The sequence below is a fragment of the Bombina bombina genome, chromosome 3 (genome assembly GCF_027579735.1).
Source record: "Bombina bombina isolate aBomBom1 chromosome 3, aBomBom1.pri, whole genome shotgun sequence".
In the NCBI taxonomy this organism is placed as follows: Eukaryota; Metazoa; Chordata; class Amphibia; order Anura; family Bombinatoridae; genus Bombina; species Bombina bombina.
In genome coordinates this window covers 846,202,741-847,356,173 of record NC_069501.1, presented here as the reverse complement: position 1 = coordinate 847,356,173, position 1,153,433 = coordinate 846,202,741, and the positions used below count along the sequence as shown (strand labels likewise).

Genomic DNA, 1,153,433 nt, shown 5'->3' with positions numbered 1-1,153,433 from the left:
TTATTGATTATCAGATGTTAACTGATCCCATTGATAAATATGAAAAACATAATACCCATGTAATTCCCAATCCAGGTGTCCATAAATGGCAGGGTTTATAACTGTAACAATCTTATTTTGAGCAGTCAGTTTACACATAGTGCTAAGGTTTAAAAATACAATATTAGATTTGCACTAAATTGACATTTTACATTTTTCATATCAGACACGCATTTAAGGATGGCATATTTTACCATCATGTAGCCTGGATGTTATTCAATAGGCCACCTTGCTTCTTTAGAAAGAGGAGGGAATAGGTACAAAATAATTTTTTAGAAAGAGGTAGAGCAGCTTAAAATATAGACATTGTATTGTTCTTATTAGTAAAGCATTAACAGAGGTGTTTCTAGAATTAATGGGGCCTTAGGCAAGGCAAAAATTTGAGGCCTCTCTGGAAACATGGAATAAAATTTGCAAAAATTAACCCAATATATTGTCTTATATACATGAAGACGAGGGCTTGTGGAAGAGAGCCGATGAAAAGAAGATGAGGAGCGGAGGTGGCGAAAGGGGCTGCCGAAGTCTGCCCCCGGCGCCAGGGGCCGAGATGAAGAGGGCTCGGCGTGGATGAAGATGCAGAACGTATGCTGCGTAATAGGCCAGTAAAGTCCACCTCTGCCACCTCAAATATAGGACCCTGGCACCAGAAATCAGGACGGAGAGGGCCCAACATCGGATCATGAGGAGCCAGATTTCCCAACGGTGAATACAACTTTTAGGGTTAGTTAAGGTTTTTTTTTGGGGGGGGGGGGGGGTTATTTTAAAGAATAGTTTTTTTTATTTTTACTTTTATTTTCTATGATAGTTTTTTAAGTAGATTTCGTTATTTTGGTGGTGGGGGGTTACTTGTATTGTAGAGGGGTTTTGTAATTGTTTTTCATTGTAAAAGAGCTGAATGACTTTAGGGCAAAGGCTCTTTTAAGAGCTATTCTAATTTAATTTAGTGTTGGGGGGGTTTGGGTGGGTTTTTTATTTTATGGGGCATGTTAGTGTTAGGTATAATGGTGTTTTTTATTTTGGATACAGTAATTTAATATTTCATGTAACTTAGATTTTTTATTGTAACCTAGGAGGTTTAGTTTAGAGAGGGGATTAGGTGCTAGTGTAGTTTCAGTTTGAGTTGGGAGGTGGCGGTTTAGGCTTTATTTCCAAAATACCCCCATACCTGTATGGTGGTTGATTAGGTGATTATTAATAGTTAGTAATTAGTAGGCCATAATCTCCTGACCACCCCCCTATGCCTTTATGGGGGTTGATTTATTAGACTTTAATCTCCTAACCACCCCCCATACCTGTATGGTGGTTGATTAGGTGATTATTGATGGTTGACATTTATTAGGCCATAATCTCCTAACCCCCCCCCCCTGGCCCTGCCTGTATGGGGGTTGATTAGGTGATTATTGATGTGATTAGGTCATGGCGTCTTAGTGGTAAATAGTGTATTTATCTACAATTTTTCAAATATTATGCATTCTTGTGTATGATGCATATTCTTTTAACTATTTTATATAAATGAATATGTATTTATTCTTGTTTTTTTATTGTAAACATAAATATATATTTTAAATTTTATATTTATGTTACAAAAGACATTAGTATTACAATTGTATTATTACATAACAGGCATGCAGTTATGTCATATTATAATTATAATGCAACTGTCTTTTATAAAAGAAATATCTGTTTTAAAAATATATTAATATTTGAAATAATAAATGCACTATTCAAGTCCGCCGCCATTTTAGCGCATCTCTGTGACACGTTATTTAAACATTGATTAGAATTTTAGTTACATAGCTTCATAGTTATAATAGGGAGGTTTATTATTTAGTATAGTTTTAGTAGACAGTATTAGGGACATAGCAGGCCCTTCCAGGGATGTGTAGGTTAGGCGCAATGTAGTTGTAGGTGGTTAGGGGGGAGTTAGCTGGGCAGTTCAGAGGGAGTGTAGGTTAGCTCTGACATAGGTGTAGGCGGTCGGTGGGAGGTAGCGAGGCAGAACAGGGGGAGTGTAAGTTAGGCGTGACATAGTTATAGGCATTTGGGGGTAGTTAGCGGGGCATGCTAATCGGAGTGGCATGCACTTTAATTCGGACACAACGACACAAGATCAATATGTTCAAATTAGCAAAGTGCAGGTTGTGGTAGCAGCCATGTTTGTCTCACCAGCTGCCAGCTGTTGAGACTATGAAGCCTATTTATCAAAGGTCTGTCAGACCTGATCCGACAGTGCGGATCAGATACGACAGACATCGCTGAATGCGGAGAGCAATACGCTCTCTGTATTCAGCATTGCACCAGCAGCTCTTGTGAGCTGCTGGTGCAACGTCGCCACCTGCAGACTTGTGGCCAATCGTCCGCCAGCAGGGGGTGTCAATCAACCCGATCGTACTTGATCGGGTTGAATTGTGGCGATCTCTGTCCGTCTCCTCAGAGCAGGCGGACAGGTTATGGAGCAGGGGTCTTTAGAGTCTGAAGGCTCACCAGAAACACGGGCCCTCAAGCTACAATCGGAGCTTGATAAATGGGCCTCTACATCACTGAAAGTAGTTGTGTAGGTGTAATTAAACTTCGGTCCCCACTGCAATATTAGGAGTGTGCCTACACAGAAACTAATTTTAGTATCAGTGAGCCCATTGTGTAGGGCCACTTCAAATAGGGCCCCCTCCGGGCTGCAGCAGTATGCTGATGAGCGGTGATGTGGGTGGTGATGTCATACTTCCATTGACTTCTATGGGAGATATATCACCGCTTGCCAGCATTGCTCAAACATGCCCTTTTTCTTTGAATATCTCGACAGACCGTTGGACTGGGAGGCAGTTTCTCAACGATTTGTCTGCCTCCTCTCAAATTTTAAATCTGATATTTTTTTAAAAAAAATAGGGAAAGAAAAAACATATAGGAAAGTAAGGCTGTTACATAGAATTTTAATGCAATAATACATGCCTTTAAGCATAACAAGTAAACCTAAATGCATTTATTCCACACAGCCATTAGCTGCACACTCCAGTGACCTATTTATAACTGTCCCTAATTGGCCACAGTATAGAAGGTAACCTAAGTTACAACATGGTAGCTCCCATTGTTTTATAGACACTAAGGGGCCGATTTATGATAGTGCGAGTGGATATGATACAATGTAGCGTATCATGTCTGCTGCACATCGATAAATGCTGACAACATATGCTGTTGGCATTTATCATCGCACAAGCAGTTATTGTGAACTGCTTGTGCAATGCCATCCCCTGCAGATTCGCGGCCAATCGACCGCTAGCAGGGGGTGTCAATCAGCCCGATCGTATAGGATCGGACAGATTGATGTCCGCAGCCTCAGAGCAGACGGACAAGTTATGGAGAAGCGGTTTTTAGACCGCTGCTTCATAACTGCTGTTTCAGAAACAGGGGCATCATTTGGAGCTTGATAATTCGGCCCCTAAAACTTTGCTCCTTTTTTGTCAATATAAACAGCTAATTAAACTTTAAAAAATACATCTACATTTTATTCTCAGTCTAATCTTTACTTTAAAAGCATCATTCTATCTAGTGTTTCTTTAGTGTTTAATGTCTCTTTAAAAATCAATTTGGAATCTGGAATAGTGACTGGAAAAGTGAGCCTGCATGTTCATACCTTTCTTCTGAGGTCAGGGGCATTACTAGACCTCTACACCCAGAGTCAAAGACTGTAGCAGGGCCCTCAATTTCAACACTGCTCTTTCTGGCTGCTTTCAAGCAGAAGCTGGGCCGGCAGCCACATGGAGGAACGAGGAGTTGCTTCTCTGTGAATGCAAGGCATTCTTTCCCATTGTTTAGTCTGTGCCAGAAGATATGCACAGCCTTCATGAACAAATATGGCGGTTGTTTTTCTGTACAGCAACACTGTGGCAGCCATCTCAGAAACTCTGCAACTATATTGTAAATGCAAATCTTTACACTTCTCTTATACTGCGAGCCTTGTTTTGCAGAGGAGCACACAAAGGGGACAGATATGTGATGCTACTACTGATAACAATGCCCTAATGAGCCTCCTACAGTTGTGGGCCTGGTCTCAATTGAGGTCTCTGAGACCCCTGTAGTTACACTCCTGCCAAGGTGTTAGGATGCAAAGTCGTATGTATAGAAATTAGACTTATGTCTAAACAGATGTCACTTTTTAATGAAGTTGGTATAGCATTCTTCCAAAAGACTATATCATGTAAGAGCACTGTGTGTGGCAGCATTTATCTATTCAATTAGCAGTTCTTGGTAATCAAGGTTAACTGTTCATATAATGCAAATCTCATAATCACCTAAGAACATATTAATGTGTATGTTAAGATTAACCTTGCACTTCTACTGCCCCAATAGTTAAATTATGGCTTTTCTGATAAGAAATGTATTGCTGACCAATTAATCCATTTTGACCAAACGCTACTAATGTCTGAAATTAGATGTTAGTTTTGAACAATATGATGTAGAAACCTTGACTTTGACAGTTAGCTAATTACTGTATCATGAAAATATAACCACATAGATTGTGTGTGCTGCATTGGAGTGGAAACTGCCACTGATCCAACAAAAGAAGGCATAGTAAGACTCAATAAAGATGAAAGAGAGAGTAGAAAAGTACATTAGGGGATACTAGTTTAAAGTATAATATGAATGTAACAAACCCCCATTCATTTTAGAGAAACTTTTATTGATATTATGAAAGTAAAAGTTAATAAAACTGAGGATCCAAATATTTATTCAAGGTTTTTAAAGAAGCTATGACTTGCAATAGCTGCACCATTAGCTGATTTTTTCATCTTTTTTAAAGGAGTTGTTTTGGAAGATTGGAGGATTGCTCTTTATTGAAAGGGCAGTGGGTAAAAGTGTAATAACTGTGTTACTTTTACTTTATTACTGGTAAAATGAATACAAATAATTTTGTATTCCATAAAGCCAAATAGCATACAGGAACAAAGCACTGTTTTTGCTGCCGGAAAAGTATATCAGACTAATTTAGTGGATTTCTTTGAGTGGAGCTGTAGGTGTAGATGTTTTCATTTTAGTAAATAATTTAACACTGCTTTAAACAAGACTGTCATTCATAAACAGCATTGCCTTGGATTATACTCAAGAAGTGGGTAGAGTATTGGCTTGATATAGACGGCAGAGTGTATTAATTAATGGAGTGTGTTCAAAGGAGAGGTATTTGGCAGTGGTGCAACTAAGGTTTCAGTATTTGCGTTTATGTGCTTAACATTCATTAGTGATATATTTCGCAGGCTTTAAAGAAATGTGTCTTTTTTTAAAGATGATACAAAAATTGGTAACAGATTTGTCAGGGGGTTTAATCTAATATGTAGTGATATTATAGAAAAATGAATCTATATATTGTACATTAATCTTACACAACGTTATATTGTATCTGTTAGCTCACATTTATTAGCTATTACATCCATTAAAGGTACATGAAACTCAATATTTATTACATGATTGAGAAAGAACATGCAATTTTAAACAACTTTCCAATTGACTTATATTATTACATTTACTTTATTCTCTTGGTAGCCTTGTTGAAGAAGCTGAAATGACCTGCTGGGAGCTATCTGAAATCACTCGATGAACCAATAACAAGAGGTATAAATGCACAGCCACCAATAAGCAACTAGCTCCCTCCCAGTAGTGCATTGCTGCTTCTGAGCCAATCTAGGTATCATTTTCAACAAATAATACCTAGAGAACAAAGCAAATGTGACAAGAAGTGCATTTGAAAGTTATTAACAACTGTATGCTCTACCTGAATCATGAAAGTTTCATTTTGACTTTACTGTCCTTTTAAGAGGCAATCGAGGATACATTATTATGCTAAATGTTTTTACTTGACACACTTGTTGACAGGATTTCTAACTGTGATTAAATCCCAAATGTCTTTCCTTGCTTGGAAAAATTATTTGCAGAAATGCATAGAAAATTCTAATGCCTTCTATAAAACTGACAGGGAGTCTGTGTAGTCTTCTGCTTACCTCTGACTTGGCCAGGTGCCCAATGTCTCTCACCTTTTCTCTTCCCCAAAGGGTAAGGAATGCATCATGTAACAAACACAAACATCACTGTGTCCACTTTTAATTTATTTAATCATTTTAAAAAGTTGTAACAAAGTAACAAAACAAAGGTACTATAGGGAGTGTGTTTTTTCATAACATAGTCCATGTTTAAACTCAACCTCAGAGATTTGACAATTAGCAAAGTGTTTGAGCATGTATATTAATCCAAAGCAAGGCTTACACCAGAACTTCCCTAGAATAGCTTTATTTACAATTCATGCTTACAAATGACAAATATGTGGTTACCCACAATAGCACTAAATTCTGACACATTTCAGCAGGGAAACATTACTTATATAAGTTGCTTTCCTTGAACTTCCTGATAACAACTTGCAAAAAACACAGAAGGCTAGAATAAAGATTTACTTTAGAATTGTTCAAATCTAAAATCTGTACATATATTTTTATAATATAGACTTATGCCTTTAGTAATTGCTTCATTGATTTTTAGACTTTAGGTTAAAATGTTACAATGTGTATTAACTTAACCAAAACAATTCCTTTTTGACCATGTCTCTCATATTTTCAGATGCCTTATTTTCTTATGATAACATTGTTAATGAGATATTCTATATCTGTCTATTGTTCACTGTCCAAAAAGCTATTTGATTTATGACATGCACTGATGATGTATCAGCAAGAAACAGATGTCTGGCTGGTGGAAATTACATTTTGTAATCCTATTTCTGAAATTTCACTAGCTGATGTGGATTCCTTAGAGATGCTATCCTTAGTTCCTTGTTGTAATAGCAAGTAACAATTTGTGATATATTTTAGTGATAAATGATGTTTTACACACATTGCTATGAAAGTCTGTACATTTTTAGGCTACAATGCCTGGTGTCTATTTTTGTGTGCATATAAGGTCTATGAACAAGATTTTTGTCATTAGGAAATATTAGTTCTGCAGTGACATTCAGATCAATTGCATTTTATTCACGTTGTCAGTGTGTCACAATGTATTGCAGCCTCCTGCAAGCTCTGTTGAGGGAGTTTATTTTTTAATTTATTTTCCTTATTGTTTATTTTTTTTACCTTTAACTTGAAGGATGAGTGTTTTTTTTTTTTTTTTCATTTTCAAAATATTTTATTGGAAGAAAAAAATCAGGACGATACAATGTTATGCAAAAGGTCATAAAACATTATCAACAGGTTAACAGTCTTATGAGAACAGTTCTTTGTGTTTCTTGTTATCCTTTTTGGTTGTTATAATGGTGATGGCTTCAAAATAGTCTGTTATCCGTATCTGGATTATCAAAGTCTCTGTTAATTACATCATCATCGGAAACACATGTGTATATCGTCCTAGTCATGCATATATATAAAACATCAAAAAGGTGGCAACTTAAGTTACCATAAATACAGAACAAACAATCAATGTTGCAGTTGAGTATCCCCGTAGAGGGGGACAGGGAGGGGAGTGAAGACCAATTAGGAAAAATATTTATATGGGTCGGGGGGTGGTGATAGTTTGGAGAATTTTATCTTTTTGATCTGATTCTATTGGTCTTTAGTGGCATTCCATCTCATAAGCATGTATTCATGAATTTCTATTTTACCTGATTTGAGAAATTGATATCTTTCCAGAGCGAGTAGAGTTTCCACTTCTTGTTTTCAAAGGTCCAGGGTTGGGATCTTGGTGATTTCCATCTCTGCGGTATAAGTAATTTGGCTTTCTTGTTCTTCTTTTTCCTTTTTATGAAATTAAGGTTTATTGAGCACACTTACAGATATAATAGTTGGTGTAAAATGGAAGTTGCTATGCTTGAAAGCAACAGTATTTGTAATCAAGTTGACGGGTTGGGGGGAGGAAGGTGGGAGGTGGGGTTTTTTTTCCCTTTTTTTTTTTTTAGCTCCTCCGCTTCTTCGCTCACTTGTTGCCCCGTTTAAATAAAATGTCTAGATTAAGGGTTATGTTGTGGAATGTGGGAGGTATTACCAGCCTGATTAAAAGAAAAAGAATTCTAACACATCTTAATAAATGCAAGGCTTACTTAATCCTTTTGCAAGAAACACATCTTTCAGAAATAGAGCACAAAAAATTGAAAGTTATCTGGGTTCAGGAAGTTATTTTTACTCCCTGTGCTTTTCGGAAACGGGGTGTTGCTATTTTAGTCAGAAAAGGACTAGATTACCAAATTATTTTACAGGAGTTAGATCCTGGAGAACGATATATTATCCTAAAAATAAAGTTGGGTCCACTTATTCTCACTGTCTGCAACGTGTATGGTCCAAACAACTTGGATGAGTCTTTTTGGGAAAAATTGAAGGTTAAATTGTTTGATCATGTGAATTCAGATTTGGTAGTGGCTGGTGATTTCAACATGGTCTTTAATAATATCGATAGACTCCAGACCACTAAACAAAAAATTATCAAAATCTCTCAAAAGGCATCAAGAATTCTTAAAACTTTTTGTAGCGCACTTAAGATCAGGGATATATGGCGGCATATCTACTCTAACACACGTGCATTTACATATGAATCTAAACAATACAGATTGTTTTCCCGCATTGATTTTTTTTTAGGCTCAGATAGATTATTTGGGACTGGTGTTAAAGCCCAGATAGTAGAGTTTACCATCTCACATCATGCCCCTATCTCATTGGAGCTCGGGCTGGGTAACAATAATTATGAGCCGGCCAGAGGTTACTCTTTTCCTCGTTACTTATTTAACAATATTGAATTTAGAAAACGCATTAGTGATATATGGCACGATTATGCTATACAAAATAACTCTTATAGCCACAAATCAGAGATCTTCTGGGAATCAGCCAAAGCTGTGATTAGAGGAGAAGTTAAAAAATACATGTGTAGACTTAGAACAAAATTGCGTTTTAGGGAAACTGAACTATCTAATTACCTTAGAAACACTTACAATACATATATAACGACACCTAACCAGACTAACTGGCAGAAATATATTAAAGCAAAACAGGAATGGGAAACCATCAGTTTACAGAAAGCCTCTATGCAGGAACTACGTTACAGAACTAGATATTACAGATTTGGCAATAAGATAGGTAAGCTCTTAGCTAACTGTGTGAATACGTACAAGGCTCACAAAAGTATAAAAGCTATTATCATAGACGGGAAAAGAGTAACTGATGCTGAGGCAATCAAAACAGACGAATTTTTTAAAAAAATATATGCTGCCCCGCAGATTGATATGCAAAACAAAGAGATGTTTTGGGAAAAAATCCTGCTTCCAAAATTGCCCTCATACGAGGATTACAAATTAAATCAACCCATTACAAGTGTAGAATTATTACAGGCTATTGATAAACTTGCCGCCGGCCCAGATTTGTTACCTGCTGAACTATATAAAATTCTCAGAGATGAGGTAAACTCACCGCTTGTGAATTTATTTAATGACTTTTTATGTAATGGCATAGTCCCCTCAGTTTATTTTGCTGCATCCAAAATTATTTTGATTCCAAAAAAGGGCAAAGATCCAGAAGTAATAGACTCATACCGCCCAATATCACTACTAAATTCAGACTACAAAATATTTACTTCTATTTTGGCACACAGACTTAAATTAATTCTTGGATCTCTGATCCATGAGGACCAGGTCGGCTTCATGCTACATAGGAACTCTGCTGCCAGTATTCGAAAAATCTTTCTGCTTTTAGATTTTTTTCGGTCCGATAAATCTAATTGTCAAGTTGACCCAGCTATTCTATCAGTCGACGCTCAAAAGGCGTTTGACTCGATTACCTGGGACCACTTATTCTACACTATGAACCAATTTGGCTTTAGAGGGCACTTTCTTAATTGTATCCGGGACATATATGCTAATGCATCTTCATCGTTATTGGTGAATGGTTCAGCTACAAAGCCTTTCCGTATTATGACTGGCACATGACAGGGCTGACCAATCTTACCTTTTCTTTTTAATCTTGCAATTGAACCTCTGGCGACAATGTTGAAATCACAGTTAAAAGGGATTCTGTTAGGAGATAAGTATCTCAAACTACTCTTATATGCGGATGACTTATTACTTTTTCTTAATAATCCACAATCCGAGATACCTACCATTCTAGAAAAAATTGATAAATTTGGGTCATTCTCGGGATATAAAATTAACATTAGCAAGTCAGACTTATTATGGTTGAGATCACCGACACATTCAGGTTATGTTCCTCCTTTTAAAGTTGCAGAACATATAACATATAACTATATAACTTATCTAGGTATCAAAATTAGCACAAATCCACTGGATTGGTACACCTTGAACTATTCTCTGCTTCTAAACAAAATAAAAGCAGATTTAAGAAATTGGGCTAGCCTACCTTTATCACTCACGGCAAAAATTAATCTGATTAAGATGACCATTTTACCTAAATTGTTGTATATAATGCAAAATATCCCCATCCTCTTAACAAAATTGGACCTTAAATCTCTGGATAGTTGTATTAGGATATTTATCTGGGGCACAGGTAAAAAACGTATTGCTCTACATAAACTAGCACAACTCAGACAATTTGGGGGTCTAGCACTCCCCATATTTTCCACATACAATAAAATATGCCTTGCAAAGGTAGCCATGGACTGGTTTACTGGCGGGAGCCATGTCGCCTCTTTAGAAGTGGAACAAAAATTAGTTTATCCTTTTTCTTTAAGTGCCCTATTGCATTGCCCTATCAAAGCTATACCGTGTAAGATTAAGAAAAATTTTTACAATATTTTATATTATCAAAGCTTGTCAGTTTATTCGGTTTAGCCTGAAAGATAATCCTCTGATCTCGGATCTAGTACCTATTACAAAGAATCCTTGTTTCACCCCTGGCATTAACAACAAACTATTTAATAGATAGCCTTCGCTGGGCCTTGCCTATTTATTCCAATTTAGAGATCCTGAAAGTATTCGGGTCCACACATTTGCATATCTTAGAGACCATTTTCAGCTTATAAACACAGACTTTTATGCATATTTACAAGTTCGGCACTGTTACAACAAAACAATCAAAGATTATGCTAGAGAATGGATACATCCAGGCATAAAAATGGGACTCGCCCTCTATAAGTTAGGTAAACACTCTATTAGTTATTGGTACAGGATGGTTCTAGCAGAATCTGGCGAATTTAATCTTTTGGATATCTGTTCAAAGTGGTCTAAAGATATTCAAACATTGGATATGTATAAAGTGAAACATAGTATACTAGCGGTCGAACATGCTACCTTATCCGCTTCATGGCGAGAGTCGCACTTTAAAGTTATAAAACGTGTATATATACCGCCTGCTAGTTTAAATAGATGGTTTTGTAACTCTTCAAATCTATGTCCACGTTGTAGTTTTCTTGATGCCGATCTGGTTCACATGTTTTGGAGTTGTCCGAAAATACAGCAATTTTGGCAACGTGTGCAATTCTGGATGAACAGGACCCTCACTTCCCAAATAGTACTCCAATTACAACACATTATTTTTTTACTAGATTCAAGAGATTATGTCCGTAATGTGGACTTTATTAACACAGCAATTTTGGGTGGTAGGTACCTTATTCTGAAAAATTGGAAATCTAAATGGGAACCAATGATTAATAACTTATCTTATTTACTACATTCACAATATATAATAGAACAGCTTGATAGTGCTAACAACGGAACTAACCAGCAATATAGATTTGCCTGTAAATGGCTGGATTTTATCAAAATATACAGAAATAATATACAAACTCAGCCTATTTTGTAAAAGGGAAGGGTCAAATTAGGAAGAGGAGTTGTGCGAAGAGGACCTCTGTTTTTTTTTTTCCTCCCCCCCTTCCCTCCCTCCAACCCGACACGTCTGTTTCTTTTCTTTTTTTTCTCTTCATACTAAACTAATAACTTTGCTCTTCAAGAGAATATGTTTATTATTAATTCATTTGACACTACGGTCAAATATACATGTAAGAGCAGGATATAATATGTTTTGACTGTTATTTAAAGATGGTACTAGATTGGTACAACATCCTACACATATATGGGAGTCTGTTTTGTTTCTTTGTTTGATTTAGCTTAATGATATCGAAGAGAAAGTTTATATTACTGTTTCTCTCGTATTACTTGTATTTTGATAAAATGAGGTTATTTTTCGGAATTTGCAAACTACCTTGTGATGTAACAGAATGATTGTGTCTGATTCACGCAAGATAATTGATATGATTTAGTGTTTTTCTCTCTCTTTTTTATGTATTATCAAACTATTTGAAGTATTGTTTTCTGTTACTGCATATCAAACCTCAATAAAAAAAGAGGGGGACAGGGAGGGAAGTGAAGACCAATTAGGAAAAATATTTATATGGGTCGGGCGGGGGGGGGTGATAGTTTGGAGAATTTTATCTGATTCTATTGGTCTTTAGTGGCATTCCATCTCATAAGCATGTATTCATGAATTTCTATTTTACCTGATTTGAGAAATTGATATAGTTTCAGAGCGAGTAGAGTTTCCACTTCTTGTTTCCAAAGGTCCAGGGTTGGGACCTTGGTGATTTCCATCTCTGCGGTATAAGTAATTTGGTGCTATTAATCAAAATGTATAAAAGTGAATTTTTGGCCTCTTCTTTAAAATTTGGTAGCTTATGAAAGAGCAGTATGTTTGGGCTCACAGGTATTTGTGAGGATAATGTTTTGTTTATATGTGTTATGATTTCTTGCCAGAAGCTCCCCAATTTGTCACAGTGCCACTAGATGTGTAATATTTCTGCTATTTCATTACAGCCTCTCCAACAGCAACTATTAGTGTGTAGATTTTTTGTATGCGTAGGGGTGTTAAGTACCATCATGACAAATATTTGTAGTGCATTTCTATACTTCTCGCAGACACAGATGCTTTTTTATAGTGAAGAAAGATTTTGAACCACTCTTTCTGTGAAATTTCAGTCCCTAATTCTTTGCTCCATTTATAACTGTAAGAGGGGAGGGTACCTACACCTGTGCCCGGTAGTAGTTTCTATAATATAGATATTGTATGTTGCGGCAGCTGTTGCATTGTACATAGGTTTTCAAATGTTGTTAAATAGCTGGTTATATTTTGTTTTTGTTTGTGAGATTGCATATAGTGTGTGAGTTGTCTATGCGTGAACCAGGAGACATTTGAAAATTCCTCTTTATCTGCTAATTTCTGCTGGGATACAGGTTTACCATTTTGTAGGGTGCTTTTCATTATATAATCTTTCGGTTGAAGGTTGTTTATTGTGTGGTGTACTCTACGTGGTAAAAATGGGGTTTCTGGATTATTGATAATTGGCATTAGTGGTTTTGAGGTTATACGTGTACTTGTGGCCCTCAGCTTGTCCCATTGTGTGAAGAGTTCTGTAAGGAGTGGGTAATTTTGAAGTGTAGCTGGTCTCTGTAAAGGGAGTAGTCATGCCAGCCATCCAATATTATCTGTCTGTAAAATTTCCCTATCCAACTAAACCCATTGTTTATTTTGAGAGTTATAGCTCCAGTCTACAATTCTCTGCAACAGTGTAGCAGTCCTATATTGGGTTATATTTGGGACTTCTAAACCACCTTTCTCCCTATTGAGGTATACTGTTTTTTTGGGACTCTAGGTTTAGTGTTGTTCCATATGAACTATTCTAGGGTGCTTTGAAGCTGATTAAGGTAATTTCTTGGTAGAGGGATGGGGACAGTTTGGAGGAAATACATTATGCGTGCTATTACATTTATTTTAATTACATGTATCACATGTATACCTACCCAAGACAAAGGTTTATTTTTCCACCCTGATAGGCCCTTTGCTATATATTTTTGCAGAGTACCAAAATTGGAGGCAAAAACATTTTGCGAGTCTTTTGTGAGTTGGATCCCCAAGTATTTTAGCTGTTTTTGTTGGATTTGTAGGGGGCATGAGTGACTTAATTTGTCTATTACTTGTGGTGGCATTGATATGTTCAATAATTCTGATTTAGATAGGTTAAGGTGAAAGTTGGATACTTTCCCGTACTCAGTCAGGGTGTCCAGTAATGCAGGTAATGAAGTCTCTATATCTGTAAGTGTAAGGAGAATGTCATCAGCGTACATCGCAAATTTGTATTCTGATGTTTGTGTGGATATTCCTTTTATGAGCATATTAGATCTAATTTTCTGTACTAGTACCTCAATGGTGAGAGCAAATATAATGGGTGAGAGTGGGCATCCTTGGTGGGTGCCATTTTTAATGTTAAAGGATTCTGATAATATTGTATTGGTTTTTGCTGTGGGTGTTGAGTACAGCGAAAACACTTTGTTGATGAAGAGTTGGCCTACATTCATTTTCTCCAGGGTGGCCCTGATAAAATCCCAGTCCTACCTCTCGAATGCCTTCTCGGCATCAGTGAATATGAGTACTTGGGGTATATTATTGATGTGTGAGTATGATGTAAGTTGTAGTATTTTAAGGGTGTTATCCCTTGCTTCACCTGGTCGGGGTTGATCAAATGTGGGAGTAACGGGTTTAACCTTTAAGGCATTACTTTGGCATATATTTTTATGTCCGTATTCAAAAGGGAAATGGGACAGAAATTTTCAGGTGAATTAGGGGGTTTGCCTGGTTTCGGCAGCACAGTTATGTGTGCCACTAGCATTGTTTTGGAAAATCCTTCAGTTGCATCTAATGATTTAAATAGAGCCTCTAGTTTGGGGACTATGATATGCATATATCTCTTATAATATTTTGCTCCGTAACCGTCCGGTCCTGGACTTTTCTCCCTGTGGATATGGGAGTGTCTAATTTTAGGGATTGCTCCTCGATTAGTTTTGGCATACTAATTCCTTCCATGTATTTGTGGATACTGTCTGTTTTGATGTTGTTAGTGGTGTGTGTAGGATAGTTTCCTTCAAGGTTATATAAAGTAGAGTAATATGTACAGAATACTCCTACAATGGAAATGCTGTCTGTTGCTTCTGTTTTTGAGCGTATAGTATGGATGTGTGTTTAAAGTTGCTTTCGTTTCAGGGCTCTAGGTAATAGTTTGCCCGCTTAATTCCCATGTTCATAATAATGTTGTTGTAATTGTAATGCTTTCCTTTCTGGTGTGAGTTAAGCGTTTTAAGTGTGTGTTGTTTTTGGGATCTGTCTTATGTGTTTGCTCTAGGAGTCTTATCTCTTTGAGGAGGGATTCTTATTTAGATCTTTTTTGCTTAGATAGGTTAGCTTTATGTTTAAGGAGCTCGCCGCCCCTAATGACACATTTATGTGCCTCCCATTGAATTGGAAATATTCCAGTAGTGTCTTTTCCATCTCGGCCCCCACAATGGGATGATCAATAAGGCTATCATCTAACCTCCACTGAAAAGGGGTCAGTGGATTTTCTGTCCACGTGAAGTGGTTTATTACAGGTGCGTGGCCTGACCAGGTTGTGGGAAGTATTTGTTCTTTTCCAGTAATTGAAAGTCCTAACAAGTCAGTCATAAGGTAGTTGATGCCGGAATATACCTTGTGAGTATGTGAAAAGAACATGTAGTCCTTAGTGATCTGATTGTGTGTTCGCCATAAGTCATTTAGAGTTAGTGAGCGGAGTTGTTTGTTTATGTTTCTTATGTTTTTTTTTTTTAAATGTGTGTGATGCCCCCAGATGTGTCAAGTTCAGGATTTAAGGGAATATTAAAGTCTCCTCCAACTATGAGTATGCCCTTTTGGCATTCAAGGATTTTATTTGTCATGTTTTTTGTGAATGCTATTTGATGCTTATTGGGGAAGTATGCGTTAACTATGGTTGTTGGGCATCTGTATAGAAGTCCTATTAGAATAAGAAGTCTGCCCTCTGTGTCTCGCTCAATTTGTAGCAATTGAAATGGAATATCTTGTCTAATGAGTATGCCTACTCCGTTCTTTTTTGTGAGTCCAGAGGAAAAAGAAGCATTGGGATATTTTTTATGCATCCATTTGGGTTATTTCCCTTTCTTAAAATGTCTTTGGGGTGTATTGAAGCCCTTAACATTAGCAGTTATGAGTGTGATGGGACATGATTTAGTATCTCTTTGCATTTTTATGTTATGAGGGTTGGTTCCTATTTTCAGGGTAGATGGCAGAAGTGTATGTGTGAATATTGTGGAAGCAGTGGTGTCCGCAGATAGGGTTAACCGTGGATTAGCCTATAGTATATATGGGGTGGAGGGTGAATAAAGTAGAATCCTCCTTGGAATTAAACTGGGGTAGGGTGGGGATCCTGAACCGCTTTGCGAAGATAAAAAAGAAATCAAAAGCAAATATATAATACAAAATAATGTGAAACTAGTCCTAGAATCACTCTAACTGACAGACGATATAACAATCAGATCTGTAACAAATTGTATTGGTGATCTCTAGAACTAAACAAAGGTAACAGCTGGGGAAAGAGATCCTACCGTGCCTTGGTAGAGTACATAGGGTTTTAATTATTTTAACAAGGATTGGCTCCTTTATACAAGGGGAGCTCTCTTGGGTGAAAATCTTGGCAATTTGGGGAAGCAGTGGGGTGGTGCGTATATAAAGTGAATATGTTTTAGTTGCAAGTACAAATCTGGGTTTTAGAAAAATGGTACAATGTTCAGATGGCACAAAAACAGACATCAGGACCTAATATGGGTAGCTGTATCAAAAATAATTAGGGTCATGGTTATTTATTGATATCATATCTAGGTATGCAGCATAGTTTTAAGGTTTCCCTGAGATTAAGTTGGTACACAGAATATTATAGTTTGGTATAGTGTGGGGGCTCAGATTTTGGGCACCTGTTATTGTTTGCTCCCAAATGGAGCCATCGCTATATTAGACATTCTAGACATTACATATATTCTAACAGTAACACATTCTATCTTCATCTTTATCTATGCCTCTATTAAAACATAGCATTTTCAAAAAAAAAAAGGAAAAAGAAAGAAAAAGCACATTGAGAAATTATTAGGCAATCTAAAGGCAGTTTATACTCATCTGTCCATAATAGTCAGTGCTGAGGGCCGCATCCTCAAGATATATCAGGAGGGTCCATGCTTTGCTCCTGATGTGTCATAATATCTTGCTGGTGCTGTGTGGAAGTAGACTCAACACTTGGCAGGGGATTTCGGTCTGGCAGATTCGATGTCTGGGTGTTTTTAAGTTCTAATTCCAGGGTGGAGTAGAAAGATTTCAGGTCTTCTTCATTCTTGTAGATGGCGGTTTTCCCATTATTACTGGCAATAATGCATATTGGAAATCCCCAATGATAAAGGATGTTTTTTTGGTGTAGGTTTTCAGTGATATGTTTTAGATCTCTGTGCTTTTGTAATGTTGCAGGTGATATGTCTGAGAATATCCGAATCAAGATTCCAGCATGTCTAACTGGGGCTTTGGCCCTTGCACATCTGGCTTTTTCTTCTTTATCAACATAGTTGAGAAAGCGGACAATGACGTTCTGTGGTGGGGCCTTAGCCGGGGGCCTAGGTCTCAGAGATCTATGAGCCCTCTCAAGTAGTATTTCAGGTGCTGAAGGTTTCCCTTTGATGGTTCTGAAGAGGTCCTGTAGGTATCCATTCAGAGATGTAGGGTTTATGGACTCAGGGATTACTCTAAGGCGGAGATTATTTCTCCAATTGTAAATTGTCAAGGTCCTTAATTTTATTCATAAGTGATGATATTGTTTCTGTTTGGTGAGATAAAAGTTGCGTGTTTTGTTCTACTTCAGCTTTATTTACTCTATTGGTGAGAAATGTTATATCATTCTTCAATTTGCCAAAAAGTCCTCTGATTTCAGTTAGTATTCCTTTTATGTCCTCTTTAGAAGATAATGACAAGATTTTTCTTAGTAATGATGTGATTAGTAGTGGGGTCTTAGTCCATCTCTGTTGTTTCAGCTTGTGAGTCGCAGCAGTTGCTTGCATTATGTGTTGCAGCTTTCATATACTGTGTCATAGTGGTGGTTTTAGTTTGCTTCTCCATTTTGGGAACTCTTTGCAGGGCATAACCGTCTATTAATGTGTATGCACAATAGGATATCAGGGGATAATATACTCACTACTGTGTGATATATTAATTAGATTTTTCTGTGATCGAAATCCCTGTTTCAATGCCCCCCCCAAATGGCTTACTCCTGTCTATGTAATATAATGGGCCAGCAGTATAATAATGCTCAAAGCATAGCGATAATATGTTACAAGATATGAGTCTATTCTGCCTTTGATATGAGTGGAACTTGTTTTGTTATTGGGTCACTGTAAGCTCACCAACACATAACCCTTTAAAGTGTTATTGCAGATGTGCATCCGTTTGTACATACCCAATCATAGGCCTAAGGTGGTTGTTAGTTTCACTGTTCGTCGGTAGTAATTTAGAAGCTTTTTATGCCACCAAGTCGATCGAATTCACATTTGCGCGTAGTAGTCTCACTCTGCGTGAGTGTAATGTGTGTTCCTTGCGGTCCGTGTGATCCGGCCGCTTGTGTTTAGGCCCTCTGTTGCTCTTATTCATCCCCTTATGTATTTAGGAGAATTTGCCCAAAGTTTGCAGGTTTTAAACTATTTAGGTAGCCTTCCTTTAATATGAGGCAGGTGGTAGGTCTTCAGAGCCATTTCAGTGTGCAGCCATTCTCCTGGGCTGCTAGGCTGCATCCCAAAGGATGAGTGTTTCTATACAAAAAAGTTGATATTTATTTTTTTACTAATGATATCTATGGAATAACATGGCAACTGGTCAGATGGATTAGTTGTAGTAGCTATAGCTATAGGAAAGTTAACGACCTGTAGTTTTTAGGTATCAGAAAGGTGGAGCCAGGTTGGAAAGGAGGAGATATTCAAAATTCCCTGGGACAATTGGAGATGAAGTGGATCCACATTATGGATACCCAACGTACTCAATAAGGACTTTACAAAACACAGGAATGGACCGCACTCACAGACTGGACTGGGTACACATCCTAAGCCACTGTTAACTCCACAGCCCTGAACCCTGACAGACAGCTGCAAAGTTCCCAGCAACCCAGGCAGTTAACCCCCGAGCAACCTGGGTGTCAGGTCCGCAGGGGAGCATTACAAACATTAACACAAGACACAAAAAACCCAGCACTCACTAGCAGATTCACAGCAATGTTTAAAAGCAAAACTGGGGGAAGTCAGTTACATTTGGCGCCAAAGGATCAAGCCCAGGACCACGACAAGGTCTCCCCCTTCCTGGGACCCTAACCAGCACCCACACAATGCATACTTCCAAACAAACCAACTGGGAACCTCCCAGGGTGACACAGGCTTTTGTAACCTCCCCTATGTAAATACAAAACACAGGAATGGACCGCACTCACAGACTGGTCTGGGTACACATCCTAAGCCACTGTTAACTCCACAGCCCTGAACCCTGATTGTGTGGGTGCTGGTTAGGGTCCCAGGAAGGGGGAGACCTTGTCGTGGTCCTGGGCTTGATCCTTTGGCGCCAAATGTAACTGACTTCCCCCAGTTTTGCTTTTAAACATTGCTGTGAATCTGCTAGTGAGTGCTGGGTTTTTTGTGTCTTGTGTCAATAAGGACTTTGAAATACATCATTTTCTGTAATACTTCGAAATAAATATTATAATAGGCTATTTGCGACTTAGTTTCTTTTGAAAGAATATTACTTACATTAATACACTCCATTATAGCAGAGGGGTTAGAACAGTATAATTAGACATATCTCGTGTACATATGTCACACTATAAACATTTAGTCATAATGCTGTATCTATGGGGTATGCCTTGTTACAGTATCCCAAGTATGTAGTTATTTCTGTAATAACAGAGTATGGCATACTGTTAGACATTTTTACGTTGTCTCATATATTGCCATTTCTATGTGTTATGTCTTTTTTGCTAATTTTGTATATATATGTTAACAATAACAAAATATGACATACTGCTAGACTTTCACGTTGTTTCATATGTGGCCATTTTTGGGTTTATATATGTTAACAATAATATCACATGGTATATGGTCAGAATGTTTTACATAACTGTCACCTTTATGTATATACATGCTAATAATAATAAGTTGAGATATTGCCAAAACTTCTCCTTAACCTCTATATTCATGCATATGTGACGAGAATATGGACAGTAATATCTATGGGATTGTCACACATTGCCGTTAGTGAAAATGACAGTTCATATCATTGGCGAGTATATGAACAGAGAACTCCATATTATCGTTAGATACTGCCCTTATCCAAAATGATAGACCTTGTATCCTCAGTTTCCGGTTTGAGGACAAGCTGAGGTATAAAAGAGACCATGGACATACGCACTTCATTCCTTGAAAAAGCTGATTAAGCGAAACGTACGTCGGAACTGTTTCTGCTAATCTCACCATCACATCTTTTCATCTGCCTATACACCTGGGGGAGGAGCCATGCCTACTGGTAACAAAGTGCGGACGGTTAGCGGTTAAGCTTCTGCTTTTCTATCCGCATCCATCCAGTGTTTGGGACTGCTCTTCTGAGTAATAACCTTTGTATTGTTGCTCACTAATCCTCTGTTAATGGTGTCAGTTGTGCATTTGTGACGCTTTTATATGTTTTTAATAAATACTATATTTTACAATATTTGCGTGAGAGAAACTGTTTACCTACCAGTATAAAGTAGGTGGGCGCATTACCCTGAGCTTGGATTGGCTCCATCAAATGTGAGTAATCACTCGTGAACAAGTGTATCAAATTTCCCTAAAGGTGGCTACAGAATTACGCTATGTTGTGTATTTTGTTTCTTTTCTTTTGAGAACGAGCTGAAGACTGCAAAGGGCTGGAAACTCTATGGAGAGTGAACATATCCTTCTAAACCAATCCATGAACTTTTAGTTTATTTATTCATTTATTATTTCATTGGTTTGTTATCAAATTTATTTCACTACTACATTGTTGTTGGGTGATTTTATAAATTTGTCAGGAACCGGTACTTACCTGGCCCCTGCTCCAATCCCGGGCCCCAGCTTCAACTTTGGCCATCTTCCTGCTTCTCCTTAGATGAGCTGAAATTCTGCTCTGAATTATAAAACGACCATGTCTATTGTTATAGGACCTCCCACCTAAGCGCTTTCAGGTGTGCGAGTTCCTATATAAACATACTGAGTCTATTAGTCTGGGCTGAGTGACTATAGGGGCAACTACCTCTGGCTTTGTATCCTGCCTTGTATACTGCCAGATATCTTACCAGATGGCCTACCTTGTATCCTACCAGATATCACACCTTGTATATTCTGCCATATTAAGTTGCCTGGTGTCCAATGCTCCACCTTTGTATGTACCTGTGCCCTGCTGTGGCCACCTATGCTTTTTCTGGGCTGATTACACATTACCTGACTTTGGGCCTGGCTTTCATAATGTTTCCTACCTAGGGCTAGATTACAGTTAGAGTGTAAAATAGCATTTATGCAAAGTCATAAATTGTGAGGAAAAGATATGCCTATCGCGAACCTTGTGCATGGTGTTTTGGCGTGGGATTACAAGTTGAAAGCAGAAGCATCGCTTGCTTGTGCCATTGATGTCTTAGCATATATTATCGTGAGGGGATTTTCTACGATAACATGTTCACGCTACACCCTTTATGCGCTCAAAGGCCTGCTTGGGCTGTGTTGTCATTAATTAAGGGGATAAGAACACATTTTGTTTACTCTTACATTTGCTATATAGCACCAAGAAGTGACCTCTGTGTAAATATGTTTTGTGTACTAGAATAATTGCACACATCCTACTATGGACTAGTTTACGAGTGGAGCACTATTTATTACTCCTACTTGGGTGTTAACTCCTCTAGAAGTAAGCTTTTTGCGCGCGTCAAGTAGCGCTCGTATTACAAGTTGAAAGTAAAACGTTTTGCTTGCGCACTTACCCGGCGCATGGAGAGTCGAACTTTAAATATCGTGACTACGTTAATGTATTTCCCCATAGACTTCAATGGAGCATGAAAAGTGTGTGTGGGGATATTTATGTATTAATGTGTTTTTATGTCTGTAAATAGATATATACATATATAAATACGTAAATACATATGTACACACATATAAACATATATATATATATATATATATATATATATACACATAGATACATCTTTAGTCATGTGTATGTATGTATCTCTGTGTTAAAGCCCTTTGCCTGCCCTTTGCCTACCTCATATCTTTGAGCCCTTATAACTTTTTTTGTGCAATATTTTTTTAAATAATTTTTATTAGATAGTGTTATTATGAGTGTAACTATACTTTGTAATGTATTTTTGGTGTATTTTGGGAGACTTTTTTGTTTCTTGTAACAGTTAACCAGAGCTCTGAGGTCGCAGTAATAATTCTAGTATTAATCGTGATTGTATTCAAGCAATCACATTTACTTTCAATCTGTAATACGAGCGATCCTTCCAATGCGCGCAAACAACGGTGATAAACCTGATTATAACAATTAGTGCATAACTCATAATCTGGTCCTATCTTTTTTTATTTAGTATTATTACATTTAATTGGATTATTTTAAATATTTAAACATTCTCATAGTGTTATGACTTACTAAAAATATTTTATTCAAATATATCCAAATATTTTTCTTGCATAAAATATTGATAAACACTGCATTAACCAGTGGTTTTATTTCACTATCTGCACCACATTAACATATTCCCTTTTCCACTAGTTCTTTTAATTTTAGTTAATGTCAATTCTATATGAAGGCGAATCTCATTATCTGGTTACCAAGTTGTTTTGTTCCTCTGTGAGCTTTTAGCATTCCCAGTTGTAATAAATTTACATCTGTGAGGCAATCGGTCTGTAACTTTAATTATTTCACCTCCATTTGCTGGAAGTTTACTAATTATTTTTTGCCTAGCGTGACTTTGCCTAAAAGAAAATTATTTGTCTTTTTGCCGAGAATACCCATTCAAGTATAAGAGCAATGAAAAAAGTGTAGTCCAGGAGAAATAAAAGGTAAATTTCTATAGCACTAATGCTTTTATACTTTGTAGTTAAATTGTAAAGATTTGCAAGGCGTAATAGAAAATCTATGTAAAACATACAGGAGACACGAAAAATAATATTTAATAGGATATTTTAAATAGATGCAAAGTGTTAATTGTTTATATAACATCTGCATTGATTTAAAGACATAACAGTAAATATACACGCTAATCTATATAAAAAAAAAATGCATCGGACATAACTTCAGTTAGAAAGAATAGTTTGTTCTTAAATTTTGAACCCTTTCAAGTTGTCCAACTTTTGTTAGGCATTTTATTAATTTTGGACAATTTTCATTAATAAACATTTGAAAACAAATGAAATGCCTAAGACAAATAAAAAAAAACCCTACCTACACTATTTAACCATTAAACCGCCACAACCCCAACTCTATGAACCCCTAAACCACCACAATCCCATTGCAAAAACCTGCTACACTATATTAACCTCTAAACTGACACAACTCCCACCACAAATACCTGCTACACTATCAGGGGCGTATTTAGGTTTTGTGCTGCCCTAGGCACTCAAAATTCTGCTGCCCCACCCCCACCCCACCCCAGGGTTAAGGCCTTTTTTAGACATAATGTTTTTTGGGGCAGGGTGTAAAAAATAAAAAAAATAATGTCTTTTTAAGTAGATGTTCACCAGGGCTTGCATTCACTCTGGTCACACACACACACATATATATATATATATATATATATATATATATATATATATATATACATTATTTTGCAAGTCAGATGATTAAAGTGTTTATATCAGAAAAACATATCCTTCACTGTATGATAGTTTGTCAGTAGGTAGTTGTTTAACCTTAAACATCTTCTTTGGTGATTGACAGTTATTTAAGCAAAATATCTGCTTGGATAAATATGTAATGAATATACAAACTGGCCTTTAAAAGTACTTAAAAAATAAAACAGTAGTTATGATAGGTTTAGAAATTGTATCCTAGGGGATAAAGTCACATGATACCATCATAATAAAGTATATACTTGTATTGTTTCTGAATGTATTAAATGCATACAACATATTTTCAGTTGTGTTTTAAGTCACATAGTTGTATAGATTCAGCAATAAATACTTATTCTTTGCTTGTATGACAGATAGACAAACAGTAAATGTACAAGTATTTAGTGACTAATCCGTTTAAGTATTTTAATGCCTTATGAAGATGTATTGAAGGGAGAAAGGCATATGCTGTTTCACAGTGGTCACGTTGTAGTGCACACTGAACTGTGTCGTCTGTGTGAGTCTCAATCACGCTGTGGAGCCAGGAAGAATACCGCATTCCCTCTCAGTCAAGGCCAGGCTGCGCAAGTGAGCTTTGCCTCCACTGTCATCACGTCATGCGCACCCACATACAATCCCATAGGATAGCAATAGCCGGGCCAGCCATTTAAGTCATTAGTAATTGGTTGATTTAGCCACCCGGCCCTGAGTTCAGTAGAGTGGCCCTAGGGACTCAAAATTCTGCTGCCCCTTAAAAATCTGCTGTCCTAGGCACCGGCCTTGTTGGCCTATGCCTTAATACGCCCCTGTACACTATATTAACCCCTAAGGCCTAAACCACCACAACCCCATCACAAAAACCCTACACTACTTATCTCCTAAACCGCCACAACCCCATTGCAATAAACCCTTACACTATTTAACCCCTAAACCACCACAAACCCCTCGCAAAAAAAAAACCTATACTATTAATCTCTAAACTGTCACTAACCACATTGCAATAAACCACCTACTCTATTAACTCCCTAGCTGCTAATCCCACAAGACCTCTAACCTACAACCCTATAAGTTAAAAAGAACACTCACAATAAAAAAAGCACATAAAAAAGAAAAAAGCCCTATACTCAAACTAAAAAAACCCCTTATACTAAAACTAAAGTACCCCCCAAAATAGCCCTATCTGAGTATTAAACAAAAAAAACTTATACTATAACTAAAGCCCCCCCCCCCCCCAATAAAAAAAACCTAACACTAGAATCCCAAATTGGGGTTATGGCGGTTTAGGCCTTAGGGGTTAATGTAATTTAGCTGGTTTTTGTGATGGGGTTGTAGTAGTTTAGGGGTTAATATAGTGTAGCAAGTTTTTGCAATGGGGTTGTAGGTTTAGGGGTAAAAAATGTAGGCCTATGTGGGTTTATTATAGCAAGCAGCAGCACTTCTCAAAATCCTTTAGAATCCATTTATTAACTCAATACATGGATTTTAAAGGATTTTGACAAGTGCTGCTGCTTATTGTTCTATTTTGATGGTTTGGAGTCTTTCCCTCCTGGCAGCCTGCACGGTCCATTTGATGTGCTGAACTCAGGATTTGTGCATACTGGTAGGTTTATTATATATATATATATATATATATATATTATATATATTATTATTATTATAGGTTTATTACAGCTGTTTTTTTTTAATTAAAAGAATAACTAACTATGGCTCAGATTACAAGTTTTGCGTTAGAGGCTATGCGGTGCTAACGAGCAGTTTTCACTCACTGCTCACTTACCTACAGCGCTGGTATTATTTTTCAGAAACCACAAGAAGTGAGCATTGAGCAAAATTTTGCTCATTACCGCACTCCAATTCCAGCGCTGCTTTAGTCAGCGGTGAGCTGGTCGTACGTGCTTGTGCACGATTTCCCCATAGGAATCAACGGGGAGAGCCGATGCGAAAAAGCAGCGTAAAAGACCTTAACACAGCCCCATTGATTCCTATGGGGAAATAAAAGTTATGTTTACACCTAACACCCTAACATGAACCCCGAGTCTAAACACCCCTAATCTTACACTTATTAACCCCTAATCTGCTGCCCTCGACATCGCCGACACCTACATTATAATTAAAGTTGTTAACCCCTAAACCTAAGTCTAACCATAAACCTAACACCCCCTAACTTAAATATAATTTAAATAAATCTAAATAAATATTACTATCATTAACTAAATAATTCCTATTTAAAACTAAATACTTACCTATAAAATAAACCCTAAGATGGCTAAAATATAACTAATAGTTACATTGTATCTAGTTTAGGATTTTTTTTTTTTACAGGCACGTTTGTATTTATTTTAACTAGGTAGAATAGTTATTAAATAGTTATTAACTATTTAATAACTACCTAGCTAAAATAAATACAAATTTACCTGTAAAATAAAACCTAACCTAAGTTACACTAACACCTAACACTACACTATAATTAAATAAATTAACTAAATTAAACACAATTACCTAAATTAAATACAATTACCTAAATTAAATTAAATTAGCTAAAGTACAACCCCCCCCACTAAATTACAGAAAATAATAAACAAATTACAGAAATTTAAACTAATTACATCTAATCTAATAGCCCTATTAAAATAAAAAAGCCCCCCCGAAATAAAAAAAAACCCTAGCCTAAACTAAACTACCAATATCCCTTAAAAGGGCCTTTTGCGGGGCATTGCCCCAAAGTAATCAGCTCTTATTCCTGTAAAAAAAAATACAAACAACCCCCCAACAGTAAAACCCACCACCCACACAACCAACCCCCCAAATAAAATACTAGCTAAAAGAAACCTAAGCTCCCCATTGCCCTGAAAAGGGCATTTGGATGGGCATTGCCCTTAAAAGGGCAGTTAGCTCTTTTGCCGCCCAAACCCTAATCTAAAAAATAAAACCCACCCAATACACCCTTAAAAAAACCTAACACTAACCCCCTGAAGATCGACTTACAGAGAGACGTCTTCATTCAAGCTGGGCGAAGTGGTCCTCCAGACGGGCAGAAGTCTTCATCCAAGCCAGGCAGAAGTGGTCCTCCAGACGGCATCTTCTATCTTCATCTATCCAGTGCGGAGCGGTCCATCTTCAAGACATCCGACGAGGAGCATCCTCTTCATCCGACGACTAAAACAGAATCAAGGTACCTTTAAGTGACATCATCCAAGATGGCCTCCATTAGATTCCAATTGGCTGATAGAATTCTATCAGCCAATCAGAATTAAGGTAGAAAAACTCCTATTGGCTGATGCAATCAGCCAATAGGATTGAAGTTCAATCCTATTGGCTGATCCAATCAGCCAAAAGGATTGAGCTTGCATTCTATTGGATGTTCCAATCAGCCAATAGAATGCAAGCTCAATACTATTGGCTGATTGCATCAGCCAATAGGATTTTTTCTACCTTAATTCCGATTGGCTGATTGAATTCTATCAGCCAATCAGAATCTAAGGGACGCCATCTTGGATGAAGTCACTTAGAGGTACCTTCATTCATCATTAGTCCATTGGCAGAAGAGGATGCTCCGCGTCGGATGTCTTGAAGATGGACCCGCGCCGGATGGATGAAGATAGAAGATGACGTCTGGATGAAGACTTCTGCCGTCTGGAGGACCACTTCTGCCCATCTTGGATGAAGACTTCTGCCCGTCTGGAGGATCGATTCGCCCGGCTTGGATGAAGACGTCTCCCGGTAAGTCGATCTTCAGGGGGTTAGTGTTAGGTTTTATTAAGGGTGTATTGGGTGGGTTTTATTTTTTAGATTAGGTTTTGGGCGGCAAAAGAGCTAACTGCCCTTTTAAGGGCAATGCCCATCCAAATGCCCTTTTCAGGGCAATGGGGAGCTTAGGTTTTTTAGTTAGTATTTTATTTGGGGGGTTGGTTGTGTGGGTGGTGGGTTTTACTGTTGGGAATGTTGTTTGTATATTTTTTTACAGGTAAAAGAGCTGATTACTTTGGGGCAATGCCCCACAAAAGGCCCTTTTAAGGGCTATTGGTAGTTTAGTTTAGGCTAGGGTTTTTAATAGTTAATAACTATTTAATAACTTTTCTACCTAGTTAAAATAAATACAAACTTGCCTGTAAAATAAAAATAAACCCTAAGCTAGATACAATGTAACTATTAGTTATATTGTAGCTATCTTAGGGTTTATTTTACAGGTAAGTATTTAGTTTTAAATAGGAATAATTTAGTTAATGATAGTAATATTTATTTAGATTTATTTAAATTATATTTAAGTTAGCGGGTGTTAGGTTTAGGGTTAGACTTAGGTTTAGGGGTTAATAACTTTAATATAGTGGCGGCGACGTTGGGGGCGGCAGATTAGGGGTTAATAAATGTAGGTAGGTGGCGGCGATGTTAGGGCCAGCAGATTAGGGGTTAATAATATTTAACTAATGTTTGCGAGGCGGGAGTGCAGCGGTTTAGGGATTAATATGTTTATTATAGTGGTGGCGATGTTGGGGGCGGCAGATTAGGGGTTAATAAGTGTAGGTAGGTGGGGGCGACATTGGGGGCAGCAGATTAGGGGATAATACATATAATGTAGGTGTCGGCGATGTTGGGGTCAGCAGATTAGGGGTTCATACATATAATGTATGTGGCGGCGGTGTCCGGAGCGGCAGATTAGGGGTTAAAATTTTTATTTTAGTATTTGTGATGCGGGAGGGCCTCGGTTTAGGGGTTAATACGTAGTTTATGGGTGTTAGTGTGCTTTTTAGCACTTTTGTTATGAGTTTTATGCTACAGTGTTGTACTATAAAACTCATAACTACTGACTTTTAAATGCGTTAGGACTCTTGACAGGGTAAGGTGTACCGCTCACTTTTTAGCCTCCCAGGACAGACTCGTAATATCAGCGCTATGGAAGTCCCATAGAAAAAAAGACTTTACGAAGTTTACATAAGTCGTTTTGCGGTAAGGCCAAAGAAGTGTGCGGTACTCCTAAACCTTCAAGACTCAAGACTGTGGTGTAAAAAAGCAGCGTTAGGACCTCTTAACGCTGCTTTTTTACCCTAACACACAACTCGTAATCTAGCCTTATGAATATAGTTAACATCTGAATACAAATGTATTAATCCGAATACAAATGCACATGTTTATTTTTCATTATACTTTTATAAATAATATTGCTACATTTAAAATATAATCCCCATTTCCAAGCTCTTGTATTATATGTACACTTTCTGCAAGGCTCTAAGAAAACAGGAGTCAATTGAGTTCATTAATATTTACCAATGTACGTTTACAGAACAAAATTTGACCAGTAAATGTACAAGAACTCATCCTACTCCCAAATCATAAGCAGCTCTCATTGAAATGACAATCATTTTATTACCAATTTTTTTAAACTATAGCAATTACAGTGTATTGAAAAAATACAGAAATGTATATATTTTATTTATAGATTACCTTTAATGTTAATTATTATATCACTGTAAGTGTTTAGAAAATATTCTTTATTTCAATGTAATATTGGGCAATGACATTCATTTTCAATAAACAATATGCTATAAAACAAAACAGAAGAGTGTATCCAATGTCTTATCCATATAATTAAAATCAGGTAGGCAGATAGGTGGAAAGCATTAACTTTGATTCTCTGCTCTAGATTTCCAGTGACTCATATTTAATATCTCCCTGGAATTCAGTCAGTGAAGAAGGTCACATCACTCACCCATGAGTCACTAAAACCAGTTAAGTTTCTTAAGCTAAGACTGATCACAACAATACATGTTTCAATTAACCTATTGCAACTGCAGCACAGGTTGTAGTAGTTTCTAATGGTTCTCACAAAACTTGTTTAGTTTGAGATTCGTAGAGAGCACCCTCTAGGTGGTAGTTCTTAACAAAAAAATAAAGATGTCATTTTTACCGATAATTTTTTGCCTGATTTTCCTTTAACCAAAAATATCTTCTAATTATCATACAAAGATAAACCTGCACATTTGTGTATCAATATTTAGATACAAATTTTAACACATTTCTGATTCTTTAAATCTTCCCTACTATTTTATACAATTAAACAATAGTCATGACTCTCTGTGGCCATGAGTGCTTTTGGCATGTCTGAAGATGCATTGATTGAGCAGACTGAGGACATGTCACATGTGTACTGTTATTTTGTTTCCTACAACATAAAACTGAAAATGCTTTGCATGCAACATTGTTAACAGTTAATATTAATATGATGTAATTGATCATGGTTTATCATTACTTTTAATGTAATTTGACGGTGACATTTGGTTTGTACAAAAGTTCTGGTTTGGAGTTTCCGATCGATTCTGGTTGTCAAAATTAGGTTTGTCTGAACATTTGGTTCAGACAAATATTTGGATAAGAATTTTATTAAATTTAATTTTTTCAATTACATTAAAGGGACAGTTTACACTTACAACAACCTTAATCCATCCGTTAGATAATGTTCCGATTTATTTTGCTCACCCCTGCAACCATATTGAGTCTTGTACACATCCCAAGTTATGCTCCATGAAAAGTTAAATTCTGACTGTTAGAAATGCCCACCCAATATGTCACCCACTCTCTTATTTTCGACTGTCCAATAGAAAATTGATCACTGATTAAAACACTGTGTCGCGCATTCAATGCTTCGCGCATGCGCAACGTCACTGGGAACCAAGTATCCGCAACCAAAGTTTAGCTCTATGTTTCTTTCGCTGTGAATTCTCAGAAGCACCAGTTATTATGTCATGTAAGTATTCGGACACTCTACGATCTCACAAGATTTGTAGATATTATTAAAATAACATGTTTGTATAAACTGATTAATTTTAATTTTATGAATAACATCAGCTTGTTAAACATTTTTCATTCCGTAAATGATAATATTGTGCTTATTCATCTATATGTCTGCAACGATTATCGCTAAATGTATGATTTGAATTGAATGCATATTTATTCCTACTATACAAAAAAATTGATAAATAAATAATCCTCATTCATAGTAATTGTGTGATATCTTATAAAATGTGCAACCATGTTGTATTTAACATAACATATAGCACAATAGTTTATAACATCAATGTTAAAAATATTTTTAAAACATTTAGCATTGATAAAAGAAATGTTACACAAAGTATTATATAAGTGAACTGCAGCTTCAATTTAGCAACAAGTAAGTTGGATAAACTAGCGATGTCCAGAAATGAGCGTAACTACAAATTTCTGGAGTCGCTAGTGACTCATGGCACTTTAGATACTGCGGGTGCCTAAGAAAAGTAAAGAAAATAACAAATCTCCCGTAAATGTCTAACCTGCCTCCCAAAAATAAGCCCGACACGTCAAAACACCTATATTTACAATCCCCCCTCTCACTACTAATAATAATAAATGTATTAACCCCTAGACCGACAACCCCCCCACAACGCAATAAGCCTAATTATTAACCCCTAAACCACCATAGCCCACAACGCAAGTAATAACTAAATTATTAACCCCTAAACCCCCATAGCCCAAAACGCAATTAACCTATTCAAGTATTAACCCCTAAACCACCATAGCCCACATAGCCTATTAAATGTATTAACCCCTAATCTACCGCCGCCGCCAACGTCGCCACCACTATAATAAAGTTATTAACCCCTAAACCTAAGTCTAACCCTAACCCTAACACCCCTAATTTAAATAATATTTAAATAAATCTAAATAATATTACTATTATTAACTAAATTATTCCTATTTAAAACTAAATACCTACCTATAAAATAAACCCTAAGATAGCTACAATATAATTAATAATTACATTGTAGCTATTTTAGGATTTATTTTTATTTTACAGGCAACTTTGTATTTATTTTAACTAGGTACAATAGCTATTAAATAGTTAATAACTATTTAATAGCTACCTAGTTAAAATAACTACAAATTTACCTGTAAAATAAATCCTAACCTAAGTTACAATTACACCTAACACTACACTATCATTAAATAAATTAAATGAATTAACTACAATTACCTAAAATTAAATGCAATTAAATAAAATAAACTATAGTACAAAGACCCCCCCACTAAATTACAGAAAATAAAAAAAAATACAAAAAGTTTAAACTAATTACACCTAATCTAAACCCCCTAATAAAATAAAAAAGCCCCCCAAAATAATAAAATTCCCTACCCTATACTAAATTACAAATAGCCCTTAAAAGGGCTTTTTGCGGGGCATTGCCTCAAAGTAATCAGCTCTTTTACCTGTAAAAAAAGAAATACTACCCCCCAACATTAAAACCCACCACCCACACACCCAACCTTACTCTAAAACCCACCCAATCCCCCCTTAAAAAAAAAACACTAACCCCTTTAAGACCACCCTACCTTGAGCCGTCTTCACCCAGCCGGGCAGAAGTCTTCATCCGATCCGGGCAGAAGAGATCCTCCAGCCGGGCAGAAGAGATCCTCCAGCCGGGCAGAAGTCTTCATCCAAGTGGCATCTTCTATCTTCTTCCATCCGATGAGAAGTGGCTCCATCTTGAAAACATCTGACGCGGAGCATCCTTCCTTGCCGACGACTAACCGACGAATAAAGGTTCCTTTAAATTACGTCATCCAATATGGCGTCCCTTCAATTCCGATTAGCTGATAGAATTCTATCAGCCAATCGGAATTAAGGTAGGAAAAATCCTATTGGCTGATGCAATCAGCCAATCGTATTGAAGTTCAATCCGATTGGCTGATCCAATCAGCCAATAGGATTGACCTCGCATTCTATTGGCTGTTCCAATCAGCCAATAGAATGCAAGCTCAATCCTATTGGCTGATTGGATCAGCCAATAGGATTTTTCCTACCTTAATTCCGATTGGCTGATAGAATCCTATCAGCCAATCGGAATTCAAGGGACGCCATCTTGGATGACGTCATTTAAAGGAACCTTCATTCTTTGCTTGGACTTCGTTTGAAGAGGATGGCTCCGTGTCGGCTGGATTGAAGATGGACCTGCTCCGCTCCGGATGGATGAAGATAGAAGATGCCACCTGGATGAAGACTTCTGTTGCTTGGAGGACCTCTTCTGCCCGGATCGGATGAAGACTTCTGCCCCTCTGGAGGTCCACTTGTGCCCGATTGGGTGAAGACGGCTCAAGGTAGGGTGTTCTTCGGGGGGGTAGTGTTTAGTTTTAAGGGGGGATTGGGTGGGTTTTAGAGTAGGGTTGGGTGTGTGGGTGGTGGGTTTTAATGTTGGGGGGTATTGTATTTTTTGTTACAGGTGAAAGAGCTGATTACTTTGGGTCAAAAGTAGGGAAATTTTATTATTTTGGTGGGCTTTTTTATTTTATTAGGGGATTAGAGTAGGTGTAATTAGTTTAAAAAAAATTGTAATAATTTTTTTATTTTCGGTAATTTAGTGTTTGTTGTTTTTCGTACTTTAGTTTATTTAATTGTAGCTAATTGTAGTTAGTTTATGTAATTAATTTAATGATAGTGTAGTGTTAGGTTTAATTATAACTTAGGTTAGGATTTTACTTAGCATCCGCTATAATTGTTATTCTGTTAGCTCTCTATTCTTTTGGCTTGTTTCTGAGTACAAGTGGTATATTTATGTTATGTTACTTACCTTGTGATAAGTCTGTAATGAAGTCCATTTGTTTTTAAATAAATCTTTAATGTTTTAATCACACTTTAAAGTTCCTGAATCCTTGGAAGCCATAGGGGCTTTATACCTAATTGCCTACAAACTAAGAGCTTAGTCATAGCTTATTGGAGTGTAAGTACCCATCTACCTGAAATGTTTTAACTTTTACTAAACAGAATTCACTATTATGTACTTTCTTTTCTTATGAAGTTAACACTGAGTTCCCCTCTTCCTAACATCTAATGCCAACTTACCTTACCTGGAAAGAATAATCTAGTTTAATACATATCCTGTTATTTTCCATAAGCTTATTTTGTTTTATATGTTTTGACTGGATTCGCCATGTAGCCAAGTTTTCAGAATATAATAATTAAGAAAAAGGGGAAAGGTTACAAAGTTATGTAACTAATATAGACAGTCAGGGATCTCTGTGAGTAAATCTGTAATTTTTCAGATGCCAAGTTAGTAAAATGTAAATATAAATATTTTTAGAGATATAGATTATATATTTATGATACACTTTTTAAGTTCATTAAATTTGCATGATCTCAAAGATAGCAGGTTCAGGAGTAATATGCAGAAGCACTTCTTCATATAAAGGGGAGTTGGTTCATTAAATATACTTCCATTAGAGATGGTAAAGACAAACACCGTGTCGGACTTCAAGAATGTCTACTTACTATTTAAACTTACACTTTATAAGAAATGTGGGCAGAATTGTTGAGCATATGGTTTTTATTCGTCGTTAAATCTGTTTCTTTGTATATATTTAATATAACTTATCTAACCCTCAAAATGCCCAAGACACATTGCAATGTATTATTCGAATGACCATGTTATCATTAGACACTGTATTTTAATAAACAATTTGATTAATTTGCTTCTCTAATGCCCATTAAAAAAATCCAGTTTTATAACATATTCACCTTTAATACAGAATATTATATTATTGAAAAGGCAGATTAGCCTTAACACAACATAATCTTATAGTTTTATATTCTTTCTAATACTTTTTTGGGGAAAAACATACTAGATTTTGTTCTAAACAAGCAAGTTTCATTTAGATATACTATGATTGCTCCCAGACTCTGAATTGGTTTTACTGTGAAACTGAAAATTGGATATGCTGGTTTCCATTGAATTCATGTTGAGATCTTTGGACTTCATTATTCCTGAAAAAATGAACTTCTCGACTACAAAACAAAAATACCAAAACATTTTATCTTTTGTAAAGATGACTGACCTAGATTTAATATTTCTATATTCTTTGTTATATTCATTGGTTTAATTAGATTTGAATAAAGGCAATTTGGACATCAAATTGGATTTTTCTGACTTGATAGTCTCTCCTACTTTACATTTTAAAATAATTAGTATTTCTATGGAATAGCACACACTTATGGTTGGTTTAAATGGCTGAACATGCTGTTAAAGCTACTGGAAACATCTATTAAAAATAATTAAAGCAACTTTTAGTTAACAGAGCATCATCAACCCCCCCCCCCCATTATTTTTTAAAGTCCTATGATTGCCCTTGTTTAATTTCTGCAATAAGAAATAGTTGTAACAAAAGCAAAATTCTCCTAAATTCTAGGGCTCATTTTAATAAATATATTTGAAAAATGAACACCCCCAATGTACCTAAAACCTAATCTTCTTTAAGAAAAAAATAGAATATGTTCAAATATACAGAGAAGGTTGCCATTTATTAACAATATTTTTTTATTTTTTTTATTTCTTTATTTATAATCCAACAGTGCAAATGGTAAACAGAAATGACATTTTGCTTCTCCAGCTCACCACATAGGGTGCATTGGAAGACATAGAGAAAATAATGATATCTGAAGACATAATCATAAAATATACAGAAACATTGAACATCAGACAATTTCCTATTTGAAAAGAATTATTACAATATAAATCAAGAGGTGTCTTATTTGGTCATCATATTGATTAGATAAAAAAGAAAAGACAATATATAAATAAAAAAGAAAACAGCAATATATTGAATAGGAATACACTGTTGGAGTGTTTTTAGATTACATACAGTATAACTAAGAACAAGGAAAGAAAAAGAAAAAGAAAAAAAGGGAGAGAAACCCCCCCCCACTTATCCATCCATTAGCACCATGACTGGGGGAACATATTTCCTAATGAAATTGTTTATTGAGATTAAATTGAATGTTCAGGGGACATGCCAAAATAATTTCCATCCATTTATCAAAAAAGCTTGGATCTGTTTAGGAGACGATATAGCAGTATTGTATTGTTCAAAAATAATTTGAGAGTAAATTGCATGTTTGAAGGTGCGTATTGTAGGTGCAACCTTTTTTTTCCAGTTCTGTAGTATTAAAATCTGACCAAGAATTATGGACATATTAAGTATTTTAAGTATTTTTATACTAGGCCATGGGAACAAAGAAAATATATGTAGGGGAACTGTTTTATTTTAGGACAAGACCACATACAATGGAGTAAATCTACTGAGGTTGTGCTACATTTTAGGCAGTTACTTGTTCCATTCTCTGCCATTTGGACAGTTTTTTAGGTTTTTTTTTAGGCGTCATTAATAAGTTAAGCATGTGATTCTTTCCAGGAACAGGAAATAGGAGCAGCTTTAACCCATTTAACACCCGAATGTATATGCTCTGATGTAATATCTTGGAAGTGAAACTTCCATTTTTTTTTTTAGTAATATCTCTAGAGTTAATTGACCTTGCTTAGCCATAAATATTTTGTAGAGCAATGAAATAGAGTGAATTCCAAATTTATATATATTGATATAATCACCTAACTTCCCAAATTGAGTTATTTCTAAAATTGTGCCTGCATATCCAGAAATATAATGTCTAAGTTGTAAATAGGCATAAAAATCTTTTTGGGGGATCTTATACTCCTGTGCTATGGATTCAAAGGTTCTTATATATACCTGCTTTCTAAGCATTGACTAATAAATATTAGGCCTTTTTGTTCCCAAAATTTAAATATCACAGAGTCTATACCAGGTAAAATGAGAGGACTACCTCATATGGGCAAAAAAGTAGAGAAGTGGAGATTTATGCCAAGCTCTGAGCAAACTTTTTGCGATTATAGTGTTACAAAAAATGAAAAAAATGCGTACTCTTGATGGGAGTTGTACAATAGGGCAATGTATAATCACTTTTAACGTGAATGGATAAATCATATTCTCTTCAATTTGTAAATTTGTAAGATAGTTCTTCCTCGTGATCCAATCACCTGCAGGTCGTGCTAATATTATAGTGTTATATGATTTTAGGACTGGGAGGGCAAAGCCTCCATATTTTCTTGTGGATCCATAAGATTTCAGATTTATTTAAATTAAGTTTGTAACCTGAGAATGAACTAAAAAGGTCAAGATTGTTTCATGCAATAAGGATATTTTCCTTAGTATTTTTAAGGAAGAGGAGAAGATCGTCCCCATACAAGGATAGGACTATATTTTGATTACCTAAATCTATTCCTTTTAACTCTTCTCTGAGTAGAATCTCTTCTATCGCCAAATTAAATAAAAGGGGGGAAAGGAGGCACCCCTGTCTTGCTCCTTGGTGTATGGAGAACATCGAAGTTAGGCTACCATTACCTAGCAAAGATGACATTGGGGAATTATATATAGATTTAAGGAAAGAGACAAAGTTTCCTGAAAAAACTAAATTGTTTAAGGAAGTGTATAGGTGGTCCCAGATTACTGAATCAAACGCTTTCTCCGCATCTAATGTTAAAAGGGCAAAATCTTGATTTATATTACGTTTATGTAGTCTATACAATAAATTTTCTAGGAGAGTTGTCACCCTGTGAATATTTTTAATTGAGGATCTGCCTTCCATGTAACCTGTTTGGTCCTCATGGATGATCTGGTTTAACCCTGGTTTAAGCCTATTGGAAATGATGGATGCAAGCATTTTATAGTCCATATTGATTAATGAAATGGGATTTGTAGGAACCCAGATCCAAGCCATCCTTGTTTTTTTTAAAATAAGCGTAATTACAGAGGTGGAGAAGTACTTAGACATAGAGGCCTATTTATCAAAGGGTCAACTGAAAATGCGCTTGAATTCCGTATTGTAGCTGTTGCGAGATTGATGCGCCGTAGTAATCAAAGCCTTAAGATCGGAATAATTTGAAATTTGTGATGTAACATACGATCCGACGGTCTCAATTCGACGCAGATCGATGCGAAAAGAAACCCGTTGAATTCAAGCGTAATTCTGTGTATTCGCCGTCCTATTTGACACAATTAGAAGCTGTCAAGAAGTTATCAAAAAATGAATAGTTAAGCTTGCGTCTTATCCGAAGCAGTGTACCTAGTTTTCAATCCGCCACCTTTGAGGTTGCGGATGATATAGAAGTCAATGGGAATTGGAAAACACTGAAATCTTATGTTCGATGCTGCGAGAGAGTCAAGCATATCACCTAATAAAACTCAATGTAAAACATTATTAAATATGTATACTCTTTTATAAATCAATCAATATTCTTGCTACACATTTAGTGCAGTATATAGAGAATTTTTTTTTAAATTGAAAATATATATATTGTTTTTATAACTCTTTTCACCATGATTATTACTGTTGTATACATTATATAGGCTTTTAAAGAATGTTAGCAACACAAAAAAGTTATTAAATAGCATTCCCTTTCTGTAATTCACTGTTCATCCAAAATATTTAACTAAGGATAGCAATTGAATGAAAACAGTGCACAGAAAATCAAAAGATTGTAAAAAGAAAATAAAATTCACACAAAGGATAGCAAGAGAATGAAAACAGTGCACAAAAATGCAACAGATTGTAAAAAGAAAATTGAATTCACACAAAGGATAGCAAGAGAATGAAAACTGCACAGAAATTCAAAAGATTGTAAATAGAAAATCAAATTCACACAAAGGATTGCAAGAGAATGAAAACAGTGCGCAGAAAATCAAAAGATTGTAAAAAGAAAATCCAATTCACTCAAAGGATAGCAAGAGAATGAAATCAGTACACAGAAATGCAACAGATTGTAAAAAGAAAATCCAATTCACATAAAGGATAGCAAGAGAATGAAAACAGTGCACAGAAATTCAAAAGATTGTAAAAAGAAAATCTAATTCACACAAAGGATAGCAAGAGAATGAAAACAGTGCACACAAATTCAAAAGATTGTAAAAAGAAAATCAAATTCACACAAAGGATTGCAAAAGAATAAAAATTGTGCACAGAAATTATGCTATCAATTAATTATGCACAACACCTGCGTGTTTATATAAGGATGAAATCTCTGATTTTCTGTTTTTATGGCAGCGTCATGGAGGCTTAAAAGGTCAGTCACTCATATTAGTTCTCAAAATCAATATTGTCAGGGGCGGACTGACAAATCGGGCAAATTGGCCCTGGCCCGAGGGCCCGACTTCGAAAAGGGGCCCGCCCCATGCATATAGTAGCTGGTTTTTTTTCTGTTTTAAAAAAAATGTATTATGATTTTTTTTTTTGCCTTATAATTTATTTTTTATTTTTTTACGTGGGGGGTGCCCTCGGCAGCGTGTCGTGACTTGACTTGTATGTATGTTTTAACTTAAGCAGGAGGCAGGAGCCGGTTAGCCTAGCGGAAACGTCACCGTGATGACAAGCAACTTAGTCCAAGTCTGACTCCTGACTCTGTGAATGGAAAAAAAGCCGGTACTGGACTCTGGTCCTGGAGCAGTGGAGCCTGTAAGTAAGGCGGGCAGCCTGCCCTGCAAATTAATATGTGGACCGGCCAGTGTCATCATGTCATGTGTATAATATCTGGTCCACATATTACACTCCCTGGCTCCCACCTCCTGCCCTGTGTCTGTCTGGCTGCTCAGCTCCGCCTCCACACGCCGTGCTCACACAATTTTAACTGCGCATTAGGCTAAAGCGCCAGGAGCTGCAGCAGATCGTGTGGCCATGTGATAGAGCCAGGCCCAATGAGGAGTACAGCCTTACAGGACACACTGAGTCAGGTCAGGATGGCAGAGGCGGCACGGCAAGCATTTACAACGACAGTTCAGTCGACTAAGCCGGGCAGCCCTAAGGTAAGTGAAGGAGCCGGTTGCTGCCAGAGGGGGGGCCTTCAGGGGGCTGTATATGTACTACTACTTACTTCAGTTATACTTACAATATACAGACAACTGAACTGCCTGGTAAGCTAAGTGGAAGCGGTGTTTCTCTCAGTAAGTGCACTACTTGCACAAGTTCAACCCACAGGCTATCAGATACTATTAAGTAAATATAGCCTGGGGTCTGGGAACTTTGCCTAACTGCAGAATGCAGACACATCACTTGAAGGTATTTCTTTCAATAGCCTTAGCTTCATGTAGGGTCTCTACTGGGTCTGGAAGTATTTAAATCCCACATCCCAGCGGTGAGCTGGTTGTACGTGCTCGTGCACGATTTCCCCATAGACATCAATGGGGAGACCTGGCTTAGAAAAAGTCTAACACCTGCAATAAAGCAGCGTAAAGCTCAATAACGCAGCCCCATTGATTCCTATGGGGAAACACATTTTATGTTTACACCTAACACCCTAACATGAACCCCGAGTCTAAACACCCCTAATCTTACACTTATTAACCCCTAATCTGCCACCCCTGACATTGCCTACACCTACATTATATTTATTAACCCCTAATCTGCCGCTCCATACATCGCCGACACCTACATTATACTTATTAACCCCTAATCTGCCGCCCCCAACGTCGACACCACTATAATAAACATATTAACCCCTAAACCGCCACACTCCCACCTCGCAAACACTAGTTAAATATTATTAACCCCTAATCTGACGTCCCCAACGTCACCGCCACTATATTAAATTTATTAACCCCTAAACCTAAGTCTAACCCTAACACCCCCTAACGAAAAATATAATTAAAATAAATATAAATAAAACTAATAGTTGCATTGTTGCATTAGGTTTTATTTTTATTTCACAGGCAAGTTTGTATTTATTTTAACTAGGTAGAATAGTTATTAAATAGTTATTAACTATTTAATAACTATCAAGCTAAAATAAATACAAATATACCTGTAAAATAAAACCTAACCTAAGTTACACTAACACCTAACACTACACTACAATTAAATAAATTACCTAAATTAAATACAATTAACTAAATTAAATACAATTACCTAAATTACAAAACAAAACAAAACACTAAATTACAAAAAATAAAAAATAAATTACAAGATATTTAAACTAATTACACCTAATCTAATAGCCCTAACAAAATAACCCCCCACAAAAAAATAATAAAAAAAAACCCTAGCCTAAACTAAACTACCAATAGCCCTTAAAAAAGCCTTTTGCGGGGCATTGTCCCAAATAAATCCGCTCTTTTACCTGAAAAAAAAAATACAAACAACCCCCCGACAGTAAAATCCTAACTAAAAAAACCTAAGCTCCCCATTGCCCTGAAAGGGGCATTTGTATGGGCATTGCCCTTAAAAGGGCACTTAGCTCTATTGCGGCCCAAACCCTAACCTAAAAATAAAACTCACCCAATAAACCCTTAAAAAACCTAACACTAACTCCTGAAGATCCACTTATAGTTTTGAAGACCGGACATCCATCCTCAATGACGCCGGGAGAAGTCCTCAACGAAGCGGCAAGAAGTCCTCAACAAAGCCGGAAGAAGTCTTCATCCAAGCCAGGAGAAGTGGTCCTCCAGACGGGCATAAATCTTCATCCAGACGGCATCTTCTATCTTCATCCAGACGTCATCTTCTATCTTCATCCATCCGGGGCGGAGCAGGTCCATCTTCAAGACATCCGATGCGGAGCATCCTCTTCTTTCTGACGACTAACGATGAATGAAGGTTCCTTTAAATGACATCATTCAAGATGGCGTCCCTTAGATTCCGATTGGCTGATATAATTCTATCAGCCAATCAGAATTAAGGTTAAAAAAATCCTATTGGCTGATACACTCAGCCAATAGAATTGAAATTCAATCCTATTGGCTGATACAATCAGCCAATAGGATTGAGCTTGCATTCTATTGACTGATTGGAACAGAATTCTATCAGCAAATCGGAATCTAAGGGTCGCCATCTTGGATGACATCATTTAAAGGAACCTTCATTCGTCGTTAGTCGTCGGAAAGAAGAGGATGCTCCGCGTCGGATGTCTTGAAGATGGATCCGCTCCGCGCCGGGTGGATGAAGATAGAAGATGCCGTCTTGCCGCTTCGTTGAGGACTTCTCCCGGCTTAGTTGAGGATGGAGGTCGGGTCTTCAAAACTGTAAGTGGATCTTCAGGGGTTAGTGTTAGGTTTTTTTAAGGGTTTATTGGGTGGGTTTTATTTTTAGGTTAGGTTTTATTTTTAGGTTAGGGCTTTGGCCAATAGAGCTAAATGCCCTTTTCAGGGCAATGGGGAGCTTAGGTTTTTTTAGTTAGGGTTTTATTTGGGGGGTTGTTTGTGTAGGTGGGGGGTTTTACTGTTGGGGGGTTGTTTCTATTTTCTTTTCAGGTAAAAGAGCTAATTTCTTTGGGGCAATGCCACACAAAAGGCCCTTTTAAGGGCTATTGGTAGTTTAGTTTAGGCTAGGTTTTTTTTTATTTTGGGGGGGCTTTTTTATTTTGATAGTGCTATTAGATTAGGTGTTATTAGTTAAAATATCTTGTAATTTGTTTTTTATTTTGTGTAATTTAGTGTTTTTGTTGTTTGTAATTTAGGTAATTATATTTAATTTATTTAATTGTATTTAATTTAGGTAATTTATTTAATTGTAGTGTAAGGTGTTAGTGTAACTTAGGTAAGGTTTTATTTTACAGGTAAATTTGTAGTTATTTTAGCTAGGTATTTATTAAATAGTTAATAACTATTTAGTAACTATTCTACCTAGTTAAAATAAATACAAACTTGCCTGTAAAATAAAAATAAACCCTAAGCTAGCTACAATGTAACTATTAGTTATATTGTAGCTATCTTAGGGTTTATTTTACAGGTAAGTATTTAGTTTTAAATAGGAATTATTTAGGTAATGATAGTAGGTTTTATTTAGATTTATTTTAATTATATTTAAGTTAGGGGGTGTTAGGGTTAGGGTTAGACTTAAGTTTAGGGGGTTAATAAATATAGTATAGTGGCGGCAACGTTTGGGGTGGCAGATTAGGGGTTAATAAGTGTAGGTAGGTGGCGGCGATGTTAGGGATAGCAGATTAGGGGTTAATAATATTTAACTAATAGTAATAGTCAAAGAATACCAATGGCACTACTTAAATAAAATAGACCTAAATACCCAATATCTCGCCACTTAGTATGGCAGGGTGTGGGTGCTGTGTATAACTAGCTTAAGTACATCAGAAAGAGGAAAATAATACACTTGTAGCACTCCTGGGTCAAATAATAATAATAAAGTCTGGATAAATATCACTAACTATTCACTAAGGAATAGGTGAGTTGAAGACAAGACAAGTTGAACTAATTAAAATATAACTTTTATTGGGGTCAAAAATAAAATAGGATAAAGAATTAAAAACACTCTTGGGTACCGACTGTAATACATATATACATATCTACGGTAATAATACCTATTGTATATTGCAAGAATACCGATCCGTGTCAGTGTAGTTATGTTATACAGATAGATTAGAAAAACTGCATCCAGTAGTAGGTGGTACAATGGATCCTAGTATGTGTGTGAGTGTGATTAATATTAGACAATATTGATAATTATTATAATGGTTCGTAAATATAATGACTATAGTATTACTCAGAATACCACTTGAATATTTATAACGTCCTCAAATCTATGAGATCCCAATGAATGAAAAACTATTGGGAACGGGTGTCCCTCCTGAGTGTAATTAGTCAATGATAATGAAAGTTAGCGAATAGTGATGTCGCAAACTTCCACAACTGTTAGCGAACGGGTGAACCGGGCGAACCGCCATAGACTTCAATAGGCAGGCAAATTTTAAAACCCACAGGGACTGTTTCGGGCCACAATAGTGATGGAAAAGTTGTTTCAAGGGTACTAACACCTGGACTGTGGCATGCCGGAGGGGGATCCATGGCAAAACTCCCATGGAAAATTACATAGTTGATGCAGAGTCTGGTTTTAATCCATAAAGGGCATAAATCACCTAACATTCCTAAATTGTTTGGAATAACGTGCTTTAAAACATCAGGTATGTACACTACTGTTACACCAGATATGAGTTGCACTGGAGTGACACTGTGCCCTGGCAGGCAGGCCCTGAAACGCACACGTGTGAAGGAAACTGACTGCTATTATTTAACCCAGTCAAAAAAGTGTTGTTTTTTTTAAATCTACACTACTGTTACACCAGATATGAGTTGCACTGGGGTGACACTGTGCCCTGGCAGGCAGGCACTTAAACGCACACGTGTGAAGGAAACTGACTGCTTTTATTTAACACAGTCAAAAAAGTGTGTTTTTTTTTTTTTAAATCTACACTACTGTTATTCCACATATGAGTTGCACTGGGGTGACACTGTGCCCTGGCAGGCAGGCCCTGAAACGCACACGTGTGAAGGAAACTGACTGCTATTATTTAGCACAGTCAAAAAAGTGTTGTTTTTTTTAAATCTACACTACTGTTACACCACATATGAGTTGCACTGGGGTGACACTGTGCCCTGGCAGGCAGGCCCTGAAATGCACACGTGTGAAGGAAACTGACTGCTATTATTTAACCCAGTCAAAAAAGTGTTTTTTTTTTTTAAATCTACACTACTGTTACACCAGATATGAGTTGCACTGGGGTGACACTGTGCCCTGGCAGGCAGGCACTTAAACGCACACGTGTGAAGGAAACTGACTGCTTTTATTTAACACAGTCAAAAAAGTGTGTTTTTTTTTTAAATCTACACTACTGTTATACCACATATGAGTTGCACTGGGGTGACACTGTGCCCTGGCAGGCAGGCCCTGAAACGCACATGTGTGAAGGAAACTGACTGCTATTATTTAGCACAGTCAAAAAAGTGGTTTTTTTTTAAATCTACACTACTGTTACACCAGATATGAGTTGCACTGGGGTGACACTGTGCCCTGGCAGGCATGCACTTAAACGCACACGTGTGAAGGAAACTGACTGCTTTTATTTAACACAGTCAAAAAAGTGTTGTTTTTTTTAAAACACCAGATATGAGTGGTGGCACTGGGCAAGTGGGCACAGTATACGCTGTGAGCCTGACACACACGCTGGCAGGCAGGCAACTTCAATTAGATTACACAGGGGAAAAAAGCAGCCCTAAAAAGGGCTTTTTGGGGTGCTGTCCTTACAGCAGAGATCAGATGAGTCCTTCAGGACTGTAGTGGACACTGAATACACTAGCCTAGCTATAGATTTCCCTACTAAATCAGCAGCAGCTACACTGTCCCTCCTCTCACTAACAATGCAGCTTCCGAATGAATCTAAAATGGATGCTGTCCAGGAGGTAGGAGGGTCTGGGAGGGAGGGTCTGCTGCTGATTGGCTGGAATGTGCCTGCTGACTGTGAGGTACAGGGTCAAAGTATTACTCAATGATGACGAATAGGGGGCAGATCAAACATCGCATATGTTCGCCCGCTGCTGCGAACGCGAACATGCTATGTTTGCCGGCGAACAATTCGCAACATCACTATTAGCGAATTATAATACTGCAAGATAATGTCTCAGAATGTGACAGTAGTTAATAAGGGCGATTTAGCTAAATATAGGGTATGCAGAATGATAAACCTTTGTATGTAGTATGCTAACACCTAAAAAATAGAGTATAGTAGATGAGTGGGCTTGTATAAAGCCTATTGGTCATGTGCTTGTTCACTTTATTATCAGTAAAACATCTATGCTTAAGAAAAGGCATTTGTGGTGAACTGGCCACCACTTATGAAAGAAAATACTAGCACATGGGGTGATTTAAATAACTTGCGGCTAGATTTGGAGTTTGGCGGTAAAAGGGCTGTTAACGCTCCGCGGGTTTTTTTCTGGCCGCACCATAAATTTAACTCTGGTATCGAGAGTTCAAACAAATGCTGCGTTAGGCTCCAAAAAAGGAGCGTAGAGCATTTTTACCGCAAATACAACTCTCGATACCAGAGTTGCTTACGGACGCGGCCGGCCTCAAAAACGTGCTCGTGCACGATTCTCCCATAGGAAACAATGGGGCTGTTTGAGCTGAAAAAAAACCTAACACCTGCAAAAAAGCAGCGTTCAGCTCCTAACGCAGCCCCATTGTTTCCTATGGGGAAACACTTCCTACGTCTGCACCTAACACTCTAACATGTACCCCGAGTCTAAACACCCCTAGCCTTACACTTATTAACCCCTAATCTGCCGCCCCCGCTATCGCTGACCCCTGCATTACACTTTTAACCCCTAATCTGCCGCTCCGTAAACCGCCGCCACCTACGTTATCCCTATGTACCCCTAATCTGCTGCCCTAACATCGCCGACCCCTATGTTATATTTATTAACCCCTAATCTGCCCCCCACAACGTCGCCGACACCTACCTACACTTATTAACCCCTAATCTGCCGACCGGACCTGAGCGCTACTATAATAAAGTTATTAACCCCTAATCCGCCTCACTAACCCTATCATAAATAGTATTAACCCCTAATCTGCCCTCCCTAACATCGCCGACACCTACCTTCAATTATTAACCCCTAATCTGCCGACCGGAGCTCACCGCTATTCTAATAAATGTATTAACCCCTAAAGCTAAGTCTAACCCTAACACTAACACCCTTCTAAGTTAAATATAATTTTTATCTAACGAAATAAATTAACTCTTATTAAATAAATGATTCCTATTTAAAGCTAAATACTTACCTGTAAAATAAATCCTAATATAGCTACAATATAAATTACATTTATATTATAGCTATTTTAGGATTAATATTTATTTTACAGGTAACTTTGTATTTATTTTAACCAGGTACAATAGCTATTAAATAGTTAAGAACTATTTAATAGTTACCTAGTTAAAATAATTACAAATTTACCTGTAAAATAAATCCTAACCTAAGTTATAATTAAACCTAACACTACCCTATCAATAAAATGATTAAATAAACTACCTACAATTAACCTAACACTACACTATCAATAAATTAATTAAACACAATTGCTACAAATAAATACAATTAAATAAACTATCTAAAGTACAAAAAATAAAAAAGAACTAAGTTACAGAAAATAAAAAAATATTTACAAACATAAGAAAAATATTACAACAATTTTAAACTAATTACACCTACTCTAAGCCCCCTAATAAAATAACAAAGACCCCCAAAATAAAAAATTCCCTACCCTATTCTAAAATACAAAAATTACAAGCTCTTTTACCTTACCAGCCCTGAACAGGGCCCTTTGCGGGGCATGCCCCAAGAATTTCAGCTCTTTTGCCTGTAAAAAAAAACATACAATACCCCCCCCCCAACATTACAACCCACCACCCACATACCCCTAATCTAACCCAAACCCCCCTTAAATAAACCTAACACTAAGCCCCTGATGATCTTCCTACCTTGTCTTCACCATGCCAGGTTCACCGATCCGTCCTGGCTCCAAGATCTTCATCCAACCCAAGCGGGGGTTGGCGATCCATAATCCGGTGCTCCAAAGTCTTCCTCCTATCCGGCAAGAAGAGGACATCCGGACCGGCAAACATCTTCTCCAAGCGGCATCTTCTATGTTCTTCCATCCGATGACGACCGGCTCCATCTTGAAGACCTCCAGCGCGGATCCATCCTCTTCTTCCGACGACTAGACGACGAATGACGGGTCCTTTAAGGGACGTCATCCAAGATGGCGTCCCTCGAATTCCGATTGGCTGATAGGATTCTATCAGCCAATCGGAATTAAGGTAGGAATTTTCTGATTGGCTGATGGAATCAGCCAATCAGAATCAAGTTCAATCCGATTGGCTGATCCAATCAGCCAATCAGATTGAGCTCGCATTGTATTGGCTGATCGGAACAGCCAATAGAATGCGAGCTCAATCTGATTGGCTGATTGGATCAGCCAATCGGATTGAACTTGATTCTGATTGGCTGATTCCATCAGCCAATCAGAAAATTCCTACCTTAATTCCGATTGGCTGATAGAATCCTATCAGCCAATCGGAATTCGAGGGACGCCATCTTGGATGACGTCCCTTAAAGGAACCGTCATTCGTCGTCTAGTCGTCGGAAGAAGAGGATGGATCCGCGCTGGAGGTCTTCAAGATGGAGCCGGTCGTCATCGGATGGAAGAACATAGAAGATGCCGCTTGGAGAAGATGTTTGCCGGTCCGGATGTCCTCTTCTTGCCGGATAGGAGGAAGACTTTGGAGCACCGGATTATGGATCGCCAACCCCCGCTTGGGTTGGATGAAGATCTTGGAGCCAGGACGGATCGGTGAACCTGGCATGGTGAAGACAAGGTAGGAAGATCATCAGGGGCTTAGTGTTAGGTTTATTTAAGGGGGGTTTGGGTTAGATTAGGGGTATGTGGGTGGTGGGTTGTAATGTTGGGGGGGGGGGTATTGTATGTTTTCTTTTACAGGCAAAAGAGCTGAACTTCTTGGGGCATGCCCCGCAAAGGGCCCTGTTCAGGGCTGGTAAGGTAAAAGAGCTTGTAACTTTTTAAATTTAGAATAGGGTAGGGAATTTTTTATTTTGGGGGTCTTTGTTATTTTATTAGGGGGCTTAGAGTAGGTGTAATTAGTTTAAAATTGTTGTAATATTTTTCTTATGTTTGTAAATATTTTTTTATTTTCTGTAACTTAGTTCTTTTTTATTTTTTGTACTTTAGATAGTTTATTTAATTGTATTTATTTGTAGCAATTGTGTTTAATTAATTTATTGATAGTGTAGTGTTAGGTTAATTGTAGGTAATTGTAGGTAGTTTATTTAATTATTTTATTGATAGGGTAGTGTTAGGTTTAATTATATCTTAGGTTAGGATTTATTTTACAGGTAAATTTGTAATTATTTTAACTAGGTAACTATTAAATAGTTCTTAACTATTTAATAGCTATTGTACCTGGTTAAAATAAATACAAAGTTACCTGTAAAATAAATATTAATCCTAAAATAGCTATAATATAAATGTAATTTATATTGTAGCTATATTAGGATTTATTTTACAGGTAAGTATTTAGCTTTAAATAGGAATCATTTATTTAATAAGAGTTAATTTATTTCGTTAGATAAAAATTATATTTAACTTAGGGGGGTGTTAGTGTTAGGGTTAGACTTAGCTTTAGGGGTTAATACATTTATTAGAATAGCGGTGAGCTCCGCTCGGCAGATTAGGGGTTAATAAGTGTAGGTAGGTGTCGGCGACGTTGTGGGGGGCAGATTAGGGGTTAATAAATATAACATAGGGGTCGGCGATGTTAGGGGCAGAAGATTAGGGGTACATAGGGATAACGTAGGTGGCGGCGATTTGCGGTCGGAAGATTAGGGGTTAATTATTTTAAGTAGCTTGCGGCGACGTTGTGTGGGGCAAGTTAGGGGTTAATAAATATAATATAGGGGTCGGCGGGGTTAGGGGCAGCAGATTAGGGGTACATAAGTATAACGTAGGTGGCGGTCGGCAGATTAGGGGTTAAAAATTTTAATCGAGTGGCGGCGATGTGGGGGGACCTCGGTTTAGGGGTACATAGGTAGTTTATGGGTGTTAGTGTAGTTTAGGGTACAGTAGTTAAGAGCTTTATGAACCGGCGTTAGCCAGAAAGCTCTTAACTCCTGCTTTTTTCAGGCGGCTGGAATCTTGTCGTTAGAGCTCTAACGCTCACTGCAGAAACGACTCTAAATACCAGCGTTAGAAAGATCCCATTGAAAAGATAGGCTACGCAAATGGCGTAGGGGGATCTGCGGTATGGAAAAGTCGCGGCTGTAAAGTGAGCGTTAGACCCTTTAATCACTGACTCCAAATACCAGCGGGCGGCCAAAACCAGCGTTAGGAGCCTCTAACGCTGGTTTTGACGGCTACCGCCGAACTCTAAATCTAGGCCTTGGAGAGGCAAAATGTAATAAGAGCAGGGTCACAAAACTCAAATATGTTAGCAATCGTGTAGGTGAAGTATATACTTTATAATAGTAACTACCTAATCATAGCAACTATATTGAAATCACCAGATTAAATTATAAAAGTTAAAGGGTATTATATGGATTTATACGTTTGAGTATTGTGCTGTACTAAAGCTGAGTTATTTATTTAGTTGCATGGTTTAAGAATACCAAAGCATAGATATAATTTGTAACAAATAAAGCCGGTTAAATTAACAGCTCAGTCACACCACTTGTAATTCATGTAATAGTACACTCTGTAGTAGACAGTAGTGGCTTATGATTGATGTATATATTTTATTATTTTACTGTGATAGAGACCGGACTGAATTACAGAATTGTAATAGCTTTAAAGTAATGTGTAAATTTCTGCTTTCAAATACCCTCCGAACCGAGGTTGAAAAGTATAATAATTTTCTTGCACGGCTTGTTAAATCAAGTTAGCTTAACAGCCCTGTCTCATGCAACTTGTTATTTTATTACGTATTCTCTCCGTAATGAACAGTAACACTTCTTGCTTAATAAATGTATTATACTGTTGCAGTTGCGATCTTATGCAGAATTTTTAGAGCATGTGTGGATTACTACTTTCAAACGCACTCCGAGCCGAGGCTGAATAGTAAAATAATTTTTTTCTTGCACGTCTTGTAAGTGCCAAGATTTAGTTGTGGTATACGGTAGTTAAATCAAATTAGATTAACAGCCCCCGTCTCATTCGACTTGTTATTTGATTACTTATTTTCTCCGTAATACACAGTAACACCCAGTGCTTAATATGTGTATTATACTCTGTTGCGATTGCGGTCTTATGCAGAGTTTTTAGAGTGTGTTGTCATTATTCATTATAAATGCAAACGTAGCCGAAATTTTTAGCAGGTTGCATACTCTTCATAACACTGCCGCCTCATTCAACCTTGCTCGTGGGAACAGATTCACACTTACACTAACAAAAGGGGTCAATCATGCATTGTGCTGGATCGGTAAATATGGGTTAAGTAAATTTATCTATTAGATAGTTTGACTACAGTAAATGTCGGTACCCTAAGGCTTTCTAAAAACACAGGAGCTCCTAGGACTCCTAACCATTGCCCTAACGTCCCTAACATGTTTCGCCACATACCATGGCTTTTTCAAAGGTCATATTTAACTAATGTTTGCAAGCTGGGAGTGCGGCGGTTTAGGGGTTAATATGTTTATTATAGTGGTGGCGATGTCGGGAGCGGCAGATTAGGGGTTAATAATTTTATTTTAATGTTTGCGATGTGGGAGGGCCTTGTTTAGGGGTTAATAGGTAGTTTATGGGTGTTAGTGTACTTTTTAGAACTTTAGCTATGAGTTTTATGCTACAGCTTTGTAGTGTAAAACTCATAACTACTGACTTTAGAATGCGTTACGAATCTTGTCGGATAGGCTGTACCGCTCACTTTTTGGCCTAAAAAAAAAGCTTGTAATACCGGCGCTATGGAAGTCCCATTGAAAATAGACTATACGCAAATTGCGTAAGTTGATTTGCGGTAAGGCCGAAAAAGTGTGCGGGACAGCTGTACAAGACTCGTAATAGCAATGGTAGTAAAAAAGCAGCGTTATGAGGCTTAACGCTGCTTTTTTACTCATAACGCAAGACTTGTAATCTAGCCGATAGGTAGCACTTGATGATTGGTGTTGAAATGTAGGAAAACAATCATCAGGCAATACACAGGTGATGATCTAAACCTGTGATTCCTTCTAAGTTTAAAGGGACATGAAACCAAAAAACATTCTTTCATGATTAAGCTATTATCTAATTTGTTTCATTCTCTCTGTATGCTTTGTTGAATGAGCAGCAATGCACTATTTATGATTTTAAAAATATATATACTGCATGTAAATATATATATATGTTATTTTAAATCGGTTATTTTCTTCATAGTAAATAAAGATTACATGCATTACAGCTGCAGATACATTACACAAAAGTATAAAAAAATAAAAAATATCACATGCAGTTGACATACAACTTTTATATTTTCACAGATCTCAGGCGGCCAAGAGAAAGAATCCTCCGGTACGTAAGGCCAGTGTCAATGATTACCCCTAGGAGCAACCGCTCTTCTCCACCCCTGCCATTGACACTGCTGGAGGGTCGTCATGAGGATGAGTCAGGGACAGATGTGGACGTCCTTGATATCCAAGGTAATTTTCAATTATAATACTATGTTTGCATTAATTTACATATTTGTTTTTTATATAAAGGTTCATTCAGGGTGCAGGTTAATGTAATGGATTGAATTTAAAAAAAATTAATGTTTGTACCAGTTTTTCCACAACAATTTTGTGTATAATATAGGCCTTGTCACATATTCCTCATACTAACAATGATATGTGTTTGTGCTTCATCTCTGACAGGCGACCAAGTACCGGGGGAGGATACAGCACCAGCCTTTATCTTATCTTCAATCAAAATTATGGTGTGCCTGTATTCATTTAAATATTATTTTGAAATGGCATGAAAACAAAATATATGTTGAATGATGTATAAATAGCATGCTATGAGACCTATTTATCAAATGTCTGTCTGACCTGATCCGACTGTGCGGATTATGTCGACAGACATCGCTGAATGCGGAGAGCAATATGCTCTCCGTAATCAGCATTGCACCGGCAGCTCTTGTGAGCTGCTGGCGCAACGCCGCCCCCGCCAGCAGGGGGGTGTCAATCAACCCGATCGTACTGCTGTTCCTGGCGCTTCTGAAGACTCGCCAGAAACACGGCCCTCAAGCTCGGAGCTTGATAAATGGGCCTCAATGTGTTAAATTATATATTTTTTATTATATTTATTTTGTATCTATATTTCATTTCTCTTCATCTTTTAAATAAACTTTGATGAAGAGCATATGCAGATAAACTATATAGCTGCTGATTGATGACTGCACATAAATGTCTCATATGATTGGCTTGCACATGTGCATTGCTATTTCTACTAAAAATGGATATCTGAGGATTAAAGTGAAACTGAACCTCAATTTTATCTTTCATGCTTCAGATAGCGAGTGTAATTTTAAGCAACTTTCTAATTTACTCCTATTATCAAAATGTATTCCTTCTATTTGTATCTTTATTTGAAATTCAAGAATGTAACGCCTAGATTTAGAGTTCTGTGTTAGCCGTCAAAACCAGCGTTAGGGGCTCCTAACGCTGGTTTTGGCCTACCGCTGGTATTTAGAGTCTTGTAGGTAAGGGTCTAACGCTCACTTTCCAGCCGCAACTTTTCCATACCGCAGATCCCCTTACGTCAATTGCGTATCCTATCTTTTCAATGGGATCTTTCTAACGCCGGTATTTAGAGTCTTTGCTGAAGTTAGCGTTAGAAATCTAACGACAAGACTCCAGCCGCAGAAAAAAGCCAGGAGTTAAGAGCTTTCTGGGCTAACGCCGGTTCATAAAGCTCTTAACTACTGTGCTCTAAAGTACACTAACACCCATACACTACCTATGTACCCCTAAACTGAGGCCCCCCACATCGCCGCCACTATAATAAAAATTTTTAACCCCTAATCTGCCGACCGCACACCGCCGCAACCTACATTATCCCTATGTACCCCTAATCTGCTGCCCCTAACACCGCCGACCCCAAAATAATATTTATTAACCCCTAATCTGCCTCCCCAACATCATCGCTACCTACCTACAATTATTAACCTCTAATTTGCCGACCGGACCTCACAGCTACTATAATAAATGTATTAACCCCTAAACCGCCGCACTCCCGCCTCAAAAACCCTATAATATATAGTATTAACCCCTAATCTGCCCTCCCTAACATCGCCGACACCTAACTTCAAGTATTAACCCCTAATCTGCCGACCGGACCTAACCGCTACTCTAATAAATGTATTAACCCTAAAGCTAAGTCTACCCCTAACCCTAACACCCCCCTAAATTTTATATAATTTAAATCTAACTAAATAAAATAAATCTTATTAAATAAATTAATCCTATTTAAATCTAAATACTTACCTGTAAAATAAACCCTAATATAGCTACAATATAAATAATAATTATATTGTAGCTATTTTAGGATTAATATTTATTTTACAGGCAACTTTGTATTTATTTTAACCAGGTACAACAGCTATTAAATAGTTAATAACTACTTAATAGTTACCTAGTTAAAATAATTACAAAATTACCTGTAAAATAAATCCTAACCTAAGTTACAAGTAAACCTAACACTACACTATCAATAAATTAATTAAATAAACTATCTACAATTATCTACAATTAAATCAACTAAACTAAATTACAAAAAAAACAAACACTAAATTACAAAAAATAAAAAAAGATTACAAGAATTTTTAACTAATTACACCTACTCTAATCCCCCCTAAAAAAATAACAAAGCCCCCAAAATAAAAAAATGCCCTACCCTATTCTAAAATAAAAATTTAACAGCTCTTTACCTTACCAGCCCTTAAAAGGGCCTTTGCGGGGCATGCCCCAAAGAAAACAGCTCTTTTGCATTTAAATAAACATACAATACCCCCCCCAACATTACAACCCACTACCCACAAACCCCTAATCTAACCCAAACCCCCCTTAAAAAACCTAACAACTAAGCCCCTGAAGATCTTCCTACCTTGTCTTCACAACGCCGGGTATCAACGATCCGTCCAGAAGAGGGTCCGAAGTCTTCATCCTATCCGGCAAGAAGAGGTCCAGAAGAGGGTCCGAAGTCTTCATCCTATGCGGCAAGAAGAGGAGATCCGGACCGGCAAACATCTTCATCCAAGCGGCATATTCTATCTTCTTCCATCCGGCGCAGAGCGGGACCATCTTGAAGCAGCCGACGCGGATCCATCCTCTTCTAACGACGTCCTAAGTCCGAATGAAGGTTCCTTTAAATGACATCATCCAAGATGGCGTCCCTCGAATTCCGATTGGCTGATAGGATTCTATCAGCCAATCGGAATTAAGGTAGGAAAAATCTGATTGGCTGATTGAATTTTTTGCAGGTGTTAGGTTTTTTTCAGCTCAAAATGCCCCATTGTTTCCTATGGGGGAATCGTGCACGAGCACGGTTTTTAAGCTGGCCGCGTCTGTAAGCAACGCTGGTATTGAGAGTTGCAGTGGCGGTAAATATGCCTGTACGCTCCCTTTTTGGAGCCTAACGCAGCCCTTCAGACAACTCTAAATACCAGCGTTGTTTAAAAGGTGTGGGGGAAAAAAACCACGCGTAGCTAATGCACCCCTTTGGCCGCAAAACTCTAAATCTAGGCGTATGTTGTAAGCAGGCCCATTTTTGAAGAACAACCTGGGTTGAATTTGCTGATTGAACAGCACCAATAAACATAGTGTCCAGTGTGGTTAAACTGAATTTGTCAGGCTCCTTAGCTTAGATGCCTTCTTTTTCAAATAAGATAACAATAGAACATATAAAAATTGATAATAGGAGTAATTTTGAAAGTTGATTTTAATTGAATATTCTATCTGAATCCTGAAAGTTAATAATTGTGCTTAGTGTCCCTTTAATAAAAGTTCAAGGGTTGTAATCTTGCTTTAGATGTTCTTCTATGATATTGGTGTCCCTTTAAGTTAGGAAATACAATTATTTTAAAAAAATAATAATACTACTACTAATAAATAAATATATATACATATATATCTTTACATAGATATATACATAAATACATCTATTATATTTACATTTATATAGATACATATGTACATACATACATATAAATATATCAAGGAATATATATATATATATATATATATATATATATATATATATATATATATATATACAGGTAGTGCAGAATTATTAGGCAAGTTGTATTTTTGAGGATTAATTTTATTATTGAACAACAACCATGTTCTCAATGAACCCAAAACACTCATTAATATCAAAGCTGAATAGTTTTGGAAGTAGTTTTTAGTTTGTTTTTAGTTATAGCTATTTTAGGGGGATATCTGTGTGTGCAGGTGACTATTACTGTGCATAATTATTAGGCAACTTAACAAAAAACAAATATATACCCATTTCAATTATTTATTTTTACCAGTGAAACCAATATAACATCTCAACATTCACAAATATACATTTCTGACATTCAAAAACAAAACAAAAACAATATAGCCACCTTTCTTTGCAAGGACACTTAAAAGCCTGCCATCCATGGATTCTGTCAGTGTTTTGATCTGTTCACCATCAACATTGCGTGCAGCAGCAACCACAGCCTCCCAGACACTGTTCAGAGAGGTGTACTGTTTTCTCTCCTTGTAAATCTCACATTTGATGATGGACCACAGGTTCTCAATGGGGTTCAGATCAGGTGAACAAGGAGGCCATGTCATTAGATTTTCTTCTTTTATACCCTTTCTTGCCAGCCACGCTGTGGAGTACTTGGACGCGTGTGATGGAGCATTGCCCTGCATGAAAATCATGTTTTTCTTGAAGGATGCAGACTTCTTCCTGTACCACTGCTTGAAGAAGGTGTCTTCCAGAAACTGGCAGTAGGACTGGGAGTTGAGCTTGACTCCATCCTCAACCCGAAAAGGCCCCACAAGCTCATCTTTGATGATACCAGCCCAAACCAGTACTCCACCTCCACCTTGCTGGCGTCTGAGTCGGACTGGAGCTCTCTGCCCTTTACCAATCCAGCCACAGGCCCATCCATCTGGCCCATCAAGACTCACTCTCATTTCATCAGTCCATAAAACCTTAGAAAAATCAGTCTTGAGATATTTCTTGGCCCAGTCTTGACGTTTCAGCTTGTGTGTCTTGTTCAGTGGTGGTCGTCTTTCAGCCTTTCTTACCTTGGCCATGTCTGTGAGTATTGCACACCTTGTGCTTTTGGGCACTCCAGTGATGTTGCAGCTCTGAAATATGGCCAAACTGGTGGCAAGTGGCATCTTGGCAGCTGCACGTTTGACTTTTCTCAGTTCATGGGCAGTTTTTTTGCGCCTTGGTTTTTCCACACGCTTCTTGCGACCCTGTTGACTATTTTGAATGAAACGCTTGATTGTTCGATGATCACGCTTCAGAAGCTTTGCAATTTTAAGAGTGCTGCATCCCTCTGCAAGATATCTCACTATTTTTGACTTTTCTGAGCCTGTCAAGTCCTTCTTTTGACCCATTTTGCCAAAGGAAAGGAAGTTGCCTAATAATTATGCACACCTGATATAGGGTGTTGATGTCATTAGACCACACCCCTTCTCATTACAGAGATGCACATCACCTAATATGCTTAATTGGTAGTAGGCTTTCGAGCCTATACAGCTTGGAGTAAGACAACATGCATAAAGAGGATGATGTGGTCAAAATATTCATTTGCCTAATAATTCTGCACTCCCTGTATATATATATATATATGTATATATATATACACACACATACATACTAAAATATGTATGCCCAATCTTCCAAAGAATTCTAATAATTGACTGTCCACTTTTTTGCACCAAATATGTCGCTACTTGCTATATTGGCAATTTTTCCTGCTCCGAAAAAAGAATACATTTCTACTATATACAATAATGTGCTAAAGAGAAATGTGCTTGTTCGTGGACAGTAATGAGATGACATAAATAAAGTTGGGAAAAACCTGAATAGACGCGAGATTGATGACTGCTAGTTAACAACAGTCTGATAAATCTCCCAACATACTTGACGCACATGTTTTTGATGGCTTTTTTCATAAATATGGAGATCGTATTGAGATCCGCGGCAGCAATGTTTGCCGATGTTTGGCGAGTGTATTGATGCCTGCGAATGCAACATAGTTGATGCTTTGATAAATATCCCCCTATACATTAAATCTATGTTAAATCTTGCTTAAAGTCTGCTTAATTAATTTTGGCTGCAAAATATACGCCTAGACTGTACATTAAGTATTACGCTTAAAATATATTATCATTAGTTTGCTACCACAATCATAGCAGTTTTCCACTAATCTAGGTTACAAGTACTGTTTCCGGACACTTGTTATTTCAACACGTTATCTATGAATAGAAGTGCACAATTTTGATTGAAATACAAAGTGGATTAACACCAAGGTGTGGGGTATATTAGTAGACCTATATAGAATTGTTTAATTTGTAATAATAAATAATACTAGATTACTAGTACTAATGTATGCTGAAGCTTTCTAGTCCAATCATCTACGTTATATCCCCCAATATCGGACAAATAGTATTAATATCTAATAGTGGCAACTCTGTATCCCATATTCGAAATATATATATACAGTATATCTCCTTTTAAATATAGAACCACATAATATTGTTCTATAATATCCGTCAGCAATCTTGACTGCTAAATGTGCGCCCAGACTGTAAATTCAGTATTGTATAATTAATATAATAATATTAAATGTACCGCTACTGAATTGTGGTGCACATAAGTACGTTTACGCTGAATAACTTAATACAATCTTTGAATATATTATCTTACAATAAATATATTATCTTACCAGATAACAGTGATGTGCAGTCACTAGAGGCAGGTGAGGCAGTGCTTCACCTCTCATATGGGCAAAAATATTTTTTTTTTATTGGCTTTAAAAAAAAAATTGTAATTTTTTTTTCCCAGCATTTTTTTTTCTCACAGCTATATGTTGTGTAATGAAGAGGCACAAGCAGGTCTGCCCACCATTACACAACATGCTGCGCCATCTACTGGATGCAAGTGGTTAAGATCATTGCATGGCCCATTAACTGCTTATTTGAGGCAGTCCTATTTGGGCTGAACCAATCCAGCGAGAGGCATTAGTAAGTGGAACATAGGGTTGGGGCTGGATGTTAAATCATATAAAACAAAACAAAAACGGAAAAAAACAACTTTCATATATTTTGTTGCTGTCCTGTGGAGCTGCCAGCTTTGCTAAAGTGAAAAAGAGAGTTCTGTTCTTCCCCTCTAAGTGCAGTGGAATGTGCCACTGTCACTTCCTGAATCCTTCCAGAGCAGGAGAGAGGCAGAGAGAGCAGTGTTTCACCCACATCTTATTAAAGTAAGATTTTACTGAAAGGGATTCTGTTAGTGTAAATGATAATTTAATGAATGTGGTTTAGTGTTTTTTTACTCTTTTACAGCAGGGTCGTTTTTGTATTTTGTTTACTCAAACTTTACACCCACTAACTTAGCAGCTTGCCTCTGTACTTCACACTAAATTATAGACTAATTTTCTGAACTCTCTGTAGCTCTGCTGTTTTATTACTTAAAATGCAGTGGTCCCCCCCCCCTTGTGTGTGTGTGTGTGTCTCTCTCTCTCTCTCTCTCTCTCTTCATCTCTCTTCTTATGTTTTGTTCTCCCCCATGGTCTCTTTCTCTCTCTGTCTCTCTTCCTCCCCCTCTGACTCTCATCCCTTATGTAATGAAAGAATCTATAAGCAAAATTTGCAGCATTAAAGTAAAAAGTATGTTTTAAATATATTTTAATGGGCATGGATTTCTAGATCTCATAATCAGAGCAAGCATTGTGTTATCTGGCAAGAGTTTCTGTTACAATCCTTTAAACTAAAATCAGATGTTTACTAAGTTGACCAGTTTTCCAAGACACCATTTAAAGGGACATGAAACCCATATGAAACCCATATGCAAATTTAAATAACTTTCCAATTTACATCTAATATCTAATTTTCTTCATTATTTTGATGTCCTTTGTTGAAAATCATATCTAAATATGCTCAGTAGCTGCTGATTGGTGGCTGCACATAGATACCTCATGTGATTGGCTCACCCATGTGCATTGCTATTTCTTCAACAAAGGATATCTAAAGAATGAAGGTGTATCCTGCCACTGCCTCACCAGCCTCTGACGTCACTGCACGTCACTGCCAGATAAAGGATACTAAAGTGCACTTAGTTTTTCATCTTACAGCTAATCAGATAAGGATACAAATGTGCGCTTAACTTTCAGCCCTTCTGACATTTAACATATCCCTTGATACTGGATAAATTACATTAACAACTAATAAGTGGCAACATTGTATCCGTTACTAGTACACTGATTTCTTTTTACCAGTGACTGTAAAATCTGTTACAATAGTGGTGCTTATTATATAAGGGAGATATCTCGATATATTATTTGCTATTACGATTTAGGGTGCACATATACACATATAAATATATATACACACTTCTCCAGGGAAACCATTTGGTTTTCTCACTTTAGATTTCCTGATGTACCAGCATCTTTATTCTTGATAGTGTTTGCTGATTATGCTATTAGGCACACTCTTGTCCTCTTTGTGGTTTTAATTAATATTTTTTACTTATTTTGGATCATTTAAAGTTATGTTTTAACACCTCCCCCTTTTTGTGGGGCTTGTTTCTATTCTTTTGTTCTACCTAGTACCATATTTAGTAGTGTTGGGAGTGCTAATTAGTACACTCTTTTGCAAGTATCTCTTACTTGTTTTTTTAATTCTATTTTTGTGTACAGCACCTTTCCCCCCAAAATAGCATATTATTAAATGTGTATATGATAACAATACATAAATAATCAATTAATATTGTGAAACAACACTGGTAGTGCCATCAGTTACTTTTTCCTCTACTTTGTTTAGAGAAGCACCATCTTTAAATGCTACTCATCTGTAGAGCAGGCTTCAAGGGACATGAAACCCAAAACATGTCTTCAATTATTCAGTTAGAGGATGTAATTTTAAACAAGTTTTCAGTTTACTTCTATTATCTGATTTGCATTGTTCTCTTGGTATAATGTACTACTGGGAACTAGCTGCTGATTGGTGGCTGCACATATATGCCTTTTTTAATTGTCTCACCCAATAGGGCCCATTTAACAAGCTCCGTAGGGAGCTTGTGGGCCCGTGTTTCTGGCGAGACTTCAGACTCGCCAGAAAAACAAGTTATGGAGCTGCGGTCTAAAGACCATAACCATAACCCTGTCCGCCTGCTCTGAGCAGGCGGACAGGAATCACCAGAAATCCACCCGATCGATTACGATCGGGTTGATTGACACCCTGTCAGGGTTTTTTTCCTGACTTGTTTGCCATGTGCTGCTGGCAGCCATTTTACTCACCTCTCTTGCTGACTTTGGTTCATTCTGGGAGATGTTGCTCACTTCCTGTACTTCCTTTTATGGCCAGACTGGTTTACATCATCCATGTGAGACAGGATGCAGTCTCAGAATTGTGATGTCATCACTTATTATTTAAAGGGCCTTTGTTCAGTATGCTTTGCCCTTGCGTTGTCTCAGACCTGTTTGTGAGAGCTACTGTGTATTACCTGGCTGTCTGACGTCCCTCCTGGTTCCTGCTGTTCTCCTTGTTCCTGATTCTGACTACTCGCTTTGGCTCCTGACTCGGCTTGTCTGACTACCAGCTCTAGTTTTGACTCCTGGCTTGTTATTTGACTTGTGAACTTTTTATTATTTTTTGCTATTAATAAAGGTGTGATTATTTTTGCACTTCTCGTCTCAGTCTGATTCCTGGCACCCTGACACCCCCCCTGCTGGCGGTCGATTGGCTGCGAGACTGCAGGGGGCGGCGTTGCACCAGCAGCTCTTGTGAGCTGCTGGTGCAATGCTGAATACAGAGAGCGTATTGCTCTCCGCATTCAGCGAGGTCTTGCAGACCGGATCCACAGTGTCGGATTAGGTCTGCAAGACCTTTCTTAAATAGGGGCCAATGTGTTCAGCTAGCTCTCAGTACAGAAATGCTGCTCCTTCAACAAAGGATACCAAGCAAATGAAGCAAATTTGATAATAGAATTAAATTAGAAAGCCGTTTAAAATTATATGTTCTATCTGAATCACAAAATAAAGACTTTGGGTTTCATGTCCCTTTCACAATCAGAGGTGTATTATGCCTGCTGGCTTATGCGTTCCTGGCTTTGTAAATTCTACAAGTTTGCAAATGTTGTGCTATCTGTGCCTTTAAAGTATTCACTCTTCAGTCAAATTTATACTGAGCCTGTCTATGTATGTGCCATTACTTTAACCAGTCCTGTACTCAAGTTTAAAAAAGTACTTGTTATTTATCCATATTTTAAATTGCTAATCTTCAATCAGTTTTATTCTGTGTATGTATGTGTGTGTGCATTATGTTCTACAATCAAATTTACTGCCAGAATTGCAGTGTGTTGCTCACCAACTTCCAGGGTTTGCCTTCTGTCTACTTTCAAATACAAGTGTATTTTTCCTGCCATGCGTTTGCAAGCTCACAGTCGTGGTTTTAGCACCCACCCATATTATTAGTTCAGCGCCAGTTAAAATGATCGCTTTGCGAGTTTTTTTTAAAGATTACGCATTCTATCTTTTCAATAAAACACAAAAAATGCTATTCTGCACTCGTATTGCTGGGTAATATGCATGCGGCCGAGAATTTCAAGACTTTTTAACAACAGCTCACACCTCTGGTTAAATAATTGGCCTTCTATATTTTAAATATGTTTTATCTGCGTACGTCACAAAAAAAGTGCATAAAACTGTAAAGGAAATAGTTCTTATGATGGTAGGTTTTGAACGATCCAAGTAATTCCACACTGTGGGGTATATTTATTGAAGCGTCAACTGACAATATGCTTGAATCCCACGTTGTATTTGACGTGAGATTGATCCGCCGTGGTTAACAAAGTGTTCAGATCGTCAAATGTTGAAATTTGTGATGTAATATACGCTCCCGTGATCTCAATTTGACACAGATCGATGCTTGTGTTATTCAAGTGGAAAACTGTGGTATTCAAGCGGAATTCTGATCATTCGCATATTGCATACTAATTATATTTCAATATGTTCAACATTGCATTCTCTTTCTAAGTCATGTTTGGCAATGTTAATACACCACATTGTTCTTTAATATGGGAGTCTAAAAAACCCCATAATCACTGACCTTTTAAGCCTCCACGACGCTGCCATCCAAAAACAGAAAACCATAGTAATGATTTTATCTATAGCTAAATACTCATGTGTTGTGCATAAGTAATTTAGTTAATTGCACAATCAATTTCAAGCATACACCTGCATTTACAGCTAGTGAACTCAACTGGATGGTGATTCCATACATATTACCTTCTAAACAAAAACTTTGTGCTCGTACAATGACGCATACATTTTTGTGCTCGTATAATGACGTGAAATACAGAAAACCTGTCATTAATTTGTATGTTATGTAATGTGTGGCGCATAAGTTATTCAATCAATTATTGCAATCATTTACAGCTGGAGAACTTGGCATTATAAAAAGGGGTTTCAATCCACACACTTAATTTTATTATTCTTTGGCAATGGAGATTGTGAACATGATACGGTTTGTCTTGCTATTATAGAGACACAGGGCAAGACGGGTGATGATAGCTGCGGAGCATCAACAAAAATGCCAGCGGGTGCTGAGGGTCTTCCTGCCTAGGGTTGGTCTCCATGCCCTCAGTGATCGAGAGGTGATCCATCGATAGGGCTTCTATTGAGAGGCTCTATGTCGAAATCAAGGACTTTCTCAAACCACTGACTGCAAGGACTAGGGCAATCCCTGGGATGGTAAAGTTACTATCGGTCCTCTATTTTTTGCCAACTGGATAATTCCAGGCTGTGACAGGTCTAGGCGTTGTTTCCAATGCTTGGATATCTTTGGCAGAGTTCTTAAGTACGCCCTCTTCAAAGTCTCTTTTATTTTTGTTATATTCTGTATGTTGCACAACATTGCCATTCAAATCCCTGATATAGATCTGGAGAGCTTGGATGTCCCCGAGTATGGTGATCATTTAGCTCTGTTAGAGGAAAATGATGCAAGGGGAGTCCAAGCTCGAGCAGACTATATTCAGGCGGTTTTTGCCAAATAATGTTGTCAGCGATGACAGTGTATCATACAGTATTTTTATTTCTGAAATATTATTTTACACTATTGTTTCTATTCCAAAATATGATATATTTTGGATATTTTGCAATTATTGTCATTTAAATATTGACTAGTACATGATATTTTATTTTATTGTCTTGCTATTGACCAAAAGTAGTTCATTTTGGCTATCTTGCAATTGTTCAATGCAAAGGTTTGTCATAACCGATCTTTAAATAAATATCTTCAAATAAAAATAAAAATGGGTGTACACTTGACTCTGTTTTTCTTTTTAATGTCTTTCTATGATTGTCAATATATTTTTGGAATAACTGTTTTTTTTTACATTAAACATTCTTTTTAACAAGGTTTTAAGCTCTCGTGTTTGGGAATGTTAAAGTGACAGCATAGTCACAGTTAAACCTTCATTAATCAGATAGGGCATGTAATTTGAAGCAACATTCCAATTTAAAATTATTGTATACCCTGTATTCTTCTTTCTTCTCTTTTTATTCTTATTTGAAAGATCAAACTAGGTAGGCTCATCTGATAATATCTAAGAACTTCAAGGTTACCTCTTATCACATTCAATATTTAGCTTTTAGCAAGAGGGGAGTGCTTTTTCATGTAAGCCTTATAGATAGCATTGTTCTCACGCACGTTGCTTGTTGCAGACACAGCACTAATTGGCTAATATGCAAGTCAAAAAATATTAAATGAAATATTATGGAATCAGAGGGCTGTCACGAGATGCTAAGATACAATGTAATAAGAGGTCAAATTTATAATAATCGGACATGAAACCAAAAATATGTTATTTAAGGATTTATGTAGAACATAAATAATTAAACAAGTTTACATTTCACTAATACAACAAAATTTAATTCATTCTGTTGGTATCATTTGTTGAAGGAGCAGCAATGCACTACATGTTTCTGAATGAATACATGTGTGAGCCAATGACAATATATATATATATATATATATATATATATATATATATATATATATGTGTGTGTGTGTGTGTATATGTATATATAAATATATATATAAGCAGATTGATCATATAGCTTATCCAATATGTCTAAGCTTAAGCTTGTCAAGTTAGCAAGTAAAGCAGTATAAGCAGTTAGTTATATTGTAGGCAGTAAAAACAATATTAAATGCATAAAGAGCATGAAATAAAATTAAAAGCAGGAGGATTTAAAACAGGAGGTTTTAAAATCAATAGAGTAACTCTATAAGTGCCCTGACGCGTTTCAAATGTTGACTGATATCCTTCTTCTTCAGACTGCTTATACTGCTTTACTTGCTAACTTGACAAGCTTAAGCTTAGACATATTGGATAAGCTATATGCTCAATCTGCTTTACTTGCTAACAAGCTTAAACATATTGGACTAACTACTGCTTGATTGCATATACTAAACAAACTGTCCCCACTGCTTTACCTACTGGCCTGACAAGCCTAATGTACTGGGTTTGACTCACTATACATTTTCTGACCAATCTGGGATATAACATCAGGGGAATCTGACAAGAGACCACCTCTAACCCTATGTGTTTTGAATATACCTCATAATACTTGAGGACAGAAAATGTGAGTGTAAGGTATGCTTATTTTATTGTTTTATTATAATAAAAACGGTATTACACTATCTATGCTTTTCTGTCTTTCTGGGTACACCAACGGATAAGAAAGTTCATACCAAGACCACAGATAGCAACTCCAAGAGGCAACAAGCATACCTACATAGGAAGTTTTGGGAGACCATCACAGAAGGATCTACATTTCCTTCTACTCCAAGAGGCAGACGAAAACAAAGGATACACTATTCAAGCTCTACTCATCATCTGATATACCCTCCTATGTGGCAAATTTTTGGTAAGGGTATTTTATTTATTTCCACTACACTTGGATCTACATTAACATACCTAAGGACATCTAAGGACTTATTATATTATTTCTCCATAAGAGACTCATACTTCTCAAATTTATAAGAATTGTAAGCGCTGTTTACTCTCTGTTCTACTATTTTCTTATAGTTAACTAGGTTCATTCTAGTTAAATATATGTCCCTAATAGCTGTCTTACACATTCTTTTTACATCTGACTAGCGCATTCATAGGAGTAACGCTTGTTTCTACTCAGGTACCCTGAGCAGTTACATTCTACTTATACCACTATATATATATATATATATATATATATATATATATATATATATATATATATCTATATAAATAAATATTTTTTCACATAGAGAGAGTCCAGCACTCACTTACAAGCTCTCAGCTAAGATTAAAAGCAAAAATAGAAAGGTTAGTTAACTGTGCACCCTTCACATGTTCCAAGTTTTTTTGATTGAGAGCTTGCATTGTGTGGCTGCTTTAGGGACCCAGGTTTTTGAAGGGACCTTGACGAGGTACCTGGGCTTGTCCATTTGGCCAAAAGCTGTAACTGACCCTTCCATTTTTGCTGTTAATCTTATCTTAGAGCTTGTAAGGGAGTGCTGGACTTTCTCTGTGTGTTGTTTTAATTTGTTTTTTATCTTTCCCTATGGACCTTGCACCCAGGCCTGTCTGAGGTTAACTGCATGTGACTCTGGGGACAGCGCAGCTTCCTGTGAGTGCCAGTGAGCACCCAGGGCTGAGCATGTTTCAGAGTCATAGGATGTGTGTCTAGTCTGAGAGTGCAGTCCCCTTCTGTGTTATATATATATATATATATATATATATATATATATATATATATATATATATATATTTTTATATATATATATATGTGTATAGATAGATAGATAGATAGATATACATAGAGAGAGAGAGAACAATGATCAGCAATCACTGTCACCTATATTCTTATATTCTCATGAGATTAATGGGATACTACAACCAAATATTTGCTATCATGAATCAGATAGAGCATGCATTTTTGATCAACCTTCTAATTTTCTCCTATCATCAATTTTTCATCATTCTCTTGCTATCTTTATTTGAAAATCAAAAATGTAATTTTTGAAGCCGTGCTATTTTTTATTCACAACCTGCGTTGCTCTTGCTGATTGGTGGATAAATGCATCCACCAATAAACAAGTGCTGCCCATCGTTATGAACCAAATATTTGCTGTCTCCTTAGCTTTTATGTCTAGCAAGAGAACGAATATAAATTGATAATATTAGTAAATTTGAAATTTTCTTTAAATCATAAAAGAAAATGTTTTTGTTCAGTGTCCCTTTAACTACAAGTTTTTCATAAAGGGATAGAAGAGAAGGAATCAATCTACATAATAGAATTCAATTAGAAAGTAGTTTACTATCACATGATATATATGATTCATGAAATAAATATTTTGGATTCATGTACCTTTTAGTAGAACTGAGTTGTTTATGCAAAAATCATGACTTATTAATGGTTAATCTATTTATTTTAAACAATAAAAACTCTTGTGTAGATTGACCCTTTAATAAACAGAGCAAAGTATATCTTACCCATGCATTGAATTTGAACAAGAATTTGTAACATTTGTATTATGTAAATAAAATAAAAACAAACAAATTTATTAAATAAGAATATCATTTATTGATATGATAATCTGAAAACAAGTAAAAAAATAAATAAAATTATTAGCATGCAGAAACCAAATTAAATTATTAATTATATATTTTTGAAAATTATATATATATATATATATATATATATATATATAAACTAAGCGTTCTAATCTTTTGAACGCTTAGAGGCAGTGGGAGATTGTGGAGGTGATCTCTCCCTTGATGACTGTAAATGAATAAGCATGAAGAGATTTCGGTTAAAATGCCGGTTGTCTTCGTCTGCCCTCTCCCTACGCTCCAATTCACCCTGCTCTATAGCTACCATGGCCCTGTCTACCGCTAACCTCTCTTTCCTTGATAAGGCCCTTGAGACGGGACAATTTGTCTGAGTAAGTCTGTGTAGGGTTAGTTTTATTTAACCGATCCGTTTCCCTGAGGTCACACATCAGTTTGCCTAGGGGTGCTCCCCGATCTCTTTTAATCTTTGCTAATGCAGAACCCTCGGATGTAGGCCTTGAATGCTGCCCATCTGGTTTGGTGGGAAGTAGATCCCTCTGGATTGTTCCAGAGGAAATCAATGGTAGTCTCTTGTAAAGACCCAAGGAATAAAGGATCAGCCCAGAGGGTTTGGGGGAATTTCCACCCGGGTCTGGAGGATAGCGACGTATTCCCTGGTAAAGTAATAGTAACCGCATCATGATCTGACCAAGGACAAGAGGATATTTTAGCAGTACGAATGCTATTTATAGTCCAGGAGTCAGTGAAGAAATAGTCTATGCGGGAATAAGGTCTATGGGTTGGGGATAAATACGAATAATCTTTGTCTGAGGGGTATAAAGAACACCAAATGTCAAAGAGTTGATACTGATACACCAAGTCCCGAAATTTTGGGGCAGATTAATTAATATATGCATCGCTAGAGTGTTTTATTTTTTCAACCAGATCTAATGTTTTTCCTAAGAAATTTCAGTTGACCTTGTTGGGAGCATAAATATTAACCAGTGTAAACAGGCAGTAATTCAATTTACACATTAGCATCAAATATCTCCCCTCTACATCTTGTTCAACATGTAAGCATTGGAAAGCGAGATTTTGATTGACCAGTATAGCAACCCCTCTGCTTTTACCAACATAGGAGGCCATATATACAATTGGGAAGAGTGGAGTTTTTAGTCTCAGCTCATCACCATCCACCCAATGGGTCTCTTGCAGAAATCCTATATCAGTTTTTTGAGTTAGCAGGTATTTCACCAATAAGCTCCTCTTTGTCGGGGAGTTTAGCCCCCTAGTGTTCAAAATGGTGAGGGTAATAGGTGGAGAGTATACTATAATTTAAATTCCTCCAAACAAGGACAGAGGAAGAGAGAGAAAAAAAAAGGCGGGGGGGGGAATATCTAGGAGGAGGTTGAAGAGTGGGAGGGAACTGGAGGTGGAGGTGCAGGCTTGAGGGCGAAAGGGGTAGGTGGGGCTAAGGTTAGGGTTGGAGAGGAGGCAGGGGATCTGGAACAACTACGTTACCAAAAGTGTATCGCAGTCAGTACCCGTGTACCAGTCAAGACCACCTCAAGTTGTAAAACAAATGGAACATTCAAACATACATGAAACACATAGATACATTTCCACAGGATATATTTTCCACTGCTTACGAAGTAAGCTCAAAGGTGTGCAGAATTGGGGTAAGGGATTCAGGGCAACTATCATACTGGTCGTTTATGAGAAACACTGGGGGGGACTAAGGGGATGAAGTGAAAGGGGGGGCGGAGCTTTTAAGGCTGTGTGAGTTTGGACTCAGTATATACAATAAAAGGAATGTGATAATATCCCTGAAAGGGATAATAGAGTGACAGCAATGTGGAACATGGGGGCCTATCCCCCCCGAGGGGCAAATATTTAAAAATTAAGCTAGGAAAAATGAGTGACGTCTCGTGGAGTTATTAAGAGTATTAGGGATCGTGTTTTGACTATTGGGGAGGGGGGATTGGGAACATTTCGCCTACTATTTGTCTTGAGTTATGACCTTGGGGTATCAAAGCATATGAAGAAAACAGATAAAACATATCACAATCAAGTAGCAATAACAATACGCTAGTTAATTATGAATAAACAAACATACTAAAGAAACATGTCCCCACAAAACAGTAGTAATATAATATCTGAAACTATATGGATGTCCTATAATAGGCTAAAACTAGTTATCTAAGGAGACATATGTCAGCTCTTCTACGTGTCCTAGAGTATGAGTCCATAAAGCATTGCTATCACCCTGAGTTAAGATATTCTGTTAGAGGGATACTTAAGACTAGGGCTGTGTACCCTAAATAACGGGACACCCATTGGGCCAGTAAGAATTCATATAACTGATCATCTCGGGAAGTCGACCTAGGTATAGGTTGTACATAGTCTAGGATGGTAGGGGTAGTGTGTCCTAAGTAGGGCTTCTGTAGTAAGTAGCAACTCGAGTCGTCTTAGACTAAATGTATGGGTGAACAGTTGTCCTATTGTGTCTTTAACTCCGGTTCTAAATCCGGGGTCTAGTGAGGGCGTATCCTGAAGTTTTGGGACTATATTAGGTGGAATGAGAGTTGAACCCATAGCAACCATGTAGAAGCATCCCTAAATAAGAAAATAAGTTAAACCATTAGAGTAAAGAAATAATGTGATTTAATAAAAACACACTTCAATGGTCTATACCCTCCTGTCTCAAATATGTATAGGGTATCATCTCAGGAAGTCAAATACATCTAGGTACTGTCAATTTAGGTTGAGAATAGGACCCAGACTATGTCATTTAATTGTTAGGTACTAGTGTAATCCTCATCATATTACCAGGTGCAAGAAATTTCCTACTGTAGTATAGCCCCTTCTGGAAGTATGGCATCACCTGGGGGTACATCCCACCTCTAGGGGACTCAAATGGGCCATAGTGGATCTCCCCCTGTTGTGGTTAGATAGCAAATAGCTCCTAACAAATAAACAGGATAACAACTAGAATAGGAAAACATTAGAATGAAATATAAATATACATTACTATTTGGCGTTCTTAGGTCTTCGTTATTGGTAGTTACAGGTTCTAAAAAACATAGCCAAGTCCACATTATCTCAGTCCAGAACAGAATCAAAGTCCTGATTTTGACACTTAGCATTCAGGGCATGTGATCTCTGTGGAAGAGGATTCCATTCCCTAGCCATAGGGTTAAATCTCTCAGACCTCTGGTGTCCTGGAGTTTGAAGATCCTGAGTCCCAGTAGGTCTAGCTGGCTTTAGGGCCAGTGGTCTTGAAACTCCTTGGGACCACCGATCTAGGAGTTCTCTGCCCCGAGAGGGGTCATCCAAAATGATTATGGAGCCATCTTTGTGTATAAGGAGCTTTGTTGGGTATCCCCAGCAGTATTTAATCCCCCTTTTTCTGAGAGTAGTTGTAATTTCCCGGAAAGAGGCCCTTTTCTTCATCGTATATTGTGATAGGTCAGGGAAGACCTGTATGTGCCTGACCCCTTCAGGCAGAGAGGAGGTGTTAAAGGCTGCTTTCAGTATTTGCTCTTTATATGTAAAGTAGTGGAAACGCACAATTGTATCTCTCGGTTTGTCGGCTGAAACATTCCGTCCTCTTGGGAGTCTGTGCGCTCTGTCGATAAGTGATTCAGATTCATTCGTAGATGGATTGAGGTGTTTACAATACTCTAGAATGAAATATCCTATTTCACTGGGCGACACATCTTCCGATATGCCTTGGAACCTGAGATTGTTCCGTCTCGAACGGTCTTCGAGATCTGCTACTTTTGCCTCAATAATATCCAGGTGATCCACTATATGTTGTGAGTGGGTAAGCAAATTAGCTTGTTCTATAGCAAGGTCTTCTTGCTTATGTTCCAGAGCTTCGGTGCGTTCACTAATAGCTCCAATGTCTCTCTGTAGTTCAGCCACTGATCGTTGGATTGTCTTGGTAAGAATTTCTTCAAGATTTTTCATTCTTTCTGTTAGAGTGTCAATTATAGCTGAAGCCGTTGTTCCATCCAAAGCTGCCAAAGGGGCTATCGGTGGTGGTGTGTTGTGAATCATGGTCTCAGAGTGGGGAATCACCCCAGGGCTCTGACTGTTGCTCTCAGAATGAGCAGCGGCCTTGAAGTGGTCTGCAAGGGATTTCTTTGGGAGTACAACTGAGTGTTTCCTTCTATTGCCCTGGGGCATGATAGTCTTACACTGTTCTGTATAAAGTTATATGAAGATCCAAGATTCTGAGGTGGCCCCTCGGGAAGATGTGGCCCAAGAAATTTAAGCCATGGTAGCACTTATTGGAGATCCAATAAAAAAAATAAAAAAAGTAAGTGGAGCTTGCTATGATATTATCCACAGAAGGCACCCAGTAACCTTATACCTTGTTCTAAGATGAGAGCGTGTCTCTCCCCAGGGGCTATGTCACCACTGGACACTGACGGAAAAGGATAGGGGATATGACCCGCTCGTGGCTTGGGAGCGGGAAAGGGTGAGGAGAGATACAGCTAACAGTCTTTATGGGTTTGTTTTTTTAGCAGATAATGGTATCCACTAGATACTGGGGATGTAGCTGAACCTTATTCACTAGGCAGATGGTTTGACACACCCCATAATTTGTATGGGAAGTAGGCCTACATACAGTCTCTTTTAAGTCTTCCCCAGTCTTGGAAAATAAAGGAGGAGAGAAATTGTTTCCGCTGGTTAGCGTGGTTGTTTGCTCTTTACTATAAGGCTTGTCTGCTTGTAGTACTACTCTGACCCAGGTAATTGCTCTGGTATACTGCTAAGGGCAATATGCCAGTATTTGCGTATGTGGCTTGGGGAATATACTGTATCTATATGGTAGTCAGAGCAACACTATTGGTTATTGGGGATGCCCTCAGTTTATGGTAGAAGTGAAGTCAGAGGGCTAAATGTTCCCTAGGGTACTGTCCTTAATTTGATAGTGTTCAAACCAACTGAGGTTTAGGTATAACAATGGGCCCGTTTGTAAAAAAGTCTCTTTAGCTTGTCAGAAATATCTCCTTATAAGCCACTGTAGCACCCAAGGTCTCACTGCCTAAGTATAAATGTCACTTGACTTAGCAGGCCTGGAGGGGTAAATAAAACATCTGTGTATCACACCAGCGTAACTGTCCCAACTTTATTGGAAAGAAAGAGCAGGCACCTATATGAAGCTGTTGTCTTATTAGGTAAGCTCAATAGGCCTCTAAACATTATCCCTGGCTGTGAATTCTCCTGATATAATAGCCACCTCTGTATAAAATCCCCTTTACACAGTAGGGAGCCGTGGTTTGCCCTTAGCCCAGAGAGACAATCCTGGGAGTATGGGTATGTGTGGGCTTGAGTCAGTAGCGTAGGGTCCGTACAATGTGGATTGTGTATCAGTGTGAGTGAATATTGATCCGGCGTCACACTTACAAATCCAAGATGGTGATTTGCGCCAAAAGCCTCCTTTATCCTCAGGCTACCCTTTGCTGTCTCCCTTCTCCACAAGGCCACCTCGTAAGTACCCAGAGACTGATAACTCCCTCCAGAGCTGAGCTGCCTGGCTATTCCTCTGGTGTAGCTGAGGCCGATGCGACCAGCTGCATTGGGGAGCGCTGGGAGTAGAACTGCTGGATGTTATCGAGCTCTGTGTGTTAAAGTAAGTCGGTCCCTGGGGGACAATGCAGACTACGGGATGCAGGATTTAATGTCTGTGCCTCCAACAGCTGACAGCTTAGCCTTCCCGTGCACAGGATGTAAAAGGGATGATTTTAGCTGCTCCGGCTGCCTGGTCAGTGCCTGGACTGGAACCGTTTGATATATATTTTATTTATCTTCATTATTTTTTCTATACTTTAATGAGGAGCATATTTACATAAAGTATATAGCTGCTGATTGATGTCTGCACATAGATGAATCATGTGGTTGGCTTACACTTATGCATTGCTATTTCTAATAAATAGGATATCTGAGGAATAATAGGAGTGAAAAGGATTAATGTTGCTTGAGATTGTCTTGTCTATCTGTATAATGAAATAACATATATGAGTTTGATGTCCCTTTAAGATCAGAACTAACATTCTTTGAAATTGAACAATTAATTGACTAATGCTTCATATTACATGTTATATTTTCAAATATTATTGATCTGATAAATAATATATTTAAAATATCTACAAATAGTCGTATGAATAAATACAGAGATATGAAAGACAACATTGCTTTATTCAAACATTACAACATTGAGGAACATGTAAACATTGACATAACACATATATATATACACACACATATATATATATATATATATTTTTTTTTTATTTTAAACATATATATATATATGTGTGTGTGTATATATATATATATATGTGTATATATATATATATATATATATATATACACATATATATATATATATATATATATATATATAATCCAAAAAATAATAGCGCTCAGAGTCAGGCACAAAAGACTTGCAGACTTCGCTTACAATATGAAAGTTCCAAGACAAAGGCTTGATAAAAAATATCCAAACTAGATGTATTTGTTTAAATTACTTTCCATAGAGTATCTTTTTAACTCTGGTAGCGCTCTATCATGAAGAGAGCATCTTTTCTCTTTAACTTTCACAATTATAGATATGTGATGATTAGCAATATTAGCGTTTTTTATAGAGAGCGCCTTTAAACCTACTCAGTAGATGCATATGTTTTTTATATATACTTTGGTTTTGATTAGAATGTATGTTCAATACGTAGGTGTTTTCAGTGTGCCATATAAGATGCCTTTTTAGCATTCACGTATTATGTGCTATGAATAAGTAATGATACTTACAAATGTGTTTATATAGATGGTACCTGTGTATTAGGATAGGGTGGACTTTAGTTAGATACTCATTAGACATGTACAAAATAATCAGTACACCAATATGCACTAAAATGATTGGGCATGTGTTCAATATATTCATATATGCTGCACAGTGTAAGCATACTATGTATTCCATCTAGATTTCTATGTGCACTTCTCAAGATCTGTATTTTTTTTTTTTTTATAAAACGTTTTTTATTGAGGACATAATGTTAACAGAGTACTTTTCTCAAGTAGAGGTATATATAACATCAAGAATCAGTAAAGCATAAAAAGTACATTTACATGTGCTAGGTTCAGTAACTATAGAATATCAATGACAATGTAAATTTCTCCCTGCAAGGGAGTCCTCGTTTTTACAGAGGTCACCTTTTGTACATATTGTATACTTTCATGAGTATACAATCGTATATCATCATTCTACAAAGGTGTTAACCTTAGAACAGCAATCCAGTCAATGGAAGTGATTAAGTAGTGTGGTTTTAACTGTCATGTTACTTCACAGTTTCCTATTGTTATGGAGGGGCCTTCCGACCCCTCTCCGCTCATTATCTGCTAGTGGGGATATTGGGCTTCTGTCTTGGTTTCTGGGAAGGTGTGGGGGAAAAGGGGCATATGAAGGGGTTGGAGGCTGAGGTAGCTAGAAGAGGCGTATTCCTATTTATCTTCCTATTTCTGAGTGTTCAAGTGGGGGTTAGGTGAGTCAGCATGGTTTCCCACGGTTCCCAAATCAGGCAGTAATTGTGTAATTGCCCTTGTTCCCTAGCCACATAATTTTCCATGTTTTTGATATAGTTCACTCCCTCAATTACACTCTGTATCCTGGGGGGTTGGCTCTTTTTCCAATTCCTAGCTATTAGTAATTTAGCAGAGATGAGGATATATATCAAAAGCTTTTGTTTGGATTTGGGGAGCTTGTCCACACCTAGGTGTAGTATGGCCAGGGCTGGGCTCAAGGTTGGCGCTAGCTCTAAGTCTGTACAGATCTTTTCGATTTTCTGCCAATAAGTCGTCAGTTTAGGACAGGTCCACCAGACGTGGATGGGGGACCCCGGCTCTCCGCACTCCCTCCAGCACTGCTGTGAGTGGTCAGGAAAAAGCTTCTGTAGCTTTGTGGGTACTAAGTGCCATCTGGTGATTATTTTGAAGTATAACTCATAGAGAGTGACACAATGGGTTGCTTTTTTCGTTAAGCTAATGGCCTTGTCCCAGGCATCTGGTGGAAATGTGGCCTGTAAATCCCTCTCCCATGCAGCCATATGAATTGTTTTTGGAATAGTCTCTTCTTCAATAAGACAGTGATAATGTACTGTGAGGGGTTTATGCTGTTGGGTATTGGTTGTAAAAAAAACCCAGGATTTCAACAATGTACGGAGTCTCAGTAAGTCAAATTGGTGTTTGGGAGTTAGCGTAGGGAGGCCCAGCATGTCTCTATGTGTTCTTAATTGTCTGTTGCAGTAAAAGTCACCCACTGTGTTTATACCCGTAGTAGCCCATGTGCTAGGATGTGTATTGAGTAGCCCCACCAGAAGGGCCCTTATTGGGTGTATTGGTGAGGGGTGCGGGGACACCAATTTGTTATGGCGCAGCTTATACCAAGCTTCTTGGCATCCTTTCACTATATTGTTAGCGACATGAACTTTGGCTTGCCAGTGTGGGGGTAGCCAGAGCAAATCTTCGAGATAGAGGTAAGCTGGTAATGAGGCCTGCTCTAAATCTCTCCACCTTGTTGGGGGGAGATCTTTACCCCACGCAGTAGCATGGGTTAGCATCGCCGCTTCATAATATTTCCGAATACTAGGGAGACCAAGGCCTCCTTTCTCTATCGGCATCTGCAGGATGTGTGCAGCTACTCTGGGTCTTTTATCCTGCCAAGTGTATGAATTAAAGAGGGTCTGAAACTTCCTAATCAATGTGTATGGGACTGGCATCGGAATGCAGTGGAACAGGTAAGTGATCTTTGGTAAGATCATCATTTTAAGAGCCGCTATTCTGCCCATCCAGGATATTTCACTATATCTTTTAGAGTGAAGCTCCAAAGTGATGGCTTTTAGCAGCTTTTCAAAGTTTTCCTTGATCACCACCGACTTTTTATGGGAGAGAAAAACTCCCAGGTGGCGAACTGCTTTGCAGGACCACTTGAAAGAGTAGGCAAGCTGGATCTCTTCCCGTTCATGCTGCGGAATATTAATGGAGTAGGCCTCCGTCTTGGTCACATTAAGTTTGTAATAGGAGATTTCTCCGAATTGTGCGAAAAGGGCCATTAACGGGGGGATAGAGTCAGTTGGGTCGGAAAGAAAGACCGTAAGATCGTCGGCAAATAGCGCGAGTTTCTGAGGGATGTCATGCATCTGTACGCCATGAATCTGTTTTGATTCTCTAATTGCGATCGCCAGGGGCTCAATAGCCAAAACAAACAGTAGAGGGGAGAGGGGGCATCCCTGTCTAGTTCGGTTACTAATTGTGATCTTAGGAGAGCAGAATCCTAATCCTCTAACAACTGCAGTGGGGGCCGAGTACAGCGCCTTGGTCGCTGTGATGAAGGAATCCGGTATTCCAAATGCTGATAGAGTTTGAAATAAGTAGTCCCATCTCACCCTGTCGAAGGCCTTTTCGGCATCAAATGACAGGGTGAGTTCCGGAAGTCCCATATCCGCGGCCTCTGAGAAGATATTTAAAAGGCGCCGAGTATTATCGGAACCCTGTCTTCCTTGTACGAAGCCCACCTGGTCTAGGTGTATGATTGTCTGCAGGTGCTTCCCTAGCCTATTAGCTAATATTTTAGCGTAGATTTTTGCATCTACATTGATGAGTGAGATGGGTCTGTAGCTAGAGCACAGTAGTGGGTCTTTACCTTCCTTATGAATTGTGGTAATGTTTGCTTCCAGGAATTCTGCTAGGAAGGCGCCTGTGGTTGCTACTTTTTGGAATAGTCGGAGCAGTATCGGTGTTATGATCGGGCTAAGTGTTCGATAGAACTTTGCCGTGAACCCATCTGGTCCAGGGGCCTTATGGGGTGCGAGGTCTTCTATGGCTGCTTTAACCTCTTCTAGTGTGAACTGTCGCTGCAATTCGGTTCTAGATTCCTCAGTTAGAGTGGGTATAGGTAGTGTTTCTAGGAATTTGAGGATGTCGCCATGGTCAGATCCACCAGTTGCTTCAGATTGCCCAAGATTGTATAGGGAAGAGTAATAACTAGCAAACGCAGTGCCTATTTCTTTAGGAGAATGTACCACACCACTGCACGTCGCTATGTGAGGTATCCTTTTCTGCAATGTGCGCATGCGTAGTTTGTTAGCTAGTAGCTTGTCTGCCCTATTCCCTTTGTGGTAATACAATTGTTTGAGATTACGTAGAGTCTCCTGGACCCGGGCTAAATCTCTCTTGGAGATTTCTTCCCTAATAAGTCCAATTTGACTGGCGACCTGAACACTAGGGCTCGTTTTGTTTGTCTGCTCAAGGGCGCGAAGCTCTCCATATAGCTTTGCTAATGGCTGGCTATTCTCTTTACGCAGTCGGGCCATTTTCTTAATAAAGTGACCCCGCAGGAATGCTTTAAGAGCGGCCCAAACCATGTCAATGTCAGTGGTTCCTGTGTCATTATGTGACAGAAACTCCTTCACAACCTCCTGGAGTGCTGGAAGTTCTATATCAGAGAGCCATTGCTCAGGAAGTCGCCATGGCGGCCTATTAGTCAGGGTTTGTAGCTGAGTGAAATCTAAGCAGACCATGTCATGGTCCGACCACGTACACGGTTTGATGGAAGGATTAGCAAGTTGGTCTAGAGACCACGAGTCACAGAATATATGATCAAGCCTGGAATATGAATTGTGGGCTTTTGAATAGTGTGTAAAGTCTTTCTCGGAAGGTGCTAAGCATCTCCAAGCGTCATAGAGGTTATGTTGGTATATGAGTTTCCGGAAAGCGTTGGAGGTAGAGGAGACATTCCTGTCGGAGTGTATCGTGATGGTGGATTGCTTGTCTTTGGCTGGGTCCCAGACCATATTGAAATCTCCCCCAATGATTAGGTGTCCTCGTTTGATCTGTTCTACGTGTGCTAATAGTTTACGGAGGAAGGGAACTTGTTTGGAGTTAGGTGCATATAATGAGACTAGTGTGAACAGTGTGTTATTAAGTGAACAGATAAGTATCAGGTACCTGCCCTCACTATCTCTTTCAATATACTCCATGGTATAGGACAAGTCTCTACTAATCAAGAGGGCAACTCCTTTAGTCTTGCCCTCAGAGTTGGAGGCAGTTTCACATACTGGGAAGTATCGGGAAATTCCAGAGAGTCGGGGTTCCCCCATCCAGTGTGTCTCCTGTAGGAACATGATATGTATTTTATGTGCTAGGAGATATTGCTGTAACAATTTCCTCTTAGTGGGGGAATTTAAGCCTTGCGCATTCAGCGTAGCTATACGTAGGGGGGCCATTTTGGGGGTGGCGGGGGGGTGCCCGGGTTACTTGGGGTGAAAAATCAGTCTAGCAGTCAAATGTGACGAATCAGCCCTATGCTGTGAGGGCTAGGAAAACGTGATATATATTAACTGAGAAGTATTTATAAAAGGAAATCACTATGACTAGATAAAAGTGATAAGTACACACTTTCGCAATGAGTGCACCAACCGGCCTTTGCCAGTGGGGCACAACTAATGTAGTGGGGGGGAGCTAAGCGGAGAGGGGTCCATGGCCCCGCCGACTTAAAATACGGGTTATAAATCTGTTGAATGAAAAAGCATATATATTGCATATGTACTTCATATAAAATAAAACATTCAATGCTGTAACTCTCATAATATAAACATTAACCTCAACATCAATAGGAGGGATCATGAACAGAACTAGGCGATACATCATAAAATGATTGGCGGCGTATCAACTTCCTTTCCTTTTCTAGGTATTACTTAACTCCCTGTACCTTGTATAGAGCCCTATTCATTACATACTCCTGCTCTCGTTAGGGACCTGATCTGCGCCTTATCGTAGCTGAACTAACTGAGGGGGGCATTAGGGTTGTAGCTCAGGGTCCTCTGCATGATAGACAGCTGGGTCATTAATCAATGAAGGTATTACTTAGGTTGGCGGCTTATGTCTAACGAGGGTGAATCACTAGAGGGCATAAAATTATCCCTAATCTTCTAGGGTACTAACTGTGGATCTATGTGTCATAGGAGTTAGGAACTTACAGCTAGGAGTATGGGTAAGGGCATGTTAGTCATCTGGTAAGATAGCCGCGTTTAAGTTAAGTTAAATTAGACGCCTCCATACTCCCAATGTAGGACAGGGCTTAGTAGGAGGCATTAAGATATGATATAGGTAGGGTGTATACCCTACTCATGAGTAAGGCCCTAGTATGGGGGGGGCCACGCACCGGTTAGGAGCACTCAGATGTAAGTTTTCTGCCTCCTCTCAGTGTCTCCTGCTACTAAGTGTTGAAGGGAGTAGTATAAATAAGCTTATGGGTGTTCAGTTGCCTAAGTATATGGAACTGTGTAATAATCTAACAATATGTATGTGACCAATAACTCAATACATCAAAACAATTGTTCAAATGCAAGCAAAGCAAGAAAACAAACATGTTTAAGGATTATGGCAATTGTCCATTACCTGGGCAAGCAAGCAAACAAACTATAATATATAATTGCTTAGGTCTCACCCATCTTCATCCTGCTTAGTCAGCATGGTAGTCCTTAAGTATTGTAGAGCAGTCCCTCCTATGATGAGTCATCTTCTTCTTTCAGAGGGTCCAGCAAATAGAGTGAACAAAGTAAGTAATACAAGTAGAGCAAGAAAAAAAAAAGCAGACAAGCTCTCTATTTGTCTGCATCTCGTTGTGGATCAGTAGAATCTCTGCGCTTCTTAAAGGCTTCATTGGATGTTCCAGGAGTACCAGAGGATCTTTGTGGTAGTGGCTTCCATGGCGGGGCTGATGCCCGCAGTCCATTGCCTATTTCCATGTCGGGAGATCGATCTTCTCTATCCGGAGGGAGCAAGTTCCACTTTTGTAGCAACTCACGTGCCTGTTGAGGGGTAGAGGCCATGTATTGGTGACTGTCCTTGGTGATGAAGAGCCTTACTGGGAACCCCCATCTGTACTTCAGATCTCTCTCTCTTAGTATTTTGGTATAGGGCTGAAAATGCCTGCGGATCTGTAGCGTGTGAGTAGAAAGATCTGGGTAAATTTGCAAACCTGTATATTCTTCAGGCAATTGCTTGTTTCTGGCTAAAGCTCTGACAATTTTTTCTCTGTAGGTATAGTAGTGGAGCCTCGCTATCACATCTCTTGGTTGTCCACCATCCGCTGTCCGTGCCCTAAGGGCTCTGTGTACTCTGTCTATGAGATTCTCATCTCCTGTCGCTGACCCCAGTATAGCTTCAAATAGGCCATGCAGATATTTCTCAAGGTCCTGTGGTAGAACTGATTCTGGCACGCCTTTGATGCGTATATTGTTGCGGCGCGACCTATCTTCTAGGTCTGCCAGCTTCAATTCCAAATCAGTAATCTGAATGGCCAGGGATTGGGAATAGCTAAGAAGGTTGGTGTGATCTATTGCTCCAGCGCATCAGTTCTCTCTCCTATAAGACCGATATCTCTCTTCAAGTTGGCATGAGATCTATCGAATCTCTTAGTCAAGGAATCATGATGTGAGGTTAACAGGGATTGGATGGTTTCTATCATATTGTTGTTAGTACTATTAGATATCTCCAGGGCCTGTGAGGCCTTTTGCTTTAAGGTTGAACCGGCCTGGGTGTCTGAGGCACTCCCCGTATCTGAGTATTCATCTTCTGATCTCACCTGGGCCATGTTAGAGCGGTGTTGAAAGTGATCCACCACAGTTCTTTTTGGCGTAGCTTGGGGCTTCTGCTTCCTCTTCTGGGCCTGCGACATCTCACAATAATGGGATGCAAGACTATCAAGTGATATATGTGAGCTACTGTTGAGAGCTTGCTTCTTTATTTTGCATATGCTATTATGAACCCATTTGGCGGCGGGGCCACGAACAGTTAGTGTTCAATTACATGCTGTTATGGTCTATTTCCTCCAGATGAAGAGGGCACTCTGGTGAAGGCAGTCTAATCTGGGAGTCCTTATATCTGGTGCCTTGGTTTACATGGACATGTATATTTCACTCATGCTAATGGGGGTACATTGGCCAGTGGGGTTATAGACACTTAGGGCCTAATCACATGTTGTCATGGGTTGATCCCCACAAAGAGAAAGAAATATTCAGGTAAGGACAGTTTATTCCTAAAGTCTTGGGGCCGAATATCTTATCTCCTGCAGGTGGTTAGAGAGATCGTGGGAGAAAGTCAGGCTACTCTCATGGAGTGTGAGCTCTTTGTAGGTTCAGTCTCTATTTCATAGGGCCTCACACGGAGCAACAGCAGTTTTCAGTGCCTGCCCCCCTCCCCAGGGGAAGTGTCTCCTGTTGACGAAGTGGGTAAAGGGAATGAGGATATGACCCACCTGTAGAGGCAGGTGGGAAATGGTAGGGAGAGGGGATGAGGTTCACAGTAGCTGGCGTAGTAGGGCTATTAATTCTTGGTTCAGTACAGTTCAAGATACGTGTGGGGTGGTGAGAGTGTACCTTGCTGGGATGCTGCCCTTGTAGCCACTATAATAGCCCGCCGTTGCAGGAAAGATAGACAGCCTAGAATGGCCCCAAATCTCCTATATGTAGCAGTTCCTGTGTGGCAGCTTGTTGTACTAGTTGTGTGGGGCTATACTCAATTCCCCCAGTTGTCAGGGGTTCAGTATTAGGCCAGATCCATCCCCCTTGGTAATTCTAGCGATGGTATCATAGGGGCAGTGATAGTGCATGTACTTGTGAGTATGGCTATCGAGAGTAATGGCAACAATAATAGCCGTAGTGTCCTCCCTCAGTGTCAAGATCTGTATTTTAATAGGTGTGTCAATTTTAGTGCTAGCAACCAATCAGGTTTTTAAAATTAGAAATCAAGGTACGGAACAGCCTTTAAAGGGTGTCTGAGCTGATCCTCATGTAAGCAGTGAACACATGCGCATGTGCACGAAACGCATCTGTTGGAGGATCTGTTCAGTTACCTGTTGGTAGTAGTCACTGCTGGTTATTTTACTTGGATATATTTTTATCGTTTTAAGCCGTGGAATAAAGTTTGGATACTTTTTTATCAAGCCTTTGTCTTGGAACTTTCATATTGTAAGCAAAGTCTGCAAGTCTTTTGTGCCTGACTCTGAGCGCTATTATTTTTTGGATTATTTACTGCACTCGTTGCTGTTTGGGGTGTGTCCGGCAGTTTGGCCTGTTGTAGCAGCCAGAGCATTGACCAAAGTAAGGGGGGGGTGTTCCCGCCCACTCTCCATAGTGCCGGTTCTACTTGTGTGCTCGGGACTTTTCAGGTGAGCGCTGTTTACAGCATTATGGGATATATATATATATATATATATACACATATACTGTATATATATCAATGAGGATATTATAAGATATATTTACAATGGTATGAATAAAGTTGCAATAAGAAGACTAAAATGTCTTCAATTGATAGATATTCAAGGTAAAGAACTAAATAGATAAAGATATACACGACACCGATGACTCTTGTTTATCAAAAGTCCGATGCTCAGTCCGATGATCATCGCGTCGGGCTTGACTCACATGTTTTCAACAGATTTTTTTCATAAATAAGGGTGTCGAATATAGGTTTGCAACAGTGATGTCTGTCGATGTCTGGCAAGCGCATTGACACAAAGTTGATGCTTTGATAAATATCCCCCTTTGTCTCCGGGGGGGGTGATATGTGAATGAAAGAGAGAGAAGCAATAGTACACTCTGTATATATATATATATGAAACTTCCAATTCAAGTCAGGTACTTACACTAATTAGAGCACAGGTTTTCAAACCTGTCCTCAGGCCTCCCCCTAACAGGTCACATTTTGAGTACCGTATATCTGAACTAGCGCAGGTGAAACAATCAGCTAATTAGTAAACATGGTTATTTTACCTGCTCTCATCCAAGGTAATCCATAAAACCTGGATTGTTGGGGAGGCCTGAGGACAGGTTTAAAAACCAGTGTATTAGAGCTATATCTCAGCTCTAAGTGTTATTGCATGTAGTTTTTAGCCCCTCGGCTTCCCAAGCAAGACAAGAACCGGTATTTGTTTAAAATAATAAAATACAGCTTTATTAAAATACACAGGACTAAGATTATACACTGTTACAAATATACAAATGCACAGAGAGATTGCTAAGCCCTCTAAACAGCGTATAATGGCATAGTGCTGTTAAGGCTATTATAACAATCAGAGTACATAAGTCCTTAGCAGCAATAACAGTCTATAATGATCCTTAAAAACAGTAAATCCAACAATTGTTTAGCCTTACTTCTAAGGCTTTATTAAGGATGTTAGTCTAATCTCATTTGTTGCCTTTTAAAGGGGGGCTATCTTCCTGCTTGGTCCATTTTCATGACATCACACATCTTGTGAGTCACGGGATATATCTTTATTCTAATAAAGAAAAAAGATAGTGTAGTGGGAGATTTATAGCTTTGGAACTTTTTTGAATGTATTGACGGGGTTTCAAATCCACTTTAAGCATGTTCAGAATTTTTTGTTTAATTTTGTTAAATTTGTTTTGTTTTGTACACTTGTCCTGATCTCAAGAGGCACTAATAGAATATTGGGGCATACCCAATGTGTGGGGGAAAATACACTGCACTCAAATTGCCTTGCGGCCACCGTGAACCAGCAAATGGCATATCGCAATCGCCAACACTTTTATTCTATTAATGTCCACTTTGTGTGCAATGGCAACATGCACATTATGAATGTGTTTGTGGAGTTTCCTGGATCTACTCACAACTACCATATCCTCAGGCACTCATCAGAAAAGGTATAGGGAACAGCCACCTTTGTTTGCAGTTTAGGCATGGAGTATAGGGTCAGCCATCCCCTCATGAACAAATAAACATGAAAGAGGTTACTCCGGCCTAGATTTGGTTTGTTAAATTTTTATTCCATGGTTCAAAGTACAAAAACAACGTTCCAGACCTGTATCCGGTCCTTAGTCATGTCTTAGACTAAATCCGCATTCACAAATAAAAATATAAATATATGTCTATATTTGTAAATACATTTATATTTTTATTTGTTAATGTTTGACATTTTACATTGCAAATAGTTAATCAAGTTACCTGAGGAATCAGATATCAGTATAGGGAAATCTGGCATTTCTGGCACAAATTAGGCTTGAAAATATTGCCATAATCTAGAGTGCCTGATATATAAGATAAACATTTTTTGTATTTTTGTAGCCAAACAATTTGAACATAATTTGACAATGGACATTTAAATTTTTTTTTACAGGATAGGAGAAGGACACAGAACCCACATGAAAGGGATGTGATAGGTCCTCAGAACAAATATTAATTTGTTGCGAAATGTCGCAAACTGGATTTTTCCGACATCAAAAGGTTCAGGAAATCTTTTCCATACTGTTTACATTTTGGTAGTCAAATTTTTCCAATCATGGGCGAGATTACATATGCAGCGCAATCTTCAGCGTAACTGCTAAAATCCACGCCGCCCGTAATTTCACGGGGAATCACATAAACCCAGCCGGCAGTTCATAAAGTGCCGTAAGTCGGTTAAACTAGCAATGTCTAGAAATGTGTTTAAATACAAATTTCTGGAGTCGCCAGTAAGAAACTGCCAACGCCTAAGAAAATAAAAAAAAAGTCAAATCTCCCTTAAAAGTCTAACCCGCTAAGACAGACACATAAAAACCTCTATATCCACAATCCCCCTACATCACAACTAATAATAAATGTATTAACCCTTAAACTGACAACGCAATATACCTAATAAAATTATTAACCCATAATCTGCCATTCACCCACAATGCAAGTACCCTAATTAACCTATTAACCCCTAATCTGCCAAACCCCCACAACGCAAGTACCCTAATTAACCTATTATTAACCCCTAATCCGCCAAACCCCCACAACACAAATAACTAATTTAATTACTAAGCCCCCTAACACCCTAACCTAACACCCACTAAATTAACCCCAAATTATATAAAATAATAAAATACTAAATTACAATTAAAATAAAAAAATCCTAACAGTACTATAAAAAATAAAACCTTAGATAATAAACCTAAGATTAAATTAAAATAAATTAATCTAAAATTACCAAAAATAAAAAAGTCTAACATTACAGAAAATAATAAACAAAATTATCCAAAATAAAAAAATTAAACCTAATCCCTATGAAAATATAAAAGCCCCCCAAAATAAAAACACCCCCTTATCTAATGCTAAACTACCAATAGCCCTTAAAATGGCTTTTTGTAATGCATTGCCCTAAGTTAAACAGCTCTTTTGCATTTAAATAAATTCTAAGTTCCTCCCTAACAGTAAAACCCACCACCCACCAACCCCCCAAAATAAATAAACCTAACACTAAAAAAACCTAAACTACCCATTGCCCCTAAAGGGGCATTTGTATGGACATTGCCCTTAAAAGGGCATTCAGCTCTTTTACTGCCCTTAAAAGGGGCATTCAGCTCTTTTACGATTGCCCATTAAAACCCTAATCTAAAAAAAGTCAAAACACCAAAAAATAAAAAAATCCAAACTCTAACCCCCAAATAGGTAGTCACCGTTCCTGAAGTCCGACGGAGAAGGTCCTGTTCCAGGCGGTGAAGTCTTCTTCCAAGTGGCCGACATCTTCTTCCAAGCGGGGACCTCTTCCTTCTTCATCCAGGACCAAGCCGGCACCGAGAGGAGATGAGCACGGAGCAGGACCGAAGACTGAAGACCGCGGAGTATGGAGGATCCTCTTCGTACGATCACCGCCGTAGACTCAATAGTGAATTCAAGGTACGCGTTTAAATATGGCGTACCTTGAATTCCTATTGGCTGAAAATTTTAAATCAGCCAATAGGATAAGAGCTACTCAAATCCTATTGGCTGATGAACATTTTAAAAATAAAAAAATTGGAGTGACTTCTTTATTCATTTGGGTGTCATTCACCACATTTTAATTTTACAAAAAGCCCTGTAATTTATGTTTTCTCTTGTGCTAGCTGTACATATGAGTCACTGGGTTGTTCAAGGCTACATTTACATTGTCACTATAATAATTTAAAAAAAGACCATATACCTTTTAGTTGTCCCAAAAGATGTTTTCCAAAGTTTGGGGAATTTTACCTTCTAGTTTACTTTGGAAATAATGGAACACAACTCTATTGTTTCTGAGTGGGCTCCATTAATGGAAAAGTACCCTAACATTTCTAAATGCATGTCACTCTTCAGTGTTCCCTCTAAGGCCAGATTTTGTGAGCAGCCCAGCAGTGAAACAGTTAGTAAGGTAACCATACCTTGCTGTCTTTATTGTGTAGTGTTTGCTAACTGCAGGGTGTGGTTCACTAATTAACTGTTTCACTGCTGGAATGCTCACAATATCTGGCCTTAGAGGGAACTTGTCATGAGGCATAACAACAATGCATGAGGTTATTATTATTAAGACAATTGAACAAAGTAGGAGGAAAAAGAACGATGAGTGTTTACACGAACTTATGACACAAGTAATAATCTGTCAAATGTGATGGTGTGTATAGGCAAAAAAGAGCACTTAATGTCCACCCCTTGATGCTCTTGCAATGGACAGTTCAAACTTAATCCTGCACAACAGGGTTCCTCCCTCCCTGGGTACAGGTGAATATAGACAGGGAATTGGGTCTAAAGTCACACTATTGTTGAATTGGTGACAAACAGATACCCCTTCGAAAAACACTAGGTGAATACCTTATCAGAAACTGCTCCAGCGGCTCTCTCCATATCTCACCGTCCTGCAGAGTTGATTGCCTAGGTTATAATAGGGGAGGCTGTTATCGACCCCTGGTCCCACGAGCTGTCCCTTGGTGGTCAAATGAATCAGCAGTTAGCGGCCAAACACCAGTGCTCACTCCGGCCTTGGGTACAAAGTGAAGCACATAAGAGAACACAGGAGCACCTGGGGATGGCTGTTGCACAATAGTTTAATAAAGAAACATGAACAGGGTACAGAAAGATATAGCAGAAAATATATTCAGGGAAACGGCTGTTCTGTCATTTAGCTCATTCTTTTTCATGCACTTTCATCTCTGTATTGGGTTTATTATCATTTTAAGAGGGACGTTTCCCTGAATATATTTTCTGCTATATCTTTCTGTACCCTGTTCATGTTTCTTTATTAAACTATTGTGCAACGGCCATCCCCAGGTGCTCCTGTGTTCTCTTATGTGCTTCACGTTATTATTATTAACCCTTAAAAAGAAAGTCAGAATTGCAATGTATAATAAGGAGAAATATTCGGCTAGATTATGAGTTTTGCGTTAGAGGCTATGCGGTGCTAACGAGAAGTTTTCTTTCACTGCTCACTTACCTGCAGCGCTGGTTTTACGGGTTTTTACAAACCCGTCGTTAAAATTCTATCAGCCAATCGGAATATAAGGGACGCCATCCTGGATGACATCACTTAAAGGTACCTTCATTCGTATTTAGTCGTCGGATGAAGAGGATGTTCCGCGTTGGATGTCTTGAAGATGGACCCGCTCCGCGTCGGATTGATGAAGATAGAAGATGCCGTCTGGATGAAGACTTCTGCCTGTCTGGAGGACCACTGCACCCGGCTTGGATGAAGACTTCTCCCGGCTTCGTTGAGGACTTCGGCCCGGTTGGATGAAGACTTCTGCTGCTTCCTTGAGAATGGATGTCCGGTCTTCAGAACTGTAAGTCGATCTTCAGGGGGTTAGTGTTAGGTTTTTTTAAAGGGTGTATTGGGTGGGTTTTATTTTTAGGTTAGGGTTTGGGCCTGCAAAAGAGCTAACTGCCCTTTTAAGGGTAATGCCCATCCAATATTAGGTTTATGGGCAGCTTAGGTTTTTTAAGATAGTATTTTGTTTGGAAAGTTGTTTGTGTGGGTGGTAGGTTTTACTGTTGGGGGGGTTGTTTCTATATTTTTTTTTCAAGGTAAAAGAGCTGATTACTTTGGGGCAATGTCCCGCAAAAGGCCCTTTTAAGGGCTATTGGTAGTTTAGTTTAGGCTAGGGTTTTTATTTATTTTGGGGGGGCTTTTTTATTTTGATAGGGCTATAAGATTAGGTGTAATTAGTTTAAATATCTGTAATTTGTTTATTATTTTATGTAATTTAGTGGGGTTTTTTTTGTACTTTAGCTAATTTAATTTAATTTAGGTAATTGTATTTAATTTAGTTAATTTATTTAATTATAGTATAGTGTTAGGTGTTATTGTAACTTAGGTTAGGTTTTATTTTACAGGTACTTTTGTATTTATTTTAACTAGGTAGTTATTAAATAGTTAATAACTATTTAATAACTATTCTACCTAGTTAAAATTAATACAAACTTGCCTGTAAAATAAAAATAAACCCTAAGCTAGCGACAATGTAACTATTAGTTATATTGTAGCTAGCTTAGGGTTTATTTTATAGGTAAGTATTTAGTTTTAAATAGGAATAATTTAGGTAATGATAGGAATTTTTATTTAGATTTATTGTAATTATATTTAAGTTAGGGGCTGTTAGGGTTAGACTTAGGTTTAGGGGTTAATAAATTTAGTATAGTGGCGGCGACGTTGGGGGCGGCAGATTAGGGGTTAATAAGTGTAGGTAGGTTGCGGCGACATTGGGGGCAGCAGATTAGGGGTTAATAAATATAATGTAGGTGGCGGCTATGTTGGGGGCAGCAGATTATGGGTTCATAAATATAATGTAGGTGGCGGCAGTGTCCGGAGCGGCAGATTAGGGGTTAAAAATTTAATTTTAGTGTTTGCGATGCGGGAGGGCCTCGGTTTAGGGGTTAACAGGTAGTCTATGGGTGTTAGTGTACTTTTTAGCACTTTAGTTATGAGTTTTATGCTACGGCGTTGTATCATAAAACTCTTAACTACTGACTTTTAAATGCGTTAGGACTCTTGACAGGGTAGGGTGTACCTCTTTTTTTTTTCAGCCTCCCAGGACAAACTCGTAATACCGGCGCTATGGAAGTCCCATAGAAAAAAGACTTTATGAAGTTTACGTAAGTTGTTTTGCGGTAAGGCCAAAGAAGTGTGCGGTGCCCCTAAACCTGCAAGACTCGTAATAGCAGCGATAGTGAAAAAGCAGCGTTAGGACCTCTTAACACTGCTTTTTTACCTTAACGCACAACTCGTAATCTAGCCGATAATTTGAAAACATCATAACATTTATCATTTCAGATAATCCTTCAAATTTAACTTTTTTTTTAGAAATTGTACAAATTAATAGATGAAGACCAACCTTTTGACAAGGCACAAGTGTCTGATGTGAAAGGTAATTTTAAAGACTATTAAAAGTCTTTAAAATTAATACCTATGTGATATTAACCAATTTTTTAACATTTGCAGATGTTGTGAAAAGGGATGAGATCCTAGACGTTGAAGCTGAGTCTACAAAATCTAATGCGTGTACAGAAACTGAGCCAAGTTTCACAGATATTCGATAAATATTTGTTGAGAACATGTACCACTTAAGGAAATGTGTGCATAATAATTTCAAAAGAATCCTTATAAAAAGTAGGCAAACTCACGGCTAGATTTAGAGTTTTGTCGGTAACGACCCGTGGAGCTAACGCTATTTTTTTTCCCCCCCGCACCTTTCAAATACCGCTGGTATTTAGAGTTCACAGAAGGGCTGCGTTAGGCTCCAAAAAGGGAGCGTATCGCATAATTTACCGCCACTGCAACTCTAAATACCAGCGGTGCTTACGGACGCGGCCAGCTTCAAAAACGCGCTCGTGCACGATTCCCCCATAGGAAACAATGGGGCAGTTTGAGTTGAAAAAAAAACCTAACACCTGCAAAAAAGCAGCGTTCAGCTCCTAACGTAGCCCCATTGTTTCCTATGGGGAAACACTTCCTATGTCTGCACCTAACACCCTAACATGTACCCCGAGTCTAAACACCCCTAACCTTACACTTATTAACCCCTAATCTGCCGCCCCCGCTATCGCTGACCCCTGCATATTATTATTAACCCCTAATCTGCCGCTCCATACACCGCCGCCACCTACGTTATCCCTATGTACCCCTAATCTGCTGCCCCTAACACCGCCGACCCCTATATTATATTTATTAACCCCTAATCTGCCCCCTCAACGTCGCCACCACCTACCTACACTTATTAACCCCTAATCTGCCGACCGGACCTCGCCGATACTATAATAAAGTTATTAACCCCTAATCCGCCTCACTCCCGCCTCAATAACCCTATAATAAATAGTATTAACCCCTAATCTGCCCTCCCCAACATCACCAACACCTAACTTCAAGTATTAACCCCTAATCTGCCGTCCGGACCTCGCCGCTACTCTAATAAATGTATTAACCCCTAAAGCTAAGTCTAACCCTAACACCCCCCTAAGTTAAATATAATTTTATTCTAACAAAATAAATTAACTCTTATTAAATAAATTATTCCTATTTAAAGCTAAATACTTACCTGTAAAATAAATCCTAATATAGCTACAATATAAATTATAATTATATTGTAGCTATTTTAGGATTAATATTTATTTTACAGGCAACTTTGTATTTATTTTAACCAGGTACAATAGCTATTAAATAGTTAAGAACTATTTAATAGTTACCTAGTTAAAATAATTACAAAATTACCTGTAAAATAAATCCTAACCTAAGTTACAATTAAACCTAACACTACACTATCAATAAATTAATTAAATAAAATACATACAATTAAATAAACTAACACTACACTATCAATAAATTAATTACATACAATACCTACAATTACATACAATTAAATAAACTAACTAAAGTACAAAAAATAAAAAAGAACTAAGTTACAAAAAATAAAAAAATATTTACAAACAATTTTAAACTAATTACACCTACTCTAAGCCCCCTAATAAAATAACAAAGCCCCCCAAAATAAAAAATTTCTCTACCCTATTCTAAAATTAAAATAGAAAAGCTCTTTTACCTTACCAGCCCTTAAAAGGGCCTTTTGCGGGGCATGCCCCAAAGAATTCAGCTCTTTTGCCTGGAGAAAAAAAACATACAATACCCCCCCCCAACATTACAACCCACCACCCACATACCCCTAATCTAACCCAAACCCCCCTTAAATAAACCTAACACTAAGCCCCTGAAGATCTTCCTACCTTATCTTCACCACACCGGGTATCACCGATCGGTCCAGGCTCCGATGTCTTGATCCAAGCCCAAGCGGGGGGCTGAAGACGTCCATCCTCCGGCTGAAGTCTTGATCCAAGCGGCGGCTGAAGAAGTCCATCTTTGGGCAGAAGTCTTCATCCTATCCGGGCAGAAGAGGAGATCCGGACCGGCAAACATCTTGATCCAAGCGGCATCTTCTATGTTCTTCCATCCGATGACGAGCAGCTCCATCTTCAAGACCTCCGGCGCGGATCTATCCTCTTCTTCCGACGACTAGACGACGAATGAAGGTTCCTTTAAGGGACGTCATCCAAGATGGCGTCCCTCGAATTCCGATTGGCTGATAGGATTCTATCAGCCAATCGGAATTAAGGTAGGAAAATTCTGATTGGCTGATGGAATCAGCCAATCAGATTCAAGTTCAATCCGATTGGCTGATCCAATCAGCCAATCAGATTGAGCTCGCATTCTATTGGCTGTTCCGATCAGCCAATAGAATGTGAGCTCAATCTGATTGGCTGATCCAATCAGCCAATCGGATTGAACTTGAATCTGATTGGCTGATTCCATCAGCCAATCAGAATTTTCCTACCTTAATAGTCGTCGGAAGAAGAGGATGGATCCGCGCCGGAGGTCTTGAAGATGGAGCCGCTCGTCGTCGGATGGAAGAACATAGAAGATGCCGCTTGGATCAAGATGTTTGCCGGTCCGGATCTCCTCTTCTGCCCGGATAGGATGAAGACTTCTGCCCGAAGATGGACTTCTTAAGCCGCCGCTTGGATCAAGACTTCAGCCGGAGGATGGACGTCTTCAGCCTCCCGCTTGGGCTTGGATCAAGACATCGGAGCCTGGACGGATCGGTGATACCCGGTGTGGTGAAGATAAGGTAGGATGATCTTCAGGGGCTTAGTGTTAGGTTTATTTAAGGGGGGTTTGGGTTAGATTAGGGGTATGTGGGTGGTGGGTTGTAATGTTGGGGGGGGTATTGTATGTTTTTTTTTCCAGGCAAAAGAGCTGAATTCTTTGGGGCATGCCCCGCAAAAGGCCCTTTTAAGGGCTGGTAAGGTAAAAGAGCTTTTCTATTTTAATTTTAGAATAGGGTAGGGATTTTTTTTATTTTGGGGGGCTTTGTTATTTTATTAGGGGGCTTAGAGTAGGTGTAATTAGTTTAAAATTGTTGTAATATTTTTCTAATGTTTGTAAATATTTTTTTATTTTTTGTAACTTAGTTCTTTTTTATTTTTTGTACTTTAGTTAGTTTATTTAATTGTATATAATTGTAGGTATTGTATTTAATTAATTTATTGATAGTGTAGTGTTAGGTTTAATTGTAACTTAGGTTAGGATTTATTTTACAGGTAATTTTTTAATTATTTTAACTAGGTAGCTATTAAATAGTTATTAACTATTTAATAGCTATTGTACCTGGTTAAAATAAATACAAAGTTGCCTGTAAAATAAATATTAATCCTAAAATAGCTACAATATAATTATTAGTTATATTGTAGCTATATTAGGGTTTATTTTACAGGTAAGTATTTAGCTTTAAATAGGAATAATTTATTTAATAAGAGTTAATTTATTTCGTTAGAATAAAATTATATTTAACTTAGGGGGGTGTTAGTGTTAGGGTTAGACTTAGCTTTAGGGGTTAATACATTTATTAGAGTAGCGGTGAGGTCCGGTCGGCAGATTAGGGGTTAATACTTGAAGTTAGGTGTCGGTGATGTTAGGGAGGGCAGATTAGGGGTTAATACTATTTATTATAGGGTTATTGAGGCGGGAGTGAGGCGGATTAGGGGTTAATACATTTATTAGAGTAGCGGTGAGGTCCGGTCGGCAGATTAGGGGTTAATAATTGTAGGTAGGTGGAGGCGACGTTGGGGGCGGCAGATTAGGGGTTAATAAATATAATATAGGGGTCGGCGGTGTTAGGGGCAGCAGATTAGGGGTACATAGGGGTAATGTAGGTTGCGGCGGTGTGCGGTCGGCAGATTAGGGGTTAAAAAAATTTAATAGAGTGGCGGCGATGTGGGGGGGCCTCGGTTTAGGGGTACATAGGTAGTTTATGGGTGTTAGTGTACTTTAGAGCACAGTAGTTAAGAGCTTTATGAACCGGCGTTAGCCCAAAAAGCTCTTAACTCCTGACTTTTTTCTGCGGCTGGAGTTTTGTCGTTAGATTTCTAACGCTCACTTCAGCCACGACTCTAAATACCGGCGTTAGAAAGATCCCATTGAAAAGATAGGATACGCAAATGGCGTAGGGGGATCTGCGGTATGGAAAAGTCGCGGCTGCAAAGTGAGCGTTAGACCCTTTCCTGACTGACTCTAAATACCAGCGGGCGGTAAAAATCAGCGTTAGGAGCCTCTAACGCTGGTTTTGACGGCTAACGCCAAACTCTAAATCTAGGCGTCAGTTTCTTCAACATGTATTGGATACTATGCAATCCTCATTGGGACTGATTAAAAAGGATATTTATGGGTGACTTCTAGTAGATTTCTTCCTTTAAGAAAACTTAAATCATGACGTGTTTATGTAGAATTATGAAATTTTTTTATACAAATATTTTTTTGTCATACTTCAAGCACTTTGGTTAAAAAAAAAAAGAATCATGCTTTCTTTGGAGTGACTTCTTTATTCGTTTGGGGGTCATTCACCACATTTTAATTTTACAAAAAGTCCTGTCATTTATGTTTTCTCTTGTGCTAGCTGTACATATGAGTCACTGGGTTGTGCAAGGCTACATTTACATTCTGTCATTATAATAATTTTAAAAAGTCCATATACCTTTTAGTTGTCCCAAAAGATGTTTTCCAAAGTTTATCCACATCAGCTTGATACGTCTCATTCAGTAATATGATATATTGCAGATTATCTCAGTGAATATCTTTCCATTAAAGGTTGACTTTAATTGAAAAGTAAGGCATGTACATGTAAAAATTAATGTATGACTAAATCTTCCAATACAAAGCACCAAGTCCATAAAATACTGAGCTCAATTACATTGTCCAAATGTCTGCCTCAGTCATGTCACTAACACAGTAGCATGCATGTTAAAGACATAATAGATTATGCTTACCCTCTAAAGGTTTTTGATTCCATGAAGATGAAGTCAACATTCTTTATGTTTGCCAATGTCAATGTCCTATGTTTGGAGTTTACCTGTGAAGATCTCGCCACAGTTGTTGCTGACCCTGCCACCTGCCTTCTGTGGTGTTGGTGATTGAGTACACTTTTGGCGTGCAGAGTGTTTAAATACCTCTCTTGTCTTGTCATGTATGGACTTTATTTGTCAGGGACTACAGAATCATGACTTGACAAGGAACATTTCAAAGATCAAATTATGCTTTGGTTGGCACATATTTAGTACACACATGTGTTTGAGTGCATTTAAAAGGGACCTCCAATCCTGTACTGTCCATCATAAATGTATGTATGCATGCTGTGCATTAGTACTAAATACTGATCCATACGTGATGCCACTTTGTGTCCTCCAACTGTGGAGTGCCTGATTATATGGTGGCATATCCACAAATACATTCATAATATGCACATGCAAAGTGGACATTGACAGAATAAAAGTGTTGGTGGATGCAATATGCCATTTGCTGGTTCTACTGTGGCCGCAGAGCAGTATGGTTGAAGTATATTTTACCCCACATGTTATGTATGCTCCCAATATTCTATTAGTCCCTCTTGAGATCAGGCCAAGGAATCCTATGACAGGATGACACTTGTTGAGGATGGCCTAAACTTCCTGATTATGACAGTGCAAGTGCCTTGAGTCATCTTTTATGACATGATATAAATGTATAATATGCTGCGTATAGATTATGCAGATGTCATAAATTTTAGCATCAGTGAGTGCACACACCCTGCACATGTGAGCAAGACGGCCGGCATGTATGATTGTGTTGAGACAGAGTTATTATGATCGTGTTGAGACAGAGTTATCTATATTTGCATAGTCAAATAGCGAAGTCAATTAGTCAATCACAAGAGCATTGCTACTCAATGGTGATCAAAAATGCAAGAAGGGCTTGATAGGCCAAGTTGGTCAACTGGGACATATTGGCTGTGATGTTTGTTTAATTTCTAGTAAACTATACCTATGTGAGCACCGTAGTAATGATTATTGTCCATGTACAGATGAAACGTATTGAAAATATAAAAGCCCAATTAATTAACCAGAGGTGGGAGCTGTGATTAAAAAGTCTTAATATTTTCTTGTTCATGTTACCTAGCAACTTGTAATACAAGTGCAGAAAAGTGTTTTTCGTGGTCCATTGAAAAGATAGAACACGTCATTTTTCAAATACTCACAAAGCTTAGATTGCGATAAATTAAACGCCTCTGAACTCGTAATATGGGTTAGTGCTAAAACTAAAACCGCAGGGTTGCAAACGTGTTCATAAATCTTGGGAAGTCGATAGCACTTCACTTGTAATCTAATGGGATGAGTATTTGTGATCTACAAAATTAGTACTTTTTCTGCTGTCCCTTGCTGTCCCTTCCCCAGTATCTGTTTCTTTGGCTACTATCTTCTATATTTAAATTAACAATGTGAAAATCGTTTTCTTTTTTCACGTAATAAAATCGAGAGGAAGGAAGCTTAATTAAATGACCTTTCTGATGTTTTATAATTTATGGCCTAATGGTGTAGCATTATACAGAATATATTTGGCTACATTACGAGTGGCGGTTGCTCTCCTGCAAGTTCAAGTGGAAAATTATTTGTAGTCAGCAGAAATACAGTGTGCAAAGACAACTTGTGGCAAAGCTAACTGACCCGCCAGCACCAAGAGTTTGAATACACGTCTGGGAGAAGTCACGCTCGTTAGAGGATCAACACGGACAATTTGCTGATGAAAGGGGAGGATCTGAACGGCTTCCTATGAACCACTCTGGTGTAAGTAGAAGTGTATACCTTATGTTTGGTTCCTCTTCTGTCTTTTGATTGGAATCTTTCTGTATTCCAGCCTCCGGGGTTTCCTTTGCCTGTGACATCAGCGTGGATTCCTTGGGTGTGCGATTATCTTCACCATCAGATTGTTGTCCAACTGTGCATTTATTTGGAAGAGTTTTAATTGTGATGTTATTTTAGGATACTGCACTTATCTTGCTCTATATATGCCTGATCAACGTATTAGATTGTGAGAAAACAACTGTGTGTTTTTTTTTTTATATACTTTTTATGTTTTAAATATATATTTTAATAATCGAGGTATCGTATCTGTCAATTCAGTTACTGGGGTATATTTATCATAGTGCGAGCTGACATGATATGATTTTGATTTAGCGTATCATGTCCGCTGCACATCGATAAATGCCGACAGCATACGCTGTCAACATTTATAATTGCACCAGAAGTTCTTGCAAACTGCTTGTGTAATTCCGCCCCCTGCAGATTCGTGGCTAATCGGCTGCTAGCAGGGGGTGTTAATTAACCCAATCGTATTTGATCTGATGGATTTCTGTCCGCCGCCTCAGAGCAGGCGTACAAGTTATGGAGCAGCGGTCTTTAGACTGCTGCTTCATAACTTCTGTTTCCCGCGAGCCTGAAGGCTCGAGGGGAAACAGGGGCATCAAGCTCCATACGGAGTATGATAAATCGGCCCCACTATATTTAGCTGAGTATTCAGCGCAGTGGTATTGTTCCCCCCCTTATTTTTTGTGAGGGGTAACTTTATTTGGTAAAGGTCTTTAACATACATACATACACACATACACATGTCTAAATATATATACTGTATGTATGTATGTATGTATATATGTGTTTACGTATGTATGTGTATATATGTACACTATTTGCAGACATATATACACATATTAACACATAAATACATATGTATACATATATAGACATATATATGTGCATTGGAGCCTTTTGCAGCCAAGTAGATGAAAACATGTACAAGCATATTTATGCAATAATCATATTAAATAAAGTGTTATAGTGAGTATTTATTTATATATAATTATATATAGGTATAGATATATACATATATATATATATATTTATATATATATATATATATATATATATATATATAAATATTTATTTATAAATAAATAGAACAGATTCTGCTATGTGAAGAACATTGGAATGTGAAATATTTACACTAAATACACAGTAGCAACAAAAACACCGGCAATCCTCAAGGCACTTGAGATAAAAAAGTAAATTTATTGGAGACAATAAATATAATAAAATAAGAAGCAGAGGTATGATCTCAGCGTGTAAAATGGCTAACGCATTTCGGAAATTACAGCCTTAATCATAGACATGTTAGTGCTGTATCAGCAGGAACTTAAATACCCCCTGACTTGTGCACTAATTAACACTTGCTGAGCAACTTAACGATACAGTAACCTGACAAAATACATTCCACCCTGGACATCTTGAGAAACACATCTAGCAGTATTTATAACTACATCTATACAATTAGTGTCCTTAGACTGTTAAATCGAAAAAAGTATACAGTACTAAATAATAAAGATAGACACAAGATGTATATACATATATAGTATTGTAAAGTTTAACCTAGACTCACACTGGTTTAAAGTATGTAAAAAAGCAAGCGAGGCAATAGGCCATCAAAAGAAATACCTTATAGTAATAGTGATGTCTAGGAGGGGGGGGGGAAGGAAATATCCTCTTTAAATAAACAGTATAAAACTTTATTAAACATGAATATTGCATAAATATGTTTCTACATGTTTTCATCTACTTAACTGCAAAGCGCTTCAATGCACTTATATATATATATATATATATATATATATACTGTATATATATATATATATATATATATATATATATATAAATATATAAAATACAAAAGAAAGTCTGGATTCTCAATGCAGTTTAAAACTCACAACTTTATTCGAAAAACCAAGTAAAAGCACAAATAGGACCTATTTAAGGATGATGAGCTGGGACACCTGTGAGCAGTGAACAAGTGCCTGTAGGCACGAAACATGTCTGCTGCAGATTGCCCAGCTGTCTATGCTACTATGTCAGTCTTGGCTTGATGAACTGTATCTGCTGATACACTGTGCTTTTACTTGGTTTTTCGAATAAAGTTGTGAGTTTTAAACTGCATTGATGATCCGGACTGTAATGTCCCTTTAAGACATTCCACTTCCACCTTTTCACCTGCCTATAAAACCTCACTTCCTGAGATCTACTTTGCTTGATTATTTTGTTTGTTCTGATTGGAATACTTCACAGAAATCAAGTCACTCCTGCTATCATCTCAAACTGAGTGATATTGAACTTTTGCTTATTTGAATTTAACCCTCAAAAAGGAACTTTCTAACTAATTGCTGCTTTCTACTAAAGACACTTAATCTGCACAGCCATCTGAATCCATTTCATAGATTGCCTGTCAGTCTCTCTCCTAAAGTGCAGCTCCACCACAGTATTACAGAGGATTTTCTCACATCTCCAGCTGCAGCTGATTCATTCACCTGCTTCGCTAGGACTTCAACTCACCTTCCTTCCGGAAGCTACAGAACAATCTCTCAGCCTGACCAGTACTGCAACTAGCCACTCAGCTCTCAGGAAGAACTCCAGTCTCACTCCGCCATTACAGCGTTCCATGCTGCAAGGGAAAGCCAAGCACAGGCTACCGCAAGTATAACTCTGCTAATCAGATTCTCTCAAGTTGTTTCTAGTTCATATTATCAACCGTACTTACTCAGTCTTTATATTAACAATTAATCTTATGCTAAAGAACTCTATTTTTGATCTAGCTATCCATATTTGCCTCTGTGAATTTATCAGACTTGCACACTTGTTTGTCTGAATAGAATCATATTTGTCTAGCAGCATTTCCTGTGAGTTCACTCTTAGCAAAACGCTTGAAGCATATTGCCAGGTTATAATTTGTATCTCTTGGCGTTTGCAACTAGCAACACACTACAATTCTAAAAGATACAATTTATCTTACATAATAATCAAGCCTTAAATATAATTATGGACTCCCAAGCCATAAAAACAGAGTTTGAAACCTTAAACCAAAAAGTTGATTATTTGGCAAGAGCGCTCACAGACTTACAAACTGAGAACACTGCTTTAAATAACTCCTAGAAATCTAGACCCTCCTGAACCACATATTAACCCTCCTGCAGTCTTTTCAGGAAAGAGGTCAGATTTCAGAGACTTCAAAAATTCTTGTTTGCTGCTTTTTTCTATGAAACCCCGCACCTATCATACAGAAAAAATAAAGGTGTGTACTGTTATTTCATACTTAACAGGGGAACCCAGGACCTGGGCTAACCGTTTTTTTTAATCCAGTGATGAGATTTTGAATTCACTTGATGCATTTTTTTCCTTAATGGCATCACTTTATGAAGATGCCAACACACAAATAAATGCAGAAACGAAACTTAGATCTCTCAGACAGGGAAAACGTCCTGTTGAGGATTATGTCACAGAATACCAGATGTGGGCCACAGATACATTGTGGAACGACATCACATTAAGAAATCAATTCAGGCTTGGGCTTAATGACATCTTAAAAGATGAAATCTCCAGAGTAGAGATGCCTGAGACCCTAACAGGACTTATTAAGCTGGCAATCACCTTAGACCGCAGGTTAAGGGAACGCCGCACTGAGAGACTGACTTCTGACTCCTCATTTAAAAGACCAACTGCTACCTATATCGACAGAAACACACCAGTAAGTGTCCCCATGGAGATTGGCATTATCAAGGCTCCCCTCACACCAGAGGAAAAAGCAAGGAGACGCACCTCTAACCTATGTCTTTATTGCGCTAGTAAAGATCATACAGTGGGTACTTGTCCCATTCTACAACGTACTAAGAAGGGTAAGCCATCCCATATCTATACTGTATCCCTGCAGAAACAGACTCATGCACTTACCGTTTTTCTATCTTTGCAGTGGGATCAACATCAGTTCAAGACTGAAGCTGTTATTGACTCTGGCGCATATGGTTGTTTTATGGATGCTTCCTTTGTCAGAAAAAATAAAATACCTATAATTTCAAAGCAAAACCCTCTTTTTATTAAGGTAATAGATGGATCTTTAATCCAGAAAGGACCGGTAACACACCACACCATCCCACTATTGTTACAGACAGAAGAGGGTCATGTTGAATTTCAAAGCTTTGACATCATACCCACAGCCATTCACACAGTCATCTTAGGTTTACCCTGGTTGGTAAAACACAATCCTAGTATCAACTGGGAAAAATGTAACATACATTTCACTTCTGAGTTCTGTAAAAACACATGCTTCCCACAACAGACTATAGCTACACTACAGACTACCATACCTCCTGAGTACCAGGACTTATCTGATGTGTTCAATATCAAAGAGGCTGAGACCTTACCATCCCATAGGACTTTTGATTGTCCGATTGATTTAGTTCCAGGTTCAGCTGCCCCCTTTGGTAAAATATACCCACTATCACAACAAGAGCTACAATATCTCAGAGACTACCTAGATGAAAACCTTAGAAAAGGCTTTATAGTACCTTCTGTATCTCCCGCAGCAGCGGGTATATTTTTTGTAAAGAACAAAGATCAAACATTAAGGCCAATTATAGATTATAGAGCTCTGAATGCAGTAACCATTAAAAACCGGTATCCACTTCCACTCATCCCTGAACTCCTTGAGCGCCTTAACGGTGCGTCTATATTTACTAAATTAGACCTCAAGGGGGCGTATAATTTGATCAGGATTAAAGATGGGGATGAGTGAAAGACTGCGTTCAGAACCCGCTACGGGCTATTTGAATACAGAGTCATGCCCTTTGGCCTGTGCAATGCCCCAGGTACTTTCCAATATTTCATAAATGAAATATTTAAAGATCTCATTGATATCTGCGTAATAATATACTTAGACGATATACTGATTTACTCCAGAACAACATCTGAACACATAAAACATGTTAGGTGGGTGTTGACACGTTTACGCGAACATAGATTGTTCGCTAAATTAGAGAAGAGTTTATTCCACGTGCATGAGATAAAGTTTCTTGGGTATATCATCACACCAGATAGGATTCAAATGGATCCAGAAAAATTATCTGCAATAAAAGATTGGCCACAACCTAAAACAGTGAGAGCTGTGCAACGCTTTTTGGATTTTGCCAACTTTTATCGCAAATTTATATTCAACTTCTCAGCTATTGTGAAACCTCTGACCAATCTAACAAAAACTAATACAAAGTTCTTTTGGTCAACAGAAGCCGATGCATCTTTTAAACTCTTGAAAGAGAAATTTTCATCAGCACCCATCTTGTCAATCCCTGATCATACTTGTGAATTTATAGTAGAAACAGATGCATCAGACATTGGCATAGGAGCAATCCTTTCCCAAAGAACTAGTACAGATACTACGCTTCATCCAGTTGCCTACTATTCAAGAGTTTTGCAACCTGCAAAACTAAATTATACGATTGGCGACAAGGAACTGTTGGCCATTAAGACTGCTTTAGAAGTCTGGAGACATATCTTAGAAGGTACTAACAGACCATTCACAATATACACTGATCATAAAAATCTTCAATATTTACGTCAGAGTAGAACCCTCTCGTCACGACAGGTCCGTTGGGCATTATTCCTTGACAGGTTTAACTTTGTAATAACATACAGACCAGGACCTTTAAATTCTAGAGCTGATGCTCTTTCACGTGTATATGAACAAAATCAAAAGACAGAACATAACATGTGTCTCATACCTCCAGACAAAATTATAGGTAACCTCACACCATTTGAAAACGATATCCTCAAAGCTCTTCAAACTGATGACATACCAGACATCCCACAACTACAAAAAGACAAAACAGGACTTTATACTTACCATGACAAGATCTATATACCTACATTACTTAGGACTTATATCTTGCAACAATTCCATGATAACCCCCTTTCTGGACACCAAGGTATATATAAGACTAAGGAAGCAATTCAGAGATATTTTTGGTGGCCTAAGATGGCAGATGCCATTCAACAGTACATAGTATCATGTACAGTCTGTGCTAGAAATAAAACTCAGAAACTAAAGCCCATTGGACTACTCACACCTTTACCAATTCCGGATATTCCTTGGACAATAATTTCAATGGATTTTATAGTGGAATTGCCAGTATCTCAAAACCATAACACCATTATGGTGGTGGTCGACCATCTCACAAAATTAGCACATTTTGTTCCCCTACCGTCTTTGCCATCTGCAACTGACACCGCAGACGCATTCATAAAACATATAGTACGTCTCCATGGAATCCCTCAATCCATCATAACAGACCGAGGGACTCAGTTCACTTCACATTTTTGGAAAGCTTTATGTTCAGTTCTACGTATACGACCTAGATTAACAACTTCTTACCATCCTCAGGCTAATGGTTTAACCGAACGAATTAACGGGATTTTAGAACAGTATCTTCGTTGCTATATAACACATTTGCAAGACAATTGGTACTCTCTTCTCCCTCTAGCTGAATATTCATACAATAACTCAATATCAGCCTCGACTAAAGTCAGTCCATTCTATGCTACCTATGGTTACCACCCACAAAGCATTCCACTTTCGCGTATAGGTTCTACTTCCCCAGCAGCCACTTCATATCTCATCAATCTCCAGGACTCTCTTATCTTACTAAAGGAACATCTACAGGTTGCCAAAGCCTCGCAGAAACATTACTACGATTTAAGACACAGAGATAGTCCGAATTACAAATTAGGTGATTTGGTATGGCTATCCACGAAATATCTGAAATTATCTGTTCCTTCAAGGAAGTTGGCTAACCAATACATTGGCCCCTTTCCTATAAAGAAAATACTCAATCCAACCTCTGTGACCCTACAACTGCCACCTAGATACAAGGTGCATCCCACGTTTCATGTGTCTTTGCTGAAACCATATACATCCAGCACCTTTAGGGGCAGGCCGAAAGAACCACCTCCGCCCATTCACTTGGATGACCATGACGAATTTGAGTTGGATTCTATACTCGACTCCCGTATGTACCGTGGTCATTTGGAGTACCTCATCCGTTGGAAGGGCTACGGTCCTGAGGAGGATTCCTGGGTACCCAGGTCTCATGTTCATGCTACCCGTCTCTTGGAGGCTTTCCATAGGCGTTATCCTGCTAAGCCTGCATCCTCGGAGCGGATGCTTTGAGGGGGGGGATCTGTAATGTCCCTTTAAGACATTCCACTTCCACCTTTTCACCTGCCTATAAAACCTCACTTCCTGAGATCTACTTTGCTTGATTATTTTGTTTGTTCTGATTGGAATACTTCACAGAAATCAAGTCACTCCTGCTATCATCTCAAACTGAGTGATATTGAACTTTTGCTTATTTGAATTTAACCCTCAAAAAGGAACTTTCTAACTAATTGCTGCTTTCTACTAAAGACACTTAATCTGCACAGCCATCTGAATCCATTTCATAGATTGCCTGTCAGTCTCTCTCCTAAAGTGCAGCTCCACCACAGTATTACAGAGGATTTTCTCACATCTCCAGCTGCAGCTGATTCATTCACCTGCTTCGCTAGGACTTCAACTCACCTTCCTTCCGGAAGCTACAGAACAATCTCTCAGCCTGACCAGTACTGCAACTAGCCACTCAGCTCTCAGGAAGAACTCCAGTCTCACTCCGCCATTACAGCGTTCCATGCTGCAAGGGAAAGCCAAGCACAGGCTACCGCAAGTATAACTCTGCTAATCAGATTCTCTCAAGTTGTTTCTAGTTCATATTATCAACCGTACTTACTCAGTCTTCATATTAACAATTAATCTTATGCTAAAGAACTCTATTTTTGATCTAGCTATCCATATTTGCCTCTGTGAATTTATCAGACTTGCACACTTGTTTGTCTGAATAGAATCATATTTGTCTAGCAGCATTTCCTGTGAGTTCACTCTTAGCAAAACGCTTGAAGCATATTGCCAGGTTATAATTTGTATATTATAAAAGATACAATTTATCTTACATGGACTTTCTTTTGTATTCTATGTTCACTTTCAGCGCTTTTGGATGAAGTAAGCGCTATAGCCTGGATACCTACTGCAGTCCGTCCATGAGTGACGTCATCCCACGCTCCATTGCGCCGTAGTAAGGAAGCAGGAAGTAACAGACGGGTAAGGCAGAGCGCGAGGCTTGTGTTTGTTTCATGTACATGTATTACTTCGTCTACTAGCTTCTGCTGCCTACTGTATACTCGTTTGCCTGCATAAAGAGACACACGGCTGATGAGGAGGTGGTGAGTACTTTGATTTATTTCTGCCATCCCTTCTTGTATTATGGATTGATGAACTACCGGTATATAGAGTTAAAGCACCTAGCAGTTACAGACCAGACTGACACGATTACAGACACTTTGTTTTGGGGCACTACATGTATAACATGGATACTGAAGAATCTAGTTATGTTTTGACCGACTTTGGGGAAGACTCTACAGAGCATGAAAATGAAGAGGACGTGGTTTATACTATTGGCAATTTATTCTTTGAAATAGACAACTTAAGAAAAAGGGACATTAAACTTGAACTTGATATTAAGTCCTTCCTACTATATAAGCACAATAAGCGTATACCTAGGGGATTAAGGATTAGAAAATTCCCCTCATTTAGAGTGCTGGAAGCTGATTTTATATCTAAATGGAACAATGTTTTGGACACATGTTCTTTTGCCCTTATTGAACTTTTGATAGAATATAAACAACAACAGAGAACTGATTTATTAGAGGAAATGAAAAATGTACAGGAACATCTGAGATCATTTCAAAGGGACCCACAATTCAGAACCTATGATAAACAATTTGAAAAAAATATGATAACTTTTCGACAAGAACTCTGGGAGTTTAAATCACGTAAGATGACTAGAGACAAACATGACTATGACCACCAAACAGTATACAGATGGGATAATAATGATAATTTTAGTCGTGAACCCAGAAACAATAGAAGAAGGTTCAGGAACCAACATAAGAAAGTTAAACAGGTCACCTTCTCTGATACGGAGTATGAGGTGGAGTCCTCAGAGGGAGAAATGACAAATGACTGTACGGAATCTCTAGTTCTAAAGTCCCTAGAAACCTCTACAATTAAGGCTTCAAAAAACGAGCAGGTAGAGACTTTACCAACAGGGAGAAAAAAACACAGGGGAAAAAGAGGCAAAGGAACAAAAACCAACATTCAGGGAAGATCAAGACAGTACATCACACCCCAAAAAAAAAAGAGTCAGATGAAGACTTACACCACCAGATCAGTAAAACAACAAAAGAAATATGCTTAAACAATAATGTGATTAATTTGTCTAATGTAATTTTTAATGATGTTGAAATAAAGGTATTATCCAAACTTCTGAGTTATGTTCCCTCACAGCATTTTAATTTGTTCAATACAGTTTTGGACGTGAATAAATTTGTTAGAAAGTTGGTATTGCGAAAACATTTCGCTGATGCTGAGAGAGAACATAGCAGAGTGACCTCTATTCAAGAGGTACAGGATAAGGAATTTTTTTCTTTTTCTGAACAATGTTCTATATATGACCTACAGGGTTTATTAAATGAGAACATACAAGAACCATCTAATATACTAACAACAGAAAAAGATATTGATTTGTCTAAATTTAAGAAAAACAGTAACTTTTACCCTGTACACTCTAGAACCCACCCTGTGGAGACTTTCCAGAAAGTGGTTGAGGAAAAGCTAAGAGAGCTTGACAAAAAAGAGAAAAAACAGAGACAGAACTTATCACCTAAAGAAAAAATGGCACTAAAAAAGATATCAGAAGAAAATAGGATTGTGGTGAGAGCCTCAGATAAGGGAGGAAATGTTATAATATTAAACAGGGAATCATATGTAAAAGAAGCAAGCAGACATTTAAGTGAAAAGGAAGTATATATAAGGCTAAGAGATAACCCCACTATACATTATAAAGAAATTTTGAAAGGTATAGTAAAGACTGCTAGGTACAATAATGTTATCAATCAAGTGATTGAGGATATGTTGATTCCAGAGAATCCAGTGACACCGGTATTTCATTACCTCCCCAAAACGCACAAAGATATGCTTAACCCACCGGGGCGCCCCATAATAGCTGGAATAAATTCATTAAATTAACCCCTTTCTGATCTTATTGATAGTTACTTACAGCCATTGGTGAAAGAACTTCCAAGTTTTATACAAGACACTACCTCCCTATTGGTAAAATTATGAAATATCATTATATACTGCTATTAATCATGAAAAAGGGCTACAAGCTGTGGAATATTTTTTAGAAACACACAGCAATTATGATGTAACTACTAAACAGTTCATTTTGACATCTATTGAATACCTGCTCACTCATAATTTTTTATGTTTGAGGGAGGTTTCTATCTCCAGAGGCGTGGAACCGCTATGGGGGCCAAGTTTGCCCCCTGTTACACCAATCTCTTTATGGGATGATGGGAGCGGTTCCACGTCTTTGGAGATGGAAACCCCCTCCGTAATAAGATTTTTTTTTTTTTTTTTTTTATAGTGTTAAATAAATTTTTTAATGCAAAATGAAGGTGTTATAGTCATTTATAAGAAAATCCCAATCGCGTTTCCCCCCCAAAAAAATCACATATATATATATGTATATACATACACACACACACACACATATATATATATATATATATATATATATATATATATATATATATATATATATATATATATAAATATATATATATATATATATATAAAGAAACATCCAAACTCAAGATAGATTATACAATTAGACACCTCATCAGAGCTAGTAACAAGAGAGTAATTTATCCAGTTTAAAGGGACAGCCTACACCAAAACTATTATTGTTTATAAAGATAGATAACGCATTTACTACCCATTCCCTAGCTTTAAACAACCAACTTTTTTTTTTTCCTTTTTTTTTTCTTTTTTTTTTTTTTTTAATTACGTTTTTTATTGAGGATAATACATATAATTTCAAGTTACATCATAAGCAGATTATACAATCATGTGAATAGTAAAATCATATTTGACAAACTTGCGTTTAGAGAGATTTAGTCCTCATTTTTATCCCCTGTGTTAAGATGGACGCTGTTGGTCCAATAATTATCAGTATGGGTGAGTGCTAGGGGCATATGTCCAACAAAATATGCCCAACAAGAACACACAGAACATAAAATTTTGCATCAAATAAAAAGTAAACAAAATAGTTGTTACACTAGCATAGCAAGTAAAACCATGATGAGAATCAAGATGCAAGATACAAGAACTAACTGTTTAAGCATAAAGTTTAAATTATAATAATACACAGATATAATAAAATATAATATAAGGTAATATATAGCCGCACCAATGATATACAAGTAAGTTGTTAAGAAGATTCACCTATAACAAACCGTCAGCAAACCAGTGACGCACCTTTGGGGTTTTATGTGACATGTCCCAATAATTATGCCAATAATTATGCCAAGCCATTAACTAAGTCTTAAGTCTAAGACCCATCCCCACGTGGTCCCGGCCGCAGAAAGCGCAGGGAAGGTCGGCAACTCAATTTCGAAGTATGCCATGTTTATTTAAGCTATAGATAGGATATTTGGAGGATTGCCACCATATTCAATTTTATATTATTTTATGGGTGGAAACTACTGGAAGTTTTATATCCTGCTGGTTAGTGATGTGGCCTTAATTTAATATCAAGTCTCTATCCTGTTATTACAGCGGATAACTGTGTGATTCAAGTTACTGTTATTTTGCAGGCAAAAGCATTTTAGAACATGGGCTTACCTGAGATTACAACATTTCCATATAGCAAACAAAAGCCCTTAACATATACCAAATAAGCATTTCAAATTATCTATGAAAACTGATAAAGAACATGCAATAAAGTCACAGCTAACTTCTGCCTAAGCAAACTATTTTATGAGATTGCAAAAGATTGTATACACACAATAACAACATATCTCAAAACCTGTTAAAGGAGGTAATAATAAATAATTGAGTTATGAAACCTTACTATTTTGTAAAATAAAACACTCCGGAGACTTCTACATAACTGATTGAAACTAACTGGTAGTTGCGGCATGCATTTGAGTACTTAGCCCCCTGAGAGGTTTCCGCAATATGGCATACAATCTGGGGTGGCATCCATAGGGTCATTAGAGACCAGAAGCTGAGTTGGAGCCAAGTTCACTGTACCCTGGATGCCCCCCACAGGATCCCGGGCCAGTCTCAGTCTCCCCCATCGTCCGTTTAAGTATTTAACTGAGCATGCTGTGTCAACGTCTCTGGGTTGCAGCGTATCGTAAAACGGACCCCAGTTGCTTTCCATATGAGTCGCATCAGCATATTGTACCCATAGGTAGTCTCCGGACCAGACCAGTGCAGGTCTTGATGTGTAGCAGGCAACGTGATGGGAGGTGCGTGGCTTCAGTTTGGATGCTCTCTCGCTTTTGAAAGGGACGATCGTTGATCTCTGCTGAGTCTGACAGCGTGGTAGAGGTACTTAGTTGTATGGCCGGCTGGTAAAAATTAGTATCTCGGACCCTGAGGAGGGGCAGAACCCCGAATGAGAATGCTGCGGAGGTGCCGGTACCTTTGGTTGTTCTGGCGCAACTCTGCTCATCAGTAGATAGAGATCTTGCTCCGTAGGCGCTTTGTCTAATAAAGGTTTGAAGATCATTTCCAGCCTAAGGAGCATTGGATCTTGTGAAGTAGATAGGTCCTCTTCCCACGTGTCCGCCATGAAGTCATCCATCTCTGTATTGCGCGGTATTATAGCTTGGTGGCTTAACTCCGATAGGGAAATAGTTTATCTTATAAGCTTCCAGAAATGGTGCTGCAATTCCTGGTGCGGCTTTGATGTAGAGTCAGTTCTTACCAAATACCCTGGGGATCCGGGGGGGAACGCTGCCTGTATAGTCGCCGCCGTGACAGGCCTCAAATGTCCTTTTCCTTCCCCTGGGTCATATATACAGCAAAATAAATTAATATGATATCTTGTGTCACTCAGAGGCTCATGAGCTACTGTAGTAGTGATATTTGCTGTAGTTATTTAACAATATTCAGCGGAATATTGTCTAATCTCCTGGAGCTTCAGAAAGATGCAACTTCACTAAACAATAAGAATATTTTTTATGCAAGATTTATAGACGATCTGATCTTTATAATTGACAGTGAGGAGCAGGAAATAGACAGGTTTTGTGTATATCTGAATAACAACAACAGTGGTATTAAATTGATAGGGGAACAGCATAAGAATACTATCTGTTTTTTGGATGTAATAATAAAAAGTAATGAGATACAGGAGACGATAGAAACAGATCTATATAGAAAAGCTTCATCAGGTAATACCATTCGTGTCATCCAAGGCATACCCTGAATGGCATCCCTAAGGGTCAGTACATAAGAGCTAAAAGAAACTGTACAACTAATGAAAGTTATGAAAATCAAGCCAATATAATTACAGAACGGTTATTGGAAAGAGGTTACACCCCCAATATCCTAGAAAAAGCAAGGAAGGATGTAAATTCTATACCAAGAGAGGATCTTTTAAAGTATCGTAGAAGACAGAGATATAATAAGGATGTACAGCATGAAATAAAACCTAAATTCATAACTACTTATAGTCTTGAGTTTAGGGAGGTCTGTAAAATAATAAAAGAATGTATTCCTATTTTATACACGGATCCAGCACTAAAGAAAATAATTCAAGAAGGATGTGACTTTATACCAAAGAGGGGAAAAACAATAGGAAACTATGTTTCTCCTTCTGACTGCTCCAGGAGTAGTTCTGCAACATGTTGGTTGAAAAAAACAGAAAGGATTTTTTAAGTGCAAAAGAAATATCTGCAAGACCTGTGATCATGTTTCAGAAGGTTCTTAAATTGTAACACCACACATGTAATATATCTATTGACCTGTAGGGGGTGCTATAAGCAGTATGTGGGGAAAAACTAAGAGGTCTCTAAAAGATAGATTCCTAGCCCACCTCAGATCAATAGATGATATTGAGTCCGATACCCCCATAGCAAGGCATTTTCGTGAGCACCATAACTCTGATGCCAGTTTATTAATGGTCCAAGCAATAGACCATGTACCCATGTGGAAGAGGGGAGGTGATAGAGAAGCTAAGCTAGATACTAGGGAAGTATTCTGGATTTTTACCCTGAATACCATTATTCTACAAGGATTAAATTTCAGAAGGGACTGTGTGTCTAGTTTAAATAGTGAAGGATATATTAGATGTAAATAATATGTATGGGAAATTATAATTATAATCCCCTATCTCTATTTTCTCTAAATATATCTGTGAAGTAGCCCCATTTTGTAACAAAGAGTTTTTAATACATTTGATGGCATGTAGTATCATGATTAAGAATAGTATTTAAATGTGATTAATATAGGCTTATTTTTTGTAGTTTATATTTGTATTTACAAGTGAGCGAATTCATGTGTAGATTTATGCATATAGACTATAAAATGTCTTTAAACTGTCTGTGAACTGTATATAAAATGTTTGCAATTAGTTATTAGCATAGACCTTAACTTGATAGTTTATTTCTAATATGTGTGTGTATACCTTTAAGAAAGACCTATTTAAGGATGATGAGCTGGGACACCTGTGAGCAGTGAACAAGTGCCTGTAGGCACGAAACATGTCTGCTGCAGATTGCCCAGCTGTCTATGCTACTATGTCAGTCTTGGCTTGATGAATTGTATCTGCTGATACACTGTGCTTTTACTTGGTTTTTCGAATAAAGTTGTGAGTTTTAAACTGCATTGAGGATCCGGACTTTCTTTTGTATTCTATGTTCACTTTCAGCGCTTTTGGATGAAGTAAGCGCTATAGCCTGGATACCTACTGCAGTCCGTCCACGAGTGACGTCATCCCACGCTCCATTGCGCCATAGTAAGGAAGCAGGAAGTAACAGACGGGTAAGGCAGAGCGCTAGGCTTGTGTTTCATATATATATATATATATATATATATATATATTATATATATAACTGCAAGCTCGGATGAAGGAGGTTCATCCTAGTCATATTCACACATGGTGTTATGCTCATGTTCTCAACCTGGTCATAGGAGATGTAAGCGCTGAGTGTGTTCCAACTATAAGTCTGTTTGAACTTCTCAGTAGCCTATCCACATTTTTTGGGCAGTCCTATAAAATAATGAAAATATGGGATAACCAAATGACAACAAAGACAGGAACTGCAAAACTTAAAAGACTTGTGAAAATTGGTAATACCAGATGTTCAAGTCGAGCCAGAGCACTTTGCAAGCTTTTTGGAAGCTATGAAGACCAATCAAACGAATTGTATTCAGACCTGATACTTATCCTTCAGGAAGTAAGTGATTCATCAGATTTTCGATACTCAGTTCGAGATGAAGCACTGAAGTTGAATCAAAATCTCTGTAAATTTGAAACCATCCTTACCGCTTTTACTTTTCTTAGAATATTTTCAATTACTACACCTGTTTCGGATTATTTGCAATCACCAAACCTTGATCTTATGCAAGCATGGCGAATGGTTGATGATGCTACAACTCGCTTGCAAAACATTTCAAGAGGCTTTTCAGATGTTTTCAATTCAACAACCACATTTGTTGATCAGATAAATGAAAAACTTGCTTGCGAGAACATTTTAATCCAAAAATCATTTTCAGAACTTAGATTGACAAGATGTGCAGAACTCCCTAATTTGAAGAAAAAAATTGAAGTGTCATGCCATAATGTTATCCTTGATATGGTTTTGTTAGCATGAAGACCAGGTTTGCTACCCATGGCAAACTTTACAAACAGATTGCATGCTTTGACCCAAATTGATTTGAGGAAATACTTGCTACCCCTGATAAAATACAACTGAACTTGATTTCTGCTGCAGTTCCTGAAATAGACTGCCTTGCATACTTGCCAACTGTCCAGTTTTTGCCGGGACAGTCCCGGAATTTGGGACCCTGTCACGGCCATTTAAATGTCCCGAACTGTCCCGGCAAGTTAGTAGCAGGCTGCAGCTTTGCTAGCTTGCGCGATCATGTGTGCCACTCCTGAGTCTCCTCCTCCTTAAATGTATCATCTATCTCGACTATTGCGTTTCAGGCAGCCAAGTCAGCACCTCCTCGACGTCACCATCACGTGACCACCCTGCTTTGCCGCTCACCACTGCAGTGCACACGCGGCAGCAGGAGTTAAAGTTTCTCAGAACTTAAGAGCCGATCTCATCAGTCACATCAGACGTGGGACCAGCAGGCAGAGGTGAGTCACTCAGCCCTAACTAAACTGGCAGGCTCCGGAGTCCTGCAATAAAATATGACTGTGCTGCTCTGCTCACTATGTTTTGAAGCGGTGACCGTGAATCACCAATGATTATTTAAAAAAAAAAATGCAGCTAGCTGTGACTCTGACTTGTCACTCAGTGAAGTGAAATCATACAAATATTAGTCGTTAAAGGTGGATTGCATGATTACCCCATTAGCTTGTTGCCCTCAGTGATACATATAGTGCATGGTGGTTCTTTATAGACTTGATATGCCTGAATATAAGATAAAGAAATTTGCACTGCAGCAAACTGTCACCACAACACCTTCAGACAACTCCGTAAATAGGAACTATTATTTCTAGCAAAAAACTCTACTTTCCAGTGCATTATGAGATTTGTAGTTTTTAAAGCATTTGATGTGTAACAGTCTTTCCTCAATTAAATACAGTTCCCATCATGCTACTGAAGGGATGTTTTATTAGTAACAGGAAGTGTGTCTGCTCAGTGCTTTGTTTTCTATATGAATCAGTGAGTGTAGCCCCATAAGAAACATGGCCGAGCAGCAAGAACACATGACTTAAGGTTTGTACAGCTGTATATAGACCTGTGTTGTTGTTGTTGTCTCATTGTGTAACTTTGTGTGCCAAAAAGTGTGTGTCACACTTAGTGTGTTTACATTGTGTGTTACTGAGTGTTTGTGTTATTTTGTGCATGTGCCACTGTTTGTTATTGTGTGTGGTGACTGTCAAACATCATAGTACTCTATGTAATTTTTACTTTGTGTGTGTCATTGTGTTTGTGTTATTTTGTGTGTCTATAAGTCTTACTGTGTGTTGCACTGAGTGTTTTGTGTGTGTATGTCACTGTGTGTTGCACCAAGTATTATTGTTTATGTCACTTTGTGTTACTGTGTGTTGTAACAAGTGTTATTGTGTATGTCACTGTGTGTTATTGTGTATGTCACTGTGTGTAACAGTGTGTTGTACCAGGTGTTATTGTGCATGTCACTGTGTGTTGCACCAAGTGTTACTGTGTGTGTCATTGTGTGTTTGTGTTACTTTTTGTGCCAATAAGTCTTAACACAAAGTGTTATTGTGTGTGTCATTGTGTGTTACTGTGTTTTGTGGTGAGAGGGCTTTGTGTGTAAGGCAGAGGGGACCTCTCTATAATATTAAATATATACTGATTAATAAGTTACTGGGGAGGGGCTCTGTGAGTGAGGCAGAGGGCACCTCATTATAATATTTTATATATCTGTATATAAGGTACAGGTGAGGGGCTATCTGATGAAGGCAGAGGGAACCTCTCTATAATATTAAATATGTATTGATTTATAAGTTACTGGGGAGGGACTATGTAAGTGATGCAGAGGGATCCTCTCTATAATATTACATTTTTGTATATATGGTAATGAGAGGGGATGGGTGTGTGAGGCATCTTCCGTTTTGCTCCCATTTCTTTCATTAATTCCATTCTGTATGTGTATATATATATATATATATATATATATATATATAAAAATCATCTGCACCATAATAAATAGGCGGAGCTAAATTATGCTAATTATGTGGGTTTGGCAAAGTGGGCGGAACTTTAGGGCAGGGGGTGTGGTAAAATGTTTCCTGCAGGTAATTGATAGCTGCAAAGTGTCCCTGGAAATTTTTTTCAAATGTTGGCAACTATGGCCTTGCTCTTCACAAAGAATTAAAATCATTCGCATCTAGCTACAAAAACATCAGAAGAGAACTGTTAGATGACAGTGATGAAGTGAGTGATTCAGAGTCAGACCTAGAAGAAGAGTTGGACACCCCTGACACTGAGTCATCAACAACCTGTAAGGCATCTCTCAAGAAGCTTACTTGCAAAAATTGCACATCTTGTGCATTTAAATTGAACTTTCAGTACATACTGTATTCATCAACTTATGAGAATCTTTACTTGGCATACAAGTATTTGATTACTCTGAGCACTACACAATGCACCTGTGAAAGATGCTTCTCAAAGTTAAAAAATTTAAAGTCCAGGCTTAGATTATCACTCACTCAGCAAAATTTGGAAACACTGATGCTGATAGCAATCAAAAAAGATATTGCACTGAGAGTAAAGTCTGACAAAGAGAAACTCATAGGTCGCTTTGGAAAAACGTCTGCTGAGCTTCGGTCTTTGCTTATCTTTTAAATTTCAGACATGTTGTGTTTTTTGTTTTTGGGGTTCAACCGTAAAATAACATCATTGTAAAAGTTTTACATATTCAGCAATTTTAGCTTAAGTTAAAAGTACACTTAACTAAGTAAATGCCACCAGTTATATTTATTTATACATTTGAACTTGATTTTTCTATTTAAAATATTCTATTAAAAATGTTGTGTGCTATTTTTTTTTATAAGTTATAATTCTGTTTGACTAGCAGTGTTGTTACTTTGTTTATGACTTGCATTGCACTTTGTTTATGACTTGTATTGCACTTTGTTTATAATTGTGTGTATGATTCGCAAAGCACTTTGTTTACAATTCTTTGTATGACTCAAATTGCACTTTATAATTCTGTGTATGATTTAAAAAAAATAAAAATATTTTTTTTAGCACAATGCAGCACTTGTTAATTCATAAAATATTTAAGGTAACAAAATGTCTCTTTATATTGCAATTAAAAACATGGTAGGGGATGGGCATATGAGATGGGAGGAGCACAGGAGGTGGGAGGGGCATTATGGTGTGGGCCTATGAGGTGGGAAGAGCACAATAGGTGGGAGGGGCATTAGGGTGGGGGAGGGGCAGATGAGGTAGATTGGTGGGGGGCCCTGCCACACTTTTGCCCGGGGGCCCTGGTTGGTCTCAGTCCGCCCCTTGTCTTGATGAGCTGTTATGCGATGGGTCTGCAGGTGAGCAGTGATGATCAGAAAGACACAGAAAGTTTGCAAATGCAATCCTGATGGTATTTAAGTCTCTGGTAGCGAGTATAATTCACAATGTGAAGAAGTTAGAGCTGAAAATAGGTCCTACTAATAAAAGTTAGTTTAACCCAAAAACACAGAGCAATACTTAGAGAGATAAACTTTCTTCAATAATCAGGCAATACTAGTAAGAGGGAGGCGGCAATTAATACCTGTGAATCAGTAATGGGTGGAGAGTTCTCCAAAAGGTATGCAAGATTTAAAGGTATATTACATCTGGGGTGCAGCCCTCTGGGATTAATGGAGCTTGACCGTGGAGGAGTGGCAACAAAGAAACAGGGACCCAGGGCTGCTGGATCCCTATCAGCAGTCTGGCTCCAAGCTTATCGTCTTGGACCAGGGAGCCACTCCAGCAGAAGCGCTGGCAACAGGGCAAAAAGCCACCGGCTTCTGCCCAGCACCTGCAACAGCTCCAGGAAACCAGGGAGCGGAGGTCACCGACCTCTCTCCCCACCCACATAACCCCTTCCAGGGAGAGGAGACAGTCGGTTTCCCTCCCCAGTGGCAGAACCAGGAGCAGGGAGAGGAGACAGTTGGTTTCTCTCCCCAGCAATAGAGCCATCCCCTGGGAGCAGAGGTCGTCCTCCCTCCCCGTAAGCAGAACCCCTTCCTGAGAGAAGAGACAGTCGGTCTCTCTCCCCAATGGCAGAGCCAGGAGCAGGGAGAGGAGACAGTTGGTCTCTCTCCCCAGTGGCAGAGCCATCCCCTGGGAGCGGAGGTAGTCGTCCTCCCACCCCTTACACAGAACCCCTTCCTGGGAGAGGAGACAGTCGGTCTCTCTCCCCAGTGGCAGAGCCAGGAGCAGGGAGAGGAGACAGTCGGTCTCTCTCTCCAGCAGCAAAATACATCCCCTGGGAGGAGAGGTAGTCGTTCTCCCTCCTTTTACACAGAACCCCTTGCAGGAAGAAATGGATATTGATATCTCTCCCCAGTGGCAGAAACCCTTCCTGGGAGAGGAGATGGTTGGTCTCTCTCCCCAGCTGCAGAACCCCTTGCAGGGAGAGGAGACAGGAGGTCTTTCTCCCCAGCTGCAGAACCCCTTGCAGGGAGAGGAGATAGGAGGTCTCTCTCTCCCCAGCGGCAGAACCCCTTGCAGGGAGAGGAGACAGGAGGTCTCTCTCCCCAGAGGCAGAATGCCTTTCTGGGAGAGAAGACAGTTGGTCCCTCTCCCCAGCGGCAGAACCCCTTGCAGAGAGAGGAGACAGCTGGTCTCCCTCCCCCGCGGCACCACGGCTTCCAGGGAGTGGAGCCAGTCGGTCTCCATCCCCAGCAGCAGCACCCCTTCCAGGGAGCAGAGACAGCCAGTCTCCTTACCCAACAGCAGCACCCCTTTCAGGGAGCGGAGACAGCCGGTCTCCCTCCCCATTGGCAGCACAGTTTCTCAGGGAGCGGAGGTAGCCGGCCTCTCTCCCCAGCAGCAGATCCTCTTCCCTTCCTCGGTAGCTGGGCATGATCTCTACCCTTTTTCCGTCCAGGAGGATTTCTCACCGGGGGCAGGCATTACATTGGGCAAGGAGGATATAAGGTCATGCAGTTGGTGCCACACGATGGTCACTGAGGATTACTATGTAGCAACATAAGGAAACGCGTCTGACCTAATTTGTTCCCTATCCTGCTGCCTGTCTTTTGCTGTCATTTTCTTACGTGTTGGAGTATTTTGCTATTTGGCATTTTTGGCTTGATTAGCCTTTTTTCCACATGTTCATAATAAACAGGTAACTACTTGGCATTTATTTCTTGTTGAGTCTCATTTGCTGCCGGGTGCACTGGACTTTGCTGATCCGGTGCCACACGACACCCTGGAAGTGCCGCCGCTCCCCCGGGATCACTCTGAAACCGCCACCCCTGGGTCCTGGGATTCTGTGGGACTGGGGCTGCTATGGAGGCGCCGGTCTGTCTGGAGGGGCAGGAATGGCAGGAAAATTGTGGGATTGTCCAGTGTCTTATCAAGATGAGCTGTGTGTATAAAAGGAGTGTGTGTTCCCCAATAAGATCTGTTCCTGTTTCACCTCAATGCTAGTATGTCTAGTTATTTGGGTGGGCACCTGCTAAAATCATTTTCCTGGGCTACATAGCAACCTTTTTCCTGCCAGAGGAAGGACCCTCTGGCAGAGCTACCTAGTCTGGGTAGCCGGAGTCTGCCACAGGGTAGGACCCTGAATACAGGTGCTGTTGGGCATCAGGGGTGGCTACAGGCTGATGGTCACTTGCCAGCTACATAGCTGCAGTCAGCAGGGAGGAAGCAGGACCCATTTTGCGGAGTTATCCAGTCAGGGTAGCCGGGGTATCCATCATAGTACACATTTTGTATTATCAAATGACAATGTAGAAAGCTTTTGGCTAAAATCACCAGTGTCTTTAATGAAAGAGGTTATTCTTTTAAGTAGGGTTGCACCGATACCATTTTTTTAAGACCGAGTACAAATACCGATACTTGTTTCAAATACTCGCCGATACCAATTACCGATACTTTTTTTTATGTCATGTGACAGTTTACCAAGCACAATACAGACTAATTATTTAAGATTCCTTCTTTATAATTATGAAAGACTGTAGCTCAAAAGACATTATGAAATAATAAAACAGGTTTTATTTGTCACAAAGTTCACAGAACATGTTTAGAAATAAAAATATTACAATAAAATATATTAACAACAACAATAAATAACAAATATAAAATCACAACCAACCTAAAGTGCCATACAGTAAAAAATAGATCAGAATACTGTTTAATCATGGTGAACAACACTATGGGCTAGATTACTTTTGACTGGTAAGCTTTATCAATGCTCTCATTACACGTCCTACTCCATTAACGTCTATGGAGTTGGAAATGTGAACAGAGCATTGATAAAGCTTACCAATCAAATGTAATCTAAATCTAGTCCTATAATTGCAGGATGAGTGTTCATTGGGATTAACTTCATTTTTCCTATCAGTACTCTTCCTGCAATTATATAAGCTAAGATGTTCCTCAGAGTACAGTATGTTTTGAACATAATTGTGCAAGATGAGAACTAGCAGTATAAAAGGCAATCTAGCAATTAGAATAAGTTTTCAAAAGTTAGTGGCAAGTTCTTTTTAAGGAACAGAACAGAAGAATCTCTGCATGTTCAGCTATAAGTCTGTTTTTGCTATCAGTAAGGAGGTTCAACTTTCCACACTACTGCATGGGGCAGAAAGATATTTTTGGGCCATTTTAGCCAGAGCTGGAAATCTCAGTTTATTAACTGCCCAGTACTTCAGGGGTTTGTCTGAACGCAGTACAGTGATCTCTCCTACAATAATACAATTTGTATTGGCAGAACAGTAGTAAACAATTTTTAGTTTAGTCTCCACTCCAGCTTTAGATTAAATTGGAACATGCAGTTTGAAAAAAAACACCACAAGATAGCATATGGGTAGTAAGTGGAGGTATCGGTTTAAGTATCGGTGCATTTGTACGAGTACAAGTACTCATGCAAGTACTTGGTATCGGTACAGATACCGATACTAGTATCGGTATCGGTGCAACCCTACTTTTAACATAAGGTTTTAATACCCTATCTAAGAATTTGGCTATGTTAGTGAATGCTGATTCTACATTAGACATGATAGGGTGCCCTGGTGGATTTTGTAGGATTTTATGTACTTTAGAGACCGTATAAAATACAGGTGTTCTAGGATATTCACTATTCACTCTTGTCGTTGGAGCTGTAATATGGTGTCTGTAAAATCTAAATGAGCAGTGGAAAATATTATTAGGGTGAATTATGCCTATATGTAAAAAGATGTATGAGGAACTTAGATAATATGCCAAGTTCAGGCTAGGTGTACAGCTAAGTCATGTCTACAGCTTCACCCATGATAACTGTAGCATAGGATGTGACAAAAGAAAGGTACTTATCTAACTAAACAAAGAACAGCAGCAGCATGGAGATTAAGAAGGTGCGACTAAACGCCTAATAACTTTAGCGTAGTAGTTTCTTTCAATAAGGTGCTCTTCTAACTAGTATAAGAACAGTAACAGTATGACAATCAACCAGGTAGGACTAAATGCCTAATAACTTTAGTGTACCATTTGTCACCAGCAAGGTCCTCCTAATATGCAAACAGCAGCAGTATAAGATTCAGTAAGGTACTACTAAACCCCTAATAGCTTTAGCGTAGCGGCTAACACCAGTAAGGTGCTCTTACAACTGATATAGAAACAGTAACAGTATGAAAATCAATAGGGTAAAACTGATCCCCTAAAAGCTTAAACCTAACCTTTACTACCAGCAAGGTACTCTGCTATTTGATATAAGAACAGGAACAGTGTGAACAAGGAGGGAACTTATTAGGACGCTGTCAATGTCTCGCATACTACCTTCTTCCGTATCGGATCTTTAATGTAAGTGTCCTTAAAAAACAAACAAAACAAAAAAAACCCAGAGTATTAAATATAAAGCTTAAATGTAGGTCCCAATGTATGGTCTCAGATCTAAACAGTCCGCTGAGATATGCACTTCACTGAAAGTACCGCTAGCCGACTCCTCTTCTGGAGCAGATGGGAGGCTTGTGTTGATAGGGATATGTCTCTCGACAAGACACAGTGAACTGGGAGATCCTAAGCCCCTTGAGCCGTGGATAGACTGCACAAGCAGTAGATGGAAGCCAAATTTCAGTGTCCGATACTTGTCCTGGTCTCAGGTGCGATTTAGGCGGAGTATGCTGTCGGGTAGTTTTGAGAGAAAGAAACTTGCCCTGTTCCTCGCTAATCCATCTGCTGCCGATACTATCTAGCCAGCCCGAGTGGATACCATAGGATATTGAGGGGTCTCGGCAGTGACCTTTGCTGTAATTACGGGCTGGGATCTGATTTTCCATGGCGCCGTCAGAAGAGTGCTTTTCAGTAATCAGCAATCTACTCTCCTCCCCTAAGGCTAGCCGCATCCTCCGGGTCAGGTAAAGGAGAGCCAACAGGAGAGTTTTGCAATTGTATCAGGTCATGAGTAGGGGCACTATTCTTAAGTTGTGCAGAACTTTCAGCAAACTTCTTTGATTCTACCATGTTTGGAGTAGGTCTATCCTCTTGTTCAGAGCGTAGCATAGTGTGGAGGCTATGAAATTGATGTGCCATCTTTGTTTCAAGGGCTGTTAAGAGGGCCAATACTGCATTGTCAAAGTCCTCCATAGTTGTGGTAGATAACGTGTCTGGAGATGATAGTATGATCTCTGTGAGTTTATTTGCCTGGAAAGGAGTTAGAAAGCAGCAATGCATGGAGAGGACTAGCCGTCCGGCTCAGAGGCTCCCAAAAATACAATATAAGTGTCTTTCGATGCAGAAAAATGAACCTAGTAAAATACGGTATTAACCGACATTGGATGGTGTGGGATAAGTTAGATTTTTTAACGGATTGTAGCCCTTAAGTGTAGAGCTCTCATAAAAGTGGCCATCTTAGATGCTGGTCCAGACACGCCCCTGTCATCTGTCAATGTTTTGAATATCAGTGCTTTAGTCTGAACTTCAAATGAGTAGTAGATTCCAAAGTTATGTCTATTTCCACTCCCCATGTATCAAATGACAGCCATCAGCCATTCACAAATGCATATACATATATTCTGTAAATGTTTGCACATGCTCAGTAGGAGCTGGTGACTCAAAAAGTGTAAATATTGTTAAAACATTTTTTAATTGAGTGTTCATTTAAGCAATAGATTGTGGTTGACCCCAAAGTTATGCATTGGCGCAAACACTGCTGCCTTACAGTACTCATGTCATGTGTACACTACTTAAAGAGACAGTAAACACCTTGCAATTAAAAGACATTTATGTTGTCTTGCTATAGAATAACATACTAGCCAAGTTTTAATGTTTTTAAAACAAATGAACATGCCGTTTACTGCAAATAGCCAAACGCCACCCACCATTTGCCTTTTTGGAAGAGCCAGTATGTGCTTTAGTCAGCTTTAGTCCTCAGACAATAAGGCTAGCCAGTATCATAAAGTTAATCAAAATTACATTGTTTTGACAGATGTACACTCCCTTGCAAGACCTGGGACTAGCATCCTGATTGGCTGCTTAAAGCCCCTTTACAATGGGATGTGGCTACTGAGGACATTTTGACAATGGGCATTTCATACATCCTTCTAGTTGTCTAACTTTTTTACACTTCATACTTCCTGATAGCACCGAAGACAAACAGGATTATTTTAGAGACAATCCAGGAGTCATTTGATGGTCATCAAACTACTTTAGAAGTAATTTGCACATAATCGGACAACATCAGGCTTGTAAAGTGATCAGCTAAGGTTAAAATAATCTGGGTGATGGCTTCAGAGTGATTACCAACATTACCTTACTGATTACTTCATAAGCACGAACAGCCAGTAGATGCCTCTAAAGTCATCTCATATAAATATTATGGCCTGTGGGCATACTTCAAGATGGTATCTGATATTTAGCCTGGAGTCATTGATTACTTCAGCATAACTCCAGAAATATCATCCTTTTTGACTAGGGCATTTAGAAAGGCTGGCTTAGAGGGAGGCAACTCGAAATTTTGAAGATATTATTGCCTTAAATTGTATCTTCTTTGGGCATTTTGAGATCTTTCTTTTATTTTTTCTTTAAATTGCAATAATAATCATAATAATATGGTGCATGGAGTGTATTCTTTGGCTCATAATGACAAGTGCCATCGATGGAAGGTGATAATCATCCTAAACATTAAAAAAAAAGAATAACAAAAAAATTTTAAAAATTAAATTTCTATATCTTGGCTCCTAGAACTGGACATTGCTCATGAGTGAGACCACTCCCCATAAAAAAGGGACCGAACAGACCATTCTTATATGTAAAGATATAAATATGACCACATACCAATCTGTCTTTCTACTCTCAGTTATGTCCAGAATGGTGGACAATAGTATGAGGAAGCCTGTCCAATACTTACAAATGAGATAACTACAAGCAGTGTAGAAAACATGGGTTGGAGAAAATAATCAAGACAGACTTGAATATGATGGAATATATACGTTTATTTAAGAATTCACAGAAGACAGGACTTTCAGGCAAAATTAGACTGGGCATCATCCATATGATAATGAGAATTAAAAAACATAAGTTAAGTTCAACACACACTATGACATCACACTATGACATTCCACTGACTGCACTTTATGATGACATCCCATTGTAATGCATTGTTATAAATACAGTAACATTTCATAAACAATCATTTTACTCTTCTTCTCTTGAACGAAGACGTCTCTTTGTAGTTTGTGAGTCAAACTTAAACATTATTCAGCTGGATAATATTAGCGCCAGGTTCGCAATGATGAAGATTATCCTATTCTGTCTCCTGTTTATGAACATCACATCAGGTAACTAAAAGGGCATAGCCACTTATAACCAATGTAGTAAATTTAAATTTATGACATTTTAGACATAGCTTTTTTTATTAATTATCTTTATTTACATGATATCATAAGAAAGCTTGCTGTCTATACAGGTTTTTGTGCAATTTCGCCAAGAAAACACAGGAAAACAAACTATTTAAGGGTTTTGAGCTTTTGAGGTTGAGCTTTAACTTTAAGTTTAATTGTATATTTGGGAACTGTATGTATTTCTCCCTAAGGTTCATTATACAGTATATGTATGTAAATGTAGCACTTTGTTTTTTGTGTATGAAAATGTGTTTACATCTATTTCACATCACTGTAACAGATTTTGTAAGGCTGTATGTTTTTCAAACTGTTATTTACAGTTTAGCATTGAGAATTGAGAAATTAAAAAAAATGCTGTATATATGTATTTGTACATACACACACCCCACACACACATATACACACACATACACACACACACAGGTACACACATATACACACACACGTACACACACACATACACACACACATACACACACACGTACACACACACACACACACATACACACACATATACACACACTTACAAACACACACATACACACACACACGCACACATACACACACATATACACACAATCGTTTTAATAGACAAATAATGAACAGGGGATTGATGTCTGAGTAAATGAATAATGTAAATGTTTTAGAGAGTAGAAACCCTGAGGCATTTTTATGAAACTATGCATTAGCTATTATGATACACACATATTGCATATACAGATACGCACTCGCATGTCACACACTGTATGCATGAAAGAAAGAGAAACCCATATTTTATTCTTATACATTTCTTAATCTTATTATCAAGGGGAAGATATTTCTGAGAAATATTTATAAGCTTTAACATAAGGAGTAATGGCATTTTTCCTTCTTCTAGCACTGAAGATACAAACTGTTATCCTGCCAGTGACTGAGATTGAGGTCTATGTTGGGTCCCCTGTAATCATCCCTTGTACCTTCTACACGGACAACCCGTTTCAGAAGCTGAGACATCTGATTCTTGAGTGGGTGTTTACTCCTGAGGGGAATGACACCTATAGACCTATTCTAAAGTTATTTGACAACATATCTGAGCAGCTGGATACCTCTAATGCAAGAGCTGGGGCATTTGTATCACTTCTCCCTGGTGGAAACTGCTCACTGGCTATCAACCCTACCAGCACCAAAGATTCGGGCACGTATAAAGTGTACCTGAATGTTAATGGGGCACCTTATGTCAACTCACCAGCAATCAGTCTCAAAGTCTTTAACGAAGGTAAGATCTAGAAAGTCTACTTCTACTTTTATTTGTGATAAAAAAAATACAAATATAACAATTTTCTAATATAAACTGAGGGAATCATAGGAATAGATTTACACTGTACATTTATAGGAAATCATAATAAATTAAACTATATGAAATAACAGTTTTTAAATTTCATTTTTCCCCCTGAAAAATGTGATTTAAAGCTATTTAAAATTAAAATCAAATTACCACAGCAGTAACAAAGGAGTTCTTTCTTCTAATGCTTAATTACTGATAGGTGCCATAAGCATTCACTCCTATTGACCAATAAGCCTTAGTAGGAAGTGCCTATCATCCAATGGGTATTAGCAGGAAGTATCTATCATCCAATGGGTATTAGCAGGAAGTATCTATCATCCAATGGGTATTAGCAGGAAGTATCTATCATCCAATGGGTATTAGTAGGAAGTGCCTATCATCCGATGGGTATTAGCAGGAAGTATCTATCATCCAATGGGTATTAGTAGGAAGTGCCTATCATCCAATGGGTATTAGCAGGAAGTATCTATCATACAACAAGTACTAGTAGGATCTACACTACTGATACTGCTGTTTAAATTTCAGTTTAAATCTAATTAGCTTTTAATTTACTGTTTTACAAGACAGATACTACATATTTAAATGCTTTTTTTTCATTTGTGTGTACAGTTTCCCATTTATGGTTCAAGTCACCTTTATATTTAGTAATATTTTATGGCAGCCAATAGCCATCTTCCATCTATATAACTGTTGCTTCCGTTTATATAACTGTGCTTTTTCATAGAAATAACAACAGAAGAACAAAATAATAATTAACGTTTAATTTATCTATCATTTTTATTTCAGATCCAGATGTAGTTTCACTGATCCGTATTTACCAGCGTCTAAAAGCCAGTGGAATGATGACCATCATACTGATCGCTGGAGGAGTTGTACTTTGTTTGTTGATAAGCGGATGTTTGGCCGGATTACATTTTCAGTAAGTTTCTTTATGAACTAAAAAAAAAACAATGAAAACAAACAGCTCAAAGTATTATTTGAAATCTTCAACTTAATGATACCAATAATTGCTATCAGAGTATTTGCATTACAGTGTTTCTTATCATTAACAACATCCAGTATACATTTATAAGATTTGTATTACTACTCTACAATGCACTTGTTAATACAGTGAGAAGAGGAAATTAGCTAGAACAGGTTTTACTAAAGCTGGAAGCTCTAAACCAGTGATGGCTAAACCTTAGCACCCCTGATGTTTTGGGAACATTTCCTTTGAGGCTCAACTACACTGCAGAGTACCTAAGCATCATGGGAAGTGTAGTTTCAAAACATCTGGGGTGCCAATGTTAGCCATCACTGCTCTAAACAGTATTCAACAAAACGAGTATTTCCTGATATTGTTAGCAGCATAACTAGAACCGTAGGCCCCTGAGCAAAATATAACCTATACCTAAGCATTTTTATCTTAGCAAGTTACCCATAAGTGACCATCTACTAACAAACTGACATTTTCTCTTCAGGGGTCGATATTATAAATTAATTGGACCATCCCAACCATCTGAAGATGAAAGGCAAAAGGACCCTATGGTCCGAATGGAGGAAGGGTTCTCAAGCAGCAGTGAAACAGAATCTGACAGCCACTGATGCTACAGTAGAGATTTCATTTCCATCAGAAAACTCTGCTCACCCTTGTTCGCTATATTAATAAAATATGTTTGTCATAATTTTATTTGGTTTGTGTCTATGATGTTCAACCAACCTTCTTTATCTTACAATGCTTGCACCAGATATACTTTTTTACAGCATATAAGATTTGCACTTATATAAGGCTCACTAAATTTGCAAAAGGAACTTGATCAATTTCACTATGGTCAAGTGAAAAAGCAAAAAGGGTAAAAAAAAGAGAAATGTATTGTCAGCAAACTCACGCAAAGACATTTTTTATAGTATACATTTAAAACATAATATATAAAAGAAAGAAAATACAAAAGTGATTATTAAATATATTAAATCACAGATAGCAGCACATTTACCCCACATAGGGATCCGTAGTGCTGAAAACAGAGCCAGAGGATTAGGTGAGGTGGATAATAGCCGAGTTGCTATGCAGACGCAATTTATCATAAAGGGCCAGTATACAGATGTAGGCCATAACCTGCATAATCGTCACACACATGGCTAAACAAGGCAATTCAACAAGCAGGATGAAACACATTTAGTCCTCATGTTTGGAGGGTCTCAAGTTATTATATTTGTGTTAAGCAACATACTTTTCTGAAAAGCCTCATCTTGCCACATGGACTGAGAGAACTAGATCTCATGACCCCGGTAGCAGCATTAAAACAGCCCAACCTCTTTATAGACATACGCCATCACAAAATTTCTTCTGATACAGAGAGGAGTGGAGAGGGTACAGACTTTAAGTTTGGCCACATGATATTAGAATAGAATATGCTTTAATTACACAGGACTTTGTCGATAATCAGGGCTGAGCTGCGGCCTAGAAAACTAACGTAGTATACAAATACTGCGCACTGGAGATTCTGAATCTTCACTATTAATTTAGGCCCAGGCATGTCTCCTAAAAAAACGACTAAAAGGGGTAATGGCCCTAAACAGAAAAGCCACAAAACACCATCTGTGAATAATTTCTTTAAAACACAAGAAGCTAAATCAGTAGCTATAAATGTTGCAGAGGAACAGGATTTTGCTGAGGCCTCTTCATCCTCTGAATCTGATGCAGAAACTATGGGAGACACCATCACTGTCCCTAAAGCCCTATTTGAATCATTGCCATCAAAAAAGGACTTCACTAACTTACGCCTAGATTACGAGTTTTTGTCGGTAAGGCTTGCGTTGCTAACAAGCCTTTTTGTCCCCACCGCTCCCTTAAGACAACGCTGGTATTACAGGTTTTTTTAAACCTGGCGTTAGCCGCAAAAAGGTGAGCGTAGAGCAGAATTTAGCTCCACATCTCAACTCAATACCAGCGCTGCTTACGGTAGCGGTAAGCTGGAAAAACGTGCTTGTGCACGATTTCCCCATAGGAAACAATGGGGCTGAGCTGGCTGAAAAAAAGCAGCATTAAGCTCCTAATGCAGCCCCATTGTTTCCTATCGGGAAATGAATTTTATGTCTGCACCTAACACCCTAACATGAACCCAGAGTTTAAACACCCCTAATATTACGCTTATTAACCCCTAATCTGCCGCCCCCGCTATCGCTGACACCTACATTATATTATTAACCCCTAATCTGCTGCTCCAGACACCTCCGCCACCTACATTATACTTATGAACCCATAATCTACTGCCCCCAACATCGCCGACACCTACATTATATTTATTAACCCCTAATCTGCCCCCCCACGTCACCACAACTATATTAAATTTAATAACCCCTAAACCTACGTCTAACCCTAACCCTAACACCACCCTAACTTAAATATAATTTAAATTAAATTAAATAAATTTACTAAAATTAAATAAATTATTCCTATTTAAAACTAAATACTTAACTATAAAATAAACTCTAAGCTAGCTACAATATAACTAATAGTTACATTGTATCTAGTTTAGGATTTTTATTTATTTTACAGGCAACTTTGTATTTATTTTAACTAGGTACAATAGTTATTAAATAGTTATTAACTATTTAATAACGTCCTAGTTAAAATAAGTACAAAAGTACCTGTAAAATAAACCCTAACCTAAATTACAATGACACCTAACACTACACTATAATTAAACTAATTACCTAAACTACCTACAATTAATTACAATTAAATAAACTAAATTACAAAAAAAAAACACACTAAATTACAGAAAAAAAAAGAATTACAAGAATTTTAAACTAATTACACCTAATCTAATCCCCCTGATAAAATAAAAAATCCCCCCAAAATAATAAAAAGCCCTACCCTATACTAAATTACAAACAGCCCTTAAAAGGGCCTTTTGCAGGCCATTGCCCCAAAGTAATCAGCTCTTTCACCTGTAAAATAAAAGACAATACCCCCCACATTAAAACCCACCACCCACACACCCAACCCTACTCTAAAACCCACCCAATCCCCCCTTAAAAAAACCTAACACTACCCCCCTGAAGATCTCCCTACCTTGAGCTGTTTTCACCCAGCCGGGCACAAGTGGACCTCCAGAGGGGCAGAAGTCTTCATCTGATCCGGGCAGAAGAGGTCCTCCAAGCGGCAGAAGTCTTCATCCAGACGGCATCTTCTATCTTCATCCATCCGGAGCGGGTCCATCTTCAATCCAGTCGACGCGGAGCCATCCTCTTCAAACGAAGTCCAAGCAAAGAATGAAGGTTCCTTTAAATGATGTCATCCAAGATGGCGTCCCTTGAATTCCGATTGGCTGATAGGATTCTATCAGCCAATCGGAATTAAGGTAGGAAAAATCCTATTGGCTCATCCAATCAGCCAATAGGATTGAAGTTCAATCCTATTGGCTGATTGGATCAGCCAATAGGCTTGAGCTTGCATTCTATTGGCTGTTCTATTGGACGCTCCGGATGGATGAAGATAGAAGATGCCGCCTGGATGAAGACATCTGCTGCTTTGAGGACCTCTTCTGCCCGGATCGGATGAAGACTTCTGCCCCTCTGGATGTCCACTTGTACCCGGCTGGGTGAAGACGGCTCAAGGTAGGGAGATCTTCAGGGGGGTAGTGTTAGGTTTTTTAAGGAGGGATTGGGTGGGTTTTAGAGTAGGGTTGGGTGTGTGGGTGGTGGGTTTTAATATTGGGGGGTATTGTATTTTTTTACAGGTGAAAGAGCTGATTACTTTGGGGCAATGACCCACAAAAGGCCCTTTTAAGGGCTATTTGTAATTTAGTATAGGGTAGGGAATTTTATTATTTTGGGGGGCTTTTTTATTCTATTAGGGGGATTAGATTAGGTGTAATTAGTTTAAAATTCTTGTATTTCTTTTTTTTCTGTAATTTAGTGTTTTTTTTTCTCGTAATTTAGTTTATTTAATTTAATTGTAATTAATTGTAGGTCGTTTAGGTAATTAGTTTAATTATAGTGTAGTGTTAGGTGTAATTATAATTTAGGTTAGGGTTTATTTTACAGGTACTTTTGTACTTATTTTAACTAGAAAGTTATTAAATAGTTAATAACTATTTAATAACTATTGTACCTAGTTAAAATAAATACAACGTTGCCTGTAAAATAAATATAAACCCTAAGATAGATACAAATGTAACTATTAGTTATATTGTAGCTAGCTTAGGGTTTATTTTATAGGTAAGTATTTAGTTATAAATAGGATTAATTTATTTAATTGAAGTAATTTTATTTAGATTATTTTAAATTATATTTAAGTTAGGGGGGGTTAGGGTTAGGTTTAGACTTAGGTTTAGGGGTTAATACCTTTAATATAGTAGCAGCAACGTTGGGGGTGGCAGATTAGGGGTTAATAAATGTAGGTAGGTGTCAGCGATGTTAGGGACGGCAGATTAGGTGTTAATAAAATTTAACTAGTGTTTGCGAGGCGGGAGTGCGGCAGTTTAGGGGTTAATATATTTATTAAAGTGGCGGCGATGTCCGGTCGGCAGATTAGGGGTTAATATATTTATTAAAGTGTTTCTGACATGGGGGGGGGGGGCTCAGTTTAGGGGTTAATAGGTAGTTTATGGGTGTTAGTGTATTTTTTAGCACTTTAGTTAAGAGTTTTATGTTACGGCGTTAGCCCATAAAACTCTTAACTACTGACTTTTAAATGCGGTAGGAGTCTTGCCAGGAGAGGGTCTACCGCTCACTTCTTCCAAGACTCGTAATACCGGCGTTAGGCAAGTCCCATTAAAAAGATAGGATACGCAATTGACGTAAAGGGATTTGCGGTATGCTCGAGTCGCGGAAGAAAAGTGTGCGGTACATCTGTACCTGCCAGACAATACCAGCGGGCGTTAAAAAGCAGCATTGGGAGCTCTCAACGCTGCTTTTTAACCCTAACGCAAGACTCATAATCTAGCCATTAATTTGTTAAGTTAAAGAATGCATTAAGGAAGAGATTAGTGACCTGAAAAAAGAAATGGCGGATATAGGTCACAGAGTGGAAGCTGTAGAAAACACACAGGATACACACTCTTCAGCTATTGTAGACTTGCATAACATCATCCATGTACAAAATACCACAATTCATGATCTAGAGGAGAAGATGAACGATGCAGAAAATAGATCAAGAAGGCATAATATTAGAATTAGGTGGGTTCCTGAGACCATTATTACACCTGACCTGGAACAGTACTTACAAGATCTATTTAATTTACTTAAAAAGACTGAAGCACCAATTAAAATAGATATTGACAGGGCTCACAGAGCCCTCCGCCCAAAGCCAGCTGACTCACAACCCCCCAGAGATGTTATTGTTCGCATCACAAACTATCAAATCAAGGAAGATATCATGAAGCTTGCCAGGGAACAACAACCCATCAAATTTGAAAACGCAGACCTTTAGTTTGGGAGGTCAAGGTCATCTATCCACGGATTTGTCACAAAGAACCCTCACTAAAAGAAGAGAACTCAGGCCTCTAACTACACTATTGCAAAAGTTGAACATCCCATATCGTTGGGGTTTTCCTTTCCAGTTAATAATCCTGTGGAAGGGTAGACGTCTTCTCTGTTCATCACCAAGTGACATTGCTAAGGTTTGTAAAGAACTAGATATCCCAACTCCAGATATGGAAGAGAACTAAACTGCCTTGAAATGACAGATCTCAGGGCCGGGAGGCGTCCCCTTACCACAGAGGAAGGAATAGCAACAGGTACAACAAAGGAAGACACAAAGAAATGCACCGAGCAGCCAGGCCATACTGTCTGAGAAGGGGTGATTGGGCTCACTCTCATCCTATTCTTCCTTTCTGGAAGATTTGTTTGAAGATTCTACCTAAGAGCCACATATATACATATGGTTTGTGTGTTAGTTTCATTGCAATTTTGTTGAGCAGCTAGTCATAAGACTTTTTACTTAAAAATGCTGTTAATGTTAAAAAGTTACCAAGTTGGTTTATGAGTCTCTGAAGTTAGACATCGATATCCTCTCTTTTGATGTTTTTTTTTTATGTTAGCATCTAGTTTAAATTTCTAATTGCTAATATGTTCTTAGCCAGTTAGGAGAATTTTTCTCTTTTGATGTATGTTATAATGTTTTTCCTCCCTTCATTTGAGGGGATCAGAAAATGTTTGTTTTATTATTTTCTTTTTATATTTTTGTGTATTTACAGGTTCTTGTACTTAATGTGTGTATCAGGGAGATGCAGATGCTGAGGTAGATATGTAGAAGTGTATATATGATTAAATAAAGCAGTTAAGTGAGGTGTTATCCTAGCAGATATCATTTTATAAAATTCATTAGGAAGTGCATCTGGACCAGATGCTTTGTTATGAGGTGACTTCTGAATTGTATTAGCCACTTCTAAGTCAGTTATAGGAGAATACAACTCTTCAAGTGTAGCAGAGGGCAGTGAAGGATATGAGATTTTACTCCAAAAATCCTTTTGTTCCATGATATTGGAGATTCCAGGGGAATATATATTAGTATAGTAATCGAAGAAAGCTTGGACAAGGTCTTCGGATGACCTAACTTTTTGACCTTCAACATTTAAGGAATCTATCATCTGAGTACCTTTCTCCTGCTTAAGAAGTTTTGCTAAGAGTTTCCCTGTTTTATTCCCGTGCCTATAGAGTTTTGCTGAGAGTCTGATCTCTTTTTTTTTTTTGCCTTGTATAAAAACAACCAGTCCCTCTCACGAAGCGCTGCAATATATTTGGCCCAATTCTGCTGTGTATTTTCAATTAAATACGAATTATAAGCATTTGTAACTGCACGTAGGAGTTCATTCTCCCGTCTTTTGAACTTCTTGGTTTGCCTGATAGTATATGCCAAGATATACCCCCTTAAGACTGCCTTAGCAGTTTCCCAGAAAAGAGCAGGTTGGTTTAAAGCTTCAGAATTAAATGATGTGAATTCCCTAAACTTGACTTCAAGCCAATTTTTGAACTTAGCATCAGAGGCTAGGTATGTGGGAAAGAAAAAGAACTTATTCCTATGGGAAAATACATCTGTTTGGAACTCGAGACAAATAGGGGCGTGATCAGACATAACAATGGGTAAAATTTGAGCTGTGATTTTCATTTTACATAGCCGTTCGTCCAGCAAAAATAGATCGATCCGTGAAAGTGATTTATGTGCTTTTGATAAGCATGTATAGTCACGTGTGTCAGGATTTTGTAATCTCTATATATATCATGAACTTTACGATTGTTGAACATCCTTAAGAAAAGTTTTGCCTCTAAGTTATCCCTTTTCGTCTTTTTGAGAGCAGAATTTTGCCTCAATCTATCCATTGGATATTGTGGAGCCATATTAAAGTCTCCGCCCATTATTAAAAAACCTTCTGCACACTCCATGATCCTGGCTTGCAGCATCTCCCAAAAATGTAGATTAAAAACATTCGGAGCATATACATTACATAGTGTATAAAGAGTATTAGCAATTCTAATTTTTAATAAAAGATATCTCCCTTCTTGATCTGATTCAGTGCTCACTATTTGATATTTAAGCCTTTTACCTAGAAGAATAGCAACTCCACCTTTACGGCTCACACTTGGGGAGAAGAGAACTTCTTTTACCCATGAAAATTTTAATTTGAGAACCTCTTCGGCTTTTAAATGAGTCTCCTGCAAAAAGGCAATGGATGTGTTAATTTTCTTGAGGTGTGATATTATCATTTTCCTTTTAATGGGAGACGTAAGGCCACCAATGTTCCAAGAAATAATTTTAACTCTAGCTGCCATATAGCTTATTTATGTATGGAGAAGAGAGAAGAAGAAGGAGCGACAAAAAAGGGAAGGGAGAGAAAAGAAGAGCGAAGGAAAAGAGAAAAAGGAGAGAAAGAAGATAAATAAATTTAAAAAAAATGGAAGGGGGTGGAAAATAAGAAAATGATAGAGAGCTATACCACCTAAGCCCTCTGACACCCCAAGCTAAAGGGGCCCAACCAGGAAGAAAGAAAGAGAAATTAAGAGAAAAGAAAAAAAGAAAAAAGTAATAAACATCAATATCCAATATCAATGTCATTACTTATTCTGAAGACCGTTATTTACAAAAAAAAATTCTGCTTCAAGAGCTGTATCACAGAAATGTATGTTGTTGTCAAAAACCAGTCTGAGTCTAGTCGGGTGTAATATGGTTGCGCGTAACCCTTGGTGTATAAATTTTGTACACTATGGAGCTAGCTCCCTTCTTTTCGCAGCTGTCTCTGCGGCATAATCCTGAAAAAGGAAAATTTTGGTGTCCCCTAGAAAAACAGGTTGGTATTTACGATAGAATTGAAGAAAAGTTATTTTGTCTTGATAATTCAAGAATTTTGCTATTATAGGTCTTGGTCTTACGTTACTTTTAATCGAGGTTGAGAGCCCTATCCTGTGGGCTCGTTCTATAATTATTTTAGAATAACTTTCAGGAATCTGTAAAACTTGTGGCAATGTGATTGTGAGAAATTTATTCAAGTCCTCAAACTGTTTTTCCTCGGGGACACCAATTATCCATATGTTGTTCTTTCTTGCCCGGTTCTCCAGGTCTTCAACTTTATTTTGTAATTTAGAGAAAGCAGAGGTAGTTACTTCAAGCTTATCATTCTGATTCAAGATAAAATCCTCAAGATCGGATACTCTCTGTTCTACTTCAGAGAGCCTTCCGGCAAATTGTTTGACTTCAGTAGCTAGGTGTGCAATATCCTGCTTAATCTCATTTTTAAGAGCATCTAGCTTAGGTGAAAGAGCTTCGGAAATATTGCTGACTAGGGACTGCAAATTAGTGCAGTCCTGTGTAAGCAACATATTACGAGAAGGTGTGTGTACTTCTACGGGGGCCTCATTAATAATTTTTTTTTTTTTTTGTCCCTTTGTCTAGCCGCCATGACTGAAGGTGAGGATTTGGAGTGCAAGTGAAGAAATTTATCCATAGACTGTGCAGTTTGAGGAGAAAAAAATATATATTTTTTTAAAAGAAAACAAAGAAAAATTGCCTAGTGAAGTGAGAGGTGGGGGGGACGAGCCCCCTATAGGGGAATTGGGAGGAGGAGTTAAGTGATAAGGTGAGGAAGGTAGTACTGGTTGGTGTGAAACAAAAAAGAAAAAAAAAAAAGAGGGCCCTCCTAAATAACGGGGTGAATTAGTGATAAACGACAGTCATGGGGGAAAGCAAAAGAGAATATTTCTCGTGCTTCAATTGAAGCCGCAATTAGGTTGCTATACTATAACTAGAGTAGCAAAATTCAAATAACAAATAATACTTAATACCTCATATCACTAATTTGTTTCTACCAATTTATTCAATAGTTCAAATATACTCAATAGAATTCAAAATTCTTTGATCTCTGGCACGATGTGGACTAGCCTAAAGCACACCTGTAGATAGAAAACTCCACAACCTACAAGTCTAATACCTTTAGACAATCTATTTTAGACTAAAAAGAAACAATATGAATTTTAGATGATTTGATGTTATTGATGCCTCACAAAGACAGCTCTAAGATAGTTAATTATGTGAATTGAAAAGCCTCCTAGAAAGATTTAAGTTATAACACGCATGTTACATATTCCTGTATAGAGGAAAAATAATTCAGATTATGCCCATATACATATACTTTGAGTAATTTTAAGCAATTAGTCAAGGACTTGAAGAAATGGAAATGAGTTCAAATAGCTGACAAGTTAGATACTAAAACTTATGCTCTTCAAGTTGTCTGTATTTGCCCCAGTAAGTTAACTTCTTAGTCCATCCTCTCATATACTGTTCTTAGGTATGATATTTAGATAGAACAGAGGTCTAGGGACCCAGTATAAGTCTAGTTGCGTTTAACCCAAACCATTTTAATATAACACAGAAGACAATTTGTTATTACCAAGCGTTGGTATTATGTAGCTGGGGTTTTTTTTTGGGGGGGGGGGGGCAAAGATGGGTATAAAACAGCTTATCAGGCAAATTTTAAGTACTTTACCAGTTCTTCTTTGAGAAAAAGACAGAGGAAGTCCACTCAAAAGAGCAAGCCCCCCTCACGCAGCACTGGTGGGACGGGGGGTGCTATGTCAGCAGGTAGTGCTAAGGAGTGCTGTGCGCCTCTTGTAAATCAAGCCCGGTATGGGTGATGATGCAAAGCAGCAACCTGAAACCAATGAACCCGCCCGGCGGATACCACTGCTCTAAGTCCCTCACGCAGCATTGGTGGGAGGGGACATCAGGACCGGGAGGAGAGTATAGCCCCGGGATCTGCTCCGCTTCTTTTTTCCTCTCCCTCATCGTCAAGATCGAAGTGAACAATGAGCAGCCGATGGCTGCGTTGTATCTGTCCAGTCAGAGGAGAGACAGAGAGACTCCGGCTATGGGCGGGATAGCACTCAAAGTGAAACAGCCGAGCAGAGCCAGCTAAGCTCCCCCCACAGTGCCGACAGAAACAACAAGTCCGAAGACAGGAGTAGCCACCGGCCTCCAACAAGCCCCTGATGTCAAGCAAACCTCAGCTCTCAGCAAATCATCTGGTAGGTGAAATGTCTTAAATCAGTGCAATCAAATTTCCATGCAATAGGAATATGTAAATTGATTGTTGTGCTGGATAATGTGCTAAACAGGGTTTATCCTTCAATACCTTTTTTCTTTAAAGTAAATCCATTTTGCAAGTTGTTATATGTATGGTTTGAACCAGGTTGGCGTCCTTAAAGCTGCTGCGCAGTGCATTGGTGAGGCACTGTGTGAGTTTCCAGTAGCTATGAAATTAGCTATGCAAGCCGCCCAGGGTCTAGGGGTTGAAGCACGAATTACTCGCTAAAAAGCTTGCAGGGGAGAAAGAATCAGAGCAGGTGCTACACCTGACCGCACACCTGAGCTCCTCCTCCGGAAACCCCAAAAATATATTTATAATTATATTTACAATTATAAAACAAGAGGGGGGATTTTCAATACATAGAGGCTGATTAGTTAAAAACATAGGCTTAATTGAAAAGATAAAAAACTTCAATATCAGCATTGAGACCCTGTGGATATATGCAATTTATATAAAAAATCAATTTAGCCTCAGCTTGTAGCAATCTTTTGCCATAGTCTCCCCCTCTCCATTGTTTTGGTACTTTACAAAAGGCCATACATTTGAGATGTGTTTTTGCCTCCATGTTTATTTTGAAAATGTTTATATAATGGGACATCATCTCTATTGTGTTTAATGGCTAATAGGTGCTCTCTGATTCTGTCTTTGACACTACGTGTGGTCTGTCCAACATATTGGAGACCACAACAACACTCAATCATTCAAATCACCCCTTTATCTTGGCAACGGATAACATCATTTATCTTAAAATGTCTTTACTATTATTAGATCTGAATGTATCACTTTTAACCTCATGTTGGCACGCCTTACACCATCCACAGGGGAAGAAGTCTTTTAGTCTCTCCCCCTTGATGTTAGTCTCTAACAATTTCTTTCCTGTTTTTAGTAAGCTTGGTGCCAGCATTGTTTTAAGGCTTTCAGATTTTTGATAAATAAATCTAGGGACATTACTCATTTTTTCACCTAGGACATTGTCTTGTTTCAATAGATACCAATTATTTTTAACTATGCGTTCAATTAAATTGCGGTTTTCACTGTATTTTGTGATCAGTGGAACAACAATCTCATTTTTACTATCATTTTGTTTATCTTCATTTTTATTTTTGTAAACCAAAAGAGATTCTCTGTCAATCTTATTGACAACTTCAATAGTATTCTCCAATATATCCTCTGAATAACCTCTTTCCAGAAACCTATCCCTCAAAATACCTGACTGTTGCATCCACTTATCTGCCTTAGAGCAATTTCTCTTCACCCTTAATAGTTGTCCTTTTGGTATGTTGGATTTCCAAACATGGTGGTGGCAGCTTGATTGGTGGATGTAGTTATTACAGTTAACTTTTCTGAAAAAGGTAGAGGTCTTAATTTTACCGTTTTCTATCTCTATTACGAGATCTAAAAACATTATATGGGTATGGCTAAATTCATATGTAAACTCAAGGTTATGCTCATTTCTATTCATAACCTCAATCATAAATTTGAGATCTTCCTCAGTGCCCAGATCCATGCTATCTGGGCAAGAATCCCAAAATATGTTCTCCCACTTAGCCATATAAATATTTGCGTAGCTAGGCGAGAATCTGGTCCCCATCGCCGTATCGCATAATTGTTTATAAAATTTATTATGAAAGTTAAAATAATTGTGAGTTAAAATATATAAAATGCCTTCTATGATAAAATATTGCACAGTTTCTATCCCTTCTTTGTGGGGTATGCTTGTATAGAGGGACGTCACATCACAAATTACTAAAATATATTTTTCATCCCAAGTGACCTAATAATGGCAATAAGAGTCACCAATTTGATTAAGGGTAATGACCAAAATCAATGATATTACATAAGGGCATTTTCGAGCCCGGAAGTGACCTAATAATGACAATAAGAGTCACCATTTTGATTAAGGGCAATGACTGAAATCAATGATATACACAAGGGCATTTTTGAGGTGGGAAAAAGTATAGATTATGATTGGCCAATACAGTCTATTTAAGTCTTAACACTACTAGCAGTTGACATCTTGAAAAAGGCCCAGTTTGGGGCCGAAACGCGTCGATATAGACAGTCACTGCTCGAGTCTGAAAATAGGGTAAGCCTATTCCTAATAGTCTCAATTTATTTTATCAGTATTGCACTATGTAATTTTTGTTTTCACAGGTATAAATTATATTGGATATTATATTGGATTTTTGGAGCTTCACTTTTTGGTTCTATATTTTTCATTTTTTTAACTTCATTTTTTTTTTTTTAAATTAATTTTTTGGGAATACTGGATACAACCTAATAAGGATTCACCACACTAGGAGTCTCTATTTGGACACATTGGATATTCACAGAGGACACTCATCAAGGACACTTATATCCACTTTGGACACTTTATATATATATATATATATATATATATATATATATAATTAATTATTTTTTTGGACACTTATTTTTATACACAGCTATATTATTTACTCACAAGTTTGATGAAACTTGTCTTGAGGAATTGACCTACCCCTAATCAATTGATCATAATTGGTTTTAATTGTTTTTAATAGTTTTTATCTGTCATTCTGAATTGTGTATAGGGTAATAAATAAATTTTTAACTTTGATATTTAAGCATATGTAGATACTTTAGCCTTTTTTAGGCACTCCCTCCTTCTGTTCATATTTATTATCTTTGAGTTATTAGGAATCTCATTTTGGGAGCTTGTATCGTGTAATGTTGGCACTGTATACAAATTAATTTCATTAAAGCACTAAATTATTATTATTATTATTATCGGTTATTTGTAGAGCGCCAACAGATTCCGCAGCGCTATAAACAAATGGGGAGTACAACAAAACAATTATAGGGATCAAATGGGTAGAGGGCCCTGCCAAGAGTTGCACTGTTGTAGTCAGCTCTTAAGAAGGTGATCTACAAACAGCTGGACTCTTAGGCTTACATGCTAAGGGGGTTCAGGGGATAGCAATGGAGGAGAGGAACTAGTATTAGGAAAGGTTAGTGTAGTTTGTATGTATCCCTGAACAGCAGAGTCTTTAGGGAGCACTTGAAGCTTGTAAAACTAGAAGAGAGTCTTGTGGAGCGAGGCAGAGAGTTCCACAAGATGGGAGCCAGTCTGGAGAAGTCCTGTAAACGGGAGTGTGATGAGGTGACAAGAGAGGAGTAGAGTAGGAGGTCATGAGCGGACGAAGGGCGACGGGAGGGAGAGTATCTGGAGACAAGGTCTGAGATATAGGGGGATCAGTGCAGTTGAGGGCTTTGTATGTCAGAATGAGAATTTTGTGTTTGATCCTAGAGGCAAGAGGAAGCCAGTGAAGGAATTGGCAGAGAGGTGCAGCAGATGAAAAGTGACGTGTAAGGAAGATAAGTCTGGCAGAGGCATTCATTATGGATTGTAATGGAGCTAGGTGGCAGGTGGGGAGACCAGAGAGGACAGAGTTGCAGTAATCAAGGCGGGAAAGAATGAGAGAGTGGATTAAAATCTTAGTTGTGTCTTGTGTAAGGAAGTGTCTAATTTTAGAGATGTTTTTAAGGTGGAAGCGGCAGGCTTTAGCACTAAAGGCTGCAGACACCACCGTTTGTAACTGCGCAGTAAAGTCTGGTGATAAAAGGCCCCCTCCAGCTGGAGGATTAGGAGTGCTATGGGAAGCTGCATGTGTATTAGGAGATGACTGTAGGGTGTGCACCTCACGGGACGGAGGCTTCTCAGAGGTGGATGGCTGAGTGGTATCAAACATATTAACCTTCTTTGACATGATTACTTTATCAAGTCATGTAGAACATAGTTGAGTGGGCAGGTATACTGTGGCCTCCTCACAATATAGATAGGTATTAGACTTAGGTAAAAAGGGAGTACCCTCTAACGCATCAGAATCCTCCATAGCTTGCGCTTACAAAGCAGACTATTGATTAATAAGAAAAAAACTGCACCTTTATACCCCCAATGGTCAGGAAAGAGGAAATAAGTGTGACCACACCCGGTTACAGGGTGTAAAATGCAAGACCGCCCCTGCTATAATAGCATAAAAGCTCGCCAAGCATTTCAGGCTGCGCAGCTCACAAAACGAAAGTAAAAACCTGTACGTTCCAACATCTGCCTGAGCCCAAAAACCATCTCACACATGTCGCATAATCAAATAAACGTATATGATTAATCCCCACTGCTCAATAATCCCCCGCATGAGATATTAACCCTAGATTCCATACAGATAAAAGGAGCCACACTGTGACCCTGTCTTCTGGCGTTAACATATGTGTAAAATATGAAACGATCTTACCGGAATCTATGCAGTGGAACAGAAACACAGCCTCTCAAGTTTGACAGTCTTGTAGCATCACTCCTGACATGGATTTGAGTGATGGAAGCAGGCAGTGAAACTCGTCAACACTGATTGCTTAGGAGCTGTTAATAGGAGTCTGTATGGGTTTGCAGAAAGACTCTCCCTGCATCTTCAGTCTCTAATTTTCATCAATGCTCACACTGAGAGGCTGACAAGACTACTTAAAACTCCAGTCCAATTTCGAAGGGTAGCTACCCTTCATAAGGAACTACTCTGAATCTTCTGACACTTCTCTGTCAACCTCCTTTGATGAAAAGCATAGAATGACTGGGATATGAGGGAAGTAGGGGGAGTATTTAAGCCTTTGGCTGGAGTGTCTTTGCCTCCTCCTGGTGGCCAGGTTGTAAAGGTCTTACCTGGTTTGGAGTCATAGCAGAGATATGTGCTCACCCTTACAGGTATCACAGCCCAAAGTGATCAGGTAAGAAAACCATCTGGGCTGTGAATAGATGCCCGGGGGCTGCATGTAGAACAAATAGGGTGAACAAAAACAGTGCCCGCTTGGAGAGCTGGAGACCGAGGTGGGTGAATAGGGCAATTGGAGATGAAGAGCCCTCTTTCCCTGCAGTAAAAGCAAAGGCCATGGCTCCTCCTTCTGGCTCTTTCTTGGGGAGCCTGCCTATTCCGGATTACCCCTATCTCCATGGGCTCCTCAATGTCCTGGGAAGGAGTATACAATTCATGAGGAGCATCAAGGTTTGCAGGTGAGTACTGGTAAAAAGCATCCAGTCATGAGGAAACCGTGATCTGTGGGAACGTGGAACAGTCCTAGGAACCTTAGTTTGCCCTGTGGTAGTACACTAAGTGTCCATGGCTGTTATGAAAGTCCCCCAGTTGTCTAGGACAGGACTCTTAGCCAGGAGCATCTGTTGTGCCCATTTTTTTTATCTGCCCAGAAAGCAGGTTGATTGGTGAGTGGACCATGATGAAGTAAGTGTGAGGATTTATTATATGATTAATGTGAACCCAGTTGTATCTACTCCACTCAGTCTCACACCAAACCTAGGTACCTTGATAAACTAGGAACCTTATTCTGCTCATTGACTGAGGGTGACCTGTTTAGGTCAAAAGTAAATTACAACTAACTTTAGTTGCTGGAGATATGCACAACAATGTGAATGTGCTAATACTCTCCTAATTAATATAATAGTATTTGCTAAACAATAAATAATCTCTTTGGATATAGAATAAATTATAACTTTATGTAATTGAAGCTCTGTTAGTATCTCTTTAAATAGAATGTAGCTTATCACTCAGGTACAATGCTTGAATGTTCAGGTTAGTAAAGTTCATATGCAACCTTATTTATGAATGCAGCAGGATTGTTATGGCAATGTATTGTATGCAGAAATAACCAGGATATATGCAGAAGATGTTAAACATGCAAACTTTCCATTAGTAACGTATATGTATCAGCTTGAATTGTTAGTATATACAGTCTTTGGAACATATGAAATTAGCGTAACTTCAGCAATAACTTTATGTTTAGTACGATACCCAACACTTCATGACCAGCGTGTACTTGTGAAGACTTTGCTAGCTAGCAATAAGTTGTCCTGAGAAGCAGTGTAGAATCCGGCAACAGAGAGGAGCTGCGACACTGACTCCCGGAGTGCTGATGACGTCAGACGCCGAACTACTGCAGACACGCTGTATGTCAGTCAGCGTTTCAGAATGAAGTATGCTGTCCTGTGATTGAAAAGAACTTTGCAGATATAAAGTTAGTAAACAACTTGACGAAAATAGAGAGAGCTTCTTGAAAGTTGTGATCACTCCTCATGCGAATCAAATTACCAAGCATCGTTGAATTAGAGAGGAGGGCTTATAAAGGCATAACGGTCATGTGATATTATGTTTAAAGGGACAGTGAAACGTGGAAAACATGAAGTATAGAGATTGAGAATTACTGTGATATGACAGTCAGTGGCATACGTAAGAGGCTTTAAGGCAAACAACAGCTCACAATCTACCTTAAAGGACAAGAAAGAGGAACGACTACCATAGAATCTCTCAGGTAATAGTACAAAAAGTTCACGATACGCTGGTTCTGGGTGTACCGTACTTTTAAGAGCACAAAAGTCCCGCTGCAAATCCAGAACAGTCTGAGACACGTTGGATACTTGCTGGGTCAGGGCAGTGAGCATCCTGTTCATCTCTGTGGGCTCCATAATGGTCAGTTCTTATGTAAAGGTCTTACCTGGTTTGGAGTCGTAGCAGAGATATGTGCTCACCCGTACAGGTAACACAGCCCAAAGTGATCAGGTAAGAAAACCACGTGGGCTGTGAATAGATGCACATGGGCTGTGTGCAAAAACCAAGGAACTGTGTATGCTTTACAAACAAGGGTAAATGCAAGAGAGTAGTCAAGGTATTGCAGAGTTCAAAGGAAGCCAGAGGTGCAGGTAAACGATGAGCAAAGCCAGGGTCGCAAGCCAGGGTCAGTCTTGGGGATTCAGGAATAAAGACACCTAAACTAGAAACAGGAAACATGAAACAAAGAACTGACACTGAGCACAAGAAAAGGCAGGGTTATATAGCCAGATAATGAGCTGCTAATTGGTAGGAAGTCCCAGGTAAGCCTTACTGACAGGTTGTAAATGAGCACAGGTGATCCAGGCAAAGCAATATCCAGAGTCCAGCCCCAGTGCTGCAGGCAGGATAAGGAAAGGTAATTAAAGGCTTACATACACACACAAATAGAGATAAGCAGCCATGGCTTAGAGGTAAGAGAACAAGCCTAGGATAAAAGAGGACCCAGGTTCAAGTCCCTCGCTTGCCCCCAAAGGGGTAACCACGCCTGACTGTCTGCATGGAATGGTGGGAACCGTGACACATGTTCAGTATTTCCCAACAGTAAGGAATGATGCCGTGGACTCTCCTCTGTCAGGGTTTTTCCCTGTTGTCTTTGCCATGTGCGGCTGGCAGCCATTTTACTCACCTCTCTTCCTGACTGTGGTGCATTTTGGGGGATGCTGTTCATTTCCTGCACTTCCTTTTATGGTCAGACTGCTGTGCATCATCCATGTGAGACAGGATGCAGTCTCAGAATTGTGATCATCACTTATTATTTAAAGGGCCTCTGTTCAGTATGCTTTGCCTTTGCGTTGTCTCAGACCTGTTTGTGAGAGTTCCTGTGTATTACCTGGCTGCCTGACGTCCTTCCTGGTTCCTGATCCCTGGCTTGTTCCTGACTCTGCTGTTTTCCTTGTTCCTGATTCCGGCTCGTCTGACTATTCGCTTTGGCTCCTGACTCGGCTCGTCTGACTACCAGCACTGGTTTTAACTTCTGGCTTGTTATATGACTTGTGGACTTTTTATTATTTTTTGCTATTAATAAATGTGTGATTATTTTTGCATTTCTCGTCTCAGTCAGATTCCTGGCACCCTGACATTATGCAAAGGCCATGAATCCTGATGGTGCTAATAATCCACCTTTACCTGCCATCATTTCCAGGATGGATGAACAGGATCACCGCTTGGATCAATTTGCACTAGCCCTGCAAACCCTGCTGACTCGCACTGCACATTTGGACCAAAGTGTCCCGCGAGTTATGGCTGCTCCTGTTTCCGCTGCTGCACCTATGCCTACCAGGAGCATGTCCGGTTCTGCACCTCTACCTCAGCGATATGGAGGCGATCCTATTCAGTGCAGAGGGTTTTTGAACCAGGTGGGCATTTACTTTGAGATGTTACCTCAGGCGTTTCCCTCTGACAGAGCTAAGGTGGGATTTCTCATCTCGTTACTCTCTGACACAGCTCTTGCCTGGGCTAATCCCTTGTGGGAGACTAATAAACCTGTGATTTCAAATTACCCTGAATTTGTGGCCTCCTTTCGAAGGGTATTTGATGTTCCGGCTCGCTCCTCCTCTGCTGCTAAACGACTCATGTCCATTCAGCAAGGTACAAGATCTGTTGCTCAGTATGCTATTGAGTTCCGTACGCTTGCCGCAGAGGTAGGTTGGAACAATGAATCCCTTGTTGCCGCCTTCTTTCATGGGCTCTCTGATGCGATTAAAGACAAAGTTGCTGCCAGAGATTTACCAGAGGATCTCGAGGCATTGGTGTCTTTTTTGATCCTAATTGACATCAGCCTCAGAGAGAGGCCCTCTTTCAGTGATGTGCATTCATAGGAGGCAGGTGAGGCAGTGCCTCCCCTGGCCAATGTGGGAATTACAGGCTTTTTTATAAAAAATAATAATAAAAAAAATAAAATGCTTTTTTTTCCCATTTTTTTTTTCATATGAAAAGGTGACCCCCCCTACCCCCCCCCACCCCTCTATGTTATTGCAATTTTATTGTTTTTTAAAAAAACGTAATAAGTTACTACATTCATATTGCGCAAGAAGGTAGAGGCCAGCTATCCTTCCATTGCGCAATATGAATGTAATACTCTGTTATGTTATGGGCTGCTTTAGAGACTGCCACCCAGTGGTGAATAATAGCTAATGCAGCAGTCTCTATTGCAGCCCATAACTGCTCCCACCGGAGGCTTGACTCTTTTAGCCTCGGGAGCCCTCAGCCCTGCCTGCCCGCCCCTCAGCCAATCAGACATCAGTATGTCTGAGTCTCTAGTCTGAGTTGCCGGTCATGAAATAGTTGCACAGCCGCAATGGCGGTCAGGTGTTGTGCAGTTTCACGTGCGACCGGCGTCGTCAGAGCAGCAGAGCAGAGAGAAGATTGAAAACGACGGACGTGCTCTCAGAGTCAGTAGTCAGCAGACTCAGTGCACTGTGCGTCGACGGCGTGACCTGTGCTGTGTGTGAGGACAGCCTCAGTGAGGCGGTGACGGTCACGAGTCGGACTGTGTGGAGTCAACTGTCAGGAGTAAGACAGGACATCAGGAGGAGGACTAGGAGCCGGAGGAGTGTAGTAGCCAGAGAGGTGGGGTCAGGTCATACAACAGGTGAAGTCACAGTGAGTGCCTGAGTCATTCTATCTATTTTACATGTTAACCAACTTGTGGATACATTTTCAGGAGTATTATCAAGCATGTCTGTATTAACATTCAAGCTCCTTTAAGCGTCAATTTATATAATTTGTTCTTTGATTTGCAATGTCCTTGATTAAGTCACAAAAATCTCCCAGGGAGTGTGGAAAGTTTAACTTCAAAATATCACAGTTTTTGTGTATTTGAATAAGAACTTGAACTTTGGCATTGAATATTTTTTGCAAATGAACGTCCCAGTTTTTTGTTTTTTCCACAAATATTTTAGAGGGGTGTGATGTTTTTCTTATAAGTCATTTACAAGAATTTCTGAGTAATATTACAATTGCATTTTCAAAAATATTTTTGCTTGTTTCTTCTTAAGGATGGCTGTTTCCTATTTTAAAAAGCATGAAACAAAATGTATTCAATGTTGAGAGAACATATACTCCTAGCAGCAATAGTTGCATAAGATATACATTATGTTATTTAAACGTTTATCCATTGTGTTATTTAAAAAGTTTGATTATATAAAATTGCAGTTATTAGTTAAGTCATAATAATAAAAAAAATCTCAAACACAGAACTGTATATTGGCAGAATGCAAAAAATTAATACATTTTTCAATATCTGTCTTGTTATTATGAAAACTAATAATGCGGTGCAACTGCCATGAATTGCAGATGATCGGTTAAGGCATCAATTAAATGCTGGTCCCCTCACTGTAACTATCCCCCTGAACATCAGACCCCCTAACTTTAACTAAAGCTGTAAACATTGGATCCCTTCACCTCAACTAACTCCCTAACAGCCTGATCCTCAATGCTCTAACCCTGAACCCACCACCACAACTAACCCCCTAACAACAGCCCTCCCATCTCAACTAACCCCTAACCTCAAGTCCAGACCCTCCACAGCAACTAAACCCCTAACTATTAGACCCCCACCCATGGCATTTTACACCATAACCACAGGACTCCCAACCACAACTAATCCCCTAATCAACAGATTCTCCACCATAATTTACCCCCTAACAGCTAGACCCTATAGTTCTTAACCCCCCATACAACGGACCCCATGCCACAGCTAACCCCTGAACAACCAGACCTCCATAGTAACTAACCCCTTACATTGCCCCTTTAACTAGGCCTGTACTTAGGGGAGCATCACATTGTAAGGTCCAGTTCCATGGCACAACGTCTAACCTCTCTTAAGCTCTGTAATGTTTTAATTATTATTTGTATTACAAATCAGGGATCCATGGTTGTCTTATGGGTGTGCATGTTACCCTTCATAATCCCTGGTCTCTGGTTGTGAGAATCATATGAGGCAAATATGAGATAAAATTGTTTTGGGTAGGAGGTTCAGGGGAACAGAAACTAAATGCATCACAGTCTCAGCTTTATGCAATGGTAGATCCTAAAGGAGCATTAAATACAGTAGAACTGCATGATGAACAAATGCATGATAAGGAGTCAAAGCAATAACATATTCTCTGAATTTCAGTTGAGTAGTAGATTTTGTGTCTGAAAATTTTACTGACAGTCATCAGGGAATCATAAACTCATAATAAGTAGGGTGACCATATTGCAGCTTTAAAAAGGGACACATATGAAAAATACATATGTCAGGGCTTTTTAAAGAAATGTTTTGTATGTGAACCCTGACATGTGTATTTTTCATAAAGCCCTTTTTAAAGCAGCAATATGGTCACCCTAATAATAAGGTAATTGTAAGGATTCCAGGCCATCTTTTCCTCCTCTCCTCATTACCTGCACTTCCTACCTGCTTTTAAGTCGTCACCTGACTGCAAACAGGTGCTTAGTAATTACACTTGCAGCAGCTAGCAGCATCATTGCCACCTCGCTACTGTGATTCACCTTTAAGCCTAACTTTGGATTACAATATTTACTTGTTCGTTGTAACTTTTCTTGTCACCTTTCCCAGCAGTGGATTACAATTCTGAGCATCAGTTTTGCTTCTCTAAAGGACTTATGGTTACCTTCCAGTAACCTATCCTAATCTATCAGCCTGTATTTCCTCAGCTCTCCCCAAACTTATCAAAGCATCAAGTTTACTGTGCAACTACCTAACCTGAGATTCCAAGTACGCAGTCTTATTATCAACATCACTTTTATGGACTTTTTCTACTTACACACCAAGCAAAGTGACCACTTCACTAAAGAGACCCAGAGTTACAAACAGCGTGAGCCGCTGTCAGTCAAGAGCTCTGTTCCTCCCACTCCATCACAGAACCACGGAGATACACAGCATAAGCCGCTGTCAGTCAGGATCTCTGTTCCTCCCACTCCAGTATGCAGCTCCGCTCTGTAGCGGTCCCGGATTTCAGCTGCTTGTTGCTAGTGACAGCTCTCTACGCTACATATGCTGGTAAGAGTGAACGATCCTCTATAAGGTCACTGTCTCATAATTGTATCTCAGCTCTGTAGTTTATATAACACTGAGGCTCCAGTTTGTCCTGTATCTGGTATAGCCTCTCTCTGGACGAATGTTGTGAATTTTCCCTTCTATTTCATTACAACTGGCTCTAATATTTCTATCCACTCGACTGAAGATAAAGTCTGATTCTTCTACCTACATTCCTTTGTTGAAGTTACTTTGGAGGAAAATTATATTCTCCCATTTACTGTTAACTGACATTAACTTTATTTCACCTACAATACAAACAGTCTATGCTGATAAATAGCCTGTATATATTGGTGATACATTCCTATACCTCCTTAAGTCTGCACCTGTGATCCTTTTCTTCACCTTTCAGGGGAATCCGCCTCCCAGCCTTACAGTAATAAGGGATTTACTTTGTTAAAGGTCTGGAACCGGGCTTGCAGGAAATGTGTAACGGATGTCAGGAACAGGACAAGGTCATTGACAGATAAGCAGAACCAAGCGTCAGCACCCAGGGGTAATCCAGAAGAATACTCAGTGTCCTCTCCAAAGAGCAATAAAAGAGTGTCCCTCAGGAACCAAATGTCACAGCAGATAGAGGGCCAGATTACTAGCAGCGCGTTAACAGTTACACACAAGCAAAAATGGGTTTATCGTGGGTGTTTGCTCGTATCAGGTTTATCACTCATATTACAAGTTGAAAGTAAATGCAATTGCTTGAGAGCAATTGAATTTAAAGGGACATAATACTCATATGCTAAATCACTTGAAACTGATGCAGTATAACTGTAAAAAGCTGACAGGAAAATATCACCTGAGCATCTCTATGTAAAAAAGGAAGATATTTTACCTCACAATCTCCTCAGCTCCACAGCCCAAAGTGATCAGGTAAGAAAACCATCTGGGCTGTGAATAGATGCCCGGGGGCTGCATGTAGAACAAATAGGGTGAACAAAAACAGTGCCCGCTTGGAGAGCTGGAGACCGAGGTGGGTGAATAGGGCAATTGGAGATGAAGAGCCCTCTTTCCCTGCAGTAAAAGCAAAGGCCATGGCTCCTCCTTCTGGCTCTTTCTTGGGGAGCCTGCCTATTCCGGATTACCCCTATCTCCATGGGCTCCTCAATGTCCTGGGAAGGAGTATACAATTCATGAGGAGCATCAAGGTTTGCAGGTGAGTACTGGTAAAAAGCATCCAGTCATGAGGAAACCGTGATCTGTGGGAACGTGGAACAGTCCTAGGAACCTTAGTTTGCCCTGTGGTAGTACACTAAGTGTCCATGGCTGTTATGAAAGTCCCCCAGTTGTCTAGGACAGGACTCTTAGCCAGGAGCATCTGTTGTGCCCATTTTTTTTATCTGCCCAGAAAGCAGGTTGATTGGTGAGTGGACCATGATGAAGTAAGTGTGAGGATTTATTATATGATTAATGTGAACCCAGTTGTATCTACTCCACTCAGTCTCACACCAAACCTAGGTACCTTGATAAACTAGGAACCTTATTCTGCTCATTGACTGAGGGTGACCTGTTTAGGTCAAAAGTAAATTACAACTAACTTTAGTTGCTGGAGATATGCACAACAATGTGAATGTGCTAATACTCTCCTAATTAATATAATAGTATTTGCTAAACAATAAATAATCTCTTTGGATATAGAATAAATTATAACTTTATGTAATTGAAGCTCTGTTAGTATCTCTTTAAATAGAATGTAGCTTATCACTCAGGTACAATGCTTGAATGTTCAGGTTAGTAAAGTTCATATGCAACCTTATTTATGAATGCAGCAGGATTGTTATGGCAATGTATTGTATGCAGAAATAACCAGGATATATGCAGAAGATGTTAAACATGCAAACTTTCCATTAGTAACGTATATGTATCAGCTTGAATTGTTAGTATATACAGTCTTTGGAACATATGAAATTAGCGTAACTTCAGCAATAACTTTATGTTTAGTACGATACCCAACACTTCATGACCAGCGTGTACTTGTGAAGACTTTGCTAGCTAGCAATAAGTTGTCCTGAGAAGCAGTGTAGAATCCGGCAACAGAGAGGAGCTGCGACACTGACTCCCGGAGTGCTGATGACGTCAGACGCCGAACTACTGCAGACACGCTGTATGTCAGTCAGCGTTTCAGAATGAAGTATGCTGTCCTGTGATTGAAAAGAACTTTGCAGATATAAAGTTAGTAAACAACTTGACGAAAATAGAGAGAGCTTCTTGAAAGTTGTGATCACTCCTCATGCGAATCAAATTACCAAGCATCGTTGAATTAGAGAGGAGGGCTTATAAAGGCATAACGGTCATGTGATATTATGTTTAAAGGGACAGTGAAACGTGGAAAACATGAAGTATAGAGATTGAGAATTACTGTGATATGACAGTCAGTGGCATACGTAAGAGGCTTTAAGGCAAACAACAGCTCACAATCTACCTTAAAGGACAAGAAAGAGGAACGACTACCATAGAATCTCTCAGGTAATAGTACAAAAAGTTCACGATACGCTGGTTCTGGGTGTACCGTACTTTTAAGAGCACAAAAGTCCCGCTGCAAATCCAGAACAGTCTGAGACACGTTGGATACTTGCTGGGTCAGGGCAGTGAGCATCCTGTTCATCTCTGTGGGCTCCATAATGGTCAGTTCTTATGTAAAGGTCTTACCTGGTTTGGAGTCGTAGCAGAGATATGTGCTCACCCGTACAGGTAACACAGCCCAAAGTGATCAGGTAAGAAAACCACGTGGGCTGTGAATAGATGCACATGGGCTGTGTGCAAAAACCAAGGAACTGTGTATGCTTTACAAACAAGGGTAAATGCAAGAGAGTAGTCAAGGTATTGCAGAGTTCAAAGGAAGCCAGAGGTGCAGGTAAACGATGAGCAAAGCCAGGGTCGCAAGCCAGGGTCAGTCTTGGGGATTCAGGAATAAAGACACCTAAACTAGAAACAGGAAACATGAAACAAAGAACTGACACTGAGCACAAGAAAAGGCAGGGTTATATAGCCAGATAATGAGCTGCTAATTGGTAGGAAGTCCCAGGTAAGCCTTACTGACAGGTTGTAAATGAGCACAGGTGATCCAGGCAAAGCAATATCCAGAGTCCAGCCCCAGTGCTGCAGGCAGGATAAGGAAAGGTAATTAAAGGCTTACATACACACACAAATAGAGATAAGCAGCCATGGCTTAGAGGTAAGAGAACAAGCCTAGGATAAAAGAGGACCCAGGTTCAAGTCCCTCGCTTGCCCCCAAAGGGGTAACCACGCCTGACTGTCTGCATGGAATGGTGGGAACCGTGACACATGTTCAGTATTTCCCAACAGTAAGGAATGATGCCGTGGACTCTCCTCTGTCAGGGTTTTTCCCTGTTGTCTTTGCCATGTGCGGCTGGCAGCCATTTTACTCACCTCTCTTCCTGACTGTGGTGCATTTTGGGGGATGCTGTTCATTTCCTGCACTTCCTTTTATGGTCAGACTGCTGTGCATCATCCATGTGAGACAGGATGCAGTCTCAGAATTGTGATCATCACTTATTATTTAAAGGGCCTCTGTTCAGTATGCTTTGCCTTTGCGTTGTCTCAGACCTGTTTGTGAGAGTTCCTGTGTATTACCTGGCTGCCTGACGTCCTTCCTGGTTCCTGATCCCTGGCTTGTTCCTGACTCTGCTGTTTTCCTTGTTCCTGATTCCGGCTCGTCTGACTATTCGCTTTGGCTCCTGACTCGGCTCGTCTGACTACCAGCACTGGTTTTAACTTCTGGCTTGTTATATGACTTGTGGACTTTTTATTATTTTTTGCTATTAATAAATGTGTGATTATTTTTGCATTTCTCGTCTCAGTCAGATTCCTGGCACCCTGACATTATGCAAAGGCCATGAATCCTGATGGTGCTAATAATCCACCTTTACCTGCCATCATTTCCAGGATGGATGAACAGGATCACCGCTTGGATCAATTTGCACTAGCCCTGCAAACCCTGCTGACTCGCACTGCACATTTGGACCAAAGTGTCCCGCGAGTTATGGCTGCTCCTGTTTCCGCTGCTGCACCTATGCCTACCAGGAGCATGTCCGGTTCTGCACCTCTACCTCAGCGATATGGAGGCGATCCTATTCAGTGCAGAGGGTTTTTGAACCAGGTGGGCATTTACTTTGAGATGTTACCTCAGGCGTTTCCCTCTGACAGAGCTAAGGTGGGATTTCTCATCTCGTTACTCTCTGACACAGCTCTTGCCTGGGCTAATCCCTTGTGGGAGACTAATAAACCTGTGATTTCAAATTACCCTGAATTTGTGGCCTCCTTTCGAAGGGTATTTGATGTTCCGGCTCGCTCCTCCTCTGCTGCTAAACGACTCATGTCCATTCAGCAAGGTACAAGATCTGTTGCTCAGTATGCTATTGAGTTCCGTACGCTTGCCGCAGAGGTAGGTTGGAACAATGAATCCCTTGTTGCCGCCTTCTTTCATGGGCTCTCTGATGCGATTAAAGACAAAGTTGCTGCCAGAGATTTACCAGAGGATCTCGAGGCATTGGTGTCTTTTTTGATCCTAATTGACATCAGCCTCAGAGAGAGGCCCTCTTTCAGTGATGTGCATTCATAGGAGGCAGGTGAGGCAGTGCCTCCCCTGGCCAATGTGGGAATTACAGGCTTTTTTATAAAAAATAATAATAAAAAAAATAAAATGCTTTTTTTTCCCATTTTTTTTTTCATATGAAAAGGTGACCCCCCCTACCCCCCCCCACCCCTCTATGTTATTGCAATTTTATTGTTTTTTAAAAAAACGTAATAAGTTACTACATTCATATTGCGCAAGAAGGTAGAGGCCAGCTATCCTTCCATTGCGCAATATGAATGTAATACTCTGTTATGTTATGGGCTGCTTTAGAGACTGCCACCCAGTGGTGAATAATAGCTAATGCAGCAGTCTCTATTGCAGCCCATAACTGCTCCCACCGGAGGCTTGACTCTTTTAGCCTCGGGAGCCCTCAGCCCTGCCTGCCCGCCCCTCAGCCAATCAGACATCAGTATGTCTGAGTCTCTAGTCTGAGTTGCCGGTCATGAAATAGTTGCACAGCCGCAATGGCGGTCAGGTGTTGTGCAGTTTCACGTGCGACCGGCGTCGTCAGAGCAGCAGAGCAGAGAGAAGATTGAAAACGACGGACGTGCTCTCAGAGTCAGTAGTCAGCAGACTCAGTGCACTGTGCGTCGACGGCGTGACCTGTGCTGTGTGTGAGGACAGCCTCAGTGAGGCGGTGACGGTCACGAGTCGGACTGTGTGGAGTCAACTGTCAGGAGTAAGACAGGACATCAGGAGGAGGACTAGGAGCCGGAGGAGTGTAGTAGCCAGAGAGGTGGGGTCAGGTCATACAACAGGTGAAGTCACAGTGAGTGCCTGAGTCATTCTATCTATTTTACATGTTAACCAACTTGTGGATACATTTTCAGGAGTATTATCAAGCATGTCTGTATTAACATTCAAGCTCCTTTAAGCGTCAATTTATATAATTTGTTCTTTGATTTGCAATGTCCTTGATTAAGTCACAAAAATCTCCCAGGGAGTGTGGAAAGTTTAACTTCAAAATATCACAGTTTTTGTGTATTTGAATAAGAACTTGAACTTTGGCATTGAATATTTTTTGCAAATGAACGTCCCAGTTTTTTGTTTTTTCCACAAATATTTTAGAGGGGTGTGATGTTTTTCTTATAAGTCATTTACAAGAATTTCTGAGTAATATTACAATTGCATTTTCAAAAATATTTTTGCTTGTTTCTTCTTAAGGATGGCTGTTTCCTATTTTAAAAAGCATGAAACAAAATGTATTCAATGTTGAGAGAACATATACTCCTAGCAGCAATAGTTGCATAAGATATACATTATGTTATTTAAACGTTTATCCATTGTGTTATTTAAAAAGTTTGATTATATAAAATTGCAGTTATTAGTTAAGTCATAATAATAAAAAAAATCTCAAACACAGAACTGTATATTGGCAGAATGCAAAAAATTAATACATTTTTCAATATCTGTCTTGTTATTATGAAAACTAATAATGCGGTGCAACTGCCATGAATTGCAGATGATCGGTTAAGGCATCAATTAAATGCTGGTCCCCTCACTGTAACTATCCCCCTGAACATCAGACCCCCTAACTTTAACTAAAGCTGTAAACATTGGATCCCTTCACCTCAACTAACTCCCTAACAGCCTGATCCTCAATGCTCTAACCCTGAACCCACCACCACAACTAACCCCCTAACAACAGCCCTCCCATCTCAACTAACCCCTAACCTCAAGTCCAGACCCTCCACAGCAACTAAACCCCTAACTATTAGACCCCCACCCATGGCATTTTACACCATAACCACAGGACTCCCAACCACAACTAATCCCCTAATCAACAGATTCTCCACCATAATTTACCCCCTAACAGCTAGACCCTATAGTTCTTAACCCCCCATACAACGGACCCCATGCCACAGCTAACCCCTGAACAACCAGACCTCCATAGTAACTAACCCCTTACATTGCCCCTTTAACTAGGCCTGTACTTAGGGGAGCATCACATTGTAAGGTCCAGTTCCATGGCACAACGTCTAACCTCTCTTAAGCTCTGTAATGTTTTAATTATTATTTGTATTACAAATCAGGGATCCATGGTTGTCTTATGGGTGTGCATGTTACCCTTCATAATCCCTGGTCTCTGGTTGTGAGAATCATATGAGGCAAATATGAGATAAAATTGTTTTGGGTAGGAGGTTCAGGGGAACAGAAACTAAATGCATCACAGTCTCAGCTTTATGCAATGGTAGATCCTAAAGGAGCATTAAATACAGTAGAACTGCATGATGAACAAATGCATGATAAGGAGTCAAAGCAATAACATATTCTCTGAATTTCAGTTGAGTAGTAGATTTTGTGTCTGAAAATTTTACTGACAGTCATCAGGGAATCATAAACTCATAATAAGTAGGGTGACCATATTGCAGCTTTAAAAAGGGACACATATGAAAAATACATATGTCAGGGCTTTTTAAAGAAATGTTTTGTATGTGAACCCTGACATGTGTATTTTTCATAAAGCCCTTTTTAAAGCAGCAATATGGTCACCCTAATAATAAGGTAATTGTAAGGATTCCAGGCCATCTTTTCCTCCTCTCCTCATTACCTGCACTTCCTACCTGCTTTTAAGTCGTCACCTGACTGCAAACAGGTGCTTAGTAATTACACTTGCAGCAGCTAGCAGCATCATTGCCACCTCGCTACTGTGATTCACCTTTAAGCCTAACTTTGGATTACAATATTTACTTGTTCGTTGTAACTTTTCTTGTCACCTTTCCCAGCAGTGGATTACAATTCTGAGCATCAGTTTTGCTTCTCTAAAGGACTTATGGTTACCTTCCAGTAACCTATCCTAATCTATCAGCCTGTATTTCCTCAGCTCTCCCCAAACTTATCAAAGCATCAAGTTTACTGTGCAACTACCTAACCTGAGATTCCAAGTACGCAGTCTTATTATCAACATCACTTTTATGGACTTTTTCTACTTACACACCAAGCAAAGTGACCACTTCACTAAAGAGACCCAGAGTTACAAACAGCGTGAGCCGCTGTCAGTCAAGAGCTCTGTTCCTCCCACTCCATCACAGAACCACGGAGATACACAGCATAAGCCGCTGTCAGTCAGGATCTCTGTTCCTCCCACTCCAGTATGCAGCTCCGCTCTGTAGCGGTCCCGGATTTCAGCTGCTTGTTGCTAGTGACAGCTCTCTACGCTACATATGCTGGTAAGAGTGAACGATCCTCTATAAGGTCACTGTCTCATAATTGTATCTCAGCTCTGTAGTTTATATAACACTGAGGCTCCAGTTTGTCCTGTATCTGGTATAGCCTCTCTCTGGACGAATGTTGTGAATTTTCCCTTCTATTTCATTACAACTGGCTCTAATATTTCTATCCACTCGACTGAAGATAAAGTCTGATTCTTCTACCTACATTCCTTTGTTGAAGTTACTTTGGAGGAAAATTATATTCTCCCATTTACTGTTAACTGACATTAACTTTATTTCACCTACAATACAAACAGTCTATGCTGATAAATAGCCTGTATATATTGGTGATACATTCCTATACCTCCTTAAGTCTGCACCTGTGATCCTTTTCTTCACCTTTCAGGGGAATCCGCCTCCCAGCCTTACAGTAATAAGGGATTTACTTTGTTAAAGGTCTGGAACCGGGCTTGCAGGAAATGTGTAACGGATGTCAGGAACAGGACAAGGTCATTGACAGATAAGCAGAACCAAGCGTCAGCACCCAGGGGTAATCCAGAAGAATACTCAGTGTCCTCTCCAAAGAGCAATAAAAGAGTGTCCCTCAGGAACCAAATGTCACAGCAGATAGAGGGCCAGATTACTAGCAGCGCGTTAACAGTTACACACAAGCAAAAATGGGTTTATCGTGGGTGTTTGCTCGTATCAGGTTTATCACTCATATTACAAGTTGAAAGTAAATGCAATTGCTTGAGAGCAATTGAATTTAAAGGGACATAATACTCATATGCTAAATCACTTGAAACTGATGCAGTATAACTGTAAAAAGCTGACAGGAAAATATCACCTGAGCATCTCTATGTAAAAAAGGAAGATATTTTACCTCACAATCTCCTCAGCTCAGCAGAGTAAGTTCTGTGTAAAAAGTTATACTTCACTTGTTCCCAGCTGCAGGTAAAAAAAAATAAAAAAAATGAAGAAATGAACAGCAGCCAATCAGCATCAGCAGTGCTGAGGTCATGAACTCTTACTGTGATCTCATGAGATTTGACTTAACTCTCATGAGATTTCATAGTAAGCTTCCTTTACCTGATTGGTGAAATAATATGAGAGTTCACGAGGCTCATCCTTTCAGCTGTCCCAGGACAGACATACTAAAATGCTGCTTAGAAATCCTTTACAATGGGAGGTGGCTACTGAGGAACTTTTGAGGTAAAATATCTTTCTTTTTTACATAGAGATGTTCAGGAGATATGTTCTAGTCAGCTTTTTACAGCTATGCTGCATCACTTTCAAGTGTTTAAACATTTGGGTATTATGGCCCTTTAAAGGGCCATGATACCCACATTTTGTCTTTCATGATTTAGAGAATGCATTTTTAAACATCTTTCTAATTTACTTCTATTATCTAATTTGTTTTATTCTCTTGATATTCATTGCTGAAAAGCATATCTAGATATGCTCAGTAGCTGCTGATTGGTTGCTGCACATAGAAACCTCATGTGATTGGCTCACCCATGTGCATTGCTTTTTCTTCAAATAAGGATATCTAAAAAATGAAGCAAAATAAATAATAGAAGTAAATTGTAATGTTGTTTAAATTTGTATGGTCTATCCGAATCATGAAAGAAAGATTTTGGGTTTAGTGGCCCTTTAAATTGTGTCGGGATAGTGCATCCTCAGAGCTCTGGTTAACTGTTTTGCTATACAAAAAAGAGTTACAAAACACATTAAAATGCATTACAAAACACAGTTACATTCATAATAACACTAATAAAAATTATTAAAAAAAATATTGCTCAAAAAAGTTATAAAGGATAAATGATATGAGGTTTCAGTTGTAAGAAACAAAAAAGGCTGGCATAGAGGTACATACATATACATGTCTAAATATAAATATATATATATATATATATATATATATATGTGTGTGTGTGTGTGTGTGTGTGTACATATGTATTTATGTATTTATATGTGTTTTTATGCAGTTACAGACATATTTACACATATAAATGCATACGTATATATGTATACACATATATAAGTGCATCGGAGCCCTTTGCAGTTAAAGGGACTGGAAACACAATTTTTTTCTTTCATGATTTAGAAAGAGCATGCAATTTTAAACAACTTTCTAATTTACTTCGATTATCTAATTTGCTTCATTGTCTCGATATCCTTTGCTGTAAATCATATCTAGATAGGCTCAGAAGAAGCTGATTGGTGGCTGCATAGATGCCTCATGTGATTGGCTTACCTATGTGCACTGCTATTTCTTTTACAAATGATACCTAATAAATGAAGCAAATTATATAATAGAAGTAAATTGGAATGTTGTTTAAAAATGTATCCTCTATCTGAATCATGACATTTTTTTTTGCGCTTAATGTCCCTATAAGTAGATGAAAACATATAAAAGCATATTTATGCAATATTTAATAAAGTGTTATATTGTGTATTTACTGTACATATTTCACAATCGAATGTTCTGCACATAGCATAATAATATATTTTTAAATAGATATTCCTTTTTATATCTGTATATATCTATACCTATATATAATCATGTATATATATATATATATATATATATATATATATATATATATATATATATAGGTATATATATATATATATATATATATATATTGTACCAAAATACCATCATATATGTGTGCATCTGTATGAGTGTGTGCTCGCATCTGTATGAGTGTGTGTGCATCTGTATGAGTGTGTGTGTGCGCATCTGTATGAGTGTGTGTGCATCTGTATGAGAATGAGAGTGTTTATGTGTCTGTATGAGTGTCTGTGTGCATCTGTATGAGTGTGTGCATCTGTATGAGAGTGAGAGTGTGTGTGCATCTGTATGAGTGTGTGTGTGCATCTGTATGAGAGTGAGAGTGTGAGTGTGTGTGTGCATCTGTATGACAGTGAGAGTGTTTATGTATCTGTATGAGTGTCTGTGTGCATCTGTATGAGTGTGTGTGTGCGCATCTGTATGAGTGTGTGTGCATCTGTATGAGAATGAGAGTGTTTATGTGTCTGTATGAGTGTCTGTGTGCATCTGTATGAGTGTGTGCATCTGTATGAGAGTGAGAGTGTGTGTGCATCTGTATGAGTGTGTGTGTGCATCTGTATGAGAGTGAGAGTGTGAGTGTGTGTGTGCATCTGTATGACAGTGAGAGTGTGTGTGCATCTGTATGAGTGTGTGTGTGCATCTGTATGAGAGTGAGAGTGTGTGTGCATCTCTATGAGTGTGTGTGTGCATCTGTATGAGTGTGTGTGTGCATCTGTATGAGTGTGTGTGTGCATCTGTATGAGAGTGAGAGTGTGTGTGCATTTTTAGGTAGGCTAAAGAGCAGAAATGCACTACTGGGAGCAGCTGATGATTGGTGGTTGCACATATATGCCTCTTGTCATTGGCTCATTTAATATGCTCAGTTAGCACGCAGTTGTGCATTGCTACATATCCTTCAACAAAGGATAACAAGAGCATGAAGCAAATATATTAATAGCAATAAATTGGACCTGCAACCTGCCAATTTTATTGAAAATTAAAGATGCCTCTGTCAGGTTCATATATGTGTTTCTCGAGTGTATCATACCCAATGCCTCACCAGCTTCTGACATTATCGCACGTCACTGCTGGACTGCAAGCTCGGATGAAGGAGGTTCATCCTAGTCATATTCACACATGGTGTTATGCTCATGTTCTCAACCTGGTCATAGGAGATGTAAGCGCTGTGTGTGTTCCAACTATAAGTCTGTTTGTACTTCTCAGTAGCCTATCCACATTTTTTGGGCAGTCCTATAAAATAATGAAAATATGGGATAACCAAATGACAACAAAGACAGGAACTGCAAAACTTAAAAGACTTGAGAAAATTGGTAATACTACATGTTCAAGTCGAGCCAGAGCACTTTGTAAGCTTTTTGGAAGCTATGAAGACCAATCAAACGAATTGTATTCAGACCTGATACTTATCCTTCAGGAAGTAAGTTATTCATCAGATTTTCGATACTCAGTTCGAGATGAAGCACTGAAGTTGAATCAAAATCTCTGTAAATTTGAAACCATCCTTACCGCTTTTACTTTTCTTAGAATATTTTCAATTACTACACCTGTTTCGGATTATTTGCAATCACCAAACCTTGATCTTATGCAAGCATGGCGAATGGTTGATGATGCTACAACTCGCTTGCAAAACATTTCAAGAGGCTTTTCAGATGTTTTCAATTCAACAACCACATTTGTTGATCAGATAAATGAAAAACTTGCTTGCGAGAACATTTTAATCCAAAAATCATTTTCAGAATTTAGATTGACAAGATGTGCAGAACTCCCTAATTTGAAGAAAAAAATTGAAGTGTCATGCCATAATGGTATCCTTGATATGGTTTTGTTAGCATGAAGACCAGGTTTGCTACCCATGGCAAACTTTACAAACAGATTGCATGCTTTGACCCAAATCGATTTGAGGAAATACTTGCTACCCCTGATAAAATACAACTGAACTTGATTTCTGCTGCAGTTCCTGAAATAGATTGCCTTGCTCTTCACAAAGAATTAAAATCATTTGCATCTAGCTACAAAAACATCAGAAGAGGACTGTTAGATGACAGTGATGAAGTGAGTGATTCAGAGTCAGACCTAGAAGAAGAGTTGGACACCCCTGACACTGAGTCATCAACAACCTGTAAGGCATCTCTCAAGAAGCTTACTTGCAAAAATTGCACATCTTGTGCATTTAAATTGATCTTTCAGTACAGACTGTATTCATCAACTTATGAGAATCTTTACTTGGCATACAAGTATTTGATTACTCTGAGCACTACACAATGCACCTGTGAAAGATGCTTCTCAAAGTTAAAAAATTTAAAGTCCAGGCTTAGATTATCACTCACTCAGCAAAATTTGGAAACACTGATGCTGATAGCAATCAAAAAAGATATTGCACTGAGAGTAAAGTCTGACAAAGAGAAACTCATAGGTCGCTTTGGAAAAACGTCTGCTGAGCTTCGCTCTTTGCTTATCTTTTAAATTTCAGACATGTTGTGTTTTTTGTTTTTGGGGTTCAACCGTAAAATAACATCATTGGAAAAGTTTTACATATTAATCTTTACATTTCAGCAATTTTAGCTTAAGTTAAAAGTACACTTAACTAAGTAAATGCCACCAGTTATATTTATTTGAACTTGATTTTTCTATTTAAAATATTCTATTAAAAATGTTGTGTGCTATTTGTTTTTATAAGTTATAATTCTGTTTGACTAGCAGTGTTGTTACTTTGTTTATGACTTGCATTGCACTTTGTTTATGACTTGCATTGCACTTTGTTTATAATTGTGTGTATGATTCGCAAAGCACTTTGTTTACAATTCTTTGTATGACTCAAATTGCACTTTATAATTCTGTGTATGATTTAAAAAAAATAAAAATATTTTTTTTAGCACAATGCAGCACTTGTTAATTCATAAAATATTTAAGGTAAAAAAATGTCTCTTTATATTGCAATTAAAAACATGGTAGGGGATGGGCATATGAGATGGGAGGAGCACAGGAGGTGGGAGGGGCATTATGTTGTGGGCCTATGAGGTGGGAGGAGCACAATAGGTGGGAGGGGCATTAGGGTGGGGGAGGGGCAGATGAGGTAGGTGGGTGGGGGGCCCTGCCACACTTTTGCCCGGGGCCCTGGTTGGTCTCAGTCCGCCCCTTGTCTTGATGAGCTGTTATGCGATGAGTCTGCAGGTGAACAGTGATGATCAGAAAGACACAGAAAGTTTGCAAATGCAATCCTGATGGTATTTAAGTCTCTGGTAGCGAGTATAATTCACAATGTGAAGAAGTTAGAGCTGAAAATAGGTCCTACTAATAAAAGTTAGTTTAACCCAAAAACACAGAGCAATACTTAGAGAGATAAACTTTCTTCAATAATCAGGCAATACTAGTAAGAGGGAGGCGGCAATAAATACCTGTGAATCAGTAATGGGTGGAGAGTTCTCCAAAAGGTATGCAAGATTTAAAGGTATATTACATCTGGGGTGCACCCCTCTGGGATTAATGTAGCTCGACCGTGGAGGAGTGGCAACAAAGAAAGAGGGACCCAGGGCTGCTGGATCCCTATCAGCAGTTTGGCTCCAATCTTATGGTCTTGGACCAGGGAGCCACTCCAGCAGAAGCGCTGGCAACAGGGCAAAAAGCCACCGGCTTCTGCCCAGCACCTGCAACAGCTCCAGGAAACCAGGGAACGGAGGTCGCCGACCTCTCTCCCCACCCACATAACCCCTTCCAGGGAGAGGAGACAGTCGGTCTCCCTCCCAGCGGCAGAACCAGGAGCAGGGAGAGGAGACAGTTGGTTTCTCTCCCCAGCAATAGAGCCATCCCCTGGGAGCAGAGGTCATCCTCCCTCCCCGTAAGCAGAACCCCTTCCTGAGAGAAGAGACAGTCGGTCTCTCTCCCCAACGGCAGAGCCAGGAGCAGGGAGAGGGGACAGTTGGTCTCTCTCCCCAGTGGCAGAGCCATCCCCTGGGAGCGGAGGTAGTCGTCCTCCCTCCCCTTACACAGAACCCCTTCCTGGGAGAGGAGACAGTCTGTCTCTCTCCCCAGTGGCAGAGCCAGGAGCAGGGAGAGGAGACAGTCGGTCTCTCTCTCCAGCAGCAGATCCATCCCCTGGGAGGAGAGGTAGTCGTTCTCCCTCCTTTTACACAGATCCCCTTGCAGGAAGAAATGAATATTGATATCTCTCCCCAGTGGCAGAACCCCTTCCTCGGAGAGGAGATGGTTGGTCTCTCTCCCCATCTGCAGAACCCCTTGCAGGGAGAGGAGACAGGAGGTCTCTCTCCCCAGCTGCAGAACCCCTTACAGGGAGAGGAGACAGGAGGTCTCTCTCCCCAGCGGCAGAACCCCTTGCAGGGAGAGGAGACAGGAGGTCTCTCTCCCCAGCGGCAGAATGCCTTTCTGGGAGAGAAGACAGTTGGTCTCTCTCCCCAGCGGCAGAACCCCTTACAGAGAGAGGAGACAGCTGGTCTCCCTCCCCAGCAGTACCACCCCTTCCAGGGAGTGGAGACAGTCGGTCTCCATCCCCAGCAGCAGCACCCCTTCCAGGGAGCAGAGACAGCCGGTCTCCTTACCCAACAGCAGCACCCCTTCCAGGGAGCTGAGACAGCCGGTCTCCCTCCCCATTGGCAGCACAGTTTCACAGGGAGCGGAGGTAGCCGGCCTCTCTCCCCAGCGGCAGATCCCCTTCCCAGGAGGAGAGACAGCCCATCTCTCCCCTCAGTAGCTGGGCATGATCTCTACCCTTTGTCCGTCCAGGAGGATTTCTCACCGGGGGCAGGCATTACATTTGGCAAGGAGGATATAAGGTCATGCAGTTGGTGCCACACGACACCCTAGAAGTGCCGCCGCTCCCCTGGGATCACTCCGAAACCGCCACCCCTGGGTCCTGGGAGTCTGTGGGACTGGGGCTGCTATGGAGGCGCCGGTCAGTCTGGAGGGGCAGGAATGGCAGGAAAATTGTGGGATTGTCCAGTGTCTTATCAAGATGAGCTGTGTGTATAAAAAGAGTGTGTGTTTCCCAATAAAATCTGTTCCTGTTTCACCTCAATGCTAGTATGTCTAGTTATTTGGGTGGGCACCTGCTAAAATCATTTTCCTGGGCTACATAGCAACCTTTTTCCTGCCAGAGGAAGGACCCTCTGGCAGAGCTACCTAGTCTGGGTAGCTGGAGTCTGCCACAGGGTGGGACCCTGAATACTGGTGCTGTTGGGCATCAGGGGTGGCTACAGGCTGATGGTCACTTGCCAGCTACATAGCTGCAGTCAGCAGGGAGGAAGCAGGACCCATTTTGCGGAGTTACCCAGTCAGGGTAGCCGGGGTATCCATCACAGTACACATTTTGTATTATCAAATGGCAATGTAGAAAGCTTTTGGCTAAAATCACCAGTGTCTTTAATGAAAGAGGTTATATTTTAACTAGGGTTGCACCGATACCATTTTTTTAAGACCGAGTACAAGTACCGATACTTGTTTCAAGTACTCGCCGATACCAATTACCGATACTTTTTTTTTATGTCATGTGACAGTTTACCAAGCACAATACAGACTAATTTTTTAAGATTCCTTCTTTATAATTATGAAGGACTGTAGCTCAAAAGACATTATGAAATAATAAAACGGGTTTTATTTGTCACAAAGTTCACAGAACATGTTTAGAAATAAAAATATTATAATAAAATATATTAACAACAACAATAAATAACAAATATAAAATCAAAACCAACCAAAAGTGCCATACAGTAAAAAATAGAACAGAATACTGTTTAATCATGGTGAACAACACTATGGGCTAGATTACTTTTGACTGGTAAGCTTTATCTATGCTCTCATTACACGTCCTACTCCATTAAAGTCTATGGAGTTGGAAATGTGAACAGAGGATTGATAAAGCTCACCAATCAAATGTAATCTAAATCTAGTCCTATAATTGCAGGATGAGTGTTCATTGGGATTAACTTAATTTTTCCTATGAGTACTCTTCCTGCAATTATATAAGCTAAGATGTTCCTCAGAGTACAGTATGTTTTGAACATAATTGTGCAAGATGAGAACTAGCAGTATAAAAGGCAATCTAGCAATTAGAATAATTTTTCAAAAGTTAGTGGCAAGTTCTTTTTAAGGAACAGAACAGAAGAATCTCTGCATGTTCAGCTATAAGTCTGTTTTTGCTATCAGTAAGGAGGTTCAACTTTCCACACTACTGCATGGGGCAGAAAGATATTTTTGGGCCATTTTAGCCAGAGCTGGAAATCTCAGTTTATTAACTGCCCAGTACTTCAGGGGTTTGTCTGAACGCAGTACAGTGATCTCTCCTACAATAATACAAATAAGAGCAATTTGTATTGGCAGAACAGTAGTAAACAATTTTTAGTTTAGTCTCCACTCCAGCTTTAGATTAAATTGGAACATGCAGTTTGAAAAAAACACCACAAGATAGCATATGGGTAGTAAGTGGAGGTATCGGTTTAAGTATCGGTGCATTTGCACGAGTACAAGTACTCATGCAAGTACTTGGTATCGGTACAGATACCGATACTAGTATCGGTATTGGTGCAACCCTACTTTTAACATAAGGTTTTAATACCCTATCTAAGAATTTGGCTATGTTAGTGAATGCTGATTCTACATTAGACATGATAGGGTGCCCTGGTGGATTTTGTAGGATTTGATGTACTTTAGAGACCGTATAAAATACAGGTGTTCTAGGATATTCACTATTCACTCTTGTCGTTGGAGCTGTAATATGGGGTCTGTAAAATCTAAATGAGCAGTGGAAAATATTATTAGGGTGAATTATGCCTATATGTAAAAAGATGTATGAGGAACTTAGATAATATGCCAAGTTCAGGCTAGGTTTACAGCTAAGTCATGTCTACAACTTCACTCCTGATAACTGTAGCATAGGATGTGACAAAAGAAAGGTACTTATCTAACTAAACAAAGAACAGCAGCAGCATGGAGATTAAGAAGGTGCGACTAAACCCCTAATAACTTTAGCATAGTAGTTTCCTTCAATAAGGTGCTCTTCTAACTAGTATAAGAACAGTAACAGTATAACAATCAACCAGGTAGGACTAAATCCCTAATAACTTTAGTGTACCATTTGTCACCAGCAAGGTCCTCCTAATATGCAAACAGCAGCAGTATAAGATTCAGTAAGGTACTACTAAACCCCTAATAGCTTTAGCGTAGCGGCTAACACCAGAAAAGGTGCTATTACAACTGATATAGAAACAGTAACAATATGAAAATCAATAGGGTAAAACTGATCCCCTAAAAGCTTAAACCTAACCTTTACTACCAGCAAGGTACTCTGCTATTTGATATAAGAACAGGAACAGTGTGAACAAGTAGGGGACTTATTAGGACGCTGTCAATGTCCCACATACTACCTTCTTCCGTATCGGATCTTTAATGTAAGTGTCCTTAAAAAACAAATAAACAAAAAAAAAAAACAGAGTATTAAATATAAAGCTTAAATGTAGGTCCCAATGTATGGTCTCAGATCTAAACAGTCCGCTGAGATATGCACTTGACTGAAAGTACCGCTAGCCGACTCCTCTTCTGGAGCAGATGGGAGGCTTGTGTTGATAGGGATCTGTCTCTTGACAAGACACAGTGAACAGGGAGATCCTAAGCCCCTTGAGCCGTGGATAGACTGCACAAGCAGTAGATGGAAACAAAATTTCAGTGTCCGATACTTGTGCTGGTCTCAGGTGCGATTTAGGCGGAGCATGCTGTCGGGTAGTTTTGAGAGAAAGAAACTTGCCCTGTTCCTCGCTAATCCATCCGCTGCCAATACTATCTAGCCAGCCCGAGTGGATACCATAGGATATTGAGGGGTCTCGGCAGTGGCCTTTGCTGTAATTACGGGCTGGGACCTGCTTTTCCATGGCGCCGTCAGAAGAGTGCTTTTCAGTAATCAGCAATCTACTTTCCTCCCCTAAGGACGGCCCCATCCTCCGGGTCAGGTAAAGGAGAGCCAACAGGAGAGTTTTGCAATTTTATCAGGTCATGAGTAGGGGCACTATTCTTAAGTTGTGCAGAACTTTCAGCAAACTTCTTTGATTCTGCCATGTTTGGAGTAGGTCTATCCTCTTGTTCAGAGCGTAGCATAGTGTGGAGGCTATGAAATTGATGCGCCATCTTTGTTTCAAGGGCTGTTAAGAGGGCCAATACTGCATTGTCAAAGTCCTCCATAGTTGTGGTAGATAACGTGTCTGGAGATGATAGTATGATCTCTGTGAGCTTATTTGCCTGGAAAGGAGTTAGAAAGCAGCCTGCGGCAATGCATGGAGAGGACTAGCCGTCCGGCTCAGAAGCTCCCAAAAATACAATATAGGTGTCTTTCGATGCAGAAAAATGAACCTAGTAATATACGGTATTAACCGACATTGGATGGTGTGGGATAAGTTAGATTTTTTAACGGATTGTAACCCTTAAGTGTAGAGCTCTCATAAAAGTGGCCATCTTAGATGCTGGTCCGGACACGCCCCTGTCATCTGTCAATGTTTTGAATATCAGTGCTTTAGTCTGAACTTCAAATGAGTAGTAGATTTCAAAGTTATGTCTATTTCCACTCCCCCTGTATCAAATGACATCCATCAGCCATTCACAAATGCATATACATATATTCTGTAAATGTTTGCACATGCTCAGTAGGAGCTGGTGACTCAAAAAGTGTAAATATTGTTAAAACATTTTTTAATTGAGTGTTCATTTAAGCTATAGATTGTGGTTGACCCCAAAGTTATGCATTGGCACAAACACTGCTGCCTTACAGTTCTCATGTCATGTGTACACTACTTAAAGAGACAGTAAACACCTTGCAATTAAAAGACATTTATGTTGTCTTGCTATAGAATAACATACTAGCCAAGTTTTAATGTTTTTAAAACAAATGAACATGCCGTTTACTGCAAATAGCCAAACGCCACCCACCATTTGCCTTTTTTGGAAGAGCCAGTATGTGCTTTAGTCAGCTTTAGTCCTCAGACAATAAGGCTAGCCAGTATCATAAAGTTAATAAAAATTACATTGTTTTGACAAATGTACACTCCCTTGCAAGACCTGGGACTAGCATCCTGATTGGCTGCTTAAAGCCCCTTTACAATGGGATGTGGCTACTGAGGACATTTTGACAATGGGCATTTCATACATCCTTCTAGTTGTCTAACTTTTTTACACTTCATACTTCCTGATACCACCGAAGACAAACAGGATTATTTTAGAGACCATCCAGGAGTCATTTGATGGTCATCAAACTACTTTAGAAGTAATTTTCACATAATCGGACAACATCAGGCTTGTAAAGTGATCAGCTAAGGTTAAAATAATCTGGGTGATGGCTTCAGAGTGATTACCAACATTACCTTACTGATTACTTCATAAGCACGAACAGCCAGTAGATGCCTCTAAAGTCATCTGATATAAATATTATGGCCTGTGGCCATACTTCAAGATGGTATCTGATAGTTAGCCTGGAGTCATTGATTACTTCAGCATAACTCCAGAAATATCATCCTTTTTGACTAGGGCATTTAGAAAGGCTGGCTTAGAGGAAGGCAACTCTAAATTTTGAAGATATTATTGCCTTAAATTGTATCTGCTTTGGGCATTTTGAGATCTTTCTTTTCTTTTTTCTTTAAACTGCAATAATAATCATAATAATATGGTGCATGGAGTGTATTCTTTGGATCATAATGACAAGTGCCATCGATGGAAGGTGATAATCATCCTAAACATTGAAAAAAAAGAATAACAAAAAAAATTTAAAAATTTAATTTCTATATCTTGGCTCCTAGAACTGGACATTGCTCATGAGTGAGACCACTCCCCAGAAAAAAGGGACCGAACAGACCATTCTTATATGTAAAGATATAAATATGACCACATACCAATCTGTCTTCCTACTCTCAGTTATGTCCAGAAAGGTGGACAATAGTAGGAGGAAACCTGCCCAATACTTACAAATGAGATAACTACAAGCAGTGTAGAAAACATGGGTTGGAGAAAATAATCAAGACAGACTTGAATATGATGGAATATATACGTTTATTTAAGAACGCACAGAAGACAGGACTTTCAGGCAAAATCAGACTGGGCATCATCCAGATGATAATGAGAATTGAAAACATAAGTTAAGTTCAACACACACTATGACATCACACTATGACATTCCACTGACTGCACTTTATGATGACATCCCATTGTAATGCATTGTTATAAATACAGTAACATTTCATAAACAATCATTTTACTCTTCTTCTCTTGAACGAAGACGTCTCTTTGTAGTTTGTGAGTCAAACTTAAACATTATTCAGCTGGATAATATTAGCGCCAGGTTCGCAATGATGAAGATTATCCTATTCTGTCTCCTGTTTATGAACATCACATCAGGTAACTAAAAGGGCATAGCCACTTATAACCAATGTAGTAAATTTAAATTTATGACATTTTAGACATAGCTTTTTTTATTAATTATCTTTATTTACATGATATCATAAGAAAGCTTGCTGTCTATACAGGTTTGTGTGCAATTTCGCCAAGAAAACACAGGAAACCAAACTATTTAAGGGTTTTGAGCTTTTGAGGTTGAGCTTTAACTTTAAGTTTAATTGTATATTTGGGAACTGTATGTATTTCTACCTAAGGTTCATTATACAGTATATGTATGTAAATGTAGCACTTTGTTTTTTGTGTATGAAAATGTGTTTACATCTATTTCACATCACTGTAGCAAAGATTTTGTAAGGCTGTATGTTTTTCAAACTTTTATTTACAGTTTAGCATTGAGAATTGAGAAATTAAAAAAAATGCTGTATATATGTATTTGTACATACACACACCCCACACACACATATACACACACATACACACACACACAGGTACACACACATACACACACACGTACACACACGTACACACACATATACACACATATACGCACACATATACACACAATTACATACACACACATACACACACACGCACACATACACACACATATACACACACATACACACACATATACACACACGTACACACACACATACACACACATATACACACACGTACACACACACATATACACACATATGCGCACACATATACACACACATACAAACACACACATACACACACACGCACACATACACACACATATACACACACGTACACACACACACATATACACACACGTACACACACACATACACACACATATACACACACACGCACACATACACACACATATACACACACATACACACATACACACACACATACACACACATATACACACACGTACACACACATATACACACATATACGCACACATATACACACAATTACAAACACACACATACACACACACGCACACATACACACACATATACACACACATACACACACATATACACACACGTACACACACACATACACACACATATACACACACGTACACACACACATATACACACATATACGCACACATATACACACATACAAACACACACATACACACACACGCACACATACACACACATATACACACACGTACACACACACATACACACAAATATACACACACACGCACACATACACACACATATACACACACATACACACACATATACACACACGTACACACACATACACACACATATACACACACGTACACACACACATGTACACACATATACGCACACATATACACACACTTACAAACACACACATACACACACACGCACACATACACACACATATACGCACACATATACACACATACACACACACGCACACATACACACACATACACACACGCACACATACACACACATATACACACACATATACGCACACATATACACACAATCGTTTTAATAGACAAATAATGAACAGGGGATTGATGTCTGAGTAAATGAATAATGTAAATGTTTTAGAGAGTAGAAACCCTGAGGCATTTTTATGAAACTATGCATTAGCTATTATGATACACACATATTGCATATACAGATACACACTCGCATGTCACACACTGTATGCATGAAAGAAAGAGAAACCCATATTTTATTCTTATACATTTCTTAATCTTATTATCAAGGGGAAGATATTTCTGAGAAATATTTATAAGCTTTAACATAAGGAGTAATGGCATTTTTCCTTCTTCTAGCACTGAAGATACAAACTGTTATCCTGCCAGTGACTGAGATTGAGGTCTATGTTGGGTCCCCTGTAATCATCCCTTGTACCTTCTACACGGACAACCCATTTCAGAAGCTGAGACATCTGATTCTTGAGTGGGTGTTTACTCCTGAGGGGAATGACACCTATAGACCTATTCTAAAGTTATTTGACAACATATCTGAGCAGCTGGATACCTCTAATGCAAGAGCTGGGGCATTTGTATCACTTCTCCCTGGTGGAAACTGCTCACTGGCTATCAACCCTACCAGCACCAAAGATTCGGGCACGTATAAAGTGTACCTGAATGTTAATGGGGCACCTTATGTCAACTCACCAGCAATCAGTCTCAAAGTCTTTAACGAAGGTAAGATCTAGAAAGTCTACTTCTACTTTTATTTTTGATAAAAAAAATACAAATATAGCAATTTTCTAATATAAACTGAGGGGATCATAGGAATAGATTTACACTGTACATTTATAGGAAATAATAATAAATTAAATTATATGAAATAACAGTTTTTAAATTTCGTTTTTCCCCCTGAAAAATGTGATTTAAAGCTATTTAAAATTAAAATCAAATTACCACAGCAGTAACAAAGGAGTTCTTCCTTCTAATGCTTAAATACTGATAGGTGCCATAAGCATTCACTCCTATTGACCAATAAGCCTTAGTAGGAAGTGCCTATCATCCAATGGGTATTAGCAGGAAGTATCTATCATCCAATGGGTATTAGCAGGAAGTATCTATCATCCAATGGGTATTAGCAGGAAGTATCTATCATCCAATGGGTATTAGTAGGTAGTGCCTATCATCCGATGGGTATTAGCAGGAAGTATCTATCATCCAATAGGTATTAGTAGGAAGTGCCTATGATCCAATGGGTATTAGCAGGAAGTATCTATCATACAACAAGTACTAGTAGGATCCACACTACTGATACTGCTGTTTAAATTTCAGTTTAAATCTAATTAGCTTTTAATTTACTGTTTTACAAGACAGATACTACATATTTAAATGCTGTTTTTTCATTTGTGTGTACAGTTTCCCATTTATGGTTCAAGTCACCTTTATATTTAGTAATATTTTATGGCAGCCAATAGCCATCTTCCATCTATATAACTGTTGCTTCCATTTATATAACTGTGCTTTTTCATAGAAATAACAGAAGAACAAAATAATAATTAACGTTTAATTTATCTATCATTTTTATTTCAGATCCAGATGTAGTTTCACTGATCCGTATTTACCAGCGTCTAAAAGCCAGTGGAATGATGACCATCATACTGATCGCTGGAGGAGTTGTACTTTGTTTGTTGATAAGCGGATGTTTGGCCGGATTACATTTTCAGTAAGTTTCTTTATGAACTAAAAAAAAAAACAATGAAAACAAACAGCTCAAAGTATTATTTGAAATCTTCAACTTAATGATACCAATAATTGCTATCAGAGTATTTGCATTACAGTGTTTCTTATCATTAACAACATCCAGTATACATTTATAAGATTTGTATTACTACTCTACAATGCACTTGTTAATACAGTGAGAAGAGGAAATTAGCTAAAACAGGTTTTACTAAAGCTGGAAGCTCTAAACCAGTGATGGCTAAACCTTAGCACCCTTGATGTTTTGGGAGCATTTCCTTTGAGGCTCAACTAAACTGCAGAGTACCTAAGCATCATGGGAAGTGTAGTTTCAAAACATCTGGGGTGCCAATGTTAGCCATCACTGCTCTAAACAGTATTCAACAAAACAAGTATTTCCTGATATTGTTAGCAGCATAACTAGAACCGTAGGCCCCTGAGCAAAATATAACCTATACCTAAGCATTTTTATCTTAGCAAGTTACCCATAAGTGACCATGTACTAACAAACTGACATTTTCTCTTCAGGGGTCGATATTATAAATTAATTAGACCATCCCAACCACCTGAAGATGAAAGGCAAAAGGACCCTATGGTCCGAATGGAGGAAGGGTTCTCAAGCAGCAGTGAAACAAAATCTGACAGCCACTGATGCTACAGTAGAGATTTCATTTCCATCAGAAAACTCTGCTCACCCTTGTTCTCTATATTAATAAAATATGTTTGTCATAATTTGATTTGGTTTGTGTCTATGATGTTCAACCAACCTTCTTTATCTTACAATCCTTGCACCAGATATACTTTTTTACAGCATATAAGATTTGCACTTATATAAGGCTCACTAAATTTGCAAAAGGAACTTGATCAATTTCACTATGGTCAAGTGAAAAAGCAAAAAGGGTAAAAAAAAGAAAAATGTATTGTCAGCAAACTCACGCAAAGACATTTTTTATAGTATACATTTAAAACATAATATATAAAAGAAAGAAAATACAAAAGTGATTATTAAATATATTAAATCACAGATAGCAGCACATTTACCCCACATAGGGATCCGTAGTGCTGAAAACAGAGCCGTAGGATTAGGTGAGGTGGATAATAGCCGAGTTGCTATGCAGACGCAATTTATCATAAAGGGCCAGTATACAGATGTAGGCCATAACCTGCATAATCGTCACACACATGGCTAAACAAGGCAATTCAACAAGCAGGATGAAACACATTTAGTCCTCATGTTTGGAGGGTCTCAAGTTATTATATTTGTGTTAAGCAACATACTTTTCTGAAAAGCCTCATCTTGCCACATGGACTGAGAGAACTAGATCTCATGACCCCGGTAGCAGCATTATAACAGCCCAACCTCTTTATAGACATACGCCATCACACAATTTCTTCTGATACAGAGAGGAGTGGAGAGGGTACAGACTTTAAGTTTGGCCACATGATATTAGAATAGAATATGCTTTAATTACACAGGACTTTGTCGATAATCAGGGCTGAGCTGCGGCCTAGAAAACTAACGTAGTATACAAATACTGCGCACTGGAGATTCTGAATCTTCACTATTAATTTAGGCCCAGGCATGTCTCCTAAAAAAAAGACTAAAAGGGGTAATGGCCCTAAACAGAAAAGCCACAAAACACCATCTGTGAATAATTTCTTTAAAACACAAGAAGCTAAATCAGTAGCTATAAATGTTGCAGAGGAACAGGATTTTGCTGAGGCCTCTTCATCCTCTGAATCTGATGCAGAAACTATGGGAGACACCATCACTGTCCCTAAAGCCCTATTTGAATCATTGCCATCAAAAAAAGGACTTCACTAACTTACGCCTAGATTACGAGTTTTTGTCGGTAAGGCTTGTGTTGCTAACAAGCCTTTTTTCCCCACCGCTCCCTTAAGACAATGCTGGCATTACAGGTTTTTTTAAACCTGGCGTTAGCCGCAAAAAGGTGAGCGTAGAGCAAAATTTAGCTCCACATCTCACCTCAATATTAGCGCTGCTTACGGTAGCGGTAAGCTGGAAAAACATGCTCGTGCACGATTTCCCCATAGAAAACAATGGGGCTGAGCTGGCTAAAAAAAAGCAGCATTAAGCTCCTAACGCAGCCCCATTGTTTCCTATGGGGAAATGAATTTTATGTCTGCACCTAACACCCTAACATGAACCCCGAGTTTAAACACCCCTAATATTACACTTATTAACTTCTAATCTGCTGCCCCCGCTATCGCTGACACCTACATTATATTATTAACCCCTAATCTGCTGCTCCGGACACCTCCGCCACCTACATTATACTTATGAACCCATAATCTACTGCCCTCAACATCGCCGACACCTACATTATATTTATTAACCAATAATCTGCCCCCCCAACATCACCACAACTATATTACATTTATTAACCCCTAATCTGCCGCCGCCAACGTCGCCGCCACTATTATAAATTTAATAACCCCTAAACCTACGTCTAACGCTAACCCTAACACCCCCTAACTTAAATATAATTTTAATTAAATTAAATAAATTTACTAAAATTAAATAAATTATTCCTATTTAAAACTAAATACTTACCTATAAAATAAACCCTAAGCTAGCTACAATATAACTAATAGTTACATTGTATCTATCTTAGAATTTATATTTATTTTACAGGCAACTTTGTATTTATTTTAACTAGGTACAATAGTTATTAAATAGTTATTAACTATTTAATAACTTCCTAGTTAAAATAAGTACAAAAGTACCTGTAAAATAAACCCTAACCTAAATTACAATTACACCTAACACTACACTATAATTAAACTAATTACCTAAACTACCTACAATTAATTACAATTAAATAAACTAAATTACGAAAAAAACAAAACACTAAATTACAGAAAAAAAAAGAATTACAAGAATTTTAAACTAATTACACCTAATCTAATCCCCCTGATAAAATAAAAAATCCCCCCAAAATAATAAAAAGCCCTACCCTATACTAAATTACAAATAGCCCTTAAAAGGGCCTTTTGCGGGGCATTGTCCCAAAGTAATCAGCTCTTTCACCTGTAAAATAAAAGACAATACCCCCCAACATTAAAACCCACCACCCACACACCCAACCCTACTCTAAAACACACCCAATCCCCCTTAAAAAAACCTAACACTACCCCCCTGAAGATCTCCCTACCTTGAGCCGTCTTCACCCAGCCGGGCACAAGTGGACCTCCAGAGGGGCAGAAGTCTTCATCCGATCCGGGCAGAAGAGGTCCTCCAAGCAGCAGAAGTCTTCATTCAGGCGGCATCTTCTATCTTCATCCATCCGGAGCGGGTCCATCTTCAATCCAGTCGACGCAGAGCCATCCTCTTCAAACGAAGTCCAAGCAAAGAATGAAGGTTCCTTTAAATGATGTCATCCAAGATGGCGTCCCTTGAATTCCGATTGGCTGATAGGATTCTATCAGACAATCGGAATTCAGGTAGGAAAAATCCTATTGGCTCATCCAATCAGCCAATAGGATTGAAGTTCAATCCTATTGGCTGATTGGATCAGCCAATAGGATTGAGCTTGCATTCTATTGGCTGTTCCAATCAGCCAATAGAATGCAAGCTCAATCCTATTGGCTGATCGGATCAGCCAATAGGATTTTTCCTACCTTAATTCCGATTGGCTGATAGAATCCTATAAGCCAATCGGAATTCAAGGGACGCCATCTTGGATGACGTCATTTAAAGGAACCTTCATTCTTCGCTTGGACTTTGTTTGAAGAGGATGGCTCCGCGTCGGCTGAATTGAAGATGGACCCGCTCCGCTCCGGATGGATGAAGATAGAAGATGCCGCCTGGATGAAGACATCTGCTGCTTGGAGGACCTCTTCTGCCCGGATCGGATGAATACTTCTGCCCCTCTGGATGTCCACTTGTGCCCGGCTGGGTGAAGACGGCTCAAGGTAGGGAGATCTTCAGGGGGGTAGTGTTAGGTTTTTTAAGGAGGGATTGGGTGGGTTTTAGAGTAGGGTTGGGTGTGTGGGTGGTGGGTTTTAATGTTGGGGGGTATTGTATTTTTTTACAGGTGAAAGAGCTGATTACTTTGGGGCAATGACCCACAAAAGGCCCTTTTAAGGGCTATTTGTAATTTAGTATAGGGTAGAGAATTTTATTATTTTGGGGGGCTTTTTTATTCTATTAGGGGGATTAGATTAGGTGTAATTAGTTTAAAATTCTTGTATTTCTTTTTTTTTTCTGTAATTTAGTTTATTTAATTTAATTGTAATTAATTGTAGGTAGTTTAGGTAATTAGTTTAATTATAGTGTAGTGTTAGGTGTAATTGTAATTTAGGTTAGGGTTTATTTTACAGGTACTTTTGTACTTATTTTAACTAGGAAGTTATTAAATAGTTAATAACTATTTAATAACTATTGTACCTAGTTAAAATAAATACAAAGTTGCCTGTAAAATAAATATAAACCCTAAGATAGATACAAATGTAACTATTAGTTATATTGTAGCTAGCTTAGGGTTTACTTTATAGGTAAGTATTTAGTTTTAAATATGATTAATTTATTTAATTGTAGTAATTTTATTTAGATTATTTTAAATTATATTTAAGTTAGGGGGGTTAGGGTTAGGTTTAGACTTAGGTTTAGGTGTTAATACCTTTAATATAGTAGCAGCGACGTTGGGGTGGCAGATTAGGGGTTAATAAATGTAGGTAGGTGTCGGCGATGTTAGGGACGGCAGATTAGGTGTTAATAAAATTTAACTAGTGTTTGCGAGGCGGGAGTGCGGCAGTTAAGGGGTTAATATATTTATTAAAGTGGCGGCGATGTCCGGTCGGCAGATTAGGGGTTAATATATTTATTAAAGTGTTTCTGACGTGGTGGGGGGGGCTCAGTTTAGGGGTTAATAGGTAGTTTATGGGTGTTAGTGTACTTTTTAGCACTTTAGTTAAGAGTTTTATGTTACGGCGTTAGCCCATAAAACTCTTAACTACTGACTTTTAAATGCGGTAGGAGTCTTGCCAGGAGAGGGTCTACCGCTCACTTCTTCCAAGACTCGTAATACCGGCGTTAGGCAAGTCCCATTAAAAAGATAGGATACGCAATTGACGTAAGGGGATTTGCGGTATGCTCGAGTCGCAGAAGAAAATTGAGCGGTACATCTGTACCTGCCAGACTTGTAATACCAGCGGGCGTTAAAAATCAGCATTGGGAGCTCTCAATGCTGCTTTTTAACCCTAACGCAAGACTCGTAATCTAGCCGTTAATTTCTCAAGTTAAAGAATGCATTAAGGAAGAGATTAGTGACCTGAAAAAAAAAATGGCGGATATAGGTCACAGAGTGGAAGCTGTAGAAAACACACAGGATACACACTCTTCAGCTATTGTAGACTTGCATAACATCATCCATGTACAAAATACCACAATTCATGATCTAGAGGAGAAGATGAACGATGCAGAAAATAGATCAAGAAGGCATAATATTAGAATTAGGTGGGTTCCTGAGACCATTATTACACCTGACCTGGAACAGTACTTACAAGATCTATTTAATTTACTTAAAAAGACTGAAGCACCAATTAAAATAGATATTGACAGGGCTCACAGAGCCCTCTGCCCAAAGCCAGCTGACTCACAACCCCCCAGAGATGTTATTGTTCGCATCACAAACTATCAAATCAAGGAAGATATCATGAAGCTTGCCAGGGAACAACAACCCATCAAATTTGAAAACGCAGACCTTTAGTTTGGGAGGTCAAGGTCATCTATCCGCAGATTTGTCACAAAGAACCCTCACTAAAAGAAGAGAACTCAGGCCTCTAACTACACTATTGTATAAAGTTGAACATCCCATATCGTTTGGGTTTTCCTTTCCAGTTAATAATCCTGCGGAAGGGTAGACGTCTTCTCTGTTCATCACCAAGTGACATTGCTAAGGTTTGTAAAGAACTAGATATCCCAACTCCAGATATGGAAGAGAACTAAACTGCCTTGAAATGACAGATCTCAGGGCCGGGAGGCGTCCCCTTACCACAGAGGAAGGAATGGCAACAGGTACAACAAAGGAAGACACAAAGAAATGCACCGAGCAGCCAGGCCATACTGTCTGAGAAGGGGTGATTGGGCTCACTCTCATCCTATTCTTCCTTTCTGGAAGATTTGTTTGAAGATTCTACCTAAGAGCCACATATATACATATGGTTTGTGTGTTAGTTTCATTGCAATTGTGTTGAGCAGCTAGTCATAAGACTTTTTACTTAAAAATGCTGTTAATGTTAAAAAGTTACCAAGTTGGCTTATGAGTCTCTGAAGTTAGACATCGATAGCCTCTCTTTTATGTTAGCATCTAGTTTAAATTTCTGATTGCTAATATGTTCTTAGCCAGTTAGGAGAATTTTTCTCTTTTGATGTATGTTATAATGTTTTTCCTCCCTTCATTTGAGGGGATCAGAAAATGTTTGTTTTATTATTTTCTTTTTATATTTTTGTGTACTGTCAAGGTATTTGAAATATTATTAAATAATATATAGAAATATATTTAACTTTATTTAATAAATCTGTGGATGTGAACATGGTCTGTAGGACAAAGGATTAGATCTCCCCCACTCCAATTGCACAGGAGACATTCTTGGCTGAAAGGAGAATAAAGGATTATCTCTGGGAGATCTCACACACTCAATATGTTAAATTATGCAATTGTATAATTTAACAAGGAACTAAAATATAACATAGTTTCAGGATACAGGCAAATATATGGAGACGAAATGTCTGAATTACCCTTTTGGAACTGATCAAAATCATAGAGAAACAACTTTTATGCACATGGGTGTTAATTATCAAATACACATCTGCACTGCTGGCTAAACAGGAAATATGCTGTTTTAAAGACTTTTACAACTCCTCATGGATTGACCCCATGTGGAGCAATAAAGGCCTTGGGAAACACAGACAAATGCTAAGGTGTGACTCTGGAAGTTCACGTAAGCAGACAGCAAATAAACATTTATTTTTTTCTCTCTCTGTTTAAATACATGCCCCAGAATGTATTAAATATAGAAATTTGGGAAATTGTCTAATTCTATATTATTATTACATGGGTATTTGCTAAGCTTGGGAGGTAACTGTTTTAGTCAGTCAAAAATGTGTAATAACCTCTGTTTTGCTTATATTTTTCAGACAGATAAATTCAGATATACATAGAAATGATATATATGTTTTGAAAACACAAAAGATCTTACTTAGCCTCTGTGTTTTTAAGAATATAAATAAATACTTATGGACCATACACATATTAATGCTTGGATCATCTCTAATAATTATTTCTATTTTTATTGCAGACAACCATTGGTCATGAGCATCAATCTTAGAAAGAGACGGAATGCCGCATGAAATGAATTAAGTCATATCATATAAACGTACAAATAAATGTTTATAAAGTTTCACATACATCTTTTAAAATATAGTGAGATGAAAATATGGAAGTTACTTTGATGTGATATGACTATGAGATATATATTTGATGTGATATAACTATGAAATATAAGTTATTTTAATATAATGTTAGATATGTGATGTTTCATATCAAAATGATCAGAAAATTCATTAAGATATAACTTATCCAAAACAAATATTATGAATAGTTGTCACAGTAAATTATGATAAAATTAATAACCATTTCATAGAAATACTGACTTAAGTTGTTTCAAATGTTGCTGTGTCTGTTTGTGCTGCCACCTGGTGTTATGTTGCGAGAACTACAGCCAGAAGGTTCTCTCTGGCTGTTAAAAATGAAATTTCCAAGGGCCAATCCGATTTAGACCTCCCAGATAACCAATGGGAAGGTCAGCTCCCGCAGGGCCACCCACAATTTACCAATGATGGAAAAACCAAATAAAAAGTGAATGCAATGGAGAGAAAGGGACAGATTTTCTGCTGAAGCTAAAACTTGTAACTGGTTCCCGCTGGGTGTGAGATACCACTTTACTTGAGCAAAGCTAATCTACCCTTCTCATTGATTGCGATATACACTTATTGGTGATCTGAGGTAAAATAATTCCTACCAAGGAATATCGGATATCGACTGCTTTTTACTTTGGTAACGTATTCAAGGTTTTGTAAGATAAGTTATATGCATAGTTAATTTGTATTTAATAGATTTAAAGAAGCAGTGTGTTTTTCTCAAGTTAGCATTTCACAGCCTATATACATATATTGTTTAAATCTGCGTCTGATTGACCAAGTAACTCATCTATGCAAGTTCTGATATTGTCAGTTAATTTTGTATTAGGATAAATTGCAGTTAAATAGCAGAATATATATATTATCCTATTGTTTTATAAACACTGTTTAGAATTGTATTGCTTAGATGTTAAAGGTTTTTAGTCCCATTGTGTTAAATAAATAAAAGGCTGAATTGTGAAGGTATATTTTTCTGGGTTTTGTAAGAAGGATAGCATATCTTAAGAGTTGGTTTTAACGCATATAAACTTTTATTTAGTTTCCTTTTATTGCAAATATAGTTCAATATGTTCATGGATATTAACTAAATAAAAGAATTCAGGTATTTATATTAATTGTATGGTCTAGTAGATGCATGGTTAATTAGGGTTTCTATTTTTTTTTTTTTATATTGTGTTTGTAACCCTGCCATAAACTGATTTATTATTTGGATAGCACTACTAAGATTCTTATAAATATACTGACATAATAATTGGAGGCACTTTTCTGAGATTTAATAATATCCATCATAATTGATATAATATATTTGTAAGTAAATAGAAATTATTATAAAAGAGAAAAAAAAAAAAAAATTAATTTTTTTTTCTCATATTTCGATATTAATATTTTGAAGATATAATTTCTTTGAAGAGTTGAAATATTAATTTTCAGATTTCGAGATTGACATTAATATCTTGAAATATTATTAAAGATTAATTTTGAAAAATTAATAAAAATATAAATTTTTCATATTTCAAAATTAATCAAAAAATATTAATTTTTCATACTTCGGATTATTAATTTTTCATATTTCAAAATTAATAATATTTTTTTTTTGAAATATAAAATTTTTCCTTCTCTCTTTTTATTGGCAAAAATTGTATTAGCGTTTTAGTTAAATAAATACTAAACCAATACAATAATGTCTGTAGCCAGAAGTGACTCATTTAATTCTATACATAGCAATGAAATTGGTCCCATAACCATACCTATTACTAAAGGTCAGGTCCTTAAGAAAGATATCTTAAGTTACCTTAAAGGGAAGTTTAATATTGCGGGTGAATTAAATGATTTTATGGATATGCTTGAAACTAGGGCTAAAAATATTACCGTTAATAATAATATGTGGAATGAAGAGAATGAATTCTTCCAGGAATTATTAATGATTAATCAATGCAAAGATCCCAAAAAGCGAGAAGAACTAATACTAAAATCTTGGCCCCTTTTAATATGCATAATTGACGAAATGTCGTTTTGTGTCACAGACAAACGATTGCAAATACAGGAGCTAGAAAATAGTATTCGTTCCTCGCGCAGACGCGAAGAGGGTTTAAAAACAGCCAAAAATAAAATGGATGAATTTGCCCAAAACCTAGCCACCTTAGATAAGCACAATATGGACTTAATCACGCAGATACAAGATTTAAATAAACAGCTTGCGCAAAGCCAGAGAGAATTAAGCGATTTAAAAAGGTCATATCGCCATAATGAAAACCCCTATATTAGCAATGAGAATAATACAGATAATGCTAACTCCTTTAGCGAACGCGTCAGGGACGAGGTACGAAAATATATAGAACAACATAGACAAATGACCCCTAACGGGTCAGAAATAGATTTCCCAAATAGACAATCCCCTCAGGATGTAAATCCAGAGGACAGCTGTAGCGCAGCTGATGCGGGGGAGGGAAACTCTAACAGAGAATCCCAAAATAAGTCTGATAAAGTCTATGATTCCCATAAAATAATCACCTTCGTACAACGCGCAGTACCTATATTCTCCAATAAGGGAACAACATCTGTAATTGATCATTTACAGGCTTTTGAAAATGCGTTAGCTATAATGAATGTTACAAGTGAGAAATTGAAAATTGAATTTCTGCCTTGGGTATTTGACAGTAAGCACCACAAATTCTTTGATTCACTAAAGGATATGAATATTCATTCCTGGAATGGGGTAAAACGACAATGCAGAAAAGAATTCGGGCAATATCGCACTAAAACTGCCGCGAAAATAGCGGTATATGGTTTAAAGTGTCGTGCGAATCAGAGTCCAATCGAATTCCTTTCTGTATTGAAAAATGCGTACAGTATGGCTGAAGATAATCCCAGATTTGATGGCTCAGAATTTGTAAATTTATTTTTTGAAGCATTGCCTACACCCATCAAAATCAACTTAGCTAGAGATTTTGATGAGGACTGCTCATTGGAATGGCTGATCAAAGAGAGTACGAAGTTATACTCTATTCAGCAGTCCAGTGAGCAGGGGGTTAAAAAGGAGTCAAAACCCAAAATTGTGACAGAAACTAGGGTGTCACCTAGCCCCCTCAATTTGGAGTCTAACAAGAGGACTTATGCAGAGGTGGCCAGTCAAAACAGGCCATCTCCACAGAGGTTTAATTCTGCCCCTCCCCCTACACAGGTTGAGGCGCAGGGAGACTATAACCAAAGTGGGGGACATAATTAGGTGAATAATTACTCACAAAGAGAATACTCACCAAATAATTGGTATCCGCGCAAGGGTAGATACAATAGACGGCGAAGATATTCTCAGGGTAACCAGACACCCCAGGTATATAATGCTCCCCAAAGTACTAATGCTGAACAAGCTGAACCCCAGGGGCAACCACGCCAGAATAGAAATAGTGGCCCTGATTCTGAGGGAACCCAATGGTCCAGGAATCAGTACAATGGGGCACCAAGAGATAGGCCCAGGGGTAGAGGTAACTTGTACAATCAGGTAGATATGCTGTTTACCCAATTAAATCTGTTGAGTGAACAAATCGCTAATATGAGTCAAAAATCTACAGCTCAGCAACCAAACAATACTTTTTTAGGGGTACAGCCAGTGGTCAGCAGTGGACCACAGGCACAGTCATAAATACTGCAGTATCACCTGAAGGGGAGGGGAGAGATATACAAAATGTAGTAATAAATATCAATGATACTAATCATGTTATCTCCCCACAGACCGGAAACGGACAAATTAGCTGTGACAATGAGCGACATCAGCTGGGAAAAATTAACCAAACTTTTCCTCTGCAGTGTTCTCTTAACATTATTTCCACAGATGCAGTACACAAGAACCCAGCTGACCTTGTCATAGGGGAAACAGGTAGGTATGAAATTTCCTCTGCATCGAATGACACAGCGGATACAGGTAAAACGTGGCGAAGCCCACAGATGTACAAGAATGCAAATTTTATGTGTGAAATGATAGAAACTGCAGGAAGATATTATGTACTAGTTGAGCTGCAAGATTCAGTATCCAACCCTATCAGGGGATTAATTGACACTGGGTCACAGGCAACTATCTTATCCCACAGGTACTACACACAGCTAAATGAGCTAACACCCCACAAACCTAAAATAAAAGAATTTGACGGTTCTCTAATAGGTGTTGGGGGTGACTCCCTAAAAGTTTACGGTACTGCCTGGTTAAAATTTAAATTGGGGAACAGGGTCATAAGACACCCTGTCATTATAGTGGATCTGCCAACTGATCGTTTAATTATTGGTAGTGATCTCCTGAAACGATTAAGCACCATAATTGATTGCATAAATAATGTAATTTGGTCACAAGTTAAACGGCCTATCAATTATGAAAAATCTGGTATATCTCGCACCCGACATAGCTGTCACGTGGTGGAAGAGAAACCAGATGCTGTGGAGATTCATTTCAGGAATAACTCTGTACCTGAAATCACTATTCTACAAATAGATGATCAAACTCCTTTTAGTGGCTCTGATGGTAATACTTTTAAAATTTCGCCCAGAAAAATAGCGAATATCTCCCTAGATGGCGATATATTAACCATATCACTCCACAAGGGGGATCCTAAAATCCCTAAAGGGGGAGACCATGCTCAATACCTCACAGGGATTGAGAGAGTTAAAGAGGATCTATTTATCCCTATACAAGTGCATGACCTTGGTAAAACCAAGTATGCTAAAATAAATTTAAAACAGGAAGCTAGCTATATAAGCGAAGGTTTATTAGCGCAAATAGCTGAACCTAAAGTGATTAAATATCTTTCTCCCCAAGACCACTGTGTCAACGGCCTGGATGACAGGTCTGAAAGCTATAACATCACAGCTAAGTGCTTATTATCTATCTCTATCGGTAATAAGTCAGTGAAGCACCTGTTTTTAGTTTTAAATACTCCCCATAATCAAATATACATTGGCAATGATATCTTACATAGATATGCCATATAAATAGATTTGATTAATTCTTGCCTCTGGAGCAGGTTAAAGGGGGACCCTGAAGTATTTCAGGATGAAAATGCAGCCCTGAAATCAAACCAGCAATTGCCATATGCTGTGAATATGCAGGTATCTAGCGATGTTATAATTCCTGCTGGGGCTGATAAATTTCTTTTACCCTTACAGGTAAAGAGAGGTCAGAAATTAAAAACTTCTGAAACACTGATTTGCCTCTCCCATAGAATACAAAATCTGGGTGTCACAGTGACTTACACTCCTATGGTGAATATTGGAACTATTCCAATACATATTATTGTACATAACATGACCCCACAGGATATAACCTTATCCAAGGGAACTACCATAGGATATGCACTGGAATCAAGTTATTACACTTTTGGATTCCAGAATAATGTAATTGGGCTAATACCTGAAGGATACCTAACTGAAGAACAATTAATAGAACAATCCTTTGCATCTATGCCAGAGGGTCTATTTAATGTTCAGTCTATTTATCCCTTCAGCTCAGAGGAAGGCATCTGTAAAATTGAAGAAGCCTCTCTAGTGTTTGATCAGCCAATCAAACAGCAAGATTACCCCAATCCCCAGAGTCATGGGAGCAATATAAATTATAATCAAGGGGATCTCACCTCTAGGTTGGAAGAAGCCTATGAAATAGGACAGCCGGAAATCTTTCCAGGATTTCAGCAAATAGTCGAAGAGCAAATATCCTTAGCCAATGGCTGTTCTAGCGATGATGAACGCCAACAGCTGCGAGATCTCCTGATGGAGTACAAGGATATTTTCGCTAAGGATTCTTATGACTGTGGTACCACAGACTTGCACATTGCAAGAATACAAACAGATCCTAATGCGCCACCTGTATTTGTCAAACAATACAGACTTCCCTTAGCCTCATATGATTCTCTTGCAGAAATCATAAGGAATTTGGAAGAAAGAGGTATTATCAGACAGGTGCACAGCTCTTATAATAATCCTATTCTAGGTGTCCTTAAGCCCAATGGACAATGGCGTTTGTGTGCTGACTTAAGACAGCTAAACAAACGAGTATACATGTCTGGCTGGCCTGTACCATACATTGACCAGTGCCTAGCACAAATGCAGGGATCCAAAATATTCACTGCCATTGATTGTGCACAGGGATATTGGACCATAAAGGTACATGAAGAGGACCAATATAAGCTAGCATTCTCCTTCCAAAAGGTCCAATATGCATTCCAGAGACTTCCATTTGGATACATAAATTCTGGACATGAATTTGCTGTATTCATGCATAAGGCTATGCCTGATGCACTGGAAAGGGGGACCTTATCTTATGTTGATGATGTTTTAATCAAAAGCACAGACTTTGAAAAACACATCGCGGAGCTTAAACACGTCCTCAGCCAACTTAAAAGGGCAGGTGTCAAATTATCCCTGCAAAAAGCTCAATGGTGCCGTACTCGTGTAAACTTCTTGGGACATGAAGTTACCTCTGACGGATTAAATCCCCAGAAGAAAAAGGTGGAAGCAATAGTGAATTCTAAAAACCCAACTAACTTAAAGGAATTGAGATCATTCCTGGGTATGACAAATTATTCTCGCAAATTCATTGATAATTATGCGGAATTAGCTAAACCACTACTACTTCTTCTAAAGAAAGAGGTGAAATGGCACTGGAGTGAGTCTCAAGAGACAGCCATCAGAGAGCTGAAGAGAAAACTCACTCAAGCACCTTGCTTAGCGTACCCTGAAGGTGGTAAACCTTTCTACTTAGAAACAGGGTACACAGATGTAAGCATGAGTGCTGTGTTATACCAAAAGCATGATAATTTGAACAAAGCCATTGCTTATGCGAGCAAAAATCTATCCCCAGTAGAAATAAAGTTTAACGATTGCGAAAAAGCCCTCTTATCTACTGTATGGGCTCTACAAAATTTCCGCAGCTATATACAGGGCGAGAAAATAATTGTAGAAACGGCCCACCTTTGCTCTATTTGCAAAGTGAGAGAATAAGAGATGGGAATTTGTCTAATAGCCGCATAACAGCGTGGACTCTTTCCTTACAAGGCTGGCCACTAGAAATCCGCTACAAGCAGAATAAAAAGAATCCAGTCGCACAAGGGCTTGCTGAGCTCCACGACTGTACTGCTAGAGATCCTGGGGAAGAATTATCAGAAGATGATTTTCTGGAGGAACAATTGCTTTCCCCATATAAAATATACAATGAGGACCATTGTCAAACACTACCTTGGGTGTATGTTGATGGTTGTTCTTACCATGCCACTATTGATAATGAGCGCAGATTAGTCGCTGGCATTGGTATAACGGGGGCAAATGGATTCCCAAATATATCTATAGGTTTCAACATTGGACCAAGATCCAGTCAAGTTGCTGAACTAACTGCTGTTTTCAAAACCATTGGAATGGCTATTGAACATGGTATTCATGAATTTGTGATCATAACTGACTCAAATTATGTGCGTGACAGTTTTGTTGAATACCTGCCAACTTGGAAAAGAAATGGCATGCAGAAAAGCAATAACAAACCAGTCAAGCATGGCAAGTTGTTCTGCGAGATTGATAATCTGGTAGTATCCAATGATTTAACCATACACTGGAAAAAGACCAGGGGTCATTCCAGAGTTTTAGATCCTGATAAGGAAGGCAATGACCTTGCGGATTCATTAGCCAAACAAGGAGCCATAACTGGAGAACTCCTTAATATTGACCATTTAATGGGTGCAATTCAGGTAGAAGCCATTACCAGAAACCAGGCAAAACAACAGAGTGAGCCTAACTTGGTACAATGGAGTCAGGATTCTCCTAGTGAGGACCTGATCACTAGTCAAAAAGAAGACCCCATTGTAGGCATCTTCTATAAACACATAGAAGATCCTGAAAGCAACCCCATCTCAAAAGATGATTGTATTGGCAAGGAAGATCTTAGAATCTTAATAAAATCTAAATCTCAATTCAAATTACAGGATGGTTTGTTAATTAGAACCTCCAAAACTGGCATCCAGCAGTGGGTAGTACCCACCAAGTTCCGAGGTCTAATGCTTCAACATGCCCATGATGCTCCCACATCTGGTCATCGTGGTGCCAAACTCACGTATGAAATATCGCGTGATTACGCTTTTTGGCCACACATGTTGAAAGATGTTCAAACCTACTGTCAAGGGTGTTTAATCTGTCCACAGTTCCAACCCACTGCACCAACGCGTAGAGCACCATTGCAGAAAAGGGGGATGGTAATGCCATGGTCAGATATACAAATTGATTTCATTGGCCCGGTAACAAGGTCATCAAGAGGTAACAAGTACATGTTAACAGTGACATGCCTGTTCACTAAATGGGTAGAGTGCATTAGTGCACCTAACAATAGTGCTGAAACATGTGCAGCGTTGCTCATCAACCATGTATTTTCCAGATTTGGTTTGCCCCAAAGAATCGAATCAGATCGGGGAACCCACTTCACTAGCGAAGTGATGACGAAAATGTGGAAAATACTAGGGGTTAAAAGAAAGCTCCATATTGCTTATAGAGCTGCCTCAAGTGGTGGTGTAGAGCGTTACAACCAGTCCATTGTTAAAATCCTCAAAAAGTTTGTGAGTGAAACAGGTAAAGACTGGGATGTAAAACTACCTCTAGTCTTAATGGCATTAAGAGCAACTCCAAGTAGTGCTACCAAGATGTCACCTTTTGAGCTGATGACTGGTAGAAGAATGGTTCTACCTCAGCATCTGCTGTACCGTACATCAGACCAAAATTTGATAGACGCTGCCAATACACATCAATATGTGGAAAACTTAAGAAAGCACCTGCAATATGCCTTTGCATTTGCTCAAAGGAATTTAGAAAGAGCCGCAACTGCCACTAAAACCTATTATGATCTCAAAACATCCAAAAAGGAATATGAAATAAATGATAAAGTTTATCTTTATAACTTTGGAAGAGATCAGGTTAGGGAGAAGAAATTTCTTCCCTCATGGAAAGGTCCTTTCGTCATTACTGACAAAATATCTCCAGTGGCCTATAAAATACGGATCCCCAAAAATGAAAGTTTCATAGATAAATGGGTCCATATCAATCAATTGCGAGCGTGTCATCCCAGATCCCAACTACAAGTCATAGAGGGAGAATGAAATGTCATATCCCCAAATGAACTAATGACATACTATAGTTTAAAGATGCCTAACTGATAAACATGAAGGTTCAAAATTGACAGACTATCTACATAGAAGACTGTCCATGATGTGTACGGTCAACATCCTCACCAAATACCACTAACTTTGATCCAATTCAAATACATGTGTCCTACATATTTTTGAATTGGAAAGGGGGATTTATGTCAAGGTATTTGAAATATTATTAAATAATATATAGAAATATATTTAACTTTATTTAATAAATCTGTGGATGTGAACATGGTCTGTAGGACAAAGGATTAGATCTCCCCCACTCCAATTGCACAGGAGACATTCTTGGCTGAAAGGAGAACAAAGGATTATCTCTGGGAGATCTCACACACTCAATATGTTAAATTATGCAATTGTATAATTTAACAAGGAACTAAAATATAACATAGTTTCAGGATACAGGCAAATATATGGAGACGAAATGTCTGAATTACCCTTTTGGAACTGATCAAAATCATAGAGAAACAACTTTTATGCACATGGGTGTTAATTATCAAATACACATCTGCACTGCTGGCTAAACAGGAAATATGCTGTTTTAAAGACTTTTACAACTCCTCATGGATTGACCCCATGTGGAGCAATAAAGGCCTTGGGAAACACAGACAAATGCTAAGGTGTGACTCTGGAAGTTCACGTAAGCAGACAGCAAATAAACATTTATTTTTTTCTCTCTCTGTTTAAATACATGCCCCAGAATGTATTAAATATAGAAATTTGGGAAATTGTCTAATTCTATATTATTATTACATGGGTATTTGCTAAGCTTGGGAGGTAACTGTTTTAGTCAGTCAAAAATGTGTAATAACCTCTGTTTTGCTTATATTTTTCAGACAGATAAATTCAGATATACATAGAAATGATATATATGTTTTGAAAACACAAAAGATCTTACTTAGCCTCTGTGTTTTTAAGAATATAAATAAATACTTATGGACCATACACATATTAATGCTTGGATCATCTCTAATAATTATTTCTATTTTTATTGCAGACAACCATTGGTCATGAGCATCAATCTTAGAAAGAGACGGAATGCCGCATGAAATGAATTAAGTCATATCATATAAACGTACAAATAAATGTTTATAAAGTTTCACATACATCTTTTAAAATATAGTGAGATGAAAATATGGAAGTTACTTTGATGTGATATGACTATGAGATATATATTTGATGTGATATAACTATGAAATATAAGTTATTTTAATATAATGTTAGATATGTGATGTTTCATATCAAAATGATCAGAAAATTCATTAAGATATAACTTATCCAAAACAAATATTATGAATAGTTGTCGCAGTAAATTATGATAAAATTAATAACCATTTCATAGAAATACTGACTTAAGTTGTTTCAAATGTTACTGTGTCTGTTTGTGCTGCCACCTGGTGTTATGTTGCGAGAACTACAGCCAGAAGGTTCTCTCTGGCTGTTAAAAATGAAATTTCCAAGGGCCAATCCGATTTAGACCTCCCAGATAACCAATGGGAAGGTCAGCTCCCGCAGGGCCACCCACAATTTACCAGTGATGGAAAAAACAAATAAAAAGTGAATGCAATGGAGAGAAAGGGACAGATTTTCTGCTGAAGCTAAAACTTGTAACTGGTTCCCGCTGGGTGTGAGATACCACTTTACTTGAGCAAAGCTAATCTACCCTTCTCATTGATTGCGATATACACTTATTGGTGATCTGAGGTAAAATAATTCCTACCAAGGAATATCGGATATCGACTGCTTTTTACTTTGGTAACGTATTCAAGGTTTTGTAAGATAAGTTATATGCATAGTTCATTTGTATTTAATAGATTTAAAGAAGCAGTGTGTTTTTCTCAAGTTAGCATTTCACAGCCTATATACATATATTGTTTAAATCTGCGTCTGATTGACCAAGTAACTCATCTATGCAAGTTCTGATATTGTCAGTTAATTTTGTATTAGGATAAATTGCAGTTAAATAGCAGAATATATATATTATCCTATTGTTTTATAAACACTGTTTAGAATTGTATTGCTTAGATGTTAAAGGTTTTTAGTCCCATTGTGTTAAATAAATAAAAGGCTGAATTGTGAAGGTATATTTTTCTGGGTTTTGTAAGAAGGATAGCATATCTTAAGAGTTGGTTTTAACGCATTTAAACTTTTATTTAGTTTCCTTTTATTGCAAATATAGTTCAATATGTTCATGGATATTAACTAAATAAAAGAATTCAGGTATTTATATTAATTGTATGGTCTAGTAGATGCATGGTTAATTAGGGTTTCTATTTTTTTTTTTTATATTGTGTTTGTAACCCTGCCATAAACTGATTTATTATTTGGATAGCACTACTAAGATTCTTATAAATATACTGACAGTACTTACAGGTTCTTGTACTTAATGTGTGTATCAGGGAGATGCAGATGCTGAGGTAGATATGTAGAAGTGTATATATATGATTAAATAAAGCAGTTAAGTGAGGTGTTATCCTAGCAGATATCATTTTATAAAATTCATTAGGAAGTGCATCTGGACCAGATGCTTTGTTATGAGGTGACTTCTGAATTGTATTAGCCACTTCTAAGTCAGTTATAGGAGAATACAACTCTTCAAGTGTAGCAGAGGGCAGTGAAGGATATGAGATTTTACTCCAAAAATCCTTTCGTTCCATGATATTGGAGATTCCAGGGGAATATATATTAGTATAGTAATCAAAGAAAGCTTGGACAAGGTCTTCGGATGACCTAACTTTTTGACCTTCAACATTTAAGGAATCTATCATCTGAGTACCTTTCTCCTGCTTAAGAAGTTTTGCTAAGAGTTTCCCTGTTTTATTCCCGTGCCTATAGAGTTTTGCTGAGAGTCTGATCTCTTTTTGCGTTGCCTTGTATAAAAACAACCAGTCCCTCTCACGAAGCGCCACAATATATTTGGCCCAATTCTGCTGTGTATTTTCAACTAAATACGAATTATAAGCATTTGTAACTGCACGTAGGAGTTCATTCTCCCGTCTTTTGAACTTCTTGGTTCGCCTGATAGTATATGCCAAGATATACCCCCTTAAGACTGCCTTAGCAGTTTCCCAGAAAAGAGCAGGTTGGTTTAAAGCTTCAGAATTAAATTATTTGAATTCCCTAAACTTGACTTCAAGACAGTTTTTGAACTTAGCATCAGAGGCTAGGTATGTGGGAAAGAAAAAGAACTTATTCCTATGGGAAAATACATCTGTTTGGAACTCGAGACAAATAGAGGCATGATCAGACATAACAATGGGTAAATTTGAGCTGTGATTTTCATTTTACATAGCCGTTCGTGCAGCAAAAATAGATCGATCCGTGAAAGTGATTTTTGTGCTTTTGATAAGCATGTATAGTCACGTGTGTCAGGATTTTGTAATCTCTATATATATCGTGAACTTTACGATTGTTGAACATCCTTAAGAAAAGTTTTACCTCTAAGTTATCCCTTTTCGTCTTTTTGAGAGCAGAATTTTGCCTCAATCTATCCATTGGATATTGTGGAGCCATATTAAAGTCTCCGTCCATTATTAAAAAACCTTCTGCACACTCCATGATCCTGGCTTGCAGCATCTCCCAAAAATGTAGATTAAAAACATTCAGAGCATATACATTACATAGTGTTTAAAGAGTATTAGCAATTTTAATTTTTAATAAAAGATATCTCCCTTCTTGATCTGATTCAGTGCTCACTATTTCATATTTAAGCCTTTTACCTAGAAGAATAGCAACTCCACCTTTACGGCTCACACTTGGGGAGAAGAGAACTTCTTTTACCCATGAGAATTTTAATTTGAGAACCTCTTCGGCTTTTAAATGAGTCTCCTGCAAAAAGGCAATGGATGTGTTAATTTTCTTGAGGTGTGATATTATCATTTTCCTTTTAATGGGAGACGTAAGGCCACCAATGTTCCAAGAAATAATTTTAACTCTAGCTGCCATATAGCTTATTTATGTATGGAGAAGAGAGAAGAAGAAGGAGCGACAAGAAAGTAAAGGGAGAGAAAAGAAGAGCGAAGGAAAAGAGGAAAAGGAGAGAGAGAAGATAAATAAATAAAAAAAAAAAGGAAGGGGGTGGAAAATAAGAAAATGATAGAGAGCTATACCACCTAAGCCCTCTGACACCCCAAGCTAAAGGGGCCCAACCAGGAAGAAAAAAAGAGAAATTAAGAGAAAAGAAAAAAAGAAAAAAGTAATAAACATCTATATCCTTATTTAACACATATGTCATTACTTATTCTGAAGGCCGTTATTTACAAAAAAAATTCTGCTTTAAGAGCTGTATCAAAGAAATGTATGTTGTTGTCAAACACCAGTCTGAGTCTAGTCGGGTGTAATATGGTTGCGCGTAACCCTTGGTGTATAAATTTTGTACACTATGGAGCTAGCTCCCTTCTTTTCGCAGCTGTCTCTGCGGCATAATCCTGAAAAAGGAAAATTTTGGTGTCCCCTAGAAAAACAGGTTGGTATTTACGATAGAATTGAAGAAAAGTTATTTTGTCTTGATAATTCAAGAATTTTGCTATTATAGGTCTTGGTCTTACGTTACTTTTAATCAAGGTTGCGGGCCCTATCCTGTGGGCTCGCTCTATAATTATTTTAGAATAACTTTCAGGAATCTGTAAAACTTGTGGCAATGTGATTGTAAGAAATTTATTCAAGTCCTCAAACTGGTTTTCCTCGGGGACACCAATTATCCATATATTGTTCCTTCTTGCACGGTTCTCCAGGTCTTCAACTTTATTTTGTAATTTAGAGAGAGCAGAGGTAGTTACTTCAAGCTTATCATTCTGATTCGAGATAAAATCCTCAAGATCGGATACTCTCTGTTCTACTTCAGAGAGCCTTCCGGCAAATTGTTTGACTTCAGTAGCTAGGTGTGCAATATCCTGCTTAATCTAATTTTTAAGAGCATCTAGCTTAGATGAAAGAGCTTCGGAAATATTGCTGACTAGGGACTGCAAATTAGTGCAGTTCTGTGTAAGCAACATATTACGAGAAGGTGTGTGTACTTCTACGGGGACCTCATTAATAATTTTATTTTTTTTGTCCCTTTGTGTAGCCGCCATGACTGAAGGTGAGGATTTGGAGTGCAAGTGAAGAAATGTATCCATAGACTGTGCAGTGTGAGGAGAAAAAAAATATTTTTTTTTAAAAGAAAACAAAGAAAAATTGCCTAGTGAAGTGAGAGATGGGGGGGACGAGCCCCCTATAGGGGAATTGGGAGGAGGAGTTAAGTGATAAGGTGAGGAAGGTAGTACTGGTTGGCGTGAAACAAAAAAAAAAAAAAAAAAAGAGGGCCCTCCTAAATAACGGGGTGAATTAGTGATAAACGACAGTCATTGGGGAAAGCAAAAGAGATTATTTCTCGTGCTTCAATTGAAGCCGCAATTAGGTTGCTATACTATAACTAGAGTAGCAAAATTCAAATAACAAATAATACTTAATACCGCATATCACTAATTTGTTTCTCCCAATTTATTCAATAGTTCAAATATACTCAATAGAATTCCAAATTCTTTGATCTCTGGCACGATGTGGACTAGCCTAAAGCACACCTGTAGATAGAGAACTCCACAACCTACAAGTCTAATACCTTTAGACAATCTATTTTAGACTAAAAAGAAACAATATGAATTTTAGATGATTTGATGTTATTGATGCCTCACAAAGACAGATCTAAGATAGTTAATTCTGTGAATTGAAAAGCCTCCTCGAAAGATTTAAGTTATAACAAGCATGTTACATATTCTTGTATAGAGGAAAAATAATTCAGATTATGCCCATATACATATACTTTGAGTAATTTTAAGCAATTAGTCAAGGACTTGAAGAAATGGAAATGAGTTCAAATAGCTGACAAGTTAGATACTAAAACATATGCTCTTCAAGTTGTCTGTATTTGCCCCAGTAAGTTAACTTCTTAGTCCATCCTCTCATATACTGTTCTTAGGTATGATATTTAGATAGAACAGAGGTCTAGGGACCCAGTATAAGTCTAGTTGTGTTTAACCCAAACCATTTTAATATAACACAGAAGACAGTTTGTTATTACCAAGCGTTGGTATTATGTAGCTGGGTTTTTTGTTTTTTTTTGGCGGGGGGGGGGGGAAGATGGGTATAAAACAGCTTATCAGGCAAATTTTAAGTACTTTACCAGTTCTTCTTTGAGAAAAAGACAGAGGAAGTCCACTCAAAAGAGCAAGCCCCCCTCACGCAGCACCGGTGGGAGGGGGGGTGCTATGTCAGCAGGTAGTGCTAAGGAGTGCTGTGCACCTCTTGTAAATCAAGCCCGGTATGGGTGATGATGCAAAGCAGCAACCTGAAACCAACGAACCCGCCCGGCGGATAGCACTGCTCTAAGTCCCTCACGCAGCATTGGTGGGAGGGGACATCAGGACCGGGAGGAGAGTATAGCCCCGGGATCTGCTCCGCTTCTTTTTTACCCTCCCTCGTCGTTGAGATCGAAGTGAACAACGAGCAGCCGACGGCTGCGTTGTATCTGTCCAGTCAGAGGAGAGACAGAGAGATTCCAGCTACGGGCGGGATAGCACTCAAAGTGAAACAGCCGAGCAGAGCCAGCTAAGCTCCCCCCACAGTGCCGACAGAAACAACAAGTCCGAAGACAGGAGTAGCCACCGGCCTCCAACAAGCCCCTGATGTCAAGCAAAGCTCAGCTCTCAGCAAATCATCTGGTAGGTGAAATGTCTTAAATCAGTGCAATCAAATTTCCATGCAATAGGAATATGTAAATTGATTGTTGTGCTGGATAATGTGCTAAACAGGGTTTATCCTTCAATACCTTTTTTCTTTAAAGTAAATCCATTTGCCAGTTTTTATATGTATGGTTTGAACCAGGTTGGCGTCCTTAAAGCTGCTGCCACCTGCAGCGCAGTGCATTGTTGAGGCACTGTGTGAGTTTCCAGTAGCTATGAAATTAGCTATGCAAGCCGCCCAGGGTCTAGGGGTTGAAGCACGAATTACTCGCTAAAAAGCTTGCAGGGGAGAAAGAATCAGAGCAGGTGCTACACCTGACCGCACACCTGAGCTCCTCATCCGGAAACCCCAAAAATATATTTATAATTATATTTATAATTATAAAACAGGAGGGGGGATTTTCAATACATAGAGGCTGATTAGTTAAAAACATAGGCTTAATTGAAAAGATAAAAAACTTCAATATCAGCATTGAGACCCTGTGGATATATGCAATTTATATAAGAAATCAATTTAGCCTCAGCTTGTAGCAATCTTTTGCCATAGTCTCCCCCTCTCCATTGTTTTGGTACTTTACAAATAGCCATATATTTGAGACGTGTTTTTGCCTCCATGTTTATTTTGAAAATGTTTATATAATGGGACATCATCTCTATTGTGTTTAATGGCTAATAGGTGCTCTCTGATTCTGTTTTTGACACTACGTGTGGTCTGTCCAACGTATTGGAGACCACAACAACACTAAATCATTCAAATCACCCCTTTATCTTGGCAACGGATAACATCATTTATCTTAAAATGTCTTTACTATTATTAGATCTGAATGTATCACTTTTAACCTCATGTTGGCACGCCTTACACCATCCACAGGGGAAGAAGTCTTTTAGTCTCTCCCCCTTGATGTTAGTCTCTAACAATTTCTTTCCTGTTTTTAGTAAGCTTGGTGCCAGCATTGTTTTAAGGCTTTCAGATTTTTGATAAATAAATCTAGGGACATTACTCATTTTTTCACCTAGGATATTGTCTTGTTTCAATAGATACCAATTATTTTTAACTATGCGTTCAATTAAAATGCGGTTTTCACTGTATTTTGTGATCAGTGGAACAACAATCTCATTTTTACTATCATTTTGTTTATTTTCATTTTTATTTTTGTAAACCAAAAGAGATTCTCTGTCAATCTTATTGACAGCTTCAATAGTATTCTCCAATATGTCCTCTGAATAACCTCTTTCCAGAAACCTATCCCTCAAAATACCTGACTGTTGCATCCACTTATCTGCCTTAGAGCAATTTCTCTTCACCCTTAATAGTTGTCCTTTTGGTATGTTGGATTTCCAAACATGGTGGTGGCAGCTTGATTGGTGGATGTAGTTATTACAGTTAACTTTTTTGAAAAAGGTAGAGGTCTTAATTTTACCGTTTTCTATCTCTATTACGAGATCTAAAAACATTATATGGGTATGGCTAAATTCATATGTAAACTCAAGGTTGTGCTCATTTCTATTCATAACCTCAATCATACATTTGAGATCTTCCTCAGTGCCCAGATCCATGCTAGCTGGGCAAGAATCCCAAAATATGGTCTCCCACTTACCCATATATAAATTTGCGTAGCTAGGCGCGAATCTGGTCCCCATCGCCGTATTGCATAATTGTTTATAAAATTTATTATCAAAGTTAAAATAATTGTGAGTTAAAATATATAAAATGCCTTCTATGATAAAATCTATTTGTTCCTCAGCCATTGTGTTATCTTTGTTAAGAAAATATTGCACAGTTTCTATCCCTTCTTTGTGGGGTATGCTTGTATAGAGGGACGTCACATCACAAATTACTAAAATATATTTTTCATCCCAAGTGACCTAATAATGACAATAAGAGTCACCAATTTGATTAAGGGTAATGACCGAAATCAATGATATTACATAAGGGCATTTTCGAGCCCGGAAGTGACCTAATAATGACAATAAGAGTCACCATTTTGATTAAGGGCAATGACTGAAATCAATGATATACACAAGGGCATTTTTGAGGCGGGAAAAAGTATAGATTATGATTGGCCAATACAGGCTATTTAAGTCTTAACACTACTAGCAGTTGACATCTTAAAAAAGGCCCAGTTTGGGGCCGAAACGCGTCGATATAGACAGTCACTGCTTGAGTCTGAAAATAGGGTAAGCCTATTCCTAATAGTCTCAATTTATTTTATCAGTATTGCACTATGTAATTTTTGTTTTCACAGGTATAAATTATATTGGATATTATATTGGATTTTTGGAGCTTCACTTTTTGGTTCTATATTTTTCATTTTTTTAACTTCATTTTTTTTTTTTTTTATTATTCATTTTTTGGGAATACTTGATACAACCTAATAAGGATTCACCACACTAGGAGTCTCCATTTGGACACATTGGATATTCACAGAGGACACTCATCAAGGACACATATCCACTTTGGACACAATTGTTTTTAATAGTTTTTATCTGTCATTCTGAATTGTGTATAGGGTACCCTACCGTATGTTAAGTTTGTAATAAATAAATTTTTAACTTTGATATTTTAGCATATGTAGATACTTTAGCCTTTTTTAGGCACTCCCTCCTTCTATTCATATCTATTATCTTTGAGTTTTTAGGAATCTCATTTTGGGAGCTTGTATCGTTTAATGTTGGCACTGTATACAAATTAATTTCATTAAAGCACTAAATTATTATTATTATTATTATTATCGGTTATTTGTAGAGCGCCAACAGATTCTGCAGTGCTATAAACAAATGGGGAGTACAACAAAACAATTATAGGGATCAAATGGGTAGAGGGCCCTGCCAAGAGTTGCACTGTTGTAGTCAGCTCTTAAGAAGGTGATCTACAAACAGCTGGACTCTTAGGCTTACATGCTAAGGGGGTTCAGGGGATAGCAATGGAGGAGAGGAACTGGTATTAGGAAAGGTTAGTGTAGGTTGTATGCATCCCTGAACAGCAGAGTCTTTAGGGAGCACTTGAAGCTTGTAAAACTAGAAGAGAGTCTTGTGGAGCGAGGCAGAGAGTTCCACAAGATGGGAGCCAGTCTAGAGAAGTCCTGTAAACGGGAGTGTGATGAGGTGACAAGAGAGGAGGAGAGTAGGAGGTCATGAGCGGACGAAGGGGACGGGAGGGAGAGTATCTGGAGACAAGGTCTGAGATATAGGGGGGAGCAGTGCAGTTGAGGGCTTTGTATGTCAGAATGAGAATTTTGTGTTTGATCCTAGAGGCAAGAGGAAGCCAGTGAAGGGATTGGCAGAGAGGTTCAGCAGATGAAAAGCGATGTGTAAGGAATATAAGTCTGGCAGAGGCATTCATTATGGATTGTAATGGAGCTAGGTAGCAGGTGGGGAGACCAGAGAGGACAGAGTTGCAGTAATCAAGGCGGGAAAGAATGAGAGAGTGGATTAAAATCTTAGTTGTGTCTTGTGTAAGGAAGTGTGAGGACAGCCTCAGTGAGGCGGTGACGGTCAGGAGTCGGACTGTGTGGAGTCAACTGTCAGGAGTAAGACAGGACGTCAGGAGGAGGACTAGGAGCCGGAGGAGCATAGTAGCCAGAGAGGTAGGTGACAGACGGTCACGGTGGGGTCAGGTCATACAACAGGTGAAGTCACAGTGAGTGCTTGAGTCATTCTATCTATTTGACATGTTAACCAACTTGTGGATGCATTTTCAGGAGTATTATCAAGCATGTCTGTATTAACATTCAAGCTCCTTTAAGCGTCAAGTGATATCATTTGTTCTTTGATTTGCAATGTCCTTAATTAAGTCACAAAAATCTCCCAGGGAGTGTGGAAAGTTTAACTTCAAAATATCACAGTTTTTGTGTATTTGAATAAGAACTTGAACTTTGGCATTGAATATTTTTTGCAAATGAACGTCCCAGTTTTTTGTTTTTTCCACAAATATTTTAGAGGGGTGTGATTTTTTTCTTATAAGTCATTTACAAGAATTTCTGAGTAATATTACAATTGCATTTTCAAAAATATTTTTGCCTGTTTCTTCTTATGGATGGCTGTTTCCTATTTTAAAAAGCATGAAACAAAATGTATTCAATGTTGAGAGAACATATACTCCTAGCAGCAATAGTTGCATAAGATATACATTATGTTATTTATGTTGAAAATATTTTATTCAAAAATTTTCATATATAAAATAAACAATAAACATTGGTCACAAATCTCAGCATTTAAAGGTCATTCGATACATTGAAAAAGCTCTACATTCCCATGTATATAGTTAACAGATTCTAAGGATGTCTCTACACCCCGAGGGGGTTAATGGTGTTGTTTCTGAAATGCTTTGCTCAGCCCGGTCCACTTCCGCCCCTCCTCCTCTCCTCATGGCTTCATAGTAATGTATAAAGGGTTCCCATTGTTGAAGGAATGGTTTTTTATCATCTAGATATTCTGCTGTGGAGCTCGCCATCTCGAAATGGAATATCATCTTTTGTTTTATCCTTTCAAAACTAGGGGGAGTTTCTTTCCAAAATTGGGCTATGCCTAGTCTAACAATTGTACATATCCACCTAGCTAACTTATTATTATACTTAGATATGCCAGGGATTGGAAAGTGGAGTAAAGCCTGTTCCATAGTCAAAATGATTGGTTTTTGGAAGATATCGCTCAGAAGAGCAGATGTATGGTTCCAGGTTTCTCTAACGCTACTGCATTCCCACCACATATGTGGGTATGTCCCAAGTTCGCCACAGCCTCTGTAACAGAGGTTGGATGATGGGTCTCCTCCATTTCCTGATCTAGTTGGGAATAGGTACCATCTGAAAGCTACCTTAAGGAAATTTTCCCTTAGGGTTGCGTTTTGCGAGAAAGATAAGCCATTAGCTAAGGTCTCTCTCCACGTCTTAACTGACCAAGTTTTCCCTGTGTCATTTTCCCATTTTAGCATTATAGGTGGTTTACTGTCTTGAGGTTCGCTGCTGAATAGAGTGTACAAGGTGGATATGCCCCCTCTGATTTGATGATCCGTTAGGCAGAGCCTCTCTAGTGTGGTGTTTGTTGGGACCCTCTCCCCCCCTAAGACTTGCTGTGCTCTAGATTTTAATTGTAGGTAGTGATACCAAATATTCTTGTCTTCGTGATCTAGAGCCTGATATTGTTCATATGTAATCATCCTACCTTCTTTATATATATCTGCAATTCTATAGAGTCCTCTATTACGCCATTTTTGTTGAGTGGTTTTATCAAAAGAGGTATTATTAGTTATCAAAGGGGTGATCATAGATCTCCTATTGAGTAAGGGGAATTTAGAGTTTAATGTTTTCCAAATGTGTAGGGTGTGTTGGATTGTGATATATTCGCATCTTTTGGTGGTAGATGTGGTGTCAGGTGTCCATAAGAGGTTAGATAATGGGATGGTATTCATAACACTTGATTCAATATTTACCTATTGTGAATTGTTGTTGATATTGAACCAGTGTAGGGTTTGGGCAGTGCGGGCTGAATAATAATACGATATTAGATTTGGGAGACCTATCCCCCCATCTCCCTTAGCAGTACACATAAGTTTCTTATTGATTCTCGCTCTTTTACCTTGCCACACAAATTTTAAGATGTCCTTCTGGAGTTTTTGCAGATCTGATAAGGGGAGAGATATGGGTAGGGAGCGGAATAAGTAGAGTAACTTAGGTAATAAGGACATCTTAGTCGAGATAATTCTTCCATAGAATGAGATTTTGAGTTTCATCCATTTTGTAATTAAAGCTCTAATGTTTTTAATCATAGGAAGGTAGTTTAGCTGGTATAGAGAGTGTATGTTATTAGATAAGTTGATTCCTAAGTATTTAATGGACTTCTTTGGCCATTTAAATGAAAAGTTAAGTTCCATTAATTTTTTAGTGTGGCTTGGGATACTGACTCCAAGGGCTTCGCATTTCTCGTCATTTATTTTATATCCCGAAAGGGATCCAAATTGTTGTATTAGTTTATAAACTGGAGGGAGGGAGAGTAAGGGTTTAGTCAATGTCAGGATTATATCGTCAGCAAATAGGGAGATCTTATGTTCTGTTTGGCCTACCTGTATACCAGAAATATCCTGGTTTTCCCTTATCTTGATAGCTAATGGTTCTATGCTTAAGGCGAATAAAAGCGGGGACAGTGGGCAGCCTTGTCTGGTTCCATTATTAACATGTATGGGGTTCGATTGGTAGCCTGACAATTTGACATAAGCTGTTGGGTGTGAGTATAATGTTTTGATGGCATCATAGAAGGGACCTGTGATACCTACTTTTTCTAAAACCGCAAACATATAGTCCCAGTTAATTCTATCGAATGCCTTCTCTGCATCCAATGAGAGGAACAGAGAAGGCACTCTTTCAATCGTGGCTATATTAATCAAATTGATAATTTTCCTCGTGTTATCTGGGGCTTCTCTTTGCGTGATAAAACCTACTTGGTCTGGGTGGATTAATTTAGTAAGAAGTGGGTTGAAGCGGTTTGCTAAAATTTTGGTAAATAGTTTAATGTCCTGATTGATAAGAGAGATGGGCCTGTAGTTTTGGCAATGTTGCTTGTTTTTGCCCGGTTTTGGGATCACTGTGATTCGAGCCATCAACATTTCTCTGGGGATTTCCTTACCTTGCACCATAGCATTAAAAACTATAACTAGTTGGGGTACTAAGATAGGGTGTAATATTTTGTAGAATATGGCAGGAAAGCCATCGGGTCCTGGGGCTTTGGATCGTTTGAGGTTCTGTATATTGAGTATTATCTCTTCTGGGGTTATGGGTTTATTTAGGGAGTCGAGTTCGTCTGTGGTGATGGTTTGTAGAGTGCTGTCTCCAAGAAAAGACAATAGATCAAGGGCTCTGTTTCTCTCTGTATGTGTTGTTGTTAAGTTATATAGTTTACTATAGTAGTCTGCGAATAAGTTCGCTATGTCTTGAGGGTCATTGGTAGTCTTATTATTTGGGGCTTGTATCTGTGGGACTGTCGTGGTTTTCACTATATCTTTTAGTTTGTTAGCTAGCATTCGGTCCGGCTTATTGCTGTAGATGTAATATTGGGTGTCTACTATTTTTATTGATCTAGCTGCCTCTTTGTTTAGAAGCGAGTCTAGCTCTGCATTTTTGGCTTTAAGCTGATTGACTAAAGATCGGGAGGGATTAAGTCCGAGTTGTGATCTCAGCCTGTTAGTTTCTGCTTTTAATTCTAGTGTTTTAGTTTCTCTGAACTTATTTTGTCTTCTGGTTTCGGCCATGAGTAAGCCTCGTGTGTAAGCCTTCAATGCTCCCCATTCGAGGGTAGGGTTTTGTGTGGAGTTATTGTTAATGGTAATGAATTCAACTATTTGCTGTTTTAACTTTTCTAGTTCCGGCCCTTCCCTGAGCAGAGATGCATTTAGGGTCCAAGATTTAGTCCTATGTGGATTAATCAATCCTGCTAGAGTGATTTCCATTATGGAGTGGTCGGACCAGGAGCAGTTTGTGATGGACGCGTCATTAAGCAATGGTACTAAAATTTGACTTACTAAGATATAGTCTATTCTGGACTGTGAAGAGTGCATAGGAGAATAGTATGTGTAGTCTCTAGCATCCCCATTCCGGGCTCGCCAACAATCTATTAAGTTGTGGTCTAATGTAAAGTCTAATAAGATTCTGCTCGGTTTTGTAGGTGTATTGTGAGATGTGTGTGCTTGTGAGGATCTGTCGATTTTGTCATTCATAGTGATATTGAAATCACCCCCTACTATAGTTTTATATCTTTTCCATAGAGTGAGGTGCTTGCTTAGTTTAGAGATAAAGTTAGCCTGTGATTCATTGGGGGCATATACGTTAACTAATAGGAGTGGGGTGTTTTGTATCAAGCCTTGTATTATTAGATATCTCCCTTCTTTGTCTCTTATTACCGATTCTTCTTGGAAATTTAGGGATGAGTGAATTAAAATGGAAACTCCGCATTTTTTTTTTGGGCCTATAGCATGATATTGCGTGGGGTATGCCTTATCCCAGTAAGTGGGTGTATAAGCTGATGTGAAATGTGTTTCCTGCAACATTATAATCTTAGCCCCCAGTGCCTTGTATTCCATGATTGCTTTTTTCCTTTTGATGTCAGAATTTAGCCCTCTGACGTTATGTGATATTATTTTTATGGGCATGTTGTAGTGTCGGGGAGGACTGCTTTAGAAAAGTACCTGTGAGTCTGTGAGAGGAGGATCGTGGTCTCTCTGAGTTGGAGGAGGGGTTTCATGGACCAGGCCGAGCTCAGCTTCAGTAGAGGAGTTGTAATCACGCCATAAAGAAGTGACCAAAGGACTAGTGACCAAAATTGAAACATAAATAAAATATAAATAAATGTTAGAGATAAAGACTTATGCATGACTTATCATATAAGTATTACATCTCATTCTACCTGATCAGATGCTTAATATGAGCGTGGGAAAGGGGGGGGTGGAGGGGGGAGACAAAAAAAGGGGGGGTCTGGGTGAGGGGGGGTATTGAACATATCCTAAGAGTATATATTATTTGTGTAACAGATGACATTGAACAGTAGAATCCAGTGTTTTAGTGAGGGTTAGAGGATATAAATCCCTGAGGTCCCTTTTGAGGTAGATTGGTAATTAGGGGTGAGAGGGGCCACTAATGACTCTTATCTAAAATTTTAGCGTAGGAGCCTCGTAGGGGCAGGACTTAGCTGTGGGAAGCGGGGAGCTGGAAAGGGGGCTTTACCTCACCTTAGCGAGTTATGCCTCAGGGACTTAACTTATGAACATTATAACCTAGAACTGGTTAATAAAAACAACTTGAACACAAAACCTAGTAACAATGAGTTTGACACAGAAAAACATTACCATGTAGGCCTTGTCCAAATTCAATGGGATAGGCCTTACATCTTGAGATTTAGTCCTGAGAGACTCACAGCTTCTTATATTAGCATTGGTCTCATGTTGGTGAGTCAGTAGCTTCGTCGGAATCTTCTTCCTCTAGATCCTTGTTAGGGGTAATCTTCTGTTTCTTTGCTTTTCCATTCCTCCCGACTGGTGTCCACTCTTTTTGAAAAGCTTTTCTAGGAGGAACTGAACTTGCGGGAGTAATAGTGATGTCATTTTGAATTTGTAGTCGGTCTAATAGAGCCTTTCCTTCCTCTAGGGTGGTACAGCTGTAATTCCCATTCTGGTGTGTGAAGGTTAATTTAAAGGGAAAGTTCCACCTGTATTTTAAATGTTCCTTTGTGAGAGCGGCAGTGATGGGTTTCAAATCCCTTCTTTTCCTGAGTGTAATTGGAGCAAGATCCGTGTAGATTTGGATATTATGTCCTTCAAATTCTATACATCTTTTGTCTCTTGCAGCTTTCAAAATCCGTTCTTTAACGTGATAGTAGTGTAGTTTTAAGATGACATCCCTGTTGGCATTTTGTTGTGGCCTTGTGAGAGCCCTATGGACCCTGTCCATCAGCAGCATGGTTGGTTCTATATCTGGAACTAATTGTACAAATAGCTCAGTAACTGTTTCCTCTAGATTACTATAAGTCTCTGGAAGATTTCGGATTCTTAGGTTAGATCTGCGTGATCTGTTTTCCAGATCTTCTATCTGCTCTTCGAGTCTACGGACATATGCAGAGTTATCTTGTATCGAGTTTCTGAGGATGGGGATTTCTTCGGTCACACTGTCCAGTTTTTCTTCCAAATCAGCAGTTCTCCCACCTATCTCTCTGAGGTCTTGTTTGATTTCAGCTAGGGCCATTTTAAATTCTTCTTGAAACAAAGACTTAATTTGGGATAGAAGCTCTTTGTTGGTTTCCTCTGTTCTAGGTTCCCCAGGTTTCTCAGTGCTCTGTGTTGGAGAGCTAGGTGCCACAGGGGAATTACCTTTATCTATACCTTTTTGTTTAGATTGGGATCTTGATAGGCATTCCTTTACTGTTTGTGACTTATTCTTCATTTTGGGGCGTTTGATAGAGGGTATCTCTTGTTTGGGGTTTTCGGTTGTGGGGAACCTAGGTGTTCAGTATGTCTTGCGCTTGTTTACTCTTAGGGTTTATAGGGACTATTGAGGGTTATACGCTCATGTTGATAGGAACCCTCTATTTACAGGGTACATGTGAATCCAATGTCAGGCAAAATAGATGTTAAGATTGCAGTCTCTATCACATTGTGCTTTTAAGGAGGTGAGGTAGATGTGTTAAGTGGTCTCTCTTGTCAGATGACTTAAAGGCTCCTGCAAATTCTCTATAAATATTCCCAAGCCGCTGCTACAGAGTTTCACAGCCCAGGTATAGAGTTTGGAGATAGGGAGCCTTGTAAGGAGACTGTCCATGTATAAAGAAGGTTGCTCTCACATTAGGTCTTGTTACAAAAAATGGCGACTTTTCCCGCCTGCTAGGTCTTCCTCTCTGCAGACCCCTTTACGCTCTTGAATATTTCCCAGCTGTCAGCGCTAACTGTGAGAGCTCTTATATGGAAGCTGATGCCTGCATAAATCGTTCTTTCCCAATAATGTCCTTAGTGCAATATCTTTCTGTTAGCCAAAGTGTATCGCAATGCCTTGTGCTGTAACGTGCAGGCCGCTATCTGAGATAGGTATTATCGGGTGTGTGAAGGAGTAAAATGTCTTACCCTCTCTCTGTGATTTGGTTACTTGGGTAGAGTCTTCTCTCTCATTCCGGTTACAACCGGATTGATATGCCACTGTTCTCTTAGACGATCCGTTCTTATGTTGTCTCAGATGCCGGTGTAGGCCGAAGCCCCCATACATTATGTTATTTAAATGTTTATCCATTGTGTTATTTAAAAAGTTTGATGATAAAAAATTGCAGTTATTATTTAAGTCATAATAATAAAAAAAATCACAAACACAGAACTAACTGTATATTGGCAGAATGCAAAAAATTAATACATTTTTCAATATCTGTCTTGTTATTATGAAAACTAATAATGCGGTGCAACTGCCATGAATTGCAGATGATGGATTAAGGCATCAATTAAATGCTGGTCCCCTCACTGTAACTATCCCCCTGAACATCAGACCCCCTAACTTTAACTAAAGCTGTAACCATTGGATCCCTTCACCTCAACTAACTCCCTAACAGCCTGATCCTCAATGCTCTAACCCTGAACCCACCACCACAACTAACCCCCTAACAACAGCCCTCCCACCTCAACTAACCCCTAACCTCAAGTCCAGACCTTCCACAGCAACTAAACCCCTAACTATTAGACCCCCACCCATGGCATTTTACACAATAACCACAGGACTCCCAACCACAACTAATCCCCTAATCAACAGATACTCCACCATAATCTACCCCCTAACAGCTAGACCCTATAGTTCTTAAACCCCCATACAACGGACCCCATGCCACAGCTAACCCCTGAGCAACCAGACCTCCATAGTAACTAACCCCTTACATTGCCCCTTTAACTAGGCCTGTACTTAGGGGAGCATTACATTGTAAGGTCCAGTTCCATGGCACAACGTCTAACCTCTCTTAAGCTCTGTAATGTTTTAATTATTATTTGTATTACAAATCAGGGATCCATGGTTGTCTTATGGGTGTGCATGTTACCCCTCATAATCCCTGGTCTCATATGAGGCAAATATGAGATAAAATTGTTTTGGGTAGGAGGTTCAGGGGAACAGAAACTAAATGCATCACAGTCTCAGCTTTATGCAATGGTAGATCCTAAAGGAGCATTAAATACAGAAGAACTGCATGATGCACAAATGCATGATAAGGAGTCAAAGCAATAACATATTCTCTGAATTTCAGTTGAGTAGTAGATTTTGTGTCTGAAAATTTTACTGACAGTCATCAGGGAATCATAAACTCATAATAAGTAGGGTGACCATATTGCAGCTTTAAAAAGGGACACATATGAAAAATACATAAGTCAGGGCTGTTTTCAGGGCTGTTTAAAGAAATGTTTTGTATGTGAACCCTGACATGTGTATTTTTCATATGTGTCCCTTTTTAAAGCAGCAATATGGTCACCCTAATAATAAGGTAATAAGGGATTTACTTTGTTAAAGGTCTGGAACCGGGCTTGCAGGAAATGTGTGTAACGGATGTCAGGAACAGGACAAGGTCATTGACAGATAAGCAGAACCAAGTGTCAGCACCCAGGGGTAATCCAGAAGAATACTCAGTGTCCTCTCCAAAGAGCAATAAAAGAGTATCCCTCAGGAACCAAATGTCACAGCAGATAGAGGGCCAGATTACTAGCAGCGCGTTAACAGTTACACACAAGCAAAAATGGGTTTATCATGGGTGTTTGCTCGCATCAGGTTTATCACTCATATTACAAGTTGAAAGTAAATGCAATTGCTTGAGAGCAATTGAATTTAAATTGCGTCGGGATAGTGCATCCTCAGAGCTCTGGTTAACTGTTTTGCTAAACAAAAAGAGTTACAAAACACATTAAAATGCATTACAAAACACAGTTACATTCATAATAACACTAATAAAAATTATTAAAAAAAATATTGCTCAAAAAAGTTATAAGGGCTAAATGATATGAGGTTTCCGTTGTAAGAAACAAAAAAGGCTGGCATAGAGGTACATACATATACATGTCTAAATATATATATATATATATATATATATATATACAGGGAGTGCAGAATTATTAGGCAAATGAGTATTTTGACCACATCATCCTCTTTATGCATGTTGTCTTACTCCAAGCTGTATAGGCTCGAACGCCTACTACCAATTAAGCATATTAGGTGATGTGCATCTCTGTAATGAGAAGGGGTGTGGTCTAATGACATCAACACCCTATATCAGGTGTTCATAATTATTAGGCAACTTCCTTTCCTTTGGCAAAATGGATCAAACGAAGGACTTGACAGGCTCAGAAAAGTAAAAAATAGTGAGATATCTTGCAGAGGGATGCAGCACTCTTAAAATTGCAAAGCTTCTGAAGCGTGATCATCGAACAATCAAGCGTTTCATTCAAAATAGTCAACAGGGTCGCAAGAAGCGCGTGGAAAAACCAAGGCGCAAAATAACTGCCCATGAACTGAGAAAAGTCAAGCGTGCAGCTGCCAAGATGCCACTTGCCACCAGTTTGGCCATATTTCAGAGCTGCAACATCACTGGAGTGCCCAAAAGCACAAGGTGTGCAATACTCAGAGACATGGCCAAGGTAAGAAAGACTGAATGATGACCACCACTGAACAAGACACACAAGCTGAAACGTCAAGACTGGGCCAAAAAATATCACAAGACTGATTTTTCTAAGGTTTTATGGACTGATGAAATGAGAGTGAGTCTTGATGGGCCAGATGGATGGGCCCGTGGCTGGATTGGTAAAGGGCAGAGAGCTCCAGTCCGACTCAGACGCCAGCAAGGTGGAGGTGGAGTACTGGTTTGGGCTGGTATCATCAAAGATGAGCTTGTGGGGCCTTTTCGGGTTGAGGATGGAGTCAAGCTCAACTCCCAGTCCTACTGCCAGTTTCTGGAAGACATCTTCTTCAAGCAGTGGTACAGGAAGAAGTCTGCATCCTTCAAGAAAAACATGATTTTCATGCAGGACAATGCTCCATCACACGCGTCCAAGTACTCCACAGCGTGGCTGGCAAGAAAGGGTATAAAAGAAGAAAATCTAATGACATGGCCTCCTTGTTCACCTTATCTGAACCCCATTGAGAACCTGTGGTCCATCATCAAATGTGAGATTTACAAGGAGGGAAAACAGTACACCTCTCTGAACAGTGTCTGGGAGGCTGTGGTTGCTGTTGCACGCAATGTTGATGGTGAACAGATCAAAACACTGACAGAATCCATGGATGGCAGGCTTTTGAGTGTCCTTGCAAAGAAAGGTGGCTATATTGGTCACTGATTTGTTTTTGTTTTGTTTTTGAATGTCAGAAATGTATATTTGTGAATGTTGAGATGTTATATTGGTTTCACTGGTAAAAATAAATTATTGAAATGGGTATATATTTATTTTTCTGCACACACAGATATCCCCCTAAAATAGCTATAACTAAAAACAAACTAAAAACTACTTCCAAAACTATTCAGCTTTGATATTAATGAGTTTTTTGGGTTCATTGAGAACATGGTTGTTGTTCAATAATAAAATTAATCCTCAAAAATACAACTTGCCTAATAATTCTGCACTCCCTGTATATATATATATGTGTGTGTGTGTGTGTACATATGTATTTATGTATTTATATGTGTTTTTATGCAGTTACAGACATATTTACACATATAAATGCATAAGTATATATGTATACACATATATAAGTGCATCGGAGCCCTTTGCAGTTAAAGGGACTGGAAACACAATTTTTTTCTTTCATGGTTTAGAAAGAGCATGCAATTTTAAACAACTTTCTAATTTACTTCGATTATCTAATTTGCTTCATTGTCTCGATATCCTTTGCTGTAAATCATATCTAGATAGGCTCAGAAGCTGCTGATTGGTGGCTGAATAGATGCCTCATGTGATTGGCTTACCTATGTACACTGCTATTTATTTTACAAATGATACCTAATAAATGAAGCAAATTATATAATAGAAGTAAATTGGAATGTTGTTTAAAATTGTATCCTCTATCTGAATCATGACATTTTTTTTTGCGCTTAATGTCCCTATAAGTAGATGAAAACATATAAAAGCATATTTATGCAATATTTAATAAAGTGTTATATTGTGTATTTACTGTACATATTTCACAATCGAATGTTCTGCACATAGCATAATATATTTTTAAATAGATATTCCTTTTTATATCTGTATATATCTATACCTATATATAATCATGCATATATATATATATATATATAGGTATATATATATATATATATATATATATATATATATATTGTACCAAAATACCATCATATATGTGTGCATCTGTATGAGTGTGTGTGCGCATCTGTATGAGTGTGTGTATGTGCATCTGTATGAGAGTGAGAGTGTTTATGTATCTGTATGAGTGTCTGTGTGCATCTGTATGTGTGTGTGTGTGCGCATCTGTATGAGTGTGTGTGCATCTGTATGAGAGTGAGAGTGTTTATGTGTCTGTATGAGTGTCTGTGTGCATCTGTATGAGTGTTTGCATCTGTATGAGAGTGAGAGTGTGTGTGCATCTGTATGAGTGTGTGTGTGCATCTGTATGACAGTGAGAGTATGTGTGCATCTGTATGAGTGTGTGTGTGCATCTTTTTGAGAGTGAGAGTGTGTGTGCATCTGTATGAGTGTGTGTGCATCTGTATTAGTGTGTGTGTGCATCTGTATGCGTGTGTGTGTGCATCTGTATGAGATTGAGAGTGTGTGTGCATCTTTAGGTAGGCTAAAGAGCAGCAATGCACTACTGGGAGCCGCTGATGATTGGTGGTTGCACATATATGCCTCTTGTCATTGGCTCATTTAATATGCTCAGTTAGCACGCAGTTGTGCATTGCTACATATCCTTCAACAAAGGATAACAAGAGCATGAAGCAAATATATTAATAGCAATAAATTGGACCTGCAACCTGCCAATTTTATTGTAAATTAAAGATGCCTCTGTCAGGTTCATATATGTGTTTCTCGAGTGTATCATACCCAATGCCTCACCAGCTTCTGACATCACCACACGTCACTGCTGGACTGCAAGCTCGGATGAAGGAGGTTCATCCTAGTCATATTCACACATGGTGTTATGCTCATGTTCTCAACCTGGTCATAGGAGATATAAGCGCTGTGTGTGTTCCAACTATAAGTCTGTTTGTACTTCTCAGTAGCTTATCCACATTTTTTGGGCAGTCCTATAAAATAATGAAAATATGGGATAACCAAATGACAACAAAGACAGGAACTGCAAAACTTAAAAGACTTGAGAAAATTGGTAATACCACACGTTCAAGTCGAGCCAGAGCACTTTGTAAGCTTTTTGGAAGCTATGAAGACCAATCAAACGAATTGTATTCAGACCTGATACTTATCCTTCAGGAAGTAAGTGATTCATCAGATTTTCTATACTCAGTTCGAGATGAAGCACTGAAGTTGAATCAAAATCTCTGTAAATTTGAAACCATCCTTACCGCTTTTACTTTTCTTAGAATATTTTCAATTACTTCACCTGTTTCGGATTATTTGCAATCACCAAACCTTGATCTTATGCAAGCATGGCGAATGGTTGATGATGCTACAACTCGCTTGCAAAACATTTCAAGAGACTTTTCAGATGTTTTCAATTCAACAACCACATTTGTTGATCAGATAAATGAAAAACTTGCTTGCGAGAACATTTTAATCCAAAAATCATTTTCAGAACTTAGATTGACAAGATGTGCAGAACTCCCTAATTTGAAGAAAAAAATTGAAGTGTCATGCCATAATGGTATCCTTGATATGGTTTTGTTAGCATGAAGACCAGGTTTGCTACCCATGGCAAACTTTACAAACAGATTTCATGCTTTGACCCAAATCGATTTGAGGAAATACTTGCTACCCCTGATAAAATACAACTGAACTTGATTTCTGCTGCAGTTCCTGAAATAGACTGCCTTGCTCTTCACAAAGAATTAAAATCATTTGCATCTAGCTACAAAAACATCAGAAGAGGACTGTTAGATGACAGTGATGAAGTGAGTGATTCAGATTCACTCCCTGACACTGAGTCATCAACAACCTGTAAGGCATCTCTCAAGAAGCTTACTTGAAAAAATTGCACATCTTGTGCATTTAAATTGATCTTTCAGTACAGACTGTATTCATCAACTTATGAGAATCTTTACTTGGCATACAAGTATTTGATTACTCTGAGCACTACACAATGCACCTGTGAAAGATGCTTCTCAAAGTTAAAAAATTTAAAGTCCAGGCTTAGATTATCACTCACTCAGCAAAATTTGGAAACCCTGATGCTGATAGCAATCAAAAAAGATATTGCACTGAGAGTAAAGTCTGACAAAGAGAAACTCATAGGTCGCTTTGGAAAAACGTCTGCTGAGCTTCGCTCTTTGCTTATCTTTTAAATTTTAGACATGTTGTATTTTTTGTTTTTGGGGTTCAACCGTAAAATAACATCATTGGAAAAGTTTTACATATTAATCTTTACATTTCAGCAATTTTAGCTTAAGTTAAAAGTACACTTAACTAAGTAAATGCCACCAGTTACATTTATTTATACATTTGAACTTGATTTTTCTATTTAAAATATTCTATTAAAAATGTTGTGTGCTATTTGTTTTTATAAGTTATAATTCTGTTTGACTAGCAGTGTTGTTACTTTGTTTATGACTTGCATTGCACTTTGTTTATGACTTGCATTGCACTTTGTTTATAATTGTGTGTATGATTCGCAAAGCACTTTGTTTACAATTCTTTGTATGACTCAATGGTGGGGGAGGGGCAGATTAGGTAGGTGGGTGGGGGGCCCTGCCACACTTTTGCCCGGGGGCCCTGGTTGGTCTCAGTCCGCCCCTTGTCTTGATGAGCTGTTATGCGATGAGTCTGCAGGTGAGCAGTGATGATCAGAAAGACACAGAAAGTTTGCAAATGCAATCCTGATGGTATTTAAGTCTCTGGTAGCGAGTATAATTCACAATGTGAAGAAGTTAGAGCTGAAAATAGGTCCTACTAATAAAAGTTATTTTAACCCAAAAACACAGAGCAATACTTAGAGAGATAAACTTTCTTCAATAATCAGGCAATACTAGTAAGAGGGAGGCGGCAATAAATACCTGTGAATCAGTAATGGGTGGAGAGTTCTCCAAAAGGTATGCAAGATTTAAAGGTATATTACATCTGGGGTACAGCCCTCTGGGATTAATGGAGTTCGACCGTGGAGGAGTGGCAACAAAGAAACAGGGACCCAGGGCTGCTGGATCCCTATCAGCAGTCTGGCTCCAAGCTTATGGTCTTGGACCAGGGAGCCACTCCAGCAGAAGCGCTGGCAACAGGGCAAAAAGCCACCGGCTTCTGCCCAGCACCTGCAACAGCTCCAGGAAACCAGGGAGCGGAGGTCGCCGACCTCTCTCCCCACCCACATAACCCCTTCCAGGGAGAGGAGACAGTCGGTCTCCCTCCCCAGCGGCAGAACCAGGAGCAGGGAGAGGAGACAGTTGGTTTCTCTCCCCAGCAATAGAGCCATCCCCTGGGAGCAGAGGTCGTCCTCCCTCCCCGTAAGCAGAACCCCTTCCTGAGAGAAGAAACAGTCGGTCTCTCTCCCCAGTGGCAGAGCCAGGAGCAGGGAGAGGAGACAGTTGGTCTCTCTCCCCAGTGGCAGAGCCATCCCCTGGTAGCGGAGGTAGTCGTCCTCCCTCCCCTTACACAGAACCCCTTCCAGGGAGAGGAGACAGTCGGTCTCTCTCCCCAGTGGCAGAGCCAGGAGCAGGGAGAGGAGACAGTCGGTGTCTCTCTCCAGCAGCAGATCCATCCCCTGGGAGGAGAGGTAGTCGTTCTCCCTCCTTTTACACAGAACCCCTTGCAGGAAGAAATGGATATTGATATCTCTCCCCAGTGGCAGAAACCCTTCCTGGGAGAGGAGATGGTTGGTCTCTCTCCCCAGCTGCAGAACCCCTTGCAGGGAGAGGAGACAGGAGGTCTCTCTCCCCAGCTGCAGAACCCCTTACAGGGAGAGGAGACAGGAGGTCTCTCTCCCCAGCAGCAGAACCCCTTGCAGGGAGAGGAGACAGGAGGTCTCTCTCCCCAGCGGCAGAATGCCTTTCTGGGAGAGAAGACAGTTGGTCTCTCTCCCCAGCGGCAGAACCCCTTGCAGAGAGAGGAGACAGCTGGTCTCCCTCCCCAACGGCACCACCCCTTCCAGGGAGTGGAGACAATCGGTCTCCATCCCCAGCAGCAGCACCCCTTCCAGGGAGCAGAGACAGCCGGTCTCCTTACCCAACAGCAGCACCCCTTCCAGGGAGCGGAGACAGCCGGTCTCCCTTCCCATTGGCAGCACAGTTTCTCAGGGATCGGAGGTAGCCGGCCTCTCTCCCCAGCAGCAGATCCCCTTTCCAGGAGGAGAGACAGCCCATCTCTCCCCTCAGTAGCTGGGCATGATCTCTAACCTTTTTCCGTCCAGGAGGATTTCTCACCGGGGGCAGGCATTACATTGGGCAAGGAGGATATAAGGTCATGCAGTTGGTGCCACACGACACCCTGGAAGTGCCGCCGCTCCCCCGTGATCACTCCGAAACCGCCACCCCTGGGTCCTGGGATTCTGTGGGACTGGGGCTGCTATGGAGGCGCCGGTCTGTCTGGAGGGGCAGGAATGGCAGGAAAATTGTGGGATTGTCCAGTGTCTTATCAAGATGAGCTGTGTGTATAAAAGGAGTGTGTGTTTCCCAATAAAATCTGTTCCTGTTTCACCTCAATGCTGGTATGTCTAGTTATTTGGGTGGGCACCTGCTAAAATCATTTTCCTGGGCTACATAGCAACCTTTTTCCTGCCAGAGGAAGGACCCTCTGGCAGAGCTACCTAGTCTGGGTAGCCGGAGTCTGCCACAGGGTGGGACCCTGAATACTGGTGCTGTTGGGCATCAGGGGTGGCTACAGGCTGATGGTCACTTGCCAGCTACATAGCTGCAGTCAGCAGGGAGGAAGCAGGACCCATTTTGCGGAGTTACCCAGTCAGGGTAGCCGGGGTATCCATCACAGTACACATTTTGTATTATCAAATGACAATGTAGAAAGCTTTTGGCTAAAATCACCAGTGTCTTTAATGAAATGCATACAAAGAGAGAAGCGCTCTACCAGGAACGAACAACAGCTCAGTTGCTTGTTCTATGGCGATTTAACACCCGGAAGCAGCCTCTTTTAGACCAGTGTGCTTTTCACAGAAGAAAACTTTCCTGAAGTATATCAGTCTGATCCCGCCAAGTAAGGTCAGTCCAGCCCCGAAATACCAGGCAATTCTCCTCTGAACAAGGAACATGACAACCCCAGACGATCGTTTCGGCCTCCTATGGGCCTCGTCAGTGAGGTGCAGCCACATTCCTCTAAGCACACTGGGCAAGGAGTCCACGTCTGGTTTCCCCCATCACCCATAGGGAGACTTCTCCAGGGTCATAATAATTTGCATACAAAGAGAGAAGCGCTCTACCAGGAACGAACAACAGCTCAGTGGCTTGTTCTATGGCGATTTACCACCCGGAAGCAGCCTCTTTTAGACCAGTGTGCTTTTCACAGAAGAAAACTTTCCTGAAGTATATCAGTCTGATCCCGCCAAGTAAGGTCAGTCCAGCCCCGAAATACCAGGCAATTCTCCTCTGAACAATTAACATGACAACCCCAGACAATCGTTTCGGCCTCCTATGGGCCTCGTCAGTGAGGTGCAGCCACATTCCTCTAAGCACCCTGGGCAAGGAGTCCACGTCTGGTTTCCCCCATCACCCATAGGGAGACTTCCCCAGGGTCATAATAATTTGCATACAAAGAGAGAAGCGCTCTACCAGGAACGAACAACAGCTCAGTGGCTTGTTCTATGGCGATTTACCACCCGGAAGCAGCCTCTTTTAGACCAGTGTGCTTTTCACAGAAGAAAACTTTCCTGAAGTATATCAGTCTGATCCCACCAAGTAAGGTCAGTCCAGCCCCGAAATACCAGGCAATTCTCCTCTGAACAAGGAACATGACAACCCCAGACGATCGTTTCGGCCTCCTAGGGGCCTCGTCAGTGAGGTGCAGCCACATTCCTCTAAGCACACTGGGCAAGGAGTCTATGTCTGGTTTCCCCCATCACCCATAGGGAGACTTCCCCAGGGTCATAATAATTTGCATACAAAGAGAGAAGCGCTCTACCAGGAACGAACAACAGCTCAGTGGCTTGTTCTATGGCGATTTACCACCCGGAAGCAGCCTCTTTTAAACCAGTGTGCTTTTCACAGTAGAAAACTTTCCTGAAGTATATCAGTCTGATCCCGCCAAGTAAGGTCAGTCCAGCCCCGAAATACCAGGCAATTCTCCTCTGAACAAGGAACATGACAACCCCAGACGATCGTTTCGGCCTCCTATGGGCCTCGTCAGTGAGGTGCAGCCACATTCCTCTAAGCACACTGGGCAAGGAGTCCACGTCTGGTTTCCCCCATCACCCATAGGGAGACTTCCCCAGGGTCATAATAATTTGCATACAAAGAGAGAAGCGCTCTACCAGGAACGAACAACAGCTCAGTGGCTTGTTCTATGGCGATTTACCACCCGGAAGCAGCCTCTTTTAGACCAGTGTGCTTTTCACAGAAGAAAACTTTCCTGAAGTATATCAGTCTGATCCCGCCAAGTAAGGTCAGTCCAGCCCCGAAATACCAGGCAATTCTCCTCTGAACAAGGAACTTGACAACCCCAGACGATCGTTTCGGCCTCCTATGGGCCTCGTCAGTGAGGTGCAGCCACATTCCTCTAAGCACACTGGGCAAGGAGTCCACCTCTGGTTTCCCCCATCACCCATAGGGAGACTTCCCCAGGGTCATAATAATTTGCATACAAAGAGAGAAGCGCTCTACCAGGAACGAACAACAGCTCAGTGGCTTGTTCTATGGCGATTTACCACCCGGAAGCAGCCTCTTTTAGACCAGTGTGCTTTTCACAGAAGAAAACTTTCCTGAAGTATATCAGTCTGATCCCGCCAAGTAAGGTCAGTCCAGCCTCGAAATACCAGGCAATTCTCCTCTGAACAAGGAACATGACAACCCCAGACGATCGTTTCGGCCTCCTATGGGCCTCGTCAGTGAGGTGCAGCCACATTCCTCTAAGCACCCTGGGCAAGGAGTCCATGTCTGGTTTCCCCCATCACCCATAGGGAGACTTCCCCAGGGTCATAATAATTTGCATACAAAGAGAGAAGCGCTCTACCAGGAACAAACAACAGCTCAGTGGCTTGTTCTATGGCGATTTACCACCCGGAAGCAGCCTCTTTTAGACCAGTGTGCTTTTCACAGAAGAAAACTTTCCTGAAGTATATCAATCTGATCCCGCCAAGTAAGGTCAGTCCAGCCCCGAAATACCAGGCAATTCTCCTCTGAACAAGGAACGAGGTTAGGAAAGGAAGGAAAGAGGTTATTCTTTTAACTAGGGTTGCACCGATACCATTTTTTTAAGACCGAGTACAAGTACCGATACTTGTTTCAAATACTCGCCGATACCAATTACCGATACTTTTTTTTTATGTCATGTGACAGTTTACCGAGCACAATACAGACTAATTATTTAAGATTCCTTCTTTATAATTATGAAGGACTGTAGCTCAAAAGGCATTATGAAATAATAAAACAGGTTTTATTTGTCACAAAGTTCACAGAACATGTTTAGAAATAAAAATATTACAATAAAATATATTAACAACAACAATAAATAACAAATATAAAATCACAACCAACCAAAAGTGCCATACAGTAAAAAATAGAACAGAATACTGTTTAATCATGGTGAACAACACTATGGGCTAGATTACTTTTGACTGGTTTATCAATGCTCTCATTACACGTCCTACTCCATTAAAGTCTATGGAGTTGGAAATGTGAACAGAGCATTGATAAAGCTTACCAATCAAATGTAATCTAAATCTAGTCCTATAATTGCAGGATGAGTGTTCATTGGGATTAACTTAATTTTTCCTATGAGTACTCTTCCTGCAATTATATAAGCTAAGATGTTCCTCAGAGTACAGTATGTTTTGAACATAATTGTGCAAGATGAGTATCTTTTTTGTCTGCTATGATGTTTCATCAATAAAGGAAGTTTTTCTGCATTAAGAAGGTGCTGCTGTTTTTCTGCTTTTCTGGGATTACATCAGGGACTATTGCAGGGTCCCTTCAGCGTGCATCTACTTGCTTGGATACAAGTGCTGGGCCTCTACACTGAATGTTACAAGATGAGAGCTAGCAGTATAAAAGGCAATCTAGCAATTAGAATAATTTTTCAAAAGTTAGTGGCAAGTTCTTTTTAAGGAACAGAACAGAAGAATCTCTGCATGTTCAGCTATAAATCTGTTTTTGCTATCAGTAAGGAGGTTTAACTTTCCACACTACTGCATGGGGCAGAAAGATATTTTTGGGCCATTTTAGCCAGAGCTGGAAATCTCAGTTTATTAACTGCCCAGTACTTCAGGGGTTTGTCTGAACGCAGTACAGTGATCTCTCCTACAATAATACAATTTGTATTGGCAGAACAGTAGTAAACAATTTTTAGTTTAGTCTCCACTCCAGCTTTAGATTAAATTGGAACATGCAGTTTGAAAAAAACACCACAAGATAGCATATGGGTAGTAAGTGGAGGTATCGGTTTAAGTATCGGTGCATTTGCACAAGTACAAGTACTTGGTATCGGTACAGATACCGATATTAGTATCGGTATCGGTGCAACCCTACTTTTAACATAAGATTTTAATAACCTATCTAAGAATGTGGCTATGTTAGTGAAAGCTGATTCTACATTAGACATGATAGGGTGCCCTGGTGGATTTTGTAGGATTTGATGTACTTTAGAGACCGTATAAAATACAGGTGTTCTAGGATATTCACTATTCACTCTTGTCGTTGGAGCTGTAATATGGGGTCTGTAAAATCTAAATGAGCAGTGGAAAATATTATTAGGGTGAATTATGCCTATATGTAAAAAGATGTATGAGAAACTTAGATAATATGCCAAGTTCAGGCTAGGTTTACAGCTAAGTCATGTCTACAGCTTCACCCATGATAACTGTAGCATAGGATGTGACAAAAGAAAGGTACTTATCTAACTAAACAAAGAACAGCAGCAGCATGGAGATTAAGAAGGTGCGACTAAACGCCTAATAACTTTAGCGTAGTAGTTTCTTTCAATAAGGTGCTCTTCTAACTAGTATAAGAACAGTAACAGTATGACAATCAACCAGGTAGGACTAAATCCCTAATAACTTTAGTGTACCATTTGTCACCAGCAAGGTCCTCCTAATATGCAAACAGCAGCAGTATAAGATTCAGTAAGGTACTACTAAACCCCTAATAGCTTTAGCGTAGCGGCTAACACCAGTAAGGTGCTCTTACAACTGATATAGAAACAGTAACAATATGAAAATCAATAGGGTAAAACTGATCCCCTAAAAGCTTAAACCTAACCTTTACTACCAGCAAGGTACTCTGCTATTTGATATAAGAACAGGAAGAGTGTGAACAAGGAGGGAACTTATTAGTACACTGTCAATGTCCCACATACTACCTTCTTCCGTATCGGATCTTTAATGTAAGTGTCCTTAAAAAACAAACAAACAATAAAAAAACCTGAGTATTAAATATAAAGCTTAAATGTAGGTCCCAATGTATGGTCTCAGATCTAAACAGTCCGCTGAGATATGCACTTGACTGAAAATACCGCTAGCCGACTCCTCTTCTGGAGCAGATGGGAGGCTTGTGTTGATAGGGATCTGTCTCTCGACAAGACACAGTGAACTGGGAAATCCTAAGCCCCTTGAGCCGTGGATAGACTGCACAAGCAGTAGATGGAAGCCAAATTTCAGTGTCCGATACTTGTGCTGGTCTCAGGTGCGATTTATGCGGAGTATGCTGTCGTGTAGTTTTGAGAGAAAGAAACCTGCCCTGTTCCTCGCTAATCCATCTGCTGCCAATACTATCTAGCCAGCCCGAGTGGATACCATAGGATATTGAGGGGTATCGGCAGTGACCTTTGCTGTAATTACGGGCTGGGACCTGCTTTTCCATGGCGCCGTCAGAAAAGTGCTTTTCAGTAATCAGCAATCTACTCTCCTCCCCTAAGGCCGGCCGCATCCTTCGGGTCAGGTAAAGGAGAGCCAACAGGAGAGTTTTGCAATTGTATCAGGTCATGAGTAGGGGCACTATTCTTAAGTTGTGCAGAACTTTCAGCAAACTTCTTTGATTCTGCCATGTTTGGAGTAGGTCTATCCTCTTGTTCAGAGCGTAGCATAGTGAGGAGGCTATGAAATTGATGCGCCATCTTTGTTTCAAGGGCTGTTAAGAGGGCCAAAACTGCATTGTCAAAGTCCTCCATAGTTGTGGTAGATAACGTGTCTGGAGATGATAGTATGATCTCTGTGAGCTTATTTGCCTGGAAAGGAGTTAGAAAGCAGCCTGCGGCAATGCATGGAGAGGACTAGCCGTCCGGCTCAGAGGCTCCCAAAAATACAATATAGGTGTCTTTCGATGCAGAAAAATGAACCTAGTAAAATACAGTATTAACCGACATTGGATGGTGTGGGATAAGTTAGATTTTTTAACGGATTGTAGCCCTTAAGTGTAGAGCTCTCATAAAAGTGGCCATCTTAGATGCTGGTCCGGAAACGCCCCTGTCATCTGTCAATGTTTTGAATATCAGTGCTTTAGTCTGAACTTCAAATGAGTAGTAGATTTCAAAGTTATGTCTATTTCCACTCCCCCTGTATCAAATGACAGCCATCAGCCATTCACAAATGCATATACATATATTCTATAAATGTTTGCACATGCTCAGTAGGAGCTGGTGACTCAAAAAGTGTAAATATTGTTAAAACATTTTTTAATTGAGTGTTCATTTAAGCAATAGATTGTGGTTGACCCCAAAGTTATGCATTGGCGCAAACACTGCTGCCTTACAGTTCTCATGTCATGTGTACACTACTTAAAGAGACAGTAAACACCTTGCAATTAAAATAAATTTATGTTGTCTTGCTATAGAATAACATACTAGCCAAGTTTTAATGTTTTTAAAACAAATGAACATGCCGTTTACTGCAAATAGCCAAACGCCACCCACCATTTGCCTTTTTGGAAGAGCCAGTATGTGCTTTAGTCAGCTTTAGTCCTCAGACAATAAGGCTAGCCAGTATTATAAAGTTAATAAAAATTACATTGTTTTGACAGATGTACACTCCCTTGCAAGACCTGGGACTAGCATCCTGATTGGCTGCTTAAAGCCCCTTTACAATGGGATGTGGCTACTGAGGACATTTTGACAATGGGCATTTCATACATCCTTCTAGTTGTCTAACTTTTTTACACTTCATACTTCCTGATACCACCGAAGACAAACAGGATTATTTTAGAGACCATCCAGGAGTCATTTGATGGTCATCAAACTACTTTAGAAGTAATTTGCACATAATCGGACAACATCAGGCTTGTAAAGTGATCAGCTAAGGTTAAAATAATCTGGGTGATGGCTTCAGAGTGATTACCAACATTACCTTACTGATTACTTCATAAGCACGAACAGCCAGTAGATGCCTCTAAAGTCATCTCATATAAATATTATGGCCTGTGGGCATACTTCAAGATGGTATCTGACGGTTAGCCTGGAGTCATTGATTACTTCAGCATAACTCCAGAAATATCATCCTTTTTGACTAGGGCATTTAGAAAGGCTGGCTTAGAGGGAGGCAACTCTAAATTTTGAAGCATTTTGAGATCTTTCTTTGGGCATTTTGAGATCTTTCTTTTCTTTTTTCTTTAAATTGCAATAATAATCATAATAATATGGTGCATGGAGTGTATTATTTGGCTCATAATGACAAGTGCCATCGATGGAAGGTGATAATCATCCTAAACATTAAAAAAAAAGAATAACAAAAAAAAATTAAAAAATAAAATTTCTATATCTTGGCTCCTAGAACTGGACATTGCTCATGAGTGAGACCACTCCCCATAAAAAAGGGACCGAACAGACCATTCTTATATGTAAAGATATAAATATGACCACATACCAATCTGTCTTCCTACTCTCAGTTATGTCCAGAAAGGTGGACAATAGTAGGAGGAAGCCTGTCCAATACTTACAAATGAGATAACTACAAGCAGTGTAGAAAACATGGGTTGGAGAAAATAATCAAGACATACTTGAATATGATGGAATATATACGTTTATTTAAGAACGCACAGAAGACAGGACTTTCAGGCAAAATCAGACTGGGCATCATCCAGATGATAATGAGAATTGAAAACATAAGTTAAGTTCAACACACACTATGACATCACACTATGACATTCCACTGACTGCACTTTATGATGACATCCCATTGTAATGCATTGTTATAAATACAGTAATATTTCATAAACAATCATTTTACTCTTCTTCTCTTGAACGAAGACTTCTCTTTGTAGTTTGTGAGTCAAACTTAAACATTATTTAGCTGGATAATATTAGCGCCAGGTTCGCAAAGATGAAGATTATCCTATTCTGTCTCCTGTTTATGAACATCACATCAGGTAACTAAAAGGGCATAGCCAATTATAACCAATGTAGTAAATTTTAATTTATGACATTTTAGACATTGCTTTTTTTTTATTAATTATCTTTATTTACATGATATCATAAGAAAGCTTGCTGTCTATACGGGTTTGTGTGCAATTTCGCCAAGAAAACACAGGAAAACAAACTATTTAAGGGTTTTGAGCTTTTGAGGTTGAGCTTTAACTTTAAGTTTAATTGTATATTTGGGAACTGTATGTATTTCTACCTAAGGTTCATTATACAGTATATGTATGTAAATGTAGCACTTTGTTTTTTGTGTATGAAAATGTGTTTACATCTATTTCACATCACTGTAGCAAAGATTTTGTAAGGCTGTATGTTTTTCAAACTGTTATTTACAGTTTAGCATTGAGAATTGAGAAATTAAAAAAAATGCTGTATATATATATATGTGTACATACACATACCCCACACACACATATACACACATATACACACACGTACACACACACATATACACATATATACGCACACATATACACACACTTACAAACACACACATACACACACACGCACACATACACACACATATACACACACATATACACACACGTACACACACACATACACACACATATACACACACACGCACACATACACACACATATACACACACATACACACACATATACACACACATATACACACACGTACACACGCACATACACACACATATACACACACGTACACACACACATACACACACATATACACACGCACACATACACACACATATACACACACATACACACATATATACACACACATATACACACACATACACACACATATACACACACGTACACACGCACATACACACACATATACACACACGTACACACACACATACACACACATATACACACGCACACATACACACACATATACACACATACACACACATATACACACACGTACACACACACATACACACACATATACACACACTTACAAACACACACATACACACACACACACATACACACATATATACACACACTTACAAACACACACATACACACACACGCACACATACACACACATATACACACACATATACGCACACATATACACACAATCGTTTTAATAGACAAATAATGATGTCTGAGTAAATGAATAATGTAAATGTTTTAGAGAGTAGAAACCCTGAGGCATTTTTATGAAACTATGCATTAGCTATTATGATACACACATATTGCATATACAGATACACACTCGCATGTCACACACTGTATGCATGAAAGAAAGAGAAACCCATATTTTATTCTTATACATTTCTTAATCTTATTATCAAGGGGAAGATATTTCTGAGAAATATTTATAAGCTTTAACATAAGGAGTAATGGCATTTTTCCTTCTTCTAGCACTGAAGATACAAACTGTTATCCTGCCAGTGACTGAGATTGAGGTCTATGTTGGGTCCCCTGTAATCATCCCTTGTACCTTCTACACGGACAACCCGTTTCAGAAGCTGAGACATCTGATTCTTGAGTGGGTGTTTACTCCTGAGGGGAATGACACCTATAGACCTATTCTAAAGTTATTTGACAACATATCTGAGCAGCTGGATACCTCTAATGCAAGAGCTGGGGCATTTGTATCACTTCTCCCTGGTGGAAACTGCTCACTGGCTATCAACCCTACCAGCACCAAAGATTCGGGCACGTATAAAGTGTACCTGAATGTTAATGGGGCACCTTATGTCAACTCACCAGCAATCAGTCTCAAAGTCTTTAACGAAGGTAAGATCTAGAAAGTCTACTTCTACTTTTATTTGTGATAAAAAAAATACAAATATAACAATTTTCTAATATAAACTGAGGGAATCATAGGAATAGATTTACACTGTACATTTATAGGAAATCATAATACATTAAACTATATGAAATAACAGTTTTTAAATTTCATTTTTCCCCCTGAAAAATGTGATTTAAAGCTATTTAAAATTAAAATCAAATTACCACAGCAGTAACAAAGGAGTTCTTCCTTCTAATGCTTAAATACTGATAGGTGCCATAAGCATTCACTCCTATTGACCAATAAGCCTTAGTAGGAAGTGCCTATCATCCAATGGGTATTAGCAGGAAGTATCTATCATCCAATGGGTATTAGCAGGAAGTATCTATCATCCAATGGGTATTAGCAGGAAGTATCTATCATCCAATGGGTATTAGCAGGAAGTATCTATCAGCCAATGGGTATTAGCAGGAAGTATCTATCAGCCAATGGGTATTAGTAGGAAGTGCCTATCATCCAATGGGTATTAGCAGGAAGTATCTATCATACAACAAGTACTAGTAGGATCTACACTACTGATACTGCTGTTTAAATTTCAGTTTAAATCTAATTAGCTTTTAATTTACTGTTTTACAAGACAGATACTACATATTTAAATGCTTTTTTTTCATTTGTGTTTACAGTTTCCCATTTATGGTTCAAGTCACCTTTATATTTAGTTGAAATAATTTTTTTATTGAGAGCATTACAACATGGGAAATAAAGGCAACCCCCCCCAGATATTACAACCGTACAAGCCACTACCGGCCCACCCATCAACGGGTGTTACATATCAGTAAAATTCTATTGACATATATAAAAGTCCCATCTTTCAGGTGGATCGACAGTGACCAGACCCAATGCACTCTTTCTTTATTTTTGGAAGAAAAAACAAAAAATGAATATATATAGAACAAAAAGAAAACAGTGGTGGACAACAACAATAACAATTCAGATCACTGTGTACTCAACTCCCTCCTCCTCTCCTGTGGCCCTCAATCCATGTCATAGGCTATTTTGAAAAAAAAAAAAAAAAAAAAAAACTCAAATATATAATCATCTCCTAATCCCTCCCTTACCAAAAGTTCAGTGTAGATCACCTCTGGATCCTCCCATAACCCAATAGAACCAAAGCTTACTGAAAGTGTCCATCTTATTTTGTAGATGGGCTGCTGTCTCATGCATGGCATACACATGTGAGATTTTATTAATGATCTCCGACCAATCTGGGACCCCCACCTTCCAGTGTTTGGCAATAGAGGTCCTAACTATTGTGAAGATAATTCTAAAAAAGGTGTTGATGTGGGTGTTATAATTCTTGTTTCTAATGTGTAGCAGTACCTGCGGGGCAGTGACTTCAATGTGGTCCTCTAGCAAGTTTGATAAGAGGTTTGAAGTCTGTCTCCATACAATTTGAACTTTGGGACACTCCCACCACATGTGTATATAGGTTCCCTTGGTTTTGCACCCTCTGAAACAAAAATTGGAGTCCCCCTTGGCGGAGTGCGCTAGTCTCTCAGGAGTCAGATACCAACGGAACACCGACTTTAAGCTATTCTCTCTAAGGTCTGCACTCAACAACCCTCTGCTTGCTTCATATGTTATACTATACCAATCTTCTCCTGTAAGCTCGATCCCTAAATCTCTTTCCCAGCTGCCAACTATGGGTGACTTACTCTTAATGTTAGCTGATTGGATGGCTTGATACATATGTGAGATGGCTTGTTTGGGCCTATTAATTGCGCTACATTGCCTCCCAAGTGTAGTTAGCTTGTTCTCCTTTCCTTTAAGTGTATATGAACGGATGACAGCAGAGATTTGCAGATATATGAACCAGTGTAGGGGGTCAGGACTAATCTTTTCTTGCAGTTGTATGAATGTGAGTATGGAGCCTCTCTGTATGAAATCTGCTACCCTGTATAGGCCTTTGTTCTCCCATTTGCCTATGTGTATGTAGCAATCTCCAGAGAGCAGATATTTTAGTGGTCTTATGAGAGTATGTTCTGAAACTAACTTGTGTGTATACATTGATTTACTCCACTGCTTATGAGAGATTAAAAGTGCTTGTGGTTTGAAGCCCTCTGGGGTCTTCCACATCCCCTTCTTCCAAAGTGTGTCGTCTGGGGAACTTAGTCCCCCCATGGACGCCTCCAAGGATGGCCATATAATATCGCACCCCCGCCTTCCCATTATAGAGGTCTGAGTCAACCTAGCCGCCTGATAATAATCCCATAGGTTTGGCAGGCCTATTCCCCCTAGTGTCCTATGTCTTGTGAGTAGTAGACCGGATATTCTCGCATGTTTCCCTCCTCTCAGATATGCAATTAGTTTAGATTGGATAGTATCTAAGTCTGTTTTGGGGACCTCGATCGGCAATGTCCTAAAGAGGTATAAGAGCCTAGGTAGAATATTAATTTTAACCGAGGAAAGTCTCCCATACCATGAAAAGCCATATTGTTGCCATTTCGCAATGTCTTGTTTTATAGTTTTGTATAATTGAAGATAATTAGCCTGATAAAGCTTACTAAAGTCTGGCATTAATTTAACTCCTAAATACTTTACGTGGTCGTGTACCCACTTAAAGTCGAAATTGACCTCAATTAGTTTGATAGTGGGTCTAGGTATTTCAATGGGGAGGGCTTCACATTTTTCAATATTAATTTTATAGCCTGAGATAGTTTAGAATTTATCCAGGACATTGTAGACGACGGGCAGGGAATTTAGTGGTCTAGTCAATGTCAGAAGGACATCGTCCGCAAATAATGTTATTTTGTAGGACTTACCCCCTATCTCTAGACCTTTAATCTCTTCCTCTCCTCGGATATATTCCGCAAGTGGTTCTATGCAAATTGCAAAAAGCAGGGGTGACAATGGGCACCCCTGCCGAGTGCCGTTGAGGATATCAAAAGTGCGAGATTGGTGACCGATCGCCCTGACAAATGCAGTGGGGGTGGAGTATAATGTGGTGATTGCTGAAATAAAAGGTCCCCTAAAACCCATCTCTTCCATAACTTCTAGCATATATCTCCAGTCCACTCTGTCGAATGCCTTCTCCGCGTCCAGGGAGAGGAGCAGAGAAGGCATTCCATGACTCTTAAGATAGTCCATCACTGACACCATCCTTCTTATATTGTCCGGGGCTTCCCTGTCTTTAATAAAGCCAACCTGATCTGGATGAATTATACTGGGGAGAATGTGTTTTAGTCTATTAGCCATAATTTTTGTAACTATTTTGATATCCTGATTTATCAGGGAGATCGGTCTATAGCTGGCGCGTTGCTTTGGGTTTTTCCCTGGCTTTGGGATGACCACTATTTTGGCTTGTAGTAGGTCTTTAGATAGCATCTTGCCCTCTAGAACATGATTCGCAAATTGCGTAAGATGTGGGGTTAACATGCCTGCAAACATCTTGTAGTATTCGCCCGGAAGACCGTCAGGACCGGGAGCCTTTCCCGACTTAAGGTCTTTAATGGCCTGTGCCACTTCTGTCATGGTGATTTTGGAGTTTAGCGAGTCTCTATCTGAATCTGTGATTTTCCTCAGATTTGCCTTAACGAGAAAATCTCTTAGTAGACCTTTAGTGGAGGTATTGTGAGACACCTTATTCCCATCATATAGTTCTTGATAAAAGGAGGCAAAGGCATCCACAATTTCTTGAGGATGGCTTGTCTCGCTACCATCTCCTCTACATATCGAGGGGATTGACATGGCCGAATAATTGTCCCTAATCTTTTTGGCTAGATATCTGTCAGGTTTGTTGGCGTATAAGAAATACTGTGTTTTCATTCTATGGGCATATTTTACCGATTGACTATTGAGGATCTCATTAAGCTGTTGTCTTTTTTGGTCTAATTGTCTTAAAATGGGGGTGGCCAGGGTTTGTTTATGTTTTTTCTCCAGCATCTCAATATCTCTAGTCAGTCCCTCCGTTATCTCCCGAGTTCTCTTTTTGAACATCGCTTTTTCTTTTATCAACATGCCCCTAACTACTGTCTTGTGAGCCGCCCATACTGAGACTGGACTATCTGTGGTGCCCTGATTGAAAGTCCAATATTCTTCCATTGCCCGTGTCAGTTTATTTTTTGTCTGTGCATTTTGAAGGCAAGATGGGTCAAATGTCCAGGTTTGGGTTCTGTTAGAATTGTGTATACCTTGGAGCGTCATCTGTGTGATGGAGTGATCTGACCATGTGCATGGATGTATTTTGGCTGATATTAAAAGTGGGTACAAAATTTGACTTATCATAATATAGTCTAGTTTAGAGTAGCTAATGTGCGCGGCGGAGAAATATGTTGTGTCCGCTGTAACCCCGTATAGAGATTTCCACGTATCGACCAGAGTATGTGGGGACAGTGAGTTTAAGACAGCATTAGCCACTACCCGTATGCGGGTTAGTTTTTTGGAGGGGCATAGTTGTTGTGTGTAGATGAGTGCTTGGAGGTCAATATTAAAGTCCCCCGCTAAAATTATCCTAATCTGTGACCAACCAGTTAATAAGCGCGTAATCTCCCTGAAAAACACGTCCTGCTTTTCATTTGGGGCATAGACATTGCAGAACAAGATTTCTACCCCCTGTAATTGGCCCAGAACCAGCAAATATCTACCCTCTTTGTCTGATATTGTGTTAGTATGTATAAAGTGTAGTGAGGAGTGTAACAATATTGATACTCCTCTTTTTTTCTCCCCAGCAGTGGAGTGATAATTTTGTTGGAAGCCTCTAGACCAGTATTTGGGGATTTGTGGCTTGGTGAGGTGGGTTTCTTGTAAAAAAAATTACATTCGCCTGTAGGTTACTATAGTGGTTAAATGCTGTGCGCCGCTTAACATCTGTGTTTAGCCCTCTCACATTGTGCGAGACTAAATTAATTGTTGGGAGAGCCATATATGTGTATGTGGGGTTTTGTGTCATGATCTTTACCTAGCCCCCATAATTTGTGCATAGCTAGGGAGGATTGTTGGTGAGACATGGAGAGGAGCCCGCAGGCAGCCCAGGAGGTGGGTGTACTCTCGTATTTGAGTATCATAATAGAAATGTCATTTCCACAGTTTCTGTTATTTACAAAAAAACAATTTGGCAGCAAACATAACAAAATCCTATATAGAACAATACTAACAATTTGGACACCTAAGTTTCTTGGCACCTTCATATGCCTAACTTAAAGAGAAGGACAAAAAAAAGGGGAAAAAACTGTGCAGTGTTTCTAAAATAAGCATTTTAGAACAGCTAGTAAATTAGCTAAACTAGTACAAGCATTTGTGAAATGGTCACATAATCAAATCCCATCCCCCTCAGGAGAACATATAGAAGTCACCTTTATATTTAGTAATATTTTATGGCAGCCAATAGCCATCTTCCATCTATATAACTGTTGCTTCCGTTTATATAACTGTGCTTTTTCATAGAAATAACAACAGAAGAACAAAATAATAATTAACGTTTAATTTATCTATCATTTTTATTTCAGATCCAGATGTAGTTTCACTGATCCGTTTTTACCAGCGTCTAAAAGCCAGTGGAATGATGACCATCATACTGATCGCTGGAGGAGTTGTACTTTGTTTGTTGATAAGCGGATGTTTGGCCGGATTACATTTTCAGTAAGTTTCTTTATGAACTAAAAAAAAAACATTGAAAACAAACAGCTCAAAGTATTATTTGAAATCTTCAACTTAATGATACCAATAATTGCTATCAGAGTATTTGCATTACAGTGTTTCTTATCATTAACAACATCCAGTATACATTTATAAGATTTGTATTACTACTCTACAATGCACTTGTTAATACAGTGAGAAGAGGAAATTAGCTAGAACAGGTTTTACTAAAGCTGGAAGCTCTAAACCAGTGATGGCTAAACCTTAGCACCCCTGATGTTTTGGGAACATTTCCTTTGAGGCTCAACTAAACTGCAGAGTACCTAAGCATCATGGGAAGTGTAGTTTCAAAACATCTGGGGTGCCAATGTTAGCCATCACTGCTCTAAACAGTATTCAACAAAACGAGTATTTCCTGATATTGTTAGCAGCATAACTAGAACCGTAGGCCCCTGAGCAAAATATAACCTATACCTAAGCATTTTTATCTTAGCAAGTTACCCATAAGTGACCATGTACTAACAAACTGACATTTTCTCTTCAGGGGTCGATATTATAAATTAATTGGACCATCCCAACCATCTGAAGATGAAAGGCAAAAGGACCCTATGGTCCGAATGGAGGAAGGGTTCTCAAGCAGCAGTGAAACAGAATCTGACAGCCACTGATGCTACAGTAGAGATTTCATTTCCATCAGAAAACTCTGCTCACCCTTGTTCTCTATATTAATAAAATATGTTTGTCATAATTTTATTTGGTTTGTGTCTATGATGTTCAATCAACCTTCTTTATCTTACAATCCTTGCACCGGATATACTTTTTTACAGCATATAAGATTTGCACTTATATAAGGCTCACTAAATTTGCAAAAGGAACTTGATCAATTTCACTATGGTCAAGTGAAAAAGCAAAAAGGGTAAAAAAAAGAGAAATGTATTGTCAGAAAACTCACGCAAAGACATTTTTTATAGTATACATTTAAAACATAATATATAAAAGAAAGAAAATACAAAAGTGATTATTAAATATATTAAATCACAGGTAGCAGCACATTTACCCCACATAGGGATCCGTAGTGCTGAAAACAGAGCCGGAGGATTAGGTGAGGTGGATAATAGCCGAGTTGCTATGCAGACGCAATTTATCATAAAGGGCCAGTATACAGATGTAGGCCATAACCTGCATAATCGTCACACACATGGCTAAACAAGGCAATTCAACAAGCAGGATGAAACACATTTAGTCCTCATGTTTGGAGGGTCTCAAGTTATTATATTTGTGTTAAGCAACATACTTTTCTGAAAAGCCTCATCTTGCCACATGGACTGAGAGAACTCGATCTCATGACCCCGGTAGCAGCATTAAAACAGCCCAACCTCTTTATAGACATACGCCATCACAAAATTTCTTCTGATACAGAGAGGAGTGGAGAGGGTACAGACTTTACGTTTGGCCACATGATATTAGAATAGAATATGCTTTAATTACACAGGACTTTGTCGATAATCAGGGCTGAGCTGCGGCCTAGAAAACTAACGTAGTATACAAATACTGCGCACTGGAGATTCTGAATCTTCACTATTAATTTAGGCCCAGGCATGTCTCCTAAAAAAACGACTAAAAGGGGTAATGGCCCTAAACAGAAAAGCCACAAAACACCATCTGTGAATAATTTCTTTAAAACACAAGAAGCTAAATCAGTAGCTATAAATGTTGCAGAGGAACAGGATTTTGCTGAGGCCTCTTCATCCTCTGAATCTGATGCAGAAACTATGGGAGACACCATCACTGTCCCTAAAGCCCTATTTGAATCATTGCCATCAAAAAAGGACTTCACTAACTTACGCCTAGATTACGAGTTTTTGTCGGTAAGGCTTGTGTTGCTAACAAGCCTTTTTCCCCACCGCTCCCTTAAGACAACGCTGGTATTACAGGTTTTTTTAAACCTGGCGTTAGCCGCAAAAAGGTGAGCGTAGAGCAGAATTTAGCTCCACATCTCACCTCAATACCAGCGCTGCTTACGGACATTGCTCATGAACTGGACATTGCTCATGAGTGAGACCACTCCCCATAAAAAAGGGACCGAACAGACCATTCTTATATGTAAAGATATAAATATGACCACATACCAATCTGTCTTCCTACTCTCAGTTATGTCCAAAAAGGTGGACAATAGTAGGAGGAAGCCTGTCCAATACTTACAAATGAGATAACTACAAGCAGTGTAGAAAACATGGGTTGGAGAAAATAATCAAGACATACTTGAATATGATGGAATATATACGTTTATTTAAGAACGCACAGAAGACAGGACTTTCAGGCAAAATCAGACTGGGCATCATCCAGATGATAATGAGAATTGAAAACATAAGTTAAGTTCAACACACACTATGACATCACACTATGACATTCCACTGACTGCACTTTATGATGACATCCCATTGTAATGCATTGTTATAAATACAGTAACATTTCATAAACAATCATTTTACTCTTCTTCTCTTGAACGAAGACGTCTCTTTGTAGTTTGTGAGTCAAACTTAAACATTATTCAGCTGGATAATATTAGCGCCAGGTTCGCAAAGATGAAGATTATCCTATTCTGTCTCCTGTTTATGAACATCACATCAGGTAACTAAAAGGGCATAGCCACTTATAACCAATGTAGTAAATTTAAATTTATGACATTTTAGACATAGCTTTTTTTTTATTAATTATCTTTATTTACATGATATCATAAGAAAGCTTGCTGTCTATACGGGTTTGTGTGCAATTTCGCCAAGAAAACAGGAAACCAAACTATTTAAGGGTTTTGAGCTTTTGAGGTTGAGCTTTAACTTTAAGTTTAATTGTATATTTGGAACTGTATGTATTTCTACCTAAGGTTCATTATACAGTATATGTCTGTAAATGTAGCACTTTGTTTTTTGTGTATGAAAATGTGTTTCACATCACTGTAGCAAAGATTTTGTAAGGCTGTATGTTTTTCAAACTGTTATTTACAGTTTAGCATTGAGAATTGAGAAATTAAAAAAAATGCTGTATATATGTATGTGTACATACACATACCCCACACACACATATACACACATATACACACACGTACACACACATACACACACACGTACACACACACATATACACATATATACGCACACATATACACACACTTACAAACACACACATACACACACACGCACACATACACACACATATACACACACATATACACACATACACACACACGCACACACACGCACACATACACACACATATACGCACAAATATACACACATACACACACACGCACACATACACACACATACACACACGCACACATACACACACATACACACACGCACACATACACACACATATACACACACATATACACACAATCGTTTTAATAGACAAATAATGAACAGGGGATTGATGTCTGAGTAAATGAATAATGTAAATGTTTTAGAGAGTAGAAACCCTGAGGCATTTTTATGAAACTATGCATTAGCTATTATGATACACACATATTGCATATACAGATACGCACTCGCATGTCACACACTGTATGCATGAAAGAAAGAGAAACCCATATTTTATTCTTATACATTTCTTAATCTTATTATCAAGGGGAAGATATTTCTGAGAAATATTTATAAGCTTTAACATAAGGAGTAATGGCATTTTTCCTTCTTCTAGCACTGAAGATACAAACTGTTATCCTGCCAGTGACTGAGATTGAGGTCTATGTTGGGTCCCCTGTAATCATCCCTTGTACCTTCTACACGGACAACCCGTTTCAGAAGCTGAGACATCTGATTCTTGAGTGGGTGTTTACTCCTGAGGGGAATGACACCTATAGACCTATTCTAAAGTTATTTGACAACATATCTGAGCAGCTGGATACCTCTAATGCAAGAGCTGGGGCATTTGTATCACTTCTCCCTGGTGGAAACTGCTCACTGGCTATCAACCCTACCAGCACCAAAGATTCGGGCACGTATAAAGTGTACCTGAATGTTAATGGGGCACCTTATGTCAACTCACCAGCAATCAGTCTCAAAGTCTTTAACGAAGGTAAGATCTAGAAAGTCTACTTCTACTTTTATTTGTGATAAAAAAATACAAATATAACAATTTTCTAATATAAACTGAGGGGATCATAGGAATAGATTTACACTGTACATTTATAGGAAATCATAATAAATTAAACTATATGAAATAACAGTTTTTAAATTTCATTTTTCCCCCTGAAAAATGTGATTTAAAGCTATTTAAAATTAAAATCAAATTACCACAGCAGTAACAAAGGAGTTCTTCCTTCTAATGCTTAAATACTGATAGGTGCCATAAGCATTCACTCCTATTGACCAATAAGCCTTAGTAGGAAGTGCCTATCATCCAATGGGTATTAGCAGGAAGTATCTATCATCCAATGGGTATTAGCAGGAAGTATCTATCATCCAATAGGTATTAGCAGGAAGTATCTATCATCCAATGGGTATTAGCAGGAAGTATCTATCATCCAATGGGTATTAGTAGGAAGTGCCTATCATCCAATGGGTATTAGCAGGAAGTATCTATCATACAACAAGTACTAGTAGGATCTACACTACTGATACTGCTGTTTAAATTTCAGTTTAAATCTAATTAGCTTTTAATTTACTGTTTTACAAGACAGATACTACATATTTAAATGCTTTTTTTTCATTTGTGTTTACAGTTTCCCATTTATGGTTCAAGTCACCTTTATATTTAGTTATATTTTATGGCAGCCAATAGCCATCTTCCATCTATATAACTCTTGCTTCCGTTTATATAACTGTGCTTTTTCATAGAAATAACAACAGAAGAACAAAATAATAATTAACGTTTAATTTATCTATCATTTTTATTTCAGATCCAGATGTAGTTTCACTGATCCGTATTTACCAGCGTCTAAAAGCCAGTGGAATGATGACCATCATACTGATCGCTGGAGGAGTTGTACTTTGTTTGTTGATAAGCGGATGTTTGGCCGGATTACATTTTCAGTAAGTTTCTTTATGAACTAAAAAAAAACATTGAAAACAAACAGCTCAAAGTATTATTTGAAATCTTCAACTTAATGATACCAATAATTGCTATCAGAGTATTTGCATTACAGTGTTTCTTATCATTAACAACATCCAGTATACATTTATAAGATTTGTATTACTACTCTACAATGCACTTGTTAATACAGTGAGAAGAGGAAATTAGCTAGAACAGGTTTTACTAAAGCTGGAAGCTCTAAACCAGTGATGGCTAAACCTTAGCACCCTTGATGTTTTGGGAACATTTCCTTTGAGGCTCAACTAAACTGCAGAGTACCTAAGCATCATGGGAAGTGTAGTTTCAAAACATCTGGGGTGCCAATGTTAGCCATCACTGCTCTAAACAGTATTCAACAAAACGAGTATTTCCTGATATTGTTAGCAGCATAACTAGAACCGTAGGCCCCTGAGCAAAATATAACCTATACCTAAGCATTTTTATCTTAGCAAGTTACCCATAAGTGACCATGTACTAACAAACTGACATTTTCTCTTCAGGGGTCGATATTATAAATTAATTGGACCATCCCAACCATCTGAAGATGAAAGGCAAAAGGACCCTATGGTCCGAATGGAGGAAGGGTTCTCAAGCAGCAGTGAAACAGAATCTGACAGCCACTGATGCTACAGTAGAGATTTCATTTCCATCAGAAAGCTCTGCTCACCCTTGTTCTCTATATTAATAAAATATGTTTGTCATAATTTTATTTGGTTTGTGTCTATGATGTTCAATCAACCTTCTTTATCTTACAATCCTTGCACCAGATATACTTTTTTACAGCATATAAGATTTGCACTTATATAAGGCTCACTAAATTTGCAAAAGGAACTTGATCAATTTCACTATGGTCAAGTGAAAAAGCAAAAAGGGTAAAAAAAAGAGAAATGTATTGTCAGCAAACTCACGCAAAGACATTTTTTATAGTATACATTTAAAACATAATATATAAAAGAAAGAAAATACAAAAGTGATTATTAAATATATTAAATAACAGATAGCAGCACATTTACCCCACATAGGGATCCGTAGTGCCGAAAACAGAGCGTAGGATTAGGTGAGGTGGATAATAGCCGAGTTGCTATGCAGACGCAATTTATCATAAAGGGCCAGTATACAGATGTAGGCCATAACCTGCATAATCGTCACACACATGGCTAAACAAGGCAATTCAACAAGCAGGATGAAACACATTTAGTCCTCATGTTTGGAGGGTCTCAAGTTATTATATTTGTGTTAAGCAACATACTTTTCTGAAAAGCCTCATCTTGCCACATGGACTGAGAGAACTAGATCTCATGACCCCGGTAACAGCATTATAACAGCCCAACCTCTTTATAGACATACGCCATCACAAAATTTCTTCTGATACAGAGAGGAGTGGAGAGGGTACAGACTTTACGTTTGGCCACATGATATTAGAATAGAATATGCTTTAATTACACAGGACTTTGTCGATAATCAGGGCTGAGCTGCGGCCTAGAAAACTAACGTAGTATACAAATACTGCGCACTGGAGATTCTGAATCTTCACTATTAATTTAGGCCCAGGCATGTCTCCTAAAAAAAAGACTAAAAGGGGTAATGGCCCTAAACAGAAAAGCCACAAAACACCATCTGTGAATAATTTCTTTAAAACACAAGAAGCTAAATCAGTAGCTATAAATGTTGCAGAGGAACAGGATTTTGCTGAGGCCTCTTCATCCTCTGAATCTGATGCAGAAACTATGGGAGACACCATCACTGTCCCTAAAGCCCTATTTGAATCATTGCCATCAAAAAAGGACTTCACTAACTTACGCCTAGATTACGAGTTTTTGTCGGTAAGGCTTGTGTTGCTAACAAGCCTTTTTTCCCCACCGCTCCCTTAAGACAACGCTGGTATTACAGGTTTTTTTAAACCTGGCGTTAGCCGCAAAAAGGTGAGCGTAGAGCAGAATTTAGCTCCACATCTCACCTCAATACCAGCGCTGCTTACGGTAGCGGTAAGCTGGAAAAACGTGCTTGTGCACGATTTCCCCATAGGAAACAATGGGGCTGAGCTGGCTGAAAAAAAGCAGCATTAAGCTCCTAACGCAGCCCCATTGTGGGGAAATTAATTTTATGTCTGCACCTAACACCCTAACATGAACCCCGAGTTTAAACACCCTTAATATTACACTTATTAACCCCTAATCTGCCGCCCCCGCTATCGCTGACACCTACATTATATTATTAACCCCTAATCTGCTGCTCCGGACACCTCCGCCACCTACATTATACTTATGAACCCATAATCTACTGCCCCCAACATCGCCGACACCTACATTATATTTATTAACCCCTAATCTGCCCCCCCCAACGTCACCACAACTATATTAAATTTATTAACCCCTAATCTGCCGCCGCCAACGTCGCCGCCACTATTATAAATTTAATAAAATAAATTTACTAAAATTAAATAAATTATTCCTATTTAAAACTAAATACTTACCTATAAAATAAACCCTAAGCTAGCTACAATATAACTAATAGTTACATTGTATCTAGCTTAGGATTTATATTTACACCCCCCAAGTTAAATATAATTTAAATCTAATGAAATAAAATAAATCTTATTAAATAAATTAATCCTATTTAACCCCTTAATGACCGAGGACGTGCAGGGTACGTCCTCAAAAAAAAGGCAGTTAATGCCTGAGAACGTACCCTGCACGTCCTCGGTGTGGAAAGCAGCTGGAAGCGATCCTGCTCGCTTCCAGCTGCTTTCCGGTTATTGCAGTGATGCCTCGATATGGAGGCATCCTGCAATAACCATGTATGGCCATCCGATGCAGAGAGAGCCACTCTGTGGCCCTCTCTGCACCGGACATCGATGGCCGGTATCGTTGGTGGGTGGGAGCCGACGTGGGAGGCGGGTGGCGGCCATCGATGGGCCCAGTGATGTGGAGGGGGGCGGGATCGTGGGTGGGGGTGACCGGGGGGCGCGCACGGGCGCACGCGCGTGCACGATAGGGAGGGGGCGGGCGCGTGCACGGGAGGGAGCGGGTGGGAACCGCTACACTACAGAAAAAGGTTTTGCTCATCAGGGTTCTAAAATGTAAAATTAAAAAAAATAAAAAGCGAAATCAGGGGGTGTTTGGTTAGTATGTGGGAGGGTGCTACACTACAGAAAAAAAAATGGGGAAAAATAAAAAAACAACAACATTTTTTTCTGCAAATTGGGTACTGGCAGATAGCTGCCAGTACCCAAGATGGCCCCCAAAAAGGCAAAGGGGGGTGGTTAGAGAGATGTTTGAGGGGGGATCAGGGAGGTTGGGGGCTAAGGGGGATCCTAAACAGCAGCATATGTAAATATGCTATACAATTTTTTAAAAAAAAAACAAAGATTCCCTTTATTTTTGTACTGGCAGACATTCTGCCAGTACTTAAGCTGGCGGGGAAAATTGTGGGGTGGGGGAGGGAAGGGAGCTGTTTGGGAGGGATCAGGGGGTGTGATGTGTCAGGTGGGAGGCTGATCTCTACACTAAAGCTAAAATTAACCCTGCAAGCTCCCTACAAGCTACCTAATTAACCCCTTCACTGCTAGACATAATACACGTGTGATGTGCAGCGGCATTTAGCGGCCTTCTAATTACCAAAAAGCAACGCCAAAGTCATATATGTCTGCTATTTCTGAACAAAGGGGATCCCAGAGAAGCATTTACAACCATTTGTGACATAATTGCTCAAGCTGCTTGTAAATGATTTCAGTGAGAAACCTAAAATTGTGAAAAATTTAACGTTTTTTTTAATTTGATCGCATCTGGCGGTGAAATGGTGGCATGAAATATACCAAAATGGGCCTAGATCAATACTTTGGGTTGTCTACTACACTACACTAAAGCTAAAATGAACCCTAGAAGCTCCCTACATGCTCCCTAATTAACCCCTTCACTGCTGGGCATAATACACTTGTGGTGCGCAGTGGCATTTAGCGTCCTTCTAATTACCAAAAAGCAACAACAAAAGCCATACATGTCTGCTATTTCTGAACAAAGGGGATCTCAGAGAATAATTTACAACCATTTATGCCATAATTGCACAAGTTGTTTGTAAATAATTTCAGTGAGAAACCTAAAGTTTGTCAAAAAAATTGTGAAAAAGTGAACGATTTTCTTTATTTGATTGCATTTGGCGGTGAAATGGTGGCATGAAATATACCAAAATGGGCCTAGATCAATACTTTGGGGTGTCTTCTAAAAAAAATATATACATGTTAAGGGATTTTCAGGGATTCCTGAAAGATATCAGTGTCCCAATGTAACTAGCGCTAATTTTGAAAAAAAGGGGTTTGGAAATAGCAAAGTGCTGCTTGTATTTATTGCCTTATAACTTACAAAAAAAGTGAAGAACATGTAAACATTGGGTATTTCTAAACTCAGGACAAAATTTAGAAACTATTTAGCATGGGTGTTTTTTGGTGGTTGTAGATGTGTAACAGATTTTGGGGGTCAAAGTTTGAAAAAGTGTGGTTTTTTTCCATTTTTTCCTCATATTATATAATTTTTTTTATAGTAAATTATAAGATATGATGAAAATAATGGTATCTTTAAAAAGTCCACTTAATGGCGAGAAAAACGGTATATAATATGTGTGGGTACAGTAAATGAGTAAGAGGAAAATTACAGCTAAACACAAACGCTGCAGAAATGTAAAAATAGCCTTGGTCCCAAACGGACAGAAAATGGAAAAGTGCTGCGGTCATTAAGGGGTTAAAGCTAAATACTTACCTGTAAAATAAACCCTAATATAGCTACAATATAAATAATAATTATATTGTAGCTATTTTAGGATTTATATTTATTTTACAGGCAACTTTGTATTTATTTTAACTAGGTACAATAGTTATTAAATAGTTATTAACTATTTAATAACTTCCTAATTAAAATAAGTACAAAAGTACCTGTAAAATAAACCCTAACCTAAATTACAATTACACCTAACACTACACTATAATTAAACTAATTACCTAAATTACCTACAATTAATTACAATTAAATAAACTAAATTACGAAAAAACAACAACACTAAATTACAGAAAAAGAATTACAAGAATTTTAAACTAATTACACCTAATCTAATCCCCCTGATAAAATAAAAAATCCCCCCAAAATAATAAAAAGCCCTACCCTATACTAAATTACAAATAGCCTTTAAAAGGGCCTTTTGCGGGGCATTGCCCCAAAGTAATTAGCTCTTTCACCTGTAAAATAAAAGACAATACCCCCCCAACATTAAAACCCACCACCCACACACCCAACCCTACTCTAAAACCCACCCAATCCCCCCTTAAAAAAAACTTACACTACCCCCCTGAAGATCTCCCTCTGGATGTCCACTTATGCCCGGCTGGGTGAAGACGGCTCAAGGTACTGAGATCTTCAGGGGGGTAGTGTAAGGTTTTTTTAAGGAGGGATTGGGTTGGTTTTAGAGTAGGGTTGGGTGTGTGGGTGGTGGGTTTTAATGTTGGGGGGGTATTGTATTTTTTTACAGGTGAAAGAGCTGATTACTTTGGGGCAATGACCCACAAAAGGCCCTTTTAAGGGCTATTTGTAATTTAGCATAGGGTAGGGAATTTTATTATTTTGGGGGGCTTTTTTATTCTATTAGCGGGATTAGATTAGGTGTAATTAGTTTAATATTCTTGTATTTCTTTTTTCCCCCTGTAATTTAGTGTTTTTTTTCCGTAATTTAGTTTATTTTATTTAATTGTAATTAATTGTAGGTAGTTTAGGTAATTAGTTTAATTATAGTGTAGTGTTAGATGTAATTGTAATTTAGGTTAGGGTTTATTTTACAGGTAATTTTGTACTTATTTTAACTAGGAAGTTATTAAATAGTTAATAACTATTTAATAACTATTGTACCTAGTTAAAATAAATACAAAGTTGCCTGTAAAATAAATATAAACCCTAAGATAGATACAAATGTAACTATTAGTTATATTGTAGCTAGTTTAGGGTTTATTTTATAGGTAAGTATTTAGTTTTAAATAGGATTAATTTATTTAATTGTAGTAATTTTATTTAGACTATTTTAAATTATATTTAAGTTAGGGGGGGTTAGGGTTAGGTTTAGACTTAGGTTTAGGGGTTAATAACTTTAATATAGTAGCAGCAACATTGGGGGTGGCAGATTAGGGGTTAATAAATGTAGGTAGGTGTCGGAGATGTTAGGGGCGGCAGATTAGGTGTTAATAAAATTTAACTAGTGATTGCGAGGCGGGAGTGCGGCGGTTTAGGGGTTAATATATTTATTAAAGTGGCGGCGAGGTCCGGTCGGCAGATTAGGGGTTAATATATTTATTAAAGTGTTTCTGACATGTGGGGGGGCTCAGTTTAGGGGTTAATAGGTACTTTATGGGTGTTAGTGTACTTTTTAGCACTTTAGTTAAGAGTTTTATGTTACGGCGTTAGCCCATAAAACTCTTAACTACTGACTTTTAAATGCGGTAGGAGTCTTGCCAGGAGAGGGTCTACCGCTCACTTCTTCCAAGACTCGTAATACCGGCATTAGGCAAGTCCCATTAAAAAGATAGGATACGCAATTGACGTAAGGGGATTTGCAGTATGCTCGAGTCGCGGAAGAAAAGTGAGCGGTACATCTGTACCTGCCAGACTCGTAATACCAGCGGGCGTTAAAAAGCAGCATTGGGAGCTCTCAACGCTGCTTTTTAACCCTAACGCAAGACTCGTAATCTAGCCGTTAATTTCTCAAGTTCAAGAATGCATTAAGGAAGAGATTAGTGACCTGAAAAAAGAAATGGCGGATATAGGTCACAGAGTGGAAGCTGTAGAAAACACACAGGATACACACTCTTCAGCTATTGTAGACTTGCATAACATCATCCATGTACAAAATACCACAATTCATGATCTAGAGGAGAAGATGGACGATGCAGAAAATAGATCAAGAAGGCATAATATTAGAATTAGGGGGGTTCCTGAGACCATTATTACACCTGACCTGGAACAGTACTTACAAGATCTCTTTAATTTACTTAAAAAGACTGAAGCACCAATTAAAATAGATATTGACAGGGCTCACAGAGTCCTCCGCCCAAAGCCAGCTGACTCACAACCCCCCAGAGATGTTATTGTTCGCATCACAAACTATCAAATCAAGGAAGATATCATGAAGCTTTCCAGGGAACAACAACCCATCAAATTTGAAAACGCAGACCTTTAGTTTGGGAGGTCAAGGTCATCTATCCGCGGATTTGTAACAAAGAACCCTCACTAAAAGAAGAGAACTCAGGCCTCTAACTACACTATTGCAAAAGTTGAACATCCCATATCGTTGGGGTTTTCCTTTCCAGTTGATAATCCTGTGGAAGGGTAGACGTCTTCTCTGTTCATCACCAAGTGACATTGCTAAGGTTTGTAAAGAACTAGATATCCCAACTCCAGATATGGAAGAGAACTAAACTGCCTTGAAACGACAGATCTCAGGGCCGGGAGGCGTCCCCTTACCACAGAGGAAGGAATGGCAACAGGTACAACAAAGGAAGACACAAAGAAATGCACCGAGCGGCCAGGCCATACTGTCTGAGAAGGGGTGATTGGGCTCACTCTCATCCTATTCTTCCTTTCTGGAAGATTTGTTTGAAGATTCTACCTAAGAGCCACATATATACATATGGTTTGTGTGTTAGGTTCATTGCAATTGTGTTGAGCAGCTAGTCATAAGACTTTTTACTTAAAAATGCTGTTAATGTTAAAAAGTTACCAAGTTGGGGGGGCGGAGCCTGACCATGCAGGAACATGGACGTGTTGATTCATAGCTCTGCAAAGACTACTCTCCATGCAGGCTGAGGATGCCTTGAAATGTGTTTATTTTGGAACTAATAACTCTCACGAACCCTGTGATTAAGAGATGATGTTGGTTCTTTAATCAGAAGACCTTATTTTAGCCGCTACTAAGCCCTAACTTACAGATGCCGTCAATCATTACAAGCGGATAACTAACTTTGATCATCTGACCTTTGGAACACCGATCTGCAATCTGGCCCTATGCACTATAAACCGGGCTGCATCTAACGATAAATGAATAGTGAGGTGGAGAGACACAGTTCTATATCGCTGTCTGGGATATACTGGCTTCACGGACCGCCGCCATCTTGCTGCACCTACGCACCACATCTTCAGCGGCCTTCAAGTGATCAGAGGAGGTTGCGGATACATCCGTAGTCACTGTGAGTACTTATAACGCTCAGCTCCCCTGCAGAGAGCAAGACATCATAATTTATATGCTCCGTTTAAATTAACAGCACCAGAGTAATTTTTATAAACAGCCACACGCTATTACCTGGCCTAGTTCCAACACATTCAGACCACAATGCAAAATTTGTCATCTAAAACTGATATAGCAGATTTGAAGACATTTATAAAGTCTGAACTCTTGGCTATTAAAAGAGAGATAAATGACCTAGGCTCTAGATTAGATGACCTAGAAGCAGGACAGGATACTCTTGGGAATATGGTGTCTTCAGCTGAAATGTGCCTATCACAACATGCTAAGACTATACAGTCCCTACAAGATAAAGTAGAAGACCTCGAGAATCGAGGGAGGCGTAATAACCTGAGGATAAGAGGTATTTCTGAAGAGGTGGATTCAAATAGCTTACTACCATACTTAATTGAATTTTTCAATGATATCACTCATACTACTCAAATATCAGAGATATCTATTGAGAGAGCTCATAGAGCTTTACGCCCTAGACCAGCTGCGTCGGCTCCCCCAAGAGATGTCATAGTAAAACTCTTACACTATAGGGACAGAGAACTGATATGGACTGCGGCCAGAACAACTCGCACAATCAGATTTCGAGATCAGGACCTTCAAATTTATCAAGATTTGTGTCCCACGACCATTGAAAAAAGGAAAGCAGCAAGATTCATCACTTCCACACTTCAAGAAAATAAGATTAAATACCGTTGGGGATTTCCTTTTAGCATCATTATCCCTCATGCAGGGAAACACATAATTTATAAGGACATCTCCGACTTGGAACCATTATCCAGAGCCCTCAATATAAGATTCCAACAACCACAACATGATTCTGATACAGATACTACTCCACAATCTTCATTACACTATAATGAACCCAAGGAAAGAAGACAACAATGGACGACAGTCCAAAGAAAGAAAATGCCCAGTCATCAGGTCAATAGCCCTTAAATTGAACACTGGTGCGAACACCCCACCTCTTACTTCACGACAGAAGCAGATAAGTATCTAAAGACTGTGATTGATATGCCTATTTCTTTTTGGAAAGTATGATGGAGGCAGTGAATCTACAAAGAACTTTAGGAGAAAATGTTATATACATTTATACTATGCTTCTCTTTTAGATCCTACTTTATTCTCCCCTTTCTTTGCGTATGTGTGGGAGGGAGCCATTAATCCCCTCCACACATTGGCAAACCCAACTATTAAGGTTTTTCTTTAATGTTATTGTTAATGTTTTTGCTGTTTTTATTGTTACTGTTCATGTTTTTGTTAGGTACTTTAATTCTCATTTTTATGGACAAAGTATTTGGTTACTGGAGCGCTCAGATAGAGGTAGGAGGTACGCAGAAATATTCTCCCATCTTAACTGGGAGCTGCTTTGTAGTTTTCACACTGTGCTCATACACCCGCCATGATTCCAAATAATACAGATAATTCCATGCATCTCTTATCAGTAAATGCTAAAGGTCTTAATTCACCTATAAAACGGAATGTCGCCCTTACAGAATTTAGAAGAATGAAGGGAGATCTCATACTTTTGCAGGAGACCCCTTTTTTGAAAGGTAGGGAACCCAAAACTTTTATGTATAAATTTGGTAAGTGTTATTACGCATCTCATCCAAAACGTAAGATACAGGGGGTGGGAATTTTACTTAAGGAGGGCCGGTACGTTATGGTTAATGGGCTATTATACGGTCGTCCTGTGACAATCATATCCCTCTACGCCCCGCCCATAAGGCAATATCAATTTTTTAATAAACTGACCGATGACATACTAGAATTCTCTACTGGTACTATAATATTAGGAGGAGACTTGAATATTGCATTACACCCACAATTAGATTGATCCTCGGAACATTCATCGACACCAACATCTGTTATACGAAAAATAAATGGCCTTCTCAAACTACTTACGTTAAAAGATATATTTAGAACATTATACCCAGAGACCCGAGACTATTCATTTTACTCCTACCCTCATAGCATCTACACCCGTATTGACTATGTTTTTACAGACATAACCAGTTTAACTATGTTTGGAACAGCTAAGATGTCCCCGGTAACATGGACTGACCACAACATAGTACAATGTTCGTTTAACTGGCCCTCCAAACCCATTAAAAATTATGTATGGAAATTGGACGAACATTTGTTAAACGACTTGGAATTCCAAACTAGTCTTACAGAAAAGATCACAGAGTATTTTCAGATTAATGATACACCTGACATCTCACCACAAAATCTTTGGGAGGCACATAAATCTGTCATAAGAGGGATCCTGATAGCTCAAAAAGCCCGTATAAACAAACTCAAAAGGGACTCTCTAAATCTTTTGATAAAATCTATAGAAGACATAGAGACACTACACAAAATAGATCCGTCCGACAGACAACTTTTAGAACAATTAACCGGGAAGAAAAGGGAACTAGCCACCTTTTTAAATAAAGAAGCCCACAGACATCAATTTCTCGTTAAACGACAAACATATGGACTATACAACAAGCCAGGCCGAGCCTTAGCCAGACTTATTAAGAAAAAATCTAAGGCTCGATACATTTTAATGATTAAGGACAAAAAGGGACAGTCCCACCACTCCTCCCATTCCATAGCTGCAACCTTTAGAGACTACTTCAAAGATTTATATAATTTATCTCCTAAGATTTCACATGATATTACTCAACGTAGAGATAATATAGACCACTACCTCTCGCAATTACACTTACCAAAACTCACATCAGATCAAAAAACACAACTAGAGGAACCTATCACTATAGAGGAGGTGGTGGACTCTATTAAAAACCTCCCAACGGGCAGAGCACTGGGCCCAGATGGTTTTTCTTATTCTTATTATACTAAATTTAAAGATATACTAATCCCCCACCTCTTATCATATTATACCTCTATAGATGAGACCCACTCATTCTCCAGAACAGCGTTAGAAACTCATATTATAATGATCCCTAAACCAGGGAGGACAACAGAAAGCCCATCTAACTACCGTCCCAGAATATTAGCGAACAGAATCAATAAGTATATTACGGATCTAATCAATCCAGATCAGGTAGGGTTCATCCCTTGCAGGGAGGCGAAAGACGGCACGGTCAGAACCTTTAATCTTATTCATTATGCAAATGAAACCAATACCCCATTGGTCATACTGTCTACAGACGTGGACAAGGCTTTTGACCGTGTCGCCTGGGACTTTCTACACCTCACATTACAACACTTAGGTTTCGGGGATAATATGTTACACCGAATATTTGCCTTATATACCCAACCAAATGCCAGAATATGCCTAAACGGAATACTGTCAGACTCCTTCAACATGACAAATGGCACAAGACAAGGGTGCCCACTGTCACCGCTTTTATTCGCATGCATGATTGAAACTATAGCCGCTAAGTTTCGTAACAATATACATATTGAAGGTATTCAAATTAAAGAACATAAGTATTTGATTTCCCTATACGCTGACGATATTCTTTTTACCCTGACTAACCCAGATTGTGCAATACCTATCATAATTGAGGAACTGCAGACTTTCCATACCCTGTCTAATTTTTTAATAAATCTACCCAAATCCGAGATCTTAAACATAACGCTAGCAGACAATCTTCTAACTAAAGTCCAAAAAATTAACCCATTTAAATGGTGCTCCCACTCACTTAAATATCTAGGCACTAATTTGACCCCCAGAACTAGCTCATTATTTGAATATAACTTTGTACCATTAAAAATGAGAATAATAAACGACCTCTCCAGATGGAGAAATAAACACATTTCATGGTTAGGAAGAAGTGATCTAATAAAGATAAATATATTTCCCCGTATTCTCTATTTATTACAAACCCTACCTGTCCCAATCCCAAAAATATATATCACATCCTTGCAAAATGCTTTCAGCAAATTCACTTGGAACAGGAAACATCCGAGGATTAACAAAGAAATTATGATGATACACAAAGGACAGGGGGGGTTGGGTATGCCCAATTTACAAGCATATAGAACAACTATTTACCTACAGAGAGTTTTAGACTTGTATATAAATTCTTCGAAAAAAAGGTGGGTAAACATCGAGCTAGCACATCTTGATAACCATCGAGTCAGCGAGTTGTGCTGGTCATTTAACAAGGCTGGGATTACCACAATTACCACAAACCCGATCTTAATTGAAACCTTTCAGGTATGGCACGAGACACTTATACGATATCCTTATGTCTCTTCCATACCATCACCTCTGATGTCTTTAATGACTGATGGAGACTTCGATATTGCCCCATCTGGCATACAGCATATAGTATACGAAAAATTACAAGATCTACCTATACACTACCTCACAGGCGATGAGAAAGTTTTGGATCGGGAGACCCTGGTGTCTCAGGGTTTCTCCTGCTTTAAAAATTGGTACACCTACTATCGAGTTCACAACTTCCTCACTAGACACGCGGGATCTAGAAACATGATCAGACCACTTACTAACTTTGAGGCTTTGTTCATTCAGGACCCAACCCCAAGACACACCATTTCAAAAATATATAAAATACTGACTTACACACAACCCGGACAGATATTGGGATATATGGTGGCTTGGGAGAGGGATTTGGGTAAAATAATTCTACCTCAGACTTGCCAACAAATATTCCACCATACAATGAAAACCTCAATATCCTCTGATATTGTTGAACTGAACCTTAAAATCTTACATAGATGGTACTACACACCTCGTAGACTTCACAAATTATTCCACAAATCAAGCAATAAATGTTGGAGATGTGGACATGTGGGCAGTGATATGGCACATATGTGGTGGTGGTGCTCGGCGTTCCAAACATTTTGGAGACAGATTATCACAGAAATTGAACATATCTTAGAATTACAATTCCCACTAGACCCTCTAATCTGGCTTTTGAATAAACCACCTCCAATAAAATATAAGCCCAACTGGAAATTATTCACTATAATGACGAATAGCGTAAAAATTTTAATAGCCAAAAACTGGAAGAGTAAAGATATCCCCCACAAACACATGTGGATACAAAAGACTTCAGAATTACTAGCATTAGAGGAAAGTCAATATTTAATCCAAAACACTATGCATATTTATGCAGAAATGTCTGCTATGTGGGAGTATTATGTGGATAAAGAGGGAAAAGACAGGGAGGGACAATCTCCACACACAATTAATTGAGATGCATGGGAATTAGTAACCCGACGCTCCAGACAACTCTTAATTCTTAATGGAATAAGTAACAAGGATCTGAGTCCATTGCAGACAGGTTTATAAAATGTTAGTACAGTTTGTTGTTTGAAAGTTTGTTTGTTTGTTTTTCTTTTAAACCAAAGTTATATGGATAATTCCGCTCACACGCAAAAGACAACTTATGGACAATTCAATATTTCGAAATGTGGTGAGAATATACAACTGCAGTTTAATTTTTCTTTTTATCTTTTCTCTCTCTTTTTTTTTCCTTCCTTTTACAAAATGTAATCAGCCTATGTCAATATTATTGGAGCTGTGTCTCCTACCATTGTATCCGAATTTTTCAAATAAAGCTGATTTATAAAAAAAAAAAAAAAAGTTACCAAGTTGGTTTATGAGTCTCTGAAGTTAGACATCAATAGCCTCTCTTTTGATGTTTTTTTTTTTATGTTAGCATCTAGTTTAAATTTCTGATTGCTAATATGTTCTTTCTTTTGATGTATGTTATAATGTTTTTCCTCCCTTCATTTGAGGGGATCAGAAAATGTTTGTTTTATTATTTTCTTTTTATATTTTTGTGTACTTACAGGTTCTTGTACTTAATGTGTGTATCAGGGAGATGCAGATGCTGAGGTAGATATGTAGAAGTGTATATATATGATTAAATAAAGCAGTTAAGTGAGGTGTTATCCTAGCAGATATCATTTTATAAAATTCATTAGGAAGTGCATCTGGACCAGATGCTTTGTTATGAGGTGACTTCTGAATTGTATTAGCCACTTCTAAGTCAGTTATAGGAGAATACAACTCTTCAAGTGTAGCAGAGGGCAGTGAAGGATATGAGATTTTACTCCAATAATCCTCTCGTTCCATGATATTGGAGATTCCAGGGGAATATATATTAGTATAGTACTTGAAGAAAGCTTGGACAAGGTCTTCGGATGACCTAACTTTTTGACCTTCAACATTTAAGGAATCTATCATCTGAGTACCTTTCTCCTGCTTAAGAAGTTTTGCTAAGAGTTTCCCTGTTTTATTCCCGTACCTATAGAGTTTTGCTGAGAGTCTGATCTCTTTTTGCATTGCCTTGTATAAAAACAACCAGTCCCTCTCACGAAGTGCCACAATATATTTGGCCCAATTCTGCATTTTCAATTAAATACGAATTATAAGCATTTGTAACTGCATGTAGGAGTTCATTCTCCTGTCTTTTGAACTTCTTGGTTCGCCTGATAGTATATGCCAAGATATACCCCCTTAAGACTGCCTTAGCAGTTTCCCAGAAAAGAGCAGGTTGGTTTAAAGCTTCAGAATTAAATGATGTGAATTCCCTAAACTTGACTTCAAGCCAATTTTTGAACTTAGCATCAGAGGCTAGGTATGTGGGAAAGAAAAAGAACTTATTCCTATGGGAAAATACATCTGTTTGGAACTCGAGACAAATAGGGGCGTGATCAGACATAACAATGGGTAAAATTTGAGCTGTGATTTTCATTTTACATAGACGTTCGTCCAGCAAAAATAGATCGATCTGTGAAAGTGATTTATGTGCTTTTGATAAGCATGTATAGTCACGTGTGTCAGGATTTTGTAATCTCTTTATATATTGTGAACTTTACGATTGTTGAACATCCTTAAGAAAAGTTTTGCCTCTAAGTTATCCCTTTTCGTCTTTTTGAGAGCAGAATTTTGCCTCAATCTATCCATTGGATATTGTGGAGCCATATTAAAGTCTCCGCCCATTATTAAAAAACCTTCTGCACACTCCATGATCCTGGCTTGCAGCATCTCCCAAAAATGTAGATTAAAAACATTCGGAGCATATACATTACATAGTGTATAAAGAGTATTAGCAATTCTAATTTTTAATAAAAGATATCTCCCTTCTTGATCTGATTCAGTGCTCACTATTTGATATTTAAGCCTTTTACCTAGAAGAATAGCAACTCCACCTTTACGGCTCACACTTGGGGAGAAGAGAACTTCTTTTACCCATGAGAATTTTAATTTGAGAACCTCTTCGGCTTTTAAATGAGTCTCCTGCAAAAAGGCAATGGATGTGTTAATTTTCTTGAGGTGTGATATTATAATTTTCCTTTTAATGGGAGACGTAAGGCCACCAATATTCCAAGAAATTTTTTTAACTCTAGCTGCCATATAGCTTATTTATGTATGGAGAAGAGAGAAGAAGAAGGAGCGACAAGAAAGGGAAGGGAGAGAAAAGAAGAGCGAAGGAAAAGAGGAAAAGGAGAGAGAAAAGATAAATAAAAAAAAAAAAAAGGAAGGGGGTGGAAAATAAGAAAATAATAGAGAGCTATACCACCTAAGCCCTCTGACACCCCAACTAAAGGGGCCCAACCAGGAAGAAAAAAAGAGAAATTAAGAGAAAAGAAAAAAAGAAAAAAGTAATAAACATCTATATCCTTATATAACACATATGTCATTACTTATTCTAAAGGCCATTATTTACAAAAAAAATCTGCTTCAAGAGCTGTATCAAAGAAATGTATGTTGTTGTCAAACACCAGTCTGAGTCTAGTCGGGTGTAATATGGTTGCGCGTAACCCTTGGTGTATAAATTTTGTACACTAAGGAGCTAGCTCCCTTCTTTTCACAGCTGTCTCTGCGGCATAATCCTGAAAAAGGAAAATTTTGGTGTCCCCTAGAAAAACAGGTTGGTATTTACGATAGAATTGAAGAAAAGTTATTTTGTCTTGATAATTCAACAATTTTGCTATTATAGGTCTTGGTCTTACGTTACTTTTAATCGAGGTTGCGGGCCCTATCCTGTGGGCTCGCTCTATAATTATTTTCGAATAACTTTCAGGAATCTGTAAAACTTGTGGCAATGTGATTGTGAGAAATTTATTTAAGTCCTCAAACTGTTTTTCCTCGGGGACACCAATTATCCATATATTGTTCCTTCTTGCCCGGTTCTCCAGGTCTTCAACTTTATTTTGTAATTTAGAGAGAGCAGAGGTAGTTACTTCAAGCTTATCATTCTGATTCGAGATAAAATCCTCAAGATCGGATACTCTCTGTTCTACTTCAGAGAGCCTTCCGGCAAATTGTTTGACTTCAGTAGCTAGGTGTGCAATATCCTGCTTAATCTCATTTTTAAGAGCATCTAGCTTAGGTGAAAGAGCTTCGGAAATATTGCTGACTAGGGACTGCAAATCAGTGAAGTCCTGTGTAAGCAACATATTACGAGAAGGTGTGTGTACTTCTACGGTGAAGGTGAGGATTTGGAGTGCAAGTGAAGAAATTTATCCATAGACTGTGCAGTGTGAGGAGAAAAAATTTTTTTTTTTAAAAAGAAAACAAAGAAAAATTGCCTAGTGAAGTGAGAGGTGGGGGGGACGAGCCCCCTATAGGGGAATTGGGAGGAGGAGTTAAGTGATAAGGTGAGGAAGGTAGTACTGGTTGGCGTGAAAAAAAAAAAAGAGGGCCCTCCTAAATAACGGGGTGAATTAGTGATAAACGACAGTCATGGGGGAAAGCAAAAGAGATTATTTCTCGTGCTTCAATTGAAGCCGCAATTAGGTTGCTATACTATAACTAGAGTAGCAAAATTCAAATAACAAATAATACTTAATACCTCATATCACTAATTTGTTTCTCCCAATTTATTCAATAGTTCAAATATACTCAATAGAATTCAAAATTCTTTGATCTCTGGCACGATGTGGCCTAGCCTAAAGCACACCTGTAGATAGAGAACTCCACAACCTACAAGTCTAATACCTTTAGACAATCTATTTTAGACTAAAAACAAACAATATGAATTTTAGATGATTTGATGTTATTGATGCCTCACAAAGACAGATCTAAGATAGTTAATTCTGTGAATTGAAAAGCCTCCTAGAAAGATTTAAGTTATAACAAGCATGTTACATATTCCTGTATAGAGGAAAAATAATTCAGATTATGCCCATATACATATACTTTGAGTAATTTTAAGCAATTAGTCAAGGACTTAAAGAAATGGAAATGAGTTCAAATAGCTGACAAGTTAGATACTAAAACTTATGCTCTTCAAGTTGTCTGTATTTTCCCCAGTAAGTTAACTTCTTAGTCCATCCTCTCATATACTGTTCTTAGGTATGATATTTAGATAGAACAGAGGTCTAGGGACCCAGTATAAGTCTAGTTGCGTTTAACCCAAACCATTTTAATATAACACAGAAGACAATTTGTTATTACCAAGCGTTGGTATTATGTAGCTGGGTTTTTTTTTTGGGGGGGGGGCAAAGATGGGTATAAAACAGCTTATCAGGCAAATTTTAAGTACTTTACCAGTTCTTCTTTGAGATAAAGACAGAGGAAGTCCACTCAAAAGAGCAAGTCCCCCTCACGCAGCACCGGTGGGAGGGGGGGGTGCTATGTCAGCAGGTAGTGCTAAGGAGTGCTATGCGCCTCTTGTAAATCAAGCCCGGTATGGGTGATGATGCAAAGCAGCAACCTGAAACCAATGAACCCGCCCGGCGGATAGCACTGCTCTAAGTCCCTCACGCAGCATTGGTGGGAGGGGACATTAGGACCGGGGGGAGAGTATAGCCCCGGGATCTGCTCCGCTTCTTTTTTCCCCTCCCTCGTCGTTGAGATCGAAGTGAACAACGAGCAGCCGACGGCTGCGTTGTATCTGTCCAGTCAGAGGAGAGACAGAGAGACTCCGGCTACGGGCGGGATAGCACTCAAAGTGAAACAGCCGAGCAGAGCCAGCTAAGCTCCCCCCACAGTGCCGACAGAAACAACAAGTCCGAAGACAGGAGTAGCCACCGGCCTCCAACAAGCCCCTGATGTCAAGCAAACCTCAGTTCTCAGCAAATCATCTGGTAGGTGAAATGTCTTAAAGCAGTGCAATCAAATTTCCATGCAATAGGAATATGTAAATTGATTGTTGTGCTGGATAATGTGCTAAACAGGGTTTATCCTTCAATACCTTTTTTCTTTAAAGTAAATCCATTTTGCAAGTTGTTATATGTATGGTTTGAACCAGGTTGGCGTCCTTAAAGCTGCTGCCACCTGCAGCGCAGTGCATTGGTGAGGCACTGTGTGAGTTTCCAGTAGCTATGAAATTAGCTATGCAAGCCGCCCAGGGTCTAGGGGTTGAAGCACGAATTACTCGCTAAAAAGCTTGCAGGGAAAAAAGAATGAGAGCAGGTGCTACACCTGACCACACACCTGAGCTCCTCCTCCGGGAAACCCCAAAAATATATTTATAATTATATTTATAATTATAAAACAGGAGGGGGGATTTTCAATACATAGAGGCTGATTAGTTAAAAACATAGGCTTAATTGAAAAGATAAAAAAACTTCAATATCAGCATTGAGACCCAGTGGATATATGCAATTTATGTAAAAAATCAATTTAGCCTCAGCTTGTAGCAATCTTTTGCCATAGTCTCCCCCTCTCCATTGCTTTGGTACTTTACAAATAGCCATATATTTGAGACGTGTTTTTGCCTCCATGTTTATTTTGAAAATGTTTATATAATGGGTCATCTCTATTGTGTTTAATGGCTAATAGGTGCTCTCTGATTCTGTCTTTGACACTACGTGTGGTCTGTCCAACGTATTGGAGACCACAACAACAATCAATCATTCAAATCACCCCTTTATCTTGGCAACGGATAACATAATTTATCTTAAAATGTCTTTACTATTATTAGATCTGAATATATCACTTTTAACCTCATGTTGGCACGCCTTACACCATCCACAGGGGAAGAAGTCTTTTAGTCTCTCCCCCTTGATGTTAGTCTCTAACAATTTCTTTCCTGTTTTTAGTAAGCTTAGTGCCAGCATTGTTTTAAGGCTTTCAGATTTTTGATAAATAAATCTAGGGACATTACTCATTTTTTCACCTAGGACATTGTCTTGTTTCAATAGATACCAATTATTTTTAACTATGCGTTCAATTAAAATGCGGTTTTCACTGTATTTTGTGATCAGTGGAACAACAATCTCATTTTTACTATCATTTTGTTTATTTTCATTTTTATTTTTGTAAACGAAAAGAGATTCTCTGTCAATCTTATTGACAGCTTCAATAGTATTCTCCAATATATCCTCTGAATAACCTCTTTCCAGAAACCTATCCCTCAAAATACCTGACTGTTGCATCCACTTATCTGCCTTAGAGCAATTTCTCTTCACCCTTAATAGTTGTCCTTTTGGTATGTTGGATTTCCAAACATGGTGGTGGCAGCTTGATTGGTGGATGTAGTTATTACAGTTAACTTTTTTGAAAAAGGTAGAGGTCTTAATTTTACCATTTTCTATCTCTATTACGAGATCTAAAAACATTATATGGGTATGGCTAAATTCATATGTAAACTCAAGGTTGTGCTCATTTCTATTCATAACCTCAATCATAAATTTGAGATTTTTCTCAGTGCCCAGATCCATGCTAGCTGGGCAAGAATCCCAAAATATGGTCTCCCACTTACCCATATATAAATTTGCGTAGCTAGGCGCGAATCTGGTCCCCATCGACGTATCGCATAATTGTTTATAAAATTTATTATCAAAGTTAAAATAATTGTGAGTTAAAAGATATAAAATGCCTTCTATGATAAAATCTATTTGTTCCTCAGCCATTGTGTTATCTTTATTAAGAAAATATTGCACAGTTTCTATCCCTTCTTTGTGGGGTATGCTTGTATAGAGGGACGTCACATCACAAATTACTAAAATATATTTTTCATCCCAAGTGACCTAATAATGGCAATAAGAGTCACCAATTTCATTAAGGGTAATGACCGAAATCAATGATATTACATAAGGGCATTTTCGAGCCCGGAAGTGACCTAATAATGACAATAAGAGTCACCATTTTGATTAAGGGCAATGACTGAAATCAATGATATACACAAGGGCATTTTTGAGGTGGGAAAAAGTATAGATTATGATTGGCCAATACAGGCTATTTAAGTCTTAACACTACTAGCAGTTGACATCTTGAAAAAGACCCAGTTTGGGGCCGAAACGCGTCGATATAGACAGTCACTGCTCGAGTCTGAAAATAGGGTAAGCCTATTCCTAATAGTCTCAATTTATTTTATCAGTATTGCACTATGCAATTTTTGTTTTCACAGGTATAAATTATATTGGATATTATATTGGATTTTTGGAGCTTCACTTTTTGGTTCTATATTTTTCATTTTTTTAACTTCATTTTTTTTTTTTTTAATTAATTTTTTGGGAATACTGGATACAACCTAATAAGGATTCACCACACTAGGAGTCTCCATTTGGACACATTGGATATTCACAGAGGACACTCATCAAGGACACATATCCACTTTGGACAATTTATATATATATATATATATATATATATATATATATATATATTTTTTTTTTTTATTTTTTTTTTTATTTTTTTTTTTTGGACACTTATTTTTATACACAGCTATATTATTTACTCACAAGTTTGATGAAACTTGTCTTGAGGAATTGACCTACCCCTAATCAATTGATCATAATTGGTTTTAATTGTTTTTAATAGTTTTTATCTGTCATTCTGAATTGTGTATAGGGTATCCTACCGTATGTTAAGTTTGTAATAAATACATTTTTAACTTTGATATTTTAGCATATGTAGATACTTTAGCCTTTTTTAGGCACTCCCTCCTTCTATTCATATCTATTATCTTTGAGTTTTTAGGAATCTCATCTTGGGAGCTTGTATCGTGTAATGTTGGCACTGTATACAAATTAATTTCATTAAAGCACTAAATTATTATTATTATTATTATTGGTTATTTGTCGAGTGCCAACAGATTCCGCAGCGCTATACACAAATGGGGAGTACAACAAAACAATTATAGGGATCAAATGGGTAGAGGGCCCTGCCAAGAGTTGCACTGTTGTAGTCAGCTCTTAAGAAGGTGATCTACAAACAGCTGGACTCTTAGGCTTACATGCTAAGGGGGTTCAGGGGATAGCAATGGAGGAGAGGAACTGGTATTAGGAAAGGTTAGTGTAGGCTGTATGCATCCCTGAACAGCAGAGTCTTTAGGGAGCACTTGAAGCTTGTAAAACTAGAAGATAGTCTTGTGGAGCGAGGCAGAGAGTTCCACAAGATGGGAGCCAGTCTGGAGAAGTCCTGTAAACGGGAGTGTGATGAGGTGACAAGAGAGGAGGAGAGTAGGAGGTCATGAGCGGACGAAGGGGATGGGAGGGAGAGTATCTGGAGACAAGGTCTGAGATATAGGGGGGAGCAGTGCAGTTGAGGGCTTTGTATGTCAGAATGAGAATTTTGTGTTTGATCTTAGAGGCAAGAGGAAGCCAGTGAAGGGATTGGCAGAGAGGTGCAGCAGATGAAAAGCGACGTGTAAGGAAGATAAGTCTGGCAGAGGCATTCATTATGGATTGTAATGGAACTAGGTGGCAGGTGGGGAGACCAGAGAGGACAGAGTTGCAGTAATCAAGGCAGGAAAGAATGAGAGAGTGGATTAAAATCTTAGTTGTGTCTTGTGTAAGGAAGTGTCTAATTTTAGAGATGTTTTTAAGGTGGAAGCGGCAGGCTTTAGCACTAAAGGCTGTAGACACCACCGTTTGTAACTGCGCAGTAAAGTCTGGTGGTAAAAGGCCCCCTCCAGATGGAGGATTAGGAGTGCTATGGGAAGCTGCATGTGTATTAGGAGATGACTGTAGGGTGCGCACCTCACAGGACGGAGACTTCTCAGAGGTGGATGGCTGAGTGGTATCAAACATATTAACCTTCTTTGACATGATTACTTTATCAAGTCATGTAGAACATAGTTGAGTGGGCAGGTATACCGTGGCCTCCTCACAATATAGATAGGTATTAGACTTAGGTAAAAAGGGAGTACCCTCTAACGCATCAGAATCCTCCATAGCTTGCGCTTACAAAGCAGACTATTGATTAATAAGAAAAAAACTGCACCTTTATACCCCCAATGGTCAGGAAAGAGGAAATAAGTGTGACCACACCCGGTTACAGGGTGTAAAATGCAGGACCGCCCCTGCTATAATAGCAAAAAAGCTCGCCAAGCATTTCAGGCTGCGCAGCTCACAAAACGAAAGTAAAAACCTATACGTTCCAACATCTGCCTGAGGTCAAAAACCATCTCACACATGTTGCATAATCAAATAAACTTATATGATTAATCCCCACTGCTCAATAATCCCCCGCATGAGATATTAACCCTAGATTCCATACAGATAAAAGGAGCCACACTGTGACCCTGTCTTCTGGCGTTATCATATGTGTAAAAAATGAAACGATCTTACCGGAATCTATGCAGTAGAACAGAAACACAGCCTCTCACGTTTGACAGTCTTGTAGCATCACTCCTGACATGGACTTGAGTGATGGAAGCAGGCAGTGAAACTCGTCAACACTGATTGCTTAGGAGCTGTTAATAGGAGTCTGTATGGGCTTGCAGAAAGACTCTCCCTTCATCTTCAGTCTCTAACTTTCATCAATGCTCACACTGAGAGGCTGACAAGACTACTTAAAACTCCAGTCCAATTTCGAAGGGTAGCTACCCTTCATAAGGAACTACTCTGAATCTTCTGACACTTCTCTGTCAACCTCCTGTGATGAAAAGCATAGAATGACTGGGATATGAGGGAAGTAGGGGGAGTATTTAAGCCTTTGGCTGGAGTGTCTTTTCCTCCTCCTGGTGGCCAGGTTGTAAAGGTCTTACCTGGTTTGGAGTCGTAGCAGAGATATGTGCTCACCCTTACAGGTATCACAGCCCAAAGTGATCAGGTAAGAAAACCATCTGGGCTGTGAATAGATGCACGGGGGCTGCATGTAGAACAAATAGGGTGAACAAAAACAGTGCCCGTTTGGAGAGCTGGAGACCAAGGTGGGTGAATAGGGCAATTGGAGATGAAGAGCCCTCTTTCCCTGCAGTAAAAGCAAAGGCCATGGCTCCTCCTTCTAGTTCTTTCTTGGGGAGCCTGCCTATTCCGGACTACCCCTATCTCCATGGGCTCCTCAATGTCCTGGGAAGGAGTATACAATTCATGAGGAGCATCAAGGTTTGCAAGTGAGTACTGGTAAAAAGCATCCAGTCATGAGGAAACCGTGATCTGTGGGAACGTGGAAGAGTCCTAGGAACCTTAGTTTGCCCTGTGGTAGTACACTGAGTGTCCATGGCTGTTATGAAAGTCCCCCAGTTGTCTAGGACAGGACTCTTAGCCAGGAGCATCTGATGTGCCCATTTTTTTTATCTGCCCAGAAAGCAGGTTGATTGCTGAGCGGACCATGATGAAGTCAGTGGCATACGTAAGAGGCTTTAAGGCAAACAACAGCTCACAATCTACCTTAAAGGACAAGAACGACTACCATCGAATCTCTAAGGTAATAGTACAAAAGGTTCACGATACGCTGGTTCTGGGTGTACCGTACTTTTAAGAGCACAAAAGTCCCGCTGCAAATCCAGAACAGTCTGAGACATGTTGGATACTTGCTGGGTCAGGGCAGTGAGCATCCTGTTCATCTCTGCGGGCTCCATAATGGTCAGTTCTTATGTAAAGGTCTTACCTGGTTTGGAGTCGTAGCAGAGATATGTGCTCACCCGTACAGGTATCACAGCCCAAAGTGATCAGGTAAGAAAACCACGTGGGCTGTGAATAGATGCACATGGGCTGTGTGCAAAAACCAAGGAACTGTGTATGCTGTACAAACAAGGGTAAATCCAAGAGAGTAGTCAAGGTATTGCAGAGTTCAAAGGAAGCCAGAGGTGCAGGTAAACGATGAGCAAATCCAGGGTCACAAGCCAGGGTCAGTCTTGGGGATTCAGGAATAAAGACACCTAAACTAGAAACAGGAAACATGAAACAAAGAACTGAAACTGAGCACAAGAAAAGGCAGGGTTATATAGCCAGATAATGAGCTGCTAATTGGTAGGAAGTCCCAGGTAAGCCTTACTGACAGGTTGTAAATGAGCACAGGGGATCCAGGCAAAGCAATATCCAGAGTCCAGCCCAAGTGCTGCAGGCAGGATAAGGAAAGGTAATTAAAGGCTTACATACACACACAAATAGAGATAAGCAGCCATGGCTTAGAGGTAAGAGAACAAGCCTAGGATAAAAGAGGACCCAGGTTCAAGTCCCTCGCTTGCCCCCAAAGGGGTAACCATGCCTGACTGTCTGCATGGAATGGTGGGAACCGTGACACAGGTTCAGTATTTCCCAACAGTAAGGAATGATGCAGTGGACTCTCCTCTGTCAGGGTTTTTCCCTGTTGTTTTTGCCATGTGCGGCTGGCAGCCATTTTACTCACCTCTCTTCCTGACTGTGGTGCATTGTGGGTGATGCTGCTCATTTCCTGCACTTCCTTTTATGGTCAGACTGCTGTGCATCATCCATGTGAGACAGGATGCAGTCTCAGAATTGTGATCATCACTTATTATTTAAAGGGCCTCTGTTCAGTATGCTTTGCCTTTGCGTTGTCTCAGACCTGTTTGTGAGAGTTCCTGTGTATTACCTGGCTGCCTGACGTCCTTCCTGGTTCCTGATCCCTGGCTTGTTCCTGACTCTGCTGTTTTCCTTGTTCCTGATTCCGGCTCATCTGACTATTCGCTTTGGCTCCTGACTCGGCTTGTCTGACTACCAGCTCTGGTTTTAACTTCTGGCTTGTTATTTGACTTGTGGACTTTTTATTATTTTTTGCTATTAATAAAGGTGTGATTATTTTTGCATTTCTCGTCTCAGTCAGATTCCTGGCACCCTGACATTACGCAAAGGCCATGAATCCTGATGGTGCTAATAATCCACCTTTACCTGCCATCATTTCCAGGATGGATGAACAGGATCACAGCTTGGATCAATTTGCACTAGCCCTGCAAACCCTGCTGACTCGCACTGCACATTTGGACCAAAGTGTCCCCCGAGTTATGGCTGCTCCTGTTTCTGCTGCTGCACCTATGCCTACCAGGAGCATGTCCGGTTCCGCACCTCTACCTCAGCGATATGGAGGCGATCCTATTCAGTGCAGAGGGTTTTTGAACCAGGTGGGCATTTACTTTGAGATGTTACCTCAGACGTTTCCCTCTGACAGAGCTAAGGTGGAATTTCTCATCTCGTTACTCTCTGACACAGCTCTTGCCTGGGCTAATCCCTTGTGGGAGACTAATAAACCTGTGATTTCAAATAACCCTGAATTTGTGGCCTCCTTTCGAAGGGTATTTGATGTCCCGGCTCGCTCCTCCTCTGCTGCTTAACGACTCATGTCCATTCAGCAAGGTACAAGATCTGTTGCTCAGTATGCTATTGAGTTCCATACGCTTGCCGCAGAGGTAGGTTGGAACAATGAATCCCTTGTTGCCGCCTTCTTTCATGGGCTCTCTAATGTGATTAAAGACGAAGTTGCTGCCAGAGATTTACCAGAGGATCTCGAGGCATTGGTGTCTTTTTTGATCCTAATTGACATCAGACTCAGAGAGAGGCCCTCTGTATGTGTGTATGTCTTTGTGCATGGATGTCTGTATGCATGTATGTAGGACTATGTGTATGTATTTGTGTATGTATGTATATCTATTTGCATATATGTCTGTATGCATGTATTTATGTGTGCATGTATGTATGAATGTATGTATGTATGTCTGTATGTATGCATGTCTATGTACATGGATGTCTGTATGCATGTATGTATGTCTATGACTCCATGTGTATGTATTTGTGTATGTATGTATGTATGTCTATGTGCATGTATGTGTGTATGTATGTATTTCTATTTGCATGTATGCCTGTATTGATGTATTTATGTGTGCATGTTGGTGCTTGAAAGTTATAAATGGGTGCATTTAAACTTAAGTATGTACTCATGAATGTGTTTTAAATTACTAGTAAATGTGTGATATGATATGATATGAGTGAGTGTCTGTGTTCATACCTGTGCAGTTATGTGGATGATTAAGGTATTTGCATGATGATGCAGCTACACCTCACAACATGAAAATGTATGCTTTCAGGACCAAAATCAGATTATGTAGTGAACAATTTTTTATAACTTAATTTAAACAAGTCATGTTTCTGTGTAAGGAAAAACTGACATCAGTGCTTTTTGAGAATGCTGGCTTGTATGCGTTATTGTGAAAGTGCAAATACATGATCCAGTATGTATGAATTCTGTATTTAACCATGATGTTTTCAATTGTACTGAAGGTCAGGGTATGTTGATTTCCAAGATCAATTTTTTTAAAGTATTATCACAGGACCCCAAGTTTGTCAGAACAAAGAGCCGCATCATGAGCCACTGAGATAGTTTTTCTTTTATATCATAAATCCTGGTTAAAAAGGTTTAATCTTCATATAAAGTACAAACAGCAACCTTAAAGAAAAAAATACTTAGCAACTTGCTCTTAGTAATGGTACTTAGCTTAAAGGTGTCTATATGGTTTTCCTGCTCCGATTTACAACACTCAGGTTGCCTCCTTGCCTCTATAGTGGAACCACCACCAATATTATGGAAAACATCAGTGTAGAGATAATCCAGGATCTAGTGGTAAACAGGCTGCATCCACTACCGTTCAACTCCTTTCAACCCCCCACGTCCTGCCACCTTCCCAGTGGGTCAAGATCCATCAGCAAGGGTGTAAAAACAGAACTACTAAGGAAATTCTCACCACTGCTAAGTATAACTTACAGCAGTGGGCTCCACATTGCAGAGTTCTCCACTATGATCACATCACTTGGCTTAGACACTCAGCCAATTCCTCTCCACTCATAATCTTTGAGCGGCTTTATCTGCAGTTTCCCTTTTAGGCCTGGTTAGCCCTGATGTCACAGCCCTGGCCAGCCTGATAACCACAGGCCTAGTGTTTATAGTCACTGTGTAGGCTTGGTGGAGTGCTCACCGTTCATGTCACACATCAGCTCCACCTGAGTATATGAGTGAGTGTCAAAACTTGCATGTTACTATGTAGATGTGTACTTCTAGATGAGATATGGTGTAATTTTTTTATGTGACTTAAAAAATTAAATTAGTACTAGCACTGTTCTAAAAGTTTATTTTTATTTTTAATAAAAATTAGACATCACCACTATTTCTTGGTATGTTATGCAGGGTATGTAGTTTATTGGGGAGGTTAGGGCGGCAACATTTATCCTCACCTGTGTAGCCAAAAATCCTTGCACTGGTCATGGGAACAATATTTTTGTTTCCAGGACACTTTACAATTTTGTTTTTAAAACATGGTAGACTTCTCTAATTGCAAGGTTAATTCCTTAAAATCACTGCATTTAAAGCACCAATTTAGTCTCCAAGACCATTAAGAACATTTGACTGCTTATTATACTCTAAGATCTTGAAACAAGCAGTGGAACTGAGCTGGTTTTAAATTGACCCTTACAGGTCTTACAATTCTTACCTAATGACTTATTTGAAGATAGGGGATTTAACAACTGCTGAGAGTTGAACATTTACTATGTTTTTTTTCTAATTTGCTGTAGTTGTTTAATGAGGTGAATATCCTTCAATACAGCAATACTCTGAGATCCCTGTCTGCAGATAGCTGATGCTTTATGTGATTTAGGTATTAGCATTTTTTTCTTTTCATATAATGATGCATTGAACAGAAATTCCTACTAATAAAAAGCTAGTGTATGTATTTGATCAAATAATGTTAGCATTTCCCTTAGCCATTTAATCACATAGCACAGTTTGTGCTAATTTTTTATGCTATGAATCAGAGAATACTGGAGCAGGACTCCATGTTTGAGTGGCTGAATGATAGTCCAACAATTGTTTTTAAAGAGACATACAAATAATGCTTTTGTTTTTGCATCTAAACAGATACATAAAAAAAGTGTCGTTATTAGCCAGTGAACAATTTGTCGCTGTGGTTAATTGGAGCAGTGAGGGCAGTTCCCTTCCAAATCTATGGACAAAAGATTTCCCCTCTATAACCCTGGAGGATGTCAAAACAAGTGTTGGGTTGGTAAATAGGTAATCTTTTATGGTGACATGGAGAGAGAATCACATTGCAGGCTAATAAATAGGATTTATATAACGCCAGCACAATTAGGTAAATGGTCACCAAAAAATATATCAAACTGGGCTAGATGTAGCGCTGCAATGGCAGATTTACGACATTGTTTTTGTCTTTGCCCAAAAATTAGGCAAGTTTGGCATAAAATCAATTTCTGGCTAAATAGGGCCCTGGAAAGTAATCTCTCTCTTGACATGAAAATCGTATTCTTTTTGTGTCCCATAGAAAGACATAGAAACTACAAGTTGATTAATGTATCAATTTTGGTGGGATGGAATCTTATTCTAGCCAATTGGAAAGCCAAACATGCCCCACCTTTCTCAATATTTTAAGCAAAATTACAAATGTTATAAATTATAAACTTAGAAAGTCAAATCTATTTCTCTTGTGGTGTCAAAATGGGAAATTGCCAAGGATATGGGCAGACCCTGGGCTTCATTGAACATAGGGTATCGGACTGTAGTGGCAAAGTGGAAGTAGGAGAGGAGATTCTGAATTGCTTTTTTTTTTTTCTTTCTCCCTTTTTATGTTGGTATGGTTCTTTGTACCCAGCTTGATAAAGGGAGCTGGCTAAATTTGATATTATAGTATTAGATAGAGGTGAGTGATTAAGAAAGTCAGGGCGAATAGTTAGGGGGCGACCACTGAGCGATATCCGATAATGGATAAATCATACAGGCCTAACTTTGTAATCCAATATTTTCCTCATATTAAATATCTAAATATGTCAAATTGAAAATATATTTATCGAGAGGAATAATTTGGTCAATATAAACCCAGGCCTAATGGCTTTTAGCTCAAGTTATAGAGGATAGTCTTTCTTTTGTTAAAATGTTAAATTGTTAGTTCAATTGTTTAACCAAGCCGCGAAGATGCCTACAAGCGCCTAGGTTACATAATATGCCTTTTTTGCAGATTGTTTTATTTGTGTTATTTCAAAAGAAGATATATTGTGTTTAGGTTATAGAGAATGTTTTGGCTGTGTATTAATTTTGGAAATTTATATTGTAATGACAATATGAATTGATTTTCCTGTATTTCCCTGTATAACCTCAATAAAAACAGATATAACAAAAAAAAGTGTGTTGAAATCCAGATATTCCTGTGATAAAAAATAAAATACATTTTTGCTTTAACAGCATTCCATGATCCACCAATAGAGCTGTAAAATGTGCCCTTATTAGCCAGTGAACAATTTGTCGCTAGCTGTGGTGGCTGGTCAATTGGGACAGAGAGGTCAGTCACCTTCCAAAACTATTATTATTATTACTACTATGTGTTTCTGAATTTTATTTTTCAGTCTCTATGAAATTTTGATGAATTGTTATTTAGGTAATGCATTTTCAATTTAAAGGGACAGTCTACTAGAGAAACCCTTTATTACCTATTCCCCAGTTTTGCATAACCAACACAGTTATATTACTATACTGTTTACGTCTGTTATTACCTATATCCAAGCCTCTGCAGACTGCTCACTTATTTCAGTTCTTTTGACAGACTTGCAAATCAGTGCTGACTTCTAAGTCACTCCACGGGTGTGATCATATTGTTATCTCTATGGCACACACAAACAAAAAATGTCAAAATGCACTGAGATAAGAGGCGGCCTTCAATGGCTTTGAAATTAGTATATGAGCCTACCAATCTTGAGCTTTCATCAAAGAATACCAATAGAACAAAGCAAATTTGATGATAAAAGTACATTGAAAGATTTTTTTTTTAAATTGCATGCCCTATCTGAATCATGAAAGTTTAATTTTGACAAGACTTCCCCTTTAATGTTTGTGATTTTTTAAATGTAATCATGCATTCTTGAAATACCAAAAAGACACCTCTTATTTCCCTTATTTTTTTCCCTTCCACCTTTAAGGGCAATTTTTAAACTGCCCCAGTGCAGCAATGTAGTTTGTAGACCCTCCTCTTCCTGTCCCTTTAATGTAAACTGTCATTAAGACAAGGGCATCTGATGTCTTCAGCCCTAGATAAAACAGGAGAACATAACGTCTACCAGTTTAAAATAGTAGAAGTCTGCCAATTATATCTCAGGTCAGCTCCCACTATCAAGTAATTTCCTCAGCCCTGCACAGTGAAATGGAATATCCTTTTGAGGACACAGGTTAGTCAAGTGTTCTCCATTTATTCTTCTAATGATTTATTCAAGATATAAAGTTGAATAAACAGTCAACGTCAGTAATTGCATACATGTTAGGTAAAGAGGTTATCAAATCTAGTACAAATGCTCTGAAAACTTCTGAATGCTTCAGATTATTACATCAAATCAAATATAACTCTTGATTTCCTTTCAAATCTGTAACTTTATATGTCCAAATGCATCTTAACCTATTAGAAATCAGAGAGGACTGCAATTCATTGCTATGCAAAGTGTTACAGCATTTTGTACATTTATTAGGGTGCATTAAAAAACTGTTGCGATTTAACAGTTTTGAAAATAGTTTCTTTTGTGGGGTGGGAAAAGTATGCATTTTAAAATATAAAAAAATGGGGGATCCTAAGCCTACCCCAAATGAATACTTAATGATTTTGGATAAGTGCTTGTGGTAGCCCACTTTAAATAAGCTGAATGTGGTGAAAATACGCCTGCTGTATTTCTCTGTATATTTTGTACTTAAAGGGACACTCAGGCTTTATTAAATGTTCATGATTCAGATCGTGCATGTAATTTTAAACAACTTTCCAATTTACTTCCATTAAAAGAAATGTGCACAGTCTTTTATATTTACACTTTTTTTGAGTCACCAGCTCCTACTGAGCATGTGCAAGAACTCAGACTATACGTATATGCATTTGTGATTGGCTGATTGCTATCACATGGTACAGGGGGAGTGGAAATATACATAAGTTTAAAATGTGTTAGAAAAGAATCTACTACCTATTTGAAATTCAGAGTAAATGCTATTGTATTGTCTTGTTATCTTGCATTTGTTGATTATGCAAATCTGCTGTGTTTACTGGTCCTTTAAAATGATTTCTATGTAGAGATTAAATTTTCCCTTGTAAACTGTTCTCTATAAATATAAAAAATGTCTTATTATTATTATCATTATTATTTTCAAAGTGTCCTTAACACAGATAGTTTACTCAAAATTGAGCCATCTTAGTAAATAGTATTAAAGGGCCACTGTAAGTAAATATTTTCTATGCCTGTTACTAACTAACTACCCCAAATACGCTTTTTATCAATAGCATTTCATTAACATATCTCTACCGTATATCAGAAATCTTGTCTGCAAATTTAATTGTTTTCCAAACCCACTCCGTGGGTATCCTTTGCTCTGTACCAATCCGTTTACAATACCTAGGTTTCAAAATGGCGCTTTAAACACAAAGTTATTGGTTTAAGTATTTTGAACACACAGTGCTGAAAATAGTGGGCAGGATAACGTGACATCATCGGTGAATAAAAGATATAACTTTTAGAACGTTATGAAACTTCGTTTTGGAGAAAATATAGGTCAGTAGGTTTTAATTAATGTTTATTAACTTTAATATGTTAGTTGTTTAGCTTAAAAAATATAACAAAAAGTAATCCTTTAACAAAAGAAAACAGTTTTAGTTCATTCACACCTAGATTACGAGTTTTGCGCTAAACAGGGTGCAAAACGAACGCAACAAAAGTTGTGTTATTTTACCCTCCATAGCGCTGCCATTACGAGTTTCTGAAAAGCCTCCTTGTGCGTGTGATATGGTGGCGTTAAGCTCCATACCGCACAAAAGCCAAGGGCTGCTTTGACGTGCTCGTGCACGCTTTCCCTTATAGACATCAATGGGGAGAGAGTGTTAGAAAACAACTTTACACCTGAAGTGCGGAATTATGATCGCCGTAACGCAACCCCATTGATGTCTATTGGGAAAAGAAAGTTACATTTAAACCTAACACCCTAACATAAACCCCAAGTCTAAACACCCCTAATCTGCTGCCCCCGACATCACCGCCACTATAATAAAGTTATTAACCCCTAATCTGCTGCCCTCTACATCGCCGACTCTGATAAAAGTTATTAACCCCTATTCCGCCACTCCCAACATCGCCGACACTATAATAAAGTTATTAACCCCTGTTCCGCCGCTCCCCAATATCGCTGCCCCTATAATAAAGTTATTAACCCCTAATCTGCCGTCCCCGACATAGCCGCCACTAATAAAAGCTATTAACCCCTATTCCGCTGTTCCCCGACAATACCGCCACTAAATAAAGTTATTATTTAACTTTATTAAACATCCCACTAAATAAACCTATTCACCCCTAAACCGCCGACCCCCCACATCGCAAAACACTAAATTAAACTATTAACCCCTAAACCTAACACCCCCCTAACTTTAAATTAAAATTACAATATAACTCTATTTAAATAAATAAAAACTTACCTGTGAAATAAATATAAACCTAACATTAAACTATAAATTAACCTAATATAACTATTCTAATAAAATAAAAAACTACCAATTAAAATATCTAAATTACAAATAAAAAAAAAAACTAAAACTACGAAAAAAATAAAAAAATCTAAATTACAACAAAAAAAACAAATCCTAAGAAAAATTTAAAAAATATAAGTTTACCAAAAATAATAAACGCTAAAATCACGAAAAATAAAAAAACACTAACGAAGTTATCAAAAATTAAAACAATTACACCTAATCTAATAGCCCTATAAAAATATTAAAGTCCCCCCAAAATAAAAAAAACCCTAGCCTACAATAAACTACCAATAGCCCTTAAAAGGGCCATTTGTAGGACATTGTCCTAAAGAAATAAGCTCTTTTACCTGTAAAAAAATACAAAGTCCCCTCACAGTAAAACCCACCACCCAACCAACTCCTCAAAATAAAAAACCTAACTCTAAAAAAAAGCCTAAGCTACCGATTGCCCCTAAAGGGGCATTTGTATGGGCATTAAAAGTGCACTTAGCTCTATTGCATTGCCCTTAAAAGGGCATTCAGCTCTTTTTCAAAGCCCAAAGCCCTATTCTAAAAAAAAAAAAACCACCAAAAGAAAATAAAAATAAAAAAAATAAAAAAAAATAACACTAACCCCGGAAGATTTACTAGCGGTTTCTGAAGTCCGGATATCCATCTCCATCCAGGCGGCGAGGTCTTCATCTATCCCGGGGGCGTCTTCTATCTTCATTCTGGCAGCGATGTTGGGGTGCGGGGGAATAGGGGTTAATATATTTAAATAGTTTTGGCAATGTGGGTGGGCGGCAGATTAGGGTTTAATAACTTTATTGTATAGTCGCGATGTGGGTGGGCGGCAGATTAGGGGTTAATAGGTTTAATTTAGTGTTTGCGATGCGGGGATGGCGGTTTAAGGGTTAATAGGTCATTTATGGGTGTTAGTGTACTTTGTAACAGTTTAGTTATGAGTTTTGTGAAACTTTTTTGTTACACAAAATCCATAACTACTGCTCTCGGATGGCGGCATGGATCGTGTCGGTATAGGCTGTAACACAAGCATTTTAGCCTCACTGCACAACCTGTAATACCGGCGCTATGGAAATCCCACGCAAAACGTTATTTTTTTGAGTGCGGGATTGACATTGCGTTACAGGCTAAAATATAGCTATAACGACACGACTCCCAGTAGTGCGTTACTGCTTTTACGCTGGATTTGCCTTTTTTTCAGCGTTAAAAGCCGCAACGCAAAACTCGTAATCTAGGTGTCAGTGATTTATTTTTGATTAAAAATCATGAAGGGGATCTTTAATATGATGATGTCAACTGTGTTTTAGCTAAATTCTAATGCAAATGGACATGTTACTGATTAATTGTCTTCTTACTTTATTAAAACAATTAAAATCAATCACTTTATAAAGGGAATTAAACCCAATTTTTTTTCATTCATGAGTCAGATAGAAAATGCAATTTTAAACAACTTTTTAATTTACTTCTATTCTCAAAGTTTCTTTCTTCTTTTGGTATTTTTTGTTAAAAATCAGGGACATAAGCTCAGCAGCATGCACGTGTCTGGAGTTGCAGTTTTGGAAGATTGATATCCATTTTTAAGACCACTAGATGGCAGCACTATTCCCTGCTCCGGGGACCTACCTTGGTATCTTTTCAAACAAAGAATAACATGGGAACAAAATTTGATAATAGTAAAAATTGGAAATGTTTTTGAAATTGTATGCTTTAGCTAAATCACAAATGAAAAAATGTGGGTTTCATATCTTTTTAAGGTTATGGAGATTACAGAATTTTCTACCCCAACAACTTCATTCTTCATCAGCTGCAACTGATCCCTAAGGATGTGTTACCTTGCCTTTTTCATGCAAAAAATATTTTAACATGTTCTTTCATATGTTCATTATTATATTATTATATATTATATATATATATTCAAAGGAATAATAAGGTTGACTAAATGTTTCTAACTGTTCAGTATTATTTATTTTAATAAACAATGGCAAAACTAAAAATCTTAAACCTTTCTGAATGTGGCTGTATGACAAAAGTTTAGGGGGTTGATCCGATAAAAATCGTCGCCCGCAAAAGCTGGCGACGCCAATATTTGTGCGGGTTTGGTATCCTATATACGGCGTAACCTAGAAGTTACGCGCGTATATTTCTGCCGTCGCCCGTAGTTTTTTGGGCCATAGGCAGGTATACCAAACCCGCGCAGTTTGGTATCCAATATACAGCGTAAGGACTTACGTGGCGAAAATGGAGAAATCTTACTCCATTTTCAACTCGCCACAAAAAGCAGCCGTAAGAAGCCTTACGCTGACTATTGGAGCCCCGTAACTCCCTAAACTGGCTGCTAAAATAAACCTAACACCTAACGCATGCGCAATGTCTATCTCCCTGTCAACCGCGATCCCCCGCCGCAATCCCTAATAAAGTATTTAACCCCTAAACCGTCGCCATCTACATAAACTAACCCCCTACTGTGAGCCCCTAAAACCGCCACCATCTAACTGATCTATCCCCTAATGTGAACCCCTTACACCGCCGCCATCTATATTAACCCTAAGTATATTATAGTTAATATAGTTATTACATTATATATATTAACTATATTAACCCTAATTATATTAGGGTTAATATAGTTAATATAGTTACTATAGTATTTATATAAACTATATTAACTCTATCTAACCCTAACACCCCTAACTAAATTCTTATTAAATAAATCTAATTCATATTATAAACTAAAATATTCCTATTTAAATCTAAATACTTACCTATAAAATAAACCCTAAGATAGCTACAATATAATTAATAATTACATTGTAGCTATGTTAGGGTTTATATTTATTTTACAGGTAAATTGTTAATTATTTTAACTAGGTATAATAGCTATTAAATAGTTATTACCTATTTAATAGCTACCTAGTTAAAATAATTACCCAATTACCTGTAAAATAAATCCTAACTTAAGTTACAAATACACCTACACTATCAATAAATTAAATAAACTACAAATATCTATCTAAAAATACAATTAAATAAACTAAACTAAATTGCAAAAACAAACAATCCCTAAATTACAAAAAATAAAAAAAAGATTACAAAATTTTTAAGCTAATTACACCTATTCTAAGCCCCCTAATAAAATAATAAACCCCCAAAATAAAAAAAATTCCCTACCCTATTCTAAATTAAAAATAGTTCAAAGCTCTTTTACCTTACCAGCCCTTAAAAGGGCCTTTTGTGGGTGCATGCCCCAAAGAAAACTGCTCTTTTGCCTGAAAAAAACCCACAATACCACCCCCCAACATTACAACCCACAACCCACATACCCCTAATCTAACCCAAACCCCCCTTAAATAAACCTAACACTACCCCCCCTGAAGATCTCCCTACCTTGTATTCACCCCGCCGGGCAGAACTCCTCATCCGATCCGGGCAATGTGTTCCATCAAGCGGCAGTGAAGTCTTCTTCCATCCGGGCGATGTCTTGAAGCAAGCGGCAGAGAGTCTTCTTCCATCGGCGATGTCTTCAAGCAAATCGGCATCTTCAATCTTCTTTCTTCGCTCCTCCGCCGCGGAGCATCCATCCGGCATGACGACTTCCCGACGAATGAGGTTCCTTTAAATTATGTCATTCAAGATGGCGTCCGTTGAATTCCGATTGGCTGATAGGATTCTATCAGCCAATCGGAATTAAGGTAGAAAAATCTGATTGGCTGATTGAATCAGCCAATCAGATTCAAGTTCAATCCGATTGGCTGAACCAATCACCCAATCCGATTGAACTTGAATCTGATTGGCTGATTCAATCAGCCAATCAGATTTTTCTACCTTAATTCCGATTGGCTGATAGAATCCTATCAGCCAATCGGAATTCGACGGACGCCATCTTGGATGACGTCATTTAAAGGAACCTCATTCGTCGGGAAGTCGTCGTGCCGGATGGATGCTCCGCGGCGGAGGAGCGAAGAAAGAAGATTGAAGATGCCGATTTGCTTGAAGACATCGCCGATGGAAGAAGACTCTCTGCCGCTTGCTTCAAGACATCGCCCGGATGGAAGAAGACTTCACTGCCGCTTGCTGGAAGACATCGCCCGGATCGGATGAGGAGTTCTGCCCAGCGGGGTGAATACAAGGTAGGGAGATCTTCAGGGGGGGTAGTGTTAGGTTTATTTAAGGGGGGTTTGGGTTAGATTAGGGGTATGTGGGTGGTGGGTTGTAATGTTGGGGGGTGGTATTGTGGGTTTTTTTCAGACAAAAGAGCAGTTTTCTTTGGGGCATGCCCCCACAAAAGGCCCTTTTAAGGGCTGGTAAGGTAAAAGAGCTTTGAACTATTTTTAATTTAGAATAGGGTAGGGAATTTTTTTTTATTTTGGGGGTTTATTATTTTATTAGGGGGCTTAGAATAGGTGTAATTAGCTTAAAAATCTTGTAATCTTTTTTTTATTTTTTGTAATTTAGTGTTTGTTTGTTTTTGTAATTTAGTTTAGTTTATTTAATTGTATTTTTAGATAGATATTTGTAGTTTATTTAATTTATTGATAGTGTAGGTGTATTTGTTACTTAGGTTAGGATTTATTTTACAGGTAATTGGGTAATTATTTTAACTAGGTAGCTATTAAATAGGTAATAACTATTTAATAGCTATTATACCTAGTTAAAATAATTAACAATTTACCTGTAAAATAAATATAAACCCTAACATAGCTACAATGTAATTATTAATTATATTGTAGCTATCTTAGGGTTTATTTTATAGGTAAGTATTTAGATTTAAATAGGAATATTTTAATTAATAATATTAATATTAGATTTATTTTAATAAGAGTTTAGTTAGGGATGTTAGAGTTAGATAGGGTTATTATACTTTATATATATATAATATAATAACTATATTAACTATATTAACCCTAATATAATTAGGGTTAATATAGTTAATATATATAATATAATAACTATATTAACTATATTATTAATATAGTTAATATAGCTGGCGGCGGTGTAGGGGGATTAGATTAGGGGTTAATACATTTATTGTAGCTGGCGGCGGTGTAGGGGGATTAGATTAGGGGTTAATACATTTATTATAGGTGGCCGCGGTGTAGGGGATGTAGATTGTAGGCAAAAGAGCAGTTTACTTTGTGACAAAGCCCCGTCAAAAGCCCTTTTAAGGGCTGGCAAAAGAGCTGAATTCTTTGGGGCATGCCCCGCAAAAAGCCCTGTTAAGGGCTGGCAAAAGAGCTGTTACTTTGGGGCAATGCCACGCAAAAAGCCCTTTTCAGGGCTATTTGTAGGGTTAGACTTAGGTTTAGTGGTAGGGATAGTTTAGTATTTTAGGGGTTAAATAATTTAATATAGATGGCGGCGGGGTAGGGGGATTAGATTAGGGGTTAATAATTTTAAAATAGATAGCGGCGGGGTAGGGGCTCACTTTAGGGGTAGGTAAGGTAGATGGCGGTGGTGTTAGGGGCTCACTTTAGGGGGTTATAGATTTAATATAGCTGGCGGCGGTTTAGGGGTTAATAACTTTATTAGGTAGCGGCGGTTTAGGGGTTAATACATAGTTATTGTTAGGATAGTGAGGGGGGATAGCGGATAGAGGGTTAGACATGTCGGGCTATGTTAGGGAGGCGTGTTAGACAGTGCAGGTGATTTAGACTTTAGTCAGGTTTTGTAGGCGCTGGCAGTTTCTAACGTGCCGCAAGTCACTGGCGACGCCAGAAATTTGTACTTGCGCAGATTTCTGGACATTGCTGGTTTATCTGATTTACGGCACTTTAGCATCTGACGGCGCAGTATATGGGATAGCTCGAGTTGCGAGCTGAAACTGCGGGCGACGCGGGTTCCCTCGCTTGCGCCGCAAACTACGATCTATATCGGATCGCGCCCTAGATATCTAGAAGGAAAAAGGAAAAAAGAGAGGCGCTTGTGTGTACCAGTCAAAACAGAACAGAGGTTGAGTTTAGCCAAAAGGGTACTCACATTTTTCAATAGCACTCATACAGTGCTATCAGACGCATACTGGGTAATCACAGCAACCCAGCTTGCTGGAATTCCAACTTGTGCAGGAACACTTGTACTTTAAATCCTTGGAACAGGATCACAGGAACCACTCCAGCAGCAAAAGGCCAAAGGGCCAACAAATCCAATCCCCAATAGGAAATAGGTGATAGGTGGTGGGGGTATATAAAGATAAGTCCAGGTTCCAATAAAATTAAAAGTAAAATTTATTTAAAATAATAAAAACAGGAACCAACAGGCAGGGCATATGAGAACCCTCCTTGTACACATGCAACACGTTTCTCAGCACCAACGCCGTTTCATCAGGCATATAGTTCATACTGATCATAGCTCTTATATATATATATATACATATACACCTCACCAACCTTAACAATGTGATCAATTAAACAATTAGAGAAAATGCAAATACACCTGACAGTCTCCCTCTCAAGGGCCGACTCCCAGCAAATTAACCCTTCATTTGCGTTACATGCTTCACATTTGATTAAACGTGTAAATAAACAACAACATTTATCATACATTATCCCAATCCTTAAAATGTATACCTTAAATGCCTGGGGTCTCTAAATATATAATCTCTAAATTATATACTTTGTATACACTTGAGATGACTCAATCTTATTAGGGTAGTTTCTAGTATGTTAATGTGCTGGGACATGATTTCATGTTTATATAGTCAATCTAATATAATAATGTGCTAGGACATGATTCATGTTTATATGGCCAGTCATTGTCATGAAAAATACATCTACCAAGACGTCTCCATATTCAATTATTCATACCTACTTGGTTAATGAAAGAGACCTAAGTTTACTGATTTATAAAGCAAGTTGATGTAATGATCAAAATAAACAAACATGAGTGGACGTCTCTGTATTATTTGCACGGGGCACCAAGATTTGCTAGAATGTTTAAGTGACCGATCAATGTAATGATCGTATAGTACAAATATATAGAGGTATATCCACAATCGTACCTACTTTATTTAATTAAAAGGCCACATTTTTTCAGGGGTAAAGGGAATGAATAACTTTGTTGAATAACTTGTTTATTTTGACCCGTGCAAATAATACAGCACATTATTATATTAGATTGACTATATAAACATGAAATCATAGAAAGTAGAAAGAGGGCACCACAATAGCGTGATACCGTCTGGATATGTAGGTATAGATATAAGTAAGTATTATGCTTACCAGATGGTGTGACACTGTACTGTGACCAGTGCAAGAAAGCAGTCTAGCACTTATCAGTGGCTAGTACACTGTGGAAGCCAAGCTCCAAAGGCACTTGTCCTAGTTGAAACTCTGAGTGTGTCTCCTGTTGGCTGGACTTCAGGTGCTGCAAAGGTGTAATCTTTTGTGTGTTGTTCAGTTGGTATTGATAGACCACAACACAGACAACTTCAAATAAAATGGCTTTTAATACTTATGACGCGTTTCTCAACCTCAAACAGGTTGTTTCATCAGATAAAAAAGTTTTTATGAAGCAACCTGTTTGAGGTTGCTTCTAAGGGTCAAACTATTCCTAAGTGAGAGGTGAAGTGTGGAGTGTGCAGGTGCGTTCACAGGTAGGGAGAGTCGTTGTCAGTTGGTAGGTTTAAGATTGTGGCGTTTTCCGCCTTTTGTTCTGCTTTTTAAAGTGAAATTACGCTAGTAGTCGGTTATAGTGAAGGTACTGCCTGCAAAAGTAGCTGAGCGAGAGCGCGGGGGCCGACAAGGGCCACCGCCCTCAGGGAGTCAGACCTAAGTTCAGCCATCTTTGCACTGTCATGGGCTAAAGCACCCCCTCAGGGGGGGGAGGAAGTATTCTTTAGGGAGCTGTAATGTGGATTAGGTGGGGAGGGGAAAGGGAGGGGAAGGGCCCATGGAATGGAGGGGAAGGGGGGGGTGGAGGGGAGCGCAGAGATTGTCCTGGTCCCGTATCAGGGGCCAGTGACACTGAGGGGCAGAGAATCCTAACGTTTAGTTCTGAGGCTCTGTAAGTAAGCTTCCCAGGGTTCCCAGATAAGACAGAAAGTTTCCGACTGGCGCCGGACTCTGTAGACAAAGTCTTCCATGGACTTGACATAATTTAGGTACTCTACTACACTCTGCCATTTCGGAGGGTGCACTCTTTTCCAGTTCCTGGCAATTGTCATTTTAACCGAGGTAAGTATGCATATAAGGAGGGTTCTCTTGTGCGAGGGCACTTTCTCCAAACCCAAGTGCAGGAGAGCCATTCCAGGATCCACTATCTCTGGAAGACCCATCAAGCAACAGACCCTGTGGCCTTACTCCAGAGTGACTTTAGATTGGGGCAAGTCCACCACGTGTGTAGTGGGGCGCCAATGCCACCACAGTTTCTCCAACAAGAGGGAGAGTGATTAGGATAGAGGGTCTGCAGTCTGGTCGGGACCAGGTGCCACCTGGTAAGCATCTTAAAGTAAAGCTCATACATCGTGGTGCAATGTAGAGCAGCCTTGGTCTTGGCGATGGCCAATGTCCATTTCTTAGGGGAGTATGTCGTTTTTAGATCCGCCTCCCAGGAGAGCATATGCCTCGTCTTTGGAATTGTAGGGGGAACCAGTAGGCATCTATAGTGTACCGTGAGGGGTTTATGGGTCTGGAGGCCTGTTTTCCATCTAGATTGCCAAGTCGTAGGGGACCGCGGGGTATCTCCCAGGAACCCCCACGCCTTTAGCAGAGATCTTAATCTGAGGAGTTCGAATTCCAAATGCCACGGGACCTCAAAGTTCGCCACCATCTCGCCTTGCGTTAGAAGACGGTCTCCTACATAAAAGTCACCTACTGTCAAAATCTCCACCTGACGCCACCAGTTCAGTCTCATGTTAGGGAGGGTCTGAAGTATGGGGAGTATGGGCTGGATAGGAGAAGGATGGGGGGCGATCTGGACGTGGTGTCGCAATTTATACCATAGTATTTGGCATCCTCTCACTATTGGGTTAGAGATAGTGTGTGCGGTGGCAAGATGCGGGGGGAACCACAACAAATCGGATAGATCAATATAAGCAGGTAGTGACGCCTGTTCCAGTTCCCTCCATCTCGTGGGAGGGAGGTCTCGTCCCCAGGCTGAAACGTGAGAGATCATTGCCGCATCATAGTACATCTTCACGCTTGGCAAGCCTAGCCCTCCCTGATCCAGGGGGGACTGTAAGATTGTAGCAGCGACTCTAGGTCTCTTATTATTCCAGACATACCCATTGAAAAAGGTCTGGAAGTTTTTCAGCAGCTTTTCTGGAACTGGGAGGGGAATACATCGCATAATGTACGTTAGCTTGGGTAACAGCATCATCTTCAGGGCTGCAATTCTACCCATCCAAGAGAGTTCGTCGTATTTCTTGGCTCTCAGGTGTTTGTCAACTTCCTTCAGCAAGGTCTGATAGTTCTCCTGGAGGACCTTCTCCTTGTCGTGAGACAAGAAGACCCCAAGGTGCCGGATACCTCTAGTAGACCATTTGAAGGAGTATTGCTGTCGCAAAGTTCTCTGTTGTAGGTGGTCAAGATGGATCATGTATGCCTCCGTCTTGGTTACATTTATTTTGTAATTAGAGAGTTTACCGAATCTTTCAATGAGAGCCATCAACGGCGGGAGCGATAGGGTCGGTTCAACAATGAAAAGTGTAAGGTCATCAGCGAATAGCGCCACCTTTTGCACTGAGTCATGTAACAACAGGCCCTGGATTTGGGTGTCTTTCCTAATGGCCTCTGCTAATGGTTCCATTACCATCGCAAAGAGGAGCGGCGACAGGGGACATCCCTGCCTCGCTCCATTCCGTATGTGTATCCTAGGGGAGAAAAAACCCAGCCCTTTAACCACTGCTGTGGGGAGGGTATATAGGGCCTCCACTGCTTTACAAAATGAGTGCGGGATCCCAAATGTTCTCAAAGCTTCAAACATATACTCCCATCTCACCCTGTCGAACGCCTTTTCGGCATCTAATGACAGGGTGAGAAGGGGCAAGCCCATATCATGCGATTCTGCGAAGATGTTCAACAGTCTACGGGTATTGTCAGTACCCTGTCTGCCTTGGACAAACCCAACTTGGTCTAGGTGGATTATAGAAGGGAGGTGCTTCCCTAGTCTTGTCGCAAGAACTTTAGAATATATCTTGATGTACACATTGATAAGGGAGATAGGTCTATAGCTCCCACATTCCTTGGGGTCTTTCCCTTCTTTAGGGATGGTCATAATGTTGGCCTCCAAGAATTCCTTTAACATCTTGCCTACTTTAGCCACATTGTTAAACAGTCGGAGTAGGAGAGGAGAAAGGAGAGAGGCGAAAGTTCTGTAAAAGAGAGAGGAGAAGCCATCCGGACCAGGGGCCTTGTGAGGCTTAAGGGACAAAATGGCCGCCTTCACTTCCTCCAAGGAAAATGGTCTGTCAAGGTCTTCAGCAGACTCCTCGCTCAACTTTGGTAAACGCAACTTAGTTAAGAACTGCCCCAACTCCGTACCACTCGGCGATGGGTCGTTAGACCCGCTGTCTAGATCATAAAGGGCAGCGTAATAGTCTGAGAAAGCTCTACCGATCTCCCTGGGGGAGTGGACTATGCCACGGGCAGAGTTAATGGCCGGAATCCTACTGGCAACCGCCCAGTTTCGAAGTTTGCGGGCCAAGAGCCTATCGGCTTTGTTCCCTTTGCTATAGTATATTTGTTTTAGTTTAAATAGGTTGGTTTGTACTCTTAGAAGCTCTCGTTTGTTGATCTCAGACCTTATTATACCCACCTGGGTGGCAAGAGCAGGGTCCGGGGCATTTTTGTTGGCCATCTCTAGGGGTCTCAGTTCAGCGTACAATTTCGATAAGGGAATCTTATGAGCCGCTTTCCATTGGGCCTTTTTCTTTATGAAATGACCCCTCAGGTATGCTTTGAGGGCGGCCCATACCATTTCAAGGCTCGTGTCCCCAGTGTCGTTATGCGCCAAGAAATCTAGGATGATTTCATTTAGGCGCGGAATCTCTATTCCCGCGAGACACTGGTCTGGGAGTTTCCAGGACGGCCTACAGTCAGGGGATTGTAGGGTTGAGAGATGGGCACTAACCATATCATGGTCTGACCACGGACAGGGCTTGATCTTTGACATAGCAAATTTATCTAGTGTCCATGAATCACAGAGCAGATAATCCAACCGCGAGTATGAATTGTGAGGTACCGAATGGTGTGTGTAGTCTAGTTCAGTCGGGGCTAAGCACCTCCAAACATCAAACAGTCCAAATTGATACATTAGCCTACGGAAGGCCAGTGACAGTGAGATTAGATTGCGGTCAGTTGGGTGGCTTATGTTCTTTTTCTTGTCAAGCACTGGGTCCCAGACCAAGACATGTCCTCTTTTGATGAGATCTAACTTGTTTAAAAAGTTTTGAAGAAAGGGGACCTGTCCCTTATTCAGGGGGATAAATGGATGCCAATGTATAGAGGGCCCCATTTAGGGCACAAACTAGGATAAGGAATCTACCTTCAGGGTCTCATTCAATATGGTCTATCCTACAACTGACATCTCGGTGAATCACTATGGCTACTGCTCTCTTCTTTTTCGTATAAGAGGCTGTTTCACAGATCGGGTACAGGGGGGAACTCCTGGGCTGCTTAGAGCCCCTTTCCCAGTGGGTCTCCTGCAGAAACATTAAGTGTATTTTGTGGGTGAATAAGTAGTTATACAGAAGACTCCTTTTAGTAGGCGAGTTAAGCCCCTGGACGTTCAGGGTGGCAGCCGAAACGGGAGCCATGTTGTGAGCGGATGCCTTCTAGGTAACAGATGAGGATCTCAGTTACGGGCAAGGACATAGACTTTAGGAAGAGTGGTGCGGGTAAGCAGGGATAAGGGGATATGGGTGGGGAAAGGAGGGAGGCGGTTTTTGGGAGCACTTCAGTCCACAAACAGAATGTCTTGAGTTTCAGACGTTACTAGCGTATGTCGATGTGTATATATACACTATCACAATGAGTGATCTCACAACTAACAGTAGGAGAGCACAACTATATATGTGTGGGGGGGGGAGAGGCCAGCAGAAATAGCCGAGCCCCAGTCAGCTAGTTTAGATCATGCAAAATAAAAAAAAAGAGAGAGAAAGAAAAATAAATAAAATCTCTTCCCTTTTTTCTCTTGCTTTTAGTCCTTATTTTAATTTTTTCGTTTTAAGTGAGAGTCTTATATTATATTACTGTAATGCACTCGTACTGTTATCTCTGGCTTAAGGCTAAGACAAAAATTGGGGTAAGGAAAGTCTAATCTCGAAGGTCAAGGGAGAAAGAGAGAGACTCGTGTGTTGGTCTGTAATTAAGTTTCCCTGTCAATGGTATCCCTCCGAGGGTAGTTGTATGCATATAAGGTATTCTTGGAGGGCGAGGTATCCCAAGCCCTATATTCCTGCAGTTGTAAACATAGACATTAGAATGGACAGCCCAAAACAGCAAAAAAGAAAAACAACCGTAAACAACAACAACATCCTAAGTAACAAACAATATATGATGACTACCATCAATTTGCAAGGGCTAAGCTAGGGAGGGATGTCGTCCTTGGACCTCAGGGCTATTTTCTCATGGAAATCTGATGACCGTCAGGTTGACAACTAATCTAATTCCTGATTGGTCAGGTATAAGCAGGGATGGCTGTTAATATAAGTGGAACATAATGGGATAAGATTTTTCAGCCGTTCATAAGGTCATCTTAACCAAGGGGGCATATACCTGAAGGCTATAGTGAAAAGCTATAAATGGTGTACTTAACATTGGGGTTATTGGTCGCAAGTGGGAGTTGAAGTGTGCGCAACTCCGGATGGTAGTCATCTAAACATTGGGCGAAAGCATAGTAAACCACAGGCTATAGCATCTCTTGCAAATTATTGGTTCCTGTACATCTTATAAACCCTGAGTTATATACATAAACATTAGTGAGAATAGCAAAAAAGTAAACAGTAACAACATGAATAAGAATAACAACACACAATGATGACCATCAGCCCAAAAGGACAAACTGGGGGATTGTATAATTCTGGGACCTCAAGGCTGCTTTTTCATGGGATTCAATTTTATGTAGCACTTTTTAATTCTAAGGGGTATGTAACCTAGGGCAAAAGTGTAGAGCTATTCACGGCGCACAGTACTTCTTAGTTATTTCTCTTAAATGGAGATTAAGGCAAGCGCAGCTCTGGATAGTGCCCCTCTAAGTATTGGGGCAAAGAGGGGTAGGGGTTTACTATTTTTCGCAGCACTCATTAGTCCAAAAGGAGTATGCAGTCTAGAGTAGGAGTGTAGAGTTATTGTTAATGCGTTTTTCTACCCTGGGATTTCTATTTAGTGCAACCAGGGCATGCTCCTCTCTAGGCAGTGGTCATCTAGGTAATGTGTTAGAACATAGCAAGTCACAAGCTGTAACATCTCTTAACTGTCGTTGATAAGCTTGATAAATACAGTTACAAATAATCATAGGCACAAAGAGGTAGGGCGAGAAAAGAAGGGGAGGAGGGAAGAGGGGAGAAAAGTAGTGTAGAGAAGTGCAGAAAGGAAAGAAAAAAGAAACAGGGAGGGAGTGGAGGGGAGACAAGGAGGAGAGACAGCCAAAAAACACAAATGTAGAAAACATCCATTATGTCATAGCAGCCTCACCAATCTTTGTGTACCCTCGGTACACACGAGTCAGTCTCTGTAGTAGTAAAGAGTCTCTCAATTATAAGTCCCCAGTTTGGAGAGATAACAATCTGCATATCAGAGCAGTGACCAGAATGAAAAGTCTCATGTGGGAGCGTCTCTAGTTCTGGATATTGAGGTATTCCTCTGGCCACTGCTGGGTCTCTGCGGAAGGGAGCCCCACTCAGGGGCGGATGCTCTCAAACCTCTACCTGGTACAATTGCTTGGGGAGGCATAGGTGGGTCTTGTGGTAGTAGACCCCATCTTTGGAGTAACTCTCTTGCCTGCTGAGGTGAGGAGGCCGCATATTGCTGTCCATCTTTATTGATGTAGAGCTTAACAGGGAAGCCCCACATGTATTTAATGGCTTTGTCCCTCAAGATTTTAGTGTAGGGTTGATAGTGTCTTCTTATCTGGAGGGTGTGGGGAGAGAGATCTTGGAATACCTGGATATCAGCATACTGCTCCGGGAGCGACTTGTCACCTGCCAGGGTTCTCAGGAGTTTCTCTCGAAAAGTGTAATAATGCAGACGGGCAACAACATCCCTGGGCTTATCGCCTTCAGCCGTCCTCGGCCTCAGGGCTCTATGGGCTCTGTCAAGGAGCATCTCTTTCTCGATCCCAGCACCAAGGACTGCCACAAAAAAATATTGCAGGAATTTTTCAAGCTCCTGTAGGGGCACAGATTCAGGAATACCCTTCACCCTAATATTGTTACGGCGAGTCCTGTCCTCGAGGTCTGCAAGTTTGAGCTCCAGGTCAGTGATCTGTTCTGCTAGACCCTGCGAGTAATCTAAGAGGTTGACGTGATCTACCCTGAGATCTTCCTGCTTGCGTTCCAGCGCATCTGTTCTTTCTCCTATAAGGGCTATGTCCCTTTTCAGATCAGCATGACCCTTATCAAACTTCTTAGAGAGGGAGTCGTGATGCGAAGCCAGAAGCGACCTGATAGAGTCCATAATATTGTTATCAGTATCAGCATCTTGATGTTGAAGACGGCCTGTGGCCTGGGTTAGTGTTGTTCTGATGCGAGCATCGTTAAGGCTGCTTGTGTCCGAGGCATCATCTTCCGAGCCAGATTGCTGTCTAGGTGTATGCTGGCTAAAATGGTCGTCGACTGTTCTCTTCGGAGTGTTGTGGGACTTTTGTTTTCTTTTAAAGGATTGCGGCATCTTGTGCTTCTGCAATTGTAGTGGCATAAGGTATAGAAGGCAAATAATAAGAAAAAGAAAAGACTGTTTTGCACTATGAAGATATCTATTATAAGGCTGACTGGGGCTATGGCATCAGTGTGCAGAGCTATTACATTGTCTTCAGAATTCCTGGCATCTCACAGTAATTGAAACTGAGCTAGCTAAGAACTGTGCCTTGAGGCCTGAGAGCAGATATAGGTTTCACTAAGGCGTATAGTCTCTCCCCTGGGGGGGTTGTCTCCTTAGGACGATGTGGGGTAAGGTATGGGGGTATGACCTGCGGGCAATCAGGGCCGGCGGGAAAGGGAGGGGAGAGTCCGGTGAGGGAACTGTGGTTAGTAGGTAGAGTCTATATCTTAACTGGCTTCCTGGGGTGTTAACACAGCGGTAGGTTTGGTCTGAGGGTGCAGGTGTTTGTTCAGTAGGTTACAGTGTGTTATCAGATACAGTAATCTATGGTAGCTGGGTTGTATCATCAGCTTCTAGGCCTTTCTGGCCTGTTGTTGCTCACTTATCCTGGACTGACTAACCCACAGTTGACACGTTTCAGGGTCTCAGTCTCTTGTATTATATTGTAGATAGTGCGTATAAATGGGTTTTATTATGATGTTGTTTTCACCCTTCCCTTATAATCCCTTCAGATCACTTATTCAGTTTTAGGAAGCAGGCTGCAGCTTTTAGTGCACAAGAAAGTTGCGATGATGGCCTCTCTATATGTCCCTATTTCTTCAGATGTTGTGTGGGTATAAATGGGACTGTTTGTGAAGATAGAACTGACACAAAGCGGCGAGGCCTCAGCCAGAAATAGCAGGCAGAAGGGTAGTACTGTGCACTTGCCAGTGACGGCTTGTCTGGAGATTGTGCTGTGGACTGCTAGGCCCTAGATGCCACGCGGGGTATGAGTTAACGGCTGTGCTTGTTTTCAGGTAATGAGATGCGAGTATTGGGTGTCTTACCAGCGTGCTAAGCAGCAAGCATATCAAAGGCTCTCCTCTGCAACCGCTTTATATCCTCTCTGTGACCTGGCATGTGCTTCTGTCAGGGGAGCGGTATCCAAGATGGCGGGCTTTCGCGCCCTAGGTACGTTGATAAAAATGGGCCCAGTGCTGTTATGTCTCCTTACTGAGTGTGTCCCCTTGGTATCGGGGCTTCGGAATGTAAATCCCCTGTGTATTGTGGGCACAAGCGCCCTGTAGTCCTCTCTTGTTGCTCCTGTATCCGTTAACTCCCGCTGCCGCACCCCTTACGATGGTGCCCTGTTGTAGGATACACTCATGGGCTAAAAACCCCTGGGCAGTGCACCGCAATACTCCGGAGCGGATCCCCGACCCTCCGGAGTACAATAGGCTGGTGGTTTGGAGTTCTGGTGCTGGGGTTTAGGTCCCGGACTGATGCGGCCACAGTGTTCCTGGGCTGGTGGTCCTTAGTGCTGTACAGGGTCAACCGAATGTGCAGAATTCACTGCTTTAGTAGCCCCAAGTCAATCAGGGATCTTCTCCCAGGGATATCAAGGTCCAAATTTGGGATAAAGTTGATATAATTTCAATTTTTAAGATAAATCTGTGAAGAGCTCTGTTAGTGCACGTCCTCTCTGCTTGGCAGCTAACTCCGCCCCCCAGAGTTAGATACTTTTATCTTGCAATCGGCTAGATTATGAGTTTCGCGTTATGGCTGTGTGCAAATCCCGCATGTGTTATGTTTATTGCACACTTTTCATTGCATAGGTATTACAAGTCTGGAAAAAACGTTGTTATGCATCGCGTTAACACGACTACCACATTTATTTCACTTGCGTATTCATGACCGCGTAATGGATTCCCCCACTGAGATCAATGGAAACAGAAAAATAAACAGATTTTTCATCTAAAACTCGATATCGCCAACTACACATTGCTCTGTCACATTACCCATACAACTTAATGGACAGAAAGAATAATCATGTCAAATGATCAAAAAACAATCGCTCACACAACATAGCAGATTCACATTCAACAATCACAATTATTTACAACAAATACTACATAACATTTACACAAAACGAGGATTTAACAAATACGTTTGGATCTGCATCACGGAAGAAAAAAAGAAGAACAAATTACACACTTATACACAACTAAACATTTGCATTGGCTATTAGAAAAGATTTTAAAAAAAATATTTAGAACAGTTAACAAATATGAAACAATAAAAAATTATAATTGGGATTTTGCAATACTAAATTATGATAATGTTCTGCAAACGATCACTATGACATCATCACAATATACACATTTTATTAACCGTAAAAGTAAAGGTGCTGTATATTGCATACAGTGGGTATTGAAAAGAATCGCCCCCTTGAAAATAATCACATTTTGTTGCTTTGCACCCTGAAATAAAGACAGACACATTTTTTGTATATCCAGTTGTAATTACTCAGTGTAACTTATAACATCCAACTGAAAGATATAACACCAACATGTCAGGCAAAAATAAAGACAATTCAAAAACAGAATCACTGAGTTGCAAAAAAGGATCACCCCCTTGTGTCAGTATTTTGTTGAACCACCTTTTGCTTTTATTACAGCCTTTATAGTCTGCTGGGATATGTCTCGACTAACGTTGCACAACTAGACTGTGCATTATTTGCCCACTCTTCTTTGCAGAACTGCTCCAGTTCCCGTTACATTTGATGATGATCATTTGTGGATTGCAGTCTCCAAGTCATGCCACAGATATCCAATGGGGTTTAAGCCGGGGCTATAACTAGGCCATTCACCTTTTTCTCCTTCAATCAGTGTGTGGTCATTTTTGCTGTCTGCTTTGGGTCATTGTCATGTTGGAAGGTAAACCTTCTTCCCATTGACAACTTCCTAGCATAGGGCAGCAGATTTTCCTCAAGAATGTGACGGTATTTTGCCCCATACATTATTCCTTCTATACTGACAAGTGCTCCAGAGCCTGCTGCAGTGAAACACTCCCCTAACAGGATATTACCACCTCGATGCTTTACTGTAGGTATGGTGTTATGTGGATGGTGAGCTGTATTGGATTTCCTCCAGACATAACATTTGGTGTTGAGGCCAAATAATTCAATTTTAATCTCATCTGACTATAACACATTTTTTCATGTGGCCTCAGAATCTCCTAGGTGTGTTATGGCAAAGCTCAGTAGTGACTGCATGTGGCCTTTCTTAAGGAGTGTATTTTTTCTTTCAACCCTCCCATACAAGCCACATTTGTGGAGAATTTGTGATATTGTTGTGGCATGCACACAATGACCACTTTTTGTAATAAATTCCTGCAACTGCTTCAGAGTTGCTGTGGGCCACTTGGTAGCCTCTCTGACCAGTTTCCTCCTGGTTCTTTCATCCAGTTTGCAGTGACGTCCTGATCCAGATAGGGTCTGTGTTATATGGACAAACAAGCCATTAAATAGGAAATTAATACTGAAAAATGTGGGAAATGGGGAAAAAAAAAGCTTTTTTTCCCCAGTTTTCACTATAACAATTTCTACAAAACTATTGTAGCTAACAAAAGATACCACCAAATGGATTTATTATGTTGTGCTGATTTTAGGAATACCCCATACAGTATGTCTAAGTAATTTATATAGGCCAAATACTACAAAGATGGAATTATAGGTTTAACTCTAAAATTTGCTATGCTTGGACTGTAAGCTAAATAGTGGTCACCCATTTAAAAACTGCTACACAAAAATATACATTTGTAGAATTTAGACTCCCCAAGGTATTTATCTAGAGGTATTTTTTGCACTCGTCCAGTAGTGCTCGTATTATGAGTTGAAAGTAAACTATGCGCATGCTAACCTGACAAGCACAAAAAGCCGAAGTTAGAACATCGGGTGCGCATTATTGTATTTCCTACGCTACTCGTGCACAAACATGATCACATAGGCCTAGATTTAGAGTTGAGCGGTAGCCGTCAAAACCAGCGTTAGAGGCTCCTAACGCTGGTTTTTACAGGCAAAAGAGCTGAATTCTTTGGGGCATGCCCCGCAAAGGGCCCTGTTCAGGGCTGGTAAGGTAAAAGAGCTTTGAACTTTTTTAATTTAGAATAGGGTAGGGCATTTTTTTATTTTGGGGGTCTTTGTTATTTTATTAGGGGGCTTAGAGTAGGTGTAATTAGTTTAAAATTGTTGTAATATTTTTCTAATGTTTGTAAATATTTTTTTATTTTTTGTAACTTAGTTCTTTTTTATTTTTCGTACTTTAGTTAGTTTATTTAATTGTAGTTATTTGTAGGTATTGTATTTAATTCATTTATTGATAGTGTAGTGTTAGGTTTAATTGTAGGTAATTGTAGGTATTTTATTTAATTTATTTATTGATAGTGTAGTGTTAGGTTTAATTGTAGGTTAGGATTTATTTTACAGGTAAATTTGTAATTATTTTAACTATTTTAGCTATTAAATAGTTGTTAACTATTTAATAGCTATTGTACCTGGTTAAAATAAATACAAAGTTACCAGTAAAATAAATATAAATCCTAAAATAGCTATAATATAATTATAATTTATATTGTAGCTATATTAGGATTTATTTTACAGGTAAGTATTTAGCTTTAAATAGGTATAATTTATTTAATAAGAGTTAATTTATTTCGTTAGATTTAAATTATATTTAACTTAGGGGGGTGTTAGGGTTAGACTTAGCTTTAGGGGTTAATACATTTATTAGAATAGCGGTGAGCTCCAGTCGGCAGATTAGGGGTTACAAAGCGGATGGCATTTCCCTGACAGCCAAATTAAGGAAAAGCTGCTAACCACCTCATATTACCTATTGATAAGTAAGGTCCAAGTATTAAGGATATAGCCCGGTGGTTATTTAATACTGGAACTGGACTGTGTCATACCGAGGGAATACCTGGGGTGTGAAAACTAGCTAACCACTAAGCCAGCACGCAACACGTAGGAGGTGTGTCAGGGGCGCACACATAAGGGAGGATTTTGACGAACAAGATTAGCTGATCTCTGGGTCTTGAAAAAGTCCTGATAGGCAGGACGAAACGCGTAGACGGAAGAGCAGCCCGTCATTGGTCATCACTACTTTCTGTAGCAACATTGGAAATCAGAACAAGCCGAACAAGCCGAGACAAGCCGGGAGAAACAGCCCGCTAATAACAAACTTGTGGTATCGAGTATGAACAGTGTATCCGGCTGATAAGTACTACAATAACTGAGTTCATTGAACTTACTGGTTGGAGTGTTTTGTTTAAGGCGTCACTTTTTAATACTTCTTGTAAGTGCAACATATGAATTGCTTGGAATAAATTGTTTTTTGATTTACCTTGAGTCGTGGATGCACTCTGTGCTTTTTTCGTTCCAGTTAAATATGCTATACGCTCCTTTTTTGGAGCCTAACGCAGCCATTCTGTGAACTCTAAATACCAGCGGTATTTAAAAGGTGCGGCCAGAAAAAAGCCAGCGTAGCTAACGCACCCCTTTGGCCGCAGAACTCTAAATCTAGGCGATAGTCTTGTGGAACAAGACATGAAAACATGAATATTTCACATTTTAATGTTGTTCACATAGAAGAATATGTTCTATTTGTTCATATATACAGTATATATATGATGGTATTTTAGTATCTCCCATAGTGCTGATATTCAATAGCCCAAGATAGTCATACTGACATTTCTTATAGAACTTTGATTTATACATAGTGCATTTGATACTAGTGGCCCTCATATACATTTTAACATTTGTGACCTTTTGTTAACATGTAAATTTGATGATGATTTATTTTTATTTTTTATTATTTTTTATGTTTATTTTAATGTTTATTTTTTGTGTTTATTATAGAATACTTGCTACAGTAGATTGTTATGTACTATGATTAAAATAATGATGGTACTGAATATATTGATAGCCATATAACATAGTGATTTGAATATTTATTCTATTCACATTTATCCAGTATCATATTGCCTGTTACAATTGTTCTTTCAGAATTATTGATGTAGATATAATGTCTTAGAGGCTCCATTCCTCTTTCATATACCATTAAATCTTCAGCCTACCCCTTGACAACCCACCATTTTCCCCAATCTTGCCCTTATGGCGACACCTGAAATAATCACACTGACACCAGAATTTGGCTAAATATGGAAAGGTCATGTTTAATAATTTAATTAAATTTCTTATTGGGTAATAACATACCCTAAATCAAACTCAACAACCAAAATGCACCAGCATTTGCAACACCAGAACTTGGATCCCACGTGTCAGGGGGGGAGACCACAAAACCTCCCCTGTGGCAGAGCAGGAGGGGGAGGAGAGAACCTGCAGCATATACCAGCCATTAGCTAGACCACCGAATCACAACTTAGGCTGGATATGCTACAGGATCCCCTCCGCCCCTCGCATGCCCCGCCTACGTGTCAGATCCCTATTTCACCGCAACACCTACTACATTTTTTTTTTAATATATAGCTGCCTGTTTTATCTTATCGCCATCCGCTAGCGTAGACCACTTGAGTAACCTACTAGCGTCCAGCTGAAGCTTCTTTCTTTCCCTTTATTAGGGAGCACGGGCGGTCTTACTGCGATCCAACTAAGTAGCTGACATCCTGCCCATAACCGTGCCAAATTAATTCTGTATTTCTTGTTGTGACCTCTCCAAGTAGTTGGCTCTACTTGCTTATTCAATTCTAGGGAGGGTGGGAGGGAAACAAAAAAGGTTAGTAATACTGTACTTCCTGTTTTCCTAACTATATATACCTCTTCCCCACCCCCTACCTGCTATAACTGTAAGCCCTCCTCTGACCCTTATCTATGTCTCTCTCCCTATTCCCCCTCTAACTTCCTACCCCCCTTTCTCCTCCCCCACTATTCCAGCTTGGAGCCCAGCCCCTATGCCGCTCCTGTCATAGCCATTCCTTCTGCTTATTTAAGGTATTAGAGGCTCCATTCCTCTTTCATATACCATTAAATCTTCAGCCTACCCCTTGACAACCCACCATTTGCCCCAATCTTGCCCTTATGGTGACACCTGAAATAATCACACTGACACCAGATTTTGGCTAAATATGGAAAGGTCACGATTAATAATTAAATTAAATTTCTTATTGTGTAATAACATACCATAAATCAAACTCAACAACCAAAATGCACCAGCATTTGCAACACCAGAACTTGGATCCCACGTGTCAGGGGGGGAGACCACAAAAAAACCCCTGTGGCAGAGCAACCTGCAGCATATACCAGCCTTTAGCTAGACCCACAGAGGCTGGGTATGCTACAGGATCCCCTCAGCCCCTTGCATGCCCCACCTACGCGCCAGATCCCAATTTCACCGCCAATAAAGAATACGCTTTCCGACAATCACCACTTAGCCTTTCCAGTGACCTTTCCTTACCTTTATCATATCCTCCAGCATCCTCCTGATGTCTTCCAGGAACTGGTTATTACCCGCCTCATTCAGGTGAACTCCATCTTGCCTGAATATCTCCTCCCTTTTTGCTGCTATTAACGGATGCTCCTGTACTAGGCCTCCTATGTCCCTCACTGCCTTGGCCGCTACCAGATTATTCTTTCTCCTGGATCTATAGCCCGCCCTTTGTGTGTCCGTATTCCTCCAAACCAATCTTGATATTATGTTTGACCATACTATTCTTACTCCTCGCCATGCTATTGCCAGCCAACCCATTTCTCCTTTTATTTTCTCCTCCAATTCTCTTAGTGGGTATGATCCAATATCGTTCCCACCTAAATGTATAATCAATACATCCGGGCACCCCCATCTTTGCCTTGCCTGCTGTATGGTGCCTACTAACTCTTCCCACTTCATTCCCCACCCATCCATCTAACACTGGCCTCAGTGTGTTTAAAACCTAAGTGCGCCCCTTTTGCCAATGATGCAGCCCTAACGTGTGCCCAGTATACGTACGAGTGTCCCACCACCCATATCCTCAAAGCTCCTCCTGTAACAAGATGGAGAAAAACAATTTCATTCAGGTTGGCTCAATATTACAAGATGAATTCTTTCTTCTAAACGCAATTATAGCCCCCATTCAGCCTGATGTAAGACTTGTATGCCGCTGATTTCCACCTCCCCATCTTTTTAATCTACTCGGCCGAGCACCCGCTGCTTGCCACGCTATTTGCTGCCCCTATTCTAAATGAATATGGGGCGTAGTATGCGTTTGTCCAACCTAGTTTCCTCACCACCCTTTCCAGCACCTTCCGAAATTGAAAAATTGTGACGCTGGTCCCGTCCATATGTCTAACAAAATGCGGGCCTCCTGCCCTCTCTGCTAACATATACTCCTTTACTGCTGCTACTAGGCAGGACACACCTCCTGCTGTTCCCATTGACACCCATACCCCTCTACCAGCCGTATCCGTCTTCGATTTCCTGATCAGAACTAGCACTGCCCTCGCACCCCATCTCACATCCACTTGTCTGAGACCACTGTCTGAGTCTTTTTTATTCCTAGCCAGCAACTTCCCTATACGCAATGCTCCGTGAAAAGCCAGTGAAAACACCACCCTGAATACCAGTGCCTCATCCTTATCAAACATACTTCTTTAAGCATTGCTATCATTTCCGCAAGTCTATCCTCTGTTATCGGTTCCCTTCTATCTTTTTGCTTCCTTTCTCCTGCGCCCCATCCCCTTAATACATTCTTCACCACAAATCTCTTTGTTACATCCTTCTTCTCGTATAGCTGCGTAAAATACAACATTCCTGCTATTACTGTGCCTAACTGCCCTTTCTTCATACCTCCCTGTTTTAATACCCATAGCCATTCTAGAAAACTGGTTTCTTCCTTCTGACCTACAGTCCTGTTAAATTCGCACCACCGTTCCCAATATTTCTTGTATACTGCCCACGTTTTTGGTGCCACGGACTTCTCTACCATTTCCCTGATTCCGTCTATTCGCTGCCAATCTGCCAAAGAAAACCAGGGCAGTAATCAACTTTATTTCTTGCTCCAGGAGCAACTTTTCTAAATATTTCCCATTTAAAACGTGAAAGTGCGTCCGCCACAATATTTCTATACCCTGGTATATGCTGAGCCTTGAAACAAATATTATGCTTAAGGCACTTCGAGACAAAATACCTCAAATATTTAATTACCGGGCCAGATGATGATGACAAATTATTAATTACGTCAACTACCGCTTTGTTATCAGACCAGCATATTATTCTTTGGTTTTCCAATATATGGCTCCATAGCTCTATTGCCACTATAATGGGAAATAATTCTAGCAGAGTCATATTCCTTACCCATCCTTTCTCCTTCCAATCAGGAGGCCATTCGCCTGCACGCCATCTACCCTGAAAGTATGCCCCAAAACCCGCACCATCTGCTGCATCCGTAAACAACTCCAATTCCTCCACTGACTTAACCTCCTCCCATATCATGACTCCATTAAATTTGTCTCTTTCATTTCCCTATTCACGCAAACCATATGCTTGGGCAGCTTGGCCCCTTTTGTTCCCATCTCCAACCTTCTTTTAAATAACCTACCTACTGGTATCACTCTGCACGCAAAATTTAAGACCCCCAGCAGTCTCTGCATCTCCCTGAGTGTCACTTTATTTCTTTTCAACATTATTTTAATCATATGTTTCACCTTATCAATCTTATCCGCAGGAAGCTTGCATTGGCCTCTCTCCGAATCTATCATGATTCCCAGGAAAACAAGCCTTGTACCTGGTCCTTCCAACTTTTCTGTTGCTACTGGCACCCCCAATCTTTGAACATGACTTCCAGCTCCTCTTTCCAGATTCTACATTCATCTGTTTACTTCCTGCCTACAACCAGAAAATCATCTAAGTAGTGAGCCATACTCTTACATCCCATCTTTTCCGTAAACAGCCAATGTAAAAATGAACTAAACTTTTCAAAAATTGAACAAGAAACTGAACACCCCATGGGCAAATACTTAGCTATATAGTAACAACCATCGAACTTACAAACCATCAAATTAAAACTACCTGGATTCAAAGGTAACAACCTAAAAGCAGATTCCACATCAATCTTTGCCATCAATGCTCCCTTCCCTAGCCGTTTCACTATATTCACCGCCCTATCAAAGGATTGATATTGCACTGAAGAATCCAATTTATCAACTGCGTCATTGACTGAATTCCCTCTGGGGTAGGAATGTGCTGTATCATCCTGTATTTTCCTTTCTATTTTTTAGGTACTACCCCAAGGGGAGACACAATCAAATCCACACAAGGCCTCTCCTTAAATGGCCCTGCCATTCTACCCAGTTTAACCTCCTCCTCCAACTTCTCTGCTAACACCTAGGGAAATTCTGCTGCAGATTTCAGGTTTCTAGCCTGCATTGCCCCTTTGACCTCTGTTTTAACTGGAACAATAAAACCTTTGCACAAACCATTTGTTAATATATTTCTTTCCTCTCTCGGCAGATATGCCGCTAATTCCTTAATAATTCTATCGGCTCTCAGTGGTGTTTTGGCCATTTCCCGCCACTCCTGTCCCGTTACTGTTGCTCCCGTGCCCTCTAAAGGAAAATGTATTGCTGGCACCAGCATTACCCCTTCTACAGTCTACGCCTGGGTGAGTGCCCGCGCAGTATCTACATGTGTGCTTGTATTTACATGCGTTCCCCCTATTGCATCTTCTGTCCTAACTGCTTTCGCCTGCCCCATTGTTTTACTACTCTGCACATCAGGTACCTTCATTAACCTTGTCCACATATCGAGTATTTTAACTCCAATATCCTTTCTCCCTTTCCCTCCTAATTGTAAATTACCCTTCCTGAATTCCCTATCGTAATCCTTCCATGCAAAACCGCCGTATGTAGTATAGCATTCGGCTATTAAATGGATGTACCGCAGTACCCCCTTCGCTTTATCAGGGTAGCAGTTATAAAGCATTCTGCATAGATTACTATTCCCTTCACCCATTCTGGAAATGTTTGCCTTGCCTTCCTCCCCTTGCCTTCATCTCTCCTGGACAGCTGCCAGCTAACCCCTAGTCATCTCAAAAACATCCACATATCTTCCCCTCTGCACTTTCCTGACCACATTTGCTTTCAAATGCGTGGGAAGGGGTAAAAGTTTGGTCCCTGCTACTTCATCATCCAGGTTCACCTCATTATCGCTGCTATCTATGCCCTCTGCTACCACTCTCCATGCCCCCTTTTTCCCCTGCTTTGCATATATCCTTCTCACAATTTTCAATATTTTTCAATGCCCGCTACCATTGCGCTTGTCATCCTCAGAATCAAATTCGCTGGAACTCTCAGATGACTCTGATTCACTACTCACACAATAATGCATTTTCTTACTGTGCTTCATCTGCTGCCCAGGAAACTCGTTCTGTCCTTCATTGCCCGCTGTTGCCGCTCCTTGCAATGCTGCATCTTTTCCACCTTCCTCTTTGTCCTTTGCTCCTTTATGCGCTGCCAGCCCTCTATCCCCTTTCTGAAAAATATCGACATTCGCATTAGTCCTATTACCCCTCTTATAGCTGTTATGTCCCCCAGATCTCTGACCAGCTCTTGTGCTGCTGTGGTCTTTCACATTTAAAGTCATAGCCTCTCCTCCCCTTTCCCCAGCATCCACCATTATATATGTATTGCCCTCTACATCCCTGATTGTCCTGGGGTGCTCTGCCCTAAACCCCTCCTGCCTCACTCTTTTCCTGGGCCGTTCTCCCTCTGACTCCCTGCTATAAACCTCCATATATCCCTGAGGCCCCTTGCACACTCTCCTTCTCTCCTTTACTGCCTCCCTCCCTGCTCCTATCGTGCCAGCACGGCTTGGACCGCCGGATCCACAACCGGGCCCCTCCTCCCTTGATCGAGCCCAGCCTGTTTGGGCCCTTTCCCCCCTCTCATCAGATATTGCCTCCAGCGGTCTTGCCCCCATTCCCGCTCCTATTAACGTTATCCGTACAGTGTGCCAGGCCTCCCTTAGGACCTTCCACTGCCGAGCCTGGTTGGGACCTCTCCCCCCTCCTATCCGCTATAGACTCTGGCATAATTGCGCCCCCCCCTCCCGCTCCTATTAACATTCCCCGGCCATTGGGCTGGACCTCCCATGGGCGCATCCACTGGTGCTTGCAGAGTGACGTCATATGTCCATTGACACCCTTCGGAAGTGCGCACGCATGCTGAGGATTTGCGGCCAGGTGAAGGTGGGAAAATGCTACAGCTACTGCTACACCCAAAAACATGGAGAGTGACCCCCGCACCGGATCATATGCGACTCCTGGCTATATGCCTGTTGCGCCCCCTGCCACCTATTCTGCCCTTACTCACAGGCCACTTGTTAGCTGAAGCGCGGCCCTCCCTCCCAGCTGGGGATCTAGCGCCATGCAGGGTGGCCCGCCCGGTACGCTCCCTAGGAGCCCCTGTTTCATTTTCTGTTGGGCCCTCTCTTTCTCCCTTCCCTAGGGGAATTCTGGGGCTAGTTGAGCGCTCGGGATCACTAAAGAGCAAAAGCTCCCCCATACTTACATTGGATGTTTCCCACATGGCCCCCACGTACTCATCCAACACCCTATTAATACTCATGGCTCCTTCTCCTAAGCTTGCTCTCCCAGGGTTTGTTACCGCTTCAACTCCAACTGGAACCTCCAACTTCTGCTTCTGACTCTCCTTCTGCTTCTGGGTCTCATCATCGGTGAGGAAACGCCTGGTGATCTTCCTGCTTCTAGTAGACATCTTCAAACACCTTTTCTGAAACAAAAAAGGTTAGTAATACTGTACTTCCTGTTTTCCTAACTATATATACCTCTTCCCCACCCCATACCTGCTATCCCTGTAAGCCCTCCTCTGACCCTTATCTATGTCTCTCTCCCTATTCCCCCTCTAACTTCCTACCCCCCTTTCTCCTCCCCCACTATTCCAGCTAGGAGCCCATTCCTTCTGCTTATTTCAAGGTTCAGCCAAGCCTGCAAACGTTATCAATACTGTGAATATCACACTGGAGTCCCTCCACACTGGGTATTGGCCAACATATACACTTATAACATTAGCTGTAAGTCACTACTAATTGAAATCACCCTGTACAATAGCTAACTGCTTGTCATAGATCTGAAATATATGAAATATATCCTTAAGAATGTTATGTACAAGATGGGCGGTCACTTAGCTTGACAGGTATAATTTGGTAACGTCATTGATGACGCTAGGAATAGATCTCAGTATACGCCCACACACACTCACATACGCTTATGCATTCATGCTTGCGACTTTAATTACTTACACACTTAGGTAATAGTAGAGATTATACCTGTTACTTATTAACACAATTGCTGGTTACAATGCATCCATGCTAGATTGTTTTTTTTATCTCATATGTGACCTGGTAATGATGTCGGATTACTTTGAACATTATCAGCCCCTGGAGATCGCGTATCAACTAAACGGCTGAAACCGGCCAACTTGCATATAGTGTTTAATAAATTAGCATGTTTTTAAGATGCAGTATGCTCCCCTTTGATATGGCCAGTAATGAATCATATAATACATTGAACAACTAGGAAATGTTTATGGTGTATATAGTCCCTGATGTACAATTCACTTTCATCACACATGGAGGAGTGTATTAAGATACACTTTTTGTAATAGTGATATTTTGTTTGACACTATGTTGCTGACTTTATATTTGTTTATCAAACACTATTGGGGTTGCTATGGTAACCCTGTTGACTTTTTTTCACATAGGGGGTGGAGTCTAATGCTCTATATATGAAATGTTAGTTTGCTTCACTTGTTGGTCTGATGAAGGGGTGGATGCCCCGAAACGTCACTTTGCAATAAATAAGAAGTGCCTTCCCATTTAAATCCAGTGAGTGCAGATTTTTTGCTCATGATACTAAATTTGCTCTGGCACCCTGGTTTTTTTAAATTGTCGTTTGTGGGAGTGCACTATATATATATATATATATATATATATATAAAAAAAATTCATAGAGCATATTCTGCTATGTGCAGAACATTGGAATGTAAAATGTTTACAGTAAATACATAGTTAAAACCTTTAGATTATGAATATTTAATAAATATGCTTTTACTTGTTTTCATCTACTTAAATGCAAAGGACCCCAATACACATTAAGATGGAGATAGCAGCAACAACCAGCCTGAAATTCTGGATGCAGTCCGGACTCTACAATACTAAATTAATCTGGAGATACTGAGCAAGGAAACAATAGTACTGGTAAAGTATACAATCCGGTGTAGTACAGGTAACATTCACAAGGGGTCAGGCTTAAGCGAGGTTGAGGACAATCCAGGTTAGCAGCAGAAAGGCAAACAATCCATTGAGGTACAAGGGGTTAAAGCAAAGCATAGTCAGAGTCCAGTTCTGAGATCAAAGTAAACAGTAAAACTAAGGAAGTACTAAGGGGCAGAGAATAAGAGTCCAGATTTAAAATCAAAGTCTGTAACAAAGCACAATCCAAATAGTAATGCACAGCACACCCTGAGTAGTAACCCAATAAACAACCAATGACTGCTGGAAGAGCTGGGTTTATATAATCAGAGAGTAATTGCCAATTACCAGCAGGTGGAGCCAAAGTGCAGGAAAACAAAAAGCCAACTAGGCAAAGAAACAGGCTTCAGTCCAAATGCAAGGACAGCACAGAGCAAAAGCAATAACCCAAGATGCTGAGGTCCCAGGGTATGTCTGTAAATATATAAATACATACAGTATGTACATACATTTACATCTTATACAAGTAGGTATCTCTATGTAAAAGCCCTTTACCCGAGACCTCATATCTGTGAGCCCTAATAACTTTTTTGTCCAATATTTTTTTTTTAAATAATTTTTATTAGATGGTTTTATTGTTATAGTGTTTTGTGGCACTTTTTTGTTTTGCAAAATAGTTAAAGGGACATAAAATGCAACATTTTTCTTTCATGATTGAAATAGAGTAGACAATTTGAAATAACCCTCCAGTCATTGTTGTGCCCCCTGCCGCCTATTCCCCCTCTAACTTCCTACCCCCCTTTCTCCTCCCCCACTATTCCAGCTAGGAGCCCATTCCTTCTGCTTATTTCATGGTTCAGCCAAGCCTGCAAACGTTATCAATACTGTGAATATCACACTGGAGTCCCTCTACACTGGGTATTGGCCAACATATACACTTATAACATTAGCTGTAAGTCACTACTAATTGAAATCACCCTGTACAGATAGCTAACTGCTTGTCATAGATCTGAAATATATGAAATATATCCTTAAGAATGTTATGTACAAGATGGGCGGTCACTTAGCTTGACAGGTATATTTTGGTCACGTCATTGATGACGCTAGGAATAGATCTCAGTATACGCCCACACACGCTCACATACGCTTATGCATTTATGCTTGCGACTTTAATTACTTACACACTAAGGTAATAGTAGAGATTATACCTGTTACTTATTAACACAATTGCAGGTTACAATGCATCCATGCTAGATTGTTTTTTTATCTCATATGTGACCTGGTAATGATGTCGGATTACTTTGAACATTATCAACCCCTGGAGATCGCGTATCAACTAAACAGCTGAAACCGGCCAACTTGCATATAGTGTTTAATAAATTAGCATGTTTTTAAGATGCAGTATGCTCCCCTTTGATATGGCCAGTAATGAATCATATAATACATTGAACAACTAGGAAATGTTTATGGTGTATATAGTCCCTGATGTACAATTCACTTTCATCACACATGGAGGAGTGTATTAAGATACACTTTTTGTAATAGTGATATTTTGTTTGACACTATGTTGCTGACTTTATATTTGTTTATCAAACAATATTGGGGTTGCTATGGTAACCCTGTTGGCTTTTTTTTCACATAGGGGGTGTGGTCTAATGCTCTATATATGAAATGTTAGTTTGCTTCACTTGTTGGTCTGATGAAGGGGTGGATGCCCCGAAACGTCACTTTGCAATAAATAAGAAGTGCCTTCCCATTTAAATCCAGTGAGTGCAGATTTTTTGCTCGTGATACTAAATTTGCTCTGGCACCCTGGTTTTTTGAACTGTCGTTTGTGGGAGTGGACTATATATATATATATATATATATATATTTATATATATATATATATATATATATATATATATATATATATATATATATATAAATTCATAGAGCATATTCTGCTATGTGCAGAACATTGGAATGTAAAATGTTTACAGTAAATACATCGTTAAAACCTTTAGATTATGAATATTTAATAAATATGCTTTTACTTGTTTTTTTCTACTTAAATGCAAAGGACCCCAATACACATTAAGGTGGAGATAGCAGCAACAACCAGCCTGAAATTCTGGATGCAGTCTGGACTCTACAGTACTAAATAAATCTGGAGATACTGAGCAAGGAAACAATAGTACTGGTAAAGTATACAATCCGGTGTAGTACAGGTAACATTCACAAGGGGTCAGGCTTGTGCGAGGTTGAGGACAATCCAGGTTAGCAGCAGAAAGGCAAACAATCCATTGAGGTACAAGGGGTTAAAGCAAATCGTAGTCAGAGTCCAGTTCTGAGAACAAAGTAAACAGTAAAACTAAGGAAGTACCAAGGGGCAGAGAATAAGAGTCCAGATTTAAAATCAAAGTCTGTAACAAAGCACAATCCAAATAGTAATGCACAGCACACCCTGAGTAGTAACCCAATAAACAACCAATGACTGCTGGAAGAGCTGGGTTTATATAATCAGAGAGTAATTGCCAATTACCTGCAGGTGGAGCCAAAGTGCAGTTAAACAAAAAGCAAACTAGGCAAAGAAACAGGCTTCAGTCCAAATGCAAGGACAGCACAGAGCAAAAGCAATAACCCAAGATGCTGAGGTCCCAGGGTATGTCTGTAAATATATAAATACATACAGTTACATCTTATACAAGTAGGTATCTCTAGGTAAAAGCCCTTTACCTGAGACCTCATATCTGTGAGCCCTAATAACTTTTTTGTGCAATATTTTTTTAAAATAATTTTTATTAGATGGTTTTATTGTTATAGTGTTTTGTGGCACTTTTTTGTTTTGCAAAACAGTTAAAGGGGCATAAAATGCAACATTTCTCTTTCATTATTGAAATAGAGTAGACAATTTGAAACAACCCTCCAGTCATTGTAAAAATACGAGACGTTAATGTTGAACTAGTTTAAAAAATGATTATAATATATTTTCGCTAGAGTGTGGTATACTCTTAGTATCTCTAGCAGTGGCGACACTGTTAATGTTGTTACTGTGTTGAGCGTAAGCAATAGAACAAAGCTGATAATATAAGCTGAGCTATAGATCAAAAGTACTTAAAGACACAGTACCCGTTGGTGTTATAAAAATATATCAGTCTCCTCTCTCTAGCACTATTATTTAATTAATACTTGCTTCAACATAAGTTACTATTTACCTTATATATTTACACTTTTTTGCTGCTTTTTAAAAAATTTAAATCTAATTAAAAGTTACATTTTAATATATCTTGATTCAAGTATTTACTGAATCTTTTTTGAGCATACCCATTCTTTTGTGGTCTCTGCTCATATTTTCTTGAATCTTATCATTTTTGTTTGTGCCAGTTAGGGACAGGTACAGTATGTACCAGGCATAGGTTTGGGAAGTCTGTAGTGTGCACATCCAATTCTAAGAATCGGGAAAACCAACCAATTTTCAGATTTAAATTACAAGAAAAAAATGACAAAATAAATAATGAAAACATATTGCTTTTTTTATCATGCATAATTCTGATGTAGGTCTAATTTAGACATGTGGATGTCAGAAAGGCTACAAGACCAGGATCTGATATACTATCTCTCCATTGCGTCTGTTCAATTATCTGCATACCTGAGGGAGGAGCAACCTACGCTGGTCACAAGGTGGACGGTATTGCGGTTAAGCTTCTGCTTTCCTTTCCACTGACTCACAGCATTGGGCTTCGCTCATTAGAGCAATAATAAGACATTTTGTTGCTTTATTCTCCTATGTACGGTGTATATGCAGTTCTTGTGACGCTTTTATATATATGTTTTAATAAATCCTTTTTACTTTATTATCTTGTGAGAGTACTGTTTACCAACCAGTATAAAGTGGGTGTGCCCTTTTTCCCTGAGCTTGGCTATAGCTCCAACCCATGTGAGTTACCATTCGTATACAAGTGTTCTTTATCTCCTGAATAGTGTTACAGAGTTACACTATGTGGTACATTTTTGTTTCCTTTTCATGAGGATGAAATAAGCTACATTGGAGGAGCGGAGATTTTAAAGAAGATCACACATATCCTTATATGAACTTTTTGTACTCATTTTTTCATCACATTTATTTCACACATTTTTTGTTTTGTGATATTTTGGTATTTTATGTTATGTCTGGTGAAGTCATGTGGATGAAAGGAAATTGTTTTGGTCTGAAGGGGCATTAGTGTAAGAGGTATTTCAGAACATCACTATCTGATGGGTGGATTTGGCTGAGAGGTGCTGTAGAAACTCAGTGTCTGTTTTTAGATTTGATGTAGATGGCTGAAGAGCCAGTGTTCTAATCTGTTATGTGACTGGAGAATGTGGCTGAGAGGAGTTGCAGGATCTTGGAGTTTGATGTGACTGACGAGGGCTATGTGACTTTGAGGCGTGATACCCTTATTGTACTGTACTGTACATTCTTATAGAGAATCAGTGGGTGTAGCATGCTAGGGCAGAAACTGGACCTGCCCTTTCAATGTAGATATTAAAGATGGCAAGTTGACGTTGGCAGTGTAAAAGGGTTTTTGTTAAGTGTGTATAAGGGGTTCACACTTTTTTGTACTTTAGAACCTGTTTCAGGATTTTGGCAGTGTGCTTTGGATCATTATCTGCTAGAATATTCCTCTTCTGCCAAGCTTCTGGAGATCAGGAGTCATCTTGTCCGAGAGTATTTTGGTATTTCTACAGGCATTCATGGTGCCATCCACAAATGTCACCTCCCTAACACATTTTGCACTCATGCAGCTCCATATCATCACACTCCCACCTCCATGCTTCACTGTTGGGATTATCCATTCACTGTAATAATTCTGGCCAGGTTCATGCTAGACACCATCTGAGCCAAATTTTTTTATCTTGCTCACAATATTCATCAGGCTTTTTTTCATGCTATTTAGCAAAGTTTAATCTTGCAGTTTTGTGCAGAAGACCAAGCAATTTTTTTTTTTGGATGCCATCAATAGAGGTTGACGTTATTCAATGACCTTCTCACTGTCTGAGCTGTCACAGACACTCCAATTTCCATTGATAACCCCTGAGCCAAGTCTGAAGCACAGTCCACAGTAATATTCGGGTAGGACAGCCAGTGATGATTAGTGGTTCTATGGCTCGTTCTATACCTCCTGATTACTGCTCCAACTGTGTTTCGACTGATTTTTAGTTGGTCACTGATCTTCCTGTATTCTTTTCTATCTTTGGGAAATCTCACAATCAGATTTTTTAATTCCTCTGGCTATTCTTTTCCATGTGGAGCCATGACGCAGATATGCAGATAGACAAAGCCCATAAGTCAAAAATTGAGAAAGTTCTGGTGTTGACAGTTTATTCTATAACCATGATCATGCAGTTATGCCAATTGGAAATAACAGGTGTACTCAATTTTGTTTCATTTATCTAACTTGTGTGCCAGTAATCACAGGTGTATTCACTTTTGCTGAATTGAGAATATCTCCAGTGAGTATTTTCTATGTAATGCACAAATGGGGTTTAAAATTTGCTATGGCAATAAAAAGGATCTCTCTATTCAAGTTATTCTTTCAGAATTTGAAGTATAGATATTTATGTGTGATTTTCATTGTTTGCAAGCATCCCTAGAAGAATTCTGCACCCCTTTGGAAGTGAAGGGTTAATAGCAATTATGGAGAGAATATAGAAAGCTGCAGCTGTCCTCAAGAGAAGGAAAAACCATGTTAAATTGTTTCTTTTAATTTGGTCATTTTGTATTTTCAGTTTGGTTACTATGATGGTTTGTTATATTTTATGCATATATCAGGCAATCATTTTTGCTGTTAACACAGTGGTGTGGAAGCATAATAGCAGTAATACACTTGAAAGTGTTTAATCATGTTGTCTAAAAACTGTTTTTACCTTAATTATAATATATATATATATAAATCTTCATTGGAGAATTGTGTGGTATTATGGGGTTTGACTGCCCTGTCCAGGTGCTTTCAGACTTATATACTGCAGGAAAGTTGTTTTCTGTGAAAGGCACATATTGGGCAAAAAGAGACTGCACCCTGGGTAGTTACCATCCCATAGGGCAGGCTATTAAGCACTGTCTGTTGAGAGCTTCTCTCTGTATTTTAGTTTTTCTCTCCATGTGTTTCCCATCCTTATATTTTCTATACATGGGAGATAACATAAAAAGAGGAAGCCCATACCACAAGGGAGTTGAGGCATTTGCAGGATAACTTCAGTTACGTACAAGGGAATGTACATATCCATGAAAAGAAAATTAAAAATGAAGACTGGATAACTAAAGGATTCCTCTCTCATACAGACAATGCCCTTACTTCATATATGACTGAGGCCATTGCTTGAAAGTACAAAAGAACTTTAAATTTCAAATGAGTAGTAGATTTTTTTCTGACAAATGTCAAAGTTAGTTACATTTTCCTTCCCAGTGTATCATGTGACAGCCACAAGCCAATAATAAAATGCATATATGTATAGTCTGTGAATTCTTGCACATGCTCAGTAGGAGCTGATGCCTCAGAAAGTATAAAATATAAAAAGACTGTGCAAATTTAAATAATGGAAGTGAATTGTAAAGTTGTTTAAAATTGTGTGCTCTATCTGAATCATGAAAGTTTAATTTTGACTTTACTGTCACTTTCACGATCCTTAGAGGCCTATTTATCAAAGCATCAACTGAAAATATGCTGGAATTCCACATCGTAATTGTCGTGGGATTGATCCGCTGTAGTTATCAAAGTGTCAAGATTGGCAAATGTTGAAATTTGTGACATAAAATACGATCCCGCGATCTCAATCCGACGCAGATCGATTTAAGTTGAAAACCTGTGGTATTTGAGCGGAATTGTGTTCATTCACCCTCCTAATCGACACAATTTGAAGCTCTCACTAAGTTATCAAAAATTTAACATTTACGCTCGCATCTTTTCCGACTCAGCGTACCCTTGAGGTCTCAATGGGAGTCTGAAAACACAGAAAGCTTATGTTCGATGCTGTAAGAGAATGAAGTATATTACACAATAAAAGTAAATTATAAACTCTATTAAAATTGTATACCCTTTCTAAATCAAACAATATTATTGCTACACATTTGGTGCACTAGTAGATATAGGGATAAAAATTAAAAATACATTACTACTTATGGATTATACTACAAATTTGTCTCTCATTACAAAGCAAAGGGACAATATTATTTCTACATATTTGGTGCAAAGTTTTGCCCCAAACTTGTTGCACTAATAGATATAGAGATAACAATGAAATACATTTTTCTACTACTTTTGATTTGAATATGCATAATCACATGATTTATGACATCAGCCAATCTGATTCAAATAAACATTATAAACTATCACTAACGAATCAAATTGCTCAATACTTGTGTCATTGATCACTCATCAGAACTTGTAAGTGCCATTTGTTACATTGTGTATTATACTTTGAAAGTATGTATATGTGAAATTAGTATTAAAGATAATCATTGATGCTGACATTAGGACATACAGTGTAATATTTTAGACAATGATTTTAAAATTCAAATTGATGTTTGATTCAATATAATCTTAAGCTGATAGCTCAAAGGGATAGCCCACCTAACTTTAAACTGTCATGATTCAGATACAGCATCAATTAAAATCACCTCTTTACTTGCATGCTATTTTCAGTGTATTTCTTCCTTCTCTTGAATTTCTTTTTTAGTTAGAAATGTAATCTTATATGCCAGCCCATTTTATAGCACCTGTGAAGGGGTGGTTTTTAAACATAGATTGCAATCAGGAGGGGTTAGACAGGTGCAGAGAGAAAACTGTCCCAGCTCTTAATGGGACAGGAAACCCCAAAATATTTTTTCATGATTTGTATAGAACATACAATTTTAAACAACTTTCCAATTTACTTCTATTCTCAAATTTGCTTAATTCTCTTGTTATCCTTTGCTGAAGGAACAGCATTGCACTACTGGCAGCTAGCTGAACACATCTATTTAGCCAATCACAAGAGACAAATGTGTGCAGGCACCAATTAGCAGACAGCTCCCACTAGTGTAGGATATGTGCATATTCTTTTCCAACAAGGGATACCAAAAGAACAAAGCACATTTGAAAATAAAAGTGAATTTGAAAGTGTTTTAAAATGACATGCTCTATTTGAATCATGCAACTTATATTTTTACTTTCCTATCCTTTTAAAATATCCATTGATTAAAAATAAATACATATGATACTCTGATTACATGTTATATTCACAATTATTCCTGCTCAGAATAATAATACATTTACAATATATACATAGAGTGGTATAAATAAACACAGAGATATGACAGACAACATTGTTTAGAACAAAAAAAGGAACTTAGGGACATGTAAATACATAGAAATACAAATACACATTAATTTCTGTGAAAGTATCATATAACAAATCAATATAAAAATAACTTTCTATGAGATATTGTTTGTTGAGGTATAAATCAATCTATTTCTTAGACATTAACAGATGAAAAATAAAAGATTAGCTTTAGAGAAATGTGCTTGTTCATGGACAGTAATGAAATGGTATAAATAAAGTTGGGAAAAACCCGAATAACCTCGACATTAATGACTGTTAGTTAACACCAGTCCGATGCTCTTCGCATTGTACTTGATGCGCATGTTTTTGACAGCTTTTTTGATAAATAAGAAAATCGTATTCAGGTCCACATCAGCGATGTCTGACGATATCTGTCGAGCGTATTGTCGCCGGCGAATGCAACATAGTTGACGCTTTGATAAATAGGCCCCTTGGCCTTGATCTACTGTAGCACCATTTTTATGACCCTAACCAGACATGTTATCACATTTAGTGAAAGTTTAGGGATGTGGTCCTTTCATATTCAAGTTTCTTGTTTTTCTTATTTGTTCAAACATATTGTTTTAAACAATTATTTAAATCCTGGTTTCCAGTGGATGGATTCTCTTGTAGTCACAGTGGAGCAGCATATGTGCCTAGTAATCATGCATAGGTATTTTAGAAGAAGAGATTTGTGCCCTAACGAGTATGTTCTTGGAAGACATACTCTCTTAGGCTAAGCTCTCTTTTTTTCTTTTATTTTATGTTTGAATAATTTTTATTAACAGTTTGAAGTAATAAAACAGTTACAGATATACCTTCTTCTACATGTTTCTCCAGCTTCTTGGAAATTAGAAAGCAGTTGTACAGTATAACAATTCTATAAAACGCTTAAGTTAGCTGACAGATTAACTATTACAGTGCTCATCTCGCTTCCAGTGATTTTTAGATGTCCTTTTGGGTTTTTCACTGAAAGATAAATACTAACGCTCAGAAATCATCTATTTCTGATGATAATTTGTCCATGAGTCGTCCTTGGTGTTGAGCAGTTCCTTTTAAGGGGTGGAATAGTCATCATATCTAGCTTCCATATTAATCTTTTGTTGAGGTATTTAAACATTTCTATGGAATCTGAGGATAACCGTGCTGTCTCAACAAAACTTAAGTTTGGAGAATACAATACCTTGAGAAGGTAAGGTTATATCAGTTAGGGTAGAAGAGGGGAAGGGGGAAAGGGGGGGGTAGTGACGACACAGCTCATTTTAGTGATTATAGTGTGTACCGTAATAAGTGAAAATTTTTACAACTGAATTATCAGTGTCTATATCTCTTGTTTTTCTGACGTGACTAGGTTTCATTTAGCTATCCAATAAAACCATATTGCTAGGACTGTCTCTTTATTGTCTAGAGTGTGTGATGCCAACTCGTACATGTTGTACGTATGTTGAATTTTATTGTAGATCTCTGTCCAGGTCGGACTACCAGTTTTCCAATGTCTGGCTATGCATGTCCTCGTAACTGTACATAGTATCCTAATAAATGTGTTGATATGTTTGTTAAATCAATTTATATGTAGATGTAGGAGGGCATGTTGGATTGTGAGGTCTATATTTTCGTTCAGTATGTGGCTGAGAAAAGAGGAGAGTTGTTTCCATATCTCTGTAATTTCTCTACAATCCCACTACATATGCTTATATGTTCCTATCTCTCCACATCCTCTATAGCATTGGGAACTTCCCTGCGTGTGCATATGAGCCGTTCTCGTGGGTGTTAGATACCATCGGTGTATAGTTTTAATTGTATTTTCCTTAAGATCTACACTTATGAGCCCTTTTTCAGCATTCTGAAATATTGTTTCCCACTCTTTAATGTCTCTAGAGATGTGTAGTTCTCTTTCCCACGCCACCATACTGGAGGTTTTTATATTGATCTGCGAGGCCTGTATGCTTATATAAAGAGTAGAAATAGTGTGTTTATCACAGTCCTCTGATTTACATAAGTGTTCTAGTGGTGTGGTTTTCTTTCCTCTCGGATGTTTCAAATATGTCTGGGTGGCTGAGTGTATCTGTAGGTATAGGTACCATCGCAATTTCAGGGGGAGCAATTTTTCCTGAAGTTGGTTAAATGTAAGTGTAGTTCCACCCTCTATGAAGTCTGCCACTCTATATAGACCCTTATTCTCCCATTTCTGAAGCTGACCCCAGAGTTCACTGGGCAAAATATATTTTATCGGGATGTATAAGGAATATTGTGGTATGAGGTCGTATTTGATTTTCGCTTTCTTCCAGGTGGTTATTGTAAGATCTGCAGTGTAAGGTCTATGAGACTCTTGTGTAGTTTGTGTTCTCCCAGGATCCCAAATAATTGTATCCATTTCACCCCATCCACCTAGTGATTTTTCTAAGGTAGGCCAAATAATCTCTCTGTTTCTTTTTAACAGTAGACTGTCCTGTGCCAATCTGGCAGCGTGGTAGTATTCCATCAAATTAGGGGCCCCAACACCTCCCAATTTCTTATGTCTGGTCAGAATTGATTTAGCTATCCTATTCGTTTTGTCCCCTCTAATGTAGATTAGTATTTCTTTTTGTAATGAGTCTATATCTGTTTTCACAATTTGGATAGGTAGTGTTCTAAAAAGATATAGGATCCTCGGCAAGGCAGTCATTTTAACCGCGGCCACTCTACCTAGCCAGGAAAATTTATATGTTTTCCATTTTGATAAATCCTTTCTAACCTGTTTGAACAGTGGGATATAGTTTGCTTTATATAACTGTGAGGGGCAGGTAGTAAGGTGGATTCCCAGGTATTTTAGGGAATGTTTCATCCATTTAAAATTGAAATTGGATTCCAATATCGTCTGAGTCTGTCGGGGAAGCGCAACGGGTAGGGCTTCGCACTTTTCTGCATTTATTTTAAATCCCGAAATGACAGAGAAGGTCTCTAAAGTTTGGTAAAGATTGGGTAACGATACCAAGGGGTTAGTTACAGTCAACAGAATATCGTCTGCAAACAAAGCTAATTTATGTTCCACCTTATCCATCTTAACTCCCGAGATATCCGGATGCAAGCGGATTTTGGCGGCCAGTGGCTCTAATCATAGGGCAAAAAGCAACGGAGACAAAGGGCACCCCTGCCTGGTTCCATTACGGATTGGGAAGGGTTGTGATTTGTATCCTGCAGATGAAACCTGCGCTCCTGGTACAGAGTAAATAGCTTTTAATGCTTTCATGACTGCACCCTCAAACCCCATCTTATGTAATACTAAAAACATATAATCCCAGTCGATTCTATCAAACGCCTTCTCCGTGTCCAACGATAAGAGCAGAGAAGGCGTTCGTGTCTCTTTTAGGAACTGGATTAGGTTGGTGACTTTGCGGATATTATCTGGGGCTTCCCTACCTTTAATAAAACCCACCTGATCTGGGTGGACCATGTGTGGTGTAATATGTTTAAATCTGTTTGCTAATATCTTCGTGAATATCTCGAGATCCTGGTTAATTAGGAATATTGGACGGTAATTTTGACACTTTTTGTGGTCCCTCCCCGGTTTGGGGATCACAACTATTTTTGCAGCCAGGAGCTCAGGTGGAATGACCCCTCCCTCCATGATGTAGTTACACAGTTTGACAAGGTGTGGAATCAATGTTACTTTAAATAATTTGTAATATTCACCAGGAAAGCCATCGGGGCGCCTTTCCCGGTTTAAGATCTTTGATAGCCCCTAGTACCTCCATAGTGGATATGGATGAATTTAAAGACTCTCTCTGTTCCTTAGAAATGGTTTGCAATAAGCTGTGATTGAAAAATGTTGAGATAAGTGTCTCTGTTTCAGAGTTGTGTAAAACCTTTCTCCCATCGTAAAGGTCCCCATAATATGCTGCAAAAGTGTCCACTATTGTTTGTGGCTGTGAGGTTACTGTGTTGTCAGGTGTCTCAATCGAGGAGATCACTGAGGCTCTACAACGTTCCCGAATTTTGTGTGCCATGTATCTATCGGGTTTGTTTGCGAATATGAAGTATTGTGCCTGTTGGTGCAGAATTGTTCTAGTAGCTTGTGAGTGAAGGAGTGCAGCTAGTGCCGTTTTTTTCGAGTGGAGATCTTTTTGAATAGCTTTTGTCTTAGTGTGCTTGTGTCGTCTTTCCAATTCCTCGATTTCTGTGTAAAAGTGTTTTAATTGTTGTCTGTATTTTCTGATCTGTATAGTTTTTTCTTTGATAAGTATCCCCCTTAAGACCGCTTTGTGAGCCGCCCATGTGATCCCTGAGTTAGTTGCTGTATCTGTATTTATATGCCAATATTCGGTTAATAGCTTAAGTATATTGTCATGTGTTTGGGGGTTTCTGATGCATGTCTTATCAAAGGTCCATGTTTTACTTCTGTTTGGGTCGCATAATCCCTCCACCTGTACAGGGAGTGCAGAATTATTAGGCAAATTAGTATTTTGACCACATCATCCTCTTTATGCATGTTGTCTTACTCCAAGCTGTATAGGCTCGAAAGCCTACTACCAATTAAGCATATTAGGTGATGTGCATCTCTGTAATGAGAAGGGGTGTGGTCTAATGACATCAACGCCCTATATCAGGTGTGCATAATTATTAGGCAACTTCCTTTCCTTTGGCAAAATGGGTCAAAAGAAGGACTTGACAGGCTCAGAAAAGTCAAAAATAGTGAGATATCTTGCAGAGGGATGCAGCACTCTTAAAATTGCAAAGCTTCTGAAGCGTGATCATCGAACAATCAAGCGTTTCATTCAAATTAGTCAACAGGGTCGCAAGAAGCGTGTTTAAAAACCAAGGCGCAAAATAACTGCCCATGAACTGAGAAAAGTCAAGCGTGCAGCTGCCAAGATGCCACTTGCCACCAGTTTGGCCATATTTCAGAGCTGCAACATCACTGGAGTGCCCAAAAGCACAAGGTGTGCAATACTCAGAGACATGGCGAAGATAAGAAAGGCTGAAAGACGACCACCACTGAACAAGACACACAAGCTGAAACGTCAAGACTGGGCCAAGAAATATCTCAAGACTGATTTTTCTAAGGTTTTATGGACTGATGAAATGAGAGTGAGTCTTGATTGGCCAGATGGATGGGCCCGTGGCTGGATTGGTAAAGGGCAGAGAGCTCCAGTCCGACTCAGACGCCAGCAAGGTGGAGGTGGAGTACTGGTTTGGGCTGGTATCATCAAAGATGAGCTTGTGGGGCCTTTTCAGGTTGAGGATGGAGTCAAGCTCAACTCCCAGTCCTACTGCCAGTTTCTGGAAGACACCTTCTTCAAGCAGTGGTACAGGAAGAAGTCTGCATCCTTCAAGAAAAACATGATTTTCATGCAGGACAATGCTCCATCACACACGTCCAAGTACTCCACAGCGTGGCTGGCAAGAAAGGGTATAAAAGAAGAAAATCTAATGACATGGCCTCCTTGTTCACCTGATCTGAACCCCATTGAGAACCTGTGGTCCATCATCAAATGTGAGATTTACAAGGAGGGAAAACAGTACACCTCTCTGAACAGTGTCTGGGAGGCTGTGGTTGCTGCTGCACGCAATGTTGATGGTGAACAGATCAAAACACTGACAGAATCCATGGATGGCAGGCTTTTGAGTGTCCTTGCAAAGAAAGGTGGCTATATTGGTCATTGATTTGTTTTTGTTTTGTTTTTGAATGTCAGAAATGTATATTTGTGAATGTTGAGATGTTATATTGGTTTTACTGGTAAAAATAAATAATTGAAATGGGTATATATTTGTTTTTTTGTTAAGTTGCCTAATAATTATGCACAGTAATAGTCACCTGCACACACAGATATCCCCCTAAAATAGCTATAACTAAAAACAAACTAAAAACTACTTCCAAAACTATTCAGCTTTGATATTAATGAGTCTTTTGGGTTCATTGAGAACATGGTTGTTGTTCAATAATAAAATTAATCCTCAAAAATACAACTTGCCTAATAATTCTGCACTCCCTGTAGAGTGATGATCGAGTGATCAGACCATACGCATGCATGTATCTGAGAGTTATGTAATAGAGGTTGTAATATCTGACTTACATATATATAGTCTAATCTAATATAGGATTTATGTGCTGCTGAGTAAAACGTAGTGTCATTGGTCAAGCCATATAATGTTGTCCATGATTCTATTAGGGAGTGGGGTAATAGATGTTCCTGAATTGATTTGACTATACGATTGTGTCTAGCTTGCTTATTGGTTAAGGGCTTGGATTCAGTTGGACTGATAGGCCTCATGGTAATATTAAAATCTCCTGCTATAATTATTTTCGTATAGGACCATTGCGTGAGCAAGTGTGAAATGTGTTGAAAAAAGCTGTGTTGATTGTCGTTTGGTGCACAGACGTTGCATAGGGTGATCTCCGATTCTGAAATTCTACCTTTTACTATTATATACCTCCCTTCAGTATCTGCCATTATATCCTCTTGTTTGAAATCGAGTGAGGAATGTATGAGGATGGATGTGCCCCTTTTTTTAGATGTTGCTGTCGAGTGGAAGTGGGTATTGAAATTCTTTGCCCAATATTTTGGAATATTGTCTTTAAGCAAATGAGTCTCCTGGAGAAATAAAATGTTGGCGTGTAAGGAGGTATATTGAGTCATCGCCATTCGTCTTTTTACATTAGTGTTTAATCCCCTTACATTATGAGATAATAATTTTATTTTAGGGATCATATTAGTGTGTCTGTTTTAGATTGGTGCAAAAGGAGTTTTGTTACCTGTGAACCTCCGGACTGCAAACCTAGTGTTACCGGTTGTAGGCATTCTGATGTATAGTTGATGGGTTGTGCTGTGTGGTCACTGGGGATGGGAGGGGATCTAGGAAAAAAATACATAGTTAATAACATAATAAACAACATTTCGGGGTCCTCAACATTAGGACCTCTAGAAGGTAAGCTATTATGCATCGTTAGAGTAAGTGAGAATTTATATTAAACTAAATTGTCTTGGGGGAAATTATAGTCCCATAACCTCTTATAACTTTCATAACTAGAACTTAGTAGGAGCCTCTAAGTAGAGGCAACAGTTAGCAAGTTCAGTGTCAGGTCAGAGACCGGAGACCTATAATTTCAGATGTTTTAAAGGTGATCTGGCATCATCTCTGACTGTTGTTCTTTTCTCCGATCTTACTGACTCTCAGGTTCCAAACGAAATAGGTTCTGTACTAGTGTAAATCTTTGAAATGAACAGGATATAGTCTAGGAGATTTTCCCTCTTGTTTCCTTTATTTTTTGTTTTTTTTGTGGCCAATAGTCTGCCATTTAACAGAATCTGAATGTCTGTCTGGGTTTCTGCTTTTTTCTTGATTTGGTGCCGTGTTTGGGACATTGGGTGTCTCTAGTGATAGAATTTTGCAGATCTCAGGTATATCCTCTGAATCTTTAAGTGTGATTGTTTTGGAGTCTTTTATGATGTGCAAGGCGAACGAGAACCCCCATTTATAAGGGATCTGGTGTTTTCTTAGTAAAGTAGTGAGAGGGCGTAGGGATCCTCTCCTTTGCAGGGTCCTGACGCTAAGGTCCTGGTAGAATTGTATTATGTTGCCTTGATGTTTATAAGTTGGGTGTTTTCTCGCTGCCTGTAGAATTTTTTCTTTGTCCGGGAAGAAAGTTAGTTTAATTATAATGTCTCTTGGGGGCAGGCCTGGTTTAGGTTTAGCCTTTAGTGCCCTATGTGCTCTCTCTAGGTGGAAAACATAGTCAGCTGGAGAGTTTGTAATTTGAGTGAAGAGTTGCGCAAGATAACTTGGGATTTCTGCAGGACTCACTTCCTCTGGAACTCCTTTGAGGCGTATGTTATTCCTCCTGCTCCTATTTTCCAGATCCTCCATTTTATCCTGAAATTCTTCAAGTATATGTTGTTGTGAAGACATGGTTTGAGATATTTCATCCATTTGGTCTACCATGGAGTCCTTCTGGTCTTCTAATGTTTCAATCCTATTACCCATCTCCTGTAGATCAGACTTGATTTCAGAGAGGCTATTGGTCACAGATGAGTGTATAGAATCTATTTTTTCCCATAATCTGTCAAAATTATCTGCAATGTCCTGCTTGGATACTAAATTTCTAAGATCAGCTTTAGTCAGCGGACTTTTGTCTTGTGGTGAGTGTTGATGATCAGTTTCCAGTTCTTCTTCCGCTTCTGTGTCTGTCAAATTTTTAGCTGCCTGAGAAGGTTTGAAAAACGCAGATACAGCTGTTGCTTTTATTGTTTTATCTCCTTTGGTGTGTCTTTTAGAGGCCATCTTGACGTGAAGTAGGTATAGCTGAAAGAAATGTAATATTTTATAGAAAGGGGTTAGTTTTGCTGTCCCCTGGCGTAGCTGTTTTCTGTTGGACGGGTTGTGTAGGATATGTGCTTATATAGTGATTCTGGTAACCTAAATTTGATTTTGGTTGTTTTTCTTAGGCTGGCAGCTCATTTAGGAAAACAAGAGGAGTATTTGTTATTTTTTAGTACATGATGTGGTTCATAGTGATGTTATTCTCATTATACTGGATAGCTTTTGGTTCCCCCAATAAGAAATCAGAGTGTTGCTTACATTCTATTTCTCATGTAACCCCAGGTTATGCTGTTCTGTATGTATTCCAGGGGGTGGGCTAATGTCAGTAGGTTATTGGGGTATGCTGCAAGATATATTCACCAGCTCTTAGTGAGTTGCTTGTAGGTCACTTTTTCTAGTTACTGTATAGTTTTGAGGTCGGTTTTATATTAGTTTAGGAGGCAGACCCCTCTACAATATGGTTGTTGTATTATCACCTGTTGCTGATAGAGGTGTTTGATTTATTTCTTAGTGAAAGGAGCAGCTGCTAAGATAGAGATTTGGAAGGATTACAGTGATTTTGGGCTATTTGTAAAGCGTCACAGTGAGGGTTCTTGTGTGGTGTTAGGTGGATGTATGGTTCTGTACTTTCTTTATTATGCGCTGATGTTTTTGGTGTCACTGTAGATAGTGAAGTGAAGGGATTTATGTGTAGCCTCTTCGGTGCCCAACTATCTCACTGTGAAGTTCACTAGCTACCCACTAGGCCCCAGACCAGCTGCACTATCTGAATGCTTGCTTGCAGCTCTTTAAGACCCAGACAGTGCTAGTCACAGGCTATTTAGAGCCCTCTGTCTCCTGTATTAGCCTGTTACTGCTTGTAAGTAATTAGGGGCTGGTGGCCACTGTTAACGCTAGGGAGAATTTGTTTTGACTTATGTGCTGTAGTTCTAGGGCACTTCCCCTTTCACTGTCGGTGTCTCTCTGTGACGTCACAGAGTAATGGCGCTTGTTCGCACTTCTTTCACTGCCGGTGGTATCGGGTTTAGTCAGCAGGGAGCCTGTACTTTTGTGTTTCCACAACTCACCCGCTCCTCACTGTGACACCGCTTCGCCCCTATTCCGATTAGGACCGTTGGTAAGCAGATTCAGTGGGTTCCGGCTGGTCTGATATGCTGCTGTTGAGGTGTAATCAATAGTTCCCTCCGTGGGAAGAGCAGGGTAAAAATCTCACAGTCCTTTGTTGTAACCCTCTGGATACCTTCCTAATAGGTGTAAAATCTCTTTAAAATTTTATCATCGATCACTTTATAGCAATAATATCACCAACTTTATGGAGGAGCTCAGTCTCAACACGTCCGTTCTCCACAAAGGCTAGCTCCGCCCCAGTTTTTCTTTTATTTTAAAGGGACACAACCCAACATATTTTTTTTATTTTATTTTTATTTTTTTGTGATTCAGATAGAGCATGCAATTTTAAGCAACTTTCTAACTTACTCCTATTATCAAATTTTCTTCATTCTCTTGCTATATTTATTTGAAAAAGAAGGCATCTAAGCTTTTTTTGTTCAGAACTCTGGACAGCACTTTTTTATTGGTGGATGAATTTATCCACCAATCAGCAAGAACAACCCAGGTTGTTCACCAAAAATGGGCCGGCATCTAACCTTACATTCTTGCATTTTAAATAAAGATAGCAAGAGAATGAAGAAAATGTGATAATAGGAGTAAATTAGAAAGTTGCTTAAAATTTCATGCTCTATCTGAATCACAAAAGAAAAAAATTGGGTTCAGTGTCCCTTTAAGTGACAAGCAACCCTGGGTAGAATTGGATTATTTATCATTGAAGTTTAGGGACTCTAAGATGTTAAAGTCGTATTGCTTTAGTTTTATCACCTTTTTCCCATTTAGTTTTTTTGTATTTATTTGCACCATTTATTATACCTACCAGGCAGGTGAGGGAGAAATTGCGAAAGGGTGTTCAATTTGGACCCACTCATCATTCGAAAAGGGGTACAGTTCTATATAGCTGTATGTCATGTACTCCTAGCATTTCATATCCTTTGGATGATACAAAGTGGCCAAAATTAAAAGTGGAGCACTATTAATAGCGCTGGGTGTGCTATCAATTTAATTGGACCTCTCAAAAATTACAGCACAAATTGATATTCCATGGTAAAACGGAATAACCAGAGAAGGTTTAATGTGGCCAACATCCCTTTAGCGCACCCTTTACTTTCAATGGATATTGTGACCGTACTAAACAGGGCTCATATTACAAGTTGAAGGTTATGGGCAACCCAAAATATAGCTAGAAGAATTAGTGCGACTTGAGACCTGAAACAATGTGTTAGGGCCAGAATATTCATTGCACAAAACACACGTAGAACATATTGAAAAAAAAACATATTAAAAAAAAATATTACACTCATATAAAGACATACATAAAATTTAATATACTGTAAGTTTATTATTAAAATAATTGTTTTAAAAAGGGATATGGTGTATGTCAAGGTGTTTGACTGGGAAGGCCTAAAAAAAGTGAGTGTATATATATATATATATATATATATATATATATATATATATATATACTTATATAAAATCAGGAATAAAATCAGATAAAAAACAGTAAATTGTTGTATATAAGCCCTAACATCTACAGGATACAATGTATTCTAATATCACAAAGATATATTTTAATATCACAAAGATATAAGTGAAAAAAGTATATTCCAAACTTAGGCCTAGATTTGGAGTTCTGTCGGTAACGACCCGAAAAACTAACGCCGGCTTTTTTCTAGCCGCACCATAAAAATAACTCTGGTATTGAGAGTCCACATAAAGGCTGCTTTAGGCTCCAAAAAAGGAGCGTAGAGCATTTTTAACGCAGCTTCAACTCTCGATACCAGAGTTGCTTACGGACGCGGCCAGCCTCAAAAACGTGCTCGTGCACGATTCCCCCATAGGAAACAATGGGGCTGTTTGAGCTGAAAAAAAACCAAACACCTGCAAAAAAGCCGCGTTCAGCTCCTAACGCAGCCCCATTTTTTGCTATGCGGTAACCCTTCCTACGTCTGCACTTAACACTCTAACATGTACCCCGAGTCTAAACACCCCTAACCTTACACTTATTAACCCCTAATCTGCCGACCGGACCTGAGCGCTACTATAATAAAGTTATTAACCCCTTATCCGCATCACTAACCCTATCATAAATAGTATTAACCCCTAATCTGCCCTCCCTAACATCGCCGACACCTAACTTCAATTATTAACCCCTAATCTGCCGACCGAATCTCGCCGCTATTCTAATAAATGTATTAACCCCTAAAGCTAATTCTAACCCTAATACTAACACCCCCCTAAGTTAAATATAATTTAAATCTAACGAAATTAATTAACTCTTATTAAATAAATTATTCCTATTTAAAGCTAAATACTTACCTGTAAAATAAATCCTAATATAGCTACAATATAAATTATAATTATATTATAGCTATTTTAGGATTTATATTTATTTTACAGGTAACTTTGTATTTATTTTAACCATGTACAATAGCTATTAAATAGTTAAGAACTATTTAATAGCTAAAATAGTTAAAATAATTACAAATTTACCTGTAAAAGAAATCCTAACCTAAGTTACAAATAAACCTAACACTAGACTATCAATAAATTAATTAAATAAACTACCTACAATTACCTACAATTAACCTAACACTACACTATCAATAAATTAATTAAATACAATTGCTACAAATAAATACAATTAAATAAACTAGCTAAAGTACAAAAAATAAAAAAGAACTAAGTTACAAAAAATAAAAAAATATTTACAAACATAAGAAAAATATTACAACAATTTTAAACTAATTACACCTACTCTAAGCCCCCTAATAAAATAACAAAGCCCCCCAAAATAAAAAAATGCCCTACCCTATTCTAAATTACTAAAGTTCAAAGCTCTTTTACCTTACCAGCCCTGAACAGGGCCCTTTGCGGGGCATGCCCCAAGAAATACAGCTCTTTTGCCTGTAAAAAAAAAACATACAATACCCCCCCCCAACATTACAACCCACCACCCACATACCCCTAATCTAACCCAAACCCTCCTTAAATAAACCTAACACTAAGCCCCTGAAGATCTTCCTACCTTATCTTCACCATACCAGGTTCACCGATCCGTCCTGAAGAGCTCCTCCGATGTCCTGATCCAAGCCCAAGCGGGGGGCTGAAGAGGTCCATGATCCGGCTGAAGTCTTCATCCAAGCGGGGCAGAAGAGGTCTTCCATCCGATTGAAGTCTTCATCCAAGCAGCATCCATCCGGAGCGAAGCGGCAGCATCCTGAAGACCTCCACCGCAGAACATCCATCCTGGCCGACGACTGAACGACGAATGACGGTTCTTTTAAATGACGTCATCCAAGATGGCGTCCCTCGAATTCCGATTGGCTGATAGGATTCTATCAGCCAATCGGAATTAAGGTAGGAATATTCTGATTGGCTGATGGAATCAGCCAATCAGAATCAAGTTCAATCCGATTGGCTGATCCAATCAGCCAATCAGATTGAGCTTGCATTCTATTGGCTGATCGGAACAGCCAATAGAATGTGAGCTCAATCTGACAAGAGTATCTTGTTTACAGTACAAGAACATAAAATATATAAAAGTTTATTCACAGCACATATGTATAAAAATGTCTACCTAGACAGGAGTTTCATTAGATAGCCTTTCTAGACAAGCAATATAAAATCCAATAAATGTGACAAATATAGAATTGCTTAAAAGTTCAATGTATAAAAGTTCCTATAGGTCACTTGTAAGGGTTCCACAATAGTGTTAAGTACTGGACTACTAAGTAGCAGTTGAATGGCAAAGCAAATAAGTAATCGCCAGCTGATTAAAAGTATTGTTTTATAAACAACTGAAGTCCTGCTTGGAACTTGGTTTGAAGATTCGCCTTGAAATAGTTCTCTCGCTGATAGTGGTTAACCAGTACTAAGCATACAGACTTAGACTCCTCTTAATGTGCCTACCTTCATTTAGAAACGGCTCCTTTTTCATATCCAGCAACTTACTGTTTTAGCCGCGCTTCAGAGCCATGGCACAGGTGTCTGTAATGCCCTGTCTGCTTGCTGGTCTGTCACCGCATTCGTTTCTATCATGTGACTCCAAGTGCCAATCTTGGAGTAGTGGTCGTGGTTATGTTTCTCTAGATCTGTACTCTGCGCAGAGATTTTAAGAAAAGTAGTCCTTATGCAATCCTAAGTAATCCTCGGTTAGGTTTGAAATAAGAAAGAAAATAATCACCATCAACGCATTTCGCCATTACCACGGCTTTGTTAAGATGGTTATTAGAAGTCTTTGGTGTCCTTTTATACACACCTCCTTACAGGTGATTGGATGAATACTTAATAGTGCACCTCTTAAGGTGGAATTACTTATTGTGAAACTTATTCAGAATATTGCTTAGCGTATTTAGGTTTCTAGTGTATACAGATGAATCATAACATAAATATAACGGTCAAATATAGAAAATAAAAACAATATTTCAAACATTATTTAAAACAATATAGAAACAACGTGTCACTGTACATATCTATATTAATATCTGTTTATTATTAGTTTGTCTAATATAATTGACAGTCCATAAATTAGTCACTATAATTAGCGATAAACCGTTAATGATACTGTATTTTATATTTTCTTACAGATAAAAATCTGTTACGTACATTTCTTAAAGAGTCTATAGTTAAATCATTGTTAATCCAGAATAAAGGGATTCAGGTCTAGTTATGAATTCAGACCTAGAGGGAATAAAGTCCTTATGTCATAAATCATTTCTGCTTCTTTAAGTAGCAATAATTTATCGAAGTCTCCCCCTCGCCAGGGTTTTTTTACCTTACAAATACCCCAGTATCTAAGGTCTTTGGTGTTATTATTGTACACACTTCTAAAATGTTTGTACAATCTAGTGTCCTGATCACCTTTTTCAATACGGTTCAGGTGTTATCTTATTCTTGTTCATAAAGTCCTTGAGGTCTCACCTAAATATTGTTTTTTACAAGTACATTGGATAAATCACTCCTTTATCGCTACACCTGATGGTATCTTTAATTTTGTATTTTTTATTTGTATTAGTGGAGGTGTAACATTTCAATTTAGTGCTGTGCTGACATGCCTTAAAGCTATAACAAAGGTAATACCCACTAAGTTTATCCCCCAGGATATCTCTGTCTCTAGTTACTTTTGACTTTTTTTAAAAATCAATAGGAGCTAGGATGTTTCTCATATTTTTGGCCTTTTTATATATCACTATAGGTCTTTCTGTCATCAAATGACCTATAACAGGGTCAGACTTAATAAGGTGTCAATATTTGTTTAGTATTTTTACCAGAGACCCAATAGAGACTACCAGAGATCTAGTGAGAATCAACATATTACAAATACATATGGATACAGATCCAGAAACTTTGAGCAGACTAGAGGAGAAGAAAGACAATATCATAATTTGGGTACACCAAGATATACTGATAGTAACAGAACGCAGAAGTATAATGATTTTAGTAGATATGAAAATAGAGACATTGATTATAATTACTACAATTTAAATAGAAACACTGATTACAACTACCACAATTCATATAATCGTCAGAATGACTATAACAATCATTATTATAATGAATATACACCCCGACAACCCAAGAAAAAAGAATGGACCGTTCCACTAAGAAATAGATTTAACCCACTTGAAAAACATAATGAACAAATTGAAGATGTACATAGCGAGAATGAGACCACTAGACCAAGCACATCTTGGGATTTTTTAGAGGAGTGCACCCAATTAGATCAAAGAACATTAAGAAAAAGAGTGTTAGAGGAACCAGAGGAAGGAGGAAACAAAACCCAATCCAAAAAGAAATGGAGATAAAAAAAGACTGGAATTTTCAATTTCAGCCAAAAAACAAATGATGAAAACAGAGTGTTACAATTAGGATTAACTTTTGCCCCTACCGCCAAATTAAACAAGTTTAAGACACATACATATCAAACAATTTGTTAGGAAACTCACACTTAAAAGGCATTTTATGAAAAACCCTTTAGAAAAATTAATAAATACAGAACAAAGTACATCCAAAGGAATTACATACACAGATCTTAAATCTAAGTCTAAGTTCTATCCAGTGTATAACAAAGGGCGCAATATAGAAGTCTTTGAGAGACTAGTATCACAAGATATAGCTAAAATCAATACAGACGATGATAAAAACATGAAATACAATATGACCATAAAAGAAAGACATACCCTTAACACCTTACAGAAAGATGATGCTATCACCATTAAGCCGGCTGACAAAGGCGGTAGCATAGTAATAATGGACACAGACAAATATATACAGAAAGCCAATTGCCTTTTAAATGTTGCAGATACCTATAAAAAACTTAAACTGAATCCAATGAACAAAATGAATAACAAACTACACAATATGCTAATTAAAGCAAAAGGAGAAGGCATAATTAACAATAAAGAATACAGTTACATATATCAAAAATTTCAAAAAATGGCAATGTTTTATTTTCTACCAAAAGTGCATAAAAGTATAATAAATCCACCAGGGCATCCCATTATTTTAGGGATTTCATATATAAGTTCAAACCTATCTCAATACGTCGATAGACAATTGCAGACATATGTCCAAAGTTTACCTTCATACCTTAAAGATGCAACAGAGGTACTGAAAATTATACAATTATCCAATGGAGGGAAGACTATATTTTAGCTACTAGTGATGTTAGCTCACTTTATACAAGTATAATGCATGATAAAGGTTTGGAAGCTGTTAAATGGCACCTCAAGGGAGACAGCATGATACAACATAAACATAATCTTTTCATTTTGGACTGTATTGAGTATATTTTAACTAATAATGTATTTGCTTTCAACCAAAATCTCTATTTACAAACCAGAGGTACAGCGATGGGTACAAGGTTTGCACCAAGCTATGCCAATTTGCTCATGGGTAAATGGGAACAACAATTTATCCAGGGACATAGCATGGGTGCAAACCTCATACTCTTTAAACGCTATATAGATGACATCATAATCATCTAGAAGGGGGATGAGAACAGTTTAGTTTACTTCTTTAACAATAAGAATAACAACTATTTAAATCTACAATTTATATATACTATAAGTAAAGAAACCATCACTTTTTTGGACTTAAATATTTTCTAGAAAAAGGGGAGCTTAACACTAAGAACCATTTTAAGGCTGTAGATGCCAACAACTATGTGCATGCTAATAGTTGCCCCTTAGATCGTTGGATTAGAAAATATTCCCAAAGGGCAATGATTTAGAGTTAGACGCAATTGCTCCAGACATTGATTATGACACACAAATAGAAATACTAGAAAAAAGGTTTTTGGGAAAGGGCTATAATGCAGATGATATAAAATCAACAATATATATAGTTAGGGATACAGAGAGAAATGATACCCTAAAAAGAAAAACTCACATTGTAACTAAGGAAGACCAAGAAACTATCAAAGTGCCTTTTGTCACAAATTATAACTGTCAACATAAACAAGTGGTAAAAATACTAAACAAATATTGTCACAAGTCTGACCCCGTTATAGGTCATTTGATGACAGAAAGACATATAGTGATATATAAAAAAGTAAAAAATATGAGAAGCATCCTAGCTCCTAGTGATTTTTTTTAAAAAGTCAAAAGATACTAGAGAAAGAGATATCCTAGGGAATAAACTTAGTGGGTATTACCCTTGTTATACCTGTAAGGCATGTCAGCACAGCACTAAATTGAAATGTTACACCTCTACTAATACAAATAAAGAATACAAAATTAAAGATACCATCAGGTGTAGCGATAAAGGAGTGATTTATCTCACCCAATGTACTTGTAAAAAACAATATTTAGGTGAGACCTCAAAGACTTTACAAACAACAATAAGAGAACACCTGAACCATATTGAAAAAGGTGATCAGGACACTAGACTGTGCGAACATTTTAGAAGTGTGCACAATAATAACACCAAAGACCTTAGATATTGGGGTATTTTTTAAGGTAAAAAACCCTGGTGAGGGGGAGACCGATAAATTATTGCTACTTAAAGAAGTAGAAATGATTTATGACATGGGGATTCTATTCCCACTAGGTCTGAATTCAGAACTAGACCTGAATCCCTTTATTCTAGATTAACAATGATTTAACTATAGGCCCTTTAAGAAATGTACATAACAGATTTTTATCTGTAAGAAAATATAAAATACAGTATCATTAATGGTTTATCGCTAATAATAGTGACTAATTTATGGACTGTCAATTATATTAGACAAACTAATAATAGACAGATATTAATATAGATATGTACAGTGACACGTTGTTTCTATATTGGTTTAAATAATATTTTAAATATTGCTTTTATTTTCTATATTTGACCGTTATATTTATGTTATATACTAGGAACCTAATTACGCTAAGCAATATTCTGAATTTGTTCCACAATAAGTAATTCCACCTTAAGAGGTGCACTATTAAGTATTCATCTAATCACCTGTAAGGAGGTGTGTATATAAGGACACCAAAGACTTTTAATAACCATCTTGATAAAGCCGTGGTAATGGTGAAACACGTTGATGGTGATATTTTTCTTTCCTATTTCAAACATAACCAAGGATTACTTACAGGGACAGTCTACACCAAAAATGTTCTTATATAAAAAGATAGATAATCCCTTTATTACCCATTCCCCGTTTTTGCATAACCAACACAGTTATATTAATATACTTTTTACCTTTGTGATTACCTTGTATCTAAGCCTCTTCTGACAGCCTCCTTATCTAAGTGCCTTTGACAGACATGCAGTGTAGTCAATCAGTGAAGACTCCTAAATAACCTTACGGGAGTGAGCCCAATGTTATCTATATGACACATGTGAACTAGCACAGTCTAACTGTGAAAAACTTTCAAAATGCTCTGAGCTAGGAGGCGGTTTTCAACTGTTTAGAAATCAGTTTGAGCCCAGCTAGGTTTAGCTTTTCAAAAATACCACCAAGGGAACAAAGCAAATGTGATGATAAAAGTAAATTGGAAAGTTGTTTAAAATTGCATGCCCTCTCTGAATCATGAAAGTTTAGTTTTGACTTTACTGTCCCTTTAAGATTGCATAAGGACTACTTTTTCTAAAGTAAGGGTCTAGAAAAACATAACTGCGACCACTACTCCAGGATTGGCCACTTGGAGTCACATGATAGACACGAATGCAGTGACGGACCAACAAGCAGACAGGGCATTACAGACACCTGTGCCACGGCTCTAAAGTGCAGCTAAAACAGTAAGTTGCTGGATATGAAAATGGAGCCGTTTCTAAACTGATGTAGGCACATTAAGAGGTGTATAAGTCTGTATGCTTAATACTGGTTAACCGCTATCAGTGAGAGCCCTATTTCAAGACTAATCATCAAACCAAGTTCCAAGCAGGACTTCAGTTGTTTATATAACAATACTTTTAATCAGCTGGCGAATACTTATTTGCTTTGCCATTCAACTGCTACTTAGTAGTCCAGTACTTAACACTATTGTGGAACCCTTACAAGTGACCAATAGGAACTTTTATACATTGAACTTTTAAGTATTTCTATATTTGTCAAATTTTTTGGATTTTATATTGTTTGTCTAGAAAGGCTATCTAATTAAACTCCTGTCTAGGTAGACATTTTTATTCATGACGGGTCATATGTGCTATGAATAAACTTTTGTATATTTTATGTTCTTGTACTGTAAACAAGATAGTCTATAAATTTCTACATTTGGAATATACTTATATCTTTGTGATATTTGAATATATCTTTGTGATATTAGAATACATCATACCCTGTAGCTGTTAGCGCTCATATACAACTATTTACTGTTTTTAAACTCTAAACTAAAGCTTAGCTGATAATGATGTTGCAAACTTGAACTTCCGCAACTGTTCGCGAACGGGCGAACCGGGCGAACGGCCATTGACTTCAATAGGCAGGCGAATTTTAAAACTCACAGGGACTCTTTCTGGCCACAATAGTGATGGAAAAGTTGTTTCAAGGGGACTAACACCTGGACTGTGGCATGCCGGAGGGGGATTCATGGCAAAACTCCCATGGAAAATTACATAGTTGATGCAGAGTCTGTTTTTAAGCCATAAAGGGCATAAATCACCTAACATTCCTAAATTGTTTGGAATAACGTGCTTTAAAACATCAGGTATGATGTTGTATCAATCAGGTAGTGTAAGGGTTACGCCCGCTTCACAGTGACAGACCAAACTCCCCGTTTAAAGGGACAGTCTACACCAGAAATTTTATTGTTTTAAAAGATAGATAATCCCTTTATTAGCCATTTCAAAGTTTTGCATAACTAACACATTTATAATAATATACTTTTAACCTCTGTGATTATCTTGTATCTAAGCCTCTGCAAACTGCCCCTTTTTTCAGTTCTTTTGACAGACTTGCAGTCTAGCCAATCAGTGCCTGCTCCCAGATAACTTCTTGTGCACGAGCACAGTGTTATCTATATGAAATATGTGAACTAACACCCTCTAGTGGTGAAAAACTGTTAAAATGCAATCTGAAAGAGGTGGGCTTCAAGGTCTTAGAAATTAGCATATGAACCTCCTAGGTTAAGCTTTTAACTAAGAATACCAAGAGAACAAAGCAAAATTGGTGATAAAAGTAAATTGGAAAATTGTTTAAAATTACATGCTCTATCTGAATCATGAAAGTTTATTTTGGCCTAGACTGTCCCTTTAACGCACCGCAAACAACCGCAAACAGTCCATTTGCACAACTGCAAACTCCCCATTTGCACAAGGTTGGATACCAAGCTAGCCATGTCCCGTTCCTTGTCCTCACTGATGTCATTGAAGGTCTCTTCCTCCACCCAGCCACGTACAACACCAAGGGTCCCCGAAAGGTGACAACAAGCCCCCTGGGATGCCTGCTGTGTTTGGTCTTCCACCTCCTCAAAGCCACCTTCCTCCTCTGACTCCTCTTCTTCAAACTCCTCTCTGTCTGTTGCCTCTTTCTGCGTTATTATAAGGTGTGTTAAGTAGTACTATTCATATCAGTTTAATCCCTGTTACGTCCCCTATCAGGGGACGTGTATATGGCATGGATTTTAGGAACCGGGAGATGGAAAAAGATGCTTGGTCGGTCCTCCTACTTCAAATTTGGGGCACTGCGCGTGTAATCTACTGTGCCACCAGATATGAGTGGTGTGTTAAGTAGTACTATTCTGATCAGTTTAATCCCTGTTACGTACCCTATCAGGGGACGTGTATATGGCATGGATTTTAGGAACTGGGATATGGAAAAAGATGCTTGGTCGGTCCTCCTACTTCAAATTTGGGGCACTGCGCGTGCAATCTACTGTGCCACCAGATAGGAGTGGTGTGTCAAGTAGTACTATTCTGATCAGTTTAATCCCTGTTACGTCCCCTATCATGGGACGTGTATATGGCATGGATTTTAGGAACCGGGAGATGGAAAGAGATGCTTGGTCGGTCCTCCTACTTCAAATTTGGGGCACTGCGCGTGCAATCTACTGTGCCACTAGATAGGAGTGGTGTGTTAAGTAGTACTATTCTGATCAGTTTAATTCCTGTTACGTCCCCTATCAGGGGACGTGTATATGGCATGGATTTTAGGAACCGGGAGATGGAAAAAGATGCTTGGTCGGTCCTCCTACTTCAAATTTGGGGCACTGCGCGTGCAATCTACTGTGCCACCAGATAGGAGTGGTGTGTTAAGTAGTACTATTCTGATAAGTTTAATCCCTGTTACGTCCCCTATCAGGGGACGTGTATATGGCATGGATTTTAGGAACCGGGAGATGGAAAAAGATGCTTGGTCGGTCCTCCTACTTCAAATTTGGGGCACTGCGCGTGCAATCTAATGTGCCACCAGATAGGAGTGGTGTGTTAAGTAGTATTATTCCGATCAGTTTAATCCCTGTTACGTGCCTTTTTTTTGGTTTGGTTTTTGAAGCCACAGTGCAGCACCAGAGGCCAGAAAAATTTGGCATGTACACATGCCTGAAAAATTAGGTATTGTTGCAGCCGCTGCTGTAGCAGTGGCCAGAAAAATTGATGTTTGTTTCCCAGGCAGAAAGTGCCCTAAAACATTATGGCTTGAACCCTAGTTGGTGGCGAATAAGTCACGCAAGTCATCCGGCATTCGAAGATAAAATACAGCAGCGTGTGGACCATTTTTAGCCCAAGGCAGCTCATCTCATCAGGCCTTTTTTACTCGAATGTATCGCCCAATGTCAGTCCCTTCGGGATCCATCCCTCATTCATCTTAATAAAGGTGAGGTAATCTAGACTTTTTTGACCTAGGCGACTTCTCTTCTCAGTGACAATACCTCCTGCTGCACTGAAGGTCCTTTCTGACAGGACACTTGAAGCGGGGCAGGCCAGAAGTTCTATCGCAAATTGGGATAGCTCAGGCCACAGGTCAAGCCTGCACACCCAGTAGTCAAGGGGTTCATCGCTCCTCAGAGTGTCGAGATCTGCAGTTAAGGCGAGGTAGTCTGCTACCTGTCAGTCGAGTCATTCTCTGAGGGTGGACCCCGAAGGGCTGTGGCAATGCATAGGAGTTAAAAAGCTGCGCATGTCCTCCATCAACAACACGTCTGTAAAGCATCCTGTCCTTGCCGGCGTGGTCATGGGAGTCGGAGGATTACTTTCACCTCTTCCCCTGTTAGATTCCCGTTGTGCTGTGACATCACCCTTATACGCTGTGTAAAGCATACTTTTTAATTTCTTTTGGAACTGCTGCATCCTTTCCGACTTGCGGTAATTTGGTAACATTTCAGGCACTTTATGCTTATACCAGGGGTCTAGTAGCATGGACACCCAGTACAGGTCGTTCTCCTTCAGCTTTTTAATATGAGGGTCCCTCAACAGGCACAACGACATGAAAGACCCCATTTGAACAAGGTTGGATGCCGATCTACTCATGTCCCATTCCTCGTCCTCAGTGATCTCACTGAAGGTATCTTCTTCCCCCCAGCCACGTACAACACCATGGGTACCAGATAGGTGACAACGAGCACCCTGGGATGCCTGTTGTGGTTGGTCTTCCTCTTCCTCCTCAAAGCCACATTCCTCCTCTGACTCCTCTTCCTCACAATCCTCTTCCAGCGTTGCCGCTGGTCCAGCAAGCGATGCTGATAAGGCTGTTTCTGGTGGTGATGGTGACCACAACTCTTCCTCTTCACGCTCATCTACGGCCTGATCCAGCACTCTTCGCAGGGCATGCTCCAGGAAGAAAACAAATGGTATTTTGTCGCTGATGGTGCCTTCGGTGTGACTGACTAAGTTTGTCACCTCCTCAAAAGTACGCATGAGCCTACAGGCATTGCGCATGAGCGTCCAGTAACGTGGCAAAAAAATTCCCAGCTCCGCATAGGCTGTCCTAGCACCCCGGTGATACAAATACTCGTTAACGGCTTTTTCTTGTTGGATCAGGTGGTCGAACATTAGGAGTGTTGAATTCCAACGTGTCGGGCTGTCACAAATCAAGCACCTCACTGGCATGTTGTTTCGCCGCTGGATATCTGAAAAGTGCGCCATGGCCGTGTAGGAATGCCTGAAATGGCTACACACCTTCCTGGCCTGCTTCAGGACGTCCTGTAAGCTTGGGTACTTATGCACAAAGCGTTGTACGATCAGATTACACACATGTGCCATGCACGGCACATGTGTCAACTTGCCCAATTTCAATGCCGCCACCAAATTACTTCCATTGTCAGAAACCACTTTGCCGATCTCCAGTTGGTGCGGGGTCAGCCACTGATCCACCTGTGCGTTCAGGGCGGACAGGAGTGCTGGTCCGGTGTGACTCTCTGCTTTCAGGCAAGTCAACCCCAAGACGGCGTGACACTGCCGTCCGGGATGTGGAATAGTACCTGGGGAGCTGGGGGGGTGCCGTTGATGTGGAACAAGATGCAGCAGCAGAAGAGGACTCAGCCGAGGAGGTTATGGAAGAGGATGGAGTAGGAGGAGTAGAGGATGTGGCAGCAGGCCTGCCTGCAAGTCGTGGTGGTGTCACCAACTCCTCTGCAGAGCCACGCATTCCATGCTTGGCAGCCGTCAGCTGGTTTACCCAATGCACAGTGTATGTGATATACCTGCCCTGACCATGCTTTGCAGACCAGCTATCAGTGGTCAGATGGACCCTTGCCCCAACATTGTGTGCCAGACATGCCATTACTTCCTTTCGCACAATCGAATACAGGTTGGGGATTGCCTTTTGTGCAAAGAAATTTCGGCCGGGTACCTTCCACTGCGGTGTCCCAATAGCTACAAATTTTTGGAACGCCTCAGACTCTGGCGGGCTAAGAGTTCAGACAAGCCAGCTGTCAGACGCTGGGCAAGGGGGTGACTTTGTGACATTGGCTTCTTACGCTCAAACATGTCCTTGACAGACACCTGACTGTGAGCTGATGAGCAGGAACTGCTCAAGGCGAGAGACGGAGTGGCGGATGGTTGAGAGGGGGCAAGGAGGACAGCAGTGGTTGACGTGGCTTAAGATGCTGGACCAGGAGGAGGATGGCGGCTTTGAGTTTGTGTGCTGCTTGTACACATGTGTTGATCCCATAGGCGTTTGTGATGTGCGATCATGTGCCTTTGCAAAGCAGTTGTACCTAGGTGAGTGTTGGACTTCCCATGACTCAGTTTCTTTTGGCACAGGTTGCAAATGGCATCGCTGTTGTCAGAGGCAGACACACACAAAAAATGCCACACTGCTGAGCTCTGCAGAACGGCATTCTGATGGTGGCAACAGCATGCGTGATTGGTGTGCTGTCTGGCTGACCCCGGGTGCCGATGCATGCTGTCTGACTGTGCCACTAGCTCCTTGCGACGACCAGATATGAGTGGTGGCACTGGGCAAGTGGGCCTGGCACACACGCTGGCAGGCAGGCAACTGCAATTAGATTACAAAAGCAGACTGATGTTTCACAGTCAAAAAAGTTTTTTTGTTTTTGAAATTTACACTACTGTTACACCAGATATGAGTGGTGGCACTGGGCAAGTGGGCACAGTATACGCTGTGACCCTGGCACACATGCTGGCAGGCAGGCAACTGCAATTAGATTACACTAGCAGACTGATGTTTCACAGTCAAAAAAGTTTTTTTTTTTTTAATTTACACTACTGTTACACCAGATATGAGTGGTGGCACTGGGCAAGTGGGCACAATATACGCTGTGAGCCTGGCACACACACTGACAGGCAGGCAGGCAACTGCAATTAGATTACACTAATTTTTTTTTAAATTTACACTGCTGTTACACCAGATATGAGTGGTGGCACTGGGCAAGTGGGCCTGGCACACACGCTGGCAGGCAGGCAACTGCAATTAGATTACACAAGCAGACTGATGTTTCACAGTCAAAAAAGTTTTATTTTTAAATTTACACTACTGTTACACCAGTTTTGAGTGGTGGCACTGGGCAAGTGTGCCTGGCACACACGCTGGCAGGCAGGCAACTGCAATTAGATTACACAAGCAGACTGATGTTTCACAGTCAAAAAAGTTTTTTTTTTTTAATTTACACTACTGTTACACCAGATATGAGTGGTGGCACTGGGCAAGTGGGCACAGTATACGCTGTGAGCCTGGCACACACGCTGGCAGGCAGGCAACTGCAATTAGATTACACTAGCAGACTGATGTTTCACAGTCAAAAAAGATTTTTTTTAAATTTACACTACTGTTACACCAGATATGAGTGGTGGCACTGGGCAAGTGGGCCTGGCACACACGCTGGCAGGCAGGCAACTGCAATTAGATTACACAAGCAGACTGATGTTTCACAGTCAAAGATTTTTTTTTTTTAAATTTACACTACTGTTACACCAGATATGAGTGGTGGCACTGGGCAAGTGGGCACAGTATACGCTGTGAGCCTGGCACACATGCTGGCAGGCAGGCAACTGCAATTAGATTACACTAGCAGACTGATGTTTCACAGTCAAAAAAGTTTTTTTTTAAATGTAAACTATTGTTACACCAGATGTGAGTGGTGGCACTGGGCAAGTGGGCACAGTATACGCTGTGAGCCTGGCACACACGATGGCAGGCAGGCAGGCAACTGCAATTAGATTACACTAGCAGACTGATGTTTCACAGTCAAAAAAGTTTTTTTTTTTAAATTTACACTACTGTTACACCAGATATGAGTGGTGGCACTGGGCAAGTGGGCCTGGCACACACGCTGGCAGGCAGGCAACTGCAATTAGATTACACAAGCAGACTGATGTTTCACAGTCAAAAAAAGTTTTTTTTTCTAAATTTACACTACTGTTACACCAGATATGAGTGATGGCACTGGGCAAGTGGGCACAGTATACGCTGTGAGCCTGGCACACACGCTGGCAGGCAGGCAACTGCAATAAGATTACACTAGCAGACTAATGTTTCACAGTCAAAGAAGTTTTATTTTTTTATATTTACACTACTGTTACACCAGATATGAGTGGTGGCACTGGGCAAGTGGGCCTGGCACACACGCTGGCAGGCAGGCAACTGCAATTAGATTACACAAGCACACTGATGTTTCACAGTCAAAAAAGTTTTATTTTTTTATATTTACACTACTGTTACACCAGATATGAGTGGTGGCATTGGGCAAGTGGGCCTGGCACACACGCTGGCAGGCAGGCAACTGCAATTAGATTACACAAGCAGACTGATGTTTCACAGTCAAAAAAGTTTTTTTTTTAAATTTACACTACTGTTACACCAGATATGAGTGGTGGCACTGGGCAAGTGGGCACAGTATACACTGTGAGCCTGGCACACACGCTGGCAGGCAGGCAACTGCAATTAGATTACACTAGCAGACTGATGTTTCACAGTCAAAAAAGTTTTTTTTTTTAAATTTACACTACTGTTACACCAAATATGAGTGGTGGCACTGGGCAAGTGGGCCTGGCACACACGCTGTCAGGCAGGCAACTGCAATTAGATTACACAAGCAGACTGATGTTTCACAGTCAAAAAAGTTTTTTTTTTAAATTTACACTACTGTTACACCAGATATGAGTGGTGGCACTGGGCAAGGGGCTTGGCAGGCAGGCAACTGCAATTATATTACACAGAAAAAAAAACAGACTGATGTTCTAGCCCTAAAAAGGGCTTTTGGGGTGCTGTCCTTACAGCAGAGATCAGATGAGTCCTTCAGGACTGTAGTGGACACTAAATACACTAGCCTAGCTATCAATTTTCGTATTAAATCAGCAGCAGCTACACTGTCCCTCCTCTCACTAAGAATGCAGCTTCCAAATGAATCTAAAATGGCTGCTGTCCAGGAGCTGGGAGGGTCTGGGAGGGAGGGTCTGCTTCTAATTGGCTGGAATGTGTCTGCAGACTGTGAGATACAGGGTCAAAGTTTACTCAATGATGACGAGTAGGGGGCGGATCGAACATCGCATATGTTCGCCCGCCGTTGAGAACGCGAACAAGCTATGTTCACCAGGAACTATTCGCCCGCGAACAATTCGCGACATCACTATTAGCTGACTCCTCCGGTCTGGATCATCACTGAGAGAGTGTCACACACTGACTTACTGCAATGCCACAGTGCTACTGTCTCCTGCTCTCCTCTGTGATCTCAGGAGCTGCCGTGGCAGAACCACGGGGGGCAGAGCTGGCGGGGATATATGATGACGAGCTGAATCGACAGCATGTAAGCAACACACAACAACACACTGGCATGTGACTGTCTGACTGTCAAATATAATTGATTGCACGCCACGCCACAGGTTTACTGAGTCTGAGTCACTGTATTACATTATTGTGGACATAGTGATTATATCTACTCACATGTGGCTCTTTTAAAGGGACAGTAAACACCAACATTTTCGTTATTTAAAATAATAGATAATCCCTTTATTACCCATTCCCCAGTTTTGCATAACCAACACAGTTATAATAATATACTTTTTACCTCTGTGATTACATTGTATCTAAGACTCTGAAATCTGCCCCCTTATTTCAATTCTTTTGACAGACTTGCATTTTTAGCCAATCAGTGCTGACTCCTAGGAGCTTCATGTGCCTGAGCTCAATGTTATCTATGTGAAACACATGAACTAATGCCCTCTAGTGGTAAAAAACTGTCAAAATGCTTTTAGATTAGAGACGGCCTTCAAGGTCTAAGAAATTAGCATATGAGCCTTCTAGGTTTAGCTTTCAACTAAGAATACAAAGAGAACAAAGCAAAATTGATAATTAAAGTAAATTAGAAAGTTGTTTAAAATTACATGCCCTATTTAAATCATGTAAGTTTTGTTTTGACTTGACCGTCCCTTTAAGCTATACATTGTTTATAAATTTTGTACATTATTATCGCTGTCAGTTTGCAATTCCTAGGCTGAGCGCTTGTATTTTTTTAATGTGACTGGGGACACCCACTCTTTCTTTTTTTGTTTTAGTTTTTTTTCGTTTTCATGGGTAATATATTTTTCCTGATTAATAACTTATATTTTGAACTAGTAAAGTGATGATTATTTATGCAATTGATGCTCATAAATCACAAATGTGATTTTCCAAAAAATGTTATAGTTAACAAAGAAATTTACATATAAAATATATGTAAATTCAAGCAAACTTGCTGAATTGCAAACTGTTTTAAATTTCAGGAAAGGCTGTGAATAAAATTGAAATAAAACTTTATATGTAAGCCTATTGACATATTTTGAGCATTTTGCTGCACAAAAAAATATCTTCAAAAAGAGGTTCCTATTTGATGAAAGATTTTCAAAGTGTTTTCAGTATAGTTTCCAGCTGTTGTTTGCTGAGAACTGTAAAGGAAGTGCAACTGTTTTCGTGCTGTCACACTCATCAACAGCAGATAATCACAAACCTCATTAGGCACATCCTTATGTGGAGGATTATATGTCATGATGATAGAAGGGAAACGTTCTTTTTCATTAGTTTTGCGCAAACACTTGTTTGCCTAATAGTCATATTCAACTAAATCATTTTGCTTGTGGTTTGAATTTATATTGGTCTTTGAAAAGTCACAAGGGTTTTATGAGGTAAAGATTATCCTGAAATGCAAGTTGCCCTGAACATGGATATGTTTTTAAGGCCACAAGTGCTTAAATAACATACATTCTCTTTAATTGTATGTGCCCCATCTTCTGTTAATAACAATGTTTTGGAATTTTCATTGGCCATATTTTTTTAACACACACAAACTACAACTAATGGTGACAGTGTTGCTGCTATAGAGTGACTAACGCTTTCAGTTGAAGCTAAGTTATTCAGTAGGTCAATTTGTAAGTAATTATTATAAAAATAGCTGTAAAGAGTTGAGTCAGTAAGAAGGTTTTTAGTAGTTATGCAATACATAGTTGCAGTTGGATGATTAGAGTGAAAAGACAATGGGAAACATGTATGAGTGGTTACCTAATGTTTATTCTATTTTATTATCATTTTGCAATGGTACAATATTGTGCAGTGGTAGCTATACAAAATGCAAGTATACTTATTATGGTGTTTTACACACTAAGGGCTAGATTACAAGTGGTGGGCTAAATTTATCGCGTACATAACATAGCAATATTGCATTTGCATTAATTTGCATGTGTATTACATGTGTTCACTCAACCACAATCAAATTTAACGTGCGTCGGGTTAGCACAACTGAAGACCTTGAATAATGGGATAGGGATAAAATAAAAGTTGCACCAAACATAAATACATTAAAAAAAAAAAAACAGTTACACTCATATATGCACTATCTGATAAAAATTAGTAATAGAAACTTGAGACCTAGTGTAATGGGTTAAGGAAAAAATAAAAGTTGCACCAAACACAATATAAATATATATAAAAAAATAATATTAAAAAACAGTTACACTCATATATGTACTGATAAAAATGAGTCATAGAAATATTAATAAAAAATATTTATAAGGGTTCAAAGGTATATGGCCATGTATTTGACTGCAAAGGGCTATTATATATATATATATATATATATATATATATATATATATATATATATATATATATATCAGTGATGTGCAGTCACTAGAGGCAGGTGAGGCAGTGCTTCACCTATCATATGGGCAAAAATATATATATTTTTATTGGCTTTTAAAAAAAAATAAAAAATTGTTAAGATCAAGTGGTTAAGATCATTGCATGGCCCATTAACTGCTTATTGGAGGCAGTCCTATTAGGGCTGAACCAATCCAGCGAGAGGCATTAGTAAGTGGAACATAGGGTTGGGGCTGGATATTAAATCATATAAAACAAAACAAAAACGGAAAAAAACAACTTTCATATATTTTGTTGCTGTCCTGTGAACCTGCTAGCTTTGCTAAAGTGAAATAGAGAGTTCTGTTCTTCCCCTCTACATGCAGTGGAATGTGCCACTGTCACTTCCTGAATCCTTATACAGAGCAGGAAAAGAGGCACAGAGAGCAGTGTTTCAGCCACATCTTAATAAAGTAAGATTTTACTGAAAGGGATTCTGTTAGTGAAAATGATAATTTAATGAATGTGGTTATTTACTCTTTTACAGCAGGGTCGTTTTTGTATTTTGTTTACTCAAACTTTACACCCACTTGCCTCTGTACTTCACACTAAATTATAGACTCATTTTCTGAACTCTCTGTAGCTCTGCTGTTTTATTACTTATAAATGCAGTGGTCCCTCCCCCCCCCCCTTGTGTGTGTGTGTGTGTCTCTCTCTATCTATCCATCTCTCTCCTTATGTGTTGCTCTCCCCCATGGTCTCTTTCTCTCTCTCTTCCTCCCCCTCTGACTCTCATCCCTTATGTGTCTCTCTAACCCTCTGTGTGTGATCGTGTGTCTCTCTCTAACCCTCTGTGTGTGATTGTGTCTCTCCCTCTAACCCTCTGTGTGTGATTGTCTCTCTCTTTCTCTCTAACCTTCTGTGTATGATTGTGTCTCTCTCTCTTTCTCTCTCTCTAACCCTGTGTGTGATTGTGTCTCTCTCTCTCACCCTCTGTGTGTGATTGTGTCTCTCTCTCTCTCTCTCTCTCTCTCTCTCTCACCCTCTGTGTGTGATTGTGTCTCTCTCTTTCTCTCTCACCCTCTGTGTGTGATTGTGTCTCTCTCTCTCTCCCTCTAACCCTCTGTGTGTGATTGTGTCTCTCTCTCTAACCCTCTGTGTGTGATTGTGTCTCTCTCTCTCTTTCTCTCTCTCTCTAACCCTCTGTGTGTGATTGTGTCTCTCTCTTTCTCTAACCCTCTGTGTGTGATTGTGTGTCTCTCTCTCTTTCTCTCTATCCCTCTGTGTGTGATTGTGTCTCTCTCTTTCTCTCTCTCTCTCTAACCCTCTGTGTGTGATTGTGTCTCTCTCTCTCTCTCTCTAACCCTCTGTGTATGATTGTCTCGCTCTCTCTTTCTCTCTAACCCTCTGTGTGAGATTGTGTCTCTTTCTCTCTCTCTCTAACCCTCTGTGTATGATTGTGTCTCTCTCTATTTCTCTCTCTCTCTAACCCTCTGTGTGTGATTGTGTCTCTCTTTCTCTCTCTCTCTAACCCTCTGTGTGTGATTGTGTCTCTCTTTCTCTAACCCTCTGTATGTGATTGTGTCTCTTTCTCTCTAACCCTCTGTGTGTGATTGTGTCTCTCACTCTCTCTTTATTTCTCTCTCTCTAACCCTCTGTGTGTGATTGTCTCGCTCTCTCTTTCTCTCTAACCCTCTGTGTGTGATTGTGTGTCTCTCTCTCTTTCTCTCTAACCCTCTGTGTGTGATTGTGTCTCTCTCTTTCTCTCTCTCTCTAACCCTCTGTGTGTGATTGTGTCTCTCTCTAACCCTCTGTGTATGATTGTCTTGCTCTCTCTTTCTCTCTAACCCTCTGTATGTGATTGTGTCTCGCTTTCTCTCTAACCCTCTGTGTGTAATTGTGTCTCTCACTCTCTCTTTATTTCTCTCTCTCTAACCCTCTGTGTGTGATTGTGTCTCTCTCTCTTTCTCTCTCTCTAACCCTCTTTGTGTGATTGTGTCTCTCTTTCTCTCTCTCTAACCCTTTATGTGTGATTGTGTCTCTCTCTCTCTTTCTCTCTAACCCTCTGTGTCTCTCTCTCTCCCCGTCTCTCTCTCCCTTTCCCCCCAAGTGCTTTTCTGTGTTTCTGTCTACCTTTTATTTATTTAATTTATGAATTGGTAGTGCCATCTGATGGTGTGGCTTTATTTAAAGGGGTGGGGTCAAGCGTCCCACCATCTTTTAATTTCACCAGCCGCCACTGGATCAAGACATTTTTATATTTACTGAATAATGAAAGAATCTATAAGCATAATTTGCAGCATTAAAGTAAAAAGTATGTTTTAAACATATTTTAATGGGCATGGATTTCTAGATCTCATAATCAGAGCAAGCATTGTGTTATCTGGCAAGAGTTTCTGTTACAATCCTTTTAGACTAAAATCAGATGTCTACTAAGTTGACCAGTTTTCCAAGACACCATTTAAAGGGATATGAAACCCATATGCAAATATAAATAACTTTCCAATTTACATCTAATATCTAATTTTCTTCATTCTTTTGATATCCTTTGTTGAAAATCATATCTAAATATGCTCAGTAGCTGCTGATTGGTGGCTGCACATAGATACCTCATGTGATTGGCTCACCCATGTGCATTGCTATTTCTTCAACAAAGGATATCTAAAGAATGAAGGCGTATCCTAGCCACTGCCTCACCAGCATCTGACGTCACTGCACGTCACTGATATATATATATATATATATATATATATATGTATACTGTATGTGTGTGTGTGTTTAAATAATAATTATATTATAATATTAAATAATGTGTTTTACTGTGTAATTACCATAACTATTTCTCATTCTGATGTTCTTTATAAAGATTTAAAAATTGATATTCCTCTCTCTCTCTCTCTCTCTCTCTCTCTCTCTCTCTCTCTCTCTCTCTCTCTCTCTCTCTCTATATATATATATATATATATATATATATATATATATATATATATCTAACTTGTATATCTTTTCATGTAGATATATAGGTATAGCTATATATATATTTTACATTAACATTTTCATGTATATATATATATATATCAATATATCAATATATATTTAAAAATAAAAAGTAATTTTTTTCTATGTGAAATACATAGGAATGTAAAATATGGGTAACGCGTTTCAGATTGGACCCCTTTTGCTTCAGAACTGCCTTAATTCTTCATGGCATAGATTCAACAAGGTGTTGGAAACACTCCTCAGAACTTTTGGTCCATATTGACATGATAGCATCACACAGTTGCTGCAGATTTGTCAGCTGCACATCCATGATGCAAATCTCCTGTTCCACCACATCCCAAAGTTGCTCTATTGGATTGAGATCTGGTGACTGTGGAGGTCATTGGAGTACAGTAAACTCATTGTCATGTTCAAGAAACCAGTTTGAGATGATTTGAGCTTTGTGACATGGTGTATTATCCTGCTGGAAGTAGCCATCAGAAGATGGGTACTCTGTAGTCATAAAGGGATGGACATGGTCAGCAACAATACTCAGGTAGGCCATGGCATTTAAACAATGCTCAATTGGTACTAATGGGCCCAATGTGTGCCAAGAAAATATCCCCCACACCATTACACCACCACCAGCCTGAATTGTTGATACAAGGCAGGATTGATCTATGCTTTTATGTTGTTTACACCAAATTCTGACCTTACCATCTGAATGTCGCAGCTTAAATCGAGACACATCAAACCAGGCAACTTTTTTCCAAACTTCTATTGTCCAATTTGGTGAGCCTGTGCGAATTGTAGCCTCAGTTTCCTGTTCTTAGCTGTGACAGGAGTGGCACCCGGTGTGGTCTTCTGCTGCTGTAGCCCATCTGCTTCAAGGTTCAATGTGTTGTGCATTCAGAGATGGTATTCTGCATACCTTGGTTGTAATGAGTGGTTATTTGAGTTTCTGTTGTCTTTCTATCATATCAAACCAGTCTGCCCATTCTCCTCTGACATCAACAAGGCATTGTCGTCCACACAGCTGACGCTCACTGGATATTTTCTCTTTTTTAGACCATTCTCTGTAAACCCTAGAGATGGTTGTGCATCAAAATCCCAGTAGATCAGCAGTTTTTGAAATACTCAGACCAGTCCGTCTAGCACCAACAACTATGCCACGTTCAAAGTCACTTAAATCCCCTTTATTCCCCATTCTGATGCTTGGTTTGAACTTCAGCAAGCCGTCTTCTCCACATCTAGATGTGATTGGCTAATTAGTAATTTGTGTTTACCAAGCAACTGAACAGGTGTACCTAATAAAGTAGCTGGTGAGTATGTGTATATAAATATATATATATATATATATATATATATATATATTTTTTTTTTTTTTACAGTGTCTATCAGTTATTAATATTTATTATTAATATTTTATTCAATATTTTATATTTAATATTTACATAACACGCTTTAAGATTTCTTCATGTGCACTAACCTGACACCATTTTATACCTAAAGCGCACAAACCAAACTACGCATATTTTACGTTCCAATGTTCTTCACATAGATATAATTTACTTTTTATTTTTAAATATATATTTCTATATATATCTGATAATGTTAATGTAAAATATATAGCTATGCCTATATCTTTATGAATAGATATACAGGTTGTAACATTTATAGCTCATTGTCAGGTGCAGTGCTGTTGTTTAAGAATGAAACAAGCTGGAATCAAAGGCTGTGAGGCCCAACTCACCACAAGTCCTTAATAAGTCACTGGAAGTGAAAACTGTATTCAAACAAGGCCCAGGGGTAAGAGTGCAACGAGACAAAGATAGTAGCTTAACTCTCTCTATAACTTATAATCTATAATCAGCTCTTAGAAAACAAACAACAATTAAGTACTAGAAGGTAACTAAGGCCTAGATTTGGAGTTTGGCGTTAGCCGTGAAAACCAGCGTTAGAGGCTCCTAACGCTGGTTTTAGGCTACCTCCGGTATTTGGAGTCACTCAAAAAAGGGTCTAACGCTCACTTTTCAGCCGCAACTTTTCCATACCGCAGATCCCCTTACGTCAATTGCGTATCCTATCTTTTCAATGGGATTTTTCTAACTCCGGTATTTAGAGTCGTGTCTGAAGTGAGCGTTAGAAATCTAACGACAAAACTCCAGCCGCAGGAAAAAAGTCAGTAGTTAAGAGCTTTCTGGGCTAACGCCGGTTCATAAAGCTCTTAACTACTGTACTCTAAAGTACACTAACACCCATAAACTACCTATGTACCCCTAAACCGAGGTCCCCCCACATCGCCGCAACTCGATTAAATTTTTTTAACCCCTAATCTGCCAACCGCCAACTACGTTATCCTTATGTACCCCTAATCTGCTGCCCCTAACACCGCCGACCCCTATATTATATTTATTAACCCCTAATCTGCCCCCCACAACGTCGCCGCCAGCTACCTACACTTATTAACCCCTAATCTGCCGACCGCAAAGCGCCGCCACCTACGTTATCCTTATGTACCCCTAATCTGCTGCCCCTAACACCGCCGACCCCTATATTATATTTATTAACCCCTAATCTGCCCCCCTCAACGTCGCCTCCACCTGCCTACACTTATTAACCCCTAATCTGCTGAGCGGACCGCACCGCTACTATAATAAAGTTATTAACCCCTAATCCGCCTCACTAACCCTATAATAAATAGTATTAACCCCTAATCTGCCCTCCCTAACATCGCCGACACCTAACTTCAATTATTAACCCCTAATCTGCCGACCGGATCCTATCAGCCAATCGTAATTCGAGGGACGCCATCTTGGATGACGTAATTTAAAGGAACCGTCATTCGTCGTTCAGTTGTCGGCCAGGATGGATGTTCCGCGTCGGAGGTCTTCAGGATGCTGCCGCTCCGCTCCAGATGGATGTCGATAGAAGATGCCGCCTGGATGAAGACTTCAATCGGATGGAAGACCTCTTCTGCCCCGCTTGGATGAAGACTTCAATCGGATGGAAGACCTCTTCTGCCCCGCTTGGATGAAGACTTCTACCGGATCATGGACATCTTCAGCCCCCCGCTTGGGCTTGGATCAGGACATCGGAGGAGCTCTTCAGGACGGATCGGTGAACCTGGTATGGTGAAGACAAGGTAGGATGATCTTCAGGGGCTTAGTGTTAGGTTTATTTAAGGGGGGTTTGGGTTAGATTAGGGGTATGTGGGTGGTAGGTTGTAATGTTGGGGGGGTATTGTATGTTTTTTTTACAGGCAAAAGAGCTGAACTTCTTGGGGCATGCCCCGCAAAGGGCCCTGTTCAGGGCTGGTAAGGTAAAAGAGCTTTTAACTTTAGTAATTTAGAATAGGGTAGGGCATTTTTTATTTTGGGGGGCTTTGTTATTTTATTAGGGGGCTTAGAGTAGGTGTAATTAGTTTAAATTGTTGTAATATTTTTCTTATGTTTGTAAATATTTTTTTATTTTTTGTAACTTAGTTCTTTTTTATTTTTTGTACTTTAGTTAGTTTATTTCATTGTAGTTATTTGTAGATATTGTATTTAATTAATGTATTGATAGTGTAGTGTTAGGTTTAATTGTAGGTAATTGTAGGTATTTTATTTAATTAATTTAATGATAGTATAGTGTTAGGTTTAATTGTAACTTAGGTTAGGATTTATTTTACAGGTAATTTTGTAATTATTTTAACTAGGTAACTATTAAATAGTTCTTAACTATTTAATAGCTATTGTACCTGGTTAAAATAATTACAAAGTTGCCTGTAAAATAAATATTAATCCTAAAATAGCTACAATGTAATTATAATTTATATTGTAGCTATATTAGGATTTATTTTACAGGTAAGTATTTAGCTTTAAATAGGAATAATTTATTTAATAAGAGTTAATTAATTTCGTTAGATTAAAATTATATTTAATTTAGGGGGGTGTTAGTGTTAGGGTTAGACTTAGCTTTAGGGGTTAATACATTTATTAGAATAGCGGTGAGCTCCAGTCGGCAGATTAGGGGTTAATACTTGAAGTTAGGTGTCGGCGATGTTAGGGAGGGCAGATTAGGGGTTAATACTATTTATTATAGGGTTAGTGAGGCGGATTAGGGGGTAATAACTTTATTATAATAGCGCTCAGGTCCACTCGGCAGATTAGGGGTTAATAAGTGTAGGCAGGTGGAGGCGACGTTGTGGGGGGCAGATTAGGGGTTAATAAGTATAATATAGGGGTTGGCGATGTTAGGGCAGCAGATTAGGGGTACATAGGGATAATGTAAGTAGCGGCGGTTTACGGAGCGGCAGATTAGGGGTTAATAATAATATGCAGGGGTCAGCGATAGCGGGGGCGGCAGATTTGGGGTTAATAAGTGTAAGGTTAGGGGTGTTTAGACTCGGTGTACATGTTAGAGTGTTAGGTGCAGACGTAGGAAGTGTTTCCCCATAGCAAACAATGGGGCTGCGTTAGGAGCTGTACGCGGCTTTTTTGCAGGTGTTAGGTTTTTTTTCAGCTCAAACAGCCCCATTGTTTTCTATGGGGGAATCGTGCACGAGCACGTTTTTGAGGCTGGCCGCTTGCGTAAGCAACTCTGGTATCGAGAGTTGAAGCTGCGTTAAAAATGCTCTACGCTCCTTTTTTGGAGCCTAACGCAGCCTTTATGTGGACTCTCAATACCAGAGTTATTTTTATGGTGCGGCCAGAAAAAAGCCGGCGTTAGCTACGCGGGTCCTTACCGACAAAACTCTAAATCTAGCCGTAAGTTTGTAAATTCTAATATCAAAGAAAGACATACCTTTATAAAAGTTTTGTCTCCCTATCCAGACGAGTATAAACTTACATAGAATACTGAAATGTAGATCTTCTTTTAGCAGAGGAATCCACCATAAAGGAAATTTTAAGTCAGACAGTCCAGGTCAAGTCCTCACAGGAAAAAGCAGGGCAAAACACAAACAAGTCCACAAACAAGTTAAAGTCATATACCAAGTAAGTACAAACAAAAAGGGTAAACAGAAGCTTAGTCAGGGGAAGCAGAAGTCAAAACAGTATATTCAAAGAGTAGATGCCAGAGTAGAGGAATTAACTCAATACAGAACCAATCACATGCTGAAAACAGAGAGCTTATAAAGACTACTACAATTAGGGCCTAACTGATCTTCTAGGCCTCCTTAAAGGTACAATACGTGTTAATGCAGCAGGAACAGAAATCCTAACAAAGTGCCTGTTATGACACAGGTATAGATATACACACACTTTTATATATATATATATATATATATATATATATATATATATATATATACACATATATATATATATATATATATATATATATATAAATATCGATTTAAAAATCTACTCTTTAGGAAATTACACACATACACACACATTTATATATATATATATATATATATATATATATATATATATATATATATATTCATTATGGGGACTTGGGTTGAGTATGCTGAAATGAAAACAACATTTGATGTGTGTTGATACAGAAAAAAACACTAACATTGCATTTTAAATGCAATAAGTACAAAAGCCTAAAATGTCCTCAGCACAGGAACATAACCTGATTTAGCAATGAAATAGTTAAACACCTTCTTAGGGGTGTATTTTGGCCTAGTCAAACAAGGCACTTGCCTAGGGCAGCAGATTGGGAGGGGGCAGCACTTTTTGTGGCTATATTTTTAAGAAGCTTGCAGTTATTTTAGATGTATTATACAGGTATATAATAGGAGATTTTGCCCAAGGAGCTTACATTCAAGGGAGGGTAAAATAAGAGACTGCCCATGGAGCTTTGGATTTTAGAGGTTACTCTGAACCTTTTATTTATTTAGCTATCTATTGCCTTTAGTTCTGTTAGCTTTCAGCACTCAGTATTGTTTATATATATATATATGTATATATATATATATATATATATATATATATATATATATATATATATATATATAGCATCAATAGATATATAGATCTGTGTGTGTGACCATGTGTATAACTCTTCATGTGTATGTGTTTGTGACTATGCGTGTGTATGCAAGTGTTTTGCAAGTCCTGGTGAACATATACTTTGGCAATGGCATGATTTTTTTTTAAAATTACGTTACTCTATGAGCAAAAAAATATTATAACCAAAAAAAGGGGAGGGGGAAATTAGTGGCAGCAGACTTTTGAGTGCCTAGGGCAGCACAAAACCTAAATACGCCACTACACCTTCAATCTTATATAAAGGTTTAACATATATTGTGGTTGCTCATCTCAGCTTTATATGTGACAAATACACTTTGGTGATATAGTTATAAGTAGGCAAATTGTTTTTGGAAATAAAAATAGCAATTTTAAATTTTGTGCTGTTAAAACCTATGTCACTGGTTTGTCATAATTAGCTGAAAATCCAGCGCCACCAAACTCACAATTGAGGAAATGCATCTTACACCATTAGGTCAGGCTGACCTCTAGACAGGCAAAAATTAAGTGATCTGTCAATTTTTTTGTTTTATTTTCTATGAAAATTCGCATTGCATTCTAATTTATACTCATCAATCATTTTACAAATAATTTCAGTGAATATTACACAAGATTGAAGCATTGAATGAAATATTAGGTTTATATTTATATATTACATAATCATTTTAGAAATATTCCAGCTAATGAGCCATGCATTTCCCTCCCTATGCTTTATTTCAGGGAAAGTATTTTAGCAGGAATTAAAAAAGAAAACTATATTAAAGTACAAAAAAATACTGCCCAGTTTCACTGCATTACTCAGTCTTAAAATATTATTATATTCTAAATATAAACGTACATATTAAAATCCAGCTGAAAAATGTATTTTATAATAATTTGCCTGGTGCAGGTATTTCAGGAATGAAGTTGTCTGAGCAAGAAAAAAAAATCCATGAACAGGAGACTTTGTATGTCAAGAATAAAACATCTGGACGTACAACTGTTTCTAATTACTTGACTGACTAGACTGTAAACTTAAGGATTTGGCACAAGGACTTCAAAAGTGCTGCCCAAATCCTTCCAGGCAACTAATCAAAGGCACTTTGCAGGAGGATAGTTTCTTGAGCCGGTTTTGGCCAGCTTTGAACACTGCAGCCCCAGTGTGAGACACATTTTCAGAAAGAAGTACTGTAGGACAGTTTGTAGTCGGTGGCTAAACTTCTCGAACTGGATAGAAATATGCACTCTGGAATTTTTGTCAACTTTGTGTGGGCTTCTTCCCTCTTCAGTATCCTCGCAGCTGTTCCACAAAGCCCCTCTTTAAGCACGAAGTAAGTGATTTTGTTTTAGTGATTTAGTATTTATAAATCAATCTTTGTTGCATCCAAAGATGCAGGTGCTGTACTGAGTTAATGTGCTGTACTTACTTGTCATATATTATAGTAATTACAGAATTGCCTGTGCAAGTGTGACATAATAATACAGACTAGTGTTAACAGTGGTTTTGCATACCTTTATTTGTTACAGTCAGTTATAGGTAAACACTAATCGTTTTTGGATGCAGCAACAATGACTCATTTCCTTGCATCACCTATAACCTGAGTATTCTGTGCATTAGCTGCAGTTCCTTCCACTGTGCTAATATGTTTGTGAAATGCATATTTACTTTTTGGCACCAGATTAGCTACAGTTTAATATGTTATGCTCCTGTGCAGAGCATCTTCATTAATCAAATATTTGCATTTAAAGGGACACTGAACCCAAATTTTTTCTTTCATGATTCAGATAGAGCATGCAATTTTAAGCAATTTTCTAATTTCTCCTATTATCAATATTTCTTTGTTCACTTGCTATCTTTATTTGAAAAAGAAGGCATCTAAGCTTTTTTTTGGTTCAGTACTCTGGACAGCACACTTTTATTGGTGGATGAATTTATCCACCAATCAGCAAGAATAACCCAGGTTATTATCCAAAAATGGGCCGGCATCTAAACTTACATTTTTGCATTTCAAATAAAGATACCAAGAGAATGAAGAACATTTGATAATAGGAGTAAATTAGAAAGTTGCTTAAAATTGCATGCTCTGTCTGAATCACGATAGAAAAAATTTGGGTTCAGTGTCCCTTTAAGAACTTGCTATCAAATATATTTGTTATTTTATTGTTAACAGCAAGTGCACTTGATCCTATGAGTCAAAAACGTTTGATTTGCCTATTGCATCTTCGTTTTTAAATGTAAACTGAAGGAATACTGTAACTTCCAGAAAATATAAAAATGTAAATTTATTTTTATTATGTAATGCACCATGAATTTATCTACAGAGAACATGGTGAGCACATGCATTATGTTATACATTTATTTAATGTGCATTGTAACTGTACAGGTAATTTAAAAAAGCAGGGTCAGTTGTATTTTCCTAATTGAACTTACTGCACCTGAGAATGTCAGCTTTGATTTACACGTGAGGACAAGTTTGGACGAATAGGTGACGTCATCATGCAGTAGCTAGCTGAACAGGTGTGCGTACAGCAGAAGTAAGTTGGGCAATTAGTGATTAATCCTCCTTAAACCCCCATGTGAATGTGTTCTGTCTTTGACTGTGGATGATTTATTGTTGTATGAAGCTAAAGCATTAGCTCTGAGAGCATGGTGGAAGTGCTTAGGATCTGGAGAATAAGACTGTTTACAATCAAGTCAGCACCACATGGGCCGTGAGTGCCAGGAAAACTGGGATGGGGGTCAGAGTCAAATAAATTGTGCAGATGCTGTGGCTGTATTTTTTAAACTTGGGCAGTTTACTAATTTATGACGTTATTTTGTTTCTGTAATTTCTATAGACCTTTACCTTACGTCAGTGTTGTTGTCCTACCTTAGACTTGGGGGCAATTTTCCCCAGTTGCTGTTTATCTAACCCCACTCCTCAATTACCCTATTTGCACCATACAGTTTTTCTTTGCTGCAACTGCCCCATTATAGATACTCTTTTCTGCAACTGTCCCATTAATAAACTGTATATAGAGATCATTGGTACACATCCTGACAACCTGTTAATTTTAAGCTCTTTAATGCAAAAGCATATGTTTGATTTGGTTTAATGAATAAAATGAGTGTAGAGTGTTACATTTCCAGGACAGACCTTCAATTTAAAATTTAGACAGCAGTGCTATGTACAAACAATAAAACGGTTACTATAAAATATGTTGATAGGCTGCTGTAAAGAAAGAAAAAGATTAAATGCAATTTGTAGTGATGTAAATTGGAATGACTAAGGTGTGACACGTTAACTGTTCTTGTAAATGAAATACACTTGTTGGATTAGCATACAGAAGGCTATGCTGCGAGAACAGAATACAAACCAATGTCTGCCCAGATGCGGAACTGAGACTGAAGTGATAAAGGGACAATGACTGATGAGACTGGAAGATCATGCAGTTATTAAATAAACAGAATGACAAACATGCTGGGATGTCATATTTATTCCCCAGGGTGGCTAAAGTGCACCTTAGTCTACAAATTGTTGCACAAAACATTGAAATCTGATTATTTTTTATTTTATTTATATTTCTTTACACTTGCTTAAATTGCATAAGCAATTCTGCTGTGTGCTTTTTTAACTTCTTATGAAACTTAAATGTTTTATTAGTACTTATGATTTATGATAACTTGTTGAAAGCACTGGCATCATCTTTATTTGCCATGCTGACAATTTTGAACTATAAAGTTACAAATCTGACAGCTCTCTTTTCTCTAAAAAAAAAAAAAAGCTTTGTGTAATGTTTCAAAATCTGTTTCACTGCAATCTGACAAGAAAATAAAATGGATACTTGAAATGTGTTAGGAATGTATCAATTACACTTTTAAATACAAATGCTGTTAAAAAAAAAATGAAAAAAAAAATAAAAACAAAAAAAGAATGCATGTTTTAGTATTAATTAGCAAATACAAACTTGCAGTCCCCATTATGATTTCGTCATATTCCATTCTATGTTTCCATGGCAAATGATCTATTACATTGTAATAATGGCTCACAAAGATGATAACATGATTTATGTAAGAATTAACCTGATAAATTCATTTCTTTCATATTGGCAAGAGTCCATGCGCTAGTGACGTATGGGATATACATACGTAAATATATATGGGAGGGATAAAAATAAACAACAGCCATTTCTCGCTGAAAAATAATCCATAACCCAAAATATAAGTTATTCTCATAATGAAAAGAAAAACTTAAAACATCAGCAGAAGAATCAAACTGAAACAGCTGCCTGAAGAACTTTTCTACCAAAAACTGCTTCTGAAGAAGCAAATACATCAAAATGGTAGAATTTAGTAAATGTATGCAAAGAGGACCAAGTTGCTGCTTTGCAAATCTGATCAAATGAAGCTTCATTCTTAAAAGCCCACGAAGTGGAGACTGATCTAGTAGAATGAGCTGTAATTATCTGAGGCGGGGCCTGACCCGACTCCAAATAACCTTGATGAATCAAAAGCTTTAACCAAGAAGCCAAGAAAATAGCAGAGGCCTTCTGACCTTTCCTAGGACCAGAAAATATAACAAATAGACTAGAAGTCTTCCTGAAATCTTTAGTAGCTTCAACATAATATTTCAAAGCTCTCACCACATCCAAAGAATTTAAGGATCTTTCCAAAGAATTCCTAGGATTAGGGCACAAGGAAGGGACAACAATTTATCTACTAATGTTGTTAGAATTCACAACTTTAGGCAAAAATTGAAATGAAGTCCTCAAAACCGCCTTATCCTGATGAAAAATCAGAAAAGGAGATTCACAAGAAAGAGCAGATAGCTCAGAAACTCTTCTAGCAGAAGAGATGGCCAAAAGGAACAACACTTTCCAAGAAAGTAGTTTAATGTCCAAAGAATGCATAGGCTCAAACGGAGGGGCCTGTAACGCCAAATTAAGACTCCAAGGAGGAGAAATTGATTTAATGACGGGCTTAATATGAGTTAAAGCCTGTACAAAACAGTGAATATCAGGAAGTTTAGCAATATTTCTGTGAAATAAAACAGAAAGAGCAGAGATTTGTCCCTTCAAGGAACTTGCAGACAAATCCTTATCCAAACCATCCTGAAGGAACTGTAAAATTCTAGGAATTCTAAAAGAATGCCAAGAAAATTTATGAGAAGAACACCATGAAATGTAGGTCTTCCAAACTCGATAATAAATGTTTCTAGAGACAGATTTACGAGATTGTAACATAGTAGTAATCACTGAGTCAGAGAAACCTCTATGACTTAGTACTAAGCGTTCAATTTCCATACCTTCAAATTTAATGATTTGAGATCCTGATGGAAAAACGGACCTTGAGACAGTAGGTCCGGCCTTAACGGAAGTGGCCAAGGTTGGCAACTGGACATCCGAACAAGATCTGCATACCAAAACCTGTGTGGCCATGCTGGAGCCACCAGCAACACAAACAATTGTTCCATGATTATTTGGGGTATCACTCTTGGAAGAACTAGAGGCGGGAAAATGTAAGCAGGATGATAACACCAAGGAAGTGTCAGCGCATCCACTGCTTCCGCCTGAACATCCCTGGACCTGGACAGGTATCTGGGAAGTTTCTTGTTTAGATGAGAGGCCATGAGGTCTATCTCTGGAAGACCCCATATCTGAACAATCTGAGAAAACACATCTGGATGGAGAGACCACTCCCCTGGGTGTAAAGTCTGACAGCTGAGATAATCCGCCTCCCAATTGTCTACACCTGAGATATGCACCGCAGAGATTAGACAGGAGCTGGATTCCACCCAAGCAAGTATCCGAGATACTTCTTTCATAGCTTGGAGACTGTGAGTCCCACCCTGATGATTGACATATGCCACAGTTGTGATATTGTCTGTCTGAAAGCAAATGAACGGTTCTCTCTTCAACAGAGGCCAAAACTGAAGAGCTCTGAGTTCTAAAATATTGATTGGTAATCTTGCCTCTTGAGATTTCCAAACCCCTTGTGCTGTCAGAGATCCCCAAACAGCTCCCCAACCTGAAAGACGTGCGTCTGTAGTGATCACAGTCCAGGTTGGCCGAACAAAGGAAGGAACGCTGGTGATTTAACCACCATGTCAGAGAGTGTCGAACATTGGGATTTAAGGATATTAACTGTGATATCTTTGTATAATCCCTGTACCATTGATTCAGCATACAAAGCTGTAGAGGTCTCATGTGAAAACCAGCAAAAGGAATCGCGTCCGATGCTGCAGTCATGAGGCCTAAAACTTCCATGCACATAACCACTGAAGGGAATGACTGATACTGAAGGTGCTGACAGGCTGCAACCAATTTCAAACATCTCTTGTCTGTTAGAGACAGAGTCATGGACACTGAATCTATCTGGAAACCTAAAAAGGTGACCCTTGTCTGAGGAATCAAGAAACTTTTTGGTAAATTGATTCTCCAACCATGATTTTGAAGAAACAACACTAGTTGATTCGTGTGAGATTCTGCAGAACGTAAAGACTGAGCTAGTACCAAGATATTGTCCAAATAAGGAAACACTGCAATACCCTGCTCTCTGATTACAGAGAGTAGGGCACCTAGAACCTTTGAAAAGATTCTTGGAGCTGTTACTAGGCCAAATGGAAGAGCAACAAATTGGTAATGCTTGTCTAGAAAAGAGAATGTCAGGAACTGATATTGTTCTGGATGAATCGGAATATGAAGGTATGCATCCTGCAAGTCTATTGTAGACATATAATGTCCTTGCTGAACAAAAGGCAGAATAGTCCTTATAGTCACCATCTTGAAAGTTGGGACTCTTACATAACGATTTAAAATTTTCAGATCCAGAACTGGTCTGAATGAATTTTCCTTCTTTGGGACAATGAATAGATTTGAATAAAACCCCAGACCTTGTTCCTGAAAAGGAACCGGCATGATTATCCCTGAAGACTCCAGGTCTGAAACACACTTCAGGAAAGCCTGAGATTTTACTGGATTTGCTGGGATACGTGAGAGAAAAAATCTTCTCACAGGAGGTCTTACTCTGAATCCTATTCGCTACCCTTGAGAGACAATGCTCTGAATCCATTGATTTTGGACATAATTTATCCAAAAATCCTTGAACAACCTTAATCTGCCCCCTACCAGCTGAGCTGGAATGAGGGTTGCACCTTCATGCGGACTTAGGGGCTGATTTTGTTTTTTTAAAAGGCTTGGATTTATTCCAATTTGAGGAAGGCTTCCAATTGGAAATGGATTCCTTGGGGGAAGGATTAGATTTTTGTTCCTTATTTTGACGAAAGGAATGAAAACGGTTAGAAGTCTTAGATTTAACCTTAGGTTTTTTTTATCCTGAGGCAGAAAAACTCCCTTCCCCCAGTAACAGTTGAAATAATAGAATCAAACTGAGAACCAAATAAATTATTACATTGGAAAGAAAGAGATAATAATCTAGATTTAGATGTCATATCAGCATTCCAAGATTTAAGCCATAAAGCTCTTCTAGCTAAAATAGCTAAAGAGATGGATCTAACATCAATTTTGATAATATCAAAAATGGCATCACAAATAAAATGATTAGCATGTTGCAGTAAGCGAACAATGCTAGATATGTCAGAATCCAATTCTTGTTACGCTAAATTCTCCAACCAAAAAGTTGATGCAGCCGCAACATCAGCCAAAGAAATTGCAGGCCTGAGAAGATGACCTGAATATAAATAGGCTTTCCTTAGATAGGACTCAAGTTTCCTATCTAAAGGATCTTTAAAAGAAGTAGTATCCTCCATAGGAATAGTGGTACGTTTAGCAAGAGTAGAAATAGCCCCATCAACTTTAGGGATCTTTTCCCAAAACTCTATAGAAATTGCTGGTAAAGGATACAATTTTTTAAACCTTGAAGAAGGAATAAAAGGAGTACCTGGCTTATTCCATTCCTTAGAAATCATATCAGAAATAGCATCAGGAATAGGAAAAACCTCTGGAGTAACCACAGGAGGTTTAAAAACAGCATTTAAATGTTTACTAGTCTTAATGTCAAGAGGACTAGCTTCCTCAATATCCAAAGTAATTATCACTTCTTTTAACAAAGAACGAATATACTCTATTTTAAACAAATAGGTAGATTTGTCATTGTCAATATTTGAGGAGGGGTCTTCTGAATCAGATAGATCCTCATCAGAGGAGGATAAATCATTATGTTGTCGGTCATTTGAAATTTCATCAACTTTATGAGAAGTATTAAAAGACCTTTTACGTTTATTAGAAGGCGGAAATGCAGACAAAGCCTTCTGAATAGAATCAGTAACAAATTCTTTAAAATTCATAGGTATATCATGTACATTAGAAGTTGAAGGAACTGCAACTGGCAATGTAATATTACTGATGGATACATTCTCTGCATGTAAAAGTTTATCATGACAACTATTACAAATGACATTAGGAGATGGTAGAACCGATGGTAGAACCGATGTCAGGCAGCAAAGTTCCAACAGATACTTCTGAGGAAAGATCAGATTGAGACATCTTGCAGTATGTAAAAGAAAAAACAACATCCTTATGACAGTTTTAGAATTGGGAAAAAATGCAAACAGCATAGCCCTCTGACATAGAGAAAGGCAAGAGGCAAACAGCAATGGGGTATAAATTAATGAAAAATTAGGCGCCAAATATGACGCACAACGTAAGAGAAAAATTTTGTCGCCAACAATATCCGGAAATGACACACTTGCGTCACTAACGACGCAACCGTGTGTAAGGCTTCCACGTCAACTACGACGCCAGAAATGACGAACTTGCGTCAATGGACGTACTTTTCGCGCCAAAAAATTCTCTCACCAAGAATGACGCATTAAAGTCTAGCATTTAGCGCACCCGCGGGCCTAATGCTGCCCGCAATTTGTAAAGTAGTCAATTTGAAAAAAAGACTAAACCCCAGGTAAGAAAAAAATATTTCTTAATATGATTATTTCCCAAATATGAAACTGACAGTCTGCAGAAGGAAATACATGAACCTGACTCATGGCAAATATAAGTACAATACATATATATAGAACTTTAAATAAATGCAAGTGCCAGACCATAGCTGAGGTGTCTTAAGTAATAAAAAACATAGTTACCAAAAGACACCCATCCACATATAGCAGATAGCCAAACCAGTACTGAAACAGTTATCAGTAGAGGTAATGGTATATGAGAGTATATCGTCGATCTGAAAAGGGAGGTAGGAGATGAATCTCTACGACCGATAACACAGAACCTATGAAATAGACCCCCGTTAGGAAAATCATTGCATTCAATAGGTGATACTCTCTTCACATCCCTCTGACATTCGCTGTACTCTGAGAGGAATCAGGCTGAGAAGCGCATATCAACGTAGAAATCTTAGCACAAACTTACTTCACCACCTCCATAGGAGGCAAAGTTTGTAAAACTGAATTGTGGGTGTGGTGAGGGGTGTATTTATAGGCATTTTGAGGTTTGGGAAACTTTGCCCCTCCTGGTAGGATTGTATATCCCATACGTCACTAGCTCATGGACTCTTGCCAATTACATGAAAGAAATAAGCATTGCACTTTCATTTTGACCAGCTGCTTCATTGAAGCTTTTAAGTGATTATTTTCTTAAAGGGATAGTAAACCCAAAAACTTTTTAAATCTTTATTAAAACTTCATTATGTATGTGACATATTTCAAATAAGTACCTGTTAAATTTTTTCACTCGTTTTCTAGTTATTCTAAATCAAATATCTTTATATTGCCAAGCCCATTTTTATCACATTATGTGGACCCTATAATGATGTTCTACCTAGGTAGAAACATCATGGCGGTCCGCATGCGCATATAATTATTTTAAAAGTAACGCATGCGCATTTTGGCCCCTCAGTCCTAGCGTGACCGTCACTATTCTGGCACAGGAAGCAGGGCGGACTTCATGATAGTGACATCAACGTTGGTGGGCGTGGCGCACCAGAGCGCTGAAGATTCACGGAACACAAGCACATTGGGGAATCATCTGTTACTTTACTAGAGGTAAGTATAAGTACCCCTAGGCTAACGAGCAAGTTGATTTGATCTTAGTAAAAGGACGTTACCCTTAGACTATCATTTTTTAACCCCTAGAAAAACAAGCATGTTTTTTTCTTATAAGGCAGTGACTTATAAGAGTGACTAACCAGCAATTATTTTTAACCCCTAGACTAAAGAGCAAGTTGTTTTGTTCTTACAACACTCAGATTAATCGCAGGAGCTGCAAAGATTAAAAGCAATAGTAAATTCAGATGTTAATAATTAACTTTAGTCGCATCTGAATTTGCTATTGCTTTTAATCTTTGCAGCTCCTGCGATTAATCTGAGTGTTGTAAGAACAAAACAACTTGCTCGTTAGTCTAGGGGTTAAAAATAATTGCTGGTTAGTCACTCTTATAAGTCACTGCCTTATAAGAAAAAAACATGCTCATTTTTCTAGGGGTTAAAAAAATGATAGTCTAGGGGTAACGTCCTTTTACTAAGATCAAATCAACTTGTTCGTTAGCCTAGGGGTACTTATTATACTTACCTCTAGTAAAGTAACAGATGATTCCCCAATGTGCTTGTGTTCCGTGAATCTTCAGCGCTCTGGTGCGCCACGCCCACCAACGTTGATGTCACTATCATGAAGTCCGCCCTGCTTCCTGTGCCAGAATAGTGACGGTCACGCTAAGACTGAGGGGCCAAAATGCGCATGCGTTACTATTAAAGATCTTAGATGAAAAATAATTAGAAAACGAGTGAAAAAAATTTAACAGGTACTTATTTGAAATATGTCACATACATAATGAAGTTTTAATAAAGATTTAAAAAAAATTTGGGTTTACTATCCCTTTAAGTACTTCAGTTTATACAGGTGAATCAGATCAGCTAATGTTCAGCAGCGTCTATCTAGCACAACATGACCTCTGACTTGCTGTAAAAATGCTGGAGCTACATTTTCTAGTCTGTAATAATTTACTTACAATTTTAAAAAAGACCAGGTTCTTTGTTTTGATTTTTTTTTTCTTTATAAGCGTTATTACAGAAACTAGACGTGTGCATTTGGATCCTTCGTTAGGATCTGAATGCAGAAGAAGGTGGCCGGCCGCTCTTGGCATTCAGTACTTTTCAGAGCTGGAGTTATTCTTGTGAAAGTTCAACACACTAAGATCTGTGCAAATCCAGATCTTTAAGTACAATAAGTTTGAACCACAGTACTCACTGAAGCATCCAGATGAATTTATTAAAATATATCCACTTTATTGATTCTTCATTAAAATGAGTATTGCAACACAGTCCGAGGCTTAGCATCCAAAATGAAGCAAAAGAAAGAGGAGCGTAAATCGTATGCGTTTCATGCGAGATGCATTTCCTCAGGGATTCTGCTATATCGTGCCCACCCTCTTTTTAAAGTTAAAGGGACAGTCTAGGCCAAAATAAACTTTCATGATTCAGATAGAGCATGTTATTTTAAACTATTTTCCAATTTATTTTTATCACCAATTTTGCTTTGTTCTCTTGGTATTCTTAGTTGAAAGCTTAACCTAGGAGGATCATATGCTAATTTCTTAGACCTTGAAGGCCACCTCTTTTCAGAATGCATTTTAACAGTTTTTCACCACTAGAGGGTGTTAGTTCACGTATTTCATATAGATAACACTGTTTCTTGTGCACGTGAAGTTATCTGGGAGCAGACACTGATTGGCTAAACTACAAGTCTGTCAAAAGAACTGAAATAAAGGGGTAGTTTGCAGAGGCTTAGATGCAAGATAATCACAGAGGTTAAAAGTATATTAATATAAATGTGTTGGTTATGCAAAACTGGGGAATGGGTAATAAAGGGATTATCTATCTTTTAAAACAATAAAATTCTGGTGTAGACTGTCCCTTTAAAGGCGTTAACTCTTTCTGGTTATTATAGATAGGTATCCCATACAGTCACACACACACATATATATATATATATATATATATATATATATATAATCTGTAGTTCTATTATTTGCAACTCATATGAAAGTAGAAAGAAAATAATTAAATATAAAAATATATGTTGCAATTGAACCTTTAAGAACACCTTTTAAAATCATAGTTGTATACTCCTTATATGTTTAATATGACTCTTGTGTTAAATGGACATTAAACACTTTGAGATGGTAATATAAAATGATAAATCATATAAATAAAAAAACTTTGCAATATACTTTAATTATTTATTTTGTTCACTTTAATCCCATTCTGAAATTGTGATCTTTTCAGTTCCTGATAGAGATGGAAGTGCAGAACACTGTTATATTCCACACAGCCATTGGCTGCACACTCTGGTGACTTATTTATGATTTTATAAATAAAAAGTGAGAAGCGCTCAACCTGGGAACGAACAATAGCATAATAGCTTATTCTATGGCTAGTTACCACCCTAGAAGCAGCCTCTTTTTGCTCAATATGTGCCTTTCACAGAGAAGAACTTTCCTGTAGCATATCAGTCTGATCCTGACTTCACAGTACAGTCCAGCCCCGAAATACCAGGCAATCCCCCTCTGAACAAGAGAAACAGCAAAACCCCAGACGTACGTTTCGGCCTATTGTGGGCCTCGTCAGTGAGGTGCAGCCATATCCCTCTAGGCACACTGAGCAACGAGTCCACGTCTGGATTCCCGCATCACACTTAGGGAGACTTCCCCAAGTGTCATAATTTGCATAAATAAAAAGTGAGAAGCGCTCAACCTGGGAACGAACAATAGCATAATAGCTTATTCTATGGCTAGTTACCACCCTAGAAGCAGCCTCTTTTTGCTCAATATGTGCCTTTCACAGAGAAGAACTTTCCTGTAGCATATCAGTCTGATCCTGACTTCACAGTACAGTTCAGCCCCGAAATACCAGGCAATCCCCCTCTGAACAAGAGAAACAGCAAAACCCCAGACGTACGTTTCGGCCTATTGTGGGCCTCGTCAGTGAGGTGCAGCCATATCCCTCTAGGCACACTGAGCAACGGGTCCACGTCTGGATTCCCGCATCACACTTAGGGAGACTTCCCCAAGTGTCATAATTTGCATAAATAAAAAGTGAGAAGCGCTCAACCTGGGAACGAACAATAGAATAATAGCTTATTCTATGGCTAGTTACCACCCTAGAAGCAGCCTCTTTTTGCTCAATATGTGCCTTTCACAGAGAAGAACTTTCCTGTAGCATATCAGTCTGATCCTGACTTCACAGTACAGTCCAGCCCCGAAATACCAGGCAATCCCCCTCTGAACAAGAGAAACAGCAAAACCCCAGACGTACGTTTCGGCCTATTGTGGGCCTCGTCAGTGAGGTGCAGCCATATCCCTCTAGGCACACTGAGCAACGGGTCCACGTCTGGATTCCTGCATCACACTTAGGGAGACTTCCCCAAGTGTCATAATTTGCATAAATAAAAAGTGAGAAGCGCTCAACCTGGGAACGAACAATAGCATAATAGCTTATTCTATGGCTAGTTACCACCCTAGAAGCAGCCTCTTTTTGCTCAATATGTGCCTTTCACAGAGAAGAACTTTCCTGTAGCATATCAGTTTGATCCTGACTTCACAGTACAGTCCAGCCTCGAAATACCAGTTCTTCTCTGTGAAAGGCACATGTTGAGCAAAAAGAGGCTGCTTCTTGGGTGGTAACTAACCATAGAGCAAGCTATTATGCTATTGTTTGTTCCCAGGTTGAGCGCTTCTCTCTTTTTATTTATGCAAATGATGACATTTTGGAAAGTCTCCCTAAGTGTGATGCGGGAATCCAGACGTGGACCCGTTGCTCAGTGTGCCTAGAGGGATATGGCTGCACCTCACTGATGAGGCCCACAATAGGCCGAAACGTACGTCTGGGGTTTTGCTGTTTCTCTCGTTCAGAGAGGGATTGCCTGGTATTTCGGGGCTGGACTGTACTGTGAAGTCAGGATCAGACTGATATGCTTCAGGAAAGTTCTTCTCTGTGAAAGGCACATGTTGAGCAAAAAGAGGCTGCTTCTTGGGTGGTAACTAGCCATAGAGCAAGCTATTATGCTATTGTTCATTCCCAGGTTGTGCGCTTCTCTCTTTCTATTTATGATTGTCCCTAATTGGCCACAGCAGAGAAGGTAACCTAAGTTACAACATGGCAGCTCCCATTGTTTTATTAACACTAAAACTTTGTTAATATTTAAACAGCTAATGACACTTTAAAAAATACATCTACGTGTTATTCTCAGACTAATCTTTTCTTTAAATGCATCATTCTATCTAGCATTTATTTAAGGCTAGATTACAAGTTGAGCAGTATTTTGTGTTTTCACTATAGCGTACACTCCACTTGAATTAAGATTTTTGCGCTAGTCAGATTGTGCTGGTATTACAAGATAAAAAGAAACTTTTTTCTCTAGCGGTAACCTGAGTAGCACAAAAATCCAATTATAGAATATTGTGTGCATGTTCACGTATTCTACCATAGAAGTCAAGGGTGGAAAAAAAAAGTGGAAAAAAAACCCAGACTCTCGCGGCAAACACCATCACATATTCTCATTAGCGCTAAACTGACATGAAAATATGAATATTGAATATTCCAAAGTTATTTTTGTAACAAAATATTTTCTATTTATTTATAAATAAATATTTCTACATATATCTGATGTATATATATATATATATATATATATATATATATATATATATACACAGTATCTCACAAAAGTGAGTACACCCCCCACATTTTTGTAAATATTTTATTATATCTTTTCATGTGACAAAACTAAAGAAATAACACTTTGCTACAATGTCAAATTAGTGAATGTACAGCCAGTATAACAGTGTAAATTTGCTGTCCCCTCAAAATAACGCAACACTCAGCCATTAAGGTCCAAACCATTGGCAACAAAAGTGAGTACACCCCTAAGTGGAAATGTTCAAATTAGGCCCAAAGTGTCAATATTTTGTGTATCCATCATTATTATCCAGCACTGCCTTAACCCTCTTGGGCATGAAGTTCACCAGAGCTTCACAGGTTACCACTGGAGTCCTCTTCCACTCCTCCATGACGACATAACGGAGCTGGTGGATGTTAGAGACCTTACGCTCCATGCTCTGCTTCAGTGTGTCACAGTACATGTTGGCATTCATGGTTCCCTCAATGAACTGTAAGCAGCTCCCCAGTGCCGGCAGCACTCAAGCAGGCCCAGACCATGACACTCCCACCACCATGCTTGACTGTAGGCAAGACACACTTGTCCTTAGTCTGCTTGTCTTCAGCAATCTGTTTGCAGGCTTTCTTGTGCATCATTTTTAGAAGAGGCTTCCTTCTGGGACAACAGCCATGTAGACCAATTTGATGCAGTGTGCGGCATATGGTCTGGGCACTGACAGGCTGACCCCCCACCCCTTCAACCTCTGCAGCAATGCTGGCAGCACTCAGACATCTATTTCCCAAAGACAACCTATACGAAAACATGTTTGACCTGAAAACTTCCACTTCCCTCTGATTGGATAAACTATTGCTGTTTTTATGAGCTGACTTTGGAATAAAGACTATCTTTGATGTGACTTGGCGGAGTCTGGTGTGTCCTTTTCTTGGAGTGCCAGGAGAACACTGTTGATTGATTTGCTGTATTTTGGAAGCAAGGGTGAGGCTTTCCTATCTTCTTCTTAGTACTGGACTGGATGTGCTGGCTGTAAGTTCCTGGAGGAGTCCTTTCACTGAAGGACCAGGCACTGCATACCGGAAGTGACGTAGCGCAACGTGAAGATCATCGGAAAAGACACAGAGGAGAGGGGAGAGGATCATATCAGAGTGCTTGTCACTGTCTACTGGGGGATTCATCTTTATGTAGAGCAACAACTCTTTTTTTCAGATCCTCAGAGTTCTTTGCCATGAGGTGCCATGTTGAACTTCCAGTGACCAGTATGAGAGAGTGTGCGAGCGATAACACCAAATTTAACACACCTGCTCCCCATTCACACCTGAGAACTTGTAACACTAACAAGTCACATGACATCGGGGAGGAAAAATGGCTAATTTGGCCCGATTTGGACATTTCCACTTAGGGGTGTACTTACTTTTGTTGTCAACGGTTTAGATATTAATGGCTGTGTGATTTTTTTGAGGGGACAGCAAATTTACACTGTTATACAAGTTGTACACTCACTACTTTACATTGTAGCAAAGTGTAATTTCTACAATGTAACACATAAGTTCCAAAAATAGAGGCACTCTCCGTGTGCAAAAAGCGTGTTTAATCAAATTTTTACAGAGTTAACGTTTTCGGGCTGTGATGCCCGTCCTCAGACTCCTGAAAGAAAAAACACTGTGGACAGCGCTGCGGAATATGTTGGCGCTTCATAAATAAAATATAATAATGATAAATAATCTCTATGTTAAAGTCCTTTGGCGGCTTTTTTTTTCTTCTAACACCCGAGATCTCATATTTTTGAGCCCTTATAACGTTGGTGTGCAATATTTTTTTTAAAAATATTTTTTTATTAGACAGTGTTATTATGAGTGTAAGTGTACTTTGTTATGTATTTTTGATGTTTTGTGACACTTTTTGTTTCGCAAAACAGTTAACCACAGCTTCGAAATCGTGGTCAATCACGATTTAGCTCAACTTGTAATATCAGAGCAATTTAAACAAAGCTCAAACGATCGCTTAAACCCTTGCAAAATTATTTGCGCATCACTTGTAATCTAGCCCTTAGTGTTTAACGTGCCTCTTAAATTACATTTGTTATTTATTTCATTTGTATTTTCAGTCCAATTGGTTATAGATGTACTAATGAAGTTGTATGAAGAAAAGGTTAGTTAATAGGATCTTCAATAACTGATTAGTGTTTTTTTCTATTTGTTGTCACATTAGCCTTTTTCTTTGAAAATGTTTAAGAATTAAAGGGACATAAAACAGTATGAACTAACATAAGTTTCTAAACATATAATGCAGCCAAAGCTTACTTTCAAAAATGTTTATGTTTTAACTCCCATTAACACCTTTAATTCAGGCATAGTTTTGTTTGCAGCAAGCTTCCCCCCATGGGCATTTCCATATATGGAAGGTGCTATCTAGGCCAGAGCTTCTGCAGAATGCACTTGTGCAAATGGATGGTAGGAGTCAGAGTCATATGACACCTGACTAAAGCAGTGCACAATATAATGCTGAAGCTTTCACAAAGAAAGTGACATATCTGTGGAAACTAGCAAGCCTCTTTTCAACAAACAATAGCAGTTCCTGCTATCCCTCTTCAACCCCCCCTTGCTTTTTAGTAATTATCTTTACATGCACTCTTTGTTATATTATACCCCAAGGTTTAGAGTAGGACACTGATAAGGGGGGGGGGGGGTGAAGCAGGCTACACTTGGCAACACTAAAGTGTAAGTAATTTTGCAGATTTGTGGAAATTGTGTTAAAATACCTATAAGCTTTTTTTTTCCACTTTTTTCCCCACATGCTGTTTTACCTCAGTTGACCCTTTTATAATATGCACATAACTCAAAATGTTTTATGGCACTTTAAGTGCAAATTTTTCATTTATTTTAAAAAAGGAACTGATTGACCAAATAGCTTTTGCTAGTGCCAAGTTTACTACCTCGTGTCAATATTCAATTTGTAACTGTTTACTTAACTATTCTCATGTATTCCTGTTAACTTCATGATATTAGTTTCCTGTATATAATTTAAACCACTATTCCTATCTTTACAGTATCTAGTCGTGCGCCCTGTGTATTGATGTGCACAAAAGTTGCATGTTAGCGAATATACTATATACACACAATTGCATGTCCGATGGTATTGGATTTTATATGTTTTCCCTGTTACTTGATATAAATGTGTCTCCAGTTTGTAAATAGCTGCAACTTTTACATGACTCTGTGCCTCATTTGTAGGACCCTTTTAGTTTTTGTAGCCAACATTCTCTTGTTTTACTTCTATTTATAAAGTCCATCTTTATTAAATTGTTCCAAATTTTTGTCTTTTTCTATAATAGGTAGACTTTTTTTTTATAATATCACAAATAAGGTTATACAGTCTACTATATGTGGTAATTTTGTTTACCTCATGTCTTTTTACATCTTTAACCCCTTAACGACCACGGACGTGCAGTGCAGGGTACGTCCTAAAAAAACTGCTAGTTAGTGACCAAGGATGTACCCTGCACGTCCTCAATGTTTTCAAGCGCTGGAAGCGATTGTGTATCACTGCAATGCCCTTTTTAAGCAAACTCTGTGGCCCTCTCTGCATCGGCCAGCAATAGTGCTGATCATTGGTGGGTGGGAGCCATAGCAGGGAGGCGGTGGGCGGCCCATCGCTGGGTCAGTTCTGGCCAGCAGTTCTGGCACTGCGCGCAAATGTTGTGCACGTGCGTGAGGGGGTGTGAGGGGAACATTATTAAGTTATAACTGCTGGAGCCTCTGTAAGGGAAGGAGGGAGAGGGGCAATAATAAATTTAGTATCGGGAAAGGGATCTGAGAGGGGGTAGGGTATTGAGGGGGGACAGCAACACTACAGTAAAATGGGGTATATTGAGGAATTATTATTTTTTTTACCAAAATGGGTACTGGCAGACCAAGATGGCAGCAAATAGAGCGGGGAGGGCTGTTTGGGGGGAAAAAGGGGGGATCCAACATTGCATTATATGTATGTAAAAGGGGTTAGGGAGGGAACAGGGGATGGTATGTGTCAGATGAGAGACTGATCTCTACACTAAAGCTAAAATTAACACTACAAGCTACCTTATTAACCCCTTCACTGCTGGCCATAATACAAGTGTGATGTGCAGCGGCATTTAGCGGCCTTCTAATTACCAAAAAGCAATGCCAAAGCCATATATGTCTGCTATTTTTGAACAAAGGGGATCCCAATGAAGCATTTACAACTATTTGCGCCATAATTGCACAAGCTGCTTAACTTAACCTAAAGTTAGTGAAAAAGTAAACAATTTTTTTTCTATTTGATCGCATTTGGCGGTGAAATGGTGGCATGAAATATACCAAAATGGGCCTAGATCAATACTTTGGGTTGTCTACTACACTACACTAAAGCTAAAATTAACTCTACAAGCTCCCTACAAGCTACCTAATTAACCCCTTCACTGCTGGGCATAATACAAGTGTGGTGCGCAGCGGCATTTAACAGCCTTCTAATTACCAAAAAGTAATGCCAAAGCCATATATGTCTGCTATTTCTGATTAAAGGGGATCCCAGAGAAGCATTTACAACCATTTGTGCCATAATTGCATAAGTTGTTTGTAAATAATTTCAGTGAGAAACCTTAAAGGGACACTCAAATCAAAATTAAACTTCATGATTTTGATACAGCATGAAATTTTAAACAGCTTTCCAATTTACTTCCATTAACAAAATGTGCACAGTCTTTTTATATTTACACTTTTTGAGTCACCAACTCCTACTGAGCATGTGCAAGAATTCACAGCATATACGTATATGCATTTGTGATTGGCTGATTGCTGTCACCTGATACAGGGGGATTGGAAATAGACATAACTTTGCAATTTATTTAACAAAAATCTACTACTCATTTGAAGTTCAGACTAAGGGGCCCATTTATCAAGCTCCGAACGGAGCTTGTGGGCCCGTGTTTCTGGCGAATCTTGAGACTCGCCAGAAACACCAGTTATGAAGCAGCAGTCTAAAGACTGCTGCTCCATAACCCTGTCCGCCTGCTCTGATGAGGTGGACAGGAATTGTCAGAAATCAACACGATCGAGTACGATCGGGTTGATTGACACCTCCATGCTGGCGGCCGATTGGCCGCGAGTCACAAGGGGGCGGCGTTGCAGCAGCAGCTCTTGTGAGCTGCTGGTGCAATGTTAAATGCGGAGAGCGTATTTCTTTCCGCATTCAGCGAGGTCTTGCGGACCTGATCCACACTGTCGGATCAGGTCCGCAAGACCTTTGATAAATAGGCCTCTGTGTGAATTATAAAAGTTACAGTTTAACTTGTTTGTGTGCATGCTCAGTTGACATTGATGATCACAATCCTATTTTTATTTTTTTATTTTTATATAGGTCAAATCATACTTGTACACACATTAAAGGGACATGAAACACAAACATGTTCATTCATGCTTTAAATAGAGCATGCAATTTTACACAATTTATTTCTATTATCAATTGTGCTTTTTTCTACTAGTATCCTTTATTGAAGGAGAAGCAATGCACTTTTGTGATCTAGCTAAACACATCGGTAATCTAATGACAACAGACATATACAGTATGTGCACCATGGGTGAGACAATAACATAAGGCATGTGCAGTCACCAATCTGCAGCTACTGAGCCTATTTAGATATGCTTTTCAACAAAGGTATCAAGAGAAAGAAGCAAATTAGATAATAGAAGTAAAGAGGAAAGTTGTTTAGAAATGCATGCTCTATCTAAATCATGAAAGAAAAAAATTGTGTTTCATGTCCCTTTAAATGACTAATGGCTAGATTACGAGTTTTGCAGTATGAGTGAAAAAGCAGCATTAAGGCTCTTTTTCACTACCACTGGTATTACGAGTCTTGCAGGTATATCTGTCCCGCACACTTTTTTGGCCGTAACGCAACGTAACTACCGCAGCTTTCAAAATGTCCTTTTTCAATGAGACTTCCTTTGCGCCGGTATTACGAGTCTGCCTGGGAGGCCAAAAAGTGAGCGGTACAGCCAATACCGTCAAGATCCATACCGTAAACTGTCAGTAGTAATGAGTTTTACACTACAAAGCTGTACCATAAAACTCATAACTAATGTGTTACAAAGTACACTAACAGCCATAAACTAACTATTAACCCTAAACTGAGGCCCTCCCACATCGCAAACACTAAAATAATATTATTAACCCCTAATCTGCCACTCCAGACATCGCCACCACTATAATAAACATATTAACCCCTAAACCGCTGTACTCCCGCATCGCAAACACTAGTTAAATACTGTATTATTAACCCCAATCTGTCGCCCCTAACATCGCCGCCACCTACCTACATTTATTAACCCCTAATCTGCCACCCCCAACGTCGCCGCCACTATACTAAATTTATTAACCCCTAAACCTAATCCTAAATCTAACCCTAACACCCACTAACTTTAATGCATTTAAAATAAATCTAACTAAAACCTACTATTAATAACTAAATAATTCCTATTTAAAACTAAATACTTACCTATAAAATAAAACCTAACCTAGCTACAATATAACTAATAGTTACATTGTAGCTAGCTTAGGTTTTATTTTTATTTCACAGGCAAGTTTGTATTTATTTTAACTAGGTAGAATAGTTAGTAAATAGTTATTAATTATTTACTAACTAGCTAAAATAAATACAAATTTAATTTTACAAAACCTGTCTTACACTAACACCTAACCTTACACTACAATTAAATAAATTACATTAATTAAATACAATTCTAAATTACAAAAAAACAAACAAACACTAAATTATACAAAATAAAAAAAAGAAATTATCAGATATTTAAGCTAATTACACCTAATCTAATAACCCTATCAAAATAAAAAAGCCCCCCCAAAATAAAAAAAATCCTAAACTAAACTACCAATAGCCCTTAAAAGGGCCTTTTGCGGGGCATTGCCCCAAAGAAATCGACTCTTTTACCTGTAAAAAAAAATACAAACAACCACCTAACATTAAAACTCACCACCCACAAAACCAACCCCACAAATAAAATCCTAACTAATAAACCTAAGCTCTCCATTGCCCTGAAAAGGGCATTTGGATGGACATCTATTTGAGCTTGTTGGACATCCCATTCCAAAACCATGGGCTTTAAAGGGACAGTAAAGTCAAAATTAAAGTTACATGGATTGCATAGAGCATATGCATTTTAAACAACTTCTATTATCAATTTTGCTCAGTTCTCTTGATATCCTTTGTTAAAGGGTAATTATATGGGAGCAGTGTTTGCAATATTGTTTATGGCCATGTTATACATAGTTAAGAACACTGATGCCATAGACTTGCACACACTCCTGGGCTCCTATCAGCCTATCTAGATTTATTGTTCAACAAAAGATACCAAGAGAGCAAAGCTAATTTTGATAAAATAAGTCATTTGAAAAGGTGCTTAAAATTACATGCTCTATCTGAATTATTAATCTTTTATTTTGATTTTACTGTCCCTTTTAATATGTACTCACCCCCTTTGCAGCTAAACAACTGCTGCTTTTCTGGGGAGGCATTCCACAAGATTTTGGACTGTCTATGGGAGTTTGTTCCCATTAAACCAAAAGAGAATTTGTGAGGTCAGCCACACCCACTAATGTTGGACGAGAAGGTCAGGCTGAAAATTGGCGTTCCAATTCATCCCAAATGTCTTCAATAAGAATGAGGTCAGGGCTCTCTGCAGGGTACTTAAGTCCCTTAAGACCAAGCTCGCCAAACTATGTCTTCATGGACCTCACTTTGTGCACAGGGGCACGGTCATGCTGGAATTGGAAAAGAAGTTCCCCAAACTGTTGTAACAAAGTTGGAAACTACCAATTATCTAGAATGTCTTTGTATCCTGTAGCATTACAATGACCCCTTACTGGAACTAAGGGGCCTAGCCCAAACCCTAAAAATAGCCCTAGACCATTATCCTTCCTCCACCAGACTTTAGAGTAGGCACTATCCATTTTGGTAGGTAGCATTCTCTTGGCATCCTCCACACCCAGATTATTTACTCAGACTGCTAGATAGTGAAGCATGATTCATCACTCCAGAGAACACATTTCCACTGCTCCTGAATCCAGTGGCGGTGTGTTTTACACCACTCAAGCCAACTCTTGTGCATATAGATTTGAGGTTTGTGTAAAGCTGCACAGCTGTGGAAACCCATTTCACAGAGCTCCTTGTGCTGATGTTCCTTACAGAGACAGTTTGGAATTCTGAAGTGAGTGGTGCAACAGATGATAGGCGGTTTTTACATGCTACACACTCAGGCCATACAAACTCACAGTGCAGCAGTGACGTGCAGTGAGTTCAGAGACTGGTGAGGCAGTCGCTACGATACACCCGAGAAACATATATATGAACCCGATAAAGCCTTATACTGAGCAGCAAGGACTGTAATTGGCACTAATATTTATGCACCTCGGAACAGCTGAGCCTCTCACATTATAAAACACACTACTATATATGCTGGGCAGCAGCAAAGTCTGTAGTTGGCATTAATATAAGTACACCTGAATTTTCCCAATTAAAATACTGCTGTTTGGGCATTTTAGCGCTTACTTAAGGAAATGTGTTTATTATTATTATTATAAATATTTTTGTGTTTTTGTTTCTTTAAACCTTCCACTGTCATTAAGTAGTCTTATAACAGCCTTGTTACTTTCAACTTTCACTGTCACTAGACTAACTCTTAGCCTGTACATATTCATTTATTAAACTGTTTATTAAATTATTATATACAGAGTAGATTTAGAAAGGGTGACAGTGCACACAGTGAGCCGTTATAATTGATTTGCCTCATGATGGCAGGATTTAGCTCTGCAAATGTGGTGATTTCTAACTCTAATACCTTAAAATCCAACCTGCTGGCTGTTCAAGGCTAACCATGCTACATGACTGTCTTTAATTGTAGTTTCTGTAAATTCAAGCACATTAAAGACATCTATGTAGCAGAGTTATTCTTAAAAAAAGCCAGTAGAGTGGAATTCTGAGAGTTAGAATTTACTAAATGTGCAGAGGCAGAGCTAAATTACACATTAAGGGAGCTAAATAAATGTATTACTGTCAGACCTTAAAATACACTGTGCTGGCTTCTTCAAGGCTAATACTAATACATACATGTTTTTAATTATAGTTTGTGCTAATTAAAACAATTTAAAGTTAGTTATGTATCAGGGTTAGCCTTGAAAAAGCTGCAGTGTGCATTTTAAGGTCTAATAGTTAGAAATTACTGAATTTGCAGAGCTAAATTACATGCAAAGATATTTTCATTTTTTTATTTTGCTCCCTATGCATGTAATTTAGCCCAGAAATTATGTTTCCTACTCTCAGAAATTGCAATGCACCCCAGTGGCTTTTTCAGGGATAACCATGCTACATATATGTAGCAAATCAAAGACAGCTATATAGCTGGGTTAGCCTCAAAAAGCCAGCAGGTTGAATTTCAAGGTCAGAGAGATAGAAATTACTGAATTTAAAGATCTTAATTACATGAAAAGGAAGAACTCTCAAACCCTCCATCTGTCTCTCTCCTCCTCTCTCTTAGATTCTCCTACACTCTCTCACACTGTTTCTCTCCCCTTTTCCTCAACTTTCTAACACTCTCCCTCTCTCTCAGGTATTCCTTTTCCCTCTCTTTCATACAAAGTCTCTCACACACTCTCCCTCATGCAGTCTCTCACATTCTCTTTTCTCACACACTCACACTGACACAGACTCACATGCTGCCTCTATCACACAGTCTCTCACACACTCTCTCTCATGCAGTCTCTCACATTCTCTTTTCTCACACACTCACACTGACACAGACTCACATGCTGCCTCTCTCACACAAAGTCTCACACACACTCTCTCTCATGCAGTCTCTCACATTCTCTTTTCTCACACACTCACACTGACACAGACTCACATGCTGCCTCTATCACACAGTCTCTCACACACTCTCTCTTACGCAGTCTCTCACATTCTCTATTCTCACACACTCACACTGACACAGACTCACATGCTGCCTCTATCACACAGTCTCTCACACACTCTCTCTCATGCAGTCTCTCACATTCTCTTTTCTCACACACTCACACTGACACAGACTCACATGCTGCCTCTATCACACAGTCTCTCACACACTCTCTTGCATGCAGTCTCTCACATTCTCTTTTCTCACACACTCACACTGACACAGACTCACATGCTGCCTCTCTCACACAAAGTCTCACACACACTCTCTCTCCTCATGCAGTCTCTCACATTCTCTTTTCTCACACACTCACACTGACACAGACTCACATGCTGCCTCTATCACACAGTCTCTCACACACTCTCTCTCATGCAGTCTCTCACATTCTCTTTTCTCACACACTCACACTGACACAGACTCACATGCTGCCTCTATCACACAGTCTCTCACACACTCTCTCTCATGCAGTCTCTCACATTCTCTTTTCTCACACACTCACACTGACACAGACTCACATGCTGCCTCTATCACACAGTCTCTCACACACTCACTCTCATGCAGTCTCTCACATTCTCATTTCTCACACACTCACACTGACACAGACTCACATGCTGCCTCTATCACACAGTCTCACACACTCTCTCTCATGCAGTCTCTCACATTCTCTTTTCTCACACACTCACACTGACACAGACTCACATGCTGCCTCTCTCACACAGTCTCTCACACACTCTCTCTTACGCAGTCTCTCACATTCTCTTTTCTCACACACTCACACTGACACAGACTCACATGCTGCCTCTATCACACAGTCTCTCACACACTCTCTCATGCAGTCTCTCACATTCTCTTTTCTTACACACTCACACTGACACAGACTCACATGCTGCCTCTCTCACACAGTCTCTCACACACTCTCTCTTACGCAGTCTCTCACATTCTCTTTTCTCACACACTCACACTGACACAGACTCACATGCTGCCTCTCTCACACAAAGTCTCACACACACTCTCTCTCATGCAGTCTCTCACATTCTCTTTTCTCACACACTCACACTGACACAGACTCACATGCTGCCTCTATCACACAGTCTCTCACCACTCTCTCTCATGCAGTCTCTCACATTCTCTTTTCTCACACACTCACACTGACACAGACTCACATGCTGCCTCTATCACACAGTCTCTCACACACTCTCTCTCATGCAGTCTCTCACATTCTCTTTTCTCACACACTCACACTGACACAGACTCACATGCTGCCTCTATCACACAGTCTCTCACCACTCTCTCTCATGCAGTCTCTCACATTCTCTTTTCTCACACACTCACACTGACACAGACTCACATGCTGCCTCTATCACACAGTCTCTCACACACTCTCTCTCATGCAGTCTCTCACATTCTCTTTTCTCACACACTCACACTGACACAGACTCACATGCTGCCTCTATCACACAGTCTCTCACCACTCTCTCTCATGCAGTCTCTCACATTCTCTTTTCTCACACACTCACACTGACACAGACTCACATGCTGCCTCTATCACACAGTCTCTCACACACTCTCTCTCATGCAGTCTCTCACATTCTCTTTTCTCACACACTCACACTGACACAGACTCACATGCTGCCTCTCTCACACAAAGTCTCACACACACATTATATAATATAGAATTATTATAATACAATTGCTGTATAAAAAAGAAACTGTTGAGCTTCATACACAGACAGATTTCTTTCACATAGTATGTATTCATTTTTACTAAATCAAAAATACTCGCCTAGTTTCACTAATAATAAAGAGCTTTCCAGTTAGAAATAATTCCCATGCCATTTATTATATGGAGTTTATTTAATAGTTGGAAAACTCCCTCATGAGCAAACTAAGCACATATAACAATGTATATTAAACAGTCCCCATCATTCTCCTATTTATATACATTATATATTATATATATTTATATACATTTTGTTTATGCCAGTGAGACACCATTTGTGTACAACATACAAATGATGCCACTGACATTATATTTGGGACTTTTTAAGAAGAAACAAATCTGCAAATACCAATGGGATAGTTATCTCATATAAATTAATTACATGACAATGACTTAGTGATTAGCCAGTAAACATTAACTTTATTACTGGAAAAATGAAAACAGAACCAGTTACTACCACATTAGTCTAAAAAAGGGACTCAATTTGATTGGTAAAAACAGAAAAATAAAGTGTTAATGATGAAGAAAAACAGTGTATACCAGATGTGTTTTCTGTTATGGAAAAATAGGATATTCTGCCCCCCCCCTCCCTTCCACTTATCAGGGTAAATTTAAAATAATTCATTAAAATACAAACTTTAGAAACACTAATACTACTCATGCTAATACTAAACAGTAAGGCAAACTATTTCCTGATAACATATGGGGTATGAGACCAACTGTAATTAAGCTTATTGTACTGGGTGCTCACAACAGTTATTTCTAGCTCTGACTAAAATTAGTTATTCTAAACTAAGAAACTCACACAGTCTTTAAGTTCTAAAAGCCTTACATTTACTAACCTTGTAAGTTAGCTCACTTCTCAAGTCTGTTATGGAGGAGCCCTGGGAGAATGAGGGAGGAACTAACCTTTAACCTGCACTGCTATAAGTTATTTGTGGAAAGCAGGCAGCATAACGTTATTGCTATGAGAAAAGATAGCACTAAGACAGACAGATCATAGAAGCTGATCGTCTCTGTGTGCTACACTGTTTAGAGGAGAACGCTGGCAGCATAACACACAGAGCTGAGCTAGCCCTGCAACCTGCATACAATGCAAATATTGTTGCAGGATTCTCTATACTTTCAAGTTACAGAAGGCTGAAGGGAGATACTGTAGTGTATTTTGTGCCTATTGCAGCAGCTACACAATTACACACCCTCAGCTCAGCAGTCAGATTCAGCACGGCCACACACCTGCTCCTGCTGCAATACACTTTTTATTAGGATCATCATGATCTCTCCTCCTGGTCTGGGGCACTCCATGATTGTTAAGCAAGATGTGTTTACAATTTCATTCACTACAGTAAATTATGTGATGATCGTGATTTTTTCCTGATCAAAGGGACTGAAGGTGAAGAATCATTAGCGTTTCCATAGAGCAAGTAGTGTTAAACTTTAAAACTATTTGCTCTATTGGAAATGGCATGCAATTGATTCTTCACCCTAAGTCCCTTAGATCAGGAAAAAATCACGATCATCACATAATTTACTGAAGTGAATGAAATTGTAAACACATCTTGCTTAACAATCACGGAGTGCCCCAGACCAGGAGGAGAGATCATGATGATCCTAATAAAAAAGTGTATTGCAGCAGGAGCAGGTGTGTGGCCGTGCTGAATCTGACTGCTGAGCTGACCGGACCCACCATGACCATATGTCACTTACCTCAGTGGCTAGTGCACGCTCCTCTGTTCGGCTCCTAGTACTCTCCTGAGTCCTGACGTCCTGTCCACTGACTGACTCCACGTCCACTTCTACTCCTGGGCTGACAGTTGACTCACTCTGTGAGCAGAGCACTCACATGCGGCTGCGCATCTATTTCCCGCCCGGCAACTCAGCCTAGAGACTCAGACATACTGATGTCTGATTGGCTGAGGGGCAGGCAGGCAGGGCTCCCGAGGCTAGCCTCCGGTGGGAGCTGTTATGGGCTGCAATAGAGACTGCTGCATTAGCTATTATTCCCCACTGGGTGGCAGTCTCTAAAGCAGCCCATAACATAACAGAGAATTACATTCATATTGAGCAATGGAAGGATAGCTGGCCTCTACCTTCTTGCGCAATATGAATGTAGTAACTTAATATTATGTTATTTTTTTAAAACAATAAAATTGCAATAAATACTGAATTTGGTGCAGGGGTGGGGGGGTAGGGGTGGTCACCTTTTAATATGAAAAAAGGCTGTAATTCCAACATTGGCCAGGGGAGGCACTGCCTCACCTGCCTCTTATGAATGCACGTCACTGCATCTTGCTTAACAATCACGAAGTGCCCCAGACCAGGAGGAGAGATCATGATGATCCTAATAAAAAAGTGTATTGCAGCAGGAGCAGGTGTGTGGCCGTGCTGAATCTGACTGCTGAGCTGACCGGACCCACCATGACCATCTGTCACTTACCTCAGTGGCTAGTGCACGCTCCTCTGTTCGGCTCCTTGTCCTCTCCTGAGTCCTGACGTCCTGTCCACTGACTGACTCCACGTCCACTTCTACTCCTGGGCTGACAGTTGACTCACTCTGTGAGCAGAGCACTCACATGCGGCTGCGCATCTATTTCCCGCCCAGCAACTCAGCCTAGAGACTCAGACATACTGATGTCTGATTGGCTGAGGGGCGGGCAGGCAGGGCTCCCGAGGCTAGCCTCCGGTGGGAGCAGTTATGGGCTGCAATAGAGACTGCTGCATTAGCTATTATTCCCCACTGGGTGGCAGTCTCTAAAGCAGCCCATAACATAACAGAGAATTACATTCATATTGAGCAATGGAAGGATAGCTGGCCTATACCTTCTTGCGCAATATGAATGTAGTAACTTAATATTATGTTATTTTTTTAAAACAATAAAATTGCAATAAATACTGAATTTGGTGCAGGGGTGGGGGGGTAGGGGTGGTCACCTTTTAATATGAAAAAAGGCTGTAATTCCAACATTGGCCAGGGGAGGCACTGCCTCACCTGCCTCTTATGAATGCACGTCACTGCATCTTGCTTAACAATCACGAAGTGCCCCAGACCAGGAGGAGAGATCATGATGATCCTAATAAAAAAGTGTATTGCAGCAGGAGCAGGTGTGTGGCCGTGCTGAATCTGACTGCTGAGCTGACCGGACCCACCATGACCATCTGTCACTTACCTCAGTGGCTAGTGCACGCTCCTCTGTTCGGCTCCTTGTCCTCTCCTGAGTCCTGACGTCCTGTCCACTGACTGACTCCACGTCCACTTCTACTCCTGGGCTGACAGTTGACTCACTCTGTGAGCAGAGCACTCACATGCGGCTGCGCATCTATTTCCCGCCCAGCAACTCAGCCTAGAGACTCAGACATACTGATGTCTGATTGGCTGAGGGGCGGGCAGGCAGGGCTCCCGAGGCTAGCCTCCGGTGGGAGCAGTTATGGGCTGCAATAGAGACTGCTGCATTAGCTATTATTCCCCACTGGGTGGCAGTCTCTAAAGCAGCCCATAACATAACAGAGAATTACATTCATATTGAGCAATGGAAGGATAGCTGGCCTCTACCTTCTTGCGCAATATGAATGTAGTAACTTAATATTATGTTATTTTTTTAAAACAATAAAATTGCAATAAATACTGAATTTGGTGCAGGGGTGGGGGGGTAGGGGTGGTCACCTTTTAATATGAAAAAAGGCTGTAATTCCAACATTGGCCAGGGGAGGCACTGCCTCACCTGCCTCTTATGAATGCACGTCACTGCAGTGCAGGGCTGCTAAGTTTGGAGGGTTTACCGCTTCGTGGCTGGGCTGTTTTTGCTCCCAGATAATTCCACTTCACTTCACAGTAATAGCACTTACAGTTGACCGGGTTAAAGGGGCAGTAAACCTAGAAAATAATGTTATGTAATTCTGCACATAGTGCAGAATTATATAACATTATCTTAGCCAAACTTTATGCAACATAATATTGCTGGTGAAATTTGATTAAAAAAAGAGAGTTTTTCAGACTGCCGCTCTTGCTCTACTGAGCGGGTCTTGTTTTCCCCCTGGGCAGCTGTCTAGTCACGGGCCTGATCGCGCCATTACACTCAATGCAGCTTGCTCCCGCTATCAGACAGAGCAGGAGCGAGCTGCATTGAATGTAATGGCGCGATCAGGCCGGGCTGTGACTAGACAGCTGCCCAGATGCGCTCAGGGGGAAAACCAGACCCGCTCAGTAGAGCTAGAGCGGCGGTCTGAAAAACCCTCTTTTTTTAAATCAAATTTCAGAGGCAATATTATGTTGCATAAAGTTGGCTAAGATAATGTTATATAATTCTGCACATAGTGCAGAATTATATAACATTATTTTCTAGGTTTACTGCCCCTTTAAAGGGACAGTCAACCATAGAATTGTTATTGTTTTAAAAGATAGATAATCCCTTTATTACTCATTCCCCAGTTTTGCATAACCAACACAGTTATATTAATGTACTTTTTACCTTTGTGATTACCTTGTATCTAGGAACCTTCTTCCAGCCCCCTGATCACATGACTGTGACTGTTTATTATCTATTGTCTTAAATTTAGCATTGTATTGTGCTAGATCTTAAATAACTTTCTGTGCCTGAACACAGTGTTATCTATATAGCCCACGTGTACTTTCTGTCTCTTTGTGTTGAAAAGAGATTTAAAAAGCATGTGATAAGAGGCAGCCCTCAAAGGATTAGAAATTAGCATATGAGCCTACCTATGTTTAGTTTAAACTAAGAATACCAAGAGAAAAAAGCAAATTTGATGATAAAAGTAAATTGGAAAGTCAATTAAAATTAAAAGTCCTATCTGAATAATGAAAGTTTTATTTATACTTGACTGTCCCTTTAAGTATATTGAGACTTATGTAATAGTGCAAATAACAATTATGCTAAATGTCACATGTTCAAATTCCAGTGAAGGGTTTTTGTAGTATTCAGTTCATACTGAAATGTCCTAAATCTGCAATATTTTTCACAGCTCAAATATTGTAATCATTAACAGATTTGACTTATTTAGCAAGTTTGTTTTATTTAGTTTGAATACTGATGCATTCAAGTGTTTCAGCACCTCGCATATAGCTTAAAACACAAAAATGAAATTGTAATTGTAATGTAAATTCAAAAATGTATTTCTACTCTGCTCCTTAAACATTTTTAACTGTATTTGGTAAATTAAAGCTCCTTATATGGTGGCATCATTTTTCTCTAGCTGCATGCAAACTCTTAGGGTTAAGTGAAGAGTTTACATTTCTAGCAGTTTAATTCTGCTATGGCTGCATGATAGAACAAGTATCATTTAATTAAAGGGATATGAAGCCCAACATTTTTCTTTTGTGATTCAAACAGAGAATATGATTTAAAAAACAAGTTTCCACTTTACTTCTATTATCAAATTTGCTTCGTACCCATGAAATTCTGTGTTGAAGAGATACCTGGGTAGGCATCTAGAGCTATACATGGCTGGAACTAGTGCTGTCATCTAGTGCTCTTGCAAATGAATAACATTCTTGCAAAACTGCTGCTATATAGTGCTCCAGAAATGGGCCGGCTCCTAAGCATACATCCCTGCTTTTCAACAAAGACAAAAGACAAAGTAATTAGTAAATTAGAAAGTTGTTTAAAATGACATGCTTTTTCTTAGTAATGGTTAACCTTGACACCCCAGATGTTTTGTAACTACATTTCCCATGATGCTTAGGCACTCTAGTTAAGCATCATGGGAAATGTAGTTCCAAAATAGCAGTGGTTGACAAGGTTAGCCATCACTGCGCTATCTGAATAATGGAAGTATAATTTTGAGTTTCATTTCACTTTAAACCTACTCTCTTATTTTCGTGAATGGCCGTACAACTTTGGCTAAATCTCTTGTCTATTCTGAAATGTCCATCAATTTAAAATAAATCTGTTTAATATTATTATTATTTATTATACTTTTCTCATATTGCAATAACAGATATTTTAGACGGTCCTACAACCACAACTACTACAGTAAAAGTCATTTGGGAAATAGATTTATTAAGACAGATATTATTTACATGACATTAAATAGATCCACAAGTATAAAACTTCAAATTTGGGTTATAAGGATGCTGCTTGCACATGTGTATTATAACAGTTCATATGTTATAACTCACTATAACTAATTTAGGGCCAGATTATAAATGGAGCGTTATTTTAGCTGTCTAGTCACGGGCCTGATCGCGCCATTACAATCAATGCAGCTCGCTCCCGCTATCAGACAGAGCAGGAGCGAGCTGCATTGAATGTAATGGCGCGATCGGGCCGGGCTGTGACTAGACAGCTGCCCAGATGTGTTCAGGGGGAAAACTAGACCCGCTCAGCAGAGCTAGAGAGGCGGTCTGAAAAACCCTCTTTTTTTTAATCAAATTTCATAGGCAATATTATATTGCATAAAGTTGGCTAAGATAATTTTATATAATTCTGAACATAGTGCAGAATTATATAACATTATTTTCTAGGTTTACTGCCCCTTTAAGTATATTGAGTATATACAGTAAAAATCATTTGGGAAATAGATTTATTAAGACAGATATTTTTTTTTATATTTACATGACATTAAATAGATCCACAAGTATAAAACTTCAAATTTGGGTTATAAGGATGCTGCTTGCACATGTGTATTATAACAGTTCATATGTTATAACTCACTATAACTAATTTAGGGCCAGATTATAAATGGAGCGTTATTTTATGCTTCCGCTCGATCGTTGACTGTGCTAGAAGTAAACTTTTTGCACTTGTTGGGTTGCGCCCATATTAGGAGTTGAAATATATATATATATATATATATATATATATATATATATATATATATATATATAAATATATACATAATTATATACATAATTATATTATATTATATTATATTATATTATATTATATTATATTATATTATATATATATATATATATATATATATATATAAATATCTATTTATTTATTTATTTATAAATATATACCAAACTTTACTATGTGACGTTTCAAGGTTTTCACCCCTTCCTTAGACAAAAAAAATCAGTGAACAATAAGACAATATAAAGACATTCAAAAGCCCCTCCCCACAGTGCTCCACCAATAACATATTAATCAACAATAACATATTCATCAGCATAGCGTGTGCTATCATTAGTGTATAGTGCCATAACAATTCGATTCCAACTAATATTTATAGAGTTAAAAAGCATAATAAGCAGAAAATACAACAAAGTCAAATAAGTGTGTGCACAACTATTTATGAACCTATATATATACAAAAACGTACTAATAGTGTGTGTACATGCGTGGTTTAAAACGTGTGTCTGTGTTACCCATATGTATGCTCATATTGTGTTCATTATTCAAAGACCAGTGTGATGGACTAACTTATTCATCAGAATAGGGCACAATCATACCTCAAAATAGTTTTCCGTAGGGATGGCAGTTTATAAGACAGTACACCATCCATAGCGTGTCATTGCTGTAACACTCCAGCAGGCTAAAAGGGAGCGGGCTTAACAACGTAACACTTGGCTATGATGCCTCTTAGGATAGCCAATCACCAAGTGTCTAACAGATGATGTTTAAAAAGTTTGGTATATATTTATAAATCCAGAGAGTGCATTTTCTTCATTCTTATATATACACACACATATATATATATACACACACACACACACACACACACACACACACACATATACACCTTTTTAGAGATGTACACCTGAGACCTGATATCTTTTAGTCCTTATAACTATTGTGTGCAATATTTTTTTGTTATCATTTTTATTAGATAAGGTTATTATGAGTGTAAATATACTTTATGTATTTTTTATATGTTTTGTGACACATTTTTGTTTCGCAAAACAGTTAACCAGAGCTTTGAGGACATTCTAGCATATTGCGATCATGTTTACTTTCAACTTGTAATACGAGCGGAAACCCCTTAGCGCTCTGCTCTTAATCTGGCCCTTAATTTGGTTAAAAAATGAATAAAAAATAATTATAAATTTTAAATTTAAAAAGGGAAAGCTAGCCAAATGGAATTTTATTGCTAAAATTTCCACTTATGATTAAACCTTTTGGTTTTATATCCCTTTAAGGATAAACACAAGCACAAATGTATACCCTATAGGTAAATATAATAGGGCTACATATGCTGAGGAACACAGGAGAGGGCTTAATTTACATAAATGATTTACAATGCAATGGCAGCCTGTTTGACACTAAGGGGCCTAGTTATCAAGCCGTCAACCTCAAATACGCTGGAATTCCGCAGCGTATTTGTGGCGAGGCTGATACGCCTTACTTATCAAAGGCTCGAGACCGGCAAAAGTAGAATTTTGTAACGTAAGCTTCGATCCGCCGTACTCAGTCCGACACAGATCGATTCTTACGTCACTCCAGATGTTCCGCAGACAAGTGCGGCACATTCTCACTACTTTTGCACTTTTACGGCCCAGCGTACCTGGTTTTCAAACCGCCACCCCTGGAGGCGGCGGATCCCATAGGAATCAATGGGAGTCTGACCATAGCGAAAGTACAAGTTCGCTGCTGACAGACATCCCATTGATTTCTATGGGAGCTGTCTACACCTAACACCCTAACATGTACCCCGAGTCTAAACACCACTAATCTGTCCCCCCTACACCGCCGCAACTAAATAAAGTTATTACCCCCTAAACCGCCGCTCCCGGAGCCCACCGCAAGCTACTATATACATATTAACCCCTAAACCGCCGCTCCCGGAGCCCACCGCAACTATAATAAATGTATTAACCCCTAAACCACCGCTCCCTGAACCCGCCGCAACCTATATTAAATGTATTAACCCCTATCCTGCCCCCCCTACACCGTCGCCACCTATAATACATTTAATAACCCCTAATCTGCCCCCCCTACACCGTCGCCACCTATAATAAATTTATTAACCCCTATCCTGCCCCCCACTACACCGCCGCCACTGTAATAAAATTATTAACCCCTAAACCTAAGTCTAACCCTAACCCTAACGCCCCCCTAACTTAAATATTAATTAAATAAATCTAAATAAATTAACTCTTATTAACTAAATGAATCCTATTTAAAACTAAATACTTACCTTTAAAATAAACCCTAATATAGCTACAATATAAATAATAATTATATTCTAGCTATTTTAGGATTTATTTTTATTTTACAGGTACCTTTCAATTTATTTTAACTAGGTACAATAGCTATTAAATAGTTATTAACTGTTTAATAGCTATCTAGTAAAAATAAACTGAAATTTACCTGTAAAATAAATCCTAACCTAAGTTACAATTACACCTAACACTACACTATACTTTAATAAATTATTCCTATTTAAAAAAAAATACTTACCTGTAAAATAAACCCTAAGATAGCTACAATATAATTAATAATTATATTGTAGCTATCTTAGGATTTATATTTATTTTACAGGTAACTTTGTATTTATTTTAGCTAGTTAGAATAGTTATTAAATAGTTATTAACTATTTAATAACTACCTAGCTAAAAGAAATACAAAATTACCTGTAAAATAAATCCTAACTTAAGTTACAATTAAACCTAATACTACACTATCATTAAATTAATTAAATAAACTACCTACAAATAACTACAATTAAATACAGTTACATAAACTAACTAAAGAACAAAAAATAAAAAAAGCTAAGTTACAAAAAATAAAAAAATAAGTTACAAACATGTTAAAAATATTACAACAATTTTAAGCTACTTACACCTAATCTAAGCCCCCTAATAAAATAACAAACCCCCCCAAAATAAAAAAATGCCCTACCCTATTCTAAATTATATAAAGTTCAAAGCTCTTTTACCTTACCAGCCCTTAAAAGGGCCATTTGTGGGGAAAAAGAAAACAGCTCTTTTGCCTGTAAAAGAAAAATACAACCCCCCCCCAACATTAAAACCCACCACCCACATACCCCTAATCTAACCCAAACCCCCCTTACAAAAACCTAACACTAATCCCCTGAAGATCATCCTACCTTGTCTTCACTCAGCCGAGCAGCGATGGAACCGAAGTGGACATCCGGAGCGGAAGAAGTTAATCCTCCAAGCGGCGCTGAAGAAATCTTCCATCCGATGAAGTCATCATCCAGGCGGCGCTGAAGAAAAGTCTTCGATCCGGCCGATGTCATCTTCAAAGAGGCGCTGAAGAGGTCTTCTATCCAGGCGAAGTCATCTTCCAAGCCGGGTCTTGAATCTTCCTTCCGCCGATGCGGAACCTCCTTCTTCACCGACGGACTACGACGAATGAAGGCTCCTTTAAGGGACGTCATCCAAGATGGCGTCCCCTCAATTCCGATTGGCTGATAGGATTCTATCAGCCAATCGGAATTAAGGTAGGAAAATTCTGATTGGCTGATGGAATCAGCCAATCAGATTCAAGTTCAATCCGATTGGCTGATCCAATCAGCCAATCAGATTGAGTTCGCATTCTATTGGCTGATCGGAACAGCCAATAGAATGCGAGCTCAATCTGATTGGCTGATTCTATCAGCCAATCAGATTTTTCCTACCTTAATTCCGATTGGCTGATAGAATCCTATCAGCCAATCGGAATTGAGGGGACGCCATCTTGGATGACGTCCCTTAAAGGAGCCTTCATTCGTCGTAGTCCGTCGGTGAAGAAGGAGGTTCCGCGTCGGCGGAAGGAAGATTCAAGACCCGGCTTGGAAGATGACTTCGCCCGGATAGAAGACCTCTTCAGCGCCTCTTTGAAGATGACATCAGCCGGATCGAAGACTTTTCTTCAGCGCTGCCTGGATGATGACTTCATCGGATGGAAGATTTCTTCAGCGCCGCTTGGAGGATTAACTTCTTCCGCTCCGGATGTCCACTTCGGTTCCATCGCTGCTCGGCTGAGTGAAGACAAGGTAGGATGATCTTCAGGGGATTAGTGTTAGGTTTTTGTAAGGGGGGTTTGGGTTAGATTAGGGGTATGTGGGTGGTGGGTTTTAATGTTGGGGGGGTTGTATTTTTCTTTTACAGGCAAAAGAGCTGTTTTCTTTGGGGCATGCCCCCACAAATGGCCCTTTTAAGGGCTGGTAAGGTAAAAGAGCTTTGAACTTTATTTAATTTAGAATAGGGTAGGGCATTTTTTTATTTTGGGGGGGTTTGTTATTTTATTAGGGGGCTTAGATTAGGTGTAAGTAGCTTAAAATTGTTGTAATATTTTTAACATGTTTGTAACTTATTTTTTTATTTTTTTGTAACTTAGCTTTTTTTATTTTTTGTACTTTAGTTAGTTTATGTAATTGTATTTAATTGTAGTTATTTGTAGGTAGTTTATTTAATTAATGTAATGATAGTGCAGTATTAGGTTTAATTGTAACTTAGGTTAGGATTTATTTTACAGGTAATTTTGTATTTCTTTTAGCTAGGTAGTTATTAAATAGTTAATAACTATTTAATAACTATTCTAACTAGCTAAAATAAATACAAAGTTACCTGTAAAATAAATATAAATCCTAAGATAGCTACAATATAATTATTAATTATATTGTAGCTATCTTAGGGTTTATTTTACAGGTAAGTATTTATTTTTAAATAGGAATAATTTATTAAAGTATAGTGTAGTGTTAGGTGTAATTGTAACTTAGGTTAGTTTTTATTTTAAAGGTAAATTTCAGTTTATTTTAGCTAGGTAAGCTATTAAATAGTTAATAACTATTTAATAGCTATTGTACCTAGTTAAAATAAATTGAAAGGTACCTGTAAAATAAAAATAAATCCTAAGATAGCTAGAATATAATTATTATTTATATTGTAGCTATATTAGGGTTTATTTTATAGGTAAGTATTTAGTTTTAAATAGGATTCATTTACTTAATAATAAAAATATTATTTAGATTTATTTAATTAATATTTAAGTTAGGGGGGCGTTAGGGTTATGGTTAGACTTAGGTTTAGGGGTTAATAATTTTATTACAGTGGCGGCGGAGTAGTGGGGGGCAGGATAGGGGTTAATAAATTTATTATAGGGGGCGACGGTGTAGGGGAGGCAGATTAGGGGTTAATAAATTTATTATAGGTGACGACGGTGTAGGGGGGGCAGGATAGGGGTTAATCGGTTTAATATAGGTTGCGGCGGGTTCAGGGAGCGGCGGTTTAGGGGTTAAACTATTTATTTAGTTGCGGAGAGGTGCGGGATCAGCAGGATAGGGGTTAATAACTTTATAATAGAGGGCGACGGTGTAGGGGGGGCAGGATAGGGGTTACTAGGTATAATGTAGGTGGCAGCGGTGTCCGGGAGCGGCGGTTTAGGGGTTAATACATTTATAAGAGTTGCGGCGGTGTCTAGGAGCGGCGGTTTAGGGGTTAATACATTTATAAGAGTTGCGGCGGGGTCTAGGAGCGGCGGTTTAGGGGTTAGTAACTTTATTTAGTTGCGGGGGCTCCGGGGGCGCCGGTATAGGGATAGAACAGTGTAGTTTAGTGTGAGTGCTTAGTGACAGGCTAGCAATAAAGCTGGGAAAAAGCCGAAGGGCAGCGAGATCGGATGAGTGATAACTCTCACAGTCCGCTGCTCATCGCCCCGCGGCTTTTTGACAGCTTTATTTGATAACTTAGGCGTATTTTTTCAGGTCCGCGGCGGCGATGTGAGGCCAGCTTAGGCGGGCGTATTGGGCCGGCGAAGCAAGGAAAGTAGACGGCTTGATAACTACCCCCCTAAGCAGGGGAGGCAGTTGCAAGAAGTGTTAGATGGCACCAACCATATTCAGCTCTTCATCTGTGCAATGTATGTAATCCAACTCCACAGCAAATAAAAAATAAATACATGCGGGAAATCCGTTATGTGACGTACTGGAAATTCAGGAGTAAGTCGTTGCTCCTCCAAGGAAAAGACTGTGGTAAAATATATTTGAACGTTGTTGCACAAAGCACTTACCTTGCAAGATGCAATTCTTGCTTTTTTCTTTTTGCCTTTTTTCACCTACAAGTTTATAGGGAAAAAAGCTCAGGGCTTGTAGGTAGAAAGATCACAAACTTTATATAGTTTATCACCTGTATATATTGTGTATCTTCCCGTTTTGGTTGGGTGGGTGTGAGTTGTGTGGGAGCTGAATGAAAAACACTGGGGTTGTCTGCTTATTGCTTCTTTCATTACTCTGGACAAAGCAAAAGGGCAAACCTTAATTTAAAACAAAATTGGTAAATTCACCAGATTTTAGAAAACGGCGCAGAAGCTAGTTCTACAATTTCCAAAAGGAATCTGTTCCTATTTCTATGCCTCAAAACTAATGTGCATTTATTTAAATTAAAAAGATAATAGCCTTGGGATTTGTGTTTTTTTGTTTGTTTTTTATTGCAGAAGTCTTGTGTGTTTATACCTAAAAAATGTAGCGACGTTTTTTTCACCCATGATGTTCACAATATCCATTGTACCTGCTTCTCTATCGCAAATTTAGACATTTTACATTGTGATTTATTTCTGACTATGCAAAGTCCACGTTTATATTAAAGCTCCTTCTGTATATAAATATGTAATTTGTGTCCCGCATTTGGTGAAAATACGCCAGTTGCACTGTATTTCCTGTTCTCGGAGGGTTATGACAGCGCTGTCTCTGAATGGATCCTTATGAATCTGCCCTCATCGGCCTGACATGCTATTGGGCCTGAGAATTTTTTTTATTTAAAATGATTTTCCTTTTGCTTTCAGCATAGTTAAGACCAAATCGATGGGTGAAGCTTTTGTAACTGTTGAAAATCCTTATTTACAATGATAAAATTGTGTCCAAAGAATTTTTGTCCCCTGTCAACTTTGTCATCAGTTGTACATTTTATATTTCCCACAGTGACAGTTGTCTTTTGTCTGATCAAGCCTATCTGGTAACACTGCCACTTGTGACAAGACCTCTCTGGCATAATGCATTAATCCCCTGTCTGTTGTCATTTTATTTAGGGCACTAATGTGTTAATAGCAAATATGGGCACAAAAAATGTCTCGTTCTAGTTTTTGTTGTTGTTTTTTCTCTTTCCTTTTTTTTTAAATTATTTTTATTTCCCTTTCATCTGCATCATGAAAATATTTGTAGCTTATAGGAAATGTGGATGTAAAAATGAATAATAAAGCTGTAGTTGCTTGATTTGTAATGATGGAAATATATTCTGACATGTAATAAGAAAATAAACTTATTGGTGCAATCATTTTTCCTCAAACATTAAAAAAAAAATAAAAAAAAATAAATACATTAAAAATTAAGTCAAACTTTTTTGTGAAGCAGAGAAAATTACAAAGAGTCCCCCATGTCACGCTGTATATTGCTTCTTTCACACACAGTTTGATATTCTTTCTATTCACTTTTCTTCAGTCTTTACTATCTTCTCTTTATCAGGTTGTTATGTCTACTCTTGTACTCCCCAGGAGGCCGCGTGTCTTGTCGTGATCAGCACTACATGTTTGCTGTGTTATGTGACAGTTTACTTGCAGCATAGGTTATTATTATTCTTTCCTGTCTAGTTATCTGCACTTTTTATACAGCGGTTTGGTGTCTTCTATATCCTTCTGCAAATTTCCAAGTTTCATATTCTATTTATTTCCTCGCTCATCTTACTCCCATTTTTTTTAATTGTTTATTAAATGCCTAAATAAAAATATGGAAAAGGGGGATAGAAATAATTAAATAATATATAGAGTTGAATACAAATATACAGCCAATTTTGTCAAGTTGCTAATTAGGGATGTGCAAATATATACGGTTTCACTAACAAATGATTAAAATGGCCGGGGTCTGCTTCATTTGGTTAAAGGGACAGTCTACACCAAAATGTTTCTTATTTAAAAAGATAGATAATACCTTTATTACTCATTCCACGTTTTTGCATAACCAACACAGTTATATTAATATACTTTTAATCTCTGTGATTACCTTGTATCTAAGTCTTTGCAGACAGCCTCCTTATCTAAATGCCTTTGACAGACATGCAGTGTAGTCAATCAGTGAAGACTCCTAAATAACTTCATGGGAGTGAGCACAATGTTATCTATATGACACATGTGAACTAGCACAGTCTAACTGTGAAAAACTTTCAAAATGCTCTGAGCTAGGAGGCGGTTTTCAACTGTTTAGAAATCAGTTTGAGCCTAGCTAGGTTTAGCTTTTCAAAAATACCACCAAGGGAACAAAGCAAATTTAATGATAAAAGTAAATTGGAAAGTTGTTTAAAATTGCATGCCCTATCTGAATCATGAAAGTTTAGTTTTAACTTTACTGTCCCTTTAATTTAGGTGCCAGATTTTTTTGTGTGGGTAAAAGTACAAGACAGAAATATCTGGATTTGCACAGATATTTGTGAGTTGTACTTTAATAATCTGACACTGGCATATACCAAATTTACAGGCATAATGGATATTTCCTCATCTCTATTGTTAATAATCAACACATTATGAATATAATTTGATAATATGGAACTGAAATCTGTAATACATACTCCACATTCTACAGTGTTAATTTTACCTTCAGTAGGCAAGATATAGCATTATTTATTTTAATTCAAAAAACATAATTGGATGCCTGGTGCCACACAGTTTGTATTTCAATAGCATGAACTGTACTTGAATAAAGTATTGGCATTAATCGGTAAATAAATTGGCTTCCTTATAATGCAAAGGTTTAATTATCGCAGCTTAAATTAACATCAAATTTGACATACAATTTTATTTGCTTATTTAGAATACTGTAGTTAGTAAACTTACCAGTGATGTATTTACTGAATCTATAACAATCTAATCATATTGTTTTTTGATTTATTTCCTGTTCTTTGATTTATGTGCACTATTTAGAGACTCAAGGTATATATTTGCTGATATTAGGCAAAATTATTGCTGGCAACAACACTTCAAATTTAAATTAAAGCTATATTTTTAGAAAATGCATTTCATGCAAATACATTTGTTAGGACAAGACCATAAATGTTTTTTTCCATAGATGTGTAAAAGAAAAAAGTGCCCAAGATTGAAAAAATACATTGAAAGAATGAAATAAAATGAGTAAATTATATTTTAAATGCATATTCAAGAATTTAAAACATTGAATAATATTGAATCAATACCTCACAGGATCCCTTCTATTCTCTATAACCTCATCTATATCCTTTGGTCCAATGGTTTATCACCCAGAATGCCCTCCTGCTGTGCAACACGGTGCAAGGAACAACTGTAAATTATGCTCCTGAAGGCTTTGTGCTGCTGTTCTATGAGCCAGATTTTAATTATGCTTCTCTGGGCCATATATGATTAGCTTTACCATCTAAGCCACATCCTACATCCATACCATAAGTCACCTAGAATGCAGAAAAAAATAGATTGTTAGGATATCTGACCCATATACTATCTGGTGATAATACTTTGTCTGAAAATATTAAGAATAATTATATGATGTATTTATTAGTTTTGTAGTTAAACAAAGATTAGACCATTTGAAATTGTTATGGGTTGATAGTCTGTCTAGGAAAGGACCCTGAGGTTGGGAAGTGATTAAACACACACTGTCCCAGAATGGAAGGTAAAATCCAGGACATGACAAATCTAAGAAAAACTCTTAGTTAGTCAAAGTCAGATGTCAAACCAATCGGGCAGTAGAACATTACCAAATCACAATGCAGATGAGTAAACTTATCCAGGCTAAGGGTCAGAAACCTTTGGGTAGAAGCAGTACAGAATCAGGATCCAATAGGGTTAACAACGTCCAGGCAAAAGTCAGGCAGATTACAAAGCAAAATCAGAATCCAAAAAAAACAAACAAGCAAAGGTCAGCAGAAGGTAAAACAGAAGACGGTAACTAGTGCACCCAAGAATAGCCCTATACAAGAGTAAGGGCATGAGCTACTGGTCACCTTAAATAGCATGGGGAAGGCGTGCTAATTCATCATTAAAGTGACAGCCAGAATAGCCAAGACTGAAACCCATTGTGCACTAACCCTCTCCAGGCAACAAGATGAGCACTAACATACCGCCCCTTCAAGGGAACCATCTGGGAATCCCTTTGAGTATGATCAGGGTATCGTCAATGATAGGCAGAAATCAAAGTGGGCACTTATACATCTCAGGCTGCTACCCAAGTTCTCTGGGGTAGAGTAAGCGTTCCCCTCTGAGGAAGTGTAAAGTGAAACGCAACCACGTCAGGGGCATCTCTCTTATTTTAAAGAAAGAAGATTATATAGCAACCGCAATTAGATTGCTATATGGATAAACAGGGATTTCAGCACATCTTTTTTGGTTATAATTAGCTAAGCAAAATTCTTAGCTCCGCAAAATAGCGGTAAGTGAAGTCTAAACCTGTTCACCACATACCCATATGTCACCCAGAGATTATGAATGTCAAAGTTATCAATCAGTAAAGAGACACATGAACCAAAGGATCAGGAAACGTTGTTGGACAAATGCATTAGCACAGGATCCGCTGTGCAAATTTATTGTAAATCACACAGAGCAAAAACACGGTTGTATAACTAACTGAGCATATAAACTTGACATTTCAATCCGTCTTTTCGGATATCAGAGGATAACTTTGATGCACCATTTGTACACATGGCTCCAAGTAATGGGACAAAACTATAGATGTTATGGTGATCTATCTACACCGCTACCATAACAACTTGTGTGCAATCTTTTCATCTTGTGTATTTTATGCATCAAGTTTAATGGGCTAAATATGTTCCTGAGTTAACAATATCAGGTTATTTGCAACTGTAAAAGACCAAAAGATTGGCTTTGGGGTAGGTCTAACATAGATCCAGAAACAGTATATTCATGACACCTTATACCTTTATTATTGGTGGTGCCCGCTGAATACTGGAGTTGTTATTTCCTATCCCTATAGCTTTTTCTTGTCTTTAAATATATCACTGTATAAATTAGCAAATGTTTATTGCTCAATGTTATTTCTTCAGTTAGTCTGTATATTCTGGGGTTAAGAAACATAGATCCAGATATATTATTACATGACACCAGATACCTCTCACATTATTGGTGGTGCCCACTGTTACTGCAGTTGTTTTTCTGGCCCCCTACAGACTATACCGTTCTCTTCCAAATATATTGAGAAGGTTTATGCACAATTTGGCCAAATTTAGGTAATGTGCACATAATTTAAGAGATACATTTAACACTTTATCTAGCTCTTTAAGTGTCATCTGTTCTTTGCTCTAATTTATAAATGAGTTGTCTTGACATAGATCCTCAATGATCACTATGGTGGCGGATTTTACGCCTAGACGTAACCACCCGCTAGTGGAGGTGTTGTCAATGCAGAGAGCTCATATATGTTTACAGCTTTATTGTTTTGCTCTGTGTGATTTACAATAAATTTTCACAGCGGATCCTGTGCTAATGCATTTGTCCAACAACGTTTCCTGATCCTTTGGTTCATGTGTCTCTTTACTGATTGATAACTTTGACATTCATAATCTCTGGGTGACATATGGGTATGTGGTGAACGGGTTTAGACTTCACTTACCGCTATTTTGCGGAGCTAAGAATTTTGCTTAGCTAATTATAACCAAAAAAGATGTGCTGAAATCCCTGTCTATCCATATAGCAATCTAATTGCGGTTGCTATATAATCTTCCTTCTCTATATTGAATATTTAAATAGTTTAAGGGTCTGCACATTTGCAATTTTTTCCTTCATATAAGGTTTTATAACACCTGGGCTTTGCTGGCCTCCCTTTCCCTAACTTATCTCTCTTATTTTAAACTTGCACTTCGTTGTTTAAGACTATTATAATTGAACTTATGATTTAATTCAAATCCGTATTTATCTGTGCTAAAAGAATGGTGAAAAGGATGGGAAGGGGTTATTAACATTATCTGAACCCTTACTCTACCCCAATACAGGGGACACTGGGTATTCCCTAACATTAACATTAACGGAACGCTTACTCTACCCCAATACAGGGGACACTGGGTATTCCCAAAATAGAGGCTTTTCCTTAAATAATATGTTGAAATCTCATTTTACCTAAACCATTGATTAGATCCCTTTGCACCCACTTAGGGATTAGCTACATTGCCAATTTCGGAAATTTTTTAACTTAAACATTGTAATAAGTCCTTCACAACGGAGTTGTGTTTTTAATTTTTTTTTTCTGGCAAGCCAAAATAGTTTAATTACATTTGATTAATGCAGTTGTCATTTTATTTGTATCACTAGTAAAAGTTATATTTTAACCTCTTATGACTACTTAGTGCTAAAAGAGCATTATTTTGTTCCCTATTTCTCAAATAGGGTTTCTTTTTCAAGTGTATCCCCTCTTTGATGTGTATAAAGTTATAGGCCCTAACTGAGATCCAATTTGGTAAAAACCATTGCATCGTGAGTAGTAAAGAGTCCTTAATTGTGATTTGATTAAGAACCCTATAGTCAATGCAAGGAAGGAGACAACCAACTTTTTTTCTACAAAGAAAAATACAGTTGGGGAGTAAGAAGGTCTGAGGAAACCTCAACCTCAGTTTTCTTTTATATAGGAATCCAATGACTTCAGGTTGAAATGTTGGAAAGGTTTTCCCCTTGGGAATAGTAGCACCTGGAAATAAATTGATGGTACAATCAAATTACCAATAACAGGGCAATACCTCAGCTTTTTCCTTAGAAAAGGTGTCAAAATATATCAAGTTCACTGAGGGTATCTCTGGGGAGACTGATACTTTAGAGATGGTAAGTCTTTGGGTTTTAGACAAAAGAGAGCTATATTGCTACTGGGCCACCGAAAGAGATTTAAACTTAAAGGGACATAATACTCATATGCTAAATCACTTGAAACTGATGCAGTATAACTGTAAAAAGCTGACAGGAAAATATCACCTGAGCATCTCTATGTAAAAAAGAAAGATATTTTACCTCACAATTTCCTCAGCTCAGCAGAGTAAATTCTGTGTAAAAAGTTATACTCAGCTGCTGCCCAGCTGCAGGTAAAAAAAAAACAAATGAAGAAATGAACAGCAGCCAATAAGCATCAACAATGCTGAGGTCATGACCACTTTTACTGTGATCTCATGAGATTTGACTTAACTCTCATGAGATTTCATTGTAAACTTCCTTACACTGAATAGGGAAATAACATGAGAGTGCACGAGGCTCAATCCTTTGGCTGTCCCGGGACAGACATACTGATATGCTGCTTAGAAGTCCTTTACAATGGGATGTGGCTACTGAGGAATTTTTGAGGTAAAATATCTTTCTTTTTTACATAGAGATGTTCAGGTGATATTTTCTAGTCAGCTTTTTACAGCTATGCTGCAGCACTTTCAAGTGTTTAAACATTTGGGTATTATGGCCCTTTAATATACACTGTGTGCAGAATTATTAGGCAAATTAGTATTTTGACCACATCATCCTCTTTATGCATGTTGTCTTACTCCAAGCTGTATAGGCTCGAAAGCCTACTACCAATTAAGCATATTAGGTGATGTGCATCTCTGTAATGAGAAGGGGTGTGGTCTAATGACATCAACACCCTATATCAGGTGTGCATAATTATTAGGCAACTTCCTTTCCTTTGGCAAAATGGGTCAAAAGAAGGACTTGACAGGCTCAGAAAAGTCAAAAATAGTGAGATATCTTGCAGAGGGATGCAGCACTCTTAAAATTGCAAAGCTTCTGAAGCGTGATCATCGAACAATCAAGCGTTTCATTCAAAATAGTCAACAGGGTCGCAAGAAGAGTGTGGAAAAACCAAGGCGCAAAATAACTGCCCATGAACGGAGAAAAGTCAAGCGTGCAGCTGCCAAGATGCCACTTGCCACCAGTTTGGCCATATTTCAGAGCTGCAACATCACTGGAGTGCCCAAAAGCACAAGGTGTGCAATACTCAGAAACATGGCCAAGGTAAGAAAGGCTGAAAGACGACCACCACTGAACAAGACACACAAGCTGAAACGTCAAGACTGGGCCAAGAAATATCTCAAGACTGATTTTTCTAAGGTTTTATGGACTGATGAAATGAGAGTGAGTCTTGATGGGCCAGATGGATGGGCCCGTGGCTGGATTGGTAAAGGGCAGAGAGCTCCAGTCCGACTCAGACGCCAGCAAGGTGGAGGTGGAGTACTGGTTTGGGCTGGTATCATCAAAGATGAGCTTGTGGGGCCTTTTCGGGTTGAGGATGGAGTCAAGCTCAACTCCCAGTCCTACTGCCAGTTTCTGGAAGACACCTTCTTCAAGCAGTGGTACAGGAAGAAGTCTGCATCCTTCAAGAAAAACATGATTTTTATGCAGGACAATGCTCCATCACACGCGTTCAAGTACTCCACAGCGTGGCTGGTAAGAAAGGGTATAAAAGAAGAAAATCTAATGACATGGCCTCCTTGTTCACCTGATCTGAACCCCATTGAGAACCTGTAGTCCATCATCAAATGTGAGATTTACAAGGAGGGAAAACAGTACACCTCTCTGAACAGTGTCTGGGAGGCTGTGGTTGCTGTTGCACGCAATGTTGATGGTGAACAGATCAAAACACTGACAGAATCCATGGATGGCAGGCTTTTGAGTGTCCTTGCAAAGAAAGGTGGCTATATTGGTCACTGATTTGTTTTTGTTTTGTTTTTGAATGTCAGAAATGTATATTTGTGAATGTTGAGATGTTATATTGGTTTCACTGGTAAAAATAAATAATTGAAATGGGTATATATTTGTTTTTTGTTAAGTTGCCTAATAATTATGCACAGTAATAGTCACCTGCACACACAGATATCCCCCTAAAATAGCTATAACTAAAAACAAACTAAAAACTACTTCCAAAACTATTCAGCTTTGCTATTAATGAGTTTTTTGGGTTCATTGAGAACATGGTTGTTGTTCAATAATAAAATTAATCCTCAAAAATACAACTTGCCTAATAATTCTGCACTCCCTGTATATTCAGTATAGAAAAAGTGGATCCACAGAAGTCTTCACCCACATAACATTGTATAAAAGTCCATTTTATTGAGAAGAATTAAAACATAGATTACAGGAAACTGGAAAAAGAAAAATACTAAGTCCAGCCAAAAAAACACATCTGACCGGTTTCGGTCAAAAAGACTGTAGTCATAGACACACCAAAAAAGCACAGATGTGTGCTATCTAAAGCTAAATCACTAGTGAATGATTGGATAAGAACAATGGCTAGAGATTAACAACGATTTCTTAAAGGTACATATACTTGATCATTTTCAGGTAGAACATAAAATACAGAGATAAATATGACAATTACACAATAACTAGTTACACTTATAGGGTATCCAAAAATTATATATAGTATATAATCAAAACTAATACTGAATAGTGCAGCTAACAAATATTCGTGGAAACTAATTTCTAGTTTTGTCCGAACCAAATTTTTTGGGGCTGCACATGTCTAGTATTTACCAAGCCCTGTTGTAAAATACAACTCATATGTAACCTTAATTTTACAGCCTCATAATTTATAATTATTTGTGTCACATTATTGGAAACATGGGTTATCAACTGCAGTGGTGGCTGGTCCATTGGGAAAGTGAGGACAGTACCCCTCCAAATGTCCCAAAAATGTTGTTATTATTATCATTATTATTACTAAGGCTTTTTGTTTTAGTTTTCAGTCTCTTCTTCAGACTCCATCCTGTGAGGGAGTAACTTTATCTTCCCCTCATAGCATCCCCTTTACTGATTAGTTGAGGATCAGTCAGAATGACAGTGATATAACACTGCTATACCCGGTTTACCAGGGGGGGGTGAGACCTCTCCTAGAAAGGGCCGCTGCAGGCCTCAACCCTCCGGATCGGCAAGATGGTGCAGTTCCGCAATAAGTTTGGTATCATTAAGCTGTGCTCAGTCTCCGGAAGAACAAACCTATGATTTTAGAGAAAGTTTTATAGAAACGTTGCTGATAAATAGCGAATATTAACAGCAGCCTGCACGCAGCTTCCGATATTGCATCCATTTAAGGTGCTGCCCAGACCATTCTGAGTTATTTATTTTGGGTAGTGCAAATATATTTTAATTGTTGTACTTTTCAAATGGAAATCATTGGATCCTTAAAACACCTATTATTTACCTTTTTTCTTATGTTCACCTTTATGGGTGACTCAAACTATTCCTTGCAGCAATGTTATTTGTTAACCCTTTTCTTCCTTTGCCTTCAATGTAAACATGTCATTAAAACATGGGTAGCTGTAGTCCACAGCCCTAGATAATAAAGGAGGAGAGTACTACATCTATTAGCATGCAATAGTTGAAGCTGGCAAATTACATCTCAGGTAAGCTCTTACTATAAGTCATTTCTTCTGTCTCCAAATCTGAACACTTTGAAATGGAGATTCCTTTTGGAGACACAAATGCACAGGTTAGTCAAGTGCACTCCCTCTATTTGTCTAATGATTTGTTCAAGTTACACAATATTCAAAGTTTAATAAACAGTTTTCCAATGTCAGTCATTGCTAATATTATTTAAAAAGGATATATGGAAGTGAATAGGCTAAGAATTTATCAAGTCCAGTAAAAATGTTTTGAAAGGTCTGAATAGTTTTCAGAATGTTACAGCAAATCAAAATATAACTCCATTTCCTTTCAACATTTTCATGTTTATCTGAATATATTTTAACCCATTAGAAAACAGAGGAATGCAATGCCTTTAGCGGCAGACAAGAAGTTAAAGCAACATGTAAATTGCTAAACATTTTCTATAAACTTAAAAGGTTTTATTAAAAGAAACAGTCTGGATTTGAACAGTTTGAAAATAGATGCATTTGCAGCCTACTCTTAATGTGATGCATGTGGTGAAAATATATGTTGTCATTAAAATCTACTAAATGTGCTATATTCCTCAGTATATTTTATACTTTCAATTCTTTTAAATTCAGGGAAGAGTAAAATATTAATGTCAAACTTTTCTCTATAAACGTAAGCTAATATTGTTGTTGTTATTATATTTATTAAGGCCTAGATTTAGAGTTTGGCGGTAGCCGTGAAAAGCAGCGTTAGAGGCTCCTAACGCTGGTTTTAGGCTACCGCCGGTATTTGGAGTCAGTCAGGAAAGGATCTAACGCTCACTTTTCAGCCGCAACTTTTCCATACCGCAGATCCCCTTACTTCAATTGCGTATCCTATCTTTTCAATGGGATATTTCTAACTCTGGTATTTAGAGTCGTGGCTGAAGTGAGCGTTAGAAATCTAACGACAAAACTCCAGCCGCAGAAAAAAGTCAGTAGTTAAGAGCTTTCTGGGCTAACGCCGGTTCATAAAGCTCTTAACTACTGTGCTCTAAAGTACACTAACACCCATAAACTACCTATGTACCCCTAAACCGAGGTCCCCCCACATCGCCACCACTCGATTAAATTTTTTTAACCCCTAATCTGCCGACCGCCACCTACGTTATACTTATGTACCCCTAATCTGCTGCCCCTAACACCGCCGACCCCTATATTATATTTATTAACCCCTAATCTGCCGCCCCCGCTATCGCTGACCCCTGCATATTATTATTAACAAGGTTCAAGAAGGGAATAAAAGTCTGTTGACTCAAAGATGTTTTGCTGGAAAAACGTGTTTTATTGCGAGAATCCAAAACAAGTCAAGGTAAGCAAAGGTAAACAAAGTAAAGTACAAACGGGTCACAGTGAGGGACGCCTGACGCGTTTCGCGCATGCGTAGATGCGCTTCTTCAGAGGCTAATTAGTTTGTGGCCAATACAGCTTTTTAAACGATACAACCACCAATCCTAGGGTAGCTATAGAGGATGGCCAATGGGTGCAACATATCCAAGCAGCAGTGTGTTAACATATAATATGCAATCAAAGTATTTTCAGATGGTTGCTGTTTGGAAGGGGCACATCTAAATTCAAAATTCACTGTTAACAACTCTTCAATCAAATATAAAGCATGTAAATCAACAATATTCACTATGGAACTGAGCATTTTAAACAATACATATACATATAAACGAGATTATAAAATAAAATGTATGTACTAGAAATCAATAATTAAAAGTAATGAGTGAGAAATAAATAAAAATTGTATCATATAGTTTGCTATAAGTCCTAAAATAACATAGATGTAAATCTGGTATACGTAATCCCAAGAATGTCTCAATAGGGCATAATTAGGCAAGCTTAGGGGTAAACCAGAACGGGGTCTGGAAGGCAGGGCTGAAAACAAATAAAATTAATGTTATAAATAAGGCAAAAACTAATAAAACTGGAAAAGTATCTATATAATAATAGATAAAAGAATAGGGAAGGTATGTAAAATCTTTAACAAAATTGTCTACAGGGGTTACTAAACTGCAATCATAGTAAGGATTCCAAAGGAGGATGTATATATATCCATCTCCTATTTTTGTGGATATTGGAATTAGTGTTTATAGAGTCTACACTTATATAGATACTTTTGTTTCTTGTGTTGTATCTATGCATATGATATAGATCAATTAATTAGATAGCTAGTGTTCCTCAGACCCATGGGTGTTAACTTGCTAAGGTAAGATTGTTGAAAATTCTACTGGTTCCCACTGGTTTAATACTGGGATTTGGTAGGGTAGTAGTACCTATACATATAGGTCAACATCTAATCTTTTATTGATGCCATGGGGGTGTCTTGTGTTCAATTTTAGGATCCAATATACTTCTCTTTTTAGTAGCCTAGCTGTTCTATCTCCTCCTCTGGCATTTTGTACAATTCTCTCAATCCCCATAAAGGAGAAGAATGTGGTCCCTATGCCATGTTGGCGGAAATGTTTCGCCACTGGTGTTTTAGGGTCTTTTTCAGTTAGGGACAATAAGTGCTCTCTTATTCGGTCTTTTAAAGGACGTGTGGTGATTCCTGTGTATTGTTGGAAACAATATTGGCATGTAATCAGATAGATAACGTATTGCGATGTGCAATCTATTCTTTGTCTGATGGTGTATATTTCTTTAGTGTTGGTTGAAGTGAAAGTATAATTTTTTTCTGTGTAGTCACAGCTCTTGCAGGGTGTATGACCGCACCTAAAAGAGCCTGGGGTCAGACTTAGCCAGTTTGTCTGGGTTTGTGTTTTTTCTGAAAATTTTTTATTCATAAGATTATTTAATGAGGGGGCCTTTTTCGCTACAAATTTTATCCCTTTTGAGATAATTTGTTTCAATGTATTGTCATTGTTTAGTATTACAAGATTCTTCTTAATAATATTGCACACTTTGTAATATTGTGTGCTGTACTGTGTGGAGAAGACTATATTATCCTTATCGATCTCGGTGGTTTTCTTATTAAATAGTGTATTTCTGTTTAATTTTTGAACTTCTTTGTTGATACTGTGAAGTTTAAATTTATTATACCCTCTTTTAGTCAGTCTGTTTGTTAGTTCCTCAGCTTCTAATTTGTAGGTTTCTAGATTAGAACAGTTTCTACGCAATCTTAGGTACTGACCTTTGGGGATACCTTTTTTTAGGTGTGGTACATGGCATGAATCTGCTCTCAAGATGGTATTTTTTGATGTTGGTTTCCTATAAGTGGATGTGATGATACTCATATTAGTTGTATCTATTTGGAGTTTTAAGTCCAAATATTCAATCATAAAGTTATCACTTTTGTAAGTGAATGTTAAGTTATAATTATTGTTACTAATATGTGTCATGAAGTCATCAATAGTATGTACTTTGTGTGTTGTGTCCCATATGATAATAAGGTCATCTATAAAGCGACCGTATAATTTGATGTTATTTTTAAAGGGAAAATCTGTGGCAAATATATGGGTGAGTTCCATCATGCCCATATATATATTGGCGTATGCCGGGGCGAATTTAGCGCCCATGGCAGTGCCACGTTTTTGTAGGTAGTAATTGCCCTCATGTACAAAGTAATTATGTTTAAGTAGAAATTCTGTTGTTTCTACAACAAAGGTTATGAAGTTTATATCAAAATTGGTGTGTCTGAGCAACATTTTACTAAGGGCTTCAAGGCCTGTGGTATGGGGAATGTTCGAGTAGAGAGCGGCCACGTCTATAGTGAGCCAGACGTAGCCGCTGTCCCACTGGACATTGTCTAGTTGCTGGATGAGGTGGCCACTATCCCTTATATATCCTGGTAGGGTTTGGACTATTGGTTGGAGTATGTGATCCAGCCAGCCTCCCAATTTTTCACATAGGGAGCCCTGGCTGGCCACAATGGGTCTGCCCGGCGGTCTTGTGAGACTCTTGTGGATTTTGGGTCTTCTTTCTTCCGGAGCCATCATCTTCCAGCCAACGCGGAACATCCTCTTCTCCCGACGCCTACTCGCCGAATGACGGTTCCTTTAAATGACGTTATCCAAGATGGCGTCCGTCGAATTCCGATTGGCTGATAGGATTCTATCAGCCAATCGGAATTAAGGTAGGAAAATTTTGATTGGCTGATGGAATCAGCAAATCAGATTGAAGTTCAATCCAATTGGCTGATCCGATCAGCCAATCAGATTGAGCTTGCATTCTATTGGCTGTTCCGATCAGCCAATAGAATGCGAGCTCAATCTGATTGGCTGATTCCATCAGCCAATCAGAATTTTCCTACCTTAATTCCGATTGGCTGATAGAATCCTATCAGCCAATCGGAATTCGACGGACGCCATCTTTTATGACGTCATTTAAAGGAACCTTCATTCGGCGAGTAGGCGTCGGGAGAAGAGGATGTTCCGCGTCGGCTGGAAGATGATGGCTCCGGAAGAAAGAAGATTGAAGATGCCGTTGATAGAAGACTTCATCCGGATCATGGACCTCTTCAGCTCCCGCTTGGATGAAGACTTCAGCCGGATCATGGACATCTTCAGCCCCCCGCTTGGGCTTGGATCAAGACATCGGAGGAGCTCTTCTGGATCGATCGGTGAACCTGGTATGGTGAAGATAAGGTAGGAAGATCTTCAGGGGCTTAGTGTTAGGTTTATTTAAGGGGGGTTTGGATTAGATTAGGGGTATGTGGGTGGTGGGTTGTAATGTTGGGGGGGGGTATTGTATGTGTTTTTTTTACAGGCAAAAGAGCTGAATTCTTTGGGGCATGCCCCGCAAAGGGCCCTGTTCAGGGCTGGTAAGGTAAAAGAGCTTTGAACTTTTGTAATTTAGAATAGGGTAGGGCATTTTTTTATTTTGGGGGTCTTTCTTATTTTATTAGGGGGCTTAGAGTAGGTGTAATTAGTTTAAAATTGTTGTAATATTTTTCTAATGTTTGTAAATATTTTTTTATTTTTTGTAACTTAGTTCTTTTTTATTTTTTGTACTTTAGTTAGTTTATTTCATTGTATTTATTTGTAGATATTGTATTTAATTAATGTATTGATAGTGTAGTGTTAGGTTTAATTGTAGGTAATTGTAGGTATTTTATTTAATTAATTTATTGATAGTGTAGTGTTAGGTTTAATTGTAACTTAGGTTAGGATTTATTTTATAGGTAATTTTGTAATTATTTTAACTATTTTAGCTATTAAATAGTTCTTAACTATTTAATAGCTATTGTACCTGGTTAAAATAAATACAAAGTTACCTGTAAAATAAATATAAATCCTAAAATAGCTATAATATAATTATAATTTATATTGTAGCTATATTAGGATTTATTTTACAGGTAAGTATTTAGCTTTAAATAGGAATAATTTATTTAATAAGAGTTAATTTATTTCGTTAGATTTAAATTATATTTAACTTAGGGGGGTGTTAGTGTTAGGGTTAGACTTAGCTTTAGCGGTTAATACATTTATTAGAATAGCGGTGAGCTCCAGTCGGCAGATAGGGGTTAATGTTTGAAGTTAGGTGTCGGCGATGTTAGGGAGGGCAGATTAGGGGTTAATACTATTTATTATAGGTTTAGTGAGGCGGTTTAGGGGTTAATAACTTTATTATAATAGCGGTGCGGTCTGCTCGGCAGATTAGGGGTTAATAAGTGTGGGCAGGTGGAGGCGACGTTGTGGGGGGCAGATTAGGGGTTAATAAATATAATATAGGGGTCGGCGGTGTTAGGGGTACATAGGGATAATGTAAGTAGCGGCGGTGTCCGGAGCGGCAGATTAGGGGTTAATAATAATATGAAGGGGTCAGCGATAGCGGGGGCGGCAGATTAGGGGTTAATAAGTGTAAGGTTAGGGGTGTTTAGACTCGGGGTACATGTTAGAGTGTTTGGTGCAGACGTAGGAAGTGTTTCCCCATAGGAAACAATGGGGCTGCGTTAGGAGCTGAACGCGGCTTTTTTGTAGGTGTTAGTTTTTTTTTTAGCTCAAACAGCCCCATTGTTTTCTATGGGGGAATCGTGCACGAGCACGTTTTTGAAGCTGGCCGTGTCCGTAAGCAACTCTGGTATCGAGAGTTGCAGTGGCGTTAAATATGCCTGTACGCTCCCTTTTTGGAGCCTAACGCAGCCATTCTGTGAACTCTCAATACCAAAGGTGCGGCTAGAGAAAAGCCAGCGTTAGCTACGCGGGTCGTTACCGACAAAACTCTAAATCTAGCCGTAAGTGTCTAATACAGATAGTTTGCTCATAATGGAACCTTCTTTGTAAATAATAGTAAATATAGAAAAATAACATTTCTTTTTTGAGATACGATGAGTCCACGGATTTCATCCTTGTGGGATATCGCCTCCTGGCCAGCAGGAGGAGGCAAAGAGCACCACAGCAGACCTGTATATATAGCTCCTCCCTTCCCTCCCACTCCAGTCATTCTCTTTGCCTGTGTTAGTGATAGGAAGAGGTAAAGGCCTCTATTTATCAAAGTGTGCCGGACCTGATCCGACAGTGTGGATCAGGTCCTCCAGACCTCGCTGTATATGGAGAGCAATACGCTCTCCGTATTCAGCATTGCACCAGCAGCTCACAAGAGCTGCTGGTACAACGCCGCCCCCTGCAGAATCATGGCCAATTGGCCGCCAGCAGGGGGTGTCAATCAACCTGATCGTACACGATCGGGTTGATTTCCGGCGATGTCTGTCCGCCTGCTCAGAGCAGGCGGACAGGTTATGGAGCAACGGTCTTTGTGACCGCTTCTTCATAACTGCTGTTTCTGGTGAGTCTGAAGACTCGCCAGAAACACGGGCCTTCAAGCTCCTTTCGGAGCTTGATAGATAGGCCCCAAAGTGAGATTTTAGTTTAGATTCTTCAATCAAGAGTTTGTTATTTTTAAAATGGTACCAGTGAGTGCTATTTTATTTAGGGTGTGGCCGTATTCCTTGTCAGCCTCTAGAGTAGAGCTACAGGTGGCTTTAAAGCAATGGGAACTGGTGGGATTAAATTTTCACTGCGCCTCCCATACTGTGTGCTGCCCTTCAGATATTGGTTTTAGCAAATATTATCTAAGACCCCGTATGTCTGCAGGAGGATGAAGAACCTCTTGACATGTGGGACTGTTCATGCTGGGACATCCATTCCTCAGGCAAGGCTGTAATTGTTACCTATCAGTTAGTGGGGGAATTTACCTTTAATGGCAGGGCTACCCTTATCACTATGCACCACTCGGCTCAAGCATATGCAGTGGGTGTATGTCACAACTAGGGGCTATGATATAAGAGGGGCTCCGACTGTGACGAATTATGGTATTTCTCATGGTGCTGTGAGAAACATGCCGGCCGGGAGATTGCTATACTGATATAGCCCTAGCCGGTTGTTTTACTGGCCATTGTACTACTTAGTCCTTGAGGCGCTGTTTTTCCTCTCCCGGCGGTTTCATAAGAAGCATTGCCGACTGGGAGATTGCTGTACTGCCATCGCTTTAGGCGAGTGTGGTTTACATTTATTGACTCTTGTCATATTTAGTCTCTGGGGCACTTAACTCATCCCCTGGCGGTTACATAAGAAAGACTGGGAGATGAGTTTGTCTAAGTTTTTGGGTCTGTCTCGAAATAGTGCGCCATAGATCAATATGGCGACCGGGAGCAGTTTGTTTTTGTTACCACCCACAACGGACGGTCCTTAGAGGGGAGGTATTGCATTGTCGCGCCTTTTTTCCCCTTCTCTTCTGGAGCAGTTACTGGTCTCTATATGCAGACTCATTCTGTATGCGTGATGAGACCGGAGATTGGTTTTCCCTGTTGAGGATCATAAATGTGTTGCTCAGAGGGAGATCGTTTTCTGATCAGCTTTTTTATTATTGCTGAGGGGGTTTGATAACTTTCACAGTCTATTTAAGCTGTTCTGCCATGTTTATAATAAAAATAAAAGGTTACTCTTTTTAAAATTTAAAGTGACAGTACCGTTTTTTGTATGGGTACTGTTTTTCACTGATTAAAGTTTTTTTTTTTGAGAGCTCTTGTTTTCCCTTGTCAATGAAGTGTGGATCAAGAGGATAGGCAGAGAGTTATTATGTTACACAAAGTTTAACCTCCAACTCTTTGGCTAAGCCCTATGTATGTGAGGAATTTCTTTCTTAGGAATAGTGTTTTGTAATTACTTTTACATTTTAGAGACCGTATAATGCAGTGCCCTGCGGTTCCTTGCAATGGTCATGACAATGTTTATGAACAGCAATGTTGGCATACTAATTTTCTTGCTTGTGCGCACAGAAATCAGGAATTACTTTTTCATTTTAAAGAGACGGTCACATGCAGTGCCCTGCGGTTTCTTGCACTTTCCATCCGGAATTGCTACTCAAGACCTTGCTTATTTAATATCAGGACAATGTTTATGTACAGCAATGTTGACATACTACTTTACTTGATTCTGCACACAGAATTCAGAAATTACTTTTAAATTTTAAAGAGACAGTCACATGCATTGCCCTGCGGTTCCTTGCAATTCCCATCTGGGATTGTTGCACAAGACATTGCTTCTTTAATGTCTATAAACAGTTATATTGGCATACTACTTTAGCTTGCTTCTGCATACAGAAATAAGGAGTTACTTTTAAAATTTAAAGATTATTTTCTCTTTTTTTCTGAAATTACTCCTTCACAGGTGTTTGTTGTTTAGGAGTCTGTGGAAGCTCACATGCAGTGCCCTGCGCTTCCTCTCACACTCCACCCTGAGTTGCTCTGCATTTCATGCAATATATGTTTTTACCACATGGTAGACAACATTTCTAGAGGAATTATTTTCAATCATTTAGGGTGATTGGTTCCGTGGTGGATATTACGAATGGTGTAATCTATTCTTGTGTAATTTGATACAGTCACTGGTATGACGATATATTGGTTTAATACATTGTTTGATGATGCTAAGTCAGAAACTCTCCTGGATAAGCTCTAGGAGAGGATATACGCTTTCAAATTGGCTAATTCCTCTCTTTTCAATTCTTCCCTTCAAGTTATCGATCTGGGAGCATAGAGGCTCATAGAGCCTTATGGGTAGAATCTTGTTCTACAGATGTATGCTCTAAGTTTAAGCTTTTAGTGATTCCTTACAAGGGGAGGGTCTTGTTGGGACCTGGCTTGACGGAAATGATCTCTTTTGAGATTTAAAGAATTTCAATATATAAAAAAAAAAGAACAAATGATGCTCCAAATAGCCTGCTGTTGCATCAGCATGAAGGTCATGCCCCAATCCGGAATTGGATTTTGGAGGGCAGTTTTTTCGTCTTCGCTCAAACTTGGGTTCAAGATTCAAAGTAGAGTTCAAGAGTTCCTCCCAGAGGCAGTTTTCTGTTTTGAGATTATCTGCAGATCAGACGATGGAGAGGCATTCTTACGCTGTGTAAGAGACCTCTCCTCCATGGGAGTAATCTGTCCCATTCCAATTCAGGAACAGGGACAGGGGTTTTATTCAAATCTGTTTGTAGTTCCCAAAAAAGAGGGAGCCTTCAGTCCTCTCTTAGATCTCAAGAGTCTAAACAATTTTCTCAGGGTTCCATCCTTTAAGATGGAAACTATTCGTACCATTCTTCCATTGGTCCAGGAGGGTCAATTTATGTCAACGGTGGATCTAAAGGATGTTTATCCGCATTTTCCTATCCACAGAGATCATCTCAAGTTCCTGAGGTTTGCCTCTCTGGACAAACATTATCAGTTTGTGGCTATCCCTTTTGGTTTAGCCACAGTGCCCAGAATTTTCACAAAGGTTCTGGGGTCTTTATTGGCGGTTCTAAAGCTGCGGGGATATTCTGATTCAGGCGTCATCATTTCTTCTGGCAAGGTCCCATACCGACATTGTGTTTTCCTTCCTAAGGACTCACGGGTGGAAGGTAAACTTGGAAAAGAGTTAGTTAATTCCTCAGACAAGAGTTCCCTTTTTGGGAACTCTAATCAACTCTATTTCAATGAAGATTTTTCTGACAGAGGTCAGAAAGTTAAAGATTCTGAATACATGCCAAGCCATTCAGTCCAATCCTCGTCCGTCAGTGGATCAGTGCATGGAGGTAATTGGATTGATGGTGGCAGCAATGGACATCATTCCGTTTGCTTGTTTTCATCTCAGGCCTCTGCAATTAAGCATGCTCAGGCAGTGGAATGGAGATTATACAGATTTGTCTTTTTGAATAAATCTAGATAAGGAGACAATGGTGGTAGTCGCTAGATCATCTATCCCAGGGGATGTGCTTTCAAGATCCTAGAGTTTAGAGCAATATTCAATGAGCTCCAGGCTTGGCCTCAGTTGGTTTCGGCCCAATTTATCAGATTCCAGATGGACAACATAACAACAGTAGCTTACATCAATCATCAGGGAGGAACAAGGAGTTCCTTAGCGATGACAGAAGTAGTCAAGATAATACAGTGGGCGGAGTCTCACTCTTGCCACCTGTCAGCGATCTACATCCCAGGGATGGGAACTCCATCTGGAGGTATTTTCCGGCCTGATTCTCAGATGGGGCAGGCTGGAGTTGGATCTCATGGCATCTCGTCAGAATGCCAAGCTTCCAAGATACGGGTCAAGGTCCAGGGATCCCCAGGCGGAGCTGATAGATGCCTTGGCGGTGCCTTGGTCTTTCAGCCTAGCTTATGTATTCCTTCTGTTTGCTCTCCTTCCCCGGGTGATTGCTCGGATCAAACAGGAGAGGGCATCAGTGATCCTCTTCGCCCCTGCTTGGCCTCGCAGGATTTGGTATGCCGATCTGGTGGACATGTCGTCTCAGCCACCGTGGAAGCTCCCATTGAGGAGAGACCTTCTCATTTAGGGTCCCTTCCATCATCCAAATCTAGTTTCTCTGCAGCTGTCTGCTTGGAGATTGAACGCTTAATTTTATCTAAGCGAGGATTTTCTGATTCGGTCATAGATATTTTAATTCAGGCACGTAAGCCTGTTACTAGGAAAATTTACCATAAGATATGGCGTAAATATCTTTTTTGGTGTGAATCCAAGGGCTACTCATGGAGTAGGGTTAGGATTCCCAGGATTTTGTCTTTTCTCCAAGAGGGATTGGAGAAGGGGTTGTCAGCAAGTTCCTTGAAGGGACAGATTTCTGCTTTATCTATTTTGTTACACAAGCGTCTGGCAGATGTTCCAGATGTGCAATCTTTTTGTCAGGCTCTGACTAGAATCAGGCCTGTATTTAGACCAATTGCTCCTCCTTGGAGTTTAAATTTAGTTCTTAGAGTTCTTCAAGGGGTTCCGTTTGAACCTATGCATTCCATCATATCCAAAAAGAAATAAATTTATCAGGTAATCATACATTTTCTTTTTCAGTGCATGTGTAAAATTAACTTTTTGAGAGTTTTATTTCATGCAATTAATTTTACCATGATTTCTTAGTCAATTTTTTGCCTCCAGCAAAGAATGATGATACACTTGAAGTTCTGTTGTACATGTCATTGATATGGGTTCTCATACCAATGTGAGACCAATTATTCCCCCCAGGGAGCCGGGAATAGGACAGAGGGGTACAGGAGTACAACTGGCAGTTAAAGTAAATCTCCTTCTGGGAGTTTGTCACTAGCCTGCCTCACGTATCGCTGGAAATCCTCCTGCAGCCTTCTCCTATTGGTCTTGATGGTGTATCCTACTTCAGAACCAGTGTCAGTGCATACTACACAGAATGGCTCTTCTACTGGAAGCAGGTCTACTGCAGCTGGGTAAGTACGGTAGAGTACTGAAATGTAAATAGGTATTTGCACTCACATAGCCCACAGGCTATTAGCAAGAACATGTACACATGATTCACATAGCCTGGGGATATAGTTACATACAATACATAACTGTACATCATTTTTAGGCCCTTTTACACATATTACAGTAAAATTTAGGTACCATCTCTTTAACATTTCTTTAGTGTTTTCTTCTTCTTTTTTGTTAATAATAATCTAAAGATTTAGATAATTCTGTGGGGTATGATTGCATTAATGCAAAACAGAATGAGAAGCAGTCTGCCAGGAACGAACAGCAGCATCAATAGCTTGTTCTATGACCCGGTTGCCACCTGGTAGTAGCTTCTTTCTGCCCAATTGTGCTTTTTACAGAGGAAAACTTTCCTGTAGTATATCAGTCTGATCCCGCCGACATGGTCAGTCCAGCCCCGAAATACCAGGCAATTCTCCTCTGAACAAGGAACATGACAACCCCAGACGATCCTTTCGGCCTCCTTTGGGCCTCGTCAGTGAGGTGCAGCCATATCCCTCTAAGCACATTGGGCAAGCAGTCCACGTCTGGTTTCCCCCATCACCCTTAGGGAGACTATCCCAAGGGTCATATTTACATATGCAAAACAGAATGAGAAGCAGTCTGCCAGGAACGAACAGCAGCATCAATAGCTTGTTCTATGGCCCGGTTGCCACCTGGTAGTAGCTTCTTTCTGCCCAATTGTGCTTTTCACAGAGGAAAACTTTCCTGTAGTATATCAGTCTGATCCCGCCGACATGGTCAGTCCAGCCCCGAAATACCAGGCAATTCTCCTCTGAACAAGGAACATGACAGCCCCAGACGATCGTTTCGGCCTCCTTTGGGCTTCGTCAGTGAGGTGCAGCCATATCCCTCTAAGCACATTGGGCGAGGAGTCCACGTCTGGTTTCCCCCATCACCCTTAGGGAGACTATCCCAAGGGTCATATTTACATATGCAAAACAGAATGAGAAGCAGTCTGCCAGGAACTAGAAACTAGGATTGCATTAATGTTAGCATGGTGTTGAATTTCGTGTATAAATCTATCTAAATAGCATTTGACTTTTATACTGATAATTTTCACACTCATTTATCACTAATGCTGGCATTGATGCTTTCTTGCTACTATAGAATTTCTAAAATACATTATTAAAAACATTTTGTATTTATCCAGTGGTTAGCCAATATACTAACTTTGTATTAACATTACAGTATATCAATTTTAAGATAAGTTTGCACTTCAGTTGTTGAATAATATTATTTGTATTTATTTATTATTGTTTGAATTTATGTATCTTGACAGAAGCAATGAACTAGTTAAATTTAAAATACTACAGATTATTGTCTGCTGATTGGTTGAATATGCTGCTCCCTGTATGGATTTAACAGCTGCTAGTGACGCTTGTTTCCCAGCTCTGATGAACTGCCCTTGAGGCAGGAAACGTGTCAGCTGTGTCTTCTGCCTATCTGTGTCCTTTTTCGCTTTTAAACGTTATGCTAATTCAATTATCCGGCTGCAACTGTTGTTCTCTCCCGCACCAGTGCTATTTACCATTTTCTGCTATTAGGCTATGTTGTGCAATGGGTATTCCAGAAATAAAAGACCCCTGTAAATGGGTAAAAGACTAGGTTTTATGCTATTCACAAAGTGAAAAAGAAAAGAATACACATATAGCACTACAGGGTCATATTTTATAATAATAAACAAATGTGAGAGGTATCTTATCTCTAACTAAACGTTAGAGAATGGAAATGGGAGAGACAAAACACAAAATTAAAATATAACTTTTATTGGGGTCAAGTAAAATTAGGATATCTATATTAAAAACACACTTAGGTACCAAATGTAGTGAATAAATATGATTACCGGGTAATCAACGTAATGTCTGACGTTGCGTTCAAGGTACTAATAAGTATTTGCTACTGTGATGTAAATAACACCTGAATCTACCAGTCAATAGTGAGTGAAATTATTATGTAACTATTACACTCTAGAATAAGTGAAATTAATAGGTTGAAATTGAGTTGAACTTGGTAATACATGCAAGATACCAATAGGCTCAGGAAGGAAGTTTAGAGTACTGTCTCTTTAATTGCAAGTGTTAATATCACCTGTTGCTTAGCCGGTGTATCAATTAAACCGGCAATCTCTGCTTCCAAGTGTTGTGACACACTGAAGATATAAGATAATCTATAGTAAATTGCTCTTAATGTATGAGAGACGGAAATCAACAGTGTATTAAATATCAGTACTGTGATTGAAATATTGTAACAACACTGCCTTTTACCTTATGATAAAGTGTTAGGACTAGATAGCTATTGTCATGAATTTAACCGCACAAAAGCGGTTAAATAATAATTATCCTAATTTTACTTGACCCCAATAAAAGTTATATTTTAATTTTGTGTTTTGTCTCTCCCATTTCCATTCTCTAACATTTAGTTAGAGATATGATACCTCTCACATTTGTTTACTATTAGAAAATATGACCCTGGAGTGCTATAAGTGTATTCTTTTCTTTTTCGCTTTGTCAATTTAATTTGTACACAGCACCCATCTCTTGCCAGACCTGGTGGCTAAATTATAGAATAAGGGTCTTTCTAATTAAGTAGTGCCATTGGTATAAGCAATATACTATAGGTTTTATGCTATGTTTGGACAGAGCTAAGCCAGAACACGTCCTCTCACTTTCATTGGTAGCTCCGCCCCCCCAAAGTTGTTTAATATTTAACCCTTTTAGCAGTGGCGTCACTAGGGTTGGTGTCACCCGGTGCGGTAAGTCATGGTGTCACCCCCCCAGAAAGCAGACACACACAAAAACACAGGCAAACACACATACAAACACTCAGACACACTTAAAAACATACTCAGATGCACACACAAACACTCGGAAACACACTCAGACACACACACAAAAACACACACACAAAAACACTGAGACACACAAAAACTCAGACACACACATACAAAATATGTAAACTGCACTGAATTAATTATGAAGCTCATGCCTAGAGCTGCTCCCTGGCTCAGCAGAACATCAAATGAAAGATAAACAGAGCACTCTAAAATAAATCACTGAAGAAAAGGTTTAGGCACGCAAACTATGAAAGTCTGTCAGTGCACAGCCCTGGCCCGCACGTCATTGAGCAGTGAGCACAGATAGGCAGGCAGGTTTAGGTTAGCAGTGCAACTTTGAAAGCCCCACGGCACACCCACAACATTCATAGTGAAATTGGGCAGGGGAGGAGCAAAGTACAAACAAGCAAAAGCAGCCGGGAAAACTATTTGTTGAAATTGCAGCACTGGCTCAAGGGGCAAGAAAATTGTGTGTCTACAACTTCCCCAGTCCCACTAATGTTCACAAATGCCAGCCTCTAATAAAATAATCTATGCATCTCAACATTGTATTGACGCCACTGCCTTTTAGCAGCCTACCCAGTGAGCAGAACAGGAAATAAATTCAGAAAGCTTTGTGTATTTATATTTATTTTATAATTATTAACGCTGCATAATGTGTTAAGTAATATGTTTCAATTCAACTCTTGTGCAGGTCAACACTTACCCTATCTTGTCCCTTAAACTGAAATTGCTTTTGATATTATACATACGCAAATAAATCTATGTATATGTATGTATTTATGTGCATAGTGTATGTGTGTTATAGTGTATGTATGTATGTATGTATGTGTGCGTGTTTGTATGTTGTTTGGGTGTGGTATGTTTATTTGCAGGGCTAAATTATTGTATGGAGCTATTGTATCTGTAGCTCTAGGTCCATGCCCTTAGTAGGCCCATGGCCAGGGTTGCCACCCAGCCGAATTTGCAGGATGCTCATCAGTGCCAGAATGCACAAGCAGCTCACAGCTGCACGAATGATGTGAGCCCAACCCTTTCCTCTGATTATTTTTAATCTAAATCCAGCGAGTGCAGTCCCTCATTGCACTTATACAGATTATTTTGATTAAACACCATGGTTGTTGACCATTATGAAGTGGGAGTGCAAATACAGGAGGAGTGTAAATATATATATATATATATATATATATATGTGTGTGTGTGTGTGTTTGTGCTTTTGGGTGTGCACACCCTAATGCAATAGACAGGTGAATAAAGTAAAAATAAACTGCATGCTATTTCTTCCTTGTTAACAGGCAGTAGTATAAAATTTGATGTGAGTGACGTTCTACAACTGAACTAGCCATGTCAGCTTTGTGTCCCATTCACAGTGTGTAGAATGCAAAATAAATTAATTAGTTCAATACTGCAACAAGTTATGATAGTAGTAAATATACACAAATAACCTAAATATAATTACACAAAAGATGTACCACATTAATATGTGTGAAAGGTAGCATGTAAATTGTACACTAGATTTTTCTTTGCATAAATGTTTTGTAGATGATCCATTTATATTGCCCATCTGGTAGTTTTTTTTATAAAAATGTATAGTTTTGCTTATTTTTAAAGATCATTTAGCTGATTTTAAGACTCCTAACCAAGCCCCACAGTGCCAGATGTACTATACACGCGTTTACAGATCCCTGTAGGAGCCTGTTGTTGTCATCTGTTTTTTTCATACGCAGGGAAGGGGGAGAGGTGGGGAGTGTCTGCTCTTTTTGTTTACCCAGCCCCTTTCAGTGGATGTACCAGACTACCTCATCAACAATGCTAAACTGGTAGCTTCTAAGTAAGTTTTTAAAAGGTTTAATACTGTGTTTTCAGATCAGTATCTGTGCATAGTCTTCTTTATATTAGTGTCTATTACATGCATTTATGTGAAAATTGGTGTATACTGTCCCTTTAAGCTCTAAGACAACTGACTGAGGACGGCTAAAATGTCTGAGCAGGATGATTGACAATCTAAAGCATCCATGAATGCCCAAATTGCAAAGATGCCACTGTTTGAGATACATACAGAAATAACACAGTAAGTCTTTCAAATAAATACTTCTGAATATAGGAGATGGCAGTGCAACACAAAAAGCCCACCACACTTGAAGCCACTTAAAATAGACTAAAAAAGATTATCAGATATAGAATACAAAATAGATTTTTCATAGCACTCCTATAGGTCAGAAACATTGGCATTTTAAACATTCTTTTGAGCAATTGTATAATTTAAAATATATATTTTAATTAAAAAAGAAAATCCTATTAGTTTAGAATAGAAAAAAATAAATAAATGAACAGATAATTAAGAAGGCTAAAATATCAATTAAAGAGACACTGTGTCATAAAATTTAATGTGTTCCAAATGACTTATTATGCCTAATGCAGAGTGTTACATTTATTTGAAATTATTCCTTGATGTTTATTCCTGTATTTTAAATAGCATTTATTACTAATGCCCATAACAAAGGGGAGGAGTCCCCTTCAAGTATTTATTGGCAAAATTACAAGTTTTGCGGTACGGTTCTACAGCTGAAAAATTGGCCATTGCGAGCAGAATATGCAGGTTTTCCGCATTACAAGTCGCGACGGTAAAGCTATACCATAGCATTTCAACCTTTACACAACTCTCCATTCTGCACTCAAAAAATGACTTTTGAGTGCAGGATTTTCATTGCGCCTGTACTACAGGTTGTGTGGTCCGGCTATAATGCTAGCGTTATAGTCTATACCAAAGCGATCCTTTCTGCTATCTGAGACCAGTAGTTATGGATTTTGCAAAACAATAATATTTTACAAAACTCATAACTAAAATGTTACAAAGTACACTAACACCCATAAACTACTTATTAACCTTAAACCGCCACCCCTGCATCGCAAATACTATATTAAACCTATTAACCCCTAAACCGCCGACCCCCCACAAAGCCAACACTAAATAAACCTATTAACCCCTAAACTGCCAACCCCCCACATCACCAACACTAAATAAACCTATTATTAATAAGCCTTAAACCGCTGACCCCCACATCGCTACTACTAAAATAAACCTATTGACCCCTAAACCGCTGCCCCCCCCATTGCTACTACTATAATAAACCTATTAACTCCTAAACTGCCATCCCCCACAATGCAATAAATCTAATTACACAACCCCTAAACCGCCATCCCACCACAACACAAATAACTCATTTAATCACTAAGCCCCTTAACCTAACAACCCCTAAATTAACTCCAATTACATAAAATAAAAAATGTTAAATTAAAAATAAAAAATCCTAACATTACTTAAAAAAAACCAACCTGATTAAAATAAAATAAATAAATCTAAAATTACAAAAAATAAGACTAAAATTACAGAAAAAAATAAACCAAATTATCAAAAATATTTTTTTTAACCTAATCCTAATACCCCTATAAAAATAAAAACACCCCCTAATCTAACACTAAGATACCAATAGCCGCCATACTGTGGACATACGGTAGGTGTGTGCATCCTATTGCATTAGGGTGTGCACCCAAAAGCACAAACACACACAAATTAGTGTTAGATTAGGGGGTGTTTTTATTTTGGGGGGGCTTTTTAATAGGGGTATTAGATTAGATTTATTTTTTTTATTTTTTGATAATTTGGTTTATTTTCCTGTACTGTTAGACTTTTTTATTTTTTGTAATTTTAGATTTATTTAATTTAATCTTAGGGTTTTTTTAAGTAATGTTAGGGTTTTTTATTTTACTTAGTATTTTTTTTAGTAACTTAGAATTTTATGTAATTGGGGTTAATTTGGGGGGTGTTAGGTTAGATGGCTTAGTGATTAAATTAGTTATTTGCGATGTGGGGGGATGGCAGTTTTGAGGGTTTAATAGTTTAATTAGGTTTATTGCATTGTGGGGGATGGCGGTTTAGGGGGTTAATGGGTTTATTTTATTAGAAGCGATGTGAGGGGCTAGCGGTTTAGGGGTTAATAGGTTTATTATAGTAGTAGAGATGTGGGGGACGGCGTTTTAGAGGTTAATAGGTTTATTTAGGTGTTAGCGATGCAGGGGGCGGCGGTTTAGGGGTTAATCACTTTATTTAGTGTTGGCGATGTCGGGGGACGGCGGATTAGGGGTATTTAGACTGGGGTTTTATGTTCGGGTGTTAGGTTTTTACATAACTTTCTTTTCCCCAAAGACATCGATGGGGATTGTGTTACGGAGATCACCATTCCGCGATCGCAGGTGTTAGTTTTTTTTAACATTTTTTCTCCATTGATGTCTATGGGGGAAAACGTGCTCGAGCACATTAAGTCAGGCCTTGGGTTTTGTGCGATATGGAGCTTAACCCTTTAAGGACACAGCTTTCAGTTTGCTCAATTGTTTTATGGCGGAAAAATTCCGTTATATGTCCTTAAGAGGTTAATGCACCATACCGCACAACAAAAGAAGGTTTTTCAGTAACTTGTAATGGCAGTGATATGAGGAGTGTGATACCTCTCATTTTGCGTTATTTACGCACCCGGTTTAGCGCACAACTTGTAATCTTGGTGAATGTTAGGTGTTGAAATGCTAATTATGGCTGGGGATTGAATAAACACAAGCAGCTATTTTGCATACAAAATCTCTCTCTCCCTCGTACCCCCACTGGGAGATTAATCAATGCTATTGTCTCCTATTTACATAGCTTTTCTACAGAGAAAACATTGGTTACTTATATTTTCATGAAACTGTATTATGTAAAGTAGAAAGAAATATTATCTTGAAAACAGAACTAAAATTCATTATATGAATATAGAATGACATTACTCAATAAAGGAGCATGTAATATCTTTTTTACAGGTTAGCAGCTAATTTTTTAAACAATAAAACTACCATTGTTGATAACAAATCTGACTTATGAATAGAATTTGTTAATGATATGCAGATGTTTTTTTTAAATGATATATTTAAAAGTTATTGTTTTTTTCTGCTTTTATTTGACCTTACACTGGTTTTTGAATTTCACTTAAAATTTATTGGAATCACAAGTTATGGACTAATTATTATTATTTTTCCCTGTGCCCTCTGCAGGGGTTCATCGACATGCAAACTGAATCCTGCTGCATCAGAAAAACGTTGTAGGACACCAGACGGTTTAATATGCAGTGGCAGGGGCAAATGTGATTGTGGGATCTGTTTGTGTGAAGTAAAAGAACCTGGAAAGTACTACGGACCATTATGCGAGTGCCATGACTGGGTATGCCACACCTATGATGGACAAGTGTGTGCAGGTATAAGTTCTTAAATTACCGTCAATTTAACATGTTTCAGATTTATTAAACACATGTTGCTACATAGACCCAAATATCACTCAAACTGCTAAACTGTCTTGACTATTCAGCTACCGTTGATCAAACAAATAAGTAATGGATCAATTAAAAATACAGAGGACAGCTTTGGGTCATTCTGTTATGGGACAGGGCGGAACTGGGAATAAAAAGCAGCCCTGGAAAATTTATGTTAACTCTGCATAATGCGCACATCCCATTTTTCTCAAAGGGGATAACTGGGATACTCCTTTCCTCAATATTTTATATCAGAATTATATTAAAAAAAGTGCCAGATTGTTGTTATACACACTCTACTACCCAGTTGCATCTATTAATCACCCCTTTAAATTGTAGCTTTCCAGCCCCAGCTGCTGCAGCCCACCAGGAAATCTATTGGTATCCTGGTAGGCCAATCCCGCCTTGTACTCAGACTTTCCAAAAGTTAAGTGTTGTGGGTACAAAAACACGTAGGCCATTTCAAAAACATAATTTATGCTTACCTGATAAATTCCTTTCTTCTGTTGTGTGATCAGTCCACGGGTCATCATTACTTCTGGGATATAACTCCTCCCCAACAGGAAATGCAAGAGGATTCACCCAGCAGAGCTGCATATAGCTCCTCCCCTCTACGTCACCCCCAGTCATTCGACCAAGAATCAACGAGAAAGGAGAAACCAAGGGTGAAGTGGTGACTGGAGTATAATTTAAAAGGTATTTACCTGCCTTAAACAACAGGGCGGGCCGTGGACTGATCACACAACAGAAGAAAGGAATTTATCAGGTAAGCATAAATTATGTTTTCTTCTGTTATGTGTGATCAGTCCACGGGTCATCATTACTTCTGGGATACCAATACCAAAGTACACGGATGACGGGAGGGATAGGCAGGCTCATTATACAGAAGGAACCACTGCCTGAAGAACCTTTCTCCCAAAAATAGCCTCCGAAGAAGCAAAAGTGTCAAATTTGTAAAATTTGGAAAAAGTATGAAGCGAAGACCAAGTTGCAGCCTTGCAAATCTGTTCAACAGAGGCCTCATTCTTAAAGGCCCAAGTGGAAGCCACAGCTCTAGTAGAATGAGCTGTAATTCTTTCAGGAGGCTGCTGTCCAGCAGTCTCATAGGCTAAACGAATTATGCTACGAAGCCAGAAGGAGAGAGAGGTAGCCGAAGCCTTATGACCTCTCCTCTGACCAGAGTACACGACAAACAGGGAAGACGTTTGTCGAAAATCCTTAGTTGCCTGCAAGTAGAACTTGAGGGCACGAACTACATCCAGATTGTGTAGAAGACGTTCCTTCTTTGAAGAAGGATTCGGGCACAGGGAAGGCACCACGATCTCTTGATTGATGTTCCTGTTAGTGACTACCTTAGGTAAGAACCCAGGTTTTGTACGCAGAACTACCTTATCTGAATGAAAAATCAAATAAGGAGAATCACAATGTAAAGCTGATAACTCAGAGACTCTCCGAGCCGAAGAAATCGCCATCAAAAATAACACTTTCCAAGATAACAACTTTATATCAATGGAATGAAGGGGTTCAAACGGAACTCCTTGTAGAACGTTAAGAACAAGGTTTAGACTCCATGGCGGAGCAACAGTTTTAAACACAGGCTTGATCCTAGCTAAAGCCTGACAAAAGGCCTGGACGTCTGGATTTTCTGACAGACGCCTGTGTAACAAGATGGACAGAGCTGAGATCTGTCCCTTTAATGAGCTAGCCGATAAACCCTTTTCTAAACCTTCTTGTAGAAAGGACAATATCCTAGGAATCCTAACCTTACTCCAGGAGTAACCTTTGGATTCGCACCAGTATAGGTATTTACGCCATATCTTATGGTAAATCCTTCTGGTAACAGGTTTCCTAGCCTGTATCAGGGTATCAATAACCGACTCAGAAAAACCACGTTTTGATAAAATCAAGCGTTCAACTTCCAAGCAGTCAGCTTCAGAGAAGTTAGATTTTGATGTTTGAATGGACCCTGTATCAGAAGGTCCTGTCTTAGAGGTAGAGACCAAGGCGGACAGGATGACATGTCCACTAGATCTGCATACCAAGTCCTGCGTGGCCATGCAGGCGCTATTAGAATCACTGATGCTCTCTCCTGTTTGATTTTGGCAATCAATCGAGGAAGCAGCGGGAAGGGTGGAAACACATAAGCCATCCCGAAGATCCAAGGTGCTGTCAAAGCATCTATCAGAACCGCTCCCGGATCCCTGGATCTGGACCCGTAGCGAGGAAGTTTGGCGTTCTGGCGAGACGCCATGAGATCTATCTCTGGTTTGCCCCAACGTCGAAGTATTTGGGCAAAGACCTCCGGATGAAGTTCCCACTCCCCCGGATGAAAAGTCTGGCGACTCAAGAAATCCGCCTCCCAGTTCTCCACTCCCGGGATGTGGATTGCTGACAGGTGGCAAGAGTGAGACTCTGCCCAGCGAATTATCTTTGATACTTCCATCATTGCTAGGGAGCTTCTTGTCCCTCCTTGATGGTTGATGTAAGCTACAGTCGTGATGTTGTCCGACTGAAACCTGATGAACCCCCGAGTTTTTAACTGGGGCCAAGCCAGAAGGGCATTGAGAACTGCTCTCAATTCCAGAATGTTTATTGGCAGGAGACTTTCCTCCTGATTCCATTGTCCCTGAGCCTTCAGAGAATTCCAGACAGCGCCCCAACCTAGTAGGCTGGCGTCTGTTGTTACAATTGTCCAGTCCGGCCTGCTGAATGGCATCCCCCTGGACAGATGTGGCCGAGAAAGCCACCATAGAAGAGAGTTTCTGGTCTCTTGATCCAGATTCAGAGTAGGGGACAAGTCTGAGTAATCCCCATTCCACTGACTCAGCATGCACAATTGCAGCGGTCTGAGATGTAGGCGTGCAAAGGGTACTATGTCCATTGCTGCTACCATTAAGCCGATCACCTCCATGCATTGAGCTACTGACGGGAGTTGAATGGAATGAAGGACACGGCATGCATTTAGAAGCTTTGTTAATCTGTCTTCTGTCAGATAAATCTTCATTTCTACAGAATCTATAAGAGTCCCCAAGAATGGAACTCTTGTGAGAGGAAAGAGAGAACTCTTCTTTTCGTTCACTTTCCATCCATGCGACCTTAGAAATGCCAGAACTAACTCTGTATGAGACTTGGCAGTTTGAAAGCTTGAAGCTTGTATCAGAATGTCGTCTAGGTACGGAGCTACCGAAATTCCTCGCGGTCTTAGTACCGCCAGAAGGGCACCCAGAACCTTTGTGAAGATTCTTGGAGCCGTAGCCAATCCGAATGGAAGAGCTACAAACTGGTAATGCCTGTCTAAGAAGGCAAACCTTAGATACCGGTAATGATCTTTGTGAATCGGTATGTGAAGGTAAGCATCCTTTAAATCCACTGTGGTCATGTACTGACCCTTTTGGATCATGGGTAAGATTGTCCGAATAGTTTCCATTTTGAACGATGGAACTCTTAGGAATTTGTTTAGGATCTTTAAATCCAAGATTGGCCTGAAAGTTCCCTCTTTTTTGGGAACCACAAACAGGTTTGAGTAAAACCCCTGTCCTTGTTCCGACCGCAGAACCGGATGGATCACTCCCATTAATAACAGATCTTGTACACAGCGTAGAAACGCTTCTTTCTTTATCCGGTTTGTTGATAACCTTGACAGATGAAATCTCCCTCTTGGGGGAGAGAATTTGAAGTCTAGAAGGTATCCCTGAGATATGATCTCTAGCGCCCAGGGATCCTGAACATCTCTTGCCCAAGCCTGGGCGAAGAGAGAGAGTCTGCCCCCCACTAGATCCGGTCCCGGATCGGGGGCACTCGGTTCATGCTGTCTTTGGGGCAGCAGCAGGTTTCCTGGCCTGCTTGCCCTTGTTCCAGGACTGGTTAGGTTTCCAGCCTTGTCTGTAACGAGCAACAGCTCCTTCCTGTTTTGGTGCAGTGGAAGTTGGTGCTGCTCCTGCTTTGAAATTCCGAAAGGGACGAAAATTAGACTGTCTAGCCTTAGCTTTGGCTTTGTCTTGAGGAAGGGCGTGGCCCTTACCTCCTGTAATGTCAGCGATAATTTCTTTCAAACCGGGCCCAAATAAAGTTTGCCCCTTGAAAGGTATATTAAGTAATTTGGACTTAGAAGTTACATCAGCTGACCAGGATTTTAGCCACAGCGCCCTACGTGCCTGAATGGCGAATCCTGAGTTCTTAGCCGTAAGTTTGGTTAAATGTACTACGGCCTCTGAAATGAATGAATTAGCTAGTTTAAGGACTCTAAGCCTGTCCGTAATGTCGTCCAGCGTAGCTGAACTAAGGTTCTCTTCCAGAGACTCAATCCAAAATGCTGCCGCAGCCGTAATCGGCGCGATGCATGCAAGGGGTTGCAATATAAAACCTTGTTGAACAAACATTTTCTTAAGGTAACCCTCTAATTTTTTATCCATTGGATCTGAAAAAGCACAGCTATCCTCCACCGGGATAGTGGTACGCTTAGCTAAAGTAGAAACTGCTCCCTCCACCTTAGGGACCGTTTGCCATAAGTCCCGTGTGGTGGCGTCTATTGGAAACATCTTTCTAAATATTGGACGGGGTGAGAACGGCACACCGGGTCTATCCCACTCCTTAGTAACAATTTCAGTTAGTCTCTTAGGTATAGGAAAAACGTCAGTACTCGCCGGTACCGCAAAGTATTTATCCAACCTACACAATTTCTCTGGTATTGCAACAGTGTTACAATCATTAAGAGCCGCTAAAACCTCCCCTAGTAATACACGGAGGTTCTCCAATTTAAATTTAAAATTTGAAATATCTGAATCCAATCTGTTTGGATCAGAACCGTCACCCACAGAATGAAGCTCTCCGTCCTCATGCTCTGCAAGCTGTGACGCAGTATCAGACATGGCCCTAGTATTATCAGCGCACTCTGTTCTCACCCCAGAGTGATCACGCTTGCCTCTTAGTTCTGGTAATTTAGCCAAAACTTCAGTCATAACAGTAGCCATATCTTGTAATGTTATCTGTAATGGCCGCCCAGATGTACTAGGCGCCACAATATCACGCACCTCCCGGGCGGGAGATGTAGGTACTGACACGTGAGGCGAGTTAGTCGGCATAACTCTCCCCTCGCTGTTTGGTGAAATTTGTTCAATTTGTACAGATTGGCTTTTATTTAAAGTAGCATCAATACAGTTAGTACATAAATTTCTATTGGGCTCCACCTTGGCATTGGAACAAATGACACAGGTATCTTCCTCTGAATCAGACATGTTTAACACACTAGCAATAAACTTGCAACTTGGTTACAATCTTATTTAACAAAAACGTACTGTGCCTCAAAGAAGCACTAAACGATTAAATGACAGTTGAAATAATGAACTGAAAAACAGTTATAGCATCAATCCTTAAAAACAACACAACTTTTAGCAAAGGTTTGTTCCCATTAGTAAAGTAACAATAATTAAATTTGAAACATAAAAATTACAGAGCAACGTTTTTAATCACAGTCAATATATAAGTCTCACAGCTCTGCTGAGAGAATCTACCTCCCTCCAAAGAAGTTTGAAGACCCCTGAGTTCTGTTAGAGATGAACCGGATCATGCAGGAAATACAAGAGTAACTGACTGGAAATTTTTGATGCGTAGCAAAGAGCGCCAAAAACGGCCCCTCCCCCTCACACACAGCAGTGAGAGAGAAACGAAACTGTCACAATTAAAACAAGCAACTGCCAAGTGGAAAAATAATGCCCAAACATTTATTCACTCAGTACCTCAGAAAATGCAAACGATTCTACATTCCAGCAAAAACGTTTAACATAATAAATACCTATTAAAAGGTTTAATGTACTTTTAACAGAGTAATTCCAGTGAAATACCATCCCCAGAATACTGAAGTGTAGAGTATACATACATGTCATTATAACGGTATGGCAGGATTTTCTCATCAATTCCATTCAGAAAATAAAAACTGCTACATACCTCAATGCAGATTCATCTGCCCGCTGTCCCCTGATCTGAAGCTTTTACCTCCCTCAGATGGCCGAGAAACAGCAATATGATCTTAACTACTCCGGTTAAAATCATAGTAAAAACTCTGGTAGATTCTTCTTCAAACTCTGCCAGAGAGGCAATAACACGCTCCGGTGCTATTGTAAAATAACAAACTTTTGATTGAAGTTATAAAAACTAAGTATAATCACCATAGTCCTCTCACACATCCTATCTAGTCGTTGGGTGCAAGAGAATGACTGGGGGTGACGTAGAGGGGAGGAGCTATATGCAGCTCTGCTGGGTGAATCCTCTTGCATTTCCTGTTGGGGAGGAGTTATATCCCAGAAGTAATGATGACCCGTGGACTGATCACACATAACAGAAGAAAAGAACTAGAGAGTTTATAAAAGGTATTTTGAAACTATACTTTTCAGCCAGTTTTCAAAGATTCTTAATAGTAAATTGTACATACATCTTAGTAGGTCCATCTTTTACCTTCGCTATTACAAGGTTTTTAGCTGCAGAGGAATTAATTCATTCAAATTGGTACAATGAATGTTCTTAATTTGATTCTTTGCAGGCTACCAAAACTGATTTATGATATTTAGTTTTATGTATAGTTACATAACTATTGGGTTTATGTATATTTTTTCTTTTTTACGGAATGCAAATCTGCATAGACATCTTGTGTAGCTAAATTGTTGTCAGTTTTGGCCTTGCCTGACTTGTTATATGATGCCCAGCATTGGTTCTGATCACCCATACTTATATATGGTTAGGCATGGTTGTAGCATATTGTAAAAAATATAGTGTATGGCTTTAAGGCATATTTCAAGATTCAGTTTTTGTGTGTTCTGAATCATATAAGGTTGTGAGCATCTGCCTCATGTCTAAGCAGAATTCCTTTTTTTTTTATCAATGATCCATTGTGCAAAAAGTTTGATTGTGTGTTGTAGCATAAGCGCCCTTTTTGGCTTACTCACTGTTTATATATTTTATGATATGATAGAAACTGCATCTGCTATTGTGAAAATCTGTGTGTACTGACTTATTAAAGCAAATTAACCAATGTTGGTATAATTTGGAATAATCTAAATGTATTTGTACTACATCCATTGTATTTTTTTTACTGTTTTCTCTTCCCATTTTGAGTGAGTGTCTACATACCTTCCAGAGCAGTAGTAGGTAGTATTATACAATTTATTAAACATCCATTACAAATTGGATATATTTTTAATGGATGTTTAATAAATGGATGATTTTATTTTTCACACCAAGAGGCCCATTTATCAAGCTCCGTATGTGGGCCCGTGTCTTCAGACTCGCCAGAAACAGCAGTTATGAAGCAGCGGTCTAACCCTGTCCGCATACTCTGAGCAGGCGCACAGAAATCGCCACAATTCAACCCGATTGAGTACGATCGGGTTGATTGACACCTCCCTGCTGGCGGCTGATTGGCCGCGAGTCTGCAGGGGGCGGCGTTGCACCAGCAGCAAGACCTCCGCATTCAGCAAGGTCTTGCGGACCGGATCCGCACTGTCAGATCAGGTCTGCAGGACATTTGATGCATAGGCCACTTAGCAGTGCCTGCTTTTTCTTGCTCTTTTGGGATATTCTGCGGAGTGATCTGCCACAGCTACAGCACTACGGACTGTTTGAGTAGGATTGGGTGACCTTTAGCGCTGTACTTCTAGTATCAATAGTGATGCTTGCCGCACGCTGTGGGACTTGTTTGGTAGCATTATACTTTAGCCCAATTATCCCCCTATTCCTTTTTTTTCTAATGTTGAAAAGGAGGAGACGCATGAAGCCAAAACATTTAAAAATTACATTTTATTTCTCAGAGCATTTCATTGGCTAAATATAAATGATTACTTTCTGATCCCCTGCAGAATGCTCTAAAGGACAGTGTGCTCAGGCATGTAGTTAATAATTGTTAATTATATTCCAGCAGCCCCAGGAACTCCCACTGGAAGGTTGATTTCTAATGCTGCCACTTGCCAATGCCTACTTAGCTGTTGTTCAAAGAATGCTGCAGAATTCATAATATCAGTATAGGTGGTGGATTTAGTAGGAAAAAGTAGCTATTGCAAATATCAAAGTAAATGTAACATAACCATATTTAACAAGTTGAAATTTACTCCATCAGGTAATACAGATCAAAGGAAATACAAGGGGAGAATGCCCACTTTTCTGTAATTTTCTTGGCAATAGCTATTTGTTCAGTATTCTTTCAGATGTACTTGTGGCCTGTATTGCATATTACAGTTATCCTGATATTGTCTGTGTATAGAATGCTATAGTGATTCTTAAATTTCACATTATAAGAGCAGCCATTGATTGGCCACAGCAAGGGAAACCAAGAATGCAAATTACAAAATTGCTTTAGTTGATAAGCAGGTTTGTTTTTGCCCACACAGCATACTGCTAGTATAATTATAATTATAAAGAGATGCTTATATTGCTTTAGCTGAACATATAAAGGTAATTATAATTTTGCAGTGATAAACACTTAGCATTTATTAAAGTGACAGTGAACACATTGAGATTTTAATATAAAATGTTTTGTTATGCATAGTAACTTCGCATGATTTATTTTGCCCCTTTTCATTTAATATAGCCCTGAAATTTGTGGCTTTTCTACTTCCCAGAACTGAAAAGGCATACTGTAGACAAGGCTAACCCTGCTACATATCCCCTAATTGGCTTTGACTGATAACAACTGCAAACCAATGCACTCTATAGTAACAATATGACCCAAACTAGTCTTTTTGTATGCAGACTCAAGCATAGACTGGCTCCCCCAAATGAGGCAGGTAGTGGGTGGAGTATGGCTATAAAAAAACAATTACAGCAAACAAGATGTTAATTTGTTTACTCTTAATCTTGGCTTATATTTTAAATTATTTCTATCCCACAAGAACAATATTTACAGTAGTACACTCTGTGTTCACATGTATCCTGCAATTAGATCTACCAAGAAGTAAAATGTATAAATGTCACCAAAGCATGCAAACCTCCACAGGCGTGCATATTTGTGCTTGTATATACAAGGCAAAGCTTGTTAGGAAAATATTATAACTAGAGTTTTAAAAAGTTTATCTGTTGAGTTGAAAACTTCTGAAACTCTTTGTAGCTGTAAATGCCTAAAACTCTGTTGAATGTGTTATATTTTTTTATACACCCTCCAGAGAGAATCCCTTATAGTTGTCCAGGTAGTAAGATCTTTACCCAGGGGGAAGATTTTTTTGTAAGATGTTACAAGCAGATAAACAAATTGAATTAGTTTTCTTCACATAGAAGGTAAACTTTTCACCTCAGCTTTCCAGCGTGCAGCCTGAAAAAGTGTTATTAGTGCTGGAGGGGACGGTTATTATAGCTGTTCCAGAGGGTGGGTGGATGTGGAAAGAATTTTCATCTCTTCCCTAAAACAAGTTTTTAGGAGATGCGGGGGAAGGGAGCCCTAGGCATGTGGACTGAAAACTTCTAACCAATTTCACACCAACGTGTCCATTTTGGATGCCAAAAACCACAATTAGATCAGCCAGAATGTTACAGGAATTCTGTAAGGAAAGGGGCAACTAAAATACATTCCAGTATGGGGCTTGGTAGGAAAATAGCATTTTAGCAGAACTGGAGTCAAGGATACAGAACACTCATGACAAAAAAAAAAAAAAATCATTATCCAGTTTATACGCCTCATTTACTTTTTAAAATAAATATTTTCCCTTTAAGTATGAAAATAATTAATTGGTATGTTATATCAACAAGCTCACAGATAGAGATTTTATCTGTCTGTCTGTTTATCCTTTAATCGCCATGTTCTGGCTATATATTAAAGGCACATTGTATTGTAACATTTTCTCTTAATGATCCATTTTTCTGTCTGGAGTCTGTTAAACTGTTTACAACAGTCTCCTTTACATTGATTATGTTTTTGGGTTTTGTTTTTTTGTATTGTATTATGTTATTTGAAACAGGTGATTTTTGCCTGTTGAAATTACCACCTGTAATGAAAATTTAAATACTGTGCAACGCTTGTGTGTAAAAAGATATTTTTGTAACTAACTCAGAGGGGCATGTGTCTGGTGACATGATCCGCTGTAGCGATCATATCCACAAGACATCGATAAATGCCGATATTTATCATTGCACAAGCAGTTCTGGTGGACTGAATGTGCAATGCCGCCCTCTGCAGTATCGGCCGCTAGCAGGGGGTGTCAATCAACCCGATCGTATGCAATCAGGCAGATTGCTATCTGCCGCCTCAGAGGCGGCAGACGAGTTAAGGAGCGGCGGGCTACTGTGACCACCTTACTAAATTATCATCAAGGGTATCCACATGTTTAATAGGGGCCCATACAGGCTTTTGGGGGTTATAATATAGGTTAGAGAAGCTCCATTGTGCAAAACAAAAATAAAAACACTTGTTTTTTTCTTTACCATAGTGATCACCTGACTATACAAACAAAATTCATATATATATATATATATATATATATATATATATATATATATATATATATATATATATATATATATATATATATATATATGAAAAATAAGAAAGGCACTCTCCGTATATTTAGTATAATAGCTTTACTAAGATGAACGTTTTCGGGGTCACCCCCGTTTCAGACCTTACAAGACAAGTGATATAGTGAACTATTTAAGTGTTTACCTGGTTGCGATCCTGCCAGTGCCTGTGGCGTCCTCCTAGCGCAACTGCGCATGCGCAAGAGTATGTACAGAGGCCCTGGAGGTTCAAAAGAGTCACCAAGTCAAACAAAAAATGTGAAAATAAAAACAACAATTGTAACATAAATTTAAAAGCACAGAGCACAAAACCACTGCAATGGTTACTGATAGACAAAAATGTTACTGATGTGGTGTAGACTTAAATGTATTTGGTAGACTTTAAGGATATACAGATCTGGTGATGGACTGAAGACTACACTATACCAAAAACCCACGGATAGGAATTCAATCCTCCAAGGAACAAGTTGTCACCCACCATTTTTGTCACAGTTCAAGCGGGTAACACGAAATAATAGTGACCAAGAGAATAAATCATTACAACTTGAAGAGATGAGGATGAAATTTGAACAGCGAGGCTATAATAGACAACATCTGAACATGGCTTTTCTGGAAGCGAATACTATTTCACAGAACGAGGCTCTAAAGAAAATGGTACCTGAGGCACCACCTAGGGAACGGCTGATACTGACGACCACCTTCACTCCGGATAAGGTTTCTCTACCGAATATATTACGAGAGCATTGGGATATCATTGCAACTGATAAAAGACTACCTTGCGAGTCCATGGACTTACTGATTGTTGGTTATAGGAGGGCGGCCTCCTTAAGAGATCATCTGATGCGACCCGATAACAGACTGAGCTACAAATCTAAAACATGGTTAGACACCACCAAAAATGGGTGCTTTCGGTGTAGTGGATGCACCACATGCAGTGGGATGACCCAGAGTAAATTTTTCACACATCTGTGGACCAATAGAAAATTTACAATTAAACATAGAGTCACATGTACTACGAATTACATCATATACATGATCCACTGCCCATGTGACAAATTCTATGTCGGCAAGACACAGGATGATGCCCGCACCAGAATGGCCAACCATAGGTCGGCCATTAGGGCAGCAATGGAGAATGGCAAATCCGACCAACCGGTAGCCAGACACTTTCTGCAGGCGAAACACAAAAAGATCATGTCCCACCCCTTACAAGGGGTGGTGATAGAGGTAGGGTGCTACTACAGAGGGAGAGTCGATGGATTTTCACACTTGACACTCTGGTTCCTAAGGGGCTTAATGTTCATTTTGACCTGCAATGTTTTCTGTGAAATATGATATATTGAAGATGATTTGTGTATCCTTGGAAGCTCGGGGATATATGTCGGGATAGTGTCCAAACTGAAATCTAAATCTAATTGAATCTAAATATGGGATGGATTATACAACATCAGGCACATGTATGTATATAGGTGATCTAATATACAGTACATCATAGATTTATGAATTTGACTATAATATACTGTTCTATTGAATAAGGCTGGCACCTCTGATTGTTTCAGGTATGCAGTTTTGTACCTTTGATACAGTTTTGTACCTTCAATACAGTAGTGATATCAACAAGTTTTGATTATCCAGGATTGGATATGATTGTGATATAATTAAAAATTATGCTGATTGTTCTTTGATTGTAGTCTAGTCTAGGGATATTATTAAAAATTGGTGTGTTACTCAATCCCTGTTTGTATTTTTCTGATGGTGAGATGCGTGTTTTTTTCACTTTAATTTTAAACATCTTCTTTGTAGTACTGCTCCAAAAAAAGCAAGTGATTCTCTTTCAAATGAGGGGTAGCTGCTACGTTTCCTTGGAGCTACACTAAGCTTCCTGGTTCTGCCCTTATGTTGCGTAGTGATGTCACCGGCATTCCAATAATGTCTGGGAATGTCACTCACTAGACCACTAAAATCCCTGGCCTGTAGTGCAGTGGATTGATGAAAGCAGCATTTGATCGAAAATCTCCCTGCATGACGAAAAGGTCTCGTCATTCACGCACAGCCCGTGCATTGAAGTGGTTAAAAGGCACAACCTACAGCCTAGGTCGATTATTGACATATAGGGTACTTTGTCAGTGAAGTAGTGAATGCAGAGTCAGCTGTTTCAGTTTTAGTAGGTAACTTTAAACAAGTGGCGTGGTGACTTCTAATTAGGCTGTCACTTAAAAATTCCTCTTCACCATGCAAGATGAGTTAAGTCTTAATGAAAAAATTCTGCCTAAGAGGAAAGATTTATAGATTTATATTAAATGCTGCTCCGAGTAGATAAGATCCTGAAATTACCCAATTAAAGGGACATGACACAAAATGTTAAATTACTTGTAAGTGATGCAGCATATCTGTGTAAAGCTGACTAGATGAGTATATCACCTGAAAAGGTAAAAAAGCGACATATTTTTACCTCAGAATGTCCTCTGTAGCTACATCCCATCAGAAAGAGACTTTAAGCAGACAATCAGGATGCATGTCCCTGGACTTGCAAAGGAATGAACATCTGGCATGTGCAGGCACAGACACTTTTAATATGAAATCTCAAAAGATTTCAGTAAAATTCCATGAGATCACAGTAAAGCAAAGGTTGAATTCAGCTCTGATTAAGCTAATTGATTGATGTTGGGGTTTTTTAAGCCATGCAGATGACAGTAAAATGAGTAGCTTTCAATCACTAAGCACTTACTGTTGAGCTGACCAGAAGGAGGAAAACCAACTCCACACTACAAAGCTTTGAGCTTTCCTACTATCTTTTCCCACACCACAGAAAGTTTTTTATTTGCCTCCACAGATTGAGGTGAACTCTGATGTTTGATCTTCCTGTAGTTGATAGGGTTTTTCTAACTGATCTGATGCCCAACTTCCACCTTAAAGTGCCTTTGAAGGCTAAAGGGAATGACAAAAGTTCAGCCAGGCAGTAAGAATATTCTTCTAGTGTGGAGATGTCAAAGGCCTTCCAGGTGAAATGTGGATTTATTTGCCCATCACCTGGTCTACAGTGTGCTGCTCTTTGTGATATCCTTTGCAATGTGTTTGCATTGCCTTGGATGTACCCTGATACTGGATGCAGTCTCTTGCAGCTGTGGTAAGCATAGCAGAGGAAGGAAAATATATTACACCTTCCACGACCCACTGGCTATTATATTAAAAACTATATTGTAGGTTCACATAGCTTGGGGGCAGTGTTCCATCTAAGGTCAATTTTTTTAGTGACCCAGCAGTGAAACAGTTAATAAGGGAACCACACCTTGCAGTTTCCATTGTATAGTGTTTGCTGATTGCTCTAATTAACTGTTTCCCCACTGGGCCACTCACAAACCTGCCCTTAGAGGGAACACAGATTGGGGGTAACTATTGCTTTACAAACACCTTGGCACTATTTCTTGCAATTGTAAAGAACTGCCCCTTTATTTAACCCTGTTACCAGCATTGGCACATAGCAATGCATTCAGCTAATAACAGAAGGCAGCGTTAGACACTTGTCATCTCATTTCAATGTTTTTAGCTATAAATGCACGTGCAAACATTTAAGGAAAGCCTTTATGTGCAGACAGGGGTTAATTTAGCCTGGAAAAAAATGCATGATGAGTATTCCCTCCCCTTTTCCTCGGTGTGGTGGCCATCTTAGATACATTGCAGTTTGTTTCCCCTGGCTTTCCTAGAGGTGGTGAGAATGATATACACACATAAAAGCAACAACATTTATTTAAATAATAAATTATTTTCATTCCTGAGCTCTGTGCAATCCCTGTTGTAAAATTAAAATGTATTCTGAAGCATTCTGTGTGCTAGTGTGGGTTTGGTGACTTTGAGGGATGCTCTACTCAGTTTCTCTGTACTTTATTGTGCTATATTGTGTTTTTTACACTTTACCTCTTCCATTCCTGTTCTTTTTTCCTATCTTGGACTTAAGAAGGGCATCTTTAGGTCATGGAACCTTAGCTGAGGGGACTGACAGCAGATCTGTGGGCTGTGTTTGTTTTTGTTCTGAATGTATATATTATGTGCAAAATTGTCTATATATGTCCCCTGCTACTCAGCTGTGTGACACTTGTGTTGAGCATATTGCAGATTCTAGACAAGGGATGCCTACTTGTTCTGAGTGGTTTCATCTTTCAATCCTGCTAAATGTTCCTCTACTCTTACTTATTATATCCATTCTCCTTTCATAATTGGTGTGGCTATGCCTCCCCCACCGAACACAAGGGGTACCTGCTGCAGTAGGTAGCCCTATACGTTTTCCCAAGGATCTCCTATATTTATTGACCTGTATATTTCCTTGGCTCCTCAGAAAAAGACTCACTGTTTGATTCTCAAGAACTTCACTGCATGCTGCAGGGGAAGATGTGTCCAATAATTTCAAGCTGGAGCATATCCATGCATTCTTAAGGGAAGTACTGTGTACTTTGGAGATAACGGAGGACCCAATCCTCTCAAGGCTTTTGCCAACTTGACAGTTATTTCAAGCGTGCAGCAAAACAACCCACCTCCTTCCCTATTCCTGATATAATTGGGGATTTGTTCTGTAGCTAAATTACAAGCCGTGTATTCTTTACCCGCTGCTACCCTACAGGTCTGAGAGACCATATCAAAGGTGGACGGAGTCATCTCTATGCTAGTGAGCAATACCACTATTCCTCTAGAGTATAGTACCTCTTTCAAAGACCCCATGTTTAGGTAGCTTGCAGGCTTTAATAGGCAGTCATTCAGCTGATGGCCTACTTTTTAGTTTTGTCCAGCTGTCAGTGTAGATTGAGTTGCAGCTGCTATGTCAGTTTTGTTGTGAAAACCTATCTGACTAGAATGCAGGAGAGTTGTCTCTAGGGGACATCCAGGATTGCACCAGATTAATCAGGACTGCAAATAGATTCATTGAAATGGTTTGCTTCAATACAATCAAAATGGTTTGCCTTAGTTCTAAGAATGCTGCTATAGTGGTGTTATACAGACAAGCCTAAGACTGGGTCTACCTCTCCATTTTCTGGATAAGATATTATTTGGTCCAGGCCTGGATGCATTTATATCCATGGCTACTGGTGGAAAAAGAGGTTTTCTTCCATAGAGCAAATTAGCCTTACTTTGGGTTCTTTATACTGACTACCACCATCAGTTCAAGTCCTTAAAGAACAGTTCTGGCTCTAATGCAGCATTCTCCCAAATTTGCATGGCGTCCCAGTACTTCCTAGTACAAGCCTAAGCAGTTCAAAACGTCTTCCTGTGCTTCCAAGTTAGCATGAAGGTGCATCACCCATTTCAGACTCGGTTCCTATGGGGGGGAGGATTTAGACTTTATCAAGGAGATTCAGCAAACAAACTTTGCCAGATCCCTGGGTACAGGAAATACAACTTTATCAAGGTAAGTGCCTTACTGTTGTGTGGGTGATCTGGAAAACATTATTGTTCCTCTTGGAGAACAAAGAAAGGTGTTTTACTCAAGTTTGTTCCTAATTCTGAAGAAGGAGGGGCATTTTTGGCCTATTCTAGTTCTAAAAACAGGTTTCTTAAAACTCCAACCTTTGGAACTATTTGCCCATTACAGCAGTAGTACCAGTTCATGTCTATCATGGATTTGAAAGATGTTTAGTTTCACATCCCAATCCATCTGGCTCACGTGAACTTCCTATGTTTCACCTTTGTCGACAAATACTACAAATTTCTGTTGCAAGGCATTGTTGTAGTGTCATATCTATATGATATCCTGGTGCAGGCAAGTTCCTTACAGGAAACCTGAAGCATACTGTGCCATTGTTGCATCTCCTACACAGCCATTGGTGGTGTATAAATATTTCCAAGAGCTCTGGTTCCTCAGACTTGTGTCCTTTCTTGGATTCATCTTAGATTCCTACTGTAGTTCAGTACCTTAATGTGATAAGGATAATCGTTGTTTCCTTGGATGCGGTTCCCTTTGCCAGGTTTTACCTGAGACCTCTTGATCTGTCACTGCCTTATTAGTGGAACAACAATCATGAGGACCTGTCTCAGCAGATCTCTCTAGATCAGGAAACAGTCCCTATTTTGGTACCAGTCTCACCACTCCTTAGTACATGAAGCCTTATTCCGAGGGCTGCAGTGGGCTGTGATTAAGACAGTAGTTTAGAACAAAACAAATACTGAATTTTTGTTAAATATTTACATTTGTTTTCGTTACTTACTTTAATGTGCTCCGGAGAGCATGGAGAGCGTGCTAAGGTATGTATTAACCCCTTTGAAACAAATGAATACTGATGATTTTCATCAGTATTTTTCCATTTTCTTTTATTTTCATTGTGCATTCATTCGGGTATTCATTTTGTTAATTTCTTAATTCAGATGACTCTTACCATCCATTGTAGGAAAACAAAATGTTTGCTTACTTGATACATTTGTTTAATTCAGGATGGCAAGACTCCACAAGTCCACCGCCTTAGCTTTAATACAGCTGGTAGCAGGACTTCTTTGCCCTACTTTGTACTTTCCTGTTTCATCTTTGCATCTATCGCTCTGTACTTTGCCATATGGAAAACAATGACTGTCCATTGTATGAGAGGAGATAACAGGGAAGCTCAAAGTTCTGGAGTATGGGGTTGGTTTGGTGGCCAGGGTATAAATAGCCCACATGTGTTAATCATGTGAACTCTCACCACCTAAGGTAAACAAATTTATCAGGAAAACATACATTTAGTTTATTACAAAGAGATTTACAGGTAATATTTTATTGTCATCTTTTTACAGTTATGCTGCATCACTTTTCAAATGATTTAGTATAGGGGTATTATGTCCCTTTAAAGGGACAGTCTAGTCCAAAAAAAAAACTCATGATTCAGATAAAGAATGTAATTTTAAACAATTTTCCAATTTACTTTTATCACCAATGTGTCTTTGTTCTCTTGGTATTCTTAGTTGAAAGCTAAACCTAGGAGGTTCATATGCTAATTTCTTAGACCTTGAAGGCCGCCTCTTAAGAATGCATTTTAACAGGTTTTTCACCATTAGAGGGTGTTAGTTCACGTTTTTCATATAGATAACACTGTGCTCATGCACGTAAAGTTGCCTGGGAGCCATCACTGATTGGCTAAACTGCAGTCTGTCAAAAGAACTTAAATAAAGGGGTAGTTTTCAGAGGCTTATATACAAGATAATCACAGAGGTAAAAAGTATATAAATATAACTGTGTTGATTATGCAAAACTGGGGAATGGGTAAAAAAGGGATTATCTATCTTTTAAAACAATAACAATTCTGGTGTAGACTGTCCCTTTAACAGGTTAAAATGGTTTAGATGAATCCCCTGCAAAATTCACTTATTTTTCTTAATAGCACAAAGCTGGAAGAGTACTCATACACTATCCAAGCAGATATGGATATAGAGGATTAACTAGCTAATGTTCTTAAAATAATATAGCTATTTGAAACGTAATACTGTAAAATGTTATGAGAAGCAGTCACACCACATACAGGATGTGGGTGATTTGGAAGGCGAAGACTGAAATTGAAATAAATATTGATGTCCCTCCCTCCTGGTGGGCAGTTTGGCAATTGCAAATGCAAAAGGAGTTGGACGGACCTTCCAGTCCCTATTCCCCTTCCCCATTGCATTATTTATTTCTCTTTGTCCAATGTCATTTTTCAGGGAGAACTCCTTGAGGAATCTATTCTTGATTCTTCCCCTTTGCTTCTTCTTTACTTCTCCTAAGTGGTAATACCTTGAAGATAATTTATTTTCAGATTATTCATCCAGTGTTACATGGGACTATATGTCCCCCTCTGGGCATACTATGATAATTTATCTACCCAAAAAGAATATATCCTTAACAAGGCATGTTGTAAACCTGGTCTCCTGATGTTGAACTTTCAGCTTATTGAAAGACATCTGCTAACTTCAGGAATCCAGGAGCATGGACTGTTATCATTAAATCAGGGGATCAGAGACCGCACAACGGTTTCTAAGGTCAAAAAGATGTATAATTACACATTTCATCTACTGTTGTATTCAAGTGATAGCAGATACATATCTTCATTCTTCTTATGTCTAGTATGCTATTCATATGCTTATTATATATTTTTAATAATCTTTTATTGATGTTATACATAAAAAAATATATATCTTTTGATATAAATGACAACATTTTCATAGAATACATTACTATAAGTAAGAAACAAAATGATTGACAAACACCTCCATTTTGAAATTTTAGAGATTTTCATAAATGACTAATTAGCTGGTCTCTTATCAACCCTTTGATGTAGGAAAAACTGGTGGGTTGTGTTAGTCATATTAAATACCCTATTTGGGTCTAATGACACCTAGTAAAAATAAGAACACAATCTTAACAGTAATATTAAAATATTACATTTTCTTAGATTTAAGATAGTTTTTCAGCGGGTAAGCACTGCTTAAAGTAAGGTACTATATGTTTTAGTATATATAGCTAGGATTACCTAGCATATCTGGAGAATCTACTTTAGGGTCCTGTTATAAAGCAAGACCACCTTAAATATACAGCTTAAAGATGTTAAATTATATAAGGTAGGAGAAGGGGTAAATGTTAAGTGGGTCATGTTCTATATAAATTTGAGCGATGTGGGAGCAGATATTACTAGGATAAGAGAATATCATTAAGTATTGAGAACAGGCTGAGTGCAGTATAGGACTAAGCTTAGCTTGGGTATGAGTATGTATGATAATGAGTAGTTAGAGCATACTGTTGAGCATAGCGATAAGCGAAATGGTGCCTGGCACCACACTGTAATAAATAGTTCTAGCCTTAAGGGCTTGTCTGACTATCACATATATATGGAGATAATATCTGTGCAGATCTAGTCTTCACTCATATTAGTAATGCCAGTAACCACAATACCAATATATCTTTACAAAGTTCACATGTCATTTATAGATTCTAACTACTTAGCAAGTACACCTTTATAAAATCAGCAGCTACATCATAGCTGCACAAATATGCATATAATATCAAAGATGGTTATAGGTTTATGATTGGGATCCACGTCTCAAGTTATATTAGAGAAGCAGTCTCCTTTATTGATACATTGGACTTCCCATTAATAGCATATTAATACCTTTGTGAGACAAAACAACCCCTCACTAAGCTTAAAGATAAATTGTTATGAGCAGCACCATAGTAAACAGAAAAATCACTATACTATAGAAACCAGTTAATTAAGTACATATCGTCTCCAAATAAAGTAAACATAAAGAAACCATAAGAAATGCAGCTCTAATGTTAGAAGCAGTAATTGAGTCTTATCTTTAAAGTTATTCTCCTTATGGTCATTCCCATATCATGCTATATAGAGTAATTCATGCTGAGTTTTTCTCCCAATATGGCGGGGAGTCCCATATTAACCCAAGCCACACTCATCAAAGTTGTTCTGTGGTGATGGCACCTTCCCCATGTTCATAGGGCTCTGTATGTCCATGATGCAAGGCTGATATTCTTCTTTCTTGGGGATGCAACCTACTTGGGTCAGTGGAGGTCTGAAGGCGGCTCCAAAAGGTTGCTCCGGCACTGCAGAGTAATAGATGAATAGGTGCTGATGCTACTTTCATCCTTGCCTGGGAAACGTATATAGGTAATGAGCTGGTAATATCTAGTAGTTAACAACTGCTCAAATCCTTCTAACAGAGCTTTTAATGCGGTTAGGTCTTCCATTATGGTATCCAAGACTTGACGAAAAAAAACAGTGAGCCTCAAATTCAGGTAAAAGAAACCTTTATTAAGCCTTCATAGGAACAATATGTACAGTGTTAATACTGCACACCAACAGTGCTGTCAGCCATGCATCTGACGTGTTTCGGCTAGTATGCCTTAATCGTAGATGCCCAATCAGTGATCTTGCACTTTATATATAGTCACTGCAATTACAATTAATTGAAAATAAACTGTGGCTTAATTAACTACTTCAAACAGACTTGGCTGATTAATTATTACTTGTGCAACAGAGAAGCTAGGTTCAATTTGTTTGTCTGACATATTGGTTGTATTTAAATCTTAAATTTGTTGTATCTCTCCCAATACCAGTGTTACATAATTTATTGTATAAATTGGACAATATATTTAACATTTACATTCATAGCCACATATTGCTTGTTATGAAATGTTAATGCACCTTATAACCAATAAATTGCAACTCTTATCAGATTTACTTATTAAACTACCATTAGGACTCCACAAATTATATTTATTTCCAAAAGTTAATTATGTCTCCACTGATATTAAAACCTTGTGGTCTTCTGGTTCTAAGAAGAAATATCCAGAAGGCTTCCCTATAAAACATTTTGGCTGTCTTATCCCCACCTCTGGGACCATTTCGTATGTGCTCAATAACACACCAATTGAAAGTGGCAACATTCTTGTCATGCATCAGTATGAAATGGCGCACAAGGTCTGAACAATCTACTCCTTGCTCTATGTTATTAAGATGTTCCCTAATACGTGAGCGTGCCTCTCTTGAGGTACACCCCACATATTGTAGTTTACATTGGGAACATTCTGCAAGGTAGATTACAAACTTTGTGCGACAATTGGTACATTCACTTAAATCAAAGACTCTGAGTTACATATGATTGAAAATGTTTGGTTGGTCTCATGTGATTGCAGGCTATACATTGTGAAAAGTGGCACTTATAGTGACCTTTAGAAGTTAACCAACTACTTATTCTTGTTCTTTTGTTTTGTATCATGGAGGGAGATAAAATATTGCCCAGAGTAGTACCCCTCTTGGGAATGAAACTACAACCCCTTGACACATAATTTTTAAGGCTGTCCTATCCTGTTACAATTGGTGCTTATTAACTATTTTACAGATTTCATCAAACTGTGGGCTGAAAGTTGTTATAAAACAGGGTCTATCCTCCTGGGATCTGAATCTGACATTTTTCACTGAGCTTTGTAAAAGAACATCTCTGTCAAGTCTTTTAACCTCTAAAAAAGGCCCTATTCACTGTCTTCCTGGAATACCCTCTTTCAAGTAATTGATTCCTCAATACTTCTCCTTCACGCAAAAAGTCAGACTCTAAAGTACAATTACGCTTAAGTCTGATAAACTGGCCTTTGGCAACACCAAAGCCAGTGTGCTTTGGATGTGAAGACTTTGCATGAAGGATAGTATTTGAGGAGATGGGCTTCCTATATAGACTTGTAACCACTTTACATGTGGAAACTGAGCCTTTTAGTATCACATCCAAGTATGGAATCTGTTCCTTCCCTGTTTCAGCAGTAAATTTAAGGTTGACCTGATTATCATTGAGATAATTAATAAACTCTACCTTCTCATCATCTCCCCCTGTCCACATAAACAAGAGATCGTCTGTGAATCTCTTGTATGTCTTGATTTTGGATCTAAAAGGGTTCTGTTCCCCAAAGACATGGGACCGCTCCCACCAACCCATAAAAAGGTTGGCGTAAGCAGGGGCAAATTTAGCCCCCATGGCGGTCCCACGTCTCTGAAGGTAGAATCCATCTCCAAACTTGAAATAATTGTGATCTAGGAGAAACTTGATGACCCTGACCACAAATCCTTTAAGGTTCTCATCATAATGTGTGTACATATCAAGAGAGAACCTGATTGCCTCTAACCCATATTCATGGGGGATGGTGGAATATAGGCTGACTACATCCACTGTCAGCCATGTACATTCTTTGTCCCACATGATTTTGTCAACGCTGCAGAGGAGATGTGTAGTGTCCTTGAGATAGGATGGTTAAAGATAGACTATGGGCTGTAGTAGGGATTCGACCCAACCAGACAGGTTCTCAAATAGAGAACCAATACCTGACACTATCGGCCTTCCCCTCACCTCCTCCAAGGATTTATGAACCTTGGGGAGGTGATGGAAAATGGGGATGACCGGTAGTTGTACATTCAGAAAGTCAAAAGTTTCCTGATCTAGAATCCCTAACTCCAGCCCATCGTCTAACAAATCAACTAACCTAAGCTTAAAGTCTATGGAGGGATCCTTCCATTATGGTTCCTTACTCACAGTCCATTGGAATACATTTATATACAAAGAACACTATGAATATAGCTGATTCCCTATCCTATGGTTGTTTAGAGCTTTTTACTTAAGCAGATTCTTTCCTTCTGTTTTACCCGGGAAGCCGGGTCGGGAGATGTTGAAGTCTGCGTGGTAGGCCGCCACCTGAGGTTCACCGGTCCAGAATAAGTTGCTAGATTTGTAGTGTAATAAACCAAAGGTATATTCTTTCTGGGATTAGTTTCAATAAGTGAAATATATTATTTTTCTGGGTGGATTACAGAGAGAGTTTAGGATAATTGGCAGATTAGATTAGGATTTCTCGGAGCTTCAGTTTTTCCAGTCCGTCATGGCTGCCATCCGGACACGCCCCCCTCATATGCTTATTTGACTTGTAAAACATGCATCTTCATGAGTCTGAGAAGTATATATTTATGTGCTTGTAATGTTATGTTCTGGTAATGCATTTATTTACAGCTTGTTTTATTGAAAATCCTAAATAAAAAAAATAACGTTTGCCTCAATATATATTAATACATTTATCGTCTCTGTTTAGATAAGTGGACATAAGTGGTCTTTTATTTTGAGTTGATGGGAGAATGAGGCACTATTCCATTACTTCCATTGTCAAATTAAAATGCAATGATAGCAAAATAAACTTTCTACTGTTTACTTAAAAATGTGGCTGTTCATCTAGTGTATGATTTTATTCCTGCACACTCAACAGTGTGCATCTAATCAGAAGCTGAATCAGCCAGACATTTCAGACTTGTATTTGGTGTTTGCCGTCAAAAATGCTTTCATGTCTCAGTTGCCTGTGATTATAATAAAAACAACCACCTGGCATCAGTTCTTGGCTGCTTTTGTTGTTTCTGTTAGGGCTTACAGTTCTTGGTTTATCTACATAAATGCAAATGTATGGGTAGCATCTTAAATAAGTGAAATAGGAGAATATAAAAAGGTGGCATTTAATATGTGTAAAGGATGATCATTTTGTGTGTGTGTGTGTGTATTTACGTTTATTAAGTGGTAAGAGCATGCATATATTCTCAAAATATGATTCACTAATATATCTAATATTGTATTGTAAGTTATTTTATTTATACTTATTTGCTGCACAAAATGTGAAATGATATGAAGCTTGGCTAAAAAAAAATGATCTTAAATACTATTTTTCTTTCATTAAACATAGACGTAAAATGCCATTGTGTGATGTTTCACAAGGTGCTATATGCAAAACCCTTAAAGGGATATGAAACCCAAAAACATTTTTTGTTATTCAGACACAGCATACCATTTAAAAAAGTTTCCAATTCTATTATCAAATTTGTTTAGTTCCCATGACATTCTGTGTTGAAAAGACACCTAGGTAGGCATCTGGAGCACTACATGGCAGGAAATAGTGCTGTCATCTAGTGCTCTTGCAAATGGATAACATTGTTGCAAAACTGCTACCATATAGTGCTCTAGAAATGGGTTGGCTGGTTGCAAAATTTAGAGTAGTAGAGAGCAGGGTCGGGCTGGTAAATCAGACCGATCCTGGAAATGTCTGTAGACAGGCCTGTCCCCAGCCCCGATCATGCCCACAGTTATGCCCTTCCTCGCCATGGTTTTGTCTCCACCAAGCCTAGCCTACCCGCATCAAGGTAAAACGCCATATGTGCCAGCCCTGTGGCCTTCAACCCAATTCGGGCCTTACCGTGGGCTCCAGCCCAATCAGTCCCTCACTGTCTGACAGGCTTGGCAAGGCAAGGCAGGCAGTGTAGCAGCCGATCCCCCCAACCCCTGTCCTTAACTTACTAAGTTGAGTTGTGTATGTCATGCTCCTCCCTGTGCCGCACCGATAGTACTGGCCTGAGTGGCCTCCTGCTCGGCTCCCTCCTGTCACTTGGTGTGCTGTGCAGTCTCACATGATAATGTCCTCCGCCCGCCCTACCCACCTTCACCTCCCCGCTATGCAATACTAATGCCTATTGGAGCGCAACGGCCGCCTATGCAAGCTGGTAGTACTGGGCTCTCTCTGCCAGTGTGGCCCACCGGGATTTTTTCCGGTATCCTGGTGGCCCAATCCGGCTCTGGTAGAGAGTAACTTATGTACTGATGCCATTTCATATATATATATATATATATATATATATATATATCCAAAAAAGAGAGCACTCACCAGGACTTATACTTTAAAGCATTCACAGCTTTATTTTAACAAAGTGACGTTTCGAGGATTTTAACCTCGTCCTCAGACTTTACAATAGTGTACATACCTCAATTCTTTTAAACCCTCCACCGACTATCACCGCGATACCGGAAGTCACCCGGCGTCCTGTGCGCAAGACTGCGCATGTCAGAGCGTCGGCATGGCAACCGGCCGCGGTGTACACTAAAAACAAAAATGTGAATACAAATGGTTACAATACAGAGCTGTTCAATTGTTACAATATTCTCAATGCACTTAACCTTCTAACAATATCCATTATAAGAGCTAGATAGTTACAACACTTAACATCCCTACGATGCGTGTAGATTACTGTGTCAAATTTACCTAACTATTTCAAAAACTGGGGATTGGTATAGACATGATATTGTATCAAATCTACCACCACGTGTGGCTATACTGGCTATCATAATACAAATTATTGCTAACTTCAGGAAAATACTCCCTAGACTTATGGTATCACAAATAACAGTGCCAGTCCAGGTTGGTATTCAACCCACCGGGCACCAAAGTGCCCAGATTGAAGATCCACCTGGACTCGCACTGCAACAGGAGTCTATCTCTATCACCCCCTCTGGTTGGGGGTGGAATGTGATCTATGATCACATATCTCAGGTCAGCAACCGTATGGCCAGTCAGCGCAAAATGTCGTGCCACAGGTTGGTCTGACCCCTTGTTTTTTATCGCCAGTCGAATGGCTGCACGATGATTGGCCATACGGGTGCGCAAGTCGTCGATAGTCTTCCCGACATAGAATAACCCACACGGACAGTGTAATAAATATACTATATGTGTCGTCGTGCAGGTTACTCTATGTCGGATCGTGTATCTGCGATTGGTGGTAGGATGAACAAAGAATTTAGCGTTAGACAAACCACTACATGTAGTGCATCCCGCACACTTATAACATCCAGGTTTTTTAGTCTGTAGCCAGTTAGATTTTTCGTAGCACAGTACAGGGTCAACCTTCACCAGAATGTCCCGTAGAGAACGTGATCTTCTGAAGCCTACTTGTGGGTATCTGGAACCCCTAAATGGCAGATTTTTATCACTTTCCACGATATTCCAGTTCTTTTTTACCAATTTTTGTAGGTTCTGCTTGTCTGTGGTGTAAGTGGTCGTAAGTATCATCCTACTCTCTTTATCCCCTTTTGGCACAGTTCTTAAAGCTGTATCCTGATCCATGGAGGTAAATTTCTGGAAGTGTATATATATAATCCTCGTTTGCAAGAAGGCACTCACTGGTCTTTAATGAAAAAACAACTTTTAATTCATCTTAAAAAGCAAGTACATCCATAACGTTTCGATGTCGTTATGACATCTTTGTCAAATGTTCTGCCAATATCAACAATGTAGGACAATCATGTTCCCAAAGTAAAAAATCGCTAACATTATAATACTATTACCAACCTTATATACAAACTAATCCATAATTTCCCGCTCCGCAACTCCTCAATCTCTCCTCTGACGTCATCTCGCTCAGCCAAGGGCGTGAGCGTGAAGCGTCATTCGGAATCGATCGGTATAACAGCTTTAAGGGTAAAAGCATAATCCATATGAGGCACAACAGTGATCTTCAATAGAAAATCCATCCAGTGGTTTTATTATGATCGATACTATCTCCACACATCACAGCCCAAAAATAAGAGGACAATATTAATAGTGAGAAATAAAAACAATATAATTGTTTAGCAAATCTATCCTATGCTAACAATTTGCAACCGACCGTAATTCTCTGTTGGAAGCAAATAGCTTCCACCCAAGACACCAAAAAACAGGGCTAATAAAATCACAACTCACTAGGGTCATCCGTAATAACAGCGATGTACCCACCATGCTAAGACAACTGGATGAGATGGAAGCAAAGTTGATAAAGAGGGGTTACGATAGTAGAATGGTCCATGATATAAGAATGGAGTTATTGGATGGCACTGCCACACATGCGAATAAACCAAAAAACATTACCACAACTCAGCAGAACTTTATCAGTACCTATACTCCCATGAGTATGAAACTAGCCAGATCTGTACGTCAACACTGGTCTATCTTGGAAACTGATATGACGCTCCCTTTCTATGGTACTAGGCCACCACGTATGGTGCATAGGCGGGCTGATAACTTACGTGATCTGTTAGTGAAGACTGATCCAGTCAGCTGTTACCAGAAAGATACATGGTTGAAGCCCTCAAGTAAAGGCTGTTTTACCTGTGGTGGATGTACGACATGCAATGGCATGATAAGAGGGAAAACCTTTCAACATCCACACACAAACAAACGTTACACTATTCGTCATCGACTGACCTGCACCAGTACGCATGTCATCTACATGTTGATTTGCCCATGTTCCCTGTTATATATTGGGAAAACCGTCACGAGCTTCAGGGACAGGATGGCAAACCATCGGTGTGCCATCCGTGAAGCCTTAAAATCGGGTGATTCAGATCAGCCTGTAGCACGCCATTTTGCTCAACACAGACATAGTGTTTCGAGCATGAAAACAATGGTTATTGATCACATTCCACCATTACCCAGGGGTGGCAACAGAGCAAATCGATTGCTCCAGAGGGAGACAAAATGGATTCATATGCTGGACATGGTTATACCAAAGGGATTGAATACCAATCTGGACTTTGGACCATTCTACACTAAATAACCCATAGACTGACCATGGACATACACTCCAATTTACCACTGAAATATGTGAGAATATATTCCAGGATCCTACATGAATCTTCATTCTAGTGGGTACACGCTGGTTTCTATCTATTCCAAATAGGCATGAAGGAAGCGGTAATTTATGTATAACAAGTGTATATAGCAACAGAGTCAAGTGTATATACTAGGGATTACAAAATTGAGAAATAAAGTGTTAATAATGTCAGGTAGAGATTGCAAATTGTTAGCATAGGATAGATTTGCTAAACAATTATATTGTTTTTATTTCTCACTATTAATATTGTCCTTTTATTTTTGGGCTGTGATGTGTGGAGATAGTATCGATCATAATAAAACCACTGGATGGATTTTCTATTGAAGAGCACTGTTGTGCCTCATATGGATTATGCTTTTACCCTTAAAGCTGTTATACCAATCGATTCCTATTTTAACACATACGCCCTATATTAGGACTAATATAACAGGTTGGGGTTTATTTATTTCTTTCTGTTGTGGGTTTCCTTGACAACCGCCTGCTGACCAGCTCATACGGAGAGGTGGAAATCACGCTGTTACGTGATGATATCAGTAGGGGCGGATAAGAGTGATACACCGTAGTTTGTGTACACAAGGTTGCCATGGATACACACAGCCAATCGGAACCGAATGACGCTTCACGCTCACGCCCTTGGCTGAGCGAGATGACGTCAGAGGAGAGATTGAGGAGTTGCGGAGCGGGAAATTATGGATTAGTTTGTATATAAGGTTGGTAATAGTATTATAATGTTAGCGATTTTTTACTTTGGGAACATGATTGTCCTACATTGTTGATATTGGCAGAACATTTGACAAAGATGTCATAACGACATCGAAATGTTATGGATGTACTTGCTTTTTGAGATGAATTAAAAGTTGTTTTTTCATTAAAGACCAGTGAGTGCCTTCTTGCAAACGAGGATCATATACATTTTATGTGAAGTGCACCCTGGCAGTTGTGGTAATGTAAGACTGTGCTTATCTCTTTTTGGAGGATATATATATATATATATATATATATGTCGTTCCAATTCATGAATCTCTAGTGACAGTGTTATTGACTGACTTCCTTCCATGAAGATAGACAGCGGTCTGTCTCTCTTACATTTTTTTTAGATGACACACTGTACTATACCTATGTTGCTCTGTACTCAATCACATGAGGCTAGTGCTAAATTTAAATGCTTAATAGTAGAGAACAATAATTCCTATGTAATAAAAGCCACATTCTGTTGTTGCTACCTTTGCTTTAGGTTAGTCTATTCCAATCCTTAACCCCATTGGTTTCACTATCTGTCAAGGTTTGCTCTCAGATTCTGTGCAGACCTGCTTATAAGTTACTAACTTTGTCCACCTTAGCTAAACACTGTACATTCTTGTCTACAAGTTGCTGACCCATCAGTCCTGACATATAGCTTGTCCAGTTCTGCTTCATAACTCCTGAACTGGATCAGTAAAGACTATGATATTGCTAAATCAAGTTATGGTCCTATGTTGCCAACCTGTCCTGTTTCACATTACAAATACATTTGCAAATCCAGTTTTGCAGTTTTGCTTATCAGTTGCTGACCTGGTCCATTCTAGACTACCTGGTCTATTCCAGACTACAAAATTGTCAAGTCTAATTAAGATTGTCAAGTATTGGGCTTTTCATATGGACTCAGATCAAATCTGCAAATACTGGTAGACAGTACCTTATAATTATATGTGCCGCTGTTTGAATTGGTTAAGCCACCCACATTACAAATATGAAATCAGAACATGTGGCTTTCTTATACTAAGGGGCCGATTTATCAATGTTAAATGCTGTTGGCATTTAACATTGCACAAGCAGTTCTGGTGAACTGCTTGTGCAATGCTGCCCCCTGCAGATTTGCTGCCAATCGGCCGCTAGCAGAGGGTGTCAATCAACCCAATCGTACACGATCGGGCGGATTGATGTCCACCGCCTCAAAGGAGGTGTATGAGTTAAGGAGCAGCGGTCTTAAGACCACTTTTTCTTAACTCCTGTTTTCGGTGAACCTTAAGGCTTGCACGGAAACAGGGGTATTTGGCCCCATTCAGGCCATGATAAATCGGCCCCTTAGACTGGATAAGTTTTGTCAAAGCTATAAGGAAGCCGCTTTCTTGTGATTTTTACAGTTTTTTTTCTGCTCACCTAGATTAAAGCATGATATACTCCTTCAATATGAAAATAAAACATGATTAAAGGGACAGTCTAGACAAAATGAAACTTTCATGATTCGGATAGGGCAGCGGTCAGCAACCTTGGCTCTCCTGATGTTTTGGAACTACATTTCCCATGATGCTCAGACAGCTTAAAGAATGTCTTAGCGTCGTGGGAAATGTAGTTCCGAAACATCTGGAGAGCCAAGGTTGCTGACCCCTCAGATAGGGCATGCAGTTTTCACAACTTTCAAATTTAATTTTATCATTAAATTAACTTTGTTCTCTTGGTATTCTTTATTGAAATCTAAACCTAGGTAGGCTTATATGCTAATTTCTAAGCCATATAAGGCAGCCTCTTATCTCAGTGGGTTTTGGCAGTTTTCATAGCAAGACAGTGATAGTTTATGTGTGCTAAATAGATAACATTGTGCTGACTCTTGTGGAGTTATTTATATGGCTAAAATGCAAGTCTGTTAAAAGAACTGAGATAAGGGACAGTCTTCAGAGGCTTAGATACAAGATAATCATTGGTGTAAAAAGTATATGAATATAACAGTGTTGGTCATGCAAAACTGGGAAATTGGTAATAAAGGGATTATCTATCTTTTTTAAGATCATTTTCAAGTAGACTATCCCTTTAATTGATTCAATATTGATGGTTGACTTGTGTTCAAATTCATATTTTTTTCACTTAAAAGAACATCACATACCTCTTACTTTTGTGAAATAATTTACACCTAGATTATGAGTTTTGCGTTGCATCTTTTAACGCCGAAAAAAGGGCAATTTCAGTGTAATGGCCAGAAACGCATATTACGAGTCGTGTCGGTATAGCTATACTGCAAGCATTTTAGCCTGTAACGCAACGTCAATTCCGCACTCAAAAAAATTACGTTTTTGCGTGGGATTTCAATAGCGCCGTATTACAGGTTGTGCGTTCAGGCTTAAAAGCTTGCATTACAGCCTATACCGACATGATCCGTACCGCCATCTGAGAGCAGTAGTTATGGATTTTGTGTAACATAAATGTTTCACAAAACTCATAACTAAAGTGTTACAAAGTACACTAACACCCATGAACTACAAAAAAGAGTCCATAAAGCCTTGTAAATGAACATAAAATAAAAAGCAAACTTTATTGTGCATTTAATTTAAAGCACACAGGGGAGGATAAAAATTCCATTAGGCCAAACAGAAAACTGCTGACTGCTGACACCGTAATCATAGACATAAATTCTCTACATCTGTTGCAGACCTTTAAATTGTCTACCACACTTTGATAGGTTAAAACAGAAAGAAGGATTGGCCTAGGAATAACCTGGTAGCGAACAATTAAAGTATGACAAAACTAGAACCGCAAAATCAGCACCATAACAGTGTTAATAAGTACACTGGATGAACTAGTGGCATATTGTGATTGTTCAGTAGTAATAACTAAACATAGTAAAAAAGTAGGATAACTTAAGAGCAAAGAGAGGAGAAACATATAAGTAATGTAACCTTGATATTCTTTATACAATCAAATTAGGAACATTGCATTCCCCAAATGTATTAACACTTTCAGTATCCAACCTACAAGGGAGCAAAAGACATTGAATCAAACAGAAAAGATTTATATATGTACCAGTAAGATAACATTGATAACCAAAATTCAAATGTATTAGAGGTATATACAATAGCACTAAAAGTACATAAATACTAGGTTAAGATTTTTACTTATAAGAATGAATACATGATATAGTAAGAAAACTATTTAAACCATAAGGATTTATATTTGCCAAAAATTAATAATGTCAAATTCAGAATTGAAACCTATTGGAACCAAGCTATTTAGCTTGAAGATCCAATAGGTTTCCTTTCGACATAACAATGAGAGCTTGTCACCACCTCTGAGTGGTCTCTGTATCTGCTCAATTGATTTCCATTTAAATGTATCTACATTTTAATGACGAATCTCCAAAAAATGTCTGGAAAGAGCCGAGCAGGGTCTTTCACCTGAGATATAGGACAAGAATTCTCAAATTCAGGTACCCACCTCTCTCTAGTGGTTTTACCTACATATACCCTTTTATATTCAACGCATTCCACTAAGTAGATGACATACAGGCTCTTACAATTCACACAGCCTTTAGTTGGGAATTCTTCCCCTGTTTGATAAGATGTAAATGACTTTGAGACCTGTACATGGTCACAAGAAGTACAAGTTTTCCTGCCACATCTGTAGGTACCGGAACAGTGTAACCAGGAGTTCGCAGAGGACTTGTCCTTTAAAAGGCTAGGGAATAATATGCTCCACAATGTGAAATTCCTTTTTGCAGTAAAGGCACATCCTTTTTCTACATTCTTTCTCAATTTTTTATCTCCCATCAATATGGGCTGGGTTCTATTTATGAGCTTACAGATCTGATCATATTGATCCGAGAAACCCGTCACAAATATAGGTTGAGAATGATCAGTTGACAATTTCCTTTGCAAAGTCCTGGACACATCGGTGTAGGCTCTATCAACCACCCTTTTTGAATAGCCTCTATTTTTCAGTCTTTGACTGAGAACTTTACTCTCTCACTGAAAGGAATCATTGAGGCTACAGTTTCTTTTCAGCCTCATAAACTGCACCTTGGCTATGCCTCTAAATACATGCCCGGGATGGCTGCTACGTGCATGTAATAAACTGTTACCTGCAATGGGCTTCCTATAGAGAGTGGAGATCACCTTTCCTGTTGACCTCACATGTCTCAGAGACACGTCCAAAAAATGTATGCTTTCCCTTTGCCATTCATATGTAAATCGGATCCCCACAGTTTTTACATTGAGGTCGCTAACAAAACATTCTGCCTGGTCAAGGTCAGAGGACCATACAATTAATAAATCGTCAATTAACCTAAAATATTTAACAATATGTTCTGAGGGGACGCCAGTACCTCCATAGACGTGGCACCTCTCCCACCAACTCATGAACAGGTTGGCGTACGATGGGGCATATTTAGCCCCCATCGCTGTGCCACATCTCTGGAGGTAGAAGCGCACCTGGAACATAAAGAAATTGTGTTCCAACAAAAATTTAACAGCCCTGGTAAGGAAATCTTTCATCTCACAAGAGAGATCTGTATATAGGTCAAGAAAGTATCTAATGGCTATTACGCCATGTTGGTGGGGAATGGATGAGTACAGAGAGACAACATTTATTGTGACCCAACTGTACTCCTCCTTCCATTTGATACTCTCTACCACCTGTAAAGTTTGGGTAGTGTCTCTCACATAACTAGGCAATTTAGGCACAAGTGGCTGTAAAAAGGTGTCAACCCATTTGGACAAGGGCTCCATTAGGGACCCGATCCCAACCACTATTGGTCTGCCTTTAATGTTATTTATGCTCTTATGGATCTTTAAGAGAAAGTGGAAGATGGGAGTGATCGGATTGGTAACCATAATCTGATCTTCAGACTGGACATCAATCAAGCCATCCTTGTCAGGGTTTTTTCCCGGCCTTGTTTGTCATGTGCTGCTGGCAGGCATTTTACTCACCTTTCTTGCTGACTCTGGTGCATACTGTGTGATGCTGCTCACTTCCTGCACTTCCTTTTATGACCAGAGTGGTGTACATCATCCGTGTGAGACAGGATGCAGTCTCAGAATTGTGATGTCATCACTTATTATTTAAAGGGCCTCTGTTCAGTATGCTTTGCCCTTGCGTTGTCTCAGACCTGTTTGTGAGAGCTCCTGTGTATTACCTGGCTGTCTGACGTGCCTCCCAGTTCCTGATCTCTGGCTTGTTCCTGACTCTGCTGTTCTCCTTGTTCCTGATTCTGGCTCGCCTGACTACTCGCTTTGGCTCCAGATGTATACTGCTTGCGTGAAAGTTTTACAAACAAAGAGTTCGATTTGACAATTAATGTCTTTGCTAAGAATCCTTATGTGTTTCGGAGGTATTTACAATAATGCCTTCTTCATTAGAGGAAAAATTACCGTTTGTTTGTATAGTATGCTCCTTTTCTAATGTGACGGTGGCACACCCCCTTCATACAGCCTCACTGTGATACCTGAGAAATGCAGCTAGAGAACATTTTTCTGACTGGAATACCAATGTCAGATGATCCTTAAGCAAGATATAGGGGGCCTTTTTGGTAAAAGAATATAAATGAAAATAATTTGATAAATGGGTTATTGTGTAGTTTTGTTTATTTCTTTTAAATACTGGGAATCTCTGCTCCATCTTACCTCACAGTTAAAAATGTATGTGGGAATTGAGAATAGAGTAATATGAAGATTTCCCTTGCTCCTATCAGCAACAGCTTCCACTGAAGAAACTGTGGAGAAATATTATACTATAGTGATGGTTGAATAAAGATTGACGATATGCAAAATAGCTGAGAAAATTATCAGCATGATGAGTATCACAAATGTTGACTGTAGACAAGAAAAGAAAAGGTGAGTTATCAAGAGCTTCTGGCAAGAATTTGAAAGAACTGAAAGAATCTGACATCATGGATACACCACTTTGAACCTGAGTCAAAAGCATATTCCAAGCAATTTAAATACTATGCTTCTCCTCAGTAATTTCACATCCAACAAGTGCTGGGAAGGTTATGGTAGCCATGTTTTGGTATGCAGAGGGAATTGTGATGATTGATTTCCTGTAACATGGAGAACCCATAACAGGTGACTTCTACACCAAAGTAATCAAAGAAATTACAGTTTGGTTGTTTGTTTTGGACATGTTGTGGGATTTCTAGAATTTATCTTCAGAAATTAAAATATCTTTTGGAAATAAAATAGCAATTAATATATATGAGTAACTGAAATTTTAGTTGCTAAACCAAAAATGGGCTGACTCCTAAGCTTATATTCTTGCTTTTTGAAAGAGAGATACTAAGAGAACGAAGAAAAATTCATAATGGGTTGATTAGAAAGTTGCTTAACATTTCATGCTCTATCTGAATCATTAAAGAAAGATTTTGGGGTTATTATCCCTTTAACCCCTTAACGACCAAGGACGTGTCAGGCACATCCTACAAAAAGTGTCAGTTAATGACCAAGGACGTGCCTAACACGTCCTCTGGGGTTTGAAGCCCTGGAAGCGATCATGATTGCTTCCAGACACTTTCAGGGTATTGAAGTGATGCCTCTATATTAAGGCATCACTGCAATACCCTTTTTTACCCACCAATGCAGAGAGGGCCACTCTGTGGCTCTCCCTGCATTGGCCATCGATGGTGCCGATCTTTGCTGGGTGGGAGCCATAGCAGGGAGGCGGGTGGCTGGCCCATCATTGGTTAAGTTCCGGACCCTGTTTGACTAGAGTGCGCGGGGGGGGGGCAGGAGCACGCGGGGTGGGGGTTGCGCGTGCATGTGCGCCATATCATTTGCATTCAAAAGTATTAAATTGTATGAGAAGGAGGGAGTGGGAGGGGGGAAACAATGTTGGGCAAGGGATCTCGGAGGGGGAAGGGGTAGGGTATTAAGGGGTGCAGCTACACTACAGAAAATTGGGGTTTTATTTATTTATTAACAAAAAAGCATATTTTTTTAACAAACTGGGTACTGGCAGACAGCTGCCAGTACCCAAGATGGTGGCAACTAGGTAGAAGGGGGAGGGTTAAAGAGCTGTTTGGGGGGATCAGGGAGTTTGCGGGCTAAGGGGAGATATAACACTGCAGAATAACTATTAAAAAAAAAATGCCTTTTATTTTAGTACTGGCAGACTTTCTGCCAGTACTTAAGATGGCGTTGACAATTGTGAGGTGGGGAGAGAGCTGTTTGAGGGGGGGTCAGGGAGGGATCAGGGGGTGCGATGTGTCAGGTGGGAGGCTGATTTCTACACTAAAGCTAAAATTAACCCTACAAGCTACCTAATTAACCCCTTCACTGCTGGGCATAATACAAGTGTGGTGCACAGCGACATTTAGCAGCCTTCTAATTACCAAAAAGCAATGCCAAAGCCATATATGTCTGCTATTTCTGAACAAAGGGGATCCCAAACTAGCATTTACAACCATTTGTGCCATAATTGCACAAGCTGTTTGTAAATAATTTCAGTGAAAAACCTAAAGTTTGTGAAAAAGTGAACAATTTTTTTTATTTGATCGCATTTGGCGGTGAAATGGTGGCATAAAATATACCAAAATGGGCCTAGATCAATATTTTAGGTTGTCTACTACACTACAATAAAACTAAAAATAACCCCTTCACTGCTGAGCATAATACACATTTGGTGCGCAGCGGCATTTAGCGGCCTTCTAATTACCAAAAAGCAACACCAAAGCCATATAAGTCTGCTATTTCTGAACAAAGGGGATCCCAGAGAAGAATTTACAACCATTTGTGCTATAATCACACAAGCTGTTTGTAAATCATTTCAGTGAGAAACCTAAAGTTTGTGAAAAAGTGCTGCTTGTACTTATTGCCTTATAACTTGCAAAAAAAAAAAGCAAAGAACATGTAATTATTGGGTATTTCTAAACTCAGGATACAATTTAGAAACTATTTAGCATGGGTGTTTTTTGGTGGTTGTAGATGTGTAATAGATTTTGGGGGTCAAAGTTAGAAAAAGTGTGTTTTTTTTCCATTTTTTCATCATATTTTATAAAAAAAAAATTATAGTAAATTATATGATATGATGAAAATAATGGTATATTTAGAAAGTCCATTTAATGGCAAGAAAAATGGTATATAATATGTGTGGGTACAGTAAATGAGCAAGAGGAAAATTACAGCTAAACACAAACACTGCAAAAATGTAAAAATAGCCCTGGTCCTTTAGGGTAAGAAAATTGAAAAATAGTCCGGAAATTTGGTCAAATTGTTGGCCTTCTGAAGGCAAAAAATAAGTAGCATGTCAAGATTTCTGAAATTGTAGGTGTATCATGTCGTTCTGTAAAGAATATTAAGGAAAAAAATGGATTGTGGGGATGAATTCAACCCAAAACAGAAGGGGCTTGCGGCCGACATTGCGTTTTTACACCAGGAACTGACAGAAGAATTTGAGATATCTGCACTCAAAATAGTAAACTGCCTGTCAGAGTCTTGACTAAACACAATCAGGATGCAGATATCAAGGAATCCGAGAGAAGTGTTCAGCGACAATTAGCTGAAGAGGGCCTGTTAGCCAGAAACCCTGCTCGGACTCATTCCCACAATCCATTTATTTTCTTAATATTCTTTTCAGAGCTATGTGATACATCTACAGTTTCACCAATCTTATACTGCAACATGTTTTGAAAGGCCGCCAATTTGACCAAATTTCCTTAACAACAGATCACTTTCTTTACCCATCTGTAAAAACATATACATTTGTTCATTTACCAAATATTTTAGTAATATTGCATCAAATTACACGTAAATATATATTGCAGATATTGCCAATATAACATGGAATAAGTAATACAGTACATATATATAGTCACAGAATATGAAAAAAACGAGTGCGAATCACATTACTTGCTTAGCACAATTGAGATCCTGTGCCTATCCTGAATACAAGCATAGCCAATAACGAAGCCAAGGGTATACACAAACCTCCCAAATATCCGTTACATGCAGGGTTATAGGGTTATACACACTTCTTATTCTCAAACAGTAATGAGGCAAACTTAGCACCAGATGTGTGGTTTCTTACCCTACTCCTTGGACTGTCCGGCTTCCGAGAACGAGGGACCGCTTGTCTCACAGGCAGACTGCTCCTCGGTACCCTCCGCCTCCCTCGGCGTCTCCAGCCGGAAGTGCTCCAGGTAGCCCGGTGATTCCGGGTGACGTCAGCTTTAGTTGGGGGTTTTGCGGATTGGCTAGTTGTCAGGGCGTGCAGTGTACAGCAGCATCGGCAGTGGATTTCAGGATAGTGAGATAGGTCATCAAAAGAAGAATAATCCACGCCAACTTAAAACTTGACTTTTATTTGTCTTCAGTTAAAAAGAGTTACAAACAAAGGAGATCTTTGCAGCTTTAGCAGAGTGAGCGCAGCACTGGACTTACGCATTTCGGCAATTAAGCCGTAGTCATAGCCTATAGTGCTGTGTTCGCTCCTGCTATTTAAAAGGAGATACAAAATTCTAATTGGCTCAAATTTGATTGATAATTAAAAACACACAATTGCGCTACTCTATGCTTGTGGGCAGCTGGAACAAACATAAGGACATACTGACTGTTATAATATAAGTTAAATTACGGACCCTACATGTGCATTCTTAAATATATATATATATATATATATGCCACAGCAAATGAATAATTTCATCTAATAAAAATGTTTAAAAGAATACATTCATTGCTTCTTCATTAATAAATAAATCTTCAACTAAACAGTGGCAAAATAGGGCTATTCCTTATAAACAGTAAACAGTCACAAGAACCATGGTGTATCATAGGTTAATATTAGATATTTGATATTAGACAAAAGGAATCAATAGTTAATTTGTTTTCGAAGTTGGGTATTAGTTTTAATGTGGGTTTAAAAAGACCCTACATATATGTTCACTTTATTCATTTATTCAAAAACTCAGAGAATGTGTCTTGAACATTAAGAATGTGAAACAGTTCACAGGGGATACAACATTACTCAAATTAGACGGTGGCCTGTTTCTTAGGGGGGGGTTAAAGAAGATATTTATTAATGAAGAAGCAATGAATTTATTATTTTAAACATTTTTATTAGATGAAATTATTCATTTGCTGTGGCATATATATATATTTAAGAATGCACATGTTTTGTTATTTCATATGTAGATTTTTCATATGTTTTGTACCATGTTTTGTTACATCAACAAGAAATTAAACATTTTTACAACAACAACATGACACATTTTTTATTAATTATGTGAAACAAGTATAGAGTGAGTGCACCTAGTGAGTGAATAGATTAAGGATTTAGTATTTACCACGCTCTAAACCCTACAAAAATGACAGAAGTTCCTTCAAACGATTGTCTATGAGTAATATATAATAACCAGGGTGGGGGGGGGGGTGAGGGAGTGGTGTATAGTGATATATATCACAGTGTATCAAAAAATTAATTAATTTTGCAAATTTTCTTCAAATAAAAATGTATTTATTTTAAAACACTTTAAAACATTTCAAATGTTAGTATAGAGCTCTGATACTTTTAAAACATTTCAAAGAAACAGGCAATATACAATTTTATAAAAACAATGATAGAGGATATTTGGTAAAAACAATTGCTCTGATTAAGAGAGGACTTAAGATTAATTAATGCAGTTCCATGTTCTTTGTGCTCATATAAACCTTGTGTGATTTTTCTCTCTTTTAAATTTGAGTCATCTGGCTTATGGTATAAGGTTTATATGGTATTCGTGTACTCACGTTTTTGTCCTGAGAATTAAATATTCTCTAATTTGCTTTGCTTTTTGGTACAGTTTTAGTAAAACCATTGAGAAGGCAATGAAATGTGGAAAGTGATGACAGCCTTTTGTGGTAACAAGATACTTTTTAAGTATCCTGTGGCTTTGTTGACAACAAAAGGTATGAAGTTGTTCTCGTCTCTGGCGGTTTCTTGTGTTTTAGTTACAATGTTTTTAGGAAGGGTGATACAATGTATACCTCCTAATGGTGTGCTAAGGTTCCAACTTAGCCGATGTCCTGATGTTCGTTGGCTAGCTGAAGTTAAAAACCCTTTGAGGCTTGCAGGATTTTAGTGTGTATATCCGTTGGTCTCTGAGTAGTATGTTGCGTTGTAAGCAAGAAGGTAAAGTTCCCACAGTGTGGGCATTAGTGTGAATGAGGGTGCACACTCAGGAGGGCAGATCTACGTGTTTCGGCAGATGCCTTTATCAAGAGAGTGTTTGTGGTCTTATTTAAAAAGGGGTGAGTGTGTCCTGATTGGTTGGTTAGAAGTTCTTTGTTATCCAATCAGTGCATAGAGTTTTGAGCAATACATTACATTTTATTACATTTTTTAGCTTGCCTTCGATTTGTTAATGAAAAACATAAAGTTAAAAGAATTTATAGTTTTTTAGTTTATACAATTTATATAATGCAACTAGTGGTTTAAAATGAATAATCTGAAAAAAAATTTTGGTTATGTGTGCGCCCTTCATAAAACGTTGGTGAATAACATTGTGCTTGGGTGGTGTATCTATGAACTAAATTTGGGAGATAAGATTATGATTTATGTGATAGCTTGGTCGAAAAGAATCTTTCTATATTTTATTATATTATTATTATTTTGTATTTATTTTGTAAGTTTGAGAGTATGAAATACTATATATTCGTAGGGAAATCTTGTTTACATGTTTTTAATCTATTTTTACAGTAATGGGCTATAAGGTGTATATGTGGCTTTTTAATAACTGGTATTGTTGAAATATTTATAAATATTTATAAATACTGATGTAGAATATTGTATCTCACTAGTAGTGTGGATATAGAAGTTGTCATTATTGGTTGCAAGTATAGGTCACATAATTTAAATCAGAAAGTTTAAATCAAACTCCATATTTAATCCATGGGGATATAAGGTTTAAAAGGAGTGGATATATTCCGCTTCTTTTCTGAGTAGGAGATTTTCTAGATTACCCCCTCTTGGATTTAAGAATACTTTTTTGACTCCCCAGAATTTCATGTGGTGGATATTGCCGTTATGGCATTCTGTAAAATGTTTGCATAGGTTTGTATTAATTGATTTATGTTCGATATGGTGAAGATGCTCTCTTATACGGTCTCTGAGCATACGGCTAGTTTGGCCAAAGTATTGATGACCACATAAACATTGTATGCAATAAATGACATTTTTATCTGGCCATTTTCTCAAAGAGCTTTATATCTTCGCTTTTTTCATTTGTGGGATAGAATGACGAGGTAGCTTTTAGTTTTGTGCATTTAAATTTTTGTTCATTCTCTTTTAGGGTTTTGTTCTCTATGGGTTTTTTAATGAAATATATTTTAAAGTAAGTTTACGTATGTATTGGTTAATGTTTATAAGGGTTTCAAACTTATTTAATTTGCATGAAGGTGCAAAGGATAAACCTTTACTTAAATACATACATAACAAGAGCTGTCACCTAAATAAATGGAAAACAAACATTCCCAAAAATCAATTTACCAGAATCAGGAAAAACTGTTCAGATGTTAACCAATACTCTATACAATCTGAAACTTTAAAACAAAGGTTTATTGAAAAAAGATATAATATCCAATCTTTGGAAAAAACTCAATTAGAGGTAAAGAAATGGATAGAAATTTGATACTTGTACCAAAACAAAAATTAGAGCTTAACCAAAAAATACGATCAAACGATCCTTTGTTTATACCATTCATAACACAATTCAACTCACAACATCATGAAATTAAAAAGATTTTAAACAATTCAACTCACAACATCATGAAATTAAAAAGATTTTAAACAAACACTGGCACTATATAAAACAGGACCAAATTTTGGGTCATAGATTGAAAAATAAACCCAACATCATTTTTAAGAAAGCAAAAAATCTGAAAAACATACTATCACCTAGTGAATTCAAAAAGAAAGAAACTCATAATTCCAACACAATTGATCTCAAAAAAGAAAAAGTTGAAGGTTTTTTCCCTTGCATATCTTGCAAGTCTTGCAAACATAGTAGCAAGATTAAAACCATAAAATCAAATAATAACAATCAATATATTAACATCAAAGAAATCATACGCTGCTCAGATAAAAATGTCATTTATTGCATACAATGTTTATGTGGTCATCAATACTTTGGCCAAACTAGCCGTATGCTCAGAGACCGTATAAGAGAGCATCTTCACCATATCGAACATAAATCAATTAATACAAACCTATACAAACATTTTACAGAATGCCATAACGGCAATATCCACCACATGAAATTCTGGGGAGTCAAAAAAGTATTCTTAAATCCAAGAGGGGGTAATCTAGAAAATCTCCTACTCAGAAAAGAAGCGGAATATATCCACTCCTTTAAAACCTTATATCCCCATGGATTAATTATGTGACCTATACTTGCAACCAATAATGACAACTTCTATATCCACACTACTAGTGAGATACAATATTCTACATCAGTATTTATAAATATTTATAAATATTTCAACAATACCAGTTATTAAAAAGCCACACATACACCTTATAGCCCATTACTGTAAAAATAGATTAAAAACATGTAAACAAGATTTCCCTACGAATATATAGTATTTCATACTCTCAAACTTACAAAATAAATACAAAATAATAATAATATAATAAAATATAGAAAGATTCTTTTCGACCAAGCTATCACATAAATCATAATCTTATCTCCCAAATTTAGTTCATAGATACACCACCCAAGCACAATGTTATTCACCAACATTTTATGGAGGGCGCACACATAACCAAATTTTTTTTTCAGATTATTCATTTTAAACCACTAGTTGCATTATATAAATTGTATAAACTAAAAAACTAAAAATTCTTTTAACTTTATGTTTTTCATTAACAAATCGAAGGCAAGCTAAAAAATGTAATAAAATGTAATGTATTGCTCAAAACTCTATGCACTGATTGGATAACAAAGAACTTCTAACCAACCAATCAGGACACACTCACCCCTTTTTAAATAAGACCGCAAACACTCTCAGAGGCATCTTGATAAAGGCATCCGCCGAAACGCGTAGATCTGCCCTCCTGAGTGTGCACCCTATTTCACACTAATGCCCACACTGTGGGAACTTTACCTTCTTGCTTACAACGCAACATACTACTGTTAGCGCTTGGACTTCCTCAGCGCATCAGACAGAATATACTATTGAAGACACCTATAGACGGACAAAATCTACCTGTCTTCAAAATCAACCTGGCTTCTAAATTTGTTTAACGGACCACAGCCAGACCAACATATCACCACTCCAAGCCTTTTAGAGACTCCTGCAAACCCTGAAAGCTCACCAACATAACCAATAGGGTAAACAGTCTCAGAGACCAACGGATATACACACTAAAATCCTGCAAGCCTCGAAGGGTTTTTAACTTCAGCTAGCCAACGAACATCAGGACATCGGCTAAGTTGGAACCTTAGCACACCATTAGGAGGTATACATTGTATCACCCTTCCTAAAAACATTGTAACTAAAACACAAGAAACCGCTAGAGACAAGAACAACTTCATACCTTTTGTTGTCAACAAAGCCACAGGATACTTAAAAAGTATCTTGTTACCACAAAAGGCTGTCATCACTTTCCACATTTCATTGCCTTCTCAACGGTTTTACTAAAACGGTACCAAAAAGCAAAGCAAATTAGAGAATATTTAATTCTCAGGACAAAAACGTGAGTACACGAATACTATATAAACCTTATACCATAAGCCAGATGACTCAAATTTAAAAGAGAGAAAAATCACACAAGGTTTATATGAGCACAAAGAACACGGAACTGCATTAATTAATCTTAAGTCCTCTCTTAATCAGAGCAATTGTTTTTACCAAATATCCTCTGTCATTGTTTTTATAAAATTGTATATTACCTATTTCTTTGAAATGTTTTAAAAGTATCAGAGCTCTATACTAACATTTGAAATGTTTTAAAGTGTTTTAAAATAAATACATTTTTATTTGAAGAAAATTAGCAAAATTAATTCATTTTTTGATACACTGTGATATATATCACTATACACCACTCCCTCAGCTCCCCTCACCCTGGTTATTATACATTTTTTATTAATGAAACATTTTTATTTTTCAAAATTAAACCTTTTTATTTTTCATATGTGGATTTTTCATATGTTTTCTACCATGTTTTTTTTTTTACAACAAAAGGAATTTAAACATTTTTCTGTTATTGTGTCCTTGGACAGACCGGACTGTCTGTCACACGCATTCTGTCTGAGAAACTTTAAAAGCATATTGTGGAGGTAGGACCCATGGTTAGGTTCTGGAGCGTATCTGCCCTCGGCCGTTAATGCATGATCTGATTGGTCTGTGTCTCAGTGAGGTCACTGGATGCACAACCAATCAGATAAGATCATGCATTAATGGCCGAGGGCAGATATGCTCCAGAAAGTTCTGTTCTAATCAGAGCCTCGAGCACAGCAACCGTCTCTAGGAACCTAACTATGGATCCCACCCCCCACAACATGCTTTTAAAGGTTTTAGGATAGACCAGACTGTTATCTGACGGACATTTGCCTGTCATATTTTTATCTGTCGTATATGCATTCTGTCCAAGAACCTTTAAAAGCACGTCTTGGGGGGTGGGACCCATGGTTAGGTTCCCAGAGGCGGTTGCGACACCCAAGGCTCTGATTAGAACAGAACTCTCTGTAGCTTATCTGCCCTTGGCCGTTAATGCATGATCTTATCTGATTGGTTGTGCATCTAGTGACCTCACAGAGACACGGACCAATCAGATCATGCATTAACGGCCGAGGGCAGATACGCTCCTGAGAGTTCTGTTCTAATCAGAGCCTCGGGAGCCGCAACCACCTCTGGGAAAATAACCATGGGTCCCACCCCCGTGACGTGCTTTTAAAGTTTCTTGGACAGAATGCATGTGCGACAGACAGTCCGGTCTATCCAAGAACACAATGACACAAAAATGATTAATTTCCTGTTGTTGTAAAAAAAAACATGGTAGACAGCATATGAAAAATCCACATATGAAAAATAAAAATGTTTAAAGGGATAGTAAAGTCCAAATTAAACTTTAATGATTCAGATAGGGCATGTCATTTTAAACAACTTTATTATTTACTTTTTATCATCAAATTTGCTTTGTTCTCTTGTTATTCTTAATTGAAGGCTAATTCTAGGTAGGCTCATATGCTAATTTCTAAGCCCTTGAAGGCCCCTCTAATTTGAATGCATTTGACAGTTTTTTACAGCTAGAGGTTGTTAGTTCATGTGTTTCAAATAGATAACATTGTGCACATGCACATAAAGTTATTTAAGAGTCAGCACTAATTGCCTAAAATGCAAGTCTGTCAAAAGATCTGAGATAAGAAGCAGTCAGCAAAAGATTAGATACAAGTTAATTATAGAGGTAAAAAATATATTTCTATCACAGTGTTGGCTATGGGAAAACTGGGGAATGGTAAATATACTGTATATATATATATATATATATATATAAAAATAAAAAATGTATGTGTCTGTAAATATATATATATATATATATATATATATATACACACACACACACTCTCAGTGATTCTGTAATTTTAAGATGTTAAACAGACTTTCCAGAAGAAAAACAGTCTAAATTTTAAATAGCCTTTCAAATCCACTTTCTGACAGACCATTTTTCTATATCCTTTTCTTTATAAAAGTGCTCAAATCAATGTTGTGGTTTACAACATGAAATGATATGATGTCAACATTGATATTTGTTTAGGGGGTTCCAGTAATGTGTGTGTAAAAATAGATTTGGGTATTTTTGCTTCTTGCAAATAAGGAAAAGTACCTTTTTATTTACTGTTCTGTCATCATCTTTTATGTGAACATGTTGTGTTTATGTTATTTCCAAGTCATCAGAAGTAGAGGGAACACAACAGTTTCCCCTTTAGATGATGAAGGATGTCACATTTCAAAAGTCGTTGTGCCATCTGTCTCACAGGAGACACATTTATTTTAAATAAAAAATAGCGCAGAACATATTCATCTGTGACTTAAATAACATGAAATGAAATGTTTAATACAGTTTACATTTATTCTTTTACATACACTAAGTTTTTACAAGTAGACTGATATACTACATATTTTACTTACATTGATTGGAAAAGTACAACTATCACATATTAAAGATGCCTTTGATATACAATTGAGTAAAAATGTTTTAATAGTTGAAATGAATATTTGAAACATGATTTTAAATGTGACTTTCAAGTCATGTCCTTTTTAAGACTGATATAAATAATTGGATCTTAAAATATAAAGTTGTATAAATAATGTATTCCAACATCTGAATCTGGCAGTCTAAGAGGAAGGGGCTAGGGGGGATATTTATCAAAGCGTCAATCTCGGTGCATTCGCCGGCGTTAATACGCTCGCCAGACATCGCTGCCACAGATCTGCATACGATGCCCTTATTTATAACAAAAACAGTCAAAAACACGCGCGCCAAGGACGGCTTGATGAGCATCGGACTGTTGTTAACTAATAGTCATCGATGTCTCAGTTATTCTGTTTTTTCCCCAACTTTATTTATACCATTTAATTACTGTCCATGAACAAGCACATTTCTCTAAAGATAATCTTTTATTTTTCATCTGTTAATGTCCAAGAAATAGCTAGATTTATTCCTGAACAAACAATATCTCATAGAAAGTTATTTTTATATTTATTTGTTATACAACAAAATCTGTTATATGATACTTTCACATAAATTAATGTGCATTTGTATAGCTAGAAGTCATGATGTGCTTTTACCTCGTTTTTTTATAAATGATTATTAATACTAGAATTTGTACATATATCTTTGCATATACTTGTGTGTGTGTGTGTGTGTGTATATATATATATATATATATATATATGTGTGTGTGTGTGTGTGTGTGTGTGTTATGTCAGAAATCTTTTGCAAACATATTTATTTACATGTCTCTAACTTCCTTTTTCGTTCTAAACAATGTTGTCTTTCATATTTCATATCTCTGTTTTTTTTTATACCACTATATTTATATAGTGTAAATGTATTATTATTCTGAGCAGGAATAATTGTGTATATAACATGTAATCAGGGTATCATATGTATTTATTTGCAATCAATGGATCATCATTCAAATTTTAAAATCATTGCCTAAAATATTACACTGTGTGTCCTAATGTCAGCATCAATATTTATCTTTAATATGAATTTCACATATACATTCAGTACTTTCAAAGTATAATACACAATGTAACAAATGGCACTTACAAGTTCTGATGAGTGATCAATGACACAAGTATCGAGCAATTTGATTCGTAAGTGATAGTTTAAAATGTATATTTGAATCAGATTGTCTGATGTCATGAATCATGTGATTGTGCATATTCCAATCAAAAGTGGTTGACAAATTCCCTAGTGTGTGAGTTGTTTAGGAGTTTGCCTCATAATTGGTGCGAAAAAAAAAAAGTGTTGCGTCAAATTTGGTGCAAAATACCTTAGACATGATTCAAATAGATTTATAAAAAAAAATAAAAAGAAAGTTAGCTATATTATGTTGTGTATTTATTTCATTTTTTCTCTATATCTATTAGTGCAACAAGTTTGGGGCAAAACATTGCACCAAATTTGGAGAAATAATATTGTCCCCTTGCTTTGTAATGAGAGACAAAGTTGTAGTATAATCCATAAGTAGTATTGTATTTTTCATTTTTATCCCTATATCTACTAGTGCACCAAATGTGGAACAATAATATTATTTGATTTAGAAAGGGTATACAATTTTAATAAAGTTTCTAATTTACTTTTATTATGTAATATACTTCATTCTCTTGCAGCATCAAACATAAGCTTTCTGTGTTTTAAGACTCCCATTGATTTCTATGGTATCCACGGCCTCATGGGTGGTGGTTTGAAAACTAGGTACACTGCGTCAGAATAGACGTGAGCGTACCTGTTAAATGTTTGATAAATTGTGAGAAGGGTCAAATAGAGTGAATTTGAAACATCTGTAATGACGCAAGCATCGATCTGCGTCGGATTGAGATCACAGGAGCGTATATTTCGTCACACATTTAAACATTTAACAATCTTGACGCTTTGGTGGATCAATCTCGCGTCAAATACGACGCAGGATTCCTGCGTATTATCAGTTGACGCTTTGTTAAATATCCCCCATCCTGTTGATCCTGGGAGTGGGTCATCTAATTCTGGCACTATGCTGGGTAGCTAATTAAAAGCTCTGCGTTCTTATTGAAAACATTACAAGTTTGAAGCAAGGATATGAAACAATATAACTTTAATAAGAAATTATGTTGTAGAACCCCACTTAAGAGGTTGTATATATTTCAGTATTCCGGCTATAATCATTGACTTATATAAATCCTTATCTGGTCTGTATTTAAAGATATGTGCAACAGCCTTTATAGTTAGGGAAACACCTATTAACTCTTTACTCACTATACAATGAATTGATATTGTGTCCACACATAGGGGTAGATTTATTAAAGATCAAGCGGACATGATACGCTGTAGAGAATCATGTCCACTCGACCTCGCTAAATGCCGACAGCATACACTGTTGGCATTTAACATTGCACAAGCATTTCTTTTGAAAAGCTTGTGCACTGCTGCCCCCTGCTTACTAGCGCCAAATCGGCCGCTAGCAGGGGCCATCAGTCATCCTGATCAGATCGGATTGGGATGATTTCAGTCCACCACTTAAAAGGTGGCGGACAAGTTAAGGATTAGTGGTCGGACCTGAAACGATGGGGCTCCGAAGCAGCACCCGCTGCCTAATAAATGGAGCCCATAGTGATTTAGTGAAAAAGACACCTTTAGAGCTAATAATCCTTCCCATATTAGAGTTAACAAACATTATAAAGCGTTTAATACAAAGGCACTGAGGGTTGGGTCATAACAATGTGTTAGATATATTTCTAGAGTAATTGATGTGTACAATAATACCATCTTAACAAAACCTATATTCTCTCTCATATAATCCCACACATAGGCCTAGATTTGGAGTTCGGCGGTAAAAGGGCTGTTAACGCTCCGCGGGCTTTTTTCTGGCCGCACCATAAATTTAACTCTGGTATCGAGAGTTAAAACAAATGCTGCGTTAGGCTCCAAAAAAGGAGCGTAGAGCATTTTTACCGCAAAAGCAACTCTCGATACCAGAGTTGCTTACGGACGCGGCCGGCCTCAAAAACGTGCTCGTGCACGATTCTCCCATAGGAAACAATGGGACTGTTTGAGCTGAAAAAAAACCTAACACCTGCAAAAAAGCAGCGTTCAGCTCCTAACGCAGCCCCATTGATTCCTATGGGGAAACACTTCCTACGTCTGCACCTAACACCCTAACATGTACCCCGAGTCTAAACACCCCTAATCTTACACTTATTAACCCCTAATCTGCCGCCCCCGCTATCGCTGACCCCTGCATATTTTTTTAACCCCTAATCTGCCGCTCCGTAAAACGCCGCCACCTACGTTATCCCTATGTACCCCTAATCTGCTGCCCTAACATCGCCGACCCCTATGTTATATTTATTAACCCCTAATCTGCCCCCCACAACGTCGCCGACACCTACCTACACTTATTAACCCCTAATCTGCCGAGCGGACCTGAGCGCTACTATAATAAAGTTATTAACCCCTAATCCGCCTCACTAACCCTATCATAAATAGTATTAACCCCTAATCTGCCCTCCCTAACATCGCCGACACCTACCTTCAATTATTAACCCCTAAACTTCCGATCGGAGCTCACCGCTATTCTAATAAATGGATTAACCCCTAAAGCTAAGTCTAACCCTAACACTAACACCCCCCTAAGTTAAATATAATTTTTATCTAACGAAATAAATTAACTCTTATTAAATAACTTATTCCTATTTAAAGCTAAATACTTACCTGTAAAATAAATCCTAATATAGCTACAATATAAATTATAATTATATTATAGCTATTTTAGGATTAATATTTATTTTACAGGCAACTTGGTATTTATTTTAACCAGGTACAATAGCTATTAAATAGTTAAGAACTATTTAATAGCTACCTAGTTAAAATAATAACAAATTTACCTGTAAAATAAATCCTAACCTAAGTTATAATTAAACCTAACACTACCCTATCAATAAAATAATTAAATAAACTACCTACAATTACCTACAATTAACCTAACACTACACTATCAATAAATAAATTAAACACAATTGCTACAAATAAATACAATTAAATAAACTAGCTAAAGTACAAAAAATAAAAAAGAACTAAGTTACAGAAAATAAAAAAATATTTACAAACATAAGAAAAATATTACAACAATTTTAAACTAATTACACCTACTCTAAGCCCCCTAATAAAATAACAAAGCCCCCCAAAATAAAAAATTCCCTACCCTATTCTAAATTAAAAAAGTTACAAGCTCTTTTACCTTACCAGCCCTGAACAGGGCCCTTTGCGGGGCATGCCCCAAGAATTTCAGCTCTTTTGCCTGTAAAAGAATAAATACAATACCCCCCCCCCCAACATTACAACCCACCACCCACATACCCCTAATCTAACCCAAACCCCCCTTAAATAAACCTAACACTAAGCCCCTGAAGATCTTCCTACCTTGTCTTCACCATACCAGGTTCACCGATCCGTCCTGGCTCCAAGATCTTCATCCAACCCAAGCGGGGGTTGGCGATCCATAATCCGGTGCTCCAAAGTCTTCCTCCTATCCGGCAAGAAGAGGACATCCGGACCGGCAAACATCTTCTCCAAGCGGCATCTTCGATCTTCTTCCATCCGGTGCGGAGCGGGTCCATCTTGAAGCAGGCGACGCGGATCCATCCTCTTCTTCCGATGTCTCCCGACTAATGACGGTTCCTTTAAGGGACGTCATCCAAGATGGCGTCCCTCGAATTCCGATTGGCTGATAGGATTCTATCAGCCAATCGGAATTAAGGTAGGAATTTTCTGATTGGCTGATGGAATCAGCCAATCAGAATCAAGTTCAATCCGATTGGCCGATCCCATCAGCCAATCAGATTGAGCTCGCATTCTATTGGCTGATCGGAACAGCCAATAGAATGCGAGCTCAATCTGATTGGCTGATTGGATCAGCCAATCGGATTGAACTTGATTCTGATTGGCTGATTCCATCAGCCAATCAGAAAATTCCTACCTTAATTCCGATTGGCTGATAGAATCCTATCAGCCAATCGGAATTCGAGGGACGCCATCTTGGATGACGTCCCTTAAAGGAACCGTCATTAGTCGGGAGACATCGGAAGAAGAGGATGGATCCGCGTCGCCTGCTTCAAGATGGACCCGCTCCGCACCGGATGGAAGAAGATCGAAGATGCCGCTTGGAGAAGATGTTTGCCGGTCCGGATGTCCTCTTCTTGCCGGATAGGAGGAAGACTTTGGAGCACCGGATTATGGATCGCCAACCCCCGCTTGGGTTGGATGAAGATCTTGGAGCCAGGACGGATCGGTGAACCTGGTATGGTGAAGACAAGGTAGGAAGATCTTCAGGGGCTTAGTGTTAGGTTTATTTAAGGGGGGTTTGGGTTAGATTAGGGGTATGTGGGTGGTGGGTTGTAATGTTGGTGGGGGGGGTATTGTATTTATTCTTTTACAGGCAAAAGAGCTGAAATTCTTGGGGCATGCCCCGCAAAGGGCCCTGTTCAGGGCTGGTAAGGTAAAAGAGCTTGTAACTTTTTTAATTTAGAATAGGGTAGGGAATTTTTTATTTTGGGGGGCTTTGTTATTTTATTAGGGGGCTTAGAGTAGGTGTAATTAGTTTAAAATTGTTGTAATATTTTTCTTATGTTTGTAAATATTTTTTTATTTTCTGTAACTTAGTTCTTTTTTATTTTTTGTACTTTAGCTAGTTTATTTAATTGTATTTATTTGTAGCAATTGTGTTTAATTTATTTATTGATAGTGTAGTGTTAGGTTAATTGTAGGTAATTGTAGGTAGTTTATTTAATTATTTTATTGATAGGGTAGTGTTAGGTTTAATTATAACTTAGGTTAGGATTTATTTTACAGGTAAATTTGTTATTATTTTAACTAGGTAGCTATTAAATAGTTCTTAACTATTTAATAGCTATTGTACCTAGTTAAAATAAATACCAAGTTGCCTGTAAAATAAATATTAATCCTAAAATAGCTATAATATAATTATAATTTATATTGTAGCTATATTAGGATTTATTTTACAGGTAAGTATTTAGCTTTAAATAGGAATAAGTTATTTAATAAGAGTTAATTTATTTTGTTAGATAAAAATTATATTTAACTTAGGGGGGTGTTAGTGTTAGGGTTAGACTTAGCTTTAGGGGTTAATCCATTTATTAGAATAGCGGTGAGCTCCGGTCGTCAGATTAGGGGTTAATAATTGAAGTTAGGTGTCGGCGATGTTAGGGAGGGCAGATTAGGGGTTAATACTATTTATGATAGGGTTAGTGAGGCGGATTAGGGGTTAATAACTTTATTATAGTAGCGCTCAGGTCCGCTGGGCAGATTAGGGGTTAATAAGTGTAGGCAGGTGTCGGCGACGTTGAGGGGGGCAGATTAGGGGTTAATAAATATAATATAGGGGTCGGCGGTGTTAGGGGCAGCAGATTAGGGGTACATAGGGATAACGTAGGTGGCGGCGATTTGCGGTCGGAAGATTAGGGGTTAATTATTGTAAGTAGCTGGCGGCGACGTTGTGGGGGGCAGGTTAGGGGTGAATAAATATAATACAGGGGTCGGCGGGGTTAGGGGCAGCAGATTAGGGGTACATAAGTATAACGTAGGTGGCGGTCGGCAGATTAGGGGTTAAAAATTTTAATCGAGTGGCGGCGGTGTGGGGGGAGCTCGGTTTAGGGGTACATAGGTAGTTTATGGGTGTTAGTGTACTTTAGGGTACAGTAGTTAAGAGCTTTATAAACCGGCGTTAGCCAGAAAGCTCTTAACTCCTGCTATTTTCAGGCGGCTGGAATCTTGTCGTTAGAGCTCTAACGCTCACTGCAGAAACAACTCTAAATACCAGCGTTAGAAAGATCCCATTGAAAAGATAGGCTACGCAAATGGCGTAGGGGGATCTGCGGTATGGAAAAGTCGCGGCTGAAAAGTGAGCGTTAGACCCTTTAATCACTGACTCCAAATACCAGCGGGCGCCCAAAACCAGCGTTAGGAGCCTCTAACGCTGGTTTTGACGGCTACCGCCGAACTCCAAATCTAGGCCATAGAGATTACATTTTGTATCTCTCAGGCACCCTGTTCAGGATGAGGTACGATACCTGTAACAAGTGTTCTGCTCTGCACATTTTGGAGTCCCATATGCATCTTAAATAAATTATGAAAAATATGTTTTGTGGTATTTCGAACAAGATCACAGCAATGCATTTGCTATTGTGGATATAAATTTACAGTTATTGGTCCTTTTGGATTTTGGAAGTGTAGTGTATATGGGAAAAATATTTTGAAGACTCTATATTATTAACAAAACAAGATAATAATGTTCTCTCTCTGACCCTAATGAACGAAAGTGCCACAAGGTGGCAAGATATTCAAAAGGGTTCTGCTGCAATTCAAAAGGGCTGACAGTACTGTTAAAGGTAGCATCGCTGAGAGTCGTTTTACCATACATTTGCAGAGCTTGGTTCCAAGGATGAGTAAAACTACAGGGGTCTCAGAGGTCTCTGATGAATTTCCCTGACTCGGAATTTAGAGCAGTACATTTAAGCAGTACATACATTTGTGCGCCCTTTACGTGTATGGCAACTACACTTAATTAACATGCATTTGAAATAGGTGCAGGGAATCAACATTTTATTTTGTACTGAACATTGAAAACAAATAGAATATATATATATATTCTATGTATGGATACAGAGGTTAAAGTTGCGCCTAGACAAAACTTGGTGATTTGTTCACTATGAATAATCCCCTGACTGCTGCTATTATGGATTTCTCACTTTCTCCTGAGTGAGTGAAGGGTTGTAGTGTCTGGAAAAGGTTGTTATAACAGTGCCTTCAGAGTAGATATCCTCATGTGCATGTAAAGAAACGAATATGCCCCATAAATAAAACTGTGTGTGTTAACAAGATAGTAGCGATAATATACGCTCACCTGTATAGACCACATGGATAAGTAGTCAGCGATGTAGTATTTTTCTCCCAGCAAGTATTTTCCTCTTTCTATCTGTAGTATGAAAAGTTTTTTATTCCTAAAAGACTGTATTCTTGTTTAGGAATCCGCTCTAGAAAGAGATGTAGGATGCCCCCCTTGTACTACTCTGTATAATTGAACAGAGAATGATGTGAGGGGGTATTCCTATTTGATCTAGAACTGACTAGTGGCAATTTAAAATAAAAAAATCTTTAATAAAATTTAAAAAACTGAATAAGACTAAATATAAAACTAAAATAGTTCAGGTAGTAAGCCAAAAGCATGTAGATGGCGATGGGCGCTACTAAAATGCTTCTAAAAATGCCTGTTAAAAACAGCAAAGTAAAACCGCTGCCGGCTGGTGTGCCGAGCGATGTCACGATAAATCCGAAAGTGACGTCACAAATGAGCATCATGTGGCCTTGCGCGTTTCGTGAGCGTCTATGCTCACTTCATCATAGGATAGTATCCATTGCCATCTGTAGCAGACTTAAATAGTCTGTTAATTACTTAATTGCGAACTTAATTGAAACATTTATACCTAGTTGTGTAGACGTATATTTATATGCTGGGATGATCATTTGACTTTTGTGTATTGAAATTGATCTAAAACATTTAAGCACTTGAAGAGGAGTATTTGAATTTAAAGAATAAATAATATTGTTGATTTAGGATTTGCTATTATGATTTAAAAAAGCTGATTAATTATCACATCTTATTATATTATTAAGGTATTTATGAATCATAGTAACACTCGGCCCTATTGTGTTTAATAATAAATAATAAAAGGGGACAATAAAAGGGTAATTAATATATATAAATATATTGATAATATGTGTAAATTAGAATAAAATTGCATGCTTTATTGGAATCATTAAAGAAAAATCTGGGTTTCGTATTCCTTTAATTGCCTGTTTGTGGGCGTGCGATAATTTAGCACTCCACTTGTAATCTAACCCATTTTGTTTGCATTACATGTTCCTTTAAAGCTTTGTGTGCTTCCTATAGAGAGCTATACATCATTACACAATGCTTAAAGTGTAGCATTTTCATACTTTCATCACATTGTGTCTAACTTAAATGACAAAGGAGAAAACTGAGTTTAAATTTAGCATGGAGTAAATGTTTTTACCTGCTGAAAAAGAGAGAGCCCATGGGGCCTATCTATCAAGCTCCGAAAGGAGCTTGACGGCCGGTTTCTGGCGAGTCTTCAGACTCGCCAGAAACAGCAGTTATGAAGCAGCGGTCACAAAGACCGCTGCTCCATAACCTGTCCGCCTGCTCTGAGCAGGAGGACAGACATCGCCGGAAATCAACCCGATCGAGTACGATTGGGTTGATTGACACCCCCTGCTGGCGGTCCATTGGCCGCGAGTCTGCAGGGGGTGGCGTTGCACCAGCAGCTCTTGTGAGTTGCTGGTGCAATGCTGAATACGGAGAGCATATTGCTCTCCGTATTCAGCGAGGTCTGGCGGACCTGATCCGCACTGTCGGATCAGGTCCGCCAGACCTTGTTAAATAGAGGCCCCTGTTTTAACTTGGATGGACACCGAAAAAATAATAACAACAACGCAAGTTACACATTAAAAATAGTGATTTTAATAGACTTGTGCAGCTTCAAAAAATTTGTTTCGTTTCGGATCGATTCGAATTTCAGTTCGGATCTATTCGAATTCGGAAAAATTTGAATGAATTAGTTTAGGATTCATTCGGATTATTTCGGATTCGGAAAATTTTTTGGCTTGGTTCGGTTTGATTCGATTCGGTTCGAATCGATTCGGAAATTCGGAATTTCGGTAAGTGTTAGGTGGGATGTGCTGTGTATTACACTAGTATTATGTACTGTATATTAGGTTTAACCCATAGCAGAGTGATAAAACCTAATATACTGTACAATACTAGTGTAATACACGGCCATCCAAATCTACCGAATACATCCGAATCGATTTGGATGTATTCGAATCGATTCGGATGTATTCGATTCAATTCGGATTTATTCGGTAGATTCGGCAGTATTTTAATTCGGAAATTCAAATCGATCCGAATCTCTGAATTTTCTGAATTTTCCGAATTTCCGAATCGATCCGAAACGAATTGCACATGTCTAGTTTTTAAAACAGAGATAAAATACTCCCTGTTTGGCTGCAACCTTCCCCTCTTAATGGTTGTTGCACAAAATAGCAAGAACTAGAGGTGGCACAAGTCATCTAAAAATGAATAAAATGGTGCAGAAGTGTATAAAAAGTAGAAAACAAAATGGTTTATATATGAACTCATGTGGTATTTATGCAACAAAGACTCATAAAATATATAAACATTGTGTTTTCAGATCACTAGTACAAATGTATTGTGATGACCATGCAAAAAAGCAACCAGGTTTAGAAATCTTTTCAGATTTTTACTCATAAGAGAAAAAATAAAACCATACCTAGAGCAATACTACGTTAAAGGGACATTCAATAGCAGGAAAAAAAAATATTTTTTGTTAGAGCATTTTATTTTTAGCCATATTCACTTTAATTTAATGGGCTATATTGCAAGGGGAGCGCAGACAATAGCGCAGGGTATGTAATCTTTTGCACAACCTTGTGCTAAGAATAAGACACAATTAATGGCTCACCGTTCTTAGTGGAGCTGTAACAGGAGGGTGGAGGCTGGGCAGTCAGTGGGCGGAGAAACTGCAGTTGGTTGGCAGGATCAGGTGTTCTGTGGGTGGGGCCGGTGTGAAGCTGAGAGAACCAATCATAGTTGAGGGGGGTGCTAGTGGGCTAGCCATTATACTGAGGGGCTAGTGCCCCCAAGCATCACCACTGTGCACAGTCTGCTATTATTAGTGGATGGTTAAAGTACCATTAAATACAGTAGATTTGTATAATCAACAAATGCATGATAAACAGATACTGCAATAGCACTTAGTCTAAACTTCTTTTTTTCTGACAAATTTCAAAGTTATGTCTATTTCCACTCCCTCTGTATCATGTGACAGCCATTAGCCAATCACAAATGCATATTCTGTGAATTCTTGCACATGCTCAATAGGAGCTGGTGACTCAAAAAGTGTAAATATAAAACGACTGTGCATATTTTGCTAATGGAAGTAAATTGGAAAGTTGTTTAAAATTGCATGCTCTATATGAATCATGAAAGTTTAATTTTTTCTTGAGTGCCCTTTAAATATTTTTACCAAAGTATCTTAAAAATGTGCCCAAACCTTTTTAGTGCATCCTTTGTTTTTAATGGACAGTACAGGGATCTCTATTAGTGCACTCATTGGGGCCTATTTATGAAAGGCCTGTTGGACATGATCCGACATTGCGGATTATGTACAACAGACCACGCTGAATGCGGAAAGCAATACTCTCTCTGCATTCAGCATTGCAACAGCAGCTCTTGTGAACTGCTGGTGCAATGCCGCCCCCTGCAGATTTGCGGCCAATTGGCTGTTAGCAGGGGTTTTTTAATCAACCCGATCGGGTTGAATTATGGCGATGTCTGTCCTCAGAGCAGGCGGACAGGTTATTGAGCAGCGGTCTTTAGACCACTGCTTCATAACTGGTGTTTCTGGCGAAAAACGGGGCTTCAAGCTCCATACAGAGCTTGATAGATATGCCCCATTGCCTTTGTATTTAAAGTGGTGAGTTAATAGTTGCACAATCCTACCACTGTAAAATCTATTGCTTTTTGAGACTTGAAGTAAATCATTATTGCTTGATACTTTGCTTAACAAAACACATGAAAATGTTATGGAAATAAAGGTTTTAAATTATATGTAGCCTTAACACTTATGAAATAATATACTATATATATGTATGAAGTGTTTTATATTTAACTAAAATATTATAGCATAGAACTGCAACACAAAACTCCACTACTTGTGCACCATCAATTTAGGGCTTGAGCGTTTTCTGCCATAAATGTTACTGCACACCCTCATAAAAATCTATTATGTGAGGGGTGTAATACGCTTGCACTACCTTACAGGCAGATGTTAGTAAACCCTAGACCAGTGTTTCTTATAGGGATATGAAACTCATTTTTTGTTTCTTTCATGAGTCAGATTTAAGTAACTTTCTAATTTACTCCTATTATTAATTTTTCTTTGCTAGGTTCTTTGCTGTTCCCGAGCTTTCCTTGATAAACCTTTCAGCAAAGGATAACAAGAGAAGGAAGCAAATTAAATAATAGAAGTAAATTGGAAAGTTGTTTAAAATTGTATTCTCGATCTCAATCATGCAAGAAAAAAAAAGTTTCATGTCCCTTTAACTCTAGTCCTCAGGACCCTTAACAGGCCACATATTCATTATATCTTAACTAGAAGGGTGAGAGCAGGTAAGTAACCATGGTTACTGATCAGCTGATTATTTCACCTGTGCTCTAGTTAAAGGGACATTAAACACTTTGAGATGGTAATATAAAATGATAAATAAAATATGTATAAAAACGTCTGCAATATACTTTCATTATTTATTTTGTCCCCTTTTCCTGTCATTCCATTCTGAAATTGTGAGCTTTTTAGTCCCTGTTAGAAATGGAAGGGCATGACACTGTTATATTTTACACAGCCATTGGCTGCACACTCTAGTGACCTATTTATAACTGTCCCTAATTGGCCACAGCAGAGAAGGCAACCTAAGTTACAACTTGGCAGCTCCCATTGTTTTATAGGCACTAAAACTTTACACTTATTTTGCCAATATATATATATATATATATATTTTTAAATATAATTTTTATTCAGTTTCAAAAGTAAATAACAATTGGGGCCACGCAGGGCCCCTGCACCAGTAGACACAAACATGTGGATCGGACACGCAGGTCCGGTTAAGGTTATTGTCCAAACATTGATATGTCAAGTAACTCATTCTTAGTAAGGAAAGGGGGCTTTTAACCTACTCCCCCAATGTCAGACCAAAAATAAAGTCAAGATAGTCATATAAATAAATTAATTAAAATTATGCTGAAAGCATAAAAATAGGGTGCGCTAAAAATTATTATTAATGACCGAGAAATGGAATGTATATAAATAACAATAGTTATAAATATAAATATAATTATGATATTTGTGCAAATATCAATATCAATAGTGGAGATCAACCTAGCTATCTAATATACCATACAGCCAATTCGAGAAGGATTAGAATCAATTGCACACATTTGGAAACCTTTAACCAACAAAGTTGTATTATCTATGATAGATTTGTAGACAAGGGATACCTGAAAGATTTACTAGAACAATGTCTAAATAAAGCAAGACTCCTAGATAGAGACACACTTCTTGATAAGAATAGTTCCAAATATAACAAAAGCAAAACAACCAAGTTCCTATTGACCCTATGTTTATTACTCAATATAATAGCAATTACAAAAAAAATCTGCCACATCTTAAATAAACATTGGTATATTATCTTAAAAGATCCTGTTCTCAAGACTTTAGTAGGAGAACATCCTAAAATTGTTTATACCAGAGCTCCTACCCTTAGAAGTAAGCTAGCTCCCAGTAAGAAAGTTAAACATAAAAAATGAAACCATTTCACTACAAGTAAAAAAACAAAAACTTTTTTAGACCATGTAAGAATCTTCAAATGTGCTAAGAAAGGATGCAATGCATGCAAATGTATAATATCCGGTAAACAAAACATTTAAATCCTTCTCCACTGGAGAGATTTTTGATATTTCAAGATTCTTTAATTGCAACTCCAGCTTTGTCGTCTATGTTTTGGAATGTACAGTATTTGTGGGGTACAGTACGTGGGGCGTACCTGTAGAAAAATTAGGGTGCGTTGAGGTGAACACTGGCGCAATTGCAAAAATTGCAAAAAGAAAAATATCAAACACAGTGTACCTGAACATTGCCTGATCAAACATGATGGCAACCATGAAATTCTCAAATTTCATATCCCCCCTTCCACAGATTATAATAGGATTATCAAATTTAGGCAACATGAGACCTTTTGGATACACAAAATGAATACTTTGCTTCCATCAGGTCTCAATTCTAATTTGGATTTAGCCTGCCTTCAACTAATCTATTTTCTCTCCCCTTATCATTTCTTTATCATTATGCATGGTATCTCATCATGTGCTCTCTTTTTTCTTGTTTTTTTGGGAATCACCGATTCCTCATTTTTTGTATATAGCCATTTTTACACCAAGGCTGCCCATATTCTATGCATCACTCAATTCTCGCCATTATTTTAATTTTACATAAACAATGATACACACAGCTTTTGTAACATGTTCATCGTTTATTGTTTAGTATTTAATGTTTCCAGAATACAGTGACTGAAAAATTTCTCTTAGAATTTAGGTTTTTAATCGAACTGTCAGTTTCAAATATTTTGAAGCATTATTAAGTTCAGTTGCTATTTTGTGTCTTTTTTGATGTAGCATTATGCTACCAGCTTTCATAAGACTACTTATAGAACGATTTTTTAATGGATTGCTAGATCCATTTGTTTTTAACCCATTGTACATATTATGTCTTAGTAGTTACTATTGGCTAACGAATGTCCAATCATATCCGATGTATATATTTTTAAGCCTCACTGAAGTTACAATTTGTATACTACCTAATGAAACGGCCAAGAGCTTGCGGCCGAGAAACGCATTGTTTTAGCTCAAATAAACACCTTGTTTTTATCATACTCGGATTTTGGAACTCTTTCATAACCTTCTTATTTTGAAGCTAATTGCTACCAAGGAACAAACCACACCTTTTTCGCTATGCTACAGCGTTGTTAATCACCTTGCTTTCTGCAGGTGTATATCCCACGGACAGACAGAGTTTGAAATAATAATCCACCCAGCTGTGGATTCCAGCACTTTTTTCCTGTTATCTACAAGACTTCATCCCTCCAGTGTACTGACTACTGTTCAAAAGGTCAGCCTGCTCGTTTGCACTTTTTTTTACTAAGAGTGCCACTTCACTTGTGAGTACAATTTCACTTGTCCTTTTTCTACGTTGCACATTTGTGTATGATTACCACACCATTAGGCGCTTTCTTTCTGTTTCCACTTTGTAGTCATATAAATAGTAGGCATCAGATTGACTCATTTTTTTCTACGTCAAAGAAACCAATATAGATCTGACCATTGGGGAATTCCCACGTCTATAATACCATATTTTTGGGGAAGGGGCTCAAAAGGGCAGAATGGGTAAGAAGAGGGAATTTGTGGTGAAAATAATTCACCTAGATTGAACCCTGATGTGGGCTCTGAATATGGGAGGGGGTCACAAGATAGTCTTAAAACTGTACCGAGCACACACCGTACCTAGCACAAACAGTGCCTAGTGCATATTGTACCCAGCACGCAGAGTGCCTAGCACATCCGTTACCCAGGACACACAGCACCCAACACAAACACACAGCACCCAACACAAACACACAGCACACACATCACCCAACATGCACAGTACCTAGCACACACAGTGTCTAGCTCACACAGTGTCTAGCTTACACAGTGCCTAGCACACACAGTGTCCAGACCAGCACACACAGTGTCCAGTACACACAGTGTCCAGCACAAACAGTACCTAGCACAAACAGTACCTAGCACAAACAATACCTAGCATAAACAGTACCTAGCACATACAGTACCTAGCACAAACAGTACCTAGCCCAAACAGTACCTGGCACAGACAGTACCAAGCACAGACAGTGCCTAGCCCAGACAGTACCTAGCACATACGGTACCTATCACACATGACACCTAGCGCACATGGCTCCAAACACACACAGCACCTAGCACAAACCACACCTAGTGAACACAGCACCTAACACACACGGCACCCAATGCACACAGTAACTAGCACAAATAGTGCCAAGCACCCATAGCCCCTAGCACACACAGTGCCTAGCACATACGGCACCTAGCACACACGGCACCCTGCACAAACGGCACCAAACGCAAACATTGCCTAGGACAGACAGTACCTAGCACAAACAGTACCTAGCACAAACAGTACCTAGCACACACAGTACCTAGTACACGCAGTACCTAACACACTCAATACCTAGCTCACACAGCGCCTAGCACAGACAGTACCTAGCACAAACAGTACCTAGCACAAACAGTACCTAGCACACACAGTACCTAGTACACGCAGTACCTAACACACTCAATACCTAGCTCACACAGCGCCTAGCACAAACAGTGCCTAGCACAAGCGGTACCTAGCACAGTCCGTTCCTAGCACAAACAGTACCCAGCATAAACCGTACCAGGCACAGATAGTACCTAGCTCGAGCAGTACCTGATACAAATAGAACCTAGCACACACTGTACCTAGCACAATCAGTACCTAGCACAGTCAGTACATAGCACAATCAGTATCTAGCACAATAAGTCCCTAGAATAAACAGTACCTGGCACCATTTTCATGAAAAGTTAAAGTTGCCTATTCATCTGTTTCACTCCAGAGCCTCTCTATGAGAAAACAGACAAGTAGTGTAGAGAAGCAACACTAAAGAACTATATGTTCTAGTACACTTCTGGTAATATGTAGATATTTACATACTCCTACAGGGCGCTTTATACTGAGAATACAGTGTTGGTGTATCAACAGCATTATCTGCTTCACTATCTCTGTACATTTCTCCAGGGGCCACCCACCAACCTCGAAGACTGTTGACATGCAGAAGTGCTGGCAGCGTATTAAAGTGAAATAAAACCCTGCATTGGTTAATAAATATAATATTAAGGGAGCATGGTTCAGGCAATATAATAAATGACAGCCTGGACACTTATGTTTGATATCTGGGAGTGTAGGTTGTAATAATGCATTAGATATAGGGGTGATTGGGTCATAGGTAATTAAAAATGACTATGTCAGACGTTAAATGTGACGTAATGCTAGGTATTTGTGCTTTAACTAACTCTATACCAAGCATATAAAAAGCTATGTGGACACTTTGTAAAAATAGGAACATATAAAGTGTATATGCATATATATATATATGTCACATATATAATAGTTTCAATAATAATAATAGGAGAGGTGCGTCTGTCTGAATATGTGCCTTAGTCACTATGGAGATAAATAACAACTGTACACTCCACACAATATTGACTAACTAGTAATCGTAAGTCAACTGTACTGGGCTGTGTAAGAAGGAGCGTATCATATAATTAGTCCACCGACTTGGAAGAACATCTTTTGGATCCGGCTAATAGCCTTCACCTTCATACTGTTTAGGATGGTGGAGGGTAAGTTGAGATCAGCGACTCAATTTGTGCACAGTTCTTCAAGCAGGCTGTGGAGGCAAGGTCTGCTGTGATGAAAACAGTTAGCCTATTCCTCTTCTGCCTGTAGCAGGAGCGGGAGAGATACTAGAAGAAAGAGAGCCCTTAAAATTAAAGTTACGCCATTTAGTGGCTATAGGCAGTCTCTCCAGTCTGCTGCCACATCCATGTTCCCTGTCGCCCCCCTTAGGAGGCCAGGGTTGTCATTGTTCCTCTAATCTATTGCAGCGGGTGAACACCTAGAGATGTGGACTCCTCCAAGAGCTGCCACAGCATTGACTGTCACATGAGACGAGTTTTCCGACCCGTTATTGGGAATTAATCGGGTAAGTGCTGCGTTGTCCAGCTGCGTGAGCGTTGGATGGCAATTCTGTCTGGGCATATATCTCCGGTGTATTTGGGATGTCTGTGGTCTTAAGGTACCCAACCAAGATTTGGGTGTCAGCGATCACGTCACAAGGTTCTATAAAGTTCAGCGGTACATCTGCTCTATCTTGGGAGACATGCGATGTGGCAGATTTCTCAAACCACTGTGAAATTAGTGTATGTAGTCCAGATATGTGGTCCTTCAATATGTCACATACCTCTTGTTCAAACGCTGTTGTTGTTTGGTAAATAATTTTCCAGTCAGCCTGCTCATTAGTCCCAGTGTTTAGGGAGGAAGTATACAGCTTACGGCCTGTGCACTTCTAGTTGTCGCGTGCTGTAATCTAACATGATATGCTTAAATCGCAGTCTTGGAGTACTCAAGAGGTTTCTCTTAGGGTCCTTGTATATCTGTATCCCTTTACTAGCTTTAGTTTCCATTTTAGTAGGAAGAATCATGATTAAATTGGTGAAATCTATAGTAAGGTAGAGAGCTTCCTCGAGATGTGTCTTGCCGGCTCGGCTCCTAGCTCCACCCCCCTATTTTGCCAATATTTAAACAGCTAATAAAACTTTAAAAAGTACATCAGCATGTTATTCTCAGACTACTCTTTTCTTTGAATGCATCATTCTATATAGCATTTATTTAGTGTTTAGTGTCACTTTAAGATATAATGAATATCTGGCCTGTTAAGGGTCCTGAGAAACACTGGCTTAGACTATCTTTTGAGCACTAAAAAATAACTCTGGACTTATAATAATAATAATATTTGTGTAAAAATAGAAGCACTAGTGATTGCACTCTATCAATGTTAACGGACATAAAACCCAAAATTTTTCTTATATGATTTAGACAGAGCATATACAGTAATTTTAAACAACTTTCCAATTGACTTCTATTATCTAATTTGCTTAGTTCTCTTGGTATCCTTTGTTGAAAAGCATACCTAGGTAGGCTCAGGACTGGGAGCTTCCTTCTAATTGGTGGATGCACATATATGCCTCTTTTTATTGGCTTATCAGTGTGTTCAGCTAGCTCCCAATCCCTGTAGTGCATTGCTGATCTTCAATAAAGGACACCAAGGGAATGAAGCAAGATTCATAATAGATGTAAATTGGAAAGTTGTTTTAAAGTGTATGCTCTTTCTGAAACATACAAGAAAAATGTGGGCTTCATTACCCTTTAACACACAATAGAGCTTATATCTTCACTTTTACTTCACTTGTAATCTAGCCCTATGTGTTTAATCTCTGTAAATGGGCTACATACATAGTTACAATTGTACTGTATTGCTGTTTCAGATATGAATATGCCTGGTAACAATTAGAAACAGACATAGCTAGGAATGAGTCAGTCTCAGACTGTATCCATATCTAGAATGCCAAGTTTATGTATTTGATTTCTAGGAGTTAAATACACATTAAGATAAGGGAAATAACATGCAGATAACTTCCTAACAAAATACAGCGTTTTATTTTTACAATGTCCCATTTACAGCTGAATCCTCTAGAGGTATATATACTCAAACGATATAGAGAAGGTTACAATTATTTTATATAATCTTAAAGGGACACTGAACCCAAATTGTTTCTTTCGTGATTCAGATAGAGCATGCAATTTTAAGCAACTTTCTAATTTACTCCTATTAACAAATTTTCTTCGTTCTCTTTGTATCTTTATTTGAAAATAAAGAATGTAAGTTTAGATGCCGGCCCATTTTTAGTGAACAACCTGGGTTGTTCTTGTTGATTGGTGGATAAATTCACCCACCAATAAACAAGTTCTGTCCAGTGTACTGAACCAAAAATGTCTTTCTCCTTAGCTTAGATGCCTTCTTTTTCAAATAATGATAGCAAGTGAACGAAGAAAATTTGATCATAGGAGCAAATTAGAAAGTTGATCAAAATTGCATGCTCTATCTGAATCACGAAAGAAAAAAATTGGGTTCAGTGTCCCTTTAAAGTCATCTATTTGCACAGTAAGGGCCAGATTATGAGTGGAGAGTTAACAGTTAAGTAGGAATGATAAGCGGTTTATCGCGAGTGTTTTTGCTCATTGGGTTTACCTCTGGTATTACAAGTTGAAAGTAAGCGCAATTGCTTGTGTGTAGTCGCGATTTATGGTAGAATGCTTACTGCGTCCTCAGAGCTCTTAATTGTTTTGTGAAACAAATAAAGTGTCACAAATCAAATAAATAATACATTACAAAGTACAGTTACACTCATAATAACACCATCTAAAAAAAAATATTCAAAAAAGTATTGCCCGAAAAAGTTACAAGTGCTCAAAGATATCAGATATTAGGTGTTAGAAAAAAAAGATATACATATATATTGTACAAAAACAATCATATATATATATATATATATATATATATATATATATATATATAAATATTTATTTAAGAATACATAGAACATATTCTGCTATGTTAATAACATTGGAATGTGAAATATTCATATTTTCATGTTGGGTTAGAACACATGAAAATATACAAATGGGTCTGTATGTGAGTAGGGTGTTCGGTTTTTGTTCCACTTTATTTGCTCCATTGACTTGTATGGGGAGAATAAGTGAAGGTGCACACAATATTCTAAGTTCGGCTTTTTGTCCTCGTCGGGTTTACATTCAACTTAAAAAAAGAGCGCAACCTGTTGAGTGCAAAAAGCCAAACTTCTAGTGCAGTTAACGCAGTTAATATACACTCCTCAGTTAGTACATGACATTAAAATGAAAGTAAATTTGTCCATACCCCAAAATATTTATGTATTGTACAACAGGCATACATTACAGTCACTAACTTCATATTTTTCCAACTTGTCACGAAAATAAGAAATTTACTTCTTGGTTTTTAACTGTTAGACGTAATAGCAGTCCCACCCTCTCAATACGTCATTAGCCGTGCTTATTCTCGTAATCCCATTTGTTTGCGCATGCGCAATAATACGAGCTACGCTATGATACTAAACATTGTATCACTGGATTCATTGTTTAGTATTATAGCGGAGATCGTCTGAGCAGTTTCCACGCAGTGAATTCCCCTATGACTCTAATGAGCAATCTATAATCAGTAAGAAAAAAAAAATATACATCTATGAAATTCATTTATTTTAGATGTTTTGCCAAATATTGCTATTATCCTTCTTTACTCGATATCACTATTTATTAATTTATTAAACTATATAACACAAAATAAAACAAAGAAAAATTATAGTATTATATTTGTGTTAAAAATTTTGTTAAAACTGCATACAAATTCATTTTTATTAAAATATATATTATACTTTTTAAACATTTGGAGTATGATTAATATATTATAAAGTATGATGTTATATAAATTGGTAACATTGTAGAAAATCTAATTCCAGGAGAATAATGACATTTTATATTATCTATATTTAAAATAAATTTAAATATGAATTTATAAAATGATTTCTACGTTTAAAAATTACATTTTATTTCTAATATTAATTCTACCTTTTAAGACTTCTTATTAGAAAACAATCTAAAGTTTTTAAAACAGAATAATGAATGTTAGACCCACAGGGGAATATTTAACAATGTGTCAGCAGATATGATACGAAGTAGCGTATCATGTCCGCTACACATCGCTGCCCATCGATAAATGCCGACAGCATATTCATGTGAACTGCTGGTGCAATGTTGCCCCCTGCAGATTTGTGGCCAATCGGCCGCTAGCAGGGGGTGTCAATCAACCTGATCGAATTCGATCTGGTTGATTTCTGTCCGTCACCTCAGAGCAGGCAGAGAAGTTATGGAGCAGCGATCTTTAGACCCCTGCTTCATAACTTCTGTTTCCGGCGAGCCTTACTGAGCTTGATAAATATACCCCATAGAATTAAATGCATACAAAAGTGCATATTCATCCCTGATGTTTACAAATAATAAGCCCCATAAAATTACAGATACAATAGAAGAAAAGCCCCTCATTTACAATGTAACCAACATTATATCCTAATTAATTCATTTTATTTTTAAATGCTTTATAAATTTTGATAACTGTTTTAAAATAAATAATAAATATCATCTTGTTTAGAGGGATCTAATTCACTACTTTGGCGATTTGATGGCATACTAACTGATTACGATTGAAGTTGTATTGTCACTTTGCCCGGTCATCTTTGCTGATGACAGGATTTCCTTCAGCGGTTTAAATGCGCATGCGGCTATTGTGAACCGATAATGGATTAAAATTCTAGGGCCTAGATTTAGAGTTCGGCGGTAGCCGTCAAAACCAGCGTTAGAGGCTCCTAACGCTGGTTTTGGGCGCCCGCTGGTATTTGGAGTCAGTGATTAAAGGGTCTAACGCTCACTTTTCAGCCGCGACTTTTCCATACCGCAGATCCCCCTACGCCATTTGCGTAGCCTATCTTTTCAATGGGATCTTTCTAACGCTGGTATTTAGAGTCGTTTCTGCAGTGAGCGTTAGAGCTCTAACGACAAGATTCCAGCCGCCTGAAAAAAGCAGGAGTTAAGAGCTCTCTGGCTAACGCCGGTTTATAAAGCTCTTAACTACTGTACCCTAAAGTACACTAACACCCATAAACTACCTATGTACCCCTAAACCGAGGTCCCCCCACATCGCCGCCACTCGATTAAAATTTTTAACCCCTAATCTGCCGACCGCCACCTACGTTATACTTATGTACCCCTAATCTGCTGCCCCTAACCCCGCCGACCCCTATATTATATTTATTAACCCCTAACTTGCCCCCCACAACGTCGCCGCAAGCTACTTAAAATAATTAACCCCTAATCTTCCGACCGCAAATCGCCGCCACCTACGTTATCCCTATGTACCCCTAATCTGCTGCCCCTAACATCGCCGACCCCTATGTTATATTTATTAACCCCTAATCTGCCCCCCACAACGTCGCCGACACCTACCTACACTTATTAACCCCTAATCTGCCGAGCGGACCTGAGCGCTACTATAATAAAGTTATTAACCCGTAATCCTCCTCACTAACCCTATCATAAATAGTATTAACCCCTAATCTGCCCTCCCTAACATCGCCGACACCTACCTTCAATTATTAACCCCTAATCTGCCGACCGGAGCTCACCGCTATTCTAATAAATGTATTAACCCCTAAAGCTAAGTCTAACCCTAACACTAACACCCCCCTAAGTTAAATATAATTTTTATCTAACGAAATAAATTAACTCTTATTAAATAAATTATTCCTATTTAAAGCTAAATACTTACCTGTAAAATAAATCCTAATATAGCTACAATATAAATTATAATTATATTATAGCTATTTTAGGATTAATATTTATTTTACAGGCAACTTTGTAATTATTTTAACCAGGTACAATAGCTATTAAATAGTTAAGAACTATTTAATAGTTACCTAGTTAAAATAATTACAAATTTACCTGTAAAATAAATCCTAACCTAAGATATAATTAAACCTAACACTACCCTATCAATAAAATAATTAAATAAACTACCTACAATTACCTACAATTAACCTAACACTACACTATCAATAAATTAATTAAACACAATTGCTACAAATAAATACAATTAAATAAACTATCTAAAGTACAAAAAATAAAAAAGAACTAAGTTACAGAAAATAAAAAAATATTTACAAACATAAGAAAAATATTACAACAATTTTAAACTAATTACACCTACTCTAAGCCCCCTAATAAAATAACAAAGACCCCCAAAATAAAAAATTCCCTACCCTATTCTAAAATACAAAAATTACAAGCTCTTTTACCTTACCAGCCCTGAACAGGGCCCTTTGCGGGGCATGCCCCAAGAATTGCAGCTCTTTTGCCTGTAAAAAAAACATACAATACCCCCCCCCCAACATTACAACCCACCACCCACATACCCCTAATCTAACCCAAACCCCCTTAAATAAACCTAACACTAATCCCCTGAAGATCTTCCTACCTTGTCTTCACCATCCAGGTATCACCGATCCGTCCTGGCTCCAAGATCTTCATCCAACCCAAGCGGGGGTTGGCGATCCATAATCCGGTGCTCCAAAGTCTTCCTCCTATCCGGCAAGAAGAGGACATCCGGACCGGCAAACATCTTCTCCAAGCGGCATCTTCTATGTTCTTCCATCCGATGACGACCGGCTCCATCTTGAAGACCTCCAGCGCGGATCCATCCTCTTCTTCCGACGACTAGACGACGAATGACGGTTCCTTTAAGGGACGTCATCCAAGATGGCGTCCCTCGAATTCCGATTGGCTGATAGGATTCTATCAGCCAATCGGAATTAAGGTAGGAATATTCTGATTGGCTGATGGAATCAGCCAATCAGAATCAAGTTCAATCCGATTGGCTGATCCAATCAGCCAATCAGATTGAGCTCGCATTCTATTGGCTGATCGGAACAGCCAATAGAATGCGAGCTCAATCTGATTGGCTGATTGGATCAGCCAATCGGATTGAACTTGATTCTGATTGGCTGATTCCATCAGCCAATCAGAAAATTCCTACCTTAATTCCGATTGGCTGATAGAATCCTATCAGCCAATCGGAATTCGAGGGACGCCATCTTGGATGACGTCCCTTAAAGGAACCGTCATTCGTCGTCTAGTCGTCGGAAGAAGAGGATGGATCCGCGCTGGAGGTCTTCAAGATGGAGCCGGTCGTCATCGGATGGAAGAACATAGAAGATGCCGCTTGGAGAAGATGTTTGCCGGTCCGGATGTCCTCTTCTTGCCGGATAGGAGGAAGACTTTGGAGCACCGGATTATGGATCGCCAACCCCCGCTTGGGTTGGATGAAGATCTTGGAGCCAGGACGGATCGGTGATACCTGGATGGTGAAGACAAGGTAGGAAGATCTTCAGGGGATTAGTGTTAGGTTTATTTAAGGGGGTTTGGGTTAGATTAGGGGTATGTGGGTGGTGGGTTGTAATGTTGGGGGGGGGGTATTGTATGTTTTTTTTTACAGGCAAAAGAGCTGCAATTCTTGGGGCATGCCCCGCAAAGGGCCCTGTTCAGGGCTGGTAAGGTAAAAGAGCTTGTAATTTTTGTATTTTAGAATAGGGTAGGGAATTTTTTATTTTGGGGGTCTTTGTTATTTTATTAGGGGGCTTAGAGTAGGTGTAATTAGTTTAAAATTGTTGTAATATTTTTCTTATGTTTGTAAATATTTTTTTATTTTCTGTAACTTAGTTCTTTTTTATTTTTTGTACTTTAGATAGTTTATTTAATTGTATTTATTTGTAGCAATTGTGTTTAATTAATTTATTGATAGTGTAGTGTTAGGTTAATTGTAGGTAATTGTAGGTAGTTTATTTAATTATTTTATTGATAGGGTAGTGTTAGGTTTAATTATATCTTAGGTTAGGATTTATTTTACAGGTAAATTTGTAATTATTTTAACTAGGTAACTATTAAATAGTTCTTAACTATTTAATAGCTATTGTACCTGGTTAAAATAATTACAAAGTTGCCTGTAAAATAAATATTAATCCTAAAATAGCTATAATATAAATGTAATTTATATTGTAGCTATATTAGGATTTATTTTACAGGTAAGTATTTAGCTTTAAATAGGAATCATTTATTTAATAAGAGTTAATTTATTTCGTTAGATAAAAATTATATTTAACTTAGGGGGGTGTTAGTGTTAGGGTTAGACTTAGCTTTAGGGGTTAATACATTTATTAGAATAGCGGTGAGCTCCGGTCGGCAGATTAGGGGTTAATAATTGAAGGTAGGTGTCGGCGATGTTAGGGAGGGCAGATTAGGGGTTAATACTATTTATGATAGGGTTAGTGAGGCGGATTAGGGGTTAATAACTTTATTATAGTAGCGCTCAGGTCCGCTCGGCAGATTAGGGGTTAATAAGTGTAGGTAGGTGTCGGCGACGTTGTGGGGGGCAGATTAGGGGTTAATAAATATAACATAGGGGTCGGCGATGTTAGGGCAGCAGATTAGGGGTACATAGGGATAACGTAGGTGGCGGCGGTTTACGGAGCGGCAGATTAGGGGTTAAAAGTGTAATGCAGGGGTCAGCGATAGCGGGGGCGGCAGATTAGGGGTTAATAAGTGTAAGGTTAGGGGTGTTTAGACTCGGGGTACATGTTAGAGTGTTAGGTGCAGACGTAGGAAGTGTTTCCCCATAGGAAACAATGGGGCTGCGTTAGGAGCTGAACGCTGCTTTTTTGCAGGTGTTAGGTTTTTTTTCAGCTCAAACAGCCCCATTGTTTCCTATGGGAGAATCGTGCACGAGCACGTTTTTGAGGCCGGCCGCGTCCGTAAGCAACTCTGGTATCGAGAGTTGCATTTGCAGTAAAAATGCTCTACGCTCCTTTTTTGGAGCCTAACGCAGCATTTGTTTGAACTCTCGATACCAGAGTTAAATTTATGGTGCGGCCAGAAAAAAACCCGCGGAGCGTTAACAGCCCTTTTACCGCCGAACTCTAAATCTAGGCCTAGGTTAGCCGCATGCGCATAGGAACATGTGGACGTGAAAATAACACTTTGAGACGCCCACGGGGGACTAATTAGATGTATAGAATGCTTGCTCATCACGAATACCAAAAAAAAATTAGAATATGGGCGGAGAGTCGGCTAACCAGACGGACGGCTTTCATGAGCGAAAATATGTTTAGTATTCAATTTGCAAAAAATTCATGAATTATTATTATTATACTTTATTTATTAAGTGCCAACATATTCCGCAGCGCTGTCCATGGATACCATTCATTTAGATAAAACAATGATAAAAAAACTTGTAGGAGATAGGACAAAATTTACAAACACATACAGGAGGAATTGAAGGCCCTATTCCCGTGGGAACTTACAATCTAGAAGGGTAGGAGGTTGAGAAACGGGAGGTGAGGACTGCAAGATTGAGAAAGATGTTAATGCAGAGTTAGATGAGGTTGTTAGGTAAGTGAAATCAATTTATTATTGAGTTGCGTGGTATGCTTCTCTGAACAGAAAAGTCTTCAAGGATCATTTAAAGGAGGAAAGATTAGGGCATAGCCTGACAGCACGAGGGAGAGTGTTCCAGAGGGTCGGTGCTGCACTACAGAAGTCCTGCAGTCTAGCATGAGAAGAAGTGATAGTCGCAGATGCAAGGAGCAGGTCATTGTTGGATCTTAGTGGACGGGCTGGAGTATACTTGTTTATTAGAATTAAATTCTGCTGTGAATGGGGAGCCAATGAAGGGACTCGCAGAGAGGTGCAGCAAATACAGAGCAACAGGAAAGGTTGATCAGCCTGGCAGAGGCATTTAGAATGGATTGAAGGGGGGAGAGGTGGGAAAGAGGAAGGCCAGTAAATAGGTTATTTGAGTAGTCAAGTTGGGACATAACAAGGGAGTGGATTATTAGATTTGTGGTGTTAGCGCTCAGAAAAGGTTGAATCTTGGAAATATTGCGTAGATGGTTGCGGCAGGATGAAGCGGACTTGGGGAGATGGGGAAATGGTTATGCTGTCAACAGGGATAGAGAAGTCAGAAGTCGGCGTAGAGCTTGAGGGGGGGGGGGTAAGAAGGACCTCAGTCTTGAAGATGTTAATCTTTAGGTGGTGAGAAGCCATCCAGGAAGAAATACTAGATAAGCAGTTGCTGACCTGAGAAAGGACAGAGGGAGAGAGAGCAATGGTGGACAGGTAGATCTGGGTGTCATCAGCATAGAGGTGATATTTGAAGCCATAACTGTTGATAAGTTTACCCAGCAAAGAAGTATAAATAGAGAAGAGTAGAGGACCCAGAACAGATCCTTGAGGTACTCCAACAGACAGAGACATTGAAGAGGAGGAGTCACCGGCAAATGACACAGAAAAAAGACCTGTGAGAAAGATATGAGTGAATCCATGAAAGAGCAGTGTCACAGAGTCCAAAAGAGCTAAGGGTCTGTAGGAGAAGGGGGTGGTCAACTGTGTCAAAGGCAGCTGAGAGGTAAAGTAAGATGAGTATAGAGTAGTGGCCAATATTTTTAGCAGAGAAAAAATCGTTTGTAACCTTGGTAAGGGCAGTCTCAGTTGAGTGTTTGAGGCAGAATCTGGATTGCAGGGGGTCAAGCAAGGATTTGGTGGACAGGAAGTGGGTAAGGAGATTGTAAACTAGTTTTTCCAGTAGTTTTGATGTTAGTGGATGTTAGTGGAAGCAGTGATATGGGGCGATCGCTTTCAGGTGAATTAGGGTCGAGGGAGGGTTTTTTGAGTATGGGAGTGACTTTTGCGTGTTTGAAAGAAGATGGGATTGAGCCGGTAGAGAGAAATAGGTTGAAGATGTGGGTAAGAGTAGGAGTGAGGGTGGAAGATAGGGAGGGTATTAGATGGGAAGGGATAGGGTCGAGCAGACAGGTATTGAGGCGTGAGGAAGATAGTAAGGAAGAAATGTCATTCTCAGTGGCTGGATGGAAGATGCAGAGGGAGGCAGAGGGGGTAACTGGACCTGTTGTTGGAATATTGCAGGTTGGTGTTGGGATGTTGCTTCAGATAGTATGTGTTTTGTTTAAAACGTAGTCTGCCAGGTTTTTAGCACTAAAGACAGATGGGGGTGGAGCAGGTGGGTAGAGGTGAGAGTTAAAAGTGGAGAAGAGTTATTTAGGGTTTGAGGAAAGAGTAGATATGAGAGAAGAGAAGTAGGTTTGCTTGGCTAAGTGAAGGGCAGAAGTGTATGAATGAAGAATAAACTTATAGTGTATGAAATTCAGATTGATATTTCCTCCAGACACGCTCAGCAGTATGGGAGCATTTTTGTAAATAGCGTGTTTGCTAAGTGTGTCAGGGTTGTAACTGACGACGTGATGTTTTGCGCAGTTGGGGAGGGGCAAGTGTGTCTAGGGCAGAGGCGAGAGTTTTGTTATAGTGGGCTGTAGCAAGATCAGGACAGGTTATAGTAGAAGCGTGAAGGAGGAGATCTTGAATGATTTTTGAAAATTGGAGCGGATCCACAGCATGTAGATTTCTAAAGGATCGGGGGCGGGATGGAGAATTAGGTTTGGTTGTTGCATTAATATTATAGGTGACCAGGTGATGGTCTGAAATGGGAAAAGGGTGACAGGTGAGGTTAGATATAGAGCAGAGGTAGGAAAATACCAGGTTGATAGAGTGTCCCTCACGGTGAGTAGGGAATAGGGTGGATTGTGAGAGACCAAAGAAGGATGTGAGTTAAAGAAGTTTAGAGGCAGCAGGGGCAGATGGGTTGTCAATGGGAATGTTAAAGCAGGGCTGGATTGGGCAGCAGGGATACCGTGAAAAATCCCGGTGGGCCGCATCCCGGTGGGCTGCTGGCCAGTCGCTCAGCTGGCTGCTGCAGTAGAGAGAGCAGCAATTTGCAATAACTCTGGCAATGACATAAAGAACATGGAAATACAATTATAGGCCTGGATATAAATAAATGTGTGGCGGCAGCACGAATACAGTGTACTTGATTTTAACCTACAGTCGCAACGAGGAGGAAGGAGTTGCTGGCTGATGTAATATTTTTTGGGGAGGGGTTAACATTTGAGCATCGTGCACCGGCTAGAATAGGATTACCCTAGACACTGCCAGGCTACTACGTAAAGCGATCTAGCAGCAACATGAAGCATCGTGTCCCGTATCTGGCAGAGGATTGACTCAGACTAACCCCAGCACTGCACAAAGCAGATCCAGCCTGAGTGACTCAAAACCACATTTAATCTCACTCTCCCTGAGTCCCTAGAGTATCTGGCATTACAAGACGGCAATCTATCACAATTGATATAAACCAAAAGGTTATGTAATGCATTTATCGGTATCTCACCTACGCTGTAGCCTAATTTCTATTTTGAGTATTTTCCAGCTGCCAAATGTCACAATTAATTATATTCATGGAAGCATAGATATCTGTGCTTCTTTGTGAGATTCTTCCTAGGTGATGGTGAATTTGAAACAGCCTGTTCTTTTTTAATGCCTTGGTTACCAGAGTAGGCTGCAACGCATTGCAGAGCAATGGTTGGCAGTTCTTAGTCAATGGGGTTAAAGGTTAATAACAATACTCAATTTATACACTTTATTTTTTCTGTTACTTTCAAATAATTGGACTGGAGGGGGGGTGGGGGCTGGGCTGGTTTACACAAATTTTCAGGGCCGGTCTGATTTCCCAGTCCCGCCCTGTATTAAAGTCCCCAAGAATTAGGGTTGGTATATTTGTAGAGAGAAAGTGAGGAAGCCAGACTGCAAAGTTATCAAGGAATTGGGAGGTCGGTCCAGGAGGGCGATAGGTGACTGCCACTTTGAGGGAGAGAGGGGAGAACAGATGAATACAGCTGAATTAAAGTGATATTGATTTTAGAGGATTTATGTAAACATAGGTTGTGGGCTACTCAACTTTACTTTCACTTTAACTATCTTTCCATTTGAGGCTGTGCTTCCTACACATTTGTAATGTTTTTTGAGGTAGAAAAAGGATCTTGTACTTTCTGGTTATCGCTTGAACAGTTAATTTTGCCAGTCTGTGCTCATGTCCAAAGGAACATGGAAATCAAAATTTAATTTTAATGATTTGAATAGAGCATATAAAAAAATGAAAGTTTACTTCTATTATAACATTTACCTAAGGCAAACTCAGGCGGATTGTGCGTGTGATTTGAGCGCTATACGTATAGATTACAAGTGGTGTGCTAAAGTTAGCTTCAACGCATATTACAAGTTGAAAGTAAATGGTTGCGCTCAATGAATTAGCATGCCTAAAGTGTAAAGAATAAAAAAAAGTTGCACTAAGCACAAAAAAATATATATTAAAATAAAGTATTACACTCAGGAATACACATTCTGATAAAAAATATTTAATAAAAATATTAATATATATATACAGGGAGTGCAGAATTATTAGGCAAATGAGTATTTTGACCACATCATCATCTTTATGCATGTTGTCTTACTCCAAGCTGTATAGGCTTGAAAGCCTACTACCAATTAAGCATATTAGGTGATGTGCATCTCTGTAATGAGAAGGAGTGTGGTCTAATGACATCAACACCCTATATCAGGTGTGCATAATTATTAGTCAACTTCCTTTCCTTTGGCAAAATGGGTCAAAAGAAGGACTTGACAGGCTCAGAAAAGTCAAAAATAGTGAGATATCTTGCAGAGGGATGCAGCACTCTTAAAATTGCAAAGCTTCTGAAGCGTGATCATCGAACAATCAAGCGTTTCATTCAAAATAGTCAACAGGGTCGCAAGAAGCGTGTGGAAAAACCAAGGCGCAAAATAACTGCCCATGAACTGAGAAAAGTCAAGCGTGCAGCTGCCAAGATGCCACTTGCCACCAGTTTGGCCATATTTCAGAGCTGCAACATCACTGGAGTGCCCAAAAGCACAAGGTGTGCAATACTCAGAGACATGGCCAAGGTAAGAAAGGCTGAAAGACGACCACCACTGAACAAGACACACAAGCTGAAACGTCAAGACTGGGCCAAGAAATATCTCAAGACTGATTTTTCTAAGGTTTTATGGACTGATGAAATGAGAGTGAGTCTTGATGGGCCAGATGGATGGGCCCGTGGCTGGATTGGTAAAGGGCAGAGAGCTCCAGTCCGACTCAGACGCCAGCAAGGTGGAGGTGGAGTACTGGTTTGGGCTGGTATCATCAAAGATGAGCTTGTGGGGCCTTTTCGGGTTGAGGATGGAGTCAAGCTCAACTCCCAGTCCTACTGGCAGTTTCTGGAAGACACCTTCTTCAAGCAGTGGTACAGGAAGAAGTAATCATCCTTCAAGAAAAACATGATTTTCATGCAGGACAATGCTCCATCACACGCGTCCAAGTACTCCACAGCGTGGCTGGCAAGAAAGGGTATAAAAGAAGAAAATCTAATGACATGGCCTCCTTGTTCACTTGATCTGAACCCCATTGAGAACCTGTGGTCCATCATCAAATGTGAGATTTACAAGGAGGTAAAACAGTACACCTCTCTGAACAGTGTCTGGGAGGCTGTGGTTGCTGCTGCACGCAATGTTGATGGTGAACAGATCAAAACACTGACAGAATCCATGGATGGCAGGCTTTTGAGTGTCCTTGCAAAGAAAGGTGGCTATATTGGTCACTGATTTGTTTTTGTTTTGTTTTTGAATGTCAGAAATGTATATTTGTGAATGTTGAGATGTTATATTGGTTTCACTGGTAAAAATAAATAATTGAAATGGGTATATATTTGTTTTTTGTTAAGTTGCCTAATAATTATGCACAGTAATAGTCACCTGCACACACAGATATCCCCCTAAAATAGCTATAACTAAAAACAAACTAAAAACTTAGTTTTTTTGGGTTCATTGAGAACATGGTTGTTGTTCAATAATAAAATTAATCCTCAAAAATACAACTTGCCTAATAATTCTGCACTCCCTGTATATATATGTATGTGTGTGTATCTACATGTGTTTTTTGTTTTTATAGGGGTATATACATATGTATATACACAATGCGTGTTAGCGAGCTCCATTGAAGTCTATGCTGAGAAGAGGTTAACGTGGTTGTGATATCCGAAGTACTGAAGTTAGCTTGTATCAGGTTTTGCCTGCACACAAACTTTTTACTTTCAACTTGTAATACGCAGCTAACCCGCCGCATTAAACGTTTACTCATAAAAAATCAGATAGCGCGCAACTTGTACATTTACAAATATTGTGCAACCTCTGTTACCTTAAAGTTCTCAAGACGTGGCGCAGGCTAAGCCTAACTAGGTGCGTGAAAAGGAGATATGTTCTTAAAAAGTATACAGAGAGAGAAGTATATTTTATTATAAAAGTAAATTGAAAAGTATTTTAAAATTGTACCCCACTTATGTTAAATTATGACTCCCATGTCTTTTTATGATCTAACTAATTTTAATAAACAGACATTTAATAAGGTAGTGTGAATTATAAAGTACATACTATTGTAAACTTTTGTTTTCTTTATTTTGGAATTGTTAAATAATGTCGTGAAAGTCCTTCTTACTCCTTTGAACTTGAAATAAAAAAACAAGCCTTTAGGTAACCTGACTGTTTGTTACTTGCCCGTGGTTTACAAAAGGATTTTTGAATATACTGCCCAAGGTGCACAACATGGCCACGCTTTTTATTTGTCTGATCCGGTGCTGAATATTACAGCATTTATACATAGACTTCTTGCGCCCTGCATTGCTTATCAACAGTATGTGGTTGCTTTGTGTTACAGTGAAGCATTTGGCTGTAAGCCTACAGCTTTTTTCATTTACAAAACAAAGAGCTCCATCACTTGTGACTCATTCTGCAGCTGTGACCCAAAATATGAGTATTTGCCCCTTTGGAAACTTATTTTGTTCAGCTCATTGTAAGATTTCTACAAGTGTGTACTAATGAGAGATTATGGCAGAAAAATAATACATGAGAGATAAACAAAGGACTGTTTTTTTTCTTTTACCTGTCAGGGTCTGTTAAATAATAGTCAAAGCACCTGGTTATGCGATGGATCTTAGTACCAATATAAACAAACACAGTTGCAAGTTATTTAAATAAAACAAAATATGTTCATTTTCATTTCTAAGAATGTAGTTTTCTTGTTTGCAAGACATATACAGTATGAAAGAGATGGTTCTGAATGCAAATAATTACCATGTAAAGATTATCAGAACACAGTGTTCCCTTATTATCATTGCAAAATATGTGCTTAATAAAGTTAATGTAATAATAATAAAATAAGGGTTGAAACATGTTGCTGAATGGCACTATATATGCACAGTAGCAATAGTATACAGTTGTCAAAGGATAGTAAAGTTAATGTATTGAATGTTTCTGTGAAGGTTAGGTTTCCTGGTCCCCTTGTTGGTGTGGTATTGTAGGTTTCCTGATCTCCTGGTTGGTGTGACATTGTGTGTTTCCTTGTTCACGGATTGGTCTGACATTATACGTTCCCTGGTCTCCTGGTTGGTGTGGCATTGTAGGTTTCCTGATCTCCTGGTTGGCATGGCATTGTAGGTTTCCTGTCCCCTGGTTGGCATGTCATTATAGGTTTCCTGATCTCCTGGTTGGCATGGCATTGTAGGTTAATCCCAATTCCTTTTCCCACAGTCCTTTCTCCACTTGGCTGTCCTCCTTTTAAGTTACTGGGAACCACTGAGACAGCATCACAGTATATACATCTATTTTGTTTATAGCTGTTTTTTTGTTGGTCTATATATATATATACATAAGCATGGAAAACGTAATTCATTTTCCCTCAGAGCTATATCTGATTTGGATCAATCCAGACCATCTTTAAGTGAACTATTTTCCTGCAAATCACCAAAGGTTAGTATCACTGAAGTTTTTTTCTAAATTGGAAACTCTCCTCATTAAGGAGTACAAAACTTGGTGGGACATTAATTTCATGGAAAATTATCTGAGTATGGATATGATCCCCAGGGGTCTGAGAATAGTCAAATTTCCAACCTTCTTGGTTACTGACAAAATATTTATAGAGTGGTGGAATGCTGCGTTAACAGATTGCTCTGTGAAATTAATGAACATGCTTATTATACACAGAAAAAAGCAATTAGAGCAACTACACAGTGAAATCACCACACTTCAAGAAGACTTGAATCAGTTCTTGACCCATAAGGACGATACCAAATTTGACGACATTTTGAAGGGGACTGTTATCTCTGTAACATTGATGCTATGACATTCAAAAAATTTGACAGGGATCTTTTGGATTACAAAAATATGGTGTATCTCTGGTCAAATTTTAAAAAAAAGTCCAGGAGATTTAATAATAAGAAAAATAAAAAAACACGAGGGAAACAAGTTTCTTTTTCAGATACTGATGCTTCCTCTACAGAGGAAGAGAGTATTAAATCTACCATACTTCAACAGGTACCAGAAGATTATACTCAAGATAGGTATGTAGATTCTGCAGATACCAATTCAGAGGTACATGGTACTGTTACAATTATACCAGAAACCCCATACCCTCATATTCCATCAGATAATGTTAGCTATCCAAATAGGCCCAAACAGGTCAATATTAGACACATAGCACTAACATTTGAGATTACCCATGTGGACAGAGACACTACAGTTTCCACACATACATCAGATATAGTCAATTAAGCAGTTACCACATAGGTTTTTCCCAAGGAACAATGAACAAAAGGCATAGGCTTAGAAAAAGAAAAAGGAGGGGCAAACACATTTCAACAAACAGACAAGAAGTATGGACTGAGGGGGAACCATCAGAAAAAACTCCATGCTCAAGGCTATACTTCAATTTTAGTGGTAGTAGATCGCTTTTCTTAAATGGCCCCTTATTTTGCCACCAAAGGAGTATCCAATGCTGACCACACAGCTACCATCTGTGCTGCATGGTTTACCGAAAACCATAGTGTCTGATAGAGGTCCCCAATTTTCATCTAAATTTTGGACAGCTTTTTACAAATGACTGCACACCCAACAGGCTTTATCTATTGCTTTCCATCCCTAAACAGATGGCCTAACTGAGCTCGCAAATTAAACATTGGAGCAATACCTCAAATGTTATACTACCATTTTACAAGATGACTGAGCTCAGTATCTCAGAGGGAAACTGGAATACATTGGGTATTGAAAAGAATCACCCCCCCTTGAAAATAATCACATTTTTGTTTATCCAGTTGTAATTACTCAGTGCAACTTATAACATCCAATTGAAAGCTAGAACACCAACATGTCAGGCAAAAATAAAGACAATTCAAAAACAAAATCACTGATTTGGAAAAAGGATCAACCCCCTTGTGTCAGTATTTTGTTTAACCACCTTTTGCTTTAATTACAGCCTTTAGTCTTTTGAGATATGTCTCTACTAACTTTGCACATCTAGACTGTGCAATATGTGCCCATTCTTCTTTGCAGAACTGCTCCAGTTCCATCACATTTTATGGTGACCGTTTGTGGACTGCAGTCTTCAAGTCATGCCAGTGCCACAGATATTCAAAGGGGTTTAAGTCTGGGCTCTGACTAGGCCATGCAAGGACATTCAGCTTTTTCTTCTTCAAACACTGTGTGGTCATTTTTGCTGTGTACTTTGGGTCATTGTCATGTTGGAAGGTAAACCTTCTTCCCATTGACAACTTCCTGACAGAGGGCAGCAGATTTTTCTCAAGAATTTGACTGTATTTTGCCCCACCCATTATTCCTTCTATCCTGACAAGTGGTCTAGTGCCTGCTGCAGAGAAACATCCCCATAACAGGATATTACCACCTCCATGCTTTACTGTAGGTATGGTGTTTTTTGGATGGTGAGCTGTATTGGATTTCCTCCAGACATATCGTTTGGTATTGAGGCCAAATAATTCAATTTTACTCTCATCTGACCATAACACCTTTTTCCAATAGAACAAAAAGGTAACAAGGAGCAGCTAAAAGTAAGGCTAAGGTGATCGAATTGCCTAAAACCTAAAATTATAGATTATAAATTAATGAATGATATTAAAAATAATATCATTTAATCTACTCAAACATAAGAATAAAAATATAAAAAAAACATAAAAAATAATATATATATATATAGTAGACAGATCGACAATTCAATATATCAACATGGATTCATGTGACAGAATGAGCTCATTAGAATCACAGTTAAAAGCACATAATAAAATCCAGTCCAGACATATGAAGTGTAAGTCTATCCCTCTTAGTAAAATAATGAGGAATGTTATTTCCTTATAAAAGTTTTGTGTTAGATAGATAAATCCTTAGAAAGTAATATCCAATGAAAATGGGAAACTGAGACTCCCGTGAAACAACAAATCAACAAAAATAAATAAATAAATATGGAAAAAATAGTGGAAAAAATAGTGAAAAAATTCCTAGGTGAAAAAAAAATTAATTTATTATGAGTGCTAGAAAAAATATAAAAAATGTATTTGAAAAATGTAAAAAATGTAAAAAAAATGTGCGAGGAGTCCCTAATTATAGGGAGGTGGTGTGAGATTTAGTGGATCCTGGTGAGAAGTCCGGAGTTATTCAGAAAACTCTTTCCGTGTACTCTGTAATTCAACCTAAAAGCAAAAAGTATACAATAGTGCAATAATGCTATAGAACAATGTGTAATATTAGAAATAGGCTTACCATATACTGTCAACACGTTTCAGCCTTCTAATAGGCCTTTATCAAGACAAAATATGATGTGTACTGGTAGCCTTTTTATATGAAATGTGGTCATTGACCAGTTGATCTTTGCACCAAATTCTTGGAACGTGCTCTAATGACGTATTTCCTGTGAGACTCATTTACAGAAGGAAATCATGGCGACCAGAAGTGACATTGTCATAACACCTTCACTTCCGGTTTCATTATTGGCACATTCCTCCCCGTTATCTGTTTGATATGAGACTCGTTGGCAATGGGAGATCGTGAAGTGAAATTCTTTGTCTTTACACCGTGTGTACAAGCTTTACAGCTAGGGCAAGGGAAGAAGCCTCTGATGTTTTTTCCATATATGTCACTAATTCTAGGTTTTATTTGTTTGGGCATACTAGGTGATAGTGTGTTCTTCAGATTATTAGTCTTCCTGATTATAAATCTCAGTTTTAGAGTTAGCTTTTCACCTATGATATCATCATCCTTGAGTAATTGCCAATGTTTCTTAAAAATATTCTCAATAATGTATCTGCTTTCACTATATTCTGTGATGAATGGTATAGTTAATATGTGGTCATCTGAGTTATTGGTAGTTTTACGCTTATATTTCAAGAGTTCTTTTCGGTCAGTGTTCCTTACTTCCTCTATTCATATCCTATTTCTAAAAATCTATTTTTTAGGACTAGGGCTTGTTGGCTTGTTCCTCCCATTTGATGGGATTTGAGCAGTTCGTTTTTTTATCCTAAGAAGTTGGCCCTTTGGTATATTAGACTTCCAGTTTTGGTGGTGGCAACTATTCTGGTGGAGGTAATTGTTACAGTCCACTTCTTTGAAAAACGTTGATGTTTCTAATTTCCCATCTGTAACTTTGATTTTTAAGTCTAAAAAAGTGATCTCTTTTTTTGCTTTACTCATATGTAAATCTGAGATTTTGTGTGTTTGCATTCATTATACTTATTGTTATTCTAGATCTTCTAGTGATCCTTTCCATACCATAAGAATGTCATCAATATATCTATGGAATAGGACCAGGTCCGCGCTCGCTGGGCAAGACTCCCAAAATATGAGTTCCCATCTGCCCATATATAAGTTCACATAACTCGGCGCGAATCTGGTCCCCATAGCTGTTCTACATAACTGTCTATAGAATTTCCCGTTGCTGTTAAAATAGTTAGAGTCAAGATGTAGCAAATGCTATCTAAAATGAAATCTTTTGTTGTTATGGTACACTTGAGTATTTACTTAAGAAAAAATTCACAGCATCTAATCCTCCATCATATGTTATACTGGTGTACAAAGATGTTACGTCACAGGTGGCCAGTATAAAATGATCTTCCCATTTGATGTTCTCTAATATATTTAGGACTTGGGTAGAGTACTTTAGATATGATTGCAGTTAGGTTACATATTTGTGGAGGTTCTTATCTATATACTTGGATAGATTACTAGATATTGAACCGATTCCTGAGATAATAGGTCTACCCGGTGGATCAGATAGTGATTTATGGATCTTGGGAAGGTAGTAGAACACTGGGGTTATAGGGTGTTTAACCTTAATGTAGCTGAATTATTTCTCATTCAGTATCCCAGTTGTTCTTACTCTACCCAAGATCGCATCCAATTCTTTCTAATATCTATCCACTGGGTTGTAATTAAGTGTCTCATATGTGTGAGTGTCTTCCTTATTGAGAATGACTATACCACGCTTTATCAGCTGGTTTGATTATAATGTTATGGTTGTTTTCTAAGGTCTTAATGGTATTAAGCTGCGATTTGGACAGATTATGTTTGTAGTTTTTTAGTTTGTTCTGTTGTATATTTGTATTGTCATTACAAACGACCGTTTCAAAAGTTCCAATTGCGTTACCTTTACTCGCAATCGGAAAAAATGTTGATTTGGGTTTGAGGTTAGTATGTGAATAATCCTCCTGTGTGGTATTGTTCATAGTGTATGTTTTCCCATAATCCACTATGTCCCATTCTAGCGGAGATCTCATGAAATGTCTCTTTAACGTTAGTTTCCTAACTAATTATTTCGTATTGACAAACGTTTGGAATTTGTCTAGGCTCCTAGATGGGGTAAAAGATAATCCATAACTTAGAATTGAGGTTTCCCTATCAGAAAGTACTGTCGAGCTTAGGTTATAAATGCCTTTCTTCTTGTTATTATTAATTGTTAGTGTATTAGTAGAACATTTGGACTTTCTATTTAGTTTTGTTCCTCCTCTCTTTCCTCTGAGTTTTCTTTTTAGTATAGGGGTTCGAAATTCTTCTAAGCTGGAGTTCTTTCTCTTTATCGAGTTCCTTTCCAGCTCTTTGGTGGTTGTTTGGTTTACCCCTAAAAAAGACTGTCCAGATGTTGAGGCTTGCATTGTATGTTTAGTCACTTGTGTTTGATCTCTATTACTCATGTGTGAATGTCCCTTTCTGGTATTGGACTCAGGTATAGCAGGGCCATCCTTCCTCCAATATTGTGTATCTTTATCTTGTATGTGAGATTATCTATTGTTACTGTTATAGTATCTCTCCTTCCAATTTCCTCCCTCATTGTGATGGTATGAGTTCCCTTGGTTATAATGTTCAAATTGTCTGTTTTGTCTCCGTTGGGTATATGTGTTCCTCTCATGACTATTGGAATCCCATTTCTCATCATCATGTCTATTATAAGGTAAAGGTGTCCTTCCCCTTTAAAGATAGGAAAGGTTATAATTATTCTGGGAGTGGTGGAAGTGATGTCTGTAATGGGGTCTATGTTGATAGTACCCTCTGTTTGGTTGAGACCTATTGTCGGGTATGTTAAACGAATGTGGTTGGGGTTTGCCCTCCCATATTTTCCCTGAGTGGTTAGAATGATTTGTCCTATATGGGATATTATTTCCACCTCTATAAGGGAAATTGTTAACATCTCTGTGGGATACATGTCTCTGGTCAGAGTCCTTCATTTTATAGTTGTTAAAAACCATTATCCCTGTGGTGATTGTTATGCCTCTTATTACCTTTCCTAGGTTGAAATCTAGGTTTAAGTTGTTGATGGTTATATGTCTATCTTCATTAGGGCAATGTGCAATGTCCATGTTATCTATTTGTTGTTGATCTTCACTCTGTTTTTGGTCTGTACTTCTGATAGATTCCAATTCTTTATTACATTTTTTGGATTTCTTGTTGGTAATATCTTCTCTAATTTTAGTTACCTTCTTAATTAGGTTTTCTTTTTTATCTAGTAGATCTTTATTCTCTACTAGCGATCCATCTAGACCAATAGGTTATCCTCATTGGTCTTAATTTCTATATCTATGTGCTTCAGAATGGATTCTCTGTATTCAATTATTAACTGCTTAAGTTCATTAGAAGTGTCCAACAAAATGTTGGTCCATTTGTCTATGAATTCAGGATCGTCCAATTTGAAAGCACATTCTTTCTTGATGAGCAACACTTTTGGGATAATATTAAGCTCTAGACATTTTTTTAGAAACGAGATCTTTGCTTTATATTTAACTTCTGTTATGAGTAATTTTTCCAAGTTTTTAAAAATTGATGGAATGTCTATCGACTCTGTCCCAATAGGACTACCATCAGACATCGTTTGGTGTTGAGGCCAAATAATTAAATTTTAGTCTCATCTGACCATAACACCTTTTTCCATGTGGTCTCAGAATCTCCTAGGTGTGTTATGGCAAAGCTCAGTCGTGACTGAATGTGGCCTTTCTTGAGGAGTGGCTTTTTTCTTGCAACCCTCCCATACAAACCACATTTGTGGAGAATTTGTAATATTGTTGTCACATGCACACAGTAAGTCACTCTGTCATAAATTCCTGCAACTGCTTCAGAGTTGATGTTGGCCTCTTGGTAGCCTCTCTGACCAGTTTCTGATCCAGAGAGGGTCTGTGTTGTACCAAATACCTTCCACTTCTTAATAATAGACTTGCTTCTAGGCATTGATAAAGTTTTTGATATTTTCTTGTATCCATCTCCTGACTTATGCCTGTCTACAACATTATCCCGGAGATCTTTTGACAGTGCCTTGCCACCCATAGTGGATTTGTTGCTTCAGTTTTACTACCAGGGACTGAGATACTCCAAGAAAGCTCTTTTCATGCTGAGCTAATCAACATGCCCACAGCTGATCACAGTTCAATGTCAAATGGCCATGTGTGTGCCATGGAGAAGGTGATTAGCTACACCTGATTGAGTTTACAAGCAATTTTAGGAAGGGGTGATCCTTTTTCCAACTCAGTGATTCTGTTTTTGAATTGTCTTTATTTTTGCCTGACAAGCTGGTGTTATATCTTTCACTTGGATGTTATAAGTTGCACTGAGTAATGATAACTGGATAAACAAAAACTGTGTCTGTCTTTATTTCAACAAAATGTGATTATTTTCCATGTGGAGGGATGCAGAGACTCAAATACTATAGGTGCTGCTGCATTTCTCTAGGTGTGCATGGCCCCTAGATTTAAAGGGGCCATGTCCAAATTACTGGAACTCTCACTTGGAGGCAATTGAAGTGGGAGTTCCAATAAAAAGTCACTCAGCCCACTACTCTTGGCTGAGTTATTGTTTTACCTACCATGTTCCTGGTTCCTCTAAGCCAAGCATGCTTACCTGATACTTGTGTATTCTTGCCTTATTCCAGAGTTTAAGCATAATTACCTGTTACCTGTGTATGCTCACTGTGTTCCAGAGACCAAGCATACCTATCTTGCACCTGTGTATGCTCACCTTGTTCCAGAAACCAAACATACTTACCTGATACCTGTGTATGCTCACCTTGTTTTAGAGACCAAGCATACTTACCTTGCACCTGCGTGTGCTCACCTGATTCCTGAAAGCCAAGCAGACTTGCTTGATACCTGCGTATGCTTACTTTATTCCTGAAGCTGTGCCTGCTGTACCTATCTGGTATTAAAAGGCAGTTTCATCAACAGTACCCGCTGGGTATCTTGTGCCTGCTGAGAATCTTGTGTCTTCTATACCAGTGACAGTCTTCCTCAAAACAGCTGTTCCTGCTGTACCTATCTGGTGTCCCATGACATTTTCACTGCTGGCTATCCTGTGCCTGCAAAGAATCATGTGTATTCTATAATATTGACACTGTTCTTCGCATCAACTGTGCCTACTGTACCTACTTGGTATCCTGTGACAGTCTCACCAACAGTACATGCTGGGTATCCTGTGCCTGCTGAGAATCCTGTGTTTGCTATACCAGTGACAGCTTTCCTAAAACCAGCTGTGCCTCTTTTCTCACCTGGTATCCTGTGACATTCTCACCAACAGTACCCGCTGGGTATCCTGTGCCTGCTAAGTATCCTGTGTCAGCTTTCCTCCAACCAGCTGTTTCTGCTGTACCTACCTGGTATTCTGTGACAGCCTCACCCTCCTTTTGCACAATTCAAGCACAAGTGACCACTGGCCTATGTTCAAACTTTGCTGTTTCTGTGATCTTCAATTTGAACTACCAACTGTTATTTTGCTTATTGTTCAGTAAAGCTTTTAAAAGTCTTTTGTTGTTCAATGCATTCTGAGTTTCATACACCCACATCCCTCACACCAGCTATGTTGAAGTAAGGTCAAATGGCCTGAGCTAGTTTGTTCAGTCACCAAGGCAGACAGGAGAGGAGATAAGGGACCACCCCTGCCTCATGCCCAGGGCCGGTTCAACTTTGGGAACAAGTGGGTCCAATGGAACCAGGCAGCACTTGCCAAGGAGTGGCAGGGACCACTCCTTTCCTCTGTCTCCATAGGGGAAGTTAAGGGCTCCAAGCAACATAACCTCATCATGCACAAAAACACAGAACAGGTCAGGTGCAACATTAAAGGTTGGACAAGTGTATCTCTTCACTAACTTCCTTCCTACTTATTGTACATAAGAATTAATTGCATGCAGGCAGGCAGGCTTAGTAATGTCAGCAGCCAGGCTAGTAGGTTAATATGCTAATCAGTAATGTTACTACTCTTGGCATCATTACATTTGTGGAACCAGGTAGCAAAATATCTTAAGCCAGTCCTGCTCATGCCATTAGTGATCTCAAAGCTATTGGAACTAAAACCTTCACCACAGGCTCATGCAAATGGGTGAAAATACAGGGCCTGCCGCCTAAACAGCCAAGAGGAACTCAAAAGGAAAACCAAAGAAATGAAGTTTCCCATAAAAAGTCCCACCTCACCCTGCCAAATGCCGTTTTAGCATCAGGGGACAGGACGAGGAGGGTCTGATTTTTTTCTATCAACTTCAGTTAATACGTGGAGAACACATCTGGTGTTATCAGGACCTTCTCTACCTGGAATTAGGCCAATGTGATCCCCATGTATAATACTATTGGCTACAATTTTAGAATATAACTTTCTGTCAATATTTACAAGTGAAATTGAGAAGTGGATTAGCCAAGTCAATTAACATTTTATAAAAACGACCTAGGTCCTGTGTCTTTCCAAATTTTAATTGATTAAAAGCAGCTTAAATTTGCCCTTCTAATATAGATTCAAAGATGTTAGGTTAAAATTAAGTAGAAATCTATGTCTTTGTTCTTTCGGGGCCTTATGGACTTCCTGATCAGAACATAAATTATATAGGGAGCTGTAGTAACTGTGAAAAGCATCTCCAATTTCTTTTGAGGAATAGGCATCTTTCCCTTTATTTTTAGTGGATGTAATCTCATACTGCACAGATCTATTCCTCAACCTTGTAGCCAACAAATTATCAGCCATATTATTTTATAATAGAACAACTGTTTAAAGTGATCATGGGTTCTCTGAACTTTGGCAAATTCAATCTCTCTTAGGCCCTTATATTCGAAACGTGTCAATATATTATAAAAAAAAGTGGCTGTGCTGATGTGTCTCCCATAGGAAATAATAGGGATCACGGCTTCAGCAAAAATCCACCCACATCGCCACTTGTCTGCAATATCAGCAGAGAGGGGGGCTGTATTAGAAGTGTACATGTGTAATCTTAGTTTTACAGTATCTACACTTCATTCCTCACACTGGAAAATATCGCCACTGAAAAGGTGGCGAGACAAATATGGCTGAAAATCTGTACCTGACCTGCAGGGCAGTGCTTCAAATATATTGCACTACAGGCAGTGTTTCCCCGTTAAAATGCAGGTTACTCCTATGGAATGCCCAGCAAACTCCCACAGAACGCCTATATCTACGTCATATATGTAATCTACCTTACTAATAATGACAAAACAAACCTTTCTATTAAACCTATAGAAACTGGGGATGTGTTATATGAAATATGTCTAAACAATGTTAAATGTATTATAGTTTTCTAATATGTATGTAAACTTTATACGTGGTTGTACAAATCATGTTTTGTGTCCTTAGGTGTGTTTTCTAACCTATTTTAAGATCACAATTGTGCGATCACAGTATTAATATTTCATAATACAATTTAAACATGATTTCTGTTTCTGTAATTGCGCTTTAAGTTTTCAATATTGCATGTGTTTTATACTTGCACTGTAGGAATTGTGGGGGTAAGGGAATGGAAGGGGTTAATAGTTTAGTGGGGTTAGGAAGTGCTGGGATAAGGGCATGGAAAGGGGTTAATAGTGTAGTGGGGTTAGGGTCTGCTTGGGGTAAGGCCACATTAGGGGTTAATAGCATGGAGGCGTTAGGGTGCGGTGGGTCTGAAGCCACCTAAGGGGTTAATGGCATAAAGGGGGTAGGGTGTGGTGGGTCTGAGGTTGCAGAAGTGGTTAATATCATAGAGGGGTTAGTGTACATTTGGCTTGAGGTCACGGAAGGGGTTAGGGTGTGGTGGAGCTGTGGTTGCTGGAGGGGTTAATAGCATAGAGGGGTTAGGGTGCGGTGGGCCTGAGGTAGAGGAATAGGTTAAACGTGTAGAGGGGTTAATAACATTGAGGGGTTAGGGTGCGGTGGCCCTGAGGTCACGGAAAGGGTTAGTAGCATAGAGGGATTTAAGGTGCGGTGGGGGTAAGTGTGCAGAAGGGGTTAATATTGTAGGGCCTTGTAACATATTTTTTGGTGTGCTGTATTTACATTAAAAGAATAAGGACTAAACTAATGTATTAATGGTTTTCTTTAATACATTGTTTATTTTAATTGTTATAAGCGGCTGTATGTTTATTTGGTTCTGTGATATATGTAAAACGGATCCATTACTTTACATTTTCAATTTAGGTGGTGATGCATAATCACCAGCATGTCCACCAATTGCGATGTATAGTAAAACTCCTGTCTGCGATGCTGCCTCTAAACACTGAGGTCAGCCACTTGGAATATTTTGCTGACTTTTTCGACATCACAACAAATCCCTTTGGGATATGTCGCCTTCTTATGGCACTATCATCAGCGCCTTAGTATGCCTTAACCACATCTAGCTGAGAGGATAAAAAAGAGTCTGCTCTCTGCTCGAGAAACAAGGTTCTAATTTAGCAGGACAGCCCAGCTATTGTTTTACCTTGCTTTTTGCTTAATGTCATTTTTTTTTAATGAAGCACCCTCTGATATATGTCTTAACCTCTTCACTACCAGGAATTTCAGAGAAAAAATTGCCCAAAATACCAGTGAATTTTTAGCAGTCTTGCTTTTTTTTATTTACCTATCAAAACTATATACATGTTTTTTAGTAGACAACCCAAGGTATGGAGCTAGGCTAATTTTGGTATATTTCATACCACTGTTTTGCTGCCAAATTCGATCATATAGATATAAAAAAAATGATACTTTTTTCATAAACTTTGTATTTCTCACTGACAATATTTACATACCGGTTTTAAGACAAAAGGATGTAAAAGCTTCTCTGGGGTCCCCTTTGTTCAGAAATAGCAGACATGCATGTCTTTGACATTAAATAGACCAAAAGAACAGTGAGGGGGCGCTAGTGAGAAGATATATATGATATAATATACAATTAACAGTAAAGCAATTCTATTATAAAAAATATTTATACATATATAAAAAGTAATAATAAAATAAAATATAATAATGTGAATTGTCACTTAAATGTGTGAAAATAAGTCCTCCTTAAATCCAAAAGAAAGTATGTTGGCTGCCTCCTCCTCATCGATTGGTCCGGGTTAACTAGAAGAATAGAGAAGAACAGAGGGGCGCCTCATGTGTAGTATCATCAAGTATATGTGAGCACAATATACAAAGAGCCAAGTGGGTACTCACGTATTCCTGGAGCTCACCAATGTGCTGGTAGGTGCAGGCTGTAGATTTAGACAGGTGTAACAGCTTACCCACAACAAGAATTTACCATGTGCCCAGTAATGGGATACAACAAGAACAAAGAAAATCACTCAGAGTACAGTGTGTGTAAATTTTAGCAGTGTGCCAAATGGGTACTCACATTTATGCTGAGCACACTAATGTGCTGGTAGGAGCAGGCTGGCAAATTGAGGGAAGGTGTGTCAGCTCACCCCAAGTATAGGACTCCCAATATGCTATATTCAAGAGCATAGATGTATGGATGAATGGGCTCCCATATATTGATAGAATTCGCAGGTAGGTAAGGTATATCCATCCAAGAATTTTTTCATAAAAAATAGTGTTTATTAAAAACAGAATTAAAAGCAAATACAAAAAAGTGGAACAGGGGTATTCCAATATCCCCCTAAAACTGCAACGTGTTTCTCGGCTTAACACGCCGTTCACCTTACCACTCACCCTGCTTTATATACCTACTCCCAAACACTAATGGACATTTTCCTCCCTTTAAGGGGGCGTGTTCTCTAAGTGATATGCTCCACCTGTTGGCTCTGAGCCTGCCTATGTAATTCACAGGTGTTCTATGAAAACACATATGCATTCATTATGTTACCCTATATATATATACCTATACCGCAACCACTATCAAAACATAACATATATTCTCTCCCATCATAAGTTATAAACATTTCTTTCTTTCAAAGAACATATCATTTCATTTAATACTTTAAAAAAAAAAAAAAAAAAACACTATATGCATTCATTGTATTCCCCTGTATATATAAATATGCAGCAACAGCTATCCAGCATGACATAGATCCTTTCCCATCAAAAGTTAAATACATTTCATTCTTTCAGGAACATATCATTTAATTTAATATTCTTTAAAAACAATAGATAATCATTATGATTTATATTATATCTTATCTACATTAATGGAAATGCTCATTCTGGTCAACTATACTATCCTCAATGTTTAGTACATTCAACTAGTTGTTATACTTTATTGTCTCATAACAATTTCCTTATATAATTCTAGAACCAACTACCCCCTCTTGCATAAGATGTGGGTCTCATATTTCAAATTTAGAAGGGTTAAACCCACCACTTGATTTCAATAAGTAATGAGTCATTTTTATTTGCTTTTTATTCGATGTAACTTTCATTTGTACCCCCTTTCAACAAGGCGTAGTCTCCCGCATATTTGTATGCTCAGATCCTACCTTTATAAACAGAGTTTGTTCATTTCCCTTTTTTCAAATGTGTATTATCATTATTTCTGGTTGTGCCGACTTGAATGTGTATCACTAGCCGCCATTCAGTGTTTAAACGCTCTGAGTTGAAGGTATATCACAAGCGCAATACACTTCTGTATTTTGTTTAAACTGGAATTTGATTGGCCCATGTGTACTTTCGCCGGTATATGACGTCAGTGCTAAAAAGAGGGGAACCTATCAGATGAGGGGTGTGTTCTTACTTATTGCCGCCCCTTCAATTTAGCTACCAATGGTATGTGCCCATCCTATATTTTCTCTTTTGATATCGCTATGTGGTTTACAATAGCTGACAGCTGACACTGCGTTAAATGGCGGCCTCAAAGCTTAACCCCTTCATGATCGACCCAAGTGTTCGTCCTACCAAATTTATCTACCAATAACATGGGCCCATCCCATGTCTCCTCCCTTGATATCATCATAAAGTTCACATCGGCCAACAGCACGTCAAAAAGTGGTGTCAAAATTCAACCCCTCTATGACTCGATCCAAATGATAGTCAGTCATAATGGTATGAGATAAATAATCTAGCCAATCAGATAGTTATATTTTATACACCATATTATATAAAAAGAACCTTTCCTATATGTTTAACTCTATATTGCATTAGCACATCATCTGTACTCTAATCCTCCATCTCCCCGAGATATATCCAATAGAACAGTGCATATATACGTAATGGCACCAATGTCTAGGTTATAATTCAAGTGTCCTTACTAGTATGTGAAACTGTGAATATATATGTGTATGTGTATATGTGTGTAAAGTGGCCAATGTCTGTATTGTGATGTTTAATGTTCTTATCAAACTATTGAATTGTGAAGTTTTGTGTAAACAACCAGTGTGATCTAACTATTATATACTGTACATATCCCTATTGTTATTATGCTCAAATTCATTTATGTTTCTTAATATATTTCATATTACAAGTGACATATATCTCAGTGTTAATATATATTGTTTATCATCTTTATATAGGTGTTTCTAAAGCATCAGGCTTCATATTTCATTTCACGGTAAAAGAGTGATATCCGCCAGTCATAAATTATTTCAACAATATTATGTCCTCTGTTAATGATAACACATAACGTGAATAATAATGGTATGAAGTGTGGAGTGAAAATACTACAATGATTAAGTGTGTGTGTGTAATATTTAAAAATAGTAAATCCATAACAATGCCCACAGAAAGCCTTATATGTGATTTATATATGTCTAACATTCTAACGGATTCTCCTATAGAGTGTTCTATACCTTATTACCCCTTAAATTATAATATATTCCTAGTGTTGTGTGAAGGCAACTAATTGATGTATATAGGTATATAATTCAAATATGTGGAATAATGCATAAGTCAAATATGTCTCAAGTATGTTTCTATGCGGATCTTACTAAGTATCTATAAGTTCTTATACAGATGATACTATGTTGCTATTGATGTCTTTGACATTGCTTTTTGTTAATTAGAAGGCCGCTAATTGCACCATACTTCTAAAATTCCTGGCAGTGAAGGCCCGCCATCTTAAAGGGACATAATACTCATATGCTAAATCACTTGAAACTGATGCAGTATAACTGTAAAAAGCTGACAGGAAAATATCACCTGAGCATCTCTATGTAAAAAAGGAAGATATTTTACCTCACAATTTCCTCAGCTCAGCAGAGTAAGTTCTGTGTAAAAAGTTATACTCAGCTGCTCCCAGCTGCAGGTAAAAAAATAAAAAAAAATGAAGAAATGAACAGCAGCCAATCAGCATCAGCAGTGCTGAGGTCATGAACTCTTACTGTGATCTCATGAGATTTGACTTAACTTTCATGAGATTTCATAGTAAGCTTCCTTTACCTGATTGGTGAAATAATATGAGAGTGCACGATGCTAGTCCCTTCAGATGTCCCAGGACAAACACACAAAAATGCTGCTTAGAAATCCTTTACAATGGGAGGTGGCTACTGAGGAACTTTTGAGGTAAAATATCTTTCTTTTTTACATAGAGATGTTCAGGTGATATTTTCTAATCAGCTTTTTACAGCTATGCTGCATCACTTTCAAGTGTTTAAACATTTGGGTATTATGGCCCTTTAAGTACTGGCAGTCCGGTGCCAGTACGCAGTTTAGGTATAAATTCTATTTCTTCTTCTTTTTTTTTCTGTGTTTTAGCAGTTCCCCCTCACTGTGATTGCCAAAGTAGGGTTCCCCTCACCCTGATTCCCCATCTTTTTGTAGTGTAGCGTCCCTTCCCTCCCTCCCCCTTCCAAACTCTATTTTCTGATGTGTAGGGCCCCTCCTACTCCCTCTCCGTCCCCCCTCCACCTCTGTGCTGCCCACCCACTTCCCTCGTTCCCTTCTGCACCTCCCACCAGCTCTGAAGAAAATAGTTACTGTAGCGATATGGCAATCTGAACTCATATGGTAACGGAGGACAGGTATAAGTGAATAAGTCTAATATGTCTCAATGTTTCTATGCGGATCTTACTAAGTATCTATAAGTTCTTATACAGATGATACTATGTTGCTATTGATGTCTTTGACATTGCTTTTTGTTAATTAGAAGGCCGCTAATTGCACCATACTTCTAAAATTCCTGGCAGTGAAGGCCCGCCATCTTAAGTACTGGCAGTCGGGTGCCAGTACCCAGTTTAGGTATAAATTCTATTTCTTCTTCTTATTTTTTTTTTCTGTGTTTTAGCAGTTCCCCCTCACTGTGATTGCCAAAGTAGGGTTCCCCTCACCCTGATTCCCCATCTTTCTGTAGTGTAGCGTCCCTTCCCTCCCTCCCGTTTCCAAACTCTATTTTCTGATGTGTAGGGCCCCTCCTACTCCCTCTCCGTCCCCCCTCCACCTCTGTGCTGCCCACCCACTTCCCTCGTTCCCTTCTGCACCTCCCACCAGCTCTGAAGAAAATAGTTACTGTAGCGATATGGCAATCTGAACTCATATGGTGACGGAGGAACAGCAGCTCTCAGGATCTACAACATATATACTTTATGCTGTATGATGGTCTTTGTATATATACGTCATACTGAGCCAAGGGGGCCAATTTAACAATCTCCATATTGGCCCCAATGCCTCTGTTTCCATGCGAGTCTTCAGGCGTTAAGAAGCAGCAGTCTTAAGCTGCCTCTGAGGCTGTGGACATCAATCCGCCCGATCTCATACGATCGGGTTGATTGACACCGTGTCATTGCTTGTGCAATGTTTAATGCCGACAGCGTATGCATTTAGCGATGCAGGGCGGACATGATTCGCTATAGCGAATCATGTCTGCCCTGGGTATGATAAATATACCCCAAGGCATTAAAGGCTGCCCAAACAGTGTGTGCTGAGGTCTGACCTTTATCATTGTACAATAAAAATTCAGCAAAAACCTCTTATTTCATTAAATACCCAGTTTAGGTATAAAGTACATTATTTTATTGTATGGCGAGTCTAAAAGGCAATTGTCCAACCTCCAATAGAAATCAGAAGTAAGATTAGTGGCCCGTGAATGAGAGATATAGGGCTAGAAATTAAATCTGCTTTTTGTTGGAAGCATAGAGATCTGCAACCCTATCACTAATAATAAAAGTTACCCCTCTTGTCTTAGATTTAAAAGAGGCCTCCACTACCTTAGAATAGTTTATTAGTAGACCCATTTCTAGAGCATTTCAAGTTATTAAGGAATCAAATTATGGGTAAGAATATGGAGATCCATCTTCCTAAATTAAAATTAAGAGAAAAAAAACAAAGGAGGGAAAAGGGGGATGGTTAAGGAAATCTCTATCTCAACTTAGAACACTTCAAAAGGTCTGTCTTTGTTAGGACAAGATGTATATTAGTATTAAAAAGAGAAACTCAGAATCCCTTCTCTTATATTCCTATCTGGGCATATTCCATGGTAAGGGGACTAAGTAGTAATTGACAGCAGATAAAATCCACTCAATTCAAAAGACTTGGAAAAATACTGAGCAATAAGGTAATTTAGTAAAAAAAAAAGAAAAAAAAAGAAAAGTAAATTGAAAATACTGTGTGGGGTATTGGATCCGTAATTAATCTTATTTATCTGTCACAAAATAGGCAATATGACGAAAAAGTAAATGGTATGGAAAAGAATGGAAATGTAAAGTGAGGACAATCAGTTCTTTGAATAAATGTATTTATTGGATAAAAAGTAATATGCAATATGTCAAAATAGTAAATGATATGGAAATTAATGAAGTTGAAGGAATATACTACTACTACTACTAAGTAGTTGGAAGTGTTAAGAATGGACTAAGGGACAATCGTCAGACATATTGAGGCTATGACATATCCATCCCCTGCTTATAAAATGTGAATAACATAAAACATTTAGGGCCAGATTATGAGTGGAGCTCTATTTAGCAATTTTGCTCTCACACTAAATGTGCTAGAAGTAAACTTTTTGCACGCATCGGATAGCGCTTGTATTACAAGTTGAAAGTAAAAAGTTATCTCGTGCTCTCTAACACGATGATTGCAAAAAGCCAAAGTTAGAATAGTGTGCATGTGATAACCTATTCCCCCATAGAAGTCAATGCAGCAAAAAAGTGGAAAAACACCCTACTAGCGCTTTATTTTTATATATATATATATATATATATATATATATATATATATATATATATATATATATATATATATACTATTTAAAATTAGTGGAAAAAAATAAACAAAATTATCAAAAATAAAAAAAATTAAACCTAATCTAATACCCCTATAAAAATACTCCCCAAAAAAATAAAAACACCCCCTAATCTAACAAACTACCAATAGCCCTTTGTACTGTCCTCACTACTGATAGCTAGACAGCTAGTTAACAAACCAGACAGAAATAGCTTTGTGTTTATTCCAAACTGATTTTACTTCTGAATAGTTATTTTGTAAAACTGCAATACAATAATAAAAGTTGAAATTACAATATGTAGTTACACATGGTGCTTGCAATACATACAATAATACATGTTTCTAACACAGAGAGCTTACATTTAATCCTTACAGCAAATAGCAATGCAATTCAAATGTACAATGAACTCTTAGCAAACAACAAATAACTTACAGGCATATGTATATTTAGAGGCAAATGTTAAGAGCTGATTTCCATGCTTCTTGAAGCTAAGATGGCTGCTGAGAAACTGAAAGTAGAACTTTTTATTAACAAACTTTATTAACACTTCCTGTTTTATTCTTGAGAGGAACCAAGTTGTAATTGCAACATGAAACCACCAGATGTCATCAACATGAACATAATATGCATATAATAGACAGAACACCCTTAAAAGGGCCTTTTGTAGGGCATTGCCCTAAGTTAAACAGCTCTCTTACCACCAAATGATTTGGTGTGGGTACGAGTGGAGACCCTGTTGTCAGGATGTAAACATCCGGATGACATCCTGTGGGAGCATGCGGGGCAAACACCAAGGGACAAACAGACCTCGAGACTTACAGAAGAGATGATGTCTCTGTGGAACTCACTATCGACGTCCCTCCAACTGCTTCCAGCAGACTCACTGATGAGACCAGTCAGAACAATTATAAGCTCAGACTTTCACTCACAAATAGGAAAGTGGGAAAATAAAGGGATTAAAGGGTAGCTGATTTCCTACACAAAGTTAAGATTGCTACATAGCTACAGATACAGGAGAAATTAGCACCTGAAAAATTACACTGGTTTTTATATCTACAAATAGCATCAGCCATCACAAAGGCCATACCCCGAAACCCTAGGCAGAGTTTGACAATACTAAAACGTTACTCTAGTTCCAATGACAGAAATAAAAAGCTAATTTCCCACATATATATAGCAATACAGAAGGCCAGGACTACTTCTAAAACTCCACTAATGGAGAAATGGGAACGAGACATAAATAAGACGCAAACAAAAGACGAATGGGAGGCAGTCTTTCAAGCAGCCGGAAAGGGACTAATAAGTGCTGACTTAAGAAAATTGCATTAAATCCACCTTTCGGTGGTATTTCACTCCGATAGTCACATCACATTACACTCCAAATGGTAGTAAAAACTGTTACAGAGGGTGCGCAGAGATGGGAACATATATTCATATGTGGTGGGACTGTCCACAAATAAAGCAGATATGGATTAACCTATCTAACCTATTGAGTGAAGTATTATCTGAAAATATCACACTGACGGCGTCTCAAGCAATGCTAAATAAACACATACAACCTTTTAACACAGCTATAAACACTTTCATTTGCACCCTATGCACAGCTACCAGGATATGTGTGGCTAAATACTGGAAGACAGGGGCACCCACATGGGGAGAGGTAATAGAAAAGATCAAAACTACCTACAAGATGTCTGAATCAGCATCTTTTATACAAGCCAATCATGAACGATTCTTAAAAGTATGGAACTACTGGATACTGAAGGGACTTTAATAAATCTCAGCTATAGTCATAAGAAACTTGGATACCACATAACGCAGACAGTCAAAAAAGAGGACACGAGGACATGAGACATTGACTGAACGTATAGACCCGTGTTTGATAATGAGACTGGGGGCTCCTTTCCTGGATCTGCAGTAAGAAGATTAAGGAGGCAGGCAGGTTATTCAGTTATTCAGTTTTTTGTTTGGTTTTTGTGTTAATTTGTTTGAAGTTTAATGTTTTAATTTTTAGGTGGGGAAAAACAGAGGTTTAGAAGATATATATGAGAGTTGTGAGGAGAGAGGGGATATCAAAGGACAAAATCCTTCAATGTTTTTTCTCTGGACATTGTGTTCACCTCTCTCTCTCTCGAGAAACCTCCGTTTAGGTATTTGGACACACTGATCAGCAGATCTTCCTGGACTAACCTAAGAAATAGTACAGGTACAATTAGAAAAGTCCCTCTTTTGGACGTCACGGCAACGCAACCATAAAGTACATGAAGAGGAAAAGCCCTCCGTCAGGAAGGGGAGGGAAAGTGGATCTCCTTGTGTTGATTAATATGTGATGTACAAAGCCTCTTTGTGTTTTTTTGTGTGTCCCACAATAAAAAAATTATTTCAACTAAACAGCTCTTTTACCAACATTTTTTTTTACAAAGTACCCCCTAAAAGTAAACCCCCCCACCCACACAACCCCCCAAAATAAAAAACCTAAGTCTAAAAAATTTAAACTACCCATTGCCCCTAAAGGGCATTTGTATGGGCAATCAGCTCTTTTGCTGCCCATTAAAAAAATAAAAAAAATCCCTACTCTAAAAAAAAAAACCTTAGTCTAACCCCTAAATAGGTACTCACAGTTCCTGAAGTGTGGCGGTGAAGACCTTCTTCCAGGCAGCGACATCTTTATCCAGCATAGGGACATCTTCTATCTTCATCTGGAGAGAGGCAGCACGGAGCAGGACCGGCGTGGAGGATCCTCTTCATGCGGTTGCCGCCGCATACTGAATATTAAATGCAAGGTACCCCATTTAGGTACCTTGCATTCCTATTGGATGAAATTTTGAAAACAGCCAATAGGATGAGAGTTACTAAAAGCCTGTTGGCTGTTCAAATCAGCCAATAGGATTTCAGTAGCTCTCATCCTATTGGCTGATTTCAAAATTTCAGCCAATAGGAATGCAAGGTACCTTGCATTAAATCTTAATTGTGCGTCGGCGACCGCGTGAAGAGGAACCTCCATGCTGGTCCTGCTCCGCGATTGCCGGTCCTGCTCCAAGCTCACCTCCGCTCCATGCTGCCTTCACTCCGGATGAAGATAGAAGATGTCCCCGTGCTGGATGAAATGGAGACGCCTGGAAGAAGACCTTCACCGCCGGACTTTAGGAACTGTATTTAGGTAGTTTGTGTTGTGGGGGTTTGGCGGTTTAAGGGTTAATATTTTAATTATGTTATTGTTTAATTTGCGGATTAGGGGTTAATTACTTTATAATTTTGCAATGTGAGGGTTGGTGGTCTAGAGGTACATTTTGCGCATGCGTAAGGTGTTTATTAATATTTCTTGCGGGCAGTTTGTTTTTTTCTTGTTAATACTTTGTGCAGGCGGTTTGGTGTTTTTTGTTAATACTTTGTGCGGGCAGTTAGGTTTTTTTTGTTAATACTTTGTGCGGGTGGTTAGGTATTTTTATGTTTTGTTATTATTTCGTGTGGACGGTTAGGTTCTTTTTGTTATTATTTTGTGCGGGTGGTGAGGTTTTTTTTGTTAATATTAATGCGGGCGGTTAGTTTTTTGTTAATACTTGGTGCGGGCGTTTATGTTTTTTTTTTTAATACTTTGTGTGGGCAGTTAGGTTTTTTTGTTATTATTTCGTGCGGGCAGTAGGTTTTTTTGTTATTATTTCGTGCGCGCGGTTAGGTTTTTTTTGCTATTTCATGCGGGAGGTTCGTTTTTTTGTTAATACTTTGTGCGGGCGGCTAGGTAGTTTTGGTAATATTTTGTGCGGGCGCAGCAGACGACGGCGGTGGTGGACGCATTACAAATGCGATTATAGTATAGATATATATATTTTTTATGAGGGGTCTCTAGAGCTTATAATAGACCATATCCAAAATGAGACCCTCAAGACCCCTTGTTTTTAAAGCCCAGAAGTCCCTCTTGTAAATAAAGCCCCTTTATAGGTTTTAGGCTTTAATAGCAAGGTCATCACAATGGTATTAATGATCACCTGGCATAAATAAATATGCATGTATTTGAGTAGAGGCACATGGGAGACCCATTGTGCACATTAAAGTTATATAACTATATCCAAAGGACCCTTATTTATATGAGGATAACCCCTTCTTCTTTTAAAGGGACAGTCTAGTCAAAATTAAACTTTCATGATTCAGATAGGGCATGGAATTTTATAGAACTTTCCCATTTACTTTGATCATCAAATTTGCTTTGTACTCTTGGTATTCTTTGTTGAAAGATAAACCTAGAAGGCTCATATGCTGATTTCTAAGACCTTGAAGGCCGCCTCTTGTCTCATAGCATTTTGACAGGTTTTACAGCTAGACAGTGCTTGTTCATGTGTTCTATGTAAGATAATGTTATGTTCACTCCCGTTGAGTTATTAATGATTTAGCGCTGTCTGTCAAAAGAACTAAGATAAGGGGGCAGTTTGTAGAGGCTTATATACAAGGTACTCACAGAGGTATAAATAATATTAATATAACCGTGTTGGTTATGCAAAACTGGGGAATGGGTAATAAAGGGATTATCTATGCTTTCAAGTAGACTATTCCTTTAACTATTTTAGAAAAAAAAAAATAACACACACACACATTTTTTTACAGCCTTGTTTATTGATTAAACATTTTGATACAGAGTTCTTACATATCATGAAGTACACATAAAATAATAGTACAATATTGAATTGAATATACAGCATTGAATATGCTGGGTCTGCTTTAAAAAATAAATAAATATATATATATATATATAATAACTTTGTGGGTTTCTCACTGAAAAATGTTCTAAAGTAGGTCTTAAATGTGAGCAGCATGTGTTTTATTATATTTTTATTCTAGCTCTATCACTTTACTTCAGGTCTCAAGTTGCACACATAACACACAACTAATAAAAGTGATGTTTAGCACGTTTGTGCTATTAATTGAAAGCACAGGGCTCACTAGAGATAGCAGCCGCACTAAACATTTTCTGGTAATTCTGTTTTACCATGGACTTTTAATACCAGGTTATGAGCTAAGCTTAACGCGAGCCTGAGATATTTATAGCACAGACTGCACTTTCAATAGTGCTCCACTTGTAATCTAGGACTAAGGGGCCGATTTATCACTGTAGCTAACCATGTCCGCCTGACATCACTACGCTGTCGGCATTTATCATTGCACAAGCATTTCTGGTGAAATGTTTGTGCAACGCCGCCCCTTGCACATTCCCGCACAATTGGCCGCTAGCAGGGGGGGTTAATCATCTCGATCGTATCTGATCTGGATGATTGCAGTCCGCCACCCCAGAGGTGGTGGACGAGTTAAGGAGCAGTGATCTTAAGACTGCTGCTTCTTAACTCCTGTTTTCGGCGAGCCAGAAGGCTCGCACAGAATATATAGCATGCACTGCTTAATAAATTGGCTTCTAAATCTTTATCCCAGTTTGAAACATAGCAGCATATGTGTGGTACATGGACAGAGATAGAGGAAATAGAGATTACCTTACTTGCAAAAATAACATTGAATATATTATAATGTTAAGCAGCCGTGCTATAGGTGTCGTCCGAAGCTAAAATATAATGGCAGACAGAAGTAGCATCTCTGCAGCTCGATTTTGCTTAGATGAATTCTCATCGTTTCTGCCTTGTCAGTAATTTAGCAGCCATCAACATTATATTCATTTGCATGGCATTTCTCTTAGAATTCATCATTTATCTAGTGCAGTACCACTTAAATGCATGTCTGTGAGAATAACAGCACGAAGGAACTGATTAATTCAATTATGCCACCCACACTTAGCAATTGTTATTTAGGCTTTGGAAAGGATGCACAGTACTATAAAGCAAATTAAAACCATCTGTTCCCCTTTAGTTGTGAATATTTTCTCTATGTTAAAGTATTCTTTTTTCTATAAAAAAAAACAAAATAAAAAAACAGTAATAAAATATTTTATTTAATAAAATTGTGTTTGCGAATGAAATAACATCAATAAAACACATCTACTATTTATATGAATTAAACATACACACACAATAGGCTAGATGACAAGTGGCATGCTATTTAGCGCTTTCGCTCACGCACAAACACCGCAGAAGTAATCTTTTCATGCCCGTGGGTTAGCGCATGAATTACAAGTTAAAAGTAAAATGTTTGTGCGCGAGTAGAAGCTGATGCGAGCCAACTTCAGTACTTCAGATATCATGACCACGCCAGGACCGGACTGGGAACAAAAATCGGCCTGTGCATTTAAAGGGCGGAGCAGCCCACATCAGTTAGATTTCTGTCTGCTAGGAAGCCATAAAAGTCCAGAACTGTCATTCTGCAGCACCTCTGCTTAACAGCCAGACAGAAAAATAGACTGTAACCGCTTTCCTATTGTTACCCATATTAAGAGAGGGTGGTATATAGCAGCAAGGCCCACATAAGAGCCCGGCCCACCGGCATTTGCCATATGGCCATTCTGGACCACACCAACTTCCTCTCCCCATAGACTTCAATAGAGAGTACAGAAGAAAAAAACTCACTTATTGCTCGTGGGCTAACCCAACATAAGTTAAAGGGACATGAAATACAATTTTTTTTCTTTATTGATTTTGGAAGAACATTTACTTTCCAATTTGCTTCTATTATCTAATTTGCTTCATTCTCGTAATATCCTTTGTTGAAAAGCATGCCTAAATATGTTCAGTAGCTGGTGATTGGTGGCTGAACAGAGTTATTGGCGCACCCATGTGAATTGCTATTTCTTCATCAGAGGATACCAAAAGAACGAAGCAAATTAGATAATAGACATAAACTGGAAATTTATAAAATCATATTCTCTGTCTGAATCAGGAAAGAACATTTTCAATAAATTTCCACCTACAGCTCTAACCCGAAGGTAGTTATAATTTTTTTTTTTACATTCCAATGTTCTTCATATAGAAGAAAATGTTTTATTTATTTTTAAATATATATTTCTAAATATTTTTGTAAAATAAATATAAATATATATATAATATATATATATATATATATATATATATATATATATATATACTGTATATATATACTGTATATACAGATATAACTAGGAATATCTATTTAAAAATAGAACATTTTCCCCTATGTGAAGAACTTTGGAATATAAAATATTTACAGTATATACACACTAAAACACACTATTAAAGAGACACTCTACACCAGAATTTTTATTTTTTTAAAAAATAGTTAATCCCTTACACATTCCATAGTATTGCATAACCAACACAGCTATATTAATACACTTTTTTGCCTCTGTGATTATCTTGTATCCCTTTATTACCCATTACCTAGTTTTGCATAACCAACACAGTTATATTAATGCACTTTTTTGCCTCTGTGATTATCTTGTATCTAAGCCTTTGCAAACTTCCCCTTATTTCAGTTCTTTTGACAGACTTGCATTTTAGCCAATCAGTGCTGACTCCTAGGTAACTCCACATGTGTGAGCACAGTGTTATCTATATGACAAGTCACCTTTGATAAAGCTATGGCGAAATGCGTCAGGTGACGCAAATTGGGGGTCGGAGGTAATTGCATCCAGTACAGTGTACTTACCGACATCTACCAGGTCTGTGAAATTAATTTTATACTTTTTTAAATAAAAGTTACATTTTACAATTAAGGACTTGGCTGCAAGAATCTCTTTCTTGAATTTGTCACAGCACTTTGCTGACAATTTGTATACCACATCTGTGATATAAGAATTGACTGGCCAAAACTTACATATCTGTCTCTAAAAGGTATTTGTTGATACCCATGAACTAACACCCTCTAGTGGTGAAAAACTGTCAAAATGCATTCAGATAAGAGGTGACCTTCAAGGTCTAAGAAATTAGCATATTAACCTCCAAGGTTTAGCTTTCAACTAGGAATACCAAGAGAACAAAGCAAAATTGGTGATAAAAGTAAATTGAAAAGTTGTTTAAAATGACATGCCCTGACTGAATCATGAACATTTATTTTGGACTAGACTGTGCCTTCAATGATTAAAATTGAACAAAAAAGATTTTTCTTGTTTTCAGATATTTGAGTGGAAAGGACTTCAAAGGATTTATACATATATATATATATATATATATATATATATATATATATATATATATATATATATATATATATATGTGTGTATATTTGTTTATATGTGTATATATGTATGCATATATCCATTATAGCCCTTTCCATTCAAATGCCTTGCCATATACATTTTAACCATTATAACATGGTTATTTTTTTATATTTAAATTATTATTTTTTTAGCTTTAACCGTTAAAAGGGACATAAAACCCATTTTTTTTCTTTCATGATTCAGATAGAACATAGAATTTTAAACAACTTTCCAATTTACTTCTGTTATCATTTTTTTCTTCATTTTCTTGTTATCCTTTGTTTAAAAGCTGGGATGTTAGCTAAGGAGTGTGCACGTGTCCACAATACTATATGACAGCAGTTTTGCAACAATGTTATACATTAGCAGGAGCACTATATGGCAGCACTATTTCCTGACATGTAGTGCTTCAGGATACCTAGGTATCCCTTCAACAAAGAATAACATGAGAACAAAACAAATTTTATAATAGAAGTAAATTGGAAACTTTTTAAAAATTGTATTCTCAATCTAAATACTGTAATTAAAGATTTTTTAGGGGTTTAATGTCCCTTTAAAGCAAGGTCTTCAGTCGCTCTAACCCGTTGAGCACAAATTCAGTTTGTGCATGTGCGGTCGCACTTTCAACTTGTAATTCATCCAATATATTTGTGTTTGTGTTTATGAGAAATATTATTTTACACTATTTAAATTGAAAATACACACACAACCACACAAAAAAAACATGGTAATGAACTTCACTCTAAAAAGGGATTGGATCATTAATCATAAAATGAAAAGCACCCTGAGAGTAAAACTGGATGCACATCCACTGAATTAAGCAACTTAATCATCCTGGGTAGACTTACCATTACTATTGTAAAAATAACAGCATAACATTTTTGTTCAAAACTTGTATATTTTCTTTCAACACTTGAACTAACATAACTATGCTACTCAACTTAATCATATTCTATTTTCTTTCTAGATAACTATATAGCATTTTAGCAGAAACTAGTAGCTTATAACTAAAACCAAGTTCTAACGCTAATAATTTTATATTATGTTTTCACAAGTATATTACTTGAATTCATCTTAGCTATATTTTACATATATGAGGATTCCCCTTATTCCAAAAAATACTATGATAGCATTTTTATAATCATAAATGCAAGTGAACAATTAAACTGTTTTGTCAATATTTTTTAAACTTTTGTTTTCTTCAAATTGTATTGTTATTTTTGTTTGCATTGCCATACTGATGATGCTTTAAAACATAAATCCCTGATGGTATTCCAATCAATCAGAATATAATTTATTTTTGGTTTCTGCATGATGGTTGCAGTTTTCTAGTTTATTACTTTGTTCACTGTGTGAAAAATTTGCATTCATCTTGAGTAGGATTTTTTTACACTTTTTAATCTATTCAAAGCATGGCAATTAGTAGAATGATAAGACTGCTTAATACAAATCCAGAAAACAATCAAGATTTTTTTTTTGTACTGCCATTAAAACGTTCAACAGTGTGAACAATACCCAGAAAGTAAAATTAGACAAAAAGCATAAAACTGATGTTTGCAAAAGTGGTAGAATTGGTATCTTTTGCCTATGATTTAAAGGGACAGTATACTGTAAAATAGTTTTTCCCTTAATGTGTTTACAATTGCTTTTTATACCAACTGCAGAGTAAAAAATGTATGAAAATTAGCTTTTTAAGGCTTATTTGTGTATATTAAAGCTCTGATTTTGTGTTTTGAAGCCACAGCCTAATAAAATAGGTTGAGCTTGTAGGTATAATCAGATCTCATTACTGTATCACATTGTGCACATATACCTGCTTCTTTATCTTATATCTGTCCTTAAAACAATCACCAATACTTTGAGAGAACAATGGAAAATCAACATTTTATTACCTTATCTCTGCTTTATCACACTGGGAGTGTAATTTCTTCTGCTGGCTGTGTTTACAAAGCTTATCTATAGCAGGTACGCGCGGCCACAAACTTTCAGAATAGGTGGGGATACCACATGCCAAATTAACAATTTCAAATGCCAATATAAGGGTAAAGGAGCTACTTGTAAACAATTTAATACACTCCAGCAGGTAAAGTGGATCATTGGGAACAAATTAAAGGGGAGAAATTTTTTGAGTAAACTGTCCCTTTAAAAGGTCTATGCATGCTACAGAATTGAAAAATAGGGTGCTCTCAGTCTTCACTAAAGCATGAAAAAAACAAAGGGGTTTTGTTTCAACAGTGCCTCTTTCAGAATGGTAAGTATGGAGGTGGATTCAACTTATCATTATTACGTCTTCTATATATTGCCAGTTTGCACTATTGTGAATAGTTCTTCGCATTCATTCTGTACATTGTTTGTAACATAATTTATGATAAATTCTAATGAATAGTAACAAATAATGGTTTATTGGTATAAAGCTTCACAGACTTAAATGGGATATTTTTTAAATTTTAATTATCCAAACGTCTGCAGCTTCTGTTGACAATATCTCAGAATAAGTTTGCTTTTTAAAATAAATTGTTTCCTGGGAATGACCCTGGTGGCAACTTTAAAGGACCAGTAAATACAGTAAATATGCATAATCAACAAATGCATTATAAAAAGAGAATGCAGTAGCATTTCAAATGAGTAGTAAAAATGTATGTCTGTTTCCACTCCTCCTGTATCATGTGATAGCCATCAGCCAATCACAAATGCATATACGTATATTCTGGGAAGTTTTGCATATGCTCAGTAGGAGCTGATAACTCAAAATGTGTTAACATAAAAAGACTGTGCTCTATCTGAACCATGAAAGTTTCATTTTGACTTGAGTGTCCCTTTAAGGTGAACTTAAAATGCTCTTAACCCCTTAATGACCACAGCACTTTTCCATTTTCTGTCCGTTTGGGACCAAGGCTATTTTTACATTTTTTGCGGGTACTGTACCCACACATATTATATACCGTTTTTCTCGCCATTAAATGGACTTTCTAAAGATACCATTATTTTCATCATATCTTATAATTTACTATAAAATTTTTTTTATAAAATATGAGGAAAAATTGAAAAAAAAACCCCACCCTTTTTCTAAATTTGACCCCAAAAATCTGTTACATATCTACAACCACCAAAAAACACCCATTCTAAATAATTTCAAAATTTTGTCCTGAGTTTAGAAATACCCAATATTTACATGTTCTTTGCTTTTTTTGCAAGTTATAGGGCCATAAATACAAGTAGCACTTTGCTATTTCCAAACCATTTTTTTTTTTCAAAATTAGCGCTAGTTACATTAGAACACTGATATCTTTCAGGAATCTCTGAATATCCATTGACATGTACATATTTTTTTTTAGTAGACAACCCAAAGTATTGATCTAGGCCCATTTTGGTATATTTCATGCCACCATTTCACCGCCAAATGTGATCAAATAAAAAAAATCGTTCACTTTTTCACAAATTTTTTCACAAACTTTAGGTTTCTCACTGAAATTATTTACAAACAGCTTGTGCAATTATGGCACAAATGGTCGTAAATTCTTCTCTCGGATCCCCTTTGTTCAGAAATAGAAGACTTATATGGCTTTGGTGTTGCTTTTTGGTAATTAGAATGCCACTAAATGCCACTGCGCACCACACGTGTATTATGCCCAGCAGTGAATGGGTTAATTAGGGAGTATGTAGGGAGCTTTTTGGGGTAATTTTAGCTTTAGTGTAGTGTAGTAGACAACCCCAAGTATTGATCAAGGCCCATTTTGGTATATTTCATGCCACCATTTCACCGCCAAATGCGATCAAATTAAAAAAAAACGTTAAATTTTTCACAATTTTAGGTTTCTCACTGAAATCATTTACAAACAGCTTGTGCAGTTATGGCACAAATGGTTGTAAATGCTTCTCTGGGATCCCCTTTGTTCAGAAATAGCAGACATATATGGCTTTGGCGTTGCTTTTTGGTATTTAGAAGGTCGCTAAATGCCGCTGCTCATCACACGTGTATTATGGCTAGCAGTGAAGGGGTTAATTAGGTAGCTTGTAGGGAGCTTGCAGGGTTAATATTAGATTTAGTGTAGAGCTCAGCCTCCCACCTGAAACATCAGACCCCCTGATCCCTCCCAAACAGCTCTCTTCCCTCCCCCACCCCACAATTGTCCCCGCCATCTTAAGTACTGGCAGAAAGTCTGCCAGTACTAAAATAAAAGCTATATTTGTTTTTTTTGTTTTGTTTTTTAAAAGCATATTTACATATGCTGCTGTGTACGATCCACCCTTAGCCCTCAACCTCACTGATCCCCCCCAAACAGCTCTATAACCCTCCCACTCTAACTTAATGGGCGCCATCTTGGGTACTGGCAGCTGTCTGCCAGTACCCAGTTTAGAAGAAAAAATGCTTTTTTTTTTTACATTTTTTAAACTTTTCTGTAGTGTAGCTTCCCCCCACACAAAACCAACCCCCCACCCCTCCATGATCTCTTTTTGTGCTTTGCACAAACAAGATTAGGCCACTTTTTACTAAAAACATTTTCCGTAGTGTATCGGTTCCCACCCGCTCCCGCCCCGTGCACGTGACCGCCCGCCACCGTCTGCGCGCGCCCCCCTGGCGGTCCCGCCCCCGATCCCGCCCCCCTTGACGTCACACGGCACACCGATGGCCGCCCACCCGCCTCCCAAGTCGGCTCCCACCCACCAACGATACCGGCCATCGATGTCTGGTGCAGAGAGGGCCACAGAGTGGCTCTCTCTGCATCCGATGGCCATGTAAGGTTATTGCAGGATGCCTCCATATCGGGGCATCACTGCAATAACCGGAAAGCAGCTGGAAGTGAGCAGGATCGCTCCCAGCTGCTTTCCACACCGAGGACGTGCAGGTTACGTCCTCAGGCGTTAACTGCCTTTATTTTTGAGGACGTACCCTGCAAGTCCTCGGTCATTAAGGGGTTAAAAGAGTGTTCCCTATTGTTTTTCAAGGAGGTAAATTTTAACTAAGTTTAATTGTGATTTGGGGGAAATTGTGCCCCCACCACAGTCTAAAAACAGTTTTTTTCAAAAAGAAAATAATTATAGGGTGATGTAAAAATGGGCGGCCATCTACTAAAATCCTCTCGGTGAATGATCACAATCTGATTATTACAAGGGGGCTAATAAATATTTACACAGGTATAACACGGATCAATGTGTAAAGAAAATTAGACAACCAAGTAATATTAGTAGTTCTATCATTTAAATTTTCAGTGGATGTAAATTAAAATTAACAGTATAAAGCTCTGAGAAAAGCAATGCACAATATATTTTCTCATCTAGGCAGTTTTGATGTACTCTTATGCAAAGTCAGTTACTATAGGATCATGTAGTACTTTACTATACTATAGATCAAATAATACCCATCTGCATTCCTGCATGCAGAGGAAAATGTAAATATATCATAAACATAAAGGTGGAGCTCCCTAATAGGTTAATGGCTTGTTATCTCCGAGCTGTCTCATAGTCTTCAAATTATAATCATGTAAAGGTGCTGTACATTGTTGTTGACATTTAAACACCAGAAAGATGGCAAAATATTTACTGACGTGAATCTGGGTTAGGATTAGGGTTAGAATTATTGATTTAAAATACACAATAAATGAATAGCTGAATGAGAGAGTAAAATGGTAACACCAGTAATAAATAACTGCAACACAATAGATAATGTTAATACAATAAGGTTTACTTAATAAAATGCAATGACCAGTCATTAAAATATCCAGCAAAGAGATACAATTAAATATTGTTCCTGCGGAGAAAGTACCAGTATAAAAAGTCTAAAAAAAATATATAGTAAAATCACACTGCAGTGGATACGAATATGTAAAATACCCCTTTGGAGTGTATAAAAGTTATATTCAGTGAATCTTATTCGTATGATCCTCATTTGATGTGCAAATAGAACTGTCGAGAAGTCAGCATCTTCAGTGTATCCGTATGCGCTTCCAGGTCATGTGACTTAATGCGGATCTGGTATTGGTGGGTAACGTCAGACTCACCACCTCTGTCTTTAGATAATTGTAGGAATAACCAACTCCATGAAGTCTTGAATTCCCCAGGGTTATCCTGCTAGCCACGTATAGGGTAATACGTGCTATGGATATTTAAAAAATATATTTTAGATCCAAAACAGCTCCTCAGCGAATGTCTCCCACAGTGGTAGTTCTCCAATGGGGTCGCTCTGCTGATGGATAATAAACTGTAAACACAATCTACGTGTTTTGAGCCTGGGTGGCCTTTATCAAGAATTTAGAATGATTGATTTCATGTAAAAAAAAAAAAGTTAAAATGTCGACATTTTGAAGTTTAAGATCACTTTCACACAAAAATGCATTAACCTTCTGACATGCACAACAGGAAGGCTAAGGGTTTTCTCAAATAATTCGGTACACCAGTCTTATTTAAAGCTAGTATTCTTGATATTGTATTTAAAGGGACACTCAGGTCAAATTAAACTTTAATGATTCATATAGAGCATGCAATTATAAACAGCTTTCCAATTTAAATCCATTAAAAAATGTGCACAGTATTTTTATATTTACACTTTTTGAGTCACCAGCTCCTACTGAGCATGTGCAAGAATTTACAGAATATACGTATATGCATTTGTGATTGGCTGATTGCTGTCACATGGTACAGGAGGAGTGAAAACGTACATAAATTTGTTAGAAAAAAATCTAATACTTATTTGAAGTTCAGACTAAGGGGCCTATCTATCAAGCTCCGAATGGAGCTTGATGCCCCATGTTTCTGGCGAGCCTGCAGGCTCACCAGAAACAGCAGTTATAAAGCAGCGGTCACAAAGACCGCTGCTCCATAACCCTGTCTGCCTGCTCTGAGCAGGAGGACAGACATCGCCGGAATTCAACCCGATCGAGTACGATCAGGTTGATTGACACCCCCCTGCTGGCGGCTGATTGGCCGCGAGTCTGCAGGGGGCGGCGTTGCACCAGCAGCTCTTGTGAGCTGCTGGGGCAATGCTGAATACGGAGAGCATATTGCTCTCGGTATTCAGCGAGGTCTGGCAGACCTGATCCGCACTGTCGGATCAGGTCCGCCAGACTTCAGAAGCGATGTGACGCGGTGCAAAGCAGCTGCTTGGCCTCGCACCACATCGTTTGCAGTGTATCACAGCCTTTAGTCTATAATAATGCTATTAACCCCTTAACCACTGTTCCTGATGTCGCCAACACTAACTAAACCTATTAACCCCTATAAACTGTCGTTCCAAAACATCCGAACTAAACATTTAACCCCTGAACCGATGTTCCCAAACATCGCCACCACTAAATAAAGCTATTAACCCGTAAACCGCACCTCCCTACATCGCTAACACTAACTAAACCTATTAACCCATAAACTGCCAGCCACCACATCGCAATAACCTAAACTAAACTATATTAACCCCTAAACCTAACACCCCCTAACTTTAAACCTAACCCTAAACCTAACACCCCCTAACTTTAACATAATTAAAATTAGACCTAAATTAAAGTAACAATTGTTCATTAAATAAATAGTATACCTATTTAAAACTAAATACAAAGTAACTTACCTGTGAAATAAAACCTAAGCTAGCTACAATATAACTAATAGTTATATTGTAGCAAGCTTAGGTTTTATTTCTATTTGAGAGGTAAGTTTGTATTTATTTTAACTAGTTAGACTATTTAGTAAATAGTTATTAACTATTTACTAACTACCTAGTTAAAATAAATACAATCTTAAATGTGAACTAAAAGTAAAACCTAAGCTGCCTTACACTAAAACCTAACATTACAAAATAAAAAAACCTACCATTACAAAAAATAACAAACGAAATTATCCAAAACAATAAAAAGTATTCCTATTCTAATACCCCGTTTTAAAAAATAAAATAAACCTAATCGATAATAAACTACCAAGGGCCCTTAAAAGGGCCTTTTGTAGGGCATTGCCCTAAAAAAATCAGCTCTTTTCCTACAAAAGAAAGAACAAACAGTATACCACCCCCAAACCCACAAAATAAAGTTAAACCTAATCTACCCATTGCCCTAAAAAGGGCATTTGTATGGGTATTGCCCCAAAACGAAAAAAGAAAACATTACACAAAATAACAAATGAATTATCCAAAATAATAACAATTATTCCTATTGTAATAACCATTTAAAAAAAAAAAAAAAAACACCCCAAAATAAAAGAAACCTAATCTATAATAAATTACCAATAGCCCTTAAAAGGGCCTTTTGTAGGGCATTACCCTAAAGAAATCAGCTCTTTTTCTAAACAAAAATACAAAGACCCACTAACATTACAAACCCCCACCCCCCCAAACCCACAAAATAAAAAAAAACTATCCAAAAAAACCTAATCTACCCATTGCCCTGAAAAGGGCATTTGCATGGGTATTGCCCTTAAAAGGGCATTCAACTCTTTTAAGAGTGCCCATTATCCTAATCTAATAAAAAAAAACAGCCCAAAAAAACCTTAAAAAAACCTAACACTAACCCCTCTTTAGGTACTCACAGTTGCTGAAGTCCCGCTTCATCCCGGTTGCTCGGTCTTCATCCAGGCGGTTTCATCTTCATCCATCGCGGACCGGCATCTTCTTCATTCCTGTGGAGGCGGAGCGACGATGCGCAGAGGCGGAGGTCCAGACGGAGGTCCATCGATCTGACGTGGAGGTCCTCTTCATGCAATCTTCCGCTGCACACTGAGGATTTAAATGCAAGGTACCCCTTTTATACTGGGGGTACATTGCATTCCTATTGGCTGAAAAATTGGAATCAGCCCATAGGAATAAGAGATGCTTAAATACTATTGGCTGTTCAAATCAGCCAATAGGATTTAAGCAGCTCTCATTCCTATTGGCTATTATTGCTCCAGGATTTATTTTGACATTGATTGAATCTATTGTTTGTTACTTTATCATTTGCACATGGATACACTGTGGACCATCAGGCCTGATTGGTAACATAACCGCCTTACCTGTATTTTCCCCCAATTTGATGGTGATCTCTTGCACTTCATTGATTGAATATAAGATCTGACATGTAATAATCTTGTAGACTTGCACCCTTATGAAAGAAAACAAAATTTATGTTTAACTGATAAGTTAATTTCTTTCATTATGGAGAGAGTCAACAAGCTCCACCCTTCTTAATCTACATTGCTAGTGGCAGGACTTGTTTTCCACTTAATTTGTCCCAGTTTGCTTTTATATATTTTTCTTCTCTACCTGGTTATATGAATGACAGAGTTTTTTTTCTGAAAGAGTGAGACAAATTAAAACACAGGTATCTAGGGGTGTTTTGCCTCCTCCTAGTGGACTGCAATCCCACATGTAACGATTAATTTATTAGGTAAGCATACATTTTTTAATTTTATGCTTTATTATAACCATGGACCTTTAACTTGGACTTTCCTGTCCCTTTAACGTTGTGGTTTTAAATTTCCGATTTGTGTCTGAGAAGGAAAGTGGATTTACAATATCAACCTGATTCTTAACCATTGAATCATATAATTTTACCACAGAAGATTCCACTTTATTTAAAGTAATCTCAACAGCAGATTGTCAATTATACTTAAAAATGACTTTATAAATAGATTTAAATTTAAGGTTTATATGTTACAAATATTTTACTATAATATATGAATTTTGTTTTGCTCCTTTAATAAATTAGTTTAACAGATGGGTTCACAGATGAGTATAAAAAGGAACCATAGCATTTCCCCAGGACAAACTTTACAGTTCACTAGTGGAGACATTTATTTCCTGCAGGATTGTTTGTGATCACATAAATAACATTTGGTAAGAAGCTTTGTATGCAAAATATATACTGCTCTCTGGAGATATTAAATATGAAATTCAACTATGTTTTTCTCTGTATATGTTGAAAACCTATATATAAAGATTGATTCAGTGTGCTACTGAATGAACAAAAAAATCATTCAAAATTACTGTGCTTCACTGCAGTATTTCATTTGGTTATATTACAAGCTGACAATTTTAACACATTTATAATGTTTACAATTCTGAGAACTTGACTCCTTATAATTTTATCTGCACTATATATAAAATGTGCTCTTTTTAATTTAATGGAAATTGAATGTTTGATAAAAATGTAGGTCAGTGCACCTGAATGAATATACATATTCCAGTTACAATATTTTATTAGTGTCTTTTTCAAAAGTAAGGAAAACTGTTTTGGTTTAATAAATATCACTGAAATATGTAAATGCAGTGCACTATATGTTTAGATTGTGTTTTCAATATTATTTATTATACTAGAAAGCAATTTAAATGCTTTTTTTTAGAGAGAGAGAACTTTATATGTGAATCACTTGCAAATTAGATTTCTTTGTTTTTGCAAAAACAGAATATTATTAATATAGATCCTCCTTTCTCAGCTATGTTGATGGATGAAGTTAATTTATCATTGTCTCCTTGAGGTACTTCTGCATTCTGTCTAAGTATTTGAGTCACATTCTCTGGAAATTGTATATTGTTCCACAAACTTGAGTCAAATTAATTCTTAGAATCCCTATAAATTGTTTCTTCTTTTTTGCCTGATTATACAGATAGGGTCACTTAATGTGATGGTAAATCCTAGCGTTTTTAAAATGCTAGGATTTGCCAGTGCTATAAATAAAGGGGACTTTCTGTTATTTAGTACAAAAAAAAATTCATGCTGACAGTACCTTTATTTGCCTGTAGCTTATGCTGCGCTCTCAGCGCCTTTAGCTGCAAATGGCAAACGCTATTTTTTCAATGACGTAATGATTCCACCTCTTAACCAATAGCCGTGGTAGCCGATCAGCATTATTCCATATGGCTAACTTGTCTATTGGCTTATAGGTGGAAACGTCATTCCTTATAGGGAAAATAGCATTTTGCCGTGGGTGGCTGAAATTGCTCGGCATAAACATGCATCCAAATTAAGGTACTTTCAGCATGACGGTTTTTATACTTTATTTATAGCACTGGTAAATCCTAGCATTTCAAAGATGCTAGTATTTACCATCAGTTTAAGTTATGCTAAGCATGTTTCCAATGTATAAATATTATAACATAAGAAGGCTTAGGGCTAGATTACAAGTTGAGCGTATGATAAAATGTTAACCAGCACTCCAGCGATATTTATGTTCCATGCTGCTTGCATTTTTGCCCTGGTATTACAAGTGCATGAATAATATTTATTGTGTGTATAGATGTGTATTTCCCCTCAGATAATAAGTTTCTTTGAATGACCACACTAAAATTCATGTCAGGCAATGCTGAAGTGCAAAGCTGATGTTGCGCAAAAGTTCTGCTCAAGTAATGTAGTTTTTGGTTCTATACACATTCAATGCATGTTCAACAGCAAGTGATAACAGCTTTTCAAAAGCATTAAAAACAAAACAAATATTTTTGTGTTGCATGCAAATTCAACGCTTAACTGATGACTAACTGACAAGTGCAATGATCGCTTCACTACCACTACCCATTATAAGTATAGAGCATGTTATATAAGAATCAGGTGTGTTAGAGTGCTAACTGCGCAATACTTCAGCTTTTTTAGCTCATCGGATACTGCGCGAATTACAAGTTGAAAGTAAAAAAATTTCACTAGCTCGCAAACCCAACGCATGCAAAAAGCGTGCAGTTATAATATCACAACCACATTAACATGCTCCCCCATAGACTTCAATGGAGTGTGAAAAGCGGAAAAAAACCCACTACTTACGTGAATCCGCATATCAAAAAGCCCCATACTCTAATAATCCCTAAACCGTTACCCCACTACAGCACTATTAACCCCTAAAATGCCACATACCCACATTGCAAATTACCCTGCTACACTATTAACCCCTAAACTGCCACACCCCTTATCGCGAACTACCCCACTACACGATTAACCCCTAAACCTCCACACCCCCACATCGCAAACTACTATACTACACTATCAAACCCTAAACCACCACACCCCACATCATAAAGTACCCCACTACACTATTAACCCCTAAAACGCACACACCCACATCGCAAACTACTTCACTACACTACAACCACCACACTCCCACATTACCAACTACTACGCCACACTATTAACCACTAAACTGCCAAACCCCCACAATGCAAACTATTCCACTACACTATTCACTCCTAAACCATCACACCCCCAAATTACAAACTACTCCACTACACTATTAACCCCTAAGCTGCCACACCTGTACATTGCACATTATTCCACTACAATATTCACCCATAAACCGCCACACTCCCACATTGGAAACTACTCCACTACACTGTTTACTCTTAAACTGCCATACGCCCACATTACAAACTCCTCCACTACAATATTAACCCCTAAATGCCACACGCCCATATTGCAAACTGCTCCACTTCACTACTCACCCCTAAACTGCCACACCCCCACATTGCAAACTACTCCACTACACTATTCACTCCTAAACCACCACACCCCCACATTACAAACTACTCCACTACACTATTCACCCCTAAACTGCCACACCCCCCACATTACAAACTGCTCCACTACACTATTAAGCCCTAAACCACCACACCTCCACATTGCAAATACCTGGCTACACTATTAAGCCCTAAACCCCACATCCCAAAGTAGCCAGCTACACTATTAACCCCTAAACCACCACACCCCCATCATAAAGCACCCACTGACTCTAACACCTCTAACAGGTAAACCCTCTAACACCCCTTAAGTTGCCAGAAAAAAAAAAAAAATACCAGTACATAAAAATAAAAAAACCTAACATTCAATAAAATAAATAAAACTAACATTACAGAAAAAAAATAAAAACCTAACATTCCAGAAAATAAAAAACAAAAATAAAAAACACACAGTTAGGCCCTATTCTAAAACTAAGATCCCTTAAAAAAACACCCCAAAATAAAAAAATCCTATACTAACACTAAAAGTTACTATAGCACTATCACTTAGAATGGGCTTTTTTAAAGGGCATTGCCGTTAAAGCAATTTAGCCTCTTTTTTAAAAAAAGAAAAAAAATCAAAACAAACCTACAAGCCCATTTATTGTGTTTCAATGTGGGGGGTGTAGTGGTTTAGGGCTTGATAGTGTAGCGAAGTTGTTTGCGATGTGGCGGTTTAGTGATTAATAGTTTAGCGGGGGTACTTTGCAATGTGGGGGATTGGCCAGTTTAGGCGTTAATAGTATAGTTTAGTACAACTATTTCCTCCTGCCGAAATCTTTATGCGAACTTTCAAGTTGCATAAAAAGTTTGAGCGTTAAATGCAATTGCGTTCGAGCAATCATATTTACTACCAACTTGTAATACGAGCACACATTACCGCTTTACGCTGCCCATTGAAAATATGGGGAGCGTAAATTACTAAGAGTTTGCTCATACGAATTTGTGGTAATTTAAACAGTGCGGTACTTGTAATATGGATTAGAGCGTAAAAACCACTGATCTCGCGATCACGTTTACAATCCTCGCACTCGTAATCTAGCCCTGTGTCTTATTGATTGCAAAAGGCTAAGCACAAAATAACAAGTTATCAATTGTGCTGTAAATGTAATCTAGGCTTTAGTCCTTAATTTACAGAAATATTACATTCTAATAGATAGATATTCAATAAAATGTTGTAATCTTTGTCTGTCTATCCATAGCTTTTTCTCCCTGTTACTATCTATCTATCTATCTATCTATCTATCTATATATCTCTCTATCAATCTCAGGGCCGGCTCAAGACTTTGTGCTGCCTGGGTCTGAGAATGAAACAAAGCCCCCCAGTAGTAACATCACTGATTAGCATATTAATCCACTAGCCTAGCAGCTGACCTTAGTAAGTCTGTCTGCCTACCTGCATGCAACTAATTGCACAAGAAGTGGGAAGGTAGTTAAAGGGACAGTCTAGTCTAAATTAAACTTTCATGGTTCAGATTAAACAACTTTCCAATTTACTTTTATCATCAAATTTGCTTTGCTCCCTTGGTATTCTTTGGGGAAAGCGAAACCTAGGTAGGCCCATATTCTAATTTCTAAGCCATTGAACTGCCTCCTATCTCAGAAATATTGACAGTTATTTGATAGTTAGACACTGCTAGTTCATGCGTGTCATATATAGACTTCACTCCCGTGGAGTCAGCACTGATTGGCTAAAATGCTTGTTTGTCAAAAGAACTGAAATAAGGGGGGCAGTCTGCAGAAGCTTCAAAACAAGGGAATCACAGAGATAAAAAGAATATTAATATACCGTGTTGGTTATGCAAAATTGAGGAATGGGTAATAAAGGATTATTATCTATATTTTAAACAATACAAATTCTGGAGTAGACTGTCCCTTTTAAAGAACAGATACACTTTTCGCCTCTGACTTTTCTGTGCCTTTGTGCATGATGAGGCTATCTCCCTCACAGAGACAAAGGACAGGAGTGGTCTGGGTCTGACAGTGACTGACTCAGGCACAGAAGTGCTACCCCTTGTCAAGTGCTGCCTGGGTCTGTTGGACCCACATGGTCACATAGTTGAGCCGGCCCTGATCTATACAGGGAGTGCAGAATTATTAGGCAAGTTGTATTTTTGAGGATTAATTTTATTATTGAACAACACCCATGTTCTCAATGAACCCAAAAAACTCATTAATATCAAAGCTGAATATTTTTGGAAGTAGTTTTTAGTTTGTTTTTAGTTATAGCTATTTTAGGGGGATATCTGTGTGTGCAGGTGACTAATACTGTGCATAATTATTAGGCAACTTAACAAAAAACAAATATATACCCATTTCAATTATTTATTTTTACCAATGAAACCAATATAACATCTCAATATTCACAAATATACATTTCTGACATTCAAAAACAAAACAAAAACAAATCAGTGGCCAATATAGCCACATTTCTTTGCAAAGGACACTCAAAAAGCCTGCCATCCATGGATTCTGTCAGTGTTTTGATCTGTTCACCATCAACATTGCGTGCAGCAGCAGCCACAGCCTCCCAGACACTGTTCAGAGAGGTGTACTGTTTTCCCTCCTTGTAAATCTCACATTTAATGATGGACCACAGGGTTCTCAATGGGGTTCAGATCAGAGTGAACAAGGAGGCCATGTCATTAGATTTTCTTCTTTTATACCCTTTCTTGCCCAGCCACGCTGTGGAGTACTTGGACGCATGTGATGGAGCATTGTCCTGCATGAAAATCATGTTTTTCTTGAAGGATGCAGACTTCTTCCTGTACCACTGCTTGAAGAAGGTGGTCTTCCAGAAACTGGCAGTAGGACTGGGAGTTGAGCTTGACTCCATCCTCAACCCGAAAAAGGCCCCACAAGCTCATCTTTGATGATACCAGCCCAAACCAGTACTCCACCTCCACCTTGCTGGCGTCTGAGTCGGACTGGAGCTCTCTGCCCTTTACCAATCCAGCAACGGGCCCATCCATCGGGCCCCATCAAGACTCACTCTCATTTCATCAGTCCATAAAACCTTAGAAAAATCAGTCTTGAGATATTTCTTGGCCCAGTCTTGACGTTTCAGCTTGTGTGTCTTGTTCAGTGGTGGTCGTCTTTCAGCCTTTCTTACCTTGGCCATGTCTCTGAGTATTGCACACCTTGTGCTTTTTGGGCACTCCAGTGATGTTGCAGCTCTGATATATGGCCAAAACTGGTGGCAAGTGGCATCTTGGCAGCTGCACGCTTGACTTTTCTCAGTTCATGGGCAGTTATTTTGCGCCTTGGTTTTTCCACATGCTTCTTGCGACCCCTGTTGACTATTTTGAATGAAACGCTTGATTGTTCGATGATCACGCTTCAGAAGCTTTGCAATTTTAAGAGTGCTGCATCCCTCTGCAAGATATCTCACTATTTTTGACTTTTCTGAGCCTGTCAAGTCCTTCTTTTGACCCATTTTGCCAAAGCAAAGGAAGTTGCCTAATAATTATGCACACCTGATATAGGGTGTTGATGTCATTAGACCACACCCCTTCTCATTACAGAGATGCACATCACCTAATATGCTTAATTGGTAGTAGGCTTTCGAGCCTATACAGCTTGGAGTAAGACAACATGCATAAAGAGGATGATGTGGTCAAATACTCATTTGCCTAATAATTCTGCACTCCCTGTATATCTGTCTGTCTGTCTGTCTATTGCTATTTCCCCCTTTCACTATCTTTATTTATCTGTCTATTTCACATAACTTTAAACATATGCTTATATACACATATATTTATGTGTTAATATGTATATATATATATATATATATATATATATACACACACACAGTAATATATATATATATATATATATTTACAATCTGCTGTCCATCGCTGCACGGACTTACCCCCTTCCTGCACTAGAATCTCATGCCGTGCCCCCATGGCATGATAACTAGGCTCACCTTGGAGCCTATGGAAGCCTACTCTCGTGAGCACAACGCTTCTGTGCAATGCATGCGCTGATATTACTAAGTGGACTTTTGTGGAAGCAATATTTTGTGCTCCACTTATAATCTAGCCCTAAGTGAGTTTTAGCTTTTGTTGTATTCCTGGCATGGGAATGTAACAAAATGTACTTCTAAAGAGATAATTTCAATAAGTTGTCTGTTTCATTGTTTTTAAAAGATGTCATTAGCCTATTTAACATTAGGACAGATGGACAATGATGCTAGTTAGGGAACACATGTCGCTCATCTTTGTAGCAAGTGGGTAGTGGATGCTAATCATCTGCTGACTACAGTTATCACTGCAGAAGAAATTTATTGTGTAACACTGCCCCCCACTCATGCAGGACCTGTCAGTCACCCTGAACACCAACAAGTTCAGGCTGATTTATTCAGAGGCTGTTTTATTAGAAAAAAATCCTATATTGTAAATCCTCCCTCTATGACACAATCTAATTTTTTTTCTCATACCCCCCCTGACCCGCCCCCCTGACCATGCTAATGTTAAAAGTAGCAAGGAGATTGCAAAAGTGGAAATCCATTGTTTACCTCACCTGACAGTTTGACAAAGGGAGGGAAAAGAGAAACAAAGTGCGCATGCGCAAGAATCGAAAAAAATATTTATTGATAATAACGGAGCACGCTCAATAGAAAGCAATGGCGGCGAATCGGTAACCCAGTGATGGGCGCAACCAGGCAAAAGGTAAAAAAACTAAATTACTAGGGAGAAGTGGGTGGGTGGGCTGCTAATTGCAAATAAGACAAATTATGAGTGTAAAATATAAACATTAATAGAAAACATTAAAAAAAAAGCTGCTTTATTAATATAATTAAACAAGATATTTAAGATTAAAGAATAAAAATTTAATGTTTACTGTCCCTTTAAGAAGCAGCCATGTGTGAGCCTGCACAGCAACCTTTCTATATAGGAAACCCATACTCTTAGCAAATGCTGTCATTCTTGAAGCTGTAAAGTTGAAAAGGGTCTTTCCTTCTTTTTCTAGTCACTCATTCTTGTAATTCCAAGTAAGTGAGGTTAGGGGATCCCTAGGCTAAATATTATTGATTATATTCTCTTAATTCAACTTTGTGGCTTGTCACGCTGTTTTTATTCAAATGTATTTTAAAAAAAACAAAACACTATCTGTATTTAAATTATTAGGAGGTATTTTCAGATATTTATCTGTGACTTTTGATATAGCTGGCATGTTGGGGGTTAACAATGTGGTGGACTTTTAGTCCTTCTTCTTATTTTATTACAAGGTATTTTCAGATATTTATCTGTGACTTTTGATATAGCTGGCATGTTGGGGGTTAACAATGTGGTGGACTTTTAGTCCTTCTTCATCCCTAAAGTGCAGTAAACCATTTTCACCTGTTGGGAAGAGGTGTTCAGAACCCAGTGGAGGTCGTAAGCTCACTCTGTCTTGACAGAGCTTGAGTTTAACTTAACCCCTTTATGGTCCAGGGTTAACTTATTTTTTATACACTTATTAAAGGGACTTCAACATATTCTTCACAGTTTATCCCAATTCATTCCATATCAAGGGATATATCAACAGTTGAAATAGACAGCAGCACTCAACAAAATCTTCTCAAATAGATGTCTTTATTGCATCTCCTAGGTGAAAATACAAGACAACATTTTGGGTGTGATACACATAGTCATGTCAGTATACACTGAATAAAACATACTGCCCTTTTATAGGCAGGTCTATCAATCTCCACCCACATGGGTTAATTCTTTCACATCAATTCCATATCAATTATTACATACATATAATATAATCATCAATATTTACGTAGTATCACCATGGCCTATAATTATATAACAGTCAGAAACAAAATATCTCATGTTTATTTTATTAAAGAAACACTGTCAAATATAAATTCTTTATTAAGTCCAATAGGACTCAAAGTACCCAATTTGTGGATCCAAAATGTCCCGTTTTGTCTTAAAAGGAGTTCTCTATTCCCCTCTCTTCTCAATGTGATCAATAATCTGGGATTTTAGCTAACTAATATTATGTCCAGTCGCCAAAACAATGTTCTACTGAAAAAGTAGGGTGAAAAGGGCGCTGCAAAGCAAACACTTAAGGTTATAATAAAATAAAAAGGATTATTCCAAAATACATTGTATATATTATTATCACATATATTTATTATAGAGGTATTTAGGAAGATAAAATTCTAAAAAGACACAATACCAGTATCGGAGTAAAAATCAAGACAATATTAATATAAAATTAAAAGTGTAATAGGGACGTCTCCCTGCAGTCTAAAACCAGCTAACTGAGTCAAATTGGATCAAAGTTCATTCAGGTATTTTCTGAGAGAGACTCGTTAGGAGTATAAAAAACCACCTATATATCCGATACGTTAAAGTCATTGTTAATCCAGCTGTCAGATACTTGCATAAGATTTAGCTACTGCTGCAAATGTGACTGTAACAGATCCCTGTAGTATCTTACTGCATTCAGTAATATTGCTCCTTGTTATGGCAAAATGTTCCAATGTATTCAGAACGGAGAGTAGAAACCGCTTACATTACCTGACCCTGGCTCTTTTCATTCCTCGCCATTAGCCTAACACTCACGTGAAGTGGATGGATAATTTCCCAAGCCGTATAATACACTATGTGAACCTGATGAAACTTCCTTCTTCTCCGTGTAGCAGTTTCTCAACCATATTGGTTGGTTTCAGAGCCAGTCTCGTGACCTTGGGTCATCCTCCAATTGGTTGTTAAGCGTTTTCTTTGAATATTAATGGATCCGATTTTGCAATTCTGTCCTTAACAGTGAAGTGATAAAAGTAATCACATAGGCTCCCACAGTCCTTCGATGCATTTCGCCCAATTACTAGGGCTTTATCAAGATTCATGGCTGTGTTTTTAGAGCCTGGAGTTTATACCGGTAGGGCCTATGTGATTGGTTGCTGTTGTTTCAAACATTTAAGGGGGATTGTCTTATAGTTCACAGTTGATAGGTGCTTAAGGTGGTTATATATTTAATGGACATCACTCCGATTGACATTGTACATTTGATCAATCTTAGCTTCATACATCTAACATAACAAATAATAATAATGATATATAATATATAGTAAATAGTGTATAAAAAGGGTCTTTGAGATATATATATATATATATATATATATAAAATAATCTACCAATGATTCTGCCACATGGCTTTTCATCTGTTTAGTACAAATGTGGGATTTATGCTCAGTTATCCTGTTGTGGACCAACCTAGTGGTCTCCCCAATATAGCTCTGCCCACATGGGCACTTTATCATGTATATAGAAAAATTAGTGATACAGGTATAGAAACCATTGATTTTAAATGTTTTACCTGGTGTAGGGTGAAGAAGTATTTACCCATATTCATGCTATTACAATTAGAACAACATTTTCCAGGTTTCATCTACAGCCTTTTCAGCTTGCAGTAGCAGACTATGGATATCTGTCTCAAAAGATCTTCCCAGATACCAAGAATAGACTGTCTTTAACTTGGTAGCAGACTTACCATACCCTAATTCAGCAAAAATCCTTCACTCATCCCTATTGGACTGCTATTGCCACAGATGCTAGCCTGAAGGGTTGAAGAGTGTTCTGAGAGTCCCTAAGAGGACAAGGAGTTTATTTTGCTGTAGAGGTGAGGTTACCAATCATCCTAGAACTCCGTGCCATCTTCAGGGCTCTTCAGAGTTGGCCCAGTCTCAGGCAGGAATCCTTACTTTGTTTCCAATCAGACAACATTACTGCAGTAGCACACATAAATCACTAGGGGGACTCACAGTTTCTTAGCAATGAAGAGAGTGTACCAAATTTTAACCTGGGCAGAACATCACCATTGTCTGATTTCTGCCATTCATATTCCTGAAGGGAACAATCAGGTGGCAGCCAATGGTTTCACATGCTCTGCATAGCCTTGCAGGACTTGGTATGCAGACCTGATAGATTCATTATTCTCATTATGAGGAGAGTCTAGGGGGCTTCATCCTTTGATTACAGTTTACAGCAAAACTTGTTTTGCACTTCATTTACCCTGTTCAACTTTTCTGCTTTCTAGTTTCCTTCCATTTACTTAGCCATATGTATGACTGTAACATAGACCCCTTAATAATATGGTGAACCACAACTGCTGATGGCTAGTTGATGAATTATCTTAACAGTTTGTAACATTTTGTTAACTATTAACTTATACATGTAGCATTATTGTTCAATGGAAGTATAGAGCTATACAAGGAGTAATGCAGTTAATATGGAGTGGCGTATGCTTAACCCAGTTTACCTAACCTATAAAGGGTTATATGCAAGTAACATTATAGAATAAAGTTAACATATCCTCACCCCTGCTATGCTGTTGTAGAAAGTCTACAGAAATGCTGTGGCTGTTCTCCTCTTCCCACTGCAGCTAATAAAATGCTTTTTCCGATCTGGGAGGATAGCAGGTGTGCAAGGCCAAGGACAGGAATGCTTGATTGAAGGCAGCTACAAAGGCTCAGTGTGAGCTGACAGGTAAGAATTAGGTTTCAATCCAAATGCTGTCTTTAGGTTAAAGTTTGAAGAGAGCCAAGTTGGCTAAAAATTGTATAAGAATGCTGGTTATGAGAAACAAGCTGTGAATACAGCATGGGAGCTTACTCAAATAAATTAAACATGCAATGCTTGGTAAAAGAGGGTGTGATTTAAAGGTATAGTGACATCACATCTAGAGGTGTTACCAATAAGTTAATGTGGAAAGGTTAGTTGTGTCAATTACTGAGGGATTCTGGGAAAGTGGTAGGGTTCAAAGCTCAGGTATGTAGGTGTGTTTTGCCTCACAAAAAAATCAAGGGCATTTCTTGTTTCAGCTCTCTCAATTAGTTGTTTTTTTTTTAATAATTTTTATTGAGGTTTACGATAAAAAAAAGACATACATGTACATATGCAGGTGAAAACTGCTACATAACAACAAGACGCAGTGTCATACAGAAGCATAATTATAGCATGTTGATCAGTGACCACTAACATCAAGTGAATAATAACAACAATAGTATGTCATACAAAGGGTACCAAGGCTAAGCAAACCTCATCTCAATTAGTTTTTAAACTCTGTACTCTCCAGAAAATTAAGAACCTTCTGTTAATAAATCAAGAACTCCTCCATAAGGTGGCCTTTTCATTTTTCTAATTCTAGCCAAGATGGAAACTATAGGTGACATATATCATCTTAATTGCTGTACATCTTATGTAGAGGAACATGTATGAAAAGAAATGGGGAAAATTGCTTCACATTCTTTTTTTTACAAATGAATCAGTGAGCTATCTAAGACCATATACTGAAGGGGAGGGGATAGGGAGGTAAATTTGAAAAGGAAGGAAGTCTGGTGGATAAAATTGTAAATATATTGTGTTAGTGATGTCGCAAACCAAAAAATTTGGGTTCACGAACGGGGGACGCGAACTTCCGCAAAGTTCGCGAACGGGTGAACCGCCATAGACTTCAATAGGCAGGTGAATTTTAAAACCCACAGGGACTCTTTCTGGCCACAATAGTGATGGAAAAGTTGTTTCAAGGGCACTAACACCTGGACTGTGGCATGCCGGAGGGGGATCCATGGCAAAACTCCCATAGAAAATTACATGGTTAATGCAGAGTCTGGTTTTAATCCATAAAGGGCATAAAATCACCTAACATTCCTAAATTGTTTGGAATAACTGCTTTAAAAAACATCAGGTATGATGTTGTAGCGAATCAGGTAGTGTAAGGATTATGCCCGCTTCACAGTGCGCAGTGGGTAGGGGATATACCTGCCCTGGACCATGCTTTGCAGACCAGGTATCAGTGGTCAGATGGACCCTTGCCCCAACACTGTGTGCCAGACATGCATTATAGCAGACTTATATGGCTTTGGCGTTGCTTTTTGGTAATTAGAAGGCTGCTAAATGCCACTGCGCACCACACGTGTTTTATGGCCAGCAGTGAAGGGGTTAATTAGGGAGCATGTAGGCAGCTTTGTAGAGTTTAATTTTAGCTTAAGTGTAGTGTAGTAGGACAACCCAAAGTATTGATCTAGGCCCATTTTGGTATATTTCATGCCACCATTTCACCGCCACATGCGATCAAATAAAAAAAAAATGTTCACTTTTTCACAAACTTTAGGTCTTCTCACAGAAAGTATTTACAAACAACTTATGCAATTATGGCATAAATGGTTGTAAATGCTTCTCTGGGATCCCCTTTGATTCAGAAATAGCAGACATATGGCTTTGGCGTTGCTTTTTGGTAATTAGAAGGCTGCTAAATACCACTGCGCACCTCACGTGTTTATGCCCAGCAGTGAAGGGGTTAATTAGGGAGCATGTAGAGTTAATTTTAGCTTAAGTGATGTGTAGTAGACACCCCAAAGTATTGATCTAGGCCCATTTTGGTATATTTAATGCCACAATTTCACCGCCAAATGCGATCAAAATTTAATAAAAAAACGTCTGCACAGTACTAAAAATAAAGGTTTTTTAATTTTTTTTTTATTTTTTTAAGCATATTTACATATGCTGTGGTGTAGCATCCCCCCATTAGCCCCCAACCTCCCTAATCCCCCCAAAACAGCTCTCTAACCCTCCCTATCTGCCTTATTGGCGGCCATCTTGGGTACTGGCAGCTGTCTGCTATTATTTCACAGTCAAAAAGTGTTTTTTTTTTTTTAAATGTACACTACTGTTACACCAGATATGAGTGGTGGCACTGGGCAAGTGGGCACAGTATACGCTGTGAGCCTGATACACACGCTGGCAGGCAGGCAACTGCAATTAGATTACACAGGAAAAAAAAAAAAGCAGACTGATGTTCTAGCCCTAAAAAGAGCTTTTTGGGTGTGCTGTCCTTACAGCAGAGATCAGATGAGTCCTTCAGGACAGTAGTGGACACTGAATACACTAGCCTAGCTATCGATTTCCCTATTAAATCAGCAGCAGCTACACTGTCCCTCCTCTCACTAAGAATGCAGCTTCCAAATGAATCTAAAATGGATGCTGTCCAGGAGGTGGGAGGGTCTGGGAGGGAGGGTTTGCTGCGGATTGGCTGTAATGTGTCTTCTGACTGAGGTACAGGGTCAAAGTTTACTCAATGATGACGAATAGGGGGCGGATCGAACATCGCATATGTTTGCCCGCCGAGGCGAACGCGAACATGCTATGTTCGCCGGAGAACTATTTGCGACATCACTATATTGTATCCTAAAAGTCTAACTAAAGACTATAATTTGTTTTTATTTTTTTAGGTTTTAAATATATAGTTAAAAAAATTGGAAAAATATAAAAATACGTTTTTCAGTATACACAATTTTTGTATAGGTTTTATTAATAACCACTAGAGATTGCTCATTGTATTAAGTGTGAATACTGTTATAAGGAGAACAAAAGAAGGAGCTAAACAGGTGTGTCTATTTGAATATCTATGATTGGTGTGCAAAGGTTTTTAAATTTGCAGATGGTTATGTGTTACTTATGAAGAGAGAGAAGTAGGTGCCTTCAGCTGAAGCCTGATGAAACAATGGATGTACTACCAAGAAACGCGTTGCTGTTAATAAATCTTTTAACTGAGGAACTGTTTATTGTTTGCTCCCTTTGTGTGAACACACTTTAATCACCCTTCTGATAGGGTCTTTGTATCCGATATTGGCGATACATTGTGAACCTCCTTTGAGCCAGAGCAGATCACCTGACCGGGACGTGCAGGACCGCACCCCACGCTGTTGTGAAACAGCTTATTACCATCGCTGAGATCATATGCAGCTACCATCAGTCAGCAGTCCTTGCCTGTACCTGTCTCGTTGTGGGGGACCCGGTGTGCCCCAGGCTGTTTCACGTACACTACCTGTAGTGTTCAACAAATTGTGAGTTGCCCCTTGTCTTCTTTCGAGGTTACTACGCTTTGTTTGTTCATACTCACCCTATGAGGTGCCTCCTCTCTCTTCATATAGTTCTAGTGTATCTGGGACTCAGGATCCCTCTCATGGAGTGACGACTTGTGGGGCTGATTCATTTTTGGATCACTGGGGCACACCGGTCCCCCCAGCGAGACAGGTACAGGCAAGGACTGCTGACTGATGGTAGCCACAAAACAATTTCAGCAATGGTAACAAGCTGTTCACACAGCGCGGGTGCGGTCCTGCACGCCCCAGTCAGGTGATCTGCTCTTGCTCAAAGGAGGTTCTCAATATGTGTGGAAGGTATAAAACTCAACTCACAATTAATAAAAGGGGGGTGCTCACTATTTAACAATGCGTGATGTTTGCACAATATGACAAACACAATAAATGTAGGTAATACCTAAAAAACCAAAACGGTATGTGGTGTAATTAAGGCAAAAAGTATGTATAAAAAAAAATCTATATAAAAAAAAAACATCAGAATCAGTAAAATAGGGTTAATACATAAGCAACAAATGAACAATAACAGAAAACATAAAAACATTAGACATACGAACAAAAACATATAAAAAGTTACCTTAACCGTTGTTTAATGTGTTAGCATGATTAAGGACCAGAATTTTAAGTACATAAGAAAATGTCCTTTTTTGGGTTCCTTTGGGGATATGAATTTAGTTTTTTAGTGAAAAAAATATGTTTTTTAAATACTGCCCTTTGTGTCTCCAATAGTCGTGGACTCCATATCTTGGGTATTAGTTTTCCAGGAGTAATGGGATTGTGGACTTTCATCACCTGTATGGAAGAAAACAATTTATGCTTTCTGATAAATTAATTTCTTTCATGGTTGTAACAGTCCACAAGACCCCGCCCTTTGTTTTCTGGTGTTTTTTTGCAAATCTTTTTTTTTCATTGCTCCTTTTATTTTGTTCTTATTTCTTTTCATACCTCATTTTTCTTGGCTATAAGTTAGGACTGAGTTATGTGTGAGGTGGGAGGGGTTTCTATAGAGCTCTTGGGATTTGGGAATCTTTGCCTCCTCCTAGTGGTAGGGAAGAGTAATTCCCAGGAGTAATGGATCTTGGACTCTCACCACCATAAATAAATTAATTTATCAGTTAAGCATAAAGTTATTTTTGTTTTATTTTTATCCATCCTGTACTTTTATGTTTCTTTGGAAGTACACAACTGGGACTAAAATGCATATTCAAATTGTTATGCTCGTAACAGGATATATAAGCTACATTAAGTTAAAATAGCTAATAGGCACTTTTTTCCTGCTTTCCTCTTTTATCACCATTATAAAAAATATTTTTCCACGACAATGAATAGTCTCCTAAAACATTATAATTGAAATGTTAACAAGTGTGGCAATCTCTGTATTGATGTGATAAACTTAACTGCACTGTCTCTAAAAATATATATACTTTTAACATTGTTAATAATAAAGAATAGACACCTAGATTACTAGTTTTGCGTTCGTGTTTTAACGCTGAAAAAATGGCCATTTCAGCTTTCAAACAGCAAAGCAGCCATTACGAGTCTTGTCAGTATAGCTGTACCACAAGGATTTTAGCGTGTAACGCAACGTCAGTCCTGCACTCAAAAAAAAAAAAAGATGTTTTTGCATGGGATTTTCATAGTGCTGCCATTACAAGTTTTGCGGTGAGGCTAAAATGCTTGCGTCACAGCCTATACCAACGCGATCTGTTCCGCAATCTGAGACTAGTAGTTATGAGTTTTACGCAACAAAACTGTTACACAAAACTCATAACTAAAGTACGCTATACCCATAAACTACCTATTATCCCCTAAACCACCACCCTCCTGCATAGCAAACACTATTTTAAATTTATTAACCCCTTTTCCGCTGCTCCCCGACATTGTCGCCACTATACTAAAGTTATTAACCCCTATTCCCCCAAACCCCAACATCGCCCACACTATAATAAAGATATTAACCCCTATTCTTCCGCTCCCCCGACATCCCCCGCCACTAAATAAAGTTATTAACTCCTAAACCTCTGTCCTCCCACATCACCGCCACTAAATAAAGCTATTAACCCTTAAACCTCCAGACCCCCACATTGCCAAAAACTAAATTAAACTTTTAACCCTTAAACCTAACAACCCCTAACTTTAAATTAAAATTACAAGATCCCTATCTTAAAATAAATAAAAAATGACCTTGGAAATTAAAAAAAAAATTAAGTTTAAACTATAAATTAAACCAACATTAAATAAATTAAATTACTCATTAAAAAAAAACCTAACGCTATTTAAAAAAATTAAATCTACAGTTACAAAAAATTAAAAATACAAAAATTACCAAAAAATAAAAACAATTACATCTAATCTAATAGCCCTATCAAAATAAAAAAGCCCCCTAAATTAAAAAAACCCTAGCCTACAATAAACTACCAATAACCCTTTAAAGGGCATTTTGTAGGGCATTGCCCTAAAGAAATCAGCTCTTTTCCCAGTAAAATCCACCACCCAATCAACCCCCCCCCAAAAAAAAATAACTCTTAAAAAAAAAAAAAAAACTAATCTACCCATTGCCCTGAAAAGGGCATTTGTATGGGAATTGCACTTAAAAGGGCATTCAGCTCTTTTTCTTGCCCTCAAAGGGCATTCAGCTCTTTTTTAGACAAGCCCAAACCCTAATCTTAAAAAAAAAAAAAAAAAAAAAAACGCCCAAAAAAACCTTAAAAAAACCTAACACTAACCCCTCTTTAGGTACTCACAGTTACTGAAGTCTGACTTGAACAATAGACCTCATCCCAGCGGCTCCATCTTCATCCATCGAGGGACCGGCGTCTTCTTCATCCCTGCGGAGGCAGAGTGGTCGATGTTCAGGAGGGGTCCAGGACGAAGGGCCATTGATCCGATGTAGAGGTCCTCTTCATGCGATTGTCTGCCGCACACTGAGGATTCAAATGCAAGGTACTCCTTTTATACTGGGGGTACCATTGCATTCCTTTTGGCTTTTGAGGGCAATGAGTAGATTAGGTTATTTTTATTTTGGGGGTTTGGGGTTTGTAATGCTAGGGGGTGTTTGTTTTTATTTTGTAGAAAAAGAGCTGATTTCTTTAGGGCAATGCCCTACAAAAGGCCCTTAAAAGGGCCTTTATTAGTTTATTATAGATTAGGGTTTTTTATTTTGGGGTGGGTTTTTTTTTTTTTTTTTTTTTAAACAGGGTATTAGAATAGGAATAATTTGTATTGTTTGGATAATTTTGTTTGTTATTTTTTTGTAATGGTAGGTTTTAGTGTAAGGCAGGTTAGGTTTTATTTCACAGGCAAGTTTGTATTTATTTTAACTAGGTAGTTAGTAAATAGTTAATAACTATTTGCTAACTAGTCTACCTAGTTAAAATAAATACAAACTTACCTGTGAAATAAAAACCTAAGCTAGCTACAATATAACTATTAGTTATATTGTAGCTAGCTTAGGTTTCATTTTTATTTCACAGGTAAGTTTGTATTTAGTTTTAGGTATTATTTAGTTAATAATTGTAACTTTCATTTAGGTCTATTTTAATTATGTTAAAGTTATGGGGTGTTAGGTTTAGGGTTACAGTTTAGGGGTTAATATAGTTTAATTTAGGTTGTTGTGATGTGTGGGCCGGCGGTTTAGGGGTTAATAGGTTTATTTAGTGGCAGTGATGTGGGAGGCCATAGGTTTAGAGGTTAATAACTTTATTTAGTGGCGACGATGTAGGGGAGCGGCGGAATAGGGGTTAATAAATTTATTTAGGTGGCGGCGATATCCGGAGTGGCAGATTAGGGGTTAATAACATTATGTAGGTGTCGGTGATGTCAAATTAGGGGTGTATGTTATGATGTTAGGTTTAAACTTAACTTTTTCCCCATAGACATCAATGGGGCTGCATTACGGAGGTGTTCATTCCGCGATCACAGGTGTTAAAAACCTAACACCTGAGATCGCGTAATGAAAAGTTCCATAACACAGCCCCATTGATGTCTATGGGGAAAGCGTGCATGAGCACGTTAAAGCAGCGCTTGTATTTTGTGTGTTATGGAGCTCAACACAACCATATCGCACGCACACGGCAGCTTTTCAAAAACTCGTAATGGCAGCGCTATGGAGGGTGAAATAATGCAACTTTTATTGCGTTTGTTTTGCACCCTCTATAGCACAAAATTTGTAGTCTAGGTGTATGTTAGTTAATAATTAGTTATCACCTAGATTACAAGTTTTGAGCTATAGATGGTGAGAAAGTAACGGGGAGAGTGTGTTAGAAAAGCTCCATAACGCAACCCCATTGATGTTTATTGGGAAAAAAAAGTTAAGTTTAAACCTAACACCCTAACATAAACCCCAAGTCTAAACATCCCTAATCTGCCGCCCCCGATACCTAAATAAAGTTATTAACCCCTAATTTGCCGCTCCTAACATCGCCGCCACTAATAAAAAAATTTAATTCTAAAATTACAAAATGAAATTATCCAAAATAAAAACAATTACACCTAATCTAATAGCCCTATAAAAATAAAAAACCCTAGCCTACAATAAACTACTAATAGCCCTTAAAAGGGCATTTTGTAGGGCATTGCCCTAAGGAAATCAGCTCTTTTACCTGTAAAAAAAATACAAAAGACCCCCCAACAGTAAAACCCCCCACCCAATAAACCCCCCAAAATAAAAAACCTAACTCTAACATAAACCTAAGCTACAAATTGCCCTGAAAAGGGCATTTGTATGGGCATTGAGCTCTTTTGTATTGCCCTCAAAAGGGCATTTAGCTCTTTTTCTAAAATGCCCAAACCCTAATATAAAAAAAAAAAACCACCCCAAAAAAAAGTTTTTAAAAAAAACCTAACCCCCGACGATCCACTTACAGTTTTTGAAGTTCGGACATCCAGGCGGCGAGGTCTTCATTCATCCAGGCGGCGTCTTCTATCTTCATCCCGGCAGCGTCTTCTATCTTCATCCTGACGGCAGGGAGCGGGTCCATCCTTGAAGACATTCGGCGCAGAGCGTCCTCTTCAAACGGTCACCACCATACACTGGATCTTCAATGCAAGGGAGCATTTTCAAAATGACGTCCCTTGCATTCCTATTGGCTGATTTGATTATTGAAATTCAAATCAGTCAATAGGATGAGAGCTACTGAAATTCTATTGGCTATTCAACGCTGGATTTAAACTTTCAGCATGGATTCCTTCTGACAAACTTTCTGTTTATACTTTGAATTTATTTTACGTTGACATATGCATATGTGAAGTTTTATTTTTGTTTTATGCTGTAACATTTTAAAGTTTTTTAAAGAGTTTTTTTAGTAGTGCGATTCTATAGCACATATTAAATACATATCCTATGGGATTCTGGTACTACATTTTAAATCTCTATATCATTGCAATCTGTAGCCTGAACCGCATATATATTTAGCCTTATTTGGCGCCACAGAAACTGTTTCATTTTTTTGTCTTTGACACATAAGGTTTCAACTTTTTCATGTTCACGTATTCCCCCATAGAAGTCAATGGAGAGCAAAAACAGGGGGAGGGGGGGGGGGAACACCCCAATATGCAAACAAAATTGAATATTCTCAAGTGCGCTATTCTATTTATTTATTCATAAATAAATATTTCTACATATAGCTGTTTTGTTTTTTTTGTACAATATATGGGTTAGATTTATTAAGTGAAATGCTTGTGCAATGCCACCCCTGCTCACTGGCGGCCAATCGACCTCTAAGGTATCGTATCTGGATGATTTCAAACCGCCACCTAAAAGGTTGTGAAAAGGTTAAGGAGCAGCGAGCTTTCTTTTACGACCACTGCTTCTTAACTTCTGTTTAAGGCAAGCCTTTGGGCCTCCAAAGCAGCAAAATGGATCCCTATACCCATTTATACACATGAATATATACAGTATATATTGTAATCCAGCAACCACTCCTGGTGCCTGGTTTCAAGGAAATAGCACAGTCCACTAGGGTATAAAATGACACAGTCTTAATAAATTTAAACAGTCAGCTTTATTTTTCACTGTGCAAGTTCACAGTATTGTGTAAAAAACAAAAAATAAAAAAATATGCGCTAATAAATCCTCACAGATGATCATAAGATAGATAAACGGTTTTATAAACATAAAAACAAATGTGGCTCAATGATAAATAGGCAGAAACCGGAATGAATCAGTCACAAGCAGCCCTCTATGTGTCCTAATATAATGTGGCAGAGACATATTGCGAAGAGGATATAAAGGTCAATGTCTAGTTTATGCCTGTATAATACCTCTCCCACTTTGCTCCATATGTAAACCGCTTTTGGGAATATAGTTACCGTATTCTTGTAGCTCCTCTCTCACAGCGTTCCTCCTTGTAGCGTACACGTAGAATCCGATAACCCCAAATGACGTGTAGTCTCTGCGCATGAGTCCCAGTCACTGAGTGATGACGTCTATGCACGATGTGTGCGATCCTAATGGTGCAGTTTGAATGATGCCAAGTTCTTTCTTGCTCAGTCGATGTAAACATGAAAAACAGAAGAGGACAAAAAGCGCAACCAGGATTCAAGTGTGTTTATTCACAAGTGGACACAAAAGCGCACATACAATAATGCACATACAAGATCTCAAGCTAAAAACAGCAGCATATAGATATACAGGATCCAAGTTCATTCGCCAGAGTATATCACCACAGTCCCACAGGATGATGTCTGGACCCCAAATGGTAATGGCCTACAAAATCAACAGATGTATATTGTATAAAACCTCAACGCGTTTCCCCCGTTTTGCGAACAAGCTTTTTCAAGAGGACAGGTATAGTGAACCTGTATAGGTGTTCCAATTATAGGCACCATAAACCAATCAAAATAGGGGGAGTGTAATAATTAAACACACCCCTATGATAAAGATCAATTAACTGCTTCATTCCCTATTCAAAACTATATAAAACACAATAAATATACTTAAAATGGAAAATAAAATCTCATTAGATATAATATTGTAAAAATGACAATAATAGTAATACATATATACATAGTTATATGGTTACATACAAAAGCTTTAACGAAAAATTATAAATATTCATACACCTACAATATAAATAGGTAATATTATTAAAATATATCCCTTTGCTTATTCCATATTACATGTGTGCCGCAACATCTATGTCTTTATTTAACCCTAATGGTGTTAAACATTTTATTCTATAGATCCATAGGGTTTCTAGTTTACAGAGTTTTAAGAGTCTCTTTCGGTGGCACCCAATCAATCACCTGAATTCTTAAACTACTTGCGGAACACATGTAATATGGAATAAGCAAAGGGATATATTTTAATAATATTACCTATTTATATTGTAGGTGTATTGAATGTTTATAATTTTTCTCTAAAACTTTTTGTATGCAGATGGTCTTTCTCAAGTTCTAGGAATTGCCTCAGGATAGTGAATAGCATAGTCCACCACAACTAAAATATACTCATGCCCCCTAGCAGACTTTTGTAAAGGCCCTACAAAATCCATTGCTATTCGCTCAAAAGTAAACTCTATAACAGGAAGAGGTATAAGTGGATTGAGGTAACCTTTAAATGGAGCCTTTAACTGACATTCTGGGCAGGATTTACAAAATCTCTCTATTGAAATGAAAATACCAAGCCAATAAAATGGTTGCAAGAACTCTATTCTGGTTTTCATCTACTGTTTGCAAGATGACTGCCTTCTGATGGAAAGTTTAGACATGCAATCTACTTACAGTTAGTAGAATCCAGTAGCTTAACTCAGACAAATTCCACAGCAGAGATTTGTGAATCCTTCAAGCTTTATTGATGCAAAGAAAGAATTCTGAAGTTCCAGAAGTGATAATTGTCAGGTAAAAATAATTTGCCTCTACAAAGCTATTAGCAGAAAGTTCTAACAAACTTTACACACACAAAGTGAAACTAAAATGGAGGCAGGAAGTGACCTCAAAAAAGGTCAGAGGTAGAACAGAGAATATACATTAAATTGAATACAATAATAAAACATAACACTAGAGGGAGCACAAGAACTAAAATAGCACTTAAAGATGTACATATGAATATATGGACAGAACACTCCCCGTCTGGTATCTGTAGATACCACTATATAAATCAACCAATAAACAATAAGCATAAAAATGTTGATTGAAGCCTCTTTATCCATGAGACCTGCAAGACAAAGAAAGAAAGAAAAATATACAAAATGCAATTGCAAACAGAAGTCCATGCTGTTTCACATGATAATTCTTGAAGAGAAGCAGGGCTGGCACTGTCCCCTGTAGTCATCTCTCTATTGTAATCCTTACAAATTGTCAACCAGTGTCTATGAGTTTAATCACAGTCCATGTGAAATAGATGAAGTACAACTTCTTTAATCCAAGACCAGGTACACTGGTAAGAAGTGTAGTAGCTTGAAGATGGTTCTCTTTATCAGGTCCCACAAACTGAAATGTAGTACTGGTTGATGTTGTATCTGTAGAGTTTAACAAGAATGCTGGTCCTGTCAGCCATGTCAATTTCATGCATTGTGCTGAAGTTAATGACCTGGTTACAAGATCTGCAGTATTTTGGTCAGTAGGTACGTAATACCATTGCTCTGGTTTTGTAGATCTCCTGATGCGTTCTACTCGGTTGCTGATAAATCCTACATGTGGTTTTCCTTTAATGTCGGTCACTTTTAGATAGGCCACAGCTGCAATAGCTTCTGTAGATGCATCCGGGAAGATGTAGATATCTGTTTCTGTAGCTGTTGATAGAGATGTAGAAACATAATGTGGAATACAGAGCTTTCAAGATCCTGCAAAGAATCTGTCCACTTTCCCAACATCTGATGTTTCTCTATAGGTAGTAAAGTATCCCAGGACTTTGACTCTGATGAACGTTGTCTAAGCAGAGACTTTCCTTGTATAGTCACTGGAGCTACGGACCCCAGTGGGTCATAAAGACTGCTAATAATTGATAAAACACCACGTCTAGTGTATGGCTTTTCATCAGTAGAAACTTTGAAAACAAATTCATCAGTTGATATGTTCCAATGCAGACCAAGACTTTGTTGTACAGGTGGTGTATCTTTACCTAGATCTAAGTCTTTGAGGTCCGTTGCATGGTCTGCAGGAAAAAAGACTTTCAACACCTTGCTGCTGTTTGAGACTATTTTATGAAGCCTTAGGTTTGCTACAGATAGCATCCTTTGTGTTCTTTTAAGCAGATCAATGGCTTCTTCATCTGTAGGTACAGACTTGATTCCATCATCCACATAGAAGTCTCTTTCTACATATTGTCTTGCATCTGTTCCATATTCCCTTTCACCTTCTTGAGCTGTTCTTCTCAGTCCATATATTGCCACTGCAGGTGATGGACTGTTGCCGAAGACATGCACTGTCATGCGATAATCTATTATCTCAGCACTAGTATCATTGTTGCGATGCCACAGAAACCTGAGGGAATTCCTATTGTCTTCTTGAACAATGAAACAATAGAACATCTGTTGTATGTCAGCCATGAATGCTACAGGTTCTTTCCTGAACCTGATCAATACTCCTAAAAAAGTGTTCTTTTATCTTTCTCTAGAGTGCATTGTAAAGAAAAAAGTCTAGAGAGTGCTTGAACTCTGTTGTTAGGTAACCTTTGTCTTGGATTGCGAAATGGCAGAGGGGCTACCCAACTGTTTGAGTCATCCTTGTAAAACTCTTTGTTCATTAACTTAAGAAATTATTTATCTTCGATAGAAGGAGCTAGTTTATTGTCCTGCTGTGTTGTGTGCAACACAGTACTTACAATGTTGTCATCATCTGGTAAGGGAGTAACTATATCATCTTGACTGGCATAGTATGAATGTTCATAGATTCCAGGTCTCTCCTTAACATGGTAGTGATTTTGGCTTGGCTCAAAGTAAGATGAACGTCCATTAATTAACACATTAGTTTTCAAGGAGTAAGTAATATCTGTTCTGTAGATCTTTCCTATACAGGCATCTCCAACTATTACCCAGTCAAGGTCAAGTCTCTGAGCGTATGGAGAATTATGAGGTCCATTACATTGCTGACGTACCTTGTGTATTCTTAGAATGTCTCTACCAAGTAAAAGCAATATCTGGGCATTCTTCTCTAGAGCTGGTATGCAACTAGCTATGTGTTTCATGTGAGGATGGTAATGTACTATTTCTGGCGTAGGAATCTCATCCCTGTTATCTGGTATTTGATTGCATTCAATAAGTGTAGGTAAAGGCAACTGTATACCATCTGTAATAGAAGCTATTATGAAATCACTAGCTCTTCTTCCTTCTTGTTTCAAACTGACTGCACATGTACCAAGGGTGTAAGCTGAAGGATACCATTTACGTTGAATATGTGAAGAAATTCAGTTCTAGCCAGTGATCAATTGCTTTGATCATCCAGATTGCATACATTCTTACTGATTTATCAGGCTCTCCCTTAGGATATACTTTGACAAGACATATTCTAGAGCAGGACCTTCCACTAAGTCCTTCACTGCATATTTCAGTACATTTTGAAGCAACAGATGTTTTGTTTGTTGTGTCTTCTGCTTTCTCCCCGCCATGCTTTTCAGCAGGGACAATACTTTCAAGTGGAAGGGAACTTGAAGACTCTGGGTGGAGAGCAAACACCTGTCTGTCACTATTGCATTCTGAACATCTAATATTGGCTTTACAGTTTCTAGAAAGATGATCTGTTTAAGCACAGCACCTGAAGCATAGTCCATAATTCTTAAGAAGCTCTATGCATTCTTGCAAAGGTTTTTCTCTAAAGCTACAACATTTCCTAAGTGGGTGAGGCTTCTTGTGCAATGGGCATTCTTGAATTAAATTCTTTAATTTTTCACTTTGCATTCCCTGACTGGAAGGTGCAACATCTGTCTTTTGGACAAACACTGATTTCTTTGAGTTCTTGTATCTTGAAGTTTCTTTCTCATGTTCTGGAGAAGTCACCACCCACTGATTTAATTTGGTTAAAGAGAAACTTGGATCATTTCTTGTCTTTGCTATGTCTTGGATGAACTTACTGAAAAAGGGAAAGGGAGGGAATGATACATTATTCTCTTGCTTGTATCTTGATCCTTGTGTTGCCCATTTATCTTGAAGAGCATGAGGTAACTTTGCCACAATTAGATTCACACCTTGTGCAGTATCAAGATAACTCAGTCCTGATAGATATGGATCTGCTTTAGCTGCTTCTAGTTCCAGCAGAAGATCACTTAACTCTTGTAGCTTGCGATTGTCCCCAACTGTGACTTTTGGAAATTTTTGTATTTTCTTTAAAAGGGCATTTCCAATAACTTCTGGACTACCATAGGTCTGATCCAAATGTTCCCAAACCATTTTTAAACCTGCAACTGGGTTGTCTACATGGACAGCTCTGAGCCTCTTTACACATTCTGCAGATTCAGTACCTAACCACTTTACCAGCAGATCAAGCTCTTCTCTAGCAGATATACCTAAATATTCAACAGCAGTCTTGAATGTAGACTTCCAAGACCTGTAGTTTTCTGGCAGATCATCAAATGTTGTAAGACTTGTATTAGTAAGCTCACGTCGAATCATATACCTTGCAAACTCAGACATCTCTAACCTTTCAGTCTTTGTTACTGGAGGAGCCTGAAGATCACTTGGGTAATAGGAATTGAATGCTGAGGGATAGTATGGGTTCACTGATAAATTTAATCCAGCTGAAGCCTTTTCTATCACTGATCTTAATGGAGGTGACTGTGATGGGCCCCATACTTGTTTGTTTACAAGAGGTTGTGTGATTTGTGCATTGACACCGGAGCTGCTTATCTGCAGAATTGCATTGAGATGTATATAATTTGTGGTAGGGTGCACATCATTCCAACCTCTGTCTTTAAGAGCATTGCCTCCTTCTTCCTCCTCCTCAAAAGAGTTGTAGTGTTTTCCACTCTGGTTAAGAACATAATCACATGTTCGCTTCTCTGGGTAGTCTGATGCCACCAGACTGATAGAATATTCTAGGAGCTCTTCTGTATTGGCTGCCTCAAGTACCTTTAATCTTGCCATGGTGACAGCTACTTCTTTTTCATTTTGCAGTATTTCTAATTTCTAAATCCGTTTCTTTTTTCGCTGCTTCTAATTCTTTTTCCTTTTCCCATTTTGCTGCTTCTAATTCTTTTTCCTTCTCCCATTTTGCTGCTTCTAATTTATTTTACTTCTCCTATTTTGCTGCTTCTAATTCTTTTTCCTTCTCCTGTTTTGCTGCCTCCATTTTCAGTGTTGCTTCTTTTTTGCTAAAAGAGGCGCTCACCATTGCAGCTTCTGCACGTGCTTTGATAATGGCAGAGCTTATAGATGAAGAGGAAGTACTTCTAGATTTAGCAGAGCGAATTGTTGAATCAGCACGCAGGGATCTGGATTTTAGAAAGTCTGCAATCCTGCTTTCAACTGTTGCTAATGTGCTTTGCACTAGTTTCTTGCGCTGTAGATTAGATTAATTAAACTGGGTTTGAAGTTGCACAGTTTCCTCAACATTAGTTTTTGATAGCAGATTAAAATATTTGCGTGACAACCTTTCATAATTTTCATAACAAGCATTAAGTCTGTCAGCAATCTTGTTTAACTGTTCTCTGTCATCAGGAGTTTCATTTGCTAAAGACAAACTTTTCTAACCTTCTCCCACATTTGATCCAATGCATCCACTGATTCATCTTTCTCAGCTTGATAACTTTCTCAGTGGGTTTTATTGTAAACTGTGGTCTAATGTTCTGCTCTTTCTCCTGTGACAGTGTAGCTTGTATTGCAAGTTCCTTTTCAGACATTTAAGTAACTAGATTAGAGCTATTTTAACTGCAGTCATAAATTTCTCTGAGGAACCTGACAGTTTATACAAAAGTTCAGTGTACACTTCTCAGCTGCAGATTATCTTGTGTGAGACAGTGCAAATGCTTAATGGAAATTTCCTTGTTAAATGCAGAAACATTTACTGAGCTGTGTGCAGCAAGCAATGCAGCTTCTCATTTATATAAAGTCCTTTAGTTACACACTGAGCTGTGTTCAGTTTAACAAACATGAGTCTTTCTATTTTACTATTCTGTTTTCATCTACTGTTTAGACATGCAATCTACTTACAGTTAGTAGAATTCACCATTAGCTTAACTCAGACAAATTCCACAGCAGAGATTTGTGAATCCTTCAAGCTTTATTGATGCAAAGAAAGAATTCTGAAGTTCCAGAAGTGATAATTGCCAGGTAAAAAGAATTTGCCTCTACAAAGCTATTAGCAGAAAGTTCTAGCAAACTTTAGGTACACAAAATGAAACTAATTTACACACACAAAGTGAAACTAAAATGGAGGCAGGAAGTGACCTCAAAAAAGGTCAGAGGTAGAACAGAGAATATACATCAAATTGAATACAATAATAAAACATAACACTAGAGGGAGCACAAGAACTAAAATAGCACTTAAAGATGTACATATGAATATATGGACAGAACAAACTCTCTCTAGTCTTTTCAATACCAAGGTGCCCCCCTAGCACATGACTATGGGCTAATTTCAAAACGGTATTTCTATAAGACTTGAGAAGCAATAATTGCTCCACCTCTTCAACCCCTTTCTTTTCTGCTCTATAAAGCAGGTTATTTTTCACCTTAAAATAAGGAAAATAATTGTTTTTCAGGATCTATGACAGTGCCTTCAATTACTTGAACATTTTCCCTCGCCACTTTCAGAGTCGGGTCCTCCCATTGGGGAGCTCTGAAATTACCAGAATGAATCCCTAGATCCTCAAGTTCTATGTCTTCTCCAGAAGCATTACTCTGAGGGGGTTCTGCCTCATTGCCCGGACACACCTGAGGTGCCTCCTGCACAGTGTCTGGTTCCCAATCAATATTGGAGAATGGATAAATGGTTTCTATTTCCTCCACCTCCTGTAACTTCCCAGGATTAATCCCATGACCTACTGAATGTTTCTCCAAACACTTGAAAAAAGTGAGGAAAGTCTCTTCCCAATACTATATAATAGGGCAACACAGGCACTGCCCCTACGTGACACCATGTACCAACATCTGTGATAATTTCAACATCAGCTGTAGGGTATGAGTGTGTGTCCCCATGTATACAGACAATATCAAGCATTTGATCTCTTTCTAACTTTTCTGGCTGAAGCAAAACACTTTTTACCAGAGTAACTTCACTCCCTGAATCAAGGAGTGCTTGTACACTCTTACCCTCCACATTCACAGATCTTAAATGACTAGAACACAAAGCACTGGAAACAAGACATTTTGGTGCAGGTTAACATTGTACTACTATGTCTGCCCTTTGCACCCATATTACATTGCATAGGCTCCTCCCCCTGTGTACAGTTATGTGCAATATGCCCTACTCTTGGCATTTAAAACACCTTATTTGTTCATCAGTTTTGCCTCTTGGCCATAATGATTCCCAAGGGAGCCATTTCCCACCATATTCATTTTGTCCCTGGTTATGAATAGACCTTTGTCCTTCTGTTTTTCCACTTTTTTTTTTTTTTAAAAGACAGCTTAAATTTAGGTTGAGGATCATTGCTGTCCAATTCCTTAGTAGTCAAATATCTCTCAACCAGGCTAAACATTTCTTCTGGGTCTTTAGTATCCCCTTGACTGACCCACTGTCGAAGTCCAGATAGCAGATTCCTGAGAAATCGATCCATTACAACCATTTCTATGACTTTTGTGGCTGAATTAATGTCCAGCACAAGCCATTTCTGAGCTAGTCTCAGCAGTTCATACATTTGTGCTCTTGTAGTTTTTCCCATCTCAAACACCCAATTATTTAATCTTTGGGCACGAATAGCAGGTGTTACTCCCAAGCGTGTTAGAATTTCAGTTTTTAGTTTCTTATGGTCTTGAGCATGGCTGAGAGACAAATCCTCATATTCTTTCTGGGCTTCTCCACTTAGACATGGTGCGAGTAGCCCTACCCACTGTTTAGGTGGCCACTGTTCCCTGGCAGCAATCCTCTCAAATGTTGTGAGGTAAGCCTCAATATCATCCGTCTCTGACAACTTATGCAGAAAGTAATTTGCTCGGATATAGCGCCCCCTATCCACAGTGGGGCTAGCTACAGAAGGATGTAGGACTTGCTGCAATACATTAACCAAGGTAGCTCTATCCTCTCTCACTGGGCATCCATTATGCTGCTTACTTGTGTAGACAATAAGCGATTTGTCTCCTGCTGTACAACAGTAGCTTGCACCAAAGCTTTCACCAGCTCTTCCATTTTGTAAAAGTTCTCCTCTTAGAAGTAACAGGTAACACCAAGGCAGGTATATGTCTAAAGGCACATTGTCACTTTTATTTCCAACAGTTTAAAGCAAAAGTTTTCTTAGTGCAGCTTGCAGAAAACTTTATACCCACAGACCATATTTGTGCTATGCCCCCATTTGCCACCATATTGTAATCCAGCACCTACTCCTGGTGCCTGGTTTTAAGGAAATAGCATGGTCCTCTAGGGTATAAAATTATACAGCCTTAATAAATTTAAATAGTCAGCTTTAAGGGATACTGAACCCAAATTTTTTTCTTTCGTGATTCAGATAGAGCATGCAATTTTAAGCAACTTTCTAATTTACTCCTATTATCAATTTTTCTTCATCCTCTTGCTATCTTTATATGAAAAAGAAGGCATCTAAGCTTTTTTTTGGTTCAGACTCTGGAAAGCACTTTTTTATTGGTGGATGAATTTATCCACCAATCAGCAAGAATAACCCAGGTTGTTCACCAAAAATGGGCCGGCATCTAAACTTACATTCTTGCATTTCAAATAAAGATACCAAGAGAATGAAGAAAATTTGATAATAGGAGTAAATTAGAAAGTTGCTTAAAATATCATGCTCTATCTGAATCACGAAAGAAAAATTTTTGGTTCAGTGTCCCTTTAATTTTTTCACTGTGCAAGTGCAGTTCACAGCAATGTGTGTTTTACAACAACCAAACACACCCAAACCTACAAACAAAAACCTTGCTCAATGTGAGCTCTTACTGATATAGTTTTACATCCCTCACTGAATCAAGGAAAACTAAACTAAACAAAACATGCTGTTTTTAGCAAACTCACTTTTTCTCAGCTTTTCTCAGCTCAGCTGCAAAGTGTCTCTCTAAGTCAAAAACTGGAGGCTCTCTCTCTCTCTACCTAGCAGCTGGAGAATAAATTACCCTCATTTAATTAAACACAGGTGAGAAAAATACCTTCCTGATTTTTCACCTTGAGCTATGTGTAAACTGAGGAGTGGAACACTGGCCTGCCTTCTCTCCAATGTTCCACCCCAGGGACCCAAAAATACAGCAGCTTAATTCCTAGCCACATTTTATATTATACAATTCCCATAGTAGGAGAAATATAAACCTGTATATCTATTTTTTTCTTTTTTTTTTTTTACAATACATAGAACATATTCTGCTATGTGCAGAACATTGGAATGTGAAACATTTACAGTAAATACACAGTGTAACACAACTATTAAATATGAATATTGCATGAATATGTTTCTACATGTTTTCATCTACTTAACTACAAAGGGCTCCAATGCACTATATATATATATATTGTATATTGTATATATTTATATTTATATTTATATGTTTTTATGTGTATATATGTCTTTAAATATATATGTATACATATATACATATATATATATATATATATATATATATAGATCTTTAGAGATGTATATGTATGTATGTCTATAAAGCCATTTGCCTGCCTTTTTTTTCTAACACCTGAGATCTCTTATTTTCGAGCCTTTATAACTTTTGTGTGTAATATTTTTTCTTAACCCCTTAACGACCAAGGACGTGCCAGGTACATCCTACAAAAAACTACCCTTAACGACCAAGGATGTGCCTGGCACGTCCTCTGGGGTTTGAAGCGCTGGAAGCGATCATTGTCACTTTTACATCAAAGCCACTTTTACATCAAAAAATTATGGATGGATATGAAAGAGGGAGAGTGAGGGGGGAATAATAAAAAATTGGCCAAGGGATCTGGGGTGGAGGGAGGGTAGGGTATTGGGGGGGGGGGGCAGCTACACTACAGAAAATACTTTATTTTTAATATAAAAATAGAAAATAACTTTTTTGGGGGCAAACTGGGTACTGGCAAGTAGCTAGAGGAGGAAGGATTAGAAAGCTGTATGGGGGATCAGGGAGGTTAGGGTTAAGGGGGGATCCAACACTGCAGAATCAATATAAAAAAAATGCTTTTTATTTTAGTACTGGCAGACTTTCTGCCAGTACTTAAAGTGAAGGTCAATTTCGATGAATTAGTGCCTGGCTTTTAATAATCCTATTAAAAACAAGGGCACTTTTATTAATCAAAATTGACATTTCACTCCTTTTCTTCAAAAACTTACTTTTTATTCCTGACAGCCGCTGCAGCGCTTCCTCCGCCCATCACAAGCCCTCTTTGCGGGTCCAAAATGATGAATCTGCCTTCCTCCAATCACGGCGTTGCATCAGGCTATGATCCCCCCGGGGGGAAAGCCGCGATTGGAGGAAGCCGGATTCATTATTTCTGACGTAAGAAGAGGCTTCCGACGGCTGGGGGAATCGCTGGAGCGACTTTCAGGATTAAAAGGTAAGTTTTTGAAGAAAAGGATTAAAATGTTAATTTTGATGAATTAAAGTGCCCTTGTTTTTAATAGGTTTATTAAAAACCAGGCACTAATTCATCCAAATTGACCTTCACTTTTGTGGGGTTGGGGAGGGAAGAGAGCTGTTTGGGAGGGATGAGGGGGTGGGATGTGTCAGGTGGGAGGTTGATCTCTACATTAAAGCTAAAATTAACCCTACAAGCTACTCAATTAGCAGCGGCATTTAGCGGCCTTCTAATTACCAAAAAGCAACGCCAAAGCCATATATGTCTGCTATTTTGTAACAAAGGGGTTCCCAGAGACGTATTTACAACCATTTGTGCCATGATTGCACTAACTGTTTGTAAATAATTTCAGTGAGAAACCTAAAATTGTGAAAAAGTTAGCGTTTATTTATATTTGATTGCATTTGGCGGTGAAATGGTGGCATTAAATATATACTTTGGGTTGTCTACTACACTACACTAAAGGTAAAATTAACCCTACAAGCTCCCTAACTAACCCCTTCACTGCTGGGCATAATACACGTGTGGTGCGCAGCAGCATTTAGTGGCCTTCAAATTACCAAAAAGTAATGCCAAAGCCATATAAGTCTCTTATTTCTGAACAAAGAGGATCCCAGAGAAGCTTTTACAACCACTTGTGCCATAATTGCACTAGCTGTTTGTAAATAATTTCAGTGAGAAACCTAAAGTTTGTGAAAACTTTTGTGTAAAAATGAACAATTGTTTTATTTGATTGCATTTGGTGGTGAAATGGTGGCATGAAATATATCAAAATGGGCCTAGATCAATACTTTGGGTTGTCTACTAAAACAAAATATATACATGTGAAGGGTTATTCAGGGATTCCTGACAGATATCAGTGTCCCAATGTAACTATCGCTAATTTAAAAAAATAAAAAATGGTTTGGAAATAGGAAAGTGCTACTTGTATTTATTGCCCTATAACTTGCAAAAAAAAGCAAAGAACATGTAAACATTGGGTATTTCTAAAGTCAGGACAAAATTTAGAAACTATTTAGCATGGGTATTTTATGCTAGTTGTAGATGTGTAACAGATTTTGGGGGTCAAAGTTAGAAAAAGTGTGTTTTTTTCCATTTTTTAATCATATTTTATATTTTTTTATAGTAAATTATAAGATATGATGAAAATAATGGTATCTTTAGAAAGTCCATTTAATGGCAAGAAAAACAATATATAATATGTGTGGGTACGGTAAATGAGTAAGAAGAAAATTACAGCTAAACACAAACACTGCAGAAATGTAAAAATAGCCCTTTCCCAAACGGTCAGAAAATGGAAAAGTGCTCTGGTCACTAAGGGGTTAATAATTGTTATTAGATAGTGATATTATGAGTGTAACTGTATAAACCCTTTATCGCTCGCACATAAACCTTTGCGCTCCACTTATAATCTGGTTCTAAATTAGTGTGGTTTAGAAAGAGAAGGGGAATACAGGTAAAGTTAAAACAGAGATTAGAGGTCTTTTTAGCTGAAACATACAATTCTTTCTAACAGTCAATTTTGCTTTGTCAAAGGATAATTTGAAATCAACTGCTTATGAGTCATCTTTACAAAGAAATACGTTAATATAGCAGTGCATTTGTTAAGGAAGGTTGAGGTGTGAGGAACTGACAGATTATTTCCTCCAGGGGGCAATATTACTGTATTTCATTTTAAGGATACCCTTGTCTAAACATAGAGCAAAGCTTTTTGTATCTTTAACCTCTTAAGGACATATGACGGAATTTTTCCGTCATAAAACAATTGAGCAAACTGAAAGCTGTGTCCTTAAAGGGTTAAGAAAGAATAAACAAACGTTAGACCTGTTGGCCTCATTATGATTATCATGAGAAGTAGTATAATATTAGAAGACGTTTAAAAACATGTATACTTTTGTCACACTAAATTAGAAGAGTTGTGAGGGTTTTCCTTATAAGGCAGTTTCTATCCCAAAAACCAGCTATGTACAAACATGCACTTTCTGTTCCTTCAAAATCAGAATAAACGTAACCTTTTAAATGTAAAAAAACAAAACATGTTTAAGTATTACTTTTTCATGTTAAAGGGATATGAACATTTTATAGATAGAGCAAGTCATTTTAAGAGACTTTAATTTACTGCTACAATCAAATTTACTTTGTTCTCTTGTAATCCTACACTGAAAAGCATACCTAAATATGCTCTGGAGCAGCAATGCATTACTGGGAGCTAGCTGGTTACTGGTGGCTACACAGATATGCCTTTAGCTCACCAGATGTATTCAGCTAGGTCCCAGTAGTGCATTGCTGCTCTGGTGCTGACTATAAATATGGAGTAGTTTCCAATTTTGCCAGTTTTGTAGCTCCTGATTGGTGTTTTTTTAAGTTCTGAGTGATCACAATCCAAGTGTTTTGAGAAAAGCAGAATAGATCCGAGCAGTTAGTAGGAAAATTGTCCGTATCATGCATGAACTTCTAGCGCTCCTGGTTTTGGTGACCACAAGTGTTGCAACATCGAGAAATGGTGTTTAGCAACCTGGCTCTTAATATCTTAATATCTTTGTCTTTATTTATTTCATATTTACATTTTGGGGTTTGTAAAGTACAGTGCAGAATTATCATTTTTAGAAATGTTTTGTTTCGGCAATTGTGTTGTCATGATTAGTAGTTAAGTATTTGCCATTCAGTCTTGTTTGTTTACAAATGCAACCCTCTAAAATGGCAAAGAGAAATCAATTCTGTACGGTGAGAATGAGGTCTGAAAATTGCGGCCTGTATAGTGGGCTTTTGAAATCTTTATCTGTACAGTGGGTTTTTGCTACTTTGCACTATCTTTAAAACCTTGTCACTTAGCGGTTTCACGATTTACAGTGTGACAAGTGTTAAAATCCAATTTTTAAAATTAAGATACGTTATGGACACTTTTGTCTTAAGGAAATTAATATCTTGTACTGTTCCTCATGATTTTGGATACAACCGGAAAACAAGGTTTTCTTAATGAATTAAAAAAAAAAAAATATATATATATATATATATATATAATATATGTAATGTAAAGTTTGAAAAACATAATTGTTTAAACATGACCAATATACTCATCATTCCATTATACAAATGCCATTCAGAGGGCCAGATTACAAGTGGCGCGCTATTTATCGCTTGAGCTATAACACTAGAAGTAAAGATTTTGCGCACACCGGTAACAGTACGTATTTCAAGTTGAAAGTAAAAATTTTGTACGCTAGCAAAACCAGACATGTGCTAACTAAAGGACTTCAGATATTGTGACCGCGCTAACTTATTGTCCCCCTAGATTTCAATGGTGAGAACAGAAGAAAAAAAACTATGACTTATCGCTTGCGTGCTAACCCGACAGCAGTTATTAAAGGGATACTAAACTATTTTTTTTTCTTTCATGATTCAAATAGAGCATGCAATTTCAAGCAACTTTCTAATTTACTCCTATTATCAAATTATCTTCATTCTCTTGCTATCTTTATTTGAAAAAGCAGGAATGTAAGATTAGGAGCCGGCCCATTTTTGGTTCAGAACTTGGGTAGCACTTGCTGATTGGTGGCTACATTTAGCTACCAATCAGCAAGTGCTACTCAGATGCTGAATCAAAAATGGGCCGGCTCTTAAGCTTACATTCCTGCTTTTTCAGATAAAGATTGCAAGAGAACAAAGATAAATTGATAATAGGAGTAAATTAGAAAGTTGTTTAAAATGGCATGCTCTATCTGAATCATACAAGAAAAAATGTGGGTTTAGTATTCCTTTAATATTTCACATTACAATGTTCTTCACATAAAGGAAAAGTTTATTTTAAATAGCTATTTCTATATATACCTACACCTGTATATATATTCATATAGCTGTATAGGTATATATATATATTTTACATTAACATTATCATATATATATATATAATTATTTTTTATGTGAAGAACATTGGAATGTAAAATATGCTTAACGCGCTTCAGGTCTAATGTGGTGTCAGGTTAACGCACATGAAGAGTAACTTATCTTCATTACCGTGAATTTCAGTGAAAAACTTGCCCAAAAAACTGAAGATTTTTTTTTATCATTTTTGCTATCACTCGATTTAAACAGAAATAGAGCATTTTTTTATTTATTTATCAAAACTATATATTTATTTTAAGTAGACAACCCAAGGTAATAATCTAGTGCCAATTTGGTATATTTCATGCCACCGTTTCACTGCCAAATGCAATCATATTAAAAAAAAAGTTTTTCACAAACTCTGAGTTTCTCACTGAAATTATTTACACAAAACAACTGCAGTCATAAGACAAATTGCTGTAAAAGGTTCTCATATGGCCCTTTTGTTCAGAAATAGCAGACATGCATGACTTTACAATTATTATCTGGCAATTGTAAGGCCACTAATTGCAACTGCACACCTCAAAAATTCCTGGCAGTGAAAAGGTTAATTTAGTTATCTGGAAGTAGAATAGTATTACTCTACCACCTGACACTTCCCACCTCCCTGATCCCTCCCAAACAGTTCTATCCTCTCTCACACTCACACTTCTGACCACCATCTTAGATACTGGCAGACAGTCTGCCAGTATTGTTTTAGTTTTTGTTTTTAAATAAATTATATGAATTTATTAATTTTCTGCAGTGTAGGATCCCCCCGTAACCTTCCACCTCCCTGATCCCTCCCAAAAAGCTCTCTAACCCCTCTCGCAATGGTGTCTGCCATCTTAGGCACTGGCATCTATCTTCCAGTGTCCAGTTTATAGATTTTTTTAATTAAATGTATTTATTATTATTTTCTGTAGTGTAGTTGTCCCAGCCTAACCCACCCCCCTCACAACTCTCGGCTAAACTCTTCATTGCAAAGCTCTCCATTTCACGCTGCCAATGGCTATGAGCCTAGAAATGTCTCCTTGTTTCCCACTGACACTAGAGAACCAACAGAAGATTGTTGTCCCAATAACCTATGTTGTCATTGGGGTTGGATTCATTGAGTGTTAAAGCAATCCCCTCATCTGTATAAATTATTTGCGGACCGCAAACGCAGGTTGTCAACCACATACCGTTGTGGAGATCATGTCTGGAAATACCTTTGTCTCAAACAACTGTCGGCCAAACAAGGCCCTTGCTTTATTGGACTATTTCGAATTGTACATCAAATATGTTTCGTCAGCCTACTGGGTATCTATTTCTAAAAGCATACCCAGTGTTTAATGTATCCTTTTTGAAACCAGTAGTCTGTAATAGGTTCCCACAGAGTACCCTATTTCTGAACGGTCTTGGGAACCTTCCCATCAAGTCCATGCTCCTACTTTACTCACGGCTTTTCATACTTATTAACCTCTGCTTAACTGAACTCTGTACCTTTGCCTGTCAGACCTGCCTGCTGAAGGAACCCCTTAACTGCCTGTGAGTACTACAACCTGCCTAAACTGATTAACCTCTGCCTGCCTGACCTCTGTACCTTTGCCTGTCAGACCTGCCTGCTGGAGTAACTCCTTAACTGCCTGTGAGTACTACAAACTGCCTAAACTGCTTAACCTCTGCCTGCCTGAACTTTAAAATATTTGCCTGTCAGACCTGTCTGCTGGGAAAACCCCTTATCTACCTGTGAATACTACAGCCTGCTTAAACCTCTGGTTGTCTGATCTACAAAACCTTAGCCAGGCTGTCAGACCTGCCTGCTGAAGTTCACCTTTGTTGTCTAACGGTCTGTGAATACCTGTCTGGCATGTTTACTCTCTGCCTGCCTGATCTGCCTGCTGAAGTCTACCTCAGTTCTGCTGTATGTGAATCTCTACTTTGTCTGCTCAGCATCATTCAGCTGTGTCAAGTTGTCTCTGGGGGTCACGTCCTGGACACGGCTGTCTTTAACACAGGGCAAAAGGGGCAGCTGCCCAAGGCCCAGTTTCTGTTTTTTTTTTAATGGTTCATACCAGACTGCTGATGTGACATGGGGAACACACACATTCAGTCATAATACTGTCACAGTCAAAAGTACTCTGCTTATATCTTTTTTTTTTTTTTTTAAACTGTGCCAGACCGTGCTGGTGTCATGTGACATGCTAAGCTATTGCCATGTGCTGTTTTAGATGTGCACTGTGCAGCACTGAATGCAAAGCCCTAACTCGGTATCCAGCCATTCCCACTGCATCAGAAAAGGTCCTACTGGTGTTACCACTGTACCAGGTAACTGCTCTGGTGGTGGGGATTGTTTCTGGGTAGGGCTGACTGTAGGCGCATGCAGCAGAAAGCTGGAGTGGCAGGCAAATGAGAATTTGAGCATCTGTACAGCTTCATACACTGCTCTCTTCAGTCTTGAGGCTGTATGACACATCTCTCACTGTATCCATGCAGCCTTGGGCAGACAGCATCCAGTCTGCTGGTCCCCTTAGCCCTGCTCTTTCTGCTGTGGCCCTAAGATCAACTAACTGAAGTTTGTTAGGGAACAGAGCTTTGTAGAAAGGTGTCAGTGGGAAGAATAAGTGAGTGCACACACGCCCCTCCCATGCAGCATTGTCTAGTGCAGGGTGAGAGGGAACTTGTTCCTAGCAAAGAAGTGACATGTGCTGCTGTGGCTGATGTATAGTGTCATGCTGATTATCATTAATGTAAGGTTTATTTTATTTTTTATTTTTTTTTAATATATTTTTTATTGAGGTTTTACAGAGCAAACATATGACAGAAATTGCCTGTTAACAACATAAATGAAAGGTACAATTAAAATTGCGTAAGTTATTCAAAAAATTGTAACATATACAATAAGTAGGCTAATGAAACCTCGATTTTATGATATGTAGCGAAAATGCCTGACCAGTTAGGAACCGACTCTCAGGCCATACGGCCTCTGGAAATAGAGGAAAACTGGTGGACAGATAAACGGCTTTTTTATGAGCTTCAAGATATGAGGGGGTGGGGGATATTCAGCGGATAAGCACCGCTAAAAAGAGAAAAAGGGGGGGAGGCGTGTTGCAATAAAATTAAAAGTAAAAAACTTAAGTGGCAATATAGCGTATAGTAGGGTGGTTACTTGACCCTCAATTTTGCAATATTTTCCATGAGGCTTTCTCCTAAATTATCTAATGGCTTTCTCAGGTCTCCCCCATCTTAGAGACAGAGTATATAAGGATACGGTAATTATGTAAAATGTACTCAGGAGCTAGATAAAAATTGACAGACAGTAAGGATACCTAAGAGTATTGACACACACATTCCATGACCACATAATAAACCACTGAACCAAGGATTGGCTATATATACAGTCGTTGATAGAGCACAAAATGAAACTGACATCAAGTACCTGAACACTAAGGAAATTTAGAGTCTAGGATAACATGTGATAGCTTATAAGTTTAGTTCATAGGGATATGTGTACTGTGGGTTGTTATGGTAAAGAGAGTACACTTAGCGCGTCTTGGCTTTTATTGCTGAGTGCAGATAAGGGAGAGGAGCTGGGGTAAGAAGTGATCGTAAATTCAAAATGTTTTGGAAGATTTAAGTAAATAGCAAAAGTTCCCTCCTGGTAACTTCTAATCCTTTGTAGACTATAACTCTCTATAGTTAAGTGCTATAACCCTACCCACAAAATTAAAGACATGAAGTGAAGTAAGGTACAACATTCCCTCGGAAAAGCCAGACTATATTGTGTGCTAAGGTGGATGTGATGTTGAAAAATAAGGGTATACACTTATAACCAACTAAAGAGTACTTATATATATTGTGCAATCTGTAGTAACCCTTTTGCTGTAGCTTCTGAGTAGAGAGACTCAATGCATAATTAGTTCTAGAGACACTGATTGTTTTTGCCCTAAAGAAACACTCTAAGTAATATATAAACAAACAGTGTCCTCGACCAGTTTCTTAAGTTAAATGCATTATATGAATGCAATCAGCTGGGATAATATTAGTGAGGATACTGGAGCCTCTATATAGCAGGGTAGAGACAATGATTACCCATTCTAAGCCCATATACTATTTGACTGCGCCTAGGAAAATAAAACAATAGACTCTATATACCCCATAACTCGCTGGTTAATAGTGGGCGTCCGGATGGGAAGTACCAGAGGTTCTATATTGTAGGTTAGAAGTATCAATTGTTTAATAGGACAATTGACCCTACAGGACAGAAAAATGCCTATGGAAACCGTCTCTGTCATTTAAACCTAAGTGCTGTTGAGGAGTATGTGGGCAGTCAAAGGCGATAAACAGATAACAACAAATGACTATTGAGGTGTTAAGTATAACAGAGCCAACGTATAAGTTTCTCCGTAGAGTCAGGGGTATAGTGGCGTTGCTAATAATTAGTAAGCAAAATGGAGGTCATGAGATATATACACTAAACTAGGGGTTATTTAATTCCTCAATCATAAGGTATAACATAATCTTGTAGATACCCTGATACATGTTATGAAACTTAATACACAAGTATATACAGACCGGCAATAACTTTTCCCCTCCTCCCAGAAATCACCCTTAACACCTTACTCAGAGAGCATAAACAAAGTGTAACATGAAACATGGTAACAGTGGGGTTAACAAATCTCTAGTAGTTCTTATGATATGCCCAACGATGATGTTAGGAATGTTGCTTAATACAGTCAGGTTGGATATTATTTTAATAGCATCTGCAGTGTAAGTTACCAGAGGCTCTGAATAAAATAGGATGAACCCTTCAGGGCACTGTCCTTGTCCTGAACTTATCTGTTCTTGAGGCCAGCTCCATGTAGCCAGTGTCACAAAATATAGGAGTAATAAGCAAGGATCCCAACAGCGAGTCCAAAGTAGGAAGTTCAGCATGTAAGAGTGGCTAGTCTGTATGTAGGCTGACTTTTGTGGCTACGGCGCCTCTCTAAGAGAAATAAAAACCCTAAGGTATCTAGCCGACTCCTCTTCTGGAGCAGATGGGGGTCTGACGCCAAGGATGATCAGACCCTTGATGTGGGACATTAGGAAATGTAGAAACACCCAATAGGCATACAAAGGTTGTTGTGGCTAGACCGGTTACCTTCTGTAAGACTATGTCGAAAGAACTCACAAATTGCTCTGCATTATATCTCCGTATCGCCATCACACTGCACCGCTTGAAGCTAAAAGGCCTGTGAAGGGTAACGGAGAGAGGTTGAAGTGAGGGGTAGGAAGAGTATGGTAGGCTACTCCTGTATCCCGTAGTACTCGGAAGCGCTGTGTGTGAGCTGTACTCCATACCCTCATATTTAATGCCCGCGTTTGATGTATGTCCAGCTACTCCTCCTCCCGGCCGGGTGCCGGCCGCATCTCCCACGGCAGGGGCTGAGAGTAAAGGACTAGGGCTGATTGCGGTGCTTCTTAGTGTGGAGGTAGGATTGTCTCCTCTCATGGACGGTTTAGCTTGAACGGTCTCCTTAGAGCTATAATCTTCAGTAGATATCTCAGGATTTAAGATGGCTGACTCCATGTGGCCCTCATTTAAAATAGCCACCAAGCTATCGAAGTGCCTGTCCATCTTCTGGTCAAGATCCAGTAACAGCCGATATATGATGAAGCTGGTTTCCTCCATGTTTGTAATTTATGAATATCTAGGGTGTTAGCAGTATCAGCAGTGCACCGGGTGTATTCATAAGCTAGGAGTGAGCGATATAGACAAGTTGGTAGGCCGTCATTTAGTGCTTTGATCCGGACCGGGTCTCTGGGGTCATACATGCGGCAAATTCAAATTTGATGTATATAACAACTTCATGAGTGGGATTGCTTAGTTTCTGTGGTGTGATTGAAGCCGCTTAGTGGAAATAATCCAAGTTATATCCTAGAAATCTCCCGGAGCTCCAGTATATGCAGCCATTCTTGTTCGCTGCTCAGACACGCCCCCTCCGTAAGGTTTATTTTTATAGTTTTTGTTTTCTCTCTGTCTCAGATTTTACAGCTTCCCACAGTAGTTCTGCTGTTTCAGTCAGTAAACTTATATTTGTCTGCACCTCCATGCTTCCTCCTCAGTCTTTAACTTGCTTTGCTCCTGTTGGCTGCCCTAAATCTCTTTAACCAGCTAAACTCACACCAGAATCACATTCAAAAGAATATTAAATGAATCCAAAGTGGAGGAATTTATATATTTATTTGCTTATTAATACTGCTTAGGTCCAGTTTCACATATTGCAATTTATTTCATTTTTTTTTTAAATGATTAGCCCAGCAGTGATGATCCACTGCTGGGCTAATAATTTTGAAAACAATTATAAAATAAATTGATTTATTTGTTTTTTGGGATGTTGAGCTGGAGAGAGAAATTGCATGGGGTGGGGGGGCAAGAAATTTTTTGCCCAGGATCCAGTCAAATTAAAGACGGCCCTGGTCCTGGAATATATTCAGTGTGCTAGTGTGTGATATTCACTTCACTCTAGCCTTTTGGGTCTACTTCAGGACTGATTCCAATCCTGACAGTTATTACTACCCTTGTTAAAGGGACACTAAACCCATAATGTTTCTTTCATGATTCGGGTAGAGAATACAATTTTAAACAACATCCTAATTTAGTTCTATTATCTAATTTGCTTTATTCTTTAGATATCTTTTATTGAATAAATGTCAATGCAAATGGGTGAGCCAATCGCACAAGGTATTTATGTGCAGCCACCAATCAGTAGCTACTGAGCCTATCTAGATATGCTTTTCAGCATAGGATATCAAGAGAATGAAGCAAATTAGATAATCAAAGTAAATTAGAAAGTTGTTTGAAATTGCATACTCTTTCTAAATCATGAAAGAAAAAATGTGGGTTTCATGTTCCTTTAATGTTTGCAGGCTATGCACAAAATATACAAGTTGGGGGTTACAACTGGTATAACTGTTATCTGTGTGAGTGATTGTCATGCTATAATGAGGATATAAGCATATGAGATTATCTGTCTAAGGAGCACTTCCTAAGGAGCTGAAGTCTGAAATTGTTTTGTTTTGTCTTGGAGTCTTTCATTTTTTTTTTTAACTGTACTGAAGGTTTAATGTATAGTCTTATACAATTACAAAATGTACATACATCTATTCCCAGGGTATGCATACAGAAATAATGATAATCAACATACATTCTAACACTTTTTAATTGCTCTCTAGGCTTTTTGTTTATAGTAATACTAGTAATTAGTTATATCATTCTAATATTATCATTGCTATTTTACTTTTAATAATTATAATAATTATTATAAAGTATCAAAAACAATAATTTCACAGTTAAAGTAGTTTTTACATATGCTTTGTACACAGAAATCTGGCTTGAAAAGCTAAAGTTTTTAAAGTAAAATTGTGTGTATGTATGTATGTATGTATATAAGTATGTATGTGTATGTATGCATGTGTATATGTGTAGTATGTATGTGTATGTATGCATGTGTATATGTATGTGTGTATGTATGTATATACGTATGTGTGTATGTATGTGTGTGTGTATGTATGTATATGTATGTATGTGTGTATGTATGTGTGTGTATGTGTGTATGTATGTGTATGTATGTGTATGTGTGTATGTATGTGTGTATGTATGTGTGTATATGTATGTATGTATGTGTGTATGTATGTGTGTGTGTATGTATGTATATGTATGTATGTGTGTATGTATGTGTGTGTATGTATGTGTATGTATGTGTATGTGTGTATGTATGTGTGTATATGTATGTATGTATGTATGTATGTGTGTATGTATGGGTGTATGTATGTGTGTATGTGTATGTGTGTGTGTATGTATGTGTGTATGTATGTATGTGTGTATGTGTGTGTGTATGTGTGTGTATGTATGTGTATGTGTGTGTGTATGTAGGTATGTGTGTATGTATGTGTATGCATGTATGTGTATGTGTGTATGTGTATGTATGTGTGTATGTATGTGTGTGTGTATGTTTGTGTGTGTATGTGTGTGTGTGTGTATGTATGTGTGTATGTATGTGTATGTGTGTGTATGTATGTGTGTATGTATGTATGTGTGTATGTGTGTGTGTATGTGTGTATGTATGTGTATGTGTGTGTGTATGTAGGTATGTGTGTATGTATGTGTATGTATGTATGTGTATGTATGTGTGCATGTATGTGTGTGTATGTATGTGTGTATGTATGTGTGTATGTATGTGTGTATGTATGTGTGTGTGTATGTTTGTGTGTGTATGTGTGTGTGTGTGTGTGTGTATGTATGTGTGTATGTGTATGTATGTGTGCATGTATGTGTGTGTATATATGTGTGTATGTATGTATGTATGTTTGTGTGTGTATGTATGTGTGTGTGTATGTATGTGTGTATGTATGTGTATGTGTGTGTGTATGTATGTATATATGTATGTGGAAGTGTCAAGTGTAACACTCTTATGTTTTTGAGCTATAAGTAGACTTATACTTGGTTGCAAACTGAGATGAATGTTGTCCAGACTCCAGGAAGCTGCTTAGTGGAGGTCGTATGTGAGTCCTGTGTTATTCCTTTGGTTTTGTTTCTTGTTGATTTTCAGTTGGTGAAAAGAACACTCCAGCATTGGATGGCTCTGTATGTTGTTTGTGCTGTCTTGGAAGCCATATATGTGTGATTGAAATTGCCATTCTCTTGCAGAATTTATTACACATGGATACGATAGCACACATACAGTAAGAATATGGATTTTAATATTGATTAATGTGTTATGAACAGTGAACCGACCGGTTGAACATGGAATTGTACTTACTAATGTATGCCTGGCTATTAAAGGAACATGAAACCCAAACTTTATCTTTCATGATTAAGGTAGAGCATACAATTTCTTTCCAATTTACTTATTTTATCAAATTTGCTTTGTAATCTTAATATACTTTGTTGAAAAGCATACCTAGGTAGGCTCAGGAGGCAGACTCAAGCTGCTGATTGGTGGTTGCACATATTTGCCTCTTGTGAGTGGCTTACCAATATTTTCAACTATCTCCCACTAGTGCATTGATGCTCCTTCAAGAAAGGATACCAAGAGAATGAAGCTAACTTGATAATAGAAGTAAATAGGAAAGTTGTTTACAAATATATGTTCTATTGAATTATGAAAGAGCAATTCTGGGTTTCATGTCCCTTAAATCTCATTGATATCTCTATGACTCAATAACTGGAATATTCTGGACTATGTTCAAATGTGCTTCAGCTGCTTTTGTCGTGTTTCATTGATTTCTATGCTATAGCTTAGTGTAGCCACATTCCACTAATTATTTATTTATAAAGTTTTTATCTATACCTTATATGGTGACTGCATAAATCCTATATTGGCTCTATGATGACAGATAACCACCTGAAACCTGGTTGGATCACCCTCTAGTTGTGGTGTTGCAGGTCTCCAGATTATATTTTTTTTAATTATATTTTGCATTGTTTCGTGGCTATCACATATGGGGTTGTTTTGACAGTTTTATGTCTAGTAAATCAATGTTCTTATTGTGTTTAGATGATAGGGGTTATTATTTTTTGATAATAAATACATTTTGAAAAGAGTGCTGAATTCCCTGTCTTTTTTAAGAAGGATGTATTAAGACCCTTCATACCTTCTAAAATATTTTGGGTAAACATTTTTTAAGGGTCTGAACCAATTTTGATATGGAGGGTTTATTCAGTAAATAAAAAAAGTCTCTCTTATTGGCTATTTCAAAGTAAAATGTTTAGTATGTGAATTTGAGGCCATGTGCTCCACGGCCGACGTACACTGTATTAAAATAAAGTATCTCACTAATACACATTAAATGTAAATTAGTTGGGTTTTTTGGTTGTTTTATTTTGGAAATACCGTTTCATTCTAGGTGGTAAGACTTTTGTGGGAATTCACTTCCTGTCCACCAGGAGGAGGCAAAGACACCCCACAACAAAGCTTTAAAGGGACACTGTAGCCAAAACAAATTATTTTGTGATTCAGATAGAGCATTCAATTTTAAGTAACTTTCTAATTTACTCCTATTATCAAATTGTCTTCATTTTCTTGTTATGTTTATTTGAAAAGCAAGAATGTAAGTTTAGATGCTGGCCCATTTTAGGTGAACAACCTGGGTTGTCCTTGCTGATTGGACAGCACCTTTAAACAAGTGCTGTCCATGGTCTGAACCCACAATTTGCTGGCTCCTTAGCTGAGATGCCTTCTTTACAAATAAAGATTGCAAGAGAATTAAGAAAATTTGATAATAGAAGTAAATTAGAAAGTTGCTTACAATTACATGCTCTATCTGAATCATGAAAGAAAACATTTGGGTTCAGTGTCCCTTTAAGTATCTCTTCCACTTCCTGTCTCTCCCAGTAATTCTTTGTTTGTCAAGGATGGATACAGGTGTTTTTTTTAATATTTCCAGGGATATTAATCCCACATCTTTCTCAATAGATAGTTCTTGGAATAGAGGGATTTAGGAGAGTACTGGCTGTGTAATGTAAATCTTCTCTCTGGAGTTGTGGTCACAGCCTGTCATGGGTGTCGCTGGGAAGTTCTCTTAGCCTCCTCTTACTTGGCCTGGCAGATGTACTCACTAAGTATATCCTTACTGTTAGTTACAACATTGTATGGGCTTCCACTGCATTCTCAGGATTCACAGTTGGATAAGATCAGTGGAGTAGACATGCTATTTTTCCCACATGACCCGCAGGCTATCAGCAGTACAAAGGTCAGTGTTTCTTATAGCCACATCTAGCATATGCATATTGCAAGCCTTACTTTATCCCCATATGTACCCTCCATTTCAGTATGAACTCCTAGGTTACTGTACGCAGCATATTAGGGGAATGCAATGTAAATTGTTCACAGTTCTGCAAAGAAGTAGGATGAATGCAGACTTCATGAGTCCTTTGGAAATTGTGGCAATTCATGATTGCTCAAATATTCAGTACTCTAAGTTGGGATGTTGCAATCGGAGGAAGGGGTTAACGTTCTCTCCCGCTACAATTTTGTTTGGCGCACCTTTTTGATTTTTACTCTGGCAGCGGATTGTTTGCAGGGGTCCGGATTTGGTGAGCTAACACACCATATAATCTGTCAGCCTGCACCCACAAGCACAAAAGGGTGCTTTATTGAAATGTGAGTAACCATTCATCAATGCTTTTTCTATGACCACTTGTTATGATCTACTGATAAACACATGACGCGCCTCTCTTTTGTTTGCCAGATGCTGTCACTTCTTTGTATTGCTACAGTTAACCAGAGTTCTGAGGACGCGCTATCCCAACCAATGTTAGCTTCAATTGCGCTCAAGCGATCGCATTTACTTTCAACTTGTAATAAACCCTAGTTCGCTTGTGCGTAACATTTAGAACTCCACTCATAATCTGGTCCTTTATAGGTTATTTAATGATGTGAGGTGATGTTAGAAAAACTAAAAAATGTTAATGCACTTTAAGGGGTTCAGTGTATTCAAAACTACAGCAGTAACATCTCTTCAAATGTACTGTTGTCTCTCTCACCAACATTATGAGGTTGATTTCTGCTGCTGTCTCTTGTTTACATAGCTTTTCTACATTCAATAATTTCTGTATAGATACCAATTTCAAAAGGCAAAATCAGGCATGTCAAATGTTGAAATAAAGGTAAAGGAGCTATTTCTTAACAATGTAATACACTCAAGTAACATTAATTAGTAGGAATACATTAAAGGGTAGAACATTTTACAGTGCAATGTCCCTTTAAGTTACAGGTTCATAGAAAATCCAGACATTTTATTTATTGTGTTTAAGAATTTATATTTAATAAAACTAGTGGTTAAAAATTAAGAATAAATTCTTTTGCCCTTTCAATTTTTATTTTTTACATTTTTCCACATTATATCAATAAGATTTCAATAAGCATAGAGGAGCCATGTCTTAAGAAATGTGTAATAAATTATTGGGGGGGGGGTTCCTTTCACCTGGTTTGTAACAGTCACCCAGTCCCCTGGACAAAAAGGGTTTAAACATGCTCTGAAGAATTTTTGATAGAAAAATTGTGAATGATATCTGTATTGAAGAAATAAGACAATGTAAATTATAAGACAACAATGGTTACTGATTTACTTAGACAATGGATGTTATTTTTTTAACGTGAACAATGGCATCATTGTTACTTCTGTTGAAAGTAATTTGGTACATTATGTTTGTAATGAGAAATACTGACAGGACACTATAAAAAACGTGTTTGTTTAACTCTCTAGGACACGGGAGTTGCGACTGTGGAAAATGTAAATGTGATGCAGGCTGGTTCGGGGAATCTTGTCAATTTCCAAGTTCGTGTGACCTGACCCGGAAGCAAAGCAATGAAATGTGCAAGAATTCACAAGGCGTCATTTGCTCTAATGCAGGTTTGCGTTTTATTTCTGAATGAACCACTACAATCCCTTTCATGCAACTTCTAGGTCACTTGAAACTTTACTGTATTTGTTTTTTTTTTTAAACTTTCATTTATATCCAACAATGTGTACAGTCATACAAATTGCTTGTCTTTGCGCCACGCAGGGCAGAACATAATATAGCATGCTAAGAGGTATATAATAGACACAATTAGGGCGGTATTAACGCTAGGTAAATGATGCTGGTGTAGATTCTTCAAAGTACTACTATAAGTCCAGTAATTTCCATTTGTAGAATATTTGTACACATTGCTGGGGTTTTAACATTTTAAAACATAACAAAACTAAACAATTATAAACTAAAACAAACTAAAGCTAGTACCTTCTCCTATTTGGAGTATATATCACCCTGTGAAGCAAATGTGGAAAACATCCACTTATTTAGAGCTTTAGGTTCATGTTGAGTTACAATACTGTGAGAGTATTAATCAGATTGAGATACAGTATGGTCTGCAAAGTGGAAACTAGAGTAATCAATTAGATACACACGATGGTAGATTGTTAGGATATCCTATGCATATTACATACGATGCCTGTATATTATCCCCAAAACTCCAGAAATAATCCTAAGAGTTTTTGCAGGCCTCCTATATGAATATGTTGCAAAAGTATTGGCTGAGGACTAGTTCTTGTGGGGTACTTCAGTGATACCACTTATCTCCCCACCATTGGGTGGAAGGCTAGTATACCCTTATTCAGTTTGGCTTATAAGATATGTAGATATGTGAAGACTTAACACAATTTGGTCTTTTGTAAATGAGGACATGTATTAGTAAACATGATTTAAAGGGGTAAGGTGAGTCCTGTAGGGGTACTGTGTGCATACATGTATTCCAGGTTATAGTGTGGTGTATTTAGCTTTGGGAATATTGCAGTAAGGGGTTTTTCCTATCTAAGTGCACTGTGATATATCAAGGGGTGGTTTGCTAGGGTTTACAATAAAATGAAGGGAGGGTAATTAAAAGGAGACATCAGTGTTATATCAATCTTATAGTAGGTATGGTTGAATTATTCTAAGGGCTAGTAATGTGCAAAGTTGGAGGTATTAGTAAGTTTAACTGGTGTGGTAGGGGTGTAGTTTGCAGGTTATATCTTTGGTGGTTAAATGATTGTCTCCTCTGAGGTAAAACTGTAGGTGTAGTGAGCAAGCAAACACCTTCTACTACAATAGGTGGCATAACACGTGGCATGTCAAAATACTGCTTACATTAGATGCTTAAAAAGAATTACTCTTGCTTCAGGAGGATAAGTACTAGCAAAATAACATTTTAAAAATACTAAAACAATAAACCCACAACTAAGTAAATATCAGTATAAGGAAAATAATTTCTGCAATCTAGGTTCTTAGACAGAATAAAATGAGTATGCATCCTTTGTCTCAGGGTGGAGAGGGAACAAAAAACTGCATCTTGTGAAAGCCGTAGGCTCCCAATCTTAATGGAACTCCTGTAATATATATTCTTGCAGTTATTAAACTATATTATAGGTTCCTCTATTAAATCTATGCAGGGTAGACCAGAGCAGGGGAGTCAGCAATAGGAGCAATTGAAACCTCAGGCACAACATATGAGTAGTTGATAAGATAGGTATGCAAGGATATGTACCTCTGGTTATATTCTTAATAGTGTGTAGGATTTAAACATATATTTGTTCTTAATAGAACAAGATGGAGCACAGTCAAGTAGATTATGTTTGCACTGTTGTTATCTGTTGCATGTGGGCGGCAGAGCAGTGATCTCGATCAAAGCATCCATGGCAGATACACAGGAAGAGGCCTATTTATCAAATGTCTGTCGGACCTGATTCAACAGTGCTGATCAGATCCGACAGACATCGCTGAATTTGGAGAGCAATACGCTCTCCGTATTCAGCATTGAACCAGCATCTCTTGTGAGCTGCTGGTGCACCGCCATCCTCTGCAGACTCGCGGCCAATCGGCTGCCATCAGGGGGTGTCAATCTACTCGATCGGGTTGAATTCCGGCAATGTCTGTCCGCCTCATCAGAGCAGGTGGACAGGGTTATGTAGCAGCGGTCTTTAGATCGCTGCTTCATAACTGCTGTTTCTGGCGAGTCTTAAGACTCGCCAGAAACACGGGCCCTCAAGCTCCATTCGGAGCTTGACAAATGGGCCTCTATGTCTCTAATATCAGATAACCAAGAGGTCAGGGAATAAAAGCACAAACAAATACATTTACTTATAAACTAATTAAAGACAATATGAATTTGAAAGTTTTGCGTTGCACAACTAGGGATATACTAATCTGAACTAGTTTGTTCACCTGCTGTACACTATTATCCCACTCCAACTTTTGGCGGATCCAACTTGTCTATTAGTCCGAGGCTTCAACCTAGCAAAGGCCATCCCATAGTTTCCAAGAGTCAGTGAGACACCAAGCAAGGTTTAGTGCCGCCATGTTCCTCAGTTTCCACAAGCGCACCGTCATACTGTGCCTTATAGATAGTGAAGGAATTTGCCACTCCGGATTTTGTTCCCCGTGTATACAGTATGAATCCTGCCATAGCTTTGGCTGTCTCGGGGTCCAAACTGCTGCCTGTATTGGGATATACTGAGAGGCGATGTATAGCTGAGTTACAGTGGTGTTCTCTTTCAATGCTGATAACAGTCTGCCACGAGGGCTGTCATCCAGCTGAGAAGGGATACAGGGACCACAAAGCGGAGCCGTGCTATGTTCAGACTGAGTGCAACTAGAACTCTCAGTGTCCCCGGGAGAATAGTAGCGTGGTGAATGTAGAAACTGATGAGCCACCTTAACGGATACAGAGGCGATAGCTATTAGTGAGAAAAGTTTTTGAACAGACCGGACCGCTTCATGAAGTGTTAGATAAGACTTCATAAGTTTATCTAAGAATATGGCAGTCAGTTCTTTAGTTATAGAGTCCATCTTGGACTGTGTCTCTTTAATATCTTTTAAAATGCCTTCCGTGGGAGAGAGGTTGGTTGTTTCTCTATCCACTATGATTCTCTGACACAAAGTTGTCAAGAGAGGCGTGGATGGCAGTGGATTCTGGCAGCAATAAGGCTTTTTACTCACAAGATGTATCAGAATTTCAGTACATTGGTGCCATCTTTGTGCGCCGCCCACCGGAAGTCACTTTACTGTTATTAACATTAAAGGATTTATTTTAGGAGACTAGAGCAAAATGTACTTTCATATATGCCAAACTACTACTTCCGTTATTTCCCTGCATATTTCTGCAAAAAAAAAAAAAGAATTTCATATACTGTAATTTAATAAGAGATGTAACCGTGCTGAGCTTTTCTGAGAACCCGACATGAACTCCAGCTGTGCGTAATGGTTTTCTCTGCTTTTTTTTCTTTGAAAAGATGTTGCAAGAACCTTTTTCTAAATGCATTATTCAGATAATCAAGTGATATGTACTTGCTATTGAAGTATATTTTAAGAACTCAATTATAAACATGCATTTGTTGTTTTTACAATTAGCATTATTAGTATTATTTATGTAAGTGAAATTATTATAATTTTCACAATCTTTAAAGGGTACCAAACTGTTCAAGACGGAAAACTAGAACATACAAACTGCTAAAATACAATGATATGTAATGAAATACTCAAATCAGCTGCAAATTGTAGTTTTTATAATTTCTCCTCTATTGTATGCCATAGATTGCATAAAGGTCTGAAAATGTACCTTGATTTGATTTTAACTTTGCCTAATATAATTATTTATTATGCACATTTCAAGGGACATGAAACACAATTTTTCTTTCAGGATCCAGATAGAAAAACTTTGCAGTTTACTTCTATTATCAAATTTGCTTCATTCTCTTGGTATGCTTTGCTGAAGAAACAACAGCTGGGAGCTAGCTGAACACATTGGGGTGGGCCAATGAAAAGAGGCATATATGTGCAGCCACTAATCACCAGCTTGCTTCCAGTAGTGCATTGCTGCCCCTAGGCCTATTTAAGTATGCTTTCAACACAGTATACCTAGATAATAGAGCAAATTAAATAATCAGAAAATTGGAAAGTTGTTTAAAATCACATGCTCTATTTTAATTGAGAAAAATGTTTTGATTTTAGTGTCCCTTTAAGGTGACTCAATACACTTTTAGTACATGGCTTCTGACTGAAGTGATTACTGCAGCTGACAATAGTAGTATATTCTAACATGGTGCTAGATCACAATCAATAGATAATAATATTTAATAATTGTATTAATCAAATATAGGTTAAAGGGACAATCTGAATATTTGTAACATAGACTGGTGTTTTTCCACTCGAGTCCTCAAGGCACACCAATCAGCCAGATTATTATAATATCTGAACTAGAGCTCTAACCCATCAGCTGATTATTTCAACCTTTGGTCTAGTTCAGATATGATGAAATTCTGGCCCGTTTTGTGCCCTGAGGGCCGGAGTTGAAAAATACTGACATACACTATGAAATTTACCAGAGTCACCCTTATATATTGATGCTACACAAATATATATGTTTACTTTGCTTTTCCATTCTAAACTTGATTTTTCAAATGTGCATATCTTAAAATGAGCGTATCTTACAACAGTGATTAAGACAGAAATAATAACCCTTATACAGGGCCGCAACTAGAAATTTTGGGGCCCCTTACTTAACCATTGATCATGGCCCCCTTTGACACGTGCAATTTTTGACCAAGTGACTAAAACGTATATGCACTTTATTCTTAAAGGGACAGTCTAGTCAAAATTAAACTTTCATGACTCAGATAGGGCATGTAATTTTAAACAACTTTCCAATTGACGTCTATTATCTAATTTGCTCAGTTCTTTAGATATCCTTTGTGGAAGAAATAGCAATGCACATGTGTGAGCCAATCACACAAGGCCTCTATGTGCAGCAACCAATCAGCAGCTACTGAGCATATCTAGATATGCTTTTCAGCAAGTGATATCAAGAGAATGAAGCATATGAGATAATGGAAGTAAATTAGAAAGTTGTTTAAAATGACATGCTCTTTCTAAATCACAAAAGAAAAAAATTGGGTTTCATGTCCCTTTAAGTGTACTCAAACTTGGAAATGTAAAGGTAGTAACACACAAACACAGAAACACACAGATACACTCAGATACTGAAACACACACTCACACATAAGGATTTACATGTAGACACTCTAGCAGACACACTCAGACACCCACACAGACACTCAGCACTTGTTTACATTGACCTGACAAGTAATGAGGTATACTACAGTTTTATAAAAAAAATGGAGATTTACAAGACAAAATCTGGAGTTTTGATTATTTTTGTCAAGGAAGATGCCAACAATATGATGACAACAGCATGCAGTGGCTGAAAGCAAGGACCCTGAACTGCCTAAACATTCATTTAAAGGTTAAGTGGTGGATTGGTGACTTCCGGAAAGGTCTCATTGGTCTCAAAGTGTGTAGAAAGATGTGAATAATCAGTAATAAGGTCAAAATGTCCTAAAAAAGAACAGACAATGGACACACACATACTATAACACAAACTTGTACATAAACCCAAGGGAACACCCACAGAGACAGCCTCAGAAAACACACAAATAAATACACACTCACAGACACCCACAGAAAACACACAAAGACATACATACACACACCCTCACTGTGACATCTACAGAAAACACACAAAGACATACACACACACACACATACACCCACAGAAAACACACAAAGACATACATACACACACCCTCACTGAGACATCTACAGAAAACACACAAAGACATACACACACACACACATACACCCACATATAACACACAAAGACATACATACATACACACCCTCACTGAGACATCCACAGAAAACACACAGACATATGCACACACCCTCACAGAGACACCCACAGAAAATACACAGAGACATGCACACACTATCATATGCAGACCCTATCACAGAGAAACCTACAGAAAACACACAGACATATCCACACACCCTTACAGAGATATCCACAGAATACACACAGAAAAATGCACACTCCCTCACAGAGACATTCACAGAAAACAGACATACATACATACACCCCCACGCACACCCCCCCACAGAGACACCCCCAGAAAAATGCACAAAGACATATGCACATACCCTCACAGAGATATCCACTGAAAGCACACAAAGACATACACACCCATCCTCACAGAGGCATCCACAGAAAATACACAAATACATACATACACACTCACCCTCACAGAGACACCCACAGAAAATACACAAATACATACATACACCCTCACATAGACACCCACAGAAAATGCACACAGAAATACACACATGCCCTCACAGAGACATCCACAAAAAATGCACAAAGACATATGCACACACCCTCACAGAGACATCCACAGAAAACTCACAAATACATACACACACACCCTCACAGAGACACCCACAGAAAATGCACAAAGACATACGCACACACCCTCACAGAGACATCCACAGAAAACACAGACATGCATACACATTGAAATGTGAAATTTTTACAGTAAATACATTGCATACATAAGTTTTTTCCTCTAACTGCAAAAGGCTCCAATGCACTTGGACTTACACTGTCCTCCTCTCCTGTCCTCCTCTCTATTGTAATACAGTTAAATAAAACAGTATAGGAAGTCAATCTTTCTCTCTGCTTCACTAACCCCTACCCTAACTCATCTCTTTAACCAATCCCTCACTGCTGGCACATTTCCTAACACATTCAAGCATGCGTCAATCATACCAATCCTAAAAAAGCCCTCGTTTGACCCCTCCACGCCTTCTAACTATCGACCGGTCTCCTTACTTCCCTTTGCTTCAAAATTATTGGAACGACTAGTCTATAATCGGCTAACTCAATTTCTCACAACTAACTCCTTACTTGATTCACTACAATCTGGTTTCCGCCCTAAACACTCAACAGAAACCGCTCTTGCTAAAGTAACAAATGACCTGTTATCAGCCAAAGCAAAAGGCCATTACTCCTTACTAATTCTTCTTGACCTGTCCGCAGCTTTTGACACAGTTGACCATCCTCTCCTCCTAAAAATACTACATTCCTTTGGCATCCGAGACACAGCGCTTTCCTGGTTTGCATCATATCTTTCAAACCGCTCGTTTTCAGTTTCCTTTAACAACATATCTTGTGATCCTATGCCTCTCTCAGTTGGAGTACCCCAAGGCTCTGTCTTGGGTCCCTTGCTTTTCTCTCTTTATACATCCTGCCTTGGAAAACTTATAGCCTCCTTTGGATTCCAGTACCACCTATATGCTGATGATACCCAAATCTATCTTTCCTCTCCTGATATCTCTCCCTCTTTACTCAACCATATTTCTGACTGCCTCTCTGCAATTTTCTCTTGGATGTCTTCACACTACCTCCAACTCAATCTGTCCAAAACTGAGCTGCTTCTTATTCCCCCCTCTTAGAGACATCCGACACCTGACATTTCTCTGATGGTTGGAGACTCTATTCTCAACACCTCACCCCAGGTCCGCTGCCTTGGGGTCACACTAGACTCAGAACTCACATCCAACCCACATATACAAACGCTTACCAAATCCTGCCGTTCACACCTACGCAACATTTCCAGAATTTGTCCCTTCCTTACTCAAAAAACTACAAAAATACTTATTCATTCCCTCATCCTCTCACACATTGATTATTGCAATCTACTCTTAAATGGCCTTCCAAAACACTGCCTCTCCTCCCTCCAATCTATTATGAATGGTTCTGCTAGACTCATCCACCTAAGTCGACGATCTACATCAGCTACTCCGCTCTGCCAGTCTCTACACTGGCTCCCCATACACTCCAGAATACAATTTAAAGTATTAGCCCTAACCTAAAAAGCACTCAACAGTCTAACTCCAAACTATATTTCCTCTCTCATCGTGAAATACTCCCCATCCCGTCCTCTTCGATCAACCTCTGACCTACGTCTCTACACTCCTGTTATCTCTACATCCCACTCCCGCCTCCAAGAATTCGCACGTGCTGCTCCTGTCCTCTGGAACTCTCTACCCTGCTCCATCAGACTGTCTCCAACCTTGTATAGCTTCAGAAGATCCTTGAAAACCCACCTATTCAGAGAGGCTTACCATCTCTCCTCCATCCCGCATCCGAACCAAGCTAATGCATGAACTGCCTGACTCACTGCTGCAAATACAACCGATGTAACAAGCTACCCCAACCTTATGTCTCTGCACCCTAAACCTATAGACTGTGAACTCTCCGGAGCAGGGCCCTCTTCCTCCTGTGCTAGATTTGTTTAGTTTTGTTATGTTTTGTATTGTATCACAAATCTTTGTCATTGTATACCCCTATCATTGTACCCAGCGCTACGGAATTTGGCGGCGCTATACAAATAAATGATAATAATAATAATAGATAAGGGTTAGATCCAATTCTCTTGCAGCCTTGATCCATAAAAGTAACCGAGTGTCCCAAAGGAGATTTCAGTAAAATCTGAAGTGGGTAGAAGAAGGGAAAGGCGCACAGAGAAGCCAGATCTGGGTGCAGTATGTTATGGCAACATAAATAAACGGACAATCATACACAAATGGGCACTCACTTGGTGAAACCTCGATCAGTATGAGGTAAGGTACTGGTGTGGAGGCTCTATATAGCCTAAAGCAATGTCCAACGTAGTTTCTTACTGCTCAGAAGTTTCCCAGCATAGAAATATGCTTCCCCTTCAGACAGCCTTTTCATCTGTGTATTAAACTAATAAATGTCTCCCGTATCCCCTTGTATGAAACAAGATGGAAGGGGGGTGAAAAGGGGGGGGGGGGGGCGCTAGCTGGCTGAACAGACCAAATTTGTTAAACAGTCTTGCTTTATTTCATTTCAACACTCAGTGTGTTTCAAACAATAATCACACAGAAGAAGCAACCAATAGCGTTGCGAAACGCGTCAGTTTCTGCCCCCCGACACCATTACACTCTGTCAGTTTGGCACTATAAGCAACAAGGCTGTTTGTGGTTAAGCTTCTGCGGACAAGCCTAAAAGTTTAGAGCACACTTTCAGCAGCAGTTTTATATATTTACAGATGTTATTACACACCAACGTTTTATACAATTATTTATTTTATGTGTAACTGGAAGTGTTTGCACTAGTTTTTTGTAAGTAGTCGATCAGTGTGATTATTGTTTAAACCATGCTGAGTATTGAAATGAAATAAAGCAAGACTGTTTAACAAATTTGGTCTGTGTGGGGTTGCTTCTCAGCCAAGGGAGTGAGCTCACTCAGAATTTTGCCTAAGAGCACAGCCATGAATAAAAAATGTTACAAACACATCCTCCAAGAGCAACTTCACCCAACCATCCAAGAACAGTTTGGTGATGAACAATGCCTTTTCCAGCATGTCTGAGCACCTTGCCATAAGGCAAAAGTGATAACTAAGTGGCTTGGGGAACAAAAAATCGAAATGTTGGGTCCGTGGCCAGGAATCTCCCCAGACCTTGATCCCATTGAGAACTTGTAGTCAATCCTCAATAGGTGGGTGAACAAAAAAACCCCCACATATTCTTCAAAGCATTGATTATGCAAGAATGGGCTGCTATCGGTCAGGATGTGGGCCAGAAGTTGATTGACAGCATGCCAGGGTGAATTGCAAAGGTCTTTAAAAAGAAGGGTCAACACTGAAAATATTGCATAAGTTAATGTAATTGTCAATACGTTTTCGACACTTATGAAATGCTTGTAATTATACTTCAGTATAAGCAGCAGACTTTGTGAAAAAAAAAAAAAAAATATATATATATATATATATATATATATATATATATATATACAGTATCTCACAAAAGTCAGTACACCCCTCACATTTTTTAAAATGTTTTATTATATCTTTTCATGTGACAACACTGAAGAAATTACACTTTGCTACAATGTAAAGTAGTGACTGTACAGCCTGTATAACAGTGTAAATTTGCTGTCCCCTCAAAATAACTCAACACACAGCTATTAATGTCTAAGCTGTTGGCAACAAAAGTGAGTACACCCCTAAGTGGAAATGTCGAAATTGGGCCCAAAGTGTCCATATTTTGTGTGGCCACCATTATTTTCCAGCACTGCCTTAACCCTTTTGGGCATCCAGTTCACCAAAGCTTCACAGGTTGCCACTGGAGTCCTCTTCCACTTCTCCATGATGACATCACAGAGCTGGTGGATATTAGAGACCTTGCACTCCCCCACCTTCCATTTGTGGATGCCCCACAGATGCTCAATAGGGTTTAGGTCTAGAGACATGCTTGACCAGTCCATCACCTTTACCCTCAGCTTCTTTAGCAAGGCAGTGGTCATCTTGGAGGTGTGTTTGGGGTCATTATCATGTTAGAATACTTCCCTGTGGCCAAGTCTGCTTCAGTATGTCACAGTACATGTTGGCCCAAATCATGACACTCTCACCACCATGCTTGACTGTAGGCAAGACACACTTGTTTTTGTACTCCTCACCTGGCTGCCGCCACACACGCTTGACACCATCTGAACCAAATAAGTTTATCTCGGTCTCATCGGACCACAGGACATGGTTCCAGTAATCCATGTCCATAGTCTGCTTGTTTTAGCAAACTGTTTGCAGGCTTTCTTCTGCATCATCTTTAGAAGAGGCTTTCTTCTCAGACAACAGCCATGCAGACAAATTTGATGCAGTGTGTGGCGTATGGTCTGAGCACTGACAGGCTGACCCCCCCACCCCTTCAGCCTATGCAGCAATGCTGGCAGCACACATAGTCTATTTCCCAAAGACAACCTCTGGATATGACTCTGAGCACGTGCACTCAACTTCTTTATTTGACCATGGCGAGGCCTGTTCTGAGTGGAACCTTTCCTGTGAAACCGCTGTATGGTCTTGCCCACCGTGCTGCAGCTTAGTTTCAGGGTCTTGGCAACCTTCTTATAGCTTAGGCCATCTTTATGTAGAGCAGCAATTCTTTGTTTCAGATACTCAGAGAGTTCTTTGCCATGAGGTGCATTGTTGAACTTTCAGTGACCAGTATGAGAGAGTGTGAGAGTGATAGCACCAAATTTAACACACCTGCTCCCCATTCACACCTGAGACCTTGTAACATTAACAAGTCAAATTACACTGGGGAGGGAAAATGGCTAATTGGGCCCAATTTGGACATTTCCACTTAGGGGTGTACTCAATTTTTGTTGCCAATGGTTTAGACATTAATGGTTGTGTGTTGAGTTATTTTGAGGGGACAGCAAATTTACACTATTATTCAGGCTGTACACTTTACATTGTAGCAAAGTGTCATTTCTTCAGTGTTGTCACATGAAAAGATATAATAAAATATTTACAAAAATATGAGGGGAGTACTCACTTTTGTGAGATACTGTTTATAGTCATGGCCAAAAATATCGGCACCCCTTTCATTTCTGTCAGATAATGTACCACCTTCTCAAAATTGTAAGAAATAATTGCATTGCAATTTTGTGATGCTCCTGTAATTTGTAATTAAACTCACCTGTATTAATTAACAGGTGCTGACAATATAAAAATCACACCAGCAACCAGTTAAAATGGTGAAATATTTACTCAACCTTTCTGTTGTGTGTCTCTGTGTGCCACACTGAGCATGGAGAAGAGAAAGAGCAGCAAAGAATTGTCTGAGGATTTGAGAACAAAAATTGTGGAAAAGCATGGTTACAAGTCCATCTCCAGAGATCTTAATGTTCCTGTGTCCACTGTGCGCAACATTGTCAAGCACTGTAGCTAATCTACCTGGATTTTAACGAAAGAGAAAAATGGATCAAAGATTGCAACAAAGGATTGTTCAAATGGTGGATAAAGAACCTCAATCAACTTCCAGACAAATTTAAGCTGACCTTCAGGCACAGGGTACTAATGTGTCAGCTCGCACTATAAGTCGCCATCTGAATGAAAAGGGATGCTATGGTAGGAGACCAAGGAGGACCCCACTGCTGACACAGAAACATAAAAAATCCAGATTGGAGTTTGCCAAAACTTACCTGAGGAAGCCAAAATCATTTTGGGAGAATGTGCTGTTGACAGACAAACAAAAGTACAGCTTTTTGGTAAAGCCCATCATTCTACTGCTTTCAGAAAAAGAAATGAGGCTTTTAAAGAAAATAATACAGTTCCTACACTCAAATATGGTGGATGTTCACTGATGTTTTGGGGTTGCCTTGCTGCTTCAGGTTCTGAATGGCTTGATTATGTGCATGGCATTATGAAATCTGAAGACTATCAAAGAATTCTGTGGTGCAATGTAGAGCCCAGTGTCAGAAAGTTGGGTCTCCGCCAGAGGTCATGGGTCTTACAGCAGAACAATGACCCAAAGCACACCTCAAAAAGCACCCTCAAATGGTTTAAGACAAAGTGCTGTGGAGAGTCCAGTCAATTTTTGGAGTTTTGCGTGGAATGTGTCAAATTTTGGCTTTTTTTGTCTCCACTTTTTTGTTTCATACCAATACAAACAAAATAAATAAACATAAAAATGCCTAAAAATTTGTAATTGCAACAATTTTCTGGGCAAAGTGGTGCGTTATCTGACAGAATTGCAGGGGTGCCAATATTTTTGGCCATTATATATATGGGTTCCGCACCTTTTAGTGTGTGGTGGCGGTGACCGCATGAAGACCAGGACTCGTGAAAGAGAACTAGAGAAAATAAAGGTGCAGATCGGAGGTGGTGGAAGAGGCCGCTGAAGTCTGCCTCTGCCGCCACAAAGAGGGCTCAAAGTCATATCAAGAGGAGCCAGATTTTCCAATGGTGAGTAAAATTTTTGGGGTTAGTTGTTTTTTTTTTTTTTTTAAGAATATATTTTTTTATTTTTACTCTTATTTTCTAGTAGAGTTTTTTTTAGGTAGATTTTGTTATTTTGGGGGTGAGGGGTTACTTGTATTGTAGAGGAGGGTTTTGTAATTAATGTTTTGTGGAAAAGAACTGAATTATCAATTTTAAGGGCTATTATCATATATTTAGTGCTAGGGTTTACTTTTGTTAGTTTTTTTTTGGGATGAGTTTTTTGTTTTTTTTGTAACTTAGATTTTTTTAAAGTAACTAAAGGGTTTAATTTAGAGGGGGTTAGGTGTTAGCTAGAGTAGGTTAAGATAGTTTGCGTTTGGGGTGTGTGGCAGTATAGGTGTTCATAGGATAGTACTTGCGGTGGGTTAGTGGCGGTATACAGTAGATGTTAATAGTTTATATACTTGCAATGGGTATGTGGTAGGCTGACCATATTGCCGCTTTAAAAAGGGACACATATGAAAAATACATAAGGCAGGGTTCTCATAATGGAACATTATTCCAAACCATTTCTTTAAACAGCCCTGACATATGTATTTTTCATATGTGTCCCTTTTTAAAGCGGCAATATGGTCAGCCTAGTATGTGGTGGTATAGGGGTTAAAAGGATAGCACTTGTGGTGGGCTAGTGGTGGTATAGGGGTTAGTAGGATAGATACTTGCGGTGGGTATGTGGCGATATAGGGGTAAATAGGATAGTACTTGCAGTGGGCTAGTGGTGGTATGGGGGTAATACTTTAGCAAAGGATATGTAGCGGTATAGGGTTTAATGGGATAGTACTTGCGGTGGGCTAGTGGCGGTATAGGGGTTAGTAGGATAGATACTTGCGGTTTATATATTTATTAGTGTAGTGTTAGTTTGCGATTGTGGGGTACTTCATTTTAGGGATATTAGGATTAGTGGTTAGGCACATTGTTGTTATATTTCAAAGGATCCTTTTTAATATATATCACCAATATGGGCAGCAATGCTGGGTTGTATCTATAGCCAGTATCGCCGATCAATGGCATGTATAGTAAACCCCTCTCGGCTATGCCACATATCCTTTGGAATATTTCACTGCTTCATAGCACATTCGATCATCGTGACCTGTATCGCAAACTCCTCCTTTTGAATTAATGTATTCCATTGATATCTACTGTTATCTTGGAAAGTACTTTTTCTATTAGCAATCTCTTGAGAAAGGAGGGTTTATAAGTTGTCAACCTTGTCTTGTGATTCTCCATTTCTACGTATTCACAAGGAGAAGGCTGTACTTCATACTAAATATGATTTTCTTCCTATGGTAGTCTCTACAGAAAATATCAATCGTGAAATTATTGTTCCTTCGTTGTGTTCTTGTTAACTCTAAGGAGCAGCTATTACATAATCTTGATGTAGTAGTAGGACTTTGAAATTCTATCTCCAAGCTACTAAAGATTTCAGACAAACTTCTAGTTTGTTTACTACTCTGGGACTCGTAAGGGGCAGAAAGCTACTAACATTTACTTAGTTGTAGTAATTCACAAGGCTTACGATGTGGCAGGAAAGTTGCCTCCTAAGCGTATTACAGCTCTTTCTACAAGAGCAGTTGCAACATCGTGGGCTTTTAAAAATGATTCATCTTTGCAGCAGATTTGCAAAGCTGCAAAATGGTCTTCTCTGCATACTTTTTCCAAATTTTAACACTTTGATGTTTTTGTTTTTTTGCAAACAGCTTTTGGCAGGAAAGTCCTTGAGGCCGCAGTGTCGGCTAAATAGAGTTTTCCCAAACTGCCAGATATATTGTCCCACCCTTTCCGTAACATAGACCATCTGCTTGTGTATTAATCCAATATTTTATAGACTGGACTATAGACCATCATCATTTACTTTCGGGAAATGATAATTGTCCACAGGCCCCACCCATTTAAATTTTTGGGCTACAGTTCTAATGACACCACTACAGACCCTGCTTTGTCTTTCCTAACCTATATGTTTCCTATTCTCTACTCGGCTATATGTTAAGGTTTTATGAGGTTTTGAATATCAGGCCCCAAGACTTCTCTCTGAAATTAAAAACCTGTAACTGCTATGCTCCTTAAGTAGATGCATGGCTTCCCTTCCTTTCACATTTATAGTACTGGAACGTGCCTTCATGAAACACACTATCGGGACCATGTTTGGACTTTTTTAGTATGTAAGCGCATCCTCTATATAACCTGAAGGAGTAATCTCATTTTTTTCCTAGGCAGATACAATGTTGCAAAGCAGCAGGTTTACACTTTACAGTTTCAGTATTGTTAAAATCTAGTATAAGAAGATATAAGTTCTTTCAATAGAAACCCATACTCTCCACTGTATTTTAAGAACTCATCAAAATGGAAATGGCCCTTTAACAAACAATAGAAATACATACTGTAAAAAACTATCGGCTAGATTATGTTTTGTGGTAAGCTAAAAGCAGCGTTATCAGGTCCTAACTCTGCTTTTTTCACTACCGCTGCTATTACGAGTCTTGCAAGCTTAGGGGCACTGCACACTTCTTTGGCCTTACCGCAAACCGACTTATGTAAAGTTCATAAAGTCTTATTTCTATGGGACTTCCATAGCGCTGATATTATGAGTTTGTCCTGGGAGGCCAAAAAGTCAGTGGTACACCCTCTACCTCCAAGATTCCTAACGCATTCTAAAGTCAGTAGTTATGAGTTTTACACTACAAGTACAACGCTGTAGCATAAAACTCATAACTAAAAGGCTTAAAAGTACACTAACACCCATAAACTATCTATTAACCCCTAAACCGAGGCCCTCCCGCATCGCAAACACTATAATAACATTTTTAACCCCTAATCTGCCACTCCGGACATCGCCGCCACTCGAATAAACATATTAACCCCTAAACCGCCGCACTCCCGCCTCGCAAACACTAGTTAAATATTATTAACCCCTAATCTGCCGCCCCTAACATCGCCGCCACCTACATTATACTTATTAACCCCTAATCTGCCGCTCCAGACATTGCCACCACTTACATTATATTTATTAACCCCTAATCTGCTGCCCCCAACATCGCCGCCACCTACATTATATTTATTAACCCCTAATCTGCTGCCCCCAATGTCGTCGCAACCTAACTACACTCATTAACCCCTAATCTGCCGCCCCCAACGTTGCAGCCACTATTCTAAATTTATTAACCCCCAAATCTAAGTCTAACCCTAACACCCTCTAACTTAAAAATAATTAAAATAAATCTAAATAAAACCTGCAATTATTATCTACATTATTCCTATTTAAAACTAAATACTTACCTATAAAATAAACCCTAAGCTAGCTACAATAAACTAATAGTTACATTGTATCTATCTTAGGGTTTATTTTTATTTTACAGGCAAGTTTGTATTTATTTTAACTAGGTAGAATAGGTATTAAATAGTAATTAACTATTTACTAGCTACCTAGCTAAAATAAATACAAATTTACATGTAAAATAAAACCTAACCTAAGTTACACTAACACCTAACACTACACTACAATTAAATAAATTAACTAAATTAAAAACAATTAAATAAATTAAATTAAATTAGCTAAATCACAACCCCCCCCCACTAAATTACAGAAAATATAAAATAAATTATAAGATATTTAAACTAATTACACCTAATCTAATAGCCCTATCAAAATAACCCCCCCCCCCAAATAAAAAAAAAACCCTAGCCTAAACTAAACTACCAATAGCCCTTAAAAAGGTCTTTTGCGGTGCATTGCCCCAAAGAAATCAGCTCTTTTACCTGTAAAAAAAAAATACAAACAACCCCCCCACACAACCAACCCCCCAAATAAAAGCCTAACTAAAAAAACCTAAGCTCCCCATTGCCCTGAAAAGGGCATTTGGATGGGCATTGCCCTTAAAAGGGCATTTAACTCTATTGCAGGCCCAAAGCCCAAACCTAAAAATAAACCCACCCTATTGTTCAGGAGACATGTTAGGAGAGGGGAGGGATTATTAGACCGGTTGGTAGCGTAGCCCTATTTAAGGGCTGAAAAATATGTGATTAACATGCCTGATAAAACAGTTTTTACTGAGAAACGCGTTGTATTGTTTCTCCTTACTTGCTCAAGATTTTACTGGCACAAATATGAGTTGTTTTTAAACAGGTTTTAAAATAAAAATTCCTTATGTTTTTAAACTCTCAGTGTTCAGTTTCTCTCTGAGCCTACGCTACCTATAGGGCAATTAATCCCTATTCCTGGTCATCTGTATATATCCTTGGTTTGCTGGTATCCTGCATCTTGGATTCTTACCCAGAAAGTGATCCGCTAGCTGGACTGCTGCAGAAATCCAGCCTGCTTCTATGGGCATGATTGAATTTCTTTTTTACAAGTGAGTACCCTGTGCACGTCTCCTGTATTGATCTCCTAAGATGCATCATTGATCTGCACCATTGACACCTCTTTCTTTGTTTTTTTATATAATAAAATTCAGAACAGACAGCTTCTATAGGCTAAAGTGAAAAGTATTTAGTGTGACCTCCCCTTACATTTGAGCAATAGCAGGAACCTGGCTCTCGTAAATCTAATTGGAATGGAACCCTAAATAATGTCATTGCTAACACCTGTATTTGTCCTACTTTCAATCATATCATTCCATTTGAAATGCCAAGATCACAGAATTTGACAGACATAAAATCATACTTTTGCATCAGCAAGACCACTCTCAAAGGGAAATCAGCAAACCAACTGTATAGAATTAGGATAGGTCAAGAACGAAAAAAGGACTGAAAGACCAAGAAAACTTTCAAAATCTGATGAGAAGTTTCTTAGAGTTTCTTCTTTAAGAGACCGGAAGAAGTCCAGCAAGGACCTGGCTCAGCATCTGGCAGCTTCATCGGATGCCAAGTTGACCCTTCTACAATCCTAAGAAGCTTGATCAGGAATGGTCTTTGTGTAAGGGTAGCAGCCAAGAAACCATTTTTTACAAGGAAAACAGGGTGAACAGGCTAAGATATGCTAAAGCTCACAAACATTGGAATGAAAATCAGTGGAAAAAAGTATTATGGAGTGACGAATGCCAAGTATGAAATTTTTGGGTCCAATCGTCGACAATATGTGAGAAGAAGAGTTTGAGAGAGATTGAAGAATGAGTGCTTGCGGCCTTCAGTGAAACATGGTGGATGGTCTGTCCTGGTTTGGGACTGCATTTCTGCCAGGGGTGTTGGCAATATTGTCCGAATTGATAGGATCATAAATGCTGAAAACTACATACAGGTTTTAGTTCATCATGCTATTCCTTCTGGAAAGCACCTGATTGGGAATGATAATATCCCAAGCACACTGCTAATGCAGTGAAATCATATTTAGATAGAAAAACAGCTGATAAAACACTGCCAGTCAGGGACTGGTCAACACAAAGACCAGACCTGAATTTTATAGATGCAGTATGGGATCACCTGGACAGAGAAAGAAATAAAAGCCAATCTAAATCTAAAGAAGAACTATGGGAAGTGCTGAAAGAAGCCTGGTATAATATAGCAAAAGTGTCAGGGTTTTTCCCTGTTTTGTTTGCCATGTGCTGCTGGCAGCCATTTTACTCACCTCTCTTCCTGACTATGGTGCATTGTGGGGGATGCTGCTCATTTCCTGATCTTCCTTTTATGGCCAGACTGGTGTGCATCATCCGTGTGAGACAGGATGCAGTCTCAGAATTGTGATGTCATCACTTATTATTTAAAGGGCCTCTGTTCAGTATGCTTTGCCTTTGCGTTGTCTCAGACCTTTTTGTGAGAGTTCCTGTGTATTAACTGGCTGCCTGACGTCCTTCCTGGTTCCTGATCCCTGGCTTGTTCCTGACTCTGCTGTTTTCCTTGTTCCTGATTCTGGCTCATCTGACTATTCGTTTTGGCTCCTGACTCGGCTCATCTGACTACCAGCTCTGGTTTTGACTCCTGGCTTGTTATTTGACTTGTGGACTATTTATAATTTTTTGCTATTAATAAAGGTGTGATTATTTTTGCACTTCTCGTCTCAGTCTGAATCCTGGCACACTGACAAGAAGATTACTTCAGAAAACTTCAGGACAGTCTCCCCAAAAGAGTTCAAAATGTGTTTAGTGCCAAGGGAGGTCACACTGAATACTGACTTTTGCCTGAAAAAGCCATGTTGTTATGAAAATTATGTTTTTTTTGTATTTTGTGTACATATTTCCTGTATTTTCTGTTTGTATTTTAATAAAGAGACCGCAAAATAAATATGAATTGTTATTAAAACTTTGCTAAAACAACAAATCTAATTGTGGCCTTAGACTTTTGCACAGATATGTGTGTGTGTATGTGTATATATATATATATATATATATATATATATATGTATATGTATGTACTAAAGAGTGGAGAACAAGGACTTTGGGAACTTGTCCGCTCCCCTTTGAGGTAAACAGGTAGCAGGCCAGCACTTTGTGTCCGTTGCCCATATTTACTATTGCACAAGGACTTCCTTGTGCAATGGTGCCCACTGCTCTTATACAACCATTCATGTGCAAGTAGGGTCTATCAATTACCTGATGGAGAGCGTTTGGAAGACTGCTGCTTCTTACATTGCAGAACGTAAACTTGCATGGCTCAAAACCATCATCCACGACTTTGTACATTTTGCCCTTAATCTCTTTCTTTTTCTCTCTATATTATGCCTCTCTCCCTGTTAAAAAAAATATATATATATCTGCCGTGTATTTTACAATTTTAAATGTTTTATAAAAACCCAAACCTAATATTTGTTCAACAGGGAAGATTTTAAACAAAATAACATATTTTTTTGAAAAGTGATATGTGATTTAGAACATTTTTATTTTTTTTAAATGTTTTTTTTTTTTATTGAGGTTTGGTACAATAGACATAAAATTGATAATATACAGAGATCAAAATATTATTAAGCAACATATATCAACAATTGTAAAATTCAGCATAGGTAGATAATTGGAACCTCGATTTTTTTAGTGTATTAGCATAGGTGACTGACCTAGTAAAGGCACATTTTTAGGCCAAGTGGTCCATTGATATAGTAGTTAACTGGCGGTCAGATAGATAGCTCTTAATGAGCTGCAACTATAGTAGGAGTGAATACACATTATGGGGGGGGGGAAATTTCAGCGGGTAAGCACCGCTCTTAATATGAGGGGGGGATTTGGAGGGGCAGAGCCATATGCGCAAGCTCTTATATGTAATATAGTAGGGCAGACTGTAATAAGCTTTACTCTATAGTATCTTAAGGGACTGTATAACCAGTTAAAATATACAATATAAATAAACCTTAATAGGCTGATGTCCGCCAATTTATGTGTGACATAATGAAAGTGTATAATAGGGCATACAAATGTCTAGTTTATAATTGCAGCAATGTAGTCTCTGATATAGCTCAGAGGGTAGAAGAATAGTATTAAACAATCAATTTGTTTTTAAATAGTTAATAAACTATGTCTATAGACTTCAAATAAATGGAGCAATAGGAGTAAGAAAACCATAACATTGCACAATTTCAGATAGCGTGATGGATGTATATCAAACACATATAACATAGGTAAGTAGCTTTATGCCCATAATACAGTTAAAGAGATAAATTTAAGTTGTTAAGTTGACATGCCTGTCATAGCTCTATTGGTAAGAAATCTAACTTGAAAAAGCTTAAGTGTTTGTTTGTTACTGGGTAACGGCAGACTTAGCAAAGTGCTCAAAGTCGAGGTTATATATGTAGGAGTATTCTGTCAGTGTTAGGGCAAACAGCCTCAGTAAAAATGCTTATAACAGAATAAGGTAATTAGCAGTAGCTATAAGAGCTTGCCTAGTATCTTAGTCAACACAACAAAACAGTGTTAAACCCAGTAGCCTATGCAAAGGTTTAAGCATTAAAAGTCACAAAAAAAAAAACATAATATAAAGAGAACCAAATACATTCCAGGGACATGTAGTGAGAATAATATAAGCAGCACCTGTCTACTTCTAGATATTATATATGCATGTGTAAAGTTCAAAAAAGGAAAAAAGTCTGTTGACTCAAAGTTGTTTGCTGGGAAAACTTGTTTATTGCAAAAATCCAAAACAAGTCTAAGTGAACAAAGTAAAGTACAAAGGGTCACAGTGAGGAACGCCTGACGCGTTTCGCGCATGCGTAGATGCGCTTCTTCAGAGGAACCAACGCTGGGACTTTTGTATGTACTGTACATTGACTGTTGTCCCTGACAAATACGGATTTTACTGGGACTGATTCCCTGGAAATATGAGGGTGTTATATTTAAACTATCCATAACCCCTTTTGGGAATCCTCATACTGAACACTTGCTTTGCTCTTTGATTATTCTGTGTACACTAAACTGCAAGATGCACCACTACTGTACTCAACTTATATGAAATATTTAAATCTCTCGCAAAGATTAAGCATTACATAAACATAATAAACTGATGCTAGACAGAACATTCTATACTATAACATTTTGCATAATCTCCCAAATTGCTGCAAATCATAGAGGGGTGTTGTTTTGTTACGTGAGTTTATGTATGTCTCCCAAACAACACACCACAGTAAAGATAATCTAAATCTCTCCCAGTGTAACAAACTCTCCAGGTAAAGATACTAAATATGATTTTCTTAAGTTTAGAGATTATCAGTCACTGTGTAGGTTTAAACTGAAAAGAGAGATTAGAAGAGCTAGGAGTTCTATTCAAATGTATGGAGTAGCGATATGTCTCTTTTATAACTCAGATCAAAATACAAACAAAGACTGTAGTGAGAGATTGTTGGTGCATATATATTGGTATTGTGTGAACACATTGTCTTAAGGCAGCTGGTGTCAATATCTCATATGATACAGGATCTTAACAGGTCATCTAGAAGCCCTCAAACAGACACCATTCAGCTTAAAGTAGTAGATGGCATTAAACATAGTTCAAACAAAACATTTCCAGATTTTAGCAGTGCAGAAAATGTGAAACTCAGTTATTATAATGTAGACTAGTGTTAGGTAAAAGTTAGCCTAATGCATTATAAGTCTCATAAGGCACGGTACAGTGCACTTTGTGACAGATGATTCCGATTTAGAACATTTTGATGTATCGGAAAATACATTTAGGGGCCGATTTATCAAGCTCCGTATGGAGCTTGATTCCCCTGTTTCTGCGAAAGCCTTCAGGCTCGCCGGAAACAGAAGTTATGAGGCAGCGGTCTAGAGACTGCTGCCCCATAACTTGTCCTCCTGCTCTGATGCCGCAGACAGAAATCAAGCCGATCAAATACGATCAGGTTGATTGACACCTCCTGCTAGTGGCCGATTGGCCACAAATCTGCAGGGGGGCGGCATTGCACCAGCAGTTCGCAAGAACTGCTGGTGCAATTTATAAATGCCGACAGCGTATGCTGTCGGAATTTATCGATGTGCAGTGGACATGATAAGCTATATAGTATCATGTCCGCTCGCACTATGATAAATCTACCCCTTAGCATTCAACCTTGTACTGACTTCATTTTATATATTTGTGATAAAATATGTTTCCCATCAATATAGGGAGGGTGGAGCCAGCTTTGGAACTGAGTGGTCGCACATCTTAACAGCTCCGGCTACTTTCTATACAAAACATAACTTTAGTGACCGCTCAGGTTCATGTACTTTATTAAAAACTAGAACCCATTCACATAGAAGATTTAAGGAATTGAGACTAGGGAGTGCAACAGTTCCTGGACAAAGCCTTGGTCTATTGGTTTGCCTCACTGAAAAGACTGTGAAACAGCTGCCATTTTCCTGACCACGTGGTGGGTGACTGGAGGACACAGCTTGACTAGCCGTAGCTTTACTGTTCTGTGGAACGACAGCTACTGTGAGCCTACAATATGGCATCAATGGTATACGTAATTAGTGAGCTGAGTAATCTTTTAGACAGCTACCAAGCCGCTTTTGATCACACACTTAAAATGGCGGTTCATCAGGCTGAAACAGACGTTACAAGATCTGATGCCCATTACCACGCCTCCACAGATGCTTGGGGAAGGTGCAACGCTTTGGGGCCCCGGCGTCCATCACCCACTCTATATGATCTACAGAGTAATGTGGCAGTGAGTCCCGTGAACATAGCACCTTCAGTTGATGAGCCGGCTGACAGACCTACCCAGCACAAGGTGGTGAGCATAACTCCCCTAACCAACACGAGTGAAATGATAGGGTTGGTGGCCTCCAATGCTCATGTAGCAGGTCAGACACTCTTGATGCTTAAGGAACAGAGTTGCCCACAGATATGGATAGAACTATCATGAAGTGGGAAGCGTCTGACGATGCCATATAAAAAAGCAAGTTTGGGGACAGGTCTCCCAGTCTTGCAGCTGGAATAAGCAGCATAGCAGAACTATTTGCAACCCCTCTTTTGCTGTGTTTCTCCAGGAGCTCTAATGATGTAAGCAGCAACCCAGATCTTACTTTCACAACCTCAGTTGTCTCACAGGACTTTCAGTGGTCTGGAGCCCCGCATTGGCCGACTTGCACATTCCTTCTCAATTCTAAACAAGTTATGGGACACTATCAAACCTGGCGAGTTGGTGTAGGATGAGGCCGAACAGCTGGTGACATCTTGTGCCGCTGCATCATTGCACTCTCTTACTACAATTCTTCTCAGAGAACTTTATAGTTATATTTCACCGGTCTCTGCAGCTGGCTCTTGTTGGGTACTGAACACTACGTTTTACAGTTATGCTTTAGTTAAATGTTTTACTATGTTTATTACTTCTGTGTGTATTCAATTACAGGTGGGTGATTTCTGCATAAACTATTAATGACCTAGGCACTAATGACGGTCATTGCCCTGACCTAACACACTTAGGCTACACCTTGTGTTGCAGATATATGCCATACTACTTCCCATTTCTTATATTTGTATTATAACCAACTTATATTGTTTACACTGATGCTTGGGAAGGACTATAACAGAAGTAACGATCTCTAGATTTTTACTTACATGCACACATGCAGTTTTCTTACCTATGAAAATAGCTGTTGCTGCCCTCTTAGCAAAGACATAGTTTAACATACTCCCAGAAAATAGGGTTATATAGATTGAAACACATATTACAGTTACTGGAGGCATTGAGGTATTTTTTGATTGGAGTTGTACTGCCAGCGGCCGGGGGGTGTACCGCCATATGTGATTTTTCCTAATGCTACTAGTACCAAACGAATTCAGATCCTTATGTTAACAAATATTGGGAGAGTTCTTAGATTTTACTATTTGTTGGAAATAACTAACAACAATATTGTGGCCATGAGCTACTACAAACCGCAGGGTCCTCTATCATATATAAAAAAAAAAAAGAAAAAAGAAAAAGAGAGAGAGAGAGAGAGAAAAAAAAATGCAGCCTTCCATAGTTGAGTGGGTATTACACTGCAGAGGTCTTATTTATACGCCTGCACAGATGACTAACTATCGGGATCAACATAGTCTCCAATTTCAACTCAAACTGACATATCTATTTTTGGGTGTCTGCTAACATCTAACGCAGCCTGGTCATGTACTTTTGTTACTATTTATTGTCCCACTATATACTATATCTTAAATGAGATACATAGCCATGTCAGCTATGAGATCATATAATTTGAGGTTCCATTGTGTTAGGTTTACCATCGGTCCGTTATATAACTAGCTTATTGGCTTCCTACTATACTCATCTACCCTCCTACCTCCACCCCTCCCCCCCCCCCCGGCTACAGAATGAGCCTCCTAGCTTAGGAGGACTTTTAAACGGTTTATCTTGTCTATACCGTAACCCTTACTAATAACTTCTATATATCCCAAAGTGCTGACCTTGTTTTTCCCACCTACCTTACTAAGACTGGACAGCATTATTTATAACTTGAGTTTACAGCAACCAATATAAAAAGAGGCTCGCTAGTGGATAACATAGCATGATTTTCTATTATTGTATATACACCTTTTACATTTTGACAGCTTTCTTTGAGCTCCAAATCAGACCCATGTCTGGAAATGCACTTCATATAAAAGATTGAGTAACTTATTGGTGTACTGCATAATTTCTCTGTCGTCGACTTTACGCCACACTAATGAATAAGCAAACTTAATTTTATATACATCTACTTAAAATATATAATCTTTATACCATATCTATGAGTTTCATGTTATACAATTTCAAAGCAAAGAAAAAATGTGAAAACATAAGGTTCATCTCTTGAATTCAAAATGTTTTTTGTATGGCAACAATTTGGATTGTAAGCATATATTGAGGCATTTGATATGTTCTTGCACTATGTATGAGAGATACTATAGGAACAGGTGCAGTCCTTGTATGATTATTTTGGATGTACACTGCTAAATGTTGTATTGTACTGTTTTATAACTTGCTGATGATAATTGTCTGTATGCTTACATGTGAACCTCAATAAAAACATTATGGAAAAAAAAAATATATATGTTTCCCATATTTCTTTAGGCCTTTGGATATCGTACTGTAAAAAGCTCTAGCTGCTCTTTGCTACTGGATGCACTGTTATGCAGAATTACATTTTAGTAACACATTGGTGTTTTAAATATTATAGTTCCCGAGATTATAAAATAGTTTACACTTTTCATACTTTTTTAACCTTGTGATTATATTATGTTAAAAAAGGTTGTACTTGCAACCATATTTAAGTTACTTAATGTGCATTATAGCTACATTATTTCTAAAGAGTAGTGAGTTTTATTTTAATTTATGCATTTAAATGTATTAAATTTAATTTAATATTTATTTTAGTTTAATCGGTTTGTACAAAAGCAGCCATGTACATGATAGATAAATGCATCTGTATTAAAGATTCTATATTGAGATTGTTGTTTTGCTTTATCTCCAATATCAGCTGTGTACAGGATACATTTAATTAAGATGAAACTGCAATATTAATTATTCAAATTCATTCTGCAAAAATAATAAATACATATATAATGGTATTATCCATGTAATTATATAGCTCAAAAAATCAAATTAATGAGACCAAAAAAGGATTTTTATTTGTATTTTATTCTCTATAGACACATTTGTACTTGGTCTGTCTTCTCATTTATTTCTACCGTTCATTCTAAAATGAATACAGTGTGTAGGAAGTTAACTTACTGGGAAAAATCAAGTACTGTACTTGAAAACCCACATTCTGTGTACTTCATATCACTAGCTTGATATCTGATCTTATAAAGAAAAGCTTTCAAGATAATGTGACGCTGCTATTGGCTATTTAAGACACCATAATCTTAATATGTACATCTTAGGGAACAGAGAAATTATATGATAGAAACATACAAGTATATTATTTGAATTAAGCTGAGGATCAACATATTTTTAGAAACATAGAAATAAAGAATTTGACAGTAGATAAGTACTAAAAGGCCCATAAAGTCTACCCATATTACATGTTACTGTTTTCTAAGGATAGCCTTATGCATGTACCAAGCTTTTTTTTCAATTATTTTACAGTCCCTGTGTTTACCACCTCTTTTGGAAGTTTATTCCATGAATCCACCACTGTTTCTGTAAAAAAAAAAATGAATGCTTCCTTACATTTTTCCTGAATCTGCTACGCTCTAACTTAAGATTGTGACACCTTGTTTCGGTATTTCTTTTTCTATGAAAAATGCTTTCAGCTTCCTCTTTATTAAGTCCCTACATATATTTGAAGGATTCTGTAATGTTGCCTCTTTCCCTTCTCCTAAACTATACATATTTAAATCTGGGACTGCAACCTTTTTCTCTCTGATGATGTTCTCCAGTTTGACCATAAGAGGGAGTCTGGAAGTAGTGAGCAGCGTTACACACTCTGTTACAGGCAAGGAGAAAAGACAGAAGAGGCAAAATGGCTGTCAAAATAACTATTGAAATCAGGGTGAAACCTTGACACTCTTCTGGTACCATTTAAATAGCTCTCCTTTGTACAGATTCCGGTTTGCTTATATCCTTTTGGAGATATGGTCTCCAGAACTGCACAAAATACTCAAGATGAGGCCTAACTAATGATCTGTAGAGTGGCATAAAAACCTTACTATTTCTGCTGAAAATACGTTTACCAATACAACAAAGCATTCTTCTGGCCTTACTCGCTGCAATGCTACATTGTTTATTGAATTTTAAATCATCAGGGGCGCGATCCGATATCGTTCGCAGTTTGCGGCGCAAGCGAGGGAACCGGCGTCGCCCGCAGTTTCAGCTCGCAACTCGAGCCATCCCATATAGGTCGCCGTCAGATGCTAACGTGCCGTAAGTCTGACAAACCAGCGATGTCCAGAAATCTGCGTAAGTACAAATTTCTGGCGTCGCCAGTGACTTGCGCCACGTTAGAATCTGCCGGCGCCTATAAAACCTGACTAAAGTTTAAAACACCCGCACTGTCTAACACGCCTCCCTAACATAACCCGACACGTCTAACACGCCTCCCTAACATAACCCGACACGTCTAACACGCCTCCCTAACATAACCCGACACGTCTAACACGCCTCCCTAACATAGCCCGCACTGTCTAACACGCCTCCCTAACATAGCCCGCACTGTCTAACCCTCTATCCGCTATCCCCCCTCACTAGCCTAACAATAAAAATGCTATTAACCCCTAAACCGCCGCTCCTTTACCCCGCCGCAACCTAATAAAATTATTAACCCCTAAACCGCCGCTCCCGTACCCCGCCGCCAGCTATATTATATCTATAACCCCCTAAAGTGAGCCCCTAACACCGCCGCCATCTATATTAAAATTATTAACCCCTAATGTAAGCCCCTTACACCGCCGCCATCTCTATTAAAATGATTAACCCCTAATTTAATCTACCTACCCCGCCGCCAGCTATATTATCTATATTAACCCTAAGTATATTATAGTTAATATAGGTATTACATTATATATATTAACTATATTAACCCTAATTATATTAGGGTTAATATAGTTAATATAGTTACTATAGTATTTATATTAACTATATTAACTCTATCTAACCCTAACTAAATTTATATTAAATTAATCTAATTCATTTATAAACTAAAATATTCCTATTTAAATCTAAATACTTACCTATAAAATAAACCCTAAGATAGCTACAATATAATTAATAATTACATTGTAGCTATGTTAGGGTTAATATTTATTTTACAGGTAAATTGTTAATTATTTTAACTAGGTATAATAGATATTAAATAGTTATTAACTATTTAATATCTACCTAGTTAAAATAATTACCCAATTACCTGTAAAATAAATCCTAACCTAAGTTACAAATACACCTACACTATCAATAAATTTAATAAACTACTAACATCTATCTAAAAATACAATTAAATTAACTAAACTAAATTACAAAAAAAAACAAACACTAAATTACAAAAAATAAAAAAAAGATTACAAGATATTTAAGCTAATTACACCTATTCTAAGCCCCCTAATAAAATAATAAACCCCCAAAATAAAAAAAATTCCCTGCCCTATTCTAAATTCAACAAATTTCAAAGCTCTTTACCTTACCAGCCCTTAAAAGGGCCTTTTGTGGGGCATGCCCCAAAGAATTCAGCTCTTTTGCATACAAGAAATACAATACCCCCCCCCCCATTACAACCCACCACCCACATACCCCTATTCTAAACCCACCCAAACCCCCCTTAAAAAAGCCTAACACTACCCCCCTGAAGATCTCCCTACCTTGTCTTCACCACACCGGGCCGAACTCCTGATCCGATCCGGGCGATGTCTTGCTCCAAGCGGCAAAGAAGAATTCTTCCTCCGGCGACGTCTTCCTCCAAGCGGCAGCAAAGTCTTCATTCTTCCGGCGGCATCTTCAATCTTCTTTCTTCGCTCCGCCGCCGCGGAGCATCCATCCCGGCCGACTGCTGAACTTGGAATGATGTACCTTTAAATGACGTCATCCAAGATGGCGTCCGCCGAATTCCGATTGGCTGATAGGATTCTATCAGCCAATCGGAATTAAGTTAAAAAAATCTGATTGGCTGATTGAATCAGCCAATCAGATTCAAGTTCAATCCGATTGGCTGATCCAATCAGCCAATCAGATTGAGCTCGCATTCTATTGGCTGATCGGAACAGCCAATAGAATGCGAGCTCAATCTGATTGGCTGATTGGATCAGCCAATCGGATTGAACTTGAATCTGATTGGCTGATTCAATCAGCCAATCAGATTTTTTTAACTTAATTCCGATTGGCTGATAGAATCCTATCAGCCACTCGGAATTCGGCGGACGCCATCTTGGATGACGTCATTTAAAGGTACATCATTCCAAGTTCAGCAGTCGGCCGGGATGGATGCTCCGCGGCGGCGGAGCGAAGAAAGAAGATTGAAGATGCCGCCGGAAGAATGAAGACTTTGCTGCCGCTTGGAGGAAGACGTCGCCGCTTGGAGTAAGACATCGCCCGGATCGGATCAGGAGTTCGGCCCGGTGTGGTGAAGACAAGGTAGGGAGATCTTCAGGGGGGTAGTGTTAGGCTTTTTTAAGGGGGGTTTGGGTGGGTTTAGAATAGGGGTATGTGGGTGGTGGGTTGTAATGGGGGGGGGGGTATTGTATTTCTTGTATGCAAAAGAGCTGAATTCTTTGGGGCATGCCCCACAAAAGGCCCTTTTAAGGGCTGGTAAGGTAAAGAGCTTTGAAATTTGTTGAATTTAGAATAGGGCAGGGAATTTTTTTTATTTTGGGGGTTTATTATTTTATTAGGGGGCTTAGAATAGGTGTAATTAGCTTAAATATCTTGTAATCTTTTTTTTATTTTTTGTAATTTAGTGTTTGTTTTTTTTTGTAATTTAGTTTAGTTAATTTAATTGTATTTTTAGATAGATGTTAGTAGTTTATTAAATTTATTGATAGTGTAGGTGTATTTGTAACTTAGGTTAGGATTTATTTTACAGGTAATTGGGTAATTATTTTAACTAGGTAGATATTAAATAGTTAATAACTATTTAATATCTATTATACCTAGTTAAAATAATTAACAATTTACCTGTAAAATAAATATTAACCCTAACATAGCTACAATGTAATTATTAATTATATTGTAGCTATCTTAGGGTTTATTTTATAGGTAAGTATTTAGATTTAAATAGGAATATTTTAGTTTATAAATGAATTAGATTAATTTAATATAAATTTAGTTAGGGTTAGATAGAGTTAATATAGTTAATATAAATACTATAGTAACTATATTAACTATATTAACCCTAATATAATTAGGGTTAATATAGTTAATATATATAATGTAATACCTATATTAACTATAATATACTTAGGGTTAATATAGATAATATAGCTGGCGGCGGGGGAGGTAGATTAAATTAGGGGTTAATCATTTTAATAGAGATGGCGGCGGTGTAAGGGGCTTACATTAGGGGTTAATCATTTTTATATAGGTGGCGGCGGTGTAAGGGGTCAGATTAGGGGATAGATAAGGTAGATGGCGGCGGTTTTAGAGGCTCACAGTAGGGGGTTAGTTTATGTAGATGGCGGCGGGGTCCGGGAGCGGCGGTTTAGGGGGTAATAACTTTATTAGGGATTTCGGGGGGGGGGGGGGATCGCGGTTGACAGGTAGATAGACATTGCGCATGCGTTAGGTGTTAGGTTTATTTTAGCAGATCGCGGTTGACAGGGAGATAGACATTGCGCATGCGTTAGGTGTTAGGTTTATTTTCTAGTTAGTTTAGGGAGTTACGGGGCTCCAATAGTCAGCGTAAGGCTTCTTACGGCTGCTTTTTGTGGCGAGGTGAAAATGGAGTAAGTTTTCTCCATTTTCGCCACGTAAGTCCTTACGCTGCATATTGGATACCAAACTGCGCGGGTTTGGTATACCTGCCTATGGCCCAAAAAACTGCGGGCGACGGCAGAAATATACGCGCGTAACTTCTAGGTTACGCCGTATATGTGATACCAAATCCGCGCAAATATTGGCGTCGCCGGCTTTTGCGGGCGACGCTTTATATCGGATCGACCCCCAGAAATAATATTTCCCAAGGCTCGTTCCTAATGCGTAACAGTCAGTAATGTGTCATTGAGTCTGTAATTAATGTTTGGATTTTTCTTCCCAAAATACATAATTTTGCACTTAGCAATGTTAAACTTTAGATCCCAGTCAATTGTACAATCCTCCAATTTTTGTATATCACTTCTCATTTTGTCTCTCTCCCCCCCCCTGGAAAATCTAGTCTAATACAAATTTTTGAATCATCTGTAAACAGACATACTTTCCCTTGTAACCCTTTGCTGTATATCTCTGATAAATATATTAAATACAACATCTCCCAGAACTGACCCCTGTGGAACACCACTAGTAACAGCCCCCTCTGTTGAATGTACTCCATTTACTAAGATTACGAGTGGAGCGCTATCGTTAGTGCAATGAGAATGAACGTGATTTCGAGATTGCAGTGTTCTTTACGCTCAAATCCGTATTACAAGTGGCATGCTGTTAAAATTACCCCAAATATGTTTGCGCAAACTTGCGATAATTTGCAATCCACATATTTTCTATGGGTAGCGTTGAACAGTAATATGTGTTCGTATTACAAGTTGAAAGTGAATGCGATTGCGCAATCGCAATTGCAATCACACTAACAGCTCAAACTTTTCAGGTTGCATAAATAGTTTGTCTGGAAGAAACATTTGCACTTAACTACACTATAAACCCCTAAATCCCGCCCGCCCCACACTGCAAACCTCCTATGTACATTATTAACCCCTAAACCACCACACACCCCAACACAAAGTAAACTTCTAAACTGTTAACCCCTAAATCTCCACAAACCCCTACCGGAAAGTAAGCGTCTACACTATTGACCCCTAAACTGCTGCCCCCTAATGCAAAATACCCACTAACATCTAAACCCCCTAACCTAACACTTCCTAAGTTAACCCAAAATAGACTAACCTTTACCAAAAACCTAACTACCTTTAAAAAATAAAAACTTACCTGTGAAAGTAAAAAAAAATCTAATCTTACCTTTAAAAAAACAAATCTACCATTACTTAAAAAAGCATCTACCATTTCCCCAAAAAAAAAAAAATACAACCTAACATTACTTAAAAAAAAATAACGTTGTAAAAAACAAACAAACCCTAACATTACAAAAAATAACAAACATACGGCTAGATTACGAATTGTGCGTTAGGGTAAAAAAGAGGTCCTAACGCTGCATTTTACGCCCACTGCTATTACGAGTTTTGCAGGTTTAGGGGCAAAACGACTTACGTAAACTTCGTAAAGTCTTTTTTCTATGGGACTTCCATAGCGCTGATATTACGAGTCTGTCCTGGGAGGCCAAAAAGTGAGCGGTACACCCTACCCTGTCAAGAGTCCTAATGCATTTAAAAGTCAGTAGTTATGAGTTTTATGGTACAACGCTGTAACATAAAACTCATAACTAAAGTGCTAAAAAGTACACTAACACCCATAAACTACATATTAACCCCTAAACCGAGGCCCTCCCGCATCGCAAATACTAAAATAAAAAATTTAACCCCTAATCTGCCACTCCGGACACCGCAGCCACCTACATTATATATATGAACCCCTAATCTGCTTACCTCAACATCGTTGACACCTACATTATATTTATTAACCCCTAATCTGCCACCCCCAATGTCGCCGCCACCTACCTATACTTATTAACCCCTAATCTGCCGCCCCCAACATCGCCGCCACTATAATAAACATATTAACCCCTAAACCGCTGCACTCCCGCCTCGCAAACATTAATTAAATTGTATTAACCCCTAATCTGCCGGCCCTAACATTGCCGCCACCTACCTACATTTATTAACCCCTAATCTGCCGCCCCCAACGTTGCCGCCACTATATTAAAGTTATTAACCCCTAAACCTAAGCCTAACCCTAACACCTCCTAACTTAAATATAATTTACATAAATCTAAATAAATATTACTATCATTAACTAAATTATTCCTATTTAAAACTAAATACTTACCTATAAAATAAACCCTAAGCTAGCTACAATATAACTAATAGTTACATTGTAGTCAGTTTAGGATTTATTTTTATTTTACAGGCAAGTTTGAATTTATTTTAACTAGGTAGAATAGTTATTAAATAGTTATTAACTATTTAATAACTACCTAGCTAAAATAAAGACAAATTTACCTGTAAAATAAAACCTAACCTAAGTTACACTAACACCTAACACTACACTATAATTAAATAAATTAACTAAATTAAATACAATTACCTAAATTAAATTAAATTAGCTAAAGTACAAACCCCCCCCCACTAAATTACAGAAAATAATAAACAAATTACAGAAATTTAAACTAATTACACGTAATCTAATAACCCTATTAAAATAAAAAAGCCCCCCCAAAAAAAAAAAAACCTAGAATAAACTAAACTACCAATAGCCCTTAAAAGGGCCTTTTGCGGGGCATTGCCCCAAAGTAATCAGCCCTTTTACCTGTAAAAAAAATACAAACAACCCCCCAACAGTAAAACCCACCACCCACACAACCAACCCCCCAAATAAAATACTATCTAAAAAAAACCTAAGCTCCCCATTGCCCTGAAAAGGGCATTTGGATGGCATTGTCCTTAAAAGGGCAGTTAGCTCTTTTGCCGCACAAACCCTAATCTAAAAAATAAAACCCACCCAATACACCCTTAAAAAAAAACCTAACACTAACCCCCTGAAGATCGACTTACCGGGAGATGTCTTCATCCAAGCCGGGTGAAGTGGTCCTCCAGATGGACAGAAGTCTTCATCCAAGCCGGGCGAAGTGGTCCTCCAGACGGGCAGAAGTCTTCATCCAAGCCGGGCAGAAGTGGTCCTCCAGGCGGGCAGAAGTCTTCATCCAAGCCGGGCAGAAGTGGTCCTCCAGGCGGGCAGAAGTTTTCATCCAGATGGCATCTTCTATCTTCATCCATCCGTCGCGGAGCGGGTCCATCTTCAAAACATCGGACATGGAGCATCCTCTTCATCCGACGACTAAAACAGAATGAAGGTACCTTTAAGTGACGTCATCCAAGATGGCGTCCCTTAGATTCCGATTGGCTGATAGAATTCTATCAGCCAATCGAAATTAAGGTAGAAAAAATCCTATTGGCTGATGTAATCAGCCAATAGGATTGAGCTCACATTCTATTGGCTGATTGGAACAGCCAATAGAATGCGAGCTCAATCCTATTGGCAGATTGGATCAGCCAATAGGATTGAATTCTACCTTAATTCCGATTGGCTGATAGAATTCTATCAGCCAATCGGAATCTAAGGGACGCCATCTTGGATGACGTCACTTAAAGGTACCTTCATTCTGTTTTAGTTGTTGGATGAAGAGGATGCTCCGCGTCAGATGTCTTGAAGATGGACCCGCTCCGTGCCGGATGAATATAGAAGATGCAGTCTGGATGAAGACTTCTGCCCGTCTGGAGGACCACTTCTGCCCGGCTTGGATGAAGACTTCTGCCCGTCTGGCAGACCACTTCGCCCGGCTTGGATGAAGACATCTCCTGGTAAGTCAATCTTTAGGGGGTTAGTGTTAGGTTTTTTTAAGGGTATATTGGGTGGGTTTTATTTTTTTAGATTAGGGTTTGGGCGGCAAAAGAGCTAACTGCCTTTTTAAGGACAATGCCCATCCAAATGCCCATTTCAAGGCAATGGGAAGCTTAGGTTTTTTTAGATAGTATTTTATTTGGGGGGTTGGTTGTGTGGGTTGTGGGTTTTACTGTTGGGGGGGTTGTTTGTATATTTTTTTTACAGGTTAAAGATCTGATTACTTTGGGGCAATGTCCCACAAAAGGCCCTTTTAAGGGCTATTGGTAGTTTAGGCTAGGGTTTTTTTTATTTTGGGTGGGCTTTTTTTATTTTAATAGGGCTAATAGATTAGGTGTAATTAGTTTAAATTTCTGTAATTTGTTTATTATTTTCTGTAATTTAGTGTTTTTTATTTTTGTACTTCAGCTAATTTATTTTAATTTAGGTAATTGTATTGAATGTAGGGAATTTATTTAATTGTAGTGTAGTGTTAGGTGTTAGTATAACTTAGGTTAGGTTTTATTTTACAGGTAAATTTGTATTTATTTTAGCTAGGTAGTTATTAAATTGTTAATAACTATTTAATAACTATTCTACCTAGTTAAAATAAATACAAACTTGCCTGTAAAATAAAAATAAATCCTAAACTGGCTACAATGTAGATTAGGGTTTATTTTATAGGTAAGTGTTTAGTTTTAAATAGGAATAATTTAGTTAATGATAGGAATATTTATTTAGATTTATTTAAATTATATTTAAGTCAGGGAGTGTTAGGTTTAGGGTTAGACTTAGGTTTAGGGGTTAATAACTTTAATATAGTGGCGACGACGTTGGGGACGGCAGATTAGGGGTTAATAAATGTAGGTAGGTGGAAACGATGTTAGGGCCGGCAGATTAGGGGTTAATAATATTTAACAAATGTTTGCGAGGCAGGAGTGCGGCGGTTTAGGGGTTAATATGTTTATTATAGTGGCGGCGACGTTGGGGGTGGCAGATTAGGGGTTAATAAGTGTAGGTAGGTGGCAGCGACATTGGGGGTGGCAGATTAGGGGTTAATAAATATAATGTAGGTGTCGGTGATGTTGAGGGCAGCAGATTAAGGTTTCATAAGTATAATGTAGGTGGTGGCGGTGTCCTGAGCGGCAGATAAGGGGTTAATAATATAATGCAGGTGTCAGCGATGTCGGGGACGGCAGATTAAGGGTTCATAAGTATAATGTAGGTGGTGGCGGTGTCCGGAGCGGCAGATTAGGGGTTAATAATATAATGCAGGTGTCGGCGATGTTGGGGGCGGCAGATTAGAGGTTAAGAAGTGTAAGATTAGAGGTGTTTAGACTCGGGGTTCATGTTAGGGTGTTAGGTGTAGACATAAATTTTATTTCCCCATAGGAATCAATGGGGCTGCGTTAGGGAGCCTTACGCTGCTTTTTTGCAGGTGTTAGACTTTTTTTCAGCTGACTTAAGCAGCGCTGGTATTGGAGTGCGGTAATGAGCAAAATTTTGCTCAACGCTCACTTCTTGTCCTTTAACGACGGGTTTCTGAAAACTCGTAATACCAGCGCTGCAGGTAAGTGAGCGGTGAGAGAAAACTGCACCGCATAGCCTCTAACACAAAACTCGTAATCTAGGTGAAAAGTACCAAAAATAACACAAAAAAAACTATTCTAAAACAAAACTACAAATAGCACTTAAAAGGGCCTTTTGCAGGACATTGCCCAAAAGTGATCAAGCTCTTTTTGTGAGCAAAACAAACCTTACACCTTCAAACATTAACATTAGTTTTTTTTGTTTTTTTTAAAGGTAGTTATTTTTTTTTTTGGTAAAGGTAGGGTTAGTCTATTTTGGGTTAGCTTAGGTTATGTTAGTTTAGGGGGTTTAGTAGTTAGTGGGTTATTTTGCATTAGGGACTTGGCAGTTTAGGGGTTAATAGTGTAGTGGGTTACTTTGCGTTGGGGAGCTGGCAGTTTAGGAGTTTATAGTGTAGTGGGAACTTTGCGGTGGCCTATGTGGTGGTTTAGGGGTTATTAGAGTATGGGTCTTATGGCGATTCAGTTTAGGTTGTTAGGGTTTTTTTTCACTTTTTTTTCTCCTTTGACTTTAATTTTGGAAAAGGTTATGTGCGTGTGTCTGTCTATATACAGTATGTATTTATGTATTTATATATGTATTTACAGACAAATATACACATACATACATATGTATACATATATATACACACACATATCTATACTATAATTGTGTTCGTAACGCGTCTGTCGCCAGTTGCGAACGCATCCTCAAAGGAATGTTGGCTGCGCGAGGCAACCAAAAGAATGTTGGCTGTGCGTGCAGTCAAAATAATCTACCTGGATGCATCCAGGTGGATTCCGAAAAAAGGCAGGGTGGTGAAAGAATCCAAATAAAGTCTTAAAAAAAAAATAGGCAAACGAAGCCTTAATAAAATAAAAACACGCAACCGCCCACACGAAACAACACGTAACTGCCAGCAAGAAATAAAAAACCTAAACGTACAGGTAGCCCTCAGTTTATGCCGGGGTTAGTTTCCAGAAGGAATGGTTGTAAATAGAAACCATTGTAAATTGAAACCCAGTTGATAATGTAAGTCAATGGGAAGTGAGGGAGTTTGGTTCCAGGCCCCTCACAAAATTGTCATAAGTAACACCTAATACATTATTTTTAAAGCTTTGAAATGAAGACCTTAAATGCTAAACAGCATTATAAACCTAATAAAATAATCACACAGCACAGAATATATCATCAAACTAAGTTTAATGAACAAAAACATTTGCTAAACAGCATTATAAACCTAATAAAATAATCACACAACACAGAATGTTTCATCAAACTAAGTTTAATGAACAAAAACATTTTTTTATTTGCAGTTTTCTGCAAACAGTTCTTTCCATTGTTAGCATGTTAGATAATATCACGTCTGCAGCTATTCTATGCATTCCAGTCTGAACTGATTTATAGACACCCTGACCTTCAAGCAGCTGGGCAGGAAGATAAAAGGGAAGTGGCTGCTAGATGTTGTTCCTTTGAAAGCTGCTTGATAGCTCAGGTCTGGTTACACTGATTAATTTCAGCCTGCTTGGCTTGCATATCTTTGCTGCAACACAAGCAGACAGCTCCACCTACTGGCCTGCCCTTATTTTAATCAATGCACTGCTTCTCAGTGCTTTTCAATAGCAGTCACATGACTGAAATAAAAGGACGTTATTCTAAAATGGTGCAAATTGAACCGTCGTAAACCAAGGGCCACCTTTATAACAAAAAAAACTAATCTCCCTCACAAAGTATTAACAAAGACGAAACCGCCAACCCCACTTCTCAAAATAATAAAGTAATTAACCCCTAATTCGCAAATAACATAATTAAAATATTAGCCTCTAAACCACCAACCCCCCACATCGCAATAAACCTAATTAACCTATTAACTCCTAAACCCCCAACCCCCCACATTGCATTAAACCTAATTAACCTATTAAACCCTAAACCGCCAAACCCCCACATCGCAATAAACTTAATTAACCTATTGACTCATAAACCGCCAACGCCCCACAACACAAATAACTAAGACCTAGATTACGAGTTTTGCGTTATGAGTCAAATAGCAGCGTTGTGGCCCATAACACATCATTTTCCCTAACGCAGCCATTACAAGTTTTGTTGGTATAGGTATACCGCAAGCCTTTTAGCCTGTACTGCAATGTCAGTACCGCACTTGTAAAAATGACGTTATTTCATGGGATTCCCATAGTGCCAGTATTGCAAGTTTTGCGGTGAGGCTAAAAAGCGAGCATTGCAGCCTAAAATGACAAGCTCTATAACACCATCTAAAGTCAGTAGTTATGAGTGTTACACTACAAATCTGTAACATAAAACTCAAAATACACTAAACACCCATAAACTACCTATTAACCCCTAAACCGAAGTCCTCCCACATCGCAAACACTATAATAAATTTATTAACCCCTAGTCTGCCACTCCCGACATCGCCGCCACTAATTTTTTTATTAACCCCTATTTTGCCGACATCGTCACCACTATACTAAAGCTATTAATCCCTAAACCTCCACCCTCCCACATCGCAAACATTATTTAAATATAATTAACCCCTAATCTGCTGTCCGTCCACATCGCCCCCACTATACTAAAGTTATTAAGTCCTAAATCGCAAGCCACTATACTAAACCTATTAACCCCTAAACCGAAAGCCCCCGACAACGAAATATACTAAATAAAACTAGTAACCCCTAAACCGAAAGCTCCCACAATGAAATATACTAAATAAAACTAGTAACCCCTAAACCTAAGGCCCTAACTTTAGATTTAAATTACAATTTCCCATCTTAAATTAAATTAAAACTTACCTGTCAAATTAAAAAAACTAAGTTTAAACTAACAATTAAACTAATATAATTATTAAACTAACTGCCAATTAAAATAAAATAAACTACACATTAAAAAAATCCTAACACTACTCTAAAAATTACAAATAATTTATTTACATAAAATAACAAACTCTAAATTACGGAAAATAACTAACAAAATTATCCAAAATAAAAAAGAATTACACCTAATCTAATAGCCCTATCAAAATAAAAAATCCCACCCAAAATAAAAAAAAACCCTAGCCTACAATCAACTACCAATGGCCCTTAAAAGTGCCTTTTCTGGGACATTGCCCCAAAGATATCAGCTTTTTTACCTGTAAAATAAAATACAAAGACCCCCCAACAGTAAATCTCACCACCCAACCCCCAAAATAAAAAACCTAAATCTAAAAAACCTAAATTACCAATTACCCTGAAAAGGGCATTTGTATAGGCATTGCCCTTAAAAGGGCATTTAGCTCTTTTACTGCCCAGACCCTAAACTAAAAAATAAAACCCACCCAATAAACCCTTAAAAAAGCCTAGCACTAACTCCCTTACTATCCACTTACAGTTTTTGAAGTCCCGCTTGAACGATCTTCATCCCGGAGTTGAAGCCCTAATCCAGACGGCCTCTTCAATCTTTATCCTTGTGGCAAAGTCCTGATCCAAGCTGCAAGAAGTCTTCATCCAGGCGGCCTCTTCAATCTTCATCCAGGCGGCATCTTTTATCTTGATCCCGGAGGCGCGGAGCAGGTCCATCCTGAAGACATCCGGCGCGGAGCATCCTCTTCATACGGTCGTCGCTGTATACGAAAGTGTATACTAAATCGTGATTCAAGATGGCGTCCCTTGCATTCCTATTGGCTAAAAAATTTGATTCAACCAATAGAATGAGAGCTGCTAAAATCCTATTGGCTGTTCCAATCAGCCAATAAGATTTAAGCAGCTCTCATTCAGACCAGGACTTGCTGTCACTCAGACCTATTATTGCTTTTAAGCCACCTTGATTTGCCTTTTTTACTGGAAATTTTTGTTCAAATATTTGATCCTCTTTGACGAAATAATATATCAATTCTACACCTAACTTTTTCCTAAGGCGCCTAGGAAATTGAAAGGAAGAAAAAACATCATATGATATTAACTGCTGCTATCCACAGCCGTTGGGCCAACACACGACCTCTGACCTCTAAAGCACAGAGGGGAGTCAGGTGACGAATACCCGCCACCGGAGCCCTGCAAGTAAACTACAGGATACAATCACAGAAAAGCTAAAGACAAATGATCACACAGGAGCATCAGCTGAAGAGTTTGAATCTACTAAAGGTACTTGTTTTCTATCCATCACTCTTGTAGTCCCTCTGGATGCGGTCAGTTGCCAACTAAGGAAATACATTAAAGGCAAAATGTCTATTTCTATATTCTGCATTATCCCTCTGGATGCAGTAAAACCGCTGAGGGGATTGTGAACTACGACCTAACATATAAAATAACAAAAGTGCTGATAAGTTTGAGGCCAAAAATAACTTTTTGAAGCTATGATACATAATGCTTGATTGCAAACATTTTACTTGTGTTGCAACATTGTCACATATGAGCTGCTACATTCTTTAACATTGCTGCCACATTTTACTGTGTATCTGTCTTGTTTTATATTGGGAGACGTCTCTATATATAAAGTTATATGTTTTTATTTTATTTTATTTTATTCTACATTTTATATTAAATTGGTTATTAACCTTACATTTGAAATTTCATTTTATCCGAGCTTTTTAGCGCTACTAATTTTACTATACACTTTTAAGGGCAATGCCCATTCAAATGCCCTTTTCAGGGCAATGGGTAGCTTAGGTTTTTGAGATAGTTTTTATTTTTATTTTGTGGGTTGGGGGGGGGGGGGGTTTGTAATGTTAGTGGGTCTTTGTAATTTTTTTCCACTAAAAGAGCTGCTATCTTTAGGGCAATGCCCTACAAAAGGCCATTTTAAGGGCCATTGGTAGTTTATTCTAGATTAGGTTTTTTATTTTGGGGTGGTTTTTTTATGGGTATTAGAATAGGAATACTTTTTTTAATTTTGATAATTTGTTATTTTGTGTAATGTATATATATTATTTTTTTTTTAGCAAAAGAGCTGTTTAACTTAAGGCAATGCCCTACAAAAGGCCCTTTTAATGGCCCTTGGTAGTTTGGGGGGTGGGGGTTTGTATAGTGTTAGGGGGTGTATATTTTTGAAGCAAAAGAGCTGTTTAACTCAGGGCAATGCCCTACAAAAGGCCCTTTTAAGGATAATTTTTTTTTTTTTTTGTAATGGTAGGTTTTTTTATTTTTTGTAATGGTAGTTTTTTTTTAATTTTTTGTAATGTTAGGTTTTAGTATAAGGCAGGTTAGGATTTATTTCACAGGTAAGTTTGTATTTATTTTAACTAGGTAGTTATTAAAAAGTTAATTACTATTTACTAACTAGTCTACCTAGTTAAAATAAATACAAACTTACCTGTGAAATACAAATAAAACCTAAGCTAGCTACAATATAACTATTAGTTATATTGTAGCTAGCTCAGGTTTTATTTCACAGGTAAGTATTTAGTTTTAAATAGGAATTATTTAGTTAATATTAGTAAATTTAATTTAGCTCTAATTTCATTATGCTAAAGTTAGGGGGTGTTAGGGTTAGGATTAGGGTTACATTAGGGTTAGGTTTAGGGGTTAATATAGCTTAATTTAGGTTGTTGCTATGTGGGGGGCTGGCGGTTTAGGGGTTAATAGGTTTATTTAGTTAGCAATTGTAAGTTTAATTTAGATCTATTTTAATTATGTTAAAGTTAGGGGGTGTTAGGGTTAGGGTTACTTTAGGGTTAGGGGTTAATAGCTTAATTTAGGTTGTGGCGATGTGGGGTGCTGGCAGTTTAGGGGGTAATAGGTTTATTTAGTGGTATTGATGTGGGAGGCAAGAGGATTAGGGGTTAATAGCTTTATTTAGGTGGCAGCGATATCAGGAGCGGCGGAATTGGTGGATAATAACTCTAATACAGTTGCAGTGATGTTGGGGTGTGACAAGAATAGGGGTTAATAACTTTAGTATAGTGGCAGCGATATTGGGAGTGGCAGATTAGGGGTTAATAATTTGATTTAGGTGGCAACGATATCGGGAGCGGCAGATTAGGGGTTAATAACTGTAGGCAGGTGTTGGCAATGTCAGGGGCAGCAGATTAGGGGTGTTTAGACTTGGGGTTTATGTTAGGGTGTTAGGTTTAAACTTTCTTTTCTTTTTCCCCATAGACATCAATGGGGCTTCATTAGGGAGCTTTTGTTTCCGCGATCGCAGGTGTTAGACTCTTTTTTTGCCGGCTCTCCCCATTGATGTCTATGGGGAAAGCGTGCATGAGCACGTCAAAACACCGCTTGTTTTGGTTGCAGTATGGACGTGCAAGCAGTGTTTTTCAAAACTTGTAATGGCAGCGCTATAGGGGGTTAAATAACCCAACTTTTGTTGCGTTCTTTACTTTCCCTATAGCGCTCAAAACTCGTAATTACTCGTAATCTAGGTTTAATTTAATTACTAAGCCTCCTAACCTAACACCCCCTAAATTAACCTCAATACTAAATTAGACTTAAAATAATAAAACATTAAATTACAAAAAAAAAATCTAAAATTACAAAAAATAAAAAACTCTAAAATTACAGAAAAAATAAACAAAATTATCACAAATAAAAAAAAATAAACCTAATCCCTATGAAAATAACCCCCCCTTAAAATAATAACACCCCCTAATCTAAACTAAACTACCAAAAGCCCTTAAAATGGCCTTTTATAGGGCATTGCCCTGAGTTAAACAGCTCTTTTACATTTAAAAAATACTAATTCCCCCCTAACAGTAAAAGCCCCCACCCACCAAACCACCCAAAATAAAAATACCTAACACTAAAAAACCTAAACTACCCATTGCCCCTAAAGGGGCATTTGTATGGGCATTGCCATTAAAATTGAATTCAGCTCCTGTACTGCCCTTAAAAGGGCAATCAGCTCTTTTACAGCCAATTAAATCCCTAATCTTAAAAATAAAAAAAAAATCCTAAAGACTAAGCCCCAAATAGGTACTCACCATTCCTGAATTCCGGTGGAGAAGGTCTTCTTCCAAGCGACTCCATCATCTTCTATCTTCATCCGGAGCGAAGGCTGCACAGAGGTGCAGAGCTGGCTTCCCCGATGCATGGATCCTCAGCGGCGGTTCTCAGCAGTGGACCTCAACAGCGGTCTTCAGCTAATTGCCCTTTTAAGGGCAGTAAAAGAGCTCAATGCCCTTTTAAGGGCCATGTCCATAAAAATTCCCCTTTAGGGGAACTGGGTAGTTTAGATTTGTTTAGTGTTATGTTTTTTTTGTTTTGGGGGTTTGGTGGGTGGGGGGTTTTACTGTTAGAGGGTAATTGGTCATTTTTTTTAGGTAAAAGAGTTGTTTAACTTAGGGCAATGCCCTACAAAAGCCCTTTTAAGGACTATTGGTAGTTAAGTATTGGATTGGAGGGATTTTTTATAGGGGTACTAGTTTAGGTTTACATTTTTTTTATTTTGGATAGCTTTGTTTATTTTTTTTATGTAATTTTACATTTTTAATTTTGTGTAATTTTAGCTTTGGGGTTTGTATTTTTTTTTTTTTTAAATAGACTGTCCTCTGGGCAGGCTTATCGCCTAGTATATATATAAGTGCATTTGAGCCCTTTGCAGTTAAGTAGATGAAGACATGTAAAAGCATATTTATGCAATATTCATTTTTAATAAAGTGTTATACTTTGTATTTACTATAAATATTTCAAATGCCAATGTTCTGCTCATAGCAGAATATTTTCTATGTATTTATAAATATATAATCATATATATATATATATATATATATATATACATACATACATATATATATATATATATATATATATATATATATATATATATAAAATCATCTATATATAAATATAGGTATAGATATATATTGTACCAAAATACCATCACATATACTGTATCTAGAAATATGTATTTATGAATAAATAGAACATATTCTTCTATGTGAAGAACGTTGGAATGTGAAATATTCATATTTTCATGTTGAGTTAGCGCACTTTAAAACATGCAATTGAGTGTGCGTCCAAGTAGAGTATAGGTAACATGTGTAAAATATCCTAACCTCTGCTTTTTGCACACATCGGGTTAGCGGATGAGCAAAAACTTTTTACTTAAAACTTGTAATAAGAGTGCTACCCAACAAGTGCTAAAAGCTTACTTCTAGCGGAGTAAGCGTGCAAGCTGGAGCGTTAAATACCGACCCCCTTATAATCTGGCCTTAGGTTGCAATGAGTTCATGGTCTGCTAATTTTCAGATTTCTACAAATCATATTTTAAAGCAAGAGAACTTCATTAACACAACCAACATGGCTTAGGCACTCCTTAATGTTAACAGTTTCACTTTTATGTGTTATTTAAGTAAACAAAAATACTTATATTTTACCTTTAACCCCTTTATGCCAAGGGGCAAGTGTTTAGATCGGAACAAAGTTCTGATGTAAATACTTACTTTAAAAATCGAAATCACATGATTGTTAATACAATCACATGATTTCAAGGCCAGGATCAAATAATGGGGGAATGGCTACGATGCTAGGCATGCCCCAGTACAATTTTTAATTACCTAAAAGGGGGAGGCTGCAGTACACCCTATAAGGTAGGACTTTCCATGAAGTCCTAACGGCGTTGAAGTCTAGTGCTGTTGGACAGCATGGAACGGCCTAACGGTCTGAAGAGGTTAAATGATTGCATCACATTAGATGGCATTTAGCCCTATCTTCTTGCCAAATTTCAAGCAAATCTGTTTTGACTGTAGCCATGACTTAAAGGGGCAGTAGACACCTTGAGATTTTTATATAAAATGTTTATGCATTTTCATTAGTTAGTTTATATTAACATTATCACCATGGCTAGCCTTGTTGTCTGTAGACTAAAGCCAAGATTGGCTCCTCCAAATAAGGCAAATGGTTGGTGGAGTTTTGCTATTGATAAAGAAGTCAAGTAAAAGGGATGTTGATTTGTTTTAAAAGTGTTTCGACTTGGTTTGCATGTTTTTTTATAGCATCATAAAAGAAATGTCTTGTAATTATACAGTAAGTTATTACTTAAAAAAATGTCATGATTTGTTGTGTTTGTGAACAGAACCATAACACAAAAAAATATATTTGTTTTTCCAATCCAAATGGTATATAAAACCTTGATGGGGCAATGCTTTGCCATTTTTGAGCTACGCCATTCAACAGCTAAGCATTATTTAATTACTGGGGTAAACATATGGTTTAAATACTTGTTTAGAACAAACTACATGGAAGTTTAATTACGTGCCGGTAAATCTCCCGATTATCTGGGAGGAGAGTTTCAGATTTTCAAAAGCAGTTAAATCAATAATGGTTTATAAGATAAATAGATATCAATTCTAATAAAAAATAATCTCAGAAAATAATGGTGTATTGAAAGTAACCACAAGTAAACTAGAGTGAAAAGTAATTTAGACCTTATTTAGGGTCATATTGCAACTTGAGCACACAATATCGCCTCTGCGAAAGCAATATTTGCGCTGAACTGATTAATATCAGCGCACGCAAATGTGTGCTGTTATTACGAGTTAGGTGCAATGTGAACGCAACCTTGGGTTCGCATTGCATGGAAGCATTGTGCTCACAAGAGCTCGGTTCCATAGGCTCCAATGGGAGCTTCATTCAGATCCCATCATACTCGGCACACTCAGAACCTAAGAGCAAATATAAATATATATATATATATATATATATATATATAAATATATATAAATATAAATATAAATATAAATATATATGTATATGAATATACACACACATATATATATATATATATATATATATATATATATATATATATATATGTATGTGTTAGAATGTGTGTATACATATATATTTACTGGGAAAACACAGTTCCTATAGAACGCAATGTAAAGGCACTTTCCAGTGCCCTTTTTTTTTCTAATACCCCACAGCAACCACTTTTAACCCCTAAAAACTGCCCCGTGCAGTTGTTTGAAAAATGCTAATTTAAGTCCCTTTATTTTGGTGGCATTTAGGGCACTATTTAGAAAAGTAACCAGAGATGTGATCTCTGGTTAATTTTCTGACCGCTAATTGCTACTGCGAGCTTGCGGTAGCAATAACCAGCCACTTGCAATCTAACCCTTAATAAGATAATAGGAAATAAACAATATGACGCTGATAACCAATGTGAAATGATCCGTTCTCATCATCTCCTGCCATCAACAAGGCATAAATGCTGAACATATTACACCATGACTAATAGTAACATTTGCTGGAGAATTATTCTATAGCACTATTTCTATAAGTAATTTCATGCTGATTTTAAGATGCACTTTTTAATGCATATTGTAGTAGAAATGATTTTTCTTTTTCTTTTAAAAAATACTATGTTGAATGTTTGAGCATAAGAAATGATTGTTTGTAAAACTGCTGCTGATCCAGTCAGCAGTGCTAGTCACTGAACCCAGTCATATAATAAATAAAAAAGAAGGCTGTGAAAAAGTGTCTTTGTTGTCTTTAATCTTTAACCTTTTCATTATTTTGTTAAAAAAGTAAACAAAGGTACTCTGCTCTTATGGATATCAAACAATTGCAAACACAACACAGGTGTATACAAAAAAAAGATAAAAATAATTCATGATTTAGGTAGAACATACAATTTTAAATAACTTTCCAGTTTACTTTTATTATCAAATTTGCTTCATTCTCTTGGTATCATTTATTGAAGGAGCAGCAGTGCACTACTGATTTCTAACTAAACACATGGGTGAGCCAATGATAATCGGTATATGCAGCCACCAATCAGCTGCTAGAACCAAGGTTCTTTACTGCTCCTGATCCTACCTAGATAAACCTTTCAGCAAAGGATAATAAGAGGAAGCAAAATAAATAATAGAAGTAAATTGGAAAGTTGTTTAAAATTGTATGCTCTGTCTAAATCATGAATGTCTAATTATGACTTTACTGTCCCTTTAAATATACATGTGGCACAATTGTTGACACCCCTATGAATTCATATGAGAAAAATATTGATATTTTACATTTTTTAGTACACTTAGGTGACTAGGAACAGGAAATTGTTCAACCATGACTTTCAGTTTCAAAGGGGTATAACACAAATTCCCTTAGTCATTAATCACAATAGATAAGACCAAGGAATATAGCTGTGATGTGTGGCAAAAGGTTGTTGAGCTTTACAAAATGAAAATAGCAAAAGCATAATTCCCATTTCCACCATCAGGGCAATAATTAAGAAGTTCCAGTCAACTGAATTAACCTGGAAGAGAACGTGTGTCTATAATGTCTCAACGCACTGTAAAGAGGATGGTTTGAGTGGCCAAAATATCTCCAAGCATCACAACTGAAGAATTGCAGAAGTTAGTTGCGTCTTGGGGTCCCAAAGTCTCAAAAATTACAATCCAACGTCACCTACATCACCACAAGTTGTTTGGAAGGGTTTGAAGGAAAAAGCCTCTACTCTCATCCAAAAACAAACTCACGCATCTTCAGTTTGCCAAACACTACTGGAACTTTAAATGGGATTGGCTTTTATGGTCAGATGAAACCAAAATAGAAATTTTTGGCAATAAACACCAGGGGTGCGATCACATATGTTGCATAATTTTCAGTGCAACTGCTGAAACCCATGTCGCCCAAATGTTCACCTCACACATAGGGTAAATCACATAACGCATGCCGCCATATGATATACTGGCATAAGTAGGCCAAACTGGCGATGTTCAGAAATGTGTGCAACTACACATTTCTGGCGTCACCAGTACTTTATGCCAGTATATAGCATGCATAATTGGAGATCAAAAAAGTAGGAGTGTTTGTGTTGACTTCACATGTAAAAATTCAAATGGTGCCTTTCTAAACGATCCCTCTCACGTCTCAGAAACAGCAAGGGAAACATGGTGGATAATTAGGGTGTGCATTGCCTGTCAGGTGTTTTAAGGCTGCAGATGTGAGGTTGTGCTGTTTGTGATTAGTTTGACACAATTGCAGAGGGCAGATAACTGGTTTGATTTATTTAGTGGTCATGCAAGGGTTAAATGTTTGATATGTGTGCCTGAAATGTATGTGAGTGCGCATGCGTTAGGTGTTTGTTCAGCCTTCCAGGGACTTACGCTGCTTTTTTACTGTGCACAAGGGTTGCTGCGCCTGCCTATGTGTGGCAAGCTGAAAAAAGAGTAAGATATTCATTCTACGCGAGTAAGTCCATGCGCTGCCTTTGTGATACTGACTGCCGATGCCAATTCTACGTTAGTTTATGGGAGTAAAAATTGCGCACACCGTAAAAAAACTTGTCTGCTGCGCCGGGTTTGTTATCGAGCGATTTGAGAAAAATATGGTGACGCTATTTTTTGCACACGTCATGCCCTCTGTTAAATATGGTGATGGCTCTTTAATGTTTTGGGGCTGTTTTTCTGCCAGGTGACCTGGACATTTTGTTATGATACATGGCATCATGAACTCTATCAAATATCAACAGATATTAAATTAACACCTGACTGCCTCTGCCAGAAAGCTTAAAATGGGCTGTGGTTAAATCTTCCAGCAGGACAATGATCCAAAACATACATCAAAATCAACACAAAAATGGTTTATTGACCACAAAATCAAGGTCCTGCCATGACCATCCCAATCCCCTGACTTGAAACCCATAGAAAACCTGTGGGGGGAACTGAATAGGGGAGTCCACCAGCGTCAACCTCAAAATTTGAATGATATGGAGAGATTCTGTATGGAGGAATGGTCTCAGATCCTTTGCCATCTATTCTTCAATCTCATCAGGCATAGTATGAGAAGACTCAGAGCTATTATCTTGGCATAAAAGGGTGTCAATAATTGTGCTACATGTATATTTAACAAAGATTTTTTTTTTATAAGCCTGTGCTGTGATTGGAATTGTTTGATATTCATGAGAGCAGAGTATTTTTGTGTATTTTTGACAATTTTTCACAGCCTTCTTTGCTCATATTTTCCAAGGGTACCATTATTAGTGGAGGGCACTGTATATATGTATGTGTATATATAATATAATTATATATATATATATATATATATATGTCTCTGTGTGTATTTTTATATAAAATGACATGCTATAGAAAAAGCAATGTGCAGCAGACAATATTGGAGTAGCCAGGTTAAAGGGATATGAAAATGGTATTTCATGATTCAGAGTATACAATTTTAAGCAACTTTCTATTAGAAATGTTGCTTCATCCTCTTGGTATTTTTTGTTGAAGGAGCAGCAATGCACTACTGGTAGCTAGCTGGACACAGAGGTAAGCCAATGACAAGTGGCATATATGTATAGCCACCAATCAGCAGCCTAGCTATGCTTTTCAACAACTTATACTAAGAGAACTAAGCAAATTAGAAATTAGAAGTAAATTGGAATGATGTTTAAAATTGTATGTTGTATCTGAATCATGAAGAAAAAACTTGTGTTTCATGTTCCTTTAATGCAGACTGCCTTACCTAAATTGGAATAACAATTTCAGAATATTAAGCTGTTATATTATGTAATGCTAAACAGAAAAGATATTCATCAACCTATCTAATAGGCAAGAAACCCATAAAATCTCTAGTAAAAAAGTATAGCTCATATGAGAATAGGCAAACACTCAACATAAGCCTAGATTACAACTTGATGACAACAATATTATTCAATTATTCAATGACATGCAGTCAGGGAAGGCAGAGCCTTACCTGTCAGGAAAAGAAAAAAGAAAATAATGTGATCGAAAAATGAAAATAATAAAAAAAATCATCAGATTTTCTAAGCTTCGCTACAAAAACAGGGGGAGAGGCAGCAACAAGCTCAGCGTCCCTTGACTACGCAATCACTTAGATGGTGCTGGATGGACCGTGGATCTACTGTCTAAAGGGTCAGGTGTCATAAGACATAATTAGGCCAATCATGAAAAAGCCCCAGATGAAGCAGCTATCATATCTGCCTCATGGGGTCAGTGTTCGTGTAAGAGAAGCACTTTTTCTGACAATCTCTGGGCAGGAACTACTAAGAAGAGGAAACTCTGGGTTGCAGAAGGGAGCATTGCAGGAACTACTAACTGATCAAGCCTGCCACTCTCAGCCTCAGTGCTGTCTAGCCTGCCTACTTCTGGTCTCTTAGGCCTCAGGGGCAAGCTTCAGCCTTCACTTAGTCTACTCTACACTTTAGGTAAGGGGCTCTGGCTCTTGGGGACTTGTCCATCTCTGCCCCACTCTCCAGACCATCTCCCCATCATTCACTCCCATTCTCTCCTTCAGGGTTAGAAAAGCCAGCAGGGCCTTGTTACTTACCCATGACAGTGAGTGGCATGCCTCCTGATTTAATATGTCGCTGACTGTCACTGCCAGTCCCTGACTGGAATACAAGAAATGCTTATGCATATAAATAAAAAAAAAGTCAATTTTGCATTTCAAAATGTGTCTAGCATTAAACATTGTAACATGGTTTATTTTCTATGTACATGTATGAGCATCTCATTTTTCCATGGCTGACCCTTGATAACTGTATGCTTCCTGCTTTTGAAGAATCCTGGAATAGGATGATGCAGGAACAAGCAGCTGGTCTGTGTGGGTGGGGCTATTTGGGGCAAGGATGGACAACTGTGGTCAGAGTTTTGGAGGTTCCTTGGCAGGTTTGGGTAGGTCCAGAACTTTTTCATAAGGAAACTAGGACATAAATATTCAATAAAAAGAAGGGTATAAATTAGGCAAGAGCTTCTATTTGAGAACTGTTATACAAATTGGTTTAATATTGGGGCTTTTTTGCTGAGAATATCTTACAAGTGTCACACAACTTACATAACCTCTGCCTCCCACAGGCTACCTGGTATTATGTGCTGCTGCTGTCAGCCAATAGGCAGCCAGCACTGTTAGACCAGTTGCAGCTTGCAGGAAGAAGAGCTTTTTAATATTTAGCACTGAGATTGTATGATTTATTGAGGGGTTATCTCTATCAGGTTCATATTTCTGTTTATCTGGCTCTGTAACTAGCCAGTACCTCACCAGCCCCTGACCTCACCACACATCACTATAAATATAAATAATTTATATATATATATATATATATATATATATATATATATTTATAATGTGTATGTGTGTGTATTAATATGTTTGAATGTACATAGATACATACACAGATACCAATTTACACACACACACACACACACATATATATATATATATATATATATATATTTAGAGAGAGAGAGAGAGATTTTGACTGATATATATATATATATATATATATATATTTATAATGTGTATGTGTGTGTATTAATATGTTTGAATGTACATAGATACATACACAGATACCAATTTACACACACACACACACACACACACATATATATATTTATATATATATATATATATATATATATATATATATTTAGAGAGAGAGAGAGAGATTTTGACTGATATATATATATATATATATATATATATATATATATATACTGTATATATATATACACACATACACACACATATACATACAGTATATGGCAAATCTTTTCATTTCCAGTCCAACACCTTGGCATATACCATATTGTGTTAAAAAATGTTTTAAACATTTATTTCTCTTGTTAGGTGTATCCAGTCCACGGATCATCCATTACTTGTGGGATATTCTCCTTCCCAACAGGAAGTTGCAAGAGGATCACCCACAGCAGAGCTGCTATATAGCTCCTCCCCTAACTGCCATATCCATTAATTCTCTTGCAAGCTCTCAACATAGCTGGAGGTAGTAAGAGGAAAGTGGTAAAATATAGTTAGTTTTTTCTTCAATCAAAAGTTTATTGTTTTTAAATGGTACCGGAGTGTACTATTTTATCTCAGGCAGCATTTAGAAGAAGAATCTGCCTGCGTTTTTCTAAGATCTTAGCAGAAGTAACTAAGATCCACTGCTATTCTCACATATGTCTGAGGAGTGAGGTAACTTCAGAGGGAGAATGGCGTGCAGGGTATCCTGCAATAAGGTATGTGCAGTTAAGTTTTTCTAGGGATGGAATTTGCTAGAAAATGCTGCTGATACCGGATTAATGTAAGTTAAAGCCTAAATACAGTGATTTAATAGCAACTAGTATCAGGCTTGCTATCAGAGGTATATACTCTGATTAATGTGCAATATAAAACGTTTGCTGGCATGTTTAATCGTTTTTATATATGCTTTGGTGATAAAACTTATTGGGGCCTAGTTTTTTCCACATGGCTGGCTTTATTTTTGCCTAGAAACAGTTTCCTGAGGCTTTCCACTGTTATAGTATAAAAGTTACAGTTGGTGCAGTTAAAATTACAAACTGTGAAATTTAGCTTCCCTCAGCCGTCCCCTGCATGCTATAGGACATCTCTGAAGGGCTCAAAAGGCTTCAAAAGTAGGAGCTGTGGCAGTTGTTATGACTGTTTAAAAAAACATATTTTTCGTTTTGTTAATCTGTTTTTTGTATTAAGGGGTTAATCATCCATTTGCAAGTGGGTGCAATGCTCTGCTAACTTGTTACATACACTGTAAAAATTTCGTTAGTTTAACTGCCTTTTTTCACTGTTATTTCAAATTTTGGCAAAATTTGTTTCTCTTAAAGACACAGTAACTTTTTTTTATATTGCTTGTTAACTTGATTTAAAGTGTTTTCCAAGCTTGCTAGTCTCATTGCTAGTCTGTATAAACATGTCTGACATAGAGGAAACTCCTTGTTCATTATGTTTAAAAGCCATGGTGGAACCCCATAGGAGAATGTGTACTAAATGTATTGATTTCACTTTAAACAATAAAGATCAGCTGTTATCTTTAAAAGAATTATCACCAGAGGATTTTAACGAGGGGGAAGTTATGCCGACTAACTCTCCCCACGTGTTGGACCCTTTGACTCCCGCTCAAGGGACTCACGCTAAAATGGCACCAAGTACATCAAAGACGCCCATAGCGATTACTTTGTAGGACATGGCGGCAATCATGGATAATACCCTGTCAGCGGTATTAGCCAGACTGCCTGAATTCAGAGGAAAGCGCGATAGCTCTGGGGTTAGACGTAATACAGAGCGCACAGATGTTTTAAGGTCCATGTCTGATACTGCGTCACAATATGCAGAAGCTGAGGAAGAGCTTCAGTCTGTGGGTGACGTCTCTGACTCGGGGAAACCTGATTCAGATATGTCTACTTTTAAATTTAAGCTTGAGAACCTCCGGGTGTTGCTTGGAGAGGTTTTAGCTGCTCTGAATGACTGTGAGACAATTGCAGTGCCAGAGAAATTGTGTAGACTGGATAAATACTACGCGGTGCCGGTGTGTACTGACGTTTTTTTTTTCCAATACCTAAAAGGTTTACAGAAATTATTACTAAGGAGTGGGACAGACCCGGTGTGCCGTTTTCCCCCCTCCTATTTTTAGAAAAATGTTTCCAATAGACGCCACCACACGGGACTTATGGCAGACAGTCCCTAAGGTGGAGGGAGCAGTTTCTACTTTAGCAAAGTGTACCACTATCCCTGTCGAGGACAGTTGTGATTTTTCAGATCCAATGGATAAAAAATTAGAAGGTTACCTTAAGAAAATGTTTATTCAACAAGGTTTTATCCTGCAGCACCTTGCATGCATTGCTCCTGTCACTGCTGCTGCGGCGTTCTGGTTTGAGTCTCTGGAAGAGGCCTTTCAGACAGCTACTCCATTGACTGAAATACTTGACAAGCTTAGAACACTTAAGCTAGCTAATTCTTTTGTTTCTGATGCCATTGTTCATTTGACTAAACTAACGGCTAAGAATTCTGGATTCGCCATCCAGGCGCGTAGGGCACTATGGCTTAAATCTTGGTCAGCTGACGTGACTTCAAAGTCTAAATTACTTAACATTCCCTTCAAGGGGTAGACCCTATTTGGGCCTGGTTTGAAGGAACTTATTGCTGACATTACTGGAGGTAAGGGTCATACCCTTCCTCAGGACAGGGCCAAATCAAGGGCCAAACAGTCAAATTTTTCGTGCCTTTCGAAACTTCAAGGCAGGTGCAGCATCAACTTCCTCTGCTACAAAACAAGAGGGAACTTTTGCGCCATCCAAGCCGGCCTGGAAATCTAACCAGGCCTGGAGCAAAGGCAAGCAGGCCAGAAAGCCTGCTGCTGCATCTAAGACAGCATGAAGGAATGGCCCCCTATCCGGCAACGGATCTAGAAGGGGGCAGACTTTCTCTCTTCGCCCAGGCGTGGGCAAGAGATTTTCAGGATCCCTGGGCATTGGAGATCATATCTCAGGGATATCTTCTGGACTTCAAAGCTTCCCCCCCACAAGGGAGATTTCACCTTTCGAGATTATCTGTAAACCAGATAAAGAAAGAGGCATTCTTACGCTGTGTGCAAGACCTCCTAATAATGGGAGTGATCCATCCAGTTCCACAGATGGAACAAGGACAGGGATTTTATTCAAATCTGTTTGTGGTTCCCAAAAAAGAGGGAACCTTCAGACCAATTTTGGATCTAAAGATCTTAAACAAATTCCTCAGAGTTCCATCGTTCAAAATGGAAACTATTCGGACAATCCTACCTATGATCCAGGAGGGTCAGTACATGACCACAGTGGATTTGAAGGATGCTTACCTTCACATACCGATTCACAAAGATCATCATCGGTTCCTAAGGTTTGCCTTTCTAGACAGGCATTACCAGTTTGTGGCTCTTCCCTTCGGGTTAGCTACAGCCCCAAGAATTTTTACAAAGGTTCTGGGGTCTCTTCTGGCGGTCCTAAGACCACGGGGCATAGCAGTGGCCCCTTATCTAGACGACATCCTGATACAGGCGTCAAACTTCCAAATTGACAAATCTCATACGGACATAGTGTTGGCATTTCTGAGGTCGCATGGGTGGAAAGTGAACGAGGGAAAGAGTTCTCTTTCACCCCTCACAAGGGTTTCCTTCCTAGGAACTCTGATAGATTCTGTAGAAATGAAAATTTACCTGACGGAGTCCAGGTTATCAAAGCTTCTAAATTCCTGCCGTGTTCTTCACTACATTCCGCGCCCTTCGGTGGCTCAGTGCATGGAAGTGATCGGCTTAATGGTAGCGGCGATGGACATAGTGCCATTTGCGCGCCTACATCTCAGACCGCTGCAATTATGCATGCTCAGTCAGTTGAATGGGGATTACACAGATTTGTCCCCTCTGCTAAATCTGGATCAAGAGACCAGAGATTCTCTTCTCTGGTGGCTATCTCGGGTCCATCTGTCCAAAGGTATGACCTTTCGCAGGCCAGATTGGACAATTGTAACAACAGATGCCAGCCTTCTAGGTTGGGGTGCAGTCTGGAATTCCCTGAAGGCTCAGGGATCGTGGACTCAGGAGGAGAAACTCCTCCCAATAAATATTCTGGAGTTAAGAGCAATATTCAATGCTCTTCTAGCTTGGCCTCAGTTAGCAACCCTGAGGTTCATCAGATTTCAGTCGGACAACATCACGACTGTGGCTTACATCAACCATCAAGGGGGGACCAGGAGCTCCCTAGCGATGTTAGAAGTCTCCAAGATAATTCGCTGGGCAGAGACTCACTCTTGCCATCTATCAGCGATCCATATCCCAGGTGTAGAGAACTGGGAGGCGGATTTTCTAAGTCGTCAGACTTTTCATCCGGGGGAGTGGGAACTCCATCCGGAGGTGTTTGCTCAATTGGTTCATCGTTGGGGCACACCAGAATTGGATCTCATGGCGTCTCGCCAGAACGCCAAGCTTCCTTGTTACGGATCCAGGTCCAGGGACCCAGAAGCGACGCTGATAGATGCTCTAGCAGCACCGTGGTTCTTCAACCTGGCTTATGTGTTTCCACCGTTTCCTCTGCTCCCTTGACTGATTGCCAAAATCAAACAGGAGAGAGCATCGGTGATCTTGATCGCGCCTGTGTTGCCATGCAGGACCTGGTATGCAGACCTGGTGGACATGTCATCCTTTCCACCTTGGCCTCTGCCTCTGAGACAAGACCTTCTACTACAAGGTCCTTTCAATCATTCAAATCTAATTTCTCTGAGACTGACTGCCTGGAGTTTGAACGCTTGATTTTATCAAGGCGTGGCTTCTCCGAGTCAGTCATTGATACCTTAATACAGGCACGAAAGCCTGTAACCAGGAAAATCTACCATAAGATATGGCGCAAATATCTTCATTGGTGTGAATCCAAGAATTACTCATGGAGTAAGGTTAGGATTCCTAGGATATTGTCCTTTCGCCAAGAGGGTTTGGATAAAGGATTATCAGCTAGTTCTTTAAAGGGACAGATTTCTGCTCTGTCTATCCTTTTGCACAAGCGTCTGGCAGAGGTTACAGACGTCCAGGCATTTTGTCAGGCTTTGGTTAGAATTAAGCCTGTGTTTAAACCTGTTGCTCCTCCATGAAGCTTAAACTTGGTTCTTAAGGTTCTTCAAGGAGTTCCGTTTGAACCCCTTCATTCCATTGATATCAAACTTTTATCTTGGAAAGTTCTGTTTTTGATTGCTATTTCCTCGGCTCATAGAGTCTCTGAGTTATCAGCTTTACAATGTGATTCTCCTTATCTGATTTTCCATACAGATAAAGTAGTTCTGCGTACAAAACCTGGGTTTTTACCTAAGGTAGTTTCCAACAAGAATATCAATCAAGAGATTGTTGTTCCATCATTGTGTCCTAATCCATCTTCAAAGAAGGAACGTCTTTTACATAATTTGGACGTAGTCCGTGCTTTAAAGTTTTACTTACAAGCGACTAAAGATTTTCATCAAACATCTTCCCTGTTTGTTGTTTACTCTGGACAGAGGAGAGGTCAAAAGGCTTCGGCAACCTCTCTTTCTTTTTGGCTTCGGAGCGTAATACGCTTAGCCTATGAGACTGCTGGACAGCAGCCCCCTGAAAGGATTACAGCTCATTTTACTAGAGCTGTGGATTCCACCTGGGCCTTTAAAAATGAGGCTTCTGTTGAACAGATTTGCAAAGCGGCGACTTGGTCTTCGCTTCATACCTTTTCAAAATTTTACAAATTTGATACTTTTGCTTCTTCGGAGGCTATTTTTGGGAGAAAGGTTCTACAGGCAGTGGTCCCTTCTGTTTAAGTACCTGCCTTGTCCCTCCCTTCATCCGTGTACTTTAGCTTTGGTATTGGTATCCCACAAGTAATGGATGATCCGTGGACTGGATACACCTAACAAGAGAAAACATAATTTATGCTTACCTGATAAATTTATTTCTCTTGTGGTGTATCCAGTCCACGGCCCGCCCTGTCCTTTTAAGGCAGGTCTAAATTTTAAACTACAGTCACCACTGCACCCTATGGTTTCTCCTTTCTCGGCTAGTTTCGGTCGAATGACTGGATATGGCAGTTAGGGGAGGAGCTATATAGCAGCTCTGCTGTGGGTGATCCTTTTGCAACTTCCTGTTGGGAAGGAGAATATCCCACAAGTAATGGATGATCCGTGGACTGGATACACCCCAAGAGAAATAAATTTATCAGGTAAGCATAATTTATGTTTTTGATAGTAAATCTATATATTAATTTAAATATGTATATATGAGTGTAGTACTTTTGTTTTGTTATACTTTTGTTTCAGCTCTAAAACTTTAATTCAGGTCCCCAGTCATGCTAAATATTTTAGTTTGCATACAACATATAACTCAGAACTTGGAATGCACTATCCATTGAAAGTTTATGGCATGTTAAAGAGATGTCGACTAAGCTGACATTCTCTGTTAATTCTGCTTTACTATTCTTTTGTAATACGAAATTGTGAGCTATTCTGAGCAAGGCACCACAAAATTGATAGTGCACCCTATGCTATCTATAGCACTCCACTTGTAACCTAGGCCATAAGGCTTTAACAGTTTTTTACAGCTGAATTTTAATACAAATCTTTCCCTTAACAGCTGTTCTGCCTTTTGATTGTTTCTAGAGAACTAATGTTAAATTTCAAATATTACATATAAAAATTGATTGTCATAGACTTACAATAAAATTTATAATAATCAACATTTAAATTTGTATTATATTAAATTTGTAATATATTATTTTTTGTCTGTTCCCAATAAAGGGGTAAGATTATGAGTGGAGAGCAAAATTGCGCCTTGGCAAGTACGATAATCGTGCTCCACTCAGTAATACCAGCACATGCAAATATGCTCTTGTATTACAAGTTAGCCAAAATATGAACACGACCTTGCGTTCGCATTGCATGGAAGCTTTGTGCTCACGAGAGAGCGCTTCCATAGGCTACAATGGCAGCTTTTTTCTCATGCCTCATGCCGTGAGACATGGCTGAGAACTTAAGCGCAGCGAAGAGGGTAAGTCACTCAGCAATGGGCAGCAAAGTTTATATACATATGTTTATATATACTGTATGTGTGTGTGTTTATATGTGTATATACACATATTAACACATAAATATATATGTATATAAGCATATACAGTACATATATATTTACAGGATTAGCATAGTCCCCAAAAACTGCTATGTAAAGGCACTGTTGAATGCTGTTTTTTTTTTTCTAACACCCCTTACCTGCTCACTTTAACCATTAAAAACTGCTTTGTGCAGTTATTTTTATAAAAAGTAAAGATGGTCATATTTTTTATTTTTATTATTGATATGCAGAATGCCTGGTCTTCATGTGCACTGGGTTCTTAGTGGACTGCTGTATTTGTATTTTAAATTGTGTTTACATTTGTATATGGGAATATTCAAACGTTACATTCGATAAAGGGAATATTTCCTTTTTTTATCCTATTTTCGGCAAACATTCAAAAAAAAAAATTGTAGAATTAATGACTGGCTGATATTTGCCAAACCATTCTTCCATCCCTAATGGACAGCAATTGTAGAGCCACTACATACTGAAACATCTTGTTTTACCTTAAATTTGTTTTTTTCACTTGCAGATTAGGAACTAGCTGGTTTTATCATTGTCGGTCATTTGGTGGAAAATAAGTTGTACCATTGGTTATATAAAAAAATCTGTTTAAGTGTGAGTTAAAATACTATCTATAAATTGATATTTTCTTGATTTTCAGTTCATATTTTGTTTATGATTCCCAGGTACCTGCCACTGTGGAAGATGCAAATGTGAAGATTCAGAAAGTACAGGACTGATTTATGGAAAATATTGTGAATGTGATGATAGAGAATGCATCGATGATGAAACTGAAGAAATATGTGGAGGTATATATACTCATTTTGTAAATTATATTTTTAAGCTCAATTCTATGTGTTTCACAATCCTTAATAAATATAAATTGAGGCATTAAAATGTTCCAAAAAAAAAAGGCACAGGGGCCAAAATAATAAAATGTGTACACTTTTGAATGTTATTTGGGACATAAAATAAGTAATGTTACCAAACCCTAATTTGTGATTGTTAAAGCTACCACCAACCACAATTAATAAGATTAAATCAAAATTATAATGGCAATTCCCAATAAGAGAAAATAGCTTTCAGATTTTTTTCCAAACATCAAACTTTTGCCCTTGTAATAAGGTCAGTTTGTTTACATTGGACTAAGAAGCCAAAAACTGAGAAAATGTCAATCACATTTATATACCCTGACCCAGAATCCCTTGCTCAAGATGTAGCTCTGCTTGCTAAGATTGTCTGTGAAAAAAAACAAGTTTTTTTTAACTGGGACAAAGTAGGATTACCATAAGCACGGAAAATGAAGAATTAGGCACTTGATTTTTCCTAAAAGAAATACGGGGTTTATGCTAAATGATGTTGGTGATCACTACTTACAGATATGAAGATGCATGATTGTGAGAAGAACGCTAACTGTCCTTACCCTACATTGCTATCCTGAGATATGTTTTATTATGTTTTGTCTTTGTCTTATAAAAGTGTTATAATATGTTGCAAACTGTCAATTTAAAGCAAGGATTCATCTCAAAACATCTCTATAAAACAAGACAGTACGATGAAACAATGATTTTCAAAGCTCAAAGCAACAACATAAAATCATGGGGGTTTTTTTGAGTGAAAAATGTACTGAACAAAAATGTACTTAGAATATATTTACCATTTTAAAATGACTGTTTTTTTCTCACTATAAAATTTGTTTTGGGTTCAGGCCATGGAAAGTGTTACTGTGGAAACTGTTACTGTGAGGCTGGTTGGCATGGAGATAAATGTGAATTCCAGTGTGACATTACCCCCTGGGAGATCAAGAAAAGATGCACATCTCCAGATGGCAAAATCTGCAGCAACAGAGGTGTGTCATTAATAATGATCTTCACATCTGTATGTCTTTCAATTATTTGTAGACAATAATTGCTGTAAAAGGCTATTTGTCTGGTCTTTTTTTTTTTTTTAATTACAGAGTTTATTAATATCCTCTAAATTAATATAAATGGGCCTGACACATTTTCTGTTTACAGAAAGAATGATGGTGAGCTAAGTTAATGTACTGTTTGAGAGCATCAGCATGTTATAGCCTCAAAATATTCCTTAAAACTTCTTCTCATCCACAGTTCAATCCATGTGTGCCCTCCAAAAGTTATCTTTTTTTTTTTTTTTTTTTTATCCGTAACTTGCTAATGCTTTTTAACCTATCCTTACCTACACTTACTATTGTGTGAACTATTTAAAGGGACTAAGGGGTCGATTTGTGAAGGACGCTGCTTCCGACCCACTCCGCTTCAGTTCCGCCTGAAGCGGAAGTTAAGAAGCAGCGGTCCTAAGATCGCTGCTCCTTAACTCACCCACCACCTCTGGCGGACAGCAATCAGCCCTATCGAATACAACACCCCCTGCTAGTAGCCGATTGACTGTGAATCTGCAGGGGGCGGTATTGCACCAGCAATTCACAAGAACTGCTGGTGCAATGATAAATGCTGACACAGCCTGACAGCGTATGCTGTTGGCATTTATAGATGTGCGGCGGACATTATATGCTACATTGTATCATGTCCATCCGCACAATAATAAATTGACCCCATAAAATACTTTTTCCGATTAACAGCAATTTAATGCATTAATTATTTGTACCAAGATGTTTTCTAGCCTCAAAACATTCTATAGAACTAATTGCAAATTTGTCATGTGTGCTCCTCAAAAGTCATCTTCTTTTTCTTTCTCTTTCATTTACTCCTCCATTTCAACCTTCCTTTATTAACTATTTCTATTGTGTGAATTATTTGTGTTTCTTATTATTGAAGGGGACTTAAAAGACCTTTTTCAAATTAAAGGGACACAAAAAATGCTCTTACACGTTAAAGCTTTTTAAATCTTGCACTATTGCTTGCATCTAACTATGGGCTAGATTACACTTACTAAAGCACCTATTGCAAGTTGAAAGTGAACGGTTGCATTTGAGCGCAAACAGAAGTTGCACTCAAAGTATGAGCGCAACTTCAGACTTATCGTAAATTGTAAAGAATTAAAAAATGTTTTTCACAAAACACATCACCAACACATTAAAATAAACTATAACACACATTTATACATTTTCTTTAAAAAGAAATATTAAAAAAAATGTGTCAAAGGGTTAAAAGGAATATGGTAAATTACAATGTATGTGACTTGGAAGGACTATTATTTATATATGGCTCAGTGTTCTTACCAAGGCCACCCAGCTGATTTTATTGATCACCTGGCTAAAATTTTAGCCAATTTTCAGCTAAAAATATCTAACATTAAAAATGTTAAATTTTTATTGCATAAGTTATTATTAAATACATTAATGTTAAATTATGCAATCAATTTGTGCTTTGGATAGCATTAAATTATATAATATTAGCCGCTTCATAATGCCACCCGGTTTGCAAAATTTTCTGTGGAGAACACTGTATCTAAATGTGTGCATATGTGTATGTGTCTATATATATATATAATACCTGAGATTCAGAATCATAGACCACGTACCAATTCCAAGAAGAGGTGGCAATAGGGCCAAACTTCTCCTGCAGAAAGAGGCAAGATGGATATAGGAATTGGGTACCCTCACACCTAGGGGTCTGAATGTCCACACTGGCTGGCAGTGCTTTTTATGTGCACATGAAGTATTTTTTGCCAGGTTCTCTCTGACGAACTTTCTTATGAAATCCGATATGAGAGTTCACCTATCCATGTAGGCTAGATTCATAGGTGCTGATCTTAGCCTATAGTGTATAACTTTCGAAATTTGAAGTGAGAATTCACCTATCCATTTAAGCTAGATTTAAGCTGCTGATCTCAGTTTATAGAGTATCTTTGATTATATAGCTCCTGGTACCATTAGCTTTGATAACTCTCCCTATATGGTATGACCCATGTTGATTTAAAATTTGATTTAAAATTAGAGTCTAGATTGTGGTTTACCATGAAATGTGTGCTTGTTTTTAATTGTTTTTTCTGTATATATATATATATATATATATATATATATATATATGTGTGCGTTAAGATATGTTCACTACACATTGGGCATGCACTTTGTGGTGATATACCTCTCCGTTATACGATCTCTGACACAGCGGCAGACTGTGATTTGGTCCACTTATGAGCGCTGTTCCTGTACCCTAACATGAGGATACAACTCACGGTTTGAGTAGTCTCCCCTCAGTTATTTATTTTTGGAGCCGGTCTATACAGACTTGTAGTCAGGACTCTCTTCCAGGGTGTGCGGTCTTTTGAGCACATTGCGGATTTTTTGACATGCATGCGATTTTATGGCTACGGGATTTTTTGACACGATAATGCAGAGTTTTGCCCTCCCTGGGGCTTATAACTGATATTACTATGGAGGATCTAGTATATGTATAAGGACAAATAGGGCTCTAGGGTTGTGTGTTATTTGATGTGCTGAGTGATGCTTTTGTTAACACTCATATCTTTTGATGTTGCTATTTAGGTAGTTTTATTCTTTATTTTTATTGGTTTGGGTTTTCACATTTAAATATATTGTTTGGAGGAATACATACTGTCATTTGTTGTTGCTTATAGTGATTAATCCTGAGGTCGATTGGTGCATGATTATTTTGATTACTCTGACCGCCAGAGAGAGATCGATATTATGGATATTGTTGGTACAAGTAGTAGTACACAGGTGTTTTTATGCTATCTCTAAGACATTTAGGTATAGCAATATAGGTATCATTATTTTGTATTATACTATAGGTCATGGCTGCTAGTTATACGTTCGGTGTGGATATGGATATAAGATGTGTTTTTTTAACTTGGATTTTAGTTTGTTTTTTTTGCCCTGTTTGTCACACCATTAGTGGGGGGGGACATGAACATTATGAGGAAGTGAATCGAGTGGTTTGCCTCCCCTCCCCTATTTATGCTTTTTTAGCCCCCCTTTTTTTTATCTCTTTGACGATCTGCTGGGTGGCTCTATATAGGTATCATGATAGTATTATTCTCATTATATGGACGCATTTCTCCCGTTGGTGTCTCTCATATGATTGTGATCATTGGGAGTTGATTTCGTAGTTGATTCTGTGTTATATTGATTGACGTTGTGCTCTATATTTGCTGACATATTCGTTTTCGATATATTAAGATGACCTTTATGATTGACTGATTGGCCACGACTCTTACTGATTCTCGCTTTGAGCGGGGGGGCGTGGCTTTACCATGCGTCATTATCCTCCGGCAAATCTGATATGGGGGTGTGACACTTGGGTGCCTATGTGTATGGTTGATTTGGGTAGCCAGTTTGTCTCGGTAGGAGTTGGCTCCATAGCGGGTATGTTGCTACATTGCATTAGATAAGTTTGTTGCTTGCCGTTGTAATTGTATTTGATATATTAAGATGCATTTTGTGATTGGCTGATTGGCCAATTGGCCATGACTCTTACAGATTCTCGCTCTGAGCGGGGGGCGTGGCATGATCACGCATCGCTATCCTCCGGCGATTCCGGTCTGGGGGTGTTACTCGGGAGCCTATGTGGATGTTTGTTTTGGTAGCCATGTGTTAACAATGCAGGTAGCCGCTGTTGTATAATTAAGGTAATTACAGCAGGATTACACTATGATCATCCTAACGGAGTGGGCATACACCCTTTCATTAATGACTTGCACTGATTTTTTGAGTGGATGTATTATGTTTATATTATTTTGTTTCTTTTGACATATCACAAATATTCATCATGGAGTTGACACATAAATGTTTCACATGGCTCATTTTCCTGAAGCACACGGCTATTTTTGATTGGTAACTCAGAGGGGGAGGGTTATACAGGCTTATAAAAGTTTGCTTTTTACACTTGGTGTTTGTCAGAAGAAGGGACGTTTGTGGTCCCGAAATGTCACACAATAAAGAAAACTGTCTCTGGTGTCCAGTGAGTGTTTTCTTTTTTGAACTTTTATATAACTTGCAATAGCACCCTGGCAGTCAAAGTATGATGGTGAGAGTGCACACACATTACTACTTGGATATATATACGTGTATGTGTTATATGTATAAATATGTATCTATATATATATATATATATATATATATATATATATGCTGTATATATATATATATATATATACACACGTGTATGTGTTTATATGTATAAATATATACAAATGTATGTGTTTATATTTATAAATATGTATATATATATATATATATATATATATATATATATATGTATATACATATACACAAATATGCATATACACTTTTGAGCCCTTTCCAGTTAAGGGCTAGATTAAAAAGTGGCGCTCTATTTAGTGCTCCTGCTTCAGGGATAACTTTACAAGAAGTAAGCTTATTGGGCGCATTGGGTAGTGCTGGTATTACAAGTTAAAAGTAAAACGTTTTCACATCAGCGCTAACCTGATGCACGCAAAAAAACTAACTCTGAATATTGCGACCGTGTTAATGTATTCCCCTAAACTTCAATGGAGCACGAAAGTGAAAAAAACACCCTTACTTGTGCGCATAACCGATTGCATTTACTTAAGTGGTGTTAACCCAACATGAAATATGAATATTTCACGTTCCAATGTTCTTCACATAGCAGAATATGTTCTATTTATTCATAAATATACTTTTCTTTATATATATGATGTTTTTGGGAAAAATATATATCTATACCTATATATTATTATTATACTTTATTTATAAAGTGCCAACAAACTCCGCAGCACTGTCCACGGTTGCAAAGAAAAAAGTACAACAATGATACAATATTTTTAAGAAACAGGATCAAATTTATCAAACAAATACAGTAGGAATTGAAAGTCCTATTCTTGTGGGAACTTACAATCTAGAAATTATTGAGTATGAGTATAAACATATACAGATATATATATCGGAATATATATTTAAAAATGCTTATTCCCTTATGTGAAAAACATTGGAATATGAAATATTTATAGTACATACATAGTTAAACACTATTTTAAATATGAATATTGCATAAGTGTGATTTTTTATGTTTTCAGCTACCTGATTGCAAAGGGCTCCAATGCACATATACAGTATATGTTGATATATGTTTACATAAAAATACCTAGAGCAAAAGAGGATTATTAGCAGGTATAAATAATAGGGGATCTTACAACAGTGTGTATAGAGACAATGTATATATCTAAACAATGTTACAATACTTCATAGTTAGCATTTCCCATAGTTGCTAAAAACGGTTTGCTATACTTGCAAAATTGTGGAAATTCAAATGGTGAAGTCCACAATTACATTGATATAGAATGTTCCAAGTATATTCCCAGTATATTCTTAAGTATAGCGCTATATCTATGTGTATAGAAAGAGCTATGGAAGTTCCTGACGGCAAGAAACAAACTGTGGGAAAACAAGCTGTAATGTAGACGTCCCTCCGGACCCTTAGAGCTGATGTACAATTGGGATGTACACAGTAGAAATGAAAAGTACCTTCAAAATAAGTGGACCAGGAGGTTTAATTACCAATGTAATGGTTCCAGGCAGCGTCCTCCGAAGATCCTCGATAGGCAAGAGCCCCCAAGTTCTGACGGAGGGAGATGGCTGTGTCCTCGTTTCCACTTGTCCTCAAACGACCAAGGCTCTGACGTCAGAGTGATGTGCCGTGTCGCACAGGAGGTCCGCTGTAAGCGTGAGGGGAACGTGCAGAGTCGCACGGCAGATTCCTCAGGACAAACCAGGTGTCGCACAGGAGGTCCGCTGTAGGCGTGAGGAGAACGTGCAGCGTCGTACGGCAAATTCCTCGTGACAAACCAGGTGTCCACTGGGTCCTAAGTAATCGGCTCTTCAGGTCTGGTTATAGGTTCCGGGTGATAGACAGCCAAAGCGGTATCTCATCCGCTGAATATAGTAATAGGTAATCCCCAGAAAAGAGGACAAAAGACGGCTGAAATATCATCCACGGCTGGTTCAAAAAAGGTATTTATTGAAGCAAGGTGCTAGTACATTAGGTGAGAGCAAAGCCTTAACACCTGACGCGTTTCGCGCATGCGTACATGCGCTTCATCAGAGGTGATATGTTCAAGGTGTGCATTGATCTATATGCAGCAAAGGAACCAATCCTGTTATCGGTTCAATTAAGAACTATTGTCTACACCTATGAGTAAGGAAGCTGAAACCTTTGCTACAGATTGGTCATTAATTTTGTTTCTTTAATTACTAAGTCAAGTAACACAGTAAACAATTATACAAATCTTCTAGTACTAGTACAGTTGTTAATATATATACATATATATACAAGCTATTCATTCTAAGCCTATGTAAACTAAATTCTAATAGACAATTTAAATAAAAAATATCTAAATTAAATAAAAATAAATATAAAAAGTATATAAATAAAGAGTTAGCAGTCACATATAAAAGATATGTAGGTATTCAATAAAGCAATAATATGTAAGAATGGCTTAGAAAGAAGATATGGCGATTTTTCCAGAAATGCAGGCATATCGATAGTAGTGTCAATTGCTATAAGTCAGTCACCATCGATGCATATGTGAAAAAATCGACAATCTAAATTAAGAAAGGGGAAACTATCACATTAACATAAACAAAACAATATATTGATATATGAATAATACAAATGAGATTCATACAGGGAACAGGAATTCTATTTAAAGAAACATAAATATAATAATAAAAAAAACATAAATATTATAATAAAAAATTATAATAAAAAATTAAAACAGTTAATTTCGGATGTGCTAAGTTAATTGTTCACTATTTAAGTTAGTACATCCAAAGATTTTATTAGATTTTTTCATTCATTTATTTGTGGGACCTGAGCTGTGGTAGTAAACTATAGAGGGAAAAAGAAGACACTTTATAAAGGGTAAATGTTGAGAAAGGTTTTCTCTTATGTTGTTTTATTTTATTTTAGATTATATTGTAAATTGTATTATTCAACAAATAGATCAACATCCATCCTTTTGTTAATTCCTTCTGGTGCTCTAGTATGTAATTTTATAATCCAAAAGATCTCTTTCTTTCTTAAGCATTTTTCCCTATTACCACCCCTAGGATGTTTTTTAATAATATCAATACCTATGAAAGAGAAATATTTTTGTCCTATACCATGCAATCTAAAATGCTTAGCTACCGGCGTTTTAGGTTCTTTCTCATCTAAGGAGCGTAAATGTTCACAAATTCTTTCTTTTAATGGGCGGGTAGTTATACCAATGTATTGACAGGAGCAAAATAGGCAATTAATGAGATAGATAACATATTGTGAATTACAGTCAATTCTATCTCGAATGTGGAACACTTGTTTAGTAATATTGGAAGAAAAAGTGTCTGTTACAGTGATGCACGTGCATCCTTTGCATGGTACATGGCCACATTTAAAACATCCTGGTTTTGGGCTAAGCCAGTGTGCGCCTGTTGTTTCTTTGTCTGTAAACTGTTTGCTAGTTATTTCTCTTATGGTTGGTGCTCTTCGTGCTATACATTTTATTCCTGATGTTAAGATGTTATTAAGTGCTTCATCACCTTTTAGAATTGACAGATTCTGTCTGACTATCTTACAAATTTGCTTATATTGTCTACTGAATTGCGTGATAAACAAAAGGTTTTGGTCAGGCAATATAGATTTATCAGTTTTTCCCGGTTTCTTAGGGCCTCCTTTAAGTAATTCTTGTCTATTTAAATCTGCCACTTGTTTCTCCAATTTAAGTAGCAGATTCCTATGGTATCCTCTATCTGTCAATCTATTTGTTAGTTCTCTTGCTTGGGGGAAATAATCTACCAGTTCTGTACAATTCCTTCTTAAACGAAGGTATTGTGCCTTAGGAATGCCTCTTTTTAAATGATTGAGATGGCAGGAATCAGCTCTCAGTATCGTGTTCCTAGCCAATGGTTTGCGGTAGGTGCATGTGGAGATTGTGTTATCTTTGGCTCTCAGACTTAGATCTAGGAAATCAATAGACTGTTTATGTATCTGTGCTGTAAAAGTCAAATTATATTCATTATTATTCATAAAGTCTACAAATTTGTCAGCTTTACAGTCATCCCTGGTGTCCCAGATGACTATAATGTGGTCTATAAAACGGCCATATATTATAACATTGTTCTTATATGGAAACTGGTCTGAAAAGATCATATTTAATTCCAGCCACCCCATATATATGTTTGCTAGCGCGGGGGCAAATTTTGCCCCCATCGCTGTACCTCGTCTTTGTAAGTAATAAGTACCTTGGAAGATGAAAATTTTGTCTAGTAGGCTTATGTTGCTGCCATGAATATACTATATTAAGTTCATAGTCCTTGACAGCTCTCTGATATTTCTGTACCTTCCTTTCAGATAGTACTGTGTCTAGAGTGTCTATTGTTTCAGTGAGCTGTTTACTATAATCTATGTGTTTTTGGGTAGTCTCAAATGGTTTGAGTGTTTCGATTGCATTATTGATTTCTATAAGGACTTGATCTCTTTCCTCTTTTTTATGACATAATAGTTGTTTCATTAATATTATGGAACAATTAGTTAAATTCTCATTCCATTCCTCCATAAATTTGGGGTTATTAACAAAACAAAAAGAAAATGCATTATGGAAAATGCACTAAAAGGTGATAGCCAAGCGCTTGTTCTTGTTGATGAGGATGATATTGCTAATGTATTTTCCAAATTAGAATTGTTAAGATTTAGAGAAACTAATTTGTGGTGGGATATAGAATTCTTAGAACTCTATATATCTGAGCACAAGGTACCTAGGGGCTTACGAATGAAGAAATATCCCTCCTTTGCACTTAATAACCCCAAATTTATGGAGGAATGGAATGAGAATTTAACTAATTGTTCCATAATATTAATGAAACAACTATTATGTCATAAAAAAGAGTAAAGAGATCAAGTCCTTATAGAAATCAATAATGCAATCGAAACACTCAAACCATTTGAGACTACCCAAAAACACATAGATTATAGTAAACAGCTCACTGAAACAATAGACACTCTAGACACAGTACTATCTGAAAGGAAGGTACAGAAATATCAGAGAGATGTCAAGGACTATGAACTTAATATAGTATATTCATGGCAGCAACATAAGCCTACTAGACAAAATTGGCCATCCACAAAGAAAAAAATAGAAACAAAAAAGGAAATAGAAATAAGACAGATAGAAATAAAAATAAACATGTGACATTCTCTAGCATAGACACAGATTATCAGGATACTAGTGCACAGTCCACTGAAGGTGAACAATCACAAGGTTTAATCGAACCAGATAAGACCAGTTTGAATCCGAGCACCAGTAGAAAAGGATTAAAAACTTTAGTGAAGCAACCAAGCCAGACTAGCACACCTAAGAAAACAAAAGACACAATAGATATGGACGAAACAGAACCAACCTTTCGTTACCCCAGCAGGGTCAGAAAAAATATAAAGAAGTAGCAGTCATTAACCTCTCTGATTATAAATTGTCCAACATAGAATGTAATTTGCTAAATAAAGGTTTATCGTATGCACCAGCACATAATTTTGATCTTGTAAATACACTTATTGATATCAACAGATTTGTCCGTAAGATAGTTTTGAAAAAACACTTTAAAGATATCCCAGTTGAGCACTCACTTGATAACACACAAGCTTCTAGTAAGCATAGTTCAGTAGGACTGAAATACACTGATCTGGTGGATCTCACTAATTTGATTTCCTTACAACAGGAATCCACCAGATCCACTGACACATTAACAAACAATTGCACATCTTTCACATATAAGAATAGTTCTTATTTTTATCCAGTAAATTCTAGACATCAATTATTGGACCTATATCAGAGAGTGGTAGAGAGAGAATTGACCGACTTATCAAATACAATTGAAAAAAATCCCTTAGATATATCTAGGGATAATCTTACCCGACAACAAAGACAGGCATTGACTAGACTTCAGAAAAATGACAGTGTGGTGATAGTCCAGGCGGATAAGGGAGGAGCAGTGGTGGTATTGAACAAAAGTGATTATATTGGTGAAGTTGAGAACCAATTTAAAGACTGTATGTTATACACTAAACTTACGTTCAATCCCACCACCTCCTTCAAAAACAAACTTAGTCACTTATTTGACTATGCTATTGAACATAGCTTCGTGGATAAAGAATTAACTGATTATCTATATGTGGAACAGCCAACCACCCCATACTTTCGCATTGCACCCAAGATACATAAAGGACTCAAAAATCCACCTGGACGACCCATTGTGGCCAGTAATGGATCATTGTGTGAAAGATTGGGTGGCTGGCTCGACCACATACTACAACCTATCATGCTGGCCCTACCAGGGTACATCAGGGACAGTACACACTTACTGACACAGATAAGTGACATAACATGGAAAGAATCTTATGTATGGACCACCATTGATGTCACGGCCCTCTATTCCAACATCCCTCATTCAAAAGGACTGGAGGCTATAGATTTTATGTTACATAGATATTCAGACTATAGCAACGAATTTATATCATTTATTGTCCAAATAACAGAATTTCTTTTACAACATAACTTTTTCATCTTCCAAGGTACTTATTACTTACAAAGACGAGGTACAGCGATGGGGGCAAAATTTGCCCCCGCGCTAGCAAACATATATATGGGGTGGCTGGAATTAAATATGATCTTTTCAGACCAGTTTCCATATAAGAACAATGTTATAATATATGGCCGTTTTAAAGACGACATTATAGTCATCTGGGACACCAGGGATGACTGTACAGCTGACAAATTTGTAGACTTTATGAATAATAATGAATATAATTTGACTTTTACAGCACAGATACATAAACAGTCTATTGATTTCCTAGATCTAAGTCTGAGAGCCAAAGATAACACAATCTCCACATGCACCTACCGCAAACCAATGGCTAGGAACACGATACTGAGAGCTGATTCCTGCCATCTCAATCATTTAAAAAGAGGCATTCCTAAGGCACAATACCTTCGTTTAAGAAGGAATTGTACAGAACTGGTAGATTATTTCCCCCAAGCAAGAGAACTAACAAATAGATTGACAGATAGAGGATACCATAGGAATCTGCTACTTAAATTGGAGAAACAAGTGGCAGATTTAAATAGACAAGAATTACTTAAAGGAGGCCCTAAGAAACCGGGAAAAACTGATAAATCTATATTGCCTGACCAAAACCTTTTGTTTATCACACAATTCAGTAGACAATATAACCAAATTTGTAAGATAGTCAGACAGAATCTGTCAATTCTAAAAGGTGATGAAGCACTTAATAACATCTTAACATCAGGAATAAAATGTATAGCACGAAGAGCACCAACCATAAGAGAAATAACTAGCAAACAGTTTACAGACAAAGAAACAACAGGCGCACACTGGCTTAGCCCAAAACCAGGATGTTTTAAATGTGGCCATGTACCATGCAAAGGATGCACGTGCATCACTGTAACAGACACTTTTTCTTCCAATATTACTAAACAAGTGTTCCACATTCGAGATAGAATTGACTGTAATTCACAATATGTTATCTATCTCATTAATTGCCTATTTTGCTCCTGTCAATACATTGGTATAACTACCCGCCCATTAAAAGAAAAAATTTGTGAACATTTACGCTCCTTAGATGAGAAAGAACATAAAACGCCGGTACTAAGCATTTTAGATTGCATGGTATAGGACAAAAATATTTCTCTTTCATAGGTATTGATATTATTAAAAAACATCCTAGGGGTGGTAATAGGGAAAAATGCTTAAGAAAGAAAGAGATCTTTTGGATTATAAAATTACATACTAGAGCACCAGAAGGAATTAACAAAAGGATGGATGTTGATCTATTTGTTGAATAATACAATTTACAATATAATCTAAAATAAAATAAAACAACATAAGAGAAAACCTTTCTCAACATTTACCCTTTATAAAGTGTCTTCTTTTTCCCTCTATAGTTTACTACCACAGCTCAGGTCCCACAAATAAATGAATGAAAAAATCTAATAAAATCTTTGGATGTACTAACTTAAATAGTGAACAATTAACTTAGCACATCCGAAATTAACTGTGTGTTTTTTATTATAATTTTTTATTATAATATTTATGTTTTTTTTATTATTATATTTATGTTTCTTTAAATAGAATTCCTGTTCCCTGTATGAATCTCATTTGTATTATTCATATATCAATATATTGTTTTGTTTATGTTAATGTGATAGTTTCCCCTTTCTTAATTTAGATTGTCGATTTTTTCACATATGCATCGATGGTGACTGACTTATAGCAATTGACACTACTATCGATATGCCTGCATTTCTGGAAAAATCGCCATATCTTCTTTCTAAGCCATTCTTACATATTATTGCTTTATTGAATACCTACATATCTTTTATATGTGACTGCTAACTCTTTATTTATATACTTTTTATATTTATTTTTATTTAATTTAGATATTTTTATATTTTTATATTTTTATATTTATAGAATTTAGTTTACATAGGCTTAGAATGAATAGCTTGTATATATATGTATATATATTAACAACTGTACTAGTACTAGAAGATTTGTATAATTGTTTACTGTGTTACTTGACTTAGTAATTAAAGAAACAAAATTAATGACCAATCTGCAGCAAAGGTTTCAGCTTCCTTACTCATAGGTGTAGACAATAGTTCTTAATTGAATCGATAACAGGATTGGTTCCTTTGCTGCATATAGGTCAATGCACACCTTGAACATATCACCTCTGATGAAGCGCATGTACGCATGCGCGAAACGCGTCAGGTGTTAAGGCTTTGCTCTCACCTAATGTACTAGCACCTTGCTTCAATAAATACCTTTTTTGAACCAGCCGTGGATGATTTTTCAGCCGTCTTTTGTCCTCTTTTCTGGGGATTACCTATTACTATATGTTTACATATGTATTTACGTGCTTATATATGTGTCTGAAAATACATATATACGCATATAAATACATATGTACACACACACACAAGTTGCACTATTCTGACGCCTTACTTTCATCTTGTAGTATGCACAAAACATCCAACGCATGCAAAGACCAGCGATAATCCCGTTACTGTTGGTGCTCAATAGTTAGCGTACCACTCGTAATCTAGCCCTAATTACCTTGAAACATGAAATATAATTTTTGTTAAATTTTAATATTTTTAATGCGTTTTATTGTGTTTTGAATATAAATACTTTACATTCCAATGTTCTTCACTTAGAAGAAAATGTTCTTTTTATTTTTAAATATATATTTCTATATATATCTGTATCTATATATTTATACCTGTATATATTTATATAGATACATAAGTATAGATGAAAGTTAACAAAACATAATCATATATATATATATATATATATATATATTTAGAGAGAGAGAGAGAGAGAGAGATATTTGAAAATAAAAAGAAAATGTTAAATATTCATAACTACCTTCGGATTTAGCGCTGTTGGGATAAATCAGTGTCGGATTACCCCGCGAGAAATAAGTGTTAGGTTGTTTGTTTGTTTTTAACAGTGCCCCATTGAAGTCTATGGGGAAAAGAAATACACGCCGTCATGATATCCGAAGTCCTGAAGTTTGCTCACGTCTGATTTAATTCACATGCAAATAATATACTTTCATCTTCTAATATGCGCTCTAACCCATATTAAAAATGTACTCTCAGTGCAAAGGGGTTAATTAAACACATATCAAAAATCAACTCCAGAACAACAATGTAGTACTGGGACCTAACTTAACACATTTGGTGAGCCTATGTCAAGAGGCAAAAGTGTGTAACCACCAATCAACCCTAGTTCACACTAGTGCATATTGCTACGCAAGAGCACACCTAGTTATGGTTTAAACAACGGACAGTAAAAAGATATACTGTATATACCGGCACTATAATCCTAGTATGCTAATTAGGATCTTACACAAGTAAGGTGCAACCCACTTCCATTAGCTATAAATCGAAACAAAAAGGGGAAAAATGGTTTTAGCACAGCTCCTGTATTATAAAATGTATCTTTTAGTACTCATAGAAATCTAAATGCTCATAGGCGTAAGGGACTAAAACATCTATACCCTGTATGTGCACAGGGAAACAGTGTTAAAAACAAAACACCATTTTCCCAGAGATAAGGGTTACTAGTGAAAGAAAAATAGTCCGCTCCAAACAACCCCTCAAGTTCCTGGCCGATAACGGGAACCTTGGCATCAGGCAAGCAGACACATTTCAGTCTATGTGACCTTTATCAATGCACACATTTTTGTCAAACCAAGTTGGGGAAAATAACTGCTTTAAATATCTTACTAATTCCTCACTACCATGCCATACAAAGAAGATATCATTTCACCAGCCCAGATATATGTTAGCATAGGAGGGGGCGCAGGCCATCCCCATCGCAGTCCCACAAGTTTGTATGTAAAAGCGTAAACAATGTGAGATTTAAACAGGAGCGCTATAGCTAAAGGTGTGAGATAGATATTAGACTAGTGAATGTAGAAACTACACATCAGCGTATAAAACTTCAATATTGATATAAAATATACGAATAGGGTAATAGCATATACTTAGTGATAAAGTGTCAAATATTCAGTGATGAAATAGATCGTGTATATTGTGATTATCAAAACATTAAAAAAGCAAAAAATAAGCTAAGAGTAAATAGTGACAAATCGGTGTTAGGCAGCAGAATTCTGCTAAAAGAAATATAATTTAATGTAACATACACAAATAAAAATACAATGTGTAAAAACGGACGTCTCCGTATAAAACTAAATATACCAATATACCAACAATATTAAAAGGTATCTCCTTATATCCAAAGGTGGGGGATAAAAACAGTCCAAGTAGGATATTAAATGATACAGTCTTACCCCCAAACAATTGCGGCTCTCGATAGAGGAAAAAATGAAAATTACCGCCATAGCGGAAGTGACGTCACTTTAAGGGGCGCTGGCCCGGTTGAGCACTCCGATTGGTTCCTATTGTGATCGCTTCTAGGTGACGGCTTTTTGGTCCCACAGTGGTAAGGTATCCGCTCTTTATGTGCCAAAATGCACGCAGGATACTAATAACGGCTGTTGTGGATATTCAATGCAGCTTGTATGGTCTGGGGAATCCTATGGTATGTTGTTGTTGCTGCTGCAGATCACCTTGTTGGTGCAAGGGAGGGAGGGAGGATCAGCTATGAAGGTGCGGGGGATCCCTGGTGCACCCCCTCTGCTCATGCGATGGTTGATGGGGTACCAGGTACATACCATAGGATTCTTGGACTGTTTTTATCCCCCACCTTTGGATATAAGGAGATACCTTTTAATATTGTTGGTATATTGGCATATTTAGTTTTATACGGAGACGTCCGTTTTTACACATTGTATTTTTATTTGTGTATGTTGCATTAAATTATATTTCTTTTAGCAGAATTCTGCTGCTTAACACCGATTTGTCACTATTTACTCTTAGCTTATTTTTTGCTTTTTTAATGTTTTGATAATCACAATATACACGATCTATTTCATCACTGAATATTTGACACTTTATCACTAAGTATATGCTATTACCCTATTCGTATATTTTACATCAATATTGAAGTTTTATACGCTGATGTGTAGTTTCTACATTCACTAGTCTAATATCTATCTCACACCTTTAGCTATAGCACTCCTGTTTAAATCTCACATTGTTTATCCTTTCTTACACCTATATTAGGGACATTTTAGGAGTTTGGTGCTTTTACCCTGCGCTTTTTAATCTACTCTTTTAGAATGTATGTAAAAGCGATCATCAAAGACAAAGTGTGCTTAAACACAAATTCCAATAGTTCCATTATGAATTGCTTTGTCAAATGGGACATATCTGTATTCTTCTTTAAGAAATGAGTGATGACCTGACACCCCCATTTCAACTTAATACTGGTATAGAGCAACTCAATGTCGCATGTAACCAGTAAAATCAGAGGTTAGATTAAAATCTTAAATTTTATTAAGAATGTGTATGGTGTCTCTAGTATATGACGGCAGTCCGTTCACCACCGAACTCCTCTGGACTGACCACCACTGCATACACTTCTCATTCAACAAACCCACCTCTGACAGTACCACCCACCCCGCAGAAACTGGAACATCTCCCAAGACCAACTACACCGCACCTTAAACAAATCCCCCCCACCTACCTCCACAGACGCCAACTCCTCCGCCCGCAACTTCCACCACTGGATTACAGACTGCTCCAACACCCTCGCCCCCCTTAAAAAAACATCTGGCCGCCAAACCACCAACAAAGCCAGCTGGTTCACCCCGGCCCTCCAGGACTCCAAACGCCACTGCAAACGACTAAAAAGAACATGGAGATCCAGCAAGACCCTTCTGGATAAAGCTGCCTTTAAGGAAGCAATCACCACCTACCACCACCTCATAAAAACCACCAAAAAAACAGCCATCCAATACAGAATCTACGCTAAGGCACAAAACAGCAAGGAGTTGTTCTCAGTCATCAAGGAATTCTCTAAACCCAACAGCGACACCACCAACATTCCGCCCTCCCAGGACCTCTGCAATACCCCATCCACCACAAGATCCTCGACATCTATGACAGTTTCACGCCTCATAACTGAACCTCCACCACCCACTCCCCTACACCCAACGACACCCCTCCCAAATTTGCCCCCCTCACCACACACGGACTATCTGGAGCCCCGTCACCACAGATGACACCCTCAGAATCATGAAATCCATCCACTCCAGCGCACCCTCGAAGCCATGCCCCCATCACATGTTCAACAAAGCAAGCAACACCATCGCCCCTGAACTCTGCCGCACTATCAACTGCTCCATCAAAACCGACGCCTTCCCGGATATCTGGAAGCACGCGGAACTGAAACCCCTGCTGAAGAAACCATCGGCAGACCCCACGGACCCGAATAACTACCGCCCCATCTCTCTACTCCCTTTCCCGGCCAAAGTCATAGAGAAGTCCATCAACTTTCATCTTATTGACCCCATTGAGGCCAACCACACCCTAGACCACTCACAATTTGGTTTTAGAAGCAACCACAGCACCGAGACTGCCCTCCTCGCTGCTACAGACGACATCCGTGCCATGCTCGACCGAGGAGAAACCACCGCCCTCATCCTCCTAGACCTCTCAGCAGCTTTCGACACTGTCGACCACAAAACCCTCTGCCTACATGATGCCGGCATCCGCAGCAAAGCTCTGGAATGGATCACCTCCTTCCTCATGGGCAGGACCCGGAAGGTCCCACCTTTCTCCTCCAAACCCACGCCAATCAGCTGCAGTGTACCGCAAGGCTCTTTGCTGAGCCCCACCCTCTTCAGCATCTACATGGCCCCTCTTGCCGCCATCGTCCAACGCCACGACCTCAACATCGTCTCCTACACCAACGACACCCAGTTAATCATCTCACTCCCCCGATATCCCACCATCCCCAAAAATAATGTCCATAAAGGCCTGACAGCAGTCGCTGCCTGGATGAAGGACAACTGACTCACACTGAACACAGACAAAACTGAAGTCCTCCTCCTCGGACCCAATAAATCTGCATGGGACAATTCCTGGTGGCCCACAGCCCTCGGTCACCCTCCAACCCCAACCGACCCGCACAAAATCTAGGCTTCATCCTGGACTCCTCACTCTCCATGGACCGACAAATCAATGCCATCACCTCAACATGCTTCCACATTCTCCACCAAATCTTCAAGTGGATCCCTACCGAAACCAAGAAAACAGTCACCCACGCTCTCGTCAGCAGCCAGTTAGACTATGGCAATGCACTCTATGCCGGCTCCACCATCAAACTCCAAAAGAGACTCCAACGTATCCAGAACGCCTCAGCCAGACTCATCCTTGACATCCCTCTCCAATGCCACATCACCGAACACCTAAGGAACCTTCACTGTCTCCCCATCAACAAGAGAATACTTACCCACGTGTTCAAGGTCCTACACAACATCGGGCCAGAATACCTCAACCACCGCGTAAATTTCTACACCCCTGCCAGACAACTCAGATCGGCGGAATAAGCACTTGCAGTCGTCCCCCGCATCAGCAAATCCACAGCGCGTGGAAGATCCTTCTCCCACATGGCAGCAAAAACATGGAACACCCTCCCGCTGCACCTTAGACAATCCACCTTCCTTACAAAGTTCAGAAAGGACCTCAAAACCTGGCTCTTCATCTGAAGGCCCATCCCCTCCCCCCCTTCTCCTATCCCCTTTCTCTTAGCACCTTGAGACCCTCACAGGTGATTAGTTCATGCTCTATAAGTACCCAATAGATAGATAGATTTATGAATCTTGGGCAAAAGGTAAAAGGTGGCAGTTTTTGGACTTGCCACCTGCAAACAGCTCAGTTACATAGAATCAATAGTACCACTATTGTGTCCTCGAATAATCAATTTGTCATACTTCTCAAGAAATGTTTCATTAAATAGGCATTTGTAACTATTTTGATTCATTAATTGTCTGTGTGCTTCATTAATGTATATAGTGTTTGGTCAAATCACTACATTTCCCCCTTTATCACTAAAGGTCAGATTTGATCTGCACATCTGTCCACATATAAAATTCCTTAAGAGCTTTATTTTCTAAGTCAGAAAGATTATTTTTTCTATACCTTTGAGAGACAGAACATCCTGGCAGACCAAATTAAAAACAGTGCTTATTTCTGGGGAAATGTGATTTTAAAATTAGATTTATTTCTTCATTTTCATCGCAAAGCCAAAATAGTCATATCATTCTCTATAGACACTGGCATATATTACAAGCAGACATGGATTTACTGCCCTTCCTTACTGACAGACCACATTTAGCTTATAGAAGGTCAAGGAATTTAAATGATAAACTAGTCACCAGCAATTTTGACAGGAATTCTAAAAAGAATGCTATTTTTAAAATATGATTAAGAAAACAGTGGCGAAGGACAGGTTTGCTAAAACCAAATATATCAAACAATATATTAAATGCAAAAGTAAGGGGGTAATATATTGCATCAGCTGTGAATGCCACATATTTAATGTTGGCATGACAACTAGGTGCATGGGTACCGGAATCTATATATACAAAACAGAGGGCGCTTCATGTGCACCTCAGTAAAGCAGTGAAAATCCAGTGGTATAGAATAACAAGGCACTCACACAGAGTGGCAGCTGTCTATTGTGCTGTTGGGGGTAGTCTGGAGACTCTGAGTGCTCCAACTCACTGGGTCCTGGCTAACAGCTCCCTCCGGAAGGTGGGGATTAGGCAGGTTTTGTTGTAGCTGTCAAATAAAGATCTAAGGTTTAAATTATAGTTAAAAACATATATTTAATAAAACTTTAACAACGTGCACAAATGCAAGGGTTAAAATTGTCATCAAATCCGCAATAATGCAACACATTTCTCTGCTGTCCAAGCAGTTTAATCAGGCATAACTAACAATACAAACATGCTACCTATTATACACGTTCTCTTGATTAAAAAGCACACCTGTACAACAGTAGTTAGATACACTCCCACTGAAGTTTACAATATGCAGATCAAGCTCTGTATTAATATACCTATACATAAGGTTAGTATATGTTGCTAATATATATATGCTGGAGAACAGTTTTACCTGCAATATTGTGGTCATATATATAAAAAAAATACATAAGTGTATACAAAGTATCAACTCTAAGACCCTGTATGTTGAGAATATATCATAATATATGTGTGCAGTGGAGATGTAGCTGCTGAGGTGTGTTATGTGTAAATACTGTATATACTATATATATATATATATATATATATATATATATAAATAATTCAATGTGATATGAAGTGAGAATAAGGAGGTTTAATTGTTTGTGGAATATAAGTGCTGTGAAGTGTGAATACTCTACAAGGTTCAGTGTAAAGTGAATTATGTGTGTATTATTAATGTTAATGTGATGTGCAAAGATCTGGATGTGCTATGGGCACAAATGCTCCCACACCTTCTTCCCCCATTTTCTAGTAAGGTATATTCATGTGTACATATTTACACACCCAGATGTGTACATACACATATACATCAATACCATGTATATGCACAATACATGTGTACAAATGACCCCGCATTTGGTTCCTAAATATATAGGACAATGTGACTTGGTGTTGTTGTCATGGATGAGTTGGCAGGGTGTATTACAGAGTGTAGCTGATCCACCATGTAGAGTATTCACACTTCACAGCACTTATATTCCACAAACAATTAAACCTCCCTATTCTCACTTCATATCACATTACATTGTATATATACATATATACAGTAATTACACATAAACCACCTTAGTAGCCACTGCACACATATATTATGATATATTTTATATCGTCACCTTCACCCCGCATTTCTTGTCATTCAATTAATATAGTGCACATTAGAAATCATGATGTCTATTCTTAGCCTGAATATTATCCATATTTAGAGTAGAGACACACATGCGAGTGCGTACATAGATACACATCTTTTTTGAGTTTGGCAACAACGCATATTCTGGTCTTATTCATTTATTCACATAGGGACCTTATACATGACTATATAGAGCACAGATGCATTTCCTTCATCAGAATGGGAAGATTTTTGATATTTAGAGTATATGGGGGATATTTATCAAAACCTCAACTTTGTTGCATTCGCCGGCACCAATACGCTTGCCAAACATTGCCGAACATCGCGGCCGCGTATCTCAATACGCTCTCCTTATTTATAAAAAAAAGCCGGCAAAAAGACGCACACCAAGTACGGGGGGAAGAGCATCGGACTCTCTATTCAGCTTTTTCCCAACTTTATTTATACCCTGTCACTAAACGCTGCCACTATACTAAAATGTTTACCCCCTATCCCGCCGCTCCCTGACTCCGACGCAACTTAAATAAAGTTATTAACCCCTATCCCGCTGCTCTCCGACCCCGCTGCATCCTAAATAAAGTTATTAACCCCTATCCCGCTGCTCCCCGACCCCACCGCAACCTAAATAAAGTTATTAACCCCTATCCCGCTGCTCCCGACCCTGCCGCAACCTAAATAAAGTTATTGACCCCATCCCGCCGCTCTCCGACCCCACCGCAACCTAAATAAAGTTATTAACCCCTATCCCACGGCTTCCCGACCCCACTGCAACCTAAATAAATGTATTAACCCCTAAACCTCTGGCCTCCCTCATCACTACCACTAACTAAACCTATTAACCCCTAAACCATCAGCCCCCCACATCGCCAAAAAATAAATTATTCTATTAACCCCTAAACCTAACAACCCACTAACTTTAAATTAAAATTACAACATCCCTATCTTCAAATAAATTTAAACTTACCTGTAGAATTTAAATAAACTATATTAAACTATTAATTAACCTACCCTAACTATTATCCTACAATTAAATTAAACTACCAATTAAAATAAATTACATATTAAAAAACCTAACCCTACTCAAATGAATTAAATATACAATTAAACATTATTAAAAGGGTATTGCCGGTACAAAGCCCTCAAGAATTATTCTCAAAAGTTAATGTTCACTTTAAAAAATTTATACCCCAGAATTGTTTAGCATTACTCTTCACATTCCCACACTACAGGGTTTTTTCTGTTTCTGTCTCCTCTTTATGTACTGTACTGACCAACTGATTAACACTCTAAAGACGTTTTTTTTTTTATGTTTTCTTTTTTTATTTAAAGCTATGCCAGTTTACTTGATGTTTAGTGCTCAGGAGATACTTGCCATATATTGAAGACATTAGTGTCTTTGCTACTAGAATATGTTATACCCTGGCGGGTTCTATTAATATTAATATCTATAACAATAAGTCTGGTGATATTCTGCTGCAGAGGTAGACCGTAATTTACAAGTTAAAGCAAACTGGGCTTATTATTCATCTAAGGGTGGTCTCATCTCCAGTTACATAATAGGTAACTTTATCAATCTCCATCCCTGCATCTTGTTGGTTTCATTGTGAGTCGCTTGATTACAGGTTGACCATATCTCTGATGTATAGAATTTAGGTGGGTCTAGAATAGCCCTCGGGTGTATTGGAGCTTAAAATCAGGGTATTTTTTTTTCCTTTCTCCTGGTCTATACAGCTACCTACCAATATCTGTGCATAAAGGTACATGAAGGTAATTTTCATATTCCCTAAATGTTTGAAGGTTTCATTTATATGTCTGGGGCCCACTCTTGCTCACTGTTTTATATGTATAATGCTTATAAAGGTAAATCCCTATAGAGCTTCAATACTACCCTATGCAAATCTTGTAGAGACGTACCTCTTGTTCTGGCATATAACCTAAAGTTACCCCAAATATTTAAACCTATTGTTCATAATTGGTCTGTTCGTTTCCAGACGAAATATACACTACTTAGATGTTTCTAAACAATATCATCATAATTCTGTTTAATAGCGTACTTAAAAGCTCTAACTCCTTAGTACATTTACAAATTTCACATACTACCTGGTTCCGCCCTCCTTCCCCCCCCCCCATTTTATATTGAGCGGCTCTCGCCCGCTGCATCCCCCCTCCCCATAAAACTATAGAGCTATCCCCTCCCTAGATCTATTTTTATATGAGTAGATACCTTAATCTTCCTCTTATTTAGCTGGGAGAGGTCCATTTTTGTGTTTGTTACTTTTATGATACTCTATGATAAAACTGAAGTCCCTTTATAAGATAGCCCACATTTTATAGTTTCGCCTGAAATATTTGAATATATTACTCTACTAATGGTACTGTGTATACATCTATTTGTACATGTTTTGGGCATACCTTTTATATATTGTATTTGACTACGACTTCAATAAAAAATTATTTAAAAAAAAAAAAAACAACATTATTAAAAGTACTAAATTACAGAAAAAAATAAACACTAATGCCTAGATTTAGAGTTTTGTCGGTAAAGACCCGCGTAGCTAACGCTGCTTTTTTCCCAGCGCACCCTTTAAACAACGCTGGTATTGAGAGTTGTCTGAGTGGTTACGTTAGGCTCAGAAAAGGGAGCGTTGAGCATAATTTAGCTCCACTTCAACCCTCAATACCAGCGTTGCTTACGGTAGCGGTAAGCTGGCAAAACATGCTTGTGCACGATATCCCCATAGGAAACAATGGGGCAGTTTGGGCTGAAAAAAAACCTAACACCTGCAAAAAAGTAGCGTTCAGCTCCTAACGCAGCCCCATTGTTTCCTATGTGGAAACACTCTGTAAGTCTACAACTAACACCCTAACATGAACCCCGAGTCTAAACACCCCTAACCTTACACTTATTAACCCCTAATCTGCCCCCCCCCGCTATCGCTGACACCTGCATTTTATTATTGACCCCTAATCTGCCGACCGGACACCGCCGCCACCTACATTATCCCTATGAACCCCTAATCTGCTGTCCCTAACATCACCGAACCCTACATTATATTTATTAACCCCTAATCTGCCCCCCCCAACGTAGCCGCAACCTAACTACAAGTATTAACCCCTAATCTGCCGACCAGACCTCGCCGCCACTATAATAAATGTATTAACCCCTAAACCGCTGCACTCCCGCCTCGCAAACACTATATAAAAAATTATTAACCCCTAATCTGCCGTCCCTAACATCGCCGCCACCTACCTACAATTATTAACCCGTAATCTCCCGCCCGCAACGTCGCCACTACTATAATAAATGTATTAACCCCTAAACCTAAGTCTAACCCTAACGCTAACACCCCCCTAACATAAATATAATTTAAATTAAACGAAATAATATTCCTATAATTAAATAAATTATTCCTATTTAAAACTAAATACTTACCTATAAAATAAACCCTAATATAGCTACAATATAAATAATAATTACATTGTAGCTATTTTAGGATTTATATTTATTTTACAGGCAACTTTGTATTTATTTTAACTAGGTACAATAGCTATTAAATAGTTATTAACTATTTAATAGCTACCTAGTTAAAATAATTACAAAATTACATGTAAAATAAATCCTAACCTAAGTTACAATTAAACCTAACACTACACTATCATTAAATTAATTAAATAAATTACCTACAATTAGCTAAACTAAAATACAATTAAATAAACTAATCTATAATGCAAAAAAACCACTAAATTACAAAAAATAAAAAAATATTACAAGAATTTTAATCTAATTTCACCTAATTTAAGCCCCCTAATAAAATAAAAAAGCCCCCCAAAATAAAAAATTCCCTACCCTATTCTAAATTACAAAAGTAATCAGCTCTATTACCAGCCCTTAAAAGGGCTTTTGGCGGGGCATTGCCCCAAAGTAATCAGCTCTTTTACCTGTAAAAGAAAATACAATACCCCCCCAACATTACAACCCACCACCCACATACCCCTATTCTAACCCACCCAAACCCCCCTTAAAAAAAACTATCACTAACCCCGTGAAGATCTCCCTACCTTGAGTCGTCTTCACTCAGCCGAGCCGAAGTCTTCATCCAATCCGGGCGATGTGGTCCTCCATCCGGTAGAAGTCTTGATCCAAGTGGCAAAGAAGAGGTCTTCCATCCGGGCGATGTCTTCTTCCAAGCGGCATCTTCTATCTTCTGTCTTCCGGATCCATCTTCATCCCGCTGACGCGGAACATCCTCCTTCCCCGACGGACTAGCGGCGAATGAAGGTTCCTTTAAGGGACGTCATCCAAGATGGCGTCCCTCAAATTCCGATTGGCTGATAGGATTCTATCAGCCAATCGGAATTAAGGTAGGAAACATCTGATTGGCTGATTCAATCAGCCAATCAGATTGAGCTTGCATTCTATTGGCTGATCGGAACAGCCAATAGAATGCGAGCTCAATCTGATTGGCTGATTGGATAATAATTGTAGGTAGGTGGCGGCGATGTTAAAGAGGGCAGATTAGGGGTTAATAATATTTATTATAATGTTTGCGAGGCGGGAGTGCGGTGGTTTAGAGGTTAATACATTTATTATAGTGGCGGCGAGGTCCGGTCGGCAGATTAGGGGTTAATACTTGTAGTTAGGTAGCGGCGACGTTGAGGGGGGCAGATTAGGGGTTAATAAATATAATCTAGGTGTCTGCGATGTTAGGGGCAGCAGATTAGGGGTTCATAGGTATAATGTAGGTGGCGGCGGTGTCCGGTAGGCAGATTAGGGGTTAAAATTTTTTATTATAGTGGCGGCGATGTGGGGGGGCCTCGGTTTAGGGGTACATAGGTAGTTTATGGGTGTTAGTGTACTTTGTACCACAGTAGTTAAGAGCTTTATATTCCGGCGTTAGCCCATAAAGCTCATAACTATTTACTTTTTTTGTCGGTAGGAGTCTTGTCAGTAGAGGTTCTAAAGCTCACTTCTTCCAAGACTCCAAATACCGGCATTAGGCAGATCCCATAGAAAAGATACGCAATTGGCGTAAGGGGATCTGCGGTAGCCTGGAGTCGAGGTAAGGAAGTGAGCATTATACCCTTTCCTGGCTGACTCTAAATACCAGCGGGCAGCAAAAAGCAGCGTTAGGACCCCTTAACGCTGCTTTTGACGGCTAACGCCAAACTCTAAATCTACCCGTAAGTTACAACCCCCCCCCACTAAATTACGAAAAATAAAAAGCACATTATCAAAAATAAAGAAAAGAATTACACCTAATCTAATAGCCTTATCAAAATAAAAAAGCCCCCCCAAAATAAAAAAGCCCTAGCCTACAATAAACTACCAATGGCCCTTAAAAGGGCCTTTTGTGGGGCATTGCCCCAAAGAAATCAGCTCTTTACCTGTAAAAAGAAAAATACAAACACCCCTCAACAGTAAAACCCATCACCCAACCAACCAACCCCCCCCAAAAAAGAACTATCTAAAATAACCTAAGCTCCCCATTACCCCGAAAAGGGCATTTGTATTGGCATTTCCCTTAAAAGGTCATTTAGCTCTTTAACATGCCCAGACCCTAATCTAAAAATAAAACCCACCCTTAAAACCCTTAAATAAACCTAACACTAACCCTGACGATCTACTTACAGTTATTGAAGTCCCGCTTGAAGGATCCATTCAGCCGGCAAGAAATCTTCATCCGTCCGGCGCTGAGCGGGTCCATCCTGAAGACATCTGGCATGGAGCAGCCTCTTCATACGGTCGCCGCCGTAAACTGTGATTTCAATGCAAGTGACGTCATCCAAGATGGCATCCCTTGCATTCCTATTGGCTGAAAGATTTCAATCAGCCAATAGGATTAGAGCTGCTAAAATCCTATTGGCTGTTCTAATCAGCCAATAGGATGAGAGCTCCATTCTATTGGCTGATTGGAACAATTAATAGGATTTTAGCAGCTCTAATCCTATTGGATGATTGTAGCAGCCAATAAGATTTTAGCAGATCTAATCCTATTGGCTGATTGAAATCTTTCAACCAATAAGAATGCAAGGGACGCCATCTTGGATGACGTCACTTACAGTGAAGTTCCAGTTTATTGCGGCGACCGTATGAAGAGGATGCCGAATGTCTTCAGGATGGACCCGCTCCGTGCCGGATGGTTGAAGATAGAAGATGCCATCTGGAACAAGACTTCTTGCCGATTGGATGAGGACTTCTTCGGCTGGATGAAGATGGAAGAGTCCGCCCTGGATGAAGACTTCTTGCCGTCTGGATGAAGACTTCTTGCCGGTTGGATGGATCCTTCAAGCGGGACTTCAATAACTGTAAGTGGATCGTTGGGGGTTAGTTTTAGGTTTATTTAAGGTTTTTGGGGGTTTTATTTTTAGATTAAGGTCTGGGCATGTAAAAGAGCTAAATGACCTTTTAAGGCAATGGAGAGCTTAGGATATTTTAGATAGTTCTTTTTTTTGGGGGGGGGGGTTGGTTGGTTGGGTGATGGGTTTTACTGTTGAGGGGTGTTTGTGTCGATTGCACTGTGTATATACATATAGTCTGTACTATATCACACTAGGAGGCGCCCTTCTGTGTTTTGTTTGCACTCTCACAAATCTGTCTCGTCATCTTATTGGAAGGAGCGGCCGTCACTGTAGGACAGTGTTACCAAGGGGAACAGATCCAAGTGTGGATTATACTAACAGAGACTGTTTATCCTATGGACTGATACGTTTTAGCATTATATATGCATTTTAATCATATGTATATATTGTGATTACTGTTTTATTTGTGTGGTGTTATTAGACCATTGGGTTCATTTGCGCCCCCTTGAGTGGTGACAAGTTATTGTCACCAGGTTGGTATTGTTAATACAGAATTATGATCTGCATATTGTAAACTCCAGTGGGAGTGCATCTAATCACTGTTGTACAGGTGTGCTTTTTAATCAATAGATGTCATTGGAACTTGTATAAAAGGTAGCATGTTTTTATTGTTAGATTGTTAGTTATGCCTGAGGAAACTGCTTGGACAGCAGAGAAACATGTTGCATTATTGGAGTTTTGAATGCCAATTTTAACCCCTGCATTTGTGCACTTTGTTAAGGTTTTACTAAACATATGTTTTTAACTATAATTTAAACCTTAGTGCTTTATTTGACAGCTACCACAAAACTTGCCTAATCATACCTTCTGGAGGGATCTGTTAGCCGGGACCCAGTGAGCTGGAGCACTGAGAGTCTCCAGGCTGCCCCCAACAGCACAATAGAGAGCTGTCACGCTGTGTGATACTTTGTGATTCTATACCACTTGATTTTCACTGCTTTATTGATGTGCACATGAAGCGCCCTCTGTTTCGTATATATAATATCTTTTGCACCTTTTTGTGAACTGGTGGAGAGGAGCAGTGTATTTTTCAAGAAAAGAAAAGAGCCCACTGTGGCACAAAGATCCATTCACTGCCATCCATCTGGTTTGGACATATCCTATATGGACATTGTAGGACTATTTTACCCAAGATAAGTTTTTTGCTCACCATAACTATGTTTTCTAATTTTCCTTTAGGGGCACACACCATAAGGACAATGTGAGATCAATTTATTTTTAAATAACTTTTGTGCAATTCTTATTGTGTATCCCTTTTCACTATTAGCGCCCCATAGGGGAAATTAGATTCCAGATTTCTAATGGGTACCAGAATGCTTGAACATATTGGTAACATATGTAATGCCAAGAGAAACTTAGAGAAAGGTGAAAAAAACATTACAACAGTGGCAAAACACTTTTTAGAATGCCACAATGCAAATCCCAACAGTTTTCAATGTTGGGGTTTAGAAAAAGTGAAAATAGGTATCAGAGGTGGCAACATAGAACCAATCTTATTTCAGAAAGAAACCAGATGGATATTCCTAATGAATGCTGTTTTTCCCAATGGAATGTTGGACCTATTTGTAATTGCAATTAATCTTTATTTCTTACAAACTACTTACACTTAAGGGTAGTGCATTTTCTTCTGTTTACCTTACACATGTTGTGCTGAACAATCAATCCCCTATGACGTGGATCCGATGTACATCGGACATGATGTCATTAGGGGCAGACTTAACGGCAAACATGATGGATTAGTAAGGTATTTAAAGCGGTTATTTTTGCCAACTCTGTTTGAAATTTGGATATTGATAAAGGCCACATAGGCCCGAAACACGCTTGCCTGTCTTTTCTTATTCCTATCTTTTCTGTCACCGCCCTCTTTCCCCCCTCACCTGATGCCGAGGTTCCAGTTATCGGCCAGGAACTTGAGGGGGTGTTTGGAGCGGTCTATCTTTTTTTCTATTACCTAACAGTCACTTATCTCTGCACATACAGGGTATAGATTTTTTAGTCCCTTACACCTCTGAGCATTTTTATTTATATGAGTAATAAAAGATACATTTTATAAAACAGGAGCTGTGCACAAACCATTTCCCCCTGTTTTCTCTTTTTGTTTTGATTTAACAAAGGACATCAAGCGAAGGAAGTCAATTTCTTAATAAGAAAGAGTCTCTTAAAATGATATGCTCTGTTGGAATCATGAAAGTTTAATTTTGCCTTTAATGTTCCTTTAATAGCAATTTAATACAGTGAATTAAAAAAAAAGACGCCTACAATCTTCTTTTTTGCTTCTTCTGAAAAATTAAGCTATTGCTCTCCCATAGCTTTCAACTGCCCTTCAAATTTTCACTCCTGTGATTTATTCTTGTGTGAGCTCTGGATAAGCTGTGGGCAATCTTACAGCCAATTCAGGGCTGATATGACCATGATTCACTGAAGTGGGAATTTTGAGGACATTGGAAGGTAGAAGCAGAACTGCCTTGTGGCTTTGATTTCAGGAAAGAAAATATTTGTCTTGTTAAATAAACTGAAGATGTTTCAAAGTACTAATAAAGGGACAGTTATAAAATATGTGATTTTCTTGATAATAATAATAAAAATAATTTGTTGAATAAATACCTAGGAGCTTAGATGATGGGTGGCTGCACTTATATTCCTCATTTTATTAACTCACTCAATGGGACAGATTTATCCGTATGGAGCTTGATGCCCCTGTTTCTGCATGAGCCTTCAGGCTCACTGGAAACAGAAGTTATGACGCAGCTGTCTAAAGACCACTGCTCCATAACTTCTCGCCTGCTCTGAGGCCGCGGACAGAAATCAACCTGATCAAATACGATCGGGTTGATTGACACCCCCCTGCTAGCGGCCGATTATTTTTAATTAAGTATAGGAGTAGAACAGAAGAGGGCGCCACAATAGTGCACAATCAGTGATATTTGGTCTCCAAACAAGCAGTACAAGTTATACTTACAAAGTATAAAGCACTTGATAAGTGCCACAAATGCCTACTGGACCTTAAGTAGCTGTCCAGATAGCTAACCTCTTGTTGTGCAGTAACCCAATCGTAGGAAGACTCCTGTGGGGTCTATGGATAATACCTGTATGTCCAATGCTCCAGACTCTGAAGGCTCGGTATAGATTCCACCTGAGTGTGCTGAGAAATGGCATATGTAGAGGGTGAAAGCTAAACACTGCTAGTCAAATCAGGATTCAAAATGGATAATAAAAGTTGTGATCTAATAAAAGTTGTGATCCAGGGGTCTAAAAACAATATAGCGTTTTATTAAAATGTGCAAAACAGACAACGCTTTTCCTGGTTGTTATGACTGCTTCATCAGGTATGTGTTTTGAATCAAGTGGCTTAGGTAATTAAACTCAGATACAAAGACCATCCGCTGACTATTCTGTTTTTTAACTGAATACTTCTTCGGACCCCATAAGGTCTCTCTAGGGATAGCTGAGACTAAGCTCATCTCATTTTCAATAATAGTCAGCGGATAGCCTCTCTTTACAAAGCAATCTCTCATTTCCCTAAGTCTTATATCAAACAGCGTCTCATCAGTAACAATTCTGCGTACCCTAAGTAGTTGACTATGGGGTAAAGCTTTAAAAAGTGCCAAAGGGTGTGTGCTATTAAAGTGTAAAATACTATTGCGAGCAGTGGATTTCTTAAAAAGATCCACTTTCAATGAGTTACCAGATTTAATAACCCTAGTGTCAAGAAAAAACAAATCCTCCTCCCTGTAAGTGAGTTTAAACTTAAAGGGACAGTCTAGGCCAAAATAAACTTTCATGATTCAGATAGAGCATGTCATTTTAAACAATTTTCCAATTTACTTTTATCACCAATTTTGCTTTGTTCTCTTGGTATTCTTAGTTGAAAGCTTAACCTAGGAGGTTCATATGCTAATTTCTTAGACCTTGAAGCCCACCTCTTTCAGATTGCATTTTAACAGTTTTTCACCACTAGAGGGTGTTAGTTCACATATTTCATATAGATAACACTGTGCTTGTGCACGTGAAGTAATCTGTGAGCAGGCACTGATTGGCTAGACTGCAAGTCTGTCAAAAGAACTGAAAAAAGGGGCAGTTTGCAGAGGCTTAGATACAAGATAATCACAGAGGTTAAAAGTATATTATGATAACTGTGTTGGTTATGCAAAACTGGGAAATGGGTAATAAAGGGATTATCTATCTTTTAAAACAATAAAAATTCTGGTGTAGACTGTCCCTTTAAGGTGAGTAGTGGAACTATTCAGATAATTAACAAAAGCAATTAGGGTTCCAACGACGCCCAACCAAATTTCAAAGACATCATTGATGTAGCGTCATCAGCAGACCCAACACCGAATGAAATCCAAATTAGGAAAAACTAATTTTTCTTCAAACATGTTCATTAGCAAATTGACATAATTAGGGGTGATGTATGCTGTCGGCATTTATCAATGTGCAGCGGACATGATACACTACATCGTATCATGTTCGCTCGCACTATGATAAATCTACCCTAATGTGTTAACTAGCTCCCAGTATTGCATGGCTGCTTTTTCAAAAAAGAATAAACAAATTAGATAATAGAAGTAAACTAATAAATTGTCAAAAACTGTTTTCTCTATCTGAATCGGAAATTTTTTTTTTGAGTTTCATGTCCTTTTTAAGTAGTATACAAACGTTTATGTCACCTTAAACCACCAGCCCCAGTCTAGTTATTTTATTTAATTACATTTATTAAATGTGCCAATCTGTATAACTCTTAAAAAGACAGTACAAATTTTGAGATTATAGTACAAAATATTCAGTTGTGGTGGTTATGTCCTCTCCTGGGATGAGCTTCACTTATATTGGCAATCTTCTAGGTGATGTTTTCAATTTAACCCACAATAGCCCTGTTAAACCTCAAGTCATATCTTTTACAAAATGGCATTAATAGCACACGCTCCCTGAGAACAAGAAATTGGAAATCCACGTGGGTCCCATCCTTGTCCTCCTGAAGAACTGGAACTAAAAATACTTTCTCTATAAGAATACAGTTCTCTTAGGAGAAATAAAATGACCATGTTCTATGGAATCACTGCAGCGATATTTAGAGGAGAAAGGAACTTGAACTCTCAGGAACTAAATTATTAATTAAGCATTATCAGTTGCAGAGAAGGGAGCCCTTGTTATTGACCTGGCCCCTTGCCCTCTTTGTCTTACCTTTGCTTCTCTTTCTCTCTTTGAAAGATAGGATCAACAATCCCCAGAGGGTATGCTGGTGCTTTAATATTGACTTCAGTTCTGAGACACCAGATTAGTGGCAGCACTCCCAAAAGTAATGGATTCCTGGCTGTAGAAAAGGGAAAAAAGAGAGAGGCGCCAAACATAAAACAGTATTGTGGATCCAACCAAATTTGGCACGCAGACCTCCCCCCCGTAGTTCCAAATACTCACAAGCGGGGCGGCACAAGTTACATGCCTCTATTAGCAGATCGGGACTGTTCTGAGTCGCCCGACAGACACACCAGGGCTGATACACGTCACACAGTGACCTTCAATCGGCAGCAGGTAGTTCCGTTAGGCTCCGACTGGCGAAGATCCGCTGTGAGTACTGATGGCAGATGTCAAAGTGGGGAACAGGAATTCCCACTTGGAGAAATATTGGTTAAATGTGATCGAATCACAGGACAAGTAAGGTATATATAAAATCCGTAGTTTATTACAAGAAAAACAACAGCAATGCGTTTCTCGGCTGGAAGGTCGTTTCATCAGGCTGTACAATACAAAGCATTTGCTCTCATTATATACCTTACAAGCACCTGTCTATGGGCGGTCTTACAAAAAGTACCTGTCTTTCTGTTCACAGGTTAACTCTTTCATTACCAACAATTAATTTGTTAAAAACACTGAACTGGAAAAATTCATATATGTATCTTAATGATAGTTAAACATATACACATTATGGATTACTAATAACAGAGAATACAATATTCTAAGACCTACAATATAAGATAAATAAAATTGCTGCTTAAATATACAAAAAAATAAATCAATATACAGGTTTAAAATAACGAAAGCTACAATAATATCATTTCTAAAAACATTATACTAATAATAAAATATAATAATTGATGAAGATGCGATTAAACATCAATAAGACCAAGTATTATAAAACTATGGCTACTGTCAAGTAATGAATCACAATGTATAATGATCAGTGGTAAGTATCAGTTAATAATCCAAATTCATACAGTAAAATGTAAAGCCTCAAATCGGTAATTGGAAGAACAAAAATACATGGATTTAATACAAATTCCCATAAATGTATCAGAATATACGGTATCTAGTAAACCTCTAACATATGTCAGGGATACTAGCATATAGAAAATTGTTAATATTAATAATGTTAGTGTCTCGGTTTTTAATCTGAAATTTCACTGTGAGATATACTATATAGCCTAGCACTAGCACATACACTATGGTGGAATATATGAGCAATTGTGGAAGACTTGAAAGAAAGTACAAAGTCCGGAATTTGCAGTAAAAGTTTTCAATGCTTTATTATCCTTTTAAAAGTGTACATGTACAAAAGACAAACATATGCCCTCAGTGCAAGCTTATGCGTTTCAGCTTAGTTGCCGTACTCATAGCTTCCTATCCACCTTCTCACTTCCCTTTTCTTAAAGGTGATTACCAGGACAGCCTTGTTTATTCATACATCTAGGATTTGTGTGTGGCCATTACAAACCAGTGAACATTTCACGGAGTATTACTCTTCACTGCTCAAAAGTGGTACCTACGGGTGTTTTTAGGGGTCTCCCTTTCATTAGGGTATTATTGCAATTGTGGAAGAGCCATATACAGGATATAATCATACTCTAATTAGAAGATGACCTAGTCCTAGATAATCTAAAAGTCATAATTAATAAATGATATCAGTAATAAATACAAGGTATCATTGTTAAAAATATCATGACGTGTAAAGGACACTGAGATGGGCTGGATATATAAAAATATATTAATATTATTGACAAAAGGGGTACAACAGGTTGTACAATACAAATGGCCTGATGGTGAATGTATAGTGTAAAGGGAGACTCACTGGACACCACATTAGTCTCAAAAGGCTGCCAGATCTATATTGAGATTTAGACCATTCAGATGAAGACTCTTAAGTGTGTGTATCCAGTAAGTCTCCCTTTGTCTAAGTCTGGACAGTCTATTATATAAGTGTGATGTTGGAACAAATTTGATGGGGCAAATGCTAAAGCAATCAGTATGGCCATTGTCGAGATGGTTGCAGTGTCTGGGGATACTATGGTTCCTATAATTATTTTTCATGTTCCTTAGATGTTCTGACCATCTGATGCTCAACCTTCTACAGGTCCTACCCACGTACTGTACCCCACAGACACAGGACAAAAGATATATTACATATCTGGAGGCTCAAGAAATGTGGCCAATTATTGATAAATGTTTCCCCTTTATATTTGATTTAAATGTCGTTTGTTTGTGTGTAATTTTGGCACAAAGTTTGCATCTTCTAGCCTTACATCTGTATGATCCTATTGGTGATATTCCAACCCGATGGCGATTATTCAGAATTTTATGTTTCACTGGGAGCCAACATTGATTTCAGACTGGGTGCTTTTGGGGCGAACCTGGTGCCCATGGTGGTACCTTTGACCTGGAGGAAAAATAATCCTGGAACAAAAAATAGTTATGCCTCAGGATGAATGAAATAAGTTGTAAAATGAAATCGCATTGGACACTGGGCAAATAGATGTCATTCTGTAGGTATTCTGATATTGCTGATATACCCAAATGATGTAATATATTTGAATATAAAGATTGAACATCACATGTTATCCATAGTAAATCTGGAGTAATGGTGATTTTTTCAAATTTTTCAATCAAATCGCTGGAGTCCCGAATATATGATTCGAGGCCCAATACATGTTTTTGTAAGAAAAAATCCACATAAGAGGACACATTATCAGTGAGACTCCCAATGCCCGCGATGATGGGCCTTCCCGGGGGGCAAGTGAGATTTGTATGCAATTTCGGTAAATGATAATAAAAAGCCAAATTGGGCTCTTTAGGTAATAGAAAATCTCTTTCTTTCTTGAGTATTATATTTTCCTTAAATGAATGGTCCACTATATCTTTTAATACCATTTTAAACTGTGTCGTGGGGTCATGGTTGAGTTTTTGATAATAGGTGGTATCTGTAAAGGATTTTACGGGCCTCCATAAGATAATCTTCTAAGTTTTGGAGGATGATAGCGCCCCCCTTATCTGCCTGCCTTAGAATTATGGATTTGTCATTCTTCAAACTTTCTATAGCTCTTCGCTCATTTGCAAATAGATTATATTTGATTTTATCTTTATTATTATTTTTATTTTTAGTCTTATTTTTCGGGATTTGTTCCATCTCCTCACTCACTAACTGCCTAAAAATTTCTATGTGGGCATTGTTCTGTAGGTGTGGTGTGAAATTCAATTTATTTCTAAAATTGGTTTGTATATAACCTTCGTATAATTGGTCAGCTAGAGAATCTGGTTCATATATCGGAAGTTGTAATTCCCTAAGTCTTGAATCCATAGAATCAGTTATTATTGGAATGCCACTATCGTTTTTGAGTTTTTTTCTCTGCAAAATATTTTTGCAAAGATAATTTTTGCGTGAAACGATTTAAGTCCACAAATATTAAAAAATATTATGCTCATTTGTGGAACTAAATGACAAACCTCTACCCAAATTCTCACTTCATCATCGCTGAGTCTATGTGATGAGAGATTGTATATCCCCTTACTCAGTGCCTGTAGTTTTGCCTCTTTGAGGGCTGTTCCCCGTCCTCTATGTCCTCTTGGCCGTGAGGTCTTTTCCCTTTTTTGGGGGGTTGTGAGGGAAACCACAGGCTTTTTGAGACTAATGTGGTGTCCAGTGAGTCTCCCTTTACACTATACATTCACCATCAGGCCATTTGTATTGTACAACCTGTTATACCCATTTTCTCTTGTTAAGTGTATCCAGTCCACGGATCATCCATTACTTGTGGGATATTCTCCTTCCCAACAGGAAGTTGCAAGAGGATCACCCACAGCAGAGCTGCTATATAGCTCCTCCCCTAACTGCCATATCCAGTCATTCTCTTGCAAGTCTCAACAAAGATGGACGTAGTAAGAGGAGAGTGGTGTATTATAGTTAGTTTCTTAACTTCAATCAAAAGTTTGTTATTTTTAAATGGTACCGGAGTGTACTGTTTTATCAAAGGCAGCATTAGAAGAAGAATCTGCCTGTGATTTCTATGATCTTAGCAGAAGTAACTAAGATCCATTGCCGTTCTCACATATTCTGAGGAGTGAGGTAACTTCAGAGAGGGAATGGCGTGCAGGTTTTCTTGCAATAAGGTATGTGCAGTAAACATATTTCTAGGGATGGAACTTGCTAGAAAAATGCTGCTGATACCGGATTAATGTAAGTTAATCCTAAATGCAGTGATTTAATAGCGACTGGTATCAGGCTTATTAACAGAGATACATACTCTTATAAAAGTGTAATATAAAACGTTTGCTGGCATGTTTAATCGTTTTTATATATGCTTTGGTGATAAAACTTATTGGGGCCTAGTTTTTTCCACATGGCTGGCTTTATTTTTGCCTAGAAACAGAGGCTTTCCACTGTTATAGTATAAAAGTTACAGTTGGTGCACTTAAAATTACAAACTGTGACATTCAGCTTCCCTCAGCAGTCCCCTGCATGCTATAGGACATCTCTGATGGGCTCAAAAGGCTTCAAAAGTAGGAGCTGTGGCAGTTGTTATGACTGTTTAAAAAACATATTTTTCATTTTGTTAATCTGTTTTTTGTATTAAGGGGTTAATCATCCATTTGCAAGTGGGTGCAATGCTCTGCTAACTTGTTACATACACTGTAAAAACTTTGTTAGTGTAACTGCCTTTTTTCACTGTTATTTCAAATTTTGCCAAAATTTGTTTCTCTTAAAGGCACAGTAACGTTTTTTATATTGCTTGTTAACTTTGTTTAAAGTGTTTTCCAAGCTTGCTAGTCTCATTGCTAGTCTGTACAAACATGTCTGACACAGAGGAAACTACTTGTTCATTATGTTTAAAAGCCATTGTGGAGCCCCATAGGAGAATGTGTACTAAATGTATTGATTTCACCTTAAACAGTAAAAATCAATCTTTATCTATAAAAGAATTGTCACCAGAGGGGTCTGTCGAGGGGGAAGTTATGCCGACTAACTCTCCCCACGTGTCAGACCCTTCGCCTCCCGCTCGAGGGACTCACGCTAATATGTCGCCAAGTACATCAGGGATGCCCATAGCGATTACTTTGCAGGACATGGCTGCAATCATGAATAATACCCTGTCACAGGTATTAGCCAGATTGCCTGAATTGAGAGGCAAGCGCGATAGCTCTGGGGTTAGACGAGATACAGAGCGCGTAGATGCTGTAAGAGCCATGTCTGATACTGCGTCACAATATGCAGAACCTGAGGACGGAGAGCTTCAGTCTGTGGGTGACGTCTCTGAATCGGGGAGACCTGATTCAGAGATTTCTAATTTTAAATTTAAGCTTGAGAACCTCCGTGTGTTACTTGGGGAGGTATTAGCTGCTCTGAATGACTGTGACACAATTGCAGTGCCAGAGAAATTGTGTAGGCTGGATAAATACTATGCAGTGCCGGTGAGTACTGATGTTTTTCCAATACCTAAAAGGCTTACAGAAATTATTAGTAAGGAGTGGGATAGACCCGGTGTGCCCTTTTCCCCACCTCCTATATTTAGAAAAATGTTTCCAATAGATGCCACTACACAGGACTTATGGCAGACAGTCCCTAAGGTGGAGGGAGCAGTTTCTACTTTAGCAAAGCGTACCACTATCCCGGTTGAGGACAGTTGTGCTTTTTCAGATCCAATGGATAAAAAAATTAGAGGGTTACCTTAAGAAAATGTTTATTCAACAAGGTTTTTATTTTACAGCCCCTTGCATGCATTGCGCCTGTCACTGCTGCGGCGGCATTCTGGTTTGAGGCCCTGGAAGAGGCCATCCATACAGCTCCATTGACTGAAATTATTGACAAGCTTAGAACACTTAAGCTAACTAACTCATTTGTTTCTGATGCCATTGTTCATTTGACTAAACTAACGGCTAAGAATTCCGGATTCGCCATCCAGGCGCGTAGGGCGCTATGGCTTAATTCCTGGTCAGCTGATGTGACTTCAAAGTCTAAATTACTTAAAATTCCTTTCAAGGGGCAGACCTTATTCGGGCCTGGTTTGAAAGAAATTATTGCTGACATTACTGGAGGTAAGGGTCATACCCTTCCTCAGGACAGGGCCAAATCAAGGGCCAAACAGTCTAATTTTCGTGCCTTTCGAAATTTCAAGGCAGGTGCAGGATCAGCTCCCTCTACTTCAAAACAAGAGGGAACTTTTCCTCAATCTAAGCAGGCCTGGAAACCTACCCAGTCCTGGAACAAGGGCAAGCAGGCCGAAAGCCTGCTGCTGCCTCCAAGACAGCATGAAGGAGCGGCCCCCTATCCAACAACGGATCTAGTAGGGGGCAGACTCTCTCTCTTCGCCCAGGCGTGGGCAAGAGATGTTCAGGATCCCTGGGCGTTGGAGATCATATCTCAGGGATATCTTCTGGACTTCAAAGCTTCTCCCCCACAAGGGAGATTTCACCTTTCAAGATTATCTGCAAACCAGATAAAGAAAGAGGCATTCCTAAGCTGCGTGCAAGACCTCCTTGTAATGGGAGTGATCCATCCAGTTCCGCGGACGGAACAAGGACAGGGGTTTTATTCAAATCTGTTTGTGGTTCCCAAAAAAGAGGGAACCTTCAGACCAATTTTGGATCTAAAGATCCTAAACAAATTCCTCAGAGTTCCATCATTCAAGATGGAAACTATTCGAACCATTTTACCCATGATCCAAGAGGGTCAGTACATGACCACAGTGGACTTAAAGGATGCCTACCTTCACATTCCGATCCACAAGAATCATCATCGGTTCCTGAGGTTTGCCTTTCTAGACAGGCATTACCAGTTTGTAGCTCTTCCATTCGGGTTGGCTACAGCCCCAAGAATTTTTACAAAGGTTCTGGGCTCACTTCTGGCGGTTCTAAGACCGCGAGGCATAGCGGTGGCTCCTTACCTAGACGACATCCTGATACAGGCGTCAAGCTTTCAAATTGCCAAGTCTCATACAGAGATAGTTCTGGCATTTCTGAGGTCGCATGGGTGGAAAGTGAACGAAGAAAAGAGTTCTCTATCTCCTCTCACAAGGGTTTCCTTCCTAGGGACTCTGATAGATTCTATAGAAATGAAAATTTACCTGACAGAGTCCAGGTTATCAAAACTTCTAAATGCTTGCCGGGTTCTTCACTCCATTCCGCGCCCCACGGTGGCTCAGTGCATGGAAGTAATCGGCTTAATGGTAGCGGCGATGGACATAGTGTCATTTGCGCGCCTGCATCTCAGACCGCTGCAATTATGCATGCTCAGTCAGTGGAATGGGGATTACACAGATTTGTCCCCTCTACTAAATCTGGATCAGGAAACCAGAGATACTCTTCTCTGGTGGTTATCTCGGGTCCATCTGTCCAAAGGTATGACCTTTCGCAGGCCATATTGGACCATTGTAACAACAGACGCCAGCCTTCTAGGTTGGGGTGCAGTCTGGAACTCCCTGAAGGCTCAGGGTTCATGGACTCAGGAGGATAAACTCCTTCCAATAAATATTCTGGAGTTAAGAGCAATATTCAATGCTCTTCTAGCTTGGCCTCAGTTAGCAACACTGAGGTTCATCAGATTTCAGTCGGACAACATCACGACTGTGGCTTACATCATCCATCAAGGGGGGACCAGGAGTTCCCTAGCGATGTCAGAAGTCTCCAAGATAATTCGCTGGGCAGAGACTCACTCTTGCCACCTATCAGCGATTCATATCCCAGGGGTAGAAAACTGGGAGGCGGATTTTCTAAGTCGTCAGACTTTTCATCCGGGGGAGTGGGAACTCCATCCGGAGGTGTTTGCTCAATTGGTTCTCCGTTGGGGCAAATCAGAACTGGATCTCATGGCGTCTCGCCAGAACGCCAAGCTTCCTTGTTACGGATCCAGGTCCAGGGACCCAGAAGCGGCACTGATAGATGCTCTAGCAGCGCCTTGGTTCTTCAACCTGGCCTATGTGTTTCCACCGTTTCCTCTGCTCCCTCGTCTGATTGCCAAAATCAAACAGGAGTGAGCATCAGTGATATTGATAGCACCTGCGTGGCCATGCAGGACCTGGTATGCAGACCTAGTGGACATGTCATCCTTTCCACCATGGACTCTGCCTCTGAGACAAGACCTTCTAATACAAGGTCCTTTCAATCATCCGAATCTACTTTCTCTGAGACTGACTGCATGGATATTGAACGCTTGATCCTATCAAAGCGTGGCTTCTCCGAGTCAGTAATTGATACCTTAATACAGGCACGAAAGCCTGTCACCAGCAAAATGTACCACAAGATTTGGCGTAAATATCTTCATTGGTGTGAATCCAAGAATTACTCATGGAGTAGGGTTAGGATTCCTAGGATATTGTCCTTCCTCCAAGAGGGTTTGGACAAAGGACTATCAGCTAGTTCTTTAAAGGGACAGATTTCTGCTCTGTCTATTCTTTTACACAAGCGTCTGGCAGAAGTTCCAGACTTTCAGACATTTTGTCAGGCTTCAGTTAGAATTAAGCCTGTGTTTAAACCTGTTGCTCCCCCATGGAGATTAAACTTGGTTCTTAAAGTTCTTCAAGGGGTTCCGTTTGAACCCCTTCATTCTATTGATATCAAACTTCTATCATGGAAAGTTCTTTTTCTGATGGCTATTTCCTCGGCTCGAAGAGTCTCGGAGTAATTTGCCTTACATTGTGATTCTCCTTATCTGATCTTTCATTCAGATAAAGTAGTTCTGCGTACAAAACCTGGGTTTTTACCTAAGGTGGTTTCAATCAAGAGATTGTTGTTCCATCATTATGCCCTAATCCTTTTTCAAAGAAGGAACGTCTTTTGCATAATCTAGACGTAGTCCGTGCATTGAAGTTTTACTTGCAGGCTACTAAAGATTTTCGCCAAACATCTCACCTGTTTGTTATTTACTCTGGTCAGAGGAGAGGTCAAAAGGCCTCGGCAACCTCTCTTTCTTTTTGGCTTCAGAGTATAATCCGTTTAGCATATGAGACTGCTGGACAGCAGCCCCCTGAAAGAATTACAGCTCATTCTACTAGAGCTGTGGTTTCCACCTGGGCCTTTAAAAATGAGGCCTCTGTTGAACAGATTTGCAAGGCTGCGACTTGGTCTTCGCTTCATACCTTTTCAAAATTTTACAAATTTGATACTTTTGCTTCTTCGGAGGCTGTTTTTGGGAGAAAGGTTCTACAGGCAGTGGTTCCTTCCGTTTAAGTTCCTGCCTTGTCCCTCCCATCATCCGTGTACTTAAGCTTTGGTATTGGTATCCCACAAGTAATGGATGATCCGTGGACTGGATACACTTAACAAGAGAAAACATAATTTATGCTTACCTGATAAATTTATTTCTCTTGTAGTGTATCCAGTCCACGGCCCGCCCTGTCCTTTTAAGGCAGGTCTAAATTTTAATTAAACTTCAGTCACCACTGCACCCTATGGTTTCTCCTTTCTCGGCTTGTTTCGGTCGAATGATTGGATATGGCAGTTAGGGGAGGAGCTATATAGCAGCTCTGCTGTGGGTGATCCTCTTGCAACTTCCTGTTGGGAAGGAGAATATCCCACAAGTAATGGATGATCCGTGGACTGGATACACTACAAGAGAAATAAATTTATCAGGTAAGCATAAATTATGTTTTTTCAATAATATTAATATATGTTTATATATCCATCCCATCTCAGTGTCCTTTACACGTCATGATATTTTTAACAATGATACCTTGTATTTATTACTGATATCATTTATTAATTATGGCCTAGATTTGGAGTTCGGCGGTAAAAGGGCTGTTAACGCTCCGCAGGCTTTTTTCTGGCCGCACCATAAATTTAACTCTGGTATCGAGAGTTAAAACAAATGCTGCGTTAGGCTCCAAAAAAGGAGCGTAGAGCATTTTTACCGCAAATGCAACTCTCGATACCAGAGTTGCTTACGGACGCGGCCGGCCTCAAAAACGTGCTCGTGCACGATTCTCCCATAGGAAACAATGGGACTGTTTGAGCTGAAAAAAAACCTAACACCTGCAAAAAAGCAGCGTTCAGCTCCTAACGCAGCCCCATTGTTTCCTATGGGGAAACACTTCCTACGTCTGCACCTAACACCCTAACATGTACCCCGAGTCTAAACACCCCTACCCTTACACTTATTAACCCCTAATCTGCCGCCCCCGCTATCGCTGACCCCTGCATTACACTTTTAACCCCTAATCTTCCGCTCCGTAAAACGCCGCCACCTACGTTATCCCTATGTACCCCTAATCTGCTGCCCTAACATCGCCGACCCCTATGTTATATTTATTAACCCCTAATCTGCCCCCCACAACGTCGCCGACACCTGCCTACACTTATTAACCCCTAATCTGCTGACCGGACCTGAGCGCTACTATAATAAAGTTATTAACCCTTAATCCGCCTTACTAACCCTATAATAAATAGTATTAACCCCTAATCTGCCCTCCCTAACATCGCCGACACCTACCTTCAATTATTAACCCCTAAACTTCCGATCGGAGCTCACCGCTATTCTAATAAATGGATTAACCCCTAAAGCTAAGTCTAACCCTAACACTAACACCCCCCTAAGTTAAATATAATTTTTATCTAACGAAATAAATTAACTCTTATTAAATAACTTATTCCTATTTAAAGCTAAATACTTACCTGTAAAATAAATCCTAATATAGCTACAATATAAATTATAATTATATTATAGCTATTTTAGGATTAATATTTATTTTACAGGCAACTTTGTAATTATTTTAACCAGGTACAATAGCTATTAAATAGTTAAGAACTATTTAATAGTTACCTAGTTAAAATAATAACAAATTTACCTGTAAAATAAATCCTAACCTAAGATATAATTAAACCTAACACTACCCTATCAATAAAATAATAAAAAAAACTACCTACAATTACCTACAATTAACCTAACACTACACTATCAATAAATTAATTAAACACAATTGCTACAAATAAATACAATTAAATAAACTAGCTAAAGTACAAAAAATAAAAAAGAACTAAGTTACAGAAAATAAAAAAATATTTACAAACATAAGAAAAATATTACAACAATTTTAAACTAATTACACCTACTCTAAGCCCCCTAATAAAATAACAAAGCCCCCCAAAATAAAAAATTCCCTACCCTATTCTAAATTAAAAAAGTTACAAGCTGTTTTACCTTACCAGCCCTGAACAGGGCCCTTTGCGGGGCATGCCCCAAGAATTTCAGCTCTTTTGCCTGTAAAAAAAAACATACAATACCCCCCCCCAACATTACAACCCACCACCCACATACCCCTAATCTAACCCAAACCCCCCTTAAATAAACCTAACACTAATCCCCTGAAGATCTTCCTACCTTGTCTTCACCATCCAGGTATCACCGATCCGTCCTGGCTCCAAGATCTTCATCCAACCCAAGCGGGGGTTGGCGATCCATAATCCGGTGCTCCAAAGTCTTCCTCCTATCCGGCAAGAAGAGGACATCCGGACCGGCAAACATCTTCTCCAAGCGGCATCTTCGATCTTCTTCCATCCGGTGCGGAGCGGGTCCATCTTGAAGCAGGCGACGCGGATCCATCCTCTTCTTCCGATGTCTCCCGACTAATGACGGTTCCTTTAAGGGACGTCATCCAAGATGGCGTCCCTCGAATTCCGATTGGCTGATAGGATTCTATCAGCCAATCGGAATTAAGGTAGGAATTTTCTGATTGGCTGATGGAATCAGCCAATCAGAATCAAGTTCAATCCGATTGGCCGATCCCATCAGCCAATCAGATTGAGCTCGCATTCTATTGGCTGATCGGAACAGCCAATAGAATGCGAGCTCAATCTGATTGGCTGATTGGATCAGCCAATCGGATTGAACTTGATTCTGATTGGCTGATTCCATCAGCCAATCAGAAAATTCCTACCTTAATTCCGATTGGCTGATAGAATCCTATCAGCCAATCGGAATTCGATTGACGCCATCTTGGATGACGTCCCTTAAAGGAACCGTCATTAGTCGGGAGACAACGGAAGAAGAGGATGGATCCGCGTCGCCTGACAAGGTAGGAAGATCTTCAGGGGATTAGTGTTAGGTTTATTTAAGGGGGGTTTGGGTTAGATTAGGGGTATGTGGGTGGTGGGTTGTAATGTTGGGGGGGGGTATTGTATGTTTTTTTTTACAGGCAAAAGAGCTGAAATTCTTGGGGCATGCCCCGCAAAGGGCCCTGTTCAGGGCTGGTAAGGTAAAAGAGCTTGTAACTTTTTTAATTTAGAATAGGGTAGGGAATTTTTTATTTTGGGGGGCTTTGTTATTTTATTAGGGGGCTTAGAGTAGGTGTAATTAGTTTAAAATTGTTGTAATATTTTTCTAATGTTTGTAAATATTTTTTTATTTTCTGTAACTTAGTTCTTTTTTATTTTTTGTACTTTAGCTAGTTTATTTAATTGTATTTATTTGTAGCAATTGTGTTTAATTAATTTATTGATAGTGTAGTGTTAGGTTAATTGTAGGTAATTGTAGGTAGTTTATTTAATTATTTTATTGATAGGGTAGTGTTAGGTTTAATTATAACTTAGGTTAGGATTTATTTTACAGGTAAATTTGTTATTATTTTAACTAGGTAACTATTAAATAGTTCTTAACTATTTAATAGCTATTGTACCTGGTTAAAATAATTACAAAGTTGCCTGTAAAATAAATATTAATCCTAAAATAGCTATAATATAATTATAATTTATATTGTAGCTATATTAGGATTTATTTTACAGGTAAGTATTTAGCTTTAAATAGGAATAAGTTATTTAATAAGAGTTAATTTATTTCGTTAGATAAAAATTATATTTAACTTAGGGGGGTGTTAGTGTTAGGGTTAGACTTAGCTTTAGGGGTTAATACATTTATTAGAATAGCGGTGTGGTCCTCTCGGCAGATTAGGGGTTAATAAGTGTAGGCAGGTGTCGGCGACGTTGAGGGGGGCAGATTAGGGGTTAATAAATATAATATAGGGGTCGGCGATGTTAGGGGCAGCAGATTAGGGGTACATAGGGATAACGTAGGTGGCGGCGATTTGCGGTCGGAAGATTAGGGGTTAATTATTGTAAGTAGCTGGCGGCGACGTTGTGGGGGGCAGGTTAGGGGTGAATAAATATAATACAGGGGTCGGCGGGGTTAGGGGCAGCAGATTAGGGGTACATAAATATAACGTAGGTGGCGGTCGGCAGATTAGGGGTTAAAAATTTAAATCGAGTGGCGGCGGTGTGGGGGGACCTCGGTTTAGGGGTACATAGGTAGTTTATGGGTGTTAGTGTACTTTAGGGTACAGTAGTTAAGAGCTTTATAAACCGGCGTTAGCCAGAAAGCTCTTAACTCCTGCTATTTTCAGGCGGCTGGAATCTTGTCGTTAGAGCTCTAACGCTCACTTCAGAAACGACTCTAAATACCAGCGTTAGAAAGATCCCATTGAAAATATAGGCTACGCAAATGGCGTAGGGGGATCTGCGGTATGGAAAAGTCGCGGCTGCAAAGTGAGCGTTAGACCCTTTAATCACTGACTCCAAATACCAGCGGGCGGCCAAAACCAGCGTTAGGAGCCTCTAACGCTGGTTTTGACGGCTACCGCCGAACTCCAAATCTAGGCCTATGACTTTTAGATTATCTAGGACTAGGTCATCTTCTAATTAGAGTATGATTATATCCTGTATATGGCTCTTCCACAATTGCTCATACATTCCACCATAGTGTATGTGCTAGTGCTAGGCTATATAGTATATCCCACGGTGAAATTTCAGATTAAAAACCGATACACCAACATTATTAATATTAACAATTTTCTATATGCTAGTATCACTTACATATGTTAGCGGTTTACTAGATACTGTATATTCTGATACATTTATGGGAATTTGTATTAAATCTATGTATTTTTGTTCTTCCAATTACCGATTTGAGGCTTTACATTTTACAGTGTGAATTTGGATTATTAACTGATACTTACCACTGATCATTATACATTGTGATTTATTACTTGACAGTAGCCATATTTTAATAATACTTGGTCTTATTGATGTTTAATCGCATCTTCATCAATTATTATATTTTATTATTAATATAATGTTTTTAGAAATGATATTATTGTAGCTTTCATTATTTTAAACTTGTATATTGATATATTTTTTGTATATTTAAGCAGCGATTTTATTTATCTTATATTGTAGGTCTTAGAATATTGTATTCTCTGTTATTAGTATGTTTAACTATCATTAAGATACATATATGAATTTTTCCAGTTCAGTGTTTTTAACAAATTAATTGTTGGTAATGAAAGAGTTAACCTGTGAACAGAAAGACAGGTACTTTTTGTAAGACCTCCCATAGACAGGCGCTTGTAAGGTATATAATGAGAGCAAATGCTTTGTATTGTACAGCCTGATGAAACGGCCTTCCAGCCGAGAAACGCATTGCTGTTGTTTTTCTTGTAATAAACTACGGATTTTATATATACCTTACTTGTCCTGTGATTCGATCACATTTAACAAATATTTCTCCAAGTGGGAATTCCAGTTCCCCACTTTGACATCTGCCATCAGTACTCACAGTGGATCTTTGCCAGACGGAGCCTAATGGAACTACCTGCTGCCGATTGGAGGTCACCGTGTGACGTGTACCAGCCCCGGTGTGTCTATCGGGCGACTCAGAACAGTCCCGATCTGCTAATAGAGGCACGTAACTTGTGCCGCCCCGCTTGCGAGTATTTGGAACTATGGGAGGGAGGTCTGCGTGCCAAATTTGGTTGGATCCACGATACTGTTTTATGTTTGGCGCCTCTCTCTTTTTTCCCTTCTCTTTCTCTCTTTCCCTCTCTGTCTAACTTTGGATCTTCTTTCTTGTACGATCATTAAAGTCTCAGCGGTGTTTGAAAGTTAATGTACCTTCCAACTATATAATGTTTTATGTTTTTACTGTTCAGTTTCGCATTAAGCAAGCTGATGTTTGTTTTTCGGGTGCCTAAACCTCTCAGCAGTAGAGCAAAGCTTTGCACTTATTATCAGTATAATAATTAGTTTGCTGTGAAGAACCATACCTAATCAATGCCTGAATTATATTGTATGTTTGTGTTTATTTGATAATTGTAATGGTAAAAATAAAAAGCAGAATGATTTCATTATTTATTTACACCTCTTTCCGGTAATTTGAGTCTGAAAACTATTTTTCTTTCCTAAGATATGGAGAGTCCACAACGTCATTCAATTACTAGTGGGAATATCACTCTTGGCCAGCAGGAGGAGGCAAAGAGCACCACAGCAAAGCTGTTAAGTGTCACTCCCCTACCCATAATCCCCAGTCATTCTATTTGCCTCTGTCAATGGAGGAGGTGAAGTTTGGTGGCTGAAGAAATTAATTCCTTTTTTGGGTACTTTTCTCCTCAAGCAAGGATTTGGGTTTAGCTGAGTCCACATCAATTTCTTCAGTAGAGTAGTGGTGGCTTTTAAGCAGTTAGGAAGTTGTGAGGTAGTCCTTGCTTTGTTTCCTAACAAAATTGCTGCCCATGGTACAGAAAGCTAGAGTTGGCTACTCTGTTCTTTCTTTTTCTACAGGTCTCTGTAAGGAGTACGTGTCCTTTCATGCCTTGTGAGCTGTCTTCCTGCCGGACAGCTAGACAGCAGATAAGTGCTTTTGTCTTCTAGTTTTTGGAGACTTGCACTTCAGAATTTAATTTTTTTTAGTGTCGATTTACTATATGATCGTCTTAGAGACTTCTGGCAGCCAAATTATGTATAAGTGTTACGGTAAGGCACCTCAGCCTGCCTGAGGTGTAGGGGCCTGATTGGTTTATTATTTTAAAGAATTATTGCATAACATTAAGCGACTGTGATAATAAAAATTCTTAAAGTGAGAGTGTATTTAAAATATTTCTACAATTTGGGGATTTTTTTATTTAGTATTATGGACATGGACCAAGACTCTGTGTCTTTTGACAAATGCTTGTTATGCCTTGAGGCACACATTGTTTTGCCTATGCAATTCTGTGCTGCATGCTTAGCTAGAACACTTCAATTTAAAGGTAAATTGTTGCCCTCTGAGCCCAATGTCTCTCAGGATGATGCTGTTCAGGCAATGTCACAGCTTTCTTCTCAAGCATCGCAAGCCTCTATGGCATTACATACAGTGCCCAGCAGTTCCTCTCAGCCTCCTGGAGGAGTTTATTTGCCTGCAGATTTTGCTGCACAGGTATCTTCTGCGGTATCTGCGGCATTATCTGCTTTTCCTATGCTGAGGAAAATTAGACATTCAGATAGTACGGTTTCTGTTCCACCTACTGCTACACAGGTTGCCCTCCCTCATAAGTCTGATGAGGAGGATACGTTGGTAGCCTCTGAGGGTGAGATTTGGACAGTATTATTTCTTCATCTGATATTGAAGAAGTAAACTTCAGATTTAAGCTTGAACACCTTTGTGTACTGTTAAAGGAGGTATTGTCTACTTTGGATGACTCCCATACTTCTGTCTTTGTCAACCCTAAGAAGTCTAGTAAACTTAATAAATACTATGATGTTCCTTCCTCTGTGGAAGTGTTTCCTGTTCCAGACTGTGTGATGGAGATTATTTCACAGGAATGGGAGAAGCCATGGATACCTTTCCCCCATCTCCCATTTTTAAAAAGATGTTTGCTGTTGCTGACTCCATTAAAGATTCATGGCGCATGGTGCCTTAAGTAGAAAGGGCTATTTCTTCTCTGACTTAGGCCTAGATTTGGAGTTCGGCGGTAGCCGTCAAAACCAGCGTTAGAGGCTCCTAACGCTGGTTTTGGCCGCCCGCTGGTATTTGGAGTCAGTGATTAAAGGGTCTAACGCTCACTTTTCAGCCGCGACTTTTCCATACCGCAGATCCCCCTACGCCATTTGCGTAGCCTATCTTTTCAATGGGATCTTTCTAACGCCGGTATTTAGAGTCGTTTCTGAAGTGAGCGTTAGAGCTCTAACGACAAAATTCCAGCCGCCTGAAAATAGCAGGAGTTAAGAGCTTTCTGGCTAACGCCGGTTTATAAAGCTCTTAACTACTGTACCCTAAAGTACACTAACACCCATAAACTACCTATGTACCCCTAAACCGAGGTCCCCCCACATCGCCGCCACTCGATTTAAATTTTTAACCCCTAATCTGCCGACCGCCACCTACGTTATACTTATGTACCCCTAATCTGCTGCCCCTAACCCCGCCGACCCCTATATTACATTTATTAACCCCTAACCTGCCCCCCACAACGTCGCCGCCAGCTACTTAAAATAATTAACCCCTAATCTTCCGACCGCAAAGCGCCGCCACCTACGTTATCCTTATGTACCCCTAATCTGCTGCCCCTAACACCGCCGACCCCTATATTATATTTATTAACCCCTAATCTGCCCCCCTCAACGTCGCCGACACCTGCCTACACTTATTAACCCCTAATCTGCCGAGCGGACCTGAGCGCTACTATAATAAAGTTATTAACCCCTAACCCGCCTTACTAACCCTATCATAAATAGTATTAACCCCTAATCTGCCCTCCCTAACATCGCCGACACCTAACTTCAATTATTAACCCCTAATCTGACGACCGGAGCTCACCGCTATTCTAATAAATTGATTAACCCCTAAAGCTAAGTCTAACCCTAACACTAACACCCCCCTAACTTAAATATAATTTACATCTAACGAAATAAATTAACTCTTATTAAATAAATGATTCCTATTTAAAGCTAAATACTTACCTGTAAAATAAATCCTAATATAGCTACAATATAAATTATAATTATATTATAGCTATTTTAGGATTAATATTTATTTTACAGGCAACTTGGTATTTATTTTAACCAGGTACAATAGCTATTAAATAGTTAAGAACTATTTAATAGTTACCTAGTTAAAATAATAACAAATTTACCTGTAAAATAAATCCTAACCTAAGATATAATTAAACCTAACACTACCCTATCAATAAATTAATTAAATAAACTACCTACAATTACCTACAATTAACCTAACACTACACTATCAATAAATTAATTAAACACAATTGCTACAAATAAATACAATTAAATAAACTAGCTAAAGTACAAAAAATAAAAAAGAACTAAGTTACAAAAAATAATAAAATATTTACAAACATAAGAAAAATATTACAACAATTTTAAAATAATTACACCTACTCTAAGCCCCCTAATAAAATAACAAAGCCCCCCAAAATAAAAAATTCCCTACCCTATTCTAAATTAAAAAAGTTACAACTCTTTTACCTTACCAGCCCTGAACAGGGCCCTTTGCGGGGCATGCCCCAAGGATTTCAGCTCTTTTGCCTGTAAAAAAAAACATACCATACCCCCCCCCAACATTACAACCCACCACCCACATACCCCTAATCTAACCCAAACCCCCCTTAAATAAACCTAACACTAAGCCCCTGAAGATCTTCCTACCTTGTCTTCACCATACCAGGTTCACCGATCCGTCCTGGCTCCAACATCTTCATCCAACCCAAGCGGGGGTTGGCGATCCATCATCCGGTGCTGAAGAGGTCCAGAAGAGGCTCCAAAGTCTTCCTCCTATCCGGCAAGAAGAGGACATCCGGACCGGCAAACATCTTCTCCAAGCGGCATCTTCAATCTTCTTCCATCCGGTGCGGAGCGGGTCCATCTTGAAGCAGGCGACGCGGATCCATCCTCTTCTTCCGTTGTCTCCCGACGAATGACGGTTCCTTTAAGGGACGTCATCCAAGATGGCGTCCCTCGAATTCCGATTGGCTGATAGGATTCTATCAGCCAATCGGAATTAAGGTAGGAATTTTCTGATTGGCTGATGGAATCAGCCAATCAGAATCAAGTTCAATCCGATTGGCTGATCCAATCAGCCAATCAGATTGAGCTCGCATTCTATTGGCTGTTCCGATCAGATTCCTCCTCTCAAGATTATCTACAGACCAGGAAAAAAGAGAGGCATTCTTGAACTGGGTTCAGGACCTTTCCTCCCTGGGAGTGATTCTTCCAGTTCCATTAAGAGAACAGGGTCTCTCCTCTCTTTTTATTGCTTATCCAATCAGATTCTTACCCTTTACATTGGAGACAAATAGTATACTAAAAGTCTAGGGATGGAGTTTTTTTCTTCTTTTGTTGTTGTCTTTGTCTTGATTGTTGTTTGTTTGTTATGTCCGCTTTAAAAATATCCCAATAGCGTATAAGTATAAATTACAGGTATTGGCTTTTTACAGAAATCTTTTGTGAATAGCCCTTTAGTTATTCTTCAATGATAAATGGTTAATCAAGGAATTATTTGATTACATTGTATTTGTTTTTAGCTTCTTGATTCTGTATCAGATATGCTTTGATTTATGATGTACCTGTACAATGATATGCATAATGTATGCTTACAGTTTTTTTTTCTTTCTTTTTTTTTTTCTTATTGCGAATGACACCCTGTGTGCGAGAAAAAGCATATGTTTTTTGTAGTGTTTCTTTATGCTGTTGGACTATCAATAAAAATATATATATATAAAAAAAAAGAGAACAGGTTCTAGGATTCTATTCAAATCTGTTTGTGGTTCCCAAAAAGAGGGAAACTTTTGACCCATTTAAGACCTAAATTGTCTCAACAAGTTTCTCAGGGTACCATCCTTCAAAATGGAAACTATTTGTTCTATTCTTCCTTTGGTCCAAGAGGGTCAGTTAATGACGACCATAGACATGAAGGATGCGTAAATTCCTGTTCCCATCCACAGGGATCCTCACAAGTTTCTGAGATTTGCCTTTCTAGACAAACACTTTCAGTTTGTGGGTCTTCCGTTTGGCCTTGCCACAGCTCCCAGAATTTTTGAAAGGTTCTGGGGGCTCTCTTGGCAGTGATCAGTAGTGATGTCGCGAACCTTAAAATTTTGGTTCGCGAACGGCGGACTCGAACTTCCGTTACTGTTTGCGAACCGGCGAACTGCGCGAACCGCCATTGACTTCAATAGGCAGGCAAACTTTAAAACCCACAAGGACTCTTTCTGGCCACAATAGTGATGGAAAATTTGTTTCAAGGGGACTAACACCTGGACTGTGGCATGCCGGATGGGGATCCATGGCAAAACTCCCACGGAAAATTACATAGTTGCCTGGTTTTAAGCCATAAAGTGCCTTAATCACCTAACATTCCTAAATTTTTTTTGAATAACGTGCTTTAAAACATCAGGTATGATGTAGCATCGATCAGGTAGTGTAAGGGTTACGCCTGCTTCACAGTGACAGACCAAACTCCCCGTGTAACGAACCGCAAACAACTGCAAATAGTCCATTTGCACAACCACGAGTTAGATAGATTTGATAGCTAGATACATAGATAACAGATCAATAGATGCAATATACATATGATAGATACAAATTACATAGATCAATAGATGCAATATACATTTGATGATAGATACGAATTACATAGATCAATCTATGCAATATACATTTGATAGATACGAATTACATAGATCAAAAGATGCAATATACGGGGGGCGGAGCCAGCTAGGCATCAGAGCAGTCGCACTTTGCAGGAGCTCTGCTCCCATGTTACCTTCAACTATCAACTAGACTGCTCAATGTTGCCCGAAAATACCCAAAACATCTCTTTAATGCTCTGGAGACCAGCGCTACAAGACCCGGTAGCTCTGAGGAGATCTGGCCTTTCATGCACGGAACTCTCCTTTATCGTCTATAACCTACATACAGCCCAGCTCAGAGGCGGCCATCTTGCGGACCGCATGGAGCTTAGCACTTTAGGAGAACGGTCCGTGGATGAGTATGGCAAGTTCTAACTATAAACGGATAAGCAAGAATACACCTCTAGAGATACCGGAGATAAAGACATAGAGACCGCTCCAACAAAGAAAAGCCAGCTACCTCTTTATCTGAGCTCTCAACCTCCCGATCTGTCAGCCTTCGCTCCTGGTCTCTCTGCTGAGGCTCACCTTTGGTGGACGGACATGGTCTCACTCTGTTCCGGGAAAATGGATTCGCCAATCATACAGGCTCTGAAGAGGTTAGGACACCGCATGACCATCCAATTTAACATCCTCTCCCAGAGTCTGTCTCTCAGCCGAGACGCTTTTTCTGATGCTCCGGAGGGGGATCTTGTTACCTTGCCCCCCCGGTTCCTCACCCTTACCAACGGGCCCAGGTGGCAACTGAAACCAGAAAGGTCCTCTTCATACCACTTCAATCGCCTGACTCTACCTCTGAATCCACCGCAACTTACCCGATCCCTGTCTCGAGGCGGCCGGCCGGGGCAGGAGATGAGGTAGACATGCTTCTGCTTTGTCGCTCTAGAGATGGTCCGTTGGATCACTTGTCATTTTATGCCACGCATCCTTCCCCTCCTGCGAAGAGATTCCATGTAGCTCAGAGAGACCAGTACCTAGATAACAGAGGGGGGCCTTACCAATGGCCCGCGATTCAGCTCAGCAGTCCACATGGTGCATTCATGATAGAGCACCTACTATGCAAAAAGCAAACTGATGGACATAACACACTAGCTTTGAGAAGTGGTATTGGCTAAATAACACACTTCTGCAGGAGTGCTGGTTCTGCTACATTCGGGGTCTACCCTCGTCGGGACTTACCACATACCTGCAAATGTATTGGGTTATCGTTTAATTATGTTATGCTGTCTTGGTTCTGTAATGCTCAAATGTTTAGTTCAGGTTTTGCAAGACAATGTGCCCTATTTTATATGCCTCAGTTTTTCAGTGCTTATTACATGTATATTAGTACAGGCTATTTATATTAGACCCTTACAGGGAAAAACACGCTCCTACTGCTATTCCTTTTGTATCACAGTTTATTTGAACTATTGTGAGATAAACCCAGGTATACATAATGCCCGGAATTTCAAGTATATGTTGTGAAAGCACATTTGTTTATTAGAGTGGGATAGGATACACAGCAGGTCAGCACTCAGATCTCTCTTACAAATCTTTTATGGTAAAACATACTGGATCATTGGGGGGTTTACCTAGGGGATTTCTGTACAGCACAAGCTGCCCTACATAAGGGGACTGACACCTCTCAGACTACTATTAAACTATTGCTGTCCTCCTTGTTCCAATTCCCCCCCTCCTTACACCAGCAACAGTGGTTCCTTAGCTACATTAAAACGTAGTTGACACTTCCTTCACCTCCCCCTACCCTATGCAGACACATATCAAGATTTCCCCAATGTTTCAGCTGCTATTATTTATATATATATACTGTTCAAAGAGGGATACATTATTGTAGTTATTTGCATTTATGCCACTAGGGGCTTTCCTTCTTATTCTCTGTTTTCACTGTATTATTGCTCTTGGCCACCTTCTGTTTTCTCATAAATAATCCCCATAGGTATACACTCTTAATTCAATGCTAACCATGCACTTCTTTTACGCAACCACCATCCCTTCCTCCAGAAACATTCACACATCTATGACATACATAGTCCTATTAAAGAACCCATACTCTGGCCCTATTAAAGCTGGCTCTGTTCCCCCCTCGCTTTTTCCCTCCCCCTCCCCTCCACAATTTGAGTGGCTCTTGCCCACTGTAATCCCTCTTCTTTCCGGTTCTGCATGGCCTACTTGAGGCCATTCTAAAAGATAACCCCCCCCACATCACCGCTGACATTCTTTATATATATATATATATATATATATATATATATATATATATATATATATCTTTGTTAGTGGGGTGGGGATTAGACCAGATCTCAATTGCCACAATATAAAATGAAGTTTCATTTCAGCCTGCCCAAGCTCACTCCTGACACCTCTTTAGATACTACATAGGTTACCACTTGTAAAGACGGACCTCTTTATATTTTTGTATCTTTGTGGTCATGCTTAGCTAGTCGAGACCTTGAATTTGTAACTCAGCTTGATACCTAGAATTGTAATCTCTTGACTAGCTACAAGGGTAGAATGTAAGTCACAATCTTTGATGTTGTACTCTGTTATTCTTATGAACGGGCAAATGTTGTATTATATATTCTTTTTGCTTTCTGAAACTTCAATAAAAAATTTAATAAAAAAAAAAAAAAGATGCAATATACATTTGATAGATACGAATTACATCGATCAATAGATGCAATTTATATTTGATAGATACGATTGATAGTTAGATAGATTTGATAGATAAATAGATAGATTTGATAGATATATGATTTCCCTGACAGAGTATAACAATAAGACATGCGGTCTGGGACCCGTGGTGTGTTAAGTAGTATTATTCTTAGCAGTTTACTACCTGTTACTCCCCCTATCGGGGGAGGTCTATATGGGCTGCATTTTTGGAACAGGGAGATGGAAGAAGATGATTGGTCTGTCCTCCTACTTCAAATTTGGCCTAAACACAAGTAGCTGTCTCAAAACAGTCCGGCCACGAGATAGATAGATTTGATAGATAGATATACATAGATTGATAGTTAGATAGAATCGATAGAAGATAAATAGATAGATTTGATAGATATATAATTACCCTGACAAAGTATAATAATAAAACATGCGGTCTGGGACCCATGGTAACTAGGTTGTGTTAAGTAGTGCTATTCTTAGCACTTTAATCCCTGTTACTCCCCCTATCCGGGGAGGTCTATATGGCCTGCATGATTACCCTGACAAAATATAATAATAAGACATGCGGTCTAGGACCCATGGTAACTAGGTTGTGTAAAGTAGTACTATTCTTAGCACTTTAATCCCTGTTACTCCCCCTATCGGGGGAGGTCTATATGGCCTGCATGATTACCCTGTGTGAGCCTGAGACACAGGCCTGATAGAAAATGAAATTAGATTACACTAGCAAAATTATTTAAAAGGTTTTTTTATTTTTTAATTTACAATAAAGTTAAGCAGATATGAGTGGTGGCTGGCACAGAGCAATTAACCACAGTATATGCTGTGTGAGCCTGAGACACAGGCCTGATAGAAAATGAAATTAGATTACACTAGCAAAATGATTTAAAAATGTTTTTTAAAAAAATTACAATAATGTTAAGCAGATATGAGTGGTGGCTGCTGGCACAGCAATTAACCACAGTATATGCTGTGTAAGCCTGACACACAGGCCTGATAGAAAATGAAATTAAATTACACTAGCAAAATGATTTAAAAGTTTTGTTGTTTAAATTTACACTAATGTTAAGCACATATGAGTGGTGGCTGGCACAGAAAAATTAACCACAGTATATGCTGTGTGAGCCTGAGACACAGGCCTGATAGAAAATGAAATTAGATTACACTAGCAAAATGATTTAAAAGTTTTTTTTTTTAAATTTACAATAATGTTAAGCAGATATGAGTGGTGACTGCTGGCACAGCAATTAACCACAGTATATGCTGTGTAATCCTGACACACAGGCCTGATAGAAAATGAAATTAGATTACACTAGCAAAATGATTTAAAAGTTTTGTTGTTTAAATTTACACTAATGTTAAGCAGATATCAGTGGTGGCACTAATCACAGTATATGCTGTGATCCTCACACACAGGCTGAAAGGCAGGCAAATGCAAATAAAATTACAAATAAAAAAACAACAACTGAAGTTCTAGCCCTAAAAAGGGCTTTTTGGGGTGCTGTCCTTACAGCAGAGATTAGATGAGTCCTTCAGGACTGTAGTGGACACTAAATACACTAGCCTAGCTATCTATTTCTCTGTAATGTCAGCAGCAGCAACTAAAGCTCCTCTCACTAAGAAAGCAAGATCATAATGAATCTAAAATGGATGCTGCCCAGGAGCTGGGAGGGTCTGTGAGGGAGTGTCTGCTGCTGATTGGCTCAAATGTGTCAGAAGGCTGTGCGATACAGGGTCAAAGTTTCCTCAATGATGACGAATAGGGGGCGGATCGAACATCACATATGTTCGCCCGCAGTGGCGAACGCGAACAAGCTATGTTCGCCGGGAACTGTTCTCCGGCGAACTGTTCGTGACATCAGGTCTCAGGGGAATTGCAGTGGCACCCTTCCTGGATGACATATTGGTTCAGGCGCCATCTTTTCAACAAGCAAACTCTCATACAGAGATCCTGTTGTCTTTTCTACATTCCCACAAATGGAAAGTGAATCTGGAGAAGAGTTCCCTTGTTCCAGCTACAAGGGTGGTTTTCTTAGGAACCATAATAGATTCCCTATCTATGAAAATTTTTCTGACAGAGGTCAGAAAATCCAAGATTCTTTCCTCTTGCCTCTCTCTTCAGTCTACTGTTCGGCCGTCAGTAGCTCAATGTATGGAGTTAATTGGTCTGATGGTCGCTTCTATGGACATCATTCCCTTTGCTTGATTACATTTGAGAGCTCTGCAGTTATGCATGTTCAGACAATGGAACAGAGACCATTCGGATCTGTCTCAGAGAATAGATCTATAACAGTCGAGAAGAGACTCTCTCCTGTGGTGGCTTGCTCAGGAGCATCTGTCTCAGGACACATGCTTCCAGAGATCTTCCTTGGTGATTGTAACCATGGATGCCAGCCTGCTAGGCTGGGGAGCAGTCTGGGACTGGTTAAAGGTGCATGGACTATGGACTCGGGAGGAGTCTGCTCTCCCAATAAACATCTTGGAGTTGAGAGCGATTTACAATGCTCCGATGACTTGGCCTCAATTGTCTTTTGCCCGGTTTATCAGGTTTCAGTCGGACAACATCCCCTCAGTGGCTTACATCAACCACCAGGGAGGAACTCGGAGTTCCTTAGCCATGAAGGAGGTGGCACAAATTATTTAGTGGGGGGAAGCTCACAATTATTGTCTTTCTGCAATCCACATTCCTGGAGTGGACAACTGGGAAGCATATTTCCTGAGCAGACAGACCCTCAAATGGGGGGTGCTGGAGTTGGTGTCTCGGCAGAACGCCAAGCTTCCAAGGTATGGTTCAAGGTCAAGAAATCCTCAGGCAGCTCTGATAGATGCTCTGGCGGTTCCTTGGGATTTCGGTCTAGCATACCTGTTTCCTCCATTTGCACTCCTTCCATAAGTTATTGCTCGTTTCAAACAAGAGAGAGTATTGATAATTCTAATATCTCCTGCATGGCCTCGCTGGATCTGGTATGCAGACCTAGTGAAGATCTCATTTCGATAGCCTTAGAGATTGCCACTGAAGAAGGACCTTCTAACTCAGGGTCCATTCCTCCATCCAAATCTCATTTCTCTGAAGCTGACTGCTTGAAGATTGAACACTTAGTTCTGTCTAAGTGTGGATTTTTTGAGTCTGGTCATTGAGACCATGATCCAAGCTCCCAAGCCTGTTACTCGAAAAATTTACCATAAGGTATGGCGTAAATACCTTTTTTGGTGTGAATCTAAGGGCTACTCTTAGAGTAGGGACAGGATTCTTAGAATTTGTCTTTTCTTCAGGAAGTTCTGGAGAAAGGGTTGTCAGATGTTCAATCTTTTTGTCAGGCCCTGGTCAGAATCAGGCCTGTGTTTAAACCTGTTGTTCCTCCTTGGAGCCTTAATCTTGTTCTTAAAGTTTTGCAGCAGGCTCCATTTGAGCCAATACATTCCATAGATACTAAGTTGCTATCTTGGAAGATTTTGTTTCTTATTGCTATCTCTTCTGCTCGGAGAGTTTCGGAACTCTCGGCTTTGCAGTGTGATTCGCCTTACCTTATCTTTCATGCAGATAAGGCGGTTCTTCATACTAAATTGGGGTTTCTTCCTAAAGTGGTTTCAGATTGAAATATTAATCAGGAAATTGCTGTTCCTTCTCTCTGTCCCAATCCTTCTTCTCATAAAGAACGTCTGTTGCACAACTTGGATGTTGTGCGTGCTCTAAAATTCTACCTACAGGTGACTAAGGATTTTCACCAGTCTTCAGCCCTGTTTGTTTGTTTTTTCAGGAAAGCGTAAGGGTCAGAAGGCTACTTCTACTTCTCTTTCCCTCTGGTTGAGAAGTATGATTTGTTTTGCTTATGAGACTGCTGAACAGCAGCCTCCTGAGAGAATTACAGCTCATTCCACTAGGACTGTCTCCTCTTCTTAGGCTTTCAAAAATGAAGCTTCTGTGGAACAGATTTGCAAGGCTGCAACTTGGTCCTCTCTGCATACTTTTTCCAAATTTTCCAAATTTGATACTTTTGCCTCGACTGAGGCCTCTTTTGGGAGAAAAGTTCTTCAAGCGGTGGTGCCTTCTGTTTAGGTCTGCCTGTCTTGTTCTCCCTCCCTGTTAATTCTGTGTCTTCTAGCTTGGGTATTGGTTCCCACTAGTAATTGAATGACATTGTGGACTCTCCATATCTTAGGAAGGAAAACAAAATGTATGCTTACCTGATAAATTTATTTCTTTACGGATATGGAGAGTCCACAACCCCACCCTTTATTAAGACAGTTATTTTTGACTAAAACTCAGACACCTCTACACCTTTGTGTTATTCCTTTTCCATTTCCCTTCGGTTGAATGACTGGGGATTATGGGCTGGGGAGTGACACTTAATAGCTTTGCTGTGGTGCTCTTTGCCTCCTCCTGCTGGCCAGGAGTGATATTCCCACTAGTAATTGAATGACGTTGTGACTCTTCATACCCGGAAATAAATACATTTATCAGGTAAGCATACATTTTGTTTTTACAATTCTGATATTTGGAAATGCACATGGAAGACTTCACATGCCTAAACCTGATTTGCCTCAGCAGTGCTGATCTGATAAGGAGCTACAACACAATTGAGATTGTGCTAACAAAAAGCCGGGGACAAGCCTTGGTTAATCCAGTAACAGGATTGGCTTTTCAAAATAAGGCAAGTGGTGAGAGGAGTTTGGCTATTTTGTAACAACTGTAGCAAACAAGGTATTCATGCTTTCCATATAATTTCACATGTGCATAGTATGTTAATTTATTGCAGGAGTGCAAAAAAATCTTGTTAATTATAAGGTGTTTGCTATCCCTTTAACTAAACCTCTATTTATAGTCATATTTATATTAAAAAGGTATACGTTTGCCTCTTTATGTTCCCCTGTAGATCATTTACATAGTATACCTACTAAAGTATGCACATTAGTAATTTAAGAATTAAATAGTTAAACAGCACGCACTTACCTTTGGCTGCTATTCAGCACAAAATAACTGTATGGTAGAAGCGAGAGCCTCTAAAGTACTGTGTTTTAAATACATCTGCACTGACAATGATGAGCTTCTAATTATCCAGGGAACATTTAAAAGCTCTCTCCTATCTTAATTATGAGAAAAGCTTGGCTTCAGTACAGATTTAACAGACAAAACTATATTTAATATCTGGATTGTAAAATTGAACCTAGATATCTTGCTATCGAAATGACCAAATATAAACAGATCGATAAATATTAAGAGTTTTTTTGCAGACAGCAATCAATCTAACTGTAAAATGATTGGTGTAATTAGTTACAGTAAATTGAGCAGTACCGAAGGCTATAAATTCAAGGCTTCAATGTAGATCTTTTCATTTTTTTCAGCTCTGTGTCACCCTCCTTTTAAGATCATATCAGAATTCCTTCTGCCCCTCTACCATATTAACTAACAACACATTTGCCTATTATTCAGAGAAGGCTACACAGAGAAAAAGTCATTACAGTATAAGGAAGTCTTGTTTTATTGATTATAAATAAAATAATAATAATGAAACTCGTTTTTATATATAATTAAATAATAACAATATTTCAAAGGTTGCATTGTTTTCCAGTCCACCCTTTAAAAGCCTATTATCTTTCTCCTCTGCTGAGACCACTTATGTACAGATATAAATGCTCTACTAGAGTGGTTAAACTATCCCTTTGAAGAATGTATCAGGATTAGGCTTGTGAAGTATTGAGGATGCACTTATGGTTTTCGGAGGAATCAGAGAATCACCGAGATTTCTAGTTAAATTACAGGAAAGGGGACAAAATGAAGCCTGCAAAATGTGTTTGCATTTTGAATCTGTGTAACAGAGAAAAGAACGTAAAAAAGCTAAAGGGTTGTGTTGTTTAATTAGGTTACACTTTTAAGTTTATAAACTTTTTTTTATCTGTATGCTTTTCCCTTCCACTGTATTCAAAATTTTATATAAAAAAGTGTTGTTGGCTTATTCTTTCAAGCAGCTCTTTCAAATACATTTTCTGGAATAGAACATTCATACAAGTTAAATGGAAATGAAAGTGTCAGTAAACAATAAAAATAAGAAGCTATGTACTAAGGGCTAGATTTATGAATGCTGAGGCGTACAGGGGCGCGTATACGCGCCCCTGTACGCCTCAGCTCACCTGTGGCGGGGCGAAATTACCCACAGGTAATTAACATTGCACACGAGCGCAATTTTGCGCTCGCGTGCAATCCCGCCCCCTGCCCGCGCACAGCCAATCACGCGCGGGCAGGAGCTGTCAATCTCCTCGGTCGGACTCGACCGAGGAGATTTCATTTCGCCACAATAGAGCATATAGCCCTAAAAAATGAGCATATAGAGCATATAAATAGAGCATATAGAGCACATAGCCCTAAAAAATGCCTATGATTGGCTGTGCCACTCTCCTAATTGTGGATGACAAAAAAGCTTCCATCATCGGGCACCTATGGGATAGTGAAAACTTGCACTAAAATAGACACTGCCTTTATTTTCTTAAAACTGACTAACCATTAACTGTTTAAAAGGGCATTTAAAAATATATTGCATTGCTTTTTTAAAATGCATTGTCCTTGCTTTATTTAAGTTTTGGAAGCATGTCCCTATAACCGTGAAAGAGGGTTGCTTAGAATTTGTCCTTATATCTAGATAAACATGTACACTGCAGTGTACGGTAACTCCTGGAGGGGCATGTTTAGATAATGTTGAGCGTGTGGCCTCTCTAAAAGGATGTAGCCCAAAGACAAAGGTAGCATGCAGCTGCAAACACATTTTCAACAGAAAATACTCCAAAAAAGGGCCTTTTTGTGTGTTAAGTACCTGCTATCAGGATAGAAACTGGGCGGTCACTGGAAACTGACATATACAATAGAGCGTTCACACATCTAAAGATAAAAAGGACATGATTAAGATGGGGCATACCTTTTTAAACATTGTGTCAATTTAATTCCAAAGGAACGTTAAACAGTAAATTAATTTTATATGCATATTATTGAGGTTAAACCCCGCCTCCCTCTAGTCATAGGCGCCGCCATGTTGATATTTATCCTTCACTACAGTGCTGACATGTTTGCACATGTGCTGTAACTCAGATACCTTTAGTGTAACTGAAGTTCCATAATGGCAGCACCCATGAGAAAAAGGGAGTTGCATAAGTATTTAGTGTCCCTTAATTTCAAATTTGCTTCATTGCTTTGAATCCTTTGTTGAAAGAGCATCAATACACTACAGTAATCTAGTAATATAGAAAATGACAAGAGACATATTTACAGCCACCAATAAGCAGCTAGCTCCCAGTAGTGCATTAATGCTCCTTAGCCTGCCTTGGTATTCTTTTCAACAAAGGATACCAAGAGAATAAAACAAAGTGGATAAACGAAATAAATTGGAAGATTGTTTAAAATTGCATGTTCTATCTGAATTATGAAAGAAAAAATGGGTTTCATGTTCTTTTAAAGTATAGGGCTTTTGAATTAGTTCATAGTGGAAGGAAATGCTCATTTAGATGTGTGAGATTATTCTTTTTATAATCCAAATCCATCATCCCCTTTGCTAACCAGTTTTTTGGCAAGCACTGTTGTGACCGTGTTTAGACTCAGCCCCCCTATCAGCCCCCTATAAACCCTGTTTATGAAGGAGTGATCTTGTTTGAACATTTTCTATGCAGATACCATGTAGTGAGGGAACAGGTTCACAATTTACAGTTGCAGTACTGTTAAAATCCAGTGTAAGAAAATATCATAAGTCCATGTAATAGAAACCTGTAGAGTTTATCTCGTTTTAAGATCATGCCCAATCAGAAACAGTACTTTTACAATCAATAGATTTAAATATTGTTAAATACAATACTTGTAAAATATTAAAAGTGACAATATAGTGATTGAATAGCAAAAGAGAGACTGGTGGAAATTAAAATATGCAAGGAAATGTAATACAAAAAAATATGAGAGACAGAAAAGAAGCGTCCCCTAAGCACTCAATGGTAGAAAAAAAAACAAATTTAGAGAATTACAAAGTCACCAAAATATAACATAATTATTCTCATAAAAACGTAACCTTTATTAGTAAAAAGTAAAAAACATAGGTAAAAACATGTAAAAAGGAAAAATAAAATAAAAATGGAAATACTGGTGGGTCCAGCAAAAGATAAAAAAATCAATATATAATAAATATCACGGGAAAAAGTACAAATGGGGTAACTATCCCCATTACAATGTATGGCGCGAAACACAAAAAAGTCTCTTGCATAAATCTAGCTGTGACTATTAAATACTGCGCACTGGAGCCAGAAAGGGGTGTCAATCTGCCAACACTTTCGCGACACCCCACCGCATTATTTAAAAAGGACTGGGTGATAAAGCTGTATGCAAAACGTGGGTCAGGCTTTCCTGGTGAGTCCAGTGCCCTTTAGGCCAGTTTATTGATTTTTCTTAATTGTGATAATGTTTTTTTGACGTCTTCAGGGATAGTAGCACGGGAACACCCAGTCCTTTTTAAATAATTGCGATGGGGTGTCACGAAAGTGTTAGCAGATTGCTACTCGTTTCTGGCTCCAGTGTGGAGTACTTAATAGTCACAGATAGATTTATGTAAGGCTTCTTTTGATATTTTTTTGTAATAGAGTGATTGAGCAATCATTCCACATATGCCTATTATGCCAAGATACAAATGGCATTCAGATTGTTTAGCAGTGTTGAGAATAGATTCAGATTTCAATAGGTTCCTTTTGAACTGACAATAACATGATACTATTTTAAGGCCGGTTATAAAGACACCTGTACTGTTAGTGACAATCACTTCATTTAAAAGTAACAGAAAGCTATTGCTACACACTATTTGTAGATGTTGGAGTTCTGATTTCACTTTTTCTGTATATCCCTTAAGCTGTACCAGATATAAATGTGTATCCTCTGCTAAAGGACTATACCATATCAATGAATAGAGCTTTAATGAATCAATGCCATGTATGCTAATACGCAAACATGTCTCCCATTTGAGAGTGTCTTGCACATGTGCAATACAATAGAATGATAACAATTAGTCTTTGAATACTTGCAAGTATGTCAAAAATGCAAATTCAGGGCTTTATCAAGTGCTTTGAGGTGTCGAATTTTGAAAAGTAAAAAAAGGTATCAAAAAGGTGTTGAAAAGTCTCTTGAAATGAATTGGGATCACTGAGAGCTTTTTTGGCTCCTTAGTAAAATAGGGGTTTTATCGAGGAAAAAATGATTGTAGGTGTGGGAAATTGGTGAAAACGCAATATTGTGATCATGTTGAATTGAAAAGAGGCCTCATCTGATAGAGTGTGAGCGATCCGCTGGTTAGGAAGCAACTTGGGCTTCTTATTTAATAAGCAGATTCCATTATTTTTTTTTTACCCTTTATACGGGATTCCTTAGTTCATATACACCTAGATTAGAAGTTTTGCACTAAACAGGGTGCGAAAATAACGCCGAAAAATTTGCCTAATTGCACTTTCCATAGCGCTGCCAATACGAGTTACTGAAAAACCTCCTTGTGCTGTGCGTTATGGTGCGATAAGCTCCATATTGCACAAAAGCCAAGGGCTGAGTTTACGTGCTCGTGCATGCTTTCCCTCATAGACATCAATGTGGAGAAAGTGTTAGAAAAAAAACTAACACCTACGATCGCGGAATGGCAAATTGACGCAACCCAACCCCACTAATGAAAGTTATGTTTAAACCTAACACTCTAACATAAACCCTAAGTCTAAACACCCCTAATTTGCCGCCCCAGACATTGCTGATAGTAAATAAAATTATTAACCCCTAATTTGCCGCTCCCAACGCAAAATAAAGTTATTAACCCCTAATCCGCTGCTCCCCGACATCACCGACACCAAATAAACCTATTAACCCCTAAACCACCAACCCCACACACAGCAAAAAACTAAATTAAACTATTAACCCCTAAACCTAACACCCCCTTACTTTAAATTTAAATTACAAGATAACTATCTTTAAATAAATAAAAACTTAACTGTAAAATAAAAAAAAATAAGATTAAAGTGAAGGTCCATTTTGATGAATTAGTGCCCGGTTTTAATCTTGGCAGCCGCTCCAGCACTTCCTCCGCCCGTCACAGGCCGTCTTCGCGGGTCCAAAATGACGAATCGGGCTTGCTCCAATCACAGCGTTGCATCAGGCCAAGATTACCCCGGGGGGAAGCTGGGATTGGAGGAAGCCTGATTCATCATTTCTGACGTCTGCAGAGGCTTCCGACGGCCGGGGGAATCCCTGGAACGGCATTCAGGATTAAAAGGTACGTTTTTGAAGAAAACGTGTGAAATGTCAATTTTGATGAATTAAAGTGCCCTTGTTTTTAATAGGTTTATTAAAAACCGGGGCACTAATTCATCAAAATGGACCTTCACTTTAAACTATAAATTAACTTAACATAACTATTCTAATAAAATAAAAAAACTACCAATTAAAAATCCTAAATTACATGATTAAAAAAACCTAACACTACGAAAAAATTAAAAAAATCTAACATTACAAAAAAAAAATAAACACTAAAATGACGAAAAATATAAAACTCAAATCAACCAATAGGATTTCAGTAGCTCTCATTATATTGGCTGTTTTGAACAGCCAATAGGATTTCAGAAGCTCTCATCCTATTGGCTGATTTGAATTTGAAGAATCAAATCAGCCAATAGGAATGCAAGTTTCACCATTTTGAAACAGGTACCTTGCATTCAACTTCAGTGTACGGCGGTGATTGTATGAAGAGGATGCTCCGCGCAGGATGTCATCGCCGTCCAGGATAGCTCTGCTCCGAGCCGCCAGGAAGAAGATAGAATACATCCCCAAGATGGATGAAGGTGTCGCCGCCTGGATGAAGTCTTCTCACTGCCTGGATGAGAATGGATGACCGGACTTCTGGGGTTAGTGGTTAGGTTTATTTTTTATTTTTTGGGGTGTTTTTTTTTTTTTAAATAATTTTTATTGAGGCAAATAAGGTTATGACATACAGACATAATAAAGAAACAAAATAACATCACAATATAAGCGAGACTGTAACATAAATAATACTGATTTCCAGCATAAAAAACAGAAGATGCAAAAACAATCGGTTGTAAAGTCATAGTTAGAGTCCCAAATCAAATGAAAGCCTCGTAATTTTTTGTTTTATAATGCTTTTCCAACAACTAATGAGCTGTTACCTATAAATTTGAACATAGTCAGATAGGATTTCAAGTTTAAACTGTCTGTATATAAATCTTGCACCTAAATAATTCTGTTTGCGGTCTTTAACAAGGAAAACCGCGCAAACCACTGGGACAGATTACAAATCCCAGAGTTTAGAGGTGGGCGGGGAGGATACAACCATAGGACTTTGTAAGTGGACTCTATGGGTCTATGAATGAATGGCTTGTATGGGCAATTAAAATGGGCATATGTGATAATAAAACTCAATAGATACATCACCTTTAGGCTCATAATAAACACATTATAGAGTATAAAGTATTGCTATTAATCAGGTATTATAGTGGGAGTGAAAAGTGAAAGTGAAAATAGTGGGTATGGCTGTTCCACAAACTCGTACTCATAAATTATGCTGTCTAGACATGGGCCCTATGTCCAAACTGCAGGCAAAACCCTCATATGTATAGATGTGTAATTCTACTTAGCCTCCCCGAGGTACTGAGATAATACTATTAATGCCAGTTAAGTTAGGTTCAGGAGTTATTTTTGAAAGCATAATAAATCTTAGCAATCAAAGCATTAAGAATGACTTCCTTAGTTCACCCTGGTATAGGATAATAACAAAGTGCCTCACATCTCTATTCTATATAAATCTGCCTTAGCTCACTCAAATAAGTTAGAGGTCTCAAAGTGATACCATAAAACTAATATCTTAGTTACTCTCAGGTAAGTAATTAAGTGTTTATACATATGAGTGGAGATCAAGCGCCTGTGTTTCTATATCTTTATATATAAAAAGAACAAAGATACTACTCCCTATGTAACACTCAGTTGAGTAACATAACATTTCAGTAAAATATTTAAGCATGTGTAACTGACATTAATCGCAGTAAGCTAATATGTAGGCAAAAAAGGTTTGATAGATGCCATATCAGGAACTCATAGTGCTCAAAATATATTAACTCAGTACAATTCAATGCTACGTGACAGGCTCTAAGCCCACATTCTTATAACAATTGCACAGCAAATATCATATCGTAGAGCCTTTTTATAGGGTTATATAGTTATATGGCACATATAAATATATCTTAGGTTTAACCAACAAAACAAAATTATGTCCCACAGAGGACAGTATGAATGAATATAGTTCAATCTATGCAGAACCAAGGGAGAAAACACATTCATAAAATCAGCATCCAGGAAAAAATAAACAGCAAACTGCACATATATAATATCTGGTAAATTACTAATACACTTATCCTGCTTCGTAATAATGCAAAGTTATAGTGGGGCCAGGTTTAAGGCCGTCATGCTTGCAGTGTTTGCAGAGTTGAGATACCCTTAAAAACACATGGTATATCATAGTCAGAACACAATTCGCCAGGTAACCAATGTCCCTATGAAACTTTGATGCGTAGCTCAGCCGACATATCCATTATATGTCCGGTATCTGTATAAACACAGACAGCCCTCAACCAATGCCAGATTTGAGGCGAGGTAGTGTGGCAGGTATCGTCGTAAGCCAGACTGCTTCAGTAGCGTATTGTTCGGTAATGTCCTTACTCCAGGTCCCAAGACTAGAAAGGTCGCCTCGAACAAGGCCAAATCCTCCTCCCCGCTCCAGCAGCTGCAGATTAAGGTCTCGGCTTAGAAGCACAGATAAATCATCTCTGTTTGATGAAACTACAGCATCGCAGGACTCCCACATCAGAAGGGAGGGGGAGGATGAGCAAAACTTTTCATTTCTAGGGTACGATTTAGTGGACTGCAACATGCAGTATGCCGCCTCGGTGTTTGAAGAAACAGCTGCGGTGTCCGGGATCTGTGTGTGCCATAAAGATAAGAGCTTATCCTCCTGTGTAGAGATCGCTCCGAGACAGCTCACCTCTGGCACATATGATGTAAGGCAGTTGCGGGGACTGTCATCTGGAGGGCTCTGCGACTTCTCCTGATGGCTCAGTTCAAACATGGCTGGCAAATCATGCCCAGTTGCAACTGTAAGCGCTTTCGACAGATTAGAAAAGTGAGAATTTATCATGGCTCTAAGTTCCTCACCCCACGAGGTCAGCGCCATCTTGAGTAACTCAGTCCGCTGAGTAGCCATGGGTTTGCTTTGGCACGCAGTGAATCAGGTTATTAAAAGCTGTTTTGCTCCCGAACACGTTCTTGAGAATCACATAAGCTTAATATCTGTCTCTGGGTAACATTTAGCTACAGAATAAGCAAATAAGCCCCATATAATAAGACCAGAAACAGGAGCTCTGCAAAAAGGCGACCATTCTCTTAGGCAGCTAGCTCCGCCCCCTGGGGTGTTTTTTTTGTTAGGTTAGGGCTTTAATGGGCAGTGTAAAAGAGCTGAATGCCCTTTTAAGGGCAGTGTAAAAGAGCTGAATGTCCCTTTAAGGGCAATGCCCATACAAATGCCCCTTTAGGGGCAATGGGTAGCTAAGAAGATTATTTTAGACTTAGTTTTTTTATTTTGGAGGGTTGGTTCGGTGGTGGGTTTTACTGTTGGGGGACTTTGCATTTTTTTTCTAGTAAAGAGCTGTTTAACTTAGGGCAAAGCCCTACAAAACACCCTTTTAAGGGCTATTGATAGTTTATTGTAGGTTAGGGGGTGTTTTTATTGGGGGGGCCATTTTTATTTTTATAGTGCTATTAGATAAGGTGTAATTGTTTTTATTTTTGATAATTTCATTTATTATTTTTTGTAATATTAGAACTTTTATTTCCCGTAATTTTAGTGTTTATTATTTTTTGTAATGTTAGATTTTTTTTAATTTTTTCGTAGTATTAGGTTTTTTTTTAATTTGTAATTTAGGTTTTTAATTTTTTCTTATTAGGTTTTTTTAATCATGTAATTTAAGATTTTTAATTGGTAGTTTTTATTTTTATTTTATTAGAATAGTTATGTTAGGTTAATTTATAGTCTAAACTTATTTTTTTTAATTTCACAGGTAATTTTTTATTTATTTAAAGATAGTTATATTGTAATTTTAATTGAAAGTTAGGGGGGTGTTAGGTTTTGGGGTTAATAGTTTAATCTAGTGTTTTGCGATGTAGGGGGCAGCGGTTTAGTGGTTAATTGGTTTAGTTTAGTAGTTACAATGTGGAGGGCTGGAGGTTTAGGGGTTAATAGGTTTAGTTTATTAGTTACGATGTGGGGGGCTTGAGGTTTTGGGGTTAATATATTATTATAGTGTTGGTGATGTGGGGGGCCGGCAGTTTAGGGGTTAATAGGTTTATTAGTCGCAATGTGAGTGGGCGGCGGATTAGGGGTTAATACGTTTAATACAGTGTTTGCAATGCTGGAGGGCGGCGGTTTAGGGGTTAATAGGTAGTTTATGGGTGTTAGTGTACTTTGTGACATTTTAGTTATGAGTTTTGTGGAACATTTTTGTTAAGCAAAATCCATAACTACTGCTCTCAGATGGCGGAATGGATCGTGTTGGTATAGGCTGTAACGCAAGCATTTTAGCTGGACCGTACAACCTGTAATAGGGCGCTATGGAAAATCCTGCACTCAAACGTCATTTTTTGAGTGCGGAATGGATGTTGTGTTACAGGCTAAAATGCTTGAGGTATAGCTATACAGCCGCGACTCGTAATATGTGTAACCGTGCAATGGCCAATTTTTCAGCGATATAGCCGTACCACCACACTTGTAATCTAGCTGTTATTTATCTTTTAAAATAAATAAAAACAGCAACACTAAATAATAATAGTAATAATAATAACAGTAATTATTGCATGTAAAATTATACATTTATTCACAAGTTATTTTGTAAACCTAAAGGATAAAAAATAGTTTTTTTATGTAAACATTTTTTATTGGTAATTGAGTATTCCAATCTCTTCCCACAAACTTTTTGCTGATGCAATATAAACACTTTATTTTCCATTTTGTGTGTAGAAGACATTAAAACAGTAATGCCTAGATTTAGAGTTTGGTGTTAGCCGTCAAAACCAGCATTAGAGGCTCCTAACGCTGGTTTTGGGCTACTGCTGGTATTTAGAGTCAGTCAGGAAAGGGTCTAACGCTCACTTTCCAGCCGCGACTTTTCCATACCGCAGATCCCCCTACGCCATCTGCGTAGCCTATCTTTTCAATGGGATCTTTCTAAGGCCGGTATTTAGAGTCTTGGCTGAAGTGAGCGTTAGAAATCTAACGACAAAACTCCAGCCGCAGAAAAAAAACAGGAGTTAAGAGCTTTCTGGGCTAACGCCGGTTCATAAAGCTCTTAACTACTGTGCTCTACAGTACACTAACACCCATAAACTACCTATGTACCCCTAAACCGAGGCCCCCCAACATCGCCGCCACCCATTTTTTTAATCCCTAATCTGCCGACCGCACAGTGCCGCCACCTACGTTATACTTATGTACCCCTAATCTGCTGCCCCTAGCACCGCTGACCCCTATATTATATTTATTAACCCCTAATCTGCCCCCCACAACGTCGCCGCCAGATACCTACAATAATTAACCCCTAATCTGCCGACCGCACAGCGCCGCCACCTACGTTATCCTTATGTACCCCTAATCTGCTGCCCCTAACACCGCCGACCCCTATATTATATTTATTAACCCCTAATCTGCCCCCACAACGTCGCCGCCAGCTACCTACAATAATTAACCCCTAATCTGACAACCGCACCTCAACGCTACAATAATAAATGTATTAACCCCTAAAGCTAAGTCTAACCCTAACACTAACACCCCCCTAAGTTAAATATAATTTAAATCTAACTAAATAAATTAACTATTATTAAATAAATTATTCCTATTTTAAACTAAATACTTACCTGTAAAATAAACCCTAATATAGCTACAATATAACAAATAATTATATTGTAGCTATTTTAGGATTTATATTTATTTTACAGGCAACTTTGTATTTATTTTAACCAGGTACAATAGCTATTAAATAGTTAAGAACTATTTAATAGCTACCTAGTTAAAATAATTACAAAATTACCTGTAAAATAAATCCTAACCTTTTAGTTACAATTAAACCTAACACTACACTATCAATAAATTAATTAAATACAATACCTACAAATAACTACAATTAAATAAACTAACTAAAGTACAAAAAATAAAAAAGAACTAAGTTACAAAAAATAAAAAATATTACAACAATTTTAAACTAATTACACCTACTCTAAGCCCCCTAATAAAATAACAAAGACCCCCAAAATAAAAAAATGCCCTACCCTATTCTAAATTAAAAAAGTTCAAAGCTCTTTTACCTTACCAGCCCTGAAAAGGGCCATTTGCGAGGCATGCCCCAAATAATTCAGCTCTTTTGCCTGTAAAAAAAAACATACAATACCCCCCCCAACATTACAACCCACCACCCACATACCCCTAATCTAACCCAAACCCCCCTTAAATAAACCTAACACTAAGCCCCTGAAGATCTTCCTACCTTATCTTCACCATGCCAGGTTCACCGATCCGTCCTCCGAAGTCTTGATCCAAGCCTCCAAAGTCTTCATCCAAGCCCAAGCGGGGGCTGGCAATCCATAATCCGGCTGAAGTCTTCTATCAAGCGGCGGCTGAAGAGGTCCAGAAGAGGCTCCAAAGTCTTCATCCTATCTGGGAAGAAGAGGAGATCCGGACCGGCAACCATCTTGATCCAAGCGGCATCTTCTATCTTCATCCGATGACGAACGGCTCCATCTTGAAGACCTCCAGCGTGGATCCATCCTCTTCTTCCGATGTCCAACTGAAGAATGAAGCTTCCTTTAAGGGACGTCATCCAAGATGGCGTCCCTCGAATTCCGATTGGCTGATAGGATTCTATCAGCCAATCGGAATTAAGGTAGGAAAATTCTGATTGGCTGATGGAATCAGCCAATCAGATTCAAGTTCAATCCGATTGGCTGATTGGATCAGCCAATCATATTGAGCTTGCATTCTATTGGCTTATCGAAACAGGCAATAGAATGCGAGCTCAATCTGAGGACGGCTTAGAGTAGGTGTAATTAGTTTAAAATTGTTGTAATATTTTTCTAATGTTTGTAAATATTTTTTTATTTTTTGTTACTTATTTCTTTTTTATTTGTTATAATTTAGTTAGTTTATTTAATTATAGTTATTTGTAGGTATTGTATTTAATTAATTTATTGATAGTGTAGTGTTAGGTTTAATTGTAACTTAGGTTAGGATTTATTTACAGGTAATTTTGTAATTATTTTAACTATTTTAGCTATTAAATAGTTCTTAAAGGGACACTGTACCCAAAATTTTTCTTCTGTAATTCAGATAGAGCATGCAATTTTAAGCAACTTTCTAATTTACTCCTATTATCAATTTTTCTTCGTTCTCTTGCTATAATTATTTGAAAAAGAAGGCGTCTAAGCTTTTTTTGGTTTCAGTACTCTGGACAGCACTTTTTTATTGGTGGATGAATTTATCCACCAATCAGCAAGGACAACCCAGGTTGTTCACAAAAAATGGGCCGGCATCTAAACTTACATTCTTGCATTTCAAATAAAGATACCAAGAGAATGAAGAAAATTTGATAATAGGAGTAAATTAGAAAGTTGCTTAAAATTTCATGCTCAATCTGAATCACGAAAGAAATTTTTTGGGTACAGTGTCCCTTTAACTATTTAATAGCTATTGTACCTGGTTAAAATAAATACAAAGTTGTCTGTAAAATAAATATTAATCCTAAAATAGCTACAATGTAATTATAATTTATATTGTAGCTATATTAGGGTTTATTTTACAGGTAAGTATTTAGCTTTAAATAGGAATAATTTATTTAATAAGAGTTAATTTATTTCGTTAGATTTAAATTATATTTAACTTAGGGGGGTGTTAGTGTTAGAGTTAGACTTAGCTTTAGGGGTTAATCCATTTATTAGAGTAGCGGCGAGATCCGGTTGGCAGATTAGGGGTTAATAATTGAAGTTAGGTGTCAGCGATGTTAGGGAGGGCAGATTAGGGGTTAATACTATTTCTTATAGGGTTATTGAGGCGGGAGTGAGGCGGATTAGGGGTTAATAACTTTATTATAGTAGCGGTGAGGTGCGGTCGGCAGATTAGGGGTTAATAAGTGTAGGTAGGTAGCGGCGACGTTGGGGGCGGCAGATTAGGGGTTAATAAATATAATATAGGGGTCGGCGGTGTTAGGGGCAGCAGATTAGGGGTACATAGGGATAACGTAGGTGGCGTCGGTGTACGGAGCGGCAGATTAGGGGTTAATAATAATATGCAGGGGTAAGTGATAGCGGGGGCGGCAGATTAGGGGTTAATAAGTGTAAGGTTAGGGGTGTTTAGACTCGGGGTACATGTTAGGGTGTTAGGTGCAGACATAGGAAGTGTTTCCCCATAGGAAACAATGGGACTGCGTTAGGAGCTGAACGCTGCTTTTTTGCAGGTGTTAGTTTTTTTTCAGCTCAAACTGTCCCATTGTTTCCTATGGGGGAATCGTGCACGAGCACGTTTTTGAAGCTGGCCGCGTCCGTAAGCACCGCTGGTATTTAGAGTTGCAGTTGCGGTAAATATGCTATACGCTCCTTTTTTGGAGCCTAACGCAGCCCTTCTGTGAACTCTAAATACCAGCGGTATTTAAAAGGTGCGGGGGAAAAAGCATGCGTAGCTAACGCACCCCTTTGGCCGCAGAACTCTAAATCTAGCCGTAATATTTTTCAACAGTTTATTGTAATAAAACAGCAATTTTTAGTAAAATTAACATTTATTCACAATCATTAAAATTTAGCATTTTATGAAGTAAAACTGATACATTAGAAATATTTCTTCTTTAATATTCATATGTTTTCAGCCTAATCATGTCAACATCACCTTTAGGGCTAGATTACAAAGGAGGTGCACAAGCCATTTTTCATTGCGCTGATATTACAAGTTGGGCACAATCGCCATTTACGCTTAAATCCTTACTGCAATCTCAGAGCTGTGGTTAACTGTTTTCCGAAATAAATTTTTTGCCCAAAACATGTCAAAAATACATTACAAAATACAGTTACACTCATATTAACACTGTTTAATAAACATTATTTAAAAAAAAAAATGCACACAAAAGTTATAAAGGCTCAAAGATATGAGCTCTTGGGTGTTAGAAAAAAAAACATAGAGCTACATACAGATTCATTGCTAAAGATGTATTTATATGTATATAGATATGTTTATGTGTACATATATATGAATGTATTGATATGTGTATATATGTATTGACAGACATATATGCACATAGAAACACATAAATATATATGTACACACATATAAACATATATAAGTGCATTAGAACCCTTTGCCATTAAGTAGATGAAAATATGTAAAAACATATATATGCAATATTCAAATTTAATAACAATTTTAACTATGTATTTACTGTAAATATTTCACATTTGCCCATGCAAATATGCTATTCTCCATTGACGTCTATAGGGAATGCAAAAATGTGATGGTGTTTGCATGATATTCGGGTGTTAGGTTTTTTTCTCCATTGATTTCTATAAGTAGATAGATGCACGCGAAAACTTGTTAGGATTTTTCCGCTATTCGGGTTACTGCTAGCACAAAATATATATATATTTTTTTAACTTGTAATATGAACGCACCCTGACTAGCGCAAAAAGCTTACAGTAACTCTAGTGGAGTATTTGCAATCACAAAAAAAATATACTGCACCACTTGTAATGTTTTATTTTTGGATGTTTGCTTTTTATCAAGTAAGTAGTCTCACAAAGTGCTTGTTCATATCATGCACGCTCAACTCCACCTGCACAGCTGAGGTCTTCTAAAATAATTAGGAATCCAGATGTTGGTGTCATTAGACATCCATGTGTCTAATCTGAGTATTATGATAACATAGGGCCCATATGGTCTAGAAACCATTACTTTGTTCATTAAATAGAAGCATAGGCACTTAGATTTTTATAATCAGAAGGTTTATCTAATCAGTCCATATTTCTATCATGAAACATAGTTTTAATTAATCTTTATCTTCCAAGTATTTTGTTTTTGTTTTACTTCACCACTTCTAAGAGGTGAAATGTTCAACGCAGTATATCAACAAATAAACTTAAAGGGAAACCAAACCCATTTTTTTTTTCTTTCGTGATTCAGATAGAGCATGCAATTTTAAGCATCTTTCTAATTTTCTCCTATTATCATTTTTTCTTCGTTCTCTTGCTATCTTTATTTGAAAAAGATGGCATCTAAGCTAAGGAGCCAGACAATTTTTGGTTCAGTACACTGGACAGCACTTGTTTATTGGTGGGTGAATTTATCTACCAATCAGCAAGAACAACCCAGGTTGTTCACCAAAAATGTGCCGGCATCTAAACATTCTTGCTTTTCAAATAAAGATTCCAAGAGAATGAAGAAAGTTGCTTAAAATTGCACACAAAAAATCTGAATCACGAAAGAAATTTTTTTTTTTTAAACATTATGCCACAAATAAATGTCAGTGATATCTGTGTTTCTTACATTTGCTTTGGGTAAAAATGCAAATTCTTATTCACAATGAGCCTTTTTAACGGCTTTTTATTCAGGTTTGCACAGGAAAACTACTAGTCAGCACAACAAAAAACTACTTGTTGAACTTGAATTACATTTGGTAGGTTGAAAAAAAAAAAAAATTAAATAAAGCAAAAAAACTATTCAGCAGTTTTTTTTAAATTTTCAATTAGAAAGCTTAGGTGGTCAGAGTTTAAAGTGTCATATCAGGACTACTATGCCTTCAAGTTTTAGTGATTACATATTATTCCGATGGGGGCAAACCACTAAGAAATAGTTAAAAGAAATATAAATAAATAGAATAAAAAGTATATAAGGCAGGCTCAGTTTGTAGGGAGTGGTTGATTTACTGTTTTTAACTAATAAAAGTTAACAGAAAGAAAGATGGAATAAATGGTTGCATAATGTAGATCTGTACAACAAACACTTTAACCTCAGTAACACAGGTTAAGTGACTGTGAACGAAATTAATAAATATATTGTCTATTAACTAACACCTAGATTATGAGTTTTGCGTTGTGGCTTTTAACGCTGAAAAAATGGCAATTTCAGTGTAAAAGCGGTAACGCACTATTGCTATTGGAAGTTGTGTAGGTATAGCTATACTGCAAGCATTTTAGCCTGTAACGTAACGTCAATCCCGCACTCAAAAAAATTATGTTTTTGTGTGGGATTTCCATAGCGCCGGTATTACAGGTTATGTGGTGAGGATAAAATGCTTGCGTTACAGCCTATACTGACACATTCCAACCCGCCATCTGAGATGTTGGGGAGCGTCGGAATAGGGGTTAATATCTTTTATTATAGTGTCAGCGATGTCGGGAGCGGCAGAATAGGGGTTAATAACTTTTATTAATATTGGTGATGTCGAGGGCAGCATATTAGGGGTTAATAACTTTATTTTAGTGGCGGCGATGTAGGGGGCAACAGATTAGGGGTGTTTAGACTTGGGGTTTATGTTAGGGTGTTAGGTTTAATGGAACTTTTTTTTCCCCATAGACATCAATGGGGTTGCGTTACACGATCACTATTCCAATCCTCACTTCAGGTGTTAGGTTTTTTTCTAACACTCTCTCCCTATTGATGTCTATGGGGGAAAGCGTGCACGAGCACGTCAAAGCAGCCCTTGGTTTTTGTGCGGTATGGAGCTTAACGCCACCATATCGTACGCAAAAGGAGGCTTTTCAGTAACTCGTAATGGTAGCGCTATGGAGGGTGAAATAACGCATTCGTTTCATAATCTAGGTGTTTGTAATTTTCTTCTTGACTGCTTGCAACGGACTGCAGGCCAACAGGAATGGTTGAGATAGAAATATAACTATATGCACAGTTCCTGGTGTCATGGGAAGTAAGGAGCTTGTAATATCAGTTTCCTGTGGCACTAGAGATTAACTCAGCATGAAAGAAATTAAAATGCTGAGGAACATAAATCCTGCTACATCCGTTTTTTATCCTTAAAACAGCAGATCTGTAGCAGTAATTCCCATACAAATGTCTAATAATGCTATGCTTGAATAAATTCTTGAAAAGTTCTACCTCAGTTGTATTACTGGATTTCATAGTCAAAGGCATTTGTGGTGTAAATTATAGCTACAGCTCAGCCAACAGGCTGAATGGTGCTCAATTAGACTGAACTATTTCCACCTTAAACCATTCATGATTATTAGAATCTTATATAGCTTTCAGTTGTTTGTGATAGTGATGCTAACAATGTATATTATCTCTAAACTTGCAGATCAAATTATATCTGTTACATATAACTCTCTATAGGAAACGATAGGGGCCTTGACCTGGCCACTTGTTTCAGTGGAAGGCTAAGCTGGAAGAACAGTAGAACAAATTATATTGGGCCAGATTACAAGTGTTGCACTAATGAGAGCGTCAGACGCAATAAGCAATATCGCTGGACTGCGCTAATATTAGTGTGCAACTTGTTATTAAGTCCATAAGTTAAATAGTGCTCATATTATATATATAGGTTGCAATTGAGCAAAAGCCAAAGCTGAGCTAGAATATTTATTGTGACTTGAGAACTGAAGTAAAGTTTAAAAAATGTTCACAAAAAACATATTAAAATAAAGCATTACACTCATTTATGCACTTTTTAATAAAAAATATAATTTAAATATTGATAAAAATGTGTGTGTGTATACATATGTGTATACATTGATATATATGTGTTTATATGTGTAAATATATATGTGCACACATACATACATATACAAACTTAAACCCATAAATACACATTTCTAAGACCTTCACAGTCAAATATGTTTAAACATGCAATAGCATTTTTATACATTTTTAATATGTTTGAATGTGTTTTGAATAGAAATGCTTAAAATTCCTGTTCTTATTTTTAAATAGATATTTCTATATGTATGTGTATATACTCTATTTATCTATCTATCTATCTCTGTATGTATTTATATATATATATATAAATATATATATATACAGTGTATATATATATATATATATATATATTTATTTCAGAAAATGATGATCGTCCATAGTCCTCCATAACTTATGGGTTATATTTCCCGCCACAAGGAGGAGGTCAAGAACCCACAACATAGCTTAAAATTCCTCCCATATCTCTTAGTTCTGTTCTTGGCCTCGTAGGAGATGTTGAGAATAGAGATTGTTCCAGCTACTTGCTAATGGATTACAAATTGGGAGCTCAGATGTATGTGAGAAAAGGCTGTTCACAGCAGCTGAGTGATACAGGGACACAGGAATACCCTGTTATGTGCTCATAATTTCCCTAACGGGACTTCAGCCATAACTACCCTCAGGCATCACAGGGACTCATCCCTAGCCTCTCCGTGAGGAACTTTGGTATTTCATACTGCAATCCTGTGTGTTACTTAATATCTTCACTGGATGGGCTTTCTACTGGATACTGCTGCAGCTGTATTAACAATGATATGCCTGGTAATCCAGTGGAGGGATGCCGCATAAGTTAAATGACTTTACACAACACACATACAGCCCAAAGGTTATTTGTTGATACTCGGACACAGGTGCAACATAGCCAGGGGACTTAACCTGCTCCCCTCATGATACAAATTTTTCTCCATATCATGTCCCTAACAGTTCTACTAACATTGGGAACATTATTAGTGAAGCCTCTGAACCTTTTTAATCCTCTGTCTGATTTGGGGATTATTATTTTAACGCTTAAAAAAAATATGTGTATGGCCCTTTAAGAGAACCGGCCATAGTTTAGTGCATGATCTGGTTCAGTAGTGCAGGCTCTGATTAGGCTGGGGAACACATTTTAAATAGTAACATAGTAGATGAGGTTGAAAAAAAGACAAAAGTTCATTGAGTTCAACATATACAAATCTTAAAGGGACAGTAAACACCAAAAATTGTTATTGTTTAAAAATATAGATCATGACTTTACTACCCATTCCCCAGCTTTGTACATTTATACCTCTAAATTCCTGTTTCTAAGTCACTACAGACAGCCTCTTGTCACATGCTTTTTTTATTTGCTTTTCACAACAAGAGACTGGTAATTCATGTGTGCCATATAGATAATATTGTGCTCTCTCCCATGGAGTTGTGCAGGGCACAGCACTAATTAGCTAAAATGCAAGTCAATAGATAATAAATAAATAGCCATGTCATCAGGGAGCTGTCAAAAGAGGCTTAGATACAAGGTAATCACAGAGGTTAAAATTATATTAATATAACCATGTTGGCTGTGCAAAAACAGGGAGTGGGTAATAAATGGATTATATATCTTTTTAAACAATAGCAATTTGTGCATTGCATTGTGCACCCATCTTTAGCTAGTTATCTATTACTACTCCCAAATCCCTTTCCTCCTCTGTTTGGCTAAATCTAGTCCCATTTAAATAATAGATTGCCTGCTTACTTCCAAAATCTAGAACCTAGCATTTTCTAGTATTAAATCTCATTTTCCATTTGCCTGCCCATTCTTCTAATTTGTGTAGATCCCCTTGTAAAGCAAGTTCATTCTGCCCTGACCTTAATGACCTTACACAACTTTGAGATGTTGCTATTTATTCCGAAAAGAACAGGGCCCAGTACTGATCCCTGGGGGACTCCACTGATTACCTTTGTCCAATCTGAGTATGATATGTTTACTACTTCTTGTTGCTCCCTGTCTTTTTCAGTCCTTTAATTTTGTACATTAATTTCTCATGTGGCACTGTATCAAATGCCTTTGCAAAATCCAAGTATATCACATCAACTGATTCCCTTTTATATTTATTTTTACTTACTTTCTCGTAGAATCTAATTAGATTAGTTTGACATGATCGTTTTCTCATAAAACTATGCTGATTTGAACTCATAATCTTGTTTACACGAATATACTCATCAATATAATCCCTTATTATCCCTTCAAGTATCTTCCCCACTATTTATGTCAGACTAACTGGTCTATAGCATCCTGATTCATCCCTGCTACCCTTTTTAAAAAGTGGCACCACATCAGTTTTACGCCAGTCTTGGGGTACTATGCTTGAGGATAATGTGTCTTGAAAAATTAAGAATAGAGGTTTGTCTATAACAGTGCTAAATGTCCATAAAATCCTTGGGTGTATTCCCTCTGGGCCTGGAGTTTTATTTACCTTAATATTATCCATTTTTTCCTGATATCTTCTAGAGATAATCCAGTTAATGGTATGGGCTCTTATGCTCTAGTTTGTTTAAAAATGTCTCCCATTGGTTCCTCTATTAGGTTATACTAAAGATAAGAAATGGTTTAAAACCTCATGAGTCCCTGCCACGCCAGACGGTTGTTATGGCTGAAGTCCTGTTATGGAAATGCTGAGCACATATCAGGGTATAACTGTGTTTCTGTAACATTCAGCTGCTGTGAAGTTTCTCTTCTCTTCTATTTTCTTTAAGGAGGACTGTGGACCATCATCATTTTACTAAAGAAATAATATATATATATATATATATATATATATATACACACACATACACTCACCGGCCACTTTGTGAATATGTATATATATATATATATATATATATATATATATATATATATATATATATATATATATATATATATATATATATTTATATACTGTATACAGGGAGTGCAGAATTATTAGGCAAATTAGTATTTTGACCACATCATCCTCTTTATGCATGTTGTCTTATTCCAAGCTGTATAGGCTCGAAAGCCTACTACCAATTAAGCATATTAGGTGATGTGCATCTCTGTAATGAGAAGGAGTGTGGTCTAATGACATCAACACCCTATATCAGGTGTGCGTAATTATTAGGCAACTTCCTTTCCTTTGGCAAAATGGGTCAAAAGAAGGACTTGACAGGCTCAGAAAAGTCAAAAATAGTGAGATATCTTGCAGAGGGATGCAGCACTCTTAAAATTGCAAAGCTTCTGAAGCGTGATCTTCGAACAATCAAGCGTTTCATTCAAAATAGTCAACAGGGTCGCAAGAAGCGTGTGGAAAAACCAAGGCGCAAAATAACTGCCCATGAACTGAGAAAAGTCAAGCGTGCAGCTGCCAAGATGCCACTTGCCACCAGTTTGGCCATATTTCAGAGCTGCAACATCACTGGAGTGCCCAAAAGCACAAGGTGTGCAATACTCAGAGACATGGCCAAGGTAAGAAAGGCTGAAAGATGACCACCACTGAACAAGACACACAAGCTGAAACGTCAAGACTGGGCCAAGAAATATCTCAAGACTGATTTTTCTAAGGCTTTATGGACTAATAAAATGAGAGTGAGTCTTGATGGGCCAGATGGATGGGCCCGTGGCTGGATTAGTAAAGGGCAGAGAGCTCCAGTCCGACTCAGACGCCAGCAAGGTGGAGGTGGAGTACTGGTTTGGGCTGGTATCATCAAAGATGAGCTTGTGGGGCCTTTTCGGGTTGAGGATGGAGTCAAGCTCAACTCCCAGTCCTACTGCCAGTTTCTGGAAGACACCTTCTTCAAGCAGTGGTACAGGAAGAAGTCTGCATCCTTCAAGAAAAACATGATTTTCATGCAGGACAATGCTCCATCACACGCGTCCAAGTACTCCACAGCGTGGCTGGCAAGAAAGGGTATAAAAGAAGAAAATCTAATGACATGGCCTCCTTGTTCACCTGATCTGAACCCCATTGAGAACCTGTGGTCCATCATCAAATGTGAGATTTACAAGGAGGGAGAACAGTACACCTCTCTGAACAGTGTCTGGGAGGCTGTGGTTGCTGCTGCACGCAATGTTGATGGTGAACAGATCAAAACACTGACATAATCCATGGATGGCAGGCTTTTGAGTGTCCTTGCAAAGAAAGGTGGCTATATTGGTCACTGATTTGTTTTTGTTTTGTTTTTGAATGTCAGAAATGTATATTTGTGAATGTTGAGATGTTATATTGGTTTCACTGGTAAAAATAAATAATTGAAATGGGTATATATTTGTTTTTTGTTAAGTTGCCTAATAATTATGCACAGTAATAGTCACCTGCACACACAGATATCCCCCTAAAATAGCTATAACTAAAAACAAACTAAAAACTACTTCCAAAACTATTCAGCTTTGATATTAATGAGTTTTTTGGGTTCATTGAGAACATGGTTGTTGTTCAATAATAAAATTAATCCTCAAAAATACAACTTGCCTAATAATTCTGAACTCCCTGTATACATACACATATTTAGACGTATACGATTTTGTCATTGGCTCACCCAGTGTGTTCAGCTAGCTGCTAGTAGTGCAATGCTGCTCCTTCAACAGAAGAAACCAACGGCTAGATTACGAGTTTTGTGTTATGGCTCATAACGCTGCTTTTTCACTACCGCTACTATTACAAGTCTTGTAGGTATAGCTGTACCGCACACCTTTTTGGCTGTAATGCAACATAACTACCGCACCTTTCAAAAAGTCCTTTTTCAATGGGACTTCCATAGCGCCGGTATTACGAGTTTTGCCTGTCCGGCCAAAAAGTGAGCGGTACAGCCTATTCCGACAAGATTCATACCGCCATCTAAAGTCAGTAGTTATGGGTTTTGCGCTACAAAGCTGTAGCATAAAACTCATAACTAAAGTGTTACAAAGTACACTAACATCCATAAACTATCTATTAACCCCTAAACGAGGCCCTCCTGCATCGCAAACACTATAATAAAAATATTAACCCCTAATCTGCTGCTCCGGACATCGCCACCACTATAATAAACATATTAACCCCTAAAGGCCGCACTCCCGCATCGCAAACACTATTTAAATATTATTAACCCCTAATCTGCTGCCCCCAATGTCGCCGCCATCTACATAAATTTATTAACCCCTAATCTGCCGCCCCCAACGTTGCCGCCACTTACCTACACTTATTAACCACTAATCTGCCGCCCCCACAGTCACCGCAGCCGCCACTATACTAAAGTTATTAACCCCTAAACCTAACCCTAAGTCTAACCCTAACACCCCTAACTTTAATATAATTAAAATAAATCTAAATAAAAATTACTATCATTACCTAACTAATTCCTATTTAAAACTAAATACTTGTAAAATACCTGTAAAATAAACCCTAAACTAGCTACAATATTACTAATAGCTACATTGTAGCTATCTTAGGTTTTATTTTTATTTCACAGCTAAGTTTGTATTTATTTTAAATAGGTAGACTAGTTAGTAAATAGTTATTAACTATTTGCTAACTACCTAGTTAAAATAAATACAAATTTACCTGTTAAATAAAACCTAGCATGACACTAAAATTAAAAAAATTAAATTAACAAAATACATTTATCTAAATTACCTGAGTTACACTAACACCTAACATTACACTAAAATTAAATAAATTACATTAATTAAATAGAATTAACTAAATTTAAAACTAAATAAACACAAAATTACACAAAATAAAAAAGAAATTATCAAATATTTAAACTAATTACACCTAATCTGTTGGCGCTCTACAAATACCTGATAATAATAATAATCTAATAGCCCTATCAAAATAAAAAAGCCCCCCAAAATAAAAAAAAAACCCTAGCCTACACTAAACTGCCAATAGCCCTTAAAAGGGCCTTTTGCTGGAAATTGCCCCAAAGAAATCAGCTCTTTTACCTGTAAAAAAATACAAACAACCCCCCAACAGTAAAACCCACCATCCACACAACAAAACCTCCCAAATAAAATCCTATAAATCTAAAAATCCTAAGCTCCTCATTGTCCTGAAAAGGGCATTTGGATGGGCATTGCCCGTAAAAGGGCATTTAGCTCTTTAACTATGCCCAAACCCCTAAGCTAAAAATAAAACCCACCCAATAAACCCTTAATAAAACCTAACACTAACCCCCGAAAGATCCACTTACAGTTTTTGAAGACCGGACATCCATCCTCATCCAGCCGGGAGAAGTCTTCATCCAAGCGGTCAGAAGTCCTCAATGAAGCCGGGAGAAATCTTCATCCAAACGGCAAGAAGTCGTCCTTAAGGCTGCAGAAGTCTTCATCCAGATGGCATCTTCTATCTTCATCCTTCCGACACGGAGCGGCTCCATCTTCAAGACATCCGGCGTGGAGCATCCTCTTCTTTCGATGGCTCTTGAAGAATTAAGTTTCCTTTAAATGACGTCATCCAAGATGGCGTCCTTTGAATTCCGATTGGCTGATAGAATTCTATCAGCCAATCAGAATTAAAGGGTAAAAAAGGATTGAGCTTTAATCCTATTTGCCTATCCAATCAGCCAATAGAATTAAGCTTGCATTCTATTGACTGTACCAATCAGCCAATAGAATGCAAGCTCAATCCTATTGGCTGATTGCATGGATGACGTAATTTAAAGGGAAATTTAATTCTTCAAGAGCCATCGAAAGAACAGGATGCTCCGCGCCGGATGTCTTGAAGATGGAGCCGCTCCACGTTGGAAGAATGAAGACTTCTGCCCGCCTGGAGGACGACTTCTTGCCGCTTGGATGAAGACTTCTCCCTGCCTCGTTGAGGACTTCTTGCCGCTTGGATGAAGACTTCTCCCGGCTGGATGAGGATGAATGTCCAATCTTCAAAAACTGTAAGTAGATCTTCGGTGGTTAGTGCTAGGTTTTTTAAGGGTTTATTGGGTGGGTTTTATTTTTAGATTAGGGACTTTGGGCAACGTAAAAGAGCTAAATGCACTTTTGAGGGCAATGCCCATCCAAATGCCCTTTTCAGGACAATGGGGAGCTTAGGTTTTCTAGGTAGTTTTTTTTTGGAGGGTTGGTTGTGTGAGTGGTGGGTTTTACTGTTGGTGGGTTGTTTTATTTTCTTTTTACAGGTAAAAAAGCTGATTTCTTTGGGGCAATGCCCCGCAAAAGGCCCTTTTAAGGGCCATTGGCAGTTTAGTGTAAGCTAGGGGTTTTTTATTTTTGGGGGGAGGGCTTTTTTATTTTGATAGGGCTATTAGATTAGGTATAATTAGTTTAAATATTTGATATTTTTTTTATTTTGTGTAATTTAGTTTTTATTATTTTTTGTAATTTAGATAAATGTATTTTGTTAATTAAATTTTTTTAATTTTAGTGTAATGTTAGGTTTTATTTTACAGGTAAGTTTGCATTTATTTTAACTAGGTAGCTAGTAAATAGTTAATAACTATTTACTAACTAGTCTACCTAGTTAAAATAAATACAAACTTACCTGTAAAATAAAAATAAAATCTAAGATAGCTACAATGTAATTATTAGTTATATTGTAGCTAGCTTAGGGTTTATTTTACAGGTAAGTATTTAGTCTTAAATAGGTATTATTTAGGTAATAATAGTAATTTGTATTTAGTTTTTTTTTAATTATATTAAAGTTAGGGGTGTTAGGGTTAGGGTTAGATTTAGGGTTAGGTTTAGGGGTTAATATATTTATTTAGTGTTAGTGATGTGGTAGGCCAGAGGTTTAGGGGTTAATAATTTTAGTATAGTGGCTGCGGCGACATTGGGGGCAGCAGATTAGGGGTTAATAAGTGTAGGTAGGTGGCGGCAATGTTGGGGCGGGAGATTAGGGGTTAATAAGTTGTAATGTAGGTGTCGGCAATGTCAGGGGCAGCAGATTAGGGGTGTTTAGACTTGGGGTTTATGTTAGGGTGTTAGGTTTAAACATAAATGTTCTTTCCCCATAGGAATCAATGGGGTTGTGTTACTGAGCTTTACGCTCCGTTATTGCAGGTGTTAGGCTTTTTTTAGCCGGCTCTCCCCATTGATGTCTATGGGGAAATCATGCACAAGCAAGTAAAACCAGCTCAAAGCAGCGCTGGTATTTGTGTGCGGTATGGAACTCAACGTATTGCCTGCAAACACAGGTTTTTGGAAAACCTGTAATAGCAGCACTATTAAAGGTGAGCGGTGGAAATAAGTGGAAGTTATTATCGAGCCACTCATAACGCAAAACTCGTAATCTGGCCGCAAAATAATTAATCAAATTTGATAAGACATAAATTGGGAAGTTGTTTAATATGTTGCTCTATCTTAATCATAAAAGAAAAAAAATGGCCTTTATGTCCTGAATACATATTCATTTTGATGGGGCTGCTTCAAAACAATTTTTTTCCTACAAGACATTTATAAGGTAGGTCATTAGTCTTCAGCTTCTACTTTTAGACAGTGTTACTTCAGACATATATTACACTAACTAGATACATTATTTAATGCTAAATTAACAATCTATGAGTCTGAGCTTGTAATACATTTTAAATTATCCAGTTTTGTGATACTATAGTCGTCATTTTAATAAATACACAAAAGTAAATATTTTCCCCATCTTGGCATTTCACTCTGTGCATTTATATTTAGTGATGTTGCGAATAGTTCGCTGGCGAATAGTTCCCGGCAAACATAGCATGTTCGCGTTCGCCACGGACGGTGAACATATGCGATGTTCGATCCGCCCCCTATTCGTCATCATTGAGTAAACTTTGACCCTGTACCTCACAGTCAGAAGACACATTACAGCCAATCAGCAGCAGACCCTCCCTCCCAGACCCTCCTACCTCCTGGACAGCATCCATTTTAGATTCATTCGGAAGCTGCATTGTTAGTGAGAGGAGGGACAGTGTAGCTGCTGCTGATTTAGTAGGGAAATCTATAGCTAGGCTAGTGTATTCAGTGTCCACTACAGTCCTGAAGGACTCATCTGATCTCTGCTGTAAGGAGAGCACCCCAAAAAGCCCTTTTTAGGGCTAGAACATCAGTCTGCTCCTTTTATTTTTCTGTATAATCTAATTGCAGTTGCCTGCCTGCCAGCATGTATGTCAGGCTCACAGTGTATACTGTGCCCAGTTGCCCAGTGCCACCACTCATATCTGGTGTAACAGTAGTGTACATTTAAAAAAAACAACACTTTTTTGACTGTGAAATAATAGCAGACAGCTGCCACTACCCAAGATGGCCGCCAATAAGGCAGATGGAGAGGGTTAGAGAGCTGTTTTGGGGGGGATCAGGGAGGTTGGGGGCTAAGGAGGGATGCTACACCACACCTTTTATTTTAGTACTGGCAGACTTTCTGCCAGTACTTAAGATTGCCGGGACAATTGTGGGGTGGGGGAGGGAAGGGAGCTGTTTGGGAGGGATCAGGGGGTCTGATGTGTCAGGTGGGAGGCTGATATCTACACTAAAGCTAAAATTAACCCTGCAAGCTCCCTACAAACTACCTAATTAACCCCTTCACTGCTAGCCATAATACACGTGTGATGCGCAGCAGCATTTAGCGGCCTTCTAATTACCAGAAAGCAATGTCAAAGTCATATATGTCTGCTATTTCTGAACAAAGGGGATCCCAGAGAAGCATTTACAACCATTTGTGCCATAATTGCACAAGCTGTTTGTAAATAATTTCAATGAGAAACCTAAAATTGCGAAAAAATTTAAATGGGCCTAGGTCAATACTTTGGGTTGTCTACTACACTACACTTAAGCTAAAATTAACTCTACAAGCTGCCTACATGCTCCCTAATTAACCCCTTCACTGCTGGGCATAAAACACATGTGGTGCGCAGTGGCATTTAGCAGCCTTCTAATTACCAAAAAGCAACGCCAAAGCCATATAAGTCTGCTATTTCTGAACAAAGGGGATCCCAGAGAAGCATTTACAACCATTTATGCCATAATTGCATAAGTTGTTTGTAAATAATTTCTGTGAGAAACCTAAAGTTTGTGAAAAAGTGAACAATTTTTTTTTTTATTTGATCGCATGAAATGGTTGCATGAAATATACCAAAATGGGCCTAGATCAATACTTTGGGTTGTCTACTACACTACACTTAAGCTAAAATTAACTCTACAAGCTGCCTACATGCTCCCTAATTAACCCCTTCACTGCTGGGCATAAAACACGTGTGGTGCGCAGTGGCATTTAGCAGCCTTCTAATTACCAAAAAGCAACGCCAAAGCCATATAAGTCTGCTATAATGGCATGTCTGGCACACAGTGTTGGGGCAAGGGTCCATCTGACCACTGATACCTGGTCTGCAAAGCATGGTCAGGGCAGGTATATCACCTACACTGCGCACTGTGAAGCGGGCGTAACCCTTACACTACCTGATCGATACAACATCATACCTGATGTTTTAAAGCACGTTATTCCAAACAATTTAGGAATGTTAGGTGATTTATGCCCTTTATGGATTAAAACCAGACTGTGCATCAACTATGTAATTTTCCATGGGAGTTTTGCCATGGATCCCCCTCCGGCATGCCACAGTCCAGGTGTTAGTCCCCTTGAAACAACTTTTCCATCACTATTGTGGCCAGAAAGAGTCCCTGTGGGTTTTAAAATTCGCCTGCCTATTGAAGTCTATGGCGGCTCGCCCGGTTCGCCCGTTCGCGAACATTTGCGGAAGTTCGCGTTCGCCAATCCAAATTTTTAGGTTCGCGACATCACTATTTATATTATATAGCTTGATGCCAATTTTATAATCCTATTTATTTATGATATAGTTTGAAACTACTACCTCTTTAAAGTTAGTTTAGTACCAGTTTTAATTGCAAACCTTCTGCCATAACAATGAAAGAATACACAATTTATTGGAAGATAAACTACATTGAAAATGTTTCTTCTCCTTTTTTTCCAACCAATGACATCAGTGTTTGGTTTACCAACATACCTATTGAACTGTATTTGATCATTTCTGTAGTTGTGTTTGCTTTTTCTTACCTGCTATTCTTCTCAGTTGTTTATGCAAAGGTTTGTAGAAGTTACTGTACTTCAGAGAGGCATTTTTTGTTTGGTCGATTGGAATAGTTTTGGTTGGATGAACATTCATCTTCCTATTGATTGTTTTTTCTATAACTGATTCATATTAATAGATGTTGCTGTTCTTTTTGGTATCTTCTTCATGTTTTATTGGTAATAATAGCTATATTATCTATTGCTGCTGTAGTGAATAGAAAGGAAAGGTAAACAAAATATGTTTGTTTCCTTAATAAAATCATAATTATAATAAAGCTAGGATCAGCTAAATTATAACATTTATTATTAACAGAAATATGTTTGCCTGTTTTTAAAATATTCTTCTGTTTAATGGTCAAGTTCTTAAAGGGACAGTCTACTTAATTTTTTTTATTGTTTCAAAAAATAGATTACAGCTTTACTACCCATTCCGAAGCTTTGTATAACCAACATTGTTATATTAATACATTAAAACCTTTAAATCTCTGCCTGTTTCTTAGCACCTGTATTTTAGTTCATTTTATTAGCTTTTCACACCCAGACACTGCTAGTTCATGTGTGCCATATGGATAACATTGTACTCACTCCTGTACAGGTATTCATGAGTCAGCACTATTGGGCTAAAATGCAAGTTTGTAAAAAGCACTGAGATAAGGGGACATTCTACAGAGCCTTAGATACAGGTAATCATAAAGCTAAAACCATAATTTATGTAGGAACTTGCCTGATAAATTCATTTATTTCATATTGGCAAGAGTCCAAGAGCTAGTGACGAATGGGATTTACAATCCTACCAGGATGGGCAAAGTTTCCCAAACCTCAAAATGCCTATAAATACACCCCTCACCACACCCACAATTCAGTTTAACGAATAGCCAAGTAGTGGGGTGATTAAAGGAGTAAAAAGCATCAACAAAGAAATTTTGAAATAATTGTGCTTTATACAAAAAAATCATAACCACCATAAAAAAGAGGTGGGCCTCATGGACTTTTGCCAATATGAAAGAAATGAATTTATCAGGCAAGTTCCTACATAAATTATGTTTTCTTTCATGTCATTTTCAAGAGTCCATGAGCTAGTGACGTATGGGATAGCAATACCCAAGAAGTGGAACTCCACGCAAGAGTCACTAGAGAGGGAGGGACAAAATAAAAACAGCCATTTCGCTGAAAAAAATTAATCCACAACCCAACTATAAGTTTATTCTCATAAATAAAAGAAAAAACTTAAATCATAAGCAGAAGAATCAAACTGAAACAGCTGCCTGAAGAACTTTGCTACCAAAAACTGCTTCTGAAGAAGCAAATACATCAAAATGGTAGAATTTAGTAAATGTATGCAAAGAAGACCAAGTTGCTGCTTTGCAAATCTGATTAACTGACTGAAGCTTCATTCTTAAAAGCCCAAGAAGTGGAAACTGATCTAGTAGAATGAGCTGTAATTCTCTGAGGTGGGGCTTTACCTGACTCCAAATAAGCTTGATGAATCAAAAGCTTTAACCACAATGCCAAAGAAACGGCAGAAGCCTTCTGACCTTTCCTGGAACCAGAAAAGATAACAGACTAGAAGTCTTCCTGAAATCTTTAGTAGCTTCAGCATAATATTTCAGAGCTCTCACCACATCCAAAGAATGTAAAGATCTCTCCAAAGAATTCTTAGGATTAGGACACAAAGAAGGGACAACAATTTCTCTATTAATGTTGTTAGAATTCACAACCTTAGGTAAAAATTAAAATGAAGTCCGCACAACTGCCTTATCCTGAGGAAAAAACAGAAAAGGAAATTCACAAGAGAGAGCAGATAATTTAGAAACTCTTCTAGCAGAAGAGATGGCCAAAAGGAACAACACTTTCCAAGAAAGTAGTTTAATGTCCAAAGAATGCATAGGCTCAAATGGAGGAGCCTGTAAAGCCTTCAAAACCAAATTAAGACTCCAAGGAGGAGAGATTGATTTAATGACAGGCTTGATACGAACCAAAGCCTGTACAAAAAGTGAATTTCAGGAAGTTTAGCAATTTTTCTGTGGAATAAAACAGAATGAGCAGAGATTTGTCCTTTCAAGGAACTTGCAGACAAACCTTTATCCAAACCATCCTGAAGAAACTGTAAAATTCTAGGAATTCTAAAAGAATGCCTAAAGAAATTATGAAAGGAACACAATGAAATGTAAGTCTTCCAAACTCGATAATAAATCTTCCTAGAAACAGATTTATGAGCCTGTAACATAAAATTAATCACTGAATCAGAGAAACCTCTATGACTAAGCACTAGGCATTCAATTTCTATACATTCAAATTTAATTATTTGAGATCCTGATGGAAAAACAGACCTTGAGACAGAAGGTCCAGTCTTAATGGAAGTGGCCAAAGTTGGCAACTGGACATCTGAACAGGATCCGCATACCAAAACCTGTGAGGCCATGCTGGAGCCACCAACAACACAAATGATTGTTCCAATATGATTTTGGAGATCACTCTTGGAAAAAGAACTAGAGGCAGGAAAATATAAGCAGGTTGATAACACCAAGGAAGTGTCAACGCATCCACTGCTTCCACCTGAGGATCCCTGGACCTGGACAGCTACCTGGGAAGTTTCTTGTTTAGATGAGATGCCATCAAATCTATTTCTGGAAGACTCCACATCTGAACAATTTGAGAAAACACATCTGGGTAGAGAGACCACTCTCCCGGATGTAAAGTCTGACGACTGAGATAATCCACTTCCCAATTGTCTATACCTGGGATATGAACCACAGAAATTAGACAGGAGCTGGATTCCACCCAAACAAGTATCCAAGATACTTCTTTCATAGCTTGAGGACTGTGAGTCCCACCCTGATGATTGACATATGCCACAGTTGTGATATTGTCTGTCTGAAAACAAATGAACGGTTCTCTCTTCAATAGAGGCCAAAGCTGAAGAGCCCTGAGAATTGCACGGAGTTCCAAAATATTTATTGGTAATCTCGCCTCTTGAGATTTCCAAACTCCTTGTCCTGTCATAGATCCCCAAACAGCTCCCCAACCTGAAAGACTCGCATCTGTTGTGATCACAGTCCAGGTTGGACGAACGAAAGAAGCCCCTAGAACAATAAGATGGTGATCTAACCACCAAGTCAGAGATAGTCGAACATTGGGATTTAAGGATATTAATTGTGATATCCTTGTATTATCCCTGCACCACTGGTTCAGCATACAAAGCTGGAGAGGTCTCATATGAAAATGAGCAAAGGGGATCGCGTCCGATGCTGCAGTTATGAGACCTAAAACTTCCATGCACATAGCTACTGAAGGGAATGACTGAGACTGAAGGTTCTAACAGGCTGCAACCAATTTCAAATGTCTCTTGTCCGTTAGAGACAAAGTCATGGACACTGAATCTATCTGGAAACCTAAAAAGGTTACCCTTGTCTGAGAAATCAAATAACTTTTTGGTAAATTGATCCTCCCATGTTTTTGAAGTAACAACACTAGTTGATTCGTGTGAGATTCTGCAGAACGTAAAGACTGCACAAGTACCAAGATATTGTCCAAATAAGGAAACACCGCAATACCCCGCTCTCTGATTACAGTGATTATGGCACCGAGAATATTTGAAAAGATTCTTGGAGCTGTCGCTAGGCCAAAAGGAAGAGCAACAAATTGGATCTGTATGAATCGGAATATGAAGATATGCATCCTGAAAGTCTATTGTGGACATATAATGCCCTTGCAGAATAGTCCTTATAGTCACCATTTTGAAAGTTGGTACTCTTACATATCGTTTCAACATTTTTAGATCCAAAACTGGTCTGAATGAATTTTCGTCTCTTTGGGACAATGAATAGATTTGAATAAAACCCCAGACCCTGTTCCTGAAACGGAACTGTCATGATTACCCCTGATAACTCCAGGTCTAAAACACACTTCAGGAAAGCCTGAGCCTTTACTGGGTTTGCAGGGATGCATGAGAGAAAAAATCTTCTCACAGGTGGTCTTACTCTGAATCCTATTCTGTACCCCTGAGAGACATTACTCTGAATCCATTGATTTTGGACCAAATTGGTCCAAACATCTTTGAAAAATCTTAAACTGCCCCCTACCAGCTGAGCTGGAATGAGGGCCGCACCTTCATGTGGACTTGGGGGCTGGCTTTGATCTCTTAAATGGCTTGGATTTATTCCAATTCAAGGAAGGCTTCCAATTGGAAACAGATTCCTTGGGGGAGGGATTAGGTTTCTGTTCTTTATTTTGTCGAAAGGAACAAAAACGGTTAGAAGCTTTAGATTTACCCTTAGGTCTTTTATCCTGAGGCAAAAAAAAACTCCCTTCCCCCCAATTATTGAATCTAACTGAGAACCAAATAACTTATTACCTTGGAAAGAAAGAGATAGCAATCTGGACTTAGAAGTCATGTCAGCATTCCAAGATTTAAGCCACAAAGCTCTTCTAGCTAAAATAGCTAAAGACATAGATTTAACATCAATTTTAATGATATCAAAAATGGCATCACAAATAAAATTATTAGCATGTTGAATCAAGTTAACAATGCTAGACAAATCATGATCCAATACTTGTTGCGCTAAAGTTCCAACCAAAAAGTTGAAGCAGCTGCAACATCAGTCAAAGAAATTGCAGGCCTGAGAAGATGACCTGAATATAAATAGGCTTTCCTTAGATAAGATTCAAGTTTCCTATCTAAAGGATCTTTAAAAGAAGTACTATCTTCTTTAGGAATAGTAGTACGTTTAGCAAGAGTAGAGATAGCCCCATCAACTTTGCATATTTTTTCCCAAAACTCGAAAGTAACTGCTGGCAAAGGATATAATTTTTTTAACCTTGAAGAAGGAATAAAAGAAGTACCAGGCCTATTCCATTCCTTAGAAATCATATCAGAAATAGCATCAGGAACTGAAAAAACCTCTGGAATAACCACAGGAGGTTTATAAACAGAATTTAAATGTTTACTAGTTTTAATATCAAGAGGACTAATTTCCTCCATATCCAATGTAATCAACACTTTATTTAACAAAGAACGAATATACTCCTTTTTAAATAAATAAGAAGATTTGTCAGTGTCAATATCTGAGGCAGGATCTTCTGAAAGAGATAGATCCCCATCAGAGAAGGATAATTCAGCATGTTGCCGGTCATTTGAAATTTCATCAACTTTATGAGAAGTTTTAAAAGACCTTTTACGTTTATTAGAAGGCAGGATGGCAGACAAAGCCTTCTGAATAGAATCATAAATAAATTATTTTAAATCTACAGGTATATCTTGTGCATTAAATTTTGAGGACAGCAACAGGTAATTAACTACTACTGATGGATACATTCTCTGTATGTAAAAGTTTATCATGCCAACTATTACAAACCACAGCATGAGATATAACCTCCACAAGTTTACAACAAATGCACTTAGCTTTGGTAGAACTGTTATCAGGCAACATGATTCCAACAGTGATTTCTGAGACAGGATCAGATTGAGACATCTTGCAAATGTAAGAGAAAAAAACAACATATATGGCAGTTTCAGGAATAGGAAAAAATGCAAACAGCATAGCCCTCTAAAAGAGAAAAAAGGCAAGTGGCATATAGGAATGGGGTCTTAAATAATGAAAATATTTGGCACCAAGTATGATGCACAACAAACAGAAAAATATTTTTTGGCACCAAAAACGTCCGGAAATGACACACTCACTTCACAGATGACGCAAACTTAGTCAACGCCGGAAATTAAGAATTTGCAAACGTAACTTCGCGCCAAAAAAATCTCGCGCCAAAAATGACGCAATAAACTTTGGCATTTTGCACCCTTGCGAGCCAAATTCTGCCCGCAAATTTAAAAGACAGTCAATTTGAAAAAGAGACTATACCCCAGGTAAGAAATATTTTTTTCCTAAAAAAAGCATTTCCCAGATATGAAACTGACAGTCTGCAAAAGTAAATATACTGAAAACCTGAATCATGGGAAATATAAGTACAATACATATATTTAGAGATTTATATTAATACATAAAGTGCCAAACCATAGCTGAGAGTGTCTTAAGTAATGAAAACATACTTACCAAAAGACACCCATCCACATATAGCAGATAGCTGAAATGGTTATCAGTAGAGGTAATGGAATATGAGAGTATATCGTCGATCTGAAAAGGGAGGTAGGAGATGAATCTCTACGACCGATAACAGAGAACCTATGAAATAGATCTCCCGTGAGGAAACCATTGCATTCAATAGGTAATAATCCCTTCACATCCTTCTGACATTCACTGTACTTTGAGAGGAATTGGGCTTCAAAATGATGAGAAGCGCAAATCAACGTAGAAATCTTAGCACACACTTACTTCACCACCTCCATAGGAGGCAAAGTTTGTAAAACTGAATTGTGGGTGTGGTGAGGGATGTATTTATAGGCATTTTGAGGTTTGGGAAACTTTGCCCCTCCTGGTAGGAATGTATATCCCATACGTCATTAGCTCATGAACTCTTGCCAATTACATGAAAGAAAAGGATATTAAATAACAGTGTTGGTTATGCAAAACTGGGGAATATGTAATAAAGGGATTATCTATCTTTTTAAACAATTTTCAAGTAGACTGTCCATAGAGAAAGCTAGATGACAACATTATGGCATCCATTAATCAATGGAGATTGAAACTTATTTCTTCAATATTTAAACAACTAAAATTATTTTAAAACTTTCATCTGAATGGTATTCACAGCCAGCTGATATATGCTTTTATATATGCTTTGAATACATCCTTATGTCTAGCATTTATTAGGGTTGCGCTCACTATATATATATATATATATATATATATATATATATATATATATAATAAGTTCTATCGCATTTTGCACTCAAACTTTTTACGCAACTTAAAAGCTTGCGTAAAGAGTTTGGGCTGAGAAAAAAGTTGCACTAAACACAATAAAAAGGTTTTCCACCTACAGTATCCACCCCTACACTATTGACCCCTAAACCTCAACACCCCCCCATTGCAATAAACTCCCTACACTATTAACTTCTATACCACCACACACCCTACCACTGTAAACTCCCTACACTACAACAACAACTAACATTCCAAGACCCCTATCCTAAGAACCCCTAAGTTACAACAAATAAACACTAGCATTACCGAAAAAAACCCAACCAGTACAAGCTTTATCCTAAAAGTAAAGTCCCCTTAAAAAAGTCCCCCCCCCAAAAAAAAAACAATACTAAAACCCACTCTAAAAATTGCCCTGAAAAGGGCATTTGTCGGGCAATGCCCTAGGTGAAGTAATAATATACTAAAATCAAAGTAACCCCCCAAAAAACACTATCCTACAAATTGCCATGAGAAGGGCATTTGTCAGTCATTGCCCTGAAGGTAGTCGTAGCTCTTTTGATTTAAAAAAAAATCCTAATATAAAACCCTATGCTAAAAAAAATCCCTGAAAAGGACATCAGTGATTAAGCTTTATTGTAAAATAAATAAATAAATAAATAAAAAAAATATTCTAAAAAAACCAAACCAAAAAAAAACAACAGCTAAATACCAAAAGTTGGTACTCACCAACTTGAATCTGGCTCCTTAGGGGGCAGCGACGGTTCCACAAAGGCGCTCCTCTGGGGCTGTCTTCTTCTTCAATCCGATGTGTCTTCTTACATCTTCCACATGATCCTCCTTCATGCTGTCACCACAGCACACAATAGATTAAATGTGAGGTTTTTTTAATATGTTTATTTTATTGTTACAAAAGAGCCTAATCACTGATGCCCTGTGATGGATTACTGGCTACCCTGACTGGGTATCTCCGCCAAAGGATCCTGCCAACACCTGGAACCTGCTGCAGAAGAGTGATTATACCAATTCCCCCAGACTGGCATTCAGGTGAAACAAGAAGTACCATTTATTGGGAAAAACACACAACATTTATACAAAAACTGATCTTCATAAGAGCCTTATCAGTTCCCCAAATCTCCCGCCATTCCCGCCCCACCAGACAGGCTGGTGCCTCCATAATGTCCAATGGCCCCCAGTGTCCAGCGGTACAGGGAGGCATTCAGGGTGATCCCGGGGGAGTGGTGGCACTTCCAGGGTGTAATTGGAAAGCCCTTGGCCCCCAGGTACTTTAGTCCAAAAAGCGCCTTGATCCATGACTGGGGGTCGGAGTTAGGGCTACCCAGCGTTCACCGGGAAGACCTCTGGGAAATGGGTATTAAGGGGAGGTCCAAAACCCCCGGTTCCTAAGAGGGCTCACCCCTGGAAATCACTCCACCTCTAGTCCTCCCTGAGAGGTATCAATCCCCAAAAGAGCGGAGCTCTAGAACAAGGGGCTGCTGGAGCAACCTGAGGTAAAGGGGACTGGGAATCCGAGCTGCTGTGGCTGGCAGTTCCATAGAGCTGGCCAGCCAAAGGGCGGTCTGCTGAGTAGGGCTCGGAAACCTTGGTTCCCTATGGAGCTCACCTCTGGCAATTGGCTCACATCTTTCCATCCCCACGGGGTATCAGTCTCCAAAAGAGTGGAGCTCTGGGGCAAGGGGCCTCTGAAGCGGCCGGAGGTAAAGATCTCCAGAGAATGCTGGGTGCAGCGGCCGGCCGGTAGATCAAGGGGCCTGGCTGGCCGGAGAGAGATAGGTTGGTCAGAGACCAGCTCTTTCAAGATTAGGTTCACACACAAATTCTTACCAAGGGAAAGGTCTAGGGGATCGTGGTTGCTCTGAGGAGCCCCAAACCGCCAAGAAACGAGAGGGGTGAGGTAGTAGGGGGGTAGGGGTTTAACCCTTGCAGGACGGTATCCATGAAAGCTCCCCTCTTCCAGTTCGGCAGACCCGGCTAGATCCACACACGGGTTGGCCTGGGGCTGTCCGAGGAGCTTATGCCACTTCGGTCTGCCGAGAAAGTCCATCAGCATTTTCATTGCTTTTTCCCAGCTTGTACTGAATGTCAAAGCTAAAGGGGTTAAACTCCACTGCAGCAATCTTCCCTTGTCCACAGAAACTCTGTTAAGCCATACAAGAGGGTTGCGGTCTGTGAGGATAGTGAAAGGTCTCCCATAGGGTTAGGCCTGCAGTTTCTTCAGGGCACATACCAGGGCCAGACACTCCTCCACCGCCACGTAGCCTACCTCTCTGGGCAACAGCTTCTTACTGATGTAGGCTACGGGGTGGTCTTGTCCTTCTTCATCCACCTGACTTAACACTTCTCCCAACCAGAACATGGAGGCAACTGTGTGGACAAAAAAAGTTGGGTAGGAGCGGCCAGGACAGGAGCATAGATTAAGGCAGACTTAAGGCTCTGGAAGGCAGTTTCACATTCTGGGGGCCACAGGACCTGTCGGGGAAGTCGTTTACGGGTCAGGTCGTTCAGGGGTTTGGCGAGATCACTGTAATTAGGGTCAAATTTCCGGTAGTACCCTGCGGTTCCTAGGAAAGCCAGGACTTGGGTTTTGGTCTTGGGAGTGGGCCAGTTTGCCACTGCCTCAACCTTAGCTGGCTCTGGCCACTGCTTTCCACAGCCCACTCGGCGGCCCAGGTACTGGACCTCCGAGCTCCCTATGGTGCATTTGTCAGGCTTCAAGGTTAGCCCGGCAGCTCTGAGGCAGTCTAGAATGACTACTAAGTGGACCAAATAGTCCTCACAGGTGTCGCTATAGATGGCGATGTCATCCAGGTATGCACAGGCATAGTCCTGGAGGCCGTCCAGAAGGTGATCCACCATCCTTTGGAAGGTGACTGGAGCATTCCTCATCCCAAACGACATGACCTTGAACTGGTAGAGGCTGAAGGGGGTGATAAAGGCGGACTTGGGGACAGACTCAGGGTCTAAGAGGATCTGCTAGTATCCCTTTCAGAGGTCGAAGGTGTTTAGGAAGTGGCCGCAGGCGATTCTGTCTAATAGGTCATTGACTCAGGGCATTGGGTAGTCGTCAGTTGTGGTTCTGTCATAGAGCTTATGGTAGTTGATGCAGAACCAGGTAGTACCATCCTTCTTGGGTACCAGCACCACCGGGGAGGCCCAGGGGCACCTAGGTCCAACATTCCCCTGAACTTGTGGTGCATACTGTCCCTGAGTGCCTCTGGGACCCTGTAGGCTGCCTGTCATATGAGGGCCTGTCCCAAGGGTCTCCACTTGGTGTATGGCTGCTGTGGTGTACCCAGGGACAGTAGAGAACATATCTCGTCTGCCGTCAAGAAGTTGCCTGACTTGCTCTCTCTGTCCAGTCCCTAACCTCTTGTCTAGGGGTATGTCAGCTACTCCTTGGGGGTCTCACTTTGCCTGGGGAGCTTGGCCATGGGAAGACTCTCAGAGTCCTCCCCAGCCAGAGCACAGATAACTGCCACATCCTTGGTCCTTTCTAGGTATGCCTTTAACATGTTGACATGAAAGGTCCGGTAGACTCGGTCATCTGAACATTTGGCTACCAGGTAGGTGATGTCATTCAGCTGTTCCACCACCCAGTAGGGTCCCTGCCAGGAGGCCTGTAGCTTGTTTGTTTTGACAGGCTTCAGAGCTAGGACCTTCTGCCTTACTGTCAAGGTCAAAGTATGAGCATTTCAGTCGTACCATCATTTCTGTTTTCTTTGGGCGACCTGAAGGTTCCCTTGCACCCAGTCGGTGAGGTCCTTCAGTCGGTCCCTGAGTTGGAGGACCTACTCCCCAATGGATGGTCCTTCCTCTTCTGTGGCCCCCTCCCAATGGGCTCTCACTAGGTGTAGGGGTCCCCTTATCTTCCGGCCATACACTAATTCAAATGGGGAGAAACCGGTGGATTCCTGGGGCACCTCTCTGTATGCAAAGAGGAGGTGTGGCAGAACCCTCTCCCAGTCCTTGTGAGTGGATGAGAATAGGCTAAGCAACTGCTTTAAGGTCCCGTTAAACTGCTCACATCGCGAATTAGTCTGAGGGTGATTTGGAGCACTGTGCAGGGGTTTGATCCCGAATAGCCTCCACAACTGCTGGGTGATCTTTGCAGTAAACTGGGCTCCCTGGTCGGAGATCACTTCCTGGGGGAAGCCTACCCTGGTGAATATCCTGAGCATTGCATCTGCAACTGTCTTTGCTGGGATATTGGCCAGGGGTATTGCCTCTGGGTATCAGGTGGCATAGTCAACCACTGTAAGTATATACTTCTTACCAGTGGGGCTAGTTATATCTACTGCCACTCTACTGAAGGGCTCGTCAATAATGGTAATGGGATGCAGGGGAGCTTTAGTGTGATCTCCGGTCTTCCCTACCTTCTGACATACTGGGGAAGTTTAACAGTAGTCCTTAATGTCTGCTGTAATCCCTGGCCAAAAGAAGGTCTGGATCAGGTGGTGGTGGGTCCTGCATTTTCCTAAATGTTCTGCTAGGGGAATATCATGCCCTATCCACAGTAGGTCAGACCGAAACTTCTTCGGCACAACCAGCTGAGAAACTTCTTCGGCACAACCAGCTGACATTTGGGCACCAGCCCTTTTCCCCTCTTGGAGATCCAGGACAGGAGCCCTCTCTCCCACTGGAAATGTTCCTCCCCGGGTCCTTGGGGGTCAGTACCTACTTAGTCTCGGTAAGGCGCTAAGTCGGTCGCTCAAGGTCTCCTGGGAAAAATCAGAGGGAGCCCCCAGGAGGGTTGGTCAGGGGGTAGGGTTGGGGTTGGAGTTGGAGCGGAAGGTTGGGGCAAAGTAGTAGTCAGGGTAGAATGTCCGGGTTATGTATGAGTCAGGGCAGAATGTGTCACCTGTGTCCCCAGATCTGGTGCAGTGGCAGGTATCTGGGGAGTTATTCCCCACAAAGGCTGAGGCAAGGTGGCCGAGGTCATTCCCCAACAAGACCTCGGCAGGTAGCTGTTTCATGATGGCCACCTCCACATCACGGAAGCCGGCTCCCCAGTTCAGGTGCATCCAGGCTGTGGGGATCTCCAATATGGGGGCCAGGTGGGGTTGGATCAGGGAGACTGTGGCTCCAGTGTCCCTTAATCCCTGGGCCCCCTGCCCAATGACCCAGGCATCCTGTCGATGGTGCTGGCAGTTATCTTTGGTCACAAAGCTAACTTCATGTAGGATGCCAAGTTCTTCATCTTTCCAGTTGGCATAGTTTGCAGGACCCACTGCATACAGGCAGTGGGCAGCGGCTGGGTAGGTCCTGGCAGGGGTGCTCACCCACTGGGCCGGTCAGGGGCTCCTAGGCTGCTGTGCTGGGGGTTTCTTGGCCATGCCAGACAGTAACATCGGATGTGGCTGGGTTGCCCACACCCATAGCACCCCGGTGATTGCTGGCCCCGGCCAGGGAAACAGGGGCCGTTAGGCCTGGGGTTGCCAAGGAGCTGCTGGGAGACAAGCCGGGGTTGAAGTGGAGCGGGTTGCTGGCTGGGGTTCTGGCGCAGCCTGGCACCAGTCATCCACATACTGATCTGCCAAGGTAGTGGCTTGGTCTGCTGTCATGGGTCTCTTGTCTTTCACCCAGTCCCGTATCTCTGCCGGGTGCGGTTGTAAAATATTTTTAGTAAGATGCTTAATCTTAGGTGGTTATGCGGCAGCCAGTGACCCAGGAATCCAAGTCCCAGGCTAACCGGTGAGCTCACTCTGTGTATGGCTCTCCCTCTTGTCTTTGCAGCTCTCGAAACTTTAGTTGGTGCCCCTCCGCATCGAGTCCATAGCGAGCAAGGATGCGCTCTTTCACCCAGTCATAGTTGGCTTGATCTTCAGAGGGAATAGTATGAAAAGCCTCCAGGGCCCTACCGGATAGCTTCCCGATCAGGATGGTAGCCCTGTCTGTAGTGGCAACTCCCTGCAACCTGCACTGGGTTTCAAACAGCTGGAGGAAGCGGTCAATACCCTCTCCCTCCTCTTCCTTGAAGGCCCGAAAATGCCTCATGAGGTAACTTATTTGGCCGAGGAGATGGGTCCAAGGGATATGGCAACGTTCCCCCATTGACTTCTGGAGCTCAATCAGATAGACCCTGCGTCAGCAACTACCTGAGTAATAATCTCCTCAGGTGGGTTAGGTCCATAGAGGGCCAGCCACAACTGGACCTGCCTCTCAATGTCAAACATTGTGGTCCCCTGGGAGGAGGCCCCACTGCTCCATTCTCCCTCTTGGCTACCACAGGCCTTACTAGCAGATGCACTAGCCTGATTGTCCTCCATCACCTCCTTCGATGATCACTGCCTTAGACTTGTTCCCAGCATTTTTCCCTCGGGCCTCCAGCAGGCTATTTAGTTCTTTCTTCCGGAGCCTCTCATACCGCTTCATCCGATTATGTTTTCAGGTGGTGGTTTGGACATTCCAGGTAGATGGAAGCATCCCACTGCTGCCACCAATGTGACAGATTACCGGCTACCCCAACTGGGTAGCTCCACCAAAGGATCCTTCCAAAACCTGGAACCTGCCACTATGTAGCAGAGAAGAGTGATTATAGCAGTTCTTTCCCAAATAACTAGACAGACAAGCAATCAGGTGAAACAAGAAGTACCCTTTAATGGGAAAAACACACAACATTTATACAAAAACTGATCTTGAAAAGAGCCTTATCAGTTCCCCAAATCTCCCTCCATTCCTCCCTCACCAGACAGGCTGGCGCCTTCATAATGTTCAATGGCCCCCAGTGTCCAGTGGTACAGGGAGGGTGCATTCGGGGTGATCCCGGGGGAGCGGTGGCACTTCCAGGGTGTTGTCGGAAATACCTTGGCCCCAAATTACTTCAGTTCAAAAAGCACCTTGATCCATGACTGGGGGTCAGAGTTATGGGCTACCCAGTGTACACCGGGAAGACCTCTTGGAAATGGGTATTGAGGGGGGTTTGAAACCCCCTCACCCCTGGAAACCACCCCACCTCTAGTCCTTCCTGAGAGGTATCAATCCCCAAAAGAGCGGAACTCTAGAACAAGGGGTCGCTGGAGCTGCTGTGGCCCAGCCGAAGGGCAGTCTGCTAAGTAGGGCTCGGAAACCCTGGTTCCCTATGGAGCTCACCTCCGGCAATTGGCCCACACCTTACGCTCCCCACAGAATACCAGTCCCCAAAAAAGCAGAGCTCTGGGGCAAGGGGTCTCTGAAGCAGCCGGAGGTAAAGATCTCCTTAGAATGCTGGGTGCGGTGGCTGGCTGGTAGATTCAGGGGCCCAGCCAGCCAGAGAGGGATAGGTCGGTCACAGACCAGCTCTTTCACACACAAATTCTCACAAAAGGAAAGGTCTGGTGGATCGCTGTTGCTCTGAGGAGCCCAAAACCGCCAAAAATCGAGATGGGGTGAGGCAGTAGGGGGTAGGGGTTTAACTCTTGCAGCCCGGTATCCGTGACATGCCCTTTTCAAGGCATTTTTTTAAGATTGTGTTTTTTTTTTAACTCTTTTTTTTTTTAGTATAGGGTTTTAATTTTTTTTGCAAAAGATCTTAATCACTGATGCCCTTTTTACAATAGTTTTTTTTAAGTACACTATAAGGTTTTTTTGGTTTTTTTTCAGGGCATTTGTTTAAGATAGGGTTTTTAGATTAGGATTTTATGGCAAGACAGGATGCTTCATATTTTGCATTTTATCTTTACTGACTTCCAAAACAGCAGCAAAGAAAATAAAAAAACAACCAATCAGCAGAGAGCATAAATTATAACCACATAGCTACAGAAAATAATTTCCTCTTTTCTTTGCTGCCTTCCAGATAGCAGACAATGTGTTTGACTTTGCAAACTTTCTCTCTAAAATAAATTGTGCCAAACTTTCTTGCCACATCTGATTGTTTGTCTCTTTCATTGGGATTTTCTCCTTAATATTTGTTATATTTAATTTTATAAATACCATACTTGAATGGTGTTAATATTTACTTATTTTACATATTCATCTCATTTTCATTAATAATTTTTTTTTTTATCCCTATGATAATAAATATCTTTACAATGCCAGTGTTATAGTGTTCCTGCAGCGGTGGTGCTTCTAAATTTCTGTGCTGCACGTGGGTGTTCTTGCTTATTGGTGTTCTTTCCGTACGACTTGGGCCTTCAGTAGGCGGCCGCACAGGATCTCCTTTGTCCTTTCCGGGATCATGTGTATTTTTTAAAGATAGTTTTTGAGCAAAAGAGGTTTGATCAGTTCAGGGCAAAGGCGATTTTTAGTATATGATTTTTTTATGCAAAAGAGTTGATTACTTCACCTAGTTCTAATATAGGTTTTTTTTTTTTGTGTGGGGGGGGGTTATTTTAAAGGGGACTATAGTTTTAGGATAGGGCTTGTACTGAATGTTTATTTTTTATTTTTTTAGTAATGCTAATGTTTTTCTATTTTTTGTAACTTAGGTTAAGGTTATTGGGGAAGTTAGCTGTTAGGGGGTATATTGCAATGAGAGGTTGTGATGGATGGTTAGGGCATTATTAGGTTAAGGGGTAGTTTGCAATGGGGGAATATGCCCGTTAGGGGATAGTTTATATATATATATATATATATATATATATATATATATATATATATATATATATATATATATATAATTTTAAACTTTTCAATATGGGAAGTAAGTGGTTTTTGGTATAAAGTAAATTTGATATATCTTTATTTTAAGCTGTAAAACAAAATCATTTTTGAGTATAGTGTTTAGACTGAGCATACTGCTTTTTACACCAACTGTTTTGTGATTCCACAATCTGTTAGCTAACGCTTTATTATCCATACTTGTTTACTTTGGCCCACATTTGTCTTTCTTATCTTGGTAAATTTCTTAGAGACAGCAAAATATATAATCCCTTTTTCACACGAGGAATTTTGAGTTTACTGGCAGACTGCTACAGTAATCTGTGTCTTTAGAGATTTCGCAGGATTTATCTCTTTAGCATTTAAGGGCAACAAAATGTTTCCAAGTTCAGATATAGTTCATGCATAAGCATCACATGCCACCTGTTTTCATTTAAAAATTAACCTTGTCATTGTTTTTCTATTTTCTAAGGAACATGTGTGTGCGGTGAGTGCACATGTCATGATGTAGACCCAACGGGCGACTGGGGAGATATTCACGGTGACACCTGTGAATGCGATGAAAGGAACTGCAAAGCGGTATATGACAGATATTCTGATGACTTCTGTTCTGGTAAGAAATATTTACAAAGCTATGACCAAATTAGTTTGCTCTTAAATGGTCACTCTTTTCTTTTAAAGGGATATGAAACACAATTGTTTTCTTTCATGACTCAGACAGAGCAAGTGGTTTTAAACATCTTTTTAATTGACATCTATTATCAAATTTGCTTTGTTCTCTTGGTAATCTTTGTTGCAATAGCTGCAATGCACTACTGGGATTTAGCTGAACACATCAGGTGAATGTGTACAACCATCAATTGTCAGCTAGCTTCCAGTAATACATTGCTGCTCCTAAGCCTACTTACTGTAGGTATTATTTTTAACAAAGGATACCAAGAGAATAAAGCAAATGGTATAAAAGAAGTAAATTGGAAAGCTGTTTAAAATTGTATGCATATATAAATATCCATCAATCACGCGTGTGTTTCCCTTACAAAAAAAAAAATATCCCTTTCTAAAATTATGCTAAAAAATTAAAATGCATTTGAGATTAAAATGCTAGATTCATATGTTCATGATACATTGCTAGATGGGACCCAGATTAATACTTTGGATGTGCAGCATTCTGTATGAGTTATACACTAGTTGTCTTTACTTTTTAAACCAATGTTTGGTTAATGTGTGTTTCATTACAGTTTTTGTTGACTTGATCATTTTGGCAACATTTGGCAAAATTATGTAAAATATTGATGTTGTATGATTTAAATAATTCCCCAATAGTTAAATATATTATTGTGTTTACATACATAATTTCCTTTTATATACATATTTCTTGTAATATATAGGATTCAGAATTAAATCTATAATCTGAAAAACATGTCATTTTTTGTTATTATTGTTTGCTTGTTTGTTTAACAAAAAATTCTGTTACAACTTTAAATGTTTTTTTTTCTATTAAAAGACCTAGTATACAGACTTCATATTTTTTTAAAGTAGAAAAAAATATAATTCTGTTTAACCCCTTAATGACAACTGACGTACCAGGTACGTCCTGCAAAAACTGACAGTTAGTGACAATGGACGTACCTGGTACGTCAGTTGTCTAAGAGAGTGCTGGAAGCGATCGCAATCGCTTCCAGCAGCTCTCAGGGTATTGCAGTGATGCCTCGATATTGAGGCATCCTGCAATACCCTTTAAAAAGCATCCAATGCAGAGAGAGCCACTCTGTGGCCCTCTCTGCACCGGTAGCGATGGTGCCGTTGGTGGGTGGTCGCTTACAAGGGAGGCGGTTGGGCGGCCCATCGCTCCCCGGCATCCGGTTCCTTCAAGTGCTTTGTGCACACCGGATGCTGGGAGCGTGAGGAGGGGGGCCTGCGCACGTGCATGTGTGTGTGTGCGCGCGCGCAGCAACCACTGCCACCAATGACTAATGAGAAGAGAGAGGGGGGCAGAAAACGTTTTTTTTAAAAAAAATTTTTTATAGGATCTGCTAGGGTAGGGGGATGGGGTTAGGTGGGGGGGGGCAGCTACACTACAGAAAACCGCTGTTTAAGAAAATAAAAACAAAAAAAATCAACCTTTCTTTTTTGGGGAAAACTGGGTACTGGCAGACAGCTGCCAGTACCCAAGATGGTGGCAAATAGGTAGGTTGGGAGGGTTAGAGAGCTGTTTGGGGGGGATCAGGGAGGTTGGGGGCTAAGGCAGGGGTCCATCACAGATGAATAATTAAAAAAAAACAAAAAAAAAAAAAAACACCTTTTATTTTAGTACTGGCAGACTTTCTGCCAGTACTTAAGATGGCGGGGACAATTGTGGGGTGGAGGAGGGAAGGGAGCTGTTTGGGAGGGATCAGGGGGTGGGATGTGCCAGGTGGGAGGCTGATCTCTACACTAAAGCTAAAATTAACCCTGCTAGCTTCACTACAAGCTACCTAATTAACCCCTTAACTGCTGGGCATAATACAAGTGTGGTGCGCAGCAGCATTTAGTGGCCTCCTAATTGCCAAAAAGCAACGCCAAAGCCATATATGTCTGCTATTTCTGAACAAAGGAGATCCCAGAGAAGCATTTACAACCATTTGTGACATAATTTTTCAAGCTGTTTGTAAATCATTTCAGTGAGAAACCTAAAATTGTGAAAAATTTATCTTTTTTTTTTATTTGCTCGCATTTGGCGGTGAAATGGTGGCATGAAATGTACCAAAATGGGCCTAGATCAATACTTTGGGTTGTCTACTACTCTACACTAAAGCTAAAATTAACCCTTCAAGGTCTCTACAAGCTCCCTAATTAACCCCTTCACTGCTGGGCATAATACACGTGTGGTGCACAGCGGCATTTAGTGGCCTTCTAATTACCAAAAAGCAATGCCAAAGCCATATATGTCTGCTATTTATGAACAAAGAGGATCCCAGAGAAGCATTTAAAACCATTTGTGCCATAATTGCACAAACTGTTTGTAAATAATTTCAGTGAGAAACCTAAAGTTTGTGAAAAAATTTGTGAAAAAGTGAACGATTTTTTTTTATTTGCTCGCATTTGGCAGTGAAATGGTGGCATAAAATATACCAAAATGGGCATAAATCAATACTTTGGGTTGTCTTCTAAAAAAAAATATATACATGTCAAGGGATATTCAGAGATTCCGGACAGATATCAGTGTTCCAATGTAACTAGCGCTAATTTTGAAAAAAAGTGGTTTGGAAATAGCAAAGTGCTACTTGTATTTATTGCCCTATAACTTGCAAAAAAAGCAAAGATCATGTAAACATTGGGTATTTCTAAACTCAGGACAAAATTTAGAAACTATTTAGCATGCGTGTTTTTTGGTGGTCATAGATGTGTAACAGATTTTTGGGGTCAAAGTTAGAAAAAGTGTGTTTTTTTCAATTTTTTCCTCATATTTTATAATTTTTTTTATAGTAAATTATAAGATATGATGAAAATAATGGTATCTTTAGAAAGTCCATTTAATGGCGAGAAAAATGGTATATAATATGTGTGGGTACAGTAAATGAGTAAGAGGAAAATTACAGCTAAACACAAACACTGCAGAAATGTAAAAATAGCCATTGTCATTAAGGGTAAGAAAATTGAAAAATGGTCCGGTCATTAAGGGGTTAAGCAAACAGGAAATCAGTATATCTAGCATTTCACATATACCTAGAAACAAATATACAGTATAGCATCAATACTGAGAGATACCTGTAGATAGGGATGCAGTGATAGATGAAGAGGGAGGATGAAGTGATAATTAGAGAGACAGGGATGCAGTAATAGAAGAAGAGAGAGATAAGGAGTGATAGCTGGAGAGACAGGGATGCAGTAATAGAAGAAGAGAGAGATGAGGAGTAATAGCTGGAGAGACAGGGATGCAGTAATAGAAGAAGAGAGATGAGGAGTGATAGCTGGAGAGAGAGGGATGCAGTAATAGAAGAAGAGAGAGATGAGGAGTGATAGCTGGAGAGACAGCGATGCAGTAATAGAAAAAGAGAGATGAGGAGTGATAGCTGGAGAGACAGGGATGCAGTAATAGAAGAAGAGAGATGAGGAGTGATAGCTGGAGAGAGAGGGATGCAGTAATAGAAGAAGAGAGAGATGAGGAGTGATAGCTGGAGAGAGAGGGATGCAGTAATAGAAGAAGGGAGATGAGGAGTGATAGCTGGAGAGAGAGGGATGCAGTAATAGAAGAAGAGAGAGGAGGAGTGATAGCTGGAGAGACAGTGATGCAGTAATAGAAGAAGAGAGAGAGATGAGAAGAGATAGCTGGAGAGACAGGGATGCAATAATAGAAGAAGAGAGATATGAGGAGTGATAGCTGGAGAGAGAGGGATGCAGTAATAGAAGATAGAGAGATGAGGAGTGATAGCTGGAGAGAGAGGGATGCAGTAATAGAAGAAGAGAGAGGAGGAGTGATAGCTGGAGAGACAGTGATGCAGTAATAGAAGAAGAGAGAGAGATGAGAAGAGATAGCTGGAGAGACAGGGATGCAATAATAGAAGAAGAGAGATATGAGGAGTGATAGCTGGAGAGACAGGGATGCAGTAATAGAAGAAGATAGAGATGAGGAGTGATAGCTGGAGAGACAGGGATGCAGTAATAGAAGAAAAGAGAGATGAGGAGTGATAGCTGGAGAGACAGGGATCCAGTAATAGAAGAAGAGAGAGATGAGGAGTGATAGCTGGAGAGACAGGGATGCAGTAATAGAAGAAGAGAGAGGAGGAGTGATAGCTGGAGAGACAGGGATGCAGTAATAAAAGGAGAGATGAGGAGTGATAGCTGGAGAGAGAGGGATACAGTAATAGAAGAAGAGAGAGATGAGCAGTGATAGCTGGAGAGACAGGGATGCAGTAATAGAAGAAGAGAGATGAGGAGTGATAGCTAGAGAGACAGGGATGCAGTAATAGAAGAAGAGATAGATAAGGAATGATAGCTGGAGAGAAAGGGATGCAGTAATAGAAGAAGAGAGAGATGAGGAGTGATAGCTGGAGAGAGAGGGATGCAGTAATAGAAGAAGAAAGAGATGAGGAGTGATAGCTGGAGAGAGAGGGATGCAGTAATAGAAGAAGAGAGAGAGGAGGAGTGATAGCTGAAGAGACAGGGATGCCGCAATAGAAGAAGAGAGAGAGGAGTAAGTGATAGCTCGAGAGAGAGGGATGCAGTAATAGAAGAAGAGAGATGAGGAGTGATAGCTGGAGAGAGAGGGATGCAGTAATAGAAGAAGATAGCTGGAGAGAGAGGGATGCAGTAATAGAAGAAGAGAGAGAGGAGGAGTGATAGCTGAAGAGACAGGGATGCCGCAATAGAAGAAGAGAGAGAGGAGTAAGTGATAGCTCGAGAGAGAGGGATGCAGTAATAGAAGAAGAGAGATGAGGAGTGATAGCTGGAGAGAGAGGGATTCAGTAATAGAAGAAGAGAGAGCTGAGGAGTGATAGCTGGAGAGAGAGGGATGCAGTAATAGAAGAAGAGAGATGAGGAGTGATAGCTGGAGAGAGAGGGATGCAGTAATAGAAGAAGGGAGAGGACGAGTGATAGCTGGAGAGACAGTGATGCAGTAATAGAAGAAGAGAGAGAGATGAGAAGAGATAGCTGGAGAGACAGGGATGCAGTAATAGAAGAAGAGAGATATGAGGAGTGATAGCTGGAGAGAGAGGGATGCAGTAATAGAAGAAGAGAGAGATGAGGAGTGATAGCTGGAGAGACAGGGATGCAGTAATAGAGGAAGAGAGAGATGAGGAGTGATAGCTGGAGAGACAGGGATGCAGTAATAGAAGAAGAGAGAGATGAGGAGTGATAGCTGGAAAGACAGGGATGCAGTAATAGAAGAAGAGAGAGATGAGGAGTGATAGCTGGAGAGACAGGGATGCAGTAATAGAAGAAGAGAGAGTAGTGATAGCTGGAGAGACAGGGATGCAGTAATAAAAGGAGAGATGAGGAGTGATAGATGGAGAGAGAGGGATGCAGTAATAGAAGAAGAGAGATGAGGAGTGATAGCTGGAGAGAGAGGGATGCAGTAATAGAAGAAGAAAGAGGTGAGGAGTGATAGCTGGAGAGACAGGGATGCAGTAATAGAAGAAGAGAGATGAGGAGTGATAGCTGGAGAGAGAGGGGTGCAGTAATGGAAGAAGAGAGAGATGAGGAGTGATAGCTGGAAAGACAGGGATGCAGTAATAGAAGAAGAGAGAGATGAGGAATGATAGCTGGAGAGGGAGGGATGCAGTTATAGAAGAAGAGAGAGGAGGAGTGATAGCTGGAGAGACAGGGATGCCGCAATAGAAGAAAAGAGAGTGGAGTAAGTGATAGCTGGAGAGAGAGGGATGCAGTAATAGAAGAAGAGAGATGAGGAGTGATAGCTGGAGAGAGAGGGATGCAGTAATAGAAGAAGAGAGAGATGAGGAATGATAGCTGGAGAAAGATGGATGCAGTAATAGAAGAAGAGAGATGAGGAGTAATAGCTGGAGAGAGAGGGATGCAGTAATAGAAGAAGGGAGAGATGAAGAGTGATAGCTGGAGAGAGAGGGATTCAGTAATAGAAGAAGAGAGAGAAGAGGAGCGATAGCTGGAGAGAGAGGGATGCAGTAATAGAAGAAGAGAGAGATGAGGAGTGATGGCTGGAGAGAGAGGGATGCAGTAATAGAAGAGAGAGAGATGAGGAGTGATAGCTGGAGAGAGAGGGATGCAGTAATAGAAGAAGAGAGAGAGGAGTGATAGCTGGAGAGACAGGGATGCAGTTGTCAGTATATTTATAAGAATCTCAGTAGTGTTTTCCAAATAAAATGTCAGTCTATGGCAGGGTTATAATTCAATAAATTTAATTATTATCCTTTAAAAATAAACCCTCAATCAATATGCATTTACTAGAAACCATAAAATTAATATAAATACCTGAATTATTTTTATTAGTTAATATCTATGCACACATTGGAATATATTTGTAATACCAGAATATGAAACAATATTTTACACGTTTAAAAACTATTAAGATATGCTATATTTCTTACAAAGCTCATAAAAGTTTACCTTTAACACTAGCCTTATTTACAATAGCCTTTCATTCAATTAACACACTGAGATTCCAAGTAATATACTCAGCTATTTACCCATGCTTTATTCTAACACAATTCTAATTTAAAACATCAGAAATTGCACAGATAAATTACTTAGCCTACAAGATACAAATTTGACACTATACAGGGCTATGGATACCAGTTTTAAAATACAATTTATTTCTTTATGTCTGCTACATACAGCAACAATGAATGTTTGTTTTAAATGTTTTGCATACAAAAGGCAAGCTAAGAGCTATTCAAGACTATGAAATACAGTTTAAAACACAAATTGCTCTCTTTAATCTACCAACAATCTTTTAATACTTTACCAGGATGAACACCAATCAATATCCAATATCACTCAGCAGGTTTAATCTCACCTCAGAAGACCAATAAGTATATTTTGCAATCAATGAGAAAAGGTAGACCAGCTTTGCTAGAGTAAATGGTATTTCAATTCCAACAACCAGTTACAAGTCAGCTATCTTGCCTTAAGCTTATATGTGTTTCCATCATGGGTGAGAATATGGGAGGCCCTTTTCGGGAAAACCTGCTTTGTTATTGGCCCTTACGGATCTGATCATCCCATTGATTACCTGGGAATTTCATTTTTAACAGCCTAAAAAGCCTTCTGGCTGTAGTTCTCGCATCATAACACCGGGGGCAGTGTGACAGACAAACACAGCAATACATTTACTCATTTCTAACAGTTATCCCATACAACGATTATTTGAAACAATACTATAACATTGCATCAATAAATTACAATATTAATTGTAGATTGGGTAGTATCATATCAATTTTCTGATTATTTTGATATGAAACATCATGTGCCTTTAGCATTATACTATATTAAAGCAAATTAATACTGCTAATTATTCTGAAATTAATGGCATTTATACATCTGTTATATATGTATTCACACAAATACGGCATGTTCTACATCTCCAACAAATTCTGCATGCATGAATTTTGTCTATGGTCCATCTGAAATAAAAATGTGTTATTGATCATTTCTTTTTAGGTTCACAAATATTTTTTTAAAAATACAGATGCTAAGACATTTTATACTTTCAATATATATATATATATATATTTATATATATATATATATATATATATATATATATACACACACACATTCAATTCTATGCAGTATCTTGTATTTATCATCTTTGAAAAATAAAAATATAAAAATACAGAGGTTATTATTCTGGCACAGTTAAACATTTTAGATTGACTAAAATAGTCACTTATCAAGCTTAGCAACTACTCATGTAATATTAGAAAATTAGACAATCTCCCAAATTTCTATATTCAATACATTCTGAGGCATACATTCAAATATGTTTATTTGCTGTATTTTTAGTAAATTCCAAAATTACACTATAACATCTGTTTTTGCTGGCCAAGTTTTCATTGCCCCACTTACATAGCATGGGGTCAATTTGCATGTAAATGGTTACTTTCTCACAAAATATCTCACTTAACCTAGACTATCAGGCAACGTTGTAAAAGGGTAGGAGATTTTATCACACATTTCCAGGTAGTAAAGCATATGGTCTCTTGAAATGGCTGTTAAAGTTAAATAAACCAAATGTTCTATTGTCCTCACTTGTGTGTTTAGAATACCTTTGCATACTAAGTGGGGGGAGAGCTGAACATGAGTGAAGTCAATTTTTCTGAATGAATGAATTATTTGCTACTGACTAGCCAAATATATGATTAAAATAAATATATATATTTATTAATTTTTACATATACCTTGACATAAATCCCCCTTCCAATTTTAAATAGATGTAGGACACATATATTTAAATTGGCTTAAAGTCAATGGTATTTGTAAAGGATGTTGACCGTACACATCATAGACAGTCTTCTATGTAGAAAGTCTGTCATTTTTGAGCCTTCATGTTCATCAGCTTGGCATCTTTAAAATACAGTATGTCTTTAGCGCATTTGGGGATATGACACTTCATTCTCCCTCTATGACTTGTAGTTGGGACCTAGGATGACACGCTCGCAGCTGATTGATATGGACCCATTTATCACTATGAAACTTTCCTTTTTGGGGATCCTTATTTTATAGGCTACTGGAGATATTTTGTCAGTAATGACAAAAGGACCTTTCCATGAGGGAAGAAATTTCTTCTCCCTAACCTGATCTCTTCCAAAGTTTAAAGATAAACTTCATCATTTATTTCATGTTCCTTTTTGGACGTCTTGAGATCATAATAGGTTTTAGTGGCAGTTGCAGTTTTCTCTAAATTCCTTTGAGCAAATGCAAAGGCTTTCTTAGGTTCTCCACATATTGATAGGTATTGGCAGCGTTTATCAAATTTTGGTCTGATGTACGGTACAGCAGATGCTGAGGTAGAACCATTCTTCTACTAGTCATCAGTTCAAAAGGTGACATCTTGGTAGCACTACTTGGAGTTGCTCTTAATGCCATTAGGACTAGAGGTAATTTTACATCCCAGTCTTTACCCGTTTCACTCACAAACTTTTTGAGGATTTTAACAATGGACTGGTTGTAACGCTCTATACCACCACTTGAGGCAGCTCTATAAGCAATATGGAACTTTCTTTTTACCCCTAGTATTTTCCACATTTTGGTCATCACTTCGCTAGTGAAGTGGGTTCCCCGATTGGATTCGATTCTTTGGGGCAAACCAAATCTGGAAAACACGTATTTGATGAGCAATGCTGCACATGTTTCAGCACTATTGTTAGGTGCACTGATGCACTCTACCCATTTAGTGAACAGGCATGTCACGGTTAACATGTATTTGTTACCTCTTGATGACCTTGTTACTAAACCAATAAAATCAATTTGTATATCTGACCATGGCATTACCATCCCCCTTTTCTGCAATGGCGCTCTATGCGTTGGTGCAGTGGGTTGGAACTGTGGACATATTAAACACCCTTGACAGTAGGTTTGAACATCTTTCAACATGTGTGGCCAAAAATCGTAGTCACGCAATATTTCATACGTGAGTTTGGCACCACGATGACCAGATGTGGGAGCATCATGGGCATGTTGAAGCATTAGACCTCTGAATTTAGTGGGTACTACCCACTTCTGGATGCCAGTTTTGGAGGTTCTAATTAACAAACCATCCTGTAACTTGAATTGTGATCTGGACTTCATTAAGATTCTAAGATCTTCTTTGCCAATACAATCATCTTTTGAGATGGGGTTGCTTTCAGGATCTTTTATGTGTTTATAGAAGATGCCTACAATGGGGTCTTCTTTTTGACTAGTGATCAGGTCCTCACTAGGAGAATCCTGACTCCATTGTACCAAGTTAGGTTCACTCTGTTGTTTAGCCTGGTTTCTGGTAATGGCTTCTACCTGAATTGCACCAATTAAGTGGTCAATATTAAGGAGTTCCCCAGTTATGGCTCCTTGTTTGGCTAATGAATCCGCAAGATCATTGCCTTCCTTATCAGGACCTAGAATTTTGGAATGACCCTTGGTCTTTTTCCAGTTTATGGTTAAATTATTGGATACCACCAGATTATCAATCTCGCAGAACAACTTGCCATGCTTGACTGGTTTGTTATTACTTTTCTGCATGCCATTTCTTTTCCAAGTTGGCAGGTATTCAACAAAACTGTCACGCACATAATTTGAGTCAGTTATGATCACAAATTCATGAATATCATGTTCAATAGCCATTTCAATGGTTTTTAGAACAGCAGTGAGTTCTGCAACTTGACTGGATCTTGGTCCAATGTTGAAACCTATAGATATATTTGGGAATCCATTTGCCCAAGTTATACCAATGCCAGCGACTAGTCTGCACTCATTATCAATAGTGGCATAGTAAGAACAACCATCAACATATACCCAAGGTAATGTTTGACAATGGTCCTCATTGTATATTTTATATGCGGAAAACAATTGTTCCTCCAGGAAATCATCTTCTGATAATCCTTCCCCAGGATCCTTAGCAGTACAGTCATGGAGCTCAGCAAGCCCCTGTTCGACTGGATTCTTTTTATTCTGCTTGTAGCGAATTTCTAAGGGCCAGCCTTGTAAGGAAAGAGTCCATGCTGTTATGCGGCTATTTGAAAAATTCCCATCTCTTATTCTCTCACTTTGCAAATATAGCAAAGGCTGGTGGGCCATTTCTACAATAATTTTCTTGCCCTGTATATAGCTGCGGAAATTTTTTAGAGCCCATACAGTAGATAAGAGGGCTTTTTCGCAATTGCTAAATTTTATTTCTACTGGGGATAGAGTTTTGCTTGCATAAGCAATGGCTTTGCTTACATTATCATGCTTTTGGTATAAAACAGCACTCATGCTTACATCTGTGTAACCTGTCTCTAAGAAGAAAGGTTTACCACCTTCAGGGTATGCCAAACAAGGTGCTTGTGTGAGTTTTCTCTTCAGCTCTCTAATGGCTGTTTCTTGAGTCTCACTCCAGTGCCATTTCACATCCTTCTTTAGAAGAAGTAGTAGTGGTTTAGCTAATTCTGCATAATTATCAATGAATTTGCGATAATAATTCGTCATACCCAGGAAGGATCTCAATTCCTTTAAGTTAGTTGGGTTTTTAGGATTTACTATAGCTTCCACCTTTTTCTTCTGAGGATTTAACCCTTCATAAGTAACTTCATGTCCTAAGAAGTTTACACGAGTGCGACACCATTGAGCTTTTTGTAGGGATAATTTGACACCTGCCCTTTTAAGTTGGGTGAGGACGTGTTTAAGCTCTGCAATGTGTTTTTCAAAGTCTGTGCTTTTGATTAAAATACCATCAACATAAGATAAGGTCCCCCTTTCCAGTGCATCAGGCATAGCCTTATGCATGAATACAGCAAATTCATGTCCAGAATTTATGTATCCAAAAGGGAGTCTCTGAAATGCATATTGGACCTTTTGGAATGAGAATGCCAGCTTATGCTGGTCTTCCTCGTGTACTTTTATGGTCCAATATCCCTGTGCACAATCAATGGCAGTGAATATTTTGGATCCCTGCATTTGTGCTAGGCATTGGTCAATGTATGGTACAGGCCAGCCAGACATGTACCCTCATTTGTTTAGTTGTCTTAAATCAGCACACAAACGCCATTGTCCATTGGGCTTAAGAAAACCTAGAATAGGATTGTTGTAAGAGCTGTGCACCTGTCTGATAATACCTCTTTCTTCCAAGTTACTTATGATTTCTGCAAGAGAATCATATGAGGCTAAAGGAAGTCTGTATTGTTTAACAAAGACAGGTGGTGCATCGGGATCTGTTTGTATTCTTGCAATGTGCAAGTCTGTAGTACCACAGTCATAAGAATCCATAGCAAAAATATCCTTGTACTCCATCAGGAATTCTCGCAGCTGTTGGCGTTCATCATCGCTGGAACCGCCATTAGCTAAGGATATTTGCTCTTCGACTATTTGCTGAAATCCTGGAAAGATTTCAGGCTGTCATATTTCATAGGCTTCTTCCAACCTAGAGGTGAGATCCCCTTGATTATAATTTACATTGCCCCCATGACTCTGGGTATTGGTGTAATCTTGCTGTTTGATCGGTTGATCAAATACTAGAGAGGCTTCTTCAATTTTACAGATGCCTTCCTCTGAGCTGAAGGGATAAATAGACTGAATTGTAAATAGACCCTCTGGCATAGATGCAAAGGATTGTTCTATTAACTTTTCTTCAGTTAAGTATCCTTCAAGTATTAGCCCAATTATATTATTCTATAATCCAAAAGTGTAATAACTTGATTCCAGCGCATATCCTATGGTGGTTCCCTTAGATAAGGTTATATCCTGTGGGGTCATGTTATGCACAATAATATGTATTGGAATAGTTCCAATATTTACCAAAGGAGTGTGGGCCATAGTAGCACCCAGATTTTGTATTCTATGGGAGAGGCAAATTAGTGTTTCAGAAGTTTTTAATTTCTGGCTTCTCTTTACCTGTAATGGTAAAAGAAATTTATCAACCCCAACAGGAATTATAACATCGCTAGACACCTGCATATTCACAGCATATGGCAATTGCTGGTTTGATTTCAGGGCTGCATTTTCATCCTGAAATACTTCAGGGTCCCCCTTTAACCTGCTCCAGAGACAAGAGTTAATCAAATCTATTTGTATGGCATATCTATGTAAGATATCATTACCAATGTACATTTGATTATGGGGAGTATTTAAAACTAAAAACAGGTGCTTCACTGACTTATTACCTATATAGACAGATAATAAGCACTTAGCTGTGATGTTATAGCTTTCAAACCTGTCATCCAGGCCGTTGACACAGAGGTCTTGGGGAGAAAGATATTTAATAACTTTAGGTTCAGCTATCTGCGCTAATAAACCTTCGCTTATATAGCTAGCTTCCTGTTTTAAGTTTAATTTAGCATACTTGGTTTTACCAAGGTCATGCACTTGTATAGGGATAAATAGATCCTCTTTAACTCTCTCAATTCCTGTGAGGTATTGAGCGTGGCCTCCCCCTTAGGGATTTTATGACCCCCCTTGTGGAGAGATATGGTTAATACATCGCCGTCTAAAGAAATATTTGCAATCTTTCCAGGCGAAATTTTAAAAGTATTACCATCAGAGCCACTTAAAGGAGCCTGATCATCTATTTGTAAAATAGTGATTTCAGGTATAGAGTTATTCTTGAAATGCATCTCCACATCATCTGGTTTCTCTTCCACCACGTGACAGTTATGTCGGGGGCGAGATACCAGATTTCTCATAATTGATAGGCCTTTTAACTTGTGACCAAATTACATTATTTATGCAATCAATTATGGTGCTTAATCGCTTCAGGAAATCACTATCAATAATTAAACGATCAGTTGGCAGATCCACTATAATGACAGGGTGTCTTATGACCCTGTTCCCCAATTTAAATTTTAACCAGGCAGTACCGTAAACTTTTAGGTAGTCACCCCCAACTCCTATTAGAGAACCATCAAATTCTTTTATTTTAGGTTTGTGGGGTGTTAGCTCATTTAGCTGTGTGTAGTACCTGTGGGATAAAATAGTTGCCTGAGACCCAGTATCAATTAATCCCATGATAGGGTTGGAGACTGAATCTTGCAGCTCAGCTAATACATAATATCTTCCTGCAGTTTCTACCGTTTCACACATAAAATTTGCATTATTGTACATCTGTGGGGTTCATCACGTGTTACCTGAATCCGCCATGCTTTCCCGTGCAGAGGAAAACTTCATACCTACCGGTCTCCTCCATGACAGGGTCGGCTGGATTCTTGTGTACTGCATCTGTGGAAATAAGGTTAAGAGAACACTGCAAAGGAAGAGATTTGTTAATTTTCCCCGGATGAGGTTGCTTGTCATCACAGCTAAACCGTCCGTTTCCGGTCTGTGGGGAGAGAACATGATTATTACCATTTACATTTATCATTACACTTTGTATATCTCTCCCCTCCCTTTCAGGTGATACTGCAGTATTTTTGACTGTGCCTGTGGTTCACTGCTGACCACTGGCTGTACCCCTAAAAAAGTATTGTTCGGTTGCTGAGCCGTAGAAGGTTGACTCATATTAACGAATTGTTTGCTCAACCGATTTAACTGGGTAAAAAGGATATCTACCTGATTGTACAAGTTACCTCTACCCCTAGGCCTATTTCTTGGTGCCCCATAATAATGATTCCTTGACCATTGGGTTCCCTCAGAATCAGGGCCGCTACGTCTATTCCGGCATGGTTGCCCCTGGGGTTCAGCTTGTTCAGTATTAGTACTTTGGGGAGCATTATATACCTGGGGTGTCTGGTTACCCTGGGAATATCTCTGCCATCTATTGTATCTACCCTTTGCGCGGATACCAATTATTTGGTGAGTATTCTCTTTGTGAGTAATTATTCACCTGATTATGTCCCCCCCTTTGGATATAGTCTCTCTGCACCTCAGCCCGTGTTGGGGGAGGGGCAGAGTTAAACCTCTGTGGAGATGGTCTGTTTTGTCTGGCCACCTCTGTATAGGTTTTCTTTTTAGACTCCAAACTGAAGGGGCTAGGTGACACCCTAGTTTCTGCCACAATTTTGGGTTTTGATTCCTTTTTAACCCCCTGTTCACTGGACTGCTGAATAGAGTATAACTTTGTACTCTCTTTGATCAGCCACTCCAAGGAACAGTTCTCATCAAAATCTCTAGCTAAATTAATTTTGATGGGTGTAGGCAGTGCTTCAAAAAATAAATTTACAAATTCTGAGCAATAAAATATGGGATTATCTTCAGCCATACTGTACACATTTTTCAATACAGAAAGGAACTCGATGGGACTTTGATTCGCACTACATTTTAAACCATATACAGCTATTTTTGCGGCTGTTTTAGTGCAATGTTGCCCGAATTCTTTTCTGCATTGTCGTTTTATGTCACTCCAGGAATGAATATTCATATCCTTTAGTGAAGTAAAGAATTTGTGATGTTTACCGTCAAATACCCAGGGCAGAAATTCAATTTTTAATTTCTCACATGTAACATTCATTATAGCTAATACATTTTCAAAAGCCTCTAAGTGATCAATTATAGAGTTTGTTGGAGAATACAGGTACTGCGCCCTTTAGGAAAGTAACTATTTTATGGGAGTCATATATTTTATTAGACTTATTTTGGGACTCCTTATTAGAATTTCCCTCACCCGCACCAGCTGAGTTACAGCAGTTCCCTGGATTTACATCATGAGGTGATTGCTTATTTGGGAAATCTATTTCTGACCCAATAGGGGTCATTTGTCTACACTCTTCCATATATTTCTCCACCTCGTCCCTGACGCGTTCTCTAAGGGAGTTAGCATTATCTGCATTATTTTCACTGTTAACATAGGGGTTTTCATTATGGTGATATGATCTTTTTAAATCACTTAGTTCTCTCTGGCTTTGTGCAAGCTGTTTATTTAACTCTTGTATCCGTGTAAGTCTATGTTATGCTTATCTAAGGTGGTTAGGTTTTGGGCAAACTCATCCATTTTATTTTTGGCTATTTTTAAATCCTCCTCGCATCTGCGTGCGGAACGAATACTACTTTCTAGCTCCTGTATTTGCAATTTTTTGTCTATGACACTAAGCGACATTTCGTCAATAACGCATATCACAAGGGGCCAAGATTTTAGTATTAGTTTGTCTTGTTTTTTGAAAGTCTTGCATTGATCAATCATTAATAATTCTTGGAAGAATTCTTTTTTTTCATTCCACATATTATTATCAACGGTAATATTTTTAGCCCTAATTTCAAGCATATCCATAAAATAATTTAATTCACCCGCAATATTAAACTTCTCTTTAATGTGCCCTATAATGTCCTTTTTCAGGACCTGACTTCTTGTAAGGGGTATTGTGATGGGACCATTTTCAATGCTATGTACAGAATTAAATGATTCACTTCTGGCTACAGACATTATTATATTGGTTTAGTATTTAGTTAAATTAAAACACTAATACACTTTTTACCAATAAAAAGAGAGAAGAAAAAAAATTAATATTTAAAAAAAAAAATAATAATATTAATTTTGAAATATGAAAAATTAATATTTTTATGAATTTTGAAATATGAAAAATCAATATTTTTATGAATTTTTAAATATGAAAAATTTATATTTTTATGAATTTTTAAATATGAAAAATTAATATTTTTATTAATTTTTCAAAAATTAATAAAATTAATATTTTTATTAATTTTTCAAAAGTTAATCTTTAACAATATTTTAAAATATCAATATTAATCTCGAAATATGAACATCAATATTTCAATCTTCAAAAAACCCCCATTTATTTTCAAAATATTATTTTCGAAATATGAATTTTTTTCTCTCTTTTATAATAATTTCTATTTACTACAAATATATTATATCAACATTATAAATATTAATAATATCTCATGCAAGTGCCTCCATATAATATGTCAGTATATTTATAAGAATCTCAGTAGTGCTCTCCAAATAATATGTCAGTCTATGGCAGGGTTATAATACAATATATTTAATTATTATCCTTTAAAAATAAACCCTCAATCAATATGCATCTACTACCAACAATCTTTTAATACTTTACCAGGATGAACACCAATCGATATCCAATATCACTCAGCAGGCTTAATCTCACCTCAGAAGACCAATAAGTATATTTTTGCAATCAATGAGAAAAGGTAGACCAGCTTTGCTAGAGTAAATAGTATTTCATGCCCAACAACCAGTTACAAGTCAGCTCAGCAGAATCTGTCCCTCTCCTATCTTGCCTTAAGCTTATATGTGTTTCCATCATGGGTGAGAATATGGGAGGCCCTTTTCGGAAAACCTGCTTTGTTATTGGCCCTTTCAGATCTGATCATCCCATTGGTTACCTGGGAATTTCATTTTTAACAGCCTAAAAAGCCTTCTGGCTGTAGTTCTCGCATCATAACACCGGGGGCAGTGTGACAGACAAACACAGCAATACATTTACTCATTTCTAACAGTTATCCCATACAACGATTATTTGAAACAATACTATAACATTGCATCAATAAATTACAATATTAATTGTAGATTGGGTAGTATCATATCAATTTTCTGATTATTTTGATATGAAACATCATGTGCCATTAGCATTATACTATATTAAAGCAAATTAATACTGCTAATTATTCTGAAATGAATGGCATTTATACATCTGTTATATATGTATTCACACAAATACAGCATGTTCTACATCTCCAACAAATTCTGCATGCATGAATTTTGTCTATGATCCATCTGAAATAAAAATAAGTGTTATTGATCATTTCTTTTTAGGTTCACAAATATTTTTTAAAAATACAGATGCTAAGATATTTTATACTTTAAAAAAAAATAAAATATATATATATATATATATATATATATATATATATATATATACATTCATTTCTATGCAGCATCTTCTATTTATCATCTTTGAAAAATAAAAAAAATAAATACAGAGGTTATTTATTCTGGCACAGTTAAACATTGTAGATCGACTAAAATAGTCACCTATCAAGCTTAGCAACTACTCATGTAATATTAGAAATTTAGAGAATCTCCCAAATTTCTATATTCAATACATTCTGAGGCATACATTCAAATATGTTTATTTGCTGTATTTTTAGTAAATTCCAAAGTTACACTATAACATCTGTCTTTGCTGTCCAAGTTTTCATTGCCCCACTTACATAGCATGGGGTCAATTTGCATGTGAAATGTAAATGGTTACTTTCTCACAAAATATCTCACTTAACCTAGACTATCAGGCAACGTTGTAAAAGGGTAGGATATTTTATCACACATTTCCAGGTAGTTAAGCGTATGGTCTCTTGAAATGGCTGTTAAAGTTAAATAAACCAAATGTTCTATTGTCCTCACTTGTGTGTTTAGAATAACTTTGCATTCTAAGTTGGGGGGGGGGAGAGCTGAACATGAGTGAAGTTAATTTTTATGAATGAATTAATTATTTGCTACTGACTAGCCAAATATATGATTAAAATAAATATATATATTTATTAATCTTTACATATACCTTGACACAGTAATAGAAGACGAGAGGGGAGGAGTGATAACTGGAGAGAGAGGGATGCAGTAAATAGAAAAAGAGAAATGAGGAGCGATAGCTGGAGAGAGAGGGATGCAGTAATAGAAGAGAGAGAGATGAGGAGTGATAGCTGGAGAGAGAGGGATGCAGTAATAGAAGCGAAAGATGGGGAGTGATAGCTGGAGAGACAGGGATGCAGTAATAGAAGAAGAGAGAGAGATGAGGAGTGATAACTGGATAGACAGGGATGCAGTAATAGAAGAGAGAGATGAGGAGTGATAGCTGGAGAGACAGGGATGCAGTAATAGAGAGAGATGAGAAGAGATAACTGGAGAGAGAGGGATGCAGTAAATAGAAGAAGAGAGATGAGAAGAGATAACTGGAGAGAGAGAGAGGGATGCAGTAATAGAAGAATAGAGAGATGAGGAGTGATAGCTGGAGAGACAGGGAAGCAGTAATAGAAGAAGAGAGATGAGGAGTGATAGCTGGAGAGAGAGGGATGCAGTAATAGAAGAAGATGAGGAGTGATAGCTGGAGAGAGAGGGATGCAGTAATAGAAGAAGAGAGAGATGAGGAGTGATAGCTGGAGAGACAGGGATGCAGTAATTGAGGAAGAGAGATGAGAAGTGATAGCTGGAGAGACAGCGATGAAGTAATAGAAGAAGAGAGAGATGAGGAGTGACAGCTGGAGAGACAGTGATGCAGTAATAGAAGAACACCGGAGTTCTGCCACTTAATCCCTTTATCCAGCCGATTATCCTGGTCATCCTGCCCCCAATCACCTCCAAACCACCCCAATCCAGCTCCCCTGTTACCCAACTCCATCTCCTGTGAAGATTGGGAGGAAAATCGCTTGCTTTTGAATCCGGCCTATTTAGGCCTACCAGGACCCTCCAGCCTGCAATGGAAACCGCCACGACAAATTAAGGACACCCAAACCGATAGATTAAATTTAGTCCCCGGCTTGGGCCTACAACGGACTGGAGAGGGTAAGCCATCTGCATTTAAAGCTCCACACTCTGTACATACACAGTACTAGAGGTAATAGCTTGCCCTACTCCTTACCTAGCTCAGCCTGGTGTGGTTTTTTGCAAGGGGCAGATAGGAAAAAATAGAAAAAAAAGGGGGACAAAAGAACTAACAAAGAGGCCATAAATCCCACTAGCTACTAGTTCCCAGCTTTTAAGATATTAAAGGCCTATAAAGTAGTACATTACAGAGTCTAACCAGTTCTTGTAAAGAAGAGAAGGATACTTCAAATCTTAATTACTGTGACATCTGCTCACTGCTACAGAGACTGTCAGTATATTAAGACCAACAAAAGCTGCTTTTTTCACCTGCCTTGAAATTTTCATCACTATTTTTCTAGGATTGGAGTCCTTAAATATCAGTCACACCTGTTTTGCTATACGCACATGTCATTTAACATGTCAACTAGACGTACCTTAAAACAAGACAAGCTGGTGATACCCACGACAGGTAAACTTCTCACAATGTCCTCTGTTTTACAATGTTCAGACACAGCAGATATGTCTCCCACAAATCATAAGCAGAAAGAAAATCCTGTGACAGACGCTGCTCAGGATTTGCAACATTGCAGGCCCCAAGTAACAGACACACAATTGCCAACAACACTCTTGCAAAATCTCCCCACGAAACAAGATATTGCAGACATAGTGCGGTCATGCATCAGAGAAGAATTAGCCGAGATGAAGCAAGATATACATACACTTGGCTTTCAGTTGGAAACCTTAGAAGGCAACCAAGACACCATGAAAGAGGATATTCAGCATCTCACGGAACAGCTTACTTCACAACAAGAAACCATAGAGTCACTCCAGGAAAAACTAGATGACTTGGAAAACCGCAGCAGGTGCAAAAACATGCGCATTAGAGGCGTACCTGAATCTCCAAGGGACTTTCCGTTCTATCTCCCAGCCTTGTTTTAACATCTTAAGGATCCCTCTTACACAACAGAGATCCTTTTGGTCAGAGCGCATAGAACTCTAAGGCCTAAACCACTGGACTCAGCGCCACCCAGAGACATCGTAATTCGCTTAAAAAATTTCCAAGAAAAAGAGATGCTCTTATCACAATCCAGAAAGAATCAACCCGTGAGATATAGAGGAAATGTTTTGCAATTCTTCCAGGATCTCTCGACACGGACACTACAGAAAAGGAAAGAGTTCGCTCCAATCACCACCTTATTACGGAATAAAAAGATTCCATGCCGCTGGGGATTCCTGACGCACATCTGGACCATCAGGAACAATTCCTGCCACATATGTAGGACTCCAGAAGATATCTCAAATTTTTGTTCCACACTGGACCTAGACTCCCTTTCTGGGTCCTCCTCACTTGCTCACACCACGTCTTCTTTACCCAAGAGACAACACCCACCAGCCGAATCATGGCATACCATCCTACAGAAAAAGAATAAACCAAATCTCTCCACCTAGCAACTCCTTCACCATTAGTTTGTAAAGACTTGGTATATTGTATGGACTCATGATTAAAGCTCCCCGCAAGATCGGGCAAGTAAATGTACCATGTGTTTGTAACCCTTTTGCATTTTACAGGTCTCTGTATTTATTTATTTACTTGTACTCCCGTACAATAACTCCCGTTCTTCCAACCTCCCATCTCACCCCTGCCCCAGCCTCCCCACCCTTCCAACCCCTCTATCCCCCTACCCCTCCCGTCCTAAACTCCCCTTGGCCAGGATGTTCTGCTCTACCAATATAACTAGATCTATACACTATAGGGCTAGTAGTGGTCATACCCCCTACTTACTCTCATTTATGCCCTATCATAGAAAGAGAGTTTTCTTTCCTCTTTTTCTTTCTTTTCCTTTTGTTTACCTTGTTGGCAACTTCATGTTCTGTATTGTCGTTAATATTTCATTGTTTATCATGATGTTTTCATTACTGAAACGTACATTAAAAATATTGTTCCTATTCACAGGAAACCATTCACTCTTACACATACTCTGCATCACAGTGAGGCCCCCCTTCCTTAATTGTCAGATATCTCTTTACCTCCCCAACTACATTAATGGCTAACGATACCAAACAAGCAGTGCAGAAGTTAACCCTTCTGTCCCAAAATGCAAAAGGTCTAAATTCACCCCAGAAACGATCAAAAGCCCTGCTAGATCTATCCAGAAGACAGGTGGATATCCTGTTTCTCCAGGAGACACACTTTAAACGTAATAAAGAGCCTATTTTGGTAAGATTTATACCACCCACTACCATAGTTCAAACAGTTCTAAAAGAGGTGGAGTTAGCATCCTTATCAATAAATCAATCCCTTTCATGCTAATACAATCTGCTAAAGACTCTGAAGGCAGATATTTGGCCCTGCTAGGCTTACTTTATAAATATATACGCCCCGAACACCAATCAAAAAGCATTCTTTAAAAACATCCTTAACAAAATTACAGATATCACTAAAGGACCTACCTTTATAGCAGGAGATTTCAATATCCCCTTACACCCTTCTAAGGATAGCTCAAATCCCAACATCAAAATATCAAAAAAAAAATTACAAACACTCTATGGAAAGGTATGAGAGACCTTAACCTTTATGATACTTGGAGTTTCATTCACCAAGACACACACGATTACACATTTTTTTCTCATCCCAACAAATCTTACAGTCGTCTTGATTATATACTTTCAAATCAAGCGGCACTAGCCTTAGTTAATAGGTGTGATATTTCTCCTATATTTTGGTCGACCACTCCGCTGTAAAACTTCAAATATCCTGGCATAACACACCCCTAACACCATATCAATGGAGACTTGATGAAACCCTTCTCAACAACTCTGACACAGTTACACAACTTAGCAAAACCATTGCCAAATACTTCACTCTTAACCAGCATTCTGTCAACAGCAAATACACCTTATGGGAGGCACACAAATGTGTGCTTCGCGGGGAACTGATAAAGCTCAAAGCCCAACATTTAAAAGCACAAAGACAATCCTACAAAAACTTGACAGACTCATTTGCTAGACTAGACCATGCCCATAAATTATCCCCAACTGACCCCCTTATAAAAAATGACCTGCATAAGGCTAGACTCACACTAGATAGTTTTTTACAAATTGAATATCAAGCACTACGCATCAAAACAAAGAGTATGTTCTATTACGAAAATAACAGATCAGGCAAATTACTGGCCAGGGCACTGAAAAAGAAAAGATTAAAGTCACACATATACGAAATCCATCAACCTAACTCCTCAATCACCTTTAAAACTACTAAGGATATCCTTCAATCTTTTCATGACTACTACTCCGCCCTCTATAACCTCCACACGGACACGCCAACACAATCAATGCCCTTGTCCATGACTGAATACGTTTCCAGCGCACAATTACCCATACTATCATCTGACCAGCTTAAAGACCTTAACAAACCTATTTCAAATCACAAAATGCTTGCAGCCATTAAATCTTGAAATAATGGGAAAAGTCCAGGTCCTGATGGACTGTCAGGCAAGTACTACTATACATTCTCATCAGCACTTACACCGCACCTCACATGCCTATTTAACAAAGTATCTCACAACAATCCCTTTCCCCAATCCATGCTAGAGGCACATGTGGTAGTTATCCACAAGCCAGGGAAACCACCTACCATACCGGTGAATTTTCGCCCAATATCTCTTCTCAACACAGATATTAAACTGTACGCAAAAATACTCGCTACCCGCATTAACACTATACTATCATCTTTAATTCATTTAAATCAAGCAGGCTTTACTCCCTATAGGGAAACAAAGGATAACACTACCAAGATTTTGCACCTTATGGAATTTGCCCACAACCACAAAATCTCCTCTGCGTTGATTTCTATGGACGCAGAGAAAGCCTTGTATAGGCTAAATTGGCAATTTTTACGGACGTCACTTACAAAATGTGGTTTTGACCAGACCTTCATAGGGAAAAGTAATTTCACTATACAATCAACCAATAGCCAAAGTCAAACTAAACAATACACTATCTTCCCCATTTCGGATATCTGACGGTTCAAGACAGGGGTGCCCCCTCTCTCCAATACTATTTATCCTTGCCATGGAGGTCTTGGCCTCCCATATACGGAATAATCCCACTATCCAAGGATTCAAATTCGACCACTATGAATATAAAACTTCTCTATATAGGCGGATGACATTTTCTTAACACTTACACAACCAGTCTCCTTGATTCCCCCCCTCCTCCACACCCTACATACCTATGGTTCCTTCTCCGATTTCAAAATAAATATTTCCACATCAGAACTTCTTCCTATCGGACTTCTGACGGACGAACTGAAAATAATGCAAACACTAATTCCTTTTCGCACGCAGCAACTATCTATCAAATATTTAGGAATACATATATCTCCTTACAAGACCACATTAATAGACGCAAATTTTAAAGCCATAACCACAACGACATAAGCTCTCCTAAGCTTTTAGAGCAACAAACCCTTGTCATGGGTAGGCAGGATCAATGCTGTCAAAATGATCCTTCTTCCCAAGATACTGTACCTCTTCCAGACTCTCCCCATCCCTTTACCGTTGTCACTAATGCATAATATACAAAAACTGATCACAAAATATATCTGGCAGCATAAACGACCCCGAATCGCAACCGCAACACTTTATCGCCCAAAAGATCTAGGAGGCCTGGGAATCCCAGACCTGCAGCAGTACAGATTTGGCCACTTTTCTCACCAGAATCATCAACTGGTGCAGACACTCATCACACAAAGAATGGGTTCTTTTAGAACACCATCTGTCCAGCACAAACCATCTTGTAAGCAAGTGTTGCTTTCCCTGAAATCGAGGAACCTACCCACCTATCTTTCGTCAATTATTGCAGAAACTTTTCACTTATGGGATAAATCAATTAAAAAACATAGCTACATATCCACAATACCCTCATCCCTGATCCCTATCTCAGAAAATGTAGATTTCCCCTTCCAACAGCCAGAGCAAACAATACCGCAACCTCATATTATCAAATCTATCCCTTGCCATGTCCTCATAGACAATGGCAAACCCAAACCCCAAATCGAGATTATCCCTCATTTAGGCCCTGCATATGAAAATTGGTTTCGCTACACCCAGATATCAGATTTCCTCATGAGAAACCTGCTCACAACCCAACTCACGCGCAGCTTAACTAATTTTGAAAACATCTGCATCAGAGAAACCTTAAATAAGGGTCTCCTATCAACCTCATATCAAATTCTCATGCAACCTTATACCACCTCACTCCCTCCTTACGCAGATAAATGGGAAAAAGAGATAGGTGCACATCAGACTCTAAAAACATGGCAACATATGACCAAATCGTATTCTTCTATATACACACTTGAGATGAATGTTAATTTCCTATGCCGATGGTATTACACTCCTTCCCGTCTACATATAATTTTTCCCACAACCTCCCCAACCTGTTGGAGAAGCTGCAACATAGAAGGTATTCCCACTCATATTTGGTGGACTTGCCCCATCGCTCAATCCTACTGGCTAATGATCAAGGCCGAAATAGAAAAGGCACTCTCAATTACCTTAGACCTAAATATTTGTTTTTTCCTTTTCAATAAATTCACTAAAATAAAGTGTAAATTGGGACTCACATTGCTGACTATTATGGTAAACTCAGCAAAAAGACTTATCCTAAAAAATTGGAAATCATCACACCTCCCATCAATTAACACTTGGAAAGAGATAACTTCCCACTCCCTACAGCTGGAAAAATACCACTACACACACAGTAAACGTCTGAATGACTATCAATCCATTTGTTTCCTTTGGGAAGAATATCTAAATCAAGTATCACCAACAACATGACCACACCTCTCCTTCCTTAGAATCCTCTCCGCATTCCCAACCACTTTAGATCGAGTGAAACATTTCAACTCTTCTACAGATATTTTCACGTCTTCCTGCAAAGACAATATTGCATTCTGTTTAACTTATGTTGTTTCCGTTATTTTATGGTTACATGTTGAATTTTTGCAGACAAGTTTGTAATGGGACCCTCTTTTGGGTGGTCTCAATCATGCTGAACTTTTCATTTGTATGATCACAGTAACATGTTTATACTGCCTGCTATAACTTAAATAAAGCTTTTTCAAAATAAAAAATTAAAAAAAACACTAACACCTGCGATCGCGGAATGGAGATCGCCGTAACGCAACCCCATTGATGTCTATGGGGAAAAGAAAATTACGTTTAAACCTAACACCCTAACATAAACCCCTAGTCTAAACACCTCTAATCCGCTGCCTCAGACATCGCCGACACTAAAGTTATTAACCCCTAAACTGCCTCTCCCCAACATCGCTGACACTAAATAAAACGATTAATCCCTAATCCGCCACCCCCTGACATTGCTGACACTAAATAAACCTATTAACCCCTAAACTGCCAGCCCCCCAAATCGCAAACACTGTAATAAAGTATTAACTCTTAAACCTCCAGCCCCCCCCCACATCGCAACTAATAAACTAAACCTTTTAACTCCTAAACCGCCAGCCCCCACATAGCAAAACACTTCATTAAACTATTAACCCCTAAACCTAACACCCCCCTAACTTTAAATTAAAACTTACAATATAACTATCTTAAAATAAATAAAAACTTACCTGTGAAATAAAAAAAACTAAGATTAAACTATGAATTAACCTGAAATAACTATTCTAATAAAATAAAAAAACTAACAATTAAAAATCCTAAATTACATGATTAAAAAAAACTAACACTACGAAAAAATAAAAAACATAAATTACAATTTTAAATAAACCTAATACTACGAAAACATTTTAATAATCTAACATTACAAAAAATAATAAACACTAAAAATATGAAAAATAAAAAATTCTAAGTTTACAAAAAAATTAAACGAAATTATCAAAAATAAAAACAAGTATGCTTAATCTAATAGCACTATAAAAATAAAAAGCCCCCCCCCCCAATAAAAACACCCCCTTACCTAACAATAAACTACCAATAGTCCTTAAAGGGACACTCAAGTCAAAATTAAACTTCATGATTCAGATGCAGCATGCAATTTTAAACAACTTTCCAATTTACTTCCATTAACAAAATGTGCACAGTCTTTTATATTTACACTTTTTGAGTCACCAACTCCTACTGAGCATGTGCAAGAATTCACAGCATATACGTATATGCATTTGTGATTGGCTGATGGCTGTCACATGATACAGGGGGAGTGGAAATAAACATAACTTTGCAATTTATTTAACAAAACTCTACTACTCATTTGAAGTTCAGACTAAGTGCTATTCGATTGTCTTATTATCATGCATTTGTTGATTATGCAAATCTACAGTGTTGACTGGTCCTTTAAAAGGGCCTTTTGTAGGGCATTGCTGTAAGTTAAACAGCTCTTTTACCCACAGAGAATTACAAAGTCCCCCCAACAGTAAAACCTTGCACCCAACCAACCCCCCAAAATTAAAAAAACCTAAGTCTAAAAAAATCCTAAGCAAACAATTGCCGATAAAGGGGCATTTGTATGGACATTGCCCTTAAAAGGGCATTAAGCTTGTTTACTGCTCAAAGCCCTAATCTAAAAAAAAAACACCTAAAAAAATGAAAACACCCCCCCCAGAATATCTACTCATGGTTCCTCAAGTCAGGTCATCCATCCTCATCCAGGCGGCGAGAACTCTTCATCCAGGGGGGCAACATCTTCCTCCATCGCGGTACCATCTTCTATCTTCATCCCGGTGGCACGGAGCTGTCCATGACCGGCGATGACATCCAGCGCAGGTTTTATTTTTCGTATTTTTAGTGTTTATTATTTTTTGTAATGTAAGATTTTTAAAATGTTTTCGTAGTATTAGGTTTATTTAAATTTGTAATTTAGGTTTTTTTATTTTTTGTAGTGTTAAGTTTTTTTATTATTATTTATTTTATTAGAATAGTTATGTTAGGTTAGGTTAATTTATTGTTTAATCTTAGTTTTTTTTATTTCACAGGTAAGTTTTTATTTATTTTAATATAGTTATATTGTAATTTTTAATTTAAAGTTAGAGGGTGTTTAGGTTTAGGGGTTAAATAGTTTAATTTAGTGTTTTGTGATGTGGGGGGCAGCGGTTTAGGGGTTAATAGGTTTAGTTTATTAGTTACAATGTGGGGGTCTGGAGGTTAAGGGTTGATACTTTATTATAGTGTTGGCAATGTGGGAGGTCGATGGTTTAGGGGTTACTAGATTTATTTAGTGTTGACAATGTGGGGGCGTCGGCGGTTTAGGGTTTAATAGTTTAATTTTAGTGTCGGCGATGTGGGTGGGAGGCAGATTAGGGGTTAATAAATCTAATATAGTATTTGGGATGCAGGAGGTTGGCAGTTTAGGGGTTAATAGGTAGTTTATGGGTGTTGGTGTACTTTGTAACATTTTAGTTATGAGTTTTGTGAAACAATTTTGTTTCGCAAAATCCATAACTACTGGTCTCAGATCGCGGAATGGCTTGTGTCAGTATAGGCTATAACACAAGCATTTTAGCTGGCCCGGACAAACTGTAATACGGCGCTATGGAAAATCCCGTACTCAAACCTCATTTTTGAGTGTGGAATGGAGGGTTGCATTAAGGCTAAAATGCTTGTGATATAGCCGTACCGCAGCGACTTGTAATATGCGTTACCGGCCATTCCACTCGTAATGGCCAATTTTTTAGCGGTATAGCTGTACCGCACCATAACGCAAAAGTTATAATTTAGCCATTAGTGAACAAAAGAAAAATTTAAATCAATATTTTGCTTTACTACACTTTGCCTTCAAAGCAGCATCAGTTCTTCTAGGTATACATACACACCGGTTTTTAAGTAAATCGGCAGGTAGGTAATTTCAAACATCTTGGAGAACTAAGCATAGTTCTTCTGTGGATTTAAGCAGTCTTATGTGCTTCTGTCTCTTCATGTAATCCCAGACAGACACAATGATGTTGAGATTAGGGCTCTGTAGGGACCAAACCATCAGTTCCACAACTCCTTGTTCTTCTTTACACTGATGATAGTTCTTAATTACTTTGGCTGTATGTTTAGGGTCATTTTCATGTTGCAGAATATATTTGGAGTCAAACTGATGGTACTGTATGATGGGTTAGTATCTGCCTGTACTTCTCAGCATTGAAAATACAATTCTAACAAACACCATTTGCAGAAATGCAGCCCCAAACCTGCAAGGAACCTCTGCCATGCTTCACTTTTGCCTGCAGATACTCACTCCTGTACAATTCTCTATCTGTTTGGAAAACAAACTGCCTTCTTCTACAACCTAATAATTCATCTTTTGACTCATCAGTCCAGAGAACCTGCGGCCACATTTTGTACAGCCCTTTTCCTGTGTTTTTGTGCATAGTTAAGTTGCTTAGCTTTCTTTCCACATCAGATGTGTGGCTTTTTGGCCTCAAAATCTTCAATTAACACCAGACTTCTCAGTAGATTGGTATACCAGGGTCCCACTGGTCTCTGCCAATTCTGATCTGATGGCACTGCTGGACATCTTCTGATTGTGATAGGAAGTAAGCATGATGTGTCTTTCATTTGCTGCACAAGTTATCTCGGCTGACCACTGTGTCTATGATCCTCAATGTTGACTATTTCTTTGTGCTTCTTCAGAAGAGCTTGGACAGCAGATCTGAAAACCCCTGTCTACCTTGAAATGTCTGCCTGTGAGAGACCTTGCTGATGTAGTGTATGTCGCTACATTGTGTCTTGTTGCTGTGCTCATGCTCAGTCTTGCCATGGTGTATGACTTTTGACATTAAACTGTCTTCAGTAACCTCACCTTGTTAACAAAGTTGGGATGTTCTCACCCAGTTTTATTCCTCCTGCACAGCTGTTTTCTATTTCAGTAAATAATTTTATTTCAATTTACATATTAAATTGATGATCATCAGCACCTGCTTGGAATCATTGTTTAATCCATGCACCTAATGTTATGCCTAATCCCTGACTTTGCTCAAGTGTACCTAGAAGAATTTATGCTGTTTTGAAGGCAAAGGGTAGTCGCACAAACTATTTGATTAAAATTTTTCTTCTGTTCACTCACTTTGCATTTTCTTTATTGATAAAAAAATATTAACATTTCTATGTTTAAAAGCATTCTTACCTTACAGCATTTTTTCATACCTGCGTAAAACCTCTGCACACTACTGTGTGTGTATGTTACAGCAAAGTTTGAAATTCATGCATTACATAGAATGCCTGTCTAGGTCTAGCATGTTTTTGAGAAAGTTTGAAATTATCTTATTTCATTCTGATCTTATATACTATACCTAGGCATTTCATAGAAATTGTTTAAAATGCTTGGCCAAAGCTGAACATTTATCCAGTATACGTATGTCAGAAAGTTGCTCCCTAATGTGCTGTTAGGATATTTCGGATAGTTTGCTATCAAACCAATCCTGGTCAGTAGTCTTGTTATCCCGGCATCAAGGGGAGTGATAACGAAAAATCTTAGGGATAGTAGTGAAAGAACACAGGAGGAGGATGACTGAGCACCAGGAAAACAGCAAGGAGCTATGTACCAGGAAATGACCGGAAAGGTCAAGGCAGAGTCGACAAGCCAGGGGGTCAAACCAAAATGGTCACAGTAAACAGAATCAGAGTCCAAAAGCTTAGTCAGGGAGATCCAAGATCAAAACCAATCGGGCAACAAACAGAGTGAAATCACAAGAATGGTCAAAGGAGGTCCGAGTCAGAAGCCAGAATTTGATTTCCAAAATATAAGAACAAAGCACACCCACGAGATAGATAATACTAGGGCAATAAAACAGGGAAACTGAATGGAATTTAAAGGAAAAGGGGCGCCAAAGATGATGTGAGAATGATGTGTTGAGAATGATGCAACGTACGTAAACCAGCACAAGGCATCAAACATGACGTGAGATGGACTGCATCAAAAGAGAAACTGCATCATAACAATCGCGACAAGGCAACCCGGCGTCATAGCAACCCGGCATCATGGTAACCCGTGCTCGCGGGTGGTGCAACCAACCAACTCTTGTAACAGACAATTTTTTAAATGGACGACACAGTTGTAATACACAATTTTTTAAATGCCAAGCAATTGAGAAGGTTGTCCTCTCCAATGGGGTGGAGACAAACTGAGGTTGCTCCTTGAGTGAGAAGTCTTTTGAAACTAGGGTCTCTAAGGCATTTTGATTTAATTATTTTTTGGGAATAGTTAAACTCTGCACTCTAGAGTATTTGAGAGTTAATCATGTAGCTTATATTAATTATATATTGCCCCTTTATTTTCCCTGGTAATAAGGTCCATAGTTGGTGCCTTTAAATTAGATGAGCTGGGTGTTGGCGGTTTGATGGTGCAAATATAGATTTGTTTTTTATATGCTAATCTGTATTATAGAATTAACTAATAATTTGATGTTCTGGTATTAATAGTTTCATAAATGTCTACAAAAGATAGATCTTTGTGAAACTTTTATAGAGTTGTCCAACATTGTAATTATGCAGTTTCACTTATTATGTCATTTGATATTGTAATCTCATATCGAGTGTTGATATTTTTATTTTATTTTAGGTATGTCCTTAACAATATCATTCTGCAGTTTTATTATATGTTGAAAACACTAAGTGTAAAATGAAAATAGGAGTACTGCAGTAATAATTGATGTCCATCTTAATAATAAGACACGTTAGTTCACATGAATTGTATTATCCAATCACGACCTGGTCTGTTTTTTAAATATGGATATAGTTGAGAGTGAATTAAAGCATCTATGAATAAGGCCCTTTGCCGAAATGCGTTAGGTGCGTTTGGCCAGTCTATTTTCTGTACATGATTTTATTTGAGTTAAATTAAAGATGAACTTTTAATTCTGTGCTGACTTCTTCACTTTGTAATTGCTTTTGAACAAAATTTAGAGCTCTTGGAAACCTGAAGTAATAAGTCTAAGATATATGCATAACAAAACACATTTATAATATATACATAGATACACACACACATATATTATCAAGAAGGTGATGGACTGGAATGGGGGAAGGTAGATGTATGTGTGTTTATTTGTACACCCATGCATGTACACTTTGAGCCTCTCTCAGTGCAACATCTTGTCATATACCATATCTCTGTTAAAAGATTTATAACATGTATTGCAATAAAACACACACACACACATTTTCGGAAGAATCAAAGAAAACAACCAAAATAGCATTTTTGTTGTATTTGCTTTGCGGAAAACTAAAACGTGTGAAAATGGAAAAAAACAAAACAAAAACTTTATTTTCTTTTAAAACTTTCATTTTTAATTTTTGGTTGGTGGATACTGTTCTGAGGCATTATCAGATGAATGCAAACCAAGAAGGAGCAGCAGAATACATTGACAGTTTCTCACAGTCTGTCAGTGGAAGCATGTAATGTTTTCAAGTCAACCAGCATTCTGAGGGGGAGGGAGGGAAGTCAAAGGGCATATTCAACATATTTCAGAGCTGTAGAAACAAATGAAACAAAGTACCAGTATATAGCTGGACCAGGACCTATGGAAGCTATGCAGTATTTTAAATCCAGATCCAAATGTTCATATGCTCCAGGTGTATGCATACAGAATATGTTCTATAGTAAATATAGGAAGTGCTGCATATGTCATGTAGGTAGATACTGTTAGTAAGTAGGAGGCTGAGCTTGACAGATATAGGTTTCAGAATAGCTGCAAGAGTGTTATCAGTTTAACCATCCCATCCAGATACAGTCTCTGCAACAGAGATACTGCCAGAGAAAGCACCGGGTAATATGTAAGACCTGTGCATGGCTATAGGTGCCAACATATAGTAAGCTTAGTCATGTACCATGAAATCTGTCAAAAATGTTCTGTCCACGTAAGTCACCACGGAACGGCTGTATAGAAACAATCAGGTTAATAATCCCATCCGGAATCAACTTATAGAGATAATAATACTGTTAGAGACCCCGGGTAATATGAAAACCTGAGTTTAGTGCCAAAGGATAGTGGGCTTAATTGTCTGTGTGCTGTAGTAATAAAAGGTCCGCACAAGCGTTGGTCAAAATTACCACAGACAATTTGTAACAAGAGAGCGCAAATAAGTTGGCGCAACAGATGTGTGTCAAAACAAGATAAAGAGTTACTTACTGCACTATCCTCGGCAAACCATCTCTTCCGTGGCCGATATCTGCTTGTATGTTATCCACTGCGGCTCTCCGGGTAAACTGTTTGCCGAATGCAGCAGCGTGTCGTCTGTGTGTTTCCAATTGTATTCGCTACAGCACAACAGGCTACAGCCTGTCTGGTATTCAGTATGTCCAGATGAGAATGTACAGCTCCGCTCCTGGACGTTCTACGTCATTCCACTCTACGTGTATAGCTCCATAGGTCCGGCCTCCGGAATCTCCTCCAGTGATTTGTGGCTCTCTCTCTGGTCACGGCTCACTCTAACTAGAAACGGAGATATATAGGTGGGGTGGAGTCCCTGTACTCCACATGAAAATAGCAAAAATATTCCCTCTCCATTTCAGTGAGTGAGCTCAGAACATGTATGATAAATCCACAATGGCCCCATAAGATAAAAATATGAAAAACTTTATTGAGGCTAATAAAAAGGAAGGCAGGCTCATAAAAAATACATATCAGTTAAGCAGGACAAGAAAGAGCAGTAAAGTGAGCAGTGGAAATGTAAAGTGAGCAGTGGAGAACTTATCTATGGGGACGTATTCAAACTGCCTAATGTAGTGTACTACTGATCATAGGCCCTCAGCTTTACTAACAACAAACACAGAGATTATTGATCTGCATTTTTTTTTATTACAAAGAAATGGTTGCTGTCAGCAGAAACCTTATTAAATTAAAATAAAACTATAAAAAATATCAGTGCAGTTTCAGAACAAACAGTACAATAAAACTTATAGTGCAAAAACATTTTGTGTTTCATGTACCTTTAACAAAAACCTGACCATACCAGCAGAGAAGGCCTTGAGAAATGCAACCAGAGCATACATTTATAAGCCACTTGTCACTACGTGGAGGGAACTAGCTGAACACATTGTTAAAAGCCAATGAGAAGAGTCATATATGTGCAGCTACCAATAATTAACAAGCTCCTTTCCTGCTTCTGAGCCTCAGCCTACCTGTAGGTAAACTTTTCAACAAATGATACTAAGAAGAAGAAGCAAATTATATAAAATAAGTAAAGTGGAATTTTTTTTTTTTACAGTGCATGCACTCTCTGAATCATGAATGAAAACAATGCGTTTCATGTCCCTTTTAAGAATAGTCACTTTTAGTATAATAAGTATACTAGTAGTATAGTTACTGCTAAACCTACTTCTCCCCCTCGCCCCCGCACCTGTAGAAATCTGCACACTGTGGATCCTCTCCAATGCTCCAACCTTATTCAAAAACACCTCCCCCACACTTCCACGATATCCTGCCCTGACCTTGCTAAAACCCACTATAACAATACTCTCTTCTCTGCACTTGGGTTCTGCTCCTCCCCAAATAGGCAAAACCCAATGTCGTCAACCAACCCTGGCACTCTAAGCAAACACTCTACCTGCAAAAATGCTCCCGTGCTGCTGAACGTGCCTGGAGGAAATCCCTCTCTGAACCAGATTTCCTCCACTATAAGTTCATTCTTTATTCTTACTCATCTGCCCTTCACTTAGCCAAGCAAACCTACTTCTCTTCTCTTATATCTACTCACTCCTTAAACCCTAAACGTCTCTTCTCCATTTTCAACTCTCTCCTTTATCCACCTGCACCAACCCCTTCATCTGCCTTTAGTGCACAAGATCTGGCAGACTACTTTTTCAACAAAACACTTACCATCCAAAGTAATATCCCAACTGCAACCTTCCATCTCAGCCCCCGGCCACCCCCTCCACCACTCTCAGCACCTTCCCCCCCAACCACTGACAATGAAGTGAGTTCCCTATTGTCTTCTTCACACCTCACTACCTGCCCACTTGACCCTATCCCTTCACATCTAATGCCTTCTCTGTCTTCTACCCTTACTCCAGCTCTAACTCACATATTCAACCTATCCCTTACTACCGGTTCATTCCCATCTTCCTTTAAACATGCAAAGGTAACCCCCATCCTCAAAAAACCTTCCCTTGACCCCAATTCTCCTGAAAACTACCGCCCAATATCACTGCTTCCGCTAGCTTCAAAAGTCTTGGAAAAACTAGTTTTCAATTACCTAACCCACTTCTTGTCCTCCAACTCATTGCTTGACCCCTTGCAATCTGGCTTCTGTCCCCAACACTCAACTAAGACTGCCCTTGCCAAGGTTACTAACAATCTTCTTTCTGCTAAAAACAACAACCACTACTCAATACTTATCTTACTTGACCTGCTGCCTTTGACACTATTAACCATCCCCTTCTCCTATGGACTCTCAGCTCCCTTGGGCTCTCTGACACTGCCCTCTCCTGGATCCACTCTTATCTCTCTAATAGGTCTTCTTCTTCTTCCTTCTGTCTCCTTTGCTGGCGGCGACTCCTCTCCATTGCCTCTGTCTGTTGGAGTACCTCAAGGCTCTGTTCTGGGTCCTCTACTCATCTCTATTTATACTTCCTCACTTGGTAAACTTATCAGTAGCTATGGCTTCAACTATCACCTCTATGCTGATGATACTCAGCTCTACCTATCCACTCCTTCACTCTCTCCTTCTGTCCTTTCTCACATCAGTCTCTGCTAATGTGGCATTTCTTATTGGATGGCCTCTAACCACCTAAAAATCAACATGTCCAAGACTGAGCTCCTTTTTTATCCCCCCCCCCTCTTTTCTACCCTTGTTTCTAACTTTTCAATCACTGTTGGTGACACCACTATCTCCCCATCACCCCAAGTCCGCTGCCTAGGAGTTACACTTTACTCCAATCTGTCCTTCATTCCCCACATCCAATTGCTCTCTTCATCCTGTCGCAGCCACCTACGCAATATCTCCAAAATTTGTCTGTTTCTGAGTGCTGAAACTAATAAACAGCTAATCAACTCCCTGGTAATTTCCCGACTTGACTACTGTAATAACCTACTAACTGGCCTCCCTCTCTCCCACCTCTCCCCTCTTCAATCCATCCTAAATGCCTCTGCTAGGCTAATCTACCTCTCCCGACAATATGTATCTGCTTCACCTCTCTGCAAGTCCCTTCACTGGCTCCCCATTCACAGCAGAATTTAATTCAAAATTCTCATCCTGACCTACAAAGCCCTTACCAACGCAGCCCCCCCCACCTGTCCTCACTCATCAACAAATATACTCCAGCCCACCCTCTAAGATCCAACAATGACCTGCTCCTTGCATCTTCTACCATCACCTCCTCCCATGCTAGACTACAGGACTTCTCTTGTGCAGCACCAACCATCTGGAACACACTTCCTAGAGCTGTCAGACCTCCCCCTAACCTTTCCTCCTTTAAACGCTACCTTAAGACCTTTTTGTTCAGGGAAGCCTATCTCCAAATCAGTAACAAATGAATTCCACTTGCCTAATACCTGCCCTCTTCTAACTCCACACTAACATCATTCTCACCTTTGCAGTCCCCACCTCCTGTTTCTCACCCTCCTACCCCTCTAGATTGTAAGTTCCCATGGGGACAGGGCCCTCAATTCCCCCTGTATTTGTTTGTTAAACTTTGTCTGGTTTCTTTTATATTGTATTGTACTGTACTTTTATCTTTGTACCCATGGGCAGCGCTGCAGAATCTGTTGGCACTTTATAAATATAGAATAATAATAATCAGACCCAAAACAGGAGACAGGATTTCAGTTCAGGTAAAACCAAAAGGAATAACATTTATTGAAGGGAGTACATACATTTTATATACTTTCAGGGACATCCCCCTTGAACTGGGTAATCAACTCACTCAAGGGAACAATGGGAATACACAATAATTAACTCACTCAGGGAACAATAGGCTTAGTGGCACCTTAGAGTCTGGGGACATGTTTCCCTGATAAGGGGATAAGCCAGCCGAGCAGTTCAGGAGTTGGCTGAAACCAGTTCCATGAACCTGGCTAGAGTGGGACGAATTTCTGCTCTGAACAAATAACGTTTCCAAGGGAACCAATTTCCCTGGAGTTCCTGAGAGTCCCATTGCTGGTACAGGTAAGTATTTAGTTTTAAATAGGAATAATTTAGTTAATGATAGTAATTTTATTTAGATTTATTAAAATTATATTTCAGTTAGGGGGGTTAGGTTTAGGGTTAGACTTAGGTTTAGGGGTTAATATATTTAATATAGTGGCAGCAACGTTGTGGGCGGCAGATTAGGGGTTAATAAATGTAGTTAGGTTGCGGCGACATTGGGGGCGCAGATTAGGGGTTAATAAATATAATGTAGGGTTTGGCGATGTTGGGGGCATCAGATTAGGGGTTTATAAGTATAATGTAGGTGGCGACGGTGTCCGGAGAGGCAGATTAGGGCTTAATATTATAATGTAGATGTCGGCGATGTCGGGGGCGGCAGATTAGGGGTTAATAAGTGTAAGATTAGGGGTGTTTAGACTCGGGGTTCATGTTAGGGTGTTAGGTGTAGACATAAAAAGTATTTCCCCATAGGAATCAATGGGGCTGCAATAGGAGCTTTACGCAGCTTTTTTGCAGGTGTTAGGTTTTTTTTCAGACGACTCTCCCCCATTGATTCCTATGGGGAAATCGTGCACGAGCACGTTTTACCTGCTCACCGCTACCGTAAGCAGCGCTGGTATTGAGGTGAGATGTGGAGCTAAATTTTGCTCTACGCTCACTTTTTGTCTTTTAACGCCGGGTTTCTAAAAACCCGTAATACCAGCGCTGTCTGTAAGTGAGCGGTGAGGGAAAACTACTCGTTAGCACCGCACCCCTTTTAACGCAAAACTCATAATCTTGTGATGTTATAGACATTAGTGTCTGGCTTATGATACTCGCTTTGTATTAACTGGGCCCTGAAGTAGATTTTCCTGATAAGAAATGAAAGAGAAAAGAGAAGGAAGGGTAGAGAGTGGAAGCACTAAGTTGCATACATTTGCACATATGTTTTTTACACTTTTTAGTTTTTCTTTTTCTTTTTTCACTTCACATGTCACAGAACACACACAACTTTCTTATTCACTGACGCACAGCTCCTTTTCATTTTTTTTTTCTTTTCTCTCACTCTTGTGTTGTTGGGTACTGAGAGATTGACAAGATACCTAATAGATAGGGACATATAACTATATTCATATATATATGTGTATATATATACTTATAAACATACACACTTCACAATTGCTTCACGTTATCTAAGAGATATATATAATTTATGGAAAAGTATATCACAAGCACAAAACCCAGATCTCCCGCTATGCTATTGAAGAAAGATAAAAAAAAACAAAATGGTATATGATACAGGCCCAGACTCGTCTTTAGAAATGCAACCACACACACTAATCAGCCCAAAAAAACAACTGACACTTAACCAGTTAGCTGAACTATTGTTACCACAATTTGACTCAGTAAAAAAAGAGATTGCTGGACTCTCACTTGAGATGAAACAATTTTCAAAAAGAATAATAGAGGTTGAATCAAGGGTCTCTGACTTAGAAGATAAATACAATTTACAAGAAGAGATTAATATAAATCAGGCGGACAAGATTCAAATTCTGCAAGCTAAAATTGATGATCTTGAAGACAGATCACGTCGTAATAATATTAGAATTGTTGGCCTACCTGAGAGTCCAGAATTCACTGACCTATTAACATTTGGGGCAAGTATATTACCTCAACTATTGGGGCTTCAGGCACCATTAGACAAACTACAGGTTGAAAGAGCACATAGAACTGGGAATAGTAGAAAATATCCGGACGAGAATATAAGATCACGGATGGTTATAATAAAATATTTAAACTTCCATGATAAAATTAATCTAATGAGACAGCACAGGAAAAAACAACCTCTAATTATAGGTTCAAAACAAATTCACATCTTCCAAGATTTTTCTTCAGATACATCGGCAAAAAGAAAAGTGATGGCACCATACTGCACAAGCTTAATAATAGCGGGTATAAAAGCTACTTTAAGATACCCTACTAAAATAATAATAGCCGAGGCAGAGGGTATCATCACTTTAAATACCACAGAGGAGGCCGAATCCTACTATGTAAAAAAGGAACATTAAGGTTAATATTAGATAATGTTAGATATATTTTAGAGTGTTTAGAGTGTTTCATAAAATATATTACCAACTAAAGTGTAATTGGTAATAATGTACAGTTTCTTCTTTTTTTATTATTTCATGTTTTTAAGGCAGGTAACTATGCCTGATATTAGAGAGTCTAAATGGAAAATACTCCTATTTGTGATACTCTGTTACAGGATTTTGGAAAACTTGTTTATGGTTTGCTGGTTTGTCCGTTCTTTTTTCCTCTCTCTTTCCTCTCGACAACACTGGCCTGGCACGGTCTTTAGGAATTTAGATGGTTCTGTACTTTTTACTCTTTATTAGTGTGATTTTAATAAAATGCAGTCAATTCTCAATCTAGTTTCATGGAACGTGGGAGGTATCTCCTCCCCCATTTAAACGTAAATGTCACGAATACCTCAGGATTTAGCTGAGAAGGGGTTAATTCTGTTCAGTTTGTGAGCTAAAAACAGTTGTCTGCTTTTCAAGAAGAATTATGTCCTTGGTTTGTGTTTCTTTGAAGTGCCAGGAGCATCATAAATGCTTGGCAGTGTAAACAGGATAGAGTTTTATGGCTTAGACTGTCAGTAGAATACATGATAGAAAACAGGGCCTCAGTCCCATATCCTGATGAGGTCAAGAAAAGGACATTGGTCTAATGCCTATATGTGTTTAAAAACAGGGGGGTTTCTTAGCCCGCCCAGGAGGGTGTGGTCAGGCAACCTGATCTATGGAAAAAAGGTATAAGGGTCTTGTGTGTTAACACTGAAATTGGTCATTCTTACAAGGGGAGCTGCTCTACATGGTAAGGACCATTGCTTTCATGCCAGCCCCTGGCACAGATCTTGGAACTAGAAAAGTATTCAGTCTGTTTTTCTCCCTTTTTATTTTAACCTGTTTGCGTGTGTAATTTTATTTGTAACAATTTTTTATTAATAATGCATTGTGCATAATATTTTTGGCATAATAAATAATCCTTTTATTAAGTTTGGCCTTTGTCTAATAGTTGAACCACGTTACTGAAAGAGACTGGAATATTAGAACTGTATAATTTAGGTTATTTTTCTGCTAAATTGTACTCAGAGAGTTAATGTGTAAGTCTGGGTTTTTTCTTAGGATTTGTGGTGGCAGCTTAGATATTGTAGTTAGTTTAGTGTGGGTGGCATTAAAGGGGAGTTTTGGGGCATTTCTTTTACGTCTAGTACAGACTGGAGAGTGTTGTTAACCTTTGCACCCACTGAACTAAATCACAAGCTGGCCTGGTGTGGCTAGATTGTGACCTATAAGTGAGAGTAGAAGGGGTCTGATAACCCTTTCTGTGCCAAATAAGTGACTGGCGCAGGGTTGGATAACCTTGGTTCATCACAAATTGGTGGGCAGCGGTGTAGATCATTTTTTTTTATTAGATTTTAGTGCTTGTGGATTTGCTAGTGTGAAAATCCTGGTACTAAAAAGAAATTGTGACTCTCACAATTTCCGAAGGCTAAAACTCAGTGCATTATATAGTCACACATTGCAAACAGTCCCCTTCCCTATTCTCTGTTTTTCTTTTCTATTTTATTTTTGCTATGGAGTCATACGAGCAGCAGACTAAAGAAGTGTTGGCACTGTTATGCCAGGAGCGTGATATTCCAACACGTGGAAAGAACAAAGATGGACTAATACAAGCTCTTTTGGAATATGATAACAGCCAAGCTGCCTCAGGATAGGTATCTGCAGCTGTGGGCAATGATTCATCAGGATCTGAGGATCCATTGGACTGTTATTTGCAAACTGCTCTGAAACATATGGGCTCCGTGAATGCCAGTTTGGGCATGGAGCTGATTGCAAAATTTTATGAGAGACAGGCTGCTGAATGACAGGCTGAGAGAGAGTATCAGCTACAGCTTGTACGGTTGGAGAGAGGGATGGTCTCACCTGTTGTTAGTGAACCTAGAGACCCACCTGTTCCTAGAGTGCGTGCAGAGAATTTTCCCACTCTGGAGAAAGATGGCGATGTGGATATATTCCTGCGTAGCTTTGAGAAAGTTTGCAGACAGTTCCAGCTGCCAAGGGAACAGTGGGCCAAGTACCTTACCCCTGGTCTGAAAGGTCCTGCACTGGAGACTTTTGCTGAACTAAACTGAAGAGTTTGATCAGGACTATGATTCCATTAAAGCTGCACTGCAGAGGAGGTATAATCTTACTCCTGAGGTGTACAGGAAGAAATTCTGTTCTCTTCAGAAAGGTTTGTCAGAGAGCTATACTGAAGCTGTTGGGAACTTGATGACAGCCTTTAAACAGTGGGTCAGAGGGCTAAAGTTTGCCACTATAGAAAAGCTGGATGATTTGATCGTGAAGGAGCAATTCATGCAGCTGTGCCCAGCAGAAGTTCAAGAATGGGTTTTGGACCGTAAACCCATAACAGACTTGGAAGCTGGTGAGCTGGCTGATTTTTACACAGCCAACAGGTCCCCAGGGAATGGGAGAAAATGCTTTTCTAAGGGGGATCCACCTGGAAAGGAGCTGCTGCATGACCCCCCTTCACAAAACCTGCTGTGCCTTTGTCTAGTGTATCTGCTCCCTCTGGGAAAGGAGGGGCAGGTGCTGCACCTGGGCAGGGAGATACCCGCAAGTGTTATGCTTGTCAAAAAATGGGTCACATCAGCACTAACTGCCCAGAGAGAAAGAAACCTTCAGCATCAGCAGGTGGAGGCCGCTCCTCAGGATTATCCTCTTCTATTTTGTTTGTAACCCGGCCAGAGGAAAGTACCAATGAGAACTTACAACCTGTGACTGTTGGAGATAAGGTAACATTGGGGCTTCGTGACATGGGTGCAGAAGTGACTATTGTGCGTCCAGAGTTAGTTAGCTCGGAGGACATTATCCCTGGAAAGACTCTAGCAGTGAAAGGGATTGGGGGAGTACAGCCTGCAGTGCCTATGGCACAAGTATATCTAGATTGGGGAGCAGGAATAGAGTTAAGAGATGTGGGAGTGTCAAATAATATTCCTACAAATGTATTGCTTGGTACTGATTTGGGTAGATTATTGTCACAGTATATACCTGATTATGATACCTGTGACCTAGATAAACAAGATAGGGGCCCAAATGTACAAGAGACTAGGGGTAACTATGCCCAGATATGTGCTGAAGGGAAGGGGGGGCAGGGTGTGTGTGTGATGCAGCCTTTACCTGAACCAGACATGTCTGTAGTGCCCTATGAACATGTGGAAGGATGCACTGACAGAGAGTGAGAGAGAGAGCTGAATGAGAATGACAGTCTGTTGGTGTGTGAACCAATTATCCCTCAGTACCTGAAGTGTGTGAAAGTAGTGCCAGAGGGGGAGGGCCCCTCTGTATCAGTGATAACCCGACAGCAGTCTGCCCAGATTAGGGAGCAGGGGGTGCTTCAGCCCGAGGACCCAGGGGAGAACACTGATAAGGAAGGTGGGGGCCTCACACAGCTCAGAAACTAATAATTGGCCAGAGTCAGGATTTTCAGCAGGCCCAGGGGACTGATCCCACAGCAGAGAAGATCAGGGACCTAGCTAGGCAGCTGACTGCTGACTCTGATAAAGAGAGAGTGTACTGGGATAAAGGGAGGTTGTACCGGGAGTCCATTCCAGTGGAGGGACAGGATCCCTGGCTAGCTGAGAGACAGTTAGTGGTACCTAAACAGTTTGGAGCGCAACTGTTGGGAGTGGCCCATGAAATTCCTATGGCAGGACATCTAGGGGTACAGAGAACCAAAACTCGGTTGTCCCTTCACTTTTATTGGCTGGGGATGGGTACTGATGTTGCTAATTATTGTCTCTCCCGTCCTGCATGTCAGAAAGTGGGGAAACCTGAAGAGGTGGGTCATGCCCCTTTAATTCCCCTTCCCATAGTGACTGAGCCCTTTGAGAGGGTGGCTGTGGATATAGTAGGGCCCCTAGCTATCCCAAGCACTTCAGGGAAAAGATTCATTCTGACGGTAGTGGATTATGCGACTCGCTACCCAGAGGCGGTGGCCCTGTCATCTATCAGGGCTGATAAAGTGGCTGATGCTTTATTGGGTATCTTTTCAAGGGTAGGTTTCCCTAAGGAAATGCTAACTGATCAGGGCACCCAATTTATGTCTGGCCTGATGCAGAGTCTATGTAAAAAAAGTGCAGGTAGAACACCTAGTGACTAGCCCATACCACCCCCAGATCAATGGCTTATGTGAAAGGTTTAATGGGACCCTGAAGCAGATGCTCAAAACCTTTGTGTAGTCACAGGGGAAGGACTGGGAGCATTACCTGCCGCACCTCCTATTTGCTTATATTGAGGTGCCCCAGGAATCCACTGGTTTCTCCCCCTTTGAACTCCTATATGGATGCAGAGTGCGTGGCCCCCTTGATCTGATCAGGGAGGAGTGGGAAGGGAAATTGGGTGCTCAAGAGACCTCGGTAGTAGACTATGTAATAAGGTTCAGGGACAGAATGCATAGCCTAGTGGGGGAGATACAGGAAAACCTAAAGGCTGCCCAGTCTAAGCAGAAGCAGTGGTATGACCGGAATGCCAGAGAGAGAGAGTGTATGATGTGGGACAGAAAGTGCTTGTTTTAATACCCATGAGACAGAACAAACTACAGGCTGCCTGGGAGGGTCAGTTTACTATCCTAAAGAGAATGTGGTGTCTCTGGATGAGGAGGGTAAAAGGCAAAAAATCTATCATGTAAATATGATAAAAGACTATTATGACAGAGAACCCACCATGTTAAATGTGTGTAGTTTGCCTGGAGAAGAGCATGAGACTGACCCCCTTGTTGATTTACTGGCCCCCACCAAAAAAAAACAACACCCTCTGCCCAGATTAGTGCCCACTTAACTGGGGATCAGCGGCATCAGCTGTCTGAGGTGCTTAGGCTTTACTATAGCATGTTCACAGGGAAGCCTGGCAGGACACACTCAGTATCACATCATGTAGATACTGGGAATCACCATCCCTTCAGACAAACAGCGTACAGGGTATCCTTGCAGGTCAGTGCTGACATAAAAAGGGAGATAGAGGAGACGCTAGAGCTGGGAGTGATTTGCGAGTCCCACAGCCCCTGGGCCTCCCCAGTAGTACGAGTCCCCAAAAAGGACAAAACCACTAGGTTCTGTGTAGATTACAGAAAGCTAAAGTTAGTGACTGAATTTGATGCCTATCCTATGCCTCGCATAGATGAGCTACTGGACAGGCTAGCAGGGGCCAAGTTTCTTAGTATCATGGATCTCAGCAGGGGATACTGGCAGATCCCTATGACCCCAGAAGCACAAGAGAGGTCTGCCTTTATCACTCCTTTTGGGTTGTATGAATTCCAAGTGATGCCCTTTGGGATGAAAAATGCCCCTGCCACATTCCAACGGCTAGTTAACCACTTATTGGAGGGGCTAGAGGGGCAAGCTGTTGCATAACTGGATGATATTGCAGTGTTCAGTGATACCTGGGAGGAACACCTCACACATTTAGCCAGTGTATTGGACCGAATAGCCACTACTGGGCTAACTATAAAACCAGATAAGTGTCAGCTGGGCATGGGGGAGGTCCAGTACTTGGGTCGCCTGGTGGGAGGAGGGGTACTGCGCCCTGAGCCAAGTAAAACTGAAGCCATAATGGCCTGGCCCACCCCTAAGACAAAGAAACAGGTTATGTCCTTCCTGGGTACCGCAGGGTACTATAGAAAGTTTGAGCCACACTATAGTAACATAGCCAAACCCCTAACAGACCTTAAAAAAAAGCCTACCTCAAACAGTCAAATGGACCCCTGAGTGTGATAGGGCTTTTAATTCATTAAAAATTGCCCTTACGGACTCCCCTATACTACAGGCCCCTGATTTCCACAGGAGATTCGTAGTGCAAACGTATGCTTCCAACTATGGGCTAGGGGCTGTGCTGAGTCAGGTGGATAAGAAAGGTGAGGAGCACCCCATTGTGTACCTCAGCAGGAAATTACTTCCACGAGAAGTGGCATATGCCTCTGTGGAAAAAGAGTGCCTTGCTATAGTTTGGGTCTTGCAAAAGCTACAGCCTTATCTGTATGGACGCCAGTTTACAGTGATAACTGACCACAACCCTTACACTGGTTACATAGGGTAGCTGGCTCAAATGGTAAACTCCTCAGGTGGAGCCTAGCTCTACAACAACATGAGTTTACCATACAACATAAAAAGGGCAGCATGCATGGTAACGCTGATGGTCTTTCACGCCAGGAGGAATGTCCTCTTTGATACGCAGCTGGAGTGGCTTGTAGCCACCCCCTTTTGTGTCTCTTATTGGGGGAGGTGTCACAAACACCTCAGGATTTAGCTGAGAAGGGGTTAATTCTGTTCAGTTTGTGAGCTAAAAACAGTTATCTGCTTTTCAAGAAGAATTGTGTCCCGAGTTTGTGTTTCTTTGAAGTGCCAGGAGCATCATAAATGCTTGGCAGTGTAAACAGGATAGAGTTTTATGGCTTAGACTGTCAGTAGAATACATGATAGAAAACAGGGCCTCAGTCCCATATCCTGATGAGGTCAATAAAAGGACATTGGTCTAATGCCTATATGTGTTTAAAGACAGGGGGGTTTCTTAGCCCGCCCAGGAGGGTGTGGTCAGGCAACCTGATCTATGGAAAAAAGGTATAAGGGTCTTGTGTGTTAACACTGAAATTGGTCATTCTTACAAGGGGAGCTGCTCTACAGGGTAAGGACCATTGCTTTCATGCCAGCCCCTGGCACAGATCTTGGAACTAGAAAAGTATTCAGTCTGTTTTTCTTCCTTTTTATTTTAACCTGTTTGCTTGTGTAATTTTATTTGTAACAACTTTTTATTAATAATGCATTGTGCATAATATTTTTGGCATAATAAATAATCCTTTTATTAAGTTTGGCCTTTGTCTAATAGTTGAACCACGTTACTGAAAGAGACTGGAATATTAGAACTGTATAATTTAGATTATTTTTCTGCTAAATTGTACTCAGAGAGTTAATGTGTAAGTCTGGGTTTTTTCTTAGGATTTTCCCTTTAATAGATCCTAAGTGGTGGCAGCTTAGATATTGTAGTTAGTTTAGTGTGGGTGGCATTAAAGGGGAGTTTTGGGGCATTTCTTTCATGTCTAGTACAGACTGGAGAGTGTTGTTAACCCTTGCACCCACTGAACTAAATCACAAGCTGGCCTGGTGTGGCTAGATTGTGACCTATTAGTGAGAGTAGAAGGGGTCTGATAACCCTATCTGTGCCAAATAAGTGACTGGCGCAGGGTTGGATAACCTTGGTTCGTCACAGTAAACATATATTAAAAATGTTAAAACGTTATAGTCCAGACATTATCTTTGTGCAGGAATTACACTTGAAAGAGATAGAAATGCCTAAACCTAAAGCTAACTGGGTTTCAGAAATTATAGCGACTCCTTGTAATAAAAGAAAATGTGGAGTAGCAATAGTGATTAATAATAAAATCTCCTACAAGAAAACAAGAATTAGACCCAGCAGGCAGATATGTAATAATTCAAGTTGAAATCGACAGGAAGATCTGGTCATTTTGTAATATATATGGCCCAAACAAATTGGATATTGAGTTCTGGGATAAAATTAAAAATAAACTAGTTTCCTATTTAGGGAAAAATCTAATCTTGGCAGGTGATTTCAATTTGACAATGTATCCTGAGATGGACAGGTTTCGATTAAAACAAAAGCATGCATATCAGAGGGAGGCAAAACTATTGAGAGATCTGGGCAAGATACTGAATTTAAAGGATATATGGCGATTGCAAAATCCAGATACACGTAGTTTTTCGTGTGAATCAAAATCACACAGAAATTTTTCAAGGATAGATATGTTCCTGATAGAGGATAAGTTGTTGGCTTTAGATATCGAAACACAGATTGCGGAAATAATACTTTCAGATCACACAATTATTACTTTGCAAATTAAAACATCACATACCATAGGAAAAAATATCAATTAATTCCGTTTCCCAAGTTATATGATAAATAATAAGAGCTTTGCAAATTGGTTATGTGGATAATGGAAAGAATATTATTTGTTAAACAAAACATATATTAATAAAATAGAAACCTTATGGGAGGCAGGTAAAGCTGTTCTTAGAGGCAAAATTAAAGTGTTCATGATAAAAATGAAAAAGAAAAGCAAATATAGAGAGATTCAACTTGCAAATTAGATTAAGAACATGTATATCAGATATTTAAAAAATCCAAATATAATTACATGGAAGAGATATACTGAAGCCAAACTTGAGAGGGAAATCTTCTTGAAAGACAAATGGTCCCTTGAAGATTTGAAAATGAGAGCCATTTACCAGAGATATCAGGGGATATCAGCAAAACATCTTGCAAAAATCTCCAAGTTTAGAAAAAGTAAAAATATGATCTCATTAATTAAAACAGGAACAAAAGCATATACAAAAACGACGGAAATCTGCAATGCCTTTTATAATTTCTATAAAAATTATATGTATGTATTGGGTACTTGTAAAGCGCGGCTAATCACCCGTAACGGTCTCAAGGCGCTGCACATTTTATTGACCTTGGAAGGATGAAAGGCTGAGTGTACCTCGCCAGGGATCAAACCTGCAACCCTTGGGTTTCTACAGAGCTCAGCCACAGTGCCTTAGCATGCTGAGCTATCTGTCCGGTACAGAGGTTGCAGAGGTACATATTAACACAGGCGAGAAAAGGACTTTCTGGCAAAAAATTAAGTTACCTCAAATATCAGCGGAAACAGTACAACAGATTAATCTACCTATTACAGAAGTGGAGGTAAAAGCTGCAATTAAAAAAGCAAAAACAAATAAGGCGGCGGGCCCAGATGGCCTTACAGCAGAATTTTATAAAATCACTAAAGATGATATTGCAGCAACATTAACAAAGTTGTTTAATGCCTATTATATCCAAAATGAATTGAATTCACCATATATTGCAGATTCAATAATAACATTAATTAATAAAAAAGGTAAACCTTCAGAAGATATGGGGTCATATCGACCCATATCTTTATTGAATAATGATTATAAGATTTGTATGTCACTCAAAGCCGACTTAATTCATGAGGATCAATCAGGCTTTATGCCAGGTAGGAATTCAGTACATAATACACAAAGGGTATTACTAACATTAGAATATTATTTTATTAAATTACAGCACCTTAACAAAAATAGAAAAACAGATCTTGCCCTTTTAACAATCAATGCCAAAAAAGCATTCAATTCTATCATATGGGATCATATGTTTACTTCACTTAATAATTTCGGTTTCACAGGCAATTTGGTCAAATTCTTAAAACTAATTTATGATAAACCGTGCTCGCAACTCTTAGTTAACGGAGAACTTACACAATACGTTGTACAGGGGGACACGACAAGGGTGACCATTGTCACCCCTGTTATTTAACATAGCACTGGAGCCTTTAGCTATTAGTTTAAGAAAGGAAGTAAAAGGGATTAAGATGGGGAATCAAAAGCTGGTTATTTCTTTATATGCAGATGACATTATTATATTTCTCCACGATACCAATATAAGTATTTCAAAGACCCTAGAAATAATTTGATGTTATAGTTAATTTTCAGGATATAAAATCAACTCAAATAAATCAGAGATATTGTGGATAAATAAAACAACTAAGAGCTTTTTAAAACATGCATTTAAAGAAGTAGAATATATAAATTACCTCGGAATTAGCTTAGGGAGAAATCCTAAGGACTGGTTCCATCTTAATTACGACAAACTGTTTGACAAATTGTCTAATGACTTGAAAAGATGTAACATTCATTATCTCTCCCTATTGGCAAAAATTATGCTTGTAGAAGCAATCTTCTTTCCTCTGCTAATGTTCCTACTCCAAAATTTGCTGCTATTTATTACAAAGAAAGATATAAATAGATATAATAGATTATGTGCTAAGTTTATTTGAGGGGAAAAAAGACTGTGTTTGTCAATAGAGAAACTTACACAACTTAAAAAATTTGGTGGACTTTTGCTCCCCAATATACAATACTATAACTGGGTGACAATGGATAAGTTTGGGGTAGACTGGATATCGGAAGCTAATTATGTTACGTACTATGAGATGGAAACAGAACTAGTAACTACATTTAATCTAAAAGTTATACTGCATTACCCATACAATAAGCTACCAAGTAACATTAGTAAGTCATGCACTTTTGCGAATATAGTACTAGCCTGGCAGAAATATTCTAAGGCAATGGGATACACCTATCAGATATCTCAATATCTGCCTTTTACAGGTATACCTGACTTTACTCCAGGTATAGAAAACAAAGTATTTAGGGAATGGCGGGATAGAGGACTGATATATCTGGCCCAGCTGAAACAAGAGGTAATGAGATCAATACATACTTTTGAAGAATTGGCACATATATATAGGTTTTCTGCAAAAAAAGACTTTTATGCATACTTACAAGTTCGAAATTATTTTTTTCAAATACTATCCCTATTTGGATATGACTGGAATAAACCAGAAATAGATGCAGGTGTTAAACTGTATAAAGCAGGTAAACGTTAAATTTCATACTGGTATAAAACTTTATTTATAATGCTAGGATCAAAACACATAAATAAACTTAAGGATAATTTAGTTAAATATTTTCCAACAATTCAAACTCAAGCTTTGCGAAAGAGTATAGATCTGGCAGAAAAAGCCACGCCACTAATCAGCTGGAGAGAGACGCAAGTAAACGTAATTAATAATTACTATCTAACGCCATATAGAATGAGCAAATGGTCAAAAGAAAAGCAAATGGGCAAATGTGTTAAATGCAGTAAAGAGAAAGCAGACCTGTTACACTGTTTGTTGTCATGCCCAAAAAATAATCATTACTGAGGAAAGATAAACTTTTGGTTAAATAAATTATTACATGAAAAATTCCGGATTACATAACAACATAGTTTTTCTTATTGAGTGATAGTACAGAATCAGGAGAGCAACGGCTGATAAATATGGCCATTCTCGTGGCACGTACTTTAATATTTAAGAGATGGAGGTCTCCTGATGCCCCTGGTTTGGCTGAATTTTCTAATATGATGAAATTCCAAATGACCATTGAATTGCAAGATTTGAATCCAACTTCAGAAAAACAATTTAGATCTTTTTTTTTCTAAATGGAAGACAGTTATACTGTCCTGGCCTCTCCCAATACAGTTACAATTTATTTCCCATTTAATAAATTCATTACCCTTTATAACTTTAATAGTAGAAGAGTTTCTTCCACAACAATGGCTATATACGCAGGCTTGAGAGGGAGTTCTGAAATAGTAGGATATGTGGCTAGTGTTGAAGCATAAACTATAACATAATAGGCCCGGCAAAAGAATGTATATAATGACATAATACCCAAGAGGGTGAAAGCGGGAAGAGAGGGTGGAGGAGAGAGAGAGAAGGGAAACCATGGATGTTACTCAATTCTCCTTAGAACAACAAGGTACTGAAGTAAAAGAGAAGGCAGCAGACTTCATGCTTGTTATTATTATACTGATAATTAATGTTAAGGGTTATTAAGATATGAACATTAATATTGAAGGTGCAGCTTGTTTTTTAGTAGAATATATAAATGTTCAATTATTTAAAGGGACAGTCTAGGCCAAAATACATTTTCATGATTCAGATAGAGCATGTAATTTTAAACAATTTTCCAATTTAATTTTATCACCAATTTTGCTTTGTTCTCTTGGTATTCTTAGTTGAAAGCTTAACCTAGGAGGTTCATATGCTAATTTCTTAGACCTTGAAGCCCACCTCTTTCAGAATGCATTTTAACAGTTTTTCACCACTAGAGGGTGTTAGTTCACATATTTCATATAGATAACACTATGCTCGTGCACGTGAAGTAATCTGGGAGCAGGCACTGATTGGCTAGACTGCAAGTCTGTCAAAAGAACTGAAAAAAGGGGCAGTTTGCAGAGGCTTAGATGCAAGATAATCACAGAGGTTAAAAGTATATTATTATAACTGTGTTGGTTATGCAAAACTGGGAAATGGGTAATAAAGGGATTATCTATCTTTTAAAACAATAACAATTCTGGTGTAGACTGTCCCTTTAATGTAACATATCAATGTGTTTGGATTTGCATTCTCTCACCTAGATTACGAATTTTGCATTAGAAGCTGTGCGGTGCTAACAAGCAGTTTATGCTCAACACTCACAGACAGTGCTGGTATTACGGGTTTTTAGAAACCCGGAGTTATCCGCAAAAAAGTGAGTGAAGAGCAAAATTGTGCTCCACATCTCACCTCAATACCAGCGCTGCTTACGTTAGCGGTGAGCTGGCTGAACGTGCTTGTGCACGATTTCCCCATAGGAATCAATGGGGGAGAGCCGGCTGAAAAAAACCTAACACCTGCAAAAAAGCAGTGTAAAGCTCCTAACACAGCCCCATTGATTCCTATGGGGAAATAAAAGTTATGTCTACACCTAACCCCCTAACATGAACCCCAAGTCTAAACACCCATAATCTTACACTTATTAACCCCTAATCTGCACCCCCCGACATCGCCGACACCTACATTATATTATTAACCCCTAATTTGCCGCTCCGGACACCGCCACCACCTACATCATACTTATGAACCCCTAATCTGCTGCCCCCAACATCGCCGAACCCTACATTATATTTATTAACCCCAAATCTGCCGCCCCCAATCTCGCCGCAACCTAACTATGTTTATTAACCTCTAATCTGCCGCCCCCAACGCCGCCAGCACTATAATAAAGTTATTAACCCCTAATCCTAAATCTAACCCTAACCCCCCCCAAACTTAAATATAATTTAAATAAATCTAAATAAAATTACTACAATTAACTAAATAATTCCTATTTAAAACTAAATACTTACCTATAAAATAAACCCTAAGCTAGCTACAATATAACTAATAGTTACATTGTATCTAGCTTAGGGTTTATTTTTATTTTACAGGCAACTTTGTATTTATTTTAACTAGGTACAATAGTTATTAAATAGTTATTAACTATTTAATAACTACCTAGTTAAAATAAAGACAAATTTACCTGTAAAATAAAACCTAACCTAAGTTACAATTACACCTAACACTGCACTACAATTAAATTAATTATATAGAGAAGAGGGGGTTAAAGGAGGGCGCAAAAAAGCCAAAGATATCACCACTATAAGTGAGGCATAAAATATGTATTTATAAGCCCAAATATTTAAAAAAAATAACAAATATATTTAAGGGACGTCTCCCTGTTCTTCAATTGATAAAAAATCAAAAATACAAAGTGCATACAGTTCAAATACAAAAAATTTACAATATCACTATAATTCTGTTCTAAAACATAGTTAAAAAGATCATTTATGCATAAAAAATATTTTGATTGAAATGCTAAAATGTTCCTAAAAACCTTGTTACTTGATTTCTGCAGCAGAGAATTATTGTTTCTTAAATGTTACTAAAATCTAGAATATTCAAGATAACAAAGTTCCTTATTCGTGATGAGGTTAAAGAAAGCGATGGAATCAAACAGACAATCAGTCAAGTTATACTGGCTTTTTCCATATAACTCTTACACTCCAAATGTCGAAACAGATGTTTGTTAAGTTGCTTATTAGCACATATTTTCCTCTCTATTAATTTCAGCAATGATGCATTCCTTACAGATATTTGGTACGTTACCCTTCTTCTTATTCTTGAGGTGAGGTCCTTTTCTGGCTCGGTATGTTTCCTCGAGCGTGTTTAAACGGAGATTTTCCGGCGTCTGACGTCACCTAAGGAGTTCCGGTAGTAGGAAACGGACAGATTCGTCTGCCATATCTAAATGTGTCTAAACAGACTGTAGTGGGTATACTTTATTTTCCTCCAACCACAAACTGCAGATAATTATTGCACTTGTCATCCAATAAAAAGTTCAAGACTTTTCAATAACCCGGGTTATATTTTATAACAATGATGAAATAAGCTTAGTGTCTCAAATGTCACACTGCCAACACAGCGACGAGTTTCGCCCTTCTATGGGCTTTTTCAAGAAATTAAATTAATTACCTAAATTAAATACAATTAATTACAATTAAATAAACACTAAATTACAGAAAATAATAAAGAAATTACAAGATTTTTAAACTAATTACAAATAATCTAATCCCCCTAACAAAATAAAAAGCCCCCCAAAATAAAAAAGCCCTACCCTACACTAAATTACAAATAGCCCTTAAAAGGGCCTTTTGCGGGGCATTGCCCCAAAGTAATCAGCTCTTTTACCTGAAAAAAAAATTACAATTCCCCCCCAACATTAAAACCCACCACCCACACAACCAACCCTACTCTAAAACCCACCCAATCCCCCCTTAAAAAAACCTAACACTAACCCCCTGAAGATGACCTTACCCGGGAGACATCTTCACCCAACCAGGCCGAAGTCCTCAACGAAGCCGGGAGAAGTCTTCATCCAAGCCGGGCGAAGTGGTCCTCCAGACGGGCAGAAGTGTTCATACAGATGGCATCTTCTATCTTCATCCATCCGGCGCAAAGCGGGTCAATCTTCAAGACATCTGGCGCGGAGCATCCTCTTCAAACGACGGCTTGGATGAAGACTTCTCCCGGCTTCGTTGAGGACTTCGGCCCGGTTGGATGAAGACGTCTCCCGGTAAGGTGATCTACAGGGGGTTAGTGTTAGGTTTTTTTAAAGGGGGATTGGGTAGGTTTTAGAGTAGGGTTGGTTGTGTGGGTAGTGGGTTTTAATGTTGGGGGGGGATTTGTAAAATTTTTTTCAGGTAAAAGAGATGATTACTTTGGGGCAATGCCCCGCAAAAGGCCCTTTTAAGGGTTTTTTGTAATTTAGTGTAGGGTAGGGCTTTTTTATTTCCGGGGGGCATTTTTATTTTGTTAGGGGGATGAGATTAGGTGTAATTAGTTTAAAAATCTTGTAATTTTTTTCTGTAATTTAGTGTTTTTTTTGTACTTTAGATAATTTTATTTAATTGTAATTAATTGTATTTAATTTAGGTAATTAATTTAATTGTAGTGTAGTGTTAGGTGTAATTGTAACTTAGGTTAGGTTTTATTTTACAGGTAAATTTGTTTTATTTTAACTAGGTAGTTATTAAATAGTTAATAACTATTTAATAACTATTGTACCTAGTTAAAATAGATACAAAATTGCCTGTAAAATAAAAATAAACCCTAAGGCCTAGATTTGGAGTTTGGCGTTAGCCGTGAAAACCAGCATTAGAGGCTCCTAACGCTGGTTTTAGGCTAACTCTGGTATTTGGAGTCACTCAAAAAAGGGTCTAACGCTCACTTTTCAGCCGCGACTTTTCCATACCGCAGATCCCCTTACGTAAATTGCGTATCCTATCTTTTCAATGGGATTTTTCTAACTCCGGTATTTAGAGTCGTGGCTGAAGTGAGCGTTAGAACTCTAACGACAAAACTCCAGCCGCAGGAAAAAAGTCAGTAGTTAAGAGCTTTCTGGGCTAACTCTAAAGTAAACTAACACCCATAAACTACCTATGTACCCCTAAACCGAGGTCCCCCCACATCGCCGACACTCGATTAAATTTTTTTAACCCCTAATCTGCCGACCGCCAACTACGTTATCCTTATATACCCCTAATCTGCTGCCCCTAACACCGCCGACCCCTATATTATATTTAGTAACCCCTAACCTTCCCCCCACAACGTCGCCGCCAGCTACCTACACTTATTAACCCCTAATCTGCCGACCGCAAAGCGCCGCCATCTACGTTATCCTTATGTACCCCTAATCTGCTGCCCCTAACACCGCCGACCCCTATATTATATTTATTAACCCCTAATCTGCCCCCCACAATGTCGCCTCCACCTGCCTACACTTATTAACCCCTAATCTGCCGACCGGACCGCACCGCTATTATAATAAAAGTTATTAACACCTAATCCGCCTCACTAACCCTATAATAAATAGTATTAACCCCTAATCTGCCCTCCCTAACATCGCCGACACCTAACTTCAATTATTAACCCCTAATCTGCCGACCGGAGCTCACCGCTATTCTAATAAATGTATTAACCCCTAAAGCTAAGTCTAACCCTAACACTAACACCCCCCTAAGTTAAATATAATTTACATCTAACGAAATTAATTAACTCTTATTAAATAAATTATTCCTATTTAAAGCTAAATACTTACCTGTAAAATAAATCCTAATATAGCTACAAAATAAATTATAATTACATTGTAGCTATTTTAGGATTTATATTTATTTTACAGGCAACTTTGTAATTATTTTAACCAGGTACAATAGCTATTAAATAGATATTGTATTTAATTAATGTATTGATAGTGTAGTGTTAGGTTTAATTGTAGGTAATTGTAGGTATTTTATTTAATTAATTTAATGATATTATAGTGTTAGGTTTAATTGTAACTTAGGTTAGGATTTATTTGACAGGTAATTTTGTAATTATTTTAACTAGGTAACTATTAAATAGTTCTTAACTATTTAATAGCTATTGTACCTGGTTAAAATAATTACAAAGTTGCCTGTAAAATAAATATTAATCCTAAAATAGCTACAATGTAATTATAATTTATATTGTAGCTATATTAGGATTTATTTTACAGGTAAGTATTTAGCTTTAAATAGGAATAATTTATTTAATAAGAGTTAATTAATTTCGTTAGATGTAAATTATATTTAACTTAGGGGGGTGTTAGTGTTAGGGTTAGACTTAGCTTTAGGGGTTAATACATTTATTAGAATAGCGGTGAGCTCCGGTCGGCAGATTAGGGGTTAATAATTGAAGTTAGGTGTCGGCGATGTTAGGGAGGGCAGATTATGGGTTAATACTATTTATTATAGGGTTAGTGAGGCGGATTAGGGGTTAATAACTTTATTATAGTAGCGCTCAGGTCCGCTCGGCAGATTAGGGGTTAATAAGTGTAGGCAGGTGGAGGCGATGTTGTGGGGGGCAGATTAGGGGTTAATAAATATAATATAGGGGTCGGCGATGTTAGGGCAGCAGATTAGGGGTACATAGGGATAATGTAAGTAGCGACGGTGTCCGGAGCTGTAGATTAGGGGTTAATAATAATATGCAGGGGTCAGCGATAGCGGGGGCAGCAGAATAGGGGTTAATAAGTGTAAGGTTAGGGGTGTTTAGACTCGGGGTACATGTTAGGGTGTTAGGTGCAGACGTAGGAAGTGTTTACGCATAGCAAACAATGGGGCTGCGTTAGGAGCTGAACGCGGCTTTTTTGCAGGTGTTAGGTTTTTTTTCAGCTCAAACAGCCCCATTGTTTCCTATGGGGGAATCGTGCATGAGCACGTTTTTGAGGCTGGCCGCTTGCGTAAGCAACTCTGGTATCGAGAGTTGAAGCTGCGTTAAATATGCTCTACGCTCCTTTTTTGGAGCCTAACACAGCCTTATATATGTTGTAGGTAGCTTAGGGTTTATTTTTCAGGTAAGTATTTAGTTTTAAATAGGAATAATTTAGTTAATGATAGGAATTTTATTTAGATTTATTTAATTATATTTAAGTTGGGGGGGTTAGGGTTAGACTTCGATTTAGAGGTTAATAACTTTAATATAGTGGCAGTGACGTTGGGGGTGGCAGATTAGGGGTTAATAAATGTAGGTAGGTGTCGGTGATGTTAGGTATGGCAGATTAGGGGTTAATAATATTTAACTAATGTTTGTGATGCGGAAGTGCAGCGGTTTAGGGGTTAATATATTTAGTATAGTGATGGCGATGTCCGGTTTGGCAGATTAGGGGTTAAAAAATGTATTTTAGTGTTTGCGATGTGGGGGGGGGGCTCGGTTTAGGGGTGTACTTTTTAGCACTTTAGTTAAGAGTTTTATGCTACGGTGTTGTAGTGTAAAACTCTTAACTACTGACTTTAAAATACGGTACCAGGCTTGACAGGAGAGGGTCTACCGCTCACTTTTTGGAAGACTCGTAATATATCGGCGCTATGCAAGTCCCAATGAAAATATAGGATACGCAATTAACGTAAGTGGATTTGCGGTATTTCCGAGTCTGGCTAAAAAAGTGAGCGGTACACCTGTAACTTCAAGACTCGTAATACCTGCGGGCGTTAAAAAGCAGCGTTAGGACCGGCCAATGCTGCTTTTTAAGGCTAACGCAAAACTCGTAATCTAAGCCTCTGTTTTTTTTTTTGTTTTGTTTTTCGGGCACTTTTTATTCTTGATGACAAATCAATGTTGTGTACCCTGTAACTCTAATAATTTGAATTATGTAAAACACAATAAAAAAGATTATGCAAAAAACTAATTCTCCAATATTTTGGGCAAGTTCTTCTCTGAAAGTCCCGGTAGTGAAGGGGTTAAAGGGATATAATACCCATATGCAAAATCACTTGAAATTGATGCAGCAAACTGAAAAAAAAGCTATAAAGGAAATTTCCCCTAAACATCTCTATGTAGAAAAAGGAAGATATTTTACCTCAAAATTTCTTCAGCTAACAATAGTAAGTGCTTTGTGAATAACTATCCTTCAGCTACTGTCAGCTCAGCATGTTGGGGTAAAAACAGCAAATCAGCTTATCAGTGTTGATGTCATACTTTGCTTTACTGTGGTCTTAAAAGATTTCACTGAAATCTTGCAAGATTTCATAGTAAACTTCCTTAAACTGCATAGCAAGTAACATGACTGTGCCTGTGCATGTCAGATTGCACATTCCATAGAATGTCCTGGGACTAGCATCCTGATAAGGTTAGGCTTAAATTCCTTTTACAATGGTATGTGGCTACTGAATTTTTTTACATACAGCTATACTCTTTTACTTTTAATTGCTTCAACATTTGAGTATTCATGTCCCTTTAATAGACAGTTACATAGATTGATTTTATGTAAAACAAAAGAAAACACAGGGCATCACTCTCTGGGTTTAATTTCTAAACATACTTAATAGACAGATTGTTTAACTAGTTATTTAAGCAATCAGTATATTAATTATGTTTATCGATTAAGGCTAGAGAGTATGTGCTGCCCTAGGTTGTCTCTTATTTTACATATTATCTATCTACCTATCTTATGTGTTTATGTATGTTTCCGTTAGCTCTGTAGTTTTGTTACATACTGAAACCTGTCTCTCACACAATAGTTACATTTTTATGTCCCCATTTAAACTTGGCAGACCTTTCAGGAGATTATATTTATACTTTTTATCTGAAGGCAGTTGACATTTCCTATGTTTTATTTTGAAAACTGGAGCAGACGTAGCTTTTATCAGTATTCCCTGTGCACAGATTTATGGTGAGCCATTACAAATGTCATAACTCTGGTAAGCATTGTTCTGTAGACCAGTAACACATTCCTTTTTATTTTATGCCAAGCTTATTGATTTTTTTGTTTTGTTTTGTTTTTGTTCTCAGGTATTATTGGATACCTCACTGTCTATGTATTGTCAGACCCACTAATTCTCTTGACAAGATTCTTCTTTTTATTGAAGTCTTCTATTGATTTTAGGAATCATTTAAACAGTACTTTGTGTGTGTACAGCATTCATGTTAATCTAAAAAGCATATTCATAAATACAATTAAATAAAATTAATACAAAAATATACTTATCTCATATTTTTAATGATGGAAGCAAAACTTACAAAGAACAATACTCAATCACAGCTGATACCCTTAAATGTAATACAGCTTGATTTGTCTGTTAGCCGCTATATGTCTTACTAATTTTATATGATAGTATTGAGCTCTTCATTCCTTTGATTTAGTCATTTTGCATTTCTAGAATATATACCTTTGGTCTGTTATGCCTATGCACACCATGATATTTAGTTCATATAGTGAAAAGATGAACAGACACTGTCTTTTTCTCGTATTTCCTTTTTTTGGGCTAAACAAGCCCCTGCACTTGGCAACCAATCACAGCGTTTGATTTTATAAGGTTGAGGATGTATTCCATGCTGGAGTTATACTTGAAAAAAACATGAGCGCCAGAGGTTTATAGCAGAGAACAAATATCAAAATAAATCATGAAATTTATATTGCATTTGTTATACACATAATCATTTTATGGGGGATTATATTTTGAGTGTATTGACCTTTAAATGGGGATGTAATTACTCTATGACATGTTTATTTAACGAAAATAAAATACCATTGCAATATACATTAATTATTTCTTTAGCCTGCTGGAAGATATATTTATTCTACCCCATACACAATGATTGGTTAGCACAGGATCATTTACACCTATCTCTGAATAACCACAACCAAGAAAAAAATATCTAAACTATTTTTGACTTTTTTTATGCTAAACTCACAGGGGTAAATTATTTTAAAAGCATTTTTTTAATGCAGTGCTTAATTGCATATATTCCACAAGCATAACACCATTTGCTCTAATTTCAGTTATTTTATCAGGATATGCAAAGACAGAAGTTAATAGTAAATAAGGATGATCCCAAGATATCACATATTGACGAGCTCCGTACACTAGTCAAACCGCAAAATAACTGTATTTGATTCAGATTAGTAGTTAGAGATGAGCTCTTGAAGACCAAGACAGCAGTGGAGCATGCTTGTTATACAAATACATTTGACCCCCTAATTAGGCAATACCTTTCACATTTAAACCTTTTGTATATTAAAAGACAAACACACTAATAACGTGGGTTATAAAGGCTGCAGCTATTTTATTGGCTACAACATAATAAATAACTTTATAAATACAAAGTTATTTATTATTATTATTATTATTATTATTATTATTTATCTGTTTTTAAGGGTAATGCTTGAAGTGCTACCACAAAAACATCTACTTAAACCTCTCCTGGCCCACCAGGAGGTACCCACTTCAAGCATTACCCTTAAAAACAGACAAGCACTCCGCCAACATGAACTGAACCCTAGAAGAAATTCTTAGGTAGGAATGGCGGTAGCTTCTTTCCCAGTTGCAGATCCAGAACAAAGAGAACTTTACTTCCTGGAACCTCTTCTTAAATACCCTTAATTCTAACACCTCCCACCACCACCATCCAAAATAACATTGTTGCCGTGCCTTCCTTCCAAAAACCCTTACTTCCTATTCTTTTCATTCAGGGCTGCCTATAGTTACAAACAAGAAAATACATATTGAAAGATTTAATTGTATATTAAATGTTTTGTGCTGATGTATTATTGGTTTTACAACACAACAGTGATGGAAAAAAGGTACAGTGAGCAACTCTCTTAATATAAGCATATTATGTAGACCAAAATACAAAGCAGAGATCGAATAATTGCATGGATTCCTTATAGAGATATAGTAAAAAATATATACTGAACACTTCACCTAATTACCAGTAGTGATGTCGCGAACTTAAAAATTTCAGTTCGCGAACGGCGGACTCCAACTTCCGGTATTGTTCGCGAACCGGCAAACCGCGCCATTGAATTCAATAGGCAGGCGAACTTTAAAACCTACAAGGACTCTTTCTGGCCACAATAGTGATGGAAAAGTTGTTTCAAGGGGACTAACACCGGGACTGTGGCATGCTGGAGGGGGATCCCTGGCAAAACTCCCATGAAAAATTACATAGTTTAAACAGAGTCTGCTTTTAACCCATAATGGGCCTAAATCACCTAACATTCCCAAATTGTTTGCAATAATGTGCTTTAAAACATCAGGAACTAATTGGCTAGTTGGGCCTGGCACACAGGCTGGCAGGCAGGAGGGAAATGCAATTCAATGGCACGAGAAAACTGAGGATTCAGAATAACAATCAAATTTTTTTTAATTTTAATAATTAACAATACTGTGACAACATTTATGATTGGTGTAAATAGTTGGCAAGTTGGCCTGGCACACTGGCTGGCAGGCAGGAGGAAAGTGCAATTCAATGGCACAAGCAAACTGAGGATTCAGAATAACAATCTAAAAAAATTTAATTTTAATTATTAACAATACTGTGACAACTAATAAGATTGGTGTAACTAGTTGGCAAGTCGGCCTGGCACACAGGCTGGCAAGCAGGAGGAAACTGCAATTCAAGGACACTAGTAGACTGCAGATTGACAGTCAAAACAGTGATGATTGACAATTTTTGCAATACTGTCAAAAGAAATATGATTGCTGGCACTAATTGGCTAATTGGGCATGGCACACAGGCTGGCAGGCAGGAGGAAAGTGCAATTCAATGGCACAAGAGAACTGAGGATTCAGAACAACAATAAACATTTTTTTAATTTTAATTATTAACAATACTGTGACAACAATTATGATTGGTGTAAATAGTTGGCAAGATGGCCTGGCACACAGGCTGGCAGGCAGGAGGAAAGTGCAATTCAATGGCACGAGCAAACTGAGGATTCAGAATAACAATCAAAATTTTTTTAATTAGAATTATTAACAATACTGTGACAACAAATAAGATTGGTGTAACTAGTTGGCAAGTCGGCCTGGCACACAGGCTGGCAGGCAGGAGGAAAATGCAATTCGAGGACACTAGTAGACTGCAGATTGACAGTCAAAACAGTGATGATTGACAATTTTTTCTATAGTGTTAAAAGAAATATGATTGCTGGCACTAATTGGCTAGTTGGGCCTGGCACACAGGCTGGCAGGCAGGAGGAAAGTGCAATTCAATGGCACGAGAAAACTGAGGATTCAGAATAACAAGCAAAAAATTTTAAATTTTAATTATTAACAATACTGTGACAACAAATATGATTGTTGTAAATAGTTGGCAAGTCGGCCTGGCACACAGGCTGGCAGGCAGGAGGAAAGTGCAATTCAATGGCACGAGCAAACTAAGGATTCAGAATAACAATCCAAATTTTTTTATTTTTAATTATTAACAATACTGTGACAACAAATAAGATTGGTGTAACTAGTTGGCAAATCGACCTGGCACACAGGCTGGCAGGCAGGAGAAAAATGCAATTCAAGGGCACTAGGAGACTGCAGATTCACAGTCAAAACAGTGATGATTTACAATTTTTTCAAGACTGTTAAAAGAAATATGATTGCTAGCACTACTTGGCTAGTTGGGCCTGGCACACAGGCTGGCAGGCAGGAGGAAAGTGCGATTCAATGGCATGAGAAAACTGAGGATTCAGAATAACAATCAAATAATTTTTTATTTTAAATAATAACAATACTGTAACAACAAATATGATTGGTGTAACTAGTTGGCAAGTCGGCCTGGCACACAGGCTGGCAGGCAGGAGGGAACTGCAATTCAATGGCACTACTAGACTACAGATTCACAGTCAAAAAAGTGATGATTTACAATTTTTTCAATACTGTTTAAACAACTATAATTGGTGGCACTAATTGGCTAGTTGGGACTGGCACACAGGCTGCCAGGCAGGAGGAAACTGCAATTCAATGGCACTAGGAGACTGAAGATTTGCAGTCAAAAAAATTATGATTTAAATTTTTTTATATACTGTTACAAGAAATATGATTGGTGGCACTAATTGGCTAGTTGGGCCTGGCATACAGGCTGGCAGGCAGGAGGAAAGTGCAATTCAATGGAACAAGCCAAATGATGATTCACAATCGAACAATGTTTAATATAAATATTAACAATACTGTTACAACAACTATGATTGATGGCACTAATTGGCTAGTTTGGGCCTGGCACACAGGCTGGCAGGCAGGAGGAAACTGCAATTCAATTGCACTAGGAGACTGAATATTTGCAGTCAAAAAAATTATGATTTTAAATTTTTTATATACTGTTACAAGAAATATGATTGGTGGCACTAATTGGCTAGTTAGGCCTGGAAAACATGCTGGCAGGCAGGAGGAAAGTGCAATTCAATGGCACGAGCAAACTGATGAATCACAAGCGAACAATTTGTAATTTTAAAGATTAACAATACTGTTACAACAACTATGATTGGTGGCACTAATTGGCTAGTTGGGCCTGGCACACAGGCTGGCAGATATGAGTCGTGGCTGGTAGGTAGGGCAGCAATTTAACACAGTATGCTGTGTAAGTGAGAAAAACACAGGCCTGATAGAAAATTAAGTTAGATTACACTAGCAAAATAATTTAAAATTTTATATTTTAATATTAAAATAATGTTAAGAAGTGCACTGCACATATGAGTGGTCACACTGGCTGGCTGCTCGTAGGGCATCAATTAACAACAGTATGCTGTGTAAGTCAGATAGACAGTTAGACACAGGCCTGATAGAAAATAAAATTAGATTACACTAGCATAATGATTTAAAGATTTTTTTGGGGAATTTAAAGAAAAAGGTTAAGCACATATGAGTCATGGCTGATAGCCTTGGAAGGGCAGCTATTAAAAACAGTAGGCTCTGTAAGTCAGATACACACACGCCTTACACTAGAAAAATGATTTAAATTTTTTTTTTGGGGGGAAATTAAAAAAAAGGTTAAACACATATGAGTTGTGGCTCATAGACTAGGGAGGGCAGCAAGTAAACACAGTATGCTCTGTATGTCAGCAAAACACACAGGCCTGATAGAAAATGATATTAGATTACAGTAACAAAAAAATTTAAACATTTTTTTTTTTAAATTTAAAATAAGGTGAAGCAGATATCAGTGGTGGCTGCCTGGCACAGAGCAATTAACCAAAAGACTGAAAAAAACTGAAGTATATTAATGCTGTGTGAGCCTGACAGACACAGGCCTGATAGAAAACGTAATTAGATTACACTAGCAAAATGATTTAAAAAATTTTTTTTAAATTTAAAATAATGTTATAAACGGATATTAACACTGGTGGCTGGCACAGAGCAATGAACCAGAGTATATGCTGTGTGACACAGGCCTGATAGAAAATGAAAATAAATTACACTAGCAAAATAATTTCAAATTTTTGTTGGTTAAATTTAAACTAATGTTGTTAGGCAGATATCAGTGGTGGCAGTAATCACAGCATATGCTGTGAGCCTTACACACACAGGCTGAAAGCCAGGCAAATGCTAATAAAAATACGAAACCCCCCCCCCCAAAAAAACGGCTCGAATTATAGCCCTAAAAAGGGCTTTTTGGGGTGCTGTCCTTGCAGCAGAGATGAGATGAGTCCTTCTGGACTGTAGTGGACACTAACGGCTAGATTTAGAGTTCGGCGGTAGATGGGCTGTTAACGCCACGCGTGTTTATGTCTAACGCACGTCATTGTTTGACTCCGGTATTTAGAGTTAAGATAAGACCATCTAACGATGCTCCTAACGCGTGTATGTCACACGCGTAATCCTGCCCGCGTTAGACAGTCTCCCATAGAGATCAATGGGAAATCAAATAAATTGCCTTTTTTCACCTAACACTCGATCTCGCGAGAATACGCACAGCTCGGTCATATGACGCATACCACATCATGCACAACAATAACACGCCGCAAATGTCACAACAACAATCAATCAACAAAGCACACAAGCATTACACATTCACAAGCGGGGGAAGTTTTAATACTATTTATACGGGGAATACGCATATACTTTAAGATGCGGAAAATCGCACAATAACAACAAGGATTAAAAAATATATACATACACTAGAAACAAAATCGCATTCAATATCATTATATATTATGAAAAACATACATATACAACACTTCACGAAGAACACACCATCGCAAATTCACATTTAAAAAGAATACTTTTGGACAATGAAAGCGAAAACGAACACTATGACATCATCGCATTCTACACATTCCACAAATACCAACTCTAAATGAGCATGCGCAAATTAACACACCTAATACACATTGCAATAATATTAATTGCTAATAAAGCACACCTGAACACTAATTTCAATGGAAATTGGGACATCATTAAACATTTACACAGGGTATATAAGCACCACACAAGCATGGCTTCTTTGACTGTGTTGCTGGTGGGTCTTTTGAGATTTAAGAATAGAGAGTTAGAGATTTTTTGAGAGTGAGTTAGTGTTAGCGTGAGAGAGTCAGTTGGTAGTGTTAGCGTGAGAGAGTCAGTTGGTAGTGTTAGCGTGAGAGAGTCAGTTGGTAGTGTTAGCGTGAGAGAGTCAGTGAGTTAGTGGGAGTTAGTGGGAGTGGGAGAGAGTCTGTTAGTGGGAGCATGAGTGAGTTAGTGGGAGTTATTAGTGATAGTTGTTAGTGTGAGCGTCAGTTAGTGGTAGTTAGTGAGCGTTAGTGGGAGTGTTTGTTATTGAGAATTAGAAGTAGTGTGAGTTAGCGAGCGAGTGATTTATCTGTACACTTAACACATTTACACGCAAACACATTCAATACATACATACACTTATCAATAACACTACATACACTCCATACCCCCTACCCCCTCATACTACACTCCATACCCCATTCCTTGTAGTCCCATTCCCTTTCATCCCATTTACTCTTATCCCATACCCCATACCCATCCCATACCCATCCCCTAGTTACATTTAGTTTACATATCCTCCTTTTAGTCTTCTTCTTTTCGTTTATTTAAATACTCCTTACCCTCTTTGTTTTGTTTACATCCCTCACACTTTAAGCACCTTTTTTGTCTTTTTAGTTCTTTATTTTGACCCCCTTTTATTTCATCACACTCACTTTTTGTTTGATTATTTGGGGTTTAGTTTAGGGAGGAGATGGAGGCCAGGCAGGGGACAGGTAGAGGGGGGAGTAGAGGGAGGGGGAGAGGAACAGGGCAGGAAGGGGGGCAGGAAGCGGGGGTGGAAGTGGTGGGTGGACCCAGCCACTTGGTTCAAGATGACCAAGTGGCTGGGCCCAGTGGCGGTCAGAGTAGGGCTTCACAGTCCGGGAAACAGAGGGCATCGTCACAGGGGAAGGCCAAGGCGACTAGGGAGGCGAGGTTTACGATGGAGGAGAAGGAGGCCCTCGTAGAGGCCTATATGGCCAGGCATAGGATGCTGCAGCACCAGAAGACTACCCCGACTGACAGGAGGAGGCTCTGGAACGAGATTAGGAATGCAGTCAATGCAGTGGGTGGCCGGAACCGGGATATGGATTCTATAAAACATCGGTACCGGGACTGTAAACTTGAACTTAAAAAAAAGTTAAGCCTGGAGGCCCGACATGCCGCAGGGACCGGTGGCGGCCCTGCCCTTGAAATGGAGTACTGCAGATGGGAGGAAATGTTGCGGCCCAGCATCTCCGAGGTGGAAGTAGTCGGTATCGGAGGAATCGATACCGGGAACCTGCCACTCTCATCTGACGGTAAGCTCATTGAACAATAATTTCACATACGAATGTATTTCAATGGACACTATACGCAAACATTTACTTTCATGATTGAGGTAGCGAATACAAATTGACAAAACATTCAAATGTACTTATATTACCTAATTTGATTCATTCTTGAGATATATTTTAATGAAGAAATAGCCATGCACACGGTGAAACAATCACAGGAGGCAGCTATATTCAGCTAACAATCAGCATCTTATAAGCATATTTAGATATGCTTTTCAGCAAAGAATATCCAGAGAATGAAGCTAATTAGATAAGAAAAGTACATTCGAAAGTTGATACTAAATGTATGCTTCTAAATCATGAAAGATAAAACATTGGGTTTCATGTGTTAAGGATCAGATTAATGCTATTACGCTGTTTACATGCATTCTATTACTTTGCGGTTACATCAGTATCTAGGCTATAGGTTAGGTGTGCATTTAAACAGACTGAAAACAAACGCTAAAACATTCACATTGACCAGATATCACAAACACGGTTTAGAAAAAGCGGAAATCGTATTGATTGTTTGTTAGATTTCAAAGTGGATTAATGATTCTGCATTTGTAATTGTATCGTAAGCTAAGTCATTTAAACCTTTATTTGCAAATATGCTAATATATACATATTTTTTTTTTTTTTTTTTTTTTATATACAGAGTCTGGGGACGAGGCAGCACAGCCTCCTGCATCTCCCCGGGATGAGAGTGGTGGTGAGGAATTCCCACTTCGGAGGGAAGAGGCCCCCCGTGACGAACAGCGCACGGGAGATGATGAAGAGGCCCCGGAAGCACAGGAGGATCCCGCTGAACCCGCGGAACCCGCGGAACCCGAGGTCCCTCAAAGACCCGCACTCCGCCGTGCACGGGCACCCCGCCGTGCACGGGTTCGACAGGCACAACAAGAAGAAATAGCGGAGGTGCGGGTTCTACTGGAGTACATAGACCAGATGCGTACCTCCCGGATAGAAAACATAGAAGGACGACGCAGAATACTTGATGGGCAGAATCAAATAATTCAAGGCCAAAATGAAATAATCAATATACTGAATAGAATACAAGAAGGACAAACAAGAATGTTTAATCTACATCAGGAAATGTTCACATTTTTCCGGGAGGCGCATGCTGGTCTACCTCCTGTTGCTGGGCCTCTTGTTGCTGGGCCTCTTGCTGCTGGGCCATCTCCTCCTGCCGGCCCATGTCATCCTCCTCCTCAGCCATCTACTCCTCCTCCTCCTCAGCCATCTACTCCTCCTCCTCCTCAGCCATCTTCTCCTCCTCATCCATCTTCTCCTCCTCCTCAGCCATCTACTCCTCACCTTGGTCGTCCCAGTACTCTTCCTTCCACTCCTCCCACAACAGCTCCAAGGAGGACTCTTCGGAGTCGGCAGTTGCCTCTCCCAGAGCCTCAGCCCCGTGGGAAGAGGGGAAGGAAGAGGAAGTAAGTATTTTTTTCCATCTTAAAATATTTTTTTTGTGTAATGGATAGGTATGTGATGATGTGGTTTTCATACACTTGTGGACCACACTCTGTATATAATCGACTTCTATGGGACCGGGTCCATGGAGGAAGATTCTTTGCAGAGTGTGGGTTATAAGTGTGTGAAAACCACATCATCACATACCTATCCTTGTTCATGATATTGATTGGTTTCTGTGATGTGATGTCCAAACTGTTTCCCGAATCGCTAACTAAATTACCATAACAATTATCCATGATGGCATATTACTGTTTGAATGCCAATAACACAGCTTAAAGGGACAGTCAGAAAATTATTGATTACAAAGAAAACACTGTATTACGCATTATAAAGTTTGAAACAACAAAACATGGAGAAATACATGTGTGACTTATGTGCTTACCCTTGTATCTATGACTATGAAAAATGACCACTTATTTGTTGTTCTGACATAACAACATTTTAGATATCAATGATCAATACATGGTCAATAATATGCTGTATGAGCACAAGGTTTTACATATACAAATGCTATCCAAATGCCCTCTAGTGCTCAAATTGTATAATGATTACAAGCACTCTTCAAGATTTAAGAAATGAGCACACCAACCTCATAGGTTTAGAGAGCAAATGTAAATAAACCCAGACAAATGTTCAATTGTTGATAAACATTTGATATCCTTGATATTACAGAATTGACTTTTCGAATAATGTTTTTAAATTTTTTTTTCTAAACTGTCCCTTTAACAACATTACATATGCTAACACATATTTTAAGCTTGTTGGTATATCTACATGTACTTTGTAAAAAAAAAAATTTTTAAATAACATTTATATTGACGTGTTAAATAAAGTCTATTTTCTTTAAGAGACATTATTGTGTTAATATTTTATTGTAAAGAATTTTTTTTAACAATGAATATGGTTTAAAGTCCTTTTAGGAGTGGGGGGGGGGGAAATATGCTAACAAAAATAAATTTTAAGATTAAACTATGTGGATCTCATACATGATCCAAAAAACAACATTTGCATTCAAGGGACAGTATCCTATATTTTTTACATAACTGTATGTAATAGACACTACTACAAACAACAAGATTAACATATACTGATATCAATATTAAAAAGCTTCAAACACTTGAAAATAAAATAGGGTTAGCTATATTGAAAATATAGATGAACCACCATTACAACCGTAAAACAACACAATACCCCATCATTAACATATGAAAAGACCCTTTACACAAACTGGACAAAGCTGGAGATGGTACTCACATGAAACTCATTGGCTTTGCGAGGATTAAGAAAATTACTTACATTTTATTACAACACAAGACAAAATAAACCGATTGGTTAAACAATGGACTATCTAACTAGAGACAAAATCAAATATTTTTATTTATAATGTGAGTGTCTAATGAACCTTTCATAAAATATACAACGAAATTACATTTAGAAGAAGTCGGCATCATATATTTAGCATATGATAAATGCATATTGATTACTTTATTCAAACACAATAGCGCATATTTATTAATTAGATATGTTCAACATTAAACACAACAGTAATTTTTCAGAAAAAGGAACATTGTTGACAAACATATTAAACATGGACTGGAGAGATTTGCACTTGCCTATAAATATCCTATGCATGAAAACATTTTGCTTTCGTTCGTTGATTCAACCAGACATCCAGCAAAAGAGAATGTGTTGGTCTTTATCAGCTACGGGTCAACAATGTAACATGATGCAAATAATACATATTCGCAAGCTTTGTAAAATTGCATGCAGTCACAAACGTTTTTAACGTGCACAAATATTGCGGGACTACGCAATCCAATCACACGTTTTTTTACCTTTACATGTTCCGTCTTAACATGGCGCTTCCTTGATCACGTAAGAACGCCATCCAATGAAAGGCACATTATTGATCACGTAAGAACGCCCCAAAAAAAAAGGCGCATCCTTGATCGCGTCAAAACGCAATCCAATAAAAGGCATATTCCTGATCACGTAAGAACGTCAGTCAATACAAGGAATCATTGGACAGCCTGGCAGGTGACGTCTTAAGCAACATGGCGCATCCGAGATCGCTGAAAAAACGCAGACAATACAAGGACTCAGTGACATCTTGGCATATCACTAAGAAACGTATTTATATTTTAGGAACTAGTATGTGTGTAGATTGCTATCTAGGAATGTCACCAAATCATGATTCATCTTTTCGGACTTGACTGTCCCTTGAACTATAGCTATGGTGTATATCTTTAACATTTAAAAGATACACATGAGAAATACATATGCCATTGATGTTTTAAGATATGTTTGGATTGTTGTTGAATAACAATAGTTATACATGTATTGATTAAACGTGTCATTTATTCAAGTTTAATTATTGTCAGCCTACCGATAGCCATATATGGGAGGAGATGTATTTTGTTAACATATTAGTTAACTAATATTCATCATCTACATTATTTGCATTACACACAGAGATTGATTTGGTTATACTTTGACAATAATATAGATTTGAAAATGAAATACAGGTGCTGTCAACATTACAATAAGATTGTTTATTAATAAAACTATATGTCCTTGTTCTTGTAAAAAGGACAAAAACGCTTTACAAATGGAAATACATTCATTTACAATAGTGATCAACATCACTTAAAGGGACATTATTTTGTTTTTAAAAAGAGCATACACATAGTCAATACTATTTAAATAAAATTAACACTTTACAGGGATTATATCATTGTATCAATACTCAGATCATTTGGTAAAGGTGCATCAATTCATGCAGAGTTTATAAATACACACATGGATCTGAACATTTAAATATACATATATACACAAATACAAAAATATATATACATATATAAAGAAATTACTCTGCTAATCATAATCAGGCAATGATAGAGCTAAGAGAAAATAATATAAACACAAATAATAAGATTACATTGGAGATGTTAATCTTAAAGTCATTTACTATTGTCTTACATATATGATTTCATTATAACAAATATATTTGTTAGGTCCCTTTAAGGATAAACAACATAAACTAGAGCTTTCAAAAAATAACAGGAAGAATGAGGACAAAGATTTGTGAAATAAAATGTATTTTATTAGTATGTAAGAAAACATACACAACGTTTATAAATAATCTTGTAAAAATAAGGAATATATGAGCCATATGACAAGGTAACACAGTGCATCACAGTCCATGAAGAGAGTTGCCAAGGGCCAGCATAGCCCCATTGGAGACACATGGCAAGGTAACACAGTGCATCACAGTCCATGAAGAGAGTTGCCAAGGGCCAGCATAGCCCCATTGGAGACACATGGCAAGGTAACACAGTGCATCACAGTCCATGAAGAGAGTTGCCAAGGGCCAGCATAGCCCCATTGGAGACACATGGCAAGGTAACACAGTGCATCACAGTCCATGAAGAGAGTTGCCAAGGGCCAGCATAGCCCCATTGGAGACACATGGCAAGGTAACACAGTGCATCACAGTCCATGAAGAGAGTTGCCAAGGGCCAGCATAGCCCCATTGGAGACACATGGCAAGGTAACACAGTGCATCACAGTCCATGAAGAGAGTTGCCAAGGGCCAGCATAGCCCCATTGGAGACACATGGCAAGGTAACACAGTGCATCACAGTCCATGAAGAGAGTTGCCAAGGGCCAGCATAGCCCCATTGGAGACACATGGCAAGGTAACACAGTGCATCACAGTCCATGAAGAGAGTTGCCAAGGGCCAGCATAGCCCCATTGGAGACACATGGCAAGGTAACACAGTGCATCACAGTCCATGAAGAGAGTTGCCAAGGGCCAGCATAGCCCCATTGGAGACACATGGCAAGGTAACACAGTGCATCACAGTCCATGAAGAGAGTTGCCAAGGGCCAGCATAGCCCCATTGGAGACACATGGCAAGGTAACACAGTGCATCACAGTCCATGAAGAGAGTTGCCAAGGGCCAGCATAGCCCCATTGGAGACACATGGCAAGGTAACACAGTGCATCACAGTCCATGAAGAGAGTTGCCAAGGGCCACCATAGCCCCATTGGAGACACATGGCAAGGTAACACAGTGCATCACAGTCCATGAAGAGAGTTGCCAAGGGCCAGCATAGCCCCATTGGAGACACATGGCAAGGTAACACAGTGCATCACAGTCCATGAAGAGAGTTGCCAAGGGCCAGCATAGCCCCATTGGAGACACATGGCAAGGTAACACAGTGCATCACAGTCCATGAAGAGAGTTGCCAAGGGCCACCATAGCCCCATTGGAGACACATGGCAAGGTAACACAGTGCATCACAGTCCATGAAGAGAGTTGCCAAGGGCCAGCATAGCCCCATTGGAGACACATGGCAAGGTAACACAGTGCATCACAGTCCATGAAGAGAGTTGCCAAGGGCCAGCATAGCCTCATTGGAGACACATGACAAGGTAAAAGAGTGCAACAGGCACAACAATAAACTGATAAAAAGGCCAAATGGCAACAATATAAATACTAATTCAACATGTGGACGGAGGATTATTATCTGCCACCATGGAGCATATCCAGATCCTCCACTTACTGGTCATCATCTTCATTGTCCTGTGCATGTCCAGCTCCAGATTCAGGCCTTGAACGTAATTGCATAATTTCACGCAGAGTCAAGTCCTGAATCCGGAGCTGGGCCTGCATGGTGTTGTTCATCCCTCTCAGGACATCTGCGTTCCTCAACACGGCCTGCTCGACTCTTGCTATCCCTTCTAGCATGAGCCATGCTGAGTCACAGCCTAAAATAAAATAAAATTAAATATTAAGGATAATTACACAACAGAATAAAATATTTTAATACATACATTGTCATCATAAAGAAAAATAATTATTTACATAAATTATTTTTCATATATTCTTTACACATGAATTAGGTTATTCAGACAGACAGAAATCATTAAAGGCTCATGTTACTCAAACATGTTGTCCCCTTTAATTGTTTTTAGATGATCCACTTATACAGCTTGAGTGTATCAAATCTTGTTAAAGGATTTACATTGTACTTACATCAGCAATTTAAAAATTCAATTTAGACTGTGGTAGGCACACCTATCCTTAAACATTTTGGCATTGAGGACAAGCTGTGTAAACATAGCAACCAGAAGAAATTAAATTCCCACTGGGTTAGACAAGAGATAATGTATCCACATTTGGACATACAATTTTGGATCCAAGTAGTGGTGTTTGGTATATGTAGTGATATCCAATTAAAGGGACAATGAACCTAAATATTTAATGGACTGATTCAGATAGAGCATGACATGACAAATCTTTAGAAATTACACATATTCATTATATGTTTTAATTGTCAAGCTATATTTTGAATGCAAGAATGTTGGTTTTTATGGAAGCCAATATTTGTTGATGAACTTTGTTTGTGCATGCTGGTTGATGGATACATTCATCCAACAATAAAGAAATGATGTCCACATTTATTTTATTTTTTAAACTAATTATAGGAATAAGTTGTTTTCCATAAATATATCAAGAGAATGACGAATAATTCATAAGAGTATTCTATTATACATTGGCTTAACATTGCATGCTGGATTTGAATCACAATTTAACCAATTTAACTTCACTGTACCTTTAAGTATCTTATAAAGTGTATTTAGAATGATACTTACAGCTGTGCCTGGGAAGGACAATCTGACACCCAGGACAATGAAGGTTTAAACAGGGGTGAGGGATGGGATTGGCTTGGGGAGGGATGGGAATGGCTTGGGGAGGGATGGGAATGGCTTGGGGAGGGATGGGAATGGCTTGGGGAGTGGTGAGCTGCTGCTCCAGGGTAGGCCGTACAGCTGGGGAGTGGGGAGTTTGGGTCTGGACAGCTGTACGGGCCAGAATACGGGGAGAGCGGCGAAGGGGGGTGTATGGGCGTTTTTTGGGAGGGACAGGATATGAAATATGGGAAGGGCTGGCAGTGGTCGGGGCATGGACATGAGTTTGGTGATGGGAAGTGCTCTGGGTGTGTGCAGAGGTGTGGCCATGGTCAGGGGTGTGTGCACGGGGAGGGGTCTGTGACTGGGCAGGGGCGGAATCCAGATGACCAGAAGTGGTGGATCCATCTGAAAATGTAAAGAAAATATATTAACATCTCATACATCCTGACATCAAATCAACGCATTTCAAATTGATTATGTTTTCAATATACTTCGAAGTGTGTTTTAATCTGTAAACTATTCTGAAATGAGGATATGGTATCTATATAGGCACTCAGATGAATCTCAATGACTGTCTGTACAATGTGAAACTTATTATTGTGTTTTGGCATGGAATATGCATGTGACATAATGATGGCATGAATTATATATTCTTAAAAAAATATATACAATCAGATTTTCATGCTGCCTGATATAGAAAGGGGGCAGTAGTGTATTTGAACAGACAAATAATATTCCTTTTTAAAGGGAAAAAGCTGTAGACTTTGAATGTCTTCAATAAAATGATTTCAAACTAAGAAACATGTTGGAAACATGATAGATATATTTCACATACCATCAGACTCCAAGGCAGCCTCTTCCTCCTCCATCCCACATGTGACATCAATCTCTGTAAAACATAACATGTTGTGTACACCTTAAGATCAGATATTATAACATATGTTACTGTTGCTCAAATACGCACATCAATGTTGCATTAAAGATATACACACACAAAGTTATGATTTACATCATTTTGATGGAGCATACAAATGACAATAAATTTGTTATTGTCAATAAATCATAATATTAATGTATTGTTTGTCTTAATGTTAAATTCATAAAAGCATAGTACATAGAACATTTAAGATTTCTCATGTGTGTATCACTTGATGACTGTTGTCAAAAAAACAAATAGAAAAAAACATATGTTAGACATCTTATGAATAACAAATGTGTAGACTAATAAAGTAGAAATTATTAATCGCTCAATATAAAAAATAAATATATAAACAGAAGATAAATTCTATGTTTTGTTATAATGTTATGCTTCATCGGAATCATTATCATAATATTGATTAGCAATACACCTTCAATTACATATAAATGAGTCAATGGACTTACCAGGAGACCGCAAAGGCGGCTCTATGTCACTGCTGGATTCCTGTGGGCTTCCCACACCAACTCTCTCTATGAATGATATAGATATATATTATTAAACACATTTTGGATATCACTAAATCACATCTGTCTAGAATTTTAACATTAATCAACTTTAAATTGTGAAGAATAGAGCAGTCATTACACCAGAAAATGCTTGATTGAATCAAGGGGATTCTGTAAACATATCTGTATTGAACATATGTTTAATGTCAGACTACATTAGACATCAAATTCATCTCAGATGCTGCTATTGCATATCTAAATATACCCAATGATCAATGTTCTTAACCCTTTAAGGACACAGCTTTCACTTAGCTCAATTGTTTTATGACGGAATTATTCCGTCATATGTCCTTAAGAAGTTACAAGAATACACACAAACCACATATTGAGGAGCATCTGTTGACAAATCTAAACAAACATGTGTCACATCGACCCATTTTTTCAATGTACAGTAATCTTGTTTAGGACACAACACATATTTATCACAATACATAACAAACTTGATTATTACAAATATGTAATCATGGTGCTGTTAGAGTATGCAGATATCTATAAAGTAACTCCAACAGATAATTAGATTTATATATCAATAGTTTTTAATAAAAATAATGTAAAGATGAATGAATCTATTTTGTCTTAAAGGGACACTGACATGATTAATTTAAATAATTGATTTCTATGTTCAAAATGTAAAAAATAATTTAACATTGACTCCTATTATAATTAGAATGTTGTTCGATATTAATCTTAAAGGCAGATAAGGAATATTGGATTCAATAAATATTGTTTGTTGAAGGTATCCACCAATCATCAATATAAACCCAGGTTGGTCAACAAATATTTAGATGCACATAAACGTACTTTCTTTATTTTAAACTACATTTAGCAATAGAATATGTCACATATGATGATAGTATTATATTTTATGTTTATTAATATTGCATACTGTATGTGAAAGACAATATTAATAATTGTAGCTCAGTATCCCTTTAATCTAAAATTAAATAGATTCCACAATGTTGTTGTTTGTTAATGAATTATCTACTCCATATGTTGATGTAATGAATGGTATTGAGCATGCAATTAAAATCAAATATGTTATTTAAGGATATCCGAATAATTATATAATTTTCATCTATTAAATAGACATTACATATAAATATTGAACAATGTGTATTTAGTATGTAATGTTCATTCCATGTTTCTAAGACAAATGTCAATGAAAATGAGACATACCATACTGTGACAAGCCCTGGCTTGAGGATCCAGCAGCCACATCCATATCTGTAATATATTAAATGAGGATTGCATATCATTAATACTAATCATGCCATGTTTAAAATATTTACATTAATATCAAATCAATAGAAAAATATTAATCCTTTGGTAGTCCCATGAGTTAATAGTTTCCGCAATTAAATTAATGATAAATATATCCTGGACTCTTATTTTCAATCAGTTGTGTTGTTTACTGTATCTTTAAGAATATCTGCTTGTTATTACATAATCATCAATTGATATATATAATATGTTATAATTTATTAGTATTATTCGTTTTTTATTAGATATAATATTTAAAATAAGAATACTGTATTCTTCACTAATCTAAGAATTTCCATTTAATTTTTAACAACATGTATAAAGCAATGCCACTTTCCGCAAACCCATGTTAACGTGGATGAGAAATGCCATTTTCGCGATCATTGCGCAATGATTCCAAGCGGAATTACGCATCCGTCATTTGAACAACATGTATAAAGCAATGCCACTTTCCGCAAACCCATGTTAACGTGGATGAGAAATGCCATTTTCGCGATCATTGCGCAATGATTCCAAGCGGAATTACGCATCCGTCATTTGAACAACATGTATAAAGCAATGCCAATTTCCGCAAACCCATGTTAACGTGGATGCGAAATTACATTTCCGCTCTGTGATGCATATTCTGTAGAGCGCAAGAAACATCATTCCTATTTCATGTGTCAATAATCTAAAATCAGATATCTAAACATCATATGTAGTGTATGTTGTGAGATCTGTATAGGTTTAGTATCTGACTAAATACACATTTTTGATTTATAAAATTATAAATATTATATGAAGTTGGATAATTACCTGGTTCAGATTCTCTATCGGCTCCTCCCAGGCCACCGGACGGAGAAGCATCTGCCCTGTCCCCCGCGTCAGGACTTTGAGATCCCGCAGCTGGGAGGGAAGAAGAGGAGGCCGAGGATGGCGAGGATCTAAATCTTTTGGGGACCCGGAGATTGAGGAGCTCGCATAAAGTCACCTCATAAGGGAGTAGGTACAGTTCCCGCGGGGCCTTTCTTTGGCCCCCTCTTTTACGGGCTTGTACCCAGTCCCTTATGAGGTTGACTTTTTTCGATAAACGCAACCTCATATCTCCGAATCTCCTCATGATCTGATCCTGGGTCCTCTGGACGTCACACACCAATCTAACCGCATTGGTGATAGACTCCCAGAGGGCCTTCTTAACAGGCGCATCTGTCGAGCTCCTCTTGTTCCCAAACAGCTGGGGATAAAAGTCCTTGACGGCGTGGACCAGTGCAGCGCTCTCCTCCTTGGTGAACCTGGGAACTGACATGCCTGCTGGGTTGTCCAATAAATATATTATAATAATATAAACTGCCTGCAGGCATTAGAGAACTGATAAAGATGGCAACGTGTAATGGACTTTTATATGGTGAAGTAAACATGAGATGCACCATGGGACAATTTATCTGTACATCTGATTGGATAAAAGTTTGAAATATTGTTATAATGTCTGTGAGACCATCCTGACTCAAGTTGTGTTTGTGTGATGAACTCTGATTGGCCGTTCCTTAATGTTTCATATCTTAGTAACTTCCTTACACATACCGCTTGGTGGTGCTGTAACTTCATTTTTCATGTAGACTTATTTGTAACTCATGGGCCTGTCATGCGGATATGTGTGACGCAGATTTAATATCCGGGATCCGTGAAATATTAATGATTAAATACTGTTTAAAATCTAATCCTGTCACATTATTAATGTTGTAGACATTTCTGGGTTTAATAACGGTCTGTTTCTTTAATACAAATACACATTTAATATTGTATGTCTTTATTGTTCTTTAAATAAATTGATTGTGAAGTATTGACATTGCTCTATTAAATGTATTTATAATGCACATTGATTGTGTGCTATTGCGTGACATTACACTAATGTTTAAATATGCTAATCTGGTGTTTGAAGATGCGTTTCCCACGCAATATTTATTAATGTTAAAATTCCGGTTAGAATGTCAGTAACTTGGATAATCTGTTTATAAATGTTAAACTACAGCTTTGTTATTCGCAAATAAACCTCAAGCTTGTATTTCTCTGAAGTGCTCATATATGTTATTGTGCAATGGCGTCTTTAGTTTTAAAGAGACATTACAAACAAACAATTGTATCAAATGATCTGTAGAGATAGAAGATTGTTTAGACTTTAAACTGTAAATCATTTTCTCTTAGTATTTATATATCCTCAACAGAAGAAATTTAAATGCACATGGTTGAGACAATCACATAAGGCATCTCTGTGCATCCACCAATCTTCATCTACTGAGCCTATCTCGATATGCTTTTCAAGCAAAGTATGTCAAGATAGGAAGAGAAGTAAATACACTCTTTAAATCTCTTAAAGGGACACTGTCCAAACAAATTTACCATTGGTGATTGAGCATGAAATGTTAATCAACTTTATTATTTAATACGATTATCAAATGTTAAGTTATCTTGTTATGTTTCTTTGCAAATCAATAATGATATTTTATATTACGGACAATTGTTTAATAAAAACCTGGGTTGTCCTTGACGATTGTTGCATCAATTATTCCAAACAATCAAGTTCTGTCCAGAGTACTGAAGCAAATAAATTAGATATTTACTGCCTTATTTCTAAAGTAATGATAGCAACATCACAATGAGCATTCATAATATGAGACAAGTTTTAAAGTTGATTAAAATAGAATACTCATTCAGAATGTATAAATCATTGTTTTTTTAAATGGCTACCTTTAAGTATATTTTGATTTCATGTCCCTTTAAATAAACATTTAACAATAATGCTTAATATATCATAAACCTAGGCACCTTCATTTTGCTAAATGAGTCTAACATATGAGTAAAGCAAATTTAGATGAACTTCTAGATTGTTTTACACACTGACTGAAATATATTTATTAAATGATGTCTTTTTTAGCCTTCAGCGTAGAGGGACATTAAGCTATATGTTATGTATGCATTTTGTATAATAATCTTATATTTGACCAACTTAATATGTTTTGTTATTCAATCATTATATTGTAATTATATATATATTCGTGGATTAAATACATCTCTACATAGGCTATTTTGATGCTGATTGTTGTTTGCATATAGATGCCTTATATCATTGACTAAGATATGTGCATTTATTTGTATTTTAACAAGTATATTTAAAGACTGAATGTAATTCTATAGTACATTCTAAATATGTTTAAATTCTTGTATGATATTTGTTACAATGTATACAAAATATACATTTTGAATGACCCCTTTAAGGACACAAACATATTGTATTTTGATTTAAGATTGACAAAATAAACTAAAGGGGAAATTACATTCTATATAGATATTTGATGTCTAACCCAAGAGGTAAGATTGTAATAAATACATAATATTACTAAGTATAGTTAAATGACTCCACTAGAAAATTACATAGATTAACCTGGCATCCAATAACTAATTTTGTAAAAATATAAAGTTAAATGACCTACCATTTATAAATGTAATAATTGTAAAATATTTTCTAATAATGTTTTGAGATACCTAAGGAAGATACATGATCTTATACAATTCTTTTTACATTCAACAACACTGTCACTTTCATGTAATTGAACCACTTCACCTTATTAAATGTTAAAACAATCATAATATTAATACATATCCAAAATATTTTTAATATATACTTTTTAAATATAAAAGCATTGAAGAATCTGACTCCCCAATTAATGTTAAAAAATATATTTTAATATTCTCTGAAGATTTTTATTTTCTACTATTAATGCATTATTTTCTCTTATGCATGTGCTTGTCAAATAGCCAACTACCAGTCATGGGAGTCCAAGTTTTATTTATTTACAGATTATATTGATATATATTAGAATCTGTTAAAAATAAACATATATTTAATTGAAAAAAATTAAATATTCCAGGAAGTCATCAGATGCCAATCTGAAATGACAAATAATAAAAATGGAACAAAGTTAATACACACGTTGTAAAATATTCATAAAATACATTTAAAATCATATGGTGTCTATGCTCTAACTTTGATCAACATTTTTTAAAGATAATCATTACATTGATTTTAAATTAATGAAATACATACACCATTATATTGTTGATTAAAAATTATATTTAAATATCAAAAATTAAAATTATACATAATAATGTATATCACATGTAAACAATATATGTATGCTGAACATAAATGTAATATTTCATGTCCATTCAAATACCTCTATATCAACTATAATATGTATTCCTTTTTCTGATTGTGATCCCTAAATATCTAATTATGAACTAAATATGACTAATGTATGTAAGCTACTAATAGTCTACAGTCTTCACTAGCATGCATTGGTACACCAACCTGGACAATGCATGGTCTTTGAAAGTCAATTCAGGGGTAAACAGTTGATCTTCAATAGGTGTCTTATTCATCAGTTCATTAAATAGAGGACTGGGAAATACCATCTAAAAAAGTACAATCATCTAAGTGTCTGATTGTGATCCCTAAATATCTAATTAAGAACTAAATATGACTAATGTATGTAAGCTACTAATATTCTACAGTCTTCACTAGCATGCATTGGTACACCAACCTGGACAATGCATGGTCTTTGAAAGTCAATTCAGGGGTAAACAGTTGATCTTCAATAGGTGTATTATTCATCAGTTCATTAAATAGAGGACTGGGAAATACCATCTAAAAAAGTACAATCATCTAAGTGTCTGATTGTGATCCCTAAATATCTAATAAAGAACTAAATATGACTAATGTATGTAAGCTACTAATATTCTACAGTCTTCACTAGCATGCATTGGTACACCAACCTGGACAATGCATGGTCTTTGAAAGTCAATTCAGGGGTAAACAGTTGATCTTCAATAGGTGTCTTATTCATCAGTTCATTAAATAGAGGACTGGGAAATACCATCTAAAAAAGTACAATCATCTAAGTGTCTGATTGTGATCCCTAAATATCTAATAAAGAACTAAATATGACTAATGTATGTAAGCTACTAATATTCTACAGTCTTCACTAGCATGCATTGGTACACCAACCTGGACAATGCATGGTCTTTGAAAGTCAATTCAGGGGTAAACAGTTGATCTTCAATAGGTGTATTATTCATCAGTTCATTAAATAGAGGACTGGGAAATACCATCTACAAAATAGAAAATCATCTAAGTGTCTCCAATAGGATGTCTCCACAGCCTTATTCTATCAAATAGTTTGCACTTACCATGTGAACATGTATTTGTATGGTTTTCAAGGTCAGCAGAATTGAAATATAATGCCAGACATGATCCCATTGGTATACTTCAATTTCAATCTTGGCTTTTTCCCCACTGTCAGTCTTGGAAATCTTCACTGTCAGGCTTCAAATTGTTCCCTTTCAGTCTTTAGATTAAGTCATCTCCCTAATGTAAGAAATTATATATAAAGATTTCATACAAGTGTGTGAATAAGTTCTGTACCCCTCTCCCACCCCCCATTTCATAATAAATATCTATCACTAGCTTACTAAGCCTGTGTATGAACCTGTGTTATTTTCTATCAAGTGTGAAGATGAGTCATATTGAGCAGAACAAACCTCTGTGTGACATTGAACCATAGTCATTCTAGAGTATCCCTTTCTGATTATGTACATTTTAAGTAATGTGTAAACAAAGTTATATTTTTTAAAATGTATGCCATATGATGTATTTGTGTACAAATCATGCCAGCAACAGTCCATACATTTCTACTTACCATCTGATGTCCTCTTTAAAAACCAGGTGGCAAAGACTCGCTATAGGACCCAATGCCCAGAGCATCACCTATATTATGAGAAATAAAGATTATTCTAACATTTGATCAATACTAACATGTTTGCACAATTCTCTACTTGTCATTTCCCTAGAGTTCACATCTATTGAAAATACTCCAGTGTAACTTCTATTATTTACCGTCTAAAGTGGCGGTTGATGACGTCTGCTCTGACATCAAGTCCCTCGTCCTGGAATTCCCCCTCTAGAACAGGATCATCCTCCTCATCTCTGAGGAGGTCTCTGTCCACCGGGACGGCCTGCAGCATCCCAGCCCGCTGTGCAATATTATGCAGGACGCTACAGGCTACAACGATCTTAGCCACCTTCTTTGGGTTGTACTGGAGTGCTCCTCCAGAACGGTCCAGGCACCTGAATCTCATCTTCAGGAGCCCGAACATCCTTTCAACCACCGCCCTGGTTCTCTTATGAGCCCTATTGTAGCGCTCCTCAGACACATCAGTTGGGCTACGCAAGGGGGTAATGAGCCAAGGCCGGCTCATGTACCCAGAATCACCTATAAATTTAGAACAGAACATAATTCAAACAGAATACTTAAACTAGTATATTGTTGTATAAATATATTTGTTAAAAACCATAATCCATATTAAAAGTTGTCAGAAAGATAAAATAAAATAAAAAAATTTATATATAAATCTGTATCTTGGCATTTCATCTAAGACATGCTACATATGCGTATTTCTCCTAAACCAAACCTTGTGTAAAATGCTAACTACATGGTTACATTGCATTCTCTATCTGAACACTTAAGGTAAGACATGCTACATATCTTCATTTCAATAAAACTAGACATTAGCGGAAAAAGACAATGACAGGGTTAAATTGCATGAGATAATATCTTGCCATTTCAGCTAAGACATGCTACATATGCGTATTTCTCCAAAACCAAACCTTGTGTAAAATGCTAACTACATGGTTACATTGCATTCTCTATCTGAACACTTAAGGTAAGACATGCTACATATCTGCATTTCAATAAAACTAGACATTAGCGGAAAAAGACAATGACAGGGTTAAATTGCATGAGATAATATCTTGCCATTTCATCTAAGACATGCTACATATGCGTATTTCTCCTAAACCAAACCTTGTGTAAAATGCTAACTACATGGTTACATTGCATTCTCTATCTGAACACTTAAGGTAAGACATGCTACATATCTGCATTTCAATAAAACTAGACATTAGCGGAAAAAGACAATGACAGGGTTAAATTGCATGAGATAATATCTTGCCATTTCATCTAAGACATGCTACATATGCGTATTTTGACTAAACCAAACCTTGTGTAAAATGCTAACTACATGGTTACATTGCATTCTCTATCTGAACACTTAAGGTAAGACATGCTACATATCTGCATTTCAATAAAACTAGACATTAGCGGAAAAAGACAATGACAGGGTTAAATTGCATGAGATAATATCTTGCCATTTCATCTAAGACATGCTACATATGCGTATTTTGACTAAACCAAACCTTGTGTAAAATGCTAACTACATGGTTACATTGCATTCTCTATATGAACACTTAAGGTAAGACATGCTACATATCTGCTTTTCAATAAAACTAGACATTAGCGTCGGTAAATAACAAATGGTTAAATTTAATCCTATAGCTGAACATGACGCTAACAGTTAAAAAATACAGGGGCAATTGTAAAAATAATTAACCATGTTGAGCACAAATACTCACCAACGAGATAACCAGGGGGCATTTGTCTTTCCTCAAACTGTCTCCACAGGGACGACAGAGAGAGGATGCGGGCATCATGACAAGCCCCTCCAAAATTCGCATACACATGCATAATCCTCATCCGTGCGTCACAAACATACTGCACGTTGAGGCTATGAAAATGTTTGCGATTTCTGAAGGGCAAGTCATCAATTGGAGCACGCAGCGCAATGTGGGTACAATCAATGGCTCCCAAGACATTGGGCAATTGAGCAATATCAAAGAATTCCCGCTTCAGGCGCCTCCAATCACCATCATTCTGTGGGAATCCTATGTATTGCTTACTGATACGTACCATGGCGTCCAGAAAGTTATTAAACACCCCAGAGAATGTACCTTGAGCCAGGCCATGCATGTACAGTTCTCCGGATTGAAAACTCCCGGAGGCCAGGACGTATAGACAGCTTAGCATCTTACTCATGGGGGGAACAGCAGTCCTTATTTGTATACGTGGCTCCAAATGAGGTTTAAGAAGCTCGTAAAGGCCAATGAGCTGTTCGCGATCGAGCCGATACTTATCAAAAACCTCAAAGTCACTCATGTTTTCCAAGGTGGGTCTCACCCTGTAGACACGAGGACCTCGAACCAGACGACCCCTTCGTCTCGGTCTGAGCCGCCGAGGCTGCCTGATTCGACCAACAGCTAGTTCGCCAATAGCACCACCAGCAGCGTCTACCATGTCATCGTCATCCATCTTTCACAGCGTAACAAGGTAAGCACTTGATCTGATGTGGATCACAAGTGATGCATTGGCCATGTTGTTTGGGGGATTTATAGTACAATTAGTCCAATGGTAGTGAGTTTGTAATGTTTGCTAATTGTATTCACCTGTTTGTATGTGAGCGGCGCGAATGCTTTCACAGTGGGCGTTTATTTGTTGTTTGCTGAAATGTTAGTTTCAAACAATGATTCTCAATGTGAAAGTGTCCAATATCACACATACAGTGCATGTTTGTAATGTTTGATCATATGCGTAATCAATATTTCTTAAACGCGATCTTATAGTAACAAGCACACGTCCAGGCTAACATGAATGAAAGTGCATAGTTGTGTATAATGTGCATAGAATGTGATCGATCAATGTTGATGCAATATTGTTTGTAAACGATAAAGTAACATCTGCCATCTGTAGTATTGAATATATAAGTGATTGTCGATCTGTCAATATTGTATGCGTCCCTTTAAAATTGCACTAATGCTGAATAACTTCCGGCTGCCATCTGTAGTATTGTATATATAAGTGATTTCCGAGCTGTCAATATTGTATGCGTCCCTTTTAAATCGCAATAATAATTCCGAACTTCCCGTCTGCCATCTGTAGTATTGTATATATAAGTGATTTCCGAGCTGTCAATATTGTATGCGTCCCTTTCAAATCGCATTAATACTGAATAACTTCCGGCTGTCATCTGTAGTATTGTATATATAAGTGATTGCCGAGATGTCAATATTGTATGCGTCCCTTTTAAATCGCAATAATAATTCCGAACTTCCCGTCTGCCATCTGTAGTATTGTATATATAAGTGATTGCCGAGCTGTCAATATTGTATGCGTCCCATTCAAATCGCACTAATACTGAATAACTTCCGGCTGTCATCTGTAGTATTGTGTATATAAGTGATTGCCGAGATGTCAATATTGTATGCGTCCCTTTCAAATCGCACTAATACTGAATAACTTCCGGCTGTCATCTGTAGTATTGTATATATAAGTGATTGCCGAGCTGTCAATATTGTATGCGTCCCTTTCAAATGGCACTAATACTGAATAACTTCCGGCTGTCATCTGTAGTATTGCATATATAAGTGATTTGCGAGATGTAAATATTGTATGCGTCCCTTTCAAATCGCACTAATACTGAATAACTTCCGGCTGTCATCTGTAGTATTGTATATATAAGTGATTGCCGAGCTGTCAATATTGTACGCGTCCCATTCAAATCGCAATAATAATTCCGAACTTCCCGTCTGCCATCTGTAGTATTGTATATATAAGTGATTGCCGAGATGTCAATATTGTATGCGTCCCTTTTAAATCGCAATAATAATTCCGAACTTCCCGTCTGCCATCTGTAGTATTGTATATATAAGTGATTGCCGAGCTGTCAATATTGTATGCGTCCCATTCAAATGGCACTAATACTGAATAACTTCCGGCTGTCATCTGTAGTATTATATATATAAGTGATTTGCGATCTGACAATATTTCTTAATTGTCCCATTGAAATCTCCATAATAATGCTGTTCAAAAGTGTGGTTTACGTATATGTTGTATTGTAGTATTGAGTGTTAAAGTTCCTAAAGGGGCGGTACAGTGGTGAATCTGTGATGTGTATGGTTGAATCTTGTAATGACGTCATGATATTATTACCCTGCCTATGTAGTTCTGAAATCCTCATTGTGTTGTTGTATTGTGCTACATTGTTATTGTGTGCTGAATAAAATCTAAATGTGTGCTTTGTGGTTGCGTGATGGGTGATGCGTGTTATGTACATGTATGTATATATTGTGATTGTGTCCCACATATGCTGACTTCTATATAGCGGTCTGGCATTGTTGTTCCTTCCCATAAAGTGACATCTGTAATCTGGTGTAATGATGTTCTTGTTGTACGTAATTCCTAATGGTTTCTGGTGATGGAATCATGATGTTACAAGTACAGTCAAATCCATATGTTGTGTTTTGTGATTCCTGTAGAGAATGTAATGTGTTTGTCCCCCATCATTTGAATGCACATGTATGAGTGAATGTTAAACGTAATGTATGTGCATCCATGAGTGATTATGTGTTAAGCCTATGTAGATATGCAGTTGCTGCAAGCATATGAGTTGAATAACTGAAATGCAATAATAAAGGTAAATGAGAGATGTTTCCCATTGTGTAGTGTTTGTGAATCCAGAAATGTGTATTGAATTTTATTTTAATTGTAAATGTAATTTTATTGAAATAATAATGTGTTACTAGTGATGGGGATTTTTAGTTGATGTAATCTAAAAGTGTTAAAAATATTTATGGTGTGGTGAATATTTAATATTAAAAACCATATGTCCACCATAGGGAAATAGTCATTTCTTGATCTATTTATCATCGCTAGGTCTAACGCATGAAATCATGTATTTTCTAGCGCTGGTATTTGGAGTTTTTCAGTCTACGCTATTTGCGTGCGTTAGGGAAATGAGGGTTTCGCGTGCACGAGCACGTCTTCCCAATAGAAGTCAATGGAGGCTCTAAATATTTCTCTTTTTTTTTTCTAAGACTGGTTTTCCTCGTAAAGTGAGTGACGTCATGATCTTGTGTGAAAAAGTCGCTAAATCGTGTTCTTTTTGTAATAAATAAAAATTTTGTGTATGTCATGTGGTGTATATTGTTTGTATGCATCGATGAGTGTATGTTTGTGATAATGTTATTAGTTAGATGTAGGTATATGAGGGTCTTTTCCCGTGTGTCTATGTAAGTCAATGGGAAAATGGATTTGTGTGGATTTTTTTCAAACACCCGAGATCTCGCAACTTTAATCCTTTGTATTTTAATGAAAAAATAAAAAATAAGAAAAATAAAGATAGTGTTGTGTTTGTATGAGTGTAAGTGTACTTTGTGTAATATTTGTTTTGTGATTCGTGGATTTTTTTTTTTGCGGTATATGTTTACTACTGGGTCTGAGGTGGCGGTAGAAAGGTGAGCGTTAGGTGTATTTTGAGTGGCGGTAAATAAACTCTAAATACCGGAGTGCGTAAGAAACCCGCGTTAGGAGCCTCTAACGCTGGTTTTTACGGATAACGCCGAACTCTAAATCTAGGCCTAAATACACTAGCCTAGCTATCTATTTCACTATAATGTCAGCAGCACAAAAACAACACGTCCTCTCACTAAGAAAGCAAGGTCGTTATGAGTCTAAAATGGCGTCTTCCAAGGAGCTGGGAGGGTCTGTAAGGGAGTGTCTGATGTTGATTTGCTCTAATGTGTCAGAAGGCTGTGACATACAGGGTCAAAGTTTCCTCAATGATGACACATAGGGGGCAGATCGAACATCGTATGTGTTCGCCCACAACCGCGATCGCGAACATACTATGTTCGCCGTGAACCATTCGCGGGCGAACAGATCGGGACATCACTAATTACCAGTGCACATACAACAACTTTTTATACTTCCCAATACATAAATGTCCCTCATAATAACTGCAAAGGTCACTCTCCTGACAACATCGATTTGATGACTTCACTGACTCTTAGATATAAGCAAACTGGAAAATCTGTTTATTTTGATCAAAGGAAAATTCCTTTTAATATTGGATAGATTCATCTGATGCTTCCCAAGTATGTTTGAGTCAGAAAGACCATTGCAAAATGACATGTGTTTTTTTAAAGTCTAGAAGTGTGGTGAAATAAACCCTATTTTTAAAGAGTGAATTAATCAATGCAAAGGTTGGTACAATATATATATAAATAAATTCATTTGCCTTCAATATTCATTTGCCTAATTTCTCACTTCATTATGCTCAAATCTTTTTTAACCTTGCGGCAAATAAATTAATTAATTAATCAAGTGCAATGTAAAATAGAGACCCCATCTAACACCTTTTTTTATGCTACCAGTGGTACAAGTACCCATGAGGATACTGGAATCCTTGTCAAGGGCTACACAGGGGCTTGCTCATTCATTATATTTTGCCTTGATGCAGCTTATTCACTTTATCACATAAATCTGTGTTTCTCCATTCTACTATCAAGCATCTCTAACAGGCAAGACTCTAATTACCTGCTGGGGCTGGTCAGCTGCTCGCTTACTGTGATTTACTCACCTGTACACAAGAAGGTAAATCCTTAGAATCTCTAGTTAGTGACATTTGAGGACTGCAGTTTAGAAAAAATGGGTCACTTAAAAATCCCAGGTAAAGTGTGTATTTCTGTGAAAAGATGTCATGGAGCCATGTGCCAGGAACAGAGGCACAGTGAAATATTACAAGAAGAACATGCCATGATTAAATGTGCCAAGTAAAGAGTTTTATACCAAAGTATGCCACAATTATATCAACCTGACAAACTGTGTATGTTTTTTTACTAACTAAAGTGACCTAAATTAAGTGACACAATATTAAATAAATGTATTCTGTATTATTCAATAATACAATAAGAACAATACAAGAGTGCCACATGGCCTAGTAAAGTCAGATACATATGGAGATCGATCAGAACGGTTGCACTCACATGCAAAGCACACCTCCAGGTGCTTAATCTCACAAGCTGGAACTTCACAGCCACCCAGCTGACTGATAGCCACGTGTATCTGGAACCCAGTGGAGAAACATTAATCAATCCAGTAGTTCTAGATGATATAATTCTCAAAGCAAGTGTGTAGGGTTAAAAACATATTTATTAAGAACAGTGACGCGTTTCTCAGCCATAACAAGAAGACTGTTTCACAAGTATATATCAATTTTAAAACACACTTACTATATATAGATCCTATACCAGCATCTTATTGGAGCACACTAATTACAAATCAAATGAACATGTATGATTTTCTCAAGTGGCCAAAAGAGATTGAAAGAAAAGACTATCACACACCCCTCATAAAAACACACAGGTTATACCCGGATGATAATGGTAAGTATCAAAGATATAACTGACACTCCTAATCCATAAACAACATAGCTCTGCCAATAACCAAACGTCACATGAACGATCACAATTATAAAAAAAAAAGGCCCCAAAAGATAATTGATCCAATGAAAATATACTACCAAACTACAAAATAGTATGCCCTTCTTCTAATACATATAATGCATAACTACACCTAAAACCTGACGACAATACTTACGCCCTATAAAGTAATACCTTTAAGAATTTGTGGACCAATAAAAATAAACAAAATAAATATATACCTAAACACATCACATAGACAGTGACACCTCTAAAATGAACACCCCTGCAAATATGTAAATCACTAATAATATAATGAATTTATATATATATATATATATATATATATATATATATATATATATATATATATATATATATATATATATATATACAAATGTTGTTGTTTTTAAGGCTGCTTCAGAACAAGCAAAAACATCAAAATGGTAGAGTTTTGTAATATTATGCAAAGAAGTCCAAGTAGCTGCATTGCAAATCTCAAAAGCCTCATTCTTGAAGGCCCAACTGATCTAGTAGAATGAGCAGTAATCCGCTGTGGGGGAGTATAACCTGGCTCCAAATAAGCTTTGTGAATCAAAAGTTTTAACCAAGATGCCAAAGAAACAGCAGACAATTTCTGACCCTTCCTAGGACCAGAAAAATGAATGAACAAACTAGAAGTTTGTCTAAAGTCGTTAGTGGCATCAATGTAATATGTCAATGCCCTAACAATGTCCAAAGAAAGCAAATATCTCTCTTAAACATTCTTAGGCTTAGGACACAAATTAGGAACAACAATCTCTCTGCTAAAGTTGTCTAAGAAACAACCTTAGGCAAAAAATAAAAATGTAGTCCATAAAACAGCCTTATCGTGATAAAAAAAATCAGATGAGGATCACAAAAAAGAGCAGATAACTCAGAAGCTTTTCTAGCAGAAGAGATAGCCAAAAGGAATAACACTTTTCAAGAAAGTAGTTTAATATTCATAGGCTCAAAGGGAGGAGCCTACAAAATCCTTAACACAAAGTTAAGATTCCATGGAGGAGAAATTGGCTTGATTACAGGTTTAATATGTACCAGAGCCTGAACAAAACTATAAAAATCAGGAAGCTTAGCAATCTTTCTGTGGAACAAAACTGAAAGAGCTGAAATCTTCCCCTTCAGAGAACTGGCTGATAGACCCTTATCCAGACCATTCAGCAAGAACTGCAAAATCCTGGGAGATCTGAGAGAATGCCAGGAAAAACCATGCACTAAGAAACACTAAGAAACACTAAGAAATAAAGGCCTTTCAGACCTTGTGGTACTTTCTCCTAGTTACAAGATTAGGAGCATGAATCAAGGTTTTAATCACAGAATCAGAGAAATCCCTATGTCTAAGGACTAAACGTTCAACTTGTGTGCCGTCAAGTTCAGAGACTTGAGATTCAGATGGAAAAACAGACCTTAAGACAAAAGGTCTGACTGTAGAGGCAGATGTCATGGAGGACATCTGGACATCTGAACCAGATCTGCATACCAAATCCTGCAAGGCCATGGGGAGGCAATCAGGACTACTGACAACTTCACTAGGCTTATCTTGGAAATTACTCTGGGAAGAAGTACCAGAGGAGGAAACTGATAAGCAAGCTGAAAAGACCATTGAACTACTATAGCATCCACTGACTCTGTCTGAGGATCCATGGACCTTGCAAAGTGACTGGGAAGTTTGTTTTTCAATTAAGAGGCCATCAGATCTATCTCTGGGAGACCCCAAAGATCTGCAATGTTATTGAACACATCCTGGTGAAGAGATCGCTCCCCTGGATGTAGAGATTGACAACTGAGAAAGTCTGCCTCCCAGTTGTTCACCCCCGGAATATGAATTCCAGCGACAGGACAGGAATTGGTTTCTGCCCATGAGAGAATTAGAGACACCTCTATCATAGCTAGGGAACTGTGAGTTCCCCCCTGATGGTTGACATAATCTATGGCTGTGACATTTTCTGTCTGGAAATGGAGATGAGAATCTCTTTTCAACAGAGGCCAAGCTTTAAGAGCTCTGAATATTGCACAGAGTTCTAGAATGTTGATTGGTAACCTAACCTCCCGAGGATCCCAAACTCTCTGTGCTGTTGGAGACCCCAAACAGCTCCCCAACCTGAGAAACTTGCATCTGTAGTGATCACAGTCCAGGTATGATGAGCAAAAATATGCCAGAATAGAAATGGCCCAATCAACCTTGGGAACTGTTTCACATAAATTAATATTAGCAGCAGGAAAAGGATTTTATTTTTTAAACCTTGCAGAAGGAGAAAATGAATCACCTGCCTTAGACCATTACCTAGAAATTATGTCAGAGACAGTATCAGGAATAGGGAAAACCTTGGGAGATTAAAAACTGAATTTAAATGATTACAAACTTATCATCAGAAACCTTAAGTAATTAAGATATTCTTTAAATGAGAACGAATATGTTCAACTTCTAACAAAAAAAGAGAAAATATCAGGTTCAACATAAGATAAAGATTTCTCATCACCAGAGGAAACTTCACCCTCTGAAGACTTAACAGTATCCCTGGTTTCAGGGCACATAGAACTTGCGAAAGGTAAAATTTTACGCTGATTTGAAGTCGGGAGAGCAGCCAGCGCATCAGAAGCTGCAGTCTTGGTAAAATGTTTCACACTAGATGAAACTATGTCAGTATTCTCCTGTAATGAACAAACAAAAGGTGTGTTAATACCCAAATAAACTGCATTAGGTTGATCTGATTGCATAAACATAGATAAGCTGGAGAAGGCACTTTAGCTTTTTACAATAAGCACACCTAATAATGGTAGAAAGGTGTTCAGTAGACTCAGTTTCTTGGGTAGATATAGGGAGAAAATCAAACTGCTTCAAGTTAGCATATGGCAAAGCAATGCAATAAACACTATAACTCCCTTAGAAAGCTCTTGAGGAATGAAAGTTACTGAGCCCCTCCTAAGTAGCTTTTTAAATAAACTTACAGGTACAATGCGTGCTAAGCAGAACTGCAAAAAAAACAGGAGACATTAACATAACATTGAATGGCAGATAACGCTCATCAGTAAGAAATAACGCGTGTGAAAAAACTAATAGCTAAAAGGAATTATAGCGTGCCAATACCCGACGTGCCCAAAAATTTCCCATGAGGTGAAAAAAGAATCACAAACCATACTCCATATACATCCCTTTAAGTACTGTACTCTGAGGGGAAGCTGGGCCTCAACATAGACTGCAAACCCTTTTCCCTGAAGAATCAAATGCACATCTTCATTCTTCAACTACCTCCAGTGGAAGCAAAGTAAAGACTAGGATATGTGTGAGGGTGGGTTTTATAGGGCTCTTGGGATTTGGGAATCTTTGCCTCCTCCTAGTGGTAGTGAAGAGTAATTTTTAGGAGAAATGGATTGTGGACTCTCAACACCTGTATGAAAGAAAATGTTTGCAATCTACCTGTTTTGGAGGTAATAACTCCATCAGTAGATATTGTTAGTTCCAAGTCTAGGAATTCTATTTAATTTGTATCTATACAATGTGTGAAATTAATCCCAACTGCATTATAATTCAGAAAAGATACAATTACAAACTTTATGCTAATAATTTGAACTCTTAAATAGAAATAAATGGTTATCTATATAATGGCCATAGAACACCAGGCTTGCCCCAAATTTAGAATTATTTATGTATTTCTCTTAAACAAAAACATAAAAAAAGATTTGCAAACTAGGAGCAAACCTGATGCCCATGGCCTTTCCCTTCATCTGTAAATAAATTGTCCCTGGTATTTAAAATACTTTTGTTCCAATATAAATATTATTAATCTAATAATGTAATCTTTTTGCTTAACTGACATGTAAAAATCTTGTGCTAAAACTTTTTTCAACAGCTTTTATCCCTAAATAATATTAGAATACAAGGAGCTAACATCAGAACTAATCCACTGTTGGTGAATACCTCCTTTGATTTAAAGGGGCAGTCAACACCAGAATTTTTGTTGTTTAAAAAGAAAGATAATCCCTTTATTACCCATTTCCCAGTTTTGCATAACCAACACAGTTATAATAATACACATTTTACCTCTGTGATTACCTTGTATCTAAGCTTCTGCTGACTACCCCCTTATTTCAGTTATTTTGACAGACTTGCATTTTAGCCAATCAGTGCTCACTCCTAGGTCACTTCACGTGCATGTGCTCAATGTTATCTATATGAAACACATGAACTAATGCCCTCTAATGGTCAAAATGCATTCATATTAGAGGCAGTCTTCAAGGTCTAATCTCTCTCTCTCTCTCTCTCTCTCTCTCTCTCTCTCTCTTCCTCTCTCCCTCTCTCCCTCTCTCCCTCTCTCTCTCTCTCTCTCTCTCTCCCTCTCTCTCCCTCTCTCCCTCTCTCCCTCTCTCCTCCCCTGCGCGCGCGATCAGCTGTGCTGATCGTGCTGATTTCTATTTATATATTATTCATATATTATTAGTGAGTTACATATTTTCAGGGGTGTTCATTTTATAGAGGAGTCACAGTCTACGTGACGTGTTTAAGTATGTATTAGTTGCATTTATTTAATTTATCTTTATTAGACCACATATTCTTAAGAGTATTACTTTATAGGGGAGTGAGTATTGACATCAGGTTATAGGTGTAGTTATGTATTATATGTATTAGGAGAAGGGTGTACTATTTTGTAGTTTTGTAGTTTATTTTCATTGGATCACTTATCTTAGGGGGGCATTTTATTTTTGTTGATGTTGGGTTAGCGGCAGAGCTATGTTGTTTATGGATTAGGAGCCATATTAATATCACAGAATTGTTTAGAGTAGGGCTAGATCATATTTATTTTATTTCCAGACGGGCACAAATTATGTGGGGGATTCCCTGTGTAGGTTCAATTATTATTAATATATCACATAAAGCAATCAAGTGTGTAATACACTATATTGTTTAGTGTTTGGAGCATTAAGGCTATTTGGCTTGGTTGTGACACTGTGTGTTTTATTTACGTGTTGTGCTGTTACGCTTTAATCACTTGTACCTTTGGTACATAACGGTATCCTAAAGATTCATCAGGGTTTAACCTGTGTGTTTTAGACTTTTCTTTAGATCTGTATTGGCCACTTGAGAAAATCCTACAGGTTCATTTAATTTGTAATCAGTGTGCTCCAATAAGATATTGATATAGGATGTATAAATATCAAGTGTGTTTTTAAATTGTTATAGCCTGATGAAACAGTCTTGTTACGGCTGAGAAACGCGTCACTGTTCTTAATAAATATGTTTTTAACCTTACACATTTGCTTTGAGAATTATATTGTCTAGAATTACTGGATTAATTGATATTTTTACACTGGGTTCCTGATACACGTGGATATCAGTCAGCTGGGGGGCTGGAAGTTCCAGCCTGTAATATTAAGCACCTGGAGGTGCTCTTTCCATGTGAGTGCAACCGTTTATTCTTATTTACATTTATATCTGAATGTACTAGGCCATGAGGCACCCTTGTATTGTTCTTATTGCAGAATCTGATTGAGAAGCATAGCAACTTCTTTGTACATGAAGCAGCCTGGGGTTAGAAGACTGTGTTTATAAAGAAATGGCTCACTAAAGACTATCAATTTTTCTATTCAATATTGTGGAAAATGGCTCACTAAAGACATTCGATACCATTGTTTGCCTGTTCTATGGCGATTTACCACCTGGGTGCAGCTTTTTAGCCCAGTAATGCTTTTCACAGAGTAGAACTTTATATATATATATATATATATTTTTGTATATCACATTTCTGTGTTATTTTTTACTGTAAAATATCCAAAGACTTGATGCATTTGCATTCAGTTGAACTAGATTTATTTTTAAAAATAAATTCTTGAGTAAAGAAAAATATATATTTAGTTGTCACATTTTGAGGTATGCACAATTTTTTTAAAACCAATTATTATTTATGTCTTGCAGTTGGGGTATCTAGGTTGAAAGGGACAGCAAATGTAAAAATGAATGTTACATAATTCCGCACTATGTGCAGAATTATGTAACATTAGCTTGACGATGCCTGCAAAAAATAAAAGGTTTTGTGAGATTTAATCCCACAAAGCTACACTGACCTTGCACTCCTTATCAGCCTCTCCTGATCCTGTGTTTTTTGAAAATCATATCACGGACACGCTGTCCTATTGGTATAAGTCTGCAGGTTTAAATCTCAGAAAACTCTTTTTGCAGGTATCGCTAAGTTAATTTTACACATTTCTGCACATTCTGCACAGAATTATGTAACATTAATTTTTACGTTTACTGTCCCTTGAACTTTTATGACTGTATGGGTACTTGATACAAAAAGGTTAAGAAGCTCTGCTATAACATTCCCCTGAATGTCAAAAACAAGTCTTTGCCCTCTCATAAAGTGGTATTGAAACATTTTGAGTGACAAGCATTAAAATACCAATTTCTGGGGCGTGGCTAAGCAGCAGCCATGATAGGACGCATTTTACAGAAGCGCTGAAAAATACCTAAGTAATCTGTCAAATATCTCCTGGAATTTGCAGAATCCTTCATTTTTGAAGTCACCATAAGCTAAACAGTTCCAAGCCGACTAGATCCATATATGTATTGCAGCATTTTTGTGTCTATCGGCATGGATATACGCCGAATAAACGCTAGGTGATGGCCTGCTGCAAATATCACCCCCCCCCCCCAAGCTCAGGGTTTATTAGGCTCAACATGGCTACCCAAAATAAGGAGGAATTTTACACAGCTTTATGCACCCTGCTTACTAACTTGGAACATCAAATATGTTGCATCTTTGACAACCCGATCCTAATGGTACAAAGGGGAGACTTAAAGAGCCAGCTTTTTAATACCACAAGATCGGAACCTAGAGTTTTCGCTGGCACCCAGAAAAAGGAGACCATAATCTTGCAGCACGCCCTGCTAACTGACTCTCTCCATTTTGAATCTCTACACATTCCAGAAAGTAGTGTAGATTCGGAGGCGCCCAGGTCAGTACTTAATTTTCCCGTGGTATACCAAATCTGGCCGTGGTGGCTCTGGGCTGCTATCAGAGGCTATTTACTACTATACCAGCCTCAAATGTAGACACATCTCCACCTGATCATTGTACCTGGATAGTGGGTAGAGGCCTTTCATTGGCAATCCTTCGGAGGGATGCTGCCGATCCATTAGAGGGTCGCCCGAGCGGCCATAGCTACTCAGCACTTGAACCAGCGACATCTCTTTAGGCTGGGAGAAACAGGGGAGATACAGATCATAACGCTGCAGATTCTCAAGCAGCCTTTCCCTGCAGTTCAGCCCTTGAGATGATAGTCTGGGAGGCTATACTCTCGGACACTTTTCCACTAGGAATTTTCAGGAGCACTTTGAATTCAAAGACCCAGTTCCCCGATTTCAGACTTGGTGGTTGGCTGAAAACAATGGACTCTCAAGACTCTGTTACTCAAAGGGAAATATGCGGAAACTTCTACCTTCTAAAGACAGGCGAGAAGATGATTACCCTTTCTATTGTATGCCTAACTATTCTCTTTAATTTAACCATCTTTACTGCACACAGTTTGACTATCTGTAATGTTATTTTTTGACCCCTATGCTAGACACCCAGAGTTAGCCCACTTCATGTGTAAGTCTGGGGACCCTATTTCACCAATAAAACAGGAACACATAACTACAAGCAGGCATGGTACTGAGATCCCGTCGGAGGATCATTCTTATTGTAAGATCTGTGGCCACACAAGCATCAGACATGCATAAATTTGAGTCTAAGGGACTTCCCCTTTGTATACACAGGAAAAGACTATTTCATATGGTGGTGTTACTAGACAGCTTACATATTCTTTAGTATTACTAGACAGCTTACATATTATTTACAATAATACAATGAGATAGTTTTACCGCTACCTGACCTGCTATAGAGGTCAGACTTGCATTTTGTGGTTCATAACATCCCTCATCAATTGCATTAAAAGTTTTAATCATATATGTAGCTTAGTTACTAGTTTGCAGCCTTTTTAAACTACCACTAAAATAATATTCTTCATACTTTTCTAGCAGTGTTCTGTATAGAAATAACTTAGGAGTGTCTAATTACCCTTAAACTACTAACCTCATTTAAAATGACCATATTAAGCAATCTTGTATAATAAGAAAAAATTGTATGTGTGAGATAATTTTCATGTATTCAGAGCTACTTTAGAGGGTAAGCGTGTGTAAAATATCTTAAGAAATATATTTTTCTATGTGTTTCTAGCCCTGGAACTGGATATATAGGACTATCTGTATCTACTTTATATTCCTAGGATATCTCATTATATCTGCATCTACATATTGGACCTCTTCCAAACAGCTTATAGGTACTTACTATATAAATCTGGTTATAATTACACTCATACGTGGCATACCTTCTCAACATACATCACTACTCTACCTTATATAAGGTTGGTAAATTCCAATTAGTACTTTATCCACCACTATTTTCGTGGGATTACAAATTACAAAATGGAGGTTTCAGAAGTCCATGTTTTGTAAATTTTCTTGCTCTTTACATGTATCATTGTATTGTGTCCAATCGAAATTTTGTCAGCTATGTTTTAGGACATTTATTGTATGGTCTCTTTTTCTCTTTTCTCTTTTGCAAAACCTCAATAAAAGATATATAAAAGAAAATACCAATTTCTTAAGATTTTTTTCTAAATAAGATTTGTCTTTTTTATTATGTGCAGCCTGTTTGTAACTTGCTTGGTACAAAATTTCACTGAGAGAAGGTATCACCATTATTTAAATAATTAATGTCATTAAAAAAAGTCCTTGTGTTTTTTCTTAGCTTATACCATGTATATAATTTATTAAAAGAAAACAAAGAGCAGTCTGTAGTGTAACCAGTTTACCTAAATTATACTAAATTTATGAAAATAATTAATTTCTTCAAAGTGGTGGAGTCAAAATGTGAATTCTTGATGTGTTACAGTACAAAAGGTAATCGTAAGTTCAAGTCATTATTTATGACATGAAATTTTAATGCAAGAGAAATAAATAAAATCCAAAAATCTGATTATGTAATTTTATCTAGTGTTTTTGGCTCCTCTGCCTGCTGATGTACCAAGTCTTAAAAGAATATAGATACCTTAATATATTTAATTAATTAATTTAAATGTCAAATGGTAACAGTATTATTTCTGATACAGGTCATGGCCAATGCAACTGTGGTAGGTGTGATTGTAAAGAAGGTTGGACAGGAAGAAAATGTGAGCACCCTCGTTCTTGTCCATTATCAATAGAAGAAAGCAAGAAAAAATGTCAGGGAAGTTCCAGTCAGCCTTGCTCTGGACGGGGTAAGTACATGATTTTAAATATTATACTTTCTCCTTAATGGTTCTGTATGAACTGATAGAGCATAAGGGATGCAAAACCATCAGAATGTAATTCTGTCCTCTACAACATAATATTGTGATAATGTAAAACCCATTGTGACTATAACCCAGGGATGTTCAGTAGTTTACCTAATGTGCCACAACCCTTGTTTTACTTATAGAGCTGGTACATTCATGAAAGCAATATTCTAATAAGAGCAAATGTATACACTGCATTTCTATGTAGAGTAATGGTATAGCTAGGTATATGCCCTTGCTCTGTCTCAGACAATCAGTGATTTAACTGTTCTATTCTACAGACACATTTACAGGATCTATTTTTTTTTTACCATTTTACTTATTTTACTGAAAGAAGAATACTGCATTGGTATTTGCAATGTACATAGAAAATCTGTAACAAAAAAGAGTGCTTTACCCCTAGAATTATATAGAAAAAATTCTCACTGAATAATACAGGAACGCTTTTTTAACCATTCATACTTTATCTTTATTGGTTTAACTATTCAATCGTACACGTTTAAAAACACAAACTCTCTAGATATTAATATTTAACATACTGTAGATGTGTGAATAATACCTCCTAGAATCATGCGTCTAGATGTGAAACGTAATTGGTTTGTATAATATCAAGCAGTCAGATACAAACAATATCTTTTGTAGCCGGCTATTAATAAATTCAGAAATAACGCTATAAGAAAAAGAACTGTTAATATGTGGAGTGTCAGGTTATGAGATTAAAGCTATCTAGCTAATAAGTCCTTGCTTGCACAGTTAACTTTAGCACAGCTGTTCAGTGTAATAGATTATGTCTGCTTAAACTCTCTAGATATTAATATTTAGCATAGGTGTGTGAATAATACCTATGAGAATCATATATTTAGATGTGAAACATTGTAATTGGTTTGTATAATATTAAGCAGTCAGATATAAACAATATGTTTTGTAGCCAGTGTTCTGTTATGTTTGCCTACCACGTTACGTTTCCCTACCTACTGCCATGCCTACAATAAACTTGCAAATACTCTGTGAACACATGCGCTCACTGCTGCAGTCGGCAAATATTACAGAACACCGTCCACAATTTTGGCACTAGCTGGGGACATCAGTGGCAAAAAAAAGGCAATATGTTCTTTTATTCAGTATATTGAATATTATTATACTAATGTATTTGATTAAAGGAGTCAATGTATTTCAATAAAGCAGACATAATATAAATAGTTACAAACATTCCCTTTCTCAATGAAACCCTAATACATGCCCATTTTTTAACTATTTATATTATTTTTGCTTTATTTAAATACATTCACTGCTTTAATCAAATACATCAGTATAATAATATTCAATATACAGAATAAAAGAACACAGTTGTAAGAAGCCTTTTTTGGCACTGATACAGTATGTTGATGTCCCCAGCTAGTGCCAAAATTGTGGACGGTGTAGTATAATATTTGCCGACTGCGGCAGTGAGTGCATGCGTGCAAAGGGTATTAGCAAGTTTATTGTAGACGTGGCCTTAAGCGTTACTTAGGTAGGCAAACGTAATGCGGTAGGCAAACACAACAGGACACCGGCTATTAATAAATTCAGAAATAATACTGTAACAAGAGGACCTGTCAGATGTCAGATTATGAGATTAAAGCTATCTAGCTAATACTCTATCTGAAATTATAAAGTCCTTGCTTGCACAGTTAACTTTAGCACAGCTGTTCAGTGTAATAGATGCTGTCTGCTTAAACTCTCTAGATATCAATATATGGCATAGGTGTGTGAATAATAGAGGTATTATTCACACACCTATGCCATATATTGATATCTAGAGAGTTTAAGCAGACAGAATCTATATTAACAGGTCCTCTTGTTACAGCGTTATTTCTGAATTTATCAATAGCCGGCTACAAAAGATATTGTTTGTATCTGACTGCTTGATATTATACAAACCAATTACAATGTTTCACATCTAGATACATGATTCTCAGAGGTATTATTCATACACCTATGCTAAATAATAATATCTAGAGTGTTTAAAGTGTCAGTAAACCTAAAAAATATATATATAACATTATTTTAGTGTTATCGTTATAAACCCTTTTATTGCCTTTGAATTGTTTTAAAATATGCCCGTTTTTCAGACCCGCTCTCTGTACTCTGCTGAGCGGGTCTGTTTTTTTTACACAGCGCATCAGGCCAGCTGTATATTCACAGCCCTGCCCAACAGCGCCATAACACTAAGTACAGCTCGCTCCTGCTCTTAAAACGGCCATATTTTAAAAAAATTCAAAGGCAATAAAAGGGTTTATAACGATAACACTAAAATAATGTTATATAATTCTGCACTATGTTATATAACATTATTTTTTAGGTTTACTGTCCTATTAAGTGTTTTTAAATGTGTATGATTGAATAGTTAAACCAATAAAGATAAAGTATGAATGGTTAAAAAATCGTTCCTGTATTATTTAGTGAGAATTTTGCCTATAAAATTGTAGGGATAAAGCACTCTTTTTTTCTTACAGACTTTGTAACTCATTTTCTTTCCTAAGACATGGAGAGTCCACAATGTCATTCCAATTACTAGTGGGATATTCACTACTGGCCAGCAGGAGGAGGCAAAGAGCACCACAGCAAAGCTGTTAAGTGTCACTTCCATTACCCATAACCCCCAGTCATTATCTTTGCCTCTGTCAAATGGAGGAGGTGAAGTTCAGTGTCTGGAGATATTTTTCCTTTTTTGGGTACTTTTCCCTGCAAGCAAGAATTTGGGTTTAGCTGTGTCCACATCAATCTCTTGAGTAAGAGTAGTGCTGGCTTTTAAGCAGTTAGGAAGTGGTGAGGTGGTCTTTACTTTGTTTCCTAACATATTTGCTGCCCTAGTCACAGAAAGCCAGAGTTGGTTTCTCTGTTCTTTCTTTTTCCACAGGTCTCTGTAAGGAGTATGTGTCCTTTCACGCCTGGTGAGCTGTCTTCCTGCCGGAGAGCTAGACTGCAGGTAAGTGCTTTTTTGTCTTCTAGCAGGTGTTGGAGACTTGCACTTTAGGAGTTAACTTTGCAGAATATTGTAACAGTAAGATAATCCTTATGTTTAGGATTGCTGAGGCAGTGGGCAGGCACTTATGTATGTGAAGGGGACAAACATGGGTTAATTCTTTATTGGGGAAGCTTTTACTTATGTGGCTCTTAGGTAAAATAAACTTTGTGTGTGCAAGTTTATATTGGGGCATGTTGTATAAGGCTGTAAAGTGGAGATAAACATTTAATTTTTTAAGTCTGTTTTTATTTTTCAATGGCGGTTCCTTTAAAGGGACATAAAACCCAATTTTTTTCTTTCATGATTCAGATAAAGCATACCATTTTAAACAGCTTTCCAATTTACATCTGTTATCAAATTTTCTTGTTATAGTTTGTTGAAAAGCTGGGATGTAAGCTCATGAGTGTGCACGTGTCCACAACATTATAAGGCAGCAATTTCGCAACAATGTTATACATTAGCAGGAGCACTAGATGGCAGCACTATTTCCTGTCATGTAGTTCTTCAGGCATGTGCACGCTACCTACAGTACCTAAGTATCCCTTCAACAAAGAATAACATGAGAACAAAACAAATTTGATAATACAGGGAGTGCAGAATTATTAGGCAAGTTGTATTTTTGAGGATTAAGTTTATTATTGAACAATAACCATGTTCTCAATGGACCCAAAAAACTCATTAATATCAAAGCTGAATAGTTTTGGAAGTAGTTTTTAGTTTGTTTTTAGTTATAGCTATTTTAGGGGGATATCTGTGTGTGCAGGTGACTATTACTGTGCATAATTATTAGGCAACTCAACAAAAAACAAATATATACCCATTTCAATTATTTATTTTTACCAGTGAAACCAATATAACATCTCAACATTCACAAATATACATTTCTGACATTCAAAAACAAAACAAAAACAAATCAGTGACCAATATAGCCACCTTTCTTTGCAAGGACACTCAAAAGCCTGCCATTCATGGATTCTGTCAGTGTTTTGATCTGTTCACCATCAACATTGCGTGCAGCAGCAACCACAGCCTCCCAGACACTGTTCAGAGAGGTGTACTGTTTTCCCTCCTTGTAAATCTCACATTTGATGATGGACCACAGGTTCTCAATGGGGTTCAGATCAGGTGAACAAGGAGGCCATGTCATTAGATTTTCTTCTTTTATACCCTTTCTTGCCAGCCACGCTGTGGAGTACTTAGACGCGTGTGATGGAGCATTGTCCTGCATGAAAATCATGTTTTTCTTGAAGGATGCAGACTTCTTCCTGTACCACTGCTTGAAGAAGGTGTCTTCCAGAAACTGGCAGTAGGACTGGGAGTTGAGCTTGACTCCATCCTCAACCCGAAAAGGCCCCACAAGCTCATCTTTGATGATACCAGCCCAAACCAGTACTCCACCTCCACCTTGCTGGCGTCTGAGTCGGACTGGAGCTCTCTGCCCTTTACCAATCCAGCCACGGGCCCATCCATCTGGCCCATCAAGACTCACTCTCATTTCATCAGTCCATAAAACCTTAGAAAAATCAGTCTTGAGATATTTCTTGGCCCAGTCTTTACGTTTCAGCTTGTGTGTCTTGTTCAGTGGTGGTCGTCTTTCAGCCTTTCTTACCTTGGCCATGCCTCTGAGTATTGCACACCTTGTGCTTTTGGGCACTCCAGTGATGTTGCAGCTCTGAAATATGGCCAAACTGGTGCCAAGTGGCATCTTGGCAGCTGCACGCTTGACTTTTCTCAGTTCATGGGCAGTTATTTTGCGCCTTGGTTTTTCCAAACGCTTCTTGCGACCCTGTTGACTATTTTGAATGAAACGCTTGATTGTTCGATGATCACGCTTCAGAAGCTTTGAAATTTTAAGAGTGCTGCATCCCTCTGCAAGATATCTCACTATTTTTGACTTTTCTGAGCCTGTCAAGTCCTTCTTTTGACCCATTTTGCCAAAGGAAAGGAAGTTGCCTAATAATTATGCACACCTGATATAGGGTGTTGATGTCATTAGACCACACCCCTTCTCATTACAGAGATGCACATCACCTAATATGCTTAATTGGTAGTAGGCTTTCGAGCCTATACAGCTTGGAGTAAGACAACATGCATAAAGAGGATGATGTGGTCAAAATACTCATTTGCCTAATAATTCTGCACTCCCTGTATAAGTAAATTGGAAACTTTTTAAAAATTGTATTCTCTATCTAAATAATGAAAGGATTTTTTTGGGTTTACTGTTTCTTTAAGACAGTGAGAGCTGTAAATGGCTTTTCTTTCTTCGGCAGGGGACACGTGCTTGTAGTGATGCGCAGTTCATCTTTGCTAGTCATGTGATCTTGTCTTCCGACATCAGAGCGGAGTGGAGTCACGTAGGAGCTGCCTTTTCTGTGTCGGCTGTTGCGGCAGTGGGAAATTTAAGTGACAAACAGTACCTGTGCTTCCATAGTTTTGGGAAAAGTCACTAGCATTCCCTGTGCAATCGTTTTGGGATCCTCTTAATGCGATAGGGCACCTCAGACTGTCTGAGGTGTAAAGGTTTCTGCAGTTGTTTTTTTCCTTTGGGGCAGTTTTGTCTCATTAGCTTGTTACCGCTTATAGGAATGAAGAGTTTCTTAAAGTGACAGTAATTCCTATTTTTTTTTTTTTTTTTTTTACATTTCTCATTTAATTTGGAGGTATTTTTATTTTTGCAGCCATGGATATGGATCAAGAATCTGATTTTTTTGACAAGTGTCTATTATGTCTAGAGACCCAAATCGTTTTGCCTATGCAATTTTGTGCTACATGTATAGCTAGAACGTTAGAATGTAAAGACAAATTATTGCCCTCTGAGCCTATTGTCTCCCAGGATAATGCTGTTCATGTTATGCTGCAGCTTTCTCCTCAAGCGTCCCAAGCCTCATTGGCATCACATACAGTGCCCGGCGGTTCCTCTCAGCCTCTGGAGGCATATATTTGCCTGTAGATTTTGCTGCACAGATATCTTCTGTGGTATCTGCGGCATTATCTGCTTTTCCCATGTTGGGGATGCGCAAGAGGAAATCTAAACATTTTTCTGATAGTAAGGTGTCTGTCGCCTCTGCTGCTGTGAAGGTTGACCTCCATCCTAAGTCTAATGAGGAGGATACCTTGGTAGCTTCTGAGGGTGAAATCTCAGATTCGTACAGTATAATTCCTCTGACCGACTCTGAAGAGGTACATTTTAGTTTTAAAGGGACAGTCCAGTCCAAAAAAAACTTTCATTTTTCAAATAGGGCATGTAATTTTAAACAACTTTCCAATTTACTTTTATCAACAATTTTGCTTTGTTCTCTTGGTATTCTAGTTGAAAGCAAACCTAGGGAGGCACATATGATAATTTCTAAGCCCTTGAAGGCCGCCTCTATTTTATTTACTTTTCACAGCAGGGGAGAGCAAGATCATGTAGGCCATATAGATAGCATTGTGATCACGCCCGTGGCTAGTGGAAGACACTGCACTAATTGGCTAAAATGCAACTATATGCAAAATAACTAAAAGTCATGTGATTAGGGGCGGTCAGAAGAAGCTTAGATACAAGTTAGTCACAGAAGTAAAAAGTGTATTAATATAACAGTGTTGGTTTTTCAAAAAACTGGGGAATGGGTAATAAAGGGATTATCTATATTTTTAAACAACAAAAATTCTGGTGTTAACTGTCCCTTTAAGCTTGAACTGTTAAAGGAGGTACTAGCTACTTTGGACGACTCCGATTCTTCTGTCGCTATCAACCCTAAGAAATCTAGTAAACTTAACAAATACTATGGTGTTCCTTCCCCTGTGGAAGTATTTCCTGTTCCAGACCATGTGTCGGAGATCATTGCTTGCACAGGAGTGGGATAAGCCAGGGATATATTTCTCCTCGTCTCCCGTTTTTAAAAAGATGATTCCTGTTGCTGACCCTATTCGAAAATCATGACGCACAGTGCCTAAGGTAGAAGGGGCTATATCTACTTTGGCTAAGAGAACCATGATTCCTATTGAGGATAGCTGTTCCTTTAAGAATCCCATGGACAAAAAGCTAGAGGCTTATTAAAAGTAAATGTATGTTCATCAGGGTCTACAATGGCAACCTGCAGTTTGTATTGCCACAGTGGCAAGTGTGGCATCTTATTGGTGCAATGCTTTTTCAGAGTTGGTTTTAGAGGAAACTCTGTTGGAGGAGATCCAAGATAGGATTAAGGCCTTCAAACTAGCCAATTCTTTTATTTCTGATGCAAACTTGCAAGTCATTAGATTGGGAGCCAAAATGAAATTAAGGGTGGAAAGCGGTCCTTTTGTACCACAAGACAAGAATAGACCTAAGAGGCTTCAAAATTCTAATTTTCATTCCTTTCACAACTTCAAAGGTCAGAAGTCTTTCTCTTCCAAGCAGGAGCAGTCCAAGTCCTCTTGGAGACCCAATCAGTCTTGGAATAAGGGAAACAATCAAAGAAGACCTAATCAAAGTCTAAGTCAGCATGAAGGGTCAGCCCCTGGTCCGATACTAGATCAAGTGGGGGGCAGACTTTCCTTGTTTCAACAAGTTTGGATACGCGATGTCTCAGACCCTCCCTGGGAGTGATTGTTCCATTTCCACTAAGGGAACAGGGCCTAGGATTTTATTCAAATCTGTTTGTGGTTACCAAAAAAGAGGGAAGTTTTCGTTCCCTTTTAGACCTGTAGTGTCACAACAAATTTCTCAGGGTACCGTCCTTCAAAATGGATACCATCCGTTCCATTCTTCCTTTGATCCAAGAGGGTTAGTTCATGATGACCATAGACCTGAAGGACACGTATCTGCATGTTCCCATCCACAGGGATCATCACAAGTTCCTGAGATTCACTTTCCTGGACAAGTACTTTCAGTTTGTAGCTCTTCCATTTGGCCTTGCCACAGTTCCCAGAATTTTTTCAAAAGTTCTAGGGACTCTTTTGGCAGTTGTCAGGTTTTAGGAAATCATAGTGGCGCCTTATTTAGACAACATCTTGGTTCAGGCGCCATCTTTTCAACTAGCAAAATCTCACGCGGAGAACTTGTTTTCTTTTCTTCGTTCCCATGAATGGAAAGTGAATCTGGAAAAGAGTTCCCTTGTTCCGGCTACAAGAGTGATTTTCTTAGGGACCATCATAGATTCCCTATCTATGAAGATTTTTCTGACGGAGGTCAGAAAAGCAAAAATGATCTCTTCTTGCCTCTCTCTACAGTCTACTGTCCGGCCGTCAGTAGCTCAATGCATGGAGGTAATTGGTCTGATCGTCGCCTCCATAGACATCGTTCCCTTTGCTCGATTCCAATTGAGAGCTCTGCAGCTATACATGCTCAAACAATGGAACGTAACCATTCAGATCTGTCCCAGAGGATAGATCTGGACCAGTTGACAATCGACTCTCTTTCGTGGTGGATATCTCAGGATCATCTGTCTTAGGGAACATGCTTTCAGAGACCCTCCTGGGGAGCAGTTTGGGACTCTCTAAAGTCTCAGGCCTATGGACTCGAGAGGAGTCTTCTCTTCTGATAAATATCTTGGAGTTGAGAGCGATCTTCAATGCTCTAGTGGCCTGGCTTCAGTTGTCTTTAGCCTGGTTTATCAGATTACAGTCAGACAACATCCCCTCAGTGGCTAATTTCAACCACCAGGGAGGAACTCGGAGTTCCTTGGCCATGAAGGAGGTGACTCGGATTATTCAGTGGGTGGAGACTCACAATTGTCTTTTATCTGCCATACACATTCCAGGAGTGGACAACTGGGAGGTGGATTTCCTGACCAGGCAGACCTTTCATACCGGGGAGTGGGTTCTCCATCCAGAAGAGTTCTCCAGGTTAACCCTCAAGTGGGGGGGGGGGGGGTGTCAGACTTGGCGTCTCATCAGAAAGCCAAGCTTCCAAGGTACAGTTCAAGGTCAAGAGATCCTCATGCTGCCCTGATAGATACTCTGGCGGTTCCTTGGGATTTCGGTCTAGCATACATGTTCCCTCCGTTTGCTCATCTTCCACAAGTCATTGCTTGTATCAAGCAGGAGAGAGTATCTGTAATTCTAATAGCTCCTGCATGGCCTCGCAGGATCTGGTTTGCAGACCTAGTAAAGGTGTCATCCCTTCCTCCTTAAAGTTACCTCTGAGGAAGGACCTTCTAACTCAGGGTCCTTTCCTCCAACCAAATATAATTTCTCTAAAGCTGACTGCATGGAGATTGAACTCTTAGTTCTGGCCAAGCGTGGTTTTTCTGAGTCAGTTATTGATACCATGCTTCAGGCTCGCAAGCCTGTTACTTGTAAGATTTACCATAAGGTATGGCATAAATACCTATATTCATGTAAATCGAAAGGCTTCTCTTCGAGTAGGGTCAGGATTCCTAGAATTTGATCTTTTCTCCAGGAAGGTATGGAGAAAGGGTTGTCAGTCAGTTCTCTGAAGGGTCAGATTTCTGCACTGTCTATTCTTTTACACATACGACTGGCGGATGTGCCAGATGTTCAATCCTTTTGTCAGGCTCTGGTTAGAATCAGGCCCATGTTTAAATCTGTTGCTCCTCCTTGGATCTTGAATCTTGTTCTTAGAGATTTGCAGCAGGCTCTGTTTTAGCCAATGCATTCTGTAGATGTTGTTATTATCTTGGAAAGTTTTGTTCCTTATTGCTATTTCCTCTGCTAGTAGAGTTTCGGAACTGTCGGCTTTACAGTGTGATTCCCCTTACCTTGTTCTTCATTGCGGATAAGGTGGTTCTTCGTACTAAATTGGGGTTTCTCCCTAAGGTGGTTTTGGATAGAAATATTAATCAGGAAATTGTTGTTCCTTCTCTTTGTTCTAATCCTTCTTCTCAAAAGGGACGTTTGTTGCATAACTTGGATGTTGTGAATATCCCACTAGTAATTGGAATGACGTTGTGGACTCTCCGGAAAGAATACAATTTATCAGGTAAGCATAAATTTTGTTTTTCTATGAGTATCCTTAGTTCTATATTGCCCCCCCTAACAGGTGCTTCTTGATTACAAAAATATTTGGCACCTATAGGTACTTACCATTAGTACTACTCCATCTACTATCTTGTTACTATAGTGTTTGCAATGGTGTCTTTAGAAAAAAAATTTTCCTGCACAGCGGTGATAGGGGCATTATAATAAAGTGCCAGAATAAAATTATATTAGTGGAAGAATGTTTAGCAGGAGAGAATTCCTGTTTTATTGGTGTATACGTGAGCTGCATATTATTGAAGAAAATGCTTTTTATAATATGAAAATTATTTATAAAGATAGCACCTTACAAAGACACCTTACAGGCTCTTCTAGCCAAATCTTCTTTTTTCAGCAGCTGACAAGCAACAGCAAGTGCCCCATTTGCACTTTGTATTTCTATAGCTTTGTAGTCTTGTAATACTGCTAGATGCTAATATCAGATATCATTGCAACTGAATGGGAATCACTAATACTACTAGAAGTAGACCAGTTTAGTCATTTTTTAAATATTTAATTTGGAAAAAAGCTGTTTTCTGTGCCTTTGTATGGCACTATGATAATATTTGTGATCAATGAAGAAATAAAGGCTGAATAGTTTTGGCTGTAATGTAGTGAGGAGAGCTGGTTAGGAGGTCTAGATAACAATAGTGAACTTGATTCATAGAAACTCATGTGGTAACCAAGGGGCCTTTGTAAAGATAAGGTTATGTCTGAAATGCGTTAAGCTTCATTTCACCTGTATATTCCATAGTTTTGCACATTCCTGCCATAAACATCTATAACTGTGTGAGGAACACAATATGTTTACAAGAGGGAAAATAGTAATTAGTGCAAATGCAACACTTTGGAAAACATGCTTGCAAACTGGTTTATGTAAATGTATTTTGTTATGGTAGGTAGTCTCGCTGGATATAATTAAAGGCATCTTGCCAATCTCACAAAAGAAGGACTGGTGTGGGGGTGTTCTAGAGGTGTGATTCTTTACTTACACTTAGGCCTAGCATGCGGAATTCATAATGGATCTTTTGTCCTTGTAAATATCTCATATCTCTTTTTGTTTTGTATTGTCTTAAAGGTGTTTTAGCATTACCTTTCACAATCAAGCTCTTTTTTTTGCACTATAATGTGAATGGTTATGAGATATATGCTGCTCCATTGCTAATAATGGAGAGGCAACTACAATTTGTGTATGTGATGAAGGGCTGGTACACATCTTTTTAACTGAGCAATTTTCAAGTTGCAATATTTTGTATTATATTATTTTATGATCACATTTGTAATATTTGCTATGTAACCACTATCTTTTGCCTAAACTTTCCCAAGGAAATAATGACTTTACCTGTTCTGGGTGGATGAGCAGTTTCTCCCATCAGAATTCTGCATTTTAAGTCTGCTTTTCCATCTTTTAAATGCTTACAACATTCAACTGGAATAACCAGTGCTCATAAATTACATTAAAACCCCATTATGGTATCTAATTTTATATCCATGGTGATACAATGAATTTAAAGAAAATATCTTACTCATGACATTAGGTTTTGGGACCACTAGATAAACCAATCTCAGCTTCATAATACCCCCACCAAGTGGCCATTACAGAAAAGGGCTTCTTTATTTTCACTTTTGCTGAAGTAAAAACTGAACAAACAAATATTTGAAAATAAGATCCTTGAAAATAAAATATAGTTATTAATTTAATTTTAAGAAAAAAAAATAAAAAAATGTTTTTTTCAAGAAATAGTGCATATTATTCTAGTCTTTTGCTAAACATGTAAATGTCCTTGATCAGTACCCCTTTTAACAGATGGGATGGATTCCATAGATAGTTAACGGAGATACTTTGGAATAGACATTTTTCATTATAATACCAACTGATTTTAAGCAATTCATTTTAAAGTACCTTTTATTTTAGAAAAATGTGTTTCCCTTTAACAGACACTATTTTAAAGGGACAGTAAAGTCAAAATTAAACTTTAATGATTCATATAGAGCATGCAATTTTAAACTGACATATGAATTAAGACATGTGCGAGCTCCTGAGCTCACCTAGGATTACTCTTTAACAAAAAAAATTATTATTATTATTATACTTTATGTAGCGCCAACATTTTCTGCAGCGCAGTCCATGGGTACAATTCATTTAAATAAAACATTAATATCAAACTTGTAAGAGACAAGACAACATTTTACAAACACATACAAACACATACAGTAGGAATTAAGGGCCCTATTCTAGAAGGGTAGGTGGTAGGCTTCTCTGAACAAAAAAGTCTTCAGGGAACATTTAAAGGAAGAAAGATTAGGGCAAAGCCTGACAGCACTGGGGAGAGTGTTCCAGAGGGTAGGTGCTGCATGACAGAAGTCCTGCAGTCTAGCACGGGAAGAGGTGATAGTCGAAGATGCATGGAGCAGGTTATTGTTGGATCTTAGTGGGTGGGCTGGAGTATACTTGTTGATTGAATTTAATTCTGCTGTGAATGGGAAGCCAATGAAGGGACTCGCAGAGAGGTGCATTAGATATAGAGGGAAAGGAATGGTGGATTAGCCTAGCAGAGGCATTTAGGATGGATTGAAGGGGGAAAGGCGTGAAAGAGGAAGGCCAGTAAGTAGGTTATTGCAGTAGTCAAGTCGGGAAATAACAAGTGAGTGGATTATTTTCTTTGTGGTGTTAGCGCTCAGAAAAGGGGGAATCTTGGAAATATTGTGTAGGTGGTTGCGGCAGGATGAAGAAAGCGATTGGATGTGGGGGATGAAGGATTGATTTGAGTCAAGTGTAACTCCGAAGCAGCGGACTTGGGGTGATGGGGATATGGTGATGCCGTCGACAGGGATAGAAAAGTCAGAAGTCGGCGTAGAGCTTGAGGAGGAGAATAGAAGGAGCTCAGTCTTGGACATGTTAATCTTTAGGTGGTGAGAGGCCACCCAGGAAGAAATACCAGATAAGCAGTTGCTGACATGAGAAATGACAGAGGGAGAGAGAGCAGGGATGGAGAGGTGGATCTGGGTGTCATCAGCATAGAGGTGATATTTAAAGCCGTAACTGTTGATAAGTTTACCCAGTGAAGAAGTATAAATGGAGAAGAGTAGAGGACCCAGAACAGATCCTTGAGGAACTCCAACAGGCAGAGGCATTAGAGAGGAGGTGTCCCCAGCAAATGACACAGAAAAATACCTGTGAGAAAGATAAGAGTGAATCCAGAAAGAGCAGTGTCACAGAGGCCAAAAGAGCTAAGGGTCTGTAGGAGGAGGGGGTGGTCAACTGTGTCGAAGACATAGATTGGAGAGTTGTTTAAAATGTCATGCTGAATCCAATCAATTTAAGTTTAATTTTCACTTTACTGTCCCTGTCCGCAGAAATGTTTCCACGTGGGGGCACTAATAAAATACCACACCAAAATAGAATTAATGTAATCATATGCAGTATTTGTTGCTTGATGTATACATGAACTACACATCAATTCAAAAATCATACCACATTGGCATCAAGAATGACTTAAGCTGGTGCTTATACTTAGACAAAGCAATATTACAGGAGGGCGCTAACCCCTTGATCCTCATAGCTCCGTTTTAGGTAGATCTGACCATAATCATTCTAATTGATGCATGACAAATGATAACTTTCAAGGCTTTATACAATCTTTTGGTCTGTACGTTTTTGAAACAGCCAAGCAAATTTCTAGTTGTTCTTATAACACAGTTTAAAGAGACACTAAATCAAAACTAAAAGTTTTATCTTTGAGATAAAGCACACAATTTTATATAACTTTTCAACCTTTTTCTATTATCTAATTAGCTTCATTGTCTTGGTATCCTTTTTCAGAAAGCATACCCAATTACCCAGGTAGGCTCAAGAACAGCAATGCACTACTGAGAGCTATCTGGTTATTGGGGGCAGCACATAGATGATTCTTGTCATTGGATTACCTGATGTGTTCATCTAGGTCCCAGTTATGCATGGTTGCTCCTTCACCAAAGGATACCAGGAGAATGAAGAACATGTGATTATTGAAATGCATAAGTGTTTTAAAGTTGTATACTCTTTCTGAATCATGAAATAAAAAAAATGGGGTTTATATTCCTTTCACAAATATGACAACCCATTATTTATATGTTAAAGTGCCAAGTAAGCTTAACAAGGATGTTTAATATATTTTTATTTAATCCCCAAATTCTTGTAATTTTATTTTGGGTGTTTTATCATATAAAGAACAGATAATCAATAATCCTGATGTAGAAATATTATGGAAACTGCTAGCTCATAATGCTAAATGCATTTACATAATGGTTCTGATATAAGACTCATGGGACTGTTTTTATTTTTCTTAAAGGGAGATGAAACCGTACAATTTTAAACAACTTTATTTCTATGATCAATTTTGCTTCATTCTCTTGATATCCTTTGTTGAAAGAGCAACAATGCACTATTGGGAGCTAGCTAACCCAATTTATAAGCCATATGACAAGAGGCATACATGTTTAGCCACCAATCAGCAGCTAGCTTCCAGCTCCTGAGATTGCCTAGGTATGGTTTTAAACAAAGGATGCCAAGAGAACTAAGCAAATTAGATAATAGAAGTATATTGAAAGTTGTTTAAAAATGATATGCTCTGTCTACATAATGAAAGAAAAATGTGGTGTTTTATGTCTCTTTATAACAATATTCCTGTAGACACAGAAGTGTAAGTCACAAATACAAGGAGGGTTTTCTGTAAAATAAGAATTAATGTTTTGTCCTGGATTCACACTACCTGAAGTGTGCAAGGCTAGTGCTTATTTTAAAGGCATATCTGCACCAAATGGAGATATGGTGACACATACAATTCCCTATGTGTTGTAAAGCTCTGGCCTTCAAGTTGCTGATTAAGTCCAGACTTCATGTTTGTCATATCCTGTGCTGAAGTAATCAAATTGCTGTTTGGGTCTGTTCCTGACTTTCAGGTTGCTAAGACCTTTTCTATAGTAATCTATTAGGTGAAGATTCCTGACTTGCAGTACTGCCTGGTCCTGTTTGTTCTTCACGAGCTACTGCCTCAGACTCTTTTCTCTGTTGTGCCTTACCATATTATCTCTACTCCTGTATCAATTATCTAGTCACATCCTAGGATTTATATCTACAAATAAAAACAGACCTAAAACTTTCAATGGCAATTTATGGATACATTCGAAGTAAATCATATGTAAAGTTTAGTCATTTGTGTATGAGCTCTAATGCATCAATATAATAATAAAAAATTGCCTGGAGTGAGAATGTAACATGTGATTTTCAAAATAGCTATTAGATGCTACATCTCCAGAACTATTGGAGTGCTTTATAATTAATTTAGTAGTTAAACATGCCATAATGAAATCACATACAACAGAAGATAGTCCATTATAAACACAGGTTAATGCTTCTAAAAGCAAACTTTGAGCTTCAGCTTTCCTTCTTAAAATGATATCACATAAAGAAGTACACTCTTGGGGCCACATGTACTAAATGCTGGGCACACAAGGTCTTGGGAACCTATCCACCCAGCTTTTTGACAAATGAGCATCAGACATTGTACATACACTGCCCATATGTGCTATTGCACAAGTATTCGCTTGTTCAGCATCACCCCCTGCTCATTTCCAATTTGGCCTGTAAATCAACCTGAATGAACGTTTTTGGGTTGATTTTTTTCTGCCAATTCAGAGATGGCGAAGAAGGTAAGAACCAGTGGGGGAATGACTGCTGCTTCTTTCATTGCAGAAAGCAGGCTCGAATGAGAGCATCTACCCCTCAAGGACCCTGTATCAGCATTCACTGCTTTGTACATGGAGTAGCCCATGGTCTATCTTAGACAACGGTCAATTATGTCAACAAATAAGTACTATATGCAAAGGGTGCACAAACAACCTGGTTTCATTCTTCACACAGTGTGATGAGAGCAGGATGTGATGTCACTAGTTTGGGGGCGGGGCCTAGGTCCGGTAGTCTGTGTCGCAGTTAGTTAGTACAATCAACCTGAATAGATGTATGTTTCCATGCTCTGTAATAAAATAGAGTTGTACCATCATTGCTGTGTCCTGCATGTGTCCTGCATCTCATGACATGGTGTCAGAAGTTTTGGCCTGCGCTTCTGTTCCACGATGTCAAAGTTTACCCCACCTGAGCCTTTTGACTTCTCTCAGCCTGCAGCTTGGCCCACATGGCGTCAGCGGTTTCAGCGCTTCAGGATTGCTTCCAAGCTGGACAAGGAGAGTGGTGAAGTACAAGTTAATTCTCTTTTATACTCTATGGGGAAAGATGTGGAGCCTGTGTTCAATGCTTTTACTTTCCAAGAAGGGGAAGAATTTAACTTTGATATAGTTATGGATAAACTCAGTGCCCACTTTGTGCCCAAAAGAAATGTGATTCATGAGAGAGCTTGTTTTCACAAACGTAATCAGTGTGTGGGAGAATCTGTGGAGTCATTTGTGCGCAGCCTGTATGAACTAGCTGAATTCTGTGAGTTTGATGTTGCTAAAGAAAAGCAAATCAGAGACACAATAGTTATTGGGATTGCAGATGCTGAAGTCTCACTGAAGCTGCAGTTAGAGCCTGATTTAACATTAGATGGGGCTATTAGGATGGCTTGCCAGAGTGAACTGGTGAAAAAGCAAAGTGCTGATCTGAGGTCTGAGAGTATTGTGGATGAAGTGCAACAGTCCAGGAAAACTGCTAGTGAAAGGCACAGTGTGAGCGGTAGATCTAAAATAATGGATAGACCTAGAAGTGGATGGGCGCAGCATGCCCGATGCACACGGTGCTACCGTGCCCATGATCAGAGTGTTATATGCCCGGCCAGAGATAAAAGATGCAGAAAATGTAACAGAATGGGCCATTTTGAAGTGGTGTGTAAAACTGAATAGATTAAGGAGATGCAGGTGGACAGTGACCAAGAGGGTCAGGAAGTGTCTTTTGTGGGGTCTGTTGTGGAACGGCCAAGCTCAGAGGAAGATTGGAAGGTTACTTTTACTGTAATGGGAGACAAAGTTGATTTTAAGATTGACACAGAAGCAGATATCACTGTAATGTCTTTTGCTGCATTTATGAAACTGCCCCGACAGCCCCAGCTGGCGAAGGTTACTACAAATGTCCATAGTCCCGGTGGCCGCATTGATTGTGCGGGGAAATTTCTTGCCAGCTGTGAGTACAAGCAAAGAAAATTCACCATGTGGGTGCATGTGATTCGAGGCCAGTGTGTTGAGCAGAAAAGCAGCCTGTGATTTGGGCCTCGTGGCCAGAGTAAATGAGATCTCCGAAGATATGTTTGGCGAATTGGGCCTACTGAATTGCAAGCCAGTTTGTATAGCACTTAAAAGTGACGCAGTCCCATACAGTATTTCTACTCCCCGTAGAATTCCGTTCCCACTCATGCCTTAAGTGGAGAAGGAGCTTATGCGCATGAAGTCTATGGGGGTTATTGAAGAGGTTGTTGAAGCAACTGACTGGTGTGCCCCCATTGTTCCGGTTGCAAAGAAAAATGGAAAGGTGCGCATCTGTGTGGACCTGAAAAGGTTGAATGAGGCAGTGAAGAGAGAGAGAGATTTGTGCTGCCCACATTAGAAGACATAGCTCCAAAGTTGGCTGGGGCGAAGTTCTTTTCTACATTAGACGCTTCTAGCGGCTTTTGGCAGATCCCCCTGGATCCAAAGTGCCGCAAACTGACTACCTTTATCACACCGGTAGGTCAGTTTTGCTTCTGCAGACTCCCCTTCGGGATATCCTCTGCTCCAGAAATTTTTCAAAGGGAAATGAGTTCTCTCCTAAGTGACCACGTGGGCATGGCGGTCGTCATGGACGACATTCTGATGTATGGGTCTACAGCTGAGGAGCATGATCAGCGTTTAAGTTGTGTGCTGCAGGCTATTAAAGAGTCTGGGCTGAAGTTAAATAAAGAGAAATGCCATTTTAGGAAAACTGAATTATGTTATTTTGGGCATATCATCAATGGGGATGGCATCAAGCCAGACCCCGAGAAAATTTGTGCTATTGAACAGATGAAAAGTCCTTCTGATGTACATGAGCTGAGACAGATATTGGGCCTTGTAAATTATGTGGGCAAGTTTCTTCCAGATTTATCAACAGTTCTACACCCTATCACAGAGTTGCTAAAGAACGACGTTGCCTGGGTCTGGGGACCTTCACAAGAAAAAGCTTTTATGCAGGCCAAGTCCCTGCTGGGGTCTGCCCCAGTGCTGGGGTTCTACGACCCTTCCAAAAAGACTGTGGTTAGTGCTGATGCAAGCAGTTATGGGTTGGGGGCTGCTCTCCTGCAGTTAAATCAAAATAAACTACAGCCCATCGCCTACTGTTCCCGCACACTGATGGCTGCGGAGTCAAAATACGCTCAAATTGAGAAAGAGTGCCTGGCTGCAGTTTGGGCCTATGAGTGCTTTCAGCGTTATCTAGTGGGTTTGGAGAAATTTAGTCTGAGATTGACCACAAACCACTAATCCCTCTAATCAACTCTTATGATATCGACAAAACACCCTTAAGATGCCAGAGACTTTTAATGAGACTGCTCAGGTTCAATGTTCAGGCAGTGCATGTGCCGGGGAAACAACTGGTTGTGGCGGATACACTATCCAGGCTCCCGCTGGCTGCTGCTGAAGAATCCTCCACGGAATCCGATGTGAAATTGTATGTTGATTCAGTTCTGGCCTCTAAGTACATTTCTTCAAGGAAACTGGAGGAGATAAAGAAAGAGACATATTTGGACACAGATCTGCAAGAGGTTATAAAGTACATAAAAGAAGGCTGGCCCGAGAGCCGGGCAGCCTGGATGTCTTTAAGTTCTTACCAGCCAGAGAGGTCGCAGATCATGGAGCTGGAGGGGCTGGTGCTGTTCCAAGACCGCATCGTAATTCCTGTCAGCATGAGGAAGGAGATGTTAAACAGGATTCACGATGGCCACCTAGGAATTACAAAGTCCAGAGAAAGGGCAGCTACAGCTGTGTGGGGGCCTGGGATCAGCTCCGACATTGCAAATCACATGTCTAAATGTGCCTTTTGCCGGGAACGCAGGCCTACTCAGAGAAGGGAGCCCTTGATTTCTACTCCGTTGCCTGCGGGGCCGTGGCAGAAAATAGCTGCTGATTTGTGTGAACTGCACGGGAAAAAGTTCCTTGCTGTGATCGACTACTATTCCAGGTATTTGGAAATTGCACCTCTGAATGATATCACAAGTCAAGCCGTTATCATTCATCTGAAGAGCTTGTTCGCCCGGTGGGGCATTCCAATGGAGCTGGTGAGTGATAATGGTATGCAGTTCGCTTCTACAGAGTTCAGTGATTTCAGCAGGGAATATGACTTTGTACATTCCACGTCAAGTCCACATTATCCGCAGGCCAACGGAATGGCTGAAAGGGCAGTTCAAACAACAAAATTCATTCTAAAGCAATCTGAGCCATACCTAGCCCTCTTGTCATTCAGGGCGACTCCCATTCAAGCCACCGGGTTTAGCCCGGCACAGCTGATGCTAGGACGCCAGATTTGCACCACTTTACCCTCAGTGGGTGTCTTCAAGCCGCCTGGCCCTGTTCCTCGGGACGAAGTCCTTAGGAGGGATGAAGAGGCCAAAAAGGGTTATCGTTTCTTCTACGACAGGAGACATTCTGTCAGACCCTTACAGGAACTGAATGCGGGGCAAAGTGTCAGAATTAAACTGGATGATGAGAAGAAATGGAAGACGCCTGCTATGGTAATTGGACGCTCTCCAGAACCAAGGTCTTATACTGTCCTTACTGATGGAGGGACGGTTACACGCCGTAACCGAAGACATCTTCAGCCTGTACCTGAGAGTCTGGAACTGGATGCCACAGTACCACCGCCGGTGGGATCCCCTGTTCTAAGAGAGGTGCCTTCCCCTCAGCAAGATCACAGCGGGGATATATCTTTGCCTCCAGCGGACTCTTATTCACCATCTTCTGTATCAGAGGACAGTTCATGTAAAGTTACATCAAGCGGAAGAGTGGTGAAACTTCCGGCCCTATATAGAGACTGACTTTAGCTAGAACAGTGACCGGAAGTATGGGCAGAATAATCCCATGGTCACTGGCCCCAATGTCCAAGTCAGGATGTAATTTATGTGTTTATATTTTCTGAACCTATTTGTTTATATATTGTTCGGAAAAAAAATGTTGTTGTATACTCTGTTCGTATACCTTGTTATTTGTTATATTCAAATGTATGCTTCACCTTTGAAAAAGGGGAAGATGTGATGAGAGCAGGATGTGATGTCACTAGTTTGGGGGCAGGGCTTAGGTCCGGTAGTCTGTGTCGCAGTTAGTTAGTACAATCAACCTGAATAGATGTATGTTTCCATGTTCTGTAATAAAATAGAGTTGTACCATCATTGCTGTTTCCTGCATCTCATGACACACAGCATTTTCAGTTCTTTTATATTTCCTATTCTATATTTCCCTATTTTGAGAGCTCTAATGTTAATGTGAATAAAATCTCTTGTCTAAAGAAATTGTACCAATGGCACCACCTTGTGTAGTGTTTGCAGGTCCTGTATTAAAGAATATATATGTGTTATATCTGTATGTTACGAGTAATTTAAAAACAAAAGTTCAGAGACCTATAAACCATACAAGATTAGGGCTGAGCTGCTGACTATAAATTAGTGAAGAATTGTCACAGTGTTGTTAAAGTTACTATATTATCAACTAGGATAAAATCCCTATATAATTAATGTATTGTGCTTAATAGTAGTAAAGATATATAGAAAACCTTGTATGGCAATGGGCAGTTGCTGCTATAAAGACCCAGAACTGGATATAGCAAACACTGCACCAGGAGAGGTGGGCGGGGCAAACAAAAAAAACAACAAAGACAAACAAAAGCCACAGGGACACATTGGAAACCCTACAGAAGGGCACCAAGCCCCTTCTCGAATATAACAATGAGAGTGATTAATCTCTCACAAAAATTGCTATCTGAATCACACATATCAGTCTTAACAAAGGGGCTATCCTTTTGCTCCATGGGACAAATAAACAAATTTGAGATAATCAAAGATATTCACTTATACCTAAGGAAGATCCTTTTAAATAAACAGTATAATAGTGATGATAATAACTCATGGACAAAAGATGAATTGAAAACACTCCAATCTGTGGAAGAGTTACTATCTGATAATGATGAGACGAGTAATAGCGATTGGAGAGAAACTCAAGAATTGTTCTAAATATTTTCCTAATATCAACAGTGCTTCCTGTGTGGAAATTTATAAAAAAATTGTATGGGCAGAAATCACCAAAATGAAAATCAGCTCCCCTGAAAATAATCTAAATAAACAAGAGAAAGATGCACTTGAAGAAATAAAAAAGTGGAAAGATGTGATCATCCGTAATGCGGATAAAGGGGGAAACATAGTTACCTGGGCCCTGGACTCCTGCATAAGGGAAGCGAATAAACAACGGCACAACAAATTTTCATCAAACAATCATTCTCAGAAAATATAATATAAGTATACAACCCATAGAATTGATACAGATCTTAATGATGCTGAAGATATGACAGGGATTGTAAGAACTCGTGACGTCACAATACCAGATCTCACGAGACTTCACAGCCTTAAATCCCGCAGAGGCCGGTGCTCCTCATCCTTTTGATAAAGCAAAACATGTCAAGGGCGGGTGGGAGTTTGCTGGGGCTCCTTTATTTTTAAACCAGTTCTCTGACCGTAAAACCTTAAATAATATGGTACATTAATGCCACACTGAGGTGCCGAACTAAACTTACTTGTTAAATATTTAACTGCTCTGCCGAGTACACTAACAGCTCTAGTATCTAGCAGCGTCACATAACTCATTATTGCCTAGAGTTGAATGGCGTTGAGTGCGGTATAACTCCGCTATCTGGCTTTGATCTAATTGTTGCCAATAAACAGTACAGTACTTATTGCTACTATATAGCTACAACCTTGAACTGAGTAGTTGAATTAGGTATTATACCTGCACTTAATAGCGGTGCGTCTCATATAGCACTACTCCTCAGTCTTCCATATTTCAACACTGCTGAAACTTTAATCTCAGTCTTAATAGCAGCAACTGTCCATTGCCAAACAAGGTTTTCTATATATCTTTACTACTATTAAGCACAGTATGCTGATTATATAGGGATTTTATCCCAGATGATGATATAGTAACTTTCTTAACAACACTGTGACAATTCTAGACTCCAACCCAGGAGTGGTTATTTTCTTCACTAATTTATAGTCAGCAGCTCAGCCCTAAACATATATGGTTTATAGGTCTCTGAACTTTTGTTTTTAAATGACCAATATTTAAACAAATACTAATAAAGATTTATTGTTTTTATTTTAAGTTTGTGGAAACTGTTACACCAAGCACATTACTCCATCACATCTTATCTCTACATTTTAGTGATTACTGAGTGCTACTAGTGTATTCTTTGACAGATATGGGTAAGGCTTGCTTTTCCTCTAGCTGTTTTTTTGCCTGTCTTGACTAATACCAAAAATATGCAATCAATATGTCTCATCATACTGAATCATATTTTATATATATGTGTATATATATATATATATATATATATATATATATATATATGTAGGTGTGTGTGTGTATATATATATATATATATATATATATATGTAGGTGTGTGTGTGTATATATAATTACAAGAGAAATATTGAAAACATTGCTGTTCCTAGGTTCAGTTTTTGAGCAAACTACAGAATCAATATTTTAATTTATTATCATTTTCTGTAATTCTATAATGTGATATTTTAAAGGCAATGAAACATATGTCTGTACTTTAATGCACAAGCAGTGCTGAATGCTCTCACAAATACCTGATGCAGTAATAGGATACTGAATAAGTGATAGGGAGAAACATTTCAGGATAATTTTAAAATGCTACTCTGAAAAGCCAAAGCTATAAGGTGCAATCATACTCTGGAAGAACATCTGCACTTATGTTCAACTGTGTCCTTTGAAATTGTAATGTTTCAGTAAATACTTCAGTCTATTAGAGAAACATGATGTACTCAATGGGAGTATTGTTGTATTTTGGGAACTTAATAGAATGCTCTAATGGATACTTTTTTGTCATATTTATGTAAATAAATGTTCAGTTTGACGAAAATTGTACAATATATTTTGAAAATGCTTGATAGTGCGCATAGAAATCTCATTTTGTTTTGGAAGGTATTTTAATAATTTTTCACTAGCTATGACAGTTCTTTTATTTACAATACATATAACAAGAGAATGCTATAAAACAAATCGTAAAAATGTTATTTCTAGCGTTAACTATAATTTAATATAATCCAGTCCTAAAATCTTCTAGCTACTTTCATAAAATCTGATTGTGTGTCACAGAGAGGGTGTGATGTAAGTAATTTATTTTCTTTTTATTTATACTCATATTGTTCCTTAAAGTGACTCCCACCTCAAAAACCATCCAATATGTCCCAATGTTAAGGAACAGCCAATAGAATGCGAGCTCAATCTGATTGGCTGATTGGATCAGCCAATCGGATTGAACTTGAATCTGATTGGCTGATTCAATCAGCCAATCAGATTTTTTTAACTTAATTCCGATTGGCTGATAGAATCCTATCAGCCAATCGGAATTCGGCGGACGCCATCTTGGATGACGTCATTTAAAGGTACATCATTCCAAGTTCAGCAGTCGGCCGGGATGGATGCTCCGCGGCGGCGGAGCGAAGAAAGAAGATTGAAGATGCCGCCGGAAGAATGAAGACTTTGCTGCCGCTTGGAGGAAGACGTCGCCGGAGGAAGAATTCTTCTTTGCCGCTTGGAGGAAGACATCGCCGGAGGAAGAATTCTTCTTTGCCGCTTGGAGGAAGACATCGCCCGGATCGGATCAGGAGTTCGGCCCGGTGTGGTGAAGACAAGGTAGGGAGATCTTCAGGGGGGTAGTGTTAGGCTTTTTTAAGGGGGGTTTGGGTGGGTTTAGAATAGGGGTATGTGGGTGGTGGGTTGTAATGGGGGGGGGGGGTATTGTATTTCTTGTATGCAAAAGAGCTGAATTCTTTGGGGCATGCCCCACAAAAGGCCCTTTTAAGGGCTGGTAAGGTAAAGAGCTTTGAAATTTTTTTAATTTAGAATAGGGCAGGGAATTTTTTTTATTTTGGGGGTTTATTATTTTATTAGGGGGCTTAGAATAGGTGTAATTAGCTTAAATATCTTGTAATTTTTTTTTATTTTTTGTAATTTAGTGTTTGTTTTTTTTTGTAATTTAGTTTAGTTAATTTAATTGTATTTTTAGATAGATGTTAGTAGTTTATTAAATTTATTGATAGTGTAGGTGTATTTGTAACTTAGGTTAGGATTTATTTTACAGGTAATTGGGTAATTGTTTTAACTAGGTAGATATTAAATAGTTAATAACTATTTAATATCTATTATACCTAGTTAAAATAATTAACAATTTACCTGTAAAATAAATATTAACCCTAACATAGCTACAATGTAATTATTAATTATATTGTAGCTATCTTATGGTTTATTTTATAGGTAAGTATTTAGATTTAAATAGGAATATTTTAGTTTATAAATGAATTAGATTAATTTAATATAAATTTAGTTAGGGTTAGATAGAGTTAATATAGTTAATATAAATACTATAGTAACTATATTAACTATATTAACCCTAATATAATTAGGGTTAATATAGTTAATATATATAATGTAATACCTATATTAACTATAATATACTTAGGGTTAATATAGATAATATAGCTGGCGGCGGGGTAGGTAGATTAAATTAGGGGTTAATCATTTTAATAGAGATGGCGGCGGTGTAAGGGGCTTACATTAGGGGTTAATAATTTTTATATAGGTGGCGGCGGTGTAAGGGGTCAGATTAGGGGATAGATAAGGTAGATGGCGGCGGTTTTAGAGGCTCACAGTAGGGGGTTAGTTTATGTAGATGGCGGCGGGGTCCGGGAGCGGCGGTTTAGGGGGTAATAACTTTATTAGGGATTTCGGGGGGGGGGGGGGGGGGATCGCGGTTGACAGGTAGATAGACATTGCGCATGCGTTAGGTGTTAGGTTTATTTTCTAGTTAGTTTAGGGAGTTACGGGGCTCCAATAGTCAGCGTAAGGCTTCTTACGGCTGCTTTTTGTGGCGAGGTGAAAATGGAGTAAGTTTTCTCCATTTTCGCCACGTAAGTCCTTACGCTGCATATTGGATACCAAACTGCGCGGGTTTGGTATACCTGCCTATGGCCCAAAAAACTGCGGGCGACGGCAGAAATATACGCGCGTAACTTCTAGGTTACGCCGTATATGTGATACCAAATCCGCGCAAATATTGGCGTCGCCGGCTTTTGCGGGCGACGCTTTATATCGGATCGACCCCATGGTTTGTAACAGAAAATCAAAAGACTCAGTTTTCAGGCTATGGTATTTTACAGTTGCCTCTATTTCCACATGCATATGCTTTTCGATTAGGCTAATAAGTGCTTCCCATATTATGCACATTCTCACCACCTTTCATTTTGGCAGATAAATCTACAAGATCTGCAGGGGAAAAATGTTTACAGAATACTCCAGATGTGTGAAAGAACTTTCAGCTACGGCCATGGAAAGCCCCTGTTTAGCCCATTAGCAGAGGCAGAGAAATTCATTTTATAATAAGGAAAACAATATGCTTTGAATTTAATATTATAAGTATTATTATTATTCTTCTTTATTTATAAAGCGCCAACAGATTCCACAGCGCTGCCTATGGGTACAAGGATAAAAGTACAACGGAGAAACAATACAATAAGGGACAAAATTTTACAGACATATACAGGGGGAATTAGAGTTTTCACTATGGAATTTAAATAAGTATTTTAGTTTTTCCAGAATATATGATTTTTGCAGAACTATTTTGTTGCACTTTATACAATTTTTTACTGCTTGTTTTTATTTCAGCAATTAATTTATTCCTTTTATATGTTTTTTTAAATTAGATTTTTTTTAGCCATTTTGGTTAATCAGGCCCTATGTGATAATGCACACATCTATTAGATATAGTTTTATCCATTTCCTGTTTTTAAAGCCTCTGCTGTCTTCATATTATAAACATCATCTAATACTTGTAGATATTCTAAGCCATTTTGCTTCTAGGTATTGAAAACCACTGATTTTAATCCTGGCAAAAAAAACAATTGGGTTACCTCTAATAGGGAGAAATTGTGAGATATGGAAATAAACATTCAGAGTCAAACATACATTTTGCCATGCTATTACAATATTTCGAAAAACATACATATTTGTATTATTTGCCGGTAGGTTAGTTATTGGAATATCGCTTTCAGCAGAAAAGGAGAGATCATCTTCTCTTCAAACTTATAATATGTAACAGTTTTGTGCAATATCTAGCCTTTATTGTTACATTTTACCCTTTAATATTTAGGGAGGGTGAAACCCCCAAATTGAGGCACCTGTATTAATTTATATATAGAAAGGGTTTGTCTTCTTTCTCTCCATATTCATTTTATCATATTAAAAGTCTTTATATAATTATTTGAGGTAAGTAATAATAAATAACAGTATTGTCTTTATTAGCATTAATTTAGCTGAAAAGACTAAATAGAGGAAACTGAAACCAATTTTGTATCATAGGAAGCAGACCAAAGAAGAAGTTATGGTAATTGATTTTATACCAATTATTTTGGTTTTTATTGTGGTGAATTCCTAAGTATTTAATAGTATCTACCACTTTAAATGGGTGGGAATAGGTAAAACAAAAGAGGTGTGGGAATAATAGCATTTCCTAGTTTTATGAATCCATAAATATTCCTATTTGTCAATAGTAATTTTATAACCAGAAAGAGAATTAAAAAAGTAAAAAATTTGAAGACAGGCAGGACAAGTGACATCTGTATTCATTAAAAATAAAAGTAGGTCATCAGGATAGAGAGAAAACACAATTTCTTTATTGCCAAAATAAATGCATTTTAATTCCTGCCTATGATAGATAGCCAATGACTCTATTGTTAGATTGAATAGAAGAGTGGCTAGAGGGCAGCCTTGTCTAGTTCTTTTATATAGTTTCAGACTAGGAGTTAAGTTACTATTAATTAGAATGTAAGAAATAGGGTTATTATATACATATATTAAGTAGACAAATTCTATAAAGTATCCTGAGAAGCCAAAATTAAACAATGTAGAAAATAAATGGTCCCAGATTATAGAATCAAATGCTTTCTCTCCATCAACTGTTAGTATAGCAAAATTTATTTTAGTATTCATCACTTTACGGATATTTTTAATGGAAGATCTGCCGGTCATCAAACCTATATGATCTTCATGTATGATATCACTTAAAGAGCTTTTCAATCTGTTTGCTATAATTGAAGTTAGCAGTTTGTAATTTGCATTCAATAATGATATAAGTATATATGAATAGAAATAGAAGGAAACATCCACTAATGCCAATTCATCATGGAGGGTGGGATTGTGTGATGACGAGTGGAGGAGGAATTTTTTGTACTTCATTCATTTTTTTGTGTCAGCGTTAAGATACTTGCTGCTAATTCTAATTGTCAATACACACACCCCAGTAAATAATTGGTGAGCAGTGCTGATGAGTAGCTCTAAGGATGTAGTAATTGGCTGGATTGCCAATGACATTTGCAAGTGGGTGTTTCACCCAATAGGTTTAAATACTGGAAGGAGGCATTATCATTCAGGTATTTTTGTTCATAGCATCCACATTGAAAAAGGCCGGTTTACGGGCCGAAATGCATTTGTGTGTGAAATTTAGGCTTGTGCTAGTCGCATACACATCCCCCAGACCGATGCCGAGGTTCCAGTATATTAGCCGGGAATACTTGGGGGATACGTCTGTGACCAATCTAGCATTTAGAGGTATGAATACATGTATTTTTGTGCTGTGGCTGGCTAGCATTTGACCTGGAATATCCAGATCTCATTTGTGCAGTCACAGTTTTTTGAGTTTATTTTTACTACACTAATATCCCCCACTGTTCCTAGAATTATACTTGCCTATACATAATATTAGGTTTTAATCATTAAGAATTAAAATCCTTTTTAACTGTAGTAGAAGATTGTGCCTCTTATCCTCTATTCTCTTCCTCTCTTTCATTATCCCATTATCTTTTTTCTTTAAATGTAATTTAGCCAGATCAATATAACAATATACTGTACCTCTTCTATAGTAATAGGCATATTCAATTGACTAAATTGTGCAGTAGATATTTTGGGAAGTTTATTTTTGTTGCAGAAAATGTTCTTATTCTCTAAGTTTATATCTTTGGTGCGTAAATTTCCTGGAAATATTTATAAAATACATTCCTTATATCTTTAGTCTCTGTGTATCTTCTATTTCCTTCAAGGATGGATTCAATAGTATTATTATTGTTCCTGATTTTAGCCAGCCTAGTTAAATATTTAGCCGATTTACCTTGATAACCTCAATGTATAGCATTTACTTTCATATATTCCCAATATGTTTTCTGTAGTATAAAAAGATCACATTCCTGTCTTGCAAGAATATATTTATCCCATGGAGTTTGACTGGATTCATTATATATCTCCTATAGGCATTCTTTAACTGAATAAATAATTGTAGTTCATGCGCTGTAAATTTCTTTTTAATTTTAGTCAGGCATGCTTTAATTTTACCCTTAAGGTAAGCCTTTGTTGGTTCCCAGAAAATGTATTTTTTATTCCTATATGAGCTGTTAAATTGAACATAATCTCTCCACTTCTGTATCAAGCCAGCCCCCAAATTGTACATTATTTATCAAATATTTAGGGGGAGTTAGAAATCTGTTCTGATTCTGACATTTTGGCTTGTATCTCAGTAACAATAATATCATGGTCAGAGATAGCAATCTCATTTATCTCTGATTTAGTTTCAAATGTAAATAAGTGATCAGCAATCCAAACAAATACAATCAATCCTAGATAGCATCCTATGATTTTTTACAAAGTTTAATAAATATTGTAGATTTTTTTCTTTGACGGATATGTATTATTTGGACTGATCCTATTCAAGACAGGGAAGGGAATCAAGTTAAAATCTCCTGTCATAATTAAGTTCTGTCCAATATATTTAGAGAGTTTGGTCATTAGTTTATTCCAAAATTCAGTATCTAGAGCTTTATTGGGAGGCCAAGCAAACAACCAGATAGTTCTCTCAGTATCTGCTTATATTTCAGCAATAACCTTAATCTCTTCATATATAGAACAACTCACAGCTTGAATACATCCAGCTTATAGAGGCAAATAAACAGAACCCATAGAAGAGGGTTTAGCATGTCTTAGCATTAAAATCCACATAGGAATCAGGCAAATATCTCAAAGCTTTCTAGGAAGAAGCCTTCAATAAACTTGTATGTTAGGCTTTTGGCCTAACAAGCAACAATTTTGTAACTTCAGAATATGCAGCTACATAAAGAGAATTGTGCTTAGAAATGGGCTTAATTCTATGAACTTGGGTTCAAATCCCAGCTAGATAGATTTTTTTTAGACATGTGAGTTTTATAAATTATAAACGTCATTTTGATATATTTTTTTATATACCGACAAACCTCTGTTTATTGTGCTTCCCTTTTTGTGCTTCACAGATATTGCTCTTTTTACAAATTGAATGTTTGTGGCAATCCTGTGTCGAGCAAGTTTATCAGCGCCATTTTTCCCACATATATACACATACAGTATAAACACATAAATACACATGAATACACATATATACCCACCAGCAGCAAAAAGATTATGTACCATGGAAAACTGTAGCTGCAAGCCATGAGCAAAAGGAAATACTCATACACTGTTTGAACACACTGTAGCCAATTGCTGGCAGAGGAGACAGTGCACTCTCCGTGCTGAGAACACAAAAAGCAAAAGAAGCTGCTGCACACTATTACTGAATAAAAGAAAAAACAATTATAATGTAGAGTTAAAAATACAGAGTTGCACATGGAGGTAATGAAGAAACAAACATCTTACGCAATTCGCGCCCACACACGACGCTTACTCATAGATGACGTAGGTAAATGCTTGAAAGACATTTTAAACCTAGTTCATCCAATCACAAAATCGATCTCCATACAGAAACAGTTTCAGTTATAAAACACAGTTTCTTGAATTGATTAAAATATATAATAATGTATCAAAGTTATGTTACAATTTAACTACAGTGCCAAAAGTTATCCTTATATCAAAAGAATATTTTAATACAAGTTAGTATACGTGGTGTGGCGATTTTTCACAAAATTGCAAATATGCTATCTCCTTAACCAATCGCCCCATCACGTATACTATATACATGTAAAAAATTCTAAAAAATCCCATATTTGATGGAACACAATCATACAAATAAATTCAGATCTGTGTGCAAAAAGTTTAGGCATTACCACTATTTGTATCTTTACATATTAATTCCTATCTTAAGTCTATACAGGACCCTCAGGACTAGAATAGGTGAGCATCAGCGGGGCATCAAAAACTACAATAAATGTTCTTCAGTGTCAGCACACTTTAATGGTATACATTTTAAGAATATTGCGCATATTCAGGTATCGGTGATAGACAGGGCTTTGGTACCACCCAGAGGTGGTGATCGCTACAGAATATTGTCTAAGTGTGAGTTATTTTGGATATACAAACTACAAACGTGAACCTCTCAGGGTATTAACAAAGAGTGGAATATCAGCTTTTTCTATAGACTTAAGATAGGAATTAATATGTAAAGATACAAATAGAGGTATTGCCTAAACTTATTGCACACAGATATGAATTTATTTCTATGACTGTGTTCCATCAAATATGGGATTTTTTTAAATCTTTGACATGTATATTGTATACGTGATGTGGCGATTGGTTTAGGGGAGAGCATATTTGTGAAAAACGCAACACCACGTATACTAACTTGTATTAAAATATTCTTTTGATATAAGGATAACTTTTGGCACTGTAGTTAAATTGTACATAAAATTGATACATTATTATATATTTTAATCAATTCAAGAAACTGTGTTTTATAACTTCTGTATGGAGATTGATTTTGTGATTGACTGAACGTTCAGATGATGGTTAGCATTTTTTAGCAATAAAGTATTTTTTAATTAAGGTATGTACATTGTTTTATAGGCATAATGATATTGCACACTTAAAGTGAAAGTAAAGTTTGTCCCTTTGTAACACATCAATGTATGCTATTTCATTAATATATTAAGATCCCTAACTTTATTTTTTAGTTATTGATTATATTAGTCCATTTTTAATAACATTGATTTCCTACCGTTCTCATGCTTACTCCTCCCATCCTCTACTTCCTATATTTTAGTGTGTTGACGTATAGAGCGGTCCCATACGCTCAATACGTATCTCAATTGCTCGTTCACAAGTACCGTGAGTCTTGCACATGCACGAATCGTGGATTCAACACTCTAGTGCACCAATTGCGTTAGAAACATAGTACTTTTGCAATCCGTGACCCGTTTTGAAAGCAATGATGTTTAGCTGTAGTTCTCAAAAAATGTAATGCGCATGCGCGAATCGGGAGCGCGCGTCTAATATAATTTGGCCAAACAAATTAGTGCTGCATGCACAGAAGAAGAAATAGTTGGATGACGTGGCATCACGGCCGCCTAACGGCCAGAATCTCAATTGGCTAGGTAAAAAACGTGATCAGGAAATAAAGTAAATAAAAAAATACGGGTTGAATTATTAGAACCTAAAAAATACATTCATTGCGGCGAAAACTTGATTTAGAGGTAACTGAGGAAAAAAACATGAATGAAAGTCATACTAATTTTGGGCAAAGAATATTAGGGAAGATCGCAAAAGATGTAAGTTTACTTTCACTTTAATAGACTACAGTATAGTGTAAATATAAGTTTTATATGTACTGGGGGAAAAAAAGTGTAACTCACTTTATTGCTATATTCGCTTTATTGTGGTAATCTGGAACCGAACCCTCAATATCTCTGAGGTACGCCTGTACTTAGTTGTATATATAAGGATTTATGATATATAAAAGCCATCTTTGCAAGCTTTATAGATAATTTTCTTTAATTCATTAGTAAACCAGAACGTTTGTTGATATATGTATATGTAAAGATATATGTATGTGCAAAATTGTAGACAATTAATAGCATTCCCATAGACAAAATAAAAATAAGAATATTATACGTTGGAACATGATATGTTGTTACATATTTTATTGACAGAGATACATGCCGATTATGGGTGACATAGAATTCATTTTTTACACATGTGACTAAATACAACCAATGAGAGACTCTGGAACATCACCAGTCCATGTGACTGGAAAACCCCATTGCAAATAAAGGAGGAGCGTTAAAAGGAGGATTACAGCACTGGAGGATCATACTCCTTGAAAAAGCTGTTCAAGACAGTAAAACGTACGTCGGAGGTTTTCAGATTTAGTTACGTAGAAGGGTCAGCTCAAAGGACCGGCACCTAAGGAAAAGTGGACAGAGCTATTTCGGACTTTATTGAGTTATATGTCCGGGAATTATGTGCATTTCATTATTTGCATGCTTATACCCGAAGTGACATTGTAGCCTTTATATTTTCATTATATTTTAATAAATCTTACTTCGAAGAATTTGATCCTACTTGTGCCAGTGGCTTTATTCACACGCTTATGTATCTCAAAGCTGGATTATAGCTCTGAGGAATGTATTCTACTGCTTCCATTGGATGGAAATTTTGACACACAGTATCACACTATGAGAATTGTATTTTTTTTCTTGTTTTGCGGCTTTCTCTAATAAAGAGTTTCCAAGTACTTTTCTATGGACTTTGTTTACCATCAATATTAAAAATAGTATTTCTATTTCTAAACAATGGTGTTTTTTTGGTGTTTCACTTTTATTTATATATTTTAAACAGCTTTATAATTTACTTCTATTATCAATTGTGCTTCATTCTCTTGGTATCCATAATTGAAGGAGCAGCAATGCACTACTGGTAGCTATCTACACATCAGTAAGCCAATGAAAAAAGGCATGTATGTGCAGCCACCAATCAGCAGCTAGCTCCTAGCTGCTGAGCCTACCTAGGTATGATTTTTAACAAAAGATAACAAGGGAACAACGCAAATTAGATAATAGAAGTACATTTAAAAGTTGTTTAAAATTGTATGCTCTATCTGAATCATGAAACAAAACTGTTGGGTTTCATGTCCCTTTATCAACACCCTTTGTGTGTTGAACTCGATGTGTCCATTTTGTTGCCAAAAAAAAGTAAATAAAATGCAAAACTCATGATTGAAAGGATTGTTATTGTTTTTGGTCAAAACGGTTCCAAACTTATTCAGTTACAGAAATGGTGTTATCATTTTGGATTGTGATCACTCATAACGTGAAAATCATGAATCAGGAACTGAAAAACTGAAGGATTTGAATTGACCCGTTGTAGATAAAAAATATGATAACATCCTTTGAGAACAGAATAGAGTAAACAATTGTGTAATACATATACGTTCGCCCTCTTCAGTACAATAGGCTTTAGAATAATAAGCACACTAATAGCATAAAAACTGCTATCACCTGTTGCATCAGTCACTATAAAGTTCCAAACTGCCTCTGAAAGCACAACCAGTAATAACAAAAGCAAAATCAAAGCAATTTGTTACCATAGTCAAAGATCTAAGGGATCATTTGATCTTGCAAAGTGTAACTTGCTACTTAAAAAGCTGGTGTCAATGTGGCTTATAGTTGATTTATTAATAATTACAAACACTGTAGGTTGAATCAAAGAAAGTGCTGGTCATGTTGAGATACCACCGTATGTTACATGTAATACAATTTCACAATATTTAAAAACTAGGCTTTCAAATGGTAGCATTATGTTTTTACTAGCTGATTATGGCCTGCTTAATCCTCTCTGGGATTTGGAGTATTAGAGACGGTAAGCAAAATCCAATTAATACAATGAGAGAGGTCTCAGGTGTTACACTTATTTTCCATTAATGTGAAGAAACCTAACATAATTTATGCAGTTTCTCTGCCTTCAATACTGGCTATTCAGGGCAGCAGGGGTTAAATGAGGTTTGTTAAATGGAAAGTTTGTAATATTCAGGTGTTAACTCTGCTGTTCCTACATGAGATATGTTTTCCAACATTGAGCAGTTAGTTTGCCACAAAAATGTATATAAGTTATATATAAAAAGGTCAGACTACATAAGAACATTCTATTGTTATATATTTTATGGTTTGATATATTTAAGTTTAGAAAAATATTTACTTGACCATAATAGTTATGAAAAGCACTAGTACAAATGTGTAACATTTGTTTATAAAACTAAAAAGTATCTACCATATAAATATCCAACTGTGCTTCCATTTTCTTTTATACTGCTAAGTGAACAAGAGAAATAGGAACTAAATCATCTACTGTACATGGTTGCATATCCTTTACTATGAGATGGACTGATATTTATTATTTTTAAAACTAATAATCCCATCCGACATATATAATTACTCATTGTAATATACTTTGTTCATAGATTAAAATATGTCTCACTGAATGTGTCATTTAGCTCATAGTTCTAAAAAAAAACGCTGATCCTGTTTGGTTTGCATTTTTATCATGAGGGAAACAAAACAGAACAAAAACAACCTGTCTGCTACATTTGATCCAACTTCATTTCTTTATTTATATTTGCCCTACTGTTGCATGATTATTACTAAAAATATAATTGAGATTGAATAAAATTATGTTTGAGCATCTTTAATCTTTAATCCTGTTATCTAACCTCCTTGCATCTGTCCATTAACATGTCTTATATACATTAGATCATTAAAACTTCTAAATGAGAATTATGTCTACCAGTGTTTTCGAAAAAGCCGGGGAAGCCGGCGAAACATGTCAGGGGAAAGGTCATATGGGACCCTTCAATTTTAGCTATCTAGTAAGGTATTAGGGTTAAGATAATGATATCTGAGCTGACAAACATTGTATACTCAGATTAGCAAGGTCATGTGTTTGGGACTCTATGATACTGTAGTCAGCACAGACCGGAGGTCATGCAAATTTGGCTAATAGTGATTAAGGAGCAATCCGTTACAATCTAAACTTCACATACTGATATAACTGAAGGGTTATAATACTTATAGCACCTTGAATAATTTAATTAAGAAACTTTACGCCTAACACGTATTGTCCCTAACACTCTTTAACTTTTAAGCGTTAAACCTGTGGAAAGCACTTTACGGGGGCAATGCTAAAAAGAAAACCAACAGTTTGCATTTTATAAAGGGCACCTACTATTGGTATCTAAAATACAATAATCCCTATTTTGATAATTTAACCAGTAATAGGCTAGGTATTCATCACAATATCTAGCAAATGCTGATAGCAAATATAAAACATAACAACCAATAATTGGGACGTCTGCAGATCATTAACCGCATAGTATAATATCACTGTCAGTCTGGTAACATTATTGGAAGCAACCACTGACGCTGGGAATTGGTGTAAGTCTTATTAACATAACCGCAACTTTGTCTGACAGCAATTTAAAAGCAATCTGTTATGATTTGTAGTCTACATAATAACTGAACTCAGGAGTTATAATACCCATAGCACTTTGAACAGTATAACTTGAGATCTTACGTCTAATACAGATTGGCTTGAATACGCTTTAATTTAAAAACACAATACCTGTGGAAAGTATCTTCGGGGATAATGCTGCAAAGCAACAGCCTGTATTATAGAAAGGGCACCTAGTACCGGGATTGAAAATCCAAAACCCTATTTGGCAATCTAACTAATAATAGGTTGGGAATCGTAATACCTAGCAAATGTACACAGCAGATACAAAGTATAACAACCAGTAATTTGAATACCGGCCAATCGATAACAAACATAGTATAATGTCATCATTAGTCCGGTTACATTACTGGAAGCAATAACTGATACTGTGAATTGTGCAAGTTTTGTTAATATATTCCTACCAACTACAGCGATTGTGGTTTCACTAGATATAAGATAAAAGTTCTAATCAGAGATTGCCTATATATAATCACAATCAATCATATTAATTATTGTTGGATCCAATTGGTATAATCCTAAATAAAGTGCCTAATAGGGTTAGAGCAATCACAATAAATTAGTCTAATGGATACTGGTGGTATCGAATAACCTAGCCTGTTGGGGGATACTAAAAAGACATTACCTACAAAAAGGGAACTTATACATATCATATCATCTACTCTGATACTGTAAGTATTAGAAACCTTTGACCTAGAACATTGTATAAAGGTGTATACTAAGGTGTTACATTAAACTCTATTCTACAACTCTATTAACCCCTACATAAGGGAATTAGACCTAGAATACCGTATAGAGGTGAATATTAAGATGTTATATTACACTCTACTCTATAACCTTATTAACCCCTACACAAGGGCAAATTTAATATGTGGTAAAAACCCATATCGATACAGTTTGCACCAAGCACTTATACTATCTGGGGATATTATTCTATAAACCCCGTACCACCTCCTGAAGTGTATAACTGTGCCTAGAGGACCTTTTAACTATAGGCCTCTGATATTCAAACGTATATAAACCCTATTAACACATTGACCTTCCTAACCTCTACACATTACCATACGAGTGATTAACTCTAATACCTCTAGTTAATTTTAAAAGCACCCATTTTTAAGATTATTAAATAAAGTTTGTACTTTTAATTGCATTAGGATAATATACCACCCTCCAGTATATTACATTAATAAAATGTGAGAATCGAGTGCTACAAGTGTATACTTTTTTGCAACTCAACTTGAGTTGTACTGGATAAAGTATTTGTTTCTACACAGCACCTTGGGGCTATTTGAACTATATATAAAACTTGGACAGTTTAAGGCCCAATCTCACTCTACGGAAATTCAGTAGTGCCATCACCCTTCTTTTTTGACTTTACTAAAGGTGGCATTGTTTGTGGATTATTTAACTGTATTTGTACTAATTCATCTTTCTCCCTGCCAGCTTTCTTCTCCTTACTAGATTGCTTTTTTAAGATTAGTTTTTATAAACTTAACTATACTAAAACTAAGGCAAATGCCTCCTGAGCTCCTGAAAACGTCAATTCTGATTTTCTTATCCCATGATATCCCTACAATCATATTTTCTAATTTTGGTCCTCTATTTCACAATTTCAGAGATCGTATGGAGCAAAGGGATTCCCCTAGTTATTCATGGTGGGGAAGATTTGCTGCTAAAAAAATGAACTTTCTGCCCAAATTAACTTTATTTGTTTCTTTGTCTGATGATTCCTGCCCCTAAAGTCTCTCATTTATCTGGAAGTGTAAGCACCCAGTCTTGGTGGGGGGGAGAAGCCACACCTAATTTACTATAACTCACTCCATTCGGCTCATTTTAACAAATTATTTACCAGTCTATTATATTATACTTAGTTCCAGTAGGGCGCCCCCTATCTTCATACTTGTAAATTACTATAATATGATGAGGCTTCTTGACTAGCTCATATTCTAGTATATAGTAAATGGTCAGCACTTGAACATGCCTCTACGCTCCCCAATATATCTCTCCATGATATTATATGGATCACCAAATATGTTCAGAAATCAAGCTTATTTGATATTTATGTCATTATCCCTAATATTTTGGGATAGGCTCCATCATTTACTAGGAATTTCACTCCATCATCTCCAATTCACTCGAATACAGGCCTGTTAGTGGCACTTTCACACTCTCATCCTAATACCAGGGTGGAATATGGAATAGATTCAGTTAAAGACGTGTTAGTTAATAACACTATATTTACTGTACCACATTTAGCCACAGATCAGCAAGCGCTATCCAGGTGCTAAACAAAAAAATGTGCCGGCTCCTAAGCTTACATTCCGGCTTTTCAAATAAAGATACCAAGAAAACAAAATAAAATGAGAATATGAGTAAATTAAAAAGTTGCTTAAAATTGCATGCTTTATCTGATTCATGAAAGAAAAAAAATTGGGTTTCATATCCCTTTAACTCAAAATCTTATATGTAAATTACACCTAATTATGGCAATTTATATTACAGGTAAAATTAGAAAAACTGTAAATCTATAAATGTTCTGTAATCCTTTCCACTATCCAACCTTAAGTCTTGTTGCTTTATGTCTGTTATGATATCTTTTAAGGCTTTTTTTTTTAATACTGTGGTTTTTATTACTAAATGAATACTAAATGACACTAAAGTCAAAATTAAAATGTAATCATTAAAATAATGCATGCAATTTAAATAAAAAAGAAAAAAAAGGGGGCGGAGCTAGCATTGGACTGATAGGACGTATATTCTGAGAGCTCCTGCATATAGATGATAATTGGAGCTAAATAGTAGTGTATTTTTGTACAAATTCTTATCTAACCCTTCTGGGATCCTATTTGATACTGGCTCGGTACTGGGATCTGAAAAGGATTGGGTTCTATGCTGAGTTTTAGATCTTCTGCACCTTGCTTAAAGCTACGTGGAAGGGTTTGCCATAGACGGGGCCTGGAAGCTACTTTACATTTTCCTACAAAGAGCATTTTGTTGGCTCTATAGACTAAGCCCGTGCATCTTCATTATACACCAACTATGGAGGACACCCTTGCAACCATCTCTGCTCTATTTGAAGATTTTCTTCTATCACTGCAACAACAGGTAGCCTGTGCATTTCAGGAGCTCAGACTTGGAGAGCACGTTCGGCAATTGCCGACACATACGGAGACGCTGACGCTGAGCCAGAGTGCTTCATTGGTGCAGTCGAGTTCCCCGGCCCGGCTAACAGCTTTGTTGATGGAACCCCTTGTACCTACCTCTTTTGTTTCTCTGCCGGAGGTGGCGGCCGAGCCCCGGTGGAGTGATCGGGCTGCATTGAAGAGTCTCCTACAGACGGATGGGGAAATTAGATATGAGGATGGTGCTCAGCTTACCATGTTCCGGCGAGACTGGCCTACAGAGCAATTATGGATAGAGCGATCGTCTGGCCCTCTATGCAGAGACGCACAGCGGCCTACCGGTACAAGCTTATTGGGCTCACACTCGGGAGAGTATCCCGTACACCTGCCTGATGATGTGCTATTCCCAAAGAATAGTGTAGTCCACAGCACTAATGTATTTTCTCAATATGCTTTATTCAGACATTTAAAGCAGCAACGTTTCGTGACCATATGTCACTTAATCATGCTATACTTAGCTTAACAGAAGACTCTATTTTTAAACATTCATTTTCGCGCCAGTCTCTCTGTGATTGTACTCTGGCACCATCTTGTGGATCTCTTGAGAAATAACAGGACAATCTGTGAAGTAAGTAACAATTTAAAAACAATAATGTAGTAATAATGACTGGCAGTACAAAAGTATTTCACCTATCCTATTTAGTTAAACAAAATCATCTACTATATACAACTGGACTTTAAACTATGTATTTTGTACACTATCATGTAATTTAGAGAATTGTATAGATTCATCAGAAATAGCAAGATAAATCATAATCCCTATTTAAACCTTTAGGGGCCAAAGTTTCCAACTTGTGGATCCACCACATCTCCCTCCTTTTTAGTAGAGTCTCTCTGTCCATGCCATTCCTGGGCACTTTAATCTGTTCGATTACCTGCCATCTTAGCTGGCTAATCCCATGTCCTTTTTCCAGGAAGTGCCTGGACAGAGGGGCTTCCATGTTCTTTCGCCTAATGTTGGATCTATGTTGTGTCATACGATCTCTCACTTTCTGAGTAGTCTCTCCTAAATAGATGAGAGAACATGGACACTTAATTAGGTATATGACATGTGTTGTTTCACAGGTGTAATAACCATTAATGTCAAATTTTCTCCCACTATGTGGGTGAAAAAAATGTGGGCCTTTGATTATCGAGTTACAACTCATGCAACTCAAACAAGGAAAACTTCCCTTCTGTTTAGTACCTATTAGTGTTTGTCTACACTTCTTTTCTGGTCCTATGTCTGTCCTAACTAGCTGATCTTTTATGTTCCTCACCCTCCTACAGGCCATAAGTGGTGGTTCATTGAAGTGAGGGATATGCTGGTTACATTCCCTTAACACATGCCAATTTTTGCGTATTATTTTTGACACTTCTCTACTCAGGGGGCTGTATTGAGACACAAACATTATTTTGTGGTCCTGATTTACTTTTTTCCTAATAGGTTTGGGATTTCTTATTTCTTCAATTTTTTGTTTAATTAGATTGGGGGGATAGCCCCTATCCAAAAACTTTTTGGCCATTTCCTTCATCCTAATCTCACTATCCTCTTCTCTACTTACGATTCTCTTAACCCTAAGAAGCTGACTTTTGGGGAGGGAATTAATCAGATTTTTTGGATGAAAGCTATCGTACTGTTATAACGTGTTCTTATCAGTATCCTTAGTGTACAGGTCAAAGCGTAAGGCATTGCCATCTTTATGTACTCTGGTGTCCAGAAAGGTTACTGTTTCTTCGCTATAGGTCACAGTGAACTGTAAACCCCTAACCATGGAGTTCAAATCATTTACAAAGCTGATAAGGGTTCCAATGCTGCCCCACCACAATAGTCATTATTACTACATTATTGTTTTTAAATTGTTACTTACTTCACAGATTGTCCTGTTATTTCTCAAGAGATCCACAAGATGGTGCCAGAGTACAATCACAGAGAGACTGGCGCGAAAATGAATGTTTAAAAATAGAGTCTTCTGTTAAGTATAGCATGATTAAGTGACATATGGTCACGAAACGTTGCTGTTTTAAATGTCTGAATAAAGCATATTGAGAAAATACATTAGTGCTGTGGACTACACTATTCTTTGGATTATTGGTGGGGTTTGGCAGTTTTACCCCTGTCTTCACGTGCACTGGTTACAGGAGTGCTGGCCCACATTGGGATATTCTGATGTGCTATTCCCAGTGAGACGAGACCCTTTGATTGGAGAGTCACGGAGGGGTTATCCTCAGCGACTCCCATGGGCTATAGACATACGACCTAGATTTGGCATCGGATAAGGCCTCTTAAATCATTGTCCATCCCTTGGTAGTTGCATGTTTGGACTGTGTGCTATCCAGCATTACATGAGGTTTGGCTGGACTACGATGAAACTCTGTGTTTAATAGCTATTAGCTGTCTTAGTCCATGAAGCTCCTTATATGAGACATTATCCTATTAGTTTAAGACCCCTACAATTTGGACATTGTTTATACAGTTGTGCTGGTTATTATACAGTTTGCTCTAGCATAAGACTTAGACATATCATTGTCATCCTGTATATATATTACCCCTTGTAAGATGTGTGGTAGGGTGTAACTGCTATTTATGTTAGTATTTGCTTTGGGACTTATTTCTGACATACTATACAAGATATCCCAAGGAAGTGTATAAAGTACACATTGTATATTTATATCTGTGTTTTATGACACCTACTTGTTAAATGTGAATTTTGGCTATTGTTAGATTACTATTGCTGCGACCTACTTATAGATTAGTGAACATTGCTATAGTATTTTTTAGATTTCAGCTACACTGTTATATTTCAAATATATATTTGTCAACCCCTGTCCTTTTTATGCTAACCATATTCTCATACTGTATATTTGGAGGTTGTGCGGCTTGCCTTTCACCTGGGGGTATAGGACCCTTGCTCCTGGGTTGGAGGTGGGCTGTACTCAATAACGGATGTGATCTTAACTGCCATGCCACTAGGAATCCTACCAGTGGGAAATATGAGTATGATGTTCCAGTCCAGTTTTCGCTGTAAGTTATTGACTAGTAGATCTCAATGTTTAACATTACTTAATATATGAACGTTGCTACTAGACCTTATAGCTCATATTGTACCAAGCTGAGGTTCACTATTGTGTCTAGTTAATGGAATACGTTCAGCAGTATTTGCTTATAACCCAGTTTGGAGTTTTATATATTGGTCATATGCAATATGGCCATTAGTAGATCCCCCCCCCCCTGCTACTTTAGCTTACTAGTTAAGCTTAGGGGCGCAGACCCCATATGAATCCCCTAATTTTGTGTATTCGTGTTCCTTATAAGTATGTTATTAATATACCCCCCTTACCCTTTAATTGAGGTGTTGGTTCTATAAGAGTTAAAGCTGATTACATATAGGCAGATGCTATGTTAATTTACTTGTATGCACCGAGGTGCTCCTATGTTTTGTATCAAATTATATGTATATTTGACAAATGTTACAGTCTGTATATATATTTCTTACTGTCACTGATTACTTTTAAGCTCCATTTTCAACCTCAATAAAAAATCTATAAAAAAAAAATACACACCAAGTGGAATATATGAACCAATAGGTTGAAAGATAACACATATAACACCAATACGTGCATACTTGGATCCAAAAAAACAAGATGGTGCTGCCCATGTAAACAATTGCAATGGCCCTTTTTGATGAAGATTGCATCATGCCAAATAAAAAAACAAAACTTTTTTGTTTAAAAAAAAAAAAAAAAAACTTTCTAATATTCTTCCATTATTAAAATGTGCACATTATTTTATATGTACACTTTATGAGGCTCCAACTTCCACTGCATATTTGCATATACATATAGGCATTGTGTGATTGGCTAATGGCTGTCACCCAATACAGGGGGAGAGAAAATGGATTAACTTTGGAATTTGATTTAAAATATTCTACTGCTTATTTTAAATTTATAGTAAGTGCTATTGCATTGTCTTCTATTATGCATCTGCCAATTATTCAATTTGACTGTATTTAGTGGTGCTTTCATTTAGTTTCTTCATGGCCAGATTTGCAACATTTATGCCCCTTTATAATAGGTAATGAAAGTGTCTGCTACCTTTTCACACTACGTCTGCCTATTCATCCCTGAAAGAGAATGAGCATGCTAAAAGCTTAGCGGCTTAAAAAATGCTTTAAGTACTCGAGTAGAACCTGTAAGGAGCACCAGGTTTACAGCAGACTGAGCACAAAATGTTGGCATTGGATAGCATAATTGCATCACTTGACCAGCCAGATAAGAAACCTTTTCATTGAAGAAGCTTTTAGTTTAAGTTTTTTAATGGTAAATCTGACCTTGGCACTGCTATTTTTTTATGTTCTGATATATTATCTACCGTCTGCATTGAAGATTTCGGTTTTTAATATGGTTGATTTAATTTCCTCTGGGACATATTTATGAATGTTTTGGGTTTCATGCCGCTATAACAAAGCTAACAGCTACATTAGTTTTGAATGAATGGTACAAATGCCTAATTAATCAAATGGTTACCCCAGCATTTCTGACAGTTTGTCAGGGATAACTAACCGTTAGCTTGTAGTTATGGAAATTAGGATGACAATTTGTCATAACAATGTGTAATAAAGTTAATATGTATATTTTATTTAACATGAGGCCAAACATATTTACTATTCAAATACATAGGCAAATTCAGTAAAAAATGTTAAGGTTTTTTATGTGTAAAAGCTACTTTCAAAATGTTTGATTAGACCTTTTCTGTAACAACCAATGTACACATACATATCTATCTATCACTCTATCTAAATCTATCTATCTCTCTATCTATATAGGCCTAGATTACAAGTGGAGCAAAAAATTTGATATTTGCGCTCCACTCAGTAATACCAGGGCACACAAATGTGCGCTGGCATTACAAGTTAAGCTCACAAGAGCGCGCTTCCATAGACTCCAACGGGAGCCTCATTCTCATGCTGTGAGACATGGTAGATCATTTCCACTGGTGACGATTTTGGTGTCTGTGTTGGACCCAAATCCGGAAGTAATGTCCAAAGGAAAAAAGCAGTAGTGCTTACTGCAGCTGTATGACAATTGATTTACTGAAGTGACATCTATTTTCAGTATTTCACAGTTAAAAATGACAACAGATGCTTAAAAAAGAAAGCCGGACATCCGTGTAAAGTAAAAACTGTTTTTTTAATATGTTTCTGCTTTCTTTTTTAAGCATTTGTTGTCATTTTTAACTGTGAAATACTGAAAATAGATGTCACTTCAGTAAATCAATTGTCATACAGCTGCAGTAAGCACTACTGCTTTTTTCCTTTGGACATTACTTCCGGATTTGGGTCCAACACAGACACCAAAATCGTCACCAGTGGAAATTTTCGCCCCGACTGTGGATCTAACATTGGGCTCCCCCAGATACACTTAGGATACTGTGGCTGCAGCGTACTGAGTGCTGTATTAAAGGTCAGCCTGCCTGTCTGCACTTTTTTGGTTAAAAGTGCCATCACACTTGTCACTACCTCTTCACTCGACTACCTGCTATGTTGCTCGCTTGTCATAAAAACATATTGCTCTATTATTTTCTGATTATTTTCATCATATATTGTTTGTAATATACCTTATTTTTTATTATCTTCTTTTTTACTTCGTATTATCACCATTATTATATATTTTTGTTACTTTATGTTTATATTTTGAAATTTCTTTGCCTTTTTTACTTTTATTTTCCACGCCATTAGTGTGTTAAAAAATTGCGATTGAATCACGTAAGCACACCCACTCCTTTGTTTTTTGTGTGTCCACTTTTGATAGTATTTTATAAGTTTTTATATCACAGCGCCCCCTATTCTTTTATGTTCTTTAACATAATTTTATATATAAAAAAAAAAATATATATATATATATATATATATGAATATATACATGTATATATGTGTTTATATGTTCATATACACATATTAACACATAAGTATATAAGCATATACATATATATCAACAGTATAAACACAGTCCCCATAGACCGCAATGTAAAAGCACTATTCAGTGCACCCCACATCCCATCACTTTAATCCCTTATAATTGCTTTGTGCTGTTTTTTTTATTAAACAGTAAAGATGCTAGTATTTTTTTATTTTATGAAGGGAACTGTACACTTTATTTGGGGGGCAACTGGGGGACATTTTTTTAATTAAAGGGACAGTCAAGTAAAAAAAAAACTTTCATGATTTAAATAGGGCATGTAATTTTAAACAACTTTCCAAATTAGTTTTATTACCAATTTTGCTTTGTTCTCTTGGTATTCTTAGTTGAAAGCTAAACCTTGGAGGTTCATATGCTAATTTCTTAGACCTTGAAGGCCACCTCTAATCTAAAAGTATTTTGACCGTTTTTCACAACTAGAGGGCATTAGTTCATGTGTTTCATATTGTGAGTGTATGTGTATAATGCCTTCGGTTTATACACGCGGAGGCCAATGTACCTGCACTAGACAACAATGGTTCATTAATAAGTAATACAATAATATATAAAATATTTTGTTCAACCTCAGAAACCCCTGGCCTGGTAGTTAATAGGGACATTCAAATAAATAACATACGGAGCATGTATAGAAGGTCTTTAACAAATTGTGTTAAAAAAGACTTCTCAGCCTATTGTTTTATTTTTCTTCAAATGATAAAGTTTGCACCATTTGCCACCGGCACTACTGATCTTTGTTTTTCAATTTGTAAGAAAAAATGCTTAGACAAAACATCCCATGAAATCAAACTAACATGGTTGTCATAAATAATATTTTTGTTTTTACACAATCTTTCTTTTATACTTCATATACCTTTAGCTATTTATGTAATGTTGTATGATACATAATGTTACCAGAATTCCAGTGGATGGGTTATTAACATTATTGATGGCAACACATCAAGCAAACTTGAAGCTTTATTAAATGCCAGCTAGACGGGAACTCCTAAAAGGTAATTTATATATAGGGATTTGCTTAGCTTGCCTAGTGACAAATCTCTCTATAACTGCTTGGTAATTTTACATTCTTTCTTAGCACTCTGGAGCACAGAAGAGAGAGAGAATAAATTACAGCTAACAGCTAAGCCCTGCAGACCTTAGTGAATAATATATTATGTTTGGAGTGAAATTTTCATTGTCATACCCTGTATTTGAGATGTGCAATTGTTTTGAAACAAATACAAAAAAAACCAAATAATTAATTATTCGTTATGCTAGTTTGTAAATGAATGAACGAATCACCATATGAATAAATAACATTACTCCAAAAATGTTATTGTTTAAAAAGATAGATAATCCTTTTATTACCCATTCCCCAGATTTGCCTAATCAACATGGTTATATTAATATAATTTTTACCTCTGTGATTACCTTGTATCTAAGCCTTTTCTGACAGCCCTCTGATCACATGACATTTTTTTATCTATTGAATTGCATTTTATCCAATTAGTGCAGTGTCTTCCACAAACCACGGGCGTTCGCACAATGTTATCTATATGGATCACATGAACTAGCACTCCCCTATTGTGAAAAGCAAATAAAAAGCATGTGATAAGAGGCTGTCTTTAGTGGCTGGGAAACTTGCAGAAATTTAGAGGTTTAAAGGCTATAAATTATATTACTATAAGAATGTTGGTTGTGCAAAGCTGGGGAATGGGTAGTAAAGGTGTTACCTAGCTTTTTAAACAATAACAATTCTGGTGTAGACTGTCCCTTTAATATTTGTTCATATGAGAAATACAGTAAGGACAACATTTTTACTTTTGAACCCTACCCAGTCAGATACCTAGAAATATGCAATATATATATTTCAATTTAAAATGTTTTAATATGTTTTAAATCCAAATACTTAAAATCCCTATGTACTTCACTTAGAAAAAAAAAATCTTTTTATTTTTTTAAAATATATATTTTTTATTTAATATTTTTTTTTATGGTTACAAACCAGAAGATATACAATTATTCAAAGTTCAATAAGAAAATAAATGCAATGTAAAAGTCTCTTTGGTGAGTCTGACTATTTCTTGCTGTGTTTTAAGGTCTCAAATATACTTAAAGGGACATAATACCCATGGCATGAGTCAGAAAAACTGGCGAGGTTCAGAAACGTGCGCAACTACACATGTTGAAGCAGTGATGCAGCATAGCCCCAGGACTTCCAAGGGAATGTTCATCTGGCATGTGCAGGCACAGTCATTTTATTTTCCTATCCAGTTTAAGGAAGATTTTTGTGAAATCTCATGAAATTTAGGTAAAATCTCATGAGATCACAGCAAAGCAAAATGAGACCTCAGCACTGCTGAAGCTGATTGGCTATAATGTTTTTTGTTGTTGTTTTTTTCAACTTGCAGCTTTAGAGCAGATCAAACTGTTTACAGAGCACTTACACCTAGATTACGAGTTTTGCGTTTGTGTTTTAACGTTGAAAAAAATGGTAATTTCACCATTAAAACAGCACCACAGCCATTGCAAGTCTTGTCGGTATAGCTGTACCGCAAGCCTTTTAGCCTGAAACGCAACGTTAGTCCCGCACTCGTAAAAATTACGTTTTTCATGGGATTTCCATAGCACTGCCATTACAAGTTTTGCGATGAGGCTAAAAAGCTTGCGTTACAACCTATACTGACAAGATCCGTTTCGCAATCTAAAAGCAGTAGGTATGAGTTTTACGCTACAAAACTGTTACATAAAACTTATAACTAAAGTGTTATAAAGTACACTAACACCCATAAACTACCAATTAACCCCAAAACCGAGGCCCACCCGCATCGCAAATACTATATTAGTTATTAACCCCTAATCTGCCGCTCCCAACATCGCCGCCAATAGTAAAAAAATGTTAACTCCTATTCCTCCGCTCCCCAACATTGTCACCACTATAATAAAGTTATTAACCCCTAAACCGCAGCACTCCCGCATTGCAAATATTATAAACACTAAATATTATTAACCCTTAATCTGCCGTCCACCCACATCGCCCCCACTATACTAAAGTTATTAAGCCCTACACTGCCGCCACTCTAATAAAGCTATTAACCCCTAAACCGCAAGCCCCCGACATCGTAATAAACTAATTTAAACTAGTAACCCCTGAACCCAACGCCCCCCTAACTTAATTAAACAATTAAACTAATATAACTATTTAACTCATATTAAACTAACTACCAATTAAATAAAACTAAAATACACATTAAAAAAATCCTAACACTACTATGAAAATTACAAACTAATTATAAAAAATAAAAAATACTTAATTACGAAAAATAACAAACGAAATTATCAAAAATAAAAAAGAATTACACCTAATCTAATAGCCCTATCAAAATAAAAAAGCCCACCCAATATAAAAAAACCCTAGCTTACAATAAACTACCAATAGCCCTTAAAAGCGCCTTTTGTAGGGCATTGCCCAAAGTTAAACAGCTCTTTTATCTGTAAAAAAATACAAAGACCCCCCCCCCAACAGTAAAAGCCACCACCCAACCAACCCCCAAAATAAAAAACCTAACTCTAACAAAAACCTAAATTACCCATTGCCCTGAAAAGGGCATTTGTATGGGCATTGCCCTTAAAAGGGCATTTAGCTCATTTACGAAAAGGCCAAACCCTAAACTAAAAAAAACACCCAAAAAAGTTTAAAAAATTATAACACTAACCCCCGAAGATCCACTTACAGTTGTTGAAGTCCTGCTTACAGGATCTTCATCCAGGGGGCTCCATCTTCATCTAGGTGGCAGGCAGCTCCATCTTCATCCAAGCAGCAGGTGGCTCCATCTTCATCCAGCGGCTCCATCTTCATCCAAGTGGCTCCATCTTCATCCAGGCGGACGGCGGCAACATCTTCATCCAGGCAGCAGACGGCTCCATCTTCATCCAGGTGGTATCTTCTATATTCATCCCGGCGGTGCGGAGCGGGTCCATCCTGAAGACATCCGGCGCAGAGCATCCTCTTCATATGGTCGCCGCCGTACACTGAATCTTCAATGCAAGGTATGTGATTCAAAATGGCATCCCTTGTATTCCCATTGGCTGATTTGATTTTGGAAAATCAGCCAATAGGATGAGAGCTACTGCAATCCTATTGGCTGTTCAAATCAGCCAATAGGATGAGATCTACTGAAATTCTATTGGCTATTCAAATCGGCAAATAGAATTTAAGGTTTAAAAGTTTATTTTTCCCCCCCCCATAGACATCAATGGGGCTGCGTTACGGAGCTTTTCATTCTGCGCTTCAGGTGTTTTTTTTCTCTCCTTCTCCACATTGATGTCTAGGGGGAAAGCGTGCACAAGCACATCAAAACAGTGCTTGTATTTTGTGCGGTATGGAGCTCAATGCAACCATATTGCACGCACAAGCCGGCTGTTTGAAAACTTGTAATGGCTGTGCTATAGAGGGTTAAATAACGCAACTTTTGTTGCGTTCATTAAATTCCCTATAGCGTGCATAACTTGTAATCTACCTGTTACTCTGGTGAGCTGAATAAATGTTAAGGTAAAAAATCTTCCCTTTTAACATAGAGATGTTCAGGTGGCAGGCAGGTGGAGCTAAAGAGCACAGCCAGTGCAGGCAGCAGGAATCCAGACATATCAGCCCTAGAGAGAGACCTCTGGTGGTGCAGAGATAGAGTAAAAGGCTGCAAACCAGGGGTCCCAGGTTCAATCCTGGGCAAGGAAAACATTGTAATCTTACATACCTTTACTAAATTCTAGCGACTTTGAAGTGGATTTTGTAGTAAAGTCTGGAAATTAGGTGCATGCCTTTCAGAAAATCTTTTATCCAACCCAAATTACTTGTGGACTCCAAAACTTGGGTATTAACTGTCAGGAGTATTGGCCCGAGTACACATTATGAAAGAAAACAAAATGTATGCTTACCTGGCAAATTAATTTCTTTAATTTTGGTGAGAGTACACAAGACCCGCCCATTTTCACAACATTTTAGTATATTTTTTTTCTGGAAGCATTTATAGTTTGCTTTTAATTTTCCCTGTTTTTTCCTTTCCCACTTTTCTACTTTTTCTTGCTTGGCTATACATCAGACTGGCTTTACAGAGAAGTGGGAGGGATTGAGTACTCTTGGAGTTTTGGGAATCTTTACCTCCTCCTAGTTGCCAGGAGTTTAATCCCTGGAGCAATGGCTTGTGGACCACCATGAAATAAATGATATCAGGTAAGCCTATTTTCTCTTGTTAAGTGTATCCAGTCCACGGATCATCCATTACTTATGGGATATATTCTCCTTCCCAACAGGAAGCTGCAAGAGTCCACCCACAGCAAAGCTGCTATATAGCTCCTCCCCTAACTGCCATTACCAGTCATTCTCTTGCAAGTCTCAACATAGATAGGAGGTCGTGAGAGTCTGTGGTTTTTTATACTTAGTTTATTTCTTCAATCAAAAGTTTGTTATTTTTAAATGGCACCGGAGTGTGCTGTTTATCTCAGGCAGTATTTGGAAGAAGAATCTGCCTGCGTTTTTTCTATGATCTTAGCAGACGTAACTAAGATCCAGTTGCTGTTCTCACACATTCTGAGGAGTAAGGTACTTCAGAGGGGGAATGGCGTGCAGGTTTTCCTGCAAATAAGGTATGTGCAGTAAAATATTTTTCTAAGGAATGGAATTGACTAAGAAAATACTGCTGATACCGAAGTAATGTAAGTACAGCCTTTAAATGCAGTGAAAGCGACTGGTACCAGGCTGATTGATAGAGATATATGCTAAGGTATGTGCAGTAATATATTTTTCTAAGGAATGGAATTGACTAAGAAAATACTGCTGATACCGAAGTAATGTAAGTAAAGCCTTAAATGCAGTGATAGCGACTGGATCAGGCTTATTAATAGACATACATACTCTTATAAGAATGTGTTTTAAAACGTTTGCTGGCATGTTTAATCATTTTTTAACATATGTTTGGTGATAAAACTTATTGGGGCCTAATTTTTCCACATGGCTGGCTTAAATTTTGCATAGAAACAGTTATAGGGAAGGTAATCCACAGCTCAGCTGTGGCAGTTTTGTTGTGTCTGTTTAAAAAAATGTCGGGTTTTTTTTTTTCTGTTTTTTGCATTAAGGGGTTAATCATCCATTTGCAAGTGGGTGCAATGCTCTGTTAACTTATTACATGTACTGTAAACATTTCGTTTGATTTACTGCCTTTTTTCACTGTTTTTCAAATTTTGACAAAATTTGTTTCTCTTAAAGGCACAGTAACGTTTGTTATATTTGCTTGTTAACTTGATTTAAAGTGTTTTCCAAGCTTACTAGTCTCTTTATTAGTTCTAACATGTCTAACATAGAGGAGGCTCTGTGTTTATTATGTTTAAAGCCATGGTGGAACCCCATTTTAGAATGTGTACCAGATGTACTGATTTCATGTTAAACAATAAAGATCATTTTTTGTATTTAAAAACATTATCACCAGAGGATTCTGTCGAGGGGGAAGTTATGCCGACTAACTCTCCCCACGTGTCAGACCCTTTGACTCCCGCTTTAGGGACTCACGCTCAAATGGCGCCAAGTACATCAAGGGCACCCATAGCGTTTATTTTACCAGAGGATTCTGTCGAGGGGGAAGTTATGCCGACTAACTCTCCCCACGTGTCAGACCCTTTGACTCCCGCTCCAGGGACTCACGCTCAAATGGCGCCAAGTATATCAATGGCGCCCATAGCGTTTATTTTACAAGACATGGCAAAGGTTGTGTATAATACACTGGCAGCAGTATTAGTCAGACTACCTGAAATTAAAGGAAAGCAAAACAGCTCTGGGGGTAGATACAGAGCATACAGACGCTTTAAGAACCATGTCTGATACTACCTCACAATATGCTTAGTCTGTGGGTGATATTTGTGACTCAGGGAAGATGATTTAACCTGATTCTGATATTTCTACATTTAAAATTTATGCTTGAGAACCTCCACTTGTTGCTCAGGGAGGCTTTAGCTGCTCTGAATGAATGTGTACAATCGCAGTGCCAGAGAAATTGTGTAGACTGGATAAATAATATGCAGTGCCGGTGTGTACTTATGTTTTTCCAATACCTAAAGAGGTTTACTAAAATTTTTCATAAGGAATGGGATAGACCAGGTGTGCCGTTCTCTTCCCCTCCTATTTTTTAGAAGAATGTTTTCTAATAGTTGCCACCACACGGGACTTATGGCAGACAGTTCCTAAGGTGGAGAGAAGAGTTTCTACTCTAGCTAAGCGTACCACTACCTCTGGCGAGGACTGTTGTGCTTTTTTAGATCCAATGGATAAAAAATGTTTATTCAACAAGGTTTTATCCTGCAGCCCCTTGCACGCATTGCTCCTGTCACTGCTGCTGCGGCGTTCTGGTTTGAGTCTCTTGATGAGGCTTTACAGGCTCCATTGGATGAATATATTTGACAAGCTTAGAGCACTTAAGCTAGCCAATTCCTTTGTTTTCTGATGCCTTTGTTCCTTTGACTAGACTAACGGCTAAGAATTCTGTTTTTTACTATACTGGCGCACAGAGCGCTATGGCTTATATCATGGTCAGCTGTCGTGACTTTAATAAATAAGCTACTTAACTTCCCTTCAAGGGGCAGACCCTATTCAGGCCTAGTTTGAAGGAGATTATTACTTATATCACTGGAGGAAAAGATCATGCCCTTCCTCAGGACAGGTCCAAATCAAGGGACAAAAAAGGCCTAATTTTCGTGCCTTTCGAAAATTCAAGGCAGGTGTGGCATCAACTTCCTCTAAGGCAAAATAAGAGGGAACTTTTGCTCAGTCCAAGGCGGTCTGGAGACAACCGGACCTGGAACAAAGATAAGTAGGTCAAGGAGCCTGCTGCTGCTTCTAAAACAGCATGAGGAACGGACCCCTATCTGGTAACGGATCCTATAGGGGGCAGACTTCATTCTTCGCCCAGGCGTGGGCAAGAGATGCCCAGGATCCCTGGGCATTGGAAATTATACCGCAGAGATATCTTCTGGATTTCAAAGCTTTCCCCCCCAAAAAAGGGGAGTTTTTGCCTTTCACATTTATCTGCAAACCAGATAAAGAAAGAGACATTCTTGCATTGTGTACGTGACCCATTCAGTTCTAATAGAGGAACAGGGACACAGTTTTCCTCAAATCGGTTTGTGGTTCCCAAGGAAAGGAAACCTTCAGACCTATTTTGGATCTAAAAGATCTTAAACAAATTCTTTAGAATTCTATCATTTAAGATGGAAACTATTCGTACCATCTTAACTATGATCCAGGAGAGTCAATAGAGGACTACAATGGATTTGAAGGATGCTTATCCTCACATTACAATGCATAAAGATCACCATCGGTTTTTCAGGTTTGCCTTTCTAGACAGGCATTACCAGTTTGTAGCTCTTTCCTTTGGGTTAACTACAGCCCCTAGAATCTTTATGGAGGTTCTGGGGTCACTTTGGCGGTCCTTAGGCCGCGGGGCATAGAAGTGGCCCCTTATTTAGACGTATCCTGATACAGGCGTCAAACATCCAAGTTGCCAAGTCTCATACGGACGTAGTACTGGCATTTCTGAAATCGCATGGGTGGAAAGTGAACAAGGAAAGAGTTCTCTATCCCCAATATCAAGGGTTTCCCTCCTAGGGATTCTGATAGATTTTGTAGAAATTAAAATTTACCTGACGGAGTCCAGGTTGTCAAAGTTTCTAAATTTCTGCCGTGTTCTTCATTCCATCCGCGCCCTTTGGTGGCTCAGTACATGAATGTAATCGGCTTAATGGTAGCGGCAAGGGACATAGTACCGTTTGCACGCCTACATTTCAGACCACTGCAACTATGCATGCTCAGCCAGAGGAACGGGGATTACACAGATTTGTTCTCCTGTTAAATCCGGACCAAGAAACCAGAGATTCTCTTATCTGGTGACTATCTCGGGTCCATCTGTCCAAGGGTATGACCTTCCGCAGGTCAGATGGGACAATTGTTACAACAGATGCCAGCCTTTTAGGTTGGGATACAGTCTGGAACTCCCTGAAGGCTCAGGGATAGTGGACTCAGGAGGAGACCCTCCTTCTAATGAATATTCTGGAACTGGGAGCGATATTCCATGCTCTTCAGACTTGGCCTCAGTTAGCAACTCTGAGGTACATCATATTTCAGTCGGACAATATCACGACTGTGGCTTACATCAACCATCAAGGGGGAACAGAAGTTCCCTAGCAATGTTAGAAGTCTTAAAATAATTCACTGGACAGAGACTCACTCTTGTCTAAAAGCTATCCCTATCCCAGGTGTTGAGAACTGGGAGGCAGATTTTCTAAGTCGTCAGACTTTTCATCCGGGGGAGTGGGAATTCCCTCCGGAGGGGTTTGCACAAGATCAAGCAGGAGAGTGCTTTGGTGCTTTTGACAGCGCCTGCGTGGCCACGCAGGACCTGGTATGCAGATCTGGTGGACATGTCATCCTTTCCACCACGGTCTCTGCTTCTGAGACAGGACCCTCTACCTCAGGGTCTTTTCAACCATCTAAATATAACTAATCTGAGATGGACTGCCTGGAGACAGAACGCTTGATGTTATCAAAGCATGGCTTCTCCGAGTCAGTAATTGATACCTTAATACAGGCATAAAAGCCTGTCTCTAGGAAAATTTAACATAAGATATGGTGTAAATATCTTATTGTTATGAATCCAAGGGTTACTCATGGAGTAAAGTCTGGATTCCCAGGATATTATCTTTTCTCCAAGATGATTTTGAGAAAAGGGTTGTCAGCTAGTTCTTTAAAAGGACAGATTTCTACTCTGTCTATTCTTTTGCACAAGCGTCTGGCAGGTATTCTAGACGTTCAGGCATTTGGTCAGGCTTTGGTTAGAACCAAGCCTGTGGTTAAAAATGTTGCTCCGCCATGGAGCTTAAAGCTGGTTCTTAAGGTTCTTCAAGGAGTTCCATTTGAACCTTTTCATTCCATAGATATCAAACTTCTATCTTGGAAAGTTCCTTTTTGGTAGCTATTTCCTCGGCTCATAGAGTCTCCGAGTTATCTGCGTTGCAATGTGATTCTCCTTATCTGGTTCTCCGTACGGATAAGGTAGTCCTGTGTACCAACCTGGGTTTTTACCTAAGGTGGTATCTAACAAGAATATCTCTCAAGAGATTGTTGTTCCATTCTTGTATCCTAATCCTTCTTCAAAGAAGGAACGTCTATTACACAATTTGGACGTGGTTCGTGTTTTAAAGTTTTACTTACAAGCTACTACAGATTTTCATCAAACATTCACCTTGTTTGTTGTCTATTCTGGACAGAGGAGAGGTCAAAGGACTTCAGCAACCTCTCTGTCTTTTTGGTTGAAAAGCATAATTCATTTAGCTTATGAGACTGCTGGACAGCAGCCTCCTGAAGGGATTACAGCTCATTCTACTAGAGCTGTGGTTTTCACTTGGGCCTTTTTTAAATGTGGCTTCTGTTGAACAGATTACAAGACGGAGTCTTGGTCTGCGTTTCATACTTTTTCAAATTTAACAAATTTGATACCTTGCTTCTTCGGAGGCTATTTTTGGGAAAAAGGGTTTTTTACAGGCAGTGGTAACTTCCGTTTAAGTACCTGCCTTGTCCCTCCCATCATCCGTGTACTTTAGCTTTGGTATTGGTATCCCATAAGTAATGGATGATCCGTGGACTGGATACACTTAACAAGAGAAAACATAATTTATGCTTACCTGATAAATTTATTTCTCTTGTAGTGTATCCAGTCCATGGCCCGCCCTGTCACTTTAAGGCAGGTAATTTTTCCATTAAACTACAGTCACCACTGCACCCTATGGTTTTCCTTTCTCTGCATGTTTTCGGTCGAATGACTGGTAATGGCAGTTAGGGGAGGAGCTATATAGCAGCTTTGCTGTGGGTGGACTCTTGCAGCTTCCTGTTGGGAAGGAGAATATATCCCATAAGTAATGGATGATCCGTGGACTGGATACACTACAAGATAAATAAATTTATCAGGTAAGCATAAATTATGTTTTTTTTCTATGCCCCCATTTCACAGTTCATCTGCCCAGTAAATGGAGCAGCTTCTTTGACTGGTGTACCCCCTTCAACAGCCTTAAACATGGCAATGAATGGAGAGACAGACTTCACAACCTGACAACCTCATTTGGCTGACACCCACCCTTAACACACAAGCACAGCTGTTAGCACTACACTAGTGCATTAAAAATTAGGGTGAATAGAAGGACAGACTTCACAAAATGACCGTCCTTCAAATCCTAGCACAGCTGTTAGATCTACTTTAGTGCTTTTAACAGTGTGGTGAGCAGAGAAGAGGAATTCAATGTTTGGGGCTCTGGGACCCCAAATAAAACAGTTAAAGCTAAATTTTGGGGTACCAATGCTGCCCAGCCACCTGGAAAAATTGAGCAGTGGCCTATAGTAAGATTAGAGGACAACTAATGGGGAAAAAGCTTCCCCTAACAATGCCACTGCCTGTTCCCTGAGACGGCAGAGGTGGATTTAGACAGTACCAGTGTGTATATAATAAATATATATTTATTTATTTGTTATCAGGTGGTTAATCTTCAACCAGACCACTTCTTTTTCTTTGAACAGTTAAAGGGACAGTAAACCTCAAAAATAATGTTATATAATTCTGCACATAGTGCAGAATTATATAACATTATATTAGCGCAAACTTTATCAAACATAATATACCCTTTGAATTTTTTTAAAAAAACTTCTGTTTTACAGACCCGCTCTCTGTGCTCTTCTGAGCGGGTCTGTTATTTTCACACAGCGCATCGGGCCAGCTGTATAGTCACAGCCCGGCCCGACCGCACCATTATACACAGTGCAGCTCGCTCCTGCTCTCAGACAGAGCAGGAGCAAGCTGCATTTAGTGTTATGGCGTGGTCGGGCCGGGCTGTGACTATACAGCTGGCCCGATGCGCTGTGTGAAAAAAACAGACCCGCTCAGAAGAGCACAGAGAGCGGGTCTGTAAAACAGACGTTTTTTAAAAAAATTCAAAGGGTATATTATGTTTTATAAAGTTTGCGCTAATATAATGTTATATAATTCTGCACTATGTGCAGAATTATATAACATTATTTTTGAGGTTTACTGTCCCTTACTGTCCCATTATTTTTGAGGTTTACTGTAACAAGGATTTTTTCCCACCACATGAAAGATAATGATTATGTGACTAAAAAGAAGAACAAGTATACATATGAAGATTGATAATGCTTTGGTTAGAATAAGGACATGTTTCATAAATTATTATAGCTATTAAGGTTTTTAAGAGTATTTATTGTCGGTTACTCAAAATGTATGGGCCTCTAGTTATCAAGCCGTTGACTTTCTTGCATTCGCCGGCACCAATACACTAGCCTAAGATCGCCTAACATCGCTGCTGCGGACCTGAATACGTTCTCCAAATTTATCAAGAAAGCTGTCAAAAAGCCGCGCACCAAGTACGGTGCGTTGAGCAGCGGACTGTTGTTAACTAACAGTCATTGATCTCGCTGCTCTTCAGCTTGTTCGCAGCTTTCTTGGTACCCTGTCACTAAGCACCCACACTATACTATACTGTTTACCCCCTATACCGCTGCTCCCGGACCCCGCCACGCCTAAATAAAGTTATTAACCCCTAAACCGCCGCTCCCGGAGCCCACCAAAACTCTAATAAAGTGTTTAACCCCTAAACCGCCGCTCCCAGAGCCCACCACAACTCTAATAAAGTGTTTTACCCCTAAACCGCCACTCACGGACCACGCCGCCACCTACATTATATTTATTATCCCCTAATCTGCCCCCCTCTACACCGCCACCACTATATTAAATTTATTAACCCCTAATCCCAAATCTAATCCTAACCCTAACTCCCCCTAACTTAAATATAATTTAAATTAATCTAAATAAATATTCCTAGCATTAAACAAATTATTCCTATTAAAAAAAAAAAATACTTATCTATAAAATAAACCCTAAGATAGCTACAATATAACTAATACATTGTAGCTATTTTAGGATTTATTTTTATTTTACAGGCAAGTTTGTATTTATTTTAACTAAGTAGAATAGTTATTAAATAGTTATTAACTATTTAATCACTTCCGAGTTAAAATAAATACAAATTTACCTGTAAATAAAACCTAACCTAAGTTACAATTACACCTAACACTGCACTACAATTAAATAAATTACCGAAATTAACTACATTTAAATAAAATTAAATAAAGTACAACAAAAAAACACTAAATTACAGAAAATAATAAAATAATTACAAGAATTTTAAACTAATTACACCTAATCTAATCCCCCTAATAAAATAAAAAGCCCCCCAAAATAATAAAAATCCCTACCCTACACTAAATTACAAATAGCCCTTAAAAGGGCCTTTTGCGGGGGATTGCCCCAAAGTAATCAGCTCTTTTACCTGTAAAAAAAAATGCAATACCCCCCCAACATTACAACCCACCACCCACACACCCAACCCTACTCTAAAACCCACCCAATCCCCCCTTAATAAAACCTAACACTAACCCCTTGAAGATCACCCTACCTTGAGACGTCTTCACCCAACCGGGCAGAAGTGGTCATCCAGATGGCCAGAAGTCTTCATCCTATCCAGGCAGAAGAGGACCTCCAGATGGGCAGAAGTCTTCATCCAGGCAGCATCTTCTATCTTCATCCATTCGGAGCGGGTCCATCTTCAAGACATCTGACGCAGAGCATCCTTCCAGGCCAATGAGTACCCGACGAATGAATATTCCTTTAAATTACATCATCCAAGATGGCGTCCCTTGAATTCTGATTGGCTGATAGAATTCTATCAGCCAATCGGAATTAAGGTAGGAAAAATCCTATTGGCTGATGCAATCAGCCAATAGGATTGAAGTTCAATCCTATTGGCTGATTCAATCAGCCAATAGGATTGAGATTGCATTCTATTGGCTGATTGGAACAGCGAATAGAATGCAAGCTCAATCCTATTGGCTGATTGCATCAGCCAATAGGATTTTTTCTACCTTAATTCCGATTGGCTGATAGAATTCTATCAGCCAATCGGAATTCAAGGGACGCCATCTTGGATCATGTCATTTAAAGGAATATTCATTCGTCAGGAAGTCGTCGGCCTGGAAGGATGCTCCATGTCGGATGTCTTGAAGATGGACCCGCTCCACTCCGGATGGATGAAGATAGAAGATGCCACCTGGATGAAGACTTCTGCCCGTCTGGAGGTCCTCTTCTGCCCGGATAGGATGAAGACTTCTGGCCGTCTGGAGGACCACTTCTGCCTGGATGGGTGAAGACGTCTCAAGGTAGGGTGATCTTCAAGGGGTTAGTGTTAGGTTTTTTTTTACAGGTAAAAGAGCTGATTACTTTGGGGTAATGCCCCGCAAAATGCCCTTTTAAGGGCTATTTGTAATTTAGTATAGGGTAGGGATTTTTTTTTATATTGGGGGGCTTTTTTATTTTATTAGGGGGATTAGATTAGGTGTAATTAGTTTTAAAATTGAAATTATTTTATTATTTTCTGTAATTTAGTGTTTTTTTTTTTTTTTGTACTTTATTTAATTTTATTTAATTGTATTTAATTGTAGTTAATTTCGGTAATTGTAGTGTAGTGTTAGGTGTAATTGTAACTTAGGTTAGGTTTTATTTTACAGGTAAATTTGTATTTATTTTAACTAGGAAGTTATTAAATAGTTAATAACTATTTAATAACTATTGTACCTAGTTAAAATAAATACAAAGTTGCCTGTAAAATAAAAGTAAACCCTAAGCTAGCTACAATGTAACTATTAGTTATATTGTAGCTAGCTTAGGGTTTATTTTAAAGGTAAGTATTTAATTTTAAATAGGAAAAATTTTGTTAATGATAGGAATTTTATTTAGATTTATTTAAATAATATTTAAGTTAGGTGGGTTAGGGTTAGACTTATTTTTAGGGGTTAATAAATATAATGTAGGTGGCGGCAGTGTAGGAGGGGTCAGATTAGGGGTTAATAAATATAATGTAAGTGGCGGCAGGGTCCGGGAGCTGCGGTTTAGGGTTTAACACTTTATTTAGTTGCGGCGGACTCCGAGACCAGCGGTTTAGGGGTTAATAAGTTTATTAGAGTGGCGGTGGCTCCGGGAGCGGTGGTTTAGGGGTTAATAAGTATAATGTAGGTGGGTGTTAGGTGTAGACATTTCCCATAGGAATCAATGGGATATCGGGCAGCAGCGAACATAAGCTTTCAATGCTGTCAGACTCCCATTGATTCCTATGGCATTGAAAACCAGGTACACTGGGCCGGAATAGTGGCGAGCGTACCTGCTAGTTTTTTGATAACTAGCAAAAGTAGTCAGATTGTGCCGAACTTGTATTCGGAACATCTGTAGTGACGTAACCATCGATCTGTGTTGGACTGAGTCGGGCGGATCGTATGTTACATCACTATATTCTACTTTTGCTGGACTGTAGGGTTTGATAACTATGGCGAATCAGGCTTGCCACAAATACGCTGCAGAATTCCAGCGTATTTGCGGTTGACAGCTTGATAAATAGAGGCCATGGTATTTTAATCTAGAGTACTCATTTCTATCTACTATTTGTTAATTTCTTTAGACTTGCTTTGTTGGTGTATTTTGTTTTTAGCATCTAATTTTTTTCCTTTTTAACCACTTCGGTATGATGGAAATCACTGTGGTCATTTCCCAGTCTGTTGTCACGTTGTGGCATTATTTTCATTGTGATGACTAGCACTGCAGTGGAGAAATGCCTTTCTTGGCCCCCATACATTTTCTAATTTACCTTATTGTTAAAACAAAACAAACAAACAAAATATATATATATGTATATGTGTGTGTGTTTGCATATCGTGACACATGAGATCCTTGCACTATGCATTATAGAAGTAGAATAAGAAAATATTAAATTTGCTGAATTGACAACTGCAAATAATCATCCCTGCAGTTTACAAACTAGACTGAAAAATAAAGTAATGTTAAATGGGTTGGGCTATTGAAACTTGCAGTGTCTCTAGAAATGTGTTTTATGTTAGTCGCTATGCAAACTCTTTACATTGATCTTTAAAATCTTAATATATATTTGTCTGCAAAAACTTCACACATTTTTCCTTGGTTCCTGACCTGCTGGCTTCCACATAGGGCTGCAATGCTGCAACATATTTCTACACAATCTGTCCAGAAGAAAATGGATTAATGTCTCTGCACTTGTTTAGAAACCTCTACACATATACACAATTAATCCCAGAATGTAGCATATGATGGGAAAAGCTTTTTCCAGTAATCTATGAATAAAGTCATGTGGGGACATATTTTATAAGGATGAGCATGCAAGACAAGTATATTATTATAAATAGAACATAGTTTGTTTTCTGCATTATATACATTTACAAAAAAGGGAAGCTTTGAATAAATTGTAACAGAGAAAAAAAACTTTAAACTCCAGGAGCACAGATATTTGACTTTAGAATAGAAGTGACCAACCTTCACATGATGGATCACATCATCACAGTTTTTTTTTTTTTTTTACTTAAAAGGCCAGTGAAAAAGTTTTTGATTTATTTTAAAGGAAACACAATATACAGTATATGTATATATGCACACTTCATGATTTAGCAAGATAAAAACACATTTTATTTACACTACTGTTGCCTAACTGCACAGATACACTTATCTAAAACATTCAACAGCAAGAGGTAGAGCAGTAATGTCTGATCCATCCCAGCTAGATGGGCAGACGTCGCCCACCTTGGTTATAATATCCCTAGACACAGAGTACCTGCAGCAATATTGTGTGTGCACCTCTATTGCAGTTTCAGTACTTTCAAATGCTAACTAAATCCCAATAATTCTTAGATGCCATTAATCCTTAGATGCTCACTGACCACACTGGACGTGTTCAAAACCCAACGCTTGTTTTCACCATCATCCAATGAAAACAGGGCTTCCTCAAATGTCATGTTGGTGATCCTGTGGGATGGAGGGCGGCGCGTCTTGGGGGATGTTTGAGCATGCTGTAGATCTGCTGCTAGTGTGTGAAAGATCCTAGTCACGACATGTAGAAGTTGAATCCTGCCCCCCATGCTGTCAGGTAATCAATGGGAGTTTAGGACATCTGTGCTTAGACGTCTGTGAGGAAGCGTAACCTGTGATGTCAGAAATGCCTTATAGGGACTGAGTGCATGTGTGTAAAGTGCTTCAAAACAAAGCTCATTAAAAAAACTAACAATATTTTTTATATTTTTTTTTGTTAACAAGCTTTATTTATCATTGCTTGAGCAGTCACTTTTGAAATGCCGTCCCCTGCTCTTGTGCAACCAATCATGTGAGAGAAGGTGTTGTCAATCATAATTGCTGGATCAGTCCAGGGGGTTTCTAATCAGCAACCTCAGAAATAGCAGAGAGGTAGGGAATCTACATGGATACATTTCAGTTTTGAAGAGAAGCATTTTTGTAACATATATGCTTCTAGTTAAAGCAATAGCTGTTTCAAAAGTGTATTTAAGTGTGCACCCTGCAGTGGCGTAGCGTGGGGGGGGGCACAGGGGCTGTTGCCCCGGGCGCATAATTATGGGAGGCGCGCAAAGCCTTGGTTCACTTCACAGCCTACACCAGACTAGACACGGGTAGATAGACTGTGTGACACAGACCGTCCAGCGGCGCTTTGGTAAGAGAGGGAGGAACGAGGAAGATAAACATTCTAACCCCTGCTGTTCTGTTGAGTTAAGTAAGTGTTAACCTTAATGTCTTCAATTGTATTGTCGTCTTCAAGTGCTGTGCTGCCTGTGAGTCTGTGACTCTATAACTAGTCAAGTGTGAAGTGAGTAATTTAATCCGACTCAGGCGTCACTCTCACTCTGTAGTCTGTCAAACAAATGTTACCTGCTGTCTGCTGTGACTAGCATTACGTTACGGTTACGTCACTTAGCACGGCCGGTCCAGTCTCCTCCCACTCCCAGCGTGCTGGTCAGGAGGGAGCAAGAAGTGGAGGAAGACTGTGTCTCTAGCGCGTTATGCCTGCCGCCCGTGACAGTTTAAGGTAAGAATGTGGGACTCGGGAGGGAGATAAAAGGAATGACTATGTTCTGAATCTGATCATCATCATGCGTATCATGTTTTTCTGTTGCTGCTTTGTTTGTTGCTTTGTCTAATTATTAACCCCCCTAAAATAGATATGAAAGTATGTACAAACAGACTCATTAGTCCGGGTCCCCCATGCCAGAGGCCTGCAGTGTCAGTCCTGTCTCTTGCTGTATATAATAGCGTACATGTCAAACATTTTGGAATGATTGATAGAAACTCACCCAATACTTACATTTTTTTAATATATGTTAACATATTCTTAAGCTTCATCAGCTACTTGTTATAAAGTTCCAGCAAGTCATTATTTGTACATTATACCATAGATATAACTTGTTACAACATTTTTAAACATAGGACATCCTGTTAAATATAACCAACAAATATATTAAAAAAGCTAACCTCTTTTTTATTTATATTTAGCTATTTCCCATTGTAGCAAGTGGCCACTTTTGGACCATAAGGGTTAATAGTATGAGTAATTGGGAATAGTATTATTAGTTTTTTAGGGGGATAGGGATATATATAAACAGATAGAAGCAACTCAAAAACTATTTTTGCTTAAAAGGTTACTAATATACCCTTATGTAGAAGCTATCCTCCTATACATTGATATCTGACTGATCTGTAATCTCAGTTTTATGTTATGATCACATTTAGCTATATATCTGAAGTATTCTAGATTTGGGCTAATATGTCTAGAAATAAACATAGCTCAGTGTCGAGTTTCACATAGTTACATAACAACCTATTACATATTGCTAGAAATTATATTCAGCCCAGCATATATTAATTTTGCACCACAAATAGTTAAAGGGACAGTCTACCATAGAATTGTTATAGTTTTAAAAGATAGATAATCCCTTTATTACCCATTCCCCAGTTGTGCATAACCAACACAGTTATATTAATATACTTTTTACCTCTGTGATTACCTTGTATCTAGGAACCTTCTTCCAGCCCCCTGATCACATGACTGTGACTGTTTATTATCTATTGTCTTGCATTTAGCATTGTTTTGTGCTAAATCTTAAATTAGGGGGGCGCAATTCTTACCTTGCCCTGGGCGCTGACAACCCACGCTACGCCACTGGCACCATGCACCAACTTTTTAAACACAACCCTTGCTTAGAGAGCCTAAGGTGCCTGTATCATCTGGTAATGACTTAATTTGTTAATTTCTGACATGATACAAACCCCACTGATGCTCTGAGCAGCTGCAGTATTCACAATGTCGGTGCACTTAGAATATCTAGCTATGCTTCACACGCACCTGCATAGAAACATGCTAACACTGATAACTTTCACTATAAGAATGTTATATATATTGCAAATATGTTTCTATTCAAAGATGTTATTCATCTTTATGTGCATTTACATTTTTACTGGAATGTCCCTTTAATAAATGTGTCCATTAGTGTTACTACCAAATCTCCTAAAGGGATCTAGGAGTCACTGTATCAATTTTGTTTCAAGATCAATTGCTGAGAGATGCAACAGTGTAGGATTACTTAACTTAACTTCAAGAAGACAAGTAATACCTCAGGAATACAGTGTAGTAATCATTATTTACTAATATAAAGTGTGGTAATTATTAATTTAGCAATTATTAATTACAAATAATGTTGGTAACTGAAGTAAAAGCTACTGGGGCCTAGTTATCAAGCCGTGAACCTCAAATACGCTGGAATTCCGCAGCGTATTTGTGGCGAGGCTGATTCGCCTTAGTTATCAAAGGCTAGAGACCGGCAAAAGTAGAATTTTGTGACGTAAACTTCGATCCGCCGGACTCAGTCCGACACAGATCGATTCTTACGTCACTCCAGATGTTCCGCACACAAGTACGGCACAATCTGACTACTTTTGCTAGTTATCAAAAAACTAGCAGGTACGCTCTGCATTTTTCCGGCCTAGCGTACCTGGTTTTCAATCCGCCACCCTGGAGGCGGCGGATCCCATAGGAATCAATGGGAGTCTGACCATAGCGAAAGTTCATGTTCGCTGCTGCCAGACATCCCATTGATTCCTATGGTAGCTGTCTGCACCTAACACCCTAACTTGTACCCGAGTCTAAACACCACTAATCTGTCCCCCCTACACTGCCGCAACTAAATAAAGTTATTAACCCCTAAACCGCCGCTCCCGGAGCCCACCGCAAGCTACTCTATACATATTAACCCCTAAACCGCCGCTCCCGGAGCCCACGCAACTATAATATATGTATTAACATCTAAACCGCCGCTCCCCGGAGCCCACCGCAACTATAATATATGTATTAACCCCTAAACCGCTGCTCCCTGACCCTGCCGCAACTATAATAAATGTATTAACCCCTAAACCGCCGCTCCCGGACCCTGCCGCAACCTATATTAAATTTATTAACCCCTAATCTGCCCCCCCTACACCGTCGCCACCTATAATACATTTATTAACCCCTATCCTGCCCTCCACTACACCGCCGCCACTGTAATAAATTTATTAACCCCTAAACCTAAGTCTAACACTAACCCTAACACCCCCCTAACTTAAATATTAATTAAATAAATCTAAATAATATTTCTATTATGAACTAAATTAATCCTATTTAAAACTAAATACTTACCTTTAAAATAAACCCTAATATAGCTACAATATAAATAATAATTATATTGTAGCTATGCTACGATTACGGATTAATTGCCGAAACATGTCAGCAGACAGTCACTGGAGTGAAGCTATCTCCACCCACTACTCAGCTTGAGATTCCTGTATCCCTGGAGGGAGAAAGATTTTTAAATTGCAATAAAGAAATTCAAACTCAACACCGGCTGTTTGTGCACCTCATTTGTTTTTGCTGATTCTATGCCCCAAAGAATTCAGCTCTTTTGCCTGTAAAAAAAAATACAACCCCCCCCCAACATTAAAACCTACCACCGACATACCCCTAATCTAACCCAAGCCCCCCTTAAAATAACCTTTCACTAATCCCCTGAAGATCATCCTACCTTGAGTCGTCTTCACTCAGCCGAGCAATGATGGAACCGAAGAGGAGACCCGGAGTGGCAGAAGTTATCCTCCAAGCGGCACTGAAGAAATCTTCCATCCGATGAAGTGATCCTCCAGTCGGCGCTGAAGAAGTCTTCCATCCGGGCGATGTCATCTTCCAAGAGGTGCTGAAGAAGTCTTCCATCCGGGCGATGTCATCTTCCAAGAGGCGCTGAAGAAGTCTTCTATCCAGCTATGTCATCTTCCAAGCGGGGTCTTCAATCTTCATCCCGCCGACGCGGAACATCCTTCTTTACCGACGGACTACCGACGAATGAAGGCTCCTTTAAGGGACGTCATCCAAGATGGCGTCCCTTCAATTCCGATTGGCTGATAGGATTCTATCAGCCAATCGGAATTAAGGTAGGAAAAATCTGATCTGCTGATTGAATCAGCCAATCAGATTCAAGTTCAATCCGATTGGCTGATCCAATCAGCCAATCAGATTGAGCTCGCATTCTATTGGCTGATCGGAACAGCCAATAGAATACGAGCTCAATCTGATTGGCTGATTGGATCAGCCAATCGGATTGAACTTGAATCTGATTGGCTGATTCAATCAGCCAATCAGATTTTTCCTACCTTAATTCCGATTGGCTGATAGAATCCTATCAGCCAATCGGAATTGAAGGGACGCCATCTTGGATGACGACCCTTAAAGGAGCCTTCATTCATCGGTAGTCCGTCGGTAAAGAAGGATGTTCCACGTCGGTGGGATGAAGATTGAAGACCCCGCTTGGAAGATGACATCGCCCGGATAGAAGACTTCTTCAGCGCCTCTTGGAAGATGACATCGCCCGGATGGAAGACTTCTTCAGCGCCGACTGTAGCATCACTTCATCGAATGGAAGATTTCTTCAGCGCCGTTTGGAGGATAACTGCTGCCGCTCCGGGTCTCCTCTTCGGTTCCATCGCTGCTCGGCTGAGTGAAGACGACTCAAGGTAGGATGATCTTCAGGGGATTAGTGTTAGGTTATTTTAAGGGGGGTTTGGGTTAGATTAGGGGTATGTGGCTGGTGGGTTTTAATGTTGGGGGGGGGGGGGGTTGTATTTTTCTTTTACAGGCAAAAGAGCTGAATTCTTTGGGGCATGCCCCACAAAAAGCCCTTTTAAGGGCTGGTAAGGTAAAAGAGCTTTGAACTTTTTTAATTTAGAATAGGGTAGGGCATTTTTTTATTTTGGGGGGGTTTGTTATTTTATTAGGGGGCTTAGATTAGGTGTAAGTAGCTTAAAATTGTTGTAATATTTTTAAAATGTTTGTAACTTATTTTTTTTATTTTTTGTAACTTAGCTTTTTTTATTTTTTGTACTTTAGTTAGTTTATGTAATTGTATTTAATTGTAGTTATTTGTAGTTAATTTATTTAATTAATTTAATGATAGTGTAGTGTTAGGTTTAATTGTAACTTAGGTTAGGATTTATTTTACAGGTAATTTTGTATTTCTTTTAGCTAGGTAGTTATTAAATAGTTAATAACTATTTAATAACTATTCTAAATAGCTAAAATAAATACAAAGTTACCTGTAAAATAAATATAAATCCTAAGATAGCTACAATGTAATTATTAATTACATTGTAGCTATCTTAGGGTTTATTTTACAGGTAAGTATTTAGTTTTAAATAGGAATAATTTATTTAAGTATAGTGTAGTGTTAGGTGTAATTGTAACTTAGGTTAGTTTTTATTTTACAGGTTAATTTCTCTTTATTTTAGCTAGGTAGCTATTAAATAGTTAATAACTATTTAATAGCTATTGTACCTAGTTAAAATAAATTTAAATTTGCCTGTAAAATAAAAATAAATCCTAACATAGCTACAATATAATTATTATTTATATTGTAGCTATATTAGAGTTTATTTTAAAGGTAAGTATTTAGTTTAAATAGGATTAATTTAGTTCATAATATAAATATTATTTAGATTTATTTAATTAATATTTAAGTTAGGGGGGTGTTAGGGTTAGAGTTAGACTGGTTTAGGGGTTAATAATTTTATTACAGTGGCGGCGATGTAGTGGGGGGCAGGATAGGGGTTAATACATTTATTATAGGTGGCGATGGTGTAGGGGGGGCAGGATAGGGGTTAATAAATTTAATATAGGTTGCGGCGGGGTCAGGGAGCGGCGGTTTAGGGGTTAAACTATTTATTTAGTCGCGGCAAGGTGCGGGATCAGCAGGATAGGGGTTAATAACTTTATTATAGAGGGCGACGGTATAGGGGGGGCAGGATAGGGGTTACTAGGTATAATGTAGGTGGCAGCGGTGTCCGGGAGCGGCGGTTTAGGGGTAAATACATTTATAAGAGTTGCGGCGGGGTCTAGGAGCGACGGTTTAGGGGTTAATACATTTATAAGAGTTGCGGCGGGGTCTAGGAGTGGCGGTTTGGGGGTTAATAACTTTATTTAGTTGCGGGGGGCTCCGGGTACGCCGGTATAGGGGGTAGAACAGTGTAGTTTAGTGTGGGTGCTTAATGACAGGCTAGCAAGAAAGCTGTAAAAAAGCCGAAGAGCAGCGAGATCGGATGAGTGATAACTCTCACAGTCCGCTGCTCATCGCCCCGTACTTGGTGCGCGGCTTTTTGACAGCTTTTCTAATAACTTAGGTGAATTTTTGCAGGTCCGCGGCGGAGATGTGAGGCGAGCTTAGGCGGGCGTATTGGTCCGGCGAAGGCAGGTAAAATAGACGCGTTGATAACTACCCCCCAAAGTGTGCCTCTAGAGAGAACCATTGAAAATGAACATTGTATTACCACTCTCTACTACCCCCCCCCCCATCTCGGTGTGTGTATTCTTCTGCATTTTGTTTCAGTTACTCAGCTTTTCTGTGTGTATATAAGGAAAAAACAGGCATAACCAGCTATTTTAAATGACACAAAAAGTAAAGGAGTTAAACATTTATTGCACTTAGTAGGTGAAATGGATCATTGGCAACACATTAAGCACAAGGGGAAAAATCACATTGCATTCTACGTTTAATAGAGAGATTGAACCCATACGATTTGTGTTTCAAAATTGTCTTTATTTAATTTACCAAGATCTTTACAAAATGAAGTAACCTCCAATAAATGAGGTAATTTCAAATGTGTATGTCAAATTTAACAGGTATCAGCATTTAGCTACCGGTGAAGTAGCTCAGTTGGTAAATACCCTGACTACAAAAAATGCCTGTTTAAAAGTTCCAAGGTTCTAAATTGAGTACCATTAAATTGGGTAATAATACAACTATTACTATTTAGCTGCCGATATGGTTAATTCCGCGAGTGCTGAAAGAGTGCTTTGAGTCCCACTGGGAGAAAGGCGCTATATAAATACTAGTACTACTAGTACTATTATAATTATTATTATGTATCTTAGCTTCATGTTCACTGGAAAGAAATATAGAAAATCACAGGCATAAACATAGCTAGGAAAGTGAATAAATAAATGCACATAGTTGCTAATAGTGAGAGTTGTGAGAATATGAAATGTGTTTTAAATGCAATAGATTTCAATGTTTTTAAAGATATTGTCAGAAATTGGCAAATAAAGTATTTTAGGCAATGTTCTCAATGCATATCGCAATGTTAGATGAGCTAAATGAATTGTATAAGCAGATATAAGTAGCAGACACATACTGTATGTTCCTTTTCCTTAAGACAATTTGTCAGAGCTACACTGCAAAGGAAATAATGCACCCATATCTTTAAAGACAGCAGGTAAAAGGAACGTTCACATTCTAGTGGGATAGCCTCTGACGAAGTGGGAAAACATGTTAGGCCATGTCAAATTGAGCAACTTGAGTGGTTTGGATACACACAGCGGCTCCATATACCGGTTGAAGGAGCAAGCTGTTTCTGTGGGACCGGTTGAAGGAGAAAGCTGTTTCTGTGGGACCGGTTGAAGGAGCAAGCTGTTTCTGTGGGACCGGTTGAAGGAGCAAGCTGTTTCTGTGGGACCGGTTGAAGGAGCAAGCTGTTTCTGTGGGACCGGTTGAAGGAGCAAGCTGTTTCTGTGGGACCGGTTGAAAGAGCAAGCTGTTGGTGTGGGACCGGTTGAAAGAGCAAGCTGTTTGTGTGGGACAGTGTGGGACTCAGACCGAAGTGAGTGTGTGCCGCCTCCGAAAGAACTGCTGATACATGGGGGCTGATTTATCAAGCTCCGTATGGAGCCTGATGCCTCTGTTTCCGCGCAAGCCTTGAGACTTGCCGGAAACAGAAGTTATGAAGCAGCGGTCTAAAGACAACTGCTCCATAACTTGTCCACTTGCTCTGAGGCCACAGACAGAAATCAACCCGATCGGGCTGAATGACACCCCCTGCAAATCTGCAGGGGGCAGCATTGCACCAGCAGTTCACAAGAACTGCTGGTGCAATGATAAATGCTGTTGGCATTGATATGCTGTTGGCATTTATCGATGTGCTTCGGACATGATACACTACATCGTATCATGTCCGCTCGCACTATGATAAATCACCCCATAGACTACACCTCAGGAGCGAAGGAAACAGCTTATTTGGCCACGGAATGATGGTATCCCATTCTCTTTATCCACCACAAGTTTTTATCCCTTCACTAGTGAGAGGACATTTTTATGCTTTAACATACCTCCATGATATGATATGATATCATATGATTCCATGATATATTTTTATGAGGTCACAAAGTGTGAGTGCACATTTCATACGTTAATATTAAATACCATTTGTTTATTTTTACTACACTTAGATCTGCCTTGCACTCCTTTTTGTGTTTATTCACTTTCCTAGAGCTTCTGTGTTTGCTAACCAGTGTATTAGCATTTAATGGAACAGCTGCAGGCACTTTGTGGACACTGTGTATATTTGCTGCAAGAAACTGATGTAACACGTTTGGTTGTATGTATCCTTTTTTTTGGTCATATATATGCTGTATAAGAGTGTCTTTTAATTCACTGATCTTGCATATCTTTATTTTGGTATACATAGCTAGCACTGAAAATAAATGTTGAGCTAAGGATTTGTCTTGAATGTATGTCCAATAATGTTTAGAATTCGTTTTCTGGATCCAACACATATCTTTTTGGTTCCAAAGTCACCATAAAACTGGGATTATCAGTTAATGTGTGCCACACAAAGAATAAAAGCATGAATTAATATTTCTAAAAACTTTCTTTACCCCCCCCTACATTTTTGTAAAATTACAACAAGAAATATTAATTTTAATGCATGTTCACAACATTAAAAAATTATGCTTAAATAATAAAATACATTTTTAGAGGAAATTAAAGTATGTGCAAGTTATAAAACTTTACTAATTGTTTCTATGTAAACCACAGTGGGAAGCATAGCCATCATCACACAAATGCACGGATAATTTATCCAGATATTTTTTTTTAAGATGGCCATATTTCTTCCATTTGTCACCCTTTCTGTGCCAAAAACTTTTCACAAATAAGCTCATATTAGCCACGTGATTCCAGTTTTTAAGCTGGCACATGTCCTCGGAAGAGTAACACTTTAGTGTTTCTGCTTATTCATTGTTTCAGAAAACAACTAAAACCTGGCAAAGCCTGAAGACAAAGCACGTTAGTGAATAGAGTCATCTGATTTAGAGAATTGGCAGAGACCCCAGCATGTTTCATGGAAACTACGCATTTGATTTTCTTTACTGTGTTGAATAAGGCCTATCCATATATACTAAATAAATTATAGCTGATATTTCTGTAAAATAGTTTTTATTTGTGCCAAAATTAATCAGTGGTCTGTCAGCTGGGCCTTTCTTGTTTTAATTTCCAGGACCACTATAACTATGTGGGAAATTGCTTACGCGTTTGGCTTTTGTGTTGAATGGAGACATTCTTGTATATTAATTGCATTTCATACAGTCATTAAAATGCCAATTATAAAGTGCCAGAATAAATGCAGAATTAAAGGATATGAGTCATCCCTTCATTCTCAATTTCTGATTGAAGGTTCAATAAATTACCATGTATTTTAATGACTTTCAAAGTAAAATACTATTTTCATCCATTCAACTATATTTTAAATCAAGCATTGGGGATAGATTATTCTGTCGTGGGAAGAATCATTGGAGACATTTGACAACTTATAATCTTTCCTCTTTCATATATCCATCAAGGGCAATGATAATGCATGCAAGATGTAATATTATACATTAATTATTAAGTATTGAGGAAAACAGCTCCAAGGACATATAGTTGACAGCCTTTGGTAATATTTGAATGTGAATTTAAAGGGAAAAGCAGGAATTATATAAAATTGCTTTGTAAAATGGGCAGAACGTATACATCAACAATGTAATTCTGGAATGAATAAGGGTCATAATTAAATATTGTGGTAATTTGGACGTGTGTTATACCCTATGTTGTCAATGTTTTAGTGCAAATATGCAGTCTGTTTCTCTTAGGGAACATTGTGTACAATCATTTTACAATAAATAAACACTATATATAATGATTAATTCAAAGCAGGGATTCATCTGATAATAGTAGGTAGATGTATTATCAAAATTCTATTAGCTGTTTAAATATTGTAATATAAATGTTAAGGTTTAGTTTCTAAAAAGTACTTTAGTTTCTTTTTAATAATGGGCGCCACCCTTTTTCCTTTATCTGTCTTTTCTGCTGAGGGAAATTAGAGATAGCTATAAAACAGACAATACATAATAGTGTGCAAACAAGGCTGTGGGGAATATAGGATTGTTAAAGTAAGCAACGGGGTTTCCATATGGCTTTGTTTTATAACTGTCTCAAATTGTGCTCAGCTGAAGAGATAGATATGGAGAAAAACAAGGTTCCAACATGACAGCAACTATTACTTTTTACTTTGGAATTGTGAGAGCCAACAGTTTTCAAGGTTAAATGACTGGAATGGGGGGACAAAAATAATGAACATTTTAGTAAAGGTTTTTTTACTACACATAGTAAAAAATTTTGTATACAACCTTAAATTATTTAATGTCCCTTTAAAGGTGGACAAATGCATCATGTTTTTACAGCTGGTTATGTCTTCTTTAGAAAATGCCTTTTGTGTGGTTGTATGAAAAACAATTAAAGAGAGTTTATACCACTGTATGTATACATTATAATGATTATTTCTATAAGCGATTTGAGAGGGATGGAGCACTCTCATGTTATAACCTTTGTGTGTGTGTAAGGCGTTCTAATACTTAAAGCTTAAAGGGACAGTCAAGCCAAAAAAAACTTTCATGTTTCAAATAGGGCATGTAATTTTAAACAACTTTCCAATTTACTTTTATCACCAATTTTGCTTTGTTCTTTTGGTATTCTAAGTGGAAAGCTAGACCTAGGAAGGCTCATATGATAATTTCTAAGCCCTGAAGGCCGCCTCTAATCACAAGCTTTTGTATTTGCTTTTCACAGCAGGGGAGAGCTAGTTCAGGTAAACCCTATAGATAACATTGTGAGCACTCCCGTGGATTGTGGCAGACACTGCACTAATTGGCTAAAATGAAATTCAAAAGATAATAAAATGTCATGTGATCAGGGGGCTGTCAGAAGATGTTTAGATACAAGTTAATCACAGAGGTAAAAAGTGTATTAATATAACAGTGTTGGTTATGCAAAACTGGGGAATGGGTAATAAAGGGATAATCTATCTTTTAAAACAACAAAAATTATGGTGTTGACTGTCCCTTTAAAGGGGAAATCTCAAACACATAATAGAAGACCCCCACACACACACACACAAAACAAAACACATTACCTCCCCACTGAATAACACTTCTGTAAATGTTATCATCAACAGACCAAATGCATTTTTTATATAACTGTCATATGAACAGAAATATGTAAATTCTATTTCCCATTTGAATAAGAATGATATATTATTATCTGTAAATCAGTTTATTGGTATATCTGATCTGTGATGCTAATATTAATGAGCTAATGAAACTTACTTGATATGTATCATTCTCAATTTCATATAGAAACAGTTGATAGAAAACTTGTTATCTATTTAATTCTGCAGAAGTCAAGCAATGGAGATTTTGTTAACAACATATCAAGTCCAGTTGTTTGCAGGCTCAACACTGAATTGGCTAATCCAAATAAGTGATGGGTGGAGTTTGACCACTGAAAAACAATTGCAGCAGACAACGTGTTAATCTAGTCTAATAACATCTAGACTGATATGCTAAAATCTAATTTTCCTTGTCAGCAAACTAAAACCACATTCAATTAATTTACCCGAATGCTTCTGTAAATTCAATTTGAAATGTGACTATTTGAGCAAACTGTTAATCTGGCACAAAACCAGAAATTATTCTCTTGTATGATGTTATGTAGCTGTGGCTTTAACCCTTTAATTGTGAATGATGACACATAGGCCCATATTTATCAAGCTTCGTACGGAGCTTGAAGGGCCGTGTTTCTGGCGAGTCTTCAGACTTGCCAGAAACACCAGTTATGAAGCAGCGGTCAAAAAGACCGCTGCTCCATAACCTGTCCGCCTGCTCTGAGCAGACGGACAGAGATTGTCGGAATTCAACCCGATCGAGTACGATCGGGTTGAATGACACTCCCTGCTGGTGGCCGATTGGCTGCGAGTCTGCAGGGGGCAGCATTGCACCAGCAGCTCGTGAGCTGCTGGTGCAATGCTGAATACGGAGAGCGTATTGCTCTCCGTATTCAGCGAGGTCTGGCGGACCTGATTCGCACTGGCAGATCAGGTCCACCAGACTTTGATAAATCGAGGCCATAGTGGTCATCCGCTCAATGCCTTAACTGCAGGTACAAGTTTTAAAAAATAATAATTTAAAAACACACACTTTTTTCATAAGTAGTCTCTAAGCACATATAACAAACCATCAAAAAAGCCTAGAGACCCCCAAGACCCTTTATTTTAAAGATTAAAAGTTCCTCTTTAAAATAAAGCCCCATGTATAGGTTTCAATAGCCAGGTGATCACTGCAGTAACAGTTTATAATAAATAAGCATGTATTTGAGTGGAGGCTTATGGAAGCCACTTGCGCAGTTATAAAATTATACCCAAAGTCCCCTATTTATAAGAGGTTAATCCTTTTTTTTTTAAAATTGACAAATAGACACGCATACACACTATTTGTTACGACAAATATGCACTTTTTTACACTCTTTATAGTACAGTTCACATGTCATGATATATACATACAATAATGCTATAGTGTGAATCTGCAGGGTCTACTGAAAAAAAACATATATTACATGTTGGTCTCTCAGTAAAAATGGTCTACAGTAAGGGTTAAATGTGCGCATCATATAGAAACTCCAAAACAGCTCAGCACAGGGGCGGAAATGGCTCAGCAGTTAAATGGGTAAACATTTGTAGTGAAAGCACCTCTTCTTAAGATTAAATATGCTGACCATAAAGTTGTCTATACAAGTAAGCTTTACTAAATGCTTAAACCATGTACAACATTAATAGTAATAATAATAATCATAATTTGTAACCGCTCATTTATATTTGCCTACTTTCTAAATTATGTATTTTAAAGTAAGAAAGTTATCATTAAATATACAGTAGGCTCACTAACATGTTAATAAGCTTAATCAGTTGATTTTAAGCATTTTATAGTCAGACAGTCTTTCTGGCCATGCCAGGTCCCTTAAACTATGACTGCTGAAGCAAATTGTGAATTGTCTATTCCATTTTTTTGTTGCTATTACTGTCAGAATTAATTTTGCTTTGTTTTTGAATCACCACAAAATTGTATTTAATTTTCAGGCAAAATGTATTTAAATGTATGTTTTTCTGTTGTTATATGAATCTCTCTTAAATTAGAGCTTTGCCTGTCATTTTCTACAGAGAATCCCCCCCCCCCCCCCGTTTATCAAATGCCCCATTTTTAAGGTTCGCTCCAATAAACCTTGTTGCCTGACATGCGCAAGCCTGATATGTTTGGGCTCCGAAGCTGTGTCTGTAGCTTCATAAAAGGAGTCCATGAATCTACTACATCATTATAAAATGTCTTTGAGGACTTAAATCTCCTTTTCTGCTAAACAGCTTTTTGCCGTGATTAATATTCTTCCCCATAGCATTTATAATATTCTGTTTTATGACTGATGAATAGTATGGCTTTAGCATTGGCTAAATTTATATTTCCTTAATACAAAATTAAATAACACTAAAAGTACTTAATGAAATTATTTCATAATTTCAATGTTTGCAACAATTAAGTATAGTTCAACAAATATGTTTAGCCATTCAAAAAATATTAAATTTAAAAACAAATATAATTTAACATAGAATTGTGGTCTAATAGCTATAAGTGATATTAAACAATGATTAACTGAAACATATTGAAGATTAAGAGTTTGGGGCAGATTTATCAAGCTCCGTATGGAGCTGTATGCAGCTGTTTCTGCATGAGCCTTCAGGCTCGCCGGAAACGGGAGTTAAGAAGCATCGGTCTTAAGACCACTGCTCCTTAACTCGTTCACCACCACCTCAGAGGCGGCGGACAGCAATCCGCTCGATCGCATATGATCGGGTTGATTGACACTCCCTGCTAGTGGAATGTGCAAGGGGCGGCATTGAAGAAGCATTTCTAGTGAAATGCTTGTGCAATGATAAATGCCCACAGCGTATGCTGTTGGCATTTATCAATGTGCAGTGGACATGATCGCTACAGCAGATCTTGGGCCCGATCCGATATGCAGCGTCGCCCGCAAAAGCCGGCGATGCCGAAATTTGCGCTGGTTTGGTATCCTATATACGGCGTAACCTAGAAGTTACGCTCGTATATTTCTGCCTTCGCCCGTAGTTTTTTGGGCCATAGGCAGGTATACCAAACCAGCGCAGTTTGGTATCCAATATACAGCGTAAGGACTTACGTGGCGAAAATGGAGAAATCTTACTCCATTTTCACCTCGCCACAAAATGCAGCCGTAGTAAGCCTTACGCTGTCTATTGGAGCCCCGTAACTCCCTAAACTAGCTGCTAAATAAACCTAACACCTAACGCATGCACAATGTCTATCTACCTGTCAACCGCAATCCCCCGCCGCAATCCCCAATAAAGTATTTAACCCCTAAACTGCCGCACACGGACCCCGTCGCCACCTACATTAAAAGTATAACCCCCTAATGTGAGTCCCTTACACCGCCGCCATCTACCTTACCTACCCCCTAAAGTGAGTCCCTTACACCACCACCATCTACCTTACCTACCCCCTAAAGTGAGCCCCTACCCCGCCGCCATCTACCTTACCTACCCCCTAAAGTGAGCCCCTACCCCGCCGCCATCTATCTTACCTACCCCTAAAGTGAGCTCCTACCCCGCCGCCATCTATCTTACCTAACCCCTAAAGTGAGCCCCTTACACCGCCGCCATCTATTTTAAAAATATTAACCCCTAATTTAATCCCCCTACACCGCCGCCAGCTATATTAACCCTAATTATATTAGAGTTAATATAGTTAATATAGTTATTATATTATATATATTAACTATATTAACCCTAATTATATTAGGGTTAATATAGTTAATATCGTTATTATATATATATATATATATATATATATATATATATATATATATATATATGCATATTAAGTATAATAACCCTATCTAACTTTAACATCCCTAACTAAATTCTTATTAAAATAAATCTAATTAATATTAATATTATTAATTAAAATATTCCTATTTAAATCTAAATACTTACCTATAAAATAAACCCTAAGATAGCTACAATGTAATTAATAATTACATTGTAGCTATTTTAGGGTTTATATTTATTTTACAGGTAACTTGGTATTTATTTTAACTAGGCACAATAGCTATTAAATAGTTAATAACTATTTAATAGCTACCTAGTTAAAATAATTACCAATTTACCTGTAAAATAAATCCTAATCTAAGTTACAAATACACCTACACTATCAATAAATTAAATAAACTACAAATATCTAAACTAAAATACAATAAAATAATCTAAACTAAATTACAAAAAACCCCACTAAATTACAAAAAATAAAAAAATATTACAAGATTTTTAAGCTAATTACACCTATTCTAAGCCCCCTAATAAAATAATAAAGCCCCCCAAAATAAAAAAAAATTCCCTACCCTATTCTAAATTTAAAAAGTTCACAGTTCTTTTACCTTACCAGCCCTTAAAAGGGCCTTTTGCGGGGCATGCCCCAAAGAAAACAGCTCTTTTGCCTGTAAAAGAAAAACACAATACCACCCCCCAACATTACAACCCACCACCCTATTCTAAACCCACCCAAACCCCCCTTAAAAAAACCTAACACTTCCCCCCTGAAGATTTCCCTACCTTGTCTTCACCCAGCCGGGCCGAACTCTTCATCTGTTCCGGGCGATGTCCAATCAAGCGGCAGTGAAGTCTTCTTCCATCCGGGCGATGTCTTCAATCAAGCGGTAGTGAAGTCTTCTTCCATCCGGTGATGTCTTCAATCAAGCGGCAGTGAAATCTTCTTCCATCCGGCGATGTCTTCTTCCATCCAGCGATGTCTTCAAAAAAGAAAAGCGGCATCTTCAATCTTCTTTCTTCGCTCCTCCGCCGTGGAGCATCCACCCGGCATGAAGACTAAACGAGGAATGAGGTACCTTTAAATGACGTCATCCAAGATGGCGTCCGTCGAATTCCGATTGTCTGATAGAATCCTATCAGCCAATCGGAATTAAGGTAGAAAAATCTGATTGGCTGATTGAATCAGCCAATCAGATTCAAGTTCAATCCGATTGGCTGAACCAATCAGCCAATCGGATTCAATCAGCCAATCAGATTCTTCTACTTTAATTCCGATTGACTGATAGAATCCTAGCAGCCAATCGGAATTCGACAGACGCCATCTTGGATGACGTCATTTAAAGGTACCTCATTCCTCGCTTAGTCTTCGTGCCGGATGGATGCTCCGCGGTGGAGGAGCGAAGAAAGAAGATTGAAGATGCCGCTTTGCTTGAAGACATCGCCGGATGGAAGAAGACATCGCCGGATGGAATAAGACTTCACTGCCGCTTGATTGAAGACATCGCCGGATGGAAGAAGACTTCACTGCCGCTTGATTGAAGACATCGCCCGGATGGAAGAAGACTTCACTGCCGCTTGATTGGACATCACCCGGATCGGATAACGAGTTCGGACCGGCTGGGTGAAGACAAGGTAGGGAGATCTTCAGGGGGGTAGTGTTAGGTTTTTTAAGGGGGGTTTGGGTGGGTTTAGAATAGGGGTATGTGGGTGGTGAGTTGTAATGTTGGGGGGTGGTATTGTGTTTTTCTTTTACAGGCAAAAGAGCTGTTTTTTGGGGGGCATGCCCCACAAAAGGCCCTTTTCAGGGCTGGTAAGGTAAAAGAACTGTGAACTTTTTTAATTTAGAATAGGGTAGGGAAATGTTTTATTTTGGGGGGCTTTATTATTTTATTAGGGGGATTAGAATAGGTGTAATTAGCTTAAAAATCTTGTAATTTTTTTTTTTGTAATTTAGTTTAGAATATTTTATTGTATTTTAGTTTAGATATTTGTAGTTTATTTAATTTATTGATAGTGTAGGTGTATTTGTAACTTAGGTTAGGATTTATTTTACAGGTAAATTGGTAATTATTTTAACTAGGTAGCTGTTAAATAGTTATTAACTATTTAATAGCTATTGTACCTAGTTAAAATAAATACCAAGTTACCTGTAAAATAAATATAAACCCTAAAATATCTACAATGTAATTATTAATTACATTGTAGCTAACTTAGGGTTTATTTTATAGGTAAGTATTTAGATTTAAATAGGAATATTTTAATTAATAATATTAATATTAATTAGATTTATTTTAATAAGAATTTAGTTAGGGATGTTAGAGTTAGATAGGGTTATTATACTTAATATATATATAATATAATAACGATATTAACTATATTAACCCTAATATAATTAGGGTTAATATAGTTAATATATATAATATAATAACTATATTAACTATATTAACCCTAATATAAATAGGGTTAATATATATAATATAATAACTATATTAACTATATTAACCCTAATATAATTAGGGTTAAAATAGTTAATACAGCTGGCGGCGGTGTAGGGGGATTAAATTAGGGGTTAATATTTTTAAAATAGATGGCGTCGGTGTAAGGGGCTCACTTTATGGGGTAGGTAAGATAGATGGCGGCGGGGTAGGGGCTCACTTTAGGGGGTAGATAAGATAGATGGCGGCGGGGTAGGGGGCTCACTTTAGGGGTATGTAAGATAGATGGCGGCAGGGTAGGGGATCATATTAGGGGGTTATAGATTTAATATAGCTGGCGGCGGGGTCCGGAAGCGGCGGTTTAGGGGTTAATACATATTTTATTGTTAGGATAGTGAGGGGGGATAGCGGATAGAAGGTTAGACGTGTCGGGCTATGTTTAGGAGGCGTGTTAGACAGTACAGGTGATTTTATAACTTTAGTCAGGTTTTGTAGGCGCCGGCAGTTTCTAAAGTGCCGTAAGTCACTGGCGACTCCAGAAATTTGTACTTACGCAGATTTCTGGACATCGCTGGTTTGTCAGACTTACGGCACTTTAGCCTCTGACGGCGCCATATATAGGATAGCTCGAGTTGCGAGCTGAAACTGTGGGTGGCGGGGGTTCCCTCGCTTGCGCCGCAAAATACGATCTTTATCGGATCGTGCCCCATGTCTGTTCGCACTAAATCTAGTGTTAAAAAAAGATACTGTGTGCAATCTTAGAGCCTTTCACTTTCAACCTTAAATCAAGGTGTCACCCTCAACTAATGGTTGTGACACATCTGGGAGCCCCATCACCCTTACTGAAAATCACTGCTGCAGTCTATAGACAATTAAAATAAATTTGACTAAATTTAAAGGGACATGAAACCCAAAATTTTTCTTTTACGATTTTGGTAGAACATACAATTTTAAAACAACTTTCCAGTTAACTTCTATTTTCAAATGTGTTTCATTCTCTTGGTATCATTTGTTGAAGGAGCAGCAATGCATTACTGGTTTCCAACTGAACACATGGGTGAGCCAATGACAATCGGTATATATATGCAGCCACCAATCAGCAGCTAGAACCTAGGTTCATTGCTGCTCCAGAGCTTGGCTGGATAAACCTTTCAGCAAAGGATAACAAGAGAAGGAAGCAAATTAAATAATAGAAGTAAATTGGAAAATTGTTCAAAATTGTCTGATCTGTCTAAATCACAAATATCTAATTTGTCCCTTTAAATCCAGTTCAGTTTTTAAGCTAGGTGAAATGTAACCCAAAATTGTGTGAACTCTTGTGGAGAATTGGAATTTACAATAAAAGAAGTAACCAATGGGAAATACCAAAAGAACAATTAGAGAAAGTTTGAAAGAAAAGGAAGTAAGATGGGATAGAAAGAGATAAAAAATAGTGTAAAATATCATATTTTGTGTGTACAGTACAAACTACTATGATTTAAACACTAAGTAACATTCTTCTCTATTCTTATGTAATGGCCTTAGGTTTTGATAATATTCTATATTTTATCTTGTCTTCAGTAATACCAATAAAGCCAGTCCATATTTCTAGGTATTTTAAATGTGTTGTAGCTGACAGCTTTAAAGCTATTAAGTGACATGTTATCTGTCAAGCTTAACAGTCTTTTGTTGCAAAAACTGAATAAAAGTTTCTAACTTGTGTTTAAACATTTTGTTGACATATTGATTGTGGCACAAAAAAACTTATATATAATACATACACACACACACACATATATATATATATATATATATATATATATATATATACCCAAACACATATATATACACATACAGTACATATATATATATATATATATATATATATATATATATATATATATATATATATATATATATATATACAGGGAGTGCAGAATTATTAGGCATTGAGGATTAATTTTATTATTGAACAACAACCATGTTCTCAATGAACCCACAAAACTCATTAATATCAAAGCTGAATAGTTTTGGAAGTAGTTTCTAGTTTGTTTTTAGTTTTAGCTATTTTAGGGGGATATCTGTGTGTGCAGGTGACTATTACTGTGCATAATTATTAGGCAACTTAACAAAAAACAAATATATACCCATTTCAATTATTTATTTTTACCAGTGAAACCAATATAACATCTCAACATTCACAAATATACATTTCTGACATTCAAAAACAAAACAAAAACAAATCAGTGACCAATATAGCCACCTTTCTTTGCAAGGACACTCAAAAGCCTGCCATCCATGGATTCTGTCAGTGTTTTGATCTGTTCACCATCAACATTGCGTGCAGCAGCAACCACAGCCTCCCAGACACTGTTCAGAGAGGTGTACTGTTTTCCCTCCTTGTAAATCTCACATTTGATGATGGACCACAGGTTTTCAATGGGGTTCAGATCAGGTGAACAAGGAGGCCATGTCATTAGATTTTCTTCTTTTATACCCTTTCTTGCCAGCCACGCTGTGGAGTACTTGGACGCGTGTGATGGAGCATTGTCCTGCATGAAAATCATGTTTTTCTTGAAGGATGCAGACTTCTTCCTGTACCACTGCTTGAAGAAGGTGTCTTCCAGAAACTGGCAGTAGGACTGGGAGTTGAGCTTGACTCCATCCTCAACCCGAAAAGGCCCCACAAGCTCATCTTTGATGATACCAGCCCAAACCAGTACTCCACCTCCACCTTGCTGGCGTCTGAGTCGGACTGGAGCTCTCTGCCCTTTACCAATCCAGCCACGGGCCCATCCATCTGGCCCATCAAGACTCACTCTCATTTCATCAGTCCATAAAACCTTAGAAAAATCAGTCTTGAGATATTTCTTGGCCCAGTCTTGACGTTTCAGCTTGTGTGTCTTGTTTAGTGGTGGTCGTCTTTCAGCCTTTCTTACCTTGGCCATGTCTCTGAGTATTGCACACCTTGTGCTTTTGGGCACTCCAGTGATGTTGCAGCTCTGAAATATGGCCAAACTGGTGGCAAGTGGCATCTTTGCAGCTGCACGCTTGACTTTTCTCAGTTCATGGGCAGTTATTTTGCGCCTTGGTTTTTCCACACGCTTCTTGCGACCCTGTTGACTATTTTGAATGAAACGCTTGATTGTTCGATGATCACGCTTCAGAAGCTTTGCAATTTTAAGAGTGCTGCATCCCTCTGCAAGATATCTCACTATTTTTGACTTTTCTGAGCCTGTCAAGTCCTTCTTTTGACCCATTTTGCCAAAGGAAAGGAAGTTGCCTAATAATTATGCACACCTGATATAGGGTGATATAGGGTGTTGATGTCATTAGACCACACCCCTTCTCATTACAGAGATGCACATCCCCTAATATGCTTAATTGGTAGTAGGCTTTCGAGCCTATACAGCTTGGAGTAAGACAACATGCATAAAGAGGATGATGTGGTCAAAATACTCATTTGCCTAATAATTCTGCACTCCCTGTATATATATATATATATATACACACAATTTTAAAGCACTGATTGAAAGGTCTCATGGGTAATCACAGCATATGCCATATTAGGGCTCAGGTGCCACATGGAAAGGTTTCAGAACACTTTGCTGAAACTTAAGTAAAGTACCATTTTGTACATATTGAGTTTGGCATGTTATTATGCTGCACATATAATAAATGAAGAAGCAATGTATGAATTTCATTGTCATGGCAATATGCCAAATATACCACATAGGAAGTTATACAATTTGTACAAGTTTTGACATTGCAAATCTTCTGAGTTTTTGTTGATTGTAAAAGCTTAGCTACTGTAACAAAAACATTTAATGGAGGCCTCCCACAATTCTAGAAGTCCACACAATGAAGCCAACTAGTCTTAAAGAGACACTAAACCCCAAATTGTTCTTTCAAGTTTCAGGATAGAGAATACAATTTAAACAACATTCCAATTTACTTCTATTATCTAATTTGCTTCATTCTTTAAATATACATTGTTGAAAAATTAACAATGCACATGGGTGAGCCAATCACACAAGGCATCTATGTGCAGCCACCAATCAGCAGCTACTAAGCCTATCTAGATTTGATTTTTAGCAAAGTATATCAAGAGAATGAAACAAATTAGATAGTAGAAGTAAATTAGAAAGTTGTTTAAAATTGCATGCTCTTTCTAAATCATGAAAGAAAAAAAAATTACGTTTCATGTCCCTTTAAGCTGCTGCACCATTATCGACACAATAAATTATTTGAAAGTGGAGACAAGTAAGTTTATGCACAGGTCCTGACATCTAGTAACACTTTCTCACCATGGGCCAGATGTTGTAACTTGTAAGCATTATCACAATAGTGCAATGTTATAGAGGTATCTGCATTGTGATAGAGATTGTCTAGAGCCACATCATCTTTATTGAGGGTGGAGAATGTTCTCTGACACTGGTTGAATGGTAAAAGTAGTATTGTCATCTGCAGGCAAAGTGTTATATTAATGATCCCTTTAGACAGTATAGGATGGCAATGCCATTTACATGTATACACTGAAGCTTGGTTACAATACAATAGTGAAACTAGAACAGTTGCAAGAAATGATTGTGAACCCTTTGGAATTATCTGAATTTCTGTATTGATTAGTCATAAAATGTTGTCTAATCTTTATCTAATTCACAATTATAGGCAAACACAATCTGATTAAACTAATAACACACAAAACAGTTGTACTTCTCAAATTTCTATTGAAAACATTGAGTAATTATCAAAGTGAAGCCTGAAATAAGTAAGCGAATCCTTGAATTTTGTTACTTGTAGATCCTCCTTTAGCAAGAACAACCTACACCAAATATTTCCTGTAGCTGCTTATAAGACTTGCACTTTATAATTGTTGAAGATACAGTTTGCTTCCTAAATGATTGTAAGATATCCAGGCCCTGAGGCAGCCCTAAAACAAGATGCTTTCTCCTTCATGTTTCATATTTGGTATGAGGTTTTGGTGTTGGTGTGCACTGCCTTTTTTCCTCCATACACAGCGTTGTGCATTTGTTTTCAAAAAGATTTGGTCTCATCTGTACACAGCACATTTTCCCAGAAGTTTTGTGGAACGTCCAGGTGGTCTTGGGCAAACAAGATGTGCAAAAATGTTTTTTTAGACAGCAATGGTTTTGTTCAAGCACATTATTCTTTTTCAGTGTTTTTCTGATAGTGAACAGATGAACAAAGACTTTCTCAGTTTGTAGGGTTTCTGGAAGTCTGTTGCTGTTACCCTTGGATTCTTTCTCACTACTGTCAAGACTGCCTGTTGTTGCCTTTGAGTGAACTTTGCAGGGCGCCCACTTCTAGGGAGAGTAGCAACAGTTCTGAATAGTATCCATTTGTAGACATTTTGTCTTACCATAGATCGATGAACACCCAGCTCTTTAGCAAAGCATTTGTAATTCTTTCCATCTTTATGCATCTTTATAATGTCTTCTAAGGTCCTATGAAAGTTATTGGGATTGAGGCATGGTTCACAATAACTAATCTTTCTTTAAAATAATAAATTTGTCAGTAACCAGGCTTTGTTTGCCTTTATTTAAATTGTATTTAAAGAACAGGGCACCTATGTGACCCACACTTCTAATATTGTCTCCTTTATTTAAACACCTGACTCAAAATAACTTTTGGAGGAGTCATTAACGCAGTTCGGCCACAATTTTAGAAGCAAACCCATTCAGTACAGTGTGAACTTATTTTGCTTTATTTCTAACATTACAATTGCTCTATACCAAACGTGACACATTTTATATAGTTCATCGTTTTTTTTTTTTTAAAAAAAAGCTCTATTTTAAAAAGTAAAAGTTGCAGCTACTGTCTTTACTGAGATATTAATATTCCATACACAAAATCTTGTTCCTAAAAAGAAAAGAACACGCTAAAAAGTTAACACTTTTTTTAAAATCATGATCTTACTTAAAATAGATAATATAGTATTTTACAGTATAATACATACATATAACACACTTTGGGCTAAGTTGCAAGTGGAGCACTTTTTAGTGCTCCCGCTCAATGGTAAACTTCTTTAGATGGAAGCTTTTGTGCACATCGCATAGTGCACGCATTACAAGTTGAAAGTAAAATTTTGCGCGCTAGCGAAACCCGATGCTCCAAATATCACAAACGCTTTATCTTCTTCTCCTCATAGAAATCTATAGAGTGCGCAGAAGAAAAAAATCTACCTCCTGTTTACTTTAAACTCATAGAGGCCTATCTATCAAGCTCCGAAAGGAGCTTGACGGCCCCTGTTTATAGCGAGTCTTCAGACTCGCCAGAAACAGCAGTTATGAAGCAGCGGTCACAAAGACCGCTGCTTCATAACCCTGTCCGCCTGCTCTGAGCAGGCGGACAGGAATCGCAACAATTCAACCCGATCCAGTACGATCGGGTTGATTGACACCCCCTGCTGGCGGCCCATTGGCTGCGAGTCGGCAGGGGGCGGCGTTGCACCAGCAGCTCTTGTGAGCTGCTGGTGCAATGCTGAATACGGAGAGCGTATTGCTCTCTGTATTCAGCGAGGTCTGGTGGACCTGATCCGCACTGTCGGATCAGGTCAACCAGACATTGTTAAATAGAGGCCATAATGTGCACACTAATTGCACAAAACGATAGGTAAAAAAAAAACTATATCGCTCGCACACATGGGAGTTTCATGGGCGTTCAAAGGGAGTAACCTATATTATAATTGGGAAACATTGCCAGAAATTTCTAAACAATATCAGCTAGCTTAGGTCAACATTTTCACCCTTTTAGTGGTGATATTAGAAGTTGTAAGAAATCTACTGCATTTACAATAAAACTTAGTTTACATATCTATTATTTTAACTCTTACTAGAAACCATTTTATAATTACTGAGCACACAGTATATGGTGTGTAAAGATGCTTTGAAAACATGCCCCCTTCACACTTCACAAAATCCACATTGACTGGCAATGTGATCAGATTTCTGAAAAGGCAGCAAGCCCTACACTATACTATGGAAGGCACATTGTCGCTTGTCTGGACAGTGAGCGTCCTCTCACTTTGTTTTTTTATAACATTTCGCCTAGAGGTAAAATTTTGAGACTTGTGAGATTGAAATGAGCTATACTTGTGGACCTGACAATGTTTTAAACATTGGGCCCCTAAAGAGTAATAGTAATTAATAACTGTCTGGTATTTTTCCACTAAAAATTTGTGGCTTTTATACTTTTTTGTGATGTTCTTAGATTTTGAACAAGTTTGTCAAGTTCTGGCCTTAGTTTTGAAATTTCTTATACAATGCCATTCATCATTACAAAAAACACCAGGCTTTTGTATTCTAATTTATTTTCATGGACTGCATCTGCACTAAAGAGCTATTGGCTGATTTGAATGTGAAGAATCAAATCAACCAATAGGAATGTAAGGGTACCCCTATATAAAAGGGGTACCGTGCATTCAATCTTCAGTGTGCATCTGGAGATCACATGAAGAGGAGCTTCGTGTCGCCTGGATGAAGAGGAGAACAGACGTCGTTGATTACCTCGCCCCCGCCACCGGGAGGAAGATAGAAGATGGACCGCGGCCAGGATGAAGAGTGAAGAAGATGGTCCCGCGATGGATGAAGATGTAGCACCGCTGAGATGAAGATGGAACGCCGCCCTTCATCAATGGTGAGTACCAATTTTGGAGTTAGTGTTGGGGGGGGTATTTTTGAGTGGGGTTTTTTCAGTGTAGGGCTTTTTTTATTATTAATAGGCAGAAAAAGACTTTTAAGGGCAGTTCCCATCCAAATGCCCTTTTCGGGGCAATGGGTAGATTAGGTTTGTTTTACTTAGGATTTTTCTATTTAGGGGAGTTGGGGTAGTAAAGTTAGGAGGTAATTATTTTTTTATGCAGAAGAGCTGTTAACTTTAGGAGAATACCCTACAAAAGGCCCTTTTTATTTTCTGTAATGTTAGTTTTTTTTTTTGTTTTGTAATGTTAGTTTTTTTTTCCGTAATGTTAATTTTTTTTTTGTAATGTAGTTTTTTCTTTTATAATTTTTTAATTTTTTTTAGGTAGTTGGTATATTTTTAATTTTATTTATGTGTATTTTAATTGGGGTTAAGTAAGGGAGTGTTAGGTTAAGGGGTTTAGTTATTAGTTTAATATTTTGCGATGTGGTGGGATGGCGGTTTGGGGGTTAATAGTTTATTTAGATGCTTTGCAATGGGGGGTGGCAGTTTAGGGGTTAATAGTATAATTAGGTACGTTGCGATGTGGGGGATGGTGTTTTAGGGGTTAATGTGTTTAATACATTTTTTCATTGTGGGGGATGGCAGTTTAGGGGTTTTGAATAGCGTTTTATTTATTCATTTAGGTTTCAATTTTTATGTGTGAATTTAACTTAAAAATAAACAACTACTCTTTATTTTTATTTTACGCGTGCAATATACTGCAGTAAGTTACTGGTGACGCCAGTAATGTGTAGTTGCATACATTTCTGAACCTCAATAGTTTTTCCGACCTACACCAGTTTATCATATGGCGGAATGTGTTATATGATTCACCCGATGTGTGAGGTGAACTTAACCCCTTAATGACCACAATGTACCTTGTATGTCACTGGTCGTTAAGGGGTTTTTCAGGACATAATAGCACAAGTCTAGCAAGAACACGCTGTTAATGCCCTCCCTCCAGCAGGCTTTGTGGAATAGAGCAGTCTCAACGCTGGTGGCAAGACCGCGCTATAAAACAATCAAGTCCCAAAAAAAGGCCAGCGACATACAGGGTACGTCGCTGGTCCTTAAGGGGTTAAGGGCGACGTGGGTTTTAACAGTTGCGCTGAAAAATACGCAACATATATGATCGCGCCCTTAGAATCTAGGAAGCACAGTTAAGTTTAAGATGAGGTCTTGCAACAACACTCTAATTGGCAGTACATTGTGTTGTTCAAGCAATTACATGAGATGATCGAATTCCTGATTTAAATAATAGTCTAATCAACTAATCACTATGAAATATTTTGCTGTCAGAAACTGTCAAATAAACAATACTGAAATATTAAAATCACCTACTTTTGTTGCTAAATCTAATGAATAAAAACATTTACAATCCTATATTATAAAAGACAAGAGTTTGTCTGAAGCCGTCATGCGCAGTTCAGACAAACTCTTGCAGCTGATCGCACGCGCACCCTTGGCCAGCTGTTGATACTTCGCACGCGCGCACTCTCCCACCCACTTAGCATGTTTGTTTCTGACAAAACTGATGTGAGCACTTTGACCCCCCTTGCTGAATGTGCACGCACCCTCGCACCCACTTAGCGTAGCTCACAAAACTGATTTGAGCACTTTCACCGCGCGCAGATGACCCCCCTTGCAGAATGCGCACGCACCCTCGCACTCACTTAGCCGCACGCGCACGCGAACCCTAGCCGTTTACATGACCCACTTAGCCTATCACACAATGCGCACGCGCACGCGAACCCACGCGCACGCAACTAGCCGTTGAAAGCGTCGTGAGGCATAATACATTGCGCATTTCTATTGCACTGGCACTGAGAAAGGTCATTATTTGAAAGCTCCGCAATTAGCAAAAAAAACATATCTACATTTAACAAAAAACAAAAAACCTCTTTACTTTAAACATTTGCTCTTTAGTTTAAAAGAATTGGGTCTTGAAATTTTAGTTTAAAAAAAAAATTGTTGAAAAAAAAATGCCCTCAGGACTTATGTATGTGCTACATAGCACATATTAAAAACAATTACCTCAGGACTTATGCTCAGGACTTAGGACTTATGTATGTGCTACATAGCACATTGTAAAAAAAATGGGGGCAGAGAGCCAAAGAGAAGGGGGGGGGGCAGAGAGCCAAAGAGAAGGGGGGGGGCAGAGAGCCAAAGAGAAGGGGGGGCAGAGAGCCAAAGAGAAGGGGGGGGCAGAGAGCCAAAGAGAAGGGGGGGGGGGCAGAGAGCCAAAGAGAAGGGGGGGGGCAGAGAGCCAAAGAGAAGGGGGGGCAGAGAGCCAAAGAGAAGGGGGGGGGCAGAGAGCCAAAGAGAAGGGGGGGGGCAGAGAGCCAAAGAGAAGGGGGGGGCAGAGAGCCAAAGAGAAGGGGGGGCAGAGAGCCAAAGAGAAGGCGGGGGGGCAGAGAGCCAAAGAGAAGGCGGGGGGGGGCAGAGAGCCAAAGAGAAGGGGGGGCAGAGAGCCAAAGAGAAGGGGGGGCAGAGAGCCAAAGAGAAGGGGGGGGGCAGAGAGCCAAAGAGAAGGGGGGGGCAGAGAGCCACAGAGAAGGGGGGGGCAGAGAGCCAAAGAGAAGGGGGGGCAGAGAGCCAAAGAGAAGGGGGGGCAGAGAGCCAAAGAGAAGGGGGGGGCAGAGAGCCAAAGAGAAGGGGGGGGAGAGAGAGCCAAAGAGAAGGGGGGGGGAGAGAGAGCCAAAGAGAAGGGGGGGGGGAGAGAGAGCCAAAGAGAAGGGGGGGAGAGAGAGCCAAAGAGAAGGGGGGGAGAGCCAAAGAGAAGGGGGGGAAGAGAGCCAAAGAGAAGGGGGGGAGAGCCAAAGAGAAGGGGGGGAGAGCCAAAGAGGGGGGAGAGAGAGAGCCAAAGAGGAAAAAGAGCCAAAAAGGAGAGAGAGCCAAAGAGGGGGGAGAGAGAGCCAAAGAGGGGGGAGAGAGAGCCAAAGAGGGGGGGGGGGGAGAGAGCCAAAGGGGGGGGGGGAGAGAGCTAAAGGGGGGGAGAGCCAAAGAGGGGGGAGAGAGAGAGCCAAAGAGGAAAGAGAGCCAAAGAGGGGGGAGAGAGAGCCAAAGAGGGGGGGGGGGCAGAGCCAAAGAGGGGGGGGGGAGAGCCAAAGAGGGGGGGAGAGAGCCAAAGAGGGGGGGAGAGCGCCAAAGAGGGGGGAGAGAACAAAAGAGGGGGGGAGAGAGCCAAAGAGGGGAGGGGAGAGCAAAAGAGGGGGGGGGAGAGAGCCAAATAGGGGGGGGGGAGCCAAAGGGGAGGGGGGAGCCAAAGGGGAGGGGAGAGCCAAAGAGGGGGGAGAGAGAGAGCCAAAGAGGAGAGAGAGCCAAAGAGGGGGGGAGAGAGAGCCAAAGAAGGGGGAGAGAGAGCCAAAGAGGGGGGAGAGAGAGCCAAAAGGGGGGGGGAGCCAAAGAGGGGAGAGATAGAGCCAAAGAGGAGAGAGAGCAAAAGAGGGGAGAGAGCCAAAGAGGGGGGGGGAGCCAAAGAGGGGGGGAGCCAAAGAGGGGGGGAGAGCCAAAGGGGGGGGGGGAGAGCCAAAGGGGGGGGAGAGAGAGCAAAAGAAAGGATGGAGAGAGCCAAAGAGGGGAGAGAGAGAGCAAAAGAGGGGAGAGAGAGCAAAAGAGGGGAGAGAGAGAACAAAGGAGAGGGGGGAGAGAAAGCAAAAGAGAGGGGGGAAAGAAAGCAAAAGAGAGGGGGGAAGAGAGAGCAAAAGAAAGGGGGGAGAGAGCAAGGGGTGGGACCGCTGTTCTGAAAAAAATGGCCCATGTACACGGGCTTTAGTACTAGTGTAAATATAATTGAATATCAAGTTTTTTTTTTTAAGGAAACAGGGTAATTAGACATGTTACAAACTACTCAGTCAATTACAGTTTTTTTATTCAAAAGTGCCATTATAGTTGAAAGATTACATTCTGTAGTTCTTTAGAGCATGTAATTTTAAGATTAGAAGCCCTGCATCTCTAACCCCTTTGTGGGGGTTTAACACATAGTAGAAGTACTGCTCATGGTTCACACTGATTGGGTCAACAATAGGTTCTGCTCTGTAACAGCAGTGCTCTGCATATCCCAAGCAGTGCTTCTACTATGTTTTTAACCCACAAAAAGATCAGAGGTGCAAGGTTACTAGTCTTAAAATGACATACTCAAACTAATTAAAACATGTAAAAATTTTTTTTAATTATAATGGCCCTTTAAAAGATTTCACAAGAGAAAGACTGACATCTCAAAACTACTGAAATAGTTCAAGAATGTAACCCTCAGAAGGTCTAATCTGGTCTTAGTCTGAATGTCTTCAACCGTCCATAGGAAAAAAAAGTAGGTAGTTTATTGAATTTATCAGGAAACTTCCATTTATGATGAATGTATGAACAGTTCCTGCAAAAATGTTTTTGGAGTGAAGAAAACAGCTTTCATTCCAATACCTTCAAAACATTTTAATTACAAATATAAACTGTGACAACGACAAAGCATTTTCACCAATTTTATATAAAAAAACCCTCTTTTATTTGTATATCATCTAATGAAATGTAGTTATGGCCTACAGAGCTCTTTAACCTTCTGTTTCCATATGACCAGCCCCTTAAATCCTTCCAAGACCTTCTGTTCCTTTCTTCCACTGTTTACCCTACTGAATTCAATACAGGTCCTGCCTTATTCAAGAAGTTTGGAACTTGTTTGCTCTTTCATTGTACGATTTACCACACTGAACATACTTTCCTGTTAACATATTAAAATAGGAAGTTGGAACTTTTACTATCTTTATTGGGCTTTTACTAACAAGCATGTCAAATAGTATATAGTTACTTTAGTAAATGTACAGTGTTGCAGCTAATTAAGAAAACTATATATACATATATATATATATATATATATATATATATATATATATATATATTGTTTTATTTATTAATTTTGTTTTGCAAGTGCCTAGCAGACTTGAAATCGTGTCTCTTTTTTAATTAGCTGGTTAAGTAAAAATATTCTTGTAACGTAAAAAAACAAAAACATTGTTTTTTTAATTTATGATCCAGCTGGGTGAGTACAGCTGCTGAATGGTTCAGCATCAGTTTCTGCTTGGGACCAGCAGTTCTCTGCAGCTCTCAAGTGGTAAACCTATTTATGGGGGTTAAGCACATAACATTGCAGGGTCACTAGTATTAGAATAACATTGCCTAACAAATTAGAGCAGATATTGTTTCTAATGTAATGGCCATTTAATAGGACTGTGGAAATAGGTTTTAAATGCAGAGTGGATTTTAACAGTTAAAGTGTCAGATTGTGTTTACATGGGTTTGCTTTGTGGCATCTAAATTAAAGGGACAGCCTACTACATAATTTGTATTGTTTAAAAAGATAGATAATCCCTTTATTACCCAATACCCAGTTTGCATAAACACTGTTTTATCAATGTACTTTTTTTACCTTTGGGATTACCCTCATTCTAAGCGTCTGGCAACTGCCCCCTTATTTCAGTTGTTTTGACAGACTGGCATTTTAGCCAATCAGTAGGGACTCATAAATAACTCCATGGGAGTTAGCACAATTTTATCTACATGACACACATAAACTAGCAGTGTCTAACTGATAAACTGTCAAAATGCCATGCGATAAGATACGGCCCTCAAGGGCTTAGAAATTATCAAATGAGCCTACCTCAAAGAGAACAAAGCAAACTTGATGATAAAAGTTAATCGGAAAATTGTTTAAAATTGCACACCCTATCTGAATCATGAAAGTTTAATTTTGACTAGACTGTCCCTTTAACTTTGTTCCTGATGTTCCTGTTTCCAGGGCCCAATTTACATCTCAGGTGCTTGTAGGCACAAAAACTTGAAGCCCCCCCCCCCTTGCACAAAAAAAGTGAAAAAATGTAAACTTGCATGATTCTGATAGAGCATGTAATCTTAAGAAACTTTTAATTGCACTTCTATTTTCAAATATGCTTTGTTCTCTTGAATACACACATATCCTACACTAGCTGCTGATTGGTGCCTGCACAAATTTGTCTCTTCTGATTGGCTAACTAGATGTGTTCATCTAGCTGCTAGTAGTGCATTGTTATTCCCTCAGCAAAGGATAGCAAGGGAATATAAGTAAATTAGAAAGTTGTTTAAAATTGTATGTTCTATTCAATTCATGAAAGAAAAATTTGGGGTTTCCTGACCCTTTAAAACCCAGAGATATCACATGCTACAAATAAGCCAGAGATTCATGGTTTGCCTTAGACTGAACAAAATCCACCAAAACATAAAGCTGTCTACAGAGAACTTGTTTGAATGTAATTAGTGTCTAACTTTGTGTGTGAATGTCTCAGTACATATTATGTATAATACCTGCAGAAGGGTGTGGGTAAAAGCCAGATCCTATTGGATCATGCTGGATCCATGTCTAATTTAGACCGATATACACACATTTAAGTGTTTTCCACACAAACACATCATACACTTCTGGATCAACCAAGTTTTTACACAAAAACATCTGGGTCCTTTCAGAACCAACACTTTTTTTACAGAAATAAAAGCAAGATTCTGCCGGATCCATGTCTAATTTAGACAGATATACACAAAAGTGTTTTCCACACAAAAACATCCAGACACTTCTGGATCCACCTATTTTTTTACACAAAAACCTCTGAGTCCTTTATGAACCAACACTTCTTTACAGAAAACAGCCGGATCCTGTCGGATCCAGTGACGTGAGGTAAGGTCAGAGGCTGGTGAGGCACTGGCTATGATACGCCTGAGTAGCACATATATGAACCCAATAGAGGTAGCCTAAATTTACAATTAAATTAGCAGGTTGCACAATGACTATTAGAATTATTTATAACACATGCATACAGGTAAGAAACCAATTCAATTCTTGCTATATAGGCAAATACAGATCAAAGCACAATTGAAAATAGAAGTGCTTATTAAAGTGTCTTAAAATGACATGCTCTATGTGAATCATGCAAGTTTAATTTTGACTTTAATATCCCTTTAAATCAAACCACCTTATATGGCTTTTGATCACAATAGTTCATTAACATCTGCTTTTTACTGATAGTACAGCTGGCTGCAAACTACTATGATGCATAACATGGTGGAGAGCTTTTTCACTAATTCTGGTCAGATATGATCTGATGCTCTGCTGTTACCCTATTACAATAAAGTAGTGAATGTATAGTGGAAGTTATGACAGAACAACTTTACTTTATTGTAATAGGGTAACAGCAGAGCCTCAGCTCATATCTGACCAGAATTAGTGAAAAAGTTCTCCACCATCTTATGCATCATAGTAGTCTGCAGCAAGCTGTACTATCAGTACAAAGCAGACGATAATAAACTATTGTCATCAATAGCTAGACAAGTTGGTGAAATAAAAATATATAAATAAATTTAAAGGAATAGTAAACCCCAAAAAAAAATTTTATGATTCAGATAGAACATGCAATGTTAAACAACTTTCCAATTTACTTCTTTCTTTTGCAAGATGTACCGAGTCCACGGATTCATCTTTACTTGTGGGATATTATCCTTCCTAACAGGAAGTGGCAAAGAGAGCACCACAGCAGAGCTGTCTATCTAGCTCCCTCCTTAACTCCACCCCCAGCCATTCTCTTTGCTGGCTCTAAGCTGGAAGGGTAAAGTGAAAGAGGTGTTAAACTGTTAGTTTTATTTTATCTTCAATCAAGAGTTTGTTATTTTTAAATGGTACCGGTGTTGTACTATTTACTTTCAGGCAGGACATAGATGATGATCTTAGCATGTAACTAAGCTCCACTGCTGTTCCCACAGAAGCTGAGGCGTACAGGAAAACTTCAGTGTGAGGAACGGTTTCTTGCTATACAGCAATGAGGTATGTTCAGTCATTTTTTCTGCAGAGACTGTGTTAACTCAGAAAGGCTGACAGTATCCCCATTAGGGGAAGGGTAAACTGTTTTATAAGGGGCATTACTAGCTTGCATACAGGGCTAATCTTATGGGCACTCAGTTTATATATGATATATTAGGCAAACATTTGTGTGTTTTGGGAGTACTGTTTTTATTCTTATAGGACATCTGTTTGAGGGTACACTTGGCTTATTTAGAGGTTTTTATAACCAACATGGCTTACATAAAAGGTTTGGCAGATTTTGTGTAGGCCCCAGCAACATCGAGTGAGATGGGCGGGGCCTCAGTTGCGCATTTAGTTTATGCAGACAAGCAGCAAGCAACATCTCCAGAGGTCCTGGTACACTTCTGGAGCCTAATCAAAGCTTTATCCCCATATTATCATTCCCTAAGGGCAGGTAGGCACCACAGCAGAGCTGTGGCAAGGTGCTGACGGGTTTTTTACCGGTTTTGGACATTTGTCTATCCGGTTTTCTCATTTGGGGGTTTATTGCTTAATTACTTGTGGTGCAATCTTACTAAAGCTTAGTGGGTATACTGTAAAAATTTTGGAAAATTTGAGACAATTTTAAGCAGTTTTGCAGTTTGTGTATGCCTTTTTTTCTCTTAAAGGCACAGTACCGTTTTTGAAAATTGTGTTTTTTTCATTAAAGTGTTTTCCAAGCTTGCTTGTCTCATTACTAGCCTGTTCAACATGTCTGACATTGAGTAAACTCATTGCTCAATTTATTTAGAAGCCATTGTGGAACCCCCTCTTAGAATGTGTCCCACTTGTACTGATATGTCTATAAATTGCAAACAGCATATTTTGACTTATAAGTGTTTGGCACTGGATGATTCTCAGACAGAAGGAAATCAGGTTTTGCCATCTAGTTCTCCCCAAGTGTCACAACCAGTAACGCCCGCACAAGCGACGCAAAGTACTTCTAGTTCGTCTAATTATTTCACCTTGCAAGAGATGGCCTCAGTTATGAATACTACCCTCACAGAGGTTTTATCTAAACTGCCAGGGTTGCAAGGGAAGCGCAGTAGCTCTGGGTTAAGAACAAATGCTGAGCCTTCTGACGCTTTAGTAGCCGTATCTGATATTCCCTCACAATGTTCAGAAGTAGGGATGAGGGATTTGCTGTCCTAGGGAGAGATTTCTGATTCAGGAAGGATGTTCCCTCAGACAGATTCAGATATGACGGCATTTAAATTTAAGCTAGAACACCTCCGTTTATTGTTCAGGGAGGTTTTAGCGACTCTGGATGATTGTGACCCTATTGTAGTTCCAGAGAAGTTGTGTAAAATGGACAAATATTTAGAGGTTCCTGTTTACACTGATATTTTTCCGGTCCCTAAGAGGATTTTGGACATTGTTACTAAAGAGTGGGATAGACCAGGTATTCCGTTCGCTCCCCCTCCTGTTTTTAAGAAAATGTTTCCCATATCTGACACCATGCGGTACTCATGGCAGATGGTCCCTAAGGTGGAGGGAGCTATTTCTACTCTGGCTAAGTGTACAGCTATACCTATTGAAGACAGTTGTGCTTTCATAGATCCAGTGGATAAAAAATTAGAGGGTCTCCTAAAGAAAATTTTTGTTCATCAAGGTTTTCTTCTTCAACCTATAGTGTGCATTGTTCCTGTAACCACTGCAGCTGCCTTTTGGTTTGAGGCTCTAGAGGAGGCTCTTCAGGTGGAGACCCCACTAGATGATATTCTGGATAGAATTAAGGCTCTTAAGCTAGCTAATTCTTTTATTACAGACGCCGCTTTTCATCTCGCTAAGTTAGCGGCAAATAATTCAGGTTTTGCCATTTTAGAGTGCAGAGCGTTATGGCTTAAGTCCTGGTCGGCTGATGTGTCATCAAACTCTAAACTTTTGACCATCCCTTTCAAAGGTAAGACCCTATTCGGGCCTGCACTGAAAGAGATCATTTCAGACATCATTGGGGGAAAGGCCATGCCCTCCCTCAAGATAAGTCAAATAAGACAAGGACCAAACAAAATAATTTTTGTTCCTTTCGAAACTTCAAGGGTGGTATAGCTTCCTCTTCCCCTGCTGCAAAGCAAGAGGGGAACTTTGCTCAATCCAAGCCTACCTGGAGACCTAACCAGGCTTGGAACAAGGGTAAACAGGCCAAAAAGCCTGCTGCTGCCACTAAGACAGCATGAAGGGGTAGCCCCCGATCCGGGACCAGATCTAGTAGGGGGCAGACTCTCTCTTTGCTCAGACCTGGGCAAGAGACGTTCAGGACTCCTGTGCCATAGAAATTGTAACCCAGGGCTATCTTCTAGATTTCAAAGATGCTCCTCCAAGGGGGAGATTCCATCTTTCTCAATTGTCTGTAAACCAGACAAAAAGAGAGGCGTTCTTACGCTGTGTAGAAGACCTTTTTACCATGGGAGTGATCTGCCCAGTTCCGAAAGCAGAACAGGGACAAGGTTTCTACTCCAATCTGTTTGTGGTTCCCAAAAAAGAGGGAACCTTCAGACCAATTCTAGATCTCAAGATCCTAAACCAATTCCTAAGAGTTCCATCCTCCAAGATGGAGACCATTCGGACTATTTTACCAATGATCCAGGAGGGTCAATATATGACCACCGTGGATTTAAAGGATGCGTACCTACACATTCCTATCCACAAAGATCATCACCAGTTCCTCAGGTTTGCCTTTCTGGACAGGCAATACCAGTTTGTGGCTCTTCCCTTCGGGTTGGCCACGGCACCAAGAATCTTCACAAAGGTGCTAGGGTCCCTTCTGGCGGTCCTAAGGCCGCGGGGCATAGCAGTGGCGCCTTATCTAGACGACATCCTAATACAAGCGTCAACTTTCAAACTAGCCAAGTCTCACACAGACTTAGTGTTGGCCTTTCTAAGATCTCATGGGTGGAAGGTGAACGTAAAAAAAGAGTTCTCTTATTCCTCTCACAAGAGTTCCATTCCTGGGAACTCTGATAGATTCAGTGGACATAAAAAATTTCTGATGGAGGTCAGAAAATCAAAGATTTCAACCACCTGTCGAGCTCTTCATTCCATTCCTCGGCCGTTAGTGGCTCAGTGTATGGAGGTAATCGGACTTATGGTAGCAGCAATTGACATAGTTCCATTTGCTCGCTTGCATCTCAGACCCCTTCAACTATGCATGCTCAAACAGTGGAATGTATCTCCTCAGATAAATCTGGATCAAGAGACCAGAGACTTTCTTCTTTGGTGGCTGTCACAAGATCACCTGTCCCGGGGAATGTGTTTCCGCAGGCCAGCGTGGGTTATTGTGACAACGGACGCCAGCCTACTGGGCTGGGTTGCAGTCTGGTATTCCCTGAAAGCACAGGGTTTGTGGACTCAGGAGGAGGCCCTCCTACCGATAAATATTCTGGAATTAAGAGCGATATTCAATGCTCTTCAGGCGTGGCCTCAGCTGGCTTCGGCCGGATTCATCAGATTTCAGTCGGACAACATCACGACTGTAGCTTATATCAATCATCAGGGGGGAACAAGGAGTTCCTTGGCGATGATAGAAGTTTCCAGGATAATCCGATGGGCAGAGACTCACTCTTGCCATCTATCAGCGATCTATATCCCAGGGGTAGAGAACTGGGAGGCAGATTTTCTAAGTCATCAGACTTTTCATCTGGGGGAGTGGGAGCTCCATCCGGAGGTGTTTGCTCAACTGGTTCAGCTATGGGGCACACCAGAATTGGATCTGATGACATCTCCTCAGAACGCCAAACTTCCTTGTTATGGATCCAGGTCCAGGGATCCTCAGGCAATACTGATAGATGCTCTAGCAGTACCCTGGTCTTCAACCTGGCTTATGTGTTTCCACCCTTCCCTCTCCTTCCGCGTCTGATTGCCAGAATCAAACAGGAGAGAGCTTCAGTGATTTTGATAGCACCTGCTTGGCCACGCAGGACTTGGTATTCAGACCTAGTGGACATGTCATCTCTGCCACCATGGACTCTGCCACTAAGACAGGACCTTCTGATTCAAGGTCCGTTCAAGCATCCAAATCTAATCTCTCTGCAACTGACTGCTTTGAGATTGAACGCTTGATTTTATCAAAGCGGCGGTTCTCTGAGTCGGTCATAGATACCTTGATTCAGGCTCGACAACCTGTCACCAGGAAAATCTATCATAAGATATGGCGTAAATATCTTTTTTGGTGCGAATCCAAAGGCTACTCATGGAGTAAGATCAGGATTCTTAGGTTTTTGTCCTTTCTTCAAGAAGGATTGGAGAAAGGATTGTCAGCTAGTTCCTTAAAAGGGACAGATATCTGCTTTGTCTATTCTATTGCCCAAATGTCTGGCAGATGTCCCAGACATTCAGGCTTTTTGTCAGGCTTTAGTTAGAATCAAGCCTGTGTTTAAACCTGTTGCTCTGCCATGGAGTCTAAATTTAGTGATTAAAGATCTTCAGGGGGTTCAGTTTGAACCCATGCATTCCATAGATATTAAGCTTCTATCTTGGAAAGTTCTGTTTCTAGTTGCTATCTCTTCAGCTCAAAGAGTTTCTGAACTATCTGCATTACAATGTGACTTGCCTTATCTTGTTTTCCATGCTGATAAGGTGGTTTTGCATACCAAACCTGGGTTCCTCCCTAAGGTTGTTACTAACAGGAATATCAATCAGGAAATTGTTGTTCCTTCTCTGTGTCCTAATCCTTCTTCTAAGAAGGAACGTTTATTGCACAACTTGAACGTTGGTTCGTGCTTTGAAGTTCTATTTGCAGGCAACCAAAGATTTTCGTCAAACATCTTCTTTGTTTGTTGTCTATTCTGGGAAACATATGGGTCAAAAGGCTATGGCTACCTCTCTTTCCTTTTGGCTGAAAAGCATCATCCGTTTGTCTTACGAGACTGCTGGACAGCAGCCTCCTGAAAGGATTACTGCTCACTCCACTAGAGCGGTGGCTTCCACATGGGCTTTTAAAAATGATGCTTCTGTTGAACAGATTTGTAAGGCTGCGACTTGGTCTTTGCTTCACACCTTTTCCAAATTTTACAAATTTGATACTTTTGCTTCTTCGGAGGCTATTTTTGGGAGAAAGGTTTTGCAAGCAGTGGTGCCTTCCGTTTAGGCTCCTGTCTTGTCCCTCCCTTCATCTGTGTCCTAAAGCTTTGGTATTGGTATCCCACAAGTAAGGATGAATCCGTGGACTCGGTACATCTTGCAAAAGAAAACAAAATTTATGCTTACCTGATAAGTTTCTTTCTTTTGCGATGTACCGAGTCCACGGCCCGCCCTGTCTATTCAAGACAGATAGTATTTTTTATTGAAAACTTCAGTCACCTCTGCACCTTATAGTTTCTCCTTTTTCTTCCTTGGCCTTTGGTCGAATGACTGGGGGGTGGAGTTAAGGGGGGGGCTATATAGACAGCTCTGCTGTGGTGCTCACTTTGCCACTTCCTGTTAGGAAGGATAATATCCCAGTAAGGATGAATCCGTGGACTCGGTACATCGCAAAAGAAAGAAATTTATCAGGTAAGCATAAATTTTGTTTTCTTTAAAATGTGTTTAATTCTTTTGTTATCCTTTGCCGTAGGAACAGCACTGCACTACTAGCAGCTAGCTGAACACATCTATTTAGCCAATTACAAGTGACAAATGTGTGCCGACACCAATTAGCAGCAGCTCCCACTGGTGTATGATATGTGTGTATTCATTTTCAACAAAGGAAACTAAGAGAACAGAGCAAATTTCTAAATAAAAGTGAATTTAACTGTTTCAAAATGACATGCTCTATATGAATCAGGCGAGTTTAATTTTGACATTCCTATCCTTTTAACTCAGAGGGAATGCACGGCAGATGACAAATATATATATATATGATAGATATTATAGTACCAATAAATATAAATATATATATATATATATATAAACACACACACACAAAGATTAATACACACTCACACAGAGCTAGAAACACACACAAACATAAGACATATTACACACATATACATTATTATTATTATTATCGGTTATTTGTAGAGAGCCAACAGATTCCGCAGCGCTAAACATAAAGACACACATGCATACACAAACAAAGACACACACTTATACAAACACACATAGACACACAAAAATAAAGACACACACAAATATAAATACATGCACAGACACACTTATGCACACACAGACATAAAGACACACAAACAGACACACGCACACTCATATCTATCTATATACTTAACACACACACATAAAAAAATAAAATATATACTGACTGTAAGGTGTGTGACAGTGCTTACAAAATATATATATATATATATATATATATATATATATATATATATATCTCAATCTAATAGATATTAATAATTATAGTACCATGGTGTGTGACAGTGCTTACAAATATAAATAATTGAGAATGGTGTGTGACCATGCTTACAAATATAAAAATCTGAATCAGATATTTATATTTTAAAGCACTGTCACACGCCATTCTCAGATATTTAGATTTAAGCACTGTCACACACCATGGTACTATAATATCTATCAGATCTGATAGATATTATAGTACCATGGTGTGTGATATATATATCCTTGTGCTTTTGTAATGTAGATTGTATCTACAGTAATCTATGCACATTTCAATTGTTGAGAACGGTAACCTGGTGGGGAATTAGAAATGACAGACAATAGAGTGTGCTGCCTTTCAAAGAATGTTTTATGTATTTCTAATCATCAACAAAACAAGCAAATGTTGTGGTGCTCTTTTCTATTTTCACAGCATGATTTTCATGACCCGTACATGATTTTGATAGCCAGCATTCTTCAATACAGGTGCCACTGTAAGAACCAGTGACAAATAGCAAGCTTTAAAAGTTATTTTCAGAATTGAAGCAACTGCTTAAAGCAATATTAGCACTCATAAATGACTGTTTTCCTGCAGAAGTATCCATTGTCACCCTACCCTTGTTATATTACATTGCAGTCCAATAATTTCCCACAAGTTTATCCTGCACACTGAGTTTTTTTTACAAAAGATGAGCAAACACAAGCCCAGCAAACTGGCGCGGTATGCAACATCACACACACAGGGCAAACATACAGCTACAACTGCAGCTCAACAGACCCCTACTGCGCTATAACCAATCAATGCAGTGGACGGGCACATAACCTTAAATTGCTTTTTTAATAGACCAATAAAAAATATAAAGGCTTGAAGGTCCCTGGCTTTGACCATCCCTGCTAACCTGGCAAACAGTTTTGGGCGGTGTCTGGGTGTGAGCCAGGAGACCAATTTCTGGTTCAAAATACAGTATGCATGGTACAATGGAGAGTAACATTATTATTAGTCACAGCTTTCAAGATGTAAAAGTACAAAAACAGTGTGAGCGCAGCTAACTCTCATGACAGGTCATGAGAGCTATGCACAGCAATGCAACAGCAGATAATCTATGAGCCACGTTGCTTGTGACACACTACACAGAACACTTTAGAATTAGCAGATATTAAGTCAGCTGACTCCACTGTCACTGACTGTCCTGACACAGGCTGACAGTGAACTTTTTGCTATAACGCCTGCTGCCCTGCATATAATCGGTGTTATTATTTAATTACAACTGATATGTTATACAGTACTAAAGTGATAGGACAACGGTGAAGTTCACTGTTGTCCTATCACTTTAGTATAACATATAATTTGTAATTAAATAATAACACCTCATTATATGCAGGGCCACAGGCATTGTAGCAAAAAGTTCATCATTTGTATTTGCTAGTATTCCCAGTATAACTGATGTACTCACAGTGGTGGCCGGCTCTTAAAGATAGGGGAAAAAAAATAATAATCATTTTACTTGCCTATAACTTCACTTCACTTCACCACTGGTCTCACTGGCAAACGTCCTCTGTCATCCAGCTCCAGCTCAGCTCTGAAACAGCAACACCACCGTCACGCTTTCTCTGTCAGTGACAGTCACTGTCATACACGTGACTCTGCTCTCTCAGATTCTTCCGTTCCCGCCAGTCCGACTCCACGCCCCCCTAGACAAGAGAAACAGTCACTCCGGAACCGCTGATTGGCTGAATTTAGCTCCAACATATAGACTATGTGAAGAGCAGCCTATATTGGGAGCATATGAGCCGTAAAGAGATACCACTGGGTGGCACTAGTTCTCGCTGCTCCTACAGAACAAGTCAAGCCATCCATGTTGTGCAATGGAGGGCAGCAGGACGGCTCACAGCCTCTCCATTGTGCAACATGGATGGAATCGGATCATAGTCATTGTGGCTCCAGGCAGATGGGGTATTCTGGGGGGGGCGGGGTCAGTAAGTTAAGTTCATCTCACAATTTTTTTTTTTTTTTAAACTCATTATTAACCCCTTAATGACCACAGCACTTTTCCATTTTCTGTCCGTTTGGGACCAAGGCTATTTTTACATTTTTGGGGTGTTTGTATTTAGCTGTAATTTTCATCTTACTCATTTACTGTACCCACACATATTATATACCGTTTTTCTCCCCATTAAATGGACTTTCTAAAGATACCATTATTTTCATCATATCATATAATTTACAATAAAAAAAATGATAAAATATGAGGAAAAATTGAAAAAAACACACTTTTTCTAACTTTGACCCCCAAAATCTGTTACATATCTAAAACCACCAAAAAACACCCATGCTAAATAGTTTCTAAATTTTGTCCTGAGTTTAGAAATACCCAATGTTTACATGTTCTTTGCTTTTTTTGCAAGTTATAGGGCCATAAATACAAGTAGCACTTTGCTATTTCCAAACCATTTTTCTTCCAAAATTAGCGCTAGTTACATTAGAACACTAATATCTTTCAGGAATCCCTGAATATCCCTTGACATGTATATATATTTTTTTAGTAGACATCCCAAAGTATTGATCTAGGCCAATTTTGGTATATTTCATACCACCATTTCACCGCCAAATGCGATCAAATACAAAAAATCGTTCACTTTTTCACAAATTTTTTCACAAACTTTCGGTTTCTCACTGAAATTATTTACAAACAACTTGTGCAATTATGGCATAAATGGTTGTAAATTCTTCTCTGGGATCCCCTTTGTTCAGAAATAGCAGACATATATGGCTTTGGCGTTGATTTTTGGTAATTAGAAGGCCGCTAAATGCCACTGCGCACCACAAGTGTATTATGCCCAGCAGTTAAGGGGTTAATTAGGGAGCTTTTAGGGAGCTTGTAGGGTTAATTTTAGCTTTAGTGTAGTGTAGTAGACAACCCCAAGTATTGATCTAGGCACATTTTGGTATATTTCATGCCACCAATTCACCGCCAAATGCGATCAAATTAAAAAAAACGTAAAATTTTTCACAATTTTAGGTTTCTCACTGAAATCATTTACAAACAGCTTGTGCAATTATGGCACAAATGGTTGTAAATGCTTGTCTGGGATCCCCTTTGTTCAGAAATAGCAGACATATATGACTTTGGCGTTGCTTTCTGGTAATTAGAAGGCCGCTAAATCCTGCTGCGCCTCACACGTGTATTATGGCTAGCAGTGAAGGGGTTAATTAGGGAGTTTGTAGGGAGCTTGCAGGGTTAATTTTAGCTTTAGTGTAGAGATCAGCCTCCCATCTGACACATCCCACCCCCCTGATCCCTCCCAAACAGCTCCCTTCCCTCCCCCACCCCACAATTGTCCCCGCCATCTTAAGTACTGGCAGAAAGTCTGCCAGTACTAAAATAAAAGGGTTTTTTAAAAAAAAAAAAAAAAATACTTACATATGCTACTGTGTAGGATCCCCCCCCTTAGCCCCCAACCTCCCTGATCCCCCCCAAAACCGCTCTCTAACCCTCCCCTCTGCCTTATTGGGGGCCATCTTGGGTACTGGCAGCTGTCTGCCAGTACCCAGTTTGCAATAAAAAGTGCTTTTTTGTTTATCTTTTTTTCTGTAGTGTATCTTCCCCAACCCCCCCCCCCCCACAGACAAACCCCCACCACCTTGCTGATCGTATTTATTTTTTTTGACATTTTTGACTTTTTATTTTCAGCATTTTCTGTAGTGTAGCGGTTCCCACCCGCTCCCTCCCCGTGCACGCGCCCGCCCCCACCCTCCCGTGCACGCGCGCGTGCCCGCCCCCAGCCACCCCCGCCCACGATCCCGCCCCCCTTCACATAACCAGGGCCATCGATGGCCGCCACCCGCCTCCCGGTCCGGCTCCCACCCACCAACGCAGCAAGCCACCGATCTCCGGTGCAGAGAGGGCCACAGAGTGGCTATCTCTGCACCGGATGGCTTAAAAAGGTTATTGCAGGATGCCTCCATATAGAGGCATCACTGCAATAACCGGAAAGCAGCTGGAAGTGAGCAGGATCTCTTCCAGCTGCTTTCCACACTGAGGACGTGCAGGGTACGTTCTCAGGCGTTAACTGCCTTTTTTCTGAGGACGTACCTCCTCAGTCGTTAAGGGGTTAAAAAAACTTTTTTTTTATGATGTGACAGGGGAGGCGCAGCCTCCCATGCCTCCTATCACGGCATGTCACTGGCCGGATCCATGTCTAATTTAGACAGATGTACACAATTTTAAGTGTTTTTCACACAAACACATCCAGACACTTCTGGATCCACCAATTTTTTACACAAAAACCATCTGGTTCCTTTCAGAACTAACACTTTTTTTACAGAAAAAAAGCCGGATCCTGCCGGATTCATGTCTTATTTAAGCACATTCACTCAAATTGAAGTGTTTTCCACACAAACACATCTAGACACTTTGAATTTCAACAATATTTTACACAAAAACATCTGGGTCCTTCCAGAACCAATTCTTATTAATAGAAAGACAGCTGAATCCTGCTGAATCTATGTCTAATTTAGACAGATATACACAAATGTAAGTGATTTTTTCCACACAAACATATCCAGACACGTCTGAATCCAAAAATATTTTACACAAAAAATATGGATCCTTCCAGAACCAACTATTTTTTTTATAGAAAAACATCCGGATCCTGACGGATCCATATCTAATTTAGACAGAAACACACAAATATAAGTGTTTTCCACACAAACACATTCAAGACACTTCTGAATCCAACACACAAAATCATCTGGGTCCGTCAAAAACCAACAATTTACAGAAAAAAACTGCTGGATCCTGCTGGTTTCCTGTCTGATTTAGACAGATACACACAAATTGAAGTGTTTTCCACACAAACACATCCAGACACTTAATAAATCTAATAATATTTTACACAAAAACATCTGGGTCCTTCCAGAACCAACTCTTTTTTTTTTTATAAAAAAAAAGCCGGATCCTGCTGGATCCATGTCTAATTTAGACAGATACACACAAATTGAAGTGCTTTCCACACAAACACATCCAGATACTTTTGGAATTGAGCAATATTGTACACAAAAACATCTGGGTCCTTCCAGAACCAATTCTTTTTCATAGAAAAACAGCCAGATACCTTTCAAATTTAAAAAGATACAAACAAATTGAAGTTTTTTTCCACACAAACACATCCAGACACTTCTAAATCCAACAATATTTTACACAAAAACATCTGGATCCTACCAAAACCGGCTTTTTTACAGGAAAACAGCTGGATTCATGTCCTATTTAGACAGACACACACAAAATCAGGTATTTCCCACACAAACACATCTAGATAATGCTGAATTTAATGCTATTTTATACATAAACATCTGGATACTACCAGAACCAACCCTATTTAACAAAAACAGCCGCATCCTGCTGGATCCATGTCTAATTTAGAAAGTCAAACACAAATGTGAGTGTTTTCCATACAAAAAAAATCTATACACTGGTGAATATATCACTATTTTTGAGGAAAAAAAACATCTGGATTCTACTAGCATCATCTCATTTTAATAGAAAACAGCTGGATCCTGCTGGATCCATGATTAACACACACAAATCCAAATGTTTTCAACACAAACACATCCAGACTCTCCTGGATCTAAAGATATTTTGAACAAAAACATATAGATCCTACCAGAACTGACATTTTTATTACAGAAAAATAGCCACAACTAGCCTGATCCATGTCTAATTTAGACAGAGATATACATTTAAGCGCTTTCCACACATACACATCCAGAAACTGGTGGAACTAATGCTATTTTAGACAAAAACATCTTGATCCTCTCAGAAAAATAGACAGACACTGCCTAATCCATATCTAATTTAGACAAACACATACAAAATCCAAATGGTTTTAATACAAACTCATCCAGGCATTGCTGGATCCAATGCTATTATACACCAAAACACCAGGATACTACCAGAACCAACTCTTTTTTTTTTTTTTACATAAAAACAGCTGGATCCTGCCCGATCCGTGTCTAATTTAGACAGGTACACACAAATGTAAGTGTTTTCCACACAAACACATTCAGACACTCCTGAATCCAAAGCTATAATATACAAAAACATCAGGATCTTACCTGAACCAACTCTGCTGAATCCAGTGCTATATTTACACACAAACAAAATGTGTTGGTTCTGAAATGAACCAGATGTTTTAATGTAAAATATTGTTGGCTCCAGATGTGTTTGTGTGGAAAACACGTACATTTCTATTTATCTGCCTAATTAGACATGGATCTGGCATGATCTAACTGTTTATTTTATGAAAAGTGTTGGTTCTAAAAGGAACCAGATGTTTTTGTGTAAAACATTGGTGGATCCAGAAGTGTCTGGATGTGTTTGTGTGGAAAACTACTGTGTGTATCTGTCTAAATTAGACATGGATCTGGTAGGATCTGGCGGTTTTGCTGTAAAAATGTGTTGGTGCTGAAAGTACCCAGCTGTTTTTGTGTAATAAATTATTGGATCCTGAAGTGTCTGGATGTGTTTGTGTGGGGAAAAAACAAAACTTACATTTGTTTATATCTGTCTAAATTAGACATGAATCCGGTGGATCCAGCTGTTTTTCTGTAAAAAAACGTGTTGGTTCTGTAAGGACCCAGATGTTTTTGTGTAAAAAAATTGGTAGATCCAGAAGTGTCTGGATGTGTTTGTGTGGAAAAGACTTAAATTTGTGTGTATCTGTCTAAATTAGACATGGATCCGATAGGATCCTGCTGTTTTTCTGTAAAAAAAAAAAAAAAGTGTTGGTTCTGAAAGGACCCAGATGTTTTTGTGTAAATAAATTAGTGGATCCAGAAGTGTCTGGATGTGTTTGTGTGGAAAACACGTACATTTGTGGTTATCTGTCTAAATTAGACATGGATCCGACATGATCTAACTGTGTATTTTATCAAAAGTGTTGGTTTTGAAAGGACCCAGATTTTTTTGTGTAAAAAATTGGTGGATCCAGAAGTGTCTGGATGTCATTGTGTGGAAAACCCGTACATTTGTGTATATCTGTCTAAATTAGACATCGATCCAGTAGGATCAATTTGTGTTTCTGTAAAAAGTGTTGGTTCTGAAAGAACCCAGATTTTTTTTTGTGTAAAAAAATTCTGGATCCGAAGTATCTGGATGTGTTTGGGTGGAAAACACTTACATATGTGTGTATCTGTCTAAATTAGACATGGATCCGGCTTTTACCCATACCCCCTTCAGAAGACACAAATCTGGACATAGCCACATATGATAATAAGACCCTGTATATCCTCCATAGAGGCCTCTCTTGGACCTCAACTTCATTAACTAAACTATATTAAAAGGTAATACTTATGTAGTAAATGAGAAGCATATGTAGGGTAAATGAAAGATCACTAGTTAAATTTAGACCCCTGTAATGGCTGATCGAGCAAAAAAATAGTAGCCCCAAACATTCTTATGCGGAAAAAAACAAACATTTTTAGCTTGAATTATTAAACACACTTAAGCCACTGATTTTGTGAATAAAATTTAATATCTGGCCAAATCTCTTTATCAGGGCATTTATTAAAACTATTGCTCACAGGAGGATGACCTTCAAAAGAATTAGAGCAAGTAATAGTAACAGAACATTGGCAAAATTGCTAGCAGCCTCTTGTATATTAGGGACTCTAATAATTATTATATTTCACAAAATATATACAACAAGGGAAAGTAAAAGCTCCAGCTTCATAGAGATTCAAATATCTGTACATGACATACACAAACCCACTCTCTTACACATACCTTCAGTCACACACACATTTACAGTCTCACAATGTCACACTGTCACACACACTCTCTCACAGTCTCACACTGTCACACACACTCTCTCACAGTCTCACACTGTCACACACACTCTCTCACAGTCTCACACTGTGCCACCTATTTTTTGAGGGGAAAAACGGTGAAAGTGAGAGAGAAAGGGCGTTACCTTGTGGTAACCTTGTGGGTTTCTGGAGCGTCCTCTTGTACGAAATGACCTTGAGGACTAAGGGCGGCTTCTTGATTGAAAAAAGGTAGGGTTTTGTGTTTGGTACTGGAATAGTAATATTGAGACCTAGTGTTGAATGAGTTGTATAAGGAGCAGCCAGGAAAATGGCCCCTGTCAAAAACACTGGATTGTGTGTAAAGTGTTTTCTTAATAATGGATTTTGTTTTGGATAAGGTATTAAATGTTTTAGCATAATTATTCATTCTAAAACAGGTATGAATCACCAAAAAGGAGGCCATTAGGGTCGGAAGATCTCTGGCTAGAAGCAAAATCTGATAATTCGGGATCAAGTCTATGAATAATATTACGTCTTCTTAAAATGTTATCATCATGAGATTTTAAAGAATGAGATTTTTTTAAATCTCTTGTATTTGAGAAATCATCAAAATCTGAGTCGGTGGAAAAATCCTCAGAATGTTTATTATCATTAAAATCATCCGAAAAATATTCCTCATCTGAAGAGGAAATGTGCTTTTAAAACAATCTGTGGTGAGGATTTTCTTAGAGGGGGTTTATTATCATTATTATTACCATTTTCTGGAAAAATACACCCTGAATTCTGATTATTAGAAAAATCAGGGGTTCTGGTGCCAGAAAAAAAAATCTGCTGGCTAGCAGAAGTACACAGTTTGCATTAAGGCAGAGTGAGGGTTGTCTTGTTGAGAAATACTTAGAGGCCTTTAATTAAGCTGAGGGGAAACAGGAATTAAATGTTTAGTTTTAGCTTTGCACTTCTTAGGAGCATTATGCTCAGAGTTTATGACAGCCATTAATGCATTCATTTTATCATCTATTTTTTAAATGAAAGATGAAAGTTTTTCATTTACAAAATTTACAGAATCCTCTGCAGGATTGTCAGATTGAGACATTTGTGTAATGAGTAAATATATATTTGTTTGTAAATATTGCAGTGTTAATGTAATGAGCTGTAAGAGAAATGCAGCAAAAAGTACAGAGGAAACCTAAAAAACAGGGAGAGACACTTAGTGGCCAGAAATTGCAACTGATAACAGGAAAAAAACAGGGAACTTAAATGAGCTTACAATGTGGCGACTTGAAGATTGTGTGAGAAAAAATTAGAGGAATTTGAAGAGACGGGGAGCTGAAAATATGTAGCCTCTGAGGTAAAACAGAGGGCGGGAAACTACTACGACGAAGGAAAGGGGGCATGGCTAAACATCCGTTATGCCGGATAAAGAAAAACAAGAGAAAGACAGGGAGAAAATACCAAAAACGGTAGGTAAGGGAGGCAATAAGAGACAAAGAGGTCGATTAAAAGCCAAAACAACTTAAAAAGGTTAAAAGAAACTGAAATAAGGAGGAAAAAAAAAAGTGTTTTCCAAAAGTTAATAAATATAAGAAAACAAAAAACAGGAATGAAAAGGAATTATGTATGTATAACTGCAATGACGAAAATGAAATTAATAAAACTCGTTAATAATGCAGAAAATTAAAGAATGTAAATAATACTTATCTTGTCAGCAGCAAAAGAGAAAGAGGAGGATTAGGGACTATTTGGACAGTATATGGACACTATGACACTTCTTATTGGTTAATTTCATCTGCTCATTTGAATAACTGTTTTTTATTGGTTGTTATCTTATTCATTGTTTTTGTTGTTACCTGTTTTTAATTTATCATTATGTCTGTGAAAAGCTGTATAAGTAGTAAAAAAGAAGGAAAGCACAATAGGAATTAAACACAAAATTCATACTCTGACATACAAGGCCCTCAACAGCACTGCTCCCCAGTTATATCTCAGACTTTGTCTCCAGATACTCTCCCTCCTGTCCCCTTTCGCTCTGGTCATTACCTCCTCCTCTCTTGTTATTTCCACACATTCCCATCTTCAGGACTTCTTCAGACTGGCCCCTATTTCTGTCTCGCTAAACAAGACTCTAGTTTTAACAGTTTCAAGCGATCCCTAAAGACTCTACTGTTCAGGTATGCATACACCCTACACTAATCTTTCCTAACTCCAGTCCCTCTCCTCCTTTGTTATCCCCTTTAACCCCTTAGCATATAAGCCTATGAGCCCAGCTGTTTGTAGATCACTTTCATAAGAGCTGACTACAAAAGTGCAACTCTCGGCAGGACCCTCTACCCACTTGATCCCTATAAATGTTACCTTGCATATAATGCCTATGTGTATAGCTCTGCAGAATCTGTTGGTGCGCTACAAATAACTGATAATAAAAATAAATATAGTTGAGTGTAAGATGATACCTTTTAGGTTAGGATCAATATTTTGAATTGTATTTTTAAGCTTCACCAGTGTAGGCTTAGGGCAGCTGATGTGGATCCACAACTTAGGCGGATAAGTCTAATTAAAACATTTATTGTAGAATGGAGGGCAGATAGGGAGGAGTTGGTAAGGCTACTTAGCAGTAGGTAGCAGTATTAAATACTAGCAAGTAAATTAATGTTTGTTATTGTCCATGTTAAGGAAAGTTTGGATTCTTGAGAGATTGAGTTAGGAGTAGTGTGAATTACAGAGGAAGTTTGTGACCTAATGGAGATGTTAAAGGGTAGATATTTCAGTTTTCAAGAAAAGTCTGGTAGATCTAAATGATTTTACATGCATTTTCGTTTTAATGAATGTAAATGTTGCAAAAATATAGGTGAAAAGGTTCACCTGTAGCTTTGTACTTACGTTTAGCACACTGGAGAGCCGCGCTTAACCGCTCCTTTTCTTCACAGGGCTCCGGCTGCGCTAATAGGAGGTTTATTGTGCTTGCTCCCTTGGCATGCAATATAGGACGTTAATCAATATTTATTTTTCTATTTTTTTTTGCATTTCTTTGGTGCATTAATTTGGCTATTAATTTCATTAAAACAAAATTAATATTTGTTTTTCATTACAAATATTAATTCTAGTAGATGGTGATCAGATAGAGAGAAGGGAAGATTACGGTAGAAAAGTAGGAGATGGAGCAGAGTTGAGTTGAAGATATATTTGTTCTAAAAGAGTTGGTGAGGTGGTTCGCTCTGAAAACTTAATGACTATATCCATTATAAACTAAAGGATTCTATAGTTCACTGTATTTATTTAATAGTATCTATTATATAGAAATAGTTATTAATAATAATAATAATAATGATGATGATAAAAATATTAGCAAAATGTAAAAATTCCTTTTATTGGCCTTACATTTCTAAGCAAAATACATGCTTTACCCATCTGGCACTAGTGTTTTCAACTATGTTTATACCAATGTTATACATAGTTGCAAACACTGCTGCCATAGATTGCTAAATATGTGTTCACACTTGAGCTCACATAGGATACCAAGAGAGCAAAGCAAATATTATAATAAAAGTAAATTGGAAATGTATTTATCCTGTCCATTTAAGTTTAATTTTAACTTTACTGTCCCTTTAGCTGGTGATCAGGTCCAGAGGACACCAATATACTTCATGACTGTTTATGAAAAAATATGTACTGCTGAAAAAAGCAGCTACCTCTGCCAGAGAAACCCATTATAATGGCTGGCAGTCATGGCATCCGAAGACAAAAAAGTTATCTGTAAATCTTCTTAACTTTGAGGTCAGATTGCAAAGGGAAAAGAGTTTTCTGATCTCCCATTTTTCCCACCAAATGCCCAAGGGGCCACAGTGTGCATTTTCCCTGGTGCTACATATCTACAAAATTAAATTATAAAATGATTATGTAATGCTTTATGAGAAACATGAGGCTATACATTGTCACTTCTTATTTACTGACACGGGGCATTAAAAACTTTGTTCAACATTTGGACTGGTTTGTGGCTCTAAAAATGTAATTATTATATAAACCAGACTTTATAAAAGTTAGTTAGCAATTGCTTAAAAAATCTTTAGATACAAACAGAGATATAGATTTTGATCGCACACAAGAACCAGAAGTTCCATTCACATTTATTTCTGAACTGTACACTTAGAAAATTCTCAGCATAGCATTATGCTGATCCCATTGATTCTTGAAATCCTTTCCAGACTTAGGGCACTATTTAAGAAGATGCAGATGCAGCTTCTGGACCGAGAGTTTCAAGCTCATGTAATTGGGCCTAAAATGCTATTTAAGTAGGTGTGGTCTTAAGACTGCTTATAGTTAACATTTCTTCCACCTCAAGACTGACAGAATTAAATCATCACAATCAGATCCAATAGGGGTAATTGACAAGTTTTATTGTGATTGGTTGGACAAAAGTAGAGTGCTTGACTACTGTAATAAAAACTTTGCTTGCCACTATTCTGTGTGGACAAGGTTCTGGGAGTGAGCTTTGTCTAACCAGCATTTCATAAATGGGGGCCTTTGTCCTTACGACCTCTATTGAAAGTTTATACTATGGATTATCTATCTATTCTGTGGAGATTATCATTATAATTGATATCTTTGGATAGCAGGTCCAGTCCTTTGGGCTGCACAGCTATTTTGGTTTCATAGATATTTTTAGGAAACCAGAGCAATACTTCATGGGTGTAGGAACGGGGGGGACGGGACGACAGAGATAATTTACCCCCCCCCCTCCAAGGAAATCATGTTGGAGGACAGCTAATGCATGAATCCCTCCCAGTTAAATGAGGAAGAGTTCCTTCTAGCCTCCTGTTCTCAACAATTGAGTACTGATTGATGGTGGTGGGGCCTGAACAGCTGGACTTCATTTGCACATACGCTGTGCAGATTTCTCCTGGGCAAGTTAGAAATGTAAGTAGAAGAGTGGGAAAAAATGCAATGACACTTTTTTTTGTATTAATATTTGCAAACTTCCTGCTCAATTTAAGTTTTAATATTCAAAACATAGGAAGCAATGGGTGTAACCAGTGTGCAGGCACTTTAGGCTGTGTAAAGTATTAAACATATGCTGGCTGTGTTTAGCTTTCAGCAGTATTAATTAATGTCTGCATTTTTTTAAACCTATATGGGCCATGCAAATGAAATCACTTAATATAGAGCACATATATTTAACCTATAATATTATATTATATATATTATATATTAATTAATGAGTAAACTAATATTCACTACAAGGGGCAATATATGTTAGTAATGTACTTATATTGGATTCATTGATTTAAAAAGTGGAGCAGAAAGGGCTTATTGAGCTAACTGAGCTCAAGTGGGGTCTTGTAGCACAGACACTAGTATTGATGAGCTAGAAAAAAAAATACAATCTGGGTGTAAGCTCATATGCCAAAATTTAATCTCTCTCTTTTCCTTTCCTCTCTCTCTCTCTCTCTCTCTCTCTCTCTCTCTCTCTCTCTCTCTCTCGCTCTCTCTTTTTCTTTCCTTTCTCTCTCTTTTCCTTTCCTTTCTCTCTCTCTCCCTCTTTTTCTTTTCTCTCTCTTTTCCCTTTCTCTCTTTTTTCCCCTTTCTCTCACTCTTTTTTCCCCTCTCTCTCTCTCTTTTCCCTTTCTCTCTCTCTTTTTTCCCTTTCTCTCTCTCTTTTTTCCCTTTCTCTCTCTCTTTTTTCCCTTTCTCTCTCTCTTTTTTCCCTCTCTCTCTCTCTTTTTTCCCTCTCTCTCTCTTTTTTCCCTTTCTCTCTTTCTTTTTTCCCTTTCTCTCTCTCTCTCTTTCCCTTTCTCTCTCTCTCTCTCTCTCTCGCTCTCTCTTTTTCTTTCCTTTCTCTCTCTTTTCCTTTCTCTCTCTCTCTCTCTTTTTCTTTTCTCTCTCTTTTCCCTTTCTCTCTTTTTTCCCCTTTCTCTCACTCTTTTTTCCCCTCTCTCTCTCTCTTTTCCCTTTCTCTCTCTCTTTTTTCCCTTTCTCTCTCTCTTTTTTCCCTTTCTCTCTCTCTTTTTTCCCTCTCTCTCTCTCTTTTTTCCCTCTCTCTCTCTTTTTTTCCCTTTCTCTCTTTCTTTTTTCCCTTTCTCTCTCTCTCTCTTTCCCTTTCTCTCTCTCTCTCTCTCTCTCTCTCTCTCTCTCTCTCTCTCTCTCTCTCTCTCTTTTCGCTTTATCTCTCCCTTTTTTCCCTTTCTCTTTCTCTTTTTTTCCCTTTCTCTCTCTTTTTTCCCTTTCTCTCTCTTTTTTTTTTCTCCTCTCTCTTTCTCTACTGAGTACTGAGAAGCTGCATCTTTTTCACGTGAACATTTCATTTCATTTTGCACCCATCCTGCTGCCAGAAGTGAATGGTATTCTGCAACTACTATTATTTAGTACCTAGCTCGGGCACAGTTCTTGTCATGCTTTATTTTCACTGCACCCCTAAAAAAAAAATCAGCAAAAATAACAAGTTTAGTAATTATTATCACATGCTTTCTCATTTCTCTTGCTCATTGAAAGATGTGCTTCCCTTTAAGTCAGCATACACTGGAAAATAGCATATTAATTGAATGATAAAGCTTTCAGAAGTTAACTATGAGGATTGCTTTAAAGGATTTCAGATTTCTATTTAAAGATCAATTGTATTTTTCAGGTCTTATGATCCTTCAGGAGTTCAGGGTTTACTGGGAAACCAGGATTATACGAAGGTTACTAATCCTAGGTTCTGTCTAAAGGGAGCTGGTGTAGAATATTAATAATTGAACCTGCCAGAGTAGATAGAAGGATTAGCACACAGCATCAGTATGGTGTGCATAGTTCAAAAATCATTTGAGCAGTTTGTTTTTGTGGATTTTCAGTGTTCCAGTGGTCTTTCTAAACATTTTCCCCCTTTCACATGATTCATTGTTATTTTTTTTCTTTGACATATTGGTAGGAGATCCGCACATAGTAATTTCTGTTTTATATAGAAAATAAATCTTACTGTGTAAATCATAATATATATTGGCTGTTTTCAGACTTCATTCTGCAATTTTGTATTTATAGCTTATACATTTAATTAAAACAAAAAATTATATATATATATATATATATATATATATATACACACATACACACATACACACATACATACTAACACACACATACTTTTTCAGAAAATATAGTTGTTATTGGTTGTCTAAGGGAGCTTTAGCAAAAGGGTTAATGACTGCTTATATAAATTTTTAGTTGAAGTGAAAACTCATTGACAGGCAACAGTGAATACATCATGACATCAACTGTTTCCATGGAATTTACTAAGGACCTATCTGGGTGGTTGCTATGCATCACAAACATTGTTCACATTCACGCATAAAGTGAATCCTGTGTGTGTAGGGGTAAACAGAAGCTGAAGCACCTTAATGATATTGTTTTACCAACTTCCCTTTTTAAAAGAAAATAAAAGTATAAAAAAAAAACAATGTTGTTAGATATTTATTTACCAAAATCCACTGTTTTGTGTGTGTAATTCCTGCCATATTTAAACTTGCACATTAAGGTTCAATACATTGCTACTCCTGAAATCGATGCAGTCAGACCACCAATCATTAATTACATACTTACATATCCACCAATCACTTCAGATGTTTTTTTTTAAGTAAAATGCTCTAAATATATGTGTAAATGAATGTAATAAAAGAAACAAAGTCAAGAAATGGGGGTAAGGAATTATATTGTTTTATTAATAAGCTCCTTTGTAATAATGTACAGTAGCATTACTATTCATTTGTCATCTGTCCCTTGTCCAATCCTGCTAGCAGTTAGTGTTACTAATGACTGATGTTAGGGACAGCCGGTCAGGTACAAAATGCTGGATTTTAATCATACAGGGGTTGTAAGTCCTTTTAAAGGGACAGTCTACACCTTAGTCATCTTAAAGTCTTACCTTAGATTAAGCTGTAAAAATCCTCCTGCACCCCTTTCCATATCATGCAGCAGGAATGGTAAAAAAAAGTTATTATAAAATGAATATTGTTTCTGGCCACTTTAAAAATGGCTGCCTAGCTGCGCCCACTGAAGACATCACAATCTGGGCTACATCTAGCCACTCTGCTGAATAGCATTGACAGTCTGTTGAATTCTGCTAGTGAGGCTTTTGTGATTGGATGTAAAATGCAGCCCATATCTTGATGTCATCAGTGAGCAGAGTTTGGCAGTCATAAACAATATACATTTTAAAATAACTTTTTTACCATTCCTGCTGCATGATATTGAATAGGTGTAGGAGGATATTTGCAGCTTAAAGGGACAGTCTAGGCCAAAATAAACTTTCATGATTCAGATAGAGCACGTAATTGTAAACAATTTTCCAATTTACTTTTATCACCAATTTTGCTTTGTTCTCTTGGTATTCTTAGTTGAAAGCTTAACCTAGGAGGTTCATATGCTAATTTCTTAGACCTTGAAGCCCACCTCTTTCAGATTGCATTTTAACAGTTTTTCACCACTAGAGGGTGTTAGTTCACGTATTTCATATAGATAACACTGTGCTCGTGCACGAGAAGTTATCTGGGAGCAGGCACTGATTGGCTAGACTGCAAGTCTGTCAAAAGAACTGAAAAAAGGGGCGTTTGCAGAGGCTTAGATACAAGATAATCACAGAGGTTAAAAGTATATTATTATAACTGTGTTAGTTATGCAAAACTGGGAAATGGGTAATAAAGGGATTATCTACCTTTTAAAACAATAAAAATTCTGGTGTAGACTGTCCCTTTATTCTAAGGTAACACTTTAAGATTACTAAGGTGTAGACTGTCCCTTTAACATTGAAAGATAGGTTCTTTTAATTGTTCAAATGCTATAATGTAAGATTTTTGGTAATATTAGTTGTTTATATTACCATTATTTCCAATAGGAACAGCTAACAATTCTGAATCTAATATTTATTGGAACTGAATGCCCACATAGACAAAATTCAGCCAAACCGAGCATTTGAAAAAATGCAAAACAAGTATTCTGACAAATCTAATTTATTGCCAACGCATTTGTCTTCAAAATGCTTCTATATAAAAATTAAAATGTATTCATACACATTTCAATTTTAAATGTTCCATCTCTTAAAGTGCTAATGAACAAAAAAAAAAAAATGTTAGATTTTAACTTTAAATGTATAAAACTAAAATTCCACTGACAGTTTTGCGAAATGTCCATCAGATCTGTTTATCTAGGTTTATAAGGGACTTTAGTCCTATCAGTAATTATTCAAATTTGAAGTTTTACATTAAATATCAGTACAATAAGATGAACCATAGGAACATTTATTTAAAACAGTTTGTAAGAAGTATATGGCAAACAGATTACAGAGTATTTATTTGCTGAAATAGCTTACACACCTGAAGGGAACTAAATATTATTTTGCTTGCATTAACTCTAAGAACAAGTGGAAAGCTTTTATTATTTGTGAAAAGGTTATAAAGAAATGTAGTCAGTAAGAAAATCATAAGAAAAAGAGCAATGACAGCGAGGTCAAGTACATTTTATTGAAACAGACAGCCGCTTGGCCACATCTGGTGACTAATTTCACCATGTTCATTGTATGACATTCATTGCTTCATCTTTGTTATATAAAAGTGCAGGCAGAACAATAAGTGCTGCAGCCTGTGCAAAAAGCCCAGCTGGAAATACTTCCTGGGTTATTGCTCAAACTAGTCTACACCTAGGGGTATAAGATTCTCTTCCACTACAACATAAATAAATGACTGCCCCTTTAAAAAAAATATATATATATATTGGTAGTTTTAAATATATTACAGTTTGTTTTTAATGGATATACTGTACATCCACTTATTTTGTTTTGGTTTTGTGCAGAATGTCACTCAATAAAGCAGCATGCAATTCTTGATGATTACAAATTCTAAATAAACTTTAAGCTTTAGCCCAATCTTTTTTTCAAACAAAATAATTGTGTGACAGTAAGTGTTCATTCATATGCTTGATTTGTTTTTGTTTATTGGAACTAACAAACAGCCATGCAAAGTGCTCACATCCTTTCCCTCTCCTCTTCATAACCCTGTGTACAGTTTAGTATATGCAGTACTGGTCTGAAACCATCGGCTAGATTACGAGTTTTGCGTTATGAGTCTAACGCTGCTTTTTCCCTACCGCTGGTATTACGAATCTTGTAGGTACAGCTGTACCGAGGTATGAAAGGCAAAAGGGTTTTTGGAGTTTACAGCACAACTAAATGCTTAAACCTGTTGAAATGATATATATATGTTTCGAAATGTGAAGAAATAGGGAGTAATACATTTCTCAATTACTAATATTTCCAACCTTACTTTGTGATGTGTTGATGTGCAGTCCCTAATTAGGGATTGGTAACCATACAATTAGTTAATCTTATGCAGTATATAGGTGTGAAAACATCAAGTTATCCTTAGGTGTAATATAAATAAATTTATTAGATCAACTGATCAAATAAAAACCAATATAAAGTTGATATAAAATATGATATGAAGTTGATATGTTTCATTAAAAAATAGATATTGCATAAAATTGATATACTTAGTTAATACCACATTGTAAGAAAAAAGTAAAACAGATACAATAGAATGCAGTCGGCCGACTGATTAAAAAAAGTGTATTTTCTCAATATAATATTAATGTAGAAAGTTCATCAGTAAATAATTCAACTGAATGATAAGTCCGGGGATAGCAGACAAGAGAAAGTGATAACATGTCAAATTCGCAACCCAATGTTATAAACCAAAAGTCAATATTTCAGGGCTCTACGGTCTTGGAGTGTGAGGACAGCGCAGTATGATGTGTGGAGTTAACTGAGGACAGCGCGATGAGAAGCGGTCTCAGAGGTTCTTCAAAAAAACCTTCAAGATACCCGGACCAGACACCCGGAGTTCACAGAGACTCAGGTAACCCAGGCTCCAGAATCGGCTTGTAGGAATCGACAGAGGCAGACAGTAAGTGAAACACTATCACAATCTGAGACCGCTTCTCACCACGTTGTCCTCAGTTAACTCCACACATCATACTGCGCTGTCCTCACACTCCAAGACCGTAGAGCCCTGAAATATTGACTTTTGATTTATAACATTGGGTTGCGAATGTGACATGTTATCACTACACTAAAGACACTAGGATTACCTACATTCTGCTCTAAGACCGGATCACTGTGGTCAACATGGGCAGACAGTGAGAGGATCAAAAAAACTATTTCAAACTTCTCTTGTCTGCTATCCCTGGACTTATCATTTAGTTGAATTATTTACTGATGAACTTTCTACATTAATATTATATTGAGAAAATACACTTTTCTCTTGCAAGATGTATCGAGTCCACGGATTCATCCATACTTGTGGGATATTCTCCTTCCCAACAGGAAGTGGCAAAGAGAGCACCCACAGCAGAGCTGTCTATATAGCTCCTCCTTTTGCTCCACCCCCCAGTCATTCTCTTTGCCGGCTCTAAGCAATAGGAAGGGTACAGAGTGTGGTGACAAAAATGTTAGTTTTTTTTTTTCTCAAGCAAAAGTTTGTTATTTTAAATGGTACCGGTGTGTACTATTCACTCTCTAGCAGAAAAGGGATGAAGATTTCTGCAAGGAGGATGATGATCTTAGCACTTTGTAACTAAGATCCACTGCTGTTCCCACAGAGGCTGAGGAGTACAGGAAAACTTCAGTTGGGGGAACGGTTTGCATGCTAAGCTGCATTGAGGTATGTTCAGTCAATTTTTTTCTAGACAGACTGTGATTATTCTAGAAAAGGCTGACAGTATCCCCATGAGGGAAGGGTAAGCTGTATTCAGAGACATAGTATGGAATCCCAGCTTGCATAAAGGGCTAATTTGTTACTGGTGACACTTATAGAAAAAATTTTTTTATTAAAAGAGGTTAACGTTTTGAGGGACTTTGGAGGTTCATTATGGCTTATTTAAGGGTTATTTTCCCACATGGCTAGTTTAGAAACACTGGTGTGTTTCTTTTAGGCCCCACTAACATCGAGTGAGGTGGGAGGAACCTATTTTCACTCCTCAATTGCGCAGTTTATTTTACACACAAGACATCCAGCTGCTTCTCCGGAGGGTCCTGCTGTGCTTGAGGGCCTTAAGGAAGCTTTTTCCCCACAAATCTATCCATAAGGGCAGGTAGGCACCACAGCAGAGCTGTGGCAAGGTGCTGAACGTTTTTATACCGTTTTTTTGACGTTTTTCCATTAAGGGGTTAATCGTTTATTTGGCTGGTGGGGCAATCTTACTAAGGGCTTATGATTCCACTGTAAAAATTTCGAAAAGTTTACTGCTTTTTAACACTGTTTTGCAGAGTTTGTGCATATTTTTTTCTCTTAAAGGCACAGTACGTTTTTTTTCTAAGTATTATTTACTTTGAATAAAGTGTTTTCCAAGCTGGCTTGTTTCATTACTAGCCTGTTTAACACATCTGACATCAAGAAAACTCCTTGTTCAATGTGTTTAGAAGCCATTGTGGAACCCCCTCTTAGAATGTGTCCCACTTGCACTGATATGTCTATAAATTTTAAAGAGCATATTATAGCACTTGAAATTATAGCGCTAGATGATTCTCAGACAGAAAGAAATGAGGTTATGCCATCTAGCTCTCCCCAAGTGTCACAACTAGTAACGCCCGCACAAGTGACGCCAAGTACCTCTAGTGCGTCAACTTCGTTTGCTTTACAAGACATGGCCACAGTTATGAATACAACCCTCACAGAGGTTTTATCTAAACTTCCTGGGATACAAGGAAAGCGTGACAGCTCTGGGTTAAGAACAAATGCTGAGCCTTCTGACGCTTTAGTAGCCATATCCGATATACCCTCACAATGTTCTGAAGTAGGGGTAAGAGATTTGCTATCTGAGGTAGAAATTTCTGATTCAGGGAAGATGCTCTCATGGAACCACTCTGTAACCAATGAGGATGTAGGTACTAGAAACAGTTTTTTGTGGGTTCAAAAACCCTTCTTCCTTCTACCCCATTCAGAGCAGGGGCACAGTGATTGAGACTTTTTATCAGAGGGTAGAGAGAAACTTAAAATTGTTGCATACACAGACTTCAAGTACAGCCAGAATTTCCAATTTATCTTTTCAGGAGAGGAAAGCCCTAGACCAACTTAAAAGCTGCAAAGACATAGTGATTAAATCTTCTGATAAGGGTGGTTCGTGGTGGTGCTAGACGATGTAGCAGCACTGTACTCTTCTATACCCCACCAAAGAGGTATAGAGGCTATTCGGTTCTTTCTGAGAGTGTACTCTGAATATACCCCTGATTTTCAGGAGTTTATCCTGGAGGTGACCCAATTTCTTTTGTCCCATAATTTTTTTTAGGTTTGAGGGGGTCTTTTATCTCCAGATATGTGGGACAGCTATGGGGGCTAAGTTTGCCCCCTCCTATGCCAACCTATTTTTAGGTTGGTGGGAGCTGTCCCACATATATGGAGATGAAAACCCCTATCGTCACTGTATCTCTTTTTATAAGAGGTACATTGATGACCTTATATTTATCTTCAGAGGTGACCTACATGAGGCGAAGAGTTATGTTGTATGGCTCAATGTCAATGACTTGAATTTGGCTTTCACTTTTGAATTCCATAAAGAATACATTAACTACTTGGATGTCACCCTAAAGGCTGACTCCCTGGGTAAAGTGCAGACGGATGTATACAGAAAACCTATTGCGGGAAATTCTCTTTTGCATGCAAGATCATGCCATCCTGATTTTGTTCCATATGCAGTAGCAAAAGGGCAGCATATCCGCCTCAAAAGAAACTGCAGCAAACCCAGTCAATATCTTGACAGGGCAAAGGAATTGGATGTGAGACTTAGACAAAGGGGTTACCCCGACCGAGTCATTAAAAAAGCCAACAGAGAAGTGGCTGCTATCAATTGTGATCTTCTGTTGAGTGACAACATTGATAGGAATAAAGACAAGAGTAAATTTGGTGGTGTCACTTTTGTCACGGGACATAGCAGTCAGTATAAGCAGATATGTGGCATCATTAAGAAGCATTTCAAATAATTAAATGCTGATGATTAACTTGTTCCGACTGTTGATCAAGGTGTGAGGTGTTCATTCAGGCGAGGAATGACTATAGGGAATATGATCTCCCCATCAGATCTGCCCCCTGTGTCAGACACACAGAGCTCATGGTTAACCCATGTGGGAATGTATAAGTGTGGCAGAAACAAGTGTAAACCATGTGATTATGCAACACTCTCTAAGACCTTTAAATCAGAAATTACACAAGAAAGTTTTGACATCAAATTTTGCAATTCTTCCTATGTTGTATATCTCATTACTTGCGTCATGTGCAGACGACAATATGTAGGACAAACCACGAGAGATGTTGGGTCACGTATTAGAGAGCATTTCTCCACGATCACAATAGGGAAATCTTCTACTCCACTTGTCCAGCATTTTGCCCTTTGCCATGATAAAAGTATTGACACATTTAGATGGCAGATAATTGACAAGGTCATCCTTCCCAAGAGAGGATGGGATAAAAACAAGATTCTTAGCAGAATTGAAATGTACTGGATTTTCAGACTTGAAACTAGGGTGCCTAAGGGCTTTAACTCCGAATATGATTTTATAAATCACTGGCAAGTCTAATGTTTTTGAACATCACACCCATCTAGATTATGTATGCATCAGATTTATAAGTCTAGGGTTCAATAGATTTAGATCGTTGCATTTTCACTACTCTAAAGGTTGCTCCTTTAACCTTAATTTACATATAATTTTTACATCTTAGCATCCTAGCATAGTGTGGGGTCACTTTACTGCAGGGATATCTAACATTGTAGTAAGAGGCGCTACATTGTAGTAGGAGGAAATATCTTAGACTTTCTAAACCTTCAGTCCATTACCAGCCTTACATTCATATATACATTCATATTCCTGCTCAGACCTTAGAAATATAGCATTATTGGATGTTTATTAACATTATGTTCATTAGGTTGATTACACTAGGCCTACAGTATTGTATAGAGATAGTCTAGTGGTTAGCACCTACGATTTTAGATTAGGAGATAGTGAGTTTGATTCCAATACATATCTTTAACTTACACTTGTATCTAATTTATCTAGAATTTTGATGCTGTAGAGTATAATTGGTTTAAATACACAGATACTTTGTTTTTTTACTCTTTGTCCTAATATAACCAATTGTTTCAAGTACTGCAGCATCCGCTATGGCCTATTCAACCTATTATGGTTATTTTAAATTACAGTAATGGGTAACATGAGAGAACCTTAATGCATGTATAACCTTATTATATGTGTCAGATATGCCATGAAATTATATTCAGTATCTACTGTTGTATCAATGTACATTCTATTTAGACTCTATTCCCATGATACAGTAATACGTAACCATATGCTTATCTACATTCATATTGCCTGGATTACATATAGCCTACAGTATAGCCTAGGGATAGCCTAGTGGTTAGAGCTTCTGTCCCCAGACTAAAAGGTTGTGAGTTCGATTCCATACAATACCACTGTACTTTTTAATCTGATATTTACATTATATGCATTCAATACTTTGTTGTTATACTAATAACTGGGTATAAGTTTGTGACTATATCCGCTATCTTATGATATATATCTCTTTAACTATTATACTTTTTTCCTCTCAACAACAATGCTGACAAAGTACCTTCTAATTTAGAACATACAGTGTACGTGGTAAAACAATTATACAGCTAAACACATTGTTATTCCTAACATTTTACTGTGCAACTGTATAGATTTGTTGGCTTTTATTTGATATCTGTATACAAGACCAGATATGAGGGTGATCATTTTCACTAGTAGAGAAAAGGGTTAATTAATTCAATACATTACAATTAAGTTAATACAGCTGATTTTTTATTCTGTTTTAACCAATGGCTGTGTTCTGTGGGGTATTTAAAATCTACCCGCTTTGAGATTAGTTAGGCTATGACTACGGCTTCTGCTGAAACGCGTATGCTTAACACAGCTGTATTCTAACTTTTTCATTGAATTGTTTCTATGTGGTGGAGTTACTATGAAGTGTTTTTTAATAATACCCACAAGGGTTAAATAAATGTTATGTTTTACTAAAAGACTTGCTCAGCTCTCTTTTTCAGCTCAAGACGCTCCCTCAGACAGATTCTGATATGACGGCCTTTAAATTTAAGCTTGAACACCTCCGCTTGTTGCTCAGGGAGGTATTAGCGACAAATACTTAGAGGTTCCTGTTTACACTGATGTTTTTCCAGTCCCTAAGAGGATTGCGAACATTGTTACTAAGGAGTGGGATAGACCAGGTATACCGTTCACTCCCCCTCCTGTTTTTAAGAAAATGTTTCCCATATCTGACACCATGTGGGACTCATGACAGACGGTCCCTAAGGTGGAGGGAGCTGTTTCTACTCTCGCCAAGCGTACAACTATACCTATCAAAGACAGTTGTGCTTTCAAAGATCCTATGGTCTCCTAAAGAAAACTTTTGTTCATCAAGGTTTTCTTCTCCAACCTATTGTTCCTGTAACTACTGCAGCTGCTTTCTGGTTCGAGGCTCTAGAAGAGGCTCTTCAGATGGAGACCCCATTAAAGGATATTATGGATAGAATTAAGGCCCTTAAGCTGGCTAATTCTTTCATTACAGATGACGCTTTTAAACTGGCTAAATTAGCAGCAAAGAATTCAGGTTTTGCCATTTTAGCACGCAGGGCGTTATGGCTTAAGTCCTGGTCTGCTGATGTGTCATCAAAATCTAAACTTTTGAACATATCTTTCAAAGGAAAGACCCTATTCGGGCCTGAACTGAAAGAGATTATTTCAGACATCACTGGAGGGAAAGGCCATGCCCTCCCTCAGGATAAAACAAATAAAATGAGGACCAAACAAAATAATTTTCGTTCCTTTCGGAACTTCAAGTGTGGTCCCTCTTCCTCTTCCCCGGCTGCGAAGCAAGAGGGGAATTTTGCTCAGTCCAAGTCAGTCTGGAGACCTAACCAGGCTTGGAACAAGGGTAAACAGGCCAAGAAGCCTGCAGCTGCCTCCAAGACAGCATGAAGGGGTAGCCCCCGATCCGGGACCGGATCTAGTAGGGGGCAGACTCTCTCTCTCTTCGCTCAGGCTTGGGCAAGAGATGTTCATGATTCATGGGCTTTAGAAATTGTTTCCCAAGGATATCTTCTGGACTTCAAAGACTCCCCCCCCCAAGGGGGAGATTTCACATTTCACAATTGTCTGCAAACCAGACAAAAAGAGAGGCGTTCTTACGCTGTGTAGAAGACCTACATACCATGGGAGTGATTCACCCGGTTCCAAGAACAGAACAGGGGCAAGGGTTTTTTTCCAACCTGTTTGTGGTTCCCAAAAAAGAAGGAACTTTCAGACCAATATTGGATCTCAAGATCCTAAACAAATTCCTCAGAGTCCTGTCTTTCAAGATGGAGACTATCCGGACTATTCTGCCACTGATCCAGGAGGGTCAATATATGACCATGGACCTAAAGGATGCGTATCTGCACATCCCTATCCACAGAGATCATCACCGATTCCTCAGGTTCGCCTTTCTGGACAGACATTACCAATTTGTGGCCCTTCCCTTCGGGTTGGCCACGGCTCTCAGAATTTTCACAAAAGTGCTAGAATTTTCACAAAAGTGCTAAGACCGCGGGGCATAGCAGTGGCTCCTTATCTAGATGACATCTTAATTCAGGCGTCAACTTTCCAACTAGCCAAGTCTCACACGGACATCGTGTTGGCTTTTCTAAGATCTCATGGGTGGAAGGTGAACATAAAAAAGAGTTCTCTCTTCCCTCTCACAAGAGTTTCCTTCCTAGGGACTCTGATAGACTCGGTAGAAATGAAAATATTTCTGACGGAGGTCAGGAAATCAAAACTCATAACCACCTGCCGAGCTCTTCATTCCATTCCTCGGCCATCAGTGGCTCAGTGTATGGAGGTAATCGGACTTATGGTAGCGGCAATGGACATAGTTCCTTTTGCCCGCCTACACCTCAGACCACTGCAACTATGCATGCTCGAACAGTGGAATGGGGATTATGCAGATTTATCTCCTCAAATACATCTGGATCAGGAGACCAGAGATTCTCTTCTCTGGTGGTTGTCTCAGGACCACCTGTCTCAGGGAATGTGTTTCTGCAGGCCAGAGGGGCTTATAGTAACGACAGATGCCAGCCTACTGGGCTGGGGTGCAGTCTGGAACTCCCTGAAAGCACAGGGCTTATGGTCTCCGGAGGAAACTCTCCTCCCGATAAACATTCTAGAACTGAGAGCGATATTCAATGCGCTTCAGAGCAGTGGCTTCCACTTGGGCTTTTAAAAATGAGGCTTCTGTTGAACAGATTTGTAAGGCGGCGACTTGGTCTTCGCTTTATACTTTTTCCAAATTTTACAAATTCGATACTTTTGCTTCTTCGGAGGCTATTTTTGGGAGAAAGGTTCTACAAGCAGTGGTGCCTTCCGTTTAGGTACCTGGTCCCTCCCTTCATCCGTGTCCTAAAGCTTTGGTATTGGTATCCCACAAGTATGGATGAATCCATGGACTCGATACATCTTGCAAGAGAAAACAGAATTTATGCTTACCTGATAAATTTCTTTCTCTTGCAATGTATCGAGTCCACGGGCCGCCCTGTCTATTTAAGACAGGTAGTATATTTTTATTTAAAAACTTCAGTCACCTCTGCACCCTATAGTTTCTCCTTTTTCTTTCTAACCTTCAGTCAAATGACTGGGGGGTGGAGCTAATGGAGGAACTATATAGACAGCTCTGCTGTGGGTGCTCTCTTTGCCACTTCCTGTTGGGAAGGAGAATATCCCACAAGTATGGATGAATCCGTGGACTCGATACATCGCAAGAGAAAGAAATTTATCAGGTAAGCATAAATTCTGTTTTTTTAATCAGTCGGCCGACTGCATTCTGTTGTCTGTTTTACTTTGTTCTTACAATGTGGTATTAACTGAGTATATCAATTTTATGTCAATATCTATTTTTTATTGAAACATATCAACTTCATATCATATTTTATATCAACTTTATATTGGTTTTTATTTGATCAGTTGATCTAATAAATTTATTTATATTACACCTAAGGATAACTTGATGTTTTCACACCTATATACTGCATAAGATTAACTAATTGTATGGTTACCAATCCCTAATTAGGGACTGCACATCAACACATCACAAAGTAAGGTTGGAAATATTAGTAATTGAGAAATGTATTACTCCCTATTTCTTCACATTTCGAAACATATATATATCATTTCAACAGGTTTAAGCATTTATTTGCGCTGTAAACTACAAAAACCCTTTTGCCTTTCATACCTCTGTACAAGATATTCATAGGGGGAATATCATAGGAGTTTTTAGCTTACCTAACATTTGGCAGCACAAGAAAGTTTTTAAATTTCTTTTTTCACAGGTACAGCTGTACCGCACACTTTTTTGGCCGTCACGCAACGTAACTACCGCACCTTTCAAAAAGTCCTTTTTCAATGGGACTTCCACAGCGCTGGTATTACGAGTTTGCCTGTCCGGCCAAAAAGTGAGCAGTACAGCCTATAACTACAAGATCCATACCGAAAGTCAGTAGTTATGGGTTTTATGTTACAAAGCTGTACCATAAAACTCATAACTAAAGTGTTACAAAGTACACTAACACCCATAAACGACCTATTAACCCCTAAACTGAGGCCCTCTTGCATCACAAACACTAAAATAAATTTATTAACCCCTAATCTGCTGCTCTGGACATCGCCGCCACTATAATAAACATATTAACCGCTAAAACGCTGCATCGTTAACACTAGTTAAATATTATTAACCCCTAATCTGCTGCCCTGAAAATTGCCACCAGCTAACTACACTTATTAACCCCTAATCTTCTGCCCCCAATGTCGCCGCCACTATACTAAAGTTATTAACCCCTAAACCTAACCCTAAGTCTAAACCTAACCCTAACGTAACCCTAACCCTAACACCCACTAACTTTAACATAATTAAAATAATTCCAAATAAAAATGACAATTAATGCCTAAATTATTACTATTTAAAACTAAATAAATACTTACCTGTAAAATAAAACCTAAGCTAGCGACAATATAACTAAAAGTTATATTGTATCTAGTGTACGTTTTATTTTTAGTTCACAGGTAAGTTTGTATTTATTTTAACTAGGTTGATTAGTTTGTAAATAGTTATTAACTATTTACTAACTACCTAGCTAAAATAAATACAAAGTTACCTGTAAAATAAACCCTTACCTGTCACACTAAAACCTAACATTACACATAAGATTCACTTACAGTTTTTGAAGACCGGACATCCATCCTCATCCAGCCGGGAGAAGTCTTCATCCAAGCGGCAAGAAGTCCTCAATGAAGCCGGGAGAAGTCTTCATCCAAGTGGCAAGAAGTCGTCCTCCAGGCAGGCAGAAGTCTTCATCCAGACTGCATCTTCTATCTTCAAAATTCAATGGACGCCATCTTGGATGATGTCATTTAAAGGGAAACTTCATTCTTCAATAGCCATCGAAAGAAGAGGATGCACCACACCGGATGTCTTGAAGATGGAGCCGCTCCGCGTCAGAAGGATGAAGATAGAAGATGCCGTCTGGATGAAGACTTTTGCCCGCCTGGAGGACAACTTCTTATCGCTTGGATGAAGACTACTCCCGGCTTCATTGAGGACTTCTTGCCGCTTGGATGAAGACTTTTCCCAGCTGGATGAGGACGGATGTCCGGTTTTCAAAAACTCTAAGTGGATCTTCGGTGGTTAGTGTTAGTTTTTTTTAAGGGTTTATTGGGTGGGTTTTATTTTTAGATTATGGACTTTGGGCACCGTAAAAGTGCTAAATGCCCTTTTAAGGGCAATGCTCATCCAAATGCCCTTTTCAGGGCAATGGGGAGCTTAGGCTTTTTGGCTAGGTTTTTATTTGGGGGGGTTGGTTGTGTGGGTGGTGGGTTTTACTGTTGTGGGGTTGTTTGTATTTTTTTTTTACAGGTAAAAAAGCTGATTTCTTTGGGCAATGCCCCGCAAAAGGGTTTAGTGAAGGCTAGGGTTTTTTTATTTTTGGGGGGCTTTTTTATTTTGATAGAGCTATTAGATTAGGTGTAAATAATTTAAATATTTGATCATTTCTTTTTTATTTTGTGCAATTTAGTGTTTATTATTTTTTGTATTTAGATAAATGTTTTTTTAAATTTTAATTTATTTAATTTTAGTGTAATGTTAGGTGTTAGTGTAACTCAGGTTAGGTTTTATTTTACAGGTAACTTCGTATTTATTTTAACTAGGTAGCTAGTAAATAGTTAATAACTATTTACTAACTAGTCAACCTAGTTAAAATAAATACAAACTTACCTTTAAAATAAAAATAAAACCTAAGATAGCTACAATGTAATTATTAGTTATATTGTAGCTAGCTTACGGCTAGATTTAGAGTTCTGCGGCCAAAGGGGTGCGTTAGCTACGCGTGCTTCCCCCCCCCCCCCCCGCACCTTTTAAATACTGCTGGTATTTAGAGTTCACAGAAGGGCTGCGTTAGGCTCCAAAAAAGGGAGCGTAGAGCATATTTACCGCCACTGCAACTCAAAATACCAGCGTTGCTTACGGACGCGGCCAGCTTCAAAAACGTGCTCGTGCACGATTCCCCCATAGAAAACAATGGGGCCATTTGAGTTGAAAAAAAACCTAACACCTGCAAAAAAGCAGCGTTCAGCTCCTAACGCAGCCCCACTGTTTACTATGGGGAAACACTTCCTACGTCTGCCGACCCCTATATTATATTTATTAACCCCTAATCTGCCCCCACAACGTCGCCGCCAGCTACCTACAATAATTAACCCCTAATCTGCCGACCGGAGCTCACCGCTATTCTAATAAATTTTTTAACCCCTAAAGCTAAGTCTAACCCTAACACTAACACCCCCCTAAGTTAAATATAATTTAAATCTAACGAAATAAATTAACTCTTATTATATAAATTATTCCTATTTAAAGCTAAATACTTACCTGTAAAATAAACCCTAATATAGCTACAATATAAATTATAATTATATTGTAGCTATTTTAGGATTAATATTTATTTTACAGGCAACTTTGTATTTATTTTAATCAGGTACAATAGCTATTAAATAGTTAATAACTATTTAATAGCTAAAATAGTTAAAATAATTACAAAATTACCTGTAAAATAAATCCTAACCTAAGTTACAATTAAACCTAACACTACACTATCAATAAATTAATTAAATAAACTACCTACAATTACCTACAATTAAATCTAACACTACACTATCAATAAATTAATTAAATACAATACCTACAAATAACTACAATTAAATAAACTAACTAAAGTACAAAAAATAAAAAAGAACTAAGTTACAAAAAATAAAAAAATATTTACAAACATTAGAAAAATATTACAACAATTTTAAACTAATTACACCTACTCTAAGCCCCCTAATAAAATAACAAAGCCCCCCAAAATAAAAAAAAAATGCCCTACCCTATTCTAAATTAAAAAAGTTCAATGCTCTTTTACCTTACCAGCCCTGAAAAGGGCTATTTGAGGGGCATGCCCCAAAGAATTCAGCTCTTTTGCCTGTAAAAAAAAACATACAATACCCCCCCAACATTACAACCCACCACCCACATACCCCTAATCTAACCCAAACCCCCCTTAAATAAACCTAACACTAAGCCCCTGAAGATCTTCCTACCTTATCTTCACCATGCCAGGTTCACCGATCCGTCCTCGGAAGTCTTGATCCAAGCCTCCGAAGTGTTGATCCAAGCCCAAGCGGGGGCTGAAGAGTGACGTCCATCCTCCGGCTGAAGTCTTGATCCAAGCGGGCAGAAGAGGACATCCGGACCAGCAAACATCTTCTTCCAAGCCGCATCTTCTATGTTCTTCAATCCGATGACGACCGGCTGATATTCAAGACCTCCAGCGCGGATCCATTCATCTTCACCGACGACTTCCCGACGAATGACGGTTCCTTTAAGGGGCGTCATCCAAGATGGCGTCCCTCGAATTCCGATTGGCTGATAGGATTCTATCAGCCAATCGGAATTAAGGTAGGAAAATTCGGATTGGCTGATGGAATCAGCCAATCAGATTCAAGTTCAATCTGATTGGCTGATCCAATCAGCCAATCAGATTGATATCGCATTCTATTGGCTGTTCCGATGTTTCCTACCTTAATTCCGATTGGCTGATAGAATCCTAATTTAGAATAGGGTAGGGCATTTTTTTATTTTGGGGGTCTTTGTTATTTTATTAGGGGGCTTAGAGTAGGTGTAATTAGTTTAAAATTGTTGTAATATTTTTCTAATGTTTGTAAATATTTTTTTATTTTTTGTAACTTAGTTCTTTTTTATTTTTTGTACTTTAGTTAGTTTATTTCATTGTATTTATTTGTAGGTATTGTATTTAATTAATTTATTGATAGTGTAGTGTTAGGTTTAATTGTTGATAATTGTAGGTAGTTTAATTAATTTATTGATAGTGTGGTGTTAGGTGTAATTGTAACTTAGGTTAGGATTTATTTTACAGGTAATTTTGTAATTATTTTAACTAGGTAACTATTAAATAGTTATTAACTATTTAATAGCTATTGTACCTGGTTAAAATAATTACAAAGTTGCCTGTAAAATAAATATTAATCCTAAAATAGCTACAATATAATTATAATTTATATTGTAGCTATATTAGGGTTTATTTTACAGGTAAGTATTTAGTTTTAAATAGGAATAATTTATTTAATAAGAGTTAATTTATTTCGTTAGATAAAAATTATATTTAACTTAGGGGGGTGTTAGGGTTAGGGTTACACTTAGCAATAGGGGTTAATACATTTATTAGAACAGTGGTGAGCTCTGGTCGGCAGATTAGGGGTTAATGTTTGAAGTTAGGTGTCGGCGATGTTAGGGAGGGCAGATTAGGGGTTAATACTATTTATTATAGGGTTATTGAGGCGGGAGTGAGGCGGATTAGGGGTTAATAACTTTATTATAGTAGCGGTGCGGTTTGGTCAGCAGATTAGGGGTTAATAAGTGTAGGTAGGTGGCGGCGACGTTGGGGGTGGCAGATTAGGGGTTAATACATATAATATAGGGGTCGGCGGTGTTAGGGGCAGCAGATTAGGGGTTCATAGGGATAACGTAGGTGGCAGCGGTGTGCGGTCGGCAGATTAGGGGTTAAGAATTTTTAATAGAGTGGCGGCGATGTGGGGGGGCCTCGGTTTAGGGGTATATAGGTAGTTTATGTGTGTTAGTGTACTTTAGAGCACAGTAGTTAAGAGCCTTATAAACCGGCGTTAGCCCAGAAAGCTCTTAACTACTGACTTTTTTCTGCGGCTGGAGTTTTGTCGTTAGATTTCTAACGCTCACTTCAGCCAAGACTCTAAATACCGGCGTTAGGAAGATCCCATTGAAAAGATAGGCTACGCAAATGGCGTAGGGGGATCTGCGGTATGGAAAAGTCGCGGCTGCAAAGTGAGCGTTAGACCCTTTCCTGACTGACTCCAAATACCAGAGGGAGGTAAAAACCAGCGTTAGGAGCCTCTAACGCTGGTTTTGACGGCTACCGCCCAACTCTAAATCTAGGCCTTAGGGTTTTATTTTAAAGGTAAGTATTTTTAAATAGGAATTATTTAGGTAATAATAGTCATTTTTATTTAGATTTATTTTAATTATATTAAAGTTAGGGGTGTTAGGGTTAGACTTAGGGTTAGGTTTAGGGGTTAATATATTTATTTAATGTTAGTTATGTGGGAGGCCAGAGGTTTAGAGGTTAATAACTTTAGTATAGTGGCGGCGGCGACACTGGGGGCAGCAGATTAGGGGTTAATAAGTGTAGGTGGGTGACGGCGACATTGGGGTGGCAGATTAGGGGTTAATAAGTGTAGGTGGATGGCGGCGATGTCGAGGCGGAAGATTAGGGGTTAATAAGTGTAGGTGGGTGGCAGCGATATCGGGGGCGGCAGATTAGGGGTGTTTAGACTCTAGCGTTTATGTTAGGTTGTTTAAACATAAATTTTCTTTCCCCATAGGAATCAATGGGGCTGCGTTACGGAGCTTTAAGCTCCCTCATTGCAGGTGTTAGACTTTTTTTAGTCTGCTCTCCCCATTGATGTCTATGGGGAAATCCTGCACAAGCACATCAAAGCAACTCAAAGCAGCGCTGGTATTTGTGTGCGGTATGGAGCTCAACGTTGCCATATTTCCAGGAAACGCTGGTTTATGGAAAACCTGTAATAGCAGCGCTATTAAAGGTGAGCGGTGGAAATGACTTGCAAATTAGTAGCGAGCCAGCCATAACGCAAAACTTATAAACTGGCTGTAAGTTTGTTATTGCATTGGGGGTCACAGTAGGTACCTTTTCTACAGGCTCTCTACAGCACCATAGTAGATATATAGCATATATTTTCCTTTGGGTGTAAAATATATAACAATCGTTTCTCAGTGGCTGGCTATACTAAACAGAGTGCACATCTGTTGTCTACACTGTCACTAGTATACTATCAGTATTACATATATTGTAGTACGATGTACCCCTCATATAATTGAAACCATATTTGTTACTGCAGTCGGAGCATCAACCAAAAAATCATAATAGTTAATAATATATAATTATATTATTCTGTCAAAAAATGTGTTAGTCGAGCAGACATGTGGTATCAGCACCATCCATCACTACCAGTGCAGAGTCCATGTCTGCTTCTGCTTGTGTAATGAGTGGTACTGTTTCCTCTGTTACACAGAGTAAACTATAATTTTCAAGGACATTTTCTGCTCCTCCAGTTCAAGCATTTAGAGGAGCAATAGCAGTTGCAGCAGCAAGGTCATCTTTAGCATCTGCTTTAGTATGCACTCTCATGTCCACTAGGAGTAGAAGGTATGCAAGGCCCACCACTATCACTATTAGTAACAAAATCAGTAGCAGTAAGGGTTGTCTAAGCCATTGACATTGTTTTGAGCATTTTAAACTTGTAGTCAAACAAAGGGTGAAAAACCTTTAAACTAGATGCGCCCTAAAATACAAATATATAGTATAATAACTCAATATGTGATAGAAAAGTCCCCCCCAAATATATATATAACATATATATATATATATATATATATGTGTGTGTGTGAATAAAAAGTCTCAACACCTGAGGAAATGGTCTTAGTATCGAGAAACGCGTTGTTTTATCTTGTTTTTAAATAAACTTGTCTTTATATATTACAGTTTATACCTGAGATCTGTATTTGGCGCATTGCAGTATTTTGGGAACTACATTGATCACACTTGATTGTGGTATGTTATACCCGTATCCACTCTGACGGTCTGTCTCCATACTCTGACTGTGATTTATCCGGTCCCAGCTGATAGTGTGGTTAGAGCATGAGCATAGCAGAGTACTGGTTTCACTGCAGTATTAAAATATTTCTATCAGTTTTATCTGGCGAGTTCAACCTGTCTGGAGAGGTACATGAACTGTCCCCCCATCGTGATTCGTTCCAGAGTATAAGTCAGCTGGGCTGCTTTTAATGGTTCAGCTTGCTGTTTATAGCACTGTGTGTGCTCCTCTGTTTGTGAGTACCCATCACTTCATATTTTCACATCACATTTGAGTGACATACTTCACCTTCTTTTTTCTTGTGTTTTTTTACTCCAAGTCTAGTAGTAGGATTGTGAGGGGGTCCAAGTGCCCTCCATTTAAACGTCAGCTCTTTAGACAGTCTACTCACAAAACCACCTGCAACAGTGTTCGCCCCAGTGGCAATATCAGTCCTACCACTGCCAGTTCCACTACTCTCCTGATTGCTTTCATGTATTATAGTAGCACTCGGGTGGGTTTATCGCAATCTGAAAGTCTGTCTCTGAACAACCACAGTAGTAGCATGGCGGATGCTTCAGGAGATTTAGATGATCATCTTTTTGGAAGCAGTCAGGGAGAAGAGGAATGCATTCAACATGTTTTTTCACCCAGTCTCTATTTTGGGTGATGAGGATCTTTCTGTAACTACCAGCATGTTTGCTATAGCCTTTATTATGGACCAGGAGGAACTTGATTAGGAGTCTAATGAGATGATGAAGTCCTCGCTTTTATATCAGCAGTGACCTCCTGCATTCTCTCAATCACCACCATCATCTCCTGTTGTAGAGCATCCAGTTTCTAAAACAGCCTCACAAACTACCCATGTTGCCAATTCTACTAGTAGTGCAATCTCTGTCAGTACTAGAATCGCTGGCAGTTACACCACCACTAGGACAGGAAAATGTGTTCCATGGAGGGCAGAGAGTATTAGCTAACTACTGTCAAGAGACCTCAACAGTGGTAGAAGGGTAGGAAGCTGCAGCAATTGCTTTACATTCAAAAAGGTATGGGACCACTTTGTTAACATTGGTGATGGCAGCATTGCTTAGTGCAATTTTGTGGCAAAGAAGTTAGCCGTGGTAGAATGTTGGGTCATTTCACCAGCTCCGGGATGAACCAACATTTATATATCCACCACAAGGCTGTGTTATTTAGGGAAGAAGGCCCAGCAGAAGTAGCAGTGCACAGTATCACAGCCGGCAACGCCACCTACTAGGAACATCACTGCCAGCTGTAGTCAGGACAGGGGAGACGGTATTGATAGTGGTCAGCAGAGTTAGGTGCCACCTTCATCATCATAACAATGTGTTCAGCCCACGCTAGAGGATTTTGGGGGGTTTCACTCTAGGGGGATGTCCAAGCAGCAGTTGAGAAAATTAACCCATCTGATAGGTCAGCTAGTAGCTGTCAGTGTTGCATCCTTACCCATGCTTGAAGGGGAGCCTTTCAAGCAGTTGATGGAAGGAAGCAGTTGCTCCCCACTACCACTTCCCTTCACACAGCACTTGGCGAAGGCTGCTGGGTTATATGCAGGACCATGTGGAGAACTGATGCTGGCCACCTTGTGTGATCCCGGAATTTAAGGGACAATCTAGTCAAAATTATACTTTCATGAATCAGATAGAACATGCAATTTTAAACATCTTTCCAATTTACTTCCATTAAGAAAATGTTCAGTCTTTTTATATTTACACTTGTTGAATAAACCAGCTACTACTGATCATGTGCAAGAATTCACAGAATATATAAGTATATGCATTTGTGATTGGCTCGTGGAAATAGACATAACATTGAAATTTGTCAGCAAACAATCGACTTAGTGTCATTGTATTGTCTTTTTATCATGCATTTGTTGATTATGCAAATTTACTATATTTACTGGTCCTTTAAGGGGAAAATGGCTCTCCGAAGTGATAACCTGCCAACTTGGAGGGACAATCTGATTTGAAGGGTGTGTGGAGTCTAAAGAATTGCTTTGTGATTGAGAAGTGCAGTAGCAGGAGGCAGATTTGTTTCATCTCTTACCAGCAGCTGAAGCACAACACAGATGAGTGAAGCAGCTGCGTTTTGGATAGAGGCAGTAGACTGTTTGGTGGGACCCTCTGAAGCCTCCTCTAACAAAGGGAAGTACAAGTGCCTCAGCCATGTTTACATTAAATAGCAATTAGCTTTGACACTGAAATATTTTCAAATGTTATCCACTCCAGTTCCTGCCCTTCCTGCTCTGTGATGGCTGGTCATCATCTGTCAATGCCAAATCCTCAGGGAACTGCTGACCACTGTGTCCAAGGGGCTCCAGGAACGTGTTTGTACTTTTCCCTTAGAGGTGTATTTTTTTGGTTTATTTACTGTGAGGTCTAACTAGTTTAGCAAGTCTGCTGCTTGCTGCTGCCACTCCTGCTCCTGCCCTTCCTGCTCTATGGTAGTCCTCATCCGTCACTGCCGAATCCTCAGAGAACTACTGGCCGCTGTGTTCCTCCTCCCTTGGAGGTTTATTTATGCGGTTTATGTACTGTGAGGCCTACCAAGTTCAGTACATCTGCTGCTTGTTACTGCTACCCTTCCTGCTCCGTGTTGGTCATCATCTATCAATGCCAAATTCTTAGACAACTGCTGGCCACTGTGTTCAAGAGGCTCTAGTCACGTGTTTGCCATTCTCCTCCCTTAGAAGTGCATTTTTGAGGTTTAAGTAATGTAAGGGTTACCTAGTTCAGTAAGTCTGCTGCTGCCACTTCTGCTCCTGCCCTTTTTGCTCTATGATTGTCATCACCCATCAATGTCATATCCTCAGGGAACTGCTTGCCGCTGTGCCCAAGGGGTTCTAAGCATGTGTTTGCCCTCCTCCTCTCCTGGAGGTGTATTTTTCAGGTTTAGGTACTGTGAGATATACCAAGTTCAGTAAGCCTGCTGCTGCCACTTATGCTCCTGCCCTTTTTGCTCTATGATTGTCATAATCCATCAATGCCAAACCTCAGAAAACTGCTGGGCGCTGTGTCAAATTGGCTCTAGGCATGTGTTTACCCTCCTCCTGCCCTGAAAGTGTATTTTTTATGTTTATATACTGTGAGGCCTACCTAGTTCGATACATCTGCTGTTGCTGCCACTCCTGCTCCTCCTGCTCTGTGGTGGTCATCATCCGTCATTGCCAAATCCTCAGGGAACTGCTGGCCATTGAGTCCAAGGTGCTCTAGGTATGTATTTGCCCTCCTCCCCCCTGGAGGTATATTTTTGAGATTTATTTACTTTGAGGTCTAGCTACTTCAGTAAATCTGCTGCCATTCCTGCTTCTGTTCTTCCCGATCTGTGGTCATTGTGCGTTAATGCCAAATACTTAGGATACTGTTGACCGCTGTCTCCAAGGGGCACTAATCATGTGTTTGTCTTCCTCCCTTGGAGGTTTATTTTTGGGGATTGTGTACCGGAGGCCTACCTAGTCCATTAACTCTGCTGCCTGCTGCCTCTCCTGCCATTCCTGCTCTGTGGTGGTCATTGTCTGTCAAAGCAAAATCTTCATGGAACTGCTGGCCTCTGTATCCAAAAGTCTCTAAGCTTGGGCGTTTGTCCTCCTCCTTCAGAGGTTTATTTTTAAGTTTTATGTACTGTGAGGCTGCCTATTTCAGCATGCAGGGTACCTAATATGCTTTAAATTGTTTAACTGCTCCTGATTCAATAAACTTTTTGCATTGAAGGGACAGTGTACTGTAAAATTGTTTTCTCTTAATGTGTTTTTAATTACTTGTTATACCACCAGTAGAGTATAAAATGTAATAAATAGGGGGCGGGGTCTAGCAACAGCCGAGACCAGAATCAAAAAATAGCAGCTCTAGGCCTTATATTATTACTATGCTAAATATCTATTTTTCAATCAGCAAACGACAATTCTTTTTGGAGGAATTGGATATAGGAAGCGAAGCTGAACTGATTCATATGGAATGTGAGAAGTTTTCAGCTACACATCTGCTTTATTAGAGGCTTACATAGATCTGGTGGAGGCCTTTTACCATCAGCGCATCCCCCCCAGTCTGCTGGGTGAAGCAGAACCACTATAACGCTAACAAGAGGGGGCACAAGCATCTACCGGCATGGATGATATTTCCCATAACGAAATCCAAGCACTTCTAACTGCCTTAGCCCTGAAAATGGACAGCAACCATGCACAACTTCTGTGTGTAATGAAGGCTAATCCTAACATGCTGCCGACTATAGATTCGCAAATGGCGGATGAGACGGAACAAGACAGGCGGCTTAGCAATTCACAGCCTCATCTTAGCGCAGCTATGTCCACTGTTTCACGAGAGCTGCCAGAAGAGGAAACACTGAAGACCTGTGCCTTATATTTGAGCAGAGAAGGCTCAGACGCTACAACCAGCCGCGACATGCTGAGAGAGCAACCACTCACATGGGCAGCAGCTGAAGCTGACTCGGCAAGCCGAGTGAGTTTATCTTGTGATCCTGGGAGGATTGGAGATTTAGAATTTTTTGCGGGACCCTCACCAACAAGTCTTGAAGCGCTCCTGATCACTTACCGCCTGTCTTTGTGCCAAGGGGTTCAGATGTGGGTAAGAGAGCTTCTTTGACTGCACATGTCCAGCATATCCTCCATTATCGATCCGCTTCACACTTCTGTCATGTTCAGCCCCACCCGTAGTGGAATTGGGTGATCTTCTATGCTTAAGATCAGTGTCCAAATCTATTACTGACTCTCACGAGACACTGTGGACTCTTGGTCTTAACCTATTGATAGCTAAAAGTTCTTTTTGACAAGCTTATCTTGCTCAAATGGAGGCTGTATCCCACAGGTCTCCTCACAGACAGTAACAGTGTTTTAGTCATCGGGTCCTTCTTCATTTCATAAATGTGCCATGTTATTGTATACCTTACCTATACCAGTTTATGAAAGGTTCACAATGCTATCACTGTGCCAGAAATTCATGAAAATACATTATATAGGAGCAGGTGTTGATTAGCTCCACTATTCATATCATAACAGAACTGTTAGAGGTCAGATTTAACCTATATAAGCTTACTGACACTGTAATCACTTGTCCATCTAGCATATTATCAGATGAGTAAGATCTTCCCTTTCTTTTTTCATTATTTTGTTACAGCCCAGGTGTTATAAGGTTAACTCATTTATTCTTTACTTTGGATTAGTTTATTTTTCATATAATAATGTCTATAGTCTATAACTTTCTAAAGACCAGGATGTGTTTTGGTGTGATAATATTTTTGTTGCTGTTAAATGCCACACTCTGACTCACAAAATTTATAACTGCCATACTGAGTACTGACTAGAGCCATACTAACATTTTGAATGGCTCCTGGTGATGCTAAGTTCCATCCATACCTACCCATGCTCATAGTCATTTTATCCCACATTATAGAGCCCTCAATAATGGTTCACAAAAGATAATGTCCTTTTAACAATTTATACTCCAGTATTGTTTAGCTTTACCCCTCATATGCCCAAATTACCGCTTAACTGGATCTGATAGCGTCATTTCGATTAAGTTGCCTAGAGTACTAATCTATCTGTCGGGTCCACTGGCGTGTATGAAAGTAAAGGGCCCTAGGTTTATCAACCTCCTCATAAGGCATCTACATACTTAGAATAGCCATAATTAAAAATCTAAGGGCTATGTATCATGTTGACTTCCCCTCCCCCATATATGGAGAGAAATCTCCTTAAAACTGATATTGTTTTGTATTTTCCTGGGTAGGTCATCACCAGACACAGAGGTAGGCTCAATTTATCACTTACTAACAACAACTGTTAATGTCATCCTATATAATCTGAACTAGTTGCTCTTTACTAAAACGTAGACCAATCCCTTTTTATAATACTACCATTTCGGATATTCAGTTGTATAGATATCTGTTTTTGTTGCCTAAATGCTGTGTTATTTTTATTTTATATGCTATCTGCTATCATTCTTCCCCCTAAATATTTATTTACATGATAGTAATATATCAGATATGGCCTATTAAAGGTGATCTGAATAATAGTTATCCTAATCAGCTAGATGCCCTGACTATCATATTTATACAGACATGTTATAGGAATTAGAACATGCAAGCTAACACTTTCCTGGTTTTATATCCAGTTATATTACTGTATTCAGTTGTATTGGCACCTGTTTTTGCTGTTTTTTGATGTTATTATTATTCTACATATTATCTATTATAACTATTTCCCTTAAGTATCTCTATATATAGCAGTAATATATCAGATATAGCTTATGGTAGGAGATCTGGATAATTGATACCCTAATTTGCTAGATGACTTGACTGTCGTATCTATGTGGACATATTATGGGAATTAGAATATGCAAGCTAACTCTCACTATACTAAAGGTTAAAGGTTGATATACATTAGAACTTGCATCCTATAACACCTCAATCCCCACATATTTTTACTGTTTATTAACCATAATACCCCCAGGTTTTTGTTCTATAGGACCATCAGCTCCCATAACATTTCTCCAACGTCTGTATCTCCCCTCACCCTTTAACGCTCTACATCTGAGAGCGGGTCATATCCACCATCCCTTAACCGTCTGTGTCCAGTGGTGACAATATCCCTTAGAGGAGATACTACATAAATACTCCATAGACCATTTTACTATAGAGCTCCAATAGTGAAACTTTGATTTCATCCTAACTGGATTGGAGTTATACCTGCTCTTTCTTGATACGCACTGCAAATCACACTTCTCCAATGGTGAAACTTAGATCTCATCATATCTAGACTGGAGCTATACCTGCTCTTTCTTGATACTCATGACAAATTACACTTAACTCCCATATTGCTTAGTGCTGTCTACCACGCATCATGTTATAACTAATTCACCTAGTCAATTAACATTTCTATGGTCTTCCGCCCCCCCCCCCCATTGCAGTTGACCATAACTATTTACATTGCTGTTCTCATTATATTCATCATATGACTCACGTACTTAATATTATTGTTATATAGAAAAATTATCTGTATAGCGGTGCTTACCCGCTGACATTCCCCCAACTTCCCCCTTGCTCTTTATTTTGCTCTTTGTATCAAGGAGACCCTCTAATAATAAGAAGCATTTTCAAGAAATTCATAATAAATTGGATCTGTCCGGTAGCTGCAGTGCTCCTTCAGAGCGTCTTTTACCACAATGGCCTGGAATAATAGCTACTCCCATTGTGATATAAAAAACACATAAAAGGAGGTTTTCAGTTGTATTTTGGCATCTATTATCTGTTTTCTTTTCCTATCATATTGTTAATGTGACAACCATTGCTATGTTTTGTAATATGTATATGCCATATGGCTTATGTTGTCATTATAAAAAACCCTCAATAAAAATTATTTCAAATAAAAATGTAATAAATAGTTTCTTTATGTTTAATTTTGTATATGAAATATCAGTGGTTTGGTTTTTGACACTGCAACAAATCAAAATGGGTTGAGCATGCAGAGAAAATCATATCACCTTTTTTATCACTTTCTGTACATACAAGAGCTTCCTTATCTTGTTTTTGCCTGTATAGCAAACCTCAATATTTAGTCCTTGATGATCGAAACATCCACAATGTAGTAATATATTCAAAAGGGTTCCATTCTGGGAATGAGATTGCTGGCAAAATATTCAAAACTGCTGACATCAGTGATTGAAGGCAGTCTTACTATATATCTCAGTGGGTGGCGGTGCTGGCTATAATTTTAAAACAGCATTGCCACTTACATGTAATGTAAATGATCTCTTTTTACATATATCACACATGTACATTGCCTGTTTCATTCATTTGGTACACAACTAGATAATGAACTGCAGCCTACACTAATTAAAAGAATAAAGAAAGAATGCATTAATTAAAAGCTATAATACTTTTGTTTTTTTCTATATCTTTTAATATAAAAATACCCTACAGTATTAACCCCTAAAGCAATATAACCCCTCTACAGTATTAGCCCCTAAAGTGACAAAACCCCTCTACAGTATTAGCCCCTAAAGTGACATAACCCCTCTACAGTATTAACCCCTAAAGCAATATAACCCCTCTACAGTGTTAGCCCCTAAAGTGACATAACCCCTCTACAGTTTTAGCCCCTAAAGCGACATAACCCCCAATGCAACTTAAGCTCACTACAAACTAAAGAAAATTAACCATTACACAAAATTACACAGCAATAAATAACCAAAGCAAACAACAACCAAAAAGTAAACAATTATACAAAATTACAAAAACATTAAAAATGAAATACAGCAAGAAACATTGACATAAACAGTAAAATAAAATATAACATGAAACAAAAATTTTCTTTATCAGATGTAATCCACAACAATAAAATAATAAAAACAGAAACAGCTATAAGAAACAAAGGCTTCTTTTCTTCGTCAGATGTAATCGATAAGGCGGCGGCACATCCTTTGGTCCTCAGGGGCGGCTCCTCTACTTCTTGCCTTGCTCTCCATGCTGTCCGGCAGCACACTCATTTCTTCTCTCAAAACACCCAAATAGAAGGATTTCTACGATTTTAAAATCAGCCAAATAATATATCTTTTTCTATAGGTTAATTTAAAAATGTGTTGGCTGGTTTGAAAATTAAAAACAAAATCATCCAATAGAACTGCCAGGGCACCTTTATAAGAGGGTTAACTGACAGAAAAAAATGATTATGCTGCTGGACAGCACAAAGAGCAGATGCAAGAAGAAGAGGATCCTCAGCCACCGTTATGGAAGATCTGCTGCAAACGAGGATCCCCTGTGCGCTTTATAGATTAAATCTGATGAAGAAAAGAGGAGCATTTGTTTTTTATGACTTTTTTTGGTTGTTGTACCTGTAAAATAAAACCTAAACTAAGTTACAATAACACCTAACACTACACTATAATTAAATAAATTAACTAAATTAACAACAATTAAATAAATTAAATTAAATTAGCTAAAGTAAAAAAATTCCCCAGTAAATTACAGAAAATAATAAACAAATTACAAGATATTTAAACTAATTACACCTAATCTAATAGCGATTGCATTCTATTGGCTGATTGGAAAAGCCAATAGAATGCGAAATCAATCCTATTGGCTGATTGGATCAGCCAATAGGATTGAACTTCAATCCTATTGGCTGATTGCATCAGCCAATAGAATTTTTTCTACCTTAATTCCGATTGGCTGATAGAATTCTATCAGCCAATCGGATCTAAGGGGCACCATCTTGGATGACGTCACTTAAAGGAACCGTCATTCAGTAAGAAGACTTCGTTTGAAGAGGATGCTCCGCGTCGGATGTCTTGAAGATGGACCCGCTCCACGTCGGATGGATGAAGATAGAAGATGCCGTCTGGATGAAGACTGCCTGTCTGGAGGACCACTTCACCCGGCTTGGATGAAGACTTCTCCCGGCTTGGTTGAGGACTTCGGCCCGGTTGGATGAAGACTTCTGCCGCTTCCTTGAGGATGGATGTCCGGTCTTCAGAACAGTAAGTCGATCTTCAGGGGGTTAGTGTTAGGTTCTTTTAAGGGTGTATTGGGTGGGTTTTATTTTTTAGATTAGAGTTTGGGCCCCAAAAGAGCTAACTGCCCTTTTAAGGGCAATGCCCATCCAAATGCCCTTTTCAGGGCAATGGGTAGCATAGGTTTTTTTAGATAGTATTTTATTTGGGGGGTTGGTTGTGTGGGTGGTGGGTTTTACTGTTGGGGGTTGTTTATATTTTTTTTACAGGCAAAAGAGCTGATTACTTTGGGGCAATGTCCCACAAAAGGCCCTTTTAAGAGCTATTTGATAGTTTAGTTTAGGCTAGCGGTTATTTTTATTTTGGGGGGGGGGCTTTTTTTATTTTGATAGGGCTATTAGATTAGGTGTAATTAGCTTAAATATCTTGTAATTTGTTTATTATTTTCTGTAATTTAGTGTTTGTTTGTTTTTGTACTTTAGCTAATTTAATTTAATTTATTTAATGGTTTTTAATTTAGTTAATTTATTTAATTGTAGGGTTAGGTTAGGTGTTATTGTAACTTATGTTAGGTTTTATTTTACAGCTACTTTTGTATTTATTTTAGCTAGGTAGTTATTAAATAGTTTGTAATTATTTTAACTAGGTAGAATAGTTATTAAATAGTTACTAACTTGCCTGTAAAATAAAAATAAACCCTAAGCTAGATACAATGTAACTATTAGTTATATTGTAGCTATCTTAGGGTTTATTTTATAGGTAAGTATTTAGTTTTAAATAGGAATTATTTAGGTAATAATATTCATTTTTATTTAGATTTATTGTAATTATATTTAAGTTAGGGGGTGTTAGGGTTAGGGTTAGACTTAGGTTTAGGGGTTAATAAATTTAATATAGTGGCGGCGACGTTGGGGGCGACAGATTAGGGGTTAATAAATGTAGGTAGGTGGTGGTGATGTTAGGGATGGCAGATTAGGGGTTAATATTATTTAACCAGTGTTTGCGAGGCAGGAGTGTGGCGGTTTAAGGGTTAATATCTTTATTATAGTTGCCGAGATGTCCGGAGCGGCAGATTAGGGGTTAAACATTTTATTTTAGTGTTTTTGATATGGGAGGGCCTTGGTTCAGGGGTTAATAGGTAGTTTATGGGTGTTAGTGGACTTTTTAGCACTTTAGTTATGAGTTTTATGATGTAGCGTTGTACGATAAAACACTGACTTTTAAATGCATCAGGGATCTTGGAGGTAGAGGGTGTACTGCTCACTTTTTGGCCTCCCAGGACAGACTCGTAATATCAGCGCTATGGAAGTCCCATAGAAAAAACACTTTACGAAGTTTACCTAAGTTGTTTTGCGGTAAGGCCAAAGAAGTGTGCGGTGCCCCTAAACCTGTAAGACTCGTAATAGCAGCGGTAGGGAAAAAGCAGCATTAGGACCTCTTAACGCTGCTTTTTTACCCTAACGCACAACTCGCAATCTAGCCGAGTGTGCTTTATGGCTTTTTTGCATTTGTCATAGCGCAGCCATTAAATGTTGTTAAAAAATTTATTTAACGTGCGTTAAGCCACATAAACCAAGCTGCGATTTTGTGTGCATGTTTTTCCCCATAGTCACCCTCGATTGCGAAATTGTCATTGCCTTTTCGCATTCCCCATAGAAGTCTTTGGAGAAAATAAAAGTGGAGCAAAAACACCAAACACCCTACCATAAGCCCCAAGTCTAATAACCCCTAATCCGCAATCCCCCCACATCGCAAACACTAAATAAAACTATTAACCCCTAAACCATCATCCCCCCACATCAAAAGCACTAAGTAAAACTGTTAAACCCTAAACCGCCATTCACCACAATGCAAAGTATTGTATAACTAAACCCCCTAACTTAACCCCAACTCTTTTTAGTAAAGATTTTTTTTTATTATTTGGGGCGTGGGGGTTGCAATGTTATTAGTAATTGTTTTATTTTTTATGCAAAATAACTGGTAGCTTTAAGACAACGCCCTAAAAAGGCAATTTTAACCGCTATTGTTAGTTTATTTGTAGATTATGGTTTATTTTTAATTCAGTGTGGGTTTTTTTAATTTTTGGGGTATTAGAATAGGAATTCCCTAAAATAAGACAGGGCCACACATTAAATAAATGCCTAAATGGATAGAAATACCCTATTTGTGACATAATATCTCAATATAAGTGCTATAATAAAAATAGTACAAAATCCACCAATATTAGGGTTGTTAATCCAGCACCACAATAAAGAGGTATATAAGGGTATATGGTATAAAAACGTAATGCAACTTCAAATGCTGAAGAAAAAAAGTTCAAAGTTCAAATAAAATGTTTTTTACTTGATCCAATAAATGAAATGGGGTTGCTGCTCCTTCTGTGCCCAACGGTGTGTGTTCCCAGGCTTCTGTTGAATGTATAGAAAAAGGTTTCTCTAGAAAGAGAGAAAAAACAGAGCGCATCAACGATCTAAGTGTAGTTTGTAAAAAGTCACACTTTATTATTAGTACAAAAACAACAATTGCACACTCACAAAGCTGCCTTCAAACATATGAGGTATGTCTGTTCCTTTAACTGTTTACACGATCCTACTCCAGCAGTACTGTGTTCTCTATGTATGTCCCTCATGTGTCTGCAGTGTTCGTATATATCAGACTAATATACAGGGGATTAAGCTATAAGAGATGCTGTGGGGTATAAGTATGTGTAAGGAGATCATGTGAATACGCTATTTAAATTGAGCTATATGAGCCGGCTTTAGTTCAATCCAAGCATCACATTCACTTCTACCAAATGTCAGATTATGGGCGTGGCCTTACGCGTTTCGCGGGCTCCTCCCGCTTCATCAGAGGCATTCGAATAGGACTATTTTTTTTTTATTTTTGGATAATTTCGTAATTTTTTTATTTTTGTAATGGTAGGGGGGTTTTTATTTTTGTAATGGGTCATTTTTTTTGTAATGTAGGTTTTTTATTTTTGTAATGTTTATTGTTAGCTGTAAAAGAAAATAAAAACCTAAGCTTAAGCTAAAAAAAACCTAACGGCTAGATTACGAGTTGTGCGTTAGGGTTAAAAAGCAGCGTTGAGCGGTCCCAACGCTGCTTTTTAACGCCCGCTGGTATTACGAGTCTTGAAATGACAGGCTCACCGCTCACTTTTTTGGCCAGACTCGGAAATACCGCAAATCCACTTACGTCAATTGTGTATCCTATATTTTCAATGGGACTTGCATAGCGCCGGTATTACGAGTCTAACCAAAAGTGAGCGGTAGACCCTCTCCTGTCAAGACTGGTTCCGCATTTAAAAGTCAGTAGTTAAGAGTTTTACACTACAACGCCGTAGCATAAAACTCTTAACTAAGGTGCTTAAAAGTACACTAACACCCATAAACTATCTATTAACCCCTAAACCGAGGCCCCCACACATCGCAAACACTACAAAAAATTTTTTAACCCCTAATCTACCGAACTGGACATCGCCGCCACTATAATAAATATATTAACCCCTAAACCACCGCACTCCCGCATCACAAACACTAGTTAAATATTATTAACCCCTTATCTGCCTGCCCTAACATCGCCGACACCTACCTACATTTATTAACCCCTAATCTGCCGCCCCCACTATAATTAAGTTATTAACCCCTAAACCTAAGTCTAACCCTAAACCTAACACCCCCTAACTTAAATATAATTTTAATAAATCTAAATAAAATTACTATCATTAACTAAATTATTCCTATTTAAAACTAAATACTTACCTATAATATAAACCCTAAATCCTAAACTAGCTACAATGTAACTATTAGTTATATTGTAGCTATCTTAGGGTTTATATTATAGGTAAGTGTTTAGTTTTAAATAGGAATAATTTAGTTAATTGTAGTTATTTTATTTATGTTTATTTAAATTATATTTAAGTTAGGGGGGGTTAGGGTTAGACTTAGGTTTAGGGGTTAAGAACTTTAATATAGTGGCTGCGACGTTGTGGGCATCAGATTAGGGGTTAATAAGTGTAGGTAGGTGACGGCGACATTGGGGGCGGCAGATTAGGGGTTAATAAGTATAATGTAGGTGGCGGCGGTGTCCGGAGTGGCAGATTAGGGGTTAATAAGTATAATGTAGGTGTCGGTGATGTCGGGGGCAGCGGATTAGGGGTTAATAAGTGTAAGATTAGGGGTGTTTAGACTCGGGGTTCATGTTAGGGTGTTAGGTGTAGACATAAAATGTATTTCCCCATAGGAATCAATGGGGCTGCGTTAAGAGCTGCACGCTGCTTTTTTGCAGGTGTTAGGTTTTTTTTCAGCCGGCTCTCCCCCATTGATTCCTATGGGGAAATCGTGCACAAGCAGTTTTGCCAGCTCACCGCTACCGTTTAGGGTTTGCGATGTGGGGGGGGGTGGCGGTTTAGGGATTTAAAGTTTATTTAGATACTTTGCATTGTGGGGGATTGTGGTTTAGGGGTTCATAGATTTATTTAGATTATGTGCAATGTGGGGGGGTGGGATTTTAGGGGTTAATAGTTTTATTTAGTGTTTGCAATGTGGGGGGATGGCGGTTTAGGGGTTAATAATTTATTTAGATACTTTGCGTTGTGGGCAGTGTTCCCTCTAAGGCCAGTTTTGTGTGCGGCCCAGCTGTAAAACAGTTAATAAGACAGCCATACCTTGCTGTCTGCATTGTGCAGTTTTTGCTAATTGCAGGGTGTGGTTACCTAAATAACTTTTTCACTGTTAGGCTGCTCACAAAACGGGGATTAGAGGGAACACTGGTTGTGCGGGATGGTGATTTAGGGGTTAATAGCTTTTAGTGTTTTCAATGTGGGGGATGGCGGTTTAGGGGTTAATAGTGTAGTTTGTGGGTGTAAGTGTACTTTGTAAGGTATTTTTGCTGTGTTTCGTGCAACTTTTCAGTTGCAGAAAAAGTTAACTACAGCTCTTTGACCACGGTAAGGATTGCTGCACTAAAATCAATTCCCCAAGTGCGATTTTTAAAGACTACGATATCGATATCGATGGTATGATTATTGCGCACAGTAAGACCATATCGTGCACAGAAAAGCCATACTTGTAATCTAGGTCTATGTTTGATACACCTTTTCAGCCATGTCAGTCTAACCAGCTCTTCAATGGCGAGAATTTCCAGTGTGTGTAATCTATAGAATGTACAATGAAACTAAGTTTACATATGCATTATTTAAAATATTCCTACACAGAAACCATTTTTTGTTTAGGCAAACGCACTATGTTGTGTAAGAACTCTTCAAATACAGCCCCCCTTGCAGAGATCGCAGATGAGTGTCGATGTGGGAGGACTTGCTGAACCTGCAAGCCCTACTGTTTCCTATGGTAGACGCATCAGCAATAATCGGAACAGAGAGGTTCAGTCTACTTTTTTGGTAATACATCACCAGACCCATGGTTTGTGAAACCAGCGAGGTCAAAAAGACAACTTTGCGTGAGTCTGGCGATGTATTGATCATCAGGGCCTTAGAGATAACAAATAGAAATTAATATTACACTGTATTTCTATAGGATATTCTTAGAAGGACTGCAATTACAAGACATCTCTGTTGTATCAGCCAAGTCTTAAGGTTTTTGAAACAAATTAACATCCTTTTTACTGCAATTTTGTTTCAATAGCCAAACTCCACGCACCATTTGCCTTATTTTTAATAGCCAATCTGGGCTTTAGTCTGCAGACAACAAAGCTAGTCATTGTAAGGTTTGTAAAAAATTAATTGTTTGCAGATGTTATCAGTTACAGCCAAATACAGATATGTAGCAGGGTTATAGCCTTGAGACCTCAGCAGGGTGCATTTCAAGGTCTGAGAGTTAGAAATCACTCTAATGTCAGAGCTAAATTACATCAAAAAGGGAGCAAAATAAATAATATGTATATATTTGTGTGTGTGTGTGTAGTTAGTGTGTGTGAGTAGTGTGTGTGTTGTGTAGTGTATGTGTTTGTGCAGTGTGTGTAATGTGTGTGTGTGTAGGTGTGTGTGTATAATGCGCTGTATATTCCATAATCAAACAAGTCTACTGTACATTCAAAATCACCAATGCCTGAATTATTAAATATTAGCCCAAAGAAGAAAGCAAACAAGGTTTACAGTTTGATGATTAAACATGTGCAAAGTAGTTGACATTTTCCACTAAATTAATCTGCAAATTAATCATCCCTTTGGAATTAACTCATATGAGTCACTGCACAGTAGATAATTTATTCAAAAAGGAGTTTATAAATGTTCTAGAAACCAAATCCTTACACAATACAGGTTGTAGAGAAAAAAAGGCTCATAAAGCTTTTTCTAGATTGAGTTTTTACAAGATAACTTAAAAATAAAAGTGACGGTGATTAAATAAAAAAATAAAAAAACACTTTCCAACTCATATATTTTTGTTTCTTTTTCTTATTATTAAAGGGGCAAAAACATGCATATGAAATATCACTGTTTATGCATATTAAAGTATTTCGGCTAGATTTAGAGTTTTGTCGGTAACGACACGCATAGTTTTTTTTCCCCCCGCACCTTTTAAATACCGCTGGTATTTAGAGTTCACAGAATGGCTGCGTTAGGCTCCAAAAAAGGAACGTAGAGCATAATTTACCGCCACTGCAACTCTCAATACCAGCGGTGCTTACGGACACGGCCAGCTTCAAAAACGTGCTCATGCACGATTCCCCCATAGGAAACAATGGGGCAGTTTGAGCTGAAAAAAAAACTAACACCTGCAAAAAAGCAGCGTTCAGCTCCTAACGCAGCCCCATTGTTTCCTATGGGGAAACACTTCCTAAGTCTGCACCTAACACCCTAACATGTACCCCGAGTCTAAACACCCCTAACTTTACACTTATTAACCCCTAATCTGCCGCCCCCGCTATTGCTGACACCTGCATATTTTTTTTAACCCCTAATCTGCCGCTCCGTACACTGCCGCAACCTACATTATCCCTATGTACCCCTAATCTGCTGCCCCTAACACCACCGACCCCTATATTATATTTATTAACCCTTAATCTGCCCCCCACAACGTCGCCGCCAGCTACCTACAATAATTAACCCCTAATCTGCCGACCGGACCTCACCGCTACTATAATAAATGTATTAACCCCTAATCTGCCTCACTCCTGCCTCAATAACCCTCTAATAAATAGTATTAACTCCTGCCCTCCCTAACATCGCTGACACCTAACTTCAAGTATTAACCCCTAATCTGCCGACCGGACCTCACCGCTACTCTATTAAATTTATTAACCCCTAAAGCTAAGTCTAACCCTAACACTAACACCCCCCTAAAATAAATATAATTTTAATCTAACTAAATAAATTAACTGTTATTAAATAAATTAATCCTATTTAAAGCTAAATACTTACCTGTAAAATAAACCCTAATATAGCTACAATATAAATAATAATTATATTGTAGCTATTTTAGGATTTATATTTATTTTACAGGCAACTTTGTATTTATTTTAACTAGGTACAATAGCTATTAAATAGTTATTAACTATTTAATAGCTACCTAGTTAAACTAATTACAAAATTACCTGTAAAATAAATCCTAATCTAAGTTACAATTAAACCTAACACTACACTATCAATAAATTAATTAAATAAAATACCTACAATTATCTACAATTAAATCTAACACTACACTATCAATAAATTAATTACATAAAATACCTACAAATAAATACAATTAAATAAACTAACTAAAGTACAAAAAATAAAAAAATAATTTACAAACATTAGAAAAATATTACAATTTTAAGCTAATTACACTTACTCTAAGCCCCCTAATAAAATAACAAAGCCCCCCTAAAATAAAAAAAGCCCTACCCTATTCTAAAATTAAAATAGAAAAGCTCTTTTACCTTACCAGCCCTTAAAAGGGCCTTTTGCGGGGCATGCCCCAAAGAAAACAGCTCTTTTGCCTGTAAAAAATAACATACAATACCCCCCAACATTACAACCCACCACCCACATACCCCTAATCTAACCCAAACCCCCCTTAAATAAACCTAACACTAAGACCCTGAAGATCTTCCTACCTTGTCTTCACCACGCCGGGTATCACAGATCCATACAGGCTCCGAAGTCTTCATCCAAGCCCAAGCGGGGGCTGAAGATGTCCATGATCCGGCTGAAGTATTGGCCCAAGTGGGGGCTGAAGATGTCCATGATCCGGCTGAAGTCTTGATCCAAGCGGGAGCTGAAGAGGTCCATGATCTGGCTGAAGTCTTCTATCAAGCGGCATCTTCAATTTTCTTTCTTCCAGATCCATCTTCATCCCGCCGACGCGGAACATCCTTCTTCACCGACGACTTCCTGACGAATGACGGTTCCTTTAATGGATGTCATCCAAGATGGCGTCCCTCAAATTCCGAATGGCTGATAGGATTCTATCAGCCAATCGGAATTAAGGTAGGAAAATTCTGATTGGCTGATGGAATCAGCCAATCAGATTCAAGTTCAATCCAATTGGCTGATCCAATCAGCCAATCAGATTGAGCTCGCATTCTATTGGCTGTTCCGATCAGCCAATAGAATGCGAGCTCAATCTGATTGGCTGATCCAATCGGATTGAACTTGAATCTGATTGGCTGATTCAATCAGGCAATCAGAATTTTCCTACCTTAATTCCGATTGGCTGATAGGATTCTATCAGCCAATCGGAATTAAGGTAAGAAAATTCTGATTGCCCTTTTAAGGGCTGGTAAGGTAAAAGAGCTTTTCTATTTTAATTTTAGAATAGGGTAGGGCATCTTTTTTATTTTGGGGGGCTTTGTTATTTTATTAGGGGGCTTAGAGTAGGTGTAATTAGCTTAAAATTGTTGTAATATTTTTCTAATGTTTGTAAATTATTTTTTTATTTTTTGTAACTTAGTTCTTTTTTTATTTTTTGTACTTTAGTTAGTTTATTTAATTGTATTTATTTGTAGGTATTTTATGTAATTAATTTATTGATAGTGTAGTGTTAGGTGTAATTGTAGATAATTTTAGGTAGTTTATGTAATTAATTTATTGATAGTGTAGTGTTAGGTGTAATTGTAACTTAGGTTAGGATTTATTTTACAGGTAATTTTGTAATTATTTTAACTAGGTAGCTATTAAATAGTTATTAACTATTTAATAGCTATTGTACCTGGTTAAAATAAATACAAAGTTGCCTGTAAAATAAATATAAATCCTAAAATAGCTACAATATAATTATAATTTATATTGTAGCTATATTAGGGTTTATTTTACAGGTAAGTATTTAGCTTTAAATAGGAATAATTTATTTAATAAGAGTTAATTTATTTTGTTAGATAAAAATTATATTTAACTTAGGGGGGTGTTAGTGTTAGGGTTAGACTTAGCTTTAGGGGTTAATAAATTTAATAGAGTAGCGGTGAGGTCCGGTCGACAGATTAGGGGTTAATACTTGAAGTTAGGTGTCGGTGATGTTAGGGAGGGCAGATTAGGGGTTAATACTTTTTATTATAGGGTTAGTGAGGCGGATTAGGGGTTAATAACTTTATTATAGTAGCGATTAGGTCCGGTCGGCAGATTAGGGGTTAATAATTGTAGGTAAGGTAGCAGCGACGTTGGGGGCAGCAGATTAGGGGATAATAATAAATATAATATAGGGGTCGGTGGTGTTAGGGGCAGCAGATTAGGGGTACATAAGTATAACGTAGGTGGCGGCGGTGTGCGGTCGGCAGATTAGGGGTTAAAAAAATTTAATAGAGTGGCGGCGATTTGGGGGGGCCTCGGTTTAGGGGTACATAGGTAGTTTATGGGTGTTAGTGTACTTTAGAGCACAGTAGTTAAGAGCTTTATGAACCGGCATTAGCCCTTACCTACACGACTCTAAATACCAGCGGTAGCCCAAAACCAGCGTTAGGAGCCTCTAACGCTGGTTTTGACGGCTAACGTCAAACTCTAAATCTAGGCGTTAATTTGGCCACAACAGGTTAAAATAGCATCATCATTATCATAAATCAAAGTTCACTGAATTTGAACTTCTAGGTAAGGAGAAAACTATGAAGTAACACTGACATAACGAAAATATAGGGTTAGATTTAATAAGCAGCGGGCTGCAATCATCCCGATCAGATAAGATCCGGATGATTAACTCTCCCTGCTAGGGGCCAATTGGCCGCGAATGCGCAGGGGGCTGCATTGCATTCACCAGAAATGCTTGTGCAATGTTAATTGCCGGCATTTAGCGATGTCGAGCGGACATGATTCGCTACAGTCAATCATGTCCACCCGCCATTTGTTAAATCAGCCTCAAAGAGTGGATTGGGAGTGTTTAAGTGGAAAAAAGCTAAACTATATTATATTTTGTGACAGTGTGGTAATATAGGAACATCAGTGGTGTTTTTTAGTTTTTGTGCTGCCCTAGGCACTAGGAAATCTGCTGCTTCCCTGAACTCCCAATTTCCAAATATTTCAACTCAAAATTTCATAATATATTCTTCATTGGTGGTGATCATGCAGCCCCATTGGTTAACCAGAGATACCCGAGTTGTTATGAAATGAAATAGTATGTGCCAGATTACGAGTGGAGCACTATTTAAATACTCCCGCTCAAGCGTTAAATGATTAACATGATTACATAAACACTCACTGGCCAGTTTATTAAATACACCTTGTTAGTACTGGGTTAGACCCACTTTTGCCTTTAGAACTGCCTTAATTCTTTGTGGCATAGATTTAACAAGGTGTTGGAAACATTCTTCAGCCATTTTGGTCAATATTGACATCATAGCATCACGCAGTTGCTGCAGATTTGTCGGCTGCACATCCATGATGTGAATCTCCCTTTCCACCAAATCCCAAAGGTGCTCTATTGGACTGAGATCTGGTGACTGTGGAGGCCATTTGAGTACAGTGAATTTATTGTCATGTTCAAGAAACCAGTTTGAGAAGATTTGAGCTTTGTGAAATGGTGCATTATCCTGCTAGAAGTAGCCATGAAAAGATGGGTACACTGTAGTCATAAAGGGATGGACATGGTAAGCAACAATACTCAGGTGGGCCGTGGTGTTAAAAACAATGCTCAATTGGTACTAAGGGGCCCAAAGTTTGCCAATAAAATATCCCCCACACCATTACACCACCACCACCATCCTGAACTGTTGATACAAGGCAGGATAAAACCATGCTTTCATGTTGTTTACGCCAAATTCTGACCCTACCATCTGAATGTCGCAGCTAAAATCGAGAGTCATCAGACCAGGCAACATTTTTCCAATCTTCAATTGTCCAATTTTGGTAAGCCTGTGCAGATTGTAGCCTCAGTTACTTGTTCTTATCTGACAGGAGTGGCACCCAGTGTAGTCTTCTGCTGCTGTAATAAAAAGAGAGAAGCGCTCAACCTGGGAATGAACAATAGCATAATAGCTTGTTCTATGGCTAGTTACCACCCAAGAAGCAGCCTCTTTTTGTTCAACATTTGCCTTTCACAGAGAAGAACTTTCCTGAAGCATATCAGTCTGATCCTGACTTAGCAGTACAGTTCAGCCCCAAAATAGCATGCAATCCCTCTCTGAACGAGAGAAACAACAAAACCCCAGATGTACGTTTCGGCCTATTGTGGGCCTCATCAGTGAGGTGCAGCCATATCCCTCTAGGCACACTGAGCAATGAGTCCACATCTTCTGCTGCTGTAGCAAATCTGCTTCAAGGTTCGACATATTGTGCGTTCAGAGATGGTATTCAGCATAATACCAAGTGGTTATTTGAGTGACTGTTGCCTTTCTATCAACATGAACCAGTCTATCCATTCTCCTCTGATATCAACAAGGCATTTTCGTCCACACAACTGCCACTCACTGGATATTTTCTCTTTTTCGGACCATTCTCTGTAAATCCTAATGATGGTTGTGCGTGAAAATCCCAGTAGATCAGCACTTTTTGATGAGAGAGAAAGAGAGAAAGAAAGAGAGAGAGAGAAAGAGAAAGAGAGAGAGAAAGAGAGAAAGAAAGAGAGAGAGAGAAAGAGAGAGAGAAAGAGAGAGAGAAAGAAAGAGAGAGAGAGAGAAAGAGAGAGAGAAAGAGAGAGAGAGAGAGAGAGAGAAAGAGAAAGAGAGAGAGAAAGAGAGAGAGAGAGAGAGAGAAAGAGAGAGAGAGAGAGAGAGAGAGAGAGAGAGAGAGAGAAAGAGAAAGAGAGAGAGAAAGAGAGAGAGAAAGAGAGAGAGAAAGAGAGAGAGAGAGAGAGAGAGATAGAAAGAGAGAGAAAGAAAGAGAAAGAAAGAGAGAAAGAGAGAGAGAGAGAGAGAAAGAAAGAAAGAAAGAAATATATTTTCTCTTTTTCGGACCATTCTCTGTAAACCCTAATGATGGTTGTGAGTGAAAATCCCAGTAGATCAGCAGTTTTTGAAGAAAGAGAGAAAGAGAAAGAGAGAAAGAAAGAAAGAAAGAAAGAAAGAAAGAGAAAGAAAGAGAGAGAAAAAGAGAGAGAGAGAGAGAAACAGAGAGAAAAAAAGAGAAAGAGAGAGAAAAAGAGAGAGAAAGAAAGAAAGAAAGAAAGAAAGAAAAAGAGAGAGAGAGAGAGAGAGAGAGAGAAAGAGAGAGAGAAAAAAGAAAGAAATATTCTATGGATTATTTAAAACATTTTAGTACATCTATAATCATTTTTATTAATTATTAATATTTTATATTTATTATTTCATTAATGTTCCTTAGGATTACGAATTCTTCATGTGCGCTAACCCGAAACCATGTTAGACCTAAAGCACGAAACCTAAAGCGCGTTACACATATATTATATTCCAATTTTCTTCCAATGTGTGTATATTTATTTATATGTGTATATACAGTATGTGTACACATATATATATATACATATATCTACACCTACACATATTTAGACATGTATATGTATGTATATATACAATATTGCCCTTTGCAGTCAAACAATTTGTCATATACGATATACCTTTGATACAAAATTATTCACATAAATATTAAAAAAGCTATAAGAATTCAGATAGTGTATATAAGAGTGTAACTGTAATTTGAAATGTATTTATATTCACAGAGATTACGAGTTTGGTGTTAGCCTTAAAAAGCAGCATTGAGACGTCCTAACGCTGCTTTTTACCTACCTGGTATTACGAGTCTGACAGGTAGAGGCTCACTGCTCACTGCTCAATTGCGTATCCTATCTTTTTAATGGGATTTGCCTAATGCTGGTATTACGAGTCTTGGAAGAAGTGAGCGGTAGAACCTCTCCTGTCAAGACTTCGACCGCATTTAAAAGTCAGTAGTTAAGAGTTTTATGGGCTAACCCCGGAACATAAAACTCTTAACTAAAGTCATACAAAGTACACTAACACCCATAAACTACCTTTTAACCCCAAACCGAGGCCCCCCCCCCATATCGCAAACACTATAATAAATTTTTTTAACCCCTAATCTGCCGACCGGACATCGCCGCCACCTACATTATACCTATGAACCCCTAATCTGCTGCCCCTAACATCGTCGCCACCTACATTATATTTATTAACCCCTAATCTGCCACCCCCAATGTCGCTGCCACCTAACTACAATTATTAACCCCTAATCTGCCGACCGGACATCGCTGCCACTTTAATAAATGTATTAACCTCTAAACCGCTGTACTCCCACCTCGGAAACACTAGTTAAATTTTATTAACCCTAATCTGCCGTCCCTAACATCGCCGACACCTACTTACATTTATTAACCCCTAATCTGCCATCCCCAACGTCGCCGCTTCTATATTAAAGTTATTAACCCCTAAACCTAAGTCTAAACCTAACCCTAAATCCCCTAACTTAAATATAATTTAAATTAAACGAAATACATTTAACATAATTAAATAAATTATTCCTATTTAAAACTAAATACTTACCGATAAAATAAATCCTAAAATAGCTACAATATAACTAATAGTTACATTTTATCTATCTTAGGGTTTATATTTATTTTACAGGCAAGTGTTTGTATTTAATTTAACTAGGTAGAATAGTTATTAAATAGTTATTAACTATTTAACAACTTCCTAGTTAAAATAAATACAAAATTACCTGTAAAATAAAACCTAACCTAAGTTACAATTACACCTAACACTACACTATCATTAAATAAATTACCTAAACTACCTACAATTAATTACAATTAAATTCAAGAAACTAAATTACGGAAAAAACAAACACTAAATTACAGGGAAAAAAAGAATTACAAGAATTTTAAAATAATTACACCTAATCTAATCCCCTAATAAAATAAAAAAGCCCCCCAATATAATAACATTTTCCTACCCTATACTAAATTACAAATAGCCCTTAAAAGGGCATTTTGCGGGGCATTGCCCCAAAGTAATAAGCTCTTTTACCTGTAAAAGAAAAATACAATACCCCCCCCAACATTAAAACCCACTACCCACACACCCCTACTCTAAAACCCACCTAATCCCCCCTTAAAAAAACCTAACTCTAACCCTCTGAAGATCTCCCTACCTTGAGCCGTCTTCACCCAGCCGGGCACAAGTGTTCCTCCATACGGCAGAAGTCTTCATCCAATCGGGGCAGAAGAGGTCCTCCAGATGGCAGAAGGCTTCATACAGGCTGCATCTTCTATCTTCATCCTTCCGGAGCGGAGCCATCTTCTATCCAGCCGACGCGGAGCCATCCTCTTCAAATGACGTCCTAACGAAGAATGAAGGTTCCTTTAAATGGCGTCATCCAACATGGCGTCCCTTGAATTCCGATTGGCTAATAGGACTCTATCAGCCAATAGGAATTAAGGTAGGAAAAATCCTATTGGCTGATGCAATCAAACAATAGGATTGAGCTCACATTCTATTGGCTGTTCCAATCAGCCAATAGAATGCAACCTCAATCCTATTGGCTGATTGCATCAGCCAATAGGATTTTTCCTACCTTTATTCCGATTGGCTGATAGAATCCTATCAGCCAATCAGAATTCAAGGGACGCCATCTTGGATGACATCATTTAAAGGAACCTTCATTCTTCGTCGTTTGAACAGGATGGCTCCACATCGGCTAGATAGAAGATGGCTCCGTTCCGGAAGGATGAAGATAGAAGATGCAGCCTGGATGAAGCCTTCTGCCGTCTGGAGGACCTCTTCTGCCCCGATCGGATGAAGACTTCTGCCGTATGGAGGACCACTTGTGCCCGGCTGGGTGAAGACGGCTCAAGGTAGGGAGATCTTCAGGGGGTTAAAGTTAGGTTTTTTTAAGGTTGGATTGGGTGGGATTTAGAGTGGGGTGTGTGGGTGGTGGGTTTTAATGTTGTGGGGATATTGTATTTTTCTATTACAGGTAAAAGAGCTGATTACTTTGGGGCAATGCCCCGCAAAAGGCCCTTTTAAGGGCTATTTGTAATTTAGTATAGGGTAGGGAAGTTTTATTATTTTGGGGGGCTTTTTTATATTATTAGGGGGATTAGATTAGGTGTAATTAGTTTAAAATTCTTGTAATTCTTTTTTTTTCAGTAATTTAGTATTTGTTTTTTTTCGTAATTTAGTTTATTGAATTTAATTGTAGGTAGTTTAGGTAATTTATTTTAATGATAGTGTAGTGTTAGGTATAATTGTAACTTAGGTTAGGTTTTATTTTACAGGTAATTTTGTATTTATTTTAACTAGGAAGTTATTAAATAGTTAATAACTATTTAATAACTATTCTACCTAGTTAAAATAAATACAAAGTTGCCTGTAAAATAAATATAAATCCTAAGATAGCTACAATGAAACTATTAGTTATATTGTAGCTAGCTTAGGGTTTATTTTATTGGTAAGTATTTAGTTTTAAATAGAATTAATTTATTTAATTATGATAAATTAATTTAGTTTAATTTAAATTATATTTAAGTTGGGGGGTTAGACTTAGGGTTAGACTTAGGTTTAGGGGTTAATAAATTTATTATAGTAGCGGCGACATTGGGGTCAGAAGATTAGGGGTTAATAAATGTAGGTAGGTGTCGGCGACGTTGGGGGGGCAGATTAGGGGTTAATAAAATTTATTAAAGTGGCGGCAATGTCCGGTCGGCAGATTAGGGGTTAATAATTGTAGGTAGGTTGCGGCGACGTTGGGGCGGCAGATTAGGGGTTTATAACTATAATATAGGTGGCGGCGATGTTGGGGGCAGTATATTAGGGGTTCATAGGGATAATGTAGGTGGCGGCGGTGTCCGGAGCGGCAGATTAGGGGTTAATAATATAATGTAATAATAAGTGTAATATTAGGGGTGTTTAGACTCGGGGTTCATGTTAGGGTATTAGGTGCAGACATATTTTTTATTTTCCCATAGGAATTAATGGGACTGCGTTAGAAGCTGGACGCTGCTTTTTTGCAGGTGTTAGGTTTTTTCCAGCCAGCTCAGCCCCATTGTTTCCATGAGCACGTTTAGCCAGCTTACCATTACCGTAAGCAACGCTGGTATTGAGTTGAGAGTGGAGCTATATTCTGCTCTACGATCACCTTTTTGCGGCTAACGCCAGGTTTAAGAAAACCTGTAATACCACCGTTGGCTTAAGGTAGCGTTAAAAAAAAAGCCTCGTTAGCAACGCACCCCTGTTAACGCCAAACTCGTAATCTCGCCGATTGTGTTTAGTGCATCTTTTTTTAGCTGTCTTCCCTTTATGCAAGCCTTAAAGTCACGCTAGCCTGACGAGTATAAATCGTGATTACTCTCTCGCTTTTACTTTCAGCTTGTATCATGAGCATTCTTTCTGTTGTACACAAAAAGCTGTGATATTGGGGCTTGTGTGTATGTATATGTGTACATTTGTATGTTATCAATTAACAAAATACAAAGTGAGTAAACAGAAGAAAAATCTAAATCAAATCAATATTTGGAGTGTCCACCATTTGCCTTAAAACAGCATAAATTCTTTGAGGTACACTTGCACACATTTTTTATAGAACACGTCTGGTAGTTCCAGACATCTTGGAGAACCAACAATAAAGTTGATCTTAGGGCTCTGTGGGGGCCACATCTTAACTTTCAGGACCCTTTGCTCTTCTTTGCACTGAAGATAGATCTTAATGACTTCGGCTGTCTGTTTGGTGTATCTTCCCGTACAGCTCAGCATTGCAGAAATGAAGACCCAAACTTGCAAATAACCTCCACCATGCTTCACTGTTGCCTGCAGACACTCATTCTTCTAGTGCTCTCCAGCCCTTGGGTGAACAAACTGCCTTTTGCTACAGACAAATATTTTAAAGTTTGACACATCAGTCCAGAGCAGCTGCCTTTTTTCTGCTCCCCATTTCCTGTGTTTTCACGCATAGTTGAGTAGCTTGGCCTTGTTTCCAGTTTAGAAGTATGGCTTTTTGGCCACAAGCCTTACACAAAGACTGCTTCTGACCAGACTTGTCTGGACAACAGTAGATGGGTGTACCAGGTTCCCACTGGTTTCTTCCAGTTTTGAGCCGATGCCCCTGCTAGATATCTTTTGTGAAGGGAAGTAAGTATGATGTGTCTTTAATCTACAACACTAATCTACAAGTTTTCTTGGCCAACCACTACATCTATGGTCCTCAACCTTGTCCATTTCTTTGTGCTTCTTCAGAGGAGCTTGGACCTCACATCTGGAACCCCTGTCTACCTTGCAATTTATCCCTGGGAGAGACTTTGCTGATGCTATATAAATACTTGGTGTTTTGTTGCTATGCCATAGTTTATAACTTTTGACATTAAACTTTCAGCAAACTTACCTTGTTTTAAGGTTAGTTGTTTTTTGTTTTTTTATGAGCAGCCAAAGAGCTAAATGCCCTTTTAAGGGCAATGACCAGCCAAATGCCCTTTTCACTGCATTTTTAGATTTTTTTTAGATAGTTTTTTTTTTAATTTGGGGGGTTAATGTTAGAGGGTTGGGTGTTTTTTTTTCTGTAAAAGAGCTTGATCACTTAAAGGGACATTAAACCCAAAACTTTGAGCGTAAAGAACACTGCAATCTCGCGATCGCGTTTGTGCTCCTAGTGCTAACTATAGCGCTCCCGCTCCACTTGTAATCTGGCCCTATATAAGTACATTAGAGCCCTTTTATATATATATATATATAATATATATATATATATATATATATATATATATATATATATATATATACAGGGAGTGCAGAATTATTAGGCAAGTTGTATTTTTGAGGATTAATTTTATTATTGAACAACAACCATGTTCTCAATGAACCCAAAAAACTCATTAATATCAAAGCTGAATATTTTTGGAAGTAGTTTTTAGTTTGTTTTTAGTTATAGCTATTTTAGGGGGATATCTGTGTGTACAGGTGACTATTACTGTGCATAATTATTAGGCAACTTAACAAAAAACAAATATATACCCATTTCAATTATTTATTTTTACCAGTGAAACCAATATAACATCTCAACATTCACAAATATACATTTCTGACATTCAAAAACAAAACAAAAACAAATCAGTGACCAATATAGCCACCTTTCTTTGCAAGGACACTCAAAAGCCTCCCAGACACTGTTCAGAGAGGTGTACTGTTTTCCCTCCTTGTAAATCTCACATTTGATGATGGACCACAGGTTCTCAATGGGGTTCAGATCAGGTCAACAAGGAGGCCATGTCATTAGATTTTCTTCTTTTATACCCTTTCTTGCCAGCCACGCTGTGGAGTACTTGGACGCGTGTGATGGAGCATTGTCCTGCATGAAAATCATGTTTTTCTTGAAGGATGCAGACTTCTTCCTGTACCACTGCTTGAAGAAGGTGTCTTCCAGAAACTGGCAGTAGGACTGGGAGTTGAGCTTGACTCCATCCTCAACCCGAAAAGGCCCCACAAGCTCATCTTTGATGATACCAGCCCAAACCAGTACTCCACCTCCACCTTGCTGGCGTCTGAGTCGGACTGGAGCTCTCTGCCCTTTACCAATCCAGCCACGGGCCCATCCATCTGGCCCATCAAGACTCACTCTCATTTCATCAGTCCATAAAAACTTAGAAAAATCAGTCTTGAGATATTTCTTGGCCCAGTCTTGAAGTTTCAGGTTGTGTGTCTTGTTCAGTGGTGGTCGTCTTTCAGCCTTTCTTACCTTGGCCATGTCTCTGAGTATTGCACACCTTGTGCTTTTGGGCACTCCAGTGATGTTGCAGCTCTGAAATATGGCCAAACTGGTGGCAAGTGGCATCTTGGCAGCTGCACGCTTGACTTTTCTCAGTTCATGGGCAGTTATTTTGCGCCTTGGTTTTTCCACACGCTTCTTGCGACCCTGTTGACTATTTTGAATGAAACGCTTGATTGTTCGATGATCACGCTTCAGAAGCTTTGCAATTTTAAGAGTGCTGCATCCCTCTGCAAGATATCTCACTATTTTTGACTTTTCTGAGCCTGTCAAGTCCTTCTTTTGACCCATTTTGCCAAAGGAAAGGAAGTTACCTAATAATTATGCACACCTGATATAGGGTGTTGATGTCATTAGACCACACCCCTTCTCATTACAGAGATGCACATCACCTAATATGCTTAATTGGTAGTAGGCTTTCGAACCTATACAGCTTGGAGTAAGACAACATGCATAAAGAGGATGATGTGGTCAAAATACTCATTTGCCTAATAATTCTGCACACAGTGTATATATATATATATATATATATATATATATATATATATATATATATATATATATATATATATATATATATATAGTAGCTGAAAACATGTAAAGTGTACATTTTAGTGTAAATATTTCACATTCCATGTTCCTCACATGGGGGAATATGTTCTATTTATTTTTAAATAGGTGTTCCTAAATTATATATATATATATATATATATATATATATATATAAATAAGAAAATATATATATGAATAAATAGAACATATTATGTCCGGTTAGTGCACTTGAGAAAACGCAATCAGGTTTGCATGACCTGTTTGGTGGTTCCCCCCCATTTTCACTCTCCATTGTAGTCTATGAGGGAATATGTTTATGAGTTCTTTGAGTGTGTTGGGTTTGTGCTTGTTATACTCCCGGTATCTGACACATGCAATAAACCTAAGTCTAGCGTACTCCACTTGTAATCTAGCTCTATATGCCTACAAAATCCCTGACTATGCATGTGTTCCTCAAAGAATTAATGCTTTTGAAGACAGAGGATAGCCACACAAATGCTGCTTTGATTTAGATTTTTCTTCTGCTCACTGACTTTTTGTAAATTGCTAAAAATAAACTATTAACATTTCCATTTTTGAAAGCATTCTTACTTTACAGCATTTTTTCACAGCTGACAAAAACATTAATATAATATATATATACACATAATTATACACAATTATACACACACACTTTTGAGCTTTTCACAGTCGAACACCTTGACATATAACATTCATTTCAAACAAAGTGAATGTTTTTTTTATTTTATTTTTATTTTATAGAAATATTTTAAATACCTTTGTTCTTATAAGAGAATGTTATTTTTATTTCCATCCGCTTTAACACTCATGATGGGCTATACTGGTTCATGATTCCATGCACAAATTATTAATCAAAGAGTTAATGTATTAGCAGTTTATAGTCATTCTTTGCTTTTAGAGAACACACACATTATATAAAAAATATATATATATATATACTGTATATATATATATATATATATATATATATATATATATATATATATATATATATAAAACACAGAGAAAAACATCAAGGCTGAATTGTGGTTTCCTGCCGTGACAAACAGTCACTCTGAAGACCTCAATGAAGTATGCCTGAGCTCGGTGGGGAAATGGAAAGACATCGTGGATCAACAGGGGTAAGGATTCACAGGATTCTTTACAGCAGATAAATGAATGGAGGGTTTAACTTATGATTCTCCGGTAACTTTACCATACGGCACGGCCACCGCTGCACCACTAGAAGACCGGTGAATTGTTGCAATATCCACTCCTTGCGTCCGCTCTCTGGCGTGGCTGCACTTCCTGTCACGCCCCTTAGTCGATACCAGCCAATCCGTGCTCGTCTGTGACGTAGCTCCACCGCTCGGCCAATCCTTCTAGGGCAACTTCGAAAATCCCAGTCCGGGGAACAAATGGAAATATCCCTGATATTTACCAGGAATCAGAAAGTTCGCTACAAGACCTGGCTTTTGCAAGGGATAACGAAACAGATACAAAAAGAGAAAAAAAAAAAGAAAAAGAAAAAAAGAGAAAAAAAGCCGGATACGGTCTTGAGTTAAATTAAAACGTCCAATTTATTGGTCAATGTTAAAAATTGACAGTACTCAAACGAAAAAAGTCTAACATGTTTCGGCACACGGCCTTACTCATAGACATAATTTTCTTAGTGAAAACCGCCAGTATTTAAAAGCAGTAGTGAGTAACTATTGGTTGTCATTAATTGCTAACAGGTAACAAGTGATAATATACTTAAACAATAAGAGAACCCAACTAACAATGCTGTTGGATAAAAACATAATTGCTGCACAGATATATGGATTTAACATATATAGGTGGCATATAAATCCCAACAAAATTAATATTTAATGAAAATATACCATATATGTGGCAGCTAGTTTACATTCAATTGAATCAGCAAGTATATATATAAGTGAATAAATCTATACAGACAGATTACAATATACAAAAATAAATAAACCATGTAAAGATTATATTGGTTCGCTGAAGCAATTTGGAAAATCACATACTTGTGATCATGCATACAATATTAATACATAAGCCTAAAACAATTTTAAATGGCTACTGTATATATTGGCTTTTGGAAAAACACCTCTGTTTCATACAATTTTTGTATATATTAATGATAGTCTCAAATATATTTAAATCTGTTGTTGATACCAATGTTAATAATAATTGAGCACAAAAAGGCAAATGAAATTAAGAAGATTGTGTTATAGAAGTACAAATACTCCTATTGGTGATGTGAACACATACAGGAGAAATAATAATTTGGTGCTTGGTGTATATCATTGATTCAAAACGATTAATTACAAGGTGAACCTTGTGTTCTTAGAAAATATGTTTTAACAGCACCAATTCTCCTGTTAATGTAAACACCAACAGACACTAGTTGCTTATTGAAGAAATTATTCAAATTTGGATATGAGTTACTCAAAAGTGTGCTCAGGGGAAAACTTTGTAATTGGTTTAATATAAATGGAATAGTGGGGTGGGGGTTTAGTACATTATGTAGTGGGCATATATAAACCCCTCACAAAATGAATACTGTTTGTGGTTGTCCTAAACAAATTATCAGATTGATACATGATCATATAATGTCTGGTGAATTATTCCCAAAAATTTATAATGTCATTGATGGAATTATATCCATCAGGGATACGCGATTTTAAAGTGAAGATCCAAAAAGCTTCTTTTTTCAAGAGAGCCTTGTTTCGATCGCCACCTCTATTTTGTGCCTGTATGTGGTCAATGACCATCCATCTAAAGGTTGTGTTACTGCTAGCATGTATCTGAATGAAATGCTTAGCCATATCAGATACAGGATCTGATCGTTTAATATCCGATAGATGTTGACGGATGCGTTCTCTAACCTCCCTTGAAGTGCATCCCACATATTGTTTTGGGGTGCATGTGCACCAAATCACATATACTGCAAATTTTGTGCGACAATTCACGCAACTTTTTACTGTATATGTCTTATTTGTGGTGGCGGAGGAAAAGACATTGCCTCTTTGAATAAAGCTGCAAGGGATGCATGCATTATAACCACACTTGTACATGCCCCTAGTTTGCAGCCACGAGCTTGTTGTTGTTTTATCCTTAGGTAAAGCACTGGGGGAAATAATATTTCCTATAGTGCAACCTTTCCTGTAGGAAAACCTACATCCTTTGTCGATGAAAGGAACCAATCCCTCATCTGCCTTAAGCATAGGTAAATGTTTACGAATGATCTTACAGATGTTATCATAGTCAGACGAATATTGAGTAACAAAGGTAACCCGATCACTAGTGGGATTGGTCCTTTTGGGTTTATTTGTCAACAAAGTTTTCCTGTCCAAACTATCCACTTCATTTTTTGCCTTTTGAATGGCTGTGTTTTGGTAACCTCTACTCCTGAGTCTGTGAGTAAGGTCTTCACTTTGTATAGCACAATCTTGTTTGTCAGAACAATTCCTTTTTATTCTAATATACTGTCCCTTTGCTATGGCATAGGGAACATTTAGTGGGTGGTTGCTTCTACCATGTAGGAGTGTATTGCCTGATATAGGCTTTCTAAAAATTTGTGTTTTTACATTGTTAGTACCGACCGGATTGCTTAGCTGAACATCTAGAAAATTTATAGATGTTTTGTTTGTTTCAAAAGTGAATTTGAGACCCCATTCATTTTCATTTAGATATCCAATGAACTCTTCAATGAGTGTGGGCTGACCAATCCAGATCAACAGTAGATCGTCTATAAAGCGATTGTAGCTTTTGATATACCGAAGGAAAGGATTCTGTTCCCCATATATCATGCTAAGTTCGAACCAACCCATTACTAAATTTGCATATGAGGGCGCAAATTTCGCCCCCATTGCTGTTCCTTGCAACTGGAGATAAAAGGAATCATCAAATTTAAAATAATTATGTGTTAATAAAAATTGCAACACATCCAAGATAAATTGAATAAATTCTTTAGTATAATTTTTTTTATTTTCCAAATAGAATTTAACAGCAAGGATCCCCATAGTATGGGGGATAGATGAATATAAAGCTACAACGTCTACTGTTAGCCAAGAAAATTCTTCTTGCCATATAAAGCCATCAAAAATTTGAAGCACATGTTTGGTATCTTTCAAAAAGCTTGGTAAGGAAACAACAAGTGGCTGCAATATGCTGTCCAGCCATTCCGATAGTGGTTCGCAAAGCGAACCAATACCAGACACAATCGGTCTACCTTTTACATTCACAGTGCTTTTGTGCACCTTGGGCAAGACATGTATAATAGGGGTAATGGGATTGTCAACGGACAAAAAATCAAAAGTTTTGTCGTCAATGTGGCCAAACATGAGGCCATCATCCAAAAGGGAGATGAGGTCCTTTTTAAATTTGTGTACAGGATCACAAGGTAAAACCTTGTAATCAGTAGGATTATTAAGCTGCCTCATAATCTCCCCTTTATATGATTTTAAGTCCCAGATGACAACACTTCCACCTTTATCGGCGTTCTTGATCACCAAATCTGAGTCTGACTTTAATGAAGTCAAAGCAGTTCTCTCTTGTTTGGTGAGATTGGGTTTACTTTTTAAGGGTTTTTTGGCAAGATCAATCAGGTCTTTCTCAATTCTTTTTTGGAAAGCAACCAATGTGTCCCCCCTTGTTTGTAAAGGATAAAACGTAGATTTTGGTTTAAACCCAATATGGGCATTGCATGTGCCCAAATTTAGTTCAGCATTATCTTCATTCAATGACATAAGAGCCTGGATATCCCTGACTTCAGAAAAATCAAAACTCAGAGTATTTGGAATATTCTCAGATGAACTACCATAATGGTCAGTTCTGTTGTCAATCTGTTCACCAATCTCTTGTGAGAAATAAAAATGTTTTTTCAATGTAAGTGCTCGAATGAATTTATTTATATCTACCAAGGTTTGGAACAAATTAAACTTAGTGGTAGGGACATAACCTAGTCCATAACCGAGTACTTTGATCTCATCCTTATTCAATTTGTAATTGGTGAGATTGATGACATCATAAGTGGAGTCAATAGACTCATCCATTAGATTCAAAACATTTCCATTTGAAATACATGTATCACCCATCAAATCTGATATTTGTTTTGACCCCTCACTCTCCTTGTTGTATACCTGGGTTGTTGTCTTAAATTTGGATTTCCCCTTGTATTTGCCCCTCGCCCTCGATTTACATGGTTCATTGGGGTAATCTGAAAAACCTGATCCAGTATATTACTGTCGGTTTGTTCTTTCTGTGAACCTGTCTGTTCTAATGCAGTTTGATATTTATTTGACGTTGTGGGATGCTCAACTTCCTTTGAAGTAAAGGATACAGTTTTTAATGTCTGATCCTTGGAGTTTTTTAGTATAGATTTAGGTTGTGCCCCCTGAGCCTGATAGGCCTTCATTGTCAGGATTACTATGATCTGAGTTGCTGGCATCACCTGAATCTGAACCACTCCAAGTGTCTTTTTTATTTTGATTTACTCTGTTGGACCTCCATCTACGTTTGCGTTCCCTAGAACGATTTCTATTTTGTCTTTGCCAAATATAAACCTTATTTTGACTATAATCCATTTGATCTCTCATGTATTTTTCGTGTTTTGATTGCACTAACTCCTTTTTTAGTTGCGCTATACTGTTATTTAAAATATTGTCTAGTTCTTTATAGTTTTTTTCTAACGTGTTTAAATCCAATTCTTGTTGTAAGAGAATGATTTGATCTCTGACCGCTCTAAGTTGGGCATCTTTGTATTCAATGATAAGTCCCATCAATTTGAAAGAGCAGTCAGAGAGAGAATCATTCCATTTTTTAATGAAAGCCTGATCATCTACAGAGAAAGTGGGAAATTTCTTAATTCTAAGGCCCCTGGGAACCATTTGTAACCTTATATAGTGATCCAGGGTCCATTTGTCCCATTTTAACCTCAATTCCCTTTTCATTAAATTTTCCATAGATTGGAATTTGTCACTTAAAGGGTTCACACTGTAATTTTCACAAAAAATATTTTCGAAATCTTTTTCTAATTGATCTAAATTGTCAATAGTGGTGAGTGAGTAGAATTGTTGATCCATGTCAAAGCCTGATGCTGCTTCCATATTTGAAAGCTGAAGATGGAGCTTCACTCGAAAGTGGCTGTATATATCAAGAAATGGTGTCAACAATTGAACTCATTCAGATGAAGATTAATATGCAAATAACAAACAACAAGTGTATATATGTGCTGCTATATTATAAATTTTAAAGTACTAAAGTATCCTATTGCAAATTTGCTTCAACTTTCACATAGGTATATAAGTTTATTTGCGTACACATTTGTGATATTTTCTGTTCTGGCTCTAGTTTTCACAAGTACACAGACATACAAGTGTGCATATTCATTTTTCCTACCATTTTTTTAGCATTATTGAAAAGTTACTATACAACTCACCGGTTTCCTATTTGTCCTATTAGAAAATAGGTATGTGTTCCTATTGCTTTAACACAGAGTTTCATTTTGTTTATTTTCTAAAACACAGGTATAACTGTTCCCAGCTTTTAGAAAGAAAACAAGTATTTTTTGCTCTTTAATTCTCTACTATAAACATTAATGTGAACATTTTCTAATTTGCAATAGGATACTTTAGTACTTTAAAATTGTGTCTGGTATTGGTTCGCTTTGGGAACCACTATCGGAATGGCTGGACAGCATATTGCAGCCACTTGTTGTTTCCTTACCAAGCTTTTTGAAAGATACCAAACATGTGCTTCAAATTTTTGATGGCTTTATATGGCAAGAAGAATTTTCTTGGCTAACAGTAGACGTTGTAGCTTTATATTCATCTATCCCCCATACTATGGGGATCCTTGCTGTTAAATTCTATTTGGAAAATAAAACAAATTATACTAAAGAATTTATTCAATTTATCTTGGATGTGTTGCAATTTTTATTAACACATAATTATTTTAAATTTGATGATTCCTTTTATCTCCAGTTGCAAGGAACAGCAATGGGGGCGAAATTTGCGCCCTCATATGCAAATTTAGTAATGGGTTGGTTCGAACTTAGCATGATATATGGGGAACAGAATCCTTTCCTTCGGTATATCAAAAGCTACAATCGCTTTATAGACGATCTACTGTTGATCTGGATTGGTCAGCCCACACTCATTGAAGAGTTCATTGGATATCTAAATGAAAATGAATGGGGTCTCAAATTCACTTTTGAAACAAACAAAACATCTATAAATTTTCTAGATGTTCAGCTAAGCAATCCGGTCGGTACTAACAATGTAAAAACACAAATTTTTAGAAAGCCTATATCAGGCAATACACTCCTACATGGTAGAAGCAACCACCCACTAAATGTTCCCTATGCCATAGCAAAGGGACAGTATAAGAATAAAAAGGAATTGTTCTGACAAACAAGATTGTGCTATACAAAGTGAAGACCTTACTCACAGACTCAGGAGTAGAGGTTACCAAAACACAGCCATTCAAAAGGCAAAAAATGAAGTGGATAGTTTGGACAGGAAAACTTTGTTGACAAATAAACCCAAAAGGACCAATCCCACTAGTGATCGGGTTACCTTTGTTACTCAATATTCGTCTGACTATGATAACATCTGTAAGATCATTCGTAAACATTTACCTATGCTTAAGGCAGATGAGGGATTGGTTCCTTTCATCGACAAAGGATGTAGGTTTTCCTACAGGAAAGGTTGCACTATAGGAAATATTATTTCCCCCAGTGCTTTACCTAAGGATAAAACAACAACAAGCTCGTGGCTGCAAACTAGGGGCATGTACAAGTGTGGTTATAATGCATGCATCCCTTGCAGCTTTATTCAAAGAGGCAATGTCTTTTCCTCCGCCACCACAAATAAGACATATACAGTAAAAAGTTGCGTGAATTGTCGCACAAAATTTGCAGTATATGTGATTTGGTGCACATGCACCCCAAAACAATATGTGGGATGCACTTCAAGGGAGGTTAGAGAACGCATCCGTCAACATCTATCGGATATTAAACGATCAGATCCTGTATCTGATATGGCTAAGCATTTCATTCAGATACATGCTAGCAGTAACACAACCTTTAGATGGATGGTCATTGACCACATACAGGCACAAAATAGAGGTGGCGATCGAAACAAGGCTCTCTTGAAAAAAGAAGCTTTTTGGATCTTCACTTTAAAATCGCGTATCCCTGATGGATATAATTCCATCAATGACATTATAAATTTTTGGGAATAATTCACCAGACATTATATGATCATGTATCAATCTGATAATTTGTTTAGGACAACCACAAACAGTATTCATTTTGTGAGGGGTTTATATATGCCCACTACATAATGTACTAAACCCCCACCCCACTATTCCATTTATATTAAACCAATTACAAAGTTTTCCCCTGAGCACACTTTTGAGTAACTCATATCCAAATTTGAATAATTTCTTCAATAAGCAACTAGTGTCTGTTGGTGTTTACATTAACAGGAGAATTGGTGCTGTTAAAACATATTTTCTAAGAACACAAGGTTCACCTTGTAATTAATCGTTTTGAATCAATGATATACACCAAGCACCAAATTATTATTTCTCCTGTATGTGTTCACATCACCAATAGGAGTATTTGTACTTCTATAACACAATCTTCTTAATTTCATTTGCCTTTTTGTGCTCAATTATTATTAACATTGGTATCAACAACAGATTTAAATATATTTGAGACTATCATTAATATATACAAAAATTGTATGAAACAGAGGTGTTTTTCCAAAAGCCAATATATACAGTAGCCATTTAAAATTGTTTTAGGCTTATGTATTAATATTGTATGCATGATCACAAGTATGTGATTTTCCAAATTGCTTCAGCGAACCAATATAATCTTTACATGGTTTATTTATTTTTGTATATTGTAATCTGTCTGTATAGATTTATTCACTTATATATATACTTGCTGATTCAATTGAATGTAAACTAGCTGCCACATATATGGTATATTTTCATTAAATATTAATTTTGTTGGGATTTATATGCCACCTATATATGTTAAATCCATATATCTGTGCAGCAATTATGTTTTTATCCAACAGCATTGTTAGTTGGGTTCTCTTATTGTTTAAGTATATTATCACTTGTTACCTGTTAGCAATTAATGACAACCAATAGTTACTCACTACTGCTTTTAAATACTGGCGGTTTTCACTAAGAAAATTATGTCTATGAGTAAGGCCGTGTGCCGAAACATGTTAGACTTTTTTCGTTTGAGTACTGTCAATTTTTAACATTGACCAATAAATTGGACGTTTTAATTTAACTCAAGACCGTATCCGGCTTTTTTTCTCTTTTTGTATATATATATATATATATATATATATATATATATATATATATATATATATAGCTTTTTTTCTCTTTTTGTATATATATATATATATATATATATATATATATATATATATATATATATATATATGGGCCTATTTACTATTGTCCGCCGCACATCGATAAATGCCGACAGCATGCGCTGTCGGCATTTATCATTGCACCACCAGTTCTTGTGAACTGCTGGTGCAACATCACCCCCTGCAGATTCATAGCTAAACGGCCACTAGCAGGGGGTGTCAATCAACCCGATCGTATTGAATCGGGTTGATTTCCAGCGATGTCTGTCCGCTGCCTTAGAGTAGGCAGACAGGTTATGGAACAGCGGTCTTTAGACCATTGCTTCATAACTTGTGTTTCTGGCGAGCCTTTTTGGAGCTTGATAAATATGCCCCATAGTATGCATACTTAAAGTTATATATGTGTTAAAGGCATATTATATATAAGAGTAGGTTAAATTCATTCTGCCTGTTTTCATAGCAGAGCTTATCTAGAAAGAGTTAAATGTAACATTAACATTTTTTCACAGCTGACAAAAACATTAACAATATAATATATATATACACAATTATACACAATTATACACACACACACACACCTTTGAGCTTTTCCCAGTCGAACACCTTGACAAATAACATTCATTTCAAACAAAGTGAATGTTTTTTTTATTTTATTTTTATTTTATAGAAATATTTTAAATACCTTTGTTCTTATAAGAGAATGTTATTTTTATTTCCATCCGCTTTAACACTCATGATGGGCTATACTGGTTCATGATTCCATGCACAAATTATTAATCAAAGAGTTAATGTATTAGCAGTTTATAGTCATTCTTTGCTTTTAGAGAACACACACACATTATATATATATATATATATATATATATATATATATATATATATATATACTGTATATATATATATATATATATATATATATACTGTATATATATATATGGGCCTATTTACTATTGTCCGCCGCACATCGATAAATGCCGACAGCATGCGCTGTCGGCATTTATCATTGCACCACCAGTTCTTGTGAACTGCTGGTGCAACATCACCCACTGCAGATTCATAGCTAAACGGCCACTAGCAGGGGGTGTCAATCAACCCGATCGTATTGAATCGGGTTGATTTCCAGCGATGTCTGTCCGCTGCCTTAGAGTAGGCAGACAGGTTATGGAACAGCGGTCTTTAGACCATTGCTTCATAACGTGTTTCTGGCAAGCCTTTTTGGAGCTTGATAAATATGCCCCATAGTATGCATACTTAAAGTTATATATGTGTTAAAGGCATATTATATATAAGAGTAGGTTAAATTCATTCTGCCTGTTTTCATAGCAGAGCTTATCTAGAAAGAGTTAAATGTAACATTCCGAGACAGATAGTGCTAGGCTCTAATGTGTGAATATCCGTTTGTTATGAGAAACACTTTTATCTAATTAAAATGCCTGCTAAATGAAATAATATGATTAATTATTAGAATTGCTAAGGGGGGCTTGGGAGTCTGCTTGGTAACATCTTGGAGAAAAGTTTGAGATTAGCTACCTGCTTTCACTGAATTATGATGACTCTCAGAGCTATCGTGATGACCTGCCTGTGTGCCACTGTACGCTGCTATTATTGCCTTATTCAAAACACAAAGATAAGTATTGCATTTATAGTTGAATCACTGCTTAGTGTAGCCATTATATTTTAATACAATTACAAGCTGATTCCTGATTTGCTATACTGCAATAAGTTCATAACACCACTGTGGTTATTCTTCTGCATTCTTGTGCATCAGTTCCCTTTTTCATATTATAGTGAGACCTAGTTTGCACTTTCCCCAGCGCCAGGACATAACAAGCCTTTTTCATCATGCAGGGGGATCACCGATCAAACACTGTTTTCATTGATCCCCACTCTACAGGCCGGTGATCATTGTTAGCCTAATCGGTAGCACTTGCAGGCTTCATTGGACATAGAGATGTCACAAAGGGGGCAGAACTGGGAAGCTTAGTGTAGCGGCAAGGGGAATGTATGTCAAACCCCTAGATTTCAGCTCCCTTAGCAGCTACAAACCTGCAAGACCCCTCATTTGAAAGAGAATCACCTTTCAAATGGTGGTGGTTCTACACAGCAGATATTTTAAAAATAATGTTAAAAACAAACAAACTGTGGATTTGCTTGGGAATGAGGCATTATATTAGAGTTGTCACCTCGGTCATGTTTTACTGGATACTTATGAGTTACACATGTTGCAGGGTGTGCAGAGGGAAACATGCATTGTGCTGCTGGATAGCACACACATAGTGACCCTGGACAGCACTATTCATGTTACTCTCTGCACACCCTGCAGCATGTGTAACTCATAAGTGTCCAGGAAAACATGGCCGAGGTGGCAACCCTACATTATGGGGCCTATTTATCAAATGTCTTGCGGACCTGATCCGACAGTGCGGATCAGGTAGGCAAGACATCGCTGAATGGGGAGAGCAATATGCTCTCCGTATTCAGCATTGCACCAGCAGCTCACAAGAGCTGCTGGTGCAAAGCCGCCTCCTGCAGACTCGCGGCCAATCGGCCGCCAGCAGGGAGGTGTCAATCAACCCGATTGTACTCGATCAGGTTGAATTGTGGCGATTCCTGTCCGCCTGCTCAGAGCAGGTGGACAGGGTTATGGAGCAGCGGTCTTTATGAAACACAGGCCGTTAAGTTCCATACGGAGCTTGATAGATGGGCCCCTATATGTGCAATAAAAAAATGTGGTATGTCTAGAGACTAATAAAGTTTATTTTCTAGTAGACAAGTCCCTCCTATGTATGAATTGTGTCTGTATAGTCAGGTGATTACCGTGGTAACAGTGAACACCTATACTGTTCAATGAGGCTTCTCTAATCTATATTATAACCCCCACAAGTCTGTATGGGTCCCTATTTCACATGTGGCTACCCTTGATGACATTTTAGTAAGGTGATCACAGTAACAAGAGAGGTCAATTGGTCATTTTCAATATTATGTACTAAAATTTATGCAAAAAGTATACACTTTTTTGTACAGGTTTGCCTCAGCTATTTTACATGCCATGAAATATAAATATAAATATAATAATGGTAAATTCTGAATCTGCTTGGCGTGCTGAAAAAACTATATATAATTTGTGTGGGTACTCACTGAAATTTGACTTACTTTTTGTAAGGGTTTAAATGTTGGTAGCAAAAATAATCTCAAAACTGGCTCAGCACAGGGGTGAAAAAATAGCTTAGCACCAAAATGGTTAAATATAAATATCTATATCTATCCATACAATATATATATTTATATATATATATTTTATTTTTATTTATTTTTTTCAAAATAAAGCAAGAAAGGCACTCTCTGTAATAAACACCAAACTTTACTTCAGGTGAACGTTTTCTGGGTTACCCCCATCCTCAGACCTTACAAAACAAACAGTGAGAAAACAATTTATGTGTTTTACATGGTAATGATCCTGCTAGTGCGTGTGGCGTCCCTTCAGCGCAACTGAGCATGCATGAGAGACCATACAGAGGCCCTAGAGGGTCAGAAAAGTCACCAAGGCAAAAGTTTAATAAAAATTGATTAAAAGCAAAGAGCACAACCCTAAAATAGCAAGAGACATAGTATATGTTGTACAAAAGTGAATAAAGTTTGCGTGATATGTATTATGTATTATTGAGGCCTCGATTAAGTGATCTAAATGTCCTAACTATGTTTATGGCACTGATATAACAAAGATAGATGCTGTGACTATATATCATCACACATACGGCTTCATTGTTAATCACATCAATGTAAGCAACCTGCTCCGAAATCATAAACCAGGCTAACCCTAGCATGCTGTAATCGGTAATCCATTTACAATTTTGTTATTCACGTAAGGTTGCTTAGCAACCATAAACAAAGCCTGCTATAATCGGTAATCCATTTACAAATTTGTTATTCACGTAAGGTTGCTTAGCAACCATAATCAAAGCCCGGCAACCAATCATACATAGTTCCTATCCGTGAACCACTCCCATAGTGATATCACATACTGTCATTGTTACCGCATCATACCAATATACAAAATATACAAAAATCTACAAAGTACCATGGTCTAAACTTAGACATTAACGGTTAATCAGACAATATTGCCATGAATCATAAAACGGACTAGATATAACATAGTACTAGAGACGGCCTAATAGAAGTAAGACTAAAAAATACTAAAAAAATGCTTAGAGATCTTCCATGCAATGTACAGAGCATAAAGATGAAACAACATACTCACCAAACGCTGGCGCCACAGATCTTAGTACAGACATAGACCACAACTCATCAACACTTATCGCCCTGTTGTGTCCGCATTAACATAACATAACTAACAATATCCCTAATAGGGATGTCCTCCATATTCAATGGTCTACTATATACAGAGCTCATAAATAAAACATATAGCAAATGTATGTATGCACAAGTGGAGACCATCCTGAGTATGAGTGGTATTCAACTTACTGTAACATATGATCACAATTATATCATCCAATTGAATCATAAAATAAGTCAGATAATACAAATATACTCTTACATGTTACTATTGTACCCAAACCGTAAATGATGATATTGCCCAAATTATGGCTAATATAGCCCATGTATACCAGAAAAAGTGATAAGTCAAATTAATCACACATTTAACCACGCATCACAGTTAAATATATTACAACTATTATTCCATAATGTAATTGCTATCAAATATTCAGTATCCAAACCACCATGTGGTAGCCTGACACAAATCCTGGCCACTCTAGCCCATATATACCAAGGGCCATGAGTAATCAAACTATTCATATATATGTATACATACACACACACACATCCATCCATATACATCCAAATAGAGCTGTCTCTTTTTCTCTGAACAACCTTTGTCTTTAGCGCCGCTGGCCTAGTGCAACTTTCAGTGAAAGTCAGAGAAGGGTTTTGTAGCACGCCCCTTATAAGTCTGTGGGGAAAGGGAGTTTGCACGGCCTCTAGATGTTAATATGCCTGAGTCTTTCGCTCATACACAAACTTTTTATTTTCATCTTGTAATACAAGCACAGGAATAGAAGCGCTATTGATTTAACTTGTGTGGTGTTAGTGTTCAATCTAGGACATAATTGGGAAAGCATGTTACATGACTACCCCTTAAGTTGCTGCCATTCTAAATCCAGCTGCCTTAGACAGAAACAGATCTAGATGGATTAGGTTAAAAAAAAAGTGGAATAGTAAAGGTTTATCTCAATAACTTCCACATTAATAACTGGAAAAAGGAAAATGTGTCATTTTGATGTAGAAGAAAAGAAATATAAAATAGATCTGAACAAAACAACAGGGGTAGATAGAGCAAGAGTAGAATTAGATGGGATCAATTAAATGAGAGACAATGAGAGTACGAGTGGAGCGCTATTTATAGCTCCCACTCGTGTACTAACTCTGCTAGAATTAAGGTTTTCGCGTTCATCTGGTACCCCACCTATTACAAAAGCCGAAGTTAGAATTTAGTACCCGCATTAACATATTCCCTGTAGACATCAATAGAGAGCGAAAAGTGGAATAAAAAACTAACACCATACTCGTGTGAAAACCCAATCGCATTTACTAAATTGTGCTTACCCGACATTAAAATATAAATATTTCATATTCCAATTTTCTTCACATAGCATAATATGTTCTATGTATTCATACATACATATTTTTACATATATCTTATGGTATTTTAGTAAAGTATATGGGGTATATTTATGATTGTGCAAGCGGAGATGATCCAATATAGCGCAATACCACACCCTGCAGATTGGTCGCTAGCAGGGGGTGTCAAGTCAACCTGATCGGGTTGATTTCTGGTGAATTTTGTCCGTAGCCTCAGAGCAGGCAGACAGGTTATGGAGCAGCGGTCTTTAAACACGGGGCATCAAGCTCCATACGAAGCATTATAAATATGCCCCTATATCTACACCTAAATGAATAGATGATTATATAAAAGGTATTGAAATATACAGATATATTAAAGGAATATCTATTTTAATACTTAGAACATATTTATCTAGGTGAATAACATTGAAATGTGATTTTTTTTTACAGTAAATACGCAGTTAGACACTTTATTAAATACGAATATTGCATAAATAGGATTTTATATGTTTCTATATATGTATTTATGTGTGTATATATCTGTAAATACATATATACACATATACAGTACATACATATTTAGATATGTATTTGTGTGCATCTCTATGTTAAAACCCTTTGCATGTCTTCTTTTCTAACACCTCGGACCTCATATCTTTGAGCCCTTATAACTTTTTAAAGACATTTTTAAAAATATTTTTATTAGTGTTATTATGAGTGTAATTGTAAATGTAATGTTTTTTTATGTGTTTTGTGACACTTTTTATTCAAGCATAATAGATAACCAAAGCTCTGAAGTCGCGTGTTAAATTCAATTGTGCTCAAGCAATCTTGTTTACTTTCAACTTGTAATACGCGTGCTACTTCCAACACGCATAAACCAAATATCGCTTGCACGCAACTGTTAGCGCACCACTCATAATCTGGCCCTATGTGGGCAATAGGAAAATTACTGAATGGGATTAACAATCTAATGTAAATTGATTGTGGGCTAGATTACAAGTGGCTCTCAAACTCGACATGCAGTAGACCAACTGTGATAAACCAAAAGATAGTTACAAATATTTTTTCATTCCAATGTTCTTTTTATTTTAAAATATATTTTTATATATATATATATATATATATATATATGATGATTTTTGCAAAATATATATGTATATATATATATATATATATATATATATATATCTAAATAAATAAATATATATATATATATATATATATATATATATATATATTTATAAAAATATATTTAAAAATAAAAAGAACGTTTTCTTCTATGTGAAAAACATTGGAATGTAAAATATTTAAAGTAAAAACACAGCAAAACATATTAAAATTGATTAAAAATTATTTTTAATGTTGAAATGTATTTAAGTGGAAAGGGCTCCAGACTGTTTTCCAGTTAAATATTAAAGGGCCATTAAACCCAGAAATGGACTTTCATGATTCAGATAGAGAATACAATTTTAAACAACATTCCAATTTACTTCTATTACCTAATTTGCTGCAATCTTTAGATATCCTTTGTTAAAGAAATATCAATGCACATTGGTGAGCCAATCACATGAGGCATCTATGTGCAGCCACCTATCAGAAGCTACTGAGCCTATCTAGATATGCTTTTCAGGAAAGCATATCAAGAGAATGAAGCAAATTAGATAAGAGAAGTAAATTAGAAAGTTGTTTAAAATGGTAATCTCTATCTGAATCATGAAAAAAAAATGTGGGTTTAATGTCCCTTTAAGTCATATACTATATACGTTTTAAACCTTATAAAAAAATCTTATTAATATTTATATGAAATATTTTAATCAAAGTGTAATGTATTTATGTTGTACTTGGTGCAACTTTTTTTTTAGCCCAACACTTTATGCTAGGGCTTCAGGAGCGATAACCTGTTGAGCGCAAATTTTGTTTGCTCTTGAGTGCAACCGTCTATTTTCAAATGTTGTAATATGTGTGCTAATTAGAGCAGTCATGATATTGCTTATGGCGTTCTGCACTAATAATCTATCCCAATGTAAGCTCCGACAATGTATGTCAAAAAGAGATGTCATGAAGTTTAAATATGATGTGTTTAGCGTAGAAATTATTTGTCTATCAGTTCAAAAAGAGATGATAGGTTGTGGAAAGAACATAGGTAAATATTGCAGCAATTTTCCAGACTCAGCACCCTATAATTAGGACAGGAGCGAATGAGAAGCAAGCTACATGGCCCTAACTTGTAGAATGTAAAGTTTCTGTTTAGTAATGAATTCCCCATGTATACTGTCATGAAGCAGTGAACATTAAACAACCAGAAGAAACATAATGGACAATATGTATTAATCAACTTTTAATATGTATAAAGCACTGTTCAAGTGTAATAGATTTGTATTTAAAACAAAAAGCTAGAAATCCTAGGATCTTAAAGCCAAGAATAATTTTGAAAACAAGGACAGCCATGGATTCACTCATGCGCTAAGAGAATTCCCTTAGGTGACAATAGATTCAGTTGACTTGACAGACTATATGTACTATGAGAAAGCAATGTCATGTTTTAGTCCTTTGGGACAAATATATAGCTGTTGTAGGTCAAAACAAAAAAAAAGTCTCTTTGTTTGGTGCTCTATTATTGCAAATAATCTATCTTTAACATTTCCAAGACTGCACATGGGTTCATAATATGTAAACATGTGCTCTGAGTTTTTAAGTGTATTTCCAACTGTCTACATCGACTCTTTTGCTGTTTTGTTTTTCCAAAAAAAAAAACATTGCTTTTTTTATATTTATTTTATATTTTTCTGTAGGGAATTGATTGTTGTCTTCATTTCTTGTATCTTTCAGTACTAGGAAATTTTCAAAATAATGAAAAGAAAATATATTTTTCATATGTTTGATTTCTGAAATTGCCCATAAAAAAATAGAAAGTAATCATGTTCAGGTGAGACTTCTTGTATTTCACTTTCCCAGTCTCTAACATATTCCTTTAATTCCTTCCCGCTGAGAATTAGATTGTAAGCAGTTTGGGTTAGGGATACCATTCTCACTGTTTTCTGCCTGTTCTAAAATGGCTTTTATTTTATTTTTGTGCTTGTTATATCAATATTGCTCTGTTGTGGTATAAAATATAGTTACAATTGAATACATTTTGGGCCAGATTACAAGTGGCTCGCTAAATAACTTTTTCACTTGCAAGAGAGACTGATGCACTCTGACTTCAGATACCGCGCTAACTTCTTCTTACCATAGACTCCAATGGAGCACAGTGTGAAAAAATACAATTATCGCTCACGCATTAGACTAACTGCGCTAAACCCAAACTTTTAGCAATACTTTACATTCCAGTGTTTCTTCAAATATAAGAAAATGTTCTTCTTCAGTATATATGGGGCATATCTATCAAGCTCCGTATGGAGCTTGAAGCCCCGTGTTTCTGGCGAGCCTACAGGCTCACCAGAAACACCAGTTATGAAGCAGCGGTCTAAAGACTGCTACTCCATAAGCTGTCCGCCTGCTCTGAGTAGACGGACAGACATCGCCGCAATTCAACCCGATCGAGTATGATCAGGTGGATTGACACCCCCTGGCTGGCGGCGAATCTAGGGGGGGGCGGCGTTGTACCAGCAGCTCACAAGAGCTGCTGGTGCAAGAGCTGCTTGTGCAATGCTGAATACAGAGATCATATTGCTCTCCGCATTGAGGACCCAAGGATACTTAATGTAAATCCCATCTGTTTGGGAAGTGCATGATACAGTTTCATTCAAAGTAAAGCTATGAGCATAAATGCTGTATAAAACATGCTGTTTATCTCCATTAAAATAACAACATTCCTAAAGTCTGGTACATTACCCCTATCTGACGCATTTTGCTTAGCACTTTCTCAAAGTTGGCAGTCAACAATTTTCCCAAAATCTGCAGTTACTCTAACTGTAGTATTAGAATAGATTAGAAGCATTTTTGCAAATGTATGCATATTGCAATGATACTTGTATGCAAATCTGAACGTTGCTTTTCAAATGTTCTTTAAGATCTCCATAATGGGTTGAAATTCACCCAAAATCTCTTATTTTAAGTTAGCTGACAAAAAAACAAAGCACAAAACAATTCTTTTTTGCTTTTAAGTTAGAGAAAACATTTCAATTAAGAATCCAAGTAGCCTGTGCACAGAAATTTTTGTGAATTTTTCTACTGAAAATAGTCCAACAACAAAATAATTACAGAAGGACTAAAACAGGAGGAATCTCAGATCTAACTGAATAACAAATAATTTGTAAAAGAGCTTTTAAACTATTTGATATGCAAATTTGAAAGTGTCTTTTTATGAAAAGAATTGTGTCTGTTAAATATGCTTAGCTATCTGGTTAAAATAGCAAGTTTGCACATATATACAAAGCAGTTTAAATGTCATGTACTAAGCATTCATATACTGTTATCGTGTGAAATACAATTCTTTAGTAGATAAGACGAGCAATTATAATGAGATAATAACAGTTCTAAATTATAAGGTTCAAAAACAATATGTTATGAGAATATAAACTAGTACCTAGTATGACACGAAGAAATAAATAAATAAAGTATGTGTGATCATGTCTGCTGAAATTTAATCAGCATATAAAAATATGTGAAAGTTTGACCTGAAGATGGTATGTGTAGGGACACATACAATATGTGTATGCTGCGGATAAGGGAGATGTAAGGGGGATAAAATGAATTTTTATGTTTTGACAATAAATAGTAGAAAAAAGAAGAAAGAATGGAAGGAGGTATACTACTTCCAAAAATTGATCAAATCGTATTCAGAATTCAGACCGGTGGGGACCCTTGTCTGAAGTCTGAATATCCAGTACATCTCCCTCTTCCGCAGCAGTTGTTCACGATCACCCCCTCTCGGAAGGCATGTTACCCTTTCTATGGCCTGTCATCTAAAGGAGTTAACACTTTTGTAATGACAGCGTGCAAAATGTCTGACTAGAGGAATAGTAGCTTCTCCTGCTTGTATAGTGGACAAATGGTTTCTAATGCGAACCTTGACCTCATTTGTAGTAATACCTACATATTGTAGGTGACAAAGTGTACAGGTAGGTAAATCACATAGGTTGTAGTGCATTTCAAACAACTATTGATGGTAAAAGTTTCTCCAGTGACCTATGATTTAAATATATTAGATACTGTGATATACTCGCACACCCGACACTTCTGTCTGCATTTGTAAAGTCCCTTCTGTATAAGCAAAGAGCTACCAGGTTTATTCAGCTCCTGCAAAGAAGAGGGTGATAGAGTATTAGCCAATGTTTTTGTCCTCCTATAGGAGCAGCGTAATCCGTCATTGACACATTTTTCAAGTTTATCATCTGCCGATAGAAAATTAAAATGTTTTTTAATGATATTACAGATCTCTGTATATTGTGTACTAAATTCTGTAACAAATGTTACCCCTTGAAAGGTGGTGTCAGAATTTTGAGGTGATTTGAATTGATCATGGATTAGATCCGTCCTGTTGATCTTTTTGACTTGTCTCTCTGCTTTGGGGTTTTCTTTTTCTTAGACTGTTGTTGGAAAGTTTTTTCGAGGGTGCAGTTTCTTTTCAACCTGACAAATTGACCCTTTGCCACTGCAAAGAGTACATGTCGAAGGTGGCAGCTCTTGGCATGCAATAATGCATTGCCTGCTGTTTGCTTCCTATAGATGTTTGTGATAATTGTTCCTTCTCTAGGTCCCAATAGGGAAATGTCAAGGAAATTAATCACATTTATTTGTAGTTCAGAAGTGAACTGGATGCCAATAGTATTACAATTCAGATAGATCATAAATTCTGAGAAGTCAGAGTCATTACTCAACCAAATCAACAATAAGTCATCTATATATGTAATAATGGACCAGATGCCTCCAGGGGTTACTATCTCCATAGATGTGGGATAGCTCCCATCAAACCAAAAAAAGGTTGGCATAGCAGGGGGCAAATTTGGCCCCCATAGCTGTCCCACATCTCTGGAGATAGAACTCTCCCTCAAATTTAAAATAGTTGTGGGTGAGTAATTACCTGAATATCCTCAGAATATATAGTTGAAATTCATTTGTAAAATCAGAACATTGTTTCAAAAAGAAAGCAATAGCTTCTAGATCCTCTTTGTGGGGAATAGATGAGTACAAAGCTACTATGTCTATTGTAGCCCACCTGAATGAATCATACTCATAATCCATATGTATTTATCACATGTTTAGGATCACTGAGGTAACAAAACAGTGAGACAACGAAAGGCTGTAGGATGCTGTCGATCCATTGGGATACATGTTCAGTCAGGGAACCTATCCCACTAACTATGGTATGTCCTTTAACTTCGGTGAGAGACTTGTGTATCTTGGGCAGATGGTGGAAGATGGGCACTATGGGGTGATTGACACATAAAAACCCGAAGGTTTTAACTGCACTAACACAACATTAGGACTTTCTGTCACGCTCTCTCATAGTATGGTTTTGCTGAATGACTCCCCCCCAATCCCTTGCCTATACCGAAGAAAATTATTCTGCTGCCTACTCAACTGTGACAAACGACTAATACCCCGGTTTTGGAAATCAACACAAACACCTAACCTTTCCATGTGGTTGAAAGAGGTAGATTTTGTGTTATCTCTAGAAAAAATACGCTACACCTTTGTGGGCAAACAAGATTTTATTGCAGATGTTTTATACATTTGGGAACAAAGGTCTCTGCAGTGATGCATTGGAAAACTAGATTTAGTATTTTCTATGCTACCCACTCCACGCTGTGATCTGAAAATATAAACACTAATATAGATGCCTGTAAAGATATCGAGTGTCTTGTTGTTATATAACTCTTCCTTATAATGGTGCCACTGAATGGAATTGATCTAACAGCTGCTTGTCTATTTCATGTATAATGCTAGTGCTAGATAGAATTAATTAATGTCTAAGGACTTGGTGTTATTTTATCCAACAACCATCCTTCTATATATATATGTATGTGTATATATGGATATATATGTGTATATTAGCGATATCACTACTGGAATGTGTCAAATTATTTGTATAATTGTATTATTTGTACAATTGCATACCCTGTATATTTGTATGAAAACTCAATAAAACTGTTGAATTGAAAAAAAAAACCCCCGAAGGTTTTGAGCTCAAAATGCCCACCCTCCAAACTATCTTCCAAGATACCAAGTATTTCTCTTTGAAAGGCTTTTGTTGGATCCATAGGTAAGAGGACATAGGTATCAGTGTTATTTAATTGGCGAAAGGCTTCTTTGATATAATCTGTTCTATTTAAAACAAAAATAGAACCGCCTTTATCTGCGGAACGCACAACTATACCCTCTTTACTTCTCAATTCATCCAGAGACAGCTTTTCTTGCCTAGTTAAATTATGTTTAGTATGGTGGTTAGAAAACTTAAGTTCTATAAAGGTCACATTCAACTCTCTTGAAGAAGGTTTCTAGTGTCTGTCCCTTGTATTGTATAGGATAAAAGTCTGAAGTCTCCATAAGAGTTTATCATTTGGGGATTAGTGTCTTCAGTACCTTCCCTCAAGAGGTGTTCGAGTGTCAGTGTGTCACATGCTTCTCTAAAAGTAGATTTGTTTAATGAACTTTTAGTTTTGCTAACAAATCCTCTCCTAGGGAGTTCCAAATTACCAACAGAAGGATCCGATGTGTCATGATAATACTTTTTTGGTGTGATGTTTCTATTAAGCTTATTTACATTTAAAAGAGTTCTAAAGATGTCAAAATTATTGGTGGGTGAAAAATTTAGACTGTAGTTAAGGACAGATAATTGGGAAGATTTTAATGTGCGATTAGATAGATTAACCACATTATTGCTTATTTGTACTTTTGTTTCCCTCTGTTCCCTCTCAGCTGGTACCAATCTTGTCCACCCTGCATCCCCTGTCTTATTCCTGTTTTCTGTGGGGGAAGGCAAAAAACCTGCACCAAATCTCTTCTGTCTTTATTTGAGACATTGGACCCTTGTGCATGAGTACCAGCTACTGTGTCACTGATATAAATGTATTTTGAGTTGGTAGTATTAGAAGTAAACTGTGTGTCCTTAGGTCTCACTACCTGTTGTTTTTTAGTAACTTGTGTATTAAATGTTTGTGGCTCGGTATGTGTGTGTGATGTTTTCAGAATACTCTTCTGTGGTTCATCTCCGCCTGAAGCCTCTATGTCATCACCTGATTCAAATTTGCTATCTGAATAAGTAAAGAGAAGTCCTGTAGAGAACAGAAGCAGAGAGGCGCCAAATAGAACAGTACCGTCTGGTGTAGTAAAGGTACAGTACAACAGAGGATACCCCCTAGAAGGACCTACTCACAAGGGCAGCAGCACAACCGGAGTGCCAGACACAACAGATCGAAACTGTTACAAGTTGTCCGACAGACACGCCAATATGTCACAGGTGTGGATGCAGGAAGTCAGACGGCCCATATGATCCACTCCAATAGCAATGGACTGCCAAAGGGGTGTGAGAGGGAACCGGTCCCGGATAGGTTGTTGGACCGTAGCCCAAAAAACCATGTGGGAGATATCAAAATATCGAGCAGGCAGATGATAGTAAAAAAAAAGACAATTTATTAAAAGTCCAATAAAACCAGCAACGTGTTTCTCAACTAAAAATAGCCATTTCATAAGGCTGTAAAAATAACTAACTCCTCCTGCTCTATATAACTAATACATGACCTAATCAGAGGACAGTGACCTACACACACCCCACCCGCAGGTATGACAACATGTGAGGGCATTTCAACCAATCGCAGATATTAAATGATACAGACCTTAAAGGGGGTGTGTACTGGTGCTGCCCATTGATGCGGATCTTTAAGACATGCCATAAGTGGCCGAATAGGCAGTATATAAGACAGATCCGATCATTAATGGTACAACATATAAAATGCATATATCTACATTCGCATTGTGTTTGCATTGCACACAAGCAAGAGACATTTAAATCTAATGTGACTGGACAATGTTTTTCCATCATTGGTCATATATCTTGTGCCTCGCATTATTTGGTTTATTTACTTTCATGTTTTTGTGGAATACAGTACGTTGGCCACACCTGTAGGAGACTTAGTACCAGATGGTAAGAGCGTATACATAATATGAAAAATAACTATAAAAAAACATAGTGTTCCTAGACACTGCAATTTGCAACAAAATAGTGACAGTGGGTGTTTTTCCATTATTCCGATCAAATTTGTCCCCAAATCTCATTTATATAATAGATTATCTAGGCTTAGGCAGAGAGAAACCTACTGGAGTTTGCATCCTGCGGGTCTTAATTTGAACATACACCTAGCTGCTTTTCAGTGATCTGGGACCAGATCTGGGTCTTGCAGATTTTTATTATTTCTGATATATATATATATGTTAGGTTTCCATCGACGGATGGTGGGTGGTATACGCCCCCCTGGGGTGGGATCGGCTATTCTCGTTTTGTTTGGATGAGATTACTTTGCTTGTTTCCATCTTAGGGGTGTGTGTGTCTCCACCGCACCTCGATTGGCTACTGTAGTATGCGGTCTATTATGATTATATGTCTTTGTTCATTTTATTTATTATGATTATATGTCTTTGTTTATTTTATCTAATATTTGTTCTCTTATATGTATTGTGATATGCACTGAGCTTTTTTTGGTATTGAATTCAACTTAATGTAGATTCATAAATTTTTTATGTTGTACCATTAACTTGTCTTTTATATTGTAAATTCAATCTCTAATTTGGTCCACTATGATAATATGCCAATGCTTACATAATATGTGTTTATACTATGAATTGTGACATGCTTTTAGCCCTTATATTTGTATATTGTATTCTATGGAATGTAGATATATGCATTTTATTATGTTGTACCATTAATGATCGGATCTGTCTTATATACGGCCTATTCAGCCACATCCGCATCAATGGGCGGCACCAGTACACACCCCCTTTAAGGTCTGTATCATTTAATATCTGCGATTGGTTGAAATGCCCTCACATGTTGTTGTACCTGTGGGTGGGCTGTGTGTAGGTCACTGTCCTCTGATTGGATCATGTATTAGTTATATAGAGCAGGAGGAGTTAGTTATTTTTACAGCCTGGTGAAGCGGCTATGTTTAGCTGAGAAATGCGTTGCTGGTTTTATTGGACTTTTAATAAATTGTCTTTTATACTATCATCTACCTGCTCAATCTTTTGATATCTCCCACATAGTTTTTTGGGCTACGGTCCAACAACCTATCCTGGACCAGCTCCCTCTCACACCCCTTTGGCAGACCATTGCTATTGGAGGGGATCGTATAGGTCATCTGACTTCCTGCATCCACACCTGTGACATATTGGCGTCTCTGTCGGACGACTCGTAACAGTTCCAATCTGTTGTGTCTGGCACTCTGGTTGTGCCGCAGCCCTTGTGAGTAGGTCCTTCTAGGGGGGGGTATCTTCTGTTGTGCTGTACCTTTACTACACCAGACGGTACTGTTCTATTTGGCACCTCTCTGCTTCTGTTTTCTATAGGACTTCTCTTTACACCTACTTCTATCAAGAGCACTGCCATCACCTGGGGACTCGTATTTAGCTCCACACAAGCATACCTATCTAGGGCTCTCTGCTCTAGTAATCTCCTGACTATCTGAATAAGTAACCTTTTTGGTATTTTTTGCATCATTTGACTGCCCCTTCTTACTGTTGTTACGTCTATTTCTAGACCTACTTCTGCTATAGTTTCTTCTGGATGAACCTCTCTCTGGTCGTCTCCAGATATAGACACTATTGTTGGTGTAATCTGACTGACCTCCAACAAACATAGTATGTTTTGTCTCAAGGACTAAATGTTTTGCCTCTGCCACGCCACTTTTGAGTATAACATCAAACCTAAAAAAATTAGTATCAATCAGTCTATTATTCATCTCTGCCTGTAAGAGGCCAATTTCTTCTCTAACAACATACAATAATTGTAATTTATATGAATTTAGCAGAACCATTAAACAGATAGAACATTCAGAAAGTATGTCATTCCATGAATTAATAAAGTCCACATCTGTAACCTCAAAAGTTGGGAAGTTATTAATTCGTAGACTACAAGTGATTATTTTGAGTTGAGGTGTTGTTTTGTTTTGTGTTATGCTCTGATACCATACCTGGAATTTATATCTCAGTGTCCAATTGGCCTGTGTTATTGGGACTTTTACTTTACTTTGTGCAAAAGGCACACTGTGTTATTCAGCTAAAGTGACACTGTGAAGTTTTTCTTACATACATATATATATATATATATATATATATATATATATATATTTATTATTATTATTATTATTTTTTTTTAATATATATATCCAGCTAGTGAGTAGATGGGTGGCTAGGGACAGGGTACCACTTGTATAATTAATTGTGGTGATCATGATGCAGGAAGTTTAAATAATGAAATTGATCAAAGAGAGCACTAACAGTAAACCTAATACTGCAACCCCCTAATAAGCCAATCAAATACAAAAGTACGGACACCGTCCCTTTAAGAATAAATCAACGTATACATCACACTCAATTTTTTCTTTTGTGATTCAGATAGAGCATGCAATTTTAAGCAACTTTCTAATTTACTCCTATTATCAACTTTTCTTTGTTCTCTTGCTATCTTTATTTGAAAAAGGCATCCAAGCCTTTTTTGGGTCCAGTACTCTGGACAGCACTTTTTTATTGGTGGATGAATTTATCCACCAATCAGCAAGAACAACCCAGGTTGTTCACGAAAATTGGGCCAGCATCTAAACTTACATTCTTGCATTTCAAATAAAGATTCCAAGAGAATTAATAAAATTTGATAATAGGAGTAAATTAGAAAGTTGCTTAAAATGTCATGCTCTTTCTGAATCACAAAAGAAAAAAATTGGGTTCAGTGTCCCTTTAAGATAAATCAAATGTATATTTATTAGGAGAATAAAACACAAACACATTCAACTATACCAGGGATCCCTGAATAAATGTTACTGGTATAAATGTTGCAACTTAAAATATATCAAAGCCATGTAACGTGGCACAACGTAATCAGCGATCTGTTAAAGTTCCACCTGGAATAGTGAACAATGTTGCAGTTCATCTAAGTGTAACAAAAGTAAGCCTCTTAGTGACAGGGAATTCACAGTATTAATCACTGCAGCATGTAAACAGACCAGCGGGCCTCCTAGAGACCAAGCTCACCGGACCACCAGATCGTCCGCAGGGACTCACCAGCTCTGACTTGGTATATGTTAATATGCAGGTCTTCTTACCTCTTATGCCAGGACCGGCTTTTTCCAAACCCCACTGACTCCAGTTCGTGATGTCACTGGCTGGGTGTTGCTGATAGTTTTTTCCAAGACTGGTGTCCCATAATCAGGAAAAACATGATGCAAATTTGTGCTGTGTGAATATTGGTACAAATACAGTTCAAGTAGAAAGTGTCCCTTCAATCAGAGGAGAGGAATGGACTCAGTGATCAGAAAATGTACAAACTATTTAGTTGCTCATAGAGTGTCTATCCAGCTTCCAGCTACACGTGTTTCACCCCACAGCTGATCACTCTCAGGGCTTCATCAGGCATGACTAGTTGATGTCTGTATCATCCATTTGCCTTTATTTATACATCCCATGGGTGTATTAACTCTTGATTGCCCTAAGTGTATTACCATAATATTAACTGTTTAAATACAATCACAGTGGTCGAGAATGGCTACCCCCAATTCAAAATTTCAACAGTAGGATTCTGCATACATACAACACCAAAATAGGCAAGTAATAAACTTTTGCAAATCAACAATTCTTTTCAATACATAGGAGAAAGCTTAATTTATCTATGTGTTTATTACCTGCATCAAATATTAGGCTTATAATTTTAAAGCTAGCAGATATACAACACCAAAATAAGCAAGTAACAAAATTTTGAAAGTCAAAATATCATATCAATACATTTGAGCATGCTTAGTTTATCTATGTATTACTTGCATCAAATATAAGGCTTATAATTTTAACAGTGGAATTCTGCATATATACAATACCTAAATAGGCAAGTAACAAACTTTTGCAAATCAAAATGTATTATCAATACATAGGAGCAAGCTTACTTTATCTATGTGTTTATTACCTGCATCAAATATTAGGCTTATAATTTTAAAGCTAGCAGATATAAAACAGGGAACTTGGTATCATTAAACCAAAAATGGAGCATAATTAAGCTCTTCATTTAACCCCTCTGGTTGTAATGAATTCATATTATAGATTTATTTGCACTCTGATCTAAGGAGTAGGTTGTCCCAGTCTCCCTGTCTCTCAGAGAAATCGGTCAATTCTAAGCCCATGAATCTAAGTCCCTCAACACTGCTGCCATGGCACTCATATAAGTGACGTGCCACACCAGTATCTTTAATTTCCTCCTTGAGTATGTCCCTTCTATGTTCTTTCATACATTCTCTAACCTCAAAATAGATTTTTCCTACATAGAGGCGAGGGCATGAACAAGCTGCAATATAGATCACCCCTCACTCCTAAAGGTGATATGTCCTTTCACTCTGTGTTGTTTACCAGTCTGAGTCTGAAGCATATCTACCTTTAAGAAGATGTTTGCACATTTTACATCTACCACATGCATAACATCCAATCCTCTTTTATTGTTTACCAGCCATCCACTTGTACCTTATAATGGCTATGAACCTGTTTGTCCTTTAGGGAAGGGGCTCGTCTTGCAGTCATAAGTGGGTATGTTCCAACAATTTTTTGAAGTTCATGATCAGCAGTGAGAATGTTCCAATGTTTAGTCAGTAGTGATCTCACTTCCTCCCACCTATTGTTATAGGTGGTTATAAACCTTACCTCCATGAAGGTCTGATAAATAAAAAAGAACTTGAATTTATGTTAGTAAAATATCTAGTGATACCTACGTTTTGCACTACACCTAAAATTCATAAAAATAAGACACCCCCACCCGGGAGACCGATTGTGTTGGGGATGGGGGGCCTTATTGAAGGGGTAACTAAATATATTGATTGGTGTCTCCACCCTTTCTTAACATCCCTATCATCTTATGTTAAGGATACAACAGAAGCTCTGAAAAAATGGGATGGTGTTATTTTATTGCCAGAGACAATCCTTGTGTAAATCGACGTAGAGGGATTATATTCGTCCATCCCCCATGAGAAAGGATTACTGGCAATGAAAGGGGGGGGGTAGATTTGATTAACACATTGACCTGGTGATTAAACTGTTGGAATTTGTGTTAAACAGAAATTATTTTAAATTTGATGGGAAGTTCTACAGACAACTAATGGGTACAGCCATGGGGGTCTGTTGTGTACCCACCTATGAATGCTTATATCTAGGTAGATGGGAGACACAAACCATTTCAGATGTGGAAGATGAATTTGGAGAGTCTATCGCACTGTGAATTAGTTTTATTGACGATGTACTGATGCTATGGGAAGGGACTCCTGAAAGTCTCTCCAAATTCATGGCACATCTGAACTCTAATAATTTGACTGGAGCTATGACTCCCTGTCCTTTCTTGATTTAAAAATAACTAGGATAGGTGATAATCTATGCACAGAAACATATCGTAAGGACATATCTGCAAATACACTATTAGAGGCCAACAGTTATCACCCTAGACATCAAATGAATGCTATACCAATAGGGCAATTCCTGCGACAAAAAAGGAACTGCTGGTCTGAAACTAGTTTTAAGATTTTTTCAGATGATTTAAAAATTAGATTTAAATCAAGAGGGTATTCACAGAAGGTCATTAACTATGGCTATAAAAGGGCGAGAGATACACCCAGACAAATGTTGCTTTACCAGCAAAAAGAGCAAAAGGTGAACTCAGAGGTTAGGTTTATAACCACCTATAACAATAAGTGGGAGGAAGTGAAATCACTATTTACTAAACATTGGAACATTCTCACTGCTGATCATTAAAGGGACATGAAACCCAGATTTTGTCTTTCATGATTTAGAAAGAGCATGCAATTTTAAACATCTTTCTAATTTATTTCTATTATCTAATTTGTTTTATTCTCTTGATATTCTTTGCTGAAAAGCATATCTAGATATGCTCAGTAGCTGCTGATTGGTTGCTGCACATAGAAGCCTTGTGTGATTGACTCACCATGTGCATTGCTTTTTCTTCAATTAAGGATATCTAAAAAATGAAGCAAAATAAATAATAGAAGTAAATTGTAATGTTGTTTAAATTTCTATTCTCTATCTGAATCATGAAAGAAAGATTTTGGGTTTAGTGGCCCTTTAACTTCAAAAAATGGTGGGAACATACCCACTTATGACTACTAGCCCCCTCCCTGAAGGACAAACTGGTTCATAGCCATTATAAAGGTACAAGTGGATGGCTGGTAAACAACAAAAGATGAGTGGATGTTTTGCATGTGGTAGATGTAAAATGTGCAAACATCTTCTTAGAGGTAGTCTAGATATGCTTCAGACTCAGCAGGTAAACAACACAGAGTGAAAGGACATATCACCTTTAGGAATGAGGGGTGATCTATATGGCAGCTTGTTCATGCCCTCGCATCTATGTAAGAAAAACCTATTCTGAGTTTAGAGAACGTATAAAAGAACATAGAAGGGACATACTGAGAAAATTAAAGATAGTGGTGTGGCACGTCACTTTTATGAGTGTCATGGCAGCAGTGTTGAGGGACTTAGATTAATGGGTAGTGATGTCGCGAACCTAAAAATTTGGGTTCGCGAACAGTGAACGCGAACTTCCCCAAAAGTTCACGAACCGGCGAACCGGGCGAACCCCCATTGACTTCAATGGGCAGGCGAATTTTAAAACCCACAGGGACTCTTTCTGGCCACAAAAGTGATGGAAAAGTTGTTTCAAGGGGACTGACACCTGGACTGTGGCATGCCGGAGGAGGATCCATGGCAAAACTCCCATGGAAAATTACATAGTTGATGCAGAGTCTGGTTTTAAGCCATAAAGGGCATAAATCACCTAACATTCCTAAATTGTTTGGAATAACGTGCTTTAAAACATCAGGTATGATGTTGTATCGATCAGGTAGTGTAAGGGTTACGCCCGCTTCACAGTGACAGACCAAACTCCCGCAGCGGGTACAACATCATCATCACACCGTACGTCCATGTGTGTAATGATGCCTGACTGAGACATATCCCTGTTATCTACATCCTCTGGCAATAATGGTTGTGCATCACTCATTTCTTCCAACTGATGTGTAAATAACTCTTCTGACAGATCAAGTGAAGCGGCTGTGGTGCTAGTGTTGGTGGTGGCGGCAGGCGGGCGAGTGGTAACTTGAGAGGTGCCCGAAGCTAAGCTGGAGGAGGATGGTGCGTCAATGTTCCGAGCGGAAGCTGTAGAAGATTGGGTGTCCTGTGTTAGCCAGTCAACTATGTCCTCAGAAATGTTTGAGTTCGGGGTACGTGGCCTCTGAACACTGGGCATTATTTTAGGGCCAAAGGGAATCACAGCACCACGAACACGACGGCCCCTGCGGGGTGGCCTGCCTCTGCCTGTCATTTTTTTTTCAATTGGTGGTACTATGCGTGCAAGTTACTGTGACAACAGATATGAGTAGCACTGTGCACTGGCAGAAGTTGGCAGAGTAGACGCTGTAGGCCTGACACACACGCTTGCAGACAACTAACTGCTATTCAATCTATTACAGTCAAAATTGTATTTTTTTTTAAAAAATCTACACTACTGTTACACCAGATATGAGTTGCACTGGGGTGACACTGTGCCCTGGCAGGCAGGCCCTGAAACGCACACGTGTGAAGGAAACTGACTGCTATTATTTAACACAGTCAAAAAAGTGTTGTTTTTTTTAAAGGGACACTGTACCCAAATTTTTTCTTTTGTAATTCAGAAAGAGCATGCAATTTTAAGCAACCTTCTAATTTACTCCTATTATCAATTTTTCTTTGTTCTCTTGCTATCATTAGTTGAAAAAGAAGGCATCTAAGCTTTTTTTGGTTTCAGTACTCTGGACAGCACTTTTTTATTCAGCAAGGACAATCCAGGTTGTTCACCAAAAATGGGCCGGCATCTAAACTTACATTCTTGCATTTCAAATAAAGATACCAAGAGAATGAAGAAAATTTGATAATAGGAGTAAATTAGAAAGTTGCTTAAAATTTCATGCTCAATCTGTATCACGAAAGAAATTTTTTGGGTACAGTGTCCCTTTAAATCTACACTACTGTTACACCAGATATGAGTTGCACTGGGGTGACACTGTGCCCTGGCAGGCCCTGAAACGCACACGTGTGAAGGAAACTGACTGCTATTATTTAACACAGTCAAAAAAGTGTTGTTGTTTTTTAAATCAACACTACTGTTACACCAGATATGAGTTGCACTGGGGTGACACTGCCTGGCAGGAAGGCCCTGAAACGCACACGTGCACACGTGTGAAGGAAACTGACTGCTATTATTTAACACAGTCAAAAAAGTGTTGTTGTTTTTTTAAATCTACACTACTGTTACACCAGATATGAGTTGCACTGGTGTGATACTGTGCCCTGGCAGGCAGGCCCTGAAACACACACGTGTGAAGGAAACTGACTGCTATTATTTAACACTGTCAAAAAAGTGTTGTTTTTTTTAAAATCTACACTACTGTTACACCAGATATGAGTTGCACTGGTGTGATACTGTGCCCTGGCAGGCAGGCCCTGAAACACACACGTGTGAAGGAAACTGACTGCTATTATTTAACACTGTCAAAAAAGTGTTGTTTTTTTTTAAATCTACACTACTGTTACACCAGATATGAGTTGCACTGGGGTGACACTGTGCCCTGGCAGGCAGGCCCTGAAACGCACACGTGTGAAGGAAACTGACTGCTATTATTTAACACTGTCAAAAAAGTGTTGTTGTTTTTAAATCTACACTACTGTTACATCAGATATGAGTTGCACTGGGGTGACACTGTGCCCTGGCAGGCAGGCCCTGAAACGCACACGTGTGAAGGAAACTGACTGCTATTATTTAACACAGTCAAAAAAGTGTTGTTTTTTTTAAATCTACAACAAATGACAAGTCAGGAGCACCGGTAGATGAAAAGAGTAGCTTTTATTCTCTCATAAACAGCTACAAAATAAAAGTTCCAATGCTTGCTTCATATGGTAAAAATTCTGTGTGCTCAGAAAAAAAATTTTGGGCTTGACAGCAGCTGGTTGGTGAGTTAGAGAAAGGAAAAGACAGCTGATATATTTCGGCTTTGCGGCCGTACTCTAAGCTGATAAAAGATTAAAACCAAGTGCCCTTTTTTCTAGGGTGTACCTTTTTCCAATTGGCCAAACAGTAAACCAATCAAGAATTACTTAAATAAATTTACTTACATAAATGAATCAATGAATAAGTGAATCAATAAACGAAGTACAGGCACATATGTTTTAACATTTGCATACACTGTTACTTGCTACTAATCTCAAAAAAGTATACTCTACTACAAAATCTCGGAAAACATTACCCTATTCAGAAATACCATGTCTTTTTAACTTTGTCTAGACTTGTTATAACTATTTAGATAATACCCTTACTGTTTAAATCCTGAAGTGTAATTGGCTATTCAGGATACGTTTGTGGCAAAGAGAGATACTTTATATAAATCATCACCTCTACATGTTGTCAATTTAATCAAATGTAAAGGTGCATATTTAAATACATCAAACTTCTTTGTGCATTAGTCAAAAAACGTTATGACGTAAAATCACATATGTGATACAAGAAAGGATACTGTTATTAGCTGAGGAATAGTTTGTGGTATGGATTTAAATTTAAAATTTAGAATTTAAATAAACCACCTTAATGCCAGTAATTGATCAAGTCATAGGAAGAGTTTAATCCAGAAGGTGTTCTGGTCCTCAATTTGAAGATCCAGAACACCTCCTGCCTACCCAAAAATACCTCTCTGTCGCCCCCTCTTGATGGAACTAAAATTCTTTCTATAGCCGTCCATCTGAAGCTATCAGTACCTTTGTCATGTTTTTGTGCGAAGTGTTGTACCAGTGGGGTAGTTGATCTACCAATCCTAATTGTTGAAAGATGTTCCCTAATGCGTGATCTTATCTCTCTCGTCGTAAGACCCACATATTGAATCTTACAAATTGTGCAAGTGATTAAATAGATCACATACTTTGATCTACATGTGATGCAAGTTTTAATTTCAAAGGACTGGCCTGTAGTGGTGGACTGAAAAGTGTCTCCACAAATTACCTTTTCACAGGCCACACAGTCCCTGAAATTACATCTATGCATTCCCTTCACTGTCAGCCAGGCTGAGCCTCCTTGCTGTGTAGTCTTAAGTTTCGTTGGGGCTAACCTATTGCCAATCGTCATATTCCTTTTGTAGGCAAAATGACAGCCTGATTTAGCAATATCCATTAGATCATCATCAGCAGAAAGCATGTTAAAATGCTTCTTGATGATTCCACAGACTTCACCATATTCCATAGAATAGTCTGTGATGAAGAGTGGGCCTTTGTCAAGCTGTTTTTTTATTAGACCAGTAGTTTTATCCTTAGGTAGTAAAAGGTCTTTCCTTTCTAATCCGTCTGCCATATTCCTGGCTTTTTTGATTATTTTATGCTCATAGCCTCTGTCTTTGAGCCTCCGTGTTAAATCATTGCTCTCCCTCACATAATGAACATGGTCACTGCAGTTTCTCTTGACCCTTATGTACTGTCCCTTTGCTACTGCACCAAATACATGTTGGGGATGGCAGCTTTTCGCATGAAGCAAGGTGTTCCCCGTTATTGGCTTTCTATAGATAGTTGAAGTTATTTTCTCACCTATTTTGCCTATAAGGGTGACATCAAGATAATTGATGTTACAACTGTCACTTTCAAAGGTGAATTCAATCCCCTTGTCATTACTGTTTAAGTAATCAACAAAGGCATCAACCCCTGTTGTGCTACCTCTCCACACAAACAGGAGATCGTCAATAAATCTCCTGAAAAAGACAATATTGTCTTTAAAGGGGTTTTCTTCTCCAAATATGTGGCATTCCTCCCACCAACCCATAAATAGGTTGGCGTAGGAGGGGGCAAATTTGGCCCCCATGGCCGTGCCACACATTTGGAGAAAGTGACTACCATTGAACTCAAAGAAATTATGTGTTAAGAGAAAAAGTGTAACTCTATGCACATAATCACATAATATGGAGTTATTACCATAGTATTTTCTCATATAGTAGTCAACCGCTTCTAGCCCCATCTCATGGGGGATAGAAGAGTAGAGAGATTTCATGTCGACGGTGACCCACCTGTAACCTTCCTGCCAAGTGATATCTGACACCAGGTTCAAGACATGTTTGGTGTCTAAAACATAACTCGATAAACGTCTAATCATTGGCTGTAAAAGTGCATCAAGCCACTCCGATAGAGGCTCAAAGAGAGACCCAATGCCACTGACAATGGGCCTGCCTCTAACATCCAGGAGTGACTTGTGCACCTTTGGCAGGTGGTTAAAAATGGGCATTCTAGGGTGGCTCACAAATAGATATTCACCTGTATCTTTATCTAATAGTCCCAATTCGAGACCATCATCAATTAGATCCCTGAGCTGCCTCTGAAAATCCTTTGTAGGATCCGAGTTCAATACCCTGTATTCCTTAATATTAGAGTTGCCTGTTTGCCTCCTTGACAAAATCGTCCCTGTCAAGGATAACTACAGACCCTCCCTTGTCTGCTGAGCGAATCACCAAATTGGGATTCTCACTCAGTTTTTGTAATGCCTGTCTTTCTGTCACTGTAATATTTTGCTTGTAAAGCCTCTCACGATAATATAAATCGGTGAGATCCTTTTCCACTCTTGAGTGAAGTTTTTACGGAACCTCTGTCCTGGACAGGGTAGAATTTTGAGGGCTTCTTGAATTTGGGCAGAACAGCATGTGTTTCATTTGTATTAGACTCTTCTTCATCCATCAATGTTAACAGGGTCCTAACATCACACTGTTCTCCGAAACTCAATGTGTCCTCTTGTGTTGACACCCCTGTTGACGAATGACCCAAGTCATTAGTTGCAGAATCCCTATGTGATTTGGATTTTTGAAAGTGCTTATGAAGGGTCAGCTTCCTCACAAGTTTATTTACTTCTAACAGTGTATTGAAAAGATTGAAACTGACTGTGGGAACAAATCCCAGACCCAGTTCCAGAACTTTTATTTCAGTTTTATTCAATACATATGTAGATAAGTTGATAATACTCATGATCTTTAAATCATTTACTTCTTCCTTAGTGTGTATCTTCTCTTTGGAGTATCTCTTGTATCTCGCCCCTCCACGTCTCCTCTTGGAGGGGCCAGCGAAAAAACCTGGTTAACCTGTGCTTTTTCTATGCTATCGACAGTATTGAAACTGTTATCTGTGGCTACCTCTGGTTTGTTTAAATTATATTTGGAGTAAGCGTATGGTCTCGCATTCTTAAGGATTGGTGCCTTGGGTGTACTGTCTTCTTTGGGCCTAACTGTTTGTGTTGTAGACTGTGATATGTCAGTACTGAGGGGATAGGGTGTATAACCTGTATCAGTATCCTCCCCTCCTGAGCCCGAACTCTCACCCTGTGAGTCAGTTTCATTGCCTGAGAACTGTATTCTACGCTGACCTCTTCTGCCCCTGCCTCTTTGTCTCTGCCTGTTAACTCTCCTATTGCCACATCCCCTTCTGGAGTTATATTCTCTCCTTCTAATAAAACGTTCCCTACGATTCCAAATATAAACTAAATTATTATTGAAATCTATTTGGTCACGTATAAACTTGTTATGCTTTCTGTCAAGTAATAGTTGTTTGGACTCGGCTATAGTATCTTGAAGGATCTGATCAAGTACTGGGTAATCTATATCTGTGCTGCGAGAATTTAGCTCATTCTGAATGAGAGTAATCTTGTCAGATATAACTTTAAGCTGAGTAGTCTTATATTGTACTAAAAGTACCATCAGTTTAGCTGAACATTCAGATAATGTATCGTTCCATAATTGTATAAACTCTTTATCTTCAGTTATAAATGTGGGGAACTTGTTCATACGTAGTCCCCTAGGAATTAAACCCAGCTCATTATATTTGTTTAACATAATAATGTCCCACTTGAGTCTATTTTCTTTTACAAGTAAATCCTCCATATCCTCAAATAAGGTCGTCAGGGTGAATTTGGTTGGATCTGTAGAAAAAATGGCATCAATCTCTCTTGAATGCTCATCCCTTTCAGTGGCAGTCTTTAGTGAATAAAATATATGTGCTTGAACTTGCATACTGTCAGTCCCGGTATTCATCTTTAACCCCCACCTCCGGAACGAAATAATATACCAATATAGCCTGTGTGTAGTATTGGGCGGGATTCAACGCCAGAAATTGAAAACAGTCATGGAGGAAAACTACACACTATGCCCTGGCAGGCAGACCCTGAAACGCACACGTGTGAAGGAAACTGACTGCTATTATTTAACACAGTCAAAAAAAGTGGGTTTTTTTTTAAATCTACACTACTGTTTCACCAGATATGAGTTGCACTGGGGTGACACTGTGCCCTGGCAGGCAGGCACTGAAACGCACACGTGTGAAGGAAACTGACTGCTATTATTTAACACTGTCAAAAAAGTGTTGTTGTTTTTAAATCTACACTACTGTTACACCACATATGAGTTGCACTGGGGTGACACTGTGCCCTGGCAGGCAGGCACTGAAACGCACACGTGTGAAGGAAACTGACTGCTATTATTTAACACAGTCAAAAAAGTGTTTTTTTTTTAAAATCTACACTACTGTTACACCAGATATGAGTTGCACTGGGGTGACACTGTGCCCTGGCAGGCAGGCACTGAAACGCACAGGTGTGAAGGAAACTGACTGCTATTATTTAACACAGTCAAAAAAGTATTTTTTTTTTTTAAATCTACACTACTGTTACACCAGATATGAGTTGCAGTGGGGTGACACTGTGCCCTGGCAGGCAGGCTCTGAAACACACACGTGTGAAGGAAACTGAGGGACAGTTTACTCAAAATTTTTCTCCCCTTTAATTTGTTCCCAATGATCCACTTTACCTGCTGGAGTGTATTAAATTGTTTACAAGTAGCTCCTTTACCCTTATATTGGCATTTGAAATTGTTAATTTAGCATGTGGTATACCCACCTATTCTGAAAGTTTGTGGCCGCGCGTACCTGCTATAGATAAGCTTTGTAAACGCAGCCAGCAGAAGAAATTACACTCCCAGTGTGATAAAGCAGAGATAAGGTAATCAAATGTTGATTTTCCATTGTTCTCTCAAAGTATTGGTGATTGTTTTAAGGACAGATATAAGATAAAGAAGCAGGTATATGTGCACAATGTGATACAGTAATGAGATCTGATTATACCTACAAGCTCAACCTATTTTATTAGGCTGTGGCTTCAAAACACATAATCAGAGCTTTAATATACAGAAATAAACCTTAAAAAGCTAATTTTCATAATTTTTTTACTCTGTAGTTGGTATAAAAAGCAATTGTAAACACATTAAGGGAAAAACTATTTTACAGTATACTGTCCCTTTAACACAGTGAAAAAGGTTTTTTTTTTAAACTACACTACTGTTACACCAGATATGAGTGGTGGCACTGGGCAAGTGGGCACAGTATACGCTGTGAGCCTGAGCTGGCAGGCAGGCAACTGCAATTAGATTACACAGGAAAAAAAAAAGCACACTGATGTTCTAGCCCTAAAAAGGGCTTTTTGGGGTGCTGTCCTTACAGCAGAGATCAGATGAGTCCTTCAGGACTGTAGTGGACACTGAATACACTAGCCTAGCTATTAATTTCCCTATTAAATCAGCAGCAGCTACACTGTCCCTCTTCTCACATAGGCCTAGATTTAGAGTTCGGCGGTAGCCGTCAAAACCAGCGTTAGAGGCTCCTAACGCTGGTTTTGGCCGCCCGCTGGTATTTGGAGTCAGTGATTAAAGGGTCTAACGCTCACTTTACAGCCGCGACTTTTCCATACCGCAGATCCCCCTACGCCATTTGCGTAGCCTATCTTTTCAATGGGATCTTTCTAACGCTGGTATTTAGAGTCGTTTCTGCAGTGAGCGTTAGAGCTCTAACGACAAAACTCCAGCCGCCTGAAAAAAGCAGGAGTTAAGAGCTTTCTGGCTAACGCCGGTTTATAAAGCTCTTAACTACTGTGCCCTAAAGTACACTAACACCCATAAACTACCTATGTACCCCTAAACCGAGGTCCCCCCACATCGCCGACACTCGATTAAAATTTTTAACCCCTAATCTGCCGACCGCCACCTACGTTATACTTACGTACCCCTAATCTGCTGCCCCTAACCCCGCCGACCCCTATATTATATTTATTAACCCCTAACTTGCCCCCCACAACGTCGCCGCAAGCTACTTAAAATAATTAACCCCTAATCTTCCGACCGCAAATCGCCGCCACCTACGTTATCCCTATGTACCCCTAATCTTCTGCCCCTAACATCGCCGACCCCTATGTTATATTTATTAACCCCTAATCTGCCCCCCACAACGTCGCCGACACCTACCTACACTTATTAACCCCTAATCTGCCGAGCGGACCTGAGCGCTACTATAATAAAGTTATTAACCCCTAATCCGCCTCACTAACCCTATCATAAATAGTATTAACCCCTAATCTGCCCTCCCTAACATCGCCGACACCTACCTTCAATTATTAACCCCTAATCTGCCGACCGGAGCTCACCGCTATTCTAATAAATGTATTAACCCCTAAAGCTAAGTCTAACCCTAACACTAACACCCCCCTAAGTTAAATATAATTTTTATCTAACGAAATAAATTAACTCTTATTAAATAAATGATTCCTATTTAAAGCTAAATACTTACCTGTAAAATAAATCCTAATATAGCTACAATATAAATTACATTTATATTATAGCTATTTTAGGATTTATATTTATTTTACAGGTAACTTTGTATTTATTTTAACCAGGTACAATAGCTATTAAATAGTTAAGAACTATTTAATAGTTACCTAGTTAAAATAATTACAAATTTACCTGTAAAATAAATCCTAACCTAAGATATAATTAAACCTAACACTACCCTATCAATAAATTAATTAAACACAATTGCTACAAATAAATACAATTAAATAAACTAGCTAAAGTACAAAAAATAAAAAAGAACTAAGTTACAGAAAATAAAAAAATATTTACAAACATAAGAAAAATATTACAACAATTTTAAACTAATTACACCTACTCTAAGCCCCCTAATAAAATAACAAAGACCCCCAAAATAAAAAATTCCCTACCCTATTCTAAAATACAAAAATTAAAAGCTCTTTTACCTTACCAGCCCTGAACAGGGCCCTTTGCGGGGCATGCCCCAAGAATTTCAGCTCTTTTGCCTGTAAAAAAAAACATACAATACCCCCCCCCCAACATTACAACCCACCACCCACATACCCCTAATCTAACCCAAACCCCCTTAAATAAACCTAACACTAATCCCCTAAAGATCTTCCTACCTTGTCTTCACCATCCAGGTATCACCGATCCGTCCTGGCTCCAAGATCTTCATCCAACCCAAGCGGGGGTTGGCGATCCATAATCCGGTGCTCCAAAGTCTTCCTCCTATCCGGCAAGAAGAGGACATCCGGACCGGCAAACATCTTCTCCAAGCGGCATCTTCTATGTTCTTCCATCCGATGACGACCGGCTCCATCTTGAAGACCTCCAGCGCGGATCCATCCTCTTCTTCCGACGACTAGACGACGAATGACGGTTCCTTTAAGGGACGTCATCCAAGATGGCGTCCCTCGAATTCCGATTGGCTGATAGGATTCTATCAGCCAATCGGAATTAAGGTAGGAATTTTCTGATTGGCTGATGGAATCAGCCAATCAGAATCAAGTTCAATCCGATTGGCTGATCCAATCAGCCAATCAGATTGAGCTCGCATTCTATTGGCTGTTCCGATCAGCCAATAGAATGCGAGCTCAATCTGATTGGCTGATTGGATCAGCCAATCGGATTGAACTTGATTCTGATTGGCTGATTCCATCAGCCAATCAGAATATTCCTACCTTAATTCCGATTGGCTGATAGAATCCTATCAGCCAATCGGAATTCGAGGGACGCCATCTTGGATGACGTCCCTTAAAGGAACCGTCATTCGTCGTCTAGTCGTCGGAAGAAGAGGATGGATCCGCGCTGGAGGTCTTCAAGATGGAGCCGGTCGTCATCGGATGGAAGAACATAGAAGATGCCGCTTGGAGAAGATGTTTGCCGGTCCGGATGTCCTCTTCTTGCCGGATAGGAGGAAGACTTTGGAGCACCGGATTATGGATCGCCAACCCCCGCTTGGGTTGGATGAAGATCTTGGAGCCAGGACGGATCGGTGATACCTGGATGGTGAAGACAAGGTAGGAAGATCTTCAGGGGATTAGTGTTAGGTTTATTTAAGGGGGTTTGGGTTAGATTAGGGGTATGTGGGTGGTGGGTTGTAATGTTGGGGGGGGGGGTATTGTATGTTTTTTTTTACAGGCAAAAGAGCTGAAATTCTTGGGGCATGCCCCGCAAAGGGCCCTGTTCAGGGCTGGTAAGGTAAAAGAGCTTGTAATTTTTGTATTTTAGAATAGGGTAGGGAATTTTTTATTTTGGGGGTCTTTGTTATTTTATTAGGGGGCTTAGAGTAGGTGTAATTAGTTTAAAATTGTTGTAATATTTTTCTTATGTTTGTAAATATTTTTTTATTTTCTGTAACTTAGTTCTTTTTTATTTTTTGTACTTTAGATAGTTTATTTAATTGTATTTATTTGTAGCAATTGTGTTTAATTAATTTATTGATAGTGTAGTGTTAGGTTAATTGTAGGTAATTGTAGGTAGTTTATTTAATTATTTTATTGATAGGGTAGTGTTAGGTTTAATTATATCTTAGGTTAGGATTTATTTTACAGGTAAATTTGTAATTATTTTAACTAGGTAACTATTAAATAGTTCTTAACTATTTAATAGCTATTGTACCTGGTTAAAATAAATACAAAGTTACCTGTAAAATAAATATTAATCCTAAAATAGCTATAATATAAATGTAATTTATATTGTAGCTATATTAGGATTTATTTTACAGGTAAGTATTTAGCTTTAAATAGGAATCATTTATTTAATAAGAGTTAATTTATTTCGTTAGATAAAAATTATATTTAACTTAGGGGGGTGTTAGTGTTAGGGTTAGACTTAGCTTTAGGGGTTAATACATTTATTAGAATAGCGGTGAGCTCCGGTCTGCAGATTAGGGGTTAATAATTGAAGGTAGGTGTCGGCGATGTTAGGGAGGGCAGATTAGGGGTTAATACTATTTATGATAGGGTTAGTGAGGCGGATTAGGGGTTAATAACTTTATTATAGTAGCGCTCAGGTCCGCTCGGCAGATTAGGGGTTAATAAGTGTAGGTAGGTGTCGGCGACGTTGTGGGGGGCAGATTAGGGGTTAATAAATATAATATAGGGGTCGGCGATGTTAGGGCAGCAGATTAGGGGTACATAGGGATAACGTAGGTGGCGGCGGTTTACGGAGCGGCAGATTAGGGGTTAAAAGTGTAATGCAGGGGTCAGCGATAGCGGGAGCGGCAGATTAGGGGTTAATAAGTGTAAGGTTAGGGGTGTTTAGACTCGGGGTACATGTTAGAGTGTTAGGTGCAGACGTAGGAAGTGTTTCCCCATAGGAAACAATGGGGCTGCGTTAGGAGCTGAACGCTGCTTTTTTGCAGGTGTTAGGTTTTTTTTCAGCTCAAACAGCCCCATTGTTTCCTATGGGAGAATCGTGCACGAGCACGTTTTTGAGGCTGGCCGCGTCCGTAAGCAACTCTGGTATCGAGAGTTGTATTTGCGGTAAAAATGCTCTACGCTCCTTTTTTGGAGCCTAACGCAGCATTTGTTTGAACTCTCGATACCAGAGTTAAATTTATGGTGCGGCCAGAAAAAAACCCGCGGAGCGTTAACAGCCCTTTTACCGCCAAACTCCAAATCTAGCCGTAAGAATGCAGCTTCCAAATGAATCTAAAATGGATGCTGTCCAAGAGGTAGGAGGGTCTGGGAGGGAGTGTCTGTTGCTGATTGGCTGGAATGTGTTTTCTGACTGTGAGGTACAGGGTCAAAGTATTACTCAATGATGACGAATAGGGGCGGATCGAACATCGCATATGTTCGCCCGCCGCGGCGAACGCGAACATGCTATGTTCACCGGTAACTATTCGCTGGCGAACTATTCGCGACATCACTATTCATGGGCTTAGAATTGATTGATTTCTCTGAGAGACAGGGAGACTGGGACAACCTACTCCTTAGATCAGAGTGCAAATGGATCTATAATATGAATTCATTACAACCAGGTGGGTTAAATGAAGAGCTTAATTATGCTCCCTTTTTGGTTTAATGATACCAAGAACCCTGTTTTATATCTGCTAGCTTTAAAATTACAAGCCTTATATTTAATGCAGGTAATAAACACATAGATAAAGTAAGCTTGCTCCTATGTATTGATAATAAATTTTGATAATAAAATTTTTTGCTAAAGTTTGTTACTTGCCTATTTTAGTATTGTATATATGCAGAATTCCACTGTTAAAATTATAAGCCTTATATTTGATGCAAATAATAAATACATAAATAAAGTAAGCATGCTCAAATGTATTGATAAGAAATTTTGACTTGCAAAATTTTGTTACTTGCTTATTTTGGTGTTGTACATCTGCTAGCTTTAAAATTATAAGCCTACTATTTGATGCAGATAATAAACACATAGATAAAGCAAGCTTGCTCCTATGTATTGATAAGAATTGTTAATTTGCAAAATTGTGTTACTTGCTTATTTTGGTGATGTATGTGATTGTATTTACACAGTTAATATTATGGTAATGAAGAGTTAATACACCTGTGTCATGTACAAATAAAGGCAAATGGATGATACAGACATCAACTTGTCATGCCTGATAAAGCTCTGAGAGTAATCAGCTGTGGGGTGAAGCTGGATAGACACACTATGAGCAACTAAATAGTTTGTACATTTTCTGATCACTGAGCCCATTCCTCTCCTATCATTAAAGGGACACTTTCTACTTGAACTGTATTTGTACCAATATTCACACAGCACAAATTTGCATCATGTTTTTCCTGATTATGGGACACCAGTCTTGGAAAAAACTATCAGCAACACCCAGCCAGTGACATCACAAATTGGAGGCTGACACACAGAGTCAGTGTGGTTTGGAAAAAGCCGGTCCTGGCTTAAGGGGTAAGAAGACCTGCATATTAACATATACCAAGTCAGAGTTGGTAAGTCCCTGCGGAAGATCTGGTGGTCCGGTGAGCTTGGTCTCTAGGAGGACCGCTGGTCTGTTTACATGCTGCAGTGATTTATACTGTGAATTCCCTGTCACTAAGAGGCTTACTTAGCCCTGTTTTGTTACACTTATATGAACTGCAACATGTTGTGGATACATTGTTCACTATTCCAGGTGGAACTTTAACAGATCGCTGATTACGTTGTGCCACATTACATGGCTATGATATATTTTAAGTTGCAACATTTATACCGGTAACATTTATTCAGGGATCCCTGATAAAGGCTTGGTTGAATGTGTATATATTGCAAAAAAGGGGAGGGACAGTCTAGCGCAAAAACAAATATAAGTAAAACACCAATCAGAATTTTTTTTTTCTATACTGCAATACACAACACTTAATGCCTGTGTAGAAATCTCAACTAGAACCACACATGTATAATGGATGAATTATATAGGTACGGAGATAGGGACATGTACAAAAATATATATTCATACAATATATATTAAGACGTGTCAACAAAACATCTTCAAGTTCGTATATATATATATATATATATATATATATAAAAGTTCAAGATAGACAAGCACTCCAGAAATCCAATTCCAATGCCCAGCTTGCAGCAGATAAGTAAATAGAAAATAATGAAGAGTGCACTCGCCAGGACTTTTCAGAAGTTTAATTCCATATTGGAATTAAACTTCTGAAAAGTCCTGGCGAGTGCACTCTTCATTATTTTATATATATATATATATATATATATATATATATATATATATATATATATATATATATCTTGAAGAAAAAGGGGGGGGCAAGTTCAACAAACACACAGTCTCATTGAAGATAGAAAGATGTTCTGGGGGATAGCTTGTAAGCACACACGACCCGAGATCCTCCTCCTGATGGTAGATCTTACTTACAAGAACAACCCTCAATCATATGAGGTAAGGTGTAGCCCACAAGATAGGTATGATATCCACGTCTGTATTTGCATACAATCCCCATGGGTAAGCGGACACTTGCTCTGGACTGATCCTCTATGTTAGAGCATCCAATTGTTCAGATAAGCGCCTTTAAGTGATGGGAGAAAGCTCCACTGCATGCTCTTCCAACAATCTTAAATTTCCACTGGAACTTCTAAACTCTAACTAATTGTATCTTTTGAAAAAGATTCCCATTGGAGTGCACTTTTTTTGTTTTTTATATATATATATATATATATATATATATATATATATATATATATATATATATATATATATATATATAGATATATAGCAATATATACCAACGGTTGGTCTGATGAAGGGGTGAAACCCCGAAACGTCACTTGTTTATTTGGAAACACTTTTTATTCCACCTGTATCAAGTCCAGTGAGTGCTTGTGTTATAACTTGGATATATATATAATATATATATGTTGTCACATGAAAAGATATAATAAAATATTTACAAAAATGTGAGGGGTGTACTCACTTTTGTGAGATACTATATATATATATATATATATACACACATACAGAGAGAAGTGCACTCACAGGAACGAACAACTGGCTCAATACTATTGTTAGCCTGTTCTATGGCGATTTATCACCTGGGTGCAGCTTTTAAGCCCAGTAATGCTTTTCACAGAGTAGAACTTTCCTTTAGTATATCAGTCTGATCCCGCCTATTATGGTCAGTCGAGTGCCAAAATACCAGGCAATTCCTCTCTGAACAAGGAACAAAGCAACCCCAGACAATCGTTTCGGCCTTCATTGGGCCTCGTCAGTGAGGTGTAGCAGTATTCCTCTAAGCACACTGAGCAAGGAGTCCACGTCTGGTTGCCCCTTTTTCCCATAGGGAGACTAAATACATACAGAGAGAAGTGCACTCACAGGAACGAACAACTGGCTCAATACCATTGTTAGCCTGTTCTATGGCGATTTACCACCTGGTTGCAGCTTTTTAACCCAGTAATGCTTTTCACAGAGTAGAACTTTCCTATAGTATATCACTCTCATACCGCCTTTTTACGGTCAGTCCAGCGCTGAAAAACCAGGCAATTCCTCTCTGAACAAGGAACACAGCAACCCCAGATGATCGTTTCGGCCATCATTGGGCCTCGTCAGTGAGGTGTAGCAGTATTCCTCTAAGCACACTGAGCAAGGAGTCCACGTCTGGTTGCCCCTTTTTTCCATAGGGAGACTAAATACATACAGAGAGAAATGCACTCACAGGAACAAACAACTGGCTCATTACCATTGTTAGTCTGTTCTATGGTGATTTACCACCTGGGTGCAGCTTTTTAGCCCAGTAATGCTTTTCACAGAGTAGAACTTTCCTGTAGTATATCAGTCTGATCCTGCCTATTACGGTCAGTCCAGCGCTGAAATACCAGGCAGTTCCTCCCTGAACAAGGAACACAGCAACTCCAGACAATCATTTTGGCCTTCATTGGGCCTCGTTAGTGAGGTGTAGCAGTGTTCCTCTAAGCACACTGAGCAAGGAGTCCACGTCTGGTTGCCCCTTTTTCCCATAGGGAGACTAAATACATACAGAGAGAAGTGCACTCACAGGAACGAACAACTGGCTCAATACCATTGTTAGCCTGTTCTATGGCGATTTACCACCTGGGTGCAGCTTTTTAGCCCAGTAATGCTTTTCACAGAGTAAAACTTTCCTGTAGTATATCAGTCTGATCCCGCCTATTACGGTCAGTCCAGCACGGAAATACCAGGCAATTCCTCTCTGAACAAGAAACACAGCAACCCCAGACGATCATTTCGGCCCTCATTGGGCCTCATCAGTGAGGTGTAGCAGTATTCCTCTAAGCACACTGAGCAAGGAGTCCACGTCTGGTTGCCCCTTTTTCCCATAGGGAGACTAAATACATACAGAGAGAAGTGCACTCACAGGAATGAACAACTGGCTCAATACCATTGTTAGCCTTTTCTATGGCGATTTATGATTATGGGAGACCAGTCTTGGAAAAAACTAGCAGCAACACCCAGCCAGTGACATCACAAATTGGAAAAAGCCGATCCTGGCTTAAGGGGTAAGAAGACCTGCATATTAACATATACCAAGTCAGAGCTGGTAAGTCCCTGCGGAAGATCTGGTGGTCCGGTGAGCTTGGTCTCTAGGAGGACCGCTGGTCTGTTTACATGCTGCAGTGATTTATACTGTGAATTCCCTGTCACTAAGAAGAGAGGCTTACTTAACCCTGTTTTGTTACAATTATATGAACTGCAACATGTTGTGGATACATTGTTCACTATTCCAGGTGGAAATTTAACAGATCGCTGATTATGTTGTGCCACATTACAGGGCTATAATATATTTTAAGTTGCAACATTTATTCAGGGATCCCTGATAAAGGCTTGGTTGAATGTGTATATATTACAAAAAAGGGGAAGTACAGTCTAGCGCAAAAACAAATATAAGTAAAACACCAATCAGAATTTTTTTTGTTCTATACTGCAATACACTACACTTAATGCCTGTGTAGAAATTATATAGGTACGGAGATAGGGACATGTAAAAAAATATATATTCATACAATATATATCAAGACGTGTCAAAAAAACATCTTCAAGCAGCTTGTGAGCTGCTGGTGCAATGCTTAATACGGAGAGCGTGATGCTCTCCTCATTCAGCGAGGTCTTGCGGACCTGATCCGCACTGTCAGATCAGGTCCACAAGACCCTTGATACATAGGCCCCACTATATCAATGTACAGCACTTAAGAATTGACACTCATACTCATTGAGACATGATAAAACTAAGATGAAACAGAACAGGCTAGAAGGGCCAAGATAGCTTATTAAAAACATCAGTGTGATATCTTGAAGACTATTCAAAACAATATTTTAGAAATATTAAAATAACCTCTTCCTAGTTTGGATGAATACACAACAGCAAAAAAAAAACAAATCAAATGTACCCATTCCACAGGGCTAGGAGGAAGTGAGGTAATAAACCACAGGTCCACAACATAATCTATTTCTAACAGTAAATATTTTGCAGGAAAATGTCTGGAGACCCACTTCCACACCAACCAATGTTATCTGTTCCGCAGGGTTAGGAGGGAGAGGGACAATGAATATACTCAACACAGAATACACGTCCAAGTATCCATTCAGGGCAAAATAAGAGTTTGCACAAAAGGACATCTGCCAATAACTCTTGTGGCTTCCCTTAACCTTAAAAACAAAATTCTAAATGTTGTCCATAAAATACAAAGCCCTCACCAACACTGTACCCTCATATATTTCTGCCTTTGTCTGCAAATACTCCACAATCTCCTTTCTTTTCAGGACCTACCTTCTTTCCTTATCTCTCATTACTTCCTCGCACTCTCATCTGCAAGATTTTTTCACAGTTGCACTGATTAAATGGAACTCTTTCCCTCACTCAGTCAGACTTGTATCTAACATAACATAATAGATTATGTTATAATAATACAGGAGTCCATCATGTTCAACCTATACCGATCCTACTTGATTTACAATAAAGAAGCTGTCATTTTAACTTACGTTAATACAATTAGAAAGCAAGCCTATTTAACACAAGCAATCATATCCCTGAATTCTGTTTTAGCCAGAAATGTATCTAAGCCATTTTTAAATGTATCTAAGGTATTGGCATTCATTACCTACTTAGGCAATGAGTTCCACAATTTGATTGCTCGTGTAGTGAAAACAAAATGTTTATGTTGCTGGAAATTTAAATCTCCTTTCTTCCAGCCTTAAATTGTTACATCTTGTTACAAATAATTGCCTTGGAATAAACAGAGCTTCTGCCAACTCTGTATATGGGTCTTGAATATATTTAAATAAAATTATTATATCACCTCTCAAGTGCCTTTTTTTCTAGAGAAAACAGACCAACTTTATCTAACCTCCCTTCATAATCTAAATTCTCCATTCCCCTTAGTTTTGTGGCCCCTTCCTGAAATTTCTCTAATTTTGCAATGTCCTTTTTTTAAAACTGGAACTTCACTCCATACTCAAGGTGAGGTCTTACCAAGGATTATATAGATGCAGGATTTAGCTTTTCTCCTTTGCATTAATGCTTCTTTTAATACATACTAGTATCTTATTAAAGTAAGAAACCACTGAGATGTTGCTATTAAATCCTTCCTCCAAATCATTAATAAAAATATTAAAAAGAACAGGGTACAGTACAGATCCTTTGGGGACCCCACTAATGACTTTTGTCCAATATAAGCATGACTCATGTACTACTACTTGTTGCTCCCTGACTTTTATACAGCTATTTATCCACAAACTAATATTTTCATCTATTCCCAGTCACTAAATTGTGTAAAATAAACTCTCATGTGGTACTGTAACAAACGCCTTTGCAAAATGTAAGTGTATATCACATAAAAAACTGAGATGATTCCTCTACCACTCTCTCCCCGCTCCCCTTCAACCTCCCCCATATTTCTCTGTTTTTATCTAATTATGTTTGGGTATAGTTCTCCTCTCAAAATTGCCTCACTTATATAGTTAGAGTATCGAAAGGGTTGCATTATTATTTTCTGTAATTCCTCTGAATATGATTTTATCAGGTCACCCCATTTCTTAAAAAACTGGGAGACATTATTATCTTTATCTGGTTCTACATCACACTGTTCTAAAATCATATCAATCAATTATTAAAATGTTTACCAAGTACAGCAATAGTTGGGCTCTTCCTCAAGATCCATTTATTAAGAATCATATTTCTACCCACTAAAATCATGAAGTTAATAAATTAGCTTTTTCTATATCTATTATGCTTTGGAAGGAGGAAAATCACTGTCTCCAGCTGCAACTGAAAGTTTTCACATATAATTTTTTGGATCTAGTGATTAACCCTCATTCAAAATTGCTTTATCATAGTGCAAAACCAGAAATAGCGAAGCAACTCTGGAGCATACTGAGATTTAATACATTTATCAGACATTTCTGATTTCCACCTATTTAGAGGAGAAGGAGTAAGGTAAATCTGATGTAATATATTCAAATGTGCTTCTCTAAAATTATTTGCTTTAGTTGCCTCTCGTACTGTCACTAAACTGTTCTTGATTACCTTTGTATTTACCTCTTGAAGGGGCCATTTTGGAACTAAATGGTTAATACCTATGGTTCCTTCTTTCTCTATAAGTGGATACCATTTATTTATAGAGTTATTTCCAATCTTACATAGTCTAAGGCAACCTTTACTTACTTACTTTACTTACTTTACTTACTTGTGCCCAGTTCCAGTCCCCTTTGTTCTCCCTGATGAATTAATTTATCCAGTGTCTTAATTGCAGATATGCAAAAAAATCTTTCGGACAGATTACGAGATTTGCGGTAAGAGGGGTGCATTGCTAACGTGCACGTTATTGTTACTGCTCACTTACCTACAGTGCTGGTATTACAGGTTTTTACAAACCCGGCGTTAAAAGGCAAGAAGTGAGCGTAGAGCAAAATTGTGCTCCATACTGCACTTCAATACCAGTGCTGCTTAAGTCAGCGGTGAGCTGCTTGTACGTGCTCGTGCACAATTTCCCCATAGACATCAATGGGGAGAGCCGGCTGAGAACAAGTCTAACACCTGCAAAAAAGCAGCGTAAATCTCAGTAATGCAGCCCCATTGATTCCTATGGGGAAACAAAATGTATGTTTACACCTAACACCCTAACATGAACCCCGAGTCTAAACACCCCTAATTATACACTAATTAACCTCTAATCTGCCGCCCCCGACATCGCCGACACCTACATTATACTTATTAACCACTAATCTGCTGCTCCTGACATCGCCACCACTATAATAAACATATTAACCCATAATCTAATCCGCCGTGCTCCCGCCTCACAAACATTAGTTAAATATTATTAACCCTTAATCTGCTGTCCCTAACATTGCCGCCACCTACCTACATTTATTAACCCCTAATCTACCGCCCCCAACGTCGCCGCCACTATATTAAATTTATTAACCCCCTAAATCTAAGTCTAACCCTAACCCTATCACCCCCTAACTTAAATATAATTTAAATAAATCTAAATAAAACCTACTATTATCACCTAGGGTGTACCGCTCACTTTTTGGCCTTCCAGGATAAGCTCATAATACCAGCACTATGTGAGTCCCATTGAAAAAAGACTATACGCAAATTGCGTAAGTTGATTTGTGGTAAGGCCAAAAAAGTATGCGGTGCACCTAAATCTGCAAGACTTATAACCTGATAACGCTGCTTTTTCAGTATAACGCAAAACTCGTAATCTATCCGAGTATTTGGTAAATCAAATTCTTTTTTTCAGATCTGCAAATGATTTAATAGCCACAATATCATCCACTTGCTCTAGAGCCTGAAATACATATTTCATTCCTGTTCTTTTCCACCTATTAAATACTTCAAATTTAACTGAAAAGGATTCCCTGTTATTGTAAAGAAGTTGGACATCTCATAATACATTCCATATTTTTTTTGCAGAAAATTTGCCATGCTCTTATTACTGTTTGTATAACCTTTAATTTTTTACATTCCTTTTAGTGAATAAGGTTTCACAATTGTCTCTTCGAAATCTCTTGATGTAAAGTATACTATCTCTAAGAAGCCAATCAGCCACTATTTTAATTAAACAGGCGATATTATAGTTTTGTAAAGATGGGAGCAAAAAACCTCCCACTTTCTTCGATTGGGATAATTTATTTAGTGGGAATCTAATCCTCTGTTCCCCAGAGAAAAGATAATAGACCTTTATTGAATAGTTTTATATATATATATATATATATATATATATATATATATATATATATATATATTTATATGTATATTTTAATTATGAGAGGTAGATGTTGTAGTTTTCTTCTTAAACGGGAAGAGTCCACAGCTGCATTCATTACCCCAGCAAAAGGCTTAAATACCTCCCCCACTTCCCTCATCCCCCATTCATTCTTTGCCTTTCATCACAGGAGGTTGGCAGAGAAGTGTCAGAAATTTGAGATAGTCTGTTATGGAGGGTAGTACTCTTCGCAATGGGACTGGAGTTTTAAGTAATCCTTTTAGCCTCTCATTGAGAACATGGATGAAAATTAGAGTCCGGAGATGCAGGGAGAGTTTTCCTGCGAACCCATCCCGACTCATATTAACAGCTCCTTGGTAATCAGCGTTGACAAGTTTCACTGCCTACTTTTATTCACTCAAGTCCATGTCAGAAGCGAGGCTACTATCTGTCACACTTGAAGGGCCGTGTTCCTGTTCCACGGCGTAGATTCCGATAAGATTGTTTCATTTTATTTCGATATGTGAATGTTATGTTAACGAAACAAGGTAGGGTCCCAGTGGGGCTCCTTTTATCTTAATAAGGAATCATGGGTTAATATCTCCTGAGGGGGGTTATTGAACAGGGAGGACTTTAATTATGTTTGTTATATGGTTTTAGCTGCAAATGTGTAGCAATACCTAGGCTCTCTGCTTTTATGGAACATAATGGCCTTATTTCTCTTGTAAGGTGTATCCAGTCCACGGATCATCCATTACTTGTGGGATATTCTCATTCCCAACAGGAAGTTGCAAGAGGACACCCACAGCAGAGCTGTAATATAGCTCCTCCCCTAACTGTCATAGCCAGTCATTCTCTTGCAACTCTCAACAAGCTAGGACGTTGTAGGAGAGAGTGGTTAAATATAGCTAGTTTATTTTCTTCAATCAAAAGTTTGTTATTTTTAAATAGTACCAGAGTTGTGCTATTTTATCTCAGGCAGTAAATAGAAGAAGAATCTGCCTGAGGTTTCTATGATCTTAGCAGGTTGTAACTAAGATCCATTGCTATTCTCACATATGTCTGAGGGGATTACACAGATGAGGTAACTTCAGCGAGAGAATGGCGTGCAGTTTATTCTGCTATCAGGTATGTGCAGTTATAATTTTTTCTAGAGATGGAAAACACTAGAAAATGCTGCTGATACCGGATTAATGTAAGTTAAGCCTGAATACAGTGATTTAATAACGACTGGTATCATGCTTACTCCCAGGGGTAATACCCTTATGATATTTACAATATAAAACGTTTGCTGGCATGTTTAATCGTTTTTATATATGCTTTGGTGATAAAACTTTATTGGGGCCTAGTTTTTTCCACATGGCTGGCTTAAATTTTGACTAGAAACAATTTTCACTGTTGTAGTATAAAAGTTACAGTTGGTGCAGTTAAAATTACAAACTGTGACATCCAGCTTCCCTCAAAGGCCCTCTGAATGCTATAGGACATCTCTAAAGGGCCCAAAGGCTTTCCAAAGTCGTTTATTGGGGAAGGTAGGGCCACAGCTTGCTGTGGCAGTTGGTTGTGACTGTTAAAAAACGTCTATTTCGTTTTTTTATCCGTTTTTTTAACTAAGGGGTTAATCATCCATTTGCAAGTGGGTGCATAGCTCTGTTAGCCTATTATACACACTGTAAAAATTTTGTTTGATTTACTGCATTTTTTCACTGTTTTTCAAATTCTGACAAAATTTGTTTCTCTTAAAGGCACAGTACCGTTTTTTATATTTGCTTGTTAACTTGATTTAAAGTGTTTTCCAAGCTTGCTAGTCTCATTGCTATTTTGTATAAACATGTCTGACATAGAAGAAACTCCTTGTTTATTATGTTTAAAAGCCATGGTGGAACCCCCTCTTAGAATGTGTACCAAATGTACTGATTTCATTTTATGCAATAAAGATCATTTTCTGTCTTTAAAAAATGTATCACCAGAGGAATCTGACGAGGGGGAAGTTATGCCGACTAACTTTCCCCACGTGTCAGACCCTTTGACTCCCGCTTAAGGGACTCACGCTCAAATGGCGCCAAGTACATCTAGGGCGCCCATAGCGTTTACTTTACAAGACATGGCGGCAGTCATGGATAATACACTGTCAGCGGTATTAGCCAGACTACCTGAACTTAGAGGTAAGCGAGATAGCTCTGGGGTGAGACAAAATGCAGAGCATACTGACGCTTTAAGAACCATGTCTGATACTGCCTCACAATATGCAGAAGCTGAGGAAAGAGAGCTTCAGTCAGTGGGTGATGTTAATGACTCAGGAAAGATACCTGATTCTAATATTTCTACATTTAAATTTAAACTTGAACACCTCCGCGTGTTGCTTAGGGAGGTTTTAGCTGCTCTGAATGACTGTGATACCATTGCAGTGCCAGCGAAATTGTGTAGACTCGATAAATACTTTGCAGTGCCGGTGTGTACTGATGTTTTTCCAAATACCTAAAAGGTTTACAGAAATTATTAATAAGGAATGGGATAGACCAGGTGTGCCGTTCTCTTCCCCTCCTATTTTTAGAAAAATGTTTCCAATAGACGCCACCACATGGGACTTATGGCAGACAGTCCCTAAGGTGGAGGGAGCAGTTTCTACTCTAGTAAAGCGTACTACTATCCCTGTCGAGGACAGTTGTGCTTTTTTTTTTTTTTTTAGATCCAATGGATAAAAAATTAGAGGTTACCTTAAGAAAATATTTATTCAACAAGGTTTTATCCTACAGCCCCTTGCATGCATTGCCCCTGTCACTGCTGCTGCGGCGTACTGGTTTGAGTCTCTGGAAGAGGTTTTACAGGTAGCGACTCCATTGGATGACATACTTGGCAAACTTAGAGCATTTAAGCTAGCCAATTCTTTTATTCTGATGCCATTGTTCATTTGACTAAACTAACGGCTAAGAATTCTGGTTTTGCTATACAGGCGCGCAGAGCGCTATGGCTTAGATCATGGTCAGCTGACGTGACTTCAAAATCTAAGCTACTTAACATTCCCTTCAAGGGGCAGACCCTATTCGGGCCTGGTTGAAGGAGATTATTGCTGATAACACTGGAGGAAAAGGTCATGCCCTTCCTCAGGACAGGGCCAAACAGTCTAATTTTCGTGCCTTTCAAAACTTCAAGGCAGGTGCGGCATCAACTTCCTCTAATAATAAACAAGAGGGAACTTTTGCTCAATCCAAGACGGTCTGGAGACCAAACCTGACATGGAAAAAAGGTAAGCAGGTAAAAAAGCCTGCTGCTGCCTCTAAGACAGCATGAAGGAACGGCCCCCTATCCGGGAACAGATCTAGTAGGGGGCAGACTTTCACTCTTTGCCCAGGCTTGGGCAAGAGATGTTCAGGATCCCTGGGCGTTGGAAATTATATCCCAGGGATATCTTCTGGACTTCAAAGCTTCCCCCCCAAAAGGGAGATTTCACCTTTCACAATTATCTGCACACCAGATAAAGAGAGAGGCATTCTTACACTGTGTACGAGTCCTCCTAGTTATGGGAGTGATCCATCCAGTTCCAAAGGAGGAACAGGGACAGGGTTTTTACTCAAATCTGTTTGTGGTTCCCAAAAAAGAGGGAACCTTCAGACCAGTTTTGGATCTAAAGATCTTAAACAAATTCCTCAAAGTTCCGTCGTTCAAGATGGAAACTATTCGTACCATCCTACCACTGATCCAGGAGGGTCAATATATGACTACAGTGGATCTAAAGGATGCTTATCTTCACATTCCGATACACAAAGATCATCATCGGTTTCTCAGGTTTGCCTTTTAAGACAGGCATTACCAGTTGTAGCTCTTCCCTTGGGATTAGCTACAGCCCCAAGAATCTTTACAAAGGTTCTAGGGTTACTTATGGCGGTCCTAAGGCCGCGGGGCATAGCAGTAGCCCCTTATTTAGACGACATCCTGATACAGGCGTCCAACTTCCAAATTGCCAAGTCTCATACGGACGTAGTACTGGCATTTCTGTGGTCGCATGGGTGGAAAGTGAACGAGGAAAAGAGTCTCTATCCCCACTCACAAGAGTTTCCTTTCTAGGGACTCTGATAGATTCTGTAGAAATGAAAATTCACCTGACGGAGTCCAGGTTATCAAAGCTTCTAAATTCCTGCCGGGTTCTTCATTCCATTCCGCTCCCTTCGGTGGTTCAGTGTATGGAAGTAATCGGCTTAATGGTAGCGGCAATGGACATAGTGCCGTTTGCACGCTTACATCTCAGACCGCTGCAACTATGCATGCTCAGTCAGTGGAGCGGGGATTACACAGATTTGTCCCCTCAACTGAATCTGGACCAAGAGACCAGGGATTCTCTTCTCTGGTGGCTATCTCGGGTCCATCTGTCCAAAGGTATGACCTTTCGCAGGCCAGATTGGACAATTGTTACGACAAATGCCAGCCTTCTAGGTTGGGGTGCAGTCTGGAACTCCCTGAAGGCTCAGGGATCGTGGACTCAGGAGGAGTCTCTCCTTCCATTAAATATTCTGGAACTAAGAGCGATATTCAATGCTCTTCAGGTTTGGCCTCAGTGAGCAACTCTGAGGTACATCAGATTTCAGTCGGACAACATCACGACTGTAGCTTACATCAACCATCAAGGGGGAACGAGAAGTTCCCTAGAGATGTTAGAAGTTTCAAAAATAATTCGCTGGGCAGAGATTCACTCTTGTCACCTATCAGCTATCCATATCCCAGGTGTAGAGCACTGGGAGGCGGATTTTCTAAGTCGTCAGACTTTTCATCCGGGAGAGTGGGAACTCCATCCGGAGGCATTTGCACAACTGATTCATCGTTGGGGCAAACCAGAACCTGATCTCATGGCGTCTCGCCAGAACACCAAGCTTCCGTGTTACGGATCCAGGTCCAGGGATCCCAAGGCGACACTGATAAATGCTCTAGCAGCGCCCTGGTCTTTCAACCTGGCTTATGTGTTTCCACCGTTTCCTCTGCTCCCTCGACTGATTGCCAAGATCAAGCAGGAGAGAGCATTGGTGATTCTGATAGCACCTGCGTGGCCACGCAGGACCTGGTATGCAGATCTAGTGGACATGTCATCCTTTCCACCATGGTCTCTGCCTCTGAAACAGGACCTTCTACTTCAGGGTCCTTTCAACCATCCAAATCTAATTTCTCTGAGGCTGACTGCCTGGAGATTGAACGCTTGATTTTATCAAAGTGTGGCTTCTCCGAGTCTGTTATTGATACCTTAAGACAGGCACGAAAGCCTGTCACCAAGAAAATTTACCATAAGGTATGGCGTAGATATCTTTATTGGTGTGAATCCAAGGGTTACTCATGGAGTAAGGTCAGGATTGCTAGGATATTATCTTTTCTCCAAGAAGGTTTGGAAAAAGGATTGTCAGCTAGTTAAGCGTCTGGCAGATGTTCCAGACGTTCAGGCATTTTGTCAGGCTTTAGTTAGAATCAAGCCTGTGTTTAAACCTGTTGCTCCACCATGGAGCTTAAACTTGGTTCTTAAGGTTCTTCAAGGAGTTCCGTTTGAACCTCTTCATTCCATAGATATCAAGCTTTTATCTTGGAAAGTTTTTTTTTTTTGGTAGCTATTTCCTCGGCTCGTAGAGTCTCTGAGCTATCTGCCTTACAATGTGATTCTCCTTATCTGATTTTTCATACGGATAAGGTAGTCCTGCGTACCAAACCTGGGTTCTTACCTAAGGTGGTATCTAACAAGAATATCAATCAAGAGATTGTTGTTCCATCCTTGTGTTACACAATTTGGACGTGGTCCGTGCTTTAAAGTTTTACTTACAAGCTACTAAAGATTTTCGTCAAACATCTGCTTTGTTTGTTGTCTACTCTGGACAGAGTAGAGGTCAAAAGGCTTCGGCAACCTCTTTTTATTTTTGACTAAGAAGCTTAATCCTATGAGACTGCTGGGCAGCAACCTCCTGAAAGGATTACAGCTCATTCCACTAGAGCTGTGGCTTCCACTTGGGCTTTTAAAAATGAGGCTTCTTTCGATCAGATTTGCAAGGCGACGACTTGGTCTTCTCTTCATATTTTTTCAAAATTTTACAAATTTGATACTTTTGCTTCTTCGGAGGCTATATTTTGGAGAAAGGTTTTATGGGCAGTGGTTCCTTCCATTTAAGTTCCTGCCTTGTCCCTCCCTTCATCCGTGTACTTTAGCTTTGGTATTGGTATCCCACAAGTAATGGATGATCCGTGGACTGGATACACCTTACAAGAGAAAACACAATTTATGCTTACCTGATAAATTTATTTCTCTTGTGGTGTATCCAGTCCACGGCCCGCCCTGTCATTTTAAGGCAGGTAATTTTTAAATTTAAACTACAGTAACCACTGCACCCTATGGTTCCTCCTTTCTCGGCTTGTTTTGGGTCGAATGACTGGCTATGACAGTTAGGGGAGGAGCTATATTACAGCTCTGCTGTGGGTGTCCTCTTGCAACTTCCTGTTGGGAATGAGAATATCCCACAAGTAATGGATGATCCGTGGACTGGATACACCACAAGAGAAATAAATTTATCAGGTAAGCATAAATTGTGTTTTTACTGACGCAATCTCTCGAGATTGCGCGCCCTTTTCTGTGACTGTCACGGTGCACCTCGTAACGGGTGCGGTTACGTTGTTTCTCACTTCCGTATGCTGACTGTGTGTGACAGAGATTGTCTGGTTCACAGGAGGTGATGAGTGCTCCAGCCATTGGGGGTGTTAAAAGGGTGCCAGTTAATTTTCATCATTCTTGTAATCCCAAGATTATGGAGGATTCTGATATGTTGGACATGGATGGCTCCGATACGGAGAATGTGTCTTGTGATGAATATGAAATGATGAGTGTATATGTGAATATAGTAGAGCGCTGGATATATTGGTAGATGCCAAACACCTTACAGTTAGAAAAGATCCTTCGTTCTTTTCAGAGTTACAGAGCTGTTTAAAAGAATAAGAGTAAGGGCGCTAAAAAAGCTTAAGGTATCCGTGAGAAGTAATTATGTATATATTTTACTTAAAATCTAAAAGTGTACAGGCTTAATAATCTCCAAGTCTCCTCGACTTACAAATCAATGTTGCGTAATTTAACTGACAATCCTTTGAGTGGGTAAAGTGTTTCAAATGTTGCAGATGAAAAAATGTGTGAGAGCTAAAAAAGCTATGAATATCCTTATGTGTCTAATCTAAGTAGCGTAATACACTGACATCCTTATATAAAATAAAACATTACAATTGTGGCGAGTGAAAATCTATTGTGTAATCTATTTGTGCAACAAATTATATGCAGTAAAATGTGAACTAAAAATATAAATCTAGACAGAAAGTTATATATCACGTGAATATACAGTGAAGGTATATAGTAAATAAAGTAAGAATTTATTAATTCACAATGTTAAATTACAAACAATTACCAAATGGTAAGATAATATATGTAAATTATTCTTAAGTAAGTGGGGACGTCTCCCCAAATAGACTATTACAGTCTATAAAATCATATGTATGACAATGGTAACAAATCTAAAAATACATAATAAAAGTAGGATCAAATGTCCACATACAATCTTAAACCTGAAATTCTCAAAGAACCTGCAGAGTTTTCCTATTAAGATACGTGTTCAGGGGCAAACGGAGAAAAAACGGATAGTATTAGTTGACACAGTTCCAGAGTTAACACAGTTCAGAGTTAAATGTGTGCCATAAATGCAGTTAGTCGTGGTTTATAGAAGATTCTATGCCTAGATGGCACTTGGTGTTCTGGAGTTGGACTTACGAGGATACACAAGATACAAGTTACCTTAACTTCTTAGTTTTCCGAGTGGAGCCGTTGCAAATCACTCTCCTCCGATCTTACCCAGTGACTCAAGTGCACCGCATGTATCTTGGTGTCTGACGTCACTTGCGAGGTTCCGAGTGCTGGTTTGTTGTTACCGGCTCAGAATGAAGATTTATCAAAATCGTTTTTAATCTGTATATCAATCCCATTCAGAAAGGTACATCCGTGATTCCCTGCACTTAGTGCTCTGCACACAGGGAGTGATGAATCTTGACGAAATAGTGAGTTGATGAAATAGTAACCCGGGATATCAAATTCAAATGCAATTATTCCAGTGGTCAGCAGGTACAACTTCCACAATGTATAAACTTAGAAACAGTCACAGCGATCAACGCGTTTTGCTCTAAAAGAGCTTTATCAAGATAAGTGTGACTGAGAATGTGTATCCTTTTAAAGGTGTTAGAGGATCCTGATTGGTTATTTCTTAATTAGTTTCAGTAAAGGTGGATTCCAAGGTAAATGCTATATGTGTCAATCAGACATGTCTGTCCATTCAAAAGTAAAGGAATTTTCTTAAGGTGGAAATTTTCTTCTTCAAGTGGCATTTATTATTTATTCCTGCCCATAACTATAGATGCTTTCTATTCTACCACACTCACCTCAATTAATCTTATACATTAGAATATAAAAATATAAAGATATATGAAAAATATGTAAAAATAATGTATGCACAACATAAAAACAATTTATCATTTAACCATATAGTAACCGGTTTCATAGAGGTTGTATTAAGAACCTTGTCAGTTATGTGAAATTGTTTTGTATAGAAATCTATTAGGTTACTGATTAGATATGTTTTTTGTGTGGAAGAAAACTTTCTCTTATTTTAAATTATATCCTAATAGTTTTAAAAACGTGATCATAAAAGTTCTATGGAAAAGAATTTTCTATGGAAAGGAATTATTGCTTATCATTATGAGTTGAAATCTATTATTATAATATTTAGTGATGATAGGATGATGTATGGAATTGTAAAAGGAGTAAGTTAACATATTAAATATAGCTCTATTCAAAAAGAAAAGGTGAAAGGTCCAGTTCTGAATTTAAACCTTTTGGGTATAATGTGTTAAACTTATAAATTAGTTCTGCTTCCTTTACCAACAGTTTCTTTTCTATGTTTTCACATCTCCAATGTCTTTGTACATTCTGTATTCCCCAATAGGACAAATCTTTAGTATTTCCTTTGTGAATTGTTTTAAAATGCTTATATAAATGTGTATCTTCAAGGCCATTTTTTTATGTGGCCAATGTGCTCTCTAATTCTATCTCTATTTTTGTTTCTCCAAAATAGAAGAGATTACAGGAGCATTTTAGAACATAAATTACATTTTTGAGGGTGCATCTTATGATATCCTTAATTACAAAAGGTTTTTCTAAGTCATTTATCTTTATATTCTTTATTTTATTACTATGGCTACAGGCTTTGCAGGTGTAACAGGAAAAAAATCCCAAAATGTTTTTACCTGTTAAGTCTTTTTGTCTCATGTGGCTTTTTTTGGGCTTCTTTAATTCACTAGGGGCCAATAATGTTTTCAAATGTGCAGCTTTTTTGAAGACAAACCTTGGATTATCTGAAATTTTGTCCCCCAATATATTGTCCTCTCTGAGAAGATGCCAGTGTTTTTTTTATAATACCTTTTATGATATTATGGTCAGCATGAGAGTCAGTTATAAATGGTATTTTAATTGTGTCATTATTTTCTCTTTGTTTTTCTTTGTATGCCAATAGGGACTCCCTATAAGTGTCTTTAGCTCTCTCGATGGTTTTACTAGTAATATCAGTTTTATACCCTCTTGCATTAAATCTTTCTGCTACAACTTCTGACTGTTGTTCAAAGTCTATAAGTCTCTAACAATTTTTTCTTATACGGAGATATTGCCCTACAGGAATATTATTTTTCCAAACATCTAAATGGCAGCTATTGGCATGTATATACTGTAGTTGTTACAATCAACCTTTTTGAAGTGAGTCTTGGTCTCTATCTTTTTATCCATCAACATTAATTCTAAATCTAGAAAAAGAACCGAATTTCTACTGCAGTTGAAAGTAAAATTCAAACCCCAAGAATTAGTGTTCATATCTTCAAACATCATATTTAAATCCTGTTCTGTGCCCTTCCAAACTATTAATAGATCGTCTATATATCTCTTGTAGAGCACAAGGTTTGCACCATAGCTGCCTGAGCCAAAAATCAGTCTCCCAGGCTTCCATGAAAAGATTGGCATAGCTAGGTGCAAACCGTGTGCCCATAGCTGCTCCTTCAGTTTGGAGATATAAGTTGTCATTAAAAGAAAAATAATTATAATGTATCATACTTTTCAGAATAAAAATTCTATGCTGATCTGTCATATTAGGATCTGATTTCAGAAAAAGTTCAACAGCTTGAATACCTTTAGAATGATTAATTACTGTGTACAAAGATGTGATGTCACATGTTACCAAGATCATATTATCTTCCCAATAGATTGTCTTGAGAATATTTAGTACTTGTGTAGAGTCTTTAAGATAGGAGTTTAGACTTTTAACATGTTTCTGCAAAAAACTGTTGACATATTTTGACAGATTAGCTGATAAGGAATCTATACCAGAAATGATTGGTCTACCAGGGGGGTTGACCAAACATTTGTGGATTTTTGGTAGGAAATAGAAAATAGGGATTCTGGGAAATTTAGGTGTTAAAAATCCTAATTCTTTATCATTGAGTATTCCTGATTTTCTACCATCTGACAAGATCTTTTTAAGTGTCTTCATAAATTTTTCCATTGGATCAAAGTCTAATTTTTTGTAAGTCCTAGTGTTACTGAGCAGTCCTTACGCTTCTTTTAGGTAGTTCTTATTGTCCATCAGGACAATCCTTCCACCCTTGTCCACAGGTTTTATAGTGATTTCTGCATTTTTTTGAAGATTATCAATTATTATTTTTTCTTTCATGCTCATATTATATCTCTTAAATTTAGGTGGATTAAATTTTTGGTTGTCTTTACACACCATTTTTTCAAAGGTTTCCAAATATTTTCCCTGTGCGTGAAATGGGTTAAATTTCGATCTAACCTTGAAGTCTGTGTGTTGGATACTGTTTGATGTTGATGGTCTAATGTTCAATTGTCTTTTTAATGGATTTTTTAGAAAAAATCTTTTTAGAGTTAGATTCCTTACAAATTTATTGACATGGATGTGCGTATTAAATTTGTTCAATCTCACTGTAGGTGCAAAAGAGAGACCTAGATTTAGAACCTTCTCTTCTTCTTTTTTTTAAAGTGATGCTGCTTAAATTAAAAATTCCTTGGTGTGTGGTGTTTATCTCCACCTTTTTGCCTCGTTTGGATACTCCTCTTCCTCTCTTTCCTCTAAACTTCTTTTCTTTCTTGGATTGAGATTGTTTTCTTGTCTGATCAAATCCCTTGAGGTGCCCTCCTTTTAGAGGGCTTCTCTCTAAAAAAAACTGGTTCCTCATTTCTTTGTCCCTCATCTAATGGTCTTGAATCCCTAAGGGTTTTGTAACGATTTTGTACTGGTATCCTCCATTTCTCCTCCTGTCTATAACTGTCCCATCTGTTAGCCCTTCTAGGATATTCCCAGTTGTTATGTCTGTTATAATTTCTTCTGTCTGGATTCTGTCTAAAAGTGTTGTGACGAAATTCTGAGTTGAAATGTTTCCTATTCTGATATCTTGGATATCTTTGCCTCTCATATTGGGTATCAGGATTATTGTTGTGTAATCTCTCATGTTTATAGTTTTCATTATATGGATTGTAATTTATATCATTTTAATAACCATTATAATGTTGTAGTTGAGAATTCCTTATTGTCCTATTCATATATGTGTGTTCTCTTCTCTGTTCATTTCTATGAGAATTTAGGGGAGTCTCATTTTTGTTATCCTCTTTATATACTTGAGTATTATCATTTATATCCCTCTCCATTTTGCCCCATTTAGATCTCAGAAGGTCTTTATTTAAATTAGCCAATTTATCAATTATTACCTTTTGTCTCTCTTTAAAATCATTACTACTTTTTCTATCTCTCAGTTTCTCTTTTACTTCCAGAATGTTTTTTTCTATGTTAACCAGTGTCTCTTTCCTTGATCTTTTTAAAATGTCAATTAAAGTATTAGATGCTTTTTTCAAAGTGTCAGTCCATTCGGTCTGCAAAGCATCTGTGAGTGGAAAGGTACAGTTTTTATTAATACGAAGACCTCTAGGAATAATATCTTTAGTTGCATATCTGTTTAAAAAAACTAGTTCCATTTTTTGTTTTAACTCTTTAATCATGTTGTATTCTAGGCTTTTTTTGGGCTTCTTTAATTCACCAGGGGCCAATAATGTTTTCAAATTTGCAGCTTTTTTGAAGACAAACCTTGGATTATCTGAAATTTTGTCCCCAATATGAAAATGGTTAATATATGGTTAAATGATAAATTGTTTTTATGTTGTGCATACATTATTTTTACTTATTTTTCATATATCTTTATGTTTTTATATTCTAATGTATAAGATTAATTGAGGTGAGCAGAGTAGAATAGAAAGAATCTATAGTTATGGGCAAGAATAAATAATAAATGCCACTTGAAATGAAGAAGAAAATTTGCACCTTAAGAAAATTCCTTTACTTTTGAATGGACAGACATGTCTGATTGACACATAGCAGTTACCTTGGAATCCACCTTTACTGAAACTAATTAAGAAATAGCCAATCAGGATCCTCTAACACCTTTAAAAGAATACACATTCTCAGTCACACATCTTGATAAAGCTATTTTTAGAGCAAAACACGTTGATCACTGTGACTGTTTCTAATTTTATACATTGTGGAACTTGTACCTGCTGACCACTGGAATAATTGCATTTGAATTTGATAACCCGGGTTACTATTTCATCAACTCACTATTTTGTCAAGATTCATCACTCCCTGCATGTAGAGCACTAAGTGCAGGGAATCACGGATGTACCTTTCTGAATGGGATTGATATACAGATCAAAAACGATTTTGATAAATCTTCATTCTGAGCCGGTAACAACAAACCAGCACTCGGAACCTCGTAAGTGACATCAGCACCAAGATACATGCGGCGCACTCGAGTCACTGGGTAAGATCGGAGGCGAGTGATTTGCAACGGCTCCACTCAGAAAACTAAGAAGTTAAGGTAACTGGTATCTTGTGTATCCTCATAACTTTCTGTCTAGATTTATATTTTTAGTTCACATTTTACTGCATATAATTTGTTGCACACATAGATTACACAATAGATTTTCACTCGCCACAATTGTAATATTTTATTTTATATAAGGATGTCAGTGTATTACGCTACTTAGATTTGACACATAAGGATATTCATAGCTTTTTTAGCTCTCACACATTTTTTCCTCTGCAACATTTGAAAAACTTTATCCACTCAAAGGATTGTCAGTTAAATTACGCAACATAGATTTGTAAATCGAGGAGACTTGGAGATTATTAAGCCTGTACACTTTTAGATATTAAGTAAAATATATACATAATTACTTCTCACGGATACCTTAAGCTTTTTTAGCGCCCTTACTCCTATCCTTTTAAACAGCGATGAATATGAAATGGCCCGGGTTATCAATGCCCATCAGTTATGTTCTGATTGCCATTCTAGAGTACTCTCTTCCCCCGAATTAGGGAGCTTATAGTGCGTTGAGCCATCCGCCTCCGAGGTTTCTATGTCCCGTGAGGCGCATGCCCCAGACACTTTTCTTGGCTACGCAAGCAGGTGTCCCTATGGCCTTTATTCCTCCGGAGGGTGGCTTGTTACCTCCAGAGGTTACGGCATAGTTCCACATAGCCATTTCTATGGCGCTGGCTCATTTATATCTCCCAAGTGAAATATTTCTAAGATATTGCCCATGTTCTGTTAACCAGGGCCCGTCAGGCATGGGATCGCCTGATTCTGGGGAAGCGTTGGCCTCTGAAGCTTCAGGGTCCCCAACCTCAGGGCCAGGGTCTTTCGTTGATCTGACTAGAGATGCTTTTGCCTTCTGTTATAGGCTGGCACGTCTTTGTGTTCTTTTAAGGCACGTTTTGGCGATGTTGGAGGATCCCAGTCCTAGTTGGCCAAGGGATCCTAGACCTTAGATGCTGGATGGCAAATTGGATATAATGTTTGGGGATAATGCCAATCTCCTTAATGTCTCTATTTTATTTTTCTTTATGTTTCAGTTCCAGTTCTGAGCTTGGTTGAATGGGGCTTCTGATTGGCTGGTCCTGTTGGCGTTCTCATTCACCTTGGGCGTTCACCAGATGGGTGCTGCCTTCATTTTATTTTTGATCTGGATGGATGTGTTTAATTTGTTTTTTCCTAAGCTCATGTCTGTTTGAATTTCGTTTTTGGAACATTCTTCTCTGGAACTGATACTTGCGACTTTGTGGTCTCGTGGGCACTTCCTTGGAAGTTGCGCATTTTTGAATAATAGAATTATGTTTTCTAGTTCATTTATTGATCCTTCAGGATCCTTCTGGACCTTGGACAGTTCTGGAATGTTCCTATACCAGGCCGTTAACTGGATTCATGTCACCCTCGTGGACATTTATTCTGTCGAATTTTAAATATCTCTTGGCCTTGCTATGGACTCCGGGCTCAGATCCTATCGAAGTATGAGGCCTACTGTTTAAATACAACCCCTCTGATGGAGGGTTGTGAATGGCTGTTTTGGGCTACTCGCCTAGGATATGGAGCTGTCTTTGCAGATGTCATCATGGTTCTTTCAGATCCCTGGGGACTCAGAACCATTCCTTTGAAGTTGTGAGATGTGAGTGACCTATATGGTCTGATGTTCCTAGTGGTGAATGATTTGCGTCTTCACACTTTTAGCCCATTAAGCAATTTCTTGTGGTGGCGGAGTCTCAGATCATTTGGTCTGGTCTGGAAGCATGGGCATGGCCTTCTTCCTTTGCTCAGAGTTGTGTTACTCTAAGAGGTGATGTGTAGGGCTTCCCTTGCCTTCTGTGGGGAGCTGGGAAGCTCCAACTTTACCCTGTGAAAAAAGGGGTTTTCTTTTTGGAAGACAGACAAAGATCTCTGGCTGTTGTCTCTTCCATCTTTTACCCTTGGTCTGACCACGGTCTTTGACGTTCAGGTGTTCTACGTCCTCGTTGCAACTCTAGCCTTGGGCTTACCAGTGAAGAGTCGAGGTCCGTCTTAGAGGGTCGCCCTTCTGGGGTCAAGTAGTTGACCATTTATCTTCAATGTTCCATTGGGACTTCATGGCGGGTGCCTTACGTCTAACTCTCGGGGATGACGAGCATGGTCAAGGGTTCTCATTCACCTTTGGGTGTTGGTTGCTACCTTGCCAGTGTGTGTAACACTTGTTATAGCTTGTCTATGATATTTTCCTTCCAGAATACTTCAACTGTTCAGAAGCTCTTTCAGACTCTTGGGTTTAAGGCTGTTGCTGAATAACCAAGTCTATGGACTTTAGATGGTGTGCTCCTAATGTAGGAGGCAACTTAGGGTTCCTCTGGAAGTTAGATCTGTAGATCGATTCCGTTTTTCGAGGACCCTGGCCTAGGTCCATGTCTCTCCCTAGAGGGGAGTGGACAATTCAGTATCACCTTAGGTGTTGCAGTCCTGGGTAAGTCTCTCAGAGGGGGACGGGGCTTTTTTACAGGGGAGATGCCTATCTGCCTGCAGCATAGGTTCTAGGTCTTCCTGATGGGTCCCTACTGGTCTTCTGGTGCATTTGATGTTCCTGTAGACTCCAGGTTTCTTCAACTGGGTTGAAGTTATGGCCGAGGAATCTCACCCCTATGGTAGGGTGTTTTCTGTGTTTTTTCCCTACTCTTCTAGAGCGATGGTGGGGTTCTCCTGGTTTGGAGTTACCTTAGCATTTGTTGTGTCCCACGTCAACTTAGTGGTCAACTATGTTTCCTTGGAAGCTATAGGTCAAAAGCTCATCTCCAGCTTTGGTTATGTACTCTTCATCAGACAAGTCCTACAATTATCCTTGCCTAACGCAGCTTTATATGGTGACCTGTGGAGCCTTTTTTTGCCTCCTTGTATGGGTCTTTCCTGGAAATGGGGATGCAATGTAGTGACTGGTCGGTCCGTTCCTGCAGCGGAGGCTGAGGGTTTAATCCCGTGGGGTTCCTGCTGAATGTTGGATTCTGATATATAGATGTTGGGAGTCTGAGGGTCCTTTTCTCTTGGGCGTGTTCCTTTGGGGGAAGACAGCAGCATAGGGGGTCTTTTACCCGTGCACACTGCATATCTGAATAATGGTAGAATGCCATTTGTAGTAGTGGTCAGAGGTCTATCAGGGGGCTTTTTTCCTCATTGACCATTCCTTTCTCTTCCAGAGGTCTGGGACTCTTGTCTTCAGTCTTTAACTAGCTTTGGGCTGGGACCATTACCCTGGAGGGAAGCTCAGGGATTGGTTACCTATGTAGTATTGACCATTTTTCTTCCAGAGTTGGTCCTCCCCTTTGATGGGAGGACTTTTGATGTCCTTCCTTTTCCTACTGGCGTCTGGTACTGGGAGGGGATTCTCATGGAGCCCAGTCTTCGGGGGCTGTGAGTTTTTGGAACGTTAACAGTTCAAACTAGCTACAGCTTCTTGCACTTTGAAGGTGTGCTTCCAGGCTTACAATGCCTTTCGGCGGTTGGGGTGCGTGGTGCCTGAGTCAGCTTTCCTACCTAGAAGCTAGAAGCTGGTCATTGAGAGGTCCTGTTCAGGCAGTTTGGTGTTCTCTTGGAGAGCTCCTTCCTAGCTGTTGGGATAGTTATCCTTTTGCCGCTGTTTCTGCTGGTCTAACCTGCAGGTTTCGATCTGATACAAGGCATCAGGGAACACTTGTTTTATTCTGGAGTACCTTAGGGTATGTGACTGGATCAGGGAGTGTCCCTCAAGTCCGTTGGGACATGTTTTCCCTGTGTATGGATCTCTTTTTTATCAATCCTGGTGTTTCTAGGGAGTTCGTCTCTCTGGGTGCTACTATCGTAAGACAACCTTGGGTTGTTCTATGCTTGTTGAGCCGTGTGGAATGATCCTTTGGATTTTTCCTGGGAATCTGTTCTCCATTTTGGAGGTAGATAGTGGTCCTTGTCTTTTGGCTGGGTACCTTTTTGGGAGTCGAGACCCGTGTGCTCGACGGAGCCATATTTATTTAAATAGTCAATTAGCAAATTAATATTTATTTTTGTATTTCTCATAATTGATAGACCATCATCTGCATATAACAATGTTTTCATCTCAACTGTATTACAGAGAAATCCCTAAATAATTTGAGATAATTTAAGTGCGAGTGGTTCAATGGCCAAATTAAATAATAATGGGGACAGGGGAGACCCCTGTCTTGTCCCTCTCCCCAATATGATTTCGGGTGGAAAATTTCCATTTATAAATATTGTAGAGATGGGGCTGTTAGAAATAGCTTTGATATAATTTACAATATGTCCTGTGAAGCCAAATCTGGGTAAAACTGTCAATAGATGGTTCCAGTGAATTGTGTCAAAACCTTTTTCAGCATATAAAGTGATTACTGCAGCATTTTCTAAGTTCTCCTTATAATCTTAGTGAAGGCTGCTGATATTATACTGAATATAAGAGATTAGATCACAATCCCTTAATTGAGATACAAAAAATATATTTGAGATGATTCGTGAGAAAGAGAGGGACTTTCTGATATGTGACATTCCTAGAACAACGGTCCTGTACATGCTACCAAAAATTTATAAGAACTTGAGGCAACCACAGGGTCGCCCTATTGTGGCAGTCACAGGATCGGCGTTCTCGAACATTTCAGTATATTTGGATAAAATATTAAGACAGTTTGTGGTAAAATCCCAGTCGTATATTAAAGACATAGGATTTTTTTAAGATAATGAATGAAATCTCTACATCTAGTGATAAGAGCATTTCATTTAGCTTGGATGTCTCTAGTCTGTACACCTGCATAGGACATGAGAGAGGGATAGTTGCCATTGACAAAAGTAATGGCTTATTCAATGATTTTTTTCCAATGAAGAGAGAGAATTTGTTATGATAATTGGATATTGTGCTTAGATGCAATGATATCATGTTCCAGAATCATTTTTACCTGCAACTACAGGGGACTGAAATGGGCTCCAATGTCATTCCCAAATACGCTAATATTTGTATGAATTTATATGAAGAACATTTTCTTTCTGAAAAGTATTTATTCTTACGGTATGGAGACACTTAATGGTGCTATATTTATTACATATTTGGCATGTGGGTGGGCATCATTGAGAGCCTAGTGACTTATGCTAAATGGTGCTACATCCAAGATAAAGTTTAATCTAACATACAGTAAGGAGACAATTTATTTCCTTGATACAATGGTTATCAAAGAAAAGGGGATGTTAAAAGTGGATTTGTTTAGGAAGAGTACTGACAGGAATGATCTTCTATTTGCTAGTAGAGCACATCTTCCATCTCCTAAAAGATTCCTTCCTAGAAGTCAGTTATTGCAAGTTTATTACATAGTGTCAGACATTGCTAAAGCTAAGACTAGAAACAGGAAATTAACACAACTTTTTCTTGATAGGGAGGATATGATAATGAATTGATAAATAAGGAGATTAATTCAGTTATAAGCATGTCTAGAGATCAGTTGCTTAAACCCAGAGAGAGAAGGGACAATATAACTAAACAATGTCTGGTGTTTGTCTTTATATATAGTAATGTGAGTCCTCTAATTCAAAAGATTATACACAGGCATTGCTATATCTTAAAAAATGTAATCTACAGATTTCTGAGTTTCAGGATTTTTCAATGCCTGCAGATAAAAGAAGCACTAATATTATAGATTCATTGGTTAAGGCTTATATTGTTCCCCAGGTAAAGAGGGTCTAAAGTTACATTACTGATAAAAATTGGGGCTGCTCGCCCTGCCTAGGTTGTTACATTGTAATAATATGATCAAAGGGTCTGTATTTGCAGTGGCATCACTAGGGGGTGCGGGGGTGCGGGCCGCACCTGGGTGACACCACCAGAATTTTTTTTAATTTTTTTTTAATTTTATTGAAATTCAAAGAAATATAATGAAGAGATGCATAGATTTTTTTTATTAGAGGGGCCAGCATTTGTGAACATTAGTGGGACTGGGGAAGTTGTAGACACATGCGGCTAGATTACGAGTTTTGCGTTAGGCTTAAAAAGCAGCGTTAGCCTTGCAAACATTAGTTAAATATTATTAACCCCTAATCTGTCATCCCTAACATCGCCGACACTTACCTACATATATTAACCCCTAATCTGACGCCCCCTCAACGTGGCCGCCACTATACTAAAGTTATTAACCACTAAATCTAAGTCTAACCCTAACCCCCCTAACTTAAATATAATTAAAAGAAATCTAAATAAAATTCCTATCATTAACTAAATTATTCCTATTTAAAACTAAATACTTACCTATAAAATAAACCCTAAGCTAGCTACAATATAACTAATAGTTACATTGTAGCTAGCTTAGCGTTTATTTTTATTTTACAAGCAAGTTTGTATTTATTTTAACTAGGTAGAATAGTTATTAAATAGTTAATAACTATTAAATAACTACCTAGCTAAAATAAATACAAATTGACCTGTAAAATAAAACCTAACCTAAGTTACACTAACACCTAACACTACACTATAATTAAAGTACAAAAAAACACTAAATTACAGAAAATAATAAACAAATTAAAAGATTTTTAAACTAATTACACCTAATCTAATCCCACTAACAAAATAAAAAAGTCCCCCCCAAAATAAAAAAGCCCTACCCTACACTAAATTACAATTAGCTCTTAAAAGGGCCTTTTGCAGGGCATTGCCCCAAAGTAATCAGCCCTTTTTCCTGTAAAAAAAATTAGAAATCCCCTCCCAAAATTAAAACCCACCACCCACAAAACCAACCCTACTCTAAAACCCACCCAATACCCCCTTAAAAAAACCTAACACTATCCCCTTGAAGGTCACCTTACAGGGAGAAGTCTTCATCCAACCGGGTCGAAGTCCTCAACGAAGCCGGTAGAAGTCTTCATCCAAGCCGGGTGAAGTGGTCCTCCAGGCGGGCAGAATTCTTCATCCAGACGGCATTTTCTATCTTCATCCATCCGGCGCGGAACGGGTCCATCTTCAAGACATCTGACGCGGAGCATCCTCTTCGTCCGACGGCTAACACTGAATGAAGGTTCCTTTAAATTACGTCATCCAAGATGGCATCCCTTCAATTCCAATTGGCTGATAGAATTCTATCAGCCAATCGGAATTAAGGTAGAAAAAATCCTATTGGCTGATGCAATCAGCCAATAGGATTGAAGTTCAATCCTATTAGCTGATCCAATCAGCCAATAGGATTGAGCTGGCATTCTATTGGCTGTTCCAATCAGCCTCTAGAATGCCAGCTCAATCCTAATGGCTGATTGCATCAGCCAATAGGATTTTTTCTACCTTAATTACTATTTACTGATATAATTCTATCAGCCATTCGGAATTGAAGGGACGCTATCTTGAATGACGTCATTTAAAGGAACCTTCATTCAGTGTTAGCCATCGGATGAAGAGGATGCTCCGTGTCAGATGTCTTGAAGATGGACCCGCTCCACGCCGGATGGATGAAGATAGAAGATGCCGTCTGGATGAAGACTTCTGCCCGCCTGGAGGACCACTTCGCCCCGTTTGGATGAAGACTTCTCCCGGCTTCATTGAGGACTTCGGCCCGGTTGGATGAAGACTTCTCCAGGTAAGGTGATTTTCAAGGGGTTAGTGTTAGGTTTTTTTAAGGGGGTATTGGGTGGGTTTTAGAGTAAGGTTGGTTGTGTGGGTGGTGGGTTTTAATTGTGGGGGGGGGTTGTAATTTGTTTTACAGGTAAAAGAGCTGATTACTTTGGGGCAAATAGCAAAAGGCCCTTTTAAGAGCTATTTGTAATTTAGTGTAGGGTAGGGCTTTTTTATTTGGGGGGATGAGCTTTTTATTTTGTTAGGGGGATTGGATTAGGTGTAATTAGTTTAAAAATCTTGTAATTTGTTTATTATTTTCTGTAATTTAGTGTTGTTGTTTTTTTGTACTTTAGCTAATTTTATTTAATTGTATTTAATTTAGGGAATTAATTTAATTATAGTGTAGTGTTAGGTGTAATTGTAACTTAGGTTAGGTTTTATTTTACAGGTACTTTTGTATTTATTTTAGCTAGGTAGTTAGTAAATAGTTAATAACTATTTAGTAACTATTCTACCTAGTTAAAATAAATACAAACTTGCCTGTAAAATAAAAATAAACCCTAAGCTAGCTACAATGTAACTATTAGTTATATTGTAGCTATCTTAGGGTTTATTTTACAGGTAAGTATTTAGTTTTAAATAGGAATAATTTAGTTAATGATAGGAATATTTATTTCAATTTCTTTTAATTATATTTAAGTTAGGGGGTGTTAGGTTTAGGGTTAGACTTAGGTTTAGGGGTTAATAACTTCAATATAGTGGTGGCGACGTTGGGGGCGGCAGATTAGGGGTTAATAAATGTAGGTAGGTGGAGGCGATGTTAGGGCCGGTAGATTAGGGGTTAATAATATTTAACTAATGTTTGCAAGGCAGGAGTGTGGCGGTTTAGGGGTTAATATGTTTATTATAGTGGTGGCGACATTGGGGGCAGCAGATTAGGGGTTAATAAATGTAGGTAGGTGGCGGCGACATTGGGGGCGGCAGAGTAGGGGTTAATAAATATAATGTAGTTGTCGGCGATGTTGGGGGCAGCAGATTAGGGGTTCATAAGTATAATGTAGGTGGCGGCGGTGTCCGGAGCGGTAGATTAGGGTTTAATAATTATAATGTAGGTGTCGGCGATGTCGGGAGTGGCAGATTATGGCTTAATAAGTGTAAGATTAGGGTTGTTTAGACTGGGTTCATGTTAGGGTGATAGGTGTAGACATAAAATGTATTTCCCCATAGGAATCAATGGGGCTGCATTAAGGAGTTTTACGCTGCTTTTTTGCAGGTGTTAGACTTTTTTTCAGCTGGCTCCCCGTTGATTCTTATGGGGAAATCGTGCACGAGCGCGTTACACCAGCTCACCGCTGACTTAAGCAGTGCTGGTATTGGAGTGCGGTAATGAGCAAAATTTTGCTCAACGCTCACTTCTAGTCTTTTAACGACGGATTTGTAAAAACTCGTAATACCAGCGCTGTAGGTAAGTGAAAACTGCTCCTTAGCACCGCACAGCCTCTAACGCAAAACTCGTAATCTGGGACTTAATTTTTTTGCCCCTTGAGCCAGCGCTGCAATTTCCACAAATAGTTGTTCCGGCTGCTTTTTCTTGTTTGTACTTTGCTCCTCCCCTGCCAAATTTCACTATGAATGTTGTGGGCGTGCCGTGGGGCTTGTGAAAGTTGTGCTGCTAGCCTAAACCTGCCTGCCTATCTGTGCTCACTGCTCAGTGACGTGTTGAGCAGTGGAGTCACTCACTGCTGTGCTGTCTCTTTAAATGGGAACTGGGAAATCGTAAGGGGGATGCCTGGCACCTGACCGCATGACTGTCTGACACTGTCTCTAAAGTAAAGGAGCCATGTATGATGCCCACCAGACCGGTACGGTTACGGTACACTAAGTGCACACTGAAGAGGTAGGAGGGGAGGGCGGGTGGGGGTATGGGGGTGGGCAGAGTGCAGAGGTGATTGGCCATAAGAAGCGGTAGGCACGCGGCCCACGGCTGTGCACTGACAGACTTGAGCAGAATTTTCATAGTTTGCGCGCCTAAACCTTTTCTTTAGTGATTTATTTTTAGAGTGCTCTGTTTATCTTTCATTTGATGTGCTGCTTAGCCAGGGAGCAGCTCTAGGCATGAGCTTTATAATTAATGCAGTGCAGTTTACATATTTTATGTGTGTGTCTGAGTGTTTTTGTGTGTGTGTCTGGCTGTTTTCGTGTGTGTGTTTGTGTCTGAGTGTTTCTTTGTGTGTGTGTGTCAGTGTTTTTGTGTGTGGGTCACAGTGTTTTTGTGTGTGTGTGTTAGTGTTTTTGTGTGTGTTTCAGAGTGTTTTTGTGTGTGTGTCATAGTGTTTTTGTGTGTTTGTTTTTATGTGTGTGTCTGAGTGTGTTTCTGAGTGTTTGTGTGTGCATCTGAGTGTGTTTTTAAGTGTGTCTGAGTGCTTGTATGTGTGTGTGCCTGTGTTTTTGTGTTTGTGTGTGTCTGCTTTCTGGGGGGAGGGGAGGTGACACCATAACTTACCGCACCGGGTGACACCAACCCTATTGTTGCCACTGTGTATTTGTACACCCTCAGACTGGGAAAAAGTATGGAACGCCTGAGTATTTCTTTTGAAATATGGACTTTGCTATCTATTTGCTCAAGTGTTCGTGTGGTAGGATCTATGTAGGGGAAACTACCCGTAGTATCCGCGAGAGGGTTACTGAACACAAATCTAATATTAGAAGAAATTATGTAAATCCCCAGTAGCCATGGATTTCCTAGAAGCAGGCAATAGAGTAAGTCAATTGGTATCATTATTTGTCATTTATATTATATAATTCTGTTTGGTGATAAGTCATGCATACTTAACAATCCTAGAGTGGTAGTAGTTAAATGGAAGAAGGGTGTGTGTCTTACAGGGTTTAAAAGGTGTATAGGAAATTATGTATGCAGAGAATGATTAAGGGTATGTGACCCAAAACGTTGTTGGTTTTGTTTGCTGTATTGATACACAAAAAAATTCTTTCTGGATTTGATGTACTTTCTGGCTTTATGCAGGACCCAGTAGCAATGGTGCACTCATGAGGATTAGTGCTGGACATTATTTTTGATATTGGATCATCTAGAGATAACCCAGTAATTGGTTTGGGCTTGTATGTTCAGCCTTTCCCTGGTCAATGGTAATCATACTGCCCTTCTCATATTTTGATGCGTGCAATTTCTGTCTGAGGACTGGATTCTGATTTGCTTATCAGTTTAAGAAGAAGGCAGCTACGTAATAGTGGGGGGAGTTTGGCATCCATATTGACCGGGTATTAGAGTAGTTAGCGCCGCTGATTAGGACAGAAGCAAGGCGGCAAGGGAGGAGGGGTATAGTGTAGGCGGACCTCCATTTTTTAATTTACAATATAAAAACATGTTACACTAAGTGTTGAATGTCCCTTTAACCTGGGAACAATACCTTAAGAACAAATAGGTTAATTTATACTCTTTAATAGACACAATCCACAAGATTTCCTCATGCACAATTTGTCATTCCTGTTCATTTTCACTATTAATTGCTTTCCTAAATTGTGCTGAGTGGATACTTCTCAAAGGAAACTGACCATGTTTTAATGATGGATAAGACAAGCACAGATTCTGCACTTTTTGTTTTATTGTATTTTGTTGTTTTTTGTTTCTTTAATTCTTATGTAGTTGAATGTATGTCATACCTCTAAAATTGTTTCGACAAATTGGAGCTGTGCCTCCTCAATATGTGAACATACATCTCTTTATTTTTTAATAAAAATATTTTACCAAAAAAATAAATAAAAGTAAATTAGAAAGTTGTTTATCACATGCTATATCTGAATCATCTGAATCATGAATTTAAAAATATTGGGTTTCATTTCCCCTAAAGATGTCTCTCCTGCATCTGCTCCCTTTTCCTCAACTTTCCATATACCTCCTTTAGAAAGTAAGCTCACAAATCCACCTGTCCTGTAGATCACCTTACGTAAAGATGGTTTAGAGCTACAGTAACTCAAGGGCAGGGTCCTCTACGGTTTCATTCATGTAAATGTTTTCTGACTGTTGTACCCCACTACTGTATACTTACTGTTACAGCATTTTGTAATATGTTAGCACTTTATTAATAATAATAAAAAATAAAGTAGATTTAACATAATTAGCAGCAGACAGTATGTTTCAATGGTTTATAAAAATTGTTTTAGAACTGGCATCTTCTTACAATGGAAAAATAACCCACAACATTAACACCAATATCTATGTTATATAGGAACTAATGTTTTCCTAACATTAAGTGGATCCTCTGGTTTCTCCTGAGCCCCCACATAATAAATTTGAACCATTACCCCTACATTTAATTATATCTTAAATGAACTGTGACTCTCATACACATACACACACATTTGCAGTAACCTCAGTAGGACTGCCAGCACTATCTATCATTACTGTGTCAGCTTCTTACCACTGCTCCAAGCTCTTGCAACACCAACATCATCCACTTTAAACCATTACTTGCTAGTTTCCTCCAGTACTAAGGACCCTAACCATGCCAGCCTCCCATCACTGTATTAACCCCTCCCATACCTGATCACCCAACAGCAATAAAGTCTCTACTTCCCAAACATTCTAGCTATAGTTTATCATGGCCTCCTTACCAGCCATTTATAACCACAGTATTCATATATAACCAAGGCACCCACTTAGCACCATCTCTGACTGCTAGATCCCCTTACAAATAGTACTCACCTTAAATTGAAAATAAAAAAAAATCTTAACTGTTGTCTGGAAACAACATAAAAATCTGTTACTATATATTTTTAATAGTTGCCCATTTTAGTGACTTATTTATCCCATAGTTTGGCAAAGTAATGCAGCTGCATCTCCTTTTAATGTCAGTGATATTGTTGTGTACATTTCCATACAAAATTCACGCTGCTGAGTCTGCAAACTCCAAATGTGCATTTACTCAATGTTCATAATCACTTGGATCTGTGGACTAGATACTCTATTTGTATTAAGTTCCTTTTTGTAATTACTGGGTTATCATCTATAAACTGCCAGTTTTAGGATTTTTCAATGTGAGATTGATTATCTATTTTGTATTATATAGTCTATTAGTAAGGCAGCAGCTGGAGTGCTATTTTTCTGCCTGGACCACAGACATATGGTTACTCCACTGTATACACATATTGTAACTACATGCTTAATAGTAAGTACCTGCTTAATATTTATTAATGAGGAGAACAAGTGCCCCCACTCATCTAGTTAAGAACTCAGATAATTATAATAAATCATTTTATAAAAAAAAAAAAAAAAACATGAATTAAATGTAAATCCAATTATAGCTGCAAATTCTGGAGTGCACCAGGCAGAAATGACCTGGTTAGTGATGGTTCATTTATTTGTATCTGTGAAAATGTGATGAAAGTGGAAAGTTATCTCTTGAATGCTTGATAAAATGAATATTCCAGAAGTTTTGTCCACAACAATGTTCACCCAGAAGAGCACAGCTACTGTAAAATTAGCACATCCCAGCCTTATATTTGTTCAGTTTCTACCTATGCTTAATTAAATGTTTCAATGGCCATTTTTTAAAAGATATTGGCCGGAGAGAAAATAATGCAAGCAGTGTGGAGCTCTAATATTGCTTGCTCAAAATCTGTATTGATTAAATATTTGCTCTAAGTTTTTAGGAATAGTTTTGGGGTTTTATTTTTAATAATTGTATGAACAGCGTATATTGTTTTACTTATAAGGCACATGAATCTCTTCTGAAAACCAATAAAACTTTTATTTCACAGGATGCATTTTGAATTGTGCATATTAATGAAGTTCAACAAGCTATTATTTTTATAAAACCAAAAAGGAATCACATTGCTTTATGAAAAGCTTAGCTTTTGATACTTTATTCCAAATGTATTACAACCTATTTAGGGCTAGTTTACAAGAGGCATGGTATCTTTTCCCCTGCAAATGAGAAAACTCTGCTGGAGTTAAGATTTTTGCGCTTGTCGGGTTGCATTCGTATAACAAGTTAAAAAAAATTAACAAAAATTAAGTGTGTGCGTGCATTTATTCCCCCATAGAAATCAATGGAGAAAAGAAACCTAACACCCGACTATCGTGCAAACACGATCACATTTTCACATTCCCCATAGAAGTCATAACATATTCGCATTAGCAAATGTAAAAATATTTTCAGTAAATACATAGTTAAAATCATTATTACATATGAATATTGCATAAATATGTTTTATCCTGTTTTCATCTACTTAATGGCAAAGAGCTCTAGTGCACTTCTATATATGTATATTTGTGTGTACATATATATTTATGTGTTTATTTGTGTATATATGTCTGTCAATACATTTATACACATATAAATACATTAATATATATGTACATATATACACAAATACATCTTTTAAAGTGCTTTGGCGACTTTTTTTTTCTAACACCCGACATCTCATATCTTTGAGGCCTTATAATTGTTTTGTGCAATATTTCTTTTGAATACATTGTATTAGACAGTCTTAATATGAGTGTAACTGTACTTTTTAGTTTCGGAAAACAGGTAACCACAGGATTGAGACATTACATTTTCAGGGCAATTAAAAATGCTGCCCCCAATGTCGCCACCACTATATTAACCCCTAAACCTAACCCTAACGTAACCCTAAACATAACACCCACTAGCTTTAAGCTAATTATTAGAATTCCAAATAAAAATGACAATTAATACCTAAATCATTCTTATTTAAAACTAAATAAATACCTGTAAAATAAAACCTAAGATAGCTACAATATAACTAATAATTAATTATATTGTATTGTATCTAGCTTATGTTTTATTTTTATTTCACAGACAAGTTTGTATTTATTATAACTAGGTTGATTAGTTAGTAAATAAAACCTAACCTGTCTTACAGTTAAACCTAACATTACACTAAAATTAAATAAATTACATTAATGAAATACAATTAGCTAAATTACAAAAAAAAAACCCCACTAAGTGACACAAAAAGGTATTTTAACTAATTACACCTATTCTAATAGCCCTATCAAAATAAAAAAGCCCCCCCAAAATAATAAAACCCCTAGCCTACACTAAACTGCCAATAGCCCTTAAAAGGGCCTTTTGCGGGGAATTGCCCCAAAGAAATCAGCTCTTTTACCTGTATAAAAAAATACAAACAACCCCCCAACAGTAAAATCCACCACCCACACAACCAACCCCCCAAATAAAAACCTATCTAAATAAATCTAAGCTCCCCATTGCCCTGAAAAGGGCATTTGGATGGGCATTGCCCTTGAAAGGGCATTTAGCTCTTTGACATTGCCAAAAATGCTGTACACTGAAGGTTCCCTTTAAGGGAGGTCATCCAAAATGGTGTCCCTTTAATTCCGATTGGCTGATAGATCTCTATCAGCCATTCCTAATTAAAGGGAAAAAAATCCTATTGGCTGATGCAATCAGCCAATAGGATTGAGCTTTAATCCTATTGGCTGATCTAATCAGCCAATAGGATTGAGCTCGCATTCTATTGGCTGATTGGAACAGCCAATAGAATGCAAGCTCAATCCCATTGGCTGATTGGGTCAGCCAATAGGATTGAAGCTCAATCCTATTGGCTGATTGCATCAGCCAATAGGATTTTTACCCTTTAACTCTGATTGGCTAATAGAATTCTATCAGCCAATCGAATTCAAGGGATGCCATCTTGGATGACGTCCCTTAAAGGGAGCCTTCAGTGTACGGCTGGGACCGTATGAAGAGGATGCTCTACACCGGATGTCTTGAAGATGTACCCGCTCTGCGCCGGAAGGATGAAGATAGAAGATGCCGTCTGGATGAAGACTTCTGCCCGCCTGGATGATGACTTCTTGCCGCTTGGATGAAGACTGCTAGCGGCTTCATTGAGGACTTCTTGCCGCTTGGATGAAGACTTCTCCCGGCTGGATGAGGATGGAAGTCTGGTCTTCAAAAAGAGCTGATTTCTTTGGGGCAATGCCCCGCAAAAGGCCCTTTTAAGGGCTATTGGCAGTTTAGTGTAGGCTAGGGTTTTGTTTTATTTTGCGGGCCTTTTTTTGATAGGGCTATTAGATTAGGAGTAATTTGTTTTTATTTTTTGATAATTTCTTTTTTTATTTTGTGTAATTTAGTGTTTATTATTTTTGTAACTTAGATAATTATATTTTTTTAATTTAATTAATTTAATTTTATTGTAATGTTAGGTGTTAGTGTGAGGCAGGTTAGGTTTTATTTTACAGGTAAATTTTAATATATTTTAACTAGGTAGCTAGTAAATAGTTAATAACTATTTACTAACTAATCTACCTAGTTAAAATAAATACAAACTTAGCTGTGAAATAAAAATAAAACCTAAAATAGCTACAATGTAACTATTAGTTATATTGTAGCTAGCTTGGGGTTTATTTTACAGGTAAGTATTTATTTTTAAATAGGAATTATATAGTTATTAATAGTAGGTTTTATTTAGAATTATTTGAATTATATTAAAGTTAGGGGTGTTAGGGTTAGGGTTCAGTTAGGGTTAGAATTAGTTAAAGTTAGGTTTAGGGGTTAATATATTTATTTAGTTTTAGTGATGTGGGAGGCCAGAGGTTTAGGGGTTAATAACTTTAGTATAGTTGCGGCAACGTTGGGGGCGGCAGATTAGGGGTTAATAAGTGTAATGTAATGTAGGTGTTGGCGATGTCGGGGCAGCAGATTAGGGGTGTTTAGACTCAGGGTTTATGTTACTGTGTTAGGTTTAAACATACATTTTCTTTCCCCATAGACATAAATGGGGCTGCGTTATGGAGCTTTACGCTCCGTCATTGCAGGTGTTAGGCTTTTTTTTAGCCAGCTCTCCTCATTGATGTCTATGGGGAAATCGTGCATGAGCACGTCAAAGCAGCGCTATTATTTGTGTGCGATATGGAGCTCAATGCTGCCATATCACCCGCAAACGCCGGGTTTTTGCAAACCTGTAATAGCAGCGCTATTAAAGGTGAGCGGTGGAAATAACTTGCAAGTTATTAGCGAGCCACTCATAACACAAAACTCGTAATCTCACTCAGTATTTGAAAAAGAAGGCATCTAAGCTAAGGAGCCAGCCAATTTTTGGTTCAGTACCATGGACAGCACTTATTTATTGGTGGATAAATGTATCCAACAATCAGCATGAACATCTCTGGTTGTTAATCAAAAATAGTCAGGCATATAAACTTACATTTTAACTTTTCAAATAAAGATACCAAGAGAATGAAGAAATTGCATGGTCTATCTGAATCATGAAAGAAAAAATTTGGGTTCAGTGTCCCTTTAATGTCCCTTTAAGTAAGTACTGAAACTAGGAATTTCCTGGCTGAGTAAGAATTTATGCTCTGGGATAGTCTAGTCAAAATTAAACTTTCATGATTAGGATAGAGCATATAAACACCAATCAGCAAGTGCTACTCAGGTGCTGAACCAAAAATGGTCCGGCTCCTGGGCTTGCATTTTTGCTTTTTCAAATAGAGATATCAAGAGAACAAGGAAAAATTGATAATAGGAGTAAATTAGAAAGTTGCTTAAAATTGCATGCTCTATCTGAATCATGAAGTTTAATTTTGACTAGACTATCCTTTTATTGTTTCTTTTTATGCTTTCATAATATATAGGTAATGTTGACAATACAGCCATAGGGGCCTATTTATTAATGTGCAAGCGGACACGATCCGATATTGCGGATCATGTCCACTGCACATTGATAAATGCAGTCAGCATGCGCTCTCGGCATTTATCATTGCACCAGCAGTTCTTGTGAATTGCTAGTGCAATGCCGCCCCCTACAGATTCCGCTAGCAGGGGGTGTCAATCAATTAATTTCTGGCGATGTCTGTCCGCCGCCTCAGAGCAGGCGGACAGGTTATGGAGCAGCGGTCTTTAGATTGCTGCTTCATAACTTCTGTTTCTGGCGATGCCTGAAACACGGGGCATCAAGCTCCATACGGAGCTTGATAAATATTCCCCATAAAGTGTGATAACGTTTCATTTGACCGTGTTTTACCCTGGCTTATAATCTAGTGGTATAATAGGAAAGGCTCAGTATAAAAGTACAGGCTTTTGATATGTGTTCCTAAATATACATGACTGGTTGCAGACAAGTGTCATAATCAGTATCTGCTTGTAATGTGTATGTTCTGCCGAGAAAACAAGCTATAACAATTTAATAAGATAAAAATCTTGCATTTTGCTGTGTTCATTACAAATTATCTCTGTCGAGAAATTGTGTCAAAATACCCAATTTGTTTGCATGACTCATACAGATATCTGATTAGACATGGTTTGACTCATCACCATGTTAATAAACATGGCAGATACCTAACGAAGTCGCATTTTCATATATTCATTGCTACAAGAAAAAAAAAATGGGAATCTGTGCTTACAGCTTGAAGTTTTAGAAAGTAATTAAATAAAATATGATTTAAAAAACAATCACCTAGTTTACGAGTTTTGCGCTATAGAGGGTGCGAAACAAACGCAACAAAAGTTGCATTATTTTACCCCCCCATAGCGCTGCCATTACGAGTTTCTGAAAAGCCTCCTTGTGCGTGCAATATGGTGGCGATAAGCTCCATACCGTACAAAAGCCAAGCGCTGCTTTGACGTGCTCATGCACACTTTCCTCCATAGACATCAATGGGGAGAGAGTGTCAGGAGAAAAACTAACACCTGAAGTGCGGAATGGCGATCGCCGTAACGCAACCCTATTGATGTCTATGGGGAAAAAAGTTAAATTTAAACCTAACCCCCTAACATAAACTCCAAGTCTAAACACCCCTAATCCGCCGCTCCCCGACATTGCCGACACTATAATGAAGTTATTAACCCCTAATCTGCCACCTGACATCGCCGACACAGAAATAAAGTTATTAACCCCTAATCTGCCACTCCCAATATCGCCGCCACTAAACATGTTATTAACCCCTATTCCACTGCTTCCCGACATCGCCGCCACTAATAAAAGTTATTAACCCCTATTCCGCCACTCCCCGACATCGCCGCCACTAATAAAAGTTATTAACCCCTATTCCGCTGCTCCTCGACATCACCGTCACTAAAAAAAGTTATTAACCCCTATTCCGCCGCTCTCCGACAACACCGCCACTATAATAAATTTATTAACCCCCAAACCTTTGGCCTCCCACATCACCGCCACTAAATAAACCTATTAACCCCTAAACCGCCAGCCCCCCACATCGCAAAAAAATAAATTAAACATATTAACCCCTAAACCTAACAACCCCCTAACTTTATATTAAAATTACAATATTCCTATCTTAAAATAAATAAAAACTTACCTGTGAAATTAAAATAACCTAAGTTTAAACCATTAACCTAACATAACTATTATACTAAAATTAAAATAACTACCAATTAAAAAAACTAAATTACACATTTAAAACAAACCTAACACTACTAAAAAAATTTAAGTCTAAAATTACCAACAAAAAAATACTAAATTACGAAAAATAACAAACTAAATTATCAAAAATAAAAACAATTACACCTAATCTAATAGCCCTATAAAAATAAAAAGTCCCCCAAAATGAAAAAATAAAAATAAACTACCAATAGCCCTTACAAGGGCCTTTTGTAGGGCATCTTCTATCTTCATCCTGGAGGCGCGGAGTGGCTCTATCCTTGAAGACATCCGGCGTGGAGTGTCCTCTTCATACGGTCACCGCCGTACACTGGATATTCAATGCAAGGGAGCCTTTTCAAAATGGCGTCTCTTGCATTCCTATTGGCTGATTTGATTCTTGAAATTCAAATCAGCCAATAGGATGGAGCTACTGAAATCCTATTGGCTGTTCATATCAGCCAATAGGATGAGAGCTAATGAAATACTATTGGCTTATTTGAATAGCCAATAGAATTTCATAACGCTGCTTTTTCACTACCGCTGGTATTACAAGTCTTGCAGGTATAGCTGTACCGGACACTTTTTTGGCCGTAACGCAACGTAACTACTGCACATTTAAAAAAGTCCTTTTTCAATGGGACTTCCACAGCTCCAGTATTACGAGTTTTGCCTGGGAGGCCAAAAAGTGAGCGGTACAGCCTATACCGTCAAGATTCGTTCCGCCATCTAAAGTCAGTAGTTATAGGTTTTGAGCTACAAAGCTGTAGCATAAAACTCATAACTAAAGTGTTTTAAAGTACACTAACACCCATAAACTACCTATTAACCCCTAAACGGAGGCCCTCCTGCATCGCAAACACTATAATAAAAATATTAACCTTTAATCGGCAGCTCTCCCGTAAACACTAGTTAAATATTATTAACCCCTAATCTGCTGCCCTCAACGTCACCGCTGCCACTATACTAAAGTTATTAACCCCTAAACCTATCCCTAGGTCTAACCCTAACACCCCTAACTTTAATATAATTAAAAGAATCTAAATAAAAATTATTATCATTAACTAAATAATTCCTATTTAAAACTAAATACTTACCTGTAAAAAACTCTAAGCTAGCTACAATATAACTAATAGTTACATTGTAGCTATCTTAGGTTTTATTTTTATTTCACAGCTAAGATTGTTTTTATTTTAACTAGGTAGAATAGTTAGTAAATAGTTATTAACTATTTACTAACATCTAGTTAAAATAAATACAAATTTACCTGTAAAATAAAACCTAACCTGTCTTACACTAACACCTAACATTACACTACAATTAAATAAATTACATTATTTAAATACAATTAACTAAATTACAACAAAAAAAAAACGCTAAATTACACAAAATAAAAAAGAAATTATCAAATATTTAAACTAATTACACCTAATCTAATAGCCCTATCAAAATAAAAAAAGCTGCCAATAGCCCTTAAAAGGGCCTTTTGCGGGGTATTGCCCCAAAGAAATCAGCTCTTTTACCTGTAACAAAAAATACACCAAACCCCCAACATTAAAACCCACCACCCACACAACCAAACCCCCCAAATAAAACCCTATCTAAATAAACCTATGCTTCCCATTGCCCTGAAAAGGTCATTTGGATGGGCATAGCCAATTTAGCTCTTTTTCAGCCCAAAGTCCCTAACCTAAAAATAAAACCCACTCAATAAACCCTTAAAAAATCCTAACACTAACCCCCGAAGATTCACTTACAGTTTTTGAAGACCGGACATCCATCCTCAACGAATCCGGGAGAAGTCTTCATCCAAGCGGCAAGAAGTCCCCAACGAATCCGGGAGAAGTCTTCATCCAAGTGGCAAGAAGTCGTCCTCCAGACGGGCAGAAGTCTTCATCCAGATGGCATCTTCTATCTTCATCCTTCCTAAGCGGAGCGGCTCCATCTTCAAGACATCCAGCATCCTCTTCATACGGTCCCAGCCGTACACTGAAGGTTCTTTTAAATGACGTCATCCAAGATGGTGTCCCTTGAATTCCGATTGGCTGATAGAATTCTATCAGCCAATCGGAATTAAAGGTGAAAAAATCCTATTGGCTGATGCAATCAGCTAATAGGATTGACCTTGCATTTTATTGGCTGTTCTTATTGGGGGGGGTTTTAGCCGGCTCTCCCAATTGATGTCTATGGGGAAATTGTGCACGAGCGCGTAAAACCAGCTCAAAGCAGCGCTGGTATTTGTGTGCAGTATGGAGCTCAACACTGCCATATTGCCTGCTAAATCCGGGTTTTTGCAAACCTGTAATAGTAGCGCTATAGGGAGGTGAGTGATGACAATAACTTACAAGTTAGTACCGAGCCAGCCATAACGCAAAACTCATAATCTGGCCGAAAGTTTGTTATTATTTCGTAATTTAGTATTTTTTATTTTTTAAAATTGCAGTGTTTTAGTAGTGTTAGTTTTTTTTAAAGTGTAATTTTGTTTTTTTAATTGGTAGTTATTTTGATTTTAGTACAATAGTTTAGTATAATAGTTATGTTAGGTTAATTGTTAGTTTAAACTTAGGTCTTTTAAATTTCACAGGTAAGTTTTTATTTTAAGATAGGGCTATTGTAATTTTAATATAAAGTTAGGGGTTATAGGTTTAGGGGTTAATAGTTTAATTTATTAGTGGCAATGTGGGGGGAACTGGCGGTTTAGGGGTTAATAGGTCTAGGTAGTAGTGGCGATGTGGGGGACTGGCGGTTTAGGGGTTAATAGGTTTAGTTAGTGGCGGTGTTGTCGGGGAAGCGGCAGAATAGGGGTTAATAACTTTAATATAGTGGCAGGGATGTGGGCGGGCGGCAGATTAGGGGTTAATAAGTATAATATAGTGCTTGCAATGTCGGGAAGGCGGCAGTTTAGGGGTTAATAGGTAGTTTATGGGTGTTAGTGTACTTTGTAACACTTTAGTTATGAGTTTTGTGAAACATTTTTGTTACACAAAATCCATAACTACTGCTCTCAGATGGCGGTATGGATCGTGTCGGTATAGGCTGTAACGCAAGCTTTTTAGCCTCACCGCACAACCTGTAATACCGGCGCTATGGAAATACCACACACAAACGTCATTTTTTTGAGTGCAGGATTGATGTTGCATTACAGGCTAAAATGCTTGCGGTATAGCTATACCGACACAACTCATAATGGCTGCGTTACTGTTTTTATGCTGAAATTGCCATTTTTTCAGCATTAAAACATTAACGCAAAATTTGTAATCTAGCCGAATGTTTCTTCTATGCATGCCTACATTGCAGATTTGTTTTGTGTGTGTAGTTTGCTGCTTTGACAATTTGTATCAAAGTAAAAGTGATTGGGGAAAAATATCAGAGGCTTAGTTGTTTAGATATGTGATGCAGGGTCTGTCATTTCTTAATTTATGATTCTCTGCTTGACAAAAATAAATAAATCTATCAACATGGAAGAGTAACTGAAAATGTATAAAAAAAATTTTTCTGGAAAAATAATCTCAAAGTATATATTTATGTATGTTATAACAAGAAAACAAATAGCTTGATTACATTTCAGCCATGTACGTTAATTTGTATGAAGACTTTTTTATTGTTAATTAATGTTATGTAGCCTAAAATCTAAAAGTCAAATTGTTTGTGTGCCAGTGTTAATTTCGTCAACTAAGACTATACTAAAATGAGCGTAAAACTAAAACAATTCTGATGACTAAAATACGACTAAAACTAAAATGGCATTTTAGTCTAAAGACAATGGGGCATATGTATCAAGCTCCGTATGGAGCTTGATGCCCCGTGTTTCTGGCGAGCCTGCAGGCTCGCCAGAAACAGCAGTTATGAAGCAGCGGTCACAAAGACCTCTGCTCCATAACCTGTCAGCCTGCTCTGACCAGGCGGACAGACATCACCGGATGTCTGTCATGTGAGCTGCTGGTGCAATGCTGAATACTCAGTGAAGTCTGGCGGACCTGATCCGCACTGTCGGATCAGGTCCGCCAGACTTTGATAACTAGAGGCCTATGACTAAAACTAAATCAAAATGACATTTTAGTCAAAAGACTATGGGGCCGATTTAACAGTCTGGTGGACATGATACGCTGTAGCATATCATGTCCGACAGACATCGCTGAATGCCGACAGCATACTCTATACGATCAGGCTGATTGACACCCGCTGCTAGCGGACGATTTGCCGTGAATCTGCAGGGGGGGGGGGGGGGCATTGCACAAGCAGTTCACCAGAACTGCTTGTGCAATGATAAATGCAGACAGCGTATACTGTCGGTATTCAGCAATGCTTGTCAGACATGTTACGCTACAGCGTATCATGTCGAACAGACATTGATAAATCTGCTTCTAAGACTAAATCGAAATTTGACATCAAAATTGACACTGGTATGTGCTTGTGTTTGTTTGTGTGTGTGTTTGTGTGTGCACATGACTTAGGGTTGGTAGTTCCCAGTATTTGCAGTATTTTGCACATTGTAAAAAAAACTGTGCACTTTACTAATTGGAACTGATTTTGAGAACTACTGTAGGAAAAAGACTGATGGGCTATTGAGCCATGAGTCAAATCTGAGGCCTAATGTTGGAATATGTCTGACTGTGGATTAAGGAATATGGATCTGATCTAAGATCTAACATGGAAATATACAACCCCAAATCCAAAAAAGTTGGGACAGTATGGAAAATGCAAAGAAAAAACAGACAGTCATTTGAAAATTCAATTCACCCTGTACTACATTGAAAACACATTAACACATTATTTGATTTTTTACTTTGTAAATTTAATGTATTTTTGAAAATATACACTCATTTAAAATCTGATGACTCCAACAAAGTTGGGACAGTCGGCTGTTTACCACTGTGTAACATCACCTTTTCTTTTAATAACACTTATTAAGGATTTGGGCACTGAAGACACAAGTTGGTTAAGTTTAGCAAAGAGAATTTGCCCCATTCATCCATTATGCATGTCTTTAACTGTACAGGGCCTTCGTTGCCTTATTTTGCTCTTCATAATGTGCCACACATGCCATGCTAGCACCCGCACTCTCTGCTTAGGCAACCATGCACTTGTAATCCGGGCAGAATATGGTTTGGTGGTGTCCTGCTGGAAAATGCAGTGATGTCCCTGGAAAAGATGATGTCTGGATAACAGCATATGTTGCTCCAAAATGTATACATATCTTTCTGCATTAATGGTGCCCTCATAGATGTGCCATGGGCACTGACACACACCTATAGTATGACAGATGCTGGCTTTTGAACCTGACGCTGATAACAGCTTGGAGAGTCTTTTTCCTTTTTTGCCCGGAGACCACAATGGCTGTTTTTTTCCAAAAACTATTTGAAATGTTCACCCGTCAGACCACAAAACATGATTCCACTGTGCTACTTTCCATCTCAGATGAGGCCGAGCCCAGAGAAGTCGGCGGCACTTCTTGACAGTGTCGATGTATGGCTTCTGCTTTGCATAGTAAAGCCTTAACTTGCATCTGATGATGTAGTGGCGAATGGTGTTGACTGACAAAGGTTTACCAAAGTATTCCCAAGCCCATGTCAGGATATTCATTACAGATTCATAGATGGTTTTTGAGACAGTGATGTCTGAGGGATCGGAGATCAGAAGTGGATTTCGGCCTTGCCCTTTATGCACCAAGATTTGACCGGATTCTTTGAATCTTTTAAATATATTGTGCACTATAGAAGGTGAAATGCCCCAAATCCTGCCAATTTGTCTTTAGGGAATGTTGTTCTCAAAGTGTTGGATTATTCGTTGACGCATCTGTTGGCAGATTGGCGAGCCTTGACCCATTCTTTCTCTTGAAGGACTAGGCCTTTTTTGGAGGCTCCTTATATACTATGATTACATGATTGCCTCACCTGTTTCACATCACCTATTAGTCCTAAATTGCCCCGTCCCAACTTTTTGGGAACGTGTTGCAGCCTTCAGATTTGAAATGAGTGTATATTTTAAAAAATACATTAAATTCACAAAGTAAACCATTAAATATTGTGTTAATAATGTGTTTTCAATATAATACAAGGTGAATTGAATTCTTTTTGTTTGTTTGTTTGTTTTTTTTTCATTTTCCATACTGTCCCAACTTTTTTGGAATTGGGGTTGTAGGTGGCAAGAGCTTCTAAACTATTTAATGGACACCGTATTGACAAAGTTTCTTAGAGAATCTCATCAGACCAGAGAGCTTTAGAAAACAAAATGGATAGCAATGGATGAGTGAAACTGGTATAAAGTAAGGTTAGCGTAGGTTGTATGCATCCCTGAACAGTATAGTCTTTAGGGAGCGCTTGAAGCTTTCAAAACTAGGGGAGAGTCTTGTGGGGCGAGGCAGAGAGTTCCACAAGATGGGAGCCAGTCTGGAGAAGTCCTGTAAACAGGTGTGCTATAAGGTAACCAGAAAGGAGAAAAGTAGGAGGTCATGAGCAGAGCGAAGGGGACGGGAGGGAGAGTATCTGGAGACAAGGTCTGAGATATAGGGGGGAGCAGTGCAGTTGAGGGCTTTGTATGTCAGAGTGAAAATTTTGTGTTTGATCCTAGAGGCAAGAGGAAGCCAGTGAAGGGATTGGCAGAGAGGTGCAGCAGATGAAGAGCGACGTGTAAGGAAGATAAATCTGGCAGAGGCATTTATTATGGATTGTAAAGGATCTAGGCGGCAGGTGGGGAGACCAGAGAGGACAGAGTTGCAGTAATCAAGGTGGGAAAGAATGAGAGAGTGGATTAAAATATTAGTTGTGTCTTTTGTAAGGAAGTGTCTAATTTTAGAGATATTTTTAAAGTGGAAGCGGCAGGCTTTAGCCAAGGACTGAATGTGAGGAGTGAAAGAAAGATCTGAGTCAAATGTGACCCCGAGACATCGGGCATGCGGGTAGGGGTAATGATGGAGTTGTCGACAGTTTTTTGAAAGAAGGGGGGAAAATGAGGAGCTCAGTTTTGGAGAGATTTAGCTTGAGGTAGTGAGAGGACATCCAGGAAGAGATGTGAGAAAGACAGTTAGAGACATGGGTTAGCAAGGAAGGAGATAGGTCTGGTGCAGAGAAGTAGATTTGGGTGCTATCGGCATACAAATGATATTGGAAACCGTGGGACTTTATTAGGGAACCTTATTCTAATAATATATTTGTTTCTATCTATAAAATGTGAGTACACAATTTTTTTTCTTAGTTCCGTTTAAAAAAAAAAAAAAAATAAGAATAAAAAAATGACCTTAAAAAGTATTTCTGTATTTTATGTTTCAGGGAAATGTGAATGTGGCCAGTGCACTTGTTTTCCTCCAGGGGATAACAGAGTTTATGGAAAAAACTGTGAATGTGATGATCGTCAGTGTGAAGACCTGGAAGGCAAAATATGTGGAGGTAAACATTTGCTCTATAAATAATGTTAATAGCTGAAAAAATAAATCCAGTTTCTTTGATTCGCTAGAATGGATAAGGTGGTGAAATGCAGGTACTCTACAGCATTCAGTAAGAAAAGAGATGTGAGATACACCCTCAGGCACCTAAGGCCTGATGATATAAACCTTTCCGCTCAGACGACATAATATAAAACGATTCTCCAGCACTACGAGATCCCTAGTGAAATTAAAAAAGCAGATTTTGCTACACTCCTCTAAAGGACGTTCCCTGCATTTCTGTATGTGAAGGAGAGAGAATATCAGTGCAATATAGCACTGCATCATATGAGAGTTCTACTGCAGTCACACTTTTGTGCTTTGTATTTTATATTACTTTACATTCCATATTAAGTTTTATCACATTTAAACTTTGCACTTTCTACTTTAAATTTTAGTTTGTATACAACAGTGTATTTAAGATTGGGATTTTACAAATTCTGATTACACTTTCACAATTTCTATGTATATTTAACAAATTAGGCTCCTACTTTGTATGTTTATGTGTAACTTTTTCATATTACATTACACTTTGTATTTCTTATATTTAAAATAAAGCTGAAAACTGATAGCTTCAGTTTCCCAGAGAACTTCATTACTTTCTATGGGCCCAATAAGCAAAGATTCTCCAGTTTGGAGAGAAATTATAGTGTAGACTTCACTTTGGATGAACTCACTGAATTCTATAAGAAAAAGGGCAAAACCTGGAAGTCCCAGAGATATGAGATAGTAATGATGTAGGTTAGATAGCAATAGTGTCAGATCATCTGTTCACATCTCTTAAGTGAACATTTATAAGTGAGGCACAATGAATTATACAAGAATTGAACAAGGATTGGACAAGGGATAAGGCAAGTTCTGTTTTAATACTGAGTTTTATACACTGTCTATTTTGTAAAAAATGCACAATATCTTAATATCCCTTTTTGACACCTTTTGTCTGTTCAACAAAATACTTTACTCAATTACTCCTTACCCCTCACCACCTGCATTGCTCATTAGCCCATCTCTCTTAACCTCACCTTACTTTTGTATTCATGAACTTCACACATTCCTAAAGACTCTCTCTCCCCCTTGCAACTCATCACAAAAACAGTCTCACTACTGCAAATCCGCATCTCATCTCATGTCACTCTCCCTCTTGCTCATACTAGTTGCTGGCGACATCTTCCTTAATCCTGGTCCCCCAAAACTTCCCTGACCTGCACACCCATGTGTGCCAATAGACTTCAAAAACAAAACTCTGGTAACCATAATCTTATTCCTCTTGCATCTAAAGCCACCACCCCCTTCACTTGTGCACTATGGAACTCTTGCTCTGTTTGCAACAAACTCACTTCTATCCATGACCTCTTTATCTCCCACTCTCTTAGTCTTCTGTATCTCACAGAAACCTGGCTCTCTCCTTCAGACACTGCTTCCTCTGCTGCACTGTCACATGGGGGTCTCCACTTCAGCCACACTCGTAGCTCTGACAATAGACAAAGAGGTGGTGTTGGCATTTTACTTTCCTCTCGTTACACCTTTCAACAAATTTGAAACACATATGACTTACTTTTTCTCTCCCCTCTCTATACGCGTTGCAGTCATATACTGCCCTCCGGCTCCACAACTCTATTTCTAGATCACCTTGCCACCTGGCTACCTTACTTCCTTTCCTTGGATACCCCTGCCTTCATTCTCGGTGACTTTAACCTCCCTGTTGATAATCCCTCTGCCTCCTCTGCAAAACAACTTCTGCAACTCGCTTCCTATTTCGGCTTGTCACAATAGACTGACTCTCCCACTCACAAAGATGGTCACTCTCTTGATTTTTAGTTATCGATGCACTATCTCAAACTTCACAAATTCACCTTTTTCTCTTTCTGACCCAAAACACCTGTTCTCCACATTCAATACTCTTCTCCTCCCACCCCCACCTCCCACCACAACTTTTCTCTCAGCCCAAGACTTTGCCAGCTACTTCAACAACAAAATCAACTCCATCAGAAATTAAATCAGCTCTCAACATACTACCGGTCTCTCACCCCCTCAAAAGCTCACAATCATCCAAAACCCACATAGCCATAAATTTAGCTCTTTTGCCCCTTTACAGAGGATGAAGTTTCTGCCCTTATACTATCCTCTCACCTCACTACCTGTCCCCTCGACCCCATCCCCTGACAACTACTTCACTCTCTCTTTTCTACCCTTACCACTATACTCACACACATCTTCAACCTCTCCATCAGCACTGGTATAGTTCCCACATCTTCTAAATATGCATTAGTCACACCTATCCTCAAAAAACCTTTTCTCGATCCAACCTCCCCATCCAACTACCTCCCTATTTCCCTACTACCTCTTGCCTCAAAGCTTCTTGAAAAGCTAGTATATGCACGTCTATCCCATTTCCTTACATTAAACTCCCTTCTTGACCCACTGCAATCTGGATTTCGCCCCCTTCACTCAACAGAGACCGCAATTGTTAAGGTTACCAGCAACCTACTTACAGCAAAATCAAAAGGCCACTTCAGTCTACTTATCCTCCTTGATCTGTCTGCAGCCTTTGATACTGTCGACCACCCTCTTTTGCTCCATACCCTTTGACACAGCTCTCTCTTGGTTCTCTTCCTATCTGTCTAACGGTATCTTTAGTGTAGCCTTCTCTGGGTATCCTCTGCCCCGTTACCTCTTTCTGTTCGCTTACCGCAAGGCTCTGTCCTCGGTCACCTTCTCTTCTCAATCTACACGTCCTCACTAGGTTCCTTAATAAAGGAAATCTACCTCTCTGCACCAGAACTATCTCCTTCCTTGCTAACCCGTGTCACTAACTGTCTCTCTCATATCTCATCTTGGATGTCCTCTCACTACCTCAAGCTAAACCTCTCCAAAACTGAGTTCTTTATTTCCCCCTTCTTCCAAAATCTCCACCCCCCATGTCTCTATAACTGTTGACAATTCCATCATTACCCCAACCTCACATGCCCGATGTCTTGGGGTTACACTTGACTCAGATCTTTCTTTCACTCCTCACATTCAGTCCTTGGCTAAAGCCTGCCACTTCCACCTTAAAAATATCGCTAAAATTAGACATTTCCTTACACAAGACACAACAAAGATTTTAATTTACTCTCTCATCCTTTCCTGCCTCGACAACTGCAATTCTATTCTAGCTGGTGTCCCTAGCAACCGCTTAGCTCCTTTACAATCCATATTGAATGCCTCTGCCAGGCTCATCTTCCTTGCACATCAGTCTTCATCTGCCGCACCTCTCTGCCAATTCCTTCACTGGCTTCCTCTTGCCTCCAGGATTAAACACAAAATTCTCACTCTGACACACAAAGTCCTCAATTGCATTTCTCCCCCCTACATCTCAGACCTTGTCTTCAGATACTCTCCCTCCCGTCCCCTTCGCTCCACTCATGATCTCCTTCTCTCCTCCTCTCTTGTTACCTCCTCACATTCCCGTCTACAAGATTTCTCAAGACTGGCTCCCATCTTATGGAACTCTCTGCCTCGCTCCACAAGAATCTCCCTTAGTTTTAAAAGCTTCAAGTGCTCCCTGAAGACTCTACTATTCAGGGACCCTTACAACCTACACTAACCTTCCTATCTCCACTGCTATCCCCTAAAACCCCATAGCATGTAAGCCTATGAGCCCAGCTGTTTGTAGTTCACCTTCATAAGAGCCGACTACAACAGTGCAACTCTCGGCAAGACCCTCTCTCCCCATTTGATCCTGGTAACCATTTTTTATATACCACCCATGTGCATAGCGCTGCGGAACCTGTTGGCGCTCTACAAATACCTGATAATAATAATAATTCTCTGAGATGCAGAATTTTACAGAGGAGAGAAAAGTAAACAGGAAAACACCTGGGGCTGATATTAAGTCTCAGTTTGCAGCAAATACATATTACATTGATTTTTTTTAAGTACAATGTAAATTGTTTTTACCAGTATTTAGTATTTAGTTTATAGCAAACTTCACCTGCGCAAAGCTAGTGAGATACAGTGGGGCAAAAAAGTATTTAGTCAGCCACCAATTGTGCTTGTTCTGTAATTTCCATTATAGGTATACCTCAACTATGAGAGACAAAATGTGGAAACAAATCCAGACAATCACATTGTCTGATTTGAAAATAATTTATTTGCAAATTATGGTGGAAAATAAGTATTTGGTCAAAATCAAAAGTTCATCTCAATACTTTGCTATATATCCTTTGTCGGCAATGACAGAGGTCAAATGTTTTCTGTAAGTCTTCACAAGGTTGTCACACACTGTTGCTGGTATGTTGGCCCATTCCTGCATGCAGATCTCCTCTAGGCAGTGATGTTTTGGGGCTGTCGCTGGGCAACACGGACTTTCAACTCCCTCCAAAGGTTTTCTATGGGGTTGAGATCTGGAGACTGGCTAGGCCACTCCAGGACCTTGAAATGCTTCTTACGAAGCCACTCCTTTGTTGCCCGTGCGGTGTGTTTGGGATCATTGTCTTGCTGAAAAACCCAGCCACGTTTCATCTTCAATGCCCTTGCTGATGGAAGGAGGTTTGCACTCAAAATCTCACGATACATGGCCCCATTCATTCTTTCATGTACATGGATCAGTCGTCCTCTTTCCTTTGCAGAGAAACAGCCCCAAAGCATGATGTTGCCACCCCCATGCTTCACAGTAGGTATGGTGTTCTTTGGTTGCAACTCAGCATTCTCCCTCCTCCAAACATGACAAGTTGTGTTTCTACCAAACAGTTCTACTTTGGTTTCATCTGACCATATGACATTCTCCCAATCCACTTCTGGATCATCCAAATGCTCTCTAGCATACTTCCGATGGGCCCCAACATGTACTGTCTTAAGCAGGGGGACACGTCTTGCACTGAAGGATCTGAGTCCCTGGTGGCGTAGTGTGTTACTGATGGTAGCCTTTGTTATGTTGGTCCCAGCTCTCTGCAGGTTATTCACTAGGTCCCCCATGTGGTTCTGGGATGTTTGCTCACCGTTCTTGTGATCATTTTGACCCCACGGGGTGAGATCTTGCGTGGAGCTCCAGATCGAGGGACATTATTAGTGGTCTTGTATGTCTTCCATTTTCTAATTATTGCTCCCACAGTTGATTTATTCACACCAAGCTGCTTGCCTATTGCAGATTCAGTCTTCCCAGCCTGATGCAGGTCTACAATTTTGTTTCTGGTGTCCTTCGACAGCTCTTTGGTCTTCACCATAGTGGAGTTTGGAGTGTGACTGTTTGAGGTTGTGGACAGGTGTCTTTTATACTAATAACAAGTTCAAACAGGTGCCATTAATACAGGTAATGAGTGGAGGACAGAGGAGCCTCCTAAAGAAGAAGATATAGGTCTGTGAGAGCCAGAAATCTTGCTTGTTTGTAGGTGACCAAATACTTATTTTCCACCATAATATGCAAATAAATTATTTCCAAATCAGACAATGTGATTGTCTAGATTTGTTTCCACATTTTGTCTCTCATAGTTGAGGTATACCTATGATAAAAATTACAGGCCTCTCTCATCTTCTTAAGTGGGAGAACTTGCACAATTGGTGGCTGACTAAATACCTTTTTGTCCCACTGTAATTTAGTGAGACCAGTTTATTTAAAATGCTTACAGCATCTCACAAGAATGTAAGAGGGCTTCAGACATACCCTGGTAACTCTCCTGTTCAGCCTAGGGAACTGCCCTGTCCTTCCTATTTTCTGAAGCTCTGTTTTATCTTTATTTTAAATTTAGCCACCAATCATCAAGCGCTATCTAGGGTCTGAACCAAAAATGGGCCGGCTTGTAAGCTTACATTCCTGCTTTTTAAAATAAAGATAAGAGAACGAAGAAAAATTTATAAAAATATTAAATTAGAAAGTTGCTTAAAATTGCTTGCTCTATCTGAATCTTATCAAAAAATGAGAAGAAAATTGGGTTTATTATCCCTTTAAGGACTATACTGACCTAATTGTAGTGTTAACTTATAACTTTTTCAAATTTTATTTTTTAAATAATGTTTGTATGTTTTTTAATTGGGGAAAAGCCTATGAGCGGAAGAGAGTTTCAATAGGTACAAAACAGGAAAAGTCTTATAGGTGGGCATATGAGTAGGTAGTTGTGGTAGAGTAGGTTATGAGATATCTTCAGAATGTATGTGGATCTATCTATCTATTATCTATCTCTCTAAATACACCTTTTTATCAGGAACAAAGGTATTAATTACTTGAAGAATAAGAGGAGTGATGTGGAGTGGGAAGGGTTGCCATCCATCCCTTATTTTCAGTGATCTCCCTTATTTACCCAAAATGTTAGTCTCCCAGCCTTCGTTATTTATCTGCTCTTATAACATTTTTCTCCCTTACTTGTTTAAAACATGTAACATCTTAATTTCAAACATTCAGTATTGTACTCTTATTTGATTAATAGTCTTGATGTATCTGAACATTTAATGGCATTCATCCCACTGTGCCTTAAATGAGAAACTGAATTGACTTATTTGCAGAAAGTTGTTGAATGTATTGAGTGGAAGCATAAAAAAATCATGAGAGAAATTGACAAACTATGTAGTAGTTATTAAAAAAAAAAAAACACTCTTTACTTTACAATTTAATACAGTTTGGTACAACAAACTTTTTCATAAAATCATTTTCATTCACACAATCTAGCTCACTGGTTTTCAAACCTGACCTCAGGCCTCCCCAACAGGCCAGGTTTTCAGGATTACCTTAGATGAGAGCAGGTAAAATAACCAGGTTTACTAATCAGCTGATTATTTCACCTGTTCATATAGCCTCAAAATGTGGGAGGCCTGAGGACAGGTTTGAAAACCAGTGAGCTAGACTGTGTGAATGAAAATGTTTGTATGAAGAAGTTTGTTGTACCAAACTGTATCAAATTGTAAAGTAAAGAGTGGGTTTTTTTTTATAACTACTACATAGTTTGTCAATTTCTCTCATGATTTCTTATGCTTCCACTACATTATTCTCTTTAGAAAATAGCATCCCTAGGGGTGGGGCAATTGTGGGCCAGCAAAATGTGCCCACTTTTTTGACTACTTAGAATAGATAACGATTAGCTAAAAGACTGCACACTACATTTGCCTACTGTCTGGTATTTTTAATGTGTTTGTTTTCCCGAATGCTTTTTTTCTATTTCTTGTCTATTATTTATTTTGTTTTGCAATATAAATCTGTCTTGGCTTTGTTATGTTGCAATTACTTTATCAACTTTCTTAAAGTGACAGCAACATTAAAGGGACACTGAAGCCAAAAAAATTATTTTGTGATTCAGATAGAGCATGTAATTTTAAGCAACTTTCTAATTTACTCCTATTATCAAATTGTCTTCATTTTCTTTGTATGTTTATTTGAAAAGTGGGAATGTAAGTTTAGATTCCGGCCCATTTTAGGTGAACAACCTGGGTTGTCCTTGCTGATTGGACAGCACCTTTAAACAAGTGCTGTCCATGGTCTGAACCCAAAATTAGCTGGCTCCTTAGCTGAGATGCCTTCTTTTCAAATAAAGATAGCAAGAGAATGAAGAAAAATTGATAATAGAAGTAAATTAGAAAGTTGCTTACAATTACATGCTGTATCTGAATCATGAAAGAAAAAATTTGGGTTCAGTGTCCCTTTAAGACAAAACATGTCATTCTGGTCTTTGGTGCAGAAGTTTTTCAAGTGATGTGAAATGCCTTCAGAGAGGTAAAAGAAAACCGTAGATAATAGATAGTATTTTAATTATTTTATTTCAGAACATGGCACCTGTTCTTGTGGTCGATGCATTTGTGAGGCTGGATGGTTTGGGAAACTATGTCAGCATGCAAGAAAATGCAACATGACAGAAGAGGAAAGCAAGAGCCAGTGTGAATCAGCTGATGGCATATTGTGTTCTGGGAAAGGTAAGCAGATGTATTTGACCACAAATGCATCAATAATTGTTTTGTCAATCAAGCCTTTCTTTGTGAAATATCATCTGTCAACATCAAGAAATTTGCTATATAAGGATATTACTTGGTTCCTCCTGTGTATCATCTTTAACAATAAAATCTGTAACTCAAACTAATGGATGCAGTTTTACTGACTAGAGTGTTGGGCTACAAAAGGTTTCAAATCACATGTTTAATTTAGATTTTATCATCACCTAACAGAACATTTTATAGAAACCTATGTCCGAGTACAATGGATTAGTAGTATCAGTACACAAAGCACGCAGAACACAGAAACGTTCATATCTCTTTTACTGTACCCAAGCTTTCTAGATAGATAAATAACATCATTCTTTGTTCCCCATAGAGACTGGAGACTTCAGTTTTACATTTGTGTTGTGTATTGATAGTTGTTCCTTATACTGAAATCTTTATTCTTTAAAAGAAACAGTAATGTGCTGTATTGTGCCCAACTCAGTATTTGTCTATATTGTACAAGCTGCAGTATGACATATGTTTATTCTAAGACTTCTTAAAGGAACAATGTACTATGCACTATTAAATGCAGATACAATACCATTAAATATTCCTAATATCTTTATACAGTACAAAACATAGAACCACACACTATACTGTCAAACTAATCTCATAGCTTTTGGATCACCATACTTTCCACTGCCTAAAATAACTCAGTATATACACGCATAGTCTGTCTAGGAAAAAGACATGTAATACGTTGTCTTTAAAGTGATAGATATTAATCATTCAATAAAAGGTCCTTGCCCAGACTAATTAAATTACCAAATGCTAAAACATATCAACTTGCATTCGGTTTTAAAGATCAACTCATCAGACTCCCACCTACATATTTACATTTTGGGAGTTGTGTTTTGTTTGTTGCTTTGGAGGCAGCAGTGAAGAGGGAAGTTTTGTTTATAATATTCACTGTTTTGTTAAGAATTTAGCTTATTGTTTTGTGGTTGTAAACAATTAGGCGTTTCCAGGTCTCAATTTGCATCTCCAACCTCCATCCTGGGCCATCTGATCAGCCCATGATGCAAGCGTTTTTACTTATTATGTTACAAGATGAACAAAGAAAACAGCAAAAATAAGTATGTTCAATACATAACAGCACCTAAATCCCATTTACACTGGTGTTAACTCTATCATATCTGTATGTGCCACCATAATTACTCTCCCACCAAAGGATTTAATTTGAGGAAGTGCATATTGAAAATAAACTTAAATGGATCAAGCAAGTGAGAAAAATATTAGCACCCTACTTGTGAGAGCTTAAAATAAAGATTAATTAAAATACTCACTACACTGTACAGCAGGGTTCAGCACCTGGGTAGCGCTTGCGGATTGGTGGCTAAATAAAAAATGGGCCTGATCCTAAGCTTACATTCTTGCTTTTTCAAATAAAGATACAAAGAGAACAAAGAAAAAATGATAATAGGAGTAAAATAGAAAGTTGCTTAAAACTGCATGCTCTATCTGAATCATGAAAGTTTATTTTTGACTAGACTATCCCTTTAAGGTGCTTCCAGGATTTCTAGACAAATATACATATTTACATTTAATAAATGCTGGGGCATATTTTATTAAACATGCTTTATTTATAGAAGGCTTTTAAATGTCCCTCAAATTATGAATGACGAAGAAAGAAATATCTGCTTTATGAGTGGTGAATTGTTAATTGCATTGAGTTAATCATGCTTATGAGTCATTAACAGGATAAACTCTGTGTATATTGACAAGATGGAAAAAAACTAAACTTGGTTATAATATGAAGAGTCCAAGATTTCTCTGTTGTAAACTAATATTGTAAAATATATAGACAGCAGTATAGTATCTGTTTTTTGCCTCCTCCTGAATTATGACATATAGATGTTCTGTACCTAAAGCCAACATATTAGCCAGAGAAAGATCTTACTTCCTTCTTAGATTTAGTCATTGTACATCAAGGGGTTGATTACTTAAAGGGCCATAATACCCAAATGTTTAAACACTTGAAAGTGATGCAGCATAACTGTAAAAAGCTGACTAGAAAATATCACCTGAACATCTCTATGTAAAAAAGAAAGATATTTTACCTCAAAAGTTCCTCAGTAGCCACATCCCATTGTAAAAGATTTCTAAGCAGCATATTACTATGTCTGTCCTGGGACAGCTGAAAGGATGAGCCTTGTGCACTCTCATGTTATTTCCCTATTCAGTGTAACAATGAAATCTCATGAGAGTTAAGTCAAATCTCATGAGATCACAGTAAGAGTTCATGACCTCAGCACTGCTGATGCTGATTGGCTGCTGTTCATTTCTTCATTTTTTTATATTTTTTTACCTGCAGCTGGGAGCAGCTGAGTATAACTTTTTACACAGAACTTACTCTGCTGAGCTGAGGAGATTTTGAGGTAAAATATCTTCCATTTTTACATAGAGATGCTCAGGTGATATTTTCCTGTCAGCTTTTTACAGTTATACTGCATCAGTTTCAAGTGATTTAGCATATGAGTATTATGTCCCTTTAAGTGATATTTTTACTTATGCATGCTGAATCATAACATGAATATATGTTTAGCACAGAAACTAAATGTAAATTGAGTTTAATGAATTAATGCAAAATATATTTGTGCAAAACACTTTTACATTTCTTTTAACTTGAGCCTGTACAATCACTACTGGCTGAGAAGGAAATGGGAAATCCCACAACAGTCTTGTGAGCTATTGGTCAGCTATTAGAGGTCTACTGGTAGATTCCTATTAACCTTCAGGGCACAACTGTTCTACAAGTATTGCCTCTCGGTGTGTTGAAACACAGCACACATCTTACAGAGATACTCAGGGGTAGTGTACAGATGGCTGAGACTGGTTTAGTGGTATATCTGAAGAACTGTCTGCCAGTACCCAGTTTATATGTATTTTTTACAATTGTTATTTATTTATTAATTTCTGCTTTTTCTGTAGTGTAGTGGAGCCCCCCACCGACCCCTTCCCCGCGATCATTAGCAGACATCCCAACCTGCAAAAACTCATTTCAGGGAGGTGGCTTCACCCCCTACTGCACCGCCGCCACCCCCACCTCCCAGTTATATATTGGACACCTTGAAACCCTAAATAAGATAGAGTCTTATCATTAAAGTAGCTTCCCACTAAAGTCACATTAAAAAAAGCTTTATTGCACAACCACAAACAACAAACCTAATTTCCAGTGATCGTACGCTTGTTGAATGCTTGAATATTTTAGAATACGAAGTTTAATTACGTGCAGTAAATAAGGTAGTATTTGTGTTTTATTTTATTAAAATCATTGGGGGGCTTTTTGGTTACTGATGCATGCTTTGAGGGTTCTATAACATCCCAGCAACTAAGGCATTCCTTAAAGAAACACTTTTCCGGATTTGGGCCACATTGGATCATAGTACTTGGAGTTTCAGGGAGATTGCACTCCATTTGCTGGCATCAGGGAGCCACTATTAAAATCAGGGAGACTCCCTGAACTTCAGGGAGACTTGGGATGTCTGCATTAGTTAGGGTGCCCCCCTTCCAATTCCCCTTTTGGCGTAGTGTAGTTTTCCATCCTTCACTTTACCTTCAAAAAAATGTCTGCAGGGTAGGCCCCTCCCTCCACCCTCTGCCTCTGTGCTGCCCATCTACCTTCCCTCCCACACCTCCCAACAGCACAAGCGGTTGATCGTTACAGATGGTGACACACACAGTGTCACTCTCTGTAACAACCTGACATCTGCCTTCATATGGTAACACTGATCGTGCTCCATTACCATATGAAGTCAGTCGCCTGCAGCTCTCAGCTGTCACTTTACAACCAAGACTGCTTCAGTTTCCTGAAGCTGCAACGTTATGCAGTATGATGGATTTCATACTGCATGACATAGATCTACGTCAATATTGGTTAAGGGGTTAAAGGACCATTAAAAATAGTAAAATTGCATAATCAAGAAATGCACAATAGAAAGACAATGTATAAAAAGTCTGAATTTCAAACAAGCCGATTTTTTTTTACAAATTTCAGTTACTTACGTTTTCTCTCCCAGTGTATCATGACAACCATCAGTCAACCACAAATGCATATACCTAAAAACTGTTAAGTCCTGCACATGCTCAGTAGGAAAGTGTACATATAAAAATAATGTGGACATTTTGTTAAAGGTTATAAATTGGAAAGATTGTTTTTTTAAGTTGCATGTTCTATCATCATAAAATCTGTCAATATAATCAATCAATATAATCTATCAATATAATCAATCAATAAAATATATCAATATAATCTATCAATCAATATAATCTATCAATATAAATCATAAAAGAGACATTTTAACTTTAGTGTACTATTAACTGAAATGAGATATTACATTTTAAATTTCCAAACTGGCTTAGAATGCTTGTAAAGAAATCGCAACACCAGTACTATACTTGATTGTGGGCACTACCAATGATTTGTAAATGCATCAAGGACTATTGATGTTATTTTAACTAATACTTATTGTATTGTGATTTGTTTTAACAAATGTTAATGTCTAAGCCATATTGTTTGTAAGGCATACACTATGTCCTAGAGTCTGTTTATCTAAAACTACAGGTGCAGTATGCATTCTAACCAGACGACCACCTTTTAAAAAATATTCCTTTTTGGCAAAGTTAATAATATGAAAAACAAATGCAATGTTGATAGCTTTTTTTTTGTATATATTTTATGTCTTCATGAACAGCATATGACACATTAGCTGTTGACTCACTAATGAGTTCTCAGTAAAGGTTCAAGATAAGGTATAATCAACACAGATAAATGATTCCAGAAGCAAATCTGCAAATCACTTAGGGAGCAAATCAATTTTAAATTACATCCGTTAGTAGTTGAGCTGCGTGTGTTATTATCATAACTATCATGGTACGCAAGCTTTCATGTTTAATATGGTAGAAAGGGATAGCAAGACTTGCAAAGAAAACATTTACTCCTACATCGTTTTCAAATCACAGCTATCATTCCTACCAAATATTTTTTGGAGTGATTTCTTATGTAAATGTAATGATAGCTGCTTCTTCTGTAACAGATATGAAACATAGACTATAATATTTCAGGATACACATGCTGAAGAATAAGTTAATACAGAGAAGCATTCTTTATAAATTATTTACATTGCATGTAGATTACATGCCATGTCACTCTACATTCCACTTAGTAGAATGTGCTTCTTGTGCGATCCTTAAAGTCAAGGTAAACTTGAGCGTACTCGCTCAAGTCATAGGATATAATTTAAAAAATGAGTGAGACTTCCATTCATGAAATCGGTAATTTATTCTGAGCTTCTTAGATTTGTATATTTTAATCCCGGAACGATAAGCCATATTCCGCCATCCGCCATAGTCCTCAGTTGATTGACAGATGACTCATCTACAATAAACTAATCGTTTTTTTATTTTTTTATTAAAAAAGTTGCATTTCTTTCCTCCATAAAACACTACTGCACTAGGTTTTTAGGGGTTAAAAGTGGCGGGTGGGGGGTGATAGAAAAAAACGAGCCTGAACAGTACCTTTACATTGCGGTCTATGGGAACTGTGTGTTCCCTGTAAATATATATGTATATGCTTATATACATATATAGTTATGTGTTAATATGTGTCTATACAAATATTAAGACATAAATATAGATGTACAATATATACGCATATACATATATATTTACATTTGCTGCCCATCGCTGCGCAACTTACCCCCTTCGCTGTGCTAGTTCTCACAGTGTCTGACGGCATGAGAAGGAGGCTCCTATTGGAGTCCATGGAAGTACACTCTTGTGAGCACAATTCTTCCATGCAATGCGGAAGCAAGGTCACATTTGCATTGCACCTAACTCAAGCAAGTAAATGTGCGCTGGTATTACAAGGTTGAGCGCAATATGGGAGTTTATTTAATCAGTCTTTAGGGATATACTAAAACATGAATGACAAATACAAAATAGCTAAGCATCACTAAAACAAAGATAGTTTTCCAAATAAACATTTTATCAAACTCTCACCTAGATTACAACTTTTGAGCTATAGAGGGTGCGAAAAGAAGGCAACAAAAGTTGCGTTATTTCACCCTCCATAGCGCTGCCATTACAAGTTTCTAAAAAGCCGCCTTGTGCGTGTGATATGGTGGGGATAAGCTCCATACCGCACAAAATCCAAGGGCTGCTTTGACGTGCTCGTGCATGCTTTCCCCATAGATATCAATGGGGAGAAGGTGTTAGAAAAAACCTAACACCTTAAGCGCGGAATGGCGATTGCCGTACCGCAACCCCATTGATGTCTATGGGGAAAAACCCTAACTTAAACTCCAAGTCTAAACACCCCTAATCTGCTGCCCCCGACATCGCCGACACCTAAATAATGTTATTAATCCCTAATCTGCCGCTCCCGACATTGCCGCCACTAATAAAAGTTATTAACCCCTATTTCACCACTACCTGACATCACCGCCACTATAATAAAGTTATTAACCCCTATTCCCCCGACACTATAATAAAGCTATTAACCCCTATTCTGCCGCTCCCCGACACTAAATAAAGTTATTAACCTTTAATCTTCTGGCCTCCCACATCACTGCCACTAAATAAACCTATTAACCCCTAAGCCACCAGCCCCCAACATCGCAAAAAACTAAACTATTAACCCCTAAAACTATCACCCCCTAACTTTATATTAAAATTACAATATCCCTATCTCTTTTTAAAAAGCCCAAACCCTAATCTAAAAAAAAACACCCCAAAAAAGTTGAATCAGATTATCAGCCAATAGGATTTCAGTAGCTCTCATCCTATTGGCTGATTTGAATTTCAAAAATCAAATCAGCCAATAGGAATGCAAGGGACGCAATTTTGAAAATGCTCCCTTGCATTGAAGATTCAGTGTATGGCGGTGACCGTATGAAGAGGACCCTCCGCGCTGGATGTCTTGAAGGATGTACCCGCTCCGCACAGCCAGGTTGAAGATAGAAGACGCCGCCAGGATGAAGATAGAAGATGCCATCTGGATGAAGATAGAAGGCGCCGCCTGGATAGATGAAGACCTCGCCGCCTGGCTGAAGACTTCTCGTCGCCTGGATGTCAGAAACTGTAAGTTGATCGTCGGGGGTTAGTGTTAAGTTTTTTTAACTTTTTTGAGGTGTTTTTTTTTTTAGATTAGGGTTTGGGCTTTTTTAAAAGAGCTAAGTGCCCTTTTAAGGGTAATGCAAAAGAGCTAAATGCCCTTTTAAGGGCAATGTCCATACAAATGCCCTTTTCAGGGCAATGGGTAGCTTAGGTTTTTGTTAGTAAGGTTTTTTTATTTTGGGGGGTTGATTGGGTGGTGGATTTTACTGTTGGGGGGTCTTTGTATTTTTTTTCAGGTAAATGAGCTGATTTCTTTAGGGAAATTAACTACAAAATGCCCTTTTAAGGGCTATTGTTAGTTTATTGTAGGCTAGGGTTTTTTTTTGTTTTTTTTTTAATTTTTTTAGGGCTAATAGATTAGGTGTAATTGTTTTTATTTTGGATAGTGTCGTTTGTTATTTTTTGTAATTTAGTATTTTTTATTTTTTGTTATTTTAGATTTAATTTTTTTTAGTAGTGTTAGGTTTTTTAATGTTTAATTTAATTTATTTAATTGGTAGTTTTTTAATTTTAGTATAATAGTTGTTAGGTTAATTGTTAGTTTAAACTTAAGTTTTTTTTTAATTTCACAGGTAAGTTTTCATTTATTTTAAGATAGGGATATTGTAATTTTAATTTAAAGTTAGGGGGTTGTTAGGTTTAGGGGTTAATAGTTTAATTTATTTTGTTGCAATGTGGGGGGCTGCCGGTTTAGGGGTTAATAGGTTTATTTAGTGCGGCGATGTGGGAGGCCAGAGGTTTAGGGGTTAATAACTTTATTTAGTGGTGGCGATGTCAGGGAGTGGCGGAATAGGGGTTAATAACTTTTATTATTGGCGGTGATGTCAGGAGCTGCAGATTAGGGGTTAATAACTTTATTATAGTGTTTGCAATGCGGGAGGGCGGCGGAAGAGAGGTTAATAGGTAGTTTATGGGTGTTAGTGTACTTTGTAACATTTTAGTTATGAGTTTTGTGTAACAGTTTTGTTGCTCAAAACTCATAACTACTGGTCTCAGATAGCGGAATGGATCGTGTCAGTGCAGGCTGTAACATAAGCATTTTAGCCTCACCGCATAACCTGTAATACCAGCGCTATGGAAATCCCACACAAAAACATCATTTTTTTGAGTGTGGGATTGACGTTGCGTTAGAGGCTAAAAGGCTTGCAGTATAGCTATACTGACAAGACTCGTAATGACTGTGTTACGGTTTTCACGCTGAAATGGCCATTTTTTTTAGCGTTAAAACCATAACGCAAAACTCGTAATCTAGGTGTATGTATGTTACAAAATGCTTATAATGACATTTGCTGTGCACTACTGTTCAATTCAAATGTATCTTTTTTATATCATTTTATTGGGGTAGGAGACTTTTAAAAAGCCTGTAGAAAATAAACTAACACCTCTAAAATATTGTGATTATAAGATTTGTGTCTGTTTTTTTCTAAATTAGGTTATGTTATTTCATATAGTGCAAAGTTGGTATTCAACATTCCTTGTAGGTGGCAAGTATCACTAATGTTAAGTGGTGTTATTATAAGTATATAGGGTAGAAATGTGTGGGTTATTAGTTATAGGGAGAGGATTATTTAGAGGTTGGGTTTCTTTTGGAGAGGGTCACTAGGGAAGTCACTTGAGGGGGTGTAGATTTTGTTGGGGAGCAATAATTGAGGGATTATATTAATAGGTTCTAATGTAATGATTGGGGAATCAGAGTTAATATAGTTGTGATGGGGTCAGGTCAGCCATTATGTTTATTTATTGTCGGCATTTATCAATGTGAGGCGGACATGAAATGCTACATTGTATCATGTTCGCACATTAATAAATAGCGACTGATTGACCGCGAATCTGCAGGGGGCGGCATCACGTTTTCGCGCACGTGATATTTTTCTTTTCAATTTGTAACACACTCACCAGGCCCTGCGCTTGAAAAGTTTACTTTCAATGGTATTAGCACTCTAATAAACACGTTAATTATTGTTCAACTTGTAATCTAGCCCACAGTGGGAAAGCTATGAGAAGGGATAATATGGGATTAATTCAAAACTTTGTTGTTTTTTTTAAGAAAAACAAGGTCAAACATATATGTCAGTATTGTAGAGACAAACGGAGATATAGATCTCCGTGGTTGTACACCTGGATAGCACTCAAATTCCCTAGGTTGTGGAATTAGAATCTCTGTTACAAGAGGTGGGTGCACTGAGAAATTAAATTAAAATATAACTTTTATTTGGACTGTTTAAAAGATTAAAGGACAAATACATTTGAAACCACAGGAAATGGGCATCAACTTAGATTGAAGCGGCAAAGTGATTTCCTACTAAATATCGATTTTTAGTTGAAAATAATAGTCTAGGTCTTTATGTATAGACCTAGTATGTAGTTTAAATCCATAGCCTTTAGACTGATTATTATCAATATCCAGGTAATAGTATGCAGAAAGTGGGGAGAATTAAATATGGAAGATAAGTCTCTAGGTTGTATTGTGTTGGTAGCGTGACTTTAATGATTATGGTATATGGTTGTATACCATGTACATAGAGTATTAGGATTGAGGTGTCCTCCAAAAGAGGGGCGATATCTTGACATTGAAATAATATAACAAGCTATGCTGGAAGCAGTCCAAACATTATGGCTCAATCCTGAAAATAATTTATTACACTGTTACCTATATAAGAAAGACCCTCAGTAACTGTTGTAATGTGTGTTTCACCAATAATTACTTATCTCCACTTATATATTTGTAAAGGTGATCACTCAGCCTTCAGTAACATTATGACTGAGAGTAAATTATCATTTTGGGGATAACTCAATATATTGGATCTGGTTCGATTGCTTCTAAGTTTGGTCAGATAATATTATAATTAAATTATTCAGTTTAAACCAAAACAATTTGAGCAGTATATAGTATTAGTTTAGGTGGTGTCAAAAGCCGGTTCTAATATCTGTAGTCGTAGGATAGTATACCTTTGGCACCACTAATAGAACTGCTAGTGTTTGCTAGTTAGTTATAATGAATAACACAAAGCAAATCTGTGTACAGGGAGTGCAGAATTATTAGGCAAATGAGTATTTTGACCACATCATCCTCTTTATGCATGTTGTCTTACTCCAAGCTATATAGGCTCGAAAGCCTACTACCAATTAAGCATATTAGGTGATGTGCATCTCTGTAGTGAGAAGGGGTGTGGTCTAATGACATCAACACCCTATATCAGGTGTGCATAATTATTAGGCAACTTCCTTTCCTTTGGCAAAATGGGTCAAAAGAAGGACTTGACAGGCTCAGAAAAGTCAAAAATAGTGAGATATCTTGCAGAGGGATGCAGCACTCTTAAAATTGCAAAGCTTCTGAAGCGTGATCATCGAACATTCAAGTGTTTCATTCAAAATAGTCAATAGGGTCGCAAGAAGCGTGTGGAAAAACCAAGGCGCAAAATAACTGCCCATGAACTGAGAAAAGTCAAGCGTGCAGCTGCCAAGATGCCAATTGCCACCAGTTTGGCCATATTTCAGAGCTGCAACATCACTGGAGTGCCCAAAAGCACAAGGTGTGCAATACTCAGAGACATGGCCAAGGTAAGAAAGGCTGAAAGACGACCACCACTGAACAAGACACACAAGCTGAAACGTCAAGACTGGGCCAAGAAATATCTCAAGACTGATTTTTCTAAGGTTTTATGGACTGATGAAATGAGAGTGAGTCTTGATGGGCCAGATGGATGGGCCTGTGGCTGGATTGGTAAAGGGCAGAGAGCTCCAGTCCGACTCAGACGCCAGCAAGGTGGAGGTGGAGCACTGGTTTGGGCTGGTATCATCAAAGATGAGCTTGTGGGGCCTTTTCGGGTTGAGGATGGAGTCAAGCTCAACTCCCAGTCCTACTGCCAGTTTCTGGAAGACACCTTCTTCAAGCAGTGGTACAGGAAGAAGTCTGCATCCTTCAAGAAAAACATGATTTTCATGCAGGACAATGCTCCATCACACGCGTCCAAGTACTCCACAGCGTGGCTGGCAAGAAAGGGTATAAAAGAAGAAAATCTAATGACATGGCCTCCTTGTTCTCCTGATCTGAACCCCATTGAGAACCTGTGGTCCATCATCAAATGTGAGATTTACAAGGAGGGAAAACAGTACACCTCTCTGAACAGTGTCTGGGAGGCTGTGGTTGCTGCTGCACACAATGTTGATGGTGAACAGATCAAAACACTGACAGAATCCATGGATGGCAGGCTTTTGAGTGTCCTTGCAAATAAAGGTGGCTATATTGGTCACTGATTTGTTTTTGTTTTGTTTTTGAATGTCAGAAATGTATATTTGTGAATGTTGAGATGTTATATTGGTTTCACTGGTAAAAATAAATAATTGAAATGGGTATATATTTGTTTTTTGTTAAGTTGCCTAATAATTATGCACAGTAATAGTCACCTGCACACACAGATATCCCCCTAAAATAGCTAAAACTAAAAACAAACTAAAAACTACTTCCAAAAATATTCAGCTTTGATATTAATGAGTTTTTTGGGTTCATTGAGAACATGGTTGTTGTTCAATAATAAAATTAATCCTCAAAAATACAACTTGCCTAATAATTCTGCACTCCCTGTATATATATATTATGCACTAGAATGTATGTCAGTATAGTTACAATATTAAATATGCAACCTACTGTCTTTAATAAAAGTTTAATAATGTAATTAGTAAGGATGAGTATGGTATATTTTATAATCATATTATGGATACGAGCTTCAGAACTATATTCAATGAACATTTTGTCATTTGTGATTCTATCAAAGGATAAATATAAAGCTAATACCATTCAGAAACATGTAATTTGCTGATGATTACATCTTAGATTGATGCAGTTCTATTCTGGAAGTGTTTGGAGAGGACACAGTGCTGACAGGTTTAAAAACACTGGAAGACGTTTATTATCAAAAGACAATTTCAATTTGGTTTGCTCCAGAAATAGACTAATATGTGCCTAAGCTAAAATAAAAATTCCGGGACTGAGAGTTCAGAGTAACAAAGCATGATGCCAAGGGATAAAATTATATTTAGCTTACTTGACAATGGCTGGAGGAGAGACACTTGTGGAAGTTAATTTAATCTGAAACAAGGCAATGAATGTTTGCAAAACTGCAGAAGCTACCAAAGAACAAACATAAATGATGACACAATGCTCCAAAGAAATGGTAAATTTAAGGTACAAATGTATTCAGTACAGTATATTCAGGACTGATTGTCTCAAATGTTAAATAAAATAATAAAATAGACGCATTGTAAAGGAACACTGGTTCATTACTGCTAATGGAAGAATGGTCACATAAGAATGTCTTAATAGAGAATATTGCGCAACACAATGGGAACTATCCCAAAGCAATTGAGTCTAGCATTTCACGAGTATATTAAAGGCTGTGACACACTGCAAGCGGAGCGGCGCACAGCATGTAGATGCAGCTGTGCACGCTCAGTGTGTCCTGCCTTTTCATCTCTGAGCACTCGGCTGCGTCAGGTCGCGTAGCTGAGCGCTCAGAGATGAAATATTTGAACTTCAGAAGAGATGTGACGCGGTGCGAAGCCGAAACGCTTGCAGTGTGTCACAGCCTTTATTCTTCTGCTTTGCACCACAACAACCCATCCAATACTTTGCATGAAGAACACTTATTAACAGTATTTCAATCTATCAGAAGATACATTTTACACCTGTTTTCTTGATTTTTTATAAAACATTTTTTGGCTATATTGTACAGCATAACTTTGCATTTTCTACTTTTTTTTTATTGTTTAACCGCTTAAAGGGACATTATACACTAGATTTTTCTTTGCATAAATGTGTTTTAGATTATCCATTTATATAGCCCATGCAGGGTTTTTTTGTTTGTTTTTTAAATGTATAGTTTTGCTTATTTTTAAATATCATTGTTCTGATTTTCAGACTCCTAACCAAGCCCCCAAAGTTTTAGTAGAATACCGACGTATACCTACTCCAGCTTGCTCCTGTTTGTGTAAAGAGTCTGTTCATATGCAAAGGAAGGGGGGGGGTGTCTGCTTTTTCCCACTTGCAGTGGGTGTTCCAGCTACCTATTAAACAGAGCTAAGCTGGGAGCTTCTAAGTAAGATTTTAAACTATTTTATACTGGATTTTTATATCAGTATCTGTGCATATTATTCTTTATAGTAGTGTCTATTTCATGCAGTTATATGAAAATGAGTGTATACTGTCCCTTTAGAGAAAAACTTGCCCACAGAACCAGAGAATGTTTAGTATTTTTGCTATTATTAAATTTAAACAGAAATAGAGCTTTGTTTTGTTTTTTGCTGAATTTACCCATCAACACTATATATATTTTATGCTACTGTTTTACCGCCAAATATGATCATATTAAAAAAATGTTAACTTTTTCACAAACTTTGGGTTTCTCACTGAAACTATTTACAAATAACTACTGCAGTCATAAGACAAATGGTTATAAAAGCTTCTCTAGGGCACCCTTTTGTTTAGAAACAGCAGATATGTGTGGGTTTGCCATTGTTTTTGGCAATTAGAAGGCCACTTATTGCAGCAGCACACACCACTTCTCAAATTCCCGATAGTGAAGGGGTTAATCAGTTAGCTTATAAAGTTAATTTAAGCTGTAGTGAAGAGATTAAAGGGACACTGAACCCAATTTTTTTCTTTTGTGATTCAGATAGAGCGTGCAATTTTAAGCAACTTTCTAATTTACTCCTATTATCAATTATTCTTCGTTCTTTGCTATCTTTATTTGAATTTTTTTTGGCTCAGGACCCTGGACTGTACTTGTTTATTGGTGGGTGAATTTATCCACTAATCAGCAAGAACAACCCAGGTTGTTCACCAAAAATAGGCCGGCATCTAAACTTACATTCTTGCTTTTCAAATAAAGATAACAAGAGAATGAAGAAAATTTAATAATAGGAGTAAATTAGAAATTTGCTTAAAATTGCATGCTCTATCTGAATCACAAAAGAAAAAAATTGGGTTCAGTGTCCCTTTAATCCTCACACCTGACACCTATCACCCCCTGATATCTACCTGATCCTCCCAAACAGCTCTCTTTCCTTCCTCACCCCTCACTGGTCACCACCATCTTAGGTACTGGCAAACAGTCTGCCAGTATGCAATTTAGAGAGTTTAAAAACATATATATATATATATTTATATATATATATATATATATATATATATATATATATATATATATATATATATATATATATATATATACATTTTCTTATTTCTGTATTGTAGGGAACCTCCCTGATCCCCCAACAGCTCTCTAACCCTCCCCCTTTTTACTAAGTTCCACCATCATAGGTACTGGCAGCTGTCTGCCAGTACCCAGTTTGTAAGGTGTTTTATGTATTTTTTTTATTATTTATTAAAATAATAAATTTCTATAGTGTAGCAATCTCCCCTTACATTCCCCCCCCCCCAACTAATTGTATGGTGGACCCCCCTCCTTTTTACCTTGTTCCATAATGTAGAGAACCCATCCCTCCCTCACTAAACATTTCTCCTTAAGTTGGGAAGCCCTGTTCCTCACCTCCCTCCACCTTCCTGCACTGCCTGCCTCTCTCCTTTCCTCCCACACCACCCATGGCATCAACGAGTGTCACTCTCTGTATTGGTGATCTATCTTCATGTGGTAAAAGGAGCACAATCACCGTTCCCTTACCATATAGAGGCTTTCTGCCTCTTAGCCGTCAAAGCTGACAGCTGGGACTGCAGCATGAGGCAGTAGGTTGGATGTAGGTACCACATCAACAAGAAGAGTATACTGAGCAAGTACCCTGTGACATAGAACCTACGTCCAATAGGCAGAAGGGGTTACGTTTTTGTGAATGCTTAATTTACTTTTCAATACTCACTATAATAGTTTATTTAGATGTTAAATATAGAGTTCAAATCAGACTTTTAAACTATAAAACATGCACTCAACAAATGTACAAGCATAAGAATATAAATTTACAACTGCATTTAAGTTATTGGCCTTTTTTTAAATGTCAGTTAAACAATTGCAGAAAACAATATGAAATTGTTAATTGCTCATATGTAATGAATTATGGTTCAGAAAGTCAAAACTAAACTTTTCCATTTACATAGAGCATGCAATTTTAAAGGGACAGTCAACAACAGAATTTTTTGTTGTTTAAAAAGATAGATAATCCCTTTATTACCCATTCCCCAGTTTTGCAAAACCAACACTGTTATATTAATACACTTTTTACTTCTGTGACTAACTTGTATCTAAGCATCTTCTGACCGCCCCTAATCACATGACTTTTAGTTATTATCTATTGACTTGCATTTTAGCCAATTAGTGCAGTGTCTGCCACTAGTCACGGGCGTGATCACAATGCTATCTATATGGCCTACAAGAGCTAGCTCTCCCCTGCTGTGAAAAGTAAATAAAATAGAGGCAGCCTTCAAGGGCTTAGAAATTATCATATGTGCCTTCCTATGTTTGCTTTAAACTAGAATACCAAGAGAACAAAGCAAAATTGGTGATAAAAGTAAATTGGAAAGTTGTTTAAAATTACATGCCCTATTTGAAAAATGAAAGGTTTTTTTGGACTTGACTGTCCCTTTAAACAACTTTCCAATTTACGTCTCTATTATATAATTTGCTTTGTTGCCTTGGTATCCTTTGTTGAAAAGCATACCTAGGTATGCTCAGGAGCAGCAATGCACTGCTGAGCTAGTTGGTTATTGGTGGTTACATGTTATGCCTCTTGTCATGGCTTAACAGATGTGTTTGTATAGTTCCTAGTACTGTATCGCCTCTCCTTAGACAAAGGATACCACGAGAATTAAGTGAATTTGATATTAGAAATAAATGTGAAAGTTGTTTAAAATTGCATGCTCTATCGGAATCAAATGCATTGGAATGTTATTAAAAAAGAAGAAAACATGGACCAGAATATTCAATTTTAAGTTTCCGCACTGCAATGGAGGCATATGTCAGATAAAATAAATATGCATTATTATTGGGTATTATTAAGTAAATGTGTGAATCAAAACACTAAAATCTGATTTTTCTCTAGATGCTATCTAACATGAATATAATCAATAAGTTGATTTTAAACCAAGTTCTGTATAACAGGTAGCCTAAGGCCATATGAGGCCCCATGAAGACAGCAGAAACAAATAACCATTTTTACCCCAGGAAATTTTCTGTGACTCTAATTAATACCTGTATTTGCTTTTCCCTCTCCCCTTCCACCTGAACCAATATCTCCCAGGCCTTCAGAGGGTTTAAACACGTTTGATATATATTCTGAAAATGGGTTTAAAGCGCCATGTGCTAAGACTTAGTTTCCATAGCTACTGGTCTGGGCAATAGATACTCAAGTGTCTCATGTAATTTCAGCCCAGTTATGCCAATGGCATCATGGCTATCATTAAGTTTCAGCACAAACTCAGAGGTTAGAAATGCTCTTGTGTAGTCATTGATCTGAGCTGATGTGCCTGAAGTAGGTCAAATATGATACAAACTAGTCCTAAAGCCTGTGTACCCAGGCCATTTTTTGCAGTACAGCGGTCCCACCCCTTGCTGTCTCTCTCTGCCCCCCTTCTCTTTTGTGCTCTCTCTCAGTCCCCTTGTCTTTTGTGCTCTCTCTCTCTCTCCCCCCTTTCTTTTGTGCTCTCTCTCTCTCTGTTCCCCTCTCTTTTGTGCTCTCTCTCCCCCCTCTCTTTTGTGCTCTCTCTCTCCCCACCTCTCTTTTGTGCTCTCTCCCCCCTCTCTTTTGTGCTCTCTCTCTCTATCCCCTCTCTTTTGTGCTCTCTCTCCACCCTCTCTTTTATGCTCTCTCTCTCTCCCCTCTCTTTTTCACTCTCTCTCTCTCCCCCCCCTCTCTTTTGTGCTCTCTCTCCCCCTCTCTGTTGTGCTCTCTCTCTCCCCCCCTCTTTTGTGCTCTCTCTTCCCCTCTCTTTTGTGCTCTGTCTCCCCCCTCTCTTTTGTGCTCTCCCTCCCACCCCTCTCTTTTGTGCTCTCTCTCCTTCTCTCTTTTGTGCTCTCTCTCCCCCCTCTCTTTTGTGCTCTCTCCCCCCCCCCTCTCTTTTTGTGCTCTCTCTCCCCTCTCTTTTGTACTGTCTCTCTCCCCTCTCTTTTGTACTCTCTCTCTCCCCTCTCTTTTGTGCTCTCTCTCCCCCTATCTTTTGTGCTCTCTTCCCCCTCTCTTTTGTGCTCTCTCTCTCTCCGCATCTCTTTTGTGCTCTCTCTCTCCCCCTCTCTTTTGTGCTCTCTCTCCTCCCTCTCTTTTGTGCTCTCTCTCCCCCCTCTCTTTTGTGCTCTCTCTCCCACTTCTCTTTTGTGCTCTCCCCCCCCTCTCTTTTGTGCTCTCTCCCCCTCTCTCTTTTGTGCTCTCTCTCCCCCTCTCTTTTGTGCTCTCTCTCCCCCTCTCTTTTGTGCTCTCTCTCCCCCTCTCTTTTGTGCTCTTTCTTCCCCCCTCTCTTTTGTGCTCTTTCTGTCCCCTCTCTGTTGTGCTCTTTCTGCCCCCTCTCTTTTGTGCTCTTTCTCCCCCCTCTCTTTTGTGCTCTTTCTCTCCCTCTTTTGCTCTCTCTAACCCCTCTCTTTTGCTCTGTCTCCTGCCTCTTTTGTGCACTCTCTATACAGACCATGCCCCCGCCACGCACGCTCTGCCCGGTCATGCCCCCACCAGGCCCTGTCACACCCGGTCACGCCCACTATGTCATCCACGCCCACTCCCTCCGGACAGCAGATCAGGTTAGTTTGTGTAAGGCCAGGTGTGTTTGTCCTCGCGCTGTCTCTACTGCGCATGACAGCTTCGGACAAACAGACTTGGCCTTTTATATTATAGGATGTAAGTGAAGTAGTGAACTAGTAAAGTGTAAATCTTAGTGATTGCCTTTCTAGGCCCTTGGCAGCTATGTCCATTTGATACATTGATGGCCACATATGTGCTTATTTTTAGTGACGACCTTCAGTGCTGCAAGCAGCTTCTTGGACCAGCATAGTTTTATTGAAACAAGTGGTTTCTGAAAGCTCTCTAGAATAATAAAGTGACTACATTGTTCTTTACTTCAGAATTGTGGCTTCCATTCCAATCAGTTAAAATGATCCCACAAAAATAAGATATAGCAGCTTGTCTTTATTTTTCTATTTCAAAGTTCTTCCTATCAGTAAGAAGAGTACCTTTGTTACAAAAAACTTGAAGCAGAAAATAATGTAACAAAAATGATGCTGACTTCCTAGGTTTGAATGCAGAGTTTGTTTCACTTAACCTTTACGATGAAATCACGATGAACAATTAATTATTTCATATAATTATAAGAAATTTTACAAGTGACATGTTGGAATCTCTAAACACTTAATTATAAGCAATCATAAATAAACATTTAAAGGGACAGTCAACACCAAAATTGTTGTTGTTTAAAAAGATAGATAATCACTTTATTATCCATTTCCCAGTTTTGCATAACCAACACTGTTGCATTAATAATACACTTTTTACCTATGTGATTGCCTTGTTTCTAACCCTCTGCAGACTGTCACTTATCTCAGTTCTTTTGACAGACATGAATTTTAATCAATCCGTGCTCCACAATGTTATCTATATGGCACATATGAACTAGCGCTGTCTAACTCTGAAACACTTTCAAAATGCACTGAGATAAGAAGCGACCTTCAAGGGCTTAGAAATTAGCATATGAACCTACCTACCTTTCAACAAAGAATACAAAGAGAACAAAGCAAATTTGATGATAAAAGTAAATTAGAAAATTATTTACAAATTAAAACAACTTTCTAATTTACTTCTTTTATCTAATTTATTTCATTCTCTTGGTATCATTTGTTGAAGGAGCAGCAATGCACTATTGATTTTTAACTGAACAAATGATTGAGCCAATGACAATCAGCATATATATATATATATATATATGCATCCACCAATCAGCAGCTAGAACCTAGTTTCTTTGCTGCTCATGAGCATTCCTAGATAAACCTTTCAGCAAAGTATAACAAGGGAAGGAAGCAAATTAAATAATACAAGTAAATTGGAAAGTTGTTTAAAATTGTATTCTCTCTCTGACCAGTTCCGGGGGAGGAGTCTAAGCACAGGTGTGAAGCGCTAAGCTCTGAGAACTCCCTTCCAATGCTGCTGGCGGAGCCTTCCCGCGCCTAGCACTGAGACCAGGGGTAGCTACCTGGAAAGACTGTTATATCGCTACCAGAACCACATCAGTGGAAATTCAACCCACTGAGTTGATCAGCAGCAAGGGATTCACACTCTCCCTGGATCGATACCTGCAATTTGGGGACTTAATTTTGCAAATAGTCTCCCTCCTCACCCACCGGTGCTGCGTGAGAGGAAGGTAGCATCTTTTGCCTAATTCTGCTGGATGCAGAAGGATGCCAGGCAACGACCATTACCTCTAGAAGTAACGAGGAACCCTCTAGCTGCTGTGTTTTGAGGGGAAATACTAAGCGTTCTCACCTGGGCAGCTTTTCCTGTCCTCTGTACCTGGTCTGAGAAGGTGCCCGGTCTCTGCGGCTATAGGTGATTATCTTTACAAGGAGCTAAGCTTCAGGCACAAGCCGTGAACTTTTCACCCACTAACTCTGGAAGTAGAGGCATCAAGGGACTACTCTGGTGCAACCTCCCTTGCCCTCCGTGTCCAAAGTGAGGAGGCATCTCGTACCTGTGGCAACAGTGACTTACCATTGTAGGGAGTCAATTCTTTGCAGGTATACACCCCAGCCCCTCCGCCCACCAATGTTGCGAGTGGAGGTATTAAGAGATCATACCTTTACAAGTCTTTTGTGTCCTCCATGTCTGCGGTGAGGAAATTTTCAGGTTTCTGAGGCCACAGCTGCTAACCGACGTAAGGAGTCAAGCCCCTGCAGGTGTATGCCGCGGATCCTCCACCTACCGGTGCTGCGAGTGGAGGAATTGCGGATTTGTATCTATACAGCCGGTGGGCCTGTTGCAAGAGGGCGCCGCGAGCAAGGAGCTGCTTATGCGGAGCACATAAGGCAGCTAAATATCTTTTCTCCAACATTTAAAGGAGGCCAAGTTGAGAAATGCTGGAACCCTGCAGATGTGTATTGCAGTTTCCTTACCCTGCTGGCATCTCGAGCGGAGTCTCCGTGGGGCCACCACTGCCTAAACCCCCCCTGTTTCTTGTGTCTGGGGTGAAGGATCTCTCGGACTCTCCTCTGTTATCATAGATGTCACAAATGGAAGCAGAATAAGAGCTGGCTGTTTTGCTCAACTAACTGAAGGTACTGTCTTAGTCTTTTTTTCTAACTGGTGACACGCAGATGAAACAGCTCCATTTGTTGGGAGTTATTGCAAGCCTGAGAAGTTGTCTAACCTAAGTACACTCTCTGTTTTACATTAAGAAGAGAGGACTGTGAAATCTTCCCTCTAAGTGACTTTTTCCCTTATTTGCTTAAGGTCTTTCAGTCTACTTATAAATATGCAGATATTATATTTTTGTAATAAATATGTTGGGATTATAGAAACATGTCAATTTAAAGTTAGTTTAGGTTAAGGGGATATATCAAATACTATGCTAACGTACTGCTGATGCTTTGTTTTTCTCAAATTTTTCTTGAGGCTATTAAGTTACAAGTATAGCCATAAGTTAGTATGGGTTAGTTCTAGAGGGTTCTTTTTTAAAAATAGTGAACAGATTGGAGCAGAACTCTGCACCCTGATAAAAATAATTAGTCTAGTATATATTGACAACCTTATCTTATTTGGTAAAAAATATCTGGTAGTTGCAGCGAAGCTGGAATGTCCCCAATAGCTGAATAGCCCAATTTTGTAATCCTGCCTGTGCAACATAACGTTTTCAATATAACTTTTGAGGAATCAGTGTTAAAGCCAATAAGGTAGCAGTTTGAACTGGTATATCTTGTATAGGGTCCAGCCACTGGACAGGGCATACATAGGTTTACAGTGAAATTTGGCAAATAGGGGTATTTGATACCCTATGGTGTCTAACCACATTAGCACATCTTGATCTTATAGCATAGAATTAAAACACAAAGAGGTTAAAAAGTCCCTCTCAAGGGTATATACTGGATCTTTTCAGAGATATTTATTGGTAATTCCTGCTGATTATTTTCCTTTGGTATGCTGCTCATGACTGGTCTAGTAGTCTTATTTAATCTTAATCTGCACTAGTTTGTCTTAGCACCAACACACGTCCCAGCACTTACACCCCACTACCCCCCCCCCTTTTTTTTGTTTTCTGTTTTCTCTCATCTTCTCCTTTTCTACTCACTGGGAGGATTCTCCTCTTAACATATTATTAATTTTTGGGAACACGGCACATGGATACATTTCTACACACGCACATCAAGACCCCTTTTCCAGCCATGGCAGCTAAGATAGGGTTAGGAAAGCCAAAAATACACTAGATTCTCTTGCATATATACATCCAGCGTCCATAAATTCATCACCTACAAATGAAGCGATAGACACTCAAGCCTTGGTGGCTAGTATTTCTGAAGCCCTGGCCCCTAAATTCAACACTCTTAAAGCAGAGATTAAACAGGATATTTTATCACTATCCCAGAAAATCAGGCACTTTGCTAACAGAATACAAGCGGTTGAGCAAAGGGTGTCGGATCTGGAAGATCTCACCACAATACATAGTTCAAATCTGGAAGCTACCACTTTACATATTTCTAAAATGCAGTCTAGAATTAAGGAACTTTAAAATCGTTCGAGGAGGAACAATATTAGGATCATTGGGGTCCCAGAAGAAAAACAATATGATGACTTAAATATATTTATTTCAGAGACGTTAGTCCAACTTCTTAAAATTCCTCATACTTATCATCAAGTAATAGTTGAAAGGACGCACAGGCTAGGAAAAGCATCAACTGAAAATAAAGGGAATACAAGGGCTAGACCCGTGATAGCGAGGCTGTTGAATTTCCAAGATTTTACTTTACTTCAATAGTAACGCAAGAATCAACCGATTTCTCTTGGAAACTCCAAAATACTCTTGTTCTAAGACTTTTCAGCAGAAACGGCAACTAAAAGAAGGGAACTAGCTCCAATATGTACCAAATTTATACATCAGGGTTTCGGTGCCACTATAATATACCCCTCCAGGTTGAAAGTTTTTGTTAAAGAGGAAGTTTATTTTTTTGATCTGGCCCAAGAGGTGTAAACATTTCTAAACAAATTAAGCCCCCCAGAGTAATAGTTAAGTAAATTAGCTTGGATTTTTTCAATATATAGACACAGAATGCAGGTTATGAGTAGGGATTTATTGTGTGTTTTTTTGGGTGTTTTTTTTATTCTTCTCGCCCCCCCCCCCTTTTTTTTTCTTCTTTTCTTAATAGGCAAGCAGTGAGGATAATTTAAAATTCGTTTTTTGAAATGCTGGAGGTATTACCTCCCCCATTAAAAGGAAAACAATTCTAATGCAACTCTTGTTTTCCTCTCTCTCCTTAAGAGGCGAGCAGGATGGATAACTTTAAATTAGTTTCTTGGAACATTGGAGGTATTACCTCTCCCATTAAAAAGAAAACAATCCTAACTCAACTGAGAAAGATTTCTTCAGGAAACACGCTTAAAATTAGAGGAGGTTATGAAGCTGAAGACCTCTTGGGTCAAGGAAGTTTTTGCCTCACCAAGCTCAGGGAGGAAGAGAGGAGTTGCTATAATGATAGGGAAGAGGATCAACTTAGAAGTCATGCATACTAGTGTGGATCAAGAGGGGAGAGGTATTTGATGATGAAAGCCAAGATTGCAAAAAATGTCTTCACACTATGCAATATCTACGCACCCAATGTTTTTGACCCAGAGTTCTGGGATGTGTTACAGTCTAAAGTACTGCTCTACTCTGAAGGCCAATTGGTTCTCATGGAGATTTTAACATGGCCCCACAGTATCCTCTGGATAGGTTAAGACAAAGCCCTAAACAGCAAAAACATAAAAGAGACAACCTAGAAACCAAGATGTTTAAAAAAAAATACACAGAACTTAGCAATAAAGTATATATGGAGAATCCAGAAGCCTGACAAAAGAGACTTTACTTGTTTATCCAAGGCCCATAAAACACTATCCAGAATTGACCTATTTCTTATCGATGTAAGGCTATGCACAACGAAGATCAAGGCAGGATTACTGCCTATCTCCTTATCAGATCATGGTCCTATCTTTCTATAGTTCCGGTTTAATGACCTAAAATCTAAACTCTCACACTTTATCTTTCTTTCTTTTCTTTCAACAGATCTAAAATTTAAAAAATGGCTAAAACTTAAGTTCGAAGAATACGCACACTTCAACCGTTACTACACAGATCATCCCACAGTGTTCTGGGAATCCACAAAGGCAGTGCTTAGGGGAGAAATAATAGCATATAGTTCAAGGATATCCAGGAAACTCAAAGCAAGAGAGAAAGAAGTACTCAAGTCTGTGATTAATTCTTACAATCACTTTTTACTGGGAAAAACACCAGTACACTGGGCAAAATATATCAGAGCCAAAAATGAAAGAGATACTTTCTCAGTTTTTCAAGAAACACAAAAAGATCTAAGATTTCAAGCGAAACTGTATAGATTTGGCAACAAGTCTGGGAAACTTTTGGCCAATTTGGTTAAAAGGGACAAGAAGACCTCTATGACTGAGACACTTCAACATGAGGGGAAGACTCTTAAAATCTGAAGACATTTCAGATGCATTTGTGAAGTATTATCAAGAGCTTTACTCCCCTAGATATTCAGATAAATCTCAGTCTGATGACTTCTGGATAAAAATAACTCACCCCATAATATCACTGGAATCCACTGAGATCCTAAATGCTCCCATCACCGAGAAGGAGATTGAAAAATCTATCTCAAATCTCTCTTTGAATAAGGCAGCAGGACCGGATGGACTACCTAATGAGTTTTTTAAGATTCTCTCTCCAGCGATCACTCCGTATTTAAGTAAACTTTATAACTATATGTACATAGACGGTAAACCAGTATCTTCTCATTTCTCTGCTTCATATACAACCTTAATTCTTAATGGAGGGAAAGATCCTAGTCAGAAGAAGTCATACAGACCCATAGCTCTGTTAAATTCAGACTATAAAATATTCACTTCCATCATAGCACAGAGGCTTCAGATGATCCTCCCTAATATCATTCACAAAGATCAAGCTGGGTTCTTATACAAATGTAATTCCTCAGCAAAGATAAGGGAAGCCCTGGTAACTGTAGACTATTTCAGGACACTGAGTGCACCGCAGGAGGGGGGGGGGAGAGGATACCCCTGACTTGGCCATTATTTCAATTGACGATGAGAAAGCTTTCGACTCAGTACACTATGACCACTTACTCTCTTCTCTAGCTAAATTTCGCTACAGGGTTAAATTCCTTAAGTTTATAGAAAACTTGTATAATGAACCACATACAAGAATGATAGTTAACAACATTTTATTTCCAGAGATTACGTTAAGGTGGGGGACACGCCAGGGGTGTCCTCTCTCTCCCCTTCTTTTCGATATTTCCATTGAACCCTTGGCAATTATGGTCAGACAGAGATTGGAAGGTATCAAAATAGGCAAAAAGGAGATGAAAAAAGCACTGTATGTGGATGATATACTTTTGTACTTGGCAAATACTAAAATCAATATACCTAAACTTCTTCTGATTATTGATCAATTTGGGTCCTTTTCAGGATATAAGGTAAATGCGGCAAAATCTGAGCTTTTATGGTTAAGGAAAAACAGGGACCCCCCATTAGATATACCCTTTAGGGTTCTTGTAGATTCATTTGAATATCTTGGGATTTTTATTCCATCCAAGCCGGGTGATATTTATAATTTTAATATTCCTCCAGTCTTAGCAAACATCAGGGATAAATTGAGAAATTGGCAAAACCTTCCACTATCCATCTCAGGCCAGGTAGCACTGTTCAAAATGGTTCTTCTCCTGAAATTACTCTATGTTCTACAGAATATTCCAATAATTCTTCTAGGCAGGGACATTCGTTCCCTTAACAGTGCACTTAGAAGGTTTATATGGCAAGATAAGAGACCCAGGATATATCTAGCTAAAAATTTCTCTACCCAGGGAATATGGAGGCTTCGCACTACCAGATCTGCAATTTTATAACTATGCTTTTCTTGCACGTATAGTTGTAGACTGGATTTTCAATGGACTTGAAAAAAGTATATGCAATCCGTTTCTTCTGATAGCTTTAATTCACTGTGAGCCTAAAGCGGTGCCTATGGAGATAAAAAGACTTAAGACTATCTTTAACCCATTGAAGGCATGGTGGAAGATAGGACCTGCAACCCTTGGTTGCTACAGAGCTCAGCCACAGTGCCTTAGCATGCTGAGCTATCTGTCTGGCTCATCAAATTGCTTCTGCCCACTGAGATAGACTACCTGATATTTCCGTTTAGGAACTCAGAGTTAGTACTGATGGGTATGTGGAAGTACGCTGACGCATCCTTCTCGTCTTTTCATCCCCTTTTTTTCTCTCTCTCTTTCTCTTTTTTTTTCGTTTTTCTTTCTCTGCCTATGTAAGGATAACAGCATAAGAAAAAAGAAAAAAACCCTTTGCTCCTAAAATCAAAAAACGTTATTGTAGATTCCTTTAAAATGTGGATAGCAATCCAAAACAAAACAAAGTGGGGAGAATGGCGCAGCACACAGGCTTACGCGTTTCAGCAATCAGCCGATGTAAGGATAAACCAATAGTTAAAGGGGCATAATACTTATATGCTAAATCACTTCAAACTGATGCAGTATAACTGTAAAAAGCTGACAGGAAAATATCACCTGAGCATCTCTATGTAAAAAAGGAAGATATTTTACCTCACAACTTCCTCAGCTCAGCAGAGTAAGTTCTGTGTAAAAAGTTATACTCAGCTGCAGGCCAGCTGCAGGTAAAAAAAAAAAAATGAAGAAATGAACAGCAGCCAATCAGCATCAACAGTGCTGAGTGTCAGCCGTTTAGGAATCAGTCCGGGGTTTAACCCAACTGCTAGCGTGAAAAGTAAAACACACGCTAGCACACTGAGAAATAACCAGGACGTGACCCACTCAGGAAACAAATAAGATAGGTTACAAAAAAAATAATTGTTCCTTTAAGCAGGATAGCCACAAAAGAGTTAGCGTTCTTTTTAGTAGATTTGAATCAAACAAATGATAAAAGTTCTCTTTAGCAACTTGTAGAAGTAACCGTCCCTTTAAGCAGGTTTGTAACATATAAAAGATAATGTTCTCTGTAAGCAGCTTGTAAAAGTAAATGTCCCTTTAAGCAGGTTTGCAACAAACAAAAAGGCAAAGTTCTCTTTTGCAGCTTGTAAAAGTAAATGTCCCTTTAAGCAGGTTTGCAATAAACAAAAGATAAAGTTCCTTTTTAGCAGCTTGTAAAAGCAAATGTCCTTTAAGCAGGTTTGCAACAAACAAAAGATTATGCTTACTTTAGGCAAGGCTGTAGCAGGACATAAGACTGAAGCTGACTCAGACAGGCAAAGGCAATTATATCTAGGAGTTAGATTGAGGGACAAGGCAAAAGCAAGGTCAGGCAGGCAACAGTCGGTATCCAGGCATCAGTAGAAGGGATAAGGCATAAGCTAGGTCAGGCAGGCAATAGTCGGTATCCAGGCATCAGTAGAAGGGATAAGGCATAAGCTAGGTCAGGCAGGCAAAAGTCGGTAAACTAGAATCAGAATAGGGATAAGCAAGGTCAGGCAGGTTCAGGATAAGTACTCACAACGCCAGAGTAATCCAACAAACGGGCCCCGAGTAAGATCTCCCGCCGTGGTTTAAAGGCAGGAGCAGGGATGTCATCAGAGGGAGTGTCAGAGGACGCGTCACGTTGCTAAGCATCCCCCTCCTCAAGGACCCCTCCGGGGGACAGGACCAGGCCTAGTAGGATGAGACTTGTGGAAGGCCTTTATCAAGGTAGGAGCATTCACTTGATGAGCCGGCTCCCAGGATCGTTCCGTGACTGGATAACCTTTCCAATGAATGAGATAATGCAATTTCTTGCCACGGAGTTTGGAATCTAGAATGTGGCTGACCTCAAACTCAGGGTGTCCATGAACAAAAAGAGGTGGAGGCTTGGAAATAGGTTTAGAATACCTGTTAGACAACATAGGTTTCAGAAGAGACACGTGGAATACAGGATGGACTTTGAGAGTCTTGGGTAAAGCCACCCGGTAAGCAGTGGAACACACTTGACCCAGTATTCGGAAAGGACCCACATATCGTGGTCCCAGTTTGGTAGAAGGTTGTTTTAGGTGAAGATAACAAGAAGAAATCCAAACTTTATCACCAGGACGGTACTTGGGAGCCTTCTTCCGTCGAAGATCTGAAGAGAACTTGTAACGTTTAGAAGCTACAGAAAGAATATGATGTATTCTCCGCCAATGACGAGTTAAACTTCGGGCAGAAAGATCAGAAGCAGGATTTTCTGTGGAAGAAGTATGCAAAGGAAATGTTCTGGGTTGATATCCGTAGGCCGCATGAAAAGGAGAGGTCTGAAGGGAGGAATTATACCGGGCGTTATGAGCCAATTCAGCTAATGGGAGATAAGAAGTCCAGTTAGAGTGAAAATGATCCACATAATGTCTAAGATATGTTTTAAGACACTGGTTTACCCTTTCGGTCTGGCCGTTAGATTGTGGATGATGTGAAGTAGACAGAGAAATTGTTGTTCCAAAGTGTTTACAAAGTGATCTCCAAAATCGGGAAACAAACTGTACCCCTCTAAATGAAACGATATCCAGAGGAAATCCATGTATTCTCACAATATGCAAAATAAAAAGTTCAGAAAGTCTTTTGGCAGACGGTAACCCGGGTAAGGGAACAAAATGAGCAGTCTTAGTGAACCTGTCAACCACCACCCAAATAGTGTTGTTTCCAGCTGAAAGAGGAAGGTCGGTAATAAAGTCCATGGATACATGAGTCCAAGGCTGATGAGGTATGGGCAACGGTTGAAGCAAACCTGAAGGAAGTTGACAAGGAGTCTTGTTTGTGGCACATTGTGTGCATACTGAGACATAATCTTTAACATCTTGAGAGAGAGTGGGCCACCAGACATGTTGTTTGAGATTTTGAGCGGTGTTACTGATGCCAGGATGTCCAGAGAGGGGACTATCATGAGCCCAAAATAGGATCTTGGAACAAAGGCGTTCAGGAACAAAGAGTAGACCATAAGGAGGTTTACAGGACAAAGGAAGATTCTTTTGAGCAGACTGTAAATCTTGTAACCAGGAAGTTGATAACTGGGCTATGACTTCATGAGGTTGGAGAATGGTACCAGACTCAGGAATTGGGGTGTCTTGAAATTGTCTGGAAAGGGCGTCTGCCTTAATGCCTGGAATTCAATCGTTTGGCCTTTTGGAGATAAAGAAGGTTTTTATGATCTGTGAGTATGGTAAACGGCAAGGAGGTACCCTCCAGCCAATGCCTCCATTCGTCCAAGGCCATTTTAATGGCAAGCAACTCTTTATTGCCTACGTCATAGTTAAATTCAGAAGGAGTGAACTTTTTAGAGAAGAATCCAACAGGATGAATTTTTCCAGTATCAGGTATTCGTTGGGAAAGAACAGCTCCAGCAGCAACAGAGGAAGCATCAACTTCCAGGATGAACTGAAAATCTGGATTTGGGTTACGGAGAATAGGTGCAGAAGAAAAAGCTTCTTTGAGAGACTCAAAAGCCTCAATAGCCTCAGGAGGCCATTCTTTACAATTTTGCCCCTTTCTAGCGAGAGAAGTAAGGGGAGAAGTAATAGTAGCAAAATCTTTGATGAACTTCCTGTAATAGTTGGCGAAGCCCAGAAAACGTTGCAGAGCCTTCAGAGAATCAGGTCTAGGCCAATCCAAAATGGCAGAAAGTTTAGTAGGATCCATTTCAAATCCAGATGCAGATATTACATAACCCAGAAAGGGTATGGATTTTTGATGGAATGAACACTTCTCCAGCTTAGCAAACAGATGGTAATCTCTTAAACGTTTAAGTACTCTCCTGACGTGGTGCACATGATCTTGGTGGTTTTGAGAAAAAATCAGGATATCGTCAAGGTATATGATGACAAAGATATTCAAAAAATCATGAAAAATCTCGTTCACAAAATGTTGAAAAACCGCAGGAGCATTACATAGCCCAAAAGGCATGACCAGATACTCGTAATGCCCAAATCGAGTGTTAAAAGCAGTCTTCCATTCATCTCCCTTGCGTATACGGATAAGATTGTATGCACCACGTAGATCAAGTTTGGTAAATATGGTGGATCCTTGAAGATAAGTAAACAGTTCAGGAATAAGGGGTAGAGGATAACTGTTCTTGATGGTAATTTGATTTAGTCCTCTGTAATCAATACAGGGTCGTAGTCCACCATCCTTCTTTCCTACAAAAAAGAAACCAGCCCCTACAGGAGAAGAGGAGGGTCGAATAAATCCTCTAGCCAGATTGTCTTTAATATATTCTTCCAAAGCCACGTTTTCAGGTCTAGAAAGTGGATATGTGGATATGTCTTGCCTCGAGGGTAAGTAGCCCCAGGAAGAAGATCAATGGGGCAATCAAAAGGACGGTGAGGAGGAAGACGTTCAGCCTCCTTTTTGGAGAAAACATCCACAAAGTCATGATAAGGCATAGGTAGAGAGTCCAGAGTTTCGATTGTGAGAGCGATAGTGAGTGGTAACTTAGTGATCTTTTGAAGACATTTAGTCTGGCATGTTGATCCCCAGGAGGTGAGTTCGCCAAAAGTCCAAGAAAAAGTAGGATTATGTACTTGGAGCCAGGGAAGTCCCAAGATAATGGGAAATTGAGGAGTAGGAATGACGTCAAAACATATTGTCTCAGAATGAAGTATTCCAACAGTAAGAAGTAAAGGTTTAGTAGCAAACTGAATGTATCCGGAACCCAAAGGATCTCCACTAACCGTAGAGACAGAAATAGAATACTTTTTCTTTAGTAAGGGTATAGTGTGAGTAGAGACGATGGTGGAGTCAATGAACACTCCTCCAGCACCAGAGTCAATAAGAGCTTGGGTATGTATCTTACTATGTCCAATTTGAAGGGTTACTGGAACAAAGAGTTTCTTGTATAGGGAATGACTACTCTTTTGGCTTAACTCAGTTCCCTGGACTAAAGTTAAGCCCTGGCTTTTACTGGCCTGGTAGGACAATCCCTTAATAAATGCCCTTTAAGGCCACAGTACAAACACAGGCCAAGAGAACGTCATCTCAAGCGTTCAGTCTCTGTTAATTTTATGCTTCCCACTTCCATAGGTTCAGCCTGATCAGGAGTAGGAGAGACAGGAGTGACTGGATTAGAAAAACGAGGAGCCAAACGAAAAGGAGTTCGAGTTGATGACCTCTGTGTTCTATCCCTTTCTTGTTGGCGTTCACGAAATCTGGCGTCAAGACTGATACAAAGATTTATTAAGGCTTCCAAGGATTCTGGAAGTTCCCGATACACCAATTCATCCTTGAGACGCTCAGAAAGTCCTTTACGAAAAGCGGCTCTAAGTGCTCCCTGATTCCAAGTCGTTTCAGAGGCAAGTGTGCGGAACTCAATAGCGTATTGAGAAACTGGTTGACTACCTTGTCGTAAATCTAAGAGAGTAGCTTCAGCAGCGGAAGATCTTCCAGGTTTATCAAATACATTTGAAAATACAGAGAGAAATGCATCTACATCCAATAGTATAGGATCATTCTTTTCTAGCAAAGGTGATACCCAAGCCAAAGCTTTTCCTTTCATTAAGGAAATAAGGAATGTAATTCTAGAAGAGGGAGTAGCAAAAAGAGTAGGGCTATTTCGGAAATGGAGACGGCACTGATTCAGAAAACCCCTACAGTCTTCAGGATTCCCATCATACTTATCCGGAAGAGGTATCCTGGGACTCAGTTGTACTTCTTGAGACTGGTTGTTTGGGATCGAAGGAGGTAATGCCTCATTAGGATTAGGATTGGGAGGTGTAGGAGCAACCAAGCTTTGTAATAATGCAGTTATTTGATCAAGCTTAGAGTCCAGGGATTGCAAGTGGGTAGCATGAGATCCCAGTAGTTGTCCCTGGTGAGCCACGGCCATGGATAATTCAGTGGGGTCCATTTATGGCCCGTTTGTAATGTCAGCCGTTTAGGAATCAGTCCGGGGTTTAACCCAACTGCTAGCGTGAAAAGTAAAACACACGCTAGCACACTGAGAAATAACCAGGACGTGACCCACTCAGGAAACAAATAAGATAGGTTACAAAAAATAATAATTGTTCCTTTAAGCAGGATAGCCACAAAAGAGTTTTTTTTAGTAGATTTGAATCAAACAAATGATAAAAGTTCTCTTTAGCAACTTGTAGAAGTAAACGTCCCTTTAAGCAGGTTTGTAACATATAAAAGATAATGTTCTCTTTAAGCAGCTTGTAAAAGTAAATGTCCCTTTAAGCAGGTTTGCAACAAACAAAAGGGCAATGTTCTCTTTTGCAGCTTGTAAAAGTAAATGTCCCTTTAAGCAGGCTTACAACAAACAAAAGATAAAGTTCCTTTTTAGCAGCTTGTAAAAGTAAATGTCCTTTAAGCAGGTTTGCAACAAACAAAAGATTATGCTTACTTTAGGCAAGGCTGTAGCAGGACATAAGACAGAAGCTGACTCAGACAGGCAAAGGCAATTATATCCAGGAGTTAGATTGAGGGACAAGGCAAAAGCAAGGTCAGGCAGGCAACAGTCGGTATCCAGGCATCAGTAGAAGGGATAAGGCATAAGCTAGGTCAGGCAGGCAGTAGTCGGTATCCAGGCATCAGTAGAAGGGATAAGGCATAAGCTAGGTCAGGCAGGCAATAGTCGGTAAACAAGAATCAGAATAGGGATAAGCAAGGTCAGGCAGGTTAAGGATAAGTACTCACAACGCCAGAGTAATCCAACAAACGGGCCCCGAGTAAGATCTCCTGCCGTGGTTTAAAGGCAGGAGCGGCAACGTCATCAGAGGGAGTGTCAGAGGACGCGTCACGTTGCTAAGCAACGTGACGTCATTCACACTGAGAAGATCAGGGAGCCACGGCGATGAACGGGAGGATCATGACACTGAGGTCATGAACTCTTTTACTGTGATCTTATGAGATTTCACTTAACTCTCATGAGATTTCATTGTAAACTTTCTTACACTGAAAAGGGAAATAAGATGAGTGTGCACGAAAGCTTGCTCCTTCTGCTGTTCCGGGACCGACATGCCGATTTGCTCCTTAGATGTTCTTTACAATGGGATGTGGCTACTGAGAAACTTTTGAGGTAAAATATCTTTCTTTTTTACATAGAGATGTTCAGGTGATATTTTCTAGTCAGCTTTTTAAAGCTATACTGCATCACTTTCAAGTGTTTAAACATTAAGGTATTATGGCCCTTTAAGTAAGTTGTGAACAGTTCCACTCTGTGTGTGCAATTTAATATGCAAATTAATAGTTTAAGAAAATCATGTGACTTACTGTTTTTGAAATTGATGATGGTGGCAAAGGAACTGTTTCTATTTTGTTTTATAATATTGTTTTTATTTAACTGACTATTGGAGATAAATAAAAGCTTTAAAAAATCGTATTCTCTATCTGAATCATGAAATAAAATGTTGGGGTTTCATGTCCCTTTAAGTCCATGCAATGCACTTTATAAGGGAATTCTGATTTGATTAATTGATTGACTGAAACACTAACACTATTTATTGGTTCTCATGTGAAAATACCTTTAGATTCTCCTTATTTTTTATCTTATTTATTGAATTATTTATAGATACCAAAGAGAGACTTTAAACCTTTATTTGACTGCATTTGCGGATGTGCAGCTGTAGATTAAAACGTAGTATAGAGAGCAAGTAATAAAATATTTGGTGGAGATGAGGGCAGGGGGGAGTTCAAATATGGGTCATATTTGCCCACATTGTGTGGTAATTGTCCTGTTTGCACTTTTTTTTCGTTTTTGAAATGAAATTAGGGTTTATAGACAGCTGTGTGTTATAACTATGATTTTACAAATTCTGATTGTGCTCTGAATGTTTCTATGTAAATTGAGAATTTATATCTGTGCCAGCTGCTCCCCTAAGATTCTCTATCCCAGAGAGCTTCACTTATTTCTGTGGGAGCCAGCTGTCATCTCTCTGGGGCTTCCAGGTTCCACCCTTTTCTTAAAGAATTTAGCTCTACCCCTGTGATGTTTGCACTGTATTTTCCCTCCTGGCTAGGTAGTTTATGAGAATTGAACCTTTGGTACATAAAGGTCAGTAATGTCCACATGTAAAAATGATTTGTAATAAGAACTACAAATCTTAAAAAAAAAGCGTTAAAAATAATATTAAAGTGACAATGTATTTTTAATTAAAAAATATATGAATATAACAATAAAAAATATATGAATATAACTTAAACATGTATATTATGGCCAAAACCCTTCTTTCAAAATATTTTGGCGTCTTACTCAATTGATTTAAAGTTAGCGCTGAGGAATCTGTTGGCGCTCTACAAATAACCGATAATAATAATAATAATAATAATAATAATAATAATAAGTTACTCCTCTGCCCTTAGGACACTTGGCTGCTCTGTTTCTTTTGGAAATTAACAGTGGATCAGTCATCTAAAGCTAATTTTGCTACAAACCTGTGTAAACAACCGTAAGGCAGTGGATCAGCTTACTCCAATACATATATATTTTTATTATGACTTTGCTGTTTTACTGTTTACAAGTAATTAGTTTACCTCTAAAGTGATGCCAGCTCTGCTCAGCATTTGGCGCGATACTACTGTTGTTCACGGTTGCTTAAAGGGTCACTAAATACAATAGAACTGAATAACTAACATATGCACATAATATAAAAACAATGCAATCACACTTACTTTGAATTTGAAAATGACAGTGGAATATTTTGTTGAACATTTCAAAGTTATAGGGATACTAAACCCATTTTTTTTCTTTAATGATTCAGATAGAGCATGCAATTTTAAGCAACTTTCTAATTTACTACTACTATTAATTTTTCTTCATTCGCTTGCTATCTTTATTTAAAAAGCAGGAAATTAAAGCTTAGGAGCCAGCCCATTTTAGGTTCAGCACCCTGGATAGCGCTTGTTTATTGGTGGATACCTTTAGCAATTAAATTTCAAGCATAACCCAGGTTCTCAACCAAAAATGGGCCAGCTCTTAAGTTTTACATTCCAGCTTTTAAAATAAAGATTGCAAGAGAACAAAGAATAATTGATAGTAGGAGTAAATTATAAAGTTGCTTAAAGAGATACTAAACCCAATTTTTTTATTTCATGATTCAGATAGAGCATGCAATTTTAAGCAGCTTTCTAATTTACTTATATCATCAATTTTTCTTTGTTATCTTGCTATCTTTATTTGAAAAAGCAGGAATAAAAGCTTTGGAGCCGGCCCATTTTAGGCTGAGAACCTGGATTGCGCTTGATGATTGGATGGCTAAATGCAGGCACCAATCAGCAAACCCTATCCAGGGTACTGAACAAAAAATTGGCCGGCTCCAAAGCTTTCATTCTTGCCTTTTCAAATAAAGATAGCAAGAGAACGAAGAAAAAATGATACAAGGAATAAATTAGAAAGCTGCTTAAAATTGCATGCTCTATCTGAATCATGAAAGAAAATATTTGGGATCAGTATCCCTTTAAAATTGCATGCTCTATCTGAATCATTAAAGAAAAAATTGGGTTTAGTGTCCCTTTAATTTAATGTTCCCTCCCCCTGTATCATGCGAAAGCCATCAGTCAATTCAAAAATGCATATATGTATATGCTGTGTACTTTTGCACATGCTCAGTAGGAGCTGGAGCATCAGAAAGTGTGCATATAAAAATAATGTGCCCGTTTTGATAGTGGAAGTATATTGGAAAGTCTTGTTTTGCTTGTTTTATCTGAGTCATCAAACTTAAACTTATTTGCCCCTCAGGTGTAGCAAATGGAAATTGCTGACCAAAGTGTCCTTATGCTATCATATAACTCCACTTATTCTTTTTCTGTATTTTAAAAATAAACTTTTTTTTATCACAATATCTCTGAAAAATTTAAGTTTTAGTTACAAAATGGATGAAACTCAACAAAGACCTACAGAAAATGGTGACAGCTATTAAAGGAACAGTCTAGACCAAAATAAACTTTCATGATTCAGATAGAGCATGTCATTTTAAACAATTTTCCAATTTACTTATATCATCAATTTTGCTTTGTTCTTTTGGTATTCTTAGTTGAAAGCTTAACCTAGGAGGTTCATATGCTAATTTCTTAGACCTTGAAGGCCACCTCTTTTCAGAATGCATTTTAACAGTTTTTCACTACTAGAGGGTGTTAGTTCACGTATTTCATATAGATAACACTGTGCTCGTGCACGTGAAGTTATCTGGGAGCAGGTACTGATTGGCTAAACTGCAAGTTTGTCAAAAGAACTGAAATAAAGGGGCAGTTTGCAGAGGCTTAGATACAAGATAATCACAGAGGTTAAAAGTATATTATTATAACTGTGTTGGTTATGCAAAACTGGGGAATGGGTAATAAAGGGATTATCTATCTTTTAAAACAATAAAAATTCTGGTGTAGACTGTCCCTTTAATCAGTAGATCTGTTTTGCCTCTGCTGGTAAAGCTAAGTAATGCTGTTTCCCTAAAGCAGGGAGAAAAGATTTGCACTTCTGTTTAAAAGTCAACAATAAATAGAAGTGGAAATGTCACAATGAGACTCAAATCAGTTTTTAAAATGAGAAATGAATTATTTGTAGTCATTATAGCATTTAAACCTTCATTACTAAATGGTGACATTGTTGCTTTTATTAAAGGGTAGCTGATAAATGAACTATAGCCAGGCTACCCTTATATATTATCCTGTTACAATCATCATATAAGCTTATGTAGTGACTTTACCGAAATTAATAGAAACCTGTGTTTAGCCAAACCTAAGTAACTTATTTCCTATTAATATTTTTTCTGCTTTTACAGTATATCCTGCTTTATTCGTACTCTCTATTAGAAAAAAAGTTTTTTTTTCTAGCCAGAATTAAGTGCATACTAAAAGATAAGATGGAAATTAAAACACTGTTCTCTAGTAACTCTGTAATTACTTATAAAGTAATGGCTAGATTACAAGTGGAGCGCTAAATGATCGTGCTCCTGCAAATGGGCATTACAGATGGCTGGTTATTGCTACCGTGAGCTTGCGGTAGCAATTAGTGCTCAGAAAATTAACCAGAGATCTGATCTCTGGTCAATTTTCTTAAAGTTTTTTTATTTTAAAAAAAATTCTAGAATTTTTTTAATAAAAAAAATGAATGCACTAGGCAGTTTTTGGGGTCTAAAGTTGGTGGAGTGCCTTTACATTGCGGTTTATGGGAACTGTGTGTTCACAGTAAATATATATATATGTGTGGTAATATGTATATATATGTTTATAAGCATATACATATATATTTATATTTGCTGCCATCGCTGCACTACTTAACCCCTTTGCTCTGCTTAGGTTCTGATGCCATCTCTGATTGGAGCCTATAGAAGCTCCCAGCAATGCAAATGCTTGCTCGCGTTCACATTGCTGCCAACTTGTAATACCAGTGTACATTATTGTGCGCTGGTATTACACAGTGGAGCGCTAATATTGCTTTCTTGAAAGCAATATTTAGCGTTCTATTTGTAATCTGACCATGAATATTTAAGATGTGCAGTAAAAATTAGCATGTAACAGAAATGAAAAAAAAATAGAGGTCACAACTATCCCAAGTCCTGCCATGCAATCAATACCATAGCTTTTTCTACAGGAAAATTAATGGTTTTCAAAACGTATCAGCGACTGCCCACTTTACCCCCAGCCCTCTCAATTCTGCACATGCTCCCCCTAACCCTTCCCACTAAACATCTGAAGCCAGGTCTCTTTCATTCATCCTAGGTCTTCCAGTCACAGAAAGTGTAGTTAAAAGTAGAAATAAACTAGCACATCTTTTAATGTAATGCTATGATATTTTATAAAGGCTATTGGCTAGATTACGAGTTGTGCGTTAGGATTAAAAAGCAGCGTTAAGAGGTCCTAACGCTGCTTTTTAATGCCCGCTGGTATTACGAGTCTTGAAGGTACAGGCTCACCACTCACTTTTTGGCCAGACTTGGAAATACCGCAAATCCACATATGTAAATTGTGTATCCTAATTTTTCAATGGGACTTGCATAGCGCCGGTATTACGAGTCTGCCAAAAAGTGAGCCGTAGACCCTCTCCTGTGAAGACGGGCGAAGTGGTCCTCCAGACGGGCAGAAGTCTTCATCGAGATGGCATCTTCTGTCTTCATCCATTCGGCGCGGAGCGGATCCATCTTCAAGACATCCGACGCGGAGCATCCTCTTCATCAGACGGCTAACACTGAATGAAGGTTCCTTTAATTGACATCATCCAAGATGGCGTCCCTTCAATTCCAATTGGCTGATAGAATTCTATCAGCCAATCAGACTTAAGGTAGAAAAAATCCTATTAGCTGATGCAATCAGCCAATTGGATTGAGCTGGCATTCTATTGGCTGATTGGAACCGCCAATAGAATGCCAGCTCAATCCTATTGGCTGATTGGATCAGCCAATAGGATTGAACTTCAATCCTATTGGCTGATAGCATCAGCCAATAGGATTTTTCTACCTTAATTCCGATTGGCTGATAGAATTCTATCAGCCAATCAGAATTGAAGGGACGCCATCTTGGATGACGTCATTTAAAGGAACCTTCATTCAGTGCTAGCCATCGGATGAAGAGGATGCTCTGCGTCGGATGTCTTGAAGATGGACCCGCTCTGTGCCGGATGGATGAAGACTTCTGCCAGTCTGGACGATCACTTCTCCCGGCTTCGTTGAGGACTTCGGCCCGGTTGGATGAAGACTTCTCCCGGTAAGGTGATCTTCAAGGGGTTAGTGTTAGGTTTTTTTAAGGGGGTATTGGGTGGGTTTAGTGTAGGGTAAGGCTTTTTTTATTTTAGGGGGCCTTTTTTATTTTGTTAGGGGGATTAGATTAGGTGTAATTAGTTTAAAAATCTTGTAATTTGTTTACTATTTTCTGTAATTTAGTGTTTGTTTTTTGGTACGTTATCTAATTTTATTTAATTGTATTTAATTGTATTTCATTTAGGGAATTAATTTAATTATAGTGTAGTGTTAGGTGTAATTGTAACTTAGGTTAGGTTTTATTTTATAGGTACTTTTGTATTTATTTTAGCTAGGTAGTTATTAAATAGTTAGTAACTATTCTACTTAGTTAAAATAAATACAAACTTGCCTGTAAAATAAAAATAAACCCTAAGATAGATACAATGTAACTATTAGTTATATTGTAGCTAGCTTAGGGTTTATTTTACAGGTACGTATTTAGTTTTAAATAGGAATAATTTAGTTAATGATAGGAATATTTATTTCGATTTCTTTTAATTATATTTAAGTTAAGGAGTGTTAGGTTTAGGGTTAGACTTAGGTTTAGGGGTTTATAACGTTAATATAGTGGCAGCGACATTGAGGGCGGCAGATTAGGGGTTAATAAATGTAGGTAGGTGGTGGCGGTGTTAGGGCCGGCAGGTTAGGGGTTAATAATATTTAACTAATGTTTGTGAGGCGGGAGTGGGCAGGTTTAGGGGTTAATATGTTTATTATAGTGGCAGCGATGTTGGGGGCGGCAGATTAGGGGTTAATATGTGTAGGTAGGTGGCGGCGACATTGGGGCGGCAGAGTAGGGGTTAATAAATATAATGTAGGGTTCGGCGATGTTAGGGGCAGCAGATTAAGGGTTCATAAGTATAATGTAGGTGGTGGCGGTGTCCGTAGCGGCAGATTAGGGGTTAATAATTATAATGTAGGTGTCGGCGATGTTGGGAGCGGCAGATTAGGGGTTAATAAATATAATGTAGGGTTCGGCGATGTTAGGGGCAGCAGATTAAGGGTTCATAAGTATAATGTAGGTGGTGGCGGTGTCCGTAGCGGCAGATTAGGGGTTAATAATTATAATGTAGGTGTCGGCGATGTCGGGAGCGGCAGATTAGGGGTTAATAATTATAATGTAGGTGTTGGCGATGTCGGGGCGGCAGATTAGGGGTTAATAATTTAAGATTAGGGGTGTTTAGACTCGGGGTTCATGTTAGGGTGTTAGGTGTAGACATAAATTTTATTTCCCCATATTAATCAATGGGGCTTCGTTACTGAGCTTTACGCTGCTTTTTTGCAGGTGTTAGACTTTTTTTCAGCCGGCTCTCCCCCGTTGATTCCTATGGGGAAATCGTGCACGAGCACATTACACCAGCTCACTGCTAACTTAAGCAGCGCTGGTATTGGAGTGAGATTTGGAGCAAAATTTTGCACAACGCTCACTTCTTGTCTTTTAACGATGAGTTTCTGAAAACTCGTAATACCAGCGCTGTAGGTAAGTGAGCGGTGAGTGAAAACTGCTCATTAGCACCGCACAGCCTCTAAACCAAAACTCGTAATCTAGCCATATGTAAGTCAATAGAGATTGCTTTACATGATTTAATAAACATCTTAGGTAACATGCTATGCAATTTCATAGACATTTTTACTATTTAAAGTTTACTTTTAAGTCTTTTGATGAATACACCCAATGGGCTTTATTTTACCAAGCTTATATTTTCTCCTGGTCTGCTCACTATATTGTTACCACAAGTAATAAGTTATATCCTTTCAGGTTCCTGTCATTGTGGAAAATGCATCTGTTCCCCTCAAGAATGGTATATTTCTGGAGACTTCTGTGAATGCGATGACAGAGAATGTGACAAATATGATGGCCTTATTTGCACAGGTAATCATAAATAAGAAAAAAAATCAAAATGATCTCATGCATTAGAGTATTTTATTCTACATATGCTTGCACAAAACTATGGGCTATATTTAACACAGTGCGAGCGGACATGATACTATGTAGCGTATCATCTCTGCTTCACATCAATAAATGCAGACAGCATACGCCGACAGCATTTATCATTGCACCAGCAGTTCTTGTGAACTGCTGGTGCAATGCCGCACCCTGCAGATTCCCGGCCAATCGGCCGCTAGCAGGGGGTGTCAATCAACCCGATCGTATTCGATCGGGTTGCTTTCTGTCGGCGGCCTCAGAGCGGGCGGACAAGTTATGAAGCAGTGGTCTTTAGACCGCAGCTTTATAACTTCTGTTTCCAGTGAGCGTGCAGGCTCGCCGGAAACAAGGGGCGTCAAGCTCTATATGGACCTATATAAACCTTTGTGTTTAATCCCTGAAAATCTATGAAACATCTAGTAATCGTTATCTCAGACAGTCAATGCATTACTGGTCTGGAGCTAAACATGGCCAGTGAGCCAGTAAGGAGTAGCATATGTGCATACCCATCAATCACTGTATATGTTCATCTCAGGTTTAGCAGCATATTGCTGGTCCGGAGCTGACTGCAGCTACCAGTTTAGACCCTTTATTCATGGGACACACACATACATTAGAGTATTTTGTTATTAATCTTTTAGTGTTTCTTTAAATCCTGCTAATAAAGAATGCTGTGCACTAAAAAGAAAATGTCAATTAGCTGCCATTAGCCAAAATCTTAATACAGTCTGCAATGTGCATAATATTCATATTAATCAACTAATGGGTTGTGCCATAGAAGAAAAAAGGGTCATTTTCTTTTTATATTTGTCAGTAATAAACAGATAATAACTTTACATGTAAATGACTAAATTATTCATAGTTGCTAAAATTGTGAATGTCTGTTAAACAGGTCAGAAATTGGCAGCAAAACAAGTATTACAAATTCAGTTCATCTACAAAATGCTGTGTGCTTATGGCTTGTAGCCATATTTATTTATTTTTTACAATACAAATTATTAGTATTTGTTTCTAAAGCACCTTCCTATTCTGCATTGCTATACAAGACTACAATAGATACAGCATGAGAATAAAGATAAAAGAGAGGGCACCCCAGTAGTGAATCACTAGTCTGAATAACAAAGACATTTGATAGAAAATACAGCATAAATCCACTTACAAGTGAAGAGCACATCCAGGTGCTTATCAAAGCAGTCTGGGTTGATTTTGTAGTTCCCAAGCTAGATAACTCCATTCCATATGCATTGTTGTTCCACTCAAGAAATAAAGGGAAAAACAACACTCGCTAATAACCTTGCTGAAGCAATGAAAAAAATGTAACAGTAGATCATTTATAAGCAGAGACCTTTATTAAAAACAGCAGTGCATTTCCAGGCCAAATCAAAGTGCCTTTTCTTTCATTTCCAAGTAGATAGACAGACAGATAAACAGAACAGTAGAACTTTTAAAACCAGAGACCTTTACTAAAAACAGCAATGTATTTCCAGGCCAAATCATAAGGCCTTCTCATCAGGTTTATAAACAAATAGATTGATAGACAGACAGACAGACAGAAAAGTGCATGCCCATATTAAAAACCAGTCTTATAAGTAGATGACAGACAGACAGACAAAAAAAGTGTATGCCCATATTAAAAAACAATACATTTCCAGGCTTATAAGTAGATGAGAGATAGATAGATAGATAGATAGACAGAAAAAATTGACAGACCAGTATCAGAACAGTATGCTGATCCTAGCTTACTATGGGCTAGATTATGAGTGGAGCATTAACTCCCACTCGCACACTATCACCACTCAACTTCTTCTCTTTGCGTGAGTCGGATAGCGCTTGTATTGCAAGTTGAAAGTAAATGGTTATTGCTTGAGCATTAACCCGACTCGTGCGAAGAGGAGAACTTACAATATCACAATAATAAAACCTTACACCCATACTCGCTTGCTAACCTGAATCACCATAAGACCCCTACTCTAATAACCCCTAAACTACCACATAGCCCCCCACAAAGAACTCACTACACTATTAACCCCTAAACCACCCCCACATCATAAACTAACCCTCTACACTATTTACCCCTACACCACCACCCCACATGGCAAACTAATGCTTTACTCTATTAACCCCTTATCCACCATGCCCCAATGCAAAGTAACCCACTAACATCTAAACCCCCTAACCTAACAACCCCAAAGTTACCCCAAAATAGAATAACCTTAACTAACTAGTTATGCCTCTTCTAAAACCCCAATAAAAAAACTATCCAAAATAAAAAAAAACTATTCTACACTAAACTGTAATATAGTCCTTAAAAGGGCCTTTTCTAGGACATTGTCATAAAGGGAATCAGCTCTTTTTGTGAGGGGGGAAAAAATACAGGATTCTAACATTAACCCTACTATTTATCTCTTTTGCTGCCCATGAAAAAAAAAACTTATCTTAAAAAAAAACATACCCAAAAAAACCTAACACATACCCGAAGATGGTACTCACCAAAGATTAATCCGGGCGGAAGCACTCCATCTTCATCCATTGGCGATCTTCTTATCTTCATGCAGGCGTGGTCCATCTTCAGACCAGCGGCGCTCCATCTTCTTATCTTTATAGTGGTGGCGGTCTTTATCCATCTTCAGCTCTTCAACACAGACTTCCTCTTCATGTGGTCACCAGCCGCACACTGAATTTTGAATGTGAGGTACCCCTTTTATATAGGGGTACCCTTGCATTCCTATTAGCTAATTTTCATGTTCAAATTCAAATCATCCAATAGAATGAAAGATTTTTCTATTGGCTGATTTGAATTTGAACAGGAAAATCAGCCAATAGAAATGCAAAGGTATCCCTATATAAAAGGGGTACCTCACATTCAAAATACAGTGTGCAGCTGGTAACCGCATGAAGAGGATGTTTGTGTTGAAGAACTGAAGATAGATGAAGACCACCGCCGAGATAAAGATAAGAAGAAGGGGCGCTGCTGAAATGAAGGTGGCCCACCGCCAGGGTAAAGATAAGGAGATTGCAGACAGATGAAGATGGAGTGCCGACTCCCAGATTCATCTTTGTTGAGTACCATCTTCAGGGTTAGTGGTAGTTTTTTTTTTGAGTGGGTATTTTTTTTTTGGTAGGGCAGGGGGGTTATTGTTAGAAGCTTGTATTTTTGTTTCACAAAAAGAGCTGATTTTTGTAGGCAATGTCCTATAAAAGGCTCTTTTAAGGGCTTTATTGTATTTTAGTGTTATAATAGTTTTTTTTATTATTGTGGTTTTAGAACAGGTATACATTTTTTTATTTTTGGTTCGGTTTTATTTTTTTTGTAATGTTAGGTTTTATTTTTTTGTAAGGTTTTATTTCTATTTTTTTAAAGATAGTTTTTTTTATAGGTAAGGTTATTCAGTTTTGGGATAACTTAGAGGGTGTTAGGTTAGGGGGGTTAGATGTTAGTGGATTACTTTGCAGTGGTGGTGGTTTAGGGGTTACTAGTGTAGAGGTTCCGTTTGCAATGTTGGGGGGTGGTTTAGGGGTTAATAGTGTAGAGAGGTAGTTTGCAATATGGGAGTGTCAGTTAAGGGGTTAATGATGTAGAGAGGTAGTTTGCGATGTGGGTGGAGTGGCTGTTTACAGGTTAATAGTGTAGTTTAGTACAACTGTTTCCTCCGGACTAACTCTTTACACAACCTTTTAAGTTGCGTAAAAAGTTTGAGCGGTAAATGCGATTGCATTTACTTTCAACTTGTAATACGAGTGCACATTTCCGCTCAACACTACCCATAGAAAATATGGGAAGCGTAAATTACCGGGAGTTCACGCAAACAAATTGGCAGTCAATTGAAAAGCACACCACTTTTAATAGGGATTTAAACCTAAGGAATACCCCAATCTCGGGATTGCGTTTACATTTCTGGCGCTAACATTAGTGCTCCACTCATAATATAGCCCTATGTGGGGGGTTTTTTTTGGGGGGGGGTTTCTTTAAGAGCTGCAATATTTGTATCTCCCAAGGAGAAATTTGCGTATGTGTTTAACTTCTTTGAGGGGGTTAAACACATAGTTAGGATTGGTAATTCATGTTCTGACAATTTAGAACATGTAATTGTTTAATTAGGATATCTCTTTGAGAGCAAAAAACTGTTTTATGCTTTACTCTGAAAGGGGTTAACATGAATCTTCAGGTGCAATGGGTGCAGATGAGTATAACACTGCATCCAACTCGCACACTATAATACTTGTGAGAAATAAAAGACAACATGATTACAGTGTGCAGCACTTTGCTAAGAGCACAGATGAAAAGATGCTATTAGTTGGCTGAAAGTCTATATTTCTAGTGGTTGCTAAATCACATTTAAAGTGCTCCACAAAAAATAGAATATTTAAGTGAGCAGTTAAAGGGTTTTGATTATGACCTGCTACTTTTTTAATAAGGTATTTGAAGTAGTACATTTTGATTGTGATAATTAAACCCCTGTTCAATTTGTTTTAGGCAATGGGATATGTAGCTGTGGAAACTGTGAATGCTGGGAAGGCTGGAATGGAAATGCATGTGAAATATGGCTGGGAAGTGAATATCCTTAACAAGAGGAAAAAGAGAAAAAATACTACAGCTCAAGATTTCTTCTTTGTTGCTTTTGGCTACTGGAGAACGTAAATAAAAGCAGAATATAATCACCACCACTAGGGCAACTTAAACAGACAATCCTATGTCTGGATGTGTTACTATTATTATTTTCTTGAATTAACTAAATTCTGACAAACCATGAAATGTTTGCATCTGCGAAGTCTGCAGTGGGAATTGTAGAAGAAAAGACTTTTCTTGCATAATTTACATGGTTGTCAGGTTGTCGTATCATCAGCCCCTGTTAAAAAACTGCAAAAATACACATTTTGGTATAAATTTAAAGCAATAAGGCTTCACAGAAGAGTATAGACGGGGGTTGTTTTATTTCAAATTCAGACATCTGTTATAGATAAATAAAGGTATGGGTCTGGAACCCAAGAATGATGACCAATCCCCCATACTATTGGGTGTAATTATATTAATTGGTCATTTCTGTGGATGCATTATTATGTTATTTTGTAGAATAACTGTCTTACTACACTAATCTTAATGCATAGAATACATTTTACAGTCTATAACAATAAATAAATGTATAGAAGGTATTATTTGCTATTTTAATAAATATCATACAAAGTTTGTCTTTCAGTTCTGTTTGTTTTATTTGTATTTCAGTTATCATTTTGTTTACCATTACTTGGAATAGATGGAATTAGGTAAATCTAAGACAGATTTACTTTGCATTTTTCCTTGCTCCAAATCTGTGTCCAATAAACAAATGATGCAGTGGCTTCTTCTTAGAAAGTGATTCTCCAGTACCAGCTTGGAGTATGGTAAAATCTATAGAAAGAACGATATTACCCTATGTGGCGCCTTCCTATTCCTTCCCACAGGATCGACCTTTGATTCATCTATCTGGGAGAGCTGCCTCTGACCTGATCGTTCCTGGACTTCCATTGTTTACCTTAGCGCATCTCTATAGGGTGTTCTATCCCTATTTCTCTATAGAAAGAAGAAGCAGCGCACAAGCGGCTCCACATGGTGCAATATGTTTTATTACTTTAAAACAATGTGTTGTACAAACAAGCAGCTTGCAGGATTTCTCTTTTGACCTTAAACAGATATGAGGTATGTACTGCGTATGGGTTAATTAAACGTTACAGATAACAGCTCCTTATATATTCCAGTCCTCTAGGTAGCCTATGTGCACAAGTCAGTTGGCATTTGATTCTACTGTTCGCTGGTCTGTATAGGGATGTGTGTGTGTAGACTACAGATCCTGCGCTATACAGAGCTTGTGGGTTTAATTCTGGTCCCAGAAACTGCAGGCTTGCTGCTCCCAGGCTGCCTAACGTTGCTGGTGTCACCTGCTGACTCATTACTGCTTTACTGTGCTCACTTGTCTGCTGATTACACCCAGCCTGTCTCACCTGCTGGCTCATTGCTGCCTTTAAGTGCTTATTTGTCTGCTGATTACACCCAGCCTGTCTCACCTTGCTGATCTCACCTGCTGGCTCATTATTGCCTATATTGTGCTCACTTGTCTGCTGATTACACCCAGCCTGTCTCACCTTGTTGGTCTCACCTGCTAGCTCATTACTGCCTTTACTGGGCCCACTTGTTTGCTGATTACACACAGCCTGTCTCACCTTGCTGATCTCACCTGCTGGCTCATTACTGCCTATATTGTGCTCACTTGTCTGCTGATTACACCCAGCCTGTCTCACCTTGTTGGTCTCACCTGCTGGCTCATTACTACCTTTACTGTTTCCACTTGTCTGCTGATTACACCCAGCTTTTCTTACCTTGCTGGGCTCACCTGCTGGCTCATTACTGCCTTTACTGTGCTCACTTGTCTGCTGATTACACCCAACCTGTCTCACCTTGCTGGGCTCACCTGCTGGCTCATTACTGTCTTTACTGTGCTCACTTGTCTGCTAATTTCACCCAGCCTGTCTCACCTTGCTGGGCTCACCTGCTGGCTAATTACTGCCTTTACTGTGCTCACTTGTCTGCTGATTAAACACAGTCTGTCTAACCTTGCTGGGCTCACCTCACTATCTTTACGGTGTCCCAACTTGCTGGGCTAACTCAGTGAATTACAAGCAGCTGCCATTATTTTTACAGACAATACAGACATTCTGAGAGGTTTTGCCAAAACAGGGTTTCTCTGGGGGTAACTGCCTGAGTCACTGGGAGGCTGTGCAGCTGTAAATGCTGACAGCCCACTCCTGAGTCTGGTCTCTGACATACTCCAAGGGGCAAGGAAGACAAATAATTTCAAGGTCAAGAAATCTTCCATACCAATCACACCAGAGGTCTCATAGAAGCAGGATCTTACCTCATAACGTTTGAGGTATTTTCTAGTAAGTGGAACCTAACTGGATTTGTGTACTATATATTTTATAACTGAAATTAAGAACATGGCTGCTCAGATTGTGTATATATATATATATATATATATATATATATATATATATATATATATATATACCAGTTAACAAGGGCAGACATTGGGCCCGAAACAAGTTTGGCTGTAGTTGTTTCTACTTGGTTACAGGCTTGTAACTGAATTTTCATGTTTTTACATGCAAAGGATTTTAAAAAAAATTCCAAAACAAAGTTTTTGATACATTTTTAACCTTTTTCTTCTTTCTTTTATGGTCCGGAGATGCGGATATGCAGATTGTGTTTATATATATATATATATATATATATATATATATATATATATATATATATATATATATATATGAAACAATAGAGCGTAGAGAAGCGCACAAGATAGGCACCCCTAGTGAAGCCTGTTTTGACTAGTGTATTACCTGGTTTACACTTTCAAAGAGACTACAGTACTGGAGGGACTACAGGGGACAACTGGGAATAAAGGAAAACAGAAGGAGAGATCGACTGTACCAACTTATACCGGTGTCTTATCTATACCTCATATTGATTGAGGTTAAATCACGTGAGTGGTTCTATTTACTTTGTTTTGCTCTAATACACTAGTCAAAACAGGCTTCACTAGGGGTGCCTATCTTGTGCGCTTCTCTACGCTCTATTGTTTCAGAAATCTACTGGGAGGATCCACTTGTTCAAGAGGACTCTCTCTTTACCAGAAGAAGCTGCAGAGATTACGCAGGCACTGGGGAACCGATACAACAGTAGTCTTCAAATTGACTGTATTGTATGCAACCCATTGACTTATAATAGACCTGGTGTTGGATTAAGATTGTATCTGAAAAAAGCTTTTGAATTGGGCCTGCATCGATTACTTAACATATAATTTGTATTATTACAGATATATTGTAGATACTGCATAACTAACTGTATATACCTACATAAGAGCAATACGAATTGTGGTCCATTTACCTCTAGATACCACTTCTATTATCCAGCATAAAACCCTGAGCACAGACATTCACCTCTTTTTAATATATATATATATATATATATATATATATATATATACTGTATATACATACTGTATATATAATATATACTATATATTTATACTGTGTATATATAACTAGCTGTTGCATACGGCCTCACTCGCATAGATTTTGTGATTTGTAAAAGATAAACAATCAGCTAAGTTTGGGCAGGGATTCCATCCGACACATCAAAAATTTGTTATTATTTTTTTTTATTTTTTTTTTACAATTACTTTAATATTAAATTGTAATTATATATTATGACTTAACAGTCAGATGTGAAAAAAAGAGAAAAAAAGAGTATTCATTTTTTTAGGGATAAACATATCTTGAGAACTACTGACGTTAGGAGCAAGAAATTTGGCATGTAAACTTACTTTATAATGAAGATGTTAAATTATAATTTTTACTTTTCTAACATCTTCGGTTTTTAAGATATAGCTATCCACATAAATCACCCCCCCTTTTCACTGACCTTAAGTGGAATTTCGGGAAATGATAAAACACGTGTTTCTGTATTTTGAAATGAGAATGTAAATACCAATTTTCAAATCTGTAACATATTTGTTTTTTGAGATCTAGGTATCCTCATAAATCACCCCCCCCCCCCATTTTCACACCCCTTAAGTGGATTTTCGAGAAATGATAAAAAAAAATGTTTCTTTATTCTTAAAAGATACTCTGAATACCAATTTTCACGTCTGTAACATCTTCAGTTTTTGTGATATAGGTATTCTCATAAATCAACCCACCTTTGCACCCCCTTTAAGTGGATTTTCGGGAAATGGTAAAACACGTGTTTCTTTGAGCAAGATTACAAGTTATGCAATATACCCGGTGTGTAAATTTCCATAGTGCTGCCATTACAAGTTAACAAAAAACCTTTTTGTGTTGTGCAATATGGTGCGGTAACCCCCATACTGCACAAAAGCCAAGTCCTGACTTGATGTGCTTGTGCACGTTTTTCCCTATACACATTAATGGACAGTTGTGGAATGGTGATTGCTATAAAGCAATCCCCATTGATGTCAATGGGGATAAGAAAGTTACATAAAACACCCTAACATAAACCCCTAGGCTAAATACCCCTAATCCGCCTCCCCCGACATCGCCAACACTAAATAAAGTCATTAACCCCTAATTCGCCGCCCCAACATATTCAAACTAAATAAAGCTATTAACCCCTAAACCGCTGTACCTGCATCGCTAACACCTAAATAAACCTATTAACCCCTAAGCCGCCGACCCCCCATATCGTAACTACTATAATAAGCCTATTAACCCTTAAACCGCCACCCCCTGCATTGCGACACACTAAATAATACTATTAACCCCTAAACCTAATACCCGCTAACTTTAAATTAAAGTGAATATAACTACCTTAAAATAAATAAAAACTTACCTTTGAAATAAAAAATGAAGATTAAACTATGAATAAACCTAACATTACTATTTAAAAAAAAAAAAGAAAAAAATTAAATTACAAAATTATAAAATCCTACCAAAAAAAAACATTACAAAAAAAACTCTAAAATAACGCAAATTCAAAAAAATCTAAGATTACATAAAATAATAAACAAATTTATCCAAAATAATAAAAATTTAACCTAAACTAATACTCCTATAAAAACAAAAAAGACGGAGATTGCTTCTCAGACTATTATTCCAAGCTCTACAACATTGCAAAGAATGAAAATAAAACCCCTGCCCCTGCGCTACACATTAGACAATTTCTTAGCTCCCTCAACATCCCAACTTTAACATTGGAACAACAAGAGTCCCTGACCAACCCATTTACTCTGCTTGAACTTAAACAAGTAATCAAGCGTCTCAAACCCTTTAAGGCCTCTGGGCCTGATGTATTTCCTGCCGAGTTCTATAAAACCTACTGCCAGGAATTGATGCCGCTGCTCCTTAGATTTTTAGTTTAGCTAGACAAGAAGGAGCTTTAAGCAAGAATTTTTAGAAGCTGACATTATTATGATCCCCAAGCCAAATAAAGATCCCTCATTTTGCCCCAACTACAGACCGATTTTGCTAATCAACGTGGATATTAAAATATATTTAAAACTCCTGGCCAATCATATTTGTAAACTTTTACCCAGTTTAATTATCCCGGATCAAGTAGGGTTCATACACAACCCCGAGGGCCCGGAAAACACGAGGTGTCTTATTAATGTTGTCTGCGAGTCGACTAGACTGAACAAGCCCTTCTCGGTCATCTCTTTAGATGCTGAGAAGGCCTTTGACAGAGTCAGATGGAGCTACCTCTGGGAGACTCTGAATGCTTTCAAGTTTCCCTCTGACACGTGCCTTGCGATTCAAGCCTTATACTCCAGACCTACAGCAGTGGTCAGGGGTCTGGGTTTCCAATCGGACCCATTTTCCATCTCTAATGGTACGAGGCAGGGTTGCCCACTCTCCCCATTACTGTTTGCTCTAGCCATTGAGCCACTTGCTGAAACAATACGTACTGACGAGGGTCTAGAGGAAATCACGCTATCTGGCTCCAAACACAAAATCGCCCTGTTTGCGGACGATGTCACAGTGTTTTCCTCAGACCCACTCCGCACAATCCCCAGACTTCTGGAAATCCTGGAGGCCTTTGGCGCTCTCTCCTTTGATAAGCTTAATGCTCCCAAAACAGAAATTTACTGGTGGGACTACTCCCAAGACTACGTTACGGAGCTGCAAAACAAGTTCAACTTAAAATGGTCTAACAAATGGGTAACTCACCTTGGAGTAAGGATCTCTAATAATTTGAAGCAAATGGTTAAAGACAATTATCTTCCTCTATTGGCAGACTTGTGCGCTCTAAAGAATGAATGGGACCACAAGACTATTTCTTGGATGGGCCGTATAACTTCCCTCAAAATGTCATTTCTTCCTAGGCTTACCTATCTATTTAGGTGTCTCCCAATTAGAATACCTGCCCATCTCTTATTACAATTTCAAAGCGAGTGTACAAAGTTTATTTGGCAGAATAGGACACCCAGAATAGCCCATAGAACATTACAGTTTCCTATCCAGCTTGGAGGGTTAGCTTCCCCATCTATAGTTAAATACTATGAGGGAGCCATGGTCACACATATTTCCCAATGGGGGGTGCTCCAAACACAAGACAGGTGGAGAGATATTGAGCAAGCCTCATTACCTTTTGACATTTACCTCAAAGACTTAATCTGGACCCCTGCCCATAGTCGTAGACCCTTAGGCATAAATAACCTCGTAATTCTTGAATGTCTGGCAGTCTGGGATAAGATTCGGCATCGTAGCCTGATCGCACCTCATCCCTCCCCGATTACTTCTGTCTCGGGCCTTCTTACAGGCCTTGCGGAAACGCATCCCAACACGTGGGCTCGAATAGGAGTCAAACAAGTCTCGGACTTCTGGTCAAGGTCCAGTAAAGATGGTTATATCTCGATGACCCAGGACAGATCTCGCAATCACATTCCGCCCTTCCTCCATTTAGAACTCACTTGAATTAAGAGTTTCCTTTCTAGCTGGAGATTCCACCCTACTGCTACTCGCCTGCTTACCCCATGGGAGTCCGTCTGGCGCGGGGGCCGCAAACTTTTCAAGCCTTTCTCGAGACACTACGGTTTGCTTGAGGGCACTGTACCTCCTGTCCCGGCAACACACCTACTAAGGTGGAATGTAGCTCTCCACATCCACATTCCTGTGAACTCTTGGCAGAGGTCCATTACTTTAACCAAAAAGACCTTACATTGCATAAAAATGTTCGAAACCTACTACAAAGTCATCTCTGAATGGTAATATACGTGTGATAGACACACAAGAGGGCGCTATGACAACTAAGTAATACAAAACAAAAAATAGTTAATAATGTAGACAATGACAAGC

At 38.4% G+C, this 1,153,433-nt stretch overlaps 1 protein-coding gene across 1 annotated transcript; it reads left to right on the top strand.

The window, feature by feature from the left end:
* Positions 1-343,147: 343,147 nt before the first annotated feature.
* ITGBL1 (integrin subunit beta like 1) lies at positions 343,148-1,146,783 on the top strand. The gene is made up of 11 exons (XM_053707807.1): positions 343,148-343,496; positions 411,344-411,543; positions 574,737-574,883; positions 633,708-633,830; positions 634,730-634,870; positions 739,696-739,836; positions 837,378-837,524; positions 1,093,580-1,093,696; positions 1,101,460-1,101,606; positions 1,141,422-1,141,535; positions 1,146,064-1,146,783. Exons 1-11 carry the CDS (start codon positions 343,405-343,407, stop codon positions 1,146,153-1,146,155), a joined length of 1,461 nt encoding a protein of 486 aa, XP_053563782.1. The 5' UTR covers positions 343,148-343,404; the 3' UTR covers positions 1,146,156-1,146,783.
* Positions 1,146,784-1,153,433: the final 6,650 nt, after the last annotated feature.

Bases quoted from the DNA above. Each gene is read 5' to 3' on its own strand.
- ITGBL1 (XM_053707807.1), top strand. From the start codon at position 343,405: ATGCACTCTGGAATTTTTGTCAACTTTGTGTGGGCTTCTTCCCTCTTC. The intron at 633,831-634,729 runs GTATATATACTC...TTTTGGGTTCAG, and splicing joins AACTGAAGAAATATGTGGAG to GCCATGGAAAGTGTTACTGT. The intron at 1,101,607-1,141,421 runs GTAAGCAGATGT...ATATCCTTTCAG, and splicing joins CATATTGTGTTCTGGGAAAG to GTTCCTGTCATTGTGGAAAA.